General features: G+C 37.2%; 2 protein-coding genes and 1 long non-coding RNA gene across 7 annotated transcripts; 2 read left to right on the top strand and 1 right to left on the bottom strand.

Moving 5' to 3' along the window:
• The first annotated feature begins 22,892 nt into the window (after positions 1–22,892).
• On the top strand, positions 22,893–52,150 carry VGLL3 (vestigial like family member 3). 3 transcript variants are annotated; one of them, XR_008447821.1, is made up of 5 exons: positions 22,894–23,129; positions 32,226–32,481; positions 39,091–39,591; positions 46,092–46,550; positions 48,872–52,147. XR_008447821.1 is itself a non-coding variant. In XM_054054522.1 (4 exons), exons 1-4 carry the CDS (start codon positions 23,037–23,039, stop codon positions 46,133–46,135), a joined length of 891 nt encoding a protein of 296 aa, XP_053910497.1. In that variant the 5' UTR covers positions 22,893–23,036; the 3' UTR covers positions 46,136–52,150. The 3 variants fall into 3 exon arrangements, 2 of the variants coding, with proteins under 2 accessions (XP_053910497.1, XP_053910487.1); XM_054054522.1 differs by having other exon boundaries at positions 22,893–23,129; positions 32,229–32,481; positions 46,092–52,150; XM_054054512.1 differs by having other exon boundaries at positions 46,092–52,150.
• A 347,345-nt stretch (positions 52,151–399,495) lies between these two features.
• CADM2 (cell adhesion molecule 2) lies at positions 399,496–1,060,140 on the bottom strand. Of its 3 annotated transcripts, XM_054052742.1 has the most exons (11): positions 1,059,647–1,060,140; positions 630,168–630,194; positions 588,693–588,842; positions 524,571–524,723; positions 521,991–522,128; positions 516,913–517,083; positions 496,755–496,845; positions 468,590–468,768; positions 448,628–448,747; positions 408,620–408,745; positions 399,496–407,059 (listed from the first exon to the last, which is right to left on the bottom strand). In XM_054052742.1, the coding sequence occupies exons 1-11, from the start codon at positions 1,059,705–1,059,707 to the stop codon at positions 406,941–406,943; spliced, it is 1,335 nt and encodes a 444-aa protein (XP_053908717.1). In that variant the 5' UTR covers positions 1,059,708–1,060,140; the 3' UTR covers positions 399,496–406,940. The 3 variants fall into 3 exon arrangements, with proteins under 3 accessions (XP_053908717.1, XP_053908726.1, XP_053908734.1); XM_054052751.1 differs by lacking the exon at positions 630,168–630,194 and having other exon boundaries at positions 1,059,647–1,060,134; XM_054052759.1 differs by lacking the exon at positions 448,628–448,747 and having other exon boundaries at positions 1,059,647–1,060,133.
• Positions 1,060,141–1,061,362: 1,222 nt separating this feature from the next.
• On the top strand, positions 1,061,363–1,091,962 carry LOC128850973 (uncharacterized). Its single transcript, XR_008448247.1, has 4 exons — positions 1,061,363–1,068,086; positions 1,074,071–1,074,146; positions 1,076,393–1,076,501; positions 1,086,940–1,091,962. It is a non-coding gene; the product is annotated as an uncharacterized LOC128850973 (long non-coding RNA).
• The last annotated feature ends 61,471 nt before the right edge of the window (positions 1,091,963–1,153,433 follow it).

The raw sequence follows: 1,153,433 nt of genomic DNA, 5'->3' as shown, positions 1-1,153,433 counted from the left end.
CATGAGCCTGCCCTCATCCTGCTGTACATTCCCTTCCTGCTGCCCCAGACTCAAATTTTTTTAGACTAGGGATATCAAGGATGTATTCCTGTTTGTTCCTCTTAGTATCCATTTATGGATATTCATGAATGTGTGCATGTGTTGTTTTTTGAACCTAATAATTCTCTCTGTTTCCACAAGCTCCCATGGTGCGTCTGGAAGAGGGAAAAAAGGCTTAAAATACCACAGTCACACAAAGATTAGCAAGCTTTTTGAATGCTTTATGAAAGGTAATTTCTACCATAAATATCATCTGATAATACTTTGACATTATATCAACAAATCAGAGTGATATTTTTATCTATGTCATAAGACACTGAAACACACGAAAGGCGGTGGTGAGTCAGATCAAAGGTACAGCCAGTCATGGGTTTCATCCAGTCTCCTCTTTTCAACACTGGCCTTGGTGCTTAAGGTAGATCATAAATAGATGGAATATCTATAATATTACTGTCCCAGCACCTACCCAAAGCCTCCAGTGATTTGCAGCTCTAAGACAACCTGATCCAAAAGTGAAGGTATTTAGGTTTAATAGCAGCTTGCTGCATTGTTCTTTCACAAAATTATCCAGTTGCATTCTGAATTCCTACAGTCCAGGCATCCATGACACCTTGTGTGACAGCATGTTCCCTTCATGGGAATTCTGAAGCTTGAATATTTGCATTGAGTTGTTTTAAGCGCCTTATGTGTATGTGGGGAGTTGTAGAGACAAAGCCATGATTATTTTGAATAGCAAATTCAAAGCATGTTTACCAGCTGTAAACAGAAAGAGTTAATTATTTGTTTTGATTTATTTATTTTAACTTTTTAGTAATGCTACTGACATGACATGCATGGACCTACTGCCTGATTCCTGACTATAATAATATGTAATAATAACGAAACACAGTAGATTCAAAGGTAGAGTAGCAGATTAAACTATTGAAAAGAACAGTCTTGATTCTTCCAGACCCTTAATAATACGCTGCATTTTAAATGAGGGTTCCTTGCCATAGCAGCCCATGGTAGCACTTGTCTGAAAAAAAGCCAGGCTTGAAGCCCTCAGCCCCAGTACCGAACTGGAGACTGTCAATGAAACTGGGGTGGTGGAGGAGTGTGGGGAAGGTTTGTAAACAGCTGAAGTGGAGGCTTCTGGGTTTAATGTGTTCCATAACCAGTTCAAACAGGGCAGTGACTGAAAAACCCAGACGTCAGAGTTACACAACAGCTCCTTCAGAAAAGCAGCTTTAAGTTTTCAGTAGGCTTTATAATAAAGAGCATGCATGAAATGTTCACCCACAGATAGTGAAGTGTTTGCTTTGCTAGTACTCACCCACCATCAGCTCTCAACTCATCCTTTCATAGGGGGAGAGATGGATCTAATATTCTTCTTTATCTCTAATGCATGTTTTTACATTACACTTATGTTATTGTGTGTGGGTTGTGTATAGCAGACTTAATGCAGCAATTTGTAGACCTGCATCAATTTAGTGCCTTTTTTTAATTCTTAAAGAAATGTTATATTGAGTGCAAAGTTTGAGGCTTTTTTCCACCTGGGTTAAGCTTGAGGACTTTGGAGGAAAGAAGGGTTTATTTGAAACTAAGAGAAGTTTGGTATTTTCTATTCAGACCTGTAGCTTTGTATGCCAGCAGTGTTCAATTGCATTTCATCTATTTCAGCCATCTACCATGGGATGTGCTAAGCTGCATCCTGTAAGGACCTGTTTCTCCCCCAGCTCTGAAGGGAGTCAGGACTGTGAGCTCCAAGCATCAACTTTTGTACTGAAACTATTTAAAGAATTTCACACTAAGTAACTAGGTTTTAATTTTCCAACATCGCTAAAATTTCCCCATGAAGTTCTGCAAATTTACTGTTTCTAGTGGACTGTGAGGTCAGGATTCTCCATGTGGCACTTGTATTTGGCAGAATATTATTCTTTTCTACCATGTAATGCAGGTGTAACAGCACTGCTACTTGTTTTATTGTCCTGCAATGACTGAATTTAAAACTTCCAGTCTTTTCAAACAGAAGGTTGTTTTGACCCTGAGGAATGATTAAAAAGGACCAGTCTGTGTATTCTTATTCTGGTTTAGACTAGTACTTTGGTTTGGTTAAGAATCTAAATCACAGTGAACTATCACAAAAATGGTCTCACACAGTCTCTGGCATCAGTTTAGTTAAGTAGGTTTATTTTGATGCAGCCTTTTCATGCAAGGAAAGAAGGTGACTGTATGTCTGCCATCCCTTCAAATGTAGGCTGCAATCTCCTCAAACCTCGCACTGCTGGGTCTACTTAAAAATGGAGTACTTCTGGTTCTGAATGCTGCAGGACAAAGATCTTCACCTGATATTTCTTGCAAGGCTCCATGTGCCTCTGCTCATGAGCCTTTTTCTCATTATCACGCACAAGACCCTTCAGCTTTGATGCTTCCCATCAACCTAGACCAACTTTAGGCTGCCTGGAGGATTTTGGCAGAGTCAGGACTTAGCTGAGCACTGTCTGACTTCTTTTGTTTTGTATTTCTCACTGGCTTTTCCCTTCCCCTCTTTGAATCTTTCTGCCACATACCGTCAATACACCGATCTGTACCCATGTGCGCTAGTGACTTTACCCCAGTGTTTTCATGGGACTATAGTGAAAAGATAAAAAGTCAGAGTGTCACCTCTCTCCTTCTAATATCTTGATATTTCCCTTATCTTACCTCTGCCTCACTAGAATAGACACTTATGCCAACCGCTAGAAAACCTATCCACCAGTAAACAACATTTGCTGAGAAGAACTGTCTGTAATTGCTGACTGACCTCCACTGGAGCATTCCAAGAAGATTTTAATACGGTTATTTTTTTTTTTCCCATCAAAGCTTGGTCAGTAAAGCTTGACACAATATTTTTATTAATGAGCTGCCTGATCATTTCGCGGACTGTTTGTTTTTCATATTGTACTCATTGAACAGGGTAATATTCTAAAAAATGAGAGGACCTAACTGAGAGGATGCTGATTTAATTTATTATAAATCAGTAATCAGTACTCATATCATCTTACCTTATTTTGCCAAAGAACATGAAAAATATAACAGGAATACAAATTCTGTTTATGCAAGTGAGAGGAAATACTGAATAAATGACGATTTCCTCGGTGACTTTTTCACTTTCTGTAGTCGAAGAGCTGTAAAATGCACTGTCCCTACCTAGCAGTAAAATGTGATGTGACAGAATATGAGAAAACAAATTAGCTGGGGTCTGGTTCTTCAGTGCTCAAGCAAGTAAGGTTCTTGCAGTAATTCTTTCAGAGGCTTCCTGCATGCAAATTCTTGAACTGCTTTGTTACTCTGTGTTGGTATGAGGCTATTGTGCATGGTTCTTCACAGATTACTGAGTCTTACTCCATGCCAATGCATCAGAAGAAGCAATGTACCAGGGTAAAACTTACCCCGCAGACTTCATGGCAAAAAGTCAGACTGAGCCTCCGTGGCCCAGTAAAGCTTCACTTTTTTAATATATGGAAGGGTTTTCAACTATTATAGGGTCAAAATCTTCTGCTGCTGCATTATTCAACATAGCTTCTACAAAGTCCTAATCACTGAATTGAATTTGTCAATCGTTTGCCCAAAATCTGAGCCTGGGTAAGGGTTACCTAAGCTATACTGGCTACGACCAGGCAAACCACAAAACCTTTACTTATTTTCAACTAGTTATTCCATCATCTCTTTTTCCTATTTCAAATTGAAGCTAGTATACCATAGCTGCTAATTTAAAAGAAAGCTCAATTTTCTTCATTGTAAGAGCAAATGTTTTTCCTGTGTGCATCGTATTATACTGTTGGCTACTACTTTAGCCAGTTGTCCGGAACCTTCTTCCCTGGAGCAGAACCCTCTTCTGATGACAGCCGATGATGCTGGTGAAAGCCTGAAAAGATTAAAAATATGATGAATTCATAGAATCAGAATGCTTTGGGTTGGAAGGGACCTTAAAGGTCCTCTAGGTCCAACAACCCTGCCATGGGCAGGGACACCTTCCACTAGATCAGTTTCCTCAAAGCCTCGTCCATCCTGGCCTTGAACACCTCCAGGGATGAGGCATCCACAACTTTTCTGGGCAATCTGTGCCAGTGCCTCACCACCCTCACAATAAAAACATCTTCCTAATATCTAATCTAGATCTACCTTCTTTCAGCTTAAAACCATTATCCCTCCTATCACTACACTCCCTGATACAGAGCCCCTTCCCAGCTTTCCTGTGGGCCTTTAAGTACTGGAAGTCTGCTCTAAGGTCTCCCCAGAGCCTTCTCTTCTCTACGCTAAACAAACCCAACTCTTTCAGCCTGTCCTCATAGGGAAGGTGCTCCAGCCCTCTGATCATCTTTGTAGCCCTCCTCTGGACTTGCTCTAACAGATCCCTGTCGTTCCTCTGCTGAGGACTCCAGAATTAGCACAGCACCCCAAGTGAGGTCTCATAAGGTTGGAGTAGAGGGAGACAATCACTTCCCTTGACCAGCTCGCTGCTCACACTTCTTTTGGTGCAGCCCATGATACAGTTGGCTTTCTGGGCTGCAAGCGCACTTTCCTAGCTCATGTTAAGCTTCTCAATATTCACACCGGGTGAAAGTGTTGGGAGAAAAATTGGGAAGAGAGAGCAAGTTTTGCAACTCTAGATGAACATCATGTTGTTGCAACGATGGTGTTTGTAGTGCCCAGTGTAACTGATACGAAAGGCAGCCAGATATGCAACTGCAAACCGTCATTAACACCATTGGATTGCAGTTGCATATCTGATGTGTGCTAGTGTGTTTTCCTCTGATTTTTTTTTTAATTTGGAGACCTCCTTATATGATGTCATATGTACCACCAGTGGTTTTCTTGCAGTGTCTGGGCACATCCCCTAGGCAGAGGCAAGCTGGCACTCCAGTGGGAAGAAAGCTCTGTATGGTATGGCTATTTTTTCAAAGCAGACGACCATTAGAGAGAATAACATGAAATATTATTACCACTAACTGTTCCTCCAATTTGAGGTCTCTTTGGTGCTCTTTGAATTCAAAGTATAGTCTCCTTTTGACTCCCCAAATAAGGTATTTCCTGTCTTTTGTAATAATTTTCTAATAAGCTGCAGTGTCATTCAGTTAGCAGTCCTATTTTGTGAATTTTCTTTTATTTTGAAGGTTCAATGTTCATATAAATTATGAGAAATATATGAAAATAGCATCCTTTACTTATCAGCATGTAGATTTTTTTCCCATAATTCTTATAAAATAAAAATAGAAGAAGATAAAAGAGCTGATAGAATTAATGTAGTACATAACTCTGGAGGCATTGCTGTCTGGCAGAACGAATACTAATGAAACCATCACTTAAAGGAAACCTTGCTTCATGTTACAGATTGAATATAAAAATGATAGATTAATGTGCCTATAAGAAAACTAGATAAATAGACAGAAGGCATGACTAAATAAAATGCAGTTAACTTGGGTAGTTTTTACTTCATTTTTTACTTATAAATCCATCTTATGGATGCCTAGCAGAGGCTTGATGTTTTCTGCTGGTTTTCCATCAGTAGGTCATCACTGTGGATTTCTCTGCTGTATTGTTGATTGATACTATATCACTGACTGTCTTATGGCAACAACTCCCCAGCAATTTGGCATATCCATATTGCTCACCTTTAATCAAATAAAATATTTCCTTCAGCACCTGCTCTCATCCTCAGACTTTCTTTAAACTTACATGGACTGATTTAAGCCCAGTATGGTCATAAAGGTATCCCTATTAAAAAAGAAAAAGTAATTCCCTTGCAATGTAGAATAAAACGTATGCACAATTTTGATACTTCAAGTGTCTGTTTTATGATTGCATTTGGTGGATTAAACCTATTTCACTTGAAGTGGCTTTATCTCCCAACAGCATAATTCTCAAAGTCTGATTCCTCCTGCAATTCCAGCTGTCCCATCTAGACTGAAATCCAACAATTTTCAAGTGTTTCCTGTAGTTGATCAGAGAGATACTTTACTTCCTTCCCCTACCACCATGCTTGTAATTTCTCTGCTCCCAGAAAAATGCAGGTTTGACTTAGGAAACTGCTGGCGTGGTGCCTGAGGATTCTGTATCAATTACTCCACTGAACTCTGTGGGTGAGGATCAACATCTGAACTTCTTGCTTGATGAACAACTGCCTCTTAGCAAGCATGGAAAGGCACCATTCAATAGGAGTCTGGACTACAGTCAGGAACGGTATGTTTCCCTTGAGGAACAGTGGTCATATTACCCAGTAAAAATAGTCCAGGTTTTGATTTTTCATTTGAGAAACAAAATTATTCATGCCTAGCCTGATTTATGAAAGATTTACTTTGAAGAACAATATGAAAATGCTGATGCAATTAATTAAAAGGAAAATATTATTCAGAGGTAAGGATGTAGGAAGAACAAGGATGTATAAAACCAATTTAACTTCACAGGTTTTAGAAGAATTGTCCTTCATTGCTTTAAGACCTATTATGACTAAATTTTTGCAGCCTGGAGGTTAATTAATTTTTAATGTATATTTGTCTTTCAGAAGCTTATTGATTTAAGCAGCTGTTTGCATGGCAGTGGTCGAGAAGTATTGATTTACATGCACTATATCCATATTTCCTTCCAAGCTACACAAATGACTTTTTATCAAAGCTTCTTTCAGTTAGTTGTGTTTTTTGAAAACTATGCTAAATGCTGATTGGTCTACTAATAAATTGTTCCATGATTCCAAGGATAATGCAGATTTTTGTACAGGCCTGTGCCCTATGTCCTTTACCTTCCCTATTAGGATCTTTCCTGTTCCCTCCCATGCAAGACCCTCAGATCACTCTTTCCACTCTTACTACCCTCTTGTCCTTCAAAACCAACAGGTCTGGCTATGGGCTTTACCTTCCTCCTCTGGCTTTCTGGCTGAACCAAAGGCAGAAATATCCACAGGCAGACTGGGTGGCTAACAAAAGGCTGCCTTGCTAGAAATAATTTTTTTTCAAGTGAGTAGTACTCTGTAGTGTTAATGTGGTATTCATCTGATTCATATACAGCAGCAGCTCATACTGTGAGCAAAATCTTTGATTGACAAAATCTTGTGTGACTCTGGCTAAACCAAGCACTCTGTTGATTTAAACAGGGATCTAAACCTTAAAGTGGAAACAGTAGTTGTGGGAGAAACTGCTGAGTGATCTCATAAATTGAATTTATCACATCTCTGTGCAGTTTTCTACAGATTACTATAGTAACTCACTCTTTGAGCTTGCCTTGCATTTCCATGCTGCTGTTGCAAAATTCTTCTTTCAGAGGTTCAGTATGTTTCAGGATTTCTTAGAGAAATCCATTGATGAGTTTAGTTCTTATCTGAAGCCAGGTGGCATTCAGATACAGAAGTTGCAAGACTTATTTTGCAGGTTATTCAAAAGGGACTTTTGTAGCTCAAATCTTAGTTGAAAAAAGTATGTATGGTTTCAAGCATGGCCATGTAAACACCAAAGTATAATGCTTAACATGAACCTAAGACAATAAGAAATGGAAATTACTTTCTTCCAGTTTTGCTAAGACTTGTTATTCTTATTGCAAAACACACAGTATTTGATGGGTTTATGTATCTTTTCTTTGAGTCATGTCCTTATTATTTTTTACATACCTTGTCATTAATTTAACATGCAAACCAAATTATGTTCTCACAATTATTGAGAAAACCACAAAAGCCCAGACTGGTGTTTTCCAAACAATACAAACACAAAGCCAACAAAGGCTCAGAAACCTCAAGTCTAACAAGAAAACCAGATTGTGCTCATTCTTAATTCTCAAAATCAATTTTTAGGAGTCACTTTTAAGTTATGATTTTAGGGGAACATTGACTCATAAGTTTTGATTGCAATAGACCAAAAATACCATTTATTATAATCAGGTAATTAAAATGGAGAAGATAACCAACAGTTCTTACCTTCTGGGGAACCTTCCAGAAACAGTCACAGTCCGTGCACATGTTTACTAAGACAATGGCAATAGCGATGTGAGAATGGACATATCAGATCATCGATGGAGATGATTATATTCAGCTAATGCTACTGAAGTCTCTCTTCAGTGTTAAACAGAAAAGAAAGATCACTTGTATGTGTTGTTAAAGTGTTGAGGAATTATATCAATCAAAATATAGAATAATGTGTCTGGAAAATTAGAACTGGAATGACAGCTATCCATTGGGCAGCCTCAGCTCAGCAATTTGGTCTGGAGCTGCTTTTGCAGCACCAGCTTAGCGCTACTGCCAGCGGTGGTGCCTGCACAGGCACAAACCTTTCAGCTTCTTGAAAATAACATCCATCTAGCGGACACAACTCGATATTACAGCAACAAACCCCAAGAGCTTCTTAAAAGTTACGTCAACATTGTCTATCTATATAAACATGACTTAGGTTTGTTTTTTCTTTTTAGTAGAGCGATAGGTTTATTTGCAAATTCTTGAAGCCTGCTACAGTTTCCCTGATGGACTGCTTTCCTCAATAAGCCTATAGTTCTTGACGTAGGTATATTATCACTTTTGTTTCAGAATCTCACCTACATCCTGATGCTGCTGCTGACATTTTCTTCAGGTTCAAAATCTGTGCTTTGACTGGTTCCCTGCTGATAAATTTACCACCAGAGAACAAGGAAATTTTAAAGAATGATTGATTGCCATCTTGGAGATCAGAACCATATATATGAATTAAAGGCATGTTCTGCAATCCCTCTCCATTTCCTTCAGCAGACATTACATCAGGAATACTCCTGAGAGACTTAAATGAATCCTCTTACTTGTGTGCATTAGATCTTACTGCCTAGATGTACAGCTGGCATATGTAATAGCACAGTGTACCTGAACTGTGTTTAAAAATAGGAACCCTATGAAACAGAAATATAATCTTGAATTAGCATGATTAACAAACTGGTTTACATATAGGTTTTAATTATGAAGAACAGTTGAGAGTATTCCAAGTCCTTCCTCATCTTGACTACCGTAACCCACGGAAGTAAATATGGGTCAGAGACAAGAAACGAATCACAAAATCCTTTTGAAAATGTGATGCAATTTTGAGGACCCACTAATCAAAATTATTTAAAAGTAAAGCATTTTTCAGCACCAAACCAAAGTGTTGAACTGCCACAAATGGGAATGATGCCGCATTTCACATTCCTGCCTCATACCAACGTAGAATGGTTGCACTGTTGCTGCCCAAGTTGCAGCCATCTACTCTCCCCGCAGCCTCTCACTGCCTGAGTAAAGTAACTGATAGATCCATGTCTCTGAATCCCAGCCAATACACTGCTCATGTACTTCAGTTGTTTAACAGAAAGGCTGTGACCACAGTGTAACAGGAAAGTAGTTGCAAATCTTGCTTTGATGGTCTCTGAACACTGAGTGTCCTGCTGTGCATGCTTTTTCTCCTTCAAGTACCCGTATCAGGTTAATTAATTACCCAGTGAACTGTGTTGCCCCTCATGCTTTTCAGAATGAGTAAGGCAGTATTCCCAAACATTAAATTCTCTTAAAAATCGAGGTTTGCAATTCAGCAAGACATTTTCTTCTTGTGATGTGTTCTGTAGGCTCGTTCCATCAAAGCTGTCCCACTGAAATGGAATAACTCTGGCAAGAAGCTTCAGGGTTACCAACTCAGCAGTTCTGGATGAAAAACCTTTAAATGTTCTTAACAAGGTTTAATTCTAACAGCTGTTTAAGGCTGGTCCAACAGAAAAAGTCAATGACCCTACTCAGTTCGGTCAATTAAAAAGTGTAGTAGTGAGATAATTGGTAAGTGACATGTTGGGGTGCGTTGGTGCTTAGCTATTTGCAACAGCTTAACTTTCTTATTTGACCAGTAAACTAAAAATTGACAATGTGCACTCATCTTTCTTGGTTTTTTGAGCTGGAAAACCATGAATGAATGCAACAACTTCATTTTCTTTTGCATATGAGGAATGTTAGTGATGTTAAAACCAGTATTCATAGAACACTAAATCTATTCTATTGCATATAGCAATAGAAAAAACTACTATAATATCTGAGCACCTTCCAACTGTGCCTGCTAATGTTTACATTCTCGTCAGAGAGGTACAGGTGTGAAGGGAAAGAGTTGGTTTGATTACTAAAATAGCTATACATGTTGCTGTGTATATTTTATAGAAAGCAATTATTTATATGTGATCGAAGCAATACTGAAGTCTGCAAGGTCTCTGGGGAGAGGCAGTTCCCTTTTTACGTGCAGAAATTTCTGAGATTTTTGTCACCTTCACTGTAGAACTCTGGGAGCTCTACCCTCACTCCGCAAAAGGCAGAAACCTCATGCCAAACAGTCTTTGCTTCCAACTAGTTTTCAGTATGGAGAGTCTTTCCAATGTCCTGAAGTGATTGCCAGGCACTGACCATGACAGCAACTGAAACATAGATCAGAACTGCTTCCGGCTTTTAAGACTTATTTTGATGTTGGTTTGCAGTATAGATGCTATTCAGAACAAGGAGAATATCTCTGCCCAGGTTAAATATTCTGAGAAAAGAGCAATTATCTATATCTATATTGCAATATGTCTAAGGGACATTTTTTCTCACACAGCAATAATTTTAAAAGTAATCTCATCTCCCAGAAGTGCAATGTCACATGAAGTGATTTAAAGTATCAGAAGATGAACAGAAAAGTTAACACTACCTTTTAATCTTTGTAATTTTCTCTTATGCCCAAACTTTACAAAATGCAATAATGCGTATAAGCAATCTGGCAATCTGATGTCTGTCCATCCTGAGGCACAATAGAGGGAATCAAGAATAGAGCAGCTACTTGATTTCTGAACTGTCTTGTTTTTATAGGCTTTTACGTAAGCATTTTTCTTCTGACTCTGTATTTACCTAGTCAAGGGTCTATCTTATTGTTCCATTAGTGCACTACCTGAATTCACAGCAAACTAATGAAATATGGCAATAAATATTAGATGTCGTAGGCAGAAGATAGCTCAGTCCCAAGTGCTCTCCTGAGAGAATCTCATCCCTCTCAAGCAAATATCAAGGAGAGTAAGACTATATGCAGCAAAAGAGAACAACTAATTTTTTTTCAAAACGGTGATATCTAAATTGCATGGCATAAATGCTATTCTTTGGGAAAGACAGATTTTTCACATGATCTCTGTATAAAACTTCTGATGAGATGTGCCAGTAGAATTGACAATATGCTCCTGCACCCAATTCCTGTCTCTCTCTCCTTGTTCCTGGCAGGGGTCTAAGTGGGGCAAGGCTACATGGGCTGCCTCCCTGCTTTCAGTCACCTGAGGATACAGGTGAGGAAATTCAACCATTAGTCTGACCTCAGTCCAACTCATTTAAAGGATTAATTTTCACTCTTTGGTCTGTGGGGAGAAGATGTGGGGATTTAAAAATATGGGTTTACCTTGCTGTGGGTGAGGTACCTGGCTCATTTTTCCTTCATAATTTGTAATTCAAATGTTTCTGAGAGCATTAAGACTGCTTATCTGCTGTGTTGCTTCCTGCCATATAACTGCTGGATCTGTGACATGTTTTTGATTAGGCCTGTTTACTCGCTACATTACAATTTATAATTAGGCTGACTTTATTTGTAACCCATTCAACAGACATAGGTAGGCTTTCAGGTGCTCCTGTCCACCAGACAAATGCTCATCATGGCTGAAACATCTTGGGTTTCTCCTAGATCTTGACTGGCTCAGCGCTGGGCTGGCATGAGCCTCGTCAGCACAGTCAGGAATAAAGTGTTTCTTGGCACGTGCAGAAGCCGAATGCTAGGCACCTGGAGAACTTTAAAACTGAAATAGGTACCCACTTAACTTTAAGAGCCTTCAGAGTTGGGCAGCAGCTGAGCAGAGCTTTTTAGTATCACTGTTTGTAATTGCAGCTAAATTTTGCCTAGCTGCCTACTTAGATGCCTAAAGACCTTTTTGGGATCTGACCCTGAGCATTTTTTTAACTTTCTTATGCATTAAATAATAAAGAGCAGGCAATTAAGAAGTCGTACTTAACTGGGTTAGCCTCTTGAAGAGACCTACAAATCAGACTCATTTCCTCCTCCTGAGATTTGTTAGATCATTTGTTACAAGAGCAAAGGGAGGCTCTGCAGTGTTTCATTGTGGAAGTGTGTGGGGCTGCTCTATGGAGCACTCTGTTCAGTGGTTTACAAACCGTGTGCAGTAGATTGAGCATCCCAGTTGCATGTTTAGTTTGAAAAGTGATATGTCACTTGCTGTTTAATTAGGACTCTGTAGCCCACCTTTCTCAGACGCTGCAGCTTATTAAAGCATTCCCTGACTGGGAGCATGCAGATGCTGTAGTCAAAGTGAAAGGACTTTGCCACCTCTAACTTGGAGTTATGGTAGCAGACTTGAACCCTGGGGGTTAGGTATAAGGACAGAGGAGACAAACGGACTTCTATTCTCATTCTAAGGAAAATGCTGTCAGTAAAGAGCGTTGCTGTTTTCCCTGGCCCAGGAGAGGAAATGATTCTCCATTACTGCCTGTGTATCCTGCTCGTGTTCCTTCTTGGTGTTTCTTTGTGAGAATTTCAAGAACAGGTGAGCAATTCCTTTTTGCTATTTGTGTTTTGGACTGGGATGTGAGGGTGATAGCAATCGGAAATGTTGGTGTTTAGTACCTCTGAGACAGACCTGCACAGAATAAACTGCTTACAGCAAAAGAGCATGGCTATTCTCTGGTGGTGCAGCCTTCTCTTATTTGGAAAGCAACTAGTACTGCTTCACAAACTTACAGGCTTTGAGACTGTGTTCCTCCAAAGAGGCTGCCCAGTAAGCTGTACTGAAATTGTAAGGATACCTCTGAAATAAACTCTAGTGTGTCATTCAGGTGCCCTGATTTAGTCATAGAATTGTTAACTACTTCCCGTCTCTCTAATTTATTGCTGCAACCTTAAAAAAAGTTCTCGAACCCTCACCAAAACTGTTGATGCTCATGGGTACTGCGGTACTGATACACTTGGAGAATGAAACCGTTTATTCATCCTGCATTACAGTATCTGCGCCAGTCCTCTTTGCCTGTCTGTTTTTTTTGCCTCAAATACACCTTGCCCGAGGTGACAATTCTCTGTCTCGCTTTGAAATATGAAAGGTGAATTTAGAATAAAGCATTTCATTAACTTTTTTTTTTTTTTTTAGAAAGTTAACATTAATGACATAAAACACAGAGTTCTGTTGTGCTGGACCCACCTCCTTTAAAAAACTGAAATGTGTTATCTGTTTTACATACTTTCCAAAAGGAAGCATAATATTTCTTCTAGATGCTAAGGATAATGCTTATGTGTGTAGAGTGGTAAGGACTTAATAAGAGAGAAAATTCCATTTGGTGTGGATGGAGCTTAATCTTCAGCTCTCTCATCCTTGACTTTAGGAATATTATCTCTATTCAGTAGTTTGCCTTAGCTTTGACACAAGATAAAGTGATTCTATGGCATTTTCCTCATCCTCTGGCTTTATCGGAAGTGAAGAATCATCACTGTAAGGAATATACTTCCTCTCTAAGTTGCTTTTTCCCCAACAGTTTCAGGATGCTGGTTTTGCTCATTTATGGACTTTCTTTTTCATTAAGGCAATTGCTTCCTGTAGTATAGAGATGTCCATGGAGTAAGGAATAATCATGTCAATGAATCTTGGTCCCTACAGAAAACTAAACGAGTTGCATGGTTTAAGCCTGTGTGTGAATAGCAAAAATTCTGGCCATGCTCTTGACCTGATTAAGCCCAGAGCTTCTGTATCTTCAGCTCTAAAAGAATTAGTGGTGATAGCTCTCATAGTCATTGTGGAAATTAGTGCATTTTATATATAATTATTTTACTATACAACATTAATTCACTAAGAATTAACCACTAGCTTTCTCAGTCATACAGAGTATTCTGGTTTTGTGATGGGTAAGGAGCGATGTCATAGTCAACTGAGAAGAGAGGACTGCTATTGATAGAGACATTTTATTTACCAAGAGACTAGTAACACTCTACAAGTATTTTTCTAGCTATTTCCTTCACTGTGCGCGCACATTCTTTTGATGAGCAAAGAATAGCTAATGAAAAGCCTATGATAATGAGATCACAAGGGCAATATGGAAAGAAACTGGGAAATGCTGACAGTCTTTTATTATGATAATCTAGTATAGCAGCAAATTACATTACTACTCTAATATATGCTTTTGCAAAATGAGTTAAAAAAAAAAAAAAACCAACCCAAACCCCAAGCAATTGTTAAATTGTTAGAGGCATTTATGCAACTGTCTATTGCAGCAGCAAAACAACTTTTCCCTTCAATTTAACACACATATGGAGAATTGGGAAGTGGTGCATGGTATTAAAAACGTGGCAGTGTTTCTTGTAGTAAATGCTTTCTGTCACTGAAGCCAAAGAGAGGATTTGCATTGCTCCATTTCTGCAAACAAGAATGTTCAACAAATGCTCCTATGGTCACTAATTGCACCAAATAAAACATAAGGAGTGTTACTAGCTGAATTATTACAGAAACTGCTTATATCTAGCAGAGAGAAAGGAGGAGGAAGTAAAACGAGTGCAGTTCTGTCATTACTTTGTTTCACAAGGAGTTATCTGAAATAATCTGTCTGAGAAAGAAGAATTTACCGTGTTTAGTGACAAAACTGTATGATTGAAATAGAGGTCTGAGGATGAAATGGGAGTTTAAAATCATTCCTATTTTTCCGCAGATTGCAATATCTGCATGTGAGACCGGGGTGAACATGAGTGGGAATGTTACCTATGCCAGTGGGTATGGCTATAGAAAATCTAGGCATCATTTCAGTGTGGGAGTTCAGAAGTCAGATTGTAAGATTGGTGGGGTTTTGGGTTTTTTTCAGACTAAGAATAATTCCAAGATAAAATTAATCATTATTTTACTGAGTTACTCCTAGCTTTTGGACTGGTGTCTCTGTCCTGTTAACCTTCTTGACACATGCTTGTACTGACACGAGAGGAGGTGAAGGTAAGCAAGGAGCTGAGACTTTTTTTTTTAAATAACAGTAATGGCTTAAGTGTCATCAAAAGCCCTAGCCCTACTTTAGAGCTTGTTTGACTGGATCAAAACCTTTGCAGTTGGCTGACACCAACATACTCTGCTTCAAACTCCCTTTGCTTTTAAGGTTTGTTCTAAATGTGCTGGGCTAATATTTTTCTATGAGCTTCATGTCAGACCGGGCATTGTCAGCTTGCCCCCAGATGCACAAAGCTGGCAAACATTCTATATTGTATTCTGGCTAATTCATCAAAAAAGTGTTCATGTGCATGCCACTCAGCAGTTACAGGTGATGTATCAAAGACTGGAGGACCACTGTAATATCTGTGAGTGGCTATGCTGCTGACAGCAAGACTAATGTCAGAGCAAAGTGTCAATCAGTGTTCTGAACCGGTCACTGGTCCCCAGTCTGCATAATAATAAAACCACATTCTCCCAGGCTTTGCAGTTGCCGGGAGCCACTGGACTTCATCCTCAATTGCTCCATATTCACGATATAGTCACGACTGCAGCCCCGAAGTTCAGCTAGCAGCAGAAGCAGGGAGTGAGTCTATGCTCGATTCATGGCCGATTAAGGACCAAAGCATCCTTAAGTGTGACTGGGAACAGCACTGAATATGTGGAGTGGGGCCAACTACTGTACCAGCTGCAAGACTGAAGGAGCACACCAAAGTGTTTTTTTTCCCTATGAGAAGGAAAATGGAAGAAAAAGGCATCATCTAGTATCTGAAGGTTTTGATGAGTTTTCTGCTTCTCCCTTACAGTTACTCCCCAGCTGCTTTGTGCTTCCCTTACAGAAGCAAAAGGGCCTCAAAATTCAACTGCTTGAGATGGAAACATGTTTAATATTATATTATGAAAAAGACATGGTGAAAAATTCCAACATAGATGGAGGATTTTAGCGCCAGATTGCGCCCTGGGATTCCAATGCATATCTTCCATTAAAGACATTAAAAACGCTCATGTTTCAAGGAAGAACTTGGGCTTTTGACACAATTCCCTCTTCTCTGGGAGCCAAACGTTCTCTGTGGTAACAGAAAATATGATAACAAGAATAAATACAATGAATTTGGGCATTGAAATGAGTAAGAGTTGATCTATTTGCTGAAGATTACAGGCATGAGATGCAAAAGCTATGAGTGTCTTTGAAGAAAGATATTTGCTGTAACTGGCATTGCAGCTTTGTTTATATTACAAAATGGGAAGGAGATGACTAGAGAGGTATCCAGATCCTCACATTGTATGGAAAGGTTGCTGTGCATCTCATGATCATAACTTTGGCCAGTATTTCATTGCCTTTTGAATCAAGTGATCCTAAAATCTCAGTGTAATGTACTTGTCACACAAAAGGTGCTGCCTCCCATTCCAGACGGATTGAAACCTCAGTGGTAAGTCTGCAATTGCTATACTTGCAAGGAATACGTTACGCCTGTTTCCTGTACTCCAAAGGCACTGTATGAATGAATATGGTATGGAATTAATGGAACGCTTTTTTTTCTTCCTCCAAACACCTAACCTTTCAACTTCCATAGTTTTAAATTGGAGCAATATAAGTATGTGAGAAGAGAAACTTTGTCCTCAAATGACTCTCATCCTTCCCCCTCTCTCCAAAGGTTTGGGGCAGTCTGTTTCCGTTCCTTTTCTTCAGAAATGAAAGGGAGTTGCCTGCTTGCCACTCACCCCCTGGGAAATGGGGAGAGTCCAAGTTCAGCTGTAGTTTTACAGCTCTTTGTCACCTCCTGCGCTTCTGGGACTCGCACCATATCAGCTGGCAGTGTAGATCACAGTGGCAATGGCATTGCAGCTTTACAGGGAGATGCCAGCAGCCCTTGAGTCCCTAGGTCAAGCTAAACTCCTTAGCTGGGCTGCTTGGTGTCATGTAAGTTGCTCTGGAAATTTTAGAAATGTGTGTGGCAAATTCCACCGGAAACCTAACTTGCTTTAGAGGGTATTTGTCAAAAATGAGTTGTCTCCACAAAAATGCTGTTTCATCAAAATCAAGTTTTTGAATTTTTTTTTCATCCAGCTCATGAGAGAATTCCCAGCCAGTTGTGAATAAATGTTACTTTTAGCCTTCCTAATCATTTTATATAAAGACATAGATAACACCTAATGTTTATTTCCTTGGGATGCTGTGTGTATCTTCAGATTTAGTCTCCTCATTTAGGAAAAAACTAACGTGTTACATTTTTGGCTGTTGAGTGGACCGTAACAGCAAAGCCAAGGGGCTTTGCCTGTAAATACTAGCCACAACTAGCTAGGGTGTGGTTTACAATGATTTAAATCCTTATGTAATGCCAGCAGAGGGTGAAACTAGGAGTTAAGGGGAGGAATAAAGGAGAGGACTTGTTTTGTTTTAATCTCTGTGGAACTGCTAACTGTATAGAGTTGTCTCCTCAAAGAAATATTTGGAAATAGTTGCGTAGTGGTGAGAAGGGAGGGGGAGGACCCTTCCTTTTTGTTGTTATTGTTCAAAAGGCTTGAAAGGCTTAAAACTGTTTTCCAGCATTTATTCAAATCTCTACATAAATTTTCTGCTCTGTGAAAGTGGTGAGTACACCCAGCTTTGATGGGAAAAGCTCATCTCAGAACAGACAAACAAATGAATTCTTGAAGAGAATTCTTCTTGAATCTTGAAGAGATTCTGTGCAGAGACTGCTTCCTCTGTGTCGTTACGCTCTTTCCTCCAGAACTATAGTATACTATAGAACTATAGAGAAGTTGCATTCCCTTAATGTTACAACCCACACAGCTACTGTACCAAGTTGTGCATCTGTGGTACTTACCTATTGCTTCGTGAAGATTTTCAGGTCTTTATTTCCTATGGTTGCCTTCAGCATTGCTGAAGTTCAGCCAGTTCAAGAATCAATGTAGCCTGATCAGATTTAAGAAGCTAGAATACAAAGCAAAGATGAATGAACTTTACTTAAAATACAGCCAGTTGGTTCCTCGTGAAAGAAAACAGGCTGTGGCAGAAAGCCTGGGTGTTTCTTCTGTAAAGATCTCACACCAGTCATACCTTAGCCTGTTCCCCTCTTCTCTTTTTGTCAGTGTGATGCATCTTCATCAGCAAGCTGGGCTTTTTGTTCTGGAGTGGTGAAAGGGGGTGTAACAGTAAGTTACAGTGCCTTTTAAGAAAGCTCCAGATCTTATCAGATCTGTCATTTCATCCTGATTGCTCTTTCGCACAATTCTTTTCCTATTACACTGCCTAATTGCCACTGAATATTTACAGTTTGCTGCTGTTCTTGAGCACCTAGCACTCGAAGCTACTGTTCTGAAATAGTATGGAGGCAGAAAGTGAAGATCTCTCTCCCTTTTTTTTTTTTTTTTTTTTTTTGGTAAATTCTTGTTCCCTGTGAAATTCCTGAATCCACAACGCAACTTCCTATGCCTCTGAAGAGAGTGACTCCCTATATACTCTGGGGCATTGTTATGCTGCTATAAATGGAAATTTGATGCTGCTTCTTGTGAGGTAGAGGGAAAAGAGTTGAGAAAGGTGGTGGCTGTACCCCAACTGTCTCATGACGCTTGAGTGATTGGAGTAGAAAGCAATATAATAAGTATCTAAAAATGCAGCTTCTAACCACTCTTTTATATAAATTCCAGATTACAGGCCAAACTCTCTGTTGACATAAGCAGATGCAAATCTAATGAAGTCACTGCAGTTACTTCTATTCTTATGCCAGAGGTGAATTTGTCCCTATTTTAGGAACATGCTAGTTTTGTGCTACAGCATTGGCACACTGTATCATGTCAAAATCTTTTTCAGCAATGGCTAAGTGCCACTGGCTGGCTGACACAATGCATCGTGTCAAACATCTGCCTGATATTAGTCCCGTTCTGCTTTTTAACATGATGCATCGTGCCACTGCGTTCAAAGGCATCAGACAGGAACTGTGGTAGGATCTGATGATAAGGAATGTGTGCTAATTGAATATTGGAACATTTTTGGCATCCTGTGGAAAATGGTGATATCTCTGTTAGCACACCTGTAAAACTCCTGCAAGTTTGGGTGTCCATATATACCCATCTCAATATATTCCATTAGTCTAGGAGATGATAAATCATTTTCTGGTTTGTTTTTTTTTCTGTGTCTGCTTTAAGGACAGATAGTGGATCTTCTCCTAAGAACGATCAATTGTTATTGAAAGTGTTTGTTCCTGTTCCAGCTTTTACAGACTTGCTTTGTTACTGTTTATTAAGCATAGGTGGGTGTTGGTTTGGGACTTTTTTTTTTTATTGATAACTAGCACTGGGCCTTATTGCCATTCCATCTGAAAATGTTTTACCTCAGACAGAACTGTGCTAAACAACATCTTCCCTAAAACAGGAAACGTGTTTCACAATCCTCTCCTGCAAGCAGCACAGCTTCCCTGAGAGGATCTGCGAGGGTGGATAACAGCCAGTCGTCCAAATGTGAGGAGGCTGGGTGCCAGGAGACAGAGCAGCCGGAGGAATGCCTGAAGGCAGCCCAGCTGCACGCTCACGGTAAAAACCTTCAGGTCAGGATCAGGCGTGTGTCCAGGAACAGTGAACTTCAGAAGGTGGTACTTGTTATTGCCAGTCAATGGCCACCACATCCTGCAAACATTGCTGTTGGGATAATGTTCTGCTGTAGGCTCCTCATTGCAGTAGGAAACGAGGCAAAAGAGATTTCTGAAATTAATAGGTCCCAGATAAACCAGAGATTTGTAGACACAATCTTCACTCACATTTTCTGTTTCCCTGAAGAAACCATTCAGAAGCCTGTATATTTGGTATGGCAAAGTGTATGCTGTATGTGTACTGTACCCTTGTGGAAACTTCTGAGTGGCAGCTGCAAAGGTTAGTGCTTAAGGCTGAATTCATGTAGGGAGACACACAAAATGCAACAGGAACAATTTAAGAGTGCTATTAAAGTGTATAGCTACTTTAAAATCTGTATGCCCCAAACTGAAATAAATAAATAAATAATATGTGCTTGCAGGAAATTGGATTTTTTTCAAAGTATTCCAGTTGACTGTTTCAGAGAAATGCTTTCTATAAACAGGGAATCCTACTGGGGTCAGACAGAGCTATTTTAACCTTGTGCATTCATATCTAACTGTTCTGGCCAAGGAGATGTGTTTGTGTATATATAAATACAGCGAGAAGGGAGAGTATAAATTTAGAATTTTTTAATAGGAGGCTTGAATTTTTGGCCACTATTAAATGAAGGTAAACCTCAAAACATTTTTTTTTTTTTTAAAGAAACTCGAAATAATTCCTCTTAGGCCAAATGAGAAGAAAACAAGAGCAAACAATTACAGTCATTCCTGCACTCATAAGCTGGGATAAACCTAACAAGCCATATGCATAGTCTTTTCCATGTGAGGAATGGCATTGAAAGCCTTCAAGCGCGCACGAGACTACAGTAGAGTGGCTCACAGGCAAAAATCTGTGTATGGAGGTAGGCCATGAATGTATTTGAGTAGAACTGGAGCCATTTCAACCCGATCCTGGGCTTCTGCATATTTTTCAAGTACAGCAGTGTACTTAATTGAGATCTTTTTGCTTTGCTTTTTGGTTTGTTTTCTTTTTGTTGTTGCTTTTTTTGTTCTGTGGGGTTTTTTTTGTTTGTTTTTGTTTGTTTGTTTGTTTGTTTTTTAAATATTGAGGACCAAATGTGGGAAGAGAGATTTTCCAGATAGTTTGAAAGCGTGTCCAACCTGCCACCTCCTATGGGACAAGTGGTACTCCAAGAAGAATATCCAGGATGAATCCCTCAGGAGGTAAAGCGTGAGTGATTCAGGTGCACTTGACAACAGTGAGCCCACGCTGCTGAGGCTTGGCCAAGCTTCTCATGTACCAAAACCTGGCACAGAGGCTCTTCTGGAGAGGGAGCTCTCACTAGGAGCAAACAACTATTTCTGGGGGCTAACCCTGCCTCAAAGTGAAGGGCAGTCATTGCACTCCTGGCACAGCCGTCAGACACCTGGCACAGCCCCTCCACGGAATGATGTGTATAGGGGCAGGCTATGAATATATTTGAGTAGAACTGGAGGCATTACGACCAGATCCTGGGTTTCTGCATTTTTTTCAAGTACAGCAGTGTACTTAATTGTACTTAATTGGGATTTGTTTTGTATTTTTTTTTTTTTTTTTTTGTGGTGGGAGTTTTTGATGTTTTTCTTTTTTTTATTTGGGTTTTTTTTGGGGGGTAGAGAAGTGTGTTTTTGTGGGTTTTTTTGTTTTTTTAATATTGTGAACCAAATGTGGGAAGAGAGGCAAGTTGAAAGTGCCTCCAACCTGCCACCTCCTATGGGGCATGTGGTACTCCAAGAACAATTTCCAGGGTGAATCCCTTGGGGAAGTGAAGTGTGACTGATGCAGGTGTATTTGATAATGGAGAATCCATTCTCCATTAGCTTGTGTGAGCTTCTCACGGACCAAAACCTTGCTCTTTTGGAGAGAGAACTCTCACCAGGAGCAAATAAGTATTCCTGGGGACTAACCCTGCTTCAAAGTGAGGGGCAGCTGTCGGATTCCCAGAACAGCTGTCAGACACCCGGCACAGCCCCTCTGTGGAAATCTGTGTATGGGGGTAGGCCATGAACATATTTGAGTACGACTGGTACCATTACAACCCGATCCTGGATTTCTACATATTTTGCAACTACAGCAGTGTACTTAATTGGGATTTGTTTTGTAGTCATTTTTTTTGTTTGGTGTTTTTGGTTATTTTTTGTTTTATTTTTTAATATTGTGGACCAACTGTAGGAATAGAGACTTCCCAGGTAAGTTGAAAGTGCCTCCAACATGTCACTTCGTATGGAACAAGTGGTACTCCAAGAAGAATTTCCAGATGAACCCCTCGGGAGGTGAAACGTGAGTGATGCGGGTGCATTTGATAACGGTGAGTCCACGCTGCTGAGGCCTGGCTGAGCTTCTTATGGACAAAACCTGGCTCTTTTGGAGAAGGAACTCTCATTGGGAGCAAATAAGCACTCCAAGGGGCTAAACCTGCCTTAAAGTGAAGGGCAACCATCGGACTCCTGGCACAGCCTCTCTGTGGAAATATGTGTATAGAGATAGGCCATGAGTATATTTAAGTAGGACTGGACCCATTACAACCTGATCCTGGGTTTCTACATATTTTTCAAGTACAGCAGTGTACTTAATGGATATCTTTTTGCATTGGTTCTTTGCTTTGTTTTATTTATTTAAATATTGAGGACCAAATGTGGGAATGTTTTGTATTTTTTTTTGTTTTGGTTTTTGTTTCGTGTTTTATTTTTTGTTTGGGTTTTTTTGTTTGTTTTTTTTGTTTGTTTTTTTGTTTGTTTTTTTGTTGTTTGTTTTTTTGTTGTTTGTTTTTTTTTTGTTTGGTTTTTTGTTTGGTTTTTTGTTTGGTTTTTTGTTTGGTTTTTTGTTTGGTTTTTTGTTTGGTTTTTTGTTTGGTTTTTTGTTTGGTTTTGTTTGGTTTTTTGTTTGGGTTTTTGTTTGATTTTTGTTTGTTTGGTTTGGTTTGGGTTTTTGGTGGTTTGGGTTTGAGAGATACTTTCCAGGTAGGTTGAAACTGCCTCCAACCAGCCACCTTCTACGGGACAAGTGGTACCCCAAGAAGAATTTCCAGGATGAATCCCTCGGGAGGTGCAGTGTGACTGATTCAGGCACACTTGCCAACGGTGAGTCCTCGCTGCTGAGGCTCGGCCAAAGCTTCTCACGGACCACAACCTGTCTCTTTCGCAGAGGGAAGTCTCCCCGGGCGCGAACCATCCCTGCCGGGGGGTAACCCCGCGGGGCAGGTGCTGCGGAGCGGCCGGAGGGGGCGGTCGGGCGCGGTCCCCGCCCCCGCTGCCGCCGGGGCTCCCCGCGCTGCGCCCGTCGCGCTATAAGTGCGGGCGCGGGGCGCGGCGGCTGCCGAAGATGCGCTGGCAGCCGGGGCTGCGCGGCGCTCCGCCGCGGCCGCCCTACGCGGAGGAAAAGAAGAAGAAGAAGGAGGAAGAAGAAGGAGAAGGAGGAGGAGGTGCGGAGTAGCCGCTGCCATGAGCTGCTCGGACGTGGCCATGCAGCAGCCCGTCCCGGCGGCGTGCGGGGCGCCCCGCTACCCGGCAGCGCCCGCCGCGGGGTGCGCGCAGGTGAGCCGCGGGGCGGTGGTGGGGCTGGGAGGAGGAGGAGGAGGTGGTGGTGGTGGTGGTGGGTTTTGGGGAGGCTCCCCCTCAGCGGGCTGCAGAGCGGGCTGGAGGTCTCCGCCCCGGCAGCCCCCAGCGGGTTGGGAGATGCGGGGAGCTGGGGAGGCTGCCCGCCGGCAGCGCAGCCGGGTAAGAACTTCCCTCTAAAGAAATAACTGGTTTTTTCCCAAAAAAAATTCTTACGTATGTGGGCAGCCTGGTCTGGGGGGGATGTCCCTGCCCGTGGCAGGGTGGATGGAACTAGGTGATCTTTAAGGTCTCTTCCAACCCAAACCGTTCTGTGATCCTATATTCTAGGAGTGGGTGTAGGCTTGCCGGAGCCGGGGAGAGAAACATTTCTTGCCTTCCTCCTCCTCCTCCTCCTCCTTACTTAACGAGACTCCCCGCTTTGCCGGGACAGGACCAGCGCTGCTCACCCGGGAATATCGGCTCCGGGGCAGTTTGCAGCTGAATTTGGAGATCAGATGTAATTATTTATTTATTTTTCTCTCTCTCTCTCTCTCTTTTTTTTTTTTTTTTAATAGAAATGAATCAGGAAATTCTTATCAGGCTGACAGCATTTTTAGACTATGCAGTGCGTGGGTGAAGTGGGACTAATATTGACTTGGCCCTAATGCAGTCATCTGAGAATACATTTTTTGGTTGTTCCTGCATTCCATAAGGTTTTATCATTATTATCCATGAAGATTGTTTTCCCCGTACATGGGAAGTGACCCCTAATATCATCTTGCCTGGGAGACACGAATAGGGGCTAAAACATTAAAATTCCTATCGCATGTTATTGTTTTTTTTTTTTTTCTTTATTGTTGGGAGAGAAAGCCTATTTGCAGAAATGATACCTCAGAGAACTTTTCCAAGTTGCTCACGTTGTTCACTGTAAACACAAGCTCTGAAAAACTCATGAGTTTTGTCTGTTGTAGCATGCCTTCATTATTTCTTCTTCATTATAGGGCAGAACATTCCGTTTGTAGAATGTTTTTTACTTATGAACTTTGAGTTGGAATATCTGGGAGCTCCAGTTGCTAGCCTGCATGATTTAGAGGAAAAATAAATACTTATTCCTACATAACTTGACTCTTTGACTAAGAGACCTAGAAGTAGAAAACTGCAATTGAAACTTTGGTGAACTTTTGGCAGTTATCTCTCTAAGTGATCATCTGTATTTCTCTTCCAGATCTAGAGTGTAGGGCACATAGTATGTGAAAATCTATTAAACAATCCTTAGCAGCTGTGCCACACTCAAGTGTAATTGCTTTTTATTTTTAAACAGAGTCATGAAGTTTCTTCATCAGCTGTAAAGCAGCACCATGTATGAAATGTCCCAGAGGCACCTTAATGAATGGCAAAGTTTCTTGAAATTTCATTTAAAATAAACTGGATTCTTGTGGATTTTGCTGTTTAAGAAAGGTGGAAGTAGATAAGCGAGACAAAAAACATAGACAGCTCTGTTGAACCAATGCGGCTCATGAGTTGTGGCCGGCACAATATATCCCGTTATCACCAAAAAACATTCTAAAACTTGCTGTCCTATGTGTTATTGACATTTTTTCTTTAGTTAATCCTGCTAGTGCCAATTCTCCTGAAATATTTGTAGCTGGAGGGTCTTCGCTGATTAGTCGAATATTGGACTGTTGCTGAACTAAGAATGTTGCACCCTATAACAGTTATGAACTTCAGAGCATTTTATGTATTTTCTTTGAATCTGACTTTAAAAAAAGCAAAACCAAAAAACCCCAAAGTAAATGTAGAATGAACTCCTTGTGCATCTGTAGTTGTAGTAGAAATATTTATTGTCCGGGTAACATGTGCCAGTTTGCAAGTCTCCTTTTTCTTCAGGATTGTCTTGTCATTTAACAACTGGCGAAGTGCATAAGAAAGAAAGATGAAGAATCTGTTGTCAGGTTTTTGTTTCTTCTTAAATGTGTTCAACATGTAAAGTGTTCCTGCACTCATCATGAGGATATTGACCATTTAAAAAATGTTCTTCTTTTAAACTGTGGTTTAAAAAACTGCGAGGGAAGATGGATTAGTGGGGTAGCTTAAAAATAAAGCTCTTCATTGGAGCTGATGACGTGGAGCTCACCCTCAAAATATCTGAGGACTCCATTGAAGCATTTCTTGCTGTCATTTTACTACTCTGTTGTCTTTCTGTACCCAGTAAAGTTGTTTGATTTCTGAGAGAGAAAGCTGTTCTGTGCTATGGTCCTGTTGGTTTTCCTTTCCTCCTCAGCGTGGGGAGGTGTAGGTGTGTTATTGTAACTAAAGCTTGTGCGTCTTCATAGATATTTGTAATAAAGCTGTTGCAGCCACGTAATTGGTTATGCCACCTTTTGGTATCAGTTTTGTATCTTTCAAGAACAAAGCAAGCTCCTTAGCTGTGGAGCTGCCCTTGTAGATGTGTAGGCTAAAGTTCTGGGCCATGGGGTCTCTCTGGAGAAGTAACTTCATTGTGTGCTGCATATGTTGGTCAGGAGAGTTGTCTTCAGAAACTGGCTGGCATTGTGTTGCTGCTCTGCAAAAGACGGGGTTTAAAAGGGTTTGAATGGACGTGTCTTTGGGTTTTGGTTTTTTTTAATAGCAGATCTTGGAATTGGTTTTTAAATGATTGATTAGTATGCATGCAGATTATGCAGAAGTGACAGATTTTTTTTTTTTCTTAGGGGATGGTTCATCATGCCTTTTTAAAGTTACTGCACTCTAAAGTGAATCCCGCATTTTTGTATCCGCAGTTTTCATTCTGGTAAAATCGGAGCAGAACAGTTTTTTTTTGCCTTGCACAGCAATGCAGAGTTCCTGGAAGCTTAGCTTTCACCAATCCATAGCCAAGAAAGAACTTGCTGGCAAATTTATTTAGATGGGATTCTTTTTTATATAGTGCTTAATGGAATGAAGCCTGAATTCCTATTGAATGTTAATAGCATTGGAGGCTTAACACCTTAGATCTTTGACATTGCTGAAGTCAATGATGTTTGCTGAAGGGAAGTAAGTGGAGTAGAGATGTACATGCTCATACGATGCCAGAAGGAACTGATGAAAATGGAATGTGGCCCTAATTCTACACATAAATCGGGGTTTCCATATTCCTTTGCCAAAAGACAGAGAGAGTATGTGCCGGTGTTAGAATTAGGAACGCATTCCTGTGCGTGGTAAGAAGCTGTGCCTGCGCTTGTGTAAAGCTCTGCAGAATGGTGAGATTAGAACTGTCTTCATCATGAGCTTTTCTGAGGGGCTGTGCAGCTGTAGTAGTAAGTTCTGGCTCTACTGTGGGCTGGGTGAGGAATGGGTGTAACAGAGCTGCTCGTTCGAAGAGACTGTGGAAACACATAATTGGTGAAGAATCCGGTTGTATTCTTGGCACCCATGAAATGCCGTGACAGCCTGCCATGCCCTATCAATCTCGGTATAGCGAGCTGCAAAGCTGAGGCTAAGGTGGAATTCACCCTGACTTGCTAAAACAGCTGAGCTTAAGACCTTTGAAACGGGAAATTACAGTAAATGGTAGTTTTGGAGTTTCTCCATGGTATGTAGATGTAGAGAGCTAAGCCAACACCATCCTTGCTAAATCAATTCTTGCATTAAGAGTTGTGGTATACTCGAGTCAGACTATCTGCTCACACACTGTAGACAGACTTTTTCCAGATAAGGGCTTGTCTCCATTAGCAAATTAGGTCACTAACTCAGCTCTTCCTTCCAAACTAACAACATTGCAGACGCCGACAAGTCATGTTTAATGTTGTCAGTTGGCTGTAGCTAAACCATAATTCACATACTGTAACTTCAGTTTTTCAGTAAAGTTGTTTGTATCCCATGCTCACAACTTTGAGGACAGGCTTATTATACCACTTCTACTGCGCGACAGTCCACAGTATCGAACACAGCAGATAACAGCAGAAGATAGCTTCACATCTAGTCTTCGTAGTTCAGATGTTTTCTCAAGGCTTATTCTGAAGCCTGGTGGTTGCCCTGCTACTGACTTGACTGGAAATTGAATCAGACATATATAACTCACCTCTAAGAGCTACTCTCAGAATTACAGCATGTAAAACCTGGATTGAGTCTTGCCCTGTGTGTGGGGGGTTTGTTTGTTTTGTTTAATCCCACAAGCCACTGCCAATTTAAAACATTTGCCTTGCTGTACTTTGTCGTTCTGATTGGGACCAAATTCTATTTGATCTCCCTCTATCTACATAAAGCTTTAGACTTTAGTGATATGCCTCTGTTCAAATGTACAGCAAAGGATGTATAAATTAATTCTTTTTCCACTGCTTCTCTGCATGACCAGAGCACAGCAGGAGCTCCAGGATCAACTGCTCGAAATCCAGTGGCTCACCTGAAAGCACGCATGTGGCTTTGCTCTCAGCTTGCGCATTTGCGAAGGCAGGAGTTAGCATTTTGTGTTTTCAGGGCGTGCTGTAAATATTGCTTTCAGGCACAGCATTCCATGCTCTGATTGCTTGAAATTGTCTTCTTCCTTGAACACTCTCTGTGTTATCAATAGGAGCCTGCTTGGCAGACAGCTCCACAAACGGAGGACTGTCCGTAATTTGCCTTGAGTTTGTTGCTGAAATTCCTTCTCAGAAGCTTATGTCAAATGACAGCCTTTTTCTCAGAGTAGGGTCATATAGTGTTTCGTCAATGTAGTTAGTATTTATTTTTGGTTTCTGTTCTTTCTCTCATAATGGAAAATCTGTAACAGGTGGCCACAGGCACACCAGACTTTCATACTTGGGAGCATAAAGGACCATATGTTGAATGATGGCATGTATGGAGATAATAAGTTGTAGGAAAAAGCAACCAGCTTATATGTAAAATAAGAGCTGGTCTGAACTTTTGATTCAAACTTGGCTAAACTACAACTTTCTCTGTTCTCAACTGCACGCAGTTGTTTTTCTGTTTTGCTGCCTACTAGCTGGGTTCAGCTGGAAGTAAATTTTTTTCAATTTGCAAAAAAGTAACGTTCTGACATTTTTACCAGACACCTTATGTGAGATCTGGGACCCTTGAAGTCAGTTGGACTTTTGCCATTGGTTTAATGTTGCCAGAATTTCACTGCATGAGAACTGTTTTGTTTGGTTCTGGATAGGGTATGTCAGAAAATACCAGGAATCAAGACGGGTTTTGTGTGAGACTTTCAGACCACATGATTTCTTGGTTTAAAAGAGATCGGTTTTGCATCAGAAGACAAGAGGATGCTTAACCAGTATAAACCTTCTCTTGAATATTCCTATATTAGTGGTGATTTACTATTGGCCTTTAGTTTCCTTTTGATAGACAGCTTGCAGTTAGGAGTTTAAATTCTGTTTCGAAGAGCCTGTTTGTGAATATTTGAAATAACAAAAATAACATTTGTTTAAGCTGAATTCAGCCCATGCTGTATAGCACTGTTTACCCAGAGGTTGTACCATTCATCCTTCAACCACAAACTTGGTCTGTTATCTCAGCTGGATCAGGTGCTATAGACACTGGACTTCCCTATTTCCCAGTATGCTAAACTGACTTTGAATTCTGTATTCTGGATCTTGGCCAAGATGAGATTTTGTGTTTGTTTTGTTTTATTTTTCAAGAGGCTGCTTAATCTCAGTCTCTAGTTTGTAAGGAAGAGAGAGGTGGAATTCATGAATATATGAAAGTATTAGAGATCTGAACACAGACAAGAAGTGTTTGGTCAGAAAATACTCTTTGTTTATAAAGATACTACAGATGCAGTTGGCTGCTTAATTATATGCCAGAACTGTTTATATGAGAAAGGTACAAGTGAAACTGTGCTACCTCAGACTGGTTATCAGAAATCTAAACTGTTTTTTTTTTTTTTTGTTTCATCTTGTACCCCTTCTTCCCCCCCCCCCCCCCCCCCCGCCATGATGGTGGGACAAATTCATTGGCAGTTGATGATCTTGCATACTTTTCCACTTGCACAAGTGCAGTCAGAAATGGTCTGAGAAGATTACTGTTAAGGTCAGAACAAGTAATTTGAAATTTGTTTGCAGGCAAGGTGTTTTAAAGGAATTACAGGGAGAAAAAACATTGTTAAAGAATATGTATAACGGAAAGGGTATAAATATGCTGCATTCAGGGAAAACTTGTTTAATAACTTTCTGTATTCTTTTATTTTGAGAGTCTCGTAATTACAAGCTGATTTCTTACTAAAATACAAATTAAGTAGATCTGTATCTGATCACAGGCTTGATGCAGTTTTGAAAAATATTTTAATTTAAAGCTCTTATCCTTTGCAAAAAGTTCAGCACAAAACACAGCTTTTCATTGTAAGTAACTTCAGTCCATACACAAGGCCTTGTACTTGTCAGTCAGTACTACCATCTTTTATATATTTTTTATATATGTAAATATGTATAAAAAGTCAGATTTAGTGTTTTCAAAAACACAAGAGTGTAGAGTCCTGGCAAGTGCTCAGAATATCTTGTAATTACTGTCCATGAACTGGAGGGGAGAGAAGAGAGTTGAAACGGAAAATGAGTTAGATTCTTAGGCTGTGGAAGGGGGAACATTCCTGCACAGAGAAGCGACTCTGGAGATAAGTTTTAATTTCCTGAGCTCCAGTCCCTATATAGGAACATTGAAAGACTTCCTTCCTGATAACCAAGTCAAGCCAGGGGCTATGTTAAATGATGTGTTTCTGTGTATAATTGCATGCTTGTATATGTATTTGCATACTCACAGTTTAAATACCAATAGTGTCCTTGTAATGATAGAAATCTGCATGTATTCAAAGTCTGGCACGTGCGCCGCGTAAAAACTACAAAATCCGATCTCTACGTAAAAAAAACCAAAATCCAGCCAAAAACAAAAATGAAAAAAGCACCCTTCCCAACCACTTGTCTTGCATTTTAAAGAGAATCTGGGTTATGACACACCTTTAAGAATGATCAGGTCACTGAGGTAGATGTGTTACAGATTTCTAATGCACATATCTTCTATATATGCAATATTATAGCCATTTATGTCTTACAAATGTATCATCGTTCTGCAATTACTTAGGCAAAACCATGAAGCTCACTATAAGTGATGTCTTAGAAAGCACTTCAGGAACAAATATTAGGGAAACTTTTCTTTGTTTACAGAATGCATGAAGCATTTCCAAAAAATATAGCTCAGCCCAGACTCTGCATTTGTGAAAGTTACTTTCAGAGCCTCAGACTGGGTTTCATTTCAGCCATTACTTTCTAGTAAAATTCTCTTAATTTGCTATTTACTTTGTTTGTTCTTACTTTTCTCTTTAAAGTGAGTCCCACAGGGTTCTTTTAATACATGTTATTGGATCTTGGAATAAAACCTTAAGTCTGAATAATTAATACTGTGCTAAGCAGATCCACACTATAATTTGCTTTGTGACACACAGATTTACTTGAATACCAAGAAATTGTCCGAACATCCCAAACTGTAAAACAAAATTACTCATGTCTCATTGCAGTTCATAACCTACTCTAATGATAGATCTGTCACTTTATTGTTATGAGCTTTTAGCATTTAAGGTTTTAATTCCACTTTTCAATAGCTCTTTCTTACAGTTAATTTTTAAATAACCATTCATAATTAAGAATTAGCCCCAGAGTATCTGTTTTGTGTCACAATGAGAGAATTTGTGTTGGGTAATACGATTTTTAGAAAGCATCAAATGTAAATATATTGATGGTATACAAGATCAGAAAATTACTTTCAATTATTTCTAAATTGGACAACCAGATTTATTATATAAATGGAACTTTATAGACTGTAGTTATTTAACTTTTTCAATAGAACAACTTTGGAAAAAGGGGAAAAACCCTATAAACCTAAAGAGATTCTGATGGTGCTGAAGTGTTGCCAAGCAAACCATAAAAGATAAGTCAGGCTGTAATTCTATAGAAAAACTATGAAATACTTCTACATATGTGCTGTAGTTGCTTTTGGATTCGTGGAATTGCTTGTGTGTAAAGTCAGCTGTAGAAGTGGCTAGCCTGCTAAAAGCTATGATTCCTGCAGCTTGGCTGTTGTGGGAAGATTATTATTTTTCTGTGAAAACAGTTGTAAAGTGGAACATCTGAAAGATATGTTCCATGCAGAATGGATCTTCACACACATTTATTTTGACGTTTAAGTTAGATTTGAGAGAGAGAGAAGATTCTGAAATAGCCATTCACAGATGGCTTGTGTGGGTTTTTTTTTTTTTTAATATCTTCCTCTGTGTTTTTTGGTTTGGGGTGGATTTTTTGCATGTGTTTGCAGACTTGTCAATCCTCCTCTTCCCCCAGATCACATGTTTATTTTTTTATGACTGGAATTTTTGTTCTTTTTTTCCAGAAGCTGATACTTGAAAAATAAAAAGGAAAAGGGTAACCCCCCCCCCAACCTCAAAACTACAACAAAAAAACACCCCAGACCAGCAGCCCCCCATCTTCTCCTCCCCCAACCCCACTTGCCATCCTAAAGTACAGCTTCCTATGGTAAAAATTTTCTTGTCAGTGACTGAGAATTTGTGTTTTGTGGACTTCTATGATATGGAGGAATTTTTTCAGGAAGTACCAAATTCTCCCATCTTTACTCCTTCATCAAGGAGTGGATGTGGGCAGTCCAGAGAGCCGTGCATTCTCAATTAGGGGAGCACAGCCAGAAAAAGTTGGTGCGTGTTCAATTAAATGGGTGAAATGCAGACAGTGTCGATCTGGTTAACCTTCCAGAGGGCTAGACTCGACCTATTGTAGCTTTCACTAATGGGAATATCCTTTCCAGGAGGGAATCAGGAGTGAATTGTTAGAATCTGTCTGTTTTCTTTTGAAGATATTAAGTGAAAGCTCCTGCAGATAAAATTGTTGTGAAATGTGCCTGAGAAGCAGGTCCATCTGTGTGTGAGGAATAAAAACTCTAAGTGGCGCTGGTAATCTCTTCTATGGGAAATGTCGGTGCAAAATATTTCTGTATTCCAACTGTAATTATGAAATGAATATTCAACTTATTCAGTTATTTTTCTTTAAGAAAACCAGATGTTGAGCTTGCACTGAATGCCATCAGTGATACATCTCTTGTTTGTTTTGTTTCTAATCCCAGAAGAAGTTAGCAGTATACCACAAGATGCAGGAGTCTCTGGAAGTGACCCTTCCCAGCAAGCAAGAGGAGGATGAGAAAGACCAGCCTGCCGAGATGGAGTACCTTAACTCTCGCTGCGTCCTTTTCACTTACTTCCAGGGAGACATTGGTTCAGTAGTGGATGAACACTTCTCAAGAGCTTTAAGCCAAGCCAGTAGCTTCAATCCAGAAACCGCCCTTACCAAAAGCAAGGCAGGGCTAAGTCCTCTGTGGAGAGGTAAGAGGAATAGTAACTTGCTCTCCGTGGTGTGGCTTACTTAGTCTGTATCCCGGTAACTCATTGCATTGCAGCTGAAATTTTGCTCTGCTGTGGAGGTGGAAAAATCCTCCCAGGTTTGAAAGAACCAAACAGCTTCTTGGGTTTGAGTGATCTGAAGTGTTAAAGAGCGAAAGAGGTGCCAAAGGCATAATAGAAGCAGGCGTCTCCCTTTCTTGCCATAGCCTGTGGCTCCCCTGAGGCCTGGAAGGAACAGGGCAGAGTTCACATGTCTTCACAAATGTCTGCTGCAAGGTTGGAGGCTTATTTTTAAGCTCCAAGTGTGAAACTTGGCCTGTGCGGCAAGAGCAAAGCTGTTTGGGATGCTGTCCTTGGATGTGAGGAGACTCAGGCAGTCTTCTCGGGTGACTTTGCCAGGGGATTACGATTTGTCTACAGCCACTTTCCAGGTGGGGAGGAGGCAGCACATAATGGATTAGGCTTGGGTGCTAGCTGTAGCCCATGTGGCTGCAGTTGTGTGGCATGATGTGTTGCTGCCTTGCCCAGGGGCAGAGCCCTACTGGTTTCCTGTGTGTGAAATGGGAATGACCTGTTAATCTCCTTCTGAGCAGGGAGCAGACGTGTATTAGTTGCTGCAACGTGTTTGAATGCTGCCATAGTGCTGATCTTGTAATATGTGTACGCATGATCAGTATAACAAGGAGCAGATCTTGCCAGGTAAACTAGGTAGATCTTCAAGACAAGATTAGTGACAGGAGAAAGCACGCTGGTAAGATGCTATTTCCATTTTGTTGACTGTAGCAGCCTAAGTAGTTTTTCAGATCCACAGGTGTGTTATTTCTGATCGTGTCTGTATGTGGACTGGCAAAGGGATATGACCTAAATATCACGAACAATGACCTTGCCTTGGGTGGAGTGAAAGACATACTGTGAGGATCATTATAGGGGTGGTGGTGATCATAATTGGGGGTTTTGAGGTGAGAGTGTTTCGATAAAAGTCACGGAATTTTTGGAAACCACTCTGTGAAGAAAAATAGCACAGAAAGACTTGCTTTCCAGAAAGATGATGACAAATCCAAGGAAGTTTAAGCAGAGGTCAGCACAAGTGGCTGGGGAGCTAGAGGAATTTATAGCTTGAGCCGGGACCATTAATTCTAATGGGAAGGTTTCGGTCGACTTGACTGAGAGCAGGATTGAACTTAAGCTTACTAAAAAGGAGATTGGAGCATTTATAAATTGCCCAGTCAGGCTATAAATGTTTTAGCAATGGGATCAAGGCAGTCCCCGGAGATCCCATGCATACAGCAAGCCCTCTTCATGAGCTTGGAGACATACCATGGATGGGGTTATGTGTCTTCTCTTTGGCTTCAGACATACCCTGCTGTTTTATCCTGGCTCCCGTCATGGTTGCACAGCCCTCCCCAGAGGGGCCTGCAGGGGACAGGGTGGCCTGGCATAAGGGTTCTTCAGCCATGCTGCCTTCTGACCTGGCATGCCCCGTGCCGTCAGCAGGGAGCAGAAGTCTGTGTGTCCTGAAACTCTTCTGGGAATAAAGTAAGAGGATATGTCCTCTGCTGTCCCCACACCTGCTGAAGCAGTATGAAAATCCCCGGGGAGGCTGCTGGGCAGATCTGCTTGGTTCTGTGCTGTGGATGCTGAGAAAGCTGAGGGTATCTGCTTCTTCAAAGAACAGAAGCTGATGAGACTTAACCGGCCTAAATGAGTTTTGGAAACTTGCCCACTTTCTTCAAGTGGGGAAGGAGTGATGCTCATACCTTGATCTTGTGGTTCACGTACAGTTGTCAAAGATGCTCAGAGCAAATAGATGTGAATTTGTAGCCTGTTACGTGAAGAAGTTAAAATATCATTAGCTTGAAGATCATTTATAAACAGCCTTCATCAGGCTGTTTCAGGGTAGTCAGAATTTTTGTCAATAAATTACTCAAACAATTAAAAAAAAAAAAAGCTTTTGCATTTGCAGTAGCTGTTTTGGAAGGTACAGATTTAAATGGAATGTGTGTGGGCATGAGCTGGTTACTCAGCAAACCGTCCTATTTCTTTACCTGAAATGAGGAATTTGTAATGTTTTGGTTTTTGGGTTTTTTTCCATCTTTTGGCGTTTTCTCAGTGTCCTGATGGAAGAGCAAGGTGTAATTTCAACACTAATGATATTATGGAGGTTTTTATTTCAAGGAAGGATTTTGCTTATGTATAGAAAATAGAACCTGTTGTCCTGAAAAGAGCAATTTTTTGTCTTTTGTGTGTTGAAAATACTGATCAGCCAAGGCTAAAATTAACTTCAATACTGGCTTGTATGGAATATAGTTCCCTACAACAGACTCCAGTGGTGTGGACTTTGAATAGATGGTCACACTCAGAGTTGCATTCAATGACTCAATGTCCAAATGGAGGCTGAGTGGTGTTCTGCAGGGGTCCGTATTGGGACTGGTGTTAACATCTTTGTCACAGACATGAACAGTGGGATCAAGTACACCCTCAGGAGGTTTGCTGATGACACCAAGCTGCATGGTGTGGTCGACACGCTGGAGAGAAGGGATGCCATCCAGGGAGACCGACCTTGACAGGTGGGCCTTTACGAACCTCATGAAGTTCAACAAGGCCAAGTGCAAGGTCCTACACTTGCGTCAGGGCAATCCCAAGCACAAATACAGGCTGTGCAGAGAACGGATTTAGAGCAGCCCTGAAGAGAAGGACTTTTGATGGGAAGTTCAACATCAGTCAGCAGCATGTGCTCACAGCCCAGAAAGCCAACCATATTCTGGGCTGCATCAAAAGAAGTGTGACTAGCAGGTCGAGGAACGTGATTCTACCCTCTACTCTGCTCTTATGAGACCGTACCTGGAGTACTGTGTTGGAGTCCTCAGCACAGTAAGGACATGGACTTTTTAGAGAGAGTCTTGAGGAGGGCCACGAAGATGACCAGAGGCCTGGAGCATCTCCCATACAAGGACAGGCTGAGAGAGTTGGGCTTGGTCAGCCTAGAGGACAGAAGGTTCCAGAGAGACCTTATAGCAGCCTTCCAGAACTTAAAGGGGGCCTACAGGGAAGATGTAGAGGGACTCTATCAGTGAGGGTAGTGGTTTTAAGCTGAAGGAGCAAAGGTGTAGATTAGACATTAGGAAGAAATGTTTTACTGTGGGGGTGTGGTGGTGCTTTGGGACAGGTTGCCCAAGGAAACTGTGGATGCCCTGTCCCTGGAGGTGTTCAAGGCCAGGGTTATTGGAATGAGATCATTTTTCAGTCCCTTCCAACTAAAGCCACTCTATGGTTCTATGAATATTCAACTGCAGGTGTAGCTACCTAAAATCTTTTGCAGGGGCTAATGAAACGAGTGATACCTTGAAACTAATGTAACCCTAGTGGTATTTTTATCAACATGTTTTCCTAGCTGAAAGTGTTGTGTGGGTTTTATTTTTTTGTGTGGGGTGCTTGTTTTTCCTCCTGCCTTAACTGAGAATAATCTACTACAGAAAATTCGATACATTGTCTTCTCTACAATGTGTGCTTTATCATGTTTTGAATGTGTTTTGGCCAGTCACCACAAAGGGTTGCATTAGTTGCCCCTTCATGGTGTCAGAGATATTGCCCTCTTCCTGTACCTTGACTAGGAAATTGGTGTAACTATAGTATCTTTCTTGGCAGATAGTTTTTGTTAAATGCCTTCTTCCTCCACTCCTGAAAGCCCCTGGAAGATACTAAAATTATTATTTTTCTTTCTCAAGGACAGCACTGAACTGGCTGTTTCTCTATTGAAATATCCCATTGAAGCCACGTATCTGACACAATGGTATCTGTAGTTACAGTTTCTGTTCCAGTACCTGAAGGGGGCATACAATAAAGCTAGGGAGGGATTTTTTTTTATAGAGACATGTAGTGATAGGACTGGGGGAATGGGTATAAATTGGAGAGAGGCAGATTGAGACTAGACGTTAAGGAGAAATTTCTTCACCATGAGGGTGGTGAGGCTCTGGCGCAGATTGTCTGGGGAAGTTGTGGATGCCCCATCCCTGGAGGTGTTCAAGGCCAGGTTGGATGTGGCCATGGGCAGTCTGGTCTAGTGGGATGTGGAATTAGATGATCTTTAAGGTCCCTTCCTACTCAAACCATTCTATGATCTGTAAAGATGATTGATTTTGCTTACTGTTTTAAAGTTGGGAAGGAAAGGACACCTATCAAACAGTGTGGAAATGTGTGGTATTTGGGGGCTGTGGCTTAGCAGAGAGATGGTTCTTGTTAATAGGATTGCTGCACACTTAATATTTAGTAGCATACTGTGTGAGCAATCCAGGTAGATGAACTTTTCTTGCATGTTCATGTAACCTGGTTGGACCTTATATCTCCAGTAACGTGGCTTGATATTGACCAGTGAGATTGATCTATGCAGTTACAGGGAATGGTTTCTCAGTGGCGGCTGATCCATGAGAGTTTCTGACAGTGGTAATGGCTTTGTGAAACGCACACGTTCGAAAAATGAAGATGACCAAAAGTGTTTTCTGTGCGCTAGACCTTCTGCATGATTGGTAAAGCCAAGCTGGTATGCAGTTTGGGTTTAATTCATATTGGCAAATCTGTGGTTTAAAGTGCTCTCTTCTGGTGTTGAGATACTTTTTGGGTTTTCTGTGCTTTTTTAGAAGTGAGATGGTTTGGATTTAGGGCTCTTTTATGCAGATAACATCTAGATAGTTTCCAAAAACATTAGATTAGAGATTAGTTTTCCGGAATACTGACAATGTATTGTCAAACTGTACTTCTCTGTTAAGCACTGAGGAGGATAGCAGGTTGGACATGAAGAAGTTTGGTTTTGCATTTTTTCTGTAAGCCTTACTGCCAACAGTAAGCCTCGTGCACTCTGTTTTAGCATAATCCGTTGCAAAAATGAACAATTTACAAACGAAGAACGATACCAATTTTGAAAGGGTGCTGAGGTTTCTGTTGTATGCTTGAAGCTCTCTCAAGTCTTTTAGGATTAATTACAGTAGAAATATGTTGCTAAGAAAGAATCAGCCTTTTGAAGAAAGCCATGTTGGAGCACAGTTTGTTAGATAAGCTTACGGCCTCTGGAGGAGTTTGACTCGAAGAAGTTCTCTACGTTTGTCTGTAGTGGGCTTGCAAAGCTTATTTCCCATAGCGGAAGTGAGTCAGGCTCAATAAACTGCCTAAATCAAAGCAAATTGTGTGGAAAAATGTCTGTGATTTTAATGGGTTTTCAAACAGATACATGAGTGTCCTAGAGATGCAGTCAGGAAACACTCTTACAGTTCTTGTTTCCAAAGTATTTTTATGTAAGCAAAGTTCAGAGGCAGGAGCGTTTGAAGAATCTGTTCATTTGTGCCTTCACCCAAGTCTCATTCCAGTTTCTTGTTAAACAAAGCAAAACAAAAGGTTATTTAAAAAAAAAATAAATTTGTAAACGTTATATGAGGAACAGAGGATTCCTTGCTTTATCAAATATTAAACTTTCCTGGCTTTATTTCTCTGTAGGCTGTTTTTATGACTGTTCTTTCATCAGAGGTAAAGTCCTGTATTTTTATGTTTCTATCTTTGACCCAAAAATTTCCTATTTGAGCTAAGACATATTGCATGAAGCAATACTTTCAAACATGAGCTGGCAAAAGGATTGTGAGAATGAAGGTGCCAATATATTCCTACACATCAAAAATGCTAACCTCTTCTTCAAAAGATGAATTTTTAGAATGTGATTTCATAGTGTAGAGGTATTGGAATCCATTTAAATATAATTTGAGCCCTAGCTGTAAGAAGCAGTGATCTTTTATTTCTACAAAAACTCTGATCCTATTGGATGCAGGGCAACATGGTATATTCTATAAGGGATTAACATAAGATGTGCTAGATACAATCTTTATCCCATCCAAGCATGCAATTAGTTTGAAAAGATCTGATATTCTTACTTTAGCCAAATGTTTCATATTCTGCAGTGTGACCTGGCTCTCTGTCCTCAGAAGCATTTGCAGCCACAATGGCTGCCTTCCTAAAGCATGTGTTCTGGTCCAGCCAGGAGTTAGCCTCTCCTCATAATTCCCATACCGAGATCCTGAGGGAACTGTGACTCTTCAGACTGGAGAACACTTTTTTTTTTTTTTTTTTGGGGGGGGGGGTGAAGGGGAGGAAGCATGGGGAGCAGGAGGGAGGAAAGGGGGGAGTTGTATCTGTATGTGCTCATACCTGATGGAAGGGAATGAAGATTAGGGAGCTAGGGTCTGCTCAGCAATACTTGCTTATAGGACAAGAAGCAATAGGCGTGAGTTAGGAAACAAGAAGTTGCACCTGAATACAAGAAAATACTTTTTTTTTAAATTTGTTGATAGTGGCCAGCCACTGGAATAGGTTGCCTAGAGGGGTTTTGGAGTCTAGATCTCTGTCAATATCTGATTGGGCACAGTCCTGTACAACCTGTTCCGGGTGACTCTGCTTGAGCAGGAGGGTTGGACTGTCCTGTGATTCTGTAATTGATGGGAAAGCTCAAGTTCAGCGTTACAGATTTGAAAGACTAGAAAATCTTTATGGGGTTCTTATAATTAAATCTGTTGTTCAGCATTAGTCATACTTTATTTCTTTCCTCTCTACCAGAAAGTTCAACAATTTCAAGCCAAAGGAGCAGTTTTCCGACTTCATTTTGGACCAGCTCTTATCAGCCTCCACCTCCACCATGTTTAAGTGGAGTACACCCCGATTTCCCTGTTACTGCACCAGGCACCTTCCCAACACCAGATCCCAGCAGCTGGCCAGGACATGGCCTTCATCAGACTGCCCCACCTCCTCCCCCTGCTGCATCTGAATCTTGGCATTATCCTTTAGCATCTCAGGTGAGCCCTTCATATGCACACATGCATGACGTGTACATGCATCACCATCACCCTCATCCACACATGCACCATCACCATCCCAGCTCGCACCGTGACCCCCGGTATGGGTCCCTGCTGATGCCTTCAGTCCGCACAGCCAGGATTCCTGCTCCACAGTGTGACGTGACAAAGACAGATCCTGCCGCTGTCACCAGCGCTACCTCAGCATGGGCTGGAGCCTTTCACGGAACAGTGGACATAGTGCCAAGTTTTGGGTTTGACACAGGTAAGATAGTTTGGTTGTGTCTGTAACTTGTTCTAGCAGGAAAAATTTTACCAAAGAAATGGAATCCCTGCAGCTGAAGCAGGGCTTGTTCGCAGAGTCTTCTCCAAATATATTTCCAGGTGGGAATCCCTCCTGAAATTGCTGTCAGGGCGGATGAGCTGTGAAACATTCAGCTGCCTTTTGCTGAGAGACCTTTGTCTGCCTTGATCCCATTCAAGCCAAATAAATTGTGGCATGATGTGCGGTTTTTGGTTTAACTCTTGTGGGAAATGGTTAATTAAACTTCCATGTGGAAGCTCCCAATTGTTCAGCTAGCTTATATGTGTATTCACCAAAAAATAGTTCCAATAAGGACTGAACTAGTAAATTGTCAGTATGTGAGGAGTGCGTCTTACCCATCTGAATTGGAACAGATTAGCATTTCTTTCCTGTGTGGTATCCAGGTGTCATGTAGAGAGTAGAGATGCTGGCTGAGCTGCGCTCACCATCAAACTAAACTTCTTTCTGTAGATTCTAGGCAGAGGTCTGTAAATTAGACTCCTTTTACTGTAGGGTCTGTAGTCACAGGACAGCCTTCATAAACTACATCTACATCTGTAAGCTTTAACTGGCAGGCTCCCATCTCAATGTTAGGAGCTGTCTAGCAATCCTCACTGTTCATAGTTACTTGCAATCAGATGATAGGTGAGTAACGGTTTCCAGTGCACCCATCCTGGAGCTCATATGCACTATTTAGGTTTCCATTTTCTGCTTGATACTTATCTGAACAGCAGAAACCCTTGCAGGTTACTACTTATTAAATATATTGTATTATTTATTAAGGAAATGCTGTTTGCATCTCTCTTCCTTTTTCCTTAAGGCATGTGTTTGTCTGTCGTCTTGATAGCTCTAGCTAACTGGTTCAATGTGAGAAGCACTTCCTAGCTTTGATCAGTGTGCAGGGGATCAAAGGGTTGATGGATTAAAAAAAATGCTGTTTCTTAAATATTAAATAATATGAACCCAAAACTTAATTTTAAGTGAACTAACCTAACACAAGTCACTCTCTCTTCCCTTAATAGCAACTAGGAACTAATAATCTCTTCTGAATGCCGTGCCACTTTCTGCCTCAAGAAATTATGAAAAAACATAATAGGATTCTTAACACTGAACAATTTTATATCTATTAATAACATTTCCAGCCATGCCAATGGTACAAGAGGAATTACATTTTGTGCTTTTGGGTATGAAATTATAATCTCACAGGAATGGGATCTTCAGTTTTGCCTTTCTGGTGAATTCCATGATCGAAGTGAGCTACCTTCTCTGCAGCATGAATGCGTTTTCACTGCCATCCCTTGAAGGGATGAGCCCCTTGGTTTGACAGCAGCCCCGGCAGTCCAGATCTGGAGCTCCGGTATTCAATTTACCTTTTGAGGATGGTGCTGAAAACTGTGTAACAGAGCTACTAGGCAGGAGAAACTACTATCTGCCTTATTTATAAGTTCAGCCTAGGCTGTGGGTTGTTTCAGTGCTGGACAAGTTGATTTGCTTACTGCTGCTTCTTTGGTAGTAGAATGTCTAGCGAACCAGGTTTTTAAATTTTTCTGTAACTGCCCAGTAACTCGCAAAGGACTGGGAATCCTAGAACTACCTTACAGAACCAGTATAATCTTTGCTTGGTGCTGCCTGTTCCTTATGAAAATCTCTACGGAGGAATACAGTTGGATGTTAATTTTATCAGAATCCTGATTTGGAGCTTCTTAACAGTGGCTTTCATGTCTTATAGTTGTCCTCTCAGTGTGGAAGACAGTGCAGAAGGCCTGAGCTGTTAATTTCTGTCCCATGTCTCATGTGTGGGTTTTAATCACATGAACTCCTGTGGGGGAAAAGAAAGAGGTGAAATGCTATGTGACTGGTTTGCAGAAGCAGAGAGTCTTAGGAAAGCAATGTCTTGCTTGTTTTTAACTACTCAAAATGACCATGCACTGAAACACAACAGCAAACCTTATCAGGCAGCCCCAGTATGTCACCTGAGGTTTTGGAAACAAGAGAACAAGTAACAAACTACAGCAGGTAGTGGTAGCCTGCGACACTGTAATTACTTGCTCTCTTTCCCTGCACACTCATCTCTCCTGTGCTTTCCAAACAGGCTTGTGGGGAAGGGCAGGAAGGCTCTAACCTCCTTTTCCAGCCTTGTGTACAGCTGGTCTATTTGAGAAAAATACTTTGGTGACAGGCATTCAAGGTTTGATCGTGGTAAGAAGAGGGAGTTTAGTTGTCCCAGTGTTTTGCATGCATCTTAAATAGTGTCATCCTAGGGAAGGTAAGTTGTGCTGCCAGGGAGAGGAGGGGGCTGCTGAAGCACCACACTGAGTCACATTCACCACTCGCCAACGCAGATGATGTTTTTCTTGCTTCATGTCCACTCTAGGCTAGAATAATACTGGATAAGTCTCCACATCATGCAGAACTTCATTACATTTAACTTGTATGCTAGACAGCAATCTTACCAGAGAGGCTAAAAACTGAAGGGCCTGGAAGAAGGTACTTGGCTTTCTTTCGCATAGAAGTGGTTGCTCCTGAGTAGGGGAAGACTATAATGGCAAGACAACTTCAGTTCTGGAAGACTTTGCTCATAAGTGTCTGGAGCATAATTCAACCGGTAGTGCTGTCAATGTATTAGATTCCATGAGCTTCAGATGATTTATATGGAAAAGTTCATTTGGAGTATAACTGGACATTGTTTTTCAGAGCACTTCAGAAACAAGAATACTTTTTTTTTTTTCTACCCTCTTACTGTGGCTCACATTTCTTGCACTACTGTCACATGTGATTATAGACACATTTGCAAAATTCCTCATGCTGAACTATAAGGAATGATAGTGTTGGGATTAGGGCAGGCTGGTTGTAATCTTACCCTCTTCCAGCTACATTGTTGCATCTCTGCCCTACTAAACCAAATAGTCTCGTGAATGGATGATGCTGAATCACTTCAAAGGTTAAGAGGGGTTTCCCTTGCATGCCTGATGTAGTTTGGGAATTAATGTTTCAGAACAGATTGTGTGCGACATCAACGTATGACCATTCATAGAGCTAACAAAGTATTGATCTGTCTTGCACATCTGTTTGAACTTACATGGTCCTGTTTTAGAGGATGAAGTAGGATTTAGCTACCTGATTCCCATTAAATGTGGCTTAATCCTCGTATTGCATGCTGCAAATTAACCCTTTTAGGAGGGGTTTCTTTACAAGGACAAGTGAGCTTAAAGAAGGTGGTAGTCTACTTCAAAATCTATTAAAAGCTGTTATATTTGTGGCTGCTGGTATGCAGTGTCTTTCCGAAGCTGAGGTGCCCATGCTATAATGCTCAATACAAAAGTATGTTTTGATATAAACACCTTGGTATAAGCATGTTATGTTTGTGCTTTAGGCCACAGTTCCCTGCCGTGCTAAGCAAAGCAAGGTCAGCATTGATTGCAGTTCATGGCATACATACAGAGAACATTGTTTCAGCTGTAATTCTGCAGTTTTAAGAGTGAAATCTTCATGTTTAAGTTGATTACTTAAAACCAGGAGGGAGGTGGGAATTGCTGTGTTGCAGCCACTGGAGCTGATGGTTACAGCCATCAGTGTTTTCCTTGGGAGCAAGATGGGAGGCTGCCCTGCACATTGGGCACTTCAGGAGGTCGATCAGATCCAGCTGTGCTGGCAGCTGCCAGGTCTGCTGACAGCCTTGTGGAGAGGATAGCAGAGCAACTTGCCCTGCTGCTGCAGAGCCTAAGAGGATATCCTGTCCTGCTGTTGGACAGATGTGCTGGAGGAGGCTTTCTATAGCCCCAGCACAACAAAAGTAGAGTAGGATTTTGGCTTATCAGAGCGTTGTAAGTCTGTCTTAAAACTGAGGTGCATATCCTTTATTGTGCAGAGTTATGCACATTGAGGCACGACTTTACATTTAGATGAATTAATCAACGTTCTCCAGTCATGGCTAACTATGGGAAGCCCACTTTCAGAAATGTCTCTGTCGATGTGTCAGGTTGAATATGGAATTTGAGTGGTCAATCTGCTGTCTTCTGTAGTTGTCTCTGTTCACACACACCCCGTAAGTCTGTCACGACTGAAAAAGTCAGTTTGTTTAGATGCTCCCACATTCTGCTTGTTTGGCTATTGGCTCTAATGTTGGTGTCCCAGGGATAAGGAGTTGTGCTGGTGTGACAATACTGACTTATGCAACGCAAGCAACCTTGTCTTTGAGAGGAAAATGTTCTGGTAGCAGGCTGCAAGCGGAAGCTCTGTCAGTAGCAAGGCTGCACTTGGATGAGATGTTAGGATGGCAGATAGCTGTCCCATGGAGGGGGTGAGACTATAATGAGGAAAAGGCATGGAAAGTGTTTCACATTCAGTTCTGTAATTAAGGCAACTTTGGTTTTTTGGATTGGTTTCTGTGGCTGCTTAAACTTAATAGCTGTACTTTAAACTTCCTTGTTGCAGTTGTTTTTGTTTGTTGCAAAGACACCGAAATATGAAGGTGTCTGTTCAGCTGGTTATTCCTCTTCTACCAGTTGCTGCTGTCAGGTGGACATCCTCTGCTAGGAGCCATGTAACCTGTTTCTCTTCTCATCAGCTTCCATTGCCTCTGGTGGCTTTTAGTGCTCCACTGGTGAACTTAAATGGCTTCCTTACACTCTGAATGGTTTCTGCTGTTTGAGTCCCTCTTTGTTTTTTGTTTTCTTTGTTTAAATAAATTTAAACATGGGAAAAAAAGCCTACAAAATTGTCATCTCTCTTTGAGGAGGCTTTGAAGGAAACTAACAGTAGTTTAAGGCTTTCTGTGAATGAAGCTGACAGGAAAACAACTAATTCCTAAATAACAAGGAGACATCGAGTTAAAACCCTCTGAATGTGTTTTTACAGGGATGCTTTAGTCGAGGGACATCCCAGTTTTCCCAGCCTAAAGAAATAGGTGCAAATACGTGTGAGACGGAGCAGAAAGCCACTGAACGGGGTTTGGCATGCTATACCTGTGGGTTCTGCTCTTCCGGCTTGTTCACTGCTGGACACACAAGTGTTTGGATGCTGCTTGGGGATCCTTACACAGATGGAGTGATATGCTGTCGTGTTTTATGTGACTGTTAATTGCTTTGTAGCTTAGCTCTGAAATGAAGTTGATCATTATTAGAGATTCAACCCTTCGTACTCCTGAAACAAGGAGGTGGTGGTCAGATCTGAACTCATTGTGCCTGTTAAGGGGGCCTTCCTTTGTGTTTCACTGTGTGGTCAGATATGGAAATGAGACATTCATGCCTAGCACGTGGATCTGTCAATTTTCACACGTTAATGATCAAATGAATGTGGAGCTTCAAGGGTTGCAATATCACTGAGGTCTGGAGTTGTGCGTATGTATGTTAGTGGTGAAATCGCCCTAAATTCTTAGCGGGTTGGATAGTTGATGCATTGGTCTTGGTACGCTATGTAGCAGAGTAATATATATATATAATATAACAAAGACTGAAGCATTTCCATCTATATAGCAATGTTGATTTATAGTGGGAAGGACATCTTCATTGCAAAATATGTGATTTGTTTGGCTCAAAATGTCGAGGGGAAGGTTTTAAATCAGTGAGTCCTAAATGCCTTACTACCTCTTAAAATATCTGCCTGCACCTCTCTCCTTTCTGCTTTCCATATAAATGAGCAGGAATGCATCTTCTTTGGGAAGTTTCATCAGCACCTCCCCCCTCTATTGTCTGAATTTTAGGTATACGCCCTGTTGAGTGTAAATCTAGTAAAGATTGAATCCCTCTGGAGCAGAGAAATCACAGATTATGACATAGATTCCAAGTCTATAATGCTAAAGCTGCAACATAGCACCACATTTATTAGATAGTCCTCACTTTTTATAAAGGAAAATGTTAGAATAACTCATAACAAATGCAAGCTGAAAATCATTAATTTTTCCCATGTGGAAGCACTGGCTGGTCTTGGTTAAAAATCTGACACTCTGTAGGTGAAATTATTTGGGTTTTTACATGCTGCGGGAACATTTTCCCTCTCTCCTCTGTTAGGTGAAATAGCAGAGAAACTGAGGGATCCCAAAGTGTCACAGGCCTTTTCTAAAAGAGGTAGGGTTTGTGGCTGTCCCCTATCAGGAAAAATCATTCTATTGCATATGAGATTGTCTATGCAGACCTTGCTGGAGGATTTTATCGCACCATGCCATGCTCCATATGAAGCCAAACCAAGGAATTGCATGCAGGATTATATCAGCATTCCTGAACTGCTTGAGCCAGTCTAAGACTTGAGTGTGGTTTAAACTTATCCCACATACACTATAAAATTGGGGTCAATAGCAATGTTACTAACAAGTCCACTAGGCTGGTAAGTTGTAGGTGTGGGATTTTTTTGGTTTTGTTCTTTTTAATCAAAACCTGTTTATCCTTACTTCACTTGCTTGGGGAGAGGGAGGGGAAAACTGTGTCAAGTTTTAATTATTTTTTTTTTCCTTTTCTGAAACATAGGTCTACAGCATCAGGACAAGAGCAAGGAAGCTTCTTGGTTCTGAAGTTCAATTAAATTAAGACCAGCTAGAGATGGAGTCAGTCCAGCTGGGCAGGCAATCTAACAGCCATTGACTCTCCTGCATGGGGCAAAGGACACACATGAAGATGAAGAGCCAACCATTCTGATTTTGCTATTGAGCCTTTTGTTTGTAAGGCCATTTATGGTTCCCACAGTGTTGGAAGAAAACAAAAAAACTAACTTTCCTTTCTTTCCTCATCTGAGCCTGATGCAGCTGGGCAAGCTAACTCCTTTCTGCTCCTTTAACAGTGTTTTATTTTGTTCGGCTTGATATTTTTATGAACAGTCTCAATTGTCAGGAAAAAGACTCTCCCTTGATTACAGTGCGCCTCCTTTCAGGAATACAGTATTTTGTAGCTCTTTGTGCATCTATTTTTGTAGAAATACAGAAAGTTTGGGTAAGGATTGATGGGCTATTTTAGGATGACATATTTTTTTAAAAAAAATTGTAAAATTCTTAAGTTCTGTTTAAAGAACTTGCTCTCAGAGAAGCACTGGCAAAAATGTATAAAATGCTATTTTTAGATGTCTGTGATGTGTTTGTGCATTTTGGTTTTTTTGTTTGTTACCTCAAATGTCTCTTTCCTCTCTTTTTAAAGAGCTAAATGTTCCTTGTTTCCACATTACTAGATTTCAATGTTTTTGTCCTTTTTTTTTTTTCTTTCTCCTAGATTAAGCAAGTGTAACTCGCACCTAAAGTTTCAGCTAAGTATTTTCCCTGCTGATGTTAGATTGTAGTAAGGGTATTTTCTTGCTTCTAAAGATGGCTTTGTGCTGTGCTGATTGTCAGAAACTCGCAAACACCTTTAGCATGGAGCAAAGCTTGGGGTTACAGGAACTGCATTTCCAACCTATCCATTCTTTCAAAATGGACCAAATACTCTTCCAGATTTTAGTCAGACCTGGGTCTGGGGCCTCATCCACAATCCACTGAAACTGTTGAACGCAGTCTTCTGTGGGTGATGTTTCAGGCCCTCATAGTGTTCATGAATATCAGTGTATTCTTAATTTTAACTCACAAGGCAGGACTTCATCCAAGCCATTTCAACAGTGGTAACTTATAACATCAATTTTCAGGAGAGAAATGTCAATTAAGTGTGTGGCTTGTGGTAACAAGATCTTTTCACTTGGCCTGATCTGTCTATTGAGCACCTCAAGGAAAGTGCTGAATTTTTCAACTCCTCTTAACTTCAAAATCTGTTTTTCTAGCATAAGATTTGCTGTGGGCCCTGTGAGACACCAACTGCAGTGCCTTGAATTTTGTAAGAAATTGGATGTGCTCAGCATGCACAAATTCAGGCTTAACTGTTGTTCTTGGTAAGAATCTGAGTGTGGAAACAATGTGGCCATGTCTAGCCACAGCACTCTGCAAGATGTTTGGGAAACCCCATTTCTAGCCTGGACCTTGGGTCTGACTTCCATAATAAGGACTTTAATTGAAGCTGAGGTGAGAATGATCCAATCCTGAATAACAGCGGCAAGATGACACTTGGCAGCCCCAGTCCTGTGATGGGCTGGAGCTAGGTTGGCCACCATACCCAGCCCTAAGGACTCCAGTGTGAGTGTCAGCATGTACTTAGGTGGGACTGAGTGCAGGATCAGGGCATGCATTGCCAGACCCTAACTAGTGCTTGGAAATGTTGGCTTTCTGCTCTGTGCACCTAAAGTTGATCCATATATTTCCCAAGGCTCTCATAACCTATTATATTTTTGTTGCCACTGTTTTCAGACATCAGTGTCTGAAATTCAAACCAGCTAAGTGGAAACCAAAACACAAACACATGGCTGAAATAAGAACGAGTTTAATTTTAAGGCAATGAGCATTGTAAATGGAGATTTGTCAGGTGGAGACCACCTGGATCTGCGTGTGAGAGGGGAGGAGTGTTGGGATGTGCGTGCCGCTCTGAGGTTCAAGTCAGCCTCCCTGCATTGCTTTTTCTCTTCAGGCTTTTTGAACTTGATCATGTGAGGTGTTGAGTGTTCTCCCTCGCTGTGTGAGAGAGCCTGACATACTGGCACTGGAGGCATTAGGATTATGTCACAATTTGGCAAGGCTCTTGAGTGTATAGCTCACTGATTTGAAGTTTGAGGTAGCATAAAAGTGCTGAATGCACTATGCCTAAGTATTTAAAATAGTAGGATTGTAGTTTGTATTGGGATGCTGAATTAAATGTGATTTTTTTTTCCCCCTCATTTTTATAGTCCATCAGCATTTCTTTCTTATAATAAATTTCACTCTCATGACAGTTCTATATATTGTTGCTGCTCTGGTGCAGCTAGATACTCAATTTATCAATGAATTCATAACATAATGGGAATACTATATAGGAGAGGATGTAGTAATAGCTGCCATGGTTCACTTTCTTATCAGGATGGTATATTTCAGGAAATACCTTAAGAATAAGAGTTCTAACTTAGGAATTCTGATGGTATGAGGAATACTGGAAGGAAAAAACATCCAAGCTTTTTTTTTAAATTTTTTTTTTTTTTTTCTGTTGGAGTTGGCAAAGCTGGACAGCAAACAGGCAATGTGTCCTCTTTGATCTTCAGGGCTGAAGGGTTTGGGTGGTGGGAGGAGCAAAAGAAAAGACAAAATTTCTTTTTGAGGTGGAGTGTGTTTAACTTCCTGAAATACTTTGATGTTTAACACGAACAGTCAGTTCATTGCCTTCCTCTTTACAAGTTCAGATAATGAGGGATCTCTTCCTATTCCCTGTAGATGTCAAAGAAGAATGGGACAGGAAAAAACAGGCCTACAGTTTGCACTGGACTCAGTTTCTGGATTGTTTTATTGAGCTGATAGCTGTTGGGGATGAACATGTGGTGAAGCTATTGGCTCTTCCACCTCAAGGACTACTGTTATGTGCCTAGTTTCCACTGATGAACCTGTGAGTGTGCTGAAGGAACTTCTTTTGCTCTACAGGCTCTGGAAGATGTGTCAATAAAGATCTGCTGTCATCTATAGCTATTTGTCTGCTGGTCAGCTGACTTGGAAAATCAAATAAATTCTTTTTTAATTTTCCTTAGTCACTAACCATCCCCTGAACTAACAAGAGTTGAAAGTAAAAACACAAGTGCATATCAGTAGCCCTACTTCTATGTTCCACATATTGAAGGACAGGAAGGAGAAAATCCTTCCCTGTGAGAAACTTTTAAGTTAAATTCAACAGATTTACTTCTCTCTCTCATACACACATGCTTATACACACACGCATATATATGCTTATGAGAAGCAGATGCTGTGGTGCTTTTGTTGAAAGAGGAGGGGAGTACTTGCTTGCAACGTTGCAGTTATGGGGAATTGATGGCAGTGAGAAAGAAACAGATTTCTTGAAACTGCTCATGTTTCTGCATGTAGGAAAAAAAGGCCCTTAAAATCAGGTCACAGATAAGTTATGTGTCTTAAGACATTACTAAAGGAGTTGTTTAATTCTTTCTGTTTGTGGTGAGTTCTGATACTGTCCCAAGAAATTAGATGATTCATTTTGTGAGGACGTATAGAACATAATGTATTCTGTCACTATTTCTGGGAGAACATAGGAAAATTACTGTTTAATTTAAAGAAAAACTATACTAAACTCCTGAATGTTGTCCAGGGTTTGATTTTATTCCTGTCAATATTAAGAAATCTGCTGTCAATTTTTGTGTCCTCATTTGAAGAGTAGGAGGGTTCAAGCTATCCACCAGGTTTTTGAAAAGCAGCTGCCAGTTTGTTTCAGCTGGGTATTTTCATCCCAATAAGATGATGGAATAGTGCAGCTGCTGACCACCCAGCAGATTTGATTTCTGGGGAACTGAATAAGCTGTGCTTAGCGGTAGTAAAATGCACTTTGTTCTGATTACTTTCCTCACCAGACACAAATTCAGCTATCAGTTTGTCTGATACCTCTTTCATAGCGTGAAGGTCTTCAGTGAATGGCAGTTTTCTCTGTCACCTACTTCTGCTTCAGAACATGCTTTCAAGGATGAAAACCTCATCATAGCTTTCAGAGAGAGCAGAGGTTGCAGGATAGGAGCATCACGTTTACCACCACCTGCACTTAGGATTAACTTGCCTGTACTGACCCTTTCTGGTTATTGGTTATTGCATATGTCTTGCTCTCTTTCCACAATTCTCTGTGTATATGTGTGTAAATATATATACACATATATACATACATGTATAGTAATACCTGGTTCCCTCTATTTGACCCTCGTGCTTCAAATGTATGTCCTTTGGAAATGAAGTGAATGACATCACTAAATCTCGACTGAGACAATGTAGGCATTTAATTGCATTCTTTGTAACCTCAGGAGTGAATGGAAGTTTTGTATTTGTAAAAACGAAAACACCAACAGGAAACCCAACTAAAAAGAAAAAACCTTTTTGTTTTATCTGTAAAGATGACTATGGAGTCAGCAGAGTTATATAGAGAGGTGCAATATATTGCCTTTCAGCAGACAAGCATATATTTTTAATATGATTCTTCTAACTAATTTCAGGTACAAGCTTTTTCTCCATATCAGTGGACCAGCAAAATATATTTCTTATATGCATTTTAGAAATACATATATTTTAAAAATTGACTTCTTGGCTTTAATATGTCAGCCTTTGAGCTTTTAAAGAGTATTTGGTAAATATTGATTGTGTGTGGATTTTTAAACAAAGTTGATGCGTATTCTTTGGAACAGAAATCTCAAGCAGGAAGGTATTTAAAAATAAATACTGCTTTGACATATTAGCTCCATTGGCTCAATCTGAGAGTTGTGATGCCGGAAGATGTCTCTTTAAAGACTAAGGGACTCTTGACTGAGCAAAGTCAAATGAGAGTCTCTACAAGAGGCAGGAGCAGTCTTCTTGCAAAGATTTGAGCTGGTAGAGCTATGACCAGAAATGATCCTCTGTGGCATTGTATGTAGATGCTTGGGCAGCCACTTCTCAACCTATTAAAATCAGGCTGTGGTGGCAGGTTTGTATTTGCCCTGTCTTATAGGGTGAACTGATTTCCAAGGGAATTGGAGGTGTCCCTGGAAACCTGTGGTTTAGGTGCCCTAGGTCTGCACGATACCAATCGCGCTCTCCCTGTTCTTGTACTGTGGTCTCCGTGACACCACAGTGTGACCTGTGAAAGCTGGGCTGAAGTTCCCCATAAAATGCAGGATGTTTTTAGTTTCAAAGAAAGATAGTTTAGGGATGGCGGTTATTAAAGCATAACAGTTATCTCATGTACCTGCCCAGTGGTTCAAGCCTTCAGGATGCATCAACTGTGCATCATTGATGATGGCTCTTTGCATACGGAGCCCAAATACTGCTTCCTCCCCTTAGTGTTTTTGGAAAGCTTTGATGGCGTTGAGATCATTGGCACCAGCCTCATATGCCTGAATTGCAGTCCAGTGTTGGATGGCACAGCATGGTTGCTTGAGGTCTGATCGAACATTGGTGGACATCAGCTGGAATCAGTATTGATTCCAGTGAGTGTGGGCTCAGGTAACTAGTACCTGTAGACAACTGATATTTATAGCAGTTGTGGTTTACAGTAATCTAGTAAAGTATCTGCAGAACTATACTGCACTTTCCCTGCTAGCTGTTTGTAGCTGTTGTATAAAACCATCAGTTGAATCAGGGTCCTTCTCTTTCCCCAACTTGTTTTCCAACCCTGCTTCCCTCAAAACTCCATTGAACTTTTTTGCCCTTCTCATCAAAACTGATTTGGGGGGGATGTTTGTATGAAGAAAAGTGTCACTGTTTTAATTACTGAATAAATAATTTAATGTGAATTTTACTGTTGTATTTTTTATGTAGCATTTTTGTTTGGTCTGTATTTCTCAACAATTTGCTAATGCTTTCTTTTTATTCTTATGCAACTGAAGAACTCATAAATCTCTTTGTAAGTTGCCGCATCCTGAGTTTCTATTTTTTGTCAAGAGATTAATTTTTGGAGCAAGAGTTTATCTTCTATTGAGAACGTTTTAAAGCAAGTATTCTGAACTGTTTTTCTGCTAAAATTAGATGGAGTGAAAACCTAGCATGAAAGGAATTTCAAATGGGCTCTTGTGAAGGCACTAGCTTTCCATTTCAGATATTGTCTATTGCTTCTGCTACGTCTTTTTTTAAAAAATATCTTTTTTAATTGCTTTAACACTATAGGCTATTTTAAAATCAGACCTAGTAGAATCACTATCTGACACTTCTTAACGTAAGACTCTTGTTAATTTTATCATTTTCTGGCAGTTTTGATAGTCAAGACTTACCATGCAATGTATTTATCTCAAATTAACTTTTTTTTTTTTTTTTTTTTTTGGTAAAGTTCAGTGATTCCCACTAAGGAGGTAATTTTGCGCTTGTTAAAATTATTTTAAAACTATTTAATTAAGAAATGTTTATGTGTCCATATTCTGGTTTGAGGGCTGAAGCTTTGGTATTTTGGTCACAAATACATCATTTACTGTTCCAACAGAGGGGGGGGAAAAAAATCCCTCCAAACTTTGGCCAAGCACTGAGCTTTTGAAAAATTGCCACTTGCACGCAATCAGCAGGGAGCTGTTAAGAGTTTAGTTACAAAATCCTGTGAAGATCCTGACCATATGGGATGTACTCTGTTTCAGAACATCAGGAGACGAGCAGGATTTTCCCCATACATCTTGCTCCAGGCCCCGTTTCCAGGAGCAGACAGCAAGTAGGGTGCTTTTTCTCTGCACAAAATCACCATGTTGTTCTTCCTTAGGCCATGAGAGAGAGATGGAGAGAGCTGCTAGCCAGAAACTCAAGGAGAGGAAGGCCAAGAAAAGAGGAGACTGGGTTGAAAAGCTTCCTGTAGGAGAGAATGGGTTTGGGAGCTACCAGGAGAGAAAGAGTCTCCCTGGACAGTGGGAGAGAAGATGGGATGCAGACTGCTGAAAAATGAGCAAATAATGCGTAATGATCACTTGGCTAGAACATGAAATATGTAGAGGGGGATGTGAGAACCATCAACAAATACCAGAATAATGTGAGGACTTAGCAATTTGGTACAAACTATGTGTCAAAGAAAACTTAGGATAAACATCGCAGGAAATTTCTTTCTTTTAAGTGAGCTGTGTACACTCTGGGTGAGCCTGAGAAAAGACAGGGGAGCCCTATTGCTTCAAGACAATGACAATTATTCTCAGCAAAGCAAATGTACTTTAGGAAGCAAGAGTGCATTAAGGTAGGGAATGAGCTAGCTTTTTCTTCTCCCTATACCTTCTACTGCTCTAATCACAGTAGGGCTCCAGCTGTGTTGTCCTACACCTGGATTTCCAGGTGCTCATGGGAGTTATTTCTATGTGCTTTTATTGCCTCAAGAAGTGAGAGCAGGGGAAGTGATGCTCAAGAGTAATTATTATTTTGTGATTGGTTTTATTCATGATTATCTATGTCCTCAGCTAATACAAATCAGTATCACTTATTTGACTTCAGTGACCTTAATGCCCATTAAGAATCTCACTGGTTGCATCTGGATAAGTCTTGTTCTGGGTGTTATCAGCTGGAAACTCTGTCCCAGCCTAGTGCCTGGGGGAGGTGCTTCCTTCAGAGCCAAGATCCAGCCGGGTGACTTCAGTGGTGATCAGCCCCTTTGGCACGGAGAAATGCTACAGATAACTTGAGGAGCGGGGCTGGCATCCTCTGTGCTGGAGGAGGAGGAGGGAAGTGTGTCTGTGGGCTAGCCAACCCCAGCAGCTGGCTGGTCCTAGTGGGACAGGGGTGCCATCAGCCCTTCATTGAGACGCCAGTGACAGTGGGGTCAGTTATCCCAGCAGGACCTCAGACTCCGAGGGGTTATTCTGCCTGCGTGACGTGGGAGGCCGGGTGGGGGCCAAGACATCTGGTGAGAATTCCTCACAGCTGAGCTGTGAGTTGGGCTGGGATGCCGATTGATTTAGCTGATTTCTTTTTTGGGGTTGTTGGGAGGAGGAGAAGGGGGGCTGGATGTTCCAGGCTTCCAGTAATTGTCTTTTCTCCAGAATATCACTTTTTCTTTCTTTGAAGACAAGTGAGAAATGATATTAAAAAAACCAAAACAAACAAAACAACAAATGAACACCAGGAACTACCAGTATCTTTGCCTTGACAGTAGATATACATCTGCAAAGGTTTATCACTATGGGAAAATGAGTAGGTATTAAAGTTTTGCTGTTGGCTGTTGCATCTACAGAGGTATCAAAGGCTTTGAAAATGATTTGTTATGTGAATGCCCATAGTAGCACCAAAGTTCAAAGGGAGGTGGCTTGTTTTTCATGCCCATTTAGTGATGAGTAACACCAGCTCTAATTTCCTCCTCCCACCAGCAAGCAGTTTGTCCTACACTGGAAGCCAAATATAGCAACAAAGATTTCTATATCTGGCCAAAACCAAAAAATCTGTTCCCTTTTAAGAATAACATTCTATTCTTTTCTGATGGAGATTGATAAAGAGAAAGTTCAACCTTAAGAAAGTCAGTTTCTCAGTGGGAAACTCCCTAGTCTCTCTCAAATGCCCAGAGCAGAAGGTATGAACTTATTTTTTGGCATTTGTGTAGAAGTCAATTAGAAGATTTCTGTAGAGCTCCATCAGTAAAGCACTTTTGGGCTAGCGGTCTGGATAAATCTTGCCCACTTGCTGGTGTGCTTTTTCTGCCCTGCTTTGTCTGTCTTCTTAGCAAGAAAGCCAATGCTGAGAAGGATCTCAATGAGTTGCACAATTACCCTTACTTTTTCTTCACCCTTTTCTTTCTGGTTTGCTTTTGTGGAGATGTTAATTCCTTGGCTCTGAGGGACAGACTCCTGCTCCACCTAGCAAGTAAGCTTGATGAGGGAGAATGAAGCAGCAGCATCGCCCCACGCGCTCCTTGCCTCCTTGGCTTTCCTGTGAGGGGAGTATGTGGAAAGTCAGCCCTGTGGTCTTTCCCATGGCCAGATTTTCAAGTTGTGCGGTGCCCACAGAGGGTGACCGGAGACAGCGGGGCTGTCTAGTTCCTTGCCTGGCTTGCTGGGATGGAAGAGGAGAGATGTCTTACAAATAAAAACCACAAAAGTTCATGGCTAAATACTTCTTCAGGTGATCATTTGACCTGTTCTGATTTGGAGCTAATGCCACTTTAAGATAGGCATGTACATGGATCTTTCTGAACTTGAGCAGTTTCTTTGACTATTCTACACCATCTAAGGAAGGCTAGTCATCATTTCCTTCGAAGGATTTATTCTCATTCCAACCCACCCCCACCACCCACCCATAAGCAACTGACATCTCTGTCATGTGAACAAAAAAATCTCTTTCTTTCATGTACCGACTGTCCTTGGTTCAGAAGTGTTGCCTTATTCATTTTCAGACTGTTTGGCAGAAGGCCTTTGCTCTAAGGTGAATACTTCAGGGTTATAGAGTTAGGTCGTCCTTCTTTGGAAACCTAGGATTTATTTTTTTTTACTTCTATAGAAGCACCCTTAGAACCCTGACACTTTTAAAACCAGTGCAGGGAAGTGTCATCCAGTGAACATAATTGCACTGAATCTGTTCTGCTAGACATGTTACTGATGGAGTTTAAAATAAACACAAGGATGTTTGGAAATATTTTGTGTATGCAAATATGTAAAATATGCAAAACAAAGCTAACAGCTGTGGGGTGTACTCATTGCTTACGTGAGGAGGCTTTGTGTAATGTTTCTTTTCCATCATCCCCTCTCTTTTTATGCATCTGTGTCTGTTCCAAAATAATCACTTTGTGATTCCCACTGGACGAAGAGGGAGGAGGCATGATAGGCCTATGTGATGACTTAAAATCTGCCTGAACCTCTGTGAAGAACTCCATACTGTATCTTGAAACCTGCTCTCCACAACACACAGGAACACAAACCCCGAGGGCAGCACATGACAGTCACTTTTCCTTAGAGGTGGGACGGCACCTGGGTTTCATTGAACTTGGTCTTTCAAGAATGGTAATGCAAGACATAACACGTACCACACAGCACCCATGGCTGTCCTTGTGTGCTTCATAACTAGCCTGACAAAAGCATTAGTCACTTGCGTATGAGTCTTAATTATCTGAACTGGATCTGTTGCTTAGGAAAAGGTGACAGTTTTGCAGCCTCAAGTCTTTTATTTAGCCAAGGAGAGCCAAAGACTATGCACAAGTGATCCTACTGAAAAAATTGGGAGCACTGCAGTAAACAGAAAAGAAAGCCACCCAGAACAAATTCAGTTCATAGTGCTCCTAAACTTTTCATATTTTATTTTCTTTTTAAAAATTAAACAGTGTGCTTCTTCTTAGAAATCCTTTCGGAGTGGGTAATTCATCTCTATGTGCGATAAGTCTCTGTTCTGGTTTGAATTCTACAGGATATTTTGTGTGACTTAGCCACCTGTTGTTTTTAATGATTTCTTCCACCCCTTATCCTTACTCTTGTTTTCCACTTCCACTGCTTGAAAGGCAGTCTTCTAAACTCCTAGCTGTCTGGAACACGGATGTCCAGGGACATGGCAGAGTGACTATGTCACACAGTTAACATCTGAATCCACAGTGAGTTTGACCTGTCCATAAGCCATGATGATCAGCCTAGTGGAAGGTGCAATACAAATACAAGCTCCATTTGTTTGACTGGTGGCTCCAGCCACAGTCAGTGGCAGGAACAACAGCCCTGGGCAGAGGGCGAAGTGGCTTGAGGGGACCTCTATGAGATTTAACATTGTTAGGAACCTCATTCCCACTTTACCTGTGTCCTAATGCAATAAAACTGCCATGGGGACAGGATGCTCTGGCAATCTATAACATTTTACGATGCCTTAGTGCTATATTTCCCTAGTTAAAAAAGTGTCAGGTTCCTTAACTCTAGCTTCCTCATCTCTTCCCCTACATGACATCTTCCAGTGACTGCATATTCTACCACAAATTTCCTCTTACAGTGACTGGAAATTGATACGAGCCTGGATGATGCAGTAAAGTCTTTAAAGTCACTGTTAAAGCCCATGACTTGGAAAAAAATTACTATTTTGTGGCTCATATGTGGCCTGGTTAATTTTCTGTTGTTTTCTGTGATGGAGAAATAGTTATTTTTCACATTAAAGTAGATAGCAAAAGACCAGAATGCCCTACTTGTGCAAAGAGCCCCAGATATGGATGAGCCATGCTCAGAAGTATACAACTCAAGAACAGGGCACTGAATCTCTTGCTACCTATCTGTGTAGCAAGAGATCTGAAATGTCTGTGTGCTGTCCTGTAGTGACCAGCACAACAAGAGATGCTATTTCATTCTCCACTCCATATTTCTAGGCAGAAACTAATTTATTTTTGTCACTTTATATTTAAGATACTTTGCAGTATATGCTGGACTCATCGAAGATGTGGACAACAAACACTGAAATCAGTTGGCTAGTGATTTACTTGCAATAGTCGATATTCTCCACGCGTAAACCTCTCGCTCACAAAGTGCACTTGCGAAGTACCATTTGTAATGCAGGTAGCTGGTAACAAACAAGGAATAACATTTTTTTTTTTTTAATTTGGAACATACATAGGCTTGGAGGAACACTGAAATTAAGTAGGATCCTCAAGTTTCAAATCTGCTCTTCATAAATGATTTCCTTCTAATATTTTGGACTTTATTTCAATGATTCTTAACAAAAATTCTCCTTAGTAAAGGAGAAAAAGTAGCTGTCATATGTGACAGATATTGCCAATTATTTTTCATGTGGATGCTTGTGGATTTGAAGAGGTCTGACAGGAAGTTTGGAGAACCCAAATGAACTGGTAGAACCTGCAGTTCTCTTATGCACAGTTTAAGTCATCATTGCAGGGACTCTTCAAATCTCAAACCTATTATTTTCTTTATATAAAATCAGCAATCATTCTCATTTCATCTCAGCTGGAATATTATCTCCCCCCGCCTTTTTTTGCTTCATGTTTTGATGGGTCAGATTTAAACCATCTGCAGGCGGATGGAAAGGAAAACTAGAATTATTGTTTTCACCAAAAAATTTTGCAGCTGTCAGGGTGTTTTTTACACAAGCCTGATGGCTGAAAACAAAGACAGGACACATTGTCCCGGCTGGATATCAGAGAGCGTAAGAACGCTTCATGGCCAGCTCTTACTTCTAGAACTTGGGGCTAAATGAGGTAAACATGATAGTTACTTAGCCATACTCTAGGGCTTTTCAGAGAAAACTGTCTTTGCTACGCCTCAGTGAGACCCCATTGGTTTCAGCATAAAGGGGGGAGACTCGCTAAGGGACAGTCACTATATAGACCACTGCTTTGTGACTGACACACCACATGACAGAGGCTGCAGCCGTTGCTTCCAGTTGTGTCATGACATACTGCTTTTATAATTCAGTGTAATTTATGGCCCTGTCATTAACTTCAGCCAATGAAAATGGGCTTAAAGCAGAGCTTTCGAGGAGGGACACCACGAGCTATGACTCAAACCTCTCTCAGTGCGGACTTGATTACTCCACCGCTTTGTGTCCAAACACTAGTGGCTCCTTGGTGATACAAACACTACTTGTTTTCAAAGCAGATCTTTCCACAGGAGCCTAGCCTGCATGAAAGACACATCTGCCACTGGGAGCTTGTGAATCTTGCTGCTGGCATTTTTGTTGCTGGTGTTTGCAAGTGTTCTTTCTGCTTACATCAAGATAGGCATCTTCAAGAAACATAAACACGTTTCCAAACTGGACTAAAACTCAAAACTTCTTACACACTTGTAGATATCTTGGCATGCAGAAGTGTATTTCTTCATTGTCGATGAGAAGTTTATAACAGCAAGGCCTTCCTGATACCTGTTTTTTTTCCATTTAATGTCACCCTTGCTGAGTTTTCTGTGTTTTGGTTTGGTTTGGGTTTTTGTTTTTGTTTTTTTTCTTTTTTAAGGAATTCAGTATTAACATCAGCAGTGTAGACTAAGACAGTTAACAATAGAATTTTAGTTTTTTCATTATGAGTTTTGAGAGTGATAATCCTGTGAAGTCATTGGGAGGTGTATTGTTCTGCTCTGAAGTGACAACCATGTATCATTTCCATCTCTCGTGGCTGACACTATTGTGTTAGTATATATTCACATTGTGTTTTTTCCGCAAAATAATTTGGCTGTATACATCTGTAGACAGAATATGCTTAAGCTGAGCTAAAACTAAGAGATTAGACATTAATGAACTATGAGCCTTTATCTATTGTTAAGTCATCTGAACCCCTGCAAGGCACAAGTTTTGAGTTGCAATCTTGTTATTCTGTAGTTATTGAATGTGCTATACAACAGCTGAAATTGTAAAGCAGTTTTGGAAATAATTCATCAGACAGATAGCTGGTCTTCTGAAATAGCTCAGAAGACCCAGCTTCACTCCAATCCTTGATCAAAGTAAGTATAGATTGTGCTGCTGAAGTTGTCATAATTTGGCTAGGCTGGGAGGAAATGAAAGCCCTGAATATGTTTCAGGTTTTTTATTTCACCTGTTCTAGGAGCCAGTATCCTAACTTTAACAAGAAAACCAAGAAATCAGAGGTCTAATGACAATATCTTCACAGGGAGCCTAGGGAAGATAGGTCACGTATATTAGAGGCCAAATCCTATTCATGTCCTTTCATTAATCCAGTGAGTATAAACCTGATGGAAAGAGCAACGAGATTTAGCTTTTAGTGCATCAAAACTGACTTTAATAAAGGGAAAATTTTTTCTCTTTATGCTTAATATATAGTGCTTGGACAAGTACTATTTACAGCCTTAGCAGGAGGATGTAAGGGACCATATTCCTAACCATGTACTTTGCATAGTTATTTACACCTGCATAAAGTGGGCGTGAAATGTTGCCCCTCAACACTGGTTAGGCTCATTTGCACCCACTTAACATTGATGTCAAGGAGCACTAAAATGGCCAAACAGCTGAGGCTGTCCTGGACTCTCAGAGCCATTCATGTTCATGTGGTTTGCTGCTGTCTGTAGGTTTAAGAGATTAATTCCCATATGGCAGATCCAGTTGCGATTGTCTCCCTGTGATCTTTGAGCAGGTGCATCTGTAGCAACCCCTGTCCCTCCTTGAGAGAAGGAGGTTAACCGGACCCAATAGCAAGAGAACCTGAAATAAAACTAAGAAAACTGAATAAGAAATTCTAACTTACTGAGCTTTGAGCTTATGTGTGGAATGTTTCGAGGAGAAAAAAGACAGAGGCCATCCAAAAGCAGTTAGTAGAGAAAGCATTGTGGGATACAAATGCAACTCGTAGTTGCTACAAGCTGCACTCAGCCTCTCAGGAAAAAGACACAGATTTACACAACCATTGCAACCTTTGCAAACAGCCAGATGTAGAGATGTGCAATTCTGTCAGTGGTGCAGTGGTTCTTAGTGATGTATTTACCTCCTTACTGCTATCCTGGTCATGGTCTCTAAAAGTTCAAATGGGAACAAGAGAACAGTCATCAGATGATGTTTCTTTCCCTTCCGCGAACAGGCTGACTCACTTGGAGGTGGGAAGTAGCCTATGACAATCTCCCAAAAGTTCAGCAAAAAAATTCCTCTGCTTTGTTCTTTCTGTCCTCTTGTGAAAATGTTTTAATATCAAGACAGTATCCAAATGCACTATTATCATTGATTCTGGCTGGTTTGTGCACATTAGAGTCCTGTGACAGGCGTTACTGTGCTCAGTACACAGCTGAATATGGTCTAACTTCCTAGCACTAGTGATATAATATCTGGAGGGGAGAAACACTGATTAGAAAGCTCAGTATGATGGGTGCTGCTCCTTTTTTATAGGCGTTGTTTCACTGACTAAGAGTCATTAAAGGAGATTTCACTTCCAGAAGGGTGATAAACATTATACTTTGTAATCAGTATATTCTAATATGAAGGAAAATAGTTTGATTAACTAATTAAAGATCAGGGTAATGGCACAGAAATTCACAGGTAAGTGGAGCACAGTGGTGAACAAGCCAAAGGAAGAGATAAGAAGTTTTGTTGTATTTCATCATACAATTGCTGAAAAAGATGAAACCTCAGGTAGGCTATCAGCTATTTCAAACCAACAAATTTATTTGTTTTTTTGTAGGGGCTGATCTGTAGCACAGAAATCAGCTAAGTAAATAATACTGATCTGAGTGGACCTTATATTTTCTGTGATTCTATTCCTGAAGTCGAGAAAGTAACTTGGTTTCTCAATAACTGTCTCATTTAATAAAACTTACAAAAGCTGGTGGAGATCTGAGAAGCTTGCATTTGAATTGAACACTTTAAGGAGTTGCAGTCTTTGTGCTGGATGCACAGTAATAGGTGTGCTTCTGGGAATGGGTGTGACAGCACAAAAACTCCTGCTGTCAGAATCTTTGAGTAAAACTGTAGCCCAGCTTCAGGTAGTGTTTTGGTATTGACTTTTATAAGGCCACTTTTTGCTTTCTTTATCTGCTTTCCCAAACTGCTTGTATCTAATTGTGAAATGTGTGGGCAATCTGTCCACCCCTTCAGAAAAAATCACATAACTTATTATTTTAAGCTTGTTATGAGGATAAATATCTGTTTTTCTGAGGGCAGCATGTATCAGTTACTTGGTTGTGCATTTGGACTATAAATATAGAGATTGTGCAGGTAAAAAGAGGTTTAAATACTTCAGTGGGCAGTATTATTGATATTAGTTTTCACATTGTAGTTTTATATTAAGAGTTCTAGTATGATCACAGGCTCATTCTGTGTTAACTGCTGCATGTAAATACAATTCTTTAGGCTGACAAAATTGCCTGTGAGTGTAACTGAGAGGAGCTCAGAGAACTGGGAGATCCCCCTGCTGTCAGGAGGCAGGTGAATGCAGATGATGACGGTATTGTGGAATAGCACAATACAGTACCCTGTTGTTCCACAACAAATGTCTTGTTGACAGACAGTGATAAATAACATTAATTATAAAGGCAGGAATTTAAACAGAATGAGCAGATTGAAATCTTGAGAAATATTTATTAAAAAATTACCTCTGTCAGTTTTTGTGTGGATGGTTCTAATCCAACCACTAGGTATGGCCTGTGCAACAGCTTGGCTGTTACCATTTACAAGCAATTATTAATAATACTGTTTAATTGCAAGCTAATTTCCTCTAAGGCAGGTTATGCTTGAAGCTTCTGTGATTTAAATGTGAAATGACCTCATTATTCCTTTATTTAATTTATATTAATTAAGACTGATTAACATACAAAAGTTAAATCAGCTTTAATTAGAAAATCATTACTGGCACCTCCTTAATTAGTATTGGAGGCAGTATTTTCAGTGCCACTGGACTGTTAAGTAAAAAGTAGCTGGATGAATCACATTGAAAGGAAATGCCTTTAAACTGGATATACATATAGAGGTTTTGTCTTAAAAAAATTGAGATATTTAAGGGTAAATCTACCCTTAAAGACAATGTATGTGCTCTCATATTTATAAACTACGTTGAAGACACCTGTATGTATATTTGGCTTTCATGGTGCACTATTACAACAGGCTGCTTTTCTGTCCTTAACAGAAAAGTTAAAATTGAGCTAATTTTCCCCAGTTATACAAACAAAGTCTCATTCACAGCAGGGTAAATTTCTCCAGCTGTTTATGGACTGGATATGAACAGCTGATCTCATCTAAAGAAATGGAGTTGGGAAACAAGGCGGGGGAGTGGGGGTTGGGGAACTGTTGAGCAGGAGGTGAAATGGGTAATAGTATACCTTACAATGAAATCAGTCATTCAAGAAAGCTGTGTACTTTACCTGTACTTGCTTTTACCATACTGTTTTGTTTGCCTTTTGGTTTTATTTTTTTAGCATGATCATTTTACCACCGTTGAATAAATCTGTGCTATTATAACCAACTTGGTATGCAAATAGAGGCACACAGCTTAGTCTAAGACGTGGCTTGAAAAAGGAAAGTTTTTACATTGGTTAAAAATTGAGTGCATGTGTGAGAAGGGGAATGCAACAGGAAGAAGAATGGAAGATGTATAGCTTTTGAAACAACAAAAGATCTTACTATATGGAAGAGCTTCCTTAGGCTAGACCTGTAGCACCAGGAGGGCTTATGTCTGTAAGCAGCCTGTCCACAGCTGGTCCACCAAAAACCTCCCAGTACTGCTGCTGGGGGAAGACTCCCGAGCAGAGGCAGGGCTGAAGACAAAGGCTAAAACACAGCCTGTTGTTGCCATCAGTACCATCGTTTTGGGGCTGTGGGTCACAGACACCATTCCCACCTGCTAGTGTTACTGTCTTTTCTGGTGACAGTTTCACTGAATGCATTTGAGCCCTACCTGGACAGTCATTTTTGCCAGCAGCATTGTTTAGTGATGTTGGGTTTTCCAGAATAAAACTTTTTTTTTGTGCTGGAAAGATACTATCTGAACCTCTTTTGAATGGCTTTGGCACTGTTGGAGAAAGCTAACAGACCAGATCCATTCTCTGACACTGAATTTGTAGGGATGTGTCTCCATCCAAATGGGCCAGATAGAAAACATGATTTAATCAGTTGCATGGAAATCTCTGAGGCATCAGCCCATCTTCAGGAGGTGTAGTGGAAAGATACAGTTCTACATATGTGTATGAAAAGAGGAAAAAGCACCTTTTGTGTGTTTGTCCCCTTTTATTTTGTTCATGTTAATGAGTAATCTCTTGTACAAGGGTTGGATCTAAGGCTCTAAAAGAGTTTTATATCATTAGAAAGGTATATTGCTCTAGATCAATATTTGTTAGTAAATAAGCATATTTAAACTGAGGTGCATGGTCTGTGGGTGCACCAGGCTGAGGTCCATGGCACACCTCTGGTGACAGCCAGACAAACAGTGGCAAGTTGTAACTTGTTAAGCTGCAGTGGCTGGGTCGCCATGGGGATCCACCCTGGGGCTCCCAGTTGCTTTACATAAGTTTTGCCTTGTAGCTGTTGTGGGTTTACATTTTTCTGTTTAAACTCTTTCACTTTTAAATTGAAATTATATATATTGTGGATATCAACTTTAGAAGCCAGCCCAGTGCAACTTCCTTTGCAATCAAAGCCTTAATAAAACCAAGATATCTTTTGGTAAAGAAAAAGATTTTGCACTTGTGCTCTGCAAACCTTGTCATGTGAATCATTGTCACAGTGCCACATGACAGTGGAAAAGAAGCTGAGAAGCACTGAAGAATACAATGTCAGTATCTGAGAGTAATTCCAGTCTGTTCCTATGAAATCATCGATGGACAGAACTAAAGTAACTAGTTAACTACATTCAGAAAGTAGGCTTGCAAAACAAGATAGACTTAGTCATCAAGAGCTGGAAAGAATGTTACAGAGTAGGAATGAATCTTGATAAGCTTTAAGATTCTTGAAAAGATTTCTGAATTCCTGCTACGAAGTTGGAAATAATAGGAAATACATATTAAAGCAATTTCAAAGATGCATGCTCCAAATGCCTATTTTTCTGTCTTGAGCTAAAGCAAAATCAATTTTCTAATTTCAGCTAAGCCTCATCCAAGTAACTTCATTTTCTGAAAGTTTACTATATGTTTTTCAGACAGTGTCTATCTCTCTATAGAAGTGATAACACAGGGCACTGATATGCAGAAAGGCCAGTGCTTATACTTATTCCCATAGTAACCAAGGCCATCCTTGAGCTGGTGGAATGCTGTAAGTGAAAAGGGTGAAAAAGTGTCACACCTTCAGGGAGGAGTGGACAGGATAGGTGACCCAAAAAGGACCAACAGAATATTTCATTCCATATACATCACGCTCTGCATAAAAATGAGGGATCACGAGTGTCTAGCTCTCTTCTTTGATGGCCAATGTCTATTGAGGACCTCGTCTGTCTTTTTGCCCTGATCCTGGATCTGTGCATTCCCAAGTCCAGCTCCCTCCTGTCACTGAGTCCAACCTGGGACCATTTTCCTGTGCTTGCTCTGCAGCATCTGTGGTGATGTAGTCATTGGGGGAGCAAGGCAATTTTGTATTTTTGTATATATTTTATTATTTTCTTAGTATTTTTCTTATTATTAATATTGTGTCATTAAAGCTGTTTTAGTTTCTAACCCACAAGTCTGTCTCATTCCCCTTTCCCTGGGGCCCGGGGGAAGGGAACTGGGATCTAAGCTGCTTGCGTTTAGCTGCCGGTCAAGTTGAGCTGGGGCTAAACCATGACACTATTACTAGAGTGTTAAGAAAATATTCTGAATCCTTACAAATGAATAACATATACATGTTTTAAATTTCTGTGACTCCTCTCAGTAAATGTATTCCATCGCTACAGCTAAAGAAAAATTAATACAAGAATTTTGGTCACCAAAGGAGTGCCACGAAAAAAAGAAGTAGAGCAGCTGAACATTCTGTTTCATGCTAATAACTGGTGGGCCAATGAGACAATCTAACTGATAATACAACTTGATGTAACTTTTACAGCGTATTATAGATCGTATTTAAGATTATATTCTCCTTTCTTGTATGTGTTTTCTTGTATTGAAAGTACTGACAACAACTTTGTATAACTTTAGAAGGACACTCATTACACTAAATTTTCATTACAAGGCATTCAAAGATGTGTGGTTGTCATATTTATACAAATGGAGAAGGAAATTCCATGGAAAGAAGGGCACTAAAGAATCAGTGCACAGAAAATGTTGACAAAAAATGTTAACAGAAAACTGATTGAAAGATCAGTTCAGTTACTCCCATAAGCTGTATTTTTCAAAAAGTATTTGAGCATGAACTATAAGTCTATTCTTGTTTTTCAAGTTCATGTATTTTCAGCCCATTATGTAAACTTCGAGGAAGTGTAGAGCTAATATAAGTAATTGCATTTTGGTACAAGTCCTTTGCTCTTAACTAAGGTAGAGTTAAGCTACTGAACAAATAACCACCCACCCAACCAAAAAAAGTAACCTCCTCTATCAGCAGTCATGTTTGTAGGTGCTAAATTGAGTCCTTTGTACAGGGAGCCAAAATGACTTGTATGCCACGTGTGAACATAGATAAATGATTCTTGCTTCAACCATTTCACTTTGAAATTATAGACTTGTAATACCAAGCACAGATCTTCCTCCAGCTGAGGCTCTGATTGTGCAGCTGTCATTAAACAGAGCTTCTGGGTACAAATAACCACAATGCAGGAATTTAAAAATGAAAAACTACCTGTGTGCGCTTGGCTTTCTTTCATTTTTAACTGAATGACTAGGCAAGCCTTGTCCGTGGAAAAATTCTGTGTAATTTCAAATCAGAAAATTAAATTGCTAAGTACTGTGGAATAGACACAGACAAGCACCAAAACTGAGATCTGAAAACATTTGGAAGCTTTATTTACCCTCACCTAAGTGAGATTTAACTTCACATACTACTGTGCTTATTCAATGGAAATGTAGTTCTATCTTAAATGTGAAGAGAGAGTGGTGGAAAAGATGGATGCTATGGTGCAACGATACAATGAATGTAGCAGAGGCAAAATCTCATTTCTCTTCATTACAGAGGAAAATAGTTTAGGCCAAATCCAATTGCACTGGAGTGAGTGAAAAGATCCCCATTAACCTCTGTGCAGCTGGATTAAGACTTCAACTGGTGTAACTGACTTCTGTAGCGGATCATATTCTACATCTCATCCTGTACATTGTTAAGCTTTTTCAGCTGCATGCTACTTTAAATAACATTGGTAGTGCTCAGCATTTTGTCCATTTTTTTTTCCTTAAGCATGAAAGATGTCACCGAATCTGAGAAAGAAGAAATCTGTCACCAGTGGATCACCAGCTTGGATCAGTGCATTGAAAACCTGTTCTCTGAATGCTTTGGGAATTAGATCCATTTGTGCAAATGTACATAGAGATACTGGATTAAAACCTTCAAAACAATCATAATGTCCTGGAAATCAGAATATCTTCATTCATTATCAGGAATTCATGCCAAGATTGTGACAGGTTTTGCATGTTTATAGAAACCAAAGGTTATAATTGTAAAAAACAGAAAATAAGTGTTGACTGACAAAAAAAAATCTTTAATTTTGTTCATGTACCATGAATGTGACCTAAAGAAAGCTGCTTTAACTAAAGGAGGCTAGAGTTCTTGTAGAAAAAAGTACTTTTATGACAAAAATAGGTCTATATCCCATTGCTGAACACTCATTACTTTTTACAAGTTCCTTCCTTTTTCCAAGTTCTAATTGGTGGCCTCTTGGGAGCCCTGAGTGGAGAGCTGTCAAAGCAACCCCCTTTTTCATGTTTTTGTTACATTCCAGTATAATTAGATATATCATTATAGTAACAAACACAATACCAGCTGTTTGAAGCCTAATACTGTTTAAGTATTACCATGCCTTTTTTTTTTTTTAAAGGTACCAAAACATATGGGAATCATAAGTGGTTTCTCTCTCCTTTCTCCACTAAGCTAGAATTTTGTATTCAGATATCAAGCCTGTGTTTGAAGAAAGGGGGGGGGAGAATAATATTTCTGATTGCACTATAATAACTTCAACTAATCTCTCTCATTCATGCAACTCCAATTGCTCTTTCTCCTCCAACTTTTTACTTACATTATTTCTCTGGGCACAGAACAGTGACAATAATACAGAAACAGGTTGCTGCAGCTTTAGCAGTCTAAGACTCATTTAATAGCAATAAAAAGAATAATAATAATAGTAATAAAGATTTTTTTTCAGAATGCTCTTTCCTTGGATAAACTCCTTGGACAAGTAGATATATCCTTTCTATGTGGAGTTACATCACTGCTTGGGTGGCTACTGGAACTAATTTCTCTTCCAGGATTCAAGTTTTCTACAGTGGAAGCTGCTATCTGTTTTCAGACAGATACTTATTTTTCTCACTTCTCTTTGTTTTAAAAGGAAAGCTTATATAAAAGACTGAAAAGACAAGAAAAAAACCACCACAGCAGTAAGTAATTTAAAGATATCAAAAAATTACAGCCAAACTCACCCTGTGCAATGTTCCTCAGAAATCTGCAGAGCGATTCCAGGGATTACACTAACCACAGAGCTTGCATTCTTGGTTATACAGAGCTAGCTTTCTGCCAAAGTACTTTAAGACTTTGGCATCTCTTGCTTTCATGTAACCGGGAAGCGGGTCCTACAGCCTTGTTCCCTCCACTTGGAGCTCTATTCAGTGAAATCCTTGGGCTTTGCTTTCCATGTTTATGGTGGGTGGGAGGAATGTGCAGCGGGAGCCTTGAAGGAAGAGTGAATCCAAGGATAAATAATAGTGGACTTCGTATTGCAGTATGTAACCAGGTTCCTGTGCTGTGCCCATCGCTGGGGCATCTTGGTGTCTCATGGTAGTAAAACAAAGGTGTGTAGTTAATGCTTGTCTAGTAGAGTACTGCTATTTCCATTGTTCACAGCAATACATTTTCTGCTGCGTAAGAAAATAGGGGGTCATGGTGATTTATTCCCATGTACGTGCATTCACAAGCCAACAAAATGTCTCTGCACTTCAAACAAAACTTCCAGGGTTGTCAGCAGGGGTTTTGTGGTGCAGGTTTGGTTCAGACCCCAGGAAAGCTGCCTCCCTCCCCAGCTTGGGTGGCAGCACAGGACTGTCAGTGGCTCAGCTCTCTGGGGCTGCCTGTGCTGAGAATGTGTAGCAGGTGCAGTTGCTCCATGTCAGCCGGGTGTCCCGCATGGTCTCTGAAATAGTTTATGGTTTTGCTTGAACTGGAGGTTAAAATCTCATTGAATGAGCTTTGTGTTTTGTATCTTTTAAAGGATTGCAAGTCTGTGGCTGGTCTCCTTTCAAATATGGAATGAAAATAAGCATAAAAACTTTTGCCACTCTAGCCAACCGCAGAACGTAGCACTCATTTGTTCTCAGAGGTACCTGAATTCAGATTGTATGATGGGAATTATTTCTTGTAAATTCTAATTAAGGATAATTGTATCAACAAATGCTTTATAAATAGTGGTAATAAAGATGAAAGGAAAGAGAAATTTAATATAGCAGAAAAATATTCTGGTTAATTTGGGGGAAAAAATGGTTTATCATATGTCACTGTATTTCAACAGAGCATGATGAATGGATATTTGGCTTCATAAAAGATCAAATGACTTTTTCTTTTATTTTCCCTTCCTTTTTCCCCCCTCTTCTCACTTCCTTGCTACATTAAGTTTTGAAAATGAACCATTTCTAACAGCCTGATCCTTTTTTTGATGTAGAGTCAGTGGACAACTGAGCTATTTCACACTCAGGGTGCCAAATTTTATCTCCTATTGCACATGTTCAAGCCTAAATTTGGGCTTCAGATGTTTCAACAGAAACGAGATTACTGCAGTCAGAGTGTAGAAATTTACATTGAAGCTTGTGTAGGTATGCTAGGGATATAATACTTTCCAGGACAGGAAATAATTTCACCTTCAGTGAACAGTGTTGGAGAAATAAATCAGCTTAAAACAAAACAAAACAAAACCAGAATTAGAGAAGAAATGATGCATTTTAATTTCTCAAGGGAAAGGTGAAGGGAATTTAAAGTCATCCTTTTCCTTTTGCAAAGCCAACCAAGCCTAAAGAGTGCTTGAGTTAGAGCTGCGAGTCACCACTGTCCTAACAGCACTCATTGCTCTGGCCTAACCCTCCCTGGCCCTCAAAAGAGGGTGATGCAGTGATTTTAGTGCCATTTAGGGATGAAAAGTCCAACTCTTGCTCCACTGAGACGGAAGTGGAGGAAGATTGAAGAGTTAAATCCGGTCAAAACCAGGGAAGTAGATTGTCAATACACTGGACATATGAGCTCTTTGAGGTTGAGATAACTCTATGAAAGTATATATTTATATATATATACATATGCGCTATTGGTTTTGGGCTGTAAACTGAACGCCTTTAACCTGTAGTTTGGCCAAAGGCAGCCTTTTTGATGGTGGTTTTGCATTGAGACCATACAGACAAACACAGCTGTAATTTTATGCTTAGCAGTTGCTCATGCACAGCCTTAAGCATGTGAAAATATTCTCCTGAGATGATGGGAAGGATGCTGAGGTGAATTTTGTTCTCTCTCTGCATAAACTCCGACTGCCACAATACAGTATTCAGCAATTGATGAATAGATGAACCTTGGTGTAAAACTATTTGAATAATATAGCCTTTGCCAGCTCAGTGTTTCGCTCTTTTTTCCTTTTTTTCTTTTCTTCTTTTTTTTTTTTTTCTTTCCTCTTGAAGCTTCCCTGCTAGGAATAAGATGATCCCCTACTGGGATGATTAAAACCAGTTGGCTGACTCTGAAGAGAGCATGCTATACAGTATAGCACAAGACATATGATGTTTTGAGAAAGCATTTTTTTCATCTATCTCCTCTACTACTGCACCAATTAAAAAGCAAGCAATGAAAAAATGAACTGTCCTTCTGCCCGCCCCAACTGTGTTTATCTTGAGAAAGCCATATTGACTACTGAAGTGTTTGAATTATTTTGACATTAGTCTTAAAGCTGAGCTGTGTTCAATTTAGTTTGGCTACTTTTAATTGTGTCAAAGATACACTGTGCATAAAGTTTTGTTATTAAGGGTTAAAAATCTGAAGCTAAACGTACAGATTGCTGAGAAAGGATGAATTTTTCTCCAAGGGGACTAGGAGGATGACAGTACAAGACAAGTACAAAATTTGATATTTAAGACTTCTTTTAATTTCTTAATGATAAAATAAAAAAATTCTTTATTCTGTGGATATGGGAATACAGTACTGCACAAGTCCATGAAGAAAAGTACTTGGATTGTGTAATATGCACCTATTAAAAATAAATGGACTGGATCTCCTCCTTATTGCTTCCTTCCAGAGTTTTATTCTGGTGTCTTTCAGTGTGGAGTGAAAGCCTTAATCATCTACTCAATGCTAGGAATGCAAGGAGGTGTGATACCAAGGCAGAGGCATCAGGACATGTAATCTGTGCAACTGCTTTAAGTCAGATGCCCAATTACTTCTTGTGATGGAGCTTACAAAGTAAGACCTGCATGTACAAGACAAATTGAGTTTAGATCAGAAACACGCATCTCAGGATTTAAAATTTTGTCTGTCTGGAAGCTGGTCACAATGTAGCCAGGGCACTGGAGGACCCAAAACACAGGCTGCTGTTACTGAGGCCTGATGGACTATGCAAGGGTGTTTTGGCCAGCATTGAACTCTGCATTGTTTAAATATTTGTACCTGAAGTAATCTAGTTAGATTTATTACCAATGCAACCTGCAACTACATCTTTTTGTTGGTGGATAACGGCTTCAGAGTACAACGTGAGTTTTAATTTTGCTTGGAAGGTGCTCCAGTTAGAATTCAGAGATGGTGTTTTCTCGTCTCCCTGTCTCTGGCTGCTCTTGAAATGCTGTTATGATCATGATGATAAAATCTAGTATGAAGCCATTGTCAGACTGCTGAAGAGAGGCAACAATATAACTCTTCCATTTCAAAGGTATTTGGAATTTTCTGTGGATTAGATTTGGTCCCTCAATCGTCTGTTTAAAAGACCAGCATGGTTTCTTCTCTGTGCTTCTTAGCATGAGACTGGCTCATAACACAATATATTTTAACCATGTGAGGAAAGAAAAAGACCACTTCTGCTAAGCCACAAGCATTTTGTGCAGAGATGTGTTTTGATTCAGCTTCCATCATCCACCCCAGACTATAATTTGCTTTGCTGCAAGCTTTGTAGACCTGTGCACAACATATGTATATTTTTGGCTAGTTATTTCAAAACAATCTTTAAAGCTTATAGAAGGCAACTTTGAATTTTAGCAGGGAAGAGAGCAGGAGACAATGACTTTACTTGGAAATAATCACAGTATATGCCCAGTTAATGTTTCTGTTCAAAATAATAGTGATACCCAAGTTCAGCTCTAAAGACCCATGTAGACTTGACTTGTGTGTGTAGCATTGTTACTTCATTTTTTCACAAACTGGTTCAAGTTGGGAGGGGCTGCTGGAGGTCATTTGGTCTGACTGTCCTACTCAAACAGCATCACTTAGGGCTGGTTGCCTATGACTAAGTCCAGACAGCTTTTGAATAGCTCCAAGGTGGGAGAGTGTACAACTCTGGGTAACCAATGCTACTGCTCAATCACCCTCACAGTAAAAAAGTGTTTCTCAATTCACGTCCTTTTTGGCTTGTAATTATTCCATGAGGGATCAGTAAAAATTTTGATTGACTTTAGTGGCATCTATTGGGCTGATAGTAGGAGGGAGGCAGTCATGCCCTTGTAGCCCAAAGCTGCTGAGTATGAGTGCTCAACGTCTTGAATTGCTTACCCTTTTCCTTAGGCTGCTTCATGGGCTGAGAGCAGTGATCTTCTTGATGCACAAGACTGTTTTGGCTCCCTGCTCTTTCCCCACCTGCCTTCCTCTCCTGTTACCAGGAAACAACGCTGACACTTCTGCATGTGGATATGGTTATTGACCTTAACCTATTCGTTGTGTATATCCAGTATTTATTAACCACTTCCAAAACTTCCATTCATCTGAAAACAAATTTGACATAAATCATGTGATGTGAGAGGATTTGTGTGTGTGCTTGACTGTCTTGAAAGGTAGAGAGAGAGATAATGAGCGTCTTTCCGTCTTGCACTCACTGCATTCATTTCTCTCTGTGCAGAAGGGTGGAGGGGGAAGTGATTTATGCTCTGGTTTCACAGGTTTAAGTAGTCAAATGGAGGGCCTTAAACTTTTTTAAAACATGTCCACTGTCGCAATTCAAGAGGAACACGTGAAAGAGTTGGTGACATTACATTTATACCTGCTTTAAGTCTCTTACAGCATTTAGTTCTTTTTATTTTCACATAGTGAGCCAATGGGGTTGGAGGTGGCAGGCAGCTGGTAGTCAGGCTTTAATCAGAAATCAGCTGGCCAAGGGCTTTTTTTGTTAGTTGTTTTTTAAAATGTGTCCTTCTGTTATGCACTCAAACACCTCCTCACTTTTAGTGAATCTGTCTGAGATGCCCATTGCAAAGCATGCAGCGCATATCCAGAAACAGAACCAGTAATTCAAGCCTAGATGAAATATTTTGGCTAGTTGCCAACTTTTTGCTCATGTATTTAATAGCTTTCTTAGTGTCATGGCTTTCTGGATTAACAGAGAGACCTAGAGAATGGGAGCCAAAGAGCTCTGTGTGCATGCTCATGGATGATAGGCACAAATTAGAAGGGCTGTGGGAAAGGAGCCCTCTGACTAGCAGCTGTTATGCCATATGCATGACCTTTTTGGGGAGGGGGCAGGCAGGTGGTTTTCTGATCAATACTCTTATACTGGTCAGAGTCATCTTGTGGATGTGGTTATGGATTATATCCCTTTCACATAATATGAATTTATGCCTCTGTCCCCATAGGAGGATGGGATTGCAGTGAATTATGCTTACATAGCTAGAGTATGGTTCAAATTATGTGAGTAGACAAGACTTATTTCCAGTTTTTAATGAAACAATAGGTACAGATCCAAAGACTGTCAAAATTAACAGCAGGATTCTTGTGGGCTGCTTTTTATTTATTCAAGAGCCACCTAAGAGGCCACTTCACCCTATAAAAAGAATTTTAAATATAATTTTCTATGACTTGTGGGCTTATTTTTCCTCTCAGGCTAGTGGAGAGGACACTTATTATTGCTTTTGAGAGGTAGCTTAGCCTGTGGTATTGGTTGTGAATTCTTAGAGAATGCTGAAGTGATATATTTCTTAATTACATTTTTTATTGTAAACATACATCAGTGTAATACACCATTGTTATGAAACAAATATCTGATCTTCTGGAAATATGGAGCAATCCTAGTTGTTTTAAGAACAGAAGGAAGGTGACTTTTCTTTAAGATCACAAAAATATGCTTTTTGCTGCTGAAAGCATGCTTTGCATTAAATTCTAGAGTCACTGGGTCTAGGCCCACGTATATGTTGGCAAAGAGAGTGCCTGAGTGTTGAATGGAGATGGCAGCAATTCTGTGAGACTGATTAATGAAGACAGGCACAACTTCTGGCTCTCCTTGAGAAGTAAAACCATTCTTTTCCCTACCCTCTGCGGAGCGTACATAAATGCAGTGGTCTGAGTTGCTTGTGTGCACCTTTGGAAATATCCTTCCTTGATGTGTCAGTGAAAACAAGTATCTGACTGTTGCTGGTGTGCTCTCTTCCTTTTATGTTCTGCTTTTCTGTTTAAAACCCTTCCAGTGCAAAAGCAAGCACTGTCCCAGTCAGAAATCAATGGCACTTTAAATAGATATAAGCCTTACTTATGTGAATCTCTCTGTAGTTTTCATGACTTAGAAGTTTAAACTACTATTTGCCTGATTCAAGACATAGACTAGTTGAACTTGTGTGTTTGTAACAGTTTTACTTGAGCAAGTGTTTCCTGTTTAGTTACTTGCCAGCTTTGATTTCCTGCTTTTTGCTTATTTCAGTGCTAGCTACTGACATAGCTGTTATTTTTCAGCAGTGGGTCCAACGAACATGGTCCTGACTTGGTTCCCTACAGCTGGTGGCTGACCTTCCCCTAGAAAATGATCATTTGTTGAAATAAAAACATTTAATGGGGATCAATTTGAGATAGTGTTGGTTTTTATAGCATTTTTAAACTAAAATACGCTATTTGTTTGCCCAAGATAAGTTTTCATGTTTATTTCTTTCCTTCTACCTTTTATAAATCTGTCTCTACTTGAAAAAATAGTCATAAATCAGGTAAAAGTGGACCTTCTTAGTTAAACCAGATATTTAGGTTGAGGCCAGAGGAATTAATTTTAAAATTTCCTTCTATGAGAAATCGGATTTCATTCAGTGCAAATCCCCACAAACAGCCAGTGTCAAAACAGTTGAATTGACACACATACCAACTTGTAGAAGCTTTTCTCTGAAAGTCATTTGTCTGGTGCCATGGTGATCTAAGTTTAACTGAGGCAACAGTCTAGCTGAGATTATGCAGAGCCCAACATTTGAGGTAAATGGTACCCTCCACATGCAGGTGTTGCCATGACAACTGTTGGCTTCCACAGCTTTTATAAGGAGCATTCAAAAGTTGCACCACTGTCCAGCCTGGAGCAGAGGTGAACATAAGGATGGCCATAGACCTGGAAAGATGATGTGAATGAGGATTTCATTTGAATGAGGTGTGAGGATTCCTTTGAAGTGAGGATTGTCACCAAGGGTATAAACAACTCACAGGCCTTCATGCTGCCCTGTGAATAGAAACAAGCTCTGCAGCCCATGTCCAACTCCCATCCTCCTTGTCATGCAAATGCAGGAGGGCTACAGGGAACAGAAGGAGGAACTTAATGACCAAAATGCTTCTTCCTCTGAGGGGTAGTGTATTGAGGAAAAGTACCACACAGAGAATTTCTGAAGAAGGAGGACTTCATCTGTACCCTACAAGGAAGCGACTGTTCTTCTCGCTCTACAGCAGATTCCACATTTGGCCAGAAACCTTGCAAACAGAAAGGTCCATCTGCTGTCCCACTGCTTCCAGAAAGCAACAGAAAATACCCACATTAAAAAAATGTCCTGTTTGAAGTGAACAGCTCAGAAATGGAGCTGTGCTGTAATATAACTACACAGGTAGCTGCTAGAGGTGGGAGTTGTTTATTTTTAGATCATTCCCTCTCTTTGTCTCTCTATATGCCTTCTCATTAGCTCAGCTCTTCTAGGAAGGAGTAGTGCATAATTCATTGTTTCCAATTAATTTTTGTTGTAATTTTGATGGTGCATTTACCAGTTCACAGTTCAAAGTTATATTTCTTGAAGTGTAGGCTTGGTGCTCGTGGCTTTTTGCTGTTGTTTCCTGAAGAATCATATTTGTTCAAGGAGCCCATTGGAGATGGGATATTCATCTTTCAAATTTACAAACAGAAACTCTAAGATTACAAGGAAATTCTTTTCCAGAAGCACCCAGAATATGTAGTTAACATGTATTCTTATCTTTTCAAGGCCTATGCTTTAAAGTGGGAGAGAAACCTGTGTAAAGACTATACAACATTTTCTTATTTCATACATATTATAAAAGTATATTTGCATCCCTTACTGCATACAGCATTCATTGTTTTGTCTGACAAGTCTGGCTTTGCTTAGCGGTTTCTTTGTACACTTAAATTTCAAAAAGTAAGTATGTATGAAGTTAAGCATAGGAGTTCTAGGTTCCTTCCTCCTCTTGCTATGGGCTTTAACTTCCTCACAACTACTTGGTGTTGAACAGAAAATATAATTTAACCTGACAGCCAAGCATCTGAAGTTGTTAAAAATCCTGTTCTGTGCAGTGTCTTGTCTTTATCGTGGTAACATCTGAGTGCTCTCCACAGCTAGAGATGAACCAGAAGACTTTTGTTAGTTAGTAAAAAGTCAATATAGTCAATAAAGTTTTTTTACCATCTCTTTTCAGAGAAAAGTTGTGGAGGTACTTATTTACCCAATTGCTTTTTTTTTTTTTTTTTTTTTTTAATATCTGAGCATTTGTCTGTAAAGAACACTGAAAGTTTGGGATGCTGAGAAAGACGAATCACCCGTGTTCAAGAACTCCAAATCCTAGTCCTGAATATAACTGATAATAGCAAATGAGAACACAGTCCAAGACTTAAATGTATAGGTAAACCCAAGACTAACCTTGAAGACTGTTACTGAGGGGCAGACTTAAATCTCAGGATTCCTGGAAGAGCATCCTGAGAGAACCCCAATTTTGCAGATCTTCTGAGATGGCTAATTCAGATTAATTCCAGATCCGTAATCTTGTATGGAAAGGACAAGAATGGGTGCAGATGGAGTTAGATCATTGTGAATGAAGAGCTTATGGAATTTCCAACCTGCCATGGTCTATTGCAGGCAGCACAGCCTGCGAGTCAGTGAGGAATGCAGGTCTTGAACTCGTGGCCTCTCCTTGAGGATCTCTTGGTGCCTGTCCTTAACGACTGAAGACAGCTCTGTGGCAACTACCTCCCAGAAATGACATTTTCTTTTACTTGCAAACATAACTCTTCTTACGTGGGTTTAATTCTGGCCAACAGATTCTGTGCCATGTGATGAGCTCAACTTGGCACCCATGGGGAATGGTGATTAAACTCTGACCCAAGTTACTGAAGAATTCCAGTAAAAATCCTTGAATCACTATTCAACCTCTTCTCCTGTTTCCCCTGAGAGAGTATGAAAGTAGTGGAGGAAACCAAGAAGGGCTTGAGGTTTCATTCCATCGCTCCCTTATGAAGCTGAACCAGAGTGAGGTGGACATAGAACTATCTCCTTCTGCCAAGGAAGTGACATTGTCTGTGTGATACTCAGCTGTCCTCAGTGGTGGAGGTGTGTTGTAATGTAGGGGTACTAGAGTAGCCCAAACCTGCCACTTGGTTTAAACATTTTAGTGATAGTCACTATCATCAAGGTTAGTAATTTGTACTAGTGATTAATTTGTCCATTGGTTGACCAAATTCTAGTCTAAATTTAGATAGAAACCCTGCTGCTGCAGAGATTAAGCCAACAGTCTCTGCCACCTTTGCTCATGTTGACTCATACTTTGTAATACAGAAGAACTACTCAGAATGAGGAAATTCATCAGAAACAGGCCTGGCTGTATAGTCACAGTAATCTAAGTAAGATATTTGGCTTCTGGCTTTGTCTGTATCTTGGAAAAGTGAAGAAAATACTTGCTTTCATTAAAATGAAAAACACGTTTACCAATTACAGCAATTTAAAGTGAGTCTTCAACTTTCCTGGGATCACAGGGGACTAGTAGCTTTCCATGTACTGGTTTGGTGGGAATCGTGAAAGTCATATCCATAGAGCAGAAAGCAAAAGGCAGTAGGTGGTTCTGCTCTTACTGGATTAGCTCCTGGATGCTGATTTTATACTTATATTCTTGGGTGACACTACTTCTTACTCAGGGATGTGTAAAATAGTCATGAAATACAGTAAAATATTCATATAACAATGATAATGATTCCCTGGAAAATTTTTAGATTTTGACCGAAGCACCTGGTACAACTCATAAATCCTGAACAGAAACAACTTGTTTTACTACCAGCCAGTTCTTGGTAGGTTCATCAAAGAATAACTTCTTTTTTTCTTCTTTGATTCACTGTAACCACACAGAAAGACGGTTTGAGGTTCCAATAGTGCCATCTTGAAAGAATTACTGATCATTCCCTATTCCATAAGAAAATACCTTAGTGTTATTAGTGATACACCACATGGACCCAAACTGGCTTTGACTAGATCTCAGGTTTGATATGTTTTGGCAAACCAGATATCTGTCTGTCTGAATGAACTGCAGAATTTACCTGTGTATAAACATCTTTGGATAACTGAAAAAATAATTGCAATGACCTCCTTTTTTTTTGAGTGATTAAAATTACCAGAGACAAATACTCTGTGAGGATTGCTTATTAATTTTGGAAAGAGTGTCTGAAAGTCTTCAGGATATAGTAAATGCATTCACTGTGAAAACAGGTTCTTCCTGAGCTGCATAGAAATAGTGTTAGCTAAAAAAAGTGTTTCTGAGTTTTGAGGCTGGTAAAACTCATTACACCAGTTCAACAAAACAAAGCGTTTACCTGGTAACCGTTTATATTATTCCAGACCACAAAGTGACTAAATCAATACAGGATTTGTAAGGCCATGTGAATTTTTTTTTTTTTTATGAAAAATTCTTTATTTGTGGAATTATAAAGTAAAAAAATTACTATCACTTTAACATTTTGTGAAAGTATAATCAAGATTTTTAGCAGACTGAAAGTTGACTATTGTTTTTGTTTATAAAATACCTAATGAAAATTGAGAAATTGATGTTTGGAGTTTTTTAGTCAATGAATGTTTAGAATTAATGTGAGATAGGTGTGTATGTGTATATATGTAATGTGATATATATTTTAAAAATGTTTGGTATGGAAAATAAAAATAGTAACACAATTATTATTCCCAAAGGCATTTTTGAATCACATTGCTAAATTAAGAACTGATTTTCTGACTTCAGGATGAGTTTTGATTACATGATTGCTGAGAGTTAGAGAACCCAGAAGTTGTGGAAACTCCTCAGAAAGAAAGATAAAGACATACGAAGAATTCATAGTTCTGTAATGCCACAAAAGTACATGTACAGGAAGCTTAGGATTAGAATAGCTTAGAGTAGAGTATTACTGTATGCAAGGACCTTCTTACAAGAAACTAATTCAACGTGATTTGATATATTATTTCTTAAAAGTGGGAACTCTGGTTTTGATTCATTCAAACTTCATACACACTGTTCTTTAATTATCTCTCTTACAATAAATTTAACCTTTAGAATGGTTTGAGATAAACTTAAACCTTCATGTGTCTAAGTTACCCTCAGATCAGAAGAAAATTTCACATACCATACATATTCAATCATTTGAGGCATTTTAAGAAATTTATATTAGGCACCCTCACAGCGTTGGGGAGGTTTTTTTTCTTTTTTCTCCAACCAGTAGGCCCACATCGTGAAGTGATATTACTCTTCAGCAGCTTCTTCAGTACTTGAAAGTTCAGCAGTTCCTTGATAACAGCTCTTATTTGCTTGCCAGACATTGACACGAGTAGTGAAACTCACCAGTAATCCAGTGCAGTGAATGGATGCTAAGGATTGGAATGGCTCTCAGAATAAAAACAATTGATTTATTGTTGGTTTTGCCCATACAATGGAAGTATCTTGCAGATGTCAACAATTATTCTCTCATTCATAATCTACAGGGATTTATTTTTCATTTCTCCTTTATGCTTATCACCTCTTTGATCACCTACTTATAAAGTACCGTAGGTTCAGTGACACATTTGTTTAAAATTATTCAAATCAGAAAATAAATAGGAAAGTAAGAATTTGGAGTGGCTACTTTTGTGATTATGAGGATTTGAGACTTACATACATAGATGCTTGGGCAACCCAAAATAGGTAATTTCATATTATTAGATGTGTTAAAATAACAGTATCAAAGATGTTTATTTAAGAATCAAAGTTAGTTCATTACTTTAGGTTTACTTTAATAAGTAAGTAGGCCTTTAAGCAAGCTAGTCTGCTTATTTTGACTGAAGTATCCCCTCTCCTTGTGAAAGAATGGAAGGTAATCATGCTGCAACAGTGCCAAGCAAGGTCATCAACAAGATTTCAGAAGAGCTTTTCTATTTAGAATATGAGTTGAGACAATGTTTAATTTCTACTTTAAAAATGCTTCTCCTTAGAGACCAGAAACTTACGTAGATAATTATAAATACAGGAAAACTACAAATAATGACAAAGCCTTTCAGCTTAAGCCAGATTCCAAACAAATAAGTAATAAATAAGAAGACAAAGCTGTTTTACGGGGTTTCTTGAAAATTAACATTTTTTGATGTGGACCTGAGATGGCTAAGGAGGGGACGAGTAGTGAGTGACTGTGAATGGAAACATCACCACCACCCCCCCCCAGTCCTCCCTCTGCCACGGAACCTGATAGCGTCAGTAATCCTGCTGGTTTGAACTGTAGCAGTAACTAAAAAATAATTTTACAGGCTCCTAAATTTCAAACAATACAGGTCACACAAACCCCAACTAGCAAACCTCATATTCAGAGTATGCCTAGAATTGCGCCCTGTGTCAACCCTGCCTTTCCATGTCTTTAGGAGAAATGAGAGTCCTCCAGATGTGACTTGAAGCATCTAAACTTGGAAATCACCTCTCACTATTGCCATAGGAGAGGGACAGACAATACTCAGGTAACAAAGCTAGAAGGTGCAATAGCCTTCAGTATAAAGTGACAACCCCAGTGTGAATGACTTGATGCGAGCCATATGAAATATATTGTTCAGCACTGAATTTTTCTCCCATTTTCCATGGAAATGGATGATCTGGCTTCTCATTTTTAACTACAACTCCTATGGAGAGAGAGGAACACAAAAGAAAAAGCACAATAACTTTGATCAATATATTTTTTACTTAATAAAAGAGATATGCCCTGTTCTTGAAACAAAGGCAGGGGATCACATGCATGATATGCCAAATTTGGCAATGTTTGTTTTCCATAATTCTGAAGTTGCAGGAACGCATTAACTTTGTGTGTCTTGCCTTGTGTGTATTGCTCTCTACAACTACCTGAAAGGAGGTTGTGTAGAGGAGGGAGCTAGCCTTTTCTCCCAAGTGACAGAGGACAGGACAAGGGGGAATAGCCTCAAGCTCCGCCAGGGGAGGTTCAGGCTTGACATGAGGAAAAAACTTTTCATGGAAAGGGTCATTGGGCACTGGAATAGGCTGCCCAGGGAGGTGGTTGAATCACCTTCCCTGGAGGTGTTTAAGGGATGGGTGGATGAGGTGCTGAGGGACATGGGTTAGGGAGTGTTAGGAATGGTTGGACTCGATGACCCAGTGGGTCCCTTCCAACCTAGTGATTCTATGATTCTATGATTCTTTCTTTTCATGAAATAAAGTTACAGATTGTGTTTGGCTCTGCTGAAGTGAATGGCATTGCCCACAATCTAGTGGGTAAACTCCACTGGCAGAGCAACCAGGTTTTGCCCAAACTGTGACCACGAGGTCATACCCTACAATGAACCTGGGGATGAAAGTAAACTTTGCCTTAATGTGTCTTAGACTTCAAGTAATAGCAATACCTGTATGAGGTAAATTGGAAAATTGAGACTGGACTGTGAAAGCCCTCTCAGTTGTAGAAGCACTAAAGCTGTAGAAAGCATCTCACTTAATTCCTCAGCATTTAACTTGCTACCTGTTAGTACACATATTGCTACTATTCAGTAATAATGCACAGCAAAATTATGATTGTCAGCTGAATAATATGAAGTTGTATATTATAGTTAGTCTTTTGATTCTGAGTTGTTCCTTCTTCTTAAGCATCCTCTACCATTCTGAACCAGCGAAGTCACATCACTGCATTTGGAGTGAGCATTGTTCTGGACAGTGATGAGTGCATAAGGCATGTCATACTATTGCCAGTAAGACAGCCTTAGTCTTTTGTGTCACGTAGGACAACCAAAATGGGTTTATTAAGCTCAGAGTTTTAGGATATATTTTTTCGGGATTGCTTGTCTCTTAAATCCAGTGCCTCAATTACCACAAGGCTATTGGACTTCGCAGAAGTGGAAGAGTACATGCTTTTGGCTTTTCTCAGTACCCTGACAAATTTGAGAAACTTTGTTAAAAATGGTGAATTTCTGAAGCATGTTTCTACTCTTGGGATACAAGAATTAGAGTTGCAGAAAATGGATTAACAGAATGAATTCAGGTAAAAATCTAACACAAAATGAAAATTCCCTGTTTAATAAATTAAAATACAACTGAAGCAAACTTAGGACAAAATGTGAACTCACTTTTTGCCAAAATTTCTCCAAATGACATACTAGCCTTTTTGACTTTTGAAGCTTGACTTGTTTGAAGAAATCCAGGGCTCCACAACCTTATTACATACTACTGCAATTTTTTCATCCTGCTATCATCTACAGCAATGTAGCATGTTCATACCTGCAAAGCTGATGGAAGTCATTGTCTATTTTTATACTTATTCAATATTAACCTAGATTTAAGCATCTTCATCTTTTTGGTTTTTTCTTGGTTCTTTCTGTGCATGCATATGGGACTGTTTCTTGAGGCGGAAGACGGAGATCAAAACAGGCAAAAGGCAAGGGTGTTTTCAATTGCATCAAGAAGATGAGTTGGAGGAGGGGGAAAAAAACCTCACTGTCCTGGGACAAGGGTAGAAAGGTTTTCTTTGCCAGCCATCAAAATTTTTCAACTGGGGCAAGGCATGAGTTCAGCATTCAGGAGTAGGTACCTGCCAAATCTGAAGCTTTAAAAAAGGGAGAGAGAAGGGAGGGAATGGAGCTGATTTATTCCAACTCAATAAAGAATTTGACCATATGTAACAGCTGGACAACCTATTACTTTTTTACACTTGGACAGCCTCAGAAATGTCCAGAAATAATAATGCAGCTTGGGTATTCAATAAGGATTAGAAACTTTAATCCAAAACAGTAAAGGGGGAGGGGAAGCTACTAGTTAAATGAGGTTTCACATGAAAATACTGTTCACAAATAGCTACTGCATGGCAGCAGTGACAAGCCAGTGCTAGGGGACAGCAATTAGGAACATTATCATAACCTCTGACAGGTGCCAAATGAGGTCTCTAAATCTACATCTGCCTTCAGAGGCAAAAGGAATACTCCCTCCTCTTATCTCCTGCTCCATCCGCTTCTACCTGCTAACAGCTGTGAAATCTGGCGAGCTGCCTAGAAGGCTCTGCACAGTCTAAATTAGAGAGGCATGGTAATTTGTGAAGACTTCTTCAAACTTCTAGTAGGTGTGGATATGCCATAATTCTGCCTCATTCATGCATTTCTTGTTTAGGGATCCTCTTTCAAATCATACATTTGTTGAGACACATTTGATGAGCCACAGTGGATTTTTCTGCTCCCCACTTAAGTCTCTATCTTCTGATCAGATGCTAGCAATATGGCACCCAGGATTGTACCTATACACTAATTATATTTATTTTTCCAGTACATGGTTCTATTGACAGTATTGGTATGAAGTACTACAAAGGCAAGGATAGCTGCTTTCATTTTGGGGAGTGTGTCTGGAGACAGAGAAGGGTCTCTGTCAGGATGGGAATGACAGTCCTCAGTGAGCAAGAAGTCTTCTTGGCCCAATTCAGAGCAGCCTTGATAGTATTCTAACCTGTAGTATGGGAAGGTGAAATGTCTCCCAGCTGCCTGCTGGATCTCAAAGCAAGAAAAATCAGCAGCCTTCCCCTGTGAGGCCCTGCAGAAACCACATGCAGTAGCAAAAGAGATCTGCTTAATTTTAAAGGAACAAAATCAGGGAATTTTTAGAAAAGTTTCAGAAATGAATTGCTTTTGGATTTGAGGTTCAAAAGTAAGCAAGAGGTGGAAACTTTTTAAAAAAATTTTAAACTCCTTTTTTTAAAAAAAAAAAAATAAAGAAAAGAGGTCACGCAAGCCTCAGCTTAGCTTACCAAAATTTCAGAGTCTGCCAGGGAGGTCTGTGCAGGATCCAGACCCAAGGGAACAACAAACCCAGTTGGCTTAAACTGACTTTCCTGCCAGTTCACTAAGACAAGTGGGAAGTCCGAGGTTTGTAATCCCTTTTTAAGTTTTCTCTGGACTTAACTTGCTTAGAGTTTGTTTGCCTATTCCCTTCCCCCTACCTCCCTACCATTTAATAGGAAAACCAAGGATAAAATGTTAAGTCTCTCCTCTCTTATTAAAACACCCCAAAACAAGTACAGAACAGAGTAGAGAGAAATAACCCCAGTGACCACTAGCCAAAACTCACAAGTAGTATGTGCATATCTGAAATAGTTGGTGCACTCGCATAGGAAATCGCTGGCTATTTTACACCTCTTGCAGCGGTTTAGTAACTGGCTGTGGAAGCTCATTCCCCACTTGAGAAAGTCATGAATTATACAGTTTTTACATCTGTTGAGCATGTTGTGCTTCTCAATCATCCAACTATACTGAGCCCTAAGTTTTCAGCCTTCACAATGAGATCACTGTTTTCAAGCACGTTTTAGTGGCATTTTGTCAAGCCATGTGTGTTTTCAGGATGGGGGCAGGGAGGGAGGAACAAAAGTATGCTGCCGTTTCATAGGATTACAATCTACTTTTCAGCCTACATAAAACTGTGACTGACCCATCAACAAGAAGTATTCTTTGTTGGCTACTTCTTCTCCTCCTTGAAATGGTCTTACTGTTGTTAGGAAGAAGAAAGTAAAAGGGAGGACTATATGTTTTTTAGCTTTGGATTTAAATTTAAATTTCCAATAATCTTTAAAAAAACCCCCAAAATACATATAAAAACCAAACTGACTAAATTTCAGAAATCCTTAAACCTTCTCTCAATGTATTTATTTCACTGTGTGAAGACTCATTTTTGCTTCAGCTGCATGGTATTTTGAGTCACTCTGCTCTTAAACAAGGGCTGACCGTGCGAACCCTATTGCAGATGTGAAGGGAGATATAGTATTTTAATTTTGCTTAGGCACAGGCATAAGGAAATTGCGTGCAATAATTAGCAGATTTTAAATCAAAGCGCTCCAGGTTCATAATGGCAGGAGTTGGATCCCATTGAAATAAGAATAAACAACTTGGGAAAGGGCAAAGAGGGAAAACCTTTGGAGAAATTATCCATGGATAATCTATTGCAGTGGAGAGAAACAGAGAAATTAATACGTTTGTCTTGAGTCACCCAGGACTCATTGAGGTCCCTCCAGGCTGAACAATTCACAGACAGATAATAATTCCTTGCATGGAACAAGTTTGATTATTGCCATATAAAGATTTTTATTATTTTTTCTGGAGATGGTCACTAATCACTTAAACAACTGTGAGCTATGGTAACACTTCCACTGTCTGGAATTCATACACAGAGAACACAATAGCAATATACACAGTGAATGTTGACTGCTCAGTGCTTAGAGGCAGCTAAAGGTTTTATGCATCTTTTATTCTAGCTTTGTGTTTTTTAACTGAAACCCACGTACTTGTATAGTTTACATTGATTTGAAAAAAAGGAACAGGCATTCCCATCTAAATAGATAACAAGCATGACATGGGTGGAAAGGCATTGAAAATTATAGCCTCATGTAAAATAAGATGGACTAACAGTTGGATCAAAAATGTTTCTACATTCTTGCTGAGAAATAAAGCATGCAGATAAAACCCCTCTAAAGGCAAACCATTCTAAAGCACTTAGACCCTCAGTGCTTAATTCAGGTAGTCTAAGTGACTGTAATTCATGTTTTCCCAGACCTGTGAATGTGTAGGGCCAGCTGGGCCCAGCTGGTCTGTGGGTGTGTGAGTAGCTAAAGCTACGCCGCTCCCCCCTCTGTCCCGGGACAGATGTCAGACCTGGCTACAGCATATGGTTTCCCCACTGCCCAGGGCCACGAAGTGGGACAGGCAGGAAAGAAAGCTGGTCAAGCAGGAGCCAAGGACACTGCTACACAGCCTCGATTTACCTGCTGAGGTACCAGTGCAAGTGGTGGCTGAATGCAGTGCCCATTTCTTCTCGCTGATCCCTGAGCCTGCCCTAAGCCTTCTCCTGAAGTGCCCGGATGGGCTGCAGAGGACACATAGTGGCTGTGTTGGCGTGCCCAGAGAAGCGTCTCAGCTCAAGGACTAATCTTGACAGGGAAACCTATTTTAAGTTAGGCTGAGCGGAGCTCATACCCACCAGGTTAACCTAACTAATTTCAGCATTTTTCTCCATTAAGCTCAGAGTAAGCTACAATATGTGTGAACAGGAGAAATGGGACTGTCATCTCTTAGGGTTTTTTTTGTTTTGTTCCTTTTCCTCTTTTATTTTTTCTTCCTCCCCTACCCCTGCCCCTTTCCTTTTATTTTTTTTCCCTCACTGACTCATTTTAGCTAAGTTCAGCAACATATCTGCTAAATTTTTAAAGGGATCAAAGAAGAATTGTCTTTACCACTCTCTGGGGTGTTAATATAGCACTTCTAGTGCTAATCAGCACTGTCTATCTGACAGCCTGCTTCAGCAGGCCGGGCACCAGGCTTTGTCACTGCAACTGCCAACCCCTAGTAGGGGCTCTGGCCTGTATGGCTCTGACATGGCTCCCATATGGTGTGAGACATGCATTTAATATGCAGGACCTTACAGTTGGGCCTTTTTGAACCTCATGAGTGGGCCCGTGAGAACCTAATGAGGTTCAACAAGGTCAAGTGTAAGGTCCTGCACCTGGGTCAGGGCAATCTATGTTTTCAGTACACGGTGGGGGATGATGTGACTGAAAGCAGCCCTGCAGAGAAGTACTTGGGGGTGCTGGTTGACAAGAAGCTCGATGTGAGCTGGAAATGTGCGCTCACAGCCCAGAAGGCCAACCGTATCCTGGGCTGCATCAAAAGAAGCGTGCCAGCAGGTCAAGGGAGATGATTCTTCCCTTCTCTTGTGAGACCCCGTCAGGAGTATTATGTCCAGTTCTGGAATTCTCATCATAAGAAGGATATGGAACATGTCCAGAGGGACAAGAATGATCAGATGGCTGGAGGACCTCCATACGTGGACAGGCTAAGAGGGTTGGGGGTTGTTCAGCCTGGAGAAGAGAAGGCTCCGAGGAGACCTTAAAGTGACCTTCCAGTACCTGAAAGGGGCTACAGGAAAGCTGGGGAGGGACTGTTTACAAAGGCTTGTAGTGATAGGACTAGGGGGAATGGCTATAAATTGGAGAGGGGCAGATTGAGACTGGACATAAGAAGGAATTTCTTCACAGTGAGGATGGTAAGGCACTGGAACAGGTTGCCCAGGGAAGTTATGGAAGTGTTCAAGACCAGGTGCCCCATCCCTGGGGGTGTTCAAGGCCAGGTTGGATGGGGCCCTGGGCCTCCTGATCTAGTGGGAGGTGTCCCTACCCATCACAGGAGGGTTGGAACTGGATGATCTTTATGGTCCCTTCCAACTCAAATCATTCTATGATTCTATATTTTAATTAAATAAACAAATTGCTTTCCATCTAAAATAAGACAAGGCTGAGGTCTCTGCTGGTTCCAACTGCTGCAGTTAAGTGTCCTCATACTGCATTTAAGTTTTGGCTGCAAAAGCTCCCTATGTGATTCTGATTAGAATTTAACATCTGCAGTGCCTCTGCCTTTTCTCTTTAGATCCTAACACTCAGCGTATCTGTGGTCTAACCCTAGTACGATTTCTTTATCTGATTGAAAAACATTCTAGGTGCCCAGTTTTACTGGGATATAAAAACACTATTAGAAACAGGGAAAAAAAATCCATGAGTGGTATTCTACTTGGCACAAAACAACTGAATGCAAACTGATGTGTAAAAGTCAAAGCTGCCTAGAAAAAAATATCTGAAAGGGGCTGATGATCATAAAAAAATATGTTCACTGAAAATAAAAAATCAAAACTACATTTTGATTTTTATGGTATTTACATTGAGCTCACTCACGACAGGAGTTAATAAAAGGGATGAAGACTTGAAGGGAAGGGGAAGCCTACAGCCTAATATTAGCTTCACTGTTTTGTTTCAGGACACTGTCACAAAGAGGATGAGAAGCTAAAGCATCTTTGGTATTACCACTTGCATGTTAAATGGGATTCCCTCCTTGAAGATATTTTCTACGTTGTCAGAGGAAGGAAACAGCAGCTGTGAAGTTGGGCTCCTCTTATGCCGACCGCAGAGCCTACCCCACCCCCTTGGAAATCTATGCCAGATGTGTGAAAAAATGAGCAAGGTTTTCAAAGTGGACACTCAGCATATGGGAGGGAATAGTTCAGCAACTAGAAAGCCTTGGATAATCTCAACAACTCTCAGTACTTGAAGTTGTTCTTCAAGAAAACTGGCTGCGAGGTCTCAATGGTGTAAAAGAAGGAGCTACATGTCTTCTTCCCATCTACATGGAAATCAGCCTGCTGAAAGCCTCTTTTTATGTGTTGTCTGAATTCTTGCTGTGAAACAGAAGTAATAAATGCTGGGTTTGGAGGTTCAATGAGCTGAGGTAGTGAGGTATCTATGAGAAAGCAAAGGTCTTTGAGCAGCCTCTGAGACAAGAAGACCTTTTCTAGCTCTCTGCCTCTGGAAGGTAACTAGACTACTCAGCTGAAGCCATAGCTATTATAACTGGGGTTGATTAGAAAAGGGTAAGCATTTTACATAAAACAGAAACATTCAAGAAAAGTGTTGTTCAAAAATGTTAACAGAAAAGTTCAACTAAACCAGCTGAGGACCCAGAAGTCCAGCTTTATTTTCCAATTTTTTGAAATGTTTTAATAAAATCTTGGCTTTTAGAAACAAACATGAAATATTTTGGGCTCATATAGCTGCAGACAAAAAAAAGAAAAACCTCAGTAAAACACAGTATCTCCAAAAATATCCATTTCAGGAGAGGCCTTTTCCTTCTTTTGCTGAAAATTTTTTTCTGGAAAAAATGTAACCAGCTATATTTATTGCACTCAGTATAGCAAGTTAAAACAGGACATTTTGGCCCTGCCATGAGCACTTCTGGTGAATGGGCTTGCCCTGTCCCTCATTTGGGAACAAATCCACCAAGTTTTGGTGTGCCACACAGACAGAAATAGATATGAGCTAAAACAAATAAATTAAACAGGTATATAAGAAGCAAAAGGAAGAAGAATGAGGGCAGACACTGCGACAAGGTTAGATTTTGTTGAGAAAAAAAGAGTATACTTCAGCTAGGAAGTAAATCACAAGTAGAAAGGAGAAAGATAAAACAGGATCATATGCTTAAAGAAATATGTGTGCTTGCTGATTCCTGAGCTTTAGTAATAGACTTGGGTTCTCTGGTCCTTCACTACAGCCATCTTTTTAGTGTCCTAATTTCTTGATTCACTAACTGATAAACAATTTTAATGACATGGTACTGAGGATGTTTTCTGAAGAGCTTTTCATATCTTCTGTCTTCCAGTGTTGTAGCAAATTGCAGTTATTTAGGCACAGCTGCTGCCTGCTCCAAGCATGCTTATGGTGTCAAGGCAGGCTGTGTGTTCAAAACTGAAGGTCAGGTCATATAGCTCCTATCATAGGTAATACACTTGTTTTTCTCTTTTACAATGTACGCCTTATTCTTCTTCATGAACAATGGATTGAAGCTATACCTTTATTTCAATTTACATCAGCATTGGATGCAAGCGGAAATATTATATGTCATTGTAAGTGGGGACATTTATACTTATATATGGTGGTGTCTCTTGTGGACACAATATCTGAGCTGCACACAATATAGAAAATCATATTAGGAATAACTCCTTTCTCAGTTTTCCCATCTGGAAGAAGTAAATATTTTCCTATGAACCACACCCAGGTGTACCTTGGTACTCAGAAACAGAAATAGCTGTGGCTTTCTGGTGGCAAAATGGGTCTTGGTAGAAAAGCTCTGCTTTGCCTTTCATGTTCAGCAAGGACAAGGACTGCCTTTTTCAAAACTACCCAAGCTAAACTGTGTGTTGAATACACTTTCTCTAACAGTTCGTAGCAGAGTTCAAATACAGTCCTCAACAAACATTATCTTCACTGCTCTAGTCTGCCAACTGAGAATTATACTTCCAACAGTCATTTAAAAACAAGCTTAAATAGAGATACTCTTTTAGTTGAAAACAGACACTCAGATCTTTATCATAAGGATAGAAGATGATGTAGAGTCTGGGAAAAATCATTATGATTGTCCTTGATTAGAATACATATTTAAATACATTAGTGAGAATTAAGCATTCCAACTGGTCTGCTAAGTCATACCCTCCTCCCTTTTGCTACAGGTCATCTCTAATTTGAGTTGTACTCCTTACAAAACTTTTCAGCACCTTCTGAGAGATAGATCACTCTTCATCTCATGAACAGAGACAACCACCAGAATAAGTCCCTGATCAAAGGGACTCAGTTTCCTCCCCTACAATCAGGATGTAGGCAGGTACTTACAAGGGAGTATTGAGTGGAAGCTAGTTCATAAATGGGGCAGTAATTGACCCCCCTCCTTGCTCATGCTACCCCAGGTGCCTCTGCATGATAGATACATGGCTCTAGCTATGGAGGACCAATCAGCTGACAATGTGGGTGCCAATCCAGAGGAGGGGTCAAGATCAGAACAACATACCCCCCCCCCATATTACTACAACCACTACAAGGAAGAAAAGGTGAACCATAGTTGTAAAAAACTCCCTGCTGGGGGGAACAAAGAGTCTGATATGTCGAGCAGACCCTACTCATTGGGAAGTCTACTGCCTCTCAGGAGCCCAGGTTAGGGACATCACTCCCCAATCTGATAAGGCCCTCAGACTACTGCCTATTACTGCTCTTCCACATGGGAGGTGATGAAGCCACGGTATGTAGCCCAAAGATGATCACTTCATGGCCTTGGGATGGCTAGTGAGGGAATCTGTGGCCCAGGTGACTTTCTCATCCCTCCTTCCAGTTGCAGTGACATAGGAAGGAGCAGATGGGCCCAGTCTGTTAATACCTGGCTCCATGGCTGGTGCCACCATGAGGATTTTGAGGTTTTTGACAATAGGATAGCCTACATGAAGCCAGGCTAAGAGGCTTCAAATAGAAGCCAGCTCTCTCAAAGGGGGAGGAAGGTCTTTGTTCAGGAGCTTGCAGGGCTCATTGAAAGGGCTTTAAACTAGATGTGAAAGGGAAAGGGGGTAATATCAGGCTTGCCTACGACAAGGTGCAGGAGGACACGCTATGGTTAAAGGGACAGGATGCCAGTATGGGCCCTTCACCTGTTGCCCTGGAGCATGGTGGGGATGCTGCAGCACAGTCAAAGCCTTGTGGAGATGAAGGAGGGGTGGCTCCTGAGGTAGTAGGAGGCAACAATGATACTTCCATGGGAAACTTAAGGGAAATAAGGGGTATTCCACTAAGATGGTGGTATGGCCAACAGCCCCGATTAAGTGCCTCTGCAGAAACACATGCAGTTTGGGCAACAAGCAGGAGGAGTTGGAAGCTACTGTGCTGCTAGAAAGCTGAGACCTTTTTGCTGTTACTGAAGCTCGGTGGAATGAATCCCATGGCTGGAGTGTGGCTATTGATGGCTACAGGCTGTTCAGAAAGGACAGACCGGGAAGGAGAGGTAGAGGTGTTTCCTTCTATGTCAGGAAATGGATAGAGTGTGAAGAGCAGTCCCTGAAGAATAACCATGAACAGGTCTAAAGCTTAAGGGTGAGAGTAAAAGACTGAGACAAAAAAACAACATTGTGGTTGGTGTCTGCTACAGGCCACTTGATGGAAGGGAAGGGAAGGGAAGGGAGGGGACAAGTATGGCTGAGTTGAGACCTGCTGGTTAAACTGAAGAGCAAGAGGGAATTACACAGGCAGTGCAAGCAGGTACAGGGAAACTGGGAAGAGTATAGAGACACTGCCTCGTTGTGCAGGGATGGGGTCAGGAAGGCCAAGGCACAGCTGGAGCTGAACTCAGCAAGAGAAGTGAAGACTAACAAGAAGGGCTTCTACAGGCATATAAATCAGAAAAGCATGGTTAAAGAAAGCGGACCCCAACTGAAGAATGAAAATGGTGAACTTGTACCAACAGATGAGGAGAAGGATGAGGTACTCAATAACATTTTTGCCTCAGTCTTTATTGGCAACCACTCTCCTCACCCCTCCTGAGTCAGTGAACAGGAAGGGGACCAGTAGGGTATTGTCTCTTCCACTGTAGGAGAGAATCAGATTTGTGTTCACCTGAGGAACCTGAACATTTATAAGTCTATGAGCCTTGATGAGATGCATCCCAGAGTCCTGAGGGAATTGGCTGATGTGATTGCCAAGCCACTGTCTGTGATATTTGAAAAGTCATGACAGTCAGGGGAAGATGCTGGTGACTGGAAGAAGGGTAATATTGTCCCCATTTTTAAAAAGGGTAGAAACGATGACCCTAGGAACTGCTGGCCTGTCAACCTCACCTCTGTGCCTGGGAAGACCATGGGACATATCCTCCTAGAAGCTATGAAGGACACGGATGTGATTCAAGACAGCCAGCATGGCTTCACCAAGAGCAAGTGCTGTATGACCAACCTAGTGGCTTTCTATGATGGGGTAACGACATTTCTTGTAGGCCCTGAACTTTAAGGACACCACATACAGGATTCTGTTTCTAGAAATGTCTGTTTTGAGTTGATTCTGTTCTTTTTCAGTCTTGTTTCTTCCACATCTTTTGAAATCCCCAATTTGTTGCCATAGAGTCATAAATGTGATGGAATATTGAATTAAAAGATATGAAGAAACACCTTTTTTCTGAAGGATTTTCAGCTTGCTGTGTCTGGACACTGGAAGCAGAGCTAACATATCTCTTCTAGATAGTGGAAATAGTGCAGTAGCATAACAGTACAGGGTTTTTTTCATGTCTTTTACTATATTTCACTGGGTCTTGCTTACTTGACCTTCAGATTCAGAGGAAAAGGCACTTAATGGCAGTAAAATTTAAACTAGGTGAGGTCTAGAAATAAAATGTATTTTGACCAATGGCACATAATTATCGATAATTTCATTATAAAAGAAAAATAAACCTAGAGAAAAGAGCTGTTTCTCTTTATTTTTTTGTCCTTTGAGTTTTCTCTTCCTCCCTCCCCCCCCAGCAGTTTTAAGTTCAAAAACTTAATACCTTTTTCAGAAAAAAAATCACTGTATAATAATAGCACAAACACCATGTCCTTTATAATGGAACACCTATTCAGGATATCAGTGGGTTAGATGAGCCTTTCATAAAAGCATAACAAAACCCCAAAAGACTAACTGTGCTTTATCATTTATAGAAACACTCCTAGATAAATTACAAACAAGGGCAGCTCTGATTCTGCATTCCATTTCAGTCACTTCTACCAAATGTATAGGAAAGGATGTTGATCATGCTCATAATGTGGATTAAATCAAGAAAGTAATCTAAAGACAGATTTAGATCTAAAGAGAACTAGGACTTAGTAAATTCATTTTAATCTGGCCTATGATACAGTAACGGGTTTATAAAGAGTGTAATTTGAGGGACTTCTGAATGCTGCTGCTCAGAAAATGAAACTCCTTGGGGTTTCCTTTTCCTGCTGAGATATGTGCCCCTCTCCTTCTTTTATCAGATGCTTTAAAAGAAAACCTGCATTGCAAATCAAAGTAGTAGGAGTGGACTATTTCCCTTAAAACTATTCATGGAAAGATTACCATTTCTGTAGTCATCTTCCATTTTCTCCTGCCTTCAAAAGAAAAAGAAAATCCCGCTAACACAACGTGACTAAAGCAATTCTCTAGGAAGGAAAAAAGATTTTGTCTGAAACACGGTCTTGCATTGCTTTTAATACTAAATTGCATGGGGACGTGGCAGGGATGGAAGAGAGACAGTGATTTCAGCAGATTTCACTCTTGCATTAGCTTGTATTAATGTTAGCCATAAAGTGAAGGGGCTGGACGTTCTTGTGTGCAGCACTACAAAACTCAGAAAAACATATTCAAGTAAAAAGAAATTAGAACAAAAACCCAAATGTCAGAACAAACCAAATGGGTTCTTTTAGTCATTGATGGGAAGAAAACTGAGCATCATAATCTGTTTGGAGGTTTTTACCCAATTTATGCATAGTTTCTCCCATCCACATCTCCTCCCACGTCTCTCTTCCCAGAATACTTCAAGAACATGAAGAATCAAACCAGGTGGAGGAAGACCACTTCTTCATACTCTGTATACAGAGTTACTCCTTCGTGTTACTCCTTTGTATGTTACAAAATGAACCTTCAGGTGGTGACCTGAGCTATCTCTATAAATCCTTTATGGCATTGGAACAGAGCTGTGTAGGGACCAAGATCTTGGTACCTAGTTACTCCTACCTCAAAATACTTCCAGCGCTCCCATTTCTACCTCTGTATTAATGCCCCACCTATAATTTCTGGGTGAAGTTTAGTGCTCGGTTCTCTTTTGCTATGAGAACTGCTCTTCAGTGCATTAACTTCAGTGTGACACAAGCATGAGCTAAAGCGCTTCTATGTATAGGGCCCTTTTCCAGAATAAAACCTCCCATTAACATTCAGAACAGACTTTCTAACTGGCCTCTGAATTATCCTCTAAGTACAAATGTCAGTAAAATTGCCAAAATCATGGATATCACAAGGTTTTGTCACATAATATACTGTTAAATTTATCACACAAACAAGAAAAGTTCTGCACACAAATCTGTAGGAAGATTGGAGCACAAACTGGATCAAGCTTACTTACTTGGATTTAGGTTTTTTTTCTTCCTGTTCATTTGGACTCACATGTGTTCTCACATATGTCATATGAATACAGTAAAGCAGAGCCAGAAATTAAAATAGTAGTTATTCTGCCTTTTTTTTTTCTGCCAAAATTAAAACTGTTCAGTCATACACATACTTACACAAGATGTTACTGCTTTTAGTTCAGGCCTCCATTGTAATAATACCTTATCTCTGACAGATAATTCATCCTTCAGAGAAGTGAAACTAAGGCTAGCCTACAAAGGTGGTCTTGGTCAAGGAAAATTTCAAGTGTTGATCTAGGAATTAGGTGATGCAAACCTACATCCTCTTATTCAAAGCGTGTGACGAGTTGCCCATTGGGCTTTCTCACTTAAGAAGCAGTGAATCTATGAACAGCAATAGTATCGAGCATTCAGTCTGGCTTCAATTGTGTTTCCAAATATGTGTGCAAGCAAACTCATTTAGACTGACATTTTAGATATTCCAGTCTTTGCATTTCCCTGCCTAAGAGCTGTAGACATCTGCATAACTAAATGCTAACACTCTACTGTTAGAAATGAAACATCTTCATCAATCTTCTAACATGCTCTGCTGTCATATTTTGCTTGTAATCACACTGATTGCTCTTAGTAAAACCCCTCTAGTGAAGGCAAGGGAACATCAATACCTCACCGATGATACTCATATCCTCTCTGTTGAAGTCCTAAGTGATAATCACTGGGAAGAGCATCTAGTGCTGATAAGTAACAACATTTAACCAAGCCCACAGATCTACCACCTACTCAAAATCCTCTGAGTCTACTAGAGGTTTTTCACAGTCTTCATCAGGCTCTAGGTCATGCCTACATAAACTTTGGTCCCCAAAAATACTGATGCCAGTAAAAATTGTACTGTACCACCCAGCTATTCTTCAGCTAGTTACAGAAATACCTTTGTCAGATGAATGTTGGTTGTCAAGGAGAGGAACACTGTAGCTATGTACTTCTTGAGACAATTTAAAGTCATAGTAAGATTATTTACTGAAGTATACTGAAAATATGTACTTCTTAATACCCTTGTTGATCGCATTGTAACTAATACATTTTAATTGGGCATCAACTATATTGCTGTTTGCCGTTAGCGTGTTCAACCACAGCAGCAGCTTCATCAAGCTGATCGTATTTTCCTGGCAAAGGTATACTGAGAAGGAGAAAAAAAATCCCCAAACACATGAAAAAATAGTCTTACCTTTGCTAAGAGTGTATTTGCTGAAAGGTGAAACTTGATAATCAATAACAAGAGAAAACACTGAGTGGGGGAAAAGCATGATGCATATTCTGAGACCAATAATAAAATGTGCCCAGTTTATATGGTTAATCTTCTCTGTAGGCTTGCTCTGCAAATTTAAGGAAGATTAAATTTCAGATATGCTGTTTCTTGTTTTTCCTGGCAACAATAAACTTCAGTTTGGGGGAGGTGAGGGAGGGAGAGGCTGAGTGGGGAGAAAGAGCCACAGTAAAGTGTCTGCTGTCCATGTAGTTTTGCCAGACTGCTGTCTCAATTGAGAGCTGTGATCGAGATTTATTGGGCTTAAAATATGAAACAGATCTTTCATGTTGGAATTCTAAATATCTTCTTAAGCAGTAGTGAGTACCACCAAATGCTTAAAGGCGACACACCAGAGTTCAAACCCACACAATAGTTTCTTCTCTCTTGTGAACCAGCAGACTGTAGGAATCTTGTTCCATCTTCTCATTTTCGAACTAGGAAAAGAGTATGTTGAATATTATCATCATCATCTGAAAATTACTCTGTTTTTTTATATTAGATTTTTGGCTCAGATGGTCAAGATTTCTAGTATTTGAACATGTGCATTGAATGGGCAAGTTTATCACTTAAGCTAATAAAGAAACTGCTTTAACACATGCAAGATGTTTGCATCTTGGTAGCACATTTTATTAAGCTCTTAGTGATGTAGTGGCAGCAGGAACAGCTCGGTAAAGATCTCAACTATTTGTTTCGTGCCATTTTGCCAGCCTCCTGTTCCTCTGTTATGCCAACAGCTATGTTCTACAGGAAAAATAAAGCTGTCTACTGGAGAAATAAAACTAGAGCCAAAGTTTTCTCTGTGGACCTCAGGGGCTAGAGAGCAAAATGCAAAACTTGCCTCCTTTCACTACTTTTCTGTCATTACGTTTTAAACATATATTTGTCTTCTCTTTCAACTTATTTAGAAGGTGCAGTAATGAGACTATACTAAGCCTGTTAAGTTGTACAGTATTGTTTATGCTGAGATCTGACTAGGCTGCAGATCTGGTAGCAGTTACATTGAATTTTTGGTGTGAAATCAGTAGACACTGTTTTTGTAGATTTTAAGTATTTAATGGAGTTCCAACTGACAATTGGAGCCTAGGTGACTATGTTTAGTGGCTTACATGAAATGGGTTTTCAGTAGTTTTATCAACAATATACAGACTAAGCAACCTACTAACTGCCCATTGCACATGTGCTCAAGGACTTTGTTATCACCAACTGTCCCAGTGGCTCTTGGTAAGTGAGAAAACATGGGAGACCAAGTACTAAAAGCCGTAGGAAAAAGAAAGACTATAAATGCCCATATTTTTCTTCCCTTCACAAAGAATGTAACTCATAGAGAATGAAAGAGATTGAGAAGTCCCTTTCTCTGCTGACTGATAGGTATACAACCTCTGATACACAAGATTCATCATCTGAGTTGAATTTCTTCTTTAAAGATGCTGTATTTCAGCTATGCTCATAAGACTTTTACATCCTTTTTCACTGCCAGGTACATACTTTTTGGTTCTTCAGTTTAGGAATATAGACTGTGTCTCGTGATTAGTTAATGTTAGTCTCCCATAGTAGATTAACATGGATGCAGAATCCCAATGGCTTTGCTCCTAGCTCCTGAACAACATTGACATGTCTCATTGAAAAAGACAGCAATAAGATATTGGAGGTGTAATCCAGGTAATTTTCAGTTTGAGTTTAGATTATGCACGCGGCCCAAGGTAATTCAGAAGTGTTGTGCTCTTCTTATGTATCAGAATTTTGCACTGAGACTGTAGCACACTGGTTCTTTGCCTTACTCTGCTGTGGAAAAAATGGTATGATGAATTTAGATTTGCTTAAAATGGCTTGAGATGCTTTAAACTGAAGGACAATGATACTTCTGAAGCTGACTAAAATCCTGTGAAGGATCCATCACTCTGAAGTTCACTTGCCACCACTGCTCCAGAGCCCAGATTTGTTAACATTCCAGTCATGCTGCAAAGCTCATAATTTACTCAGTCTTTTGGCTTGGAGTGGGTTGAATAGTGATGAAGATTGAATGGGTTCATTATAATTATTGTTTATTTTAAACACTTATATGTCTCTTCTAGTTTGGATAGTCTTCATTGGGCAGGTCATTTAAGGTCTTGCAGTGTGAGCTGTATCCCTGTTCTTTATTGCAATTGTTGGGCCAGATTTAGCGATAAAATTATTGCCCTTATTAATTGTGCAGAATATTGTCCTCGTAGCACGTACTTCAGTTTTTTCTGTTGTAACTGGTATTTGGAGTCATATGATAAGATTATCTCGTTTCTCCAGAACAGGTATGTGGTTTTCTTCATATCCTATTTTACATGCTATTTCTCTCAGGCCACAAAAAGCAAGCTTAATAGTTAGAAAATTTGTTGTGCATAAAGATATATGAAAATCCAAAGCCTCTAATGATTGTTCTGTGAAAGCTATAAGAATGGAGAAATATGAGTTTTCTATATATAATAAGTGCAATAGATGTGCTGCATTATTCACACACCATCACTGGAGGAAGGCTTAAGGTTTGCTGCAAAGTAAATAATAAGTAAATTGTAATGAAAAGAAGAAAAATTGAAAAAAGCTCTATGTGTATTCAATTTACTCTCAAATCTTATATGCGCAACAGAATAGCTGGTGGTCCAATTATTGGTCAAAAATCTTAGGCCTGGAATAATGAACATACTTTGAGATCATTGCATTCCCCTATGCAATGACCCTGATCCACTTTTCATTTCTTGTATAGTGTGTGCTGCATGGCACTATAGCTCCACAGTGGTCTGACATTTGCATTGGCAGCAGTAGGATTCCTGGATATAGGAAGAATGACAAAAGCCGGTGTGGGAAGGAACTGATGACAGTCAAGACACTAAACAGATGTAAAATAACTTGTCATTCTTCCTAACAGCTGTCAGTCACAGCCTTTTGCTATACAAGACACCCCTGAGGGTGAGAGCTAGCTACTCTGTTGTCTTGTTATCTTTGCAGAAGCTTCCCAGCAGGAAGCATGGTTGGACAGCTTACCTGGGAAACCCAGACTTCTCCAACCTATATCTTTTAGACAAGTCTGAAAACAAACAAGCAGGGAAAGTGGGAGCTCCTTCTCCTGGAAAGGCTACTTGGCAAGGATGGCCTCGTTGGAGAGCTAGACACAATGGAATTAGCATCCAATTTGTATCAATTCCCATTAGGGTCAGATCGACCCATGTTATCCTATTAACTTGCAGCAGTTAGAGAAACACACAGATGTGTCTGTGTTCTGAAGGCCAAGACAAAGCCTTGTTATGCTTCCTCCCCCACCCACCCCTTTTTCCTCCAATGGGTTTACAATGGTCTCTGTTGTCTGTCTTTGTCTCAGCACTCCTTGATTGACAATACCCTGGGAGATGTCACTGTCCTTGTTCCATGCATTGTAATAGCCTAGCTTACCAAGGGTGCTTTAGGAGCTTCGTCCACTCTTTTTTTCAGGTGTTATAAATGTCTGTCACTGCACCACAATGACAACCTCTTGTTGAGCTTACATTTCTGATTCTCTATCAGTCACTGTCTGAGGGATGTGCAAGAGAAAACTTTAGGTAGTGACATGAATAGAGGGCAAAGAGATAAGGCAACTTTATTATGGACTGTCATCAGAAAGTAGCATGGAATGTGGAATGTCAATTTAATAATAGAATTGACAGCTTTTCTCTGGTTTCTGCAATGTCACAAGTGTTTCTTTGACAGTCTAAAAAATAGGCCCTTTGTGGCAGTCAATGAGTGGCACTACATACATTTGTGAATGCCCTGCATAACTGAGATTCCCCCAAATGCCACTGTCCTAAGACCAGTCCCAAGAATCCTTCTGCATTGACTAAGGGTAGTAGTGTATGGAGACCTGGTGAACCTAAGCAATGTAAAGTATCGTGTACAGTAGCCAGGAAGCTGCAGCATAGCTAAAAAGATACCGAATTGCCATTCTTTCTGGAGGGAGTTTCTAAATCAAAGAGGATGCACATGTCATGGTAAAAGATACAACATAAATGGTCATAAATTTTCAGATTTCCAGTGAAAATTATTTTTTCATTCAACAAGCATTCACAGAAAACTTGTGCTCACCACAGAAAAATATTACCATCTAGTGAAAAAGTAGAGGTCCATACCTTTTCCATTTTTCAACAAAAATAGTGAAAGAAATAAAAAAATCATAAATTTACATGATTTCTCCCTTATTTCTTTTATTCTGGGAAAGAAATTCTAGCTATTTTCTCTGTTTTCATGATCAAGAGTACAGCTGTTTTAGAAAGCAAACCACACAGTCTGGGGAATAATATTGCTCTTCTACAAGCTGCAAACACAAGAATAAATTAGAAATGTCTCTTTTTTAATGTGTTCTTTTCAGTGTTGAATTTGACATGAATTATCTTAGCAGAGGACAAGGCATATTTCATAATCTGTTTGCAATTCTAAACCCATAAACTTCAAGGTTTGTTTTTTTTTTTTATTACAACTCTAAAATGACAAATAGATACCACACCTTTCTTTAGGTGTCAACAGAGTAATTTTTCTTTCTCTTTTGAGGAATACAATCACTGTACTAAAGAAAAAATGACTCAGCAGAGTGGAAAAGAAAATAAATTGAAAACTGCGACTTCTATCTGTTGGAAAGTGGGTTTTATTCCCTTTTTCAAACAATCATATGCCGGATCATTTATTTTAAACATTAGAGTTCTCTACCAAGACTAAACATAATGATAAAAGAACCCCACCTAAACACCAAGGATTTTCAAATGGAAGCAGGAAACTTTACATGAGAGAGCCTGAGAGAGCCTGAGAGAGAGAAAATGGAAACACAATGCATTATTTTATGGTCATAAACCAGTAGTCACAATACTGGAACAGACTACCTAGTCTAAAAGGCATATAAATTATGATGACGACCAAAGTTTATAATACTGTTTAAGTAGACATCTACACAGATGACACCTCATAGCATAATTTACTTTTCCCCATGGCCATGGACTTTTTAATATAATTTCGGTTTGTAAGATTAGACAGCTAATTTACCTTGAAATCTAAGGAGAGAACCATTCAACTAGCTCTTACTAATTTTCCTGTAACTGTTTTCTAATACGTGCTCATAAATATATGGTAAACATATAACTAGATAAAAAAGAAAAACATATTTCTTTGACACTTCTTGTTTCAGTAAAATCGGTTCTACTTTATAGATACAATTGACAGTCATTGAAATTGAAACGAAGTAAATTCAAGGAAATTGCAACAAGACTGAGAACCCTCATATCTTCATATGACAAAGTTAAGTAAGCAAGCAATCTTTATTCACTGTGATATGTTGAGAAAAAGCAATAATTGAGTCTGAAAGTATTATTTTTAATTTTAATGTAAATCCATTTGTTGGCAAGATCTGCAAAATAGCCCTACGTTTTCCTCTGTGGCTATTTCATGAGGAAAACAACTAGTTTTCTCAGTTATGAGATAGTCCCATTTCTCTAATGCCACACATACAAACTCTATGTCAGACCATTCGCTTTTTTAACTTTTAATTGAGTAGCATTTGAACTTAAGACAGAAAAAATACTGCTTAAGGATTTCTTCCCTTGTCTGGAAGGAAAGAATCTTTCAAAGCCTCTTTGGTGTCACGAGTTACTAATAGGTGCAGTCTCCCTTCCTTCTGTATCAAGATTTTATGCATTATGAGAGAGAAGTCATCCATTATCTGGTTCTCAGTGGTTAACACAAATGTTCTTCTTTCTCTAATTCCTCTATTTATTATAATTTAGAATTAGAACATTAGTACACTTGTCAAATGTAAACTACATCATTTGTTTCCCTTTTAAACATTCAGTATCTTTGAAGTGGAAGCTTAAGTCAGACAAGCTTAGCTCAGAAAAAAGGCATAGCATTACGGTGCTGTCATTACTAGGAGCTGAACCATGGCCAGTTTAGGCAGTATTATATCATTGGAATTAAACTGGTTTCCTGTCCCCCTGAGAGAAAGTGTTTAAAAAAAAGAGAGAAGAAAACAATATTCTTCTTGTTTGACTTTCCAAATTTATGGCCCTGTGCAGTCTCCCCGTCACTTCTATTATGCAAAAAAGTATGTTTCTTCTTTTGGAAATATAGAGCTTCTAATTGGATGTTGTCTCTATTGTGGTCTTTATGGGATTCATTACATAAGGTAGTTGTGCAGTGTTTAACAGGAAACCCAACCTCACAGTAGCAGCAGAAGAGATTCTGCCACTAGGGGAACAAACTCTCAGGGCAAATTTTTGCTCTTCAAAGGTTGCAGTCAGAGTGGAGGATGACAGTATTAGACCCTTCAGAGCTATGCCCAAGAAGTAAAAATATATGTCACCAGGAACTGAAAGGCCCTTGACAGACTTTCTCCAAGGCCATAAAATTTTGTAGAGAGTGTCCTTGTAAGCCCAACCTGCACATTCTGCAATCTGCTCTTGCCAAAGAATTAAGATCCAAATACCCTGAACTTTCTGGATGGATACAAACACTATACAATTGCCTTTTTTTAATTATTTTTAGTTTAAACCAAGTCCAAAAAGACAAAGCAAGAATGAATTAACTTTTGGATCTGGTCATGTTTGGGAGATGAGAGTACAAAGAAAAACAGATAGACCATTCTTTACTCATGCCTCTGTGGTCACAAACAAAAATGGTTCAATGAACAACTAAGAACACATTTTGGAGAGTTTTAGTTTGCTTCCTGTAAACAGAAGAAAAAGAAGACTTTAGCAGAAATTTTGCTCAGAACACAGTTTGTTCATATCTATCTTGGAGACAAGACTTCAGTCAGCTTGACCTTACAGTTAAATAAGACTGGTGGTCTCAACCTGACACCTAATTAGTACTTCCCCACCTTGCCATTATACTGTCTGCAGTTTGGAACAATCTGCAGTTTCTCCTCAGGAGACCCCAAGTTGTGCAACTCCGAGGCTAATATGGGTCAGGAAAGGAACCTCAGCTGAGTTCCGAGGGGAAGTTTATAGAGACTCTGTCCACACTCAACCACCATCATTAGTCCCATATTTTCACCATTTAACTGAAAAATAATGAAAGCCTGAAGGCTGCAGTTTAGCTTCAGTGAAACAGAATGCAGTATGCAATATTTGTATTGCCTTGTGGAGGCTGAACTCCAAATGAACTGTGAAAAGCTTCCAGGGTATAGCTGTTCCCCTACTGCCCATTTGTTCTGTGACTAGAAGGTTGCTGGACTCCTAACAACTGTTTATTGGTAATGATAGTACAACAAGCATAGTAGAGAGATCATGCATTTGTAAAGCTGTCTACAAGTGCCAGTAAAGGCACTATGGAGTTGAGTACAGAACATTCCAATCCACAGAATTAATTTTGCACATTTTTTCGGTGGGGAACAAGTTTTGTCAGACTGAAAATAATTTTCATCTTCCTATTCTTTAGGTTTTCTGTGTGTTTTTAAAAAAATATTTTAAAATTGCTACTCTACTTTAAACTCTCCAAGGATAATCAGAGCTTTTGCTGAAAAGTCTTTAAAAAGCTGTAACCATCATACGTGGCCAAAATGTTAGCAGCTGTCACTTCATGATGTAAATTTCATATATTGAATGAAAGGAAGAAAATACCTTTCAAATGGAGAAATTTCTGCAAACTAACATTTGGGATATGTATAGTAAATATAATAATTCAGGTACAGGGTGAGGTAATAGTGATTTCAAGTCATTCAAAAATGGGAGAAAGACTCAATCCGATCAGCACAATAAGGAAAATAGTCCACAAAAGGTTGCTATTCTGGCCATGGACTAGTAGAAAAGGTACTGTCCCCCCATTAATCTAGTCTTAGTTCTTGCTTCCCAACAACAAAGCCTAGGAATCTCTCTTGTTGGCTGAAATATAACAGTTACCAATTTACCTTAGACAGGAAAATATTTTAGTCTTCTTTTCTGTCCTTTCTTTACTGTCTTTATCGTGCATTCCCTTGAGGAAAGCCATGCTCAATTCCTCCTTTACCTTCTAGGCCAACCTGAATGCAGTTCTTTCTAACCTTGCAAAATAACCTCATCCTGTGCAAATTCTGCCATTACTTTCCTCACATCCTCCTTCTCCTCTCCCAAATGCTTCATCTTCTACACTCTTGCCAATAATATAACATCATAGAACAATAGAACCATAGAATCATAGAATAATTTAGGTTGGAAAATACCTTTAAGATCAAGTCCAACTGCAAACCTAACACTTCCAAATCCATCACTAAACCGAATCCCTAAGTGCCACATCTACATGTCTTTTAAATACCTCCAGGGATGGTGTTTTAACCACTCCCTTGGGCAGCCTGTTCCAGTTCTTTATAACTACTTCAGTCAAGAAATTTTTTCTAATATCTAATTTAAGCCTTCCCTAGTACAACATGAGGCAGTTTCATCCTAACACTTGTAACCAGAGAAAAGAGACCAACACCTCCCTTGCTACAACCTCCTTTCAGATAGTTGTAGAGAGTGATAATGTCTCCTCTAAGCCTCCTTTTCTCCAGGCTAAACAGCCCCAGTTCCTTCAGCTGGTCCTCATAAGACTTGTTCTCCAGATCCTTCTCCAGCTTCGTTACCCTCCTTGGGACACATTCTAAGACCCCAATATCATGCTTGTAGTGAGTGGCCCAAAACTGAACACAGAACTCGAAGTATGGCCTTACCAGTGCTGAGTATAGGGGGAAAATCACTTCCCTAATCCTGATGGCCACACCATTTCTGACACAAGCCAGGATACTATTAGCCCTCTTGGCAACCTGGGCACATTACTGACCCATATTCAGCTGCCGACTGAGCAGCATATCCGGGTCCTTTTCCATGAGGAAAAGATCAGGTCTGACGATATATATCAAGTCTGACAATTTCTAGTAGATGTGATACAGACAGCTGATTAAGGGTCCAGCATGTCTACCAGGTCACAAAACCTGGTTGGCTTGACTTGTCATACAAAGACTGTAAGAGAGAAACAGACTGGGATCGTGAAACATTATCCTCACACCAGCAAATGACTTGGGTAAAGGGTATCAGCTCTTACAGAGAGGTTTCTCAAACTCATAAACAATCACCAGTCCTGTACTCCCACTCAGTTCCTCCATACATTTCAAATTGCTCAGGTTAGAGTATTGGAGCATTTACAGGAACAGGATCCTGTTGGCAGCTAGTAATCACCATGTGCAGGGCTCCTATTGTCATCAAAATCATTGCTCAGCCTGGCACTATCACTGGAACTCACACCGGTGTCTATTGCTCATGGCTGGTTTGCTGTAGTCTTTGTAGCACTCTCAGCACCTCTGCAGCTGGTACCCTGGGTACCAGAGCATACTGGGACACTTCCAGCTGCTCTGGAGTGGGAGATCTGACTCAATATGAAAAAGGGTGACCTTGATGCAGCTACTGCTGTGCTGCAAAGCCCTGTGACTCCTCTTTAGGGCCATCCTTGCCCACGAGCAGCTGGTGAGCAGGTCACGGATGAGAGCAATCAGTGTAACATATGAAGTTACAGAACAAGAGAGTGTCTGCTTTGCTGCACCACAAATGCTAAATGCCAGGATGACTTTTGTGGGCAGGAGGGAGGATGTACTTAAGGTGGTTGTAGCTGAGGAGATCTACAGCACAAAGTTTATGATTTAACACAGACTTTCCTTGCACCAAAATCTTTAGTTAGTTTGTCACCTTTTAAAATTAAACCTTGAGCAGCTCTACATGTGTAAGCCTGTTCCTTGTTATGAACGCTAACTCTTTTCCATTTTTCTTGCAAAACTACAAACAAATAAATCCAACACCAACACAAACAAGGGTATTTTACCAAAGAGGTGAGTTTCCATTTTAACACATTTACAAACTCTCCCTCTGTACAACAAGACATGTTATTGCTGCAAAAAACAGATTTGCACACTGCTTATGTAAGGCCCTTGTGTTTGTAATGAGAAATAGAAACTTATTCTTGCTTGCTGATTAATTTTCTGCCAATGCAAATGTTAAAATATAGCCAGCATGAGGGGCAGAGAGGTGGTGGCATCTTTAAGCAAAAGTTATTCATGAAGTGGGGCTATTTCTGTTACAAAAGAAGGTTGTTTACCTAATAAGACATAATTATTTTCTGAAACAGACCTTTTCTTAGTAATGCTACCCCTTGTTGAAAAAGCATCCATGTTATAAAACTTCACCTTAAGTGCCTTAACTCAGGTTACAGCAGGCCACCAGTGGCTGGATAGATTGGATTTTATATTGAATTCAAGTCCTCAAGAGTGACTAAGACACTGTACCAATGCAATCATCCCTCCTCCCTTTCCTAAGCTTTTGTACTGTTTTGTTGTCTTGAATTCCATAGAAGGTGGCTATGGGAAGAGATAATTTTCTCTACTTGATTATAGTGCCATTAAATACAGGCATTCACAAACATGCTCCATTTCTTCTACAGTAATGACTCATCAAGTGTTACAGTAGAAAATGTTTATGTTATCATATAGGGCTGCTATGGAAAGCAGGAAAGAATGTGATTGTGCAATTAAAGTCTGTGTATTAAAGTGCTTGAGCTGGAGAACGAGGCTAAAATTACATGTAAAACATTAATTTACCTATTTCCCAACTGTAATTCGTTGACCATCCAAGCAGACAGTTGCATTAACACAGGGTGAGTGGATTTTTCTTGTATAAAATGGTAAGTTACAAGTTGTCTCCAAGAATATAGTTATTACTGTACCCTTAAACAGATATAATTTCATTCATTAAGTTCAATCTTGGCTCCCCCTAGGGTATTATTATTAATAAGTACATACATTTTAATCTAAACAAATGTTCTGATAGTAAAAAATTGGACATTTACAAAGAAGAGTTATGAGCCAGATTTAATTTTAAAGCTACTTCTCCAAAGTTTCACGTTTGAGTGAAATGCCCATATTTGGGGAAGGAGGAAGTCTGGTTTTAATCCAGCTGTTTGGAAATAAACACCCTCAGATGTTATCTTTAGTAACTAATAATCAGATATTTCTGATGTAAGAGAGGATTCTTTCTTATTAAAGGAAAATGTAGTCTGAAGCAGAATTTTTCTTAGCAATATTGCCATTTGTTAAAAAGAAGAAGAAAAATATTTAAGTGATTTGAAATTAACCTCACATGTACCTAAAGAAAAACTTCAGCTCAGCCTTCTGCAGGAAAAGACCATTATAATTCAAGTTTCTATAAACACTTTGTGATGACAGGATTTTTAATACTGCACCTGAAGGAAAAAAGATAGTGTACAAATGTAATGCACCTGCTGGCTTGGGTGTTTATATGATCAGCTAAGCAGGAGCTCTTAATACTTCCCAGCAGATCTCTGCCAGTGGGTCTGCTATAAATCCCTCCACAGCCAGACAAGTTGGCCTTTTATTTTTTCATATTGCTCTGGGCATCTCACATGACATTCCCAAATAAGGAATTGTACTACAAGCCTGCTCTGATTGCTAGTAATGACTTAACTGCAGAGGAATTATAACAGTATGAATAACAGTGGTTTGCACTGTGAATGCTTAAGCTACTCCAAAAATGCCAGAGCAACCAATATAATGCACTTCTCACTCATAACTTTGAAATCGAAGAGAAAGTCTGGGCACTTTACAACTGCTGCTAATCTGTAAACACTGATTGTTCATCCAGCAACAGGAAGCAAAAACAAATGGAAAGCAAATAATAGTATTAGCTGTTACTGTATATTATGGAAGCAAAATTATGCAAATCATTAAATTAAAAATACAGGAAGGGAAGTAAAGTTTCCCCTTGTTTAAAAAGGGTAATTTGAATTATCATTTGTCAACAAAAATGTCTCTGCATGTACATGTCTTATTAAACAGCATCAGAATTCTGACACTTAGCCAGAAATAAACGAACACTGTTTGTAATTAATTAGACTGCAAACTCCCTGTGGACAAAAATCTTAATAGTTTTGTCTTACAACTTGTTTAAACTGGCCTGTAAGTTCAGGCTATACATGTAAACTATTGGTAGAGACAGTAGATACAGAACATCTATCTAATAGGTATCTAATAAAACATCCCCCCCCAAAAAGACAATAGGTTTGAAATAATTCAGAAGGCAATATTCAGATAAAAAAATAATCTAACACGTAATTCTAACACATTCATCAAGTCTATTGGATTACATATTGAGCAGGAGGTGCTTACAGATGGGCACTGACTCTCAATGCTTGTTAATGGAAAAAAATTGCTAACATATATACAGGGGACATATGAGGAGGGGAGTGTAAAACCAAGAAAGCAAGCTGCAAATCAAGCACAGGGAAGTAAGGAAAGCCTAGGCTTAAGCTCAGCAATTCATAACAAATTTCAGCCAATCTCCAGGCATAATTTAAGCAAATACTTTGGAAAGATTTCACGTTGCAGTAGCTAGTGTGCAACTAATGAGTAAAGCAGTTTTCCTAGGCATGGTAGGTGCTGCCTGGCAGCACTGGGGGAATGAGAGGCGGATGCCTAGAAAGGCAGTTTAATGATATGACCTGATGGGAGAGGGCGGGGTTGTGAGAAAGGCTCTGTAGTAATCTAAGGGCGTTTAGATCTTGTAGTACTTACTTTGAGCCCCCTGCTGGGTGGGAATTATGATGGTCTCTGCTAGGCCCTGCCTCAAAACCACATCCCTGAAGGATGAACCTGACCTTTTTGGCAGGATACCTTGTGCATGGAACCTGCAGGATACTGCAGATCACCTAATCACAGCTGTTTCTCCGCAGCATAGCACAAGGATGCACCACCCAACTGTGCGAGCCGATGTGCTTGGATGGGCAGCGCTGGGACTGAGAAGCAACAAGTCTGTCTCTGGAAGGCTGATGCCTCCACAGGAAAGCTTCAGTGCTGCTTCTTCTGTGAGTAGCTTGTGATGTTGCAGCACCCCGAATCGCCCTAATGGTGCCTACCATGACACCATGACACCCTTCAGGGCAGAGCCTTGCCACAGACAGCTTTGGTATTTGGAGTTGCAGTGGGAGACCAAAAGGGTTTCTTCTTCCATGCTATAAAAACCTGCATTCCTTCCTTTGGGCAAAGCAGGCTGGATTTCTCCTTGTCTGAATTCTCTGACTTAGTAGTGCAATTTGCCAAAAAGTCTGCCTCCCTGGAAAAGAGCAGTTACCACTAATTGTTTTGCCTGAGAATCACTTTTTTTTTTCAGTTGTCAATCAAGGTTGCATTCTGGCAGCTGCCCAGGTTACCATAGTTCTAGACAAAATGAAAACGTTATTTAGTGAGGCGTCGGCATCAAAGGCAGAAGCAATGGAAATATCAGTCAGCAGAACTTGTGATGTTCTGCCTATGAGGAACTGCATCTCAGTGCTTTGCACCATCGCAGGAACAGTGCTTACAGAGGGTGAAACTATGAGTGCTGGCTATGGAGTCCTAATTCCATATAAGGAAGAATTCCATTTTTCAAATTTTGTTTTTCTCAAAATAAAGTGTGTTTTGGGATAGAATCACAGTTTTCTCATCTATTTGGCTACCTGAGCAGGATAGGATAAATGCTTCAGAACTTATGCATTAGCCTTCAAAAAATTATCTATTTTGAGATCTTATCAAATCTGCTAAACCAAAGTTTACTGTTATGAGGAAAAAAAGTCTGCAAACCTGGGATGCTCTTTTCTCTGAGGTGAGATTGTGCCCCAGTGATCGGTACTCAATTGGACTGTAACAGTTTGTCTGAGTTAACAGAAATGTGCACTCATACTGTCTCTCTCTCTCTTCCTCTCTCATTTGAAAAGAGATGGCCTTTTTCTGCTATCCTGGTGTTTCTGAAGCAATAGACAAGCACTGGTCACAAGGCATTTGTGAACTAAGAAGCAAAAGCTGATAGAAAAAAATTTAGGGAATGAATTAAATGAAAAAAAAAGGTGTTTAAAATTACAGTTCTGCATGGGGATAGAGCTCTGTTGACATTGTCTATGAGGACTCAAACTGTCTACAGCGAATTGAGATTATATTGCAAATCTTTCTGTGTAAACTCCAGACCTGTAGCACAGGAAAAATCTGGCTCCGTTGTAACAGACTGGTGTCTCACAAGAATGAAGAGAGATCCTGTTTTATGTGTATATGGTTTTATTAATATATATATTCACATATATATCTATATAAAAAACTAAATCATTATTTTACTGTGGGACATCTCTAAATTGTCTTTTGCCTATTTAGGTATATCAGGTCCTATTTAACTGAAAATTGTTTTTGACAGCTGTGTTCAGCTGTGGAAATACCTCTTTGCCTGTGATACAGTGTGTCATTAAACCGGTAACCTTTGTGTAAGAATATAGTAAAGGACTTCTCTGCTATATAGACACTCCAAATGCGTTAGCTCGGGCTTCGACTTCAGCAACGGCTGCTGCCTGGTTTGTATTAGTTGCTAAGAATTTTTAAAAAGATTTGCCACGATATGGTAGGAGATTTAGTCATTTGATTATTTTTCCTGTAAGTAAAGAAAATTACTGAAAAAAATGGCTGAAATGATGGTAATATTTTCAACATCAAAAAGTCATTTTGAAAGGAGTAGAAGAGGTTGAATTTAAATCAAAAAATCATTTTTTTAACCACAGAGGAAGGTCAAATGATGCTCCTGCTTTCCTCTCTGGTGATCCAGTTTCTAATGGCTCACACACAAAGCATTTTTCCAAGTATTTTTACTCATACAAAAAGTGCTGATTGATGTAGCGTAGGTTGACTCTTAATACAACTGGTCATAATCAGAAGGGAGACAGATAGGCTGACTTCTCCTCTGACTCCTGTCCAGGATTCTCCTACGGCATAGATGTGGCCACATTCCTGAGTTCTTTGCAAGGCAGAATTGGTAGTTTTAGTCACCTGCTTAACACTTTGGATTGACGGATTCTAGGCATGTGATAAAATCACAAACAAAAGTTAATTTGCAGGGGCATGGGAAAGAGAAGTGGGAGCTCTTGATGAAGTCAAGGAAATGAAAGAAGTCCTTGTATTCGCCAGGACATGTTGTTATGTCCTACCATGTAGCAGAGTGGGGTGCATCCCTGGCATGCCCTTAACAGTGACAAATGACCATGACAGTGATTAAACTACAGTGCTGAGTGATCCGAGTAAAAAGCTGGGCATGCCCCTGGGCTTCCTGCTGACTTGACTGGATCTAACTTTGAGGTGAGCTCAGATCATTCAAGGTTTCAACCAGGTGTGAATATCTTCAGTGTTGGAAATCCTTCCATATCTGTGGGCAACCTGTCCCACTGTTTAATCAACCTTGTTGACTTCAACAAAAAGTCAGGTTTGGACTTGTTATTTTCATGGTTTCCTGAATTTTACATCTTACTTATGCCACCTTCCCAATATGAATGAATTAACAACTGACCTTGTGCCTCACAAATATATTTTATTACTGTTTCACCTCTGAGCTGGACTCTTCTTCTGGGGCCTCTCACTTGAATCATGTGGAGATATCTCAGAATTTTTCACTAGGGGGCAGACCATATAGTGAATATGGTGATGTGTAGTTGAATGTTTGCACACATAGGTAATCCTTCTGACATGCAGTTCCTATGGTCCGAGACAGTTCCATTATGACTTCGCAGGCTATCAAGATAATGTGATATAAATATTTCTGACAATATCCAGTTATACAAAAATCTGAATTAAAAAAAAAAAAAAAAAGTACTCTCCTGTCAGTTTCTTTTTGTGCATCACTCTCACTAACGTGATGAGCATTTTTACCTCTGGAATTTTACTGATTGTTTTCTTTTAACAATATTGGTGAGTGAGTGCAGTCACAGATAATCTGCATTCCAGCTTTCCAATGTGCATTTTTCAGAGTCCCAGAGCAACAGTGGGATGCAGTCTTGTTAAATTATTGGCTTTATTATCCAGCCCATGATTCACAGGAAAATGTAACGACCTCTTGCAACAGCAACTAATTTTTTTTTAAAAGATGAAAGTTATTTCTTCTCCTGGCACAGATATCAGAATCTGCCTTCAAAGAATGATATGGCATTAATAGTACAAGCTGCTCAACACTTCTAAAGGAGTAAAAACGGCAAGACCATTTTTTTTTCAAGTTTATACACAAGCCAGCTGTATTTTTTTTATCCTGTGCTTCACAGGCAGAACTGCTTCCTCCTGCTATTCAGACACAGCACATGTTAGCAATAAGTGAGTCATGTTTAAGAAGGAGAAGAGACAAGAATTAAAGAACTCTGACCAGAAGATTGACCCAACTCCCAAACCAAAATTGATCTATAAAACTTGGATTCATTCCGGCAGCTATGCTGGCTGCTCTTAGTACAGAACTGCACAGGTTCTTAGTCCAATCTGGAGTGTGTACCCTACTTGACCACCTAGCTAAAGAGGCACGGTTTCTGCTGCCATGAGCATTTGTGTCATTGATCTCTTTTCTGAACTATACTACTGTGATGTCTGGTTCTGTCTGTTTTTGATAAGTACCTGCTCCAGAATATCACTTTCCTTGTGTTTCACCTTTTACAAATATCTGTTTCAAATTAAATCATCAAATCGTAGCATGCTTTGGGCTGGAAGGGAACTTTACAGGTCATGTAGTCTAGCCGCCCTGCAGAAGCAGTGACATCTTCAGATCAGGTTGCTCAGAGATCCATCCAACCTGACCTTGAATGTTTCCAGGGACGAGGCCTCCACTACCTGGCTGGGCAACCTGTTCAAGTGTTTCAACACCCTCATTGTAAATAATTTCTTCTTTATATCTAGTCTAAATCTATCCTCCCTTAGTTTAAAATCATCACTCTTTGTCCTGATGATGATCCACTAAAGCTCACTGGGTGTTGTAGTGATTTAGCTTATGAGTCTTCTACTTCCATGACATTTTTATTTCATCAGAATAAACAGCAACCATTTCATCTTGGCAGACCTAATGAATCACTCTCTTCTACAGATTTTCTGATTATGCTAGTGGTCTGAGTGGTTTACAACTGTGTTTTGCTTTGGATGAATATACTAATGGTTCGGGTGTCTTGTACCTCCAGTGAAGAACTTATCAGTGTTTTGTACTCTCCTATTTCTGTGGAAAAGGTAGCTTGATATGTCTCATTTGTCCTTTCACAGTGACACATGGCTGGTGGATTCACCATTCCGTAGAGCAACAGTATCTTCCTTCTATTTTGATTCATGAATGTGGATTTGTAGGAAATATTCTTATCAATTGCTATGTGAGTGGTCTTTGATTTCATATTCTATTTAATTTCTCTTACTTCAGCCCTTAAGTTTCTTCAGACCTTTTTGCGTGATGTTTCAACCCCTTTCATTTGGCCAATGAGTAACAGTTTCATCCATACCTCTTATTCAATATATTGCTGCATTTTTGAACAACTACCTTTAATTTAATATTTAGCACTCATGTTTGTGGAGTTTAACTCATAACTTTCCTCCACATCAATAATTTCTCTGTCAGCAAATGCTATTCTCATTTTTCTCATAGCCAGTTCTTAACCTACTTTACAATTAGCTTCTTTTAGTAAATGGTAGAAATAATAAATATATATTGTGTGTATGTTAGATCAGATCAAATAGGATAAACATATTCTGGATTAAAGCAACTCCTTTGCTGGTAAAACTGCTATCTTAGTTGAAAAGAAGTTTCTTACCTAAGATATCTTCAGTGAACAGATGCTGCATTTTCTCTGCTGTTGTCTTTTATGTCTGTTTATAATTGCTTTCTCTAAAACTTGTTTATAACTCTTCGATATTACCGAATGCAGATTAATGGGTATTTCTTCTCTCTTTTGTTTTCTGTACAGCTATTATGGATCCTTGCTATTCTTCAGCAATCTTAGTTTGACATCTTTTAAAGCAAAAGGGAATTCCCTGGCCTTTTAGATTTGTCTTTTTGAAATCACAAGCTTGATCTGCAGGTCTCTTATGTTATAAACTTGTGGTAGCTCTCTTCAGGACCATTTTTATGATCATTTTTCCTTTCAGTTTCATGCTATCTTTTGAAATTGTGCCTAAACCAGAATTACCTTAACCTAAAACTTTGTTGCCTTAGTAAATGTCTGAAGATATCTTTCCATTATTCTCAAGAGCTTCTGAGCATTTTGTTACTTACGGTTCTCTCCCCATGGTACATAAAGGAAGCTAATGTCTTTTTTTTTAATGATTGTGCCTGGAGTTCTTTATATCTACTTACCTCTAATGTTGGGGGAAGTTTGTGAAAGACCCTTCCATATACTATCTTAGATGTCTAATCTATTTCTGATCTAACACAATGGATCCATACTTCTCTAATTCCTTGTTCCCAGAATGCCTTAGTGTGGTAAAATACCACTGCTAAAATCATTCTGTATTTAAAAGATTAATTAGCTGCTCATAAAGGGAGAGGTAAGGAAAAATGATGTTCTTTCTTCATAAATCATGTATGCTGTACCCGTAATAATTGACAGACCTCTTCTTTAGAATACCTCCATTATTTCTTCTAGTGTGATACTGAAAACCAGGTACTTTGACATAGGCCTTACTTTACTTTATTGGAAGGATTATTGTGTATGGCTACTATGCTTCCTGTTTACATATGCCAGTGGGTTTTTTGTTTGTTTTGGGTTTAGGGTTTTTTTTTGTTCGTCTTTGTTTTATCAGGTAATCTAATCTATTCCCAGGGCATCTTCAGCAAAGTTTCTTCCTGACCACTTCTTCATTCTGTCTCGTCCACTTGCTTATTCTTGCCCAAACACAAAACCATGTGCTTGTCACTCGAAGGATTTTTTTGCCCTGTAGCTTGAAGGTTTTGGTTTTATTCTTCAGACTGCTATCTACAGTTTGTATATTCCTTCTCAGTGTTACTTGTGTCTCTTTTACATTTGAAGTCCTTGCCAACATGTTCCCAAAACTAAGGACACTATTTCTCCTCTTTCAGGTGTCTGTAGAAAACTTGTAACAACACCAAATCCAGTTCCCTGCACAACCCTACCCCCCTCCCTTCCACTTAAAAAATAAATCACTGGTAACTCCTTTAAGTGATTTTTTAATGTGTCTATATATACATACACACAATGTTGTACTTGCCACACAGCCCTCCTTCATAATAAGAATGTGACTCAAGACACCATCATGTCTCACTGACATTGAGATATAAAGTTTACTTCTTTTTTAGTCATCAAGCTTGTTACTCGCTCTGAGAAGGAAATTAGATGGGGTTGGTATGGTCTGTTCTGTCCTGATCCAAGGAGAACATGCAGAAAGGTCACTAATGAATGCGGGAGCCGGGAGATCTTCAGATGAGGCCATCACTATTCTGCTGAACACAGGCCAATTTATAGTCTCTCTTTTGTGTTGGAGTACTGAAATTGCATGCTTTTAAAGTTAATGGCAAAGCAAAACAATTTACGCTTTATTACTCAATTTTGATGCAAGTGAAGAAAACCTTAAAAAGATGATATTTTCATTCTGTTTTTGAAAAATAAGTTGAAATTTCATGACCTTCCTTCTCCTTGGAACTGAATTTAGCCTATCAATGTCCTTAGGAGACCAAAGCAGCATAGTATGAGGCAAAGCTTATGCCTTCCTTAGGATATTCAGCAAATCCATGAAAGGCAAAAACTCAAAATCCTTATATTTACAGAAGTGTTAGATTTGTCTTTGGTTAGAATCAAAGGACCGCACAGTGAGCAATCAGTAAATGGTGAATACATCTTTGTGCATTGCTCTGTAAGTGTGAATCTGGCACTTCCAATGTTTCATAGCAGCACTCATCAAAATATTGCTAATGAGAGAATTAAATCCATGTGATTATATGCAAAGTACGAATTATGTAACAAAATGCTCATGAGCATCTGATGAACTGAAGAAGGGAATGTGCTAAGGAAGGAAACTGTCACATCCTGTGCTCTGCCACCATCTCTAGCTTCTCTACCTCCTCTTTTTTTTGCTCTCACACATGCTAAACACCCAGTTTTCTCTCTGAGTGTGAAACATTCACAGAGTTGAGGAATAAGGAAGACATCCAGGTGCTCTGCTTTGCTTAGTGTTGTGCCTCCTGCCTTCACAAACTTGTCACACTCAATGCCTCTGCTCATGTATGCATATATGATGACCTTGACTCAGCAGGTCTTTTCTACTGATCCCAGTATGGAGTATCAGAGATACTCTGATTTCAGTGTTGTTGTGCGCAATGCTGCCTTGATATTTTTAAAGTTGCATTTTACTTACTGACTTTCTGTTAATTTATGGAGAAAACTAACTTCTGCAGTGACTTATATTGGTATTGTCTGTAATGTCGCATGCCATCTTATAGCCATTCTGCCACGACAGATATTACATTTAAGAAGCTAGCAGACGATTCAGCAAATTTGAGAAACTATATTAGAAACAACCCAGGTCAGCCTGAAAAGTCCTGAGGATTTCTTTATGTTTCTGCAGGAAATCCTTTCCCTCTGCCCCTCCAAGATGAAAAAACGAGGAGAAAGTTTGAGAATTCGTAGTGCAAACTAATTCTCCAGTGAACTTAACACTGTCATTTAACATGGGTGAAAGATACTAGTTACTAAGACACCATAACCTAAGAAGCTTCCTATTAAGAGATCACACAGGAATCTGCATCAGAGCCCTGTCACAGGTTGTCTGTGGCATGGTTTGATCTGCTGTCTTAGAAGCTTGGTACTCGCTAAGTTTTTTGGCTTCCTAAACTGCTTGCAACATGAAGGAAGTAGCTGTTTTCTGTTCTACATATAACAAAAGAGAACTTGTTTATTTCATGACTCTTCTCCAGATGAAACTTGCATACTGTGGTAGTTGTACAAAAATTTAGCACTAAAAAATCTGAAAAAGTAAAGTTATTAGTCATTCTTGCTCCAGGCTGTCCATTTACATAATTACTTATATATTTATATAAATTAATAAATTATGAAAAACATTTTTCTGGATTTTTTTCTTAAGACTAATATTTTGTCCAAAGTTGAATAATTTCTTTAAATTTATTTTGTGTTCTACAGAAGCAAAATTAAGTGAATATTATTTAATAATTGCTGCAAAGCCAGAAAACTTTGTTTTTTTTAAATTAATGGCTGTTGCCTAACCAGTATGTGATTCCTGAGAGACTGATACTGTGCGTAGTGGTTGCAAAAGGAAAGGAAAATGTACTGAGTGGCAAATAGAGTTTGAAATAATTAAAAGAGGATGAACAAAGCATCAATTCTGGGAAATAGAGGCAGAGGCTGATTTTTTCATTACTCATTCTATTCATTTTTAACTCAAATTAGGAACTGACTTTTTCTATACAAAATCTAATGCTGTGACCTGGGTTCTCTTGTTATTGCAATATGGATAAATATGAAAGAATTAATGAGATTTCTCAATAAAAATATTTCATATTCCAATGCTCCTGTTACAGAGTGTGAATATCAGTGACGGGTGGTTTTCAGTTGGGTCACTGATTTTTATCTTTTTTTCTACTTTTTGCCACTAGATTCCTCTAAATCGCTGTCTTTCAGAAAAAATTGAGCATTGCAAAATTACTTTCTATAAAATGAAGCTGAAATGAAGTTGGAACAAAAATGAAATTGGACTCTAGATATTAATTACAGTGCTGGAATGCCATTGCAGATAGGATTTCCTTAAAAATGGAGTACGTTTATAACTACACGTACTGCACACTCGCAGACATTAGATCCAAACCTGAAGTATTCATCAAGGGCGTTTTCTATTTTTCAGTAACCCATGCATGATCTAGACTTTGTCGCCTTTCCTTATGGTAACTCCTGTGCTCCCCAGCTCATAATTGGTCTATAAATTAGTGGAAGCAGCTCAAACCCCTGCATTGCAACTTGGCACAAAAGGACCAATGAAGCTATAGTTAACTTTTCCTGCCACCTCGTGGACAACATTTCAAATAGCTTTTCTTGCTCCATAGTCCTAAAATCTGAGGAAGTACAGAGCTCACACCTATTAGCTTAGCCTCCCTGATAATAACTTTTCAACATATACTAATAAGTAAGATGCCATAAGATAAATTTCTTCTCCAGGAAGTTCCTCTCAAACCCCAGAGTTAAAAGCCAAGAAAAATAATTAAATGTTTTAGTTCAAGTGACAGTAAAATCCCTCAGCACAGGACTTTCAAGTTCTAAGCAGCAAATAATCTAGCTGAGACAGTGGTGCCTTTCACTGGTACTGAAGTAAGAGAACAGTGACATAGATCTTGAACAGCCTTTGTAATAAAAATCTTAAATGTGTGTGTGTGCTTAGATTTTGAAGTACCTCATGGGACATCCTTCTCCTAACATTAGACACACTGTTTTTAAAGGTTGTTTTATAGCAAATTGCCCTAAAGTAAACAGAAAATACTGTGAAGGGGTAAATTGTAGTATGGATTTAATTGCAATAATTATAAACATAGCCATGCATTTTGTGGCTGTCACATGTACTTTGATGCAGAAATGCTTTCTATTCTAAATCTGACCGCCATGTTTCAATGCTGATGTTTGAAGCAGCATTCAAAAATAATGTTTTTAGTACTCTGCCAGAGGTAGAAAGCAACTTAATTTCTCTCCTAAGCATCCTGAGTGGCTGTAAACACTTCTGCTGACATTATTTGCAACTGATATCATCATAGATGCTCTGTGTTCTGAAGTTACAAAAGTAAATAGATAAAAATAACTATGCCTTCTGAATGCATTGATCTAACTGTTGTTTTGAATCTACTGTAATGAATTTATCTCCATGGATTTCTATATACGTTTTATTTTAAAAATAAAAATTACCTAGCATGATGGTTTAGTTTGTTTGGATTCCCTTGATGTATGTCTCTGGTGCTATTATACTCCAGAAAGACAATGTATTGTTTCATACCTGCCAAACCGTTTTCATATTCACCAGTATGTTGCCATGTAGTTTAAAAATCATACTTTCTAGTAGTTGCCTTCTACTGGCTAGGGAAGTGATAACAGGAGCTTTCTTATCTTCTAAAATGTTTTACTGGCATGTACATTCTTCGTTTTGTTGGTTACGGCATTGCCTTTTGTGAAAGATTCAATTAACAGAAACTTTGAGATGGAAGCACTCAAAGGAACGAACATAATTGTAGTTTATCCCCTGTATAACTCAGGCCATAACATCTTATCTCATAATTCCTTCATCGAGCTTGTAGTTTGTGCTTGAACTGTATTTTATCTTGGCGAAAAATAGCCAGACATGAGTGTGTATCTTTGTTTGGTCCTGTGTCCCAGCAATTGTTTAGCTTTATTTCAGAGTTACTGATGGGAAGTTAACTCATTTTAGGCCAATGTATCTGCTGATGTGGAAATGGAATGGTAGGAACCGAGGTACATAGAAACAGTAGATTTACCTCTTAAAATTGCTGCTGTTGGAGGAATTAAATACTATGTCAACTGAGACTAAACTTCGTAAACTTTTCAATGCTAAGGAAAAAGTAGAAATTATCTCTGTATGATATCGCCATAATGAACACCTCTTCTGAAAGATTTTTACAGAGCTAGAACAAAACTGTGTCTAGTTTTTAATTAACCCAAAATTTTAAGTTGTCTTTCAGTAAGCACAGGAGGAAAATAACCTTTTTTTCATATGTTCCTCTTTAGGGATGTGATTTCACATTTTTCTACTTTCTGTAGCATGTAACAGTTATACCTGTGGAACAACAGTCACCTGTGTGATCAGCCAGCTGCGAGGTTTCAGAAATACAACTTTAGGTAGCGTTCCACTTCTTATGCCTCAATGCATTCGTTAACAACCTTTCATGTCAAAGATTCTCTGAAAAGAAAGAGCTGGGTCTATAGTTTTATACCTCATGTAATGAAAATACACTTGATGAAACACATGCGAGGAGATGTGCTAAACATAAACTACCCTCTTTGTAAAGTTCTTATGAAATAAAAAGAATTTGGAAGCACAAAACCGAAATATCGAGTCTGTCTTTCTCATCAGGACACAGAGATGCGTAGTGTGGCAGAAAAAAAGGCATAGGAAAAATAAAGGCATAGGAAAAATAAAGGCATAGGAGTCTGACTGAGCTGAAAATCAATCTCAGATCTTGATTTCTGGCCTCCTGGTTCAGCACCAGAAGTTTCCTGTATGATATGAGAAACCTCAAACACAATATTATAGCATATGCTTTGCCTCAACGTTCTTTAACGAGCTTTTCTTCTTCCTAAGGTTAGCATTTCTGTGAACAAACTTGATGAAGACAAGAAAAAAGTCCTTTTCTGGTTTTGATACAGCTTTCAGCTTGCAAATACACCGCTGAGAAATCTTCAGTTCTGTAATTCAAAATTTAAAATGTAGATTCTATAACTGTATTTCTTTCTACATGAATACACTGAGGTTAAGAGTTGTAACACCATTGCAAGAGATTAATTTCAAATGAACGTAAGGACTTAGCAGTATGTTGGAATCAAGCATGTTCTCAGGAACTGTTGTGAGATAGCAGTTAATGGACCAGAACCATACCTGAGGGGCTGAGAGGTACTTTAAATACTTAGCAGTTCTTTTTAAATATGCTTTTTTTTTTTCACCTCTGTGAGTTATAATAATTGTATTTCTCTAAGAATTTGTTATTACTTTATGCAGAAGAGTTCTTTTTGGTTTATCCTCTGTTTATGTTAAGCCTTTTGTAGCAGTAATACGGAAATAAATAGACATGCTAAGTTAACTGGACATTTTTGGGTGACAAAAACTTGGGGCAAGAAGGAATTAAACTAAAGAATTCTCAGGTCATTAAAGTTTTTATCAAGTGAAAGTTGTTTTTCTCTTTGATAAAAATCTTTTTTTTGCTAGCTCCATGCCAGTCCGCAGAGACGTGGTATGAAAACCACACACACCACCACCGTGCCTGGCTCTTCCTCTGAGTCTGCAGTCTGAATATCTACAAACTTCATGCTTAGAACTGAAGTTGTTGAGCTGCATTTAGGTAATCTGGATTTGAAAACTGATTTGTGTTCCATTGAGGCCAGCATCCTTACTCACTTGCATCTTCCAGAATATAAGTTTTTTCAATTCAGATTAAAGGTATTTGAGAGTATGTACACTTCTTTAGAACATGGCAGAGCACCATAGAGTTTGTAGCATTTTTCTGTCACTGCACAAAATATGTACTAGTCAATAACGAGGGAAACAGGAAAGATATTATGTGCAGTCAAGTCTTCCAAATATTTTATTGGACAGCTTTAGAAGCTTTGTCTCCTAGCAAGAGCTACTTGAAAATGGTGTTATAATATGAAAAAGGAGATTCGCAAGTCTTCATTGCTGGTGAAGGCGTAGAAACCAAGATGTATAATATTTCTTTTCAAACACTCTGAGACATGAATTGAAAAACATGCACAAATATGACACAGTCAAGATTAAAGCTTACCTTGTGAATATTAGATTGTTAACTACAATTGTTTAAAGCAATTTAAAGAAAAATACTGCAGACTTCCATTTAAATCTATCTTGACTAGTATAGTCTACATCTGTTTCCTTCTTCTCTGTTACAAGTGTGTTTTTACAAGTGTATAATGTTCTGTGTGTGCCACTGGAAAGAAAATACATGGAAATAAAACTTCCCATAGATTAGCAAACAGTGTATTTGCACATTTCCTGTACTAATATAATATGTTGTATTGGTTACCAAATGGTACAGCTTTATTTAGAAGAATTTCAAAGGAGTTTGTGTATGGATTAATGCTGTCAGTCGGGTACAGGATTTTTTTTTGCTAATACAACTAAATCAGTCCAATGTCAAAGAGATGCTTAATCATACCAGTTTAGAAATGCTTTATATCATTACTGTTACTACTTTCCTATAGGGGACAAAGATGTATTAGTAAAGAGATATATTCATAACAAGTTGGCAACATTGTAGAGTCTGTATTGCTTTAGTGTAATTAAATCTATATAAATTTTATGTGAGAATAGGTGCTAAGATATCTTGGCTGTCAAACTCCACTGGATGCAAGTGACATGCATAAACCTCTTGCATTCCTTTGCACACCTTTGCCTAAGGATCATTAGAAGAATAGCTACAATGAAGCTGAATGTTTTCACAAAGGGGATCAACGAATGGGAAAGAGAAAAACTATCTCAGATGAAAGGAGAGTACAAGCTCAAACCATGCTATACTTTTCCTCCCTCTGTAGTTGGAAGAATATAAGCTCCTGTTGAGCACGTCTTGAAAAGAAGCTTTTGCTTTAGGAAGCTTTTAGGGGAGGACACATATAGATGCACAAAACCTCCCTGTTCAAAAGACTGTTCTGTTATGTATAAAAGGGAAGAGACTCATGAAAGCCAAAAATATTAAGTTTATTTTTATTGTTCTTAACATGCTTGGTATGTTTTACTGTGTCTTCTCCAGAAGTCATCTGGATCAGGTGTTGCTTAACACAATTTATCTCTGCACTACTCAAGTGGTCAGGTACCTGCCACAGCCCTGGGATCACCTTAGTCTCAGCCTGCATCCAAGGGTGTGAGACAAGACTTTTTCGACTTTCTCTCCCCTGTTGTCAAGCTCATATACCTGCCCTCACCAGCCATTGCAAAGCCACAGACCTCATCCTGGCAGAAGACTGGCAAAGGTAATTTCAAAGCCCAGCTACAAATGCATGTCTACTGGCTGCAAATTTAAAGTGTAATAAGCCTCTGACTTCCCTTTCTCCATCCCACCCCTCAATAAGGGCAGAAATGTTTTTTTTATTTTTACTAACAATAAGACCTATAACAGAAAGTACCAAGTTATTGAGCAGACGGCCTACAGCTTCATTTCACAGAATCACAGAATCACAAGGTTGGAAAGGACCCATTGGATCATCGAGTCCAACCATTCCTAACACTCCCTAAAACATACCCCTCAGCACTTCATCCACCCGTTCCTTAAACACCTCCAGGGAAGGTGACTCGACCACCTCCCTGGGCAGCCTGTTCCAGTGCCCAATGACTCTTACTGTGAAGAATTTTTTTCTGATATCCAACCTGAACCTCCCCTGACGGAGCTTCAGGCCATTCCCTCTTGTCCTGTCCCCTGTCACTTGGGAGAAGAGGCCAGCTCCCTCCTCTCCACAACCTCCTTTCAGATAGTTGTAGAGAGTAATAAGGTCTCCCCTCAGCCTCCTCTTCTCCAGGCTAAACAACCCCAGCTCTCTCAGCCGCTCCTCGTACGACTTGTTCTCCAGCCCCCTCACCAGCTTTGTTGCTCTTCTCTGGACACGCTCCAGAGCCTCAACATCCTTCTTGTGGTGAGGGGTCCAGAACTGAACACAGTATTCAAGGTGCGATCTCACCAGTGCTGAGTACAGAGGGAGAATAACCTCCCTGAACCTGCTGGTGACCCCATTTCTGATACAAGCCAAGATGCCATTGGCCTTCTTGGCCACCTGGGCACACTGCTGGCTCATGTTCAGTCGGCTGTCAACCAGCACCCCCAGGTCCTTCTCTTCCGTGCAGCTCTCCAGCCATTCTTCCCCCAGTCTGTAGCGCTGCATAGGGTTGTTGTGCCCCAAGTGCAGGACCCGGCATTTAGCCTTGTTAAACCTCATCCCATTGGTCTCGGCCCAGCAGTCCAGCCTGTTCAGATCCCTTTGCAGAGCCTCCCTACCCTCCAGCAGATCCACAATTCCTCCCAGCTTAGTGTCATCTGCAAACTTGCTAAGGGTGCACTCAATGCCTTCATCCAGGTCATTGATAAAGACATTGAACAGAGCTGGACCCAGTACCGAGCCCTGAGGAACTCCACTTGTGACTGGCCTCCAGCTGGAGTTAACTCCATTGACCACCACTCTCTGGGCCCGGCCATCCAACCAGTTTTCAACCCAGGAGAGTGTGCGCCCGTCCAGGCCAGAGGCTGACAGTTTCTGAAGCAGAATGCTGTGAGAAACTGTGTCAAAGGCTTTACTGAAGTCCAAGAAGACTACATCCACAGCCTTTCCCTCATCCAGTAGTCGAGTGATTTTGTCATAGAAGGTGATCAGGTTAGTTTGGCAAGATCTGCCTTTTGTAAACCCATGTTGACTGGGCCTGATCACCCGGTTCTCTTGCATGTGCTTCATGATAGCACTCAAGATTACCTGTTCCATGACTTTCCCTGGCACTGAGGTGAGACTGATAGGCCTGTAGTTCCCCGGATCCTCTCTGCAACCCTTCTTGTATATGGGCACAACATCAGCCAGCCTGCAGTCAAGTGGAACTTCCCCAGTCAGCCAGGACCTCTGGAAGATGACGGATAGGGGTTTGGAAAGGACATCCGCCAGCTCCTTCAATACTCTTGGGTGGATCCCATCCAGCCCCATAGACTTGTGGGCGTCTAGCTGGGCAAGCAAGTCTCTAACCGCCTCCTCTTGGATCATGGGAGCCTCAATCTGCCCCTCTAACTCTTGGATTTGTAAACAGAAGGAACAACTTTCTTTGCTATTAAAGACTGAGGCAAAGAAGGCATTTAGTACCTCAGCCTTGTCCTTATCCCCTGTCACTGTTATTCCTTCTGCATCCAATAGAGACTGGATATTCTCCCTCGTCCTCCTTTTCCTGTTAATGTACTTGTAGAAAGACTTTTTGTTGTCTTTCACAGACTTAGCGAGTTTTATTTCTAGTTGGGCCTTGGCCCTCCTGATTTTTTCCCTGCACGATCTCACTTTGTCCCTGTAGTCCACCCAAGATGCCTGTCCTTTCCTTCAAAGCACATAGAGCTTCTTCTTATTATTGACACCTCTTGAGATCTCCCTGGTCCACCAAGCTGGCTTTTCCCCCCGCCGGCTCCTTTTCCGGAACACAGGGATGGCTTGCTCTTGAGCTGCTAGGATTTCATTTTTCAAGAGCGCCCAACCCTCGTGGGCTCCCTTGCCCTGAAGGACTGTTTCCCACGGGACTTTGCTAATCAACCTTCTGAACAGGCCAAAGTCTGCCCTCTGGAAGTTTAATGTGACTGGTTTGCTAACCCCCTTCTTAATCCCACCTAGAACTGAAAACCCTATCATCTCATGATCGCTTAATCCCAGGCATCCTCCAACCGTCAAATCCCCAACAAGACCTTCTCAATTCACAAACAGCAGGTCTAGGAAGGCACCCTCCCTTGTTGGTTCGCTAACCAGTTGTGCAAGGAAGTTGTCTTCCACACACTCCAGGAACCTCCTAGACTGTTTCCTTTCTGCTGTAAAAATCAACCACAGTTCCAACCTGGAAGTACTTGGGCAAACCATCTCTATCATTCTTCTTATAAAAATGTTTAGGGTCCAACGAAGCTCGCATCTTCAAAACTTTAAGATCGTTTTTCAGTTCACTTGTCATTTCTGGGGCTTTCATACCAAACCAGCCATCACCTGTTGTTTTCTTTCGCTCCGCCCTGCGCTGTTTCTTCAGCTGGTGAAGTGATTCCCTGAACGGTGGCACACATTCCTTTTTTTCAAAGTCTGGAGTTATTATACTATTCTGCAAGAGCTGGTCCTTCTTTTTCTCCTTCAGTTGCTTAATTACACTTGGTCTAGGCTTCTGTTTTTTTGCATCAAAACTAATATATAAACCTCCAAGCTTCTTGATATTCAAACCAGGGTCTGTGCTGCTGGAAAGATGTAAAACGTCAGTCTTAGTTTTCAACAACTCATCATCTTAATCTTTCTCATCTTCATCTATCAAGTCTTCTTCAACCTCTTCCAAATCCGAGGCTTCTTCACCTTTTTCACTTCCATCATGCCTGCTTTCAGCATCACTACCTTGGTCTACCTGATGATCTAGGTAATACTTTTGGCTAGAACTCATGCCAGGCTCAGTATCAATCACAAAAAAGCCCATTTGTGCTTTCATCCCCACCTGAGCCTGAGCAATGAAAATATCCTGCCTTTTCAGTACAGCTTAATGAACAATAATCTCATTGTATTATGGATAGATTCAAGACATAAAACTTGCAGGATTAGTAGAGGGAGGGAAGGATGGATAAATACAGCGAAGCAGGAAAAGAGAGAGAACAGCCAGAGAATAAGAGCCACCTACGTCCAGCTCCCACATTTATCCCTGATGGCCAGGTAAAGCAATGCAGTGGGCAGAAGCAAAGAGGTGGCAACACATTTGCTCCCTTAGCAGCTGCAGCTTAAACAACCAAATGCTTTTGCGCAGATCCTGTATTTCAATTTTTGCCTATGGGGTGATCCAACAGCTACTTTCTCTTCCATTGCTGACTCCAATGCAGCCCTTGGTAGCAGGGAAGCTTTCCCCTTCTTTGTGCATTTCCAAACGTTTCCACTCCATTTCAAGCCTTGCACCTGCAGTGCAGTTATCCTCACTGTTGCTGCATCCTTTTGTGGCTGGTTGACTTTAGGCCTGCCTTTCTGAAATCCCCTTAAAGTATGTCTTTTGGGGGGTTGTTTGTATAGTGATTGGCAGAGCAAAAGGTCAGATCGCTTTGTCCTATTAAGTACTTGCTTGGTTACAGATCACCCATTTGAATGGGCTGATTGCCAGCTAAAACCATCTTGGAAGCATGTTTTCTGTTTAGCAAACTTGTATGTCAATAAATGCAGCACGCAGCTTCATTTTATTCATGCTTATGCCTCATAGAACCAAACTGAGTGAGACAGATTTTCTAATTAAAAGACAGACTACATATCTGTTGTCAGAATGTTAAATAAATGTGTTCTGGATGCAGTTTGTCTCTTACATCAGTAGAATTTGATGAATCCCAGATTTCATTAGCCACTTTGAGTGAGGATGAATTATCGCACATTTCCTGTAAGCAGCTTAGTTTTATTGTTCTATGACTTTCCTCACTTAGCATAAAAAGTGAATAACTGAACAGCATTAAAAAAGCTGAGAACTGTCATCAGAAGCTGTGGGGGAGTGTTTTCAATCCTAACGTGACAAACATGCCATGTGTATGAAATCACGTGTAAATTTTCAGATTTTTCCCATAAAGCAGACTTTCTTCTTAGCACCAGATTCAAGAGCTACTTTACTTCATTAATGGAGAAAAATTCTGAGGGCACAGTGATTTCAGAGGCAGACAATGCATTACTTCTCTACTAACATAATGAGCTATTTACAAAAACAAATTATCAACTGCTCGCTGTTCTGCTGCAAAAGGAGCTGCATAACCTTTGTGGTATTGTTTTGCTGTTCTGGATCAGCCTAGAATGGAAAATAATTCAGTTTAAAGGTGTTAAAAGTTATCTGTCTTTGTCTTTAAAAGTTGACTTATGATTACCGATGTCCAAGAGGTTTCTAACTTGTAGCTAAACATTAAACAAATAATTTACTTTGTTTGAAGTGTAATTAGAAAAGCATCTGGAATAATTTCAAATATTGAAATAGTTTTTAATTACCACCAAATACTTTAGGATGAGTAACGACTGATTTTGGCTTTTATTTTGCTGCTTGTGGAATGCAAATGGCCAGGTCATAGCTCAATTTAATTTTGTTATTAGCAGCACCTGATGAAGCTCATGAATTGTTTTAATTGTTCTTAGTTTACAGATTTTTTTCTAAAGACTGTTCAAAGGAAGCATCATTCTGTTATTTGTAGGTATCCTCTACTTGTTGCTATCAGAAACTGCATGTTGTGGTGATGGATCTTTGATCTAGCCTGATATGACTGTTCTGTTCTTGCATGACTGTGAACACTGAGCATTATGCAATGATTAGATACAAGTGACAGTATTTCTGATTCAAATACTCATAGATAAGATTTTACAGGTTTGTCTGCAGGAGTTATTCTGCATGGGTCATTGAAAGGTTCATTCTACAAAGTAGTAAAATTAAATATAAAGATTTTTCTTGCTTTGAAAATCCTTCCTTGTAGTAGTCAGTTCCATAGATGAAATACACCCAGCAGAAGAATTATAGCTCTTTAGGAATCTTTAACTATGGGGTACACCTTCTTCTTCTTCTTCTTCTCCTTCTTCTATTCCTAAGCATTCTGGTCAACAAAAAAAAAAAAAAAAAAAATCAAAACAACTTTTGGATGGATGTGACAGTTTAAGCTTTTCTCAGTATGGTAATCCTCATGCCAAGTGAGCCGGATCTGTGGATTTTCCCACTCAAAGAAAATTCATTTTCAGATGAGATAAATATTCTCACTCTTCTTTTCAGGGAGTATCTGTGAAGCTATTAAATAAGGTGTCCAATAGCAACTTGTCACCAGGGAGAAAAGATGAATAAGAAATATGTTTGGTTTTAAAATATCACAGTTCTTGGAAGAGCAGAATATGGAGATTCCACCTTTTAATGAGCTATCTGTTATACCTATGTTGATTTTATTGATGTTAATAAATCTCTGTTCGGAAGAACAAAATCCATTTGCACGTGTCCTTTTTGAAAGAATTTGTTTTAGAGCTGATTGTTTCTGTAGGAAAGGTAGAAGGAGGGAAAAAGAGTTATTGGTAGCTTTTGGACCAGATCTGCTGTTCAGATAGTATCAAATTCACAAAGTCTAATTTGAACAGATGTTGTCTGGCTGGGAGTGTGAAGAAATGCTGTCGATTGCTCTTTTTTCTCTAAGTCTTTTTATTTTGTTTCCATTTTCTTTTTGTCTGGCAAGGCCTCCAAGGACCATACATTATCACATTGCCTTAATTACTCTCACAGTCCCGTTAATGGGACATGTGGAGTAAGTCACTCTCCCGTATGCAGCCTTACAGATGAACATGTAATGAAATTTCTAGACAGTAATTCACAATTGAAGGTTAAAAGACATTGTATAGAAATGTCCTTGGAGGCTGTATATTGCAAGCAATGTGTCAAGAATAACTATCACAATCTGTACTCCTTTGCTGGCATACGCACTCTTATCAACTCAAATTAGCACTGAATTAAAGGCTGTCATTGTGGTGGCAAAAACCAAGAACAAGCAGATTATAGTCTGACTTCTTAAAAATACTTTTTTTTTTTTATGGTGTCAGGGGAGGTAGTGTGTGTCTGTTGTACTCACATTGGCCCGTGACTTGTGTATCCGAGCAATTTATATAGTCAAAATATGCAGAAGACCCTGGATGTATCATGTTGCCCCAGAAGTTCACAAACCTCATCTGGGTGCTGAAACTGTCCGCATAGTGCATGGAGGGATCTATTTGACCCAAAAGTTAACTGGGAGACACACTTCAGACAGCCAATGGGTGATGCAGGAGAGTCTAGCTCTGTAGCGTGTGACTGTAGGAAATAGAGCCCTTCTGTAATATTTGCTTATGGATTTATTTTCATTAGAGTCCCAGGAAGCAATGACATAAACGGCATCTCAGGCAGGTGATCCGATGCTGCCAGTGCTGGGGAAACCTAGGCTTTGGTTTATGATGCCGAGGAGTTTAATAACTCCTGCTGTGTGATGCATATGAAGTTACCTCCATGCAGAGAGCAGACTCTCTCCTCTGGGGAGTGACTTTACTAATTAGCTACGACATGATACTCCTGGCTATCCACTCAGTGACTATTTCAGCTCCTCAGAACACCAGTGCTTCAGGGAGACTTGTGGCTAAACCCTTCTCTAGGGAGGCAGTTGTCACAACCGTAAGTGTGCCTCCAGCTGAACATGACAGAGAATTCAAGGTTGCAAGAGGTGAGGCCTCCAGGTTTTCTGAACATTTCAACAGGGAGATGCCCGTAGCTGCCGTGTAGTTGTGATTTAGAGGGTCTCAGCAAATTTTAGCCCAGGAGGAGTAGGTTTGCAGTGCAAAAACATTGGCGCCAAGGAACCAGCAATCACACAGCAGGCGTTTGAAGGGTTTTCCTGAGGAGTAGTAGTTTTCTGGACCTGTGTGCAGAGAGCTCATTAGCAGATGGAAAGCATCAGATGCACACCTGGTCCTCATCTTTTGGGACAGTTTCATCTGAAAGCCATAGCGTACGTGTGCATACAAACATTCTATGACCAGTCCACAATATGAACTAAAGTATCATTAGTGGGAATCATTTCAAAGGTCATTTCTGGTCTGGACTGAATCACTGATGTTGGACCCCTCTCTGGCTCCCTTGTCCTCACCTGCAGTAACTGCTGTTTACCTTTACCAGCCTTATGCTCTCTTGCTCCTGATCCTGTATCTGGTTTAGGAAGTGTGCCGTCAAAATGAGGTAGCTTCCTTTAGCTCATGGTTTACTGGAAAAATCTGGGGAACAAGGAACGCAGCTATACACAAACACAGGTGGTACGATACCTCTTTTTGTCTGGGTATGCTGACCCTATGGCTCAAGTAGGCTCCCCATAGATAGCTACTTAGGAACTGTCTGGATGGAAGCAAGCAGCTAAGCTGCTAAGGTAAGTGTTTGAAGGCAAATTCCTCCCATAAGAGCAACAGTTGTCATTTAAGTAAGCATCTCCAAGCAGCCACAATTCAGACCTGTCATTATTGCTTTCTATCGCTGGTCTGTCCATCACATATTAAGCATAGCTAGGGAATAGTTGTAGGACACCTTTAATGCAGTGCATTAAAATGGATACAAAGACTGATGAAAACACAGAGGAATAATTTCATAACTTTTTTCAAAGTCTGAATTTTTGTGTTTTTAAAGTAGACCCAGTCCTTCCTTATAATTTAAGCAATAGTTTAATTGAAGTATTTCAAGTTGGCCTTCCTTAATTTTCTCTCAGCTGCCCTAACTCAGAATTTAGAAGGTAATTGCACCATTCATGTGAGCAAGATGTAACTGCAGAAACTTTATCCTATGAATGCAAGTGCATGTACCTCTTCCCCTCATACTTATTTTGGCTTTCATACAGTAAAAATCTTGGCACAAGGACCATGTGTTTTGTTGTGATTGATGTCAGTGTCTTTCTCAGAAGATGACGTGCGCTATTCTGTGGATTATTGCTCATGAACTGCTGCAAAACTCAGTTGGTCTAAATTCTGAGCAAATAATTCCTTTTAATTGACAGACTTTAAAAAGCATCGAGAAAGAAAGAGAGGGCAAAGGAGTTCATCAGAGTGTCCCCAAACAAGAACATCCAAAATGGTAACGAAATATGTTGCTGCTGTTTTACACAACCATTAGACTCGCTTACCATCAAAGGTCAAATGCATTAACCACATGTTGGCAACATTTATAAATAGACTTTCTATGGAGTTTTACCTAAAATGAGATGGATAAAACACTTTCAGTCAGGAAGATCAATTAGAACCAGTGGGATCTTTTAATTTAATAGCTGCATTAGGCAGGATGAGTGAATGTTGGTATGCACAGACATAGAAAACTAGACAGTTTTGTTGCTTATGAAGTCTGAAATAGAATACAATTTCAACTGGGCTCACGGAAGGCCACTAAAGCTGGCCCTGGTGCAATTGGGTAAGAGATGGAAAGCACAGAAAGATTTTCCCAATAGGGCCATGAGATAAGTAATGCACCTCTTGACATCATTAATCTGTGGAGGCATGCTGTTGGTACCCACAGAGATAAAGTGACCCCCAAGATGACTGGGACCTTAGGCCTGCTGTAGAAGCAGCAGCCATCACTGGACTCCAGGCGATGTTCTCCCAGGAACTAGGATGCAGTTATTTCTAACACACCATTTGCAATGATTACAATCATATACCAGTTAAAGATGTTTGCCATATATTAAAAAAGTATGAAATGATAGAATTAAGTGTGACTTTGGCATTTTAATTTGTTCTACTTGGCATACGTTAATTATATGAGTTTATGCAATTTTTTTCACAAGCATATAGGATGTTCTGGTTTTGAACTGGCTGTTACCTAGTGGGAAAAGAATAACAGGTAAAACCTGATCACTATGATTAATTGCTTTTGAATCCAGATACTGCAAGTCTCTCTTGAATATCCAGACTAATTTGCTGTAATGGGAGCAGAGCTTACACTTCTTTTGGGAAATCAGATGCTGGTATCTCCTTATTCAGAGCAAGAAAGAGGTGAATGGCTCTATTCTGTGCTAGGAAGACCATCCCCTGGCTTTCCAGGTTGTCAGATGGAAGGCAAAGGTCAGCTCTGTCTCTATAAAAGCACCATAACTTGAGATGCAGTTTCATTGTGGCAACGAAAAGTAATACAACTTTATGCTCCAATGTTCCTATTCTCTGTTCTTCTCTTAAAAGTTTTTGGTGAGAAATCCTGGGCTGAAAATGCAAAATCATTCCTGGTTCTGCATTCTCTCTTCTATTAAATGATGAGATGGCAGGAGAAAGCTATTGAAAGTCATGTTGGGAGGCACTGAAGATTTTTGGCAGCATGGAGAAGAGGAAATAGGCCCTAAGTATAAGGGTAAACTTTTAACAATTCAAACATTTTGAGCCAGATACTTTTAAAAACTAAGAAAATTTTTCAGAAATCATTGTTACTCTAATTTTTCATATCAGGGGAGGCTACAGGTTCCTCTTTTCAAGTGTTTTACTGGGCAAAAGGCAAATTCCAGAGTAAGACATAGCTGAGATCCTGTGCATTTGGAAATTAAATGTGTCCTAGTACTGGACATTTTGAAATTTTCAGGTTTCTCTCTTAGTTCTTCTAATTCCAGTAACATGGGTCAGGCCAGTAAAAAGGATCAGAAGTTAGGAGAGGATACTGGAATGTAGACATTGACTTGATGCCAGAAGTTGATTTCTCTTATTTGCTTAAACATTTCTCTTGTAGATAAGCAATTGCAAATAGAATTTAAAAATAATTCTAATCACATGGAACATAGTGATTAGCTTTTGATTACTGGAGAGGAAGCACAGTGGGTTATCAGGTGCAATATCTTTCAGGCTTATTCATGAAGCAGGTGTTTTCCAGCTTATTTGTATACATTCCAGCACATCCCCTTAGGGACTTGACTTTTATTAACTCGTAGCTGTCAGGTGTCACTGCTGTCTTCTCCTTTTCTGTCTTATGGTGTGACAGGAAGCTATGACTGTGCTGGATTGCATGTTCATCTGGAGTCTGCCTTCTTGTAGGGCACCCTCCTAGTTTTACCTCTTTTCATGGTGTTTTCCTAGTGCTATTTAACCTTATCAATGAAACAAAGACAAGAATAAAGACTATTAAAAGTTACAGATCAGTAAGTACAAACTGTTTTAAGCAACAATGTGATCTTCTAACCATCCTAATATATTCTCATAGACAGCATAGTCTTTCAGATGCTAAATGGTCTTGAGAGTTGATGATCAGTATACAAAATGTACCTGAAACTTCAAAATCTACTTCAATTCAGAATAGCCTTACTGTATTTTTTCTTATACTTTGTATTATATTCTGTTTCATCTTTCACTTTGATGGATGGTATTTTAGCTATTCAGACTATTTTTTGGGTTTCACTATCCTCACTTTCTAGTCACTTTTCCTTTGTTCTTTCATTTCATTTCTTTCGACTCCTTCCTACTCAGATGCCCTATCATTTTTTTTTGGTGTTATTAAAACTACCTATGATTTATAGTATTTTGGTTTTCTCACACTAATATAGGAGAGTAAGTTCCCCTTCTCTTGCACTTCCTCAGTCATTTGAAGGTTTCTGAGTCACTGGAAGTGGTACCAGAATCTTGTAGCTGAATTATGTTTAATGCATATGAAAATAGACAGGGCACAGCTGATTGTCCCTTTTTATTTTTTCAGCTGTAGATCATAGAGAGACTTTAAGTAGAGATAATAGGATACAGCCTACAGCCAGTGCTTGAAGGCCATTTTAAGAAGAATAATAATTTCTTAGAATTTCTGTTTTAATTTCTTTTTAGCCTAAGCTTTCAAAACAGCTAATTATTTTGTCTGCCATACTTGGGAAAACTAGGAGAACTGTGATTGTCTAGAAAAATGCAAAATACCTCTATTCTGAAAATGATGCTTGTTTACATGTGTCTTAAGGTGGGTATTCAAAAAACTGAATTAGTATTTGAGTCACTTCTCCATTTTAAAAAACAGAGGCTCCACCACAGCATTCTGCAATTGTCCTTGTTCGAATTTCAGAAGTGACTCAATAAGAGTTACATGGTTACTTACATCGTTAAGAGAAGTGACAAAATATTCATGGCAAACTGATGAGCCCAAACTTGTCTCCTAAACAACTGCGAGAATGAATTACAGAGTGACATAATCTTCTAAATTACATCTATTATGATGTAATAATGCAATATACCAGAAGGAGCATGAAACTCTCATAAAGGCTCTTAAATTGAATTTGTTTTGAATTGGCAAACACACATAAAAACAACATACTCAATTTAGCTCATTTAAACAATGTCAGCATTTAATTAGACTATGAGAATAAAGTGATGGGATGTTATAGTCCAGATTTCTATGGAATTTTACTAAACTAGGGTCAAGAACTTATAGTACTCAGTACATAAAATAAGGTAATAAATTTGAAATATAACATTGTGCATATTAGCATAATTGAAATGCCAAACTTTAAAATGCAATTATCAAGTAATAGCAATACCATGCATCTGTAATGCTAGAATTTCCTTAAAGCACATTAAGGACATCACACTCAGCAGATTCCTAACTACTACTTAATTACCCTTACTGCTTATTGCTATAGAATTGCAGGGTACAGAAAAGCTACACATTTGCCTAACCTAAAGAAGCATAAAGAAGTTTTGTTTTGTAATTCTGGTAAAGATAGCCTTTTAAAATCTATTGTATACCTTGCTCAGTGAGCAACTAATGAAATCATCAGTAAATCTAAATTTTGAAACCATCATTTGAATAATCAGTTAACACCAAATGCACCCTGTTGAGTGAATCTCTTTTTCCCCATGTACAAAGCCCAGTGGTGCAAGAGTTCCAGAGTGTTCCCTGGAGGCTCCTTTGTGGTCTTCGGCTTGTTGTCCTTCTAAAGAAAGGCTTACCTTTAATACATTTGTCCCTTTGATAGGATCTCCCTTATGATCAATTTTGCGTTTCTTAAGAAGACAGTTCATGTTTCCAGGACATTCTAGTTCCTTTCATGTAACTGGGCTTCCAGTTTAGTTAGATTTTAACTCCCTTTGTCTCATGTAAAACTTTTAAAAGCAATTCTATTTTGAAATGTCTTGTGGGCTTTTTTTTCTCCCTGACTTCAGTGAAAACAAATGGATATTTTATGCTTTGCTTGTATAATATTTAAGATTAGCAATAGCTAACAAAGCTAAGCACAATATAAACTGTGCCTCCGGCCTGAGGTACTTTCCGTTGTAAAATACTTATTTCACACAGACCGGCTGTGCCACACTGCTCTGGAGTGTGGTAGTGGTGGAAGGTGTCTCAAGTATCTGCATCTGCAAGTATTTCATGCACTATCTTTCCCCTCTGGTCTCCTTCTGTGAGACAGACAATTCATTTGTGAGCTTTCAGGGTCCCCTGGTGATGGCAGCTGAGTCTTGTCTTGAGGGAAGCCTTTTATCAGTCACTGAAGACTTAAGTTAATTTCAAATGCTCTTATTCTCGATTTGGATATCTTCACATCTGTGCTCTTGATAAGGGAAACAAGTTCAATCTTGATATGTTTAGGAATAGATTAGAACGTCCTTATTCAAGGAAGATTAAAGAGAAATAAAAAAAGGGATGAGGGAGAAGGAAAAAAGAAAAAGAAGGAAAGAAAGAAAACCTTTGCAAAGTAACAGCACATAGGAAACAATTATAGAGTAATATTGCCTCGGGGAAATAGTTTTTTGAAGAAAAGAATAATAACATCTGGGGAATCGAGTTTAGTACAAAATGTAACTCCCTCTGAACACTTCTTAAATGAGCTGTGTGTCTCTTCTGCACTGTCTCAACTTTGGATAGGTGAGAGTAGGAAGCCGAGTTATTTCCTTCAGCAGAAGCCCAGAGACAGTCTCTGAGTTGTGTTGGTCTCAGTCCCTCAAGTGCTCTCTGTGTTCTCGGGGAAGGCATGAGGCATTACTTTTAAGAGACAAGGGGCTCAAATCTTGGTGTTAGATTTTTTTGTTTTATCACAAATCCTGTGCAGAAAAAAGTGTTGAAAAGCTTATGCAGGTCCAAAAAGTAGCGATAGTAATAGTGGCCCAGAGCCTGCAACAAGCCTACCATTTCAGTGCAGGAACCTGGAACCGATGTGGTGAATAGCATTGGAAGAAAAAAGTCTCCAAAGAGCAGTCAGTCAGGAGTTCATTTCATTTTCCTCTACATTCACTGACTGATGAGCACAATTAACAGCTGCTTCACTGGAAAGGGTTTTCACTCAGTTATTTCCTTCACCTCATACTTGGACTCATTTGATAATTATTTTTACATGCTGACTTTCACATCATCAGCTGTTAATCCCATCCTTTCAAAGCAGTGACAAATGAGTTGTAGTACAGTCAAGTCATTGGTGTTTTACCCTTTCCTTGCCATACATGTACTTTTCTTATAAATGTATTTCCCTGCCATGCTGCGGTATATTGACCCTGGCTAGAGGCCAGGTGACCACCAATGCCACCCTGCCATTCTGTTCCTCAGCTGGACAGGTGAAAGAAAAGGTAACAAAAGGCTCATGGTTCAAGATAAGGACAGGGAGACATCACTCACCAATTATGGTCACCAGCAAAACAGTCTTGAGGTATTGTCAATCAAGTCAGACCTAAAATTAAAATAAATTTTATTACACTTTACCCCTACCCCTCCCTTCTTAATCCTTCTTCAATGACCTTGGTGTCTGCAGAGTTGCTTCTCTCATATGTTCTCACTCCTCTCTTCCACTGCTGTTGGCACAGCACTTTTTCACCTTTTTAAATGTGTTATCCCAGAGAAATTACCATCATTTCTTGTTGGATCAGACTTGGGCAGCAGTGGGTCTGTCTCAGAGCCAGCTAGCATTGGCTCTGTTGGACATAGGGGAAGCTTCCAGTTGCTTCTTGTAGAAGCCATCTCTGTAACTCCTATGCTACCAAAAAGGTTGCTGTGCAAACTCAGTATACATGAGAAGTTGTGCGCTATATCTTTCTTAAGACAATGTATGTATCTAATCAAAATACATCAGCCATGTAGGCCAGATGACTTTTCATCATGTCCAGAAAGCAAAAGTGCTTCTGGAGAGTGCCAGTCAGCAAACTCTTTCATTAGAAATACTTCACCAGGGACATCTTCCTCTTGAACCCTGTCCTTATTGCACTAGACAGCTGAAAGAGACCCAGGCGTTATCCTATTGCCATTAGCTTTAACAAAATTCTAGTCAGTGCTAGACCGAGATCTGAAGCCTTGCTCTCGCTTTCCCCCTTTGTTTCCTAGTGTATTGTGTATTTCTTCTCTTCTCTTCCTATTCTTTTGCTTTTGTTTGAAAGTTGGGCTTTGTTAGCAGGGATTGTTTTGTAGCACGTCAGAGAGCTTCTGATCACTAAGGCTGCTCGAGCAAAGTTTTAAATCGACTTGTAGAGGTTTGTCAGATCTAAGTACAAAAGGTAAGGGCTTGTGCTGGGGACTTGCCACTCTGAATAGCAAGTGAGAGACAGCCTTAGAAACAGAAGCTGTGTTTTTTTAATCTCCATAGTTTATTTTATTTTCTGCCCTTTGCAAGCTTGCTTTGTCTTTGTGGAAAGAGGATCAAACTAAAACACAAAGAGCATTCACAACAATAATTCCAGCTCACTTCAGCATCTGTTTTTCTTTGTCATCAAAAGGCCTGTATTTTCCTTGTTAGCAACCTCTGACAGATTTGCCAAACAGCATGCTTTGTGTCCTAAAACTCTGGTGGCAAAAGAGAAAGCAAAAATTAACAGAGGCTGACAAAAAAAAAAAAAAAAAAAAAAAAGAGGAAAATTGTGTTTAATTCTGTAACTTCTGTGTGCTTGTCTGTTCAGGTTTGAGCAAAAGCAGAATTGATTTTCTAACTTTTCAGCTAAACCTCGTCTAAGTAACTTCATTTTCTGAAAGCTAACTGCATGATTTCAGGCAGTATCTGTCTCTAGAAATGATAGCATTTAAAATTTATGGTTATCACCAGAGTAGCAGGGCACTGGTATTCAGAAAGATCATTGCTTTCATCTATCTTTATGGAGACAAAGGTTATCCTCAAGCTGGTGGGATGGTGTAAGTCAAAGGAGCAAAAAAAGAGTCACACTTGCTGGGTGGGGCAGACAGGACAGGTGATCCAAAACTGACCAATAAGGTATTCTATTCAATATACATCATACTAGGTATAAAGCTGAGGGACCATGAGAGTCAAGCCCTTTTCTTTGATAACCAGCATCTAATACAGACCTTGTCTGTCCTTTTGTCCCTGATACCAGATCTGTGTGTTCCCGGATCCAGTTCCTGAGTTCAGCTCCTTCCTTCAACTGAGTCCAGCCTTGAACATTTCTCCATACTTGCTCTGTAGAATCTGCAACAACATATGGTGGTCGAGAAATTTGATTTTTTTATCTATCCTAGTATTTGCTTATTAATCATATTTCCTTTATTATTGTTATTTTTTCATCAAAGCTATTTTAGTTTTAGTTTCCAACCCACAAGCCTCTCTCTCATTTCTCTTTCCCTTTTCTCTGTGTGTATGTGTGGCGTTGGGGTACAACTGCTTGTGTTTAGCTGTTGTTCAGGCCAGATGAGATCTAAACCATGACATTTTCCTTCTTTTATTTTTCATTTATCCTGCCCTTGTAGTAATCAGTTATGAAAATTATTATTCTCTGATTGTTTTCCTTGTGATTAAGGAGGCTGAAGTCTTTGCCCTTGGAACCATGGATCAATGCAAGAATTTAACGTTGTCCAAAATCGAGATCATGCAAGCACCATTGACTCTCTTGGCTTATTTCTGTAGCTGAACATAGCAAAGCAAATGTTAGATGCAGGTCTCCTAAAAAAGTTTTCCCAACACTGCACTAGACAAAGGGTAGAAAATAGAAGCATAGCCCACCTCAGCTGGATTGTCATTATAAATAATATAAAAATTAAAAATATAGCTCTATTTGTCTTTTGAAAGCAATTTTAGAAAGGACAGGTAATTTTGGGGCCTGTTTGAATCATGCAGACCTTTTTGTAACTTTTAGGCTCCATCTCATGATATGAACGCACCAAGACTTCTAAATGCATTTGAGAAAAGAAACTGATTGAGATTGAAATGTCTTCTTCTAAGCCTGTGAGAAAGAAAAAGGAGTCTGTGGGCTTTATAACTACTGAAAGTTTTATAATGAAGCAAGATCAATTCAGCTTTGATATTTGTGAGTAAGCCAGTGTCTTTTGCTAAAAGACGAGGTGAATTGACCCAAAATTATCATTCATTGCATGCTTGAAGAGTTCTGACACAGTGGAACCCACCTGGCTGTGGCCTTGAGGCGTGACTTGTGTCTCTAGCTACAGCAACAGCTTTGCTTTTGAGATGTAGTTTCCCATCAAATGGATTATTAGCCTATGACCGTCTTATCAAATGTAGGAGTCTGCTGTCTTCAGAAACTGAAAGGGCTTGTTTTCTTATGGACCTTTCCACCCATTCTGGAGTGACAGTGACCTCACAAAGACTCTTTATGCAAAGTATATAGGAAGTTTAATTCGCAAGCAACGGGTAATTTGCACAGGATAATAAATAGTTTTAGCTTTCCTTGTTCTGAGCGCTATGGTTTAATAAGGAGCTGAGCAGAATTTGTTGCATGTCTTGCAGTATGTATTTGAAATGTCACTGTTGCTAGTCATTATGGTAAGAGATGATAAAGATTTACATCTTCTTCAGAGACTGAGGATTCCTTTGGGATTTGGGGCAATAAGTGAACTGTCAATAATATTGAACATATAAATTCGTGAGGAACGCAAGTAACATCAGGGGAAGTACAGATCTAGTGGAAGGTGGGACAGCAAGGTATCCCTGAAATAATTTAAGAACCAAGTAGATAATAAAAATATTACAGGTCTTTCTGAATGACAATGACATAAAACAGTAGCAAGCAGGTGTGTGCAACTGTTTTCTCTCCATACGCATTGTTTCCAGTATTACAGTACTGGGAACAGTTTTAGGACTCATATTTTAATAGTGTCTGGTTTTTATTGATTTTTATGAGTATTTTAATGGGTCTGTTTAAATGCCAGGGGGAATATGGAAAAAGCCAACAAAATCATTTGAAGGCTAGATAAAAATGTCTTTGTTTAGTTTCCCAGGAAAAGCCAGCTGCATTGTGATGTGATTACAGTACCTGAAAGCCATAGGAGAGCAAATGCCTGGGAGCAGGAGTTAAAGAACATCCAGGTAGAAACAAACAATTGCAAGCAGCATAACAAAGACTCCATCCATCCTGGTAAATGGATATTTTGGAGGGATATGGATTCAAAATACCTCTTAATGGCAAAACCCCAGAGGGCATGGACATATAAGCCAGAAAATAACTTCATTGAAGATCAATGTCATTAGACATCATGCAGATAAAATGTTTAACAGTGTTTTCATGGTCTAGAGGCAAAATTACCCATTAGCATCAAGTCCATCACCCTACAAATGCACTCTTCTTTTTTTCTTTTAAAGAACTAGGCTTATTAAAGAAATACATAACTTCCTAATGGCAAATAAGGCTTCTAAATGGGGTCAGCATACAAGCTTAAAGTTGTAATTCTTGAAGTGATGATGACAACATTTCAGACATCACATCTGAACTTTAAACAGTGGCTATCTGAATTTTTGAAAGAGCCTAATTCTGAGTCTGGGGAAAAAAATAACAAATCAACATACAATTTGTTGCCCTTTTAAGTTTTTTCTTGTGTGTGTTTGTCAATGCTGGCAATTATTATGACTGTTGGGTGACATCTAGTGGATATGATGATGAATACCAACATCTCAAATGCACAATGTTTCAAAAATAAGTCAGAGTTGTAGTGCTGGTAATATGACCGTGTAATTAAAATATTATGCTATGTAGCAACATCTAGGCAACAAATCTGGGAGAGAGAATCCAGCTCTTCAAGAAAACTGAAACTTTAGCAAATCTGAATGTGTTAGATCCCTCTAATTATCATGTAAAAAAATATTCTATTGGTACACATTTTGGATCATCTATGCTACTTTCATATAATCTACACTTTATCTACATACATTTACACTTATCAGCCCACTTGCTCTGAATCATGATCTGTCACAGAGTGGCACTCATATGCTGAAGAGGGGCTTCAGTTGTGTTTTGGATGGGTATTTTTCCTTTTTTAATTTCCATGTCACTTTTCACAATTCAATAAAACTCATCCTTGAGGCTTACTGGCTACAATAAGTCTGGGGTTGACATTTCAGGTTGCTTTACAGTGAGTTGATGACAGAAAAAATGTAGTTTTACAAAACAGATTGTTGAACAAGGATACCCAAAATGTTTGCTTGGCTGAATTCTCTTTTTTCGGAAAGCGTATTTCTGGGAAGACTATATTTCAGAAATGGAGATACAAAGACTTCAAGTTTTGAAACTGAAAGAGGTAAAACTGTCAGAAGAAAGCTTTTATATCCTAAGGGCATGACTCATCAAATCCCTTACTGCTTGCTTAACTTTACTGATCATTAAGCATGTAATTGTGAATTCTGGATTTTTCATCTTGGCCACAGAACGCTCACAGGGCTCTGTACCACCTTTTAAGCTCCTACTAATTAATTTTATTTTACCCATGTTTGTAAATATAAATTCAATTCTTTTACACATCTATCATATGCAATCTAAACAAGTTACTGGATACAACAAAACACTGTTATTTCATTGATAAGCTAAGTCCAAAAGTCACTAACATGGGATTTAAGGGGGAATTGGTATACTAATGTGATTTGATTACTCCTGGATTATTATAGAGAAATATAAATTATATACAGTCAAAGAATAGTGAGATAAATAATTTCACAAATTTTATCTATTTTACAGAGAAGATAAATGAAATCTAAATTAGAAAGATATGGTTGGTAAAGAATATACTAAATGCAGAAAGAGAGTGCAGTGAGGTCAATGGTTATATATTGATTTTTGTACTTGATAAGGGTTTTTTACTATTCTTATTATATTAGATTTTAGAGATGTATTCTGCTTTGACATGTCTGACATTTTGAGAACTGGGATGCCGTAAATTCACCTGTACCCACTAGCTGGTCTCCGCCCCCTCCAAGTCCAGTAAGACGTTGATTGCACAGACTGCAGATATTCTAAGATACCTCCCTACTGGAGATGGTGGTCCATGTTCTCCTTCCCTTCCATCTTTACCTGCAAGCTCACGCTCTATTGGTGCAGTCAGATGGGGAAGCTGAAGCTCCTGCTCCTGCTCAAACCCAAGCCAGAATGGCTCTGTCTTGTGGCAGGTGGTTTGCAAAGCTGCAGCCATCTGGTAGCAACATTTCAAATAACTGTTCACAAGCCACTGCACATTCCTACCAATGAGCGTGTCAGAATGCAATAGTCCTTCATCCATAATGGTCTATTAAGACTGGGAAATCAATACCAGATACATATAAGAGGTGGGAGGAGTGAATTGCAGTCTGCAAAGAGGGATTTAGAGGTTGTTCAGATTTTAACTCTCTTCTCTCCCTCCTCCGCCACCCCCTTCCTCAGCTGGAATGTGGTAACAGTTTATATTTAAAAGGGATTTTATCCGGTTTATTCTTGTCTTTCTATAAAACCTGCATTATATTTGCACGCAGATATACCCTTCATAATAACTGCTTGTCTTTCTGTGACATCTTGTACTAATGTGTAGGCTGGGCATAAGCTTCTATTTTGGAAGAAATGACATTTAGAAGATACAAGACTGCTTTCTCTTTTATTGTATATTATGTTCAGGTTCACTAAATAAATGAACGGGTAGCTTTATCTCTATAAAAGTTCAGCATTACAGATAAACTAATTCCATCAATACCAAATTTATTTTTGTAGCACTGGAACAAAATTTAAAAAATGATTAAAAAAAATCCTGATTCAGTAGATCTTGATTTTAAGTCAACATTTTCTTTTCACAAATATTTTCACTGCCAAGTTATGAGAAGGACTTCTGACCCAAAAGTGAGCTGCTTCCTAGTTGCAAGATAATTTAGTGACATTCTCTATTTTACTTAAAATATGTACTAAAATAATATTCTTGTGCAGCCAACTCTTAAAAAAATCTTCTCTTTTGTGATACTTTGTGTTTATATTCAACCCACTTGTAAAGGTAACATTTCTCAGATTTTTAAAAATGTGTTTGAAGAGGAAATTTGTGACCATCTTAGAGGCAAGCCTGAAAAATTTGAGTCTCCTGATAGTCATAAATGTGAAAGTAAGCAATCAAACTTCTGATCCAGCCTGAAGAGAGCTGGCCAGACAGCATATGTGACTCATGAGTTAAGAGGTGATTTTCTTGACACCACTGAATGTTAGCTGAGACTCAGGGTTGCAGCCAGAGCCACCCCCCAAAGTCCAGGAACCACTTTTCCTCCTGCCATGTGCAAATACAGGTGTGCTGTTGTACTTGGAAAGGAAAGGCAAGAGGAATCTTATTTCAGTGAAATTTTATAGAAAGGGAATATTTTTTTATCAGTTTTCTGAATGTGAGGTTGTTAACTTTGCAGATACTTGAAGTTTAAAAGGTTTGGACATTTGTATTTATTTATTTATTTTAAGGATCAATATCTCATCTACTTCAAATATTGTTAGGCTCACACTTGCCAAAAAAGTTTCCACTCCAAATCTACTTTTTTTCTGCATGTACATAAAGAATTTCTGCTTTCAGTTATTTAGCTATTGATGATTCATGGTAAAAATAAAAAAAATTGATTTTTATTTTTTTTTTTTTACTGCTTCTGAGGCTGCAGTACCTGTGGTTTTAAATGTTGTCTGAGATTGTACTTGAAATATTAGTTGAATACTTGGTTCACAGAGTATAAATTTGTGAAGGCAAAAGACTCAATGTCACAAGTTACTCTCTTCAGAGTGGGGCTAACTGACATCTTTCTTTTCTTGTTAAATACAGTTTGAGAAACTAAATCATGTGACCTACAAAATAATTTCCCAACTAATTTTTTTGGTCTGGAAGCTCTGATCCTGTAAATTAACCCTTGCTGGAGAATTAACCCTTGCTGCTGTGCCAGGTGCTGCTGTCACTAAAGGTAAACAGTCATCAAGACGTTGTTCAATCATTTCAGATTTCAACAAACCTACCTATTGCTGAAAATGTCTTGCTACAAGAAAATTTGTTAAAGCTCAGAAACACTGTGGCATTGCTTTGCAGTGCACTGCTATGCTTCACTTTGCAGATGTCCAGCCATACATAAGAAGACCTCCATTGAGAAAAATATTTCATACCAAAACTGCAGCAGGGGTAGATGATGTAGTGCTGGGATTGTGTTGCAACATCACTTTCTTTATTAATATCATCTTGATCCACACCTGTGATTCCAACAAAGAACTTGGAGGAAGGGGCCACTCTTAAAAGTAGAAAATCTGACTAATCCACTCTTCGGGTAGTCACAGAAGATCAAACCTGCCCTCCCTTTTGCCCTCAGTGACTGGAGGAAGTCTGCTCTTGTAGAGGATAGAGAGTTCTTGCAGAAGTTTGATACCAACACTCAAGTGAAAGCCACACAATTCACAAGCACGAGGGAATATTAAAAAATATAAAAATAATTCTCCTTGCAAAGGTCAGAAGGATCTTTCTTGTTAGTTATTAAATAGTATATTCTAGATCATATATATGTTTTATGGTACATTTTGTCTCTTAGCAGTTGCCAGAATGAAATCTTCCCCTTTTAGCTATGTTTTACAAAATAATGATAATTTTATTTAGTGAAGGTATGAGTGAAACAAGATAGGCCTGTAAAACCTGAAAATGAGACAGAAATAGATGTTAATAACACTTATTTTATTTTCTATGGAAAATGTAGCAACACCCTTCTTTCTTCTATTTCAATGTACTGCTTAAAGTCAACGTACAAATACCTCAAAAACAAAGATGAGTATTTTGTTTACTCATTGTAAAGAGCCCTTACTGTTTCACAGGGTTTCACTGGAACTACAATTTAGGCAGACTCAGACTCAGAGCTCAGAGCACGTTTAAAAATATGTGCCATAAAGACAAGAAGTGTAAGAGGCTTTCCAGCTGAACTATACACGAGTGTCATGGTTCCGGGCAGCACAGGCTTGTGCACATGAATTATCTCAGTAACTTCACTGGGATTTACTCACATGGGCAGAGCTGCCCACAAAGAAAAACTATCCACACTTCTGGAGCCGTAGTTACTTCTTCCCTGCCCAGAGAAATAAAAGAAGGTTGGTAACCTTAGCTGGGGATATATAATGTGCCAAACCCAAAAATACATTATTCCCAGACTGATCAATGATAACAAATCATAAAAAGAAAATCAATTGTTCCTTTGAATCAGGATTAAGAACAGCTAGAGTCACTTGCAGAAATGCCACGAGAAGGCAGGAAATGCCAACAACATAAGCAGATGAACAAATTAACTTCAAGTGCTATAATGTTTTTCCCATTTCCTGATGGGCAGCAAATAAAAACACAGAAACAACATCGCAGCTACTTTTTCTGTGTCAAGTCTTTCCAGTGTTTAAATTAGGTTCATAAATTAAATTAGTCATGTTGTTCTATACTAGTTGTTGTTAAAATCGAATACTGTTTACTGTTCGTATCAATATATCACCCAATTCCATTTGTGGCTTCACCAGCGGTCATTAGTTTGCCTTTGGAATACCCTGTGGGATTTTTACACAAAAGCTATTTAAAAGATGTACTCTTCCCTATAAAGTCCAACTGTGAAACTAGTGATTTGAAAGCATAACCTGACAGAATTGCTTTTAAGCATAGTGTCCTGGAAATTTATAAGCTGTCAAAGTCAAATTACAAAGTTACTATCAATGAGTACGAGACTAGACTAGACATTGCTTTGTGGGGGGAAACACTTGTATGTCTACAGCCTATCAATATATGAGGTCTGACACAAAATCCCCCGAGATTGTGCCTGTAACTCTTTTTATTTAACAAATTAAGAAACTCAACTATGATCGTCTTCAAAACAGTTCCCTTCTGAGTTGACACACAGCTGCATACGATGCTGCCAACGTTCAAAGCAGTTCTGCAGATAATTTTTTGAAAGGCTGTTGAGGATCCCCATTGTTTTTGATTTCACACTTTCTAGCAACAAAAAAATGGTTTCCTTTGAGCACTGACTCGATCTTTGAGATGAGGTAGAAATCCCAGGGAGCCAGGTCTGTTGAACAGGGTGGGTGCTCAAGCACAGTGATATGAGCTAAAAACTGCTTCACAGGCAAGGCATTGTGGGCTGATACGTTGTCTTGGTGTTAACTCACTGTTCACTCTTGCACACCAACATTTTCCAGATGAGGGTAAGTAAATTTGAACATGTGTCCACTTGTACTGAGGTGATCAAGGCTAGGTAATTGAGTTGAGCCTTGTCTCACTGTGACAGGTTAGGACGTATTCTATGACAATCCTTTTGTCTCCTCTCAGTCAAATTCTTCATTCCCAAGTTATAGGGCTGGTCTTTTTTTTTGTTGTGTCAGACCTCGTATAGTGTTCTGATATTCACTACAGCTCTCTGTGTCTCTGGTTTGTCTTTATGGCAGTTAGTTCGAACTGCGATCTCCAGAAGAGTCTAAGAATTTATTGCAACAGTACAAAATGAATATATGAAAAATCCCTGGGGAAACCTCTGGTTGTGTTATAGCTTCCTATTCTGTATGTTGGCAATTTTCAGGATAATAAGAAAAGTTTTATTATTCAATTAAAATCAGGACTTTGGAAAATAAAATGAAAGAAGCATTTTGCTTGTTTGATTCCCCCTTCCCCTTCCCCTTTACCTTCTTTCCATTCCCTTCCCTTTTTGACTATTTTTTTTAAAAATTATTTTTTTGCTCTTACCACAGCAAAGGACAGCTGAGGTTTCGGAGGGTCTTTTTGGCTCTTGTGATAATGATCATCATGGAAGCTCAGGGAATTTTTACGGTAAGAATGCACAATATAATTAATGGTGGTTGTTGAGCTATTGGCATAGACAGTATTTATCCTCAGCATTTATTATTCGCTGAAGTTAAATATGTTTTAACATTGCCAAGGAAAAGGCTTTGTCGGAGGTTAGAAAAAGTGAGCAAAGCATATTAAGGCCAAAGGATTCCATTTTAGTGAACCCACCACAAAACCACAAGTACTTTTTTGGACCAGACAAGACACATAGTATTAAACAGAACTATCAGTGTTCTTTTTTTTTTTTTTTTTCTTTCTTTTTTTCCTCCTGGTTGGTTCAGGTTCTTATAATGCCTTCATCAGCACTCTTTCTGGAGTGCACTAAGTCATTGTACACCTATTGTTGTGATTTTTTTTCCTCCTTATTTCTGCAGGGAAACCCCCCACTATTTATTCAAGTACTTTTTTTTTGGAAAGGAGTCACATTCATTATGTATTTGTTTTAAAACACACATGTGGTTGTGTGTTTATCTGAGAAGGCAAGGTTAAAGAAAATTGTGGCTTGTGCAAGTAACACTAGATGGTGCTGTGAAGAAAAATATCTGAACTAGCTCTCAGCAGTCTAACTTGAGTGCTGAAATATGCACAGCCCTATTTGTAAACTGTATAAAGCAGATATACAGTTCTCTTCAGCATTACACTCGAATGCTTCGTTTAGGATTGGAAAGCAGCGAGAATGATAATCTGTCCAGTACCCAGGAGTGGTTGGGTCCCCTGAATGACAAAATGTGCCAGACGGCAGATAACAGCAGGTGTCATGTATGACCTTTACCTCAGAGTTGCAGATGAACTGCTGAGGCATGTGCTCAGTCAAGAACAAAGAGGTAGGACAGGATTTGAAAATCTATGGAAAATCACTGTTGAGTGTGGAGCAAAGGTGTTACAGGTCTGTAACAGACAAAGAGAGGCATAGCACCATTCTGAACTAATTAAAACATCAAGTTTTTTCTTATAGATGCTCTGAAACCGATAACTAGAATTGCTGCTAAGATAAAGCTTCACATAAGGAGGAAACATACTCCTCTACCCCTTATTTATCCTTTTCCTTCACAAAAATGTTCATCTGCTCAGATGAGATGAAGAACTTGTCCAGCCTTCAGGCTTCACCTCCTTTGGGGATTTTTACTTTGTTTCAGCTCTCAGCATGGAACATAAGCAGAGGAAAAGCTCTGAAAATGCAACTGCAGTTTGTACTATCCTGTAGGTTTATCTGCCTCTGCAGGCAATGGCGCTGAGTGCATGCCTTCCAGATTTGAGCAAAGAAGCAAAGTCCTGTAACTTACAGTTTCAGACCACATGTCTCTAAGATGGTCCAGTCCAATGTTCACAATGAGATGTCCATACACCCCATTCAGTCACTCTCAGATTTGCAACTAGTTGAGTCCTGAATTGATGCTAAGAAATTAGTTTTCCCCCAGACAAATAGCACATTAGCTTATCACCTGAGAGGTGAAGCTGGCCCCACAAGTTATCTATGCTCATCTCCTTTGGAAAGATGTTAGACATTTCCAGTGTCGACTTTGTCTCTCTCATCATCATCAATTCATTCAGAACAAGATCCTTCTACATTTCTTCTCCCTAGCTGCTTGGTTCTACTGCTCGAGTCCAAGTCTATGAAAAATGGATTAATCAAACTTTATTTTATGTTGGTGTTATTCCTAAACTTCAAGAGGCATAATTTATTTTGCCATCTTTATAGTGTTCTCACTTACTCTTAAAGCACTTCTAAACACAGAAGATATACGGAAAGGCACTTAAATGTGCGATGAGTGGGGGTTTCAAGCTAAAATTATAGTATTTTAATACTTCACATGCAATGATCTTTTTGTAAAGTTTTCATAATTCCAGAGAAGTTTATAGAGTAAATTAGTTTGACATCACTCAGAGTGCTAACATTTATAAATCTACAGCACTGTCTTTCTGAATATATTTACTGCTGCAGAGAGGAAGGGGGGATCAAAGGGCTCTAACACTTATTTCTGCCATCATTTCTCATCTTCAACACAGTTTGAGTTTTGTATACATAGCAGTTTCCTGCTCCAGAGATGTCAGAAATTATCTGAGGCCTGTTTACAGGACATTAGAATAGGATATGGACAAACCTGCAAAAGAGTAGGTATTGCATGTATTAAATATTAAAGGACCACATAAGTCACGAATTCAGATTCACTTGCAGATTTATTCTATGCTGTATTTTGCAGTGTGGGCGTGGGAATAAAACTAGAATCTGTCTTTTCTGAGTGCATTTCTCCCCCACATATTATTTTAGCCTTGACAGTAATAAAAGGAGAGAAATAAACAGTGCAATATTAGTGATCAAAAGCATCACAACAACTCAGGAAAACGTCTAATTGTAAAAGATCAGCAAAGTAACAGCAACAGTAATTTCTGGTTCTGCATGGACTTGATGCTTTGAGCTGTTAATTTCCCAGAGCCTGGGAGGAGCTTTGAATACTTAGCGTATCACACCTGTGAAATGCCAAACCACCCAGCAATGTGGCCTTTTTCCTCTCAGCAAGAAGAGAATCTGTTTTTTAATTTGACAGCAGCATTGCCCACGCTAGGATACTGCTATTTGAAAAGCTCCACCAGACTGGTTTGACAAAATTTGATGTGACTCCTAGAAGTTCAACCCCCCTAAAAATGCAAATGAAGAAACCCAACAATTTCTCAACCATTGTTTCTTGGCATAGAGTTCACAGTTTTTGAGTTTTTGGGGATGGTACTACCACGAAGACAACATCCTGCCCTTATTGTCTCAGTCTTTTCCCACATGATTGAATAAAACGCCACTACAGCAATTTGAAGAATCACATATGCTATATTTCTGCGTGAGAGAGGGATAATGTAAAGAATTTATGTGTTCCCGATCTATCACCCTGCCCCTCCTTGTGTCTGGTTTTGGGCATTAAGTACTTCTGTAGTTAAACAATGAAGAAACAAATGTTGCGACATATTCTGTGAGTTTAGAATTGCCGGGGTTCATTGCAGCCATCAGACTTGACATTTTCTATAGCACAAAGCAAAAATCTACCCACTTGTATATTCTTGGAGCCCAGCATACCTGAAGTACAGCATTCCATTGAAAGATATCTGATCTTGACTTAAGTACTTCCAGTGTTTGCAGAAAAATGACAAGTCTATTATTACAATTATTACTGAATGCTATTAATGATATTAGAAATCTAATGATGAGAGTGGCCTCCAGAGGTAACTGACATGTGGGTCATTCTGTTGACCTACAGCAGGTTTAGCTATACCTAACTATGTCACTCCAGACAGCTCTGTCCAACTTGCTTTTTAAAGAGCTCCAGTGCTGGAGGATCCATTGCCTCTCTAGGAAGGTAACATTTAGGACACAGTTAGGTCCTGGGGACCATAGTAAGGCCAGTAATACTACAAAAATCTTCTACTTCTTTTTTTTTAAAACATGGGAAGAGAGGGGATGTTTTTTCCTGATGAACTGTGGGAAGTTTTAGACTGCTGATTTTTCTACAGGTGCTTTCCACTTCTATATTTTACAATCTTGCCACTGTTGAAACTCCAAGGCTCCACAAAAAAAAAAAAAAAAAAAAATTGTTTGAGCAAAATTTTAGAAGATTTTGTTAGGGAGTACATTCAGTGACTGTAGACTTTTGTGGGGATCAGAACTTCTCCGTTATCTACTGTACATACTTTGCTGTTCCTTCAAAGCCAGGGAAAGGTAATTTTAAGGCTCTATCTTCTTTTGTAAGGGTTATGGAATAGAAATGATGTAATCACTTATCCACCTATCTGCTGAAATATTGCTACTACCAATAGGTGTTCAATAAATATTATATGTTTTCTTCTGATCCGCTTCTACTCTTATACTTTAGAACTTCCAGTTTCATGCCTTCAGTCAAAAGAGGGCATTTAGAAAGCAAATGAACAAACAGCACATACGTTTGAAAGCCGGTCATGTTTCAGAAAGTCACTGCGCATATATTTGGGGAGGTGGGAATTTCATTTTCGAACACAGCTCCCTAGGCAGCTTCCTTCACAATCTGGCTTTGTAAGAGAGCAAAAAAAGATATTAGAGGCTGTCTCACACAACTGCTACATTTCTTTAGTCATAGAAGTACTCACAAATCAACAAACCCGTGGCATTTACAAGCATCCTACCACCTTCTGTAGCTCTGTCAATGTTAGTATAGAAGGCAGAAGTGAACTTGTTAATCCTCATAAAATTGGAAAGAAATGGCTTTGTAAAAGGAATTTGAAATGTGTGAGGAAATAAGCAGATATACTTTTAAAACTACAGCACAGTGGGGTTTTGTTCCTTCCTCTTTTTAATTATCTTTTTTATTGTCTGATTTAAATTTTAACAAGTAATTTAGTAGAGCACTGTGGTATTTTATTCATTACTGAATTATGATCCTATCAACAGTGTTAAATTTGTTATTATTGTTATTAGAATTATTATTATTATTATATTCCTTTATCTTCATGACCACAGAATGCAGCTTCTGGGAAATAAGTGAATGCCAGCACTGCACCACCAGCAAAATATATACATGGAAATGTGACTAATACTTAAACACATTCACCTCTGTTCCATGTAACACTTTAATATAATTTTTTTTTCTACTTCAGGTGGTAATTTCATCTCTGTCCACTGATAATTTAGAATTGCCTTCTACTTACATCATTAAACTCAGACTGAATTATGCAGCTGGTGTCTGAGATCACCTGCATTCTCACTTTATGGTTTCACTGACTCTTCTTACAACATTAACCTGTTTTTAAGGAGAGAGTGTAAAATATTTGCTTGTAAACTCATTTGCCATCTTTAATATATTCAAGGAAAGAAAGAAAAAAAATGTTCACAGCATGTAAAAATATTACCAAGAATATCGCTGTGGTTGGACAGTGGTACAGAAGACAGACCAAAATGACTAAGACGCAAGACTTAATATCAGAATTGGAATTTAGTTTTGCAAAAATGTTTTTCAGTCTCATGGTATCAGGAAGTAGTTACCAAGCAACACTAGGTATTGGAAATGCAGGCAGATCTATGCAAACAAAGCAATTCTAACCATTGTCATAGGCGAGATATGTTATCACTGGATTCATAACTTTTGGTATCTGGATATTTTCACATTCTACACATTGACCAAAAAACTTCTTTTCCTGAAGAATGTGCCCTTAATGTTACTTCTGTTAGATTAAGTTTGCAGGGATAGGCCACCATCTGCTGTTGTTCTACCTGTGTTTCGCTCGGCTGATATAGTAATGGTTGCCAACCACCGAAGGGCGAATAGATGATGAGTACACACACAGTATGTTTGAGAAAAAGCAAAGGAATAGCTTTTCCCTAAGAAAACTTTTTAAGTTATTGGCATGGGGTTTTAACAAAAGCTCTTATGTTGAATTGTTCAGTTATTCTTCAGGAAAATAGCAAGTCAATAGGTTAGGTCTAGAATTATCTCCTTGTTACCTAGAATCAGTCTTCATTTTCAGAAGAAGCAGAGTAGACAGCAAAATTGCTGGGCATGTCTTGCAAGCTGGCTGCAGTATGGAAAAGAGTCGTTACAAAGCCAGGGATTATTATTCTCTTGCCATGTGGCTTTGGTAGATGCACTTAGGATGTTGTTGCAGATTAGGTCAAACTGTTGGGAAAATCATAGTCCTTCAGGTTGCCTCTAAGAAGTTCTAGAACATACAGCTGAATTAATGGTCATCTCCAGACCCCAGAAAACAGTGCTTCTCTCTGTTCAACCCAAAAATGTGTGCAATTGTAACCTCACTGGTAGGAAAAATGGATCTTCATTTTGACAACGTATTGAGCTGAAGCGTATAGGTGATACACAAACGCATACTGTAGGCAAATGGAGATGGTTGTTCCAGCATGGCCCAAGTAGGTAAGGTAAGTCTAGACCAAGGATAGGCCCTGGAATGTCCTCTCAGGAAGGAGATTTGATTCTGACAGCAATGGAAAGAGCACATGGTTTTCAGTTCCTTGTGAAGTTGTAAAAAGGAAGACTGCCTGTTCTTGAGAAGGAGCACAATTATCTACATTTTTTTGTGGTGTACTCATCAAGTTCTCCTGAATGAAACATACAGTAAGACCCTGGGTCTGTAATAGAAAGAAGATAGAGAGGCAAGAATTCAGGGAAGAGATATAAAAAAAATGACAGGTCTGATTTACAACAATAATACCCAATTATCTTAACTTGTGTGTTGAACAAGTTACCGTAAAGACACCTTGAACTACTCTCTGTTTCAAGGGAAGATCTCTTGTGCTGTGCTTTTTGCTGTATGAACCAGCATAAGGAGAATATTTACCTGTGGGTTTTGGGGCATCCCATTTCCAGACGGCACCTGACTCTATAAAACAGTCAATATCTGGAGAAGTGAAAAAAATTTGAGCTTGTGCTGAATCAGCAAATTGTAACTGTCAGTTTCTATTTTGGGTCTGGCAATCAAGAAAGGCTGAGGTAAAAAGAAGAGGAATCTGCTTTTGCTGTTACCAGTCTCCTGATTCAAGCAAAACAAATGGAGGCAGCCAAGCCTGTTATACTCTTTTCAGTACTGCAAAAAGCAGAAAACAAGAACAGCCAGCAGAGAAGAGATATTTGCTTTCTAGCTCCTCTTCTGCGCTGGCAAAAGAAGCTGGGGAACCCAGAAATCTCTTTGTTCTCCTTCTAAATTTGAAGTGAAGAAGAGGTGTCCATTGTAACAGGTAGATCTGCATACATCTTTTCAAATGACAGTTTTTCTTTCTTAATGCAAAAGCTTGTAAAGGCCACAGTTTAGATCCTCAGGGGCCTCATGCTGTGAGCAATTAAAAGGTTCTCATAAATATAAAGGTGATCTTTTATCACAACCATCTTTTTTCATAGGCAGTGATAAGTCTATCCCTCTTAGAGGATGATAAACATGCTAAGCTGATGATTACAATTTTTAAATGCAAACTGTGTGACAGAAAGCCATACTACTGATCTTATCTTGTAACCATGCTACATGCTGTATGTGTCTGAACTTCTGTCTATGCCTATTTTCTTATAGTGTAGAGAGAAAATTATTTGTTACAGTATTTGTACCCAATTTAATTTAAGATGAGAAATCAGTGAGTAGGAGGAGAGGGTAGAGGAGTTGGGGGGGGCAGGACCTGCTCCATTTACAGCTCTTAAAAATAGCATGCGAAGCCAGAAACCCATACAAAACAGAACTAGCCATCATCCACACGCAATGCATTTCCAAATAGAGGATATCTGCAGTACTTCCCAATTATGTTCAGTTCACTGCAGCAGGCGACCCCAATTTCTTTGAAAAAGCTTTATAACAGTTCTTTTCAGAAAACCTGCATGGGGTGCTGAGGATAAAAGTCAAGGCCATAGAGCTTCACTTATTTGGGCTTCCTTCAAATAAAAGTGCGTGTATTACATGACCACGAAGAGAGATGGAGGACAAAGATGTGACACTTGCAGACAGGCATTTAAAGCCAGGCAAGACAAGTTGAAGATTATCAAAATGAAATTTTGAGACATCTGTCGTATTCACCACTTGGAGGACCTATGAACTGCCTCTATTTCTTTCTTTCATTGTTCCTTTATGCCCTGTGGCTGCTGCGGGCTGGCCCTGCTCTTGGCAGCCTGGTGGAGCTGATGTTGCCCTGGGGACTCTGGCAGCGGTGGTGTTGCCCTGGTGGCTGTTGCACATGAGGGTATGTCATGGCGCCAAGCTAACAGGGGACTCAGCAGCTCTGGTGCACAGGGATGCCCATGATCATCACCCCAGCAGCATGCAGCCATGTCCTATGATTGTTTCCTACAACTGTTCTCCTGAATGATTTGGCTTCTGCCTGACACGTCCATACAGTGGTCTGCATGGTGTATAACCTTCTAGAAGTGTGCCACCAGAGGAATTTATGGCGAGGTCCTTGATGGGGATAGAGCTATAATGGCATGAGGGACTCTTACAGGGCTGTCTGTACTTTGCTAAATACTTTTTTTAGATGTACATCTGTGCCCTTGTTAAAAGGCTGGGCTCATTTTAGTTTCAGGGGCGTTCTCAGAGCAACGCAATAGAGAATATGACTGGTTTTACTTAATATATTTATGGTGATGTTGGCATGCAAATGATGCAATGTAACACAAAGGGCACAAATGAAATTTGCTGATGATGCCATGAGGAGGCACCAATGTAAAGATCATTAGGCTGTCATGAAGGGAGAACTGGATGACCTCTGGGGAAAAAATAATGGTAGTGGAATTAAATTTTACAATACAGAGTGTAAATGGTCTTGGGGACTATTATCACTTTTTTGCTTTATACTGGGAGCTCATTAGCTAGAGATGACTGATGGTGAGAAGGATCTGGGTGTACTGGCCATGGGACAACAGAGAGCCACCAGTGTTGTGAAAAGGCAATGACCATACTAAAATGCCTCTGACAGGATATTTTCAGTAGAGAAGAGGGAGAGTTAATGCCATTTTACAAGGTACTGCTGAGACCTCATCACAATACTCTCTCCAGTTTTAATCAGCCATAGCTAAAAAAGATGAATTCAAATGGGAGCAGTTTGCAATGAAAGGCTAGAAAGTGTCTGAAAGTGGAGAAAAAAAGGTTGAAAATCACCATGCTGGAGGAAAGTGTCAAACTGAGTTGGAATTTGTTGGAATTTGTCTTGTTCGTTACTTCAACCTTTTTATTATTTATTCTTTTAAATCTCTTTAGCACTGGACATTTAAATGCTAGATAAACAAAATACCATTTATTTTACAATGGAGAGTGTCTCCTCTATCAATTTGCAATAAAAAAAATGTGTAGCTTTGTGCTAAAATGACAAATTCAAATCGGATTCCAAAGTTATAATTCAGCGATCAGCTTGAAGTTTGTTGCAGCATAGGCTTGAATATCTACAATAATTTCCAGTGCTTCATAAATCACTTTATGGAATTTTGGAAGTTTGTACAGAAATGTCTCCCAAGCCAGGAGAAATTAATGAAAATGAAAAAAAAAAAAAGAAAAAGAAAAAGGGAAATGTATTTATTTTCACAGCATATAGTATTCTGATACAACCACAATTGTACTTCATCATCCTTGTTATGCCAACACACACTTTCTGGCTAATTTATCCTTTTTCACTGCTTTCCACACAGATGTCATCCAAACGGCATTGCAGGCTCATGCGCTGTGACCTGAAGCTGAAACAGGACGTTTTGGTCATCAACTGAAAATAAGCAGGAGTCAAAATGTCACAGCTATCTCCTCTCTTGCCCTTTGCCCTGGGTCTCTTCTGAGGCCTGGAGCCAATGGGTGGCAGAGTGCAGGGGCTCATGATGCCTGAATCTCTCTCCGCTGCCCTGAGGTCAGTGCAGGACCCTGGCAGCTCGTGACAGTGCCATTCATGCCTGGCCTGATGGTGCTCAACTCCCATAGAGCCAGTCTGGAGACAAGTATCAGTGGGTGACTCACAGCTTTCGGTCCACTGTATCCAAGGGATGGAGGGAGTTGAACTGTTGCTGTTAAGTGAGACATATTTCCTGAAATTCTGCCCATTTTCCATAGACTGTTTGAGAAGAGAAAGTCTCTAGAGGAAGGCCTCACTACTTTTCTTCTCTGCTGCTTTTCATGGGAAAAGTGAATTTCACTGTCTGCATTTCCTATTTCTAGTTCTGAAAACTGTTGTGCTTCCTCATTTTATTTATTTATTTATTTTTTCTTTTCATTGGGCCGCCTGTTTACGATAAGAAAGGTAATGGATGTTGAAGTCAAGTGAACTCTGATTTTTCTTGCAGTTTTGCATCTACCTGGTTTGAACGTGAATGGTGGTTCCTGTGAGATATGTCACAGGTACACACTCTTTTCACTTACTGCCAACATACTCTTCATTTATGGGAATTTCAAGGTATTTTGACAGAAAGTTTGAATGAAAAAAAGGTCTGAAGTATGTTTTATTAAATAAACCATGGGCAAACAAGCAGTTTCTTAAAGGCATCTTAAGGCAGGGAGCATACTGCAGCCTGAATGAGTTACATTGTGTCCTGGTGGCCTCTGCACCTTTCCTGAGGAACCCTCACAGTCTCTCCCTTCTCACATAATTAGACATGCATCTGCCACTTGACTAAAATTGGGTGTTCAGTGGTGTGATCTGTGAGAGTGAAGTCATGTTAAGGAGTGCCTGTGTACCTTATGGCATGTAACAGTGAGTTCCTTCCCTTTGTTTTCACCTGTTCAGATGCTGTACCCAAAATTACTGGATGCATTTGGGGTGAAGAAGTATCTGCATATTGACCAGTTAGCAGCTGACATCCTGTCCTATGACAGAGGGTGGGAATGGTCAGACAACCTTCCCATAGCTTCATATGGGGTGCAAGTCATGCTTCTATCAAAAGGTTGGAATCCACTGGCCAAACTCAACAACATTGCTTTTTGTTTAAGGCAGAAAAAAACCTAAAAATCAAGGCATTAGCTAGGAGATCCAGGGAAACATTTGCACTGAATATCACAGTGCACAGTCTAGAAACCACCTGCTGCAACATTTTGTAAAATATGTTTTGAGACTGAAATACCAAGTGGTATACAGATGCTAATCAGCTAAAACCATCAATATCTGTTTTCTGAGCATGGATCAGAGAACAGTATCTTGGATACAGCACAAACCGACAGACAATATTATTGTCAAGCAGAGAAACTACCAGGTGATACTTCAATTCTTCTCAGCTGTCCAGGGAGTTTATTTAATCTTAAGCGCAAAGGGAGGATTCACAGATATTTCTAGCTGAGGCAGAAGGGATGTTGTAAAGGCATATTTAATAGCATGTTGTTAAGATTTTATCATGCCCACATGTGAGATTGGAAATGTAGAAGGTGCAACTGTTTTGCCATAGCAAAAATAGATACTTTTTTTTTAACATAGTTTGTGATCTGCAATACATAATCTTTACTGCAGCTAGCATCCTGAAGATTATAGGTTTTATCTGTTTCTTGGTCAATTTGAAGTCTTATTTCATAGCCTGTGAAAATACCTGTATGCACTGTTGTACATGTCCGCCAAGGGTGTTGATAATGTCAGGAGCATTTTCTTTTTCTGCCCCGTTTCTTCAGAAGCATCAGGCACCTTTCTGAACTAGAAGGTGAGCCTAAATTAGTTCTAGTCTGAAGCATCCCTGTATAAGACAGCCTCAGATCATCTCCTGATACATGCTTTTCCTCCTCAGAGGTGTCAAGAGCTAAATTGGACTGAGAACGTTTTAGTTGTCTCCAGCTTTGTGCAGTTCAGACATTATCTTGGAGACAAGCTGTGATATTTTGCAAGGTTCAGCCTCAAACTACAAAACTTGGCTGTTGCTATAAAGGTAACTGAAGGTTCTTCTGGGGGATAGCACTGACTACTCAAAAGGCAGTTAGTTTTTACTATCAAGTTTTGTAAAAAATCTCTATAGGCATGCTGCCAGTTCCTTTTTCTTAAGAATTTACTCTCAGTATTGAAAACTGATGCCCCTTCTGTGCAGATCTGTTGTTCCGCACATAAAGAAAGTTATCTCTAATTTCAATCTGCTTGGAAGCAGGCTTTTTGGTGTTGCTTTTTGTTATCCTGGTCCATGACTGAAGCTCATGGACAGTGCTGCACTAAAACTTAACTAATAACAAAAGTAAAAATACCCTTTGAAAACCTGCTTTTGCAGGCTCAACTTTTTCTGCTTCTTCAAATATCTTCCAGTCCTGCCCCAATGTTAAAAAGAGGTTGTTGGTTTTCTCTTTAGCTACAAACTGTTTCAAATCCTTCTGTTATAGCAGGTATAGAGTTTTATCATCTCCTTCACAGTGAAAATAGTGATAATTTGGCAGGAACAAAAGAGATACCAGGGTCTCTTGTTTTTTGGAAAACATGATGCATCAAATTGAAGTTGTCAGCAATTTGATTCAGCCATGAAGTGTGAGTGAAACCTGGTGTTCAAACATGTGTTATTGATCTTCCATGGTTTCCCTTCTGATTAAGTGTCAGTCATGTTCTACTAGAGCTGGACAAATCCAGCTTGCCTTTATTGTGCTACCTATCGCTCTTCCTATATATTGTCATTCCAATTAAGAGTGAGAAGTGCAGTGTTGTACGTTCCTATTCTACCAATCCACTTCTGTCTTGCAAAAAACCCCATCTAATACCAGCAAACACAAATAAAATGCATTGACTACATAGATGGATTGCACATTATTTTCCTTTTGGATAAACTTAGCAGTGTAGGTATATGCTCTCCCCTGAGTGAATGTGAGGTGTTACAGCTTGGCCTTTCCAGGCCAACTCATTGAGTTTAATGGGACAGCTCATGTTTGTAGGACTGAAGCCCTGAAGTGCATGGGTGACTTTCATAGACAACAACTGCAGCAACTATGGACAAAGGGAAAACAACAGTACATTGATAAAAAATAATATTGAATACATTTTTGATTAAAGTAACACTTAATACAATAGAACTCAGTTACTTTAAATTCAAACAGACCATGACATAAGACCATTAATAGCAACTGACAAACACCACTGCTGACTTTGTGATCATAACACTTTTCACAGTGAAGAAAGTTTCCATCTAACATTAAAAGATGAATTGGAGCTTTGATTTTTTATTTTTTTTTTAAGATAATTTGGTGGAACAAGAAAGCCAGTGTTAATATTACTCTTTGGCTAATTCAGGCATTCTTAAACAACACATTTTGAGTGGAACTCTGGTTTTCTTGGGGATTTTACCTTAGAAATCTGCAAGTTCATACTCCCAGAAAAAAAGGAGCAGAGTTTCTAAGTAGCCCTTCAGATGTCAGTCTGATTTGTGATCCTTATTCTACTACCATCCAAACTATGGCAGATATAGCAAGAAAAGTTACAATTTTAAAGATGATGAGTTAGTATTTTTTATTTTAAAAAAAATTCCAAAGGACAAACCTTGCTAGCTATTTGTTTGTTGAGCTTGTCTAGGTTTACATGTTTGCTTAAGCCTGTAATATAACATTAAAGGTAGGGCAGGCAAGCTGCTGTCACTGCTCCTCAGCCACATCAATACAGTGCCATTACAAACATCTCCTTCTTATATTAACGTCTCCTTCTAAGTCACTATGTCATTTACACGCTTACATCAAATCGTATTTATCATAGCAATTCTTAACTCAATAGCACAGCTATTGCTGTTATGGCAACTTAATCTTGCAGGTGATTAGCCAAAGTTTCAACTACTAAACCTAGATGTATCAAGGAAATGAGTTAGCCCATCACATATTGTGTTGCCTGGATGTCACAGTTTCTTCTTCGTTAAAATAGAAAACAAAAACAAAAAATCACAATGCTTTCATCCATGTGCAGTCATCATCTCAGGCATAATTTCTTTGCTTTCATCTCTGAAAAGTCACAAATCTCAAGAACTGGTATCTTAAGCGGGTGAAAATTCAGTATCTCAGGAGAGCATGCTTATGGGAGATCCAAGCCCAACAAAAGACTTGCATATTTGAGGAGTACTTTCAGACTATCAGAATGAGCAGTGTTAAAGCTGGGTGGAGCAACATTGTCCCCGATTCAGCATTCATGAAGATATCTGCTGCATAGTGAAAAAATAAGACTGCAACCGGCAATGCTATCATGCTGGCTTGTTTCTCAAATCCTTGTGCTTGGAGGAAGAAGAAAGCACAGACGGTATTGTTGACAGTGCTGTTGCATAATCTGCAAATGCTGTCCCTGCCTTTTCTGTAATTGCTTTTGGCTTTAATCATATGATTTATCTATAAATTATCACCATAGCCACAAATACTCCCTTCATAAACTCCCTGAAAAGCAAATTAACCTTTTTCTCTCTAGAATGAACTGTCCTATTTATATGAATATCAATTCAGTCCTGTTTGTTTTGGTTACCCCAAACCGTTTGCATTTTCCAAGCTGAGTAGTGACTGTCTAGTTAGTCACTTAAGTGGAATTAATTTATGAACCAACTAAAAAAAAAAACCACCCAATAATATTGTAAGTGATGTTCTGGAAATATTTTCAATATTGTATCTGTGGTTTCTGATTACAAAATAGAATTCGTAATTATTGTCCTGAATGTCCCACCCTGACGTTGGACCAGATCCACAGATGGTGAAAACCACTGTAGTTTAACAGTGGTCCACATTCCCTTCACACTTTTCAGCTGGCTGCAGATCTAACCTATATTTGTCCCTGGGCATATATTTCAGGTCATTTTTTCAATTCATCCCTTTATCAGGGTCGAGCTTCTCTTTTCAGGTTATAAACATTATTTAGCACCTGTTCTCATGCGCTATGCAGGAAATTTTACTCTCAGAAGCACATGGGCCTTCTATCACCCAAGGAAGAATTCACCCAAAGAACAGAATTCCACTAAGATCAAAGGAACAAAGTCTGTGTGTAGTAAAGAAAGAGCTGTAATAGAATCCAAGTGTTATATGGGTATGGGCATACAGGGTAATGGCAAAGAGTACACAGGATTTTCCTTTGTTCTCACTTTCCTGCAGTCATAGCAGATGCTAAGGAATATTTTTTCTTTGCTTCTCAGTCCTTACATCCTTATTCAAAGAATTTCATCACCCTACTTTAAGTTATCATCTCTCTTACTGACAAGCAAATATGGTTAGTAAAAAGCCATTTCTTCTTCCTGTGCTCTCACTTTTTTTTCTAGACTAAGTGATGTAGCTTTAGTTCTCCTACATCCACTGCAATCAATGAATTCTTTTTTTGTGAGAAAGAATGCAGAGCAAGATGCAGCTATATCCAGTCTCACTGAGGAATATGCCCTAAAAAATTAAAATACATGCAGACTTCTGAGAGCAGAAAAATAATTAAATCCGCAGTAAAACACTGACTCATGTGGTACTTTAGCAAAATGTCAAATTTCATGGTGGCACAGCATCAATTCTGTCCCCAGGCTCTCAGGAGTGCTGTTTTAGACTCTTTGATGACTCAAAGGAGATTGAAAGCATATGTTTTTAGGACACGTTCAGATACATACAAAAGAAACAAAGAAGAAAGACGAGATTCCATGGCAAAAGCTAAAGGTTTCTGCAGTAAGTAATACTGAGTGGAGCCCTGTCACACAATTCCTATCTACCCGCAGGCTCAGGAACAGAACCCACAGCCCCATTCAAAACCACCAGTGCAATGGTGGAACAGCCCCAATGATTAGCATCCTAATTTTGGAGTTGCCCATGCATCATGTACAACTGTCTCATGTCCCTGGAGGTCTATGAAGGACTGCTGCATTCCTCAATGGCTCACAGTAAAACTCATGTCAGCTGAGACTTGGAAAAAAAACCTTGCTCCAAATGAGGACTGATCTATAGAGTTTTTGGAGGACACGTGGAGGATACAAAAGCAACAGCGGTTTTCTTTAAAAACATGGCCAAAGGAGGAGGAGGGCCCACTTTTTACACAACAGCCTTGTTGTGTGGGCAGTCAACAAACAAAGGAGAAAATGAGACTTGCTTTCAGGACTGTATCAGTGTTTTATATACCCTGGAATAAGCCAGCATTAGAGGATCATCCCTGGAAGAGAGAGACCTTCTCTCTCTTTTCTGGTCCAGTGCATCTTGGATTAATTTCTACAGTACATTTGCCTTCTCTGTGTGACCCAGCACATGTTTAACTATTTATTGAAAATAGAACATGAGGTGTCTCCCATTTCCTTAAAAATAATTGCCACATTGCAAACCCTGCAAAATCTCACTCATTGCAAAAAAAGAAACTGTGAGAGCTCTCTTAATTCCTGGGTGGAGGGGAATTGCACATCACAATGTACGAGTGGGCTCATGCTGGCTGTCAGCAGAAGCTTCTACTGCCAAGGACATACAGCATTTGTAAGAGAATCAAATATACATCTATAGCTGGATCAATTTCCTTGATGGTTGGGAAAAAGGGAAAGAACTTGGGTACAGAATGAAAAGCTAACAAAGCGGTAGGGAAGGGAAGATGTAAGGATGTACACCTGCATGGTGCTGAATTTCAGGCACAAATGCTACTAAAAATGTCCTTTTTTTATTATAGTTGTCTCCTGAAAAAAAAGCCCATCAATTCACTGCTTTAAAAGAAATCATTACCTTTTTGCCAATGTGTACATTCATGAAAGGAACACATAATTCTTCGCAGAGGTATAATTTTAGTATCTGTGAATATATTGCTGGCCTCTTTATCTTCTTTTTCTACCACTTGTCATGTGCCCCAGGCCAATGTTACTCTAACAACCATATTGAGTAGTACAAGCTGCTCACCAGCTTTGAGGTATTTTTATGTCTATTCACTTGCCAAACATATACTCTGTTTTTTCTAATGGTATTAAACTGAACTCCCTCGATTAAGCAGTTAATATAGGTCAAAAGCGGTCCCTCAGGTATAGGCTAGACTCTAGGCACCATTCCTATTACCTGCAGGGTTAAGCTTCAGTATTTGTGTCCTTGTTTAAATTCCATGGCATTATTAAGTACTTTCCAGTATTTTCAAATACCAGCGATAGCTTTGCTAAAATAATCTCCCTCTAAACCTTCTTTTTAATATACTGCTGCTTAATTTCTAACTCTTTCACACTGATTTGGACCTACATTATTAAGGAATACCTACATATCGCTTTTGCACTCATAAATAGAAAGACCTTCTTAAAGCTTTCGAAGTACTTAGCTGCCCTATATAGTGCAGTAAAGAGGGTGAAATAGAACATATTATGAAATGTCATACCCAGTCCAAATTGGATGAGCAATTAGTGAACTAATAATAAGGCTGCAGCATTGTTTCTTCAGAAACCTTTAATTTTGACATCAATAGGCATCATACGTATCTCAGTGTGAAATAACTTCATCACTTTAGTTGGTCTTATGCTAGCAATGCTTAGAAAACAAAATAAAGGCATCTTTGGCACTGTTAATGGAATGACTAAAGCTGCAGATGTAAATGCACACAAGTCAGGATAAGAAATGTAGCATTACCTACTTTCATTTGTACTTTTATACTGAGTACTATAAGAGATCGTTGAAATTAGGTCTGGTTACACAAGTACTGGATGACTGCTAGCTTGACACTTGCAATATTAATCTCCCCAGGCTGCCTCTATTATCAGTGAAGAGGCAGAAGCTTTGTTTTGCCAATCTCAGTTGCCCTGTCTCAGTAAGCAAAAGTAAACCTTTGTTAATTAACCCTTCCCTGTCCCTACATGTTAGTATACTGGATAGGTTAAAGTTTTTAGAAGTAATCCTCACATGGATATTTGCACATGGAAATTGAAAAGCCTTGGTTTGCACTAACATGAGCTCTTGCATATAACTTCCTAGCTTATCTTTTTAAAGAAAAAGAAAGCAGACATTATCCACGTTTAATGGCTGTTTAGCTTTATAAGCCTCAGTATAGGATCCATCATTAAAATTAAGCATGTGCTTAATTGATTTTCTGAATATGGATGAATTTAAGCACGTGCTTAAATTCCTTGCTCACTTGAGGCCTTAATGGACCATGCAGACTTAAAAGTTCACATCTCATTGAGATAAATGGAGTGGATAATCATAAATTTATTAGAACAGAAGCTGCTGCTCACTGTGTACATAGACAGCACCTTGTAGTATTGTCCTCTCTCTCTCCAGCTGGGATCTTGCTTTTTTCTAGTGTTTAAAAAAGACTACTACAGTGTCCCACAGGACCTGTCTCTACTAAGGGACTTTGCAAAAAATGAATTTTTGCTTTAAGCAAAGCCTTATAGGTATTTCTACTGTACATTGGATTTGTGGAAATGCTAGCATTTTTAGCACTAGTCCTTTGTGTTCTAACCTGATCCGTAAGGGGTATAAAACTCCATTTCCACTCCTATATATGGTTCTGTTGTTTGCATCTATGTTGTTTGTGCTACGTGATAATAGTAGTAACAAATGGAAAATTAACAGAAAGCTCCCAGTATGAATACTGGAGTGGACATAGCGTTGATGTAGGAGGTTGAGAAGCACTATGTTGCCTCTTCTTTTCCCTTATCCTTGTTACATTTTCTGTATGACAGAGTGAAGGAGCAGACTTGTAGCATGAGTCTGCTGATGTCAAAGCGCCTGTTTCAGCTACTCTGCCCCAGATGTTACAGAGTGCAACAGCTCTTCCATATCTCCTGGGTTGATGTGTGTGCAATCAGGGACAACTGTGGTTTTGTATGGGGAGTGCTGTGGCAAGAAAGCTGAAGTTAGAAACTTATAAGGATCTTAACCCCACTTATCTTATCCCTGTTTAGTCTTATTTATCTAGCACGAACTCTTTCAGCCGAGCAAGAGTTGTTGCAATGGCTAACACTGAAAACTCTGTCCAGCAAGCCGTTATCTGGTCAGCAAGAGGCTGTATGAGCAGCAGCCCAGCAAAGATCAGTGAAGTGTTGATTTGTGCCTAGGATGCCCATGGGATTTTCTTGTATTTGATAATGCTTGAACTTACATCTTCCTCAGTAAGAAATCAGCATTTTCTGAGATTACTTACCCATGTTCTGAATTAGACAAATGGTACAAAAACTTTTTGGAAGGGTAAACAGACCAAAATAAAATATGCATACAGTTACTATCATCTCAAATGTCATTCCTTAAGAAATAAAACTATGAGATTTCATTAAATCTAATTTTGGTGGACATATGCTGGATAACCCAGTGATAAGGTCTGGACATGTGATATTTTTTAAAATAAAACAGTCCCAACAGTGGTTTCCTTCACCTATACAAGGCTGTGCACCTGTCAGATTTTTCTTTTTCTCTATATGTTACAACTTCTAGGTTTGTTTTGAGCCGTGTTAGATGACAGAAATGAAAATGTTGGAGGCTAAATCAGCATGAAGCACTATCTGGATAAGTGACAGCCAGAAAAGTTAACATCTTGTCCATTATGATGAATTTCACTGAGCTATACATCTTACATTATGTAACTTTCTTGTTACCACTGTCATATAAATATTTTGCCAAAGATCACATAAGGAAGAGAGATACTTAACTACAGAATTACTTAGGGGTGAAATTCATATTTTACAGTAAAAGCCTGAAGAAGATAAACCTGTTTCATTTCTCCAAGAAAGGTGAAAAGATATTATACAAGAACCTGTATAAGTTATTATACAAGAACTCTGATCTGTAAGGTAGTATTGCCATGGCTAGTAACATGCCAGAAGATTTCACGTGAGTTTGCAAGATGTCAGCACTTGATCTGCCTGAAATTTCCTTAACCTGTCCGCAGTCTTATTTTAGTTGGTTTGGTTGCTGCAGCAATTTTACTAACTCTTTAGGACTTTATGGCTGATTTTCTTTGTGTGGTACCACCATGTATTTTTTACAAGTACAGCCAAATATAGGACAGGTAGCATAAGACAGACCTTGAGAAGTGTGCACAGGGTGCCCTTGGAGGGGTACAGGCTTGGAATGATAAAATATGGGGCATAGCCTTGACACTGGGGACCCCACAGCTAAAAACTAAATGTAGACCTAGAGCTGGGCTAAACTGGTTTTTAGGATAAGAAAATGAACAAAGACAGAGTATCTAGCATGACCATAAAAAAATGGCTGTAATGTGGAGATGCAAATCAATGAAATAAAGACTAAGTGTAAAAGCATGTTAGCAGACATATAAAAAGGACCTAAATCAATCCATGACAGAGAAAGAGGAAAACTGCAATATGAACATTAGACTCCTCCTGATGAAGTACTCAGATGATAACATGTCGCTCTTAACACCACCAACACCAGAATGAAACCCTTGACTTTGGAACTAAGAGGAACACCAGAAAGGTGAGCATAACATCATGAGAAGAGTTAACAAGTGCATTAGCTGTATTGCTGTTATTACTACCAAACATTTTCTACATACACATTTTCTTTCTCTTTCCATAATAACTATATCTGGACTAAAAGTGATTCTTGGATTAGACTGTTATGATTTCAATGTACTAATGAAAAATTTTGACTTCGTGTATAAGGTATGTTTCCTCTTTGCCTATAAACAAGATTTTTAACTACCTAAGGAAGACATTTTGAAAATACACAGCTCTTTTACACTAGTATAAATTAGTATAAAATCAAATAGTCAGAAATCGATGTGGATGAAAGAATGAAATTATATTTTCTATATGCAGCCAGCAGTAATAAATGTGTATCAAAATAAAAAGCAGAAAATGGTCTTAATAGGTAAATGTTAACCAGGAATGTTAAATTCACTGTAGGAAGGGTTTTTTTGCTTTTTCTTTTTGCCAATGGCAAGCTTTAGGCAAGAGAGAAATAACGTACTAGTATAACTCATGGAAATAGTCTGCCCTCCCTTCTACATTTGCCAGGGCATCATTGCTGCACTGCTGGTTAGTGCTGTTAGGCTTCCTGTTTACGCTCCCATAAGCTCTTCAAAAGAAGCGGCACTTGTTTAGGCTCATGGAGGTTTTCCATTAGGAGAGCGGAGGGGGAGATCATCTACATGCTTCTTTACTCTCACTTGAGCTTAGAAAAAAATACTCTGCACAATGTTCACTGAAAGACCTTGGCTTTTCAGGGGCTGTGAAGGCTGTGCGTAAAATGAGTTTTTACTGCCAAAATGGATCTTATTATTTGGAGTGGTTTAGACTACATTTGCACAAAGCAGCGAGTAACTGTTCTTTGGAGAACTACAGTGAGGCTTTACAAGAACATGGAATGGAAGCAAAGAGGTCACATTAATTTATGCTTTCATATTATCAAGACTGTAAGGAAATATATTTTAAATAAGCATTGACATAGGAGACCTCCATGATAACAGCTTATATTGAAAGAAATCATTCTTATACAATGTATTTCTCAAGGCTCATAAAAGATAGCAATAACAAACAACATTATGCAGTATCTGGGAAATTCTATTTACTTAAAATGCTTTCTGCTTTTATTATTATTCAGGCTGATTCCTTCAGTGAAAGTTCTGATTGCAGCTTGAGCAATGTATATGATCTCATTACAACAGGGCTATATTACAAAATCTGATACTGATCATTCCAACAATGGCACCTTTCTCTTATTATCTGTCACTTGGCTACAACAAGAGCTGTGCAAATTTCCTGCCATCAAATTCTGTCAGGTGGCTAGAAACCAATATAATATACTGTACATATCCCACATATACCCTATTGCACTGGGGAAAAAAAAACCAAACAAACCAAACATGTTCAACATCCTGACTGCGGCCAGTTTGGAACACATGCTGCTGCACCCGCAATATTCATAGTGGTCAGGATTAGCCTTTGTTAGGGAGCATACAAAAGGGCCATCATACAGGCCATAATAGAGATACATATCAACACAAGTCTTTCGACCTCACACTCTCGAGTAAGTTACAGGCATCTTTCAGGGCAGTCATTCACTGATTTCTAGCAATGAATTCTTTATTCTCTAATTATTGCTTTTCTACTGTGTGTGCATGTCCAAGGCCAGCTAGATTTTGCCTCTGAAAGGTTCAAGAGCCTAGGTAGTTTCACATGCTCCAAGGGATTACAAATACTTAGGATGTATGCTCACAGATTTTGATGCTGTGACGAGAAAGGTGAGAAGGAAGAGCTACCTCTCTTTGTCTTCGTGCAGCTCTGCTATGTTGTTTCCGCTTTAATCCTTAGCTATCCTCCGATTTTTGGGTTTGTCAGTACTGATGGCTACAACAGGTGGTGTAGGGTTACCTGCTCACAAGCCCTGAACCAGAAGGGCCATGCAGTAGAAAGCAAATCCCCATGTCAACCAGAAGATAATAGTTTTTCAACCTTTAAAATTAAGTTTTATTAGGAAAAAAAAAACCTAAATCTCATACACAGTAAAACACGATGACTATCTCTGCAGGGAAAATTCAGAACCTACAAAGTGAGAAATAAAATACATGAACAGCTGGAAAACCAATATCCCTCTTGAGAAGGATGGGTCCTTTTCCTCAGGCTTTCTTTCAAATTTAGCAACTTGCTGTGTTTCTGTGGCTGAGAGAAATTGTCCTGTCCCCTGACTTTTCTTTGGAGTCTTTAAAAAGATCACTCTGTTATTTCTGGGTCTTGGTGCAGGTCTGCCCTCCACTGCAGGAAGCTTCTTGCTCCTTTCAGAAGTCCTCCAACTTGGCTTGTTCAGCTCTTACAGAAGGTGTGGATTCCATTCCTCCCTTCTTTCTAGGGTGTTCCACTTCAAACCACAATGCAATCATCAGTGTTAGCCTTCCTCTCTGCTGTGCCTCTTTACAGCATTCCTGTAATTATACAGCATGTTCAAAATACAATAAGCAGTTGTGTAAGTACGTGCCCAGGAACTCCAATCACATTAACCAGCCTGACTTGTTTTAAAAATCTGTTTGTGGCAAGGGCAGAACAAACCCCTTGCTAAAGGGAGCATACTGCCAGCTCCCCTGCTCTTTTCTTATCTTTTTATGATTCCTAACACTGAGGTTTGGGTTTTTTTGTTGCTCAGTTGTTGATAGGTCTTGTTGATAAGTCATGCTGGCCATTTTGAAAGCATTTTCTGACAATCTGGTAGACAGACCTGCTAAAATAGAAAATTTCCATTTTGAGAATTTTACCCTTTTTTTCTGAAAGAATAAAGGTATCAAGGCAAAGCTGCTAAAGAAAAGCTAATGCTTTCCCTTTGTTTATGAATACACATCTTCATAAAATACTGTGACTAGTTAGCTGCCAAAACCATTTAACATTATGAATTAATAAAACCGTGAATTTTGTATAAGATGTTTCTGGAAAGTTTTTCATGTTTCTGATTGCTGTCTTTCTTTGTGGAATAAATCCTTCTGCTTAAGGTTGCTTCAGATTTCACAGTTGACATCTCAAAGTAGTTCATTTATTTGCAGAGCAAATCAGAATTAATGAACCACAGGAGACGTGATTTTTCAGAAGTAATGACAATGGTTCATAGATAACAACAGCCTATTTACCTGTACCTGAATTGTTTCATATTTCCTTCAGACTACTTCTTAACCATAGCTAGAGTAAAAATATGATAGCACTGTATAGAATCATAGAATGATTTGCGTTGGAAGGGACCATAAAAATCACCCAGTTCCAACCCCTATGGGATGGGCAGGGACACCTTCTGCTGTATCAGGTGACTCAAAGCTGTCCACAAGAAATTTGTTAATTAAAATTAATGTTGCATATTGTGTTAAGCTCATAGGCCTTCTCAAAGAAAGTGTGATCAGCTAGCCAAGCAAATCTTAAGGGCTGACCAGCTTAAGAGATCATAGAATCATAGAATCACTAGGTTGGAAAGGACCTACTGGATCATCGAGTCCAACCATTCCTACCAATCCCTAAACCATGCCCCTCAGCACCTCATCCACCTGTCCCTTAAACACCTCCAGGGAAGGTGACTCAACCACCTCCCTGGGCAGCCTCTGCCAGTGCCCAATGACCCTTTCTGTGAAAAATTTTTTGCTGATGTCCAGCCTGAACCTCCCCTGGCAGAGCTTGAGGCAATTCCCCCTTGTCCTGTCCCCTGTCACTTGGGAGAAGAGGCCAGCTCCCTCCTCTCCACAACCTCCTTTCAGGTAGTTGTAGAGAGCAGTAAGGTCTCCCTTCAGCCTCCTCTTCTCCAGGCTAAACAACCCCAGCTCTCTCAGCCGCTCCTCATAAGACTTGTTCTCCAGCCCCCTCACCAACTTCGTTGCTCTTCTCTGGACACGCTCCAGAGCCTCAGCATCCTTCTTGTGGTGAGGGGCCCAGAACTGAACACAGTACTCAAGGTGTGGTCTCACCAGTGCCGAGTACAGAGGGAGAATAACCTCCCTGGACCTGCTGGTCACACCATTTCTGATACAAGCCAAGATGCCATTGGCCTCTCAAGATCTCCCTACTCAACCAAGATGGTTTTTAACCCCACTGGCTCCTTTTCCGGAACACAGGGATGGCCTGCTCTTGAGCTGCTAGGATTTAATTTTTGAAGAGCGCCCAGCCCTCGTGGGCTCCCTTGCCCTTAAGGACTGTCTCCCATGGGATTTTGTCCCAGGTGTCCTCCAACCAACACATCCCCCACAAGACCTTCTCTATTCACAAACAGCAGGTCCAGGAGGGCACCCTCCCTTGTTGGCTCACTCACCAGTTCTGTGAGGAAATTGTCTTCCATGGACTCCAGGAACCTCTTAGACTGCTTCCTTTCTGCTGTATTGTACTCCCAGCAGATATCTGGAAGATTGAAGTCTCCCACAAGGACAAGAGGTAGAGATCTAGAGACTATCCCCAGCTGTGTATAGAAGAGTTCATCAGCTGCTTCTTCTTGGCTGGGTGATCTGTAACAGACTCCCATCACAATGTCTGCCTTCTTGTGGGCTCCTCTGACTTTAACCCACAGGCACTCAGTCCCTTCCTCACCATAATCCAGCTCAAGGGTATCAAGGCACTCTCTAACACAGAGGGCTACACCACCTCTTCTCCTGCCCTTCCTGTCCCACCTGAAGAGTTTATACCCCCCATGGCTGCACTCCAGTTATACGAGTCATCCCACCACATTTCCGTGATGGCAACGACATCATAGTCTCCTTGCCCTACAACAGCTTCCAACTCCTCCTTCTTATTGCCATGCTGCGTGCATTGGTGTAAATGCACTTCAGCTGGGCTGACAAACCTTCAGCCCTCATAAAGGGAATAGAGTTCATTCCCAATTGACTGGTCCTTGGAATAACTAATGCCACAGTGCCAGTTTCAGCCTTACTGTCCCCAGGTGTAATCGCCCTCACTTCCTCTGTGGTGATATACTGGCGGTCCTCTCCAGCACAACATCTCTCAGTCACTGGAGTCTCACTTCCAGGCTCACTCCTGACTAAGCCTGGTCTCGTCCCCCTCTCTGTTCACATCTAGTTTAAAGCTCTATTTAAGAGCCTATCTAGATTTTTATTAAAGACTTTACTGCCCCTATGAGATAAGTGTGTCCCATTCCTAGTAAGAAAGCCTGGGGCTGTGCGGGCCACTCCATAATCAAAGAACCCAAAGCCTCTCTCCTCACACCAGGCTCGGAGCCAGGCATTAATCAAGTGCTTCTCTTTGACCTCCTGCTCCTCATTCTTTAACACTGGAATGGAACTAAACACCACTTGTGCCCCAGAACCCTCTATCGTTCTCCCTAGAGTCCTGAAGTCTCTCTTGATGGCTTTCAGCTTTCTGCGCTGTATGTCATCATTGCCTATTTGAAATACTACCAGAGGGTAATAATCTGTCTCTTTGACCAAGGAAGGAAGTTTTCTAGTTACATCCTTCACTGATGCCCCCAGTAAGCAGCAGACCTCCCTGTGCAGCAGGTCCGGTCTGCAGATGGTCCCTCTGTTCCTTTTAGAAGGGAATCCCCTAAGACAATCATTCACCTCTTCTTATTTACTGATGATGTTTTTATGGTTATCTGAGGATGGCACAGCCTAGGGAATGTTTCTAGGCTGTGGGAGCCATCTTCTTCATCCTTGGGGATGGATTCCACCTGCAGCACTTCATATTTGTTCTTCACAGGGATCTGGAGGTTTGTTGTCTGGGTGGGGGGAGCAGGTTTCCTGTGTGGGGCAGGAACTTGCTGTCATTGCCCATCTCTTTTTCCCCCAACCTTACTGTTTGCAGATGGGAGTTGCTCAGCCGCACTGACTCCAGCAGCCTGCTGAGTTTGGGAGAGGCCGCTGCTCCAGCGATCTATCTCCCTCTCACATTCCCTGATGGTCCTTAACCTATTCACCTCCTCCCTCAGCGCTGCCACCATGAAAAGGAGTTCCCCCACGCGAGCACAACTCCCACAAGTGTAGCAGTACCAGAGGCGTGAGCTGGTGTGGGAGGGGGGCGCTGCCTACAGCCCAGGGTCTGGGGAGCTGCATGGACCCACTGAGGCTCTGTCTGAATGGCAACATCTATCCTACTTGCTGCAGCACCCAGAGTAGTTTTATTCTTCTGCCGGGCAGACACCATGGTCCACGGTCCCTTCTGGCCAGTCTCCAGCCCCTCCCTGCGCCCTCCCTGCTCGTCCTGCCTGCTCAAACTGCCTCTCAAACTGCCTCGTTACACTAACGTGCCCTGCACCTCTTTGCCACACTCCTCTTCACAGTGCTCCGGATTGCTGTGGTGAAGGATTTCTCTCTTCAGTTGCCTACAGCCTTTCTGGTAGCTGTATACACTTATAATTGACGTATCCTTAGGATTATCGATTCTCTTCTGTAAGCTGTAAATCCTGTTTCTTTTATGTCTAGGTTATTGGGCTGATGCACTTACCATCGTGAGCAAGAAACTCTTTTACATTCTTATGTGAACTAATCAGATTTATATATGATCTGGTCAAGCATGATCGATTAGATGGATGACTGATTATGGGAGAGAGAATCAACACTAGAGCTTTTCCTGCATGTCAGATGCTTCCTATCTGGAGTTTACTAAACTCTGGGAGCAAAAAGGCAGAGAGGAATTTGGTCTTATCTGAAACAGGATTTCAACTGATACATAACATGGCAGCAGTTGCAGTTATCATGCATACAGACATAAAGATATCATAAGTAAGTAACCAGAAAAAAAAAAATGAATAAACAATACTGATTCAGCAGAGGCAGTTAGATATTCTAGGTAGGTTTTCTGTGAGGTTTATACATTTGAACCCAAGAACGCCACTCGCACACAAAACCCTTGCTTAACCTTCTCAACATCCAGAAAGCTAATGCTATTTGGATTTTCACTAAAGAGTTCCCTGGTGCAACCTGCCTGGCATCTGATCCAGCTCAGAATTGACAGAAAGCAGCATCTGTCTTCTGATATCTAATTCTATATAAGGAGAACACAAGGCTTCTCTTTCTTGCTTTGGGGACTGTTTTGTAATTTCTTTTAATGCCCACAAATTCAAGACATAGTCGTCACTGGGATACAGGACTGTCTCTCCACTTTTGGTCCCCAAATCATAAGCCTTTGTTAAAAAGATAGAGATAACTTGTCCAACCTCAGATGGCAGATTTTGGTTCCTAAATCTGTGAGACCCATTGGATGCTAAGTTCCTTTGAGAATCCAAGTGTTAGAGAAGCTCAGTACCCATTGTCTATCCTTGGTCAGGCAGGAGTGGGTCTCAGGCATCATTCCAATGCTTTAATAATTGCAGTTTTGAATTTAAATATGTACTTGAGCTTGGGCTTAATTTAATTTAGTATTTTCATGTAGCATAAACACCAAAATAGATAATATAGCTTTCACGGACCAGCTTGTATGTCAAAATAAATTCCAGGATCTACATGATGGAATATGAATTTTAAATATTTTCTAGAGACAATTTTGGCATTTGTGTAAAGAAAAAAGGAGGCAGATAAAAAAAAAAATCTGCAGTGACAATTTTCAATGAGTCAAATAATCCTGATACCTTTTTCCACGTGTGCCACATCTTTGAAAGGATACATACTGCATCTTCTACAGGTGGGGAGTTTTGAGATGTGCAACATTTCTTGTGTAACAACATAACAGTTTCAAGTTGTGAGGAGAGAAAAATACTTTCAAATATCAAGGGGTTCAAAGTGCAGCAGAAATTTTAAAGTATTAGTTTCACATTCTGCTTAAGAAAAACTGTGAAAAGAGAAGCAGAGAGGAGACTGAGGATAAAATTCCAATGAAATAAGATATCCATATCCAGCCAGACAGTCAGTATTATATGTATCTATATAACACTGTGTGCATGACAAATACGGTAACAGAGCATTAAGGCTGCATGGTTAGGCAGTCAAAAGTTTGGAAACAGCCTAGTTAAGGTTGCTCACTGTGCTGCTCTGCTGCCTTACATTGTGAACACATTATGCCTTTTTTTAACTGCAATATTTCTCTGCACACCCTTTTTCAGATAGAATAAATATATCTTTTATATAACCTCAGGAAACTTGAAATGTTGTTTATTCCTCTAAGCATTTGTGGATTTTCATTATCATAGTGGTGCAGACAGTAACACAGATGCTCAAGCTGTTTTCTTGCCTTTTGTACCATTCAGATGGCACTGAAGAGCCGTAAACCAGACAACAACAACCCACCTCTCCACCCTCCTCCCATATTTCCTTCTGCAGTGTCAGATGTGGACGCTTTTTTGCTGCCTCCCTCCTTCTACTGTTTTTGTGTGGTTAAGTAAATTGCAACGCAGCAGTGCAGCTTTTCAAATGAGGAAAAGAGCTGGCAAGACCCCCTCCTCCATCATGACTCCTATGCATAACAAAACATCCAAGGCAGCATCTCTTGCAAGTCTTCATATGATTTATTCTTGTCTGTCTCTAAGGCCAGGGTGAAGACCCTCCAAGCCTAGTGGATCTAGGTCTCACTTTTATCTCTTACTGGTCATGTTTTACCACTTCCACCCTCCTCCCACAGACACACTGTGCCTCTCAGGGTCTCTGGAGGGACTTTTGAGCTTGCAGAGAGCAATCTTTTCCCACCCGACTTCTGAGAGGGCCTTCTCAGCTCAGCGTTGTCAGTTAACAGAAAAGCTCCCCAACTGCAGGGTAGCTAGGAGTCAGTTCACCTGCAAACTCAACTGCCTGATAAATAAGCAAGATTTAACTGCTACTCTCTGGAGCTTTTTATTGACATGGAATAGGCTCTCTAAATATAATTCCTTTAATTTTCATGCTGCTGAATTGCATGACTTCTAACCTGTCATTCTTGAAATAGTGTATGGCATAGCAAATCCAGTACCCACAGAAAAGGCCTATTGCCTCTTTGAAATAAAGGTACATTATTAAAACTACTGCACCTACTCCAATCACCCTGACAGTCATCCAAACTCATCGATATCAATGTTCTAAAAACAGACTTGTCCTGATGCAGACCTGGACAATGATTTCTAATAGCAATCTAATTCCAAGAGCCCAAATAATTGCTGGATCATCTCATGGAGAGGAAAATATCAGTAATAAATTTAAAGATTTTCAATATACCCATGTTCTACAGAGTCAGACAGTCTAGAGAGCAAAATCACAGCTACATGGATATTCCTTCCCTTTCCAGCTAGGAAGTGGACAAACACCCTTTTTCAGATATGGTTAATAACTTTACTATTTTCAGATCATTATCAGCACTGACCAGCTAAAGATCATTGCCCTCATTTCTGAAACTGCAGAACTCGGTGCTCTCTCATTCATATTTATGTTAAATTTGCAAAATTATCTTACATTATCTTTATCATCAATTTAAGCTAAGTCAGAAGTCTTGGCGCTGACGCAGATGAGAAGTAGCCACCAGTAGTTTTCTAGCAGGACTTCATGTGTATGTAAACCACACTGGAGAAGTAGGGACAAAAAGGGAGAGGTGCACATGCTTAAAAAGAAAAGGCATTTTATGCCTTTATTGCATATGCTGGAAGCTTCTTAGTCTCATATTTGTTTTCTCAGAGCTGAGGCTTACATGTTCTCTGTTATAGGTGTGCAGGGGTTTCAAATCCACTTTACTGCACGGCTGACTAAGACTAAGATAAAAGGGACAAAATATAGACTGTTAGTATGAGGTGAAAACAACACTGAAAAGGTTCCCATATTATAGCTTTTCAGTTTCTATTTAATTTTGAAGGATAGCATAAAACTCTTACCTGGAGTGACGATTTTAAAGCTTATGGAACACCACATGATTCTATAATGCAATGCCATGATAATTTTCTTCTTTTATAAATCTGAGCTTACCTTAACAGATTCTTATTCTAAAGTTATGTTAGGACAAAGAAGGAAACATGGTGTGTTAAAAATTTAGAGTAAGATCATCAGGCTATATAAAAGGAAGAAAAAAGGTTTAACCGGGAAGGTCAGCACTCTTTAGCAATTTAATTATAAATAACTCAATTGTATTGTATAATTTCCATGATTGCGAGAGACTTCATTGATTACTCACAATGGTACTGCATTAGGATGCTGGTAATGAGATGTTTATTTTAAAAACTATTATCTATGTAGATGTACTAATTTACAGAAACACTAGGTTAAGGATACTTCAGTTAAGTGACTCCTGAATGAATTTTATATAAAAAGGAGGACAGATGGGCTTTCAACTCCGTAGCAACAGTAAAGAAAATAAGACATCACTGAAACATAAATCTTTTTGTGCTGTTCTTTTTGCAAATACAATATACTGCCTTTCAACATGTTAGCTATTTCTGCTTAAGATGGTTATATCACATAGAGAACTTAGAATCTGAATCAATGAAGGCTAGACACTTTTGACACTTATGTTAAGCAGCAGCTTACCCTGGGAAGAACAATTATCGATGTTTCTTTGACACACACTGTAATAAATGAAATTGCACTGGAAACAAGGTAATGAGTACCTTTAGCGATGTTGCAGATCCTGGCCTAAAATTAGTGATGGAAATAACGGGTTTTTCTTTTTTACCAGAACTTCCACGAGAAACTAGATTCTTTCTACCTGTTTCTGTTTGTCATCTGCACTTTGCAGGCAAATCTTGGTTCTCTTTACTGCCCCCATAATACCTCTTCAATGAGCACATTTCAATATGTAAGCTATTATCCAGTGTAGAAAGTTCTCTTGAGAATCCAGCTGCAAGTTCATTTCTATGCTCAAAGCCATTATCACTCTGTCTGGATCCAAAGCCATTCATAACATCTACAATCAAGGAACAACTAAAGTTGCAGTTCCAGCAATTGAAATTTAAAAATCCATTTGAAATACAGAATCACTGCAATCTGTACAAAATGATTAGGTTTCACACAACTGCTGAACTATTTTGACAATTTAGTCCTTAAAAATCTGTACCAATAACTATACTGCAAAACACAGAGGCATCATCACAGCATGATGCAAGTCTCCGATCTCAAGTTAATCTTTAAAAATAAAATGACCTAGAAAGAATTTATTTCGTTTTTATTTAGCTGAGGGTTTTGCATTACACTCTGCAGACAAGAAAGTCCTGGAGAGGATTTTATTTGCTGTTTCTCATTGTCATTTCTGTTGAGCTGTCACTTATCCTCATTAATCTTATAACAGAATCTTCCCAGCATCTTTCCATGTAAGCAAGTCTCCCCTGCTGGTAAGCCTGAGCAGGATGCTTGGTATAACTTCCAGGTTTTGGGCCAGCATGTCATATGTGATATATGATAATTCTTTTAGACAACTTTCAGAATTGTAGCTGCAGCCATGCTCTCCCACAGAGGCTTTGCAAAAGCCTTCAGAGAGAGCATTCAGTCTCCTGTTAACCTTGCTTAGTCTGTTGGGATCTGAGAAAACCCAAGAATTTTCATCCCCAACACTTCAAGCTTTGTCAGCATCCTTGCAGCTCCATGGATCCTCAACTTTCTGTATTTGATGCAGTGGTGTGTAGGTGAACCCAAAGAGAGCCTCAAAGGATGGGCCCATCAGTCTCTGCCAGTACTAAGCAGTCTCAGTCATTACAGCTGTCCTTCACAGAATTACCTAAATTGGAAGGGACCCACAGAAATCATTGAGTCCAACTCCTGTTCATGGATAGGACAACCCTAAAATTGACACCATATATCTGAGTGCATTGTCCAAATCCTTCTTGGATATTGACAGGGTTGGCACCACCACTCCTTCCCTGGGGATCCAGTTCCAATGTTCTACCACTCTCTGGGTGAAGAACCTTTTCCTACCATCTGATCTAAATCTCCCATAGCACTTCTTCCTGCCATTCTCTTGGGTCCTATCATTGGTCACAAGAGAAAAGAGATCAACTCCTTCTCCTCCTCCTTCCCTGTGAGGAAGCAGTAAACTGCTATGAGGTCCCCTCTCAGTCTCCTCCAGGCTGAACAGACCGAGTGACTTCAGCTGCTCCTCACACTACTTCTCCTCTAGACCCTTCACCAACTTTGTGGCCTTCACAATGCAGTTCTGAAGTGCTGGAAGTCAAGCAGGTGAGACAGAAGGCCAGCCTGGCTGAGCAAAGATCTACTACTTGAACTGAGCCATAAAATTACAGTGTATGGCTAGTGGAAACAAGGACAGGTGACATGGGAGGACTGCAGGGGTGCTGTTTGGCACTGTAGGGCAAATAATCATGCAGCCAAAGCTCAATTAGACTTTAAGCTGGACAGTACTGTGAGGGATAATAAAAAGGACTTTTTAAAATATGTTAATTACAAAAAGCAGGCCAGAAATAACATTGGCCCATTACTTGACAAGAATGGACACATCATAAACAGGAATATAGACAAAGTTAGAGACAATTAATGCTTTTTTCACGTCTGTCTTCAATACTGGTGATGGGCTTGGGTACCCCCAGGGCGCTGGGCTAGAGGACAAAGGCTGTGCAAATGATAAACACTCAATCAACCCCCAAAATGTGTAGGATTTGCTGTTCCAACTGGAACCCCATAAGTCAATGGGCCCAATGGGACTCGTTCAAAGGTGCTTGAAGAGCTGGCTGATGTCATAGACAGACCACTCTCAATGGTTTTTCAACCCTTTGGGGAATCTGGAGATGTACCAGCTGACTGGAAGCTGGCAAATGTTGTCCCAGTCTTCAAGAAGGTCAGCTGGGATGACCCTAGTAACTACAGGCCTGATAAGGTTATAGAGAAAATTGTCTGGGAGAGACAACAGTTATTGGTCCTGGACAGCATGAGTTTATGTTTGCCTGACAAATTTCATTTCCTTTTATGACAAGGTTGCCCACTTAGTTGACCAAGGAAAATTAGCTAATGTAATCCTTCTGAATTTGAGCAAGGCCTCGGATGCTGTCTCTCACAGTATCTGCCTAAACAAAATGTCCCGCATCCAGCTGGATAAACATATAATGCAGTGGGTGAACAATGAACTGATGGGTAGGGCTCAAAGGGACATAGTAAATGAGGTTACATTGGACTGGCAACCAGTTACTAGCGGGGTTCCTCAGGGATCTATCTTAGGACTAGTACTCTTTAATATCTTCATGGAGGACCTGGATGAAGAACTCAAAGGTTTACTAATCAAGTTTACCTTTAGACAATACAACAACCCTATACCTACTCTGGACAGATTTGTTTGTAATCCAGATGTAATATTACTTCCCAGCATAAAAATGAAACAAATTAATTGATACTTATATATAAATAAAAAGTTCAGTAGGGCCATAGAAAGGACTCTTTGAAGTAAAGTGTGTGCACATATACATGTATACCTGTGTGTGAATGGATATGGATGTACAGAGAAAGGAATTAGAGAAAACGCTGCCTTTATATACCCTTAGGTCTGATAAATAAACAACTGTCACATGTATCCCTGTCCTTTTAATAGAAAAGAGGTCATAAGAGGTCTCTGCTAATAATAAAAATCTGTCATGCTTTCACATCAAAAAATTACACCAAACACATAATGAAACTTTAGTGGATGCTCAGTCACTTTGAACCAAGTTATCCATCATGCTTTGCAAATACAAGCTGTAATAGTGGGAGATTTTCTCATCTTTCTCCTGAACAGATAAAGAAGTATCAAATCAAAGTTTATGGTAGTTCATCTTCTTACACAAAGACAAAGGAATTAGCCTGTACAAGGACCAATTCAAGTTCATGATATCTGTTTTAATAATCAAGATCAAGGCTAGATTTCCAGTCACAATTTTTTACATTGAATCTTAAATTCTAAGAGGTTCTCTGGAGACTCAGTGTTAAGATGCATTGTAGATTATGAAACATATATATAATGCTCAGTTTTATTAATTTTAACTAAATATAATTGTCTGTGTTTAAAATTTTACCTTCCTATTATGCTAGATAAAAGCATTAACTCTATTCTCTGTATAATTCTTTTTAATCTCATCTATTTTTTTTTCCTTTCTAAGATTAAGAATCCTATGGGAATACTGGAACTCTTCTCTGATTTACTCCTATACACAGAATCATCTTTGACCCTACTCAAATCTCTCTCTTTTTTTGCCAGAAGGTATTGTAATGATAATTTTCAGGCAAAGGCACTGCCTGAAAAATAAGGTCAATTTTCAGTCAAGTCTAAGAGACAGTATACCACAATAATAGCTGCTCATATGATTTATTAGAAGAGCAATTCTTTAAAAAAAGTTGCGAGACCAAACAACATTAACAACTGCCAAAGATCCATATATAAACCAAGAGAGACAGTATTTATAGAAAAGAAAACTCATCACTGTTTTGCTTATTCCTACTTTTTTTTAATTTGGTGCCTATTTCTTTTACCATGTTTCTACAAAACTGTAATCAGGTTAGATGTCTCTCTCCACTTTCACTTCAATTATTGCAGCTCTAGGTTCCTTAACAGTGAAATGAGAACAACAACACTTCTCTGCTTCACCAATCAGTCCAATTTTTAATTACTAATGTACAGAAAAAGACTTTCAATCTTTACGCCATGTATAAGCTTCATTTTTGTAGTCCATAAGCATTTCTTCCATAAAGTTACTCTTCACCTGAATAAGGCAGTGGGTTCCTTGAATGTTTTCCACATCCCCTGTGTCCTCTGTTTCATGGTGTCTGCAGTGAGTATTTAAATAAATACTTTAACACAGGAAACTCCATGACCACAATCTCATAAAATATAAAGGTAACCCAAATCTGTACTTGCTTCCCATCCTGCCTTCAGTATACTGCAGCCAGTGCACAATGTGGATATGAGTGTGTACAAGGTGTGGCAGAAGGGAAAGAAAAACTGGGGAAAAAAATGTCTTTTGAAAAGCAGGAAAAAATGCTGTTTGATGGTCACAAAATATCAGAAAGTTAAGTGCAAATTTGCCCTTGAAGAAAGGCATGGAAAGGAGAAAGAGACTGCAAGCAATTCAGGAGGTTGAATTCAAGTTTTCTTTTAAGTTTCAAGTTTGTCTGAAGCAGAGACAGAGTTTGACTCTCGGTGCTGCTGACATTGCATAAAGTGAACCCACCAGCGAGGTTTAGATGAAACCTGGGTAAACAGCAGCAGATTTCATGCTGTTCTAATACAGACCCCTGTGAAAGCACAACTGTTCAGAAAAATATGTAATATACTTCAAGTACTTGGGCCTACAAACCTCAAGAGGCTCCACTGCAATGGTTCTAGTTGAATGACTTCTAATTTGACACTGAAGAGGCAACCTACCAAGTAATAACTATGAAAACTGCACAGGGACAATAATACAATAATTCAGCTTGCTGTAGCTGTGTTTTAAGCACAAGGAGATCTGCTATATATTAGTGCTAACCTTAGCAGAAAACTTATCTTGCTATCAGACAATTTTTCTGTTTTTTAATGTGTGTGATACAACCAAACAAAAAAGAAGTCATAAGTCGTGTTATTAACACAGATATGTTTGATGTACCACATTGTATGTACTAAAAGAAAAAATAGACAAATTTCTAGCAGAAGAACTAACATGAAAGACAGAATAATTCTCTCTCTGAGATCACTGGCAAACCACTCCTGGTTTCACTGGCCAGGTAGGTAAAATCTCTCTAGATGTCCCATCTTAGCCAAGGATCATTACTGAAACCATTTTTCATTTAAAAAATAAACCTTTCTTCCCGTATAGCACTTTCTTATTCAATAAACTTCTTGAGCAGTAGCTGATCAGCAAAACAACTGACTGTTAAATGAAAGTATTATGTCCGTCTTCCAAAGGCACAGTGGAGTTCAGAAGTACCAACTCAGCCCAGAGTAGGAATTAAATATTATGAGTTCTGGCACAGACCTAGTACCTTCTAGCAAACATTAAGGAGGAGAATAGTCATTTATTGATGCTGTTCTGCACTACTGTGCATAAGATACATACTTAATTCCCAGCCCCTTGCTCTGCAGAGATCATGAGCACTTAAGCTAGAAAGTCTCATCACTTCAGTAATGACATCTCCAGGGATCTCCAGCGTTGGGTGGATGGGCCACAAAATCTAAGAAAGCGACTGATTCTGTCTTTCTTGGTGCAAATACTGATTCCCTGTAATAAGAGCACAAGAAGCTGCTGCAACGTGGTGTTATTAAAATTCTTAAACATCTGCTTCTTAATGAATATCTGACTTTTACTCATCAGTTATGCCCCTCTGGGTTTGAGAAATCCTTTAAAAAAAATGACATAGGGGTGACAAATTAAAATGCAGAAAACATTTTATATGCTCTGCATAAAGAAGGTGCAAGACATAAGGTACAGAAACACACCACAGAGACACAGCAAAACTCTCAGATACCTCCCTACATAATCAGTTTACTAATCCAGTCATCAGTCACGACTAATAGGAACTGTACATTTTTATTCCACAGTGTTTCAAAATCTGGGTCAGGTGAAAAAGCCACCCCTGGCTGCCTACTGCAGCCCCAGTGTTGCTTGGCAGAGGGAGGCATTGCAACCACTGGCTGTGCCAAAGAGCCAGGAGGCAGCAAACCACTGCCTACAAAAGTAAAACCCAGCTGGCAGTCATGTCCATTTTGTTTATAACACTATCTCTTTGAGTGTTATAAAACTTAAGAAATGCTTCGTACCTTCTGGAAGTCGAGCATGATCATATTTATATCTCAGTAGTAAAATGTCCAGTCTACCCTGAATGCAGGTAGTTCAGAGAAGATTTAAAAAAAACATATTTGGAACACTGGCAAGCTATTAGTAGGCTGTAGTGTAAGCACCTTTTATGTGAATCACATGCTGGTGAGGAGCAGTGTGACCAAAGCCCTTTCCTGGCTAGAGCCCAGGACTCTGACCTTGGTTGCAATCTCAGCTTTAATTAGTTATCAGAAAAACACCCAGAAATGCGGGTTGTGCTGTTGTCTCTCAGAGCAGAGAGCTGAAACAGTGACAAGAAAGGAGGCAAGGGCTAGCAGATCAAGCAAGCATTTCAAACAGGAGTTTGTGTGGAGGGGCTGGGAGCAGCTCTGCCATCTTTCTCGCCACCAGGTACGGACATCAGGCTGGGGCCATCTCTGACCTATGCTGCAGGTTCCTGGGTCAGGCAGCCAGGCTGTTCATCTCAGAGATAAAAGCATGTGTAATACACACCTACACACAAGAATCGCGTCACCAGTGACTCTAAACAAAGAGCCAGAGGCAGCAATTTCTCTTGTTTCCTCGAGGAAATTAGTAGGATAGAGAAGCGAGAAGATGCAACTGTAGCATTGCTTTAGGAGCTTGTGCAACGCCTTCACAGTCACCTGTGTCAAAATCTGCACAGCAGTTGTCGTTTTCCTTGAAACAGCCTTTTGTATGAGGAAGTATTGTTCAGTTCATATAAAAATCTCTGAGTTTTTCCTGACCTCTGAGATGCTTATTTGTGCAAAGGCTCTACCATGTGCCTGGGCCTCTGAGATGTGTTGTGTCTCTACCTTGGTGGTGATCCAGGCATGCACTGAGATGCTCAGGGTTTCTGTAGTTGTGCTGTGCAGCAGTGTTTAACGAGGCTGGTGCTTCTAGGTCATGTTTGCCAGATCTGCTGAGAACTAGCTCAGAGTACGATACATCCCTGAAACATTATCTCTTCTGCTTGTGCACAGAACAAGTATTTGGGCTATAGGTACATGCTTCTGTCTAGGAAATTCCTTTTAGATGTAGATGTGTGGAAAGCAAGAAGTAAACAGTGGTTTGGATGTAGCAGGGAAAATAAAGCCTTGAAGGAAATTTACCCCAGAGGAATCACTGAAATAAAATTACTTCCTCTTGTTTTCACATATACTGTGGCTAAAGAATAAATTTGGGCATTAGAGCACCAGCCACTTTCCCACAAACATCTACAAGTCTTTTGCATTGCATAGTTTCTATTATAAATTAGAGCTACACCTTGCTTTTGTGGCAGGATTGTGAATAAAATCTCTTAGAAAATCAGCTAGTGCTGTATAAACAACTTCAACTGCAATCAATACTTTATGGATATGTTGATGTGTGTACTCTGAAGAAAATGTACCATGTCAGTTTACATAATCCAAGAGCCGATAGCCTTCATTTTCTGAGCCACAAATACAAAGATATAAAATAAGGAGATTCAGAGGCTGGAGTTTAATCTCTGTATATTTTGCATACTTTTTTTTAAAAAAAATAAGTCTCAAAATCTTTTTAAGGGGGAAGAAGAAACTAGGAGTGTCATAGCATTTCAAACACGGGCTTTAAAAGTGGCGTAAGCTGGAAAAAATGCTGTATAGACACCCTTCCTTCTGTATTGTGCTGGTTGCCTGACACATTAGATAAGTCAGTGAAAGGCAAAAGCTTTCAGGGTCTGTCATCTGAATTTACCTCAGGACTTCAGTGTTCAGCTTTATTTAGGTTCCTGTGGCACCCAAAAAGAATACGAAAGGAATACTCCTAACACTGAGGACAACCAGAGCCAAGCCCATGTTGTTAGAGTGTAGTCTCACAGTCCCCTGCTCTCCTTGCCGTTGTGGCTTTACCCTGTATATGGCTGTTCAATGATAAGAGTTCTTCGGGATCTCTTGTTTAAGCATCATGACTTTCACATGCAGGTGATGGCTTCCATGAGTTCTGCCAGCTTGAGATGCTGATTGTTCATCCAAACATGCACATGGGCACTCTTTTCTGTATGGCTGGATGTGCACAAAATTGATGGCTGTGTTAGAAAATATCTGCTTGTATAAAGACGAAACCATTCCCTATTCATATTTGCCCTCTTATTGTTTGAAATAGATTACACATAAAAGTGATTTTTGTCCCATAAAATGATTTCAGACAGTTACTCTGATAATACGACTTATCAAATGTATTTATACAACAGAGATACTTGGTAGCTATGTGATATGAAAAAAAAAGATTTAACAAAAATCAAGACAATTGTCATATTAATAAGTAAATGTTAAGAAATAGACGTAACCTGTCTGCCAAGCTGACAGTTAGGTGTCTAAATATCCTTACAAATATGGAACACTGTGGTGCTATAGCTGGTCCTATCTCTCTAAATTACCCTTTATTAACCGGAGGCAGAGGGGAGGGCAAGGAACAAAACAACTTAGTTCTCTGAGAAAGGAAGGAGAAATAGGTTGCCCTTTATGTAGGCATTCATGTCTGTACTGAACTATTTACATATATACCTTTGTAGTTGCAAGTTTTTACATTCACTGTTCGATTCCTGCATATTTCTGTCAATTGACATGATTTACAAGATGAAATAAAAGTTTAAAAAGATAAGGATAAAACACATACTATGAAATCCCTTACACTGGACAAGTGATACTTATTATTTGAATCTAGTACTTCTTGGGCAATGTTTGTGTTCCCATTTAATCAGGTTATTAATCAGGTGATTTAATCAGGTCTCAAGAAAACAAGCAATTTCTGTCTAGTCTTTTTCTAACACAGAGCATCAACAAGGTTATCCTAAATCCCCTAACTTTTCTGCAATGTGCTGTTAGAAACCACCTTATGGTAAGTGTCTAAGAAATTTAAGAGATGGACATCATTATCTAGGGGACCTCGTGGTAAAGGCAATGGACCTGCTAGGAAAGTAAAGTTAGGGTCTGCATGGAAGATCAACCGTTCAACTCAGTTGAACCAAGGACTAGGGAAGAAGAAAGTGTTTTAGTGTAAATGGAGACGTCAAAACTGACAAGGAAAAGTCAAAACAAAGTGATCCACAGCAATCAACATAGTACCAATATTTCAAGAACAGAATCTGTTGCTAGGTGCTGGCCAGGAAGAAAATACGTGTGCTGTCTTCCCTGTTTTCATCTCCCCTGTCAGGTTGCCTCACTAAGTTATTTCTGTACTACTTTGTCACCTCACTTTCGTCTTCCCTCTTGCATTTTTTTTTTTTTTTGTCACAGAGCCTCCCTAGAGTCTTTTCCTCATTCAGGGCTACTAATCTGTGGCATGATAAACCCAGGAGAGGAAGCTTTTTCCTGCTGTTGCGGTTAGCTACTTTGTTTTTGTTCTTGCTCTGTCTGTTCTCCTATTCTTACTGATCTCCTCTGAAACACACAGAGCAGAGGACAGTAAAGAAGCACAGAAAGAGGGAGAAGTATAAGTGAAGTTATTGCCTAGTATAGAAGAAGGCTCAAGTTACATCTCTAGATGGAAAAACTATCAGAAGTAAGATTTTAGGAGAAGAAATGTCTTCCCTGCTGACGGCATAGTGAGGGATACCTTCAGGGCAGAATTTTAAATCCAGAGACTGTCTTGACCTCTCTCCAGCCTTGCATGGTGCTCAGCATGATAGAACAGGGAAAAAAAAAATCATACTGGGTCAGACACAAAGACACATTGCATTGCAACAGAGATGCAATAGCCTCCTTGATTTTTCTGTGGCTCTGAACGGCAAGAACTGGGATACAGCATTCAATATGACCACAAGAAAGACTGGAAAACAGAGAGAGTTCAGAAAAGAGCAACAAAATAATTAAGGGGCTGGAGGGATTTACCTATGAGGAAGATTAGAAGAACTAAATAAATATGTGCAGTTTCAGTAAGTGATAACTAAGGAGAGGCTTACTAACTGTCTACAAATATTTGACTGGCATATACACTAGGGAGGGAAAGGAGATACTTAGCATGAAAAAAGCAGGTATATCAAGGAGTAGTGGGATGAAATTAAGAAATGGAAAATTAGAGGCAAAATTTAAGGTAAATCCTCCTGACGATGAATTCTAAGTCTGTTGAAAACATGACGGTGTGTGTGCAATAGGGAACAGTCCTGCATTGGTAAGAAGGGGAACTTAAATGACTTGCTAGGTCTTTCCAATTTAAAATATTTATGATTCTATAATTAAGTATTATTAAATTTAATGACATATGCCTTTTTTTCCCCAGTGAATTCTGACTTTTGCCTCAGGCCAGAAGTGTGCAATCATTTCCTAACTAAAGGCCTTATGTTTTAACTCATGAATTCTCCTAAAATTAACTAGGTAGGTCTCTCTCTCTTTTTTTTTTTTCTTTTTTTTTTTTTTGTTGACCTAAATTGAGTTTCTGTTAATGTATTATCTCTTTCTTTCAAATAACAGCTATCTGCCCCTACTAGAGACTCATAAATCCCTCTTTATGCAAGAGAAGTATGCATACTTAAGGCTGCATGACTCAAAGCCTGAACTTGGTAAGCCTCAGGTTGAACACCTGCTGTGTTCAAGGGAACTTTTCTTCCAAAGCCCAGATGAGCACAGGGGCTCTTCTTACTCTGAGGATGAGCTGCGTGCAATGGAGAAAAAAAAAATGTTACACGCTATTGTCAACTGAGAGCTGCTTATGGAGCTTTGAACCTAGATCATGTCCATATGAAGATCTTCATAGAATCATAGAATCATAAAATCATAGAATCGTGTCAGCTCTTAACCCTGCATCGTAGCACCATTCATTAAATGCAAACAGGTGTTTGTGGTAGTTGCCCAAGCTCCCGGCCGATATCATAGCTGGTGGTTAGCAACTTTACTCTATTTTACATTGGTGAACTCCTTTGTTTTGTTGTATATGCCTATTTCTGCCAACATATAGGCAAAATGTCTCCTGAAACGGGTACAAGTCTAGGAAGTGACCACAAGATTGTAGTCTCATACGAGCAGTCACTTTGGGGGTCCAAGTGTTTTGTTCTGATATGTCTCAGATCGCAGGTGCTGCCTGAAGTAGTTGTGGAAGAGAGTGTTATAATTTTTGCTGATACCATGGGATTTGTTACATGCATAGGCTCCAAGAGAGTGTATGCAGTCTAATTATTTGTGAATTAATATATACATTTTTTTTTTTTTCCAGTAACAGTGATGCTCATCTCCCACTGTGGAAGGGCATATATGATGCTTAAAATTTTGTGATACTTTCTTTTGGTTTCCCTTTGTACTGCAGTTGCAGACTGGATAATTTACCAACACTATATCAAAAACTTGTGACATTTGTATTCACTTTGTTCTTGACTACTTGCTTAAAGCTCCTTTTTATTGTATGTGCTGGACTTCAGCTTCACCCAAGGCAATAAATGACAGCAGAGTTTCATCTGGAATTAGGATGTGGTGACAGTAATGCCTACAAACATGACAGTGTAGCGCAGCTAGCATGGGCTTTGTCAGGAAGGATGAAATGTATCTCTAGCCCTGACACGTAGTCCCCTCTTCATTACCTGCCACATGAGTGCCTCTGATCTGTGAGCTTGGTGCACTTGCTAGCCTGCATGGCTGATAGCTGATCCACAGATGAGATCAGAGAATGCGAGAGGGTGGGTATCTCTTTCCAGGGCAAGTAAATCCTCAGTGAAAGATCCCGGGTGCTAGCATTACAATATTCTAAATGTTAATTACCAGAAATCTATTTGCTAAATCTTTGCACTTTTAAGATAACACTATAGCAATCAAGCTGAAGTAGGATAATTAAACAAAGCACTCTCCTCTCTCCCCACTTCCCCCAATAACTCTGCAGCCCTGTGTGTCATTTCTCAGCAGTGAATTGCTAAGATGTGAGTGGCTGATATGAAAGCTCAATTTGCTGTATGCGTTTTACAGGAGGTATGGCTTTAGTACAGCTTTTTCACAAGGAAATAGCCACAAGGGGCCCCAGCTGCTCGAGTGGATAGTTTAACACTGGACTATGTCCAGTCAGAAGTATGTGAAAAAGCTGTAGGCAAAGGAAAGGAAGAATGAAAAGATTCACCACCTTTCCCAAAGCAAGAACAGGCACTGTCTTGTTCCTTTCTTTGAAAGAAAAGGATTGTGAATTCAATGTTGGCAGCAGAAAAGGATTGTGAATTCAATGTTGGCAGCAATGTTAAATGTCCTGAAGGATCTGGACATTTGGGGTACAAGAACTTGATTGCTGCTTGTCAGAACTTGTCTATCTTTTCAATATTGTGTTCAGAGCAGTAAGCAATTCAATGAAGGGCTGCTACTGGCAGCTCTTCATTAAGCTGCATTAAGCTTTAGCTATCAATTTAGTACAGTCCTTTCCTTCCCTCCACAGCTACCATTGAAAGAGTTTCTGAGATATTTCATATATTGCAGTTTTTGTCTTAAAACCATGAGGACAGGAATTGTCCTTTCATTTTTTTTTTGCCACCAAATACGAAGTCCTTTTCCAGATCTGGATCTGTCAGGAATCTATAGCTTTCCCATTCTGAAAAGTTTTTTAGAGTATATATTACAGTGAACATCAGTTTAACATATGTATTTCCAAACACGGGGGAGAAAAGGTCTCATATTTTTAGATTAAAAACGATAAAACAAGATTCGTGGCTTATGAATATGTACTGTTAATGATTTTGTATAGAATCCATCTTAGTTTTATGTACATTTGTGCCTTCAATAGCTAGGTATTTTTTACTTTCCTGACAGCTTTCACTGATACTGAATGCTTTGCAGTAGGTAGTCCACATTTTAACCTTCTTAATTTTAGGCAATAGTTGCTTCTTGCATGTGCTCAGCCCCTAGTAAACCAAACAAAACCAAAAGATACAAACCATGTATTTTTATACCATTCTGCTTATCACTCACAGAAAATAAAGAAAAAAAACCCATCAAAACCAGCTTCCTTGTATTTTCTGTAGGCTGTTGGCCTAACATTTTCATCAGCTAGATTTTCTGAACTTTTCAGTGGTGATTATTGCTGCTCATCTTTTCAGTTTATTGATTATTTCCACAGCCCTCCATCTTAGACACTATCAGGAAAAAAACACTAATATAAAATGAAGAGAATTCTTTCTCAGGCTCCTGAACTATAAGTCAGGCATTCTGCACAGTTGCAATATTGAGATAGAAGTAATTTGTTTTTTTCACTTCACGTGAGTTTTTATTGAGCAGGGGACAAAGTACGTACTTCTGGAGGTGCTCATCAAAACCCTTTCCATCATCTACCAGCAGTCCTGGCTGACTGGGGAAGTTATACTTGACCAGAGGTTGGCAAATGTTATGCCCAGTTACAAGGTGAGTAGAATCCGGGAAACTACAGGCCTGTCAGTCCAACCTCGGTGCCAGAGAAGGTCACAGAACAGGTGATCTGGAGTGTTATCACTAAGCACACACAAGACAGTCAGGTGATCAGGCCCAGTTGTCATGGGTTTATGAAAGGCACGTCCTGCCAAGCTAACCTGATTGCCTTCTATGGCAAGGTTATCTGATAAATGGACGAGGGAAAAGTTGTGGATATAGTGATCCTACCCTTTGGTAAATCCTTTCACACTGTTTCTCACAGTATTCTGCTTGAGAAACTGGCTGCCACTGGCCTGGACAGTCATACCCTCCTCTGGGTAAAAAACTGTCTGGGTGGCCAGACCCAAAGGTCATAGTAAATGGAATTAAATACCTTTGGAGGCTGATCACAAATGGTGTTCCCCAGGGCACAGTGTTGGGTCCATTTCTGTTCAGCATCCTTGCAAATGATCTGAATAAGGGAATTCAGTTTTGAGCTCCTCACCACAAGAAAGACACTGAGTTGCTGCAGCGTGTCCAGAGAAGGGCAAGGGAAGGGGCTGGAGAAGAAGTCTTACAAGGAGGTAGCTGAGGCAACTGGAGTTGTTTAGCCTAGAGAAAATGTGGCTGAGGGGAGACCTGATTGCTGTCTACAATTACCTGAAAGGAGGTTGTAGCAGGGTGGGTGCTGGTCTCTTCTCCCAAGTGACAGGCAATAGGATGAGAGGGAATGGCCTCAAGCTGTGCCAGGGGAGGTTCAGATTAGACATTAGGAAAAATTTCTTCACTGAAAGGGTTATTGGGCACTGGAACAGCTGCCCAGGGAGGTAGTTGAGTCACCATCCCTGGAGGTATTGAAAGAAAGCAACGGTTTACTCTCATGCACAGAGACCAAATTACTTTTGGGTAGAGTAAGAATGTTACAGTCCGGAACTGATGTAGTTTTCATGTTATCTTAAAGAATAATGTCAAATCTTTCCTCGCTGTATTTTTTTTAATGAAAATGAAAAAGAACTTTGCACTACTGAAGCACTCCTGAATTCAGGACATTTCCACGCTCTACAACTCCTAATATAGCTCCTTGCTTACTTCTTTAAAGGTAATTTCACTGTGACAACTGTGAGATAGCATCTATAGATTGTTCTGCAAAATGTAACTTTACATTAGGAGCTGGAGAGACTGTTCTGTAGCAATCAGAACTCTTTGATAAACATTTTTTTTTGCCTTCTTCACCTACACAAGACACTGCCACAGTGTTTGGAATATCTGCTCAGCTGGTTATAGCTATATTTCTTGTAGCTACTGGAGATCTACATAGTTACTTTTGCTAGCATTGATAACAGTTATCAGACAGGCAACATCATGAAGAACAAGAGAAAACCCTGATATTGCACCAGTGGTGCTCTTGCTGCAGCAGATTCTTGTGCATGTCAGAGCAGTTCCTATCCATCATGATATTCTGATCTGTGACCTAATGATGGTGGTGGGCTGAAATTTTAACTTACTTCCTTTACGTTAATCCATCTCCTGTGACAGGGTAAAGGACCTGGCTTTGACATCCAAATCAGTTACTTCTCAACAAGCAGCTTATCTTGGAAGGGACAAGTTCTGGACCAGACATTCCAACAAAGTCATGTCCATACAGCACTTTGGGCGATGGACAGTCAATGGAAGTGTAAAACTGCTATTTACTTCCTCTAATGAAATCCTAATTGACACCAATAGATGCGCATTTGTCATAGCAAACTTAACTCTTTTCCTTTTACAAGAAAGGAGACATCTTCATGTCGCTAAGCCAGCACTCACTTTGGTGTCTGCATGACTTCCTTGCTAATCTTCAGGTTTACCATGACAGCAATACACTATTTTAAAATCACATATGGTTGTGGGGTTTCAAACTCCATAATTTCTATTCTTCCTCTGCTGTTGCTTTTTGCAGAGCAGCTAGTTTTCATTCCAGGGATGCTGTAAAGAACAGCCCACAAGTTAACACAAGAGGCGGCCATCTGACAAAGACTGGGGAACAACTTTGGCTTTCTGTTTTAATAATCACAAGTGCCAGTTACAGGATGGGACGAGAGACTCAAACATAAATAAATTAATTAGCAAGGGCATTATTTATACACTGGGAATTCCTGCTGTATGTGGTGTCTGCTCTAATAAGCCATGGACAAATCACCTCCCCTTGCTATAACACCTTAGGGAGAGGGCCAGCAGAGAAAGGCAGCTGTGAGTTCCCCTCTAAGGGGAAAAGTCTGAGAAGCAGCTTGAAAATTTTCAGGGAGAAACCCTGCATATGCATAAAGAGCAGAACGATCCATATGGACACCTACTCATCACAACAGCTCCTCTTGCTCCTGGCTAGTCTTGTTACAGAGTGATCTGCAGTTAATAGCAACAGGACTGTAGCATGTACGAATTTTAGCACTCCAAGCTTGCTTTTCCTTATGCAGTGAAACACAGGTGAATGTGGAGGATTTAGCTGAAAACACAGCCTTCTACAAAGGCCAAGGGAAACTAAGAATCTTCCTTGCTTATGGATCCTTTCTGAAAAAATCTAGCTTTCATGCACCATATAAAAATGAATGAAAATAAATCTATGGTAAAGACTCTTTACATTTTATGACCTAATTTATTTGGACCAGATCCTTAACTGTTAAGGAGAAAAATGCCAGTACTTTCAGGGGAGCCCAAATTCTTATTTCTGGATAATATTGACTGACCCTTTTTATTGTGCAGTTTAGTTAGCTACTTTGTAAATGAAGACGAATGAAAAGATAAACCCTTATATTTTTGCTATAAGTCTGTACATGGTGTATCGTATCTGACATTTAGTACTTGCTTAAGAAAAATAGGAAAATAAAGTATCCGTTAAACATTAGACATTTACAATATCCTTACTTATGAACATTGTGTTCCTCCTTTATTGCTGAGTCAGTCCAATGTTCAGTATTTTACAGGACTATTCAGAATAATATCTGAGCTTTTCTTAGGAGGTTAAATTAATCTGCTGGTTTTTTTTTTTTAAAAACTGCTATTTTTATGCACATTTTTGTTCTCTAATTGGCCAGTGAGCACATAGGATATGGATATTTAGTTACATGATGTAATTTGTCACATTTGCTGCTGCAATAATGATAGCCCAGGATGGTATGACATTTAATACAGAAAAAGGTGTTGGTGTTAAAATCCACAGTACTTTAAAGCATCTGAAGTTTAAAAAAGGAAAGAAAAAAAAAAAAAGAAAAACTTTCCACAACATTTTTAAAAGACAAACATAACCGTGTAATTTATGGTACATGGTAATTACTTCTCTGTTTGAGATGTTCACTATTTTCTCCCATTGTAATTTCACATACTGGATAATGAGTATCCTCTGCACAGAAACAACAGTAGTGGCTGTGCGGTGGGAGGATGGTTACTTGTTCATTCTAAAATAAAATGTTGTTCCACCACTTCTCAGTATATGACTCAAATACAGGTGTGCAGAGGAGTAAAACTTAAAGGCCAGAATATTAAGTTAAAAAAAAGAAAGACACTTCATTGAACAGTCCAGCAGAGCAAAGCAAAGTCATACTGTATAAAATTGATATGAATGTGAACATTGGTTCATGAACTGATATGAACATGAGCATGAAATTCACGTTTTCAAAGAATCCCCTGCAGATGACCCTTAGAATATAGCCATTGACTCCATATGGACATAAAAATCTGCCTCTTTTTGTTTCTGAAGGATCAGACACCAAACTTGAAATGACAAATCTATGTAGAGTTTTGCTTGAAATAAAGATATTTAAAAACTGTCAAATGATTCATTGGAAGAATATCATGATTCTATACAAACTCCCTTTCAGTTCTATGAGAACAGGATATGATCTGCAAGGAAAAGAACATTCAGTTTCCTTTCTAATATAAATCAATAGATGGAGAATTATATCACGGAAATTTTAGACCATGCAGGGAATACTTAGGTATAAAGTTAGTGTTGTGGGAGTACTTTAAAGCATTTGTTAAAACCGTTCTTTGAATCAGTCTTTAAATACATCTCACCAAACCTTGTACTGAAAGCTGTTAAACATATTTTTTGAACCATGGCATTTTTTAGTTTTAAATATCTTTTGTAATGGATAGAATATATGAGTTATTACTATGCCACTGGATACTTCTGGAACAGGATTTGTACAAATACATCCAATGTAAACATGGTAAATATTGTGAACACAAGATAAAACGTAATGCTTCAGCAGGGCATGAGCTTACTATGATAGAATGATGGATGTCAAGATATGCTTAGGGAAAAAAAATAATTCCATAAATGTTGAGTGATAAAGTTTGCATTTACTCACCTGCACAAAGATCTGAATGGATACGTCAATTGTTTAACAAAGATGCTTTTCACTTAGGTTGTTACAGCGTTTTTCTGTATTTTAAATAGGGAAAAATGTTTTTCCTCATGCTGATGGCCTGTCTGCTGAAAAATTGAAGGAAAAACAGAAAGGAGGAGATTCCCAAACAATATTATTAGTAAGTAAAAAACTACTCTTACAGTCAGTTTTCCGAAGATAAATACACAAACCAGTCAGAGTAAGGAAACAGCAGAGAACAGTAACTAAGCCTGATCTCAGCAAAACCTGAGAAATAATTTCCTGTGTATAGCCAAAAGGAAATAAAAATCCCCCAAATCCTACCAGTTAAAAAAAGGCATAATGCAGTCTCATATGTTGTAGAATCCAAAGAATAATTATTTAAATACAATGCCATCATCCTACTTCTAGGAAAGTGTAATTGCTGTGATTCATTGGAAAGTTATGAATTTCAATACATTGGAAATCAGTTTGAATTTAAACTACAAACTAATTCTCAATAAAAAAGATAAAACTTAAAGAGGAAAAACAAATCTTATAGAATCCTCCTAGAATTAATATTGGATTTCTCCAAGTTCAAATTACAATAATACTATCATCAAGTGAGTCCTCAATTAACCTCATCTGACATTCCAAGCAGAATATTTCAAGGGCTGTGAAGCATGCAAATAGAAACTTCAATTAAAGATCGACTTCATCCATTGGACAGCCTGTGAGAATAATGTGACAAATTATGCAACCAGCACAGTGCTTCAATAAACACCCAGAGATGATGGAGAGGAGATTGACGAAACTGAGAATCAGCATCCTAACTCCTTTCTCAGGTAGAGTCTGGAAAGATTAAGAACTTGTTTACACGTGGGAGCAGAGGCTCCTTTCATATTCATTCTGAGCTTGGCTTCTGCATGTTCAGATGACCTGTATTCAAACAGGACATATGTTACCTGCTGAGATAAAATGTATACTGTGTTCCTTTTGAAAAGAATAGCAAATTCAGTGTATTAACTTAAGACGTACCAATATTCATTGGGTGCAGCTGGACCACACATTTTCCTGGAGAGCTACCAAGTGCTTTTACAGGGAACAGCCCTGTGTGCTCATTCCTGCCCTTGCCTCTCACCATCGGCTGCTGCTGCCCCGTTAAACACCAGCACGCAGCTGAGGCAAATTCTTTCCTTGTGAAAAATGCAACCTGGAGGTTGCATTGGTGATACATTCTAATTAATATAAACGTGCTCTGGCATAAGACCATCACCAGCCTAGAGTGGGCAAACATCCTGGAAGGGGAAAGCTGAAGGTTTGGGCTGCTGTGTGATGAAATATGGTAACAAGGATATCTCTTCAGGTGGCTGATTTTCCAGAGCTGGGTTTTTCTACTGTTCTGGACAGAAATGAGTGGTCAGCATGAACCTTTTAACACTGCTGGTGTAAACCCTGTCAGCACTTCGAACAGGCAGCTTGTTAGTACCAAGAAAATGATCTGAGTTTGGGATTATATTTTCCTTTATTTTTCTGACTTTTACCTTTTCTATTACTTCCATCAGATGCAACCAATATTATACCTTTTGATACACCTCCAGGACCTGTTTTTCCTGTGTATTGCCTGGACACTTGTAGCAATTTGAATGTTTAACCTTTCCTCGTGTGCTGAATGTGGTAACTGTGGGGAGGAAAATGCTACTCAGACTCACTGCTTGTTGTGTGCATTTAAAATTCCTTGCTCCCAGTCTGACTACCAAACAGGTATTTGTAGGTATTTGCACAAGCCCTGTTTTTCTTCCTCCGTGCTGATAACCCTTTCCTCTAAATGGTAACTATTTTCCCTGCTCAACCCTGGATATACGGTTTAAAAAAAAGTTGTGAGAATGTAGTAGTTCACTACATCTCAGCTATCCTTTCCTAACTGTTTTGCCTTTTGCTTCCGCCATCGGATGCATATGTTTTTAACTTCCACTCTTCTTTGGCTCCTTCCAGCAAGAAAGCAACTCTTCCTATAGCACACTCAAAATGACTGCCAGCTCCTGCCTTTTGATGAAAAAAAAAAGAAAGATAAATGCTGTCCCCCTACCCCTCAAAAAACCCTATCAATAGAAGCGTAGTTACTGTGCACAGTGCAAACTAAGAATAGCATTAAGTACTATATCCTAATTAACTGGGTACAGTAATGCTCATTTTAACATGGATTTTGAAGTTCCAGCTTTCATGGTATGAAACGAAGTACATTTTGGAGTGTTGTATTATAGAGCTCTATAGAGTATTTTATAAATATTTTCTTCCCCACTTGTGGAGGGCAGAATTTCTGTAGTAGAAACCTATTTTATCTTTTTCCCAGAATAAAATTTAGCTGTGCGGCTGTAAATCAGCTCTGCATAAGAAATGCATAGACTTAGTGAGCTGTGAGGCAGAAGGCTGTGAATGTCGTTAACCCCTTATGTTCTGGACAGTGGTTTCGAAGCACTGTTGTCCCATCTGTGTACGTTGTCCCTGTCCTCAAGAGGCATGGCATTAACTTTATGGTAGAGCAAGTCCAAGGTGGGAAGCAACAGGATAAGAATTTGTGACAACATGAGGCTTAAAAGCTGCTAGCTTTTCTCTGTGTTCTGAACTAATTCTCTCTGTTGTGAACTAATTGTTTCAAACTTGCATGCTTATGCCCTTATTATTTCTTTCTCAATTTCAGATTGGCTGGTTTTCTTCAGAAATAAGGCTTTTACAAGAAAGCTTTCCATATACCAGTGTGTCTGCTTTTCCTCCTTCCTTTTCAATAACTTTTGAACTGATAAGAGCATTTCATCTGCATTTCACAATGAACATCAATTTTCAAATGTACAGTACTCCAAGAAAACTTCAGGAAAATGCAGGCCTGGGTGGAAGACAGAAATGTGCTGATGTACAGACAGGGATGGCTCAGCCCACAGCCTTTCTACTTGGCTCTCCCTGCAGACAAGGGCCACAGCTGGCTAGGAAGGCTCCTCATGCGTAGACTGAACTGCAGATGGCACACGATGCCTCTTAAATCCCACATGCACACAGGAGAGAGAATTCATTGCAGTCAGAAGTATTTGGACACAGAGGGGAAGTAAGAATATAGTATGTGAGTGATCTAGGGAAGATAGAGGGCTATTGCTGTGACATAGTATGTGTGAGAGGGATAATTGTAGGAGGAGGTACAGGTTTATGGCAGATGTGGGGGCTGCAAGGCGAAGGGATGTAGTGCACAGATCTATGGGAAACCTAGCTTCATTTTTACCACAAATATGGAATAACATGTTGGTTGCAACGTGTAATTTCACACAGTTTCTTGAAGAAGTAGTTAAGTAGTTATATTTTAACTTGCATTTTGTAAAAATAAAGATTTGCTTTATTCATCTGAGATACGCTTTTTATGAGGCTCATAATACTAGCTACATAAAAGAAAAGTACATTTCTGAAGCTTAAGGTTTTTTTATGGTTCAATAGACTAAGTTTAAAATAAAATGGAATAACAGTGGGAACATAACTACACCATTCACACAACAGAAGCGGTGTTTCCCCACTTTAAAAGGTCTTTGTTCAGTACCTCTGCATATTCACGAAATAGTCTGTGTACTCCTTTAGAAATAATCTACTAAGTGTTCATGAAATACACAAGAAAATGCTACAATAAAAAAAAAAAAGGAGGGGAACCTTATAGCCCCTGAACTCTGTTTTTTTGAAACCATCACTGTTTATCTTCCATTTAGAACACGAAAGTCTCATTTGATTAAGTTTCTATGGTAAATAGGATTTGGGGAGGGAGTTTCTTTTCATTTCTCTGCTCTTTTAGCTGTACAAATTATAGCATGCAATTGCGTGAGAAGAGCAGGTACTGCCCAGCACTTAGTAGCCTGCTTATAGTGTAGAGTCATCTGCCCTCAGTTTCCAAAACCTTCTATCATCCTCCAGTAGCTTAGACAATAGTTAAATTGCTCTTCCTTGTGATTTTTTTTTTTTATGTAGAAAAAGGCAACAGGGAGTTAGCAGAGTCTCCCAGGATAACAATTCTGTTATCTCTATTAATGTGATCAAGGTGATGGGAACAGCGCTATCTGTTTCACTAAAGTATGACTTACAGGCAAGCAGTGCATCTTCTGCTTTTGCTAATCATGCTATAGTGATAGTGATAAAATTGCCATAATAATATGCAATGCCAGAAGCTGGTCTTACTCTGAGCTCTGAACAGCAGAGATGAGGCCAGCAGACAGCAAAATGTGGAATACGTCCCCTCCCCCAAAAATGATTCATATTGGTAATGCCCAGCAATGCAACGCTGGGCACTTTCTATTCAAAGCAGTTTGAGAAAGTAACAGACTGTAAAAAGGGGCAGGTCTAGGCATGGATATGTCTGAATTTGGCCCCACAATTGCAGTTGCAGAGAGGTTAGCTTCACAGCACACCGAAAGAAAAAAATATAATTCACAATGCTTATCGCCTACACGCAAAAACCAGAACAGGATTGGTAGGGAGAAGGAAGCAAGCTCACTGAGGTGGATATAGTGCTGTTCTGAATATGCAGCTGCTAAAGGGGCCACGCTTTGCTGCAAACCAAACAGGTCACATAGGCAGGTCTCGGAGAAGCCGTATCTACTAATATTCAAAACTAGCTGTAGTTTTCACAGTACTATTTCCCTGCTCTTCCTTATACCCATTTGCACAGTGACTTGTCCCTGTACTCTGTACCTATAGTTATTACTTGCTTGATACCAGTACCTACTTACTAAAGATAATAATAAATAAACAGATTAAAAAAAAAAATGAAGACTTAAACCTGGCAATTAAAATTATGTTAGAAGTGTCCAAGATAAGCTAAAAGCAAATTAGATGAAAGTCAGCCTCTGCCCAGGAGATTAGGGAACGAACTAGAGAAAGGAGAGCCAACTCGCTTCCCCAAATGAGGAATCAGCTTTTATGCAGAAGCCAATATCACAAAATTTCTTTTTTACTGTCTACTTGTCTACTTGAGCTTCACCACATACCACCAGGCACAGTTATAATCAGAAAATTTTTAATCTTTTCTTGTAAGCCAGTTCTCTCAGCAATCACTAGTGCTGCATTTCTTTGAATTCTCTTCCAGCTGCTCTGCAACATTATGGTAAGAGGCTGTCCAGTCCCACATACTGTCTTCTAAGGGCCAGCTCTCTTCCACAGCAGGGGAACCCGAGAGCATTTAGGAGGAACTATGAAGCTTCTTGCAAGATCAACCAAGATTTTTCATTTCACCACTCTCAAACTGGATTATTTTTCCTTCCTGAATAAAGATATGATGATTCTTCATCTGCAGACTGAAAAAAATAAAAAATAAAAATTCAAAAATTACTTTTTTTTTTTTTCTGTGATGCTGCATTGCAGATTTTCATCTAATTTTCTGCCTATATTATCCACTTGGTCTCTTTCAACATTGCTGGTTTCTGAATTCTTCCTCCCACTGAATCTGTATGTTTGATTAATGTTTTCCCACATGTCTGAACCTGGGGAAGAAAAGCACTTTCAGACTCATTTTGTTAAGTGCTAGGAATCTCTTCCTGGGTTGAAAACTGGTTGGATGGCCGGGCCCAGAGAGTGGTGGTCAATGGAGTTAACTCCAGCTGGAGGTCAGTCACAAGTGGGGTTCCTCAGGGCTCAGTACTGGGTCCAGCTCTGTTCAACGTCTTTATCAATGACCTGGATGAAGGCATTGAGTGCACCCTCAGCAAGTTTGCAGATGACACTAAGCTGGGAGGAAATGTCGATCTGCTGGAGGGTAGGGAGGCTCTGCAAAGGGATCTGAACAGGCTGGACTGCTGGGCCGAGACCAATGGGATGAGGATTAACAAGGACAAATGCCGGGTCCTGCACTTGGGGCACAACAACCCTATGCAGCGCTACAGACTGGGGGAAGAATGGCTGGAGAGCTGCACGGAAGAGAAGGACCTGGGGGTGCTGGTTGACAGCCGATTGAATATGAGCCAGCAGTGTGCCCAGGTGGCCAAAAAGGCCAACGGCATCTTGGCTTGTATCAGAAATGGGGTCACCAGCAGGTCCAGGGAGGTGATTCTCCCTCTGTACTCGGCACTGGTGAGACCGCACCTTGAATACTCTGTTCAGTTCTGGACCCCTCACCACAAGAAGGATGTTGAGGCTCTGGAGCGTGTCCAGAGAAGAGCAACAAAGCTGGTGAAGGGGCTGGAGAACAAGTCTTATGAGGAGCGGCTGAGAGAGCTGGGGTTGTTTAGCCTGGAGAAGAGGAGGCTGAAGGGAGACCTTATTACTCTCTACAACTACCTGAAAGGAGGTTGTGGAGAGGCGGGAGGTGGGCTCTTCTCCCAAGTGACAGGGGACAGGACAAGAGGGAATGGCCTGAAGCTCTGCCAGGGGAGGTTCAGGTTGGATATCAGAAAAAAATTCTTCACAGTAAGAGTCATTGGGCACTGGAATAGGCTGCCCAGGGAGGTGGTTGAGTCGCCTTCCCTGGAGGTGTTTAAGGAACGGGTGGATGAAGTGCTTAGGGACATGGTTTAGGGAGTGTTAGGAATGGTTGGACTCGATGATCCAATGGGTCCTTTCCAACCTTGTGATTCTGTGATTCTGTGATTCTTTGATGATCCATATCTAATTTTACTGTACTTGTCACAAAGCAGATGTGTGGCAATAGTCCTCTAAGCATGCTGCATTCGGTCATTACAGACTCCAGAGTTCTCCTTTCTTTTCTCTCCATTTGTTTGTGTTTATTTTTCATTAGAAATTAAGCTTCACGGTTTATCATATTCTCTTTCACTTTTTTAATGAACACATTTGACATAGGAATTGTACACTTGGTCCAGCCATGTTTTATGCCTCTCTTTTTAAGTTTTGTGTCTTTGTAGGATATCAGATTAAGATGCAGTTTCAGGAATATAATGTCTTCATTTTGACTATTTTGTTTCAGTCTCTTGGTGCATTAGCAATCCTTATTTCTAATACACCTTTAAGTTTTTAAACATTAAGAAGAGGAGCTATTAAAATGAAAGACTAAATAATTCTTACTTAAAGAAGGTATACTCTGTAATCTCTAACTCAGTATCCATCATTTTCAATAGCTTTAACGCTCACCTTTTTTTCAGCCCCCTTGCCTGTTAAGGTAGAAATTGCCTCTGAATTGTCCCTCTTATTTCTGAAAAGCTTCAGCTATTACAAAACCAGAGATGGCTGATGCTATTGAATCTGACAACAGGAGGAATTCATGGAACTATCTAAAAAGAAGCAACTCCTTTGTGACTGTACAGGAAACACAACTGTTTAGAATCACAGAGTAGCTGAGGCTGGAAGGCATCTCTGCAAATGGTCTAGTCCAACCTTTCTGCTCAAAGCAGTGTCAACTACAGCCAGTTGCTCAGGGCCATGCCTTGTTGGAGTTTGAATATCACAAGTGATGGAGACTCAACAGCCTTTCTGGGAAACCTGTGACAATGTTTAATCAATCCCATAGTTAAAAAAAAAAGCCTTTTTAGTTTTTCTCTTGTTTAAAAATAACTTTTTATATTTTGATTTTGCTTGTTTATTACTTTTGAAAGTCACACCTCATTACATTGACAAAACAGGTTTCTTGCCAAGGTATTTTCTGCAGGAAAAATAAATCAGCTACAAACGTTCATTTATTTTTCTGCAAGAAGTTGTGAAAGTGCAATTGTAATACCAACCTATTGGTAACAGATGCATTGAGGTCCTTAAGAAACAAAAGTATTATCTTATTCACTGTAATGCACATGACAAATACACTGGCTATATATAGCAATAAAGGAAATATTTGCCAGTGAATGCTAGAATAGAAGCCATAGAATAATTTTTATCATAGTAATATCAATAGGTATTAAGCCAGAAATTTTATTTTTTTCCCCTTCTTCTAAAACTATAGGATAATTAGTTTGTTTTTTACTATTAGATTCCATTTTAGTATATGTGACAGGTGCACATGTCAAAGTGCAAAGTTGAATGCACATTAGGTCTCTGAAGAAAACATTAAGTGCAAACTTAGATGATTTTTTTTTTTTTAAATCTCAACACAGGATGCTATGGTATAGAATTCAAGAAGGAGTACTGTGGTGACTGTCAAAAATATGATGTGGGTGACACTCAAGCAAATGCAAAACTAAAGCCTGATGAACTTCACTGCTGTCACAGTTGATGCTTCTGTACCCTTCCTCAGAAAGTCTTTAGTGCCCAGCTGGCCACTTACGTAACTCATTTTCAAACTGATTTATGTAAAGGGGGTTCTCTTTTAAAATCACAGGATCATAGAATCATAGAATAGTTAGGGTTGGAAGGGACCTTAAAGATCATCTAGTTCCAAATCCGTTGCCATGGGCGGGGACGCATCCCGCTAAATCAGGCTAACCAAAGCCCCATCCAACCTGGCCTTGAACACTTCCAGGAATGGGGCAGCCATGCCTTCCCTTGGCAACTTGTTCCAATGTCTCACCACTCTCATGGTGAAGAAATTCTTCCTAATGTCTAGTCTAAATCTGTCTCTTTCCAGTTTGTACCAGTTCCCTCTCATCCTATCCCCACAAGCCTTTGTGAATAGCCCCTCTCCAGCTTTCTTGTAGGCCCTCTTCAGTTACTGGACGGTCACTATAAGATCTCCTTTGAGCCTTCTCTTCTCCAGGCTGAACAAGCCCAACTCATATGGGAGGTGCTCCAGCCCTCTGATCATCTTTGTAGCCCCCCTCTGGACTCCTTCCAACAGCTCCATATCCTACTTATGTTGAGGATTCCAGAACTGGACACAGTATTCCAGATGAGCTCTCACAAGAGAGGAATAGAGGGGCAGAATCACCTCCCTCGAGCTGCTGGCCACACTTCTTTCGATGCAGCCTGGGACACGGTTGGACTTCTGGGCTGCGAGCGCACATTGCTTCTTATCGATCAGCACACCCAAGTCCTTCTCTGCAGGGCTGCTCTCAATTACTTCATTCCCCATCGTGTACCGAAAATGAGGGTTGCCCCAACCCAGATGTAGGATCTTATATTTGGCCTTGTTGAACCTCATGAGGTTCTCAGAGGCCCACTTCTCCAGCCTGTCCAAGTCCTTCTGGATGATATCCCATCCTTCCGGTGTGGCAACTGCACCGCTCAGCTTGGTGTAGTCCTCTTTTTTTTTTCTTTTCTTTAAGTGAGATGAAATACAGAATACTGACCAGCTGTTTGATGAATTGAATTGAACCTGAACTTTTTTCAAGAGTCATTTTGCTGAACTTCCACAAATCTTAGCAGATCTTTTGTAATAAACACCCAGTTTTTACCTGCCCAGTGTCAAGTAGAGTAGGTTTTCTCTTTAAGATCCACATGAGCTTACAACTCACTGGCTTCCCTGGTACTAAATACTAATGAATGTATTTGAGTAATCCAACAGTCTCATTTTCTATTCAGTGATGCTCTGTAGTAAGGGAGAAAAAGAGTACTGGCTATGTTCCCCCATCTGAATGGCAGGGTAGAAACTAGACTTCGAAATACGCTATCATGTGTATCTGTTACACAGTCTAGATAAGGCAAATAGCTGGAAATGAGTAACAGGTGCAAGAGCAACTTAATTTTGGCAATAAATTTGGTGCTCTGACAGGGCACAAGGTATTATCTCCAGTTTAGGAGTTTATCAGGTGCAGGATGAAATATCTCTTCCATATAGGAAAGGTAAACCCACAAAGATGCAAATGGCTATCTAAAAGATGGTGCCTTTTTCCAGAAAAATACTTCCATTTTATGTATCTATCTCAAACCACAGATAAGTTTCTTGACTTGGCTATTTGTAGCTGTTCTTACTCTTATTTCTATGCTGGTTAATATCCTTTACCTTCCTGATGTAAAATGGGATTCTTTGTGGTATCTCAGAAACCATGGTCCAGGATGCAAAAAACCCCGTCGCCTGCACACTTGTGCTCTTGACCTTTTTGATAAAAAACTTGAGAGGACATGTTAAAAAAGGAAAGCATCAGCACTTGTTTACTGATTTTCTTTTTTTTTTTTTTTAGCAGTAGATTTGGGACTGTGTGGAAGGTGGTGACCTAGACATTGTCACAATATTGAAACTCATCAGGTTGGAAGGATGCTCTGCTGTGGGCTTTAGGAGAAGGGAATCACATAAGGGAGAGAAGAGGAGAAAGCAAGGTGTTATTTCTTGGATTAAAGCTTTTGCAAGCTTCCAGAAGAGAGGAAATTCACATGTTTAGCTGGCAGCAGTTGGTGAAGAGGGAAGTGCCCTGGCTCAGCTCCCTGTTGGGCATAGGGAACAGTTTGCCTCCATCTGTTAGGAGCTTCTGATTAGATGAGGTAGGTTAAATCTTTTTTTCTCTCTGCTCCTCCTTCCCAGTGGTTGCAAAATCACTTATTTGTGTTGCTGGGAGCAATGAGAGAAATGAAACTACAAAGCCAATGCAGGGCTTTTAATGCTCTTTGCAGGATGTGGAGGCTGAAAGGAGATGATTAGAGTGATGGAAGATTGATGGAAGTGATAAGATGGGTGAAAGGGTACTGAAAGGAACAAGGAATGATGCATTTACTTAATGGGATATCTCAAGTTTCTCTGTCAGGCTGCCTTGTTTGCAATCTGTTTAATACTTGTTCTTACCTTATAAAGAATAACGGTGGTTTATTTTTTCATTTTCTAAAATTGCTTTCAGAAAGGAAAAATTCATATCTGCGAGTGTGTGAATTGGTTCAGGGAAAGAGGAGTTACTACACACTTTCCATGTGCCAATATGGCTTGTCTCAAGGCTATGCTGAAGTAATATCAACTGCATAGTGTTATAGTGATGTTTTCCACCTATAGACATTTCTTAGCTGACTGCCATAGTGATGAACTGAGATTGTACAGTTTTGGAAATAGAGGCCAGTACAAGCTCTTCCGGAAGCAACTCACTGGCATCAAGCTCTGGCAGGATTTAGAGAAACAAAACAGACACATAATTACAAAAATTAAAAAAAAAAAAAAATTACAAAGAGACCCTGGGAAAGCCTTCCAGCAAACCCCCAATATATACAGGCACATAGACCAAATCTGAAAGAAAAAATAATTCTGAAAGAGAAGAAGAAACTTTCTTTCTTCATCTTCTAGTCTCTTCTCTTTCTTCACAATTCACCTTCTGTGACTAATATTCTTGGATTCCTTACCTCTCCTGCTGTGATATTGATCCATCTCCTGTGAGGGCATCAGATTGCATAACACACCGATGCAATGGGCTACTCTATTTGTGCAGCAGCCCCCTGTTAATTCTTCAATTGCTGGCTAGCCTGACAAAAAATAACAATAAAAAAAAAGACAGTCACAAGCATCCCACAGGCCAGGACAGAATTACTTCACTGGATTTTGCCTATTCACCTCCCTCTGCTTTATCACTGACATTATCATAGGAGCAGAAATAACAGCAGATTCTTTTCTGTAAGAGGAAAAATTAATATTGTGATGTGGATCCTACATCAGTCCCTAAAGCAGCAGCTTTCTCTTTGAAGGCTGACCAGAAGATTAGGCTGAGATCATTGAAGGCTCAGTTAAAAATGGTTGCTTTTTCTAAATAGAAATTTGTAAGTTTATAGCTGATAGTTACATGTTTGCTTAACTGGAAGTAGAGGTGCATTTTGTCCAGTCTAAGTAAGTGGAAAGAGACATTTCTGCAAGACAAACAATGTGTTAATAGAATCATGGAATCACAAAACAGTTTAGGTTGGAAGGGACCTCAAAGATCATCCATTTCCACCCACCTTGCTGTGGGGAAGTATGCCCAGCACTAGATGAAGTAGCTCAAAGCCCTGTCCAACCTGCCTTTGAACACCTCTATGGAGACAGCATCTATGACTTCTCTGGACAAGCTTTTCCAGAATTTCACTGTCCTCACAGTATAGAATTTCTTCCTAATATCCAATCTAAATCTACCTTCTTTCCTTTTAAAACCATACCACTCATCGTATCACCACATTCCTTGATAAAGAATGCCTCCCCATCTTTCCTGTATGCCCCCTTTAAGTACTGGAAAACCGCTAAAAAGTCTCATAAGATTTTCATAGTTAAACACTCCTGTCCCTCCAGAACTGGAAAAACAAGTTGGCCAAGAAATCTCCCATGAAACATCTTTCAAACATATACATTTATAACCCAAACTAGCTAATTTACATCTCAATTTACATACATCCCACAGTACTTTATTCCATTGATTAGACATCAACACATTTACATTTCCATCACTTCCACATTAACTGCAGTGTTAGGTCACAGTGACCTTACAAATATCTTGTCAAAGCCTTTTGTGTCAAAAGAGCCCAGCCTCAGAAATGCACTATCAAAACATCCCTATCATCCAATGTCAAAACAGCTTCATCACAGAGTCTAAGCACATTTAGATCCAACAAATTAACATATCAAGGCTTTATTGCTTTAATATCCAAGTAAAAAACAAAAACCTAATGCCTTCCCTGTGAAAAGAAAATTGTTCTTACTCCCATTTCCCACTGCTAATTAACAAAGTTCCTATCTACTGACGTGACTCAGAAGTGATTTTTTTTTTTTTTTCTGAGAGTGCCATTACAATGACCAACATTTTCATTTAGTCAGACTTGCAAAGGTGGATGGAAGATGCTTCTGGGGACTTTGCTTCAGTGATGATCAAGTCAATAAAATTTCTGGCTAGATACAAGACTGTTCAGAAGAGTGGACAGCACCACTGGAAAATTTAGCAAGTGAAAAAACAAGACACATTTTTGGACCAACCACCATTGCGTTTTAATTATCTCATCATTCAATTCTGAGGCCAAACCTCTTTTAGTGCCTGGCTTTGCTGCAAGTGACTGAATGAATGGGGAAGTAGAAAGTACACACTACACTTTTCTTTCTATATAAATGTAAAGGAAGTGAGATAAATAATCCCCAGAAGATGAAACCTGACTGTTTATAAATTGTGATCTCAGTAGTTTCTCTGCCTTCCTGTCCATCTACATCCAAGGCAGAAAAAGTACCCAACTCTTAAGTATAATTGCACATTCACAGCAGTGCAACCGAATCGATGTGAACCCCAGAATTTGACTTTTAATTTCCACTTCTGTTTTCTGAGTGTGGTGATCATGAGGGAGGTTTTCAGGGAGGGATGCCACCACAGGACACTGGACTTGAGTGTAAATGTACATGACATACAAATATAAAGGTGACCGGGACAGAAAGCCTTAGTGTATTCTTGAATAGGGACATGCATAAACCATCATCTGAAAATGCAATAATGCCGTCACCTAGTCTGGAATGTCAACACTGCAGATTCATGTTCAGGCAACACTCACAATTTCAAGCAACGGCTTTCTTAATAGGTAAAGCTTTCAAATATAGAATACATAAATATAAATTAGCCTGTTACATACATTTTCCTTTTTTTTTTTTCCAGGATATTAGCTAACAACCAAAGCAATTAAATTTACAAGCAAGAAAAAGGTCATAGGCAATCTGCTCTTAATTGACCCTGTCGTAAAGACATTGTGTCACACTCATTTGTAATAGGGCAGGATCTGTTGCATTTTGCTCTGTTTCCCACGAGTCATTTCCGTGGCAGCACAGGGTGATACCATGAATTCAGATTGATTACATCAGGGCAGAACAAATCAGAAGCAGCATCTGCAAATTGTAGGAATAGATCTGACTAGTATATTACTGTTATACCCAGGAAAAGCAAGTGGGGACATGACCACATATCTTGATCTTGTATAAATGCTTTATATTTGATTTTTCAAATTTGATTCACTTTGAAAAATACTTTTCTCGAAATAATGTATTTTTTCTTAGAAGTTGTACAGCAGCTCCTGTGTAAGCTCTCTCCTCAGAAATGGCGCCTCAGTATAGGAGATGATATTCCCTCTTTTTTAAACAGAAGACTGTTACAGTATTCATGAACTTCTTAAGTGTGACGGATGTGAAGAGATAGAAAAACAATTCACTCTCCTATAATCGTGGCCTTTACTTTATATATAGCTATACTTTAATGGATCATTACATTTATTCTTCCTTTTCTTTCATTTTCTAAAGAGTAAAATAGTGATTTCCAGTCTATGGTCTGAGAACTAATCTCAGGAGTTCAATGACCAGCTTCACAGTAGTGAAGTCTCTTGATGTTAGTACTTCTTATTTTCATCTGCTTCTTCAAGTTCTTCATTGAAAACAAGATGTACAAAACCAATTTAAAGTCAAAGGGGAAAATACTTTAGATCTCTCTGGTAGAAACTTCTGCTGCCTGAGAGCTGGAGGAGCTGTTTTCATAGGTTGATGTGATCTAGGGGACTCAGATGAAGTGACACACACACATGTGAAACAAAAATATAGGGAGAAAGAAAAGCAACATGGGGTGCTACAATTACAAGAGGGTATAGAAAAAAAAGAAGTAAAGAGATAGGGTGAAGAGTCAAAAGAGAGGCATATGTATGAAAGAATAAAAAGACCTCATGATATGGAAACTGGAGCCAATTTGTTCCTACATAACTTTCATTGCACTCAATTTCTCCTATTCAAAGTAACAAGGATTGCTGAGGGAGACAAGCAGCCTTAAAACGGTGAGCAAGAGGAATGGCTGCTGCTGCTGTTGGGCTACATCTGTAGAAGGACTTCCAACAAACACTGCTGAAGTAGTTGCTGATGATGAAAAGGTGAAAAGCTACTAATGCTGTGGGACGTCCTAGAGGAGTACTGAGAGAAAGGCTGCTTTGAGTAGACAAAAGTTCATTTATTATATATTCAAGAGAGCAAGAATATTGGATATGGTAGAGGGAGAAATCTACTTAAAACTTATTTGATTACCTAAATTCCCTGAAAATTTATAGTAGGAATCCTAGTATCCCTCTATGGCTGCAGCCCTTGCATCTAAGTTTTCAGAACTGTAGGAGTCATTCTGTGATAGCTCTGAGTCTGCTGTAGAAAACATCAGCCTCACAATGATGTGCCAAAATGGAGATCAGCCCTTGGCATAGGAAACCTTTTTGGCAGCAAGCAGCCTGGGGAATTGAAGACATATTTCCAGTGTTCTTGTAGTTTGTGATAGAAATAACTTCTACCAGAGTTTATTCCAAGCAGCTGAGGGGGGTCTATACACAGGGCACTTGTGTGTCGCTCAGTAAGTATATCAATGCTGGCACAAAAGACCTTAAAATTCACTTTACAACCAGAAGTCAGCTGCCTCCATGGAGCTTGATAATCACCATGGCTGAGAAAGTGGGAGATGACTCCCAGAATATGTGAGTTTTCAAGATCTAGTTTAGATACGTCATTGCAAATTACAATTGCTCCTTGATTTGATCCCTAAATTGATAAAATAATGGAGAAAAACAGTGTCGTCTTTCTAAACAGTTCCTCTGGATTGCCAAGAAAGTAAAGCAGCAGCCAAAAACTTGTCACTAATACAATCCTGTGTCAAAGACTTCTCTGCCATGAGAAATAATTCTAGTGGAATACAAAGATAGGCAATCCAGACTAGCCTTGTGGTAGTAAAATACAATGAGCTGTTGATGCTAGTGAAACTCAGGCTGAAGCAGCAGAAACATTACCTTATTTCCATGTAGCAGTCCTGAGCAGCAGGTACTGTGCTTGTGTCTGCCACTCTTTGAGAGCTAGCTGCACTGCCGTCTTTTCACAGAGCCAGATTGTCCCAAAATACTGGCAATGGAAATGGAATGAAGGGATAAACAGTTTGGACAGAAGTAACAAGAGAAAACCACACTCACAAAAACTTAAATACAGACCAAATTTTAGTAACATTGAGCCATCATATTAGTTTTGCAGGAAATTTCTTTTTTGTTTTGACATTTTAGCTTAAGTCTTCAGAGGCTACCTTGACAAGCAAAATTCCAATTACCATGTTTTGTTTGCTCTTTTTAGCACGCTCTAAAGGCCTTATCGTCATTTTGCCATGAACAGAAGTTGGGTTTCTTTTTTCCTTTTAGTAAATTCTTCACTAGTCTTCTTGTTAAAGTAACACTGCACCAGAGATTCCTATGATCATTTGATTATGTTAAAACCACCATTAATGTTGTTGTTCTTTGAAACTTCTTCCTATGGGTTTACTTCTGTACATCTGGTGGAGAACTTTATTTGGTTTTTTTGTGTGTTTACTATCATATGCAAGAAAAGCATACATAAATCAAAGGCTTTGTCCCTCAGGCTTCATTTGTCTTTTATTTTTTTTATGCTGTTTCAAGAATTTCAATACAACCTGTTAAGTAATAATCCTACAAAGGCATGAAATTGGAATGTGGCACACTAACAAATCGCTGGGGTTTGGGTACACAAATAATCTTTCTGAAAAAGCAGAGAATTCTGATTGCAGATAATTTCTTATTTATTTATTTATTTATCAAACTTGATGTTTACAAGGTTGCACCACAGCAAATTTGGATAAAAATTGTAAGAAATATAAAAGCACCATTTGTATCTGACATGTTCATGGTTTTAATCTGATTTCAGCAATCATTTCTCCTTATAGTTGCAGAAGAGATACTTTGACAACACTGTCATTTGCACTGGCAGCAGACAAAGATCATCACAAGACAGATGTAGTACTACAAAAAATGGAGACAAATATCACATAACTGTATATTATTGCATATTATTGTATATTATTGCAGGTTGCACAGTAGTGGGGTATAGAACATGCAAAATATTGTTCGAGGAGAAATGTATGATGAAGAGCATTGTGAAGGGAAGGAAACAACAAAAGACCCTAAACTTTTAAAGATATTAAGTAAGTGATTTGGGAAATAAGAAGCACTGAAAGAACTTTGCATTTTCCTCTGTGGAATCCAAAGACCAAAAGTTTAATCAAGTTGTCAGGCATTAAACTGTCTAGTGCAACAGGGGAAAAGTTGAGATAAGAATGGAAATTTTAACAGTGGCACAATGTCTTAGGATTTTATGGATTCTTTCAGTTCATGCTACTTTCACCTGAGTTTGTTCTTCTAATGTCTCTACTTTTGTGGGTGTTATGTGAGTGTATGATGTGCTGCTTTTTCTCCTTCCAAGCACTTTCACCTGAAATGCAACATGGCTTTTCTACTCTTGTTGACTCCTCCATATGCTCCGTGTTTCCCTGCTGAACAGTCCCAAAGCCATTCAGTTTCAACTTTCCTGCAGCATAGTGGAAATGACAGCATATGACCCAAGAATCAGGGAGCAGATGTGGCAATAGTGACGCTACTCTTCTCATTTGGTTAATAGTAATAAATCTTGCAGAGTCACTACAGATACAATAGACAGTTTACCATGATTCCTCCTTCCTTCCAGCTATGGGTGGTGACATTGTAAGGATCTGATGGGTCCAGACTACTAATACATGGTTCCGTGGCTGCTGTCACTGCAACAACTTTGGGTTCTTTGACAATGGGATGGCCAACATGGCACCAAGTTTACAAGTGTCGGAGGGGAGCCACCTTTCTCAAAGGAGAAGAAGAGTCTTTGCTTAGAAGCTTGCAGGGCTTGTGGGTAGGGCTTTAAACTAGATGTGAAGGGGGAGGGGGATAATATCTGGCTTGCGTATGACAAGCTGTGGAAGGACAGACAATGGTTGGAGGGACGGTGTGCTAGTATAGGCCCTCCAGCTGCTGTTCAGGGGCATTCTGAGGACGCCATGGCAGGGCTAAAGTCCTGTGGAGATGAGTGGGAGGCTCCTGAGGTAGAACGTGTCAGGGAGGAAACTTCTCCAAAACACCTTATGGGTAATAAATTGACCATCTGAGGAGCCTGCACATATATAACTCAACGGGACCAGATGAGATGCATTCCAGAGTACTGAGAGAATTAGATGATGTGGCTGCCAAACCAATCTCCATGACATTTGAAAAGTCATGGAAACCAGGAGAAGTCCCTAGTGGCTGGAAGAAGGGTAACATTGTGCCCATTTTTAAAAAGGGTAGAAAAGACGACTCTGAGAACTACCAACCTGTAAGACTCACCTCTACGCCTGGGAAGATCATGAAACAGATCCTCCTAGAAGTCATGCTAGAGCACATGGAGGACATGGAGGTGATTAATGGTAGCCAGCATGGCTTCACCAAAGGCAAGTCTTGTGTGACCAACCTAGTGGCTTTCTATGATAGGGTAACTACAACAGTGGACACGGGAAAACCAACGGATGTGATCTGTCTGGACTTCTGTAAAGCCTTTGACACGGTCCCCACAACATCCTTCTCTCTAAACTGGGGAGATATGGACTTGATGGGTGGACTGTTCTGTGGATAAGAAACTGTTTAGATGGTCATATTCAGAGAGTAGTGGTCAATGGCTCAAAGTCTAGATGGAGATCTGTGACAAGTGGTGTCCCTCAGGGGTCCATATTGGGACTGGTGCTGTTTAATATCTTTATCAATGATATTGACAGTGAGATTGAGTGCACCCTCAGCAAGTTTGCGGATGACACCAAGCTGAGTGGTGTAGTAGCCACACTGGAAGGACTGGATGTCATCCGGAGGGGCCTGGACAGACTGGAGAAGTGGGGCTGTGAGAAACTCATGAGGTTCAACAAGGCCAACTGCAAGGCGCTACACCTGAGAAGGGATAATCCCAGATTTCAATACAGGATGGGGGATGATGTGATTGAGAGCAGCCCTGCAGAGAAGAATTTAGGAGTGCTGGTTGATGAGAAGCTCGACAGGAGCCAGCATTGTGTGCTCACAGCCCAGAAGGCCAACCGTATGCTGAGCTGCATCAAAAGCAGCGTGGCCAGCAGGTCAAGAGAGGAGATTTTGCCCTTCTATTCCTCTCTTGTGAGATCTCATCTGGAGTATTGTGTCCAGTTCTGGAATCCTCAGCACAAGAAGTATATGGAACTGTTGGCATGGGTCCAGAGGAGGGATACAAAGATGATTATAGGGCTGGAGCACCTCCCATAGAAGGACAGGCTGAGGGAGTTGGGGTTGTTCAACTGGGAGAAGAGGAGACTCCAAGAAGATCTTATAGCAACCTTTCAGTAACTGAAGGGGGCTACAAGAAAGCTGGAGAGGGACTTTTTACAACAGCTTGTAGTGACAGGGCTAAGAAAGGAGAAGGGAAGATCTAGACTAGACATAAGGAAGAATTTCTTCACAGTGAGGGTGGTGAGGCACTGGCACAGGTTGCCCAGGGAAGCTGTGGCTGCCCCATCCCTGAAGGTGTTCAAGGCCATGTTAGATGGGGCCTTGGGCAGCCTGGTCTGGTGGGAGGTGTCCCTGCCCATGGCAGGGGGATTGGAACTGGATGGTCTTTAAGGAAGCTTCCAATCCAAACCATTCTATGATTCTATGATTCTATATTAAAACCACACGCAGTTGATCCACACTTAGTTTCTCTTGCCTCTGTGGTCAGAGATGAAGAACTGATGCAAAAGCATTAAGCCCCATAGTAGAATTTATGCGAACAATGGTTTCATTTCGGTTCAGCCTTAACTTTGATCAAAATACTTAGATTTGCCTCATTGTAAAAGCTTTATTATAAGACACCACATCTATCGCTTCACTGCCATGCCATACAGTTTGAAAATGGACTAGAAATATCAAACCAAAAAAAGGTTTTTATGAAAATATATTGTGATAAATATATATGCAAGTGAAATGCAAATGAAAAGCTACTAATAGAAGACAAAACACTAAGTAATCATCATCCATTACTAAAATGTTGTTACAAAGTTTCACTCAGTTACATGCAATGCGTTTTCACTGCTTCATGTAGACTTTAATTTTTTCTTCTCAATAGCAGACAGGTGATGTCTTTTTTGTTTGCTTGTTTTTAAATCAGGAAGCATGTCTGCAGATAAGAGTACTCCCAAGTCCTCTCTGCACCATTTGGCACAGTTATTTATGGATTTGCTGATTTGAATGTTTGTGCTTGGAGCGCTTGACTGGTCATCCAGTTCTCACCAACAACACAGTATGAATAAGAAGTGCCAAATTCTCAGAAAAACTCATGTGCATGTGCATATATTTTTAAATGGCTGAAATCTTATTTGAAAGCATTCAGCTTCAATGATGCACTTACAATTCAATGGTTGCATTCATATGAGCACAGTTTTAAGCAGGAGAGTTCACTCCTTATTTTGATGTAGGATCAGTCCTGCTTTTTCATCTAAGTCTTATCTCTTGCCATGTAGTAAAGCTGACAGGATGACAAAAAAGACTTCAGTACTAACAAACTTTGTCTCTTCCCCCTTTAGACTTCCCAGTAAACACCTTGCAAGTGTCACTGGTATTTATTTAGCGGTGGAAGAGATCAAGAACATATAGGATATTTAAAAATAACAAGCCACTAGAAAAAAAATGAACAAACAAAACCAAAAGTAGTGTTTACAGCACTGCTAAAGAACAAGGATTCGGTTGGTGTGAATCTGTACTGTTTGCAAACACTTCTACTCAAGTAGCTATGAGACCTGGCCTCAAAGAAGAGCAAGAAATCATGCTTCTGTGAACTCTTTTACTCTCTGCCTTTGAGAAACAGAAAATTAAATGTTAAAGAAACCAATAAGTAAAACCAGTAGAGAGAATGCTCCTAGATCTTGCTCTCTTCCCCCTTCCTCCTTTTCAAGCTTGGACCCAGCAGAAGTAGCAGTTGCTTATGGCGTGTTTCTGCCGGCCTTGATGCTGTGTCTGCAGCCAAGTTTTTGGCTGCAGTGGTAACCCCAGTTCAGTCAGTGAGCAGTTCTCAGCAGTGCCAGGAGCCTTCTGAAAAGGTCTTTCCCCTGGAAAGGAGACACAAAAGTCAGGAGGGTAAGCAGTGCTGTCAGCCACAGAGAGCAGCATGGCACACCTCCTCACCAACGCTAAGTGCCTGATCTCTGTTCTCAGGAGCAGGGAGCAGGGAGCTCAGAAGAGAGTTTTTGAAAGTTTGAAGGTGTTTTGAACTATCCAGTGAAATGCAAAAGAAGCAATGCCCATCACATCAATTGTGTATTAAATCTGCTAAAGAGCCACAAGCTCAGTGAAATGCAGTGCATCCATCTAACCTTCCTCATATTCACCTAGGATAATTCAGGAAAAGAAGATTCAAAAAGTAATCCATAAACTGCAAGGAGGAATTTCCTTCCTGGCACAAAGTGTGGTGATGGTGTAGTATATGAAGGGAATCAATATCTATTTTACCTCATAGGTGGGAGACTGGAAGCATTTGTTTTACTCTGCTCTAGGTTGTTTCTATCTGTGTAGGCAGAGAGTAGAAAGGCAGATAGTTTTTGACATAAGGAATGCATAACATTGTTTATAATGTTACCTGTGATCTTAAGCATTGTGTTCAAACATGAGGGTTGGCATCAGGAGTTGGTAGATCCAAGCTACTCCCCTTAAAGGGGAATGGAGCATATTCTAGCTGCTGGCCCTTTCTGTCTAACTGGCATAGCAATTTCTCAGGCCCCTTTTTTCCATGCTCTGTACTATTTGAAACTAGAATATAAATACAGTCTTCTCTGAAGTTAGCAGAAGTTTTGTCATTGACTTCAATGGGGCCAAGATTTCATAAATATGGGGTTATTTTTCCTGTAGTTTGCAGTGTTATTATGGCTTTCAACATGGTACTTTAAGACTGATGCCCGCACTCTGTAAGGCTAAATGGGCCTTTGTACTGCAAAGTTTAACTTCTTATTGCTACCCAGATACTGTCTCTTCTCCCTCATATCACCGATCAGAGAAATAACTCCTGCCATAGCATCTTATTTTGCCCAGAATATAAATACATTCAACATGGCAAGATCTTACAGGAGACTGGATGTGTTTTATTGGGCAAACTGCTATAGCTGAAAAACAATCAGGTTTGAAGCACAAAGGCTCTTCTTCTGCTCTGATGAGAGCAGACATTTCTCATATTCTTAGACAAAGATCACAGCTATGTACAAAATAGTCACATGTAGGACTACAATCAGGAAGGAGAAGTTCTATTATCATAAAAAGTAACAAACTTAAATCACTGTAGATCTGTTGGAGGAATAAAGGGTGCAAAATAAGCTTAATATTGTGCAATAGATTTGCAGTCTGAGAAGTCAGACGGATCTGAGAGCTGAAATTTGGTGACTTTCTTAAACAGAGGCAATATATAGAGATTAACCATTCATTTATTGGTTGCTGGTAGGAGCATTCTGCAGATCAAAAGCTTCAAGTTATTGGAAAAGAACTTTCTTTTACAGTCAGAGAATGAAACAGAGGTGAGTTTCTACTGGCCCAAGGTAGATCCAATCCGCTAAGAAATTGCCCATAGTCCAAAGAAGTGAGAGGCACTTGGCAGTAGTATTCAACACGATGTTGTGGTTCTTCACTGAATAAAAATTCAGTGATTATACTTCAGTGCAGAATCTCAAACCAAATGTTTGAGATATTTTGATCATTTTTTTTAAAGGATTAACTAGAAATACTGTACTAAATTTAAAAAATCACAAGAATGTAGAAGTAGGCTGGAAGGTGTCTAAATAATTTCTATTAAATCTGCACTTAAAAGAAACTCACTTACTTGTAAGGATTTGGGGGGGCGTAATGATTTAAGTGTCACAATTTAATTACTAAGCTGCAATAGAAGTTAAGGGTTTACTTTGTTTTTCTCTACAATTACAGATCTATTACTCCTATTGGATGTAGAACATAAATACATTAGGCATCAGTACCAATTCCTGGAAAGACTCAGATTCCCAATTGCATTCAAATCTGATTAGTGAACAATTTATTACATTACCTATGCTATGTATTAAGAATGTATTTGTGTTTGCACATCTATGTCAACTGAAGGATGTCCTGTCTTTTGTTCCTTATATTTCACTGGGATGTCAAATATTTTAATGTACATCTTAACTTTTAATAAATCAAGGAGAATTGTCTACAACCCCTAAACCCAGAACAAAGTAACTTAACTTGGCAGTCTCATCACTCATACTGCACATTTCATCTCAACTTACTTCACATTTCTTTCCCCTGGAACTCTCCCATAAGTAGAATGAAAATCTCAAGGAAGCAATAAAGTAACATTTTTATCAACAGTAAACATTAAGATTTCCATCTGTGACACTGTGTATGTCATAGAAGCATTATAAAGCTCAATAGTGTAATTTGCTCATATTGTAAAATAATTAAACTTAAAACTTTTTCTTCTTTTTTGCCATCCTAACATTCTGCTGATATCTATTCTCTTCATGACAAGACATATATAATAACAAAAATGATGGCAGTTGCAACTAATATGATGCCAACACAAAATTAAACACGACTCCCTGCAAACTCAAGCTCAAGCTGAATTCTGCAGTGTGATCTGTGTAAAAATTTCTGTTGGAAGCTGATAGGAAGTCAATATACACATCCAAGAGCAGAATTTAGCCCCAGTATCAATAGCTGTGTTGTTCTACTATCTAGATCCTAATTACAAGTTCTGCCTTTAGTTTCAGCCAATCTTAAATCTGCACAAAACTTCTCAATTTAGAATTATGTTTTCATACACATTTACTTTAAGGCTCCCAATATCACTTAATGTGATATTTTAAAACCTGCCTGTGTCACACTTGAACTAATTTTTGGGGTGTTTTGGGGTCTTGGAGTGGAGATAGAGAAATTTAAGAGTTTATTTTTTTTTCTGGGGAAGGATAAGGTTTTATTACTCTTGGGTTGAGAAATTCTAACTTTCATTTGCTCTGCAGAAAACATTTGGCAAGGTGATGGTAGGAGCAGATGGCAGAAAGTGGGACAAGGGAGACAGTCACCATCATGTAATGGAAATTTCCATATTGTTCCCATAAAAAAGACTCATAACCAGTCAAACCTTAATAACTGGAAAATCTCAGTCCTAGGATGTTCTCATGTGCACAGATACCTTGGTCCCCTTAAGAAAGCTTGCTTAAGTCATGGATGTCACATATGAGATCAAATGGCCAAGATTCTTAAAGTCAGACCCAAAGCTGTTCTACAACTCCTATTCTTGGAGTCAAATCTAGTAGTATGTTGACAAAAGTACCTCATCTGCATTCATTATTGTATTGTCTTGAATTACACCATAGCATTTTGTGATTTTCCATCTCTTATTGACGTGAGGGTTTTTTGATTACATAAAATGCTAAGATTGTGCTAAAACTGAATATCTGACTAAACCAAAGAGTTCTCACTATTCTCTCCTGAACTAGAGGTTTTCTATTGCTAATGTTGGCCATTTCTTTTTTCTGTAATGATAATTTCCCCAAAGTCAGTTCCTTGTAAACTCTGAAAATGTAGTGCTTTTAACGTTATTGGAGTGTGACTCACCATTAACAATATTACAGTTACAGGCTTCATAGTAATATTTTCCAATATTATGGCTATCATGCAGACTCAAATAGACTGAAATGGCTCCAAAATAGCCTAATTGGCTACAAATATTGGTTTCAAGTATGATTTAAAAGAATTATCTGTGATTATGTTTTTAGAAGATAACATTAAAATCACACAATAAAAAAAAAGACACAGCATTAAAATGACATAATTTAATGTTATTTGTGTGTGAAACACACATCTTTGCAATTCTTTAAATTAATACACAAGAGGTCTGAATCTCCATAGACTCGAATAGTCTACAGGGAACTAAGAAATTTTTTAGATAATTGCAAGAAAATTTTGCCTGACTTTGAGACCCAAACATGTCTTAGTTTCATAACTTTGATAACTCATATCTGTAATTTGACTGTAATTTTCTGATAAAATATTAGTGCTGTACTGTCATTTCTGCTCTGTGGCAAGGCATCACACATTGAAAAAGAGAGTGAAATGGTGTTATCAGGAGCTGCTGTCTCAGAATCTGTTTCAAATTCATATACAAAGCCATTTTGATACCTTTTTCTGATTGCTGTGGTAAAGTTGTGCAATATAATTTTTTCTACAGATGTTGCCAAGGGACAATATTCCACTACATTGACTAATGCATTTTATATATTATTTACTAATAACATGTGCATAGTATGTCATCAGACTCTGCAATACTGTTACAATAATGTGAAACTGCAGAATAAATGCCTGCCTTCATTCTCTTTTATTCCTCTTGTGGATTAAGTCAGTTCCTTAAAATATCGTTTAATATGGTTTTAGAGATTTAATAACAATCTATTGACCAAGCGAGGACAAATGTCAATTCTCTCCCAGCTTGTTCTCTGTGACATAAGTTCATTTGAGAATTCTTTTTCTTTTCAGTCTTACATTAAGAAATGTCTTCTCAATTATCTTTGAAGCCATCAAACAGCTTTCCCCAGCTAATGGGAGGTCTTTAATGACACCTAACAACAACATGTTCTAGAAAGTATTCTGGGAAGATTTGAATATAAAAAGCATTACATCAAACTTGATTCTATTTTTGTGCTGTCTTGTATCATTTTATACACTAGCTGAATTGCTAATAACAGCAAAGTCTAATTTACATAGGCAGAACATGAGAAAAGTTTTAACAATAAGTGATAATTAAGTTATTATGTAACTTTGAATGTTATATGCACACAAAAAAAGAATGTGTTTCACTGATTGCATAAAGTACTTGTGCACTATGAACTTTCATTCATTTCTGAATATTTTAATAGAAAAAAAATCAAATTAGTCGCTTCTTTGGTACTTTAAAGTCTTTCACCATTGTTTCTATGGCAAATGTTCCACGCTTATGCAATTACTTAATACAGCACAAGCAAGTCTGTTAGAAATTATAATCCTGTCCATAGTTCGGTAATCTGGGCTTCTCATTGCATTTCCAGTGAATGTGTGCAAATAAAAGACTTCCAATTAAGAGTGAGATTCATAACAATCCAAACAACTCAAATATTTCCAAAAGAAATGCACATTTGAAATGTTGCCTTTGCCTCGGGACTGTATTCTGTATAGGACTGGGATATATATTCAGGGAATGTATTCCTGCATTTAGGTGTGGATTTGAGTTTTTGAGTTCCTCAAAAAGTGAGTTTTTGAGGAAGATGACTGGGTTTTAGGATAGTAGGACAAGAAGCATGTGATCACTACCCTACAGATATGCCAATGTAAATTTACCTGAGATTAAAAGTACAATTTTTGACCTTTCTTAGCCAGAAGTAGTTTAAGTTCTTAGTCGTGACTTTCCTGTGTGATATGCTAAGCAGACGGCTATCCACTAGGCTGCAGCAGAGAAACACTTCATTGCCACCATACTGCAAAAAGAATCCAGGATTCAGAGGACCAAACAGACAAAAAAGGGAAATTAAGAAATTGTGATTCTAACTGTTAGTGAGGATGCTCATCTAGTAGGAAAGCAATAGAGGTTTGTACTTTCCGATGTTTAAGAAGTCAAGTCTTCTGTTTCCTGTGTTATTAACTTGTTCAAAAATTAGAGAATGAGATCATCTCCTCTGGTTGCAGTTTTGTTGGAAGTGCCCATCACTGCAGTAATTGCAAAGGAATTACACTGAATTTGCCCAGCAGAACACATTTCTCAAAGCATAGAAAATGGTCTTAAGGCATGAAATTGTTGCCATTAGCTCAGGCATGATGGCCATGCTACTGGGAATATGCATTAGCAGAACCTGAACAGCTTAGAAGATACAAATTAAGGTGCCAAGGGGGTCTCACAGACTCGCATGGACATTTGGGGATTTTTAGTTCAGATTGTAGTTTGCAAGTGTTCTTACATTGCACTTGAAAGTATCCAGCAGGGTTCATGCCACAAAACCATATGCGTTTAAAAAAAATTGTGAAGAACACACACAAAAAATAGTTTAACTTTAAATAAATACATGTTGACACTTGCTTCTGCCATAATATTATCGCAGGAGTGTAGCCCATGCAAATATAATGGGATGTTCCCTTTACACTGGTTCCACCAGTAGGGGAGTTGCACTCAAGTATCAAAAGGTCATGCTTTTTTAAAAATGTCAAAATCTGCATGGCAATGAACCAGGGTGTATTTTAATAAGCATTTGGTTTATGTGTACATGTATGTGTGTGCTCCACTTACATGTATGTGTGGATGTGGACTGACACACAGTTAAAATTGAAATACAATAAGCAGTTTGGTATACCTGGCAAACAGATGTGTTGGCATTAGAAATGAAAACCTCACAGATAAATAAGTGTCCTCCATAATTATAAAATATAAGCAATTCCATTTAAAAAAAAAAAAAGAGTTTATTTCCTGCTAAGCTATCTTCGAAATGTGTTGTGAGTTTCATTTGCTGAAGGCTTTTTATGTTGACAACAAATAGTTGAAATCACTCTTCAATTGTACGTCACAGTAAAAGAAGAAAAATACCCTTACATTGCAAATTTCAGCTGCATCTGGTATGATCTATAAAGCCTGAGGTGTATCAAAAACTCAGTACCTGTAATTTGGCAGGAAAGTAACTCATGGCAATCCTTGTGGACTTTTGCTGTAATACATTAGTCACACTAGTCACAGAAGGGAATATTTCAGGTATCTGGGATCAAGCCTGCTCATTAGTCCAACAAGCTTGGATCACTGGTTTGTTAGGGTTTATTTCAAGGGTCTGACACAGTTTTGTTTTGGATTTTTGGGTGTTTGTGGTTTTTTGTTTTGTTTTTTTTTTTAATTGATTGATTGGTTGACAAGATAGAGTATTTCATGCACTTAAGATACAGAATAAGCTTTTGATGTGTAGAACATGATCTGAGGTCTGCTTTTAAAAGTAATTATTTAGCTTTTCCTTGAATGACAGTCTATGAGGGATTATGGAAGAAAATCATTATAAGGTTGCACATCAGCCAGGATACTTTCTGCCCCTACTCTTTGATTTAGACATACGCTGCCAAACAAATCAAAGACAACACTAGGGAGCTGGACGTTGCAGTGATGGATCTCTGGAGAGGAAGAGAAAAATGAAGTTAAAAAAAGAGGATGAGAAACACGAGGAATCAAAAAAAAGTTTCAGCAAGTATTGGCTTTGCTGTCAGTCAAATAAAAGAGAAGAGGCAATTTGATCTATTGCAAGCTCATAGCCAAGGATAAAGAAATAAAAGTTATCTCCCTGAAAGAAATAAAGAAATAAAGAAACACACATTAATTTTGATTCACCCAGTTGTTTGGATTTTATTGTTCTTCTGTAGACAACAGCTTTCTCCCTGTTCTGGTGATATGCCAATGCACCAGAAAAGCCTGTTGATCATGTGTAATGCACATATTCTGACACCAAATTACGTCCTGAAATTGGAAAGGCTGAGAAATGAGAAGCAAATAAGGAAATTCTCCCTTCATTTCAGAGCTATTAAAGGATATAATCTCTTAACGCCTCAAAAGACCTGACTGTTGAACCTCTACTACAGCTACCACTAATTAGAGGTCTGCAATGCTTGATATGCCTTCAAAGCAAAACAATACCCACAAACTATCTTATTAAAACTGTGATGCTAGCTTACTGCAAACAGCTGCCAGCATGGACAATTTGGGAGTGCATGTGGAATGAGAGAGGAAAAGCTGCTGTAAACATAGTCAAAAGAAGTGGATGCACCAAAGCACATTGATTTATGAGAGTGCAGGTTTATGGCAGAATTTCTGAAAATTACGTAGCTGGAATTATCTAAAATAGGTAAGACACTTTGCTTCAGGAGGCACCTCTGATAATCACGTGACACCTTCCCCTTGTGTAAAGTTTTCTATAGTGACAGGGTAAGCACTATTTTGAGACGTGCTCTTGGAACTACCTGACATTATTGCCTAAAACTGTTTTTACCCGTGACCGTACACAACATAACTTGTATGAGCTTCATCACAAATTTTTTTATGCTGGAGTGAAGGGGCTGAGGGCAATATGTGTAGAATATACATGTAGAAGTCATTACAACAGAGTGTAGACTGTAAGCACTTAAGTACACGATCAAAAAATTGTCAGCAAATTGCTGTCCGAAACCAATGCAAAACTGAAAGTAATCCTAAATAACCTGGGAAGTGTATAGGGACGCTGCTTGGTTCTATAGGGATGAGGTCAGGAAGGCCCAAGCGCAGCTGGAGCTGAACTTGTCAGGGGAAGTGAAGACCAGCAAGAAGGGCTTCTACAGGTACGTCAATCAGAAGAGGAAAGTTAAAGAAAGTGTAGCCCCACTGATAGTTGAACATGGTGACCTCATATCAAGAGACAAGAAGGCTGAGGTACTTAACAAATTTTTGCCTCAGTCTTCACTGACAACAGCTCTCCACACCCCTCTGGGGCCATGGGACAGCAAGATGGTGATCAGGGGGGTAAACCCCCTCCTGCTGTAGAGGAGGATCAGGTTCATGACCACCTGAGGAATCTGAACATATGTAAGTCTATGGGACCTGATGAGATGCATCTCAGAGTCCTGAGGAAATTGGCCAATGTGTCTGCCAAGCCAATCTCCATGATATTTGAAAAGTCATGGCAATCAGAAGTCCCTGGTGACTGGAAGAAGGGTAACATTGTGCCCATTTATTCAGAGAGTAGTGGTCAATGGCTCAAAGTCCAGATGGAGATCCATGACAAGTGGTGTCTGGGACAAGTGCTGTTTAATATCTTCATCAATGACATAGACTATGAGATTGAGTGCACCCTCAGCAAGTTTGCAGATGACATCAAGCTGAGTGGTGCAGCTGGCACACCGGAAGGACAGGATGTCATCCAGAGGGACTTGGACAAGCTGGACAAGTGGGCCTGTGCAAACCTCATGAGGTTCAACAAGGCCAAATGTGAGGTCCTACACCTGGGAAGGGGCAATCCCTGATTTCAATACAGGATGGGGGATGACGTGCTTGAGAGCAGCCCTGCAGAGAAGGACTTGGGCATGCTGATTGATGAGAAGTTTGACATGAGCCCGCAATGTGTGCTCACAGCCCAGACGGCCAACCATATCCTGGGCTGCATCAAAAGAAGCGTGGCCAGCAGGTCAAGAGAGGAGATTCTATGCCTCTATTCCTCTCTTGTGAGACCTCATCTGGAGTATTGTGTCCAGTTCTGGAATCCTCAACATAAGAAGAATATGGAACTGTTGGAATGGGTCCAGAGGAGGGCTACAAAGATGATTAGAGGGCTGGAGAACCTCTCATATGAGGACAGGCTGTGAGAGTTGCACTCTTACAGCCTGGAGAAGAGAAGGCTCAGAGGAGATCTTATGTGATCTTCCAGTACCTGAAGGGGCTACAGGAAAGTTGGGGAGGGACTGTTTACAAAGGCTTGTAGTGATAGCGCTAGGGGCAATGGGTATAAACTGGAGAGGGTCAGATTTAGACTAGCCATGAGGAAGAATTTCTTCACGATGAGGGTGATGAGATACTGAAACAGGTTGTCTAGGGAAGCTGTGGCTGTCCCATCCCTGGAGGTGTTCAAGGCCATTTTGGACCCGGCCTTGGGCAACCTGATAGAGTGGGATGTCCATGCATATGGCAGAGGGGAATTTGGAACTAGATGATCTTTAAGGAACCTTCCAACCCCAATTATTCTTTGATTCTAAAAAAAAAAAAAGACATTTCAAGCTTTACTTTGTCTTAGCAAGGTTATGTTACAGCATTCTCAGACTGATGGTGGTAGCATCTCAATTTCATTTTTAACAGGCTGCCTTATGGAAATCTGTATTTAAGTGAGAGAACTCATTAAAAAGTGTAGCAGAGAAAAGTGTTGAATTATTTTATGAACTTTTATTCATGACTATCTGGCCTTAGAAGATTATTTGACATTGCCTATGGATGTCAAATACTTGCAGATTGAACTCTGTTGCATGTAAGTATCACTCCCAGCTTGCAGCTATGACAAGCTTAGACTTGAATACTTTCCTAACTGTACATATGGCTTAACTATATCCTTATATGTGTAGACCCTCCATGCAGAAATAACACTATGACATTTTTAAGAAAGTGACTGTAAATTTTAATTATGAGTACATGTTTTTTTCTGCATTTGAACATCTCCTCAAAAGTAGAATATATGCTTTGAAGGGAAAGTGGCGTTCTTTATGTGTCCAGTGATAGAAAACATAAAATGCTAGTATTTTGCTAGTGCTTTGTATATGTGAGGGAGATAGGAACCTAAGTGCATTTTTAGATAAGATTACTATAGCTCATCTAATGAAATCCTGGATTTGTATTCAGTACAACATCCCCTTGTGATTGCTTAGTGTAAGAAGTGACTTTTCAAAAACCTATGAACCAAACTTGAATGTTGGATTCATCTCTCCTGAATAAAGCAAGATTTAAACTGATTGCACTGTTGTGACCTGTTGCACTGTCAGGATTTGTTCATTATAGATAATATCCGTGGAAAATAATATGTGCCTAAGACAATGTGTACCCAAATAAAACTTCACCTGTGTGAGACCTCATCTGCAATTGTGAGACCTTATCTGGAATACTGTGCCCAGTTCTGGAATTCTCAGCGTAAGAAAGATATGGAGCTGTTGGAACGGGTCCAGAAGAGGGCTATAAAGATGATCAGAGGGCTGGAGCACCTTCCCTATGAGGACAGGCTGACAGAGTTGGGCTTGTTCAGCCTGGAGAAGAGAAGCCTCAGAGGAGACATTATAGCAATCTTCCAATACCTGAAGGGGCTACAGGAAAGATGGAGAGGGGCTGTTCATAAAGGCTTGTGGGGATAGGACAAGGGGGAATGTGTATAAACTGGAGAGGGGCAGATTTAGACTGGGCATTTGGAAGAATTTCTTCACCATGAGAGTGGTGAGACACTGGAACAGGTTTCCAAGAGAAGTTGTGGATGCCCCACCCCTGGAGGTGTTCAAGGCCAGGTTGGATGGGGCCTTGGGTAGCCTACTTTAGTGGGATGTCCCTGCCCATGGCAGGGGGGTTGGAACTAGATGATCTTTAAGGTCCCTTCCAACACTAACTATTCTATGATTCTATGTTTTCCTTTACCTGAAAATTGCACTCCTTTAAGTGAAGCCAGGCATCTGTAGGGTCGCTGTACATGAATCTGCAGGATGCTGCCTCTGCAAAACCTAGGAAATAGAGAAGGATAAGCCTACAGGTTCTTAGAAGACCTTTAGCATGGCTACCTCCTTGCTCCTTTAGCTTCCACAGGAGGTCTCCCACCACCTGTAATCTCTGATTAGTTGTAGGAACTGCTGCTGTTGTACATTCAGTGAGAGGCACATGAAGTGAATTCTTTCCTTCAGCTGCTCTTACTGGTATTGTTGTCACCTCAGAGCTGGATGCCTACTTCAGTTTGAACAGACTTTATTTTCTTGGACACAGAAAGATTATTTATCCTTTTCAACTTAAAATGAAATAAAATTTTGTTTCCCTTAGCAAATATCAACTTACAATGTTTTACCACACACCATCTTTTTAGCTTTAAAAAGTAAAGATTTCAAGAAGTAATGTGCATTTTTGTCAGAAGAAAAAATAAAAAAAAAAATAAAATGTTTTCTTTAACCTGATTTGTGTTCCTTGCCTCCTCAAAAATATTGTATACAAAAGCAGGGCTCCACTTCCTTCTAACTCTATAAAGATTTACAAAACTGAATTAAAGCTGGTAGGAGGGTTCTAGGAACTTGACTATGATTTTCAAAGGAGGTTTTTTAAATAGCTGGTGGTTTATTTACATTTGTAAAAAGTAGGCAAGGAAATAACATCTAAGGATTTCTCCTGCATCCGAAATCATGAAGCCTCTAGGTATACGTGGACTTAACATTCTATTGATTCCAACTGTGTATCAGTCATATACGATGTGGATATAATTTTTATTTACAAACATGTAGTCCTATCTCTCTGAATACATTTTTGTGTGAGTTATAAGTCATTTTTTAATCTAGTTTGTATGAAATAAGAAACAACATAAATTAACAATAAATAGAGATTCAATCCACATAAAGAGTTCCTCTGAAACAGTAGGCAATCGTGAGCATTTTATTTACCCCAAATCCCTGTATGGTTTCACCAACAAAGAAAATATATTTTTCTAAAGATATCCATATTGATTTTAATTGTATCAGATCACCATAAAATAGTTCATTTTCAATAAATACTGGCTTTACAGTATTCCACAGCCTATTGATTCTAAATTGTTGTTTGAGCAGTTATAAAGAGAAAAGAAAATACAAGAGGCATGCAATACAGTCTGCTCTATGGAACCAGGTAAATCACAGTTTGCAACATAATTTTCCCCTCTAATAGAGTCAAAAATAGTTATTATGCTTTAAGGTTGCTGCACTTCATCTAATTTATTCTTCCATTCCCTAACTGCCTAGACAGTTTTTTCAAGGTTGCATAGTCTATCACATGTTGCATCTATTTTCTGTATGACAGAAAGTGTCTTGATTTCCATAACAAAACAATAACGCTTTCTGCTATTGTACTGTAACAATCTGAGATATCCACTAGCATTTCTATCTCTGCCTTTGTGCTCAGTAAACTGAGATTTCATCAGCACTATCCCTACCCAGTAAACTAGAGCTGAAACAGTGGTCAAACAGTATTTTATATATTAACAATGTTATTAATATGCTAATAACTCTTCTGTAGAGAAGGATCTCTTTCCTTCTTCCATCCAATCTGTTTTAGATCAGAAAGATATGGCAACTGATCTTGTAGAATATGGCTACTGCCCATCTAGCCTGAATAACCTAAGCAATTTGTTCAGATAGAAAGACCAGGTGTCTTCTTCAATGTTGCAGAGAGTATTGAAAGGAGTTAGCGGGCTAGCAATGTATTTTTTCTGATTGTTGGTATCACTTTGAAGCTTGAGCTTTTTATTGTGAATTGTACTTCCTAAATGGCCACTTCTGTCTCCCTACCCAGACCTCTCCTTAGTATGCTGTCTGCCAACTAGACTTTTCCCCTTTTTCACTCCTATTTATTTATACTAAAACTTCCATTCTCCTAAACTTCAGTACCGTCTTAGGAACATCAAGTCACTCAGCAGGCTAATTGCTTTTCTGCTGGAAGAAGTTATCAAGTGAATACACTATTTTCTGTAGTAATTACAGAATGACCCCAGGGCAGAATGCGCGCAACAATAAAGCTCAGTAACAAGGCAGATCCCTACTATTGTAAATGGATAAAACTCCTCTAATGTCAACGAGGTCGCATCTATTTCTATGGGTAGATAATTTGGCTTGCATTAGTAGGCCTTTTGCGGATACTTCCCTTGTTTTTTTAGGAAGTTATTCCTATATGAACTCCTTCTGCCATTGCAGGAAGGCAATTACACCTTTCTTACCTCCAAGGTTATGCTGACCAGTGCTCTCTCAGAACTAATATTAGCAAATTTAATTCAAATCATTCTCTCCTTTGTCAACATATGGATCAGTTTGCTCACTTTCATTTTGAGACTATTTCAAACTGCTACTCAATAAACCCCCCAGATGGCAGAGCATTTAGCTTTCCTTCCTCAGTCAGTAACAGATGTGTGTTCCTTTTAGTGCCTTTATTAAAAGCTTAGGTGCAATTATGTTACAGAAAATTTTGTCCTCTTTTTCACATATTTAGTTAAAGATGAAATTTCTCTGCAACCAGTGCTACTAGGACAAGGACTTTTATGCTCCAAGTGGTGTATCCGTCTGATTTGTTCATACTTGACTGCTTGTACCAGTGTGAAATTGTAACCATTATTGGTCATGTGAGGTCATGAATATAAAAGGATCAAAAAAATATGCCTATTAGCCCAACACAGTCTATAATTTATATATTACATAGTGAAGGAAATGTAAATGTTACAAATCTTCTGAAATCACAGCAGTTCTAAGATCTTGTAACCTTGCCCTTGGGCTTTCTTTCCATACTTTTTTCTAAGGAGGAGGTTAGAGGAAAAGTGAAAATGTTTTAACAATGAGCCATGAGCTCAGAGTAGGACACAGATCTGACAACAAAGCAGGAATGTTTTTATCTGAGTCTTTTCATAGCTATTACCTAATGTGTAGCATGCCTTGTTTAAAGATGTTTGTTTAATCATTTAATTCACAGTTTCATTTTTTTCCTTGCAGTTATTTTGTCTACAGGAAAACCAATGCCACATTTTATGAAGGCTGACATTAACTCTATAAGTGCCTTGAGAGAAAACAGCAGCTGCAAATAGTAAATTACAGTCAGAGTTTTTAAGCTGATTATGGCAAAGGGCTTAATCCAGAAACCTATCTTCACAGCAAGGGATGAAGGCTAGAGGGATAAAGGTGATTGCTGTTGTTCAGATGTCTAAGTGAAATGCCTTGCAAGAAAACCTGCAGGCTGTCAGAAGTAGAGTTAACCCTAAGATTGCAAAAACCTTTTCATCTCTGGACTGGTTCTATGTTTTTAAAAAACTAGAAATTATCTAGGAAGATAAATGATGACAGAGCTGCATCATAGTAAGCAATCAAATTAACTTACATATATTGATTTAGTTTATCTCCAGAATACTGTGGAGACTTTGAAAATCCCATAAGCAGATACAGAGGAAGATTTGTTGTGTGAGCTCTTAGACTTATAAAAAGTCAAATCAAGTCTTTGAATATATAGTAAACAAGGTCTTTAAAGGTAATCTGTGTTGACTGAGATATGTGACCTGGTGATATTATTACATGTCTTTGACAAGAATTTTACAACTATTATAACACAACCAAGGCAGGCCACAGTATTCACCTTTAGAATCTTGGAATATTTTGATGGTTGTTTTGTTATTTTTTTTTAAAGTAATAAAGGTACAAAATTCTTCCAAGGAAAATTAATGACAATACACTAAGGTTAAATGAAGAGCAAAGTGAATCTTGGCTACAAGTATGAGAAGAATTATTAAAACTGAACGTATACGAGTGTTCAAAACCATGTTCTTTCAAATTCTAGATTTAATAGTATTATTTCCACTGTTTAAATAAAAGTTCAAAACTTCTCCTAGACAAGAAAAGGAAATATTACTCCTGGGTGCTTTTGAGTCTACCTCAATCTTGGAAAAAAAAAAAAAAATCAGTTGTTTCTAATTACTAAGATTAATGTTGGTAACCATTGCTTCTGAATATATGTGTTATAGTCAGCTGTTTGCATTTCTGCTTCTGAGAGAACAGTGCCAAAATAAGCCTGTCAAATCAATTCCTTTATATTCAAACAGTTTTCTTCTCTTCCTCAATGCAGGTGATACTTGGTTAGTTTTATATGCATGGTATGTGATCTGACTTGAAAAATGACTTCAAGTATCTTATGTCTTTGTATTTATTTTAATTTTTAATCTAGATTTTTGGTTTTAAGTGACAAAATTACTGTATACTGTATTGTGCGGTATCTTGTAATTTTAAAGGTTCTCATGTCATTTCAGGTACTCCAATGGCCATTTCCCTCAGAGAAAGATGGCATTTACTTAGAAAGAATTAAGCCACTGTCAGCTACCTGGAAGACAAGTATGAATCTGTCATGACTCTGACCAGACCTGTTTGTTTATTTGTTTACATTTCAATTTCTGTCAGTAGTTGTAGACATATTTACAGTAAAAACATTACCATGGTCATCAGAAATGAAAGGGTGTTGACAAACACAGCCACCATTAACAAACACCACCAGCAAACATGGCTATCACTTCAGGAGAGGGGAAAAAGAGATGAGAAGAGAGACTTGGCAGCTTACCAAGAATGTAAAATCTACATAGGAAGACAATTTGGGCTATAAGCCCTTGAGTTCTTCACGAGAATGACTTCGTTCTTTCCTTGAAAAGACAAGTGCATTTACCTTAAGATCCCAACTACCTGTAGTCGTGAAGTAAAATCTTGGGAAATTATTTCATTGTCAATACCAAAGTTTACAGCAGAGAAAAGAAGCCCAAAAAGTTGCTCACCAGAAATCCTACAAGCCACCTGAGGAAGCATGTTTCTATATTCTTTACATCTCCATGACAGTGGTGTTCATAGTGTCTCAATCAAATTAATCTATTTAGCATGCACATAAATACATTGTTCATTATCCTGAGATCACTTTTTAATCTCCAAGTACATCACAGTCCTGACTATTTAGCAATGACTGTATGGTTTGAAAGATAGTGCTTACGGCAGAGTACTTACTATTTTCATTTTGATTTGCTAAGTGAATTCAATGATAAATAATATCATATTTCTCTATGGTTTGAATATGAGGTACAACAGAAAAACAAACAAGACTATTTGTATAGCTTGGGAACCAAAAGTGTTAAGGAAGAGACAAAGAGATGGTCATAGAAAGTGTTCTAACCTGTCACAATGAGACAAGACTCAATTCACTCCTGTCACAGTACAACTGGACGCGTGTTCAAATACAGGTGTTTTCTTACCCTTGGTCAGAAAATGTCAGTGTGCAAAAGTGAACAGCAGGTTGACATCAAGTTTTTCGTGAAACTGAAGAAATCCATAACAGGAATTTTTCATTTATTGACTAAAATAGCCCAAACGACCATGTCAATGTTCAAAGGAACTTTTTTTTTGTCAGTAGAAGATATGAGAGTAAAACCGACAGAGATCCTCAACAGCCTTTCCGAAAACAATCTGCAGAAATGCTTTGTGTATTGGAAGCATTATATGCAGCTGTGTGACAACTCAGCAGAGAACTATTTTGAAAATGATCGTACCTGATTTTCTTGATTTCTCAAATAAAAAGAGTTACAGGTACAGTCTCAGGGTTTTGGATTTTTCTTTTGGACACATAAGACTATTAAAACATATGCTGAAGCAAGGGAAGACTTCAGTCTTGCTAATAATATTCCAAGTTTTAAAGCATGCTAGGTAGCAGTTTTCTCAGAGACTTCACCGCATAGATGAATCTATAAGCAGTACATCAATTTCTAAGCAGGCCTTTTTTTTTTCACTTAGGAACAGCAATAAGTCCTTTAATCTTCATAAACAAAATAATGAAAAAAAGCTAAATGGTTACTTGCTATTTACATTAACCTTTTAAGAGGTCTTCTATGTCCTATTTTTTCATGCCAATTTTTACTCTTATCCTTTACCTCGAAAATTCAGATTGATCCTAAAAGCGGCGTGTTTTCAAAATACTATTCTTCCTCGTAAATTATCCTTTTTCACCAAAACAGCTGTGTTGAGAGAACTGAGATTACAGGCACCTTACCATTTACAGACAAAAAACCCAAACCCAGAACATTAAATATGAAAATTAAATTAATACACTATGGTTATCAATATGTATATAACATCCCATTATAAATGACTCTTGGTCTGAAGATCTACATTTAAATACAAAAGTTCCTAACAAAAGTGCCTTTGGGCATCAGATGCTTTTAGAATCTTAGGTTTAAAAAGTGTCCAAGAGCAAATATTCCAGGAGATGGGTACAAACTTCAATTCAGCATAATCTGGCATTTCAGAACTTGGGAATGAGCTGTTTTTCAAAAATTTAATGCATACTTTCCGTAAGTTTGTATTCATACTTGTTCGTTTTCATTCTTTCTCCTTTTTTGTGTCCATACTTTTTTTGTTAGATTCTTCTTGCATACTTTTCTTTCTCCTCATTTATATTCTCTCCTTTTTTATGTTCTTTCTGTTTTGTGTGATCAGCTTCAGTTTTCAGTAGAGACTTTAGGAAAAGCTCCTTTGAACACCAGAGAAAAACAATGTGGCCTTTGCCAGTTCTTATGTGCATGTAAGATGATGCTCCAGTTCAAGCACATAAGGTAATTAACATTGTCTATTATTGATTAGCTCAACTGCTTCCTAGAGAGTGGACTCCTGACATATAAAAAACTTGTAAAGTATTTAATCTGTATTCCAGTGGTCTCCGTGGATGTCTAGAAGCAATTTCCACTTCTTCCCTTATATCAAGAATGAATTCTGAGCCAGTAAGTAAAGTGTTCCAAGTAAGAGGCCTTACAGTCAACATCACTTTAAAAATGTTATGCATGCAGTGGAAACACCGCTTAGAGATAGAATGCATGTTTCGAGCAATTATAGCTGAGAGTTTTTTTCTAGATAACACCTTGTGTTTTCTTATTAAAATAACAGCTTCTTAGACAAGAGAGAGCAATCTGAATTAATATATAAGGTATTACATATATTGTCATTTCTCTACTGTAGTTCTTAATGAAGTAAGACTTCATTAAAACATACATTATTTGTGGGTATAGACAAAAATGAACTTTAAAAGAAATGACTGTGTAGCAAATGAAAATATATGTTACCAGTAACAGGAAATCTTTTGGCAAACTAATAATTAATTAAATATTTTCATAGACATCCAATTGTCTAGTGCATAGATTCATTCTGAGGAATGAGGGAATTGGCAGATGTGGTTGCCAAGCCACTCTTCATGATATTATAAAAGTCATAGCAATCAGAAGAAGTCCCTGGTTACTGGAAGAAGGATAATATTGTGCCCATTTTTAAAAAGGGTAGAAAAGACGACTCTGAGAACTACCAACCTGTCAGCCTCACTTCTGTGCCTGGGAAGATCATGGAACAGATCCCTCTAGAAGCTATGCTAAAGCACATGGAGGACAGGGAGGTGATTAATGGCAACCAGCATGGCTTCACCAAAGGCAAGTCCTGTTTGACCAACTTGGTAGCTTTCTGTGGTGGGGTAACCACAGCAGTGGACATGAGTAAACCAACAGATGTGATCTATCTAGAATTCTGTAAAGCCTTTGACACAGTCTCACACAAAATCCTTCTCTCTAAATTGGAGAGATATGGATTTGATGGGTGGGCAGTAAGGTGGATAAGAAACTGGTTGGATGGTCATATTCAGAGAGTAGAAGTCAATGGCTCGAAGTCCAGATGGAGATCTGTGACAAGTGGAGTCCCTCAGGGGTCCATATTGGGACCGGAGCTTTTTAATATCTTTATCAATGATATTGACGGTGAGATTGAGTGCACCCTCAGCAAGTTTGCGGATGACACCAAGCTGAGTGGTGTAGTAGCCACACTGGAAGGACTGGATGTCATCCGGAGGGGCCTGGACAGACAGGAGAAGTGGGGCTGTGAGAACCTCATGAGGTTCAACAAGGCCAAGTGCAAGGTCCTGCACCTGAGTCAGGGCAATCTCCATCTTCAGTACACGATGGGGGATAATGTGCTCAAGAGCAGCCCTGTGGAGAAGGACTTGGGAGTGCTGGTTGATGAGAAGCTCGACACGAGCTGGCAATGTGTGCTCACAGCCCAGAAGGCCAACCATAGCTTGGGCTGCATCAAAAGCAGCGTGGCCAGCAGGGTGAGGGAGGTGATTCTACCCCTCTGTTCCTCTCTTGTGAGACTTCATCTGGAATACTGTGTCCAGTTCTGGAATCCTCAATGTAAGAAGGATATGGAGCTGTTGGAACAGGTCCAGAGGAGGGCTACAAAGATGATTAGAGGGCTGGAGAACCTCTTATATGAGGACAGGCTGTGAGAGTTGGGCTCTTACAGCCTGGAGAAGAGAAGGCTCAGAGGATATCTTATAGTGACCTTCCAGTACCTGAAGGGGCTACAGGAAAGTTGGAGAGAAGCTATTCACAAAGGCTTGTGGGGATAGGACTGGAGGAACGGGTATAAACTCGAGCGGGCCAGATTTAGACTAGACATAGGGAAGAATTTCTTCATCATGAGAGTGGTGAGGCACTGGCACAGGTTGCCCAGGGAAGTTGTGGCTGCCCCATCCCTGGAGGTGTTCAAGGCCATGTTAGATGGGGCCTTGGGCAGCCTGGTCTGGTGTCCCTGCCCATGGCAGAGGGGTTGGAACTAGATGATCTTTAAGGTCCCTTTCAACACAAACTATGTATGACACTATGATATTATGTTTTATACAATGTATCTCAGTGCAGATGTCTTCGAGCTAGTCATGAAAAACCAAAACCCAACTAAGCACAGAAGAGGAAGACACTGCTTTCACTGAAGAGTTATGCTATGAGAATTTTTGATTATTTTTTTATTTTATTTTTATGTTTTCTTTGAGAACCAAAGGAGCATCTGTGGCCAGCACAAACCCGAAGTATTAGGACATATTTTCTAAAACATGATAATATGATTTATTTCTTCTTGATTTCCTTGTCTGAATCCACAAACTTCATGAACATCATACATCCTGCTGATGTCTTACTTGACATATGTTTATGCCATCGTTTCTTTCTTATTTATGCTAAATATTTCCCATTTGTAATAAACGTTTGTAAAGTGCAATAAATTCCTGAGAAATATAGGAAGTTAATGTTACTTTAACTGCAATGTTAACTGATTTCATAGGACATATGTATATCTCTTACAGAAATAAGATTACAAACTTTTTATTTAGAAAATAAAAAGAAATAGTGTATATTATAGGCTAGAGGAGGAGTTTTATATCTAAACAGAATGGATTCACTGAATTTGTTGGAGTACCAGGAAAATCATGCAGTTTTTCCTTAATAAAGTGTTTTATTTAAAGCAACTTCAGCTATCCAGTAATGAAAGTTTACAAGAAGGCCCAGAGGGGACAAGAAGATCATAAAATGCTGTAACTTCCAAAACCACTCTGTGTGAGTTTTCTTTTAGTCTCAAAAGACTGAGGCTTAGGCTGAGATGATCACGCATTAGTAAAGAAGCTCAGCTATGTTATCCTTGCATCCTTATACTCTACTAATATGGAAATATTTTTAAATGTTGCTAGACAAGTCTAGCATATATTTAAAGGGAAAAAAAAATCATTTGTTGGTTTTTAATTTCTCAATTGTGTTATTTTTACCAATGCTCTTTTTCACCAGAGGGTTTCCCCAGTAAAACTTTGCAAGTTATTGCTGAGTGGGCCCTGTAAAAAGAATTCCCAGAAAAAGTATGGGAGTTACAGAAATTTTTTAAGATCTTTCCTTTTTCCAAAACAATATTTTCTCCATCTGCTACAACTAAGCTAAATATTTTTCTCTCTTTTCTTTTCTTTTCTTTTTTCTTTTCTTTTCTTTTCTTTTCTTTTCTTTTCTTTTCTTTTCTTTTCTTTTCTTTTCTTTTCTTTTCTTTTCTTTTCTTTTCCATTCTTCCTCCTCAATTTTCAGTGACACGGCACCACTTTCTGCACTTCTCTCCCTCTCTCTTTCTTTATTGCTCCCTCTTTCTATTTATTAAAATTGAAGGCAGGCACTATGTAGCTACACAGGAGTACACTTCTCACCCTCCCTGAGTGTTTAAACACCTGCTTCCACCAACGCCTTATTTCTGTGCTGAACTCTTCTCGCGTCTATGGTCCCACTAAGTTTAGTGCATCTTCACACTCGCATGAATTTGCTGAAAAAAATTTTGAAGCATTTGCTTCAAATACCTAGCATGTGTTACACTCACCACCAAAATACCAGGACAGTTCCTCACAACAAGGTATGTTGAACTCGATTGATGTACAGACCTGCCTCTGGTTCTTTCTTGGCTGAGAAAAATGACAGGAAGAGCTGAGCTCTGAACTATGCAAGACCATGCTGGAATGAAAAGTGATAATGGTTCAAACATCCTTGGGCAAAAGTTTTGAAGACAAATTCAGAAAACTGAATGCTTAATTAGTAAAATTATGAAAAGTACAGAAAATCACAGAAGTACCTGGTATTTCTCAGTTCAGTACACTTCTGGCACAACATACTGTAGCAGAAAAATAAGAAAAAAGCAGGATAAGTTTTGCCCTTGAGAGTAATAATTTGATTACAACTGGAAACTGTCAGATCTATTGAATATTTTAAACCATTCACTTTAATGCGTGTTTCATTAACTCTGGGGTGGGAATGAAAATAAGGCTCCTTCATGTTGTTTTTCATACTGTTCCTCTTCATTATTAAGCAATGATGCCAAGCTGTTCACTAGGATTGCTGCTAGCAGGTTTGAACAGCTTCTGCCAAGTATGATTAATGCAGACCAAACAGAGTTTATTCAGCAAAAGAGATTGGCAGATAACATTTATCATCTCTTAAGAAAGTTGGGATTTCCAGACTGATGTCAGGATGGTGATAAACTTAAAGGCTGAAAGATGTTTGACCAAGTAGTTTGCATATTCTTTAGAAGAAAGTTATATCCGTTCTGATTAGATTTGAAACCTGAAGAGAATTTCATTTACATGCAAAGCCTCTTCCAGTGGTTAATGTTGCTTTTAAAAGGACAAGGCATATGGAGACTCTTATCAGAGATTATAATTTTTCAGAAGCAAAAAATCTCTGTGTTAGACTATGTGTATCTTGCTAGTATAGAGTAGCCTGTTACTGGCCAAAGCAGCATCCCCAGGCTACATGTAGGCTGAAAGAATAAGGCAGCCTGGATTTAATTCCTGAGTTTGCTTTATTACCTTCGGCAACAGGGTCCTAGCTTTTTTTGCTTTCTGTCTGCTTGACAGCATAAACTTTTCCCAGGCTCAGAGGACAGGTGAAATAAAAAAAACCCAGCTTGCTGTCTTAGGTGAACGTCTTTTTAGAAAACAAGAAGATTTTGATGAGGAAATCGGAAAACGTTTGGTCTTTACTTTCCTCAAAAGTCATTATCTTCAAGTCAGTTTTCTCCGTGCTGAGCAACACAAAAGCTATGTTGAGAAACTCATTCAGTTTCTAAGATCTTGTTTTTGGCCTTGAACTAAAAAGAACCTCTGCAAAAGATCTTCTTAGAAAAACAATTATCAATTTCCTCCTCCTTTTGAAGCCAAACACAACCCCAATAACAGTAGGCACAATAAAAAATCTCCAACACATAAAAGCAACTGACTAACTGTAGTCAGCTAATCTCTGAGACAGCCTGTGTTGTCTCATCCATGCTGAGGCACCAAAAAGCTCATTAATACCAGATGAATCATGTACCCATGTTCAGTCATAGAATCATAGAATCAAGAGGTTGGAAAGGACCCACTGGGTCATTGAGTCCAACCATTCCTAACACTCCCTAAAACATACCCCTCAGGACCTCATCCACCCTTAAACACCTCCAGGGAAGGTGACTCAACCCCCTCCCTGGGCAGCCTCTGCCAGTGCCCAATGACCCTTTCCGTGAAAAATTTTTTCCTGATGTCCAGCCTGAACCTTCCCTGGCAGAGCTTGAGGACAAGAGGGAATGGCCTGAAGCTCTGCCAGGGGAGGTTCACGTTGGATATCAGAAAAAAATTCTTCACAGAAAGACTCATTGGGCACTGGAACAGGCTGCCCAGGGATGGGGTCGAGTCGCCTTCCCTGGAGGTGTTTAAGGAACGGGTGGATGAAGTGCTTGGGGACATGGTTTAGGGAGTGTTAGGAATGGTTGGACTCGATGATCCAGTGGGTCCTTTCCAACCTGGTGATTCTGTGATTCCCTCTTGTCCTGTCCCCTGTCACTTGGGAGAAGAGCCCAGCTCCCTCCTCTCCACAAACTCCTTTCAGGCAGTTGTTGAGAGCAATAAGGTTTCCCCTCAGCCTCCTCTTCTCCAGGCTAAACAAACCCAGCCCTCTCAGCCGCTCCTCATAAGACTTGTTCTCCAGCCCCCTCACCAGCTTTGTTGCTCTTCTCTGGACACACTCCAGAGCCTCAACATCCTTCTTGTGGTGAGAGGCCCAGAACTGAACACAGTATTCAAGTCAGCTCATCCTGGGTTAGTTACACCCCATCTAAAGCTGTCTCAGGCAGGAAGACCGTTGTTTCTCTCCCATTTTGGCAGTACACTGATGGAGCCTATTCTGCCAGAGCATGTATTTCTCTGCAGTGACATAAGTCCTTTTTGATATCACTGTGACCTAAGATCCTTGTTCCTCACCACCAATTTCCATAGATCTATTCTCTTGAAAGAGTTGCAGTTCCCAAAGCTCCAAATGGCAAAGTTTGTTTCATTTTCTTTTTGCAAAAAGGATGCTTCAGAAAAAAAAAAATACTAGTTCAGAACAAGCACAGTTCATACGTATGAATAGTAAAAAGAAAGTTTATTTTCTTACCTTGCTGTATAGGCATTTTTAGTTGTTGTAGGTAGTATTTTTGGTATAGTGTTTTCCTCAATATAGTTTAGGCTATGGCTTAGATTTTTCATTTCTAAATGAAAACCTTTTAAAGGTGCATTTTATTTATTTGGGATACTTTTCTGAAGCATTCTGAACATCTCAGTACATTTAAGAAAGACCTGCCTGCTATTGATAACTCACTTTCAGATTGGTAACACAAGTTTAGAAATACAGTCTTTCAGATAACTTATGCTGGGCCTAGTTATAATGCTTTTCTTTGCAGTCTCAAACTCAGCAGTAGCTTTGGAAAAGAGGCATCATTTTATCTGAGACCAAACAGCAATTTGAAAAGATAATAACAACAAAACCGAACAGCCCAACACATACAATCTAACGCTGGAGCTTATGCTGTAGCTTATCTGGCAGATGTTCAAAACAGTGCAACTCTGATTGTCAGAGCTCTAGTTTCTGTTCCATTTGCAAAACATCATTTCCACATTCAGTAGTGGTTGTATGCCAGATCCCTCTGGTCAGTGGCAATACGCTGCATTTAGTTTCAGCCTTCACTAGCCCAATATATACTTTTAAAGTAATAGTAATTTTGAGTTCGGAGCAGAATGGTAACATGGCTGTACAATTTGTCCTTGGCGTTGTTTGTGAACAACTTATTCTTGAGGCTTACTGACAGGGAATCTAGGCTCTAGAGCCTCCTTAACATCATCCATTGTGCCATACTGGAGTATTTGCAATCCTTGTCCTATTCCTGTCCTCACACAGTAGCAACTTTAGGTTGCTGTCTCAGGCAACACCACAGTTCCACAAGTCACTGTGCAAAATTTGTCATTCTCTTTTACTTGTTCAGACATCCTTCAGAGCCAAAAGGTGTGATACTAGGTGCTTCAGGAACTCAGAAGAAAATTGTGCTGTCCCCACACAATACAACAGCTATTTCTGTCTTGGATGGTCCTTTTAAGGGTGCCAGGTGAAATTTGCTCCATTTCAACTCTGCAATATCACTCTCAGAACTGCTGCAGCTCACCTCTCCTCTGGCAAATGTCCACTACTCCACCATTCCCTGTATCATAGTCACTTGCAGTAAAGCAGCTATAGGATCTGCTGATTTAGATTTGAAGGTACAGATGGAATAGAGCCAGTTGCATGGCTTTCGAGCAGCACAGGCAAAGTCGCTTTTGTCACTTGAATAATACAGTTCACAAGCCACGTCAAGCAGTGCCTATTCTTGGTAGGGACAGCTCAAAAGAAGGCATTGAGCTTGGACATGGTGGCAGAGTTTTTTGTCTCTGTCATCTCCAAAGGTGAGAGCACACCTGCCCCTCCAACATCACTCCCATCCCGCCCCAACATACCACTTCAGCACCTATGCTATGGGCTTCTGGAGCCCCACCATCCTCAAAGGTGGCAGCTGAGACCACTCACAACTATTTGCTATTATGACTGCATCAAGGAATGACCCCCTCACTTTCCTCACTAAGTCTGCCTTTAGAGAAGAATGGCTGCAGCCCCTTGTAATGATAAACCAGCACTGAAACAAAATTTGAACATTCATAATCTCCTCTATCAGATTCTCATACCATTAATGTCACAAGTGCTGTGACCTTTTAGCAAGATATCAGGCACTAGCAGCAGGCTCTGAATTGCAAAATTTAATTAAAAACACTATTTTAAAATAAAACTCAGTTTAGATGCACTGATAAGTGATTTTCACCATGTGACACTTCAGAGTGCTTTGCTGAGAAAAATCATTGCAAGTTTCCTATTAGTTTCTGGTCTAGCTGGGTTTCAAGAACAAGTTTATTAAAAATGAACAAAACCTGCTATAATAAATCCTTTCAGTTTTTATGACCACCTGTGCTACCTCCTGCCCTGATCCACCATGTGACGTAGCACTTCTAATTTTTCCACTTCCTTGCAAAGAAACCGAGCTACCAACCTGCTTCAATTTTAGACTATGAGCTTACATACATATATTTTAGACATCATTATTTTTCTGTATGGCAAGTTTGGAGCTAGCAAAGGTTGTATCTAAACACCTTTAAAACCTCTTTCTCTGTGCAGGACAGTATAAAAGTTCAGATAAAATCACTAAACTATCTGAACAGGCATGAAAGAAAAAAACAAGAAGAAAATAAAAGTGGAATCCTAGTTGAAGTACAGAGCCCTGATTGTACAGAAAAGGTCTCACAGGAGACAATCTTAATGGATTACTGTTAATGAACATTACTGTTTATTAAACAGTTTATTAAACAAACAACAGGATGGTACTCATCTGAACTGAAACATAAACAGGGAAATTATGACTCTTGAGGCTTGCTCACTATGGATAAATCGCTTCCTGCTCTAAGTCTAAGTTTTATGAAAACACTAATTGCTCCCTGCTCTCATACTTACCCATCAAAGTTTCAATGAAAAAGAAAAAAAAAAAAGCAAAAAAAGCATACACCAGCTTGATTGGGTCCCTGTGGATCAGCCTTTTTGGATTGTGACCATCTCTTCTTAATTTCATAGGGAAAACCTCTTAGTCACAGCCACAAACAAACACCAGGTGAGTATTTCTTTTCCATACAGGAAAAGCAGAACAATTCAGTAAGGGGAGAAATTTGGCAAGCTGAAAAATGGAAGGCAGGGGAGGGAGGATAATTAATGCATGCAGGTAGTTTACGTGCTGCCTCCTCTTCATAGTGGGAATGTAGCAAGTTTTCTATTTGAAGCCTGAGTTTTGGCTTCTTTTAAATTTCTCAGAAAACATTGCACTTCACAGTCTACATCACTAGATTTTGTACATTTTGATCACAGGAGAAGCCTAATAAAAATTGCGGGATGAAGAGGTTAAGCTATTTCAGGCATAACATTCTGGAGAAATGCAAAGATATCACAACTGGTGAGAATCTGCATGAAATTGCATCAGGCACAGATGAAGTGTCCGGTCATCTGCCCAAACTCATAAATATATTAGCACATGCAACTGTCACAGTCACATCCTATTTTTGTACTCAGCGACTGTCCTCTTCACTGGTCCCTGACAATTCTGATCAATTCCTGTTGCTTTTCAAAAGAAATTTTGGTTTTGATTTCACACCATACCTTGGGTGTTACCAGTGTATATGTATCTAAAAAAGTGCAGTGATGCTCTGGCAGGAGAGTGGATAGAGATCTTTCTTACATTTCCTCACAGGTTGTAAAGACCTACAAGTGAAAGCTTGATTACCTAAATATTTACAGTTTAATTGGTTAAGTATGAAAAAAGAATCCTTTAAATTTAATATCCAATATGCATAAAAACAACGTTAAAATAGCAACAATGGCTATTAGTTTAGCCAAAGTGGGTACCCAACCAGTAAATTACGCAGCAAATAACAATCTTTGTGAGACAGATCTTAAAGCAGAAAGCCTGTAAGCTCTTAAAGTTTCATAACTGACATTCAGAGCAATGAATTGATTGAGTGAAGACAACATATTCACCTGGAAGGGAAATGGAAAGAGTTGTCATGAGTGTTGACGTGAGCTGTGTCACTGTTGGCACCAGCCCCAGCTTCATGATTCTCTGTTCCTAAGTGTTTCCGTGGCGTACAGCCAGAGAAAAAGAATTCACGTAAAACATAGACTAGAAGAAACCTGCATTTTTAGTATAATGTAGTTAAGTATATGACATATCAATTTCGGTTTTCAGTGTGCAAGCAAAGTGATGTGAGTGACTGCTTTTGAATAAAGTTAGAAATGGCAATTGCTTATGAGGTTTAAGGAAAGACCACTCAGAAAATGGTGTGCACAGAATGGCAAAGCTACAGCTTCAAACACTTACATAGAATTATCACTGCTTTGAAACTGTTTACTGAAGTCACAGCCTTCATTAACTGCACTTCTTTCCCCCTAAAAGACAGAATTCAACAATAAATTATTTGGAAAGTCCAGAATCTCTACATTAATTTATTGAGATTTTCATCCTTCTGCACAGCAGTGCATTTTTTAATACTACTCAAAAGATATCAAGTACCTTCTTTCCAACCTATTCACTAGTTCTAAATGGGATTTGACATTACGAGGTCAGCTTTGCTTTGCCTCATAGATGACTAACAAATTCACAGAGACACAGGTTCACTATTCTCACATGGATCACTGCTCAACAGACCACCAGCTTTTGATGGCAAATATTTAACTTAGGGTCATTAAGTAGAAGAGGAAATTCAGGTTGAAATAAATTACCTGGCATCTAAACAGTGTTAAAGTTGCCCATTGGGAGTGCCTTTAGACAGTGGAACAGCACATTAGTTTTAAATTGCAAAGTTCAGTCAACAGAGCGATACAGTTCAGATCTGAAATTTTTTACTGAGCTATTGAAAGGCCTGCACAGTGAAATGTATGTATTGTGAACAAAAGTAGAGTGGAAATCCATTTCTATAGTCAGAAGACTGCAATCCCTCATGTCCTTTCCTCAACCCCACCCCCCCAAAGCGAACAAAAATACTGAAATGCACTGTGAACTATATTGATAGTTATAAGTGAATTGTCTATAAAGTTGTCATATTAAACTGATTTCACTGTGCTTTAAACTGTGTGGGCATAGCAAACAGAAAATATGTTTTTGCCACGATGATATTAGAGTGTGTTATTCCTACCTGCTATGAATTAATGTTTTCTCCTTCATAATCATGTCAGCTTATATGGCTGTTCACATCAGCTTTCCAGTTAGGAGCATTTCCTACCTTGAGTAAGTTTGGAATCCTGTATAAGGGAGAGGAATACAAAGAAGTATATAAAGAAGGAATATAGATAGTGCTTTGAATTTTTCTACTCTCTACTTTCTTGGCTCTCAACAAAATTTTTTTGTATTCATCTCCCTTTTAACATGTATTGCAGTTTCTCGAATAATCACATACTTCTGATGTACCAGAAAAACTAAACAGAAGAAATTTGAATGCAGAAGAATCTGAGTTTTTTAAAAAATATAAATGGCAAGGTGAAAAAGACTTAATATTGCCTGCAGATCTAACAGCAGTAAATTATTCTTTCCTGTTTCCTAGTGCACGTCCTGAGTATCTGCACATTGAAAGGAGGACAGCTAAACACAGAGAGGCTGTCTTTGCAGGAAACTTGAGGGACAGAAGAAAAGAGAGACCGATGGAGAAGAGGACAAGTAAATGTAAGGAAAAAGAACTTCAGGAGTGATACAGAAAGAACCTCAGGGAACTAGGAGAGCATCAGTAGGAAGGAAAAGAAATTAAGGAAATCTACGCCTTGTATTATTTTATCCAGTTTATTTGACCAGCTCAAGCTGTCTTTAAATGATTCCATTTTGTTCATAGTGATAGCTGGAATTTTACTAGCTTAAATAGGCAATATTTGGCATAATAAGGCTCACTACAGAGCTGGTTATAAATTTATTAAAGACATCAGTTGTAAATGTATCCAAGACCTCTATGCATTTTTACTACTCAAGAAAATTGAGTAGTATTGTATTAATCCACCAGAGAATGAATGAATGAGTGAATGAATGAATGAACGAACGAATGAATGTAAGGCAGAAAACTTGGCCAACTTGGAAATCCAGGTGAACTCCTTCTACATGACCATTATTACTTGCTGCAACTGCTACTTCTCAAGAACACAGGAGGATATTGCCAGTTATAACTCAGTAAAGAAATTTACTCCGCTTCACAAATCTAAAAGCCAAAGAAAAAAAGTGCCATGAATATAGTGTCTCATTCTCCTTCTTTTAGACAATTTATAGACCTCCTGAGTGTTTTCTGCAATTATTGTGGCAATTAACACTGAAGTGAGGTGATCACTTTAGATACCGAGTATAAATGTTTATCTTCCCAGAATTCAATTACAAGTAAACTACATAAGAAAAAAAATCTTTTTTTAAAAAAAAAGACTAGCAAACCCCACACTTGTAATGAAAATTTAAAAGATTAAATTGAGCACTGTATAACAACATTTGAAGCAAGCCAAAATAACCCCCCAAAATGTCAAAAAAAGTGTGGCTACTACTCCCTGTAGTTACTTGATCTGTCTTCTTGGAGTGTGAAATATTTCACAACTAAAGGCCATAAAAATGTACTCAGAAGGATATACGTATAGGAAGTGTTGTTTATGTTGTAATTATTGTGTTGTCAGCAAACTTGCTGAGGGTGCACTCAATCCCATTGTCCATGTCTGTGACAAAGATGTTAAACTACATCTGGTTCCAGTACCGACCCCTGAGGAACATCACTCATCAACTGGTCTCCATTTGGACGTTCAGCCATTGACCATAACTCTTTGAGGTTGACCATCCAGCCAATTCCTTAACCACTGAATTGTCCATCCATCTAATTTAGAGATAAGAATGTAGCAAGAGACAGTGCCAAATGATTTGCACAAGTCCAGGTAGATCGTTTCAGTTACATTTCCCTCATAGACCAATGCTGTGTCCCCATTGTAGAAGTCCACCAAAATTTGTCAGACATGGTTTTCCCTTAGTGAAGCCGTATTGGCTGTCACCAATCACCCGCTTATTTTCCATGTGCCTCATCAGAGTTTCTAGGAGAATCTGTTCCATGATCTTGCATAGAGGTGAGATTGACCACCACGTAGTCCCCTAGGTCTTCCTTTTCTTATTCTTTTAAATAGTCTTTTTCCAGTCAGTGGAAACTTCACTGCCACAACTTCTCAACTATGTTGGATAGTGGCTTAGCAACTGCATCTGCCATTTCCCTCAGGACCCACAGGTGTATCTCATCAGGTCCCATGGACTTGAGCACCTTCAAGTTCCTTAGGTGATCTCACACCTTATCCTTTCCTACAGTGGGTGGTTCTTCAATCTCCCAGTCTCTACCCTTACCTTCTGTGATTTGGGCAGTGTGGCTCAAGCTCTTGCCAGTAAAGACTGAGGCAAAAAAAGATGCTAAGTACCTCAAGCCTTCTCCATGTCCTCGTTAACCAGGTTTCACATTTCCTCTGTGGAGAGGGTCCACATTCTCATTAGTCTTCCTTTTATCACTGACACATCTGTAGAAGCTTTTCTTGTTATTTCCTTGATGTCCTTGGCCATGTTTAGTTCTATCAGGGCTTTAGCTTTCCTAGTCTGATCCCTTGTTGCTTGCATAATTTCTCTGCATTCCTCCCAGGCTTACTGCCCTCGCTTCCACCCTCTGTAGGCTTCTTTTTTTATTTAAGTTTGTCCAGAAATTCTTTGCTCATCCATGCAGACCTCTGGGCATTTTTACCTAACTTCCTCTTTGTTGGAAAGCATCACTCCTGAGCTTGAAAGAGGTGACCCTTGAATAATAACCAGCTTTCTTGTCCACTCCCCCCCTCCAAAGTCCAGGGTAGTGAGCTTCCTTCTCAGTGCCCTAAGGAACTTGAACTCCACCTTTTCATGGTCACTGCAGCCAAGGCTTCCCTTAAACTTTATATTCCTCACAAGCTCTTCCTTGTTGGTGAGAATAAGGTCCAGTATAGCACCTCTCCTTCTTGGAGAAGGGAGTTACCATCCACACATTCCAGCAACCTCATGGATCGCTTATGCCCTGCTGCATTGTCTCTTCAACAGATATCAGGGTGTTTGAAGTCACTCACGAAGACCAGGGCTTATGAAAGTGAGAGTGCATCTATCTGTCTAGAGAGTGTCTCATCCCCTTATTCCTTCTGGTCTGGTGGCCTGTAGCAGACTCTCACTATAACATCATGTGCCCCCGCTTTTCCTTTCATACTGACCCGTTAGGCTCTTGTTTAGCACCTCACCCATCTGCAGGTGGAGCTCCATGTAGTCCAGCTGGTCATTCACAGAGAGGGCAACATCCCTTCTTGTATCCCTTGCCTGTCCTTCCTAAAAAGCCTGTTTCCCTCCATCCCAAAACTGCAATCATAGGATCCATCTAATCATAACCCTGCAGACACGCACGCATCTCTTAACTCCTCTTGTTTATTCCTCACACTACATGTGTTTGCATAGAGGCTGAAGTCAGGTCCCCAGTGAAGTTGACTTACTGGCTGGAGTGGTTGGAAATCCTTTGTTTTCCTCTTCAGGTGCTCTCCTGCTGACCTACAACCCTTCTTCATGCTCTGGGCACGTATTACTGTCATCGACGTCAAACTGGTAGAAGTGAGATGGATTGAGGTTCCACTTAACTTATATTTAAAGCCCTTCTCACAAGCTTGTCAAGCCTATGACCAAGGATGCTCTTCTCCTTCTTCAACAGATGGACCTCATGAACCCCCAGCAGACCAGGTTTCTCAAAGTGAGTCCCATGGTCTAAGTAGCTGAAGCCCTGGATGTGGCACCAGTCCTGTAGGCATTTATTGATTTGCCAGACCCAACTGTCCCTTTCAAACCCCATTCCTTTGACCAGGAGGACTGATGTAAAAACCACTCGTGCTCCAGAGCCCCTTATCACTAGTAAGACAGGTTGACCTCCTGCAGCTCGTGGAGATTAACAGTGAAGCAGATATCCACCTGCAGCCCCTGGAGAATCCCACGCCAGAGTAGGTAGGTGTGCCTAAAAGAGGCTGTGCAGTGGGACCCTGGCAGGACCTGTGGACCTATGGAGAGAGAAAACCACACTGGGGCAGGCTTGTTGACAGGACTTGTGAGTCTGTGGGGGACTGGAGCACTGGAGCAGTTCATGAAGAGTTGTAGCCTATGGGACGGGCCTACACTGGAGAAGTTGGAGAAATTCATAGAGGACTGTCTCCTGTGGGAATGACCCCATGCTGGGACAGAGGAAGAGTGTGAGGAGTCCTCCCGAGGAGGAGGAAGTAGCAGCGGAAACAACTTATGATGAACTGATTTCAACAGACAGCAACCTCCATTCCCCATCCCGTTGCACTGCTCAAGGGGAAGAAGTAGAAAATACTGGAGTAAAGTAGAGCGTGGGAAGAAGGGAGGAATGGGAGAAAGTTGTTTCAATATTTAGGGTTTCTTGTCATTATCCTAATCTGACTAGGTAATTAATAGGTAATTAATTACCAATTAATTGGTAATAAATTAAATTAATTTCCCCAAGTTGAGACTGGTTTGCCTGTGACAATGACTGGTGAGTGATCTCTCCTTCTCCTTATCTCAGCTCTTGAGCCTTTTGTTATATTTTCTCTCTTCTGTCCAGCTGAGGATAAGAGTGACAGAGTGGCTTTTGTGGCCACTTAGCCTCCAGCCAGGGTCAAGCCGACAGACTTCTACTTCTTTTTTACAGTATGTGACACTTGTTCACTCCCCAAAGGACTTTTTTTTTTTTTTCTACACCCATTTTTTAACAGCTAACATAAAAACTGCAGTGTTTGAGGTGAATAGTCAGCATCCATTCAGAAAAGTAAATACTTCTTTCTATGTTACAAGTTTTGTTTTGTCTCCCATACAGGCTAAATCTTGTTGCTGATTGAGCTGTTCTGAACAGTAATGAGGCCCTTTTTGTGGCTATATAGAGGCACAAGAAAGTTTTAAAAAGTTTTTGACAATATTAGGATGTTCAGCAGAGAACAGAGCAACTTGGCAAGATCTGTAGGAGTTGTTCCTCAACCATTTCACACTTGTCACAGTCAAGTCTTAATTTCCTAGTTTTCAGTGTCTTCTTATTCTTAACGTCTTCGAGTTATACTTCTGCCTTCACAATCACATCATGCTAGATAATTGCACCTTTATCTCATAAAAATAGTCCATCGAGGAATGAGAAAGCACCCACTCTTGATACCAGGATGGGTTAGAGAAATATCATATTCTCAGTATTACCTTGAGGGAATCTTGTTTATGGGAAAGGCAAAGATGTCTGTCTTGAACACTGATCCCATTTAAAAAGTCTAGGCTCAGAAGAAATAAGCACTAAACTCCCCTCTGGTAACCTTGATATTTGCATTTTAAAAAGAAAATATGTGTCAAATTAAAAAAAAAACCTTTTTCCTTCTTTTCTAAAAAAAATTATCCCCAGTAGAAGCATTTCGACAACACATATTTCGATCAAGATTTTCCACAAATTACAGATATTTCAGCAAAATATCCAACATCATAATATTTCCATGAAAAATGGCAGGGCATCAGTTCACAAAAGTTAAGGTTCAAGCAACTTTTTGTATAACACTGGTAAAAATCTAATGTCTCCACAACCACAGGCAAAATAGCCCTACTCCAATTTCATTGTAAGATTTCTCATTTAAGCTAGTTCTTAGTACATTTGATGACACTTGCAGTGAGCTTTGTTTATGCTATATTTAACTAATAACATCAGACCATATGTCAACTGCTATGGCAGCCCAGTGGGAAATGCGACTTTTAAGAAACCTTCTCTACAATACATGCATTGCCCAAGGATTCAGAGCCAACTGACTAATATAAAGTACTGGAGAACGTAATTTACTTCATAAGGTTTTAGAGGTCAAAACTGACAACTTTATTAATTGTAATACCAAAGAACCCAACTGTATGAACGATATCAACATCATCAAACACTAGGTGAGGAAGAAGGTGTTTTACAGACAATACCTATTCATCATTTGTCATCATAACAGGACAGCTGATGCTTCCAGAAAGGCCTGGTAAGCCATCGCCTGTGTTTATCATACTCTTGTTTTCTTCATATATGCACTTTACCATGGTACATTAAAGTTTTGCTCTTCAGCTTTAAAGAAACTCATCTACTACACAGTGGTGCGGTCTCATCTGAGTTAAAGTCATATAGTATTTCCTTAAAGATAATATGTTGTACTGTCAGGAAGGTAATCACACACAGAGTGGTGATACACATCCATTTTGTGAAGAATCTTAAAACTTACTTGGATATCGATTTAAACCCACCGGGTTAAAACATCTGTGAGAAATTACAGTTGTAATTGACTGTCTTGGACAACGCACTGTTGCCATGAAATCGTAATGATAATTTCCAGTAGAGTAACAGTTCACAAAGAGAAGCAGAATGTTAAAATGAATTATGTGACAAAAATATCAATGTTAAAAACACTAATCCAGAAAATTAAAATTGTTAAATTCTTCAAGTAGAAATGCAGTAAGTTAAACTTAGGTAATACCAGTATACTGAGAGAATAAGTACAAAAGGAGCATTTGACAGAGATATTTAATATTTAAACAGCATGCATTTTTGTCCTTTTTGAAACATGTCTATGTTCAGAGACACTGAATTGTCCTATTTGTACCCAACATTAATCCCATTAAAAATGTCAGCAAAAAGTATAGTCTGCCTCTCACTCTTTAAACCAGGGACCTATATCTCACTGCAAAGTCAGCTGCAGTTTTAAATTCAATTCCTAGAGTAATGCATCCTCAAGTCTGAAAATTTTCTAGGTTCTGAATAGGCATTTGAATAAATAACTCCTTAAGCTGATTAAGTCCTTTGTTTAAGAAACTTAAATGCATATATTTCTATGCCAACTGCTGTTCATATTTGTATGCTGACTTATTTGCCAACCTTGAGACATAAAAGTGTAAAAATAAATTTCCAGAAACATTTAGATGAAATATCCTGTTTCTTTCTCTAATGAAATAAATATTTTTCCATAACGTCTCACAGGTTTGTAAGAAAATTAACCTAGGCATCATATCTTTCCTTGGCTGCTGAAGGAGATGCCTAAGGAATGTGAAATGATACTGGCAAATAGTCTTGGTGACCTCCCAAACTGTCGGATCTCAGGCTGCACAAGACTAATAGCTGTTTCATAAAGCATCTCTCTTAGCAACGCTCCTCAAACTCAAAGGCTCAGGATATCAACTTTTTAAGGGAAAAGCAATAAAGGTTCACTAACATTGATAAGCTGCATTTTGATCCAGAAGCAAGTCACAGAACTCATTAGCAGGTAGAATTATGAAGATAATGGACTAGGACTCCTTCAGCTTGGTCATATGGAAGCTTAAAGTACTTAAGCTTTATTTACAGGGTTTATGTTAATTTGCTGTCACGGTCTGCAGCAATGCTGTCTCTCTGCAAAGAACACAAAAGGAGGCACAAAGAACACAAAAGGAAGCACAAAGAACCATAGAATTTATCTTATTTCTCAAAGTTTAAAGCAGGAGTGACCACTCTATGGCTCACACATCGCAAGGGATGTTATATACTCTGCTGTGGTAGAACTCATATCTCAAAGAGAGGAAGAATAATAAGCCAATGTGGCACTCCCAGAAAACAAACCTGTAAAGCAACAAAATTCAAGCAGCAAATAATCAAAATGAACATTTTGTAGTCAGGAAGACAGCCAGTGATGAAAACTTCTCTGTGTAGTAACAACAGCACAAATCCTTAACAGCTGACTCTGAGCCTGGCATTGCACAAGGTTTGACTTAACTCTAACTGATGAAGATTCAGAAAAAGAAAATGATAAAGGCCAAAAGACCCTCAGAGAATGCTGCCAAGCTCTCACCTGCCTCATTTTATGAAATAATTTGAAAAAATACTTAAAAAACCATTATGACACTGGAGCATGTCCAGAGAAGGTCAAGGAAGCTGGTGAAGGGGCTGGAACACAAGTCTTATGAGGAGCAGTTGAGGGAATTGGGGTTGTTTAGCCTAGAGAAAAGAAGGCTGAGAGGAGACCTTATCACTGTTTACAACTACCTGAAAGGAGGTTGTAGCAAGGTGGATTTTGCTGTCTTCTCCCAAGTGATAGGTGGAAATGGCCTCAAGTGGCACCAAAGGAGGTTCAGATTAGACATCAGGAAAAATTTCTTCACTGAAAGGGTTATCAGGCACTGCAACAGGCTGCCCAGGGAGGTGGTTGAGTCATCATCTCTAGAGGTTTAAAAGATTAAGTGCTCAGGGCAATGGTTTGATAGTGGGCAAGTTGGACTCAATCTCAAAGGTCTTTTCAAGCTAAGTAATTCTATGATTCTATATCATAGGATCATTAACAGGAAGGCCAAAAACATCACCAAAAAAAAAAGGGGGGGGGGAGAAGGTGATTATGACACAGCAAGGAGAAAAATTAATACAATATGGGAAAGCCATGTCTTATTTCCAGACTGACTTACAGTCTGTTTGACTTGTAAGACTACACTGAGAACAAAGTTCAATACAGAGTAGCGTTTAATGGAAAACACAAAGAAATTATTCCACAATATCTTGGCAAATGTGTTATGTGACCATCTCTCACACCAGAAAGAATAATAACCACTCAGTAAAATGTTTATTTTAAGTTCATTCATTCTGTACACATGCACACACAGAGAGATGCTTTTATATGTACTTCGAGGCACACACATCTTTATGGATGTAGATATATAGTGGCATAGAATATATACAGACAAAGACATACCGATGCATATAATAGATAATAAAATAAAATGTAACCCTAATACCAATTTACAAGAAGCAACAAAGTAGTGAAAGAATCAGCCAGCACTGATGTGCATAGCAGTGGCCCAGAAAAAGCAGATAGTTATCGATAGGACTGTACCTTCACTCAATATAATGATGAAAATTGATTTGAAGAGGTGCCTAATGAAATATCAACCTAAATTACTTTTTAAACAGCTACATATAAAGAATTCTCACTTGCAAGTCATAAGAGCTGTAGTTCTACTGCCACTATATATCTGAGTGTTTTTGCTCAGTGTATGCATGGAAACTTTTCTATAACTAAAGAACTACTTGTGCTCACTTTCTTCTACCAACACTGCCCAAAGTTTGTTTAGAGTCAAAAAAAAAGTGTGACGCTATTGGAAATGGTAGTCTTATTAGACAGTGCCCTCAAACAGGGCACATACCTTGACTGGTGAGAATGGTTGTGCTATCTTCTTAGAATATGCAAGAAGGAAGGTTTGTGGAGTCAGTCTAAGTTTTTGTGATACTGTGATGCTATTCACCTAAAAGTCCTATGTAAGTCAAGGACTTGGCATCATTTGTTCACTTTAAAAATTCTGCTCTTCGCTGCATCAACTAGTATATGCTCATTAAATCACCAAAGCACTCATAGCTCGTTCAATGAAGAAGTATGAAACAATATTCTGTTGAAGTGCTCGTCGGCTTCCAAAAGGTAAAGCCTTTCAGAGGTTTGGAAACTATCAGGCTAAAGTGTCTGTAAACTGTTCATTAAGACAGCAGTCCATTCAAAGATAAGGCAAGGACTGGTTAGGTGATGTATATTTTCTTCAAAATTCATAATTCATATCAATAGCTTTACACATTTACTGCAGTTCAGATGTCACCAAAACTACTCATGAAATCCTATACTACATTGCTTTGTATGTACTGTAAAGTCCTTAGGTGAAGAAATTCTGAACACTTTTCACTTTCCCTTCTGTCTAGTTTGGTAACTGATCTTCCATGGTGTTAATTTGACTTTGGAAAAGTCATTGCTTTTCTTTCCTTCACTTAATTAGATTTTTGGAGCAAATCACTTTCGTGCCATGGACATCTTTTGACAGTATTAAAGAAAAAAACCCTCAAATCAGTGCATCTTTCCTTCTCGAAACTGAGAGAAGCCTGGACACTGCAAAACAAAAAAGAAGGGAGGTAATGAGAATATTTTGGAAGGAATTCCAAACATGTTGTCGGTTACCTCTCATCAATACATCAAAGTCAGGTTGTGTGATTCCGACTTGAAACAGGACTACTGAAAGATGAGATAATCTGATATGTAATCCAGGTTCTGAATGACTTTTAATATCTTTTACACAATGCCTCTACATTAGCATTCAAGTTCAAATCCACAATGTGTTTTTGTATTAAATTTTCGTTGGTCCTATTAACCATGCCTTGGTCTGCAACATAAAGCAGCCTCAGAGTGCATAAACTGGTTTGTTTCAGATCAATCTAAACCAAAGGATGCACTTTGTGATCTCTCCTCACATGCTTCAGTCATGACTAGGTGTTCAGTCGATTGGATCAGTCTAGAAGAGCCAGTTCAAAAGAAAATGCAGGAACGCCTACAGTGCTTCTGCTGGATCCTCAGGACCATATGCTTTTCTTCACTGAGCCTCTCCAATGCGTAGCATATCCTGCTAAGATATACACAGTTTTGGGAATTTTCTGTAATTTTCTACTGTGCCTAAATATAAATGCAGAGGAATATAATTATCTCACAGTTGTACCTGAATACAATCCAGACTATAACTACAATTAAGTTAGCTCTGGCTAGAATGGTTTGGGATTACAAAGGAAAAGATGAAATTAAAGATTTAATTCTGAAATAATGTTTAATTCTGAAATAATTGGTGGATTAAATAAGGACAGCACAATAGAAATTAGTGGAGTTAAAAGCTGAGTGTGCTGTAGAGTCACAGAATGGATCATAGAATGGTATCGGTTGGAAGGGACCTTACAGACCATCCAATTCCAACCCCCTTGATATGGGCAGGGACACCTCCCACTAGATCAGGCTGCTCAAGGTCCCATCCAACCTGCCTTGAACAGTTCCAGGGAAAGTGCACCCACAGCCTCCTTGGGCAATCTGTTCCAGTGTTTCACCATCTGGGAACTTGGCTCACAGATTCACATTACTTGTCAATGTTGGAAATAAAATTGCAACATACTGATTACCTGCTTCTTAGAATCCTTATAAACACACTGAATGTAACAACAACATTATTAAACACTTAGTTACTCCCTAGATACTATTAAGATAAAATATTTTCAGTCAGCTGTGGCTTGTTATGTACATAAAATAGTGGTCAGCCCTGACAACCACACTATGTTAAGAACTCTTGACGAGTGACATACATTTTAACAATGCACAAAATTTCTTAATGGGATTTCAGATTATTATTACTTTCCATAACCTTTTCAGAAGACGAAATAAAATAATTTAATCATTAAAGTTTAGATCATCAAGATATTTATTAACTTTTTTCTGTTTCCTGTGTATATTTTGATTTGTAAACTTTGTAATTTTAACTAGTATTTTAATGATGTAACTTGTAGAAAACAGTGTGAGATGTATTTTTCTCCAAAAAAAAAAATCCAAGGCTGATACAGTAGAGCTAAAAAGAATAATTTCCTGCCTCTTCTTTTCTTGTTTGTAGAGAAAAAAGCATACTACAGTTCCAATTACAATGTTCATGATGCCACTGAGAATTTATTAATATTTATTAATATTACCTTAGCGTTCATGGAATTCAGATTCCTGAAGTTACATCATTTACTTACATTGAAAAATTAAGAGCTTTGTGACTAGCCTCGTACAACTGAAGGGTCTAAAATTATCTTATGAAGCCAGCTACCTCCTTCCCCCTTTCCTTATGTATTTCAAGCCACAATGCTCACAGCCTTTACCATATTTGGTGTCCAAAACTTTATAGCCCCTGTGGTGTTTCAAATGCATAATTTCCATTCCATGAGACCAGGTTGCTCTGCCAGGCTGAAAGGACAGGGTAAATACATTTCCAGTTTCAAAGCTGTTTGTTTTGGTAATTCTAGATAGAGAGGTTCTGAAACTGGTACACACTAATTTTTGTGTTTACCAAAAGGTTGTTTCAAATCAGAATTATTCCCATAGCTCTCAACTTGCCAGAGTCCATATGTGTAGCATAATGTCTAACAAAGAACTAGAATGAGAGACTCCAAATATCTACAAAGGGGGAAAACAAATAGCACCCTAAACTCAACATCTTTAAAACGCCATGGACTTCAGACTCCATTCCACCTAAGAAACACCTCTTACTATATAATTGTTTACTGCAGAGGAGGGGGAAAGTGTTGTCTCAAAGGTGATTTTAACCAGAAAATTGAGATGTAAAGGAGCTTTTCAACTATGCAGAATGGTGATAGCTTTGACTTTAACTTTTATATGAAGAGAGCCCTCAAACAGAAGGACATTTAAGAACCATGGTGGTTTCACAGTAGTGTGTTAAACTAAATTACAATCAGGAAGATGGTTTGCATTAGATATTTTGATTACCAGTCTGCAGTGCCCTGTCACAAATTCTCTGAGGCTATTAACATCATAATTATCTTATCTGTACAAGAGTGGTGCCTAGAAGACTCAGATGAGATCAAATCTCTGTTGTTACAGGCATTTTACAAGTGCTCTTGTACTCGCTCTCACATTGATACTGATGAAATACAGTAAACGAAAGAAAGGAAAATGGCAAAAATTGTGAAACTAGTTTCTCTGAGTCAAATAGGGGATGTCTACCTTACCTTGCATTGGTCTAATAATGTTATGCTGTACCCTCTGTACCTCACATACCACATTGTCAGGGAGGTCATACCACTAATTCACTGCTTTCCATCTCCTACAACATGACTGCACACCACGGCTATGTAGAGCAACCCAGTAGGAGGAGATTTATTGAGTATTCTTGTTGGCGGCAAAGATATGGAGTCCACACTACATGCATTCAGTGGATTTTACATTAAGATAACTAGTTCAGCCCCGTGGGCTGAGTTCTTGATAGCATGCTGGGGGGGGCATTTTCCTGCTTTGAGCCAAGGTCACTCAGATTTGATCCTACACACTGTGATACCAGTCAAGACAACACAGTAAGGTAAATGATATATATAGAGAGAGAGCAGTGGGAGAAAGGGAGAAAGAAGGGAAAAAGCCACCACTCCAATGGGTAGCCAGCAGTTCCTCAGGAACACACAGTGACTGCAGCAGGAACTTCTTCCAGGTTGTGTGGTCCAGGCTGGTCTGATTGGAGTGATAAACACAGGCACTGCAAGACTTTTTATGAGTTATTTTATAAGGCCAGTCCATGCCCCATCAGCACATGTGGGGTGGTCTTGCTGCGTGCGTGCAGAAGTTCATTTGGGAAAGTACAATCAGGGCAGTCAGGTAGGTGCAAGGAGTGGAGGGGCAGTGCCTGCTGCTGCACCTCTTTCCCCACAGCAGCCAGCTCAGGACTGTGACCTCTGCCACATGATGGGGAATGGTGCTTCCTCCTGCACCTCCCTCCCCATTGAACCCGGCAACACAGGTCAGGCCCTCAAGTAATATCCTAAGATCAGTCTTTGCAGAGCTCACCTGCTGCACTCCCTTTGTTGTTCATTGCCAGCACCACAAAACAAGGGCACAAATGGCCAGCCTTCAGAGAAAATGTTTAAGACTAAAAAAGAAGTAAAGTCACACTTTAAAAAGTCAATGGCATTACAGGATGGAAAGAGGTAGATTCGGTCACACACAGATCCACACTACAAGAGATTGCATGCTTCTGGCAATCGGTCAAGATTTCCCCCTTACCATGCTCTACGACACCCACAGGATTTGTATCTTGTATCAAAACACCTTGGATTTGAGTGTCTTCCGGGTCAACCATCTATTTCTGAGAGAAACCCCAGAATGACTAAACCCAGAACCCTTCTCAGCCCAATGGCTTGCTGATCAGAGCATGTTTTTTTCCTCAGTCAATATATACTCCACAGAAATGTTTGCCATAACTCAACAATTTTACCTTTATGGAGTGAATCCACTGCCCTTCCAAAATTTTTGTGTTGTGATAAGTTCATGCAAGCAGCTGAATTATAGATCTAGCAATATAAAGTCTTCAATAAGACCACTATCATTATAAAAGTCATCATAAAATAGAAGTAGATTTCATTCTCCAGGTAATTCACATGTGACTTAGAATTTTTAGTTTCTCTTGGTAATTTTTTCTCTCATCAGGAAAATATGTTTCATGGGTATATTATGTATCATATTTTAAATAACATATTTTAGTGTATGATATCCAATACCACATTCATTATTTTAAATAAGACTGGGAAATCTAAACCTACAGGAAAAAAAAAAAGTGTCATGCATGCATAATCCATAAAAGGAAAGTTTATTAACCACATAAATATTTATATTTATACATTAGATGCTATATTAGAATTTTGGGAAATGCTGGTATCTTAAGGTAGCTCTTAATATCAAAATGGCAGGTGATTGCTCTTAAATATATCAATACAAATATTCGGAAATAGATTGTTGACTGTTCCAGAGGGAACCTAATATTACTTTTCAAAGGATCCTACAAATGCTTCTATTTATATTTGTGTGTATACATATATATGCACATGCATGTAAATATACCTAAAGTTACTTAATGTGCGTAAGCTAAATATTACATATATGTATAAGTGTGCATTTCTGCCCCAACTTGGACAACACTTTAGAAGCACTTATTATAACAGTTAAAAATTTCCATGAATTCAAAAATATGACATCTCCTCAGAAATGCGAAAAAGCAAGCAGGGAAAACAGAATGAAAATTAGAATTTTTACCTGTTTTAAACCAAGAAAGTTTATTGAGCAGCCAGAGGTAATATGGCCTTTTATACATACTGGTTTTTAAGAGCTTTATCTTACAGAATAGGGTGGTAAAATGGTTTCTAGAACACAGCAGTCATCAGAGTAATGAAAACTAGAAAAATATCTGTTAAAAATATATTTTTCCATAAAGACATTATGTCACAGTGCATAAAATTGCAAAAATAATTTAGAATTTTTTCTTGAAAAATAAAAATAACTGTTCAGAATTTGTATTAGTAAGTATGCATTTAGGAAAATGTTAATGATTTAAAAAAATACTTATCATTTTAAAATGACTAATACCTAGTCTTGTTTACATTTGACTTCAAGACAATTCTGTTTAGGTGGAAAAAGCCGTGTTTGGTATGTGGAAATAAAGGTTAGATATGGCAGCACACATATTTGCATGATGAATGCATGAATACATGCAATAATTGCAGTGCAGAACTGCACAAGACATTTGTTGAGCTGCTCTGAAAATCCTCTCATACTAAAGGAGGAAAGGTGGACCACAACATCCAAAGCATCTGATGAGTATAAAAGTTGTTTATGAAGGAAGAGTAAGTGAGCTCACATCCTTTTGGATGAAAGGCACGAGGTCAGCTCAGCCATCCATAAAACCATAGCTTCCAATCCCATGCTGCAGTTCCCAGCCTTTGGAAATCTTCATTACCTACTACAAATCCTTGCTCAGGGTGAGGAGTGTATCCAGCATGTTGGAAGAGATTGGTGACTATTTACAGGTTTTCACCAACTTTAGCTTGCTGAAGAAATCACTTAAAGTAAGTGAGCATCCCAAGAAACACAAAGTTACTCTTCTCCAAGATGTACAAGTGCTTTATGAGGAGCTGCATCTATGATTTCCATTTGGGGCTAAGACTCGCTCCATCATCTTGGATTTTATGCGTCCAGGTCTGTTGCTTTCCACAATGTAGAGGCTGTGGTAATGGCTGCCCTGTATTTAATGACTGTGTGGTTAGCTGACAAAGTCCACCACATAGACTTTCTGCCTTCTGTACACTTAACTCCTGGCATATGCAAAGTCAGGCTTTTTGCACGCCTGGAATACCTTTCCCTTTGAATTAAACTGCCTAGGTTTTCTTCAGACAAATTATTTTTCCAGTCAGCAGAACACAAGGATTTTGACCACCTGAACAGGAACTCTGGATGCCCCAAAGTGCCAGACAAATGCCTTTGTAGATTCGGGATCAACTTAGAGCAAATGTGCTGCAAGTTCAACATCTTGGATGAGCTGATGCCGCACAGATTCAATCTGACACATTCTGGGATTGCTGGGCTCAGCAGATGCACAGCTTTATAGGTCTGCATACATTTTAAAGTTTAAAGAGAGAGAGAGGCAGAATATTATTTATGACTGTTTGAACCCATATTCTTTATCTTCTGATGAAGTTGTTCGATCAAGTGGCAGGTATTCAGGAGTGATCAGAGGCTGTCATTTTCAGTGCCAGAAATAGTTCAGTTCATATTAAGTAACTAACTAGTAGCTAGATCAGAAGAATGGAGGGAGGAAGCCAAAAAGGATATTACTCTTTAGGCTAGTAGTAAGAGAAAATACAAAGAGGGTGGTATGTCTGCCATGATCTACCATATTTTGTGTAAGAAAGCATCAGGTAGCTGTGCTTTGACACACAGTGGTGTTGGCCACACATGTGAGACAGTGGAGGAAATCTTTCTTTGTGGGTTGGAACACAGCTGATCAAACCTAGCTAATTATCAAGATTAAATATTGTGGGACACAATAATAAATAGATCTTATTTGAGTGGTTTTGCTCATAATATTATAGACCTCCAATGGGCTAAGCAATGTTTTTTGAGGAACTGTCTAGGCATCTTGCTCTTACAAAAGCAAATGTGGATACTGGATGCGCTAATCCTGGTGGCTGTAGTCACTCGCCTGAAAACAGATTTCTACAGCTGGGGCAGACCACTCTGCTTGAATGTCAAACAGGCCCTTAAACAAAAGAACTGAATCATGGATCATCTTTAGCTCAGTAGAAAAATAAATAAAAACTCAGCAATAAGCAAGAACAATTCAGATGAGGTAAGAAAAATATAAAGTAAGAGAATTTATGTCGAGGGCCTGCTATCTTAACAAATTACATCTTAACTGAATTGGATAACTGTCTGGATCCCCTGCAGATATACTTAGAGGATGTAAAGACAAAAGAAATGAAATTTTAATTAGGTACTTATTATGATCTTAGTCTCTGATTCATAAAAGCACTGAAGCACCTGCTCTAATCCATATTTATTTTACAATAAAGGTTAACTATTTGTCTGAATTCCTTATCGAATAAAAATATTTTCCTAAAATGAGGCATTGGCTTTTGAGGGACACTTTGAAGCTGGCCAAAACTTCCAATTGCATCTTGTTCTATGTCCGTTTCAGAACTTTTCAGTTGAATCCTATATTGGAAAGAAATCACCGTTGAAGGAATATTAAGGATACCAATAGAAAAAGGAAAGTAAAAAATAACAGATCAGGGGAGTTATCCTTCCAGTTTTACAAAGTCGTTTTGAGTCTCTTTTATCTGTTGTGCTTCCCTGTGAAGTGACCATAAATTTCTGCAACCATAAATACAGTCTGAGAAGTAGGTTCTAGATCATATTTCAGCCCCTTGATGAGACATCTCTATAATTGGAAGAGATGAGTAGTTCATAGCAGGGGGATTTCACACATCATGCCTTATTTTTTTGGGTTTGAGCTATTATCTGGGATATTCAAGTTTTATACCACAGCCCATTTAGGACATTTCTTAAAACTCATTTCACATATGAAACATTATATGCTGGATTTTGAATTTGACTCTTCCGCCCACCTTTTTTGTAGATGAGAAGGCTCAAGGCTTCTCAGCTACAAATTCAGTTTTGTCCTTCCAAAGATCCTTCAAGCAAATTCAATTTGGCAGCATAAGCAACAGGCCATATTTGAAGGAGTCACATGCTGGCAGGTGCGTACAACATGGAGATGAGGATTGCTGAAGGGTCAGGAAGGGTATCAGTAGCTGTACATTGATATTTGTCGGTAACAAGAATGTAGCAAAATTTTGAGGCTTTCTGCATGGCACAAATGAATGAGATAGAGTTGTAGTGTTACTGGGTAAATGAAAAGAATTTGGAGTCCACAACAAGGGGGGAGGAAAAGTAGAGCTGGGGCTCTGCGTGGAGAAAAGGTAGTACAGTGTGAAAGGGATAGAGGGTCATTGGTGGAATAACCAGATAAGTGAGGGGAAAAGAAAGTCCGGCCTGGGAATTTCACCTCTGTCTTTTTTTGTTGCCTCTTCTATTCTGCTGCTCTTCTTCTCTCATGAGCCAAATATCCCTACCCCAATCCCTTGTTTACTGCTTCAATTGCCCTTGAGCCAGGGAGGCAGTGCGGAGCAGAGACATCAAGGTAATAAAGAAATAACTGCCCTCACAGCATGTTAGCACGACCAGAGAATGAGACTGTAGGAGTACATCTATGCTAATCTACATTACCTCCAACATAGGCAGAACAGCCTTTCCTTGCTATAGACTGCTTCCCTAAACTGATGCCTGTCTCCTATGCCATTTGTTGGCTCCGCTTCTAGGCATAAGCCCAAGATTCCACAAATAGTTTCACCGCAATCAGTGTGACTACTCATGTGAGTAATGGCTCACAGCTGGATACAGAGTCATGAGCTCCCTACATTCTTAGGGTTTGAATTTTAGTATTTTTCTTGTGCTTTTTCCCCCTAAGAAATTGGATAAGTAAATTGTTTTTCCTCAGCTCCTCTATGTTTAGGATCACAATGATCAGCACAGTAAGACAAATAAAAAGGAATCTTATTAAGCAAAGTTATCCCAACACTGCTGGAGCTCATAGCTCTTTGTTGTTCTGTCAAGCTTTGCTGGTAGTATGTGGATTCAGTTATGTAGTATCAGCCCCTAATGATTGTACCCTCGTCAAGAATGACTAGAATAAATTAATACTATTTTCTTAGATTGTTTTATTTTAATAAAACTAAGGAAAAGCCAGAAAAAGACAGAAATTTTGGAAGAAAAGAAGAAGATATTTTGTTGAGGGGCTGATTTTTAAATACTTATGACCACAGAAAGATACACTGTCAAAAAGTGTTCCATGTCCAGCCATTACTTCTACAAAAATGATGTCTGGATTTTTTGAGAATTCAAACAGTGTGTCACTGGCTACTTTACTGATGCTTCAAAATGCTTCAGGTTCTCTTGAAAACTTGACTGTAAGCAGGCAATTCTATCTTCTGAAAATCCTGTACTTCCTAGCAAATATTGCAAAACTCCTTCCAGAGAAGGACATTGCAAAGAACTGCCTCATCAATCCTTTAAAAAATGAAAATATCTAAATTAAATCTATTTGACCTGAAATCTAATGGAAAATGTATTAAAAAACCCCTTAGTCTTTACTGAATTTCTTCTTAAATTCTTAATAAAGACGTGTTGCTTTGTCATTTACTTCTATGTAATTATCTCTCCATCTTCCTTTCTCCGTAGCTACCTCTGTACAACCTTCTTTCCCCTAACAGCTACCTCTTTCCCTGTGTGGTGTAGCTGATCATTTGATCATTCCTCATTATTCTTAATGCTAAGCCAGTTCTTTCTTTCACAATTATTAAAATTCCTCATCCCATTTTCCCTGCTCCTCTCCTTTCCCTACCTCAAGGACAAGTCCATCTTCCTTTCTTGTTGTAGTTACAGCAAGGTCATATTCCTTTTTTTTTCATGCTCTCCCTCTCACTCCATTCAGTTCATATAATCTGTCCTCACATCTCTGTAAAACTGTCCCTCTGACCAAAACTGACCTCTTTTTTCCTGATAACGTCATACTACACTTGAAGTTCAATGAAGGACAAGTATCTCCCAACAAGAAGATGAGGTAAGAAAGCAACAAAAACTACACAGGAGAGTCCCACTCCAATTTTAAACATTATCAAGGATTTTTGTGATTGTCTCCAATTTCAGTGACTCTCCAATTCTGTCTAGAATCTGTTCGTGACATCATAAATTTTATTTGTAAAATTTTTAGCACTAAAGCTCACATGAACAATATAATGTGAAATTTTGTTTAAGCCAATGAAGCTATAAAACCCAAAAGGTATAGACACATTTTTTTCAGCTATATCATCTTGCTGTAGATGTCTAAGCAAATGGACTTTCTGGTAACACATTTATAAGATGGTGGCTTTTTTACCAAAAATGCAGAAAGATGACTATTTGAAAGTCTTGTGCCTATCTGAAGAGAGAACAACATTCATAGAGTTATGTCCATCCAGCTGGAGGCAGAGGCATGACACATGTTTTAAAACCACATTTACAACACACAGCAACCTTGCAACAAAACAAATAGCTAAGGGTAGACACACTGGCAAGGTAAATTCTTCCTTCTTCCAGAGTTTATAGGTATCAGGACTATAATTTTGATGAGGTAATAAGGAAGTACAAGCTGCAAAGGTCTGCCTACTGTCTCAGATAAAAATAACTTAACTTGTTAACAGTTGAGGGCACCTCAAATAAACACACTGAGAATACTAACACATGCAAATATCAACTGAACTTCTAAAACTTAATTCATATTTTCTCAGCTGTTGTTTTTTTCTTCATTTTGTTCAGACACAGGAAACAGATGTGTCAGCTTTTTGTTGGTTTAGTAACAGAGAAATATCTCTAGAATCCGATTATCCCAATTTATATATAGTCTGCAGTTATTTAAAAATAAGTAGTCTGGAGATTTATCTTTGCTTCAGAAATCAAAGTAATCTTATTGTTCCCCAATAAGTATGGCATGACTCACTCCACTGAAATAGTCCCTCCACATTCTTAATTGTCTCCAAATCAGGAAAAGCGCTAGGTGTATCTTACTGTGAGAAAATGAATATTTCTGATCCCTGCTGCTAAATAACATGGCAGAGAATTCCTCTGAATGTACACCAGATCACTTCACTAATATGAAAACTGTCCCTTGAATGCATTATTCAATCATTTTTTCATTTCAGCAATTATTTATAATTTGTTAAACCTGTAGAATAATTTCACAAACATAAAGTGTTACTTCTCTATCAAGAAGAGACCTTGTGAGCTCCCAGCCTATCTTAACTCTTGACAGAACCTTGATTGCAATAATGCAACACAATAGCTACAGCTCTGTTAAAAAAACACTGGTTTTGTTTTTAAACTAAGTTGTGACAATTACCTCCCATTTGACTCAATTTTACACAAGCCTTGCAACAATTTTTTACTCTGTGATTATTTATTATGCATTATTACCTGAGTGCTCAGTGACTCCCATCACTGTGGAGGACTCATCCTGCAAAGAGTGATATATAAATTGATGGGCAAAGAGCTTTCACTCCAAAGTGATTGCAGTCAAGAGTCCAAAACATATTATGTGTAGTGCCAAGAGTAGTTCCACCACCAGCCCACACAAAACCTAAGAGGGACAAGGCCAAGGTTTACGGTACAAACTTGTCTGTGATAAGTGCTCTGGTGTTGATACAGAAGAGCGTGAAGGCATGACTATTTACATTGAGCAGCAAAGTAACCCATTTACGTTAGACCCAAAGGAAGGAACTGGTAATAGTTAGGCAAGTGATTAAGTAAGGCAGGCAAATTGAGCTAGTGTAACTTACCACACTGGGAGCAGGATCTCCACCTTCACATGTGCATAAGATCAGACTGGGATTCATAAAGTTTGGAGGGAGACCTAGATCTTTATGCAAATATTTCTCCTCACTTCAAAGAGAGGTATTAAGGAAATATTTTTGAGAGGTATTAAGGAAAAGACATGTCTGTATTATATTAATGCTGTTTTCCACCACAGTAAATCAATGTAGTTTAGGAAACATCTCATTAAAAAGAGATTCTGGTTTTAATATAAAAAAAATCCTACCTAACCAACTTGACCTACACACAGTTTCTTGTTTTCTTAGCTTATTCTATATTATCTAGCCTATAAAACATTTTAGAAAGAGTATTTTTGTGTAAAACTTGCCAACAAAAATAAAATAATAAATGTCAGAAAAATAATTTTGACTACTCTCTGCATTATCTCCAACACATGAAATTTAACCAGCAGAGCCTGAATTAAATGAAAAAATATTAAAAATTAAAAATAGCAAGTGCAGAAAATTGAATTGAATCAAAATTCTCTTACCACCTGGGAGAGCATGTGGAAAATGTTTTATTGCACAGGAGAGTCCAGACGATATTGACCAAGCCCCTCTTCATTTCCTTTAAAGTATTTGTTGCATTAAAAACAACTCCTAGGAGCAGTGATTTATTTCTGAATTCCCTGGATATGCAGAGAAACACAAAGGTCCTAAATCTGCTGACTAAGATAAATTGTAGGTTGGAATATATTTAACAAATGATAATGCAAAATGCAGGAAAATATACAGAGAACCAGCAGATAGCAGTGGAACGGAGTACATGACCTGCCTGAGAAGTTACTACGTACCGCCAAAGAGTAGATATAACTGCAGATGAATTCCTTCAGCTTCCAATCCCTACAGAAATAAACTACTATTAAGAGAACACATATTTCTCCCTGCAAGTGAATTCTTCAACTGCTTAGCTACGATGGCTGGGAAACTGCTGTTACAGTAGGAGAGACAAACTTGAAGCAGGGGAAAGGTTATTTACCGAAATACATTTAATGAGTTAAGCTTCCAAGTCAAAAGCAACAGGAAATATAAAAAAAGTAAAAGTGATTATTAATAGACACACCTCCTGCTCCTATGGCTTGCCTGCTGCAAAAGTGCCTTGTTACACACTTTGAAGCATCTGATGTTGGCCAGAATTTGAGTTTGGACTCAAGACTCAATGGTCCAGTGGTCTAATAGGTCATGGCAATTCCCACAATCTTGTTTGGTAGACAGGTGCAGTCAACCCTGGCTTTGGTTGGTTTGTTTATTTGTGTTTTAAATCTTCTCACCTGATTCTCTCTTCACATAATGACTGAAGAATAATTTCACTAAGCCGTCACTACAAGCCTCTGACAGATGAGGTCCTAACTTGGGCCAGGGCTCAGCAAACAAGTAGCGAGTACAGAGCTGCAATTACAACACATGGAGAAATATAGATGAGAGAAAACAGAACCTGCCACTGACTTGCACTCACCTGTTTTCAGTCTTCTCATTTCCCCTTCTCCCATGCAGTCAAAAGAGGAACGAGATATACCAAAACATCCTTCTGTCCACTTAAGAAAGCAGCTAAGTAAAGATCTTGGAGAACTCCAAGGGGAAAATTGACATAGAGAGTTAAGAAAAGATATTGGAAAGGGAAGCTTGTCAAAGGTAGCTAGGAAATAAGACGGTTTAATAAAAAATTTATCATGCCTATAAAATAATAATCTTCCACTGAGACTCCTTCAGGTGCTTATTGTTTGCGTTCTTTGTACCACAATACACTACCAATATTGTGCACAATATGGTGCACAAACACTAGAGATGGAAATAATTCCACAGAGGATTCAAGGAATTGTTCTGGAATACAGAACTCAATCTCCATGAGATCTAAGGCAAAACAGGGATAACAACAGTAAAAAAAAAAGGAGAGGGGGGTGGGGAAAAGCATCGTGAATATAGTTGTATCTCCAAGTGAGAATTGACTTCATCAGCTGGTCTAAAAGGAAAAGGGAGGACATAGCTAATTCCATGATGGCCACATTTTTACAGAGGGAAGTTTCACCATCCCTCTATTACCAGAATACTCCTAATTTTGTATATGATTTAAGCCCTTACTCTCTGTCCCAAAAGTCTTAAAATGTTCCTTCTTTAAAAAGCCAGACTTAGCATTTCTCTCATGCTCTGGATTTGCTTAGAGAAGAGGCCAGAAAAGCCATCAGCTATTGAGCTGATGCTGTGCCTGTCCTTCATAGAAGCAAGGACTCCTGTTTTTCTCCTGCATGAGTTTTCACAAAACAGGACATTAATCTTTGAGATCTGCTACTCCACTAAAGTCTTGGCTGGACTGGGAAAAAATTTCAGAAGTAAGTGGAAGCAGGACAGAAACACAACAGGATCATACACTCTTCCTTGTCTAAATAGTGAGACTTCAAGCAAAATCGGTATTTGAAATAGAATTACTTAGCCAAATAGAAATTTATTGATTTCTTAATTCATTTTTCTGTTTTTTTTTATAACTTTAACAAAGCATATAATCCGTTTTCTCACCCTGGGAAAGTCTGCTTCTGCCAAGAAAATGCAGATGAAGAGTGACTTCTAGACAGTTCATCAAGAAAAAAATCCAAAAATTTCCCTCTATAACTAGCTGGATGTTGTCACTGACTTATAGGAATGTGTTCCACTAACCCTCCTTTTTTATCTTTCACCAGCTCATATACTGTTTTATTGTGCTAAAAGAACTACTATTTTTGGCTTATTAAAGTTCACAGAAGTTCCCGTTTAGATAAGTGTCTATCATCAGATGGGAACATTCACTCCCACCACATGACTCATATTCACGAGGCTTTTCACCCACCCACCCATTGGACTGCTAGCTGTGCAGCCTGCTGCAAAAACATATATCACAGTTTCTAAGACTTTCTGTGGTGTAATGACCTACTACACTACTGAAACACAACCACCACATAAGCTTTCCTGGTATCCATCCCATGACAACTCTATCCCTGTGAAATGTAAGTATACAGAAACACTAAAGGGCAAGCTTTGTATATTCCTTAATAAGCTTATTATCTGTGGTGATATCTTGGAAATCATAAGTGTATCCTACCCTTGACATTAAGCTTTGTTCTTCAGGGACATGACTAACAGCAATGTCTACCAACTCTTGACTGTGTAATGCGTAGTGGTGATGTTGTAGCCCAGCTGCAGCCTCCAAACAGATATGTCAGTGTTCCTGACAAATACAGCAGACACAAGTTGAGAAATGTATGGCGGAAGGGAGGATAATTTGCAAGGATGCAAGGTTTGCTCTCAGTCTGCAATATGTTCTTCCAGGACTGCCACTTGATGACTCTTCTTGGGAAGGGGGGAAGGACGGGGAGGTTGCAAAAAGTCTGTATTTCAAACCATGTGTAAGTTTTGGAAGAGGCAGAGAACAGATGACTCACTGTTACTCAGGACAACCGTAAGAGCAGTACATGCTCAGATGTAATCTACAAAAAAAAACAGTTGACCTGCTAAAGATGTGATACCTGACAGTACCAAGTTGAAGAGAAGAAACCACAACAATCCAGAAAATTCTAAGCATCAAGAAAAAAATGAAAGGTCTGCAGTGAGATTGCTCCTGATTTTTTTTTTGGTGGTTTAGCTGTACAGCCAATCAGATTTCTCTGCTACACGTATCTCGTTTATAGATGAGTTATCTTTATGCTGCCACTGCTCTCGGCTCCTTCCTTCCCTGTCTGTGGCATTTCTTTCATCCTTGCCAATAAATACTATAAGGTCTGACCAGTCCCAGCAACTGATTGAATAACAGCTCATGAAAAAAGAAGAAAATCTGTAACAAAGAAAAGATGCTGGAAACCTTCCTTTTTCCTTTTTTTTTCTTCAAGCTTATTAACCTAGTACCTACACCAAGTCATCTTGTGCTTTGTCGAGAAGACCAGATCCTGGATACTTTTAGCAACATGCTAAAGTACCATCCAATATTTATTGGATATGACACAGCATTTCCTACATTCCTGATTCAGTCTTTGATCTCTCCTGACAATTTATCTTAAAGACTTTTGCCATCTTAAAGGATTATAATTGGTACATGCTGTCCTCTCAAAAAAGGTTTTTTAAAAAGGAAAATGAAAATAAAATGCCTGAAATATTATTTATGTTCTTTCGACTTTTAAAAGTTCAAACAAGTTCACATTTACCAGACAGTTAAGAAATTTTTATATTTTTTTTCTTTTCCTTCAGCACCAAAACACTACAGTTTTAAGACACCTTTATTACAGCATCCTCCTGTGAATTGCTCCTTGCAATCCTTTGATCATGAGCCAGAGAAGGGTCTCAGTGTGTCACCTTAGTGTCACTGCAAATCGCGATTGTAGGGCAGACTGGTGTTCTTTTGGTTTTATGCACATTTTGTAAACTGTCTTAATTGAAAATAAATTTTTAAAAGCCTTGCCATCAGTTGGGCAGGCTTCTTCTGTTTGTTTTCTTTGCAGGTTTTCTTCTGCTCTTTTTCTTTTCTTGTATGTTACTCTTTAATAACAAGACAGCTAAGTGTGATCAATGCTCTTTTACTAAAAAGCATAAGTTAGCACACTTTGGTGGACATAGATCTACATCTCTGCCAAGATCAGCCAAATTTCTTTCTGTAAGAAACTTCCAGTAGCTTTATTAGTCAACAGAACTGCAGTTTTAATTGTGTCTGTGCACTTCGGGCGCTCACACTGACAATTCTATATTGTTACTACCAGCTAATAAGCACGACAAAGACTGAGTGCCCTATGACCAGTATCTCTGTGTTCTCTATCTTTTGGGTGGCTCTGTGCCCCAGAACACACAGGGAACCAGCTGCAGTGTATAATGAGATGCCAACTGAATGTTAGATTCTTAATTATTTTTTTTCTATCTTACAAGGTTTTCTGAACATTCCTAAAATATTAAACCTTTAGAAAACATTCTGTTTTTCCTCCCTACTCTTAGTCTTTCTTCTACCTGCAAGGACACTGAATGGATCTGCAGCATTCTTGTGTTTGATCTACAGACATCCTAGGCAATTCTTCTGCAAATGCAGAATTTCAGTAAGTATAACTGAAACATCATTTGAGAAGAGGACATAGAGTTTACTGAAGTGAACAACTAAATAATGTTGCTTAGTGTAGAATTCTATCAGCTACAAAAGGAAGAGTGATACTTCAGGGTCTATGAAACAAACACTAACTGATAGGACCACTTTCGTGCAAACCTAAGACTGTTTGGAATGGCTGCCAAACTTTTGGCTGGGAAGGATTCAGCCTGCACTACAACTCAACAGTTCAGAAGCAGAAAGCAAGATAACTTTGGCAATAGAAAAGAGAGTGGTGAACATCACCAGAAAACTGGAAGCCTAGCTTGTGCCAGGCAGACATCAGTCACTGAGGAATCAGCTTCAGGTCAGAAAATACACAGAGAAAAGGGCTGTCACTCAAGTATGCAAGGCCACTACTTGCATTTTTCTGTACAAAGTCAGACGGAAACAGCTTCCTGAAGAGCATTGCAGTCAGAGATAGGACCTATAGCCCAATGAGATTTTTTTTTCCCCTATGACTACATAAACAGGAAAGCTGTTAATTTTCTTCAGTTATGTAAGCACCTGTCTCAAGTGGAAACATTTCACTGAATATCTGTGCTGGCTAGTCAAAGGCAGTTTGTAACATATTTACATCGTCAGGAACATATGTCATTTTCAGAAGATGCAAGCAGGGATCTTTTTTCTTGACCAAACCCTCCACATTTCTGGAATAGCATTATCAAGGGTAATTCTGTCCTTTGCTTCCCCCATTTTGGGGCCCCTAAAAAAAGTATCATAAATATTCAGCCAATATTTGACAAAACGGACAGATTAAATTTAATATAATTTTAGTATCCTGAAAGGATATGAAAATATACTATGAGTCAAATTGATACCAGCAAAGTTAATGTTTCTGTTATTATTGCTATGCATAGTGAACTGAATCATTTTTGTAAGCTAAGGTAAATGTTTGCAGCTGAGGTTAAAAGCACACTAAAATCAGAAAATTTTCTTGCTGATTTTCAACATACAGATACAAAGGCAGTTATGAAAATCTACCAAGACTCTGCTCGGAATAGAGAGGTCCTACAAGATCTTAACAACATGTCTGAGTACTGAACTACCTGCTTTTTTTTGATGTGTGTTGGGTAGAATTTTGCAATTAAGAGCCACATAAATAAATGATATGAACAGTTTTGCAGAGAAGAGTGCCGATTGGGCATTTGTGATCTTCTAATAAATTTCATATAAATGTATGCATTGCATTGAATGAAAGCTTCAGAAAAAGAATCTGGGTAAACACAACGAACAGAAAAATAACAATACATTCTTGAGGTACTTTTTTGTAATAGCATGGGGGGGAACACAGCGCATGATGTAGGGATATAAGGAATGTCATGCATCTTCACGATTTATGACTGGCATCCATTTGAAATAGAGAAGGGTGCTGGCCTTTTGTGTCTGTCATAGTAGGGGCAGCACATGATCTCCAAAAAGTGGTGAAATAATGTTTTTTTCTGATTTAAGTTCATAATGGTTTGCAGTACTACTGCCCAACGCTTAAGAGTTATACAGGGTTTTGGTACCCAGCCATCCTTCCCTCTCAGGCCTGCAAAACACTTTTTCATAAGAACTTGCAGGCAGTATAAGTCCTCTGACTCTTGGTGAGGCCTCAGTAAACAGCAAGGTTATTGCCTGCCAGCCAAATCTGCTAGAGAAAACAGAAGTTTTTAGATAACTGTGGAAAGAAAAACAGTCATTCTTAAATTTCCTAAAGTTTTTTCTGAGAAATTATTTGAAGAGCAGAGAACGTGTTTCAGGGAATGTACCTCAGGAGCCCTTCCACATCACAATGAGCCCACACGAAGGCCAAAACTCAGAAAAGAAACCTTCTCTGGGGCTCTCAGGTTATGAGCATGGGAACAGAAGAATGGATGCCACTGAATTACTCCAGACATGTTGGTTATGGATAACGTAATATTCTGGATGTTGAAAAGGGCTCAAATGAGACAAAAGCTACAAGCAGTTAATGGCATGAAGGTCTCATTGCTGCTCAGTTATTTGCATGAAGGCCTACAATATCTAAGCGAAGGATACAGGAAAATATTTCATCAGGATGGAAGAAATAAAACCTTTATTCCTAGAAACCTGAAGAAGAGGTTTTTGACCTATTCCTGTAAAATGCTGTTGTTTAAGTTGAAACATAAAAAAGACATCTCTGTACAGGTCAACAAAGCTATCTCACAAGGAAAGATGAGTTGTCCTTGCCACGTAACACTACAAGACAAAAGAAAGCAGAAGTCACAATTAAGTATATTGCTATTGTAATTGCCCCTCCATCCTTGTGAAAGTACAGTGCAGCTGTGAGACATCTGAAACTGTCAAAATCATGTTTCTAAATGGGACTACAGCCTTCTGCAATTTTTACTTTTCCTGCATGCTAGAGTTCTAAGAGAATTTATTCGTAAACACAGGGACCTTGGACTGAAACACCACTGCTGTTTGTGAAGCATGTCTTGATGCAATCTCTTTTCTTTTATTTACATACCTAGATCTGTAGCTTTTTCTTTGTTGCAATGACCTGCATTTTCTGATATTATTGCTTTATGGCAGCTGAAACTCCACCATTGATATTACGACACGGTGGATAACTAATGGCTTTAATATTCCCTCATTTTTGCTAGGTCTTTAAATAAAGACATTATTTTCAGAATCTATTCTTATGGCTTTTGGTCATGAAATGAACACTATTTTTTCAAAAGTGTTTCCAGTCTTTTTTGATTGGAAAAATAATCATACGTATTATTTCTGCTTTAACTTCCTTCTTTATTGGGCTTTTTCTGGCTTCTTTATATCTGATCCTTCTAAATTTCAGAGCAATTACAAATGCCTAACACACCCTGGATGTCATCCCACGTACCTCTTCTTCCTGGTCTCTGGTGAAGTTAACTCATTGTGACATATTTGTGCATTTCCAGCTAGACCCAAATTAAAGCATCCTCCTCCTTTTGCATGTGTAAATATCTACAGTTATACTTAATCTTCCATACATATACAAACATCCTTGTTCACCTCTTTCTTCACATATCTATTTAGCTAGGAGTGATGAGTTAGTAGATGCTATCCTGGTCTCCTTTACCTTCCAGTAAGCCTGGCAGAGATCTTTCACTTTAACTAGTTGTTACATCTCAGGTTTTGGCCCTTGACTATTCTCTGCAATGCTGTTGACCCGAATACCTCTGTTTTCTTTTCTGCCTAAAGGAAACATCTGCTCAGCCCCTTAAACCATGCAGGGAGCAGGGTTTTGTTCAGGTGTCAGAAAGGCAGTAGGATTAAACTACTTCAAATTTGCACACGGGTGCACGAAAGCCTAAGGAGATAAACTGACAACTTTTTGTAGAATAGAGGAGGGAAAATGGAATTAGTGCTTGGATCATAATGCTTTCAGTGCAGGCAACCATAGACTTCACTACCAAAAGAAAAGTATTTGATATTGGGCACCAACTGTGCATTCAAAATAGAAAAGGCAGCAGGCCTTCTCTTGATGAGTTTAAGCATTCAGGGACACATTCTGTCTGTTTTTGTGCTCACTCTGATTAGTCTCTTACTCCCTTTATACTCCTGCTGTAACTGGGAGGGCAGAATGTGAGCTGTACAGTAGTGAAGGGGAAGGCAGAATGTAGTCTGCAATAAGCCACAAAAAATACGGTACCCAAAAAGGAAACAAAATTACTAGTATGGCAGTGAATAAAACTGACACTGCATAATTAAATGGCAGGATATAGGATAAAAAAACCCAATATCTCAGCTTATGTTGTTATATGATCGTTTATGTGTACTCTATTCTTTTACTACACCTTCTTGGTATATGCTTTATTTCTTAGGGTTTGTGGTAAAAAGATTGGATAACTAATCTGGATTTTATCACTAAATGATAGAGTCCTGAATACCTCTTTCCTGTCTTCAGTGGTATAAACAGTTTCCAAAGATCCTCTCCTCCACTCTTTCCAGTGTATTTTCAATGCTAATTATTTCTTTTAAACACACAGATATACATCACCCGGCTCCTGCACTTAAGAATTTATTGTGCTTTAGCTTTTATGAAAAAAAGAATTCTCTAGAATTACATAAGCTTAAAAGACATTTCCCAGAGCTGACTGTTATGATGTCAGTAGATTCAAATAGAGGTACATGACAAGAATGTGAATATTCAGGTAATGAAGCAATTTCAAATATTTTTTAAAGCTTACTCCAAAGTTCTAAGAGCAAGGTAAAACAAGGTTACTCTTGCAATGACTAAAGCTACGAAATTCTGCTGTCTTTTTAAGTATCACAGGGCATGGATGCCAGTATGGCATCCCAAGGAATAGTAAATTCTTAAAGTGAAGAATTGGTTAACACGCCATTTCCAAAGGTTAGGTGGAGTCATGTGAAAGACTGAAAAGCCTGAAAGGACACAGCTGCAAAGCCAGCTACTGCATATCCTTGAGACGTTCATACAAGGACTCTGTGATGTACAATGCCAAAGGAAGAGAGATCTGTGGAGTCTGTTGAGACAAGGTACCTCTGTCAACTTTAATAAGAAGCAAGGTTATCTCACTGCTAAGTTTGGGTCAGAAAAACACTGAAGCTTCTAAGAAGACACATGGCAAAAGAGATAATGAAGTAACTGAAGAGCTACCACTTTTCCCATAATCTTTCCCCAGTATGTGAAGATTAATGATAGAATGATAAATGGCTTCTTCCTCTAAAGGAAGTGAGGGATTTTTCTCTTTTTTCTCCTTTTTCCCTTTCTCTGTTTTTCTTGCTTAGAATTCAGACACTATTTTAGGAGACAGTAGAGCTTTCCTGATCTCACTGAGGATGTCATTTTTATGGATGTGTGCAGTGTCCAGGCACTTCAAAGTAACACACTTTTTAAAAATCTAAGTACGGAAAGAACAAACAACTCATCCCCAAACCTACATGGCTATAGGGCTAAACTAAAAGATGCTCAGGACAGAGGACTCTGGTTGGGTCAGGTCTCTTTAACTCAGGTCTTCATAAAAAAAGCACATGCTGATGGCTCCACATATTTTACTTTTATGTTTGTACCCATCTTTTCCTGGCCTGACTTCAGGGAGAAGAGATCCATTTTCCTTTCCTTTTAGATATTTTTATGCTTTTAAAAATACCGTATGCTCCTCTCTATCTTCCTATTTTTTTTTTTTTTTTTTTTTTTTGGGGCTATGCAGTTGCTATATACTCTGTGATCTTAGATGATGGTTTCTAGGTATCTAATCATTCTTGTAACTTCCTTTTAAAGTATCTCCAACTCATCCAAATCTTTCTTTAAGTGAGGGCCCCAAGTTCAATATAGCTTTGTACCCCCGAGGCCCTTGAATCTTTATAAAAACTGAGCAGAATGAAAATATTACCTCAAGTGCCTTGCTGACACCCAGTACAGTATTTGGATTCACCACAGCAGTATGACATTTTTAACTCATGACTCATACGTATTAGCCTGTGGTTCAGTACAACCCCCCCTCTTTTCAGTATAACAGCTTCCTAGCCAGCTGCTCCTCATTCTTCATTTATGCAGTTGACTCAGCTTGCCTACGTGAAGTACCATGCACTTCTCCCTATTCCATTTCAGCTCACCTTCCTCAGGTTGTTGAGATACTTTTGAATTCTGCTTTTGTTGTCCAGTGTATCTAACTTCCATCATCTTAAACTGCCAGTGCCTGGCGGGTGGTGATCATAAAGGAACAAGCAGTACATGGCAGCTTCATATATTGCTCTGCTTTGATAGGGAAACTGATAACTGCCTTCTGTGCAGAAGTTTCAAACAGTTTTGCACACACATTGTCACAGATCTTTGCAGACCATGCTTTCTTTACTTTTGAGGATGTCAGGAGTGACTAGGTCAGAAGACTTCCTAAAGCCAAGACACAAGATTCAGTGCTTCTTCTCTGGCATGCTGAAGAACAGAAGTAAGTTGGTTTGACATAATTGTTTCCTAAAAAATGCATTTTGCAGTTATTTGTCTTCGCATTAACTTCCACGTATTTAGAACAGTTAGGGGAACTTTGGCCTAACATATTTATAAAAATTTTGATTACCCATTATAGTCAAACTCCACTGGCTCCTTCAATTATTAAAGATAGGCATCTCGATATGCCTCATGATAATCACCATCTCTGAGATTCCCTCATTGACCTAACTTCCTACAACAGAATTCATATCTTGGATACTCAATGTGTATTTACTAAGAGAGGCATTATTGGCAACATTGACTTGAATTATTTGGGGGAACAAAATTAACAAGTCAGGGAATTATGATTCTAATTTGTCAGTTATAGGATATGGTAGGAAAAAATCTTTCTATTCATATTCTCTGATGATTTATAAACTTTTGAATTAAAAAAATCTATATTTCAGCTGAAGAAATCATCCCCATTTTTCTAAATTTGCCCCAAATACATGACTATTTTCTATGAAAAAAAGATATTTTTCAGAACATCTATCTTTAAGAAAAGAAAAATAAGTAGCCACAAGCATAAAAAGACTACATAGTCTCAGTGCACATACAACTTAATTCAGCATAGATCCACAGTACATTCCAGGCCTATTGAGACAAATTTGTTCATAATGTGATTTTCAGTGTTTGTAAGAATAGGTTATTGGTTAAACAGATGGGGGAAGAGGAGAGAGAAGAGAGTTTTTGAAGTTATGAGATCATAGGAAATTTATTCTGATGGTCGAATCAAGGGACTTGAAAACTGATGATAAAAAAAAGGGTTTTGCAGTTTCTCACGTCTAGTTAAATTTGTATCTACTCAGGGCATTGCCCTTATAGCACAGCTGAAAAACCTGTAAAACATCCAAGATTACACTGCAGCAAGGCAACATCCCTGGTTTCTAATAAATTTAAACCAGGAGGTCTCCTAAGATAACAAGACTAAAGCTGAAATAGTTTTCTGTCTGTCATATTAAGGAAAAGCAAATGAACCTACCTGAAAGGATGCATTTTGCTCAATGGACACTCAGGAGTCACTATGCTAAACACATTAAAAGTAATGTCAAAACAAATATTCTTATTTGTGTCTGCAGTTATGATTTATACTCAGTATAAATCATAAAGCCCAATACAACAGAAGGAAAATGAGCCCTAAAAGATGGAGTATTCAGAAACTGCAACACCAAAAGATAACCAGAACATTCAAGTCACTTAGCAAATAGCTACAAAGAAAGAAAGTAATTCCTCGGGTTTGATTCAGCCAGGTATCATAATGATTCGCTGTGGGCTACCACAGGTCCTTGCATCTAAAAGCCTTTGCAGATGTCAAGCTTGTGTCCTGGCAAAGTGCCTAGAACAAGGGACAGGGACATCAACACTTGCCCTCAAGATACTTTGGTTTCAGCACTTCTCCTGGCTAGCTTCCCATCAGAAAATACAACGCTCTCCTCCTAGAAGAGAACCTTTCTCCCTTATAAATCTACAGCAGCAGACAAATTGCCTGCCTTGTCACTCCACGGATTTCCCTTCCTCACCCTGGCACAAGGGACATAATTCACATGGTTCTGAATCTGCAGAAGTGTTCATTAGAACTTGCAGACCACTGTCCTTACGACTATCCCCCTTTCCTAAAGTTGAGGGCACAATTACAGGAAAATAAAAACTGTTCACAGATTTTCTGGAGCGATAAATATGTAAATAAACAGACAAGACTCTCCCAATTTTCTTAAGGAATTTCCACACAGACTAAATGGATACAATTCTGCTTGCTTGCCCCCAAGTAGAAGATAAGTATCTCCCTTTTGTCAAAAGCTCAGCATGCCAATGCTTTTTGTTGTCACAACTGTTATCTAGAAATGGAGATATTAAAAAATAGTTTTAGTTTTGAAAGTGCTGGTATGCAGCAATAAATTTGTGTGTCAAAACTGATAAGTAAGAGGCTCTGTAAGAGCTATGGAAGTTCAGTATTCAAATATTGCTACAGGTATTTAATTAACTAAATGTGGAGATACATGTCTCCCTTTTATCACTTCAACAGATTTGACGTCAACTATTTCACCCAACATAAAATGTCAGACTTGCAAATTTATTTAGCCTCACACATAACATATCCCCATCAACAGCATCGTGGACGCATATGTAGCCTGGGCATGTGTTCTCTAAAATTCAGAGACAAAACTCCTGCTTCTGTCAAAGGCAGTTACACTCTGTCAAACTAGTATGTTTGGTTTGTTTTTTTTTTTTAGACAAAGAACTCTCACTTCTAACCACAGCTTCATTACACCACACTAACAGTAAAACAATAATAATAATGATAAAATTCAGCAACTCATAACAACTTGTAGAACAATAATAGTGGTGCTTTTGCCATTTTTATGAGGCACTAATCTAGTTGCCTCATAAGGAAGCAGATTATAGTCTCATAAAACAGCACAGTGGAGCTATGGTATAATGACTTTAGTAGGTACAGCAGCAGCTTTACTACAGCTCTTCTCTCAACAAATTGTGCGATATAGGATGATAAGTATAAATATAAAATCAATCTAAATTTAATTTGATTGTGATTTCCACCTTATCAGGAGAGAAAGAGATCACAAGAGAGCAGGAAGTAGCAAAGACAAATGTAAAAACCCGACTTGTAACAAGAGAGAAGATAACACTTTCAGCTGCCTAACTGTAAAAATATTTCAGCAGGTGCCCAGGACACTAAAGGTATTTACACAATTCATACAAAATAACAGCTTTAAAAGCAAGTTGTCAGCTATACAATAAGAAAGAATAAAAAGGTAGAATTAAGTATATGGAAGTACCCCTTCAGAAGCTGTCATTTATATCACGTATGTTTCATTTCTGTGTACGGAAAAATATTAAAAAATACTTTTAAATGACTATATCACACATTTTCTGTCAGCCTAGGAAAAAAAGATAAAATAAGAATTTTTCTTGATTGTATTTTTTTTCTGCTTTGTGATATTGCAATGCAGTAATTATAAAAGCCATTTTATATATTCATACAAAGTGAATACTAACAAAATAAGACTCAGTATCCCAGTTATTTTCAGTACAAAGACTGATAAACAGTATACAGTTGTTTGTATATACCAGAGGCCTGATCTGATGTTCAAGAAGTCCACTGGAATCCTTTTTGCATCATATACCAATGTAATCTCATAGTATTGCCTCTCTTCCTTGTGTGATTTTGAGTGTATAGATCAGACAAGGACTTGCTTTTATTTTAGTGGTTACATAGCTTATAGCAGTGTGAAATCCAGGTCTGCAATTACAGTGCAATTCTAATGTAGTTCTAAACACTACTGTACTAATAAATGAAACACAAACCTCTCTGATCATCCACAATAGAACCATGAAAATTGAAGTTACTCCCAAATTTTTTTTAAACTTCTCAATGGACTTAGAGTTCTATTTCAGTGCCATTACACTTCATTTTGGAGGGATCATAACAGAATAGTTATTATTTTGCAGTGCTTCAATAGCATTGCAATTTTTCACAGAGATGATATACGATCCGCGAGTATATGAATATCCTTGCAAAATCAACTGTATCTGGTTCCATTTAAATACTGCTTTGAGTTTTCAACTCTCCTGTTATTTAAAAAAAACGTTTCCCTTAAACATCTCCCATAGTTGTATGGCAGGCCCTTACACAAGTTGTGATCAAGTATAACTCTCCACCGTACCACGCTGCTGAATTATTATATGTGTTAAAGGATTTAGACCTTTAGGTGCCCAGACAACAAATGACAGTACCTACTCTGACAAGCACTTAAACTAAAACCTAAATTTTGCAAAATTCTAGTATACCTTTGTTCATGCACTGCCTTGTGCTCTGACAATGGCCTCACATATTTTGTGTCCACAAAACTGCTTCAGATATAGCTCCTATGGAAATGGGCATTGCTGTGGTAAACCGGTCAGATGCTTCAGACGGTCTACAGGATCTCATGGATGCTCTCTACCTGGATGGATAGAAGGATGGATAGATAGATAGAGAGAGAGAGAGAGAGAGAGAGAGAGAGTTAACGTTTCATTTGTTTCCCACTTCCATGACTTCATCCCAGCAAGCTCCATGAGTTCACTACTACCTTGTCTGCTATCAGCTACCCTAGTCAGAACCATTCACCATTGTCTCCTTGTCCTGCTTGATTTAATATCCAGACACAGGTGGCTTTTTTTAATAGCGGCACGAAACTCTAATAGTGAATGAACTGAAACAGCAATGCAACAAGTGCTTTAGATTGCAGATGTTTGCAAGCCCTGCCTTCAGAACTACTTACAGAGGCAAGTAAGATCTGGATTTTTGGAGGGGCTGAATATGCCAGTTCAAGTAAGTTTTAGCAGGGCTTCTATTTACTAAGTTTTAGAAAGAACCAGCTTCAAGGTACTGTGATACCTACAATGATCTGCTACAGGAATTAACCTCAAAGGTTTGTTTTTTTTATACAATCCCCTCTGTTTCTGCAGGTTAGGGACAAAGTAATTGCAAGAATTAGAAGTGACAACTAGGAAGAAACCTTTCAGATGTTTCAAGGATCTTACACTGAACACATTAGTGTCACATAGTGTTGTTCCTAATGACACCAGGGTAAAACAAGACACCCTTAGTTGAAATTGGTCTTGGTAACAGCCGTATTTGCAGAAGACCTGGTTGAACAGGATGTTAATATGTACATATCCATCAGAATCGGAGATGTAAATAAAGTAATCTGTCTGTTAGCAAACACAAATCTAGTTAAATACATATATGTCATAAATGACTCAAAGAATGCCTAAAGATCTTTGAGTTTTAGCTGCTGGACTGCCTCTCATTCCTTCCTTACAGTTTCCACCTATCAAACATAAGCATACATGGCCTGGGTAGCATGAAGTTATTGCCATGGCTTGCAACAACCAGGCAGCTGTCTAGCAGCAAGATAAACTGACACAGAAGCAAAGTCATCTTACTTTTATGTAAATTTCATCTCTGACCTGCATGCAGCTAGCAGTGCGTATTTTATTGTGTTCCTTGGGTTTTCATTACACTCCCTGTCATTTGCTGAAAGGTATTTTAACTTCATTTAAATCTCCTTGTGCCTCAGAAATGTCAATAAATGTCATTGTTATCATCAGTTTTGTCCTGGGTTGGCTTTTCTGATTTTTCTGCCCTTAGATTTGATTAAAATTGGGAAATAAATAGTGAATAACATATTGATTGCAGACGGGGAAAGGTTGCAGATAATTTATCTGGTGAGCATGATACTGAGGCTTTTTTTCCTACCAGAATCTTCAGACTAACAAAATCTGTTCTAATGGGAAAGAGCAGTTTGTAACCATTCTTCAGTGCAAAGTAGTTTTGCAAGTCTTTTTTTGGTCATCTATAGACCATAAATCAAGTTAAGGTCAACGCTAGTTTCCCCACAGTTAGTTTACAAGACCTTTAAAAGGAGGCTATTAGAGATTATTAAAGCTGAAATCAAAATACATTGCTTACATGGGAAAAAAGAAAAGAAGATCAACAGACATTGTCTGTGAACATTAATCCAAACCATAATTCATTGTATTAGCAGTAATTTCATTATATTGCTTTATCCAGCCTTGCAGGAGTGTGAGTATTTGGAACTATGTGTCCTAAACTGACATTTTTTTATTCTCCAATATTGCATCACTAGCCAGGAGTATCAAAATTTAACCTGCCAGCATCAGCTTCTTCACTTTTCAGCATACCGATGAACTCTCAAGTATCTTCCTGCTTTCAAAACTTTACATGACTGGGAAAATCTGAACATAACAATGATGAGTCAGAAGAAGCAAAATAAGATAAGGCTAGGCAAGACATCAATCAGGTGCTTCAGTCTTTCCTGTTTACCTATCAAAGAGTACTTGATCTAGTGTCCACTTAGTCTAGAGAAGATCATTTACAATTTCATTTGTAATTACGATTATAGTCTATACTTCTAACTGTTGTCTCAAGAGGCCCCCTCCTCATGCCTATCTTATACTCTTTGTCAATAATGACAGCGGGAACCACCCTCTATGACAATCCTGCCCTGATGGCTGCAGGGCCAAAATTTTCAACACATAGTATTTGGCAGGAGGGCTGCCTTCTGCTTTGGCAGCTCAGGACAATACCTAATTTGCAAGTGGAGACTTACTGCAACCCAAATCGCAATCAGAAAACATCTTAAAATGTCTGGTGGGCTGAGGAATCACCATTATCTTTTATTCCCCTGAATCATCAACAGTGTTGCTGTTTAAATTATTAAGAGTGGAAGACGGCTCAGGTAAGCAACAGTTCTGTCATGTAATAAGAATTCACAGAATGCCAGCACACCCAAGAGGAGCATTACCAGTAATGGAGCTGTCAGTGGAAGTTATCCCCCAACCACAAATTCTCTCTGCATCTTCTCCCCTGCCTCCTCCTCAGAATCACAATATGTGTTCTGCGGCTCAAATGGACTTAACAGATTGGATGCCAATGCACAACATTCATGCTAATACTAAGTAGCACAGGAGATATATATGATACTTTTCCTGAGACTTATCCTATTTCCATAATCTCTGAGTATCTGACAGTCTTTATTCTGCTCATTCTCACTCCATTGAAGATAAGGAGCAGTCACAGTCCACATCTTCAGAAATACTATTTTGCATCTCGTGGTATCATTTGCTGAGCAGGTTAGAACAGGTTATGTGATTACTACAGCATCAAATTCAAGAGACACTGAATTATTCAAACGGTTCTCCAGAGTGGAGAGACTTGGCTCCCTGTATGGCAAGTGCAGAGTAGCAGCAATACATAAGAAAACAACTTACTAAAAGGCACCAGTTCATGCATGTTACTCCCTATAAAAGATGCATAGAGTCTGTTGGTGTTGCCTTGTTATTTGTAGAAGGTAGCAGTAATACGTATTAATCATTCTATATAAGAGACTTAGATGATCAATACTCAGCAACATTGATACACCCATGTAAAATCCATGTAATAACAGCTGATACACAATATCTGTCTCTAGCTTCTGATCAGATTTTGCTTGGATCTCCTCAGTCAGGAAAGCTGCTACTCTGAAGTGACACAGTCAAACAATGTATTAAGAGATGAATAGTAGTAATACAATATAAGCCATTCTAGTTGTACTAATCTGAATTTAGTACCTCTGGAGCATTTGTGACAAAACCAGTATATGGTAAAATATGAGAGAATTAAACTTCATATTATCTTCTAGGCATTTATAAAGAATAAACTTGTTTTCATCCAAAAACTTTATTTACATTTGGAGAACAGTTACCATTTATTACAGGAAAGGACTCTTGTAAAAAAGGACTAGCCAGAAAAGCTGTCTCAACAATGACAGAGATAGAAATGAACTGTCTAGAAACAAGATGCCCTTATGTAACGTATTGAGCTATGTGGAATTTGTTCCGTGTTTTATTCATTTGCAATATAAGGGGGTCACGGTGCATTTACTAAGAGCCCAGGTGGTGTATTGCTCTTGAGCTATTGCTTTTTTACTAATGTGAAACCTGAAATATAGAGCATGTAGGACAAATGGTCCAGATTTGAAGGTGACTAAAATTGCAAACAGACCACAGAATTACCCTTGTGCTGTAGGCCTTTCGGGAAGATTTTATAAAAGTAAATAAAAGATAAACATTACTGAAGTTGTTCTGAGTTTTACCTCAAACTATTCAGACAGCGACAATGACCCAAGCAACAAAAGACTGCCCATTGTCAGTTGCAACTAAATGGGAAAGATAGACTCTGAAGAGTTATTTAGCATAGAAATATGTTTCATAATTCATCTAACATTTCTAGCCAAGAGAGAAAGAGATTTTTCAAGAATATCTAGCAAATTTCAGCAACAGGAATTCCACTTAAACTAAGGGGATTTCTGCTCCTCATTGCTTTTCAGTCTTCTCATTAAGTATAAGACATTCATCTCACCAGATTCATACCTAGATTACAAATGTCTGCCGCATTTCCCGAAGTACGATTAGATTTAGTAACTTCCTTTGCTACACAAATATGAATGCAATTTAACAACTCCTGGAAGACTAAGTCCAGATGCACCAGTTTCATGCCCTGACCACTAAGCTGCCCTCAAGAACTTGTACATAGGGGAAGAATATGTCAACAACTATGAGAATGAAATCTCACTGGTATAGGTAGTATATTTAGTTAATAATAATACAGAGTGTGATCACTAGAATTTCATTTCAGTGGAGGTCATGTATATCTTGAACTGCTACAAATTAGTATAAGACATCTAACTGAAAACATAAGCAAACAACATTTCTTAGAATAAGAGATTTTTACATGAATGTTGGTATTCAGCATTTCCATTGCAGCATCTCATTCTTTCCATCATCATGCTTCAGGCAATCTTTCACCTTAAAAACAATCAATGGGATCCGTGAAATGGTATATGCGGGAGCGGGATGTATGGATAAATTTTTTTCTGATTTTCCATGGCACCCACTGAGCAAATATTCTATGACACCCGATCTACACACTGAGTAGCATCTGTATTTTATACTGCAACATTGCACCACTTCAAAGCAAAGATAGATTTTTTTCTCTACGCTCCTGCTTCTCCATTAATGCCTGCTGCTGACACAGAGGCAAAGCCCAATCAACTGACCGAGCAAAGTGTTGATGGACCCCAGAGATGCTTCTCTGCTCCCGCTGTGATGAGAGGGCGAAAGGAGAAGAAAGAGAGTCCATTAACAACTTGAGGGGGATGTCAAGGGATTAAATATTGTTCTGAGTTTCAGTACGAGATATGGAATGAGTCAGAGCTCCAGCTGATCCGCTGGGAGGAGCAGAACAGGCTGCAGAGGCAGATAGGGAAGAAGAGGCCGTAGAAGGAAGGTGAGCAAATGACACTGAAGAGGAAGAGAGGAAGCCCTTTGCTAGTAGAAATACCCAGAGCATGGAGGGGCAGCACCTGCTCTATAAGCAAATGGGAAGTCAACAGGAGAGGAGAACTGCATTGTTAATCTAGCTGCTTGGCTGAGTAACACAAAGTCACAATTTAGCTTCTTGTGACCATCTGAAGTTTGAAGTTTATGTCAGAAAAGAGATCTGAAAAGCCACTTGTCAGCAGACTGACGTCTAAGGTCCAGATATGGTAAACAGCACAACTTCCTTTACATAGTTTATTACAGAACATCTCTTTTTTAACCCTTCTCTGCCTTCTAGACCCTTGTATCTTTGCATTGTTCATTTTGCCAAACCTTCACTAAACCTAAATTGAATCTTATTTAGATAAGTTGTAGCTCAGAAAACCTTTCAGCAACTCTGAGCATTGCAAATTTTGCTGAAATGAACCCAGCTCATTAATCAAGCAGAGAAAAATGCAACATATCTGCACTGTCTAGTGAATGCCACAGAATGAAAAACTAAAGAAATGTTTAAACTCACTCTCACTAAGTCTTATTCAGCCTGCTGTCCCCTATCCTCCTCATCCCAGGATGACGGCAATAATCAAGCTAATCAGGAAGTTGGTGTTTATAAATCAATTAATACATCAATTAACACACTGTTTAATGTGCTGCCTAGAGCAACTATTATTGGCAGTACATGCCAGCTAATTGTTTCCTTCCTACTGTATTGGCTCAGTGGGAATGTATTGGCAGAAGGCATCTCTTACGTTTGTTTTGCTAATAATGACAAAGACGCTGGACTCACAGTTGTGGGTGGTAGGATGAGATAAGCAATGTGCTTCCCTATATCATTGCCTGAAGAAAAACTTGGTCCCTGACATCCTACCATAAGTACAGAGTGAAATATATTCCTTTGCAACACAAGGCATGTAATCAAGGACATTGCCTTTTAGACTGCATCACACTCAGCCCCTTCTTCCCTGGCAGCAGCAACAAGGCCTGCTGAGGGACTACATAAGTCACAATACCAGCCTAACAATTGATGCCGTAGGATGTATCTGACATATCAATAGGGACCCCACACCTTTCAAAAACCATTAAATGAGTATTCTATGAAATAGCTGTGAATAATTGCAACCTGTTTTCCCTCAACACAGCAGCATACCACAAATCAGAAATTAGCCTTAGAGGTGTAGTCACAGAAGACGTTAATGTCACAGTGAGGTAAAGGACCTTATGGACTCCTGTCTATCAGTCTCCTATTTTAGCTCTGCTGTTTTTCCTGAGATGCACTTCTTTTCCATATTGGTGCAGAAAACACAGACTCACCAATCAAGATCAAGCTTGTTCACTACAAAAACTTGACAATACAGCTTGTAAAAGTCTATCACTAGTATAAGAAATTGTATTGTCTTTTCTCCTCTGGTGCAAACTTGATTTTTGAACATTAGTTAGTGCAGCTGTCAGCGCCTAATAAGGTAGCCTTGCATTTAAATGACACCTGAGGTAAATTACCCATTCAGGTTACAGTAGAGGTTCTTGGAGTCACAAGGTTAGAATTTGGTTCCATCTTGTGCTGGAATAAGAATATTGAAAAAAAAAAGAAGACTTTTTGTCTTTAGTTTTTGTTTATTTGTTTTGTTGTTGTCTGCCTATACATACAAAGAAAAGAAACAATAATGCATAAAAATACATTTGTTCAGTTCCAATCTCTGTCTTCTTTTCATCTTTCCTTCTTCTGTCTTCCGTTTCTGAAGTGTGAGGACACCACCTTAACTTCCATTATTGCTAAAAAGGATAAATAAGAATTTTTTCTGCTGTGTGAGGTTATTATAGACTAGCAACCTAGTTCTAATTCTACTTAGCTACCTAATTGTTCTAGTTAAATTATATTACTTTGAGCATATGTCATTTCAATTCGTGGGCTTTCTATACAATTACAGTGCAATACATCAAAGTAATTTGCTGTTATATTACATGCAGACACTTATGTGAAAGCCTGTTATCTTCAACCTACCACAAAAAATTTTGTACCTTTGTACATGTAAAAACTGTAATAGTATACGGAAAAAGCTTACCTAATTTTAAATTCTGGGGCATCTGAGTTTTCACAAGTGCCTCACAAGAGCCTATGTCTTTGTAGATATGTGATCCATTAAAACTAGCAGGTCAGAAACAAACATAAAACAGAGTATCAACACGTCATTAATGCTGAAAATCCTCCACAAAAAAAAAAAAAAAAAACAAAAACAAAAAACACAAACCAAAAAACCCAAAACCCCAAACAAATAAACAAACAAAAAAGCCAAGGAAACCTCAAAAATTCCAAAATAGCTAATGCAAACCAGATAGTTATTTCAGTCCAGAAATTTTAAATGAATGGAAAAAAGTTCTCAGCAGCTGAAGGAGCTGAGCTAGATCTGTACTCATTACCTCTGAATAGCTCTCTCTGGAGAATGCAAAACCCAGTAGTTTTTAAACTTGCAAAATACTAAATGATTACATGCACTTCCATGATCCAAAGTAGTGGGCTTTCAATACTGATGCAGTTTGCAACAACAATCCTTTTTTTTAGTGACAGATATCTGCCAAAGAATACTTTTTGTTTCAATTTAGCCACACAAATGCAAAACTATTTGAAACCTATGCAGCCTGTGCACTTGCAGCACTGGAAATAGGGGCAGTAGTTCAAAACTGAAGGAAGATGCCATTCCCTAAGCCAGAGTGAAGGTACATAGTCATGGCTTGAAACATGAGACCTGGCTTTGGATTGCAAGAAGTGAAAATAGCTCTAAAGCCCCAACACCACTACTTTTTGGGGAAAACACCTACACAATGACTTTTTTTTTTTTTTTTTTTCCAGCTGCAAACCCACAAGTTTGCTTCTAATCTAAAAATAAACTGTTTCACAGGAATAGACTGTTTTGTGTCATGATTTACTTTGCTTTCAAGGGATTTAAACCAAAATAATTGCCACTTTTCAGAAATACACAAGATTCTTAAACTGTACTAAAACTATCCCTCTGCAGAAATTAAGGCATAGCTATCTGCATATGCACTTCTTAAAGACAGATGTAAAGTCTCTGTACTGATACAACCTGCTGTCCAGTACCAACAGTTCAGTTGAAACCTACGTGAAAAGGAAGTTTACATAGACATTTGCCTTAGATGTTTTGACCCTCTGACAGGTCTAGAAATGTTCATTGCTCTTAAGGCCACAATTCAGCAAAAAAAAACCATGATCAGAGGGAGCATGACAGCATACACAACCGGAACTATTCTTCTCCTCCATGAACTTTTCATTGATGGACTTAATGGAAGAGAATTTCCCTAGTATTGAAATGCAGCTGATACTCAAATACGCCAAAGAAATACTGGAGGAATACTTGGCATGCTTCACTAATTGCTCTAAGCCAAGATATAGAGTGCATATTTCTGGACAGGAATGTGAAAGTGTGTTAGCAAGGCAATGTCAAAGAACGAGGGCTAACAGAGGAGAAAAGGAATTTGCCATATATATTGTTTAGGATGAGAAGATGGGGGAGGACAGGGAAGAAAAAGGCAAATAGAAATAAAAGTATCTCCAGCAAGTGAAGAAAGAGACAGCAGTAACCAAGGTTAAGGAATGAAAATAACTAAAAAAAATGGAAGAATTGCCATACTTAGCATAACTACTAACATCTGTTAGGAAGACTATCATCAGTAAAAATGAAGAGAACAGCACCATAAATTTGGCAACTCTAGTGTTCAAATCAACAGATAGTATAAATATAAAGAATTATTCAGATTGTGGTCTTAAAAATACTAGTGAAAGCTCATAATTTTATAAATAAAAAAGTAAAAAGAGATGGGTTATGCAGCAAAAAAAAGCAAAATGCTTTATATGCTGCACTGAGAAAACCTCTCAAAAAGAAAAGAAAGCACCAGACTGAAAATGGATGTGCGAGTTCTATACAGAAAAGATTTTTAGAGTCATCAACCATTATCATTCCTCCTATGCGAAATTGAAGTTACACTTTCTTATCAAGCAGAAAGTACCAGTGTGGTGGCTGAACTAATAAATTGCTTCTGAATAGCTCCAAATCTATCACGTTACTCTTAACAAGCAGCTCCAAATCCATCACAAGGTACTACTGAAATGTGAAACTTTGAGAGAATTTTGTTGGTAGAGCCCAAAAGACAAAAATAAAGCAATGACAAACTACACTTTCCATCAGGAAGAACGAGTTGATATGTCCCTATAGATGACTACTCAGAGATGAGATGGTCAAACGACACTTCTTCTAGCAATATGTGAACCTTATGAGGTTCAACAAGGACAAGTGCAAGGTCCTACACCCAGGTCGGGGCAATCTGCAGTTTCAACACTGGACGAGTGATAACATGATTGAGAGCAGCCCTGTGGAGAAGGACTCCAGGGTGCTCATTGATAAGAAGCTTGGCACAAGCTAGCAATGTGCGTTCACAGACCAAAAAGCCAACTGTATCCTGGGCTGCGTCAAAAGAAGTGTGGCCAGCAGGTCAAGGGAGGTGATTCTGCCCCTCTACTCTGCTCTTGTGAGACCCCACGTGGAGTACTGTTTCCAGTTCTGGAATCCTCAACATAAGAAGGATATAGAGCTGTTGGAATAGGTCCAGAGGAGGAGCACAAAGATGATCAGAGGGCTGGAGCACCTTCCTTATGAGGACAGGCTGAGAGAGTTGGGCTTGTTCATCCTGGAGAAGAGAAGGCTCAGAGGAGACCTTATAGCGACCTTCCGGTACCTGAAGGGGCTGCAGGAAAGCTGAAGAGGGACTTTTTACAAGGGCATGTAGTGATAGGACAGGGTGAATGGCTACAAATTGGAGGGCGGAAGATTTAGACTAAACATTAGGAAGAAATTCTTCACGATGAGGTTGGTGAAATGCTGGAACAGGTTGCCCAGGGAAGCTGTGGATGTCCTCTCACTGGAGATGTTCAAGACCAAGTTGACTGCAGTCTTGAGCAGCCTGGCTTGGTGGGACACACCCCTGCCCATGGCAGGAAGGTTGGAACTGGATGATCTTTAAGGTCCCTTCCAGTCCAAATCATTCTATAGTTCAATGATTCTATGAATATGGATCCAAACAATTATACATGACTGCATGTTGAAGAGACTGGAATTTTGACAAGGGGGAAGACCCCAAAACTGCCAACAACCAAAACATTAAGAACAACAACAACAAAATAAAAAATGCATTAACACTATCCAAAAGGCCCATGGGGAGATAAAACCGCTTCTATAAATATGGATTGTTCAATCTTTGATGCTTTAATCCTGTAAAGTGCTATATAAATGCTAAGAATAGCACTTGTTTCTCTCCCTATCACACTACTTCTTTCTCCATCAGTGCATAGTTATGCCTAAACATTGACTATGCAAGCTAAGGTATTATTTTCTCCCACTTTCTCCTCTTGCAGAGGTAATTATGTAGACATAATCTTCAAGAAGATCATCACCATCTCACGAAATATCCATTTAGTGCGTTTAAGTCACTAAACACTCACAATTACAATTATTGTCACTGGTAAAGAGACATAATTTTTGTTATTGTTTTCATTCTTATTACTTTTATTTCTCTAAGAGTTCCTTCATCTGGAGAAAAATACAAACGGGAACTTTGTCTGTACTTCTGATTATCTGCAGTTGTAAAAAATGCTCTGGAAATGTTAATTAAAATCCTTTGTAATGTATCCTGTCCCTGACCAAGTGTATCAACCTAGTGGAACACACATTATCGTCTGTGTCTCAGAATTGGAAAAGCTGTGCTCACATAACTTATACTCTTTCTGATTTGTTTAACACTACTTCTATCCCCTAACAAGTGAGTTACTGAAAGATTAAGGACAATTACCATCATACGTCTATTATAGTTTGTGAAGTTGAAAAAAAGACGGCAAAGGATCCTTGAACATAGCTCGTAGCTTTGACATCTTAATGCAAACTTTGCTGTTAAGCTTCCTAGCTGACTTTCTGTCCAATAGATGTAAGATTTTTATGCCATTCCTACTTTGTTTCCTACAGTACATGAATGATAGCATATCTTAAGTGCTATGTCTTCACAATGTAAGCCACAAGGTGTTTTTCAAGTAATCATGAAATCTAAAGTGGGTTGCTTACCATGACTCAGTAATGTATTCTAGAGATATGAGTGTTTTTGTATATTTAACATTGTGAATTTTATCTTTGATCTCAGCTATCACATTTAAAAGTATCCTAATCTTGGAGTTCTACAGCTCACCTTGAAAGTTTATTAAGCAAAGCTTTCATGAGACTCACACATACTCTTAGATATATCACATCTTTTTTTTCTTTCTTTTGGTAATCAGACTTTTCCTCTCCTTCAGTACATTTTCTATCAACTATCACATCTCTTAACTGTGCTTCAGCTAGCCCATTTTCAAAACAGCTACTCTCTTCCTGAACTGTTGTAAGCTTTGCAGCTTATTAAGATAATTAGTAAATGGGAGTGGAAAAAAGCATCCCTGAAAATATTATACACACCACAATACTCTACTTAAGGTATGTGACACTACAGAAAACAAGTGATTTCCAACTGTTTTAAAATGAAATCTGCTCTGACAACAACAGATTGATTGTTTTTAATGAACAAGGAGCATGTCAAAACCACTGTAAATTCAGAGTAGCAGAATCCAAATTTCAAACTTCTCTCTACTTCTTTTTTAATGGGTTGATTGACACGCTCCCCAGGGGATGAGGCTTCTGAGCACTGATTGTATCACCAGCAGATGGGCAGATTCTTTCACTAACTGCTTGAAATTGCTGGAACATGTAGGGTATTCCTTTGCTAGTGCTAACAGCAATGAATACCTGGGTTTCCTTAGCTTCAACCACATGGGGGAATTGCATTTTACTGTCTTCAATTTTCAGCTGGTAATCTCATACATGAGTGTATTTAATACCCTCTTGATTTGTACCAGAACACCCACTAATACCTTCTCAGGTGTACATTTTGGAATCTTTGCACTTGAGGACTTCACAGGTAGGGGGTAAATTGCAAGGATTTGCCTTCTAAAGCTTTATCACCCCCTACACGTCTCTCTCTGCACATACAATATTATAGACCTAGAATTAAAGGATCTATCACAAATCTTAATTTGCTAGGCTTCCTTGTGGGAACAGATCTTTTATCTGGAATCCAATACACAGCTCCCTGTAAAAAAAAAAACTAGCATCTTTTCCTCCGTATCACTATCATATGTGTTTGTGTGTTTGTGCGCATCCCCAAAGAAAGAAAACAGCAAGCCTCACAATATCTGGCTTGATGGATAAATATAGATATTTAGGCACTGAAATTTTTACTGCTTTTTCAATGAGTTGCCAGTCCAGGAGTGGTGACATACGCATAATTTCATAACATGGGTGGATCAGTGAAACTGTAGGAGTGTCTCTGTCACAAAGAATTTTAATGACAGTTTGCATGGGGTCTAGGATCTTGTCGAATCACCTTCAAAGAAGTCATGAGGTCTTATCCATTTCTCCAGGTCTGTTTTGACAGTATTATAGCACTAATAGCTGATTGTTGCTCTAACTATCTAGATAACATGTCATAAGTTTGTTGGAACATCTGTTATTAATTTACACTGGGAACCAGCCAGCAGGACTGCTTCTTTTCCAGCACAATACTTGCTGTGTGGATGCTTTGGAAAAATGATGCAAACACTGTTCACCTGGTGCACATTTAGACCCTCTGCAGTTACTGAAGTGAGATTATGTAAAGCATCTAATATAAGAGGACAGTTCTGCCTCTTTAATTGCAGCCAACATTAACCACATTATCTGTAGTAGCAGATGGGTTCTGACAATACTTTTTCAAGTCTTGCTGAAATGCAACACCAGTCAACGCATGAATGATGTTGCGATCATTCAGCTATCAGAATGATCTGTCTTGTCCAACTTTCTTTTTTGCAAAAGAAAGTCCTGATGTGTCGTTAGCTGGTTTTCAGAGATTTTGTTATTGTCACTAAAGACATTGTGGCCTTAGAGGTTACAAAAGATACATCACAGGCTTCTGATGCACTTTAGACTTTGATTTCTACAGAGGCATATAAAAAACCATTTGGTTCCTCCTGGAAATGTAACACTTGGAATGAATTTTATATATAAGCATGCAAATGCTTTTTTTCAACCTCTGGACAGAGAATCAAACATGATAAAGAGTTTATCTCTGTTATCGACTTCACTCCACAGTTCAGCCCTAAGTTCTGGTACTCTGTTTGTTCAAACTATATACAAGTCAATTCAATTCTAAGTTCTTTTTTTAAGTCAACCTATCAGTTCCACAAAACCAGTTATTTTACTTCAGGTACAGTTACTTACATTTCCTTGTGGATAAAACTGTGCTACTTTGGTTCTCGTCATCCTGTGTATTCCGCCAATACTACCATAACATCCGCATCCTAAAAACTTTCTATCCACTTTCCTGATATGTTCCAAAGCATGCAATGCAGATATTTAACTCTCATGCTAAAAAAACAACAACAACAAAAAATAAAAAAAAACCCAAGCAAACAAACAAAAACAAACCCAAAACAACTTCTTTACTTCTTTTATAGGCTGCTTTACCATTATTTCAGACATTTTCAACTAGGCAAGAAAGCACACACATACAAATCAGTTTGTTTTATGTGCAGTGGTGGGGCCCAGGGAAGGTCTGGATCCAATGCTAAGCAATGGTGAGACGCCCTTAGATTCAGTGGTTGCTGGTCATTCTGCACCATTTTGTCTAGAGCCAGTTTTTTTTTTTTATGGGATGGAGGATGGTAGCTATGCAGATACAATCAAACACAGCAGTAGATTCTGTAATGTGAACACTTCATGATTTCAGTTTATCTTACACCAACATTAGAAGAGCTACTTGTACAGATTTGCACTATGTTTTTTACTTTGGAATTCACCATCTCCAATCTGCCTTCCAGAGCACTTCTATATTCCATATCACAGGCAACATTACTGTATAACTGGCTTCAGAGCTCATGTTGCCATAGCAAACATTGCAAATTGTCTCATTATTATTTGTGTTTTGAACGCTTCTGTATGCAATTATTTTAAAACTAATGTATTTGCATTCTTGTAGAGACCGAAATGATTCTGTGGATCTCTGAATTACGATCTCAGTGTGTTTCAGCTAAATCGATTTGACCATTGCAAGGGTATATACTGCAGGATACTTAAAGGCCATTTCTGGAGGAGGGAGATGGTGGGAATTGGGACCTTCCAGGTCACTCTTGACAAAGAACTTGGCAGGAGTTTTTGTCACATATAAGAGACAGTCGAAAACCTTAGGATGCTAAACTTTTCAGCTAGCAGAAAAAAAACGCACAGCAAAGGTGTCCAGTTCAGCGTGGACACAAGTCAGCCCTCCTTAACTCGGCAAGAGCAAATGAATCTAACAGGAAGTTAAGTACCTAATCAAGTACATTATCATTTGATGAATAAACCGTGAACAGTGAACAGTTTCTCTAAAGCTAGTAAAGCTACACATACTATAATAGCAGGAAAAAAAAGGCAGAAAAGGTTTCTACTTTAGTCATAGAGTCATTAAAGTTGTAAGAGACCACTAAGATCATCAAGTCTAACCGTTAATCCAACACAACCATGGCTACTAAACCATAACCTTAACTGCCACATCTACACTTTTTTTGAACACCCTCGAGGAACAGTGACCCTACCACTTCCTTGAGCAGCTTGATTCAATGCTTGAGCACTCTTTCAGTAAGGAAATTTTTCCTAATATCCAGTCTAAACCTCCTCTGGCACAGCTTGAGGCTATTTCCTCTTGTCCTATTGCTAGTTACTTAGGAGAAGAGACCAACACCCACATCACCTCAACCTCCTTTTAGGTAGTTGTAGAGAGTGACAAGGTCCCCCCTCAGCCTCCTCATCTTCAGACTATACAGCCCCAGAGCTGCTCCTTATAAGACTTGTATTCCAGACCTTTCACCAGCTTTGCTGTCCTTTTCTGGACACACTCCAGAAATTCAATGTCCTTCTTGTATGAGGGGACCAAAATTGAACACAGTACTTGAAGTGCGGCCTCACCTGTGCCAAGTACAGGGGGACAATCACATCCTTAGCACTGCTGGCCACACCATACAAACCAGAATGCTGTTGGTTTTCTGAGCATATCGCTGGCTCATGTTCAGCTGGCTGTCAACCAACACCCGAAAGTCCTTTTCTGCTGTGCGTCTTTCCAGGCATTCATCCCCAAGCCTGCAGCGTTGCATTGGGTTGTTGCGGCTGAAGAACAGGACCCAGCACCTGACTTTTTGGAACCTCATCTGATTGACCTTGGCCCATTGATCCAGTCTGTCCAGATCCCTCTGTAAAGCATTCCTATTCTCAAGCATATTGACACTCCCACCCTATTTGGTGTCATTTCCAAACTTACAGAGGGCACAGTCTATTCTCTTACTGATAAAAATATTAGAGAAAAATGACCCCAACACTGACCCTTGGGGAACACCACTTGTAACCAGCTGCCAACTGGATTTAGCTCAGTTCACCATAACTCTCTGGGTTTGGCCATCCAGCCAGTGCTTTACCCAGCAAAGACTGCACCTGTCCAAGTCATGAGCCCCCAGATTCTCTAGGAGAATGCTGTGGGACACAGTGTCAAAGGCTGCACTTAAGTACTTTTCTGCATACACCGAGTATAAAACCTATTTTCTATCACTGGATACAGTTTAGAAAACATGATTGCAAAAATCACCTTAAATTTGTATCAGAAATCATTCTGCTGGTGATCCTAGCTATTTCTGTAGGGAAATTTGTTACACAGCTTTGTAACTGACCTGTAAGAATTTTGTGTCTATTAGGAATGACATGATAAAAAAATTTGTGCTGACAGCTAGAAATACCTTTCTTTGCCCAAGAATGGATATATATAAGCCTGGAGAGATCCTTAGTTTTACATTTGTTAAAATAATCTAAATTCTTGTAGAACACCTGGGGAGGGAAGCAGAATCAACTACTCACAATCACCTATCTGATTTTTACACAAGCTGAGAGTTAGATTTATTTTCTTATTGTATATGATTTGCTGTTAATATTACAACTTTAAATAAAGATGTAACCAGTGGAAACATGGTTGCTGAGGATTTTTAATTACTGTACTGGAAAGGCTTTGGTAGCACTATAGTTACCAGAAAAATGGCCAAATCAAAGGCTGATAGCTAACAGGAATAATCAAAGACGAACAAAATAAATAACTCCTTAGCACTGACAGATTATGTGTTTGCAGAAGAGAAAACAAGGATATGAGGAGAACATACAATTTTAATAGAAGGTTAGTTGAGTGCACTGCAGCAAGGAATGTGAGTGTAATGCAAAATTGCATATTGTTTCACTTGGCTTCCACATGCTTTCCTGCCATGCTAATGAGGAAAATGTCTTTAGAAGATCAACAGAGAAATATGAGTTTACACCAGAGAATTAGATTTTGGACGCAAGGTCATAAAACTTAGGTCACACAGTCCAGTGCACAGAGAAGTGCTGATAAATTCTAGCTGAGGTGGTAATCAGTTAGGATGAAAGGAAAATAAAGAATTAAGGAAAACAACGATTTTCACATGACTGTAGTACACAAAACAGCTTTTATACTCAGATGCAATACAAACAGTTTAAGAGAAAAGGTAGCCTACAGTGGGATTGCCATTTAGCTAAATTCTCTGAAAGCTGAAAGGTAATGTTCAAATTCTTTCTGTTTTGATAAATATCAATGCTATGAAACATAGGAAAAAGAGGATAACCAGGTGAGACCTATATATGCTCACAACAAAGAGCTCAGCTATAAAATAAACCACCATATTACAGACTGTAGAGATTTCAGAATGTAGAGGCTGCTATTTATCAATATTGTGTCAGAGTCAAAATAAGAATACTGATTCCCAGAAAAAACATTTGAATTAAAATCCAGGGAAGAATCTAGGACAATCCATGTCCTGCTAGTATTTTCCTTCTTTGTACAAGTCTTTCTCCATCTCAAAGTCTTATAACCTGGGCCCTACGAGCTTACACATAATTTGAAATAGGAGGTGTGATGAAGCATTTTCTAAAGCTGCTGAAATTTTTTTCTGCAAATAAGGCTTTTATCAAATAGCAGAGCCTCAACCAAAATAAATATTAAAATCATGTTGTTTTCAGAGTGAAATACTCAAATATTCAAACCACCCTAGTCCGTTAAGGTAATTCTTTTTTAAAAAATCTGTAAAAATAATTGTTTCCTCTTAAATTAAAAAAGTGAATGTATGAAATTACTTCATTAATTTTTGAAGTTATGTAATGTAAGAAATTGCAATATGCTCACCATTGGCATGCTGGCAATGCACACAAACAGGCTGTGCTGAAAGCTGAGAAGCAGCACGTCCGTTAAATCCTGATGTGATGTGATCTGAAAACTCAGAATAATTGTAGAACTTAGTATGATAAATGACAAATGCTCTCAATCTGACTGCAGGAGCTTGGTGATGCATTGCCTCAGTTTCCTTCTTTCCCAAATGCATCTAAGTTTGCAAGCTGTATGAACTGTCTCTTCAAACTTCCTTTTTCCCTACAGACACTAATTACTTTTCATTTAAGTATTTAAGCTTGGATGCGATTTCTTACTATTTCCAGGAGCTACTTTGTTTATACAGTATAGAAGCTTATTTAAAAATCAACATCATTCAGCATATATTCCTATCTTCATCAGCATCCAAATCCCCTCAAGGGTTCAATAGTTCTTGTAGTCTTTCCCCATCCTTCACAATTGCCTTGGGAACTCTTCTCAAAACTTTATTACAAATGCTTCATTCAGACAAAAAATTCTGTGTAGTTTCATTTTTGCTTACATTTCACAGCAGCTCTTTCAAGTTCCACATCGTGTTGTTATCTTCTGTCTATAAATGCTCTAGAGCCTTTTATTGTGCCAATGACTAAGATATGATATAAACTTGTATTGTGCACCTATATGCAGTCTGGCAGCATCATGAAGCAGATCCTGTTCACCTAGACTTCTACACATTCCAGCTTCACTGTCTCTCACAAAACTATAGCTTGAAACAGGCTGGCCAGTCCTCAACTCCTGCTGCTCCTGAAATGGACTAGCTCTTTTGTGACAGTAATTTGCCACAGATGCCACAGCTCAAGTTGTCACCCAACCATCTCCAGCCCCTGCTAAAAAAAGTTATATCACCATCCCCATGTAAAGAACAGTATGTGAGTTAAATCTAATGTATTGCCAGAACATAGTAACAGGAAAACAGAGGCTAAAAGTTTAAAGGTGCATTGTAACAGGCAGTCAACACTGGCCAAAGACACAGCCAGACTCTGCAGCCTCTCCCTGCCTTGCTCATTGCTCAGGGAGTAATTTTGACAGAAACAGTGCTGTGACTCACTGCAGAAGGTGCTATTTATCATAACGATGTGTAGGAGACTGAGGACCCAGTTTGAATAAAATGTCTGATTTGCATGTTTAATGTATGACAGTTTATATTTTAAGTTATTAATGAGTATGCTGATCTGAATAAAGAAATTTGCTAAATATTTAATGTTAAACAAGCTCTGGTTAAACAAACTGGAACAGAAGAAATTTCTGAAGTTGCAGTCACAGCACTTTTAAACCATAGGTCTATCAATATTCAAATACATGTAGGAAATGTTTGGGAATTTAAAACCACATAATGATCTTACATTTCTATAACACAACTTTAATTCAAAAGGATGTCAAAGTATTTAACAAACTGCAGGCAAGGATCATTTCACCTGTCATTAAAATGCAGACATGGCTGCAATGAGTTCTGGAAGCACTTTAGCAGCTCAGAGGATCACTGCACAACAATACAGGAAAAGAATAAAGAATGCTGCAGCTTCAGAGGCTCAGTATCAATGGGGATTTAATCCTCAAGGTTTATGAACTCATACTGGCATGTCTGCAACTTTAGGTCCCCACACAATTAAAGAAAATAAAACCCATAATAAATTGAGCAGATCGAAAGCAACTAATCAAATAGGCAGAATACTGGTGTTTTGAAAAGCACAAGGAGCTCAATATTCCTTTATGGAAATACAGGGTTTTTTTTTCTCTCAGCTGAGAGACAGTATCTTGGTAACAGACATAGTCTGTGGTTCTGGTCACAGTGTAAAGTACTAAGTCCATAATAATCCCCCAGAACAATGATATTTATCAAGTCATCAACAACACTTTTGTTTTCCTTGCCTTTTTATTCACCCTCCAAAACCCACTTCTTTAGATTATGAGTCATGATGAAACAATGTCCCTAGGATATTGGTGCATAAATACAGTCATTGCTTGGTTGCACACGTGGCCCTGAAGTGCTTGAGTACAGACCTTAGAGTCAGCTGGAAAACCAAAGACAGAAAGGGCAAAGCAAGGATGAATATTCACAAACCATCGCTCAGAAAGTTTTGTTGAATTCCACTGGATTTGGTTCAATAGCTAATTTGTTTTGACCTCTTGCTGTTTGAGGTATTTTTGATCTTCACTGCACAGAAATAGAGCTCTGTTTTGAAGACTTATATGGATTCCTGTTGAAACTCACAAAAACAAACCAACAGTAATGATGAAGTAAAAGCACCCACCTTTTCAATCTTTGCCTCAAGGAAGGTTGACAGGAAGCTAAGTGGAAGTTCATAATGCACCCTTGAATCAGATTTGTTTCCAGACAGCCTATTTTTACGTCATTCAAAAGAGAATCATACAGAGCTTTTCCCACTTCTAAGCACTGCAAACTGATCAACTTATATACTTTTTCCTTAGTGCTGCTCAAACTGAAAAATTTGAGTGCAGTCCCTCAAGCACAGACCACACCCTCGAACACAGAGAGACCAGTCCTAGCTGGGTCGTAATATCAGGTTACCATTTCTTAATATCTTTTCCTAGCACCCTGGATCTTTCAGTCTGTGGTGCATCCTGTGCCACTTCCCCCCAGGAGGGACAAAGTCAGGACTCCTGATCATCCCAGCTACCCCAACAGTGCTGTTTTTGCAGTACTCCCAGAGAAACTCTTCAGACTGAGTTTCCCATACAAGTATTCAGCCACTGCACTTCTGCATAAAAAGGGAGCATTAGTAGAAATCTGTCGATATGCACACTGATGTAGCCTGGTTCACAGCTCCCAACAATAAAATAGACATAACAGAGATGTTTCACACTACTCAAGTTTTGTGAAGGTAACCGTAGTAGAGAATAGGAAATGCTAAGACACTGTATTAATGCAAGTGATCATATAGGTATGTTAAAGAGAGAAAGAGAAGATAGTTCTTTCTTCCTGACTGTCCATCTTCCTATTCCAAATGGAAATGCTCAGGAAGTACAATCCATGAGAAAGGCAAAGAAAGTGGCGAGCCAAGATGGAAACAGGCAGCTTCATCCTTCCCTTGGGTTTACAATTTTAGAACAAATTGGCAGTATGGTCATCCAACCAAAAAAAAGATGAGTCAGTACTGTTTCTTAAACATGCCCTCGTACAAAGGCAGAGTGAAGAATCCTGATAGACTTTATATTTCGGAAAAGTTAGATAAGAATGAATCAGCCTTTTACTCAAGCCTGTTGAGGGAAAAAAAGTGTCTACCAATATGCCAAAATGGAAAATTCCTTCCTAGCTGCAAATGCAATTTTTTTGACCTTTATGGAAAAACAGGCGGGCCATGTTTAATTCTATGTATTGTTTCCAGGTGACAAAGGCCAGGTTCTTCCTTATGTGAAACTTTCTCAGGTGTGTGGATACAGGAACATGCATTGCAACAGTGTGCTGCTGCCCAGCCTGACTTTTTCCCATAAATCTTGATCAAGCGACAACCACCAGAGGTGATTGTGATGGTTGTGATGGCTGCATCTGCCTCGTGATGATTTTGGTGAAAATAGCCAAGGGCTAATCTATGTTAATGTACCCACCTGGCCACTGTGCATGCCAAATCTGGAAGAGACAGGCACCTGCAGTCAGTATGTAAATATGACTACGAATCAGTTATATTACTGCGTAAATAGTAAGCATTCCTTTGAGTTTTCCTGAAATGACAGCAGGCTGCATGTCAAGATCTCCCCTTGAAAGGATTACCTCTCAAGGTTACTCCTGGAGGCTGATAGAATCCTTACTACAATAGACCCTCGGTAAGTGAATTGGGAATAAATGCATGGAAACTTTGTGATCTTACTTAAGATATATAAATAAATATATATATATATATATATATATATATATAAAATGGACTGATTGCCCATATATAATCCTTTAGACATTAACTGTTGACCGAGACTGAGAATAAGTCCAGATCCAGCCACACCAAGACTCCTCTCTACGAAGAAGTTCAGAAAACAAGGGGGACCTTTCTGAACTGGGAGGGTCTCCTTGACAGTTTGGCCTCACTCTGTCCTCTGTGCAGTAAACAATCAAGTGTACCTCGCCATCGAAACTTGTGAATCACTGTCACATTTATTATCAAACTTTGCTAAATCTCTGCTTTATAACAGTAAACATATTTCTACATCTCTTTTAAGAGTGAATTGCATCACTCTCTCTCTCTATCCTTGACACCTGTGCATTCATATTCCAGGTGGTAGAGCAGTGTTCATTATTAAAATTGAAGAAATTTGAAAGGAGACAATGAAACTGTCGACTTCGACAGCCACTACTATAATTTATCTAGATGGCTTCTTTTTCATGAAATGAAGGCCTCTGATGATGATAGATATTGCCTAGGCTGTCTAAATGCAGAATTTTAAAATCTTTTAATTAGCTGCTTTTTGAGAACTATTTTATATCAGTCATTTTTAGGAATTCTGTACACTATATATTAAAAGTAAAAATTGTAAAGTAAGACAATCTGAACTGAAAAGACCAATACATTTACAATTGCTGCCTTAATGGACTTCTTTTGGCTGTGGCTTTGAAAACCACTACCTAAAAAACCTGTCAAATTGCAAACAAGTCCTCGTCTCATAGTTGGTAGTACGAGACTTCAACTTCAAAAAGTGCTTACTTTCTGCAGCTTGATCTTTAAGCAACATTTCTTCAACATGTCAGTGATAAGGTACAATTAGTTCCTCATCAAGAAGAAATATAGCATCTCAGAATTCAAATTTTATTATTGCGAAGGTTTGATTTAACATCCTGCATACCTAAGCACTGCCAGGCAGCTGGGATGGAATACATTGCATCAAGTTCTATCCTTTTTATTAAAAACATATTATACCTTAAGGGAAGTATGTTTTTCTATAGGGATTGCTCCACAATTTAATTACAGCAGACTATCCTCTCATTTTATGAGATTCATCGGAGCTCAGGAACCACAGTATGATTTATATCAGAATATCCTGCCCTGTCAGAGCAGAATGGGTAGCTGTGCTCTGTTCAGAAAAATAGTATGGTTGGCAAAAATTCTTTGGACAAACTGCAGAAATGACAGTACACTGTTGCTTCCACAAGGTAACATACATCATCCCACTAACAAACTATTACCCACTAGAAATATCTCAGAAACATGTGCCGGCTGAAGCAATATAAGACCTCACTATATCTTTTTTTTCCTATAAAGTCAGGCAATGGCACTAAATTTCCAGGGTGACTTTTTCTTTTTCTTTTTTTCTTTTTTTTTTGAGACCATATTTTACAAAAGCAGAAATGCCACAGAAACCCTCAGGAGAACAAACCATCCCTTTGACATCTTTAAAATGTTTCTTGTTTTTAAATTTCTTTAAGCTCTTATGAGCAGTTGTATAGTACATAATATTCTCATTCTCACACAGACACACACAAAGGGAGTTTGAATATTACTGAACAAACCAACTCAGCTGAGGAAATCTCATACTACTGCAGTCCTCAGTTAAGGAGAGAAAATAATTAAATATGGAGTGTAGAACAGAAATAGGATCAGAGATTGTCATCGCAGAAAACATGCTTCTACTGAGTATGCCATGCCCATCTTATTAAAGAGAACTCACTACGCTGATACTTAAATCACAGGCTCATATGTAGAATTGGGAAAAAAAGAAACAAGCTGAGAATTGTAAGAAAGATTTTTTGATTGACATGGTATTTCAGACACTTGCTAGCTAAAAACCTGCCATTACTTCTTTGCTTCTGGGCAACAGTTTCATTAAATCAGCAAAAGGTTAGAGACATACAAGATGAGGGAGCTCAGTCAAGATTGCCAATCTCAGCACTTTGGTTGTCTTACGGAATCCTGCTCTTCTTTTTCTAGATGGTTGGGTGATTGGTTTGGTTTTATTCCTCCAATAGTACTTGGTGCCAGAATTATTAGAATGTAGGAATATACCAACTATGTTGGTTTTTGCTTTAAAACAAATTTCCAACTTACTTGTTTCTGAGAACAAGAATTAAAAAAGACCATCATGCAAACTATCAACAGAGAAATAAAGAGAAAAGATATCAAAAAAGCCAAACCACAAAAGATTAATTTTCTCTAAATCTCTCATGTATTTTAAGGTATTCTCAAGCTTTTTACTATTTAGAGTTTGTAAAACTGTTAATTTATTATCTGCCTTATTGTCAACTACTTTTACTATCAAGCCTTCGTCTGGCAGTCGTGTGCCCAGAATCATACTTTCTTCTTTAATATTCTGTAGTGTATTACAATTGACAGATTTTGTCTTCCCAGAAATGGTAGGAAATGCTCTCTCATACCCTTGTTTTCCTCAAGCAGAGCAGTAGGCTTGTAGAAAGAACTGGTTTTGCATGTCTTCTTTCTGCATACTGAACATCTCAGACATTTTAAGGATGAACCAAAAGAAAGAACAGTGAATGCTAAGTCCTTTAAAGCTGGTTTTCTGAAACAAGAAAGGATATACTAGGCTGCTGTATGGTTAGTCTTATCATAACCAGCAAATGAGTGCAGAAGAGTTGTAGAGAATGACAGCTGGCTGAGGAGAAACTCCACTTTTCTGGTTCCCAGTGACCACCAAAGAACACATGAAATGTACAAAAAATCACAATGTCCTTTGGTAATGGGAGGCTGTGTGGGCGGAAGAATTTCTGCTCTTCATCAAGCACAGAGGTTGTGACTGCGCTCATTTTAACAATATATCAGTTTAACATTCCTTTCACCCGTATATACTTCCCCTAAGAAACTTACATAAAGCCCAAAGGCAATCCAACAAACTCTTAAAGTGATCCCAAAGAAGTGAATTAATCCTTGTGAGAAGATCCCATGACTTACATTCCTGCAGCAATAGCATCACTTCTCTATATTTGTCCGTGGGGATTATCTGATCAGGAATCTGGTCTCCAAGCAATTAAACTGACAAAGGGAAAAATGATGGGGAAATTGCACATAAAAAAAGGGAAAGAATGTATATGAGGAGCTGTTTTGGTATTATAGGTGTTGAGCAACAAGCTACAGTCAGTAAGGCCAGTGACATGGGGTTTCTGGGCAAAGACCATGAGACAATTTATAATCTAGATAAACTTTTCCTCCGGTCCCTTTGCCAGTTTCATTGCTCTTCTCTGGACATGATCCAGGACCTCAATGTCTTTCTTATAATGAGGGCCCCAAAACTGAACACAGGATTCGAGTTACAACCTCGTCAGTGCAGAATACAGAGACACCATCACTTCACTGGTTCTGCTGGCCACACCGTTTCTGATACAAGTCAAGATGCTATTTGGCACACTGTTGGCTTATGTTCAGTCGGCTGTTGACCAACACCCCCAGCTACTTCTCTGTCAGGCAGCTTTCAAGCCACTCTTCCGCAAGCCTGTAGCGCTGCACAGGGCTTTTGTGTCCGAAGTGCAAGACTCTGCACTTGGCCTTGTTAAACCTCATCCCATTGGCCTCAGCCTATCGATCCAGTCTCTTCAGATCCCTTTGTAGAGCCTCCCTACCTTCCAGTAGATTGACACTTTCTCCCAGTTTAGTGTCATACTTGTGATGAGTGTAAACACTTGTGTTTAGTGTCAAACTTGCTGAAGGTGCACTCGATCCCCTCATCCAGGTTGTTAATAAAGATATTGAACAGGGTTGGACCCAGCACTGATCCCTGGGAAACACCACTTGTGATCGGCCTCCAGATGAAATTAACTGTATTTACAACCACTCTTTGGGCCTGGCCATCCAACCAGTTTAACCTGGCAGAGGGTGTGGCTGTCCAGGCCAGTGGCAGCGAGTTTCTCAAGTAGGATACTGTGAAAAACTGTGTCAAACGCTTTACTGAAGTCGAGGTACACAAGGTACTGGTCAAGTTGGTTACAAAGTTATTAAAAAATAATCTTTTTGTTGTTGCGGTTGTTGAACTGATGCTACCAAAAGGACTCTATGATTTACAGCATTTATCTCTAGGGAGGATTTAGTCCACTTCCTTTTTTTCTCTCCTTTTGATATACATTTAAATTTGCCATTCTGTGAGATTCTGTTTCTCTCTTCCCTTTCACAAATGCAGATGCTTGAGCTACTCTGTCATTTACCGTGTATCAATGTGAAAAGTTTTTTCTATAAAATCATTCTCACAATCAGTACTTTGGTGATGATACTTCAATCAAAAGCCCCATGAATTGTCACAGAGTTTTGTGTGTTTTCTGAAGCTTTGAAAGCATATTTGAAGGCTTAGGACAGTTATTCTTCCTAGTCTTCTTTTGCCACTAACTGTGATAAAGTCATACTTAGCACACTGTGGAGCATGGTGCACTTGTAGTAGTATCTGCTCTCACCACTGCAAGATCTGCAATCAGAAACAGTGCAACCCTAGCAGCACAGTATGGTTAACAGAAAAACTAATCCCATGAAGAGGAAAAGATTATTAGTCAGATTGTCTGTCACAGCTGCTTGGCTTTTCTTAGCATGATTGATGCATTTTAGTAGTAATATGCTACATGATTTTCTCTTAAAAGTAGCTCAAGACATGTAATGCACAACTTTTGAGCTGCCCAAAGAACTGCAAAACATAATGAATGTACATACAAACTCCATATGCCCTCATCCTACAGGGCAGAGATAGAAAGGAATCAAGCATTTGCAACCAAATGACATTTTGTGCTAAAAGCAGAGCAGGACTTTAAAAGTCAGATCAGGACCTAAAATGCCCATAGCTTCAGCTTTTACAGACCTCCACTTTGTTCAACAAATACGAAGTAAAGTGTCACTCAATACCACTACTTAAACAAAAAAACCACAAAGCCAATAACAAATAAGTTTTAAATCTTCCCAGTACCACTGCATTTTAAGGAGGAGAGAAATGTCTGCAGAAACTCAGAGAGAATTATTGTTTAACACAGAGACAGATAAGAGTTAGAGGTCTCCCGAGCTCCTCTGGGCACAGCAAAGCGGACTGCCTAGAGAAATGCTGATCAAGAGCATTTTACTCTGCAAGAGGCAGCCCCTCCTGGCTCTCAGTTTCTGATGAGTTCCTGTACTTGGGGAGCTGTTACCTTTTCTAACAGAAGATGACATGTGCTCCTATGATAGGTTGTGTTTCTCATTAAACTGATAACTGTTTCCCCTCTCCTTCCCCCTGACTGGAAGCATTACTGGCTGGTAGCTTCTGACCAATCAAATGGGAAAACAGAAGAAAATCTCCCAAACAGACATCAGTCATAATGCTTCTAGTCTTATGTGCAACTCGCAAACCTTTCATACAGTATTGGAAACATCAATTTTCTCCCAGTGTCTTGCAAAGGAGGATGCTTGTGAACAACCAAGACCTAAAAGAAGACTTCCTATATATTTTTATAAATCCAAATAAACAGATATATGGCATGAGTAGTGTCTATTTTCAAAAGTCACAGATGACAGTGAACATTCAGTTTATTTTTGTGTAACTATCCTACCTGTGGACATAACATTGTCTTTTAGAGTCAATAATCGGTAACTGATTGGTAATATCATGCATGGAATTAAACATGCAATGGTATCTACTTTAATATTGCCCAAACCATGTAAATTGTTTCATTGTATTTTACATTTTAGAAGGTCATGGAGACTATTCAGTACAACAGCAGGCATACAACTAAGCCCAATGTGCATGTGTACAAACACAGGTATTTGGCAATGAACCATACCTCGGTGCAGGTCTACATGGAGATGGAATATTCACAATCAGTGTAGAGAAGCATTTACTTCTAGGCAGTGGCTCTTCTGATTCAGTTTCTGACACTTAGAATGAATAAAATAATTTTTCATACTGACATTTCTCTCCCTTGATGATAAATGGTGTCTAGAAAACTAGCTCATATCTAGATATTGTAGAAATCTGAAATAAGGTGATGTGAAACTCTAATCTTCCCCAGCTTCCTACATAGTCAGTGGAGAAAGTAATGCATCTTAAAAAAAAAGTCTCTAAGTCAGGCTCACATGCTGCCAAGCACAGTAAATATTTCTATGGGAGGAAATAATCTAATCCAGAGAAACAAAGTGAAAAGAATCTTTTTGGAAGGAAAAAAAAAGAAAGAAGTATTACAGAAAGAAATGTAAAAGTAACAGAGCACTGAAAGTTCCTCAGGAAATATTTTTCAAAACAGCCTCAAACAGACACAAGAGAAGACCTTTTTTTTTCCTCTCCTCTCCTCTCCTCTCCTCTCCTCTCCTCTCCTCTCCTCTCCTCTCCTCTCCTCTCCTCTCCTCTCCTCTCCTCTCCTCTCCTCTCCTCTCCTCTCCTCTCCTCTCCTCTCCTCTCCTCTCCTCTCCTCTCCTCTCCTCTCCTCTCCTCTCCTCTCCTCTCCTCTCCTCTCCTCTCCTCTCCTCTCCTCTCCTCTCCTCTCCTCTCCTCTCCTCTCCTCCTCTCCTTCCTGAGGAGTTTCTGCACCCAGACAGGTTCTTTCACAGTTTCTAACCATGCACAGGCAAAAAGAAGTTTCACAATAATGTCTACATCTTAAGAAAGACAGAAAATAATAAAGTAACAGGTGGGAGGACGAGAACAAAAATTCTACAAAAACTGGTTTTTGGCTTCATTGATGAGAAACAGCCCTCTTATCCATCAAGTAAAATGAGCCCTAAGAGCTCTTCTGTCTGTGGGGGTGGGTGAGCACACAGAGAGCAAGGGGCTGAGGAGGGTGGGAGGGTGAACACTGCTGTCTTCCCTGCTGTGCTTTCTTCCACCCCATTCACACTTGAGGGAATGCTTCCATTAATACGCATCTATAGAAGTTACCGGAGGAAGCGAGCCAGACTGTTCCTCAGCAGGAACTGTCTTTAACAAAGGGACATCGTTTCCTTACAATACTCTCACTTCAGGGTTATTTTAATCTGAAACTCAACAGAATACAGCAGCTGTTTTGGTCAAAAAGCCTCAGTGGACTAGAAGCATGACAAAGGACCTGAAAAAGATTTTTGTCTCCACACCTCCTCTTCTAAGTCTGCTTTTTTTACTTCAACATCCATTTTAGCCACCAATGTCTATGTCTGAGCTATTAACAGTTGATTAGTCTGGATTTGGACCCAATTCCTTCTCCTTGTCTAAGGTAACAAAGAATTCCTCTTTAGTACTAGTCAGTCCACAGCAACAACTTCGATAAGATGATATCAAGCTATAATTATTTTAAATTAACAAAATATTACTTTAATACAACCAAATAGAGTTTATTAAGTATACCTAGAAAATTCAGTAAGTTATGCAAAGTCAATATAGGGCAAAGGCTGCTTAGACCATAAAAATTATTTGGTGTGCCTAAAACATGTTGTTTATATTATCTGATATTGTAAGACTTTCAAAACAAATCCAAATTTGATCTGTGGTCTTCTTTATGTTAGCACTGACTCAATAATAACCCTAAAGTGCATGGGTGTAAATGGCATGAACATCAACTCTCCTTTCCCAAGTCACAGAATCATTTAGGTTGGAAAACACCTTTAAGACGATCAAGTCCAACTGGAAACCGAGCACTACTAAGTCTACTGATAAACCAAGTCCCTAAGCACTCCATCTACACAATATTTAGACACAACCAATTCCCCTTAACAACCTGTTCCGATGCTTGGCAACCCTTTCCTTGAAGTAATACTTTCGAATATCCAGTCTAAATCTCCCCTGGCATGACTTGAGCCCATTTCCTCTCACCCTATCAGTTGTTACTTGGGAGAAGAGACCAACACGCCCTTTGCTACAAATTCCTCTCAGGTAGTTGTAGACAGTGATAAGGCCTCCCCTCAGCCTCCTCTTCTCCAGGCTAAACAACCCCAATTCTCTCAGCAGGGAATAATTCTTAAGTTTTACTTTACCTGAATTACATCTACTCATTATTGCGTAAGTGCATTTCCTCACCTTGACATTCGCAACAGCACACAGAAATCACAGCCCCTCAGCATCCACTCCAAACTATTATAATTCATTGTTTTGATTGAACAGTCTGATTTCTCTGCCTTCACTCACTGTATGAGCATGACTGATTGCCAGCTGAACCACAACGATGCCCAAGACCCAGAGAGATTATGTGGGTAAAGCACGTACTGCAGCTGTGATGATATACAGGAAGGGGCTGGATCATGCTGAGAATCACTTCTGCCACACAGTAATCCAGTAGAATAAACAAATATCTCTTTATCTTAAGGTCTGTGTGCCTAGTGCTTTCACAGAGACTGTGGGGGAGGGAGGTTTTGGTAGGGGCATTCTTTGGTGATGTGAGATGATGCCTTTGCAAAAAAAAAACCAGACAAATCAGCTCATTTAAAAGGCCTGTCTGCATCATTTCTGGAAACGTTGCTTGCAACAAAGTAGAAACAATCTATGCATTGTCAGCACATATCTGCAAAGCTGTTTCATACAAATAATCACCATACATTTTAAAACTTTAAAAATTTCTCATTTCCATATCCTTGTCTCCACTATTACCTTCAGCAACGTATTCACACTTTGTTCTGAACAGCAAGTCGCTATTTCTCCAAATTTGTAAGCAAGTAATGGCCAGAGTCAACCCCATGGAACACATACATAACACTACGGCTAATAAATAAAATGAAAGCAAGGGGATTCTGAGTACATCAGCTACAGTGTCCAAAGGGGCTACTGCATTGTTTATATGAATCCAAGGCAATCCTTCTGCTGACTGTAAGTGACTGCTGGCACTTCCGATCCAGTAGGCAAGAAGGCAGCTGTCTTCAGAACAGCTATAGCATCAGAAATCAGTGCAAGATGCTTCTGCTAGCATTTAGGCAGACAAAAAGACAAAAAGGAAAAGACTTTCATAGCCGGATATACAAAAATGGAACTACTTTCAGAATCAGTATTCAAGACATTCAAATGAAGTAAGGGATTCTTCTGAAAAAATCTGTGATGTTATAGGAATTACATATTGGTGAAATATTTAGTGCTGAGAAGGAAAGAAGTCTAATTTAACTAAAATTACCAACTATTTTGAAGAAAAGTTAATACAAAGCAAAGAATTGAAAATACAATAAGGCAAATATTTTTGAACTGTAAAATATGTACATAAAAATTCATTCAGAAAAAAGTCTCAGTATTGGATGAAGTTGTCAGAAAAAGACTTATGTCAATCTCTGTTTTCACTACAATCTGAAGAATGACCCACTTATGATCTATGTCAATGTATTGGGCTGAAGGGGCATCTCAGTAAGCACATGCTTGTAAAGCACAAAACCAGAGAATATTTTAACTAATAATTAGAGACCCTTTCAGGAAGATAACTCATCTCTCACTCAGATCTATGTTTTGAATGTCTCTGTTACAGCCAGCTTTGACTATTTTGAAGTGTTAACATGCTGTACAAGGATCCAAGGTTCTCACATTATAATAAGAAATACAATGGCCACACTTTTACAAGAATATTAATAGCATTATTCATGACTTGGACAAGTTCATAAACATTTTTGAACCTGCAGAGCACAGAAGGGTTAATGGGTAGCAAAATGAGGCAGCAGATTATTAAAAAGTAAAATCAAGCTCTTGGTTAAATAACAGTGGTTCATCAGTACATATTTTCACACAGCCAAAAATTCTGGGTAATACCTGGACATCTGGATTGCAGGATATATGTGAGACATTGAGACACTCAGCCTTGAAAACAACGTCAAAGATTTCCTGTTCAAGACCTGTAAACACAATATTACTGTTAAAAGACCTAATAAAGTCCTTGGAGACAAAAGGAGATGAGTCGCTTCAATGTGGGTAAGAAATCTATTGGAATTTACATACCTAGTTCCAGTGCACACTTCACGGCAGATGTAGAAACAGTAGATATATGAAAAGGAAAATGTGTGGGATGAATGACAATCTTTCACATTGGTGGGTTAATTTATTTTCAATAAGATTAAGGTTTTACAACCTCTATGAAAACAAAAAAGTAAAGAAAGTGATCCTACTGAAGTTCTTTCTGAAAGACTGCAGTATGAGTTCAAGCCACAATAGGCTTCCAAGTGTTGATATCACAGGACTATCTTGTTTCATGACTTGGTGAAATGTTAAAGTCAAGGGATATGCAGATAATCAGAGCAGTTTAAAATGGAGTATTGACTTCTAGTGCAGAACCTGAAGAATATTGTTCCGGTAAATTTGAACAAACTATTTGCTATCACAACTTGTCCACTACAGTCTGCTAAATCAATTAACTTTTTGAAAAATTACAAATTTCTACTCAAAACCTCAAAGATTTTCTGCAGAGTAAAAACATGATTGACATATTGAACAGAGATAAAAATGTGTCAGGTTTATAGGCTACCTTGAACTGCATTTTAGGGTAAAATAAAAGCTTTCCTTGTTCTCTATTCAGCTAGAAAGTAACTGCTGCAAACAGTGTTGACAGTTCTCCACTGCATTAGTTATTTCATCATGAACAGAACATCACTGCCTCAATAGCAGTAATAATAGTATCAGTGCTGATAATAATCATAATCCAAAAAGATTCAATTCTGAGGTTGATAGTCAAAATTTCTAATAATTGCAAAGATATTTTTACTCCTCACTATTATCTATAACATAACATTGCTTAAAGCATTTTCCTCACCAAGTTGCTTTCTCATATTGAGTGAACACAACGGTTAGTTACAAGGGATCTCCTCATTAGTGTGGAACTGTTGGCAACAATCATTGGAGCATTTGTGTGTTTTTACTAAAATAAATAATTAGCGACTGTGCTAAATATATTGGATTCAGAGGGAAGTGGAACAAAGAAGGATCAATATGTTAAGTCTTTGAGAAGCTCATAGGCTCATGAATGACTTTATTGGTAGAATACTGTTAATCACCTTATAATATAACTTATACAGATTGGGGTGTATTTACTTGTTAGTGGAGAAAAGGGGCTTTTTGTGAGGAAGGAGCGACACAAAGTCATGGACAAGTCCTCTTCAGCATTTGGCATGTCATTAATCTGACTGTTTATTTTTGTCATAAATATGTACGTCCTGTTTTCTGAGATCAGAGCAGTGTGTTTGAATTACTGTTTTTAAAATTAGCAAAATTTGTGTCTTGGTTTCATTTTGCAGCCAAATATCTGAGAAGTAAGTTGAAATCAATGCTGAGTACAAGAACTGCCAAGCTCCAATCTATTATTTTAGATATTTGAGGTTTAGATCCTTTTTCTAAATTGCATAAATATGTCTTTTCTTCAATTGAAGCCTAGCCACTCCAACCTTTGTCCTTCTTTCTGCAACTGATAAGGAACCCAGTGTTCTCTAATTGTATTCTAAACACAACAGCAATTTCCATCCACACCTCGGTTAGAGGAGCCTTAGAAAATTATTCAGTGATCACATGTATAATCTCCACATGAAAAGGAATAGTAACGTTCTGGGGATAATCTAACCTTGTCCAATGATACTTTGCCATTTTAATGAGGGAAGAGAACAGCGGGTAAATAATCTGATCTATAGAAGGGGGGGGGGGGGGAGGGGAGGGGAGGGGAGGGGAGGGGAGGAGAGGGGAGGGGGGAAGGGAAGGGAAGGGAAGGGAAGGAAAGGGAAGGGAAGGGAAGGGAAGGGAAGGGAAGGGAAGGGAAGGGAAGGGAAGGGAAGGGAAGGGAAGGGAAGGGAAGGGAAGGGAAGGGAAGGGAAGGGAAGGGAAGGGAAGGGAAGGGAAGGGAAGGGAAGGGAAGGGAAGGGAAGGGAAGGGAAGGGAAGGGAAGGGAAGGGAAGGGAAGGGAAGGGAAGGGAAGGGAAGGGAAGGGAAGGGAAGGGAAGGGAAGGGAAGGGAAGGGAAGGGAAGGGAAGGGAAGGGAAGGGAAGGGAAGGGAAGGGAAGGGAAGGGAAGGGAAGGGAAGGGAAGGGAAGGGAAGGGAAGGGAAGGGAAGGGAAGGGAAGGGAAGGGAAGGGAAGGGAAGGGAAGGGAAGGGAAGGGAAGGGAAGGGAAGGGAAGGGAAGGGAAGGGAAGGGAAGGGAAGGGAAGGGAAGGGAAGGGAGTAGCCAAAACATCTATGAAACAGTTTTAAGTCTTTCATCCAATAGAAAACCATTATTTGGAAACAAGTGAATCCCTCCTTAGTTTTCTTTAAGTTTCTTAAAATAAGATTATAGCATTTTATGCGCAGCTGTAGTCACAAAATCAATATACCAGGTACACTAAATCTGGTAAGACTTTAAGTAGGTAAGGTCAAAACAAGACAAGTAGGTGAGGATTTTTTGGTTTTTTTTCCAAAGGGAAAGGGGAAAGAAAATCTCAGCTGGAATATGAATAACACAAGGTTTTCAACATCTCTTCTTCCAAAAGAGACCAGTGGGGCTTCTTGGCCATGACCAGCCCATTAGCCTATCCTTATCAACAGAATGTGTGAAAGCGACATGAGAACTTTCTCTCCCTCCCACCCCTCTTCCTCTGCCATGTCTCCAAAAATGTAGATTAGCAATAACAAGAAATTTGTCCTTTTTTTTTTTTTTTTGTGCTAGACAAGTCAGTAAGCAGCTTCCTCTGATGTCTAGAGTGGGTAGGAAACCACTTTTGAGTGCTGAGCCAACAGTTCCAGTGAAGCTTCAGAACTTGATTTTTGTAGCCGCAGGTCATCCCAAAAGCATGTGCATTCTGCCAGGCATGGGAGCAAGAGACCTGAGGCCATGCTTCAGCTGAGCACCCCTTCTCCAACTCCATCAAAGCCGTGCTGTTTGTCAACATATAATGCCAAAAAAGAATCCTTTTAGATGAACAGTAGTGTTATCTCTGTAAGCTGCCAATTCCCTGAATTCCTCAGTATTTATGAGTGAAATCCAGTGGGTGCCTAATGCCATCTTAAACTACAAATCAACACATTATTAGCAACAGGGAAAGAAGTGTCTTGAATGTACACGATCATGGCATAATACACAATCATCTGCTCATGCTAGTGTGCTGCTCCAGTTTTGCCGCTACCTGTTAACTTACAAAGAATGTTAGAAATCCAGAGAAAACTATTTTTCCAAGTAGAAATTGACAGTTTGCCTCCCGCTGTCCCTGTAAACATCACCAGTTCCACTATTATCTTACAGACAGAAGCACCTTCCCTTAGCACTTTAATTAATTCTTATACTTTTTATTTTTTAGGACATTTTGTAGTGTTGTGATAACTGGAATAAATGTGAAATGACCTCATTCTTTAACATAATGTTCCAAGAGGGCTTCCCATTGAAATGGGTCTCAGTCTTGCTCCTGTACATAAAGTTCCAATGCACGTTACTCCCCTGTGTCGCTCACCAAGCTTCATTTCAGCTCTTATCTCTTGAACAGCAGAGGGGTGGGGTAAAATTACTGTCTATGTAATATCTATATTTCTTCTGATTTTATATTCTTCACAGATGCTCCCACTAATTAGATGACTTAAAAATACATGTTCCTAAGATTAACCTCCAGAAATGTAGTTTACACACATACACAGGTCTTCTTTTTACTAATAAACCAAAATAAAATCCATAAAATGCTGTAACTCATGCCATGTTAGTGGTTAACTAATGGGCACTTCTCTGAATAACTGCCTTGAGAGTGATTTTGCTTGTCCCTGCTACTCTTGCTTCCCTCTGTGTTTTACTTCATTTGAATTTTGCCTCTCTTTCTAAGCAGATTAAACTTAATCCTCTTCTATTATTTGTGCCAGTTTGTGCACAAACAGAGGCCCATAAACTGCTTTGCTCTGGTATCACCAGTTTTATCCTCCTCTTTTTTACCGACAACTCTGGGCTACTTCTTAGGCTTCTAAGTAATAGCATTGCAATAAGAGAAATCCAGGAACAGATACATAAGAGCACAAAATTCATGACCTTGTAACCTTAGCCAAAAAATATCCATGTTTTTTTAGGTCTGTTTCAATGCTAATTTCCAAGTTTGGTACTAATGCTGCTTAGCTTTTTTTTGCAAGAGCAGAAGAAAGATACCCTGTGCTAGGAATTATTTACAAGGCAGTTAGGGACAATTAAAGTCTCTGTAGCTCCATTTACAAAACTCATAACGCTTGCAGTAGCCACCACACACACAAAACAAAACAGATACAAAAATGGAACATTATGTCACTTACATACTGCACAGCAGAGATCTGTGTCGATAGTTTTTAGCCTTTTTTCCATGTTGTGCAGTGAACGCGATAGCCACTGATAATCTCTAATATGGGACATCTAATTTACTGTATGACAAAAACTAAGATAAATATGTCTGATTTCAAAGGCAGATTTTATTTCTGTGCTTAACAGGGCAGACCTGTGAGAGCTTGTCTTCATTCCAAAGTCAATTTTTATACGGTTCCTTAATAATCAGCATATCTAAAATGACTAATTTATAACATTGTTTACTCAGTAAAAGTTTAGGAATTCAATTCTCATCGAGTAAATTCCTTAGGAACAGGCTAAGTAAAGTATCTTTCTTATGCTCTGTCTAAGAGAGCAAGCCAAGAAAATGAACAAAACAGCAAATCTCAGACTGTGATTGTGGAATCATTTTTATCTAGATTGAAGAAAATATCTGGGCTTCAGGCTAATCCATTCAGATTAGGTAAAGCTCATTAATTTAATGCAGAGTCAAAGGGGTCAGAACAATCATCTCCTGGTTGATATGATTTTCTATGAGATGGCTGTAGATAACATGAGGTGGGTCCTTTTGCTACACCCACATTCATCCCTTTCCTCATTATTAACACTGCTTTCGAGACCCTTGGCTCAGTTCTCAGTCCCTCTTTTCCCAGAAGGCACAGGACGACCTTCCTAGTTCACTTTCTCTTAACTCATTGCCTACTCCAAGCCCCTTTCCAGATCCCTTGCTCCCACAATCCCATCTCATTTCTGGACTCTAGGACCTCTTCCCACCTCTTTTCCCTATTCCTTCTCCTGGAATAAAAATCACAAAACAATGTTTTGTTTGCACTCCTGAGAAATCTTAAATAACTTCTGCAGCTGACAACAAAATGTGATATTACAAAAGCCCCCCAAAACACCTGAAAGATCGCCCAGGTGTGACCTTAATACACATTGTATCTCTTAGAAAAAGATACATTGTGTGATGCTGTTAAAGGTGTTTGTTAATTTTTCAGTCATGATAAGACAACAATTTAATTGTAACAATATTTGTCCTCTTTTTATCTTTTTTTTTTTTTAAATCTGTGGTGAAATGGATAAGGAACAGAGTTAAAACTGGCATTGTTGCTCTATTGAGCTTTTACAGAATCTGCACAATGCTGCACAATGAACTTCATAGGGAAGTTCCACTGGACTGGAGGCTGGCTGATGTTGTGACCATCTACAAGAAAGGTTGCAGGGAGGATCCAGGGAACTACAGGCCTGTCAGTCTGACCTCAGTGCCAGGGAAAGTCATGGAACAGGTGACCTGAGTGCTATCATGAAGCACATGCAAGTGAACCGGGTGATCAGGCCCAGTCAACATGGGTTTACAAAAGGCAGATCTTGCCAAACTAACCTGATCGCCTTCTATGACAAAATCACTCGACTACTGGATGAGGGAAAGGCTGTGGATGTAGACTTCTTGGACTTCAGCAAAGCCTTTGACACAGTCTCTCACAGCATTTTGCTTCAGAAACTCTCTGCCTCTGGCCTGGATGGGCACACACTCTCCTGGGTTGAAAACTGGTTGGATGGCCGGGCCCAAAGAGTGGTGGTCAATGGAGTTAACTCCAGCTGGAGGCCAGTCACAAGTGGAGTTCCTCAGGGCTCAGTACTGGGTCCAGCTCTGTTCAATGTCTTTATCAATGACCTGGATGAAGGCATTGAGTGAACCCTCAGCAAGTTTCCAGATGACACTAAGCTGGGAGGAAGTGTGGATCTGCTGGAGGGTAGGGAGGCTCTGCAAAGGGATCTGAACAGGCTGGACCACTGGGCCGAGACCAATGGCATGAGGTTTAACAAGGCCAAATGCCGGGTCCTGCACTTGAGGCACAACAACCCTATGCAGTGCTACAGACTAGGAGAAGTCTGGCTAGAAAGCTGCCAGGAGGAGAAGGACCTGGGGGTGTTGGTTGACAGCTGACTGAACATGAGCCAGCAGTGTGCCCAGATGGCCAAGAAGGCCAATGGCATCTTGGCTTGTATCAGAAACAGCGTGACCAGCGAGACTGCACCTTGAGTACTGTGTTCAGTTCTGGGCCCCTCACCAGAAGAAGGATGTTGAGGCTCTGGAGCGTGTCCAGAGAAGAGCAACGAAGCTGGTGAGGGGGCTGGAGAACAAGTCTTATGAGGAGCAGCTAAGAGAACTGGGTTTGTTTAGCCTGGAGAAGAGGAGGCTGAAGGGAGACCTTATTACTCTCTACAACTACCTGAAAGGAAGTCATGGAGAGGATGGAGCTGGCCTCTTCTCCCAGGTGACGGGGGAGAGGAAGAGAAGGAATGGCCTCAGACTGAACCAGGGGAGGTTCAGGCTGGACATCAGGAAAAAAATTTTCATAGAAAGAGTCATTGGGCACTGGAACAGGCTGCACAGGGAGGTGGTTGAGTCACTTTCCGTGGAAGTATTTAAGGGACGGATGCATGAGGTTCTGAAGGGCATGGTTTAGGGATTGTTAGGAATGGTTGGACTCGATGATTCAGTGGGTCCTTTCCAACCTAGTGATTCTATGATTCTATGATTCTATGATTCAGATTTCCATACATTAGCTCCTATTAGGGATCCCATCTAGAATCCCTCATGTTTATTGCAATTATGGAAGTCTCTGTGGGTTTCCCTTGCTAAATAATTTTGATATCTATTTTATTTAAAGCTTGTTTATATACAGATTTAAATTAATAAGAAATCAGCTGATTAGAATTCTGGATGCTTTTCACTAGCTCTACTACAATTGGATTAATTTGAGAAAATACATAAACACGTCATACATCACTCTATACATCTGATGAAAGAATTAACTGTTCAGAATTTGTCAACAGATTACTGGAACTGTCATAAGAACTGGATTTCAAACAAATTGAACATGGCAAATATCCAGACCTAATGACAAAAGTAATACATGTATTTTTTGGAAAAAAAAGCCATATAAACTGTCTTAAGAAACACCTCTAAAGGAGCAGAAAGAAGCTGGAATATTTAAACAGTGGGGTTTGGATATTATAAGACATCCTTCAAATAGGCTGAGCCCTACTAATGAAAACACACAGACACACACAGAGAAATCAAACTGACAGACTCAATATTAACACACAACAAAAACTAATAATGAAACCTTTTTTCAGCAGGGATCAGAAACCAAAAAATATCCTGTATGACCAATAAGTGATAAGACTACAAAAAGTACACTCAAAGAAGGTGCAAGTACAGTAGAGTTGCCAAACTAATTTTTTTACACTAGCATTCACCATGGGAAGTACCAGAGACTTCCACGTGGTAATACTTTCTTGGGAGACTTGTCAGAGGATCTATATGAAATTGAAATCATTATAGAGAAGGTCATGACACAAATGGACAAGATGAATAGTCGGAGCTCACCACGACAAGGTGGTGTCCACCCAGGAGTTTCAAGGGAGCTTGAGGATGAAGCAGACAAACAGTGGGTTATAAATTCCTACCTAAATCTGTGCTAGTATCTGAAGATAAAATTATGTTGTCAATAAAAAAATAAAATAAAATGAAAGCAGAATACAGTTGCCAAAGGAACAAGATAGAAGCCTGACACCTGCAAAGGGCCAGTTAGTAAAAGCCTTACTAGAAGACAGGATGAATAGAAAAGTTGAAAAAAACATGATTTGCTTGGGAAAAATGCAACATCTCTTTTCAAAGAGGAAGCAAAGCCTTAAAAACCTGTTAGGGTTCTTGGTGCTGGATTTCAACAGAAATCTGGATACAATACCATCAACTTGGTATAACCTATTTAGTCTTCCAAAAAGTTTTCAAAAATTCTTTCATTAAAAGTTTTTGGAGACCTAGACAACCATATGCAAGGGAAAATGGCTACATTATTGGCTTAATGATTGGATAAAGAAGATGCAATACAACTGGGTTTAAAGCAGTGGAAGGAAATAAATTAGTGGAGTTTCACTGTGCCCCCTGCTGTTCTATAAGTTCATCAATATAACCTCTGCAAAGGAGTGAGTGGTGAGCTGACAAAGTTTGCTGATGATTCTGAGATATTGAAGTAGGAAGGACAAAACTCATGAAGAATTGCAGAAAGATCTTATGAGACTAAGAGGCTGAGCAATAAAATGTCAGATGGTGGTCAATATAGGTAAAAATGCAGTTAGTTAGATGGAAGAAAAATAACCTGAACTCCACATTTAAAGTGATGGCTGTTGAACTGAGCATTACAGCTCCAGAGCATGAGCTTTGGATTGTGATCAACAGTTGCATGAAAGTGCCTGCTCAGTACTCAATAGTAGTCAAAAAAGACAAATCACGTGTTGGAAACTATTGCGAAATGAAGAGAAAATAGGATTGAGAACTTTATTATGGCATTTTATAAAACCACAGTACATCCATGTCCTGAAAATTATGTACTCCTTAATCTCAGAAGAGATACACTAGCTCGAAATATGTGTAGAAAAAAAACAGTAGAAAGTCAAAGATGAAGGACAGTTTTTGTACAAGTCATAACTAAGCTAACACTCTCTGGCATGGAAATGAAGTATCTGAGGGAGGATAAGAGGAAAATCTGCAAAATCATGACTGGTATGAAAATGGTGGATAGGGATGAAATGTATGGTTTCTATTCTGTGGTATTAGCACTAGGGGACATGAAATTAAGACAGCAGGAGCCAGTCTCTTCACAGGTAAAAAGGAACCAATTGTCTGTGTAGTATCTGGGACCCCCACGATACTGTGGGGTGCAAAACCTACATTCGAGGGGAGGCAGAACATAGAAGAGAAATCCACTGACAGCTACAAAACAGAAGATCAGACTTTGCATATATACTTTCCTGACTGAAAATAGTTCCCTGACTGAAACAGTGCTGAGAGAAAACAGTTGGAGAACAGCGAAAATGGTGAAGGGAGCATCCTTACTCTGCTTTTGCTTTTTCCTAAGCACTCACTTATAAACTCCCACAGAGTCAGAATGCAGAATTAGACGGGCCTTTGGTCTGACCCTCTGCGATTGTCTTTATGTATTTATAGCTTTAGGATAAAAGGCAAGTGTCAACTGAAACATTAATCTTTTCCTCTGTGGATGAAATATATTACAACTGAAGAATGTAAAGCTTTTGGTTCTGGGGTCTGTCCCATATCCTGTGCTCAACCAGGAGCACTGGGCTCATCTGCCATGGTTGCTAATCTGCTATCTTTCTGTCACATATAATCCCACAACAGTAATGACAGATCCTTTCAGTTTTTCTAGTAGCAGGAGAAATATATTTTTAATCTGTTATTTTTGCATGAGGTATGTCAGAACCTTTTCCTTTGTTTTTGTTATATAATGCAATGAGTATTTAGGAAACTGCAAAGAAAGAAAATGCTAGAGATTATAGCTGAACTAGTTTTAAAAAACAGTTGTACAAATAAAATATTTATATTGAATAGCTTTCACATTGCAGGGCCTGGAATTTGGCAACAGATATTACAAATCATGAGCAATATAGAGCATACAGAATTTAATTAACAAAACTAAAGATGGAAAAGAAAGTACACTGATATACGCAATATGGCTCTCGGCTTCAATATTCAGCAATAAAACAACAAGCCAGTGCTTCTAAACCAATCTGAAATGAGTTAAAAACAGAAGCAACATACTTGGAAGGTTATATTTCAAAATGTAATTAGTGTCAGAAAATTCCAGAATTACTAAAAGCAAATAAGTCACCAAGTTCAATACAAATGGAAACACATAAGACAAAGGAGTAATTTAGAGAAAGAAGCATACCTTATTATTTTTATTATTTAAATCAAATCATCATCAGATTAATTTAGAGGAAATGAAATGAAGGTAAAATGCTACATCATCATATTGCCAAATAATCAGTGTCAAAGAAATTTTAATTTACTGGAAATAATCCCTTCTGTGCAATTAAAGAGAAAAAAACACTATTATGTATGCTAAATAACAACTTACACTGTGAAATATAGCTCTCCAAAGATTAGCCATGGTTTAAATGAACGTCCACAGAACATGATTTCCTGTGTTCTGTCTTCATGAAATTAAAGATGACTGTGAAAAAAGGCCTATGTGAGTAAATTTAACAGGAATACTGAACTGTAATTTATTTATAACTGCACTTTAAGAGATCTTTTGGACAAAGCTAGTATTTTACTGTGTAAAATACTGAGATGCACTTTCAAAAAACATGTTCCAGGACAAACGCCTGGTGGATGCTCATTTTAAATCAGAATCCAAAAGATGTCATTTATATGACTGAGCAAGAAGTACCACTTCCCTTTGGCTGCGATATGTAAAGCAGCCGCACCACTAAGCTTATGCAGACATTTGAGCATGACGAGAAAACACTGGCAATGTCACACATGGCAATTTTTAGTGCTCCCAGACTAACCTCCTCTACAGAAACTTCACAGACATTTCAAAAAGCCTTTCAGGATAGTAATGTTACCAGCAGTTTTCTCTTAACTGCTATAGGTTGAATACACTGAAATAGAGATGGGCAGTCATTCAGATATGTGGCTGGGTTCAGAGAAAAGTGTCTCTTGTCTAGAAACATGTCTGATGATAGGAAAAGACACCAAATGGCCTCCTTTCTTTCCAGTTAGCCAGGAAATGTACCATCCTTGCACTGTCTTTCAGCTCTTTTGCTGCAACCAGGAACTACAGACAAATGTTAATGTGTGAGAGTGAAAATAATAATACAAGCTTTGTATTTTTCCCCTTCTAAATTCAGGCTCAGGTTGAGGGCTATTCACAGTCAGACTAGTCGTTGTTTTATCCATAGTGGTTCATCTATCACTAATCAAGATGCTAGCAACCAGGTATGTTGATCCTTTTGTATTCAATACACAGCCTTTCTGTGCTCTGCAGAAAAAAAACCAAAAAACATCTCACTGTAGACTATGCTCAGTCAAGAGCGCTTTTCCATCAGGAATCCACAGGTGCAAGCTCTCTGGCTTTGGCTTTGCTCTGCATGAAAGCTAACTGCACACCCCTTGGATGACCATTTAGACCTGTGCCTCTTAGCCTCTGCACTGCTGAGAGAAGGCACTGTGTTCAGCACTAAAGGACACACCAGGAGCAAACTCACCTAAGTACACCTCCACACTTCTTTCTATATCACATCTTCCAATGCACAGCTCCATCCTTGGTGCTCCACCTGTGGTCTTCCTACTAACTATCCCCTTCTACCTTCCCAGGGTAAAGGGGGCACCTTTCATTAATCCAAAGGAGTCATTGCACAATCTTCTCCTGTGGATTCTCTCTTCCTAAACCCTCGAGTGGCTTTCTGGTGTAATAAAGTATTGGTACCTATTCCAAGGTTTCAGTCAAGTTGACTAAAGAAAAGGCATTAACAGCTGTGAAGGAGAGTATACCGTGCCAGTAAGACTACACAGCCTAGAGTGAAGGGTTTCAGCCAACTGGAGCTTGGAATCTACAGCAGAAGCATGGCGCACAACAGGGCTGGGTGGTAGCTATGCACCACAGCATGTGCCAGGGTCTTGGTGATTTGCCGTTCTGGTGAGGACCTGAGCTCAACACAGTCTGTGCCTACTATTCAGTCCAAATATCTGTATTAGAGAGGATTTCGATAGTAGAGAGCTCAACAATTGTGATGATAAGGTTGAATGCTTACGCTTAAGGATGAAGGGGAAGGCACACAGGGCAGATATCCTATTAGGAGTCTGCTATAGACCACCTAACCAGGATGAGAAGGTAGATGAAACATTCTTCAAGGGGCTGGCATAAGTGTCACAGTCACTAGCCCTTGTTCTTGTGGGGAACTTCAATTTACCAAATGTCTGCTAGAAATACAGCATAGCAGAGAGAAAATATTCAGGGATGTTGCTGGAATATGTGGAAGATAACTCCCTAATATAGCTGGTAATTGAGCCTACCAGGGGAAGTATCTTACTTGATGTGCTGTTTACAAACAGAAAAGGACTGGTAGGAGATGTGGTGCTTAGAGATTGTCTTGGGCTGAGCAACCATGAAATGATAGAGTTCTCAAAGCTGTAGCAAGGAGTGGGGGTGGCAAAACCACTGTCATGGACTTCCAGAGGGCAGACTTTGGCCTGTTCAGGACACTGGTTGAGAGTTCCTTGGGAGACAGTCCTGAAGGGCAAAGGGGTGCTGGAAGGTTGGACATTCTTCAAGAAGGAAGCCTTAAAGGCACAGGAGCAGACTGTCCCCATAAGCTGTAAGATGAACTTGCAGGGATCTTGACTCGCCTGGATGAACAGGGAGCTTTTGTTGGGACTCAGAAAGAGTTTACCGCTTTAGGAAAAAGGGGCAAGCAACATAAGAAGGGTACAAGGATCTCATTAGGTCATGCAGAAAGAAAATTAGAAAGGCAAAAGCCCAGCTAGAACTCAATCTGACCACTGTTGTTAAGAGATAAAAACAAATATATATTTTTACAAATACATTAACAACAAAAAGAAAGTCAAGGAGAACTCCCAGTCATTATTGGATGCCAGAGGGAACTTTGCCACCAAGGATGAGGAAAAGGCTGAGAGACTTAATGCCTTCTTTTCTTCATTCTTTAATAGAATTTAATTTGTGATCTGGATGAGAGTATAGAGTGCGCCCTCAGTAAGTTTGCAAATGACACCAAGTTGGGTGAGAATGTCAATCTGCTTGAGAGTAGGAACGCTTTACAGAGGGATCTGGACAGGCTGGATTGATGGGCTGAGGTCAATAGTATGAGGTCCAAGAAGGCCAAGTGCCAGGTCCTGCACTTGGGTCACAACAACCCTATGCAATGCTACAGGCTTGGGGGTGAATGGCTGGAAAAGTACTCAGTGGAAAAGGGCCTGAGAATGTTGGCTGACAGCAGCTGAACATGAGCCGACAGAGTGCACAGGTGATCAAGAAGGCCAACTTCATCCTGGCCTGTATAAGAAATGGTGTGGCCAGCAGGACTAGGGAAGGAATTGCCCCCCTATACTCAGTGCTGGTGAGGCTGCACTCTGAATCCCATGTTCAGTTTTGGGCCCCTCACTACAAGAAAGACACTGAGGCTCTGGAGTGTGTCCACAGAAAGCAGCAAAGCTGGTGAAGGGTCTGGAACACAAGTCTTGTGAGGAGTGGCTGAGGGAACTGGGGCTGTTTAGTCTGAAGAAAAGGAGGCTGAGGAGAGACCTTGTCATTCTACAACTACCTGAAAGAAGGTTGTAGTGGAGTGGGTGTTGGTCTCTTCTCCCAACCAACTAGGAACAGGACAAGAGGAAATAGCATCAAGTTGCATCAGGGGAGGTTTAGATTGGATGAAAAAACATGAAAATATTTACTGAAAGAGTGGCGAAGCATTGGAACAGGCTGCCTAGGGAAGTGGTGGAGTCACCATATTTGGAGGTGTCCAAAAAAAGTACAAATGTGGCACTTTGGGACATGGTTTGGTAGGCATGGCGGTATTAGGCTGACGGTTGGACCTGATGATCCTAGTGGCCTCTACCAACCTTAATGATTCTATGATTTCCCTATTGTTAATCAGGATTCAAAAGACTAACGCGCATACATTCATGACTGTGAGAACATCCCTCCCCTATGCCCTTGATTTAGGTTTAATTAAGGAGTTTGGGTTTAATACACTACCTAGGAGTAGAAGTCCACCATGGATTGCTGGTTCGTTTGGCAGAAGTAGTAGATTTCCTTTTGCTCTTCTGTGCATGCAGTCCTCTACAGAAAAGGAAAATAAATAGTCTTTAAATCACTGCTAAAAGGATTATTTTCTGGTTTGTGTCAGTATGTATGACACAGTAAAATGCGTCTCTGCCCTCATCACCCTTTCAATTACAAAAGCAGAGGAAAAGATTCACTACCAGTCCTTTACAGGGAACCATGTCATGAAAATTATTTTTTTTTCCTTTTCATACTTATACTGTTGAAAAATTTGCTAATATATGTGCACACTTTCTTAGCATCTATCTATTAAGAAAATGTGATTAACTAACCAGATGGTAAACAGAAAGAGGGAAATGAGAGAGCTCTCTGTGAGCATACTCATGACATAGGCATTATGATGTACATACAAGGTATATAATACAGGCAAGATTGTCAAACAACTGTAGACTCAGTTCATCACTGACACCTTTTTTTTTTTTTTTAATATTAAAAAGCCAACAGATAGGCTTCTCCAGGGAATTTGCTGGTGAAGAGGCTTCTCACAGATCTCATACTACAGTGGGCTGTTTATGAAACTCTTTGATAGTCCTAGCAAAAGGATGTATTTTTTTCAGCACAGTAAAGGTGGAAAGAATATAAAAAACAGGCAGCCATAAAGCATCTCTTGGGGCTGCAGAGCCTGTGAAATTAAGAGACTTTTTTTTTTTTTTTTTTTTTTCCAGCAGAAGAGCCTAGGGTGGTCCTACAGCTGTGTTTACCCGAGTTTCATGTAGATGGCATAAGCATATACTGCCCTTGAACGAGGGCCACATCACACGCAGAGCTCGCAAATTCCACAAGGGTTTCTGAAGGCCTTCTTGGAGCTTAGGCTCCTCCAGCATTTACACTGTGATAAGAAATCATATCGCGTAAACTTCAGCCCCAAGTAGCCCAGCATAGTCGATTTGTGACAGTGTTTGTTTTTCCCACTGTAATTTTTCAGACAGTGTCATACTCTATTTAGTCACATTGCCGTAGCTTATGGAAGACTTAATTTTAACTGATATTCTACTGTTCTAAGGTAATTCTACACCATTATTCAAATAATATACATGCACATAGCTTTATTATAAACATATTGTCAGAAACATATGCTATAATATTGATTCCTCTCAAATTAAGGTTTAGTTATTTCTACCCATAAGAACGTCACTAATGTGTATTTATGGAAAGATATAGTGCAGACGTTACTCATTTGAAATAAACCATTACTTATTCCTTAAAACCATTATTCCCCACAATTGTTTAATTAATGACTCAGTGCCTGAGCTCTGGGGATAGTTTTATTTTGTTGGGTTTTTTTTCCTTCTGAGCAAGCTCTAATATCTCAGTCAGTTTAACATAGTGCCAGTAGGTGGAGTAATGGTAAAGCAAATACCTACTCCAGCTATTTATATTTATAATCAGCCATTTTTAATATCTTTTACTGAGATTTGCATAAACTAGTTGGATATATGTCAGAAACAACCATACAAGTAAAAATATATTACTTACATGCACACATTTAACATATAGATTAAAAGAACATACTTAATACCTAAGTGGTGAACCACATTTCTAACTTAATTCTAACATTCTAAGCAATTTTTTTTCAATTTATATATATTGGGGAATAGATAATTTACAAATTGCATTACAAGCCCAAACCCCTACATTCCCATCCACTTGAAAAGAACTGATCTATGCCTGAAGGGACTAAGCACTTGCTGGCAAGTTTTGCTTTGGTAATGAGGTCAGTGAAGATTTGAGAGACAGCTTTGGTTAACAGTGTCATGCCTTTGCCAACCTGCAGTTGCGTAGCATGCTCAAAGCCTTCACTACACTGGATAGGAGAAGCAAGATCTTTGCCCTGTGTCAGGGTGGAGGATGGCTGTTGTGGACAAATACACGCTTGTAAATATTCTGGGTTTCACCGGGATAGAGTTAATTTTCTTCATATTATCTGGTAAGGGGCTACATCTTGGATTTGCACTAGAAACAGTGTTGATAATACAGGGTTTTTTTAGCTATTGTTGAGCAGTGCTTAAACAGAGTTAAGGCCTCTTCTGCTTCTCACCCCACCCCACCAGCAAGTGGGCTGCGGTTGTGCAAGAAGTTAGGAGGCGATACAGCAGGGACAGCTGACCGCAGCTGACCAGAGGGATATTCCGTACCGTACAATGTCATGCTCAGTGTATAAAGCTATGGGAAGAAGGAAAAGGGGGAGGACATTCGGGATGATTACATTTGTCTTCCCAAGTAACCATTACAGGCAATGAAACCTTACTTTCCTGGGGATGGCTGAACACCCGTCTGCCAATGGGAAGCAGTGAATTAACTTGTTTTATTCTGCTTGTGTGTGCAACTTTTGTTTTTCCTATCAAGTTGTCTTTATCTCAAGCCATGAGTGTTCTCACTTTTACTCTCCCAATTCTCCCCCTCATGCCACCAGAGGAGAGTAAGTGAGTGTCTGAGTGGTGCTTAGTTGCCGGATGGGGTTAAACCACAACATTAAAGAAAATGTTTTGATGAATGCAGCTGGTTTTCTTCCTTCTCTCCATTGCACTAAATTCTCCTAGCTACTCATCTGGACTTCAGATAAACGCTAGCAACTTGCAAGCATTCAGGCAGGACACAAAGAAGAGCCTTAACAAATATGTAACAGCCTCAAATCACTGTAGCATCTTAGTCTCCTAAAGCAGCAATTTTAAGCTAAATTTTAAGTCACTCCCATATGTGCTATTAAAATATAGAAACATATTAATAACATAATTAAAATATTTTATTATAATACATTAATAATATAATTAGAATTAAACAGCTTTATACTGAAATAAATCTCATTTGGACTGCAGCCTGTGGTTTTTCTTCATGCAACATTCCTTCCAAAGTCATATGCACATTTTGAGGTTTCTTTTCTGTATAGCAAGCAAGCCTAAGTCCCTTGGTCACTGTAAGAAGAAAAATGATCATCTAACACATGTATTGATTCAATGCATTCAGATAAGGAAGAGTGCAGTGCACTTCTGTATAGATATTTCGAACTAATATCTGAATCATAATGAAAAACACACATTACCTAATATTAGGTATAAGATGGCCGAAACTGAGCTTTTCTTGTGTGTAAAGATTAAAATCTTGGTCAGATTATCACCATTATTTTTTAGCTATGAGACTTGCAAGGAGAAACGTAAGTGAAGGAACTTCAGTTTGCTCCTAGTGATAATATTAAATTGCAAATACCAACATAAAGGGAAAAAATAAAAGAGGACATGATCTCCTCTGTAAAATTAATATAGGTCTAAAGAACTGTAAATATCAGTCTCAATATATACGCTACTGAGTACAGGTAAGGCTATTTCCCCTATCACTGTTTGTTCTACCCAGATATATGGAGATTATTAATATTAAAGAAACCCATTCTACCCACCAAATCCACAAGCTCAAGAAAATATTTTCTCATGTTCATTTGAAAATACTGAATTGCTCTGTGCTACCTTCTTTAGGGTTGTTCAAGTTCATAATAATTTTACTATGATTTTGTTTGTAACTACTTCTGATTCATTTGGGATTTTTTAATCCTTTTGTATGCAATATTCAGTAAACCAAAAATGTCTGTATTCTTTCCCCTGTCAGTACAAGCATTGCAGTACAATCACCTCCTTCTACCTTCTTATTTTTCCCTAGGAGAATGGTGGGAAGAGCAGAATAACAGATATTTCAAACTAACCACTTATTTTCTGTCAAACAAAATATAGTCATACCCCTGAAAACAAACGTAACCTCAACTTACACCAGAGAAAGCAAGTGAGCAAAAATTGAGTATAAAATATACCACAATCATTCAATAAAAAGAGCTGCAAGATTAAGGGAGTCATAAATTAGCATGATCTCAAGAGATTACACTTGTAATATCTGACATGTTTTGACACATATGGGAAGGGTAAATGAGTTTTAAAACTGAAGAAGAAAGGAACATTTTACAGAGCTGTTGCCTGATTAGGGTTGTAGGCTTTGAGTCGGTGTGCAAATCCCTGCAGCCCCTGCAGACTCACCGGGGAGAGGATTTGCTGCTGGGCTGCATCCTGCACAATACCAAGGCAGCCTCCAGCACCAACCCTGTTTGGGAATCAACAAAGGAGAAGGTGAAGGCTCTCACAAAAACTGAGGCAACACAGGCAGGTGCAAGGCTGGGGACACGGTAGCAGTCACTGTGTCACACATGGTCAGCATGCCTGTTCCTAAAGAGGTGACCCCAGTTCACCCTCTGCACTCCCCCTCATTGGTTACTACGTCAGCTGCTCATATCTTCTTGCTTCAACAGTGAAAAGTATGTCTGTCTGAGGGGGTGGGGGGAGAACATATACCTTTTTTTAGCAGCCAAGTGCATGAAATTCGGTTCACAACCGAGTCTTTAGAAAAAGGGGATCGGGGGGTGGGGGGAGCAAGCTCACATCTCGCACACTAGCACTCATTCTTCTGCTGCCTTGCATCTCACACATCTGGCAGAAAAGGATCTACTTTTTGTTATTTTCTTTTTTACCTTCTTCTGAAACTAGCACAGTTTGGGTTTTCACAGACTGTCTGGGAGAAAGGCATTGACCCTTTACTACAGTCTTCACTCTGTTCACAAGGAATATCGTCCAAACGAAAATAAAAAAATCCTGCAACATTTATGGCAAAAGCCTTCTCCACTGATGACAAAAAAGATGAATCAAGTCAGTTTTGCACTCATCTTTAATCTGACTACAATTTTCAGATTAGGTGCTAGCTTGTCATTCACAGTTATCCACAGTATAAGTCTGGTCGGTCTGACATGGAGAGCTAGGGGATGATTTAGTGTATGAATTTGCCCTTTTGATATGTTCTTGACATTTCCAAGTCTAGATAGCCCTTTTGCATAAATCTTGGTGGATGCTGTCTAGAAAGGTAAGTTTACATTATAGACCCTTCTGCTAGTTTATTTTGTAAAACTGCATCCCGTTTCAGTGATTGTTGGATCCTGTGTCTCTATGTTATGGTTTACAGCATTTTATACATTACTTCCCGGGTTCAGAGTCATGGAGAAGAGAGAGTTCGGAAAGCAAAAGCAGAAAGGGAAGTGGGTCGTAGTCAGACTTGCTGTGTCACATAAATCAAGGGCAAGTCTGCAAGCCCTTGACAGAAAAAGAGATAGGAAAAAGTAAATGAGTGGCAGAGGGGCACAAATTAAAGAAAACAGACCACTTCTGAGAACTAGAATATACTGCAAGTGAAATCCAATATTTAGCTGAAATACTTTGCTTCCCTAAAAGAACTGCAAAAAACTAACACAGGGATCTGTATGCAAATCCTAGACTGAAAGATTAATTCAGGTTGGAAGTGACCTTGAAAGGTCGTATGCTTCAACCTTCTGCTCAAAGCATGATCAGAGCTGAATCCATTTCCACTAAGCATCGAGGAACAGGCATGTAATGAATACCATATCCTCAAGAAAGTGTCCTGGACTAAGAAAAAAAAAATAAAAAATCAGACATCATGTGCTAAAAAAGTTTGACATCTGAAAGGTAAATAAGTTATCCAGCAGTAACTAACATAGGTATTCATTACACTATCACTTCAAAGCACAGCTTTCACATGTTAGCAGCAGCCTTGTTACAGCTTTGCCTTATCTGCATTAGCACTATATCTCAACTAACATGCAGAAAAATGAACTACAGAAATGCTTTGGTGGTATGGGGATCAGAGGAAACCTAAAGAAAGATTTGAGGAAAATGTTTTTATAGAGTTTTCCTAAATTTTCTGTACTGAACTACAAAATGTGCTGTAGCAAGAAATAAGATCCCCACAGAGTTCATGTAAATGAGAGTTCTAAAAATGTGTACTAGGTACCAAAGGATTTGTTCATTATTAAACTTGTATTGTGTTTACCTGTGTAGTGCAAGATTGAGGAAGATTTAATTGCACACTATGTCCTTGCCCTCTGACCTTCCTGTTAATTACATTTTGCTATAGTAAGAATTAGATGCACCATTTTCTCTTATTTCCCTAGGACTGAGACAGTTATTAATTCCTAATAAGCTTGCTTTTTCCATCTGCAGAAGGCTATATTTTCTTTTCATTGCATGCACAGTACTCCCAGAAGCTTTTAATTTGCATATATTGAAGATCACTTCACACATTTAACACTTCCAAAGTAAACTTGCTTAAAGTCACCATGAGGCTGTGCTCTGAGGTTTAATCTCCTCCCAGTCTGTAATCATAAAACCCATAGAAATTTGCAAGATAAGGAGGAGAGGTATAAGTGTATTTATGTATGCCTTCACGCATATATTGTGAGTGTGAGTATGCATGAGGGGCATGGTTGCCTGGTAGCTTCACTGAGGTTCATTTTTTGGAGTTAAACATAAAGGCTGATCTTCAACATACTTCTCACTCTGTCTCCTATAGTGCTGTTATTGTCACATTGCATAGCTTAGTTTCCAACAAAGACAGGTTCTTTCCCAAATCAGATAACCTTTTTTTTTTTAATCTTTGAGTATGTTCTCTTTATTTCAGAGGGTATATTAATTGAAATTATATTTGACTCCTATCTTCACCTATTAGCTTAATAGTCACCACATTCCACAAATTATTTTTAACACCTTGAAAAATTAATTTAGTGAACAAAAGATCCTGACATAAGTCATAAGATATTTTTTCCCTCAAATTTGAAATTAATAAAAAAGAACTCTAGAATATTAAAGTCTACTTTTTAAGCCACCTTTCTTTCCATTTTAAAGAAGGGTCTTTCTGCTTATTTCCAGCAAATTTAGACACTAATCTCTGACCAGAGATAATCATTAAACCAGAGAATTTTAACGTGTGAACCCTCCAGCAAATATACAGGAGATTTTCAGAATAAGCCTTGTTTTCTTTGTTAACAGACTGAGCGCAGAGGGCAGCAGTTAAGACTCATCTCAGATTTCAAGCAGGGTAAAACTTGTCATTTGTAAGAGGATGTCTGTCCTCAGAAAAGTCTTTGCTCATAAGGCAATAAGACTGGATGGAGAGGGAAAGAAAAGGTGTAGTTTATGTGGTGGCACTGGAAGCTTCATGTCCTGCTGAAGCATGTAGAAGAGCTGGAAGTTCTGAACATGAGTTGGTATCACAAGCACAGCTCAATTTCTCTAGCATGTCAAGCATGAAGTACGTATCCTGTCTTCATCACAGTTCAAGGCAGTTCTCCTGTGCTAGGGTATTCAGCTAGTGTTATGTCCATATGTGCTGCATATTCTCACCCTAATGAACCAGAAATATTATCAGGCTCCCCCATCAATAATAAAAGGCTTTGACATTTGTTTCAACTTCTCTCTCTGTCCAGCTCCCATGAGATTTGGATTTTGAAGAGATCATTCCAGTGAAAGCAGTGAAAGCCTGCAATAACATGGGTTTGGGGTGAGGGATAATTTCTGGTTTGTGGTTATCATTGAGAACAAAGCAGCAGAGTAACGGGCAGATTCATTTATTTTCCCACAAACACATTTTCTCCAAGGCTTTCCCAGCACAGAAAGGCATTTCAACATAGTTTCCCACTCCCTCATCAGTGTCTTTTCCCACAGTGAAAGGGTTTGTGGTTAGAAATGGATCATCACACCGTGCAGGTTCATATAGCCAGTACAAAGGCAGTCGGTACCCATCATTATTTTGCCCAACAGGAAACAACCAAAGCAGTCAGGCTGTGCTCTCACGTTACATACCAGTGTAACCTTGGAGAAAGCTTTGTGAAAAATAGCTCAGCCAAGAGAAAGATCAAGGAACAGCCTCATCCGTGTTCCCCATACACATGATGCCCCTTGGCTCTGGAGCTGTATTTTCACTTGAGTCTGGCCAGTCCCTGCTGAAGGGTCACTGCCTTCCTAGTGGGACACCAGTCAGGCCTGGGACAGCACCTGAGGTGGCTGGGCTGCAACTGACCCTGTCACCATCCCGTCCAACATAGATTAGATTGCTGGGGGCTGCAAGATAGATCTGGTCAAGGAGGAAGTCTCACCAGTGATGCCTCAGTCATGGTCACAACTCCATGCACTGTTCAAAATACACTTAGTTCAAAGCCATTTGTAAAATTACTGACATCTGGAATTTAGTCCAGGTCAAGACTTGACAGACTTGCAAACAGCAAAAGAAAAAAAAAATACCTTTTTTAGAAAAAAGGCTGTTTCCTTTTACAGTTAAATCTGGGTTTGCTCATAGTGTAAATTTCTAAACCTGTATATGCCCATTTACAAGGCGCTTCTTTTCTACTTTGTTGAGATTCTCAAAGATGGCTACATTAGCCAGAAATCAACAGTGTTCTCCACAGATGAACATAAGTAAGTCACTATGTCATATCTTCTAAGTACTTTTGATGCTATTTTTCTAAAGTTGCTCCAGATTAATCCAGTCTACTTGACTGCGTGTAAAATTATTCTTTCAAAGAAGTCATGGGCAACTGCAACAGAAAATTACTCATCCTTCTCAAAACAATGCACTCTCAGTACATGCTTGATTTGAAGTCTAGTGGAATTGAACATATGTTTAAGTGCTGTTTTATGTGAACTGGCACCCTTGGCAGCACTCGAAGTTTCACAAGCTTGTTTGGCTGCATAGAGGAGAAGACTAAATGAACCAAAAACAACTGAAACTTCTTTTCCTTTGTTGCATTTAACTACAACAAAAACTCTCATTTTGATGTAAGCAAGCCTTAATAAACAATCACTAGTTGGCTGTTTCTGTCACTGCCAAGAAAATCCTTCTAAGTTCATTTTAGTAAAGGACCATTCATATTTAGGGTAAGTACCCACTTTGCTAAATGCCTCTATCTTAACATAAGTGGTTGATTAACTGAAACCCAATTTTTAACATAGTAACATCTCAGACATGCTCTGGAGGTAGGGCAATACATGTTGCATTGGAGGATCCTGCAGGGTTGTTAATGGCTGTTTCCAAGAGGCAGAAAACCAGCAATTGTTGGCAGCAAAAGGTTTTCAGACATATAGGAAGAAGTGACATGAAATACAGTAACTTCACAAGGGTTTTCACAGAGCTTACTGGGTAAAATAATGTACTCCAATAAAGAATGATAACTTTTCTTTCTTGACAACTGCGTTATAGAAAATTTCAAAGCATGTATAGTTTTCCATTTAAGACTATGGCTTGACCATAGATATGTATATATTTTAAATCATTCTACAAGGCTTTCAAAGCATATGACAAACATACAGAATTTTAAAACCTCACTTGATTGTTGTACGCGTATTTTGCATTGTAGAGGAGCATCTAGCAATCTAATTTGAAGATGACTTCCATTTATTGTCTAATGTAGTGATCATATTTTGATGTATGACTGAAGTAATTCACTCTTGTTTTCCAATAAAACAAATTTCTACATAGTTAACCAGCTACACTCAAAGCTGCTTATTTGATTTAGTCTGCAGTCCACAACAATCTCTGAAAGTCTAGATTCAAGAAATTTCCAATAATTTGAGACATTTCATCATGGAAAACATAGGCTGAAGCTACCAGTTCAAACAGCTGAGAGAATAACACAAAGTTTGTTAGTTGGTACAGCAGCACCGTAATTAACGCACATACGAACATACTACTACCTTTATCATTTAAGCCCCTCAGGCTTTTAGTTTTGGTTTGGGGTTGCATTTTTTTTAATTCATTCATGTGTGGCATATAAACTTTGCAACTGGAGGTCTCAGCACCAGGTTAGGAATTGCATAATGTAACTAAAATTTTGTCTACCTTTGACATTTACTGCACACAGTCTTAAATCCAAACAAGGTTGTTAAAGATTAAAAGGAAAGCAACTGGTCTTTTAAAGCCAGATAAGCTAAATTATTACAAATTACACATGTCTCAGTTCAAAATCATTAATGGCTCTCAGAGTAAGAGATTAAAAGACAGAAATAACCTAATTAGAAAGGATTTACAGTGGGGAGTTGAATTATTTGTGCTCAGAGGAAGGCAGCATTGGATCTGAAATACAAGATACAACACACAGGCAAAAATGATGATAATCTGGAATGGTAACTAGTACAACTCTGCCATAAGCCAGTAATAAACACATGAAAAAATGCAGGAAAAAAACTGAGATACAATCTCTTGTTATCTGAAAACAGCCCACTTTACATTCTTTGAACAAAGAGAATGGTTAATTATGAGCTTTCAGATACTGCTTTCACTATACCTGTAGTATGTAAAGCAGTGACTTTCAATAGCAATTTTAAACTAAAACATGTATATTTATAAGCATCCCTTACATTACATTTGTTAAGGGAATACTGAATAAAAGGTAGCTGTACTACTGAGGTTGGATGATTTCTTAGCCATCAGCAGGAAAGCTGCAAAATAATTTTAACTGAACTGAGCACTCAAGGGTGAATCCAGCTTTCAGTTACCCATGTGTAATGCCAGTGATTTGCATTCAAGAAACTGTGGGTATAATTTGGCCTCAAGGAAGTAGATTGTGTTAGTGCCGTAACCTTTGTTTTACAGGGAGTACAACATTTGGCCCAGAGGAGAAATACATCTCTTGTAAACCAGGTAAGAAATGGGCTCAAACATGCTCAAGATATCAGTAGAATAAATGAGAAATAATTTCATTTCCATTTAAAAGGAAAATAACACTGTATGAAACAGAAATCTGCATATATTTCTTCTGATTCTGGTCTTATGGAGGGATTTTGGATTGTACTCCTTGGATTGGTGACCCAGGTTTGTCTTTCTCATGCAAATTAATTTGTAATTTACCTGCTAGATGCCAACAGTTGGAATCTAAAGAATTTATTGCTATTTTTTTAGAGGTCAAATTCTCCAATGATCTGCTTCATCCATACATGGCTACAGTAACATTGCGCTATGCTGATACCATCAATATCTCTGCTTTGGTCAAAATTCTGAGAGTGATGCCAGAAATAGTCATCTTTCTGATCTTTTTCAGCTCTCTTGATGAAAGACAAAAAGTTGTATACATTTCTGGAATAGTATATCGGCATATCTGTTTGGAAAGTGCAGCTCCAGAGTGGAGGACCTTGGCCCTGATGCAGCTCACACCATAGAATCATAGAATCATAGAATCATCAGGTTGGAAAAGACCTCTTGGATCATCAAGTCCAACCATACCTGTCTGCCACTAAATCACATCGCTGAGCAGCTCATCTACCTATCTTTTAAACACCTCCAGGGAAGGTGACTCAACCGCCTCCCTGGGCAGCCTCTGCCAGTGCCCAATGACCCTTTCCTTGAAAAACATTTTTCTGATATCCAGTCTGAACCTCCTCTGGTGCAGCTTCAGGCCATTCCCTCTTGTCCTGTCCCCTGTCACTTGGGAGAAGAGGCCAGCTCCCTCCTCTCTACAACCTCCTTTCAGGCAGTTGTAGGCAACAATAAGGTCTCCCCTCAGCCTCCTCTTCTCCAGGCTAAACAACCCCAGTTCCCTCAGCCACTCCTCATAAGACTTGTTCTCCATCCCCCTCACCAGCTTTGCTTCTCTTCTCTGGACACGCTTCAGAGCCTCTACAACTTTCTTGTAGAGAGCGCCCCAGAACTGAACACAGGATTTGAGGTGCCGTATCACCAGTGCTGAGCACAGGGGCAGAATAACCTCCCTGGAGCTGCTGGTCACACTGTTTCTGATACATGCCAAGATGTCATTGGCCTTCTTGGCCACCTGGGCACACTGCTGGCTCATGTTCAGTCGGCTGTCAACCAACACCCCCAGGTCCTTCTCCAGGCAGCTTTCTAGACACTCTTCCCCCAGTCTGTAGCACTGCATAGGGTTGTTGTGCCCCAAGTGCAGGACCCGGCATTTGTCTTTGTTAAACCTCATGCCATTTGCCTCACCCCAGCCGTTCAGCCTGTTCAGGCCTGTTCAGCCTGTTCGCTTTGCAGAGCCTCCCTACCCTCCAGAAGATCGACACTTCCACCCAGCTTAGTGTCATCTGCAAACTCGCTAAGGGTTCACTCAATGCCTTCATCTAGGTTATGGAGAAAGATATTGAACAGCACTGGACCCAGTACCGAGCCCTGGCGGACACCATAGCATGGTATCATGCGTTTCCATTAGCACAAGAGTCTTTTACACTCCCTCCACCATCATTCAACAAAAAGGAAAACATTTTATACACATGAGAGGTATGCATATGGTATTGTATAACATCCATCTGCGGATTTCAAAGAAGCTTCATATTTTAAAAGTACCTATCTTGCACTCTAAACTACTACAGTAATCCACAAAACAAACTTCTGCTTGATTAGAATAGGATTTCCACCTAACTATTATCAGCCTACCACTATTGACCTTGCCTAAATATTATTTAAATGTGACACGGTCAAGCAGAGAAATCCTGGAAAAGAGAAAATCATATTCTTAAGATCAATGTGTTAAATTATTGATGCCAAAAGTGTGTTTACAATTACATTTTTCAATGCTATTTCACTACAAGTTTGCTTAACTTTCTGGTAGTGTGTGCTTTCACCATTATTATTCTGTTCTGCATTTTCATAGGTTCAGTAGGTCATTTGCAACCCAACTTATCACCACTGTATAACATTATGGTACTGAAAGACTTAAGAGCAAGGCTGAAGAAGCTCAGTGTACTTTTTGCCCCTGCTTATAGCCAACTTGTAGAATAACTTGCTGGTCAGAGGATAGTCAAGCCACATTAAATCTGTTGTGTATTTTTATTGCTGGTACTGGCTAGAAGGCACCGCATGAAGATGGCATCCATTGCCTTGTCTAAGTGAAGCTCCATTATGACTGAGTAACAAAAATATCCCTGTGGGCACATTTCTCCTTGCCAGCATGTCGCCTAAAATTCCAAGTCAAAATTTAGTTGGCATCACTGTGTTTATCATGTTAACTACAAGAGAAATGTTTATCTAATTATGCTAGCACTTCCTCCTTATTTCCTCTGGTTAAATCACCTGTAAAGAGAGGTTTCCAGTATTCATTCTCTAGTTTTTCTCTACCATTGACAATCTGTGCAAGCATATGACTTGATTGTTGCAAAGATTTTATGCATCCTTAAATGCTGCTGGGTATATTTGCCTTCTTTCCCAACTCCTCCCTGATTTACAGGTAAGGTTTTAGGCACTAGCATGAGGAATTATTTTGTAACCCATTGTAAACATAGGGAGGAATGTAAACGTTCCAAAGATGTATTAATATTCAAACCAGGTTAAAACTAGTGAAGATAGATCTACAAATATTATATTTGTTTGGGTTTTTTTTTTAGGAAATCTTTGGGCATCAAATAAATGTTCTATCTAAACAGAACTAAGCAGCCACAATATAGAAAAAAAAATCAGAAATTTTACTTCATTGGTTTCTCTGGAATCAATACTGCATTATACAACAATAACAACACTTCAGTCCTACTGCTGTCATTCTAGAGAAAAAACAATAAGGTATTTTCAAGTTATTTTAAAAAAAGACCCCAAACTGACTCTGTTACAATAGCTTTGATACTTGTATCAATATGTTCATGAATGACTGAACTTAGGGTAAACAGAAATGAAGTCTGCATTTCAAATTCAAAAGCAAAACTTGCAAAACAAATTTTGCATAAAATTTCAGCTTCAGAGGCTAAGTAGATGCATATTCTCCTACTAAGCTTCATTCTTGAGCCAAGGGCATATCTTGCTTTCAGACTTAAAGCACAAATAAAATATGTTTTTGTGAATTCAAATCATAACCATCCAGTCCCTGAGAACTGAGAAAGCATCAATTTGTCTTGTTAGGTCTATTTTAAAGCCATAATATTCCCATTTCAAGAAGATGCATCATCCGTGGAGAGACCACCTAGCTCCCATCTAGTTCAGCATTCAAGAACATGAGTGTCTTTCCATTTTCATTTAGCTGCACTGTGTCTCACAAGTACCATGTAAAGCATTTCCATGAAAGAAAAATCTACCATTAAGAATCCTGTCCTACTAAAACAGTCCTCTGCCTCTACTAACAAGTTATGTTTGTACTTGCACAGGAATATAATTTAGTAGATTTTTTCAATTGTAATTAATGCAATCTTCCATACTTCACCACAAAGACTGTGGAAAACACCGTTTCAGCTGACAAGGGGAATTCAGCTTGCCAGGTTGAATGGTTCAGTCAGCACACAGCACTGATCCCTGGGCAGTGAAGTGTAAATTTGGCTAAAGAAATTTCTGCATGAGTGAGGAAACAAAATCATGCACCAAAGCATAGCGAGCTTTACACTTACTGCTCAGCTTCTACCTTGAGAGCCCAGCTTTGGGGCATCTCCAGCTAGGGAATGAACCTGGGCAGCTGCTGCCTAAGATGGTACTGAGAGGACACCTTTCACCTCATCAGCTACCTGGTTCATCAAGGCAAATTAGCCTGAGCTGAGCTCTGGGAGGCTGCAAGTGCTGAAGCTGGGTAGCTTAAAGCTAGTGGGGGCACCTTTGTGTTGTAGCCCACTCACTTGGCACTTAGAGAGCAGAAGTTCTCCGATTTTCAGGATGGCTGTTATTTTTCTGTTGTGGTTATTGATACTTAAATGATAGTTAAGCATGAAACAAATCACTTCAAGACCAAAGAATAAAAGCTGTATATCACTTTTATTCAATACAATAAATACAATTAAAAGGAACTATTGCTGTCTCTCTTAGTTTTCCCTCATATACATCAGCTGTCAATCCTTGAGCTTTAAAGTGCTTGAATAATAAACCTGCACAGAATTGAATTACTTCAGTAGCAAGTTGATTAGTTCCCACATCCAATAAAATGTCTATGGTATCTCATATATTTGGCATTTAATGTTGTAATTAATAAGTCTTGATCATGTGTCTCTTACAGCCACAGGTCAGTGACAATAGTGACATTCCCTTTCTCAGCAGGAAATTGAGCCTCCAAGACATTTTCCCAGACACTTTCAATTATGATAAATTGTCAGATTTGCTTCAGTCATTTTGAAAACTACTTCAGTTATCTCTTCCCAAGTAAAAGTAGTACAAAGCTAGAAAGCAGCTTTTTTTCTTTTTCTTTTCTTTTGTTTTTTTTCCCCTTTGTACAAATCACATTTTGGTGAGTGTTTTAATTTTTTTTCAAAAGATGTGATTTGAAACGAACTGATCTCAAGTACATATCTTTGCAACTTAATCTAGCATTTCCAACAGAGGAACAGACACGAAATTGCTTTAAATCTGTGTAGTTTCATTGATTTCAATGGGTACATGTTCAATTTATTCCATACAGGGATTTGTCCCTTTAATTTAAAATGTTTGAAAGGCAACATTGAAAAAGAATTTATTCTTCTTTTCTCTTTAACGATGTACACAGGACAGATTTTTCACCTTAGTTTATTTAATATAGGGATCTTATTTGCTCTATTTTTTCATAATCATGTTGACAGAATGAAAGGCTGATGATGAAAACACTAGAGGATATAAAAGTGTAGAGCAGGTAGAGGCATCTTTATGAGTTATCACCTAAATCATGTGAGATCTCATCTAGACAAAATATTGAGGAAAAAAAGGAAAGCAAAAAGTAGCAATGTCATGAAACCAACATTACTATAGCTATTTCTTTGGCACCCACAGTAAACTTACATTGGTTTTTTTTTCCTGTTTAAGAGGTTACTAAGGTCATCTTGCTTACACGGATGGGGTTTTAAAATAATGTTCTTGCATGTAAAAAAATTTAAAAACTGAAGGCAAACTAAGACTTTTAATGTATAATTGCTAGTAAGAGTGAAAAGTTGCATAAAAAGGGGGAGAAAAACTAGGACAGATATTAAAAGGACTCAAAGCTATGTTATTTCTTAAAATGAATGATATCTTGGAATCTAAGCCATGCTGTGTGAGTGTCAGGTTTGGCACCTTTACATACATGAAGAACAAGGTGGGAGTTATGTGCAGCCAGGTTGATAATTAATGAGTTGTCAACCATTTGTCTTCAATTCAGAGAAAACATTTCTTTATCAGAGAATGTAACTGAACAAAGTTCCAGGCAAGGAAAGCAAACGTTAAGAATGTTTTACTTCCATTTCTCCCTCTGCCTCTCACTTTGGCATATTGCATCAGAAGAGTTAGGTGCAAAGTTTTTCCTTGATAAAGCCACCTCCTGAAGACTGAAGGAATTCTTTTCTTAAAATCATGAGATCTAGAAACATATTTCAGCTAAAGCTCAAATTTTTATGCAGTCATATGTCTGCAAAAGCTAGAATGTTAAGAGAGAAAGGAATTTGAAATATCATGGGGCCTGCTGTTATGGCAATAAGCAGCAAGAATTTATAAGATTCTATCATACAACATGAAATAGTCATACTTTCCTCAAAAAGAAGAATCCACCAAGCTTCAGAAAGCAGGTTATTAGTCTTCTAAGTTTTACAGATTAAAATCTTGTGACAGAGAGCTTAGTGCTTTACCCAAAATCGTAGAGTCAATTAAAAATAAAAATAAAATATAAAAAGATCTTGGAAATAGAGGTCTTCAGGTTTATTAGCTACTGACTGGGCAAGTGAAGACGCTGTCTCTAGTTCTCAGACTCTTGCTTTAGACTTGGAGTCAACATTCCCTGAAGAAACAATTTCTGTTACTTGTTTTAGGAAGCAGCGGTTAGTGCTGGAGTTACCAAGCACAGAGGAATGGTAAGTGAGGAAATCCAAGGCTTTGCAGCAGAAACTGAGTTACAGCACCGTTTTGAGGCACCTTCACACACCTCTCGTTTATCATGTCAACACCGTGCCTTGGAGCGTGGTGTGAAGACCTTTCAGTTAGCACCCGCTGACACCAGTAACCCCAAATAGCACAAGCCAAGGCTGGTTATACTAGCTCAAGTTCAACTGCAATCTATTATTGCCCCAGACACTGCGCACTGTGCTGGTCATTCAGGTTATTCTGCTTCTGGACGTTAGATGGGATACACACTAATCCTCACCTCTTCTGGCTTTGGAGTTAGCTCGTGCAGAGCCACTTGTGATAGAACAGGTATGTCCTCAGTCTTGTATCTCAGTGAATGCTGAGCACAGAAGCAAGGGTGTTGCAACTACAAATCATGCATTTTTGAAAAGACAGTAAAAACCTATTTTAGATTGAAGGGTGTCACCATAATTGCCTCAGGTGTTTAGCACACACAAAACAGACAACAAGGTCTTGCATCTTTTGGTTGTCTTAAACCCTTCTCTGTATTTGAAATACTACAGTGACATTTGTTTTGACATCATTCTCTAGTGAAAATATTTACCATTTATGAGATCGTTTAAGATGACCTCCCATTTTCTTCAGATTCTGCAGTATATTTACAATTGCTGCAGAGAGGTAGTCACTGTACTTTATAAATGTGAACTGTAATTCATTTAGCATTTTTTTAAAGAAGAAAAGTAATTAAGTTGCTGAAACACCTTAAAAACAATCTTATCTATATTAGTAAGAAAGATACAGAAAATTTGTAGGATATGGAAACCAAATATCTCCTTGGAAACAACCGGTAAAGAACATGAATATCAACATTAAACAATTCCAGAGAAATTAAAAAAATGAGAATATTTAAAAGGACAATTGCTAAAATGATTAAAAAAGAAATTAGATTAATGTCATAGACTGGATACAATACAGACAGAGCAAAAAGAGATGAAAGGCAAATGTGGGAAAGAGAAGAACAGCACAGAAAACATTCACTACAATGGCAGAAAAACATGAAGAAGCAGTAGTGAAATCACCTTTTCCGCCCTGATTCTCATAGGTAAGTAACTTGACTATGATGCTGAGATTCCACAATTCTGATCTGCAGGAATTGCAGCCAAAGTTGCAATTAAAGGAATTCCTACCCTTTGGCTTTATAAAGTAATGTTTTCTAATTTGAATGGTCCTTATTAAATTCATATGATAGTATGAGGTGTTTAATATTGCCTGTTTCTAACACATAGAACCTGGTAAATAGTTCTTCACGTAACTAAGAGGGTCTCCATCTGCTAACTCTCCAAATATATTGGTTACTTCTTGTTCAGAAAAGACCGCCCAAAAATGAAATGATTTCTTGAAAATGAAGAAAGCAGAAACTATACACAGGTTTCTGTCCTAGCTAAACCAGACATCTGGCTGTTGCATCCAGCCAAGGTCATTAACTTAAAACTCCTCAGTTCTAGGAGAATGTGGGATGGAGCTACTAAAAAAGGTGAGCAATCACAATCTTCACTGGCTGTGTACAAGAACCGTCCTTTCTCATATAAAAAGCCGCTCCTGGTGTCATTCAGACACATATACTTCTCAGAACAAAATTTGTCTATGCACAGTCATTTTGCACCTATTTTGCACTCATCAGAGATAGACAACTTCATGACATCAATCTTCACTCATTACTTCATCATAAAAACCCTGACTCACCCACATTCATCTCTCTTGCCCGACTCACTGATTAGCAGGGATTGGGAATTTTACTGTGGCAAGCATATTCAATGGAAATCAAAGTCTCTTCCTTAACCCACATGCTTTATACAGGAATATCTCCATTATGTCAAAGTGTTATGTTAGGAAGGAAGGGAGGAAGGGAGGAAGGGAGGAAGGGAGGAAGGGAGGAAGGGAGGAAGGGAGGAAGGAAGGAAGGAAGGAAGGAAGGAAGGAAGGAAGGAAGGAAGGAAGGAAGGAAGGAAGGAAGGAAGGAAGGAAGGAAGGAAGGAAGGAAGCCTAAAAAATTTTTCCAGCCTAAAACCTTTTGAAAGTTTAATTTCTTAACATAATTTTTTCATTCCAAGAAATATTTTTTCTCTCAATTCAAGGAAAAATTAAATGTTGAAATTGCAGATTTTCAAACTCTCTCACACCAATTCAGTTTCCATCTAACCTTGTTGCCTTTATTGTTGCTCACAACGCTCTTTAAGACACCCATTCTTTTCTATTCCTTCTGCACTTCTGAAATTCACCCACTCGCTTCTCACACTCACTTCTCCATCTTTCCAGTAGGGATTCCTGGGGGTTGAAGCAGCCACAGTCAGCAATTGCACCTGTCTGAGTTATGGCTCTTAGTCAAAAACAGAATTAGAAATCTTGGCCCCAGCCTGCTGGAAGAGAAAGGAAAGCCGTCCATCAACCCCTTCCTCCACCCCAGATTTGGGAAGATAACTAGAATGAATGACCCAGAGTGTGAGGCAACCTATCAGAGGTATTCTCATAGAGGGGAAGCAGATGTCCTATGGACTGAAACTCAGCTGGTTGCAGCACGAAGAGAAACCAGCATAAAGAAGAGGCAGGAAGGATGAAGTAATTGCTGATCTTTGCAAACCCTATGTAAAACACCATTCATAACGGTGATGACTGTCACTTTCTACACACAGGCACAAAGGGCTTTTTCTTCCATGGCACTCTGACAGTTTAGGCAGGAAGAGAGAGGTAGCTAGTGGAAGTAAATTGTCAGCGATCTGTCACTGAAGAGCAGATTGCTTTTCCCCTCCTGAATTTTCCCTTCTGAGTTAAGATTAGTCTCTATTGAAACCTAGGCTTCTCTTCATCACCAGCCAGCACCCACAGAGATGAAATTTCTTTATCAGATCTCTCCAAATAAGTAGATGAAGCTCAAATCATTCTGACCTTAGGAAGGGGAGGGACAGCTGTTGCCAAATACTGAAGAACAAAGCATGCTATAAAATAAAGCTCCATAATGAAAAATCATTAAACCTATTTTTCTACATACAGGCTGCTGTAGTGAAAATTAAACTCAATGGAATCACAAGGGAATTAAGGCCAATAAAATTTCATAAGTAAATTACTAGTATTAAACTACTTCGATTAGTCTATATTTAGCCACGTGTACAATCACAGAAATTAATTGGAGAAGAAAAGATTCAGTTACATATGAAATGTTACAGAGTTACAGGAGTTTATGAAAGCAAGGGAAAGTCTCCTTTGTTTTATTTGACTTTGTTTTGATAAATACTTTGCTGTTTACCCAGGTACAGTGTCACTTTCTTTGCAAAATACTAAGATCCATGTGGAAAACAGAAATGCCTGATAAATATTTCCTTCTAAAAGCAAACAAGAGAATTAAACGTCTTGTATATTGAATTTGAAAAATGCCAAGAAAGTTTGTTCTCTTCACATTCAAAATTAAAGCAAATTATTTTGGTGAGGGCTGAAAGAGGGCGCAAGAGGAACCTAACTTTCCATTCAATTTCCAGGTGTACACACATTTTTAGTTGTCAAAAGGCAGCCTTTCCATAATAGGCCACAACAAATAATAAAAAAAAAAAGCAAAGCCTCTGTCACAGGGGCTCTGTCTTTGTTCTGTATTTGTGCAATGCCCAGAACACTGAAGCTCTGGCTTCTAAGCCAGATATAAATAAACATGGAAGGAAGTGAAAGAATAACATGAGAGAAGTCAAATAAATGGGTCACTTAAAAGAAAAAAAAAAAATTGTATTTATGCTGTTTAACTCTTGGTTGTCTAGCTTGTTATGTTACCTTAGAAATAGAGCTGTTATTACAAGTCAGCAATATTTGCAATTGCCTCCTTTACAGCACTTCAAAGACATTAAATACATATAGATTTATATAGCAATCACATTCTAACATAATGGCTCTTTTTCTCCATGGAGCATGGCCAACTTTTACACAGCAGAGCCCACGAGAGCTCCGAGGTATCTAGGGCAACGCATTGAACTTCTCTAAGTATTGACAAGGAATCTTGACGTTTATTCTTGCCAGGTAGTGTGGCAGTCTTTGATATTAATTTATAGTCTCCAGAAACCCAAAATATCTACTTGATCTTCAGGACAAGAATTAGAGCAAGGCACTAGCCCACCTTCAGGAGAGGTCTCTGCTGGCTGTTGATGGCAAATTGGTTCTTAGCCTAGTTGGCTGTCCTCTGCAAATACTCTGCATCACTGACTGGACCCTGCACAGTTGAGCAAGACTCTTGTAGCACTGCACAACTGGGACACATCTTTCTACAAAGAGTTGCTGTTCTTACCCCTTTCAACACAACAACAACCAAGAAAATGCTGGGATTATCTTGAACTGTAAAACTCCACTGACAGCAACAGCTTTCTCTTGAAAACAATCCACCGCACATGGAAACAAGACCTAACAAGCTTGCCCAGCTGTCTTCTTTGCAAAGGTATTTGTATGTTATATAACAACATAGAATCATAGAATCACCAGGTTGGAAAGGACTCACCAGATCATTGAGTCCAACCATTCCTAACACTCCCTAAACCATGTCCCTAAGCACTTCATCCACCTGTTCCTTAAACACCTCCAGGGAAGATTGACTCGACCCCCTCCCTGGGCAGCCTCTGCCAGTGACCAGTGACTCTTTCCGTGAAAATTTTTTTTTCTGATATCCATCCTGAACCTCCCCTGGAAGAGCTTGAGGCCATTCCCCCTTGTCCTGTCCCCTGTCACATGGGAGAAGAGGCCAGCTCCCTCCTCTCCACAACCTCCTTTCAGGTAGTTGTAGAGAGTGATAAGGTCTCCCCTCAGCCTCCTCTACGTGTCACAATTAGGTAGAATACTCAGGTAAAGATCTCTGTAACCAACCAACCACTGTGTGTTTTAATGAAGGAGGTAAAAAATATTACAAACATACTAACTTCATTTACATTCTACAGGGGACATTGTGAACTGATATGTGAGACAGAACAAATACTGTCCATTCAGAGCCAAGTTTGTCCTCCACGGCATGACTAATGAACATACATGTAAAAATATTGTATTTATTGGATTAGTACTTTTCAATTGGACATAGCAGAAAGAATTGATGGATAGCCATGGTCATCTGCATATTTTACGTCACAATATCTTAAGCAGCAATTTCAGATTTTACTGTGCTTTAGCTGCTTTGTAAAATAGATAAGATGAAAACAGGCAAAATATTGAAAGATGCTGCATTCAGAAAGGTGTACAGATGTTTTTGTGATTGCATGGCAGGAAAATGTTGCAAGTTTATTATACAAATATTGTTAAGAAAGCACAGAGCTATGGAGTACAAATACATTGCTGTTGCCATTTCACAATGTCATGTCCCCTAACCAACTGCATTCATAACAATATGCTGAATAGGTGGGGAAAAAAAGGAGGACAGTAATATCTCTGATTTCACTGGAGGACTGGAAACCTACAGAAATGAAAGGTTGAAATGTCACAGTGGCATTTTTTTCCTGCAGAGAAACTTTTGCTGTTGGTACAATTGCCGATGTGATCTGGAAAAAATGACATGAGGTTCCAGTGGAGCTATTCCCAAATCATCCATGTGAAAAGAAAGCATCTGTGTTCTGTTTTCACTAGACCACAGTGCTGGTAAGCTAGGTGCCAAAGAAAGGAAAAGCTGTAGTATCATGATGTTGCATTGAAGACAACACAGCTATTTCAGAAGACAGCAAGCCTGATATTAGTTCATATTATAATCAAAACAAATCAAGCATGGACAATTTGGATCACCTAACCAGGCTTTATACACGCAAGAGGAAAATTTGGTGGTAGCCATTGGTAATATGATTTTGATGCGTTTTGCTGAATATCTACATTTGTCATTTGGTATTCCAAGTTCCCAGACTCAAATTCTGCAATGTCCTGTGATTGCTGATTGTTTCTGTAGAAGTAGTCAACTTAGCTAAATAAAGACATGATAATTCGGGAGCTTTTCAAGCTACAGTTTTTGTTGGATTTCAAGCATCTGGGATGGAAATACCAACTTGCTTCCATGTGGACTTATTGAACAGCACAGGTCATCAAAGAATTATCACTGTCACTTGTAACCCCGCACCAACAAAAAGAGAATGACATTATCCTGGAGCGTGTCCAGAGAAGAGCAACGAAGCTGGTGAGGGGGCTGGAGAAAAGTCTTACAAGGAGCGGCTGAGGGAACTGGGGTAGTTTAGCCTGGAGAAGAGGAGGCTGAAGGGAGACCTTATTGCTCTCTACAACTACCTGAAAGGAGGTTGTAGAGAGGAGGGAGCTGGCCTCTTCTCCAATGTGACAGGGGACAGGACAAGGGGGAATGGCCTCAAGCTCCACCAGGGGAGGTTCAGGCTGGACATCAGGAAAAAAATTTTTCACGGAAAGGGTCATTGGAGACTGGCAGAGGCTGCCCAGGGAGGTGGTCGAGTCACCTTCCCTGGAGGTGTTTAAGGGACGGGTGGATGAGGTGCTGAGGGACATGGTTTAGGGAGCGTTAGGAATGATTGGACTCAATGACCCAGTGGGTCCCTTCCAACCTAGTGATTCTATGAGTCTCTGATTCTATGATCCACCCAAGAATTATATGTAACAAAAAGTTCACAAAATTTGTCGTAGAAATATAAAGTAGCCTAAAAAGCCTGATTCATGAAACAGTTCAGTATGCATAGCTACATAACCACAGCCACAAAATGTGTTACATAGGAAAAAAAAAGGCAGATATAAATTGGAGGTCTCTGCATTGATCTCAGATTAAAGCAAAGAGAATAAACCAATTATTTTGGCCCTATGACTAAAGGAGTGTATAACAAATGACAACAAAATATTCTATACAAGAAAAAGAAATAGAACTAGGGAAGGAAATTAAGATGGACACATAAGAGATGAGAGAAGAAGGTGATAAATGAAAGAAAGGGCAAATAAAAAACTTTCACACAGATCTTTCAACTTCACAAATTTAATGAAAGTCTTTGGGTTTTCTGCATTTACCAAGGAAACACTGCTGAACATCTCAGTTGAAAAGATTACTAATTTGACCATGAGAAGTATATTATAGGACTAAACATTCTGAAGGAAACAGTAGAGGAAGCCAACAAAAATTCACCAAAATGCACAGAGTCCTGGTAAAGCTGCTAAATGGAGCTGGAAGCTTGATCTGACGGCTGCAGCACAAAGGCCTTAATCCACATTTATTGATGCAAGTCTCAAATTCTGAATGGTGGAGGCTAAGATCATTTGTCTGGCTTTTTTGAAACTCACAGTGCCAGGCTGTGGGCCTCTAATCAGTCAGGGAATGGCACTTTTCCCACTGAATCACTAAGCCAATGACCCGTCATTGTGTCAGGGGCAGGGAGGTGTTGGTGCTGATGGAAGGCATGTGAGTTTGGATTACAAAGCCCAGCAATTTCCCCTGAAAATAGATACACTGGCCCAAATGGTCTTCCTAAGTGTAAATACAATTGCATCTTGCCTACCACAATTTTCCCTGTGGTTTTAATTGAAATCTATATTGCTTACTGTCCATCCTAAAATGTTGACTAATTCTGCCCTGCTTCACTGGACAGCAGCTCTGTTATGGCCCAGAGGTAAGTGATTAAGTGATCCCCCTGTACCCCACACTAGCTGTTTCACTGGGGTACAGAATGTCTTACTTAATGCTTGTAGAGCACTTAGGGATCCTTAAATGAGAGGCATAAGTGCACAATACCATCAGCATTAGTCATAAGTGCCACTGCAGAGAAATGGAAAATATTCCTTTTCCCTGCCCATCTGGGGCTTTACACACTGCCTAAGCAGTGCTCTCGTCCCCTGCCAGCTCAGAGAGCAAGAGATCAAATCTGTGCCTCTGGCATAATAGTGCAGAGTGCTAATTACAGAAATACCATAAAACATCTGCTGTAGTGTATAACTATAATTCCTTGGCATGCACAAATACAGCACCTAGATGTTCAGAGCATAGCTCTGTAAGTAAATCCTAGGAACCAGAGTGTAAGTGGCCCTTAAGTGAGTCTTGCCCTAGATGAACGGAGGCTGAAGAACATAGAGAGGTGCCATCTCCTTGTGTCCTCCCTTCATGTAAAGGAATCACAGCTGCAGGCTCTGCACACAAACAGGAGCAAAGTCAATGAAGTTGGCACCTATTGGCTACCAGAACCAGGTAAACTGCCTAAAAGGCAAGGAGGGGTCTATTCAAGAGCAACTAGGTAGGCACCTTCCTGTCATATCTCAGGATGAGTCAGAATTAATTGCTCACAAGTTACTGTGAAGCTTCACCCCATCACAGGAGGCCTGAGGGAGATTATGTTTGAGAATTAGTCATCCCCAAGACACAAACTATGCAAGACTTCCTGTAGCCAGGCACAGCTTCACAGTGTTTCCTCTCTGCCACGGCAGAGTTGTGTAAAAATAGGATGTCTTTGCACTAGGAAAGCACTGGCATAGACAAACAAGGCATTAAAAATTGAAGTTTCTATTCATACAGATTTGGAAAGGGCTACTGCTCATTTATTCTTTGAGTCCGCAGTTACTTACTGCAGGCAACAAGAGTACTAGTCCACCAAATATTAAGTTTTATTGCTTTTTAGGACTGTCCTTCTAACTTGGCTTTCTGTCTTAAAGAACTTGACATGGCCTGTCTAAAAACTTATCAAACGTATCAGGCTTGTACAGTGAGTGATAAATTCCATCAAGATGGAATTTCAAGGAAAGTCATCAAATGTTTCCTCATTCTCAGCTGATGTACATGGACTTGAAAAAGTGACACGGAAGGTGCCTGTGCTCCTTACCAGGGTCACAAGGAGAAATTATCTGCTGAAAACTTTTTGTTAGCATGAAGCTTCTTTATGCTGCAGCCCTGATGTGTCAGAAAATATGTGCTTCAGTGCCTGCAGGAAATATATGTCCTAGCCTATTACATCTTTCTTTCCATCCAAGAGGAAACACTTGTACTAATAATTGTTATGATTTTAAAATATTATCACTTTTTAAGCATCAACATTAAAGTAAACGTGTAATAGGGACCAAACACAGACCTTGCTTTGCAAAAAGTAAGGAACAAATGAATAAGCCATTAATTCCACAATAAGAATTTATGTTCTAATGTGACTTGCCCTGAAGACAACCAGGACAACATTCAAAAAAGACAAAAAAAAAAAAAAAAGCCATAGAACAACTCTGCATCGGTTCTGTGAGCAATGTTATGGAAAAGCAAAAATACACCAAGCTATCCTGCTAATATCTTTACAGTAAAACTGGAAATGTAGACACTTCACTTATTTGTACACAATGGTACTAGAGGAAATGTAAAAGAAAGACTCTTCAGCATGAAATGGATAAATGGAGATAAAACTGCTTTTGATGCAAGGCTAATCAGAGAAGTTGGAGGCTTTTGTGCTGAGTTGCTTAGATTTGTTTTGTCTACATAAAAGTATCCTCAGAAATCTCAATTAAAACTATTTATTTCATAATGCTGAAATTCAATATCAAATGAGACTGATACATATGTTCTGATCTCTGTGCTATCTGCATCATATTCATCTGAAATTTCAGTTACAAAAATTCTACCTACAAAATCTGAGAAACACACCAAACATCAACAGACAATTAACTTCACTAAACAGTCAGTGCATCTAGAGGGTAGGCACTGTGGGGAAACCAGGAAAACTTCAGTAATAATTTGAAACTATGTGCAACTAAAAATTAGGTTTTCGTAGTTGCTATAGAATGTTTATTATTTTCGTTCATGTCTCTGATAAACATAATTTCACTTAAGAAATGCTATGTTCCCTTTCTATGAGGCAAAATATTATTCTTAAATAGGAGACCTTCACCAAAACAAAAATAAAATGGAGATTTTCATCATGCTTCTACCATCCAAATCAAATGTATCTAGAAGAAATTAGGTGCCATCTTTGTAACAAACAAAAAATCTGTAACATTACCAAAGGGAAATTGGCAATAAGTGCAGATAAAAACCAGTAAATATAAATGTATTTTTCCGCTTTCCTGCGATACAGCTATTGGTGCTTCCTCAACACTTCTCGGTTTATTCTGCTGACCCAAAGGTCCTTCCCTCTTGTCTTTTAATATTAGATTTTGGGAGATTCAATTGATCAGTGTTCCATTGCCTAAATCAGTCAGCAATGTCTAGCATGAAAGGAGTCAAGAGAAAAAAATATTTTAAAACGTGTTGCTTTGATCAAAGCCAAGGATAAAGAGATTTATTTCTTCAGTCCTCAGCACTGACCTGATTCTATCGAAGGTCAGTATATGTATATGATACATATACATATACTGTATGTATATGTATCATATATATATATAAGTATATGCAGAAAATGCACTTGGAAATTGCCAGCTGGGACTGTATAGATTCACAGATGTCATCATATAACTTATTTTTTTTTAAATTAATCAGCAAAATTCAGTAAGTTCTTCCAAGTAAAACAACATGCAGAAAAGAAATAAGAATACTGTATAAGATGGCTGCATTAGAAATTAAAAAAAGGGAAATTATTGTTTAAAGTATCTTGTAGGATCTCTGCTTGGTCAAACCATATTAAAACATTAAGGCCACAGACCACGTTTTCCTTGAGATATTCAGTATTTCTCCAGACACAAGGAATTTACCAAAGCCTATAGCAACTGTATATGTAGCTGTGCATCTAACACTGTGAGAAGCTGAGTACTAAGGCTGATCGGCACATTTCTTAAAAAAATGTACAAAAGTAACATTTTCTTAACAGAATACAGAGAAAACAACTAAAATGCTGATTGTTTTGAATTGAACTCTATGCAGCAGGGAAAAGCAGGTAAATAGAGAGCAATTTGGGACAGGATAAAGTGGCTAATATATTCAGAGAACTGGTAGACTACAGCTGCACAGGGAAGACATAAGCCTCAAAGAAATTTTAGAGACCTAACAATTCCGTAAAGAAATTATAACAAAACCAGAAAAACAAATTAACACAATGTAAAAGAGAGACAAAAAATTTAATTAGACTTCATCGGCTAAAACAGAAACTCTTCATTGACCTCATTTTAGAGGAAGCCAAGCAAGATTACTAAGGCTGGGAATAAAAGAATAGCATTTGTATACAGTGACAACATGAAGCATTACTTCCTAGCACACAACATGAAAGACTACAAGAAATCATCCCAGAAGTAAACTAATGTGAATAAGGCTAAAAAGGAATAAAATGTTGATCTCCTCTTCAGAGAAAGAGAATGCCCACAAAGTACTGTGTGCCTTCTTTGCTGCCAGTCTTCACTAGAAATATGATGCACAATTGAGGTCAGCAGCAAAAGTCTAGAGTAGGGAATAAACAGCTCAGAGAGACTTATGATTTGTTTTCAGACTCCATGAGCTTGATAAACTTAGGTTTCAGGAATTTAAAACATCTGAAAGTTCTTACACATCAATGACTGGTTTTGAGAATCTCTAGGAAACAGGTAAAACTCCAGAAAATTGGAAGAGAACAAATAGAGCATATATTTCTGAGACAGTAAAGGGAAGTGGTAGAAATCAGTCACCTCGACCTAGTACCTAAAACACTATCAGCACAATCAAACAACTTTTAAGAACGAGCAAGGAAACAAGAACATTAGTAATTGTGAAGAATGAGTTTTATCAAATCTAACCAGTATCTTTTTATGGTAGGAGAATAGGTCTTTTGACCTTAACTATTCTGTGAAAGGGAGAATGGTCAACATCGTGCACTGACTCTGTACTGCTTATGAGGAAGCCACAGATAGCAATGAAGGGAATCAATGTCTAGATCAACGACACACATAACATCTCCTGGGCAGTCTTCAAAGTACTTGGGTGTTCACTCTCAAAAAGATGCATCAGAATTATTCCAAGTGATACTACTTTTATTAAATACCTTCATTAGCGGTATCTGTGATGGAGCAGAACTGGTCTGCACAAATACAGGCTGGAGAGCAACATGCTAAAACCAGAAAAATAAGTGCTTATTAGAATGGATGACAGAAAGAACATGAATCAACAGTGTCATTCTCTAGCAGAAAAAGGTGGACATTGAAGCAGGATTATAGACAACAGCATAAACTGTGTTACTTCTGGTTTTCCTAGCTTTCATTCATTTTGCTGTAGTAATAGGTTCAGCTTTGGGTATTGCCTACCAAAACCATGTAGGTTGCTGGCACAGATTCCTGTGGATCAGAGATCGAAGATACATAACCTACAAGGAAAGACTGAACAAATTGGGGTTGCTAACTGCAGAAACCTTCATGTATATTAAAGGTTTTTTTCAGAGAGAAAGAAGGAATAGTTTATCCTCCATGCCCAAGAATGAAAGAACAAGAAATAATAGGCTGAAACTGTAGCCAGAGAAATCCACTTTCTGTCACCAGAATTTTTTAAGAATAAACAAGATAAGCATTTTTCAGGAAAAGCAGACAAAGATTGTCTTGTCATTTTCTTTAATGTCTTCCTTCAGGGCATCCTGAAATCCTTTTAAACCCTATAATCTATGATTTGAAGTCAGCTCTAGGCCCGTTCAAAATATTTACTAAGTTACTGTATCTCTTTGTTCTACCCAGGAAAAAACATGGTGGAAGTATTTTCAAAAAGGTTTTACTTCTTGAATTTACTCATGAATAAGAGAAAACATTTGTCGGAAACACTACTTTAGTCTATGGCCCATTTGTGATGAGACTTCCTATTACTACTATGACGTTTTCCAGTCGAGAAAAAACAAACTTCATAAAAAAAGAAAAAACAGCGCCTTTTAAACACTGACCTCATGGACCTCAGAATGCTTTATGCTACTTACAAAGGCAAAAGTATTGTCAATTTCAACCTCCTGTAACCACATATCTATTCTCTGTTGCAGGAAATAGTCTATAATCAATAACATCTATTATTTTTCTTATTAGTTAAATAAATTCTCTTGTGTTACACTGCATGGAACATTCACAGCCCTGAAAATTTCTTGTAGAAACAGAAGCATTATCTATATGGGACATTCAGTGCCTTCTTAGAAGGTGAAGAGAATACACAATCAGTAACACCAGCAGGAAAGTTTTCCAATTCCCTCCCACCCTAAATGTTTTTTTTTTTTTTAACAAGATGATCTCTTTTAGCATAGTTTACCTATGAATACACACCATTCTTAAAAACATATTGAATTTATGCATGTGCAAATTATACTTTAAATTATATCATTCTAAAAATGTTCAAGCACTTAAACAACAAAAATATTCATTTAATTGTAAAAAAATACTTCGTTCAACCCAAAACAAATGTGCCATGGTGAAACTGTCAGGTATTTAAAAACTCTGATTTAAATCTGAAGCATGTGCAAAAGTACCAAAAACTCTGATTTAAAGCTGAAGCATGTGCAAAAGTACCGAAAACTATACACACTCTTCATATTCATAGCTACAAATGTAGCAGATTGCAAATTCGCCAAACCTACCAGGGTTAAGTAGTTCTCATCCAAGCATAGAAGCTGTCTTGAGCCATATAAGATGACTCTCAGATGGTACTGACTATTTTAAAACTCCTTACTCTGCCTGTCATTCAAATACAGGTCTTTGGGGAAGAGGTACTGAAAATGGTGCACTCCTATACTAAGAAGAGTTTCCACTCTCGGTTGTTAACTGGGCAGCTCTTCAGCTGGTCTTCCAGCCAGGGCAAAATGACTATTAGGATTCAGAGACTGCACCTCCTGCCCCTCAGTTCCCACAGTGGTACTGCACTGAGTAAACCTCTATCAGAACACCAACTCAGCTTTTTTTGTAACTGTACCTCACTTCATCTTATGGCATATCAAAGTTGCTGGAATGCAAAGACAGGAAAATTCAGCAGGATAGTAAAGGTACTGACAGCTGGACTGGGATGAGATAATGTAAGAATCTGTGAAACCAGTGAGATGTGGTGCAATAACATTGGCAAATGCTGACAGAAGAACATATTTGCTGAAAGGATACACTTGCTGAAACAGTGAGTGACAGGATCACCAAGGAGAATTAGATGGCTGGGTCACTGACCAAACAACAGGAAAGTTTCATGGCTAGAAGATTACACACGACTAATGCTGAGACAGGAATGGAATTTGCTCAAAAGGAACAGTGTTAAACTAGCAGGAAATTAGGGAAGACAGCAATGGCACACACCTGTTCAAGTTGCAGGCTTAGAAAAATATCAACCAACAATTTATTACTCGTTTATATAAAAGATGAAGCCAAATAACAACCCAGATGTAGTCAGACTAAAATCAATTTGTGATGAGTTTCTAGTCTCAAGATACTGTAGACAAGAAGAAAGAGATGAAGATTAATCTGGCTGCTTTAAGAATCTAAAAAATCATTAAACAGAAAAGGGAGATCAAGAAATATCAGGCTGTATCTGAAATAGCCTGCATCCGTCTTTGATATAAACCACTATTTGTTCTGCCAATGTCAGCTTATGCTGGCTATGCTGCTCTATTGGCTCTTACTGCTCTGTAAAGAGTTCACCAGTCAGGCTCTTCTGCTGGAGGCTTAATTCAAGAAAGCAGCAAAGGTTTTGGTTTAGCTGCAAAAGTTAGGCACATCAGAGACAGCAAGTATATAAAGAACCTGTACTTGCTTTGAGACAGAGGAAATGAGAAAAGCCTTAAGCCGGGGGCCGTGCTGGCTTTAGAGGTGATTTGCATCATTAACCCCTCAATTATGGAAATGGCGGGTGATAGCAGAAAAAATGTAAGCTGAAACAGCTGAAGGAAAGATGACAAGAAATCAGAATTAAGACGAAATGTGACAGGGATGATTTCAGAGAAAGGAAAAAAATAGGGAAGGAGAAGATGCAAATAGGAACTGACAGTGAGGAACTGCTTGGGATCATAAAGGAGCCCAGTGGAAAACAGTGTGGCACTCACTGAACTGGAACCACTGAATTACAGGATTACACCCCCAGAACTCGGCACCATAGCATCCTCTCCTAGCTACACAAGCAGCTCTAGATTTATTGTACTGTGGAGCTCCCTGCCTTTCCTAGTCTGTCCTTGTAACAGCAACGTTGAGTGGAAAATTAACCAAGCCCTTTCTCTTCCTGTCTTTTCTTTTCTCATTAAATTAGTGTGAAAATGTAAATGTTTTCTCCCTTTCCATCTTTATCTTAACCAACTGTTGACATGTCAGGAGCTAATAGTGAGAAGATTTAATTCAGAGCTTTACACTCTTTCTTCAGAAGCCAGTGACCTTCACAGGTGCTAGAAGGAACAATTCAATCTGCAGCGCTTATGCTTCCAACTAGTATTACGACCCATGTCCATAAAACACAAAGGAAGAACTTATAATGAAAAGCAACAGAATGCTTCTGAAAGCATTCCTTTCCAGGATTTAGTAGTATTCTATGCTAAGTTCATACAAGGGCAAACTTTTCAGGGACGATTTTGTAGAACTACAACAGGAAAACTCTGAAAACACTAATAGAAAATTCACAAGGCTGCAGATGGAGTTAGCCCCACATTATTCAAACAAAACCTTGGTGAGTCCATTTTCTCAAGGCAGTGGAAAGAATGAGGGAGTTTGTCTTATTTAGCCTCCAATGGACTTATTTGTTTCAGAATTTTGTTACTGATTGTGATTCTAAAAATACTGAAATTGTTCAAATACAGAAAGTAATGGGTTTTTAGGTCCAGATATCAAACAGAAACACAAAATGTGCATGAATTTTGTAGAAGACAAAGACTGTGCACACCTTTCCTTCATCTTGTTTCTCCCTGTATATCATCAGCTCTTTTCTCGTAGAAATAAAAAGTATGGACATCACTTGTGTAGTTTTTCCTCTTTTAGAGTACTACTTGACCAGGGAAAACAGATGTTACAAGAGAGGACATTTCATCCATCTGGCTACTTCTCCACTTTCAGGTGTGAGATCATACATTTAGAGCTATAATTTCAGATCAAGCATTGTCAACATCCATTTATTGTTTTAAGGAATCTAAGATTTATTCAATGTCATTACTCTCAGCCTCATCACTGAGGTTTGTATGATGCCCTGACTCTTCTTCCTCCTTCCCTTAAAGGATCATAGACTACAAGGTGTTTTAAAACAGAGGCAAAAGCCTCATCCTTCCCAAAGCAAAACACGACTCTTATAAAAAAATGCCAAGTTTGATTTATTGGAGTGCATTCTGAGGCAACCACAGGGCACAGATTTCTGCAGCAGCCTGGCTTTTAGTAGATAGGGTGCTTGACTGCTGTTGTCTCTCTTTTGCTGTGCAGAGTGCTTGAAGTAGTCGCGTACAAGCTATAGCAAATTATGCTTTCTGTTTCATGGCCCTTCACTCTGAAACAACCCCACCCAGAACTCGGCAGGAGCGTCGGTGCCTATCAAGTTCCTACAAACAGAGTAGATCCAGAACCACCGCCTCTGCAGGGGCAGTGTCCCAGCCCCTCTAGGGCAAAGCATGCAGCCTCATGCTGAGGCTCATGGTCCCAAGTGAGATGGCTGACCCCATACCTTCATGCCCCAATTCATCACTGTCTTTGCAAAACAGTTTCCTTGGCAAAACACTGATAAATAAGCCCTATTTTTTGTTAGAACTTGGAGTCTGCTTTGCCTAGCATAGGGATATGGTTCTTGGGTCTATCAGGATGCTGAAAAATACTTACTGGAAGAAGATAAATCCTCCTGATCTGGATCTTCCACAGGGATTTTCCCAAGGTGATGAATTGAGGAAAATCTGGTTATCATTCTGGACTGGTCATCCCCAACAGGAATATTTCCTTCCCTTGCCTGGAAATTACATGGTCTTTTTCTCTCTTTCGTATATTCCTCTAGAGTTATAAAATCTCTCTTCCCTCTGGTTCCTCCCCAAAGCTCTGTAAGGTCTGCTCCTGATCTGAAGCACATGAAGTGACGTTCTGGTACCATGAAAGTCAAGAGCAAAACTCGCAGTGGCTAATCAGAACTGACATTTAGTTTGCTTTTTCAAGGATGGGGACATCAGGGAACACAAAATCCCATGTTATAGATACTTACACTACTTACATGTTGTACAGTTTGACAATAGGCAAAATGTATTTCCTATTTTCCTTCTGTTTGCATTCCCTTCAGAAACAATACTTTCTTGTTTTCGGGTTTGTTGCTGTGGGGTTGGGGTTTTGGCTTTTGTTTTGTTTTGAAAAGTTGTTTTGTTTTTTTCTCTGTTTGGTTGGGGTTTTTTTCCCCCCTACATTGCAAAATCCCCCAAAAGCTGTTGAAGAGTGAGGCCCTTTATCTTTCCATTGAGTTTGTATAGCACAGGTTGCTTCCCTGTGCAGCTGGAGGCATCCTCTTATAAGTGAAAGAGTAGCTCATTCTCCTCAGCCAGTCAGTTCTCAGCCAAGAATCTAACAAGGGGAAATAATTTTTGTGTTTCTTTGAAACATTATTCCCCACATTGCATCACATAGTCACATTGCTGCATAGGAACAATAGAAGAAAAGCCCTGCCCCAGGGAAGTTAAAAAAAATGCTTTCACAATTCTTCTCCCACTCCCCTAGAATTGCATGCTGTTATAGAAAAACATATTAAGAGCTAAACATGAAAGGGAGGAGATAGGTTGAGGAAAAATGATCTCTCCTTTGCCCATACATCCTTTTCAGCTTCACAGGCAAGAATGCCTACTGCCATCTCCTGATGGCTGTGAAGACAAAAGAAGGGATACAGGAGGGAAACAGAGCCTTTGGGATGAACCGAGCCACTCTTCCTTCCCACCTGAGCTACAGAGGGATACTACATTCAAGAACTGGGAGGCAGCTGCAGAGAGAGCCCTTTGTCAGCAGGTTTCTGCTCCCTCTCTGCTCTGCTTCTCCCTCTAAACACTCATGCACACAGCGTGGGAGCTGGTGCCAGCAGATACCCACATGAGGTCATCAGCTGCATGGGAACAGGGCTGAGAAATCTGCAAGAAGCAAGATGGTAATCCTGAGGAAAAGCAAATGTGAAGAAGAGACTGAGGGAGGGGAAGACAGTAAATGGAAAGAACAGGGGGACATTCAAGATAAAGAGAGCAAGATGAATTGAGTAAGAATAAAGAGAAAACATGCATGGGAATAAGGCTCTTGAAGACAAAGGTGAGATCTGGAGGAAGAAAATGAGATAAGGCACGCCAACAGATCACGAAACTATTTCAGAGTTAAAGGCCTTTCCTCATCCCCTCCCTTCATCTCCCTTCGTTTTTTGGGGGGTTTGGGTTTTTTTTGCTTCCTTAAGAAGCCATTACAGGAGAAAAAAGACAACAATCGGGCGACAAGTAGGAACAAACTAAAGGCCACCTTATGAAAAAACAGAGGGAGGAAAAGCAAAACTATGGTTTTCTTAAAGACTGTGAAAAACAGATTTGTGGGGTGCACCAGTGGTCCAGGGCTCTTTGTACCTACTGACTGTGAATGATACATCCTACTTCCTATCTGTAAGTATCCCATCCAAAATCACTCCACTGATACAAAGTAGATTGTGTGGTAGTAGATATTATCTGCACTAATGCCCAACAACACTTTAACACCTGCCAGCTGCAATCGTGCAAGGGACAGAAATACACATGGTTGAAGCAGTGACTTGAAAACATTGAAAGTACTATGATAGACATCTTTATATTTCTTTTTTTATAGGCCTTGCAGTTGCATATAGTTGCAGAAAGGGATTTCCTTTCTTAAGGGGGGGGGGGGAGGGAATAAAAACAAACAAAACTAGTAGGAAAGAAAACAACCACTGTACATTCTCAGCTCTGCTTATTTTTGGAATAAAAAGGTAATAAAACACAGTAAATAATTTCTGTGCTTAGGAACAGTTTTTATTCAGGCTCAATTCTCTCTCAGGTTCTACAGTCACACAAGGGAAATCATCCTCGAGTTACCTGGCTTATCAGCATGTTTAAGAAGAGAAAAGACTACTTGCTGACTGTCCCCTTTGCTTCCCTTCTCTAACTCACTGATGAAAGCAGCTGAGCAAACAGGAGTTGGAAAAGAATTTCAAATTTACTACAATAGGGTAGCAGTAAATTCTTCCCTCTACCAAGCAAGTGTGAGTGATGATTCAGAGAACTCTCTAGATCACAGTTGTTCCATAGACTTCTTAGTCATACAGTATTTCTGGCTACCCCTAAAATGTGGCTCTTGTTTGCTCATCATTTAGATCAATTCCACTGATGCTTTCTCAAACTGAAATAGATAGATTCTTTGATTTCTTGCATCAGGCTACTATTTAATATAAATAAATCCTCTATATCTCAACAATGACTTTGAGGTTGTTTTAGAGATATCTAACAAAATACATGGCCACTCAGTCTCTCCTGTATCTACCTTACATTGAAAATCATAAGCAATTTTCTTATGCCTATTTGCACAATAAATGGAAATAAATGTGAAATGCAGTAGTAAGTCTCATCTCTGCTAAAAGGAATATTCATGCTATTTTGCTTACTTGTTCAATCTCTAAATAAGACTTCTGTCTCAAAATTCTTATTTTTTTTTCCTGGATGAAATTTATGATCAGTTGTATTAACAGAACATTCACTGTCACATGTTACCTGGTTAAATCAGGTTTTAAAGACATATTTATGAAACTTTGGGGAGTAAACATGCAGATTTCCTTTAAAAAAAAAAAAAAGAGAGAAAGAAATCCTTCAAATCAACAATCAACTGCAATTCAAAATATGAACTGGGACCAAAGTAATGAGTCTTCACAGCCAGTTAATGTATGCTGTAATAACTTTTTCACAATATTTTTAGTATGTGCTGCAATAGCTTGCTAATGCTGCATAATACTTTTAATATGAGAATGTATATTGAGATGGCAGATAAAAGCATTACGTGATGTTTGCCCTTGGATTAAAGGTTCTTTATTTGTTTGCAATGACATGAGAAACGATAATGGCTCCTGAAAAATTGATATTGTCATGTCACAGGTCCATTGAGATTTTCCTCTTTTCTGCATCTTTTAATACAAAGGGAGACATAAAATTGCATTAAATCAAATCGTAGAGGCTTAGTTTAAACCTTAAAAAATCAAAAAGTTGACATAATTCTTGATAAGTCTTTAGATATGTGCAGAGCAATGCATAAAATGCAACAGGTTTGGATCTTGCATTCAGCTTATAAATGCCTTCAAGGTACAGTCCCATACAGAGCGCATTAACATTTAACCTTCAAGTAACAAAGGCATGAATCCCATTATTCAAAATCAGCCTTGAGAGCAAACACGTTAGTTGTCATCTTGCAAGGCAAAAGTGGAAAAACTGGTACATTTAGCATGCAGGATCTACTGTTCTTAATCAATAGAAATATATGCTTAAATTTTCATTCACCTTTCCATGCTGGGAAAAAGTACTCCTATTGCATTAATGCTGGCAGGAAAAATCAAAGACTAATAGAGTCTCAGATGGAAGACATATAGGCTGCAAATGTAATGAAGTCTGGCATTTTCTTTTGGGTAGATATGTAGCAATCAAAAGGAAATGTTAGGTTACTGAAACTGAAGCCAAGAGGACTGAATTTATCTAAACAAAAAGTTTTATTTATAAACCTGGAAGACCTTGGGAACATCATATTCAGTAACACAGAGAAATGTTAGACCAGAAGTTTTTAGCCCAGATTTAGAACATTGGAAACACCATCTTAATGGCAATTCATTCTGGCTTTCTGTCTTTTGCACATTTTCTCGCTTACTCTTTGCTTTCCTAAATACCTATGAAACTTAGGGCAAAGATGGAAATTAAGGCCAGTGTGCTTTGGCTTAATGCCAGGAATTCTCCTCTAGTTGCAAGCCTCGGGAGCTGCCCAAAGCACTACCACAGTCCTCAAGACCAACTTCTGGCTAGTTTAATGATCTTTTATCCAGATCCTTAACTGGACACTATTTAATTCTATTAGCCTAACTACAACGTGCGTGCTCTCTTCCCATGTTTGCTCCTGAATGCTTCTGCAGCAAATACATCTCTAATAAGAGAGATATATTTGGCTGTAACACCTTAGGAGTTGTTAGTTTTGGGAGAGAGGGTGAAGAACAAACCTTGCTCGCAGTTGCTTTTGTAGTCTCCCAGGAAGATAAAGGTACAAACCAAGAGCTATCAGGAAACCATTCTTCCAACTCAGTTAATGCAAGAACTCCACTAGCACTTACGTGCAAACAAATGGCAGGTGAGAAAGTGGGACGGATGGACGGGGGACCAGACACAAAAAGTCATCCACAAGCTATCCGCATAGCTAAAGAAATTAGCAAAACATTTTAGTTTTGTCCAATAACTGCAAAGTTAACAAAACGTGACATTCTCCACCAGGTATTCCTATTTATAGGGGCAAGGAAAGTAAATGAAAGTAATGAAATTGCTTAATTAAATTGAACTAATTCAAAAGATGCCATCTTTGTCTAGGTAGAATCTTCTCAGTGATCTTCTACACGCAAGAGATATGAGAGAAGGCAACAGTTTGCCAGCTTATTAACATGGAGTCTTGGACCTCATAACAGATTAATTGGTGTACAGTACTCTGTAAGGAAAGACATCACTTCCCCATTTCCACAGAAGTGGCTATTTCGGTCCCCCGAAAGGCAGCAATTCTGCCTTCAGAATAAGAAGCAAAACTCAACCATATAGCCAAGCTAATGATAGCAATCTCTAGGAACAGACGTTATGGTAAAAGCATAAAAACATTTTTACTTTTCACAAAGCCATGGCATATAGCCTTTAAAAACAATTTATAATACTAGCAGAATTTTTGCATTATTTCCTCCAAAACTTGTAATGCAGCCAGACACAGAATTCCATAAGCAAAATCCCACATGCTGCAGTCATACTGGAGACCATCTGAAATTTGTGTAACACATGCATACACGTGCTAATCTGGAAAAAAGTCTGCACAATTAGAAAAACTTTTCAATGAAAGTCAATCTGGAAATCAATTAGACCTAAAATAATACACACTGCAGGAAAAATAGCAATATTGTACCCGGTAATAAATGTACTTGGATTAAAACTCTAGAAACAGGAGTTCCTTAACCCATGATTCCACAAAAATAAACTTGTCAAAAATATGTTTTTTCCATATTATGCATCATCTTGCCCACTATAATGAAAAAAGCTTAAATCCCACTCCAGATAAGTGAGACAAGGTTCAAAAAGGTCCTATGTTGTTTGAAATCCATTCTTGATTACACAGACATTTTAAGGTCCACTGTTCTCATAATTACAGTTGAGGTCAATAGATCCAATTTGTGTAAAAACATCTTGCAATTAAGTGTATTGTAATCCCAGAAGTTAATTTTTTAGCTTTAGAAGTTATGAAAAGAAATCATACTGCCTAAAGACATGCACACAACAAAGAAAATCCTGCAAACAAAAAAAGACCAATAACGAAAGCACACCAAAAAACTGGAACAAATTACCAAAAAAAAAAAAAAACCACCACAAACAAAACCCCCAAAATAGTCAAACTTATACTGAATTATTATTGGTGCCATTGTCTAAGTTAAGTAAGAATTATATCATGGTTATATATGCACAGCACTGTTATAAGCATCTATCTATCAGCCTGACCTGAAATAATATTATTTTCATTTGCTGTCCTTTCCTTCTCAAGTTTTTTGGAACAGCCCGAGTTTGTGCCCAAAAGTCAATGACCCTAACAGATGTTTTAGTAACTGAGAACAGCAAGAGCACATTAATAGAGCAACCCAGTCATCTTCCCTGCTGGGGATGCTGATGAATGCTGATATAAAACTACTTTAGTCCCACTTCACCTGAGCAGCACAGAACAACAATACCCTGTGGACTGATCTCGCTCTTCTACTTCCTTAGCTCCTATTACCAGTGCTACACATTTCTGTGGTTTTGAAAGAGCAGAAATATGGCATCAGTTAAAAAAAAAACAAAAACAAAAAAAAACCCAAACAAAAAAACAAAACCAAACAAACAAAACAAAAAAAACAAACATGGGGAGGTGTGCATCAGGAGCACCTGGAAAAGGAAATTAAAGTATTACTCATTCAGGTGGAGACTCCAGGAGAAAAAGCTTGTTGAAATTAGGGTTTGATTGCTGTGGGGTTTTAAGTCATGTGTTTCATACAAGGCACAAAAAAATTCTCTGTCTAATCAATAAAACAGAAGCAAGCAATGGGACAGAATTTCTTTGCTCAAATATTACCAGTCTTTCTTTGAACATTTTTGCTAGAAAGGCTCTCCATAGGCTTGCTTTAGAGTCAGCGTACAAGAAGCCTTCTGCCATCCTCAGATCCTTGCTGACTTCTCAACAACATCCATGCTGCAGAATACTTCACTGTACCCAGAGGCTAGCTCTGCTGCCGGCATTTGCTGCAGGAATTGCCTTCTGTGACAACAGGACCCTCTCCGAAGAGGGAAGAATTTCTAGGGACTTACAGGATGTGCTTGGCAAAGTAGGGCAGCCACATCCTGGCTGAACTGGTGAAACCTGAAGGAGTCCAGAAGCAAAAAGCAGGCACTGGGGAGGTGGGAGCAGGAAGAAACTATGAGAGAGATCACACACATGCAAGGTTGGATTCAGGATGGGCAAAGCTTGGCTGGAGTTGAAAAAACTGAGAACTGTGCAGAGTAACAATGAAGGAGTCTACGGCTACCTTAACAGTAAAATCAAAATGTAGGAAAATGTGAGCTTGCTGATGAATAAGGAGTTGGCTAAAGTACCTAATGCAGTCTCTGCATCAGTCTTCACTGAGGAGGTCTGCTCTCAGTTTCAGTGTTCGCTGGGGTAAACAGGAACTACCACACAGACAAGAATCAAATTACAGGATGCTTGAGTAAGCCAAGTGCATACCTGTCCATGAAACAGGACAAACCATATCAAAGCATGGCAAATATCGCTATGAGGCCACTCTCTATCATCTTCAAAGGTCTCTGCTGATTTGCATGGTTGTCGGTGACTAGAAAAGGGCAAATGTTACTGCCACTAAAAAAAATAATAAAAAAAATTAAAATAAAATACAAATCAGAACAGCAGGACTATGATCCAGGGAAGTACTATGATCCAGGGAAGTACACCTGGCAGATAAGTTACAGCAACTGGGACTGAATGAGAGGTCTATGAAGTGGCTAGACTGGCTGGACTTCCAGAGTTAACAGTTTGAATCATAATCGTCTTTGATGATTAGTGTATCGTGAGGTTTGACAGTGTTATATGTTATCACTTGTGAGCTGGATGACTGGAGACACTGACCCCTCTAGCTGTATGTGTATGGTACTAGGTGGCAGCAAGAGAGGCCAACACCCCAAAATGTAAGGCTGCCACCACTGCAGTATGGGAGAAAGGGTAAAAGGAAAGCTCAGGAGGTTAATGAGGACCAAAAGGAACTTCTGGACCTGGGATAGAATACCCCTAGGCAATAGTACAGGCTAGGGACTTGATAGGCTATAAAGTAACCTTGCAGTGAAGGCAAAAAGAAAAAGACACTAGCCCAACCAGTTTGTCATTCATAAAATCTACTAGGTTTCAGTAGAAGTTTTATACAAATTTATACCTATATTGCACTGAATTTTCCATGCTGGACAGATTGTGTTCATATTCTGTACGTTTTCCAAAAGCAGAACTTGCATCAAAGTTAAAAATGCCCAGCTTCCTGTACACTTACTTTATAGTAAGTTTGTTTAACTTACTATTTTACAGTTTTAAACTATTACAATTGTTTACACAGTTGTTTAAAACACAGTGCATAAACATAAGCGAAAAAAAGGTGGAGTCAGCCAGAATAATTTGTAAAACAGCAAATTGTACGTAGAATTTCTACTATAAGAAGCGGTGGAGCAGGAAAAATAAGGAAAAAAATTACAGGCTCTCCTTATTTTAGATGAGAGTAGAGTATAAGACTTCTTAGAATTCAGGTCTATAAGATGTTCAGATATCTCTGCTTGTCTTTAGCATGTGCATCTTAACATGAAAAGAAAATGGATAAAGAGACTTGACAAGAAAATGCTGAGAAACTGCAAACAAAAAAAAATAACCAAAATGCAGAGCATAGGTTCTTAGTTCTTAACAATTCAAAAAGATTTTTAAGTGTGCCCTACTATGAAGTCCCTGTGCTTTCCAATTTTTTTACAAACCTAGTGATTTGGATCTTGGACACTATCTACATTTGAATCAGTTCATCTGACCAGATAAACCATCACAGGTCCAATAAAGCAATAGAGTCAAATGAGTTTAGAGCCACTGGAGATGTTGTGTCATACTGTGACAATCAGAAAATGATTGGTTTTTTCCCAAATTGTCTTTGAAGGCTCAACTATGCCACACTTAAGAGTACTTTTTCAGAACACTTGGGTAATGTCATTTGCTCAAGCAGTGACTGCTCTACATGGAAGCCTGCTGACAGCCTGAACGGTGCAAGGGCTTCAGCCAGGGGGGACGGCAGAGATCCTTCTCACTCTCCCTGAGAGTGGTTGGCTGGAGCAAAGTTTGCCCATGGCGAGGCACCAGCAGAGGAGAGCAGAGAGGTGACGGCTGACGGATTCTGTCAGGCATGACTGGCCATCTCTTTTCCTCTCTCATAGCTCTGTGGGTAGTGGTCGTGTGGAATTTCACACCCCGCTTGGCAAGGCCAGAGCACACTATGGTGTAGCTACAGGAGGCAGAAGTGGGAGAAGAAGGGAAGAACAAGCTGCTTTTGCCCAGAGCACTCTTTCTAGAAACCTGACCTTGAAGCAATCCCTTGAGATCCTCGCATTCCCATTTCCAGCTCATTTCCCATGCTGGGAGATTGCTCTCTCCCTGCCAATAACTGGCAACTACTGAAAGATTCGCCATGGTGCTCTGCTCCTGAGCCTCTGCATGCCAATTGTCTGGCTCGGGGAAAGCAGCAATCAGCAGACAGCAATCAGATCAGGCATTGCCTCCCGCAGCTTCAGCTCTCCAGGATCAAGAGGAAGCCATTTGACAACAAGCTGATCTTTTCCAGAACATGAGCTATGGAATTTGGATATTTCTCCTCAGTAAACCCAGCAAGTTGTTTGGGTTTTTTTTTTGTTTGTTTTTTTTTTTTCACTCATACCATAGGAGTTCTGTAGCTTCTCAATAGGTGCTCATATTTAACTTACCCAGCGGAAAATCCTGTGTTTTTCCTTTTAGGAACAACATATATAATCTGAAACTTTTAAATGCAAACACAGCCCCACACATTAATCACTCTAAAGCACGTGCAGGTCTTGGAAACCTTCAGAATGACTCCTAAAACCAGAAGTTATATGCAGGTGAAGACAGGCTATTCTGGCACAAAGCCACCCATACAATTGATGGGTAGCAGTACCAGCTCTCCTCAGAAGTCCTATTTCTTTCAGTTTACTTATATTTCATTTAATATGTATTGAGACACATCACATTATTTTAAGCATCTATTACTCATGACAATTCTTATTCATGTAGTCAAACAGTCCTTTTAACAAAAGGAAAGTTTGCAGTCCAGGGCACACACTGAATATTTCAGAATCAGAATCAACCCGAGCAAAAGCATGAAAACGGTTGAGGAAGCACTGCAATCTCCTCACTACATGTTCAGAACAGGAGTTAATAGAAAAGTAGCTAGTAATGCTCCCCAAGCACCACAGTTATGAGCAAGTGCATAAGGCAGCAGAATGCCAATGCCGTCAGGCAGCTGCTGCCAGAGAAGCTCCACCTGTGAAAAACACTGCTCAGCTCACAGGAGGTCAAGCTTTTACCAGGCAACCATATCTTTAGTTGGTGTATGTCCTGGTCCTCAGAGACTCATCTTCCAAGACCCAGGTCTGCACAGTCAAAGTCATGTTTACTGTATGACATTTTGTCCACTCTCGCCTCAGGCCTGTTTATCTTTTCTTTCCTTTTCTTTCTTACCTAAGGAATCAGACCAAATGCTTTCTCAGTAATGGGACTTTCGAGAGCTTACTTTCAAACAACTAATAAAATTCAAAACAAGTCTTTCTGATTTGCTTCTTTGGTACAGTATTCCCCTTTCAACTCCTGCCAAAGCTCCGTTCCCAAGGCAAGCAAAAGTTTCTTCCAAACTATCTTTTTCCCACGTATTAGTAAAGCATTACTCCCAGGTCTGTACTTGCAGTAGGCTTTCTTCTCACTGACTGCTTAGTAATTAAATACAGATTTCTAGCCAAGCACTGCTGCTAGCTTCATTTTTGATTTTGCCACTTCAAGAGTTCAAATCCACAGAGGTTATGCTATGCCTACCACACAACACACAGTACACTACAACTAAAACTTAAGTAATAATAGTATATATAATTAGCAATCCCTCATATTACCATATTGTAGAATTAGCAAACAATGTGCAATTTGAGAATTTTTTTGTCTGGCTCTTTCCACACCCTGTTACAATTAATTACACCACTGTTTTTTGTTGTGAAAGTATTATTATAGTTAATGATGATTGGTGTAGATAATTTTGTTAGGTTCCCACTTTCTAGCTTAGGGGTATCACTTTCATTCTAAAGTGTTGATTGCTTCTTATCTAACTTTGAAAATGAGATTAGATACATTTAAAATGATGTTTCTTATATTGTCTAACTATGTAGAGTTATATGGTAATTTAAAATCTGATAAGCAATGAGTGGCATAAGATTGTATAATAAAGCAATCACAGGACTTGACATTTCGGAATGAATTAAATTGAGTCTTGCTTCAAAAGAGATAGACAAAAAGTACATACCACTACATGCTGGGGACCGAAGCGCTGGGGGAAACATTTAGGGCTAGAGAGTCATTACTTAACTTACATGCAGTGCCCTCATTTTCTCTGCATGACTGGACAGGTGCATTCATTATGTGTTATTTCAGGAGGAAGAATAAAGGAAATAAATGGTCAAATACCAGGATCTGCCTAGAATGAGATTGACTCGCTAAGGACTTCTGCGATAGGACTTGGATTACAGACTTTTCCTGACACAGTTCTCTATGTTCTTTTGCACAGGTAGGGATGAGAGAATAATAAGGTAAGAGTGACCCCAATGCAGTAGGTGCAGTTTCTCCTAGAAAAAATTCAAATTGCCCTTACAGGTGGGGCAAAGAAAAAGAAACTCTTTTGCTTTCAGATTTTAAGGCAGCTTCTAAACCAAAACTCAAAATTGAATTATACATAAGAACTCTGCACAGAAATACCTTTTTCAGCATATACAAAAGGCAACCAAGGAGTGAAATGAGTGCTTTTAAGGAAGGATGATATCCCTGTGGACTGTTAGGCAGCATGCAATTTTGCAGGATGGAAAGCTGTATGCTGATTGTCTTCTTACAAGAAGTCACCCTAGTATACATTCTTAGATGTTAACTCAGGACTGTCATGCTGCAGCAGCAAGATGTAGGACAGAAGAGGGGAAATGTACAATCTGGAGCATGCTAGGAGAGACATCTGTTTGAACTACAGCTCTTGCACACAGAAAACATTCTCTTGTAGCCTCTAAAGACTATAGCAGGGACTCTAATAGGTCTGGGTAGTGCAGCGACACTAGGGCATCACCACCTCAGACACTCTACCCAGGCACATTCCTCTCCCAGTGAAAGACAGATCCCTTCCCTGCCAAACTCACGGCTTCAGAGAAAGCTGGCTCTGATTACAAGCCCTTTGCATAGAATGGTTTGGGCTGGAAGGGACCTTAAAGGTTACCTAGATCCAAGCACCCTCCTGTTGGCAGGGACGCCTTCCACTAGACCAGGCTGCTCAAAGCCTCAGCCTCATGAATTTTTCTATGGCTTAGGAAAAGCATATGATTAGGAGGGCAGACTGGTGACTGCAGAAGACTACAGTCCCCGTATACAGCCTTCCTGGAATACATATTGGTGGGAATTAGAACATCTGCATTATGATGGCAGAGGGAGGGATAGGCTGTGGCATGTCTTATATATACGATCTACTTTTTAGCAAGTAAAAAAAGAAACACAGATACATATGTCAAGCCAATGCACATTTAAGAGCAGCTGAGTCTTGGTCTGAAAAGCAGAGCTGTGATCTACTTGTTTTAGTTATACAATCCATATTTTATGACTGAATTGTGATCAAACAGGATTATAACCATTATTCTTCCAGATTTTACGTCTGAATAGTAGACACTGCTGTATCATCAGACAGCTGAGCCACAATACAAGACACATCCCTTTCCTGGCTACACAGCATGAACAGCTATCTGAAATAAAGAGCCTTAGGTGAAAATAGGAGGTGAAGATCCTTTGCTCTGGAACAGGATCATCCTGAGTTAGCAAGCAGACCTCCCATGGGAACCAAGAGATGAGATTCACCTTTGCTTTTAGAAGATAATTCATGACATTTCCTACATTCCTTTTCTCTACTGAAGTCCTGTGAATGGCTCGAATAATTTAGAAAAGGGCCTGGAAGGCATTGCTGAACTACAGAAGAATGCATATGCTCTCCATTTGCTCTAACTGAAGCAGAAATTAATCAAGTATCACAAATGCATCAGGAGAGAAGCTTTTTTAAAAAAATACAAAACATGAATTAAATCACCAAAATTAGAAAAAAAAAAAAAAACTACAATCAACGAAGTGTCTTTTCTAAGTATAAAACAGTTTAAATACTTCTATGCTGCCATCCTTAGTTAAACAGAGTTTTGAGGTGTGATTTCCTCTTTTCTCAAAAGCAAATGCTAACACAATGTTTTATCAGAGCAAACACTATCTTTCAGATCTGCTAGTGAGAGACTGGTTAGCAATTTTATTCTTGACTTCTGCACATTGTGCCCTCTTAGTTTGGGCTGTTAGCAAAACTGTGCTTCTGCTCCCTTAATCAATCTCTTTGACTTATTCTGCTTTCTTCCTCTGGCCACCTCTTACTCTGTCCCGTGTAAAGTCCATCTCCCTCTATGCAGCCGTGCTGTCCGTTGTGGTCAAATGGCTTCCCACTCTCCTTTCCAAAACCCATCCTGGTGACACAAGGCACTGCAACCAGGCCAGAGCTAGCACCAGGCACTTGTTTCCCACACTAGCCTCTTTCCAACATAAATAGTGAACAGTGAGCAAATAAAAACAGTTCTTCATCATCCCAAATGAGTTGTGAGCAACCAAATGATAAAAGATTTCTAGCAGAAAACCAAGAACCGAGAAGTAAATGTTACCTAGAAAGGGATAAGCTTCAACCCTTAAATCACTTAATGCCTTCCCTGAGGTCACAGATCTACCGTGGACCAAGGATGTCAAATCTAGTCTGCTCCAAGGGATGAAGTCAAGGAGGGCACTGCAGGCAGTACTCAACTTTTTATTGTGCCCTTTCATCTTCAGCAATCCTTGTTTCTTGTCTGACACATCTCTGCTACAGACTGCGATGCGTTTAATACCAGAGATTCATGCAGGATTTTTCAGTGTCAAACCCACAATGACAAGGAGTTCTAACCATTTCTGGGAAATCTTTTTCTAACCCACTCTCTCCTCAAATTCTCTTAACAGTACCGGCTAAACAAAGCTGCATAAATCCAACATAAATGTTTTTTTCTGTAATTCTGCTTGAAAGTCTTTAATATTATTATGCTTTCATACAGCTTTAACTCAGCCATGCAGCAAGTAGTATCTGCTAATAAAATGGCTTTTTTTGTGATGTTCTTATAGAATATATCTGCATTACCAAGAGCAAAAACATTTGCATCCCTTCTTTTGGCAAATGATCAGCTAGGCAAGATACTGAGACTAACCAAGCAATGTATACTAACACCGCATGCTCAAGAGTATTCATAGTCATGCAAATATCTTTGGCCCATTGACTGAGTTTCCACAAGTGCACAATTAGTTTCTCCTCTATAAATTTTAATAAGCACAGGGCAAAACATCTATGCTGTAGCTGTTAGCTTTCTTCTCATGTCATTGTTACAGAAAAATCCATTTGGCATTTGTCAGCTTTCTCTGTATATCTTCAGAAGAAAATTGTTCATGATATTCAGCAACTTCCTTTTTAAATGCATTGTTATAACCGAAAACATGTATTCATTGCTCCTCAGATTTCTCCACAAGACTTGAGAAGAGGAAATTTCGCTTGGCACTTGTCATACTTCAGGGTGTTTTTCATAAGCAAATCACTCCCCATTCATCAGCTTTATGTGGATCTACTGAAAAAAAAAAGGAAGTGTTTGCTTCACTTTTCATCGACACACAGATGTAACCTCATTATAGTCCAAGGATGAGCAACTCTAGATGCATAAACTCATAACCAATTAGCATTACAGGGACATCTTCGGTGCTTCGAAAATACAATTTGGGCAAGTAGCAAGGGAAAACTTCCCCATGGTTATTAATTAGTGTGGGTAATTAAGACTATTAATCTTACTGACTCTTCTCTAGTAATTCACAACAATTTACTTGGGAATAAATAACTATGATCTTTTGGACAACGCATCTTCCAGCCTTGAACAAGAAATTTCTTTTCAGAAGAACAGTTAAGTATGGAAAGTATATTCTCTATAGTTAGTTCAAACCAAAAGTAGCAGAAGGAAACAAAGCCCAGCACAATTGTCTGAATCAAAAGACAACGGAAGTCATTTAAATCACATCTCTAGCAGGTCAGTAGGACCCTCTTCACTGCCCTCACATACATGCTTGTCCCCTCAGCTGATCTCAGGATGGAAAAAAGTAATAGGTAACAAGGTAGAAAGAAGAATTACTGTCTTTTGTTGAGGTGAAGAGGAATATATATAGTATACTATATTACGTCTTTAGGTCTGCTACTGCTGCACTGGTATGAAGTTCCTGGTATTATAGCAATGTTTGCACAGACCTCTGCTGGCAGTTTTCCAAGAAGCCCACCACTGGCTTGGTTTATATATCTAAAAGACTATCACAACACTTAAAGGTAAAATTCTATCTACCATTTTAATTTAGTGAAAAACTCACATCTGATTTGTGATTTTTTTTTTCATACAAGTCTGTAATTCTTAGCACCTTTCAGAAGCACACAAAGCACTATCTGTTACAGCCAGCTGTTTCCTTCCTATACCTTCCCAAGAGAGGCCTGAATGGAGATTTTATTAGCTGGCTCAAAACGCAACCGGCCAGGTGTGGAGAGAACATGACAGCAGACACTCACTAATTTGGAGAAACAAATAAATAAGAAAAAAATAATCGGTGACAATGCAGACTTGTGAAGTGTATTGCTGCTACCATACAGGCAGGAAGGATGGCACAGAAATACATGTAGCTGTGGTTCCATCATTCACTAAAAAACAACCACGAAACAAATTTTCATAATAATCCAGACTGACTGGTTCCTAGCTGTTTTGACTATTTCAAATATACTTCTCCACAATACTGCCCAAGTGCATTTAGAGATGTAGTTCACTCCAGGGGTCATACAGATAAGGATCTGGATTTTCTTGTCTACACAGTTATTTACTACTGAACTGGAAGGTCCACAACAACAGAAAACCACTCTTCTGGGCTGCTACAAAATCTTGGATGTGATATGAGATGTTTCAAACTGACAAAACCACACAAACTATTTTATAATAAAGAGATGCTGGGGGCCCAGAGGAATTCTAGGTTCAAGGATGACTTCAGTGCAGATGCAGCAAATCTGCTCAAACAGTCTGCCTGTGAACTAGTGGGTGAGGGATTAGTCCCTTTTAGTCAGATAACCTGAGCTCCATCTCTTTGGGTTTATACTCTGAAAAGCATTGGAAGTTTTGAAATAGAATCCAAATAGCCCCGAGGCTATTTAATTTTCTTTTCAAGTTGTTGTGAATTTGTACTTAGGCCACCTCTTAAGAGACCATTTTTGACCCAATGGCCCATGATGGCTTCTTCAAAGCAAGACACAGTCTATCAGTCAACTTCTGTTTAGTTCACAGATCATTGATACAATGGAATTTAACAGATGCTCAGGAGCTATTATAGCCTTGCATGTCAATCTAGTTGTCAAAGGTGTACAACAATGTCAAAAATGTTTAAGAATAATTTTAATTGATATTTACTGACCATACACAAGAAGTAAGCCCTTATGTACAAGCTTTTTTTCCAAAGGGTAAAGCCAAAATACCTTGCAACCTGGGAATTAGAGCTGACAGATCAAACTGGTCAACACAGTAAACATCAGATATATTCTTAGGCTGTAGAGGCTTAACAGCACGTTTACTCGATAAATTCCTGCTCTCCATTTCACTCCTATAAAATAAAACTAGCTAAACTTCAAAAAGAAGTTAAAAAGGGAAAAATTTTTATTAAGGCTTCACATCTGGTTTACTATATGTCTGTTTTTTACAATCAGCACTTAAAATGCTATCCTCAAAATGTCATGAAAGAATGAAGTTTCAAGAACTAAGAAAGTTGGTTAAATAAACAATCTTTATAGACAGAAAAATAGTTTGTGAGTCCAGATATATCATTCAAAACATGAAACATAAATACATACATAAAGTAATTACTGGGAGAGAGAAAAATCCCTATGAGTCAAATGAAAATAGAAAGTCATCCTTGAAGACTTCAAATTGCAGCCCTGAAGTTCAGCCCTCTGAAATCACCAAAATTCGCAGGCCTCTATATTACAGAAAGAGTATACTTTTAAAACTGCCCAGGCTCTAATTTTGCACATTAATTCAAATATGGACAAAGCAACAACTTCTTTGGAGGATGCCTCTTGCCAAGCAGCTAAGCAAACTCCTGTGCTCTGAACTAAGCAGCCACATTCCCACATGCCCAGACTGCCTCTGCCCTTCTCCATCTGCAGATAGAAAATTACCTCTATTCTCAGTTGTGGTTTTGCAGGTCCATCTTTCCACCATCTAGGACAAAGGAGGATCACACAGGTTCTGTTTGTCACCGGTGCACAGAAAATAAGCACTGCAGGTGCTGGGCAAACTGCAGAGAACCATGAGGATGGGTCACCGTGAAAAAGGTGATGGGGTGTTGCAGTCCCAAGAAAATGCTCTGACTGACTGGTAAACACCAGGCTATACTGAAGACACTTCAAGGAAGGACACAAATGTGACAGGAAAAAAAAGGTCTGTAAGTTCATGCTCAATGCCAGTAGGTCAGAGGCAGTTAAGAAAGAAGGGCAAAGAGAAAGGCTTAGATATGAAAACATGAGACAACCAGCTACCTTCTTTTATAACGGGCAATACTCAGCTTTGTCCAGTTAGTGAGAAGGGAGGGGAAGAGATGCACTAGACTAGTGGCTTCCGCACATTCCTTTAAAAAACACAACAAACTCAAACGAAAAAATCCCATTGTTTCCCTAAAAAAAAAGTGTCCTAATCACTACGCTCTTGGCTAGGAGTTTGCTAAACCTGAACACCAGCTGGAATACAATACTTGGAGTCAAGGGGAAAAAAAAAATGACAAATAAACAGTACTGTCCTACAATGCTCTTAAGGGATGAGCTTACATACACATGCATGCATAGATAAGCCTATCTGTACTCGGCAATGGAGGGAGAGGAAGATATATAATTTGTGTGTTTCAATATTCTGTCAAGAGTTTTATAAGCAATATAGTACATCAAACAGCAAACAGCTGTTGACCAGAAACCTAGGCCTTTGCACTTCCAGTAAACATTTCCCTACAGAGTGACAGAGGTTTTTTTCCCCATCCCAACAGATTCTGAAGATATGCAGAAAGGAATTTGAAAGGAAGAGTTGCAGGCATCCAATTTCATTCCCTCAGACAGAGGATGGTGATACATACTAAGTTACTAGATAGGAAGGTGTGATATCATCCACCTCCTTCATACGTACCTCTTCTAGTAGACGCTTGTTAAAGTAAGAGTAGTCTTAAACAAGAGGTGTAAACTAAAGTTTAGGAAATGGGACTTGGTGGTTTGCATTGCTTGCTCGCAGAGGTATGTGGCACAGAAGAGCTTGGACGTAATGACTGACTACATCTTCTGAGGTTTCCACTTGATAGTAAAAGGCAGCCATATGTCCGCTATGACAATTTTAAGTGGGTCAAAGATGCTCAGTTGACTCTGTGCACCTTATCTGGAAGAGTGTAACCTTGCCCATTTACCTATCCAGGCAAACACCAGATGACTCTAGAATATAAATTCAGTGGTAAGGAGAGAATATTAAATATTTTAATTGATGATATAGACAGCAAGATCAAGTGCACCCTCAGAACGTTTGTAGATGACAAAACTCAGTAGTGCAGTTGTCACACTAGAAGGATGTCATCCAGAGGGACCTGGACAAGCTGGAGAAGTGGGCCTGTGTGAACATCATGAAGTTCAACAAGGCCAAGTGCAAGGCCCTACACCTGGGTCAGGGCAATCCACGGTTTCAATACAGGTTGGGGGGCATGAATGAGAGCAGCCCTTTGGAGAAAGACTTCGGGGTGCTGACTGTGGAGAAGCTCAACACGAGCCAGAAATGCATACTCACAGCTCAGAAGGCCAACCACATCCTGGGCTGCACCAAAAGAAGCATGGCCAGCAGGTCGAGGGTAGTGATTCTCTGCCTCTACCCTGCTTTCATGAGATCCCACCTGGACTACTGTGTCCAGTTCTGGAATTCCCAACATAAGAAGGATATCGAACTGTTGGAATGGGTCCAGAGAAGGGCCACAAAGATGATCAGAGGGCTGGAGGACCACTGCTATAAGGCTGAGAAAGTTGGGGTTGTTCAGCTTGGAGAAGAGAAGGCTGTGAGGACAACTTATAGTGACCTTCCAGTAGTTGAAAGGGTCCTACAAGAAAGCTGGGGAGGGACTTTTTTACAAGGGCATGTAGCGATAGGATGAGGAGGAATGGCTTTAGACTGGAAGTGGGAAGATTTAGACTAGACATAAGGAAGAAATTCTTCATAATGAAGGTGGTGAGACACTGGCATGGGTTGCTCAGGGAAGCTGTGGCTGCCCCATCCCTGGAGGTGTTCAAGGCCAGGTTGGATGAGGCCTTGAGCAGCCTGATCTCGTGGGAGGTGTCCCTGCCCATGGCAGAGGGGTTGGAACTGGATGATCTTCTTAGTCCCTTCCAACCCAAAACACTCTATGATTCTATGAATATGTTTAATTTTCAGGTATTTCAGTTGCTTGTTTGATTTAGCCCTCAGTTTCTTTGTGAAGAAAAAAAAATATTGGAAATTCAAGTCATTGCTGGGAGATAGCACCCCTTGCAGAGAAAATAAAGATTAATTAGGTAGCTAGGCCAATTTATTAGGAGGGAACTGCAAGATCAGTCAGCATTGCCAAGAAGAGAACTTACTCTCAGTAGAAGTAAATGAATTTGAGGCAAAAGAAGAAAAAGGAAAGGGAAAAAAAATTACAGATTAGAAAGACCAGATACAGAAAGGTGTTATCTACTCTCGACACAAAGAAGTAATGGATAAAGTTGAACAAAGATAAATTCTTAAAGACAATATTTTTCTAGTTTCAAGGTCAGATTATCACTCACATTTGGGGGAAAAACTGAGATGAAGTATCTAAACAGCTGTTTAAGACTAGGAAAGAACATCAACTCACTTCAAATCATATAACCTTAAAATAATAAAATATTATCTATTAAAAAAAAAAATCAGTAGGTTTCTATAAAAAGTTTCCAAAGCTTTTGCTGAAGTAGTTATACTGCCATGGATGTAGTGAATGCATTAGAAAACTGTTGATCTATATTAATTGACCTGGTTTGCTTTCTAAGGTCAGAAAAACTGGGAAGTTTTACATGTAAACTGTTTTTTTCTTTGCTGTGCTGTTACATGTCTAGGAGGCAAGCCTTATAGAATGGAAATTCACGTCTTCAACACAAGCTGAGCTCTCACTTTTTGACTTGATAGCTCTTTTTGGAGATCAACTTTTTTATCCCTGCAAAATTAATAGCATGCTCTCATTGTCCCATGTTTGCATCCCATTTTATCCTAAAGGAGTGACTGATTGGGAGGAATCCAGGGCTTTCATGCCAGCTCTTTGTTCTGCATTAGCCACTACACTCAGCAGGCAGGAAACAGCCTTGATTAAGTTATTGGTATTCCTTAGAGGTTTACTGCTGCTTAGGCTCACTCTGCACTCCTGTAACCCCGATCAGGAACAGCTGAACAACAGAAAATAGTTCAGGCTGTTATATGTCGTTAAGATATAATGATTGTCTTAGGAGCACAGAACAGCAGCGCACATCTAACTTGAGCAGCAAAGCTTTGGCCTCACTCTTTATTACACCGTTCTACCAGAAACAGCAGTGGGGATTTGCAGAGCTCTGATGCGCAGGCAGAAGTCCTCAACAGGACAGTGAGTCCTAAACTCTCACAGTTTACATGTCTGTTGCTCCCTTTTAACTTGTTCTCAGCTTTCAAAGGTGCCTACCAACTGAAGACATTTCATTAAGGATTTATAGAATGAATCAGTACCCAAATGTATAAAACTTGGGCTGGAGAAGACAAGGCAGCAGCAAGAATAAGCTTCTCCTTGAGCAAACAGAGACAGTACTAGGCATTATGCACTACAAAGATGTAACGAGCTGTAGTGTCTATGCAGCTGCGTAGGAGTGACTGCAGCTTGTAAAGCTGCCTTTCCAAAACTTCACCCTTCTCCCATAAGATTCCCAACTCAACTTAATCAGGTTAGATATATATTGACCTCACTTATTTTACCTTGATTTTCTGCATCCTTGTGGGCAACACAGCTCAGGACCACTGTAAACACAAGCAGATGCAACCGAGGAAGATAATTTTTTAATAAAGAAGCAAGTAAAGAAGTGCTCACGGTTCTGATACAAGAATATAATAAAAATTTAGTTTTATCTCTCTACATAATTTACATGCCCAACCCACAGAAAACTTAAGTTTAATGATTCTACGGTTATTAATTAAAACAAGCAAATACAGTAGTTCAATGAACGGGATGAGTAACTGCATGCACTTTTATGCAGTACTGCCTTTAACTAGTTTTAAAATACAAATCTAAAATTATTTCCAAAATACCTTTACTTTTTTCCTTATTCTTTTCCTTTTTAAACAGAGAAAATAATGAAAAAAAAATTTATTTAAACTCCAAATACATTCAGGGCAATACCTAATTCTGTAACCAATTAATGGAAACTCTGGGGCAGAGAGTAGGGTTTAGAAACCATTAACCGTGAAAAATACATTGTTAGGATTCCCTGCAGTACTTTTCAAAAGAATTTTCACATATGTCATTAGGCTCATTATTTCTTAAACACTACGGATATTAGCATCAGCATAATACCACCATTCATACTTCATCTTTTTTCCTGTCTATTCCTTCTCTAAACTTGCTATTCTCTTCAAAACAAAGTTCTCATACTCATAAAAAAAATCCTTCTCTCTTGTCAGCAAAGCACTCTCATTCTTCAAACCTCTCCATATAACCTACATTTCACTCAGATTGACAGCAGTGCTCTAAATGCTGTCAGTATTGCACCCTGTCTTACAATATTACTCTTATCCTATGTATCATATTCTTGTAAAATCAGATTCCAAATTGCTTCAGGCTTAAAGTTGCCTCTCTGCTTTTCTTCACCTCGAGTCATTCAAAGGGCCAAGTGCTTCCCACCCTGACTATTTAATTTGTAGGAGCTATGGGACCATTTTATGGCAGCTAGAACAGCAGCTGAGGTTACTTTATCCATTAACAAGGAATCAGCTGAGCACATAATATTCCAGCTCCACGTTTTCCACTCCAGTGGACTGCATCACTGGCATAGGACTAGTTACACAGCATTTGGAAAGCAGATTAAGGTTAGCTTATGTTTTTAATTTTCAGAAGGCTCTCTTGACAGAATTGTGGATCTGCTTTAATTTACTATGATAGTGGTAAGCTAACATAAAAAAACAAAAATGAAGTGACTTTTAATTATGTGATCTGTCTGGACTTCTGTAAAGCCTTTGACAAGATCCCCCACAACATCCTTCTCTCTAAATTGGAGAGACATGGATTTGATAGATGGATGGTACGGTGGATAAGAGATTGTTTGGAAGGTTGTATTCAGAGAGCAGTGGCCAACATCTTGACATCCAGATGGAGATCTGTGACAAGTGGTGTCCCTCAGGAGTCCGTACTGGGACCAATGCTGATTAACATCTTCATCAATGATACAGATAGCGAGATCGAGTGCACCCTCAGCAAGTTTGCAGATGACACCAAGCTGAGTGGTATAGTTGCCACACTGGAAGGATGCGATATCATCCAGAGGGACCTGGACAGGCTGGAGAAGTGGGGCTGTGAGAACCTCATGAGGTTCAATATGGCCCCAAGTGCAAGGTCCTACACCTGGCTCGGGGCGATCCCCATTTTCAGTACATGTGTGGGATTACATGCTTGAGAGCAGCCCTGCAGAGAAGGACTTGGGGTGCTGGTTGATGAGAAACTCGACATGAGCCAGCAATGTGCGCTCACAGCCCAGAAGGCCAACCATATCCTAGTCCCTTCCAACCCAAACCATTCTAGGATTCTAATAGTGAATCTCACATATATGATAATGTCCTTAAAATGATACAATAAAATGAAAATTAAAAATTATGATCCTAATGTCCCAAGAGCAAAGGATCTAAGCATGACAAATGAATGGAGGCTGTGGAAAATAAGACGCTCTGTGATATATGAGGGGTGCATATTAACTTTACAATGGCAAAGTATGGCAAAGACTACTCATTCAAGACACTAAATATGAAACGGGTGTCTTCAGACAAAAAAATGACAAAATTCAATCTTGATGTTTAATGCAATAAAATGTTACGTTTCTTAATGAATAAAGTAAAACCTTTTTTTGGTACTAATTATGTGAACTTAATGGAACTTCTCCCCATCAAAATATTAAACCAAACTCACCCCAGGAGTCCCGACTATCTGAAACATCTTTCTCTATTGCTTTTGAACTATCAGTATATACCATTAAGCCTTCTAATTGACATTTTTTTAAAATATAGAAAGTCTTCATAAACATAAAATGAGCCAATTTAAAACATTGATGATCTTTGCACTGAAGTGCTGATGAGATAAAAGGCATAACTGAAATACTTAAGGCGTAGGTTTTTAAAAAAGTTACCTCTAAGAAACTATTCAAATAATTTTTGCATAGTGATTTTCTATTTCCAAGAAGAAAAGCTATTTTATACTGGCTTAATGTTTCCATAAGTCAAAGTATCACAAGGGCCTCGGTCTGATTTTGTAGCAAAATAGCCATGTTCAGCTGAGACACAGGAGAGAGCAAAGATAGCTTTTAATCACAGTGCAGTGTTCTTGTCATTACAATATGGACACTTTCCGGCTCGTTGTAAGTGGCAATAGCCGCATTGCTCCAAGTGTATCCTGGCAGAAGAATCGCAGAGCTCTGTGGTGCACAAGTGAGGCTTCTTTTTCTCTGCTGTGCTCTTAACCAGGTGTCTGCTGCAGGGGCTTGCAGGGGGAAAGAGACAGATGCTCTCACATCAGTGCTGCCTGGAGTTAGTTTCTCATCCTGCAATGACCCCAGGTCAAAGAGCTATAAGCATTGTGTGATACTGAGGTAGCACAGGAAATAAAGAGAACCAAAATCTGGTTTTTACTTTTCAATAATTGGAATTTGGAAGAAAGAATCTATCGTTTGACAGCAAAGGAAAAAAACACACCTAAGTACAAATTGAAAGCTAAAGGTCATAATTTCTTTCAATTAAAAAGCACAGTAGAGGCACTTAAAAATCCAAGAAAGACAATCAGAACATGCTCTTTGAAAAGTCACTGGAACACCACGCATAGCAGTGAGGACATCCACCTCAAAGCAACTGGCCAGCTATTGTCAGACAAGCAGAACATATACACTCAAAATTTCCAGCTCTGTGTTCAGCTCATACGCTGCCTCACAGCAGAAGAGATTTAAAGCCTCAGCCCTCACAAACTGCAAGCTCTGAATTCCAAATCTATCCACAGCCATGCTCTAACCAAGATTATCTATCTTGTTATAGCTAAGCATGTACCAGTAAACCTCAAGTGCAAAAATAGTAGGGTGTCTTGGAAGCTTGTTCAAAAATACAAACTTGTTAGCATTTTCCTACAGAACTCAAGACCTGCAAAGAATGCTTTAAGAAGTGTCTAAAACATGGATCAATATTTGAAGATCAAGATGCCCTTGGGAAACTCTTGTTTTCCTATATTCGTCTGCCCTTTTTGATCATCTAAGCAAAGCTTCTACAACATGGAAGCTTCAGGTCCTTGCTGTGTTGGGGAGCTGTGAATCTGGAAAGCAATTTTAGTAGAAATACTACAGCACAGCATAGAGGTAAGGAAAAACACTAATCAACACACTATATCCGAGATGAAAAGTTACTGACCCTAGAAGAGAAGGGGAGTCAAGAAAGTTACAGTTTAATATTCTCTTTGATCTGTGTATGACTTTGCCACTTAATTTGCTTGAGCTTGAAATAAGTGGACAAGGAAGGAAGGTTTTATGAGAGAAATCGTTTCACAGCACTCCAACTTCATTTGAGACTTCTGAAAAAGCACTACCTTATATACTGTAAATCTCTCCCTCTTTTAGACTTCCCCCTCAGTGTGACAGGAAGTAAAAAAAACAACAAACATCTTTTATATTCATCGGACCCTTGAAGTACTTAAACCATCATGTTTTACAGGAGATGTGTCTCACTAAAGATGAGAACCTATTGTATATGATTACTAATTAAAACCTTACAACTGCAAAATTTACACTTAAAATCAGCTCTGTATTTATGAGTTTTGAAACAGGTAACAGATGCAAGATGGACTGATATAGAAGAGTAACATGTACTTCTTGAGGCATACTGCAAACGCTGCATAATAGATTGTACATAATGCTGTCCAGAGGATTTCAATGTTGTATTGAGCAAAAGAACAGACAGCATCTTCACAAGTAACCTGCAGATCAGGAACATTTTGTTTTTCATCCATGAAAACACTGGGGTGACCCAGTGCTTGCACCCAAATCTGTGCCACACAGCTTTGAAGTTGATAGAGAAGATTTGAGAACAAGCTCAGGGTCCCTCCAACTTCTCTAGGAGGCCACTCCCTTGCACACAGACCCTGGTAGTACCCATCTTTCTCACTGCTTCACCACTCACCTTGAGCACTGGTCAGCATCACAGACAAGGCTGGTTTTCTGTCCTGGAAACCGTGAAGTCACCATGGGCAGAGTGCTTGTGCTTTGTCCTAACTGGTTTCCTTCCTTAGCTGACTTATTCCTCAAGGCAGGTGGGATGAATGAGGTATAATACAGGAACTGCCCACCACATGGTTGTGGGGCAGTCCACTCTGACACACATTGGTACGCGTTTTGTACCAAAGGTCCCCAATACATTGAGAAGCAATAACTAAATCTGCATCTGGGGTGCTTTGCTCTGTTTTACTATACATGTCTACATCACTAGCCTGATTTTCTCAACTGTTCCTTCAAATGTCCTTTCTATAGCCTACTGCCAGCACAAATGTTACTATGAACACTAGGGAGGTATAATTTGATTCCCAAAGCTCTTTGATCCCTTTTCCTCCTTCAGCCTTCCAGATAAAGAGTGCATCATGAGGTGTATTGTGTGCCATTTTTTTCAGAGGAGCCTGTAAAAGCTGGTCCCATGGCCACATTAAAGGTCCCAGGGTACCTCTTGTTAGAAAAGAATAAAGATCTTTTTGTGTGTGCTTTCTTCAGCCAAGCATTCTTCTTCCAGGGTAATGTACTAAGTACCTGTCAGCTGTGTTCCATCTAGCAGAGGGAGCTGATTATTATTATTATTATTATTATTATTTGTGTAATGAAGGACACTATATACATCTGAGCTATTAATTCAAAGACAAACAAGCACTCATTTGATGGAAAGACGTGAGGTAAAAATGGGTTAATAAACGTGAAAATTAATCTTCTAAGGGTAATCTGCTACTGTCAAGTAGCAAAACGGCTGAAGCACAGTTCTGACATCTCCTCAGGACACATGATATTCTCATAAAACCTGGGCAGGGGAGAAACATTTGATGTCTGGCCTTACCATTTATATTTTTAGAAGGCTACACAACAATACTCTGATACCCCCTGAGGTATCTAATGGTTCAACAGTCCTGTACAGCTAGGTTCTGCCTCCTTTCTAAGGCACGCAAATCCACAAACCTTCACTGACCTGTAGTGTCGGTATGTTCCTGCCTGCAGCCCTTTTTTTCTGCCGTGTTAGAAAGCCTGATGAGACTGCTTATTGAATTTCTTCCTTTCAACATCAAAGATACTAGCCATGCTCTCCAATTATTTAATAGATTCTGCTACAGTGGAGATCACTGATTCATTTCCACTGGAGATATCTAGTCATTGCAAAGAGCAATTATATATAATAACAGCCTAGCAGTCCTCAAACACTCTTTTATCAAATACACAGACCAATGATTACCGAGATGGGCAATGATCTGATATTGATAATAAAACTTAACATCTTTAGTGTTTTACCAAAATATCAGTGGCTTTGCTCTGCAGACCCTGGCACTCAAAATGCAGTGGGAATGTTTGGACTGCCTTTTGCTTTAAGTGTTATATTTATTTCATGGTCATACTTTTTAAGCCTTGCAGAAATGCATCTCTCTTTCATTTTCTTTGCTGCTTGGCAGTGCTGTCTGGAGGAATAACACAGGGAGATGGGAGATGCTGACTTCTGAAGCCAGCCCTGTCACCAGGCAGCCTCAAGCAAGATGTTTTGTGTCAGTCTTCCCATCTGTAAAACTTTCCTATTTAACTGCACACAGGGGCTGAAGATCAATTTGTTAATGGCTGTGCATTAGCCCTATGCACAGCCCTTTGAACGTATAATATGTCCTAAAAATACTAACCTTTTTTGCCCTTATTCACAGATTACTTTCCAGATCTACAGATTAAAGTATTCTTTTTCTAAAACTTTCTCTGAAATAAAAACTCAGCGATAGCTACTTACTAAGCCCTGTCTCTCAATATCTCTGAGGTGGCAAGTCCTCTTCTTGAAGTAAAAGCTTTTCCTAACCCTTTCTTTTACAAATGTGATACAACTAGAAGCAAAATTAGAATAGTGATGTTCACAGGGCTTGCTTGCCCTTGAAGCCTAAGCTGTGAAGAGCAAAATCAGAGCACTCACGTTCTTTTACTCCAGCCAGCTGATGAAGGCTTCAGTGATGAAGATAATCACAATCTTAAGCAGGTTTTATTTCCCCATTGTCAGAAGACAGGCATATGTGGACAAGTTCTCTGCTCTAGAAAGCCATTATGTCCCACATGCAATTCTCATGCATTTCAAATAATCCCTATTTTAGTCAGAAAACATGACCTCTACCTTTTATACTCTGTCCTTTCTCATCCGTAGGGTTACACTAGATGCAAGTTTCCCTTTTCTTTTTTCTGCTTTAAAAATCAGATCCAGGCAGACTGTGATCATTTGTCTGCTGTGTAGGATATAAGCATGGCTCCCACTGGAACAGGAATTGCAGCCATCACAGATCCTGCCGACAGCATGTGCATAGGCGAGTCCTAGAGGCCACACACCATAAGGATGACATACTTGTTCATGAAATAAATTTATGTAGGGCATTTCAACAGCCTAGAGCATGTACCATTGATTCCTTGGATCCCGATGCCTCTCTTCAGAATTTCCTTGGCAGAAGCCTTAAGGAAACAAGCTGACAAGGAAGGCACTAAGTACACTTAAGTACACGTTAGCCAGGAATAAGAGCAAGAGCTTTCCTGGGAAGAGGGTGGGGTGGGTGGGTGCATTTATTCTGCCACATTAGTTAAAATTTTGCACCAGGACCAGAGCCTCACACAGTCTACAAGCTGAGTTATCCTCTGGCTTTAGACTGAAACAGGTGAAAACTTTCATGAGGTCAGGTAACCTAAGCATAATATGGGGGCCCTGGCTTGCACTATTCTGCTTATAATGGGAGCCAAGGTATAGGGGGGATTCAAGAACACCATTTGCCTCTAAAATCTTCATAAAAAATTCAATCCCACAGACCAAGGAGACTATAGGTATAACCCCCAGATACGAAACCCTGCGAGGGGACACTGCATGGGTCCATCCACGGTCAGGGGTTCTGAGAGTTCAGGAACTCTGCAGTGCTGCCAAATGAAGCGCTTTTAGCTGCCATTTCAGCTCTGTCATCCCTAGTTTCAGCAGAATAACTGGCCTAGTTTACCTATTAGTATTGACTGCTCCAGCTCTGCCTTTGGAATTCATATACTGCAAAAGCTAGAGCCTGCAGCTAACAGATACAGCAAGTCATTCAGCATTAACCAGCATAATCTGTGCTGGTTTTCATGGTGTCTATTTCCCACTCCTCCCCAGTCCTGCACTAGCTCTCTCTGCGGGTGTGGCAGAGCACACGTGGAGCAGCAGCTGAGAGGGCAGCTGGGGTGGGAAGGAATTTTGCTTGTCTGTGTGGTCTCTGTACTTCATATTCTAACTCTCCAACCATTTTTTTTTTTTTTTTCACATCAGGCACCTATGAGGTTTTTTTAATACAGTATCTAAAATCTATTTTCATCTAGCATTCAAAACCTGACTGTAAATGGTTTACTGTTGTCATGCTTTTACATCACTTCAACTTTAGGAGCACTGCCTTTCTCTTCTTTATTTTTCCTGGGAATACACACTGCTTCTCTTCCCTGCAAGTTGAAAGATGTATAGACTGCTAGTTGTCAGTACTTGCAAGTAGCCATTTAAAAGCAGATATTTTTTGTCAGCATTTTTATTTGTGAAGCTTCTATGACAGATTTGGAAATTGAAGCTCTTGATTTATCTCCAGGCTGAAAACTAGACAGAGGCAAGGACACTGCAAGCCTTAGGAATGAAATTACAAACATGTCATTACCTCCTTTAATCTGCTCTTGTTTCTGTGAAATTGCTCTAGACAACCCAAAAAATCCATGTGCTTTAACAACAAAAAATGTCCTCTTTTCAAGCTATTTTCCACCCATATTATTTGAGGCTACTCACTGTTCACTTGTGTAAAAAACAAAGGCTAGTAAATATATTGCTTTTTAACATGTGTAGGGAGCTCAGCCAACAGACCCAATCAAAATACAAAACAGTTATGTCTAAAACCACCTCCCAGCCTTTTTCTTCTCTCTCACTTTTTTTTTTTTTTTTTTTCTTTTTAAATCTTGTTTGGCTCACAGGAGAAAACTGTTTGATAGTGAGTCATGCTAGTAGTCAGTTCAGGCCACATTTGGCACAACATAACATCACATCTGGCACATAGAAAGCATGACTGACAGACTCTGATCAAGATTCGTGTGATGGGAGTAGCAGGGGTTATTGCAAAGCAGAAGTGAGAAGCATCAAAAGAGCTATAGTGAAAAAGTGGCAAAAAAACGAACCCCCCCCTTTGCCTGCTTGAGCATTTCTATTAGTTCTTATTTTTCCACTGAACTACATTCCTACACAGAAATTCTAAGCATGACTACACATATTATTTTGTGTTGTTACCCATGTGACAACATCAGTGGATAACTGAAAAGAATCTACTGCAATGGGAAAGGCTTCAATGAGTGTACAAATGGTATTATTAACTATAGCCCCTTTTCTGAGCCAGCCCCTAAGTTGGTGCTGGCACTAGCAGTAGCCTCTTAAGCAAGCAATGTCAAATGAAAAAATGCAGTTGCCTGAGCTGGGCATATAAAACCTCTTTCTCAGCAGGCTGGTTTATTTCCAGTGTGAGAAGTCCTCTGGTCATCCTTAAGTTGTTCACCACCAAGATGGGGATCCAACGCCAAAAGAATCTCTATCTCTCTGAAGTTCAGAACCAGTGACAGATCTTTTCACAGTTAGTGTAAAAAATAAGACAGAAAAGAAGTAGCAATAATGACTTTGTAGATTACATAGATCTAAATGGGTAAAGAAGTTACCTGTTCTGGAGAAGAGCTCATTTTGCTTCAGATCTGGGAGAAAGCCACTCAACCTGCAGCAATTTAAGCCCACCTCTTCCAGCACCTATGCAGCTACAACATAGCTAAACTAAAAGCAGTGCTGGGAGGAGGAGTGTGTTCTCTGCCTCTCTTTTTCAGGTGATTTGACTTTGCAGAACAAGGGGGTAGGTTCCTAGCTGTTAATCTCAACAGTTATTTTTATCAGCATTGACACAATAAAGTTGTAATGTTATTCTTCCAAGATGTGGCAGTAGTGACAAACAAACTCTGAAGCAAATGCGAGTGTCTCTGCAGCCATATCACTTTATAGGAGAGCAATCATGGCAGAGCTAGAAGTGCTGACACTGGGGACCATACAACCTCATTACCCTTCCTGGTAAATATGCTATCTGACCTGATTTCTGGAAGAGGTTCAGGTAAAAGGTTCCAGTACTGAGCCCAAATGAATAGCTGATTTATGACAGGCTGAGGTAATTTGGCAAAGCTCCAGAGAAGAGGAGAAGTTCAGACGTATCCCCTTTGTAAGCATCTCCTGCTGTCTAATATTCCACATTGATTTTAAATACAACTGATTTCAGTGGGCTGGGGATCCACAGCCTGGGCATCCAGATCCACTCACACAGATTTAACACAGAGCACCGAACTCTAATTTGACAGGTAAGCACTAAAGGTTAGATATCAAAACACAAAACTTTAATCCTTGAACCCCTGTATGAGTCCACCTCTTTGTGCTCAGATTCCTCTCTGTGACATGAAACCACTACCCACAGTTTATCAAAGGGTGAAAATAAAAGCAGTAATCTCACACAAAATTTGAATGCTGCACTGAACTTGGGTTTTTTATACTCACTGCCATGCTGCTCAGCTGCTGTTGTCTGTCTTCAGATGTGCTATCAGAGAGAGCTAGAAGTGGGGCAAAAGCCCATTAGTCAAGAAGGCAGAGAGTAAAAAGAGACTGAAAGCCAAAAATCCCCCCAAAGATCTAGTAGTGATGTAAAAGCAAAAAAAACAGGAGAGAGGTCAGGCTCTTCATGTTGTAGAAAGCTATAGCGAACAGCATTTGAAAAAGAGTGAGCTGTGGGCAGAGGCAAGAAATAAACAACTGCTTCTCCTCCTCTTTTCTTTCTCTTCTCTCCCATACCTGCTCAAGGGTCAGAGAAAAGGGCAACAGCTGAGGTCAGTAGCAGCCAGGTGCCAGACACCACCACGGCAAGGCAAAGCCATACATCCTGATCAAAGAAGCCAATCAGTCAAACAAGGACATGATGGACAAAATCTGTGTGAAGGGAAAGGAGGACCTGACATTACCAGAGAAAAGAACTCTTGCCCAAATTATGAATGCTCTTCCTTTAAAAAATTTCATTGCTATCAGTAGGTCAAGCTTCCTTCGGGAATTGAAATCTGTGATGGAATTATCAGGGGGGGAAAAAGAACTTAATCAATGTTAAAGCAAAATGACAGCTGTAAATTACTGTTTCAATCTTTCACATATGGCATAAATACTCTTTATTGCGCTATCTGCACAGTTTTGCATATTAACTATGTAGTGGTATTTTACTACAGGCATGTAATTTCAACATGTATATGATATTTCATATTATTTGGGAATAGGTAAATTAAAAAAAAGGTTACAGAAAGTCCATTTTGGAGGAGGTCTTTTGAGATAAATACGTCAGACTAGTTTCAGTGCTTGATGCTAAAATTAGATCTTCATCTACTTAAATGCATGGGTTATGAGTGCAGCAGAACTGTTCTCATGTCAGCAAGATGAGAATCAAGTCTGCGGTATGGAAAGATTACTTAATCTGAGACTTTTTTTTTGTTCTAAAACTTGTGATTGACAGACTACCTTATTACTTTTCCTTTTTTTCTTAACTTTAAGAATATCTAATGAAATTAATCATAGCCTGGAGGAGACAGTTTGAAACCTGCTAAGAATTATGTATGTCAGTGCAAGCTTTACAACTCACTTGGGCTAATTTGCTACTGGCAAATATATCACTGTCATACACTTCTGTAAACTTTGCATTTGCAATCTTTTGAACTAACCATACAAGCTGAACCACTAGTTTTAATATCTAAGATTCTGATAGAAGTGTTGATGCAAAGTTTCTACCTCAGCAATAGCTCCAGTAAAGATGTATTGTTACACTCTCTTGTCTTCTAGTAATATTTATTGTTTAGTCCATATCAGAGACACAGACAGGATAGGAAAAAATACTGTGTCTATTCCTAAATAAAGCAAAGAACAGCTGAAGTGAAAACCTAGAGATAGATCTACAGTAATTCATACTGTGTGCCACCAGGTTGTACATGAATATCAGGCAATATCTTAAAATCGTTAATGTTATTATTAATTAACTCACATATTAATTTATTTTTCTTGAATGGACAAAGAAGGTTGCATTTTCCTATACCCAGACTATCCAAAACTTTTATAACAGCAGCAAAAGTTGGAGGAAAGTCTCTAGTAGCTTTTGCCACTTCAATACTTGACACTACTGTCAGTTCCCTGTAAGTTATTGATTTCTATTTGAAACAAATAGCAGGAACAATATCTATGCTATTAAAACTCCTGTGCTAAATAAAAGCCTTAATTAGGACCTCCTGTTCTCTTGAGTCAAGATATTGACACATCTGACTGTCATACAATCTGTTTCCAAAATCGGTTTGCTTTACATTGGTGAAAATGCAGTAGGAGATGAGTTGCCCTATGGACTGTATGTTTTTTTTCAAGTTTCAGGATTCAGAGATACATGCTTACTTCCAGACTAGGTACTGCAGTTCCAGCTTTGTCTGATATCTGTACTGGGGTTATTAGGAATTTCAGTGGATCCTGCTGAATTCAGTTGCTTTTTACATCAGTGGTTGTCACAGGTATTTGCTTTCCTGATATTAATTTAACAGAAGTGCAAATCTAATGGGATTTATAATAGGAGCTAAGCTAACATATTAGTATGAAGTAAAGACTAATTTTTAATATGACAATCTCAAAGTACAATAAAAGGAGTGCCGTAAGTATTACCTTCATTTTATAGATGGAAAACATGGAATGGATACCAAACTTGCTTAAAAACTCCCAAAACAGTAATATATAGGTATCCTGAGAGTGATTTTTCTTCTATCAATTATAGGTCTTTGAGGAAGAAAACACCCCCTAGAGTAAGTCCTCCCCTCAAAAAAAGTGTGTTGACAAAAAAATGTATTTGCTCACATAGACAGAGAAGGAGTCTGAGAGAAAAGGATTTTTTGGAGATGCCTAGGGCTTTAAGTAAATATATCTAGAGGTATCAGTATATATTTCTCAAATACATTTTGAGACCAGACCAGGTATCTATATTCTCTATCTACACTGCTATGGGGCTTTTGGTTAAGAAGAGGCACAGGCACATTAGTAAGTGAGGCAAATCATGGCCTCATTCATCACAGCTCAAGTCCCATCTGTGGTGCTGTTTTGCAGTATGTGTTTTGTCTGTGTGAATAGACTTTCTAATTCATTACAGTAAGAGATAAGGAACCCAGGTAAACCCAGATTGTATTTGGGGAGGAAGGGAGGAAGGAAGGAAGGGAGGGAGGGAGGAAGGAAGGAAGGAAGGAAGGAAGGAAGGAAGGAAGGAAGGAAGGAAGGGAGGAAGGAAGGAAGGAAGGAAGGAAGGAAGGAAGGAAGGAAGGAAGGAAGGAAGGAAGGAAGGAAGGAAGGAAGGAAGGAAGGAAGGAAGGAAGGAAAAAAAAGATTTTCATACCATCTAAACCCTTTATTCTTACCAGTCTTAGCTTTCTGAATATCAGGTCTCTCCTAAAGAATGTTGCCTGGTACTAATATATTTAGGAAAGTATAGGGAATACAAAGAAGCTGAAGGATGACCTCGATTTTTTTTTTATGCTTTTATTAGTATTTTTATGAGTTCATGGGGAAGGAAAAGTTTCTGGGTGAGAGGTGATTCGCAAATGGATATTTTGCACAGGAGTCTTACAGAGACACTTTTCATTTCAGTTTAAATCCTGGTTCTCCACTAACAAAATGCTGCTGTAATCCTGTACTAGCCAGATGTTAGATCAGTCCCATCATACAAGATTTAGCTGGTTCTTGATGCCAGCTCTGTACCAGCAAAGGAGTTAGTTTTCACAGCAAACTGAGCGTTAGAGTAGCTATTTGGCCAGCAAGGAGCCAAGTGAGTTAGTCACACTGTACTGGGCTCTGCATTCTTTAGACATCAGTCATTTGCATTTCTTCAGGCTTAGCGCAGCTACTGAAAGCAGCTTTTGCCAAGTGAATTTTCTGAGGACATTTAATTCCTAGACCTTTCCCTTCAGTCCCGCATAACAATTTCTTCTCAGGAGTATCTGTTCATGGTTTTCCTCTGTCATATTTGCCAAATCCTCCTGTGAATGCCTGCTTTCCTGTGACTCTCAGTAAACATATAACCCAGAGAAAACAAACAAGCAAATACCCAGGCTGTCCTTTATTTTCAGGTTGGTGGGTTTTTTCAAACCTATTGAGCTGTAATTGCATATTTTCTAACTTGAAACATGGGCAATTCACTACGATTGTATGACCGTGCCAGACATTCATCCTTCCCAATATCCTTCCCAAAATCTAATTTCTATGCATTAGCTGCATAGCTGTTTCTGCTTCTTGGAAGAAGTCCGTGCATTAACACATTACTGAGTTTTTTCCGAGGTTTGACAAAGTATGGGCAGAGTCAGCAGGGCCGTTGAGGTTGGACTGGATGATCTCTAGAGGTCCCTTCCAACCCCTACCATTCTGTGTTTCTGTAACTGTAACATTTGGTGCATTTTTTTCAGATGCCTTTCATGCTGCCTAATATATAACTTTGACAGAAGAGGTCATTCAAATGGGGGAAAAATGAAAAGGAATAAGGAAAGGAAAAAACAAAAAGCCTGAACTAAAACTCTCTCCATTCCTTGTCCCAGGATGGCAGTACATCCAGCCCTTTGCAAGAGCAGTAATTGAGTTCTATGCTTGCTTGCATCCATCTAAATAAGGAGTAATTTCACAGAAGTCCAGGGAGTTAGGCTGCTTTTAAACTGAGCCAGCATTGAAGTTATTCAGATTTATTCCTGTGGTTCTGTTTCACCTTGTTTCATACATGTGTGATGTTTGGCAAGTCATTGCTTGTTTTTTATTAGAAAAAAACAAATCAAACCATAAATTAGCACACTTGTTAGGGATACGGGGCAGCAAGGGCTTTCCTTTTTCGTCATATATAATGATTCTAGTTTCTACAGAACACTTCATTTCCATTTGTAAGAGAATTTCACGACTTGCACAATGAACTGTATGGCTCATGAAATTCTGACAATGATTTTCACTCTTTTCTTTTTGTTAATTTTAACAAATTTCATTGCCTTGTTACAAAGGAGATTATTTCTGAAAAGGAAGTTCCTACCTGAGGTATATAAGAAGGTGAGAGTCTTCCAAGTTTTGTCTGTTAGTACACAAAGGTTTAGCCTCTTTCAGTATGAATTTAACAGAGGGATTTTACAGTTCCTTTTAGCTATAAAGAAGTAAGAATGCCTCTGCCATTGTCAAGGAGTAACTGTCTGTCTGTCTTTTTGGCAGGCTTCCAAGTAAGTGGGTGGCAGCTGGTGACAAAGTCTGTGACTGCACTTGCCATTTTCTTACGACAGCTGAAGCACAACACTGGCCTGAAGCAATTGCTGCCTATTCCTTATGTCTCCAGTATGGTTAGGGAGGGGATTTATGCATATGTAAATATTTATATCCAACACGCTCATTCCAATAGAAGCTGCTGGAATCAGAAGGGGGACTCTTTAGACAATGTCTTCATTTCCCATTAGTTATGGGGAAGGAGTCTCTTGTAGCTACAGGAACCTCAAGCAATTGCCTTCTGCTTTATTGTCTACTATATATTTTATGCTCGAAGTGTTGCCAGTGAGCAACCTGCTCTCTCTTGGACCCCTGACTTCAGTGTGCTTTTAGCAGCACCTTTTGATCAGTTCAAAGGCTGCCTGTGAGTGACAGTGGAAGTCCTTTCTATCGGAAACCTGACATGGTACCTCCTCAGTCCCAGCTCTGGGGACTTTAAGGCATATCAGCAGCACCAAATGACACTCTGTCAGTCTGCCATCATCTTATTTCTTTGGCCTTTCTATCTCTCCACCTTTACTTTGAAATATCTATTTAATTCCAACTCTGAGCCCTTATCAGGTTTTGTAGTCTTATCTGAACCTTTAGCTATGTCCCCCTTCTTTAATTGTGAACCTCATGAGATCCACGGTGCTGGGCAAGGTATTGCAGCATTTCCTCCTGCCAACACTCTTCATTTTCTCACTTTTATTGTATTTCTTGTTCTTCTCCACTCTCCCCGTCTACGTGATTCTCTTCCCCCTATTCATAGGTCCTTACAGGAACAGTTATTTATTAGCATTGTATATTAAATAGAAATACCGTATTGTCAGATTTTGCCCTACAGAAAGGCAGGACGATCATGATTCATTTCCTGAATGAAAACTTAGATTCAAGGCCCCAGGGACATTAAGCAAGCCACACTGTTTCCGTTCCACTCTGAAAGAAAGAGAGTTATGTTGGCAGAGAAAAATATGGGATTTGGTGGTCAAATAACACCTGGATATGGTGGTTGTGTTGACATAGACACTCTGCCAAGTTACAGCAGAACCAAAAAGCACTGACAGCCAACAGTTTCCTTCTCATCCTGGGGGCAACAATTGGCAGCTTCACAGACTGATGTTGGATCTCTCTCCCACTTCACAGAATACAATCTAGCTATACAGAAGGCAGTGGGAAAATCCTCAATGCTTCCCTGCCATCTCCCTTTTTATATATTAGTGCATCTTTCAGAAAGCCTGAATAAACCTCCTGGTGAAAATCTTTCAACTAAAGTTGCTGTTCAGCGTGTAGTTTACTCATGCTACACAAAGCATTGATGGCAGATGTACAAGCATAAAACAAACATGAAAAAGAGAAAGCTTTGTCCTAATAGACTATGGTAGAGAGAGTACTTCATGACCCTGGAGTAGCAGAGCAAGTGAAAGATCTCTGCTGGAGTAAGAAGGTAGCAAAGAAAAATACATGAAATAAGTGCTGTGCTTGTGCATGCGTGTATTGGTGTGCATCTATGCTTGTGTGTTTATGAGCTCATACAACCTGAAAAATGAAAACTCTGAATTACAGCCTACTGCTAATTCCAAACAGAACAAGAATAAGACCCTGAATTCACATTTTAGTAACTTGTGATATTAAATGTGAAATGATTACTTAACAGCCCCTAAAACATCCATCAAGGAGAAACTTATGATGTATAATTGAGAGTCTCTGCAATGACCTACTGACTCTCTTCCCTTCTACTCCATGAAATGATGTCACTCTCAAAGAGGTTTTTGTGTGCTGCACAATGGTTACTGTAAAAGGTAAGGTACTGACATTGGCTTTTCTGGTATGAGGCACCCAGGGAGTAATTAGAGGAAACCATACCTGCATTTTACAGCTGTCTATTTCCATGAGATTTATCCTCTCCAACACAAGTCTCAGGTTCCCCATGCAGACTAGTAGCTGCTTGGTCAGATGCATTGCATTCATGTCCTAGCTGCGTGAAAAGGGCAGCAATCTCGATTGTGTCCAGGTGAATAACATTAAGGGGTTATTCCGCCTCTTGGCAATGCCTACGGGAGGCCCCAAAGTTATATCGTTACCTGCTCAACAGGAGTACTGCTACTCTTCTCTACAGCAGCAGCCATGATCATTGTTTTTTTACCACCTTTAGGCAATAAATGAATTTGAAGGTGGTGGCATCAATTCATCTATGTCACCTCTCAGGTGGGCTACATTGGTGCAATATAGCTGGCCATGCACAAAGTCCTCACACATCCTCAATGGCATCAAAAACTTGGACATATCCTCAGTAACAAGCAAGCTCATCTTACTCCCTGCAACCTACATTGGCTTCTTCTAGTTTTAGGAATTTAGTCCAAGGTCCTTGTCTTTATTTTAAAGTACAGATTTGAGTGTAGCTGAAAGGCTCCCCAGAGCTCATAAATGTAAATCAGCATCAAAATCTTTATTCTTCAATGACATTGAAGGATTTATAGGGAGAACTTTCTAAATCAGGAGCATTGAATCATAGAGGAAGAAGGGACCATCACAAACTATATTGGTTTCTTCTTCAAGTACAGAGTACTCTTTTAATCTAAACTTCTTACATAAACATAGAGGAAATATGAAAACAGATAAATAAATAAATAAATAAACACATAAACAAACCACAATGCTTCATTGCACACACACTTCTCCACGGGGAGTGGATGAGAAAATAAATATGACAGCTCTTAGTCATGTTGCTTACTGCTGTTCTGGAGGATAGTCTCATACTATGTTAGTGAAAGCAAAATAATGATGCATTTTAACTGGATCACATCATGGTAGATGCACTTTTATCTCTAGGGTAAGCATTAGATTCTCCAGAAACAGTAAAAATGCACTGAAAAATATACAGAATTATATTAAATATTTTCTTTGTTGGGAGGCAAAGCTGCTAATACTCTGATACACAATTAAAAGCCCTTGTAAAAGCTATTATTTCTATTACAATTATTTGTACTTTCTATCCAACTTCATCTATCCAGATCTTAATTCTCATTTACTTGTTTCTTCTTTTCTTTGTGTCTTGTAAATTTCTATCTCTCTATAAGTTCAATCAACTCAAAGCCCTTGAAACAGGAAGAATTGCCTGTTTGCCAGGGACTGGCATCAGTGTTTTGCAGAATGTTTCTCGCTGTTCAGCAACTCTATGATTCTGCTCATTGGACCAGTTTCTTTTTGTACTCCTTGTAGCTGAAGCTCTAGAAGTGAGAATAGATTGAAGGATAAAAGGCTCGCCTTTAGACCTGTACCTGGAGAGGGACAAACTTGCTTCTCATACTCCTGGCATGTACACAGCTTTGCCTCCTCTCTCTGTTCCCTGCCTCTTTCATTCAGCCAGCTGGTGCAACCCAGAGGATGTACTCCCCCCACAATACAGCAAGCAAGGATGATCACTGTCCTTACCAGCTGACATTAATTCTAATTTCCTGTAAGCTGCCACAGAATAAAGAGGCCTCTTCCTAAAAAATCTTTCCGGCTTGCTTAAAAACTCTCTCTGTCTTCTTTTCTTCCTGCATGCAGCTTGCAAAATCAATAAGGCCCTAGCCTCTTAGCCCTGAGCAGCACAGAAGCTGTTGCTATGAACTCAGCAGGAGCAAAAGCTAGGGCAAGTAAGTAGCCCAGAGCTAATCAAAAGTGCCCTCCTGTGGCTCAGGATGTTGCCAAGTGCCTGAAGCAGAACTAGAAGGCAATGCAGTATGACTCTTTTGTCAAGTAAGGAATCATCTTCATTATCCCCACTTCATTATCCCCACTAGTTTTACTAATTGCACATACCTCTACCTTACACTTACCAATGGAGCTTGGTCAAATTTTGCTCTGTAACACTACTTTTGAGAAAGTGTGCGTGTCTTCATATAGGCATCTGATGGCTATTAAAACGAGTAAGTACACTTTTTTTCCTATGGGTGTATAATGCTGTGACAGTCTGGTACAGAGATTATTCAGTGAAAGTATTCTCATTGTGCAATGAAATTACAAGCAGCCTTTACAATTTAGAAGAAATTATGTTTGTTTCTCCTTACAGTATTTCTATCGAGAAACAAACAAACAAACTAAAAACCACTAACAAAGCAAGCAAACACCCAGACAAAAAGGGACTGTTGTCTTTTATTACTATTGAAGATGGAGAGGAGAGTAGGTATTTTGTTGGCTGCTGATAAAAGAGATCCCTTACTGACATTTATAAATTCAAGGCTCTTTTAAGAAAAGAATCATATGAGGGACACACCAGGTTAGGGGGATCACTACAGTGAATCTGCCTTTGCCAGGTACCTTTGAGGAAATTTTTGGCTGATGAAGGAAAACAGGACAGTATTGTAGCAATTAGAGCTTGAATGCAGAAAAGAACAGATCCACTGGTGGATTATGCCATTTGCTGGGCTGTGTCTTTTTCCTTCAGTATACTGTAAATTTCCAGCATGCCTTGCCCTAAATCATAGGTCCATCACTATGAGGATCATGTGCAGTTCTGCATCATTGCTGTATTTAGAAAATATGTTATAGCACGTTAAAAAATGATATAGGGGACATACTTTTGTTTAGTGAAAAGAAGCACTAAAGACAAGAACAAATGTGCTGAACACAACAGGGTTGTACATATGTTGATTGTGCACTTGATTTAGGTCATAGGAAAGCTCTGCCATCAGAGATGTGCAACAGCACTGGATATCTTCCGCACAGAGGTGCCAAGCTCTGTTCAAGTCTCTCTCTGCATCTGGGACTTGTTTCTTTTTCCCAAACATAGACCCTCTCAGAATTTTCTCTTCTTCATGACATGTCTCTCTCCCATTGAGACAGTGGCCTTCTTGCCCTTCATAACATCAACTCAAGCATGATAAGTGGTATAGAAAACCTTGTGTGAATTCTCTAGCTCCTTCTGGAGGGCTAAGCAACCATTTAAATCCCACAGGCTTAAATGCTTTTTCAGCACTTGACTTCTTTGTAAGGATGAATTTCTCCTACAGTGAAGACTGCAGTCAAAAGTTTTGCTTTGCCAGTCAATGGAAAGTTTAAAGCAATACACGGTAAATAGTATAAAAATATAAAATAAAATAATAGAATTTGTAATTACATGTTAAATACCAGTGTTTCACAGCTTATTTTCTTGGATATGTGCTTATATTATCAGAATTAATATTATCAGAATTAATATTTACAGTATTATTATAACAGTTCTACTAGAAACAGCAAAATTTGCTCAGTGAACAGTCTGTGTATAGCCACTGGTTTAAATCAACTCCGCTGCCAAACCGGCAAGCACCAGGAAATATACTAAATGAATAGACAATTCAGAAATGTCCAACAGGTAACTAAAATTGAAATTTTATTTTTTTCAATAATATTCATCAGACATTTTTCTGACAAGACTTTTCTGAAAGATGAAGTGCAAATGGGAACCCTGTAAGAATGTTTAGAATTGTACATGACATTTTTTAAGCGCCACTAAGTACACATTGAATACTTTGTAAGTATATAGGCATAGCAACATGCAAGTGTCATGTACCTAACATTACAATATGCATTTTGTCTGCTTAAAGTTGTTAATGAGGAAATTAAATGAAGTAAATGTGTCTCATCATCAGTGCAATATGTTTAATTCCCATGGATTTTGCTTACTGATTAGTGGTTGTATTTTTAAGCCATTCAAACATATCTTTCTGAAGGCCTTAAATTGCCAGTGTAAGAGCAGACTACACAGGAGTTCCTAGGAGAATACATTTACACTGACTATGAATAGAAGAAGTTGTTATAAACCTTTCACAAATTATGCCATATTATTTGTTCTAGGAAACATCCAGCTGAACTGAAGGTTTTTGGTAGTTATACAATATCTAGGCCAAAAGCAAAGGATGCATAAGGAACGCTTTATTATTTTGTTGGAAAAGATCTACTAGCAACTCAAACGTTAAGGACACGAGCCTTGTTCTTTTGAAATCAATAAGTGGCTTTTACCCAACTTTTATGGAAGCAGGACATACATGAAACTTGTAATCCACGAGTTTACTCTCTTGGCTCACTGTTTAGTCAGAAGCAGATGATTGTAGGTCATATTTGCATATTTCTATGGAAACTATATAGGGGTATAAGCAAATCTGCTTTCACTGAAAAAGGACATGTGCAACTGTGTATTTACTAACATCAATCAATATTCATAGAAACAAAAGAAAAAGTAATACAGAATTCAGTTCAGCAATTAAAGGTTTTCCTTCTCTTCATAATCAACATAAATAGTTGATGATCATCACTATTATTTTCTTTAAAAGTTATTACTTTGAAACTCCTCCTTTTGAACCTATTATGAACCCAATTCAATGATTTAATTGTAGAAAACTAAGAAAAATGAGTATGTTTAGAAGAAAATGGCATCAGTGATTTTCAGCACTATGTGCAAGGGCAGTGTAAGGCTGTCTGTTTTTTTGTGCTGAAATGTGAGATCAGAGCTCACACATGAAACACTGCTGGCTTGACCCAGAACACAGGGAAAGTGCTAAAGTGCTGACCCAAACAGGCTTGGCTTTGCACCTGAAATCTTTTAAAAAAAAAAAAAAAGGAAGAAACAAAAATCTTTGAACTCTTCTTTAATAGTAACACAGACTGCTCCTTTTAGAGGAGAAGATTTTTTTTTTCCTACCTCCTTTCCAATTGGACTGCTGCTTTTAGCCCAGCAGTGAATAAATGACTTAAGACACAGAACATCTAGGGCAGATCTATAGTAAACACTGAAGGCATGAAGAATTCTTTTTTGCCATCTATTGAGACACTCTGGAAGCCCCTAGTATCGCAGAGTCATCATATTTGCTCCACATCATCTTCCATCTGGTTGTGAGTACGTTAAGCATTGCTGAAGAAAGTGAACATGGCTTGGCAACAAGATGATTCCTAGGTGCTGGGAGAATTCCCTTAACAGCTGCTGGAAGCACACAAAGCCTGGAGCATCCCGAGAATGTGGAGTGATACAGAAGTGTGCTGTTAAACCATGTTTGTACCCTTATTTCCTCCTGAGATAAAACAAGTGCAGAGTGCTGGGTTAGATTCATTGATAGCAAGAAGGAACTGTGCTAGTAGATAACTCCCATTTGCTTTAGAGGTACTAAGTCCACTCTGAAAAACCCTGTAGGAAGTCACACTCTCAATAAATTTCTACTCTGCTTTGTTGACATCAAAGGCTGTTCTATCCATTTAATTTTCTCCTGCTGTTTGCAATAGTCCTTCCCTGTTCCCCCTGCATTGAATGTTTTTAATGTAAACATGCCCTGGCATTATTATATTTAAATAAGTAAGAGACATGTCAGAATATCTCAACAGTACTGGTATTGCATATTTAATTCAAAAGCTTGCATGTGCTTTTAAAAGTTTCTGTTCAAACCTGCATGCCTTTTACTGGAAAGAACTGTGTAGCAGTTGCATTGCACGTCATTATCTAGTGCTGACTAAATATTGAAGTGTTACAGCAGTTTATTTTTAAGCTGTTTGGGATGAATCCCCAGCCAGTGTAAATTGGCCCACATTTAAGGCAACAGAGTGAAGCTGGTTTATACCAGCTGAGGCTGTGTCCTCACGCCCTGTTAAAAGCTCAAACCATCTCAAAATTAGTAAAGAACAGGGCAAGAATTATGAACTCAGTCAAGAGAGTTTTTTTCTCTTTTTAACGGAAAAAAATACTATGATCTCATTTCAAGACTACACCAAAGATTCAGTAGTATTTTTAATGTATACAAATATCTCATAGCTAGTATTTAGACTAAGAGGTAGCTGTCATATTCTAGGAATAATATAGTATAGAATGATGCTAATGGCAGTTGCTAAATACATCTATTTGCCTGTTACACAGGACACAAAAGTGGTTTGTAGCAATGGCAACCACAAGAAGGCTTACACTATTCTTTTCTTCATTTGCTATTCTATGTTATCTGTCTTTCAGTGCATTCCTTCTGGAAGGGCATGATGGAAAAGTGATGAGAAGTGAAAAGATCAGTAATACAAAATTTCACATTTACAAAATGTTAGCTTTATCATTAAAGGCATCCTCTGTACTTTGATGGAAGAATTTTGTACTTACAATTTAAGATTACCTGGCGTTACTGAGCAAATAGTAGAAATTCCAGGTGAGGTGATTCAGCAAAATAGGGGTCAGAAGAATGCAGCTCTCTCTGTCTCTTGCTTTCTCTGTTGTTCATGCTAAAAATACCAGGGCATATGGCAGCATATTTCAGCATCTTAACATACTAGGCTCCCTTGAGGACAGAAAAAAAGAGGAAACTTGTGCTGTTGAGCCAGAAATAGATTACAGAACAGTGTTGCCAGACATACAGAGTGCTGGCAGCAAAGCCATTAGCAGAGTCAGTGTCTTACTTTGCCTAAAGGTGTTTCAGTGATATTTAATGAGCCTTAAAGAAATGAAAAGCAAAGCTAGTGAGAATGAGGAGTGGTTATAAGCATTTTTATAAATTAGTTGTCATTGCAAGTAAAGGAATTACACATATTGCATTAGAATATCCACTGCTTGTATATGGACCTTCCAGTTTTTCCTTGTGACTGTTAGGGGTCATCCCCCTGCTTGAAATAATCAAAATGCATATTATAATTACACGGTTTTCCAATATCCATACACAGCAAGTACAAGATACTTACATGTAAGTACACTGTATTTACCTATATTTTTGCATAGTTTTTAGTGTGTACTTTGTGCCACTTAATAAAAGCATTACTCGTTATTTTTGCTGTTTTTTGTTTTTCTGTCTTAGACAGTTTATTCAATTAAAGTTGAAATAGATGGATTTTTGGTATGTTCATCACAGATTACCAGTTCCTAGGAGTGTGGAGATTAGACACTTGGAGGAGTTTGGGTAAGTGATGGGTGAAGCTGCAGTGTCAACATGAACTTTTAAATCACCTCCTTAATTAAGAAATGTAATAACAGATTTATGGTGCTAATTTAATAAACTTACCTTTAATTTGAAATTGTAAAGGTAAGAACTCCATTTTACTTTTGGTAACACTTTACAATAAGTGGCACTAAATTACACTATAACTGCTATGTTACAGGGAATTACATGTAACTACACTGTAACTGTTGAAATAGCTACTGTACATGTGCGTACATGGTAACTTCAGTGCTGTTACAATCATGAATTACATAATTACAAATGATTCTGTCCTTTCTTTTCATTGAAATAGTTATATATATATATTATACTGTAATGAAAATACACAAGATGTTGACTTTCATGTCTTATTTAGAAAAGTTGGTTTTCTTCATGTATTCCTATATAGAGGGAGTCTCAGTGCAAGATGAACCATCCTTAAGTAATGTGGAAACTTTGAGTTTTAGTTTAAATTCTGAGCCTCAAGTTAAACATCAGGTTCCTTAAACTGTTTCTTGGTTTGTCAGATGATACTAAAAGAGTGAGAGGATGCATCCCTTGTCTTCCGATGCACCACTTTCTTGTTCAAATCATGAGAATGTTCTTGAAGCATTAAAAAAAAAAAAAAATCTACATAAAAAAGTTTAAAAATAATCAGCAATCAACACTGTAAACAGTACACTGGCAGAAACTAGCTACCTGATCTTGGGAAAACTACTCTGCAAGTGTGTGTCTGAGAAGATGTCACACACATTTTAGTGAGGGCATTTCCCGTTCAGAGCATCCATTTTACACATTCACTGGATACCTCACACCATCATCAACATAGTATTTCAGAATGGGATCTTGGACAAAAGGAATGGATGACTGGCTTTTAGCCTGCTGCATGTCGTTAGTGTTGAGCCATGCTTCTGCTTACAAATAAGAGGGATGCCTCTTTATAACTAGTGTAGTAAGTTCAACCCGCGAAAACCAGAGAGGCTTGCAAAATGCTGCCCAGGTAGAATACTTGGTGTGGGTTTTTTCATATCTGCTTTGCACAGATGCAAGGAACATCACCAGGTGAAATATAATGGAAGATCAACTGCATTAAAAATGAGCACGTGTGAAGTTTTAATTGAAAAGCAATGAAATAACCTGTTTTAACAGTACCATTTACCTCTTTTTGCTAAGTTCAAATGCTGTTTCTATGCCACTGGAGAAAATGGTTTGAAATGGTTACCCCAAGAATGATCCTGCTTTTGAAGGTCCTACTTGACCTTGTTTGGGCAACAGTTCAAGTAACAACCCTACTATTCAAGCAAGCTGGTGTTAGGAAAAATGAAAAAAATTTGTAAACACCAAACTGGTGGGGAATTCCACTTGAACAAATGAGGCCTTCATCCAGGGAAGCACTTCGTTTTAAGCATATGAACAGTGCCTTACAGTTCAGTGGATCTTCTCCCACACTTGAAGGTGAGCGTGTGCTTAAATGCTTAGTTAAACAGGGCCCCAGGTCCTGAAATAAAACCTTGTCATATGTGATACTGTATTGTAGCTAATGTAACTTACTGTTGTGATAAGAACCCATATTTTTGGTATTAAATTGAATTATTTCCTTCTCCAGCCTTTTACCTGTGTTTGTTTTGAAAGACATGAATATCTTGTAAACCTATACTAGTTTTCAATGTGTCTAGTAGCACCTACCTGGTTCTCTCAAACTACCGTATTATATTAACATATTATTGCATTTTTCCACAGATGAGTATGGAGTGAACTGTAAAAACAAGCATGCAATCACATCAATGCAGACTTATTTCTTTAAAATGTCATACTGTATATGATTTATTATGTTAACACTCAACCACATCATATTATTTATGTCTGTATATTTTGAAAAAAGTGCTGCTTTGATTGACGTCACCCTTTTTTCTTAGAAATTAACAAGATAAATGTTTCAACAAAAGCAATTAAAATACTCTAATATTGTCCTTAAAAGGTTTATACTCTTCTGATAAATAAACTGACACAGCACCTTTATGTTCCATTTTACCATACTACATGATGTCATATTCCAAACTCTCCCTTCCCCACACAAAAATAAAATCCCAGGAGAAAGTCTTTTACAGCAGACCATCATGCTTTTGGACTTCACAAGTACAGCAACCGGAGAGAAATACTCTTTCATTAAAGGTGCAAAACTTAGGAGCAAGACAAGCTCCAGCTAGACTAACTTGCATTCTCCAGTGTAGAGACATTTCCAAGAGCTCTTACAGCAACCTTTTATTTCATTGGAAGAGGACATAAGCCAATGGGCTTACAGTGTTTTGTTGTCATATTTAAGAGCATGTGATTTTTCAGCTATCGATTACACAAAAAAAAAATCAGAAATAATCGAAACAGAGACTTTCACTGTGGAGCTAAAAGCATGGCAGGAATTCTCTATCATTCACGGTGACATAAGTTTGTACCTCACAAAATGCATAGACAGGAATTTAATATAAAGAATTAGTCCATTTACTGTATACACAAAACATATATCTTTTGTTTTAACACTTCTATTTTTTCTTTTTTTCTTTTTTTTTTTTTTTTCTTTTTTTTTGGCAAACCAACATAGAGAAGCAGCTCTGAAACTGCCAAATTAAAAATTGAGAATTTTAGCAACTCAACAGCATTTTTTTTAAGGATAATAATCAAATGTGGTTGTAATTTAAAACCTGAGGCTGTGCACTGGTTGTTAGCTTAAAACTACCTTTCCATATAACATTGTGCTTCCATTGTATAACAAAGAAAAAATTAATGAGAACTAGAAAAGTTTGCTGCTGAACAGTGCTAGGACATACAGACAAAAAATTACTAACACATGTTATCTACTCAGAATACTGATTTGAATAATATCTAAAGGGATATAATGGACATTAGAAAATGCTTACTTGTGACTGACTCAGCTACTGCCAAAAAAAGTTAAATATGTATCAAATAATGTTTAATTGAATTTATTATGTGCACTATATACAGATACTAAAATGCCTTGCAGTTGTGCCCCATGAACACTTCAAATCTGAGTAGGCAGGTGAGTTCATGTGAAGCAAATAAATTATAGAAACATAAATTACTCAGAAAGATCTCTAATCTTTGTGATCCCAAAAAGCAGTAATAGGGTAGGACAAATTTGTTTCAAATTAAGCATTATTATCTAACTTCTCAGAATGTGTATAGCTATTTAGTATGTTTTTACCACTGAAGCCTGGCACTGTTGTCAAAGTACCATTTAAAAGACAACAAAACAAAGCAAAACAAAACAAAAAGCAGTGGACTAATAGCTTTTTCCCATCAATCCAAGCATACAAGAAACTATACTAAAAAGCTTTCAGTTCATGTTTCCTAGGGCATAGTTTTCAAAAACAAGCTGCTTTTTGAATTATAGATAGACATGTGTAAAACATTCTTTGTAAACCTCTAATCTTAGACTTAACATTTTATGTAAGTAAATTAGGTCCTTACCTAATAGTATTTGTTATGAATATTGTTCTATGACATACTAGTAGGGACATGATAAAAGAAAACTGAAAAAGAAGAAAGCTGCATAACATTTAAAAATGTAGAAAACTTGAATTAAGATGATGATTAACTTTGTTAAGGCTGTATATTCAAGCACTGTATGTTAAGAGAGCAGTGGATATGAATTTTAGGCAATAAGAAATGTCCTGCTCTACGCATGATACTGTAATTGTAGAATGATAATGTCAACAGCTGATTGTTGGCATAAACTGGCTACTTATAGCAGGTATGCAAGTTAATAAAGATAGCAGAAAATGGTAGAAATGAATTCTGAGAAATGATAGCCAGTTTTCTCCAGCAGTCAGCCTGATAAGTAAAACTCCAAGACTCTAGCTCTGCATCTAAATGAAATACTCTTTTTTCTCCTCTGCATTAACTTGGCTGCCTTCTGCATTGATAATGGCTGTGTCGGCATCAGGTGCATCTTCGGCTCCTTTTGCTTCATTTGTTAAATATGTTCCTATAGGAATCAGTAAAAGTGAAAAGAAAAAAAATGAAAGAAAGATTAGGAGAGTTTAGCTTTACAATGTATTTGTTAGTCTAACAGTGCTCCAGTTGCTTCAATGAATAGACAAATATTTTAACAAAACTTTAGTATACTTCGTACAGGTATGCAAAACTTTCTAATTTGTCTAAGAAATATTTATAGAATTAATAGTGATAATGCATATACACAAATTCAAGTATATCCACATACCTTTTAATAAAAAAGATATCCCTTTTGTCTAACTGAAGTAATATGCAATACATTTTGCAATTATAAAGTAAGTGATAAAATCTTGGTTATTTCATGGCACAGCTATACATAAAAAACAAAACAACTCTGAAGATTCAGATATTTATAAATGGTTATTTTTTATAAAAAATGGCCACTAATTACTTTCGTATTTGTATTTTTTCATTATTGTATCGGTACTTCAATTTTACAGAATTGTATCATTATCATTTCCAAGAACTACAAAATTAAGGTATTTCTATTAACTGAACCCACTAATAGTATACTATTACAGGTATTTTTATGCTCAGGATATGAACAAAAAAGAATTGTGTACCAATAGTCAACTTTCCCTTTAAGAAAAGCATTATTTACTTTGGCATAAGATGTATATGCATTCGTTCGGGAAAAAAAACAGAAGTAACTTTCACTGGCTGATTAAAAAATTCTTTCTTTTCCCCTGCACAGTCCATCAAATTAAAAATGTGTTTTTATCAGCTCCTGTCTGCTAGATATATGATTATCCTAGCTAAACAAGATTTAATGGGTTAATAACAACACTAATCCTTTCTTTGCTTTCCTTTTCTTTTTTTTTTCTGGTGAGGATAGGTCATGAACTGACTTTTAAAAACTGGCCTACAAGCCATTCAGAGGTTAAATCTCAAGAAATGATTTTGGAATTAACTAGGTCAAAATAGGATCACAGAGAAGCTTAGTCAGAAGTCAGTGTCACTCCACTGCTGTTATCTCTGATGGCGAGAGGGATTGAAAATGAAGGTAGTAGAATTCTTAAAGTGAAATTTCTGAATAAATTAAAGCTTAGCCCAGGAATAAAACTCTTATTCCAGCAGTATCATTGGTAAAAGACCTGAAAACTCACCACCAACTTCTAACATTATCTTTTAAATGGATACTTAAATATTAGCTCAACTTATTACAATGAAAAAATCTTGTTGACTCAATGTATATATATTCTGCAAAGTTGATATACTAATGAAAACTATAAGAACATGTAATAAGTGTTTGGAGCTAGGGACTAAACTCAAAGGGCTATCAAACCTCAGAGTTTCTCTAAATCACTGACTTATGATATGACCTTGAGCACATAAATAGATGTCCTTTGCTTTAACCAGTCTACTGGAAAACTGAGTAAAATTCAGGGACTTCACTCACAACCACACTGTGAACTGAGCTTTCTTGTCCAAATCATTTAGCAGATGTGGGAAGGCAAAAGAAAATAGTACTTCCAGGTGAAATCATGTCTTGCTTCCAAAAGTGACTGAAGTTCCAGTATATCTGTCTTACCTTTATGTCTTGCCAGGTATCGACCAAGGAGAATTATAGAACATAGTGTTACAAAGACAACTACAGCCACTATTCCTCCTATAAGAGCGTGGTCAGGTCCAGTCTGTCCAGCCAAAGCATTTGGATCTAGAGAGAGAAACAAAAAGCAAAAATGGTCCTATGCAGATAAAAATTGACAGGAAAACTCACAATATCAAGTTTTATTCCAACCATCCTGAAAATAGGGCATTTCCTTCTTTAATATTCAGCATGGCTATTCCCACTTCTGCTACCAGTATCTTATCAACAACATAGTGCTGCTTGTATTCCCAGATTGTTAAAGCCCTGAGGACATCACAGTTATGAAAAATATTACCTTATTCTTCTTTGGCAGAGATTATTAAATGGGAAAGGTTTCTGGTTTTGTCCTCATCATTTTACAACCGAAAAGCTGGCCATAGCTATTTATAGAAGGTAAAGCACGGAACCGAGAATTGGGGATCAGATAGCATCAGCAGAATAGTGTCTGCATAATACATAATTTATAGAGCTGATTCTCGGTGGGGATCCCTTATATATTCTCTTCCTCTCATTCCTATCCTATTGCACCAGAAAGAAAAAGACAGATACAGTGCAGCCATGCCAAGTTCCTCTGCACATGGCTGAGTCTGCGTGAATTTGGTCAGATAAATGTATCAGGCAAACTGAAAGATCATCATTCAGTCTCAAGCATCGGTTTGTGAATTTGCTATGAATACTCAATTAACAACCAGTGTGAGCAAGCTGTAATAGATATAACAATGTATTAGCAGGTTGATCTCACTAACTCTGTGCAGAGCACTAGGAATACTGCCAAATTCAAGCTTTCTCTGCTGTTTATTTGCCTGTTCTGCTGCCCTGTGCAAAGAGGCAATCGTGGGAAATGGCACTAGTTAAGGGTGAATGATTCTTTGGAGCTTTTGAACAATGAACTAGCAATCTGTGACTGTTGACTCACCTGAAATATGCAAAAGAAGGTAAAAATTAAATGTAAGTATTATGGTAAGATTTCTATTTTAATGAAAACGCCTCTGCTGCAAAGTAATAGTAATTCTCCGAAGATGCTATTAGCATGTACTGTATGTTGCAATCAGTCTACTCTCACCGCTTCAAGGGCATTTTCCTTGTAGGAGCTTTTTATATTCTACAAATAGTTTGCAAACAATTTCTTTGGTTTGCAGAAGAGGAAGGCAGGAAACATATTTTTATGGAAAAGAGGGCAAGTCTGTAAAGATGATAGAAGGACTTCTGATAATGCCAAGGAGGTGTGATTCCATGATACCGTAACTACATTCTGCTGATCAGGATCGTTGTGTAACAGCAAGATATATAGATATATCTACATGCACACAGGTGTACATAAGTAAAACATTATGCAGAAGAAATAAAAGAATCATGTTTTCCCCTCTTTTTATAAACTGTTAGGGATATTGAAACTACACTTTCAAGTTTGCTGAAGAACAGCACGGTATGGCAACTGTTACAGATACAGTTCCGCTTTTTACAGTCACTGAACCTGTCAGGCATAGCTTTGTTACTTATTGCTGGCTTTCTGAGCTCCCACATATTTCTCTTCTGGCTGCTAAGAGTACTTTGGAAAAGCTGGCCACAGTACTTCTGTGGACATGATGGCAAACAGTAGGTATTGGCATCAAAAAAAAGCTAAAAACACCTTATGAAATCAGCTGTGCCTGCCCTATCCTCTGTCTCCATCAACCTCCTGGCATGCTGCTACTGTTGGTGACACTACGCTAAGTACGCACAAGCAGTTCAAGCTGATATCGGCTCTATTTTCGTGATTAAAAATGATCCCAAGTTCTGTGTACCAGCAGCCTTGCAGGGAGGAGCAAGACAGCTGAAGTCTTGCCTCCCCAGAGCAAAGCCTTGGAGCGTGCAGCCGTCCTTTCCCATGCCTTGTAGAGGCTCTGTTTTCCAAGATGAGTAAGGAGGAGGCAACTGCTCGCTTGAGAAAATGGAAGGTGACAGCTTGCTGTAGGACTGTCAGCCTGCTTGAGCCATCTAGCAAATTCTTCCTTCTATGGTGCCTGTAGCAATGTTGCTGTAAACCTCCTCCTTGCAGCAAAAAAGGCAGCACCCATTTGGGCCCTCAGGAGCAGCAATGTCCCGGGTGGTGTATATGACCTGCAGGAGACGCTCTTCCCCAGCACTGCATCAAGAGAAGAATTAGAGTGTTTTTCCACTAAAAGCTAGCTCCTACTCGTATACTAGCAGTAAAAATAAAGAATGAAAGGAGATATTTTAAGGGATAATATACTTCCTGATGCAGAGTGTAATCCAGAGAAGGGTTAGCACAGCACTTCATCGAGAGGCATTTTTTGAAAAGCTGATTGCAGTATACAGCTTTAGCTCAATAGCCAGATTTACAATGTATCTCCCCTGTGAGCTTTAATAAACATTATAGATTAAAATCCTCACAATACACTAAGATGAATAGGCCTCTGTGTTTTTATCTGCAGGTGATTTCCTATTCATAGCTACTCACTCTTCCTCTGACATACTTGATGTGATTACGTGAATTGACCTAAAGCCAGCATAAACATAAGGTTCCCGCCTATTAGTGTGGATTAATGAAATTCTACTTCTGTTACAGGTTGAAATTTTTAACTTTAAAATTAATTTAGGTGCTCATTGGAATGCAAAGGTATTATTGCATTTCTGCTATAATCTCTTAATGTTGGTATCAAAGCCACATTGTATTAATAAGCATTACTAGACATGTTTGCCTATGAAAAAAACTTGCACGTGACCTATTACCATTATATTAGCATTGAAAAATGTATCTGTTAAAAAAAGAAAAGGAAGGAGAGAAAAGAAGAGATGGAAGGGAAGGGAATAAGGACTTTTAAGGAAATAATCTGTAAAAGTGGCCAACATTTTCTTGGAAAGCAAACATTCTTTCATTTCAAAATAAAAATCTGTACAACATAAACAATATTCTGAACAGGAAGCACACCTCATAGAAATATTCTCCTCATATAAAAAGAAATGTTAGCATTAAATATAAATATGTTTTACATTATGCATGCAGGGTAATGCACTACACTTCTGCCTTTCATGAAATGACTTAAGCCCCATGAGTGAAGTCTAGATCTGGGGCTATCTAGTATTGTACAAACAATTACTATGCCAAAATGTGCCTTCACAGTATCTGAAAGACAGAAATACGGGGGTTTGGAAACTATACCATTTTGTATTTTAGATATTTATGCAATGAACACGTACAATTATCCAAGCATTCTAGGCATTTTTATTAAAAACTCCCATTAAAGTTCCTGAAAGTGCTAAGTGTGTATTTGGGTGTTGACCAGTCCACAGTTTGCTTTCCAAAAACCGCAACAGTATTCAGATTATTTTTACATTCCTATTATAAGCTTCATGGGCATTACTAAGTAAATCCTACCCTGACACACACATAAGTCCAGAAAATGAAATCTTAAGTATGCAACTCTGCAATAAATAGACATAATCCAGCTGTTTTCATAAAAAAATTAGATGACCCTGTTCCTGTTTTAACTATAGACTGTATTTTACTGAGTGAGCACAAGAAGCTACAGTAGCCATGGACTGAAACACAGAAATGAAAATCTTATAATCAGACGAGACCTTCTTCAAAGATCAGTTCTTTTTATGTTTATTTCATCCTTTGATGAACCTAAGAAAATCTTACAGCAAGATAATGACACAAAAGCTCATAATTTTTTTTTTTTTTGTCCTAAATTTAGGAAGCCTCTTCGAAATAATGATTGCTGGTACTGTGAACTTGCCTCATTTTCAACTTCTGGGATTTGCTTGTTACTGTTTGCTCACAAACCTACAAAAACAACACATTCAAAGTGACTAAGAAGAAAAAAAATTTATCATTCATTAAGAAATGAAACACATCAGATAAATCTTAGAACTATTAAATAAGTTGATGTGTGTTTTTTATGACTTGTTGATAAAGTTTCAGCGTAGCATATTTGTATGTGAATTCATATCTTAGTTAAGTAGAGAAATTTTGGAACCGTTTTTCATGCTTTTGCATAAAGTGAATGTTAATTATTCATCTAATTTCATTTTCTTCCTGCATAAGTTTCCTTCTTATTTATGCATAGTTAAACTTGACTGAATAGGCTGCAGGAAAGGGTCACATAACCCTTTCCTGCACAAGGGGAGAAAAAGCACATTTATGAATGCTGAAATGGTATATTTTTGGGAATATATGCTCAGGTAGCCACATTTGTTGCAGAATTTTGTTAATGTGTATTTTGGCTGAGGTACTGAAGTTTTAAAAAATCACTCTGCACATGAGATGTACCAAGGTTTGAGGTATCCAGAATATTAATTTGTCTTGACCTTTTCTATTAAAAGAAAAATTGGAAAGAAAGGTCCAAATTTGCTTCAAAAGCATTCACAAAATGAAGACGTATTAAGCAGATGTATTATTCAAAAATTAATATTCCTTAAGGCTGGGAAAAGAACAGGGATGTGCCATATCTCAGACAAGTACCTAAATCACCAGCCTACAGTCACTTTTACTGATTTCATGAACAATGAATTCCTGAAACAAAGTAGAACTTTTCCAGCAAGGGATCCTGGGATATGACTCCATGTTAAAATTTATGCGGCAGAAAAGTCTCTTCAAGTCACTACTGCTTCTTTCCCTTTATTCACAGACATATCTTCCCTGTAAAACTTGCCAATCCTTAATACTTTATCAAAAACAATTGTTTGAAGAGCCTGGCTCAAAATCAGATCAACAAAGCAATGTGCACTTCAGGGTGAGAAAAAACCCAAGGCAGAAAATTTAAATAAATTGCTCTATCATATTTGAAGAGTTGGTGAATTTTTGCAGGACAAAAGTGAGTGGTGGGAGCCAGTGAAAATTTCTGGAGAAAATCTACCAAGGAACCACAAATCATGAGACATCTAAATCTGCACTACTATTAAGTGCCTTATCCGGAGGAAAGCAAACTGCAAAAACTATAGAAGGAACGTACTTTTGGGTTTTGTGAAATCCATCGGAGAATCAAGTTAACTTATAAATACTATGCATTGAAATTTATCTGCTTTTCAGCTCAATTTCCTAAGGAGAGATAGCTTGTATGATCATGCTTTTTTCACTCTGTCCAAATCACTTAAGAACCATGAATCCATCACAACGAGTTTTAAGAGACAGTAAAGATTTCAACTTTATCGTATTCCTATAACTATCTTGAGAGGACAGATTGCTGCAGAAGCTCAGAACTTATTAGATATTAGAGAACCTATAGGAAGCATACCTTCAGAAAAACCTTAACAGAGACAAAAGCTTTGTACAAAATTTCTGCTCAGGAATAAATCTTTCATTAGAGATTTCTCTCCATTGTGAATACTTTGGTATATATCATGGCACAGAACCAGTTTCAGACTGGTTCTAATGTGGTTAGGTGGCATTTATAACACCTGAGTCCTTCCCACTTCACCTTTTTCCCATTCCTTCCATACCTACTCTTCCTTTTTCTCTTCCTTCTTGCCTCATAGCAAGTCAGCTCACACTGCAAATTTGTATAATTCTGTTAAAAATCAACCAACCGTGAGGCACATGTATTTAGCCTAATATCATTTGCCAGAATTAACTATAGGTTCCATATAATTTTCAACTGTCCCACAAGTGTAAGCTTTGAAAAAAAAAAAAACCAAACCCCTCCCTAGCCACGAAAAAAAGATCAATGATTTATTTAACATCAGTAGGGAAAAACGTCTAAAATTGGCATTTACTCACAATATGGACAGATAGTAGGACTGAAGTGATAGCTGACAAGGTATTTGCCTTAGGAAAAGCAGCAGTAATTCTGTCTGTGATAAGTGTTGGCAAGTAGAATTTACCCGTTTTAGCATCTTAATTTGGGCACCCCAGAGTTCAATTCCCCTTGCCTGGCCTGGAGTGCTGAAACAGGTACTTTTAATCTCATTTTGTAATATACTGCTAACCACTAAAATACATGTACAAGAAACTTGTGAAAGTATTGTTAAAGGGAGAAAGAAAGTTTCTGCACCTTCATTTAAATTGCAAAGAGTAGCTGCCCAAAGGGGCTGGTTGTGAAATTCATTGAAAATGTGTTTTGTTATTAACCAGTTCTGAACTTAAAATATGTGAGACAAGCTTCTTTATCCTTCAGTGCCTGAAGCAAAGAAGAACAAAACAGTGTACTAATACACAGCATATATAAACTGCTATTTTAATAGTAGAACATCATCAACCATAGAGAAGACAGGCAGAAAAAAAGTTTACTTGTAAACCTTCAAAGGACTTGATAGCCTTTCCTTCCCATCTTACTGCAGCAGTACGTTTGACACACTTTGCCTCCAAGTGTTGTTTTTTTTTCTTTCCATAGTACTGAATATATACATTCCTATTAAGAAGAGCCCATGTCCCAGAAGGATAAAAGTCCCATACTAATGTTCCAGCAGCTGAGCCTACAGCTCCTCTAGAGGAGTTCATGTTGTTCTCATGAATTTAAATCTTCTTGCAGTGAACAGAAAAATCCAAATGTCTTCAGATGTGTATTTGTAAGAAAGTAGCCCTTGTCAAAAACAAATAAAAGCATTACCCACCCTTTTTTTATTTTGCCAATGTATTTTTTGCCACTTTAAAAGCTATAGTTTCCTGAAGGGAACTGTTCCTCTAATTAGAGCGCATAAAAGACTTTTCTTATTGACAATGTTATATTTTTGTCTGTCAATAAACTTATTAATGGCTTCAGACTTTGTCTTATGAAAAAGAACTAAAAGTCTGCAAGTTTTTGCCTTCATCCTATTTTCTGTATAGGATAATTAAATCAATTCAGGGTTTGAAGAAATACTTGCAGTCTATTCAGCTATAACTTCTGGCTACTGAAACAGGGCACTAGGGAAAGAGACAACTAGTACAATTGACTGTAGAATTGCCCTGTTCGGTTTCTCTCCCCAAGAGTCAACTGTGGGCTACAGCAACAGGCAAATGATGCCTTAGCTCTGCTTCTAGCGTTTTCATTTTCATCTTCTTGTAATGTTCCAGAGTGCCCAGTGCCTCTATTGATGAAAACAAAAGAAAGCAGAGTGAAGTTTGGAAACTTCAGCCCATTAGATACTTAAAATCTCAAATAAACAAACAAACAAAAATAAACAACAACAAAAAAGGGAAGGACCCATCAGAATCCATCCCTACCTAGAAAATCAAGATGCATTACTTTCTCCTTTGTGAGAACACACATTCTACCAGTGTCATCTTTCCTCTGATGATTTCTCATCAATAAATATAGGAGGATCCTGCTCTTCTTGGTTTTCTTCATCAAAAAAGGACAGGCACCAGCTGGTGTAGGAGAGGGTTTGTTCACACAACTCCTTTTCCTGTCATCAGAAACTAATTATCTATACAAATAATGAGCCATTCTTTAATTAACACAGGGACTGGAGATGCCAATGTATTCTTTTGAGCCCTTCCTCGTAGTATGTTATAGCTATGGTGTTCAATCACTTGCCTTTGTTTTGCTAGAGAGAATATGAACGTGATTGTATGGGAAGGGAGTGTGGAGCATGTGTTCAGCAGAGTTCTCCGAGCATAGGCATTTATTGCTGCCTGCCATTGGGGGCAGGCACTCAGATGGTCTCTGGCAGTGTTATTTTTCACATACCGTGACAAACCAACACATTATCACCACAACTATACATCATGAACTATGTAAGGACTGCTAAGACAGTAATCGGTCAAAGCATTTCAGAAAGTTATTTTGCTAACCATCAGAAAGTCCCAATAGCTTAAGCTTACTAGAAAGTAGTATAAATCTTTCCATGGTGGCTTTTTTGCCACTTTGTTTTTATGCTGTTATACAAACTTCCTCACAGATTGCTTCTCAGAGGTAATCAGTACCACTGCGGAGCCCAAGTGAAAAATACTACTTCAAGTAAGCAGTGCACGAGAAACATGATTTCAGCTGAGAAATGGTATGAAACAACTGGAAAGGTTCAGTGAGGTGTAGAGATAGAGACAAAGCTGTTCTTGATGGCAGAAGCTAGGGAGGAGAAGGTTTTCTCACCAGTAAAGCAGAGCCACAGACATAAAGTTAACAGAGAACACATACAGTTCTATAAATAACAGAGAGGCATGAACAGATTCACAGTTGCAGAAGGTACATTGTACTAAATATGTTCATGAGAGTTTTAAAACCAAGAAGGCCAGCTTTAATTTAATTGAAGAACAGCTCTAATTAAAACTTACTCTGTGGTGGAAGAAAATGTATTGTTCAAATGAATTCTTTATGCTTGTCATACTATTTTTTTCTTACCAAATCAGATTAGAATAATTATAAGCCTATAATGACATCAAAACACCCCAGTAAACCAGCCACTTACAGCCAGAATATGACACCTTATTCATGCTGAATAGCAAGTTAATCTGTCGTGGGACTACTCACTGTGCGCAATTGTTACAGAATTTCCTCTTTGGCAGTTAATAGCATATTTTATCTGTTAATACATCTGTAGAATATTAGCCAGGCATACTTGTGGGTAGGGCAACTGGTGCAAAAGAGGCTGTTGACTCACCAAGCTCATCTCAGAAACAGAGATGTGAGACACATTAGCAAAGACAATCTGTTATAATGCACAGAGTAACAGAAGAGTAAATTATTGATTGGAAGGTGAGCACCCCTGTTAATATGTGAGACATCTTTTATAGCTGTTTTAATTAGGGCATAAAATCTTATGTAATTTCTTTGAGACAATGGCAAAATCTATTTGTGAAGTTTCTGTTTAAGCAACAAAACTGCCTTCAATATGTCTGATTTTTTGCCTATGGTTTAATTGAATGCTATCCATACTTTATGCCAACTCTGTGCTAATGGAAACAACAATATTTCCCCCATTTAATAATGACATGCTTGATGGAATTCAATATCTTAACCAAATTCTCCTCTGGGAACATTAAGACTTTGTTGTTTCTAGATGCCTAGAAGTTAAATAGCATGCAGCTATTAGTGAGAGACTCTTTGCTCTTAATGTCATTGATTGGTAATGGATTTGCAACAATTTTTGCTTTCTGAGAGGCTTTTTGTATTCATAAAAAAATAAAGCTACATGGTTTTTAGTTTATGGGCCTACTTTTTTTTTTTTTTTTTTTTTTTTTTTTTTTTTTTAGCTTGGCAGCATATATTCATTTCCAGCAGCACTCATGATCTCTATTGTCAACATCACTAGCTGCAATACATCCTGATTCTACCAAGGGGGTCACATCCACACCAGTTTGCAACTGACAGATTCATTTCCTACCTTCTCTTGAGACAGCAATAAGGACTGAAAAAAACAGAAGTCCACTGTAATTACTATGTATATTTCAGATTAAATAAATGTGATAAAAGCCTCCATCTGGCTGTTGATCAAATGTGCAGAGGCAGGATGATTTTCAGTGACATATTACAATATGTCTCTTGTAACAGTCCCTAATGCCATCCTGTAAATTACTTACATTTGGGATTACTTGACTACAGCAGAAAGAATATTACTCACTGCTTAAGTGCTGCCTACTGGGATTATGGGGGATGTGGTCTAATCTTAAAGTTGTTAAGCATAGCATTAAGAAATAATGGGGCCATGTTTTTTTTTTACTAAATGCCGATTGTGCTCACACTATTTGAAGACGGCAAACCTAATTTAATAGTAGCATTAACCTGTTCCTGATACTGGAAACCTGTAAAAAGTATAATGCTGAGGTAATATGCGTCAGTGGTGTGCTGCAACAGGTCTTGAGGAGAACTTTGACATTCAGAAAAGTCTTGCAAATATGTCAATAGTTTCAATTATACTCTATGTGCTGAAAAAAAGCAGGCATCTCTCTGAACAGAAATTCAGAGATTCTGGGCCTTTAATTAAAGAAAAATCACAATGAGCTACCTGAAAAAGAAACAATAGATATTTCAAGGCAAAAATAGGAGATGATGCTGCCATTTCTCCATTTATTTTACATGTCTCCTTGCACGGGCTGTTGCAAATTGTAGAGAGTCAAAATTTACTGCATTGTTGAAGGTGCTTTAAAAAACCTACAGTAAAAAAGGAAGGTTGGAGAGAAACAACAAATCTCCCTTAGCCAAACTATGGATATTTCTGGTCTACAGAATCATATTTGTCCTTATTATTGAAAATTCATTCTGTGACAAAAGTGTACCGGGACAGTGTGTAAATCAAGGTGTTGCCCGGCAAGGTCCAGCAAGAGCTTTGGTCCTTTAAATTCTTGTTGTGAAACCCAGTAGAAAGCCATTGCTGCTCTATGGTTCTTAAAGAGACAGTATCTTTGTACTGCAGTGGTTAAAATTCCTTTTCTTCTAGCTATTGGTCTAAAAAATTTTCTTGAAAGCATTCATGAGCCCAGGAAACATCTCATGACACATCTCATGACACTTTTTGCTCTAGAAATATTCTGCTCATCTATTTGACCACTCAAGTAGATTTCCAATCCTCTCCCTTCACTTTTCATTCTGTTTTAACTGCGTGAGATTTTCCATATAATCCCTTCACTCTAAATTGTCTCAGCCTACATCATTTGGCATTCACTCTTACTTAACTGAAGTGGGTCATTAAATGACCTGTCCTCTTAAAACACCTCTGAAAACTTAGTCCTGTCTTTAGGAAAGCATGAATGCAAAATTTGAAAGCAAAAAAACAACATTCCAAACAAAGCTGGAATTAGCATAACTTCCAAATGCCACTGCTAGGCATCTCTTCTTTATCTCTTTTTTTTCTGCTCTTGCTTTCTAATAAGTCTGTTGCCTTTACATTACAGTCATGTAAGCAACATGATATTTCTCTCATAAGTACTTCGTGTGCTTAAACTGATAAAAATAAAGATGCGCTCGAAAAATGTGATACCTATCATTATGTCATTCTGTTCAATGCAAAAAGTTTTGTTAGCAAAGTTTTATTTATGACTATCTCGCTGATGTCTATAACAATGTAATTCTGAATATTGAGCTAGAGGATACTAAATTCAGCTGAAAAACAGATTCATTAAGATAAAGTTTGAGCATATGAAGACAAATGTTGATATTTTGAGTTTTCTGATGTTACAGTCCTTAATTCAGCAAAACAATTAAGCATGCAACAAATGGAACATAAAAGGATTAGGAGATTTTTTTGACTTCCAACTGGAGTGTTAGATCCCAGCTTCAGTTTACGAGACACTACTCACTAAAGGAGACACAGATAAACTAAAGAAGGAGCTAGTACTCCTCTAGCTGTGAGAAACAGTGTTTTTAGCCTTCCTTGCCCTCTGGAAAGCTTTAGCAAGCTGCTCCTCCTTATGAGGAGGTAAGATTCATGAATTCAAAGCCCATTGTGACAGCTTCTCTCTGACATTAGTGTGTCTGGGTCTGGGGCCAGATGAAGCAACTAACCAGTAGTGCTGGGCTGTTCATAATCAGAGTCCCTGTTGCTGGTAGCAGCCACTCATCAAAGCAGTGTTCTTGTCACCTGTGCCAAGGAGGCAGTATGTGGCCTATTCCTCCAAAATCTATTTCAGTACTTAAGGTGGAAAGGTTTTTTTACAGTTTGCAGTCCAGCAAAATCATAAAAACCTATGCTTGCTCTGCCTAGAGACAACTTAGTCTGCTGACAATATATAAGGCCTAGAGGGTGGAGAAGTGATCCTCTAGGACATGATGCTGGTGGCAATCCTTGAGAGGAAGGTTAGTTTTTTCAGGGATAAGCATGGAATACCAAATATAAATTCTTGCAGTGCAAGAAACACCTGGGTGAGCACTTTGGCAAAGTGTTTTACTTATCTGTGCCTCAGTTCCACTAAAATAAATTAAGACTCATGAACAATGACTGATCTTGACTCATAGAACAATGAATGATTTTGAGGTACCATAGTAGTAGAAGTAAGACAGATGCTTACAAAAAAAATTCTATATAATAATATTTAAAAACATTTGAAATGGACATTTGAAATGCAGATTCTCCATTCTTGGACATATGTAAAACTCACTGGAATGAAGCCCTGAGCAACTTTGTGTACAGGGGATCTGCTCTAAACTGGGCTTGGACCAGATTATCTTCAGAGATCCTTACAACTTACATTTTGATACAAGTCTAGGAAATGGGTCATAAGCCACCAAAGAGAAGAATGGTAAAAAAATGCTAAAAAAAGATTTTCCAGATTTCTGCATCTTAAAATGAACAGTTAATAATAGAGCAGCATCCAGCAGATGGATGCTAGGATCCTACCATTGCCTTAAGATACACTGTTCTTTCTGTGTTGTCTTACTTTGTTACCACCACTGTTATATCTATACCGTCAAAAATTCAATAGGTTCTCCCATTACTTTTCTTATACCTTCTAGTAATGGACAGATTTGAATCAAGAGAGAAGGATTTCACATAAAGCTTTAGAAATTATACTGCAGAAAGTAGCTGTATGTCGGCAGGGGAAAACTCTATGTGCTATAAAGGGTCTTGTCTCCCTCTAATAATTTTTCTTTTCTTGAAATATTTTTTTCTTTATCTCAAAAACAGGGTGACAGCAGCCATTCTGCAAAGCAAATTCCATAGTAGATTATTTCAGATAATGTTTTACAAAGCATTATACATAATAAGAATGTCAAAGATCAGCAATTTTTTCCAATGGACTTTCCCTCAAATTATGTTTACAATTACTGAGATTATAGGCCTGCAAAGAAATGAGCTGACATTTCAGCATTCTGTGGCAATTGCTGTGTTTTCAGTCTAAGGATTTCAGTTTTATGGCCAGATTGACAAAACTATTGTAATTCCGTTTTTCTCTGATATAGCTGGGTTTATTTGTAGCAAAGTCAACTCACTTGAAGTCTCTTCTATCTATTTACTCACTAGAGAAAATCATGCGAGTAAAACTCTGGATGGTGTTGTTTCTCTGTAATAGCATGAAGTAAGAACCAGAAACCACAGGAATTCCTTCTCTGTCTGTCAGAACTCATATTCAATTCTCAAAACATTTCATACACAAAAATATACCACACTTTATCTCCATGTAATAACAGTGAGCACGCATCTGTCAAAGTACACCGTAGGCCCCAAATACGGAAGGGGCTCTGATGGGACTGCTGCACGGAAGCCTTCATCTAACAATCTGACAACTAAATATATGGTCCATATCTTTCCCAGCAACCTGGGGAAATAAATGTAGTCTGTAAAAATTGGGAGCAGAAATTTTCCTCCCCATCCGGATTCTGGGGGCTGGCATTCTGGAGTATATCAGCCATCTCTCTTTCCTCCTTATCCTTCCCCTCAGTCCCTTCCTCCTTAATGTCTTCCTCTTTGGCAATTTTACTTCAAGGAGAGGAAAAATTTTCAGAAAATATACCAATAATGCAATATCCCAACTCTGTTTAAGAAGGTGCTTCCACACAGATTTCTGTGTCTCCTGCCTTTCAGAACTCTACATCCTTCTCTGCTATTCTTTTATGGAAGATGGTTATATAGCTTTGGCAAAACTGTCATTTAAAATTACTTTCCTAGTGCCACAAACATCTTCATTAATACTGTTTTGCCTTGCAATTGTGTTGTTGATATTTCTTGCTACTGCTTTGGAAATTAGGATGTTTTTCTTGTCCCAAAAAGAGATTCCAGGAGACTTCTTGCATTCTTTTCAATTCAATGCTACTGCGTACTCAGGATGAGAAACAAATTCACATTTAAATATCTTTAATACATCTTAGGTCAAATTTGACCAACAAAGTCTTGAAGTGTCTTCACAAAAACGTGGCTTAAGCCATTTAAAAGACACTGAGACAATGTGTCATTGATGAACAAACATGTCCATGGGTAACTAATATGCTATAGAATGCATGCTAGAGCAAGCACTGTTTTGACTGAGCTGATCATCTGTGTACCTGCCTGCCCCATAAGGTTGATTTAAATTCACAAATAAGTGTCTCTAGCCCCAAGTTACCTTGAGGGCCCAGTTGATTTACTTACTTTAAGGATGTTAAATGCGCTCTTGAAAACACTGAATTCAAACAAAACTATACTAGCTACAGATAATTTTGTTCAAGAAGCAACATTAAGAGGTACAGAACCATTATGTCTCACTAAGGGTATGGAGATTAAAAGGGCATATTAAAATAAATACTATTCTAGCATGCATGAGAGAGGGTGAAACTCCTTGAAAAATCATAAGAACATCATCACAATAAAATTACATGCCTTGGTCATTACTCCTTTGGTACTATAAGACAGAAATTATGTCAAATGCCCTAAAGCAAGAGTCATGTTATCTGAGAGGCAGGGTTTTGTGAATGTAATTTAAGAAAATACCAGTTTTGAATGGAACTGTCTTGGATTATAGGCAGAGTGAACACATGATTTATTGTACCCAAAGAACAGCTTGAAATGGCTAATTCAGTATTGACCTCCTCTTCTGACTGCCTAACATGTTGCACTGAGTATCAGATTGTCTCTTCTTTGGCCTCATTCTCTGTTGACTGGGTGTATCTAGAAAGACAAATAACTCAGAAGATGGATGCAGTGACACATCTCTTGTTTCACCTCCCTTTCACACATGAGCAAGTGTATGCTGACCAGCAATGGTAAGATTTGGCCTTGGGCATGATCAAAACGTTCCAGGATTCCTAATGAGATATGCTTTCAGCTGGGTAGTTCCTCAACAACACTACATCTCTGAAAGAATTGGAATGTTGTGTTTGAATGCAGCATATATGAAGGACATGGTGTCACTAACACTTTCTGCTAATTTCTGTAATGATTGATTCCTGACTGTACGTTCAATAGAATATCGACAGTTAAAAATCTCTCTCTCTCTTTCTCTCTGTCGTGCGTCTCTTCAGAAGTATATACTTCTGACATAGCGTTTGATGTTTTTAAGCACATTGACATTTAGTTGACAGGGTACATTACTCATTTACATTCACAACTATTAATTTTAAACAATTCTATTTTTGCATCTTATGACAGGAATTTTTCATTGACTAATGTTCTATATTACTAACATTTTTATGGGAACACAGAAGAAAATAGTGTGTATGAGATCTTCTGGTAAACTTTTCTTCTAAAATTGCTTTTTTTTTTACAGAATTTATTTTCTAGTCATTAGAAAAAAAAAATCTGTAGAAGCCAAGAAGTCAAGTTAAATGTATATCAATCACGTTGTCTAGTGTTGCTTAACTTTGTTCTTCGAAACACTTACTTTTCAAGCTTTATTTACCTGTCTGGTCATAGTCAGACCAATTACTGAAAGATTTTTTTTTTTTTCCCTGAGAAGAGATGTCTGTCATTTTACAGAACAGAGAGAAGTTGACTTGTCTTTTCCTGAAATATGCTGGAAACAAAACTTGCCCAGGCAAAACAAATGCTTTGGTTTTCCATTATATCCATGAAGAATTGCACCAGCCAGCCCTTTAAATAAACAATATCATGACTGAGCCCCTCATCAGAGGCGAAAGGTTTAACATTGTGTATGTTTCATGTTTGCTTTACTTCAATATCTAAGGGTACAACCTTTCTCCCATTTGACTCAATGCACATTTTAAGCTTTTAAGTATTTTAAACAACTTAAAACTACTACTAAAGGTTGTTGGCTGAAAGAGATGCTTCTCAGCCAGCACAAACCACTTCAGGGACCTTCTTTGCGTGTGGTATTGTCAAAGACGTGTTTCTTCTTAATACAAAGAATACAGAAACCATTCTGAAATGCACTGAACAGGTCTTTTTCTCATGCACACGTTTATGTCGTTTTCTGGCATGTACTTGAACACAATATGACCAACAAGACTTCTTGCACCAGATTTATAATGTTTAATGGAAGTGTCATGCTACCTCAGAGCAGAAAACAAACTTGAGGAAGTATGTGGAGCCTGGCAGAAAAGAACAACCCTTGTGCTGGCATAAACCCAGCAGCCAGGCCCAAGCAGCAGATTTTCAGGAAGGCTAGTATTTATCATTTCAAATCACATATTTTGGCATAACATTTTCTTATAGATCAATGATTTCTCAGAGACCAGACAAGCTTTGTAATCAGATACAGAAATGATTGTTTAAGATGCCAAAATTTGTAAATATTAAAGAAACTAAACCTGTTTAGCCCATAGACTCACAGAAATGAATACTGAGGGAAGTGGTAGAGAAAGTCTCTCCTTTTACTCCCAGTTCTTAGAATCTGACTTAAAATTATTCCACCTCTTAGTACACCAGCAGCAATAAGGATAGGAATATTTGATGGGTAAAATACCGTACAGTGAAGGAACTCCAGAGAATTGTCCCTTAAAGAAGCAACATTGTGTATAGGATCTATGGTACATTGAAAGTTCCATTTCCAGGAGTTGCTTAAGAGAATAAAATTAATATAGTGAAACACTCCTATAAAACACTTTGAAATGTCTCATATCTGTTTTTTGAGGAAACATAAAAAATGGTGGCTGTAATTGCTTTTCATAGCTCACAACAGCATTTTGATATCAGATCTTCCTTTTTGAGGTAGAACATGTGTGAAACAAGCAGCTATGCAGCAAAACCAAAATATTCTTCCAAAGAGCTACAAGAAAGATCTAAGACATAAAAGGACTGATAATTATGATAGCACAAAAATAATGAGCTCTGAGTGTAATTGATGGTGAGTTGAACTGTTCTTTCAGATCAAAAAATCAAACCTCATTTTCAACATGTTTAGGGATAGTTATTCTAGTGCTAACAATTTAATAGCATTTTTACACCTAGCTTATACAGGAACCTTTTATTCCCAGAACACCCTGAAAACTAGATGATTCATTTCAGTAGGTCACGCCTCGTGAAACATTTTAAGCAAAGTTGAAAATCAATTATAACGAAAGAGATGTTACACTGTTTGTCTAAATGTTGAGAAAAGCAAAACCTTGCTTTTCTTTACAACATTATGAGCTTATTAACATCTTTGATACATGAACATAAACAAAATATTTTAAGATTTTTTAAAGAAAGACTGGGAAAGGGAGAAAAGAATCTGCCTTAAAAACACAAACCTCTTTTCTTCCATTTTTCCCATTTCATTCACTTTTTTTCCTAAACAATGTTGAATCATAGAGATGACGGCCATGCTGTCTCATTTGTGGTGCTTCCTACATGACTGAATGCTCTAGAATTCAGCAGAAATAGTTATTGTGCTTGTGTATAAGACCAAACAAGACAAATAAAAAGTACTGGATACATTTGTTCTCTCTGTGTGGTAGGGATAGGGAAAGGAAAGGCAGATTTCTCAAAGGTTCCTTAAAAGAATAATGAATTAAAATGTGTGTCCTTCTTTTAGTTATTGCTGTTACTATTAGTAGTAGGGGTAGGAGTACTGCTTTTATTTTACATATATATTTCTCTGTATAATTCAGGGAAATTGGAATTAGTGTTATAAACTCTTCATGGGATTCTTTAAATAGTGATAGGAAATAAGAGACATCTTTCCCTGGATTGTGCAATTGGCCGTGTCTGTTCTCACGGAACAGAAAAAAAAGGCCACATACTAACAGGGAAATAAAATACATGCTTGTATATCTCCGTGCATCTTTGATTTTCTATGTGAACACCACTAAAGGAAAGAATGAGTTTTAGGAAAAGATCCTGTTTACTTGGTGTGCAAAACACAGCCTGCTAGTGCACAGAACTTCTAGGTCCCTTGCCCACACTTCAAGAACTGCCTCCTCTTAGTAGGGAACAACCTCTGAACTTCAGCCTTTTTATCAATTATAACAGTTAAAACAACAATGGCACAACGAAGCTCATGAGTTCTGCTACATATTTTGTTCCTAAGTATTTCATGTTGTCAAAAAGGGGATGCAAATACATGAAACGACTTCTCTTCGAGGAGAGTAAAGATGGGAATAGCAGCAATGGTGAAACTCAGCCCTTATTAGGTCAGGAGGAAGCTTCAATTAGCAAAACCAAATTTCAAGCCAGAATACCAGCCAATACTCTATTCACTGTTGTATTAGTAGCAAACAGCAGATGGGCAAACAATACACACTTTAGGCTGTTTCTCCCTTTTTTCCCCTTTTCTTTCTTCAATTAGTCAATGGCTTTGCTGTTGCTAAACAATTTTTGTTTTCAAAGAATCTCATTTTCTGTCCATTTAAGCAAAACTGAAGAAAAGAAGTGAGAAAATCATGGACTGACTAGGCAGGTAAAATCCTTGTAAATACTACTCTGAACTACTTAATATTCTGAATCACTGCTTCAGGGAGATGAAAACTCTGTTGGCATAGTATGAGTTGAACTGATGTCTGAGATGGAAGTGTTTGCTGTAGATTTAGAAGCCTGACTTGTTAAAAAAAAAAAAAAGGAAAGGAAGAGTGAGAAATTGAGATTCTTTTGTTATGCTGGGTTTTGCTACAACACAAGGCTCACTCATAAACATAAATATAAACAGAAATTAGAAGTATTAGAAGTGGTCACAAACTGCTGAAGGTCTTCATTTAATTAGTATTCAAACTACTAGGAAACCATCTAGCTCATTTTGGTTCATTATGAAACATTACTGGAGAAACAGAAAAATAACATAATTCCTAATGATTAAGATTGCCATTATGTAAATTTGTTTAGGCATCAAATTCTTTTCAAGTTTCTGGGACTAAGCCAGGATTCTAGTTTTTTGCCTGAAATAGGCAAGAGACTGCTGAAATGAAACTCTAATATCTGTATTGCAAAAACCGTGTTCCTTGAGATTGTATGCTCATTTCAATTGCCTGAGTACACATATAGTAGTAGAGATTTCTCTGCATCATCCAGTGGAATAGAAGTGCCATTATATGCTACCTATATACCCTTTAACGTACTTTAAGCATCTTACATATTACACCAGTTGTAGCACTGTATTAAGCTGTGGAATTAATATATTTTTTTCTTTAGCAAAAGGAGATGTAATGAGGACATACTTTATGTGTGGGCCAGGAATCAACTCCATATCTTCCTTCTTCAGCCACCCACCTTAACTCTTCCAAACAATCCAACCCTGAATACTCCCTCACGTATTCAATATAACATATAGAGTATCTCACATGGATTTACTACCTTAGACTCACACAGCTTGAGCACTATAACTTTCTGCTATTCAACAGCTTTCACTGATGTGTCGTAGCAAGAAGCCTGCTCAGAGTATGTAAAACCAGATTATTTGGATGAAAATTTCTACAGAGATCATTCTATGTCTACACAGATCAACTTCTACCTGCTGATGCCTCTCTAGTTTACAGTGATTCTTCTGTCACTCATAAATGGGTAACTATTCACAAAGGAGACTAAAATCCAGATCTTTTAAATTTTCAGGGCGAAAAGTCAGTGTTTCTGATTTATGACTGCATGCAAATTAACTGTGCTTTCTCCTGCCTATGTACCAGAGGGAGGAGAGTGAACTGACCAAGATATGTATCCTTTTAACAGCTACTTTTTCATATCCAGCATTTCACTAAAAGTAGAAATGGAAAAAGGTATGCTAGTAAGTAACAAGAACTGCAGCAGATTAATTGCTGGCCTAGAGTAGGGGTGAGGTTTGGGGCTTAGAGATCAGCATGTCTCTCCTTTCTTTCCGTGGAAAGAACGAGAAAACAGTTTAAGCTGGGTGCCAGTTTCCAGTGTTTACTATTTCAAGACAACAAGCCATAGGAGCCTGGTTGACACACTTCAGTTCTGAAGAGTATCACCTTTTCTGCGTGATCTTTCTAGAAGCGCTCCTGAACATGAAAATCAGTGTCAATTTTATGCGTATCACGGGAAGAGGAAAGACCAATGAAAATTCTTAAATTACACACTTCTTTTTCAGAATAAAAAAATCAGACCAAAAAAACCCGAGAAAGCCCCATCATGTTAAGTATTTTCTTTAATCCGCTACTTAAGATCCCTATTTTTGTGGCTACATTCACGAATTTTGTATCTTTGGGTGGGAAAGACGATGAATATGTATAAATTATTCACAATGTATTTCATACTCATATAAATCTGCCCTCAGTGGTATTACACTCAAATTAAGCTTTGTGTAATGATCACCAACTTACTATGATTTTGTAGGAATTGTACTAAACATTTTATGTGTGTTTGCTGTAGTAAATGAACTCTGATATGGACAGCAGCGTTTTTACATGGTTTGTACATCAGTAAGGTTTTAACAGCACATTATACTTCTAGAAAATGCAGTTTAACTACGTTAGATTAAGGTAGAGGATTTTTACAGTTGTGATTTAATAATCTTGCAATTGTAATATTTTTATCTTTGTTCATAAATTCTAAATTTGTTTTACCCCCTACATGCTTCATGTTCCCTATTCCTACTACTGTTATAAAGTACGGTATTTAGGTTTCCCCTATTTCTTTGCTTGATTGTGTAACCATTACTGCTATTACAAACTTAGTCTATCCATCCAATATCTGTTTACACATACATGGTATTTGAGACTTGTACGTTTACAGTAGTGTGATTGCCAATTGCTTTGATAGTAATGTTACCACTTACACAATAGCTGGACATGGCGAAAAGTTATTTTTTCCCTTATGGCAGAAAGAGTCATATCTGATGAGCATTCTCTGTGTTATGGTATCTTTTTTTTTTCCTGATAAAGTAAATTGTATAGTAGGCCCTTTAAATCTGTAATTTGTATTTGCATTAATGGGAAGGAGGAAAACTCATAACTTAGTTCTTATGATTTTATAATTTCATTGAAACTGTGAGACTTGGCAATAAAGAGTGTAAATTTGTAATTAATTTTGTTAAGATGTCTTACCTCCCTATTATTTATGCCATAATGAGGGAATTAAGCTGCACTTTCAAGCATCTCTGTCTCTTTCACGACCATTATGACTTTTATTGAGCTTACTTACAAATAAAATCTTAAATTTAAGGGAAAAACTTGCAGATTCTGTAATAGTAAATGCAAACACACTATTCAAAAGCATTCTTTAGGAAAGCACAAACTACTGTTATGAGTACATGTATAATAACTGGCCCATTTACTTTTATGTTTTCAGGGCTGAGGCCTAATTAAAATACACCATGGTGTCTTTAAAAAAGATTTCCAGTGAAAAAAGTTCCAGTATTTGTTGTTTTTTCACAAGCCTTCATACTCAGCTCTGTCCTAGTGTTTAAATTTTACACAGGTAGGTAGATGTAACTTTGTAAAGATAATTTTTCAAACATTATAAACTACTTAAACAATCTAGCTTTAGTCGTTTATAGTAACATAGACTCCAATTGAAACTGTAACTGCTTTTTCTTTTCAAGTGACAATAAGAGCAATGGTTTTACTGTGAGTTCCAGTTAAACTATTTACTCCACTCACTGATACATTTCCTAGTTACAGCTAGAGCCACAGTGGGCAGGAGGGCAAAAACGTTCTCATGCAGTATGAGGATGTTTCTACAGCAAGCTTCATTTGTCCCTGCTAAATAGGATTTTGCCAAACAATGACAAGAAGCATCTTCTAAAACTATCATGTCAACATAAATTTGTGAATGTCCAATTCATGAGAAGAACAGGGACACAGTAGTTCTTTTAAGTGTTGGTGATTCATGTAATGATCACCGATTTCCTAAGACTGGTATAAAAATATTTTTGTCTATGTTAGCTGTGGTAAGTGAACTCCGCTATGCATAGAAGTATATTTACATTATTTGCACATCAATAAGTTTATAATAGTAGATTATATTGCTAGAAGATTTGGCTTAACTAAACTAGATTAAGGTAGAGGGATATTACATTTGTGATTTAGTTATCTTTCCATTTTTATTATTTTTATTTGTGGTTATTAAATTAATATATTCAAATTTACTTTTCTTATCATTGCAACAAAAATAGCCTAGTAGTCTACAGTTACCTTAATCAATAATCTAACAGTTATGAAGACCTATTTTGATTTAATAATTTTATTATTTTAACAATAATAAAAACTATGATTTGAGGTTGATATGTGTTTATTCATTTATATGTTGATCAATATGAGATTTGCAGTTTTTTACTATGCAGGAAAATCTTAGAACGTAGAAATAGCTGTAAGAAATCAGGAAACGCCACTGGCTAGTCCACTTTGCTTACAACCAGATAAAGGAATACATAAAGTTCCCCTTGTTCACTCACCCATTTTCTGATTCCAGAGTCTAGGAACTTTCTGCATTGGTGACTGCATTCCCTTCGCTCACTTTTTTCATGTCATTTCTAATTTAATTTAACTGCAACCACCTCTCTTTCCAGCTATCTCTTTTCCAAGCTGAAGAGTGCCGGTCTGTTTAATCTCCGTTAGCACAGACACCATTTTCGAGCACCAGACATCCTTCTCACTTTTTTTCCCTCGTTTCTGTTCCATCTTTTTTTATTCTGGATAATCAGAACTTCATGCAGTATTTCTGATGCAGAGGTGCAGCATAAAACATGAAGTCCACTTATTAAGGTGTACCATAGATTTATGCAATGACATGGCAATGATTTCTATTTGGGTTTCTTCTCCTTTCCTGCTGCTGACATCATTTTACCTCCCTTCTTGTATCGCCACTGAATCCTGACGTTTTACAAAGAATAGATTAAATGATCCAACATCTCTTTACAAAGTATTATGAGAAGCTTATTCAGACCACACAATCACTGTTCAAGTGTGTACAGTCGAATTGGTTTTCCAGAACCAATGCATCACTTCCATTTATTAATTTTAATATTTTCGTTTGGTTGCTTCTACAACTGTGCATTGAGGTTCTATAAAATTGTTAAGTCAGTTAAATGTCACATGTGCATAATGGTCACATCTTTTTGTTTAGCAGCCTCTCCCAGCACGATGTAATCCAGCTCTTCCTTTCTCTCTCTTCTTGGCAGTTGTCCTTTGTCTCCCCAGCAGAGAGCAAGATCGCTGTGAGGTCAAATGGCTGTCTCAATGACACAGTAAGGGCCTTTTGACTTGCTTCTTGGTAGTGAAATAATTAATGCCACTTCAGATAACAAATTAAAGACTTTTGCACTATTCAGAATCTTGAAACATCTCCATTTAATTTACAAGTGGCTTGTGAAAACAGCACTACTGGGCAGGAGGAGTAGGGGAGGATTATCCCCTTAGTAGGTGATGGAAAAATATGCATAATCTCTGGTAGACTTCAACACTGAAAATTATGAATCTTTTATAATTTTATCATAAAAGTGTTTTCAAAGCTTATGTGAATTGCCAGGTAATAAATTGGTTTTGTTAAATAGTCTCACTACGTATAAGATCTGTGAAATGGGAATGGGGACCATTCAGCATATGAGCACATAGCTTTAATTTATTTTAAATCTCTGTCATAAAGACACAGTTTTACTCTTGCTGTCTAGTAACAGTAATATTTAGCATGATCTACTATGGTACTGCAGATGTGGAGATAAATATTTTGAGAACAAGTACAAATTTGAAGTCCCATTACTTCTTTTTTTTTCTTTGAAGCAGGGTCTGTGGACACTTCAGATGGAAATTGGGTCTTATCTTAATATTCACAACTTATCAAAATTTTGAAATGTTGCATAAAATAAGCAAATAGAGTAAATGCTTAGTAAGTGCAAAAAATATAAATGCTTTAACCTTATCATGAAAATGATTTATCTATAATAACTCAGACTGAGCGAAAGAAAAAAAAGAACAAACAAAAAAACTCATTTTTGTTCTTCTTGTCTCGGTATGCAATGAATATATGCAAAAATGATCAAATTAATGGAATATTTAGGCATGATTATGTTGCACTGCCTGTTACACAAACTTCCAAATACGCTTTCTTAAATGAAGCTTAAAAAAGGAGGTTTAGCCCTAATGTTAAATACGGCCCTAGTCTCAGAAAGACACACATGCCTTTGACTTAAAAAACACATGTATCTTCACTGATTTCCATGGGATTGCTCATCACAAGAAAAATGTGCAGATAAGATTTTGCAGGATTGGGCTGGTATGTAAAGCCTGATTAATAACATTTGTCCAGAAGACAAGATGTCACGGATGATAGGAAGGCACCTATCAAGGTGCTGCTGTTAACAATACTGTGTGATTAAGTAGTCACAAACTAATTTAATTAACATGTAATTATAACGTACATGATGCAAAACTGATGTAAAGTTCTCAAGATTTCAGTACAGGCATGACAAAAGATAAGTTTAGACTGAATAACGTATTGCTAGGTAGCAGGCCCTATTCTTTCTAATACTTTTGCCCTACTATGTATGTAAGTGGTGCTTCCAATGCAGCACTGCTCTGCTGCCGACACATCATTTTCGTTTTGATTGCTGAAGGAATAGCTGTGGAATACAGACAGGATTAGTTCACATTCCTGCGATGATTAGTGGTCACCACGTATTTTATGGCATTTATTGCCATCATCTTAAAAAACTACTTTTTTTCAGTGCTACATACTATTACTTCTGTTTTCATTTGTATTTTTCCTGCACTAGGATACATGCAATGCAAAGAGACTAATTAATGTTTACAAAATACCAGACGATAAGACCGAGATCTTAAAATATAAGATGTTGATTGAAAGAATAATTTCATTAACAAGGGTCAATTAATGAAAAATTAAATAAAGAGCAGGCTTTTTTTTTGACAGAATTTCATTCTCATGGTAATCATCTTGGAAAATTCCAACACATTTAATACATTAACTGATAACTAATTCACCAACAGTTATTTTTGAGTATAATTTGAAATCAGAAGTTAGGTTTTAGCTGATGTTCAGGACTAATAAAGCTGATTTTCAGAATTCTCGAATGACCAGGACTAATTCTGAGAACATTTGATTGCCATTTTCATTTCTCTCCTTTCCAGAAGACTTCCTTTTAACATACCGTTAATACTGCAATATGGCTAAAATAACTACACTTTTTCAACATTAGTCTTCTGAACATGGTATAAATTACAATCTTCTGATCTTTAGAAAGAGAATTAAAATAGCTTTTCGAAGCATTTAATAGACCTATATAAAAGGAATCCAGCAATAGATGGGGAAATCTATGACTGTTTATGTGCCTCCTTTGAAAAATTATATCTTTTCATAACTTGAATCTTTGTATTATACTTTATTTGGAAAGAGAGATGACCTAGATTTTCATGTGTGATATTAAATGTAATACTTGGATCTTTTCAGGGACCTATCTCAAGTGGAGGTTTGTGAGTTATAGTGCAACATTAGGCATCTGCTCTGACTACCATTGTATACATCTGAAAGATTAATAAGACAGAACAGAACAGTTGGGATAGACAGAACATAAAATGATCATCTAGACTAACTACCTGACCGCTTCAGGGCTGGCCAAAAGTTAAAACATGTTATTAAGGGCATTGTCCAAATGTCTTTTAAACACTGACAGGCTTGGGGCATCAACCACCTCTCTAGGAAGCCTGTTCCAGTGTTTGGCCACCCTCTCAGTAAAAAAATGTTTCCTAATGTTCAGTCTAACCTTCCCTGATGCAGCTTTGAACCATGGCATCACAGGTTCCCAGGGAGAAGAGATCAGCACCTCCGTCTCCAATTCCCCTCCTCAGGAAGCTGTAAAAAGCGTTAAGGTCACCCCTTAGATCCTTTTCTCCAAACTAGACAAATCCAGAGTCCTTAGCTGCTCCTCAATTTGATGAATTAATGTCAGTTCTGAGACTCTGAATTAATAGAGTAATTTAAATATGGGCATAACTAAAACACTTCCCCGAGTCAATTACTTTCTTTTTAAAATCAGGTAATCGATAAAAGTGATATAAATAAAAAGTATGTGATAATAACAAAAAGCGTGATAGAGAAATATAAGGCTGAAATGGACAACTGTAAATAACTGATACGAACCTGGAGAAGCTGCTACGCACAGAAGATTTTAATGAATATGAAACCACTCATTTTCTCTCATTTCTCCAGCTTTGTTTCTCCTATTGCCTTCCTCAACCATCTGTTTGGCCAATGACAGATCCATTCAGTTTTAGACACCTGTGATTTTAAACACTCATTAAAAGTTTATTCTGGGTTCTTCACTAAAGCTTGTGAAAGCACGAAGAACTAGAGGCACCATTCTGTAACCATAAGGCCAAAAGAGAGAGAAGGGTTTAAGATTATGTCCAATTCTACAAAGCCCTAATCAGATGATGCCCAAGAGAATGAAGACTGTATTGCATATAATCTCTGTTTAAAGCACAGGGTAGCTCTTGAGCATGTTTAATTGTCACTTACTTTGAGCTAAAAATGTGAGTTAAGCTCATGCTTGAATATAAAACTAACCTCAAAAGCTGCACATAATAGATTCAGAGAATTTTTCACAAAATGGTTTAATATGTTAGGATTTTGGAAGTTATTCAGACAGAGTAGAAACTGGGACAGTACAAACAGGGTTACTAGAAGGTAACGTAAGATAACTTGGATATGTTTTGAAGAGTAAAAAAAGGTAAAAAAAAAGAAAAAGCTTTAAAATATTAGAACAGAATTAACATCCAAAGCCCTAGAATCTGCTCATTGGGTTCTGTCTTGAGAACAGACAGTTCATCACTCTTTTATTAAAAGAGACACATTAGAAATGTGTTTTAGTGCGACCCATGTGTTGTTCTTATTAAGAACACTATCTGTTCTGTTAGTACACATTAGTGCATGCAAGCACTTCTAAACAGAACTGTCCTTGAACTTTCCTGAGGTTCTTAATCTCTCCATAACACTGCAAATGTACCAGAGTAAGATGTTTCACACTGCATATAAACCATCTATTTTTTTTGTGGTGCTGGAGGGAACCACACATTACTGTGAATTTCTCTTGTGTATGAATTATTCCCCCAACTGTTTACTTGGTTGAGAAGGATTTAGAATTATGTAAAAATCCTACAGTTCACTCCTATTTCATAATAAATATAAAAAAGCACATTCTGCACAAGACATTGAAACTAAAACCCCTGAATGTCATAGCAGCAATTTGCAGCAATTTCTTCCACAGCAAGTATTTGGTAAGGACCAGTGAATACTACTCAAAAGAACCAGGAAGTTAAAGTGTGGACATCACAATCACGTAAACCCAAACAGCACACCTCCCATAGTTATGCTGTATTACAGGGACTTATGATAACAATAACAATAACAATAAAAATGTCCCATAGGAACTAGGAATCTATAAAACCACTTACGAATTACTTGGCATAAAGTCTTGTGGTGGAGGAGAGCCAACCTGATTGCAATAAAAGACTAATTTCTTCTTAGTGTTGCTAACCCCTGAAATATCAGTAGCAGACTCTTCAGAGATGAACTGGAGAGATAGGGCTCTGAAATTAAGCAGTCTTAAAAAACTTAAATAACCCTGGGCTGCTATTGTTTTGCAAAACACACAGCTTATCTAAAAAAAGAAAAAAAAAAGACAATCTGACATATGGGTGTCTATGTACAGTAGCAACTCAGCACTCACACTAAGAAAATTACATTGCAAGGGATAAACAAGTTCAGGATTGATGGCAGTAATTGTGCCAAAGAATCTCAAAGACTGCCCAAGAACATAATTCAGCCTAGGAACAGAGTGAGTTCCTCCACTGGAAATAGAAATTGAGTTAAAAGCAAACCTAAAAATTAAAAATGTTCCTCTTAGGTCTGTACTGAAAGCTACACACAGGAGGAAAAAAAAAAAAGAAAAAGAAAAACGTGGAACAGATTTACATATTAACCTTCTACGATGTTTCCATTCCCTAACAAATTAATATAGTCATAAAAGTATGTCCAGGGACTTCATCCAAAATCAATGCTAAAGACAGATAGGGCACTTTGAATTCATTAAAATGAAAGTTGTCTCTTCTCTGCAGGGTGCTGAATGCAGTTCATGACCTGATGTGTATACAGAAGAGACTTGTTAACCACAAGAAAGGAATATATAAAATAAACAGAACGGCTTCCTTAAAGTGTTAGTTTTGGGGATTTGTCAGTCTTTGGGGTTAGTCCCACTTTTTTACCACCTATAACATATTCTCATGAATATTTATATTCTGGCCTTTGTTGCCCAGGATTCTTGTCTCTTACCCTTTAAGCTGAAAAAGGAAATTGTATATTAAAGTAAATTGATACTCCTGATACTTCTTTCTCTTGACTGATGGTGTTCTATTACAGGCTTGTAAGAATTCGGGCTGGAAAGAAACCCAAGAATTTTGATTGAAAGGATTTGATACATTCTTTTCAAATTCATACTATCTAAATCACAGCAGGACAACTTGTAATCAAAGTTTTTCAAAAAGAACATAAATTTGGGGAAAAGGTCATTCAGCCCATTGCAAGTCATCTTGGTTAACACAGTTCCTCCAGAATAGTATCTCCTTTCTTTTTTAATGGCCCCAGTGCTTTCAATTCCAAACTTGGCTCAGTAGGCTATTGAAAAATTGTATTTCTCTTTGAGTGAAAAATACTTCCTTGTTGGTTCTGAATTCCATTTTTTCAGTCACTTCCATTTGTGCTTTCCCATTCAGTCTTTTATACCCAGGCAAACAGTGAGTCAAGTGTTATTGAATAAGGTTTTCCACCCTGTATTTCTCAGAGTAGATGAGTTTGTAGTTCTCGCTTTCTCAATTTCATGATGAGAAAAAATGAACTTAGCTGTGATTAGGTACAGCCATTTATGATACCGTATACTTCAAATCAGAATTCTCTTCTGCTTCTTTCCTCTAAGGTGTGTTTTAAACTAATCTTTTAAAACATTGATATTTGATTTTTTGCACCTTTTTTTACTTCAGATTTGTTGACTCTGCTTTTCTGCACCCAATGTGACATCCACATTGCAGCAAAATATTAAAGTTTAAAGATTTTTGGTTTAGAGTCATAAAGTAATAGAATTACAGAAATCCTCTTCTCTCTGTATTTCCAGCCTCTCTCCCTCTACTAGCTGCAACAAGGAAATGCATTTTAACTCTACTATCAGAAGTGTAATACAGACAAGACAGGCACTACTGCCACAGCAGGCACTGCACTTTCAGTATTTTGGCATGTTGTGCTGAGATGTGCAAGGCACACACTTGACATTCTGCTCTAGAAATACATCTGTGATGTTACTCAGCCCGTTCATGACTGTGTACCCTGCACATCAAAAATAACCCACATAAAGTATGACATCCCATATGGGGACCCTAATCAGTCCAAGAATAGACCGAGGCCAACTACTAAGCTGTACTGATTCTTTTGTCAGCTCCTGAAGGAGCTAATCCCATGAAGTGAGCACACAAGTCAGTTGCTCCGAGCACCGTTTTTCTCCATGGTTCAGTCTCCAAAGTCAACAGAGAACACACACACCTCAAATGACTAATACAGCAAAAAAAAGGAGATGATGAGGCAATTGATTTCAATGGTCTTAAAAGTGCTAAAATATTACCTGAAGAATACTCTTTTTCTAATATTCACTGTCTGAATAACCTCACATGCAAAAATTAATAGGTCAGATTAAATCACCTCTGAAGTCACTTGTTGTAGATTTTGCTTTTATTTTATTGTCCTGGGGAATACTTTAGCTTCAAGTTTTACCAAGGTCATCTTTCATCCAAAAACCTTAATATAATTAGTATCAATTCCGTATTTTGTGAAGCTCACGCTGAAAATTATTAACTGTGTTACAAGCAGAGTGTCAGAGAAACCAAGGACAGAGAGAGTAATCTTTTCAGCTTCAAAGGCACAGTTGATGACTCTAGTTCACTGGCTAGTTAGAAAGATGTGCATTTTTTATTAACGGTGTTAGCAATAAATTTGAAACTATAAGCATTTCTCTCTCTCTCTCTTTCTTTTCCTCATTTTAGATTTTGCCAGCACCACTTCAGTCTTTTTAACACCCCACATGACATTGAAACAGTTGCGTTAGTTGTCCTTGTTGTTAACTTCAATGATAATTAGTTGTATACTTCTGCTTTTAAGAGTGAAGCACTTCATCAGTATCCTGACAGCACAGAAAGTGCCAAAATCTGCCTTATTGCAGTAATAAAAAAAGATCTTGGCTTTTGTTGGTACTATCTTCAAATGTCATATATACCTTTCTTAATAAAATAAAACTCTGTTAGCCTTATGATTTGATATAAAAACAGTAACAATGAAACACACTGAACAGAAACTATTTGCCTATTCTTTCTCCTTATAACAAATGCATATTTCCCGTAAAGCTCATCATTGAAGACATGCTTGACAATGCAATTAAAACAAACCAAAAAACCCAAAACTTTGAATAAGATCCTAAAGATCCTCAGTTCTTTCAAATGGAGTCCAAAAATACATTTTGAAGTGTATTTATAGAGTATTCTTTACAATAAATGTTAAATTTTCAGAAGAAAATACGTACGGAATGAGAAGTTGTTTTACTGGAGAAAGATTTAAAAAGAACCTATGTATCATTTTTAACCTTGGAGAAATTTAAATGTGAAGCAAAGTTCAGATTTGTAAATATGAGGATAGGTAACTACTGAAGAGAAACATCAAGGGAAATCATGGATTCTGCATTCCTTCAGGTTCTAAATTAAGCCTACATATGTTCTGTTGGATGCACTTTAAAATAAAGGTTTCTGTTCCTTATCAAGAACTTTTGAGAGTGGAATCTATACAAGAATTTAGGCTAATTGACCCAGCATGTCCCTCTGGAATTGGAAGATCACAGATTTTAATTTATGAGTAACATAGCAAACTCCATATAGGCCCATTGAAAATTAATGAGCTTTTGTATATGTAAGATATTAAATAGAAGAAAGAATATTACAGCCTGTTCTCTTGTAGAGGAAAATCTTCACCTATTTGCAGGTCATTCTCAAGCTTATGGGCACTGCATGAAACACTGACAATATGCTAAAAGTACTCTGTCTCTCTTTGGACTGGAAAATCCAGGTTCATCCAAACTTTAAAACTACTTGTCTGCTAGATGGGATAAACTCATTTAATCAATTTGCAAACAAAACTGCTTGTAGAGGTGTACATACTTGTTCCTCAAAACCTCTTGAAATCAGTGGAATTTTGGCTTCTAAAGCAGCAGGTAAGAATATCTAAATTTTTTTTTATTACTACTTTGAATGTCACAAGATTATTAAGCATTACTGAAGTATGAAGTTAGTACGAATAATACAGGTTTCATGTCTTATTCACATCTAAATGTTGAAAATGCCCACACATTAATAAACTGCAGAAAAAGTCATGACTGAGATCACCACTCAACTAGAGGTCAGATGAAAATGGCTAGTACGGATACAATCTTCAGTATACATTGATTTTGATGTTATGCTTTACACAGAGGCAGTGACACTGATGACTTCAGTCCTTCACATGTAATTTTTGAAATTGTTGTGTTTCCTTTCCCTTTACATGTGGAGGCTGTATAGGAGGAGTGCTAAGACCCTACAGTCTGCGGCACCTGAGGGAAAGTCTCAGGATTAATTTAGAGCCAAGGACTTTGTTTTTAGCCAGTGAATACCTTCCAGCAGAAAGGACTCTTAATTTGGAAAATCTCTTATACTGCTAGCTTACAATAGAACTGTACGACTGCATAATTCATATGCAGTAGAAAAAAAACCCAGTGTGATCAGAGCTCAGGTTAGGAATGTTTGAATTCCTGATGCATTGCTGAAGCCTCTCCGGAGTTCAGCTATATAATGGAATCTTTATCAGACCATCAACCAATTGTGATGCTTATCTGTACGGCTTGCGTTTTGAGTTAAGTGATAATCCATCAAAGCTGGAAATCATTGTGTACTTTTTAAGTTGCATACTTCATTACTGCAAGCTGACAGCTGGATAGATTTGTTAGCACTAGAAATATTTGTTCCAGACACAAAAAGCAGGTTCCTAATATATGATATTAAGACATTGCCTTTCCTTTCATGTATTCAGCATGTCTGTGTTGTAATCTATGTCTCATTTATGATGTTCATTTACATAGGAAACTATTCAGAGTATGAAATTTATCTTTATTTGTTCCAGAATGCAACAGCCTCATTTCATGATTAATATGACCAAATAACATATAATAATGACGACAGTAGTCATCTTACATCATAATAGCTGTTAAGCAGAGAAAACGGCAATTTTCCCAACTGCCTATTTCTTTGCTTCAGCTTGTAAAAGATGAAAACTGAAAAGCCCAAGTACATTTCATGGCAATCAAGCTAACTTGCATGATATGGGTCATATCAGAATTTTTGTTTGTGGCTAGACTGTATGCTGTGCATGTCGACTAAAGAATTAACCTTGGATAGATATTACAACTACAAAACATCTTTTAGAAGTATTTGAGAATTGAGAACTGGATACACAGAAACACTTGGTTTTGATTTTGGTCTGCTCACTATATAAACATTAGGATATATCCATCTTTTTAGCATGTACTGATAATGGAGTTTCACATTTAGTTTCACACTGCATGAAAAAGTACGCCCTTTCATAACCACAATCTGATGCTACTTACTACCCTGTTGTCCTATTTCCTCTGAGCCACAGGAAGATATATTCTGTAGATGCAACAATATCCAAAATTCCTAGTCTTAATTTTAAAAAAATATAGATTGTTTTCATGCTAAGTTTGTACAGCCTCTTACTTGAACCTACTATGTTTTTAGTCTATGTTCACCACGCATGTGAATGTGTATGTTTGTCATGACCAATCCTCTGTGGACATACTTAGAAATCTGGAATTTTAGGCATTGAAATAAGAAATTGCTTGTATTCTTTTTTGTTTGGTTGGTTTGTTTTTTTTTATTTTCAGTTGGTTGCAACAGTGAGATACCTAATGCCATGAGGCTAAACTGCAAAAGAAACACCTGGGGACTCCAAATTTTAATTTTTTTTACATCTATCAGATCTGTGTACATGATTCACTGCACTAACATTCTCAAAAACTACTTTCGTAATATCATAAGAAGGCTTTTCCTGGCTGTATATCTATCAGACCTAAAAGACAGATAGTTCTTTGAGCTACAACAGGTGCTACAATCTCCTCTGTTGATCTTAATATTGTGAACTTTGAGAATTTGCAGCATTAATTCTACTACCAAGCATGACTAGTGGGGTGAAACTCTAATTAAATTTTGTTTACAGAAAGGAACAAATTCTGTTTCCCCTAAAATGGGCATCATGTGCTACTAAGATTCTTGAAAATATACTTGTGGAACTTCAGAAACTCCAAGTCCTGTTCAACACATGAGGAGACAGAGAAGGTACAGACACATGAGGACTGGGCAGGGGTACATTAGAAGAATAATTTCTTGAGAAAATATTGGCAGAATAGACTTAAGCATTAACATTATAGAGCCTTTTTTGTTTTCCCCTCTTTCCTGAAACTACCTTGAAATTATCAAGTCATGCAACTTAGACAGCAAGTGAAATCAAATGAACTCTGTATACTGAAGGGGGCAGACGAAACATTGAGGGATCTACAAATAAACAGACAGAATTAATATCAATTTACCTTCCTTGCTCATGCTGGGCAAAAGTATCCTGGATTCCCCTGTACATGGCATAATTCATATGCATCCTGCAAGTATCATAGCAGAAGAGAGGAGCAGAGGATTGCCTAATATTGTTTTTTTAAAACTCTGGGTCCTAATTTCTTCATATTTCCATAAATATCACATTTGAATCTCACCATGACAGGATGTTTTGATATAAAAAATACAACTGTTGGATGCTAAAACAGCCACTCTCAAATCCTGACAACTTGCTTTCTGGTCTCTGGGAACTTTAGATCTCTGTGTTGACTTTGTCCTCCCGGTTGCACAAAAGCCTAGGATTTGGCCCAAGGAGATGAGACCATACACAAACAGAGCTGTGGAGTTTTTCTTCCAGCGTCAGAGCCCTTGGTAGCAGAGGACACATGGAAAAGAAGGCAGACACTGTTACAGTTCCGCGTCTCTGTTCTGCACCTGTTAGCTAGTAGTGGACCTTGGGAAACTGGGAATCATTTCTCTTCCTGGTCTCCTCTATTTACCCCATGTAAGTGCCAATGAACAAATGTGTGCTTTCTGTCCCTGGCCTCTCTATCAGCTTGTTGCAGATGCTGGCTAGGGAAAGTTTCTGAGCTGCTACTCAGTTGCAGCTTGTGGATGTTCCACCTGGGTAACAGATAGCTCTGTTATCCTTAGATACCCCTGGAGGTTTAAAGACTTAGGGAAAGATGCTTGTAAAATAGGTTTGGGATGTCATCATGCTTTACCATGATTTATTAGCACACTTTGTAAACAACTGAGAAACAAGTAGAATGAAAATAAAGGTAATGAAAGAAGCCACTATAAAATCAAAAGATGCAGTTCTTGTAAGATGGGTGCTAAAGGCTTACTTGAATATCTGATGGGAAAATAATAATCTAAAGAACTGTTGGCCTCAGATTGTTTGGCCTCCTGGGAAATCTAGAAGTTGGATAAGCCAGTAGGAGATTTTTGTAAGAGAAGGGAAGATTAAAAAAAAGAAATAAAACCAGGAAAGCTGTAATTTTCTTACCTGGTATAAGTAAAACCAGACACAAATTATAGATCTTATGTTATCACTACAGTTATAAAATAGTATATAAAACAATTAGCTTTTAGCATGAAGTCATACAAAACTGCTTTTAACATTAGACAACAATCTTTCTTTTATTATCAGAGTTGAATGCAAGTCAGCATACACAATGTTTAAGATATGTCTACTCTTATCTCCCTTATCCCTCACATATTCTATACCTTTCCCTTGCTTTATTGTTTCTTTCTCTGCCAATATCTCTAAGTGTCAAGTTACATTTATCAGATTATGTGAAAGAAAAATCACAAGGAAAGAAGTGGTAATGCTTAACACTGTTTTGATCGAAAAACCCTGAGGTCTAAAATTACTGTCCAAGTAGTTTCTGCATTTAAACTACCTATAATGAAACAAATATTCTGGTCTTTTTGTTTTGGTTTGGTTTTTTCCTCCACTTATATAGATTCCAGGGTAAAAATGGGAGAAAAATAAATGAATGTTATTTTTTCGCTAAGGCGGTTGAAATTTGGGCTATTGAATACAAATATTCACACTTAAACTAAATTCACAATAGTTTTCACAATGGCCGTGTCATCCTCAAACCCTTCCTTAATCCAATATAAACTCTTCTTTATAAATTCTAAATTTAGCTCCACAGATATCCTTTAAGAAATCTTTCTTTTATATTAGAGGCAAAACCAATAAAAGCAAAGTGGATTATAATAAAGCAGGGATTTCATTCATATATAAATGTGTACTTTCATTGGCTTTGTGGTCAACCTGACTATTACATAAACTCTTGAACTTCATAGTGCAGCTGCCTTGGAGCAGCATCATATCTCTGCTGCACACAATGAATTTTGGAGATGTTTTTAGGCATTGCTATATAAAGCTTTGAACATTCTGGCACAGTCATTATAAAAGTGAGTCAGCTGAGAATGAATCACCATGCAATCGACCTCAATGGATCTATCTTCTGAGCCTGGGATGCTCTTGCAATGTTACTTTTGTATCTACTTAGTAGGTGGTGGTGAGATTTCAACCTTCAATAGTAAGAATAAGCAAAAATTACCAAGTTTTATAACTTGTTTGACTTCTTTTTTGACAAGAAAATGCTTAAATTTAAAAAATCACAGGAGGGGGGTGTGTGTGGGTGATTAACAATGCCAGCCTGTGCGAGGGTTTTGAGTATATTTGTGTGCATAAGCTTTTCTACCCTGTGAATCCAAAAATACAGAACTGTTCTGACTTGACTTGAGGTGGCTTCTCCCAGACAGTTAATCACATTCACTCTACACCTACGGTACTTTGAAGGACTGGCACAGAACCATCTAAATTAAATTTATGCTAACAAAGAATTTTTCTAATGGAGGCATTGGTTGTTTTGACTGCTGGGGGCAAATCCACAATCCTCGTGCCTCTTCCCAGTCACAAAAGGGAACACTCGCATGGATCCATGCACAGCTTTCACAAATAACATTAAATAAATCAGATTGACAGGAAAGCACTCATACAGTTTATCATTATTTTTTCCATAGTCCTCTAGAATTGTTTCTTCTCATGCATTTTATTGTCATTTTGCAGTACATTCCTCATCATGGTTATTAGGTTTTAAGATATCCTTAACAAATATATAAAGGGCAATACTCTTCATTGGCATCAAATTGTGCTTAGATTTTTTGAGTTAGTAGGAAATGTACCAGTAAAAGAATAATTAATTCCCGAAGGACTGAGCACAAAAGCAAGCATGCGTTTGCATGAGAAAGTGAAAAGTTTGATTATATAGGATGTTTATGAATTATCATGTCATCCAACTGGATCAGTAACTTTTTTTCATGTTGTTTACTAAATGCCATGCAAATTAAGAGAGAGATGGGTCACAGTTCCAGAATTAACTGATGATGATTTAAAGATTTTTTTTTTTTCCATTAATTCAGGCTTTTGGTAATGATGAAGTACAATCACTGTAATGTAAAATGCCTTAAATTAACAGACTTTCTGGGCTCTTTCTATCCTGCATCATTTTCCTGTAAAACCATCTCTTGCAACTGGATGTGGAGTAACATGTCCTCAAGGTGGACTACGTAAAGTCATGCAGAATAGAGAAATGTCTTGTCAAATTTGCCTGACATGACTCATAAGTGTTAAGTCATAATTTTAGAATAGAATTAGTGAAATCCATCCAGTAAAACTGTTATGCCGGCTTTTGGAAACCCAGTTCAAACATATTACTAATTAGTATGTCCTACCCTATTATCTGAGGCAGACTTCTCTTTCTATAAGGTGTGATCAAACAAGATCCAATAAAATAAGATGAAGAGAAATGCTGCTACCAAAGTACCTGGAAGCCAAAACACAGGGGGGAATAATTGTTTTGAAGGTTGAAAATATATTAATATCTTCTCAACTTTCTGTCCTTCATGTCAAAAATCTTATTGGAATAAGAAGCAGAAATATGAAAGAAAAAACATATTTGTATGCTACTTTTCGCTCAGCCAGACATGGATACTACTGAAAATCTGATTCTTTCCAAAATAGCCCTTATGCAGCTTGCACCTCTGGTTTGTAGGTGCTCTGACAATCTAGATGAGGGTTAGCTTAGTATTTCAGTGTGGCAGAACTATGCCTTCACAACATTCACCATTAGTTTGTGAATTTGTTTTGGGTCCAGGAAACATAGAAGAGGAAGAGACCTAAGGGGAGCATCCTGTCCACTTCCTGCTGCCATAGGAATCAAGCACTTTTAAAGAAAGGATGAAGAAAGTCACAGGACTTCAATAGAATCACAGAATCACAGGATCACTAGATTGGAAACCACCTCTTGGATCATCGAGTCCAACCATTCCTATCAACCCCTAAACCATGCTCCTGAGCATCTCATCCACCCATCTTTTAAACACCTCCAGGGAAGGTGACTCAACCATCTCCCTGGGCAGCCTGTTCCAGTGCCCAGTGACCCTATCTGTGAAATTTTTTTTCCTGATGTCCAGCCTGAACCTCTCCTGGCACAGCTTGAGGCTATTCCCCCTTGTCCTGTCCTCTGACACTTGGGAGAAAAGGCCAGATCTCTGCTCTTCACAACCTCCTTTCAGGTAGTTGTAGAGAGCAGTAAAGTCTCCCCTCAATAGTTACACCGTGTTACCGCCTCCTCTGCATTTAGAAAGTTTTCTCACTAATTCAGTGGATTTATTTTCCTCATGGAACTTAGAAAATAATTCTTTGTCGGAGTCATACAGACTTCTCTTATTTTAAACCAAAACCAAACAAACTGGTGCCTTCAGCTTCCTCACAGGAATCTTCCTCAAAGGAATTTTAAATTCCTTTAAAATTTCCTGTCCTTGTTTTCTTTGACCTATATATATTTGTCATTATCTTTCAGCATAACACCTCTATTAGAAACAGCACTCCAGTTGTCCTCTCTTGCTGGATAAAACACTAACTACTTCAGCCTTGTCCTAATCACTCATGAATAGGATCATAGGATCATTACATTTCTTTAGTTTTGTCTTTCATCTAATGTATCTCTAAATCCTTTTGTTTTGTTAAATTTCTTACACCTTACTAGTTGCAATTACTTTTGCATCTGATTATTCCTGATTTTATGCCTGATTTCCTGTTTCATCCACACTGATATATGACTTGTGCTTACAGTAATCCACATTCTCACATTTTTATGGGATTTAATATCCTTCAACTTCATTAGTCTATTGTGTGTGTCCTCTGTATTGGGAGAGATTGTCGATTTCCTTTCAATACAAGCTTTCCAAGAAAAAGCCTTCCCACACTCCTTTATCTCTTAGATTACCGTTATGAGAGACCATATCTACCAGTTCCTTGCATTTGAAGTGGTCTCATCTTCTTAGCCATTTTGCTACATTCACTCCTTTTTCTGGGAAAAGCAAGTGCTGATGTTTTAGCAACTGATGATCCAGATTTCCTTCTTTCACTTCCTCTTACAGCAGCATCTCTTTGTTACTCTAGCATCAAATTCCATGCATTCTCATATATGTTAGAGCTGAAGCTTAGAAAGGGATTCTCCTTCACCAGATCTTTGTCTTGATGCAAGGCACACAACTGGTGAAAATGAATGCTTCAGAATAAAGGAAAAAGAGATCCTAAACCACACTCTGGAGGTAACAGAATGCCCTAGTGTGACCAGTACACTAAATATATGATCACATCAGCCACATAGTTTAGCAATGACCACACAACAAGAAGAAGAAAACAATTCAATAAGGACAGTAAACACCAACTTGGCACACAAAGCACTTGGTCCTTCCAGTATCTGAACTTTCAGATAGCTGAGAAGCTTCTGCTGCTTGACTCAAAACACTGTTTTATAAAGACAGACATGAGCATTTCTGCCATACTGCTGCTCTTGCAACTACACAGACCCATGAGCACTGGGCTGTTTTCCATGGTGGATCCTTTTTTTTCTGGAGGATAAGGACCAATTTAAGACTCTTTGTCACAAAACAATAGTTTTTTTCACACTATAGGTAATATTGAAGCTTAAAAACATAATTTCAGGGTTTATGTTAGTTTATTAAATGAAGGCCACAATATTAAAATAGCAAGCTATATGGAGGAAGACCGTGGGTGATCTGGTACTATCACAATCTTTATGTAATGGATTTGCATTAGCTCAGCTTATGCTTGCAAGTTAGACAGGTCACAACAACTGACTTGTAACAATTCTTCTGGAAAGAAAATATTTCATAACTCCATCTCAGCTTTCCTGGGATTATTATACCTCATCATGTGAATTCTTTCAGTGTGATAATTGAATAATATTTCCTCTATCATTGCACAATGAAAGCCTTCAACAGACCACATAGGAACCTTCTGCGATTTCACTCACCATGAGAGATCACTAGCTACCCAGAAGATGATAATCCGTGAAACCTTATATGCACATCTTCACTATTGAACAGTTATCTCATCAGCCAGTGAATACAACAGTAAAATTAAGCTTTATATTTTGCTCATAACAAAGCAAGGCATTACAATAACATTTGAAAAGCTATAACAGACAAAAAAATCAATAGGATGGGGAAAGAGGAGAGGAGAGAGAAATTTCAGCTCATTTGCTCTAATTCTGGTAAGATAAAGACATCTCTAAGTTAGGAATACCTTATATTGTAAAAAAATAAAAAGAGTGATGTCATGTGTTGCCTCTTTGTTAATAAGTAAGACTGCATCACCAGTAATTCCAATGCTCAGACACCTATCTTGTTTTAAACATTAGCACTCAAAATAATCAGTCCTAAAATGTCATATTTATTTAAAAATATCTTGCTTGCATTTTACATTAAAATTAACTTACTAACCTTAAAAAAAATAAATGCAAATGTATACAAATAATTTAAGCATCCTGTCAAAGTTCACATACACTCTGCTGGAGCAATAAAAATATTCAAGGTCATATGAAATCTTTCTTAACCTTGTACCATCATGTGAATTATTATATTATATCTATATATTCAACTAAAATGTTTGAACTCTCTCTTTAGCAATTACTATCCTTCTTAATAATCAAACCTATAATTTCCTGCTTATATTGTGTTTTTCAGGCCATAACAAAGAAGTATACTGTACCTCTGGCGCTGATGGCTGTTGCCGATGTGGTTGTGCTGGTTGTTAAGGCTACAGTGGTTGTGACTGTTGCAGTGGTAAGGGAGGGGATGACAGTAGTGGGAAGCAAAGTGTTGAAAACATCTGGTGAGTGGAAAAAAAATATAAAATAAAATCATATCATGCAAACAAAGGAGAACCATAATAGTGGTTTAATTTGTAAATACAAGTATGTTGAAAATGACTAAATTAAAACATGATTAACATAAATTATTACGGGTACAACAGAGTACCTTTAAATTCTTGACATTATATCACTCTCAATTTTTATAGTCAATCTTCTAGCATACAGAATTTAAAGAACTGTTAAAATGGCCAAGTTTCCACAGAACTGGAGAGTGACTGTTTAAGTGACAAGAATCCATTTCTTCACTGAGCCATTTTAAATGTCTCATATAGTAGAAACCATATATGGATGAAACATGCTGTGTCAGAGTGGGAGATGAAAAAAACAACACCATCATGCTAAAATAAACACACATATGTTAACGAGAAATGGCTGTATGTTAAAAACACCCACTTTCAGACAGACTCAATGGAAGAAAAAAGGGGAGAAAATGCTACTAACTATAAGAGCTGCTTTTTCCGGATTGCTTTTCTTCTTCCCACACCTTTGTTTAAGACACAGTTGTCTGCTAAGATCTAGAGCAGAGTATATTTCAAAATCTTTACCCTAATTAGCAGGCAAAGTCATCTTTCAGTCATCCTTAACACTTGAAATTCATTGTTAATACACATATCAGTATTTATCTAAAAATGCTTAGAAATAAAAATCAGAAATGCTAATAATATTGCTATTAAAAAAACCCTGTGTATACAACTCAGAAAAAAAAAAAAAAAAAAAAAGGATAACCCTGATGACAGCATGCTATAAAACTCTTCAGCTTTTGATCAAGAAAGTGCGGGTATGCCAGGCTTAGGTGTGCTGCTGCTTCATTGCAGAGGAACCAACAATGCCTGTTGCAAAATGCTCCAGTACAAAGCAGAGCATAACGAGATGTACACAGATAGAAAATACTTTGATTACACTGCCAAAAGCAATAAAGACCAGAATCACTTTGCTTTATAAGGTGACTACAGGTTTTAAAGAACAAACAAACAAAAGCCCTGAAGAGAACTACAGAGAAGCACTTCCACGAGGAAATAAAAAACATCTGACATTTTTCAAATTATTTATGCCACAGGTTTAAAAGGAAAGGACTAGTTTCACAGCAGTTGATGGTGAGTAACCCATTCCACACTGATTTCAGTGAAAATATTTCTGAAGGATGCTATTCAATGCAATAAAAGAGTAAAAATCTGACCCATGATCTGTCTTCCCTTGCTGTGGAAAGAAATGCAGTAGGTCTCTCAGTACCATCAATCCTGGACTGAAATCAATGGAATTTGAAGTAGCTCAGAGCTTTACAGTATTGGACCCTACAGAATGCATTTCAGACATAAGGTCCTTGAGTTCATCATTGCATAATTACTCTTTTAGGACTTCAAATTAGCATGCTTACACTATTTTCATACTTGGTGACAGATTATTTTGCCACTTTAAAAGTCTTCTTGTCAGTTAACATCTATGAGTCACCTACAATTTTCTGTATTCCTCTGGTTTTGATAAATGCCAGAGCTATTCTCTCTGGAATATATATTTGTGGGATTTTCCACTTTAGAAGCAATCAGAAAATGGCATGAGAGCCCTCTTTCATCTGTTTTACACTGATATTTAATTTGTTTCTCAGTACAAAATATTCCCAAGTCAGAAAAATTAAAACAGGCTTTTAAAAAACCCCACAGTGTAGCCACATTAATCATCAGGAAAAATGGTAACATTACCTGGAGTGTGAATACTACGATAATTAAACAGAACTGAGTATAACAAGCATCAGAAATAAATTAACATGTTAAAAAGATACATGTCACATGTTCTGATCTATGCAATCGCTTCTCATAAAGGGGAACTCCTTGCCTGATAAGTGTCTGCAAAAAAATTAAATAAAAAAGAAAGAAACCACTTACATCAAAAGGACAGCAAAGCCTTGTCTTTAGGAAAGCTTTACAAATCAGTCTTGTATGCAAAACCTAATTGGTGTGAGTTACAGTTCCCTTAATTATCTTTCTTAAATATGCCATTTACTTAAAACTATGCACTGGCAAGTTAACTACAACTGGCAAATACAGTTATGGTTTTATGACAGTGCTTTACATTCTGTGAATACACTGCCTACCTCTTTTACCACATAACAGCTTAAACGAGTCACTGCTGAATGTAGAAGTTTGTTGCTTTTTGGTTTCTCTTCTGATTGAAGTATTTCCAACAAGAAATTATTTTATTCTAAAAGAATATTTTAAAATTATTTTAAAAGAAAGGCTGCCTAGGAAACAGACTAGTTAACAAGAGCTGGGATATATCAAGGTTTAATACAGATGTGATAGATTAATCTTTTCTGAGCAGATCAAGAATAATGAAGGCTTGTACAGAAATTAGTTTCCTGATCAAAGTAGCAAACTCTGATGCCAAACATCAAAATGGCAGATTGTCAGAAGTATCAAAGAAAAATATATATTCTTAAAAGAAATGTAAATGCAAGCAATAGCGTTGGCTTTGTTTCTTTCTTAGCAGAGTAAGGTGAAATTCACCGTGCAAATGACTGCGGTTGGTCTGCTTTGCTCACAGCATGACAATTACTTGCTCTCAAAGACTACAGTACAAGACAGCAACAAGGAATCAGCAGCCTGAAGAACACTGCATTGCCCAAGCAATGAGATCTAAGGCTGCTCTGCCTAGAGAGATACCTGGTTCATAACTTGCCTAGGTTTGAGGCTCTGCTCCGTAGAATTGCTTCTTTAATGACATGACAGTGTGCAATAGGAATGTATATGCAAACTAACAGAATAGCTCACGTCTCTCCAGGCTGCAAATTTTGGAACTCTTGGACCATATCCTATTCTTATACCTTATTTTGGACAACTCAAATCCAGGCTCAGATTAGCATTCTGAAAAGCACCAGAGCCCCACATTCAAATACATTTTGCGTCCAGCTCCTCCCGCCCCACCTACTGTGTCTCTTTGACAGAAAGGCTCCTTATCAGTTCTTACAAGAAGATCTATGGATTCTTGCAAAAAAAATTGACTTGTCTTTGCCTTGAAAATGCTTTTGTATAGGACAATACACAAAATGCACTTAAGAAAAAGGCAAAGTAATGTGCAATGCCCCTCATTCTCTCATCATGTATTGTAGGCGCAGGAGGTAAGTGGGTTTAGTAGTTCAGACTACAAGTGTAAACTGATACTGAACAGCACAGGTTTCTGTTTGAGGCATATGTGTGTCAAAGATGGTGTGCTGTTTCATTTATATGCCACGGTTTCACCTGATTCTGGTCCTGTAGGGCTTTTGGTTATTTTTTTTACTGCAGGGCACATCTGCCTTATACTACTGGTCAGGCACACATTATGTTATCCAGAGCTCTATGTTGGCAGCCTCAGAAACACACTATGGAAAGGACTGTGTAGATTCATCCTCTTGAGTTCTCTGTCAAGGAGGGTCTTAAGAGAATGAATCTGCAGATTTCTGCTCCAAAATTTTGCGTTGGAGTGAGACTTAATTCCATTTTCTGACCTTGCATTTTCTAAATCTAGTTGTACACAATGTTCAGCTGAAAAAAATTTTGTTTACGACTCTCATGCCACTAAATACCAATAATCATTTTTACCACGAGACTTTGTAGAGTGGAACTTTTTAATTCAAATAGCCGTACCCAAATCAATGACCAGATTGCTGTTTTAGTAATAATGAGACCTTAAGCCTTAGCCCCATGTGAAGCCAAAAATAGCTAGAAACACAAGAAAATGAAAAAGCCATGCTCAGAGATGTAGAAGTCCAACAATATTTGTTCACAATCAATTTTGAAACCTTACTCCTAAATTGAATGTTTGTTGACAGGTATTCAGTCAAAAAATTCAATAATGTGTTTAAGGTGGTGTTCATCACCTTGTTATCTTGGAAATACAAACAATTGACAGATGATTAATTATTTCCATAAAAAAAAGTTGGAAATAGGAAAGAGGCAAATCTTCACGCCAAGTAGAGTTACTGACTCCAATCCTCAACTCTTTTTCATGTATGTTCCTACAGCTTATATAGATAAGACCTGAATTGGATTTTCAATGAAAGATAATTGGTTTCTAACCTCTCTGTAATGGCACAAAGGTGTTTGAGCTGACCCACAAATCTCAGCCAAGAATTCTCTTTTCAGTGAGGACTTGAAGTTTGGTGGATGTAGAGAAATTATGGTGAAGGTTTTACAGAGGTGTTCTTCGTGGCCACTGCTGTCACAGAATCACAGAATCACAGAATCACAGAATCACCAGGTTGGAAAGGACCCACTGGATCATCGAGTCCAACCATTCCTAACACTCCCTAAACCATGTCCCTCAGCACTTCATCCACCCATTCCTTAAACACCTCCAGGGAAGGCGACTCGACCACCTCCCTGGGCAGCCTGTTCCAGTGCCCAATGACTCTTTCTGTGAAGAATTTTTTTCTGATATCCAACCTGAACCTCCCCTGATGGAGCTTCAGGCCATTCCCTCTCGTCCTGTCCCCTGTCACTTGGGAGAAGAGGCCAGCTCCCTCCTCTCCACAACCTCCTTTCAGGTAGTTGTAGAGAGTAATAAGGTCTCCCTTCAGCCTCCTCTTCTCCAGGCTAAACAACCCCAGCTCTCTCAGCCGCTCCTCATAAGACTTGTTCTCCAGCCCCTTCACCAGCTTCATTGCTCTTCTCTGGACACGCTCCAGAGCCTCAACATCCTTCTTGTGGTGAGGGGTCCAGAACTGAACACAGTATTCGAGGTGCGGTTTCACCAGTGCTGAGTACAGAGGGAGAATAACCTCCCTGGACCTGCTGGTGACCCCATTTCTGATACAAGCCAAGATTCCATTGGCCTTCTTGGCCACCTGGGCACACTGCTGGCTCATGTTCAGTCGGCTGTCAACCAGCACCCCCAGGTCCTTCTCTTCCGTGCAGCTCTCCAGCCATTCTTCCCCCAGTCTGTAGCGCTGCATAGGGTTGTTGTGCCCAAGTGCAGGACCCAGCATTTGGCCTTGTTAAACCTCATCCCATTGGTCTCGGCCCAGCGGTCCAGCCTGTTCAGATCCCTTTGCAGAGCCTCCCTTGGCATGCTGTCTGACAGCATGCCATCAATCTACGTTGGCAAGGTGAAGGCAGACCGCAGGTAATCTGACAGCTAACTGTGAGTAGAACATGGAAAAAGGAGGAGCATTCAACACTTGGCTTGGTCTGGAGGCTGCTCTTTAGCACAGGCATAGATGCAGTGTGCTTATGAGTGGCAGAATAGGATTGTGCCAGATCAGCTCAGAACACTATGAAGCCCTGCCCAATGATAATTTCCTGTTCACCTTTCCTTCTTTCTTGAATGGATGCTGCATTCTTGCTACTAAGGCAGAAGACATTCATCCACTTAAGTGCAGGGAGCCTGGACAATTTACTCTGACTGTTGATTTGGCCCTAAGCATTTTTACTCTCCATTTCCAAAGAAATGAGAAATGGTTCTGTTTGGTTTAGCAGGCTTATGTGAAAGATAGATTTGACCTATTGAAAATATCTGACTTGTTTGGTGAAAACACAACCAGTATTCTGAAATGACTGAGCACCATTCAGACAACAATAGCTGCAGTTGATAAAAATGTAAAGTCTTTTGTTTCAAGCTTGACAAAGGCTGACAGAAAAATTAAATGACAAAGTGATAATGATGGATGGCTTTTGCTGTATTTTGACTGAGAATGAAAGAAATTTTAAGTGGTAAACTGAACTGAGTGATGACCTACCTGGGAAACAATTTCACTACTCTGTGCAAAATTTAATCGGTCTGTGCTATGTAGTACTAAATAATTTAGCAAGATTTTAAATTCAAAGGGAGCTACATTTAGCCTTGCTCCAAGAAAATGGGACTGAACAAAAGGATCATTCAGCTTGAATATCATGTGCCAATAGCTCCTTAGCACCCAGACTGAATGATCATGAAGGCTCATGGACATAAGCTCAAGGGTACTTTTTACTAATTGATTCAGATTTATGAAACTCTGAAATGGCAATTATGTGCTTGACATTTTTGCTAGCAAATCAGATATCATTAAAAAATATCCAAACCCTTTTAACAAAAGCTCCATATAGATCTAAATCCCTAGTTAAAACAACTAGAAACATGCGGTGGATGAGTTCATAACGCAAGACATACAGCTGGGCTAAAATGGCTAGACAGCTTAGAAAGAAAAGAAAATAAATTCACATAGTCCCATGATTCTGAGATGTTTCATGGGCCTGTAAATGATGTTAAATGTTAGAAGATATGGAAAAGCTCATTAAAGTTTGATTGAAATTGATTGCACACTGAGGACAGAGGGAAAAAAAAATCAAGTGTTAAGACATACTAGGATTTTGTTATCTTTGCTCCTTCTCCATAAGTTAGAAACTAGGAAGGACCATAGTTCTCTCTTCTTATAGGAAGCTTGACAGTTTGGTGGGTTTTTTTTCCTAATTTGAAAGCAATAGGTTTTGCAGTAGCAAATGAAGGAGGATGAAGTATTATAAAATCACAGCAGATCCTGGCCTAAATTCCAGCCTTACAAAGTTGAGAATGTAACTTGAAAGAACAAGGCCCAGTTCAATATTAGTAATGGCAGCACAGTGTCATCCCAAATAACTTTAAAGTTCATTCTTTAAAATGAGGACCTGATATCACACTGTGCCACATTTTACAATACATGCTCTGACCAGAATTGCTTATGACAAAATAAAAAATGTGCTGAATATGAAAAAACAAGATGTAGTAGCAAGTTATTTCTGATTATGCCATCTCATTTGACATTGAAATATGAAGAAAAAGTTAACTGCACTTAATTGTTTTGAAACAAATTTTCTATTGAGCACCTCATTTATTTTGTGCACCAGCATGACTCACAAAGACTATGGGTGTGTGAAAGGCTGATTTTCCACCAGTAAAACTATGTCAGGTTGAGGATAGGCAGTGAGGAAACAAGGAGCTGTGGGTCTCATACAGGTGCCAAGAAAGATGCAAGAGAAGGAAGTTCATTAAGGTTGTAGGAAGGACCTGGTAAGGTAGGGCAAGTTCTCGGGGCAGAAAGTAGTGACTGGCCCTGTGACTTCTTTTCCTGCCCAGGTGAGGCAGAATGAGGCTCCCATGATCCAAGAGGAGGTGGTTAGAGGCTTGCTTGCCCAGCTAGACACCCACAAGTCTATGGGGCTGGATGAGATCCACCCAAAAGTATTGAAGGAGCTGGCGGATGCACTTTCCAAACCCCTTTCCGTCATCTTCCAGTGGTCCTGGCTGACTGGTAAGTTCCACTAGACTGGAGGCTGGCTAATGTTCTGCCCATCTACAAGAAAGGTTGCAGGGAGGATCCGGGAAACTACAGGCCTGTCAGTCTCACCTCAGTGCTGGGGAAAGTCATGGAACAAGTAATCTTGAGAGCTCTCATGAAGCACATGCAAGAGAACCGGGTGATCAGGACCAGTCAACACAGGTTCACGAAAGGCAGGTCTTGCCAAACTAACCTGATCACCTTCTGTGACAAAGAATGTGTGTGCTCAGGCCAGCTCTCATGTGGTGCTGTGGGGCTCTGGATCAGGCAGACGAGGGAGGGATATTTAGATACCTACCTCCATCACTTTCTGTGGGGACTGACAAGCAAAGCATGCTGTGATGAAGCCTCCATCCTTCCTCATCAACCTCTCCCCTGGCACAGAACAGAATTTGGCTGTAGTGGGTACTGGGTCTATGTCTTTTATTATGTTCATGAGTACTTGCTAAAATTCAAACAGTGGCAGTAAACACATGCATAGAAAGGAAATGTTAAGGTTGTTTTTTTTTTTTTTCTGGGTAGAAAAAAACATGACCTTTCTCCACAGCACAGATGTTGCCACAAGTACAGCTTTGTCACCTGGAGGCTAGAGTAGTCTGTTGCACATACAGTTGGCAGAGTTGCACACAAAGACCACAGGAAACTTGAATCAAGTGGTTTACAGGAAAGCATCTAGCATGAGCATATAAGTATTGCAGCGGTGGCTGATAACTTTCAAAATACAGAGTCTGACCTTTGAAGCCCTCAGTGCTTACTTTAGGGATCATTTTCTGCCCACACCGCTCCACTGAATTTGTGATCAGCAAAAGTACTCTAGCTACAACTCCCTTGAAACAGAAGAAAAAGCTTGCAATGAAGGCTCTGAGATGCTGGAACACACTCCCATTTCATTGTCTCTCAGACTCATTGTTTGTTGCCAGTCTAGCCAATTAAAAAGCTCACCGTTCTTGGTCTCAGTGAAGCAGAAGAAGAAAAGGTGACATAATGTGGTATCTCACAATATATTTAACTATTGTTTTTTAGCTTTGGTGGGGCAGATAATATAAATTATAACATTTGTATTGGAGAAAAAAAAATAGATTGTAATGTGATTAGGGAGATCTTGAGAGGCATCAAAAAGAAGAGGAATGTCTATGAGCTTTGGAAGAAGGGACAGGCGTCTTGGGTGGACTACAAGAAGGAAGTAAGATCGTGCAGGGAAAAAATCAGGAGGGCTAAGGCCCAACACTATGCTGGGTGGAAGCGTGGATCTGCTGGAGGGTAGGGAGGCTCTGCAAAGGGATCTGAACAGGCTGGACTGCTGGGCTGAGGCCAATGGCATGAGGTTTAACAAGGCCAAATGCCGGGTCCTGCACTTGGGGCACAACAACCCTATGCAGTGCTACAGACAAGGAGAAGTCTGTCTGGAAAGCTGCCAAGAGGAGAAGGACCGGGGGTTATTGGTTGACAGCTGACTGAACATGAGCCAGCAATGTGCCCAGGTGGCCAAGAAGGCCAATGGCATCTTGGCTTGTATCAGAAATGGGGTGACCAGCAGGTCCAGGGAGATTATTCTCCCTCTGTACTCAGCACTGGTGAGGCCGTACCTTGAGTACTGTGTTCAGTTCCCTCACCACAAGAAAGATGTTGAGGCTCTGGAGCGTGTCCAGGGAAGAGCAACGAAGCTGGTGAAGGGGCTGGAGAACAAGTCTTATGAAGAGCGGCTGAGAGAGCTGGGGTTGTTTAGCCTGGAGAAGAGGAGGCTGAGGGGAGACGTTATTGCTCTCTACAACTACCTGAAAGGAGGCGTGGAGAGGAGGGAGCTGGCCTCTTCTCCCAAGTGACAGGGGACAGGACAAGAAGGAACGGCCTCAAGCTCCACCAGGAGAGGTTCAGACTGGACATCAGGAAAAAATTTTTCACAGAAAGGGTCACTGGGCACTGGCAGAGGCTGCCCAGGGAGGTGGTTGAGTCACCTTCTCTGGAGGTGTTTAAGGGACGGGTGGACGAGGTGCTGAGGGACATGGTTTAGGGATTGTTAGGAATGGTTGGACTCGATGATCTAGTGGGTCCTTTCCAACCTTGTGATTCTATGATTCTATGATTACTTAATTTCTAAGTGTGCTAAATCCAGATGACACATAGATAATATAAAATGATAAAATTGATAAGTTAATAACTTGTCCTGGTGATTAGATTTTGAAAATTATCCTAATACAAGGAAAATCTAAATTGTCAAGTAGGCAAATTTTTTGATACCAAATAATCTGTTTCCAAATGCGCTAAATTTTACTCTATTAGCTCTTACTAGCATAACATGTATTTCTAAGGATGAATCAAAACAGGTATTCAAGGAAAAGATTAATATTCCATGTTCTGGAGTTAAATGAATACAATAAGTACTTCAGATTACTCCAAGAGTACACTGTAAGAACTACATTTTAATCAATGTTACAATAAATTTTGCTAGTAGTTGAACAAAATCCTTTCCCATTTAGTAGTAGTAGCATTAATACAACTCATTATTTTGTTTAAGGGAGTCATTGTATTTTGTATAAAAGAACATCTTTCTAATTAAAGTAGTTACAAATATTGCATTGAGCAAATCACTTAAGCTTAAACAACTTGCCTGAAAGAAGTTAAGTAAAATTTGCAAAGAATACAACAGGCTAAGGAAAAGAATTTTGTAATTCAACATTTTAAATACAAAGGAAAAATTTTAGAGCATTGTTTGAGACTGCAGTCTTAAATGAAGTAGCTTTACTTATAAAAAGGCATATATAGGTTTCTTGATTTTGTTCACTACTCGACATTAACATCATATGTGTAGTGCAGAATGGATCTCTGCCTTGAGTTTCTCTACGATCGTTATTTAGACATCACAGACTCAATATTAGGGAAAAGGAGGTAGCATTATTCCCATTTCACAGCTAGGAAAATGAACACAGAAGTATTAAATGAAATGTCTAGTATTTTACAGACCTCTGAGCCTGACAGGGGAGTTCAGAACAGATCTCCAGAGCCACATTTTAATCTTCTACTAGAAAACCCAAACTAATCAAAACTACAAAAGAAAACAAACCCTCTTAAAATCATACTTAAAAAAGCAGCTGTCCTTATACCTGATGTGCCAGTTTCACTGCATTCAAGACAAAATGTTGCCACAGAAGCACAAAAAGTCTTGTACAAATACAGCTAGCATGTTTGCCCTAGGAGTGCAGTGTTCTATCATTACTAATATGGTGTTCTAGGCCCATTGACACTGCTTAAAAATCATATTAAGGCTTTGATGCTCATTTTTATTCTTTCTAAGTAAACAGACAAGACATATTTCCTTGTTTCTCCAAGCCATAAACTAGCAGTGTTCAAAATTAAATGAAATAAATTACTGGCAGCTGGCCTTTGAAAATCTATAAGGGAAAGCTAATGTACAATACAAATTCAGACATCAGCAGCCTTGAACAAAGGTGATAGCTTTCTTAGAATGACACTTGACTCTTTCTGTGTAAAAAATTTCAAAAAGCTGTGCCAGAACTGCAGTAGGAAGAAGAAAGAGGCCAAGGAGAATTTTCTAAAATTTCCCTATTAAGGAGACAAGTGTTGAACCTAAAAGGAGGTAAACAGATTGATAATCTCTATTTTATTAGGTTGCTGCTTTCATTTCACTTGAGAATTTCAGGACAAATCACTGAAATTGCTTAAACAACTCAAAACTCACTGCAATAATTTTAAGGTTAGTAAAAAGAGATAACAGAGAATATTATTTATTTTAAATTACTTTATTTCAAAACAACATCAAAAGGGGTCCAACACTAATCTGAAATGCATTATCACAGTGAGAGAGCTGTATCCCATTGAAAATCACCTTGTGCAAGTTAATGGCATCTTCACAGCCTAAAATATAGTCTATTGCACTTCTTTTCACTGTCTGACTAATAGACTTAATTCTCACATTCTTGTCACCATACTACATTACCTAAAAAAACAAAGCCCTGTCTTTCCAGTTGTCAATCTTTTATGCTGTCTCTTACTGCTCAAAAAAGTTTTATACGTGTAGCTGAATTCCTTCCCTTCCCCCATGACTCTTTAGCTACTACGAATCATGGGATACACACAATATAGTAAATACTTAATTTTATCAAAATTATCCAGTTTCCCTTCAGGCAGGCAGATATTTTGCACCACATCTACTAAGCCATCAAATAGAATAATTCACTAAAGGAATACCACACTATTTATCATGCAGAATGGTTGGTCATATCTGCTAATTTATTTTAAACAAAATGATGTACAAAGCAGTGCAAAGAGATTTCAGTTCCTGCTTGTGAATGATGAAAGCCATCCAGAGCTCTCCTCAATCAAGCAGCAAACTAGCATTTCAACATGTCAGTCTCCTTCAACTCCTTCCTGTCTCCTACCAGTCCAGCATTAGGAAACCTGCAGAAAATATAAAACCCAGAAACTACAGAGGAAAAAGAAAATTCACAAATGCAATGACCCACAACAATATCTAAAGAATAAAACAGTTTAGCCCGTCCTACATTTTTATTCTGCCAAACTTTTTTTCTGTCTTTCCTCCTCTCATTTAGTATGTTTTTTCTTTGATTGCCATGAGAATTGATATAGGTTGTTTCAGCTGAAAGATATACCCTCTGCAGGCATGAGGTTACCAAGCAAAAGCTATTTTTTTCTTCAAGAGCATATCTGGGGAATAAACAAGCTATGTGGATACCAGTGAAGGAAAGGTAACGGAAATGCTTGTCAAAACATAAAGTACATAAACCAAAAAGGAGATAAAAACTTTAATTCCTCTGTATTCAGGAGTTCTATCAAAAGAAAAGTAATCCTGACCAAAAACTATTCTTGCACATGACATATCACCTTACACCACAATATAGTCTCCAGTCACAGCAGATATCTGGAGACATCTTCACAGGCATCTCCTAGGTGAGTTTCTTCAAAAGGGGTTACAGCTTTCTTTGTGTTGGTGAGGTAACCACAGCCTTGTGAAAGAAGCCAGGGGTGTTGTGGGACATCTCCATATGGCACTAGTCATTCTAACCAACTTTATCAAGTTTGGCAGAGTCATACTCATACTTGCTAACAGTGTGGTTTGTGTTGGTTCTTTCGCTCCCTACAGCCTCAGAATGGTTTTGAGATATACTCTTACTGTTCTTCTGACTAGTTTTTGCTGTCTCTTCCCTTTTCCACGGGAGTCATATGGAAAAATTGATGCAATGACCTCTTCTGAAAGCTGTCAAAATAGTTCTGATTCCTTCAAAGTCAAAATGATTCACAGTAAGGCACAGCAAGGCAGAGGAATATGTAATGCCAATTATATATGCACAAAGAAAACTAAATATTTTCAAGTGGTGTGCTTTAATAAAGACATTATCCAAATCTACACTTTTTTTTAGAATAAGTACAACTTCTATTCAAGTAAGAATGAGCTATATGTGTTAGAATATGCTGTTACATATTGGACCTGGAGAGAGATTTTTCTGCATCCACGAGGAAGATTAAAAAAAGGAAAGTAAACCAAGGACAAATTCAAATTTAATTAAACTGAAATACTCTGAATTCAATAATTTCAGTGAACACTCCAGTATAGAAAAAAAAATAATAATATTAAAATCTTCCATGTTATCTAACACAATCACTTCTTTTTAAAAGTTTTCTTTCATCAAAACTGGTATTTTAAGGCAAAAATATAGAAGCATCCAACAGATTCACCAAAACCATTACTGTGGTTTGGAATGTTATTTTCTTGACATTTCCAAAATAATTTTGAGTTTATCTAAAAAAAACCCAAAAACCACCAAACACCCAAACCCCGTATCTTATTTTTCTAATGTTCCTATAAATGAAGAAATATCAGTTCTCACAGCTCAACTATAGACCTCATATTCAAGTATTTATCAACAAAAAGAAATTTCAAAGTAGCTGCGTTGCGAGTGTTCTGGGATAATGGCTGGACAATTCATCCATAAAATTAAGCCAACAATTTCAACATAAGTTTCTTGACAGAATTCTTTTACCTGAAAATGTCAACTAAAGTTTATTGTTCTTTAGTCCAATAATAAATGCTATAGTACACAATGATTTCTGAATTAATTTGATTCTGCTGTATTCGTCTGCATTATGCTTTAAGGTCTGGGCCACCACTTTTAGCATAACAGAGTCATCTGGAGAAGTTAACTTTAATATTATGACAACAATTTACTACCTTAACACCACTTTAGAACACTGATGTATATCCAAAATCGAAATATTTCAACACAATTTGAAGAGCTATACTTTGCAAAATAACACGTGAATGAAATTCTCTCCGTATTTACAATGTTGCCTTTAACACGGGGTTATAATGAATTATTTTCTTGCTTTCATCACAATAAAACCTCATTCCTTCACATCTCAGCTTTTGCAAGAAAACCACACAGGTTCTGAGGATTTCAAAAGATACGAAGATGAGCAAAAGCCTGCCTCTTCCTGGATACATTACTGGACCTCCATTTGTTTGCTTGCTTGTTTGGTTTGTTTGTGTGCTTTTTATGTGTGTATGCAGGCTTGCATAGTGTGGAAGGGGAAGACAGAAAAAAGAAAAAAGTGATGGTTTGGGGAGAAGGAAGGCTTTTGATAAGGAGGGAGTTTTTAATAGCATTATTTTACTTATTTACTTTTCAGCTGAAAGCTCAGGCTTCTCTGTGAGTTGTCTTCTGTACTTTTTTAATATTACTTTTAGTTTTTATAAGATAGGAATAGGGAGACTTTTCAGCTCTTTTTTAAGGCTTCAAATCTGAGACACTGTTGTTTAATTCAAGCACAGATATTAAAAAAAAAAACCCTCAACATTAAAAAGCATAGGTATTCACATGCACAGAATTTCAAATGATGTCCTAAGCAGTTGTCTGAGCCTCATATTCTTCGTATGCTTTGATCGCTGTAAGGGCAAGGTTGCTTTTTCACTAAAAACATCCTCTATTGTAGCTGTACGTGTTACTATTGTTCCATTACACCATGTGTCTGCTCAATTCTGTTTTCCCAAAGCCCAAGCTTTGTTCAGTTAAAGGGTAGGATTTTCCCATAGGCAGGGAAATGCTTTTCTCTGAGATGTGTCTGCAAATTAGACATTTCAGCTAAGAAGATATAAAGGAGAAACCTTTAGAAATTGTCCAGCTACCTAAATATCTAGTGCCTTGACACTAGAACAGAGGGCAACTAGATTACGGATGAGCCTGCTGCTTTATGTACATGCTACTTGTTTCTGCTCCCAGATTCCCCCTGCCCCTTCAGTGAATATTATTTGTGGTTTTTTTGATGTCTGTTTATGAGGTTAAGGTGTCCAAAAACAGTGCATAAGATTTACCAGAGTCCTGTATTGAAAATATTTGCAAGTCAGGAGATTTATTGCCTATACAATAAGCTTGGCTTTCAAAGAAAACAGAAAAAAATCTTATCTCCTCAGTTTTATTAGAAATTACCATTCTACTCCATTTTTACTTTCATGGAATGGGAGATATGCACAAGTGAGTACAGAAATAAAGAAAAGAGGGGATACTCCATGAGAACATCACAACAGAAGTAAAACATAATAAAAATGTGATAGTAGGCAAAAGAACAAAGATAAAGGAATGCAGAACAGATAGAAATAATGGAACTTGTTTCATTTCATATGTGTTTTGGATTCTACAGAGTTTCTACTACTTCAAAATAAACTTGTATAGAAGTAAAAGTACAAGCTCCTGGAATTATGGTTGGCCACCAAAGGTAGACTTCTATAAATGTATTTGGAGGCAGGAGTTAATAAACTAAGGTGTCTGGTGCAAATTTGCGTAGTGCTGTTACAAACAGGGAGAACAGTCAATCACAGAGATTTGCTGCTAGACCTAAGATGAAGAAAAACATGAAAAAGAGACTGTAAAAGAAGGAGAGTGGATAGAAGAGACAGGAATTCAGGAAATGCAAAGTCTTAAGATCATAATTAGTGAGAAATTGAGAGTGAGGTGGAAATACTTGAGAATCTAGTGAAGGCAAGAGGCATGAAAATAAGTGTGATTTTAACTGCAATGCAGCAATCAGACTGGAAAATGGCAAAATGAAGGTGGAAATGAGAACATTACAGAGATAACAACAGCTGTGGGACTTGGAAGAGGATACAAGCCACTGGCCTAAGTGGGAGAATTTATAACAGTAGGTGTACTGGGATTTGAAAGAAAATATGGCAGTGACGGTGAGAGGAATGAGACAAAGCCATCAGAATGCAAATGTCAATAGTCATCACAGCAAGATTTTCTGTACTTACAGCACAAGCAGCAAAAGAGGCCAAATGGGTTTGAAAGTTAGAAAGTGAAGAGATCAAACATGAGGCTTAAACAAACAAAAGAGACTACTTCTCTCTCAAAGCACATAATTCAATTCAGAAACAGGTTATTGTGAAAGCTAAGATGACAAATCTTTTGAAATAGGACTGGACAAGCAGGTGGAAGATAAATACATTATAATCCAGAGGAAAGGTGCAGTGGGACCTTTGGTCTTACACATTGTAGGAGATCTTCTGTTTGGAAGTACATTTCAAAAAGTTAATGAGGATATAACTTGGTCTTTTAGTTGTCTTTATTTGCAAAAAGAATAGCTTGTCCAAAAAAAAGAGGAAAGAAAAAAGAAAAATAATTGAAAGTCAGAAGCCAAGGGAATATGTTATGCCACTTTGATGAATTGCATTCCACTGTATGTATAATTGTGGCAGTAAGAAATGCCTTGACCATCCACAGCTGCTGATTCATGTTAATTTCCATATCACTTTGATAGATAATTGATACACAGCACATTGTAGCTCTGAATATTTCAGTTAATTGAATGGATGTCTTTAGGCTGGCAAATCACGATACTTCATCTAAGTGCTTTTTTTTCAAATAGGTCTGCAAATTATCACATGCTGCTGTTTCCATTAAGAAGATTATCCAATGACATGAACTTCAGTCACCCACTCAACAAGATGTTGAACTGAGTCTTCATCAGTGACATACAAAGGTTATGAACCACTGCTACATTCATAAAAGCTGTGTCTTCAGTTTGATGATGATGGACCACTTCCTTTCTCAATGCCAGCTAAATCAGTGCAGTTATTACCTAAGTGTTTCGAGTACAATCTATGCTTTTGAGTTGAGCACCATGAGCTTGGCAGTTAGCTCTGTTTATTGATGATTAATGACTAGTATTTGGACAGAAGTAAACAGAAATTCTTAATAAATTGGAAGAGAATGGAAATTGCTTGGGGTCTATTACCAAAGAAAAGGTGTAGTGTAATTAGTCAGAATGTGCACTTCTAAAGCACTAAGCTCACCAACAATATAGAAACGGCAACGGCTATGAGCATTAAAGCTTCTGGCTTTGTTACTGCATGAGACAAATGCTTGAGCAAACTATGTCTCTTGCCTTTGTACTGCTGCCTAGAAATTCTTTGTGTCTACCTTCCCGCTTCAGGAAGTGTTTTCTTGACATTTGTTATTAATAATAAAAGTTTAGAAAAATTAAATTTGCTGCCATATTGATTTGGGAAAGCAGCATGAGCATATTAAGTAGCCTATGCCTGATTCAACTACATTAAATGTCTCCGATGTCTGATTTCTTTAATTACACTACAAATATATATTTTCAGATACTCATCATATCAGATAGGTTGTCATTGATCTGCTTATAGCAGTATTTATTTCCAATGCCATGACTTAACATCAAAACAGTATTACCTCATCACCATTTACAGCAGAAAAAATACTACATTTTTTTTGTACAATTTGTATGTATGTTACAATTCCTCTGGGCTCAAGAGTTTCCTAAAATAACTATTAGTTGTTTAATAAATGTGGAGCTGGACTTCTGGAGTGTCCATTAACACAAATGGCTACTAGCACTCAGGATACTTATGCCTTACAATTTATAGATCTGGTAGGTAAATTTTCCTAGACTTTAGTTCTTCGATCTACAGAAGAATTTCTTCTTCTATGGAATAATTTCTTTTGAAGAGATTCTCTACTCATGCAAATTCTTCCTTCCTTCCCGCCCATGTCTCTGTGAACATACCTCCCCTTACGTTAAGTCTGGCATGTACTTGTATTAGAAACCTAACATACAAGGTGAGAAGTCATGTAATAAATCAGCTCTAACAAAGGAGTAGGACAAAAAAAATATATCAACACATTAGGGACAAGGGAAATGATGAGAAATTAAAGGAAGGTTACAGATATATTTAGGAAGATACAGAAAAATAAAAAGTATCCTCTATTAAATGGGAGAATGCAACTCAGAAAATGCAAAAAAAGTAGGTTTGCTAACCCCCAGAGAGGTGGAGAGAGAGAATATTGTATAATTTTGCTAGGATTATGTTTCACTAAAGGCATTTGTGAATGCAATGAGATAAAGAAGGGATAAGACACTTCCTAAATTGATCTATACAACTGATTGTACTACAATTTATTGATAAAATAATTGTGTCAGGGTCTTCTGTACTTAAAATAAACTTAACCACTCTGAAACGCAGTAAGTTGTTAAGCACTAAACATCATCACATACTCTGTCACATTACTCTCATTGTTTCAGAAACCTCAGAAGCACCTGACATTTACCTTCTCTAGTTCTGACACTGGAATTGCTGAAATGCAATTAGGAAAACTCAGGTACTCATAACAGAAAAGGTCAGCAATGTGCAAGCTAAACCTGATAACATGCCTAATGTACTGCCAAACATAACAGAATGCCTTCCTGATAATGAATTTTACAGACTGTCATGAATTAGTTGTAAGATAATCAGATCAACACAGGGCATGCCACTATGAAAGACACAAAGGAGATCATGAAATATTCCTTGATAGAGTTATATTGCAAAGTCACCTCTGAAGGTGAAATTATAAAAGACCATATTTTCAAAAATAATCACATAAACAAATTGGGCAGAAAATTCGAATGACTGAAGTTTCAACATTTGGTATGCGCAGAAGCCATTACCCCATAAAAGGCAGCAGCCTGCAGCCATCAACCAATACAACACAATCTCTGGGATGTAAGAGACATTTTTTCTTTTTCTTTTTCTTTTTCTTTTTCTTTTTCTTTTTCTTTTTCTTTTTCTTTTTCTTTTTCTTTTTCTTTTTCTTTTTCTTTTTCTTTTTCTGTTTCTTTTTTTTTCTTTTTTTTTTCTTTTTCTTTTTCCTTATCTTTTTGTAACCAACGTAAGTAGAGGTTAGATAGTTTATTTTTTCTGTTTGTCTTTAGTACAGAAATACTCACAGCAGTACAGCCTCTGTGTTCATCATGCAAAGACCTCCTCCTTACTTGTGCCACTAATCCTACATAAACTAATAATCAACTTAAAGAAAAATGAGAAGTAATCTACGGGGTTCTTTTGATAAATGGCATTTCATCAAAAGTACCAAAAAATACCTCATTATTGAAAGCTGAAAGTAGCACTTATTAAAAGTTTTCTGCCAAATACCAAAGGCAGGTTAAACCTTTAGTGAAAAACAGTTTTTGAGAGCTTGCAAACACCAAAGAAACACATATTTATTCTACCTGAATAGATCATAAGCAAACAAAATCTATACAGTTCCCATGTGTATTTACAGACTATAATTTGTATTAGATTGTTTTATTTTATTTTGTCTTTTCTATAGGTATTTACAGGTTTTAGAAAACTAAAGGGGAAAAAAAAGTACTGTCAGAATCTACAGTGAAGCTTTTGCACCTATATTCCCTTAGGTTAAAATTCAAATTACAGAATTCATAATATTCCAGGAACTATCATATACATATCTGTGATAAAGGAACACTATGTTTCAAGACTGCTAGATACATATTGCAAAAATATGTAAAGGCAAATGCTAACTTTTTATATTATAGTTTCTCTTATACCTGAGTTATATCAATCTATTTCATGTTGGATTTCAAAGCCTGATATTCTTTTCATGTGACACAAATTTTATTTTAATGTGAACCTTCTTATTTTTCAATTTTATTGGAAATATTACTAAATTAGTACATGACTTATTTTTGAGGATTGACTGTAACAATAGGCCAGATGGTGATCAGCTATCTTGTATGAGCTGAAATTTCTCAGTAACAAGCTATAACCTGCGTGAGGAAAAGTCTTTGATATCCTGTCTTTGGTGGCCTGTAAAAAACAAAACAGAAACCCTCGAAACCCTATCTGTCTGGTATTTCCATATTTCCCTTCATATATCCCTTTGTAATCAGCTTTATTAGAACAGTGAGAACCTGAGGCAAATATTTATAAAACAGTACCAACATACCGCAAAATATTTTTACGGGCGTTTACTTTGCAAAAAGTTCACAGCGTAAGTGAATATATTTTTTTTAAACTGTATGAAAACAGGTATGCCAATAAAAGGAAGTAAACATATTCCCCACAACTAGATTATAGGAGCAATAATAGTGGAGTTATACTTTCAGTTTTACTTTGGGTACCTGTCATAAACCTATGACTGTATTTTCTAGGAATGCTACATATGCATATCATGCACCAAAAACCTAAAGAGGATGCACTCACCATGTACTATCAGGACATATTCTGTGCTGTTTCGGCCAATAGGATTTTTTGCTTCACATCGGTATGTGCCATTGTCTGTTTTGTTTAGGAAACTGATGCTTAGGATCCTGCCGTTGACAACCATTCTTTCTGGATCTGGTAATTCTCCACCATCCTTTGTCCACAGCACTGGTTCTGGCCTGTGGGATCCAAAGAAATGCATTTGAACAGATACACAAAGCATATATATGCAACATATACATCAAAAGCAGGAGAATCAGAAATATGAATATTAACTTGCCACCATAGAAAATTCAATGATAATTTGAGTTACTAGCTATAATGAACAGTCACTATTATAAACTTACCTTCCTGATGGGAACTACTAAAGAAAGTGAAAGAACAAGCAGGGGGAAAAAAAAGAAAAACTAAAAAGGAAACAGAATGGAACTGGAGCAGAAACAGGACAAGTTCTTCCCTAAATTAAAAAGTACTTCTCATGAGGTTTCAGAGTCCGCTTGGCAAGATAAGTGAAAACAGCTCTCTGTTTGTGTGATGAGCAATATGGTCCTGTGTGGCTGACAGGCATTAGAAGTCATGCAAGCAGGCTGAGGTAAATGTAAGCGGTTTGTAAATGGATTCTAAAATTATTTAGGCTACTCACATTCACAAGTGCACTTGTATGCCCTGAGTATTTTTTCCTGAACCAGGCATATCAGTCTCAAAGCAGTACATCTTACACACAATCTAAATTTGTTTCTGTTGCTGCATTGTGTCACAGCCCATCCCTTTTTCCACCCTTTCTGCATCCTTCCCTCAAATAATTGCTTGTTATGTATGTTACCACAACAATATAAGATTTTACTTAAAATCTGGATTTCCTTCTTTTGTGAAACCTTTCCTTTTGTGCTACATGAACTCGTATAAAACAAGCAGAAGGCACAGTGATAATTCCCTAGGCAAGTTAAGGGCACCACAGAGAAAGAAACTGACCGTCTTGGAGATTCCTATATGCCTTCCCGCTGGCAAGTGATACCTAGCTCTTACCTAAAGACTCTCAAGAAGCTCCACAGTTCATTAAATTTGCCTAACAGGCAGCAGGTTGTATTTATTACCCGTATATAATCTTAATTTACATGTAAGAACATCCAGTTTCAAATTTACATGAGGGGAATCACCAGAAAAAAAGGTCTGTGACTGAGAATGAGTAGTCGGCTTACTGAATCCTGACTATTTCACAAACAGATGGAGCATCTCAGGTCCTTAAATATTAGTCACTAAAGCAAGAAATCGATAAATTGGGGATTCACTGCTACATTACTTGTATCTGGTAGCTTTGTACACTATAACCCAAACAGCAATTCCTTTCCTTTGGGTGTACTTTTCGGTATATATAAGCAATTTCAGTCAGAAACCATTCTATATTTGCATATTTATTTTGCAGGAGAATGTTACATTACATTTTCCTATTGAAGTATGCAATTGTATGACTAAGTAATACAAGAAAATGTAAAACACTGTTATAAAATCAGCAGATGCCAAATTAGTTGCTAGTCTTACTCACGAAATACTTAATTTCTTTAATTTTATCAGGTGTTTAAGGACTAATAAAGATAATAAATGTTAAGAATAAGATTTAAACCTAGGTACCTAAGGAGAGACATTTTAACAAAATGTGGCCTCACCCACCACAAAATAGTCCTAATGACTGCAATGACATGAATATCTTATAAGTGAGTCAAGATATGTAAACAAAGTGATTTTTTCTCAAATGCACTTACTGCTATGTAATACATATTTCTTTAAAAAGTAAAAATACTATAACATTTTTCTTTTGAAAGAAAACAGAAATTCATACACATTTCAGTAATATTTGGATGACATCTTGTTAAATCATTGTTGAACTGGTTACCTAGAACAGCTATTCTCTGAAGTTATGATTCTTTTAGAAAATCTTATACTCAGGAAACATAACGAGACCCACATAAACAAAGGATTAAGAACTGCCAGTGTAATGGGCCTTATTTATACCTTACTGTAAATATTTCTTAATACTTTTCCTAAGTGTACTTTCAGGAACTGCTATCTAAAAACACGTGACACACAATATATGCACTTTCTTTCTGCATAATGCAAGCAGGGAATCTAGAAGGCCAGGCTGTTACAGAAACATTGTCCTACAGAGTTCATAACTTCGAGGTCCGATTTGCTTTGATGGGTTAAGTTGGATTTGTTCCATTTCCTAGCAAACTCCTCATTGTTCCCTATTTACCAGTTTGCTTTGAATCTGTAATCCCAGGAGTGGAAATTGAAACACTTCTGCTACAATGTGCACCATTACCTTCATAAATAGCATGTTAAAGCAACTTCTGTGCAGTGGTAATTTATCGAACTTACGTTTTAAATTGAAATTAGATGGCATATCCTAGGGGAAAACACACAGTATAACAAACAACTATGAAATGGAGCCTTAGATATAAATTATTCAGAGATCTTTGTCACATTGTACGACAGCAACTCGAGTCTTATACACAGTGGTTAGCTGTGGCTGCAAAATGATGGTGGCAGGAAAATGCCATCTGAGAGAGAGGCAGGTCTACATAATCCGGGCATTGCGGAAGCTGCTAATTAACAGCTCATATTCAGCCACCCTGTGCTGGCTTAGAGGCAGCAGCAGAGCAATTCCTGGGCAGCTGTCCCACAGTCAACACATCCTGGTGGCCGGGCACAGCCCTCACTCCTTCTCACCTCTCTCAGGGAGGATGGTGCCTAAAGCAGCAATTCTGTCACAGCCACAGAACTAAATTTTGCTTGCACTGCTGGGAAGCTTTAAGACACTGTGGTCTAAACAATTCATTAATTAGGCAGAAATATGTTAGAACATGAGACATGCTCATGCACCCTAGCCAGAACATTGCTGTGGTCAGTGACAAAGGCAGCAGCTACTTAAGGAAAGCATGTAAGTGGGGCCATTTCTGTGGTCTTTCCCTCTGTACTCTGCCAATAACCACAATCATTCAGTCATGGATATTGATGGTCACATCTCTTGCTCTCTTTTGTATCTACAGGTATGAAGACCTGTTGCCTATGAATGTCTCTAATAAATTTTTGAATCTGCTTATACCATCTGTCCACCCAGCCTCCTGTGGCAATGAATTCCGCAAGTACCCTACCCACTGTGTATAAATACTTTCATTTACTTTCACTGATCTCTTAGCAGTGGCAATAAATATTGCAAGATACGGTGAGTAATGCTGCTGCATATTATAATCTTGTCAGAACTTGGAATAGCCTTGTACTTAGTAGGCCTCTTTCTCTCTTTATTTGAATTTGATACCTTCTGAGATTATGGGGGGGTGGGAGGGGAATCACAGGAAAGAAGTGTAAAGGAACACAAATTTAGAACATATTGGTTATTCCATTATAATTGCTTTAATAGCTTCATTGTCCAAAGAACAAATGCATCTGAAACACTGGTAGGGAAGCTTTCCATCTGTGACATAGGGAAGAGAGAACTGTGCATTCCCAGTAGTTATAGCATATTGAATATGTTCCTGAGTGCAGATTGAGACCGAGGTTCTTTCTCTTTATCCAGCATTTTGAAAGGATTCTGGATCAACTGGGAGATATTGAGGTTTGACATTCTAAAATATCCATCAAATTTGTACACTCATAACAATGCACATTTTTCTCTATTGTATGTATCTCCTATATTGCAGAACTCCAGCTTTTTCTCTTATATCAAAGAGCTGCCACAATGCTATCTGTTTCTGTGTGAACTGGAACAAACAGGGTATCCCTCTGCCTTGCATTTGTGCTTGCTTCAAGTTGAATCACGTTTTCCGGTTTAATCCCCATTTTTCTCAGACAATCCTGAAAACAACTTACTTGAAGCACAATAACTGTAAAGCCAGAATGAGCACTGTGGCCACTAATGCAATTGCACATTACCACTTTAACACATGTCACGGCACAAACAAGCTCACTGACCTGCGCTGTCCTAACAGAGGCATGCAGTCTGCTGGTACCAATCCTGTCACCCAAAGAACAAGTTTGCCCTCCCTTTTTTCCTATCTTGGATGAGAAGTGCTTTTCTATATCTCTGGTTTAATCCCTCCCATATGGATGAAGTTAAAAGGTGATAAGCTGTGCTACAACTAAGACCCTTCATTGGGTGGAGGGAGGTAACAAAGCTGAAGCACCAAGGTGTTGTTTTCTTCCTCGAAACACAGACCTGTTTCTGGCTTACCTATTCTGACACCTTCTAAAGCTAATCCAAACAAAGTAAGCATGCTGTGCTGAAGAAACACTTTTAAACACACAGCTCAACTGTGACAGCCCATGCTGTTTCTTTGGCTAGTATGCATCGCTTTTACTGCTTTGGCTTTGCATGCAGTGTAATATCAGGATTGTATTAAACTGAAAGAAGCCAGAGATACTAATCACAAGGATACTAAAAATCTTCAATTATGACCAATGACTTCACTCCTACACCCCTAAAAGAGCTCTACTCTCTTTGAAGAACTGCTAAGCGGGTTTAGATTTTGGTATAATTTATGTTTAATCCTAGTAGAAAAGCCCAGAATATTTCAGTAACTGACTTGAAAGAAGGATCTGAGTTTTTGGTATAAATAAATAATTTAGTTAACTATCTTTATGTTAACCTGAAAACTCGACATAAAAAGCAAAAGGCTCTAGTATTCTTTCCCAGACAAACTTAAATGGGACTGCAACGGTGATATCAAGAAATTAGTTCCAGGATTATTCATAACAAGACAAGTAAATTCATTATTTTGAGTATGGAACTCTTAAACATTGTGTTTAACTTCTCCAAAAAGGTGTACACTTGTATCCTCTGAAGTCTATAAAAATTATCACTTCATTACTTTTAAAGTTATAGAGTTTCTCTGTATTGAGAATCTGGATTTTTAGCTTTGTCAGTTAGTCATCCAGTTGAAAGTTAAAATCCTGAGGGAACTTCTTGTTTATTTAAAGTCTCAGTCTGATGAGTCATATTGACATGAACTAGTTTGGGAGAATTGTTTCTATCAAAAACATCTACATACACAGTCACTAGCCTTTCTTAAAAGGCTTGGATAGTTGTTTTTTATTTTATGAGATAAGTACAGTCTGTGATTTTGTAGCTCTGCAAAGCTTGAAAAAACTTCATGAAGTGTTCATGAATTAGTCAAGAATATCCTAAGTACCTTTTATGAATTTCTCTTTTTTTTTTTTTTATAAGGGAGCTTTGAAGAGCTGAATTGACTATTATATTTACATATATTTCTCTCTTCTAAGCATCTCAGCAGACATAGTGAAGCCTAGGAACATTCATGATGCTTTATACATATGTTTATAAAATGGAAAATAATTAAATATCAACATATGTTAGAAATGAGGAGGCAAAAAAATATAGACTATTACTTTTTGTATCAAAAAGATTTGTCAAGAATTCACAGCTATAAATAAAGACAACAGGAACAACAAATGTTGAAAACAGTTGCAGTGGATTATGCCTTTGAAAAAGTTGCTTAAATGATAAACATAAAGAGGCATCAGGGATCTCAAATGGTGCTAGTATTCATCATTTACAGAAAAAAAGATCAAAACCCAGAAAAAAATTAGAAAAGGGAAGAAAACAAACAAAAGAAAGAAAAATAACAACCTTCAGCCTTCTTTCCTTATCTTCGTCCTGGATACAGAAAACTTTTCTTTTGTCTGTCACAAATGCATTTGAGTGACAGGCCTACCTGCCTGTATCTTGCTTTGGATAAATCAGGCAGTCCTCTCACCTTAAGATTAGCTCCCTGGATTACAGTTGATAACCATGTTAATATGACAGACTAAATTTCCAGTCAAAAGACCTTATCCTCAACAGCCTGTGACAGCTACTGATTAAAGTGACTCAGGAAGAGTCTTTTCAAAGCAAAGGTATTTATACTTTTACAAAAGGATTCAAAATGTAGATTGTTAAGTTGTAAAACGGCACTATTTTACATTCATATTTCCCCCATCTATACTGAAATTGTTCCTTGTGCAACTATGTTTAAGTTTCCTTAGTGAATTGCACCACAAACATCCTTTGTATTCCTCTATTATAAGCAGCAGGAAAGCTAGAGATAGACAAAAGAATTGTCTCAAAAAAGCCTCCACGACTTTGTGAGGAGATGCCATAGGGATGTCGTCTGGAATTTGATTTAAATAAACTCAAAATCCATTGTCACATGAAGGCAGATGTGGCGAATCCCCTAAGTTTGCATGAAGTACTATCCTCCCTAGGTTAAATTTGATGTGGAAGGTTAAGGAAGGCACCAAACTGGTGTGCTGACTGCTGTTGATGATCCACTATCTTTCCATGATCTGCGATAATGAAGTGAAAAAAATAGTTCAGAGAATTATAATTCTTTATAAATAGTCACTGCGCGTGTTGGAGAAGCAGTGTTTTGTCAGGGATAGTTTGTGCCAGCACTGCCAGCCCTTTATCTTTGAAAGAAATGCAAAATCAGATAGCTCACAAATGTGCAATATTGCTGACGGGTCAATAGGAGGAAAAGCTCTGTTTTGATTTCGTGCAGTACATCAAAACTTAGGTCAAGTCAGCAGACTTTCTCAATAGCAGAATACACAAGAACCCATCACTCTAGTAGGTGATAACACAGTTACTTATTTACCTTAAGGTGATTTCTTATGCCCCCAATACCAGAGCATGCAAACGGCCAACTCAGAATAAATGCAATGAGACATGAAATCAAACTGTGCACAGTTGGTTGCTAACACCATTTATCACCCCAAGTACCTCTAACTACTTAGAGTCAGGAAAACACTTACCTAAAGATGCATCTTCTAAAAAACTGTGCTTGTCATAAAGATTTCTGAGAAAATACTGTAATCATTCAGGTTACATATTTTATTTTGCCAGTTTCAGCAGTGCTGCTCCTAATGCTATTCATTTATTTTAAGTCTTTGATCTGAACATCTTATCTGCTCTTCTGTATCAGAAGGAATCTCCTTTTTGTCTTTAGAGGTATTAAACTCACCTTGCAGTGAAATTACCATTGCATGCCATAAAAATAACATGCGAACTTCTTACAAATGTCACTTACCTTTAGAGAATGCAAACAAACTCTTTTGTCTTACATTTTTTATTAAGTCCTGAAGGAGATCTCTGTTAAAAGTTCCTCTATGTGTTTATAATAAACTAGAAAAAAATAGAAGTCATTCTAAGCAAGACCTTTCACTTGATCTGGAAGAGAACTACAGTCTATTTCATATTTCCTAGCTTTATTGATCATTTCCTATCTCTCTGGCTTCCCTTCCTCTTCTCTTAGAAGAAACTCAGTATGAAGTTACAATTGACTGCCAAATGAGCAAGAGAGAAGACAGTTCTGGCTGAAGAGCTTCTGCTTCCTTTACAGCCCCCTGTTAAGCAAACACTATTAGCAGAGGTACCAGCAAATCCTAATCTACCTTTCCAGTGTGACAGACAGCTAAATCTTGTTATAATAATGGAAGGTTTGCAGAGATGCTCAGAATGTCAGCTTTTCTAACTGACATGAATAACTTCAAATCCATGTATCTATTTATTTGCTGAATTGTAGTTTATACATTGAAAAGCTTATTTTTTTCCTGATTATTATGAGAAACCTTATTATCTTTAATTTACAAAAGAACTAGAAACCTTTTTGCAAAGTTCAAAGCCTTTACAAATCACATGGATCTCCTGCAGAGTGAATAACTTTGGATTTTCTGTCTTATGGAGCTTGATTACTCTTAAATGGAAATTAACTATATATTCCTGAACCATTGACTAAAGGTCTTAACTGTGTGCCAGAGTGTAAAGATAGATCAGGATTGACAGGCATCTGCTATTACTTAAGGTTTACAGTTCATGCTGACTATTTAAGTTACCCATCTCGTATTTTTAAGTAATGAATTGATTTTTGTATTTTCTACTTTTTTCTGTCTTTTGGCAGTTATGTATTCTGCAAAACACTTTCATTTGAATATGCCATATTGAGAAAGTATGCTTTATGTCCTGAGTCTAGAGCTTCCATGCCACAACAGCTCAGATTATCATAAAAATCCATTAAAATCCTAGCCATCCAAATCTAGTATACATTCTGGAGTGGAACACTTTCTGACTCATATGAACAGCAACAATTTGTCCATTGATCACTGAATTACTCTGTCCATATCTGAATCAAGAATTAATCTGGCACTACTGTAATGACTTACAAGTACTGAGTAAACACTATGACTTTATGAAAATACTTTAAAAAGGTATGTTAGGTTTTCACTCGACATACTTCTTGTTAGTATTTAACAACAAACCACAAGCAGAATGCTTTCTGTTCTTAAAGTATGAAACTTGGAAATATATTTAAATCTGCTTTCGGGATAAATATCACTAAGAACAGAAGTCTTTCAGTTTATATGATAGTTGCCTGCTTCATCTATCATTTTTGTAGTAATGCAAAAACGTAATACTTTATGTCATCCTAATATGTGAACCAATAAAAAGTTCTGGAGTAGGCAAATTTATGAAGTATTCTAAATATCCAATCTTTTCAACCTAGTGAAGATTCAGACATCTGTAGCAAAATGGATGTCTTTAACTTTCATGGAAGTGCAAAATGTATTTCAGTTTTTACAGCTGTTTTAAGACTGCTTAATTGCCAGATTTATTTTGGTGTGATTAAATCTTTGAATGCTTTCAGACATCATTTCCAAGTTTGTGCTTTAAAACAAAAAAATAAATCCAAATAACATTCTTCTAAAACAGTTTAGTTTTATTATTTTTATATAAAAAAGAATTAAAAAATACTTCAGTTTTTATTCTTTCAATGAAAAATACTCTTATGTTTGAGTTTCATCATAAGACTTCATCATAAGAAATCTTTCATTTCTTCATTTTGTTCTACCTTTAAACCAAATTATTGGGGTACTGAATACTTTCCCAAATATACACATCCAGTAGTCTTCCAAGCCTGATACTTCCTCTATAGGCATACTTTTGGATTTTACCCAAAATTATTTTCAAGTTTTTATTTTTTTTTATGGATCTGAACTCTTCATCTCTTCAGAAGATTTGTAAAATTTACTATAGTCTTTAAGTGGTTTTTTTGGTATTATAATTGGTATCCAACCAATTTGCTAATTTCTCTAATGGAACTTCTTCATTAGATTAAGTGGTAGGTTAGTCTTGTATCTAATTTTCTTCAAGAAATCCAAATTCATTGTCTTCACTAACGGATTTATTTTTTTCTTTCCTTTTTCCCCTTGATATTTAAAACTGACCACAATTTTCCTTATACTTCCTAGGCCTTGCCAATATTTTAATATCAGTGTACTTGAGAGTGGATCTCTTAAATTCAAAATTGCATTCTTTATCAACAGCCAGACTAACACCATAGTGATGGTTCCACTTTATATTGGATGTGTGTATAACGTATATAACTGATACGTACACAGTTTTCAGGAGGAGGCTGCCAGTTTCTTTTCTACAGAAACTTTTATTCACACACTGATGGGACACTGTCAGTAGGCTTTTTAAGGTAGTCTTAAAAAGAAAAAAAAAAAAAGAAAAAGAAAAAGAGAGGGGAGGGGGCAAGGTATCATGGATCTGTATCTCTCTTGCACTGGAGCTGTGCACTCTATCTTGTTTATATGCAAACGAGCTTTCATAGCAAAGAACAGTAAATGCCTTCAGCTGACTGGTCTCTACAGTGCCCATTCTATAAAACATAACCTTACTGACTGGTTTTCCAGTTTGCCTGAATCTCTCTCATATTTCTTATATACTCAATCTACTTACAAACTTTTGGTGTCTCATTTCATACCCCCTTCAACTTTCTGCTTCCTCTGAATATGACTAACTTTCCAAACAACAGATCGGACATTTCTATTCCTTTATACTTTCTCAAGTCTTCAGATATTTCTGCAACAAGCAAGCAAGGCTAAACCTGCTGGTATTCTTTATCTCTGCCTTCTATCAGTTATGGATGTAGAAACACAAAAAGAAGGAGAGAGAAAGAGGCTGCCATATTTCCAAACTTTCAAGGCCCAACCATCAATTAGGAGGAAACAAGGAACTGAAGGCACACTAATACATAACGTAAACAAAAGAGGTGCACCTCTTTTAGATACATCATTAGAAAGTCAGGGAATAGGCACTGACTTAATTTTTTTCAGATTTACTCTGAAAGAAATCTGCATATTTTAATGTATTTTTAGTACTTTAAGTAAAAATACCAAGTATTTTAGAACATTTCTAGTAGTCAGCTATTAATCACACTTTTTAAATATGTATTTTATAGCCTGAGGCTCAAGTTCAGAGAAAACACCATTACCTCTACATCTTACACACAGCTTTCCTAAGAAGCACACTTTAAAATCTTCTGTCTGTAGAAAACAGTACGGCTATACTGTTCATTTTCTGTTGCCAGTTGATAAATAACTTATTTTCTTTTAAATTTTAACCGGGGGAGGGGGGGGGGGAAAGAGGCTTAACATCTCTTTCAAAAAAATTCCCAAGGCTAAAAAGGCAGAAGAAGAGGTGTAAGCCAATGAAGCAGCAGGAAAGAAAAAAATAGACTAAAAAAATCTAAGGTCATAAATTCTGCCATACTTTCTGGGGAATGGAGGCCTTGCAGATAGCTCAAGGACAATGTACTAGGTAACACTTGGTAGGGAATATCCACAGGTCAGACTGGACTTGACCATGGATTAGATAAGGTGTTTTCCAATTTCTATAAAGTAGCAAAGATGCTGCTTTTATATCAGAATTCTTGTACTGAAGGCCTGATATGACCAGATTACACAGCAATGAGCTGTTCAGGTGGAGGCACAGTGGGCAACATGAGGTTGTGCAAGAAAGAGAAGGAAGAGAGATCGTTTCCATAAGGTACATCTCCCTTACTGCTGCAGACAGAGGGGGAGTACACTCGTGAAACTGCCCCTTCATCCAGAGAATGGGAAGTCAGCAAAGCCAAACTTCAGACTGATGGCCAGGTCACCTCACACAGGAAAAGAAGTGAGGTACACTTAACGGCTACAGCAACGTTACTCCCATCATAGGAACAGGGAAAAGATGAAGCAGGGAAACAGTGATGTCCTGAAAACTCCTTTAAAATTCCAGAGCTGGAAGTACTCTGGATCAGTGCTGGAGCATGTCAGTAATATACGCCCTTCCCCTGTACTGCCTGGGATTGGTGCCATGTATTGATGTGCAAACCAGAAAGACAAATCCCTTTCTTTTCAGCCTTATAAGCTAAGACCTTTGCTCTCAGATAAGTGCAGGGGCAGGGGGTAGGAGAAGGGAAACTACATACAGGTAAGTGAATATAAAGAATAATTGTCACAGCTTGCTTAAATATTTTATTGCTGTTTGTAAGGGCTTTTTCTTTTCTATCAGAGTACAGCTGAGATGATAAATGGTATGTAAGAATTTCACTCATATAAAAATATCATTGATTAAACATAGACATCTTAATGCCCTGGTTTCACTATAATTCTAGTTCTATAGGTTTCCAATTATGCAGTCTGTGTTCAAAGAGCTAAATCTTTGGGCTTCTTATACTGCTGTTTACACCTTGTTGATTCTAGCTTAACTTTTAAGAGCTATTGATAATTAGTAAATTATTCTTTTTCATCAGCTGTAAGTAAAGTATGACAATAAGAACAAAGGATAATAGAAACTGCAGTGAATTAAATGGACAATATCTGAAAAAAAAAGTATTTCAAAGACATGTAAATGTCAGCATTATTAAGATAATATGGTGCTCAAGTGGATGCATCATAATGGCTACTGAAAATTGCTGGGATTAACCAGGAACTATGTTCTTAATGCTAATGAAGTACTACTGAGGATAAGAAAGCATCAGCAAAGCATAATAATAGAATATGCACACCTTAGTTACTACGCGTTTCATAGAAGAGAGGAAAATAACATCTTCTTAACTGGCATATCTTCAGAACAGTTTATATAGTTGTTTTTCTTCATACAAGTCTACAAGCATACAGCATTCCCAGCCAGAGCAACAAAAGCTGGGGAAAATATTGATTTATCAGAAATAACAGAAAAATAGCAGAAAGCTTCACCACCACATATCTTAAATATTTTATATTTTCATATTATAAGATCAGAAATGTACATTTTCTGAAACAAGCTTGGCTTACATAGGCTATGCTGGAGTGCCACTTTGAGATAAAGATGGAGAGTGCAAGAAAGAGGAAACAGAAGTAGCGACAGTCACATCACACTTTTAGTTCTCTTTTCTCTCCCTCCTTTGTCAACATTATGTCTGTTGATAATATTCCCACTGCCAGCTGAGGTCCGAATGGAATACAAAGGTACTAATGAGGAATTATATTGTTATTACATTCCAATAATAGAATCAGGTATTGTATTTTAATTATATTAAATAATCATTAGTACATTATATTAATGATTGATAATAATCTCAATGAGATTATTGTTATGAGATTATTATGAGCTTTTTTTTTTCCTTTGATGAGTCAGGAGTTAAGGCTGTTTAGATATTTCAGGATAAGACATGGATATTCAGATGTCTAACTTGCACTGTTTCCAGTAAGAGATGTATTCCAACACTCCTAAGGAACCCTGTCTCTGTTATTACCATAAGCTGAGAAATCCCATATAAGAAACACCAGCTGCATTTTTTGAGCTAAGGTTAAATGCTTGCTGGCACAAGAATCAAAGAGGAAAATGAAGAGCGGCTGATTTGCTTCCGCTTTTTCCATTAGGAAAACAGTTAAAAATCTCATTCACAGTTACTTGCTTGTCCAAATACTACTTGATGAAAATAATTTGCTGTTGATGTAAGGCGCAGTCAAGGAGAAGCCTCATTAAACTAAAATTCTTTCATGCACTTGAGGTGCAGTGACAACATCCAGAGAGGTGATAAAAGTACCAGTGCTACAACTTGAATGACAAGCAAGGACTATACAAAGTCTTCAGTACCAACGCTCATTAACCAAGGTATGCACTTCTTGACTTTCAATGCATATAAGAACATCATGAAGTTTGGGAGATGTAGCTTCTTTTTGCCAGACAAGCTACTTTTAACAACCAGCCATAACAACAACATTTCTAAGATGTTAAGCTGAATCAAGGGTTCTTCTCAAGAAGTAATCAAATGTTTGTTGATATTTATAACAGTTATAGGAGCACCAAAGGAATGGAAAGAGACCATAAAATTTTTGTACCTCAGCTATATTTTTTTAACAGTGTCAAGAAAATCTGATGTTGAAGCATGCTCTATTAGATCATAATAAATAATAAAATGTTTCATGCTTTCAAGATAATATAATGAAATCTTAATAACACTACATTGGGAACTTATGATTATTTCTATTTCAGAGCTAAATCCTATACTGTAGTCTGTGTCAATTTCTTTTACATCTACAAATAACTCATGCAACAGTAACACAATAAAAAGGGAAAAAAGCGACAAACATTATTTACTTATAGGAGTTTGCTTTTCTTCTCCCAAATGTATCATTACTTCCAGAAAGAGGAGAGTGCTTCAGTTCACAAAAACTTCTCGCACACAGAAAATTATTCATTATTACCTTCATGGTAATAATTTTAGCACTGTAATGGAAATATCCTCAAGCTTTCAATGGGATGCAGCTCCATTAGCATCTAGCCCTAGCAAGCCACAACAAGCTATGTTCAGCGCTTAACAGCAGAGAAACAGCTGTACCATATGAGAGTAAAAGTTCAGCTAGCCCAGTGCCTTATCTTCAACACCAGGGATAAGCAGATGTCTAGGGAACAGGCCAAGCACAGATGTTGCCTCCCCAAGCACTCCTCTGACCTACAACTATTTCAGGCACTTCTGACACTAAGTACAGTTAAAAAATACTCTGTAAACCTTAAGGATTTTCCTTTCCAAGAGCTCATGCAGTTTTCCCTTGAATTACTATGAATTTTTACCATCTGCCATATCCCCTGACAACAAATTCCCAAAGTTTACTAGTCATTGTATGAAAAATGACCTCCTTGCTTTGCAAAAAACGAGATATTACTAGCTTAGTTTACCCTTAAACTATTATATTTGAAAAGAAAATGAAACCTACAATCCCTAACAACTATCTCTTTGCATTTGCAGTTTTGGAAACTTCTGTAATATTTTCCCATCTATTTCAAATAGGCCACCAGAAGGCATATTTTCTATGCCCTTCAAGGAACTCAAATGTGCTTATTAGATAGAAGTTTACCTCTGCAAAAGTTATTCCCCCCAAAAAATTTGATTTTATTCCAAAGTCTGCTAATTCTAGTCATTTTTATCATTTTGTTTGTTTGTTTGTTTGTTTGTTTTTCATTTGTGAACCCAGATGTCCATTCCATAGACTTGCACATTCTGGGCTTTATCCTGAAACACTACTGTCCTGAGTGGAATGAAGCTTCCTGTCACTGATCATAGTTCACCAATCTCATTCTTGAATTCCCTTCAAATGCCGAGGTGAAATCATATGATACTACTGGCTTGTTACTGCTCATTTTGCCCTTTTGTTCCACAACCTCCTCTGTGGTCAATTTAAGAAAATCTTGCTTGTGAGCACCTCAGAAAAAAAAGGGAATCATTCTGTAGTATACCCAGTCTCTTCCACAGTGAACATGGATGTAGAAAATTCATCTGGCTTTCCCCTTATACCCTCAGTCAATCCTAGAAATGTACTATCATAAGTGCTGGCATATATTCAGAAAGTTTAACTCTTATTTTCAATTCCATTTGTTGGTTGCTCCTCAAACATTTCTTCTTTCTATTCCTTTTTTTTTTACAATTTTTTTTTGTTGTTGTTGTTGCTTGGCTCACTGCATTTTCAGATTCAATCTGCAAATATCTAAGGATCTTCTCTTTCCTTTGGAAAACAACTTCAGCTTTTCAAATTATGGCTTTGCCATTTTTATTACTTTGCTTTCTCTTCTGTTTAGCCTCACCAGTTTCTCCTTCTCAAATGTTTCTTCTAGGTGATATGTATTGAATCTGTAGTTCTAAGCCCTATTTTTATTTTTCTAACATGTCTGTCTCGAAAGATTAAATTTTCTTAGCTGACCCTTACAGCTTCTTTTTAACAAGATTCTTCATTTTTATGTAGTTCCCCTTTTTGATGTTGATTACCATATAATCGTCTAGACTTTATTTTCTGTCTCTGAGTGCAAACTACAAGTAAATATATTTTAAAGAACAAGCTGAATATAGGTGGTACTGAGAGCTCCCTTGGACTGTCACAAACCAACTCCATTTGGAGCATTCCAGAAATATATGTATGAGGTAAGAAGATAGTCTAAGGGTATTTGAGAGCAGTAGAAAGTAAAAAAAAAAAAAAGAACCTAAACTCCAAAATCACAATTAAACAGCAACAATATATAGAAACTCCGTCCTGCCTCACACTTACCTTCCTTCTACCATCCCCCAAAGAGCCACACTGCCCCACTCTCTGTCATCTGTCCCAGCTCTGGAGCGAGCACTACTGCACACTAAGCAGGTATGGCTGGATGTCCTGCTCCTACCATGGGGATATCACAGTTTATCCCAACAGCACTTCTTAATCTTTGCTAAAATCTTTATAATTTCATCTTAAAATCGACTTTGTTTTTAAGCAGTAATAACCCCAAACAATGAGAACAACCATGGTCCCGTCACAGGGTATGGCTGAGCCCCACAACTGCAATGGAACTGCTGTGGGAAGAGTCTGTGTAAGGAAGGGCAAAATGCTGCCTGGCAGTGAGGTGAACAGTGCGAGAAACAGCTCTGTGAGCACTGAGGGGAGTGCAGGAGGAGGGAGGAGATATCCAGACACTGGAGCAGGGATTTCCCTGCAGTCCATGGAGAAGAACACTCCAGAGCAGCGTGAGGAGGAAGCAGCCACAGAGAGGGGAGGTTATAGGCTGAACACAGCTCCCATTCCTCATCCCCTGGAAGTGGGAAATAAAGAAGCTAGGCATAAGGAGTGAAAGTGAGCCCAGGAGAAATGTGTGGGGTGAGGGGAAGGTGTTCTCGGTTTTTGCCTTTGTTTCTCACCATCAAACTCTATTTTAACTGTCAATAAATTAAATTATTTTTCCCCAAGCTGAGCCTGTTTTGCCCATGACAATAACTGATATATGTGATCTCCCTGTCCTTATCACCATCTATGTCCTGTTGAGTAGGCTGATTGCAAGAGTGACCAGAAGGGTGTCTGGCAGCCAGCTATGGTCAACTCACCACTTATGGACACATGGTACATCCTGATAAACATGGAAGGATGTGCACAAGAGAAAGTTACAGGGTCCTATACTAAGTTTCAGTCATTTTTTCGGTTTTCTAATGTATGAGCAATAAATACTCTCATCTTATTTGTATTATTTTGATAATGAATAACCTCTGCTGTTCTTCCTTGTACAAGACTGTTCCCTCAAACGTCTGCTGCATAATGTATCAAAAAAGGTATGTATGCAGCTCAGCATGCACATCTGTGGTGGAATTTTCTGTTCAGGGCCCCACCAGCCAAAACCCAATAGACTCACCACTGTCTTCCAGTTAGATAATTCTCTGACTGGGTTATTCATCATTAAGAGCTCTAGCATTGCTGCTCAGCTCCTCAGCTACTTATAGGAGCTTCTTAGATGAGAGACGGATCAGGCAGCCAGCCACAGAGATTACTTGACAATTCTCTTCTTGCAGTTCTGCATCCTTTCAGCCCATTGCTTTTGCTTTTCCATGGAAGACTACAAAGCACAGACAGTTTCTCCTCAGGTCTTACGAGTTTTGGAAACAGTTTACAGTGGTACTTTAAATACTAAGACTTGAAACTGGAAGTTTAATTTTTAACTAGCCAAACTTAAGTCTGTGAAATCTCTGAGATTTTCCTTGCAATAGAAAGACAAAGACTATCTAAAATGAACAATGAATTACTTGCAATTTACACAGATAATAAATGTTAATTTATTCATTTTCTTACCTGTTTCTTGCCATGGTTTTCAGAACAAGAATCCCACTTACCTTGTCATCTCTGTTTGTTCTGAAACTATGCTCACACACCATAGAGTAGTGTTAAGCATACATTTTCACACCTAAAATGGTTGTTTGGATATTTTTACAACATTTGCTTTCCAGCCTTTAAGAGGTGGCTTAATTGGCTGGGCTAATGCCACAAAGTTCTTTGTGTGGAAAGCTACACAATTCCTTCCATTCATGACAAATAACATATCTTTTGTAAATATGCTACCCATTTGGCATATTTGTCAAAATATACGTCAGAATAGTACTCTCTCACAGCAAGTGATTTTTCCATGCACTATCAAGTGATTTTCCTCTGCAATAATTCTTGGGAAAGCAGATCAAAGAGCTTCTTCCAAAAAACAATTAAAAAAAGAAACCAATAATATATGCATGCAACACTTGGAAATTCAATGAGCTTGTGAATAGGTCTCACTGTCTATTCAGTAATAGAGCAGAATTTCTTTGCTGTGTAGTGAAACAATTTCACCACCTTTCAAAACAGTTCTCTTGGGTTGTCCTGTAGCAAAAAGAATTGCTGCCAATAGGGACTATGAGTCTCAGTTTCGTGAGGAAAGGAAAACTGCCAATATAGTTCCAGAAAATTGTGAAGCGAGCACTGGATTTACTGAATAGCTTTCTCTGGTGCAAGTGCACTATGAGTATTAGTGTAGTACTACGCAGGAACGGTACAGGGACAGGACTCAATTGAAAAAAAAAAAAACAAAAAAAAAAACAAACCACAATTCACTCACGGCTTTGCCTTTCATGTATAAAGCAGCCATTCCAAAAGTGTGCCAATGGACTCAACTGTATTGTATTCTTCCATACTCATCCCATTTATACCCTCTTTTAAAATTTGTACACTGACTGAGAGTATATAATTCTAGAGAAGAATGATCAGGCACAAGGCTACATTTGAGTTTGTCGATTAAACCCTTTCTTCCAGTGCTCATTTTCTGCACTTCATTTGCACATTAATCATACATGAGCCTCAGCTTCACAATGACTGGTGAGCAGGCCAATATCTACATCTCTATAGCAATTCAGTGATTCAAGAAAGGTTACCCTCTGAGCTTGAGTTCTGCATACCAAGAGCTTGAGATCACAGTAAATATATGGAATAGATGTATAATAAACCGAGTTACAGAAACATGCTGCTCTCTTCTCTGAGTGCTTTAAAAATAGGAAAAAAACCCTCCCACATAACTGTAATTTAAGAAAAAAAATATATCTAACATTGTCATAGAATGCTAGGGAATGAGAAATAATAGAAATAATTTTAGAAATAATGAACTGAAATATGTAAAGTAACAGCAGAGAAAGGAACAATAGCAACTATTTTCAATAGGGAAAAAGAAGATCAATTCTAAAATCAGAGTCTCATAAAGATTATGTTTTCCTAACAAGAAATGAGTTTTAGAATGGGAGGACCCTAGAGCTGGTGTTGTCTGTGAAACAATGTGTTCCAGATCACACCTGCTGTAATGGCAACAAATTTTTTTTCTGGAATTATGTAACAGGGCAAATACCATGAGCATGATTTGCACTGAAGGAGTTACACTAAACGTGTATTCTTTTGTTCTACTGTCAATAGTTGATTCAAGACTGCTGTAATTTTACCCGTAAGTGTAGCTAATACTTTATTTATAGAAACTGAAGTATCTAATAGACTGAGCATCATATCCTCTCCCAAAGGTTTTTTTTTTCTCATATTTTAACTTCCAGTCCAGTACTCAATTAGAATTATCCATGCTGTATCTCAATTTTATCTATTATTCTATTCCATGGATCTTTTTTATTTTAGAATGTGTTCCCTCCTAAAAGCAAGGAAAATAATTGTTTCAAGAAGAATACACATGCAAAATGGATTTAATGAGCACCAAAAAAGCTGCATCTAGTTGTTTTTGACACTGTACTTTCTGCACCATTTTATGTGTAAACACTGCAGAACAGGGAAACTTTCAAGAAGAGGAAAAGCAATTATTGAATTGAGCCTATTAGGCAATGTGATCATTTTACAGAACACTAAAGCGGAAGTTCTTAAGCACAGCAGGAGGCTTTATTGTAAAGTGTAATTTTCAGACAGGCACTAATGCTCCCACCTGTTTCTTTGTGTCATACTTTTTATAAGATCAATTTCCCAACTCCCTGCGAAACACTTAAAAAAAAAAAAAAAAAAAGAAAAAAAAGAAAAAAAAGAAGCATAGAAGGTCCCAGCTGTGAAAAGAAGATACAGCCTCCCAGACGGCCAGGATGTTTTACACAAATTGAAATTTAATCTATTAAACATACATGCTGTATCTCAGCAAAAATGTTACCTGCTTCTTAATATGTTATCTACTACATCACAGCATAATTCCACAGTGGAGGTGTAATGTCGATGAAATATTAGTGTAGAAGGTTGCAAGTTAAATATTTACATAATCTTTTAAAATAATTGGCTTTTTTTTTTTTTTTTTTTTGCAAAGAGAAACTACCTATCTGGGTAGATTTTTTTTCGACAATTTATATTATATTCTTCATATGATTTTAGAATATTTTACTGAAAACAAAAACTCATTCAACATAGCACATAACAGATGCCTACTAAATCAAGGCTGGAGATAACATTAGGATCAACTCCTTCAAAATTACAATAATTTAAAAATTGGTCAACTATCCAAAGAACGTAATTACAGCAATGATGGCAAAGTACTGGTAAACATTGCCAAGTTTGGCTTCAGTAGATTTGGGCTGGCATCAGTGACAATATTAACTAGAATTATTTAAAAATAAAATTGCACATAGAATTTGGATATTGTAAAGGTTCACCATTATCAAGTGTTATGCATATTCTCATCTACAAAACTTCTGTCACATGCTATGTGACCAGTCTATTTGACACATGATATATTTTCTCTTCACCTTCCCAAATGAAAGAGCTTGAAATGCAGTATTTAATACTGATAAAGCTTTCTTTATATGTAAGCAGTGCTGCCTGCATGGGTGGAGAATCCAGATGCTTGACTTACAAGTCTGCTTGATGATAATTTCTATGCATTTGACAATAACCATGGGATACAGAGGGATTAACATTAGCCAGCATGGGTTATATCCTATCAGATCTAGTTAACAGTAGGTTGCTTTATGAGTTAACAATCATCTGCTCAAATACAATCAGTTCCTCTTGGAGAAATCTAAGTTCACACTTCTCCAAACTGGAAAGAATAGAGAGAGCCTAAAAAGGATAAAGATACAAAGATGAAAAAACATTATTTAAAAAAATAATACAAAGAAACTTCAAGAAACTATGACAAGGTAGAAGACATAGACAGGACACAGACACCACCTGTATTTGTAGGAGAGGCTCTAACTGCTGAACAAATCAAATTCAAAGACAGACAACTAGGAGTGGACAGAATGTAAGGCAAAAGGAAGGAATAGAAGAGCCTGAACTATCCTGAGAGCGATTCCCCAAAGACAAGGAACATAGGGCTGAGAACTGCAAGGAGGCGTTCTTATGTTTGTCCAAGTCTACATCCACAGATAACATATTTTGTCCTACATACGTAAGCATTTATTCAAGAACCTATTTACAGAATTCTGTCCAAAGCTGTACATGAGATGTGTCCCTGGAAATTTAAGTGTAAATTCAGAGTGCTCAGAAAGCATAAAACAGGTAAAAGAAAGATACTTCAGTTACTGAGAGGTACTGGAAGTCAACACTATTTCTGGGATCAAAGCGAAGGATGCCAGGGAGATTCCTAGTCTCTTAAATGCATAGCAGTTATGACAAAAATAAAAAAATAAACAAATTGTATTTTTCTGCTGAGACAAAGATTGTCCAGACCTAAACATAAAACAGTAGAACTCCAGTATCTAAATTTCCTTCTTCCTTTTCACCTACTTGACTTGAGTTGTAGGTGGTCCTTTCCAGAGAAATCTGGAAATAGACTGTTAGGATTCAGGAGTTCTCATGAACAAATATGTATGAAGCTTAAGGAAGAAATACTTTGACATCATGTTCTTATTTTGCTAGAATAATATTTCGTCCTGGATATGGACAAATAAATCCAATTTTCCAAGTAATTAATATTTATTGATACTGCCTGAGCATACAGTTTGGGCTGTGGATTCATTCTGCAAGGTGATTTATAAACACAGAGACATACATGCTTTTCCAGATTCATTATGATAATTCATACAAGTGGAATTAATACTAACGTTCCTTTCTAGGCTGCTAGGAATTCATGTCACAGTCCAGACAGTATTCCGCAGTGAATAAAATTTATGCAGAAAATGAGATAATTTCTTACAGAACCTCCATCTCGCCTGCTAGAGAAGCTGGGAAGTATATCATGTCAAAGTAGGAAAGAAAGAATTGTACACGGACAAAAAGCTAGCCGTTAGGCTAATGATTCAGAATCTAAACCTGCCATTATGATGTAGTTTCTAAGCAATATTGGCAAACTACTTACATCTAACTGTTAACAGCTGAATGTCAAGTGGGTTTCTGCAATTTTCTCCACTAGTTTTTGATTTCAGACTCTCAAGCACAGATTTGTAGAAGAGCTAAGAACTCTCTGTAACAATTAAAATGAACGATATGCTATCTTCTGTGTGTGGTGCTGTATCACGTCACATTCTCTTGGGAAAATCGGGACTGTGATCAATGTCAGATGTAAAATATACATTATCTATTTGTCAAATTTGATCTTAGGATTTTTTTTCTGCTTCAGTTCACAGCTGTACATTTCAGGCAACTGAATACTCTAATTGTCTGCAGGTATGATATATATAAACATTTATATTTTTGCCAAGTTCTTAGATACTAAGTGATTATTTTATTTTTGTATTCTGAGGGCAGGCATTAAATAAGGCCTGAGTCATCACTGATCACTCATAGCTACCATTCACAATTACTATCCCACTGAAGAAGTCAGGAATCCTCTTCAAAGGCTACATTCTGCCCATATTACTACAGTTTTCAGGAAGCAAAGCATTATGATGTTTCTCATAGCATAATGAAAGTCAGGAAATCCAAATGTGTCCCTTCTAGAATTTCTCTAAATACCTCCCTTAGGTTCAGAGGTCTTTCCACTTTGTCTTAGTTTGAAATTCAGAGGAAGGAAGAGGTTTTCCACTCTTTTCTTTATAATATATTTTACCCTTGAACCTGTGACAAAGCAATTTGTGATATAAATGTTTCTATAATTTTCTAACTACCAAATGTGAAAATTCTAAAGAAATGACAGGATCTGTCAATAAAGAACACAGTGTATGTTGTCTACTTTGACTTTAGCAGGACTTCACTCACTGTCTCCAATGGTATCGATCGTATCTAGGCTGGAATGTTATCGTTGTCCTGGGTGAAAAACTATCTGGACCATTGATTGAGTTGAAGGGACACCCTAGCTGGTGGCTGGTTACAGGCAGACATCTTCAGGAGTCTATCTTGGGTCCTGTTCTGTTTAACTGTTTAATATTAAAGACCACGCTGAGGTGGTGGAATATGTTTCCATTAAGTTGGTTGTTTACACCAAACTTTGACTGTACTGAGCACGCTTGAAGGGAAGACCACTGTTAAAGGGGGGAGAGGGGGGCTCTGCAAGCTGGAGTAAAGGGCCAAGGGGTCCCTCATGGAAGGCGGGGAAATTCAGCAAAGACAGATGCAAAATCCAACACCTAAGCTGAGAAGGACCTTGGATTCTTGGCTGACAGTAGGCTAAACATGAGCCTGTATGGGTCCAGGATTTGCTGTTTTCCGGTGGCTGAATCCTTGTTAAATCTCCTCACTAAGTTTTCTCTTTTCACCTAGAGCCCTGTCAGGTCCTTCTCAAATGAAACAGTCACTTGCTGGGGTCACTGACAGGATCATATTGTATGTTCCTCTGTTATCATTAATATTTGTTTCCATCTGTCTTTGTAAAGCATTTGTCTCACTCAAGAAGGTCTTCTTTAAATAGATAACTAGGAAAGATGGAAATATTGTGGTGATACCACACACATAGTTTACAATATCTTTATAGTGCGAGCTTGATTATTTGGTGTGCCCTCACTATTAAAAGTGATTAATTTTTCTAATATTAAGAGTTTATTTGACTACCCTTTATATTAATGGGTTCGTATATGAATGTTTATTACTTCTTGTGCTTTCCTCTATAACTTTTCGATGACCTTACAAATAATGTTACTCTAATAAGGATATATATATGAGTGTTCTCCTGAAATAAAAATCTCTCCTGTTTATTTCAAACAAGGCCAAATATTCACTTTATATTAGTCAGCCAACTATACTATGATTCCCCTGAGCTGCATGGAATGGAAAGACATTTCTCTCAAGCACACAGGAGACAGCCAACTCTCTCTTTGTTTCCTGTGCCCTAATTATTCCATTATATTTTGACATCCTTTCTGCTGAAATGACACTGACTTTAAAAAAAAAAAAACATATTTCATGCACGCTTTGGTGAGTGTGCTAAGAATATTACATATTGAAATTTGCTTTCATTGTGGGGCAGTATTTGAGTTCCCTTTTGGGTTTGAGTAGTCAGATTATATTGTTAAAACACAGCGGTGTCTAGAAACTACAACTTACACCAGGAAAACACTGGCTTTTAAAATGTTTTGTTATCACAGATGACTGCGAATGATCATTTTGATCCTTGTTTTTGGTTGATGTTTTTTTTTACATCTGTCTTGTTTGTTTTAAAATATTCAAAATATTGTCAGACAAGATAACTTCAGAAAAGACTAGACATTATATATGAGTTAATAAAAAGTATATCTATGATTTCTGATGTTTAATTACATGTCCTTCTTTGGGAAATAAATAAAAGCCTTTGTAAAACTATCTTATGTTAAAAAATAAATTACAAAGAGCCACTAACACCTTACAGACATATTAGGCAAGTTTGTTTAATAAAATATTATAGCCTAACAATTGTCCAGGGATCCAGACAAAAATACTGGGAAAGAAAAAAATAACTCTAAGGATTGAAAAAATGAGATTATCTTTAATTTGGTTTGAAACTACACAGTAATATCTCCAAAAGAGTAATGCTACTGAACAGTGATATCAACTACATCATTTTGATCTAAATTATGCAGAGAAATGGCTAAATACTTCTTTTAATAACATTTTTTAAAAAAATAATTCAATGTTAATATTATTAAAATCACTAACAGGGCTAATAAACCAACAACTAAACATTGAGTTAGGAAAGACTAAGCTGTCACAAACAGATCTACTAGAATTTTTCAAAAATAATTCTCTTATATTTTGTCTGCCATATACTGTCTCAAGTTCCCTTAAAATATTACAGATAATAGGGTATGTTTCTATAGTGAATTATAAGGTCTGTTTAAAAACAATCTCTGTGTTAAAGCGATGATTGTATATCTTTTTTTGGCCTTCCACCATCAGAAAATTTTAATTGGAAATATCATATCTTTATGAATAAAATATTCCAAATAATAACTTTTCACTGTTGTTTCTAACTGGTGTCCCAAGTGCCACACAAATTAGATCAGAACACCATCATATCCGTAAGCGTACCTTGATTTTTTAGAGAATACTCAAGATTTGACGCTAGATCCTAGGTGCGGTAAATTCAGCCAGAGTTGTATATGGAAGCAAGAGGCAGGTCTTTCGGAAGACAATATATAAGGAAGCCTTCTCCTCTCACCATCTTACCACTCCCATTCTGACTCAACACTGTGGTCAGCATGTCAGCCCACCATGTGGGACTGGTGTCACAACATAGGTCCTATCAGAGCCCCTAGGGGCAAACCCAGGGACAGATGGTTTTTCCAGTAACCTCCCCAGCACCTCTCAGGAAGCCTTCCTCTGTTTGAAGCTGCACCAGCTACAACACATACTCTAGAGGGAACTGTGGAAGAGTCTATAACGATCTGTGACATCTTATTGATCATTGCATGGCCCCTGAAAGAACACTGCAGAACAGCCAGGAAACCTGGGCTGCTCTTCTTATTGGTATCATTACACTTATATAGCAGCAACAGAGTGCTTATCCAGAAGAACAGCTCCTGCCTCCAAAGTAATTCCCCTAATAGCAATAAGCAGAGGGTAATGACCAGAGTCAAAGCTATCCTCATCCTCATTCTCATAGTAACAAGCAGAGAAATCAAAGAGCAGTTACAGAATGTGTGCATCCTGTCTCACACCCTCTAATGTTGCCTCATTGAATCATTCAAAGTGGCTCACAGACTTCTCTCCAACCGCTCTTCCATTCTCCCAGCTTCTCTCCTCTCCTTAGCCCAATCTCAGGACCCTTGTTCCCACGTTGCTATCTCTGCACCAAGACCTGGAATGTGAGGATGCACAAACCCATTCATAACAACTAGCAACCTCAGAGTCTGGGAAAATTCCAGCCAATTTCTCACATTATTACAATTGATGCAGCTTACATCTAAGTCTGAGGTATTTTTTTCTCTTGTCTAAAGTCATGGCCCTTGACTGGTCAAGGCAAGTGATATATCCTAAACTATGAAAGCTTAACAAGGCCTTAGTTCTCCAGTTTCAACACCTAATAAATTGTTGTTCCTTATTTCTATTCTATGTCCCCGGAGGATGCTGTTTCAGCAGAAGATGTGGAGAACAGTTGATTTCCCAGAGGTGTTGCTCAAGACAGTAAGGTAGGGCTTTTCCCTAAGACTGTATTGTAGACTCAAAACACACTATCTGGGTATCTGTGATGCACGTGGTTTGAGGGAGAAAATCCCTGCAAGGAGGGGCTTAGTGATGAAATGTAAGGTGGGGTAAGTATGTTCTAGTTCTAGCCTTATTCTGCTTTACCCTTTTGGAAAAGAATTACTCTGGATCAGCTATCAGTATCATGATTGTCACCACAGTCAAAAGCAGGTTTCATTCTTTCTCCATTTTCATCTCAAATGCTGTTTTGAAGCTTGTGAAAATTGCTCTGGGATACAAGAGAAATGTACCTATAAGTAAATGTTCATTTACTGGTATGATTCACTGCTGCCTACAGAAAACAGGAGAGACTGTTGTAATTGTGACATAAAGTTGACAGTGTATAGACATTAACCCACGGTGTGTAAATGGCAGTGAAGGACGGTAGTTGCCTCTGTGCTCTCCATGAAACCCACAGTTCATCACTTATCTTGTGGCACTGACATATCTGGGCTCTGTGGACCTCTCCGATTTCTCTCTCTCTACAAGCCAGAAGGTAATCACAGTGTAAGTTGAGAGCATGACATTATTGTTTCTCATGCTAAGCAACTGCAAACTGCTCCCAGGAGGATGCCTATTTATTACTGGCTCTGTGCTGTGAAAGACTGACCTAATGAAGCGATACAGACCAGCTGATGTTGGCAATTCTTGAGGCATGGACAATTAGAGGTGCATTTATTGGCAAAATATTTATGCCCGAAAGGCTGCCACATACAGGTGCCCCACTCTTTCTTCTGTAATTGTCTAATGTAGATCAGACCAGTCAAGTCATAACAGTGCCTAACTCTCTCCACCGAATGCAAAAGGAAGCCCATGTCAGCAGTTCAGATGTAAATATTTACTGTGCAGATATTTAAAAATAGTTGAAATGGTTTCTGTAACTCAGAAACTGAAAAACACTGTGCCTCCTTCTAATACTCAGAGGCAGGTGAAATCATTGGAGGACTAGAACCCCTAGTTGCTATCGTACACCTATTCTCCCTTTCCCCCTACACAGTTTACATCCATCTATCGAATCATCCAGCTATGTTTCTCACAAAACTAAAAAGAACACAAAGAAGGAAGAAAAAACATAACTTCTAAACTTTCTTATTATTTGATGACTCCAAATATGAAGGGACAAACTGTCCCTCTCCCCAACAAACAACAGGTAATAAAAATATAGAAGTATGTAATGACTGCCTTACTTTTAAGTCTTAATCCCCACAGTGAATGTTAAATGAATGGTCAAAATCAAGCACGTGGTGCCAGAATGCCTGAAATCTATATACCAAACAAAGCACTTGGCACGTAGCTGTCACCTGCTAAGTTATGATGAAAACTGAATACAGTATTCAAGGTGCAGCCTCATCAGTGCTGAGTATAGTGGGACAATCACTTCCCTTATAGATTTAACCCCATTTATCGCTACTCTTTGTGCCCAGCTATCCAGCCAGTTTTTTACCCAGCAGAGGATATGACTGTCCAGGCCAGTTTCATGAGCAGAATACGTTGAGAAATGATGTCAAAGGCTTTACTGAAGTCTAAGTACACTACATCCACAGCCTTTCCACCCTTCATTAAGTGGGTCGTCTTGTCATAGAAGGTGACCAGGTTAGCTTGGCAGGATCTGCCTTTCATAAACCCATGCTAAATGGACCTGATCACCTGGTTGTCTTGTGTGTGCTGTGTGATAGCACTCAAGATGACCTGCTCTATGACCTTCCTTGGCACTAAGGTCAGAGTGACAGGCCTGTAGTTCTCCGGATCCTCCCTCTGACCCTTCTTGTGAGTGGGTGTAACAATTGCCAACCTCCAGTCAAATGGAACTACCTCCAGTCAGCCAGGACTTCTGGTAGAATATATAATAACTCATCTGAGCAGATACCATTTTAAAGTGTGAAGTCTAGTTAAATAGTAGACTCTGTGCAAGAGTTAATCTCTACAGATCTGCCTTTAAAAAATATTGATGGCAGAGATGTTAATTGCCAAGTAAAACAACTTATATTCTTAAGGCAGGCTACATCTTTTAAAACTCAGTAGAAACAGGTTCCAAGCTGCACATATCTTTAAACTTCAAATTCCCATATAAACAGCAGCTAAAGCATGCAGAAAGTTCAATATATTTTCTCTAAGGCTAGTTGATGTAGGAAGATTTTCATGTGATGTTTTCTCTTCTACCATCAGTTCAAGGATATAAACAGTGACTGATTTAAACCTGCACTCCTTTCAGGTTGATATACCTGACTGAAAAAAAACAAAAAAGAAAAAAGTCTCACAGCTGGAATTCTTCCTGAAAACTGAAATAGATGACAAAGTAAAAGACCAATCTTCGTCAGACACTTAATGAAGACAGGCTTCAAGGGGTTTTCTATACCACAAATTACTTTACACTCCAGGATAAGACAAAACCAGCAGATTTCTGCAGCTGAAGATTGCAATCACAGCAGAATAAGGAAAATAGCAAAAACATATTACTTATATTACTTGTTAAATCACTTACACTGGTTTTCCTTTGGATTCACAAGTCAAAATTATAGTTTGTCCTTCTTCAGGCCATGAATTGGAAGAAATTATTTTAACTAAAGGTGTATCTAGGAAGAAAAAAAAAAAAGAGACATCTTGTTGATACACAAGAAAAAAAAAGATTTATTATCTAACGGTACATTATTCTCTCTTTACAAAAGACTATAGCATAGATTTAATTTATATTTGGAGATGCTTTTATATGGAGCCTTGTGCAATATTCATTGTCTTCAAGAAGGCAACAAAAATGACCAATGGAACTAAAGCAGTAACTTTTTTATATCCCGAGGAAACACAGATAGAAAGCACATGAGGAAATAACTTTTTTTTCTTCCTGTATTCAATGCAAACACTCATATCGTATGACTATTCCAAAGCCTGCTAACAATGAAATAAAAAATATTGAGGATGAATAACAAGTACTCTGTGAAATTGTTTCTTTGTCTACTTATAAGTTGATATGATGGAATGCTGCTATTGGAGGAATGAATGCAATAATATACATTTGAATAAGAACACTTTTATTGTTGCAGAAGCTTGAAACTCATAATAAGAAAGCCACAATGGGACTTCAGATAAAATAGCTTATTATAAGCATTTTACAGGATATTATTTCTGAAATGCAAGAGGGCTGCCCGTAAAACAGAACATTCTTTTTTTTAAACAAAATTTACAAAGAGAATGTTTTAAATATCTGTAAGAAGCACTATATAAAGTCTGTTGTTTGACTTAAATAATTTAAAGTATTATTCCTATATCTTGGAATTAACTTCATAATTTCAATTCCAAGAATACACACAATATAAGTACTGTGAACTCATGGAGAATAAAACACCTTCAGTATATCTTTAGCTTTTAAAACATCATGCCATCTGCCTTGCAAGGATATATTCTCATAATCAAAATTTTTTACATGAGTTAGAGGGGGCACCTCTTATAAGGAAAAAGAAGACCACAAAGAAAAACATTTCTACACAAACCAGTCTTTTCCTTAGGAAATGAAAAAAAGAGTTCATAGTCATAATGAGGATAATTTTCAAACTCAATAAGAAAACATAAATTCTTATTTCCTGTTCTTGTTTTCCAAATAAAAGTGTACATCTTCATCCATGGTGCAAGAAATACTTTAACCTGCGGATCTAAGGTATGTTTTGTCTCATCCAATTTGCAATTCCTATTTCATTAGCAGAATGGTAGCAGTGACACCACAGGTATGCTATTATCAAGCAAATGTGAAAGACCATGACAATACAACCTTATAAAATCAAATTGAAAAAAATAGTATGCTGTAACAATATTATTCCTCATTGAGATGCTAATAGTCTTGTTAAACACTATATGGCATATAAACAACTAAAGATGTTGGAAGCATTTTTCTAACTTTGGTTTTTATTTTTTGGCTTATCATAAGGTATCAACAAGACAAGAAAAGGGGAAGGTTTAGTGTAGACATGTCATAATTCCAATGAAAGCACTGTCAGCATCATTTAGCTTTCAGTACACCTGCACTAACCACACACCAGTAGCAAATCTATTCCACAAGTTCATCTTTGTAAGGACCCTGCAAACCATTATGCAGGTGACTAATTCTTTGGAGGTCGTGCTGGCATTTCCTTCATTTTTAGCATTTGTTTAAAGCACTGACCTCAAGTGCCTTAATAAATCAGGGCATCAAGTACTTCTGTGATTTCAGTGGTACTATTGAAGATGAATAAATTACTCTCTTGACTATACATTGAACCAAAGGAACAAATTAGTATCACATTGGAATACATGAAGAATTTAACTGAGGGAAGGAGACAACTAATGCAATGAGATCAAGAGGTTTCCAGAGAAATATGAAAAAGAGCTAAATCGATGGAAGTGATCATGATAGCCGCAGGTGAAGAAAGAAATTAAAAGCCTTTCTAGCTAGCATTATTGGCTTAAATATTTAAGAAATGATCAGCCTCTTATATGTTACTCTAAGTGACCCACATAAAATAAAGGGAACTTAAGACAATTAAGTTTTCATTTGCATGGATCAATGCAATGCTATTTCCCCCAATTTGAAATTCCCATTCAAACTTTATTTAATGCCCTGGGAAGTGCTCTGTTCCCTACACACTTCTAAATTGAGCTTACTAACACAAGATAAAAAAGGTCTTATATTTATATTTCACTCTTTAATGCACAATAAGACAGTGTAGAAAATATTTTCCCTTGTGGTTTTCCCTAGTAATTGACTTGCATAGTAACTACTTATTTCTTTAAAACAGGAAACGTAGGGATTAATTCAATATACAGCTTTTAAGGAAGCCAAAAATTTACAATTTTTTATTTTATGAACAACCTTTTTTTCAAAAACTAGTTGATATTCTATTCTGGGTGCTTCATTCTCAGTGTTACTGTCAGTTCCTTTTCATGGTGTAGTTGATTTCTCTCCAGAATTAAAGTGTACACTTACAAAAGGAAAACTTTTAAGGCAAACTAGTCCTCCACTTCCACATTCACATCAATATTTAAAATGAGAAGGAAACTTTAGAATTATTGCATCAAAACTAACCTAAATATGTTATTTTAACAAAGATAATAAAACCCTTCTGGCTGATATTTTTCCAGAACACAAATTGCGATTAGAAAATACTGCCTCCTGCTAGGACGGTTCACTTTCGAAGAATTTGAAACATATAAATATATTCTTCCAATACTATGATCTTTAACCTGTCACACCCAGAAGTGTAAATTGTAACAACTAGAATAACACCTAATCACCACAAACCAAAACCAGCACTAGAAAACAAAGTCTAAAGAAAAAAAAAAAATGAGAACAGCAATACAGTAAGAGGTTGATTTATTTTCAGATATGTTTATCAGCTTGTTAGAAGTAATGTGGATACATTCAAAAAAATCTCTACTTTTACAAACAAAACAAAGAAAAGGAGTAGGATCAAGGGTGCTATTGTCTGCTGTTATCAGACCTACTTGCTGCTCCTCCTCTAAAATCAGCAGAAGAATACCAACTTCCATCAGTTAAACTTAACAGAACTTTAATAATTTGAATATTTTTTAGGATTTGGCCCAGTAAGTTTATGGTGATAAAATACTGTAGATCAATATTTTAAAAGTAGAATTCTTCTGAACAAGGGATCTGTGACCAAAATCTCTCTACAATACCTACAAATATGCCTTTATCCTGAGCTCTAAGAACAATATGGGATGAATAAATATTCTGAAAAGGATAAGCATTAAGAAAATTCCATTTTTTTTTAAAACAAAACAAAAAAAAAAGACACAGCAGTTTATGTGAGTGTAGGTAATACAGCAAGCCCTGACAGTAAAACACATTGGTTTCAAAACCCAGTGACTTATTTATTTACATGCATTTCCAGCAGTGTGAGAGCTGTTTTGCCCTTCAGTCTTTAACTTGAGTAATGAGGTACTTATGAGCTGTGATTGATTGCTACCACCAGTCTGAACTGAGACTCAAAACTATCTTTAGACACATAGCAAGACATTTTCTACCCGCTATAAGCCAAGAATCTGCCTGGAAATAACAGCTTAGCAGTGGTTACAGATGAAAACTAGGGGCAGAGGGACGAGGTTTCTACATATTCTTTCCTTTTCCAGCAGACCAAAGGTAAAAGTTCCAGTAAGCAATTCTGTTTCATCCATCTTTCTAGGATCTGAGTACATCTCATTACACAAGACCAGGGAAGACATTTCAAAGCTTTGAGAAGAATTATCTATTTTTGGTAATATTATTTCTATTCAGGAACATACAAACTCAGTGAGTGAGTGTGGAAAATTGATTTCAGTTTAGACTGCTAATGAATGTTATCTGATATATGAAGAAATTAAACATTTTAGCCCATGATTTTGTTGTATTCCTAGCAATAACTAATGTCAACTTTAATGCCTCGTGGAACTGCTTTAGTTATTGTTTTAAACTATTTGAAGCTATTTCAAAATAAAGGTGTTTTTTTCAGTTATCAGATGTTTTCTGCTAATCAGATCCCCAATGCTAAAAGGTTTCTTTTATTTTTTTTTTTCAAAATGCATTTGGTTTTACAGCATTTGAAGTAAGAAAAAGTTCATTATTTATTTATATTATTGTATCGCCAAGCCCTTACAAGGTTACATGCAGGCTTAAATTTCTTCATATAAATTTCTTCACAAAAATTTCCTCATCTAAAGTAACATGATAAATTTATATTGAACTATATGTGTAAGCCCTTGACAAGCAAAGCACAGAAGCAGAAACTGAATTAGTAAAAATAAATAAATTTGCTTGAGACCATAAAGCAGGTCACCAACAGAATCATAAAATGAATCTCTATTGCTTCTTAATGTCAAGGGAGTAGAAATATAATCTGTCCCCTTTTTCCAAACTGGTAACATTTTTATTCAGGTAAGGAATTTATGTTTGCACATTATTATTTCATTATGAAATGTAGTGCCCCTTCAAGTATTTGGGTTTTTAAATGTGTTTATTGCATGAAGTCTGGAATTCCTACTTCTCAAAGTAAAATCTGCTGATGAAAATCTCCTGTAATATTATCCATCTGTGGTTTTGCATGCTATAGAGTGATTTTGAAAAATGTTTGAATCTTCTCGTTCTACCTGACTACCATGTTTTTGTCATGACCTCAGCAGTGCAATAATAAATATAAGAAAAGTTACTTGCTGTTTAAGTAACAATCAGGTCTATTGGCCTCAATCTACAGTTTTGGGAAGTTTAGTTCACATCATTCTAAGGAAATGGGTGACAGTATCAAAAAATCGCATCTTGGTTTCCACTGTTGCCCCTTCCTCAGAGAATGTATTACTTTCTGGTGTGTAGGATATTAAAAGACGTGGTGCAGAAAAATTGTTACATTTGATGACAGCAACATATAAGGTTCAACATATATAAGATGTATAGTGATCATATATAAGATGTTCAAGTGATCTCTTGAATTATCTTAGTTTAAGACTCTTTGGGGTTCAAAAGAAAAATATATTGTTGAAGTCCTTTCCTCTGTGCATGACATACATCAATGTGATATGTGCTGTCTAAATTTCTATTCCTTATAGTATAGGGGATTCTGTGTTTTTTTTATTTTTCACAAAGTCCCATTTAGTCTTCCAAGTTCAAACTAGTACCAAAAAAAGCTAGATCTAGTTGAACATGGTACAAAGAAAGGGAGGTACAGCAGTTCAAATCTGTTTGTCTGTTGCAAATAAAAACGTACACCACCACACAATATAATATTACAATGTAATTATTAAAACTTCGAAACAATGCCCTGCCATCTGATTAGTTTCCATGCAACAAAATTCAAAACAGGCAAATCAGGTGCCTTTTTTGATATCAGGGCAAACACAATGCTGTCACTAATCATGTCCTAAATAACTGAAAACAGCTCATTAGCATCATTTGATCCCAGGTCTTCACTGGAATACTTCAATTCTGCTGTGTGTTTTCTTTGAAGGTGATATTCTCTCTGTAGCTTGTTTTATGAACATCTCTCCACCTGCAGTAAGAAGCTGAGTTTTTTGAAATGAAGTCCGTGGTCCTTATCGGAATTAATGTTTGAACACAAATTATGTTAACAGTAATAGTAAAGGCACTAATACAGGGAGGGATGAATACATCACTTGCTGGGTTTGTCGGAGGAAGCAAGTGCTCATATTACATCAGGGTGCACTACAAGTGTTAGTCAAATCCCTCCTTCTGAAAACATTGATACTAACTTCTTATTTAATCTTCTGTGGATGAAGACTAGATGTTTTTAATCACCTTTTGTGGCTAGAAGTTTTCTTCTAAGCACAATCATTTAAAAACCCTTAAAAGTACTGCTAGTAAGAGAAGATTTTGTTTAATGATGTAATTCTGCATTGGGTCCAATAATATGAAATATGACATTGGATAGACTCAGGAAAAAAAGTATGTTTGTGTTACAGAGCAGCACTTCACACTGTGATCAATGAGCTTCCCATGAATCCCAGCTTTTACTTTCGTAAACACTAAACAACACAAGGAACATGTCTTATTAACTCCTCGCTAGTTTGGAAAACACTCACTTAAGCTCCAGTCAACCTCCAGAATAAAATACATAGGCCCTGCCTATGGTATAATATACATGTCATGGCTGCCAGATCATTTGGAAGAGGCACTGAAATGAGATTTCTCTTCTTCTCTACAGGAAACTTTTCTGGGATTTCTAGGAATAGTGGGAGGATTTTCATTGTCTCAGCAAGCAGGTTGTGCCTTGTTCATGTGATGCATGAAATTCTTCTTGGGTTGGTTGGTAAGGCTCACTGCACTCTTCTCTTGCCATAATCTGCTGCATTATTTCTAACAAGAGTCTCAAGAGCAATGGATCATAATATCACTGTGGTAAAGGCACCAATACAGGTGCAGCACTGCTCATAAAAAAGGCAGGCAGTTGGAACTGTTCTGTCTCACTAGCACAAGGCATGGGGCGTTGCTCGCAGGTGAGGTAGCCATTCTTTGTGACCAAACTGCAAGGAGAAAATGTCAGGCAAGATGGATTGTGATTGGCGCTTGACCAGTCAGGATGTAGATGTGCACTTTAACTGAACTTTGCTCATTATAATGTCAGTATAATGTCATTTTAATGTAATTAACACACCTCTTGGCATTCCCATCTACCCCCATCATGCTTCTGAGACAAACCACTCCCAAACCCACTCTCACTGGGCATGAACAATTGGCTTTTATTTGCTATGCCTTCAAACTCAAAGTGAGATTTTCTTCCACTATTCAGGAGTGGAAAACTGGATGACTAAAGCCACTCAAGCTCCATCCAAACTCCGTCCAAAGGTACAAATTATTATAAAAATGAAAACAAAGGAGAAAGTTCTGGGGAAGACTTCAGCCAAATTTTCTGAAGTCAGCTGATGGATTGGATCACATCTTCCCCCTCCCAACTGGGATGTCATTGGGTGAGATCTTTGTTTTATGTACCCTGTATTTTAACATCAGGCTAGCTATTAATATCTCTTTATTTTCATTTTTCACTGTTTATTCTTTACCCGCACATTGGCTTTCTTTGCACTTGCTGCTTGATTGCATGCTGCTTAAGATGTCTTTTTTCAACAGTAGCTTATCCCCAGTCACCACTGAACCCTTATCCTGTCACAAATTGTTGTAATAATATTGATTTTTGTACACATATATATATATATATATAAGTTTCTGGAAACTTTAATCTTTCAATACGATGCTGGTAGGCAGGACAAATTGCAAAGGGTCTGAGGCAGTCCCACTTACTATGAGGGATTTGTCTCTGTGATGCTGTTGGCACTATGTAAGGGATCTGCCCCAGTGATGCTGCAAACACAATCCTAGCAGGCAGGACAAATTGTAAAGAGCTCAAGGCAGCTCTCTTGTATTTTCCCTTTTCCTAACTCTAATGGAGACAGGTAACAACAACATGTCTTTCCTTCATAGTTTTATTTTATGACCACAAACGTTCTGAATATTGGAAAGTTCCACAAATATCTCTGGTATTTTATTGCGGCAGTGAACAGCAACAGTTTTAATGTAAAATAATGTTATGAAATTAAGAGCCCATTAAAAAAAGATTATTGCTCCCTGGTAATAAATGACTGACAGATGATAAGATTTTTAAAGTATTTTCTGAGAGACTAATTCATTTATTTTCTACCTGTTTTTCTCTGTTTGGTTGGTTGTTTTTTTCTTTCTTTTTTTTTTTTTTCAAAAAGCATGTTTGTAAATCTATTTTATATCACAGTTTTCTTCATTTTTCATCACACTTTTTCGCTCTTATTTCCTTGGAACCTTTCCATCATTTCCAGATGCAAAGATAAAATAAACAGATATGCCTGAAAATTATGATGTATGTACTTTTCAGATTAATTGGCACTGGAGCAAGCATAGGATAGGAGAGTTGAAGGTACCTTGTTTTTTGCTCCAGAAGCCACGAAAAGATGATAATTTTCATACACGGATAGAAATTAAAAAAAAACCTCCTTGAATATTCTGTATTCCTACACAGTTTTATTGCTATTCCTAAAAAAACCCCGAAGTAATTAAGCTTAGAGAAAAAGACTTTTAAACTAAATTCCAAGGACAAGCTACTGTAGTATGTACAAAAATCAACATCAAATTTGATATCCCAAATGAGATCTGAAAGATGAGAGAGGAGTACTCTAATCAGCTCTGTGAAAGTGCTCACCATTTTTAATAGCTTTTACACTTACCAGCTGCATGCATCCTACAGCTGTGAATCAACATTCCACTAAATTGGGCTGCTTTTGTAAATGGCAAATACCACGGCTTTTGCCTGTGCCCCATGGCTTTGAATAAACACTCGCAAAGCAAGACTGCATTGGTAAACGTCATCAAAATACCCTGGGAGATACAGTAAGTTTGGTGCTCTGCTTCAGAATGTAATAGATGACTCATTGCTTAAATAGACGAGAGAACAGCTTAGTATTACGTATCTGACAAATTAGTTCATTATTAGTATTTGTGGGCGAGACAATCTAGATCAAATGATTGTGCCATGGCAGTGACATTTCATTTCAATAAATGTATTCAACAATACTGCAAAATTAAGCTTTATGATAATTTTTAAATATCTAGCTTGGATCAAAATGAATAGTTGGTATCATATCCACATGGATATTCCTATATCTTCTTTTTAAACTCCTTTAAAAAATACTTTACAGTCAAGCAAATTTAGAAATAGCATATGGTCCCTTTGTTATCTGGGAATCTTTGATGACTATTATGTTACTTTTCATCTTGTCTCTTTTAGTTTAGTTTAAAAAGATGTTTGTTGAAGAAAAAAGTAATAACAGTTTGTACCAGAAGAGTGTAAAAACACTCTCCTGGATGAAAACCAACAAGCCAAATGCCAATGTGTGGTGAAAAGAAAGCCTGATCGGTGAAATATTCCCTTCTGATACTTCAATATCATGAGTGCTTTAATTCAAACACTAACCTTGCAGAAACCCTTTTAGTTACTAATTCTGTGAGCAGTGATTATCTGCTTTGTTAAAAATATTCGTAGTACCTATTTCAACACTTCACTCATCAGTCATACCTTCACTGCAATTACTAAAGAAAAAAAGTAATTAAAATTTGATAAGTACGTATGTGTAGCTTGGGGTGTGAGAAGGTGGAAGAGAAGATGGAGGTACACTAGCAAAGTTCCACAGTTCCTCTCTGCTCCACTTAAAATGCATTAAAACCTTATCCTTCCTTTGTCATGTAAGGTGTTCATGGATCATTCTTACCTAGTTTGTGCTTGGTCTTAAAACTGGCAGAGATAAATGTGAGCATGGCATTGGATATATTGGTAGACCCTACTGAATTAAGTGGTAGACAGAGTGGCACTGTCACCAGTTCTAAATCTGTGACACTTCGTGGAGATAGCTACCACCAGCAGCAGTGCCTGTTTAAATGTAACTATTCCCTTTTACACATTTTTGCAGAATAGGTCACTGGCTTCTTAGTTATCAATTAAGTCCCATACACGTGAATGATATGGTAGAAATAATATTTTCTTTGGCAACTCAGTTCTGTTTTCTTCAGTGAACCCAAACAATGTGTCTGAGTTTTACAGCTTTTATGTTGTTTAATTATTTCTGTCATGCCACTTCTTCAGACTAAACAATTTCCATTTTGCCAGTCTCTGCAGATTTGTAAGCCTCCCTGTTCCATTTAACATCTCTGGTTCCTCATGTTGTGCTTTCTCTAACTTATTTATATTTTATCTCATTTTTGCCATGTCACCCAAGAGGAGTAAAGGAAAAATGGAAGAGAAAAAAATCCTTCTGCCTAAATCATGCCTACTATCAAGAAATGCCTGAGTCAGCACATGACCTTCCAGTGTAATTTTATCTCTTGCATCCTTAGTTTCTTTTGCTTAATGCTGTAAGTTTTCTGTTATGTCTTTTGAATATTACTTTGAATATGGCTTGAGAATTGTAGCACATTCAAAACTGCTGAAGGAGTAAATAAGAGGTCTGGGTGCTCAGCATACCCAAATACCCCTTCAAGCTTTTCTCTGATGTTCATATCAGATACTGAGCACTGTAAAAATTTAATCTATATAAAAATATCTAAGCAGTAGTATGGGGACATTTAAATTTGACTTGTTTCTTATACATATATAGCACACCGTCGTGAAGGGCAAACTTTTATTCATTGGGAGATCCTACTAAAAATCTCTCAATTTTCCTCTAGACTATGTCACCTGCTTTCTAGTCTTTAGTTTTGGAAACAAACAGCTACCCTAAACTGTTCTATAGGGAAAGCCTGGAACAGCTCTGTTGTTCTGTTATTACATTTTTTACATTCACTGCCTGAACGTGATCACAGCTGTAACCTGGGATGTGAGCTATACATATTGTAACCTGATGTGCAACTTCTCAGACATTGGCCTGTCATTCGGCCACTCAGTCTTTACTTACCTGTTACTGCTACCTGATATAAAGTAGATATAACAAGTATATCTAAAAATTTGCTTCCTAGTGTTTCTGTAAATTCAACCTTTCACTATATATCTCTAAACATAGATCACCTAATATATTCAGATTATATCCATGAAGGCATTCATCTTATCAAATACAAATTGGATAAATTATTTTTTCAAAACGACTTCTATAGTAACTGATTGTTACTTAGATTAAGAGATTAAAAAAACCAGTCAGTTAGTCTTGGGGATATTGCTGCTGGGGTTTCTGGAAGAGATCATTATTTCTGCAACCTGCCTCCTTAAGTAGAGAAAGGTTTAGCACTATAGGAAATAAGCTGCACTGTTGAGGTTTTTTTTATTCCATTAGACTAATTTTCTGGTCTTTTCAGGTAGATGAACTAACTTGTTCTCTTTATTATGTCCACCAAAGAATATCTTCCAGTGACTTGACTGACTCACTGTGGGAATTTCTACTGATGACAATGGCACGTGGCCGTTGTGACTAAATTTACTACGCAACCTCAAACGCCTACAGTAAGGCCTGTAAGGTTCTGTCCCCAGCCTTCTCTCCCCAGAGAGAAACCAGCTTTTAGCCCACCAGTGCTCATTAATTCAGAAACATTACCCCACTGACTGAAAGTAGCATCTGCAAGTGGCAATGCACTGTGGTTCAAATGTCTTTTTCATCCTTCCATCACAGGCTTTCTATTTCCTATGCCTATAGGCCTACTTCTCCAAAATAGAATTATATTTATTTTATATTTATTTCCTGGACATCCTACTTTTAATATTTTTAAATGTTCCCTCCCAAACTCCCACTGAAATTTTCTTGAGCTCTCTCTAAAACCCAGGAGAAGCAGACAAAATAACCTGCCAATATCATATTTTAAAGTTTCTATGTAGAATAGACAAGCCACTCAGTGGATTTTCCTACAAGACATTTTAGAGAGGAATAAGTTATATTAGATTATATTTCACTTGTAAACCATATTTGAACATAAGACTCCAGATGGGAAAGGTCAGGACTGTACATTAACCCTTTGAACTAGATATCCCCTTTGAAAGATGAAAGTTTGGCAGTAAATGGACCCACAAGTTTTTGAATTATTTTGCATTTAAATCATGGATTTCTTATTTTCATCCATCATTAACCTAATTGATCTCATTTAAACATGCAAATTGTGTCACTGAACTTCCATGTTCACAGACATCATTCTGTACAGTTTACAGTAACTATCCTTTATGTTTCATTTGTTTCGAGCATTCACTAATATGAAAAGCTTAAACAACAGTATTTTACTTATTAATCTAGTGTTTAGATAATTAAATAGAATGACTTCTTATTTACTTTTTATTCAATATGAAGTGGTGTACATGTACTGAAGGCTGTATCTTTTAATTTGCATTCTTATTATTACTATTTTTAACAGCATCTTACACTGGTAAACATGGAAATGTCCCTTCTTTAATTCAGACAGAATAGAAAGAATGGTCACTGAAACATTGAAATAACATTGAGATACATTGTCCACATTAATATTCACACTGTGATTCAGGGATAAAAAAGTCTTCTTTGGGGAAAGCACCAGAAGTATATCTCAATATATGTAAGTATTCAGTGGAAACTTGAATGTGTACATAGTATAAACTTGTCCCACAATGTAACAGGGAGTCAACTAAAGATCTTGAAATTCTGTTTTTCTCAAGGTAACAGCAGTCCTCAGAACCTCTTCATATAAAGATAAAAGTAAGACCAACCTTTGGAAAGTTTACTTGTGAAGGATGGGAGCATCTGCTGCAAGAGACGGTACCTCTGTCAGACTCAGGTATCCGTTTAAGAAAACATCTGGCTTTTCCTCATGAGGTCCTAAAGGATTTAAACGGCTGGCAGTTTTTCACTGAAGTGAAAAACTCTGGGATAGAAATCCCTGAGTGTTTAGGCTTACAGAGGTTGTCTACCATCAGAATGGAAAGTTTTGTGAAAGATCAAGATCCTGTCTGCACATCGCAGAGAAAACACAGTCCTCTTGCTATTTAAGCAGGATAGAAAATTAGGTTTAATCAATAAGTCTCTATTGCAAGATGAAGGTCAGATAGAGAAACCCACCTGAAAAGCTGAGATCTAAGAATCCAAGGTCCAAGACTCTTATTTAGTAGAAGTGGAGTACATCCTAAAACCAGTACTGCCATAGCCAAGCCCAAGTGATCAAGATATTCAGTGGCATCTTACACTAATCAGCTTCTACTCTCTATTAACTCATGGGAATGTATGATGGGAAGTATACTTCATTGCTAAGGATAAAGGACATATGTAAAAAAAGATCCCTAAGACAGGCCATTACTGGAGCAAAACCCAGCACTCCTTGGTGTCTGAAGCAAAGAGATTGTTCTTACAGCACCCAGAGTCCTGACAAATCAGTAAAAAATAAAAAAAAAAAAATAAAAGAATTGTTCTGAGTTTTGCTCTTATGGCCCATTATTGACACCTTATTTTTTCAGTATGCTTAGCAGAAGGACTCATAAGAGATGGCAGTCTGGTAATGACTTAGTGACTCCCAAAAGGCTGAGTCTGCTGACAGCAGACTGTTTCTTCCAAACAAGAACACATAGCCTAAATATGTCTCATTCCCATAGCTGAGCCCAAGAACTCTGAAGAATGAAACATTAAAGCCAGCATATGTATTACAAGTATATCTGTTTGGATAAAAAAATAAAATAAAAATCTGTTTCCTCAAAGGGAAATTTCTTTTGACATTTGTTATGAACAGCATGCAATAGGATGGGCCATGCCAAGGAATGTGCTGCTGCATCTGTGCGAGCAAGTTACTCTTGAAAGAAGGCTTTAGCTTGAGATATTGGCCACCTTCCACAAGTTCCAGAGGAATCTGAGATGTCACAGTTCCCAAATGTGAATTATTCTAAGATAAAATGGCTATATAAGAGAGCAAATCATGTTAATCTGGGGTAGAGAACTGCAAAGCTCTGGATGTGCAAATCTCAAGCGAGTACTTTCTTTTATGTCCATAGAGAATTATGCCCTTGGAAAATCCAAGTCTTTTCACTGTATCAGATGTTATAGGAGAATTGTGTGCTTAAGCTTACTGACTAAAGATATAGTTAGGTAGACATTTTCTCTCGTGGCAAGGCCAAAACAAGTTACAGTTCTTACAAGCACTCCAGCCATTTTCACTCCTGACTCGACATACAGTCTATCTGTATTATATGAACTGGCTTAATATTTTGGGGCACTGTTAGAAAATAATTGAAAACTTGGAAGGCTGTAACACTTCATTAACCTAGTTAGTAAACCATTCCTGACTCTGGGGATGTATCTCTTGCCAGACTGTCCATATCAAGGATTAAGGCAGTGTGCAATCATGCCAAATATTCCCAGATTTAACTTTTAGCCAGTGTGGCTTTGAGACTGTCACACAGCATAATGAAGGGATGTTCATAAGTGACTGAGAATGACTAATACTGCTGTTGATTGATCAGAAACAAAAAACAATCAGCATCAGTGACGGAAATGTCTTTCAACTTTCATATTTTCTTAACTTTGAGAAAATATTTTCTCTGCCTAGACAGTACAAGCTACTTCCTGAAAGAGGGAAATATGTCTTTGTTCCTAAAACACAGGTACCACTGAACTGCTGGGAAGTTCTGTGAGATATACCTCATGGAATAATAAAAACACAACCAACAAACAGAACAGTCTGGGGGCCAAGTTAAAAAGGAGATAACTCATGCCAAAGTGCAAGAGCATAAATGTTTTTAAGGGTCCATGCTAAGAAAATAACTGAAGTAATTAAAAAGAAAGCACACTAAAAGAAAATTAAAATCTTTTGTCTTAATTGAAGAGCATCAGAGGCAAATGGTCTGCCTCAGCTAGCAGCCAGACAGTTTAAAAAAATGAAATTGTGACACATATTTTACCCATTCAGAGTACAGAAAGACCATCTGTAGGCAATGTAGAAAACTGTCCCTCTTCCTTCGTAATTTATCATAGCTAAGACGTGTCCAATTCTGTGTGCTTTTGCATGGACACACATCTATGCCTTCTGAACAACAAAAACACAGGAAGTCCATGGTTGAAATAGTCATCTTGAATAGTCATCTAAAATATTTAAAATGTAACTAATTAATGAGAATTAAACATTTAGATTTAAAGATTTTTTTTTCTATATATATACTGTTCTGAATTGCAACTGTCAGTGACTTAGGCCTCCTCCATAGACAAATAGTCTAACAGTCAACTATTCATGACCCTTTTCTTGCCCTTTTTTATAATGCCTTATTTCACATAGTACTATATGAATGTGTATTGTATATTGTATTTCACATCTTATGTTTTCACATATTTACACACACACACATACAAATTTCATACATTTTCACTTATTTTTGTTCAGAATGTATAATTGAAGAAACTGTTCCAATAAAACCCTGAAACCAGCCAATTAAAAATATCAGGATAAACTCAGTGAGCATTAGGTAATGTAGCTTTTTGATTAAAATATTCTGCTTTACACCAGCAGAAATCCTAACCCTATCCTGTTGTCAGAGAAGCCTACATTTGTTAATCCATCAGAAATCACAGCAGTACACTGTTGATACACACAGACACACACAAACACACACACACACACACACACACACACACACACTTTTCTACATGGCTGCATGAGTGCATTGCATTCAAGGCATTTTGTTTACTTAATTCAAAATCAATAAGTTTATTTCCCAGACAATAGTGAACATTCTCTTGGAATAGCAGCCTAATTTTAAAGTCAAGTTCAGACATTCAGTACAAAACAATCTAATAACAATCCACAAATGAAGAAAGAGCCTATTACACAAACATTGTTGCTATAGCCTGTAGAAGCAAGTCTGTTGATGGGTATAGACTTGTCAGACTGACAATTCACTGCACATCTGTGTCTGTCAATATGGAATTTACTCAAAATTGCCTCTCTAGACACTTCTTTACATAACACATATTTAGCTTATTAGTGCTGTCATTTGGGAATATGGTCAGCTTTTGAGCAAAATCTCCCCGAGTCTGTTAGCACAGATCATATCACAGCTTCCATTTTAGAATCATGATGACTGGGTTTGAAGTTCAAATGATTTGATTTCACTTTAAAGCTTCAAAAGCAGTCTCTAGGACAGACAATTAATTTTTGCTGAGGTCTTCTGGGTAATTTCCTGTAGTCAGTAAATCCTTAAGGATTTACCTTACCTCACCAAGGTAAGGTAATTACCACTGGGTAATTTTATGGCATTCCATTCAGTGGGAAGCAACGTGCTGGCTAGCTTCTGGTCAGATAAGACCTGAAGGAAAGAGAAGATGTTGCTTTTGGGAAATAACACGTCTGGGACACAGAGGGTGGATGAACTGAATTGACTAACTTCCTAGATATGGCCCAGAAGTTGTACTTGACCTAAAAATGTCGTTTCAGGAGTGTATATTGGGACTCACAGCACACAATTTCATAAATATCATACTGAGAATCTTTCAAAATTTAAGCACTGCACCTGTGATTCTTTAACACAGGAACAAAGTATGTATTCTTAGCTTAGTTTGAATGCAGAGGTAACAATGAAATGAAATATTTCTCTGAGATTTGTATTTATCTCTTACAAGAAGCACTTCCTAATAATCAGTGGCAGCTAGGCTGACAAGCTAACTTCAGAGCAAAGCCACAGGGGATATGAGTCTATTTTAGGTTCAGTGTTGACAGTAAGGGTCAGAGAAAAAATAAACTCAGCAAGTAGTGTCATGCTACCACAAACCTCTGCTGGTCAAGTAGAAACTAAATTACAGCCAAATCTTTCAGCACAACAGAATGATTTGGGCAACTGGGCTGCCCTTCAGTGCACAGAGCATGACACGCAGATGAACATGATTAAGCACAAGTGAGATATAACATAAATTAGTAATAAATAAAGCTCAAAAGATTGGAGGAGCTAATTATCCTACTGTCTGGAATGAGGCACATTATGCTTATAACAGCATTCTTAGTATTTTAATACTTTAATATTTTTAAATCTGAAAAATTAATTTGGAAAGCCCTATGAAAACAAGAACTGATCACAGTTTCCTTCAAGATATCCTTCTTTTGGTCAAGCTATAAATAATATAGTTAATCTCTACTTCTGGACCTAACCATTAAAAAAGGAAAGTTTAGCAGAAGGATTCAGAGTGATATTTCTATTACATACATACCTATATACTAAAATAAAATGAAAGCTTTTATATCTTGAAAGTTTAGTCCTCAGCTTCATTTCATGTGCTGTAATATTAATGGGAAAAGCTGAATGGATTGCTCTATCACACTAACAAAAGCTAAGATTTGTGTAAGAGGATGAAGAGGAAATAAAGTATATTCCATACTGATATTGTTGCTGATGGCATTACTGGCTTTCATTTTGTTAAGTTCACTTCCTATTAAAGCTGTTGATAGAAGCAGCTGTGTGGACTGGACTCATAAGCACCTCTATCTACACCTCTCCACCGACTCATTAAAAGTATGTTTCATATAGTCTCATCATCTAGGATAGATTAAATTTTATTCTGTCTTTCACTAGGCATAAATAAACATTTGTCATTTCAACCACTGCATTGATTGCCTTTTTCTCTATCTATCATCCAATAGATGCAAACACAATCCTGTATTCCTAGAGTCCCATTATTTTCCTTTTCTTCACTTTGTTTTGATGAAGCCACAAATGTTTGGTCATCGTCAGGGGCTAGCTGCTTGAAATGATGCAGACCTTTTTTACTTTGAAGCATAATTATACAGGGCAGAAATGGCTAGACAATTTACTATTGCCCTTTTCTTCTAACCTGTGACAATATATTGATAATTCTTAAGGAGCATCCATGCACCAGAGATAAAAAACTAGTGCAGCTCTGGCGGATGTTGCCTAATCATTGTGCATCCTTTCTCTGCAAAACTGATGCTCATCTGTGCTGTTCTGTTTGAGCATTTTATGGTATTTGTTTTTCATTTCCCATAGCTCTCTGCACATCTGAAATGCACTTGGGAAATTAAGAAGAAGTGGCCTTTGGACCAATGCCACACCAGTTGGTGGTGATTTTAATGCCTATAGGATATCATAGTAACAAATTGTCCTGACTTTTCTCATGGATCCCATATTCATATGCTTTGTTAGCACTACTTTTGCACTGCTGTCAGGTGGCATTGAGAATATATTGGGTCAGCTCACATTGGGTCCTGTGAGCATGCCTCTGGTACAAATAGGATGTCTCTTATATGTTTGAAGTCTTATGGATTGATGGAAAAAAGTCAGCAGTTTCCAGTGATCACAGTAATACCTGTGATGATGGTGAGCAGTATCAGAATAAAATCAAAGAGCTCAGTTCAAGTGCAATTTACTCCATTCAGAGCCTTTAGGATTGTTCTAGTAAATCATCCTTCTCCTCTTTTTCCTTCAAGGTTCTGTGCTGAATCACACCATTATTTCCCTGAAGCTCTTTCTTTTTTTATAAAGCTTCCTTCAGAAACTTCCCCAGTGTCAGACTTCCAAGTCTGTCAGCCACGGAGATGTAGGTGGTAAGGAGAAGGACAGTAATAGCCTGTTCTTAGTCTCCTTGTCACCAGTAATAAAATACTGCTTTCTCCATGGTTTTAAATGGTATTTCCACACTCTCTTCTAAACTTGAGTTTCTTTGGGCAGATTTCTTGCTTATCTTTCCATGTATAATGACTCAATACTAGCGTTGGAGAACATTAAATTGATTGATAGAAAATTAATGGAGCAAGCAGGAATGATAGAGAACTACTTTTGCATTGTGGCTTTTGATAAGTCAGCAGTCTGAGGGGGCAGTAGCATAAAGCACATTAGCAATTGTAAACGCATAGTGCAGTTTGTCCTTGTTAGAAAACATCAGTGAACCCACACAAGAAAGAAAAGGATCTTGTACAACACATAAAGCATGAGCATAGAGGAAGATGCACCACACAGCTATTTAGCAAGTGTCTTGCTAGCTAGGGTGCATATTGGAAGGGAACAACAAATATTCATCAGCTTTTTTTAAGAGAGGCCACAGAAATGTTTTTTTGCCTGATAATCTTATGATGGTCATGCAAACCAGAACACTGTCTTTAGCTCGACTCTCATTACACTGCAGCCAATGTCACTCAGTTTGAATCTCCTATAGCTGTCCTATCTCTGCATCCACTGTTCCATTTGATTTGGTTCATTTCCTGTAGTGCCAACATTTTGAGCAGGGCACCAAGGGAAGAGCAAGCAATTTAGAAGTGAAGGCATGGGCCAGCTCAGTGGCTGATGGTTGTGGGATTTAGAATTTAAGGAAATAAAGCTGTTAAGCATTCAGGTCTCCAATACAAATGGCATCTGAAGCCATTAGGGGAGGCAGGTGTTTAATATCCCTTTGGTGAAAAAAGGCTTTGAACTCCCTCAGTAAAATGATGGGTAGAATGTTTCAGTAAGCAGCTATTTTCAGCATATATTACTAGTGGATGCTAATCCACATCCTCATAATTTTCACTCTTTTTTTTTTTCTTTTTTTCAGAAGGCATTTTTAGTGATGCTGTCAGCTCTGTGCATGGAGTGCTTTTGCCATTACAGCATTTTACGTGTGCTACAAATCTTAGATGTTTATAGAAATAGCCTCATTTAGAAACAAGTTATATATGCCAGCAGTCCTTGACATGGTATCTTGGGAACTAAGTTGCAGTTAGTGGAAGCTTGTCTCCTATGGACAAGCTTATCTGCTTTATAACAGGTTGATTACACCTAACTTAGATTCGGAAAGGTCTCTCCCCATCACCTGTTCTGACAATATTTGCAGATGCCTATTTTTGCTAGCTGGCAATCAAAAGTAACAGGCGTTCTGCAGAAATCCAAGTAGCTGTACCAAGAAGAATGATGAGCATAATGCAAGTGAATATGAAAATGTCATCTGATGGTGAAAAGGTGTTCCCCTGAGTGTATCACAGATTGTAAGAATAAAAACTGACTCAAACGACAAAATGAATTCAGAGTAGGGCACACAGATACATAAGCAGGTTCACTCAACTTTGAAACAATGCACTGTGGAAAACTTCAAGTTTCCAGAAACCCTATTTGAAAAAATGAACCAATATACAGAGATGCAAAACAACTGAAGTTTTGATTATCTAGAGTAACATCCTGTATAGACAAGGTCTAAAAATAAATTCTGAAAAATATTTCCTCCTGGACTCGTGTTATTAACAGCATTACAGAGTATCACTAGCAGGATTCAAAGGTATTGAGGCAGTCTGCTGCAAACTTTTCTTTTTCATACTCTGTTTCAAGTGTCTAGATACTTTCAAGGACAGTTGTGAACTACTATGATCTTGATCTTTAAGAACTCTTTCACATTGCTACAATGATAAACAAAAAAGACAAATGCATTTCCTCTCTACCATTTCTCAAATCAAATTAGGAACTCATTCCCTTACTGTTTTAACTGGTAAAGCTGCCATTAAAATTTTTAGAGTTAGTTCTGTAAAAAAAATACACCTCCTGGCAACCAACCAACCTAATAAATACAAAGCAGATAAGCTGGCTAAAAGAAAGATGTTATGTATTCACACAATACCAGAGACTTTTTTAATTTTGCCACAACAGAAACTCTGAAACAAAACAAAACTATAAAAGCAAGCATGTATAATGTGTATTACTTACAGTGGATTTCTAGAACTTGCATTGCTATCTGAGGTGTAGAGTTTAAGGACTCATGATCTACTCTGCAACTTACAACTGCACCATCATCATTGCGATCTGCTAGGAAATCCATTGTGCTGCTGACTGTGAATGTTTTACGATTTGCATCTTCTTCTTTTAAATATTTAACATCTGAAAGAAAACAAACAGATAAACATTTTTTTCTCCAATACTTTTAGGAAAAGTAGCCCAGCATTATCCATCACAATTGTTGAATTGGTCTCATTAAAACAAGTTTAATAATTAGACTGTGGTTTTAGATTAGAATTGAAGATCCAAATGACTGAGAATATAAATATGACATAAACATATAAGTACTAAATAACAATGAGATACCATATGTCCTCTATGTACTAAAAAAGAAGTAAGAGATTTCAGATTAAAAATTATAATAAATCCCACTAGAGTAGAAAATGACCTAAATAGAATTTCCAGGAAATATCAATTTTAGAAAGCAAATCTTAAATGGCTTAAGCTTCATTTTTTTTTAGATTAAAACCAATTTTGAATCCAGAAATGTGGCCTTTTTCATTGTCTCCAGATAGATGAAGACACTACATAGTTATACAATTTCCATTTTCCCTAAGAAATAATAATTTATTGCATATCAGCACTCTTCTGCCTGTTGGTTGCTAAGTTTTAAGAAATTTCAATTTCTGCCACAGTGACTATTAATAGTTAGGGATCAGGCGGTGAGAGAAATATTGACTGGGTGTAAAGAAAATTTATTATAATCAAATAACAAATGTCTTCAATAATATTGAAAGCAAATACATGAAAATTTGTTCCTAGAGTTACATTTCCAAATTTAATAATAAGAATCTGTATAGATAGTCTTATGCCTATAAGTAATGTACACATCCTTTTGCTTGCTGACTTCAGACAGCTCCTGAAAACATCAACTACTTTAATTTCAGTGAGAGGTTGTGGCTGCTTAATCCTTTAGAAAAACAAAAGCGGTTAATTTCCTAAATGGATGTTTAGAAGCCTTTCTCTAGATATCAATTGCTTGGAAGAGTTCAAGTCTTAGAGTCAATTACCTCTGTAAAAATGATGGTGATACTATAAACTGTTGACATCCTCATCAACAGAAATTCTTTGCTTGTCCACTTTATCAGCTGTATCTTCTTAGATATTTCTTCACAGCAAAATGCAGGTGATTGTAATACATACTAACTGAATGCAAGCTCACCTGGATGCAAGAGCAGTGGAGATCAGCCTACGCTAGCCATCAGAATATTTACCCAGGGATTCTACAGAATTTTTAAATGTGTCTATTGTAGACCACTCTTTCATTTATTTTCTTGCTACCTTCCTCTATTCTAAACACCCTCTTGAAAAATGATTTTTAAAAAAGAGATCCATTACAGATGCACTTTCTCTGGAAATCACTATAATGAAACAGGTTGGGGGATGATTAGACAGTAGCTTTATACAGGAGGAACTGAGAGCCTTGAGGACAGGCTGAATATTAGTCCACAGTATGTCTTTACAGGGTTGAAAGCTAATACTCAATTGCCCTACATTACAATAGCATAGCCAGCAATTCAAGGGAAGTAATTCTTCTCCTCTACACAGCACTTGTGTGGGTGCATTCTGAGTACCAGATCCAGGTCTGGGCTTTCCAGTACAAGAAAGATATTGACACACCCAAATAGGTTCAGCTGAAAGCCATAGAAACTGTCAGTGGCAGAAGTGTTCAATGTATAAGGACAGCTAAAGATAATTGGGTTTGTTCAGCCTGAGGAAGAGAAGAGTAAAATCAGATCAAACTGCTGCCTTCAAGTACTTAACACATGGTCATACAGAAGCAAATGCCATGTCCTTCCAGAGACATGCAGCAAAAGTTGAGCGGCAATGAACAAAAGTTACACCAAGGTAAGTTCTGATTATGTATAGTGAAATATCTATATATAATGAAAATCAGCCACAATAAGAGCTTTCAAATGCTGAAACATCCAGCCCAGACAGACTACTGAATCTCCATCCTTGGAGATTTTTTCAAAATTGGAGAAGACCTTTAACAACCTGATCTAACCATTGAAAAGGGGCTTGGCCATATGAAATCTAAGGGTCAACTATGGGCCCATGTCTATGCCTCTATCAGATACATGCACATACAGATATGTTTGTATTAACTAATACTGGCTTGTATCTCATAAGAATAGATGTTTGATAGTGAAAATAATAAATATGAATGATAAAATGTCTATCATTCATTGTCCGATGTCAGTTGTTTATGAAAGCAGATACTTGTAACATCCATATAGAAACATTTATCTTTTACAAAGATAGTTCTACTGTTTTCACAAGGCAATTCTAATTATTGTTTACACTTAAAATAAATTTCTGCCATGAAATGGCCTTGTTATCTAACAAATTTTCATCTTTGTTTTAGAGGATTATCAAGACGAAATATTCAGTGCCTCTTTGATTTTTTTTGTGTATACTAAAAATGCATAAAATAATTAAAAGATTTCTTTACATAATATTGTTGAAATAGCATGTAACATTGAAAAATGCATCTTTTAAAATGAAAACTATGTATTTCGCTTCTCTGATATTTTTGCTTTTAATAATCTTCCGAAAATGACACTAGAATGCTAAACTGCAAATCGCTTTGTTAATTTTGTACATATATAAGAGCCAGAGTAAAAGGTATGGTACCAAAGTAAAAGGTATGGTACTCAGTGCTTCATATTCAGCCTCTCTCATTATTAACACATACTCTATCAAACAGTATTCCTTTGCCAGCTGATGATTCCTTTTTTGAGTAATAGCAATGGAGCTACAATTTTAGAATGGCTTTTTCCCCTTTGGTTCAACTCTGAAGTTAGTGCATCATTTATGTTCTTTTGCATCATGTATAGTACACTGTAACTCAATTGGATTTACTGGTGCTAGATAGATGAACTCATAACCTTTAATGTCAGCTGCATTAGCATATAATTTCATACCTATTTTCTAGATTTATCATTTCACCTGCAAACTGGTTAGGTTATTTTATTTCTGACCTCTGTGAAATGGCAATGTGCTCTTCAGAAGACCTAGAAAACCAAACTGAAATGAATGTGCTCAGTACTTTCCTCTTTTGCTCTTATTTCTGGTTGTTGTTTTGTTTGGGTTTTTTTTCCCTTTAGTGATCTTCTTCCCACACATCATCTATGTTCCTTCCCCACCCCCTTTAAAAAAAACAAAACATCCCTTTAAGAACAGTTAAGAAGAACAAATTAGTCAAAGAGTTAAATCAACAAATTGCTTTCTTCACGTCAATTACACATCAGCTGAAATAAAGGTAAAGTCATTACACCAGATTTTAAAATATAGTTTCTAAAATAACATCTTTTGCGATATGCTGCCTTGCTGTTAGGCTAACTGTATCAGCAGTTCTCTTAAAGTATTGACATTGCTTATTGACATTGCATTTTCAATCTTTACATCTCTTGAATACTTGTATTAATCCTGCCATCTTTTCTGGATGATGAAATCTATGCTGTGCCATGAGTGTTAGTTGTATTGTTAAATTCTTATTTTTAATTATGTTTGATTAGAAACTGCTTTTCTTTCAGCAAATTCCACGTATTTCCCAGTGGCTGGAAAGAATCGTTCTCTGTTTCCTCATTTGCTACCCTTGTTAAAATTTTTCAAACACATTTCAAACTATTGCAGCCTAAAATTCCTGCTTCCTTCAACACTATTCTAGTTTTCATCAAAAAACTAAAGACATTTGATGATCTTAGATATCTTTTCCAACCTTGTGATTCTATGATTCTACAATGGATTGGGTTCTTTGGACAATCAACTGTAATCTCCCTTATTTAGCAAATTTATATCACAGCTCTGGTTCTGTACATAGAACTGTGATAGAGAATAACAAAGGAAGATTAATGGATTCTGTAATTAATACCGTAACTTTGCTTGAGGTAGTTTGTTGAGGTAATAAAATCCACCATGTTAGATAAATGTGAGACAAAGCAGATAAAAGTTGTTTAGTTGTTTCTAGACAGAAAAGTTGTTTTTTTAATCATTTATTGATCTGGTCTTATAGCAGAATGAATAGAGGTGACATGAATAAATATAAATACCTTATCCTTTTTATTCATCTACTCTATAATGGGCACCTCAGTTGGCTGTGGTAGATGTGACTAAGCCTTCTGTTATAGGATGTTCTCTCCATCCATTCACTAAAATAAAATTTAAATTACCCCAGCATTTATGGGAATATGGACTAAAAAACTAAGTTTTAAGAAAACAAGTTACAAAGTGCAAGAGAAGACAGAAATATCTTTTCTACGCATCCTTCTCCTGTCTAACTGCATCCTCGAAGGCAAATCTTTACTTTCAGCTTTTGGTTTAGTCACCCGATGACTTTTAAATTACAGCAGAGTTTGTCCAACTCCTCTCCCTGTGAAGTTCTTCTCATCCCCTTTGAAATCTATCTTCTCCTTGCTTCTCAATGCACACTCTCAGCATCCTTACCTTAGCTGCAGGTTTCCAGTATCCCAACTGAGATTCCCTCATTTGTTACATACTGACTCTTCACCAAATCAGGCTCTGTAGCTCCCTTACAGCAAGTGCCACGTCCTGCCACCTATAGACAATTCTGCCTCACCTGGTCACTTTACTTACAGGACTGCATCATAGAACCCGGAATTGACCAAATCAGACATATGCCATATAAGAAACGCAAAAAGAAATTAAGAGGTACAGTATCTGGGGTGAGTAGTATGGCTGTGATAAATATAATCCATAAAACCTTTCTCTGCAAAGAATCACAGTTGATCTTATTACGCTGAACAGAGTTCAGAGCAATTCAAAATATCAGTTTCTACTGTTTGAGCAAAAAATAAAAAGATGGTTATATGATCACTCAAACAAATTAAAGTCAGTTCCTGTTCTACATACTATTATTGATTCATTCAACAACTAAATATGAGGATCTTTACAATGAAAATAGTATTTGCATGAATGAAAAAATAAATTAAATAACATACAGTTTTGACAATTGGACCAAATTACATTAAAGTCCTTTTAAATACCTTTAACTTCTTTGTCATTCTTGAACCATCTGATATCAGCTGCTGGTTTACTACCAGATGTCTTGCAAGTTAGCTGCATCCTCTCTCCCTCCATAACTGGTGAGGTAAATCCAGTAATTTGTGGCTTCTCAGGAACACCTAGCAGGCAAATAAACAAAATGTTTCTGATAGTGTCACCTGCTGTCACAAAAATATGACCAACTTAAAATTCAATTCTTCATATGCTCTAAATGCTGGAAACAGAGTAATTAGTTTCTTGTCTTCTATCAAAACTGAATGTCAGTGAATCCTGTTTCCTATGGCAAATATACTGTCAATCTCAATGGTAATTGATTTTAAATAATAAGAAAACAAATAAAGAAAACAAAAATTATCTAGTTTTCTAAGGAAGACACTATGTTTTAAAAACTATTTTATCTACTTTTACTCTGCATGCAGGTCTAGTCCAACCTGCTATTATAAGGTTTAAAGGGGTCTGCACATCAAGCAAGCCAATAAAGTATATCAGAAGTACAGTTGTGAAAACAAAACATAACTGTCAACAAAAAGCTGAACTGACCTAAGATCTAAGATTTTTGTACAAAAACCTGAGAAAAGGGAAAATGAAAATAAATACAGGAGTTACTTCATCTTAGGAGAACATATAATAAAAAAAAAAAAAAAAACAATCAGTGTAATCACAATTCCATTGACTATGGAGAATTCTTCAGCTGAATTCAAGTACTTTGGAAGAGGCCACGTGATCACGAAATACTATACACGTCATATTAAATTTGGAAATCATTTTTTATCAAGGAACTATGGAAGATTTAAAAAAAAAATATGAAGAGAATTGGGAAAAATCTGAACACTACAAATCCACTTGACTTCCAAAACTACAAGAATAATTTATTGTAAAGTGATACTGATCATCACAATTTTAAAGTCTCTGAAAATGTCATTGTCATAACTTGCACCTTCAGTGCTTTGATGCACTAGTATTTGTAGACAGATAAAGGGATCAGTCACAGTAATTGATTCTGTATCCTGTATTTCACAATTTAGTTTGTTTACATCTCTTTTCAAAAATGACAGATGATTATGTACATAAAAACTAAGCAGCACTATCCATTGCATAGGATATTTCTGTAACAAACCTTCTTCTCTCTTTCTGGACAGAAAATGGTGTCTACTAGAATACCTTGACACTTAAATCTTCTAATCCATTACACAGCAGTCAATAAGAGATTATTAGTACATAAAAGAATAGTTGATCTGATTAAAAGACAATACATTTCAAGAGAAAATATCCCCTTCTCAGATAGAAAGTGTTCAAGAGTTTAAAGTGTTACTTTGAAATAGAATATTACAAACATAAAATGAAAAAAGACAGCCAACTTGCAGCTTTCATTATTTAAAGGTAAGTAGCTGACATTGGGAAAATTTCATTAAACACTCACAAAATTAAGGTAAAAATGAAAGTACCATGAAAATCAAGAAATTTGGTTAATAAATACTAGTGAGATTATTTTTTTTGTCTTTGTAACACCTTTCTATGTCTACCTGCCATTTAAAGAGTTGAAGTAGTTTATTCATCTAATATTTAGATCATAAGTTATCTCTTAATTAATGGTACACTGTTCTTATTCCCGAATATTCTCCTTTGAGTGGGTACTTTTTGTCCTTAATGGATGAAAAACTCTTGAAAATTTTTGTAAAATAGTCTCACAGGGCCTGAAAGGGAGGCGTATTTCACATCCTATGCAGAAACCTAATTCCCTGGCTGGATTAATGTCACTATTACTGGCACAGAGAACATCTTACATCAGTCTTATTAAATTGACCTGTGTGCCTGTCTAGATATAAAAATAAAACAAAAAGAAAGAAAGAGTCAAGTTCAGGGACACAAAAAGGAGAAAAATAAAAATCAATTTCTAAAATCATATAACCTTTTAGGTACACAGGTGTGTTTCAATGAACTACAGCAATTTCAGCTGACTGGGCTACTGACATTCATGGAATCATATAAAGCTTTGAGCAGAAACTTTATTTCCTGGGCATCTCTCAAAATCTATTCCTTTTCTATGTGTATCCATAACCTTTAGGGAAAACAGCAGAGCATTTAGAGGATAAAGCATAAAAGAACCAGCAAGCCCAGTGAAAATATGCACTTTACAGACAAAAAAATGAGCAGAATGAGCCAAGAAAATGCACAGCTAAGGAAAAATGATAAAGTTCTAAAGCCTGTTCTGATTTCATGCTTTCTGATTTTCTCCCCTTTGCCTCCTAACATTGTTAGGAGATGAAAATATGCACCTTCTTCATACTTCTGGTGCTTGAGATGTAGAAGTTCTGTCCATTATATGGACAACTCATACTGCAGTATTTGTGCTTCCTAATTAATTATCCTGCCACAGTGCAAATAGTAAGAGGCATGTTGGGTTTCAGCACAGCAATATGAAACAACAAACTTCAGGGAAACAAGATCAGACATTTACACATATCTTCTGCCAAGCTTTAGAAAAGTTCATTCATATCATAATTTGCCAAAGCCTGAGAAACTTAACACTAGTTTCTTCGTGCCTAGCTATTTATACTTACCAAGAACAGTAAGAAAAGCCTTGGAAGTTTTGACAGGCATAGTAAATAAAGAGCAGGTGTACTGCCCTTCATCTGACAGAGACACATCACTGACACTGATACTCAGTTCATGCCATGAAGCTCGGACCAGTTCAATTCTGTTGTCCCTCAGAGCTGAAAAACAAAAAATCATATTATACTATAGGAAACTGCACATTAACAAAAGGTGGTATAAAAGAGTTTCTATGAAGCAGCCTAGTGAAATCACGCTCTACAATACAGGGATACAGATGGAGTTGTCTTTAGGCACAGTAGTTTGTTTTCTCTACGAAATAAAGCACAACAGTTTACCAAGTTTCTGAATAGTGTATTGAGTGACTTATAATGCATATATATCTAGAAACTCAGAGACTTTAGTTACCTTTGATCTTCCTCTGAAAAGAAACCCAGCACCATTGACCATGATTTCTGCTCCTAATGGCTTTGTTCAGTGCCTAAAATAACTCCTTCCTAAAACCACTTTTTTTTCTCACATATTTACAAATTTGGGTCAATATTGAGAAACCTGTTTCATCTATGAACAAATTATATTTTCAATTAAGAAGTAGCTTGCTGACATGGATATAGTAAAAGTTCCACTTCTACATGTATATGTGGTCCGACACAAAAAAAATTCCAAGACTATGCCTGTAACTCTTTTTATTTAACAAATTAAGAAAATCTACTATGATTATCTTCAAGGCAGTTCCCTGCTGAGTTGACACACAACTACATAGAATGCTGCCAAGTTTCAAAGCAATTCTGCAGATCGTTTTCTGAAAGGCTGTTGAGGATTGTCATCAGTTTTGCCTTCACATCTTCTACTGACAAAAAATGGGTTCCTTTGAGCACCAACTTCATCTCTGGGAACTCTTCACTGTAAGCCTCAGTCAATAATTGAAAAGTTTCCATCATAGATTTCTTCAGTTTCACAAGAAACTTCTTAACTTATTGTTCACTCTTGCACACCAACACTTTCTGATTGGCAGTAAGAAAACGTCTCTTGAACTTGCATCAACTCATACTGAGTGAGGCAACTGAGCTGAGTTTTGCCTTACTGTGACAATTTAGAACATGTTCTTTCACTGTCTCTTTGTCTCTCCCTTCTCACTCTTGGTGCCCAAGCTATAGGGTTAGTCACGTTTTTTTTTGTGTCGGATTGTATATATAATACATTTAAAGATTTTAGGTAATTAAAGCTTCACTTTTTCAATTATGAATAAAAATCTGGTTTTGTATCACAAAATCTTTCCTACAAAAAATCCTGTTTGCACAAAACCACTGAGGGAAGAGGAGCAGGGAGATGTACTTAAATTAAAAATGTCACTTTAGCTAATGTTTTAAAATTTTTAATATTTCAAAGCCTATATTTAGACTAATCCACATTGTCTATTTAAAAACAGTCAAAACATTCCCAAACATTCAATTTCTCTGCTGTAGAGCTGTTTCAGGAATCTACATATATTAATCAAGTCTTTCCACAGCATAGAAATACTACTATATACTATATATATAAACACTGTAATTCTCCTAAGCAGAAAATACAAAAGCCTATATCACTCAGTAAGTTCTGTTTTATACCTCTAGAGTCCATATCTCTACCTCAAAGCTTTGACATGGCAGTATTTGAATCTTTATTGAGTCTATTTTTATAGTAGGCCTCCAATAAAAAGTAAAACAAGACTATTATAATTACTGGGAGAGCATTCCATTTGTGAGAAGAACCAGGATGTTCGAGTCCCTAATGCTTTTCTCACTCACCTCTTTCTAAAGTTCCCAAAGGCTCTCATATTTGTTTTTCTAACATTTATATCTTCCAGTGACAAGAATGAGCTTTAGTGTGGTTCTTTTGCTATTAAATCTAGATATTTCTTCCCCATTGCAAAGCTCTCCAAGTACTACCAATACAGGATGATTTACACCAAAATAAACAGCTGCAATGAATATTCAGCAAAAATGTCCCTTGGATTTGTTGTCTTTTAAGGCTTCCATCCAGGTTTCTTTACAGTGATCTCAAGCTGAGTTTATTGGCTATTTCAGGGTACAGAAGCTAAAGCTTGACTTTGTCTCTGCAGGGTCTAATGACTGAAAGGTGAGAGCTTAAGCAGATCTAACACACTAGCGTGCTGTGAGCTGCTCCAAGACACAGCAAAGAGACTGAAATTGTGTATGATGGACACATTCCAGGTATCATCTGGCCAGCTATGGCAAGAAATGAATAATTATATGGTATGTAATATAAAATGCATGTGAATATAGAAAATAGGTACAACATTAAAGCAAACAAGCAAGGAAAACAAAAACCACAAAATGAAAAGCTATGTATACACCAATATGCTGACATAACAGCCAACAAAAACAAACTCAAGAAAACAAAAACTACATAGAAGCAAGCTTCTACCAACCCAGAATAGCAGGCAAAGCTGATGACTGTGGTTTTACTAGCCAAAAGTCCTCACAACAGTGAAGCTGTTGTTATCTTTGAGGAAGTAGATGGAGACAGAATTCATTTCTCAGCTTGTCAATTCTAGTCAGATGCAAACTGAGCAGACATAAGAATGGTAGTTTATTTCACATTACTGACTTCCCCCCCCCAAAAAAAAAATTCAAAATGACCCAGTGCTTCCAAATGCTTTGACTACCACCACACCCATATGTATAATTTGGAGAACTGTACAGAAAATACAAAAAAAAACCAAGCAAAAGCAAAACACACCCTCAGCACCCCATAATTTGAAAGTGGTGATTTTTGCCTTCACTTAATCACAAATTATCTAAAAAATAATTCAATATGTCATAATACATAGCATTTTATGTCGTTATAATTTTCAGTTGCTATAGTCTTGTGATAAAGATTTATGTAGCTGTCAAAATATTTTCCTGTAGATGGGGCAATGTGCAGAACTTCATACACTAAAAAGAACTGTAATGAATTCCACTAGAGCACAAATGGTCTATGCCAATAGCACAACATTTTGATCCTACTAGTAGAGAAAAAAAATCAATTGAAATACAAACCACCTGCGTCAACTACATACCTACTGCTCCCCTCTCTCATTTCCTCCACTCCACAATTTTCTAACCTTTGTAAAACATCGAAACCTCAGCTTAGTCAATTTTCTGGAATGCTGGTAAAATCAGTTGCTGATCAAGAGCTGAGATCAGACATTCCATGTTTCAGCCCGAAGTGAATTCTCACAGAAAGAACAGAAAGAAAGAGTTTTGTAACAGAAATACCAACACAGAGCCTTTGCAAAAAATACTGCAAACAGCACTGACATGAAATTCCTTTGCAGGAAAGCCGTTTGTCAGAAACATTTTTATCAATGCTAAGTCTAAATGCAACTAATTATCTGTGCCACCAATTTCAATCCTAAACATCTGTAAGCTTTCCTGTCTACAAAGATTTTAGAGCAAACCGAGGAGAAATCTCTACTTCTAGTGCTTAGGCAAGGATACCACTTACCACAGTCTTTTTAGAATCCTATTTGCAAACTTTATTCCAACATCTATGTCTATATTCTTAGCTAGATCTGTTCAGAAAGATACCAGTTCCTCCTATGAAATTGACAGCTGTGATAGATGCTAGAACTGGTCTTGTTCCATTTTCTTTGTTAGGTATATTTTGCTAAAAGGGTGATGTTGGATGAGAGAAAAAGCAGCTGCGTAACTGTGTATTCCTGGCTCCTGCACGCTGGTCGGGGGGAACACACTGGAAGAGAGTACTTGCTATCTTGAACTGCAAATGAGCAGTCTGCAGCACTGGAGAAGCCAGGAGCACTTCTAGCCAGCTAGCAATCCACAGGCACAGAGACTGAGTGGAACACAGGTCTTGTGTGTAGCAGAGAGAAAGCCCTTGCCAAACCTGACTGATGGAAGCCCAGTGGAGCCCGAACCAAAGCCAGCTACTGAAAGGTATCTACTGGTGAGAAAAAGCTTGAAGAAATACTCCTGAAGGAACTGGTGAAAAGGAATGAGATTTATTTACAATACTCCATATATGGTCTCTTCCAGCAGACCTGAGTTCTACTTCTTTAAAGAGTGACCTCGTCTAGTTTATTATTCTCTGTTTAAAGGACTTGAGCTTCAACAGCTTTCTGCAAAGTTTTTGATTGCTTTATCTTTGAAGAGACAATTGCCCCAAACAGGATAATTTTATCACAAGGATCAAGCCAACTTGAAGATCTACCCAAGTAGTTTAAATAAAGCATCATAAAAAAAAAAAATCTTCTCTATTATTTAATTAACAGCTGAAAAAGAAAGTAGAACATGCATGGGGACATTCTGCATGGATTTGGAGTTTGATACACGCTCTAGTAAACACATCTCTGTGACGAGTGTTGTAAATTACAGACAGAAACAGGCTCTCAGTTAGGAAGGTAATTTCTGAAGGTCTACTGATGGAATACTACTGCATAAATAATATATGAAAATGCAAATAATACAATGGAGATCTGTAATAACAGCCCACACCTACCTAAGAAAATACTAATAGACGTTAGATTTTTTTTTTTTTTCCCTATAAATTTGAGGGTAATATTGAAAACGCAACCAGTATGTTTCAGGTTAATGAGAATTTATTGTAAGTGAGAAATATTAGATAATGACATTATGGAAGTAGGAGGTATAAATACTAATCTTCCTGCAAACTAAATCAAAGGTACACCGATCCTCCTAGAAGTTATGCTAAAGCACATGGAGGACAGGGAGGTGATTAATGGCAGCCAGTACGGCTTCACCAGGGGCAAATCCTATACGACCAACTGTTGGCTTTCTGTGGTGGGGTAACCACAGCAGTGGACATGGGTAAACCAATGGATGTGATCTATCCGGACTTCTGTAAAGCCTTCGACAAGGTCCCCCACAACATCCTTCTCTCTAAATTGCAGAGATATGGATTCGATGGGTGGACAGTATGGTGGATAAGAAACTGTATGGGTGATCATATTCAAAGAGTAGTGATCAACGGCTCAAAGTCTAGATGGAGATCGGTGACGAGTGGTGTCCCTCAGGGGTCCATACTGGGACCGGTGCTGTTCAATATCTTTATCAATGATATTGATAGTGAGATTGAGTGCAGCCTCAGCAAGTTTGTGGGTTACACCAAGCTGAGTTGCCACACCAGAAGGATGAGATGTCATCCAGAGGAATCTGGAGAGACTGGAGAATTGAGCCTCTCAGAACATCATGAGGTTCAACAAGGCCAAGTATAAGGTCCTGCACCTGGGTTGGGGCAATCCCCATTTTCAGTACACGATGGGGGATGATGTGATTGAGAGCAGGCCTGCAGAGAAGGACTTGGGGGTGCTGGTCGATGAGAAGCTCGATGTGAGCCGGCAACGTGCACTCACAGCCCAGAAGGCCAACCATATCCTGGGATGCATCAAAAGAAGCGTGGCCGGCAGGTCGAGGGAGGTGATTCTGTCCCTCTATTCCTCTTGTGAGACCTCTTCTGGAATACAGTGTCTTCTGGAATACAGAATACCTCTTCTGGAATACAGATTCTTACATTGAATCCTCAATGTAAGAAGGATATGGAGCTGTTGGAACAGGTCCAGACGAGGGCTACAAAAATAACTGACTGGAGGGCTGCAGCACCTTCCCTACGAGGACAGGCTGAGAGAGTTGGGGTTGTTCAGCCTGGAGAATAGAAGGCTCAGAGGAGATCTTACAGCCACCTTCCAGTACCTGAAGGGGGCCTACAGGAAAGCTGGGGAGGGGCTGTTCAAAAGGGCTTGTGGGGATAGCACTAGGGGGAATGGGTATAAACTGGAGAGGGTCAGATTTAGACTAGACATTAGGAAGTGTTTCTTCACCATGAGAGTGGTGAGACGCTGGAATAGATTGCCAAGAGATGTTGTAGATGCTCCATCCCTGGAGGTGTTCAAGGTCAGGTTGGATGGATCCTTGGGCAGCCTGCTTTAGTGGGATGTCCCTGCCCATGGCAGGGGGGTTGGAACTAGATGATCTTTAAGGTCCCTTCCAACCCTAACTATTCTATGATTCTATGACTCTGTGATCTCCTATATACCGAAATGCCCAGTGTCCATGCTTTGTACAAAACAAATGGTAGTAAATAACTCTAGATCCCCATTGAAGTTAACAGGAAACATCTGGCTTCTCTTTAAAGTGTCTCATACTAAAATATAGCTGCTGTATTGTACTCAAATGACAGAACTTATTCCTCTACTCTTTAAGAAGTTTATACTAATAACTCCATTTGTATTCCATATGTAGTTTCTGAATACTACTTATGTGTATTGTTGTAGTGACTAGACAGCCCAGGTGAGCATACAAAAGACAGTTTTGTCGTAAAGACTCTGCAAGCTCTGTCCTCACTTGACTTGCATGATTTCCTAGCCTCGGTTCTATCTCTGCCTGCTCTTTCAGAACCTTCTCTGGAAGTTGATTATTTTTTCCCGTTTCACTTTGTTAGAAGACAGCAGACCTTTCTGGCCTCCTCCTGGGTATTTTCACCTGAATCATTAGCTTATCAATAGTTTGCATACCTACATTTTTACACAATACAGAGATGCTAGAAAAAAGATTAAAAAGGTAGAATGTGTATTCAGCTTCTGGGAAATATACCAATGCTAAAACAGTAAGAGAGAATAACACCACCGACATCTCCTTCCTGGGTTCTTATCTTGCAAGCACTTACAGGAAATACAAAAGGCACCAAGAAATATAATTGCATAGTAAGTTAGAGTATGCCTTTAATATATTATTTCAGTCTCCTGTAATTCGCAGGCACATATGGTGTAGTTAATTTTCAAGGTATGAAATAATTATGCATAAAATACTTATTCCTAAGTAGATATTTATAATTTACCTGTCATTCTCTTTTGCTGTGGAAAAAAATTATTTCAGAATATTTTCTGACACAGAAACATGCGATCTTGATAATTTGCATAATTTTGATTATTATGAGTAAAAGATAGTCATGTATTTCAGCTGCATTGACTAGCAATTGTTGAGACTGATGACCATTGCAATAACTTGTCTCCTAGTTAACAATCGCAAAACTCTGTACTTTATTTTTTGCACTAAAAAATATAATGACCATATGTATTCATGTAATGAAATCCTGCAATAGGAATTATGTCAAAGAGATGAAAGAAACTTAGAAATTCAAACTGTCATGACAAAAAAATCCACATTTCATACTGGGCAGAAAAGGCAGTTGGACCTGTTAGGTGTAGTAACCAGACAGCAGCATCTCTAACCGTATTTCTGTAAAATGACTAAATCTTGTTAGTCTTTGGTGTTGTGTATTTGAAGAAGGGGTGGGGGGGAACCCAACTAAACTCCTGAATCCTCTAGAGTAATTTGCAGATGTTTTGACAATGCTAACTTGGCATGTGCTGCTATCCTGGGATTCACTCAACAATTTTTTTTTCCCTATGTTAGAGTTGTTCCCTCTGTCATGGGAATAATGTAACCATTACTTGGAACCAGAAAGATTTGTGAAACTCTACAGGTCGTGCTAAACTCTCAGTAATTTAATACTTTTGAAACTGAAACAATCCTCCTGATATTCAGATTCTGATTTTCTGACTTTACCATCATCAAATCTGAAATAAACTTCAAGGGATTTATGTTTTGGTTCTGGATACACATAGATATAATTTAGAAGGCCTCTGCTTTGTTCCTAATGAACTCAATGCACCAAGATGCCTATAGGAACGATCTACAACATTTGCCAATAGTTACGCATCAAAATCTGTCAAGCCACAGACTGCCACCATCATCACAAGGAAAGGAAAAAACACAGGAGGGGAGCAAATGAAAAAAAGCCAAACTATTATTGTTATCCTGTGTCTGGTTTTCTCACCCTTTATACTCCTTTTCAAAACATTTCAATTTCCTTTAAAAAAATAATGTACTAATTCTTCTGTTGCTGTATTAATTTGGTAATCCCAACTGATACACAGTTATTCTAGTGATATCTTACCTGTTTAGTAGGTATTTGCATGTTATCTGAACTCCTAATATTTTTAAACTTCGCTATTATTCGTATGTGGAAAGAAAATCTTTTTTTCTTTCTCTATCTTTTCCAATAACATAATTTGATTACTTTTGTACACAGAGGGATACAAGGTTAGTGTGGCAGTGTGGATATTTAGTTATCACATTTTCTATTTCTGTTTCTAAGTGAGCTGAGGTCATTTTTATTTCTCACTGGAAATGAACTCCATGGCATTGTATCTTTGAAGCTATCACTTTTGATCTTATTACTAGCTGGCCATGATTCCAATAGAGTCCAAAGGTCAGAAAGATAGATGATCTCTTAATTAGTCTAGAGTCATGACACATTTCAGTACTTAGACAGAAACATTGAAATGAAGTCTTCTTTCACAGGTAAAGCTGAAGTGGGGAAAAAGGCTGTTGGTATTATATTAGAAATTTCTATACAACTTATTAGATTGGCAGATGCATATACTGTTGGAGTCCTTTAAAGGTGGCATAATTTCTAAGTAAAATTAGTGAAAATAGCAAGACCTGAAGGTCACAATACTGCGGACAGATCTTTGGCTAATTGGCAGTTGAACAGTATGCTGGCCAGTTTGCAGATACATGATGATATTTTTCCCCCATTAGGAAAATGATTTGTAACACAGATGAGTTCAGAAAGACACTCCAAATAGAGTTTTTTTCACAGTTTTGTGTCACTCAGATGCTGTGGATATTTCAACTTCAATGAATTTTCCAACTCATTCATGTACTTACTTAATACATTCAGGGCATCACTGAGTTTCATAGAAGGTGCTAAGTAAGGTTTATGAAATGGTAGAATAGCATAATAATCCTTGGAGATTAGTTTTACTTTCATTCCAATGCATTTAAATTTCTCTTTGAACCCTTCTAAAGTACTTGGTAATCAAAAGGATGAAATAACAGGGTCAACAGGAATATACTTCTTTTACCTCTAATCATCTGGTCATCTTCTACTTTGTGCTCTGTCTTGCAATCTGTTAAGAAATGACTAGATTGTTTTCAGCTGACAAATACTGCTGAAATATTTGATTAGCTTATCTGGAGAACAATGTTCCACAACAAGCTGATTTCACCTTTTTATGTTTTGTCAGATTCTTTTTTCACATTGTATAATGCATATGTCAAGGAGTACAGTAAACTGCTCTCCGTAGAAGAGCTGCCTACAGTCTCAGTAACAGAGTCTTGTTCTCTGTGCTTGCTTACTGCCCTGGAAAGGCCAAAGAACTAGAGACTCTAAACCTGTGCTTAAAAGTTTACCTACTATTTTTCAGGTCAGGTTTTATTTAAAGTAGGAAAATCCAAACAACAGTGTACTTTCTTCAGTGAAATATCAACAATTCTCTGTTTTCTGCAATCTGGATAAAATGAGAACAGTTTAAGGTGACTTACAATGACTTATGATCTCGAATGCATCTGCTAAGAGAGGTTTCTCCAGCTGTTGCCAACTGACAAAAGAAGGCCAGGAGGATTATGTGTCCTTCATGAATGGAATAAATATAGTAAAACCTTCCTACATGCCAGATTTTCTGCATTGAGCTACATTTTCTCTCACAATAATTTTCTGCATTCTCTTCAGTATCTGTCTTCGAGAGCATTCAAGAAACATGACAATAAACAAAAAGAGAATAACTTGCCTTCTAGGGTCTTTATAATGCTTATTTCTGATACTGAAGAGGCATAGCACTTATATTATTCTTGCCTTTTGAGAATTATAAGGATGACGTTTACTGTTGTAGATTATCTGAGGGTCAGTCTCACTTTTACATATGAAATTTAAGTTTCATGTCCTTCCAAAATATACAAGTTATGACACGGCTTTGTTGTTTTATCATGTTGGAATAAACTTTAACTCTACCTCTAAAAAATAAAACAAAATCACATTGTTCAGGATAAAATGTTGTCTTACAAGGTCTGCTTATCTGATGCCTCCTGCAATGGGGATTACAAGATTTCCTATTATACTAATGCAACTGGACATGTGCCACAGCACGGTAGCCTAGAAAATCTTTAACAATCATACTTCTCAAATATGCAGCTGCAAAAATTAAAATTGCAAAATGATCTGGCAAGGTTAGAGACAGAAAGAATTAAAATAAATGAGATTCAATAGATAAAAGTAATGGGTAGAAATTATAATCTTATATACCAAGTTGGAGACTGATATTTTGAAAGCAGTAACACAGGAAAGAAGCCCTGAGGATTACAGAGGAAATCATTTAACTATATGTTCAAATGCAGCAGCACTCTAAAAAGATGAATCCTATTCTGGGTAGTACTGATCCTGGCAATTATAGTAAAAGGAAAAAATAATTCTACAATATTCCAAAACTGCATATATCATACTGTGTCATATGTTGTAAATTACAGACAGAAACAGGCTCTCAGTTAGGAAGGTAATTTCTGAAGGTCTACTGATGGAATACTACTGCATAAGTAATATATGAAAATGCAAATAATACAATGGAGACCTGTAATAACAGCCCACACCTACCTAAGAAAATACTAATAGAAGTTAGGGGTTTTTTTTCATATAATTTTGAGGGTAATATTGAAAATGCAATCAGTATGTTTCAGGTTAATGAGAATTCATTGTAAGTTAGAAATATTAGATAATGACATTATGGAAGTAGGAGGTATAAATACTAATCTTCCTGCAAACTAAAACAAAAGTACACTGATCCTCCTAGAAGCTATGCTAAAGCACATGGAGGACAGGGAGGTGATTAATGGCAGCCAGTACGGCTTCACCAGGGGCAAATCCTGTATGACCAACTGTTGGCTTTCTGTGGTGGGGTAACCACAGCAGTGGACATGGGTAAACCAATGGATGTGATCTATCCGGACTTCTGTAAAGCCTTTGACAAGGTCCCCCACAACATCCTTCTCTCTAAATTGTAGAGATATGGATTCGATGGGTGGACAGTATGGTGGATAAGAAACTGTATGGGTGATCATATTCAAAGAGTAGTGATCAACGGCTCAAAGCCCAGATGGAGATCTGTGACGAGTGGTGTCCCTCAGGGGTCCATACTGGGACCGGTGCTGTTCAATATCTTTATCAATGATATTGATAGTGAGATTGAGTGCAGCCTCAGCAAGTTTGTGGGTTACGCCAAGCTGAGTTGCCACACCAGAAGGATGAGATGTCATCCAGAGGAATCTGGAGAGACTGGAGAATTGAGCCTCTCAGAACATCATGAGGTTCAACAAGGCCAAGTATAAGGTCCTGCACCTGGGTTGGGGCAATCCCCATTTTCAGTACACGATGGGGGATGATGTGATTGAGAGCAGGCCTGCAGAGAAGGACTTGGGGGTGCTGGTCGATGAGAAGCTCGATGTGAGCCAGCAACGTGCGCTAACAGCCCAGAAGACTGACCATAACCTGGGATGCATCAAAAGAAGTGTGGCCAGAAGGGTAAGGGAGGTGATTCTGTTCCTCTATTCCTCTCTTGTGAGACCTCATCTGGAATACAGTGTCCAGTTCTGGAATCCTCAATGTAAGAAGGATATGGAGCTGTTGGAACGGGTCCAGATGAGGGCTACAAAGATGACTGACTGGAGGGCTGCAGCACCTTCCCTACGAGGACAGGCTGAGAGAGTTGAGGTTGTTCAGCCTGGAGAATAGAAGGCTCAGAGGAGATCTTACAGCCACCTTCCAGTACCTGAAGAGGGCCTACAGGAAAGCTGGGGAGGGGCTGTTCATAAGGGCTTGTGGGGATAGCACCAGGGGGAACAGGTATACACTGGAGAGGGTCAGATTTAGACTAGACATAAGGAAGAACTTCTTCACTGTGAGAGTGGTGAGACACTGGAATAGACTGCCAAGGGAAGTTGTGGCTGCACCATCCCTGGAGGTGTTCAAGACCAGGTTGGATGGACCCTTGGGCAGCCTGATTTAGTGGCACATCCCTGCCCATGGCAGGGGGGTTGGAACTAGATGATCTTTAAGGTCCCTCCCAACCCTAACTATTCTATGATTCTATGATTTCCAAGGTTGTTCTGTGAAGACTAGACCAGGTAATTTTTCCTAATGCTACCAATATAGATATTAATCATTGTGTTAACACTACTTAAGTCATTGCTGACCAAGGCAAGATTTAGCCTTATTTAGATATTAGAAACTGTCTAGCCAAACAGCATAGAGCTCTACCAAGAGTGACAATATACTCCTTTTTTTCCTCTTCAAGAGTCTGCCGTTTACAATCATTGTTGGTGACCCTCATGCACTGGCCTTAGTCAGTTTTGGATGCAAGAAATCCCAAAGGGTAGGGATCATAGAAAACCTTGGCCAAATTTTACACTCTTAGCACCACTGGAAATCCAGTCACTCCTCAAACCTGCCCATGCACGATGTGTTTTTTATATGTGTCTGCAGCTAACTAAGTCTTAAGGAAGCTATAGAACTAAATTATACATGTGCTTCTTTAATCTTGTACATGGTGACATTACAGTTCTGCTCATTCACCAGCTAAACTTAATTACTCCATCATACTGAAAATATTTTTAGTGGCAAGAATGTGTAATATTCATGTTAGAATCACGTGTAAAGTATTGCCTCATATGTCTTGGAAAGTAATAGTCTTCTAATTTCTAAAGAGTTCAGTCCTGTTCAAACATATTCTCTCAGCAGAATTTGAAGAGACTTTCTCATTCATTAATGATCTAAGAGAGCTCTCTCTAAGTGAAAAGAGCTGCCCTTGTTCTTTCTGCACTTCCTGATCATTCATGTAGATATATAGATTAGCATTGTTCTTCCTGTAGCAGATGGCTACATTGGCTAGATGTGCAGTAGGAATGTTCATACGTCCTAACTACATTAAGAATTCAGACTCCCCAAACTCCTGCTGCAATCAGTGGAGCAGATAGCTTCCTCCAGAGGCCAATTAAGAACAGGTCACTGCCTTGAAAATATTACAGAACCTGAACAAAACAACAAAGAAATCATAAATGATTGATGAGGGAATCTGCAACCAATCTGTCAATTGATTCCAGTACCAATGTAGAGTCAAATACTAATGTGTATGTCAATACTGAAGATATTAGTAGTGTTAGTGATGACTCACGTATCTTACTACTGGAATGGAAATATGGAATGAAGTACCAGAAGATATCTGAGATGAGTTAAGTGCAATTCCAGAGTGGATCTCAGAAAGCTCTCTGGTGGTTTTAACATCTTTTTATGACAGAGCCTTTAAAGTTTCACTATGTCTCTCATATAGCGTAGCAGCAGACAATCTGCCTCTGAATCACAAGCACACAGATGCTTCCTCTTTTACAGGATTTGTCTGAGTTTTCCAGATACAGGTGTGTTGTGAAGGAAACTATTAGTGAGAAATTGTGATGGAAACGGGTAATTAAGGGATTGGAGCATCTCTCATACAAGAAGAGGCTGAGAGATTGGGTTGTTTAGCATGAAGAAGGAGTAAATCATGAAGTTAATCCAAATTCAAAAGAAAAATTTAAAAGCAGAACTCTATAGACCTCTAATTTTCTGAGGTATCTGCTCTATCTGGACATAGTTGGAGAAGAAAGTTGGACTAGGTGACTTCCAGAGATCTTTTCCAACATAAAACATTCTGTGATCTTGTGACTCTAGAAGTTTTTGGGCTGAAGAATCTGCTTATCACAATATTCAGGAATGTGACCAATCCTGAAACGCCACCAAAAAAAAAAAAAAAAAACCCACAAAAAAACCCCCAAAAAACCCAAACCCTCTGGTTGTTATTCACAAAGATTTGGAAGGCTTTGGATCTGAGTGCTTCCAAATAGACTGCCTGTCCCTTTTATAGTCAAAGAAAAAACTAGGCTACAACAAGTTTGTGCAAATACATTTCTTGTGCAGCTATATTCCAAGAATGTATGACCTCACAAGTGCAATAATACAATATTTGAAGTTCAGAGTGGCGACCAGATGTATTCACCAAGTACTATGGAGCATCATTCAGAAAATAAACAAATATTTGACGTACAACAACATATTTAGTACTGGTAGCCACATTGAATACATAGTTTAAGTATAGCAGAAGAGACTTGTCCACTCTTAACATACATGTCTAGACAAAAACCAGATGAATGCATCCCAGCTTTTTCTCTTAAGATCTATTGCAGGCATTTTCTTTATTCAGAATTGGGGAAAAATATTACTCTGGACGTTTCCTTCTGCAGTTCAAATTGTAACAGTAGGTAAAGGATTGAAGACAATAATTTGAAAAGAAAATGTGTAGAGTAACTACCATTTACATCTACATAGCAACAGAATGCTACTTGATCACACTTGCAACAGATGATTAATAATATTGGTTCTTATATTGCATTTTTCCTAACTGGTATAGTTTGCAGACTCATCAAGAAATTGCTATAACTGTCTTCAGCTTATTACTTTTGAAGAATATATTTGTATGTCATGATTGTCATACAAAATGAAGCACTGAATACTTAAAAATTACAAGCAGTTTTTTCAATGTTGACTGCTTCTTGTAGGTGTTTTTAAGAGACACTAAATCACTTAAGTACAGGAGATACAGTCTCAGAAGAGTTTCTAAACTCACTGTGTTCTACTGAATTGTATATATTATGTATCAAGAGTGACTTCCAGTTCTGCTTCACAAGGTGATAGAGACATGGCACGAGCAAAGGAGGTATTTGGCCCTCAGGGCAATCAGTGCCACTGTACTCTTTCTTAGGTTTGTTGACAAAGTGCCTGTCATAGGACATTAATTGCACATTTGGATGATAATATGTTCACAGCATCAACTATAATAAAGAGAGCTGCAGTAACAATCTACAACACCGGATACATGACTGGTTTTGGTATCTAAGTTATAATAACTCATTTAAAATTATTCTACAGCTTTGATTCCTTCTTCTCTCTCCTCTCTTCACTTCAGAGCTGATGCAATTAAGTCCTTTTTACCTAGCAATCAACTACTTTTTCTTCTTCTCTAGGCACAAAATTGAAGACCTCTATTTTAAAAAATATTTAGAAAAATAAAATTTGCCATTTAAAGCTATTTGCTATTTGTACACTTGAATCTCCTTTCTCATCTTACTCAACTCCTAATAGATCAAATAGTTCTGGAAAAATTCCAGATATCAAACCACTTCTGGTATGCAATGAATTTAACACTACCAATTTCAATGAAAGTAGTATTTTTATTTCTGTTTTCTATTTTGCTTACAAACTCGGTTTGCCAGGTTTGATGCTTTCCTCGGATCCTCCTCTTGCCCTTTTTTAGTTAGGGTGTTTCCAAATTCTTCTATATTTAATTTCTTTCTACAGCAGTCTTTAGCCTAGTCAATATATATTTATCTTCCAAAAGACTATTTGTCCTGCTTGACTCATCCCATACTTTCCTTGTTCTTTATTCCTATTACTCTTCATCTTCCTCTCCACCTTCCTTTCTTCTTTTTCTTTGAAATCTTTCCTGGCTACAGACATATGTGGGTGTTGCTAATCCTTGGAATAAGCTGTCTTTAACTCCACTTTTTCCTCCACCTAGACCTTTCTTCCTAATCTCATCAGTCTTAAACTGATAAAGAAACCTGTTGGCATCATCTTAGTAATATTTTTCCCATTTTCTGTAGTAAATAATTTTGTTTCCTCTGTGTGATAGGTAATTTCTCTATGAAAATGAGGCCGCTGAAATAAATTAGAAAATAAGAATGGGCTAAACCAATTACATATGAAATATACATCAGGAATACTGATTAGTAACACTTGAAAAGGGAAGAGTACATAAAATTAATTTATTTCTATATATTTCCAAATATAAAGTCCAAAGTACGCTTTATCTTTTCTGTAACAGAAGTGCAAAAATGTAACAACTGCAAATTTAAATAACATTACACTTATCAGCATTCTGAGCTGTATTAGGAAAAATGTTCCCAGCAGGTCCAAGGAGATGACCCTTCCCCTCAGCTAAGCACTGTGAGGCGACATTTGAAGTACTGTGTCCAGTTCTGGGCTCATCCATCACAAAAGAGAGAGGGACATACTGGAGTGAGTTCAAAAAGTGATTAAGAAACTGGGACATCTATCATATAAGGATAAGCTGACAGTGCTGAGACTGCTCAAGCTGGAAAAGACTTAAGAGAATCTCGTCAGTGTTTATATATACCTGATGAGGGGAGTAGAGAAGTTACAGCCTAACAGTTTTCAGTAGTGCACACTGATAGGCAAAAAGGCAACGGGCACAGATTGAAATGCAGGAAATTCAACTTAAGCATTAAAAACCTGTTTTACTGTGAGAGTGGTCAGACGCTTGCATGTGATGCCCAGAGAGGTTGTAGAGTCTCCACCCTTGGAGATATTCAAATCCTGACTGGCTGTAGTCTGGGGAAACCTGCTTTGGCTGACAAGCTTGATCAGGACAGTTAAACTTAATGATCTCCAGGAGTCCCTTACAACCTCAGCTATTCTATGACACTCTATTCCGTACAGCTTTTGTCTGTATCATAATACTACAGACAAATAAAATCAAAAGGAGTTTTCAAGCATTCCTCTCCTCCTTTTTTGGCTTTTAAATTGCTTTCTTATAATTAACAACTGATAACTATAATAGTACTCTGCTGATATGCGCTGAAGACAACTGTTTGAGGGCTATCCATCCATAGAGATAGTCTTACCCAGCGTTGTTAAAATGTTGACAGTTTAATGTGATCTCTGAAAATGAGTGCTGCTCTGAGTAGATCCTCTCATGAACATGTCTTTTCCCAGAAAACCAAAGAATTTAAAAAGCTTTGATTGCATCAGTGAAAACATTTCCAGTGAGAACAACGGAGAGGGAATTGGAGAGAAGGAAGCGTGCCAGACGTTTGTGGTAAATACATATGGATGAACATGTGCATTCTCCAGGACTGTGTTCTAGGTGGTTGTGATCTGTTCTCTGCTGCTTTTTCTACTTGTGGGATACCACAAGCTTGAGCTCTTCAGGAAAACTTTTGTGTCAACACTGAATTAAAGCATTATTGTCAGAAATAATAACAGCAACAGAGTTCTGGAAGCTCTGGCAACTTAGATCTTCAGGGTTGTTGAAAAGCCCAACAAATTACCTCTGTACCTAGGGTGAATTTCCTTATTGAGAAAGAATATTACTTCTAGCTAGAAATTTAAAATGTTTCCTCCTCAGACCAGCAATCCCATGGTGTTATCAGGATTCAGCTGGAGACAAAGAAATCTATTTAAGAAAATCCCTTGCAGACAAAAAAATAAGATCTATAATCCAGTTATTAGAGCTGCTGTCATGAAGTACCTGCAAATGCTGATGTACTGAATACACTTTTGAACCCTCTGTGCTTGATAGTCATACTAGATTACTCTGCTCCCAAAAGGTCCATTCTGAGATCATTGGGAAAAAAAAATAATCAAATCATACAGCACTTATTAACCCTCAGTTAAAAATCTGAATAAAAATAAACCCTACAACTTTTTTTTGTAGAAAAATGCACAGAGCTAATAATTCCTCTAGTGTTTCCTAAATTTGAAACTTTCTTGGCAGATTCACTTTCCTCTGTTGAATCTTGGAAAGTATCACCTAACAACAATGGATTAAAACAAAATAAAGCAACCTAACACCACTACCACCAAAAGAAAAAAGAAAAAGAAAAACAAAGAACAATAACAATTCTAGCACAGAAAACTACAATCCTATCAATTTAAGAATACAGCCAGATTTCAATTTACAGCCAGGCAGAGGAAGGTAATTAGGGTATATGGATTGATACTAACCCAAAGGCTCTGCAAATTTCTTTAGGAGACCTTAGGGAAGATCATGAGCTTTACACCAATAATTACCAGCATATGCAACAAGGTTGATCTTCAGGGGATGAAGACAAAACAAAATTGTCATAAGCAAATCTGTCTTCCTAATTCCGCCTACAGATATAAAACATTAAGTGGATTAAAGCCAAAAAGAGGGGGAAATTCCTTCGTCTCCCTCAGCAGCATTTCAGAGGACTTTGTTTAAATACTGGACACTGCTTAAACTGCTTGGACACTGCTTAAAATCAAAGTGAGGGGAAAGGGGACAAAAGATGCTGAACTACTTGAGGATCTGGCCCTGGCGTGTCTATCTATATCCAAGACAGACAGCTACAGATGAGCCTAGATGAAACATTACTGACTGTGTCAGACAAAGGAGGATGGGAATGATGATTACACTTCTTTGCAATGCGAATTGCTGTAGCCAAAGTGACATTCTGAATTATTCTATGAATGTAGTTGCTGATCATCCATTTTAAAATTATAGATATATTGTTCCCTGTGAAAATGAAATCAAAGACTCAACTCTGATCTCTCCCATAATGGAACAAATCAGATAATGTAAATCAAGTGTCATCTTCTAAGGTGATCTCTACTGGAATAAATTTGGCAGCTGAGATAGACGTGTCAAAAAGCCGCTACAACAATAGCCAGGAAGATCACTGGTGCTTTATACCATTATTTGGTTTCCCATATTTCTGTCACTTTATTAAGGAACAGTACCTAGTTGTAATTGTGAGTGAACTGGCCACATAAAACTGTAGCAAACATCAGAAACATGAATCCCTGTGCCTAAGGAAAACCTTTGGGCACTGCTGAAATCCTTCGATTATGAAATGACAGGTACCTAGCCGAGCTGCTGAGCTCAGTTCCCTCAGGACGTACAAATATCTAAGGGCAAATGAGTGAATTCTCCTGGGTCATTTAAAAGCATTGGGATCAAGGAGCAGGTCTCATATCTGCATCAGGGCAATTCACACACAAGGTGTTCCTCCACTTATTTTACCCATGAATTCACCCACTAAACATTTTCAGAGTTACTTGCTACATCTTATGCATGAGAGATGTGAGTAAATTGTGATTCTCCAAAATCTGTCTATTCACTGTCATCCCCAAACTTCTGGTTAGAGAGTCCTGATCAGAAAGGGGAAGATCCCAGAACTTCCAGCTCACTTGACTAGCAGGTCATCACCACTGGACTTTTGGGCACCTCCCATTAAAAGTCTCCTTTTAAACTGTCCTACTTTCTACAAATACATATTATACAAGTATAAATATAAACACATATCAATTGAAGGACAGACTTGTTCTTTCCTGTGTTTCATACTCACTAGCTTATCTTTTTTTCTGCTTCCTACTGTGAATATTTTCAGTGGAATAGCTTTGGTAAATGAAAGTGTGAGCAAAGCTCATCAAGAAAGTACAGTGGCCAAATGCTTAGGACATTCTCTGAGAAGGCTGGTAGACCAGAAGTCTTACTATTCATTCACATCAGAGACTGTGGCAGTTAAAAAACCTGTCCCTTCCTTATTCATCCCACTTACAATGACTGCTCTAACTACTTGGCTACTAGCTAGACCAAGCGGCCTCTTCTCTGTTCTTCTATTTGTGTCTTTGTTTCAGTGTCTTTTAGAGAGAAGTGGATAATCCCAAGCACTAAAAACCTCCCTTTAGGCTGAAGTTGCTTGTCCAGGCTCTACTGCCTCTCATTAGGTTTTCCTAATGTTTAGCTTCCATAGCTTCTGCTGCAGCTTGCTGTCTTTGGAGAACCCCATTTTTAATTTGTCTTGCTCTTTCCAGATGTTTCTCAGAGGGCTTGAACATGTAATTTGAGGCAGACATTTCCTGTAGGTACATGTGTCTTTTTTGGGAATCAATATATTGCGTACCTGGTGAGGAAAAACTGTAGTTTTCATTAAATAATCATGTGTTATGAAGTTATTAACAAAAGCCAAGTGTTGACTCTTCAATCTCCAGCCATTCCTACTGGACTGTTTTCAAAAGCCAACATTAGTTTAGATTCTCTTTTATTTCATCGTGCAATAAATAATAAAATTAAAATTAGGTATTGGGCACTAGCTCTCAATGCCGAAGTCTATAGAGTTCAGAAGAGAGGTATGCATAATGAACTAAAGTTTTTTTAAGACATCTCAAAATTCTTGTTACTTGTAACATTAATGCAATTGGTGTTTGAATATATGAAGTATGAAAAGTTCTGTATAGATCAGAACTGTTTCAGTGAGGAAGATGCTTATTTATCTGATTTCTGTTTTTGTGTGCAAGCAAAGAGGGTGCCATTTTCATGGGTGAAGTTAAAGATGTCTCTCACCTGAAAAATGGATTCTAGTAAAATCAACAATATACAATCTATGCTGGATATGTGTGTCAACTTAGAAGAAAAAAAATGAGGAAAACAATCATTAAGACAAACAGCAGACTAAACTAAACCTGACAGGCTTGAGTGATGACATAATACCCTCTTACTCTGTGATGGCGACACAAAACTGCCAAAGGACACAAAGCTGTCAGTCTTGTTGTTTATCTTCTATCTAAAACTAATAAAAGGAGGTTGATGATTGACGGAACAGACATTGGCACAGTCCTAGGCATACAGTTTGCACTGTTTGAAAAATGTATTGATGGTTTTAGGTGTGGCTTATTTGTTATTGCCCTTTTCTGCATTACCTTTGTGATCTTTCACAATCTTTTGATGTAACTTTTTTAAAGCTATCATTGCTTTTGTAATTTTATGATTAGTATTTATAATAGCTGAATCTTCAATGTGCCACTAATTTAGCAACAGAATCAGCTTCCAGGGAAGTATCTAATTTAGTTGAAAATAAAACTAAAAGTTTTGCATAACCCCTTAGGAATTATTATGGTGAATAATGGAATATTATCAAACATTTCTATTTTTAGCTGCTTCAGAAAACAAAGCCTAAATACATCCTGCTACATCAGCTCCTACCTACTAAAAAAAGGAAAATGACACAGGTCTCTATAGAGCACAACATTGGAGCAGCATAATTTTATAACATCAACCTTCCAAGGCAGGTAAAACTACAAAGAGAGAGAACAAGGATAAGTTTACATAGTGAAGCATTACTGAAAACAAGTGACTTATTTGGTGATTGCCCCAATTACTCTGTAGGAAACAGCCACATCTACACACTTTTTGAACACCTCCAGGGATGGTGACTCCACCACTTCCCTGGGCAGCTTCTCCCAATGCTTCAGAGCTCCTTCGGTAAAGAGGGTTTTTTCTTTTATATATTCAGTCTAAACCTCCTCTGATGCAATTTGATACTGTTTCCTCTCTTTCTGTCACCTGTTACTTGGAAGAAGACATCAGCACCCACCTCACTACAACCTCCCTTCAGGTAGTTGTAAAGAGCAATAAAGTCTCTAATCATTCTCCTATTCTCCAGGCTAAACAACCCCAGTTCCCTCAGCTGTTCCTCATAAGATCTGTTCTCCAGACCAGCTTTGTTGCCATCAAATTCTTCTCAAATTATTCAAGAACCTTATATAATTGAAGAAGCTACTATGTGGATCCACACTGCCTTGCAAGTAATTCCTTTTACTGGAGAGGATGCACAGGCCTGTGTTACAAATGTACCTCTTCAAGACTTTAAGGAGATATCTTCTCTTCTAAAAACAGATACACTCAATAATAAGTAGGGCATTTTGCTACACATAATACCGAGGAACAATATGCACGTTTCCCACTGAAGCTGATGTGCTCCCCTGTAAAGCACTGAATATAGTCCTGAGAAACACACAATCTGCTTCTGCTTTGCATAATGGTTTGTTGTTTGACCTTGTCTGCAGTCACTTTAGCTCACTGAGTGCGATATTTCTAGCCCCCTCCCAGCAACAGTGACTTTTCTTTCCATATAATGCTTGCTGTAAATTGGGGGAAAGGCAAGATACCTGAGAAAGGTGGGAACTAAATTCTCATTCCAGAGTGGACTGGAAAACACTCTTTTATTGACACACAAATACAAATTAGCTGAATAGAATAGCTCTAGTCATCTTCCAGTTGTTGAGCACTGGGGCAGAACATGAAGGAAATCTTTGGCTGGAATAGGTGCACAGAACACGCATATCACTATGCTTTTAAGTCCCACCGCTCTATGTCTATACTCTCCCCTCCCTTATTTTGGTGATTCTGACAGATAACAGATACATTTTTTTTCAAGTTTCAAAGATCATTTTGCTTTAAGGTTGTGCTTGGGCAGTATGTTTAACATTGGCCAAAGTAGGCACAACAATTCATAATGTGAAGGACAATCGGGAAACTTCCTTCTCTTTCCTGTATTACTACTGCATTACAATACAATTACACATATTTTAGTGACACGTGTGAGTGTGCATCACTGTGCTATAGGCACATTATTGCAGCTGTTGAAGTTATTTCCCTTTGGCGTCACATCTCAGTACCTGAACCCTCACAAAGCCCAGAAATGCACACCCTTTTATGTCTTATTACTTCAGTAATACAGAAAACCTGTCTAGCCAGTGAACCTAGCAGCACATAACTCTTCCTCCATGCCTCTGCCTTGCATTCCACTCATATGTTTCTAGTGATAACAAAGCATTTTACCGTTATTTCAGGTGCAGGAATCTGCCAGTGTTTCAGCCATCTTGGCTTCCTCGTGGTAGGATGAAAGTAAAATCTATGAATGAAATACATAACTGGAACAGAGGCTTTTTTTTATTTGATGAAGTGTGCTTTAGCTGAACTGCTTCTCCCTATTGCAGTATAGCTGTTAGCCTTCTTAGAGAGGTCAGTACCTTTTATGAGCGCATTCCTAGAAATTTTACATAGAAATCATTACATTTTAATAGGAAAATCTGTCTGCATTTTTATTTTGTCTGCATTTTTTTGTTCAGAAAATAGGGACTTCTTGCTATTGTTAATAGTATAATAAAAATCATCTGATAACATTGTATCATTTCAGTAAGCTATATTTAAAGCAGTAACATGATACATTTACTGTCATTTAAATATACAGCAACAATATCATATCATTACTCCTCTCCCCATGCCACACTCTGTAGTGAAAGTCAGCAACAATTAAATGGAGGCACTTAATCAAATGTATGGTTTCAAGGGCAGCCTAGAAACATTACAAGATAGCCTGAAAGCACTATGTTCTTAACACCCTGATGTCAGCCTCCTGTCAAAGTAGCTTTATTCTAACTATGAAAGAATGTGATCTTGACCGAAATAACAATGAAGGGAAGCATTCAGTCAGAACTGATTGGTTGTAATTCCTGTTCTCACACATTCCTCGTCGCAAACATATTCTCAGATGACATTGGATCAGTGAAGTTTCTACCTCAAAATTTTAACGGCTTTGCTGAAGCAACATTCTTACATCTTTACAACAGTAAAAATGGGAATTATAGTCACATAGCCATCTGCAAGACCCTGAAACAAACGTTGGTACTGGGAGAGCATAACTTGTAGCTGGACTAAAAGATTTTTAGAAAAATGAGACATGAGCAAAATGCCTAGCAGGCAGGAATTGTAGGTATTTATCTCAGAATTTATGCCAGTCCTTTCTACGCCTTTGATAATCTAGGTAAACTTTTTACCTTTTGCTCGGATTGCAGAAATGCAGATGACAGTTAATAGCAGCACAGAAGCATTCAGAGGAAAATACAAAAGAACTTAACTTCATATTGTATTCAGGAATACAAGTGACATTCCTAAACCTATTCTTAAAACTACAGTATCAGTAACATACTACATTTTTAATCAAATAAATTATCCAACCAGACTCTAAGTTATCACATCACACCATCACAGAGCTCTACATCTTATTTCCTCACAGGTCAAAACACAAAGATGGAACACAAAATTCAATTTAATCTGTTTTAAGGATTAGCAAATATGCACTTTTTCTAATAAAAGTTGAGAGTAGTTTCCACAGTCTGGAGTTCCTCGGGCAAAATCTAGACACCCATATTCCATTTTTCAATGATGCATGCCTGAATGTAGTGGTATATTGCAAGTGCGACAAATTTTCATGGTGTTGTTGAACCTGAGCAACCCAGCTATACTCTACAGAACAGCCATCTTCTGCTCCCCAGACATAACAGCAACATTTTATATGCACATAGTCTCAGAGAAAAGCTTGGTTCTTAGTTTGAGCATACCTGGCAAATGAAATCCCCAATATGACGACAGGATGGTTACTGTGAAGGTACATTACCTGAGAACTAGTTTATTACTGTACACTCTTATCTGGCCAAAGTATGTACCATCTTATGATCCCCTACGATTTCACATGTAGGACATCCACTGCAAATTTGGAATCTCACTGAAAATAATTGAATGCCATTGTATGAGGCTGGACTAAAATCAAAGCCAAGTTAGGCCGTATCCACAAGTTAAGTGGAAACAGGATATAAGAAACAATGAACATGCAGTTCTATGTGCCAAAGTGCTTCTTGGTAATCACTGCTCAAACTAATGACCTTTTGAATACTCACAAAGTAAAGAACCACAAAGCATACATTATATCAAGGAAGAGCAGTATAGTTACCACAAAAGGTAATTCTGTAGCAGACAATGTAGTACCACAACAGGAATATCAAGCCTAGTATGCCTCTAATGGTATAGTGCAGGAGGATCTGAAACCAGTCCAGCTGCATTAGCTGGGCTCAGTAGTGGTAATGTAAGCACAGTGATGTGGCTATACAGCTCTGGGGACCTAGGCTGGTATTTCTACGCAGTACTATGCTTGGCCGTATATCTCAGTATCTTTGCCTACTTATTGAGAATCAGGTATTTTTCAAGACTTCTTGCTAGGTTCTTGTTTCCCTAACACAAAAGCACTGAATTTGACTGTGGGAAGTTTCCATGTTTTCCATTCTACTGAGTTGAAGTTGATTTTAGCGGCACATTGATTATTGTAAAAAAACCCTCACAAACCAGAGGATTCTTGTAATTAAGAAGGTAGAACCTTCATGTTAAGGAAACCTTTTATCCTTCAGATACTGTACTATGCCATTACAAAGTGGATAATAATCATTTGTCCAGCAGGACTAGCAAGAGTGCATCAGAATTCACAATAACGATTTACAGGATCATTGATTGCCTAAATATTTGATTAGTCTTTATCTTTCATCTATTGCAATATTTATTCTAGTTTTAAGTAGTTTTCCTGTGCTCATTATCTCTGTAAATCATATTGGGAGTCATAGTTCTTTGAATAAGTTTTTAATAGCATAGAATAAAGTGGCCCTTAAATCTATAAGTGGAAAAAAAACCCAGAAATTATTTTCTATTTTTCATTGCAAGGTGATGTTTTCAGTAATCAAACTACCCGAATCAATGCACCAGAAAAGACTATCTGGCACAGAGAATATACATCACAGATGAACTTAATTACTTTTCAAAGGGGAAAGAAAATTATTCTAAGAAATAGCAGACAGGTCTCATATTGACCTAACATGAGCAGACAAAGCTGACTGCTGCTGTACTGTAGCTCAGACATGGTTATGTTTTACAATACTTCTGTCAGGCTGACAGAACTGCAAATTACTTACCATAACAATTCTAGAATTAGTGTTGTTTTCACAGGTGTCTTTTTACTCTCTACTATTAAACCTAGTGGAAGAGTAGGATCAGTGAGAGTCCTCTAAAACTAACACTGAAGATTTATAGCAAGACAGTTTTTCAGTCAAAACCACATCTGTCACTATTATTCACTCTGAGAAGCAACTTAATCGGCAGGAAGCCCTGCTGCAATCAATTATGAGGCAATTCCTCCCTGTGGTAGCCTTTGGTCCAAGCACGTCACGGTTTGACTCAGAAGAATGCATTCACTCACCTACTGCTCCAAACAGGAGAATGTGATATTTCAGCAAACATATTCTCAAAGACTTGTAGTGGATCCCTAGTCATATCAGCACCATGGCAGAAAGCTTTGTGCATCATTTTCCCTTTCTTATCTTAAGGTAGCCTAGCTCACAGAGAAGCAGAGTGTTCTGGTTTGAGCTAAAGCAGAATCAGTTTTCTAATTTTTCAGTTAAGCCTCATCTAAGTAACTTCATTTTCTGAAAGTTAGCTGCGTGTTTTTCAGATGGTGTTTCTCTCTAAAAGTGATAACACAGGGCATTGGTAAGCAGAAAGGCCATTGTTTATATTTATTCCTATAGAAACCCAGGCCATCCCTTAGCTGGTGGAATGCTGGGGACAAAAAAGGGTCACACTTGCAGGGAGGAGTGGACAGGAGAGGTGACCCCAAACTGACCAGCAGAGTATTCTATCTCATATACATCATACCCAGTATAAAACTGAGGGATCATGAGGGTCGAGCTCTCTTCTTTGACAGCTGGCATCCAATATGGACCTAGTATGTCTTTTTGCCCCTATCCTGGATCCATATGCCCCTGAATCCAGCTCCCTCCAGCTGCTGAGTCCAACATTTCCCCACGCCTGCTCTGCAGCATCTGTGGGGCTGGGCCGGTGATTTCATATAATTGTATCTATTTTATTATTTCCTTATTAATAGTATTTTCCTTTATTATTATTATTGTTTCATTGTTTTTATTTTTAGTCTCCAAGTCACAATTCTTTTTCTCTCATTTCCCTAATCCTGGGGTGGTGTGGAAGGTAACTGGGATCCAAGCTGCTTGCACTTATTTGCCAGTCAAGCTGGGCTGGGGTTAAACTGTGAAACAGAGACAGTCATGAAGCCGTTTGCTTAGAAATTATAGTTAAGAGAGCCTGCATAGCTCTTCATTTAACTGTCAAGGTTGTGTTTTCCTTTCCTGAGCCAAAAGTAAGACAAAGAACTGATAAGATTGTATAATTTTTACTTACGTTAGGATAAGGACGCTGTATTAATGAGTTATAGTTAGATTAACTGATAAAGAATTTGCAAGATCTACCTAGATTATATCTAAGATGGAAATCTCTGTGATGCAAATTTGCAGGACCACTCAGGCAGACAGTGCATGATTAAGAGAGAAAATTGACAGCAAACATGACATTATCATCCAAACTGTAAGGCACGGTAGACATGCAATTTCTCAAATGGGTATACAGACACATGAAAAAAAACTCAAGTACTTGTAAGTGTACTCAAAACAACTTGTTTTCTTGAAGTTAATATCGTGACTTCCATAGTCCACATTAAGTATTGGTAGCACTGATTTTGCAAAAAATATTCTTCAAAACACATCTCAGGGCTATACTATATTATATTAGTTTCACTGAATAGGAATTTACTGACATAAACTCCTTCATCAATAATCTTAGTGCAGTCCTGTTCTATTTCAACACATTTTATGCTGCTCAAAAGCTTTCACACTACTTTCTCCTTGAATAATACTGCTGCTGCTTTTACTTTACTTTTTGTGGCTTGCACACCATTTCAGGTTTGATAAATCAAGCCCTAAAAGTTTTATTATTATTTCTGTTGTTTAAAGATTCCTTACCACTTACTATTTTCCTATCTAATGTTTTCATTGTTTTCCTTTCTTACATCACTGTTCTTCATAAATGCACTTCGTTTTACAGAGTTGTACTAGTCTTTTTTTTTTTATCCTGTCTCTTCATAATCTTCTACTTCCTTTCTTTCCCTTTATCTTCTTTCATGTCTCTGTATTGTTACGGTTTGCTAAAGTACACAGTAGGACCAAAGCTACCCTGCATTCTAAGGAGGATGTCTGAATTTAGAGGGCAAAGGAATCAGCGCTATTCTGGGTTCAGTTCCCTTTCTTTTTTTTTTTTTTCTTTTTTTTGCTGTAGTTACAAGGTAATTACTCATTTGTGCTTCCAGAATCCAATTACATTGAGTATTATTTCATCAGCCTTTCTTTTTACTAATCGTTACAATGTTTGTAAACTCTTCTGCACGGTTGTACCCAACACAGTGATGGCCATGGCTTACACACTCTCTTAAATAAATTGTAAGCTATGATTTGAAGATATTAGAGTGACAGGCACATCATGAGATAAAATAGCATAAAAGAAACTAAATAGCAAATTACTCTGTGTGCTTTCTGAGACACTTGCACTATGTATTAAACATCTGAAGAACACATAACCTGCCATATTTCAATTCCCCCTTCTCTTTCTTCTCACATTTTCACGTATTCTTTTCCCCTTTATTTAAATAATCATATTGAATATAATGGAAATTCTCTTTAACAACCAACAAAACAGCTGAAATTTTAAGTCCATGATTTGGTATGTTGATTAAATTCTCCTTGCATGACATAGGAACGTTATGGAGCAATGAATTCAGAGCTATGTTGCCTGCGCGAGATGTGGACAGTGATAACACAGTAAGGGAAAATGGCCAGTCCTGCTCCGTGCAAGAGCATGTAACTCACAGGTATGTGCTAATGTTGAATTTCCTATTTAAGGAGCTTTGTTTACTATTTGTTTTAAAAACAAACAAACAAATTTGTTTCCTTAGACTACTTTCAGAATTCACAAAAGCTAACAACTACCTATCTGGCAACTAGAACAGAAGTAAATATTTGCATGGCAGGTATTTTAATGAACCTAGTCTCGCTCCTGTTTTCCTTCCTCCTTTTTTCTCCCATGCTTCCTTCCCTTTCCAAACACATTTCTGTTCTAAGCTGTCCATTTAGTACAGATGCAAAATTTGTGTACATGGAACTGACCTCATGTAGACATGAAAAGAAGATAGAGTGGCAAGGAATTCAGTTAAGCCTGGCTGTAATTACATATTTATATGTACAGTAGCAGAATTTTAGTTCCTTTTTTTAAATAATGCAATCTCAGAGGTAGAATTCAGCAATCCATATTTAATCATGCAAATAATGAAAAAAAATATTTAATAATCAATTTACAGAACCATTTGGGGTTTTTTTGACTATAGGTTCTCAACTATTATCTCTTTTTCTAACAATAATTATTTTGTCAACACAGTGAATCTATAGTTCGATCTGAGTGCAAAATAACTGTGGGGGACAAAATCCTAGTTCTCCCTTATATTTAAGTTTTTTTCATTTCATCATTCAGTTATTTTCAAAATGTTATCTGAATTGACAAGCCTGCTATTTCTGATGATACTTATTCTAGTAATCTAATTAGTTCTTCCTGTTTTGTGATTGTTATGCAATTATATTATGTCATAAAACCAGCATGTTCTGTCAAATTTTTCTTTTTGTTTCTTCATGAAGTTTTAGTACATTAAAAACAAGAGAAAAAGCATTCTGTGTAACAAAGCCATAAATAACCCCCAGCATCTTTTATTTTTTTTTTTTTTTTTTTTGTATTTATAAAACCCTTATTACCAAATGAGACCTTCAATTTACTGGAACATATTGAGTATGTGAAAATAAAATCGTGCATCATAACACACTATCTTTGAAATGTTCTGTGCCAATCATATCAGATTGTTCTCATTGACTCAATCAGGCATAATTTAATCAGAAATAAATTAGACTTCCTCTATTAGCGTAAAAATAAACACTTGATTCATATTCATTCCCTTGAAATATTTGCTTCTATCTACAGTCATAAAGATTAAGGGGCTCAGCAGGCCCTCTGGCAAAGTGATGCAAAGGTCTGTTTTCCTAAGTCCACAACACACAAGACACTGTGTGGTAATGAATGTCTTTTTGGCTGATGACACTGAGACTGTATGAAATGAGCAGCTGATTATATCTCCCTCACTGTTACTATAGCTATACTCATATGCCATTTCCTTCTTTTAGCTAATCACAGCTAAAATGAGGACCATTTTCTTGGATAAACTACATCTTTAGCCTAAGTACGAATAGAAGCTTTCATAAAAGCCAAGTGAGTTTGACAACAGAAGAGTTTCTGTATAAAAAGAGGCAGAAGACGCTTTATGGGTAACTTTCAGCATTAAAATGAATAAAATACTAGCCTCAGCTTATACCACAGTTTGCCTTAGATCATCAAAGAAAATTATTTTATATACCACACTTTTTTCCTAATGCCTAAGGCTCTTAAAGTAAAACTCAACAGACTAACAATATAATCCATGAGAATAAGGTAGGGTTGAGAATCAATACTTAGTCATTCTCTCAAGTGAAATGTAGCTACCTCAGATCGTACAGAATATGGTCACAGCAATCTGCATTAGACTCCAGAACGGGCTGTTACAAGCATCTATTAAACAAATGCAGGAATGATGGGCAGCCTCAAATGTGCTTAAAGAAAACATTGGAATTGCAGAACGCTGAATGAACTGCTGTCCTCTAAAATCCTTTTGTGAAGAAACAGCCTTGATTCATTCTATGTCAGCAAAAACTGTCAAATGAATGACACACTTGGGCATCGAGCATTCATGCTTCACATTGCCAAATGAAAGAAGATGAAAAAGTCCATCTCAATATATTCAACTCTTTCCCTAATGATTTATATAATGATAAGTACTATGTATCAAGCAGATGGGAGAATTGCAATAGAGGTGACATTTGATGCATATGTTAGCAGCTCCTCATTCTCTTGTATGAAGTTCTCTGCAAGGTAAGAAGAGAATGAATTCTTTTCCTTTTCCCTAAATGTAATTTCTATGTGAGAAATCACCTTTCATACAAGTACCGTAAATGAACATTTTATTTGTTAGGGAAGAACGTGATGGTTAGGAGGAAGCAGCTCACAGTCACTTTTTCTAGCTTCCCTTTGGCTAGTAATTTGGATGTTTGGTCTTTAACTCAAGTCCTTTTCCTAGGTATGGCCCAAGGCCTAGGGATGCATTACACATGACTGATGCAAAACCTTTGGTAGACTTGCTGCTGTTGTCTCCCACAAGCCGTATAACCACACTGTTTTACTAGATTGAAAATTACAAAGTATGGACACGTGACTTTTATGTTTTTATGAATACCCTGGCTCCTAGTTTTCCTATTAACAGCTGTGACAAGGAAAAAAATTGAGTATATGCACTCATCATTTTCTCCTTAGTCTGTACAAAAATTAGAATAAGTAATGCAGATGGGCTTCTAGAATAAACAAGTGGCATGTGCTCTCTTATACTGCTCTCTTTCGCACAGATTAGGAGAGTTTACCACCTATGCTGTTTATCAGTTACAATTTCAGTTGGCTACCATTTAATTGCTTATTTCTCTGAGGCAATGAGAAAGCAATTTTGAACAAATACTTTCTACATCAGATGCTCTCTCAAACAGCCCTATGCTCATTCAGTGTACTTATCAATCAATATAAATATATTTCCCTATGGAAGGCGAGTGAGAACCGAGGGCAGTGGCATTTTACATGCACAGCATTCAGTAAATCCTTAATATCTCACTTAGTTTAACTGCTTTGCAAGGTGCCTTAACTGAAATAGGACCATAATGTATAGCTCCTATCTTTGGAATTTCATGCAGGCAGAACCAAAGGTAGCTACTGTGCGCTTAGAGGAGCACCTGGTTAATGTCACATGAACTGCACCTGCTCTTTGAATGAAGTGAGTAGCAGCCTTTTTTTTCTTGAAGAGAACAACTAAAGAGATCATGGAGAAACATTATAAAGGCATGCTTTTTACTTATTTTTCTGCAGCATAGAGTTTGTCCAGTTTTCTTAGTGATACCAGCTATTCTAAAATTATGCTTAAAAGACTTGAGTGGTAAATATTAAAATAAGTTTAAACAGGCAGCAGTATCATGCTAATTTAGAATAAATTTGCAGTTGGTTCACTTGAAAAATCCTAATCCAGATTACTACAACACATACTATACTGCCTCTTACTCCAAGGGAAGCATATAATGTCAAAACCACACATAACTTCAAGAATCTCCTTGGCTGGTTGTTAATCTCCCAACAGATAATAAGATGTACTTTTGAGCCACACGGCTCTAAATTGCCTGGAATGCTGAGAGCTGATACAGTGTGTCTTTCCGCATAAGGTTAGGATAAGCAGAAATGCTTGAGCTGGAAACTGCTTGGTACAGAACAGACAAAAATAAAGGGAAAACACTTTCCCTGCTTGGCTTTTAATTCTGCAGTTGTCTTTGCTTTTAACCAAAACTATCAACTCTCAGAACGTGCTTAACAGCCCTTGTTTGCACAGGATGCGGTGCAACATGATCTGGCGTCTTCATTTCAGAAATGCTCATTTACTTGTTAGTGTTCACTCTCCAGTGTTTCAAGGACTTTAAAAAGTAGAGAAAAGGGTTATCATACTTAAAGAGCTATCTTTGAAAAGCAGGAAGGGGAACTGGTTTTGCATTTGAAATCAATATTGGACTGATTGAGTATTTATTAAGAAGGTAGAATAGCTGAATCTATGTACAGTACAATTGGTATTCTTTTCCTGCAAACCGCAACTGTATCTAAACTTTGGATACCCAGATGACAGAAGCACACTTAATAGCAGTACAAAGAACAAACTAGGGTACAGAATACTAAAATAAGAGGAGGGAAAAATAGAAAATATTCTTACTTTATCCATATTTAGAAGCAAAAACTTCCACTAATACAACAGCTGCTACTTTTTAAAGCCATAATGAGTTGTGCAGATTTTATTGATGCATAATGTAAAACTTTATAAAGTCATTATAAAAATTAAAACTCATTGTTCCCAAGTGCTTCAGGGAACAGTATTTTCAGCTAAGGTACATTAGTGGCATTCCTACAATGGAAAGAGTGAAGCTTTAAAAAGGCGGTGGAATAGCCTTTTTAATCTCAGTCAGCTGAGAAGCAGATATTTTGACAGCTATTTAATGGCAGAGGATAAGGTCCAAGCCAACTGTGTCAGTCTTTCTAGGCACATCATGCAAACATTTACTTACATGGATGATATCTTGTTATCACTGCAAGAACATGAAAATGGGCATATAAACTTGAAATATTAAAGTTCTAGAAAAAGAAAAAAAACTACCCAAAGATGACAACAAAATTCTTCATAACCCCAGGGCAATAGTTTTATGTCACTGTAGCATAGATTTTCCTACATTTAGTGCATATTAATCCCGAAAGTGGCAACAGTCACCACATTTATGACAAAATAACTTAATAAAAGTGGAACAAACTATAAACAACGTTCAGTAAAGCTAAGCAATATTATAAAAACAAATTCAAATTTGAGTAGTAAAGTTCTCAAATATCCTTTGTGAGTTATATTTTTTTCTTGTATCTAATTTAGTAAGCTTTAGTGCAAATCTTAAGGAAATGCATATCATAAGAAAAGAAAAAGGTCCATTTAATTATGAAGTTTTTATTCACTTAAAATATTAATGAATGTAAAGATATTATTCTGTTTATGTGATTTATTGAAAAATTACAACAGTGACTCATTCACTAGACAAGAACTAGACTCCTGATTGTGTAAAATGGACTAAAAAAATTGGCATTAAGTTGTTTAAATGAATAGATCATAAAATAAATGAATTAACAGCATATTTTTTAAATAGAATGATTTACAGATAATATATAATATGACCCATCTGGTCCACTTAATAAGTGGTGTTATCAGTCACAAGGATTTTAAAATAACAATGAAACTTCAGTTAATGATGTGTTTTTGCATTCAGATGACTGTTTTCCGTGTCAGAAGGGAAAAGGTTGTGATGAAAGTTTATGATCTCTAGAAAAGATTGGAACCAAGTCCTACAGCATGTTGTAAAATTCAAGAAAAACTCTGAATTTTCAATTCCAATCAACGTCCAAATTTGAGACAGTTCACCATCTACCAGTCTTGGACAGGTGAAACAACAAACTACTGTGTGATATCCTTTCATTTTTATAGAGGGTAGATAGAATGAAAAACGGCAGCAAGAATATCAGTAAACAAATTCTGAACACTGCTACTGTGCATTAGAGTAGACTGCAAATATGACAATAATCTGGATATTTAAAATGTAGCCCAAGGCATAAACCTACATGAAGTTTTCGTTATCACATATTTAAAAGTAATCAAGTGTTACTCTCAATCAGTATAAGAATATTGTAAAACTGAGTTAAAAAGACAAGTAAGCCTTTCTAAACTACTTAGGAAAGAAACACTTCCCGTGATTAACACTTGTAGGAACAGAAACCCTTATTACTTGCAGCTTTTACTTGTAGATTTTAACAAGGTCACAATCTACTTACAGTAGCAGCTGGTAGGAAATTTCTCCTTTTAACAGTTTCTGTTTTAATTATCACTGTTATCAGAAAAGGTAGTTTTCATTGTGGCAGCACGTAACGTACAATGCAAAAAAAAAGAAAAACAAATACTGAAACAGACCCACAGACAAGAATGAATTTAGTAGGTTTACGAAAGTTTAATAAGCTTTTTTTTGTAGTAGAAAATGTTGGGGATTATTTTGTGCATACTACATACAAGAACCTCCAACCAATCCACATTACTCCTCAAATCAGACTTTAAAGACTTGATTCTTTTGAAATAACAGTAGTAGGAGTAATTCCTCTGTGTTCTGCTTACATTTAGATCACTAAATATTGAAAGTGTAGAAGAAGAGAACGTTTTTAAAAAAGCCTGCTCTATTTCATTACTTTTTCAATGAGAACTGGCATGCTTTTCAAAGACCGACATTTCTATTGTCATCCATGCCAATGCAGTAAACTTAACTAAGTATGAATGCTGCCCCTTTCTGCTTTTGGCTGCCCTGTGTATCCAAATCTTCTTGTTTACTTTATCTTATCCAAAGCTCTCTTAGAATTCAAATCTGCAAAATTTCAGAGCAGATGAAAAAGGGATTTTTTCAATATAAGAAAGAAACACATAACATATGTTTGAGTTTACTGAACTGTTATCTCCTATTGACTAACTTTGTAGAGATCCAATGAATTAATGCCATAAACAACAACTCAAAATATCAGGTGTCTGTGGCAGCACAGAACCCTGATATCTTGGAAATCCCTGAAGTTTAGTCAGTTCCTGACCATGAACATAGCTAAATTATACCATATCAGACTCATCCATGAAACACTATAGAGTATGAGCCCTGAGCACATAGTTAAACGCTAACATGTACTGGTTTAGAGGAAGGTTACCACCAGAGCATTTTTTAATATTTTTTTTCCTTTTTTTTTTTTCTTTTTTTTTTTCCTTTCAACAAGGAGCAGCGCTGCATCAGCAATGTTTGGTCAAAGTTTAAGAACTAAAAGCAATCACAGTTTGCAGTCTTGAAATTCTAAGTGCAAGAACTGGCCTGAGGCGGGCAATTGCTGTTACCACAGTTTTGGCTGAATGAGTTATCATTTGACCCTGAAGAACCTGTCCAACCAAAACATATCAAAGAACAGATGACAACAGCTATTTCAGCAATATTTGCAGAGACAAGAACACATCAAGAGTCAATAGCAAAAGTAATAAAAAAGGCTAAACTTTCCATTACAAATAAAAACCAAGAAAACCTTTCTGATCCTGTTTGTACAAGAAATGTGTGTAATGTCATGGCTTAGAAGTCAAAGTGGAAAAAATGAGCACCATGCATCACGACTGGTCAAAGTGAAAAAGGATGACTCTATAACCCCCAGAAACAGCCTTCAGGACGTTAAACATATCTTCATTTTTTGTGAATACTTTTATACCTGTATTCACAGTTTCTTTGAATTTTTACTATCTCAAGTTATTAACTATCTTAAAAGCATTTTGGAAAAAAAAAAAAAAAGAAAACCAACTATTACAGAGCTCTTTCAAAAGCACATTAAATTACATAATAAATGTTACTCAGTCTTCTCCTGTCATTCATCATTAGCCAATGATGACTTGTTGGAATTGAGTGTTATGTGCAAAGCTTCATATTAAAGCCTTCAAACTTATTGTTGGCCATACAATATGAAAATTTTAGAATTAAAAGTACCATAAGGCTTGGGTTTTAAGTTATGGTTTTGTTTTTCAGGGATCACAACTTGAAGTCTTTGTGAAGAATGTTATTTAGTTATATCTGAGGAGTGTTAAATGGTCCTTGATACTGAGGAAACACAAAGATGTGTCCACACTATATTTTAAAGTAACACTTAGATTGTTATTTATTTTAGTGTATCACTCATTTTGGCCCTACATTACTTGGTAAAAAAGATAACAGTCTGATTCCTTCTAGATCTAGATGTTGTCAGATTCTACAATTTTCATCAGTTAACGAGTGGATTGAAAGACATGTCAAACAGGGTGAACTATGTTCAAGCTAATCTACCCACTGCTGCTGCCACTGGAAGAGGAACCAGAATCACATTGGCATGGACACTGCGAAGAATGGTCCTCTGAAATCAATTGTGATGCCATGATTCAGTTGCTACCTACCTTCTTCTTTTTATATCTGAACTCAGTACAACCATTAATGACTATGACATGTATCTGTAGCACAATTTGAATGGAAAATTCCATTGGCCAGTTTGGGATAGCTGTCCTGGCTCTGCACCTGTAGACTAACAAAACATGGAAAACTGAAAAATTCTTGATATCTTAGCAACAGCTAAAAACATCAGTGTATTATCAACACTCTTCTCATATTAAATCTAAAACCCAGCAGGGAAGAAAATTAACTCTAGCCAATCCTAGTTCTCCAAAACTAGGAAAATTAGCGCAATATGGACATAAAGAAGAAAAATCTCTGATATGCAGGCAGCTGTGACCTTTACATACATTGCTAATTCACAGGAAGTATTCCAATTAATAACTTTACCAAACTGCTCCTATAATATTTGCAGAAATTATTTACTCTATTTCCTTAACAAAAGAGAATTCATGCCACACAGCCAAAATACCCTCTGTGAAAACACCCAGCATGCTCTGTCTGGTCACGGGGCCAATGAGCCCATTTAACAAGGAAGGCGAAAAAAGTAGAACATAGAAAAAAGTGCTGTGATTGAGCCTGGAAATCCAGCTGATGGGAAGTGATCGCATTTCAAGAAGGCTGTAATACAGAAATTATCACTAAGCAATGTCTTTGTGGCATCAGGACACATTAGGAGCTAGTAACCTGGAATTAGAATTCTGAGAAGGAACTTTAAACAGCAAATTTTTTTTTTTTTTACTCTGTTATTTACAGATTTATTGTCTTTTTTTTTTCCTACAGCTACTTGCCAGCTAACTCTGGAAGAACATACATTGCTATCAGACACCACGGAGGTCACTTCCACATGTCTGATTTCCTCCTCACTTGATTTATAGGAGTGTTTCCAGACATACACTGAAAGCAGCTGTGAACAATCTATTTATTTCTAAGACAGTTACTTACAAAATGCTATTGGACTCTGGAAGCTACAAGAAGCTAGCTAAATTTTGTGGCAATAGTGTAACTTCCAGAACAGCGGTTTTACACATTACATACAATGTTTTAAGAAAAAGTAGATATGGTTCTGAAAAAGTCAGCAGCCTCAAGCATTGGCCATGATTTTATACATGGTATTCCTAATGGAAAGACTATGATGGAAACGCATAAATTCACAAGAAAAAAAGATTTCTTGTAAAGTCTCATGTATGGAAGAAAGAATGTATCTTTACTGACTTTAGCTACAGAAACACTGAAGGAACCTTGACAGGGAAGCAAACCAATATGATTAAATTTGCTACAGGTTATCAAATATTCTACTAATTTTTCACTTCAATAAAGCAAAGCAGCCTTATAGCCCACTGTTAAGAAAATATCAATTAGTCCTTTCTCTGGTTGTTTTACAAATACATAAAACCACAACTTTAATTTAGAGTCACTATGTGCTAACAAAGACGAAAAGATCCTATCCTCAAAGGTGTATGTAATAAGTACATGAACGCCACAGTTTAGCCCTGGCTTGTTTGGTTTCAGCAGCTAAAACCAAGTCGATGAGCTCCCTATTCCCTTCCCTATTCCCTATCACCAGGGAAAGGGGAAAGGAAAATGAGAGGGCGAAAAAAAACACCTTGCAGGTTGGAAACTGAAACTACACCTTTAATGAAATAATAGCAGTAGTAATATCAATAATAACAATAACATTAATGATGATAAAGATAATAAGAAAATAATAAAATATATACAAATATATGAAATTGCACCCTTACCCCATCCCTCAATGAATACACATCACCACAAATGCTGTAGAGCAGAGACAAAGGAATGAGTCCACGGCTAAGAGGGAGCTGGGCCCCGGAAGTGGATTCAGGAATGGACAGATCCAGGATCAAGGGCAAACATACAGACAAGGTCCTCACTGGACCTTGGCCATCGAAGAAGGGAGGAAGACTCTCATGACCTCTCAGTTTTATATCAAATATGACATATACGGAGTGGAATACTCTGCTGATCAGTTTGGGGTCACCTGTTCTGTTCGCCTCTCCCTGCAGATGTAGCCTTTTTTCGCCACATTGAGAATGGCCCTGGTTAGGTATAAGCATTGGCCTTTTTCATACCAATGCCCTGTGTTATCACTTCTAGAGAGAAATTGTCAGAAAAACATGCAGTTTGCTTTCATAAAATTAATTTACTTAGTCAAGACTGAATTAGAGTCAATAAACTGACTCTAATTTAGTTCAAACCACAATGAGGCAAAGAACAGACAGGACAAGGGAAAATTTAGAACCTCCAAGCCAAAGTCAGCATTCAGAAGCTGAGAAAGACTGATGGTCAAATTTCCAAAAGTGTTTTCTTTTACCAAAACAGAAACATGAAGACTGTCTCCCTAGACATCCAGAGAGGTAAAGGTTCCTAAACAGCTATTTAATCCCACCTCATATTTATATTGAGAAATCCTGAACATTTGTCCTCCTTGAATCACAATTTTATGAGGAACACATACGAAAGCACTTGTTTACTTTGTTACTGCAAATGGAAAATGTACATTTTCTTTAAGAAGTTATCAAAGATCTCACTAGCTTTTACTTGATGGTCAAGGATCTTATCAGACAAATCAAAAATGTACATTCAGAGTCTTAAACTGAAGATGATATTGAATATTAAGTTATCAAGGTAGGATTTTTTTTAATGCTCATTTTGTGTTTGAACATGGGAAATGTTACAGAAATATGGCTAAGCACTACCATTGTTTCCATGAAATCAAAAGAATGGGTAAGACATGAATACCTCTTGCAAGGATGTTGCTCATTTGTAAGAGACGCTGGTTACTGAGTACACTGAGCCTGGATTTGTATACTGGCATGGCTTAGCTGCTCTAGCTGAGGTACCTCAGGACATGAACAGAAGTAGAAATCTACATATCTTGGGAGATTTCCAGCACAAACAGTGTGCCTCTATCCAATTCTAGACATCTAAGATTCACTGAATGCTATGTTATGATCTTGCTTAACATTTTCTTAAATATTTACCTTGCTTAGGTGTCTCTCCTTTCTCAATATCTGGGGATTTTTGAAAATGATACTTCATCTTATTTACCAAAGGTTACATAAGAAGTCGTTGACTGAAAGAGAAAATAAAACCACTTTTCATGAATCCTAACCTAGAGCCTTACGCATAAAATTATTTTTCTGTAATTACCAGTTTTCCCCAAACCATTTTCTATCCCCATGGTATCTTACTTAGAAGTCATTATGCTACTGAATCCTAAAGTATCTGAAAGTGAATTGAGACAATCTCTTCTCTTGTCCTGTAGTGCTCTTTTAATTGTTCTTCTGAGCAACTCTGAAGCCATATATGTTCCTTCTTCATTCCTCAGTTCTTTACCCAGATATGGCTTCTGCTTCCTTTGTCTCTCTAAAATTCCTATCTTCTACAGAGAGAAGCAGCATACTGAAATCTCATTATGTTATTCGAGGACTTTTCTGACACTCATTACTCAAAAATCTCGAGTCCTATACAAATCTTCAGTGAAACCAGGCAAAAGTAAAGACAGAAACAGGGCGGATAGAGACTTTCAGAAGATGTCAGAACTGAGATTAAAATGATATCTTTTCACCATACAGTGAGTTAAACATACTTAGGAAAGAACCAAACTTTACCTATAAAGTAGTGAGTCACGAAAGCTAGACAATGCCAAGGGTCTAATTCCAAGTCTATGCATTTGAACGTAAGTTACTTAGGACTAGATAATTAGGGTAGGAATTGGTGGCCCTCATGAAGGGTCCTATCACTCTCCCCACAAAATGTGGCCCTTCTAAAAGTGACTGATTATAACTAAAGAATAACGGCATGAGCCTATCACATTTACAAGATAGCTAAGCAGTTCACTTGCATATTACCCTTCCAAGGGAACAGACTTTCAATTTGAAGACATTGTTTTTTGTTCTGAGTTACTTAGAAGAAATGTTGCATTTAAAGTTTGTAGCACATCTTTGTTTGGGTCAGAATTGAAGAATTCTACTCCTGACATATTGTGAAAATGCACTGTAAATTGCATTATGCAAAGCCCATAGGTGACTTTTCTATCGTGTGCTACATTCACTAGTGTACCCTGGTGAGACAGGAACACTCTCACAGTTCTGGAATGAGACAGGTTCAATGATCAAAGGTTCTATAATCTCCTTTAATCATCAACATCACCGGAATTGGTGACTCAGAGGTATGTTCAGAGGAAGAAGCTGTGGGGGAGTTCCTTTAAAAAGAGCAAGCAAAATAGAGTAAGCAAAGTACAAAACTAATTAAACTTAATGCAACAAAAAACTAAAGCATTTTTATGCAATTTATTAAGGAGAAAAAGCTGTGAAATTAACAGCAATCAAAAACTAATTAAAGTTGATGCAATAGGAGCAGCCAAAGAATGCTGATAACATTTATTGAACCAAAGAAACATGGCTGTCAAGTTAAAAGAAATCAACCAAACTCTGTTTTTGAATAGTAACGCAAAGATAATTATTCTCCTGGTGACACTTACAGAATAAGATTCAAGTCATTACCTCAAAAGACAAAAGGATTGACATGCTGTGTTTAACAGCCTGTGAAAAAAAGGTTCTTAGTACAGAAACTTTATAAGTAATTCCTAGGACTTGTATACAAACAAATATGACTCATCAATCAAAAACAATGCACTTTTATTGCTATATCAGTTACTTCTATAAACTAATATTTGACATGTAGGAAAATACCTTGTCTAACAGGGTACCTACAAAACAAAGGCTCCTGCTGTTTTCTTTCTAGCTTTGAAACACATTGCCTTAGCCCCTTGGGCAAGTAATTAACATCTAGGAGTCCGTTTTCTTTAGGATTAGGATGCAAAACTCAATTCCTGATGTCAAGCATCATTTAAAGCGTGGCCAACTGCCAGAAATTTTTTTCTTATAGAAAGTCTGGGTGGTAAACAGTGAAGTGGCTCTGCCTGCAGTGAGTGTAGGGTGCTTGTATTTCCTCTGCGTAGTCATACAACTTATGCATCACGATCTCAGCGTTACAAAAAGTATTCAGACAACAGCTTACTGTTTAATTAAAAAAAACCCATCTTTTAACTTCTGTAGGAAAGGTCACAGACAGGGGGCCAGTTAGGTGAATCTCATCCAAAATACTCAACTTCCACCACCTTTATTCTGGAACCATGGTTTAAAACCAATCCAGGGAATTCTTCCCAGTCAATCTCCAACATTATCATCAACCTACTAAATCACCATCACAAGGCTTCCTCATGCATTGAATAAATTAAAGTCTATCTTATAAAACATAACATAGCCAAACGTAGCACAGATTCCAAGCAATCAATTAGATTTATTTTGTTATTTTAATTTCATAAAGTCAGTCTCCTCAGCTGTGAAATAAAGTTTTCTATAACTCATTCTAATGCTTTTACGTTCTACTTCCTGGTTTATTAAAACACCCCTACCTGTCTCTGGTGTACAGTATGTCAAAAGATGACTGCTAAAGCCCATAATTCAGTTCCATGGAACTGCAGTCTGGTATTACTCACATGCCAAAGGAAGATTTCCATGTCACATTACTCCTTCACAAACCTGGTATTGTTTTTAAGCATGGAAGAGTAAGTTAGTCTGTTTAATGGTGTTGATCTTTCTTCTCTACTGTGTTTTTATCCCCAAGGAATTTTTAGCAGTGAGAAAGATTCTCGTTACTCTCACAATCTTTCAGGTCTACTTCTTTTTTGTTTTTTTATAAAAATGCTCATGCTTGCATAGTCAAAATACCTAGTTTACTTGCAAAGACAATCTACACAACTAAAGTATGTTTAATAGATCAATATTTCCCAGTAGTTTCAGAAATTGTTTAAGATTTCTCAACAAGAGTTTTCTTCATCTTCATTTTGTCTTACAGTGACTCAAGATTTTGAACTCCTTTTTACCTTAGGAATATACTCTGGCTTGCTGTGAGCACTTTCTTGCGCTACCTTCAATCGCAGATGAATGAAGTGCAAACTAAGCTCCAGTAAAGGGAGCATTTTCATGTTTGTGTATTATAGACTTCTGCAGCCTGATGCAGAACTTCATTGCACCTAGAATCATGAGGCCAAATTAATTACTAATGTAACCAAGTTAATGTTACTTAAGTAGACAGAGTGGCTTGCTATGCTAGGTCATAATCTGGCCTGTTGTGAACAAAACCCATCTGTTAGGCCACTATTGGTGTGTATCAATCCATAGGACTGAGCCTGGAGTTCAACCTGTTCAATCTTATTACTTGAACACACAGAAAAGTTTTAGAGTGTTAGCTATTCATGAGTTTTAGTTAGTTGTTTAGCAGAGAGCTACTAAAACCTGGAAATTATAAACATCTTTTCTTATACTACAGTAATTAATTTGTCCCTTTTACAAAAATTCTCAGCTTCCTTCTCCATCCTGCCCTGTTGGGTAAGAAACAAATGGGACCTACTCTCCTAGTCTGCAGCTTTGCATGAGTTGACAAGCTGCCTCATTCTCCCTTTTCAGCTGCCTGGTCAGTGTCTGCCTCTTTGAGTAGAGAAGAACAAAATTCCACCTGCCCTTCTCGCAGTAGTGGAATACAATTAGATCACTTCTTTCTACTCCTAATACCTAAGAATTTATACATATTTGATAGTCACACATTCTGTCAGATAGATTGGAACTGGACAACAGATTCAAATACTAATGATGGAACATTTGGAAAAGAAGAAAATGAGTTAACCGATAGTGCAATCATAAACTCCTAGGAATACTGGCTAAAAATGCTTTTTTTTTCCCAGCCCTTCAGATTAAATACAAACACACTCAGAAAATTCCAAAACCAGTCTGAAAAAACCACACTGAAAATACACAGCTTGCTGGAACATGACTTGAAAACACCTGCTCGTTTCAAACCACTGCAAAAGGGAAAACTTCTGAACATTCTCTAGTCGTATTTTTGCCAGTACCATATAAATTACATCAATTCATTTTCTATTACCCTCTATTCCAGGTCTATTAAATCTTTACTAATAGGTCTCCTTCATGTCATGCCCGTGGAGTGAGATGCAAGGCCCTTTTTATCATAAGTTAAATGGTGGTAATGGGAGGATGGTTGGGTGACATACTGCTCTCAGACAAGGAGAGTAATTTCCACATTTTAAAATAAGAAATTAATCCTTATCACCTCTATTATATCTTGAAGGACGATTCTGATCTACTGTACCTTGATTACTTTGATATTAAAAAAAAATGTGTTTATTGTTGGCAGTTGTTATAGAAGAAGAAATAGGACTTCACTACAAAATATGACTGCATGAATATCATTCTTCAAAATTTTTACAAAGCACATGAAGCAAACAAGAATATTTTCATATCACTGCCATTTGCTCTTTTCCTTTGCTACTCTCTCCTGTGTTTGAAAACATGAATATATATGTAACCTATTTGACTATCTTAGGAGAAAGGGAAAGATTCTGACACAATCTGAAAGAAATAGTTTATAGTAGTAAAGGTGTAAGCTTTTTCATCAAAATGGGTTTATTACTGACCAGTGTGAAAACCATCCTCTCGGGAAGCTGCAATACACTGATAGATTTTATACAGACCTCTTAACTTACTTCATTACAAACTGACAACATCATTGCCAGCATATTTTGTTAAACACAGATGAGCTGCACCTCTTAAATTCCTCAGCAGCAAGGCTGACTTTTTTGGACAGTAAATCCCCTCATTTTTGAAAAAGAAATGATATACACTTAGGACACATTGATCTGGAAGATGAGTCCAAGCTCATCCAGGCTTAAAAAATCTGGAAAATAGCAGAAGCTGACCTGAGTTGCATTAGCTTTTCTGAGCTCACCTATAGTCTCTCAAAAGAAATGGTTCAAACATAACATGATAGGAAAGTGTTTATGACTGTCATTGGGAGCCTTGGCATTGTGTGTTGTTGTGGCTCTGTATCATCTTGTGATGATAAACTCTGGCTTGAGTACCAGAGACAGAAGAGAAAAAATTACATTTTGAACAAGCTCTTCTTACATCATCTTAACTGGAACACATTCAGACAGAGTAATGAGTAACGGAGCAGTGTTGTAGTTTGAAAGACTGGGTAAAATTAGTCTTACCACTCAGCACACTTTTATGTATAAGTGGGTGAAAATAGCACCTCCTTGGTAACTTCAATACTCAGATCAAGCTGGATTTTAAAACTCTAACATTATAAAAGTGAGCTATTTTACACAAAGCCACAACACATTTAATATCATATTTTTAATTTCCTCAGAGATCAGTACTAGCAAAGTTCAGCAAAAGAGCGGGGCATCAAAACAAAGATACATCTTGTTTTTCTTCCCTTCTATTTTAGAGCACAGATGTGACCAAGCTCCTAATTCTGAATGAGTAAGGAAAAAAAATAGTTAAAGGACTTGTATCTGTACCTTTCTTTGTCCCTATTGGTGCTGCTTTCCTTCTGAAAATAAGTAGAAAACACTTCACATCCCCTAGTGAAGAAGTAGCAGCCAACTTTTCTGCTTCACCTAGGAACAAATCCCACCAGAAAATCACACAAAAGGAATATGAAATGATCTGGCTGTACTACTGTCAGACCCTCTCACAACAGAAAATAATGCTATTTAGCAACACATTACCTTTTAATGCTATCCTTTCATTATCTACATATAGGCACCCACAGGTGTGCCCTAGCCCTCAATAGATTTGTGACTAGTGAACTGAGCTCACAGCTGTCAAACCCAGAGGCTTGATCTGCCCTCTGTGAGAACTCAATGTTGCTCTGATAGTAAGCTAATGCTTGCAAGGAAGAGCAGCCATTCTAAGAAATAGGCTGGGCTGTTCTGGTGGCAGTTTTCTCTTTGGTGCCATGGTTCAAGCTCCAGTCCTATTTCCTGGGGGGGAAAAAAAAAAATCAGAGTTTTAGGTCAACTCTTACCATATGAACACAATTCTTCAAGTGGACCTTTCTACCGCTCCAACACAGCACACCTGTCATGAGTTTGTGAAGCAAGGGGATAAAATCAAACTCTATATTATTTTTTTTTAGTTCAAAACCAGTGAATGAAGCAAAAAAAAAATATTAGTAATCTGTGCAGATAGGCTGCTATGTTCTAAATAAAATTAGTCAAAAAACATGTTGACAAAAGCTTATTATTCACTGAAAAGTAAACTACTTAATTGACATAGTAATGCCTCATTTTCCACTTTCCATTGCGAAAGAAAATTCACTGTAGTGATAGGAAGGAAATTGAGCATTTTTGTTTTAAAATAAGTTTCAATTTCATATATAAAAAGCTGAACTCAAATAAATGTTTTATTTAATTTAAAAAAAAAATATGCCAGACAAATGATACTTATTAAAATGGTGGTATTCTTTTCAAAATAGCAAGCCCAGATCCCACACTAGTCAAGTTCTGAAGCAGAACAGCTAAAGAAATTAAGATTTCTTTATCGATGTTCAACAGCTTCAGTAAAGAAGCTTGTAGATCATCAATACACAGCTATATTTGAAAAACAAACAAAAGGCAAGACATTCGATGACTAAGGATGCCTGTTACAGAAGGTGAGGGTATAGCAGTCCACTACTTTTTTGTCACTGTGAAACGTATTTCCTTTTCACAGTTTTTTACAGATGCTAATTTAGATACTTTCCCTCCACTGAATGAAAGATCAGGCACCGGATACCTTGATATTTTGTTCATAACATGTCATACTATGACTGGTGAACAACTAATGTACCTGCAAAACACAGAGGGAGGGTCTTTGGCAGCTACTGGAATATATGAAGTTTCTCAAATACTTTATTAAGAATTAGTGAGTAGAAGCCGACACAAATATTCTAAGGAGAACATCAGAGGTGGCACTAGGCCTCTTGACTCAGAGGAACATCAGGCTGCATGATTTCAAGCCTCCTACTTGCCTTGCCTCTAAGGTGACCCTTCCAGGTGAACATAAGAATAATTTTGGTACAGACAAGGAGATTGGGTGCACCCTCAGTAAGTTTGCAGACGACCATGTTGTGCAGGAGTGCTGATGTGCTTGAGGGAAAGAAGGCTCTACAAAGGGATCTGGGTAGGCTGAATCAAGGGGCCAAGGCCAATTGTATGAAGTTTAGCGAGGCCAAGTGCTAGGTCCTGTATTCGGGCCACAACAATCCCATGCAATACTACAGGCTTGGAGAAGAATGGCTGCAAATCTGCCGGGCAGAAGAGAACCTGAAAGTGGTGGTCAATAGAAGGGTGAATATGAGCCAGCAGCGGGCCCAGGCGGCCAAGAAGGCCAACAGTATCCTGGCTCATATCAGAAATAGTGTGGCCAGCAGGACTAGGAAAGACACCATCCGGCAGTAGTCAGCAGTGATTAGGTCACACCTCAAATACTGTGTTCAGTTTTGGGCATCTCACTACAAGAAAGACATTTTGCTGCTAGAGCATGTCCAGAGAAGAGCAATGAAGCTGGTGAGGGGTCTGGAGCACAAGCCTTATGAGGAGCAGGTGAAGGAACTGGGCTGTTTAGCCTGGAGTAAAAGGAAGGTGAGGGAAGATCTTTTCACTCCCTACAACTACCTGAAAGGAGGTTGTAGCAATGCAGGTGTCGGTCTCTTCTCTTAAGTAATAACTGATAGGGTGAGAGAAAATGGCCTCACATCACACCAGGGGAAGTTTAGACTGGATATTAGGAAACACTACTTCACCAAGAGGGTTGTCAAGCACTGGAACAGGCTGCTCGGAGAAGTGGTTGAGTCACCATGCCTGGTAGTATTTAAAAGACAGGTAGATGTGGCACTCAGGAACATAGTTTAGTAGTGAACTTAGCAGTGTTAGGTTTAATGTTTGCACCTGATGATCTTAAAAGTCTTTTCCAACCTAAGGGATTCTATGAAACTGGATCCTGCAACAAACAAAGAACAAATAAGTCCTCCCTTCCATGAGTTTCCTCTAGCCCCGCACTGACAGCAGCTGATCTGCAGGAAGACAGCCATATGGAAGGTAAACAAATGACCAGGCAGCACCAAAGCACTGTACATACTGAGAAAGAAAATTATAAGCAATTCTTTTTTAATGTTAATATAGGGAAGCTGAAGCCTTCAATAGGTCTGAAAAAAAACCCCAACAACATTCACAGTCCTGGCTTATCTGCACAGGGAGAATATTCCCTATGAGTGAGTCAGCCGCTAAGAAAGCTCTGACTAATTCAGATACAAGTCAGACTTTTTAAGTTGACTTTTCTACTTTGCCAGTGGATCAGAACTGTCAGGAGAGTTCCCCAGGCAGACCAGAGGATTGCAGAGGAGAGTTATTCTGTAGCAGTCTGAGTTGTGGCAAAAGTGTTTTGATGGAATTAGCAGTGGTCGTTTAAGAAATAGCCTTGGATTTTTTATTTTTTTTTTCCCAGCACTAGCAATTATCACTCCTGCAAGAAAATCAGAACAAAGGAACAGCATCAGAAGGAAACCAGCTGCAAATTTTTCTGTACAGGCAAAGAGCAAATTCCCTTCTGTTGCTTCTTTCATAATGCCTTTAACTAACATCTGGCAGTGGGGCAGGATAGACAACTGGAGACAGGAGCATTGAAAGCGTTGCTACTAGACTTGCCAAGAACTCAGCCGTCAGAGTCTTTACACCATCTTCATGCCTCTTCTGCTTTTCTCACAAAATGTTACTTTGAGAAACATTTATTCTTCAAAAATTAAAAATGTCTTTTATCAAGTACATCAGCAGAACCTACTGTTCATCTGTAGAGTACCAAAAGAGGGATTAAATAAAATGTTTGCTAGGTAGTCGGAGAAAAAGGCCTTTAAAGATAGTGTTTTGCATGGGTTAATCGCCTCTTTCATTAAAGAAAGGAAGACATACTGAGAACAGCTTCTGCCATCTGATTAAGCAATGAGCCAATACAATTATAAATTGTCCAGAAATTCCCCATGGTTCAACTCAACAGAGGCAATTCTTTACTTCTCAGACCCTATCCTTCATTTTCAGATAATCATTGCATTAATTGTGTACAAAAACTTTTATCATGCTGTTAAAAGAAATGGAATGTGACTGTTCCGTGATTCTTCTTAGCAACCTTTGACAATTAAGAGATAGAATTATTCATATTTTTTTTAATATAATATCAATTTTTAGGTTTGCTCACCATTCAATTGCTCAAACAGCAAGAAAAAACAGAACTGTTTGCCTCTAGTACAAATAGTGCAGCTGTTCATTTTCTGCTGTTTTAGTGGCTGATACAACAACTATCTGTAACAGAGGTAAAAAGGATTTAAGGGTGCTATTCTATCCCCACAATCACACGCTATGAATTGACTTGAAAATCATTGGATTTTTTTTTACTTTGAATAAGGCACATTTTAAGTCTTGTTTACACTTATCTGCATTATTTAAAAGTATTATATGTACTACTTTTATGTAATACTTTCCCATACTACATATAGTTTCATGCAAGTCCAATCAAGTTTGGCATTTTCATTCAACGTGGTTCAATTCAGACAGGTCTTTTTCTTTGTGTTAGTAAGCAGCACAATCATAGTATTAAAACAGAAATTATGTGATTTGCACTAAGACATGTGATAATTTCATCCAAGATGGGAAAAATACAGATGACACCCACTTCATTTTCAGCCTGCAAATTTGACTAAAAAATAGAAAGACTATCAAAAGTCAAAACATGTCCTATATGAAAGTAAAATAAATACATATGTCCTAAGACTGTACACTGTGACGCACATTTTAGAAACCAGGCTTTTGTTCACTGGCAGAAACTGAATCACCACCAGATAATCTGGATGGGAAGAAAGATCTAGTAAGATGGTATTATGATCTTTGCTCTAAATGTTATTTTAGATAATAAGAAATTCTATTTAAGTTGGTTTTGATTCCATTTAACATACATTTGATCTGTCAGTATAGCTGCATGCTATTATTCTGTTAGGCAGCTACTGGATAATAAAGCTACAGATAGAAATAAAATAACAATAGTTCGTGACAGGTTACATTTAAAATGTTTGATCAAACTGATCAATGGAGCTTTGCTTCAAAAGCTAAGCTGAGGTTCACGGAAGGCAAAGATAATCGTTGCTCCAAGAGTATCTCATTGAACTGAAAGGTGTTTGGCATGCAACCCCAGTCTTAATACAGGTCCCACACACAAAACATGCTTTTTTTTGTTTCTCAGATTCCACCATGGAAATTCACATCTGTCTTTTTTTCTTTCAAAAAATACTTCTGCCAGAGTCTATAAATTTAATGTACATCTTGGTTTTGTTTTAAATTTCAGAAGCTTTTCCATCCCAGTCTTATGTTTGTTTCATATTCTTTAAATAGGGTTCTGAAAACTTACTGATATTTGGCAATTAATATATAGGTAAAAATAATTATCAGTCAATTACTGTAGATTAGCTGTTACAGGCATCTTTTTTTTATTTTATTTAAACATCTGTTAACATGCTTTGAACTCTGTCTGCTATTGCTTTGGGTATTTTTTTTTCTTCTCCAATTGCCTTCAGGTTTTTGTGTTTCCTCAAGCTCCTTTTACCCAGAGTACATACCTCTGAAAGTAATCTCATTCAGGTTGATTCAGGTCTCGTTTCTGTTCAATTTAAAGTTATTTTCTTTGGCTCACAGCAGAACATCACACAGTCTCTTACTGAGTTATTGAGGATTTTCACCCCATATCAGCAGCTCATCAGCAATTACTTTTCTGCACACAGATCCTTAAAGATCCAGGACATGATGATTTGTTACAGTTTCTGTGCTGAAACAATCATGAAGGGAAGCTCCTTAAACAAGCTTCGACCAGAAAGGGAGTGGAAAGATGAACACTTCTAATAATGGTAGATCCTTCACTTCTACCTCTGAATCCGAAAATAGTAATGTTTTGCGGTCCAGGCACTCTGAAAATGTACGTTTACTGCATTTATTTAAATCTCTGGATATATCAAAATCCTCAGCTTGTCTGACCTTAATACTGCAATCCCCCTATAAACTAATCATCTAGCTTTTGGAGTGGCTTCATAACGTCTTACGTTAGATCTGGTAAAATTTGTCTTTAATTTGTTTCCCACTGTCAATGGAAATTTAAATAAGGTATTCAACTTTTGGTGATATAGTGGGATTTATATAGTAAGGTCTGACTGTAAGATATGGCAAGTAGTAATAATATTAGATTTAGTACGCATCTTTTATAAATTTATTTCAGTAGTTGTATTATACATTTTTAATGATTTATTTGATTTGTTTTGTTTTTTTTTTTAATACAAGCAGCTCTTTATCCTAAACAAAATTAAGATTTTCCATTTCATTCCTTTATGGGTGTCAGTCAACACAGGCTTGTTTTTTTTAGGATGACTATTTAAAAGAAAAATAGTATTCTGCTTTACTCTAGTCTTTAAACATTAAGAATTCAGAATCACCAAATGGTCTGTGTTGGAAAGGACCTCTGGAAATCATCCAGTCCAACCCTGCTGCAAAAGCAGGTTCACCTAGAGCAGGTTGCATAGGTACACATCCAGGCAGGTTTTGAATATCTCCTAAGGAGGAGGCTCCACAACCTCTCCGGGCAGCCTGTTTCAGTGCTCTGTTGCCCTCACAGTAAAGATGTTTTTCCTCATTTTCATGTGGAACTTCCTGTGCTCCAATTTGTGCCTGTTCCTCTTGTCTTATTGCTCAGCACCACTAAAAAGAGTTTGACCCCATCCTCCTGACATCCACCCTTTAGATATTTATAAGCATTGATAAGATCTCCTCTCAGTCTTCTCTTCTCCAGGCTAAACAAACTCAGGTCTCTCAGCCTTTCCCCATAAGAGAGATGCTCCAGTCCTCTAATCATCTTTGTGTCCCTCTGCTGGACTCTCTCCATTAGTTTCCTGTCTTTCTTGAGCTGGGAAGCCCAGGACTGGACACAATACTCCAGGTGGGGCCTCACTAGGGTAGAGCAGAGGAGGAAGATAATGTCTTTTGTCCTGCTGGCTGCATTTAATGCACCTCAGGATACCATTGCCCTTCTCAGCCATGAAGACACGTTGCTGGCTCGTGGTTAACATCCACCAGGATGCCCAGGTCCTTTTCTGCAGAGCTGCTTTCCAGCTGGTTGACATCTAACCTGCACTTAGGGTTACAAAAGTCCATTGTTTTACCATTAAGTCTTTCTGTGGCACACAGAGCAGCTGAAACTGAGTCTTTAGTAGTATCTTCTCTTTTCTTAAGTTAAAGAAAAGCAAAATCATGCTACCAGTGAAAAAAAAAAAGACCCAAGCCCTCTTCACCCTTACAAGGCGTGAAGACAGAAGTGAAGGAAAGCATGCTTCAGACACATTCACATTCACTGTATGCCAGTTAGCTCTAACTCAGAGAGAATTTATCTCATCTAGGCAATGAACTCTTAAGCCCTACTAATACAACATTGTAAGGACTTGCCATCTTGGATCACAGGTAGCTTTGGGATTTCTCTACCATATTTGGCTAAGCAATGTGAAAAAGCTTACACAATCTGGCAAGTCTCCATCTTCTCAGAGCGGATTTAATTTCAGAAGGTAGAGGGCTGAAATACACAGATACAACTGTGTTATCAAACCGGCTCCTGGGCTAGGTTTGTAATTCAGTTTTCTGAGGTCTAGTTAATCCAGACTGAGAATTCCATATCATGCTGATAGAAGAGGCTTTTCCTATTCCTCTACTATTTTCCTATATAGTAGTCACTGTCCTTCAGTCACATCCTTTGGAGTTGTTTTCTATCCAGTTGGGCAATTCTCTGAAAATATGTTGTTGAATCATTCTTGAGACTACATTTCTTCTTGACCTACTGCGTTTTTAATCCTTCAGCATTTCTGGGTGACAGTTAACTCCACTTTAACCCTTCTAAAAGCAATTGGAATGGCAGTGACTGTACCACTTGGTGTTAGTCTAAAGCTGTTGTGATTATATGGCATTCAATTTCAGTTTCTGTTTCAAAGTTAGCTTTCAACTACTTACTTCCAGTATCACTAACCACCATGTTGCAGAACCTTATATTTTAGATGTGTTAAGCTATGTTCATGTTTATAAGCCACACTAAAAAGGTTTTTCTTTTCAGCTGACCTAACTTTCTTGGAGAAATGTTGTGGAAGATGGAGAGACCTGCCAGCAACATCCTAGCTAGCTAAAGCACAAGCTCAGATGTCTCTTCACGGCACTGCACTGTACAATGACAATACTGTCATGTTTTCAGGGATTTCTGGTTTGTTCTTGTGCATTTTGTCATCCAGATGCAAAGTCATGACTGAATTTGCAGTTTGGATTTTTTCTTATTTCTATATGCAATATAGCACATCTTTCTGTCCTGGGAATATCTGAATGCTACATGATTGTCTTTCCATTTCATTTACAAATATTTTTATGCTTTTATCCTAAAGCATTGTATACTTCTTTATAATCTGCCATTTCTAAATATTTGCACTTAAACTTTTTCCGCTGTTGCCATTTTCCTTTTAGAATCTTAATTTTCACTAACACTGCAAATATCATCTATTCTTCACAAAATTAAATTTTCTTGGATCTAACAATTACTTGTATGACAGAACACTGAGCTTCCAGTCCATCTGATAATTCCCTTTTCCCTGTGAATCCACTGAACTGAGTATGTTGTGATATAACGATCAGCACTCTTGCCTGTCACCTAGTTCCTTCAAAAAGGTAACCTTCATTTTCCCTAAGGAAAACCATTCACCACGTTCCTGACTAAAAACAAAATGTTTTTTTCTGTCTACTTTCATGTTCCTCATGAAGTACAATGTTGAACTCTACTGCTCCTGGATCTACCACTTATCATTGCGAGTATATTCTCCCATTTGGCCTTCTCTGCATCTCAAATGGTTCCTTACTATCACTTGCTCTAAGATTTGTCTGAAAGACAACACTAGGTTCAAAATTTAATGTAATAGGTCCATTTTCTTCTGAAAGCCCAGCAAGTTTTTCTCATTCGTGCAAACAACTAGTGCAGAGAGGTCAGGTATAAAAAAATTATCTTTTTTTTTTTTTGAACCTCGCTTCCATTCCCCTTTCCCCAGAATGTCTCATTCCTTAGATTCTTTGCTATTTAAAACAAAAATAGCCACCATTCTGAGCAACATGAAATTGCAATACAAAATAATCTTAGCAGTGTCATCACAACTGCTACTTCATCATATTGCAATGTATCAACATTTAGCTTGAGTGCTGGCAAACTTAATTTCTGCACATACCCACACTTCAGCACAACATAATATAAACTCCTACACTTTCTAACCATCTATACAATATGCTCATTTACTCCCTTAATACTGCTAAGAAATGAAAAAAATAAATGCTGCAAGTGGGAGCAGTTCAACTAATTTATTGCAATGAAATAATATTCTAATGCATTTTAATACATTTTTAAAATGTAATTTTCATATTCATCCAGACAATAACTGTCAAGATATTTTAACAGATTCCTGCTCTCTTTTATCACATTATCTTTTTTAAGATGCATGAACACAAGCATTCTGGCTTTCAAAAGTTGCAACCTGTTTTTGAAACCTTAAGGACCAAGCGAGAAACTTCTTGATTTCAAAAGCTTGAAGATAAAGCCTATTTTTCCTCTGAGCACTAAGGAACTTCTAACCAAAATAATTTAAGCTCATTTCCTGTCCATGTCTCAGAGGTAAGGTGTACTGGGCCTGTCCGGGATGTAATTAACGTTCTTCATAGCAGCTTGTATAGTGCTGTGCTCTGAATTCGTGATCAAAACAGTGTTGATAACACACCAGTGCTTTGGCTATTGATGATCCTTGCACAGTGTCAAGGAGTTCCCTGTTTCTCACTCTGCACCCACAGCGAGTAGGCTGTGGGTGGCACAAGTGTTGTGATAAAACATATTTGGGACAGCTGACCCGGAATGATCAAATGAATGTTCCGTACCACATGGCACTGTGCTCACCAATAAAATATGGGGGTTGATTTCCCAAAGTAGAGGTTGCTCAGGGACTGGCTGGACATTGGTCTGCTGGTGGTGGGAAGTGATGAGTGATTGCCTTTGTATCTAATTTTTTTTCTTTCTTTTTCCTTCAATTACTAAACTGTCTTAACTTCTATCCATAAGTTTTTCTCAGTTTTGCCCTTCCGATTCACTCTTCCACCTCACTACAGGGGAGTGAGTGAACGTAAGAACCCATTAATAAGAAACGAAATTGCAGCTGAAAAACTTAACCCATGTTATCTATCCCTGTATGTCATACCATAGGCCTCAAGAAAAGCAAAGAGACAGCTAGACAGTTGTGTAGCGTAATTCTGAAATCATAGATCTGACCAACATAAAAAAAAATCACACTTAGCTACAGATCTTGGAAGAACCATTCTAACAGACCATCAGGGAAAGCTCCCCCTGAAAACCAGATTTCTGTCTTCTACAGTTTTTTCTTTACATGCGAGAAATCTTTCAAATCTTATAAGGCATTTACAAGACAAGAAAATAAAATCCTGTCCCTCTGTACACCTTTCACTCCAACTTTCCCATCTGTAAAGTCATACTTCAATATTTGCCTCTATACTTTTTTTGCATTATTCCCATTGCTTTCACATTATGTCACAGGTTTACTACAAGGTATTATCTGATTTAAAAGGTTTATTCACTTCTAACTAACAGTGAACCTCTAATTTATATGTGTACCCTACGATGGCGTTAAGGTTGGTCATCATTGACTGTCTGATACCATCTCCACTGAATTATGTAGTAGGAAATAGGCCATGTGAATGTGGAGACATAAATCCATTCATCATTGCTACTTGATTTCCCATTATTTAAACCTTCATGCTCTCAGTCCTCCCAACAATACAGTCTGTCTGCTGTCCTGTCTCCATAACCAATTTAAAGCATATGTTTCCTACTTTCCTTGCTATTGCAAAAATAAAACCCAAACCATTATTTTCTATGCTTCTTTGACTTTCTTTTTGTTACAAACCTATTCCTTCTGTCTGAGGATTTCTTATCTACGTGTATACCTACATCTTAAACTCAACTGCTTACTAGAATCATTGAATATCCTACAGGAAGGAAGTTCACGTTCACCTCCAGTCAGAAATATTCTCAAATTATTTTTGTAACTCACAGGTGTCTCTGCTCATTTACATAGATTAGAATCTGAGACTGAATCACCATGGAGTGGTGTAAGCCAAGTTTACATGTAAACTCAATATCTGGAGTCTGACTTCCACAAAACAAGCCAAAGCACAAATACAACTAACTAGAAAGGAGTTAAAGGTCTACATCACAGAGAAGCAGGATGTTCATGCCTGAAAGTGCCAGAATTAAAGTTCTCTACATAAATGACTCCTCTGAAACTGACCTCATTTCACTCTGAAAGTGAAATGGTAATTCAAATCCCATACGCTGTGCACTATGAATTTCAGAATCTCCTTCTATGTCTTTCTATGTCATATGACGTATCTCGATATGTCTTTATATCGAGAAAGAAAAAGCTTAGGAATTGTTTTCATGGAACTGATAATACAGATAGGTATGACAAAAGGGGCAATGTTTTGATTAGGGATGCAGCCCGCCTCTAAACTTACCCGTAAGTTCTAACATTATAGTGCCACCCCGAAGAAGGAGAAAATGCAGAACCTTATTGAAAGCTACTATACTCAAACATGTTTTCACAAGCTCACTTGAGGCACTTTGCCTATCAGGGAAGCTCCCAGGAGCTTTGCAAGTACAGTGCCTTCTCATAACCCTTGCCTAGTGCACCGGTATCTTTGAAAGCTTTCAAGATGATAGGGAGTTACATAAATGACAAGTAGTCTTACACGTAAAAAATCAAAGGTCATCTAAAGAAACATTTTGCTGCTGAGGGATGAATAATCCTGAGGTTGGAATAAGCTTTCTAATTTTTTAGTAAGACATAAAGTGCTACCCTCTTGATGAAAGCACAGGGGACATGTCCCCATCTACGATTAGCATCAGGCATATGTCTTGTCAAATCTCACGTCAGTTTGTGGCAAACTTATCATGATCAATGTCAACACAGCACTTGTTTTACTATCAACAGACCCGCAAACTTCCCTGTTAAAGTGAAGAGCAGGTATTTTACACTTTCCTTTGCCTGACTGAGCAAAATCATTAGGTATGTATCCACAAGGCACCATTTCTATTCCTTTATATAGTCTCATTGCATTTTTATATTGATGAGATTAAATACCTTTGCCATCAACAGCCATCATTCTGTAGCATACGTCTCTTTTATAACTCAATAGCCTGCTCCATATGTATCTATATTCCCTGCTGAAAGGAAATATGAAAAGACAGCTGCTATAGCAAGGTGAATGAAGGTTCCTTTCAGTCTTCTCTTTATCAACCATCTCCGCATTTCCATGCAACCCTTTCTGTTATACATCTACATTCACATATACGGCTATTTGTTTATTGCCCACTTGAAATCCTTAAGAAGTGCCACCAGTGAAGACAAAATAAAATTACCTATATTATTTTAAAATCATATCTGCCAGTTTTACATTGTTGCACATTGTGCTTCTTCCAAAGGCGGCTATATAGTTACTAGTACTTGGGTGCATAACGTGATAGGGAGGTTTCTATGGCAATTATTCACTTTTAATTGAAAATTGTGTAGGGAAAAGCTCATTTTCTGTGCAGTATGCAATTTGCATTTGTTTCCACAGAATCTGAACTTGTTCTGAGTGAGCCATGAATTCCTATTTTCCAGAAAGACACAACGTTTAAAATTCTCTCTAGGGGGTGGGAAACTGAGTGCCTTCTTGGCAAGGTTGTTAGGTTTATTAAAATGTAAAAACATTTATATATTTATGCAACTAGCCTATCTATTTTTAACTGTCAGGTAAAGATTTCATGCTTGAAATGAAAGAGGAAGAGTTAAAAATCAAATTGATACACAATGTCCTTGAACCTACAAAGTAATGGGACCAGAAGAAAAGATGTGCCAGAAAGGACAACAGAGAAACAGTATGCTAAAGGAGATGGGTCATCAATGAGACTAAATCCACAAGATAAAACATTTGTAATTTCACAAATTTTATCTATTGTTTGTTAAAATAATAAGGAAAATAAAGTTAGCTCCAGCTTTAATATATTTTATAACTCAAAACAGTTGGAGGGAAGTAACTGTTTTACCTTGCTGAGCTAATGAAGTAATAAAGCTGTGCGTTGTTTTCCAGTTTGAAAACAGGATATCTTTCCTCCCCCAATTTCCATCATCACAATGAGACCAACGCATCTTATGCCCAAATTTACAAAAAGAAACAAATTAACTGCTTCAAGTAACAAGTGCTGTGAACAGCACTGTGCAAGCAGGGGTGGGCCTTGGCAGAAGGGTGGCCAAGAGCAGTTTGCAAGAGCAGTTCGCACAGAGAGGGTGCAGTGTCAGTGCTCAGGAGGTGAGTTCGGTCAGTGCGAGGAAGCCCAGCTACGGTATCCTCCTCTGCACTTGCCAGAAGGGACCTGTCAGCCCAGACTGAGCTCCCAGGAAAGCATACAGCCATCCAAGTCGCAGGCAGCAGGGAGTGCCACCAGCTTGCTCTGGAAACAGAGGGCAGCAGGGGACAACCATTGTGTGAAGTGCAAGCAGGTAGATCTCCTCAGTCTGGTAGCAGAACTGCGAGAGGAAGTAGAGAGGCTAAGGAATATCAGGGAGTCTGAGCTAGAGAGAGACTGGTGGAACCACACCTTGAGCTCCCTGATAAAGGAGCAGAGACAGCCACCAGAAAAAGCCCCTGGTCAAAGGAATCTGGAATCCTTCCCCCACCGGGATGTAAGCAGGGATGTAAAGGGATGTTGATTCTGCCCCTCTATTCCACTCTTGTGAGACCCCACCTGGAGTACTGTGTTCACTTCTGGAATCCTCAACATATGGATACGGATCTGTTGGAATGGGTCCCGAGGAGGGCTATGAAGATGATTGGAGGGCTGAAGCACCTTTCCTACGAGGATAGGCTGAGAGAGTTGGGCTTTTTCAGCCTGGAGAAGAGAAGGCTCCAAGGAGACCTTATAGTGACCTTCCAGTACCTGAAGGGGCTACAGGAAAGCTGGAGAGGGGCTGTTCATAAAGGCTTGTGGGGATAGGACCCGGGGGAATGGGTATAAACTGGAGAGGGGCAGATTTAGACTGGACATTAGGAAGAATTTCTTCACAGTGAGAGTGGTGAGACAGTGGAACAGGTTGCCCAGGGATGTTGTGGATGCGCCATCCCTGGAGGTGTTCAAGGCCAGATTGGATGGGGCCTTGGGCAGCCTACTTTAGTGGGATGCCCCTGCCCATGGCAGGGGGGTTGGAACTAGATGATTTGGTCCCTTCCAACCCTAACTATGATACTATGATACTATGATACTATGATACTATGATACTATGATACTATGATAGTGTGTAGTGAGTGGAAGTGAGTGGAAGCAAGTTGAAGCAAGTTCACTAATGGGGCAAAAAATTAACCCCATCCATGACCACACCACCCCAGGTGCCTCTGCTCAACAGGCTCTAGCTGTGGAAGACCAACCAGAGGAAAATGTGGGTGATGACTCGTCTACATCAGAGGAAGGGCCAAGACCAGAGCAACACTCCCCTTGTATTACTACAACTGCCACAAGGAGGAAAAGACGAATCATAGTTGCAGGAAACTCCCTCCTGAAGGGAACAGAGGGTCCAATATGTCAGGCAGACTCTACTCATTGAGAAGCCTGCTGTCTCCCAGGAGCCTGGATAAAGGATATTGCTAGTTAACTTTCCAGTCTGGTAAGGCTCTCAGACTTAACTACTTTACTACCTGTTACTACTCTTACATATAAGAGGTGATGAAGTCGCAGTACATAGACAAGGGTGATCAGAAGAGATTTTAGGGCCTTGAGACAGCTAGTGAGGGAATCTGGGGCCCAGGTGACTTTTCTTCCCTCCTTCCAGTTACAGGTGGTGACATTGTGAGGATGAGATAGGTTCAGTCTACTAATACATGGCTCCGTGGCTGGTGCCATCATAATCATAGAATCAGAATCATTACATTGGAAAAGACCTTAAAGATCAACAACACAAACCATACCTGTCTACTACTAAATCATGTCTCCAAGCACCTCATCTACGCACCTTTTAAGCACCTCCAGGGATGATGACTCAACCACCTCCCTGGGCAGCCTCTGCCAGTGCTTGATAACCCTTTCTGTGAAGAAATTTTTCCTTACGTCCAATCTAAACTTCCCCTGATGCAGCTTGATGCCATTCCCTCTTGTCCTATCACCTATCAATTGGGAGAATAAACACCCACCTACACCCAAAGTAATAACTTTGACGTTTTTGACAATGGGATGGCCCATACGGCATCAGGTTTACAGATGTCAGATAGGAGCCATCTTTCTCAAATGAAGAGGAGGATCTTTGCTCAGGAGCTAGCAGGGCTCATTGATAGTGTTTTAAACTAGTTGTGAAGGGGAAGGGGGATAATATCAGGCTTGCTTATGACAAGCTGTGGGAGGGTACACAGTGGTTGCAAGGACAGGGTGTTGGTATGGGCACTCCACCTGCTGCCTTGGGGCATGCTGGGGATGCCAAGCTGAAGTTCTGTGGAGATGAGCGGGAGGCTCCTGAGGCAGTAGGTGTCAGAAAAGAAACTTCCACAGAACACCTCAGAGGAAATAAGTGGTCTTCCACTAAGAAGACAATGCAACCAACAGCCCAGGCGAAGTGCTTCTATGTAAACGCACGAAACTTGGGCAACAAACAGGAGGAGCTGGAAGCTACCATGCTACTAGAAAGTTGTGATCTTGTTGCCATCACTGACTCTTGGTGGTTTGAATCCCATGACTGGAGTGTGACTATCAATAGCTACAGGCTGTTCAGAAGGGACAGACCAGGAAGGAGGGGTGGAGGCGTTGCCCTTGATATCAGGAAAGGGATAGAATGTGAAGAGCTGCCACTGAAGAGGCCAAGTACAAGGTCTTACACCCGGGTCAGGGCAATCCCCAGTTTCAATACAGGATGGCAGATAATGTAATTGAGAGCAGCGCTGCGAAAAAGCACTTGGGGGTGCTGGTTGATGAGACGCTCAACATGAGCTGGCCATCAGAAGGCCAACTGTATCCTGGGCTGCATCAAAAGAAGCGTGAGCAGCAGGTTGAAGGAGGGGATTCTGCCCCTTTATTCCAGTCTTGTGAGACCCCACCTGGAGTAATGTGTCCAGTTCTGGAATCTTCAACGTAAGAAGGATATGGAATTGTTGGAATGAGTCTAGAGAAGGGCTACAAAGATGATCAGAGAGGTGAAGCACTTCCCGTACGAGGACAGGCTGAGAGAGTTGGGGTTGTTCAGCCTGGAGAAGTGAAGGCTCAGAGGAGATCTTATAGTGACTTTCCAATACTTGAAGGGGGCCTACTAGAAAGCTGGGGAGGGACTGTTTACAAAGGTTTGTAGCGAAAGGACAAGGGGCAATGAGTATAAACTGGAGAGGGGCAGATTTAGACTAGACATAAGAAAGAATTTCTTCACCATGAGAGTGGTGAGGCACTCGCACAGGTGCCCAGAGAATGTTGTCGTGGATGCCCCATCCCTGGAGGTGTTCAAGGCCAGGTTGGATGGAGCCTTTGGCAGCCTCACGTAGTGAGAGTTGTCCCTGCCCATGGCAGAGGGGTTGGAACTAGATGATATGCAAGGTCCCTTCCAACAGAAACCATTCTGTGATTCTATGATTCTATGATCTGGAAACAACCTCTGAACTATAGTTTCACATTCACTAAATTTATAGCAGTGCCTTTTCTGAAAAAGAACTCTACTCGTTTTCTATTTATATCATTGTAAGACTATATAGGCGAAGTGTCAAAAATGTCGCAAGTTAAAAATAGCCCTTGTCCTCTTCATAAATATTAAATACATATTAAATTACTGGGAGGGTAGGGGAGAAAGTGTTCTTTACCAGCCACAAAATCCTTCTAACTGTGCAAAAACTGAGCAAAAATCATGAGGCCCTGGCAGTATGTGTGAACAAGAATAATTTTAACAAGGTAGCTTTGGCGTTAATGTCTTTAGCTCACTGTATTTCCATACTTATGTAGGATATCTAAAGCAGAAAAAGGAAGAAGATGACTCTTAACTTCAATGTCAATGATTGCATCATAGTTCAGAAGAAAGCAAAATGACACAAACATGATTTTCATTGTGTAAGTCATTTCATTTTCAATAAAATGAAGGCTAATAATAAATTCCTTGTTGAAAGGCAGAGGACTGGGAAAGAAACATTCCTTCCACTTGACCAAAAGACAATTTATTTTCCTGGCCCATGGCAAGTTCTATTTTGGTCAGAAAATGTTTTGCCAGACAGAGAAATCAACTTGCTTGAGAAAGAATCATGAAGACAAAAGAGGTCCCACCAAGAACAATCTAGTGTCAGAGGGCTTTTTGCTGCACGGAGAATTTGCTCCGATTTTGGCACCTGTTCTGCCACAGGCTGACAGTTGTCATCTCCCTCATCATATGCTGCAGTGAGGACCCTTCTTTTGATACTTAACTAACTTTGTTTTACTACCTTACTCTCATAACTATTAAAATATAGAATAATCAGTAGAAAGGTTTCTTGAATATTTTTTAAGTTTCCAGACATAAAAGAAATATACTGTTGTTCTTATATGTGCCATTCTTATGAGTAAAGATATAGAAAATAACTTACTGAAGGAAGGCAAAGTTAAAGGCATGCAAATTTGATTTCGTTCTGAATGTGGTAATATTCAGTTACTCAGCTTTAATGGATATAAAGGCTACTAGCATTGGTCCTCTTCTAAAGTTCTATTTCCCACATGGAACTTAACCCTACATCGTTGTGTACCATACACCTATTCCTCAGTTTTCATGAATTTTCAGGGTTTGAGAAACATAGCTATTAAACAGCACTTTTCATGGTGCTGGAAAGACAAGATCTGAAGGTTGGTTTTGGCTAACATTATGAGACAGGTTTAAAAAGACTCTGGCTGAGGCATTGCTCTCAATAAATTAAATGTAATGAATGGATCCATTAGAAAGCTGCCTTTTATAGCCAAATTGTATGCCTGGCAGGGAGGAGTTGTGTTTGTTTTGCCATCATTTACTGAGAAAACCACCAAGATATCAGAGCCATAAATATCTCTCTCCATTTTGGCTCAGTCAAAAGCATGTAAAGGAAATCTCCTTTGTATTTTTAATAACATACACATATACACACAGAAAAAAAAATGCCAATCAAAGCTATAACTTCATTTTCAGAAATGATAGAATGCTTTCCATGTTGGACTTGGATGCACTGCTCACCCTCCTTGGTAATACTCAAGTCTGGAAATGTCAGACAGAATGAATGCAAAGCTCTGTCAATGTAAGCAAGACCAAATATCTGTGATTGAAGGACTTAAAGCTTTTCTTCAACATGCCAAACATTGTCCTGCCTAACAGATGCACAGTTATCCCTCCATAAATGAATCACCAAGTACTCCTTGAAGTCTTGGGACAAACTAAAAACTTAATAAAGAGTGTGGTCCTTTAAATTTCCACACTTCAGGTCTTCACACTTCCTGTGGGGAATATAAATTGCTTTTAAGTACTTACTATGCAGCATGCCATTCAAATTCTGTTGCTTCTATTCATTACATTAAAAAAAAAATACAAACTTCAATTATTTGCCATAAAAGTATAGAATTAGCTAAAGCACACAGAAAATTCAATTCACACCAAAATGTCTATAAAGTTAAAATTAATCTGTTTGCAGTCCTCCCACGTCCTTGTCAGCATCCTTTAAAATGTCATTTATTTTATAAAAGATATAGATTTTGTGAGTATTGATGTGCTCTATCTACAGACAAGTTCTCTCTACCTTTAGTTTGGCAAACATTATTTACCCATCTAAATCACTAACAACTGCAACTTAAATAAAGGGGCCCATCCATATCAGTAAAGGTTACAGGACTAGAGTTATAGCTCAGAAGTTTGTACCTTATAAACCTCTCATCTTCAATTCTGCATTCAAAAGGTACTTATGATTTCAAAGAAATTGCAAATCAAATGATTACACGCTACAGGAAATGAGATAAAAGAGAAAGGAACCACTTCAACACCATAAAGAGATTCCATTCAGCTATTACATTAATAGCACCCCCCCTTATCTTGATTGCAGCTTCTGCAGGTATAAAATGGTAGGTTTTAGACTTTATTTTTATTGAAGTGCATAGATCCCCAAACCATTTTCAGTTCTGAAAGGTGTTTTAAAGTCTTGTCATCATTTAGCAAAGCATTTGGATAGCAATTCCTTAATTTTAAGCAAATTAACTGCACTTGTTAAAATATGTTCGAGAGTGTGTAGCACCTTTCAGAACCTATTCAAGGAGTAGAATGAAGTATAAAATACCATTGAACTGCTATATCATTGAAATCAACACCAAAGCTTTTGAATTTTTTAAACTAAATTCTCATAACTTACGTTTTAATTTCTTTATGGAATCCAATGTAATCTTTATGTTAAGATTCTATTATATAAAATGTAATGCTTTTTCATTTCAGATTAAGATAATTACCTTAGAAATATATCTTTCTGCAGTGATAATGCCCTTCTTTTTGTAAGGAATGGACATTTTCCTGTCTTTTTTCGTCTTTAATTTAACTAAAATTAAAAAAGAAAGTGCATGGTATAATCTGAAAAATTAGGGCACTAAAACTGAGCTTTTTTATTAGTTGTTATGAATATCTACTTCACCAATTCCTTATTGTACTAAGAAGTAAACTGCAATACATTTGAAACAAATAGTGGGATTACATATGTAAAATATGTAATCGATATATATGCATACATACAAACATACATTAATAAAAGCAAGTCACAAGGTTTTTAGACTACTTCCCTTGGCAGCCTCCTACCATTCATAAATGCTCTTCGAAGATATTTTACAGTTTTCCAAATTAACTTGCAATACAAGTTTCAAATATTATTCTTTTTCTTTAATAATAACACACAATTTTATATGCAAGACACTAAATCTGTGAACTCCCCTCAAAAAAAGGTGATATCATAATTGTAGCCGAAAGTATATTTTCCTTGCAAATATTTTCATATTAAAATATTAAAGGGATTTTGGTAAAAACATTTCCCTCTTAAAACAAATAATGCAGAATCATGAGTTTCAGAAAAGATTTACCTTTCTTGTCATCGAAGTACAATGTCTGTTGAGCCGGATTTGACCACTGGAGGGAGGTGTTATCATTTTGATCGACCCTGCAGGTCAAATTTGCTGTTCCCCCTTCAACAACGGTAACATTCTGTGTTAGTGGAAACTGGCCTTGGCTGCCTGAGGAGGGAGGGATAGAGAAGGGAAGAGAAAAAGAGAAAAATAAAAACCCAGGATTTAAGTTGTAGAACTGAATTTATTGCAGGAATTTCCCACAGATGACATTCTGAATTCAGTTGGAACTATGCTGACCAAAGAAAGTCCATACAATAAATTGAAAAAAAAAAAATCTATTCACAATAAATTATCTGTATCCAAGAAGCAGATAGATTCGTTAAGAAAAACGGATTCCTACTCTCCCACTCTCCCACACCTTCCCTCACCACGTAAGCCATGCTAATTAGTTCCAAAGAAAAGCTCTGCAATTTTATCTCCTCAGACATACTCATACATTCAGGATAGGCTTCTGCATAGGGCTCAGGTGCTATACACCTACATAGATGTCTCAGTACAGATAACATAGTTAAATGGCTGTTGAAAACGTCACTGAAAACATAACACAAAAATCCACATAGGATTTTTTAAATAAAAGGACAGGGCAGCCTTGATTTCCTGTATCTTTTTATGCTTGTTAAAGAAGTCTCAGGACAATGTTTTTCCTCCCAGGATTCAAAGTTGTTGGAGAGTAAATGCAATGTGAATTGAATAGTCGATGCATCCTCTGCTGAGGGAATATAGTCTGATCTCATATGAAAATAGAAGTGATGATGTAATAGGTCTCTTTCACATCTATGATTCTATCCTAAGGCATTATGAATCACATTAAGTGCTTGCTGAAAAGTCACTGGGATGATTTCCAAATACTGCTGCACAATACAGCAGCAATATCACCCAGGTTCTTGAATCACAAGCATTTTCAATGGCATAGTTAGATGAAAGTGTTTGTATATTGTGAGAATAGCTCACCCCTTGTCAAACAGCACATCCTGACAAAGAGTACCACAACAAGGGAGCACAGTAAAAACATGGAAGTCATTTTTAATAAAGGTGGGGAAAGAAAAGATCTTCAATAATAAGCAAGACACATAATTATCTGGGAGATATATTAATTTATTCCAGGATAAAATGCAAAAGAAATACAATCCAATAGTGTAAATCAAATATATGCTTCTTTCTTCTTCCTCTCCTTTTATACAGATTCTATTAATACAAGAAGCACTCAAAGGCAGGAAGAGCTGCTAGCATAAGTAGTATAATACAAAGATTGACACTCAAGTGGGATGTGTCAGAAGTGAAAAATCTCTCTATGGTCCTACAGGAGTGAACAAGCTCATAGACATGTCATAAGTACACCAAGGAAATTATATCTATAATATCCGCTAATTATACCAATATGGAATCACAAATCTGGTATAAAACCTGCGCAGAAACATCCTGTTTTACTGACTCTTATAAGAGTTGTTCACAGCTAAGTTAAACGGAGGCATATTTTCTATATGGAAGGCCTGATAATACAGCAGTCTGTTATCTAGTACACAGGTTTTCAGATGACCGAAGTAAGGAATTAGTAAATAAAAACTAACAACTGAACTTCTATTTGAGCTGCTGATATTGCCAAAAATGTAATTCTAGCCAGGTCTTGATAGCTGTCTATTGTCCTATGTAAAATAATGTTGATTGTTTTAGGCCTGGTACACGTAAGCATCTACGTCATGGAAACCACTAGCATTTAGGTGGTCTAACACTCTCCACAGATACTTTACAAAAATTCATTTTATTGCCTAAGTGTTTAAAGTCTGAACAAATTTAAAAATTATCAGCAGTGTTAAGGAAAAATTTTCTCAATAAATTGAGATATTGAGATACTGAAATACTATTATAAATATTTTATTTAAAAAAACCCCACATCTTTGTCTTCATTTAAATAAATAAATAGATAGACGTGTTTCGATCAGAATGCCAAATATGAATAACTGTTATGATTTTTCTATAGATATCAATTTCCTCTAGAAGCCTAAATGTACTATGTGCTGATATTTACTAAAAAAGGGCATATACTATTAGCAGGATAACAGATATATTAAACAAAAAGTAAGGAATATTGAAAACACCATAGCTAATTTAAATGCTGCAAACAATAAATGCCAAAATTCTCATGACATCCTCTGTAGCTGACACTTCATTAATCAAACCTTGCTTCTTGAAAACCACACATTGAGAAACAGTTGTTGAGTGAAAAATTATAAACAAGGACGGAAAAAAAAAAAAAGAAAACAGAAAAGATTTGTCATTCCCTTCCATTTCTCCTCTTTCAATTCCAACGTGTCAAGGAACCTCAAGATATTGCATAAATTGCTTATCGCTTAAATTAGAATTTTAAAAATCCAGAAAAATGCACACAGCCTGTTATTACTTCCACTAAATTACAGGCATCTTACCAAAGAAATAACCTTCTAAAGAATGAGTTGTGGATAAAAGGCTATGGGGGATAAAATATTTTTTTGCATACAGAGAGCATTAAACAGAAACCAGTGCCAGATTAGCACAGTGAAATCTGTCATTTACATTAAAGACTAGGAATGGAAGTTAGTTTAATGAAGAATTGCTGTAATGATTTAGGACTCTATTAATATGATTCCTGAGAATTACCCTATATTCTTTTTCTCACATTATAGTTCTTGTCATGGAAGTGTCATTGTATATGCAGTCTATCATCAGCTAATGTTTGTCACGCCACAGACTTTTTTGACCAGAAGAGTGGTTAGTGGGCAAACTTCTCTGATAAACCATTTAAAAAGAAAATGTAAAAGTGCCATGATTTGAAAGAGGTCAGATAACCTTCTTTTCTCTAATCGCTCTACCGCATGCTGATGTTTTGGAAACAAGAATTAATCTAGCATATAAAAGTGAAACCAAAGCATTCACCCTATCCCTTACCCATACAGAAGCTGTGTGGATTGGGAAAAGTTTGGGGTGGAGAAAGAGGTGCAGAGAAGAGGAGCCATTCACTCTGCAAACTAGCCCAAATGCAAAGAAGGGAGCCTGTGTGGAAGAAAGAAAAATATACAAAGCAAGACCAAAAGAACAGATACTGCACATCTCTTCAGGAAGACCATAATTTTTAGTAAGTAGTGGGAAAACTAAGACAAAGAAACATTTATGAGATTTACTTTATTGTATGTATCAGCATTTAACTGGAATTATTGAAGTAGGATATTTGGGGCTACAGAAGCCATCAACACTGTGCCATCTAACAGAGCATTAAAAGACTTAAAGAAGTGGTTTTATGCCACTAAAGACTAGATCTGGTCCGTCCTGAACGTGGACAGATAGTATTTTCTGGGACAGGTTTCATTTCTGTTGAATAGGTACATAGCATGTGCCCAGGAAGTACAGAATCATAGAATGGTTAGGGTTGGAAGAGACCTTAAAGATGATCTAGTTCCAAGCCCCCTGCGATGGGCAGAGACACCTCCCATCAGACCAGGCTGCTCAAGGCTCCATCCAGGCTAGCCTTGGACATCTGCAGGGATGGGGCATCCACAATAACATTCCCCAAGCAACCTGTTCCAATCTCTCACCGCCCTCATCATGAAGAATTTCTTCTTAATGTCTAACGTAAATCTTCCCCTCTTCAATTTATAGCCATTCCCTCTCATCCTATCACTACATGCCATGTAAAATGTGATAAAAAACCCACAGCTTTCTTGTAGGCCCCCTTCAGGTATGGGAAGGTCCCTATAAGGTCTTACTAGAGCTTTCTCTTCGTCAGGCTGAACAACCCAAACTCTTTCGACCTATCTTGTTCAAACAAGAAAACAGGATTTTATTCCTAGTCTGAATTTGTCTTACTACAGCACCTAGCACGCACTGGCTTGTTATATCTTTCCCCGTGCTCTGAAGAGCCCTTCCTCATAAAATTTCTTTTTCTTTTGTAAGTACTTAAGGACTGTGATTATATCATCCATTAACCTTCTCTTTGATAATCAAAATAAATCAAGCTCCTAAGTCTTTCTGTAGAAATTGCATTTTTTTCTAATCCTTTAATTAGTCTGTATCTCTTCTCTGTGCTCTCTTCAATTTATCATCTTTTTTCCAAAGCATGGAGCTGGGACCTGGAAACCCTACTGTTGTAGTCACAGAAGAAAAAAGTACAAAGGTGATGTCACTTCACTACCAGTACTTTGAACTCTTGTTTGCACACTTAAATGAGTCGTCTTGGCTACAGGTTCAGATGGAAAACAAAGTCTGACTGATAGTCTACCATGATGCCAGTGTTTTTTCCCAGACACTGTTCCAAAGACAACCCTCTATTCCCGTTCTATGACCTCCTCCTGCAGATCTTAGGTGTAAGTTTCTATAACTGCATGAAACATATGTTTCTCTGAGCCCAGTGACGTGTGCTCTTCATTTTTTCATATACCTACAGTCTTTGTGACATTGACAAACACTGCTGGTAAAAATTGTGCTTGCCAGGGTGTTTCTAAAAACCAACTCTGAAACTTCTGAACAATACAGAATCACCAGGTTGGAAAAGACCTCCAGGATCATTGAGTCCAACCATTCCTATCAACCACTAAACCATGTTCCTGAGCACCTCGTCTGCCTATCTTTTGAATACCTCCAGGGATGGTGATTCAATCACCTCCCTGGGAAGCTTATTCCAGTGCCCAGTGGCCCTTTCTGTGAAAAACTTTTTCCTGATGTCCAGCTTGAACCACCCCTGGTGCAGTTTCAGGCCATTCCCTCTTGTCCTGTCCCCTGTCACTTGGGAGAAGAGGCCACCTCCCTCCTCTCTACAACCTCATTTCAGGTAGTTGTGGAGAGTAATAAGGTCTCCCCTCAGCCTCCTCTTCTCAAGGCTAAGCAATCCGAGTTCCCTCAGCCATTCCTCATAAGACTTGTTCTCCAGTCCCTTCACCAGCTTTGTTGCTCTTCCCTGGACATGCTCCAAAACCTCAACAAACTTCTTGTAGTGAGGGACCCAGAACTGAACATAGGATTCAAGGTGTGGTTTTGCCAGTGTCAAGTACAGGGGCAGAATAACCTCCCTGGACCTGCTGGTCACACCATTACTGATACAAGCCAAGATGCCGTTGGCCTTCTTGACCACCTGGGCACACTGCTGGCTCATGTTCAGTCGGCTGTCAACCAGCACCCCCAGGTCCTTCTCTTCTGTGCAGCTCTCCAGCCATTCTTCCCCCAGTCTGTAGCGCTGCATAGGGTTGTTGTGCCCCAAGTGCAGGACCTGGCATTTGGTCTTGTTAAACCTCATCCCATTGGTCTCGGCCCAGCAGTCCAGCCTGTTCAGATCCCTTTGCAGAGCCTCCCTACCCTTCAGAAGATTGACACTTCCACCCAGCTTAGTGTTGTCTGCAAACATACTTACGGTGCATTCGATTCCCTCAGCCAGGTCATTGATAAAGGCATTGAACAGGGCTGGACCTAGCACTGAGCCCTGGGGACACCACTTGTGATTGGCCTCCAGCTGGAGTTTACCCCATTTACCACAACGTTTTCGGTCTGGCCATCCAACCAGTTTTCCTCTCAGAAGAGTGTGCACCTGTCCGGGCCAGAGGCAGACAGTTTCTAAAGCAGAATGCCGTGAGAAACTGTGTCAAAGGCTTTACTGAAGTCCAAGAAGACTACAGCCATAGCCTTTCCTTTGTCCAGTAGGCGGTTCACTTTGTCATAGAAGGTGATCAGGTTAGCTCAGCAGGACTTGCCTTTCATGAACCCGTATTGACTGCGCCTGATCACCCGGTTCTCTTGCATGTCATTTTATGATAGCACTCAAGATCACCTGTTCCATGACTCTCCCCAGACTGACAGGCCTGTAGTTTCCTGGGTCCTCCCTCCGGCCTTCTTGTAGATGGGTATAACATCAGCCAGCCTCCAGTCCAGAGGAACTCTCCCAGTCAGCCAGGACTGCTGGAGGATGATGGAAAGGGTTTTGGCAAGCACGTCTCCCAGTTCCCTCAATACTCTTGGGATGGATCCCATCCAGTCCCATAGACTTTTGAGTGTCTAATTTGCCAAGCAAGTCTCTAAACACTTCATCTTGGATCATGGGAGCTTTGTTCTTCTCCTCTAACTCCTAGGTATGTATACACAGGGAACAACTTTCCTTACTATTAGAGACTGAAGCAAAGAAGGCATTAAATACCTCAGCCTTGTTCTCATCCTTTGACACAGTTGTCACATCTCTTTGAATTCAATAATGTTCTCCCTGGTCCTCCTTTTACTATTAATGTATTCATAGAAAGATTTTTTACTATCTTTCTCCGACTTGACCATTCTGAGCTGTAGCTGACTTTTCCTCTGCATGATCTAACTTCCTCCCTGTAGTCCACCCAAGATGCCTGTCCCTTCTTCAAAAATTCATAGACATTCCTCTCCTTTTTCATGTCCACTCATATCTCCCTGCTCAACCAGGCTGATTTTTTTTCCCCACGGGCTCATTTTCTGGTATGTGGGGACAGCTTGCTCCTGCTCTGCCAGGATTTCCTTCTTGAAGAGTACCCAGCTCTCTTGGGCTCCCTTGCACTTAAGGACTGTCTCCCATGGGACTTTATCAACCAGCCTTCTGAACAGTCCCAAGTCTGCCCTCTGGAAATTTAATGTGGCGGTTCTGCTAACCCCCTTCTCACCTCACATAGAACTGAGAATTCTACCATCTCATGATCACTTTGACCCAGACGTCCTCCAACTGTCACATCCCCCACAAGACCTTCTCTGTTCAAAAAGAGCAGATCCAGGAGCTCGCCTTCCCTTGTCAGCTCTTTCACCAGTTGTGTGAGGAAGTTGTCATGGAGGAGCCTCCAGGAACCTTCTAGACTGCTTCCTTTCTGCTGTATGTACCTCCAGCAGACATCAGAAGATTAAAGTCTCCCACAAGAACAAGAGCAAGCGATCTTGAGACTTCTCCCAGTTGTTTATAGAAGAGCTCATCAGCTTCTTCTTCTTGGCTGGGTGGTCAATAACAGACTCCCATCACAACATCTGCCTTCTTGTGGGCTCCTCTGATTTTTACCCACAGGCACTTGATCCTGTCATCACCATAATTGAGCTCGAAGGTATCAAAGTACTCTCTAACAAAGAGGGTTACCCCACCACCTCTCCTACTTTTCCTGTCCCGCCTGAAGAGTTTATATCCCACCATAGCAGCACTCCAGTTACACAAGTTGTCCCACCACATTTCTGTGATGGCAACTGTGTCGTAGTGTCCTTATGGTACCAAGAAGAATAAAAATATGGTACCAAGAAAAATAAATTAACATAGCATATCACATAATTTCAACATCCAGTGGAAAACCCCTAAGCACTTCCCTCACTGTTCATCAGTGTTTTAAGCACTTCCTGGATACATCATCTTTTAGTCTGCATTGTGCTAGTTAAACAAACCAGCACGTTTTATTTGCCTCCCCTCATTACCGCAACACCTTGGCAGCCTTTCTTTTCCTTGAGCACAAACAGCCAGGATATTGCACTCCACTCCAGAGATCTTAGCGATACATTATACAAAAGCAATAGTAAGTCTTTATGTTAGATTGCAGGTATCGAAAAGATGCCTAAATATGGTACTTGTACTAAGGGAAGATACTGAACTGAGACTTGCTTTAGGAGATGCAACAGGAGAAAAAATCTTATACGGGATGATGATGAAACACTGGGCTTGCAAAGTCTAGGGCTCTCTTAAAAGTATGTACCCGTGAGCATTCAAGTCTTTTGGTTTCTGCCAACTTTTAGAGAATACAGAAAAGGAAAATGAGGCTGACAGCACCAGAAATATGGGAATCATCCCTGTTCAGCTGAAGAAATAGTGGTGAGTGTGTAAACTGACATGGGGTGGGAGGGGAATAAGAAAGTAAGATAAGAGGAGGTATAAAGGACAGGTATAAAAATTGTATCTTTCACATGAGTTTTAATTTGAATCAAAGATAAATCCTCCCCTCAAATCCTACTTAGTAAGTATTAAAGGGACACTATTTTTATAAACATCTAGAAAATAAAATGCAGAACTAATATGTACTCTTCTAAACACAGCCTTTTATGTAAGTTCAGTGCAATTTACTTCCTGCTTTACTATCAATTGAGGTGATTGACAGGTATAATCAAGAGTATATATGTGACTCAGACTATCATTGTTCTATAGACAGGTCTACTCATCCAGTTTGTTCCCTTTCTTCACAAAAAAATGGTTGACAATGACACTTCTACCCTCCGCTTGCAGGTCAGCTCAATCAGACACATATATAACTACTACGGTATATACGACTATGTTCTGTTCCATAATTGAACCTTAAGGCAAGTCAAACAATTTTACTGGCTGCACAGAGTATACTAATAATGAAAGAATTAAAAAAAAAAATACTGATGGCGCACATTACAATTCCTCTTGCTTCCTCTTCTATCTGAAGAGGAAGCAAGAAATTTCATGAAAAAGATAAATTACAATAAGCAATGAAGCTATTGCAAAAAGAAGGCAGCATCTAGATATTGCTGTCATCATGCTGTATCCTGGTCGCTCTGATCATTTCAGGGAGTCTTGTTAGCAAAATTATTTCAGCTGTTTTGCCTAGATGGAGCTATAGTTAAGTATATTCTATAGCACGTTGTTTTTGTGATGCTTTGTGAAGGACCAAAACTGCTTTCCAGTAGAACTGACAGGCTCATATCTCATTAGCCACAAGCTGTTTTCAGGCAAGAATGGCTTTTTTTTTTTTTTTTTTTTTTTTTTTTTAACCCAGGAATCATGGCTCAGCTGCTTTTACAGATTTTAAAACTGATCTTTATCTCAGTATGCGGCTAGACTATGCAGAATAATTATCATTATTTGGTCCAGTTTGGAAACATTAATCTTGTGAGTTCATCTCATGTTTATCTGTTTCTGTTTGTTGGGGGTTTTTTTGTACTTTTTGCAATTAAAATGAAAGCTCTTTAATGAGTTCAACACTTTCATTTGATGCTTAGGTTATATATTCTAATCAATTTACCAGGGTGATTATAAATGTGACTTGGTGGCTGAAAGCACTGAGAAGATATAATCCTTTCTTTACTTTTGTTTCTGCAAAGATCTGTTTTTGTAGGAAACAGTTATTCTATATATTGAGTTTCACAGTATCAGTGCAGCAAGCTTTGCCTACTCACTTCACTGTATATCAGAAAGCCATAAAAAGAAAAGAAATGGGAAATGGGTGTGGAAAGAGAGGAGAGACTGCACAAGAAGTGACAGCAGTGAGTTAGCAATGTTTTGGTACGTTGACTCTATATTCCCCTGTGACCCTGGCTGTCCAGCATTCCTGTGAGGTAAGTGAAGTTTATCAGCATATGAAGGAAAGAACAGAGCCTAGAGTTCTAGTCATTCTTACAGAAAGCCTACAGCAGAAATTTATCCTCTTCAGTCTTGTGTAGAATCACAAAGCAGCGGCCTTTTTGTTTGATGCCTTTATACCATGATGTCAGTCAAAACCAAAGCCAAGCTTAAAAAATGCCAAGCTCTATGAGAGAAAATAAAAAATAAACTTGAGGAAATAATAATGATAAGAAAGCATCATGAGCGAATTATTTTCCAAATCAGTCAGATTTTTTAATATTGACTTCAATAGGACTAAGCAAAAAAAAAAAACAAAAACACTGAGTAAATATTTGGGTGTGAGGCAAGCAACCTACTACTTCAAACAGCAGCCTGCATTTGCAGGGAGAATACATTAATTTTGGCCTTCTTTCTTAGCAAAGGAACTAAGACACTAGAAACAAAAGCCAGTATGATGAAATACTGAAATATATTGAATGAGTTTACTGGCTTTCTCTCTTAATTTATATATGAAATAACGTAGACATCTCTCCAGGGAGATGAAGTGTTATTAGCTTGTCTTTGTCTAACTTAAAGAAAAATGATACCATGAATTACATTTCAGCAGACATAAACTGAGCTCTGCATTACTGTGCAACTTCTTCTAACTTTTCAATAGGACAACATGTAGTGTCCTGGAAATTTTAAAGAAGGCAACTACAAAAGAAGTTGTTGGCCCTATTAATTTTATTTCATTTCTAAGAATAGTCTTAAGAGTGTGGTAAAATGACTACAGATTAATGATGGTTTAACTCTTGATACATAATCATCTGCTTTGCTTTATTCTGAAAGACAATACAATAATGTAGCCTGCATGCTAAACTCTACTCATACAGCATTTTTAAAAAAAGTAAAATTTGCCTGAGCATAATTTGATACACAGTCTTTGACTGAGTCAACAGGCCTTTTCTAACTTGCTGTCTTAAATGGCAATAAATTAGTCCCATACCTGGACTGACTATGTTTTAGAGTCAATACTTGGAGAGTATGTCCTGTAAACTGTTTATTTACTGACGTAACTCTGTTTTAAAAATAAACAAAACAAAGTGGAGGGAAAAGTATGCTCTAGTAACTATTACATGCTCCAGTAACAAAAAATACCTGCAGTGAGGACACTGCAGAAACTTACTACAGGAAGACAGAGGTTTAGGAGAGAGAGAAGAAGTAACCCAGAAAATAACTGCTACCCCCAAACTGTGCATTCAAGGTCACTGGCCCTTTTAAAATGTTTAAGCAATGACTAAAATAAGTGACAGACACTGATTTTAGACTACTGAATTTATACTAGACAGCAATAACGGAGAAGGAGGAAACTTTTGTTCCTTCCTTCAGTCCCCATGTTTCAGGTGTATGTTTCCAGAAGAGCAGCTAACTCAAGATAAAATTGATTTGGACTACATTTCAGTGAAAGGGATTGCAGATACAAGTTTAAGAAAATTACACGTTGAAGTACAATTATTCCGTAAAGGTAAATGGTAAAAACTCTATGAGAGACAATAGACTAGGAAATGCTGTTTCCTAGGAACCTGGCATAAATGACTATTTTTCACTCTTAAGACCATCACCATGCTATTATTTTCTTGTGGATGGAGAAGAGTATCCAGTGGAATATTTATTTATTTATTTTGAAAGGGAGAAAAGGTATCGCCTTCCAGCACTCTAAATTCTGATGGAATTTACAAACGCTAAACTAATTACAGTGAACTTCATCTCCCACAAGTGCAATAAGAGACTGCTGAATTTCCTGTTTCTCGTAAGCACAAACACAGTCTAGATCTTCCCATCACTTTTCACTTTAAAGAGCTATGTTCCTGTCTTTCTGCCTCCACAAACTGTAAAGCCCTTTTTCACTAAAATCAAGAAGGTACCCAGTTCTAATATGAAAGATAAGGAATTAGGCACTTAAATTTCTTTGAGATCTGGGACTTATTGTCACATTTCCATTCCTAATCTGCAAAATGAGAATAATGTCATTTTCTTACTTCACATCAGTGCTCCAAGAAGAATACGAACAAAGAATGTACTCATACGCTGCATAATAGTCTAACAGAAGAAATACAAAACTCTATGGTGGAGATAAGTATACATAAACACACAACCCTATCAAATCTACATCTAGCTACTAAGTTAGAATGTATCATGTACTCTCTTCTCCCCCAAATCCAAGCATTTAATCAAGCTAACCAGTACTTTTTATAGTTAACACAATCAAATAGAACCTCTCATAGAAGTCAGTCTAGAACTTCCATTAGTTTAAATTCAATATTAGGCATTATCAACTTCACATCAGTTATGTATTTGGCCAATCGTGCTACAGAAAGTATTTTCTGTTACGATTTATTACTGCTCTGTTCAATCTTCTCTGAGTAACAAATGAAATTAAATTCTGAACAGGTCATTTTGAAAGAAAATGAAAGAGCTGTAAACACATGACTTACCACTTTTAAGGACTGACCACCAACCACACTACACAGGGCTCTAGAGGATGCACAAGCAGGTGGCATGGCTAAGGGCTTTGTCTTTGTCTTTGCATGAATATGTGTTACTGCTTATAGGCAGGTGTAGAACAAAGGTGACTTAATGGCAGAATTGAAGATAGAGCTCTCATTTTTTCAGAAATTGAAAAATATTTAGGGGATATAAAGACAGAGTGAAATTCATGTATGGAAATGTTAAATGTCAACATAAAAAAGCGTAAGATCAAAAGCAAATAATGATGTTTCCACAGTGTGTAATGAAACTAACATAAATAAGAAATTTAACTTATGAAAAATATTTCCAACAGAAATACATGACACTACAGTAATATTAACCTATCTCAAAAAAAGTGACTTTTGCAGACAATAGAGGAATGATTCTTTCTCTCCTAATGTAGGCTATAATAATATTGATTTATTAGTCATGTCACAGTTTCATACTTTAGTTCAGCATCAAGAGTGGTTAATACAATCACTTCCCCAGACTGCTCTCTTAATACTATGATTTGAGGGCCTCAAAAACTGCCTACCACACTGCAACACACAACTTGGAGGCAGTATTCTGCCTGATCACTTCTTTCTGCCTTCTGATTAATTGTTTATCATCTATAATAAATAATCAGTTAAAAGTACAAAATACTTTTGATACTCCTTTCTTTCACTGTGGAAAGTCTTCATAAAATAAGAGCCAGGTAAAAGGAACAGTAATTCTAAGCAAAAGATCCAACTCTGGTTATCTGCATACAAATATGAAGGGTTTACCCAAATGAGTACAAAAGGACAAGAAAAACTTAATGTTACTGATTTTACTAAGACGACTGTTACAGAACCAGTGTTGTCCACACCCAGCACCTCATCAGTGAGCTGGTAATTCTGTAGTATATATGCCAAAGAGATTTTGACACCAACACCTTTCTGATGTGCAAGAGGACAATAGGAAAACTCTCTGAGCCTAAACATTGTGAGAAGGCTTCTATCTATACTGTCATTTGAAAAGTAAAGGATGGAGCTACACATGCTATTTGACTTACCTTGTGAGTTCTTTACCACATTAAACCACTATCATGCAGATATTTAACAATGATAAAATATAATTTAAAATTTATCATCAGTGTAATTTGAATACAACGTATAAATATAAATGATCCATTTGCAACTATTTAAAATGGTAGTAAAACTGACTACATTGAAATGTAATCTAAAGCACACATTTTTCATCCAGCACACATTTTCCATCCAATCTCCATGTGATAACTCACTGCAAGCTACAGATGTTTGGGACCATGTTGTCGTGACCCAGATATTTACTCTCTTGAAGACCACTGCACTTCAACAACTGCAAAAAATCCAACCAATCAAAAGCAACAAAAAGAAATCAAAAAAGTAGGCAAGTACTGTGATGCACTCCAGCTTGCCATAACATGATTCTACTTTGGGGAAATGATCATAAGGCCTGAATGAATATTTTGTGTGAGAGGTTTTCTTTCTAGTTCTGCAAACTCAAAATATCCAGAAAATGTTGAGAAGCATTCAAAGCCTTACATGTTTACATGAAGGTAATGCAAACTGTGCTTACTCTTTAAAGTGCATGATTAACATAATCTCCCCTCCCCTCAAAAGCAAAAATTACATAAATGAGATCAACGTGGGTCTGTAGATATTTAAACACTCTTAAGAACAAATCTTTTCAGTATCTAGAAAGGAAATACTGGGAAAAGTGCCCTGAAGTGGTACCCAAAGTTTACAGCAATAAACTGATGATCTTGTTTCAAGCACACTCCATCCAGAAGTAATTTCACAGATAAAATGGGTTAGAGAAGAATATGAAATTATCAAACACAGTTCTGCAGCAATTATAATGGGGAAATCTAATCTTTCTCAAAGGAGGAATTACTAGAAAAATGACACAAACATGTAACTTCAAGATTATCCTGAAAGTTAATTATTACAGGCCCACAAAAGCACTTTATCTTTCTATAATGCCATTTGAACAGTCAGTAATCAACACAAGTAGATGTCCCTCTCTTCCTTAGTAAGAACAGTTGAAATGCAAACAGTTAAAAAACAAGAAAATTGTAGTCATATTGAGAGATGTTCACAAGAAGAAAAAGCCAAAAACCCAATCCTGGATTGGGAAATCAGCCTAGAGCAAGTGTTCAGAAAAATTCTGAATGGGACTTTTTAGGATCGGTGTGAAGATTCAGCCCAACCACGATAATGCAGGCCTTGGGGTTGGTGTTTTTTTTTGGTTTGTTTGAGTTTTGATTCTTTTTCTTAATAGGAACGGGACACAGACAGGTTGTCAAATCATTTTTTTATAAGTTGTTCTTCCAGTACAGATCCAATGAGAACTATAAATATTCATATACAGAGCTTAAATATGGAGAACATCACAAACAATGTACCAAAGCAGTAAATGAATCATTGCATAGACTTGCTAAATCAGATCCACAGGTTTTCATTGTAATCCTATTTGCTTCATTTTTTCTGTGGACTAAGAATTTGTGTAAGCTACCAAGTGTTAACAGCTGTCACTGCCTGGTCAAACTGTGCACTGGATATTTGCTGCTCCAACCATTGCTGGGTTCTACATGTTAAACTCTTGTTATTGTGTTTCCTTACAACGTGGTAGTGCCTAGCATTGTCTCAGGTGAGCGTCTCTCCACAGGCGGTATGTAGTACTCCTTTATTCAAGTCAGATACTCAACTGATCCACTTGCAGAAGCTGTGCTTATCTCACAGATACTTCAGTAGCCTAATCACAGCATTTCCCACAACTCTGCCCTATTTAAACCTTGGCTTGAAATACTCTGGGGACACTCATAAAACCCTTAATATTGAGAGAAGATATTTCGGAAAATAATAAATTTGTTGGACAAAATGAAGGCTGAAATTAGTAGAAATTCAGAAATAATTGGAAAATAATTTTAACTAAAGGAAAATATAGGCAGGGACTGAAATCATTAGAAATTTATTTTTCTTTAAGTACTAAAAGCAAATTGTTTCCGTTCAGGAAAACCAAAATACTTTGATTTTCATTTTTTAACTCATTTCACTGAAAGATTACACAACCAAGGAAAAAAAACAATTAAATCTATAGATTTGATTATTTTTTTCTTCTCATTTTGCAACAACCTTTTTTAGCATTTCCTTGTTCCCATCACTGAAACTTTTCAATTCAATTGGAAAATATAGTCTCTCAGGCTTTCCAGCAAATAAGCCATTACAGAAAAAACTATTCTTGCATCTCTCCAGAAATACAGTTTTCCTACTTCTTTCATCTTTAAAATAGATAATGAAGTCCAACATGCAGGTAACCCATCTGGCAGGGACATTATGTTCATCTGTCTGTTTATCTATGTTCTCTGTTAAATCACTCTTTCCATCCAGCAGAGTACAATGAAAATGTAAAATCCTTCCACTTCTAACTTTGCCTCATCACCATCCAAAATTTCATCCAAAAGAGATATTAAAAGACAGAAGAAGAGGCAGTTATGCAAGTCAGCTTTAAGTAGTGTTGTTCTTTGAATGTTTCTAACCTCAAAGAATATTCAGGAATCCTCAAAGTGTACCATCACTGAACTGCTTACCCTTATTTACAAATACTCCTGACAAAAGTTCGTTCATCACTTTAAATCTGTGTTTAAATAGAAGCTGGCTTTTTTCTCTGCATCAAACAGCTGAGCAAAAATGAAAATGAAAACTTTTCTAGGTTTGCCTTAGTATACGCCCACACAATACCTTTTGTTCCTGTTAAAATATATAAGTATATACCTGTCTTGCACATCTAGAACATATACACAAGCACTAGGAGGGACAAAGAACAACAGTGATACAAACATCAATAAACCCTCAATTTTTTTTCTGTGATTAACTTCTTTTTACTTCAGACTGTATATTTTAATCAGAATAGAATGTAATATCTAAACACTGATCTTACTACCTCTGATTTGGAAAAAAATAGTCTAAATAAGAATCACTTGTCATTGTCCTAGCACATTAAATAATTTCTTGCTACCCAGACTTCCAACATTTTCACTATTCAGTTTGCTTCAGATGGTATGATATGCTTAAAGGTAAATGACAAAAAAGCAAAGGTAGAAAAATCAGATTTTGACCAGAGACACTACATGTGGTGTTACACTTATCTATTCTGATTACCAGATTACCAGTATTTTTTTGGTGAAATACTCTGCTGTTGTAAATAGTCCCATTTAAATTATCTTTGTGGTAAATGGGGATCAAGTTCAAGAATTTAGATAGTTGGGTTCAGTCGATATATCACGATATGGACACAGGAAACATATTTTCAAATAAAATCCTTTTGGAAACAAAAATATTTACTATAAAAACTATCATGAAGGGGTATGTATGTGTGTGTGTTTCAAAAGACAGTACTGTCTTAAAGGTGGGAAATGTTATGCCTGCAGATGGTTTTGATCTGAACAGCCACTCCCTTAATGACCTTGTGTTGATCAATACATACATCCATCCCAGTCAACTTGGAACATTACCTGCAGAAAGCAGTTCTCATTCTCAGAGAGCAAGAGCCAGAATGATTAATAAAAGGTTTTCTACTTGTGATCATCTGTATATTCACGAACGTTTCATTACTGGTGATTTCACCCACCATGCCAATATTTACCTTCTTTGATGTTGTTTTCAAGTACAGAGAAGATCTCCAAAAACCAGCTCTATTGAAGCTAATTGAAGTTGCAATATAAAACAACAGTTTCAAAACTTAGTACTTGATTCCCATCTCCCCTTTCCAATTTACACAATAAAATAACTCCAGGAATTTGGTCCAGAGAATCATTGCAGCGTAAGGTTCTAGTAGTCCTTTTGAGCCTAAGTGTTGTCAAACTATAAGCAACAAAATCGCTTAGGCTAGACTGCAAATTAAGATGCCAGAACAGTCTTGAACTGAAGAGACGAAAGGCAGTTTACACCAAAAGAGGATGTCCTCTACCTTCACTGCTTCAACACTTACTCTTTTTCTCTGTTATATATCCTGACACAGAATGGTCAATGCCCTTCCAACAACCTTCTTCAGACTATTTATATTTCAGAAAGATGAAGGAAGCTTCTTCTGGTGCAAGATTCTGAGTAACGGGAATATTTTCTCAGGTAACTGCTTTTTGTCAAATTTCATCTGGGAGCCTAGGTGATTTGCTCCTATTAGAAGACATTACAAGATCAGGATTGCATTCTGTTATAAGAAGGGTGGCCAGCAGGTCAAGGGAGGAGATTCTGCCTCTCTACTCCACTCTCGTGAGACCCCACCTAGAGTACTGTGTTCACTTCTGGAATCCTCAACATAAGAAGGATATGGAACTGTTGGAACGGGTCCAGAGGATGGCACGAAGATGATCAGAAGGCTGGAGCACCTTTGCTATGAGGACAAGCTGAGAGAGTTGAGGTTGCTCAGGCTGGATAAGAGAAGGCTCAGAGGATATCTTATAGTGACCTTCCAGTACCTGAAGGGGCTACAAGAAAGCTGGGGAGGGACTGTTTACAAAGGCTTGTAGTGATAGGACCGGGGGAATGGCTATAAACCAGAGAGGGGCAAATTTAGGCTAGACATAGGGAAGAATTTCTTCAGTGTGAGAGTGGTGAGGCACTGGCACATGTTGCCCAGGGAAGTCGTGGCTGCCCCATGCCTGGAGGTGTTCAAAGCCAGGTTGGATGAGACCTTGGTCAGCTTGATCTGGTGGGAGTTGTCCCTGTCCATGGAAAGGGTTTGGAACTAGATGATCTTTAAGGTCCTTTCCAACCCAAACCATTCTATGATTCTATGATTCTTTCATGTACTTGTTTCCTAATGAGTCTTGCACACTGACCAGCTGTAGGTGTGGCTCTACTTTTGTGCAATTTAGATATCACTTTATATGAAACGACACAAGATTTTGGTGTTCTTTGAAATAAAATCACTTACTCTACTGACTTTCCTTTTTTCCTCCCTACGGTTTATGAAATATCTATTGAAATGGCAGTGCTGATCTGCAGCAGTTCTCCCTGCTGACTTCGGCCAGCAAGCTGCTCATGAATCTAGCAGATGTTTCAGTTGTCTAGGCCAATGGAAACCTTATGGACTCTTTTTTTCTTCATCTCCTCCCAGGAGCAAATGTTAGTACAGCAGATATCTGGATGTGTGCCATGTAGCAACAGAGACAGGAAAAAGCTGCTGTAGCTTTGCTAATCATGGTGCTGTACAATGATTTTATTTTTTTTTTTCAGTCCTGTCTAACAGGGTAATTTACAAATGCCATATTCCTCAGACACAGCCAGACTTTAAATCTTTTCTTTCCCAGACTTCCCTGTTGTGCTATCGAACCTTAGATTAATAAACAGATTTAAATTAGAAAGATACATTCATGCGTTTGACTAGTTCTTCCCTGCCAATACAAATTTAGAAGTGCCTAGATGCAAGTTACATTTAGCAACATGCCCCTAATAGATTGTATAGACTGTGTCAAGAAACTGTTAAGGGGATTTAGGTACAAGAACAATATTTTTAAAAAGTTAATTTAAAATAAATTAATTAAAAGGAAATTATATGGCTGAATTCTCCAGCTGCCCTTCAAAAATAGCTATATGGAAAAACATTTTTTTTTTATTACTTGACCTAGCTTTCACAGTAGATAGAAGGAACAGTCTCTCATTCCAAATCTCTAAGTTTTTAATCTAGAGTCTGTTTCTTTTTTTATTGTGACCTTTGGGTCACTTTTTTTTTGGTGAGAATTACAAACCATTTCCAATGGTCTGTGAATAAAAAGCTTCAAGATAAATATCATATTTGTCTGAAATTCTTGCCCTTACTATTCTTAAAAGTAACGAGTTAGTAGTGACAAAAGCAATCGGCGGAAAAACATTTTCCAAATTTCTTTACTTTACGCATTCATTAGATGTATTTTTAGATATTGATACTTGTTAATCCTCTCTAATGAGCCAGTTAAATTCTGACTTCTCACAACAATGCAAACTTACTATCTTCCTTAAAAGTATGTTTTGGTATGTCCACTTGCACAAAGAATCCCTTATGGATCTGGATTGAGATTCACAGTTTAATTTGAGGGTTTTTTTCCTTTTGAATGCAGTTAATTTATCAGGTCCATATAAACATTCTTGTATGTCTACGGCCAAGCTCTGCTAAACAAACAAACAAATTAAAAATGGTAAACCCAAGGAGCTACAATATATATGTAATATATACATATATTTCTAAAGTGTGAAGCACAAAGGATCTGTGCAATAACATTTTTTTTTAAATCCACTGAAATGTAAGAAATCAGGAAGTATATTAATACATGCATTAAAGTAATTTTCTAGATCAGTGAATCCATGTCAATAATGGTTGACTAGCTTTCCTACTTGGCTGTAAGAATATTTTAGTTGAAGCTTTTTATTTTACAATTTACTGAATTATTCTAAAGTCTATTGGTACCTAACAAAATTTTGACTTGAATGAGTCTTTTCTAGAAAAAAAAAAAAAACAACACTCATTCTGCACATAGTTGAGAAAATGTTTCCTTGAGTCAAATTTGCAGGATAGTCAGCAGTTCTGTGGCTAGTCATATTAATGTTACCTTGCTTCTTGCATTTTACATAATACATTGATTTAAATATATATTTTTTTCACGATTAAATCACAACATTTTTTTTCATGACCAAAAGACAGGAGAGCTACCATAACATACATATCTCTAAAGCCCAGTAAGGAAAGTGGCTGTGGATGATGATATATTAAGGGAAAAAAGTGCAATGCAGTTGAAGGTTTGCTTGCTGAATGACAAGCATCTCTGGAACAAGATTTAATCTTGCTAGTGTGAGTATCAGAAGCTCAAATGACATAACCACACATTGTTATTACCTGAATCAGTGTCTTACATGTCCACACAAAAATGAAAAAGTGAAACTTTGAGTTCCCTAAGTGGTATTGAAATGAGAGTCAGGAATAAGAAAAACTGTTTGGTAAAGAAGGATAAGCAGACTGTGACTCGTGGAGCAAGAAGCAACAATATTCATGAGAGGAACATATGGGGCAACTGCAGGTGTGCAGTTTCCTTAATCACCCTAAAGAATGAAAAATTTGAAAAACTAAGAAAAATGCTGTTATGCTAATTAGAAAATGCAAAGAAAAGAAGAATTTCTCAGTTGCATCTATTAGTATATAGCTGTAGGTTAACAGTCTGGAAACTTATGAGCTGCACAATCACATACAAAAATTAAGTGATTCTTCTCGAGTCAGTTCTACCAAGTGCCTATTAATTACATTAATACTGAGCGTTGATGGGTTTTTATTATAAGAAGAAAAGGTAAACAGAACAAGTCTGAATTAGAATGCATTGAAATATACTGCATATTCATTTTTGAAAACATAAGGGCTTGTCCACACTGAGGAAAAAGAAAAATGTACCACTTGGCACATAATCCATTATGTGGCAGAGGAGGATGCGAGATAAAATTCAGGAAACTATTTTATTACCTTCATTATAGAGATTACGTTTTTATTTTTAATTTTTTTTTTTTTAAATCTCAGCGGTTACCACAAGTAGCCTAAATAGGGAAATAGATTTCTCCATTAGGGAAATATAAATGCCAAAGACTATATTTGCATAACAGGGGAAGGCAGGAGAGGGGAGGAGGGGACACAATGACTAACATCTGTTGCACAGATTGAGACAACTAGACTTTTTCTGGACAGCAAAGTGCATTTCTCAGGTGAAGAAATGAAGGAGTAATACACTGAATTAATGTGTCCCAAGGTAAACCAATGTCAGTTAAACTTGAGGTTTTGAAACTTGATTTTTTAAAGTAAGCTTTTAAGACACATTTCATACAAATGAATCTTGGGTTTAGGTCTTCAGAACAAGTGTAATTATTTTATTTAAATAAATTAAATATTTTTTTTTCTAGCTAGTCTTTGTTGTTGGGGTTTTGTTTTTTTTTAGATTTAAATGATAGAAAATTCAACGTGAATATTTCTGAATCTTGTTGCCAGATATTTCTTTCTCTTTGCACAAAGCACTTCTTTCTTGGCATTCAGCCACTCAGCGATCAGAATCCTTGCCTGAAAGACTGTCTATGAGGGGAAGGTAAAAGGAGAACAAGCTCCCTCACCATGTGCCTTTGTTTTGAGTATCCAGACTTCTGTATTCTCAAGACTTTGCGCTTGTTTATGTACACTGACAACGCAAACAAGCAAGCACTTAAAACACAATGTTTTATTAAGATTACTACTGCAAATTTTATCCTCACACTTATCTACGTGTTTGCTACACAGACTCCTTTGACTACAGCTATTATAAAGCAGCCTGTTTTGCTCTAAAGAAGTTAGCAAAGAATGTAACAATTTGGAAATAATTTCATTTGGGAAGGGAAGCTGATGATGTAGTGGGGATTTTCTGTGATGAAGTCATACTATTTTAAAGAGTGCACAGATTTCTATGACTCTGAGCACAAAGCACATAAACCAAATGAAAATGTGACTTTGCCCATGATTCAAATCTTTTCTCAGTCAATACTCAGCCTAAAGACTTCTGTCACACTTAATTTTTTTTTTTAATTACTTTTTTAGTCTACTGCCCAGTGTCTTCTTCAGAGCAGGCTGTGGGAAGCAGCTAACAGCTACAGTACCAAATCCTACAAAGACTCCTTTATTTCATTTCTTCGTTACCAACCTAGAGCAAGCACAACTATCTCCACACTGTATTCCAGTCTTCAGTGTAACAATCATTTTTACTGATCTTCACGAACTTCTTTCACAAAAACACAAACACAAAATCACATAAACAAAATGATTCAGGAAACTAAATTATATCACCAGTATGTGTATTCCAAGTCTGTCCTTCAGGCCAGGCACTTGTGGGGTTGAAGTCACTGTCCTTTTCAGCATCATTGTATTGCTATTTTTAAATTATCTTAAGTTTAATAATTATGTATCCCTATTTCAAGAAGCTATAGAAAATTCCATAACAATATCTTTCTAAGTCTTCAGTGAAAAATAGCCTCTTCTATACATCTTGATATTACGTGTGCTGCTTTACTCACTTTTGGATGTTTATACTTCTGCTTGACTCTGAAAATCAAAGTAATGGTAAGAATGATAGTAATAAAAATATCTTTTAGCAACATGCATTGTATAAAAAGCAAAAGTGAGTTCTCCCAAGCACCATAGAATTAAAGCGTATCACATACATCTGTAAATCTTTCTTTCAGCAGTCATTGGACTTTCCATTCTTCAGTTCTTCCAGAATAATATCCACTGATGAAAACGGATTTATCAACACAGTAACGCCAATATAGACACAAGTCAGGAGAAATGTAGCCTGCTGTAAAATACTCCATTTCTAAAAAAAATCATGGTCGCAGAAGATAATTTGAACTTCTCAATTAATTTGATCCTCTCAATTAATTTGATCTATAATTAAATCATGTTTAATTTAGATATTCTTCTGTTTGCAATTTATACTTTCTGCCATCAAAAGTAGTTGCTTTGAGGATTTTGTCAAGTATGCTTCTCCTATATGACAGAGTTGGATCAGTAAGTCTAGCTTACTCTTTCTTTGGCAGCAGAATCTAGAAGATCTCTGCTGCTTTTCTCTAAGAGCTTATTTCCTTTGCCAAGTTGTGCTTACCTTGCTCTGTGTGCTGCTGTACTGCTTCAGCTGTCGGGCTGGCCAGACCTTGAACTGAATCTATGAAATGATTCAGTTTCAGCAGTACTAGGCTGATTGGCAAACAGCTGAATCAGTGCAACCAAGGTCATGAGGACTGTGAGAATTTCTCTAATATTGACTCCTAAGAGACAAAACTGGTGTCAAATCAAATTCCTGTGATTTCATGTATGTAAGAGAAACTTATATGCAAACAGACACACACAGCAAATATGTGCTGAATAAAAATGCAAAATTATTATAAAATATGACTCAAAACCCAGTTGGAGAGTTCTCTTATTTAATGTTACATGAAACTCACTTACAGAAGCAACTTACAATAACATTTCATAAAGGAAGCCTGCACCTTTAAATGACCAAGAATAATTGCTTGGCTTTCACTTAAGAATAATTCTGCCCCATGTTTTGAGCAGAACTAAACAAGGAGACTGTTATGGTCTCCAAACAAGCCACTGTTACAGCATCTGTTCCACTGAAAAACTCTTAACATTATTTACAGTGCTCCTGAGCAATTATTTTGAAATAATAAATTTGCTGTAGCTAGCACATCTCCTTCCACATGCTCAGTAACTTTCCTTTCTAGGAGTATATGCAGGTCCTCAGAAGATGCCCTCTGTGAAAACAGCTTTTAATGGCTTTCCTTTGGGGCAGCAGAGGAAAAAACAAAACAAAACAAAACCAGACCCTTATGTTTTCAGCAAGAATTGCGTCTACACTTCCATTGTAGACCTGCACTGGCTCATAAAGACAACTTTTTTTTAATTTGTCTGATCTTTACAATAGGCAGAACAGCTCCATCTGAATATATATCATGAAGAAAAAAAATGTTTAAAATACATTAAGCTTGTTCAAGAGAGAATGAAAATAAGAGAAAACAAGCAATTGGAATTATAGTTTGGGATTTGCATAAATATTTCTTATTTTTTATGCAATGCCATATGGAAAAAATATATAATCCATTGATTCCAAGAGCTGCAGTATCAATAAAAAAAGAAAACAAACACAACATCAAACATAAGACTTGTCACAAGACAGCGGGAGATAACTCTCTTCTTCATATACAAATGAAAATGTGAAAGAAACAATTGTGCATTACATTGCTGCTGCACTCTGATTCTTTTGTTCCAAAAGCCACACCAAATCCATTAAGCTGCTACTACAAGAGCAGGAAAGGCATAAAAGCTCTATGCCAGTCTATATTTGGGAACTGGTACAGTGATACAGAAAATTCAGTTGCTCTTCACTGTTCTAACTACTGCTGTTACAAATACTGTTGCTTCAGGCTTCATAAACAGAAGGACAACATCCCAGGAAAGAAAAAGAAGAAACAAAAAAACAAATAAAAAACAACAAAACGAGCAACCCCCCTTGCCCCTCAAAGTAATATCACATTTGTTTGTATATGGGAAGTTCTGTTCCGAAAAAAATGGAACAAAACGTACAGCAAATCCAGTGCTTACAGAAAGCCCTCCGAGTCTGTGCACTGTAGCTACTCTGTTCATATACAGCTGATGCAAAGTTTCTGGAAAATGCTCAATACGCTGCCTGTGAACAGGTTCTCCACATGCTTACTGTGCATGAACAGCATGTCTGTTTAGGCCTCCTCCTGGCTCCGAAATGAGATGTGTGTCCTGGCTTTCAAGGAAAGTTGATCTGCGCTGTATTAAGTGAAGCTTAAATGGAAGTGTGTGGGGGTAAGGTATTTCATTTCTGCTGCTTAGAACACAGTATGAAAAAATTGTTCAATAAGAATAGATGCCTATATCCTCATTATTGCAAAAGATAGATAAATAAAATTTTTGCTCCCAAATGACAGAAACCATAGACATCTAATGAAAGGTAGCACAACATCTGAAGAGCTATAGTAAAACAGTTACAATGAGAAACTAAGACGCTTCTTCTCCCCTCATTACTACAAGCAATATTTGCTGCCGCTGGCAGACAAGAAAGTTAGCCAGGAAAGTAAACTTTTTATGTGTTCTCCCTCATATGATTCCAGGCAACTCAACACTATGAAAAGTATTGAAATACCAAGTGGAGGCAAAAAAGTAAAAGGTTGTGCTATTAAAAATGAGATAGAAAGCCTGTATCTATCCTCTAAGCAAGCACGCTTGTAATAAGCCAGAAGAAGCTTTGCTTGTGTGTTATCTTCCATGGTTTAATGAGTACAGAACAGACGAGATGGCAAAAGAGCTAGTTTTGTTGTATATGTAGTTGGTGTATATGTAAGCTTGAGTTATTATCACTAAAAAATATCCAAGAGACCACATTGCATTTGGAACATTGGAGCATAGCAGCAGAAATGAAGGAGGAATGATACAATATGTTGCAGACAACGCTACAGAAATTGAATCTGATGCAGCAAGAGTAAAAAGGCTGGTATAGGGGACAGGAAAAAAACGAGCAACTGAATTGGATGGCAGATAGAGAGAATATTTAAATCAGTGCTTTGATTAGATAACCTGCAGATGACTGAAGGACCAGGAAGCCAGAAAGAAATAGATTATGACAAGATGTCTGAACAGCAGTGAGCAATTTTTTCTTGGTCTTCAATATGCCTAACTTGACTTGTATGAAAGAGACCTAGTTTCCGAAGGGAAGATCTTAGTATTTGTTGAAAAACAGAAAACAACTAGTCAATTCTAAAATTTCTTCCTGAAATAACTTGGATGTGAACAAGGCTTTTTTTTAAAAAAAACAAAATAAAATAAAAAGATAACAGGTTGAAATATAGTGATAACTGGAAGTAAAAAAAAAAAAAAAAGAAACTGTATAGAGAATATCAGATCAACAGGAAGAAAGGTGAAAGAACAAACTCCATCAGTGCTGGTATGTCAGAAGGGCATCCGTTCTGATGACATTCTGTTCAGAAAAAAAGCCTTCACAGTCTTCAAAACACCAAAGAGGAACATTGTGAATTTTTATTTAGAACATGATTTTTAGATTGTTATTTTGTTTAAAAATATCACCTTTTACATTTGGTAGTGTTTAAAATCACATATTGGATAAAACATGCTAAACAAACCAAAGACAAAGTTTACAAGAAAACATTTAAGTTTTAGTAAATATGAACTTTTTAAATCGACATTGTTTTTTACCCTGATACTTTACTGAATTTGAAAAATGGAATATATTTTTGTCTAATAGAGATTATTTTAATGCAGACCTTTCCCGCAAAACAAACTCAGTCCATTTCTGTGAGCTCCAACACATTCATTTACATTTATTCATGGTCTCTAGCTGCATCACAGCATAAAAGAGACCATTAATGGAACACAAAGTCTATCTATATTTTCCTCCTATGAGTCACAAGAAATGACAATAAATTATTAAAGTAGAAGTATAGAATAGACTATACTAAAGTTTCTAAAGCAATTTTCATTCTACTTCAAGTTGGGTGTGGAGGGAATTGACTAATAAAAAGTCTTACACACAAAATCCATTACAGGAAGGCTCATTTCCCCAAAAGTGGGTCAGAATCAATTTCAACCTTGTTAACAGGATGTGAAAATGAAGACTGTTGAAACAAGCAATGCAGGAAAGAGATTTTAAAGTCTTTGTTTTGTACTGAACCTCTAAGTTTAACAAACAAATTTTCAGGGATCAAAGCTAGCCTATTATGAAGCATAAAACTACCTCTGAAAACCATAAATTATGTATGGAGTAGGCATATTTACTAGTGCTGCTAGTAATGCAGAACAACTCTGAATGAGCATTGACTGCTGAATGTCTCATGTTTTTTTATGATGAATTATGCAGAAATCTCCAACACCACAACTATGCTAAGGTGCTAGAGTTCATGTACATGAGCGTTTGTGAGTCATTCAATGAGTAGTAGACAAAAATATTACCTTTTCCTTTTGCTCAGATCCCATGTTTTGTGAAGAGTAATTACCACTAACACAAAAATGGATGTATTGAAAAATGTCAGATAAAATTATTGTCTTCTCCACCTCCTTTGCCTTTCTTTTTTTTTTTCCCTTTCTTCTATCCCCTCCTCCCCCACCCTCACCATGTCTCCCTTCTTCAAGTGGTACAGCAGCATAAAACTCTGACATACTCATTGATATATCAAATTCAATGAGCAAAAACAGCATTTAAGAATATAACAACCAGTAAACATGTCAATTTGAATATTTCCTCCATCATGAACATTTAATTTTCAAAAAAATCTTTCGCTTCTTCAAAACAAGGGCAATTTCAGAACAGGTTCATTATATTGAATACGCAGAAGAATTTAAAGCACTAGATGAAGTGTGAGGAATGTCTATATGGCCCAATGAGGCACAATTCACCATCTCTTTGCCCCTCCAAGGTAGTGACATCCAGAAGCCATCTGTTATGCTTCTATCGATAGGTCTAGATTGCTGTGATGTGTAATTATGCCCTAGCTGTACTATTTCTGATTTGAGACATAAGTCAGTATTTCTTTCTGGTATCCCCAATGAACTCCACAAGTTAATGTGTGTGCAGGGATTTTTAGGGCACAGAATCAAACCCAAAGCAGAACAACAAGTGTAGATTTTCCTATCCAAATCTGGGGCACATAAGGAGACAGCAATCTACTGTGGAGAAATATGTGAAGGACAGAGAAGCAGTCATCAGGCTCCTTTCCAGAAGTCTGAGAACAAAAGATTAGCCTAAAACCTCCACCCTTACAGTCCATTATGAGTCTGCTTGGTTACCCAATACATGTGTGGATAGGTCACATATGGCTGTAGGCAAGCTATCAGATTCAAGTAAAAATACAGTGGAATATGATTCATATGCAACTTGTCTTAATATATTATGGCTGGAAAATACAAAGTGCTACTAAACAAGGCAATATTCCCTCCAAATACTTAAAGTAGTTCTGGTTCCAAGTAAGATAAGAAAGTATCTTTTAGTCCTTGTGCTATTTTTTTAATCCAAAGTCTTTTTTTTAATTTATTTAGACTTCAATAGAATTAAAAAGAAATAATTTTATTCCTCTCTCTTTTTCACATTGAAGACAGTGGTTCAGCACACTGCATTTCTTTTTCCCCAAAATTCTCATTTAAAGCAGGTGGTTTAATTTTCAGATCTTCAGGGAAAAAATATCCATCTTGGGCTGAAACTTTATCTATCTTATTTCAGCAGAGAAGATTCATTTTTTCCTCTTTAAGAAAGTTATAAACCTCATCTTGAAGTCTTTGAAGATGAAATGTATTTTCCCTATGCTCCTAACTTCACCAATGGCCTAGAGATTTAACAGAAAACTAGGTCATTAGAGTCTTCAATACTTTCTTTGACATAGCTAAATGACATCTCTTCTGGAATCCAAATGTCATTTTTGCCCTTTATTCTTAGAAAAATATATGTCAATCCCCACTAGAAAACACTGTGATAGAAATTTTAAATCAATGGGAAATAAAATAAGTTTAAGGTGCTGCTTCTTTTTAGCTTTTGTTTCAGTTCCATTTTCTAGGCTTCCTGAACTGCCCAAGCCTCTCTCAGCTGCATAGTCTCCTCTTCCAGTCAAGAATTAATTCAAAGGTGCACAGGTCTGTGCATTTTGGAGACCAGCTCGTGAAGTTCGGGGCTGGAAAAATTCTGCTTCACTTCACACTGGTTTAGATGAAAAGCAAATCTAGCATTTTTGTGAACTTCCATGCTACAGCCTGACTTTACGTTGTAGGGCATTCAACAGCAATTCAAAGCATAATGAATACATTACCATACTGTAGATAACTGAATAGCAAAGGGTGAAACACAAAGCTTAATGGGGTTTAAGATTAAATGGTTTCTTCCAGTCATAAGTGATGTGAGTTGAGAAAGCCTTGTCTATCCTTTCATCAGTATCCTTCTGACACCAGCCTGGCTCGCTCAGTCCTCCAGCACAGCATTCCTCTTCTAAGAATCTCCACCTCTCCCTCCACATTTTAATCATGATTTTAAATTTTATAGACTGACTGGGATTTTGTGTTTTTCTATTAAGCTCCTCCGGGATACACTATTTACATCTAACAGAAGCTCACATCACAGACTCAAGGGGAAAAAAGCAAAAAGAAACAGGGAAACAACATGTTGTAAGACAAATTGCCATGAATACCTCAGCAAGTATCATTACAGAGACCTCTATAGCCACAAGGCCTTAATAGTTGAAGGACAAAAGTGACAGAACATTGAAAATGGAAAAACCCCACCACTTAGGGCCTGGTGGGAGGCCAGGGGAAAAAGTGTGAAATTCAAATTAGTATGGAAGCTGAAAGATCTGAGCAGTAGAAATACCATTTAGTTTAATCGATATGTAAAATCTATGTTACATTTAATTAAAAATCCTCTCCCGCTCACTTCAGTACCTTCCTCCCACCACCCTTCACAGGACCTGAGTGTATCAAACTTTAATAAGCATACAGGTAGCAAATTATGGAAAAGGACTTATGATATACATAGCAAGTTGGAAGATCTATATAAGGCATTTGTGAAATTAGTGGAAAAAATGAAAAGAACAGGAAATGCCCAATAAAGTCCCCTAAAGATTCATAGCTTGGTGAAATACAATACTGCTAGATATGTAGTACAGAATTACTATACATACTTAGTACACAGATAAAATAACAAGCACACTACAAAGTGAATGAAAAATGGTCAGCAGAAATTTATAATAATAAGAAAGACACAAAAATCACTTATCAGGAATTTATTATATATGAAGTATGGCTGTAATTTAGATTAGATTAGAAGCAATTTGTACTTTTTGAATTCCGCTGCTTGCTATTTTATCACCACTAAATAGCATTACACTTGCTAAATATCAGTTTTCTTGACTAAAAAAACCTAACTACACATACTGTGACATGCTAGAGAAGTAGAATGTAGCCCAGGCAATCCTAGAAAGAGAAGAGACTGAAATATATTTGCCTATCTACCAAAAAAAGACCAAAAGAAGACTTGATATTTGTCTGTGTATTACTCATGGAAATAAAAAAAGGAGGAGGAAGGAGATGGTCATCTTACAATTAAAGATAATCTCTACTGAAGAAAATATTATGTGAATGGGTTGCTTCTAGAAATTAGAAGAACATGCCTGACAATTGCAAAGGAAGGTTCACAGTTTCACTAATCAGAAAAATAGCTGAGGGGGAAAAAACCCCAAACAAAAAAAAAAAAACAAAACCAAACAAACAACAAACAAAAAAAAAACCCAAAACGAACCAAATGACAAAAAAACCCTCATCCTTTCAGAAGAATGCATGTATGGAGGAGGTAATACGCAATGCCTATGAAAAAAAATGGACTTGGTGATCATGAATATCTCTTATAGTTGTCCACATTCCTGAATATCACACACGATTTGCTTTTCAAAAGCAGCCAAAGGGCTAGAATACTGTACCTCAAAAAGTCAATCAAATTCATGTCCTTTGGAAAACATGTAACACTCTTCAGGTAAGACTGACAAGTTTACAGCCTAAATCTCTGAGATGACATCTTATTTTAAAGAAGTGTCATGGGAAATAATGCTTTGCTCTTCACAGATACACTAAGGAAAGTAAAATTTATGTTTAAATGGTAAAGTTATTAAAATAATTGTCACTAACCTACACAAATAACTGAATATATTTTGAAATATGTTAAATTGAATCAAGCAGAAGGAATAATAGAAGATTACAAAACTGTCTCCTGTGTTACTAGGACGTACCAGAAGTTAAAAAAAAAAAAAAATGGTTGTATTCAAAGAGTAGTGGTCAATGGCTCTAAGTCCAGATGGAGATCCATGACAAGTGGTGTTCCCTCAGGGGTCCATACTGGGCCCAGTGCTGTTTAATATTTTCATCAATTATATTAACAGCGAGACTGAGTGCACCCTCAACAAGTTTACAGATGACGCCAAGCTGTGTGGTGCAGTTGTCACACTGGAAGGATGAGATGTCATCCAGAGGGACCTGGACAAGCTGGAGAAGTGGATCTGTGCAAACCTTATGAGGTTCAACAAGGCCAAGTGCAAGTTCCTACACCTGGGTCAGGGCAATCCCCAATTTCAATACAGGATGGCAGATAATGTGATTGAGAGCGGCCCCGTGGAGAAGGACTTGGGGGTGCTGGTTGATGAGAAGCTCAACATGAGCCAGCAATGTGTGCTCGCAACCCAGAAGGCCAACTGTGTCCTGGACTGCATCAAAAGAAGCGTGGCCAGCAAGGCAAAGGAGGGGATTCTGCCCCTCTATTCCTCTCTTGTGAGACCCCTCCTAGAGTATTGTGTCCAGTTCTGGAATCTTCAGTCTAAGAATGATATGGCACTGTTGGAACAGGTACAGAGGAGGGTTACAAAGATGATCAGGGAGCTGGAGTACCTCCTGTATGAGGACAGGCTGACTGAGAGAGTTGGGCTTGTTCAGCCTGGAGAAGAGAAGGCTCTGAGGAGATCTTATAGTGACCTTTCAGTACCTGAAGGGGCTACAAGACAGTTGGGAAGGGACTGTTTGCAAAGGCTTGTAGTGATAGGACTAGGGGGAATGGCTATAAACTGGAGAGGGGCAGATTTAGACTAGACATAAGGAAGAATTTCTTCACCACGAGAGTGGTGAGGCACTGGCACAGGTTGCCCCGGGAAGCTGTGGTTGCCCCATTCCTGGAGGTGTTCAAGGCCAGGCTGGATGGAACCTTGAGCAGCCTGATCTAGTTGGATATGTCCCTGCCCATTGCAGGGAGGTTGGAACTGGATGATCTTTAAGATCATTTCCAACTTAAACTATTGTATGATTCTATGAGTCTTAAAAAAAACAAAACAAAACAAAAACAAAACCAAAAAAAAACCCAAAAAACCCCAAAAAACCAAAAAGCAGGAAGGAAGGACAAGGAAAACATGCTATTACTTTACAAATGCTGAAATCAGCTGGGGTGTAATCTGTCTGTAAGTAAATGGAAGGGAAATGTTGGCAGAGCAGAGCTTAAGCACATTTGTCTAACATTGGGACTTGTTTCCTAGCTGGTGTCTCAGAAATCAGAAATTTTTAACCTCTCAGCAGTGCTACAAGGTCCGCTTTTTCTCCGGAGCTTCTGGAGAGAAAAAAGCCTAAGATCAGAAGAATTTTTTTTTTTTTGTCTGCTCTAGAAAAGCATTTGTTTTACTAGTCTGCCTCCTGGGGAACATTTATTGTTGGAGTGGTATGGGTAGTTCATTACTATAATCATTACAAAAATTAAATTCTGTAAAAGAAGCCCAGTCATGGGAAGAAAGCCTATTCATCCTATTCATTTCTGTACCCAACAGTATCAGAAAAGAACGCTGAATTATTAGCTTATTAGTTTTATACACTTGTAAATTCCTGAAACGTAAATGGACACCTATGCAAGGAATTATATTCTCCCTTCATTTCTGAGCTGCTACTTGGGAAGCATTAACTGAAACACTTTAAATTTCCAGAAATCAGTGATAAATAAATACAATAAGGACTATTCCCCAAAACAAATGAAAACAAATACTTCTGAAGGAAACAAAGAAAAGAAATATCTTGACTCTACTAAATATTGCATAAAATGCAAAAATTTCTACTGAGAAACTTGAGGTTATATACAACTGTTTCTAAATCCAACTACAATAAACCTTTAAAGTACTTCTCCTATTGCACCACATGCACCATGCATTATGTATGTACACAGACATAGTAATAATTATTAGAAAAAACACATTAATATAAAAGCCACCTATTACAAACGAAAAAGAGTAGTTGCAATACTTTCAATAAAGATTTATGAATGAAAAGCAAGCCTGTGGGAGATCATTTGGATATATGGTATCGTGCACAGGTACTGATGTAAATCAGGAGTCTATAGTCTTATCAGCACTCTTAGAAAACCCAGAATTTGGCAAACTGACAATGACTTCTAATAGTGGCTGTTAAGACACATGGAGGCCTGTGAAATCTAGAACCTCTACTGCTGGCTGCTGCAAAGGCCCACTGTAACGATTCACGCACAAGTCCTTTCCATTGACCTCTTCCCAGTGTTTCCCCTCCTTCTGACAGCTTCATTTAATTTTATTTTGAACTCCTTAATTCTCTTGTTCAATTCCTTTTGAAGGATTTTTTTGAGACGGTACAGTGTTTTGAAGATTTTTATCATATTTCATAAACTACATAATAGACATAGAAGGTAGTTAAGTTGGAATCATCAGTTTTAGTTTGCTAATTGCTCTTCAAGGAGACCATGAAAAGGATGCTGATGCAACAAATGAAAGATCCAACATTCACAATGTTTTTTTTTCTTAGTAAATCTTATATCAGTTTCAGAGATATTGACATTATAATTGTTCATCCCAAAAATTCCCAGAACAAAAAAGAAACACCACCAACCCAAATAACCAAGTCATTTCTTTATTATCATTACAGTACTTACCTTCTGGACCTGATTTCACAGATTCAGGCTCATAAAAAGGAAAGTCTAAGACTTTCTCTTTTTTGGGGTAATGCTACAGACTTATTTTCAGCTGCAGCAATGTATTAAGAACAGAAACACTCTTGTTCATCTTTTTATCTTTCTGAGAGCCAGTAACCATTTCCATAACAAAAATGACATAGGTTCCTACAAAAATTTGCAGTTATTGACAATAGGCCAAATAAAGTTCTGGTTCTTTTCCTTGAGCTGAGGAGCTGCGTAAAGGCAATATGATGTTGTTAGGTAGGTTTTTTTAAGAGATGAAATTCACTTTATCAGGTTAATAGAAAAGGAGCTGGGTGTTCTGCAAGTAGTGATTGAAGATTTTAATTCAGAATCAACAACCTAAAGCTCACAGTAAACAAACAATGCATATTTTTCTCCTTCATCTCTAATGATCCACTGAATCTTGTGATAAATAGATCCACATGAATAATCTGTTTGATTGTTTCTAATCATATTTTTGAGGTAGTTGTGTATGAACAGCACAGGAATAAACATCTCTACATAGTATTCTGCTCAAGTATTTTCCATTACCTTTCTCTTATACGCAGTCTATAATCTGATTAAAGTGTGAGGAAGACCCTAAAGTTATTGGCCTTGAAAGAGTCCCAGAGTAATGCAGAGTAATGCTTACTTAAAAATAATTTCTAGAGACCCTGTACAGAACAATGGTAGTGCATACAGAAGTCTTAACTTCCTTTCTTCTGTTCCTTTGTTTGAACCAAGAAAACAAGCTAGTATTAACATAAAGCACCAAACATTTGCAGTGAGAGTAAATCCTCAGTCATTTAAACACTGTGTGTTTCACTGACCACTGTCCACTAAAGTAAAACAATTCTTCGAAGACCTGATCTCAACAAAGAGATATAAGAAGCAAGTCTTGAGAACTAAGTTAATGTGCAGAATTAGGATAAGTCCAATGTTTTTCACTAGAGCATTTCAGAAAAAAAAAAAAATCTTTCTTTTTATTTAAAAGCAGTCTTTTCAATACCTTTGTTTATAAACCCATACTGGAACAAAGTCAAGGCTTAAAGAAAAACCTGTGCTTTAAAAAGCCTCTATAACGATCAACAGAAAAATAAAAATAGTTGATTCAGGATTTGCCGTAACCCATATACCAAGTGTAAATTTTCTCCAGTCTTTAGACATTATTATGAAATTCCTTTTCTTTATCAGAAATTTTGTCTCAATAGAATTTGAGGAATTTAGACATTTGCGACAAAGTTACTTTTTATAGTAGTTCCTTCCAACTGCCAGATATTAGGAAATCATGCCACGTCATTCCACAGCATGATAAAATACAGTGAACACATCCTTGGTACTCACTATGTTCTTTGGAATATGCTGAGATTAAAAGTGTAGATTCTGAAACAAAGTGTTTTTTCTGGCTAGAATGTGAAAACTGACTTCACTGGGCCAGCACACAGCAATATCTGTCTGTCTTGTGTTCACAATACTTTCACCTCCTACCTCCTAAATGCAACTCGCTGCCTACAGAATGTCTTTGTAGATAGCCACAAGAGCTCAGTGCTCAATACCAGAATCAGATTTACAACAATACGTCCATTCAGATAGCAAATAAAGCAACCAAATTTCCAGCAGGTTTCTATTCAATTAAGTCTCACTGCTGATACGCTGCCTTTGACAGTCTGATCTCAAACACTTAACAATCAAATGAGGGCAGGTAAATTGAAAAAAAAACCAAAACCAATCAGAATTCATATTAAGCACTGTGGAGGGAAGAGTCGTCTATCTGAAAGCTGGGGAATAAGAACGGACAAAATGTTTTGGTTGATGCTAACTGGGTCCACGAGTCCCTCTCCTACAATTGTGTTGCATTTCACAAAAATAAAACCAAATATTATCTTACTCGATTCCAAACTGTTCTACTCTGGTCAGTAAACTATTTAGTTATGTGTTGGCTCAGCGTAGATGACAAATGAAAAAGGTATGTGAACAGTAATAGCCTGCCCCTACTGATCTCATTCAGTGAGGCTTTGTACTTTCCTTTGCTATTTCTATGTTGCTAGAGCTGCTTTATTCCATGGTGGCCTACAATTTTAATGAAAATGTTATATTACCAAAACTATTACTGAATGCTTTGTTTTACATCTCTTCTGGAAAACATATCAAAATAAAATACATTAAAAGCAGTAAGGAGGACATACAGGATTGCTTAAGTGCTGTTTCCAGCGCTGCTAACACAGTCCCTCAATCTAAGAAAGGAGGAGCTGATTCATGTTTCCAGTCTCCTCAGTAAGAGGCAGAACTTGGGAGCTTGAATGGCAGAAGGATTCGGGCTAGAACTGCAATGGTGTGCATTTAGATGGTGTACACACAACATTATGTGGCAAACTCAGCCGTCTCAATATTAGAAAGATCTTACAGATGCTAGGGCCAAGTATTTCCCACATATAATTGCAAAGCATAAAAAGAAGTCATCAGCTTTGTTAAGAACTATTATCAACATTATGATTCCAGCTTTCTCTCTCTGAGGATCAGCTAGAGTTGGTAAGGAAAAAAAAAAAAAAATAACATATTTCATGAATCTTCTAAAAACCCCCAGAGAAGTCAGGCAACAGCTTTATCTTTCAGATCTTTTTTGACAAATGGTGTATATATTATACTGAAGTTGATAGATATAATTTTGTCAGAGTCTGACAAAATTATAATGTTTTATATTATAAGAATGAAAACTGAAACTGTGAAATAACCTATTATCTTGATTTAATATGAACTTTTGCATTTAGGAGGATTTTTAAAAAAACAATAAAACCCAACATGCTTTTATAATTAGAGAATAACAATTACATTGCAAATTCCATATTCTTTTGACAAAAATAGAACGAGAACTAGAAAAACACAGTAACAATTGTAACAATTGCCTACCTAAATTAATTTCTCAAATACCTGCGCCTGTATGAATGTATGAATGGTGACAGCAAAAGTGTGCAAGTAGGATCAATATGCTTCATGCATGTCTTCACAGTCCTTCTGCACTCTAAATATGTTAATTTTCAAACATGTTTTCTTTTTTTGTCCACTTTCTACAAAGGCAAGCATTACATTTTGTTCATCATTACCACTTTCCTTCCCCTATGGGAATCACTGATTATGAGAAAACTCTGGCCTTTAGTGCCATGAGAAATCACAGAGGAAAGCTGTGGCAAACCTAGAAATGAAATCCAGACCTTTCAGACTCACAGGTTTAGCCATTGCACATCATTTAATCAGCAGAGAAAAACACTGGACCACAGAGGTTATGTACTGGAAGCAGTGACTAAACTACAGGGGAGAAAATACCTGAGAGACAGTAAAAGAATTTTTATCAAGGTTTCATTAGCTTTGTTATTTCCTCCCAAAGTATAATATTTTATAAATACCAAAAGTGCTTTTACTACCATAAATTGACATAGGAAAATTCTACCTTTATGAGGTGAAACTATATTTTGAATAAAAATTTCAGGAGAAGATTTTACAAATAAGAGCTCTAATAGCACTGGAATATCTGAAAATGTTTAATCAGGCTTCAGATTATGCTATGCTACTACAACAGCCTTGGCAAGTGTTTTGTAATGACCTTGTATTAAAGGTGGAATCTGACAGGTTTTCATTTCTACACGTCTCAGTGGTGAAAGCTTGTAACCATAAATAAATGCTCTTTCAAACTACTGTGAGTTATGGAATATCCCTAGGCTCTATATTGGATTCACACTTTCAACATCTTCCACTAGTTTGTATTTTTTGCCATAATGCTGCAGTGTGTCATTTTTATGCAGATGATACCCTGAGTTATCTATCCCTCAATAAAGAAAACATTGCAACAGCAGAGCTAGTGCCTGACTGATGTTAATAACTAGTATAGCTCAAAACTTTGTGAGTATAATGCAAAAAAGACAAATAGCAGTATTTGGGTTTCCTTTGTGTATTTAGTTCGTCCTTTTCCTAATATGCACAGCTACTATGTTACTTGCTTCTTTTCAAGATCATTTTACCTTGAATGAGATATCTGCTTGGCTAATTACATGTTCTGAAGAAAGGATCTAAACTGTAGGTCTTCCATACAGGGAATTCTGTTCAACATAATTTATCCTGGTTTGTCTGGTTTTCAGTCAAAACAATAGAATGAATTAAACCTTTTTTTTACCAAGATGACAAAGACTTAGGTAGAGCAATGCAATAACCTTTATCATGTGCTGTAAGAAAATCAAAGAGATGATTGGGTAGAATATGACCATTGATGAAGATCTGGTGAAGTCTCGAGAGAGAAACTGATTCCTAACTAAAAGATACCATGAGTCATTACACTACTATACAGGCAATAACAGAGTATATTTGTACAACATTCTTCACGTGGTCCCTCCTGACTTAAACTTCAAATAAGCTGATAGTGATTTCATTGACATAATGAGAACAAACAAAATAAGTCAAGTGAATGAAGTCCACAGTGATCTTTGCCTCTTGAATAAGATGCATTTAGACACTGTATCAACTGATATGATTATTTATTAGTGATTGAGATGTATGCATTCTGAAAGCTAAATTTAGTCTTATGTTTCTAAAGGAACATCAGTCTGTTACTTTAAAAACAAAGCAGCAACAACAGACCTCTGCATTTGCAGAACAGAAAACTGAAATACAAAAGTGCTTTTCCATGGAACTCAAAAATGAAAACAATATCTTTGGTACATAGATACAATATCAGTCAAGATAAAGATGCATCTCAGAAATCTCAGGGATACTCAATGGGCTACAGAATATGGTACTGCTAATATCAAAATTATGAGGCAAGTGAAATAGTTTAAGTGTACTACTAAGTCAGAAAAAGTTTGAAGGTACCAACCATCAACAGAACATCTCTTAGAACCCACAAAAATACAGCTTTTACAGCGGTTTTGGAAAGAGAATATAGCATAAAGTACTTTGTTAAGAGAAACAGTGTGATTATGACATGATAGTTATTTCTCTCTGAGAAAATTAAAACCAGAACTTCATACATAGCTAAAATAGGGTTCAGGAGCATGGTAGGCATAGCCACCAATTCACCACATTTCTATAGAGATTGGATAATATGAATCGTACAATGTTAAGGCAATTACATTTTCTCCTCTGCAACATTCTCTTACTCTTCTTGGGACTTGGGACTCTGGAATTTCACCATCTCTAATTTGTGGGCCTCCAACATAGAGAGGAATGTTGTGCTTCTCAACAGGCAGACAATAAGAGATCTTTCTGGAGGATTTGCTTTCTCCTCCTGCAACAACAATTGTCCATTATAATATATTTTTTTTTAATAGGGAACGTTCATATTCATCCATAGCATTCTGTATATCAAAACCCGCAGCAGTTCCAGTTTAAAGTTTGAAGGCTTATAAAGTCAAGTATCCAACTACACGATTTAGTCGGCTAGCTTTGAAAATAACGTAGCAGCTGACACAAGAGTATATCAGGGAAGTGAAAATGTGGAGCAAAGAACTCCATTCATCAACTAATTACATCTGACTGAAGACACTTGATCTCTCTTCTTTCTCCTGCTGACTGGAAATTGACATGTCATTAGCAGCTCTGATAAGAACACTGAGCCTGGAAACCACTGTTAAATGCTGCCAGAAGATATCTGCAGCAATACTGTCACAAAAAGTCACAGCAGTCCTTAAGGCTTCAAGAGGTCTTCAAACAGGTGCTTTGATAGACCTCGTCTATAGAGCTCAAGTTGAACAAATCTCATCTTGTGCATTAAGGGACACTCCTCGAAATATTCACGCACTGAAACAACTCTAGTCAGATAGACTGAGACTTTTAGGCGGGATCTTTGGTTTCTGCTTCATCAAATTCAGCTTTATGAATGGCCATTTTCATGTTTAATTTTTCTCCCTTCTCTTTCAAATCCTTCTGAACTAGACTTCTTGGAAACATCACGAGTATTCTACACAGAACAGGGGTGTTCTGTGGCAATATCTGCCCAATGTAGTTCAAAGCAAGGGCCTTCTTTCTATGAAAAATCCAAGTATTTACCCTTTCTGGAAACCACAAAAATTTTCATGCAGTTTCTTCTATGTAATAGAAAGTATAAAAGCGAAATATGAAAAATAAATGATAAAATAAAGCAACAAGGGCAAAACCTAACCTAGAGCTGTGAAACCTCTGACCTTTGAGATACTTCACTTTGACTGGAAGGCTCTGAGAGACCAGATTTAAGAGGGCCCTACTTACAGACTGACTGGGTCCAGAAGAACTGTACACCCGATGATGACCTTCCAACCTAAGCTGATTCTAAGAACCACAAAGTATGTATAAACTAGAGAGTTCAAAATCTGTTTTGCACCACCTAATATAAACAGTCTTCAACAAAGGCTGAGAAAATAAGGAAGGAACACTGAATGCAATGTTTGACAAGAAGGGCTCTAATGTTCTGCTTGTAGACAATCCCACAAGGAATGGAGGGAAGTTAAGACCAGCAGGAATTTTTCTAATGCTAATGAAGTGCAAACAAAATTTCAAGACAGGTGGTCCCATAGCATATCACCTCATAATATGCTCTGGAACACTTAGATCTCAGGGCAGGCGTAAGTGTCAACTTCTTGCTCAAAATGTCAGCACAAATTCCAAACTTTCAAAAAGAAAAGAAGATCCATAGGAGAATAAATGTAAAAATGCTGGATTTCCAGGAGATAAAAGCCAAAAAAGAAACTCGTCCTGCAGCAAAGCATTCTCTCAGCTGTGAATTGCTGGGTTTGCTACCTTATTAGACAACTGCTTGCCAGTTAAGTTTTATACTTCAACAGGAGGAAAAGACCCTTCTTTACAGTCAGAGTAATGTGAAATTAGTAAATTATCAGCTACTTTATGTCTTCCAGCACAGGAGATTACAAAACCAATCCTGTGCTTTTTCTAAAAGATAGTTCTACTGCAGGACTGAATTCCTTGTGGATATTTGGCATCTTTAGCACCAAAGGAAAAACTGGTGATGTCATGAAGGCACTGTGCAATTGAGCAAGAAAACTCCAAAGATAATGCATAGCTACAGATTATGAGATTTGTTTTTATCACAGTGTCAAACAGTTTACTATGTATAGTTTCAGCTGTTTATTCAATATGCATGTGCACTTCTGAAATAAGGGCGCGTTAATGTTCGCAAATGAGTGGGGCTCATGAGTAATTCTGACTCATTTTATAATTCCTATGCCTCTAGGGCAGTTTCTGTTTGAATGACAGTATAAGGGTACATGCAATAATTACTGAATACTGATGAGATTATGTTTATTTGTGCTGAAAGTTTGGTTCCGTGGATGTGTTTTAGTTTTGCCTGCGTTTGGTTTTTTTTTTCATTGTAAATGAAGGTTTTAAACTCTTGACCACTGTTACACAGCATCACAGCCGAGTACATGACAGCAGCGAAAAAAGTAAAAATCGTAGCATGCATAGACAAATATGTGAATCTGACTCTATCCATTCCCCTCATTCATGACATCCAATGCATGCAAAGTTTCTGAGGAAAGGATTTTACAAAAAGCCATGCAAGGGTTTAGAAAAACCTGAGCTGTATTTTAATTGATTTAATTATTCTAACACATAAACACCATCAGATGGCTGTGTTTTCTTTGGATATTATTACTGCATGTTCAGGCTAGAAAATGTATATTATTGAAGCATGATGAATATGTGAGTTCTTAACTACCAAACTACATGTAACCAAGTAGAAATCTTTGCCTTAAAATCCTATATGTAATTCTCAAATATCTCAACTTTATCTACTGGAAATCTGACATAAAATTTAGTAAAATATATCTTCTCAGAATTTCCTATGAAAATATATGTTCACATATACACACATATTTATATGTATATGCAAGTAAAAATACACCCTTCAGGTTACATTTGCTACTTCACTACTTCGTTGAAATTCAGGAAATGGTTTAAGGCACAACTGACCTTACATGATTAGTTCTGAAAGGTTTACTTCTTTGTCACACTGATTTGTGACAATCATCTTGCTGCTCTGAAGTCATAAGTCTCAGCAGAGATTATAGTATGCCTCTATATGTGTTGGTATGCTATCAGAAACGGTGATGATCATTTTATACCAGTATGAAAAGGCAGGAAATGCTTAGGAGACACTTATGTTCATTGTTCTCTGTTCAGATATTTATGACTGTGTCTAGAGATAAAAAATATAAATTACATTTACATATTTATGAGCCTTTTAATGTAATAGCTTAATTTCTGTTACAATTATATTGATATCCCTACATTACTATAAGTAAAGAATCTAACTATAGTGCACTTGTTTTTATCTTTTTCCTTAAAAACTTCCTAAAGTAAAATAATTAACAAAATAGAGTATGGGTAGTGATGAATGATAAATACTGAAAATAGTCTGCACTTAGAGGCAATTTCTAAACTGTAAAAGACTAACCTATTATACCATAAGATCTGAAAGTGTCTTTCTTGGATTTGAGAAGGAGAAAAATCCTTGTGAGACAATACATGGGCTGCAGAACCATGCAATGCAAACTGAGGAGTGCAGGCAGAAACTCACCTCTAGCTTTGTTCTTTGAAGCAGCCACTGGAAGCAAGGAAAAGATTGCACAAGAAGAAGAGAACAAAGATAGATTAGACAGAAGTTTGAGCACGTAAGGATACAGAGAAACTTTATCACTATCGATTCAAAGTTAACAAACACCATTTCTAGGATTATTTGACCAATTTATTTGAAACACTGTGGCACTATGAGATAGTTCAGATCTATGATTCTGTCAGAAAACCCATGTTGAGAATTTAGAAAATGTATCACAAAACACACTCCAAAAGCATGGCAAGGAGTGCAGAAAAATCATGGACCATTAATCACAACTAGGTGAGAGCATATGTATACACATTTGTGAATTCTAAACCTTACAGCACAGTCTGAACTACCTAAATCTTACACCATTCTCTTGCTCTTATTTCTTGAAACATTCTCCTGTGAAGCTGATTAAAACAAACATCAGCTAAACTGCAGGTACTGCATTTATAATTTCTATCATAAGGTCATTGTTTTTCTTCGTTGAAGCCTGTATATTCAGATTGTTCTTGCACTTGATGGAGCATGCAAAGCAAAAGGAGCAGATAATATTTTAATAAAAAGCGATCAGTGTTCAAACTCAGTGAAAAAGGGGCAGACGCTACATCCTTCCTTGAGTCTCTTGAAGCAACACAGTTTCATGTTATTAATTTTAAAGACGAAAGAGGGTCGCAAAACCAACCATAGGAGCTTAAATTTTTCCACTAACCACTCTCCTACTTCCAAAATCAACAGAACCATTATTTTCTTTTTTCTGAGGTTCACGGATAATGTTGCTGATATACACTATTAATCAGAACCCAAAGTGCAAATGGAATCACTGTTAGCTGTAAACTACACAAAAGATACTATCCACAACTTTTTAAACTCCCAAATGCACTCTGAAAAGACATTCATGCAACAGGAACTTCATTAAACAAAAGCACCTCAGAAAAAAAAAAAAACAAACATAACTCCTCTTCTGCTGACCCTTCCTGTAAGGCAGAGGTACGTTAACAATTCAAAGACAGCTACGTTTGTGACCAAAAGATAGGAAAAAAGGAGAAAGATAAATCCCTTTTCTGCTCTCTTTGCTCCTCTTGTTCACTCCTACAGGTTTTCAGGTGGGTTTTTTCTGTTGTTTGGCTGATATTTTTCTTTTTTTTTTCTCTCCGGTCTGGTGTCTCATTAATCAGTCTTTACTAAGACAAGTAAGGAGAGCATGGCAGTGAAGGTCAAGTAGCCATAGATGAAAAAAGTGTTTAAAGAATTAAACTTTTAACTTAATAATTGCATCCAGAAATGTCTCTAGCTTTTTTCGTTTGTTTTGGGTATTTTGTGTGTTTGTTTTTCTTTTTTCTTTTTTTTTTTTTTTTTTTAATTTCTTCACTGATCTCTCCTCTTACCATTCTGTACTGTCATCATTCTCCTGGCAATGAAAACAAAATTAAAAAGCAGTCTCATGATGTTTGAAATCAGCATTACTCCACGGAACAACTCTGCTTTGGGGAGGTTCAACAAATGCAGATATTTCTGCAGAGCTCTTTCCATAAGGCTGTTTAACAAGACATATTCACCTGCAAAATAGTCAGTAAATTTCACATGCACTAGATATTGCTCACGTAGTAAACAAAATTAATGATGCCATTCTAATTTTATAATAAGTGAACAGTTTCTCCTTCATGCAAATATAACTTGATAATGAATGCATTGAGTTCATCAACCTGTTCGCTTTGTTATGCTCCCCCTTCTTCTTCAGTGTTGAGAATTACATCTACATGAAGGCATTATCACTTTGAGCCAGCATACTCATTTCAGCTTAACTAAGGTCTGCAGGAAACATGCCTACCCCTCTCCCCCTCCTTCCAGTAATTTAAAAGCAACAGGACACTTTATACTCATATTAATAATTCAGAATAAAAAATATCCCTCTCTCTAAAATATGTATATTAAAATCATACCTTAACTGTTCAGAATAACTATAGATACACACATATATGTGAATTATATATAAACTGTGTGTATGGGTACATATATACATGTACATTAAAAGATTCCAACCATTCCATGATTAGACAGCTTTATTTTGAAGCATGAGTACTAGATGGAGAATTATTACTCATAATGTATCAATAAATAAAGAAAAAATATAAATGAGGTTGTACATTATAATTGGGAGTAGGACAGATTACGAAGCTCGTTAGACCAATTACAAGTCTCTGCAAATCCACTAATAGAGGACTAGATGACTGTAACCTTCTTAAAAATGTCATGTTCAATACTTGTAAGGTTTTTCCATTGACAGCATAGTCCAATTACAAGTCAATTCGTAAAGTTCAAACTGCACAACAACCAAATTAGCTAAAAATGGTCTTTCAAAATATAATTCTGCCTGCTGAAGGGAACTAGCTGGAGCTGTTTCCGTCGATGGCGCATCTGTTTGATATCTAGCACAAGAGAAAATTCTCTTTCATTGTTATTATTGAATTTGGTATTACTTTTTCCACACGTGAAAGAATTTTTCCCTCTTTATTCTCCTTGTGTAAAAAGAAGACAATTTTCATCCAATATGTTTTAAAACTTTTATCTATCTCTTCTTATTACTACATGAAAAGTCATAGGAGGAGATAAGCATAGATAGATGTTTAAATGAGCAACATCAAGACTGAAATCTAGCAAAGGGAGTCTGATCTCTTGTTTAGAACACCAGATAGGATAACTTAGCTTTTTATGCCACTGAAGTAAGTGGAAAAAAATCCCTGTGGGTTTCAACAAAATACCCTACAATCAAAGGATCTACATTTGCTTTATGTCTCAGTTGATTTCTCTGCATTTCACATAAAGCATTCTTTTTTTCTCCATCAAGACATCCTTGCCAGCTGACTAAAGGGAATTCTTCAAGGCAAGAAGCTTCCCACTTCTCTAACTAGTACAGAATCACAGAATTATAGAATGGTTTGGGCCAGAAGGGACCTTAAAGATCTAGTTCCAACCCCATTGCCATGGGCAGGGACGCTTTCTCAAAGCCTCATCCAACCTGGTCTTGAACACGTCTGGGGTGGGGCACCCACAGCTTCTCTGGGCAACCTGTGCCAGGGCCTCACCACCCTCACAGTAAAAAAAATTTCTTCCAAATATCTAATCTAAATCTACCCTCTTCCAGCTTGAAACCATTAATCCTCACTCTACCACTGCACTCCCTGACAAAGAGCCCCTCCCGACCTTTCCTTTAGGCAAAATATACTTCTAGGACACTGACTTGAAACTTCAGTAATACAGCTAAAATGGATTAGGTCTGGCCAGTAATACATCATGGGTCAACATAACCTGAAAACTGTAACTTGCTGTATTTGGCTGGCACTTACTATATTTGGCTAAATTAATGACCCAATAAGGACATGGATAAAAAGGAAATGCAATGATTTCCCAGTATTCCCCACATTCAAGGATTTCTTTAAACACCAGCACACATTTACTACAGCATTTTTCTTCAGTTACTCTGCCTTGACTTTTTTAAGAAATTGATTTTGGACAGAGAGGCATACTAAAGAAAAGTGTGAACAGTGACCTTTGTTAGAATTTAAGGAAGATTTTAACGACCACAGAAGAGAGAGAGACAAAAAGGGAAGTAAGAACATATTCTCAAGTCAGGCTGAAAGGCACAAGAGCTACTAGATTTCTAGGTAAGACTGAGAAAAGAAAACATCTGTTGTATTAATCCTTATTTCTACCAAGATGAAACAGTATTTTATTTTCTGAAGGCTCCTCTAGCCACCGTATACACAATACAAAAGGGTTGACTACTAGGGAAATGTTCAGGAGTGAGGGCATCACAGAATAGGAAGAGAATTCAAGTTCAGAAATCTCAGGGGACTTCACTCTGAGGGATCAGGAAAGGGAAGGAAAATTGTGCCAAGTCCTGAATCATGGCAGTTAATATTCACAGAATTATGGGTTTAAGGGTTTAGGACATTTCTGCTGCAGCTGTGCTTCTGAAACAATATTTTGTAAAAAATCATTGTCTGAATGTAAAAAGCTGGATTCAAATTAAAAAAAAAAATCCTAACATAACCTTGCTCTCAAATATCAATAATATATTGTGTTTTATTTTTCTGTGATATATCTTTCTGACTTCTTACTTTTTGTATGCCAACAATTGTTAAATTACATTCTCTGATAAATTGTGGCTACAAGTTGTTCAATATTTTCTCTGCCCTCAGCTGTCTCTATGCTGTTCAATTTTGTGGACATTTTTAGACAGATTTGATCAGCATTTATTTTATTTTTCTTCTATATGTGATTTATTATTCAATTTGGGGTTTTGTCTTCTGTCTTTGGGGAAAAAAAAAAAACATGTCCTTCCAATTACTTCAATAGCTCAATAAAAATAAAAGAAGGAAAAAGTATTTTCCTCAGATGTCCAGCTTACCTAACCTGTTATTACAGAAAATAAGGAGAAAGATAAAAGAAAAAGCGAAAGGTTTGAGGTCGATGTCTTCTTCTCATTTCACCTATTACAGTGCTAAGAATGCAGCTAGCAAAAAAAAAAATAGTACAGTATCTAAATGTTATAATGACTAAATAGCTCTCTTCAAGAAAAGAAAGAAGATGAAAGTCACACTTATAAAACACATTGCATTGATTTTCTCCCCAATACAGTAACCTACAGTTCCAGCAAATCTGGAGGTCATTTCATCGTCAATAAAAATTAAGACATCAAAAGTCTATAGGATGGACATAATTATTATTCTGTATTTTTACTTCAGTCTTAAAACCTCTTCCGATCATGGAATACTAAAAATTGGCAGAGAAGCAGCACAGATTAAAAACAAAACCAAACCACCCTCCCCCCGCAACACTCATAACATATAAGGCATATTTCCAGTTTTCAAAGGAAAATGAGTTACTTTTATACTACCTAAATTTTGGATTTTACTTTAAATGTTATGATGACAATGACAAGAAATGCATTTTTTCCTTTCGATAAACTGATGCATTATCATTGGCCATTTAGGTCACCTACATGCCAGCTCTGATTCCCTAACTGGGAACGCTCCTCTGTGTGACAGAAGGGTTAGCGGGATCATTTTCTCCAGAGAATAATGCAAATTATTAGGCTCTCAGAGACTGAGAGACCCATTCAAGGAAAAGATACTGGTATGTGCTGTAACACAGCATGCTTCACTGCCTCCTTTTCAACAACAGCATTTTCCAAAAGCCACCGAAGGAGAACGAAACCACTATCATCATCTGAAATTCTTGCTGAGATTTTGAGTCTCCTGCATTCAGGAAGACATTACTGTCTAGTCTTGAAGAGTGGCCAATAGATGACAAAGAAAGATGGGATCTACAGATGTTTTTTAGATTAGGATACAGATAAAAACAAATAGATAGACTCTCACAGCTAAATTTGTTTGCTTCAGATTTTCTGACCTCTCATTTGATCACTTTCATTGATATGCCTTTGCATTTTATAGTGAATATTCTTTTCTACATGCAAGTTCTGCACTCTCATAGAGATTTCTAAAATACCAGTTAGTGGCATTTGCAGACGTAATGAAAATGCATATATTCCTAGATAAGTCTTATCTCTTTATTTGTATAACCATTAAAGACCTGTGCAGCCATGCATATGTAATTTTATGGAATTCAAACATGCCACCTTCTATTATTTATTGTATCTTTGCATTATTCTATCCACAATACAAGTTCCTTAGATGACATCAGGTAATTTCGTTCTGAAAGAGATATATTTTGCTTACTAAACTCATTGGCTGATCTTTGAAAAAGCAGGAACTTTTTTGTACTGAGAAATTAGTACATTTTTTACCTCAAGTTTAAGAGAAAAATTACAAACGAACTGGTATGTAAAAAAAAATGTGATTTTGTATGTGATTCTGCAATGACAAAAAGTTAATATCTTTATCTAGCATTAATATTTTGAATTAATATCTAGTATTAATACCTTTTATTGGAACTATAGCACTTAATGTGTACAAAATAACACATATTGAATATATGCTATATGGTAGGCACTGGGCGTCCATATAGTGACTTGTAATCAGTACTCCTCTTAGAAAACAAAATATATTAATGGCAAATTGTTTTGCTGACATATAAGCTAATCATCGTATAGAGGAGACTAGCCCAATTATTTAACCATTCTCATGCCTTTCAGGAATATAAACAACAGGACACATACTTATTCAATGTATTTCTTTGCAAATTTGAAGACTTATTATTTCTCTTATGTGCCAAAACCAAAATGTTCTTCCACTTTCTTAATATATGCTTTCCAATTTCCTCTTTATAGTCTCTCCTTTTTTTCTTGGATTTTCAACAATTTAACTACACTGATCTAAAATCAGGCAAGATATCCAGTTGAAGTGGCAACAGCAAAAGGTGGAATAAGTACTTTTGATGCCTTCCACCTAGCTGTTTGGCTATGGACTTCAAAACAACACAGTGTTGAAGCCCCCACTGATCCCTTAGTCCTCCTCTCCATATTGTAGTACACCTACCTACTGACCATTTTGGATTCATATATTTATCTTGTCCTTTCTGAAAGCAAGACTTCATCCTTGTCTTTAGAATAATCAATTGCTTTAGAGTTACTTCAGCCATTTATTAAAGTAATCTTGAATACTAACACAACTCTCCAATTCCATTAGTAAATATTAACTTGCATATTAATCTGTAAAGTACAAACCTATCTCAAAGCTACACACTGTACCACACTGGTTTTGTATATCCACTACTCCATTGAAGATCATAGGAGTTCTTGACAGCATTAGCAAACATCCAAATCCAAGACTAATAAGGTCCAAAAGGACTTCAGTTGTGGTCAGTATGTCTACGTTCAGGCCCCCCAAAAAAAACATAAATAAGCAACTTCTTGCACAATGACACAAAACTAATCCATTTTACCTAATGTCCCTCCTACACACATGCTTGCAAAACCAGTAGGCAAGTCAGAAGGAAACTACATAAGCTAATGCACAAACTCAGATGACAAAACACTACTATATACTACCTCATCTAGCAAACCTAAGAACTGACCATTCATCCTGGGCAATATGAGTTAACTTTCTGTTACTAAATGACAAACAGAAAATCAAAACAGGAGCTACTGCAGGTTTACTGTGCTTTGTGAGAAAAAGCATTGCCTAGAGAAGTTGCTTTAATGTCAGACTTCATGTATAGGATGCAGCATCTCTAGAAAATTTAACAAATTATGTTTTACTTGGTGAAACTTTGAAAGGCAATGTGATGAAGAAGCACAGGGTCCTGTGTTTTGGTTTTCACCCCCCACCCCAATCATTCTAGAATTCAATGTCGGGTAATGACAGAATATTTTCTGCTGTTCAGAATCTTTTCTTTCCAATTGACTAGGACATAGATTTGTAAAATAGTAATTATTGAACCCAGATAATGATAGGCAATTCATATACTGGAATGGAAAAGCCAAAATGACTGCAAATATCTTACAAACATCATAATAAGTTGCCTAACATATTAAATATTTCAAACCTACCATTAGATTATCACATATAATGACTTTTATTAAGTGATACTTGTTATAAAACATTGAAGAACATACAGCTCCATTTTCTTTCTGAAAAGTAAACTATAAATATAGTAATTTTGTTCTCGATACTCGTTATAGCTGGCATGATGAAGATCAGCAGAAACATCTTATAATGTAAACATCACTAGAGTTCAGGATTCTAGCTGTAGCTGATTAACATTAGCAGTTGGAGACACACAACACAGTATATTACTGTATAGTGAAAGTAGAATATGAGTATAATCATGCCCTAAAGGCATCCAGATAACACAATTTGCCTGTCTCAGAATGCCAACTTTATGCATGTAGTAATACAGCTGGACAGGAAAGTTCTACAATCAATGCAAGTTGCAAGTAAGCAATTTCATCATAAGTTGGGTTTCCATTAAACTTCATACAAATTTCACTTGCAAATAAATAATACAGTTTGTGAACAAGAGTAAATACAATTTTTACATTTTACTTTCTCAAGGTAACAGAATATTTTAAGAAGTATGTATAAAAACAACTCTGAAGTAGTACAATGAAGAACTCTACAAGGTTGTATGCATGCTTATGTCAAGTACTCAGTTTTGCTCTCAGATCTTTTACCTTTATTTCAAAATTTAAAGAAAATATTTAAAAAGCTTTGATATTCATTCAGCAACTCAGGCAAACTATCAAAATTGTTCTGTGCACACATACTCACCAAGCTTCCATGTTTATGTCAAGCCTCCAGAAAGAATAGAAAGAAGAAGATCCTACTTGCATACACTTAGGCACAAATTGGCTGTCATCATGTAACTGTGATTGGGTACAAGTAGCTGTAAGCAGTGAGCTTATATTTCTTCTCACATCTGCAGATCAATGCATGCAAAGCTCATCAAACTATGCCCTGTCCATTTTGCTCAACCCAAGTGCAAGCTGTGACATTCAAGTTTCATGTTAGGTTTTCTTATCTGAGATTTTTTATTATGTATATGCTATCTTATATTATTACAGATAGACATTTTCTGAGTCTACTATGCTTATATACCTTACTTTCCACTCAGTCCACAACTTTGATAACCTCCAAAGCTTTAAGAGTTCTTGTATTTGAAAATAAGACCTTATACAACTAGCATAAATTCAGAAACCTCATAACCAAGAGCAAGGAGCTAAGTAGGTAGACAAACAACTAGGATTCTCTCTAAGTTGCCTCTACATATAACTAATTCATCTAGTCTAAACCCTAAGAAGGTTTTGAGAAGGCAGCTGGCTTTTATGCTTACTTTCTTTTTTTTTTTTTTAATATCACAGCCCATAGGATCTCCTTATAAAGTGTCATATCACATCCATAATAGGTCATTTGTATGAAATGCTTTCTTAATAAAGCTGAAGTATGGGCAACTGGGATAGCAATCAAAGCATGTGGAAACAAGCACATATCTTAAAATTACAAGGAAGTAAAATCCAGAACAGAAAAAAAAAAAGTTGTTTGTTTCTTTTATTCTCCAAATGCTATCAATTTAGACTTTTCATAGAATCATAGAATGCTGTGAGTTGTAAGGGACCTTAAACCTAGTTCCAATCTCTCTGCGATGGGCAAGGACATCTTCCACTAGATCAGGTTGCTCAAAGCCTTATCTCTCCTAGTCTTCAACACAGCAGTTTATTATCTGCTATTTATAATCATACCAAATATAAGGTTAACTACTATCTTTTTCTTTAAATCTAGCTTTATGAAAAATAACTCCACTTCAGTGTTGGAAATACAGAAGACTCATTGTCACTTCATTTTGTCAACCAATATCCAACGTGTTACCTTCTAGTGCTGTTAAAGTGAGAAGTTGCCTTGGTAAGACTTAGTGAGTTAGACTTATTTTGGTAAGTCAGGTGACATATATAAATAATTTGTATAGGGATGCACTATCCACAGATAAATTTCATCCTTACTATAGATCTTTTTGACCTCACATTGTCTTTCATTGCATGTTTGCAATTCTATATATCCATTACATTCACAATTATGTGAAAATATATTTCATTTTCTAATACGGTTCTAACTTTCTGCTAGGTGTATATGTATGTGTTGAATATACAAACTAATTCAGAAAAGTTGTCAGCTATTCTACAACTTTCCCATAGTTATGAGAACTATAGTTGAAAATCCTCATATTTATCAATTCACAATTCCAAACTTATGATTTTACACCCATCCTCTTCATGTGTAAATAAATAGCTCTATATTAGAAATAGAATGGAGGAATGAATATGCAGAATCTACAAGCACATGCCTGAATATTCAGAATATGGGAATGCCTAAAATAGCCATTTTTTATTTCAGGCAGAAGAGGAAGTAATATTAAATTCAGAATATAAAACATTGTTAAAGAGGCTTAAAAAATAAAAGTAGCTCCAAAGAAGTGATAATTGTTCCAAACATGATACTCTTAATATCAATATGAGCCCTCATTTTCTTTTTATCTGAGCATTAAAAGCATTTCTATTTCTCCTTTAAATACATTCTACTTTATTGAAATTGTTTATAGGCAAGATTCATTTAAGAGTTGATCTAAGTTTACAGCAGCTATCAGTAGTCCTACCTCTCCATATCACTGTCGGGTTGCTACATGAAATAGTATACCTAAAATGTTGCTACGTACAAAGCTGGAAACACCGTCTGTGATATGTAATCAGAAAGCTTTTTGCAGAGAGAAAAAAAATGTTACTTTTAACACCGGGTCTGGAAAGATCAACTTCTTTATCTGTATTTGTCTGTATGTCTTAAACATCTGTCTTGCTGTGAGGCCGTGCATGGTTGGGGCTTTGTGCAGTTTGGCGCTTGAGTAGGCATTCCCCCCAGCCTGGTGTTCTCTGAGCTGTTTGTGTTGCTGTGGCTGAGGAATTACTGCTCTCTGAAGAGGCAGGAGTACTTGTGACTCGGGTGCACATGCGCACCCAAAGGCTTCAAGCAGTGGTTATTCTGTCGAACTGCCAGTGACCCCTGAACCCCGCAGCCCCAGTTCAAGAACTTTCCACACAGAGATGTATTGCAGGCATGGAGACTACTCCTCATACACTAACAGGGGTTGGAGCTCCTGTATAAATACTCACGCCAAAAAAGCACATATGTTCACCCTTTGCTGAAAGCTTTGTTGGATTCATTGGAGTGGTGCTTATTTTTGTTATATTCTCTTTTTTTTTTTTTTTTTTTTTGCTACTTTTCTTTTTCTCTCTCTGTCTTACTCTCTCCTCAAATCTAACACTTTTTTCTCGGCACTATTGGGTGAATTTGATTCTATCCATGTTCTTGTTGCAAACTGTTGTTACTTTAACTGAGCTCAAAGTAAAGATTGGAATTTTGAGTAGACCCATGGAGTGACTGTCATCACTTCTGTGGCTGCCCACAAACATTCAAGAGAAATCTACACACTCTGCTCACCTCCTGAGCAGGCTGGGCCAGCGTAACAGGGTCCTAAGATAATGGGCGGTAAAGGTCTTCTTAGGTGATAAGCAATTAGAAAATTACATTGTTATTTAAACTCTCCTCAGACTGCATTTCGTCTGAGTTATTTTTAAAAGGGGTGGCTCACAGTTTGCCACTCTAACAAAAACATCCATAGACTGCTGACAGGAGCTGTTGATGTGGCTGTCATATCTTATTAATAATTACTTCTTTACTAACTCCTTATCGTCTCTGCCTGTGCTTATTCCTTCTAACACCGTCAAAAAGTTGTTACATTAATCACTTTAAAAAACAAACTCCTAATCTTTTGCTATAAAAACTAAATAAGCAGGTTTCCAACACTTCTCATTTCTCATATTTCTTTTTCCTGTTGCATCAGTGAATGTACTCCCAAAATTTAAAAAAAATATGAATTTATACCTATTTATATAGTATATAGTATATAGTATATAGTATATAGTATATAGTATATAGTATGTTCTGAATAGTTGGTATTTTTGAATATATTAATTTTTTTATAAGATAAAACATATTCTGTGCTATATAAATTTATTCATTCAACAACCATAGCTTTATATAACATCCATTATTATATTCTATAAAAGAATATATAAAGCAATGTATATATTTATATTTTTTTAATATATATTTATATATGAATTATATACTATAGAGTATATAAAAGTGTGCTTGTATCGACACACATTACTGCCTGTAAAGTACAATGCATTTCCATACATCTGGACAACAATCAAGTTAGTAATGTGCAGTCAGTTGAAAAAGGAAAGATAAGAACACTTTCATGGAATGATTTTGAGAAATTTTTTAGGAAACTAAAGAAACAAAATCTAGTCAAAGTGTTGTTTACAGGAAATTATGCAATTTTTGGGATAATCCTCTTAATTATGATTTCTGAGGTAAAATATTTTTACTGCTTCAATGATGAAAGAAGTACTATTGTAAATAAATGATTTGTGAACCTTGTACATTTCTGAACTGTACAATAACCACAACATGAGCTTTATAGTATTTTGATTAATAATGAAAGTTTTATAACATCCTGAGAAAACATATACCAGAGATGTAATTACTCAGTTTAGTCCTCAGTATAGCAAACTGAAACCCCACTGAGAACAAAAGAAGAAAGAATATAAAAATGGAAACAAAACCCCAAACACTAAACTAGCCCACAAGGTAGATAAACAAATTACTGTTCTGTGTTTCTAACTTATTCCTTGATATCTTTGCCAATATGCATCTTCTAGACAACATTATTACACAACTACAATGAGATAAACAGGTACACAAACCCTCTTTATAGCAGAGTACTGTTTATATGTAGCGTTTAGCCTCAATCACTGCTGAAAATAGAGAACACATTTTGAAATGTTACTTATTTGTAGCAAAAAACATTGTGTAAGAAAGGATTCTGAGTGAAAGAATGCAAAAAAAAAAAAAAAAGGGGGGGTGGTGGCGTTGCTATTTTTGTTTTGTTGTTGGAGCACAGCCAGAAAAGATTTGTATTTCAGTGAATGGGTGGCATTACAAACTCCAGCTGTGAACATGTGTTCTGCCAGATTCAACCAGGTCCTTAGCAGCCAACCAGACAGCTCATTGAATTACACCAACATGCTCTTGCCTTGCCCACCTCATGGAGCATGCCAAAGCAGATGGTAACAACAGAGGCATCCCCATTCTTTTCCTAGGAAACCAAAGAAACCTTTTAGGAACATTGCACAGAAGCTCATACACGCACCTCTTTCATATTCAGTATAAGTCTTGCAGTTTAGAATAAGTTTGCACACGAAGTCAATCACAGCATAAATGAAAACTGGCAACACCACTATAACTACTCCTCCTTAAAAACCTCATAAGCCTTCTCTTCAAAGAGATTTATGAATAATGGAAACTAAATAATTCATGGCACTGCAGATGCCAGTCCAAACAGCCTCTTCTTTTTTAAGGTTTCAGTTTCTAGATGTGCGATCAAAAGCCTTCATCAGTCATGATAGTGGCATTTGTACTCAGTCCAAACAAACTGTATTTGCATCTGAATGTTTTTCATTGAAATGAGAGATATAATATGCAAACCAAGTTCCAACTAAAAGGTGTTCTATGCTATTTAAATTCAGTCAAATTAAAGGCTGAATGCAACCTAAAAGGTCTACTTCTCAGAACAGTAATTTGATACATCATAAATAAGACTCATTTTTTTGTTAGAGAACTTCAGCACTTGTCTGAAAATTTTAGACAGCATGTTAACAGTGCTGCCTCTTAAGGAACAATAGAGAAAAGTCTTACATACAAAGTAATGAAGTAAACAGAAACTTAACATGCTGCCACCAGTTCAAAGATTTCACTCATTCACATTTGCACAAAACCAAGTACATAAAAGTAGTTGCTCAGTGAAGGCAACATTAACCTGGAAGAACCTGCTACTACATTTTTGAGCAAATAGATATGTGTCTTGTAAATCAAATTCTCACCCTGCTATATTAATCTTGTTTACTAATAAGGTGAGGATCGTTCTTTGCCATGTCCATTGTCAAGTTTCACTATTACATTTAGACTTACCACAAACAGACCCTCAAAAAACTAACAAAGGGAAGAAACCTGTACAATAAAGGTCTCAATTATTAAATGTGGAAGAAATCACTGGAATTCACCTTGGCAAGAGAAAAAGGAGTAGGAACAGATTAAAATGCTTGTTCTTGTTAAGGGTAAATAAATACAACTCTCATAACCTGAGGTTAATAGTCATTTTAAAATTAGAATTAAGACCTTAAATTGCCCTTTTCATGTGAACCTTAGTTGGGATAAACAAGGTAATTATTTTTAATTGTCAAAGGTTTTACTCTGTTTCTTACTTTTCCCCCTTTTTCAGAAAGTCTTCCTATTGTATCTAAGAGTCACATGAGCTGGTGAAAGAAGGAAATTAGATATTGTGTATATGAATCCAGTCACAGGTCAATTCTGCCATTTAAAGTAGTCTTGAGGTTTTGATTTTTTTAAAAATAAAAAACGTATCAATTTCCTTTGCAGAATACAGAACACCATGAATTGTTAATCCAATATATATTACATAAAGGTCTTACTTTAAGTCATTAAACGTAATTTAGTAATTAGTATATGCACTGTAGATGAGAGACACCATGACAATCCCAATGGTGTTTATACTAATTCATACAGAATCTATTTAGATATTTACTAAATGCATGATTTTAAGGTATCACCAGTTTTCACATAGAAAGAGTTTAAGTGAATTAAAGTTAACAAAAAGGAGAGGAATATACTTTAGAAAGCAAGGCTACTCAAAAGCATGAAGGTACAGACTTCTCAGGAAAACAATAGGGAATGGCTTGTGGCAGACTAGCACAACACCAGCACCAACATTGTGAATGCTAATGAGTAAAGCCATGGAATAGTGCTGGAGCATCATATACTGGAAGATGACACTGATGAGGGCAGATGTAGAGAAATGATTATCAACTTCAGACCCCTAGAGCAGCATGAACGAAATCACATCCTTGTGTTCTGGGAAATAAAACAGGCAACTTGGATAGAAATACAGACAGCCTTTAATTATCTAAAAGTAAATTGGGAGCAGCCCATGATAATTCAGAAGTGGTGTTATTATAGAACACAATGCAGAGTTAATTCAGAAATCAGTTTGTTCAAAAACATCAACAGCTGGGTTTAATAATAGGCACAATGACTCAGAAATGAAGAAAAGCTTAAGACAGAAGATTATTGAGCAATGCTGATCATATTATTAGATTTACAACTAAACAGTAGCAAAGAACCTGTATGTTAGAATTATTTAAATAAAGGAAAACAATAATTTGGATTGATGAGCTGCAAAAGCATCAAATCCCCAAACTTTTACAGCATTATTTTGTCTAGTTGTATGTCAGAGATGTTTGGTTATGCTTTCACCATGACAAAAGTTAACTTTCCTATTCCTTCATAATTTTTGTATCTTGATATGAGACCAAAATACCATTTGAATGAAAAAGTACTTTAATATTAAAAAAGGTTTTAGTTACAGGGTGCTTCTATTCATATTCAGTAAGGTCTCCTGTAAATTCTCTCATCGGTTTTCTAATTCTCTGACATATGAACCTTAAATTCCATTACGTTTGGGAAAGCATGAGAAAAGCACAGTAAGACTATTGGATGATCAAAGCCAGTACCAGTGGCTGACTGCAAGATTAGGTAGAATGACAGGGTATTTTATTAATAGAATTATAAAGTAGAACTTTGTACAACATATGGCCAAATTTTACATATAAGAAGTAAACATTTAAAGCAAATACTGTAGTGCCATAACTTGTTCTGCAGGGAAAGAACAGAGGCTCTGGAACGTGTCCAGTGAACAAAGCTGGTGAGGGGGCTGGAGAACAAGTCTTACGAGGAGTGGCTGAGGGAGCTGGGGTTGTTTAGCCTGGAGAAGAGGAGGCTGAGGGGAGACCTTATTGCTCTCTACAACTACCTGAAAGGAGGTTGTGGAGTGGACGGAACTGGCCTTTTCTCCCAAGTGACAGGGGACAGGACAAGGGGGAATGGCCTGAAGATCCGCCAGGGGAGGTTCAGACTGGATATCAGAAAAAAATTCTTCACGGAAAGAGTCATCGGGCACTGGAACAGGCTGCCCAGGGAGGCGGTCTAGTAGCCTTCCCTGGAGGTGTTTAAGGAACGGGTTGATAAAGTGCTTAGGGACATGGTTTAAGGGAGTTTTAGAAATGGTTGGACTCGATGATCCAGTGGGTCCTTTCCAACCTGGTGATTCTATGATTCTATGAAAAAAACCCAAACCAAACCAAACAAACCCAAAGATTTTTATGTTTTTTTGGTTTGATCTGTTTTGTGGTTTTTTTGGTTTTTTTTTTTAAAGGGAGGAGAATATGGCTGGTTTTTTTGGGCAAATCTCAGCAACCTTCATAGAGTCACAGGATCATAGAATCACTAGGTTGGAAAAGACCTTAAAGATAATCAAGTCCAACCATACCTGTCCACTCCTAAATGACATCCCTAAGCATTTCATCCACCCATATTTTAAATACCTTCAGGGATGGTGACTCAATCACCTCCTCGGGCAGCCTGGTCCAGTGCTTGATAACCTTTTTGGTGAAGAAGCTTTTCCTAATGTCCAATCTAAACCTCCCCTGGTGCAACTTGAGGCTATTCCCTCTCATCTTATCACCTATCACTTGGGCAAAGAGACCAACACCCACCTATCTATGGCCTCCTTTCAGGTAGTTGCAGACAGTCATAAGGTCTTCACTCAGCGTCCTCTTCTTTAAGCTACAGGCTTCTCCTTGTATCCTTCTAGTTAACCCCCTAACCAGGAATCTTTCCTGCTATAACTATACTTTAAAAAACTTTTTCCTGTACATATCGTTTAGATTTCAGTTGTCATCTTGGTTGATTTGGTAAGTGACATTGTGTAAATTGGCAAATAATAAATAGGTGAACAACAAATATTATTGTCCTGAATACATACATCAGGTCTGCCTAAAAGAATAAATTAACAAAAACTATGAAAATCCCTACACTGAGTTTGATGATATTGTTCTGAAGTCAGAGAATGTCACCATAGCGTTAGCATCCCTGACATACTGCCTGCTAACAGATGAAAGGTAATTATTTCTCCGAGAACATGAACTAAATAATACTAAGGGACTTCCTGTTTTCAGGCTTCTCTGTAAAGCATCTCTCTCAATTCGACTTTTCTGCAATGGCCTTGTATTATGTGCAGACCAGATGAAGTGAATGAGATTCAACATTTTCGACCTCATTAAAAGCTGGCCTTTACTTATCCAATGGAGTCATCAGCAAATAAGGTGCTTTCTCCAAATGCTTACACAACAAGTTCTCCTACTACTATTACCAGTTCCACAGCCATTGAGATGTTCATGACACTTGGCTGACAAGTACAAAGCAAGGGCTTGGTTCTCTCTGTACTTCTCTATGAAGTCTGGACTACGCTGTGCTGGTTGCATTTATCTGTACCAGTATACAAGCGAACTTGAAAATATGCACTTTTAGGTCTGCTGTCAGTGCACTCAAGCCAGACCCAAGAGAGAACTGAGTAAGTACTTTTTATCAACTTCAACCGTGTCAACCAACAGATTAACAGCAAAATGCATTCTCATATATGCAGTTATTTTATTTCTGATTTCCCATAATAGTAAAAGTAGCTCTAGGATGAAAAGAACAACATTGAAAAGATGGTGATTCATGATACTCTTTTGGATAATTACACAAACATTAGTTCTATACTATCACGTTAATTTATTTCACCTTCCTCCTCTGCAGAAACTTAGGCTACTACAGTATTTTCTTTGGCTAACCATTATTTTGGCAAGTTACAATTCATAACAATGCTTTCAAGAAGACACTGAACAGTTTCCACAGTCAGCACTTTGTCTTCCAAACAATACTGAGCACAAAGTACTGTATAGTGAACATTGTTTAAAACTACCATTTAAAATCAGATTCTTTTCAATGAAACAAAAAAAGAAAAAGAATGCTGACAAAAATTTACCACTCCAGGTAAAATGCTGATATAAGATGTGTGTGAAGCTGTTAACCAGAAAACAAGTCAAGTATAAATATTTGGGCTCTGAAACAACTTGTGGCAAATGTACAAGTGCTAAAACTACATTCTACTCAATATTTTCGTATTTTGCTTTTTCTAAAACAGGAATTGAGAAAGGAAGTATCATTTGTATAGAGGCAACATTCCATAACCTTCCATACTTCATCATATGACAAATAGTTTCAAAGATATTTTCACTACCAAGTATTCCTCTATATAAGCTGATATATATAATATACAAATAAACTACAGCTCAATGACAATCCAACAGGAAATTTGTTGGAGGTAATAAACAAATCCCTCTACAGTGACGCATTCAAATATATGCATTTATTTATTCTGTGAAAGGTGACATTTTTATTCAACATAGTTGTTCCTTCCGTGGTTCAGATGTTTTGTTTCTTTTAATGACAGGAACTTTTATTCCTTTATGTTTGTCTTCTAAGTAAAGAAAGTGTTTTCATTGACTTTATAGGGCTTTCGATCAAAACTGTAATCTGACACTCAAAGAGGGGAAAGGAAGGTTTTGGCCTGTGCAGCATGAACAGTATTTAGTCTGCAACTGAAATAGTATAAGCAAAAGGTATGCATGCAAGAAACAATCCAGTGTGCCTGATTAAAAAAAAAAAAAAAAACAACAAAATCTAACTCCCACTGAATATAACAGGATATTTCTGTTGACTTTAGTAGGCTATGAATCAAGCAAAAATTATAGCATTAGATTACTGAAAGAAAATAATAGCAATTTAGGAAAAATAAATGGAAAAAAGGAAACAGCCCCAGAATGATCTGTATAATCTAATATCAACCTTGGCTAAATGAAATTGCATTTTTCAGTATTCTCTAATGCAGCAGTTATCAGTAGTCACATGTACATATTATTTAAAACTTATCAGTTAAAATGATTGTTATTGTGTAATATAAATCACTGATAAAATAAATTAACAAATGATTTTTATAAAAGAGAGCATTCAAACCCAATAAAAACAGTTTCTTCAAAGTCTTGCTGCCCAGAGAGAGAATTCATACAATAAGATCCAGAAATCTATATGCAACCAATACTTTTATAGCAAACAGCTATCTTATGAAGTTAATCCCATAACAAAAAAAAAAAAAAAAATATCAAAAAAAATCTTGTGTCTTAAGTGGCAGAGCAAGCATCCATAAGATGGTCTGGCTCTTGACAGGTATTATGCATGGTTGATCTCTTGTTCACATCAGTATGTTGAGAATCAGTTCAACTAAAAGGGAACTTTCAGGAAGGTGAACGCTGGCTGTCAGCGCCATGATTTTACTCCCTGAACTGCCACATGCCATTTCACCCGAAAATTCAGTGATGTATTGAGAAGCGGCAGGTAGCTTTATCAGGGATTTATGTTTCTAAAAGCTGTGTAGATCATTCAAGTATAGAAAGCTATTTGATCTTCTAGATTTTTGAAAGGAGTAAACCACCTGCCACTGAGGAATATATGTCTTCTATATGTATATAATTATATGTAAGACAGACAGATGAAGGTCCTCTTCAAGCTTAATGTCAGGCTGAGTGCACAGTCATCAGAAGTCCATGAAAAACTATATTAACAATAATCCCAGGTAATTTAAAAACATGAAGTTCAGCGCACTGGAGAAGACATAAAGGACATAAAAGTATAATAGTACTGAAAAGAATTAAATACCAGAGGATGATCATCTTGACATGATACATTTTTTAACATTAGGCCTTTTTATACTGGAACTATAAAATTTTAGAAAGACATGTAGATTTATTTAGAGCATAATCACATTTTGAATTAAGTGACCATAAATCTAGAGTGACTGTTCCTGTCCTCTGTCCATCCTCCAACAACTTGCATGCTTCCCCTTTTCCTCCCCCCCAGCCTTCCTGCCTTTTACACCAGAATCAGTACATTTTCAATTATGAGGCAAGGCAGACAAAGGAACTGATGCAGCTGAAATAAATTCCTTTGCACCATTGTGTTTTGGATTCAGTTGTGTTTTGGACTCAGTTCTCTTTGTGGATCTACTTACAAACTTCATTCTTTCACTGAGTGCAACTATAACTGCTTTATACTTCACTCTCATAAAAAGCCATACTGGCCTCCCCTCATATCTTCAATCTGAAAATATAATACAACATACATTACAGTTAATGTGAGGAACACCAAATAGCTAGATATAATACATATAATCTATACCTTGTCTCATAAATAGAAATGAACAATAACATGAGAAAACTAAACAAAAATAGTACACAACTGTAAATTTTCAGCATATGCAAACAGGAGATATTTAGGATAAAGTTTATTAACTCAGTGAATTTGCTAAATTTGACTGAGGTTTAACTCTAAAGTTTTAGCTTTAGAAGAACATACTTTACACAGATCATAAATATACTATCAATAATAGAATTACTTTTGATAGATCATAAGACTATTATCATAAGATTAGATTATGATTAGTTAATTGTTATTAATTATGGGTTAGGTAATTAATTTTTAATAGATCATAAGATTATTATAATTTATAGGCTTGTTACATATTTAATTTTGGACTGAAGTGGTCCAAAAGAAGGTAAGAGGTTGAAGGATATGGGAGGAGGAAGCCTGCTTAACGTACATGATCAGCCTATTAGTGGGTGAACTGGAAAAAAGTATAATAAAATAATGAAGGGTATAGTGAAAACTATCCAATTTCTTTTGAACTTTATTCTCTGACTGTGAAAAGTCTGCTTCTATGAAATTATAATAATCTTTCAACTGAAAAAAGAAGCCACATTTCCAAGGCAGTGTTTAATTAATTTATGGAGTTACTGCTGTGAAAGTTCGTTGAGACAAATATTGAAGCTGCTTTTTAAAAGGGTTGGATAATTTTCTGATGATAAACAACACTGGCAGCTTTGTAAGCAAAGACAATGATATTAGAGTAATTAAATCTCATGCTTCAGGACATAAGTAGAATCTCTCTGCCCCACGTACAGCGTGAACTATTATTAATAACATTGTCTTCATCCCATAAATGTAAACTCCCAGGTGAATTATGTTGTCTGGCCCGCCTCTTAGCCTATTTGCCACTGCCAAGAGCAGCATATGAGACTAGAGAAATCCATGGGTTGACTTGAGAGGCAGTGCTTGTGTTTCCACGAGAAGTGTTACAATGTCAGCAGAAAAATAAATGCAGAAATAAGTCTCCCTCCAACTACCTACTACCAAATAGTCTTCATCTAGTCTAACTCCAAAATGGAGTTCACCGTCATCAGTATTATCCACATAATGCTAAGTCGTCTGTAATAAATAAAGGTGAGGACAAATTAGACTATACAAGGAAATGTAGACTAAACGAATTCTACGTTTTCCAACTATCTTTTTGAAATTCCTATATACCTGCTTATTTTTTTGATAATGTAACTATTAAGAGAGCAGAAAAAGAACATCATGCAAAAGAGGTTTTTGAAAACATGGAAAATGTACATTGCATACTCACCAAATACTTAAATACTAAAAAGAATTATAATTTTTAAAAATCTCTATGGGCACAAACAGGGTAACATTTATGTGTTACTTCCTACTGTAGTAGTTTTGTCTTTGTCTGTGCCCAAGAACTTCAATGAACTGTAAGTTTAGAAAACATGAATAAAATACATCGATCCAGCAAAACCAATAAAAGGGAGAAAAAGTGGAAGGAAGCACACATATGTGGAGAGTCATACAAAAATTGCATGCAATTTGACTTTTCTTTCACTATCCAGATATTTAGCAGAAAACTTGCATCTCTAAATAACATATTTCAGAATACTTCACAGTAAATCTATTATGAAGACAAGAAAAGCCACCAAAAGTTATGTTTATTAGCGCATATTTTGTTATAAACAGATGAAGGGGAATTTGATAATTTTACCACTTAAATATGATGCCAAACAGATTTATATCCTGATCACTTTTAGGCACCTGTTTTCATATAGATACACCAAAATATAAAGTAGAAGAAAATATTAACACCTTTTCGGTGGAAGCAGTTTAACAACGTTGCTTGAAACCACTAAGGACTATAAATATACCTTCCCAAAAACACCAAACACAACTGCTAAAGGAAACAGTGAGTAAATAAAATTAAGCCATGAATGGAGGTAAAGTACAGGATCATGTCCTATTTCCCAATGAAAATTTTTCGTACTTTGAAAAACAGAAATAACTCAGAGGACAGTTTGCAAAGAACTGCAACCAAAAGGTAGCAGAGGTACACCTGAAATCCAGATGGCCACATTATCAATTCTTTCCACAGCACCACTGGTAAGGCACTCATCATCAAGAAATCAAAGCTGAAAATCTCTGACTACTGAAGTGTCACTGGCATTTGTCAGTGAGGCTGCTGAAAATGGACATTTTGCTTTTGCTGCTGTTTTCTTTCCAATTACCTGCAGAGAGAGGTTAGGAGAAACTGAGCTGTGCTGCCCGCTGCCCCTGCTCCTTTTCAGAGCAAGGGCACATGCTTCCTCAATCTCTGATGCTCCTCTGCTCTTGCAAACAGGTGACAGTAACAACAGTGACTACAAACAGGTTGCAGAACTCCTGCAACCAGAATGTGCGTAAGTGCATTTCAAGTTAGATTCAGTATCCTTGCGTGCCCCTAGGCTTTCAGGAGTTGCCACCTGCAGCCACAACCGTATAATATGCCTTCCTGAGTTACTTCGTCTGTAGTTTCTGTCCTCTATGAACAGAAGTCACATCTCTATTCAAAGTTCACATAGTAAAAATAAAAGAAACAGCTTCTTCCTGTGACAATTTTCAACTCAACTACATAAACAAAAGTAGAAAAACAAACTGAGAGCGCTTCTGAATGTTCCCTTTACTTTTTGCTCATTAATAAAAAATAGTTATCCGCAGTAAAAAAAAAACACAAATCAAAAGACTCATCTCTCCCTTATTGCTAACAATACTAACTTAACAAGAGTAACTTTATATTATTAATGACAGACTTAGTTATAATTAGTAGTCATGCCACCCATTTGGCTTTAAGACAGATCATCAGAATTATTAACAGGGGAATGATTATAGATTTAATTGATGATACCCAGATTTATACCTTTGTTGCCTCCATTTATCTGGCTGAGATTCATGAGCTTGGTCAATGCATCTTCTGTTATACTAGCTGATTATTTCTTTTTACCCTAGGAATTCTAAATGAATAGTTCCTCTTATAAGGCAAGGCAATTTGCAGGTAGAGGTAAAATCTTTTATTAAATCAGTAGTTAGGGATGGAAAAATAACACAAATTTACCACAAATGAAATCTAGGAAATAAAAGTGGATTAGTAAAGCAGGGGTAGCTCAGGCTTTCTATTCTTGCTGTTCCAAAGGTTGAGAGGGCTGTAAAAAAAAGTACCAGTGTGCGTTCAGGACAGTGTGGTAGACTACCCTGGCTGCTCTGTGGCTCAGCAGAAAACACTGGCATCCATCCATCCATCCATCCATCCATCCATCCATCCATCCATCCATCCATCCATTTCAGCTCAGCTTTATAACCCTTGTTAAAATCTGAACATCATTTCTCTCTTGCATTAAGTGTAATGGCAGATGTGCCACCTTCAAGCCTAGAACCATAACAAACAGGGCTAGAAATTTGCTCAATGACTAAGAATATTAGAGCTTACACTGCTGTCAGTTATAGCTTTGTTTCCTTTAATAACTTGTACATGTATGCTATCATGATATCTTTTGAAGAGTGAGGAGTTCATCATCCTAGGCAATCTCCAAATCAGAAATGTAAATATCATGGTTTGCTCTTGCAGGGGGTGGAAAACTTTCTCTGTGAGGCTAGTCAAACACTGAAACAGAGTGCCAGAGAAACTGAGGAATCTCAGTTTCTTGGAGATGCTTGAAACTTGTTCAATTAAGACCCACAGTAACACCATCTAGTTTCAGAATTGTGATTGCTTTGTTCAGGAGGTTGATCACATGACTTCCAGAGGACCCTTCCAGCCTAAGTTACTCCATCACTAGCTCCAACAAGAATCATTAACATTACATGCAATAATCACATCTTCAAATCTGCACTCCTAAACTTCAACTTTATCTTGAGTATTTTATAAGAAGTGGTATGTTTGGTACATCAAAAGAGTAAAAGGACTTTGATCACAGTAAAAGAAGAATGATTCTTCTCAACATACTATTACAGTTCTGCTAATATTTAGTAATTCTCCTGATTCTTGAATCACTTAAAAAAAGGCTAAAGTAATCTTTGACTTATATTAGTAATTAAAGATATTATTCTTGATGGAATTAAGATTTGAATTGGCATGGAACCTCAAGTGAGGTTGGGTACAAAAGGAATCAATATTTTTTTCCTCTGGTTGTAAATTAAACTTTTTTATAAGAAGAAACCTTTAATCTTGCATTACGAACAGGTTATTAGACAGATGATATACAGTAGGAGACACTTTGAGCAGATTAGAATGAGAAAAGAATGGTATTACCTTCATAAAGGTGTAAATACGTTCTCTATAGTTAGAAATTTAAAATTACTTATTCATTTTACGATATTGTAAGCTATAATAGTCTATGTTAAGGATGATTTACAGGTACCAATCAAACACTAAGGCATCCCAAACCCAAGAGTCTGGCAATCTTAAAACCAAAGAAACTAGAAAAGTCTTCCAATGCCCTTATTGCCATTTTTTTTTTTTTCCTCAGAGTACTGAAGAATAAAAGGGTGCTAACAAATCAATTTGGATTTTTGTAAAAGAAGAGTCTGCTAGAAAAGTGGCTAACTTAAACAGGAACTGGTCATGGTCAAACTTGAAATAGTTACAATCCCTGTAGTACTAAGTAACAAAAAAAGAAAACACAAAAAAAGTTTACATACTCCCCTGCTTTGATAGTAAAAGCTACTATACTTTCAGCACAGAAGATACTCTCTACTGTTTTGAATGCTGGCCTAATCCAGGCATATTATCTCATACACACTCAGAGATCAGTGTTCTCATTCCAGACCAAGACTAGCATCAAAAATCCAGAACACAATGTTGTTTAACAGTGCCTTTTACGAGCATCTCTATTAAGATGTCATCATGTTTATTATCAAATGATGCTATAATATGCATAATATAGAAAGTTCAATTTTTTGTTAATGTTGGTATCAATGGATTTGCTAAAATTCATCAATGTACTTGATTTCTGTAGCTGCTTACAAGGTATATAGTATCCAACATGGCAAACATTCACTTCCTTTTGCTCCGCCTCTGTCTAAAAGACACCCTTCCACCATAGTGCCAATTCATGTTCTCTCTCTCTCTCCCCCTAATAAATAAAATTCAAGTTTCTGTCTTTCAGGGATGCAAATTGTATAATGCAGCGTATCACATGGAATCTAACAGTGCTAAGCCTGTGTCTGTCTTTCCATGTAATTGCAACCTAAAAAAAGTTACAGTTTTAAAGGAACTTATAAGAACAAGTATAACAAAGTCAATTTTTACATTTGTGGTTATTAAATTTCTACCAAAGAACCTATTTATCAAAAACATCAACACATGTATTCTTCCCACACACATGGAATTATGCGAGTAAGTCAGAAAATCAAAGAAAAATATTCCTGCAAATGGTTACAGATAGCAGTTTAACACTGGTATTGACTAAGCACCTTGAATACATTGAAATTTGACAGAAAAGTCTCCTGACCCTAGAAATCAATGCAAGATGAATCTGCTTAGATTTTTCTTCACAGACTGGGGTATTATTGGGTATAAAGACAGGCTCTCAGCTCTGCCATGAGGAGGTTGCTCAGCCGTGTGCATTACAAAGCACCTAGCCAGCTGGCACTGAACGCACCCTGATGCATCTTCACAGGTCTGACTGACACTTCTCTTGCTTTGTACACATACCCCCATGCAGCCTAAGTCTGGTGGCCATGGAGCAATGTACTGAGTTTGGGCTCTTTAAGGTCACCAGAATGAAATACAGAGAAGGGGGAGTGTTTTCCAGTTACACCACTCAAACTTAAGTCACCTTACTGAGATGTATGACTTCAAAAAATAGTTTCTTAATCAGTGGAAAAGCAGAAGTCCAGAAATTTACATTAGCCCTCCTCTGTGACTTGCCCTTTAGAGGAACCTTTCCTTCTTTCTATTCATTTATTATAATGTGTCTTAAAACTAGTGCTTATGTGTAGGTGAGATGGATATTTCCCTGCACATAATTTTAGTGGTGAATTGAAGATGTTTTTCTAAAGACTCTGAAGACTTTACCAGCTAATAACAATTTATAAGAAAGAAGACAGAGACAAGTTGCCAAAAAGTCTGCTGCTTAGTATCAGTACTGTTTCTGAAAATCTGACTTAAGAAAACGTGCATGCATGCAGTTTAAGTGGTTAGTTAAATTAGGCTGTGACTTTTTAATTAGCTTTAGAGCAGCAACAAATGTCTGGACAGTACATTAGAATTTGGATTATCACTTCCATGAACATAACAGCGGCTGTAAGAGTCTTACTGTGGTTACACACCACACTGCATCAAGCATTATACAAACATTGGAACACACATTGTTTGTCCTGAGAACTGTTAAGCTGCTCAACAAGGGAACCAAGTCAGTAAGAAAGTTGTCTAGATCCTTTAGCACATGTTGTATGGCTTTACAAGAAAGGAGCAGAATGCATACCTGGAACAATGAGAAAGGTATTTCTGAGGAAAGGAGGAGTGGATAGCAGCAGAAGAAAGCTACAAAGCAAAGCATGAGAAGAAAAAAGGCAGAGGGAGGAGGAACAAAAGGAAGGTTAAAACAAGTGGGATAAATTAGGCTGAGACTATGATGGTAAAATGATTAGAATAATTAAAAAAAAGAAAAGAAAAGAAAAGAAAAGAAAAGAAAAGAAAAGAAAAGAAAAGAAAAGAAGAAAGTCCCAATAGTATTCGGATTCAATAGTAACAAAACAAATAAAAGGAAAAAAAACCTTCCACAAAATCCTTGACTCAGTTAGAGCAAACAATGTTTGGAAGCTCCCTTCATGCTGAAAGTTATCCTGCTACCTATGAGCAAAAAGTGTGGGACTGACTCAAGAGAGACTTAAAGCCTTTTCTTTATTCTTCCTGAGAGGACAGAGGTGAGGAGGGTATAAACCATGGGTCAGAATAACATGAAATAAGTTTCCACACACTTTTCACTTACCTTCCTGACAAACTCTTCCTCTTATCAGAGGAAATGAGGGCAATATCAAAGCATGAAAACACCAATCATCTGTTCAAATATGACCTTTTCTGTGTGTTATTGCAGTGGTTTGGACATATTGTACAAATTTACTTACAGAACAGCGTTTGTGATATTCTTGAAACTTTTGAGAAATCGTGTAAAAATAATAAATAGAAATGTAAGTGATGGTGATTTCCGCATTTTCTGAATCAATTTTAATCTGATCAGTGTTTTACAGTTTAAACACAACCATAGCTAGTATGTTTTTGGTTACTTAGCCTGCTACTACAAAATTGTCAAAACCAACAAACACTAATTCAGCTCTGATACTAATCTGCCATGGCTGTATTGAAATTCTTAGGCACTTTTTCATGCATTCTTCTTCTTTCCCCACCTGCTTCCTTCCCAAAAGATTAATGTTGAGAAGAATCTGGGAAAAAAATCAGGAAAAAAGTGAATATTCTAATCCTGTAGATGCTTTATTTCGCATAACAAATTGTTTTCTACAAGACTGATGTAATCTGCTATTATTTTTTAAAGCATTATATTACCTAGAAATAATAAAACAAAACTACATAGTAAACACTGTAAGTAAGTAGCACATTAAAAGGAGAGACTAGAAAGAACAATATATGGATTTCCTGTGGAAGAGGCAAATGACTGACCATCATCACCTCTTTGAGAGAGGAATGGACAGAGGCCAGTACATTCTTCCACTGGAAAATCAACTGCATCAATACATTCAAGGTGTGCTCATCAGCAGGAAAAAAACCCAAACCAAACAGACTCTGGAAGAATGCTCTCTTTTTCTGCTCATTTAAAAATATTCTGCTTAAGAAAAGGAGAAGTGTTTTTTTTCAATAAGTTCCATTTAGATTTCTCAGTTTTACTTAACATGTGTTTCCTCTTTATACCTCTAGGTAATGGAAATTACAAAAAAAAAAGTACATGTTTCTGTGTTAGAAATAAAACTCAGCTGCTCAAAATTCCAGTTTTGGGCAAAGTTGTGAATGTTTTTTATCTATGCAAGTTGCTTTTTCTAATGTGACTTTTACACTTAATTTAGAGAAAAACTTGCTTTCAAAAAGGTTTATAAGCAGGGGGAGGAGGGAAGTGTATTTTTGCAGTACAACTAAAACTAATGGGATTTCTCTGAGATTAACTTTCATAGTCTACTAAAAAAATATTTACATCACTTGGAAGCTTTAAGAAATACCCACATAATGACGGGAATCCACATCAACATACTATTATGGAATAGTGTGGAGTCAAAATACTGACAAGGGCAATGTTGTTTACCAATGGTACTGCAACTTGTACACAGTGCTGTGTTGCTCTCAGGTTAGAATGCCTCTGCATTCTGGAGCAAGTAGCTGCAAAGGTCTACATAGATGCACCCTTGGAGTAGATAGAAGTCACTAGTCCTAGGATTAATATAATCTTGCCTTCATTTTGTTGGCATACTTTCCTTTACTGCATCAATACACACATAAATAAACCTCAAGATTTTTTTCCAAGTAACGCAAAATGTAAGAGAACAAAAAAAAAAAAAAAGAAAAGAAACAAACACTTATTCTAGAAATACACAGCACTTTATATGGACCTTTAATTTAAACATTTGTTCTATCAAAAAAAGTATACCAACAAAGCCCAGGAATATCACACAGCTCTCCTTTTCCTTCAGCTGCTTTGTAAGGGTTTGTCAGTTTGTTATTGTATACTCACTCCTCTTCAGACTCCTACTTGTATTATTTAATTTTTCTGCTGGCCTGTAGATAACCAATCTGTTGTCAACCTGTCTGTATATGTCCATCAGATATGCACAGGGAATAAAATGTGGAACAGGAGACAAAAGACTATTCCTTTACTCCTGCCTGAGAAAAATTAGCTTCACTGGAAGCAGAAGCCAACTGTAACTCTTACAGTGGCAGGAGATTGAAGAATGCTTTATATTTACTAATGTTATGTGTAACACAGAGGGACAGACACTGCATGAAAGATCTCTCTCACTGTATGGTCTTTAACACTGTTGAACTTTAGGAAACATAATTTGTAGATATTGATATTTTAATCATCTACAAGGAGGAGAATGAAATATATGTATAGAAAAAAAAATCTATGAAACTGAAAATATTAACACCCCCTTGAATATTTTCATTTGGTTAAAGAACATTCCGTTAAATGACTGTGTTGCAATGCATACAGGATGGAGACATCTAAAATCTCTTCTTTATCGAGAAAAGCAGATTACCAAGCTTAGTGAAATCCATTGAACCTCTAGTGACTAAAACTCCAATGTATTAATTAAATATCACTAGAACTTTACAGGTGGAAGTTCTCTCACTTCACCTGCAGCACTTAGCTGGCAAGATTAAATCAAAGACTCAGATAAATATGCTTGCAGTGACATTCAGCTTTTGCTCTTCTATTACTTTATTTCCCAGATTAATCAGCATTTGTAATGCACTTCTGATACTTGCATGAAGACAACATATTGAAATAACACTAAGCATGATTAACATTTCTTCATGTGTACTTGCTAAAAATGAAATTATTTATTAATTATATACTTTTATGAAGAACACTATTTCATGTATGAACAGCTCTAGATGATTCCCACAAGCAGTGGTTTATTTATTATTTATGATACTAAGAAGAATTATTTAATATCTGCACTTAGCCAACTTATTTTATAAGATTCAAGATGCAAAAGAAGACATGCTGAATTTGTTAACTACACTGTTAACTAATTTGTTATCCACAAATTAGTTGTTATTTTTATTAGTTATTGTTATTAGCTAGCAGAAATGAATATTCAAAGCTGCGTTTAATCTGAGAAAAACAACACATTCACACACACTCCCACTGAAAAAATATCTATAAAATGAGTAACAGGTGTAAGTAAGTGGCACGAAATAATGGTCACTCACAAAAGCACTACCAGGTCACCTACCCAGAAAAATAAACCCGTCATAGCACTAGTAATTTTCAGTCTCTGAAAGTCTGGAATTTCAAGCTATTCTTACTTGCTTAAAACTGTATGATCTAGAACACATCTTCAGCTCACTTATGGGAGCAAACAAGGATCTAGTTCTACTTCAATAAATAGGAAAAATTTTATTATTCTCAGAATAACTGTAGTCAGCAATATTTATGAAACCTTCTTTTGGGCTGGAGAGAATACCAAGGGCCTTTCATGAAAGAAAGAGGAAAATAATTAATTGAGTAGCTATCATCACAATAAGTACCAAATTCCATCACTTCATTAAATATCCTCTCCTGAATAAGCACAGAGTTCCAATTTCAGCAGAAAAATGTAGCAATGTGTTTTAAAAGAAGCATATTATAGAGAAGCAATGTGAAGAAAGAAATAAAAACCACTAGAGTGCAAGAACCATCAACCTTAAAACAGTAGAGGGAACATCAGCAAAGCACAAGGTAGTCAGAGAAGTTGTAGCCCACAACCATATGGAGACTGGTAGAAGCAGCTTTCAAAGATAACAGCATGGAAGCGTTTCAGAGGGGAAGAGAATGTGTACCACTCTCCTGTCTGAGAAGCTAGCATGGCTTTAGCCAGGAGCTTAGAAAACACCACCTCAGCCTGTGTAATGAGCCAAGAGAGGAGGAGCAAGAGCTGCCATGCAAGGTCTGACTGACACCTTAACAAAACAATTTCTAGTCTGTGCTAAGAAAGCACTAGCAGAAGGAGCTAAGCAACACTGGAGCAGAGCCCAGAAAGTAGAAGATGCTGAAAGCAGCCTATGTCTGAGGTATCTGATGTAAGAACTGGCATAGGAGAAACGGTCAGCAGCAATTACCAGAAGCGAGAAAAAGACTCCTTTGCTGCTGTCATATATAAGGCATGGAACACAGCCGTCCCACTGTGCCACAAAAGCAAACCAAACACCAAAGGACTGCCTGAGAACCAGGAATCACAATCAACCTAAGACTGGTAAGGATTCACCAAAGTTAAAACACTTTAGATATTACCTAAAGCTCTCTCTTCATTTAGCCATTTGGACACTACATCATAGATCACAGAATCACTAGGTTGGAAGGGATCCACTGGGTCATTGAGTCCAACCATTCCTAACACTCCCTAAACCATACCCCTCAGCACCTCGTCCAACTGTCCCTTAAACACCTCCAGGGATGGTGACTCAACCACCTCCCTGGGCAGCCTATTCCAGTGCCCAATGACCCTTTCCGTGAAATTTTTTTCCTGATGTCCAGCCTGAACCTCCCCTGGCAAAGCTTGAGGCCTTTCCCTCTTGTCCTGTCCCCTGTCACTTGGGAGAAAAGGCCAGCTCCCTTCTCTCCACAACCTCCTTTCAGGTAGTTGTAGAGAGCAATAAGGCCTCCCCTCAGCCTCCTCTTCTCCAGGCTAAACAACCCCAGCTCTCTCAGCCGCTCCTCGTAAGACTTGTTCTCCAGCCCCCTCACCAGCTTCGCTGCTCTTCTCTGGACACGCTCCAGTGCCTCAACATCCTTCTTGTGGTGAGGGGCCCAGAACTGAACACAGTACTCAAGGTGTGGTCTCACCAGTGCCGAGTACAGAGGGAGAATAACCTCCCTGGACCTGCTGGTCACACTGTTTCTGATACAAGCCAAGATGCCATTGGCCTTCTTGGCCACCTGGGCACACTGTTGGCTCATGTTCAGTTGGCTGTCAACCAACACCCCCAGGTCCTTCTCCTCCGTGCAGCTTTCTAGACACTCTTCCCCTAGTCTGTAGCACTGCATGGGGCTGTTGTGCCCCAAGTGCAGGACCCGGCATTTGGCCTTGTTAAACCTCATGCCATTGGCCTCGGCCCAGCGGTCTAGTCTGTTCAGATCCCTTTGCAGAGCCTTCCTACCCTCCAGCAGATCCATGCTTCCCCCCAGCTTAGTGTCATCTGCAGACTTGCTAAGGGTGCACTCAATGCCTTCATCCAGGTCATTGATAAAGACATTGAACAGAGCTGGACCCAGTACCGAGCCCTGAGATAGTCAGGTGCAAGATATAAAAGACTCAGGACTAAGTCCTTTACAGACGAAGTCCTTGGGAACAGACAAAAAAATTTAAAGGCTTATCCTCCGTAGAAAACAACAAACTCATCAAGAAAATTTTTCTTTGCTGAAACTGTCATAATGTTATGCCATATACATGATCTGACAACTCACATTTATATTAAAGAAAAACTTAAATAGTTTAATCTCTTTATTATAAGCATTTCAAAGACAAGTTTGGAGTTGCTTCCCCTTCCTCCTCCCCCTTCGCTTGCTAGATTATGGTAGTCCCAGCCAGACTGATACTAAATTCCAGAGCTGTCTGTTGTGCAGAATGCTGGATCGAAAAGACACATTAGACTTTATGGCTCTCACATTAAGTCTTGCCAGATGTGCTCAGCAGTGACTATCACAGACAGCAAAATGGGGCATAAGTGACTATGAACCAAGTTCATATCAATCATTCTCTGCCTAAATCTTCAGTCTAGATGAGGTGTGCTGAAATCTGTGCTCAGCTACACTGGGTGTTTCCACTGCTGTTTGTGGATGTCCAGAATTGATTTCACCATGTAGTAGGGGGGAAACTTCTGTTGCTTAGATTTAAGCAGCTGTCTGGATTCTTACATGCCATTTTGACCTTGTTTCAGTATTTTCTAAGAAACAATGAAAGATTTTTTTCAAAGTTTGTTCCATTCCTTTATTCCTTTGTTTCAAACTGATTTTCAGTGTATTAACTATGAAAAATAGTTGCTCTGCATCACTGAAAATAGGACACAATTTAGACAGGAAATTTTATGGGTCTTCTGAAAGGCAAGATATTAATCAATATAATGATGACATTTATTCAAACAAATGACCATAATACAAGGCAAAGGTATTAGCCACCCTAACAAGCAAGATGAAGGACATCACTGAATAACCAAAGGTATGCTTTGTTCTTAAAATATGATTGCATGATCAATCTGTGCTCAAAGGAAAAGACAAATGGACAGCTCTTCCAGATTCTGATACTGTGAACAGCTTTTATATCCAGCATCTGAAGGATGGGTGTGGTAGATTGACCCTCAACTAGCATATAAGGCCCTATACAGTTGCTCATTAACTGTTCTCCAGTGGGGTGGGGGAGACAAAAGGAAAGACAAAAGCAAGAAAAAAATGTGACTTGAAAGAAATAACGTTCAATAATTAGGAAGAATAACAAACAAATAACAAAAAAAAAAAAAAACAAAAAAAAAACACAAGCGTATCAGAAACAATTAAAAATCCAAATCAAGAAAAAACCCAAGTGGTGGAAGGGCAATCACTGACCACCTTCCACCAACAGACTGATGACCAGGCACTCTCTGAGCCATGGCTACCTTGGAAAACCTGCCGCAGTTTCAGTGCAGAGCATGACACTCACTATATGACATGGAATATCAGTCAGTTCAGGTCAATTCAGGTCAGTTCAGGTCAGCTATTTGTTGAGGGGCAGAGGGAGAAATGGAGAAGGCCTTGATGCTGCGCAAGCACTGCTCAGCAGTAGTCAGCACAGTGGTGTGTTGTCGACACTGCTTTGGTCGTGAATCTGAGGCACAGCACCATACAGCCTGCTATTAAGAATATTAACTCCACCCCAACCAGACCCAGTACAAGGTGTTAAAAACCCTATCTATATTCAAACTATAAATCTTTTATCAGGAAAAAAGTGAAATGAACTACAAGTACCTAAAACCGATAAAATATCAGAGCCTTAACAGCTAGGCACCAGTGAAATGTCTTTAACAGTAAAAAGACAACAAGTAAATTAACAGCTTGGAAAAAGCTTCATTGGGTAAATTTTACCAAGGTAACAGGCTATGGTAGGAGGATGTCTCTTTTGTAGAACAGATAATACATAATTTCTCATAGTTTTACGCTAACAATCATGATAGGGGAAATCACATTGTGAATTTTGTGGAATGTTAAGCTATGGTAAAATTAGGGGAAATCACAAACATTCATTACTGGAAATGAGGTAAAAGATAATGCTACACAAACTGAAAGTAACATATCAAATTACTTGTTGACTTTGCTCTTACGCATACAATGCAAAGTGTAGGAACATCTCACTACTGTATAAATCCTGTACTAGTAAGGAATATGAGATGATGATGGCATAATCAAAAAGCATTTGTCTTCATATTCGAAGTTTGAGTATGATTTCTATGAAGTCAGAGATTGAAGATACAGGAATCCAAGATCACTGTCCTCTTTCAACACTCCTGCACTATGCTAAATGAAAAGCCATCTGATCAGTCAAAAGAGAGATAACAGTCTGCTCCACAAGGACTGCTGGGCTCAGAATACGAATTCCACTGTTTCCTTTGCCACTTAGTGAAACAAGAAAATCAGACAGAATGACCTTTTTCCAATGGTAGTATCTACACTCTACCAGCAACACACTGGAATATAGAAACTTCTATTTCCCTTAAAGGCAAAGTCTCCTTCCAGATCTATTAAATCAGTTCAAACCTTAATAAATTTTAATCTTAATATTGTAGTTAGGCTGCCTATTTCATTATTCAAGATGACGTGTAATTTTGCTTCTGATTGCAGCTTCTTACTCAACTTGTCCCAGTATCTTCTTCTGTCTCAGAGATTCCACTGTTCTACCATTACTTTGATGCTGTTTGTGCCTACACAAATACTCCTGTGCCTTGATGCCACCTAATTACAAGCTAATTTTACGTTAAACCAAATCTTTATGAGGTCTACCAAAGAATTACACAATGTCACTTTGAGCAACTGATGTCTTTCATCTTCCTGGTCATCAAAAATTTTTGTTGCTATTGGTTCTTCTTCTAGTACCAGGTCAGACAAGACAGAATTTCCTCCACTTGTACTTCTGGTACATAAACAGCAACAATAAGCCAACAGCTATAACAGCCATTATATGGGGTTCTGACCAGGCTTGGGCTAAGGGAGACACACAATATCACCACTTGTTACTTGCCCACTGAAAAAAGGTTGTGTTTCAAACTCTTTGGTGGCCTTGTTGTTCTGAAATAAAAACAATGTCTCTCAGAAGTATTATGCTTATGTTAAAATTCTTTGAAATTCATACTAAACAAAGACTTTCAGAGTAAACATATTTGTTACCTGAGAGTTTCCATAGACAGTATGAACTTTCACTAACTGAAAGAGGAATATTTAGCTGTAACACTTTCAGAGTAATATACATTTTAACTAACCTCTAGAGGCATGGATCATAGCTCTTCTTTTTGTTTTTCTTCTCTAAGTTGGAGAAAATAATGTTCTCAGAGGCGTTCTACTTGGTGCAATGACAGAGGAAAATATAACTATGGGCAAAGGAATCAGAAAAATATCTAGCCTTCTGCTTTAGTGCAGTGAAACAGCAAATCACTGCGGTTAACAGCAGTAGTTCAGGTCTCCATCCCCTACGAACTAAACAGCACTGCCATGCTGAGGCTTGGAACCACTGATACTCAGTAATGGTCTGCATGTGACATTACACTCTCTGTGTTAAGTGAGCAAAACTGCAAAAGTAATTTAAATTAATGTTATGAGATATTTTAATCACACTGTGCTTACTAATAATAAAATAGGCATTTCACTGATGGAAAGAAAAACTCTGACATTTCCAGTTCTAGTACAGAGTGGGGAATAAGAGGCTGGAGAAGAGCCCTGTGGAAAGGGATCCGGGAGTTCTGGTTGGCGGCAAGTTGAACATAAACCAACAGTATGCCCTGGAAGCCAAGAGGGCCAACCATGTCCTAGGGTGCATCAAGCACTGCATTGCTAACTGGTCAAAAGAGGTTATTGTCCCACTCTATTTCACACTGGTGCAGCCCCCACTCTTAGTACTGTGGGCAGTTTTGCACACCACAGTATAAAAAGGATATAAAGCTATGGGAGAGTGTCCAGAGGACAGCCACAAAGGTGGTGAAGGGTTTAGAAGGGAAACCATATGAGGAGCAGCTAAAGTCAGTTGGTCTGTTCAGCCTGCAGAAGACTGAGGGGAGACCTCATCACAGTTCACTGCTTCCTCACAAGGGAAGAAGAAGGAGTAGGTGTTGATCTCTTCTCTGATAAAACCCAAGGGAAGGTCAGGAAGATGTGCCAGGGGAGGTTTAGGTTGGATAGTAGGAAAAGGCTCTTCACTCAAAGGGTGATGGAGCACTAGAACAGCTCCCCAGGGAAGTAGTCGTGGTGCCAAGTTTGACAATCTTCAAGAAGAATTTGGACAGCATCCTCAGACACAGGGTGTGGATGTTTGGGCTCTTCTGTGCAGGGACAGGAGCTGGCCTTGCTGATCCTTGTGGGTCCTTGCCAACTCAGGACATTCTATGAAATTTTATTTAAAGCATATTAGATAGAATAGACTTACGCATAAGCTGGCAAAGCTTTGCGAAATTGAATTTTAGAAGGGCACTTAAAACCCTGTAACAACAAAAACAAGTAAATTCCTTATTAGTCATAGCCAAGTTATTTAAAGATATCTTTTATTATATATAAAAAAAGATTCTTTACAGCAGTTATAGCAGCAGTTATAAGGGCTGTGTATAAAATGCACTGCTAATAAAATTAATTATTGAAATTTATCAGAGAACTACAAATATTAAATTCAGAATAATTCTTTTACTTCTCAATTAAAAAAAATAAAGAAAAAGAAAAGTAACTTCATGGCTACATTTTGCAAGGTCTTTAAAAGCTACATATTATTTTAAAAATATTAAAACCTCTTCCTGTTCCACAGAAAATTTATTTAAATTCTTGACACGGCCTTCATTCCTTACACATTTATCTTGCTCTTATTTTGAAGAATGCAGGAGGCTATCAAAGACCTCTAATTTCTGTGTGCGGAGAAGGATATATTGTATCTGCAGTCTTCACAGAAAACTCTTAGGTAACTCCATTGTCTTTCCTTTAGCTCTCTCCTCTCAAACTTCTCTTGTCTTTTCAAAGATCAAATTCAAAACAATCTTAATTGCACTGATTTAACTGACTACTACCCTTTCCCATTTTGTTTTAATTCCAGCGGAGCCCCTTTTCTCCAAGTTTTTGATGTCTACCTAATCTGAATTCCAGATTATTTTTTTAAAACCTTGTATCCCCTTTAGTATTTTAATGGCTTCATTTTTTGTTGTGTTCTAGTTTCTCTTTCAGTGAACTTCAGCAGAGCCTCCTCATTTTATCAAGCCCTCTACAAGACTCCTCAATACCACTGTAATTCACATATATCTCATAACTGCATAAACCCATCCACAAAGTCAAATAACATATATTCATAGAATACTTCTAAGCTCCTAAGGTCTGTTCTACCACGTCTAAATTAAAATCACATTAGCCTCTTCCTCTGGCCTGTCTTGCATGCGTCTCAGATATATTATGGCTTAACTGAAGCTTTTAATTCTGCAGCCTCTAATTTCCCCCAACTCCCCTGCCCTTTCTGCTTTTATTGATCTCTTTCATGACTACTGCCTATAGTAATAACCAACAACAGCTCAGCCTTCTAAATTTTACTTGAATCATTGTACTGATCATACCCTCTGCTAAGTCCTTCACCTTGGTGGCCCACAGATGCCTTTTGCAAAGCATATCTAAAATACAGCTCTTCTTATTTTTTTTTTTATACAGAAAAAATACTCTTATCCTGGCTTCTGCATGGCAACATTCCTTGTTTTGGCCTAAATAAGTGCAGTTTTGCACTGCTCAAATCCATTCCAGATGTGGCTACCACCAAAGAAAATGTTTATCAATGTAGAGAAGCATAAAGTAGTACTCCATTAGCAATGGCTGCTAGAATAGGAATCCTCTAGATCATCTCAGGGAAGCAGTGCACTGTTGTACAAATTAAAAATGTTTCCAACCCTTCCATTCCGAATCCCACTACAACTATGTAAGGGGCCAAGGAAGCTCATCTGTACTCCATCAGCATTTTTCTAAAGCCATTTGTATAATTTCTTTCATTGCATAAATACAAGCTTTATTCGTTTTCACAGCTGTTTTGTTCTATCTCATTCTCCAACTCAATGTTCAGATACCAATTTCTACTTCTCAACAGAGTCTGGAAGCTCCCAAAGACCATTTAATGGACAAGACAATTCTACAAGCTGTCAAAAGTAAAATGTCAGTCATCTTGAAACAGTCCATTAGAATTCAACCTCCTCACACTGTCAGAACCACAACAAAGGCTGTTGCAACTCTGAAACTACAGCCCATGTGCCAGTCAGGATTGTGACACCTTCTTACTGCTACTTACACCTTGTATTTCTCTGTTTGATTCCGTTTTTTTTTACTTTATAGTTGGCTTTTCTGTTCTTGCAAGACACGGACCTTCTTTTTCTTCTGTGTTTATAGATCAGGTATTACAGCATGGCCTTATCAATTATGCAGTCAAAAAATGAAAAATGCTATTGTAAATTAATTCTAATTAAAAACCTTCTTGTGACTGTACCTTTTCTGAACCTCAATAAAAGGCACAGTCGGGGAAAGAGCTAGAACATGGCTTGTATTTTAGAATCAATTTAAGAAAGAAAAGCTCTATCAAAATCTTAGATACATCTGTACTAAAAAGAGTTGGGGAGAACAGAAAGGGGCAGAGAGTTTTTTAAAATCGACATTCTTTCACAGCAAAATAATTCTTAAACATTTTCTTCTAAAAGCTGTGTCTAGTTGACTCAACTGTTAATATTTATGCTCATATGAAAACTTCTTATCCTAGGAAAAAAAAATCTACATAATATATTTTATATTCTGGTCTCTTGATTATTTAGACATTCAGCATCCATAAACAAGTAGTTTATCCATAAGATCAGCTATGTGATACCAAAATTAATGTACCCCTGAGAAACATTCTTCACAAAAAAACCAAACCAAAACAAAAAGTTTATTAGTGTGCTTATACTTGGCTTAAAGCAAAGCAGATAAATTGTTCAAGAACACAAATGTCTCTTAAGGACTCAGATTCTGCAGTTCTACGGATAAAAGCAACATTTTGTACTTTTGTTAACATTGCTGTTTCGTAAAGCATTGCTCATTAAGATACAAGCCAATGTTTAATATCAGTGACAAAGGCTTTATTTCAAATGCATAAACTGAAAAGAAACAAAACTAATACGGAAGCTTAAGACAGTAAAGGACAAACCTTTTTATAAACCATTGTCAAAATACTCCTTCATAATATATCAAACCACAGTTTTCAGTTCATAATGCTACCCTTTTCAATGCCTAAATATATACAGAGACATAAAAATGTCTATCTTTAGCTAAACTACTTCTCAAGTCACAGTCATTTAAAACAGCAAACATGCAAAGACCTTGCAGCACGCTTACCCTTTCAGCTTGTCCTAACTCTGCAGCTCAGTGTTTTCTGTACCAAATAGGACATGGCTTTGCTTTCTAATGGTACCCTTACTGATTCTTTTCACTTTCCCATGGATTTGCTGTTAGAATTTATAACCAGCACTTCAAGCCTTTTCTCCCCCTCATCTGCACTGGTTTAACTTCTTTATGATGGCAGATAATTATTTTGGCCTTAGGCAAGGAATGTGCTCTCTGCTTAGGAAGATGGCTGCACAGCATCTTTATAAAGGAGCCAAATGAGGAAAAATGAGATCATTGCAGAACATTACATTTCTTTGTCTTATCAATTATTAAAGAAAGGCTTTTTTATTTAATATGGTAAGAATACTAATAAGAGGTCAAAATATAACACCAGGCTCTTGGTATTAATGGTTATAAGAGTCATGATGAAAAACAATTCAAAATAAACATTATCTAATGAACATAAGAGCAAGACTATGGTTGAACTAATATGTTACAGGAAACAAGTATTGCTATTAAAATAAAAGAAAACAGAAATTAATCTAAGCACTTGAAAAACTGAGAGGTCCATCTTCTGTAGCACCTATATCCACTTCTTTACTGAACCATAAATATATCAGATCTCAGATTAAATTTATATTAACTTTATAGTTAATAATAGTAATATAGTTAATAATATTAACTTTATAGTTAATCTGAGGTGTTACAGCAAGAACAAAGTTTATGACATATAATTTGTGCCTATACTTAAATTATATTATTCATTAACAGGGACAATAATCAAACTGATTCTCAAATTTCTGTGATTCTGAGATGGCAGGCTCGAAGACATTTCAACAGAGGTGAAGATGTATCTGATAATTCCCATAAGAATTACATATTATCATGTAATCAAGAGAAAAGAAGAAGCAGATACTTAAAACTTTCTTTCGCAAATGAAACTGAAGGTGGATTTTTGGAAGACTGAGGTGGGGTGGCTCTGTACATGAGCCAGGGTTGTTTACTACTTTATTTTTCTTCCTGCTTCTATTTTAAATACAATATCAATAATTACCAGATAAGCTGGATTTTTTTTCCTGTGTTAAACGCAAAATGAGGAAGATAAAATGCTGATCACAAAGCTAATACGTAGAAATAGAAATTCCCTAAACGACTTAGAGCACTGGAATAGAAACAGAGGCAAAGATACTCCATTTCATCACCTTAAGCAGTTCTATCACCACAGATATAATTCTTTTTCCCATTTCCCGTAAAAGTCTCCATCTGCCGTAGACGGTAAATATCATTACAGGAATACTTGAGGGAAATCTCTACACTGACACAAATGTTTTCATTCTGTAGTGGAAGTATCAAAACCTAAACTTTACAATGGTATGCTAGAAGACATACAGCATTTAAGTTTCCTCTGGTTTGATTATTTTATTACTTCTTTTTCTTCACTCACTCAATAGTTAGAGCCCTTAAAGTTACTAAAGAAAAACCAAAAAAATCAGTTTGAATTCACTCAAAATCACACAACTACCATAGATTTTCAAATTTATTTCCCAGTTTGTTAGAAAGTACTTATAAATTATGATGAAAATGTTAGTTAAATATTCATAGTATTGTCAAATGTATTAAATAGATAAGGCTATTCTTAGATCTCTCTTAAGTACTTAAAAGCTTGCCATTTTTATTGGTATGTGTTCTATGTTTCTAAAGTAGTTTTTAAATATAAAAAAATTAAGAGGCTTGATTTTACAGAGTATAGAACCTGAACTGGTTATTGTTAACACCAGCTTCTCTTCCAATATCCCTTCTAGAACCTTTTCCTGTAGAGGCAAACTCAGAAATACCACACTGGCAGCAGCGTAAGAAAACAAGAGCTATCCTTTGGAGATTTCTGCTGGCAGCTGACTGCTCGGTCTATTTCCCACTAGTGTTGAGTGCAATATGGCAGCAACGAAACAAAAAATCTAAAATGTGGTTTTGCTGACATCTCATACTTTACAGTCAGTTTGGAAATTAGGGTATTTTTCCTAGGAAATTTGGTTAACAAGTTTCAGACTAATATTTCAACAAGTATCTCTGTTTTAGCTCTTGAGAAAGAGACAAGCATGCACAGAAATCATACAGTTCAAAATTCAGGAGTCTTCTCAATCACATGCATAAGAACTATAATATGCCTAGAGTATTCTAATTAAGAAGGGTTTACACAGTTTTCATTAATCCCTGAATGACTACATGGTAGCTCTAGTATTTAATAAAGGTATGCAATGAAATCCAAATGGCTGACATATAAACCTCCAGAGGCAATACTAACCTGAGGCTGGCAAGCGTCTTCTCTTCTGCTTTGGTTGAATGACCTTTTACTTGACCTACAAGCATGAGTATCACTAAGGAATATCAATGAGAAGTACAAGTAGCCAACTCTCAACTATACAGATTCCCTGGACAGTTGTTGGTATAGAAGCTAATGTTAAAAATAAAATTTAATTTCTGTTTTCTGGATATCTGCATTTGTTCTTCCTGAAAATTTACAGATCTATCCCCTTCTGCCTTATGCCCCACCTTCCTGCCCCTGTCCTTCTCTTTTGAAGTTCGGCTCTTTTAAAACTACTGTACAGAGAAACAAAATATTGACATGGCTGCCTGATTGCCATAGAATTACTCCGCAGAGGAGAATTCTGAATTAACATGCAACATCATTTTAGCTTTAACATTTTGTGGTTCAGTCACTAGACCTTGCAGTTTATTGCGCCTGTGAACTGCATTTCCTTCTGCCAGAAAATAACCTTCTATTTAAGGCACTTGAGGTCGGGGAAAAAAATTATCCTCAAACAGATTTCATTAATTCAGGCAAGAGAAAGTTAATATCCCATGACACAACGGATTTGTTTGTAGGGGTGTTAAATGCATCATTTCCCTAATAAACTAAACCACTAGAGGCATGTGTAGAAGTTGGTGTTCCTTCCCTCAACTCATAAAAAAGCAGCACTGTCTGCCAGGTGAACTATGAGGAAAAGTACTGAATGGATCACACACTGATAAGGATTTCTAAAAGAGGTAAACAGTTTTATATACTTGTCTTAACAATTAAAAGGAAATATTCTGTTTGAATTCTTCCTAATGGTTTCTTTTTCCAGGATCCAAAAGCATCCCGAATGCAGATTCACTGATTTACTATGATATAATAGTGCTTTTATTGTGTCCTCAATAGAAAAAGCCTATTCTATCAGTGTGTTATCTGCATTACAGTTTGAACATCCAGACTTAGAGCTCCATGTCCCTGCATTTCTATATTTGTGGGTATTGCTTTAGAAATATCGATTTCCAATTTGTCAATTTTTATAAAGTTTCAACTTATCATCTAATCAACACTAAAAAGAAAACAAAACCACCTGAATAGTGCAGATATAGGACATGATTAATTCATCTTTAAAAAAAGATAGTTTTATGGAATGGATATAACTGATACCATTTGCAGAAAAGAATACACACTTTTTTGCATAAGTGCAACAAGACACATGTCCTCTCATCTTCCCACTCCCACAATAAAACAGATTAGGGTCTTATTCCACAAAGTCTTCAATTTAAGGAAGGTGTCCCATCCTGCATGCCACTTCTGAACTATACTTGCTCTCTGAGATGGTTTTGAAAGCCTGCAAAGATTTCAAAGGTTCCCAAAGTTCTATTAGTATCTTAAATTCTCTGAAGGCTGGCTCTGTTAGCCTTCTGGTATGTAAGGTGAAACATATTTGTTTGAACAGAATAAAAAAAATTTACAAACCAAAAACTTCCCAGACTATATACTTCCACATTACTTTCCAAAATCACTGTCTTCAGTTCTTTTAATTAAAACAGCACATTTTCATGATGGAAAGATCACAGTCCTTCAGAAAGCTGAATAAATATAAGACGAAAGCTAAATATTTTTGATGTGTCAAGATATATTTGAAACATATCATTAAGTAAGACAATTGCCTAATAGATCACCATAATATTTTTGCATTGTCACTCAAAAAAATCTTTGCATGCATCAGCAAGGGAAATATCAAACTTTCTGTTTTCCTTTGTCTTTTCTAGGGAAATATGGGTGTAAAAACAATCAGCCCCCATATGGTCTTCTGCAGTCTCTTTTGTTCACTACTGTGTGAAGAAGCAAACAAGACTAATGTATCATAGAACAGAATCATAGAATTGCTTAGTTGGAAAAGACTTTTGAGACCATTGAGTCCAACTATTTCTGTCCACTGCTAAACCATATCCCTGAGCACCTTACCTACCCGTCTTTTAAACATGTCCAGGGACGGTCACTCAACCACCTCCCTGGGTGGCCTCTGCCAGTGCCTGATAGCCATTTCAGTGAAGAAATTTTTCCTGATGTCTAATCTGACCTCTTCTGATGTAACTTGAGGCTATTTCCACTTGTCCTATTGCGTGTCACTTGGAAGAACAGACCAGCACCCATCTTGCTACAGCCTGCTTTCATGTAGTTGTCAACAATAATAAGGGCTCCCCTCAGTCTCCTTTTCTCCTTTTCTCCAGGCTAAACAACCCCAGCTCCCTCAGTCACTCCTCAAAAGACTTGTTCTCCAGACCCTTCACCAGATTCACTGCCCTTCTCTGGATGTGCTCCAGCACCTCAAAGTCCTTGTAGTGAGAAACCCAAAACTGAACACGGTATTCGAGGTGTGGCCTCACTAATGCCAAGTACAGGGGCACAATCACCTCCCTGGTCCTGCTGGCCACATTGTTTCTGATGCAGGCCAGGATGCTATCAGCCTTTTTGACCACCTGGGCACACTGCTGGTTCATATTCAGCTGGCTGTCAACCAACACCCCCAGCCCTTTCTCTACCAGGCAGCTTTCTAGCCTCTCTTCCTCAATCCTGTAGTGCTGCATGGGGTTGTTGTGTTCCATGTGCAGAACTTGGCACTTGGCCTTGTTGAACTTCATACCTCGTATATTTTGCTGAACAACAGCTGAAATGCAAATCTAGTTGCCTAGCCAAGTCTCATATATTTTATACAAGTATTTTCACCACAAATGCCTATGAAGACCAAAATATTGTGCCCTTACATGTTCTTACATCACCTCCCAGAGGCATACAGGACTTGTCTCAAAGAAACTGAATACATCATTTATAGCAAAGAATTTTGTATTAGGTAAGATCAGACTTGAAAATTGTTAGGATTCAAAGACAAGAATGGGCATATTACCTCAGAGTTAAGGGACTTTTATCCATAAGATTAAGTTCCACATGTCCATGCTGGACCAAAGTGCACAGTAATAATCTGTAAATTTTTAGGGAGCTGGACCGGAAGCACTTAGAAGTGCAACAACAGGAAGTCAAATACATAAAAGACAAAGTAAAAAGATTGGAAACATTCCCACTCATTCCAGTTTAGCTGGTGCTTCACAGATGCTTCATATGGAATTCTTACATTACTTGTGACACAGTCACAGTCAGCAGTTTACTTCCACCAGTATCATCTGACGTATCGCTGGCAGAAGCATCAGATATCCAACTGCGTAAAGATTGACTTTTTTGCTTGCCTTAAACATTTGTCTGAGTGCTGACCATTTGTGCCCTTGTTTGTGGCATCATCAATGAACAGCAGAGGGGAGGAGGTTGTGGCAGCAGTTGCTCCCCGAAGACCAGTCTTAGAATATTGAGGGCTGGCTGCTATAGCAGGTGGAGGAGGTGTGCAGTGAGTGGTCTCCCCCACCTACCCAACTGCCCTGGATCGGCCAGACCCTCCTGAAGGAGCTTCTGTACACGTGTGGCAAGAGTCTGTGCCCTCGCATGCTGATAGGGCACAGACTAGGCTTGTAAAAAGGGCTTGCAAGGAGCTACACAGTGTGCACCCATCACTCCCATCAGAGCAGCCTGGACCATGCAGCCTAGAAGGGGCTGTTGATGGAGCTGCTGCCAGAGAGACCACATATTCTCAAGAAAACTCCTGCTGCCCATTGAAGTGGTGACCACTTCCTTTTGTTTTTTCTCTCTATTACTCTCCCCCGACTCCTGCTCTCTCTCTCACTTATCCTACTGTGTTTTCTTTGACTGACATTGGTGTGTGTTGGATCAAATCCAAGTGACCTTGGCTGTATTGAAGGTATCATGTTGTAAGCCGATGAGACTGAAATCTGTTTTAGCAACTTTGAGAAATTGCTCCCGTGCCTTCCCTGTGCACCTGAGTATTTTCAGCTGTGACCGAAATAAATCCTGCTTTTTGATTTCACCCTGGGAGTGGCCTTATCGGCATCTGGATTGTCACACAGATAAACGAACCCCCTTCTTTGACAATGCAGGTCAAAAGAAGGCCTGAACACAAGTATGTAGCTCGTGGACTGAGGCATAACAAGCTGTGAACAAGGAGGCTTTCGTCAAGTGTGTTAACATGTTCTTCATTGGATGACTCCAATCCCACTGCTGACACCTTCACAGACAATGCCAATACCGCCTTCAGATGCACAGGAATTCTCTGACCACTCAGGTAACAGCTAGCACCCCTCACTGTGCACAGGCAGAGGGGCAATTTTAAGCCTATGTCATTTTACTCAAATTTCTGGAAGATCTTTGCATCATACTGGTATTTCAGCCAAAATGCACAAGGTTTTGCATTTTGCATACTTCCATAGCTGGGATAGTTTGGTCAGGGAAGGATCGGCAACTGAGCTGCTTTGTGAATTCCTTTGGGCTGTTTAAAGCACTCCCATTACAATGCCCAAAACATTCACCCTCTTTGAAGGCTCACTACTTGCAGCAAAGTTCATAGTGATAATCTAGGAGGACTACAGCTGTGGTTTCCATTAGGATATTAAGCCATAGAATGATATGGCAGGAGTTACTTCACCCAGATCCAGTTTACACCACTTGTGAGAGCTCAAGATTATAATCAGAGCCACCTCATGTCCTGTGGGATGACAAGGATCATAATAAAGTCTCTTGTGAAATGAAGACATGACAGGGCAACATCTTGCAGCATTAGCCTAATATGCAGTTCACTTGACCTGTGGAGCAGCCAGGACAACCACAGCCATAACATTACTTTCTAATGATCCTCTCTGATGAAAAAATGTATGTTAGGCCAGATACGGAAGACTATGTGTCTACTATGTGAGTGGAGAAAGTGGAGAAAGTGGAGAAAGTGGAGAAAGTGGAGAAAGTGGAGAAAATGAAAGAAGCATGACATGTAGGGAAGTTAAATCACACACAGTGCAAGTAATAGAGGGTGTAAATGTAATGAAGAATACAGCCATATGAGCTGCTATTTCAGTCCTCAAACTGGTAGACGACGGACTTTCACCAGAATGTACAAATGTCATTTTATTCAAAAGAATCAGAAATTTTTACTTGTCATCCTGCAAAGTACTTAACTGAACCAACTGATTGTGGTATCTCATGATTGCAGGGACCAGACAGATGCTTGTATCCACATGTTGAACAAGGATTTTGCTCTGGAAGTATGTATTTATAAATACTTTATAAAGCTGTGGTCTTGCATCTAATGTTTCTTTAGCTGTATTTGTCAACATTTCACTTAGATGACAATCAAAAGAATAAATTTATCAACAGTACTGCATTACATATTGAAAGGGGTGAATTATTTAGCTTGAGTCATAACATAGTTCCCCATGAACAGTCTTTGACAGAATTGTATGATCCCCAGGGCAGCAATTCAACTTCTAATACTTCTGCGTTACCAAAGCCATAAATATTTTTCTGACAGTGTCAGGTTTAACATTCAGTATCCCTATAATTTCTGCCTTAATCCATGAACAGTTTAAAGGATTTGTAGTCTCTTAATATTTCATCTGTAATAATTACAGCTGTTTTAACATGTTATATCTGTTTCTACAATACAGGAGGGTTCTTCTTCTCCAGAAAAATCCAAAACCTGAAACCACAACAAAAAGCCTAATGTATTTTAAAGTGCAAATCAAAACTGCTACAGAAACGAGGTAAATATTAATTACAAGGCTCAGCTCCTCAAACAAAAGAGGACAATCAAAACTTATAAAAAATAGTTCAGCTCCATGATTATTTCAATAAACACTATTTATCTGACAGACTACTACACTACTACAATCTGTATACTGTGTAAAAATAATGTCAATTAGAAAGGAAGAAACACATCAGACCAACAAGCTAAATTGAAAGTGAGGAGATGGAAAAATCTAATTAACTTCACAAACTAGTTTTGCCTTTGTCATACCTTAATTGTACTACTGTACTACAGGTTATGATCCTCACTAAAATTTGAATTGCGAGAACATGTCTGAAACTGCTGAAAGAAAAACAACCTTTGAATGCTTCTTAATTACAGCAACATAGCATGAAACAGTGTTATATCTGTTGTGACACAATGTTTCTAAGGTGAAGACCTCTTTAACTTTACCTGCCCACTCAATTGGTGTGAATATTGGAAAATTGGGGTGTCATTAATAATTAGTATTTTTATGCCACACTTCTAAATAGGAGTTTGTTATACCCCGGAGCTTGGCTTGTTTACCGAAGAGTAATCTTATTTCACAAAGAATTCCCACTGAAACAACAGAACAGGCAGGGAAAAGGTATTAGGGGTTTGCCATGGCATGGTTGTAGCAGTAGCTGCCTGGTTGAGGGTCAGCAAGAACAGATCAGACTTTTTTGCAAGTACAACTTCACGGCCACAGTTAGAGCTTGTGCTGACAACAGTTAATTTGATTAAGTGGGAATCAATTTACACTATGAAGTACATACTGAAAACATACTAGAATCAAAAAAAGTCGGAGACTCAGGAAAGGAACCTGGAACTGCCCATCCACATAACCTCTGCCCCTATTTCAGAGGCTTGGCAGATGTTACCTAGAGGTGGGATATAAGAACTGCAGCCCAATACTGAAGAAAAGATCCTAAAGGAAAAAACAACTACTTTTCCTTCCAAATTCAACCCCTGACAGTACCTACAGTTTTGTTTCCTTACGTTATAAAGAAAAGAGGGGCAGATTCCTGTCCACAACCTCATCCTCAAGGACTGTGAAAGGATACCTCTTGAAGCCAACAAATAAAATCAACTTCTTTCATCTCTGTCATCTTGCAGAGGGTCAATGCTAGCCAGCAACCAAACATGCATTCTGCCTCTTGCTCACTCCTCTCCTTTGAGGGATAGGGAGAAAACTGAAGGAAGGCAAGACAACTCATGGATTGAAGGTTTCAATGGAGAAAATAGAAGCTGTGCTTGCAAAAGCAAAAACCACCGCTTCCTATTGGCAGGCAGATGTCCAGCCACCTTCCAGGCAAGCAGGGCCTGAACGCACATTAATAGCTGCTTGGGAAATCATACACCATAACACTGAACAACCCCTGGCTTTCCTTCTTTCTCTGAGTTTTTATGGCTGAGCACAACACCATATGGTCAGTTGCTTCTTGGTCAGTTGGTGTCAGCTGTCTTGCCTGTGTCCCCTCCCAATTTCTTGCCCATCCCAGCCTACCAGTCTCTGCAGGACTAGAAAAGAGAAGGCTTTAAGGCTCTGCAAGCACTGCTTAGCCACAGCCAAAACACCAGTGTATTATCAACACTGGTTTAGCCACAAATGCCAAGCACAGAGCCGTACAGGGGGCTATGAATATAGTTAGCTCTGCCTTAGCCAGACTCGGTACAAATTTAATGGGAAATGGAGTAATAACTTTCAAACTAGCAACCTATATCTAAGAGCAATCCTAAAAGTCAGCCCTAAAGACTGGTACTTTTTGTGACACAAACAGCCTAATGCAAGCTGCTGAGATACCTGTAAGGCGAAAGTATTCTTTAGATCTCTTCATACTGCTTAGAACTCTACCACAGTCTGTAGACATGCTGCCTGCAAAAGAAACTTGAGATTCATTCCAAAGCTTTTCTGACAATCCTTCCCCCCCCACCCCCCCTCAAACAGCTGATATTGGTAGAACAAAATTTTTACTAAAATAATTCTATCAACAAGACTGGGTGCATGCATGCAAACAAGGTAACTCAGAGTAAAAACCATGAACCGTTGGAATTATAAGCAAATGAAAATATGAAGTTACAACTGAAACAAAACACTCTAAATATCAAATATAGTTTTAAAACTTGAAAACTTTCAATATAACAGCATTTCTGCAATACTTCATACTGCAATATTATTAGGTTTATCTCTATGGACTTCTGGTGAATTAAGCTTTACTTTTTATTTTTAAGATACTAGTGCAGGAGTTCAAACAAAATGTATTCTTCATCCTTATTATCAAAAGAATATATTTTGGGTTTTCACAAATGCATATTTTCATCAATATTGCCTGCCCCATTGCAACACTTCCAAGCTAAACTCAAAATTCCACAATCCTTAGGTGAAAACTCAGTTCTCTGTAACTAAAATCAGCACTGACACCGACTTAGTTACAATAGATCTATTGCCTTTACATAAAAAGATGAATAATCTTGTCCTGCTTATTCCAGTAAGAACCTCAGCTAAAAAATGATAAAGTCTAATTTTCCCCCTTCTAAGTGTATGAATATTATCAGGTTGAAGTTCTCACTTTCAGACACCTGAATTAGCTATTGGACAGGACATCAGAGACAGAGAGATCAATTTAAGCTCTCCAATACCTCAGAACACATTGTATAATCCTATTTATAGAGCTATCGGCCATCACCTTTGCTTATGCTAGATTCCTGCCATTGCTGATCTTCAGGAGATCTACCTCCTTCAACAACACGTTTTAGTTGAAAGTAAACAGAGCTTCTTTCAAATAAATTGTGCTTCATTGTGTCGTGTGGCTGCACTAGAGACATCCTGTGATGAAATGACAGTTTCTGCCAACTGATGGCAGGATCACTCTTCAGTCCAATAAGAGAAAGGCTTCCTTAGATGTAGGAAAAGGTGATAGGTACCTAACAGCAGGTTGAATCTGTGGAAGGAAAGGAATTGGGGAAGATAAGCATGGTGCAGTTCTTGAGAGCTCAAGAAAAAGTAAATAAAGCTTTTGATAAGAAATATACAGCAGTTCATTTAATAGTCTATACAGGTTTGAAAGCCCAAGAGTAATGTTTAAGGCTAGTGACGTCCCCTAGAGAAAGGAAAATTTTATGGATTAAATACTTTATATGAAAGAGAAATAGATCAGCTGCCATACCACAACCTTGCAGCCTGAGGCAGAAATACTCAATATATTAAATTGCTATATAAACAACCCATGTCTGAGAATAGAGTTCCCTGAAAACTAAAGGAAAGAAAATCATCCATAGAAAAGAGCATGTGTTTTGGGTTTGTTTTTTTTTTTTTTTAAGTTTGCTGGAATATACTCTGAAATGTAGACTATGTGAGGGATTCATTTGGCTTTCAGATATACAGACACAAGGATGATTCAATTTTCATTAATTAGTGTTTCATACTTAGCGTGTAAGAGCAGAACTGGGCTCCTTAAATATCAGCATTTCTGCAATACTTTATGCTGTAATATTAGTAGGCTTATCTCTACAGTCTTCAATTTAATTAAACTGTAATTTTTATTTTTAAGATATTGTCACAGGAGTTCCAAAGAAACGAAGCATCACACACTCTGTTCTGAATATGTTTCAAACCTCTTGCTTTTCTAATAAAGCTACCTGCAAAAATTGCAGCTTTTAAAGTACTTCAATGGGATTATCATTGGCCTGCTAATCCTGCCATTAAATTAATTCAGAGAAGTTCTCCTCTGCAGTTACTTCTGTAACAAATAAGACTCAAGTATAAAAGATGCATTAAAACATGTCTTGGTCACAATGTAAATGCAGAGAGCATTACAGCCATCTAATCTCAAGCAGGAGACAGACAAGCAAGACTGTAGCAAACTGCATACGGGAAAAACATACATATTTTGGTTTAGCCCCATACAGATAAAAATCTAATATTTTGCATTTGATTTATGTAGCTAGATAGGCATCCATTAGAACATTTTAGACTCCAGCTATATTTTTTTTTCCCTCAGGAACTCAAAGTTCAATAAGATGAAAGAACAAAATAAATTATAGCATTTCCACAGAAAGGAAAAACAGTAGTGCAGAAATTAAACAAAAGCAAATGTGCCATAGTCAGTAGGTGGTGGAGACGGAAACTGAACTCCAGCACCGTCAAGGTTGCTCTCCCCTTTCAACCTTGTCTGTACCGTTACAGCACATGCATCAATTAGATCACTTACTTTATTGTAGAACCACATGCATAACCTTCACATTTTAATAACTCTGTAACAACACTGAAGCACTTTGTGAAAGAAGAAGAGTACTGGCAATGAAAAGTCAGGTTGTCTGGGTCACGCATATCCCAAACAATTCTCACAACAGTTACTCACAGGCATGTACTTCAAAGACAAAAAGGGATGAAGTTTTCACTTATCCAGTATAATTTTCACAGAAGCAACAGTTCTAGGGTAGCAATGATCCTCTTCCTTTGCTCCCCTACTACAGAAATGTAGGCTATATGTAATGAAGAGACATTTCCCCTCCCCCATCATTTAAGCTGCATAAACTGTAATTTTAGTAGATCAAACAGAGAGATAATCAAGTTTTGATTTGCTAATTACTTCTCAATTTGATTAGAGCTGGCAGCTAATCATCTCTGGAAATGTAAAGTCAATCTTTCACTCACATTTGCAAATCAAGTCTTTAGTGTAAAAAACCTAGGATATTGCGCACTACATCCTTATTTTTTTCATATTTCAGTGCTTTTAACAATAATCCCAACTTTTGTTATTATGGTAGCACTATGAATAAAAACTCTGTAGAAACCTGTGTGGCCTTGAGAGCATGGTATTGATAAGAGCTGTAGTATTACTAGCAATAAAGCTCAAACTCTACGTATACTAAATTAACAAAATACAATACACTCAAAGGTATAATTCACACAGGAAAAAAAGGTATCTGAAAAGAACAAACAGACCAACACTGAGTTTCAACAACCAACAGTTTTAGGATAAAATTTTAGAAGTAGAACTACATCAAATGCAGAAAAAAAATCATTTACCTTATGTAAAACAAACAATTCAGCAGGAATAAAGAAATTAGACTATGTGGTTTTATTTTGTTCTGAAGCAACATTGAAATGAGAAAGAGAATGGAGTTCTGCTCTATTTTGTTTCTGTGAAGAGTTCTTGGCCCAGAGCATCTGCCTATATTTTTCCTCTTCTGATTCGAGGACAAACAGCCTTCTAAAACCACTAATTCTCTGTTGTTCCTTAATGCCTGGATGCTGCACTGTCTTCCTGCATTAGTTGCACTAAGGGACAGATGGAAAGTTAATGCTCTGAAAAACATATTGTTACAGATATCACAACAGCAATTTCTTACTAGAGTGTACTTTGATAAACAAAACTCAACTTAGGCATCTCCCTCCAGACTTTCGTGGTTGTCCCTTCCCTACAGAAGAAAGCAAGGGCAAGGTCAGGGTGAGGTGGTCCTGCTTCTTGACTATCCTTCACACTGTTTGCAGCTCCAATGTCACTAAGTATAGAGTACATACCTAAACAAGCCTTAATAGACTGAGCCACTGCTGATTCTTTCTATCTTTCCCAGTTTGAAAAGTAAGAAAGGAAGTCACTGATGGGCAAGTACAAGGCTCCCTCCAACCACTGTGGACCCTGACATCTTTCCCATCCAGGCAGTGTTCAGCCTTCTTCCCCCATACACTCCAGTGTCATGGGTTTGCAGCACTATTCTAGCCTCACACCTTCCTCACCATAGAATCATAGGATGGTTTGAGTTGGAAGGGACCTCAAAGATAATCTAGTTCTGACCCCTCTTCCATGAGCAGGGACAGCCACAAGTTCTTATCCATAACACAGTCCTTGCTTTCCTACTTATATTTCTTTAGGCTTACATTGGATACTTTTGTTGAGTACTGCAGCCACCAGACTGACATTATTCAGGTCATCCACTATCCACAAGGATTATGACTCCAGATTCTCACCTCCCCTGTCTACACATTATATCCCACTCCTTGTGTTACCCAGACTCCCTTCAATTCCAACATTGCCCTGATGCCTTTGAGGACTGCTTCAAAACATTTTGGAGGCAGCACATAGAAGGATACAGATATTTTTAAGTTAAATTCTTACTACAGCTTGCCTCCTTCCTTTCTTATTTCACATTTCAAGACCTGCAGATCTTACTGTGACAGAGACCCACTGAAGTATAACCACAGTTGGGGGGAAATGAGGAATGGACAAAGTGGTGCAAGATGACACTCATTCAACCCAAACTAAAAGGGAAGGACACATGCCAACATTAATTTAGATCTAATCTGCTAAAATCCAGTCTTGTCTCCTATTCTATTTAAGATAGTAGGACAAAAAATGTAGAGTCAGAAACAACTGAAGAATTGCCTCAAATAAAGTGCAGCTTAAGTTCAGAAAAGAAAAAAACATAAAATGGGTCAATTTTAGAGAAAACACATTTCAGAGAAAAATCACATTCAAAGCCTGTCAAAAACATTTTACCTAAGAGTTTTTCCTAGAAAATATTAGGCTTTTTTTTTTCTTCTATCATTAACAATCACTTAACACCTTAACACATCCTGTACTTGCATTATAGACTTTTGAAAGACAGATTAAAACAAAATATTTACTATGATTCGCAAGAAATTTTAAATATTTTCTTTATAATTAATTTAATGAAGAAATTCAAGTGATGAGGCTTTTTTACAAAAGCTAGTATTAAAAAAGGGTGCAAAAATTGACTCTACCATCTGTATTGTCTGTGCATATAACAATTTCCTCAAAGTTGCTGATTTCAATGAACTATTATTAACTCCCTTTCCCACAGAATTCTCCCACCTATCTATTCTGTTTAGAAGTTGAATGCAAGAACATTAGTAGAGCTATTGTTCTGACTGAGGAGAGTGAATACTAAAGACATTCTTTAACGGTGTTTAACACAATTCTTTGGTGTGACAGTTGTTCTCATCATTAATTTAGAGCCTCTCATTACAGAAGTGACTGATTACTTATTACTGATACTACTCTCAAAAGTTTTGCAAATTCATCATCAGTATATTAATTTTAGAAAACAATTTAAACACAGATTTACAACTGTACCTTCAGCAATATAGTATTTATTATACTTTAGTAATTATCAAAATATATAAAAAAAAAAGAACTCTCTATTCTTTTCACTAGCTGGTAAGAAATTATAGCAAGCACATCTGTACTTGCCTGTTCTTCATTTCCCCCCCGTAAAGTAATTACGTGCAAGATGTATTCTTAATTATTCTGAAATTAAATTCAGGCCAAGAAACTAATAAAGCTAACTATGAAACTTCTAAAGTGTGGAAATTCAGACTTTGTGATATTTGACATATCCCATACTATACAGCAAAACAGTAGCATTCTCCCTGCTGAACAGTGCATTCATCCTTCAATCTACTTTCAAATGCAAGCGAAACAAATTAAAAGAACATTTTCTTTCTGATAAAATGTTCTAGGTGTTCCCCATTAAAAATAAAGGTCATATTTAATTTATATACTCCATAACCTAATACATGTTTCCCATCTCCCTTTCAGAACAGGAGTATCAGACACTTTCCAAAACATCCTCAAAAACACAAAATAAAAGGACTTTGGAGTCAATACCGTAATACCACAGAAAACTTTAATTTTGCTGTTATTACAGGCACAGTCTAAACTTAGCTATTTGTGATTTTGGCAGTTATTTCAAAAGCTGTAAAGCACATTTAGAAAATTACTTAGCTGTTTTAATGGAAACCACATGAGAAAGCACCAGTTATTTTTGCCAGCAATGTTCTTCAATAAATGCTGTGCCTATAAACTCATTAGTTATGATTCTGTTGATGAAACATCCTGCCTTCAACCTAACTCCCAGGTCTCAACCAACTACAGGTAAAATGTTATTTCACATCTAAGTTATAATTAAAGTACAACTGAAAAAGTTTAGTGGAGTAAAACTTCAGTGTGAAATACATTACCCATAGAAAGTTACAGAGCTTTTCAAGCCTTTGAGATATACAGCTGAGATAACATCCATTTAACCATTTATTTTGCAAACATCAAGAAAATAAAATTAAAGATTGTTTCTGTAGGAAATTATAACACTACCACTCTTCTCCATCAAAAAGGAAAACAAATATCCAGTTCACTTAGGGTGGGAAGTGATCAAGAGCCACTCACCACAAGTATTTTAAATGCCAGTGGTTCAAATCCCTCCATCTATTTGATCTTTGAAACTTTATTCCTTCTCTACAAAATGCAGTCATTATAAAAACCAGAGACTTACAAACACACACACAAAAAAGAAAATCTGGTGTCAAACCACCAAACCAGTAATATAGGTTTTAAGCTTTTTTCTTGTAGAAAGCCAGAATACAACATAAAGGCACAGCTTGCATTTCTTTGGGAAAAAAAAAAATCCTAGAAAAGTCCATTTATTTGTTGAGGAAAACAGTTCTCTCTCAGTCTTTGTTCTAGCTGTTGCTTCAATAATTGCCTCTGCCAGTTCACATTTCAAATCACTGAAATGATTCATATCTGTAATTTAATAAAAAATTCGTAACTGAAATGAACCAAGGAATCAGTATGTTGACAAGCTTACTTTGTGAAGAAGAAAGAAATTATGCTAAAGCAAGATATGAACTTCAGACTTTATCACAAATCATACATCAGATTTCATAGGAAAATTAGAAGTAATGAAGCCTACTATCATTCCCTTACCTTTAAATGAATACCCCATTCATTAGCAATCAAATTGTAGTGAATAAAAGTTTGCTAGAGATTTAATCTTCATGCATCTGTGCCCATAAAAATCATGGTGGAATGACTATGCTTCAATAATGTATATCCATAAGAATGTAAAAGTTTTAAGATAGATGGATCGCCCAAGATCAGCATACCTGACAACACTATAGCTAGGCAACTCTGCTAAGAGAACATAGATTCAGAATTTTTAATAGCCTTAACAAAGTGAAAGCTGAAATTCTTTTAAATTGTGCTGCTTATTTGAGAAAACATATCTTTCATTTTTCAGCAAAATTCTCCCCAACATAACTCTTTGAAAATGTTGTATATCTTTAAGATAAGACACAAATACCTAGCAGGTGTAAACAAAGAGTTGTAGAATTAAAAAGTACGATACTTATGCCTTGGTCAGTCTTAGCATGTCCTACTCCTTCTCTTAAGTTTCCATATACGTGGCTTTAATTATAGAAAACTTCTAGTGAACCTAGTTTATGGCAACCAGTCACTCAAATACAGAAAAATAAGACATATTTGAGCAGGACATTGTTCTTGAAATGCAGAAAGAACTATAAGGAACATTATTTTCCAAACAAATAAATGTTTACTGACTACCTTTTCTTCTGTTTCTAGGCATGTCAAAAGAGTTGAAAGAAGAGTTCTAACAGATTAATCGAACTGCTGTCTTTTGCATCTTTACAATAGCCTAAAATTTTCTATGTAATATATTTCTCAAAACCAAAACAATTAACAAAATATGAAAATGTAAATGCATTGCAGCTTATATTAACCTGCTTACTAAACAGAAAATCACTACTATTTTTAACATGTCCAAGCCCCTACCCTCCATTTTCTCCCTCCCAAGTCTATCAACCCACAGAGTTGAAATGCTGAACTCCAGCTCTGAATTTTGACTTGGAAAGAATTAGGAAAATTCCACTTCAAGATAAAATTCTTTTCCAGCAACTCCATTGATCAGTGCTGTGGACAGATTATCATTCTCCACAACTAGTGGTGGTCTCCTCATAGAGAAAGAATAATCAGGGGTAGCTGTGCCATATCTCCCAGTAGAGAATTTAGTAGCACTTGATAATATGCTTTTCTTTTCCCCATTCTGATTCAGCAAGAATGCAAGAGTAGGATGAACTGGGATTATTGGAGAACCTGCATATAGAAATAAAATGAATGGCTATTTTTTCTACATTATCAACTAAAACTGCAAAAATACCCACTCTGGGTGTTGTATTAGTCCCTCACTTATGATGAATATTTTCTTCCCTTAAGCTAATCAAAGAAACAGAGGTAAGTAATGATCATAATGAATCTCAGCAACTGATCTGGCAAAATTGTTCATGCTAAATTAGTTTAATCTATTTTGAACATAGATTTCAATGTCTGTCTCCACTGAGACATGATGGCTATAATTTTGAACATGTCCTAACTCCCCTCCTCTAATTTTGTCTCCCCCAAGTCTGTCAGCCCATACAAATGAATTGTAGTTGAACAAAATGTATATGGTAGAAACAATACTTTGCTTATTTCTCATGCACCAGAATTGAAAAGAACCAGCTTGCAATTAAGAAGCAACCATGAGAGTACTCAAGGACCTCTGAACTATGGAGTGTCTTCAGGACCACTGCCTCCCTCAGAATGACATTGGCTTAACCCTGCCCTCTCCCATCCCCTATCATGCATTTCTTCCCTTTACATTTGGGATCAGCAACTGAAAACAAACTGCCAGGTTCAATTAATACTTTTAAAAGTGATTTGTTTTCACTGGAAAAACACAACATCTAAAAATCTAACTACAATGACATAGAAGTTCTTCCATGGACTTTCAATGCAAACATTGATAAGCCACATGGTCACTCTTTTATTTCATTTCCCCTTCTCTAAAAATAACATACTACCATAAATGTCTTCTCTGTTTGTTTGTTTGTTTATTTTTATTAAAAATAAACATCTTTTAAAGCAGCAAATGAAGCATCAGGTGAACATCTGTCACTGAGATGTTAGCACTAACCATGATTCCAGGAACACAGTGTGTGATAAGATCTCAGTAAAATTACTCTTGCTTAACAGGAATATTTTGAAGAACAACTGAGAATTAGTTTTGTAGTTCATAATTCTTTTTTTTTGTAACTTTACGCTTGTCTTTCTCTAGCTGGTACGTCTAGAACTACTCTAGTGTCTTGATAGGCCATCATGAATGATAATACAGCAACCTAAAGATAAATTTTCTTTTCTTCTTCCAAGTGTCTCAGAAAACAGTATATGGCTCAGGAGAAAATGTTCCTATACGTGTTTCTTTTATATCAACACAGTTTCATGTATGGCACTGCTGTTCATACATTGTAGATAAATTAAAAGAAAGAGCTGCTATAGCTTTGAGGCTTTATGAGAAAATTATACCATTTTAAAATTATGTTCATCTCCAAATAGCCAGGCCATAATCAAAGCACTATGAAAAGGCTATGAAAAAAACATCAGAAAGGCAATTAAAGCTGGATGCACAGCATTTACTAAAAGACAAGAAGAAGGAAAACCTGCAAACAACGTTAATCAAAGTTAAGATTCTATCTCCCATTTACTGCAAATTTCAGAGGGAGTCATGAATCTAAAGGATCTTTTGAAGGACAGAAAAATAATTTTTTGTCAGAATAAGACAGCTCAGTTGTTTAAAAGTAGTGGTTTGACTCCCTTGTTTAGCAACAAAAAGTTTACTGGAGTATTAAGCTGCAAGTTTGTTTATTTTTAGCCTTACTTGCCCTTTAAACAGCACTTCAGCAAAAAGCAGCAAGTCAGCTGCTGAACCAAAAACATTCAAGTGTTTGCTACTCATACTACCTCTACATTGTTCTTGAAGTTGGATAAATTGCTAAAATCATGACAGAAAAATGATGAGCAGAGAAAACATGAAATATGTTTTCATGAGAGCCCATTTCATTTGTGCTGAAAATTTGTATAAACAATTAAAAAAAGGAAAAGTTTAAAAATAATACTGGTTGGCTCATTATAACAGTAGAAGTAATTTTTAAACTATTCCTTATGCAAAGTAATTTTAAAATGTTTAAAAGATATCAAAATGTTTATTGTATCATACAGAAGCAGCATCAGTTACTTCACAAGTATGAAAAAAAAATCTAGGATGGAGCAATAGTTGAGAAAAAGAAATATAATTACCCTTCATGGGTGACATATTTGATTTATTCCACTGAGTTTCATTTAATTTGATTGTAAATTATACTGTTTAGTTCAATATTTTGAGTACCCAGTACTGTAGGGGACACCTGGGAAGACCTAGTGAGAGAGTTGCCAAAGAGAGAGTTGAAACTCACAGTGAATTACACAAATTAACTACTATGTTTATAATTATTTGCATTGGGTGAGTTTTATTTAATATCATCTCATCTCTTCAACTGTTTCTGACCTCTTCTTCCTAACAGCATGGATGTTTCAGCCATGATATTTCTAAGAGAATATTTTTGTAGGAATCTTTTGTGCCTTGAGTTTTTGAATCTTTGTTTTTGTTATAGAAGACTAAGGTCAATATTATCAAAGAAAATATGTGGAATTCAAGTCTTAAAAAGACTGCTATCAGTTCCATCCCCTCCATTCTCAGAGAGAGAAAACCAAACACATTCAGCTTAAAATTTTCCTTTCTCATGCAAAAAACTATATTCTAAGTCACACATCACAGCTGAACACCCTAAAGAATCTCTGGGTGTATGACAGCCAACTTATATATTAGCCAAATATGATAGAATTAAGTGTCACTTTATATTACTTTCAATAAAACTGATGAATAGATTAAATTAAAAAACATGCAAAATCTCTGAAATTTTCATTTAAATTGACCGACGGAAGAAATGCAATGCTGAGGATGTCAGTATACTCATTCTTCAATACTGCTGCTTCTAAATATTGCAAAGCATTGAAAAGTACATAGTAAAATTTAAACAGTAATTTATTTTGCAAAGGACGTATGCCTATTGATTCTGTAAGAACACAGTCTGTACAGTTAGAAATATAAATGTTACCTCATTACGGTGACCCCCTAACACTAAATCCCTATAGGGAAAGTAAAACCACAGGCTGATTTCAACATGGATTTTGAGGTAGTCAAGGACCCTCTTGGTTACTCCGGTCCAAGAAAATCCTCAGTGAACTGGTGGACGTTTGAAGTGTTACCTAATGTTTATAAGAAAACTGTGCTGTAACAGAAGAAAAACAGGTGCCAGAATGAAGGAAGTTTTTGAGAACTCTCTGGAGAAATGTAGGCTAAAAACCTGTGAGATTTGGAGTTAAAAGACTTATTTGTACTATATATTTTTCAAAAAAATAAAATGTTTTTCTAAAATATGAAGCAGGATGCATAATGTTCTACTTACCCTACAGTGAAAGAGAAAGGTATAATTCTGCCTCATTTTGTACTATTTTTGTCTATTTCTTGCAACAATAATTGCCACATAGACTAATCCTTACAGTTTATCAGATCTTCCCAGAATATTTGGAAACTTTTATTATTAATTTTCTGGGGATAACACAAATAGCAGGAAAAATAGTAGTAGAATCAGTGAAAGTTCTGAAACCCATATGCTTCTCATGTTCTTAATGTATTTTTGCGTCCAGAATGTTTTAATGAGAGTATTATATAACAGTAAAAATAAAACTACGAGGTGTGAAATACTAAAACCTGATTCTTATAAAAAAAAATCTACTGGATTTCATTAACAACTTTTTTTCATTGCATTTCCTATATTCTAATATAGGGAACAAAACATTAGAGGGAGAGAAGCAGTCTTTTCAGAAGAGACCCTAACTGATGTAGGTCAAAACTGACATACCACACTTTGCTTGGAATTCAACTACAATGAGTGCAGAATAGAAGGGTGGCATGTTCCAGCCATGAAATACCATACAATCACTATGGTACCCAAGCATTTCCTATGCTAAAATGAGAAAGGGCAGACAATATATGTTACCACACACTGCTTTTTAAAAGAGCCAGAGACTACTCCACTCTCTTAAGTATAGGCAAAAGAAGTCAAAAGTGAAATACTATTCTGAGTATTTACAAAGAAAGCAGCAAACACTTGGTGATCTCGCTCATTGCTTCAGGGTTACACACATCAGTCTAACAGATGCACTTCCATCATCAGTATTATCAAAAACATTAATGTGGTTAGCTCATCTTTATCCATCAACAGATAAAAGCTGCTTGTGCTCCCAGAAGAATTTTCACACTGATCCAAGAGTTTTAGAGTTGTGCAGAGGTACAGAGAAATCTTAAAACACTTTCTAAATATGTCTCCAGTCGTTTTACTTTAAAGAGGTTTCTGTAAGAAATGACAGCTAAATAGATTGAATACAAATAAATAATTTCCCAAGTCTAAATCTATGCACTTTACAGTGTTGTCTCCAATGATACAAAAGGAAATGTGAACAGTGACAGCCTGTAGCATGTAAGATCCACAAAAACAGTCACAAGATGGGATCATTTAACAGAGATACAGAATGAGTTTGAATACCTTTACTACTTACACATACCTGGTAAGGTGGCTAGACAGGACCTAACTTTAACTGCTTAGATATGCAACTTCATTTGTGTTTGCAGAACTGAGAATAAGCAATGAACATATATAGTCACTAAGAGCTATTTTCAATTGTATTCAAATACCTTCTAGATACTCTTGGTCTTCTCCTACTTTACACTAACTGTCGACTCAGCCCTAAACAGTTTAAGAATTTTAGAGGATCACTGTGTTCTGGAATAAATGGATAGAGGAGAGATGACAACAGGAGTTTGCTGGTATCCAAAGCCTTGTCTAGTATTCAGCATAAAATAAATATATCCTGACAATCTACCTTTCTCCTGTGGTAGCCCTTGCTGTAGACTGCATCTTACAATAACTACAGAATCTCATATGGAAGGATTTTAGGTTTCACCCTTTCTAAATTTGAACCACATTTAATGTATGTTTGTGTATTCACATTAAAGTTACTATCAACATCTTTCTAATGTGTGATGAGTCAGCACATTGCTAGAAAAAAATTCAGCTCTTCTAGTGAAAAAAGAGATGTGTTAAATTTATCACCAGGGACAATATTATTAAGAGGTACAAAGATAAGAAAGTGTCAATAAAATACCTTCTTTTTTTTTACTTTGATATCATTGTGTGTAAAATTAAGCCTGTAGCTGTACTTATGCTGAAAATACTTATAATCTGAAAATACAAAATGAGCTGTTCCCATTCTAATTAAAGAAGAGTCCAAATATAAACTAGAGTCTGACAATAAACCAGTTATTATGACAGGCCTCAATAATTCAAAATAGGGGCTAATAGAAATTTGATGCTTGCCGTTTAATCAACCTAGCTGAAAGAATACTTAGAGTACTTCTAAACTGTAAGGACAGTATGAGACATCACAGAAAATGGTAATTTAATTATTTTCTTTAATGCAATATAAGTACCAACCATCCATTGCAAAAAATACACTGTTGGATGCAGTATATTTATAATCTCATCTAAAATATAATCACCAAGGTACACTGTGGGCAAACATATTCAAGCTCTGGTTTCTGGATAAGCCAATTTGCTGTGATATCTTTTAACTAGCGATACCGCATGGATTCTGGTCTTGCTTCTATAACACTGGAAACCTGAGGAATGATTCAATATGGAACTGAACCCAAAACACAAAACTGAACCAACCGTACCTGAAGTATATATATGTATAAGAAACAAACTCATAGTAAGAAAGAAGTTATTTTTAAGGAAAAACCTAGAACAAACTTTACTGTAACTAATTTTATTCTAAATTGTCACCTGTATATAGAAAAGGCACGATCACCACCATCCACAAGGCCAAAAGTATACTCAAGCGTACTACTTATGGACAGTAGAAAACATAAAGAAATGAGAACATTGGAGGATAACATACTGCTGTAACTGGATTAAAGTGTTCTGTTTGTCTGAAATGTATACTAAAGAAAGGGAATGTGGGTTTTTTTCTGATAAATTATTATTAGAATAAATATGTATTCCGAAGGAGCAAGAAAAGCTCCTTCAACAATAGAAACTTTCCTCTTAGTCTACACATATAAGACAAGTTAAAGTGGTCAAAATCTATTAAAATGTATATATTAAAAGCATACACAGCTTGGAAAACATAGTTTCAGGCACAGCTAATCTATGGTGCAGAGCTCTCTAAAACAGATGGGTTTGGGTATGTTGTCTGAAGGCAGGGATACAACGAGAAAAATGAATCGGACTTCCTTAAATGTGGCCATCATTCAAAGACTAACATACTAGATGCTGAGACTTTTTTGCAGAAATCATTCTCTTCATGTCAACACTTCCAAAGTTTCCTGCAACTGGATATAACAGAGTATACATTCCTGTCAAAAACAAAAAAAAGAGTGAAAAGATAGATTTCCATAGTATGATAAAGCATTCTCTTCCAAGAAGAGAATGAAAGGGCACTTTGAAGACTCTACCACAAAGATCAGTAGAACATAGCACCTAGAATAATTAAAATTGGTGACAGTTACTTTACAACTCACAGGTTAGAAAAAATAGGCATGATACTTGTGGCTACATGTCCATGCTACATACGTAGCGTGCTTTTTGACCAGGCAGTTAAAGTTTGGAATTGAGCATGCTGCTTCAGAAACTAGCATTGGTTTAAATACAAAATTTCAACTTCAATAGCCTGACACACCAGTCAGAATTACTTAAGGAACCTGGATTCTCAAAGAACAGCAATTACAAATTAATCAGCTTTGAGTACTCTTTTTGCACAGATTGCTGTCTGTCTGCTATTATATGCAGCAAAATAGGTGCAGAACTCTTTATTGATATTTTTTGACCAAAACAGAGTAAATATTTATTCTTCCTATGTGAAGTATGTGATATTCCTTGCAGAACACATAACACCATCTAAACATAAATGTAAACTCACATAGGAAGAAACTTTCAGAAGTTCATGCAGGTCAAAATGTATGACTTGCAGCAAAAGGTTAAAGGAAACCAGTTTTGGGGGTTTTTTTGTCTCGTCAAAAAAGTCTTTCTAGACTGATCATAGCTTCCCAATATACAAAAGGTTTTAAGAACAGCTGGTCAATTCTTCTGTGTATCCTCTGTTGGAGGACACAAAGGGATGGACTCAGTTTGCAAGGAAAGATTCATGTTGACTATTACGAAGGCATGAAAAGGAAAATCAATCTATAGAAGACCTAAAGAAATGGAAAAGATTATCTCAACCCACAGTGCAATCTCTCCTGCTGAATGTTCTTGAAAACCACTACACATTCTGTGTCTACGTAGGGGGCTTATGTATTTGGTTCAGGAAGAGTTTCAATGTTTAGAATAACTTCAATTAACACCAACAGATACACCTAAATACTAACAATCTCTGTTATAAGAAAAATGAATGCTAATTAGTCTTCTACCTATACATATCGGCATTAAAAAGATGCAGTAAAGTAAATTTGTTATTACTGTGGAAAATGCATCTCAAGAATACACAAAACATTACTTTTCTTGGTATTTTGAAGATTCACTTGCGTCCAAACTGAATTATCCACTGTGCAGCTACCTTGGGACTCCCTTTGTGTTTCAATTGCTCCATAATGTGTTTATTTCTCACCTTGCTATTTAGAGAATATGAAAAAAAGTGAGGCAGGTGTTGTACATAAGGCTGACACTTTCAGCCATAATCTGCTCTCTGGTCAGCAGCTGTTTTTTATATATGCATGAGGTAAAGTATTACTGTTAGAAGAGGTCTCCAAAGCGATTTAGAAGTAAATTAAAGAAGCTACACAGCTGGTGATTGTAATGAATACGTAAAAATAATGAGAAAGAATGATCAGACACAGAACATGATTTTATTGGAAGCATTTTCTGATTTTCTCAAGCAAATAAAGTATGCATTTTTAAGGTTAAAAAATAAACTAGCGTCCAGCGTGAACTTAAAAGTAATTTACTGCTCCTGTGATCTAAACCAAAACATACCGTAAAATCCTAAATCCACAGTGGGTTGGGGTTGAGGGAACATAACGAAAAACCAAATTTATCTCACATGCCTGCAGATGATCTTTCTAGAATACAAAGTATGTTCTACCAATAAATTGATACCATGAATTTTATCAAAATCTAATTAAAATAAGTCAAAGGTGTAAAATTAAAAAAAAAAGAAATACACAATCTGTCCAAGCTCTTCTTCACCAAATTAAATGGAAAAAAAAAAAAACCCTACAAACTGAGTAGCATTTATTTTCTGTATTTCCTGTCTTAGAACAACATGAGTTATTTTTTTCATCTTGAGAACTCTTATTGCAGTTAAATTGTGCTCTAAAACACAGCACCTTATTGAATACAAAAGATCTCTGTCCCTAGTGGGTAAGTCGAACACAGGTCAGCAGCATGTCTTTGCAGTGAGGGAGTCCAGTCAAAGCCTGGTCTTAATTAGTAAACACTGCAGCTTGCTGGCTTAGGAAAGTGAGTCTGCTTTCCTCTCTTCAGGCTCTACGAGGCCACATTCGTATAGTGTTTCAGGCTCCCCAGTACCAGAAAGATATACTGGCATGCCACATTGGTTGAGGGCTGGAGAACACAACATACAAGGAGATGCTAGAGGCCTGGGCCAGTTCATCCTGGAAAAAAAGATGATCAGAGGATACAGAGAAGATAGACACTGTTGTGAGGGATTTACAGTGATGGGACAAGAGGCAATGGACAAGTTGAAACATGGGAAATACTAATCATATATTAGGAAAAAGGGTTGTTAATTTAAACCATGAGGAACAGGTTACACAGAGAGGTTGTGGTATCTCTCTCCTGGAGGTGTTCAAGATGAGACTGAATGTGAACCTGAGCAACCTGACCTAACTAGACATATTTGGGGCAGGCAGTTTGGCTAGATGACCTCTGGAGATTCCTTTCAACTTGAATTATGACTCTACTAGTCTACTAAGGAAACATTCCAAATACCTTCTTCCAGAGCACTCCAGTTCACTAGGAATTTAAACAAGTTTTCCTTGGACAGCAAAACTCATTGTCTACCAACAGATCTGTCTGTCTTACTCAATCTCTTCACTCCAGCATAAAAATTCCCATATCCCTTCCATGAAGTACCCACTGGAGAAAAGATACAGCACATACCACGTTTAGACAGGAGCTGATTTTCTAGCTCGTATATTTGTACTGAGCAGTGAGACAGCCGCTTTCAAACAGAATACAAACAATCTTTTTTCCCCCACTATAGAGAGTTACTACAACTCTCTTGCCACGGTTGCTCTCATGGAATTCTGGACACTGAATATCTTGAAGACCTTTAAACTTTTGACAAATGCTTTTGAAGATACTGGTTCACAAATTCTCCGTGACCATGAAAAGACAGGCAGTACATATACTCTCTTAGGAACCACGTTCGGAATCACTGCTGGCTAATACACAGGGCAAGCAGCTTGAACCACGGCTCCACTTACTCCTTGTACTTTCTGACATCTAGTATTGGCTTTGATTTAGGATCTCAGAAGTGGCCTTTGTGTTTCCATAGAAGAGTATCATGTCCAAGAATAAGGATACTTCCTTACTCTTTTGTTCCTGTCAAAAGCCAGAAACAAATTGTTGGATACCAAGATTTGTCTTTTAAAATCAAGTTAGACCAGGAATCATGAAAACAGTATTACCAAGACTACTTTAATAACAAACACCCATTCAAACAAGATCATGTTATAATCAATACCTTTAAGAAAATTATTATTCCATAGTGCATGTTGTGAAAGTTTCTAGGATTAGCATAGGGTTAAAGAAGTGAGTAAGTCTACTGCAGATCAAAATGTAGTTCATTTCTTCAGCATTTTGAAACTGCATAAAAGCATTTTTCTTAGAAATTAATGTCCATCAGGAAAAAGGATAGTTTCAGAGAGAAGCATAAAACATCCCGTTTGCTTTTAACCCTTGTCTTGCATTCCTACTGCTTGCTGTACTGTTGCTATATTACTCTGGATTCTCAATTTGAAGAAAGCAATTTATTGCATAAAATTTTCTTTAAAAGTGCCACACTTTGCAAGATCCTCACTTCAACTTGAGACTGCCATTTCATGAAAGAGAACTGTTGATTGAACTGGAGATTAAATCTTTTCAGACTTCTCCAGTGGTCATAGAACAGCTTTGCTTTTCTCAGAAGAGGCAAAGAGACACAGATAATTCATCTGGCAGTTGGTCTCCCTGTTGGCAGTATGCTGTACAGACATGTTAAAATCAGACTAAATAAATATATTTAACTTTCACATTATAAATAAAATTGCCACTTCAGGAATAATTACTGTCTGATGTAATTTTATTTAATAAAAGCCTTAGTATAACCAAACCTAACCACAGAACAAGAAAATAGATGCAAAAGCACCAAAAGCATGTGCGTTATATTTGAAAAAAATACAGGCATAAATTTTTAATATTTTTTTATTTTCCTAAAGTATATTTGAAGAAGATGTGATGATTCTAAAATTAATCTTTTTAGGTGTTCATATTTATTTATTTTTGCTCTCTATTTGCTTATGCCTGCAAGTTTGTCTATGCTTGTCCCCTAGTCCCACCGCCATCCCTTGCAATCTGCAGCTGTGCTAACTTTTCACAGACACACACAGTTAGTCTAAGAGGGTAACTAAGCAGATCAATCCTACTAAAACATCAATCAGCTTTCTCAATATCCATCAGAGGAATCCCTTAAAACTGAGCAAACGAGACTTTCCAAAAAGACAGATGACAGAAACTGTAGAAAAAGGACTAAAGCATCCATTTTTCCCCCCCATGTAATTAAAAAACTTACAAAGCAAATGTAGTTTTATTTATTTTCTTTTTTCCCTCTACAAGCTCCCCTTCCATTTTTTGGTATGGAAACTGAGAAGTAAGCCAGGCAGGTAATTAATATTTGCTACGCTCGTGATACACTAGTAATTAGCCAAAAACTTCTTACCTGTCCAGTAAAAGCTTTACCTGCAACAGTTTTCTTGGTTTTGTTTAGGGTTTTTTTAAAGTTATGAATCCAACAATAAATAAATTCTGAACTCCGTATATGGTATTTGTTTACAGAGAGCATTACCACAGCAGGAAAAGAAAAAGGAGAATTAAATCTTAAACTTCAAAACTGTTTTCTGGGCTTAAAATGCATTTGATACACATGATGAGATGACTGACACTTGCAATTATATGAATATATGTTGGCTATTTTTTTTTAAACTTCATTCAAATACGAATAATAAATTTTAAAAAGCCGTAGAAGTGAAATGATTAGTAAAAACCAGAAAACAATACACATTGGAGGATGAAAAGGCTTTGATGTGTCAAAATTAAAAACTTAAATTTGCCAAATTTTTGTTTTGATGTAAGCCAGCATATTAATATTGGTTATTGTACCTGTGTTATACCCCCAGTATGTGCTATTCTAATAACTTGACAGCTTAATTTTCTTGATCTTGTTGAAAAGCAATTATATTATGGGTTATTTGTTGAGCTTGTAGTTGCAGAGCCAGCTCAAAATTTGTGTATGAAGCCTTCTTTCTCTTGCCAGATTGCTTTTTAGTATTAAATGTATTTTAATGTTGTTTTTATGTTTTTCAGGTTTTCTAAAAGCCTGGAGAAAAGTGAGGATCTTCTAAGATGTTCTTATTAAGAATTCTTTGGAAATGTTTTGCTGTTGAAATATATACTGCCAATCATCTGTTATTAGAGATATGTCCACTACAAGGAAATCTTACATTTTTTGTTTTATCATAATTTGAACAACAAAAAACTGGGGTAGCGGCTATTATATAGCACAGTGCACAGCAAAATACCTCTGTCTAGATATCAGCTCTTTAGTACCCTTCTCATTTCACTGCCTTCTCAAATCCTCTGTCAGCAAAACAAATAAATAAGTAATGTCGAGGTAGGGTTGCCAGGTGAAGGTGATTCAAGGTAGAACAGATTCAAAGTGATAGTATCCTGCTGAGTGCCTGCATCATGCACCACAAAATACAAATTAATCTACTGGAAAAACTGTCTAAATTATACCTGTTTTGCAGTTAATAGGACAGCACAGTTGACCATTCTGTATTAAGTACTTTCAAATGCAGTTGGGACTTTACTAAATGTTTGTTTCCAGTTCTAATTGCTTGCAATTTCTGTTTCTCTCTCTCTCTCTTTTTTTTTTTCTTCAAAGAACCCTACATATTATAAATGCGTGTAACACACGGAAAAATACTTATATACTTTTCTATCCAGACTACAGAAGTTTTGTGTTTAGCATATTCAGCCAATCTTTCCTGCCCTCAGGTTTAACTAGGTAGGATAGAAAAATAAGTTAAAATAAAATAAGTTCATTTTGAAAACGGCATATGGGATCGTATTCTTCTGCTGTACAGTAGGAGGATATCTAAAGCTTGCAGTGATGATCTGCACATATAAAATGTTACCTCCATACACTTTTTATTAATACATTCTCATAACAGAACCCATTTGCAGAGCTCAGAAACCAGCCTTACAAAGTTGTTGGCAGTAAAGACTCAGAAAGAAAGTCTGAAACCAGAGGTTTTTGGTTTATTTTTATCTTGTTATTCTAAAAAAAAAAATCTTTGCTTAGTTTTTTATCTGGGGAAAAGCAAATGTATGCCTCATTAAAACAACCACAAACTCTAATATAACATTATTGATAGTAATAAATACCCAGTTTTAAGTTTTAGATAATAAAACTGTAATCAGATCCACCAATAAGTAATTGCATCCTCTAAAAGTCTAGATCAAAGGTAGTGGCTAGCCTCATCCACCTCAAGATGCAATTTCTTTCTGTCCCTATGACTGAACTAGTTTCATTCTCCTACACTTCTTTCAGGCTTTTACAGCCACAGCTTCCTGCCTTTTTATGATTTTCATGCTGAAGCTTAAGGAGTAGAGATAAGAGGTATGAGGCAGAGATGAAATAAAAACAGGGGTTCCATGGGAGGAGAAGGCAAAGGGAACCCTTTAGGCTTGAAATTTATTCTTGACTGTAGCATTCAGTACAAGCCTTTCAGTATTGTACCTCTGGTTAACTGCATATTATTTTATTTTATTTTTGCTGTTGTGCTATGAAGATCATCTTTCATATTTCTGATTTTATGAAAGACTGTACTCCCTCCCATACAGACAAATATAGTGTTCCTCCTACAACTTGATTCTCACAGGAAGTCAAAAAAGAGCCTACAGGCCCCAATAGTTTAAACAGCAGATCCATCTCTCAGTAGAGAAAATACTGGGAAGAACTCTCTGAAGATAAAGGATCTGTGTTGTTTGGTTTATTATTTTTTTGGTTCGGTTTCGCATGTTTGTTGTTTTTTTTGTGTTTTTTAGCCCATTTCTAAAAAGGATAGAAAAGATGACCCTGGGAACTACTGACCTGTCAGCCTCACCTCTGTGCCTGGGAAGATCATGAAACAGATCCTTCTAGAAGCTATGCTAAAGCACGTAGACGATGGGGGGGGGGGTGATTAGAGGCAGCCAGCGTGGGGCAAGTCTTGTATGATCAACCAGTGGCTTTCTATGATGGGGTAACCGCAGACATGGACACAGGAAAACCAGTGGGTGTGATCTATCTGGAGTTCTGTAAAGCTTTTGACATGGTCCCCCACAACATCCTTCTCTCTAAATTGGAGAGATATGGATTCGATGGGTGGACTGTTCAGTGGAAAAGGGATTGGTTGTACAGTCGTATTCCGAGAGTAGTTGTCAATGTTTCAATATCCAGACAGAGATCCACGACAAGTGATGTCCCTCAGGGGTCCATACTGGGACCAGTGCTGTTTAATATCTTCATTGGTGATGTAGACAGAGAGATCGAGTGCACCCGCAGCAAGTCTGCAGATGACACCAAGCTGAGTGGTTCAGCTGGGTGATGGGGTGCCATCCAGAGGGATCCGGACAAGCTGGAGAAGTGTGCCTAGTGCAAGGTCCTACACCTGGATCAGGACAATCTGCAGTTTCAATACAGTATGGAGGATAATGTGATGGAGAGCAGCCCTGCAGAGAATGACTTGGTGGTGCTGGTTGATGTGAAGCTCAACATGAGCTGGCAACATGCACATGCAGCCCAGAAGGCCAATCATATCTTGGGCTGCTTCAAAAGAAGCGTGGCCAGCAGATTGAGGGAGGTGATTCCACCCCTCTATTCCTTTCTTGTGAAACCCCACCTGGAATATCATGTCCATTTCTGGAATCCTCAGCAATATGGAACTGTTAGGAAGGGTCCAGAGGAGGATGATGAAGATGGACAGAGGGCTGCAGCATCTCTGCTAATGAGGACAGGCTGAGAGGGTTGGGGTTGTTCATCTTGGAAAAGAGAAGGCTCCGAGGAGACTTTATAGCAGCCTTCTAGTACCTGAATGGGGCATACAAGAAATATGGGCAGGGACTTTTTATGAGGATATGTAGTGATAGGACCAGAAGGACTGTCTATAAACTAGAGAAGGGAAGATTTAGACTAGACATTAGGAAGAAAGTTGTCACGATGAGGGTGGTGAGGAAGAGGAACAGGTTGCCTAGGGAAGTAGTGCCTGCCCCATCTCTGGAGATGTTCAAGGCTAGGTTGCATGGGAGCTTAGGAGTCCTGATCTAGTGAGAGGTGCCCCTGCTCATGGCAGGGGGTTTGGAACTAGATGATCTTTAAGGTCCCTTCCAACCCAAACCATTCTATGATTCTATGATACCCGCAGCCAATACTGATAAATAAGATAAATTATTAATGAAGAAAATGGAAGTGATCTCTTCATATCTTCAAATTAGTGAATTAGAATTTTCAATACGAATGCCAAGGATGGATACGACTACACATTTTTACATTTACTGAGAAGAAGAAAGGAATAGGCATAAAGTTATTTGAAACACTTTATAAGTGGCTATCCTTATTTGGAATATAATTTCTGTATGGTACATTTTCCCATAGAAGCAACAGTAAAAGCCAGGTAGAAGCAACTCAGCATCAAGTTGCCAGTAGGTTGCAGCATCAAGCTGCCAGTAGGTTGCAGCTAACAAGATGCCCATTGCATGGAGTTTCTCCCATATGTTGCTAAATTATTTTCTAATAGGGTTATTAATTTCCGGAAATACACACTGAGTATTAGTCAGTATTGAGTCAAAATGTCATATTTTAAACTTAGTTTTCCAAAGGCATTATACATCATGCAAAATTGCATCTTCCCTCCTTCTCTGTTTCAGCGCTTATTTTCTCCCTCATAAGCTGTACTGTATCTGGCAGCTCAGAAAGTTCCTCTAATTCAAAATCACAGGAAGAGCCCAACACAATCACTCAAGGGGGTCAGAGGGGAAGACACAATCATCAGGGTTTTTGTTTGACTTTTTTTCCCCTGACTTCCAACTTTTGAATAAAATGTCATCAGCAATTGGGTATACAAGTCTGAAAGAACATGTAGTAGATAAGAGATTTGCTGTGTGACCAGTGAAAATGGCCAGAAAGGTAATCAAACACTGTAATAGCAGCTCATCAAATAAACATGCTGTGGAAGTTGTTTCTTACTTCCCTCCTTTATTCCACAGAACCTATAAAGTATTAAGTGAAGCTAAAATATTAAATATTACTATTTTTTGGCATTTCAGTTCTTATCTAAATTTCCTCTCCTCCTCTCTAACCTTTTACTTTATACTCAACTTTAATCACAGTGCAACTATTGACAGTTCCTCCATCATCACAATACTGTTGCAGTGGTATAAACAGCACAAACAGAGGGCTTGAGGAGAATTTGTTCAGGAACTGCCAAAGAACATTAGAAACTGCAATGGAAATGGTGCAAAACTGTAGTCTAATTGAGATCACTATCAACTAGACAGTTTCCAATATACTGAGCAACTTGGATTAAAAAATTCTGAGGTAACGCTTAAATTATCTGATTAATAATACAACATTGACAGGTTTTTGCAACTTGTCTGATTATACTGATACTATGCTGGTGCCCCTGAAACAAGACAACATATGAGGTCCAACAGAAAAAACCAAGGCTGTGCCTGTAACTCTTTTTATTTAACAAATTAAGAAAATCCACTATGATCACCTTCAAAATTGTTCCCTTCTGAATTGGCACACAGCTGCATATGTAGCTGCCAATGTTCAAAGCAATTCGGTAGATTTTCTGAAAGTTTGTAGAGGATCTCTTTCATTTTTGCCATCACATCTTCTACTGACAAAAAATGGGTTCCTTTGAGCACCGACTTGATCTTTGGGAAGAGGTAGAAATTTCAGGGAGCTACGTCTGGTGAACAGGGTGGGTGCTCAAGCACGGTGATGTTATTAGCTAAAAAATTGCTTCACAGACAAAGCATTGTGCAGGTGTTAACTTGCTCTTCACTCTTGAACATTTTCCAGCCAGGGGAAAGAAGGTCCACTGTTACTGAGAAAATTGATTGAGGTAAGTCTTTTCTCATTGTGACAGAGCAAAACATGTTCTGTAACTATCTCTTTGTCTCTCCTGTCCTGTTCCCCGGCTATAGGGTTAGTCTCGGGGCGGGGGAGGGGGTGGTGGTGGTGAATGGGGGGCAATGTCAGATGAACTTTTAAGCATCAGTAGATCAAACTACCCAATATTTTTCTCATCTACAACCTATTTACTTCAGCTTTTACAACAGGAATGCATGCTTACATGAATCAGCACAGAAACCAACTCTTTCAGTATGAGGCAAGAATTTTTATATAAAACAAATTAGTTTTCCAGAACACTCAAGTTTCACCTCCTCCAATTACTGAGGGTTCTTTTTATACCTTTAGAGCTAACATAACAGCTGAAGACACTCATGTCTTACATGAAAGTGGAGGCTTTAGAATATTAGTTACACTGACATCTGAAATGAATGCTGCTTCTAACAACCTATCTCTGCATTTACATTTTATCTGTTATCCAAACTTTACTTCATCAGATAGGAGTTGAAAGTGCATGCACTTAGGAAATGGGAATTTATTTACCACTCAAGCTTTCTACTCATATTTTCATCTAAATTTAAACTATATTCAGTATGGATAAGCAGGACTCATTAAGATTTTTAAAACTTCTTTTTCTAGCTTTGTCGTAGAAGAGTTCTCAAACAAAACCTCACTAGTGAGCCAAACAATTAAAGATTAAAGAAAGCAAGAACAAACTCACTTAATATTAAAGTTTTCCTACTGAAGAGAAAGATATTACTAACTCCCTTGAATTTACATTTAAGGTTGTAAACACACCACTATGAAAACTTGATTTCTGCTAGTAAACAACCTCTCCAGCCTCTGTCTTTTCTCTCTGTGTATTCTCTTAATACATTACAAAGACATGGAAATTTTATATGAACTTGACTTCTGACTTTCACAGGGATGATGAGAAAAAAGCAGCAAATAATAGGCACAATATTGCTATATTTTCCCATATTATATGTATATTAGATAACTAATCTAAAATATTTGCAGCTCTTGGAATTTACTCCTTGTAAACATGTGCAAAGGCAACACTAGATAGCTAGCAGCCTTCCCCTTAAAGGCTGAGAGACTGACTATCATGATCTTATCTTAATCGAGATACCTCCTGACAGAGGGTGAGCCAGATCTCTGACAGTTTCTGCACAGTATGTTATCTAGAATAAAACCCCTTTGCTTGCCAGCAGGCACTGTGCTACACTTCTTGCAGCTGTCTTATCTGTTCTGGACTATAAGAAGCCTTTTCACAAGTTAGGCAGGGTAGCAATTTGGAAGCTTTCTCAAAAGCTTGAACTTGTAGACCCACTAAATAAGGCTTAATGTTTATAAACGACATGTCTGAGTAACTCAAAGCCTCTGGAAGAAGCTTTCTTGTCTTTTTGTTAGAGAGACAGTTGCTTTTCAGTGCCAAAAAAAAAAGTGATCAACTGACTTCACAATCTGGAATGGTTATGAAAGGGGGTTGTAGCACAGGACAAAAGCCTCAACTATATGCTTTTCTTTTAAATACAAACCTCAAATATATATATATATTTTTTTTTGCCACTGCAGTTGTGTCATTACCTCAAAGACATTCTGAAAAACATAGAATGCAACACTCCATCTTAAAACTGTCACTGAATTCAATGGTATACTCTGAAGACCACTGACCTTTAGCCATCAGCCTTTGGAAAACAGTTTTTACTTGCGTGTTGTCGATATGAAAAAGATGGTGAAGTAGGGTCAGGGCCAAGCCTAGGTCTGCATTTCTGTGAGAAAATTATTAGAGCTTCTGGAGTATTTTCTTTGATAAAAAAGCTAAACTGCCATTTTCTGAGTTCAAATCAACCTTTTAGTGTGCAAGTAGCTGGAACCATAGACTGGTATGAATCACTTATCATCATAATATCCTCAAAGCGTAATGTTGAGGTAACAAAATCCATTTGTCTTGTGTTCAACATCATGTGACTTAAGGCTTTTTGGACAGGACGAGGATAAATACCTATCTCTACAGTGCTTGTGTAAACCATGAGCCACCATAACAAATTCAAGCAACTTACCACATTTCCCAGTAACTAACAAATTCACTGGCATTCTGAACTTCTGGTCTTAAATTCAAAATCAAGATCTGGGACTGTTCTATGTTGGTTATTACACTGTATTTTTAAATAGTATTTAATAAAATCCTTGCTAGGAAAAATGCAATGACAAGTGATGAAAAATATTAATGAAAACTACACTCAGTGAGTAAAAATCATTAACATTGTGTAACATTCTAAAAGCTTAGTCTTCATCAATGAACTTACAGGTAACAGTGCATTAGAATTTTAGATGGCTGACTAGGTATCTAGAGTACATATTTTGAAAGAGACACAGATAAAATAGTCGTCTGATTGCTAGAGTATTTGTTATGTTTTTCAGTGTGGAGATGTATGATTTCTAGGAATTCTGCACTCCAACCTAAGTACTTGAAATATTGAGTATTTTCTACATAATTGTATTTTTACTTATGATGTTCCATAGTTTCTATTTTTAGTGCTAGACGATTACTCTATACCACACACATTTTGCCCAGATTTCTCTCATTTCTAGTGCTCAATCCGACCTTGCAAAACACCTTTCACTTTTCCCCTTTTTGTGAACTAGGTACTAAAACACATTCTCAAAAGCAATTTAGGAAATTATATGTCACTCGTTACTTGAGGGAACTTTATTTAAGCATGCCTTGACAGATGGCAACTAGGCTGACCTGAGCTAGTTCAGTGGCTAACCAGTTATAATATACACATGAATTAATTAGAAAAACAAATGGAAGATTCTGTGATGAAGTAGTAACAGAAAGAAGATAGGCTTTTGTGATTTGCCCAGGAGCAATGCTGAAGAAATAAAGGGAAAAACTTACTAGTGTCACATACTGAACTTTGATCAAGGAAGTTCTCCTGTGTTGTTTTGTGTGTTTTCTGTTTGAGTAATGAAACTAGTTCCACACAAAATCTAAGTAGAATTCTGTGAGTGTCGTCTGTCCTTTCTGGCCCAGAGAGACAGGCCTGCAGCTTATGGCCATCAACAGTACTGAAATTTTATTTATGTCTTCCTGTATTTTCTGATGCTTTACCAAAGCCACTGTTGGAAAGGAGTAACATTCTATGAAATACAAAGTCAGCATATAATGTTCTCACTTGTTTTCCCTCTCTGTCTGCTGTTGGAGCTATTGGAACAGGCTGCCCAGGGAGGTTATGGAGTCTCCTTCTCTGGAGATATTCAAAACCTGACTGGACACATTCTCATACAACCTGCTCCAGGTGAGTCTGTTTAAGCAGGGGGATTGGAACAGAAGGTCTCCAGAGGTCCCTTCCAACCCTGACCATTCTGTGATACATAAAACTATCTCCACATAAATCAGATAATTTTCCATTCTTAGCTCAGAATGAGTCTATGCTGCAATGCAACAAACTATCCTAGCCTAGACTGATATAAGTTACTTGACTGGTGCCAGTAGCAGTCTCTTTTAAGCGGCACAAAATTGCCAATGCAAGGCAGCCCAAACTGAAAATTTTCTGCTATAGCTATATGAATACCTGTAGTCAAATCACTCAGGACTGTACAATGATGCAGGTATCATACTTTAAATATCTTATGCACACCGCTTTATTTCGTGCCCATTCACATTTCTGAGCTTAGCTTTCAAAGAGGTTACTTTCCAGCATTAGATGACTAATTAACTGTATTTGGATAAACCTCAGATTTCAAAATATTGAAGTTTGGAAGCGTCAGAAAACAAGCACTTGTATGCTTGTTACATGTTCCATGGCTTACCTAACTAAGCTTCAAAATAGATTGAGATTGATGTTTGCAGACTACTGCATTCAGTAAGGCTTACACAAGATTTTTATTAGTCCATCTGAACAGGCAAGACATTTTCCCCTGCTGTACTGTGTTTCCTTGTGCTGAAATATTGCAAACAGAAAGTTATTTCTAATTTTATATGAATACTTGTTGGTCATATTTAAGAGTAATAATCTATCATTTCTTCAATAGCCTGCCAACTAAATGCATTATAGATATCACTGTTATGTTGTACAAACCAAAGGGTTAACTATCAGCATTAGGTTCTCTAAATATAAAGTAAGGTGGACTAGGAAATTGTCAATACTGAGGCTATATTAGATAGGTAATACAGTTAATTTTCATGAGTTCTGAAGCTTTAGCTTGCTACATTTTTTATACTAAATTTTCTTAATGGTTTAGCATTTTTAGCAGCTTTTCAAATTATTAAATTAACACTAAAAAAGCACCGAAAAAAACCACAAACAAACAAAAACAAAGCAATAGTGTTCCCACAAACACTCTGTGAAACTCAGGGAGGAAGTGCATTATTTCCAAACCAAGGAATTTTTTGGTCCTAGTATGACTCTGATCTCAGCTTTCTATAGCATGCTTCACTCATCATACATGCAGAATGCACTTTAATTTCATCCTTGGGTTGTATACACATATTCCTGGTATTTTTAGCATCATTTTAAGAGTATAAAATCTATTCCCTATGCCCTCATCAATTTGAAATTACCATTTTAAGGCTGATTAAATAAGGATTAGTGCCAATGTTCCACTTATTAGTCTGTGTCTTCAACTGGAACTGATGATGTAGTGTTTGTCAATAACTAGTTCACAGCCTTAAACTCCTCAAAACGAAACTTCTGCAAGACAGTCCATCTGTCAGAAGATTTTGTAGCAGGCTCCCATGTAGGAGAAAACCATCCATTATAGGAAGATACAAGCTTAAAGTGGCATGTATCACAGCTGTTTGATTACTACCGGGAAGATGACTTGCATCCCCCTTACAGCCCTGTATCAGAATCCAACAGTGATGGATTGAATTTCCCTTGCTTTAGCATGATGATGGATTACTTCAGCAGTATGTGTAAGAAAGGTAAAGTCTCATCCAAAATTAACACCACAACTAAAAGATGCTGGCCTAAGTTGTGATTTCTGGCAGATCTGGATAGCTAGTGAAACATTTTAAAGATCTTTCAGAAGTCTCTATGACGAGATGAGAATTCTCCAGAGACACAAAGACCCTTATTACACAAGCACCTGGAAGACATGGATCAGGCAGCAGGTTTGGAAACTCAATGAGTTTGTTCTCAAGATCAGAACTCAAACATGATCTACTGTCCAGAAACAGACTATTTAAATCACCTTATGTAAACAGTATATTCCAATTCACAAAGTATACTCTCAACTGAGATCTAAATTATCCTGTTGGTCTACTAAGTGAAAAAGAAAAGTATCAAATCAAAGTTCTTTAATCAATCTAACTACAGACTAAAAGAGAAACAGACAACAATAAACTCCAATCATTTAAAACTTGCAATGAAACGTCTAATTTCACCAAGAATTTTAGCAAATTCTAGTATGTCATACATAAATACCACTACTTCAGTATGTTCCTTAGATACAATTTTGCCTGCAACATTTTTAAGTATTTGGTTTTTTTTCTTTATCTGGAGTTCTCGGACAAATGGACTTACACATGGTGTAGCAATACAGAAAACATTGACTGGACTCTATTCACATAGCACTTGCTACTACTATTAGCACTATTAACTACTATTAAACACAAGTAGTTAATTTAAAACCTTCTATGAATTGTAAGGCATTTTATATTCTATTGTAATTTGTCATAATGTTTTATAGTAGTTACCAAGAATTTGAGGTAAGGTTCAAAAAGCAGTGCATAGCAACATAACTGAAAGCATTTTAAATAACCGGATTTTACTGAAATCCCCAACTGTACTCAGTCAAACAAATTAACATTTCTATGTAGGGCAGATGTATGACTATGTTTTAATAAAAGTTAAATTTAAAACCTTTAATTGCAATTGCTTTTAATTTTTAAGAAAAGATAGGGTCTGAAATTACATCCTACTGACAGTTTAACTTGGCAGGAGCTGGAGTGGAAAGGCAGGAGGCTGCTGCTGCTGTCTTGCCATAAGCAGTGAGGAAGATGTTATCAGCACAATCTTAGTGCCTTATTATGGTTTTTCAGGATCCAACGGAGTTTGGAAGCCAGTGACTGTTAAAGTCACTTTACTTCTGTAGCTTTAAGAACTGCTTGAGTGCCTTTTGCATATGAAAATATTCCTCAGTCAAAGAGCACCTTAAATTATTATTAAAATTCCTCTAGTTCCATATTCACATAACTATATATAGTGAACTCTATTAGTGGAATTGGAAGTTAGTACTAGTAAAGCATAATCTGAAGCTAGAATCCAGCTCAATAAAAACAATTCTTTCTACTTTTTTTGTGTTTTCTTAGTTACAAATCTGCATACATTTCAGCAAGCAGGCAACAAATATCAAACTTCAGATTTTTTTTGTCACCAACAGCAAACATAAACAATAAATGTTTAAGATCATTTTCCTGCATAAAAAACCAAGAATTGAAAGGGCTCGTCTTCCAGTGTTTGTCTTTTATTACATGGAAAACAGCGACTATGCCAGCAAATGCTTACTGCTGAAATCAAGATGTTTAATGGGGAAGCCCATGTGCGTTTTCTAGTAATAATACTTATGTTAAGTGACCTACATTCATAGCACTGATAATTCTAACAAAGGAAAAGGTGAAAAAAGTTCTCCCTGAAACTGGAAGAAGCTGTAAGTGTTAAGCACTACAATCTGAATTTTCTACATGCATAGTCGGCAAGAGTTGCAGTCAGTTAGGCATGGGAACGTGAGCTTAGATTGCATCTCAGTAGGCATATGATGCATTAGAGGTTCAAGTCTTGCTTTAATCTATAAGGGTGTTTTTGAAAAAGAAAAATAGAATAATATCTGCTTTAAAATACATTACTCTTACACTTATTGAGTATTTAAATTTCCAGAAAAGAAGAAAAAAAAAAAATTGCCTCCTTATCTACCTTATCTAAGCTTTCCTCACTTCTAGTCAATTATTTCATTTCCATAACAACTTATCCTCAGAAACTAAACTAGATGTCTTTAGAATCCATCAATACTTCATGCTTCAATAACATTTCCAGTATTTTTTCCCATACATTTATTACTCTGCAAAAATGTTTCACTCAAGCTGTCTTTTTCTCAACCTTTTCTAATCTGTTTTGATTTGCCCCCCTCTTCCCTTCTTGAAAGAATAAAGAGTTCATTTAACATTAGCCATCCTCTCCCTGAATATATAAGTTTTGCTAAAATCACCGTAAAATATATTCTTCTTTTCCAGTCAAAATAAGCCTCTTAATCTTTCTTTATAAATTAAATCTTTGAAACCTGGCATTATTTTTACTTCTTCTCTTCGACCACTGAAGAAAATTATCTAAGAATCAGAACTGAAAACCTCAACCTGGGATTTTGTCTAAACATTGCTTCCAATAAATTAAGAATTCTGTCTTTTGAATGTGGATAATGCTCAAGAGCATTTTTTTTTTTTTTTTTCAGACACAATGCTACTTTCTTTGTATTGATTTTGCACTTCACTAGGCAGGGAGAAAACAACATCCTAGTTTTCTTCAATTCCATTTCAACCCATTCCTCTCAGGTAGCAATCTCATAGGAAGCCAAATTTAAAATGGATATTCAGCATAATTGGCCCTATACCACCCTGCCACAAAAAAACCCAAAACAACAAAAAACTTTGTTCTTATGGTGACCTTCATTTCCAACACTCCTTACACCTCTACTTCATCTTCAAGTAAGTCTCTTCCAAAGGATGTAAATATTACTATTTAAAACGTCACAATGCATTTTAGTTAATCTAGAAGTAGATGTAACATGGTGCATTTCCCCTGAGGTTTTAATTTGATGACATTGTATTAGAAGTTCCAGTTGAAAAACAGTTAACAGCAAATAAATTATGCTTATATGCACGTTAGTACAACAGGTCTTTGATCGTGATCAAGCCCACGGGCTCTATGATTATATACATGTAGAAAGATGGTTGCTAAGCAAAATATTCAAAAGGAGGAAATGTCAGACTCAAGGCAGCCTATATATTACAATACAATTCTTAATCAAACAGTAGAATATTACTTTTCACTATCAGGACTCCTGCATATTGCAATAAACTAGTTCACTATAAACTTTTTTTCATCCTTTCGTTCACTCTATAGCCTTATACTTTAGGATACAAACCATTATCTAGCTAGTATATAATTATTTTCTTCATGAACATTTCTACTGCATTCCACTATTTAAGGACCTCACACACACCACAAATTTATCTTCAAACTCCCTTTATGGGATTATACATTTTTATTGAATCTGCATTACCGTTGTGTTCAAAATCTCAGTGTCTGGCAACCAGGGGGAGCAGCTGCAGGGAAATTCACCTTAATCCAATGCTCCCAAATCTAGACATATTCAGTACTGAAAGCTTCTTTCATGAGCCACAGCCATAATAACTACAAATCCTCCATGTCAGTGCTTATAAGATGCCTGCATGATTAACTGCTTATACATGTTGATTATCTCATTTTCCCTTCATTCATTCCCTGTCTCATTATTTAATTGCAATGTCATGGATGATTCGGTCTTGTTTTAAATCAAATACCAGAAAACAAAATAATTTCAAACACAGAGAATTAAAAAATAAGTCTTACTGCAGAGCTCTCTTGAAGTTATACTCTGGACAACGAAAAGCAGTCACAGCAGATAACGTATTCATCAATTTAAAGTATCCCCTTTCCAAGGATTTTGAAATATTTTTAAGCTTTACTGGATCACCCTTAAAGAGATACCTTTAGAGACAGCATACCATCTTTTTAACAAAAGATGAAAAAGGTATAAACACACCATCAGTTTCCACTACACTATACCATTATGATCGATACTACTTTAACACTTTGCTTCAATCATACTCCCATTTGCAATGTAGCTTTTGCTACGTTGACAATACACCAATATCAAACAAATTGGCAGTGCCACCTAATGCCTGTAGTTCCATTTATTAGCTGATTTTTCTACCATTTCTACAAAGGGACCTAACACATGAAAGAGACATTGTATTATGTTAAATAAAAAGCTTTTATTTTCATTTCTGCTTTCATCTCACACAAAAAAAATCCACATATATGGGCCACACCACAAAAAATCAGTTACTGTTGGAATCTAACCAACAATTCCAGAAAACATGGAGGTTAATGCCATAAAGGGATTAGATAACTGGATTTTGGGGTACTAATAGCATCTCACTATCCACTAACAGTATTATGGATTCATAGATGTTTAAAACAACTGAAAGCAAATAAACTAAATAGCATTACTTTTAAATGTGCCTTTGCTCTGATACAATAATCATTCTAACATAGAATCATAGAATCACTAGTTTGGAAAGGACCCGCTGGATCATAGAGTCCAACCCTTCCTAACTATCCTTAACCCATGCCCCTCAGCACCTCGTCCACCCGTCCCTTATACACCTCCAGGGAAGGTGACTCAACCACTTCTCTGGGCAGCCTATTCCAGTGCCCAATGACCCTTTGCGTGAAAAATTTTTTCTTGATGTCCATTCTGAACCTTCCCTGGCGGAGCTTGAGGCCATTCCCCTTTGTCCTGTCCCCTCTCACATCTTACAGACTTGTTGTGTATTTCAGATATAAACATCTGGCAAGTTTCAGATTTATCATGACAGAGATCCTGCTGGCACTGTCATGAAGCTAATATGGGTGTATTCCTTCTAAATTTCAAGTTGTCTCTGGAGATCAATGTGCTTGTATGTTTCCTATTTAATATTATTACCCAGTGAGACTGACTTTTTGCAGATTCTTTCGGTCTTAAGAACCAAAATGTGAGTGTAATGCCAGGCTGAAGACTGCCTGCATGCTATATTCAATTAGAGATACAAGAAGTTTTACACTTTTCTCACAGAAAATTTGCTTATTTTAAGACCTAATTGGAAGAAACCACATTCTTCCTAAGTATTTATGGATGACGCACCAGAGAAGACTGATTTAAAACTTTCCCCAGCATTACTTCCACTCAAAGAATAGTGTAGTTCAATGCTACTATCTCATCACATATCAGTGACTGAATCATAGAATCAGAGTAAATAGTTTCCCATCACATTGAGGCCTGAGGAAATAAGGACATATTTGAGAGGCTCTGAGAAAAATCCCCTTCATAAGCTGATCCTCATGTCATATGTTACTTGGAACAACGCTGCCTGAGCCCAGCTTCTGCTTCTGAGATAGGGAAACTGGAAGCAGACTCTTCCCTGTTATCCCACATTCTCTGCTTATGGCTCACAAGTCTTTCTGTAGCCCAAAGTCAATGCAGAACATAGGAAATGGCAAAGCAGCCAAAAGCCTCTACTTTCCTACCTCTATTCCTGCACTGTGCAGACTGACACAGAGTGCAAGAGCACCACTTTGACTTTATCTACTTATCCTGCCTTTGAAATCTGTTACTTACTTGGAGGAGAAAAAAGAATCAAACCAAACCAAACCCACCCCAAACAAAAAACATTCCACCTCTGACCAAAAATCAAAATAAAATCATCTAAAAACCACAGCACCCATTCTCCACAGCAAAATATTTTTATTATTTTAAGTTAAAAGGCAGAGAAAGAAGGAAGAGAGAAGAAGAAGCCAAGACTCAAAATAGAAAATGGTAGAAAGGATGAGTGTGTAAATTCAAATTATTAAAAGTTTAGAAGTGCAAAGGGAAAGATAAACCTTAGATTTTAGCTGACAGGAAGTCTGATTCCCTAATTCCATCAGGACTGTGAAAGTAAAGCCCCCAGAACATCTGAAATAGGTCCAACCAACCACCAAAACAGTTTTCTGGCAGCTGAAACAGCAGCAGATGGGCAAAGGGCAACATTTTTCAAAAATCAGGACCAGTCTCTCAAGTCAAAAATAGTTCATGACTGAGTAGGGCAAATACAGGGTAACATCCTTTGTTCTGAGCTTCTTCCACTAACTGCCCACTGAAAACAGAAAAAAGATCAGTGCATTTCTTATAGAAGTGGTGTGTGTGTTTAGCTGAGCTGAGAAAAAACCCTAGCTAGCAAGTTACTTTCTTCAGGCATATTTTCCCAGAATATTCTTGATGCATAAATTCAAACTCAGATATTTACCTGATTGCAAGAAGTTGCTCATTATTAGAATACACAATTTTATTAAAATAAAACTTCATACATATTTGTCTCTGGGTAGCTTCTATAGGACTGTGCTAGTTTAGATGAGTAGCACTTTCTTACAATAAATCTGATTGTTCCCACTTACAATGCTTTGGCTCACATTTACAGCAGTCTTGAAAGACACAGATTCCTTTAAATTGAAACTAAACTAGATGTACTCCAGGAACATCTCTAGTGCTCTCCAATCTCTGACAAGTACTCCAGTCCACAGGGCTAAAGCAAATGGAAAACTAAGCTTTCAAGAAGACACACAGAATGGGTATTGGGTCCTCAACACCAGCTGTTCCAATTTACAGCTCCCTTCCATACTACTTGCTAATGCAGACACGATCTTTGATTTCACAGCAATGAATGCATATATTTTTAGTTTGGTCTTTCCTTGATGGTATTAGCTATGAGCTTTCTGATTTCCACCTCCTCACTTAAACCACATGCTCTGTGCATTAGAGTTATTAAAGTACACTGTACTGGAAAAACTGAGATATAGGCTTTATGATCACAAGAGGAAGCCCCATTTCCTCAAACTAAATGAGGACATTATTCAAAAGGGATTTGCTACTAAAATTAATTCACCTTGGATTATATTAACAAGATTATATATTTTATTTCTATTCAGGCACTTTTCTGATAATACATTCATCACAATTTAATTGCTAAATAGGACACAGGACAAGACATGAAAAGGCTGTACCAACTAATTTGCATCAAAACATAGGAATACAAACCAAATTATTTAAATGCATCTGGATGAATGTTTAGGAAATTGTGGAATATTTTAAATTCTGGCAGTCCCTCTAATTTCATCACAGTAATTGTTTTTGACTATATATGTGCAGAATTACAACCTAAGAAAATTCTCCACATTTCCTCCAGGAAGATCCATTACAACTTGTAGCCCAGTGACAATCTCGCTGCTCCTGAACTAAATTAAAAAAAAAATTGTTCCAACTTCTGTTGTCCGGAGTCCACAACTGCCCATTCTGTACTTGATATGGGCATGAATCCAATTATGTTCATTATTAAAATAAAATCAGCAATTCCTTGAAACAGGTATAATACTAACACACATTCCATTAATTAGTTACTGTGAAAGTCAACCTACCTGACCTGAGCAGCAGTGTAAGTGCTCAAACATTAATTTTTCAAGCTCACTAAGAATAAAAATGGAGTGAAGGATTGTCAAGAAAACAAACAAAACCCCACCACCATCACATTACAAGACTGACATTTAAGAGGATGAGAAATTAAATCTGAATCTATCTTCCTCGTTCTTTGCAACAAGTATTTGTTACATTCTTATGCATATTTTTTTTAGAAAAGCTAATTGCTTTTTCATTGATCATGAAATACTTTCATCTGTATTGTTTTATAAACCTCCCATTGACATTCTTCTATAAGTTGTTTTGCATGCAGATAAACCAGGAATAAAAATTAGTAAAAAAAATCTTTTAGAAAGTTGTCCACAGACCCACTATTATCTTCTCTCCTACCTTACCATGTATAAACCCCAGACTGAAGAGGTGGTTTATAACAGTCTGAAGTTAAAATAAATTTGCAATTAGATGGGCAAGTACAGAAGACACATGGCAGACATACTTTCACGCCTTCATTAAAAACATACCTGCATTTTGCTTTTTAACCACCTCTTCATGTAGCATATACTCTCAGCTCATCATCTGACCTTTGTTGCTGTGGTGTCGAACAAAGTAAAGAAGCATCTCAGCCTTCAAGAAACCATTTAATATTCCACAGGTTTCAAGCAACACTTTGAAAATGCAGCCGAAAATTACAAGCACTGGCTGGCAGTCATGGAACTCATCCGATCTCTTTGGAAAGCACAGCTAAATAAAGAAGTACTCATTATCTGCTTTTTCACATTTACCAAGGAAAAACCAAAATGTACATGCCAAAAAAACCCAAAAAAACCTAGATGCTGAGCAGGTTTGGATAATTCTTCCAGAGAGTCTGTTTTTTTTCTGTATACAAAAAAACCAGTAACTCTATTCTACCTCGTTTACTTTTCTTAGATTTGCCTCACTAATGCCAACTTCTAATCCCTCATCTCTACAAACATTATCTGTTAACTGCTTCAGTTTACAAACTGCTTAAATACCACCCTTTAGGAAAGCCTGTAACTGCCATTCAGAAGAATGCAGGGAGCTAATAACCGTATGATATGTACATCATCTGACCAATGGATTTGAGAGTAAAGGCAGCAAACTTTTAAATTCACATTATATATTTGCTAATTCACAATAGTCTGGGGGGGGGGGGGGGGGGAAGAGTGCTTTCCATCCAGATTTCCTTCTAAAGCACGGTTGAGAAAGCCCAAAATCTCTTCAGATCAACTCTCAACTGCAAAGAACATAATGAAAAACAGACTAAGGAAACTGAAACCACTCCAGAAGATATGAAAAATAATTTCCATAGAGTCTGCAGTAAAGACCATCTTTGTAAATAACTTCTGTTTTCTTTGTCCCATTAGACTGTCTATTAAATATCCTGTTAGACGAACAGCCAATATTGTTCATAGAATTTTGTTATTTGCCTAATACACTTGCCAGTGGTATGTGTAACTTCACTAAAAGGCATTAACATTTATTAGCATGTAGTGGTACAACTAAAAAAGTCCACAGACAGGTAAGCAGCTTGTGAAGAGAAAGATGTTGCCTTGACTTAACTGTGTTTCAAAGTATTTTTTGTGTAAAACTATTGTTTCAGAGACCGAAGAAGGTTAAGTGCACATTTACTTTTTCCAGCAAGTTCTGTCCACACGATATATGGCAGTATTTGAGTATGTCTACATTTCAGAAGTTAAATAAAAGAATTAATTCATGTTTTCAGCAGACTGTTTTAGCATTTTCTTTTTAATTTGAAGAGCAGTATGATAGTTTATGGTAGTACTTTTAGTAAATTCCTTTGAATATTTATCCTTTCTTATAGGAAGAGGTTGTGGGAATCATAGGACTTGAACAAGTCACCCAACATTTACTATGTGTTTCTGGAGGACGTGTTTGCAGGCTTTCAAAGTACACTTTATGCTTCTGAAACATAAATGCCACTACAAAAAAACGAAACAAATACCCCACCTGTTCTGTATATAAAACATTATTCTTCATATTTTCAGTACCTTAAAAATCTAGCTATTATGGCCTTATTATTTCAATTCCTGTAATGCAGATAAAGTGTTGAAGATAGAACATTTTAGCTATGAGTGGTTCTTTTTATTTTAGACTTAATGTTCTGCTGTCGAGGACAGAAATAACCATTCGCTTTTAGCAATGATGAAAGCTACATTAAGTATCACAGCTTAAAACACACCCAGAACATCAGAGCATACTCTTAGATTACCACTAAAGAACTCAGGCCCCAAAATCTGAAATTGTCAGCACTCATGTCATTTTCAGAAGCCTTAGAGAAAGAAAAAAAAACCAAAAAATTTTTACATTTGCTGTACCTACGTTTTATAAGCAATTCCTAATTGACAAGAGTGCCTTCAGTCTCTGTCTTTGCTTACAGAGACAATCACATTAGTAAACTAACTGAGGATGGAAAAAGAAGTTCAACAGGAGTGACAAATGTGATTCAACTTCGAAAAATTCTGTGGACCGATAATAAAGACGGCCACCTGATGAGTGACACAGATAAACTGAAATCTATCATCCCCTAGACCTAGGGGCAAGTTTGGCACAATTTTTTTTACCTCTCAGGAATATATAACTAACACTACTCCTATGTGAATCTTTGTATTTTGTCAGAGAATAAAAATAATTATTTAGACCAGTGAGCAGGACCCTGCCAGAGAATAGGCACTTGACCTCTAGCTGCACCTGCATTGCCTCTCTATTTTGTCAGCTAAAACAGGAAAGCTGGAGATGAACCACATTCCATCTTTCCTTCCACTTCCCAGGAATTCCCTTCCAGGAATGCTGCTTTGTCCTCTCTTGACCAAAACAGAGCTAGCTTGAGTGTAAGATTAAGGTTGGTTTATAGTTCTCAGTAGAGAATTCTGTTGGGACAAACTAATTTTTACTCCAAGGACATTAAGAAAGGGAAGCAGCAGCAGGTCTAAATCCCTCTTTGTATTAGGGTGTGTCAGGTACTGATCCCAGAACTTCTGTGCATTGAGACTGCCTGGGGATAGAAAGAGGAGAGATATACAATTAGTCTTTACTTCAACGCACAGAAAACTCACTTATGCTGCCTGACATCATTAATGTCACAAAAACATTTTGGAATCAATTTGTGAAAGATTCAGCTACAAAAACCTATCCTGAAAACCCAGACATATTAAAAATATACAAACATATGTTGTATTGACAAGTTCTGCAGTCACAGTGCCTGAAATTCCAGATCATCTTTGACATAGCTTTCTATATGATGTACATTAGAGTACCATCTCTGGATTTTCTTCTCCAAAACAAACTTTCAATAAAGTTTAAAAGAGAATCCACTTAATGCTAAACCACCCATGTGGTACATATATGGTACAAGCACTAAGTGTGTAAAAACGTATATTACAGAAAGCTTTCTGGTGCAAATTTTGACTAGAGAAGAAGTCATATCATATAACGTCATACTGCAGGTGAAAAGAAAAATTACAAACTCTGTAATGCAATATTAATACATGAAAAATAGAACAGCAACAAGGGCAAACATCTGTGTCAAGGTTGTGGGTCAGTTCAGAGCAGCATTAAACAAAGAAATAATTGCAGACATGAGAGTTTAACTAAAGCTCATTCTCACATTTTCTGTATTTTGTGGTATGGGCAATTTATTTTTAGAGTGTTAATTCTTTAGGGAGAGAAAAAGATCAAGCAATAGTATGGATGTCTTCTGCTCACTCCAGCCATGAAGGACATTAAAATTAAGAGTTCCTGACCAGACCACAGCTTCTGGTACTAAATTTCCTTTAGATTTGAAGCTTGTTTAAGAGCTTGCTCTTTAAGAGCAGAATAGCTCCATAGGAAGGAAAACTGTATAGATTTGTTAGTGCTGCTTGGCTGGTTTGGGTGGAGTTTTTTGTGCTTTTATATCTCAATAACTATATTCTTATAGCATGCATAAAATCACAGTGGAAGAAATCTGTTCTCCAGGAAAGCAATTTTTCAATAGTTTTTCAATAGTTTTGCAGTACTATTGTTATGCACAAACATAAGTATTCAGGTAGAGTTGGTGGATTTATTATTCCTTCTTGTGGTACCATAATTTCTTTCAGCATAAAAAGGCTAAATTTCTTCATATAGGACTTAATTTTCATTCACATAACAACCTAAGTTGATTTAACAAACTCTATTTAATTAAAAATTAAATTATTCAGAAGGGCTAAAGAATATATAGTGCACAGGGTCTGCTCCTACATCAGCAGCAACTACATCTCCAACAAGGTCACTGTTCCAGAAAACTGAACCAACGTGTTAAACCGCTTGCTGAGAGTACACTGATTATTAGAAATGTGGTCAGTGTTAGCAAAGTGTCTGACAGCACAGTGTTTCCTTTACCAGTGACTCTGTCAGAAATGGAAAGACAATTTAATAAATAAAACAGAATTGTTGGGCAGAGTTTGTGGCAGAAATTAAAAAGATTTTTTTTTTTTTTTTCAATATTCTTTCTGCACTTACTTGACCCTATAGCTCTATGTTGCTGGGTTGGATAATTCTGCCCATAGAACTTTCTTCCATGAATGGTATTTAGTCTTTTGCTGGAGCCAGCAGGCATCCTGGTGCATTTGGCAGGTATGAGAGTCAGAGGATACAAAATTTTGATTCCTTCTTTTGTGCCTTCAACATTATAAGTCTGCTGATTCTTGGCAAATATTTATCGTGTTTGGTGATTTATCATTGGTCAAAACAATAAAAACTTCTCACAGGCCCAGAAAGTCTTTGTTATACTTGTGGTCTTTTTGCTGCTGTGTCTTTGCACTTTATGCCATTGTGAACTCAAAATATTACAGATAAGATTTAATCACTTTTAGACAGTCATGACTTCATGGTCTTGTCACTTTGAACAGTGGCAGACCAGTATTCTGTATTCTGTATTCTATGGGTTACAGGGTGTTATCTACTAAATATTTGTCTATTAAATAAACAGGTCGCCTGCTTCTCCTATTGCACCAGTTTTTCCTCATTTCCTGTTTCTCCTGTTCCATCACTTCTCCTCACTTAACTGAAGTCAAATTTAGAAGACCTGTGTTCTCCTAAAAACAGCTGAGAATATCCTTAGGACATTGGAGGCTTAAACCATTAAAATTTATTAGGACATCATCACAGGATAATAAAAGAGAAAGAAAGCAAAACCAGCTTTGCTAAGCCACACATGCATAAAAACCATGACACAGTAATGAGCTGTAAGTAACTCAACCTCACTTTCCCTGAGGCTAATTTTCTACTGTGGGAAATAGTTGTCCATCTATTTGGAATTCATTGAAATATTATGGCCAAAACACCCCACAGCCAAGACAAGGATGTTAATGCTATCCAACTCTCATGTACAGTTAGCAATCTTTTCTTTGGCCTATAAAAAGAGGTCTGGCTAGAAAATGAAGAAAAATTATTTGAATGAAAAATGAAGAAAATTAGTTTCTGGCAAACGTTTTATACTCATGAAATCTAGCTTATTTTGATAAAATTAAATTTTAAAGACCACCTGCATCCAAAAATGACTTGGTTCCTATGGAGGCAACAGACCTAGAGGAATGTCCTTGAAAGGTCAAGACAATGAGAAAGGGGTAAAGATACCATCTGTACAGTATATGAGACATTGTAAACATCTTTCAGTTTATTTACATATTTTACTGCAGATATTAAAATTGAAGATGTTACGCAGAACATTAAGCCTACTGAAACAGAAGAACAATTCTATTTTAACCAATCACGTCTTTTACATAATTTGCTTTCTTCAGAAATGTTCATAGTAACCATGCTCCCCGAAAAGCTAATCAATAGTGTATATACATAAATATATATATGTATATACATATAAATATGTATATTTATATATGTATATAAATATAAATATGTATATACACGCTTTAGCGGAGACTATATATCCTACCTGTTTAACATTCTGACTATATTACTTTCATCCTTTTGTACAATGATATCTGGTGTGGCAAGACATCCATTTGCCTTTCCACAGTCTTTGGACAGTAGGTGCAAACACAGAAATAAGGAACACAGAGCAAGTAACTACAAGAGACCCTATTACTAGTAAGAAAATAGTTAGAAGTGATCCATATTCCTCCCTTACACATACTCCACAGAATTTTGGTGACTCAAAGCCTAGGAGCACTGCATACATCCTAAGCTTTCCAATAATCAAGCTTTCAACATTTAGCTCATAGAAAGACTTCACTGAGATTCACGGAGTTTGTGTCTCCTACCCTACCCTTTTGAACAGTTCAGTCTGCAATGTAAAGATACATTTAGCAAAGCAACCTCAACAGCCTGTGCTCTATAAGCTGTGGAAAATGCTCATTTTTATTCAAACACTGTTATGGCCAATTCATCCAGCTGTTAGAATTCTCAACATAAACCAGATATCTAACAGAGCAGCAATAGAAATCCAAGTTCTTACCAGTCTGGTTGCATAGTTTAAAGAGTGACCATTACAAACGTTTTTCTTCCTTCCCTCTGAGTCAATGACCCTTGAATTTAGGGAAGCCATTTAAGTGGCTTCAATCCAGTGTTATCTGTAACTTCTCTTAAAGCTTGAATACTGGATATTCTGCCTCACCAACTCTTAGGATATTGTAACAAAAAGGGATGCAAAGACCTCCTCTTTTGTGCTTAAGAGAAGCAATCAACCAAACAAACCCTCAACTGATTGCAGCAATAACACAAGAGCTTATTGTATGGGGATCATTCCATATGGAGAAAACCTAGTGGAAAACAGTATATCCAATGACACAAAACCACATACCTAGAGAACAAATGCGAACACAAGTTTCCTTCCAAGGTCTAAAGGGTGGGAGACATTAGATTACAATGATATTCACAGTACTGGTTTTCCCCTATCTGACCTAGACTGTTTTTGTCTTTTTATATTATAATTATTTTTAATACTAGGATAGAGTATTAGTAATACTGTACTATGCAGCAAAAGAAGAAACTCTGGAATATATCACAAACTTCTTTATGATGACTTGTTACATTACACTTTTATTGCTTTACAGACTGGAGAGGCACTATGAACTTATTTGACAAGTAATCTGTATTGCAGAATATGGATAGAGAAAATAAAAATCACTCTGAAATAAGTTAAAAAAAAAAAGACAACTATCTACTGCAACTTTTTTTTTTCCCACTTGCGCCAAGATTCACATGATTCAAGCAGTCAGCAACATATTATAAGGCAACACTAGGCTGAAAAAGCTAGTAGTAGCAACCAAATAGCCCATGAGTGTTTTTTGGACAGTGATGAAGTGTATTCATGAATAAAAAACTTGCTTTCTTGGACTAAGTATGCTCTAAAAAACTAGGTCAAGAACCTATTGACATACAGCAGCTACGTTCTAAGGCTGGAAATGTCAATGTCTATGTTGATTTGTAAATATCCAGGCAAACTTCTGCGCATAAACAGGTATTAAGGCCACGGTGCAAACTGCAAAGCTCTCAGGAACAGAGCAGCAGCAGTGATATATTCCAGCAGAAGAATGAAAAAGTTAAGCTAATACATTTCAGTTATGTGTATTAGCTATTTTGACTTGTGTGTAAGTGACAATAAGATACATAAATTGTCAGAGTTAAAATAATATTAAAAATAATGTTTTCATTAATTTTGGACTTCACTGGTTGAAGGGAAGGACATTATGAACTCTTCATAAATATAAGAAGAAATATATGTTTGTAGCTATGAATATATAAACAGAAATTGAAAAGGGAAATTGCATCATTGAACTCCTGCTAACAGCCTAATAAGCTTGTCTTCTCTCCTAGATCCTTCTCTATTCCTTTTCAATTCCCTCCTAGTCCAAAAACTGCTTTCAACAGTCCTTTCCTCTGCTGTTGCTTTACTTTTCTACTATGTTTCCTTCCTGTTCATACAACAGAATATGAAGTTCCAAGAGTTTTTGGTTAGCAGTCACTTCATGTTATGTCTTAATTTTAAGCAGTTCTTAATAAAACTCTTTTTATTTCTAGAAGACATGTCAAATAGAATGCAATCAAAAAATCAGTTTGGACACCCTCCCAAACAACGGAGAAGTAGGTTGGATTTGCCAATATAAGCTCTCATACAAACGTAATCGGTACACGCAGAGGGTGCCTAATTTCACCTTACTTGCTATTCATCTAGAAAAAGACATACAGGGCAGAGCAAGGGAAAAAAACCCTGCAAAATATTTAAGTCATTTACTGGCTGACATACTTTGATAAGTACAGGTGTCTATTGCATTATTTTAAGTCAAGGTTAGGAAGACTGAGAAGTGTGCAACTTGAAAAAAAAAATAAAAATCTATTACCTCAGGCAGCATACAATAGTTAAAGAACAATTCAATCAACCAAAGAAAGTGGAAGCTACAGATTTTTTTGTTTCAGGAGAAAGAAAATCCACATATTCTTCTGTAGAAATCTAATTCCAGATTAGGCCTCTTATTCATTTGTAAACTAAGAATTTCCATACATGGTGAACTTTAATTTCTTTAGTATTTCCTGTATTTAAGTGCATTCCAGTACGTTTAAACAGTAAGTCCATAAAAAATAAATTATATCCATTAGCTGACTTTATTGGACATACATGAAAGGTAATATGATGGCCATAATTTTTTTTTTTTTTGGAAACATTTTGATATAAGTTGATTTAGTATTGAATTACGTCTAAAAGAACTTTCTGGTTCACTGAATCACTGAAGATTTTTTAAAAAGTCTATTTATCTAAGATTTTAATAAAATACGAGGGACTATATCAGCATGATTTATGTTCATTTCATTAATTGCCAATTGCATTCTGGTCATATCTACAATGTAAGATTCTTATTTTTATTCAACAGCAAGTATAGTCTGCAAAGTTGCATAGATCTACCCACTCATTACAGATACAGCCTTAGCAGAGAACTAATTTAAAAAAGGAAGTCAATCTGTTTCTGTCCGTGATGTTGCAGCTGGGAAAAAAAAAAAAAAAGAAACACAAAACAAAAATTAAAAAAAACAACCCACATTTGAATAGAAAAATGCACTATACGCTGCATTTGTAAAATAAAATCAGCGTTATATACTTTATATTGATTTTATTACAAAGTGAAGTCCTGTCAGCAGAGCATGCCATATCTTCTTCAAAGTCTTTCAAGAAATGAGCACAGAGAAAACAGAAATATCATGCATACAATATCACATCAATCCTAAACTCTCATGGTTCCTATAGGATAATGCTAAGCATTGTACATAATTTCACAGCTTGACTCTTCCTCATGTCATCACCACTTTGAAGTACCCTAAGAGTTCCTTTTACTAAGAAACAAATTAGAGAGTTTCACAAGCAACAAACCTGTAAAGGACACACTGGGTAATGGGGTAATGTACTCCTAAATTCAGTGCCAGAACTAACAGCCTCAGCTTGAAAAAAGAAGCCCTCAACACACACACATGCAGCAAACCAGAAAGAACTCCCTAAGCTGTTTCAGTACATATCAGCCTTGCCACTTAGAATTGCAAAGGTCTACTGTCTTTCACATAATGGTTTTATTTGGTAACTTTACTTGTCAATCTAACAGACTTATTATATGCTGTTCTTCTGCTAAACTGGAGCTGAAGAAATGTATTCCACTCTCATAATACTTAAAACTGTAAGCAAAGCTGGTTGAAAGAAAAATGAATTTCTCCATGAGTTAGTTGTTTAGCAGTTGAATGGTGTATAGCTGAAATGATAGCTGTCAATTTATGTTCCTATGTTGTTGGATGCAATACCAGTTTCTTTAAATTGATGAAACTCATTGTAACCAATTTTCAGCTACTATCAGTCATACCTGGAGCCACACTAGTATACTGCTGGGCACCGGAGTGTAGCAAATGACTTGAGATAGTCAGCGAGTAAAAATATTTACCGAACTTATATGAACAATTGGTCAAGCCATCAGTAACATTTCAATGAGACTAGGCTTTGGGTTTTTATTAAAAAATAATCTCGAAAAGTTTCTTAAAATTATTTTTATTAACATTTAATGCTATACATTTTTAATTGCTGCCTAATAAAAATTAAACACTAAGTTCTGTTTTAATATGCCTGCCAATTCTTTAGTATGACATGCAGGTTAAATGCTTGTGGGAATTTTTGTTCTTTTTTGTGTTGGTTTTATTCCCCAAACATGCAAGAAAACTGAGGCCTGATTTCTTCAAGTACTCTTCTCTCTACTGTGACTATCAAAAACTTGGTGTGCAATTCAGAAACATTTTCAATTTCTGCATGGTTTCATGGCTTCTCCCCCTCCTGTGTCCCCCCCACCCCTTTTTTTTTTTTTTTTTTTTTAGTTAAAGATTACAGAAACAGAAAAAATGCATTGAGGGGGAAAAAATTACTTAGTCACACAAAAAGTTACTGAGAAAAATGGCCTAAAATAATTACCTACCAGATTATATTGTGTAAGGGCACACAATTCTGATCAGGTCCATATCCTTATTGTGCTAACGGATGTACAAACACAATTTTATAACCTGAATAGACTACAATCTGTTGTAACAGCAATATACAGCCTATTGTCATAAAGAAACACAGGGAATGCAGAAGGACAGGTAAGTGAGCAAGTACAAGGAAGGACAAGCAATAACTGTATGCAATAACCATGTAGGACACGAAATAATTTTTCTTAGAGCACATTGTTATTAGAAGATACTGGCAACTAATAAGCATCAGCAACTCCCTTATGGAAGTAACAATTATCATCTTAAGTTTCACATAAGACTGCCAGAGACATAAGAGGAGGCATAAGAAAAAATGATGGTGTGTTTAAGCATGAAATTATACCATGGCAAAAAATGAAAGCCTAGAACAGTGGGGCAGAGAGGTGTGTGACCTGGTCAGAAGAAAATTATATGAAAAGAGGTATCAGCAGCACTGCATCTCTGATAAGATGTGTAAACGGGCAATCAGGTGAGAAAAATCTGGACCCAGAGACTGCAGAAATGAGGCATAAGGACTTGATAAAAAACTTAGATGCTAAGCAGAGAAACAAACAGAGAGCTCTTGGAAACCAGGAAATGAAGGGGCATATGCAGACTGGAGCAGGGGCTCAAGCATAAGGCCCAAAATCTTACTGTTTTGTCAGGTTGTGGAGAAAAAACTTATTGCAGCAAAATTTCAGTTGCATTGGCAAACTATCTTGCTTTCAAGGACCAGACCCTTTTAGGCTTACTACTGGATCTCTCTGAAGAGTTCTGGGAACAGTATAAGCCAGTGGGTGGCAAATATCTTGATTCTGCCAGTCCATCCCTGAATAATGCATGAGTTGTGCTTGTCACTAGATATGAGTTTTATATGACAGAAATATCACAGGTTAACACAAATAAATTCCACTTGTCTCCAACTCCATGCTCAAACTTTTGAGACTGGAAATCAACTGTATTCAAGTATATTCTATAAGATTAGTGCACTTGGATTTTGAAAAGCTGCTCTCCTTTATTTACAGATATCTTAAACCAGCAATTTTAATCAACATGGAATAAATTCACAAATAAAAGACTAAGTTCACTCTCAAGGTTAACATAAACTTTTCAAAATTTATAACATTTCAACATTTTAAATCTTATCTTGTTATAAGCTTTGCATGAAGTCCAAAGACTTAAGAATTACTTTGTAAAACATTACAGCCAGTCCTGCCCTTCCTCTCACATTTTCCACAGAGACACAGGCTTTGTCAGTGGTGGCAGCCATGCCTATCTGTGCATGCTGTGAGTGACAGCTAGAAAGGGAGTAAGAAAGTTTATTTTGTAGAAAAATAGGCCTTTTATTAGATGGAGTAGTGTTTTCATTCACAGCTGATGCTTTGATAGTTCACACACATCTGTAGAAGGGGTTAATTAGATTAGCTGTATGCCTGGAAGAACACACAAAATCTCTGTACATGTCTCCAAACGTACATCCAATTATCTTTCCAAAATTCTTCATTTGGTATCTATTGTTTCTTCTTGCTTTATTTTTGGTATGTCATAAGCATAAGTAATATCTGCATATGCAACTGCCAAACTAACTCCTACAGCATATAATTTATTTCTCTAATAATAATTGTCTAAATCATAACCGCTAGCACTGAAACATACAGTAATGATGCTTTGTTACCTAATCATAATACTGGAGTTTTTTCTCCTCTCCTGGTGACAGTGAAATTGCTGTCAAATACAGTTAAAACAGTCTGTTAATAAAGACTAGTTCATGCTTTTAATTTTCCTGTGCTTAATATACTACAAACATCAATACTGTGCACCTATAACAAACACACAAGTAACTCAAAGTACGTTAAAAACCCAGATGTGGATAATTATTCTTTAACAAGTTCATTGATTGCAGTAGACAGATTGAACTGATTGCCAGAAGGAGAAGGCTTATGGCAAGACACAAAATAAAATATGTGCCTCAAAAGTCTTCTGTTTTCAATGCTGGTGGATAAAAGTTTAATAGCATAAATTGCTTCACACATTGATGAGTCCCAGCTTTCTTAAGAAAAAAATGTTTTTATCCAAAATGTTTCTATCCAAGACTTACCTTTGACAGTAATTCCTAAAATGAAATGGATATTCACTTCACTAATCTTGCAACAGGTGCCAAACATTGAAACCCAGTTACTACAGATTTCAGCCCCTGTGAAAATAAGAGCCTAGAAGAAAGATTCCTTCTTGGTCTTTGGGGAATGCTGGCCTACTTCACAAATGTTTTTTGTGATTTTGTGATTTAGGAGATTTTTCTTTTTTCCTAAACCAAGAGGTATATGCTGTTTCTTTTCTAACAAAGAATATGTATTTTTAAGTAGATAGTTTGCAATAACATAGCTCTCATTTATGCAGTTACAAGTGAGATGTTTGGACATAGCAGGCACTACAGGAAGGGAAAACTATAGCCATATTTCGTAAAGTTGAAACTAGAGAGAAGGCTATATGGGGAACATGGCTTCCACGGAGAGTGAATAAGGGCTATGAAATAAAGCTTGGAAGACAGTGCAAATGTAGGTGAAGAAATAAATAGTGGAAAATCTTAAAGTCTACATTTTTCTTTTCTTGGTGTACAGATACCTAGGTTCTTTCAGAGTAACTGGCTGCATCTCTTTTTTTATCCCTGTGAACGAGGAACTGTCAGTCTCCAATACCAACAAGGTGCAAGCAGATATAGAGGAAAGGACTGCAAAAATAGCTTCCAGTAGCTTTCTTGGAGTCAGGGATCTAAGGATTACTAAGGATTACAAAGGACGCTTTCTTTCTTGTTAAGAAACCCTTGATAATTTTAATTTCCATTATCTGCTTTATGTTTTTTCAATGCATCCAGAATTTGGCCATCCACAATACTCAATAGCAACAAGCTGTAACAGTTTCACTTTTAATGACCTGAAAAAGTATTCTCTTATGCTTTTCATAATTTACCCATTTCCTAAATTACCAACAAATCACCATTCAGCACCTATATATCCTATTGTAAAATTTAATTCTAACACTGTTCCATTTTGTTTAGGAGTCGTTATTTTATTATTCCTCTGTTTCTGTCCTCAATGTTAAATTCCTTCCTGAGTCATGTTTCATTTCCAGCCTACTCCACAGAAAAAATATTTTCCAAGTATTTTTACCATTCTACAACTTCCTTACCCACGAGCACATAATCCCTATAATTTCACTTACCTAGCATTAAACTTTCAGAACATACAGGCTAATTGTAAGAAATCCTTTAAGATGACAACTGGCTCAGACCTTGGCCAAACATACACAAAACAACAGTGAAAAGAAGCTAATGAACCTCTCTTGAGGAGGCATAAACCTTTTTATGCTGATCATATACAAGGTGTGAAGCCTGAGGACATAGTCCTCCGAGGTGCATTATATCACACTGTGCTTCACCAAGCTGTTGTCATTCCCCCTATGTTGTACTGGAGTGCCTCACACAGAAACAGCTGAATTGCTCACAGATACTTTCTATTAACTTCAAGAGGCACAGACTGAGAGTTGTAAGGACCTGTTGCCTTTGCCTTTTTATTTCCTTCTCATGTTGAGTTTTATTGAACTACACATCCTGCAGTCACATGATCTCACTGGGCATCTTAAACTCTGTGTTAGTGAAAGCTAGTTTTAGGATTGTGCCTGGGTATTTTCGCTAATCATATTGGAGAATTTCCACAGAGGGAGTTTTTGGGCTGTTTTGGAGAGGAAAGTGGAAGGCTCTAGCCCAACTGACAGTTTGATGCAACCAAAACCACTGTTAAGGCTACCTCAATATCCAATTATTTCTTTCAGGCTCCACAGAAGGACTACCATTTCACAGTATCACCATCCTGATTTATTTTAACTTTGTCCAAATATTTCAAATAGAGCAGACATATTCTTGACTTGTCTTCCTATCCAGCATTTTTAGAATAGGATGAGAACAGTTCTAATACCGTCCAGAATTCTAAATGTAGAAAACCAACTCCAAAAACTGAAAACAGAGAGAAGGAAAAAAAAATCTAACTATGTGATTTCAAACTGAAATCATACAAACAGTAATATAGAATGGCAATACTGGCTTCAAGTCACTAAGCTTCTGCCCAACTTTGCAACTCAGTGAAGTTGTTGCCACTGCTAATAACAGATCATAAATTTTGTACTGACTCCACAAGGCCTCAAGACAGGGACTTGTCAGCTTTTGTCTATACTTGTTTTGGGCTTGCCTAGAGCATTGTTTTAGCATAATAAGATGTAAAAGCAACTGCTTAATTATCAGGTAACTCATATCTGACCTGATCTAGCCTAGCTTTGCACAATGGTGTGGTGTAAACCCCACTGGTATTAGAATTTTGATGTATTTTTATAACTAATGGAAAAGAGTAGTGAGTTGTTATTCTGCAAATAGAAAGCTATTTATGAATCTGGCATAAAAATACAGCATAGAGGGGTGCAGACATGAAATGATAGCAGAGGCCTTGAAAGTATAGATGGCAGTCCCAAGACTGTAGAAAAATCTTCAGTAGTCAATTACCAGTCAATGAAGGATGCAACCTTGGGAGCTGGATTGTAAGAGAAAAAAAAAACAAGCATTCAGCTTTTGAAAAATATGCCATCTAGGATGTAACATGGGACTGTAAACCAGTGAAGACAGAACGAAGTGTTCAGCCTGTTACAACAAAATGTTAAATCTGCCTCAAAGGAACACTAGAGTGAGGGTGAAATAAAGCATTTATAAAATATTCAACCTAGTAAGGTATTTAGGATACTGATGACTCATTGCAGCCCTTTCCTACCTCCATTCCTGCTTGAGCATAACTGAAGCTGTCAAGGCCTCAGAGCAACTGGAAGATAAGTATAACATCAGAGCAAAGAGAAAGATATTAGGAGTGTGTGTTTAAATTTTAAATGTGTTGTTATTTATACTTTCTCCTCAATGTGGTCCTACTTTATTCATACATAACAGAGCTCAAATAATAATAACTATTTGATTAGACTGTAAAGATTTCAGCTAGACTTACAATAAACTACTCGCTTTGCAAATATTGTAGGGGCTTTTGTCCACATAAACTGCCAAAAAAACTCTTAGAACAAATTGGTACAGATAACTTGATTTAGATGCCACAATTCCTAGCAACTATAAAAACATTTCACATGCTTCTTATTTCTTCTTTCCTCTCTCTCTCTGTCTTTTAAATAATTCTAAGTGTTCTAAAGTATAATAAATGAGTGAGAATTGTAGGAGTTTTGACCCCCCTCCCAACCCCTATTCTTAATTAGTCTGTACAATGTTCTCCGCTATGAATTTTCTTAGAGCACAAGTCTCATTGGCATGCATTTGCCTTGAAGCTGAGCCATAGGCTAAAGCAGTTCCATTTTAGCTAAGAATCTCAAATTGAATCAAGTATCTGTAAGGTCAGAACACTCAATGCTCCAGTCCCAGTGAAAAGCAATGAAATAAAAAACATTTTGTTACACATGAAGGATACATTCAATTGTCAGGATAGCTGTCAGCTAGCATAAATTCATACTATGACCAAGCTAAGCAATATTCTTATTTTAATGGCATTGTGCAGATGTTCTGAGAAATACTGCCCATATCTAACTATCATTTAACAAATTCAGTATTGGTCACAAAAGTATTCAAAATTATTCTCTAAGTATTCTCTCTCTCTCTTTTTTTGGTTTTGGTTTTGTTTTGGGGTTTGTTTTTTTGGGCTTTGTTTATACAGGTTTTGCTACTGTTATTCTGAACCTAGTCACATCTCAAATAAGTGCAGTGAAACAGACTTATGAGAACAATGCAAAATACACTCACAAATACACTCAATGCAAAAAAACTCACTTCTGCTCATTGGGTACCCACTGTATGGATAAACTGAATCCACTTGTTTATTGCTATTCCTGCCATCATGAGACCACATACATACTTTATTGTTTCCTCTGTATAAATGCACACAATTATCAGGCACACTGCAGTAACAGTTTCTGCTTAGTAGAAGATCAGGCAAGCAGGTACAGAAATTCTCTATTAGAACAGTGCAAGTCCGGGATCAGCTGTGGAGCAACTGTTGTGTAGTCTATGCCCTACCTGACATGTGAAATGAAGAGGCCCCTCATCTTTCATCAGTCTTTTAATCTTCACAAGTATAATTACAGCATTTCTCAGTAATGATAAATATAAATTATACTCTGTTCTGCAAGACAAAGATAAGATTGTTTCTATATTTCAACAAAAATGAATTTATGATTGGAATAAAAAGATATTTATCCCAGTTTAAATATTAGCATTATAAAATGACTTTTAAAATACCTGCACAGAAATTAAATGTTCATCAGCTCAGCATCCTAACATTCATCTTATAAAACTACAGTGGAGACAAAAAAATGCCTTTACTCTTTGGTTCAATACTGATTCAGGGCTACAAAAGATCAGCTATAAATAATTTGTTCTGTTTTGTTTTCCTTAAGGTGTATCCTCTGGATACAGAAAATTATTTAAATGACACCTGTCTGATATAATTTCCCATTACAAAAACAATAGCTTGATGAATTCTTCACTGTGATTTGAAAGATTTAAAGACAAGTAATAAATTGCAATCTATTTGCTAACTTAATTATTTGAATAGTTCACCTCATTTTTGTTGGTTAATTACTGAACTCTATACTGTGTGGTTGAAATGACTAAAAGAAAAAAAGGCCAGAGTATCTGAAATCCCTGTGTTAGAAATCAGAAGCCTTTTGTCCTCAAAGTAGAACAGACTGTTGATTAATAGAAACAGCATAAGTTCACTATTGCAGACCAGGCTACAAGTGAGAAACTTCTGAATTTGAAACTCAGGAGTGCCATGCTTCCTTCCAGAATTATTTAAATGGAGATTTGCCACAGTTTACAGTTTATAAACTAAATCCCAAGAAGTCTTACCTAATCCTCTTTTTTTTTTTCCTTTCTCCTATAGCTAGCAAAACAAGTCTCAGTTGTGGTAATGTGGTTACAATCTCTTTGTATATATTGTTTATCACAACAAATAGCATTTGAACAATGCACAGAGCAAGGAAAATACATTTTGCACTAGTTTTATATGTTTATTCTTGCTCAGACAAGAAGTAATTTACTCTGCCTTGCAGAACATTTAATCCTTTTTACCATTCAGATCCAACAGGATTTAAGGATGTACAACATCTCATGGGCAGGACCTGAGAGTATTTCAAGAAAAAAACTATCTTAACTAGATTTACAGCCCTAGCAGGGCTCCACTTCTGGAGTGATTTTATCTGTTATTTTTAGAACTGATAATTACTCATTTCCCATACTAATTTCTTAATTCTGACAAAGAAATATGACAAGTGTATGAAATATTCTATTAAAAATGATGAGAGGGGTATGATTGCTTCCTCTTCTTTTTCAACAGTGTAACAAAGTAAGATTGTTTTGTACAGAGGACATAATTTCTTCAAAATCACCAGTTGAAACTGTCAGAGCTTATTATCTTATTTGGTCTTGGTATATTTATTACTCCTTTCCCTGCACATGAAATGCCTTGCAGGTTTTTTTAGGAAGTAGACACATTGGCAAGTGAAATAGTGATTTAAAGACAAAAACAAAATCAGAAACAAACACAAAAAAAAACCCAAACCCAAAACCACCCACAAAATTAAAACAAAACAAAACAAACCCAAACCAATCTATATGTGAGTTTGGTGCATTTGATATGAACCACCTACTGTGCACCTCCTGTTTCAAATCTTTAGTACAGGCATTAGTTAATTCTCTCTGTTGTGTGTGATTTTAGACAATATTTTATCTAAATTTGGCACTTAGTTTGCATTCAGTTTTCTAATCCATAACACTGAGTACATATTATTTATCTTTGTTTTCATCCTACTAAGAAACAGGTGTTAAGCAGGAACAGTCTCACAAGGAGCAGAAAGGAGGACCATCAAATCAGTTTTAGCTCCCTTGTTGAACTGAACAACAGAAAAAAAAAAAAAAGAACCAAGCTAAAATATGGAGAAAAATCAAAGTAAAAATCCTAGTGCAACCTCAGTAAATCAGCAGGTGCTTAATTGTTTAAAAAGAATTGGAAGGTGACAGATAACAGGTTGATACTAGACTTTCCCAGCACAGTACAGAATTTTGAAGAACGCCTTGATCAAATCTTGCATTGGGAAGGTCAGCATTAAAAAGGACAGTGCAGCAGATGCAGCAGGAGTACACAATCCCTACTCTTTAAAAACGTGGTTTATTGTACCAGACACATGCTGTTGCATCTCCATCCTGTAAAGATTATCATATCACAGCCTGACTAGCCTGATGTCTGGCCCTTGCATCGTGTTTGCTACTGAGGAGGCATTTGTGAGAAGGGAGTGTAAGGAGGATAGAAGAGATCTGTTGGCTCACATGCAACAGAGTTGTGCTCTGTTGTTTGTCTTAGAAAACCATACTGTGCTTGTGCTCATCTATAAAAGGTTAGGAATGAAAATCTAGAAATTACACATTTCCAGCCATTCATTCATCAATTGCTAAACAGCTTATAAGAAAGGGACTTAATACACAGTCTTCTCATCACATTGTGCTTAAATTCTTTCAGATTTTGAAGTAGAAATCTGTTTCTTTTGACAAAAATTTGTTTGGCTAGGAAGACTTTTTATTCCCACCTTTCTGGTTTATTTTGTCGTCACATAAAAATCACTATTTTTCACATAGAAAGCCAAAAACAAAGCGTAAAGGATATTTACATAATACTTTACATATCAAGCTCCTTTTGAGAAATGAGAATATTAAAATTTCAAAAGTACAGTCACAGCAAGTGGTTGGCGAGCAACGAAGATAAATCAAATCCTATTTCTTGCCATGCTGTGAAAAGACGGCTGGCTTTTAATCATCATGATGTGCCATATGTAAATTCCATCAAAGAAGAAGTTTGGTAAATGTTATATTTTATAACCACAGGGAAGGAAGCTATTTATAAATATCAATTAAATTATATAATATAGTCTAAATCTATTAATAATAAAACTATTAATCTAGGTAGACATTAGTCTCATATTGAATAGTTTTTGAAATATACTTTTTCAAGTGCATATTTAAGAAAATATTGCATTTTATCTACTCAAGGTCATTCAAACCTGCCTCCTAGTTTCTGTGACATAAGTAAATTCTTTCCAAAAAAATAATGCACAAAATCACTCATAAACTGAGAATCACTTTCTCAAAAAAAAAAAGCTGAGAATGTTTCAGTCAGCATCTATGTTTGATATGTGCACAGAAATCTATATGAAGCTTAAACACTAATTCATGTTTGGCTTTGAAAGCCTCAGGAAACATTTGGAGATGCATATGTCTTCAACAAGAGACAGTAAGAAATCTATTTGCAAGCCTCCAATGGAATAAAGAACAAATCACAATAATATTACTATTATACTAGAGCGGTACATCACTCACATTAGAAGAAGGAAACTAATTTGAAAACATTAAAAATCATTATGTTTCACAAAATTCTTAGGAAGGCTGTACTCATCTATGTCTTAGCTAGTAAAGATTGGACATAAAATAGTTTATCTGCCCAGTCTCAAACAAGTATGGCAAACTGAGTCTAGATCTTTAAACCTTAAATACTGGACTAATACTTAGAAATAAACTTCACTCACCTAAAAGAATCTAAATTCAATGGTTTCAAACAGACATTCTATAGCAAAGCATGAAGGAAGGTTAATGACAGCTGGGAGAAGTCTTATAGCACAAGAACTGCCAGGCTACCCACTGGATACTCCAAGGAACACACACACACTTTTAAACGTAATAAAGGTATTAAGGAATTCATTTCTTCTTAGTAGACATCAGGATTCAGAAACAAAACTTCTAAAAACCTACAGAAGGATACCCTTCAAAAAAACTCCAAAACCATTGAAATTTTCAAGAGATTTTGTACTTCATTTATATTTTGTGTCTACTTATGAAAAAAATCAAATCTAGTCCAGTCTCACCAGAAAATTTATAGAACTCTGTATTTGCTTTCCATGATATAGGAACAATTATTTTCAGCTACATATTTAAAACCAATGGTTTTATTTTAATGAGCTTATTGAAGGGAGAAAAAAATCTCCATATTTTCAGCACACTCAGCAATGTCTGTGTGCATAAACTGAAACGTGTCATATCTGCCTTGTGATTAGGAGAAATGTAATGCTTCAGCTCTTTGTAGTGTTTGTTGTTTTGTTATAGCTGATGTGTAGATTGAATGGCAGGTGATAGTTCACAAGATTTAAATAAGGTAAGAAATTAATAAAATTACTATATTCCTTTTCTACAGTATGAGTCATTTGCATATAAAATGCGAGAGTGTAAATAAGAATTAACTCCAAGTAGCAGAGGACATTACGAACTAAATTTCTTACGTCTTATAATGTATGTGTATAGATATATACACAACCATCACAGAGACAGTTGTATATATATCCTGAAGACCCAGCTAATTTACACGGCAGTTTGGATTGAAGAAGTGATAATGCTTACCCCCTCTATGGCTCTCAGCAGGTAAGATACCACACTGCAACATTCTGTAGGGCACCTACAGAGCAACTTATAAATCAGATGCAAACACAGCCTCTGATCTGTCCTTCTAAAAAAGGGAAATTCACTTACAATGCCCAAATTATATTCCAACGGTAAGCTCCAGGTCTGACTCTAAAAAGGAGTTCGGCACGTTCACCCAAGGAGATCAATAAAAATCTGATGGAGGGGACAGGATCTCAACCTCTAGTCTCTTTGCTACAGCCTTACGCAAATGATCCATCTAGAGAAGGAGATGGCAAATTAACAGATCTACCAGCACTGATAAAAGTAGAGACTAAAACACTGCCTAGTCTGCATTAAAAAAATGCCACAGGAAAGTAGCACTTACAAATTAAACAGCAGGAGTTTCAAGGCTACAGGCTAATTTCTATTTAATAATGTTGCCAGTGCATGCAACAACACAGTGAAACAAAATAAGCTGATTTAGATAATCAATAATTGAAAATCTATTTGCCTAGAATTGATTTACAGAGTTATAGGATTTAGCTACTGTAATTTGTAACTGGTTCTCTTGTCAAAAAAAAAAAAAAAAAAAAAGACAGTCTTTTATTTATGAATTGAAGGCAGCTAGAACTTTTTAAAGTTGCAACATAAAGCTGGAAAGTAGCAGCACTAGCATACAGTACAAATTCACATAAATACAGCAACTTTAGCCAGCTGGAGCTGAGATATAGTGCTAGCTGCACAGGTCTGGCTTTGCACAAGGGATTAACGAATCATCAGTATTTTAGTTCAGATAGATGCATAATTTACGAAAAAGGTAAAATTTCCATCCTCTAAAACAAAAAGACATGTTCAGTAAAGAACTATCAAATATTCCTTAAAGGTATAAAAACAAGGCTACCTGCAGGAAACCTGGACTTTCAGTATCAATTGTACACCTGAAAATAATTCTCTATATTCCCCGTTTCCTCTGGTAGCAACTGCATGCACAATCTCTTGTGTGTACAGTCTATGCTAGCAGGCTGCCTAAAAGCAAGACCTGAGTTAACATTACAATTTGACCTGCTAATTCTCTCCTAAAAAAGGAACAACCTTTACTACCCTCCTGGTGGCAGAAGAGGACTTCAGTCTGTAGCTCGTATTTTTCAGTATGCCATGGACACCACTGGTTTAGTAGTATGAAGACTAACCCAAGTTACACCATGAATGTATTTTCCTTAAGGATATATGTTTGACATTCTGTGTCAAAAAAAGGCAGAGGACTGGCAAACATCAAGTAACCTTTTACCCCATTCTATAATCTACCTAATCACACTGTACCATTACAGAGATATGTAGGCCAGTGCAGGAGCAAATGACTTTTAATCCCCTCTGCCAGCATGTCATTCTTTTAGAGTTGTTTAGAATTTGGCCAGCTACACTTGGAAGTTGAATTTTGTGCTTGCTTCTCAATGTAACCATCAGGGCAGAGAGTAACAGATTCCCTCTCAAGAATCTTTAAGGGAATGGGACTAAAATCAGTCTCCCATATAAAATTGCTTTTTTAGGGTACATTATGGATGTATTTATGCACAGACACATATGGATGAGATTATTTATAGTTTATAAACTTTGAAAATAGTAACTGAGTATACTAGCATTGAGGAATTTGCTTATCCACTTGAGCCATACTGCCAGTTAATGCTTGGGGTCTGACAGTTTCCGCTTGGAGGGGAAGCTAAGGATAGAATCAGTACTTATTTGAGGCAGAAATCATTGCTATTTACAAGGAGTATATAAAAAACTCTTTTCTGAATACAATATAAAGGTTAGATTTTGTTTTGAGAAAGCATGAACATATCAGGAAATATTTATTTGAACAATTATTTCCGCCAGTTTATAGTAATGTTACAAGTGTTTCTGTGACACTTTTCCAGGCTTCTTTACTAGGTCTCTTCTACCTTTTTTTTTTTTTTTTTGTAGAATTTATATGCTTTTGTCAACATCTGCCTCTACATTTTCATACAGTCCCACTATTACCTCCAAGCTGTGTTTTCTGCAGTACCTATTATTTCAGCTATCCCTTCTACAGTGATGATCAAATTCATTTCAGGTTTCTTTTCAGTGAGGGATGACCGCCTGTATCTTCAACCAGGTGTGAGGAATATTTATCCTTCGCCTGTTTCTCTACTATTTCCATCCTATTCCTACAAGTACTCAACGACTTTGCATATTGCTTACTGTCTCAGACTTGTCCTTGAAGACTTCAAATTCCTCTTTAATTTTTAAGCATCACTATTCCACACACTTCTGAGAGCAAAAATATTTCCTAGAAGAGACATGCAGCAACTCAAATGTATCTCTGTTAATCCTATGGAAAAAGACATTGAGTGGAATGATGTGAGTGTAAACAGTAAGGACAGGGGGAGAAAAATAGTTACATGTCAGCACAGTGGGGATAGAAGCAACAACTCAATTAAACTTGTAATAGAGGTATTTAAATTAAAATACCCCTTTGAGTGAAATTCGGCACTAATGAATGTTACCTTAAACTTCCCCTGTCTCCTTTCTCTCGTCCCATCAATGAACATTGGGAAACATTTTAACCTCCTGAGGTGTAGTCAGCAATCCATCCCATGACTGATTGACCCATATCAGGAATGAAGCAGACCCTGTAGGTCAGTAGCATGCAATAAGGGGAATGATGAGGCACTGAATCTGCGCTTGATATTCAAAAAAGATAAAAGAATACAGACAGGATAAGGTGGATAATAAGCTCTGTTTCTGTCACCTCTTCTTCTGAAGATTCTCAAAGCAAAATATCGTTAAGAGCTCTTTTCTATTAATTAAATGGGAGCTGAGGGGATGCATAACCTGTCAAGGCCTGAACAGCTCGACCTCCAACATTTTCTTCAACAGAAAATGAAGTAAACATCCTTATTATGCAAACTTATGTTTCCTTCTTCCCTCCTTCCCTACAGTAACAGACACAAACACAGAGCGTGCTCCTAAGTACCAACTATCCTGGTACTTCAAGTAGTTTAGACCAACAATGAAAAATAAAGCGCCCCCCAAAATAAACAACATTCATTTCTATTAAAGGACTTTTCACTACGGATGTCCTTTTGTTTTACTGAACAGACATGTTAAATTTATTACTACAGTCACAACATTTTTCCAGAGAACAAAGTTGCTGCTTAGGCCACATGCATCTTTCTTTGATTGCTCACTTTCTGTTTGCTTTTATCAGGTCGAGGGAGGCGATTCCCCTCCCTCTCTACTCTGCTCTTCTGAGAACCCACCTGGAGTACTGTGTCAGATTCTGGAATCCCCAACACAAGTACAATATGCAACTGCTGGAATGGGTCCAGAGAAGGGCCACAAAGAAGATCAGAGAGCTGGAGCGCCTCTGCTGAGGCTAAGAGATTTGGGGTTGTTCAAGCAGCAGAAAATAAGACTCCAATGAGACCTTAGAGCAGACTTACAGTACCTGAACGGGGCTACAAGAAAGCTGGGGAGGAACTGTTTATAAAGGCTTGTAGTGATAGGATGAGGGGGAATGTCTATACATTGGAGAGGGGAAGATTTAGACTAGACATTAGGGAGAAATTCTTCATGATGAGGGTGGTGAGGTACTGGCACATGTTGCCCAGGGAAGTTGTGGATGCCCCTTCCTTGGAAGTGTTCAAAGCCAGGTTGGATGGGGCCTTGAGCAGCCTAATCTAGCGGGAAGTGCCCCTGCCCATGGCAGGGGAGGTAGAATTAGATGATATTTGAGGTCCCTTCCAACCCAAACTGTTCTATAATTATATGATTCTATGATTAAAAGCTGCTGCCAGCCTTAACACAGAAATAAATGACTTAATGGACAAAACCTCAAAGTTATAAAGAAAGCAAAGTATTCAGTTGTGTAAATAAGGAGTTCTTGAATTAACATGCACGCTTCAGAGCAGAGCAGAATATCCAGTTTCTTATGCAATGACACTTTTTCAGGTTCAGGTCAGTATTTGTCAACGAAGCTGACAAAGCCTGACCAATGAAAAACAAATGAGTTAATATATGTGCATCTTGGCATGTGCATGTGGGCACTTGCTAACCAAAGAAAGAAACTGGAAATAAAAGCAACAAAGTATAAAACTTCTTTTCTTTGTAAACCACAGAACTTCTACTGCCAAATCTAGAACTTGCAATGCATTAAATGATCTGCATACAAGTAATTGATTTCTTCAACATTTCCAGAAATGGGTGTTCCTTAGGTCACCAATGGAAAGCAACATCAACAACAAACAGCAACTCTTGCAGTCTTCCCTAATCTAAATAATGAAAAAATTACTTCAGTGAAATCTCTGATTGAAGCAAAGCTTGCTTCTATAAGTGTAATATGATTCTATAATTGTCTTCAGCACGCATCATGTTTTCTATTATCATATTTTCAAGAGAAATGATTTATTAAGATAGTATAATACATTTCACTCATTTTTTTATCAGCCTTTATGTTCAGGAATAAAAAAAAAAAAGAAAGCTTCACCACAGGCACCTAATCTCCACATACTCAATGGCAAGTCCCAGTAAATTAGGAGCTCTATGATTAATTTCTTCAGAATTGCATAGCTCAAACAAGAATAGCCTAAATCCTTTACAGTTTCTCAGAAATTATAGCCCAGATCTTCATCTTAATATATGCTTATTTGTAGTCATCCACTCTTTTAATAAATCCCAAATTATAGGTAATAATCTCAACTGAGAAACACTACAAGATGCAGATGGCTTTCCAGTGAACACTGCAGTTTCATAGATTCATTGCATGCAACCGTTTCTCTCACTATTTTATTGAATAAAATACAATAAGGGAATATAAGAAGAATCCTGTATATACTTCATATTTAAGGCAATAGATTAAAGAACTGTAGTTTTGCCTACTGATCAGTGACCTGAAGTTCATAATACCCAACTTAACTTTAAATGTACAGTTTAGAACATTAGCAATACTGAGTGTATAGTAAGACAAGAGATGCATCCATTCTTTATGCAGATCACTTGAAAATAAGTTGCTTTGTTAGAACTGCTTGGCCATACCTGGTGCCGTTACACATTCTCTAGCTTCTCTTCAGTTGTGCTGATTAACACTAAGTGGGATTTTGGCCAGCAGTGTTTGTAATAAACTGTTTTTTAAACTGTTTATTTAATTTAATTTATTTTTAATAAATAAATTATTTATTTATAATTTAAACAAACACTGTTTAAATTGGTCAACATATAGTGTTCATAACTTTATATCGAATTAAGCAACCTCACAAAGGTAACAAGATTGTCATTTAATTAAATATACTACTTACACTATGATTTTTTTATCTTAAAAGCTTTTAAATTAAAAGGATTATTAACATTTTAAGCAGCACCCTAAGGAAAAAAAAGCTGGTTGTGTAACTTAAATATGTATGACACATATGAAACATTTACATACATCAATGTTAAGTGTGTATGACACAGCAAATTATCATATTGTCCTGTGCATATAGCTCTTGCATAATCAGGTCTCCTATTGTTCCCAAAGCCTCACTCCCTCCTTTAAGACAGCAGCAGATTTGGCATGTTCTCCAGGTTTTTGGCAGAGGTTTATTTTCTACACCTAGAAAGCTAAGGATGAGAAAAAAAACAAAAAAGAGAAGAAATGAGAATTTGGAGGTCTCTGAGGAAAAGCAGAGAGTAGTCCATGCCACAGGGAGCTGAACACTTTTGGGAGGCTGGGATCTCAGAGGCAGTAGTTTATAAATCAGTTTTGCACAGGGGCAAACACTGTTGCAGAGCTGTTTTCCTAAGGAAACTATGGACCATGGACCTAGTGCCTTTCTTAGTTTCTAATGGGAAATTACATGATTGTTGATGGAAATGCAAGGTCCACTATGATGGATGACCAGTAGGCTGGGTAGGAGATTCCCAAGTACACTTCCCCAAATCTATGTGTATAAACTGACCACTGCTGAGTCAAATGAAGATGGCAGATGATGCCTCATAAATAGCTTGTATTAGTAATGTTAATGTTAAAAAAACATGCTGGTTTGCAGCATTCTGCATTTCAACGAAAATCACCTATTATAATGAAATGTACTTCCAAATTCAGCATGTATGAAAAGACAATCTGTATTTCTTTACCTTCTCCAAATCTGATTATTTTTCTTTGCTGACTCTTCTTACAGTTGTCTGAAAGTCATGGCACTTTGCCAAAGTGCATATTACATCTAAATCGATTTAGATGCATATTATATCTAAATAGAGCACCTGAGGTGTTTTGGTGTACTTTCTTCACACGGATTATTCCTATTTGGAACCCATATGTGGCTGTGCAAACATTCTTGGAAGTAAGGGAAAGAAAATGTGGGGACAAATGTGGATATAATACATCACTCAGGAGAAAATAAATATTTTGGTTTCCGCAATAGAATTTTTACTCATAATCAATTTTGAAAAATAGTGTTAAAAATAACTAAATATCTGGATAAGGACAGGTAATGATAAACAGAAGGATCTCCAATTACAGGGCTATATACTAACCCTCTTCCAACATATTCTGGATACCACAGAATATATAATTGTGTTTACTCTGAAGAGCTTTCAGCCTCTGACAGTTTGTATCATTATAAAAAATTTTATCATGCTTCTACTTGTTATTACAAAATTGGATCACAGCCAAATTAAAATAACAGAAGAAGATAGATTTAAGGATGCAATAGGCAAACAGCTGCTGGACTCATGCAAGAACAGTGTGAGCCACAGAAATAAAAAAAAAGAAATAAAATTTTATGAGCTCTCTCTGAAACAGGACATATTAATTAAGCTTATACAGTTATATTAAAAAGTCAAAATGTATGTAACATGTCTACAGACATATTAGCCAATGACTGCTATGTGAGGTTTTACTATGCACCCATAAAAACTAAATGTGGACTAACCTGAACAGATAGTATGGCCTCTCTATAAACTCTATCTCATTATTTCTAGTGATTCAAGAAGACTACTGAAAAATTGTAAACTTAAATTATTGGTGGTTGAATTAAAAATGTGCCAGCTTAATGCCAGAATGCTTCATCTTCCAAAGATTTACCCTCTGGGAGGCGAAGGGGACCAGTAGTCAGGATGACATCTGCAAGAAGCAGAGAGTTGGTCTTGATTCTTATGTGTCTCTTCCAACTTGAGATATTCCATGACTGTATATTGACACACTGAAGCTCATAATCCATAAAGTAAAGATTTTAACCCTGTCCTCACGATTAGATGCCAATTCAGGAAAGTTCTTTGGTACAAACTTCCATCCATTCAGCAAGCACCAAAATAGGTTAAGCCTAAACACTGTTCAGGTCTTCTATGATCTCCAAGGAGTTACTTGGGATTAAGTATATGTTAAAATGAATCCTGCAGCAAAGCCCACATAAAGAATGCAAAACACAACAGAAGAAGTCTGGGGAAGAGTTTTCCCTCAGAAGCTTTTGCCACTGCCATGAAGTGAAAGGTAATTAGACTGACTAACTGAAAATCATTGAGGAACTTCTGCCGCACAGTGCCTGGATCATTCTTCTTTGCAAATACCAACACAGAATACTTAATGAAGAAAGGTGAATAGAAGCTGAAACTATTTTGCACTTTTTTTGCACCATAATTAGGAACTTATGCCATTAATTTCCAATGTATATTTTTCCTTTTAAGGAATAGTTGTCACCTTCCAAATTAAAACTCCTTGGTATTTCATGTTATGCCAGGAATGAACTCTTTTCAGAAGACTTCCTTCCAAAGAGAAATTAACAGCATTTTGCAGAAGAGTTTTCAGCACTGAGTATTCCTGTGACTTTTATAGCATAATATAAAAAAAAGAAAAAAAATAAAGAAAAAAGGAAAATAATCCCTTCTACTACCACAAGTGGCAATAAATTAACTCAACAGATTTTCTTCTAACATTATACGGATTACTGGTAGGTTTTCCTGAAGGCTGATATATATCAATTTGGCTAATTATTCAACAAAAAAGCAAAAATATCCTGGAACAAAAGCCCTGGGCATGTAGACTTACATACAGAAATATCAAATTTAACAGTTATGGGGTGGGTCTCTTAACAGCATTTAATTCACTTATTTTTTAGCAGCTCCCTTTATTCTCAAAGTCGTCTTCCACATGAAGAGCAATAAGTGTCAAGAAAAAACAACCTTAGACAATACTGCTGAAATATTTTCCGTATTCATCCACAAATTATTTTTTGTTTATCTAGCACTGAAAATCCAAAACAATGATGAGAATCACTGCACTCGGCATTCTATAAATGACCATATCAGTACTTACAGGTACCAAGAGTAAGCAATAAAGGATTTAGAAAAAAATAAAACAAATTCTGTTGAGGGAACTGATCTTTACCATGTATTTATATTTAGGCATTAATTTAAGTCTCATTCATTGTTAAAAATCAAACTCACTCATTAGGTCCTCCTCCACCGCAAGTTTCATAAGAAGGCAGTGAAAACATTTGATGGCAAGGTGAAGAAGCCTAAGGTGATGATGGTTTAGCATTAATAGAACATGGAACAACTACAAAACCTAAAAATAACAAAATATTCATTTCAATAAACACCTTTAATTTAACCTTCCAACACATAGGAAATACATATTTTTTAATTCCTACCAAAATTATAACATCTGTACTTCTACCCAGCGCTAGCATTTGATTTAGCAACAGGTCAGAAGGAGACAATAAATGTCAGTGCCTATATAGGTCTTTCAGGTTTTTAATGGATCTATAAGTGGGCAAAACAGATCTACACTTTCTCTTCCACTAATTCAAAAGTATTTTGATAGAAGAAAATAAAGCATCCCATAGAAAGAATTTATCATCATTAACATTTAGAGAACTTGGGTATCACCATTTTTAGAATGGAACAAATACCGATGGGAATAAATGAATTATATTATTGATTTATATGGTGGGAGTCAACAAAGCTGACTTTAAGGGAACATTCACACAGTTAAATGTGTGGTATTAATGTCATTATGCCTTCTCGACAAAGCTTTAGCCAGCAACAAAATGTGCAGACATAAACTTCAACATGGGCTAGCAACCACCACTGCGAGAACCCACATTACGTGTTTGGCTTGAACATCTTCGACTGAGATCTAAGCCTTCATTACTAGCATCACTTATGAAGGATCATAATAAAAACAACCTGCTGTTCACTGTAGCAAGAACACCAGAACACACTATACTAGTGTTCTTTTTTCAAAACAAATATTAAAAAAAAAAAGAAGAAAAATAATAAAAAGTATCTTTTATGACTGTGTGACATCAACAGAATTTTTGAATAGTCAAATCAAGAGGAACAAAAAGAGCCCTGATGAAAAGTTGAATGACTCAGATGAGGAAAAGTTAGTTGACTGTTCCACAAGAACTTGCTTTTTGGTTTGAAACCCTATGGTCTGAAAAGCAGCATATTTGCATTTACTTTTTAATGCATTAATAGCAGCTTAATTTAGAAGGTTTGTTGTTAAATAACCTAGTTAAAAATTAATTGATGTTTGATTGATATGAAAACAGTTTTGATTTATCCTTCTAGATTTATTTATACTAAAATTGCATGATTTGCAAAGTAATATAATTTTTCTTTAATTATTATCACAATAGCAGAGTAATTTTGCTGGCTTTTCTGTTGAATAATTTGATTACTATAGAAACAAACTTTGCTTCAGCTTGCTATTGATTTGTGTGTACATACATTAATATTTCATATTCTGTCATTGTAAGTTAAAATAATGTGTCCCATGTCAGGGACAATGTAATGTGGCATTGATTTTGAAAGAATTCTGAATGAGGATTTTGAGTTACTTTACCAGCAATCTATGGAGTGCATGCTGCCCATCACAGCATACAAAGCCATAGTAAAAGTAACCATGCAAAATATAAACTCTGTGGAAAAAACATTTTCACTTTCACATCCTAACAATATTATATACATAAGAACTGCAGAAGATCCTATATTGCATAATGAAAAGAGGATTTATTTATTAAAACTACATCCTAACTAATAAATATACTTTTGAAAGATATACATATTTTGTTTCTTGTTGTACATGATATCATAGGCAATTTGGAACTTTGTTTTTCCCTTTTTAAATATTTACTTATTCTGGAAAGTCTTAAGTTTGGTAGTCAATTGAAGAAACGTGCACAGAAATGATCATAAAAGAATGTTATATTTTGAAAAATAAAGTATAGTAAGAAAGTTTGCAAAAAATACATTTTCTACATAATCTTTTGTTTGATTCCATATGCATATTTAACACAAGTGCACACTTTAACAACTTGATTTTATATTAGTGCTTCTGCATAACTCCCTCCTCATTCATGGCATTAGACACTTTGGGGGGGGGTGGGAGGGTAGGGGGAATCGGTATGCTTTTAACTTGATAAATCTCCTTGTAGTCTTAAATTTCATTTAATCCTCACACTGGCAAGAAAGCTCCTAGACTGAAGGCATTTTATTTCACTTCTGAAGTCAAGTCTTCTGTTCAATTACTTTTTTCTAGACTGGGGATGCGGAGGTAAAATGAGGGATTTTCCATTATCCCTACCCATTTTTATCACAAAGAGACCATACTTCCATTCACAATAGGTATAGAGACAAAAATCCAATTTGCCCTAATGTAACCTCACCTGAAAAAGGCTGCTTATAACATTATAGTTGTATGTGAAAACAATATGAAAACCAAGAATCCTTGAAATTCATATAATAATTTACAGCGCAAACACTGTTGTCACAAATTAAAGCTGTCTGAAAATTGCTTTGGAAATTATGGCTAATGGATTATAATAGCCTTTGTCAGAAATTATCCAGAGTAGATTTCGTTATGCACTATGTAGCTTTACATAACGCTATATTAGATAAATATGTTTATGATTAGCTATTTTGTCAAACTTCTCAGAAACCTCCGTTAATATTAACAGATCCAAAGAAATATATCTCTTAAGAACTTTGATAAAATCTCTCTCGATATAGGTATGCTGGCTTGGGCTAGGACGGAATTAATTTTCTTCACAGTATCTTGTAAGGGTCTATGTTTTTAATACAGGGACATTTTCATTATTGCTGAGCAGTGCTTATGGAGAGTCAAGGCCTTTTCTGCTTTTCACAACACCCCAACAGTGAGTGGGCTGGGGATGCACAAGAAGTTGGGAGGGAGCACAGTCACAACAGCCGTCCCCAACTGATCAAAGGGATATCCCACACCATCGGAAGACATGATCAGTGCATATAGCTGGGTGACAATTGACTAGGGGGGCTGCTATTCTGGAACTGTCTTGGGCATCAGCCACTTGGGGGTTAGCAATAGTTTTCATTTGCATCACTTGCCCTTCTTAGGTTTTATTTCCTCTCACTTTTTTATTTTCCTTTCCATTAGAATTTATTATTAGTAGTATCAGTTTTAGTATTATTACTGCTATTATTACTCCTCCTCTTTTATTTAAATTATTAAACAGCTTTTACCTCAAACCATGATTCTTCTCACTTTCGCACTTCCGATTCATTCCCCCACCCCCTGCAGGTAAGTATGTGAGCAGCTATGCAGTGCTTAGTTGCTGGCTGGGATTAAACCACGCCAAGATATATGGTAAACTAAAAGTCTAATCTTTTTATTTAAAATACATAGGTATTTCATAGAGAAGCAAAGTTAATTTGTGTCAAAGAAATCCCTACATGAAGCTTGGGCTGAGCTCTCACACAAAGAAATTCTAGAATTTTCTACTTCTCCACAGAACCTTAAGAAAAAATCTCAAAAGAAATAATATTGCAAACATACTGACTTGAGACTTCAGAGTGAGGACAGAGACAGGAACAGAAATTGCTATGGTGCCTTATGCAACCTTCTGTGTTTTCCTTGGATAAAACATAAACTTGTAGAGTTATTAGAGTTACTGATGCTAAGCATTCTTTAAGTTATTAGAAAAATACAAACAGAAAAGTAACATCAGATAGCACACTGGTGAAGTAGCCAGCAATATGTAATCAAGCATGTACAGCTACTCATTTTGTTTCTCTGTTGTTATGAAGAATTTTATCAGCGTTCAGCAAATACTGTCATTATATGAGATTCACTTGATTGCTATAGCTTTGAAACAGACCAGGATTTGCATAGAAGTTATAGCATACCACTCCTTGAAAGAAAGAAATAGTACTTACAAGTGGACTTATTAAAAGAAAGAAATATGGAATGCCTGCTGTGTAAACACATTTAAGAGCCTTGAATTTTATAATATTCTGGGTTTAATATCCCTGCTAGAAAAGGATCACTTTTTACCAAAACATTTCCACTGACCACAGGAATACTTGACTGTATCACCATTTTATTTATCTTAAATACTATCATTCACTTATATAAAGTAGGAAACACTGATTGTCTTAAAATTATATCTGCCTAGATTATTTGCCAGCACGCTATACATGCAAAATCAATTAAGTTGTAGATTTCCTCGCTGGACATTTTTCTCATTACAATTTTTCATATGGTGTGACAGGTGAAAATACAGTGGCAAAATTTGGAAACGGTCTTCTAGTCCTGATAAGGTACCTGTCCACGCAGTTTCATTAATTTACCAGGAGAAAAAAGGATAGCTACTGGGGACAGGGAGAGGTGGAAGGGAGAGAAGGGAAAAGCAAACAAAAAAAAAGTAAAAAAACCAAAACCACAGATTGCCTTACAGTCAGAAGAATTCTGTAGGCGAATTTGTGGAATAAATCAGAAAGTTGTCCAACTGCCATCCTAATTAAACTTAATGACCTTATGCACAATTTGCAGATATCAATTTGACCAGCAATACACAATTTACAGTTTCAAAACCTGTACTGCAACTTTACTACTATTCATCTGCTACAGGTAGCACGCTCCAAGATTAAAACAAATAGCATATTACATTTAAAGTAAGAGCATCTGCTGAAAGCACACTGCAGAATAACAGATGTTGCTATATCAAATAACTATCAATCTTATGCTGATTTAATAGCGTGACAAGGCATTCAAAATGCAGCTGGACAAGGAAAGACACATCCACCCCAAAGTTGTACTTGAAAGAACTAGGGGTTTCTACTTTAGCTAAATAGTCTTGAAATCTCTGGACAGCTCACCAAACCCTACTTAGAAAAAGCCATTTAGATTCATCACAACATTCTGTCTAGCACTAAAGGATTTATGTTCCTTACTTCCCTTTGTATAGCTGTAGGATTTTTTGTATCCCAGTATCAAACAATCCAGATATTGACAACAAAAAAATCTCAGTTGCTGAAATGTGAATACAACATTATCAAGGATACACTAGCACTATCATTCTTTTTAAAGTTGTATTTTTAAAGAAAGGATGTAATCAATGAAAGAAAGACTTCTTGGTCTCAAGACTATACACACTACTTTTGCTTGAAAACTACCATATTTAGAAGTGGAAAATTACAGATTATTTCTGAGGAGAAAAACAGGTATCAATTTTAATTAAATTTTCCAGGAAAATCTTAGAAAGCTGTTGGTGACAGACATTCTAGTACTGAATCTTGGCCAAAACTAATGCTGACTGCTTAACCATAAAGAATTAATTCTATTCTACTTCAATAACCAAGTTGATTAATGTGATTCAGTTGTCTATTCAAACTACAAGATTCATACAGAAGTCATATCCATAAACGTGGACTAAGACAATGGACGTAAAATGAAAACCTTTCATTACCTATGGAACTCTATACATTTTTTGCTATTTGCATTTTTTTTTCTTTTTTTTTTCTTTATTTTTAAATCACTTCACAGACCATATTAATGTCTTAGTCTTACTTTGCAAACACATAGATATATAAAGCACATCCATTATGGTAAATAGAATTAAATAATTTTCAAGAAGAAAAGTAGGACATAGCCTAGTGAGACTGTAGCACAGGAAATAATTATTTTTATTAGATTTTCAAGGTTTGCTAAAGATTTGCTAAAGATGGCTACTTTCCCTCTGGAAATTAATTCTCTTCCTGACATTTTTCATATGCAAGAGAATTTGTCCACAAACATGCATATACAGTTATAGTCCCATCATAGATTTCAGATACCTGAAATGTTACCTTGATCCAGTCTGATTATAGAGAGAAACCTGATATTTTCTTACCTAGAACACAAAAAAAAAAAAGAAACTGTTTTAGATTAATCCATAGTATTGTTTAAATAATACATTTTGCAAATTCAAGTAGAATGAACTACATACAACCGACAAATCAGGTACACTACTTAGTTGTCTTTAGCATTAATGCAGTCCAAGAAATTTGACAGCATCTTCTACAACAGCCCTTTTCAGCCAAATAAGGACAAAAGCCAAATCTTACAATAAAAATCCAAGATCCATATTTGTATATACCTTGGTATGACTCAAGTTCTTATCTTTCTAACTCTGTTCCGTGAACGTTCAACATCACTTATGTAAATAGACATGTGTAAACAATATTTCTTGGAAAGTAAACACTCAAAGGCAGTTTGTATACTCACTTTATACTGATTTTTTTTTTTTTTTTTTTCTTGCACTAATGATTCTACATAAATGGTTTGGTGTCGTTTGGTCTTCCACTTTCTTTACCAACAGACAGTCAATAATGACAAATGTACCATGAGATTTTGTCTGCAGTAAAGTGTTTTGAAGCCCAAAGAGTGACTGAAGAACTAGTAACACCTTCTGCGTATGAAGTGTATAAACTAGGAAATGTGTATGTTTGCAAAAAATCTACCCTTTAATTGGTTCATATTCTTTCAAGCAAAGTAACTTCATTGATGCCAGCAACAAGGCAACTACAATTCCTTTTAACTGCTTGAATTATGGAATGTATAGACTCCTGTGACAACTGAAACTTTGTTCCTACTACCTGTTCAACAGTTGTTTGGATTACTAGGTCTCAACCAAGACTACAAAATTGTTCACTTTTCAGCACAGTTCACCTTATAAGAAAAAAAAACCAACAAAGTATCCCTTAATTTAGAGCTATGACATAAACAATGGAGGCTCACTGTGCTAGAATCTACATTTTAGGGTGAGGGGGATTGGAAAACATCAACGAATTACTGAGCACCATCATATTTATGATTTTGCAACAACTTGCTTGTAATACTACCAAAGCTTTGAATTAAGCTGAACTTTTCATAAGCAAAAGAACAAACAGCTAAGTATGTCTTCAAGATGCAAATAGTTATAGATAATCTCAAATCTACCACACCTATCTCTCTTCCTTCAGTACTATTGCAGTCTCTTAGGAAAACTACTTCAATATTTTTCTTTTCATTCACATTGATATCACTCTCCCACTTAAACTAACTTCCTCTTTTACATGAAATCTTGTCCATCTGTGGCTGCCTAGCTGCTGGTAATTTTCAGTTCTGTTCATCTTTTCAGTCCTCCTTCCCCTTTACATAGCATCTCTGCCTACTTAGAGGTACCCAGTATGTTGTAACAAGTCAATATTTATCACAGGATGTGTCTAATGTTGACCAACTGCTTGGTCTGAAGGATTTAAACACCTTCCTGTCCAAAAGCATATGACAGAGAAATTATTACTACCTCTCATTCAAACTTGTACAGTCACAGTTTAAGACCATATAGTGTGGAGACAAAATGGACTCAAATACGGAAACATTTTATCACAGATATACGTGTAGTTTTATAAATTACATGACCTCCATATCACGCAGGAGAAGCAGAACAGCCTTGGTGGAAAGGCAAGTAGGTTAACATAGAGACTGGCTATGGTTTGTGCAGCCCAGGGTAGGACCACTGGGTCTCCTGGATGCCTCCTTCAGTTTTTCCTCTCTTGAAACTTTTGGCTTCTCTCTCATGTATACCAGAAGTCCCTCATATAACCCTGAAATCTCTCTCTCATGTGTCTCCAAGAGCATCTTCCAGAGTATCTACTTGGCATGTCTCATTAGGACCCTCTCCTGCCACTAATGACTGACACTTTTATTTCAGCGTGTGTGAGCAGGTGCAGTATGGGCTCCCTGACTGGATAATTTTTTTGCAGGTGATGGGGTGTTTACCCCAGTTTCAGAGACAGAGACAGTCAATGCAATGCAAGCCCCCTGCCCCCCACTGTTGTCATTTACAACCAATACTTTGCAGCCCTCTATAAAATGTATTTTAACAAGTATTTAAACATATAATCTTTATAACCTCTACTTTTGACATCATCATAATCTTAATACATGTTTACTAAACTTTGCAATTGTCCCTGAGACAAGATAGCAGCAATTAACAATGTACAATGTCTATATATACTCAGATTACAGTGGTTAACATTATCATAGTCTGAACTTTTAGCTGTTACAAACTCCACCCCTTCGTCCTGTGGGCTAGAATGGATGTTTTTTCTCATATGATCAGCACATGTTGGCAATTGGCTTACCTGACAAACTAACACAGGTTTTTGTTGCATTGGATGAGCTTCCCAGATGGGTTTTCCAAATTTCCATCAGTGTTCCTCTACATCATCCTATCTTTCCCCACAGAGCATAATTTTGTCTCCAATTTGCACTGCAGCTGGACCACATCCAACACCATCCCTCTGATTCTGCCATCCCCACCACTACATCAACCTCACGATTGTTCCTTTTCCCCTGTTCCCCATTTTTACACTATTCTTAGATTGCACCCTCCCAGCATGGTGTGTGTGTGCATGTGTGCGTATAAGACACCTCAGCAGGCCTTACCACCACGTCCCACCCCCTCACCCGTAGACCCTGGTGGGGAACTATTTGTACTCCATCTCCTGCTCTTCTTTATTAACCGTGTGAGGGTTCCTCACCTCTACAGAGGCAACAAGTCTTCACCACCCTGGGAGGAGGAAAATCAGAGGTCCCCAAATCCTTGATGCCCAGCTGGGAAGAATTGATTTGTTTCCCAGCTCTCACATCTCTTCCTCTAGTTTTCATACTTTTTCCACCACAACCTAGGTGCAAGAGTACAACCCCACATTCAGACCTTCCGCTGGGGGACTCTATCCATAAGCCATTGCTCCAATTTGATACGAAACAATTAGAGATTCCTTTTAGAAAAACATCAATGGAACATGATGGGAAGGTCCACTGTTCTCCTCATTGTTGGACCTGAACAATGCCAGTGGATTTCAAAATGAAGGATTCAGTTAGGCAGTGTTGTTGGGTTGCAGACCAGTGGGAAGGCTGGACAAGAGCACCCAGTCCACTGGCCACCCTAGTGCTTCTGTGGTCCTGGGCCAGAATGACCAATGTGCATAACAAGCACAGGCGGGTGGCAATTTCTTCCAGAGCCAGCCACCATGTATCTGCTTATTTCTTTTTTGCTACATATGCTGCAGTTTCTTCACATCCTGTTTATGTGACCACACACTGACCCAAAACTGCTTGGTGTCATTCCCCACATTAAACTTCAATCACTTAAAGACAATCTTCTGTTTTCTTGTTAAACTGGATCATTTAGACACATCTGGGTTAGTTTCTGGTAATAGTGATGCTTGAAACAGCACAACAGAAAGTGTGATAACTCTCAGTGGGAAAAGGATACTAGGTTTGCTGGCAGAAGAACCCAACCTTTCCTTTAACCTAATTCTGCTTATCCATTAGGCGAGCTAACTGATTTTCTCAGTGAATGGGTTTGGGACAAGGGACAGAATAACTAACTTTTCTTCTCTCCTGTTATTGAAATGTGTGGAACAGAGCTTTCTTTAAACCACTTATTTTCCTGCTCCCTCTGTTGACTTCATAATCTTTCAGCAACTACTAAAGGACTAAGTATTAGCTCCCAGGATACACAGGTACCAGCTTAGGAACATTTCATTTCTAAAGTTATTTTTTTAAATTGTTAATTGTGACTAAGAGGTCAGGGATCAGTGATAATCTTTGGAAGAAGAAAAGGAAAGAGGAAAAGAGAAAAAAAAGGAAAAAAGGAAAAAAATGGAAAAAAAAAGAAAAAAGGAAAAAAGAAAAAAAAATAAGGAAAAAAAGAAAAAAAAGGAGACTGTCCCAATGGTGAATGGTTTATACTCTGCTAAGAACATCAACTAATATTTTTTTAAAAAACAACAAAGTATTTCAGATTTTAAAGTATCATTGTGTTTTACTTATAGCTACGTTGCTATATACTTTCAAGAGGGATGAGAAAGTGCTATGATCTGAAAATTTAAAAGATTAAAAAAATAAAATATTTATTTTTCTTTCATAACTGAAATAAATTCAGCAAAATGACAATGACAGTAGAAAATGATCATTGTTGGAAGGTACAGAAGTAATCTTCTGTCCTCAAACTTGGCCATCATGCACTCCTCCACACTTCATAAATTCATTATGTCAAATCCACTAGTGCTCATAATAATCAAGAAGCAAACGTTTCTTTGTTATATCCAAACAAACTTTCTTAGATGTGTAAAAATCTTGGCATTATAGATCTTTTCACACCGCTTGACTTTACTATCAATTAATCTATAAGATACAAAGAAAACTGTTATTCATATCCTATACAGTCCTTCTAGAATATAAGTACCAGAAATGTCCATGCTGTACCAAGCTGTTCAACAAACCAGCACCCTTCCAACAGCATAAAAACCTCCATGACCAAGGCCCCTACCACTAGTGTGCTAACACTAGGCTAGTATGTTCCTGAGCCATACCTGCCGGTGCTGGCGAGTCTCTGGATGCTGCCGTCAGTGACACCTCATTACAGGGAACATGAAAGGGAACTTCAATGCTGGACTCCCACCTGAGTGAGCAGGGCAGATTCTGAGAAAGGATGACTTTGTCACCCAGAAGTTCCACTACTACAAGTGTTGTCACAGTTCTACACATCTTCCCTATTCAAACAGTGGTCACACTATTTGTCTAAGACATAAACACTAAGCTCCAGAGAAATACTCTTTCTGTTGCATCCATTCTACCCTTCCTTTTATACTCTTCCTATCAAATTGCAGAGTCAAAAATGTGTCTTATGGTTTAAGTATATTATTCTGTTTACATTAAAGACTATCACAACTGCAGCCATCATCACCATCTCTCTCATGAGAGAAATTTTAAAACAGTGTTTGCAAAAGAGAAACAGATAGTAAGAGTGTATTGGGGGTATATATTGCCTAGATCTGAAATACCAAAACATCTGCAGTTATTACTTGCCAGGGCATATTTCATAGGGGAAAAAACAAACCAAATCAAATCAAACAAAAAAAAAGTCAACAAATCCTAAAGCATAGGATAGAGTATTATATTTTGTATTTTCAGCTGAGAAACTGAGCAGATGCTGGTAAGTGACAACCTATTTTGATATAATAATTAGTCAGAAATGTGGTTCAGAGTGAGATAACAAAATGGCACTGAGATGTTCTGATTTGACAAAGTCAAAGGGAGCAAAGATAACTACACCAAGGAAGTATTCTGTGTAATGCATGGAACAGCATGAGGAAAAGCCGTTATTGCAGATCTCTGTAAAGGTTTAGAGTTCATTTCAACTAGATTTAAAGAGATCAGAGCTTTACAACTGAGATGTAAATTGGAAGTTAAAGATTTTATGATATACCATTGAGGAATAAGCTGAGTTCAATAAATGTCCAACCAGTTAGCAATCAACAGCAGTGCCTGTGACATAGTACAGAAAAAATTAGTAGTCTTGAATAAACAGACACATGGTTTTTGAAACCCAGTTGGGAAAATCCATTATAAAATACTCTACAAATACAAAACATAACTTTTAGTTGTGATCACTACTCGTGAGACAAACTACTATAAACAACATGTTACTTCAGACAGATGACTTATCTAAGGTCTGAAACCCAGTCATTTTATATATTGAATGTCAGCAACGTCCTCCTTTAATTTATTACTATAGATTAATCCTTTGAGCTCAAACAAGACAAAAAATACATATTTACATCTTCATCACAGTTGTGCAAACTGCACAGATACCGGACTTGCTCACAGTTCTCAGACTAATCAGGCCTATTTGTAACATATGAATCTTCCTTCAGCTCGACTTTGTGTTGACTTTGAAGTCTATGAGCTGAAAAGCAGCTAAATTAAGCAGAACAAAACAAGCAAATGACAGCTAAAGAAGCATTAGACCTAACTCTATCCATTCAATTAATTTGCAGTTTTACCTACTCTCCTGTTTAACTGCTTTGTCAAAATTTTGACAGAAATACCATATGACTGAATCTATGCTATGCAGAAAAAGAAGCTAAGTATCAGAAATAAAGAAAAAACAGAGAATTCTATATAAGGCAGAGTAAAAAATAAAACACCGTTTCAGCTGACCTTTCGATGCATGCATTTACTCTTTACTAGCGATTTTATTTTTTTTTTATTTTATGAAGAAATGAAATTAAGACTCATATGGAGGCAGTAAAATATTCAAGAACTTAAATAAGGAGCAGATATATAAATTAGAAAAGCCTTCAAGGGAAAAAGGTATATGAGACTCACAGGATACTGACAGTTCTTTTATCTCACTATAGTATTTGATAGAATTCATAAACCCAAATAACATGTAAACCAAATCAAGATATGAAATCAGTCCCAAACAGGATAAAGCACAGTTTCAGTCAGGTCCAGCAGCTTTGTCAATTACTCAATTACTTCAAACAACTTCCGTTTGACTTCTCAACGTTTCAATCCGCTTTACCACTTTAAACATTGTTTGAGAGATACTTTGATCGAATAAGAACACTCATCAGTGATTGGTACAAAGACTACAGTTCCTTTATCTTTTCAGACAGATTTTTTTTAATTATTAATATGTGAGTTATCAGTAGAGATAATACCTACTGTAACTGTGCATTTCTAACAGAAGAGTGTGAAAACCCACTTCTCACTTCGCAAAGCGAGCCATATTAATAGCAAAAGTAGCAAGATGAAATCTGTTGGGTAATTTTAAAGAAAATTATTAATAGGCCTTTAGGAGTACATTTATACAGAAGAGTGCCAATCAATCTTGAGTCTTGTAGAGACAAATATACTTTGCTTTTATTTTCTAGAAAGATAGAGCACAATGTCTATCTATCGTGCACTCTAAATTTATGTAGGGCAGAAGGAACATACAGCCCTACTTCTGCAGCTGTGTTACCATTGGCAGAGGTAATCTACTGTACGTATTGTGCTTGCATCTCCCTACCGTGAAGACAAAAACCAAAGCGGTTTGTTTCTTCTTTGTGCACCTCCTATAGTAAACATGTTCTACTTAAGTCCCCACAGAGTTCCTTATCATTGTGGAGAGATTCTTCCAATTATCAAGATAACTTAGTCAAAAATATAGCTTATAACTTTGTAAAAAATATGACTGCAGTATGTTTAGCTGCAGCCTCCAGTGCAACTTAACCATCTTCACTGTCTGCTGAGTTGATATCACTATGTACACTGTGTTTGGAACACAAAAACTAAAAAGCCTGAGCTAAAGAACATCCAACAAACTCACCCAGGTGTTAATATTTTTCAGAGGCATTATATTTGGAGCAGGTCTGGACAGGTACTTACAGGGACAAGAAAATATTTCTTTTGACCCAAATACAGTCCCACTCCTATTCTCTAAATTATAGAAATACAAGAATAATTCAATGAAAATAATGAGGAAAACTGTGTGTTATATCAGCAATGTTACTCCCCAAATAGCTGACTACACATTCTGTTAATTGCATTTATTTTAATGTGATCAATATGATTAAAGTACATTGAGCACTTCATGAATGTGGTATTACAAAGCACATGCAATAACAAAATCTTATTTTCCACATTTTAAATTTAAGCACTGACAGAAGTAATTCTTCTTTAGAAAATGATTTTCTGACAAGTTTTGAAAGCTTGGATGCAGATGTACTTATCTGTCCTCTAAAGCCAAGATAAACAACAGCACAAGCTCTTTTGTATGCATGGTTGATTTTCAAATCATTCCTTGAAACAAAATAATAATTATATAGAACTAGAAACACAGAAAAATGTCCCTAATCCACAATACTGACTGAAAGCCATTACCAATGACCAAATCACAAGAACAGTAAAAATACATTAAAAAAACCAACCCTGAAACAACTTTGACATATGCATCAGAAAAAATGATTTGCACCTACAGTTTGACTTCAGCTTTATATCCACTACTTAGAATAATACATCATTAATGTACTATTCAACTTAGTATGCCACAGTCCTGTAAGAATTATTCATGGAAATCAGACCATATATATTTTGCTTAAGGGCTAAACAAATAAACAAACAAATAAACAAATTAGAGTATTTAAAAAGTGTATGCCAAGGGGTTTGTTTTTAAAAAAGCTGGGTCAAACCAAAACACCTAATTTGTCCTAATATTGTCCAAAACTATTAAGATCTTTCACCATCTGAATTTTACTCGTTCTGTTGTGCATATTTTGTGTCGTGATAAACAGGCTTGTATCCTTGTGTCTCAAAGCCAGCAGGGTCAGATGCAGTTTGGGGTAGCAACCTAATTCACTTTTTTACAGAAATCAGTGCTCAAAAGCTATTTTTTAATTCTAAACTCTGGAGAGGGATTTCTGATATTTTCAAATGCAAACTGTAAGGTCAGTAGATCAGAGAATTACAGGCTAGGATGGCTGTGATACACTGGCTAAATAACCATATATTAGGTCCTACACAATAAGATTCTGTGGAAATAATGTAGAATTTAAAATAGTGATAATTAACGTGTCTCACTTCCAGTATTTTACAAAAAAAATTACTTCAAAAAATGGTAAATAAAGTCTGAATATTATTCTATGCTACACAGTATACCTTTATTGTAATTACAAACAGTTGGGGGAAAAAAAGGAAAAGAGGGTATATGTGTGCGTGCTAGATATAGACCTGGATTCAGATGTTACATAAAGACAAAAAAAACATAAAGAAGCTGTGGTGAGTTGACCTGAGCTGGCTGCCAGATGCCCACTCAGCTGCTCGCCTTTCCTGAACAGGATGGGGAGAAAATGGGATGAGAAATCTCATTTTCTGTTGCAAAAGGAAAAACATACTTGACTTGGGGAAAATTGATTTAATTTATTGCCAGATAAAACAGAGCTGGATGATGAGAAACAAAGACAAAACCTGACACATTCACTTCTTCATTTCCAGTTTCTCTGTCTCCTCCCCATACCTAAGCAGTGCAGCAAGGATGGGGATGTGGGCTGTGGTCAGTCCACAACAGCTTCTCTCTGCTGCTCCCTCACACTTTTCCCCTGCTCCAGAGTGGGGTCTTCCACAAGTTGCAGTGTGTATACCTGCTCCGCAACGGTTCTTCTCCAGAAGCTGCAGGGGAATCCCTGCTCAGGTGCCTGGATCACCTCTTCCCTCCTCCTGTTTCTCTCAATTTTTGCTTTATTCCTCATTGCTGGGCAGTGTTTTGCCCTTCCTTACACAGATTCTCCCCACAGGGCTGCCATTGTGGCTCTGGAGTTAAGCCGTGTGCCCTAGTGGGGCCATAGCAGCTGGCCAGAACTTGCAGTGTCTGGTACACAGCAGCCCTGGCCACTCCTCACACAGGCCACCCAGCAGCCACCTGCAAGTCTCTGGATACCTGCAACACATACAAGGCCACAAACCGGTCATAACCAGGACTGTCAAAGCTGCAAAATTCACTTATAAAAGTGGGCAACATTTGGTTGTAATTTGTCACTGGGCACATGTGGTCCATCTCAATTTCTCTGTCTGTGCACAAGGTAGGCATTCTAAGTTAGTGCTGTGACTTGTCCTGCAGCATGGAAAAAGGCTAAATCTTACTGTTTATAAAGTATTTTGTGTTAAGTAGACCTCATCATTTTAACTGAGCCGATTATAAAGTATGTGTATCTGAAATTTCTATCAATAATATTAAACAGATAAAGGAATAAGTCATACTACAGGGGACGTGAGAAGTGTTTTGTTATTGACGTGCACTATAATGGATTAGGCTTCTCAGCTTCCGTTGATAGAAATTCTGATGTATTCCACTTAGGATTACTAGTTAGCTTTCATTTCCTTTCAACTTTTGCCTCTGGATAAGCTCAACTATTCCCAAGAAGAAACACTGATCAAGTACATTTGTCATGCGAACAACTATAATAAGGTAATTCATCATAGTCTGTCAGACTCTTATTCCAGGAAGACTGCTGCATTTTTATCCTTACTTAAAAATCTGCTGTCACTCCTGCTGAAAATTTTGGTAGACACTTCAGACATGTTTAAAAGCGCTTCCAAACTGATTGTGGCAGATAATTAAGTCACCAGCTTTCATAGTCTTTTTTCATTCTCTGCAATGTTTATGACACCATGAACCCTTCTGGCCGCTTTAATCTGACCTATTCAGAGTGTGTGACCCCTTGTTCCTTCCCTTTTCCTTTCTTAATGGTAGCCAGTGACCAATGTAATTCACTACGACAAATGAAGCTCTTCTGGAGAGTCTAATTGAGCAATTTTATTTTCTTTTCAAGGTTTGAACTCAGCCACATCCTGTAATCCATTCTTCAGTACCACAGTAATAAAAGGGCTACTTGAAGGCAAAGCAAGCTAGATTTTAAGTTTCTGAACGCAAGAATAATAGAGTTGTGTGTGGGTGAAGGTGGGAGCTGTTATGTTGGCTTATTTTTACTTTTTTTTTTACAAGCTTGGCAGTTCACCAACATGTTGGGTGCAAAATTTCATGTATTCTTCTCGTATTTTCTCTTACAATTCTCTTATATTATTGTGTGGATATAAATATTCCCTTTCAAAAAAGTTCCACTTTTTGTTCTCAAAAAAATAGGGCATGCAGTTTTAGTACTAGTGAACTATCTCAGAAAGAAACAGGTTCTATTCTCATCTTCCAGCACAACATTAACAATAGCAAGAAGACAATGAACTTAATCTTGCAGATCTATTGATTCACATACCAACATAAACAAGGGATAATTTCAATATTTGCACCTCGTCCATCAGCACATTTTATCTGTGGCCTTTCAATAAAGTAATGCTAGCCTATGACACAGTGATCTTAAAAAGCTAGAATTAATTTCCACTTCAGTCATAGCTGTCAAAAAGGCAGGGAGAGAAGTTAGCTCTGATAAGCAAAATTAAAAGTAACATCAGTTAAACCCACCAGTAGATACATGTGGTAGATTGTTAGCAACGCCATGCAGTCTGTGCGTTATTGGTTTATTAACAACATTTCATTTATGAAATATGAAGCAGAATGCCACAAGATTTATCCTGAAGCAAGGCTTCCTCAAGTGTGAAACATAGGAATTCAGCATCAGAAGATAAATGAGTCCTATTCCTAACACTATGAAAAGTGAAGGAAGGACCATTCTTAATGCTTACTTGTCTGCTAATAGGTCTTTTGTAGGTCTTAGAAGAAAGTGACGTTTATTATAACTAAGAAGTCTCTGTATGCAAGAAGTCAAGTCAATCTGCAAAATACCACACCTTCCAAGCATTGTTTGTGTTTGTCCCAGAAGGAAGAAAAAAAAATAAATTAAAAAAAAAAGAATAGAAATGGTCTCAGATACTCAAATATTCTCATGTGTTTATAATTCAGAACATTTGCAACCATTTCCCTTGTCTTTAGAATTTCTGAAGTTAAGTCACTGAGAAGTTTTGAGGAAACAGAGGCTCAGGGGTTAAAGAAAACATCATTTTCAAAATAAGCATTTAAGCAATAGCATGCTTAGTTCTTGTTCATAGTCTTTTTACATAAATCATACACAGGATCACTTCTAATTGTGGCTAAAAGGTTACAGAAACAAGACATCTAGTGATGATCCTGAAGCAATAGTGCATTGAAGAACGCAGCTTATATTGCTAATACTAATTCCAATTCAGTATGAAATATAACTACATCATCCAGCACTTGCAGTTTGGGGGACAAACTTTTTACCTCAAAGTAACAGTGGAACTGATATTTTTAGCCATATATTTTTGTCTTTCTCAGTCCTCTTTTCATGGAGCAATGCTAAAACATAAGAAGAAATAACAGGCCTCTTGGTTACAATTTCTCTGGTTGAGGAAAAGCCAGCTGAGAAAGATTTGCACCATCAACCAGTGAGGCTAGGTGCTCTCCACAGTTAGCTTTACAACCCCTCTTCTTTGCCACACAGCAAGTGTGAAAAACAGAGCTTCTTATGTCTGGTGTATACGTTGTATAAATAACTTAAGAACAGTACTGTGCCTATCTGATTGTCCAACTTTCATGCTAAGTTTTCCCCATCCACTGCCCATCTCACCACAGGCTCCCCAGCTGAATCACTGCTTGCTCACTCTGTGGTTCCAGGCTTGAAGAAAACAAGTAGAAGTTCTAAAAACCTTGGCTGTAAATCGTGGACCTCCTGGTTTCAGCTTTTCTTCATCCCATGACCATATGCATCTGCATATTCCCACCCTAAGGCCACTCACCAGGCAAGGAAAAAGTTCAGAGCAGCGAAAGAAATCAGACCCTGTGAGTAAGTATAAGTGGCCTTAGCCCAACATATCCATTTAAAAAGTGGCAGAGCCTCATATTTTCAACTCAGAGATTTTTTGATTGGTTGTTTTTAATAATACAACTGCCCTTACCAGTCAAAACCAGACAACGTTAAGAAAAAGAATCAATAATTTCAGGAAAAAAGCTGATAGTTTATATTCCACATGAAGACAATAGCTTATTTTGATTTATTAATATTCTGAATAGAAAATTGAGTGTCTACTATGTTTTAACTATTTAGTACTAGGAAAAACCTTATTTCTCATATGGTTGTTAAGAAAATTTGCCAAGACTCTGATGAAGACAAAAACTGCTGGGGTACATTCAATGAGTCTGAATTACAAAGAGTTCCAATTTATATTTTCAAATAACATTATTTTTGGGTGTAAAAACCATATAAATATTACAGCATAGCCAAGAATAGCTCTTATTGCCAAAGGGACTTAGGGACCATGACAACAAATTTCAGGATACTGAATTTTAAACTGGAGGCACTCCTATCTTAAAACAATCATTCTTTCCAGGGAGTTATAAAGATAGCCTAAGCAATGCAAGGCCTTAAAATGTTTAACCTCTTTCCCACAAACCGATAAATCAGGGTGCCAAGGAAGCATTACACTATGGAACGGATGAAACTCTAAGGCTGATAAGAAGGATTCCAAATGCAACGGGGAAGCATTTAATTTCAGATTTCCAGGGGAATTCTCAATACCAGATAGGCTGAATTCCCACTCAACATTTCTCTGTGTGTGGCCATCATTAGTGTTAATTATTTCTGACATTTTGTCTATCATACTGGATCCTTGGAGAAAAGTAATGAGTTTCCTCATGTGAAAGGTGAAAAGAACGAAGATCAAATTAAGATGCCAGACATAATTAAACCACAAGATCTTACTAACTACAAACCCCATAAAGGATGCGGTTAAACCACTTGCAACTATCAGTGTGACTGCAGAAATCTCCTCATTAACTATAAAAGCTAACTAGCAGCATCTTAATTCTGGTGACTCAATTTCATTAGTTGATTGTATATGCTTATTCCAGATTTAATATTGGCAATTGACAATTGTCTGATAATAACGAGTATGTCAGTAATTAATGAGGGCTACTTACCCGAGTAAGTAGCTTCCATTCTCCTAAGTCATTTCCTAACTGTTTCTTTTCAAGTGCTTGGGAAAGTAGGTTGTTAAAGTTATCTTTAACCTTTTCCTGAAGGTCATGTTTGTAGGTAACAAAACTTACTCAGCTTTTTGGAAAGAATATACCAATCAGTTCAAATCAAAAGCTTTGGAAAGTACAAATTACCTTTTCTCTCTTCCTAGCTTACTGGGAGGAAAACTGTGTGATAGTGTCAAGTAAAATGAAGCAAAGAAGACTAACAGTCTGATCTCCTTACCCAAATAGAATTTTCAACAGCAATGAATGCTTCAGAAATGCTGCTAAGGGGAAAAACTAATTGGCAGAAGACTATAAGTTATATTTCCATATCCAGCTAAATAAGTACAAGTTAATTTATTATTATATTCAGAACTATCACTCAGTGGGTAGATGCAAAAGACTGCAAAAGTAATGTAACATACTTTCCCTCTGAGAAATAATGTTTTATGAAATTTAATATATCTCTTATTCACTTCAGTTGTCGGCTGACACTAGGCCTAAATGATTAGGAGTAGAATAATCACTTAGTCAATCCTAGAAGTAGCTTATAGCAATCTAGAGAGTCCATAACTATGGAAACAAAATTAAGTAAAAAAAAAACCAAAACTTGAAAAACTGATTTGGAGGTATTATTCTGCAAATTCTCTGGCAGAGGACCAACAGAACACTGCAGAATAATTTTACTATCAAGCTAGAAATATACAAAAACTTGTGTCTGTATAAATATTTCTGATCATGACAAAAAAACCCACCACATATTTTTGACAGTCAACCTCTGAAGAAGATCCAAACTCAGTAAAAAGGTATGGGAACTTAAGCACAAAATTCTGAAGGTTATTCTAAAATGCATCTGTTTCCTTCCAGTAGTCTTGAGAAACAACTAAAAAACCGCATATATATATATATATATATGCACATATATATAAATAAATCTGCAAACAAGGAGGAAACAAATCATTGAGAATATCTTGGATTTTAATGTCATGTCTAGTAATTTTTACAGTGCTCATCAGATATTGTTACAGTAGTCAGAACTGCTACAATCATAAGCAGTGATTTTGCAAATTTTCCCTTTCAAGAGTTTTACTGAAACTAAATACAAAATCTTATCTCACACTGGCATGAGCCTGTCTTCTGGGCTAGCAAGCTCAGCTCTTTTTTACACTAATCACATATTTATACAGCTTAAATCTCACTTTGAAGGAAGAAGGAACAGCTATTTCAAGACTACAAGTATTGCTGTTGTTGAATAAGCAGTTGATGGCATGGGATATTTATTACAACTTATCATATGTATGTGTGTAAAACATATTATCACATACACACGTGCAAAAGACAGGCTGAGACAGTTGGGATTGTTTAGCCTAGAGAAAAGAAGGCTCTGAGTAGACCTTAGAGCAGCTTTCCAGTACTTATAGGGAACCTACAGGAAAAATGGGAATGGGCTCTTTATCAGGCAGCATAGTGACAGGACAAAGGGTAATGGTTTTAAACTGAGAGAGGCTAGATTTAGATTAGGTATATTAAGAATAATTTTTTTTTTACTGTGAGGGTGATGAGACACTGGAACAAGTTGCCCAGAGAAGTTGAGTAAGCCTCATCCTGGAGGTGTTCAAGATCAGATTGTATGGGGCTTTGAGCAGCCTGATCCAGTGGAAGGTGACTTTGTTCATGGTCGGTGGGTTTAAACTAGATGATCTTTAAGTTCTTTTCCAACCTAAACCATTCTATGATTTTATGATTCGAAAACAGTATTTTTATCATCTGCAGTTCTTGAACTCAACACTCACCATGATTGAAGCTAATGCTTAACTTCAAACTGGCCTTAAATGCTTCCTTAAAAAAAAAAACAAAACCCAGACCTCTTTTCTTAATTTTTCTTTGTAAAGTTTCAGACTCTTGAGAACTCCATTTTACTTATTAATCTGCCCTTTGTGTGACTTCTAAAACATATAATGTGAAAAAATAAAAGACATCTTAAGCTTTCATGTATCAGTATGTATGTATGAAGGCAAGATGACCATTAGATCTTTCCACTTTTTACTGTTACCATTAAGCAACACAATCCTCAGAAGAAAGCAAGAATAAAAGAAGAGCAAGCCCTGATTATTAAAAAGTATATCACTCTAAGATGTGTAGTGGTAGTGAACAAGAACAGAAAGAAATCCTGCAATGTAGTTTATTTAGTATGAATGAACATGCTAAGTGATTCAATTAGGAAAAAATGATCAAGTATCTCCATGCTCTAGACTTTCTTCTTATAGAACAGACTTTCAGAAGTAATATTCTTGAAATACATTTCAAGACCAGAAGGATCTTTATTATCCTAATTGCAATTTGATTTAAAGAAATTACCAGGAATTGTCCGCTCATCTGTAAAGATACTATAATCCAGAAGTTGTTTTATCCAGTGGTAAACAGTTATTTATTGATCTGTGTTGCCAACACAGAAAATGGAAGAACAATAAATGGAAGAGTGATAGTGTTTCTTGAAAACAAACATTCTCACTGAAGACTTAGTTTTACTGAAAACAGATTAGTGGTCAGTGGGAAAGGTGTGTCATTACTGACTCTGTATCAATGTTGAGATGTAATTCAGCCATTTTGTAGAAATAATATATAGTTGCTACCGTAGTGATTAATGGGAAAGGGACTATCTTTGTGTTCTGATACTTGATTTATCCTTGTAAATGCACTGAATACCACAAGGGTCTCACTTTGCTTATTAAAGCTGAGAAGTGCTGTCCTTCCACAGCACAGAAAATAAGATCACCATCTGTTTCTTTGCAAATACTTTATCTGAAGAGATTGTAGTAAAAGCAAAATAAGTTCTGAGAACAAAACAGGAAAAATGTAATTTGAAGTTGTCACAATAACAATAAATAGAAGATGAAGATGGATGATGGTGGGCGGTCTGGCAGCCTGTCTGAAAACATATGGCTTGATCTAAGACCCAGTGAAGTTAGCAGAGATTTCCCAAAGAGACTTCAGTTACAGACAACGGCCTATATAAGTCATTAAGACTGCAGAAGCAGAGTCATCTTGTTACCACTGCTTATGGAATTTTTTAGTTATTTATGGTTATGGAATTTTGTTATTTAAATATTGTGACATTTCCAAATGCATTGTATGTTACCATAAACTCGAATTTATAGTAAAACAAACTGCTTCAAGCTGTGCTGGATGTGGCAAATGTAAGCTGAAAGTGTCTAAGGAGTAAATGGATGCCAGCTTGTTAGCTGAGGGAAGAGGCTGAGGCAATGAACAATGTGAACTTGGATAATGAGGAGCTGGGTTTCAGGGAAGGCTGAGAGATTCAAGAGGGAGATGAGAAAAAGGAGAAGAAACAAAGATAATTTGTGGTTTTGAGAGTGTTTGGATATATTAAGGTAGAACAGGAGCTTATAGTAAGAAGGTGGGTTTATGGAGGCTGTTGAGTAATTAGGCAGTAGCCAGACACCTTAGAAAGATGTGGAGGTGGTCTGGACAGCGGACAGTAAAGACTCATGGGTAACCACCAGTACCAGATTACCAGATCTCAGAACAAAAACATTTTCCGAGTCCTTTTAAGAGGACAGAAAAGAAGGAATGCTAACAATAGACTAATTACTATACTAACAGCTATTTTTAGTGTGATTGCTGAAAGCTGGAGTAACGTTTCCCCAATTAACTCTTCAAAAGGAGTCACTGCCTCTTGCTTCTTCTTGCCCCCACAACAGCACTTACTTTGTATTAATATGAGCACTCATGTGGCTGCACACCGAATACCGGGGAACTAATTCAGCTGAAAAGCAACATTTGCATTCGGTTCACAGTCTTGTCATGTAAACACTGAAACTCAAGGCAAGTCATTATGCAAGGGTATAGGTACCTGAGGCAGAAATCACTTTCTATGGGGCATGCATATAGCGAACAAGAGGGTGTGCAATGACTTGAAGAAGAGCCAAAAAAATCTGAAGGAGCTAAGCCTTCTCTGCTCTCTAACAAAGCCAGCACAGACTGTACCTTCTTCAGAACTGAAGCATAAGTGACTACAGAGATTCAGCAATTGCCATTTCTACTCATTATTATTCACCACACAGGCTTGCTGGAAATTGTCTGTTAACTAGAAAATTACCATCATGAGATTCCTTCTCGTGGTTTTGGTTTAAGGACCTAACTAAAACACCTCTAGAGGAAACTCTCCAATTTTTTGTTCTATATCTGTCTGTGTGCAAATCATGGACCAAAAGCAAATGAGAAATTCCAGGCAGCAAGATTTACCAGGCTTAGTGTGGAAAATTACATTTCCCCCTTAAAACACTGTCCTTTTAAATACATTGCAGTCGTCGTAAATCTTGAGTTCAAACTTGTGTGATTTTATATGTCAGGCAATCTCCACTATAAAAGGTGTGAGCAATTTTCAGATACATGAGCCTATTTTACCACCCTACTATTAACGTTTTACCATTTATATGGTTCTACTCATAAGACCTTTGAGACTGGCATTATGAACAGTAGGAAAAACAAATGCAAAACAAGTTCTTTCTTTGGCTCTTGCCCAGCAAAGTCACAGAAACCAAGAAGCTTCCAGTCCAAGTTTATCAGATTTTCACCACAGGTAAAATATGTTCTTTCCACTTGTTTTACTTTTCAGTTTTCAAGACAATCATGTGTGCAATGCACAAACCATATCAATATATCAGTAACAGAGGACAAAATAACATTGGCATCATCATTTAGAATTCCACTCTTCCATTCATTTGTTTTTACAATGAAAAATTCAATTCCATTGCTGGTAACACATTACAGGCACTCTAAAGCAACCTTAAAAAAAAAAAAAGGGAGAAAATTTCCATTTGCTTACAAAATACATTAGGCCTTAGTACACATATATGTATTCTCCCTCCACTTGAACTAAAAATATACTTAAGGTCTAAGTTGATGATTTCTTTAAGAGAAACAAATATTATCTTTACCATGTGGCCATTAACCAGTCAGTCAACCTTGACTAGAACCCTCTTGAACTTCAGCTGTACATAGTGTCAACTATAACACAAGTTCACATAATGAAGTGCCCTCTTGTTCTGCAAGAGCAGATAGCACTCAAAAGATACATATATATTTTTAGACACTTCACTGTCCTTGCCACTTGTCACTGTCACTAAAAAGCATCAATGTGTTTGGCATCAGTGTTCCAGTGAATTACGTCATCGTGTTCATGTGTATAAATGCAAAAAAGCGAGATAGAAAATAAAAAATACAGGGCCTAAAGCTAAAATCCTAAATCCTTATGTCATCAACTGGCTATCAAGAGTCTATCATCAGTCCTAGTTTGTTATAAATGCAACCTGACTGGCACCTCATAGTCTCCTCTTCAAAACAGGAACAAACCCCAAACCATTTAAAATTACAAAGTCTCTAGTTACAGTGACTATTTTGAGCTACTTAAATTTCCAAGTCCTGACCAAAACACTTTTAACATTATAAAGAGGCAGTGCACATTATTAAATTAGTAGCATGACATAGTCCTCCTCAGAATGAAGGGTGTAGAAGAATTAGTGGTCACTTAATTAGAGCACAGAAGGAAGATCAAGAGAGAGGTCTCAGAATAGCTAGTCTGTACGGTGCTGCAGGAAATTATTCATTCTGTTCTGGAAGCAGTCTAGCCGCATTAATATGCTGCTGTTCTATGCCAATAAACCTTTTGAGGCTAGACTGCCCTGAGAGTAACTGGATAATAAGTGACTCAGCTTGGGTCGGGAATCGACAAGCCTTAAATCTTGCATTTCTGAACACTCTGCTCCAGAGCTGAAACAAGCAGCTTAATTCCACTTCTGTCTGACATTAGTTCTAGTGCAGCTTTTCTGAGATCAAATCTGGTTGCACTGCTATGCCTATACCCCAGACAGAATCCATTTATGGCTAAGCTTCCTCAGTGTGAAAAGAGATCAGATGCAGTCTCCAACTTTGTTTTCTAGAAAAGCTTTTAAGAAGAAATCCTCTTGGGAAAGGATTTCAGAAAAATACGAGTTTTTACTTTCTTACTTGCATCAGAGGGGATTTTTTTTTCCTGGATTCTGTGTGTTTACTTACATACCCCAGATACCTGAACACCATAAATCAGAGCCTCAGGTTTGTAGTTTACCCTTTCTAAGCCTCTGGTGAAGCTAAAGAAAGTAATTTTCACAACTTGTTACCTCAATTGTACTAAATGGTGCACTAGTATGGAGATGTGGTCAAATCATATAAATCTATAAGTACTTCCTTGGTGTCAATAATTACTCTTGATCACAGTGCAATATGTGTCAAAATTGCTAAGTATTTTCACTCTTCTCCTCTTTGTACAGATCCTGGCATCTGTTCTAAGACAGGAGGCTCTCTTATCACCTGTACATGTATCCAGCATTCTGTCCTCCTGAAATTGTCAGTGTCCAGCCACTGTCAAATAACATGGCAATCAGTTTTGTCAAACTGCCTTTTGTCAAAATGCTAGATGAACCTTCAGCTGGTGATCTTCCCACTTGGCAAAGCTGTTGTCTTGCTTGGCCAGCTTCTTTAGTTTATCCACTATACAGCCCAAGTGGACTTATTCAAATGCCAATGAGCTTTTTTAATCTTTTCACTGGCCCTAAAAAGTTATTGCCTATCATAAACAATACCCATGGAAATGGAGAATACCACTGATAAAATGTTAACCCTTGGATATCATGTAAGAAGCCACAGACACATATGAATGCATACACAAAATAACTAAGCATACCAAGTAATTGTATTTCATAAAACTAATGCAAAAAAATCTCTTTTGGTTTTGAGGCTTTAGTTTTATGTAAGAATAAAAATGACAAAAATCTGGCACTGTTATTCTCTTAAAATAAACCCAGAGGGCTTTGTGTGCCTTGGAATAAAGGAAGACATAAAACTTCTACATAAACTCTGGGGATACTATAAAAAACCAAGTTTTCAATTTCTGACCGTGAACACTCTCAGTAAGTATGCCCCACTTGTTCATTCTATAAATTTTCAAGGTTATTTTGAAAGTGAAGAACAAAAGAAGTGTTTTTCATGAGAAAAAACCTCCCTCATAGCAACAAGGAAGGAATTATTTCTATTGGAACACCTTCAGACCTTACCCATACAGTTTAAAAAGTTAAATAGGCTAAGGCATTATACATGTTGTCTTTTTTAAATAGATTTAAAATTCAGTTTGATTAAAAGTCCAGCCTGCAGTATTTTGGGATACAGTCATAACTTCACTTGCAGTTTTGAAAGATGTTGCTAGATATGAGCTATGCAACCAATTAGAGCTCCAGTTCAGTCTGGGGAAAAATGAGTCTCCATAAATAGAGTACTTGTATCACATAAAAGAAAAAAAGCAGGCATAACCATAAGCCCAAACCAGAACATCAACACAAAAATGAAACTGGATTTTCAAGAAAATATGACACAGCCAAATGAAATACCTACAAACACATTGTGCAGAGGATTTTACACTGAGCTCTACGTTTCAATTATCCAACACAGGCATACCAGTAACTAGTGTAGAGATGACACACTGCATAAATTACCACTGAACTACCTAGTACCACTACAAAAACACATTAAATCATCTTCTCAGTTCCTTTCCCCACCCCCTTAGGAATGCAAAACTATTCAAATAATTTACTTTTACAGACTCTCTCCATTCTTAGACAGAACACCATCAAAGGAAAAAGGAACTGTAGAAAAAAAAGGTAACAAGGCTGACTCCAAATATCTTTTGCATTTCCTCTGAAAACAAAACAATGGGATGGTGCTATAGTGAACACACACACACACAAATAACAGTGATCCAAGACTATGCAGACTGATTTTTGTCTAAATAACTGTTCCTAGATCAGTTATCAGTTAGATCACTTCCCTTAGAGTTATGAAACGTTATGCTGAACCTTTTACTTTCATCAGTCATAGCACTCCAGCGCTACAAAGGCAGAAGCAGCATTGATGTTCTAATCTCTAGTCTTTTTTTCAGCATTTTTAATCCTTTCCAGCTTCTTTTGAGGTTCAACTTCCTTCCAGCTCACAAAGAAGGCTAATGGCATAAATAGATTGCTCATGAAGGCACTTGTAATGAAATCTCTGCAAAAAAATTTCAGTGCTTTTGAAAAAATTCAGTATTTCTCAGGACATAAAACCAAACAAACTTCATCCTTCCCCTTCCACAATAATTAAAAAAAAAAAAAAAACCAAACCAAAAACACATATACCCTTTTTGTTGTGGCTTTCTGAAACATTACAAAGCCAAAGCTCTTGCTTGTCTTTGTGTTGATCAGTGAGAATGAAAAAGGCTTGTGCCAAGTTGGAAACAAGTCAAAATGCCCTTTCTGACTTGTTAATGAAATCCTTCTGATGTACAAAGGGTATTTATTCACCACCTTAATAGTCACACTGCAATATTTTATCTGGCTAGAGACTCATTTATTTGAATGAAGAAATAATCTCTTTTGTGGGATTCACATAAATTATTTGAATTTAAAAATAAATAAAAGGAATTTTTTACCTGCATATAGCTAATAATACCTTTGGAAATGCCATCTATGGATATTGACTACTGAATCATGAAACATTAGGCTGGCACATTTAAAAGAGTTCACGCTATAAAAATATAATGAGTCTATGCTCTAGACCAGCACATACCAAAATGAAGATGAAGTTAAAATTAGATTCCAACGGCACTCAGAAAAAAATAACAGAAAATTGTAGAAAATCATTTTAGAGAATGGGTTCGAAAATGTATGGAAAAAGCTCCTGCTTGAACCTTTGCAAATTGCATTTGAAGGGACTGACCTGACATAAGGTTGGCAATGGGAGTAACTGGAGCTTTAATTGAATAAGCTAGGACATCTGTCTCAACTGTCAATCCTCCTAACAATAAGATTGATAGATGCAAGCTAATCACCAATTAGAGGGAGTTCTTTCAGATACAGGCTGTGAGCTGAGAAACTGGATGAACTCAGAGAGAGGCGGATGAAGTGAGTGTGTAGAAGAGAGAGCAATACTTCTGTTTGTTTGGTTTTTTTCCAGACAGAGAGACCATGAACTATAGTATCTTAGATTGAATTCATACAGCAAAGCATCACTGGCACAATAACAAAGGCAAGAGAGAAATGCTGGCTCCACAGTGGTGTGACCAATCTCTATCTCATCTTCAGACAGTTTCAAGAACCTACTCAGTATGGTCTTTCTTACACAGTCATTAGCACCCCTTTCCTTCTGGAATACAAACTATTTGAGCATTACATAATGCAACTGGATTAAGCGTCTGCATTTCTTCCTCCCCCAAATACAAATACATTATCTAGTCCTTTTACTTTTTCCACATCCTTCTTAACAGGCTATTCTTTATAATAAAAATCATTAAGATTCCTTCTGTTCCTAATATGTTTAAACTATTTCTGGACTGTCCTGGCTGGCTGCCACTGAAAGATTATTCTTATTTCTTCTATCAATTTTCCACCATTCCTAGTATTGGATATATAGACTTTACAAACATCTTAGTGGTTCTTCCTAGTTTAGGAAGGCCCTAGGCCCTGATTTTCAAAAATCCTCTCTCCCTCCCCTTCACCTCTTCCTGACCATGGAATCACATCTTTGCGAACACAGAACATAAGTTTCATAGTTTACAGTTATCAATATATATTTTCTGTTTAAACACTGCTTCCCCACCTCTTTGAGATTCACATGTAATGCCATCACGATATACCACAAGTCCCTTAAATAAGTATAATGATTTCTGGGACACAAAAGCAGCACAGTGAATTTATTCTTCTCTCTTCTTCTCTCTCCAGTATTAAAAATCTGTTCTTTTCAAGGCCCACGCTAGCTTTTTTAAACACCCCTTTTGTAAGTATACCTGCATACCTAAGTACTTTGATATGGATTTATGAGCTTGTAGAGCAAAATCGATAACGACTGTGGTGGCTATTGGGAGCAAACATTTGTTTCCGTTCATGTTTATGTCTCTATTCTAGTCTCATGTTGATGGGAAGCTGCTCTTGGATGCCATAGTTGAGGTTATAACAACAGTTGCCAGGTTTCAGAAATCATAACTGGCAGCACAAAACTTCCAGCATGCCATAGACAGAACTGCCGCCTAATAGCTAGCTCAGTGCTATTTTCCCCAACGGACCATAAGTGGTTTCTGGTGTGATTTAGTAGCCTGTAGTAGGCACTATTAGGCACACCATATTAAGCTTTCCCTAATAAGCTTTCAAGATAATCTATTTCTAAGTTACCTACGACTTGGAAACATATAGTCATATTAACCATAACAGAATAAAAAGATAGGCCATCCGGATGGCTCATGAGCATGATATTCCCCTTTGTCCACTGGAGCTATGCCTTTTCCAGTACCAAATGTTGCTTATGCATTTCTGTACAGCCTAGTTTTGCTGTTTGCTGTAGTTCATAGAAAAAATATCCTAATTCATTATGCAATGCTTAATGAAAAAACAGTACTTTTGGCAGGGAGGCATGGTGAAGTGAAAGAACTTAAGCTTGTATTTTTATGTCTCAGAAGACAGAGAAGATTTCACCTACCTAAAAAGCTCAGGAAATGACGTCCAAACACTTATGTATGTACCAAATAAATCTTATCTCTGTCACATAAATATTTTGCAGCAGAAGTCAAGTGTGCTGTTGTTTGCTGGGAATGGAAATGCCAGAGGTATCTGATGTCCCAAGTGTCAAGTCATTTCTATAACAATAATGACCAAGCCATTAGATGTAAATGAATATTTAATTTCAGCTGTACATAATTCCAATCTTAATTCCCAAAACCACTTCGCTAAGAATATGCAAAGAAATTTTGTATCCTACTCATTCATGTAACATGTTCACCTCTAGATTTAGGACAAGGATTTAAACCCACAAGGAAGTTTTTTTAGGGGTTTGTTCCGCTAGTTAATCTTACCATGCTGTCAGAACTAGGACTAAGCGCAGCCATGGCATCATTCATTATTTCCTTCACCCTTTCTTTTTACCTTAATTTTCACAATTTTCTCATGATCTGTTGAAAATAATTCCTCCACAATCACTTGGCTTTCTCACCAATGCTTTTTAGCTAATTCAGAAAAATCTCTGCTGTCCAACTTCAGGCTTTCAAAATACGCTTACATTCAAAGTGCAGGAATAACTCAGGGTTAAAACCTGAAGTGTGGAGTATAATTTGCTATAAAACATAAAATTCTGTTAATGGCACTCTTGAAAGTGCCCCTAAGCATTCTCCAGAAGCTGTTAAGCCATTCAGTGCATCCTGCAGTGTTACAAACTCCAGGTACTCTGGCCCAACGAGTGAAAACTCCATGTGGATCTTTTATCTAGAAGAGCTATGTAGTTAATGAAAAACAGCAGTGACAGGCATACCACATTTAAAAATGAAAATGCAGGTTTTTTTGGTTTTTTTAATTAGCTTTCTTCCTCTCTGAAGGAAAATGGTAGGTTTTTTTCTGGTAGGTTTACTTCATTGGGACATGCAGGGATGAAAGATTTACAATGACAATAAACTACTACTGGAAACAAAACTTAAAAAAGCAAACTCAAAGCTGTGTACTCCAGCCATTTGTAAAGAAAGAAGCGGAGGATTAAGTGACAGGTGTGCTGTATGTACCCCCAAAGGCACATGGAATGCATGCCTAATAGTTGTGTCTTTAGGCAGACAGTCTTAATTCATTGAGTTACAAATCCATTTTCCAATGTTACATGCTAGAGGCCACACAGCCAAAGAGCGCTTTCACACACCTTTTTATAACTTGTCAGTGTGGCTAACTGCTAAAATTGAATACATTTTAATAGTGCAAACAAATTTATTTGTCTGTCATTGGGTAATCCAACTTTGCCAAAGCCTACTTATTTAAGATACATTATTTTTTTTACAGTTTTGTATAGTGTGTTCAAAAAAAGCTTCAGATTTAAAATAATGTTGCAGATGAGAACAACACAGCTGAATCTTCTGCAAGCAAGATTTATCGCACACAAAGTGATTTTATTGCATATGAAGAATTGAATTTTAACAACTTGAATGAGTCACAAAAAAAATGGCTTTATTAAACTGGCTTAGAACTGTGATCATCTTTGGGCTAATGTCATCAAAGTATAGTGTGTATCTTAAAGGGAAAATGAAAATAACACCCTCTTCCATACTCACTTCCACCACACATACCAACTAAAGCAAATGGCATGTGGGAAATGCTTCAAATAGAACAATGTTGAAGGGAAAAGTGGAAAAAACAAAGCCCTAAAAGTTTTCATAATTGTGTGAATGTTGTGTCTAAGGAAATCTGCTTGTACATTAATTCAATGACAAAAAAACATGGGGAAGATTTTTCAGGAATACTGAACTTTTAAGTTTCCTTTATGTTAACCTATATGTCTAACCTGTACAAGGGTACACTACCACTATCTTCTGCTTTTCAATTCAGGACACAAAGTGAAGTTAATGCAACAAAGAAACATACAATGCCATTAATTGTTCCATCATTTGTTTTCTGATGCTTCTCTAAAGTAAAGCAGGCATGGAAAAAGATACTCCCAGGTTATGCAGGTTATGCATCATTCCAATGGAAATACTTCCGAGCATTGTCATAAAATATATGCAGAATTAGCCTGGCCTATTTGCCTGAAACTGCCTGCAGCAGATTACACACGTGCAGTAAAGCTTTGGGAAAGCATGGCACTGACTGTCCTCTTTTCAAAAAGAAACTACCGTCTCAAAATGTAAGCATGAGGAATTAGTTTTTGGCCAAGGCATTGTATTTAAATATTTTACGTTTTCAAGTTGTAAAAGAATGGACAGAACTTTATTCTGTCTGAGCTTAAGGATTTGAAAGTTACTTTTAAAAAATCCACTTAATATGTAGGTATGTGTCTCTGTTGCTCAGTGAGAAGGGAAAAGGGTCATATAGTCTGGATCTTGCTTGTCAATGCTGTTATTCAGAAACATCTAGATACAAAATAAGTATAAACATTCATTGAAGCAGGACTGGGAACTGGGCTTCCTGTCACTCCCAAAGGAGCCTAATTCACATCAGGCCAACAAAAGCAAGTGCTCTCTGTTCTTCTCATCCTATAAAACTTCGTGCAGAGAGGTCAGGATTCAGAAGCAGAGAGTAAAAAAGCCCAACCCAGCCTCATTTAGCTACCTAGCCTGCAGCTTGATGTTAGGCTACTCATTTGAATCTACAACCTACTTGCAAATACTCATATTATGAAATATGCTATGTAAAAATGTCCAACTACCAGCGAGAAGTAGGATTTGAAAAGGAGAAATGCTGCAGTATGCTATTGAGCAGTATACATAGAATACCTGATTTTGTAGCAGCACCTCGCCATGACTTTTTCTCCCCTTTCCTGTTAACCCCTTGTCCTATCCCCAGGCAGTTCTCTCTTACTGTTTGCACCGTTATTTCTGTTATGGGCGTATACCATTGACTGCTCAACAGCTCACTCCAGCACCAATGTCATGAAACCCAGATTAGCTGCTCTAAAAAGACTGAGTCTGGGAGCTCTGTAAGGATGCCCGCAATCAAGTTAAACTGTGTCCTAGCCCCACTCAGAAAAGGTTACTAACGCTTCTCCTGCCTTGCAAGATGCTCAAGTTCATTACCAAGATACCTGAGCCAAACAGCAGCATTTTACAATGAACTGCGAATCTTCAAGTTTACATTTACGCAAGGAAGATAAACATCACTATTTTCTTCATCTTCCACTTTTCTATTCCTCTCACCTCTTTCTCATGTTCTTCTCTTCTACATACAGAAATTTCAGTGTTATTCAATGACTGATGTCTATTTTATTGCTCAGTATGTTGCTTGCCTTGAATTTGTGTTGTTCAACTTCTCTGTTGAACATGTAGGACACTTAAAAAATCTTTACATGGCAAAGTAAAGACACGTTTAGTCTTAGAATTCTCTAATCTTAGACATGCATTTTAGCCTTTAAATCTGATATTTCCTGATTTGAAATACAACAACACAGAATATGAATAAGCAAAAAAGTGAGACCAGTGTTCAAAATAACCTCATGCTACCCTGAGGCCTTTCTCATCACCCATTCCAGTGGTACTTTAAAGTTTCTAATAAAGTACCTTGGACTTTATTCAGTCTCCAAAAACAAATACATCGTGCAACAGGGATAGTAAAGTAAAAAAAAAAGAACATCCTTCCTGTTAAGAAGGATATGTCTACATAAAAAGAAAAAGCTATTTCTCAAAAATAAGTTTCTTCACATCCTAAACCTGTCCTAATAATATGTATCAAATATTTTAAAACACAGAAATAGATATGAGTAGAGTCCATCCTGCACAAACAATATTTACAACTCTGGGCACAGTTATCTATTTTAAAAGACTATATACATTTTTCCAGTAATGAGCAAATATTTTAGATCATGTGATGTGTTCTCTGCAATAAGAAATCTACCACTGCAGTAAGAAAAAAGCCTCAATGCAAATTGCCAAAGTTCCTATTATTTGTAAACTATAAACCTACTGCAGTTCATAGCATTGTATCAAAAGAAAGCAGAAATAAAATAAAATAATAAAAAAACAACCAATCAAAAATACAAAACAGTCAAAGTCTCTGCAATCCAACTCACAACAAGGTGACATTTGCATGCAAAAGTATATTCATTCATTCAACCATAGGCTATTCTGACTTCTGCTTCTGTCTAGACTCTAAGAAAAAATGTCCAAATTGTTTCTTTTAATAATAGCAGATGATTCATATGAATAAAAAATCCTACAAGTTATAAAAAAAATGGTATAGACACTAGATCACATATGCAGCCACACTGACAGAAGAAGGCAATCTATAGTTATGAACACTAATACTGTGTACGCTGTGAATAAAAATCCTTTCCCATACCACTCAGCCTGACCAAAATAAACTTACAGCTCAATGCTCACAATTTCAAACCTTTAATATAGATACTTGTGAAGAAGAAAAAAAAGAATATCGAAGTTTGACCCAAGTGATTCTGGCCATTCTCATTCATTAAAGAAAGAAAGTAGACATGGGGGAATTATGGAGGAGTTTACTCCCACAAAAAGCATAAATGCATAAAGGATACTTTATTCAGTATATTTCGTTACATTTACATGTTCAACTGAAAATTTTACACCAAGATTAAATTTTGGGGGTATTTTTTTCACAAAAAAAAATAAAACCCACCTTGATTTGAAAAGCAGACATTTCTGACAACTACAAGGAACACAGAGATATATAAACATGAAGCAAAACAAGACATTAGATGTTTTTGAAAAATGTGGTTTCCTCCTTTTCTCCACATATATTTATAGCAAGAACATTGATTTCCCCCATGGCAGACTATCTCCACAATCTTTTCCCTCCACACAGTACTGTTAGGAAGCCTTTCCTTCTCACGTTGCTACCAAGCACATTCCAGACAGCAGGAAGAAACTAAAGAGTCCTTTATTGATCACTGGGCTGTCCTGAGCCAGTTTCTGCAACCCCAAATCTCCTTGTTCTCTTTTTAGAATTTGGTCTGGATGCAAGTACCATTTGGATGTAATAATGTAATGTATAAAGAAAGCCTTGATTTTGCCTCTTTCTTGAAGGCAGTAGGCACAACAGTTTCCAGATTGAATTAACAGTATTTCCATACAACCACTAAATGTAACTTCTCTCTAAAAATCATGAGCATGAAGCTCAAGTAAAAAGATTTTTTTTTTTGACTAATATTAATTCCGCTCTACTTCTTTGTATAATGTGTATATTTTCATATGCCACAGTCTATGACTGAGGCTGGGAAATTAAAATGTTAACACTCACCGATTGCCAGGAAGTGAAGTACATATGTTTCCAAAATAAAAATACCAAAACATCAATAGTGGCGTATAGTGCCTTACAAAAAACAGCGCTACAAAGAAAGATAACTAGATTTTATTTAGGCATAAGTAGCTGAAGTTCTGAATATGTCTGGATTGAACGTCAATTTCTCTTGAAATCAAAAATCTTCATCAATATAAGGCCGCTGAACATGTCTTTCGTTTCTGTAGTCAATCTCAGTATAATTTCTGCTTGCCAGGTGACAGGAAAGAACAACTGCTAGCTACTCGCAGATTAATTTTTATTAAGCACAGTATCTTTATACTAAAGGCTAACAATTTTCTACATCAACAAAGTGAAGGTTAGTTTTCACGCATACCTGAATCCTACATACATTTCCATTCTCACAGTAGATGGAGGAATTTCCAAAGCTGAAAGCTATTTTGAGCAGCTTCCAGAGCCTTTCTTTGTAACACCTTCTTAACTGTGATTTCCTAATCACTATGCAGAAGATTTCACTGCCTAATTAAAGGACTGGTGCAGTGATGAAGATAAAGAATACAGAGCAGGGCTGCAAGCTAATCTACAAGCAAAACACAGGAGCTACTTGTCAAGAGTAAGGGCATATTTTATCGACAGCTGTGTCCAATAAGGATGAGTTATGTAGTGAAGGTTTAATATTAATGCATTTCAGTCTTTCCCATTTCTTACTCTTATACATACCTAGGGCATTTCCAATTCTCTTGCTCTCCCTTCTTGTTGTAATGTAATTAACATTTTAACCCCTCTGAAAACCCTTGGTTTTACATCATCACAGACTTTTACCAAGAGTGCTCCACATAGCTATAGGTCTCAGCAGTTAAGTTTGGGGCCTGTAAAATGCAGGTTGGGTGTCTCTGCCTCAGCGTTAAGTGAATCTGCAGGCCAAATCCACTGTTGGTCTGCAATTTTTCATTTATATGTCTCTCCCTATATATGTGTCTAAGTATATCTGTCTGCTTATACCAGTGCTCCCAAAAGGATATAAATACTGAAACAGTTACAGATTACTAATACTATAAACCAGACATTAGTTAATGGTATGTAAAAACAAACAAACAAACAAACAAGCTATTTTTAAAGAATATGGTGTTGCCAATTCAAACATAAGCTCTCTGTTCCTTAGTACAAATATGATTTGGTTTTCTTGAGAGCTGAACAGCCAGTGCTCAGGTCATACATTCCCTGTATAAGATCCTGTCCCTGTATTTATAGCATAACTGTCACCCAAGAAAGACCATCCACACCGCATCTCATACAGGAACTCATAACTGTCGAGTGATTAGGAAAGAGGCAATAACCATAGAAAAATAATCTTACAGCTGAAACTGGCAGAGACTATCCTACCTATATACTGTTATCAAAAAATATTAAATCAAATTCCTCCCCGTGAGTACTAAGTGCCTGTCCCTTATTTGGGGGCAATTAATTTGATAAATCTGGGACGTAATCTGCAGACATGGAGCATTCACAACAGCAACACGTTCAAGGGGAATGCTGTTATCAGCACGTAAACCTCTATACAGACATGCCATAAGTGTGTCAAACTGAAGATCCAAATGATGCTTTAAATTGTTGGACTTCCATTATCATGCCAGAGTTTGCCCTATGCAACTCATGAAAAATAGTAATATGGCTTGCAATCAAGAGTTGTTTTAAAGCTGAATTCCTTGGTGGTTTATAAATCATTAGGGTTTAGAGAAATAAACAGATATATATTTTACAATAAAATTCTCTTGCAACAGGAAAGCACAGATCTGCTTCCATACGAGCTTTGAGGTGCTCATGCATTCACCTCTCTCTCTTTCTGACACTTTGAATTTTCCAGTGGGAGTGGGGCAGGCTGTCAGGATCCTGAGTGCATCCTGCCTCCTGGGATTTTGGCTAAGTGGGCTCTGGATCAGCTCAGTGCAGAGCTGGTGATCTTGAAGACAGCCACCATGAAGAAAGTCAGAAGTAGTTTCAGCTGGAGCAGCCCCCACCTTCCCTGAGGAGCTATTTTTATGCCAAGCCTGTCACCCTGGATCTCTGCCCAACTTGTGCTGCTGCTGCTGCACTGGTGCCTGCCCATGAGTCCTGCCGAGCTGGACACCAATCTGACCCAGTCTCAGCCCTCCTGGTTCCTACACCCACAGCAGATAGTCAGGACCTGAGTGTGGCTACCACCATGAGGGCTGCCTGGCTCACCTTGACAGCTGCTGTGGGACACAGCTGCATTCACTGAGGGCACTGTCATGCCTGCTGTGCTGCCCCTAACCCAGCGGGGACCTAGTGGACTCCCCAACTCTTGCACCCAAAACCTCCCCAAGATCCTACTTGCCAGCTCACCAACCCGTGGCCACCCAAAGCTTTATTGCTGCCTACCACCACTGTACCCCAGGCTACAGAAGAACCCCAATTCAGGTTTGGTAATGGTCTCTGATGGCACCTGTCAGGAAGTGTTGGGAGGGTCTCCACCTCGATATTGCTTGATTGGTAGTTATAAGATTGTCCCCAAAATACTTGAAATATTATAGCTCACCCCCAAAAAAAAGTGAGAAGTATACCTAGGCATCCTGTAGTCTGAGTATATAACTAGGAGCCAGCAGATAAGAGGTTAACAAGAGGAGATTTTACTGTCCTAACAAGAGAGAAGCCAGAAATGCCCTTCTTTCCTGCAGAAATAAAGAAAAACTAGGTAATCACTCCTGGATGGCACCTCTGTCAGTGAGCCAGGAACAGTAGAAGGCACCTGGATTCAGACCTGACACATACAAACATCCATTGTACTAAGAAGCATCTATGGTCAACCTGTGCAGTGGTGGACTGCCTCCCAACTTTTGCATTGGGGATCTAAAGTTTCAACTAATATAACAGAACAAACCAGACTCGTGCCTATATACCTTGACTTCTTCAATATTCATGCCATCTAAATGGAGTAGAGAACTCCCTGTTCTGTACAAAACCCCGTAGCAACAATGCCAGGTGTCTGCATACTGAGAAAGAGATGGAGCCAGACTTCTAGAAATTAGGCATTGCAATGCTAAATAGCAAAATTCTTCTGTGTCCCTTTGTGTATCTAGTCATAATAGCCAAAATACCTGGAAAAAAACACATGAGGAAATTAATAGTTCTGTCTGTGTTCAGTTTAAGGACTGGACTATGTGCTGTAAATATTATATTCAGTTGCAAGCTGATGGGAACAATGAAATTAGAAGGAAATACTGAATAGCACCTCATTCAGTACTCAGCAGAAGCTAAAGGTTGTGTGGAAAAAACAGTCTGTGAACAGGTAATTACAGACTGTAGTAGTGCACCTGCTTGAAGGGGACGAATCAGTGTTGCATAGGCAATCTTCATCACAGCGTTTCCTAGGCTGCGAGTGCTTGTCTTATAACCTTGAAGTAGCCTTGGCACATGTTAATTTTCATTCCTTTTAATGTCATATTATATAAACAATCCCTGTATCAAGGCTGACTTCAGATATTTGTATTTAAAAAAAAAAAAGGAATTATCCTCTTTGTTTTATTTGAAGAATACATTTTATCACCTTCCCCACTCAAAGGACATATTCTAATTAAAGATTGACTTTTCTCTGGATTTTAACTAAATCTGTCACTTAGCTTTTGCATTAAAAATAATTAAAGATAGTGTCTCACAAGAATTGTACTTCTGCGCCTGCTCACTTCTGTCTGATTCCTTTCACTAACAAATTGGTAGTTTTCCATTGTTCACATGCTTTGCATAAATTGGACTTACAGTGAAATAATTAATGCACATGGGAAAATTATGTTGCAAGTAAAAACAATTTTTCGCCCATTATAGTCAGAATTTTGTCTTTCTTAGAAACAGTAGTTATTCCACTCCTGTCTGCATTCAAGGAAGGCAATTGCTTGTCTACAGGTAATTTTTTCAGGGACTAGCTCATCTCTGCCAGAAGATGATGTCCTCTTCATTTCTACTAATAGTTCAGAAGACGTAGAAAGCCTTTGGGGAAGACAGCTGCCATTTCATTGAAGCTCAGTATAGTGTGTATGCTGTCTGTGAGCAATAATGGCTGATGTTCCCTCTTCTTGTAGCCAAACTTCTCTGGAAGATGTCTGCCATTTCATGAAGAAATTCCATTGCAGAAGTCAGTTATTTAATTTTTCTTTCATTTCTCAAAAAAACTGAAATATAGAACTTCCAATTTCACTCTGTACCGTAAATAACACGTAATAATTGAACACAATATCTGTCCTACATACTTTTTTAACATATGGATGAAAATGATTGCTTCTGCCTGCATTTATTTAAAAAAAAAAAAAACAAAACACAACAACAAAGAAAGGTTCAATAAAAAAAAAAGTGGGAGCACACTGGTCACACATTAATTGCAACACTTAAAATTGTGAATACAGTGTCAATTCTGATGAAATTAGTGTCTCTAAGGTTTCAGCTGAGTGTTGTTCAGCAAAAGAAGAAAGCTAGCATCAGGAATATATGAAGAAACACAATATACATACAGTCCTGCTTCTTCAGAGATGTTAATCTCAGAACTGGTCATCTCAGAACTGACAGGAAAAGATTAAATGAGAAATCTAACTTATGCTCAATTTTAAAGATTAATCCATACGTCTGCCATTGTATAAAGTATGTAATTAGAAAAATATGGAATTCTGAGTGTTTCAAAAAAAATACCACTATTCAAAACCAGAAATTATTCTTCTGTCAAATAACACTTTAGTTTAGAAATGCACTTGATAAAAGTGTCATCCTCTCTACAACTCAGTTCTTATGTGTTTCGTAAAATGAGCTAATGATGCTTTATGGCAACCCCACTAACTTTTCCCTTCCCTCCATTAAAACAAGGAAATGCAGTGGATTGAATAAAACCCCTTGCTTTCCTAAAACCAAATAGCTAATAGTAGATTTTTGTTTGTTTTCCATAACTTTTGCATATGCATATTACTTCCCATTTCCTTAAAATTGCCATCGCAAATAAGAACAAAAATTCCTGAAGAAAATTTATGATAGTTCAAAGCTCACTCTTTCTTTTTTTCCTGACTGTCTGTCTTTATGAAATTGGAAAAAATGTAATTACCTTGGAGACCTCTAGCCTTCTGTCAAATTTGATTGAAATCAGCCAATAGCTTCAGATGTTTTCAGAGAGAGTCATACAAAATCATAAACATTGAATAATTGTACAACAACTCTTCCTCTAAAAAGCAAAAACCACACTAAGAGAACCCATACCAACTGAGCAAACAAAACCAGTATTACCTTAATAAATAAAATCCAAACTCTTCTCATCTCTGAGCTATATTTTGGAAGTATGAATTTCAAAAATTCTCCTTACTCCAGGAGACACATTCATTTAAATTCAGGCAGTTTTAATGAGCACTATGAAAAGGTTATGAACAGGATTCATTTTCATACACCAGCCTTAACTTCCAAATTTTTTTGTGTGATGTTCTGTTTCTGTTTTACATATGTAATGCTATTTTAATATAGCCTTGAAAGAAAAGATCCAAGCCATAGACCTCAATTCAGGTTGCATTTAAAACCAGACTACATGCAACTAATTTTCTAAGAATCTTTCTTTTTTTGTAAATTCAGAGCTCCTTGTTTCAAAGTTAACATAAATTGAACGAAACCCCTCCCAGGATTAACCTTTGTTCTAATCATAGTGCTCATAAATGACAGAAATGTCCCAAAATCTGCAAAGATAAACCTTGTCTTTGAAATTACTGAAAGCCTTCATTAAGCCTTAATATATGCTGTCAGTTTTAAACTAAATAATAGATGAGATTTTAACATAATCAGAAGAAAGCTGCTGGTACCTGCCTCTGTTTCTGTCATAGTTAAATTGACATGGTAATTTTAAAAATAACGCCTTCTCTAAGCCTGTTAAGGACTGACAAGAACCCACCATTCTTTACATAGAAAGAAGCACCTTAGTATCAATTCACTGGTACAAATGAGTGAACAATTCTTCTACTGGTCCACTGTGGGAGTAAAACTTGTGTGGCTGGGTTAAATAAATATATACATTTGAAAAAGTCATAAATAACCTTTCTTTCGGAAAAAATATATTCCTTAAAATAATTTACATAGTGTGTTCCACACACTATGAGGATGGGACAGCATAATGCAAACAACTTGAAGTCATCCTCTGTATTATCTAGTATCCTAAAGGCCATATGTAGTTTGTAAGGGAGAAAAAGAATCCTACTAATCTCTAGCCCTTCTAGAAGTCCTAGATATTCAAGCGGTTTCAAGTATGCTTTCTTTCCTCTCCATATCCACATGCAAACCAAGGAGAAAAAACTGCTGCAGCTTCTTGACTGGACTCATCATACCAACCCAGCCTCTTTAAATTTCTCTGTGTTGGACTGGCTGAGCCAGTCAAAGCACAACATCTTTTCTGAATCCCTTACAGCAACACCTACTAATGCATGAACCAATCCTCCTCCATGGAGATGCCACCATTTCCATGAGTAAGCTGTCCAGCTGATATCCGTGTATGACTCTGCTTTTTACTTTTTCCTCTCCTCTGCCACCTATTTCAAATACTGCTGGTATTGCCTAGGATGTCTGGCAGCTTCTATTGAGGACTGGATCTCTGTTGGCACAAAATCCTCCTAAACTTTTCTTATGCATCAGCTAAGAGTTTTTATACAAAGTAGCACTGAAAAAGAGACTTCTTGCATGTGAACTTAATTGCGAAATGAAACCAAGCTGTAAATAGTGAAAAAGGAGGTATGTCACCAATAAATGTTTGACTTAGAAAATATTGCATTTCTCTTCCTGAAAGGTGACGGTTTCAAACTCTGTTATAAGACAATCGTGTTCTGTGCCTATCAGCTGTCACTGTTAAAGACACATTTCACTAATTTAGCTGCAGGGGAAAAAAAAAAAAAAAAGGATTAAAATGGAAAGTAATCATTTCGAGTACTTCAGAAGTAGCTCAGAGCTCTAGATGCTGGATCACTTGATAAGACTAGAGAAAATATTTGAACACTCAAGGAAAGTAACAGCACTACCGATAATAAAACACTATGACTCATAGCCCTTTCTCAGGGCTAGTACTTATTTTCTGGTTTTGTAAAACAAAACAAGAAATTTACATCTGCAAACATCTGAAAAGATTTCAGCCCCTTTAGGTGGAGTTCAAGCCCCCCGCACTACATCTATGGAACCTGACCAGACCTTGAAGTCTGGAAATTCTTTCAGGTCATGCAAATGTGTCAGAAAACTAGGTATGAAGCTATACAAAAATACTTTAAATAAAAATAAACTGCATAGTCTACCTGTCAAATAAAATTGATTACTCCATCCTCCTGAGGATTTATGGATCATGACAAAACATAGCACATACCCATTTCTCTTTTCAGCTTCTACAGAAAATAAACTGGACTGACTAACTGAACAGGAAAAAGAAAGCTGCAATTCAAACAGTGGGAATAAGATGTGGATATTCTCTTATATCCGACTGCTCCAAGAGCTTAAGAAGCTAAACACATCATTAACAACTAAGAGGACCATGATTAGAGGTCTGCATCAATCCTTTATAGTAAGGAAAACAAACAGTTACTAGACACTGAACTCTACATTGACCTGACTGATTGGACAGAAGGAACAGAGAGTGCTAGTGTGCGTGTGTGCCTCTGTGCACCAGTATTTGTATGTATATGTGTGCACGTGCCTGCTTGTAAGTAGAGAAGCTTTACGTACTTTATTTCTAATTGATGCATTTCCTAATTTCATGTAAGAAGGAGAAATGGAGCCTATTCTGCCTCTGTTTTGGCCTCCTTAGACTGAAGTCCTGATTATTGTTGTTGCTTCATGTCATGTGGCACAGACTGAATATATCCAGCATGAATGTTTCATGACTATTGGAGAAGCAATTGCAATGTGAGACACAATGTGTATTTCAGATGACACATGACTGATGTGCTTGGAGATCTGGGTCTATTATGTACTTGCAACATTCATCTACTACCAAAAGGCTGATATTTCCCCCTATTGCACTAACTAAAGTCAAAGAAGGAAAACAAATGTGCATTTTGAATGTATCTGATCTTTTACTGAAACAATGAATTAACGTACTGTCATGTTTGTTTTCTACTGTCTTTCCCCAAAGACAGAGCAGGAAGACATAAACAGCACCTGAACTCTTCTATACCTGCTTCAAAATACAAAAATTTCTTTTAAGAAAATGTTACTATGTTTGGACTAATAAAATTTGTTCTAATACCTAATTTTTTAAAATACAAATTTTACTATAGAAATTGTTCTATTCCTTTATTTGATATTTCCAATTCTCTAAAGAGTATCTCTATTCTGTTGCTTACTATCTACAAATGATTAAAAAGTTCAAATTTATAAGAAATTACCTACACGGTAGTCACCAAAAAGTTGTTCAGACAGGAACCTGGGTGAATATTTGTCACCATTTCATTTCATCTGTAAGAATGTCCAGTTCTAGAAAGGTTGCTTCCTTTGATTTCTCTCTTTATACCAAAACAAAACAAAAACAGAAACAACATCCTCCACCCACACACTCACACACATAATTTTGAAAAGGCTTAATTTGATCCAATGAGGCAAAAATAATTTTTTTGGAAGCTCAAGAAATTTATAGTGAATTCCCTTGATTTTATTTAATGGGTTATCTTTAAAAAAAAAAAATAAAAATCTAACACATCATCTTTGTTATAGCAAATCACCAGACCTGCTTATTTCCTACAAATATTGCATATAAATAGAGGACTCATAATTCTATTTATTGCCCAAATCAAAGTGGTCCTAATAATATTTTTAAGTTCTGGAAAAAAAAAAGAAAAACTTTTACCAAAAATATCAAATCTTTCAAGAGGCTGTAGCAGAAAGAAATGATAAAGGAAAGACAGAAGTGGCCTTAAAAGCCTAAGAAATACAGGTGTCTGCAATCTCATCAAGTTTTCGCTTTAATGATTTTAAAATTATGAGCCTGTTTTCCTATATTCCTTTCATGAAAAGATTTCTGGCCCATCTTTACAGCTTTTCATAGCGATACAGTGTGTGGATGTGAGAACTTCATGGACAGGCAGCCTGGGAGGAGGTAGTCACTGCCACATCACTGATCCACAAAGATTTTAAGTACTTTTTTTGTTTGTTTGTTTGTTTGCTTTAGAGCTGCTCATTTATAGCTCATGAAACCTACTCCCTACTTGGGGCAAGTTCTGCAAGTGCTGCTGCCTGTGTCTCCAGGGCAAGGAGAAGGTGGGAGGATCTGCACAATGAGCTGGGGTAGCTGCACACCTTGCAGCTCCTCACCCACTAATAGCATTAGGAGCCCCAATGTTCCCCCGAGTTCTGTCCACTCCTCACACAGAGTGCAGAAGAAATCACGTGGGAAGTTTGAGCTGTTGCTGACTTAATTTAAGAAGCTGATATGAAAACATGAAATCAGACTCCATCTCGAACTAGCTATTGTTTTCAGATAACAGTTCAAGCAGGTAATGCAGCTGTTCTACAGTCGCTCCAATTTTCTCACTCCTAAGAGAAAAATTTCACCACCTGGAGAGATGCTTACTTGGTAGAAAAATGTCTGGACCCTGATAAATGACTAAATGCTAAATGGAAAAATCCCAGTAACAACTGAAAACCAAACCAACATGTTGCTAAGTCAATTGGTCTAATTGTGAAACTCTCTCATTACAGTTCTCAGGCTCTCCCATTTCCCATTCAGTATCACAATTGTGGACATTTCAGCCTCTGCACATTTCAGCTTCTGCACCTCCATTTTAGCCATTATTTAAAGGTTCCAGTTTCCAGGGTAGAAAACACTACTTTCCTCTTTCCTCCTTTTGTAGATGTTGCAGTGAGAAACAAGCAAATAGCCTGCTCATAGTTCATTATAATAATTTATTGTATTTTAACTATAGTAAACTCCTTAGATGAAACAATCCTGTTGCAAGGGATAATGTTTCATAGTCAGAAAAAAGAAAGGATTCGTACAGGCTAACAATATAAGTACATCTCAATCCATGTTACACACAGATGCTGCTGAAAAATCAAAACCACATGCAGCATTCAGAAAAAGTATTTCATAATCATTCAAAAGCAGACCTAGTAAATGAATAACATACATTGATAAGCAAAAACAAATATCAGAAAAATTACATGATCTAACTATCTGTCAGCAGTTGTAGAAAAAACAAAAGTAGATATCTCTTGTATTTGGTAAGCATTCCTCAACAAAACAGCTAATTGTAATTTTAAATGAGGCCACAGGTGTTTATTACCTAAATGCCTTATGTGGCAGCTGCTTGTTGATTGGGTTTGGTGGACAGGTCTTCACATCTAGGAGACCGTCACAATTATTGCCTTTGTTGGCAGTTTTGGCATAAGCTGAGAAATGAATGGCCATCTATGTTCCCTCTAATGTGTGGCATGTTGATGAGGTTTGTTCATGCTGTACTTACTTGTTCAGTGGTTCAATAGTTTAATTAAATTTCCACATTTTACTATCCAGCAAACCTACATTCCCTTGAAAATACATATTCTTCTCTAATCTCATCTGCCTCAATTAATCACTCAAATTTTAGATAGCACCCCAGTCCTTGAAATTGAAAATGGGAAGTCGGCATCCACAAATCTCAATTCTTACCTCAGAAGTCAGTATTATTTAGAAAAGACACTGTAAAATGGCCAGCACAGCTACACAAAAGATGTGATGATATTCTTCAAGAAAAAGACAACAATAAATCATCTGTAAACAAACATGTCATGATTATACAGACTACATAGTGTTTTCCCAAATAGAGATGCTGTAACATACAATAAAAACACTCACAGATAAGGGAAGGAGCAGAGAAAATTTGAAAAGCTGAAACCTTCCCATAGTCTCAATTCAGGAATGGAACAGAAATATTGCAGCTCAGTCTAGAGACACAACTCTGTGTAAAGACTGCCTGATACATCTTCCGTATTCTGTTAACATCATTTTTAAAAATTACACTTATGCTTCCTAAGTGGTAGCATTTAATATCCTATACACAGTAATAAAATACTGCATACACAAAGAGGTATTATGCACATATATAAAATGTGAAGAATTATGTTATTTTATGGTCTTGACCAATTGTTATTAAATCTGTTGCCTTGAATTGTAATTCCTCCTTACCTTTCACATCCTCCTATTTACACTGAAATCTCCAACAGAAATCTAATTTTTGTTTAAATATGAGAATGCTAGGTCACTGTGTAACGATTAAAGAATTTCTGATGTTCCCATCTTCAGAATATCTCCAGTAGTTTATGGCTATTCGAAAGATAGATAAGAAAACTTAAGAAAATATAGTTTTCTATGGTATTTCTCAAACTTCTCTATCAGAAGCAAAGAAGGACTCTCAGAACACAAAAATAATTAAAAAAAAATAAAATAAAGTAAGAATCCCATGTACTGATTAGACATATGTAATAAAGACCAGCATTATTGTTCTCAAGCCTTCACACCTGGTAAGTGCTAATTGTAAAAACGTGGATTCCCTTTCAGCTCACAAGCTTCTCAAACAAGGATAATGGCATCTATACACTCAGAAACAATGTGGTGAAAACAACTCAGTTATCACATCTAAATGCTTGAAATATGTGAAGTGTACTATAAGTGGTTAGTATTGGTCTGGTGAGAGTCTGGATTTTCCATACAGACAGCCCTGGGGTATACTTTCTTGCTAATGGTACATTTTAATTTACTGTGGTGGGTTTGGCTGTTGCTTTGTGAGTTATTTTATGATGGTTAAAGATTTCCCATGATAAGAATACTTCAACATATTTACAATCTTTTGATTTTCCACTTGTTAATTTGGTCAGTTATCACTTCTGGTTATTGATCATCTGAGATTGTCGCAATTCTAAGCAAGTGCCCCCAGTAAAATTGCATTGTAAGAAAAAGACAAAGACACTAATTAGGAAAAATTCAGGCTGTTATTGCCATTTCCTCTTAAATATCCGACCAACAACAGCAAAAGTAAGTAAGATGAAAAAAAGAGAAAAATTAGCCATGTGCAAATACAATTAAATTCAGTTTAAAATATCATCTTGAGAAAAGAAAAAAAAAAAAGGTTGTGAATCAGTAAAAAAAGTATTAATGAAATGGAAAATTACTAGAGGAATTAATTTCTGCATTCAGTGGATTGGTACACATTTAGTGGCAGCCATACTCTGGAAAACACAAAGCTAACCATTTCTAAAGAGCAAAGAAGTATTTTTTAGGAGCATACAAACATATGAGGGCACGACTCATATTCCCTACTTGACCATATCTAGGTTTTCAGATGGAGAACGGGAAAACTTTCTATATAGCACAACTTTGTATGACACCTATTTGCAGATAGAAAGAAAGTGGTATCACTTTCCCTAATCCTTCCCACCTCCCAGCCTTGTTTCAATAGCCAGGTCTTAAGTGCATGAACTTGCTTTACTTCCATGCATCTTTTGGCAAATCTGGACGGCTGTCACATAATTACTAGAGGTTAAAATAGAAGGGCCAGCAACAGAGATAACAAACTAAATCTTGTTTGAGAAATCTCTGTATTCCTTCTGTCATGCAGAATCAACTTTATCAGTCATTAACTTTGTAACCTAAGCTACTTACCATGCCTGTGGGCTTTCAAATTGAATCAAAGGAGTTAGTTTTGACCTTTAAATGACTGGGAAAAGGGTACTTGAGAGACATTTTCTCTGTTGCATGATTGTGCAGCAGAGAAACTTGTGCTAGAGCTCAGTCAATTTAGTAAAGTGGGACCTCCTAGAAAGGCATACACTGTCAAATCCCCTTGACTCTGAAATTAGATGCCCCTTTAGCTTCCAAGCCTGGATTTATTTACTCTCCTGTAATGATATTGGGTTGCTTTCTTTATTAAAAAACTGAAGGAGGCCTTTGACCGCTAAAATAGGGGCTGGTATTTTGAGCAATTTAGTCTATTTTAATCTCTGTAATCTCTGTAATGCCAAAATAAAGTATGGTAATATTTAATGCTGTTCTTTGAGATTCCACCTGCAGAAAATACGTACACATAATTAGAATAAAATCGTTTCAGGTGAAGAAAGCATTTCTTTGATTGGGAGCATAGTATGATAGAGAAGTAAGTCTAAAACTACATGTCTTAAAGGAATTGAAATAAATCCTGTTGCAAGTTTGGATTTTGAGTCTAACATGACATGAAGAAAGTCATTAGGGAAACAGAAGCAAAAATTCCTGTTGATGAGGTCATCTATCAAATGATGTATGAACTAGCAAGCTGTAATATTTTCTAGATGCAGAGACATATATTAGTATCTGTCCCCCAGATCCCCAAAAAGTAAATGCCAGAACAAAACTGCTTGAAGAACCAATTGCATGTCACTCATTACTTGCAAATATATTCTGCATCTCCCCAGTACCGAGACAGAGACAGGAGCTAGAGGTATAAGGAGAAAGCAGTAACTCAGATCAGGTGAACATAGAAATGGTACATTTCATGGTACATATATATATCCTTTTGTTAGTAAAAGCCTGTGATATTTTAAAAGTATCTTAGAATCATCAGACAGGCAGGACACTTACCCTAGATGAGTCTTAGTTAATAATTATCTTAAGTAGTTTTTGTGATAATATGTACTTCTGGGTAGTTTGTTCAGCTGTATTGGCTCTGTTTTCTATAGATAAGAGAGACTAGGCTTTTGGAAAGAATAGTGAAATTTATTAGTATGACTTTTGAATGGGGAACTAGGAACTTAAGTTAAAAGTTCCAAGCCAGTGATTTAGAGATACTGAGCAAATGACTGGGAGGAGATTGGGAAGAAATTGGGAGGAGCTGACAATCACACACTCCTGAAGATCCCCTTGGAGCATGCACAGACGAGCAAGGAATGACTTGGCGTTTATTATAATTACATGTAAATATGTGATTGTATGCATGATAAATAATGTATGACTTATGTGTAACTGTGTATAAATGAAGATCCTTTGGTGTGTTCTTGATTTGAGGAAAACCTTCAAGCACCTGGGATTTGTGCAAACCTGAAATAAAACAATGTCCCTCTTGATGATGTTATCATTGGTTTATTGCACATCAGGCAACAAATCCATAGTTTAGGATACTTTTAGCCAAGCTACAGGGTGCTAAGCTAAATTTGTCCCCCACAAAATTTAGTGTTACATGCTTTTTCCCTGCTTCCTGAAAAAGACAGCCTGTAATCTGTCAAACAATTTAACATCTCTCATCTTGGGATGAGACAGCATCTGATTTCTACAGATTAGTTTCAAATTAACTACCTGAAAATACAAAATATAATTTGGGCTAAGGATGCTCCTCAAATATTTATCATTTTAAGCTTTACTACTTCTTTCAGAAAGGTCTGGGTTTGTATATTCACGTGGATGTTTTTCAAGTGATGTATTTAGGAATACAGTTTAGTGGTAGATTTGGCAGTATTGGAGTTGCAGTTGGACTTGATGATCCTAAACATATTTTACAACCTAAATGATTTTATGATTCTATTGTGATTTTAGATGTAGGTTTTAATCTGACAGCTGAAAAATCTTCTACATAGCAGTTTACAATTCCTCTCTGGAAAGCAGAATAATGGTACCTTCTTAAAGGCTATGATAAGTGGATATACTGATGTAAATGCTTATTGTTTAATGACAATATCCAAACTGTATTTTGTCACCTTATAAAAGACTAAATTATAATATAATTGAAATTATAAGCAAGCCAATGAAATTATGTCTCTAAGAAACTTGCATCTTTAAATGTGTTTCTTCCTTGAGTGATATATTTATACATTTATACTTCTCAAATTCTTCTCTAAAATTAAATATATCATTAGATTATTTTATATGTCTCCAAGTAGCTACAAACACTAGTAACCTGATTCTGTTAATGGTCTACTGTTACAATTCCATACCTGCTTTAAGCAATTAACTCCCAAAATCTAAAAGAGAAACTAATAACTTCAGTTACATTTAAAGTTATTTTTCTTCTCCATATTGATCTAATAAAATGCACACAGACATGCCTATGTCTTAAATTACTAGAAGTATTTAAAATACCTTTCAATATCCAATACAAGTTTACTGTCAGAAAGGTCTACAATGAAATATAATAAGCCCTTATGGATTATTCTTAAAATAATTAAGGAACTTGGAAACTGTTCATTTATAAGGAAATGACCACAAAACAGAAGTTCTGTCTTCCTATTTTTTTAATGTTTTCATTATGCAAGTTTATAAAAAGAGACATTATAGTCTTCTTTCCATTCCTTCTGTTTCACTTTGGCTGGATCACAGGTAAAGTGTGGTTAAATAAAACACATTGCCTTCTCTATCCACCATCACTGAAACTTTACCTAAAACAGCCATGACCATACTTACATTCATTACAGATGGATATTCTGTTGGAATACAGTTACTGCTTAGCTGAAATTAATTTGTTTCCTATATTTCTTATATATTACTACTGGAAATGAAAAACCCCAAACTCAAAAACAAACAACTAACAAATAATTCTGTCATTTATAACATACTTTACTGCATCATTCTACAGTGTTTTCTCAGTGGCTACAATTCTGCCTTATAGAAAGCCAGACAGCTAGAATACATAAAGAACAGTTAAGTCTTCAATCAAAAGAAACTTTGAAGTCAGTTTGAAACTATAGCTTTAAGAAGCTCTCTGCTTAATGCTTTCATCTGCAACTGAACCAAAAACTTAAATTAAAATTTTTGACAAGATCAAACTGAATTTTAAAAGTTCCATTTTTTTAATTCACATACTAACCTGCTTTTCTAAAGTAAAAGCTTAGCTCTTCCTAATATGTTCCAGTTGCTATGAAATAAAATGTGAAAAATGAAAGCAAAGGCAATGAGGGTCTAGATTCACTAAACTAGAGAAAGATGATTTGTAGTCTCTCCAGGGCTGGAGAAATTAAACTAGAGAAATAAAAATCAAAGACAGTTCTTGAACCTGCAGTTAAAATACCATCTGCAAATACCACCTCCTAATAATTTTTTCTTCTCACGCTCCAAGAAGAAATACTACTTTTGCTCACCTCAATGTGCATCTCACATCTCTCTTTCCCTCTCAGTATGAGAAATCTCCAGTTTTACTACTTGCTGTGCACTATATTCCTCATTCCAGAAGTGGACACTGTGAGAATGACTCAGTGAGAAAGCTATGTGTATGCCTGTTTATAAAGGTCAAAATTTGTGAAATAACACGTATTATATGGATACATGTTTAATGAAAACATATCTCTAGTATCCCCCCAAAATAAGAAGAAATAAAAGATAACCACTGCTTCCAGTCTTTCAAGTCAGTTTTAGCTTGTTTTATCAATAGTTTTGAACAACCTCTGGACTTCTCTTTATTAAAGATGCTTGTAAATGTACCTGAAGGTACATCTACCCTGAACACACATCTACCCTGAACACGAGAGATGTCCAAAAGTGGCAGCAAGCACTGAATCATCCCTGATCATCCACACTACTTTTACTTTGATTACAGACTCTCTTTTGGATTGAACAAACCATCTCTTCCCAAAAGTAATATCTCTGTTCATTTTTGGAGATAACTCATTCCCAGGTCTGCTCTCAAGACAGACAACAGATGGTATTACACACAACTGCCTCACATCACCCAAGAGAGTTCTCAGCACTATCTTGGCTTCTTCAAACATATCCCAGCCACAGCACAGAGCAACACATACTTTCACATTCATATTACAAAATAACAAGTTGGTTACTGCAAAAAAGCCTTGATACTTTATGCAGTTTGAACTCAACGAAGTAAAAAATAGTTGTGTCTATGACTCAGACACCAAACGGGTAGAGAAAATCCAGGTAAAAGTGGCTTGCAATGCAGGTATAGCTAATTTGACTTAGGCAGAACTAGTTTGAACCATTATAAACTTAGCTCTGCTTGTGCCGTTAGCCCTGTGGTTTGGGATTGCTCCTTGCCTTTTTTATGTTGCAGTGCAGACTTTCCTTGGAGGGTTACCCAAGAGAAGAAACTTCTTGAAGCAGATTACTCAAACTAAACCACCCTGTAAACACTGGCTTATCCCAAGGTTCAGGCCAAAACTGTTCGCAAGCTCTATTGACTTTTCTTCAGCCAAAGGTTCATTATCCATGGAATATCCCTCGGTAATGGGATCAGTCAGTTAAATTACCAAAATTACTTGAGAGCACACTTACCTAGTGCTCTTCCCATGAAGACTACAGCAAAAGAGGGCTAGGCCACCTACCGCTAGGGGAGTTAGAGAAGATGAAAAGTTTGCCCTGATTTCACAGATTAAACAAACCTAATGTTGTATATTAATTGTCATCATGGAAGACACCACACGGCATGTACACATGCATATCCATGAGAACATTGCATTAGTATCAAGCTAGGCCTAACTATTTTTGCAGAGAAATAGTGTGAAAAAGTCACTGATGTTTGCACCGAGTAGTCACCCTTACAACACCAGCTACAGCAATACAGAAGTGCTTTCTAGTTTCCAGTTTCAACTGAGAGGTAAGTAACAATTTTGGAAGTGCTTACTGATATTTATTTAGCCTTAATTTTAAAATTAAATACATTCTCAGCTAGAAATCTACAAACCATTCTAATTATTAGTCCTCACATTAGGTAATTAAATCTAATATTGGAAAACCATTTATCGCAAGTACCCATTAATACATCAATGACATGTTACCATGCCATTATCTCTCAGGATGGACATAAGAGAAGGAGAAACTTCAAAAGATTTAATTTTAAACAGTTCTACTTAAGGCTGCAGTAATAGTTTAATGACAGAGAGATTTTAGAAGGAAAAAGGTATGAAGAATGGAAAAAAAATCCTGTCCTTAAAGATTGAAAGCTCCCAGATTTTTGAAGAGTTCAGTAGTTGTCAATGCCAATAGAATTTAATGAAGTAGATACAAAGCAAAAGAAAAAAAATCAATACATTGGTGTTTGTGCTTCATTTCTTTGTAGCTGTCAAATCTTTGAAGTTGTAAAATAATGATTTATAGACTAAGAATAGATGTTCACTTTGACACTTCCTTAATACCATGTCAAGAATCTGGCTACTCACAGGCAAAAAAAAAAAAAAAAAAAAAGTTCATATGATATGGAAAAGAAACTCAATCCCAGAATGATGTGAAATTTACCCCACCTGACTCTTCATATTGCCTTTATACAATGCAAACAAAATAATTTTTAAAAAGACCTCTTAATTTCTAGACCTCTGATGAGAAAACAAAGCTTACTCCCCATATAAATGTCTTTGAGACATTTTATCATGCGTGTACAGAATAAAAAAAAAAAAATGTTTTGTAGGCTTAAATCATTCTGCAATAGACAGATCATTCTTTAGGGATTCACTGTCGAAGTGCTTCTCTGAAGCATGACTCACTCAATCCTTAACTAAAGAGCATAAACTATTTTTTTCTGTCAATTAATAACATAGTCATCTTTTACAAATTTCATACAAACCCACAGTCCCTCCATGAGAACCCAGAGCATTCAAAACTATGGGATAGAGACACTACCATCTACCCACTATGAATTCCACTAAGTTGGTATAGGCTTGTCCCTACCTCCTGGAGGACCAGAATGTGGCATAGGCGAAAGCTTAAAAAGTTTTGCTTCATAAGGAAGCTACCACTTCCTGACCCAGCAGCTCTGTCCTGTAAGTCAACTCAACGGTGTCATGACTTGGGAAACCTATGTAAAAGAAGTACTTAGGGCAGAATAAACCAGAATGTAAATTAAAACCTCTTTGCTAACTCCCAGCTGACCAGCTTAATGGCTCTGATTCATGATCCTTGCCTGATTAAGTTGCAGCATCTCAAGAGGTTCCTACCTGCCCTCCCTCCCCAAATCTGTCAGTTAAAATAAACCAACAGTTTGCAGGAACCTAATTTCTTCAACTGCTGCAGCTAAATCCTGCAGGGACTGTGAATCAGACCTCTCAGGTACTGTGGCTCCTTGTCTCACATATTAAAATAAACTGAAATGTTCTTTGGTTTATATTAACGCTACCATGGTTCTGGACTAGAAATATTACCATTTTATCACCCCCAATGCTAGAGCAGAAGCTTTTGATAGAAGACTCTCTTCAGCTGCCCAGTAAGAACTGGCAGAGCTTATGACTCAGAACTCTGACTCAAAAGTACCTTGTCTAGTTTGGGTTAATCTCCTTTGTAAATGAAGCATATGTGTTGCACTTTAAATTCACATTCTAGCTTATTCTGTATTCATCCCATTATGCAGATTTACATTAGAAAGTAACATTAATCATATCAAATTTATAGCAGACTAAAAACTTATTTAAATCTTGTAAATATTACTGTTTCTGTTAGCAACTTTTTAAAAAAAAATACTTTTAAAAAAAATAGCATTTCACAAGACTATCAGATTAAAAGAATTAAAATTATCTATTAGATAAAACTCTGAGCCACCCTGCAGTGTGGAACAAGGTTAAAACCAGTCCCCTCATTCCCTCAAAAAGAGAAGGAGGCAGGGTAAAGCAAAGCAGCAAAACCTTCTTTCTGGCTTTCTATGTGCATTAAATATCGCTCATTGAATCTTGTAACTCTGACAGCCACTTTATTCCTTCATATATTTTTGGAATACTGAGAAGGACAGATTAGGCAGTTTTATTTCCTCTCAAGGTCAGCCCTTTATTGATCTGAAGCTAAAGCAACAGCACAGACTTCCAGAGAATTCTTTTATTCTGACTATTTGGATGTTTTAAGACTTTAATTTATTCTAATTGAGACAAAACAGTCAGAATTTTGGATGGTAAAAATCTTTTTTGGGAAACCAGTCTTTTGATACTGGAACTGATAAGTATAGCCTGGGGTTTGTGCTTTCAACAATAGACCTCCACAACCAGTTAGGCTAGGATGGGACTTCTTTACACGCAAACCTGCATAGGGTTTGTCATATGCTCACAAAAAAATTGTGATTATCATTCCTCTGCTTTCTCCAGCCTGCCTAAGCTAGGATTTCCTAAACCTCTGTTATGGGTTCTGACAGAGATACTGAAAATAGAATTGCCATAATTGAAATTCGATGTTGGGTTGATTTCAAATTTTGGATGCCTGAATTTCATTAGAACTATTCATTTTCCCATGAAAACACGTAATTAAAACAAACACTTCCAGACATCACTGCATTGAAGGTTTCCTTGTTTTGGTATTCTTTTTCCTGCTACTGAAATTTTGTTTTCCTTATGGGATTTTTTTTAGAAATACAAACTGGTGTGAAGGAGACTCCAGAGAATATTTTGTCCTCCAGTAACATGTATAGATGAGATGACTTGCTGAGCAATACCTTGTTAACAACTTTCAAGTTTTAACAAAAGTAAAACGGGGTTTAGTTTGCATGCTGCTTGCTTTAAGAAGGTACTGTATAATCAAAACAAGATTTCCCACAGGAGAGATTCTTTAGAAGCAAAGGAAGGAAAGAAGGCATTACCCAGACATTTGATATAGAGAGTATGACAAGACAAAAACAAAGGAACAATTCAATACTGCTTATTCTTGTAGCTGTAGCAAGTGCTATAAGGAATAGAAAGCAGATCCAAAACCACTGCTGCTGGTACACCTACTTAAGCAAAAGGACAGAAGGAGCTGATGCAGGAGATGACAGTTTCCAAGCATATTCTCATATCATGCCACCCACTGTTAAAGGAAGCTCAGAAATATCCTAGTTTCTCAGTTGGTAAGCACTGGTCTCTATTCTGTGTCACAGTAAAAAAAAAAAAAAATTCATTTTTGCTGCTATAGAAGGTTTGATCACTGAAGCACTTTTGCAACTTCATGACTGTAGCTTCCAGAAAACACTACAATACAAATGATAACGTATATGCAATGATCTCTGTCTTCAGAGACAAGAACAGCCAGTTCAGGGTCACAAATAGATAATTATATTTCCAGACATTCTTATTTCATGTTTTATCATTAGGACCTTGTTAGCCACTGCCAGTTTTTGGTTCCAGTAAACAGAGTATATCAAGAATACATGATGATGCACTTGACCACTTAACTAATCTGCATTATTGCTGCATTATTGTCAGTTACAGTCCTGCAAAAAGTTAGCTCTCAGGGGAGTATATGTTCAGGGAGTAAAGGAATATAATTACATCAAAACAGCTATACACAAGACTTGAAAAGTTCTACATGTTGAAAGCATGTGGAAAGAAGCACCAATATAGCTGTTACTGTCTTGCAGAAAGAAAGCAAGGAAGCAAATTTATGAATACCTGGTTAGGCTGTCAGGCACCAAAAGTAAGGGAAAGATTTTGAGTCCTAAACTGATCTATAAAATACTTGTTCATTAAAATTATTAAATCAATAATCTAAAATAAAAAATAAATAAAATAGAAACGTTGTAAACTATTTGATCACTTGCTTTCATCATTGGGTAGTAGCCAGTTAATTATAGTGAATTAATTATGTATTAAATTACTTTTGCTGAATTATTTGCATTTGGTGCAAATACTCAAGTTTTGTAGAAGCAAAAGTAGCTATGCTTTATGTTTATCTTATACTATTGGCAAAGTGAGTAATTGCATAATGTATTGTGGCTACGTTATATGGAAAAATAGCAACAAAAGACACTGTGGCATAATGTCAGCAACAAACTTTAATCTGTGACAAAACTGTATTTAAGCTTACACATTATAACCTATGCTTTTGTAATTTCTTTTGCCAAAAATAAAATTACTCATATGACAGTTTAAGAAGAGAAGCATCTATGTTAAATAAGTTGCCATTGCAGACAAAATCACTGAAAGAGGCCAAAGGTTACACATTATTTCTGGTAACTGTGCCTAAGTGTGACTGAGGACACTGAATTGGAAACATTCTCCCGTAACTCTCCTCAAAAACAGTTTTTCTGTATTTCTCAAAGGGGAGAAAACTTACAAATATGATAGTTACCGAAAACCTTAGTGGACTCTGAAGGAAAATAAAAGACTACAGATCTTTTCCACACACTTAACTCTTGTTTGAAAACTTAGGCAGACACTGAAGCAAAACACAACTATATAACATAATTCAGTTCCACAAACAAGCAGTGTAACTTGATTCTGTAATGTTAAAATATTTCATTTGTTACTACACCTATCTAAAGAAATTGTGTCATTTGAATATTTTAGAACTTCCAGTGGCAGCAACTAACTTCTCACTTGCTCTTTTTGCACCGCCTGTTGATGGAGTATGAATTTTACCATCATTGGCATTTGTTTCTTCCTTCTCTATCTTGATGAGCTACAATTCTCCATCTTTGACACCCAGTGCATACCTAGCTCTCCTCCTGTCTTGCAGCCACTCTTGCATCCTGCTGTTGAGCAATTCTTCTATCTTCCCTGCCTGCCTGCTCAGCAGGCTGTTGTTGCTGTCCCTAGTGCCCTTCCTTCTCCAAACATAACTCCCTTTGGTTGTGATGAATTTGACTACTACCTGCAGGCAAATCATTCCCAAATGCATCTCACCATCTCTACACAGTCTGATATCTCCAGCTGTCAAGCAGAAAATGAGCATTTGATGATAGCTTAAAGTAACATTGTTCTGCCTCTGAAGTAAAATAGGGAATGCTAAAAGTCTCTCTATTTTATTTTAATGTTGTACCTGTATTCAAAAGTCTCACTAAGCAGTGCTGCACTTTTCCTTCGAGAAGGATGTCAGTGCAATGCTTTTTCCTAAAGGTTTAACAAAAATACACATGAATCATTTTTATTTGTGAGATTATCTGCAGAAAGTTCTTTGTACATTGTAAGTTTAGAAAATAATGTATTTCATTTTAGCAGATCTGTGTTCCACCTGATAAAAAGAGTAACATAAAAATGCATTATCTGTCCATGTTACCTCAAGTTTTTTTGGTCATGTCTGTATATCATTATACACTCGTGCCTCACATGGGGCAAAAATTTTGGTGATGTACAAAACAAAGACAACTCTAAATATTAACACAGTGCTTGATATGATGAAACGTTTGAAGAGTGAAACAGAAGCTGTTTGGTAGATAAGGTGGGTAGCTGACAACTCTAGATGAAAGAGTGCATGTATACAGGCACTGACACATCAAAATTAAGATACTTGGAAGAGAGAGGAAAAGGTCCTGGGGAAAAAAAATGTTTAACTTACCTTATTCTTATGAAACTAGTACTATAAATTTTATTACTAAGTGGATTAATTCCATGCTCAAGCACATTTGAGAAAATTTAGAGACTTAAAATCATTTGCATTCAGTTTCAAAAGTGACAACAATCCACTTCTTTGCAACTTCCATTTTAACTAGTCTCCTACCCTCTCAAATACAGTTCTAAAAGCTCATTTTACACACCTGCTACATGTTAATTATCTGTAGAACTCTGCCTTTGTGAACAGCACATGATAAAACACAATCACATTCGTCCAGAAGTATTAAGTTTCTTCCTCCTTTTCTCAGTAAAACAGCTAAAACGACTTTCCTACAGAGGATGTTTAATTTTAGGGTAACTTTAATATTTTGTGCTTCAGCTTCTTTATCACCTTAGCGCCCAAGGTCTGTTTTTGGATGAAAATCTCCATCTCTGGCCACATAATGCTTCTCCGAGAAATTTCCGGGAGCTACAATTTCTGCACTAAGATAATATACTGTGTTTATTTCCAAGTCATTGAACTAATTTTTGAAAGAGAAAAAAAAATGGATCAGCAGAAATAGTGTGTCAGTCTGTAATAATTTCTCATCTGCAGCTCTGCAGCAGATAACATAAAGAAACATTGTTTTCAAAATCTACTAGGTTTCCTTCTTAAATATTTATTTATGTATTTATTTATTTTAAAAACAAGCAAATGGTTTCTCTGAAAGACCATATATGTTTAAAATAATGCATGGCTCTGTCTCTTTAAGCTCTGACGTCAAAGTTTATTAAAGATTGGGAATAATTACCTATCTCTAACAATAACAAAATAAAGGTATTTTATTGTCTAAGAAATTTTTTCACATCTTTCACCCTTCTTTTGATGCAGCCCAGGATACGGTTGGCCTTCTGGGCTGTGAGCACACGTTGCCAGTTCATGTCAAGATTCAACCAGCACCCCCAAGTCCTTCTCTGCAGAGCAGCTCTCAATTATATCATCCCCCGTCCTGTATTGAAATCAGAGATTGCCCCTTCCGAGGTGTAGGACCTTGCACTTGGCCTTGTTGAACCTCATGAGATTCACACAGGCCTACTTCTCCAGCTTGTGCAGGTCTCTCTGTATGACTTCCCATCCTTCTGGTGCTGCAACTGCATCGCTCAGCTTGGAGTCATCTGCAGACTTTCTCAGGGTGCACTAGACCTTGCTGTCAATATCATTGATAAAGATACTAAACAGCCCTGGTCCCAGTACGGACCCCTGAGGGACACCACTTGTCATGGATCTCTATCTGGACATTGCGACATTGACCACTACTCTCTGAATATGACCATCCAACCAATTTCTTATCCACCGAACAGTCCACCAATCAAATCAATATCCCTTCAATTTAGAGAGAAGGATGTTGTGGGGGACCATGTCAAAGGCTTTACAGAAGTCCAGATAAACCACCTCATTGGTTTTCCCATGTCCACTGTTGTGGTTACCCCATTGCAGAAAGCCACTAAGTTGGTTAGGCAGGACTTGCCCCTGGTGAAGCCATGCTGGCTGCCACTAATCATGTCTCTGTCCTCCATGTGCTTTAGCGTAGCTTCTAGGAGGACCTTTTCCATGATCTTCCCAGGCACAGAAGTGAGGCTGACAGGTCGGTAGTTCCCAGGGTCATCTTTTATATCCTTTTTATAAATGGGCACAATGTTACCCTTCTTCCAGTCACCAGGGACTTCTCCTAACTGTCATGACCCTTAACATATCATGGAGAGTGACTTGGCAACCACATCAGTGAATTCCCGCAGGACTCTGGGATGCGTCTCATCAGATCCCAGAGACTTATGTGTTCAGGTTCCTCAGGTGGTCATGAACCTGATTCTCCCCTACAGTAGGAGGGGGTTTACAGTGCTAATACCCATCGTGTTTTCCACTGATCCAGGAGAGGTGAGGAGAGCTGTTGTCAGCTGAGGCAAAAAAAGTTGTTGATTACATCAGCCCTCTCCTCGTCTGTTGATATGAGGTCTCATTTTCATCCATTGGTGGGGATATATGCTTTCTTTAAACTTTCTGATTGACATACCTGCAGAAGCCCTTCTTGTTGGTCTTCACTTCCCTTGCAAAGTTCAGCTTCTGCTATGCCTTGGCCTTCCTGACCCCATCCCTACACAACCAGGCAGCATCCCTACACTCTTCCCAGGTTCCCTGTCCCTGCTTGAACTGTCTGTGCAGTTCCCCCTTGGTCTTCAGTTTGACCAGAATGTCTGAACTCAGCCACGCTGGTCTCTTCTCTTTCCTGCCTGATTTCCTACATCTGGGGACTGAGATCTCTTGCTTCCTTCCTTAAATATCTACCAGCTCTGTTCTGCTCCCTCGTCCCTGAGGACCATGTCCCAGAGGGTCCTACTGACAAACTCCTTGAAGAGATGGAATTTTGCTTTCCTGAAATTTAGGGTCCTGACTATACTCCTCATTTGCCCCATATCTCTTAGGACCTTGAAGTCCACCAGTGTGTGATCACTGCAGCCCAGGCTGCCTCCAATCTTAAAGTCACTGATAAGTTCACTTGTATTGGTGGTCACCAGTTCCAGTATTTCATCCCCTCGGGTGGGCATGTCTATTACCTGGGTTAAGAAATTATCTTTGATGCACACTAGGAGTCTCCTGGATTGCCTACACCTTGCCGTGCTAATTTCCTGCATCTGCAGGGTGGTTGAGGTCTACCAGTATGATGAAAGCTTGCAAGAGTGAAGCCTCCTGTGGCTGGAGGAAGAAGACTTCATTGGCAGGTTCTTCTTGATCCGGTGGCCTGTAGTGTACACCAATCAAAAGGTTCCTTTTGCTGCCTCGGTCTTTTATTCTGACCAACAAGCTTTCAACTGGTTCATGGCTACTCTTTGAAGACAGCTCTTCATACTCTATCCATTTCCTGGTATTGAGGGCAATGCCTCCACTCTTCCTTCCTGGTCTGTCTCTTCTGAGTAGCCTATAGCCATCAATAGCCACACTTCAGTCATGGGATTCATCCCATCAATTTTCAGTGATGACAACCAGATCAAAGCTTTCTAGTAGCACTGTAGCTTCCAGTTCCTCCTGTTTGTTGCCCAAGTTGTGTGTGTTTGTATAGAGACACTTCAGCTGGGCTGCCTTGTTCGTGGAAGATCCCTTGTTTCCTTTAAGGTGTTCTGTGGAAGTTTCCTTCCTGGCACCTACTGCCTCAGGAGTCTCCCACTTATCTCCACAGGACTTCAACTGTGCCATGGCATCCCCAGCATGCCCTGGGGCAGCAGGTGGAGGTCCCATACCAACACTCCATCCCTCCAACCACTGTGTGTCCTCCCACAGCTTGTCATAGGCAAGCCTAGTACTATCTCCCTCCCCGTTCACATCTCATTTAAAGCCCTATCAACGAGCCTTGCAAGCTCCTGAGCAAAGATCCTCCTCCACCTTAGAGAAAGGTGGTTCCTATCTGACACGTGTAAACCTGATGCCATGTAGGCCATTCCATTGTCAAAACATTGTCAAAAGGAGAGAGGAAAAAAGGGAGGAATATATAGCAATATGCTAAAAAAAATTAATTTTGCTAATTTTATCTGCCTCTGTGCCTCATGAATGAAAACCTGCATCATATAGTAAGATTACCAAAGAAAACATGTGAAATCTTTAGCATCTTTGCATCTTCAGATAAGTAATCAGGAACTAATTCATTTCCGTAATGGGGAAATGTGTTTGTTGAAATTTGGTAAATTTTAATGTGTGGGGATTTTTATGCAGTAGTTTTGAATGAAACTATTTAACATACACAGTCATCAGAAAAAAAAGGCTGGAATATCATAATAGCTATGATTTGAATAGGTATTACTTAAAGATGCACTAAAACAGAGGTGATAAAAACTGAGTCAAATTTTACCACTTTTTTCCTCAATTCAATCTCATACTAAAATAAATACAATCAAAAGAGAAAGAGATAAACTGTTTCTGTGTTTGCAAGTGCAAAAGGAAAAAGTCAAAGCAACCTGTAAAGCATTACTGAGTTCTCTGATGGTCCAGAGGTTTATAAGTCTCCCAAGCATGTAAAAGACTGTGTGACCAATACAAACCCACTATACTCTTCCTGTGGAGCGATTCTTTGAGCTAAGATTCAAAGCAGATTACAAGAATGAGAGAGAAATAAACAGATAAAAAGAATGAGGCAAGAGTAAGAAGAAAATGAGAGGCATAGGGGACATGAAGGTGTTTGAGGCAACATGAGAGGACATGAGGGAACGTGAGGGAAAAGGAGAGAAAAAGGAGGGATGGAAAAAGATAGAAAGAAAAAGAGGAAGGACAGAAAGAAGAGAAGGAGAAAGAAGGAAAGAAGGAAAGGAGCAAAGATAGAACGAGAAAGAAAGAAAGAAAGAAAGAAAGAAAGAAAGAAAGAAAGAAAGAAAGAAAGGAAGGAAGGAAGGAAGGAAGAAAGAAAGAAAGAAAGAAAGAAAGAAAGAAAGAAAGAAAGAAAGAAAGAAAGAAAGGAAGGAAGAAAGAAAGAAAGAAAGAAAGAAAGAAAGAAAGAAAGAAAGAAAGAAAGAAGGAAGGAAGGAAGACTGGGAGAGAAAAAGAATAATGCAAAAAGAAGTGGAAAATGGCTTGGGTATCCAGAAGAATCTCATGACTACATTAGAACTAATGGAACCCTGCCAAGACTGGCACAAAATTAGTAATGTTATCTTCTTCCCAATAGTAGTAGCCACCACAAGTAAAAGGTAAAGAGAACTGGAAGCCTTCCCAGAATTTAATTTTCTCAGGAAAGCACTCAGCAGATAATTCTATTAAATTCTAAAATGTTGGATAAGAAATATATAATCCCAAGTTTAATTTGCATGTCTGCATAGACTGTGCAAGGAGAATTTTTTTTTTTTTTAAAAGGCAACACAGGAAAAGAAAAATGGCTTAAGCATCTGAGAACAATCATTAAGAGTCTTGAGAGACAGAGAGGGAAATCTGGAGAAGTGGGCCTGTGTGAATATCATGAAGTTCAACAAGGCCAAGTGCAAGGTCCTATACCTCAGGAGGGGCAATCTCCGATTTCAATACAGGACGGGGATGATGTGATTGAGAGCTGCTCTGCGGAGAAGGACTTGGATGTGCCGGTTGAATCTTGACATGAACTGGCAACGTGTGCTCACAGCCCAGAAGGCCAACTGTATCCTGGGCTGCATCAAAAGAAGCGTCGCCAGCAGGTTGAGGGAGGGGATTCTACCCCTCTACTCTGCTCTTGTGAGACCCCACCTGGAGTACTGTGTCCAGTTCTGGAATCCTCAACATAAGAAGGATATGGAGCTGTTGAAACAGGTCCAGAGGAGGGCTACAAAGATGATCAGAGGGCTGGAGCACAGGACAGGCTGAGGATTGGGATTGTTCAGTCTGGAGAAGAGAAGGCTCCAAGGAGACCTTATAGTGACCTTCCAGTAGCTGAAGGGGGCCTACAAGAAAGCTGAGGAGGGACTTTTTAAAAAGGCATATAGTGATAGGACTAAGGGGAATACTTATAAATTGGAGAGGGGAAGATTTAGACTGGACATAAGGAGGAAATTCTTCACAGTGAAGGTGGTGAGGAACAGAAACAGGTTGCACAGGGAAGTAGTAGATGCCCCATCCTGTAAGTGTTCAAGGCCAGGTTGGATGAGGCCTTAAGCAGCCTGATATGGTGGGAGGTGTCTCTGCCCATGGCAGGAAGGTTGGAATTGGATGATCTTTAAGGTCCCTTCCAACTCAAACCATTGCATTATTCTATGATCTAGCAAATTTGAGCCCAGCATTATTTGAGTCCGCCTTATATTGTTTTTGCTATTTAGAGGTAATTTGTTTAAGTATGCACAGTGAGGGTTGCACCTGGCTAAAAGATTCAGCTTCTTATTAGAAATGTATCAAATGACTTACTAATATATGCATTATAATAGGAAAATCCTTAATATATGATACTAAAAAAAATCAATGACATTTGTAAATCTCTAAAAAACTTGTAGTTTAATTGCAAGGTGTAATCCTCTAGAAGAACTCTGCTGAATTTCTTTTACCACTTTTCTGATTTTAACAAGTGGAAACCATTCAAATGGAATTTAGTTTTAACTAATTATAGTTCCTTTATCTATTTGTCTTTATATATTTGTTCCTGTAAGGTGTTTGGGAACTCTTTAGCAAGTAACACGGAATGAGAATACAAAGTATAAATACTAAGTAAAGCAAATAAAGGTTCTGTTGGTAGCAATAAGGCCTGCTGCAAGGTAGGGCAGTGGATCTTACCCATGAGGTAACGTGGGCTACTTGCAAGGCTGTACTTATATGGAATCAGTTATAGGATGTGTTTGGTAATAAAACAGAACTTAGAAGATGAAGTTCCATAGTGTTTCCAAGTTCAAGACTACCTCTCAAGAAACAGACAAATGCCTGTATTTGTTTGAGGGGACAGGTGGGAGAAAGAATTAACTTTTCTACATTTAGACACAGAAACATCTCTACTAACCAATGTAAGATACCCAAATAACCCCACAAACAAGCAAACAAACACGTCACAATAAAAATCACAAAATAAAAAAAAAATAAAAATTCTACCTTAACAATATTCTAGGAAGAAAACATAAATGATAATACAATGCTTACAGTGGAAGCTAGTGGTTTCTTTTTTTTTTTCAAAAGAGGAATATTGTCTTAAAAACAAAAATAATTTTCCTTTTATTTCCCACAAAGAATTGACTCATTTTCAGTCGAATGTCCTTACACTGACTCACATGACATTTTAAATTATTTCATTGTACAATCCTAATGCATAAAAAGTAATCTTATAAATAACCAGATCTCTTAAAGGAAGTATAAAAGAGATGCAAAGCCTGATGAAGAACTGAAAAACTTTTTATGTCCTACTATAACTATATTAGAATTTAGTATTTAAAGACATGTTATCTTTGGAAAAATCCACAATGAAATTGCAAAGTAAGAAACTACTAATAAATATCTTAAGCCATTGTGTTTGTATTTTGCAAGTTCTCCTGTCTAAGTATATGAAAATATTTCATGAATACCCATCCCATGGACTCATTCTGTGTAATGCTTTTACTTGGAGTTTAAGGACTGGAATCTCATTGATAGTCTTGAAGTAAAAAATGACCTTGCTGAAGAAAGGACAGTAGCTGACTGGGAAAATAGACAGTGAAACAGTTACCTTTTCATGTGACAAAACAATAGAAAAGAGAACAAAAAAAAAAAAAAGGAAAAAAACCCATACGGAGATTTATCATGTATTGATGATGATGATGATGATAATGATGATGATGACCACAGGGCTGGAGCACCTCCCATATGAGGACAGGCTTAGGTTGTTTAGCCTAGAGAAGAGAAGTCTCCCAGGAGAGAGTAGAGCAGTCTTCCACTACTTAAAGGTGACCTACAGGAAAGCTGGGGAGGGACTTCTTATAAGAGCTTGTAGTGATAGGACGAGGGGCAATGGCTTTAAACTGAAAGATGGTAGATTTAGGTTAAATATAGGGAAGAAGTCCTTCAATGTGAGAGTGGTGAGGCACTGGGACAGGTTGCCCAGTGAAGCTCTGAATGCTTCTTCCCTGTAAGTATTCACTGCCTGGCTGGATGAGGCTTTGATTAATCTGGTCTAGTGGAAGGTGTCCTTGTCCATGGCAAGGGAGTTTGAACTAGATGATTTTTAAGATCCCTTCTAACTCAAACTATTCTATGACTCTAAAACATTTTACACAGTGTTATACACAGCACAAAGATTGTAGAAAGGGTTTCCTTGACAAAGTTTTGATAAAAACATTTATTCAATCTGAATTCTGGTCAGTTACAGAGAAAAATTAATGAGAAAAAGTATCTGTAGCAATTAATGGATGTAAGGTTTGAAAGTGCATAAATGTGTTTTTTTATAGTAACTTGATTTCTAAAAAGAAAGTATGCCTATAGCCAGAAGTAATAGAGAAGTCTATTTTTTCCAAATTAGGTATACAATTACAACTGAATAACTTGATTTTTTTTTTTTTCTTTTAAGCCTGGTAAGAGAATGTCTCCAGTAAGTACTGTTTAAAAATCTGATTTTAGGCCGCATAATTGAAAATTTTGATTTGCAAAATCACTAAAGAAGTTTTCAGGATTGTTCTGAACAAAACATTAACAATATGTTTTAGTGTACAATAACAAAAAATGTATATTATTAGGTATATACTCTTTGCCATTAGTGAAAACTCCCCCCTGCCCTCAAATGCATGAGGGGAAATACTGCACATTTCTAGTTCCCACAGCTATAGAAAATATGATATTTGATAGGACAAGTGGTTCACTGTAATTCTATGTTCTTGAAAGTGTAAGACATAGAATTTACTCTTTAAACATGTGCTTTATGTGGACCTTTTTCCTTATTTTTACGCTTTATTGTTACAAAATATGTGTTCACGGGGTGGGGTGTATAAATAAAACCATTAATGCATGTACAGAGAGTATTCTTTTTAAAAAAAAAATTTAGATGTTTCAGTACTGAAACTTAGGTAAGTTGATATGGAAATTATTTCTCCACCTCAGTAAATAGTAAAACTAAATCTGAACACAAGGAAGAGGTAAAAAATACTCTCCCTTTCTCCATGACCCAAAGAATAGACACATGGCAAGTAAATAAAAAACACTAATTTCTATAACATAATCTCCTAGAAAATAGAGAAATTGGAATATTTTAATTTATAAAGGTGAAAATATAGTAGATATATAGTCTCTAATATAAAGAATTTAAAAGCTCTTATCCAAATTAATTCAATATTTCTTAACAATCTTGACGTGTGCAAGAACAGAAGAATTTTGGAAACCTAGCATAAATTACTTGATTTTACACCAAAAACAGGCAAACAAAAAAGTGACATCTACTGAAAAAATAAATTCTGAAACTTCCTACAGTACTTTTAAAATGATCACCATTAGGGGGGACACTGGAAACAGAAATTTCTGATATCAAGTACTGTCAGGTATATTTTCTGGGGACAGAAAAGAAATAGTATAGCAATGAGAATGTACATTTTCTGTTTTGCTGTATCCACTGCCAATATTGACTTCAAAATACTCCTCAGAGTAGTGAGTTGTTGAATAATGTGGAGCTCAGAAAAAATGTATTCCGTCATTCCTTGCATATCTAAATCCATTACTTAAAAACTACAGGGGCCAGAGCAAGACTTATTTCACACATGAAATAAACACCTGAAACATCCCCCAAAGAGCTTTAAGAAATATTGTCCTATCTTGATAAAAAGCAAGAAATTTGAGGATCAAATAATATCCTTTGTGTGTGTGGCACTAGGAGTTTATCATCAGGGAGTATGGAAGTAGGGGAAATTTCTTGAGTGAAATGACAAATCACTGTTAAGCAACATAAGTTGATTTCAGAGCTGACTTTTGCTGAGCAGAGAAAAGTTTTAAATTTAATTCTTTCTAATCACTTGTCTTAGTTAATACCATTTTCTGATCCTTTACCATTAAAAATTGGAAAAAACAAGTCACCTTTTTGCCAATGAGTAAAACACACTGTGCACAGCAGAATACCAATTCAGACTGTAAAGCTGGTTCCATCCCCTTTTGTTGTCTTTTTCTTTTTCTGGTGAAGTACATCATTAATGAAGACCACAGAAAAGCACAGCAATTTGTTTTTCATCTTAACCTCTTCAATTCACTACTACACACAGCAAGACAGGCTGCAGCACTACTGGAATGCTGGCATCAAAATTACTCTTGTTTCCCTCAGGTCTGCTCACTTTAACAAAAAATATGATGCAGACAACTGATAAAGTTTGTAATTTTGTCCAAATAATTGATAATTGAATCTACTATCATTACAGTTTACTAGGAGCTCATACAGGATTACAATTTAAAGAAAATGCATCCACTGAAAGCTTCCCACAGCTGGAATCTGTTTAGCATTGTAACAACCTGAAGCCTAGCATTAGACTACAAAGACTTAGTCATTTGCTTTGTTGGAGACACAATTCTAAATTCACTTTATTCACTAAATTCACTTAAATTCATTTTTCAATAATGGTTAAAAATTATTTATTTTAATTACCAGGGTAAAACTTATTATGCATGCTGCCTCAGTCTTGGAGGAGCTGATAAAGCCTTCCCCATTTAATACACAGCATTATGTTTACTTTTCAATTTATCTAATAAATTCATTCTCCAAATTCCTGAAGTAGTAGCACAATTCTGAATTGTGTTTGAAAAGTGGAAGCTCACTTACTGTTACCATTCCTTGATATTTCTGAAATAATCAAGAGCACTCCTGAGAGTGCTCCCAATAGTATTTTTCTTTCTTTTCCCCTTAGGTTGAAAAGTCATTAAGGTTGACTTCTTCTTGAGCTGAATTCTTTCAGACTCCTTCATCAAGCAGTGCCCATTTCTGAAGAATTCTAAAGCCTGAGCTGGGAAATGACCTGCATCATCTGTATCAGCTACTCCAAGACCCTTCAAACCATCAATGAGCCTTCCCTTACAGCTGACAGACTCGTGGAACAAAGCTTCCTCCCTGTCATTGTCACAGCCTTTCTACAGGCTGAGGAATCCTTTACTGGCCTCACAGTCCAAGATCATCTATTTTAAAAAACTTAATTTCTTCAGCAACAGGAGGATTTTCTTCTGTCAGCCCAAGAGATTGGGAGGAAGGCATGTGTATGGAGGTAAAGACAGAAAGGTTCATGATGTGAAGGGGAAGTATCAACTCTAAAAAGCAGATTATAGAACTATTATCAGGCTAACAACTAACTTAGTCCAGAGGGAAAAAAAAAAAAGTAATCAACAGGAGCTTTACAAGACACACCTTTCTACCCATTGCCAGACAGATGGAATAAATGGGAAAGAAATCTTTGCCCCTTATGCTAAAATAACACTTCTACTTGTAATGATTCCCTCAGCTACAAACACAATTTAGTTTGTAAACAACAATAAATCTCAGTAAGACCTCTTTTGAGTATAATTCCTATTAAACCATCTCTATGGGGTTCTCCAAATAATTTTTCAGACCACAGTTGTAACTCAGTACTACAGGTACCTAATGTGCTGACTGTAAATTGAAGTAAGAAATTTCTTCAGTTCTTCAGACTATGCTTATTGGCATTGGCGCTCCTAATGCCAAAGTGACAGAAGGAGTATCAGTAAGTATGCTGCTGCTGACGAAGACATACACTTTTAAAATAACATAAGAATCAAGAGTAAAGTAACAATTTATGAAAACAAGATATGAGACTTAGAAATGGCCCTGATCATCAATCTGAAAGCTATTAAGTCCAGATTAAAGCCATTAGGCAGAAAGGTTTGCATAAGTTTCTCTATTATTTCTCTAGAGAGAAGCACAACTAGATTTTGTTTGTGGTACAACATTAGAAAAGAAAGGGTTTTTAAAGAAATTTCAAGAACTTGTTTCTGTATTTTGTGGAATGCATAACTCATAAAATTAAGGAAAAAAAAAAAAAGAGGGAGCATTTTCCTAAACCTTTATGTACATATAGAGTCTTGCATCTCTTGCTTATGTGCTATTCACAATAAATTGACTAAAGATGCCAAGAAGGGATAGAACATCTATTTTTAAAATATAAATCATGAAGGGATGAACAGTTTCTGGCATTCCCTTGGGTTTGTATTCTTTGTTGGCTGTCTGTCTCAGTGGATTCGTGGGACTGATGCTCAGACAACCCACTATACTTCTCCAGATGTGTATGAACCCCCTAAATACATTTTCAAAGTGTCAGAGACAGGAATGTATTCTCCCCATTTTTTCCATTCTGCATGACAAGCCTATTATGTTTCTACTCAAATGTTTCCCATTTCAATAAACAGAATTGATAATTTATCAGACAATGGATTATAAAGAAATCTGGAAAATACTCCAATATATAAAATAAAACCAAACAAAAGTAAAATAAAACCAAACCAAAGTAAAATAATAGAAGTCCAAGACACGCTTGAGAACTGAATCTCCTGTGCCTGGGGGCCAAGTAGCATAAAAGCTTTGGTAGGAAAAACTTAAGAATGAATGATTTTCCTGGAATCTCCCGGCTTAGGCACAAAAAGAGAAATACACAGAGACTTTAATGGCTCTACATAAGGCAATCTGAAAACACTTTCTGCAGAAAAATTACATTTGACGTTAAAATAGGAAATAAAAAATGTTTATTAGATGAATGGTAAACGGTGCAAAACAGTAATTAAAGAATAAAAGACACAGCTTTCTATTTTTTTCCTGTTCACTGTTACAATTACTCTCTAAAGTCAGCTTGCTAATTAACTTCACTTGTTATTTGACTGGACATGATGAACGAAGAATCTACAAAACTGTTGGAAGATATCAGGATAAAGATAGTACCCAAAACAAAGCACCTATACACTGTCTGTCACATGGAGAAATACATTTGCACTAGAAACACAAATACATATATTCCATTACACCCAAGGAAGAAAAAGGAAAAATTTAGTATCATTTGGCTTATTTTTTAAAAAAAATAGAAAATTCATAACGCTTGTACTGAGCAGTGTTGCTTCAAACCAGACATAAGCCTTATTTTTCTCTTCTGAAAATAATAAAATCTAGGGAAGGACATAATAAATTTTTATTTAGCATGAAAACTTAAAATTATTACAAGAAGAAATCTCAGCCTTTCAGTGAATGTCACTCCATCAATATTTTAATATGATATAAAGGGAAAAGTTAAAGAATATTTTAATTATACATGAGAAACAAATGACAGTTGAGAGAAGAACATGAACAATGCTCCAAAAGAAAAAGTTTTAGGGAAATAAGAATCCAAAACTTTCATATGAATTATGCTTTGTGGAATTGGAAAACAGATTTTGAGTAGTAAGCAATACATTACCTGTAAAGGAGGGGTAAGACATCACAGAGCTTTGAGAAAAAAACAGCAGGATTGAAACAGAACCTCTCTCATAGGAGACAGACAGTGTTCAATATTTAAAATATGACTGCCTTCAAAATATTTGTGCAAACCCAATTACAGGTCATCAAGCAACTACAATTCATGTACCCCCTTTTCCAATAGCCCTCTTTTCATGTGTTGAAAAACTGCTCTGACAGTCAGATATCTGCCTTTTGTTTATTGTTCTTGCTGCACTACAGCTAACTCAGATGATGTGTCACTTCCCATGTAAATATATACTTTTCACATGTCTTAACTGTCAGGTACATTTATACTCCTTTCTAGGACATTGGAAGTATTAGTTAATATGAATATACTATTCAGCCTGTCTTTCACTTAAAAAAAAAACCAAAAAAACAATAGTTTGGTTTTCACAGTCAATTAATGAATGAACATCATCATATATGGAACATGGAAATTACCAAATTGCCTGCAAATATCAAATTTGTAAAATTATGACTGAAAAGCTGTATCTTCCCAGAGACATTTTTGAACTGCTGTCTGATAGTAGAATAACGCATCTTAGGATTGATCCCACTTTCGCAAATTAAAAACCCATCCTCATCACAGGGACAAATATCTGCTCATTCAGTTCTGGCATACTGTTGGGCATGCCTTTCTGTCATGATAGTTTTTTGTTGCATCTTCCTTTATAAAAACAGCTCAGTCTATAGCTCTGTTCTCTGAGAAATGCAAAGACATCAAAATAATTTTTAAATTAACTCTGGGACTACACCTATGTCAATGTTAGAATGACATGTTAAAAGCAGAACTCATGAAAAACACACAAACCCTTATTTAGTGTTCTGGAAATTAAATTATAGAGAATTCAGTAAAGGCTCTCTCCTCATTCAAAGACTTACAACTTTAAAAAGCTGATAATGATGATGATGAAAACAATAAGAAAAATAATGAAAAAAGGGAGCCCCGACACAATTGTTGAGTTCGTCTGGGAGTGTTTTTTTGCCCAAGCGAAGGTATCCCATGTCCAAATACAGGTGTCCTGTACCCAAACATATGTGCCCCACACCGTGCAAGAAGACTTAAGGGTATATTGCCTGCTGTACACCTGTTAACCCAGACAGTCACAGGTCTTCCATAGGTCTTGTGTTACATCTGTTAACCCCATGCAGATCTCTTGGCTACGTTAAGGCATCCTACGTGGCATTAGCTACCTATCTCTAAGGTAGCTATTGAAGTAAATACTGAATGAAGTTTAAACAAATACTGCAAAAAAAGTTCTGTAACCATATATATATATATATATATTTCTTTTCTGAGGGCCTATGTAAACATTTTACTGTCTATTCCTCTTAAAATTCAGGCTATTTTGTATTTAGATATAGACAAAGTTATTTTGTTGTTTGATTATCACCAACAACAATATTCTTATTTACCAGTATATTTTTCAGTGTGGAAAATCTTTATTCTAAGACTCTTGAAATTAGTAATAATTTGTTATTAAAGGAGGCTTTCTGCTTGATCCAATTCTTTATGCACTATTTCCAAAACTGGAGGATGAGGATTTTTCTGTTTTCAAATAGTTGTCTAAGAACAGACAACAATGGTTGGAAAATATTCATCTTAGGTTAAATTTAATCTTGTATTAGGGGCACAGATTATGAAATGAAGCCTTGTTAGCCATACATAAAAAGAGAACCAAAGGACATTGCAAATCTAACACATTCTTCAAAGTGCCAGATCTTATCCAAATCAAGAGAAGAGTAAAAGGAAATTGCTTGCTCCTTCAGTGAGGTCTTATTTCTCACTTGACTTAGTCGAAATACCAATGGAGAAGAGAACAAGATCCTGAACTGATGTACATCCTTATAGCTCCACCAGAGTCAAAAGAATAAACAGATTTCCCAGCATTTGAGGATTAGCCCTTAAGAGATCAAAACTTAACAGATTTTTATCCCTGAAAAAAACCCAAACTTTAATACCTTTAAAATCTGCTCTATTGGAGTTCCTATTCATAAAACAGATGGTCTGAATGCAGAATCACATTAAGCACTTGTTTGAAAGATCTCCTTTCTTGCAAGAAAGCTGATTTGTCCCCAAGTACTGAAATAGCTGCACTGAGAAAAATCAATTGATCAGAAAACATCTTTGCTTTAGAGGTGATACCTCTCCAGTCATTATTCTGCTTTCAGGAACTTTACAGCTGGTTGAGAAAACATGGAAATTCTCCAATAAGATTGCACTGTAAACATTTTTTAATCTTTTGTGCAGGGCTACACAGACTAAATTACCAAGGAAAGCTTTGCTTGTATTGGGATGAAATAACTTACACAGTATAAAGTAATCCTTTTTTCACAGGGAAATTTGCAAGGAGTTTGAGGCTTAACAGCTGTATCATAAATTCCCAGTGAAGATAGAAGTTGTACTGTTATGGTGCATAAAACTATTCATATTCACTCCATTATTTCCAATGGGAAAATTCCATGAACCAGGAAATTAACCATTTTTAGTGTGGCTGTTGTATAATATTATCATAGAATAAGTTCGGCAAGTATGTATAGAGTTCTTGTTGTTGTTGTTACTTGTTTTTTTACTGTTTCTGATATGTTCCTTTTTCTTGATTCTTTTCTTTTGCTGTAGCTTTCTCTTTCCTGGTGTAATACACAATTTTCTAGAGAGCATACATTCAGCTTTCAAAAAATGCTGGTTTTTTTTTTTTCTAACTCATCTTCTATTTTGTCCAACTTCTAGTTTGAAGTCACATGACTTATGTATGTAATGCCTAAGTCTGTCTATGCCTTACTGTGTAAACACAGAAATTGTGAGATAAGGCTCAGCCTGATACATAAACACCTTTAATTAGTCATAAAATTTTGTTAAACACTGTTACACAGAACAGTTAGTTAGTTCTTTGGTTAGTCCCAAAGAACATTTTTTTAAATTTGTGAAGCTATTCTCCTGAAGAAAGAAACACTTTGATGGATGCAATCTAGTTTCAGGTGATTTTTGAGAACACACAATATAAACAAAACACCTTGGTCTCATTATGATCTCCTTCTGTTACAAAATTTTTTTTTTTGTAAACACAGTCTTAAATTTTAGAATCACTTTCTTAGCTTGGCATGTATTTATATATGTTGCACTACATATACTATGTCTACTACAATACTATGAAGTGTTCAAAATCAGATGCTTTAAAATTCTGTCAAACACATCTGATGAAGTACTTTTCTTGAATGTAAAGAGGTATTAGAAGTTTATAAACATTCTATACTTGATTTTTGAAGTGCAGTAGACTATTAAAAAAGAAACAACTGTAAATAAAATTTGGCTAATTTAAAGAATGGGTTAAACAAAATCTGATTTTCAAAGTCTACATTCAAACCAGGTTACTGGTTGCTTAACAAGTCCTCCTTTCTTTGCACAGCAATGGTAGGTCATAGCTGCACAAATAAGAAAACTCATACACTTCATTGTGTTATGAAAATCTAAAATGCATGAATAAAGGAGAAGAAATGTCAAAAAATACAAACACAAATCCTGAGATCTACTTGAAGTGTTGGTATCCTTTGTGTTCCATGTACATCATGTCTTTTAAGACAGGACTTCTTGTTTTTTTGTTTTAATTCACGAACAAAATATGTTCTCTCTAATTTCCAATATATTGAAAAAATCAATTCCATGTAAACCACTGCAAATGCAGTTTAAGATTTGAAATCAAGTTTTTAATCTTTCTTATTTATGCATCTTTTTCCATTAACAAAGACACTGAACTGGAATGTAGTTACCAAATGTTGATCATGCATAACCCAGAAAATAATATAAATTATTCTCCCGAATAGAAAGTGTTCAACTTTCAGAAATGCAAGTGTATAAACAAATAAGATTCTACCTTAGATTTTACAGTATTTCCCTTCCTAATGTGTAATTAAAAACAAACCAACGAACCAAACCCCACTTAATGGAACAGTAAGCATAATGTAGTCCTATTAATAGATTATTACTACTGTTCCTGACTCACAAAATCAACAATTTAAATAGAGGTTGTATTTATATCTTACAAAGCTTTGGTCCTTAGACTGTAAGAGAATTTAAAAGTTTTCTGCCTTTTGGTGTTTACACTGCCTACAGAGGAATTACTCAGACCTCAAAATTTACAAGAGATTTGCATTTTGTCCTTAATCTCCAAAATATTACAATTTTTATCTGGTTGTGGGACAGCAAAAAATTATTTCCCTGTCATCAGTTTACCTGCTGTCTTTAGAAAACAAAAAATTCTCAAGGAAGAGAGTTATTTTCAGAGGTCAAAATAAAGTCCGTACATCTAAAACCTTACAAAGTCAAATTAATTTTGCCATACAATACAAAATAGTCTGCATTTCTCCTCTGCTGCTCAAACACAGGTAATTTTGTCACTGTCCCCAAGCCCCCTGCAAACACTACACCTCAGCTCTCTAAGATAAAACATTCAATGCAACTCCTTTGAAGAAAAATGTGAAAACTTGCCCTGTTGATGGCAATGGGACTGCCAGTGCCATTTTGTGGTCAATGTCAATTACTTTCTTTCAATAAGTAATTTATTTGAATGACATAATTACAGACTGAATCACTTCCTTATCTGCAATATCATTTGTACAGACTTTATAGTTTGTACATCAAGGACTTCTATAGGCCAAAGCAGAAACTCTATTCTATTTTGTTAAAATGAGGATAACACAACCTTATACACAGAATTGAATAAGTCTCAATAGGGTGCTCTTGGACTCAATAATTTGCTATAAATTTGGCCAGGACTGACAAAATACTCTACTCAACTATACAAGCAAACATGCTGCTTATTGCAGAAAAAAAATCCATTGCCGTGTTCCCATATTTTCCTTCCAGATATTAGGTCAGAGGATGACAAAACAAGTTGGTAGGATATCAGTATCAGTTAAAGCCCCTGAATGTCAGAGTATTCAGTTACTCAATTAAGGGTTGAAAAATCTCATGAGAGCAATTCGTTTAAACTGCTAGTAGAAAACACATAGGGATTTCTCGCTAATAATGTTTACTATTTTCTGTCAAATTAAGAGAAAATTATAATATCTGCCAGCTGGAGATAGCAGAAATCAGGTAATCAAACTTGTGTTAATAGAAAGTAGAAGGTAAAAAACAAATATAATTGTTAAAAAAAAAAAAACAACCAAAAACTTCCCTAAAATCTAAGTATTTCACGTTTTAAGTATGTATCTACCACCATGTGAAGGTATACTTATCATTCACAATTATATAAAAGGAATGTAAATATTCAACAGAATGTATGACCTTGAAAAAAGATTGCGCGGAAAGTCTTTACCTTAAATAATGTGATAGATCTAAATTACTTCTTTATTTTTTAATAAATAATTTACTTTTATTATTTTTATTACAACTATTATTTTTATTATTACAAACAAAATTACTTTTAACCTACTTTCTAGATTTATTAGGAAGGAAAATCAGAAAAAGGACGAACAAATATTAACCAATCAAAAGAGCCCTATTATACAAAACTAAGTTCGGCAGCAAGATTGTTTTGGCAGTTATACTGCATTTCTATTTAAGAAAATGTTCTTACCTAACATTTTAGCTGGTTAAATGGTATTTGACGACTATTACTGATTCACATAGATTATGATAGAACTGATCTGAAATAAGACTGACTTACATTTAGTGTATTATTCATTAGAAGTCTTGTACTTTTAAAGAGGTGTTAATGGATTTTTCTTTTTTTTCCTCAAATTGAGATGAAAATTTAACCTAAGCTGAAAAAGTTATGATTTCTATCAATATTCCCTTGAAATTCTGTTATGTCCAGATTAAATGGACAAAAATTCCATGCAAGCCTCTATTTCAAGTTGGATAATTTCCTATCTTCCTCAGTTGATTAACATTTAATGCAACAATGTAGTTCACATACTGTTTACATGAATGTTCAAATAGAAATGGCTAGTAATATATAAATATGCGCATGTCTGTTTGAAGAAAGCACTCTCTTCAAGTGAGAAGGGACAGGAAAATAATTTCAGCATAATATGTTAACTTCCATTTCAATTTTTGCATGAAAAAGTGGTAAAGTGTTTTTCTTTTTTTATCCTTTTGGGTTTTTTGGGGGGGTGTGTATGTTTCGTTGTTTTTTTTTTTTTTAAGAGACTGACATATAATACAGTAAAGAGGAACAGGGTACATATTGATTCTGAGGGTAAAAGATTGCTTTAATTTCATTTCCAGTACCATATGTGAAAGTATAAAGCATCAATAATAAATGCCTTCTAAAGGCTATAGATGTTATCCACACAGTGAAACTGTGAAGATGAATCCTGTCTCTACAGCAGGAAAAAAAAATTGCAGAAACTCCATGCTTGTACAGAGGCATGGAGTTAAGAGGGAACAAACATTCTGAAGAGAGGAAACAAGGTAATGTTAGCATTGGAAAAGGAAATAAGCACTACATTTTTGTAACAGCATAAAGGCCAGATAATGTCAAAGCAAGAGGTACAAGGTTCAAAGAAACCAGTGTCCAAACTTGGTATTAGTCAGAAATTAATATAAACTAAATTTTGTTTTTATTTAAAACACCTTATTTAAAATCAGATTAATTTATTTATTATTTCCTTCAGTTACAGTTTTCACACTGATATGAAAATAAAATTTTATTTTCTTCCTCAGCAATATTCTCAAATTCTTTTTATTCAAATGTCTGTCAATATTGTGACTTATTCCCAGAGTTGGACTAAATACCTAAGAAAATAGTTGCAAAAAAAATGACAGTTATGTATGTCTTAAAAGGTACAACAAATTAATAATAACTTTAGAGGAACTGTGCTTTTTTCCAATGCTTCCTCTTAAAGTCAATAATACATTAAAGCCCTACTGAGAAACAGAACAAGGATGAAGACTATAAGAGGGCATGAATAAAATGCCTAAATCAATATGAACTATCAAGGAAGTCTAGTTAGAAAAAAGATACCTCACTAAACATGCAGTGTCAGGTATACCGGTAGCCTTTATCTTAAAATATATAGACTTTACCTGAAATTGTAACAATGCTGAAACTGTTCCTCCATCTTTGTATTATGTAATGCATTTTTCAGCAGGGGTACTTTTTATGAGGTGAACTCTTTTCTTTGCCCTAGACAAACATCCATTTAAAACTGATTTACAATTCTGCTTACTGTTGGCAAAACACAGTTTCTTCACAAAGATCCCATCTCCGTGTTTTGAGATTGATTGTTTCACACAATATATGGTGACAAAAAGAATTACAGGTTTTGATCAGAGCTTCTAGTACAGGCATAGGCAATGGGTCGTATTACTTCAAAGATGGTGTGCATTTTAAGATGAATTGGACCCTAACGATGACCGCTGGTGAGCTACAAGGCTTAAAGTGTTCAGTCACAATTTGTTCTGGCACTATTTCATTGTCATACTCTGGCTCTACATTTCATATATTTAGCAAAAAGCCAATAGACATCTTATATCACAGAGTTCAGCATTTTCTTGAGAAAAATATGCTTCTGTGACCAAATAAGCATAAAATAAGGAAGACTAAATCTTACCAGGTACAAAGACAAAAATCCAAAGCTAGGTATTTTTTTCCTATATTTTTTTCCTCACAAAAATTAGCAAGAACTACAATATGGGTCAAATTACAGCTTTCTGTACCTGAAAAAGCAACCAGTTTATTTTATAAAGCGGAAATATAAAAAAATTAGTTTAATTGCTACAGAAATAGTGCAGAATTTTGCAACTTTATTTCTACGTCAAACCCTACCTTTCTTTTGACAGAACTGTCAAAGGAACAGATGTAGTATGCTTCTTTTGGAAAGTTCAGCAGGAAATCAAGCAAGTCAAACCGATCTATTATTTTCCTTTTTTTTTTTTCTTTTAGAATAAAATATCTTCTTTTTTTCTTTTCCTCAACAATAATGGCTAAAGAAGCAATTATTTCTCTTCAATCATTCCTCATCAGTCCTGGGCCAACATTTAATAATTCATTTATACTTCAGAGACATGTTGAAACTGCTAATTAGTTAAGAGATGGATTTTATGCATAATAACTTGATGTGCATCTATCCCAGACAGATGTGTACAGACTTATAATAATCACACTCTTAAAACTGTCACATTCTCTAGCAGCTTTTGCTTAAATAGAATTGTATTAAATAAATATAAAATAAAATAGATTAGGCTTTTTCTTTTTTCACAGACTTTCAAATCAATTTGCTGAGGATTGCTTAGAAAGCCATTGAAAGCAAACAGACATGTTTAAAAGCATTTCAGGATTTTCAAAAGAAGATTTTTTTTCAAATATATTAATTATAAATTATATTTCTAGTTAGCATATACAACTAAAATATCAGAGACACTCAAATTTTTCATTATAATTTCTTTATTAAAAAAAAAAGATGTGACAACTGAACTTTAGGAAGTTATTTCAAATAATAGATGAGAATATGTTACTGTTTTTCTTTGGACTGGTGTAGGATTCCATCCTACAATTATTTTACTCCCAAGTGGACATCATAACACTGTGTTGGGTAGCTGAATCACTTTCAGAGCGTACTTTTCAAATGTTCATAGCTTGCCTCTTTCCATAACCAAATTCCTTGGGGACTGAACGCTTCAAACATATTTTGTTCTCACACATGCCTGTTTAGAGGGAATGACCTTCTTACTTTTAATTAATTTTATACTTCCGTGTTCTTGCATTTACTGTTTTAACATTAAGGTTTCTTCTCCTGTCAAATAACCATGCACCATTTCAAAAGAAACATGCATTTTCATCTATAGCAGATGTTTTAACAACTGCTAGAAAGATGAATCGGAACAAGCTTGTTTGTCTTGCCTTTTTAAAATATTTTAGCTTTTCTCTAAGTATTTATGCCATGGTAATAATGCATTTTGGATGAACACAGGTTTTCAAATAATCTTTTCCCTTATCTTTAATTTGTTTTCTGCATTGATAGGCACAATCAATAATTCACCAATTTGTGAATTCATAACTATGCCTCTTGTAATATATTCTTTTCAAAGTTTTATTTTTCAGACATAAAGCAATTAATTCCTTTTACAGTAACTAGCATATCTGAATGTTTTCCTGCTCTCAGTTTCAAAGCACAACCTGTGTAATGTATGGGGTCTCTTCAAATGAGCTGTTAGGGGTTGATTCCCCAAAAAGACCAGAACAGATTACCAATTTTAAGTAATTTTAAAATTGTTTCCTTAGAAGTGGCATTTCAGAAGAATTTTTGGTCAGCTAAGCAGAAGTTCTGAGCAGGAGCATGAAAAATACTTTGCAAAAATAATCAAATTCTATAAATGATGCTTCTACTTTCTCTAACTTCTTAATGGTTCAGCACAGCATAAAGAACAACCAGCTCAAAATGTCCTCAGCTAAAGTATTGTAAAAAGCAAAGAAAGCAAAATCCATAGAGTGCAGTTGTTGCACAGAATTACACATCTGTCCTTGAAAGAACCAAAAAAAAAAAACTCCAATCCATAAGTGAATTGTTTCCAAGAGGCCCTTGGAAGCATGGCAGAAATACTGCAAGTACAGCACCCAGAGAGTCCTGTGGCAGCTCAGGCTGCCAGCCACCTTCCAGCACTACAGCAACTGAGAAGAGATAAAATTACAGGATAAGATTTTGCCAGGACAGAGCTTCCAAGGTGTATTCAAGACCACCAAATAGGGCAAAAGGACCCTTGTATAGCAAAGGAGATACCTGACGATGATGCATCTCCAAATGAGCAAAGGAGATGCTGTTCAAACATAACAGGGGAGGGTGGCACGCTTCACACAGTCAGTGACAATGAGAAGGTTAATAATCTTGTCTTGCTTTCACAATTTCCTCTTGTTACAGAACAAGCCTTCATCCCCATCAGCTAGAGGGTCAAAGTAAATGGTGGTGGCAATCATGTTAATTACCATATTTTCTTTTGTTATTCTGTTGTCATGTGAAGTCCCATGTGTGAGAGCAGCAGGACTACACAGGAAGAATTGTATGCCTTCACAAAATATTGTACAATCTAGCTTTATGCACTTACACAAACTTTGATTTTAAACTTTATTTAAACTTTCACAATGATGTGGAATCTATAGAAGAGAAAATTCAAATAAAATGTAACTGAATGTTTGTGATTATCTTAACTGAATATGTGTTAATTCATATAACTGCAGGTGTTTGAGAACACTGAGGTATGTCTTTTCTGTTTCTGAATTCATCAAAATTTAGAAATACTTGGTGAGAGTTTTTGCCTTATTTCTTCTATTTAGCTCCATGGCCTCTCTCACTTGTGTTTCAGTGTCACATCTTCCAAAAAAGTTAAAGGAATAGAATATCAACATATGCAATCAGTACTGCCAGTGAAAACTTCCCATAAATGCAGTGCCTAGAGATTAATGGAGACTGGATTTCAGAGTACTCTGCTTGACAGCACTGCTTTAACTACAGAAGGATGCTGGTAACTTCAGTCTTCAGCCACTGATGAAGTGACATGGTGATGAAGCAGGAGGTAAAGCAACCACAGTCTGATTCAAAACCATAATTCTATTCTGATGTCCTGAGGTTCAAAGAAACTCTTGCAAAGTTCTGAGTGAGTTAAAGGGAAAACATTGTGCAGTAGTTTTACAAATTTCTGAACTCATAAAACTGCAGGGTCATTTGGAACTTCTGTAGTTCACATGAACTAGACTTCAGGAGAAAAAGGAGTATGGATAGAAATGTCAGTTTCAACTCCCCTAAGAATTTTGCACTGATTTCAGAGGCATAGAAACAAGAAATCATGAAACACAGTCAATCTTCTTTTCAGTTTCAGTGTTCTAGTGATCGACTTCTGGATGCATACCTAGCAATAGCTATTATTGTTTTTAGAGGGCCTAAAAGCGTACTCAATAATCATGGCTTATACTGTGACATGATTTGAAAAATCCTATGTTCTGTGCTAAGCAGTTATCATGAAACAAAGCTTACCATTACTTCTTTTGACACTTGTTTCAACGCCAAATCTTGAAACTATAAGTCATAGAATCATAGAATCATAGAATCACTAGGTTGGAAAGGACCCACTGGATCATAGAGTCCAACCATTCCTAACAATCCCTAAGCCATGTCCCTAAGTACTTCATCAACCCATTCCTTAAACACCTCCAGGGAAGGTGACTCAACCACCTCCCTGGGCAGCCTGTTCCAGTGCCCGATGACTCTTTCCGTGAAGAATTTTTTTCTGATATATAGCCTGAACCTCCCCTGGCGAAGCTTCAGGCCATTCCATCTTGTCCTGTCCCCTGTCACGTGGGAGAAGAGGCCAGCTCCCTCCTCTCCACAAACTCCTTTCAAGTAGTTGTAGAGAGCAATAAGGTCTCCCCTCAGCCTCCTCTTCTCCAGGCTAAACAACCCCAGCTCTCTCAGCCGCTCCTCATAAGACTTGTTCTCCAGCCCCCTCACCACCTTTGTTGCTCTTCTCTGGACACGCTCCAGAGCCTCAACATCCTTCTTGTGGTGAGGGGCCCAGAACTGAACACAGTACTCAAGGTGCAGTCTCACCAGTGCCGAGTACGGAGGTAGAATAACCTCCCTGGACCTGCTGGTAACACCGTTTCCGATATAAGCCAAGATGCCATTGGCCTTTTTAGCCACCTGGGCACATTGCTGGCTCATGTTCAGTTGGCTGTCAACCATTACCCCCAGGTCCTTCTCCTCCATGCAGCTCTCCAGCCACTCTTCCCCCAGTCTGTAGCACTGCATAGGGTTGTTGTGCCCCAAGTGCAGGACCCGGCGTTTGGCCTTGTTAAACCTCATGCCATTGGTCTCAGCCCAGCGGTCCAGCCTGCTCAGATCCCTTTGCAGAGCCTCCCTACCCTCCAGCAGATCCACACTTCCCCCCAGTTTAGTGTCATCTGCAAACTTGCTAAGGGTGCACTCAATGCCTTCATCCAGGTCATTGATAAACACATTGAACAGGGCTGGACTCAGTACTGAGCCCTGGGGAACCCCACTTGTAACTGGCCTCCAGCTGGAGTTAACTCCATTGACCACCACTCTCTGGGCCCGGCCATCCAACCAGTTTTCAACCCAGGAGAGTGTGCGCCTGTCCAGGCCAGAGGCAGACAGTTTCTGAAGCAGAATGCTGTAAGAAACTGTGTCAAAGGCTTTACTGAAGTCCAAGAAGACTACATCCACAGCCTTTCCCTTACCCAATAGTCGAGTGATTTTGTCATAGAAGGTGATCAGGTTAGTTTGGCAAGATATGACTTTCGTAAACCCATGTTGACTGGGCCTGATCACCCTCTTCTCTTGCATGTGCTTCATGATAGCACTCAAGATCACCTGTTCCATGACTTTCCCTGGCACTGAGGTCAGACTGACAGGCCTGTAGTTCCCTGGATCCTCCCTGCATCCCTTCTTGTAGATGAGCACATTAGCCAGCCTCCAGTCCAGTGGAACTTCCCCAGTCAGCCAGGACCGCTGGAAGATGGTGAAAATAGGTTTGGAAAGGACATCCGCCAGCTCTTGAGTGGATCCCATCCAGCTCCATAGACTTATGGGTGTCTAGCTGGGCAAGCAAGTCTCTAACTGCCTCCTCTTGGATCATGGGAGACTCATTCTGCTCCTCTAACTCCTGGGTTTGTACACAGAGGGAACAACTTTCCTTGCTATTAAAGACTGAGGCAAAGAAGGCATTAAGTACCTCAGACTTGTCCTTATCCCCTGTCACTGTTGTTCCTTCTGCATCCAATAGGGACTGAATATTTTCACTAGTCCTCTTTTTCTTGTTAATGTATTTGTAGAAAGATTTTTTATTATCTTTCACAGACTTAGCCAGTTTGATTTCTAGTTGGGCCTTAGCTCTCCTGATTTTTTCCCTGCATGATCTCACTTCCTCCCTGTAGTCCACCCAAGACACCTGTCACTTCTTCCAAAGCTCATAGACATTCCTCTTCTTTTTGATGCATCTCAAGATCTCCTCACTTAACCAATCTTTTTCTTTCCCTGGCCGGCTCCTTTTCAAGAACATGGGGATGGCTTGCTCCTGAGCTGCTATGATTTCATTTTTGAAGAGTGCCCAGCCCTCGTGGGCTCCCTTGCCTTAAGGACTGTCTTCCATGGGACTTTGCCAACCAACCTTCTGAACAGTCTAAAGTCTGCCCTCTGGAAGTTTAATGTGACTGTTTTGCTAATCCCCTTCTTTATCCCACCTAGAACTGAAAACCCTATCATCTCATGATCGCTCTGTCCCAGGCATTCTCCAGCCATCACATACCCCACAAGACCTTCTCTATTCACAAACAGCAGATCGAGGAGGGCACCCTTGCTTGTTGGCTCACTCACCAGTTGTGTGAGGAAGTTGTCTTCCACACACTCCAGGAACCTCCTAGACTGCTTCCTTTCTGCTGTATTGTACTCCCAGCAGATATCCAGAAGATTGAAGTCTCCCACGAGGACAAGAGGTAGAGATCTAGAGACTATCCCCAGCTGTTTATAGAAGAGCTCATCAGCTGCTTCTTCTTGTCTGGGTGGTCTGTAGCAGACTCCCATCACAATGTCTGCTTTCTTGTGGGCTCCTCTGATTTTAACCCATAGGCACTCAGTCCCTTCCTCACCGTAATCCAGCTCAAGGGTATCAAAGCACTCCTTAACACAGAGGGCTACCCCGCCTCCTTTTCTACCCTTCCTGTCCCACCTGAAGAGTTTATACCCCCTCCCCATAGCTGTATTCCAGTTATATGAGTCATCCCACCATGTTTCTGTGATGGCAATGACATCATAGTCTCCTTGCCCTACAACAGTTCCAGCTCCTCCTTCTTATTGCCATGTTGCATGCATTGGTGTAAATGCACTTCAGCTGGGCTGACAAACCTTCAGCCCTCATAAAGGGAATAGAGTTCATTCCCAATTGACTGGTCCTTGGAATAACTAACTCCACAGTGCCAGTTTCATTCTTGCTGTCCCCAGCTGTACTCACCCCCACTTGCTCTGTGGTGGTGTACTGGTGGTCCACTCCTGAAACACTATATCTCAGTCGCTGGAGTCCCAAAGTCTTCTGTCCCAAGTCTTCTGTTTTGCCCCAGCACTAGATTATCACAATTTGTTCTATTTGCAGTTTCCATTCTTAGCTGATTCCTTTAAATTACCCAGTCCCTATTGCAAAAAAACTCTAAATACTGTAGCTCAGAATTTTGACTACACTGAAGTCTACATATCTCTTCATAAAAGCTAGTTAAACCTAAGCCTTTCCTTCTTTTTCTTTTTTAAATACTAATGGTTGGTACTTTGTAAACTGTTAACATAGAAACCAGTAAATGAATATGCAGGTAACTGGTGTAGAAAAAAATTACTCCATTGTTCTACAAAGATTAAATGAGATATTTAAATTGATACACATTTCTAAAATTGAACTCAGGCATTTACAGGTAATTTACAAGATACTGTCATTGTATAAACATGACAACCCCTTATCGCTCTATGAAAATTTGTACAACATAAGTAACCTGATATAGCTGTTACAACTGAGTAACTTACTGTAATATTCTAAATTTTCCTACACTGAATTAGGATGGGAGAAATTTTGTTGTGTCGTAATCAACAACATGAACAAATGTAAAATCTTTCCAGGTAATGTTCTTGAGATTAATTATTCATAAACACTCTAGTAGTACTAGAGCTGGAATTCAGTTGCCTAAACTACAGGCATATACTACCCTTTGATATACCCACACCACCATAGGATAGGCCTCTACTCCCTATGACAAAGAACTGCACGAAGCTCTCATCCTTCCAGAGAAAGCAGATAGAGTCCAGGTGCTACTGCAGTAAACATAATTTTAAGTAACAAATACCACTCTTAGAAATGTATCTAAATTATAACTGTATACATATATTAGGTATAGTTCAATGTCGTTTCTGTCTTCTTCTCTGAATGGAATTTGTAAATGATGCCTAGAATCTTCCCATCCATTAAAAACAAACAAACAAAATCAAACAGCATTCCTCCTATCCTTGGGGTTTTTGACCATGTTATACAATTTCATGAAGCTAAGACTAAACATTTGTTTTAACATTGCTCTTCACCAGAAATTATTAAAACATCTCCACTGATACTAGGAACAGGCTTCTTGCAAGCTATATTGCCAACCAGAGGGTCCTGGACAAGCTTGAGAAATGGGCTCATGTGAATCTTATGAAGTTCAACAAAGCCAAGTGCAAGGTCCTGCATCCAGACTAAGGCATGAAAGGACTGAGAGCAGCTCTGTCAAGAAGGACGTGGGGATACTGGTGGATGAAAAGCTGGACATGGTCCATCAAAGTGCACTTGCAGCCCAGAAGGCCAACCATACTCTGGGCTGCATCAAAAGAAGCGTGGCCAGGAGGACAAGGGAGGAGATTCTGCCTCTCTACTCCACGCTGGTGAGAACCAATCTGGAGTACTGCATTCAGTTCTAGGGTCTTCAGCACAGGAACGACATGGACGTGTTGGAGTGGATCCAGAGGTGGGCCACCAAGATAATCAAAGGGATGGAACAACTGTCTTATGAAGTAAGGCTGAGAAAGTCAGGGTTGTTCAGCCTGGAGAAGAGAAAGCTCTGGGGAGACTTTATTTTGGCCTTTCAGTACTTAAAGGGGGCATACCAGAACAATGAGGACATTTTTTTTTAGTGTGGCCTGTTGCAATAGGACGAGGTGTAATGGTATTAAACTAAAAGAGGGTAGATTTAGACTAGATACAAGGAAGAAATTTTTTTACAATGGGTTGGTAAAAGACTGGAACAGATTGTCCCAGAGAGGTGGTAGATGCCCCATCCCTGGAAACATTCAAGGTCACACTGTAAAGGGCTCGGAGCAACCTCATATAGTTCGAGATGCTGGACTAGTTGACCTTTAAAGGTCCCTGCCAACCCAAATCATTCTGTAATTCTATGATACTTTAGAGTAACAAAAAGGATATGGAAATTGTATGTAATAACATTATGAGTACTGAAATTAAACTATTTTATGAATGTAGTCTGTGAGGCAACTATGTGACTCTGATGAGGCACCAGAATTTTTGGTGTAAACATGTTCCGCTGCTAAAGCTTGCGGAATACTCACCATATGTGTATAATTCTTAATATGAATGCAATCTGCTTAGGAAGACACTGCCACTTCTTTCCAGAAAACAACTGACAAGTACAGATTTGATAGACTATCATTTTCCTAAGCTATATGTTAAACCGATAACTGTTTTGTCAGATTCATAGAATCACAGAATCACAGAATCATAGAATCACGAAGCTGAAAGGGACTCACTGGGTCATTGAGTCCAACTATTCCAGACTGACAGCATAAGGATCAGAAAACCCTTCAACTACACAAACCCTTGTGCTGCAAGGACAGTTACCTTTCCAAGGGGACGTTTATGTGTTGTGAAAAAGGAGATAAGCTGACCTAGAAGAATATTAAAGAAAAGCTTGCAAAAAGTTAAGACTTCATGAGATGAGAGATGTGTTAATCCTATCAATATTAAGTATCTAACTACCCCATGTACCCTTGGATGTAAATTTCTCTATAGTTTATATCTAGAAGAGAGTAGCTGTCTGAGGTGTGGTGTCTATACAGACTGGTTTGAGTTTCCTTGGGTTTTGGGACACGTTTCTTTAAGGTACTTCTTCTCAAAATATATATTTTCTTCCTAATACATGGTACCATCTTTCAAGGTTTTTTAGCTATGCATTCCTTCAGAGAGAAGCATGTAAATCCTGAACTAAAATTAGATCTGCTGAACATTTTTCACATACTATAGAAGGACTTTTAGTCCTGGCACAGCCAGACGGGGAAAGGCAAGCTAAGTTTATTGTAAGACATGTGTGGGTGATACAAATCTGAAATTAGGAGGATTGCAGCAGTCGAGCAGGCAAAGGTTATGCATCAAAGGCAAATGAGTTACTATTTCCTCAGAAATCACCAGTCATCTGCAGCTCTGTTACTGACAAGGTACAAAATCTCATCCTGTCCCAAATACAACATTTATTTAATTCAACAGTTTGAGCAAGCATAAACAAAAGCACAGTCACTACAGTGGCATCCAGTAATTTGCAAAATTATGGAAATTCACATTTGTCTAGCCCTATGGAAGCAGCACATCTTCCAGGAACAATGAGAGATGATATTACTCTTAAATACCTATGATTTTGATATAAATAACAATTGTCGTCTTGGAGTTAAGCATATTTTTTGCTGAGGTTACCTTTGTCCAAAAAAACCAATGCTTAGTGATGTTAAACTAGTTAAATTTTTTTTTTTCAAAAATAATCAACCATATTTCCTTTATTCTTATCTTCATGTGATAAAGGTGTTTTCAGTTCAAAGATTGATATGCTTAACATCACTTTTCTTTTCTTAAAATTAAAAAGTGCTGAATATGTGAGAGTACATCATCTTCATTACTGAACAAGTAAGAAATTCACTATTGTTCACAATGCAAAACTAGAAACCATTATACGAATCCATTAAAAAATGGAGGGTGGGAGCTAGACATTTTTCTACATGATGTATAGACAAAATGTGAAAGTTATTACCATAAACAGCTCTGGATTATAAAACAACATACACAGACTCCATAAGAGAATGAGCTTAAATTCATGGCAGAAAAATCTCTCCACAATGACTGAGCAGAAAAATATGTCCTCTAGCTCAGGATTCTAAACTACAGTATCACAGGAATCTAAGAATATACACCAGTGCAAATCAGACTGTTTTTTCCTCTGTCTCTTTGCTCTTTTTCTAAGGATCTTTTAAATCCAGCTAGAAGTTTTACCAGATCAATTATATTTAGCATCCTGCACATGTATGGGGAGAGTAATGTTAAGGAGTTTTTTTTGGAGGTACTATATAATATCTGCATGCATTTGTTTTCATTTAGGAGCATGTCATGTTTTTTTCTCCTGAACAGAACTCTTTCAGATGTGAGTTTCCATTTGAAAGGTATAATCAAAATCAGAAGTACTATTACTTCTTTATTCTCCTTTTCTTTTAAATTATTTTTGGTTAATCTTTAGATATGTATCACCGAAAAAAACAGTAATAGCTACTATAGATGCATAATCATTATTTGAGATCAAATAATCTGAATCTAGTTCAGAATAAATATGCACTGAAATTAAATACAATCTGAAAATCTAATTGATCACCATGAAAACTAGGACAGTGTTTAGACTTTAAGTGAATGAACTGATTTCAGTATTATAGTCATTGGTTTCAACAAATATAAATCCTGACCCTTATTAGGAGAGAAAAAAGTGCAACAGTCTGTCTTTGTTTCAACCTCAAAGTAGAACTCCAAATTATAATGATAAGTGATGCCTTCTGCTTCAAATATTAAATTACAACCCAAGTAGGATTCACAAACAATAAAATATGGGAAAAGCCAAATTGGCACAAACAATTGGAAGAAATGTTTTTCTGTGTCTAACATGATCATGATAAACTCTTGATCTACCACTTAGCAAATAAACAACAGTTTCATTATTGTATTTGTGAGGTGTTTTTAGACAGCTTTGTTCCTTTGATCTCTTTTCATACTATTTCATTCTTTTTATTACTTTACTTCCACCAGGATTCCTAAGATGTACAGAAAACTCTGAACTGTTTACTGTCCTTAAAGTAATTGTTTCTGCCATATAGCACTATGTCCAATATATATCAAAGTTTTCTACTAAGTAGTGACCAATGTCCAAGAATCCTAATGAGCCATGAATGCTCTAAGCTGTAACAATTTAAAATAAGAGATATTGAAAGACATTTCTGTGTAGTTTAAGTTCTTTTTTGTGTCAGCAGAAACTTGTGGAAGGCGTTCCAAGATGTCATCTTATTAAGCAGATGGAAATTTGTATTAATACATTTGAATCTGTTAAATTTTCTCTACAATCTTACCAAGACACAGAAGAGTATAGTGCAGTAATGCTTTTGCATATAAACACAAAACTAGCAAAAATGCCCACTGCAAACCCAAAATAAAACAACACAAAACAAACCCTACATGTATTCATCACTTCTACAATAATTAGAGAGATGTCCAATATGAGATTTTTGAAAGATGCCTAGGTTTTTAGTTTTGCTTTTGCAGGCATAAATTTAATTGAGATATTCCATCTGGAAGTAAGAAAAAAAAAAAAAAAAATCCTCATGAGGACAATCAGGCAGTGAAGCAGGTTGCCCAAAGAACTTATGCAATATTCAACCTAGGAGACTTTCAAGCCCTGACTGAAGAAAACTTTGAACAACTGGTCTGACCCTATAGCTGACCCTGCTTGAGCAGTGGGTTCAACTGGAGACTTCTTGAGGTGCCCTCCAACTAATATGGTTTATGATCCCACATTAAACTCATTCCTTGTATAAAACATCAAAACAAGGTGTTGGTATCAGCTTCTGAAGGACTGTGTGTTATGAAAGATTTGTTTCACTTTCAAAATACAAACTGAAGAGCCAATTTTGGTTATATATCTATTATAGCCACTCCCAAAATAGTCTTATGCCTAAAAAGGGTTATACTGCATATAGACTAGAGTATTTCGGTCACTTAGAATTCCTCATCTTACACCCAATTCTGCAGCCTTTTATCCTAAAGTGGTTTATTTGACTCTGAAAAGTTTTTGCTTCTTGACGCGACAAAGGCAAATACATGATATAACTAATTAAAATATGACCACAGCCTGAGTTACCTAATTTAATAATTATTACTACATAATTTTCTTTAAATTGTAACTTTTAGCAAACCCAAAAGTAAATATTTGATTTTGAAGCAATTTTTTCACCAACCAGAAAGCATCTGAAATTGGTCGCTGTTACTAATATTTGCCATTCAAAGAGCTGGCAGAAATAAAACCCACAGAGGAGGTGTATTTTTCAAACAGAATGTTGTTGATGAGAAGTTTTACATAATATTTTTTTAACGAAAGGTAATTATATCAAAAGGGAGCTGATTTTGGACAATGTCAGGTTCAAAAAGAGACAGAGGAAAAAAAGGAAAATTCCTAATACAGAATTCTTTTTAATTGGCATTCTGTTCACCCTGTAAGGAAAGAGGAATGTTTAAAATATTTAACAGAAAAGTAAAGTTCAGAACTATTCCAAGAGTGTACTGAGGAGAATAACCAACAAAATGTAAGACACTGTTTTGACACTGAAGAATGCCTCCTCTTAAAGAGAATACAGCCTACCATAAAAGTCAGTTATTTTGTTCATTCACAAACAAGATCTATTTTTTTCATTGGGACCTTATTTTCCATTCCCATTTGTGTTTAAAAAGTTTTAAAAAAATACTAGCATCTGAAAATTGATGAGACTTTTCCTTCCTCCTCCTTAATTCCATAAAAAGATTGCTTGTGTCAGCCCTTGAAAACATGAGCAAAAACCAAATCATGATAAAATTGACTAAGAAATAATTTTCTTAGGCTCCAGTTCCACAAATGGTTTGCACAAACCTCTCCCTGATTCTCTTTTTACTAGCATTTTTTGGGTTTTATGTAGGAAATAATTTATATCAATACTAGCTTAATGGCATGGAAGAGCTTTCCCATCTATTGCACAGTGGGTAAGTGACCTAACCTAACAAATGAGGAAAGTGTGTACAAGTTCTCCTAGGTTAGATGGCAGCAGTCTTCCACAGAAGTTTCCTTAGTAAAACTAAGGAAAAGCATGCACTAATTTATAACATTCTCATATAGTAGAAAATGCACTGAAAATGACATGTATATTTATTCAAAAGAAAGACAGCAAGGTCTGAAGCATGGCTTTAGGTCTAGTTGAAAAATGAAAAGAAATGACTAGTGTGCTCACAAAATAGACAGCTATGAATAAGAAAAGGAAGATGACATGCATTCTACAATTTTCTCTCAAAGCTTTCACCAGATAAAGAAATGAGATAATTTCAAATAAAACCACATTGTCTATGTTTTGGTTTCTTCCAGAGAAGGCTGCTACTTAAGTAAAATGCAAATATCACCTAAGACTATTTCCTTTTCTTCCAAGGTTTTTTTTGACACCATTTGGAAGTTTCTTTCTGAACCATTATTTATAATCCTAATTGTATTAAAAGTGGTTAAATGAATGTCTTAACTTCAAGAAGCCTATAGAAGCCTAACTCCCTTTTGCAAACTAAGATTTGGTTATATTTTTGGGTGTCAGAGATGGTCTTTACAAATAATTCAAAACAAATACAGCCTGCTGAAATATTAATTTACATTAAATAATTTTAGCCCACACTTTTATGTTTTTCACTGTTACTTGTACTGAGCATACAATAATCATCAACACATTACTGGTGGTAACTGATACTAAAATTTCATCTAACTCAGTTTTACATTCTTGCATGCTTCAGCTTCAGGCATAACTAAGTATTAGCACTGACATTAATGAGTTCCTCTTACCATTAAGTTTGAACCTATCTAGACTAATTGTCATCTACGAATCTCCCAGGTACTACATAAAGTCTATTAAGTTAGATTAGACTAGAGATAACTTATTTTAAAAAACCCAAAACTTATATAGTTAAAGAGTTTAAATTCAAATTACAACAATGAAATATTAAAGATTTAAAAGTTCCAAATTAAAAACAAATTACTAACTTTTTCCATAAATCTTTCAGTCATATGAGTGAGTAAAGTTTAGGATATCAGAGATCACTCAATGGAACAAATCCAGCTAGAAAGGCATCCAACATAAAAGCAAGTTAAGAAATAAATGCTAAACTTTTCTATTTTAAGAAACAAATTAAAGTTTATCTTTTTTTCCCCCATCCTCTATTAGAAATATTGTAATAATGCAAACATGACAATTAATCTTCACTGTTATGTAGGTGTCACTTCATACACCACAAAATCCTCCACACTCATCTATTTATTTTATTCCTTTCCCCCTTGACCATGAAAGCAGCTAATGCTAGCTAAAGACCAAAATGTTATAGATAAGTGTGATAAGTGTGCCTTATTTATTTGCTTAAAAAATACATCTGTAATCATTTAAATAATAGGAGAAAGAACACAGAACATATTCAGGAATATTATAATCATTGAATTATAAATACTTGTACATCATCAATACTTTAAAACAGTTTAAAAAAAAAAAAAAAAGGAATAACTATAACCAGAAAAGAGATCTCATAACTGGGCACTTTATTCTCTTGAGACATAGGAAAGGCTCTTATACTTTGTACCCATATTGTTGTTTAAATTCTGATGTCATAGGCCTATTCCCTCTACCTAACATTAAGTTCAGAAAGGCTTTGTGGCACTTGCTCTTAGTTTTTGATAAGGAACTCCGCTCAGAATATGTCCTATGGTTAGTTTCACAGATATCACCTTTACTCTTTTGACACTACTATAGTGAAAATATCCAATAAAACCTCTTACTTTTCTCAGCATACAAACAGGGATCATATGAGACAGCATGCTGGACCTCCCTCGAACATAGTCTTTAAAAAGTCATTAAAAAATACCTTTTTGATTTTATTTTGCTCTCAAAATAAGCATTTTTTTAAACACTTAAATGACTTTTAAGTGATATACATTAACTGAATAACCAATATACTGAAATGTATAAGTATTGTTGTTATTCACAGTATTATTTTTTCATTTCAAGCTTTTCTTTAAAAATGAGACTATAAATGCAGACAGCTTACTTATTTATGCTGTAATAAAGCTTCAGAAGCAAAATACAAGACACAAAATTTCTACTTTTTCCACAAGTAGAATTGTGTGATGAGCTTTTGGTATGACAACAGTGTATATCATCTATTTCCCCAATGTGCATATTTAAATAGTTAAATATTTGACAAGCTGAATGTTGAAACATTCTGTCTAGAGATGGAAGCGCAGGAGATGCAAGGTACAGAAACACATATCTAGAACACTAACGACGTTCTGAATATGCAGTTCCATAATTTTGTAAGACAATTTGAGTGTTTTCAAAACTACGGTCCATTGCAACAAGTTGCTAAAATTATTTTGTCCTAAATTGTGCACATGAAAGGTAGAGTTCAAGATTCTAAACTTAAAACTTCCTAAGGAAACCTTAAAATTAACTTCAATTACAGATTAAAAGATTGAATGGAAAAACTTTTATAAATACTAACCTACACTTCTGTTGTACAAATTCTGAAAATATTAGCTTAATCATAAACTAAGTGCTGATAGTTATTTTTTCCTAGTATATCCACTCATAGCCTGTCCAGTCCTACACTAATACGTTTTCAATTAATCTCAATCAATAAGATTAGTTTACCTGTGCATTTGTCTATGTGAAATGAATATAAATATTACAATACCACCTATGCATTTAAATCACAAAGCTCATCAACTTCTGTTGGCAAGGTGAAAGATAAAAGCTACAGAAGGTCCTTCCCAGCCTCTGTCACTAATGATAAACAGCATTAACTGCTTCTGCAGACACTAATGCTGCTATCTTGGGAACACAGGCAGCCACCATGAGAACTTTACAGCTTCACTAATCATACTCTTGTTTGTCACAGAACACCAAATAAAATCTCAACAAGAAAAGGCAATAAATATTAACAGCTATGAACAAAAGAAGGTCACATTAATATGTAGATCTTTAAATACAAGATGCTTTCTTCATTAACTAAATAACTTGTTCATTATTATAGAGTGTCGAGGGGGCGTAAGGGAGAAAATACACTAAAAAAAAAATCCCTGATTGAGAGCTTTAATATATTATCTACTCAACACTTAATATTTACAGAATAAGGATTTTCGCTTGTTCTATTTTTAGTTCAAGGTTGCAAGATGTCTATAGCTATTTTATAACCCATGTATGTTGTTCAGCTTTTTTTACTCAGAATCTGATGGATGAAGTTTGGTTATGGTCTCTGTCTTCCTCTTCTTTTTTTTTTTTTTTTTTGGTTTTGTGTTTTGTTGGGGTTGCTGTTTTGCTTTGTTTTTTTAATTAGGAAGAGTGTTGGGAGCATGTCTGGATACATTCCTGTTTCTTTTTGATCACAGAGCCACAGTGAAGATTTCATTTTTTCCCCGAAGAACTAGGTGAAATTATCCTTAGCATACACTGCCTAATAATCCTTTAAAAAATATTAGGCAGACTTGAGCTGCCACCTGTGCCCCAGTCTCTATGTGGATGCATGCGTAGGCCTTGTAATTTATCTGTATCGATAATATTCTTATTATGTAAATGCTTGTTGAAAGATTAGCAGGAAAAAAAACAAGTGAGCATGCCCAGATTCCACTCTCCCTTGCATAATACTGTACCTAATCCAAATAAATTGTTTACACTCAAATAGTCCAAGAGCTTTATTCCTACATTTCTTCGCTTTAGTTCCCCTAAGCTCTTGTCTATTCCTTGGCAAGCTGTTACCAGTATTCCTTCACTCAACAGCAACCACAAGGCACACTGTGACAAGTCCTGGGCTACAACTCTTTGCAAAGTCATGCATTCTCTTGAGAAATGAGAGAAATAATCTAAGATTAATGTGACCAAACATTTCACCATTATTACCATTGGAAAGTTGCATAGGCTGGCCCTAAAAGTGGTTTTGAAGTATGTTAGCAAGGCCATGTATGTCATGTCTTTTGGAAGCATAGGAAGAAACCCTGGGGGAAATATTCACCTCAGAAGAAGTAATTAGAGAGCCTCACATCTCAGCCTTCCTTACATAAGAGCCTTCGCCTCTCTTCTGCTTCAGCATGAGCCTAGGCCCAAGCACTCATTCACAACAGTCAAAGCATCACTTGGTAGCACATTTGTGTGATCTTTCTTGTTACACAAGCACTGAAGATAAAATGAGATTATCAGAAGCTAGTGGCCTATGAAAGGCACAACAGTCCTTCCACCACAGCTCAACAATACCCCTAGATATAAAACCACAGACTCAAGTGTGTGTGAGAAACCTGAACTTTCACAGTGTTCAAGAAGGGTTAAAATGAAAAACGGTATTTTAATAATCACACTAATACAATAATAAAAAGTCAGAATTCTTAAGAGATGCAAATATATTTAGGGATACATTCAAATTGATCTTCAGTTGGATGATTCTTTCATATGAATTACTTTGCTCAGAACAAATTAATTCCATTTTTATACATTCTACTGTAAACAACCAGTCTTTCTATACTTAAAGGATTAATTTATTTAAAAAAATACTTCCTAGTTTTGAATTATTTGTTACTGATTTATTATTGGCAAGTAGGGAACATAAGCCAGTCTTGGTAGTAGTATTAATTAGTCACACATCTAAAACTAATTATTGAAACTTAAACGTGCCTAGTCCCACCAACATTACAGATTGCTAGCAATATGTGAAATTTCAGGGATATACACTGGAAGCGTAAACAATGTTTTATGTGTGAATCAGAAATTAAAATTGTAAACTTGTAACAGGAAGTTTTAAGAGATGTTAAGAGAAAAAAGAAATGGATTTATTTTTTTGAAACCAAGATCATCTACAAAATAAGCTGAAAACATATTCAGTGCATGAGTTTCAAATTGATTTACTTATCCTTGATGTAATTCTTTTCAGACTTCATGTTCTACTAGGAGCTCTAAAAACCAAAGAAATGAAACATTTGCTTTTGTGGAAATTATTTTAAGTAACTGAAAAATTGTTTAATAAACTGTTATCTACAGTATAATGGAATGGGATGCAGGCATAAATAACATCCATTCAGTAGCCTTATAAGATAGTTAAACCAGTCAGCCATTCATATAGCCATCCGATTCTTTCCTGAGATCATTTAAAGCCCAATTCACATAGAACAGCACAATCCCCAAGTGATATTTCAGACGAGACACTTTCAAACAAGACTGTTGTTTGACTTTCAAGCAAAAGACTTTTAGAACTCATTCATCAAAAGATAAACAAACATAAGAGACCTTATCACACAGGTACAGCAGATACAACAGAAAAAAAGAAAAAAAATCACGCCTTTGACAAAATAGGAGATAAAAGTAGAAAACAGGAAGCAAATAGAGAACGAGATAAAAGTCACTATCTTGAGAACTTATTTCAATTCAGATCCATTCAGCAGACGCCTATGTCAGAGCAAAACCTTCTTGGGCTTCAAGAAGAAATCACAAAAACCCTGTCATACCAAAACACATGGTCATATAATAATTGAATGCTCTACCCTATTTTTCTGCTAAGACATAAGACTTTCAGTGAAGTAACAGTGCAGCAATTTACTTTCACTAGTTTAAACATGAATGGAGTAGAGGATTGTGCATACGAAAGATTCACAAAATCAAAACTTTGTTTTGAACATATTCAGATACTTCTTGTCATAAATTATAGACTTAGAAAGCACTTCTCTTTCAAGAAAGGAAGTTATTACAAATTATAATAATGGGTGATACTGAAAGCGATAACTGGATAAAAACCTCTGCCTCTATTTTAGAGCAAGAGTGAGAGGAAGAACATTAGCAATGACTTATTTGTGCAAGACTTTTTTGGCTTTTTCCTTAGTCATTGAAGAGATTGGCTCCTGTAAGGCATGAGTGAGAAATATTATGCACTTACTCCAATTATTCCTTGAGAAGAATCCATTTTCTCTGCCTTGAGGAAATTTAGAAGTTAGTAAAATTCAGCACTGAAGAAAACAAATTTGGGAAACTGAAGCCCAGGGATGTTAGCTTTTCACAAGGAGAAAATTCCTGAAGAACGGTGTGTGACATAAATTTCTTGTAATTCTGTTCCATTAAGATTAGGGGCTGTTAGGTAGTAATCCAAATGGATGGCCCTAATAAAGAAAAATATTCAAAAAAAGTTGCACATATTTAATACAGTAAGTGAGGCCAAAAACGTACTAAGAAGTTCAATCTACCTTGTTTTTTGATCTAAAATTCTGAGTTTGGACTTGGCAGGAATGCTTACAGCACAAACTCTTATACATATGGTCATGAAGTATCAGTGATTTCAGAGGAGTTCCTTCAAGTAGATCTCTTAAGTATCAAACATAATATTATTGCTCTGTGTAAAAGACTTTTTGAAGAGTGGTGGATACTACTATATGACTAATAAAGATCCACTGGCATTATCATAGGTAACTACACTTCCAAGAAACCATATCCTTCTTAGTCATCTCAGGATGCAAGAAATTATTTATATCTATTTCAAAGCTGTGCTTGGGTCAATTTTAATAATTACTTAATCATTTTTTCTCTGTCCTTGCAGAGAAATATATCAGCTGTTGGGAAGACCATCTTAGTAAAAAAAAAAAAAACCAAAAAACACAAAACCAAACATAATCCAACCTGATAATATTTTTCAGGATGAGTTTTGGGTAATTTTCCATCTCGTGATCCCTTCCCAAGGAGATCATGTATACTCTTCCTCAAAACTTATTCATCCTGTTCTAATTGTTCCAATATTCCCAACAGAAAATTACTTTAAAAAAAAAACCAACTTATAAGTGATCACCTATTTGAGAGTAGGATCTACAACTACCTCTGAAATTGCATCATACCCTACTGTTTAAATTGCCAATGACCTGGTTGAGTGACTATCTCACACAGGTACTACTATGACGTGATGAGCCATCAGAGGGATTCAGACAGAACAAAATAGAGCTAGGTTATGGAAGAAGGTGTCACGACAGGAGGAACAACAAATGGAGATGTAGTTAGGAATAATTTTTCTGTGGTCAGCATTTCCACTACCACTATGCCAGAAGCAATGAAAATTTCCTGAGGGAACAGTACAAGAATCTTCAACAGCTGTCTACAAGGTACTTTCAAAATCTGTAGCCAACACGCAATAACAAAGACATGGGAAGAAGTAGGAATTTCAAAGTTTTACTTAAGTGTTTAATTTCATCTATAGTTCCAGTAGAGTTAACTAGCTTATTCTTCAAGTTAATCATCTGCATAAATCTGTGCATGTTATAGATCAGAAGCTGAATCTGTGGATTCTGTTAGAATGTGCCATAATTTATCCATATTTTCAATTAAACCTATTTTAGAGGAACCATTCACTTCTGGATAAGTGATGCAGTAACATAGGAATTCATTAGTATAGAGGATAAGAACTGTACTTGCACGTCTGGCAACATAATACAAAACACTACTGTTCTGTTCTAGAATAGCACTGTCACTCCCTTGTTGCAAGCAGCTGAAATTGAGCAGTTTCTTTTCCACAAGAAACTTTTTGACTTCTGAAAATTTTACAAAGTTGTTTAAAAATTATGTCCAGAAGTGACTCTTGGTGCAATAATTCATTCACACAGAGCAGCATAGACACTGAAATAATAAAAGATATCAGATTTTGCTTGCATAGCTGAGACCTGTTTCTCTTTTTAGCTTTTAGCAGTGTGATTTCAATAACATACAAGTCCAATGTTCACAGATGCTATAAATGACTGTTGTTTAGAAGGACGATAGAACGTAACCTTCATTTTGTAAACAACGTGTGACTATCCTACATTACGTCAAGCAGAATCCATGTATTAAGTAGATTGCTAATATCTATGAATGGAGAATTTTAGCACATTTTAAATTCATATCTTTAAAATACTTGTTACACATCTTGCAGCTGCATTTCTTTTTTTCCTTCCTTCATTTTTAAAATAGTATACAAATAGAAGGCCACTTCTTCCAAGTGAAAGGATCACCTGGAGGTCCCAGATATTTTTCCCCTCCAGTACTATCATAAGTGATAAATTACAGCAAATTGCAAGCCTAACAAAACCACATTTTAAACTGTATTGTCGTATTTATTATAAAAGTCCTGGTTCGTTGCATTTTGGCATTTTATACAACTGGTTCTGACAGTGATTAACATGGTTTGGGCTTCTGCTGTTTCACCCAAGAGAAATAAAACACCAAAATCTCTGCAGGTGTGTAATGGGCCAGGGATTCACAATCTGTTCTGCAAAGTCAGACTTCAAAGACTTCAAAAACAAAAATCCTAAAGTTGGCATTGCTTCTGTAATCATTTAAAGCTTTTTGCATATTTCAAGGAATACTAGTTTCAATGTTTTAATCAGCACTATTATTCAACATTTTTCTGTAACAATTTAACCAATTGCATGGCAAATTCTCCCTTAGCTTTGAGTGTCACAAACCAAATAACATAACAATGAGTAGATTTGAGAGTAAATAACAGGGCGATTTAAATTATTAAGTACCTTTTTGAACCTGAAAGGCGTTTTCACTTATTTGAAGCACACTGTACAACTTTATCTAATGCATGTCAGTGGTTAGAATCATACAGTAATTACAAAACAGCAATCAGAAAATTGCACCTGCAGTAAAGGAGCCTCAGGACAACATCCCTAATTGCTTCTGTGATTACCAGTCTAAAACTAACACAAAACTTACTGAAGAAGCATTAAAGTTCAGACCATAATTTCAAGTCCTTCACAATTGAAGAAAAGCATTAAATAACAGACCAAATAGGAAATATTTCTAAAAATGATAATACAAAAACTGTCTTGTGTGCTCTAGAAATTTCAAAAATGTATTTTATTATTAAATTTTTAAGAAGTGGAGAAGACAATCACTAGATATGTTTGTTAATGTTTTGGTTTTGTTCTTCTTTTAAAGTGCATTTCATTGTATTTAATATACTTTAAGATTTTTTTTGCTCCCTAAACAAGTGGTATTTTTTCTTGACACTTAGTTTGAAATTCTGATTAGTTTTTTTCTTCAAAAGCACAGCCTCTCAACTATGAGACTAAATACTTAGGTCTCAAAAGATGACTGAAGTAGTACTGCAGACAGCAATTAAATATAATTTCCTTTCTGTTTCCCCTTAGTTAGAAATTATAAACCTTATTTCAATGTTCACTGATAAACCTGATAGTCACTGCTTCAAAATATTCATCAGAACAAAATGATAATTCTATTACAGTACAACATAAGCCATGGAAACTCTTTATACTATTTTGATGAAGACTCAGAAAAACCATTGATCTAAACTAAAAATAAAATCATCCCCTTGCTCATAATAACATAACATTAGTAGAAGGAATAAGCCAAACACATCTACAATAAGAGGAAGGCTAAAAGAGTTTGAAATACCATACAAAGTTAAGCACTGCCCTTACTAGATTAGTTTTAACTCACAAGAAAGACTATTCCATGTCATTTTAATTCTGTAGCTGTTAACGATTTAAGGGAGTCAGGTTTGAATGAGTTGTGTAGAATAGTGCTATTCTGTACACTGTCTTGGCTCCTGACTTGGTTGAGTGTGATGGATTGCTGCCATCTTCATGCCTCTATTTCTTTCCTTGCTTTCTATCAGCTTTTATATCAGATCTTTGAACTTGAGGGGAAGGTGAAGCAAGCATATTGTCAGATACAAGCAAAAGTCAGAGTTCCTGAATTTTTAGTGCTGTAAGTTACCTAGTTCAGCATGATTTGTGCCAATTGTTATGGCTGGGGTTTCTTGTTTTGTTTCGGGGTTTGATTTTTGTTGGTTTTGTTGTTGTTTTGTGCCTAAGAACAGAATGGGAGCAAAACATTAAGCTGCATTCATTAAATCCTTATGCCTATGATCAGGTTTTTTCTCCCTGTGAGTACTTTATACTGACATATCTCTACAGCAGTTTGAGTATTGTAAAAATGTTTTAATCCTCTCTTGTAACATGACATGACTGAACTTTGACTCATTGATTCTGTGTGAAGAATGAAACTTACCTTAAAGAAAAAGTGTTCTTATGCCTTTTAAAGATGTCTTTTCCCTTCAGCTGGTAAAGGTATAAGGTATCAATAGCTTTAAGACTCAGACAAAACTAAAAGCTGTAATTTCCATTAATTAAAAAAAAAAAAAAAAAAGCTAGAGCTTATTCTTTATTAACAGTTCCATATTCTTAATTTTTTCTTTGAGATTTTAGAACTTTGGTGCCCTGTATGAGTTATAATATTGTCAGCCTGAGGGAAATCAAGAGATAGCCAAGCAAAACACCAATTGTATTTGCTGTTCTTGGAGACCCACATACTTCACACAAAACTGTTGTGATTACACTCCAAGCAAGGACTTCATTAATACTAAGCAAATAGTGCAATTAAAATACATAAGTAAACATGGCTGAAATAAAAGTACTGAGGCTAGAGAAAGGCTACAATATGAGGGGAAAAAAAAAGTAAAATAATAGTATAATAGGAGAAAAAGGCATAAGTCATACTGTCGAGAAGAAAGGGAATTTAATATGCAGAGGCCACCTGGCAAAAGGATATAAGGAGAATTTTTCAGTTTTTTGCAAAGAAAAAGATTGCATAGAGAAGCCTTGCAAAGGGAAACTAAATAGGGAAACTTTAAAGTCCTGATACAAACCTTGCTCCCATCCACTAGATAACTGCTGGAAAGTTAATATGCATATAACATTTGAAAAGTAGATGTTCACCTTATATACTGAATTCTTTTTGACCATTAACAATTCATTACACTCCTAGGAAGCTTCTGATAGTCATTAGTTGTCATTATTCTTCATGCTAAGGAAACCTCACTTCAATGAGCAATATATACACACAACTGTATTGTGTAACCTCTTGGCATGTCTGTATTTGAAAGTCAAGAAGTACAAAGCACAAAATCAGAATGCAAAAAGTTGCTGTGTGCTACCAAATGAGAGTAAAATAATGATTTAGCATAACAAAATACACAAGAAAAAGCCCAGATGATGTCTGCTTTCAGTATGCTCTGTGCCCTTGTATAACCTACACTGAGAAGTAACTAAGAGATGGACAAAAGTAGCTCAAGAGCGAACTATTAAAATCAGGCAGAAGAAATGAACAACCAGAATTCATTAGAATATTCAAGTGTTACAGATTCAAATATCAGAGAATACAAAACATAACAAAAATGATGCTAATTTCCCCCCTGTAAAATAACAAAAAGATATTATTAGCATCATTATCAGTTAAGCATGTGTGGGAAAATATTAATTTCCTTCTCTATTAAATAGAAAAATATGATAGATCTAGGAACTCAGTGAAGTATAAATATTTGGTAGGATCTTTCTTTTTTCTTTTTTAATCACCATGCATCCAACCAAAGATGATAATATTAGGTTTCTTTCCATTACTCATATTCCAGAATTACAAAATTAGAGGTAACTGTTATAGGTTGTTTGTGTGTATGTTTTTACAGAGTACTACTCTCCTGCTTCTAGGCCTGTAATGCTATCAGTTTCTCTCTGACTTGTAATAAGCATAGCATAGAATAAGGATATTAAATTTCAAATTCAAATGTTAGAATAATTCAAATGTTAGAATAAATTATTACTGTGTCTTCTTGATATGAAAGTTCAGTGATATTATTCCTATGATTATTAATTCCTTTGGCATACACCCAGAAGTATTTATACTGTATATAAATTAATAAATTATACAGGTAGCAGTTAGTTGAAGCCACTCTTTCCAATTTCTGTTAATTAATAATGTGGCTGTCATATGAAACCAAAGGATTTGTACAAAAAATCACAAATCCTTAAGGCAAAAAAAAAGGTTAAAGTATTACCCATCACACTTTAAAAATGCTAATCAATACTGTTAGCCTAAAGATTCTTGTGGCCTTATTTGGCATCAGTTTTTTCAAATAATTATTTTGTTTTATCTCAAAGGCTTTCTCTGCAATGCTTTATTTTTTAGAGAAAATGAAAGCTGGGAGAACAAAGAATTAACTTAGAGAACTGATTGTTTGGTATATCTTAAATAATATATGTGTGATATTGGGTAATGCTGAATTAGTACTGCAGATCCAAAGGCTATAAATACTCCTGGCTAATAATTAGTTATATCCTTGAAAGTTTTGTTTTGGTGGATATCTAAGGGATTTTCCATTGATACAAGTCTGCTGAGAAAAGACAAGATTTGAATGTGCAGCTTCACTAATAATTTTGATGCTTAACTATTATAAAGACTTTTTATGTTAAATTAGGGAATGCAAAATAAACATAGCTTTTTATTTTCATATCTACTATACTTCATTTTTATATAAAAGCAGGAAAATTTGATACAAGTTACACAATTATTTCAGAGCAAACAGAAAGGTAAATCATCAGTATGAATGTCAACCAGGCAGTTGACTTAATTATATCAAGACTTGGGGGTTACTATGCATTCCAGTTTCCTGAGGGCTAAAATTTCCTTTCTATGCAAAGCTGATTCAAGATTCCTCTCTAAGACATATATTTAAGCTTAAAAAATAGCCCACTCCTCCCCAAACAAAAAAAACAGACAACCCCCAGAAAATTATTAACTAGAGTGATGAGTGTAGTTTGAAAATAGACTGGTTCAAGAACTCAGTTTGATTGTATGAAGATAACTATTAAAAAGGGACTTTTTTTTTCTTTGAAGTAACTGTATTTTCTGCATACTCTGCTAATTCTACAAAATGGCTATTTCTGTCTAAAACTAAGAAATTTCATTTTAGAAATAGCCTTTACACAGAAAATGTACATAATAAACAATATTTCAGATCAGTTTTCTTACAGATAGTTCTACAGTCTAATTAGGTGTATTATCATAAATCCTTCTGTTAGAGTTATCTCTTACTGCCATTTATATGGTATTGATTTTAGTACCCCACACAAAAATGTTTTCACAAATTCTGGAAACCATACATTTCCAGATGATGATGATGGCTACTGATGTGGCACTCACAGCTGAAAGCATACTACTTTTCCTTTGTATTTTGTTCCTCCACTAGTTCTGAATTTTTAAAATATCTAAACTGCAAGACAGGTACTTGAAACTTTGAAGGAGGTACCTGGTTAATTAGTCTGATTACGTAAGGACAGAGAAGATTGTGAGCTAAAACTAGAGAATGTACGATATGAAGCTGTTCCATATGGGAGCCAGAGCAAATGACTCTTTGCCTATTAAGTTCAATGCCTAATACCTTATGTGCAGTGCTCTGCAAATGCGGTCCAGACACTTCACAAGCACAGGAGAGGAACCCAGAGGTTAGCTGAACTGTGAATGTTCAGACAAAAAAACAGCTGTGGTGGCTCTCACACAACCACATTTACATTCTGTCTGTGACACTATGTCAGCACAGCAGGTTTAATGAAAGTATGCAGCAAATTCAGAAGAATTATCTTATATATCTCATCAGGAGGAGCTGACCTGAGGCTACCGTAGCCCTACCAAAACAATCTTTAATCTCATTGAACAAGCATTCAGGATTTTCTCAGTGATGTTTCTTAACATGTTAACAGCAGACATTCTAATATACCTTGACCTGTAGGACATGAAAGAGGAAAAGAGTAAACAAAAAAAAAAACACGTAGGAGAGAAGACACAGGAAAAAAAATAATAAAAAAATCAGACAACAAGTCTTAAGAGTTTGCCATTTAAAATTGCTCTGCGTTTTTGTTTGTTTGGTTTTTTTGATAAGCAAACTTAAGGGATTAGAACAGTGGAGACAGAACATAGTATTCCTAAACTATGTAAACCGAGAAGAAAATACCCAAACTACTTCTTTGCTGAGAAAAATAGCACCAATATTACAATTTTCACAGGAGTCACAAATTTTCATGATTCGTCTTTAGGAGATTACAGGACTGTCATTAGACCAACGCATTCTTTTGAAATTCTTTTCAGTACTTCTAGCAAAGTCTTACAGACAGGAAATATTGAGAGGGAAGCTAGTTAGGATTTATATTTCTTCTTCAACCTCAATCTTCCTGGAGGTTAGAGAGGCTTCTTTATAACCCTTACCTTGTACAGGTATTTCTAACATATTTTATTTTTCCTGTTACACAAAAGTCCTTGTTAACAGTATGAATTGGTTACAGAGAGAATGAGAGTTCATATAAAATATAGTGATGTTATAGAGAAACAAATGTAGCCACTGAATGATTTAATGAAGTTTTGTCTATTAACATTCCTAGATGCGTTAGGGCATCACAGATCTTTTTCATATACATACGTATAAAATTGTAACAGATAAATGTTAAAATATTTTAAATGTTTATTTACTCTCCAGTCCAGTTATGCATTTTCTATGTGCCAGCTTAATTCTCATCTTTTTTCTCAGGCAAATTTTATATAGTCCTTACATTTATAAACTAAAATATAAGTTAGTAGTAACACCTAAGAAGTAATGAAATACCAAGCTTGGGAAGTTGATTAAATAAAAATGAGAATGTGGCAAAACTCCTCAGATTCCTAACTTTTTTAAGATTTTATTTTACCCCCATTCAAATCAACTGTCTTTCCGATGTTGATATAATATCATTTCTTTGCCTAATTTTAGTGCTATAAATATCTACTCTAATTGCTTAAGATCACTTGTCATATCACAGCAGTGAAAGTCAAAGGGAGTGAACGCTGTAAGAATAAACAATTTGATAATACTGCCCAGAACACATTCCATTTCCTTATAAAAGGCAAAATTCTTCACAGCGCAAAAATTTTACAAAAGGAGATGCTAAAATATTCAGTTCAAATATGTATGACCAATGTCACAGGCTGCACCAAAGTCAAACTGAGATAAACTATACTGGCGCAAACTAACCCTAATCCCATCTACTGAAAGATAAGGAAAGATCTCATAATTCTAATTTTGCATAAAACCTAAGATTTCCTGAAGCTTATAATTTGCCACTTTCACCTAATCTAAAGATGTATGGTCTCTTATACCTCCTGACATTAAAAATTACTGGATTACATATTAGTTAACAGTTTTAAACCAGTGTACAGGTCTGGTATGAAAAACTTAACTGTACATATTTCACAGCCCATTCTCATTAAAAGATAAAATATTCCTCATTCATTTACTATGTGCATTTGGATGTGTGACATATATTTTTTAAAGAATCATGTAAAAGATAAATAAAAAAAACATTCCAAAATAGTATGAAACATACTATATGAAACCCAAAACCACTTGAAAAAATGCAAGTTATTCAGTTATTCAAAAAAATAAAATTTCAGTATTTAACACAGCTGAAGGAAATAAAATAGTTGTAATGGGAGAGAGAAATTCCTACCATGAATATACCTATACCTATAACCGTGAATTCCTTCACGGTTATAATACATTCATAACACTTTCTCTTTTAGATGAGAGAAACGAAGACTGAAGAGATAAAAAATAAAGAAATTTTGGTCTTAATCCTTAAAATTAGAATTGTAGAATCACTTGGCTGGAAAAGACTTTTGAGATCATCGAGTCCGACTGCACCTGTCCATACCCCTGAGCACTTCATCTCCACATCTTTTAAATACCTCCAGGGAAGGTGACTCAACCACCTCCCTGGGCAGCTGTTCCAGTACCTGAGAACCCCTTTGGTGAAGAAATTCTTCCGAATGTCTAAAACTAAACCTCCCCTAGTGCAGCTTGAGGCCATTTCCTCTGGTCCTATCACCTATCACTTGGAAGAAGACACCAACATCCATCTCACTACAACCTCCGTTCAGGTAGTTGTAGGCGGTGATAAGGTCTCCCCTCTTCTCCAGGGTAAACAACCCCAGTTCCCTCAGCCACTCCTTGTAAGACTCCAGGCCCTTCACCAGCTTCATTGCCCTTCTCTGGACACACTGCAGCACTTCAATATCTTTCTTGTAGTTGGGGGCCCAAAACTGAACACAGGATTCGAGGTGCAGACTTACCAGTATCGAGTATAGGGGCAGAATCACTTTCCCAGTCCTGCTGGGCATCCTGTTTCTGATACAGGCCAAGATCCCATTGGCCTTCTTGGTCACCAGGGCCACTGCCAGCTGTCAAACACTCCCCAAGTCCTTCTGTGCCAGGCAGCTTTCCAGCCACTTTTCCCCAAGCCTGTAGCGCTGCATGGGGGTTTTGTGTCCTAAGTGCGGGACTCTGCCCTTGCCGAACCTCATCTCACTGGTCTCAGCCAATCGACCCAGCCTGTTCAGATCCCTCTGCAGAACCTTCCTACCCTCCAGCAGATCGGCATTTCCTCCCAGCTTAGTGTCATCTGTGGACTTAGTAAGGGTGCACTTAATCCCTTCATCCAGATCATCGATAAAGATATTGAACAGAACTGGACCCAGCACTGAGGGGAAAAAAAATTATGAAGCATTTTATCCTTAAAAGTTAAAACCACTTGAATATGTTTTTGTTTGTTTTTAATTTAGTATCTGAGAAAAACCTACCATTGCCATCATTGTCCTAAAGGCTTACACATTTGCAGGAGGATAACTCAACTGAGAGAAACTGCTGGTGTGTGAGAATACCCTGGCCAAGCCTCCAGCAGCACTGTACACACAAAGGCATAGCAGCTTTTTATACGTGCTTCAAAAATATCCCACTCAGTGATAACAGTTGAACTGAATTAAAAAATCAAATATATAACTACTATCCTCCAGAACAGATCCACAGCATAATATTAACATGCCAAAAGAGTATATTCAATACTTGGAATGTATTCATTATAATTTTATAATTCGACATTTTATGCGCCACACATAGTGAAAAGAACACGGCATGGCACTTACGAGCCATTGTGCTTGAAATTATGTAGTTCTGTGCAATATTTTAGGATTTCTAAAGTGACTTCTAAATAGCTTTAAATAGCAACTTGTAGACATGACTATATATAAAGTTGAAACATTTCATATGAGCTAATATAAAAAACTAAACCTACATTCTGCTTCGAAATTTATTTTATACTTTACAAAGTAAAATAAATTCCCTCCTCTCCATCCACAAATCTTGATTCAAATCCAGGAATAAACCCCAGCCATCTGCAAGAGAGTTAATTAATAATATTTTTCAATAGTATTATAAATACAAAACATTTATGTCTTCCAAAGAGGAATTTCAGAAATATGGCTGAAGAAATTCTCAAACTACATTTGATTTAATATTTAAAAGGAAAGTTATTTAGTATTTTACAGAACCATAATTTTGTTGATTCCTTTTGTTTGACCGATTTTTTTTTTTTCTGTTAAGAAGGAAAATCAATTTCTTAGCTCAAATTTTGAATACTTGCACACCTATCAACTTAATTTCAGATGTTCTTCTCAATGATACAATAGTTATAGCACAAAAATGCCATTCTGGTGTAAGCGTACGTATTTCTTAAGTTTCATTTTTCAACTGAATCATTGATGATATATTTACAAATGTGCACATACTGATCATCCTTTTATTAAGGTTCAGTTCTTTTCTTGGAATCACTATTGATGTCACAGTTTACTCATTCTGATATCACATTTCACAGCTGTAAAAGACTGAAGGAATGAATTATATCTTTGTTCATGCTTTTTTCCCTACAGTCCAACACTTTTTTGTATGGTTTTATCACATATACATTTGTACTATCTGAAAGGAAATCAGTGAAGAATTAGGGAAGATTATGAATAAACTGAAGAGCATCAACACTACTCAAGAACTGTACAGGCAGGAACCCAGTCATAACTATATATGTCTCCTGAGACTAAAATGAAGTGCTGATGAGAATTAAAAGCAGATACGATGTTTTCCTTAAAGAAGAGAAGGTTACTCTTTGTTTTGCTTTTAACATATTGAATTAATTTAAAAAGAGGGGAAATGGTAGATTCTTTTTAAAATAAAATTTCCTTTGGAACTATTCTTAAATTTATGTTTTAGAAAATAACTGTTCACAACATAAAATGAAAAATTTTATTTCGGATCAAAAGATATTTTTTACTCAAGCAATTCCTTTCTATTTGTTTTACTTCTTTGTTATTGTTAAGGAAAACTGAAGATTTTGGCTTAATTGAAACATCAAACCCCAGCCCCAGCCTTTTTATTTTCTTCCCATCACTGCTATAAAGTACTAAATGAGAAAGAGGCTCTTCATTTCAGACTACATTTTATTTAAAAAAATAAAATAAAAATCCCGGGAGAAGAAAAGAAATTGAAAGAGGCTGAGATCAATACGGTGAATTAAGGGTAGCTAAAATAGAGCTTGTAGTATTTGCTAACACTAACCAAGTATTTTTCTTATAGGCTCTGGTGTAATGATTTAATGTAAAAGATGCATTTAATGTAGAAATGCTCATGTAACAATTATTAGAAAATAGGTTAAAATACTGTCATCAAACTATTCAGAGACCTGCATGGATTAGGCTTCTGACTTCACATGTATATGTGTACAGACATATGCATGTTTTCAAGCTAATCTTCTACACATGCTGAGTCACCCTAATTTGCCCTGAAGTCAAATGAATTCTAGGAATTTATTAAGGACTTCTAATGAATATAGCATTTTGTTACTACTGTAAGTAACGTTGCAGTTAGTGGTATCTGAGTAATATCTCTAACTTAATTGATTATACTCAAAAAACATAGAAATAAATCTAGCAATTTCCTTCCTTTTCCCTTTGGCTTTGTGCAGGCACTAAAACAGAAAACCAGACAATTTATTTAATATGTCGCTGACTATAAACTTAATCATTTAACAAGTGAATGCCCATTGGTTTAAGATGGGGAGATACCTCCACATGACAGAGCAACATTGTTGAAACAACCTCCCTCCCCAAATCACTCCTACCAGAAAGTTTGCCCTTTAACTGAACAAAAACCTTCAAACTATCTACAAAATGCAGCTAGCACTATTGTTAAACCAAAAGAAATGTTTTGTTGTGGAGATCCAGTAGCACTGAATTTAAGTGATAAAGATATGAATTCTGCTTGCATCTAACTTTAAGTATGAGTAAATCACTTTAGAGAAATGTTCTTAATCCTGTTCATTCAGCTATGCCTAAGTAGCTTGTTATACAAGGACAGTGACCCAGTGGTGTGTGTTTCTCTGCATGCATGTGTAAACTTCCAGAAAACAGACTTTTTGAACAAATGGTTAAGACTAACCTTATCATTGACTTTTACAGGATTCTCCCAATTAGAGATGAAAAAATGTTGGGGCTGAGAGGTGGAGATAAACTCATAAACCAAAGCTCAAGACCAAAGTGTGAATATTTTAAGTAAAGTAAAACCAGACTACTTCACTTAAATCTTTAGCCATTATTAAATAAAAACAAAGTGTACTTGGAAATGCCATCAGGAAACAGAGGATACTGGCATTCTTGACAATTGTACAGACCAGTAGTTACTCATATTGGTTGAATTTATATCCTGAAAATTTTCAAATATTTCAGCTTCTCAGAATACTGCCCTTAATATTTTCACAAAATCATTTGAAAAAATAACCAGGTCAAATAAATTAAAATATTTAGTGAATATTGGTTTGGACATTTTGGGGATATAAGATATTTTGTAACGTAGTAGTATATAGGAATACAACAGTTTAAAAGCTTATAGCATATTTTAGTACTATACTCAGTTGTCTGGTCTTAATCCTCAATCTCTGACGCAGAAGCAAAATTGCTATATTTACAGTTCTTTTCTCTGCAGATGAATTAATTTTCACCTAGGTCAAACAATTTTACACATTACAATAGCAAATTAAATTTTTATTTCCTTTTTTTCCTCTGAAGTTTTGATTACAAAGACAAAAAGATTCAGCTTGTTCAGCCTCAAATTCATTTTGCGACACCAGTTTTTCAAAGATACTTGACATTTATCATATTAGCTAAGACTATTCAAGAGTATTTAAGGGAAAGTTGTAAAATCTCTTGAATACATATGCGGTGGGGTCAGGTGATGTGACATTCTAAATGAAAGAAAAAAAAATGGGCAACGCTTTCATTCTTGACCTTTCTGAGAGTCTTCAAAAGTAGACTAATATTTCAGCATATAATATTTTTTCTTTCTGCATTTACTACCTAAATAAATAAGGGAAAAGCTGCACTGTGGCCAGATAGCGTTTCTCCAGAGGCAAAACCGTTGTTCTCTACCATTGTATGCAGTTTTTGTTAAGGCTTTACATATGGTAGAATAGGCTAAGAATAATTGCTTCTTTTCTTGTCCTATGTTTTTTGCTTATTTTTCTCTTTAATAAAAGCAAAGACCTAAGAACTGAATCAAATAAATCCGTTGTTTGAGCAAGAAAATTTCTTACTCCTGCCTTCAATTCCATTATGGCTGCGTTACTCATTCAATGTATTCCTGTTTTCACTCTGTGTATTACCCGCATCCCCAAAGTTTAAGAAAACTCCTCATTTTCACGACCCCTCACACGTACAGGCCTGGGGAGCGAAGCCTGTGATAGCTGCTCAGGAGCACAAATCAAGCATTTCATGCCCAAAGCTATTACACAGAAATGACTGTCTGGGGCTGCACCATCAGCATTACTGCTGTAGCATGAAGGAGAAAAACAAAACAAATATTAATGGAAGAGATGGAAGGGCAGCAATGAACACATAAAGACTTGTTAAATCATTGTTGAAGATAGGTCCATTTGCATAACTCCCTTAAAGAGGAAGGCAGTGGAAAAAGTATTGACATGCAGGTGTTTCATCTGGTATGTGCTATCAAATTACCTATGAGATCATAGGGGTTTATCATACATGAGTGAGTCAGGCAATTAAACTATTTGTTGCAATTAAATAGCATGAATCCTGTAGAATCTATTCCTTCTCTCCTTTTAACTTCACAACAGAAATTTTGAACTATTTTAAAGGTAAAGAGTTTGATCATCTTGCCCAACAGATTGCAAAAATTTTCACTGTTTTTCATTTTAAAAAAGCTCACTAATAAGTCTGAAGAATATGCAATAAGATATATTTGACATGTATAGTGTAAAAATATCTTTTTCTTTTAGATTTTAAGTCAATTATTTCTTAAAAGTATTTTTAATAGATTTATTTATTTTTTTAATACATTGATTAGGCATGGAAGAATTTCATGGCGGTACAGATTTACTTTTTTATTTCAGACTTGATTAATATGTACATGACAAAAACCACAAAACAGAATGCATAGATCTTGTGGGGAAAAAAGTATTCAAAGAAGTGGTTTCAGTAAACACTTACCATTTCCCTCCCTTTTTTTCATTGTTTGACATTTTTGACACTACACTGTATTACAGTATATTAGCCTAAAGCAACGATTGGGTAGATTAGATTTTTACTGAAACACAGACTGAAAAAAGTGTGAAAAACTGAAATTACAAGCCTATATTAGCAGGTTGTTTTCAGAGGGTAGCACCATCTTTGTTGTACGATGAAGTATAATAGTTTAGACCTTGCTGCTTACAAATGGTGTAAACGGAAAGGCATATCCGATGTGTCTTGATAATGAAGACATCCTCTAGAAAACAGCTCTATTTAAGCAAATGTTCACATTTTCCTCCCCCCCTTCATTTTGATACTGTTTTTATTTCTTATTCTCCTTTTTTTCTTCCCTGTCATTGTATCTGCTCCAGCAGTGGCAGTTGTGAGCAGAGCTGAGCCCCTCTCACTGCTCAGGTGGGATGTGGGCAGCTCAGCCAGAGGGGCAGTGGGGCAGTGGGGCAGCACGCTCCCTGCAACCTACTAAAAAAAGTAAAGCCAGAGCCCCTCACTTGCAGTGGCACTTGGGCACATTCCTTCCCTTCATGCCCTTTAAAATTTTCCCTTTCAAAATCCCAATATATTAAGTTAGCATGTTGCCTTACTGCTCAGAAGAGTTTTTCAAATGCTCAGATTCTCTGCAGAAACTATAGCAACTAAATTTCATGCTGCCTTTCATATTTATCATACTAACTTGAAGAAAACATGCTAAAATATGCAGATATAAATATAATATATACTATACGATAAATTAGGATAACACAAAAGAAACATTTTTCTGACTGCAGAGAGAGCAGTTATAGCAGAAATGTTTAAAAACATATAATTGTTTAGGTATTTATTAGTAGTATTTTGCATTATGTGTGATTTTAATAAGGGAAAATGAACCATTAGTTGACAGACAGACATCATTTTCAAAAAGCTGAGGAAATGGCAGTGATACAGCCACTGAATCACATCTTTACCATCTCATAACCCTTTTCATTATAAAAGCAGAATTACTTTAACTTCAGGAGGGGCATAACTGTTACTCTTCCTGGCAGGGTAAAATGAAATTATCTTATTTTTTAAGATGCAAGTCATAATCTCCATAGTTTATACCGTATATTTATTCTTTTAAATTTGCAGCGTTATAAAAGTAGAGTTAATTTCCAGTGCAGAACAACAAAACTTTTTATACCCAGAAAGTGGCTATAGAAGCTCCGTTGCCCTTTATTCTGAATTGCAAAGGAGAATCAGTCAGCCAGACAGCAGCCAATATTCTGGTCAGCAGAGTCGAGTGATGAGTCTGCTGTGTTGGTTATGAGACGGCAGATAGAAGTTAGACAGTACAAGGTAGTGTGTATATATATATATGTTCAAGCAGGGTAATTTTTAATACATCTGCAATTTATGAAACTATTTGTGCACAGTCACTGAAAAAAAAAAACCCAACATTGGATGAAATGAGATCTATATACACTAGCAAGAAAAAAGAACTTCACTAAATAATTAAATATGCAAACAAAAATAAGAGGTATTTTACTGGCCATTTGAGACTGGTGTGAAAATTTTCCACCGTAAATATTTTGCAATTAAAAAAAAAAAGCATGCATGATGAATTGGGTGAGAAACCTGCACGTGTGCAGGCACAATATAGCTGAATCAAATTTTCATAGTGGCATCGAAAATTTAAAACAATTTTTAAAGTTTCATTCAGCAAAAAAGAAAATCACATTTTACTGAGCTGCTACACTCTAATTAAAAGTTGCAATTTGAGATCATACTCTCAGGAACCTCCGCTGGCTTATCCAGGGAGGTAAAAAATACCTTCCCTGGTGCACTATATCTATCTATGGTATGGCATGGCAGACTTTTTACAAGATAGAGAAAAAAATAACCTCTTGAAGAAGAAACGAATACAGGAACCAAAATGTTCAAATAGCACTAAGTTAAAAATAAAATAACAAATTTGAAATAAACTTGAGAGTATGGAGTTTGAGGAAAACTTACGTTGCACTTTGAATGTGAGCAGACAAATAGCACTATCATCAGGTATTTAGCAAGAAAATCCGCTTCTACAATCGTAAGCAGTAGCTGCTAATTGCTTTTAACTAAAGAACCTGCTTCCCTTGATATAAGTATTTAGTTCTAGCTTTTACCTGAGCTAGCAATAAGGTATTTATAAAATTGGTGCTGCCACTTTAAACAACACTGAAAAAGAATGGAGAAGATATTTAAAATTAAATAGCATTTTTCAAATTCCTTTCAATTAATTTTAAATGCAATTAGTCAAATATAAGCATTTCGCTTCATAGAGTGCTTCCCTTGGAGAAGAAAAATATCCTCCAACACAAGGAAGAAGCACCCTTTTGCCAGATTAGATCAGTGGTCCATCAAATTACCCATGACTAACTAAAGCCTCACACAAGGTAGTCTTATCTGTTTCTAATCCACAAAAATGACCTTTATATCTCTACCATTGCCTCAAGACCAACCCTCATTACAAATTCACCTCCTTTTCCCCTTCCTCTCGTATTTGCAAATTTTTAACTCTCACGCTCTGCAGTTTGATCTGTAACTGCCCTGCTGACTCATTCTTGCTTTCCTCTATCGCTTGACTGAAGCACTTACCATTTTCAGTATCTTTCCCTGGGATCAGATTATAGCATGTAGAGAATACTGCTACTCTTTCCTTACAACAGCAGATTTGAGTCCTGAACTATTTTCACTTGGATTCTCTTCACTAGTCTCATATTTGTTACTTATTTCTCTTTTCATATATTTCCACTGTTGTCAATACACAAATATCTCCCTCTGGATATATGCCATCTGGAACAGCCTTTTTGCATTGCTTTGCCTCATCAGCTCCAGCTTCTATTAAAATCTCCTTAAAACTGGAATTTTAAAATATAAATATATTTAATATGAACATTACACTGTAATTAAAGCAATAAACTCTCTTCACTTCCTGTCCAAAAATTATGCACCATTAACTTCAAAACCATGGCTAACTTCAAAGCGTTACGTCTAATATTTCTGAGTTAGTAAAATCTACCAACAATGAAACCAAAAGACAGAATGCAATATATAAACATTAAGTTTTAGCATACGTACATATGCATATATATATACATGTCAAATAGAAAAGCATTCTCCCGTCTCTTAGGAGAAATGGTAAAAAACCAACCAGAACAGCTTCATTCCTTTAAAATGTTTTGTCTTAAACATGTGAAGAATGCTGTGCTAATAAATGCTGATAGCCTGTTTTTGCAACAGGCAATCTCCTGGTTCCGAGTGAGCAAGTGGAACAATGTTTTATCTCTGAATAGGAGACATAAGACGTCACTTGGATCGTGGGAGTCAGTCTACATTAAGAACATCTTGACAAAGATTTGCAGAACAGAGCCTAGTCAAAGTAACACTGAAAAAATTGGAACAATAAAAGGGGTTGCATAACAAGGAGAAGATATTACATATTTTACATGTTACTAATGAATCGCAGCCTGTGAGAAATGGGGTTTACTATGTATCTTTAAACTTCAATCTGAACTGAATTTATGCTTTGCAGAGTCAACTACCTAGATAATATAATAGAAGAAGATAATTTCCCCCCTCATCTGAATACTACTCAATCCGAGTAATTTCTAATTAAACTACAATCCGAGTTTCATCTCTTTTTCCTAGATACTAAATGTATTCCTGTTTAGCCATGCACAAAGCACTCTGCTTTTATACATATCTAAATAAATACATAGAAATCACATACAGATATTTGCCTGCTTTGCTGGAGCAGAAACAGAGATGATGTTTTTTCACAAAAGTGTTTGTCATTGTTGTCTAGCATCCTTGGTAGTATCTTACAGATACAGTATCTCTAGACAGAGTTCTGCCCTTCCATTTGCTTTAGATTTGCAACAAGGAAGAGGTTTGAAGAGTAATAACTACCAGAAAAGTCATTAATAATTTTAGTCATTTTACACATTAACCACAATTAAATTATTATTAAATTAATTATTAGCCAATTTTAATACATGCATTATTGTTTTATAAAGAAGATGCTTAATGAGAGTTGTCTGACTAAGGTTTTCATTTAAAAGAAACAAAAAACTAAACCCAGAACAACCTCCTCCAAAATACCCAACCAACCAACCAAAATCTTTCCCCTCAAAAACAACAAAACACCAATTATATACCCAAATTATACCCAAATTCACTTTACAATATGGTACAGTCTGGGAGGTGAGAGGGGGGAGAAGCAGCCCGATAAATAAAAACATTCAAATAATGTAAATACCTACAGTTAATGGAGACCAGTTACTGCTATGACACCTTAAAAACCCTCCTTGTCTTTTCATAAAGTCAAAAGGACAGGGAAAGGACTAGGGTGTCTCAGTGTCATAGGACAGTGTGAGTGTGCAAATTACACTTGATTATCAATGTGAAAGATCTTTCTTTAAAAAGGCTCCAGCTTCTACATAAGTAAGATCAGTTCAGGCTCTCAATCACAGGAAAATCCCTTGAAAAATTATGAAGAAAACTTAGTGCAGCAGTCCCACAAATCTCACTCATGGATATGCACAATTTCATTTCTCAGTTATCATATATGCATTACCCTTTAGCTTCAGATGTTTGTATAGCTCAATCAAATTACACCAGTTTATCAAGGCAATATCAGAACAGAAATTTGAGAAAAAATTGCAAAAGGAAACCAGATGCCACAAACTGCTTCAGTATGATGTGTGGTTGGGGCCCCTGTATATTTAATTTATGCAACCCACTTCCCACAGCAAACATAATAGTTTAGATGGAAAACATATGTATGTTTATAGATTGGTCTAAACACAAGACACATCTCCTCCTCACTGGAAATCATATACATTGGTACTGTACAGAATTATTAGACACAATATCATTCTACAAGTTTTCCTTTTTAAAATCACCTGCTAAAATTGAAGGCAACATATTGATGCAACCTACAGGATTTCTGTCTTGTGGGGGAAAATCCAGGCATTTCATATCCCATGCAAATAACCTAAATTACATAGGTTCCATAAGTCCATAGAGTTCACAGTTAATATTCTTGAAACCAGTTTATGACAAAAAATACCTACTTAACAAAACAAGTGGAATTTTGTATTTGTTCTTATTCATGCACGTCTGCGGTGCATAACAAAATCTACTTCTAACGAGACACTACAGTGTAACCTGGCACCTTAATAGGTCAGGTACAAACAAATTTATCCTTAAGCAAATAACACTGAGAAAAGTACTAAGTAGCCAATTAACAACCTCAAAGTTATTGTTAGGCTGCTAAAGATTAATAAACCCCAGGGTGATATCCCTTGAATCATACCCATGTTTACTATTCATATCACTTCTGTCAGTACAAGCAGAGAAAGCAGAACAGACAAATTTGAGCTCAGCTTCATGGTGTAGATCACACAGATGACTGTGTCTTCACTAAAGCAAAGATATGTGTGCACCTTTGCTCTGCGAATAGCAGGTGGACAGAAATAATCCTCTTTTGCAGAGATTTCAAGCAAATCACTGCCTGCTTTGTACCCTGCCTGTGGCTCCTGTCTTGGGGGAACTGCATTCACTAGACTGCTTGCCTTGAGATACATTGCAAGTAATTAGTCGGAAATAGATAACTTCTACTTCTTGATTATTTTGCAGACCTTGCTCTGGACTACATGAGATGGAAAGAAACCCAGCCAGGACCAAATGGCATTTCCCAGTTGTACAGGGGAAGCCCAGCCTCCAAACAACTCTCCAAACAACTGATTCCAATGTTATCTTCAGCCCGCCTTACTGCATACCTGCAGTATCTAATCTTGTGTATGTGGAAAAATAGCCCATATTTCTACAATTTGAGTCACTCTGAGAATATGTACTGGTCGACTGTTAACTTCACGAGAACTGGATTACTCTTGAAAGCCCATGGAAAGAACAATGGAAATTTATCTACACTTCTTCTGAAGTGACTGGGGCCTATCCTTACTACAAAGGGGATCACACCTAGCCAGGGTTAAGTAGGAACTTTGATTTCATATTACTTTCTCAGTTCAGTTACTAATGGCTTAAATTAATTTGAAAGAAACCTCCCTCTTCTGCCCCCAAACAAAATTAAAAAGAGCAAGTGACCTTAGTGGAGAAAGGTACAAATTATGCAACTCAATTTATCTGCCTAATCCACATCAGTGGAAATCAGATGAATAATTTGTGATAGTTCAGCAGGGAACATCTCTTATAATTACTTGCTCACAAGCTCCCCACCAGCCAATAACTATTTGTCTTAATCAACAATGTGTACTCCTCAAATAGGTAAACTTTCCTGTTTTGATAAATTAATTACATTATGAACCCTTTGTTAACGTCTTACAGTAAATTCAGAAATAACACATTACTGGGATATGAATACAAGCAACTCTGTACTCCAAAATAAAAATCATAACTGTCCAAAGCACACAAAAGCAAGTTGCTGTATATCTCTATTTAGAAGCTATAGATTTTGTTAACATTAATTACCTCCTTCTTCAAGCTTTAATTCAGAGACAGTTTCTATTAAATTACATGACTTTCCCTTGGGGCCTTTATGGCAAATATGCAGCTACAGGAACAAGAGGAGATTCTAAATGGAGGTGATAGAGGCAATGAGTACTTGTAATGGGGTCTGTATCAAAAAGAAAAATGCTCAGCCTTCCATCCAAAATACAAACAATTCAAAAAAAAAAAAAAAAGCGCAACTCACAAGTCTATCCGTTCTGAACAATATCGGCCTCTGGTCACCCAGAATGGTACAAGAATGGTCAAGAACTCCACAACTAAAAGTTTCAGGAGCACACAATACAACAATTTTCAAAGGATTTTGTTTAGAGAATACTTTGATTACGTTGTCTGGAACATCCCTCTATCCCATCAGGATATCCCTTTCAGGAATAAGAGCTTTCAAGTATTTCTTCCCTTCTCAGGAGAGAACTACGGTAACAAACTACAGTAACACCATAAGAAAAGCTGTTCAAAAATACAAATTGAGACAAAAAGAGGTAAGCCTTGGCTACAGATAAACTTTAATAAAATATTGAATTATAGACCAGTCTATTTCAAGATCTCCATGTGTTTTAATATAACTATTTTGAAAACTAACAGAAATTACTTGGAGATTAATGACTGGCAAGATTTTCTTACAGTGTGTCCAAATCTCAAGCACTAAAATTGGTACTAGTAAATCTATTGAAAATATTTATAGCATATGAGCTTTAAAGTATGTTAATATACTGGTAGGGGTTTTTTTCTTGAACTGCTTTTCTTTAATAACAAGCTGTTAAATCCCAAATTTCTGCATATATTTTGTGGGGATCTTTAAGGTACTGCACTACTACGGTAGTTCTATGAGAAGTCCTTGAGAAAAAAACAACCCTGATCACTGTCTTACAATGAAAGACTTTACATTCCTTTGTCTGTGAATTAAATTTAATATTTAAAATAAAAAAGGCTGTTTTCTTGACCTTAATTGTTACATATTTTTAGCTATTAAATCTGTCTGATATTTTCATTACCATCTGTCTAATATTACCTCACTTAGTTAGCTTTGCAATGCAGTATTGTTTATTGTCTTTGAGCCTTAGGGAAGGATTTTTCATTTCATATTGTTTGCTCAGACTTTAATGAGATTCTTAAAAGAGCAATCCCTTGGTTTGTAATAGAATCCCACTATAGATAACTGACTGGTAGAAGGCATTTCAATATGACTAGTTTTGCAGGAAGAGAAATTTGTGTTTACGAAAGTTGACTAGCAGCAATGAGTAGTCAATAAAAAAAAAAAAAAAGTCTAAACCCCCCCCACACCAAAATACTACTAGGCTAAGAGTCATATTTTAAAATTCAATCATTTTTACCTCCTTCCTTTTCAAACGGCTCTTTTCAAAAACATGGATAATAGATACAAGTTCCAGGACCCACCAGAAAAAGGCAGGCAAATGGCTTGAATATCTGCTAATAAGCATTCTACTGGAGCCTATGATAATAAAATTTAATTTAAAAAAAAAAAAAAGGAAAAAAAAGAGAAACTCAGATCCCGAGTTTCTTTAAAAAAAAAGAAAAAAAAAAAGAGAAACTCAGATCCTGAGTTTCTTTTTTTGCCATCTTCTGGTAAATAATGTCTCTACTAAGAATTTTGTGGAACAGAAAATACTTTGTACAGAGCAAATCTGCATATCAGCAAAGTAAAATAATGGCTTGGTTCCCCTCAATACACTTTTCAGACACTATTTTTTTGGCATACTTTTGAAAATTGAAATGTCTTTTGAGGAAACAAAAATATGGCGTGTACTGGAATAGTTAGAGGAATGTTTATATTAATCTACAAAATGCATCAAATTCCATTTTTTTATGCATTCTTTACTATAAAATATTTAATTTTATTAAAAAACAAACAAACAAAACTTCTCCAAATTTGAAATAGCAGTCCATCAGTAGATTCAGCAAGATTTCACATAACAATGAAACCACTAATATAAATGTTAACTGCTGTGATCATCTCCACATTCAATATCTCATGGAATGCTCAAAAGCACAGAAAGCATTGAGAAAGATGAGCAAATTACTCTTAAAGTTAATGTTCCCAACAACAAAAGGAAAACTGTATCTAGAAAACTAGTGGGAGAGAGTGTGAACAGTCTGTACATATTAACTAATAAGTTCCAGCTGATTTGCATGGTGAAGACATTTTTAAAGGATAATTATAAGTATTTTTATTCTTTTACAACATATGTCTCATTTTCAGTTGTTATTATTGTATGCCTCTAATAATACATAATATTATTAAGCCTTATGATAGTAACAGTTCAGATCGCTAAAGAAATAGAAGACATCCAGTTTACCCATCTCTTCATTATTGAAGAAAGTAATGTAGCATTCTCATTTGCTCTTCTCTCTATTGACACTCTCATTTAGTCTGAGTTTAACACTTGACAGCTGATAAATTTGCCAAAATGACAAGCTGGATTTTTAACTTAACTAAAATAAGCTAGATTTCTAAATCATAGATAAACTGACTTAATTAAATTACTAAAATGTATCAGAAAGATATGTAAATATTTTAATTCTTACCCAGTACAGATTTAGTGAATTACATATAAATATACTTTTACTTTATTGGTCTTCAAATAGTTCAGAGCAGACAGCTCAGCTGATAGCCCACGACAATGCCTAGCTTAGAGAGAAATTTTAGTCGGCCTCCAAAATGCTTCAGATATGACTAAGCAACATGCAGCACACATAACTAGAGAAAGGCCTGGAAAAATTATGAATTGGTTAACTAGGCTGCTAATCAGTGCATGCTTGCTTGCTCTCAGCTCAATCTCCACTTCCCTTTCAGTCAACCAGCAAGCTCCAAACAGGGAGGAAGGGAAAGGCGCAAAACGTTCAGAAATCTTTTAGCTGCACGTTTAGCTGTTCTTAAAAAACACATTCAGCTCCAAAATATCGATGTATAGTTTATCTGGGTTGTAGATTAATCGCACCACAGATGCTGAGGTATTAGACCTGGCAGTCTGCAGAAGCATGTTAGGTCCAGGAGGATGCTTTAGCAGAGCTATGTGTAGATTTCCGAGCCAGGTCAGCAGTGCAGCTGCTTATGGAAAGGTTTCAACTGACTCTTGGGCCCTCCAGGTTCCTATTAGCCTCAGCTCAATCCCAGGCAAAAACTGGCCCTGCAAGGTGATGCACCTGAGCTAAGATGCCCCTTCTGGATCCAAAACACGGAGGAACAAGAGGACAAGGCAGCAGGAGCCAGTTTGGGTCCTGATGACATGGAACAGAGCCAGTGCTCATAAGCTGGGCCCATATTGATGGCTTTCATGCTGTGCTATGCTGGGCAAATCAACAGTATGGGTATTTTGAAGGCTTCTTTTCTATTATCCACTGTTTTCTTGCCCGGCACGTTACCACATTAGCCTGGCCCTAACGGGGGGGAGGGAAGCGGAAAGTCTCCTGCACATATACATTGGTTGCTTCTGGCATTAAAAAATAAGAATTTGTACATTAAAAAAAAATAAACATTTTTTCCTAAGATTTTGTCTTTTAGAATTTTAAATTATGTTTCTGCATGTAGCATGTGTTTAATATAAGTTTAAGACTAAAATGTGTAATACTCTAATGTTTGAAAACTGTGAATGACGGTTTTATTATATGCTGTGCTTAAAGTAATCCCTATGATAAATTAATTTACATGAACTATGCTCTAGTGAATTAAAACTTGTGCTGCTGGTACCAATCTTTGAAAAAAGATAGATTTTGTACAAAATTTATCACTATCCCCTTATTTCTCTATTATAAAATACTGTTGAAAACCTGTCATAACTTGGTTTCTTTTGTTTTAATTTGGGGCGGGGGGGGAAAGCATTTTTCCTTCATTGGAGTGCAATTCTGGAAGTAATTGTGTAAGATCTGTCAATTTATCTTTTAAATCTTATAAGCTTCTATCTGAGCAAAGATAGGTTGAAGTTTGGTTTAATTAATGCCTGGAAAACAAATTATTTTTAAAAAACATTTACAAATTTATATATTTTTTTTAAGTAATATGCAACTGAGTCCATATTTATATTTTTTCCCAGTATGGAATTAATGTACTGCATGCTTCACTGCTCAACACTCTTATTTCCATGGTCATCTGGTAACAAAAAGTAGTGATATTTTACAGGAGAGTTATGCAATCTAAAGAGTATCCAATTCTCTTGGAGCAGGAGCATATGAACTTTATTTAGAGTATTAGATTATATGCAATATCCATACTGATGGAACACTTTTTGAAATGTATGAAAATGAGTCATCTAAAGATATAATACAACAAAACCAAACTTTTAAGGGTTAAACAAACTATTTTATTTCCTTTCTCTTGAGTGTTCCATTAAAATTACAATCATACACAAAGACAACATATCAATAATATCAGCCTATACATTGCTGAAGAAAATACAACCATTTATGTGCAGAAGATGAAATCCCTTGCTGTTAAGGGTAAACAACCCACTTCTACAGAGGACAAGGCAAGCAGATGAGGAGAGACTGAGAAACACTGCAGCCTCCAGCCCTCTGTTAACCTTCATTTTCCCCTGGAATTACAATTCTGGAGACATCAAGTATTGTCATAAGTATGACATAACTGCTATGGAAATTACTGGTGACAAAATATATGGGCCCCATAACCTATCAATAGTTCCATTTTCAGTACATGTTAATAAAATTGCAAGATTACTTTACTTAGATAGACCAGTCCAAGACTTCGACCTTTGTGATCAAAGCAAATAACTTCAGCATTTCAATGTTTCCAAATTTGCGGTTTTTCTTATAGTTTTAAATTCCATTTAGGTTTATCTAGTTTTCTAAACACCTTCATCACCTGTGAATATATGTAATTAAGGCCAATTAAGAAATAAAATTATTAGATCAGTTGCTTTAGCTACCCATTTCTGCCACAAATAAATGCATGATAAAAGACCTTGGCTCACAGCTCACTAAAAATCACCTACTCAATGGTCCATTCTTTTCCTCTCAGTCAGCCTTTTTTTTTTGATGTTTTACCTGTCTCTGACTATGCCAGAATCCCACTAGACTACAGAAAACAGCCTACCGGTACGGAAGCCAGTGATTAAGAAATAACAAGATATACTTTTCCTTAAAGAAAAGAAAAAAAAATGAAAAAAAACCTACCTGCACTTTCTGACTTGCTAAAAGTGTATATACACACACACACAAAACATGAAAATAGTTTACATGACATATAAAACAATATTATTATATAATTAAGAGGAAAAATCTTGACTCCAGCTGCCTTTCAATTATAGCATATTATACGTGGGAGACTACTGACAATGTAAATCCCTGCAGGGAGGGATTTGTAAGAAATTCCCATTACAGCCCATTGTGTATTGTTGTTCATGCAGAGAGGGATTTCATAGACTTGACATAAAACTATACTTACCTTTGGCTGCCACCAGGGTAAGTGCTAATTCAACATAAGTGATAGTTTATTTGTTTGTTTAGCTTGTCTGAAAAGTACAAGCATATTACTTAAACTATGAAATACAGGAATTATGCTTCACTATTACACACAACTGAAAGTCACAGCTATTTTAAGTAAAAACAAACAGAAAACAAAAGCACAAAGGACTGTGCAACTGTGATGCATTTTGTTAACATCATTTTATCATTTGCAATCCTTATCAGAATCATTGATTATAATTTGTTCACATGACAGGGGTGAAAACAGCCTGCAGACATTTCCACCAGCTCAGTGCACTCACAGGAAAGTACTGGGTTACGAAGCCTGGGTAAATGGAGATCAACCACTGCCTGCTGAATTCCAAATGCTCGGGTCTGAAGGATAAGATTTGCTATGTATGAACTATGCAAACAAACCATTTAGGAACACAGCATAGAAAAGACCATACTTAGAAGTAGGTCTTACAGATGTTTGCAGAGAGGGGCATTGCAACCAAGTCCCCTGCATGGCACAGAAACCAATATTTTCCCTCAGAGATTTTTGTTAGATTCCATTGGCAACAGTGTCTAAGATACTAAGGACAACAGCGAGGCAGTGGCAGAACAAAGGATACGCAGCTTCCTGACAGGAGCGGCCCACAAAACCTTAAGAGCTTGCAATACAGACATAAAGAACAGTTTTAGCGCACACTGTGAGGAGGATCCTTCAGAACTGCCCAGAGGATAGTGCAGATCTTGACACTGATTTTTGTTTTGAGATATGCTATTAATACGATAATTCACAGTACAAAGAAAGATTTTTGATACCAACCAAAGATGAGCGCATAACACTGAAATCACAAGTTAAATTCACTGCAGCCTGATCATGTATTTTTAGTTTTGCCACTCAAAGGACATTTGAATGTGACCCAAACACAAGAAGCCAAGAAAATAGTTTAATATTTTGAGTTTGCATTAGTTCAGTGCTTGGAAAACAGGTTACTCTGGCAATTTGACTGTTGACATTCAGGTGACAGAGGTGAGGGTAATGTAAAAATCTCTGCGGACTACAACAAAGCTGGCACATAAAATAGGTTTAGCAAAATAGAGACATTGACTCGTCAAGGGAGCAAATTCTCTCTGGCAAGTCAACCTGCTAATAAAGCGGTTAAGAAAGCTTAAGTTTATGCTCTGTCCATGTAGGAAATTAGCACACTGACCTTCACTGCACGATCCTCAGTGTAAATGTAGAGTGTCACCAAGGTCAAATATTAGACGTATGCACAGAAGCTGTACTATCTTTCTTAATGTTTGTTTCCAAATATAGGAAAAATTAAACTATACAGTAATATGAGAGAGTTGCAGAATTGTAGTGGGTTAAAATTACAGAAATATCTCTTGTTTCAAAAGCCTAAAAAAATCAAGTGATTATGACATTGAGTGTACAATACAAAATGGGGATTTAAGTTATTCCATATACATATTTTAAAGAAGTTTGATATTTAAAATAATGAATTATTAACATAAATGCAGCAACAACTACTTTTCTGCCTCTAACATTTACCATAATCAGTTATGATAAAATCATAATAAGTTATGATAAAACTGAACAGTTAAAAGTAATAAATATAATCTCATTTCATTTTGCTGATCAACAGCAGTCAGGTGATAAGCTATTATATGAGTTACAATCAATATAACAGGAAATTTATATAAAGATGTTTACTGCTACTTACTGGGTACTTCTATTGATATTTTAAAACTATAATTAGAATAATGACTCATTTGCCTTTCATCAAAAAGCGGAAAGCTTCAGCCCTTGGGTTTAGACTTCTGGAAGCAAAAGCTATAACTTTGTTCTGATAAAATTTCTATGAGGAACAATTTCCCTGCCCACTTTAAAGGGACTTGAAACTACTCCAAAATACTACCCTTTAAAAAGTGCTCAAATTAAGAAGCATAAAGAGAGATTTGAATGGAGTTAAGCAAAGGAATTAAATGCTGAGCACTAAATGAAAACATCTTCTTATACTGCCTATACTGGAAGGATTTGAGTAATATGTATTTTTACATTACTTTTCATATCATGGTCCTTATTCAGGCAGATATTTATGCACGTTTCTAATCTCATTAAAGGCTTACTCACTAATGAGTCCATTGTATTTCAAGATGTGCGTTGTTTCTCCTGCCATGAGTCTTTTAGAGTTGTACTTTACAGATCAAATACAAAAATTACAGGATAAGTAGACTCATAGGATGCTCCATCTGTGACGCTGACAGTATAAGGTGATACAACAGCCTGAAGAAGAAATTCCCTCCCAACTCTGGATAGTTAGCAGATGTCATTCTTTCTTTTCAAAACAAATCAAAGCCAAATCACCTACTTTTTGAAATCTATCTATTATGTCCTTGGCTCTTTCATATTCCCTTCATAATCATACTTGAATATGTCTATATACCTAATCAAGTTTAAATTTCATTAGTTAGAACTACTGAATTCTAAAACAAAACAAACAAGAAACAAACCCAGAAGAATACATAAGATAAGGGTTTAAGGGCACCAGAAGAGGAAAAATAGAATCTACATTTGTGTGCTCCTTCTGGGAGGGAGAGATCTTGGCCTCTCCACAGAGAATAAATAGTTATCATAAATAAAAAGGGGGAAATGCTGAAGAAATTGTCCAATTAACAGAATGGGCAGTATGTAAGTAGCAATTAGCAAATAACAAGCACCTTAGGACTACTGAAAATAAAATCACGTAAACCGAAATCAAGACTAAAACTTAAAAATGTACTCTTAATTCTTTCATCATACTTTTCAGACAACATCTTTAAAATCTCTGTTGTTGATAGAAACTGAACGTCTTCTGCACTTTTTCCCTCTTTAAGTATAGGTGATTGAAATTCAAACATTTCTATACCAGTGGTAACACAGGTAAGCATGAAAATATTTTGAGAATTATGACCAATTCTTTATCAATCTTTTGGTTTTTAAATGCTCCAAATTTTATTGTTGAATATCATTCAGTGAATATACTGAGAAACTTTCACCAAAAATGTCCTTGGCCCATAAACTGAGGAAGCATATTGCTTGTTGAATTTACTCCAACATAAGTTTAAATAATCTTTTATACTGGCTCTGAAATTGCTTTCCCGAACCTGTTTGATTCTTCCTGGATTTTCAGGAGGTATTTAGGAATGGTCTGGCTTATATAATCACCAGTAGTGCACAAAGAGGAGGAGTGACTTAAAGGACCTCATGAAGAATTATCAGTCACACAAAAATTAAATGAACCCTAATGACTAGAAACACATGGTGTAAAAGACCAGTAGTGAAATGAGCCAGGGCACATAAAACACCTGCCCATGGAAGTTGTTATCTCTCTCAAGACTGGGAACCCGCTCAAAGAATCTGAGCAAAGACAAGCAAGAGAAGTTACTCTCATTTGACCTACTCCATCTTCTGATTAGCATTTGGTAATTGGCTGGAAAAAGTCCAATTTCTTGCCCAGTTGATGCTCTTCAGGTATACTGACTGCTTTGGGTTAACACCCTGAGAATATGCCAATCTGTACTAAGTGATTTAGGAATATAAAATCTCACTGTAATTAAGTGGAATCCAAGTACCTAACAGCTAGGGATTTTTGATAATCCCAAATGTTACACCATATTGCAAAGGATGACATGAAAAAGCTGCTAGCGTAACTCTGAAGAATAATGAGTAGAAAAAGGAGAGAAATCCTGCTTTCCCTTTCTGCTTTTCAGCAATAATAGATCATCAAATCTGAAAGAACCAGCAAAAGCTTTATAGAAGGGAGAAAGAAGTTAAATTAAAAGACAATAAATACATTTTAAATCAATCATGACAATAAATACATTTAAAATCAATGATAAGCTAAGATATGTTAAGCATATTTTTTTTAATTTTGGGTAAAACAGGCAAAACTACGAACATTCTGAAAAAATCCAAAGCAAGGATAGGCACAATCTAAATAACAAATACTACAACACATTGATGACATCGTGAAGCTACACTTCTGCTTTTCTTTAAAGAACAATGTTGAAGTAACAACAATTTGCCACAGTGTTACATGAACTCCAACTGCCTGCTCTGCAAATCTCAATCTGAATGAGTATCCTGAGGCATGCTATCATGTCTGAAAAAGCCCTAGTTGAATAAAGTCTCACCTGACCTCTGAGAATCAGTTCAGCTGAGAAATAACGATACACAATAGGTGCAGAAAGCTATTTTGACACATTTTTCTGAAAGTGGCTGATTTATTGTGTTGATCTTTTTTTTTTACCAAAAACACCTCAATGCTTAGTCAGGATGAACATTCTAAGACACCACAAGAAACTTTACAGCAGCATATCAGCCTCAACAAGAAACTAATGACTAACAGCAGCGTGGATGCTACCTCCCACTAACTGAATCAAGATAGGCAGCTTTAACTGGTAAACAAGTAATTATATTTTTACACTGAGAAAAGGTATAAAAGCAGTAAAGACAAATAACTAATGTACTGTAATTTTGATGGTACCAGTCACGAAGTTTGAATTTCAGGGAAGTTTGATTTGATAATGGAAGGCTAACTGCATCCATCCAGTTTCATTCAAGTCTGTAAACAAAGGCTTTTCTGGAGATAGAGAAGTGCTTTCTACTGAATACTATCCTCTGCAAAGTTCTTACTGAGGCTGAGGATTTGAGATCAATCCTTCAGTTTTAGAAAATTAATCAAGTGATTAAACTTCTGTGGTTGGTTGACCTTATCTGTATGCCAGGTACTCAATCAAGCCTCTCCTCTGCAGGATGGTGGGGGGTGGGGGGCTGGGAGGTGGAGGGGAAGAGAACGGGAGGAGAAAATAAGTCGAAAAAAATCTTCTGGGTCAAGATAAAGGCAGTTTAATAAAGCAAAAGCAAAGGCAAAGGCTGCACAGGGAAGCACACTAAAAAAAGAGATTTATTCTTTACTTCCCATCAGCAAGACATGTCCAGCCACTTGCCAGCAAGTAGAGCTTCAGTACATGCAGTGTACTGAATGTACTCCAGAATACAAATGTCATAACAATAAATGCCCCTTCCCACTCCTCCCTTCTCTTAGTTTTTATTGCTGAGCAGACATCACACGGTAAAAAATAGCCTTCTGACCATTTTGGGTTAATAGTCCTGGCTATGTCCACCCCAAGGTCTTGCCCATGCCCAAGCCTAGTGGTGATGGAGGAATTTTGGAGAGAGCTGTGGACACTGCTCAGTGTTAGTCAAAACACTACCAGTAGTGTGCTATCAACACCTTCTAGCTACCAATACAAAGCACAGAACTATGAGGGCTGCTGTGGGAAAAACTAACTCCAGCTTAGCCAGACCAAATGCAACTTTGACTAGAAATTTCAGGGATAAAATTCTTCTGACTGAGCTTAACCTCAGCATGTGTGATGGAATTAAAATTTATTAAATCCTCACTTCCCTGAAAGTCTTGTGTTTGAAACAAAACTGATGAAGTGTTGTTACCATCCCAACCTTACACCACACGTAATTAACACAATGACAGGTTAATAATTTTTAATTGCTTCTTGTTTTCTCAGTGGTTGTTGTACGATATTAGAGAAAAATGTTGATTTAGAACCCGTTCCTGCAAGTGCAAATGTAAATACTCAGCTCGATTCTGTTTTGCTCTATAGAGATATATATGTATTGATCTACCCACATGCATCCAGTTGAAACCAAGACCACAAATTAGATCCTAAATGTGCCAGGAAATTTGAGCTTCAGTTACAGGTTCTGCCACAAATGTGTGATGCGCTTTAAAACTCTTGCCTGAAAGATACTGACGGAGCACAAAAAATATATTACTACTGAGTTCCATTTCACATTTCTGAAAGAAGAAATTTAAAAAGAGACTTTCCTTTTTAAGCTCTAGTAAATAATTCAGTAAAATCTTTCTTATATATTCCTTAGGTATTTTTTGTATTATTTTCACAAATATATTCTAAGACACTCACAACATTTTATTTCTGACTTAGTTATAATCATGTTTCATGCAAAGAAAGTTATGATGTTACATCTTCGGGCTGTGACCCATAACAACTAGTCTAAGTATGGTTCAAAGAAGAGACTGGGGAGAAATGGTTCTGTCCATAGCTCAAGCCAAAATCAGGTTGTTTAAAATAAGTTCTCACACATGTGGTCAAAATTTTGATACAGGAGCAGACTTTAGAAAAATTTTCAGATTACACAGATATTGAAAAATGTAAAGAATTACTTCTGCTTTTGAAAAACAGAACACTCACCCCCAAAGTCTTTAAATGTCCCTTGGTCACGAACAAAAAGCTTGTATACCTTGTTGAAAATACAGTTCAGTTGCAGCTGTTGCAGTGCCTTAACCAGCACTAGCTGTAAGTTCTGAACATAACCAAACAAGGGTTATTTGTTTGCTTTTCTTTCTTCCCTGTATCTTCTAACACAAAGAGCTAAACCTTGTTTCTTGAGGTTTGCAGTTAGCTCTAGAAGTCAGATGAGCTGTTACTGTCCAATGCTAATATTTGGTGTGTGTAGTTTTAATCCACATGACTGCTGAAGTTCCTGTGAATTGCAAGTGTTGTCTGTGTGCCTTACCGCCAATTCAAGTTCAACAACCACATGAGCTCTGCAAGAACAGCCAGGCCACAATGTGATGTCATCTTTGAATGCCACTGAAAGAGGTTAGTAAGTCTTGCTGCTAGTGAGGCTACTTAACTCAAGTGTACAATGATAATGTAGTCTGAAGCTGTAATATCTGAAGCTGTAAGACCTCCAACTCCGAAGCTCTTTTGCATTGTGCAAGACTACTATATTAAGCTGTCCCACTCTTCAGTACCTGAGTCTCCTGGCATATTTCCTGGCTGTGGTATCTGCCTATTAATATTCAACAGGAAAGCTATCCAAAAGCCAAACAGTTTTAGACCTCCAAGACCTGTGAAAGCCATGCAAAAGTGATTGCTTTTTTTTTCCTTTCAGGAGTGAGGGGACGTCTTTTTTTTTTTTTTTCTTTTCTGCCATGTCTGTGTATTTCTTTATACTACTAAATAAGATATACCATGTTCTACATATATCATATTATCTTTCATAGTAAGTGTAAACAACATGTGGAACAGATATTCTTCTGTATCATCAGAAATAAGGGTCATCACTGGTCTGATACATGCCAAGATGCCATTGGCCTTCTTGGCCACCTGGGCACACTGCTGGCTCATGTTCAGTCGGCTGTCAACCAAAACCCCTAGGTCTTTCTCCTCCTGGCAGCTTTCTAGCCAGACTTCTCCCAGTCTGTAGCACTGCATAGGGTTGTTGTGCCCCAAGTGCAGGACCCAGCATTTGGCCTTGTTAAACCTCATACCATTGGTCTCAGCCCAGCGGTCCAGCCTGTTAAGATCCCTTTGCAGAGCCTCCCTACCCTCCAGCAGATCCACGCTTCCACCCAGTTTAGTGTCATCTGCAAACTTGCTGAGGGTGCACTCAATGCCTTCATCCAGGTCATTGATAAAGACATTGAACAGGGCTGGACCCAGTACCGAGCCCTGGGGAACCCCACTTGTAACTGGCTTCAAGCTGGAGTTAACTCTATTTACCACCACTCTCTGGGCCCGGCCATCCAACCAGTTTTCAACCCAGGAGAGTGTGCACCTGTCCAGGCCAGAGGCTGACAGTTTCTGATGCAGAATGCTGTGAGAAACTGTGTCAAAGGCTTTACTGAAGCCCAAGAAGACTACATCCACAACCCCACCCCCCAAAGTCGAGTCACTTTGTCATAGAAGGTGATCAGGTTACTTTGGCAAGATCTGCCTTTCACGAACCTGTGTTGACTGGGCCTGATCACCCAGTTCTCTTGCGTGTGCTTCATGATAGCACTCAAGATCATCTGTTCCATGACTTTCCCTGTCACTGAGGTCAGACTGACAGGTCTGAAGTTCCCTGGATCCTCCCTGCATCCCTTCTTGTAGATGGGCACAACATTAGCCAGCCTCCAGTCTACTGGAAATTCCCCAGTCAGCCAGGACCGCTGGAAGATGATGGAAATGGGTTTTGAAAGCACATCCGCCAGCTCCTTCAATACTCTCGGGTGGATCCCATCTGGCCCCATAGACTTGTGGATGTCTAGCCGGGCAAGCAAGTCTCTAACTGCCTTCTCTTGGATCACGGGAGACTCATTCTGCTCCTCTAACTCCTGGGTTTGTACACAGAGGGAACAACTTCTGTTACTATTAAAGACTGGGGCAAAGAAGGCATTAAGTACGTCAGCTTTGTCTTCATCCCCTGTCACTGTTGTTCCTTCTGCATCCAATAGGGACTGAATATTGTCCCTAGTCCTCCTTTTCTTGTTAATGTATTTATAGAAAGATTTTTTATTATCTTTCACAGACAGCCAATTTGATTTCTAGTTGGGCCTTAGCTCTCCTGATTTTTTCCCTGCATGATCTCACTTCCTCCCTGTAGTCCATCCAAGATGCCTGTCCCTTCTTCCAAAGCTCATAGACATTCCTCTTCTTTTTGATGCCTCTCAGGATCTCCTCACTCAACCAATCTTTCTTTCCCCCGCCGGCTCCTTTTCCGGAAGACAGGGATGGCCTGCTCCTGAGCTGCTAGGATTTCATTTTTGAAGAGTGCCCAGCCCTTGTGGGCTCCCTTGCCCTTAAGGACTGTCTCCCATGGGACTTTGCCAACCAGCCTTCTGAACAGTCTAAAGTCTGCCCTCTGGAAGTTTAATGTGACTGTTTTGCTAATCCCTTTCTTCATCTCACCTAGAACTGAAAACTCTATCACCTCATGATCGTTTTGTCCCAGGCATCCTCCAACCGTCACATCCCCCACAAGGCCTTCTCTATTCACAAACAGTGGGTCCAGGAGGGCACCCTCCCTTGTTGGCTCACTCACCAGTTGTGTGAGGAAGTTGTTTACCACGCACTCCAGGAAACTCCTAGACTGCTTCATTTCTGCTGTATTGTACTTGAGATTAGATAAACTCGCCCTGATGTTTAATTCTTGTCTTTATCCTTTTGACTCTACAAGATAATGAATGGCTAGAAGAAAACCTGTTCTCCAGAATACATTCCTTATAAGATAAACATTAGCAACAGTGATCCAGAAGTGCATCTCTCCTTTCCTGATGTGACCCATAACGAAAAAATGAAAAATACTGACTCTAAAATCATCCTTAAACAACCATTTACAAAGAGGAAGTCTAGGCCATACATCTCCAAACTATAGTTTTGCACTGTTAAAAGGAGTTCAAAGCTTCCGCTTTGCCTTTCACTGCATTATAAATTTAAAGAAGTGTAAAAAGGTACAAATTAACTGGAAGTTTAATAGCAATTGTAAACAGCTGTGATGTAGCTCTAAAATTAAATATTCTGCTATTTTACTCGGTCTCAATGTTTTTTGCTGTTATTTTACATTGTGTGTCAAATACCACTGCTGTATTGTTTTCCCTGTCCCCTCATCTGCTTAAGACACAATTAATGTTTTGAGGTTGGTAGAACAGTTTACCAAAGAAAGAAAATGGAATGAAACTAGAAATATAAGTGTCGCACAGCTTATTTTATTTTATTTTATTTTATTTTATTTTATTTTATTTTAATTTTTATTTTTACAAGTCTCATGGTCACAAAACAAAGCTGGGCATAAAAACTTTGTAAGTGATCTCTTCGTCCTTGTGTTTTCCCCACAGGAAATAATTCACAGGTAAAAGTTGATGCAAAGAGACAGGCATTCTTGGTGTTCATTATCATATTCTCAAATGTCACTTCCATAGCCATGCTAACTAAATGACAAGCCTAAAAGCTTGGTTATGCATCATGTTAAAGAACATGGAAAATTACATCATAATAGCAATTGAATTACTGAGGTCACCGTAAGATAAGATTTCAAGATTTAATTTCTTAAAATTCTGAAAATGCTTATTTGATAACTCTCTTAATGCTTCTCCCCAACACTAGGAAAAAAAATCTGTGGAATGCATAAAGCACTGGTTATAATTATCCATAGCTTCCAACAAAATTTGCTCTGTATTGAAAAAGTGAAACTTTAGCCACAGCGCGTACAAGCTATGACACTGAAAGTACACTAAATACACATGTAGAGATATTTTCTTGGCATTTCTATAAAGTACATTCAAATTTTAAAAATACAGACTAAAAGTTTTTCACTAAGAGTTACCACTGGGAAATAACTAAAATTGAAATACAAGTGAATTCCCTATTCAAAATCATATCTTAATTTAAAAAAAAAATAAATAACGGCCGATAAAGTAATTGTCTGAATATCTGTATAAATTACTTGTTTGAAGAGTTATAATTAATTACCCTTGCTGATTTCCTGTTTCAAATTCTGTTCTATCATATAGTTCTTACTGAACTTTCTTGCTGAGTTGCTTCTGGAAGTCATTACAGTCTTACAGCTGCTACTGAGAAATATAAATGTTCTGTATTTCAGTGCTGTAGAAAGAGGTTTGGTTTACTAGCATCCTCAAAATAATGAGTAAAACCAGTATTTTAGTTTTTAATTAAAATCTTGGGAGGTTCCACTCTCCTAAACTTCTGCATTCTGCTGTTCTGTCACTATATTATGTACAATCCAAAGAAAGCAGTAGTAGTACAGGTAAGATAAGTCCAGATATGGGCAGAGGGCTCAGTCAACCCTATCATTGTCACCATCTTGGCAATCACCTGTTTTGGTTTTTTTTATTCACTATACATGGAAAAGCTACCCAAATTTAATGAATGTAATACAAGTTCAAATAAAATACAATTTCTATTATAGCAGTTTCAGAGATCATAATGAATTGCGGTTGCATCTCAAACTGGTAAGCTAATTTATATTCATTTTGTGGCATTGACAGCCACCTAGGAAAATGAATTAATACCTAAGCTATCTTCTTTTCCTTTAAGTGATGAAGCCCTATATCGAGTGTTTTTGTATTTTACAAAATCAGGATTAGGAGATTAAAAAAGCAAACCTTCGGTGCAGATTAAATCTTTTAACATCTTTGTCATGATAAAAATACTAAAGGTGATAAATGTTACAATATTATGTTTTCACAGGAGGCTGAAAGTTAAGTCAATTAAAACCTTCAATCTGAAATCAGAAATGGCTCCAATGAAATGCCACTAGTAATGCAACACTCAGTTAATAATGAGAACCTACTAGTAGTACTGCATCCAGCTCTGGAGTCCTCAGCAAAAGAAATATATGGACCTTTTGGAGTAGGTCCAAAGGAGAGCCATGAAATTTATGAGAGGGATGGAACACCTCTCCTTTGAAGAAAGGCTGAGTCAGGGTTGTTCAGCCTGGAGAAAAGATGACTTTGGGGAGACCTTACTGCAGCATTTCAGTACTTAAAGGGAGACTTTATGAAAGAAGGGACAAAATTTTTATGAGAACCTGTTGCAACAGTACAAGGGTTAATGGTTTTAAACTAAAAGAGGTTGGATTTAGGCTAGATACAAGGAGGAAATTTTTTACAGTGAGGGTTCTGAAGCAGTGGAAGAGGTTGTCCAGAGTGGTGGTAGATACCTCATCCCTGGAAACATTCAAGGTCAGGCTGGACAGGACTTTGAACAACCTGGTCTAGTTGAAGACGCCTCTGCTCACAGCACAGGTTGGACTAGATGACCTTTAAAGGTCTCTTCCAACCTAAACCACTCTATGATTCTATAACACAAGAAAATATTATCCATCTTTACCAAGTTTTCAATAATATATGTGTACTGGTCAATAACTTATCTACACAGTGCACAGAAAAAAAATAGGACGTAACAAAGTTGTAGATACTTATCACCAATTTTGAGACAGAATACACAATACATAAATACATACAATAAATAATTCTATTTATTGTCTTCTGAGTTTTGTACAAGAATGAAATATTTCTAATAAAGAAGAACTTAATGAATGGCTATGCCTAGAATACTACATCTAAAATGCCTTGTGAAAAAATGCTGACATGAGACGCAATGTGGCTACTTCTGACAAACGAAGCAGCAAAGAGCAGAACAGAACTTTTCCAACCAGCAGGACACTGTGCAGCCACTGGGATGGGGGAGATGGGGGAGGCAGGGTAGGAAGATAAAAATTAAAAAAAGTCCAGAAAGGAGGAGTAGCACCCTGAATAAAAAAAGAAAGGATTCATTTAGATTTTGCTGTTATGTGGTCCAAGCACATGAGAGTTATACAAAATGTAATGCCAGTGACCTGCAAACAATATCCCATATTGCTCTGCAGGGTATGAAATGGATATAGTGCATGGGCTTGTAAGCCAAAGCATAGGTGCCACTGCTTATATACAGGCCTTTTTCAAGTGGTTCACAGCCTGGAGCAAATGCTACCACTACCTGTGGTCATATGGGGAGTGGGGGAGGGGAGCTGCAGGAGGAGTTGCAAGGGTCTTGTTCTATTTGTGTTACTCTTGAGGAATAACTTGCATCATGAAGTGTAAAAAACTTACTATTTAGGACTAAAATTTAGATGCACAGAACATAGCTGATGTATCGGAAAATGAGAAAAATTAAATACAAGGAACATCAAAGAGAAGGAAGAAAATGTTAGCAGAAAAGAATGCAAAAGCAATGTGGTCAAAGAAGAAATTACAAACAGTTTCCCAACACCCAACAAAGGCTGAGAACTGAATAGTATCAGAATTATCCCAAGAATGTGAACAAATACTGTTAAATTGTTCATTTACTTTTTGGTATCACATCTTCAAGTCTCATCAGTGTGACAGTTCGCTGGAGTTGCAAGCCACAGGAAATAAAACAAAAGTTAATGCAAAAGATAAGTAATACTGAATAAAGAATGATTTTTTCTTGTGTCTTTGGATCACTGAAAAGGAAAACAAGTAGAATCCCAGGTTTGTGTTTGTTTTATTTTTAAAGAAGGCCAGCAAAATACAAGGGTAAAATACACTATTGTGAAAACTAAAGAATAAGCGTTAATAGAGAGGGAGAAGAGAAAAAGATTTTTTTTCTCTATGTTCTAAGTCTTAAGTATTTTTAAAGTTCTACCTTTAATTTAAAGCAGTAGCAATGCTTTTATGGCATGATGTAAGATGAATCAATCCTAATTCAGGATATGAGATACATGAAACTATGCTGTGTCCTTGAAGGTTGTAAAGTTTAACTAGTTGATATTTTATTTAGTACTTATGATCCTGACCAGCAGGCTGCCTTAGGCCTGATTTCCACTTAATTCAGAAAAACAACATTCCTTATTCATGTACTTTCTGATCAAAGACTCAACATTTAGCACAACAGGCATTAAAAAAAAAGCACACTGTGAATAGATTTCTTACAGCTAAATGAGAAACTGAGCCCAACTTATGGAAAATGTATTAGTTCAGGTCATACTGGTTTTGCAATTTGTGCACAAAGTTGCCTTGCCAAATTTGCAACATTCAAAAAGAATAAAGGTATAGTATGATATGGATACATAATGGCATAAATGCACGCTTAACAATCACTGAAAAGAAAAAAAAAAATGTGGTGAGGCTTCTTACTTACCTTGAGTGGTTCACTGTTACATTATTTACATTATTTGCATGCTGATTGAAAGCACTTTGGGCATAAAGGATTCCAGGCATTCACATAATTGCACTGCTGCTGATGGATCTTTGGGCCCAGCAGTCACAAAAATGTGCAGAATGAAATGCCAATTACTTTGCCTTGAGTATTATGGGCAGATTGCTTGTACTTAGACAAGTCTGTATGTAACATCAGTCACCACCTGTCAATGTACGTAACAAAGTTCTACTTTAACCACTGGAGTAGAATAAGGTCAAGTCAATCACATTCTATTTCTAGGATACTTTAAATATCTGATACATCTCACATAGCCACTGACAAAACAAATAAATTTTCTGTACAGTTACATAAATTATTATCTCTTAAATTGTATTTTCTTGAAATTTGGTGTGACAGTCTACCTGACCTTTGACATCCTCTCAAGAGTTTTGCAATCAAGGTGCCTCGGCTTGCAGCAGTGCTCATGGTGTGGGTAGGGCAGAATATAATTTAAATATTTCACAGCTAAACACCAAAACAAATTCTGGGTAAGATTTTATTCATTTTGTGGTGCTGAAACTAATAAGCAGATGCAGTTTGACCTGGTCAAAGACAGAACCATATGAAAGTGAATAGGTTATTTTAAGGACCTCTGAACTGACAATGTTTCTGGACTAGAATTAATGTCATGGAATTCAAGACAAGCACTGCTCCAGCTTATAGTGTTCAGGTGCCAGCTTTCTTTTGTTTGTATTTTAAGCTTATTATGGTTGATAAACTAAGTGTGACCAGAAACACTTCATTTGTTTTACTTCAGCTGCTGAAGAGGAGATAGGCAAAATAGCATTCCATATGATATTGCATAAGTTTTCTTTACTTAGTTTCTTACTCTTGTTAAATATCTTTTTTGCTTAAAATACAGGGAAGTGGCAAAATTTGTAAAATTTCAATTTCACATATGAGTAGCATGAATATAATTTAAAAAACAATTTTTGCAACCATCTACATCTTGGATTTTATTGACGATAAACCTAGTAATTTTCTCCATTTTAGAATGTTTCCAACTTTCTGCTTAATAAACAAATATCTCTGCTGACAGTCTGATGTCCACTCAAGAACAAACTTCATTTTCTTAGATATAAATGTAAAAATCTCACTTAAAGCTATGAATTTCAACTAGACGTTTTTACTCTGGGAATTTCTCTTATTTAATCATTGTCGAAGAGATCCTACCATAACTTAAGCGACTTAATTGCTGGTATCTTTCAAATGAGAAACCTGAAGGAGAAACAGCTTGAAGACAACTTACCATTTAGTTCTTAGGGACAGCCTTGCAGGCCTTTCAAAACAGATTTGTGTCCTGATCCCTGAATAGTAGGAGCTAAAACAATGTGCCCTTCTCTTTAGTCTAAAGAATGAATCCCTATATCTAGATCCATTTAATCCTTGAAGTAGTTTGCACACTCATTAATTCTTTGACAGCCTTTCACTGGTTTTGATATTTTCTCTTTTTTTCAATATTCAGTCTATATTACACTATCAATTATGTCAGTTCATAAAGTCCATTTTGCTCTTGCACATTACTAAATATCACTTTATTTCTCTTTGTACTAAAAACTACAAAGGATGACAGAAATCCTAATATCAACAAAGCTGTTTTTTTTTTTTCCTCTGTGAAACAGAAGATTTTTTAAAGCCCAGCATAAGGTCTTATTATGGAAAAAAAAGAAAGGGCTTTCTGAGCAACTATGAGTGGTGCATTTGGCACACCAGAAGAGCAGATGCCATCCAGAGGGACCTGGACATGCTGGAGAAGTAGGCCTGTAAGAACCTCATGAAGTTCAACAAGGCCAGGTGTAAGGTCCTGCACCTGGGTCAGGGCAATCCCCTTTTTCAGTACAGGATGGTGAATGATGTGATTGAGAGCAGGCCTGCAGAGAAGGACTTGGGAGTGCTGATCGATGAGAAGCTCGACGTGAACTGGCAATGTGCACTTGCAGCCCAGAAGGCCAAACGTATCCTGGGCTGCATCAAAAGCAGCGTGGCCAGCAGGGCAAGGGAGGAGATTCTGCCCCTCTATTCCTCTGTTCTGAGACCTCATCTGGAATACTGTGTCCAGTTCTGGAATCCTCAATGTAAGAAGGATGTGGAACTGTTGGAGCGGGTCCAGAGGAGGGCTACAAAGATGATCAGAGGGCTGGAGCACCTTCCCTACGAGGACAGGCTGAGAGAGTTGGGCCCGTTCAGACTGGAGAAGAAAAGACTCCGAGGAGATCTTATAGCGACCTTCCATTACCTGAAGGGGCTAAAGGAAACCTGGAAAGGGGCTATTCATAAAGGCTTGTGGGGCTAGGACCAGGGGGAATGGATATAAACTGGAGAGGGGAAGATTTAGACTTTAGACATTAGGAAGAATTTCTTCACTATGAGAGTGGTGAGACACTGGCACAGGTTGCCCAGGGAGGTTGTAGATGCTCCATCCCTGGAGGTGTTCAAGGCCAGGTTGGAGGGGTCTTTGGACAGCCTGATCTAGTGGGATGTCCCTGCCCATGGCAGGGGGGTTGGAACTGGATGATCTTTAAGGTCCCTTCCAACCCTAACTATTCTATGATTCGATGATTCTATGATTCTATAATTCTATGATAGAGTTGATCTCCAATTTTTGAAATAATATTTAGTTCCAGAAGTAGTCTTCAAATCAGCATTTCTGGCATTGCTTCTGGGCAGCCAATATTTTCAGGCTTTGGTCCTTAGCTGTAATAATCACTGCCCCGGACTGTGAGCCACTGCTTCAGCTTCCCTTGCCCACAGCACACATGGCTCGACAACCTTGTAAGACCAAGGAGTCCAGCTGAGCTGGGCTGCAGTCAGAGCCTGAGGGCCCAGCATGAAGCACTGCAACTCTCAACACTAAGAACATCAAGTGACTGGTGCAAGATCCTCTCACTTTTTTTTTTCCCCTGTAATATGCCATACCTCTTGGTGGATATATGCTTTCTCTAGTTGCATGAACCTGAAGTTGTGCTCCCTCGGGTATTTTCTCTAGTCTTGAATCAAGTTTTTAGATTTACTTCCCCTGCCTTTTATTATTCTGTTGTTTTCACATGCTAATTAAAAAAAAAAAGAATTAACTTTCTGGTTTGCTTTCTCAGTGAGGCAAGTGGAATTCATTACTTCCACCACAAATTAATACAACAGAGCTAGAAAAAACATTTTTATATATATTTGCAAAACTTGTAACACTCTTCACGTCACAAGTTGGTAAGGAATAATTCACAGATTCAATTACTTAATGACAGAGTCACCACACAAACTGAAAAAAATAGATCTGCTGTTTCTTAGTGCAAGAGAAGACAGCCTCCATATTCATCATCCCCAGTGGTAGAGTAAGTTGAAATAGAGACAGGTGGTTTTAGGGATAACAGAATGATAGATAAAGGAGGTTGTTTTCTTTCATGGTTCTGGGTTCCTCGCACCAAAGTTAAACAAAGTTTAAGCAGTAAATGACCCTGTCGATGTTACCTACTGAGTAGCACTTTGATTTGACCCTCACCTGCAGAAAAATTCTTAAAGATGAGGAATTTCCTAAATAACTCTGACAAAGCAAACAAAATAACAGTCAAGTTCATAAGTGAGTGTATCTTTGCTAAGAGAGGGGTCTATAAAATGTCTGCTGACCCTCAGTAAAAGCTGAAGGGAGACCACAGCAGGGCAGGAGACCTCAAACAGACTTCACTTTCATTAAAACTGTGCTAAGAAAAAAAAAAAAAAAAACACAAAAACTTGCACAAAACACCATGGATCTAAGCATTCACATTTCGGTCTTCTCCAAGGGAGGACAGAAAGTTTACGTTTTCCCTTCAAGGTGCGTAGCAAGTCAATACATCAGACACTGGAAAACAAGCTGTCAGTTTGGAGTAGAGTAGCTAAATCTATTAAGTACCCTATGAATGGATTCCAAGTCTTATGATTTTATATGAAATTTTATTTTCACTTCCATAATGAAGACATGTAAACTTAAAACATTGCAAGACTAGAGATTAAAGAGATGAGAAAGGTCAGAATCGATTCACAGTCCAATAAGTAACTTGGTTTGTTATTTAATTTAATTTTTGAGAGAGAGAGAAGACATAGCACAAGTATAGGAAAAAGACAAGAGTAACATATTTACATCTAAGTAATGATAAATCTTATGTGCCATCAAACTGCAGATATGGTAACTAATTGTTACCACACAACACTGAGTGATTAAGCAAATAAATTTGCACTTACCCCAAGTTAATAATTCACCTGTTTGGAAAGACTTGCACTACTTTTTTTTTAAATGATGCAAATGCATAGCCTTTGCTTACTTATGATAAAGGTTTGATTCTAACCACTTTGCCACAGGAAAGGAAAAGGTCATTCTAACCCCAACAACAGAAAAACTTTAACTAAATTGGTGAAATTCCTAATGAGATTCTAAGGACCACTGACTTGTGGATGTGAAAAAAAAAAGGGAAAAAACCAAAACCAAACCATTTCTGCTTCTCACAGCAGGAATCTTTTTTAATGCTTGAACTGAAGACCCTTTCTGATAATCTTTGCCAAGGGAAATATGCTGATGATTAAACTTCATAAGAAAACATTACATTTTTTTTTTTTAAATTACAGACTATAATTCAGTGTGTTTTACTTTTCCAGTAGCTAGTTCTTCAGTGAACTCTCAGTATTCATGTATTAGGAAATTCCCTTTAACATTTAAAGTCAATTCTTTCTAAACTTTGCTAACTTAGAGACTAGTGCGAAAGCTTTGAATCAAACAGTCGGTAACTGAATTTGAGAAAGCATTTGTTAAACACTGAAACCTCTATTAAAAAAAAAGGAGCAATTCCAGTTTTAGGAAAGTAATATATGACCCCACTATTCTGTATGAGTATTGTTGAGTACACTGTTAGTGAACTACTTCAGAACATCCTCAAAATGACAGTTCTAAAACAGAACACTGTGAGTTGGTGATCAACTATACAAGCTGGTGAAATAAATGGAAAACATTTGCAAATAAAAAAAAAAATTCTTAAATATTTTTTCAAAACGGAAAAGCTAGATGTGGCAACAGTACCAAATGCAAATAAAAGCAATGCTTGCATCACTGCCAAGATTATTCAAAATTACTTACTTTATTTTCTAAAAGGTGATTTTGATAGTGGTGATAAATTCAACTGAAATGTGATGCATGTAAAGTAGAATATAAATGAAGTGGATTATCTACAAATTGGAATACATCTTATTTGCTATTTTCTTGCATGCAAAAGCAAATATAATGTTTTAAAATGCATGGACAACATTACAATTTATTACTGGAGCACAGTCATGACCTACTGTATAAAGCAATTATGCAGCTGCAAAAAATGCCTGCATAATTATCCTTCCTAGTTTAGCTTCCTTCATAACAGTACTCCAGAATCTTAGCTTCACCAACCCCAAATTCTCTAGTCCGTTCGCAGGAGACAATAACCTTCAAAGGTTTACAATGATACCTGTGGAGGGCTGCAGACAGGCTGACATAGCTTTTCAGAGGTGTGAACTGATCTTATTTGTCAAAACAGGTGCTAATGAAAAAGCAAACTTCTAACAATTTAAAAGTCAGTGTTAATTGTTTCACTGCCGAACATTATAGGGGTGAAAAAAGGCACTAGTGAATCTATTGCTATTAAATGCAGCAGCAAGCAGAGCATGATGGTAGATGGAGAGGGCAATATGATACTTCTCTCAAAGGATGCTGGAGGTGGGAATGAGCTATGAATAATTTCTCATCTAGGATTTAGAGAAATGTCTGTCTTATCCCAAAACAGATGCAAGAGATGCAAGATAGAAATTCATGGAACTGCTTCTTTGCTGTGGCACGATAAGATCAAAGGAATCAATAAAACAGTCTTGCAGGAAAAAAATGATCTCTTCTTAATTCTTACTTAGCAAACACTGCTTATAAAATTACGCCTGTACTGACCCCTGAAGGTTAGAGCCCCGGCATTGTCCAAACACCAACAACACTCTGGGTTCACCCTGGTTCTCAACCAAGCTAAATCCTGTTGCCTAGGAGTATGTAACACATCTTGTTCCCCCTTTGCTTTTCTCCCAGTGTCTGCTCACCTCTGGGAGCAGTCACCTCTGATGCCTCACAGCTCTCTCCTCCTGAACCTGGAGGAAAGGTAGACTAAACCTGCTCCCCCATGGGGCAGCATCCAGGATGTGGCAAAGACTAACTACGGGCTGGAGATTATCAAAGAAAACTGCCAGTCCTCTCCTTGTAAATCAGTGTCTGTGAAACCTGTGGATAACATAAGCTTAACTCATAGTTCCTTAATTCATACTTCCTTTCTAAAACAGTCTTCAGTTTTTGTCATTGTGTTAATTGTTATTTTGAAATACTGCTATTATACTTCAAGTTCTCAACTACTCCATAATAAAATTCACCATCAGGTGTTATTAACATTCAACTATCTCACTCGTTTAAATAAGGCCCTGTTTTCTTCCTTATAGTACAGTGAGAACATAACATAATTCCACAAAATTTGTTTTAGATATTTAAACCTGATTACATTTTTTTGTTTGAGAAAGCAATTTGCACCGGAGCTTCATCCTATAAGCAATATTGTTAGCTGAGATTACTCAGTTCCTTTCAAACAATGTGTGGTAAATTACTAATTATAGCAAATTAAACCATACAATACGAAGCGGGTTTATGCTATGCAGTTCTTTCAACCATAAGAAATGACTAGTAAATGCTATAAAACAACAAAACGTATAAAGACTTTTTAATATAACAACATATCTTGCACACAATGCCTGAGTCATAAAGATTCTTGAAAACAAAACCATTCTGGCACCTGTGTAACTGAAGCACAAGTCTTTACTCCACAGTGATGATTAAAGCAGTACAATGTATTACAAATTTCAGCTAAACTAATTTGTTTAAAATGCTTTTTTTCTATTCCCTTTTTGAGGCTTAATTTTACTTGAAGTTAAATATATATATTTTTTTCCACATATATAAAAGTCAAAAACCCAACGCACAACTACAACGTCTCAGCCTTTTTGCAGGACAAAGAGAAAACATATAGTGTCTTTTCTAGTAATAAACTAGGTAATCTGTATTTCCTTCTACATATGCTAGTCTTGTACTTTCTATGTTTCCTTTTATTTGGCACTTTAGCTGCACTATCATCCTGGTTTTACCATCACTTCTCCGGAAAATTAGCCACTAATATTTGGCTTACTTCTTTGTGAATTAAATGCAAAATTAGATGATTTAATGTGCTTTGCTCAAATGTATACTACATCACTGCTGAGAGTTTTTTAAGAGCATCTTATTAGTTTTAGCCTTACATGTCTAAGTGAAAACCTTAAAGAAATTCTTCAGAAGGTTTTACCACTGTGAAAGGAAACAGGAAAATGGCTAATCAACCAACTTCAGTAAATAAATGATAGAACAACAAAGAGCAACAATAATGAATCAACTGTCTGTGTTAATTGATTCTGCCAAGTGCCTTTTCATTAGTAACAGGTCATACTTCTACAGTATGTCAATAAGTTTATGTAACGTACAGCCTTCAAGAAAGAGCAATCACTGCTTCTAACAAGCAGATCATTCTAATGATGGCTTGTTTGCTTAAACATTTTGATAATATGCCCCATCGCTGAACCAGGAATAAAGCCGCTTCATTTCAATGACTCTCTCTTACCTCTTCTGGCTAATGTTAAGCTGCACTGAGACCTCAGGACAGGAACAGTCTGTGGTGCTCTCTGGAGCATCCACGAGGCTGGCTGACACTCATGAACCACAGAATGAAAAACGGGAATAAGAAAGAGGAGGGCTGAAGTATGCTAGGTCCAAACGGGAGTCACAGCACATGCTTAAATCCAGAGTCAGACAAGTGTTTCTGTGTGCCAGAGTGGAACCGCGTGGTATGAAGGTACTCACTGCTTTTCTCACTGAGCTTTTGAAAGGATTAGATAGTTAATATTTTAAAACCTTCGAAAGATTAAGAAGTTGTGAAAGATTTGCAAAGTGACCTTGCAAGTTTTAGTTGTTTACAAACCTCACTTAATGAATTCAATTTGTCTATATTTACAGGTGTGACAAAGATACACCTCAGTATTCAGAAATTAAGATGCATATTACATTAATCCCCCCAAATATTGTAAATCTATAATACTACTGCACACATAAAGGATACTACTACACATATAAAGGATACTACAGAACTTCATTTGCTGATTAAAATCTAATTTCATGCCCAGCATTTTATTTGCTTATGATGATTGTATAGTGGAATACATCTGTTCGTAGATCGAGAAACCTCACAGTTTGAAGTTAAATGGAAAAAATATATATATATGCAGATTTGCATTTATATAATCACACATAAAATCCAGTATATTTTACTGTGTTCTGGAACTGCACAATGTTACCTTAATCATAAACAGAAGGCAAAAATCTATTTAACAAATGTTTCAAAAAAGCACTCAAAATGTAGATTTCAATGTGCTGACTAAAGCTGAAGCAAACCGCTAAGCAAATAAAACAAGTGAACCTTTGTTATTGATAGAGTGCACTCAGACAGATCCACATTTCAGTAGCATACTAAACAGATTACTGGAACCACAACCAACAAACAACTTGTGTCGATTTAATTTTCAGAATTTTATAGAAGATGGAAACTTCTATTATTTTATAAAGAGGTATAGCTCATAAATGAGTTTTCACAAAGGCTTTTTCCTCAGCATTTTCTTTTCTAGGTCCTGTTAGCTATTTCACAGAAATGTATGTGTAACAAGAAGTCTTAACTATTTCATCCTTACACCTCAAAAAGCCTCGAAGGATGCTAGATCCCATCAGAGGTGACAGACAAACTTCCAGCTCCTTCTCAGTTAAGTAACAGAGCTGCAAAAGGAGTTACTCTCATTTCAGGCTGGATTACATATATAATATTGTTACATAAGTTGTTTTAAGATAAACTAATGGTTACTGTTCAGCTAGATCAATTGACCAATATAATTCACCTTTAGTTTCACAATTAATGCAGCAAACATTGCCTGGGCTATCATCGCCTCTTCAAACATGCTCACTGACTGCACAGCTTCAAAATCAATGCAAATGTTTTTCCAACAATGTGAGCTGCTTGGCTATGTCCAGAACAAGTAGTGTGGGCCAACTGGAAGCAGACACATAAGAACAAAGAGCTGGCAAAGAAGATCTGCTGTCCATATTTCATAAATTTCCACAACAAATCCTACCTCTCCTCAGCTGATAAAGCTGGAAAATCACATTGAGCCATACTAGAGACATGGTGCTTTAATTTAGAGATTCTTCTTACTGCAACTCTTTGAACTTCAATTGGTTATAAAGATTCTTTCAAACAGACAGAAAAAAATGAGCGGTTTCTAACATATGTGTGTGATGGAATACAAACATAAATGGGTTAAATTACCCATTGGATAAAAAAATCTAATACCCAGTGGATAAAAAAAAGTGTTACAAATAAGGAAGATCCAGAATCCTCCAAATAAGAGATACTTTTGTGGAGTTCTGTGAGAGAAAACAGCTAGTCTGGAAAATAAACTTCAACAAAACTAAAAGAACGGAGTGCTACTTCCATCAAACAAACCATGTTGTCAACACGTATGTGCAAGGAATTATGACAAAACACATCCAAGGACAAAGGATTAATTTTGCTACCCTTTCAGCAACAAAAAAGACATAAGATAATATTTTTATTTGTTTATAAGCACAACTTTAATGATTCAGCTTTGTTACATGCTAAAAAAAACAACCCAACTATTTTTTCATATTATTGTATCAGTAAGGATAAATGCCTACAACCAGTTGTAAACAAAAGTACAACAAAGCAGAATTTTATTTAAATTAAAATTAAAGTTGCAAATAGGAGAAATTATTAGTTAAATTAAATAATGAATGCAGTTATATTAATGTATATTTTTTTTATTAATACTTGGATCTCCAAAACATTAGGTTATTTTTCAGAAGTCTAAACACAAATTTTCAACAGATGCAGTAAGCAGGAAGAAAGTTGCCTCTTTACACTAATACAATTCAAGCAGAGAGAGATATTGTATTAAATACAATTTGAAATACTTGTATTTTTGTACATTGCATATTGAAATTTCCAGAAGTTGTTCATTAGTTTTTGAAGTCATCAGAGTAAAGTTTGACGAAAACAATCTATTTCTTTAAGAACTTAGTAGTAAATAAATCATGTGAGCATTACTCAGTGAGTGTTCATTGTTCTGATATAGAAAGTGTTTATATTTCACCTAGAGAAATATCAGATTTTTGAGATTTGAAGATGTTTATTTGCTGCTGTATGGGCACTAAATTGGTTTCACTCCCACAGGTACTCAATACTACTCTATTTTCCATTATTTATTTGTGATTTGTTTCATTATTTAAGATTTTGCCAGATATTTGCCATTGGTACTTCAGGAAGAGTAATAATTTAGTAACATGCTCCTGTTCAGTATTAGATTAAATGATCGTATTTAATAGTTGAAACATTCGAGCCATGTGGCCTTTAGAACATTATGTTAGATCCAAAGAAATTAGGAAGAAAGAATAAAACCCATAAACAACTAATCTGTCATTTTATGGCTGTTCCCCACTGCAGCATTTACCAGGTGCCTGCCCTAACAAACTTAATTTCCAACTGAGCTGCTGAGAGCCTAACCCACAGCCTTAGGGGCTCACAGGTTTCTCCAGCTGCTATCGTTCTCCTTTGCTAGGTTCTCACATGGCTTGTGCACATCTGGTTTGCTGTTGACTGTCACTCTTACTTCCAGCTTTTTTTTCCTACATAATTGCTTCCATATTTCTTTTAAGTGTGTTATCCATCTTCCAAATTCTCCTCACAAGATCTAATTGGGCTGCATTTTCTTGAAGCTGAAGCTCACTGTGGTACTCCTGCCAGTGTTTCTAATCTCTCTGTAGGCCTTGTGTAATTTTTTTTAACTTTCAAATATCTCTATCCCCTCACAATTTAGTATCACATGCTAATTTTATTAGCATGTTGTTAACACTCTCTCCCAGATCATTAATAAAGATGTTAAAAATGACTGGTTCTTAGCAGTGATCCCAGTGGTACCCTCAAGACACCCCTTGTTTGTAGTCTTTCAGCCAGCTTTTAATCCACATGACAGTGCTCTTATCCAAGTCAATCTGAATTAATTTTGCAAGTAAGGCTTAGCAAGGCAACAGCCAACTTTTTGCAAAAAAAATTGAGAAGTACTACATTGATTCCTTTCCCACTCCCCTCTCCCTCCCCCATGGTTTCTACTTTATTTTAATCAATTAAACCAGTAAGATTTATTTGCCAAATTCCATGGCAATTATGTCTTAGGTATGTGTTGTATTGTATCCCTTAGATATTGTACACAATTTTCTATACTACATCTGCTTTCTTCTCAGTATTTTAGATATTGTTAATATCTTGTGGTATTTAAAATTAATAGGTAATGTTGTAGTAAAGGCTGCCTTTCTAAGTATTGATCTGATGACTAACAGATAGTACAGAATTTAGCTTTATGCTCTATGTAGAGGTAAAAATTTACAAAGGCATATAGTGATAGGACTAGGCGGAATGGCTATAAACTGGAGAGGGGCAGATTTAGACTAGACATAAGGAGGCAATTCTTCACTCTGGGGGTGGTGAGGCACTGGCACAGGTTGCCCAAAGAAGCTGTGGCTGCCCCATCCCTGGAGGTTTCAAGGCCAGGTTGGATGGGGTCTTGGGCAGTCTGGCAGGGGGGTTGGAAGTAGGTGATGTTTAAGGTCCCTTCCAACCCAAACTATTCTATGATTCTATGAAAAATAGGGTTATCTTTAAATGAATCTGCATGTACATTGGAAGGATTTCAATATATATTCTAACTTGTAGGATACCATTGTTTAATGGAAATGTAATTAAGATCAAATAAATTTATTTCCAACACGAATGAGAAACAACCTACAACACAGAAATCCTAAAGGTCAACATCAAAAGTCATAATCTATATCAATTGCTGAGTAAATAGTAGAAAGGGCATAAATATACACACTGCCCATCTGAATGGTATACATACTTTAAGGAATTTTCAAGTTAGTCCATTTCTTGCTTTTTATCAATAAATATTTTACAGGGTTTAAACTTAATAACAAATGCTTTTTCTCACTTTTCCTTGTGAAAGAGTCCCATTTAAAATTGTTTTAAGTATCAAAGGCAACTGACTTTACATATTCGGTAACAGGCCTAAGATTGTGTGTGTGTGTCTTAATACATACTTATAACATTAATCTCTAAGGATTTCTAGTTTACTTCACCTTATTGCCATGTTTATAAAATACTCCTCTTCATCTAAAAATAGTGATGACAACACAGTATCATAATTTATCAAATTCTTCAATAATATAATAAGAATATTTTCTCGTGCACTGCACTCATAATTTCTGTTTTTTTACCAAAACAGATTACTAAACTTTGATGTCCTTGCATTACATTATGCAAAATCACTCTAAATTTTTATGAAAGCAAATAGATGTCATTCAGTAGTTCCAAATAATTTAATTTTAATTTTATAAAGCATTCCCAGAACAGCTACAAGAATTGGGTCTAAAAGTTCCATTTTATAATGATGAGCTATATAGTTTTAGTAAAATTCACCTTAATAAAGGACAAATATTATCTGAATACCCGTAAGAATCTCCCTATAAGAATTACGATGGACATGAAATACATGTAATTTTTAATTGAAGCAACATGTTTTCCTCCTCTAGGAGGAAGTGGCCAGTGTTTTTTTCACTGCTGCATACTATTGTGGAAGTTAAAAAAATATAAGGAGATATAATATGAAAATGTTTAGTTCTTTGCTATTAGAGTCAACATATTACAGAGAAGTAACTAAATCCTTCTTTACGAAGTGCTCCTTTTTAGTCATCAGCACATTAGTAACCCACTATGAAGAAATTATTGGAAGTTTGTCTCAGAGGCTGGAGATTTCAAGCTTAATACAAATATAATTTTGTTAGGTACATTTGCTGGATACTTTCTTGCATAGGCATAAGCATTCCTAAGGGGTGCCATTTACTAAAAATATTCTTTGTTTTTAATCTCTGCTAAAGTTCTTTTCAATTACTACCTGCTTAAGACTATTATTGCTATAAGTTTTCTGTTAAAAAAAAGCGGAAAACTACTTTTATAAGTTCAGCTTATCTGTGAGCTTCTGCTGGACAAAAAGCACCTCTGTACTGCTGGTAAACATCTGAACTGCAAATCGCTTTCTGTATTTCTGGGTAAAGTGGGTGAAGAGAAAACCGTTTAAATTATTTTAAAAAATGTACAGTTCAAATTACATTTGCAATTGTAATGTTTTTGGTTTTGTTTGTTGGTGATTTTACTTAGTGTTTTTATATTACTATCAGTCATATCAATTCACACTTGTATATACATTACTCATCACGTACCCCTATCTGCAATATTTTTCTTCAGTGCTCCATGGGAATCCAATTTTCTTCTTCCTTCCCTGCTCTTTCTACTCCCTCTTCCTCCTGTAGTGCTTTCTGATAGCCTATTTGAAGCCTACATTGCTGCATAGTACCAAAAGCTATTCAGTCCTCAGGATCTTGTACAAATATGGGCAGTTTAAATGGCTAGATAAAATCAAGATGGAATAGGTGCAATCAGCAGCAGAAGGCTACCTGCATGATGAATGGTAATCCTCCTTGTCTTGCTCTTTACAGAACTGCTTGGCCTGATGGCTGTGCTACACATGAAAGAAGGAACTTGTGTGGGCTGAGCTGTGTGAAGAACAAGGTATTTTGGATCTTGGAGATTCTTCTTCTCCATAACTACAGCCACACGCACTTTTCCCACTCTGTAAAAAGGATGAAACAAATAGCCTCTCCTTTTTTTTGTTTTCCAGCATTTGATTCTGATGAATCAGAGACTCATATGCACACCTAGCCATACCTCTAACAAAATTAAGTAATTCAAAGCACTTGCTTTCAAGAGTTCCCGTCACTCTTTCATTGTTTTGTTATTCTGTATCGAAAGCATATTCTTGTATACTCTTGAAAGCAAACATTACATGGTAGAATGTGTTATATATCTTTCACACTTGATAAGCATTTTTACATAGGTCTCATATTCAAATTTAAGGAATTTTTGTCAAGCAATTTATGTAGGTACAAGCTCCTTAAAGCGTCCTTTGGGGACACCTGTCTTCCCAATTTCATCATTTCAAGTGAATATAATACTAGTGTCCCCAGGTAAAAGTCATGATGCAATTCTATCAGACAGTTGCTGTACTTTGCGCAGTGTGGGTGTGAGAGCTAATTTTGTCCTTAGATTCAGAGGCTTCATTAACAGTCTTAACACATTCACTGCAGCTTTCTAAATCCTTTCAGGCTTTAACACTTAAGCTACAGGGGGAAAAAAAAAAAAAAGTTCAAATATAGGAAATGCTATTTCCCTAACCCAAATAAAACAGATCTTTTAGATAATACTAAATGTCATATTACAGCAATGTTATCCCATTGAAATTAAAATTTTGAGAAATTAATTACAGCTAGTAGAGGCTGTAAAACACTATTTTGGACAATTCATCCCTATAGAAAATATGTGAAACTCTGAATTGACATGTATAAAGGAAAAGAGTGGAAAGTAGGTGTCAGTTATATGCAGGCGTATGAACATCAACATAATGCATATTGTACCTCTTTGCTGTTATAAACTATTATTCAGGCAATTCCATCATCTAAAAATATATCAGTCATAACGTTAAGTAATTAAAATGTGTGGAAAAAATACTTTTTCTTACCTCAAAGATGGACATTTTTCTAGCTTTAAGAAGTTTTATATAGTGTGGTAAATTTTAGCAACTTTCAAAGAAAAAAGAAAAAAAACAAAACCAAACCACAAAACAAACACCTCCAAAAAACTCACTCAGTAATGCAACTAAAAGTATATTTCCCAGTATATGCAACTGAAAGTACAAAAGGAAAAGATAAATTAGGCCTTCATGCTGGTCACGTGAGGTTTCTGTACCTAATTTTATCAACTGATCCACGTTGCGTAGGAAAATATGTCTATTCATTATATTTTTCTCTTTGAAGCTGCCCATGGCAGCATAGACATATACAGATAATGGAAGTCCCACGTTATGAGAATTAAGATTCTGCATGTAAATTTTACAAAATCCAGCTACATTTCAAATTAATATGAAAAGTTATAGCTATACTTACAACTTCTGTAAAAAAAGGAAGCTTTACTATTATCTTGATATTACTTGCTGATTCGTTTCTATTCCTTTTTATGCTCACTAAGCCTCTCTCAAAGTTTGCTTGTGTTTGATTTTTACTTTATGATTGAACTTATATAAGACATCTTAAATTATGGATGAACTTCATTCCAGGTAGACTTATTCCACAACATTACTTCCAACAGTGGCAAAATACTTTGCACACAACTTTTTTTTAAGCAGCAGTGAGGGATGGCTGCATTAAATTTTGCTTTCCACAAACAGGCATTAATCTGTGTGCCTATCTCCAATAGTGACTCCTGTTGTTTTCAGACTGATTCAGGAGGCCTTTTATAGAACAAAATGACCCAAACTAGCTGAAGAATTGAGGCCATTAACATTACACATGAAAAACTATTAAATTACTCATTTTTGTATTTACATTACATATTTAAAATTTTCTAGATCCCATGTTACTCCTTGGATGTGGCAGAATTAAAAATCAATGAAACATGAGAGCTCATTTGTTTCATAATCTAAAGCCCCTTGCTTAATGTGAGTGATGTCCACTCATATGCTTTATTTGCCAGTACATTCAGAAAAAAACAAAATTATCCACTTGTGCAAACTACAAGTATTCTAGTCAAAAAATAATATTTAGAAGAGAACATGAAACAACAAAAACAAGGAATAAAGACTAAAGTTCAGATTCTTTTTGTTAAATAAGTAGAAATATGCAGACAAAGAGAAGCTAAGGAAGACAAAGGATTCCTTTTTCATTAAGAACCAAACCTGTCTGCAGTGAAACTTGCACAGGAGAAAGAAGAATGATTATTTTTTCTGCAAGTCTTAAGGATTTCTGAATCAGTAAGCTTTCATCATCTACTGTCCTCTAAGTTGAAGGAAGATCTATGCTGACCTCTGTCCTGCGAGGCTGGAAAAAAACTCCCCTGCTCCCTGAGAACCAGGTATCTGGAAAGATGATCTTTTATATGTGACCTGACAGTTCTGGGGATGTACCTGTAGCTCATGTGCAGGGTTTTTATTTCACTGATGGCAGATTTCAACTCAGGAAACAGGTTCTCATATTCTCTCAATCAGCTAAAGTCATCAAAATGTTATGCCTGCACCTCAGCTTTTCTTTTGTCTTACTTTCTTCTCCTTTTCACTAGACAACTAATAAAGAGGTAGGTTAAAGCCTGATTGAATTTGCTTTGGATGAAGGTTATTAATTCCATACAACATATCATTTTATGAATTGATATTTGTTTTTGAATGTATGTAATAGAAAATATATTGCTTGAATAGATCTTGCACATTTTTTCCCACAGTCACTGAAATTAAATATGTTGACGAAATGACCCTAATTGGGGGGATAAACTTTGAAAATATATATTAAAATAATGTATTCTGTGTTTTGGTTTTCAATATTTCTTAGGATTTCAGTCTCTAAAATTATAATAACTATTACTGAGCAAAAATTTTATAAAAAGGAGATTCTCCTTCTGGGATGGATTACTGTCCTCTAGCTAGGCTACACATGATTATGTATGTAACAATGCTTTTTGTGACTATTTTATCACTTGTATTTATGGAAAAGAAGGATTTAAGAAAAGTTGATATAGTAACATAACAAAGAATGTGAACAACAGATACAATGTTACAGCTGTCAAAGTTGTTTCTAAGACGTAATCCTCTGCTTACATTACTGAATGACAATATTTTGGTTTAATTTGTTTTCAAGTCTGAGAAACATTTCTAATGTTGCTTCTCATGGCACATTCTAATAACATTTTAAACCTTTATCTGCCTCAAGTAGTCTCAGCTAGTCTCTGAAAAAGAGGTTAAGAGAACAGGAAGAAGAGCAAACGATGACTAGTGTATTTCAAGAGTGTCTTTTTCCTCCAAAACACTTTGTGGGGAAAAATATCGCTTTAAGGCTCTAAGCTATACTGTGTTTAGCTATCTTCTCCATTTTCCAAGAGCTTCATAAAACATGACAAGTGAATGCCCAAGTGACAGGTTTGCAATGGGAGCTTCTGATTCTCCACAAAGCAGTGAAAGATGGTGGCCTATCAGTAGACACACTGCAATGTTGGTTAAACAGCTCTGTCTGACTCCAGCTTGCAGAGAAAGAATAGGGAAAAAAAGTAAATTCACAATACAGACTTAAGCCTTCTTGTATGATATCAACAGAATTCACTTACTGAAAAGACCTTCATTGGTAGTCCCAAAGTGTTTGAAAGCAGAAATACTGTCTAAATAAGTGGATTTAGAGGTATTTTTCTCCATAAAGGACAGCTTTAGTCAGGCATGCTGGATCAAGGAGTTAAAGTACAGGAATGCAAAGTCCACAGATGCTGATATGAACTTGATTAACAGCCTTTGTGACCTCTGTCATTGGGAGTGTCAAGACTAGCTCAGCAATAATGTTGAAATGTTAGTGAGTACACGTGAAAAAAATTGCAGGGCTTACAGTGATTTATTAAAAACCATGATTAAAAAAAGCATAATAAGGAGAGAGGATGCTGGTATAACCACTCTTCAAACTGAAAATAAAGGTAATAAATCTATGAAAGGCAAAAGTGAAGATGAGACAGATGCAAAAAAAAGAAGAAATTTCGGGGAGTATCATCCTTCTGAGGGAGAATCATGGGACTAAGTTGCATGGAGAGTTGATTGTTGCTTAAGGCTAACAGCCATATATATTTTAAACACACTTGCAGAGACTAAGACAGAACTAAGGAGTGTTTAAGAGAGAGAAAATAGTAAAAAATAATCACAATATAATCTTCTAAAGAAAACTCCTTAGTGAGGTGGTCCTAGTGTGAGACTGATTAACATTTCTGATCTCAGTTTTAGTAACATTGCTTCTGTTTACCAGTAAGTTTGGTAGGAAAAGGCTGCTGTCCCTTAAGAACTGCAGAGCAAATGCATGTTTGACTCCACAAAACTCACACAACTTGGCATCAGTAAAGGTGGGTCCATGTGGTCACCTGGATGACTTGGCACAGACTTCACCCACCTGCCAGCTGGTGTGAGACTTCCCAGCCTTCTTGATGTGGACATCCTTTATAAGCAGCTTCAATCAAATTGGACAACTTTCTACCCTTTCCCTTTTGCTTCTGGCAGAAGATAAAGCATCTTTGCCAGCTCTTCTCAAGAGTGTTGATTCTTTGCCAAAGATTTAGCAATATTGAGGGCAAAAGCAATATCGCATTCTGTTAGTTACTGTGAAAAGCCTTCTTTACTTTAAAGCTTTTCTAGCATGGGGACAATGAAAATGGTTGCATTCTCATCGAACTCTCCAGATAAAAAAGTGTAAAATGTTCTGAAATAAAAAGCCCTATGTAACCGTAAAATATTACAGGATGAAATTCCTCTTCAGTGGATCACTACATATGAAGACAGATGTTTTACTGGGTCAACTCTCAGAAGACTTATTTAGTTCCCTTGGTACTCATACTAACCAGTGCTAAGCAATTCCATGAGCAATTAAAAAGAAAACTAAAATTAGTCAGCATGCATGGTTACTAAACAGAACACTCTATAAAGATTTATCTTCTAGAGATGTTGGTATGTTAGGAGAAAAGAGTAGGAAGCATCTTAGAAGGGAATCATGATATTCAAGACAAACAAATTAAAAAGACAGAAAGTTAAAATAATGAGGGCTTAATCAACATGGATAAGATATCTAAGGGGACATATCTATACTGACTGTAAAGAAAAATGACAAAAAACCTAACATCTAAGAGTAAGAATTCCTAAGAGTAAGTAAAGGTTTCGTAGAAAATTGAAAGCAAGTAAATACAGATACGAAACTGCCAGAAGTTTATCTGTAAAACAGGAAAATAAAAGCTCAACATCATTAACTATGTTAATAATTACATAAAGGAGGATGAACAGTCAAAAGAAAGAACTGAACCTGAGAAGAGAATGAAAATAAATAAACTTCAAGTATGGATTACTACTACCTGAAAATCATCCATTTTCTATTGTGATTAAAATTTGAGGAATAAGAAGATTCAATTCAATTTGATTAGTACAACTTTATAACTATGCAAGAATGATAGAGGGAAAATAGGATTTAAAAAGTAGATTAAAGATGACAAGAAACAAAAGTCAGTTTATCCTTCAAACACTAAACAGCTTATTTTAGTGAAATGATTTGTAAACTCCAATCACATTCATTGCAAACTCAAATTATCATTGACATCTGATTATCATTATATGTAATTTCTTTAAGCATTGTCGTTCGATCAGTACAACAGTGACCCTTTCAAATTCTGGTACTGATGTAAATTAGTCTTTGAACTAATTATATTGACTCCCTAACTGCTTCCAAAAAAACCCCAACAAACATACACTTAAAAACACTTTCCACAGTCATACAACTTTGATTTTTCTGTGGCTACCCTTCAGAGTACCAAGTATTCACATAAAATAAATTCTCATTTATTGCAGTGCCCAACTAAAGATGACTTAAAAGTAAGCTATAAAAATGTCATCATGAACCTGGCAGTACAGTATATTGTGGTTATCTAGAAATAATATCAAATAGTTAACAAATCTTTTTGTGAAGAATAAAAATAATATTCGTCATTTTTTCTCAGGGATGAAGACAGCCTGATATTCAAAAATAGCTGACATTTGTCCTTAAGCACATTTGAGCCTTTTTACCCTTCTATGTTCAGTTTTCAGTATTTGTAAAGATGTATAATCCTCCCCCAGCACAGAGATCAAGTTGTTAAAACAAGTAAGAATTTATAAAACCTCTCATTTTCTGATCTTTAAGGGTGAAAATACATGCTTTAACACATACATCCAGAACTCAACTTGAAAGTTGGTCTATGAAGCTGAGTAATTGCTAGACACACAATATCAATGTGGGAGCATGGAGTGCATCAATAAGAACCCTAAAAAATACTACATATAAATACTTGACTTAAAAATTGCTGAAACACCTACTGCACAAAGTACGGAATAAAAGTACCATCTATCAGTATAACTTCACCGCAGTAACTTTTTGATGCTAACATCTTCTAACATTAATCAAGAGCTTACTAATGTTCTTCGTTAAAGTGGCAGTATTAGTTGTATAGAAGGATATTCTTTTCAATGTAATCTAATTCATGAGTGTAAGTATATGGAATGCAGATGAATCATTTCTTCAACACAGAAACAAATTAATTGGAGCTCCTTGCCCCTGGTTTTCTGTGACACATTTTTTCAGAAAAGTTTTTTCCTAGTTATACCTTTTTCTCTTTATCTCTATATCCTAAGGACACAACTAAAATCAATCATCAGGCTCTCTGCTGCCATAAACAAAGATATGAATCTACCACAGTTTGAATTGCTGTTACATTATACTTAGAGCAAATTATCTACTCAGGGCTGACAGAAATCCTGCCAATTATACAAAATTATTTTCACCTCTTAAGTGTCATCAGATTATTAATGGAATCATTGACACCTTGGATTTCAATATTTGAGATTCAGAAAGTTTAAGCATTCATTCTGCATCTAGAACACACTGGTATAAGGCTTCAACTCTTAATAAATCCAAGTTATTTCAAAAAGTAAAGATTGTACTGCAAACCGCCTAACTTAATTAACCACTAAACTATTACCACTGTCAGGATAGGATTTGTTTCTGGGAAGCATTTCTCCCTCAAAATATGCTTGTTTGTTCGGTTTTTTTTTTTTCAAATTCTCAACACCCTCTTTGTGTCACCATCAAACCATTTTCCAATAGTGATATTTCTGAAAAAGCACTCTTATCATAGGGTAATTGATACTGGTGAGGGTTAGATGACCTTGGTGGTGTTGCAACATTTATAATTCTCCAATGCAATCAATTATCTCATGATAATGTCTTTTGTCAGAGAACACTGTAACACAATAAACACCTGATTTTTTTTTTTTTGTGAAAGAAGAGATTTGCTTTGACTGGTACAGAAACATTTATACATGGATCACTGACTGACAAGGGAACTGTATATTACTCAGTAATAAAAAATAATAGTAGACATTTATATAGCACTGTACCTCACACATAATAAGCTCTAGGCTCATTATAATAAGTATTATTTGTCAAAAATAAATTTCATTGACCATCATATCTTCCAAAAGATTTTGTTTTAAAAACTGGAGAAAACTGTAAATGTCAAGTCTTATATATCAGTCAAGAGATAGATAGCCTAGCATGTTACAGCAGCTATGCTAACCATCCTTTGTAAAAGGATGTAAAAAAAAAAAAACCCCCATAAAAATCAAGCATCAATTGAAAATTTGAACCAGGAAATATTTGTTTCAAGTTTCACAAATTATTAGGAGAGAAGAGCTGCATACATACGCATGCACGAAGATATATGCTACCTCATGTTTTCAAGCTTATCCCGTCACACACAGTTACAGCAATGAAACAACAAACAACAAGCAAAGAAACAGAAATCACAGCAGTGAAACAACAGAGTCCTCCAAAATGTGGGGTGTTCCAACAAATGCAACAGAGAATGGAAATCAAAATGCCAGGCATCTAAAGAAGATGCATCTAATGTGCAAACATTTTTATGCATTAAACTATGTTATTCCACAGAATTTGGAAAAAATTCAGAAGAGAATGTGAGCAAGCTCTTGCACGGACTAGATGAAGCATTCTTGCAAGTATAAGCTATCTGCCTTAGTTGTATTGACAGGAGTGCCTACAAGCTTAAATTTCCTAAGAATTTTGGCAACCGTTTGACCACAGAGAAGTTTAGGATTGTAGACGAATTAAGTTGGAAGGGATCCTTAGAAGCCACCTGATTCAAACTCATACCCACAGCAGGGGCGACTGTAGTCATTGTGGGAAATCAGCAGGCTGTATTTTGAAACAAACCAAAGTGTAATGTTCATTCCAATGAACAACCATTTCCAGCCATCAGACTATCAAGTACTGATATTAAAGATGGAAATTAAAAGAAAAATATTTTAAGATAAGCTAAAATTTTATAAAAATCAGTCTAAAAATCTTCAGAGTATTAAAATATATCATTTAACAAGTAGGGCACGAAACCAATCAACACTAAGACATCCCAGTAAACGTCACAATAAACTTTACTGAAAGAGGGTGATAAATAAAAAAATATTGATAACTATACTGTGTAAACTAGGATTTGAAGCAAAAATGGCTTAATTTATCTATATGACCTCAGATTACTTTGCAATAATATTTAAGATTTAATGGTACACTACTTTTTAAAAATATTGTTTGTAATTTGTATTTATTTTCACAGAACATGAACATTTTCTGAACAATAATCAATATATGCATTAAGTACATGGGTTCATATTTTATCTTTGCATCAAAACACGCTAAGAATTAGGCATAAAATTAATAAATATCAGGATGAAGACTTAAGACATTCTCACATCTTATTTCCAATCCTATTTCAAGGAGTAAATGTTAGATTTCTTTAAGAATAAAGTAGTCCCACGTAAAGTCAACCACTCAACCTTATGCATCAAAGCCTTAAATTATAGATACTCATGCATATGGTTTGAAGTTTAGCATCTTGCTAATACTAATATCTGAAATAATAGAAGATTTGGTCTTTCCAAATACAAAAGGAAAACAAAAAGAACAACAAAAAAAGGAAAGATATATGCACAATCCCAGCATCTGCTTTGAAATCTGATCATCCAGAAACCCAGAAAACACTGCATGACTAATAATTAAATATTGATTTGAGTAATATGATTTATTACCCTCAATTTAAGAAGAAAGAGAAAACATTTTTCAGACTCTTGAGTGCTGCTGTAGTTAAAAAATGGTAACATCTGAGAATAATGATGACTAATGACCACTGTATCCTCTGGATGCTTCATGTTTAACTGGCACTGCTTTTGGAGAGTTAGTTCCTAAATCTTTAGCATATATCACTGCAGATAATCTAGTGCCTTATACATAAATTGCTATAGTCAACAGCATGAATGTCCAAGTTACATAAGGAATAGTTCTAGGATCATCATCACATGTTCTGAAGACACATTATACTTTCAATTAAAGACATGGGTTTCTCACAACATTCTCATTTGAGATTGCATTCTAAGTAAAAGTCAAATACATAGGTTTATTGAATTAAAAGGAAAACCTTGGACAAGAAGTTAATGGATTCCAGAAATCTAGCTTTCCTCCTAAGGATGCTGCCTAACAGTGCAGACATGCTACACCTCTTTAAGTCTGATACAACTGCAGAAACTTGGTAAGAAAGAACAGGTATTCTTTCATCTCTCCAACCCTATACTACTTAGACCTTTTTAATCAAACTATTTGTGTAAAATAAAAATAAGTAGCAGCTGATTCCTGAAATACAACATGGGTAAAATAGCTAGCAAATAAAACTCAAAGATACTTCAAAGTACTGTTGGACTGTCCAGCAGTTCTTGTTCTCTTCTTCAAACCCTAGTGGTGACTGAATAAAGGATACCTTCCTCCGCAATCCATTCAGAGACCATGACATAGTGGTTACTGAAACCAGAGGCTAGATAACTTCAATTGACCCAGCAAAATTTGTTTATTTTTAACTGTAACTTTGACCAGTTAATTTCTACCATAATATGATTGAATTGCTTGATCAAATCAGAAAATAAAGCCTGGAAAGTTCATAACTTGTTACTCTTAATGTTAGATCCTACTTATTCCACAGTAATTATTCTTTTCTAGAATCATCATAGTATATATGACTAAAGAGCAGGGAGGGGAGAGGGGGAACAGAGGCATTCTTCATTATCACAGTGGAGACAAGAGACCTGATGACATTCAAAATTTACTTGATTAAGTCAATTTGAATAAGCCAATTTTTCCTCACTATAAAATGGAAAAAAAAACCCAACAAAACAACCCAAAAAGAATTTAACCATATGATTGACTTTGCTTTACATTCAGAGAAGATAGGATCTTCTAGATGTTATGACATTCATTTTAAAGCATTTGATTTCCAGTTTCCTAAAACTTGGCAAACTATTTATTTCTCTATAATTTATAACAAAATTAATGCTCTGGTTAGAAAGGATGGCACACGTACCCTCCAAACATGGAAGTAAATATGTCATAGAAAACTTGCACTACACATTATCAGTGTATTCTTAATCTATGTTAGGAGCTTTCACACATATACAAGGACTCTACTGCTACTCACTCATGCTTGTGTTTACATTTTGAATCATTTTACCCTCCTAGCAGAAAGGGAAAAATAACACAGAAAAATTAAGCTAGTTTTAAAAAATAAAACCCAAGAGAGTTTGATGCTTTTGTAAAATCTAGCCCTTGGTAATTTATCTACAATCACAAACAAATCATGTGTGAGGAAAGAGATTTCACCTGGCTTCCTCTAAATTATCTACTAACATACTGGTAATTGAACCTTTTTTTTTCCAAATTCTGAAACTTACATTATTGTCATGCATACTTATAGATTCAACACATATTATTGTCTTAGAGACGATGAATGTCTGTAGCATTTTGTTCTTTCACTCAAGAATCTCACAGAGTATTACAATGAGTAAGACTCAATATCTTATCCTAAAACAACAGTACAATACACACTGCAGATGAAAATACCACATTTAATATCTAAATTATGCAGTTTTGAAACACCACAGAGTTTTACCTGTATGACTCATAGCACTTAGTGGCAGTTACGTACTTAAAAATACAGTATGCTATGCTGAACAATAGTAAGTAAATTTATACAACAGATCAATAAACCACTAGCATATATTTAAATGCTATGGACTTCTTTGGCTTCATCTGCAAGGGAAGAAAATTGATACTGATCAAATATTTCTTAAATAATCTAGAAATTATATAGTAAAACGTAGCATAAAATTGAAATAGAGAAACACATAGAATTCATTCAAGGAGCATAACAAGAACCAAAATGCATCTGTCATGCAAGCAACAAAACAGGTTTCACTTAGGTTTCCTCCTTCCTAGAAATACAAACTATGTAGCAAATCAGCTGGTCAGAAACAGAAAAAAAGACTGGGAAAATCTGGTAAAGACTTAAAATTAATTTCTGATACAGAAATATTCACAACATCTTAAGTAATTGAGTAAAGAGCTTACATAATAGTAAAGCAAATGCTTTTTAATTTTCAAGACAAAAATAAAATAGAGGACAAACATTTAGGCAAATAGAGATGCCCTCTTTTAATATGCTTACAGGTAATGATTCATTCAGCACACAGTTACACAAATCATATAGTGTGTTACTTTTTATTGATCCATAATATGTTTATAATATGCCGCTTTAGAATCAGAAGAGTGACCTTAATCACTTCTTTAGTGACCAAAATTTCTGCAAATACAATTCAGCTAGAAATAGGCTGGAATAAATCTGGTTTACCTTTAATCTTACTTTTTATATCCTTAATATACAGTTAATGCGTCTCACAAAGTCAGTCTCACATCAGCCTTTCTCTGAATCTACGTGAAAAGCTGTTCCTTTTTAATCCAAATATGAATGAGAGCCTGGTCATTTGAACTGTTGAAATCAAAGGATGATCATACCACTTTCTTCTTTGATAGCCCCTATGAAAGATTAACATGCCTTAAGCTCTCTTGTTGGGTGAGATATTCAGGCTTGGAGCAGATTTCTGAATATATTAAGTAAAGCAATATAACCAAATCTTACTTATTGCCTTCTCAAACTACTATTATTGAATGAGTCTGGTATTCCACCATTCCAATCATGCAATCCACTTTTGAGTCTCTCCCTGGCTTCGCAAACCTCTTCTCTATCCCTGAAATGGAGTTTTCAGTGTCACCTTTGTTCTGCATATGGACTGTACCAAATTTGCATGTTCCACACTTCTATTATGCATTTCCCAAATGCTTCATTTTCTTTACCTATTTTGCCTTAAAAGCATTATTCTGTCTTTCTAGAAATATATCTATCCCTCTTCATCAAATCATTTCTCCTTTCCCACTTGCTCCCTAGGGTCAAACTCAGATCTCTTAAAATAGATTTCTTAGAGAACATTTCCTCTTGTCATTACTGCCTTTATCATGCACCTATTTTGTTTTGCTTATAAGCTGTTTGTGATTATATCACTGAGCAAGATAACAGGGGTGAAGGAAAAACAATAAACTATTCTCTAATCAAAACAGGGTAATATTTTTTTTTGTTTCAGAAATAAAACTCAAAGAAAGAGCAGCTCCACTCCAAAAAATCAACATAACTTTGAAAATCATTTTATACTCACAAAATACACAGATTCATAGTGGATCCCAGAATTTTATTATTTTGGTTGACTTAATGGATGAGGGAAAAGCTGTAGATATAACATACCTGGACATCTGAACAGGCTGGATTGATGGGCTGAGACCAACGGGATGTGGTTTTATAAGGCCAAGTTGTTTAACAGTCCTACGCTTGAGACAAAACAACCCTGTATAGCAAGCAGTACGGGCTTGGGGAAGAGTGACTAGAAATCTGCCTGGCAGAGAAGGACCTGGGAGTGTTGAATATGAGTCAGCAGTGTGCTCAGGTGGCCAAGAAGGCCAGTGGCATCCTGGCCTGTATCAGAAACAGCGTGACCAGCAGGACCAGGGAAGTGATTCTGCCCCTTTGCTTAGCACTGGTGAGGCCACATCTCAAATCCTCTGTTCAGTTTTGGGCACCTCACTACAAGAAACACACTGAGGTGTTGGAGTGCATCCAGTGAAGGACAGTGAAGCTGATGAAGGATCTGGAGAACTAGTTTTATGAGAGGTGGCTGATGGAACTGGGGTTATTTAGCCTGGAGAAAAGGAGGCTGAGGGGAAACCTTATCACCGCCTACAACTACCAGAAAGGAAGCCTTAGAGAGGTGGGTGTTGGTCTCTTCTCCCAAGTGACAGGCGATAGGACAAGAGCAAATGGCCTCAAGTTTCTCCAGGGGAGATTCAGATTAGAGATTAGGAAAAAAAATCTTCACTGAAAGGGTTCTCAGGCACTGGCAGAGGCTGCCCAAGGAGGTGGCTGAGTCACCATCCCTGAAGATATTTAAAAGATGGGTAGATGAGGTTCTTAGACATATGATTTAGTAGTGGATAGGTACAGTTGGACTCAATGACCTCAAAGGTATTTTCCAACCGAGCAATTCTATGATTCTACAACTCTTACCAAAATACAAAAGGAAATGACTGCACAACTATGTAGGGCACAAGGTGCAATTAAGTATCTATTGGCATTTAATTGTTATTAATCGTGCTACTTTCTGTCATAAATCACCAACTACACACAATATGCTGTGCTTAATAGGTTTACATAAAAGCCGACTGTGTTTGTATATATATTAGTGCATATATACACATTCACCAAAAAACACCCTGTTTTTTCCCTGATTCTTAATTGAAATTGAAATCAAAATCACTGTTAAAAGGCAATTTCTAAATTTATTTAAAGAAATAGGGGAGATATTCTTCCAAACTGATATTTTGACAAAGGATTTAATACTTTCATATCTTGGCCCCCACATTTACTGTATTTTTTGAAAAGGAAAGGCTATCCTGCTCAAGACTATGAAGCTAAAATTCCTGGAAACCAAAGCCCTGTCTTGATCCTCAGGGCAGATAGAGCTTGGGGAACCACAGAAGCTTTGTCAGACAATGACTCCAAAACATCTAAGCAATGTCCTAGAATGCTGGACTGTCCTTGACCTCTTGCAGAGACTGCTGAAGCCAGTGCCAATTACTGTCAGTTTTGTTGGTTTACTTTGCAGTGTAGACACCTGTAGACCATGAAATGGAACAAGATTGCAATTGTTTTCGCACAGGTCACCATGCAGCCATCAGCTGGTAACAACTGTCACTCATTACCTACTGAAAATGTAATCAGATTGACAGCACAGAGATGAAAGCCACTGTCTTCACTCCTCGTGAATCTGAAGTATTTGTCCCTTTCAATGAAAGGAGTCAGTCATTTCCTTCTTCAAAAGTTTATATTGTTACCCAATTCCACTTAAAAGACCATACAATAAATGTCTGGTTTTTTACATTAAACTAGTAGAAACACAAAGCAATTTGTCTACAACAATGAATGTTCTCAACCCACTTGTTCCTCAGTAGCAAATGAAAGGCATATCTACATGTGCTGGGCAGGAGAAAATAGGGAGAAGAGAATGGAAAGAGTGATTTTTGTAGTGTTCTGGCAGCTTAACCAATTTGGACACTGGCAGAGTAATGACAGGAAAAAGCTCTAAGTCAGATGTCCTTCACAATTGCATCCAGCAATATCTTTCTAGTTATTTTAAAAAGGCCTGTATCTCAGTCATCTCTGCTGATGTGAGGTCCAGAAATGCATGATAATTAGAGCAGCATATTTTTAGGCTATCAGTCTTTCTGTAAACAGATGAAAACTGAAGTCCCATGAAGAGTGTATACTGTTAATCTCTTCTCCAAATAACAAGTAGTGGACCATGCTGACAAGATATTACTCTCCCAAAAGAAAGGTTCAACACAAACCAAGATATGGTGGTGAGGAGCACTTGTGCAAGCCACAAGTAGCATGAGACCTGACAACATACTCCACTGAACAACAGAGTTGAACTTTAGTAATTTCCTCTTACCATCTTCTCATCATTTGTCAGGAAATTACTATACCTGCTGTTTATTACTAGCTAACAGGCAGATAGCTCTCTCCAGAACCTAAGCTCGCATGAACAGCTTTCTTTTGGTCTGCTGCTCCAGAGAGTCCAACAGATAAGGACAGAGACAGATCTCTTCAGCCTGCTGACAATGTTCTTTCCCTTGCCGTCAGCCTAGCTTCCTTCGCAAGACTGAAATATTCAGGCTAAGGATAAAATAGTCTAATCAAGATAACAGTAATCTAATAAAAATCTAATAAAAGCAGGCAGTAAAGTAGAAGAAGATAGCCTAATATAAAATTTCATATTTAAAAAAAATCAAAAAAAAGCCAAGTGATCACAAATTAAAATTAAATGAGATATTAATTAGTGCAAGTCATCTCCAAAGGCAACAAATCTATTTTTTCACCCAATCCTGCCTTACAAACAGATGAAGTTCACAAATCTCAAAGAAAGTAATGCTTGTCAGAGGGATTTTCCCTCAAATGAAGGAAGAGGAGTCGTTTCAGCAGCGAGAAACACTGTTGGTATTATTAACCTTTTTAAAAATAGATTGTAACGATAGATTCTGTAACTGCTAATAGCCCTTTGCTAACTTCTGAAAAATACCCCCCACCTCATCACTGAACTCAGCACTACCCACCTTCGGGCAAAATGGAGAATTTGCTAAGTCTGTCTTTCCTTTTCTGTATTTTAAAACTCCTTTTTTTTTTTTTTTTTTTTTCTTCTTTTTACCTACTCAAAGGATATTTCACTTAGTTTCCCAGTTCAGATTTACTTTAAGACTGTGATAAGTACAAGTAACAGACACTATGTATTCTGATTCTATGACAACACATTATGTCTGCCAATGATGGTCATTAAAATGATGAAAAAGGTAATATTGCTACACGAAAAAAGCTAGTCTTAGTTCTCTCCCCACCCCTCCCCCCCAAACCAGGTAATTAAGTACGTTACAAGAAATCCAGAAAGGAGAAATCTTTCAGAAAGGAGGTTACATATTTGTTATGAATAGCTGTTCACACTTAAATATGTCAGTCATGATTTTTTTATGATTTTGCATAAACTTTGTCATTTTTTTTCTCAATATGAAACTCCTTTCATTACATGGATGCCTTAGCTGAACAATATTATAGGGTTGCAGCTTTGTGATTGCCCTTGAAAATAAGACAAACTTGCTTTTTAACAAATGTAGTAGCACAATAGCACAAAATGGGTTAATGTACTGTTTTCAGTTCACGTGTTCAGTTATTAAACAAGAGCTTTTAATTCTAATATTCTCCAGATTTATCTAGTGTTTAAAAATAACAAAAGAAAATATGGAGTAAGAATACAGAAATAAATAGCTGTTTCTCATTTACTGTTAACAAGTAAAGTAATTTTTGAATGGCTATGAAAAATGTTAAGTCACCTCACTAGTTGCACTTAAGGGAAGCTATTCAATAAAAACCATCAGAAATATTAACTCTTTAGTATTCCTTACTATGTTTTGTTTAGTTCAATGATTAAGGAATGCCTTAACCACAAACTAGTCTTATATAAAGATGGACTTCATGATTCTCACACAGAATAGTCTTTACTGTAGAAGGGATTTTAGTCTTACTAAAAAAAAAGGGAAATAAAAAAGCAGAAAAGTAAGAAGTTATTTAAACAAAATTAACCCCCCCCAAAGATAGGGCTTAATTCGGGCTAACACACTAGTTACCTTTACTATACTGACACTTGTTAAGCATTGATATCACATCTTCAATAAATATTTTGTTTCATAGCCATGAGTCATTACCACGCTAAAATGGCTTCTGCTTCTCAGTTGTTTTACATTTCCAATAATTTCTTCTCAAGCAGATGTTAGGTACAGTAACTAATTAGATTTAAGTTACTGATTTCTTTAATTTGACACACATTTACAAAAATATATGCACAGATACACTAGAAAGCAATAAAACAGTAATTAATGGAACTATATAGTGAATACATTTTTATACACATTATACATAATATTATATAATGTATAATATTTATACATATATTTATACATAATATTTATATCTATGTAATGATCTAGGAGATCTGAAAAATTTAAATAATCATATAAGGACATACAAAAATTCTACTTACATAAAAGAAATATAATAGTAAGTTGTTTGTACTTATCCATGTGAACTACTCCTGAGAACACATCATCTATGCATTCGGTATCATCTAACAATCACTGTAATAATTATATTTTCTTTGAGCCTCTAAAGATACACAAATAAATGACCTTTTTTTTTTTAAAGTTTAGGCTCCATTTAGGTATTGAGAACAACCATTAAACATCATCTTAGTTCTGAGACAATGAAAAAACTGCTGAGAAATGGAGATTTTTACCATCTAGTACCAACTAGTTCTGTAAAAATTAGAGATTTTAGTAGAAAAAATCCTTCCTTCTGACATTTGCATTTACAGTCTATATTGTAAATACTGCTTTAGCCTGAATCTTATCATAAATATTATAATTTTCAATTAAAATTAAGACAAGAAACCCTTGAAGACAAAACATGAAAACAAATGTTGCTAAACTGAAGGACAAATATTGACAGAAAATACCAGTATATAAATGAGATAGACTCCAAATCTTTATGACTAAAAGCCAGTATTAAAAAAAAACAAACCTGTACCTAAAATTAGGTACTCACAACTTCCTCTTTAGATGGGCAACAAATGTTTGAAGCAAGCTGTTACAATCAGATTGACCCAAATAATGTATTTTTTTTTCATTAAATAATTGGCTAAAGCAGAAGAGACAGTCATGAAACTCCTTGACCACCTACTTGTCTAGCTTACTTCTTCCAAAGTCAGAGTGAAACAAGCAGCATACGAATATATCTACTAATGAACATATTAGCAAACTGTATTACTGAAAATGGTACCTTCTACAACTTTTTAAATCTTTTCACCCATAACAGGAGAAAAATGAGACAAAAGGAAACAAAATAATAAATAATTAGGAAATAAATTAGGAGAATTTATTCAGAATAAATTAGGAAATGTGAATTATTTCTATGGATATTTCATCTTCAGAGTAGTATCAGTGAAGAAAATTTCCTATCTGTAGACTTTTCTTTTCTGGTTTACAAGCATCTTAGTTGAAATCTAATTTTTTGTTCAAAACTGCCTCTTTTTTCCCACTACCAGCAATCTCATCTTCCAACCTTGCTTCTGCCCTCCACCCCGTAGTAAAAGATGGTGATGGAGTTTGGAGGGGTTTTTGTCGGTGGTGGTTTGGGGTTTTTGGTTTTTATTTTTCATAATGCTGAGGTGGTTGTTCAACACCAACTCACACGCTTATTCTTCGACACCAAAAATGTGTGAAACTGATGAACATCTGAAACCTTTGACTCAGAGAAATTCTAATTTACTTTCAGCTACAGCAATTACCACTGCTTTTATTATAATGATCATTCACGATCCCCTGTCAATTAATAGCAACTAAATATTTTGGAAATAATGGAAAAAGATGGAAAAATGCCTAATATTTATTTTTATTGCCGTTTTTGATGCAGGAACAGCAAAATCTTGTATATGTTACAATAGTAGCTGTTATGATTGCTTTCTTGTATGTCACTTGTTTTCAGTTGTTGTGACTCTGAGTCCTTGTGTTCCCATATCTTTGTACAAAGTCTTGCAAAATCCAGACTTCTGGACAACTCTAAACTAAAAATAATGAATACCAAAGCATCATAAAAATTGAACATAAGCTTCCCAGCAGGCAACCATAATGAGACTACTTTAAAATTACAGTATGTTACAACTTCAGAAGGTTGCATAATAAAATTCCTAAATGATTAATTTAATATACTAATCGTTGCCACGATGATTGCAGAGGCAAGGTTCTAACAGGTGTAGAATACATAAGTGTCTTCTCACTGTTATAGCCAGGTGTGAAGAAAATTTAAGTGATATGTGCCAAAGAAAGAGCAGTATGAAATAATACTACAACTGAAATTTAAGGGTTTTTTTATTTTACTGCTTTTGATTCCTAGCAATAAGGTTGAGTCAATGAGAAATGTTGAATTGCATGTTTTGTATTGGACCATTTATTACTCTAAACACTAAATGTTTTACTTCTCATCAGTTACTGCCTGCAGCTTATTCCTTTGTATATCACCGCTGTAGTTATCACCTACAGTTAATTTCTATGTTAAATATTTGAGTGAATTCTCTGCTGCAAAGGATAAGCTTCATCTAACCACACTTGCCAATGTGAACCTCCATATTTGTTCAACTCTCTCTTTATCATGTGCAAGTTCTGATCCAAGCCTAAAGCACGGAGACAATCAATGCTGATGAATGACTAGAAATGGTTTCTTTATTCCACTCCTCACTGAATAGAAAGTTTCCATTATCTCCTTGAACATCTTCACTCTATCAATTTGACAGGGGCATGCAGTTCTACACTCCACTGCCTTCACTCTAGAACTGTATACAGCTTCTCTATCTTTTTGCAATATAAAAGAAAAATGATAAATGATAAAGCCTAGTGAAAACTTCTTGTCTTCCCTCATAAATGTCATCTTCCTTTTCTTTTAATTGTTCTATACTTTATTAAAATGCATATTAGAGTAAATATCCAGTATCAGTAAAAATAGATATGCATAAAATGCAAAAGTTTATTTGGACAAGCAGAAAAAGAAAACATTACAGCACAACAAATGCTAATCTAGTTAAGTCAGTATGTAAGGCACCTGTGACAAAATTTATAGTACAATATCCTAGTGGGTTTAGACTGATATTGTACGTAAAAAATATTTGTCTTACAAAGAAGAATTCTTCAAGATGCATTGTTCAAACATAAGTAGAACAAAATGTCAAAAAGAAAATTGTTCATTCAACTAAACAGGATTTTATTAAGCCTCAGATAGCAACTCTACACACTGCTAACTGTAAAAGCAAAGTATACCAAATGTCCAGGGAAGCACTCAAACTGACAACAGTATTAAAAAGGGAGTTCCTGCCTTCACCTTGGCTGTTCTGGCAGAATTGATCCTGCCCTGCCATGCAGTCTTTGGTCCTTCTGAAGATATCTGTCACCTAACAAGGATCCTGTTTTTCCAGGGACTCAAGGTACCAATTATAGTCTTTTTTTACTCTTGTTTTCTTCTTTCTGTCCAATTATATTTATGGCTTTCAGGTTTTAATAGAGACAAACTTAATTGTAGAGCGCAAATGAGCCATAGTATTGTCCGGTTACATGTTCTGTCAGCCCTTTTATACTCATCACTCTTTTACATGTTCTCTCATTATAAGACCCTTGAGGACTTAAGGTTCCCAAACCAAAGTTTGTGCAGACTGAGAAATTATGCTTCTTTACTTTTTTAATTTTATTTTATTCATAAAGCTCCCAAATTTGAATCATGCATCTTGATATCTGGAGAAGATCTGGGGCAGCATGGGGTGGGGTTCTAACCACCCTTCAGTCCCCCTGGGGAGCAGAAAAGGAATGATGAACTTGAGAGATTCACTGAACCTCTTTTCCAACCCACCTCCTCTCATTTCCCCATTCCCACAGTGGGAGATGCCAATCCTATAAACACAACAGCTTTAGTGGGATGTGGCACTGTGGAAAACACACTGCAACAACAGCCTCAAGTGGGCAATGATGTGGGAAAGTATGGTATACGTCTCCAGCAGGTGCTGTACTAGTTACTTCAGATAGGACTGCAGAAAAAACTGAACAAGGTCTAAAAGACTAGAGGGAAGACAGTGGTAATTTGGGCTCAGTATCAGCACTGCAGTTACCTCAAAAGTGCAGTGACATTATTAGGTGATAAGAAAACATACTTTTTAGAATTATAATACTACAGTGTCATTGCTGTGTTGGCTGAAATGGTCAATAAACCAGACCTCTTTATATTAAATTATGCCCCCAAATGTGAACTAAATTTATATCAACTTCCATTATGTCATTATAAAAGCTAAAAAAAATATAGCACAAGTGTCTTCCTCTTGCTCTATGTTATATCAAGCCATTCTACAGGTACTAGTTTCAGACAGAAACTAGAGTTTGGGAACTACATTTTTCTAGTATTCTTCACACATTTTCTACAGAAAACCAATTGAAAGCTTGCAATATCACACTGAAGAGCTTAACGAACTTAGGCTTTAGGTACCATGAATGTTTTTTCTAATCAGTAGAAGATCATTCTGGAATTACATTATATTTGATTATATAAATTGAAATACTTAATCTGCTAATCAGCCAACAGATTCTGCAAGGCAACTGCTTTGTCTTGCAGCTTCAGTTTGCTCCTTCCTTTACCTTTAATACAGCCTTAGATAATGGGAAGGGAATGTGCTTATGAACAAAGTAGAAAAAGGCTATCCTGTGGCCTTATTTTTTCTATGCTGCATACTCACCTTATCTACTTACCAGTACTGCCTAATACTTTAAGTATTCAACATATATTGGTTAGTCAAAGCACTCAAACAGTAACTAGACTGAAAAACTCAGAAGAGATGAAAGAGAAATAAAAAAACCCCATGACACATAGTCAATATATGATTTATGGAATAAGGCATTTTGCATAATTTTAAAAAGAAACAGATGAAGTTTAAGTTCATTTTTGCTATCATTGTTTTCACTAAAAGTGGTCAGTATGTCTACATATGTTATAGCAAACACAGGACATATTTGGTAGACCTACTTCCTCAAAAACTAACAGGGTCTAAATTGATTTTAATTAAGTATATCTATATAATTGACCTTTAAAATATAGGTTAGACTCATAAAATAAAAATAAAATTGTTCTGTAATAGAAACATGACAAATTTTGCAATAAAACTCTTTTTCTTCATGGGAAAGAGAGTTTCATTTGTTTTATAGAGCTGTTGTTCATAGAGGTGGTTAGTGTTTGTTAATTATGCCATTTTGTTTTCATTCTTGGGCTTTATTTCTGGAACATCATCATCAAATACCAGGTTCAAATGAAAAGGTGTTTCAGTGCCCCAGTGTGCAGATCGCATTCTCTTATTGAGCTCCCTGCCCTTTCCTATCTGTCCTTCCTCCCCCTCATCTTCAAATAAGAAGTACAGCTTGATCTTTTCCTTGATCTTTCCGTAAAAAGCAATCTATAATATTGACCTCTAAGAAGACGCTAGCAATTAGATTTCCCAAGGGGCTACTAGAGGGAAGCCAATGCTAGATGGTTCAGGAATTATAAGCATTCCAGGGACTTTTCTAAATAAAACTTCTTCACCTGTACAGGTACAGAAATGTGTTAGCTAAGCAAGAGAGTCAATCCGTGGTGCTAGTCTCCAAGTTACCTCCCCTACAACTCAAACTACTGTTCTCTGCATTGCAAGCTGTCAAGCCATCCTGGAGGAGCCCTTAAATTCCTGCAGAAGACTTTAATTCCTGCAGACGCTGCCCCTCAGCCAAATTTTCTACTGCACATAGCAGATTCATGTTTCAAATGCCATCTTCTATAAACAGAGGATGATTGGAAATTTTCCTTTGTCTTTTGCATTGAAGAAAATGTGGGCTGCAAAAAAAGACCACTGATATGTGGGTCTCAAAGAAACCTCTTATTTATGAACAATTATTTACAATATAGTACATCTTAGAAGCTTAAAACCACCATTCAGTAGCCAGCAGGGGTAAATACTTCTGATAATTTTCCTGTTTGAAAATTAATTTCCCTGTATTCTCAATCTTTGCTATTCTTTAATAAATTCATCCAGAATAATAATATTATTTTGGGTTGTTTTCCCATCTTGGCAGGGCAAGAATCAGACCGTCAGTTTTCAGATGAATCCTTTTGTTGTGTATCTAACATTTTAGGAGACATCATCCTAAGAATTTTATCTCCCTACCACTGTAACAAAATCTATTCAGGAAACAGAGTCAACAGACCTCAGGCTGTCCTAATATCCCCCTCTTTTTTTTTTTTCAACTGCACCACAAACCATTGAGGTATAATGACCTCCATACTACAGGACTCCCCAGGCACCTAGAATCTAGAAATCAGAAATGCCTCCTATATTTGAACTAATCTTTCAGATGATTAGAGAAAACTCATGAAGTCTTTTCTCAGCCAACAGCACACAAGTCCTTTTGTAGGCACTGCAGATAATGCAACATATTTTAGAATAAAATAGCATCAATTCATCCAGTGATTCAACTACAGGATGGGGGAAAGGCTGTGGATGTAGACTTCTTGGACTTCAGTAAAGCCTTTGACACAGTTTCTCACAGCATTCTGCTTAGGAAACTGTCTGCCTCTGGCCTGGACAGGTGCACACTCTCCTGGGTTGAAAACTGGTTGGATGGCCGGGCCCAGAGAGTGGTGGTCAATGGAGTTAACTCCAGCTGGAGGCCAGTTACAAGTGGGGTTCCTCAGGGCTCGGTACTGGGTCCAGCCCTGTTCAATGTCTTTATCAGTGACCTGGATGAAGGCATTGAGTGCATCCTTAGCAAGTTTGCAGATGACACTAAGCTGGGGGGAAGTGTGGATCTGCTGGAGGGTAGGGAGGCTCTGCAAAGGGATCTGAACAGGCTGGACCGCTGGGCTGAGGCCAATGGCATGAGGTTTAACAAGGCCAAATGCCGGGTCCTGCACTTGGGGCATAACAATTCTATGCAGTGCTACAGACTAGGAGAAGTCTGGCTAGAAAACTGCCTGGAGGAGAAGGACTTGGGGGTGTCGGTTGACAGCCAACTGAACATGAGCCAACAATGTGCCCAGGTGGCCAAGAAGGCCAATGGCATCTTGGCTTGTATCAGAAACGGTGTGACCAGTAGGTCCAGGGAGGTTATTCTCCCTCTGTACTCAGCACTGGTGAGACCGCACCTTGAGTACTGTGTTCAGTTCTGGGCCCCTCACCACAAGAAGGATGTTGAGGCTCTGGAGCGTGTCCAGAGAAGAGCAACGAAGCTGGTGAGGGGGCTGGAGAACAAGTCTTATCGAAGAGCGGCTGAGGGAGCTGGGGTTGTTTAGCCTGGAGAAGAGGCAGCTGAGGGGAGACCTTATTGCTCTTTACAACTACCTGAAAGGAGGTTGTGGAGAGGAGGGAGATGGCCTTTTCTCCCAAGTGACAGGGACAGGAAAAGGGGGAATGGCCTCAAGCTCTGCCAGGGCAGGTTCCAGCTTGACATCAGGAAAAAAATTTTCACGGAAAGGGTCATTGGGCACTGGCAGAGACTGCCCAGGGAGGTGGTTGAGTCACCTTCCCTGAAGGTCTTTAAGGGACAGGTGGACGAGGTGCTGAGGGGCATGGTTTAGGGAGTGCTGGAATTTAGGAATGGTTGGACTCGATGACCCAGTGGGTCCCTTCCAACCTAGTCATTCTATGATTCTATAATTCTATGATTCTATTATTCAAAACTAATTATATTCTGAAGCCACTAAGAGGTCTCTGCCATCTATTCATATATGGAATTTTAATTATAGATGGATATTTGAACTGTATGTTGCTTTGTCACTGCATGTTAAAGGAAGAGGTCTGCAAGCAACTGCAGCAGTCAGTGTTTGCTAAGCAACCTGCCTGGTTATAGCCCCTGAAAATGATTTACAGGAAGAAGTCAGTCAGTAATTGCATACCCAGCTTTTTAAGAAACTGAGAATTCTATTCATGCAGAGACAACAATTCCTTAATGCAGTAAAAGGGAAGTACTACTGCTGCATTTTGCAATGCTTAAGTTACAAAAGAAAGTTAAAACTTCATTTTTCAATCTTTTCAATAAAGTATTTGCAAACACATCAGACTTCTCTCTCATTCTCCTTGATTATACAAAACTCTCAACAAACAAAAGAAGAGGTGTTTTGGTAGCTACCAATGCAAGTTTGGAATATCAAATCAGCAGTAAAAAGAAAAGACTAAAATAGGTTCTTAAAAAATTATGCTTGCATGTATGTACTGCGTACACGTGCTCAAAAGTAAAACCAAAATAAACACCCACACACCTAAAGGTCTTTCTGACAGTGATGAACAGGCTAAATTTGACAACTGCCTGTATTAAGAATGTCAGGTTTTTTCACATTTCGAAATCTAGTGGAATTGTTAAGTAAAAAGATTACAGAAAGTTATTTGAGATCTTCCAGTGAGAGATAGTTGTTATAGAGCAAACGGAGAAGAGAATATAGAAGTACACAAATGAATAGAAAACATCCATACAAAATTTGAGAATTAATCATGTCTTGCTTGTACAAAAAATATGCAATGTCACATGACCAGCCCACCTTTATTATAAACACATCCCAATAAAAGCAAACAAACAAACAAAACCAAACCAACCAAACAAAAAACATCCCCCCCCCAACCAAGCGGCTGAATAACCTCTTGACATTAACGACCACTACATGTTGTTTTATGGAATATTTACTCATGTCTAATGCAAAACCGATTACTGCAGCATAAGAAAACAACCTGCCTAAAGAGTTCACTGTGGCATGGAAAGTATCAGCCTCCTTTGACTTTATTTGGAGAATAGATCTTAATTTTAAATAAAAAGAAGGCAAGAAAAAGGTATCATTTCTCTCTGTCATGTCACATGAAATGAAAGTACAGCACGATCTTGTGTTGTCAAAGCTAGTAGAGCATGTCATTTTACAAAGCCAAAGACCTGGCACTGCTACTGTTACCCTGCACTATTCATTTTGGTATTACTCAAATTCTCCATAACAAAAAGAAAAAAAAATGATAAACTGAATCATTCTGTTGAAGCCCATAAATTCAAGAGGATAAAATAGTGATGGTAACAAAATAAGCATACCAGCAGAAACTCAGTCCAAGTGTGCAAAAGATTTGACCTAAGGAGTATGTGAATAAAGGAATCAAAGAATAGGTTTTTTGCATGAATTTGGCATTTCATACTAGATGTAAACAGAAAAAAATATTCCACATTGGTATTGATTAAAACAGGACCAAAATGGGGAAGAAATATGACTCCTCTTGCCAGCTTTTGAGATTTGAGGAATCATTGTTTTGCCTTTGGCACTTCCATCCAGCTCCTGATGAAACAAACCATAGAGACGGATACAGAGGTTTCCTAAGCAGTTAAAGCTTCTATCTATTTTTACTGTTTTCTTAAAGTGATCTGGAGTGTGACATCAGAATTTTTGCCCTTTCTCAGATTTTCCTTGATTTGTTCCTTTTCTTCTATTTTTTTTCCATCTGTTCATTCCTTGACTACACTTCTGAAAATGATTTTGACTGAGCTGGTCAAGACGTTCTATTGCAACACTGCTGTGAGTCAATTGGCAAAAAGTCTAGCAAAATCAATGAGTAATGGCATAGAAAGGCGAATTCTGGCACAGCTAGCTGGAATGATTGAAAACTTTCAGTATCAGATGCTCATTATTGACTATGTTTGGTCATTTCTGCACAAAGATATTTGGATTTGCAGGGAGTCATTCTGTGATTTGAGAAATCACAGTATTCAGACAACACAATTTCAGCTTCGAAGGTGGTAATCACTAGTAAATTGGCAACCAATTTAAACAAGGATATTTACTGCTATAGAATTAATTTTGTTTGTACCCTAAAATGGCTTGATCTTCATAAATGTGTGCTTTGGCTTTTGGTGGGTAGTACAATCCTTGTGCTAAGGTACTCTGGCACATAGCATCAGCAAGATGAGGGAGGTGATTCTCCTCTTCTACTCTGGAGTACTGTGTTTGGTTCTGCAGTCTTCAGCACAGGAAGGACATGGATCTGTTACAGTGAGTCCAGAGGAGGCCATGAAGACGATTAGATGACTGGAACACCTCCCATCCGAGGACAGGCTGAGAGAGTTGGGCTTAGTCAATCTACAGAATAGAGGGCTCCAGGGAAACTTTGTAGTTGCCTTCCAGTGGGCCCTCAATTAAGAAGCTATAGCATGTGACAAGACAGTAATTGTATTATATAAATTTATAATATTGCATCAACTAGAGTCATTTCATTTTAAGGACTAAAAAGAAATATTACATGTCTAATGAAGAGAAATGAAATGGTCTAAAGCTAGCATAGTTTACCTAAAAAAGAAAAGTCATACTAAGTCACTTAGGAAAATAACCCCTCCAACTAATAAGTATACCAAGTATAATAATGTAAAATAATAATAAACTAGAATTACATATAGACTTTTTTGCATGCCTCTCCCATTAAAACCTCATAAGTTTCTTATACTGAATCCAGTTTAGTCAAGACATTCAACTGCATGTCAGTGCTTTTATTCAACTGGAATAAGTTCAAAACAATTTGCCTGAATATATTCACAATCAGAGAGTAATATTTTACTAATAAACCATACACAATATCATCAAAAAGGGCACTAGTTTTCATTCTGTTTAACAGACTATATTACAGAGACCACATTCATGTTTGAAACCTGTTATTACTTCCTTAGAATAGCACTAAGTGAAATGATCCCATTCATCCACCTTCTTTAGTAGGGAAAAAAATAAATCAGTAAACCCACCATAGCACGATAAAGGAAAAGAAAAAAAAAAAAAAAAAAGAAAAGAAAAGAAAAGAAAAGAAAAAAACACCAAGCAAACCAAGACAAAATCTCTGAAGCTTAACCAGGTTTGTTACACATAAATAAAAAGTGCAGACCTCTCATTTTTTTTAATATTGGATAAAGATTTTCATTTTTGTCCTTTGCTTGAAGCTATATAGATCTAAATTGTAACTTACAAAACACCACAAATAAATCATTGACTTGATAACCAATTAAAGCTCATTGACTACAGTTTTATAGATGTGCTTACTAGACAGACTTTAACTAGGTACTTAGGATAAGACACTTAACTATCTAACTGCCTGTTAGAAGATATTATGAATAAGAAATCAGAGTCCTGGATGACACTGACCCAACAAAATTAAATTGCTTATGGTGTTCTAATTTTAGCACATGGTTCCTTGCCTGACAAAAATAAAGCAAACGTAGGAAATTGCAAATGATATGGAAAGGTAAAAAATATTTTTACAGTAAAAAATATTTAAGAATGATACTAATGTTGAAAAGCTAAGAAAAGTACAATACTGGACATACTGTATCTACAGTACAGTAGGATATGAAGGAAGATAAAGCTCCATGTAGAATTTTCCTGGAATTATTGATATGTGAGAGTGTAATCAAACCTGAATTTTCCAGTAAAGAAAAAATAATAGTAAAAAAAAAAATCCTCTGAGAATGAAAAGCACCATTTATCAAAGTCTAATAGTTTTTACTGCTGTTCATGTTATTTTGGAAAATGTTAAAATATTTCTCTAATCCAAACTAGATTTGACCAATCTCTAGCCAAAAGATAGAAACTGAAAACACCATACCACATCAACATTAACAGCACCTTGCTGACAATCTTTATCTTTCATTTTATTAAAATCAGTGTTTTGGCTCCTCTTCTGTTTGACATAGAAGTAGCACTTGAATCTCAGGTCTCCATGTAGAAACAAGCTGCCTACTACTGCTGACTACTCTCTGGAAAGCCTCTTGGTTTCTTTTAGAAACGCTTGGCACTTCCTAAAAAAACATTTGCCTCAAAATTTCCATATTTAGTGTATATAGGGAACTACTAAATCATTTACAAGATCCATCTTTCTATGAGGTCTGCCACATTTTTAACTTATATAAAAATGAGGTACTGACACACAAATTCTTGGACAGAAATAATCAGAATAAATCTTCTCCCATTCCTTGCAGAAGAGATTAATTTGTGCCTCCTTCCTTTAAAAGAAAAAAAGGAACAAAAAAATCCATAAAAAGTAAAGCATGGTAGACAGTTGAGAAGGCAGAAAATGAGCTTCCCTAGGTAAAAGCTATAACACAGCAGAACAAAAAGAGCCTGGAATGAGGAACATGAGGAGAAACAATATCTCACTCACAAAAGCCACCATCACTTAAGTGGGCACATAACTAGCACAGTTCTGTATGTCAGCCAATTTTGCTTTGTAACAGGCTCCACCAAAAAAAATTATGAGCATCATGGAAAAGAGCATCCAGGTAGCCAGAGAGGCTGTCCAACCTGGCAATGCTCATAAATAAGTAGTTTTCATTCTAGCTCAATTCCTGCATAGTACAAACTGGACTAAAGTTTATCTGCAAGAACGGCAAGCAACTTCAATTCAGCATATAACATGGCAGATCAATTGTTAAGCTGCCTTTCCAGAGCTAACTCAGGTAGAAGGCTACACTCAGTCTTCTGGAAAATGCTTTTCTTCTGAAGTAAATTAAAAAAGAGGTTTTAACTTATTTTATTCCTTGAACATCAAATCAAGATTTTTTATAACAACGTACTGTTTTATCTACCAGGGAATACCATGTCAGTGAGCTTATGTTCCTTCCCTGCTGGCTCCTTATTACCACCTTACTCTTGCACAGCACTGTATCTTGCAAGTTGAATAGAGGATAATATATTTTATTTATATTGGAAGTCACATAGCATATTTTCTGTGCTACATGTAATAAAATAAAAACATAACAAGATGTTCAATTAAATTGTGGATCATAGACAAAGTACATCATGCCCCTAGCAACACCTTCCATTTGCTGCATAGAAATATGCTGTAGACATGACAAATCTTTGTGAAGTTTCCCTTAGTAATTACTCTGCTTAATACAGGCTGTCATTATATGGTAGCTTTGATATGGAAAAATATTTAGTGTCATATACCTACTTGCAAAGCTGGTTGTAATAAACACGAACTTTTTCAACAGAGCTGTCATAAACCCTATCTGTACATTTTGCTTTCTAAACTTGAACTTTGCACGTTCTTTGTCTCTGCCTGGCCCAACTGGCCAACAAGTTGAAGTTCATCCTGTGTCACTGGCTAGAATCTACGTTCCATGGTAATGGAATGTGAAGACCACTCTTGGGTGTGCCCACTAGCTATGCAGAGCTGCGTTACTCCTGGCTTTATACAGAGCTGCTCACCACTGGACTTACACTTCTCCCTTCATCCTTCCTCTGCAGTTCTACCCTCAGCCCTGCCCTATCTAGCCACAGTGTCTGTTCATGTTCCTTTTCCTGCTGATGCTCTTCCGGATTCATTTGCTTCTATGCCTAATGCAGCCATTATGGACTTCCCAGCTTCCAGGCTTGATCCTTGTCCAACAACTGATGCTTTCAGTTGCTATTGTCTCCACTTCACATCTTCAGGCTGACTAAACGATCCTTCCTAATTTTTTGTTCACATTGACCTGCTATACTTAACAGTTTCTACTCTATGTTTTCCATTCTTTCCTGGGCTGCCATTGAGTCATCTACTTAATAGCTGATCACATGCAGAAGAAACCCCAAATGAAATCATTGTCACATACACACAAATGGGTAGTATGTCTTATTTAAATGTAGTCTCTCTGCCACTTAACTTGTCACTGTAAAGGCTAACTCCTTGCATTTAATGGAACACTACAAAACCACCTACATTTGAGATGTGTTAATCCACACTGTGAATTACCATTTACATTACTAGGTTCTATCTAGTGTACACAGAAAATTTATCAAGGTAACAAAAAAGAATTCAAGCAAGAAAACCAAACTTAATACACAAAGCAGGAACTGATAAGAAAAAAGTCTGTGATTTTAAGCACAATACACAGACCTTCTTCTAAGTATGTGATATTAACAAAAAAAGAGCATTTAAAGAAAACAACAACAGAACAGCTTTTGGCTAGAGATATTAAAGATACTTCCATAACTGATGCCAAAACCTTTCCATATAAAAATTAGTAAATTGATAAGCTTCAAACTGATCTTAGTTTCACAAGATTTGAAATATTGAATAATTAATTTAATTTCTAATCGGAGAGATCTCAAAAATGCTTCTCAAGTAGTTCTTCCACATACAAGATATTTCAATCTATCAAGTCTGAAGTGTTAGACTTTCTATTTCAGTTATAAGTTATCAAAACACTGGACTATTTATTTCTTCAGTTTATTCAGCCTTCGACCAGAATAAAACACAGCACATTCACAGTGCCGGAAAGCCTACTAAGTTCAAATTCCATCTCAAACTGGGGCAAGTAATGAAATATTAAAGCTATCTGTAAATTAGGGAAAATCCTTTATTGAGCTATATTTTAAACATATTTTTTTTCATTAGACATGGTCATGACTGCTCAAATTGTTGAGGTACTTCAGAATTGTGTAGTTTGTCTGTACCTTGTTTTTGTTGCTGCAAGAGACAGCATGAATGCAATGTCTCTGGATTTTAATAGGAAATGCAATGTCTGCTTTTTGTCAGTTGATTTTTAAATCTGGTCATGAGAAGATTTGGGAAGATCCTTTTCTTTAGCAGTTATTTTTAGTTTCAGGTGGTTTATGGTTCCATTAGCATCATGAGACAATTACATAAAGCTGAGGGAGGAGTGAGAGGAGGAAGAGTAGCATGGAAGGACAGACATGCTCCGATTTGTTCTTACAGAACTGAAGACCTAATCAGTTTTAACTATAAACTAATTAAGAGTTCATATAAAGCTAATTCCAATAGCTAATTAATTCTGCTATAAAAAACACCAGTATTTTTGAAATACTATTTTTGTGTGAGAAATTACTGATAGAGGAAGGAATCAGTTTTGCATTCCATATTAATTTTCTTTTTCTTGTACTACCTTTTTCAAATCCAACTTTCCAGCTAGAATTCAACCTAGTATTTAAATGCATGTCCTCAATATTTCATCCTGTGAACCTTCTTAAAGCTTATTCATATATAATAATACACTCAACTGTCAATAGTTAGCAACACAGAACTGATACAGAGAACAGGCAATAAACTAAAGTTCAGTTACTTCATTTGATAGTTTATATATCCAGGTAGTTGGAAATGAATATGAAATACCTCTGAAATCTGCAAACTACATTCATATTTGAATCAAGCTTGTTCAATTGGAAGTCTATACACTGTAGCTATTACCTAAGGAATCACTGAATGAAAATAATACAACACTGAATATGGGATGAATTACTGACCCTCAAAATCAAGTTTTCCATTCACTTCCATGAGCCTTATCATTTTATTCTTCATTTCTTATTTGAAGTAAATATTCTGAGATTTCATAGGACATGTTTTGTAAAAGCAAGGTGAGAGATGAGATAAATGAGAGAAAACCACTGCTTATTGCTTTCACAACACATCTGATCTTCAAGTGTGTTTTATTAGTGCTTGAAAAGTTAACTATCTACACTAAGAATATAAATCCAGACACAGTTGAACGCACAAAATATCTGTCTAAGATTTCTTCCACATTTTGCAGAGGTTTTAAACATTTAAAGAAGAAATTATAACAGATTAACTACAGAGTGACAGTCAGGACTTTGACAGAAAATAGTATAGCCAAAATAAAGAAACTGCAACAAAGTGACTGCCAGGCATCCTGAATCAGTCTCATTCACTACGATTTTAATATAAATGTTCTGCCTTAAGGCTCTGAATGCATGATTTTTCAGTGTTTCCGTAACCATGAATTCTTCTTTGCACATGCTATGCACCATATAAGTACTATTCAGTACTCCTTATATGAACTTATTTTAAGTTTTCCAAGATTAAAAAAAAATGCTCAAAAGTCTATTTTCCTAGAAATATGTTATCATCAAACCCTATGAATATTACTGTACAAGTATCATTGAGTAAACACACTCTTTTTAGTTTTACTATATAAAACAGAAAAGCATAATTCATAGAGCACATATCACGCTCTACATTCAAGCAAATCTAAGAGAGCAATGTCTAAGGCATATTTTAAACACTTCCTTCTAAAAATATTTAAATCAATGAGGCATTTGACAATCCAAGCACCCATGTTCACACTGCATTGTTACTTTCGAAAAAAAAGGAATCAATATGCTAATACCACAGGCTTCAAACATTAATCACATAAATTAAATATTTAAATTATTATTTAAATAAATGCCAATTTATGTGAGGTCAGACATGAGATTTTTACAGGTTTAAAGCATCTTCATATATTTATCTACAGGTCTATTTCTAATAATCTTAATTTCTGACCAATATGAAAGACATTTCCAATGGAAGCAACTAGGACCACTGGAGATGATAAAATTGTACAGTGGTTTCCAGGAGGGCTGGGATTACAACAAAAGACTTTACTTCTAGTTTTTCCAGTCATAAGCCCAGGGGTTGATAGAAAGTAAATCCAGGATAAATCAACCATTCTGTGTAAGTCTTTCAGGACAATAAATAAATAAATAAATAAATAATCCAGTTGTAACAGACTCAAAGACAGAAACGACAACTAAAAAGTAAATAACAACTAGGAAATACTATTCCACAAACAACATTTTTCCTAATAACTTCTGCAGAGTGAATGTAACCCCAAAGCATAATGTTGACCATTAAGAAAATCAAAGAACATTGTGTATTCGTAGAAAAACATGTTCATTCATAAATGGAATAGCTACAAGCACAAAACAGTTTTTTAAATCTGTGAAATTATTTTCTAAATTGATTTCTACAACTATGAATTTTAGTGCACTTTCATGTATACATGTTCCTTTAGAAACTAAAACATTTTCACATCTAAAAAGTTATCAAAATTTTGAATTCTACCCTAAATACATAATTTTAAAGACAAAAGAACAGAACAGGCATAAAATTCTATGAAACTGAATATCACCAAGCTTCTCCATATAAAATACTTTTTCAAATCTGTTGCAGTTTTTACTGCAACAGTTTTTAATATTATATGTTAATATAGTAGCCAGTTATGACACTGATTAAAACATCATTGCAGAAGTGATTACCAATTATTCATTTTCACTTACGTGCTCATTTATAAAACAGTGTAATATTTTTCTTACTTACCCACAGCATACTACGGAAAAGCATTAAGCATACTTGACTATCAGGAATTCTGTTAACCTTCAGTTACTCACCTATAAAAGAGAAGAAAAGAGATAAGCACTCTGTATGAGGTGGAAGACAACAGCATTAATTTGTGATGTATGCAATAAGGTTCTGTGTTTATGATTTATTTTTTTTAAATAAGATATTGTATCTTTAAATCCAAGTTAAAAGGAAGGAGCTGGAAATATTTCATATAGTGAGGTGGATTACAGAACAACAGTTAGATAGAAGTTGCATTTGTGTAAAATCCAATCAGCTTATCTGCAGTGCTGATACAATACTGTTCCGCTACCACAAGAGGAATCTCAAAATCTTCTAATACCAAAATGGATAAATGAATTCTGTGTTCAGAATACACTGCCTAAAGCAACATTTTAACAGAAAGCAGTTACAAAACTAATTAACTTTTGTGACTACCATAATCGCTTTCAAGGCTTCCCATGAAGCCTGGTGGGAGATCCAACAATTTGCCTTATGAATTAGACAACTTTTCTGAACTAGTGTATTTTTATATTTTTATCTTATTCTCTATTTAACAGAATAGCGAACATACTGTGCTTTAGGTAATGCCAAATAAGTATCAACAATGGTATGTTCTTGTAGAGGTTTAACAAATTCAGCATTTATTATTGAACATTATGAATAATTAAAAAAAATTAATATCAGAATAAAAGGTTTCTTCATCAATGTTTATGCATAAACCACCTTTGTTAAAAAAAAAAATAGTCTCAGCTCTCTAGTGTTTAAAATAAATAGGAAAAAATCCAAATAAAAGATAATTAAATGGCACCTGTACATAGGAAGCTAATATTTTTCTTTAATGTATGAAAAATGTCATTAGCTTTCATAAAGGCTATGTCTGTTCAAATTTGGGAGATTTTGCCAATAAATTATAAACTACAAAGAATGTGATTAAATTAAGAGCGTAATTGAAAAAAAGCTACTTGCTAGTCCTCTACCTGAGTGAAAAATCTTTCCCAGCAACATGACTTTTCCACGGTAATGTTAAAATAGTTAAAAAGTGCATGTAAATAATGGGTTTTGACATGTGATTTATTTTGGTTTTATATGTGGGTATAGAAAATACATTGAATTACTCAGACTCTTGAATGCTGCTAATAGTCCTCTTCTTCTATGAAGACTTTTGTGTATCTTTCATAACCGAGCCAATGTATACAGTCATCTACAGCAATCTAAATAGCAGTTCTTCAGAAATACAGCTCAAAAACCCAAGACACCCCCAGCTACTGTCTCAAGGGCGATACTAGTGATGCACTGCTACATTTCAGTGCGTGCACACCACCGATGCATCTCACAAATCTCACTTTGGTACCCTGAGGGTTAGATCCAGATTGCCTAACTGACAGTGAGATGCAAAGCTACCCAGACTCCATAAGTAGGATACCTAGACACTCTGCATAATCTACAGGAACTGTGTTCAGTTCCAGTGGAATGCGGAGGGCTACTAAAACATCTTCTGTTACAGCTCTGCTATTCTTCAGTGTACAAATATAAAATCTGAGTTCTCTTACAGAGGTTCTTCAGCAAAAACTTTAAAATATTATGCCTAGGAGGTTAGACAGGCTTACTGTGGATCACCTAATAAAATTTTATATCATATCATATCTTAGGCATCATTGTAGGTTCTTGTATGCACCCAGGGTTTAGAAGCAGTAGCTTTCTTTTTATTCTGTTTTTTTTTCTAGAGCTCAACAGCTTATTTGAACAGGATTCAACACTTTTCTAAGAGAGTATATAACAGTGTAATAATCTAAACAGTATATAACATTTTTCTGAACAGTATTTTAAATACTCCTTCAGGATAACAGTCGATCTTTACAATAATGAAGTTTGATCTGCTATATCTCATGTTCTAAGATTTAAGTACATGACTGCAAACCTAGATTGAGATCAGGTCCTTCCTCTTTCACCCTTTAAGAAAAGGCAGCAGAAGAAACAAATGGTTGAAGATCCAAGAGAGAGTCTTTACACAAATAAAATACTTTGGGAAGAAAGGCCTGAGCATCTCACTTTAACAGGAAATCCATTTGAGCACAAAACTTTGCCCTATTCATCCTGTGAGAGGATTAATTTCTGCCACTGCCTGCTTGCTGTAGAATTTTCCCAATGTGTCAGATGAGCAACTTAACACCCATGAACCATCTATTTAATTTTTGTAACTTGATTAATACTATATTGAAGAATTCCTTTAAATGTGTGTACTAGCACAATTGTGATCTCCCTCAGTAATATTTTGAAACCAAGCTAGGAAGGATAAGGCTTTATTAACTTTAAAAATATGTAACTCATGGTAGCAGCTAAAACACTCTGTAATGAGAAAAAGCTCTTTACTAAGCAAGCAATTGAAAATTAATACCAATAGCATTTAAACATTTACCATTATTGTGAATTTTAAAGAAATACATCAAATTTCTACTACAAAACAAAATCATGAAGTATATCTCTCTACATTCAATTTTCATAAGGGCAAACGACAAAACCATGCACCAGCAGGTAAAAGGTTTGCAAAGTTCTAATACATGCTACATTGTTTTTGTAGCTGCAATGCTATTAACAGGAGCTACTTTTTTATTATTATTCTAAATAAGAAACACTCTTAGAAAGAGCTGCTATACAGAAATTTAAAGAGACACAAAACTGTATCTTCTTTCAGCAAGTGCTTCAAACTATATCATCACAGTGAAAAAGCTTCTAAGCAACTGCATTTTCCAACACTATGCATTTGTGATTTCCCAGTGTCAGACTATTAATGTGACAGAAAATTGTAGTCATTAGTCAAAAATAGTGAGTAAAATTATTTACATGCCTGAAATGACCTTGAGACTATCTTGTAAAATACTGATAGCCAAAACAATTGCTGTTTCATGATTGTTACTGACTAAATGAAATCATGCTTCAATTGAAAAACTGAACTAAATCTCATTAAAAAAAAAATTAATTCCACACTACGTTTTTACTTTCAAATGTTATGGGACTACATAGGAAATCTGAACATAAGTAAGCAAAACTTGTTCAAAATATGCCTGAAATTTAAAAGATTATCAATTTACCATGCTACTGGTATACTGGCACAGTAATTGCATTAGTATAATATTGGATAAACATATACTAAAATTCTTGAGAAATAAAGAATTGTCCACACAAATATTAGTTAGAGTATTCTGTGGAAGTCTGATAATTCCTAAGGTTCTGATCAGAAGTGGAAGTCCCACAGTGTTGGGTAAACTTCAGCCTTCTTAATCTAAGTTTTTATGTTGGTTGTGTGCTTTAATGTGATTTTTTTTTTTGGAGTGGGAGGGGGTGCCCAAATCACTAATATTACTTTTTTCTTTCTTTGGGAGAAGTGAAAAATAGGCAAATTTACCAACAATAAAATAGTTTTTTGATCATACAAAAGCATGTCAAGAGCTACTTTGGAAAGAGGAGAGTTGCATTTCATGACTTCTATGAAAACATTCAGAAGTGACATGGGAAGGACTGGTTACTAAAAGATTATTAATATTATTATTCATAGAGTGGTTCTGTTTAAAAGCAGCAAACACACTGCTCTATAGTAATGCAGTACTTCCAACATACAGGTAAGGCAAAAATGCTGAAAATAGACTTTCTCTTCTAATGCTTCCTTTTCTTCCTGCCCCTATTCTTTTTGCCTCATTCCATTTTCCAGCTTTCCCTCATTCCCTCTCGTACATTCACTGTACGCACCCCCTTGATCCTCTTTGAGATACTCATCACCCTATTTTTTAAACTATCCTCGCAGATATCACCCTTTTCTGGTATTTCCAAACTCCTCTTGACAATAATGAATTTTTAATTGCTTTGTATTTTTGGCTATCTAGTACTCCTCTGCGTGTACTACATGTAAATTATTAAGTAAACACTACAATTATGTTGTCTGATTTCACTGAAGGAAGATACATGAACACTAAACAGCATGTTCTGCTTGGGCACACATGCCTAGGAAGTAAATTGCTCCATTCCCAATTATAGTGGCATTCAGTTGGACTTCCACAGTTCCTGTTACTACCATTATGATAAATTCCACTTCCAAAGATTTGCAATTAGCTTTCAAATAAAAGGATATATGAAATAGCTTAAGCCAAATACGTCTATTTTCTTAAAAGAAAATGAAAATCATTTTACAAAGGTCAGTGTTAGTAATTATTGAACATTTCCGATGAACAGTTAAGATGTGTATATTTAACTCTAAGTACACAGATAATTCCTCTGAGTTTTACACGAATGCTTTCATCTAAAATAAACACATGCACAGTGTTAAAGACTAGCATTTCAGTTTCTAATAGAGAAAATAGAAAAAAAATATTTCCTATAACCTTAAATGTTAAGATTTTCCAGTTTTTTTTCTTTTAATCATCTCCTAGCTACACTGTCTTACAGTAATGCCCAGCACGAAGAGCCCAGATAAGACAAGGAGTCCTACTATTAATAAAAATATAGCGGAAAGGTGTAAGCTATGCAGCAAAACCAATATATGAGCATGTCACAGAAAGTTACGCAGCGCTTTGCTGTAACTTAGGTCAAAACTAGACAGGTTTTGTTACAGGTAGCAATCTATAAACTTTAACTTCATGTAAAGCAAAGTGGCAGTTAAAGTAGTCATGAAAGCACTGGGATACTGTTTGCAAACATCTGCTCAGTGCAAAACACAGAAAAATTACCTAGTCAACAGATGAGGCAATCGATGTGAAAGTTTAAAGTGAAATTCTTCGGTGTTGCTTAGGCTTCAATAATAGAAGGACTACAACTAAGTTTGGGGTGTCCACCTAAAGCCAGACTTCAGCTGCCCACACATGAAAAATCATACGCCAATTGCATTTTAATAGAAGAAGTTAATTCCTGAAAACTTTGTAGTCAATTAAGTATTTAAGAAATCATTCAACTAATTGAAGTGAGTTCTTTACAAGAATGAAAAAAAATTGTTAGAGATTTATTTCTTTTTTAATTATCTTGTAAAAAGCTTTAGTGATTTAAAGATAAATTAGTACCATTTCGGTTATCCTAGATAACAAATATCCCTCACAAAAGGCTGAGCAGTGATACCATTCACACAACTTTCTGAATACCAGCAGTTTTCCAAAATGGATGACGTCTCTAAGCATCTTATCTTGGGTCAAATATAACTATTGATTTCATTTTCTTGCAATACTAATTTTTATGGTAACAAGTAGCAAGGATGCAGCTTTTTCATTAACTACTAAGTATTTTCTGTCAAACATTAAACATCACATTTTTTTCTGAGTAAATAACAGGTATTTGCCATTATAGAGGTAGTAACTCTCTAGTAATGGAAGAAACCTACTAAATCACCACTAAAGATATATAATAGAACTGTCATATTTCATATAATACTCAAAAATCCTTAAAATTTAGCATCAGTAGAGATGATGGACTGCTGCTCTGAGAAACAAGAAACTTCAGGCGGGGCTGAGGTATGTGTGATTGGATACCAAAAGCCAGAGACTATTGTGGGCCATGACAAACTAGTTTCATCTTCGTCACCTTAGGAAACATGAAGCTAGTGCCTGAGTAATGACAGAGCAATAAATATAAACTCATTATTTAGCTAATACAGTCTCTGGACAATTCAACTAGTTTTTACATGATGGCAGAACAAATCAACACAAATACAAAATAGTATCTCTGTAACTTAACTCTAGCTGAATTCAACTGAAAGTTGAAAGTTTTGTATCTGAGCTGCATGTAACTCACTTTTTTAAACCAAAATGCTTGTTCCATCAATTACTTATAATTAAAAGCAATCAGAATTATTTGGAAATATGATTGTGAATAATTAGCTCTTTATATTTTGAATAATCTTCCTTCAGAGATATAAGGTCATTTTTGTGCTTTTATTCTTTTCCAAACACAATGTGCTTCTTTCATATATACATAATATGGATATGAGTACACTAGAAATTAATTACAATTATCAAAAGATCAAATGTATGATAAAATTAAAATACTGGATCAAAGCTTTCCCATTTTTGTCAAAAACATTTGGAAACATGCTGTATGACTTCAGAGTATAAAACAGCTCATGTATATTCAGTCTCCGCCAGATGAACATGCACAGACGATACTACAGAGGCATTCTTGAGAAAGTATTAGATCTGACACTTGAAAGTTTACATTTGTATTTTAAGATCTTTGTATCACTGAACAAACTTCTCAGTCTAGTGGCAGTCACAGTAACATCAGCATCACACCAAAATGCACACAGAGATTTCTCGATTTCTGCTTTTTGAAAGTTGACAGCATTTAAATTCACAATGGTTAAAAGGGAGCTCCAGTTTTGTTCCTAAACTTAGCATGTACCACATAAAATTCAAATCAAGACATGAAAATAAATTGTGCTAAAATTTATGCATGTTATTTTAGTAGCATCTCAACAGGTTTGGTTTTTGCCACATCTATAACTAAAACAACCTACCCCTTCAGAAAATCCTGTGCTAACTGGAGGCCTAACATGTATGACAACTAAATAAGCTTATCTGAGCTGAGTTTTGTCCAGCAATTATTAAAAATCACAACCAATAAATAGCTTGCAAATAGTATATTAAACTTTTATACCTGCTGCCACTGAAAACTAGGATTAGCATCTTAAAATGAGATTCTGAGACACTGCATCATACTGTGAAGATTAACTGACCCATCTTTACTTAAGAGGTATTGCTCTGAAGATTTTAAGTACTAATAAGATATTCTTTATGTACTTTAAAATAAACACAGTAATTCCTCTTTAATCTTTTCAGTGCCAAGAACCTAAAAGAGAGACATATTCAATTTAATAATAAATTTGGAAGAGGACTCTCTTACTATCATCTTCTGAAACAAGAGATGGAGAAAGTTAGGCAGCGTGATAATCTTCCAAATACCAAGAATGTCTTCCCTTCTTGTTTGTTAGACTCAATGTTGGCCCCACTAAAGTTTGGCACAACTTGCAGACTACTCTATGGCAGGCCTGCTTTATACTTCATGTCATGAGGAGCACCTGCAGTTACAACCACTACCACTGCTCCAACACCAGTCTTTTCTGGCCCCAGGATAGCACAGACACTGGACCTGCAGAGCAGCATAACTTAATTTGCTACCAGGCTTCTGACTGAGGCTTCTGCTGACTTAGCTGTTGAACGATGACTAATTTATCACATGGGTACAGGCCAAGAAAGGAAAACCAAAGGGTTTTTTTACATAATTACAGTGTTCTATACACATTTAGTGTTGATATATTGCTGTAAAAGAAAAACAACAAAAAAACAACCAATCAAAAAAACCAACAAAAAACATCAACCCAGGTTTTTATTTTTGCCTATTGATTTCGTCATTACTTCCCAGTATAGTGAGATGAGAGACACAGATGAAGGGTAATAAAAGGAAACAAGATGATTTTTACAAATATGGTTTACAAGACAAAAGGAGTATTTCTTCATTGAGCGTTAGATGTAACCCGTAAGAAAAATACCCATAGCATATTCAGCAGTTGTCTAATTATATGCATCTAAATATATTAATTTTTAAAAGGCAATCTTTTAAAATCCTTGCTGTTGCTTCTGAATTACACAGTTTTAGAATCTATGTTAAACAACGTGGGGAAAAGAGAAAAGAGGAATTTTCTTCTAACCATGTTAACAGTGAAGATATCCAGTGATGCTTAGGAAAGTTATTTTTAAGTAACACGTGGCATGCTCGTTGTTACAACTGCTCCTAGCACCTGGTGAAATTTGCAGCTGAGAAGCTCTAACAATTTAAAAATAACTGAATCACAGCTTATTTTTAATTTCAAATAATATAATCACCTGTATTTAGTATTACGCATATTTAGACAAGCTGCCTGTCTCTGTTCCCAGCCACCTCTTTCCCTCTGTCATTTCAATCTTGACATTTTTCAATTCCAAATATGCAGATTTTATTTCCTTGGATGACTTATCATTAAAACTGTCAAAAACTATAATTATTTATGCATATCTGTTTCTTATTAATCTAGCAAAATCATCACAGACATGACACTGTTACTGTTTGCTCACATCATTCTGCTGCCAGTCCCTGTTTTCACTACTGTATGATGCCTTTTTGTGTACATCTGACCCATTTCTTTTGTTGACCATTTCCACAGCATGGCAGGTACAGACATGCTAGCTGTTTCTCTGCTTGTGTTTGGTTATAAGGTTCATGCTTACTAAAACATATCAATGCAAGGCCACAATAACAATAAAAAAATAAGTTATAGAAATGTTTTGTGTAGCTAAGCAGCTTTGATCAAATCAAAGTTTTGATTTTTTCCCATTAATAGGGAAACTGTCCGTATCTCAAATTTTAAAGATGGTTTCAAATGGTTTCACATACGGACATCTCAGCTATGTATAAAGTCTTGCAAATACATGACTAAATGAGTTCACTCAAAGATTACATAAGATGGAGAAGGAAAAAAATTCACAAAAAAACTCACCACAACTGAAAAAAAAAAAAAAAAAACCTCCTACCTCTCTGTTGAATTAATTTTCTGCTGTCTGTACATTTTGGCAAACCACCTAGTAAAAAAGGCAGTTTTATCTTCATACTTCTCACTTTACCTTCCATTCCTTATTCTCTGACTGAAAGCACTAGTGTACCTTCCTAGTGACCAACTTATTGACATATCTGATACATCCCCCCTACAATGATCATTCTTGCCCTCTACCCCCACCGCTCCATTCTCCTGTTGTTAAAATTTGGTTACAAATCACTGGCCAGAATTTTTTATTTTTTTTTTTTAAATATTGTTCAACCAAAGATCTTCATGGGTGAAATATAAACATAAATCGAACTGAGCCTTCATTAAGAACCACTACAGATTGTACATGACGAATAACTCTTGCATCTCCTGTGAATTTTTCAAAACAAATTTGTCACAACGTACAAATTGCACTACTGCAGAGAGATGCAAACATATCAGGAAGAGCAGAAAGATTAATATAGCAGATTAAATACAGCTTGAATCAAAAGGAATAAACGCTCTGCTAAAGGAGTTGCCATACAAATTTAAGTGGCACCTAAAACTCCAAACCAGACTCAGACCCCAGATGGCCTCTCCCTAGCTTCTCAGGGGTTCCTCAATTAGTGCTGCCACCTCTCCATGAAGTCAGCCAACAACGGGTGCCCAGTGTGCAATGCAACCTTGAACTCATGGTCCCCACTGATCCAGCTGGCTCTACCTCCCAGTTGACTGGGATTACAGGCACACACCAACAGGCCAGCTGAAATGCCTCTATACAAACACATGCAGTCTGGACAACAAACAGAAGGAGCTGGAAGCTCACATGCTACTAAAAAAAGCTATGATGAAACTTGGTGGGAGGAATCCCATGACTTGAATGCCATAGTTATCAAAGTCTACAGGCTGTTCAGAGGGACAGACCAGGAAGGAGGTGTGGAGATGTTGCCCTCCATATCAGGAAACGGATAGAGTATGAAGAACTGTCTTTGAAGAGTAGCCACAAACAGGTTGAAAGCTTTATGGTCAGAATAGAAGACAAAAGCAGCAAAAGGAACCTTGTGGTTGGTATATACTACAGGCCAACTGATTAAGGAGAGCCTGCCAATGAAGCTGCCTTCCTCCAACCACAGGAGGCTTCATGCTCGCAAGCTCTCATCTTACTGGGAGACTTCAACCTCCCTGACACACATTGGAAAAGTAGCATGGCAAGCTGTAGGCAGTCCTGGAGACTCCTAGAGTGCACTGAATATAATTTCTTAACCCAGGTAATAGACACCCCTGTCCAAGGAGATGCAATACTGGACCTGATGGTCACTAATGCAAGTAAGCTCATCAGTGATGTCAAGATTGGAGGCAGCCTGGGCTGCAGTGATCATGCGCTGGTAGACTTGAGGGTCCAGAGGGATATGGGACAGGCAAGGATTATAGTCAAGACCCTGACTATATTTGAAAAGTCATGGCAGTTAGGAGAAGTCCCTGGAGACTAAAAGAAAAGTAACATTGTCCCCATTTTTAAAAAGCGTAGAAAAGATGACCCTGGGAACCACCGACCCGTCAGCCTCACCTCAGTGCCTGGGAAGATCATGGAACAGATCTAGAAGCTATGCTAAAGCACGTGAGGGACAGGGAGGTGATTAGTGGCAGCCAGTATGGGGCAAGTCCTGCCTGACCAACCTAGTGGCTTTCTAGGATGGGGTAACCACAGCAGTGGACACGGAAAAAACAGCAGATATAATCTGTCTGGACTTCTGTAAAGCCTTTGACATGGTCCCCCACAACATACTTCTCTCTAAATTGGAGAGATATGGATTTGATGGGTGGACTGTTTGGTGGATAGGAAATTGGTTGGATGATCACATTCAGAGAGTAGTGATCAACAGCTTGATATCCAAATGGAGATCCGTGACAAGTGATGTCCCTCAGGGATCTGTACTGGGACCAGTGCTGTTTAATATCTTCATCAATGATATTGACAGTGGGATTGAGTGCACCCTCAGCAAGTTTGCAGATGACACCAAGCTGAGTGGTGCAGTTGCCACACCAGAAGAATGGAATGTCATCCAGAGGGACCTGGACAGGCTGTAGAAGTGGGCCTGTGTGAATGTCATGTGGTTCAACAAGGCCAAGTGCAAGGTCCTGCAGCTGGGGTGGGGTAATCTGTGGTTTCAATACAGAATGGGGGATGATGTGATTGATAGCAGCCCTGCAGAGAAGGACATGGGGGTACTGATTGATGAGAAGCTTGACATCAGTCGGCAATGTGCACTTGCAGCCTTGGGCGGCATCAAAAGAAGCATGGCCAGCAGGTCGAGGGAGGTGATTCTGCCCCTCTGTTCCTCTGTTGTGAGACCACATCTGGAGTATTGTGTCTGGTTCTGGAATCCTCAACATAAGAAGAATTTGGAACTGTTGGAACTGCTCCGGAGGGAGGCCACAAATATGATCGGAGGGCTGGAGCACCTCTGCTATGAGAACAGGCTGAGACAGTTGGGGCTGTTGAGCCTGGAGAAGGCTAAGGGTAGACCTTATAGCATCCTTCCAGTACCTGAAGGGGCTACAGAAAAGCTGGAGAGGTACTTTTTATGCAGGCATGTAGTGACAGGATGGGGGAGTGGGAAGGGGGAGGGGTGGCTATAAATTGGAAATGGGAAGATTTAGACTAGACATTAGGAAGAAAGTTTTCACAATGAGGATGGTGAGACACTGGAACTGGAAGAGGTTGCCCAGGGAAGTTGTGGATGCCCCCTCCCTGGAACTGTTCAAAGTCAGGTTGGGTAGGGCCTTGGGCAGCCTGATCTAGTCGGAGATGTCCCTGCCCATGGCAGGGGGGGTTGGAACTAGGTGATCTTTAAGGTCCGTTCCACCCCAAACTGTTCTGGGATTCTATGATTCTAAAACTTCAAATTTTCTTCTGCAATCACAGTGACTCATTGGATCAAACAAAGTTCTCCTGCCCTTTTCCTTATCAGGTCAGTTTGCTTTTCACAAAAACCACCACATTTGATACAGAGTTTATTTTATTTCTGCCACAGCACTTCCCCTTCAAAAATAGAACTGGATCCATAAGGCACAGTGTCCCTTACAGATTTTTTAGTAAACTGTTAAAACCCGTTACTGTAGGAGAACGTCATTGATTAATAACAGCAAAGTTTCAGTAGTTACTGGAGGTCTTTTGTATACAGATGGCATTACTAAAGACTGAGAAGCTTCAGACGAAAGCAAATGAAAAACGTCAACCTGCTACTCTGCTTACTGCTGTTTTCCCAGTTGCTTTTATTCATGGTTTGTTCATAGTACTCATAAGTGTCTTTTGGAAAGAGAAAGTACTCTAGGGGAGGGGCTGGTAAATTTTCTGCTAGAGACTTTTAGATCAATGCATGTTTATTTCCTCTTTGGGTTTGGGGACTTTTTTTTTTTTTTTTTTTTTTTCAGGAGTGCACACACATGGGGTAGGAGAAGGTATCAAATCTTTATCTTCATGACAATTCTGGCTAATGTTGTCCAAAAATTGTATTGCAAGATCTGTGTGTCCAGTTAGAAAGTCTTCTGTACTTAAATCTGATCCGAAAAGGCTTATAAGAGCTTACATATTACAGATAAAATGGGATTTGACATAACCATCAAATTGCGCCATGCCAAAGCAAAAAAAGAAAAGGCTGAAGTCAGTTTTGCAGACTCAGTTTGGGAACAGAAGAAAACTCACTGTGAAAGCTACCAAAAAAAGAACAAAATAGTAAGCAAATTTTCTAAGCCTAAGAACCCAGGGCATTTTCACATCAAATTGTAACGGGATCTCTAAAGTATCATGTAGAAAGGCTACTTGGCAGGATGGCTGAATCACTAAATGGCAACATACGGTCAGCAAAATACAAGATGACTTAAAAACAATTGCTCTGGACTTACTACTCAGGCTTGAAGTATGTTCAGTTAGTAGCTGAACTCACAACAGCCAAGAGACATGACCCTGCAAGCATAAGAAAAGCACAGCTGATCTCATTCTGAAGCTACTGTTGCGTATAGAGATCTTTAAATAATAGGGTGTCCTTTAACTGGCATGCTGCCTACTGAACCACTACTTCATTAGATTTCCCAGTAAAGTAAAATGTTTATTAGCTTTCTCTTCATTTTAATGTCATTGCATAAGGTATGATGACTTCATGAGCAGTCTTAAGAATTTCAGAGATTGGAATTTCATTAAAGTTAACAACTTGTCTAAGATATTTCAGGAGTTCTGGACAGGCAGGTAAACCCTATTTAAGTGATTTTGGGTTTGGGGGGTTTTCCTGGTTTTGTCATACCCCTAGGCAAACCAATATAAGTTGCTATGTAGAATGTAGTGTTCGTACTGATACCTAATCTAATCTTAGGAACAAGTGAACAGTTAAGTTCTCTCCTTCCGTGATATTTGAAGAACAGAACAAAGGCTAAAGGATTTGATGGCTGCAGAAAACTGGCATCTGGCCAGTACTTCAGGAGTCAAAAAAGGATGAAGGTCAAAACAACTCTGATTTTGAGCCTTCTATGGAAACTTCAAAGGAGGGCAGATGGCAAAGAAATAGGGTGGGGGGCTGTTTCGCAGACCTCAGACTCAATGAAGGACTGTGGGGAGTATGCGCAATGGGGAGGACACCTATTATAATTACTATTAGGAAGTGTGATTAAAATGCCTGATTTTTACGAGAATTATAAAATATATCATAGAATAGTTTGAGTTGGAAGGGACCTTAAAGATCATCTAGTTCCAACTCCCTTGCCATGGGCAGGGAAAATATAAAACATATGCATAAGTTTAGTTGATAAATAACTGCTACTCATAACAATCAATATACGCACTAGGCGGGATGATCCCCATGTACCCAGTGTTGTATTAAAGAATACCTGTTTCTTAAAACCACATTGGATTAAAGGAGTTTCTTTCTGGATTTTGTTGACATTTTGTTGTTTTATTTTGGTGAGTTTGTTGTTTGTTTTTTTTGGAAGAAACCTATGAGACTAGAACTTGACCAGAACGTTGAGGGGAAAGTAACCAGACATTCTCCTTTGCTGAGTTACCCCAAAAGATTAAAACTCAGGAGAAGCCAGGTTTTTGGGACAGATAAGTGAATATGTCACTAACTGGTGTATTAGTTTTAGTTGATTCAGTGACTTATTAGGTTGTTAAGAAACCTATCCCAGGGCCTTCCTGTCCCTGAGAAGATTTTTCTTCCCATGCTGCAAAGGTCTAGCTACCTTTTTACTCTCTGATCATACTGGAAGTGTGCAAGCACAATGCATACTCCGAATCCATTCTGCTTCTCTTATCCCTTGTTCCCTCTTTCTTTCTGACTACCTGCCCTGTAATTTAGGAGTCACCTCTTAACCCCCATGTTTAAATGTCCTTTGCAGGAAGGAGACAACTCTTCCAGGCATTTTTATCTTATTGCTCCTTTCTTAAAACAATATGGCTTGCAAACTGAGAACAAATATATTACATGTAGTTACAGGTCTCATTTCCTCAACCACTATCACTAGAAAGTTTCTAAAAGTCCTGAATTTATAAAACCATTTTATGAATACCTAGCCAAAAAGGAGAAAATTGTTTATTGATAAAAGAAGGTTTCTGTTTTCCCACCTATTGTAGTCCAAGTAACAGCTAGAAATTTAAGTACACACCTGAAATATTACACTGAAGACCTAGCAAAGCACAAACTTGGAGTCACCAAAAAAACCCACTCTAGACCCAGCAAAAAGGAATACATTGCGTGCAGATGGTGAGCACATCATCTCTGTGGTGCTCTGACAAGAAGCAAGTAGACAGGGAGGAAGTGTCGACCTGCTAGAGGGTAGGGAGGCTCTGCAAAGGGATCTGAACAGGCTGGACTGCTGGGCCGAGACCAATGGGATGAGGTTTAACAAGGCCAAATGCCGGGTCCTGCACTTGGGGCACAACAACCCTATGCAGCGCTACAGACTGGGGGAAGAATGGCTGGAGAGCTGCACGGAAGAGAAGGACCTGGGGGTGCTGGTTGACAGCCGACTGAACATGAGCCAGCAGTGTGCCCAGGTGGCCAAGAAGGTCAACGGCATCTTGGCTTGTATCAGAAATGGGGTCACCAGCAGGTCCAGGGAGGTGATTCTCCCTCTGTACTCAGCACTGGTGAGACCGCACCTCGAGTACTGTGTTCAGTTCTGGGCCCCTCACCACAAGAAGGATGTTGAGGCTCTGGAGCGTGTCCAGAGAAGAGCAACAAAGCTGGTGAGGGGGCTGGAGAACAAGTCTTATGAGGAGCGGCTGAGAGAGCTGGGGTTGAAGAGAGAGGAGAAGAAGAGGTTGAAGAGAGCTGGAGAAGAGGAGGCTGAGGGGAGACCTTATTACTCTCTACAACTACCTGAAAGGAGGTTGTGGAGAGGAGGGAGCTGGCCTCTTCTCCCGAGTGACAGGGGACAGGACTAGAGGGAATGGCCTGAAGCTCCGTCAGGGGAGGTTCAGGTTGGATATCAGAAAAAAATTCTTCACAGTAAGAGTCATTGGCTACTGGAACAGGCTGCCCAGGGAGGTGGTCGAGTCGCCTTCCCTGGAGGTGTTTAAGGAACGGGTGGATGAAGTACTTAGGGACATGGTTTAGGGAGTGTTAGGAATGGTTGGACTCGATGATCCAATGGGTCCTTTCCAACCTTGTGATTCTGTGATTCTGTGATTCTGTGACACAGGCAAAGCCTAGACATTCACAGCTCCTTTGATTGTGAAGTCCGAGGAAACAGCTCTAGCATACATGTTCCGTAAGCTTTGCTATGCATTGCCTTACATATGTTTTTCACTTAAGTCACTATTTGATGCAACTGATCATTCAAATATCAACATCTTTATCAAGACAGAAGAAAAATTTCGGCATCAGCAGCTGAACCAGGCTATCAGAACTACCATATCAGAAAGGGCCCCAGAGTCCCATCCACCCACTAGAAAACAATATGATCCCATGCTTAGGGAAGTAAAACCTCAAAAATTAAGGCCCACAAAGGCAGGATATACAGAAACAGAGAGTCAGTGGTGAAGTACATTTTAAAACCCTATGGCAGTTACAGGACTGCTCATAATATAATTAGGGTAGCAATCTTTAAATAACCACTCTCTAATTAGAATATTCAAATATCAATTGCAAGTCATGCTGAGGAACACTCTAAGACAGCGTAAAGAGATGTCATAGACAGATCTGCATCTTCCAATATAATCTCCACATGTGAAAGTATATTTTTTAGAACTGCAAAGTGTACTTTATTTAGTACTATTATTTCCAATAGGACACATGATTATGTCCATAATGGTCCAGTTTATTATCTCCTACTTTTGCATTTTCAGATATCAGGATGTTAGTTTTTGTATTGAAGAAAAGTTGTTCAGCTAATTTTGAATTTGGGGCTTTTAATGGTTACCTGCATTTCCCCCAAAATCATTAACAATATTGAGTCTCCGTCCCAGTTCCAAAAAAAAAAAAAAAGTCTGTCAAGAACTGAGAATCTATAGTTTCAAAAATCAGGATGGAATTACTCCAGTACAACAGAAGTTCTGTTAGCGTGAAACTCGTTCTGTGAAAAATTTATTGACAATTCCTACAAACTGGAATTAAAAATTCCCTGATTTACAACACACATGAAAGATATAAGGAATCAACTCAATTAAGAAGTGTCCAGAGTTTTGGGAAAACTAGCATTGGTGCCAACTTTCAATGATCCCAAACAACTGAACCATAAAGTACAGAAATAATTTAATCACTGTCTCTCCCATTCTCATTTCCTTCCACCACTTAAAAAGAGAAGTCTTTGAAGTAGTAGTGTTTTCCTGTTTTCCTTTAAACTTGACTTCTATTGGAACAGGTTTATTCTATTCCTTCAGAGGATTTTGTGTGTTTAGAGTTACATGTCTAAAGGTCTGAACTGAGATGTTCTTCTCTACTATTTACAGTAAGGTTGGAACTGTAGAAATACCAAGTCCTTAAAAAGTTTCCTCTACAACCTCAAAGCTTGAAAGTAATTCAGCTCATCCAAAAAGATGAGCAATGCTTTTGTTTTCTTCAAAATACTACAGATACAGATCTGTAGTCTTGCCTACAGCTCCATAGATTACCAAAATTACTTTCACTTATTGTGTTAAAGACAGTCCATGTAAGAATTGAGGCAGACCTCAGGCGAAGCCACACTTTCAATGCAACTATGCTTTTCATACAAATTACCTACTATGCTTAAAAGTAAACTCTATGCATATCATTATTACAAAGTCTTTATGCCTTTTTGTACACATACATTTAATATATTTCAGGTTTGGTAACTACAACCTGTGAGCACAAGCTTCAGTAAACACATTTGTTGAGTTTTAAATTAGAAGTTTAACTACATTGACATACTGATTTGACAAATTCAAAGGATTATTATGCCTAAAGCTAAATTCAGACTCCTTTGGAATACTGAGATTTTTTTTAAATGAAAAACTTAAAAAAAATCCTAGAGTTCTGTGATTAATTGTTTCATCCACTATGTATTTGTGGTTTATATACAAAGGGAAAAACATGCTACTGACATATTGTAAGCTTCCTAGACTAGTGATACCAAGACCATAATATTAAAAAGCTATAATATGTAATTTTAACATACAAATTAACATCTCAATGTTTCTAAATGAAATCTGACAATACATTTCAGTTCAAATTGTGACATTATAAACTAATTCCTCAGGATAGTTAAGGAAGAAGCTGAGTTGGACTTTTATCAAATAAATTTTCTGTAGTTTTCCTACCAAGTTACACAAATATTTCTATGTGAAACAAAAAAAAGAGAATACTTTTTACAATCCTATTATGAGCCTGAAAAAAGATCATAAAAAGATTAATCTTTTGTACTTGGATTACAAATTAATTCCTTAAAATTTCTTAAAGAGATCACCTACTTTAAAATAGTGCTTCTTAATTGTTTGGGTTTGGTGGCTGGTGGGTTTTTTTGTTTTGCTTTGGGGTTTTTTCATTTGGGTTTTTTTTGGGGGGGGAATATTTGGATCAGTTTTAGTTTGGACTTGGGTTTTTGTGTGGGGTGGTGTTTTTTGGTGGGGGAGGGTGCTTGGAGGGGTGTTTGTTTTCTTGTTGTTTTTTAAAAAAGGCTTAAAATTACCTCATTTCAATTTTCTTATTGCTACCCCTTCTCTATCATACTGCTGGAAAAGAATTCCACTTCCTTTCTTTGATATACTATTGGTTTGGTTAATGGGATTTTTTTATTGCTTTTTTTTATTTACTAATAGAATACTTTGCAGGAATAAAGAGTGCAATTTATGTAGATCTTATCCAAAGAGACTGAAGAGACTTATTTAATCACCATATAAAGCTGTAATTAAGCAACACAGAGGATACTATAGGAATAAATGCAAACTATACTTCTCCAAACATATAAAGGAGTCTTAACTGTAGTTTATGCAGTTTTGAATTCAAATACTCTTCTAAAACTTTTTACCTAAGAGGAGAATTCTCAAAAAAAATTAAACTAGTCAGACCTCATATTTGGTGACATTTCATAGAAGAGCACTGAAATCCTGTAAAATAATTAAAATTCTTAAAAGCATTTGGTAGGATTTTTTTTTACCATTTTCCGAACTATCAAAATATATTTTCCTTCTGATAGAATAATGAGAAATATGTTTCAGGGCAAAGATTTGAGGCTGAAAATTTCTAGTAAATTATACATTTGTATGAAGAAACATCATTAAGATATTATCAATTCCAATATTATTTGTGCTAGTATCATTTGTAAATTCTAAAGACTGACATATTAGTCAAGAATGCTCCATTAAGTTAAAACCTAAGCACCTATAGTGTGAATCATTTGATGGCTGGACTCAACATTTTAAAGAAGCAAAATTCATTAATAGGTTGGGCAGAATAATATTATGCAATTGGGTATTCAAGGTCAAGCACAAGGTCAAGCACATAAAATCATATAACATGTGAAAGAGAAGTTAATCCTCCCATGAGCAAGTTTGTTCTACATCTGTTGATAACAGTAAATTGTTGTTTGTTGTCCATGAAAAGGGATACATTGTGATACTAAATTATTTCTATTGATTACTTTTTTAACAAATAACACATTTTGTACTTGTAGTGTTACTTGAATTGCTGAAAATTTATCTCTGGACTTTTTTTGTTCCACCAGTACTGATTTCACAGAGATCCACAGGATCCTGTGTATAAAGGAAAATTTCTCTCTAATTTCTTTTTTTTTCTTTCTGTGGGATTTTGTAAACTCTTACCTTCCCTATACAGTATTTGTTATCCCTTCTGTTTCTTCAAATTTCCAAAGCATTGTTTTGGTATATGCTTTTTAATATGCACCTGATATCTTAGAAGATTAACAAGGACTCTAACAGTCTAACACTGATAAACACTACCGTAAAGATGACAGTTTCGCAGCACTGAATTACAATAGACTCTATTGAACTCACCATAGTAGTTCAACTAATATAATGTTAACAATAGTAATAAAGCAAAGCAATACAGGTTTCAGCAACATTTGCTTTAAGAGATAATGTTCCTTTTTCTTTTTCTAAAGATAAAAGTTGAACAACTTCTGGGATGGGAAAAAATATTTTTTTAACAAAATAAAAGCTATTTTAAAATCATTATCATAGCTCCTACCTTTAACGTTGGCAATAAGAATGATGAAAGAATGTCCAAAGGTCCACAGTGTTTACTTTTGAAAAACATTATATTCTGTTACTTTTATGAAAAAAAAAGTTTTCAATATGAAAATGTTCTTACATTATGCAACATTTTCCATTTAATGATGCTAACTCCACGACATGACTCTGGAAAAGTCTTGCCTTGAATGAACTTTATAGTTTGGCACCTGGAATCCCAACAACAGTGAAGCAATAAGTAAAAGTTAATAAGAATAATTGAAGCTCACTTATTGCAATAGCCTAGCAAATATAACTGTGTTTTAGTGGATATAGACACTCTCTTCTCCAAGATAACAATTAGTTAGAAAAAGAATGACAGTGTACCATTACTTGTCTGGGTACATTTCTGTAGAGAGGAAGACTACAGAAGAGTCTTGTGAATGCCAAAATAATGTTTAAGTTATAAATTACTGAAAGAAACATTACTCTTCCCCATACTCCAAAATGTCTCAAATTCAAATTTATCTCTTCCTCCTTAATCCCTACATCATTCCCCAAAGTCTCCTGAACAAGTGTCTATCCTTCAATATGCCTTCCTCATCTACTTCCCTTGGAGCCTCACACTATTCTAAACCTCTCTCCACACAACTCTCCAACTTCCCAAGCAACCCTCTCACTCATATGAGACAAGATCCAAAGCTGACCTGGGGCAACCCCTACAATGACAATTGATCTTCAGAGACAAAACCCAAAATACCGATAAGGAAAGAGGTCAGCTGCCCAGGTAAGAAAAGCAGAGCTTGGTAGCTCAGAAGTCACCACTACTAAAAACATATTCTTTCTCACAGAGATGACTTATGAGGACCTGTTTCCAGAACAGTCTTGTATACATCATCAACAGCGATGGCAAAGGCTATGAGAAGACCAAAAATACCAAACCCTGTTTCCAGGGTCCCTTTTTTATTATTTTATTTAAATTAATTTTTCATAATGTCTTAAATGAGTAGTTTCACCAATCATTTTATTCAGGTCCACTTGATTAACAGTCAACTGAGCAGTGCAGAATAAAGTATTTTCTGGACTTTACTTTTTTTGGGGGAGCGGAAAGGGAGGGGCTGAGGTTTTGCATGTTTGGTTTTCTTTTTAAAGTTGGTATTATCTGAATTGTGTTAATTACCCTTGGAAAACTAGGGGATATGATCTTTAATTATTAGTTTGTTTACTGCCAAATTAAATATATTCTGTTCCACTGGCATTTGTTATATACCCATTAATCTTGGACATAAAAACAAGGCAATTATAATTTCAAAATATACTAATGGAAAATTTAATATTAATTTACTTTCTGTCATTTTGTATATTATTTCCTTGAAAATTATACATAATTACATATGTATGCATATATAATGAAAGCTATCTCACTTTACAGCTTTTTGTGAATAATTAGGAATATTCACTAGATAGAAGACATTTAGAAGTAGTGTTTCTTTTGGAATCATATTGCGACTATTTTTGACTGCTACAATTGTGAACAAAATCCTATATACTTAATAAATTCTTTACAGTTTTCCATATGAATTTACATGGCTATTTATGTGCAATATTCATTTTAATGAGTGATGCTGTCATGGAAAATAAAAATGTGTTCGTGGTTCAATAAATAAGTTTGTTTAACCAGACCTGACAGATTTTAACCTCTAATGTTTTAGTCCTCTGACGCTATCAATGATGCAATTTCTACTAAGCTAAATATTTAAATTTGAAAGAGTATTTTTTGTTTACATCACACGGAAAAAAAGGTTAATGGACTACCTTTTGCAAATTGCATCACATTAAAGAACTATATAACAAATTTGAAATTATGCATTCCAACTACTAGTTTACATAATTCAACTGAATTAAGTTTATATTTTTATACAGGAATTCAGTATACATTATAATTATCAGCTCAAAAAAAAAAAAAAAAAAGATTAACCTGTATTCAGGAATGCAAAACATTCAAAATACCTACAATGTCTTATCAGTGATATGTGAGAACTTGAATGCACACCAAAACCACATGCATATAAAAAAACCCTTCATGCTGATAAATCTCTTAATTTTTTTCCCTACTTTCCAATTTTCATCTTAAAAGTCAGGAAACAACAAGAAAATATTTGTTTCTAGTCTGCCACATCACATCTGACATTGGTAGTAAGTATGCAAAAGCAATGGGACATCTATTATATTTAAAATACAAACCAAATCATTATAAATGCAGATTTTTTTGTCCTATTACAATATAGGCACTATCAGAAGGACTGAGGAGGAAATCTTAAGCTTAGTGAAACTGGGAAGAGCATTTACAATTTTGAAGACCTTGGAAATCAGTTAAATTTTCAAATCCTTTAATTTATTCCTTCCTCCATTCTAAAAAGAATTTATATCTAAGACTGATTTAACTCTTGTGAATTCTACTAATGTGCACAAGTTTTCTTCTAGTATAAGGCAAGCTCATTTTTTACACATTTGTAGTCGGAAAGGTCTGCTGTTTTAGTTTCTTTTCAGAGCAAGCTGCAAGAAATTAAGAAGTTTTATTTCTATTTTCTTACCACTTGTACAGTAATCCAAGCTAACAATATAGATGCTGCAACATTAAATAAAACACCTCATCTACTTCTTTTTAATACTATACTTCTAGCTAAATTGTCTCAGACTGTTCCTGTATTTTATTAAGCTCTCTCTTATCACTTAATAGAGCAAACATTATTCCGATTTACATATTTATATTTTAGGCTTCATAAACACGTTCATGTTCACAAAAACTCCAACAATATAAATAACACACATTTTTAAAGAAAAGGGAAAACCTATTTATAAATATTCAGGAAAAGGCTTCTCAGAATCTCTAGACACTATCTAAAAATATATATAACTCAAAAATGAGTGATTATAGACACCTGTATTCTGGCAACACTTTGAAGTTCTCACTCAAGAATAAAGCCGCTTTCTGCTGTGAGCTGTCTCTGTACCAGCACAGAAAAGCAATGTTGTGTCTACACTGAAGGGCTCTCAGTTATTTTTTTTTCTTAGTAATTCGAGTAGGTAACTCAGTGATGAGATAACATGCTTACATTTCAGTTGAGAAAATATTTTTAAGAGCTGGTTTGAAGAATAAAGAGATGCAGAGACACCTATGACAAAGTAAGATTCAAAAAGCAGTAATCTTACTCTGCTTATTATATAAATCTTCAACTGTATATCAGTCAACTGAACAGGTATGGAAAACAACCACCTCTTTTTGCCTGACAAACTTATTTTCCGAGGGTAACTTTTTTCGAATGGCTGTTTTCTCCGTTTAAAAAAATAATTTTGCATTTTTTCTTTTTACTGCAGCATATGCAAGTATTATGAAACCTATAGGAGATCTGTCTTGTATAAGGAAGAACATGCTTCTAAAGCTCATTCAGTGATACTCGAAAGACAGACATTCTTGTTCAGAAGGTTAACTGAATAACACTGTTTATGTTAATCTCCATCAAATATTTCTTACCACAGAAGTATTTAAAAACACATACAATTTCTTCATAAAGCTACCTATATTTGCAACTGGAATTAAGCGCTAATCAATGGAATCTTTTATTAACGAAGTCTCTATATTAATAGAAATCTTACTTTTGAGGAAGATGAAGAACTTCAACTTAAAGATATCGATATTTCTGATGTTGCAATGATAATGTAGTTATGCCTTTCTCATCCTGGCAAAGTTCTGGCCTCCTATCATGTCAGATTTTCTAAAATAGTCTCCATCTTTTTTTTTCCCAAAAGAAAGATAATATGTCATTTACCTTAGAACTATGTTCTATTAGATTTGAACATAATTATCTAGAATACCTGAACTAGAGCTTGTCTATCTAAAATCCAGGTGCTTCTAAAACATTAACAGTACAATTTAAATCTCAAGTGCTCTGGTGTTACTGATTGCTTTAGGTTTTTATACCAAAATTTACACCAAATCAGAATTAGAAAAAAAGAAAAACTTTTACTGCCTGACAGTAAATATTTATTCTGGGTCAGCTTTCAAAACAAATGAGTCATTTTGCCAAATACAGAACATTTTGGTTTTAACTATGTTGCAGTACCTTTCAGTTCTCTTTATGTCACATCCTAATATGAATATGGAAGAAAAAAAACCCCAAACTAATAAAATAGTAATAAAAAAACAGTGCTTCTACAAAAATGATTTCATAAAACATAAGGGAAATAGAGACAGTGGAACAGGTTTTTTCCTGATATAGAGTTAACAAAAAAATTTGAAAAAATAGATACCTACGCAGCAGATTCTTCATTTAATGATTGCTTTTCATTCAAGATAAGGCAAATATATTCCCAATAGAAAAAAGGGTCGGGGCCTGAGGGAGGTCGACTGAATAGGTAAGCAGTCTTCTTTCTATCTCAATAAACACTTCATGTTATTATTTTGCCTTTTGCATGAAAAGTAAATGATGAAAAGAATCTGACTTCTAATCCATTTATTACTAACTAGATTTATTTAACTTTTTTTTTTTTCTATCTACACAGACCACAAATTCTTTGAATATAGCAAGGAAGGAGAAAGTTTCACCAAAAGATTCTTTTTCTCCTTTCCCCAACATAACATCTCTTTCCAGAGCAGTTCAAAGCTCTCTTTTCCTGACCTCTTCATACTTTTTATTATTTGTATTTTTTTCATTAAAACTGCACATCAAGAATAATTTTATTTGAGTTATCTGAAAAGAAGGAAAGCCATTTATTCAGGTATGAAACCATAAAAAAGTTCTGTTCAAGTGGGATAAGGAGAGAAAGCTTCAGTACAAATTGAACAGCTATGCTACTACAGTCTTGGGAGAAGTCTGAAGACTGAGCTTTTGACTTCGGAATTAGCAAACAAGGTTGAGCTTTCTTGATTTTCCTATACACATAGTTCTACAAAGAACTACAAATACATAGTAAAGGGCAGATTTCGCTCTTGACTAGCTTCCAATCTATACTAAGTATGGGTGAAATGGGAATTTAGAGAAACAGTTATTCTTTTTAAGTAGCTCATTCTTCTCTACAAGAAACACCTGACCAGCAGAAACAAATCTACACACACTCCATCACACCTTCACTGACAGCCAAAGAACAATTAAACTAAAAGTACAGTTGCTTTCTTTTATGGCGGAGGCTCTATATTGTCCCCAGTTCCAGCAACCTGCAGTTTAGGTAATTTGGGTCAAACATACATAATTGTATGAATGGTCTTTCAGTAGATGTGTCTGTTGTTTTGTGCAATGACATTCTGAGTTCATGCTTTGGCAAATGTAGTATGCTGAATCCACAGAGTTCACAGTACTTATTTAATTTGGGAATAGGCACTTCCTTTTAATTTTAAGCTAGTTTCCTGAGATTGTAATTTAATTATAGCCAAGTTACTAGTTTATAAATCAGATTTCTTTGTTCCTCTTTTCCATGTTCTCTATAGTTGCATACACCATGTTATACTCTTCTCTATTACTTCTCCTCCAGGTCCTAGAGCACTATAATATATTTAATCTCACCTCAAATGGAAACCTTTCCAAAATGATCATCTTCATTATCCTGCTGTGTAACTTCCTTATTTTTAATTTCTGATTTTTCAAGATAGTGTGGCTTATGAATTTCAGACTACATCCTGATCTTTTCACTCTTTTTCTTGATTCCATTTCCCTTCTGAAATTCAATAATAGTAGCTAAACACTAGGTTGATGTTTTCAGACAACTACCCATAATGTCTCCAAGAGGCTGTTTTTTGTTTGCTTGTTGATTCCCCCCTTACTATTATTTTTTTTTTTAATTTTAACCTCAGGAGTCCTGGAGGAATCTCTGCTCTGGCACCTGAAGCACCTCCTCATCCTCCTTCTTCACTGACCTTGATGTCTGTGGAGTTGTTTCTTTTGTATATTCTCATGCTTCTCTCCAGCTTCAATTGCCATTGTGCACAGTTGGTTTTTTTTTTCCTTCTTCTTAAATATGTTTTCCCAGAGGTGCTACCATCACCAACCTGCTTGGCCTTGGCCAGCGGCAGATCTGTGTTGGAGGCAGTGGCATTGGCTTTATCAGACAAAGGGAAGCTTCTAGTAGCTTCTCACAGAGGCCACGCCTGTAGCCCCCATGCTACCAAAACCTTACCATGCAGATACAATACATAAGAGGAATTAAAAATACTGGTAGCATACTTAGATACTAGAAGTGTCACTTCTGTTGGGTCCTTTCTATAGCAAGGCCTGGGGCTAAAGCAGTGTGAAAACTGAACCACTTTCTCAAATATGCACACTGTACTTGAATTTCCTTTATTTGTATGTAGTAACTTCAGATTTATTAAAGTTCTGTTTCTATGCAATTGGACTCCATATAGTCAGCTGGAGAATCAGCAAGCGGGTGCTCTAAAATTAGTCTTAAGCTTACATGGCTCAGAAAAAAACATTGAACATGTGTGCATTCTTTCTGCATCAGTAATAAAATGTTTTAAGATTCCTTTAGTCTGATAATTTTGTAGCTTTCATAGTAGTTTAAATTAATGTTAGACTAAAAATCATAAAATACCAAGCAATGTTTTCATTTTTGTAAGTTCTCAGTGTCTTGACCATTATATCATGATCCAGCCTTAAGGCTTTACTGTATACCCAAGGTCTCAACACTGGCAGTATTTCCTTTTCTTAGAATGAGACAGTTCCCCTTAGGCTTCAAAACTGTGGCATTCAGAGAGAAACTCTCTGGTTAAAAAGATCAGAGCAGTTCTGCCTGTAATTGACCACTTCCCTCGAAGATTACAATTCAAACACACTTTGAAAAGAGACGACCCTGGATTTCACAGAGTATAGAGAGACAGAAAATCCCTTTCCAGGACTCACGAAGTCCCATCCAGAGATCTCTGGCACGTGCAGGTTAGGTAATGCGGGTGGGATGTAAATTCCACCCTGCTGGGTTGTACAGTCAAGCACATCTTCATCTTTTATTTGAGTTAACTATCAGGAGTATACACAATTGAGCAATGGACACAAGGAGTCTTACTGTTGTGTATAGCTCTATTTTGCATTAAAACAGGCCTGAAGCCCAGGCTTAAATAAATTGGTTTGTATTTACGAGTTCTCTTCACAACTAAGAGTCCCCCTGGTAAGTCTGAAGAAAGAAAACAATAGAAGCACTTTTGAATAATTCTTTTATGAAAACAATTCCTAGGAAATTAAAAATCTCAAAACAAGGAAAAATTCATCTGAAATGTATAAAGAAATCATTAATTATGAAGCAGCAAGGAAAAATTCAAAATCAATTCAAGAAAGATTAAGTTAAAAAAAACATGGAAAAGTCAATGCTCACATTAGTGCTGTAATGATATTGTTCTATAATTATCTGATTTAATTAAAAAAATATATAGTCCCCAAATTGAGTTGCTATTAAGTGAGCAAAGTGTTATGCTAACAACAATAGATTTTGACAGTGCCTGTAACAGAACAGCCAAAGAACCACATCTGACTTAAAATAAATAATAAACTTCTGTAACACAAGAAATTCTGAAGACTGAAGAAATGCTATGGCTCCATTTCTTCACTGACATCTGTGCAAGCAGATGCCTGCCACAACGCTAGTGATGTCAGTTTTGCTCCCCAATGTCTCGTGGCTCCCATATAATGATGGAGACCAAATTCAGCATTATCACTCCCAATCGCTCCTGCTACCTGAACATGGAAGAAGATTGATCAAATAAATTTTTATCTAGGTATGACCATAACTATTTCAATAACTAGTGACACATTTAGTTTGCAATATTAAGAGATTAATCTGCCTCCTCTGTGTTGGAAGTTCAGACCTGGACATATTTTTAAACAGAGCTTAAAAGAAATCTGAATTAACCACTCAGCACAATTTCAGTATTGTGTCCAGTGTTCTGGAAAAATAGTATGTATCATGAGATTGTTTTATTAGCTATGTAAGTATTGTCAGACTCAGTATTGGACCTTTTCTCCTGAAACTCGTGAGTTTTCATAAAGGCACCTTAATGAGGATTTCTTTTTATTTTCCAATACCAATCATTTTTCCTTATCACTTATACTTGCAAGTACTGCATATGTAAAAGCCATTAACTCAAAATAGGGAGAACACCAATATTTCAAAACTCCATTCAGAATCTAATACCTCATCCACACCAGAGTTAAAAAAAAATAAAAAATCAGCCAAACAAAAATCACTAAACACACAAAAAAACCCCCCACACCATGTAATTTTAATTTCTTGAAACTTCAGGGAAAACAAGTACTACACTGTATATATTCTTATAAAAGAACAGTACATCAAACTGAAAGCTATGAAACTACAACATTAGAAATTATGATTAGAGGCTGACTTAAAAATCACTTTGTACAACAGTATATTGTTATGTTCCCATTATATTCAATGTACTGCATGCAGCAACAAGTATAGTGCACTTAACTACTGTTCTTATCTGGTGTGGATTTGGCTGTGTTCCCATTGTATATGTGAAAAGGTTTTTAAAAGATTCTGAAAGGAAATAAGTCAGACAAGATGTACTGTATACTATGAGAAAACAGCTACACAGTTTCTCAAACAAAGCCTATTTGTGTCAGGAATCTTTTTATATTCAGTGAAATACTGTTAAAAAATTCAAACCACAATCTGAAAGTGGTTCAATTCAGTCATTGTCTTGAACACCACAAACAGACATAATAGGAGGGATGCAGTTTAACTTAAATAAGGTACCACATGGAAACAGCAATCAATAAACAGCTTACTGCTAATCCATCCCAGCAAGAATCCTATAATTTTGTGCAACTCCTCCTGTCCCATATTGATGAAAGGATTGCCAACATTGCTGTTGACTAACTACAGGTCAACACTAGTTCGCCCAAAATTAGTACTAATCAAGACAAGGGAACACAAAAAGGGGCTGTTGTCCTTATAATATCCATGAGAGGTGTAGATTCAGTAAAAACAAACTAGTCAAATGGTATTCGGATGTAAAGTGTCAGCATACTGTAAAAAGACTCCAGCATGAACAGCATGTCCTCTCCAGTGGCTGGTTTACTTTACTGTACTGGTACCGCACTTTTGAATAAAGCCCATGGGGTTCCGAGGTTTTTCAAGCATCTTCCCACATGAAAGCCTCATATTATAAGAAGAAGGGGAGGAGGGAAAAAGTAATTTCACCTCCGAACACATGAACTTCACAATGCCTATTGGAAAATCTGAAACCTCTGGTGTCACCCAATCTTAACAGTTAGGATAGGGGTAGAGGAGGTCTCCTCGTGAATGAACAGCAGGTTTGGATTGTTTTTTAAAGGCTTTTGTCCTGAATGTTTTCCTTAAAATCGTGAGATGGTTTAATGTTCAAAACAAAGGAATTAATAGTCTCATTCTGAAAATCCTGCCACAGGATGTTTGTAGCACACGGCACAAGGATGTTTAAAAAAAGATTAGATGAATTTGTGGGCCAAAGGGACTAGGCCGGTATATACCTTCTAGAACATCTTCTAGCATCCTTAACTGAGCTGTAAGAGAAATGAACTCTGGAAGGAGGTAAAGTTCATGTGCTTTCACTAAAGAGTCCCAGTCTGACAGAACTTACTTAGGCCAGCCACTGGCTTGATCCAGTAGAGCATTTCTAACATAATTGTTAATTCATAGTAAAATGTTGAAATGGGCCCCAATTCTTGTGACTATAATGACATGCAGGAGAAGTTTATTACCCAGTATAAATTAGTATTATTCCTTAATCTATTTCATACAGTTCTGCTCATTTCATCGCATATCCCTAGTACTGGCGTTGTCAATCAGTTCTGTGTTTACTTGACTACCTTTATGAAATTGTAAACTGTGGTCATATCCCTGACCCCCTCCTCTTCAGACTGAAATGCTGAGGCTGCTCGTATCTCCTTTCATTAGCAGCTGCTCCACACCCTTGATAATACTAGCAGCTCTTCTTTCCACCTTTTCGAATTTCACCAAATCTTTCTTGAATTTAAGAGGACAGAACTACACATTATGCTCAAGAGAATGTTGCAGGAATTTTTTAACATACCTCAAAACTATGTTTTGTATGTTCTTGAAAAAAAACCAAACCCTTAGTTTGAAAAAGGTAATCTAACTTAACTTGATTATAGCTCTCACTGATTGTCATTGATTATTGGGAACAAATGAATCAGAGTTTATACAAAACATATGATAGAAGAGAAGGTTACTTTAGCTAGGCGACATCCTTGCTTGCAAGTCTTATTAGGCTCTAAGGTTTGGGAGAAGAGAGAATACTGTTCTTATTAAAAAACAATACAGTTAATTTTTTCATTAAAAAATCTAAACTATAAATTTAACATTACTTCTCTAAAGTACATAAACTTTAGAAAATTCTGTCACTGAATTATTTCAGTTCTGCTAACAAGGCTCAAAACAAGATGTCATACACACACTTTGTTTAAATTACATAACATTTCCTGCACAATAAAATCCTAAAATTTAGCCCTTTTAGAATTTTCTACTTTCTGACATATGATGAAGATGCAGTTTTGTAATCACTGACATCTCTTTTCCATTTGCTATATGGTTTGAAAGGATAAATGCTTTATAAAGTAGGCAGTGTTTGAAGCAGTATTATATATAACAACTTTATAAATGAAGACTTATGGTAAAATTCTATACCAAATGGCTTGTTTACTATACGCCCTAAAAACATAAAGAGGTAGATTATATTGGGATAAAATCAACATTTCTGATCCAAAACCTGTAATAAAGCAGATGACAGTCATTATACTGGTCATTTATCCCACACAATCTCTGTTTATCAGACAGGCATATGTAGTAATGTATCGGTTGGTTAACTGACTTGTTTTTTATTCTTACTTCAAGGGTTTTTTTTTTTTTTTTCCAAATCACAACTGTGTACACCAAAATTGTTAAGGCTTATAGAATTTCACAGCTGCATTGATACTCAGTTAAGATAAGGAAACTGCAAGCAAAAAAATCTTGATTAACCAACACCAACAACAACAAAAAAAAACAAACCAGAAGTAAAACCACTTCATCAAGGCTTTCTCTTAGCTTGAAAAAGAAAAAACACAATGAGATATGGTTCTGTGTTTTATTAATATGAAAAGCACATGAAAGTATAAGAAATATTGATGTACCTATACAAAATTTTCTCTACATACATTTAACTGGAAGGGTAGGTTGATGATAATAGTTTGTGCAAGTGAATATTGTAATCCTATTTAAATAATTGAACTACTCACTGCTGTAAAACTAAGCATATGCTGCAGAGATTATAAATCTATTTTGTTCTCATTCTTGTAACTACTATAAAAAAACAACTTTCATTTTTATGGTGGTTGCAGTCAGAGAAGTGGTATCAGGCACCTATTTCACTGTATTTTTTTAATTCTCCACAGGGTTACAAGGTTAATTGATAGATTTTTCTTTCTTAAATTTAGATTTTATACATCAAATGGTATATTTTGTCATCAACAACACCGTCACTGACAAGAACATATAAAAAACCCTGATAAAGATAGCAAATTTTCTACTTCCTTAAAAGTGCCAGTCAGATATTTGGATTAATTATTGATACATAGAGTTTTTTTGAACAGCAGAACTTTGCCTACACATGTATGGGTTAGGTCAGTTTGGAACAAAGAGGGAATATCAACACAACAGCTCATAGGATACTTCCAATGCACAGATTCTATATATATTTCAAGTATTACTGTCCTTTTGGTGATGAAAGACAGCAATCACTCTGACAGACACTAAACAGATGAAGACCAAGTGGCTAGTTCCAAGTCACAAAGACAAAATTATCCTTATTTACAACACAGGAAATCAGAGTGGCTTTACTAGATTAAAGCAAATCATCTTAACATACCTGGACTAGTTACAATTTTGTTTATTTTTACTATTTCTATTAAATTCATAAACTATAGAACTGAATTGACTATAAAAGAGACTCAGTGAAAACTTATACACACAGTTACTAGAAAAGTAAAATCCAAGATTTTACTTACAACTTTGTCTTTCATTTCCACATATTTGGTACTGCTTTCAGAAAGAGATGCTAAGACAGTAGGTTTTCTACAAAAGTTCTAGTGACTTTGAATACAGAATGTGTATCAACTTAATTCTATGATCGTGAGACTCAGGTTTATCTAAATTAGAAACTGCTGATAATATTAGAATAAAACATATTCATTCAATAGTGCAAAAATACAATAAGGTTCTTCTTTCTTTTTCAGTTAGCATGAGTTCACCATGATTTACGAGACAACTTTAAAGTTTAAGATCACATTTTGAAGAAATCATTAGGAAAAAAAAAACAGGTTAGACATAAACCCTTGCCTGCAAAATTCATTATCATTGAATTTTTTTCTCCTCTCCCCATACTAAAAATCATAGTACACAGCAGAATTGAGGAGACCATATTCTTGAACACTACTAAGTCCACATTATTTCAATAAATTTGTAAATCTTATTTATATTAATATAAACATGTTAGAGACAAAGTCAGAGCAAATAAAAAAGATTGCTTTAAGTTTTCAATGCTGTTCATGTGCTCTCTGTGCCTCTCTTGCTGCCACATATTAATAAGAACTATGACTGTCTGAATAGTCTCAAAGCCTTTACAACGTGCCCACTGTCATACAGACTTTACAACTTGCACAGAGCTATTCCACAATATCACCCAAGTGTAAAGCACAAAAGATCAAGCTGAGCAATCAATCCGAATTAATTCAGCTTTCTCTGGTTTTGAATCCTGTATTTCCACCCAAAAGGCCAACTCATAGCCTATCCCTAAAAGGTAGACTACCACTCATAGTCATGCTCTAAAATGCTGCAACAGCTGCCTGCCACAGTTAATTCAAAAATACATATATGCTGATGGTTCAATCTCATATGTGTTTGGTCAGCAGGCCAAACACAGCAGATAACTGTAATGTCAATTTGTATTGGCAGTAAGAGACATTTTTCCTTTCGTTTGAATTTATGCCAGTTTGCAAGGTAGTCAAAAAAAACGAGGCAACATAGGGAGGAGAAGTGACTCATAAATGGCTGAATTGTATAAACTTCACCTCCAGAGCCACTGGTAGACACTAAAAAAAAAAACCAAAACCCAAACCCCAACAAAATTAAAATAAGTATAAAAAGACTTTTTAAAACTTACAAAAAATTTCATCTGGAAAAACTATGTTGTTTGACATTTTTATTTTAAGGAAGTCTGAACATTATCAAAACAAAGACTAAAAAATATCAAACTAAAAATGTCTGTATTACAGTCAGCTAAAGAGTTACTTATCTATTTAGTATTTTTGCCTGTTTACTGAACTGGTCTTTATAAGCTGCAACTTGATCATAAATACTTAATTAAAAGATTCTCTGAGTCACGTATAAAAGAATTATCACAATGTCCTGGATCCATGCAAACAAACAAACAAACAAACAAAACCAAAAACCCCACAGCAACTACACAGAGTTAGAAATTCCTACTTTCTCCTTATTTTGGGAAAACCTAATTTATAGCTGCCTCTTAATAAAGCAGATTCTATTAAAAGGAGGGAAGAAAAAAAAGCCTGTCATCTTAAGAAAACTTCCATTTCAGAAATCTAGGACTCAATTCCCAGCACAAACTCACATATAATTCAACATTAGATCAGCTTCTCAAATGTAGTTTATAGCATTATGACTAAGGGGTAGTTGAATTGATTTTCAATTCAAGTGAGAAATCAAGTTAACCTTAACCTCCTAGCAGACAAGTACATTCTAGTAGAGTATGAGAAAATACCTGAAGGTTTCTATGGTTAACGCAAACCCCAGTTGCTAATGTAACAAAATCCGCTGTAATCGAAGTCCAATCTGCCTTCCAAAAAGTCTCCTTCTAGGATGAAATATATTGTTCTTTCCCGCCTGATAAGGATCTAGTTATGATGCATTTGCCTGCATCACAGCAGGCACTGCAAGTTAAGGAAACTGGAAAGAATGCAGTTACTTCTCACCATACAACCACCTCTGTTCTTCATGGTATACCTCAACAGATTCATAACACACCGGTCTGACTCTCAGCGTAACATCCTCATTAGTATCATCAACAAGGCCACAAATTCGTCAAGCCTATTTCCTTTCTTGATCTTTCTCAGGACTCGGCAAACAAGCAACTAAAAGGATGAAAGTCATAGAACACAAAATACTGAGCAATGTGTAGGAGACACTAATATAATCATGGTAATATAGTGTGGCTTTGGATCTAACTGTATAAACAAAAACTAATAAATGAAAATTAATTACTTTTTAAATACATTGAAGAAACTATCCTTTCGTTACAACATTTCCAAAAGAGTGAAAGATGTATAGTACATACTTTTCCCTCTTATATCTGTTCATCTCTTAAGAAGAATAGGATTGACAGTGAACAGGAACTTAAATTACAGGTCCAATTTTCTTAAGTGTGGAGATAACACTGAAAAATGGTAGGTATTTCTATGCAAAATTATATACACAGAATAAATGCTTTTCAATTTCATAATGGCTAGACAGAGTATGAAAAACCTTTGAAGGCCAGGCTATTCAAAATATTAAGGTTCAGAAAATCCAAAGCATTAGTGGGCTTTCCAATATATTATTACTATTCCTGTTATTTACCTAAGGGTTTTACTTCTCTTGAGAAAATAAAAAAGTCAGACTGTGGCTAATCCACTTAATATTTCCCATTCTGGGAGGTTAAAACTCTGCTCAGAACCAAGGTTTCCACATTGGAAAAAAGTCAGCTAAGAGGAGGACATGGATTATCAATAAAACATCTCTGCAGAATTAGCTGAATATTTCAGAAATACAAGCTTTCAGAAAATGAATTTCTGAACAGAGAAAAATGAAGTAGGTGAAAAGAGTGAGATTAATATGCCCTCTTCTTCAGTCAAGCTACAACCATGGACCTTAGCTTTAAAAGATAAAATAACCACTGACTATTTAAAGCTTCTTAATTTGTGTGATACAATCTAAAACTCAGGAATAAATATTGTTTCTTCTTCTCATAGCTCAAGCAACTGACCAAAAAAGTTTCTTATTATTTGATAGCAATTAGGATTTAAGAGATTGTCCATGAATGAAGAAGAGCTATACAAATGAATGCTATGCACGGTGTAAGTATTTTAAAGCAGAGTTGTGAGAAGAATTAAATAACTACTCATTGTACAGCACATGTTCTGGTTCAGAATGAGAAAATTGTCATTTATTGAGAAAATACCATAAAGCATCACTTCTTCTAACATATATATTCAAATGTGTATTTTCTTCTTGAAATAATCATGTTCTATACTAAACTCAAAGACGGTTTCTTGAAAGACAACATCCACATTGTAATGCCGTATACCACAATTTTTCTTAACATAAAAAAATAACTCCCTGTGAAAAGCATTGCTTTAATCTTCATAAGCGTTTGGGACAATTTTTTTTTTTAATTGATTTCTTAATTATTTAAAATGGGTGGAAATGAGCTAAGAACTCAGAGACTGACTTTCAGAGCAGAATATAAGTGCATGGAATTATCTAAATACTTTTTTGCACCCCCAACAGCACAAATCCTAGAAATCCAGCCACAATCTCAGTAAACACTAACCTACTACAAAAAATAAAAATAAAAACAAAAACAAAAAACAAAAAACTATAAACAAAACACCTAAACCAGAAGAACAAAAAAACATCAAAGACCTGATATAGAATTGAAACATGCCAAAGACGTCACGTTATTTCATGGCATACTTGAGTTTTGGAGATAAATTCAGATTTTCCTGTGTTTCAGTGCTCGCTAGCAGATTAAATACTTTATAAGTGTATGGTAATTTCCTAGAACAACTGACATGCTCTCAAAAATAAAAGCCTCAAAGAGGGAAAAAAGCCTCTACCTAAACCTTTTTTCCCTCTTCAAGTAAGACTAAAGGCATATTGCTACTCCAGCACTTATTTATCATCATTCTCTGAAGGTAATATTTATTTGTTTACACAAGAATAACTAAAGCAGAGATGCAATGAAACCAGCAATTGTGGGCACCTCCATTTTCAAGCATTTGTATTTGATTCCTTTTACACAGGTTATATGAAATCATTACACATATTACTGATTATATGACCAGTCACCAAGTCCTTAAATTACAAGTTATTATGACAGTCAACTTATTAAGTAAAATTCAAGCACAGAAACATTAATGAAACCTCATGGGAATGGACAGCTGAACACAGGATTCATTCAAAATGTTACCTAAAGGTTTATTTCACTTCAACGCATTCTATTAGTAGTCTTGTCAAATAATATGAACAGAAAAGTGTGTATAAGAAAACAAAATCTATTCTAAAATTCTACTTATAAATTGAAGTTTCACCTGTTATAAAAATTCTGAAGCATTCTTCTTCACTGCCACCTAAGGATATCATTTACTACATTTTTGTTTTGAAAGAAGAGGCAGGGCTTTTTGGTATGGCTTGGATTTTGTAAGCATCTAGCGCATGTACACAAAAATTGCTAATCCTATTTGCTTATACACCAATTTCATTCAGTAAATAACCAGTGTATGATTTATGTGCATTCCTCCCTTGGAGACTACATGAATTTGTCAAATCTGTTTTACTGCTTTTCTTGTCAATATAACTCTATGCAGGAGGGAGTACACAAACATAGAACTGATTGTTTCGGGGTGATTTGTCCAGTTGGCTTTGCAAGAGATCTCCTTACATTAATCCCTTAAAAGCTGCATAGGAAAAAAGACACCCCTGATCTCAAGTTATTTTAAGGAAATAAAGTATAACTTTCAGATTTCTAAGCAAGCAGACTGATTGTTGTCCACTGAATCCCTTGCTGAGATAAGAATATTCCCATTAAATGTTCTAAGTCAGGTCATTAAAAACATGGAGCTGATTGTGAGCCATACAAGAACAGCCGTACTTTCTGGAATAAGCAGCATGCTGCTCAGCAGCAACACAGAATGTAGCAGAAACAGGACGCCACCTCAGTCCACTGCTTTCACAACTACTTTCTAGCTAACCTTGTCTGATAATACTGTTTTAACTACCCCATTTTCATCTCTGTGTGATACAGCTTGCAGGACTTTAAAAGGATTTTTTTAAAACTACACATACTTTTTTGATTAAAAATTATTTTCATCAAAATTGGTTTTGTCCAGAACAGTTAAAAAATGTTTTATATCTTGCTAAGTTTTGAAACACTTCATTCAGACTTTTCTATTTTACTAAAATTTTACTTTTCTATTTTTCTATTTGATTCTTGCTGTTTTCTAATCAATAAAGTTTTGATTTTTCAAAATCAAATAGGAATGGTACAACATCAGTTAGGCAAAAATCCTTCAATACACGCAAAATGAAATTACTAAGGTGTTACTTCTATAATAAAAGGAGGTTTTGCCTTGAATTGGAGTAAAAGATAAATAGCAGAATTTCCTAGAATAGTAATTGCTTTCAAACTCATTGTATTAGAACCAAACAAGGAGAACTAGTGAGTTCCATTTAGGACCTCCTAAATCTGACTCCCAGTCATTGATTCCTGTCATCTACACATCACCTTTGACTACATTCTCTAGACCTTCTGAATGTCCCAAATGCATCCACATTTTACAATCTGTTTTTTGATCAGTGGCAATCTCCTTCTATGATCTCTATGGCTAAATACTCTGCTATTACCTTTTGTTTTCTCATTCTTAACTAGATAAATGAGAAAATAATTTTGCCATCTTAGAAAGTTACATTAATTGTTTTTGTCTATAGCTGAAAGATTTCATGAAAGATTACACTGATGGAAGTTGGTGCTGATGCTTAACAAACAAGTCATTTTAGTTACAGGTATAATAAGGAGAGACAAGCAAGCAGTTGTCCTTCTTGTCCTCCAGGGAGTACAAGACAGATTAATTTACATTAAAAGGTGCTGAACAAATGTATACAAGAACGACAAAACCAAAATATCTAGACAATACAAAGGATTTGCCTCAGCTTCTGGAAGAAACTGTGGAGTTGGTACAGCTACATACAATAACAGGTCTAGTCAAAGTATATGAAGGAGTCAATGTGAGCTGAAGGAGTAGAGTTAAACAAATTCCTGCGTATGAAACCAGTAGCAGTATCACATGTCAATATGCAGTGTAGTTGCTGAAGGGTAATTGAGAGCTACACTGTTGATGTGCAGTATAGACATACTTCACAAAAAAACTTCATGGTGAAGTTGAAACTTGGCTTTTTTCCCAGCTCAACCTGAAATGACCTTGTGCAAGCTGTCAGTCAACAAGGTGAATGATATATCCCAAGGCAGGAAACCCTGGCTTATTACAAGGATTGTTAACAACAGTCAGTGGAAGATCTGGGACTACTATGCATAACCTTCAGATGCGAAGTTCACTGAATTTTCCAGTAGGCTACAGTGCACACTAGGAAAGGGGTTGTGTCTCCAAAAGGATATGGATACTAGAATGCTTTTTTATGCCTTTGAGATAATTTAGGGAATGCTTGTGTAACTCTGAAAAATCAAAAACTGCAGTACATGATGAAGATGGCAACACTAAACACAATAGACCTCATCTCAGAAGGCTACTTAGCCAAAGCATTCATAATTTAAGAATTAATCTTATGTATAATCAGCAGTGTACTTCATCTTCAATCACTTACAGCCCTTAATTCACTTTACATACATTCGCAATTGGCATAAGACATTTTTATAATGAGAAGTCCAGAAAGGACCACCAGATCTGTCACTAAACTCCTGCAGAACCCAGGTCAGCAAGTTTCAAATAAAGAGTGTTTAATCAAGGCCAAAATGACAGAATGAGCAATTTCAGTACTTGGTAAATTATACCTTCATCATAGCAAGGGCATTCAGCTGACTGAGGAAACATGCGCTTGTCCCCTCAGTCTGAGAACATACCATCTGCATGGCAGCCCATCCATTTTCGCCCTTCCTAATTCTAGTTCCTTCTCTTTTTCCACCCTTACTCCCAGGACGAATTCACTTTTTTACTGGCTACCAGCACTGCTTTTGCTGATGATGTGCAATGTTTTCACCTTTTGCCTGTAGACAGAAAACTTGACACTTTATACTTAGGCTCCTCATATCCACTTTGAGACTTCCGGAAAAAAAGAAAAAAAAAAAAAGCCTTCCCAAGTCTACTGTACAGACTGGTGCAGGCTTATCATGAAATACCGTGCTGTTTGTAAGCTGCTACTGAGTTCCACTCCCACCTACTTCAGGATTCCTCTCATGCGAAGGTAAAAAAAAAAATAGTGCATTGCAGTCCTGAGGCCAGCTGCCATCACAACCACTGGTGGACAGAAGTCCATGAGGCCACAGATTGCTCCAGCAAGCACACAGACTCAGACGTCTTGTACAACACTCCTAGCTTGGGAAGGAGAATTAAAAATCCATCGATCATCCTAGTTCTTACAATCGTACTCTTGCACCTACATGCAGACGTTTACAGATGCTCCTTCACTGTCCTGTCTTCCTTTTGAGGACATACAAGTTTAGCAATTTAGCATCTGACAGACATGGAGCTTGACTGGTGCTAATGAGATTCTCATACTAACTCTGCACACGGTCTCCAAACAGTACCTCCTGCTTCCTGCTGCAGTGCAGGTCTCGCTGCCCACAGCAGTCCACATGTGTAAGGCAGGTGATGAGCTGGTGAATACATGAGGTCCAGCCTCACTATGCTCCTGCATCTGGGCATCCCAACCCCCTCCAGGGCTGTACTGGAGAGCCCTGGCTCTATACATTGCTGTGTCTTGCAGGTCTGAACTCTGAGAAGCAAGCCTATCGGTGGCACTTCACCACACAGGGAAGAGCAGGAGAGAAAGCTGATTCACCTTCTTTCAGCCTGTATATATGAGGTTTTCATTAATCCAAATGCACAACAGCTTAACAACACTACCTGCCATCTATCTCAGTATATATTGTTTCTTCTCATCCTTCCTTTCCTTCTTTAAGGAACAGAAAGCACATGTGTGCACACCTTTCATTCTCTATATGAAGGATTTTCTTCCCGGTTTTCTTAGCTCACTTCTAGTGATAAACTGGTATTTATATGCATCAAATGCAAAAAGGACACAGAGAAGCTAAAACGGGAGATCCTTGTTAGTAGATACTTAGCTTGACACTTTGGGCAAGTCACTTAATCTCCCCTTATCTCAAAATCCCCACCTGGAAAATATGAGTAGAATATTTTGACTAGTGTTTATAAACAATTTGAGACTCCCAGCAGGCCTGAAGAAAAATGAAATGTGATATTAATGTTAAAGAAAAAAAATATTGAAATTTGAATGCTATATTCAAAACTAAAACAGATCTGATATGAAAGCATGGTATTGATTGACTAATCTTGATTTTTCTGGACTGAAACGACCACATCAAAAGAAGTCAGAGTAAGAGAAACAGCTGTAACACAACACTTCTTGTGAATGTACTTTTGCAATTATTTTAATATTGTATTTCTAGGGGAAGGGAGAAGATATATTCGAGAGCATTGCTTTCCAGACAGAAAGAGAAATGAATAAAGATGATGAGAAATCAAAGGAATTACCTAGCCTCCATGTTTTTTTGCCAGAAATCCAAAAACTGTATCACTATAACTCTATAACACTTTCAAAACAGGAACGTAAAAAAAGCTGGTTTTGAAAAGATTTGCTCAGGTTACTGAACTGGACCTACACCGGAGCTCAAGGCAAGCCCACGTCTGCTTCTTATGAACTTAACACTTCACATTGGCTCAATGAGATACTGCATAGGTAGTTAGGTAAGTTACATTGCTGTCTGTATAACAGACACAGAATTACAAATACTACATTATTCCTTTAAATCCATTGGATAAGCATTCAAAAATAGAAGGGGTAACCTGTTTTTTATCCCAGAACTCTATCCTTTTTGTAAGAGATCATGCAAAAAGAATGAAATTCAGAGGCATGCTGCTTTTCTTTCATCAGTCTATGAATGCTTTACAACTGTCAGCTAACAAACAACCTCCTCCTATTTTATTAAAAACCTGTATCCAAAGTTCATTAATCTGATTTCATTAATTTGGTATACATGTTCTATAAAATGTGTTGAATGAGGGAAAGTATGCTTCTTATATTTTCCAGTCCATTAGAACTAGAATACCTTTCCAACTCAGTTGGAGAGAGGAAAATTGTTCAGTCATGAGGTCCTCATCAAAACAATGCACAGCACCAGAAATATATAGAGATATTGTCTAACAGCAAATGCACAGAATCAAGACTTTGCACCAGGTCTTCTAAAGGACTATTACAGTCTTAGATTTCCCTCACCTATTTTTATTTCAGTATCTAGCCCTATAAAATGAAAGGAAAAATTTGCTACTATGACTGTCTTTGCAAATGAACTAATTAATGTTCAAAAAATCCTTCCCAGGAACATAAAATAACAGAATTTAATTAAGTAAATTTAAAATGCATTACCATATTTGCATATATTCAAACTTCTTCACATGTTTACTCAAACATTTGTTACAGTGCTTCTGGGGTATTTACAGCTTCTCAAAACCTGAATATTAAAAGACTTCAAGTCCTCTTTAAGCAAGAAATGCCTTGTCATAAATTGATAATACTTAAAATTAAAAGCAACATACTAATAGCTGTTAATTTTAATAAAGAAGTAACATTCAATAATTACTAATTTTAGTCAGTATCTGTAATACTCAAGTTAAGGAAGTTACTAAATTACTCCAGTATTCAAACAGACAAAAACTCAAATAGAGAACACATTAAGTTCCTAAAGCTAACAAATACCGAGGCTATTTGTTGGGTTTTTAAAAATCAAAAGCTAGGAGGGGATAGTAGAAAGGGTAGTCTAACTGAGCTAGGAAATGACCTAAAAACTGCTTGGCCCACTTTCCCTGTGGATAAAGGTTACATGAAGTGTTGTTATTTCTCTTTGTTCATTGTCATTTCTAGTAGCTGTGTCACTGTGGCCACAAAAGACAATCTGTAGCTAAGAGATTGCATACACTGAATTGGAAAAATGCAACCATAATACTTTAGTATATTTTAAATTAAAACCAACCAAACAAAACAAAAAAAATCACTACAAAACTCACTACCAAACCCCAAATTATTCTAAATGTAGATTTACTGAGATTTGATCTCTTGCTCCAAAACCGTTGCATTCTTTTGCTACTCACTGAATCAAAGTTCCACATACAACATTTATGTATCAATTCAATACCTAAAGTGGCTCGAGTCAAATGTAGAAAGAAAAGTAGAAGAGAGAGAGAAAAAAAATCTGTTAGGCTTCTACCTATTTTCTGCATACCTATTTAGCACAGAAAATTTTACACTGTAAGTGACAAATCTGGTGTTCATGCTGAGCACCGGGCATATCTTAGTAGCTACTATTACAGATTTCATACAGTAATAAAAATGTTTTTCTTTACTAGTCACTGAACTGAGTTAAGTATATTCTTCTCTACTTAGTATTGCAAAATGCCTGCAAATGTGAAAATGTGAAAATGAAGTAATATACATCCTTATACTCATTTAGCGACAATGGACAACTACTACCGACAGAAGTAGTTGATGATGTCTTCTTCCAATTAATTTTTATTACAAATTCTCATGGGATTATAAAATCCAATACTTAAAACTTTCTAAACTGGAAACAAAGAATTTCTATTTACCAGCCCCTATCTCCATTTAAAGCTCTTCTTCACTATGGTTTTGTACACCTTCCTCCTCAGATACCTGGAAGTGCTCTTTTTCAGACATAATTAGACCATTATAAATCATATTCTGCTTGCTTAGTACAGCATACATTGCGAGTCAATGAAGATTCACTCTCCACCACCTGTTTCCTTCTCTTGCCTTGTTTTTAAAAGTATCAAAATTTAGGCATTTCCTACATCTCAAAGCAGACAAACACAAATGTGTCTTTATGACTTTCTTTGACTGCTACATGCTTCCATGAGCAATATAGCATCACAAAACTATTTTGTTTTCAAAAACAGCGTAATAGAATGTGATGCTTCTTAGATAAATATGAATAAGTTAAAGAAGTGTGTTATACTAAACCTCTTAGAATATGTTCAACGGTGAAAAGTATTCTTACTTTTGCTTTGCTTGAAGAGGTATAGGGAAAACAAATGAAACAGATTACAATGAGAGAACAGCACACAAAAATACTGGAACACATAGCCAACCATGCAAAAGTATGCACTGTTCAGGTTCATTCCACTTGCATATCTTAGAAGGACTACCTGTTGAGGAAATTAATCTTGCAGTAATTTCTTCCTCATGAACCACAGATCATTAAAGAAACAAAATAAACTAAGTATGCCTTCCAAAAGAAACAAATAAAAACTGAATGAAATAAATAAACAAAAAAAACCCCACCCCCCAAAAAAAACCCAAAAAACTCTTCTCACATCAACAATAAACAAAGCCCCAAATCAAAGTGAAAATCACAAACCCCAAAACTAAAAAATAAACCACCCACGACCACCCAAGAGTTTTCTTTTTCTTCTTTTTTTTTTTTTTTTTTTTTTTTATAGTTTCTGTCCAAATAAAGCCCTTTTGATAGCAATCAACTTGGATTTCAGTACAGTATGTGGAATACGCTTCGTAGAGATTTTTTTTTTCAGTAATTAAAATAAATTCCCTAGGCTGTGATCTTATTGCCAATTCTAGCTTTGTACATCACAGACGATGAAAGTCCAGCTAAGAATTTGGAACCTGAAATGCTTCTGGTATTACTGAATCCCAGCACGTATGCTAAGTGGGAAAATTGGGTTGACAGATTCAGTTTGGTTTCAGAAATTACTTAAGTATAAAATTTATCTTTTGTCTATACTATCTGGACACTGCATTACAGAAAAGAGGAATTAAAAGTTAACATCTACAGTGGCACAGGTCTACAGAAGAACTGAAAATGTTTATTTATGGAAAAGATGGTCATAGCTGCAAGAATCTGAAAATTATATACATCTTCTCAGACTAAGTTTAAAGTCTTTTCACCTGGGCATGACATTAATATATTCAAATTTAATGCTATTTACAAAACCCCTGCAAGATTACTTTTATGGCTTAATTTTTAAAATCCACAAGAAAAGCACTTATTAGAAATAGCTTGATAGATCTTCCTACAGTCCCTAGAAATATTATAAGTTCTTCTTTGTCTAGTTAGAATTATGTATCTGTAACTAAATAATATTAGCCTGAGGTCTGTATGGCATTGCGTAGAATGTCTTCTTGTTTCAACAGCAGACACTGTTCTGCAGAACACAGTGAATATTTGTGGGAGGCTGATAATCAAGGATGCTGTGTACCTTTGACTCTTAAAATTTCAGATGAGTCATGGTAGTAGATACAAGTGATTTATAAAAGCTTCAGGAAAGCTGCTTTACCCTGTGAAGATAGTAGTCAGACTGTGGATCATTTTGCTGTTCACTTCTGGCACATCAGCTTTTAAGATATTTCTCTAAGACAAAAAACAGCTAGGCATCTAATTTTTATGCTTGGCTTACTCCCAGTGCTCTAGGGCAATCTCATAATAAACTGTATTGAGCTTAGTGATTCAATTTTTTTTTTCCTCTCTAACCACTTCATTTTACTTTCATTTTTAAAGTCATTTATTACAAAAGAGCAGCCTGCTGGAAGTATCTGTTTTGAAGCAAAACAGCAACTAACAACCCTACATACAAGGACTACATGGTTTTGTTACTCGAAGTGCATCAAGCCTTGTAACTGTTCCCGAAGACAGGCCATGCAGTATTGTTTCCAACAATGATATGGCCATATGAAATAAATATCTAAGTAAGAGAGAAGAGTATCTGTAATATAATATGATAAGAGTTGCTTTGGAGCTAAAAATAACTTAGGAGGGAGATTATGTATCAGACTCAAGCGCTCTTATTTTAAACAAGTATTCCCTACAATATTTTAACTCTTTCATGTAAGGCTAACCAGAAATTCAGGACAGAATAGAGAAGCTAAAGCAATAATTTGAATTAAAGAAAATAAGATGATTGGTCTCAAAGCCTCCATTATGAATACCCTGTAACACATGTATCATAGGAAAATGAGTAGTACTCATGGAAGTACCAAAATATTTAAGTTGTATTTGAACATGGAATTTTCTTTCTTAAGTGCGTATTTGCAGGTGTGTTATGCATTCAGTTATCATGCAATCCCATTCAGGTTTACACTACACTATTTTGGTCTGGAAATCACATGACAGAAAGACCACGTGCCAGCTGATTGCCTGCCTTTCCAGAACAGTAAATGCAGCTCAATGTTAAGCTGATCTGACCTGCATTCTCTGCATGGGACTTACATTCCATACGAGTGGTTTGTAGTCTATAACAGCCACGTAGATCCATCCATGTCAGTCTAAAAGCAAGATGATATGAAATTCAACTAAACAATTTGAAAAATACATCTAGAATGGGAGTTTTACAGAGGCAGCACTACCTAGCAGTTACACATTCTAACCTTCTCTTTTAAAGCATGATCAAGAGACAGGTCAGAAGAAAAAAATGAAGCAGCAGGTTTTGTAAAAATGTCACGAATTTGCAAATGAACATGTTTTGTTGGCTAATAAGACAAACTTCTCTTCATACTTCAGGAAGAACTGCTACCTATGCAAAATCTTTGAGATTCAAGATCGGCCTAGGAGACACCCAAACAGTGACAGAAAAAGCCCATGCAGGAATCTAACAAAGGTCACTTCACATTGTTAACTAGGAAAAAAAATACACATGAAAAAGGAATCTGCAAAAATCAAAAGTACTGAGTTTGTGTATGGCAGGGACCCCTCAAGGAAATCAAACAGAAGGATTCAAATAAAATATATGTAGCTTCAGCACATGACTCTCTGTGTTCCAAAGGCCCTGCCAAAAAACATTAATATCTCATTGAAAACTCCAAATTTTAACTAATCGTGTTAACATAGTCATTAGATGCCATCAATGGATAATTAAATATATTTGCAGTTTTTGCAGCCTACAGCACAAAGAATGGGCATTCATCCAGGTAACCAAATGTTTCCAGAGGGAAGACTCAGCTTTTTCATAGAAATATCTTTCAGTGAAATTGTTCAATGTAGCCAACTACAGCAGTGATTCTTTTCTAGCAGTTGTGTACTTTACCACAGTCCTTGAATCTTTTGCTACCTTCTACACACATTAAAAGCTGTTTGGGTAGGTAACTTTTTCAAAAAGATATCATTTAAATAAGTAAAAAAAACAATGAAAAAACAGCGAATGCAGTATTTCGCATGTTCATGGGATGATGAAAATTCTTAAAATTCTTAAAGTTCTTAAAATTAAAAAAGCTCAGTGTAAAAAAAAAAGCAGTCATTACATGAATTTGAGAAGCTCATTTATTACTATGATATTTCAGCTATGAAAAGTATTAAAACATTAGTGTTCCTCTCCATTCTAATATACTATATCTTCTATTCTTGTGGGAAAAGACATCTTTTTGATATGTACTATAGGACATGGTCTTGTAGGAAGATGTCATTATGAGGCAACTAAAATTTGATTAACAAAATAATGGACTTTCTATTTAGATACATCAAGCTTAGCACAATTATCAGCTGTGAAGTTTAAATTCTTCAAATCAACAACTTTCAAAACAGAATTTACAAAACACTTTGTTGGTTTTACAGGCACCAGTCACCCATGAAAGGGATTACAAAGGAGGAGCAGCAAGGCTGTCAGCTTTCAGTCAAATCAATTCCACTCAAGTAATGTATCTGAAGAGAAAAAATCACTAAGGTGTACATGGGCACTACTGCTAATGCAAAACAATCAAGCAAATTAAAGCTCTCATGAGAACAAGAATCGGCCAACGCACCGGAAAAATACTTTAAAAGGACAGGGAATAACCTATTGCATCTTAGTATGCTAGCTATACAATGTAAAAGCCAACCCAGAAGAATATATAGACTGTAACAAAAAGAGTTATATTAGGCATTACAAACAGATCCTCACCCAGAAGTTTGGAAGAAAGGTGAGATATGGCCCCCCTCAACGTACAGTGTAATAAGTATGAAAATATTCCTATTTCATGTACCCTCTCATTTTACCTATTCACCCATAAGCTGTGCTGGGACCTTGGATGTATTTTAACATGTATCTTTCTGTTCCCTAAAACTATTTTGTGACTAACAGTAGCTGCTTTATTGTGGCAATCAGTAGATAATCTTACTACAATGCTACAGTCAGCCTTTTGGCATAATGTAGTCCTCAATTGCTTGCATAATTGCTCTAAGTTCTCATTGAAGTATACATTTGAGGTGCAGTAGTGTCTCTGTTTCACAGCAGATCTGACAAAACAAAATTAGTTTGCAGCTCTTAACACCATATAATAAACTAAAAACATTTCACACACTGAGGAAGACTCACCTACACACCAACCTCTACGGAAACATTGATACAGTCAATGGTACTTACAAGGGAAAGAACAATGACGAGGAACTTCCAATGCAGAAGTTTTATCAAACTTCGGAGAAATGCTACAAAACCAAGCCTTATCAGAATATTGCTCAAAACCTTTTCCGTTTTGACTTTAACTGCAGAATGCTCCAACTCATATTTTTGTGTTGCCTAAAAAGAGTAATATTCATTTTGACACATGAGAAGAAATACCAAGTACTGATAGGCTGCATACCGTTTTCAATAATTTCAGAAGAGCAAGGAAACTTTAAAAATAGACATTCTTCAACTATGTCACACTATTTTTATCCATAAAGATAATATCTTAAATGTAATATTCCTTCACGTCCAAAAAATGGAGGAAAAAAAACTTCTGAGAAAACAAACAAGACTGCAAGAAGGCTGAGAAAATATAGTTAGATCCATACTATAAAAAGGGATGTGCTGAACAACACAGCCACCTCTAAAGAAGTAAAACAGCTTATAGTCAAGCAGAATACATTACTAAAACAAAGAGTATGTCGCTTGTAGTTTGTAGTGGGACTTAATGTGCACACTAGAATACATAAAACTAAAATTACTGTTAATCTCTATATTTCTGTGCTAAAAATAAATTTTGCCTTTAGCACTCAGATTTGTCCACTTGGATTTTTAACTGAAAGTGTAGAAAACAAAATTTGTAATCATTATCTGCTAGCAATTGTAGTCTACCATTTGCTGTTTCAAGTATTTTTACATGTGTTTTGTTATCCAGAAAACCTGTAATTAAGGAATTTTAGAATCCAGTAAAAAGGCAGCTTGAAGAAAAAAAAATATTATAAGCTGTAGTAACACTCTATGTGCAGTTCTGAGTGAAAAATCAATTCATTAGGGACATTATGTTTGTCATTCTTAGTCAACTATGATGACATATTACAACCTGATAAATATACCATGGATGAGGTAACGAAGGAAAACAACCAAACCTGAGTCTTTTTGAGGCATTTCAGCATATTTTCTGTAGCCCCTTCTGTTTTTAAAAGTAATTAATAATCCACAGGTCATGACATTGTCATTCTCAATCTATTAGTCAGAGATAAGCAGTGTTAATTAGAATAAAATTTACTATTTCAGTTGGAAGGGACCTACAAGGATCATCTAATCTGTGCGCCTGACCCCTTCAGGGCTGACCAAAAGTTAAAGCATGTTAAAGGCATTGTCCAAATGCCTTCTAAAACACTAACAGGCTTGAGGCATAGACCATCCTCCAACAGGAAGCTGGTCCCAGCGTTTGACCAACTGACTTCCAATTACGGCAGCCACATTCATACTTTAAGCTTGAAATACTTTCATTTCTTTTCCCACAAAGAAAATGTTAACTTAATGTTTATCTAGATAATTATGTCTATAAAAAGATAGAAGGATATAAATTAAAGATAATAATCACAATAAAAAGTAGGAAAATAATCAGACATATATGTAATGTAATATGTAATATAATCAGACAAAGCCCTTTATCCAGTTGCCCAAAGAACTTGAAATAAAGGACTCTGGATGAATTTTGCAATTAAATGAACTAAACCACAAAAATCCCATATGCCTCTGTATCACTTTCATGTCATAAGAGCATCTATATTCTCGTTCTTCTCAAAAACTTGAAATTATTTCCATTTAGCTTTGCTTCCTTGGCACCACAGAAGGTTATATTTGAAACTATTTTATCTTCATTAGAAAGCACTGCACTAGGGCTCCGTTTCCACTGACCTTGCTTTGCTGAGTCAGACATTGAAATTCATGTGCTACCAACAAGGAGCCCTCTGAACTTCACAATTTGAGGTCAGAATGATCAGGTCTAAGTCTAGGTTACTGCAAATCAGTTTCTCTTTGGTAACCTGGAAAGTTGACATACAGAGCTTAGAGCTCTAAACACTAAATGAAAAAGCATGGAGCTGAGAAATCAACTTAAATTTCCTGTTGCAAGTTTCAGACCAGCTGAAAACAAAGATAAGCATAAAGTCTGGAAATAACTGGAAATCCTAACGTTTTTGGTCTGGACATCATTGTTCTTGGTATTGGTTGTGTTTCCACAGCAAAAATACTCACTATTTTAAGTGCTCTGAGATCAAAAAAGGACCCTGGCTCTGCAGCAGCATGTTTCCTCTCTCCTCCTGCCATCCTAAACAAAGACTAGAGCAGCATGTCACTAGCCCGGTTCTATCAGAAGATGCATTTGGGACACAGTGTGCAGGAACATTCTGGGGTGAGAGATGTCTGAGGCACTGTACCCCAGAATGCCCCAGCCTCAAGTTTAGACTAATACCAGAAGCTTCTAAGATAATCTATTTTGTATTATTTTGGACCAATTCCATTTTACCTTGGGAAATAGATTTTAGCTGTTACAAACATTGCCACACATTTACCATCCAGAGGAGCCTGACTTCAAAAAGAATAAAATAAATAGAATAGATATTTAGGAAACAGCAATAAAAAATTAATTTTACGTACATGAAATCATAACTCAAGGTCATAAAAATAGGCTTTTTAAATGATAAAGATTTTTTATTTGCTCTAACTTAGAGAAAAGATTACTTATTCTACAGCAGATTTTAGACATTATTTCATTACTTTTTTCCAAGAGTAGGAGCTTCAGTCAGTCCATTTTCTTTTTACAGTTAGCTTCTATTGGATAAAAATGTGTATGCCACATGACCCGGCATTTCCACTTAAAGCTCTGTATTTGAAACTGAAACATGAAGTTTTGCAAAGAGTTCACACTAGCATTTGTATTACTAGATATCAGAGAACATAGGTAAATACTTCTAATATAAAAGATAAAAAAATACACACAGTTGACATATCCAGTTACATTACCATTTAGTTTCTGCATTAATTCTCTGGTAGTTAAGTCTGAACTTCAACTGAAGCTTTTTCCCACACACAATTAGGGCATTCCTGTAACTGCTTACCTTTTAATACCTTCTCTGGCATCTAATAAGATGCACAATTAGGTCATTTGTTCCCTCTAGATTGCCTGATTTGTACCAACATGTGAAATCATGCTGAAGTCATTTCTTCCATAAGGAGTCTGAGCACTCCCTACTCATATCTTTGAGACTTCTATCCCCTTATCCAATTTTGGTCCTATTTGCAAAAAAAAACGTTTATTACTGTCTAGTTTATAAACAGGAAAACAGCGACAACTTATAAAGTGGGAAAGTAGTAACAAATAAACCCTTCTACATCTATTGGTGGATAAAGGGAGCAATTTACAAAGGATGAGGCTAAGTGACCTTTCAAAACCAAATCTTCTGAAATCAAAGCATACGATTCATTGCCCTTTAAGTAGGCTATGATAGTATATGATAGTCTTAAGACAGAAAAATTCTCTTTTATATTAGAAGTATCCACTTTCCAGGAATTCGTGTATAAACAATATACTATGTAATGGTATTTGGGTTTAGAGTCAGAACTAAAGTCTTTCAATGTTGCATTACATTTACTACTTCTTTTCCAAATTTTTTCAGCTTTGCTTCACCAGCATAATTTGATGGCTTAAGGATACTAATACTCAAAATAGGAGACTGCTACTTTTTAATGCCATCCTGTGGTTATTTCCTCTGGAATAGTTACTACCACATGGCTGCTGTTGCTTACCTGTAGCTATACCAAAAAAAAAGAAATTACAGCACAGCAAGCTTTATCTAACACAAAAAGACACAGTTGAAGATTATTGATTTCTACTTCAAAACTGGTCAATATTTTTCTTAACCTATATTGGCTCACTTTACTCACTGGAAAAGAAAAACTCAAGTGTTTCAACTTCTCTACAACATAGATGTGTTTTTCTTGGTAAAAAACAATTCATCTTTGGTGGTGCTGATTTACCCTCAAATAGTTTCTTTACATTTCACTTGAGATTTACAATCAAGTAAAATAAAAAATTATATTACTTTAAAACCTATTCTTTAATATTTAAATCTACTAGTCTATTTCTCCTCCCCCTCAAAATCTGCAGCTATAACATCCACAGAAATCCTTGAAATGCCCTCAAACAAGTGGTTTTCACACAGCTGGACCTTCTTTGCCTACATTTTCTCTCCTTTCAGAGCTCCCCTAAACTTTTAGTAATCATTTTACTTTTTCCCAGCCAACTAATTCTTATAGTTTATTATTTCTATTTCTCCTTATTCTTCAACTGCCCTTCAGTTGTACAGCTTCTTCGTCAATCTTTCCATTAGACAAGTTTACACAATCCTATACAAGAAAAAACAATGATAAAAAGGCCACGCTAGTTTCTTCATGTGCTAAATTATGAATCACCTAAACATTAGATATGGGACTGTTAAATAAGACTTTTTTCAAATATTGATACTATGGCTGAAAAAAGCATGCATCGGATTCCAGAGTATGTTAATATCTATGTCCTAAGTTCTAAACAGAAAATTACCTCCTATAAGACATCTCAAATAATCTATGGAAATGCTCAAAGAATTTTAAGAGGAAAAGACATTAGTGTACCACAAGACACAAGACATTTGACAATAAATCAAATATAACTGCAGAAAAGCATACAAGAAATGTTACCCTGGATAGATGCTAGCAGAGTCAGGAAAAGTGGAAATCTCACTCAAGTCATCCTTTCATGTTTGCAGTGACCCAGACACATGCTAGAATGGACATTTAAGAAAACCCAACCAAACAAAAAAAGTTACGCAAACAGACAAACTCTATGTGACTCAAGACAGGCACGTGGGAAGCTTACTGCTAGCAAAAAAGTGAACTTGTGGATGCAAAGTAAGAGGCATAAAGACTCAGGCATCGCTTAGAAATGAAGATGATTGAAACAGAGTGGTATGCATATATTGTCAAGTCATACAGGGACTGACTTATTCTAATATGAGACTCCTACTTCATTTTGTGTTTTACAGGAATATCATTACAGGGTTCTATAGTAGCATAAGTTATCAGGTATTTTTTGTATATGGTGATGCTGTTGTTATATGTATATGGTGATGCTGTTATTATAAGAGGTGGGCAAGACTATCACAGAATCATAGAATGGTTTGGGTTGGAAGGGACCTTAAAGATCATCTAGTTCCACCCCCGATGCCAAGGGCAGGGACACTTTCCACTAGACCATGTTGCTCATAGCCTCATCCCACCTGGTCTTGAACACCTCCAGGGATGGTGCATCTGTGTCTTCTCTGGACAATCTCTTCCAGTCCCTCACCACTCTCACACTAAAAAATATCTTCCTAATACCTAATCTAAATCTACCCTCTTGTAGCTTAAAACCATTACCTCTTGTCCTGTTGCTGCACTCCCTGATAAAGAGCCCCTTCCCAGCTTTCCTATAGGCCCTCTTTAAGTACTGGAATGCTGCTCTAAGGTCTCCCTGGAGCCTTGTCTTTTCCAGGCTGAACAACCCCAACTCTCTCAGCCTGACCTCATGTAGGAGGTGTTTCAGCCCTCTGATCACCTTCATGGCCCTCCCCTGGACTTACTCTAACAGATCCATGTCTTTCTGGACATGGTACGTTTTGTTGAGGACAGGAAGTATTCAGCAAATTGAAACCTAGGCTGACACAGTTTACAGAAATTCATGAAATATTATCACTAGTTTTAAAGAAACAAGTCATTAACTCCATTTATAGATTAAATGAAGGCTGGGTTTTTATTTCTGTATTAAAAATAAAGAAAGCAGCAAGCCTTGAGCACAAGTTAGATAGAGGAAGATAATGTGATTTCCATAGAGAAAAAATTTTAAGAGCTGAAGAAAGCTTTCACTCTAATCTGAAATGCAAATACCTAATGCCTTGTATTACAAAAACAAAATGTACTTGGTTTTTCCTTCAGATTACTCCTTGTATACTCTTATACTTTCATCAAGTCAACATGTGGACACAGATTTCATATAATGATGACAGTGTATCATTCAGAAGCAGCTTTAATCAAAATCTACATAGCCAACAAGTTCAAGAATGTCTTCATTCATTCATTCCCAATTACCTAAAATTAAGATACTATTCCACAGCCAAGGATTATATGCATTTTTACTCATTCTCAGTCTGCATTCAGGGCTGAGTTACTGTGGTGTACTACAGTTAGATTCTTCTAGGACTACGGAGAACTATATGAGTATTTATTCAGCAGCTGGCTAAATCAACTACACCAGCTTTACAAGAATACAATGATCTAAACTCTGGAGAAGCAGTAGTGGCTAAAGTATGTTCTATAATACTCACAAGGTCTTTATGCTTGCAAGCCAACTACAGGACTGGGAAGTCATCATCAAACTAATGAAGGTCTATCATCTTTTCTTCTGATTTTGCAAAGTTTCTTTATATAAAAAATAATGAAATATTGAATCAGCAGCAGCATCAATAAACTGAAAAGAAACATGTTTTAGTTGAAAACATCTCTGCTTACTGCAGGAGGTGTTGGTCTAGATGACCTTTAAAGGTCTCTTCCAACCCAAATCATTCTATGAATCCAAGATAAAATGAATATCAAAACAAAAAATGAGAAAAATTCTACTCTGTCTCTGACTGGCAAACTAATGAATAACATTTTAAAACCAAGTCTACAAGGAAACTCAATGGCTGGAAGAAATGACACTCTTGGGGTTACAGTTAGACAAGAAAATTGTAGGACTTGAAGAAAAACTAAAATGAAAAATACCTTCACATATTTGATATTTTTAAATTCTATTTAAAGCCCAAAGATTTAAATGAAAATAAAGAAAGCACACACACTTGGGGCACACAGATACACAAAGAGACCTGAAAGAGATAATGTCTCAAGAAACCCCCCATACTCTCATGAAAGTAACACAAAAATAATGGAAAACAGTGTAATAAAAGAGAACCTTTAAAGAAAGACCCATACTTTCCATTAGGTTTAAAGGAAAAAAAAAAAAAAAAAAGAAAAGAAAAGAAAGAAAAAAAGCATTTAGCCTTACATTTCTGCTCTTTTATATTTTCCATAATTACTGAAATGACTAAACAATGACTAAATTAGTGCTTCTTCGCTGTAACAGAAACGGTTGCAGGAAGGGTTATCAAAATGTCACAGTCAAAATAATTTCAAGTGTAAAATTTAATCAGCAAGCCTTTGCAAATATCCATTCATCAGCAAGAAGGAATTTAACCATAGATAATTATGATGTTATATATTTATTTAGAGATCGAGTTTCCAAATTTGAAACTATTAGTGCATTATATTTTTTTTTCTGCTTCATAAGGAAGGTTTGATTTTAAAAAGTGATCTGTAACACATTTTTTTTATGATGTCTTCATGAAAGATAACTAATATTTATTACATTATCAGGAGCAGCTAACCTCTTATTGTAATTTTCCTGATATGTTTTCTCCAAAAACATCATTAACAGCTAATAGTGCTAATAAGAACACCAGTGTGATAAAAAAACGCAGGTTGATATACAGGCTTTGTATCAATTTGACATTCTGCTACAGGTTGTTTTGCTTGTCACACAAAAAATAAGATGAAAGGAAAAAAAAACTTAGGATAAATTGGAGTGCTTCAAAATGCATATTTACACTTACGAATTTTACTACATTTGTACAAAACCCTACTGCTCATGACCAAAGAATTTCTCACTCACTGAACTCATGTGTTTTCAGTTTACTTTAACTGGTGCCCAAAAATTTAAGGTAGAAAGGGCTAATTAAGTTTGTAAAAAAAAAAAAAAAAAAAACTTTGCAATCTTGGAAGAGTGCTGGGAGGAAAATGAAAGGGTAAATTAAAGTATTAGTTGATGAATTCCAGTAACAGATAACATAAGCCAAAATATAAGTTTATCTCAAAAGAGTGAGGAATAATTTAGCAACACTATGGAAGGTGGACTAAAACCAGCAGGAAGCAAAGAAGCAGGCAGGATAAGTACAAATCATAGGAAATCTTGAGTTGGAGGGAACCCACAAGGATCTTTAAGTCCAACGCCTGTCCCTGTGCATCTCCCCTAACCCTAACATTCATAGCATGTGTCTGAGAATATTGTCCAAATGCTTGTTGAATATCGTCAGACTTGGTGCCATAACGACTTCCCTGCAGAGTCTGTCCCAGTGCTCCACCACTCTCCTTGTGAAGAACATTTTTCTAATATTCAACATAAACCTCCCATGGCACATCTTCCTGACATTCCCTTGGGTCCGGTCAGAGAAGAAATCAGTGCCTGCTCCTCCTCCTCCCCTTGTGAGGAAGCCATAGACTGTGATGAGGTCTCCCCACAGTCTCCTCTTCTCGAGGCTGAACAGACCAAGTGACTTTATCTGTTCCTCATGTGGTTTCCCCTTCAACGCCTTTGTGGCTGTCCTCTGGACACTCTCCTCTAGCTTTATATCCTTTTTACACTGCAGTGTCCAAAACTGTACACAGTACTCAGAGTGGGGCTGAACCAGTGAGGAGCAGAGGAGGACAATCATCTTCCTTGATCGGCTAGCAATGCAGTACTTGATGCACCCCAGGACATGGTTTGCCCTCTTGGCTGCCATGGCACACTGTTGGCTCATGTTCAACTTGCTGTCAACAAGAACCCCCAGATCTCATTCCGCAGGGCTGTCCTCCAGCCTCTTGCTCCCCAGTCTATATGTATATCCAGGATTGCCATGTCCCAGCTGCAAAACCGCACACTGGCCTTCGTTAAACTTCAAGCGATTGGTGATTGCCCATCTTTCTAATTTGTCCAGATCCCTCTGCAGGGCCTCTTTGCCCTAATGAGTGTCAATAGTCCCCTCCAGTTCTGTGTCATCTGCAAACTTAATAAGTTTACTTTCAAGTTCTGTATCCATGTCATTTATGAAGATATTAAAAAGTACTGTCCCTAAGATGGATCCCTGTGGAACCCTGCTAGTAACTGGCAGTAAGCTCAGCGTAACCCCATTTATTATGGCCCTTTGAGCCCTGCCCATCAGCCAATTGCTCACCCATTGCACTATGTATTTATCCATCTGTGTGCTGGACAGTTTGTTCAAGAGGATACCGTCAGAGACAGTATTCATGGTTTTACTGAAATCCGCAAAGATTATATCAACTGGCTTTCCTTGGTCAACTAGGTGGTGATCTTTTCATAGAAAGAAATTAAGTTTGTTAAGCAGGACCTTTCCCCACGGAACCCATGCTGGCTGGGACCAATGACTGTGTTGTACTTCAGGTGTTTTTCGATATCTCCATAGACCTAGAAATTACTTTTATCCCAATTTGAAGCCCAACTGAGCTGCATTGGGAAAGGGCAGCTGAGAACCCATTTGAGAGTTGTGGCAATTCCAGAAATTATAATACAAATGAAAAAGGGAAAGTGAAGTCTAGCTTCAATATTGCCTACAGATAGAAAGATACTCTTTAAAGATATGGTGTAATCTCAGTTTTTGGCTTCATTAATTTCTCTATGAAATTAAGACAGAATACTACATAGTGAGAGAGGACTGGTTCCAGATGCCATAAGTGGCTGAAAAATGAGCTATTCTCCTTTAAAAGAATTTTCAGAAGTTTGATCAACTTCTTGTTGAAAGTATGAACTTAAAGATATAGAAAACAGAGCATTTGATCTTCCAGTCGCTACAAACAGCAAGGGATAGAACTGGTTGATAGTGCTTGACTCTCAGGCAGACAAGCTTTAAAGGAGTCATAATACATCAGAAAAAAATAAAAATAAACACACAAAATAGTGTAATAGCAAACAATAAAAGGAGAAAACAGAACTGTGAGCAAACTGCAGATACACCTATACCAGAGAATTGTTCTGCCCTACAAAGGTAACTGAGATTAAATAAGAGGAGCAAAGGGGGGCCATTCTGCATAGGCCTACAGTCCCTTAAAGTTTACTTCTCCAAATAGGTATTTATCTTCCCCTTACCTTGGGAAACAGACAGCATCTCAGTGAGCTTTAGTCAGTAGTTATGCTGTTTGGTTCCCATATCGTGAAAGAAAAGGTCCATTAAAAGTATCCTGAGAAGTAATAAGCTGTAAGTACTAATAGCATAATTAACACTAGCCAAGTTTTGCAATTCCTCTCTACTTACCCATTTAGACAGAAGTGATATAACTGCAAAATACCTTGGCTCCAAGCATTGTTTAGATATTATTCCACATCTGATTATCTTTCGATGCATGGAAGTATTTTAATTTCTTCCAATGATTTTCAAGAATAAAAGATATTTTGATAGTTTACATCTCCACGTCTCATTCCACCCCTCTTGAGTTTCCTGGTGACCCATAAATTGAAATTAAAAAAATTACAAATAGCTCTAAATTCTATCATCCTGCCTTAAGACTCTCTTGATTAAGTTTATCAGAACTAATAGCCTTTAGCAACCTATTTCCTTGGCAGTTTGAAGCATAGATACTGCTTACTCTCACTGATATCAATCACAATGGTTGATCTTTTCGAACCTTTCTGTTAACTACGCTTTACTAAAAAGGCTCTTCCAACACCCTATGATTTTATAGATTAGGCTGGTTTAGCATGTCATACAATTACCCTATTAAAATATTCCTCAAAGGTGCTTTCAACTATAAACAGGTGAACTGATGTTATTCCTCTATTAGGCTCACGATTAAACACAAAACTAGTATCTAAATTTCAAAGTAGATCAGATATATGTATGAAATAAGCATCTAGTTTCTGACATGTATCTGAAGTCACCTCAATTTTAAGGATAAAGTCTTTTGAATTTTAGAACAAGGAACAGAGATATACACATAGGAAAATATATCCACATACCAAAATACATGTGGTTGAAAGTGTTTGTATATTAAGAACTTAAATTCAGTTTGCCTTTTATAGTTTTGTACAGTAACTGTATTAATGTCAGAAAACTCATATTCAGATTTGTATGTGATTACTACTGTTGATTCATTGCTTTTTATACAGCAATCATATGTGGTTTTAACATATGTATTTTAAACTTTATCTGCATATAAAATAGAAGTTTTATTTGTCAAATTTTAGGAGAATAACCACACATCCAATCTCCATGACATCTGCTTTATTGTTGACATTTTACTATCTGCACAAATATAGCCTACAAAGAAATTACTAAACAAAAATGTGTTCTACTTTCAGGTAAGGAAGATACAACTTTAAATGGTGAGAATCTTCTTTGATACAGATACTTTTTTTAGCAATCACAATAGTGGATGACTTTTCCCCCCCAGGTAATATTATCCAGAATACACTCATCTGACAGAAAACTATAATGTGTTAGCAAGTGCTCCACTGAGATAAAAATGAACTTGGTCAGCTCTGTTACTGGTAAAATATTATTCCAATCTAATACAACTTTGTTAACATGGTATGAAGTACAACCGTATTAAGAGTAATATAGCAGTCTATCTTTCAATTTTTTTTTGTTTAACAGCCATTTTTTAGTTAGAAAAGGAAAATAGCTCAGTATATATTCATTTTCAATGAAAGCAAAGTTATCTGATAATAAATGACCCATTAGTTTGCTCATAATTCTGTCAGGGTTATTACAGTCTTTAGATTCTGAATGACTGTAATTTACCATAATTGGTTTGCAGGACAAGAGATAAATTTGACTTGCTCAATTGCATATTCACTAAAATAATTTTGAATGTTAAAATTATTTTAGAACGTAAAGGTCATGACTAAAATCTAACAATACAAAAAAATGTTAATAGAAGAAATGTTAGTTTGATATTTAAAAGCAGATTGGTTACTGAAAATTATCAGTCTGCCTCAAAGTTTAGTCCTAACATTGTATATATTTTGTCTTGTACATAGATCTTTCCAGAATCAATCTTTACACTGATTTTTAAAAAGGAGGAGGTAGCAGAGAAATTATATGTCTCAGATAGTTCTACAAATATTGTAAGCATATGAGACTCTGCTGAACATATAAACTTCTTCTCAAATACTTAATCTTAGACACTAAGATATTAATAAAATACAGGAAACTGAAAAAGTTGAAGTGTGCACAGAAACTTTTAAGTTATTTCTGTCTTGTTAGGCTGCAACTTTTATCCAAGTTTCTAACAGCTCAGAACTCTTCCAATCCATGAAATCGGAATTGATTTGTTTTTATTGTTTGTTGCTCCTAATGCAAACTATGAAATTGAAAGTGATATAATGACAACAGTGAGGCAGAGATTAAGAAGTGTTTTTCTTAAATTTAATCTTACACTTAAAAAAAAAACCCAACCCCCCCCCAAAAGCTAGTAACTACATTGATCTTTTAAAGTCCAGACTGTGATAACATCTTTGCTGCCTTGACCTCCCTTTTGTTTACTTGCTATTCGAAAAGGAAAAGCAGGATAGTCTCAATGTTTACCTTTCTTTCAGAATCACAAAGCACTTCAGTTCCAATTTTTGTGCCCTAATTGCTCCTACGATAACACAAATCAAACTGCTATTGTTGATTTAAGTATGGTAGTCTTTTTCTTAGATGGAATACTGATAGTTCTGGACTTGACTGGTTATTTTAATAGAAGTTTTCTGTGCTGGTCTCAGAAACTTTTGGCAAGGGAAGGCAAACGTACCAAATGGCAAGCTCAGCCCTTCCAACTGGTACAGCAAAAAGGCTAAAACGAAGTTTTAAGTAAAAAATTACAATCTTATGTCTATAGATAGTTAGTCTCTTATTATGATCAAGTCAAAACCTAAAGATCCAGTCTTACCACTGCATTAGGATTGTGTTCACAGTGGTTAAAGTTTAGATTAGAATCTGCAGTAATATCTTGAATGGGGTGTCTGGAAGGAAAATGAATGGCAATATTATTTTTTTTTTATAATGGTTGATTTCAGCTGGAGCTAAAAGGCCTTGGTAAGTCCTAAATTTCTTTTTCTCTTACTCGCACTCTAAAGCTGAACCAGACAGAGATGCATCTTCAGTGAGAGTCTATTCTTCCAGCCGTTGAGTGCTTCCAAAATAACAAGAGCAAAGTACCAAATTATTTCTGCAGAAGAAATAACTAAGTAGACTATAATCCTTCAGTCAGAGAAAGTCATGATGGGTCAAGGCAAGACATCACGTGATGTTGAGTTTAAGATAATGAATTAATAATAAACTAGCCTTCTCTCCATAAAAAACTGCCAAATCAGTACACCTTTATGTGAAGGGTCCTTTGACATGCTTTGCATTTTATATCTGAGAAGTCTCTAAAAAAATAAAATAGAAATCACAGCCTACAATATATGTATCACTGAGAAAAGTGACATGAATCCCTTTCTATCTCCCCATGAAGTGCATCAGAGACTGCTGAGTTAATGAGGATGCTGCTATTTGAACTCCAGAAGGAAGTGTTTGTGCAGGTACAGGACTGCTGATACCTTGTGCCACCAACTTCACAGGCACCACAAGAGATCTGTATGTACATGATGTCATTATTTCATCCACAGCTTCTGGTAACCTGAACTTAGTTATACTAACTGTGCTAAAAAAATGCTAAAGTACAAGAAATCCTTGAGCCATCATTCTCATAGAGGCAGACAAATTTTTCAGCACAGGTAGACAGTTTTAGGGCAGCGATATTTGTTGTACATGTATTCAGCAGAGTGTGTAAACGTATTACTGTTGGGCAGGGAAATAAGGAAATCCTAGGCAAAACTACAGCTCCTTTCCTAGAATCCAATCCATTCAAGAAAGTAACCCAGCCCGCCCTTTACTCCCTTTATTTTCCCAAAACTTTTAATGGAGATCAGGTTAACACTAACTGTCAAAATCACTTTGTCAGTACACAACAGTATTGGGACTTTGAAACGATGCAAGTGATTCAGAAGACAACTCAAAACAGACAAAAATCATTAACAATAAAAAAAAAAATCTTAAAAGTCGTTAAGGGTTATCTTTGATTATCACACTCCGAAATATTGGCTTATAAGTGCTCTATAGATAATTGGAAGAAAACTGGATAGCAACTGGTCAACAACTCAGCTAAAGGCATACTCAAGAATTCTAAACCTCTTAATAATTCAGCAATTAGAGTTAATGTAAATATTTTAAAATTCACATTCCTTTATTAATTCTTTCTTTGTTAATCTTCTATTATCTACCTGGTAATAAAATCTCAATTTTACCAAATGATTTTTTGGAAGCTGAATTTTTAGAAAAACATGAGTGCAATAAAAAGGAGGAAAGAATGGAAGATAATAATGAAGAACACATGGCTGATGATTCTGAAAAAGAGATCAAGTTCCACCTCTGTTAAAACCAGATAATTTTATATAAATAAAATAATATAAATTAAATTTGCAATCAAAAAATCCCAATTTCTTTCTCCCATGGAGTGGGTTGCTTTAGTCATTTTTGCTCTGAATTATGTCAACAAGGAAAAAGAATATAGTAACATAAAAAGAATGTACAAATTCTGCTAGTGTTCCTTTTACAATAAAAGCATATAACCAAGACTAATTGTCCGCAGTAAAAATGTTACTTTTTAAAGTCAAATTGCCAGAAAATATTCTCAAAAATGCTTACACTTACATTTATTACATAGCACATTAAAAATAGGACACTATCATATTGGAAAATCTTTGAAGTTCATACAATAAAATGATGAATTAGTATTTTTGCATTTTCTTCATCCTTAAATCTGTTTCCTTATGCATTATTTATTGAAAAATAGCACTATCTCCCTCTGAATTGAGCACTTACATGTTTTTCCAGCTTCTTCATCAACGTATTACCTCAGTGCTCCAGAAACACTGATATATTTTTATTAAAAGTTCCTTTAGGTAACAGTACACATTGTTGTAGCTTTCTTTAAAGATGGGGAACATGAAACGTCCATCACAGTTAGTATAAAAGATATTTTCACAGGCCCATCAAGACTTCTATAGCCTCCACATATACATTTCAGAGAAATTATTTTCTGTGTTTCAGAGAAATTATTTTCTGCATAAAAGTTCTGGGGAAATTTTTTTGAGGAATTCTAAATACTCAACAACTTTGCTGTTGTGAGATGCACATGTAACATCTCTTGTTACAAAGAATAGAATAAAATAAATAAAATTAATAAAACATATTTAGCAGTAAACAAAAGTTGCTAGAAAAAAAGGTTTAGTGAAGGTAAATCTGGAGACATCTAACAACAACTTGTTTAGTGACACAAAACTTTTCCAGATGGTGCTTAAAAATGAAATAAAATAATCACACTAATATATAATATAATTCCACTTCATGAAATGTGAGGTTTACTGTCCACTCCTCTTTTTTGTTTCTTCTTTTCACTAAGCTATCAGTCAAGTCACACCTAGATTCATTTCAGTCAGTATCAAATATGGATTATGAAGAAGGGAATTTTGTCCGTATTTAGCATGGGCATTACTTTATGCTAAGGCAACCTGTGACCTGTAGCTAGAAAGCCCCCAGTGTGACTGGATCCATGTTAAGGAACCTGGGATCCAAATCTTCAGTGTTTTGGCTCCAGAGGTAGAATCAAGGAGTGGTGCTAGCTAGCCTTTGGGGTTTCTAAACAAAACATCTTGCTAAAAAAGCACAACCACTACAAAATGCCAAAGGGATTTTAAGGCAACTACTTTCAGTACATAAATACAACTGCTTATATCACGCAAATGTTGATCATTTCACACTTAAGCCAGCTAACAGTGACAAGACTAGTTATTCTATCATCTGTCTTGCTTTCATGCTCTTCTCTGGTAGACGTGCTCATTTGACATCAAATACTACACAACCATGAAAAAGCCTCTATTACTAAATACATTACCTACTGAATAGAGTAATAGAAGTCTAAGATCTGTTTTCTATTTCCTTCCACTGGTTTTATATGGAAAATGAGCTCAGGTACAGTGGATAACAACATGGTGTATGGTACTCTCCCAGGAAACAGAGAAAAGTTGGATTTCCTCCAAAATGATGGAGGGGGAAAAAAAAAAGTAGTAATACAGTTCTGGTTTTGAAATCTCTTAAGCCGTCTTCTGTTTTGAAATAGGATATTGATTCTTCAGTATCGCAAAGTTTAAGACTGTGATCCCTTACACAACACAGTCTGTAGCTATGAGTTCTAAGAATTTTCTTTCCTTCAGATTTCTAGCAAGTTAACATAAGTCATCTTTCCTCTTTATTGTGCTGCTGTCTGAAAATCTACTCCAAGACACCTAACATGCAAGTGACTAGGTGTTAAAGTCATTTTTATGAACAGTGCTTTGGGGGCATATATGAAAAGCTGGTTTAAACAAATTCAATGTTGGAAGCCAAGAGAACAGTAATCTTCAGTGTTCTAGAATGGCTTACATTGGAAGACCACCATTTTTCTTCTTCATTTACGTATTTCATTCACTATATGGCTTTCAATTTCTGCAACAAGTTACAGCAGAAACTCTAGAGACAACAGCTTCATTAACTGTACAGCTCATTCATTCTCCAAATACCATCCATCCTATGCATTAAATTGAGTATGAATCCAGTGACAGCGTGTGAACATGTAATTAAATGCAATTATCATACATACTTACAGAGAGAATGGGGGACATATTAAAATTGAAGAAGTACCATGGATTCTAGCATTCCTAGCTGATAGAAGATTATAACCTACAACAGCTGTGTGAACCAGCAAGAGAGAAATGGAGCACATATTTTCTGTTAGTGGATTTCATGGCTATTTGCCAACACCTAATGAAGTCTGAGACTCAGGAATTCTGGATTCCTTTCCAGACTCCTCAAGCAGTTCAAGACCTGTTTGCACCTGCCTCTCCTAATAAAGCTTATCAATCTCAATTAATGTTCTCGGTTCAATTCTGAGTGGTTTGCTACCTTCTATATTATACTTCCTCTATGTATCACTTCATCTGTAACAGGCCCATTCTTCATTCACACGCAGCCAACTTACAGTGCTATGCTACCACCACCTAACTTGATTTCAAATATTAAAGCATATGTTACACAGCCTGACTTCAGTCCAATTGCCTCCTCTGTTGAACATAGAGCTCAAAAATGGATGGATTTTTTTACAGCAAACCAATGTGGCACCTTTCAGGAATCCTATTACTGCTGAAACACTCAGATCAAGTAGAAAGCCAGACCCCAAAAACGGAGGGTGCAGGAAAATAAAATACAATCTCCTCCCATGTTTACCTTTAACAATTCATATTACAATGTCTTATGCAATCAAAAAAACAGACAGAAATCCTTTATTTATTTATTTATTTATTTTAACTTTACCTGAAAATCTAATGGCACAATAGAGACAAACTTAGAATCTTAGTCCACAGAAAACAGCAAGCATCTTTATTGATGTGCATGATTAGAAAAGGACTCTTTTCTACATTTAGCAGTGGCTGCTTCTTTCTGTATAAGAAAGAATTACAAAAAGAAAGAAATTTTCCTGTGTTAGTAAAGTTCATAAAATACAGACTAGGCTCCTATGATATCCAGATATAGACTAATGTCCAGATTTAGACAGGACATTAGGAAGAATTTCTTCACCATGAGAGCGGTGAGGCACTGGCACAGGTTGCCCAGGGAGGCTGTGGCTGCCCCATCCCTGGAGGTTTCAAGGCCAGGTTGGATGGGGCCTTGGGCAGCCTGGTCTGGTGGGAGGTGCCCCTGCCCATGGCAGGGGGGTTGGAACTGGATGATCTTTAAGGTCCCTTCCAACCCTAACTATACTATGATACTCTGATACTACGATACTAGGATACTAAGATACTATGATACGTCTACTAAATGAACAAAAAAGATCATGCCTGTGGAATGAATATAGATAAAGGAACAGCATGTCAGGCAGAGTTTTCAGTGTAATTTCACAGAAGCTGAACAAAGATCGAATGGCTTGAACCAAGTCAAGATCATTTTTCCAGGAGTCACTGGCAAAGGATAGTACTTATTGGCAGTTGACAATAGTAATCTGAAACCGCTTGCTTGTGTTAATAGAGAGCTGCTTACGCTCCTGAATAACAGCAAGGGAGAAAGTTTAAAAGTGCTAACAAAGATGCAATGGAAGCTCCCTTAGTTTAAAGGATTTACAGAAACTTTAACATTGAATTAGTGGAGGAAAGAGATTCCTTGGGAATTGTCAAGAACAAATGCAAATATGCTTAATCTGACAGCATGGGCAGAGCCTCATCCTGTAAACAGTTTGTAAATTACTATTGTGACAATTCTAACCCCAGTTTATTTTTCAGTTCAATCAAAACCTGAACAAGTCTATAGATAGCAGTAAACCTAAATAACACACGAGATCTAGAAAAGAGGTAAAAATTAACATGGTTATACTGATGATAAGTTATTTTGAACAGGAAGTACAACAGGAAACTGCGGAGATTGCAGGCAATCTTTATGGGACCTTGACTTGCAGTAAAATGGTGTATGAAATTCAGTACATGTCATGTGATACACAAGTCAAAAATATTAACTTCATTTTTACATTTATGGAGGCTAAATTGACTATTCACCATTCAGCTGTAAGGCGCTGGTGTAATGCTAGATAATGCTAAAAAATCGAGCCAGTACTCTTGGGTTTGTTTTTTTTTTTGCCAGTGATTATTAGGAAAATAGCAGAACAAAACAGAGATCATCATTAGACCACAGGAGAAACTCGATTTTTCTGCATCTTGTCTACTGTGGTAGTTTTGATCACCTCATCTTAAAGGATACAGGAAAAAAAAATTGGGAAAAATTCGAAGAGCAACATCAATGGCAAAATCATGCATCAGCTTACTCAGGCATTTAAAACCCATGACTGCGCAATCTACATAGAGAATCATAGAATCACAGAATCACAGAATCATAGAATCATAGAATAGTTTGGGTTGGACGGGACCTTAAAGATCATCCAGTTCCAACCCCCCTGCCATGGGCAGGGACACCTCCCACCAGATCAGGCTGCACAAGGCCCCATCCAACCTGGCCTTGAACACCTCCAGGGAGGGGGCAGCCACAACTTCCCTGGGCAACCTGTTCTGGTGTTTCATCACCCTCAACATGAATTTCTTCATAAGGTCTTGTCTAAATCTTCCTCTCTATAATCTGTAGCCATTCCCCCTACTCCTATTACTGTGCGCCTTTGTAAAAAGTCCCTCCTCAGCTTTCTTGTAGGCCCCCTTCAGGTACTGGAAGGTTGCTATAAGGTCTCCTCGGAGCCTTCTCTTCCCCAGGCTGAACAACCCCAACTCTCTCAGCCTCTCCTCACATGGGAGGTGCTCCAGCCCTCCGATCATCTTTGTAGCTCTCATATGGACCCATTCCAACAGCTCCATATGCTTCTTATGTTGAGGATTCCAGAACTAGACACAATACTCCAGGTGTGGTCTCACAAGAGAGGAACAGAGGGGCAGAATCACCACCCTCGACCTGCTGGCCACTCTTCTTTTGATGCAGCCCTGGATACGTTTGGCCTTCTGGGCTGCAGGTGTACATTGCCGGCTCATGTCAAGTTTCTCATCAATCAGCACCCCCAAGTCCCTCTCCACAGGGCTACTCTCAGTCACATCATCCGCCATTCTGTATTGAAACCACAGATTACCCCACCCCAGCTGTAGGACCTTGCACTTGGCCTTGTTGAACCACATGACATTCACACAGGCCCACTTTTACAGCCTGTCCAGGTCCCTCTGGATGACATTCCATTCTTCCGGTGTGGCAACTGCACCACTCAGCTTGGTGTCATCTGCAAACTTGCTGAGGGTGCACTCAATCTTGCTGTCTATATAATTGATGAAGATATCAATCAGCACCTGTCCCAGTTCAGGCCCCTGACGGACACCACATTCTGACTTCCAAATAAAGGCAACTCAGTGTAGGAGAAAAATAATACCAAATTTATTGCTTTGATGAATGGTGCATTGTACAATCTGCTTTGGAAATACTCAAAGAAATGTCTTTGCTATTAAAGTTACCTTATGTATAGAAGACACATTAAATATTTCCCTATTCAATCAGTGATGTACAATATGTGGCCAATTAAAAAAATAAACAGAAAAAAAAATAAAATGAAAGCTTCCTACAGCCATTGTGTTGACTTCTCACTTTTCCTATTTGCATATTTCCATACTAATTGATTGAAATTGGCTGCAAATATAGAAATCAGCAATATTATTTGGATTTTTCTTCTCAATGTAGATATGGAAGGACCATGCTGCTTTGACAAAGTTCTGAAATGAGTTGCCAAAGGAGGACTGCAGGATGAACTGCGTTCTCTGCCCTTCAGTTCCAGTTGTGTTGCCAAGTTACAAAGTTATAGTAAAAAACAATCAGAAGATATATTCTGTTAAATGTTCCCACTGTTAGCTTAGTATAGTAGAAGAAGCAACTTAAGTATATCTCAAAAACTATTGGGAAAGATCAGTCATAATTCTTCAGGCAAATCTGTTTCTGCTTATTTCTAATTTAGTAATCATACTGGCATTTTGGTCACAGATTCAGAAAAGTGGGGATATCTAATAATTGCACATTCTTTAAACATAAAAGTTACTTCAGTAGTTAATGCTTCACTGTCTCCATACCACTATCACTTCTTGAGGCAGATGAGCAAACCTTAATACCCTAAAATATGAAAACAGAGAAACCGAAAATAGACTGCTGTGGTTTATTTCACTCAGAAAATCTTATTGCATGCTTCTCACATTTTAACCCTGTTACTTGCCTCAATTACTATACCTTCTAGTGGGTTTTCTTTGTTTCATAGTCGGCGTGAACAGTCTCTAATTAAGGTAGGTTCTTTCACAGCAAAACCTCCACCATCTTGACAATTGTGCCAGCTATTTTCTCCTACAGTAACCTTTACAGTTGATATTTTCTTATAGCCTCTAGTTAATTCAGGAAAGTTTTCCTTTCTTCATGTTTATAATTTATTGACCTAATTCAATAGGTAATATCAGGCAACATGGTTAATTCGTGAAAGGTTCCCCCTCAGTATCTCAATTGTGATCACTTACCTATTATCTAATCACAGATGACTTCTTACTGTAAAGTAAAAAAAGGAACTGTAATCTTTTCTCCACCTTTTTCAACTGAGACATGAGAATTCATTAGTCTGAGTTTGGCCTCCCATATGCCATCATTTTTGCTGCACAATAAGCATCAGAAAATATTGCATAGGGTTTCTTGGATGTAAAGTATCTTAGAATTTTTGCTATCTAGATCTAGACAACATTTAGATTTCTAGTCAATAAAAGAAATATTCCATAAGGGAGTAATTTGAAGCACAATTCAGTGAATTATTCAAAACTACCTGGAACTCCCCATCTCCAAATATTAGTAAGAAGTATGATCAGACAGAACATAGTCAAATTGAAAGCCTTCTATCTTCTTGTGAGTATCCTTTGCATAAATATTATCCATATAGTATAAACAGTGTAAAATCTTGTACTTAAATTTCTGGAAAAAATATATCTGTGAAAGCTAACTTTGTGCAATTGGGCTGATTTTTCTTTTCTTTTTTTTCATCATTTTTAGTTCAGTAAAACAATGCTGCACATGCTATTGTGAAGGTCCTTTCCGGTATGCTGTATCCCATTATCAGAGGCTCTGTTATTCAGAAGTACATGCTCATCATTTCCCTTGGTATGACTCACTTAAATTTCAGATGAAGCAGCAAGCCACCGGCTGTCTCCAAGAATCAATTCTGTCAGTATTCCCTCTACTTGCCCAACATACTAGTGCCAGCGCAACTGATCTAATTTTCACTACAGCACAGATGTACAGATTACACAGAGGATTTTATCTGCACTACTGATAAGTAAACAAAGTTTCTCTGTATTTCTCAACTATCCTGAGTATTTCCAGTTGCTTTCTAACTACTGCTGCAGTGTAACAGTCAACAAAACCAGTGAGCCTCACTGCTTGAGGAAGTACAGCCAATAACATAGCTAAAATACTGTTTGTTAGTTATCTTTCTGAATTTCTATATCCACCCTGACTGCTACTGTTAAGTCTTAAGGTTCAGAGTGGCTATACCACTATATATACAGGGGCTCTGTCCTGGTAGATACAATTCATTATACATTCTTGCAAAAGTCTAGATCTCAGGAACTATTTCTCATCCCACTGCTCCCTGAAAATATCTCATTCAGCATAATACTGTCTTGGACATTATCCTCTTTTCAGCAAAGTTCATATCAAAGTCTTATTTTGAAAACTCTTTACAGCCTTAAACTCTTGGCATTTTCTCTATTGATCCTGCTAATTCAGTTTCTATCATTAATCTGTTTTGCATGTGACAACTTATTTCCAACAAGTAAAACAGCAACCAGGGCATCTGAACATTGTTTTTCTGAAGCAGCCAACAGTTTACTGCATCTTGAACACTTTATATTCTTCCTACTCACACTGCTGCTCCTGTCTTGCTCAACCCTTCTCTTTTACACCACTTTATTCCTGCTTCAAAATATTTCTGATGAATTACAGAAATTAATTTGCATCTTTCCTATTTTTCCATGCTCATCCCCCTCTCCCTTCCTAATACTTACACTGAGTCCAGCACTAGTATCGAAATCCATGTAACTGTACTCTGCATGAAAGACACGTGATTACTAGTATATGTGAGGAATGGTCATATAAAATGCAGAAAAGTCAATTTGTCCAGATACTGTTGCTTAAATTAAAAAAACAAAACACAAAAAACCAACACGAACCACAAGCCAAACAACAACAACAAAAAACAAGCTGGGTCATGATTGACAGAAAGGATTTGAAGATATGTCTTTGAAGTGTCTGGCACAGTATTGGCACATCATTCTCCTAAATTTGGAGGCACAGCAAGATTCAGATCCACATTCATGTTATTTTAATTCCTTCTTTAAATGTTAGTGAACTATTCAGGAGACTACAGTAAAACCGCATTTTAATTATCTATAATTCAGTTTTCTGCCATGTATATTAATAATGTTACCCATGAGGACAGATGACTGCTTAAAGTTCTGGAAAATATGTGATAATTGGGAAAACTTGTTTGAACCTCTATTTTTTCTGCTAAAGACTTCATTTAACTTTACTCTTTTCCCTTACTTTAGATGATAAAAAAATTCATTTTGCTACTGTAAGATAAACTATCTGAAAATATACATATCTTGAAATTATACATTAAATACAGTTGGAAGCATCTCAGTACCCCAGCTGTCTCTGAGTAATGCCGTACAACAACTGTACACAGCTAAAACAACTCAAGTAGCCAAGGAACACACAGAGAGGGCATGCATCCCTCTGCAGAGTAATAAAGAAACCAACAACTTTACAACATATTAAGCAAAGCAGTCAGAGCAACTAGGTCAGTCAGAATAAAAATGCAAAGTCTCTGTAAAACTCTTCCCTTGATCACTGTGTCCTTGAAGGCAGATTCCTGCTTCCAGTGTGTCAGTTTGGTCAGTTCTCATCTGAGCCACAGTGCCCGAAGCCCTCTCTTTCACCTGCTCGTCAAGCTCAGAAGCAGCTACCTCTTTGGGAGCTCTACCTCCCCACAACTTCCGTGCTAAGCATAACACAGTATCATCAATAACTTACACAACAATCAAGGGATTCACTACATTAAATTTGATTAATTTTGCATAAGAATATCAAGCTCAGGGTATAAAACCCCCAACATTTTAAAACTATTGTAGGAAAATTCATTTAGGAAAGAAACACAAGTACACAGCCTTTGATACAGGTTTCAAATATATGTTCTTTGGGTGATTTAAAGAGAAGACAGAAACAGTCTCTCCTCTCTTATATGGACATGCCTGTATAGACCAATATTTCTCCAATATACCACAACCTTGGGGAAGTTAATGAACAAAAGCACTTTTACACAAGTGCAAATCTGTTTCAGTGAGCGTAAACAACTTCGTGGTTAAATTTGCAGTTGTGTTTCCCAGATGAGCCAAACTGAAACACTTGGGTTTAAATTGACTTAAGAGGATCCAAACAGAGATATGCTCCTATGAAGTAACATCTGCTTAATAAAATCACACATTGAAATTCAAGCTAATTAAGTTTTGTGAGTGAATAATGACTGAACCTCACCAGCTACACAGTTTGTGTCTGAATTTCTTTTATCTCCATCATTCTCCTCTCTTTCATCAAATATGGATGTTGCACTGAGCTTCAGCTCTCAAGTTGCTGCTATATGTAATAGCACAAGCTATCCTTTGTTATGTTCATAAATTTGCAGTAGAACCCAGAATCACTCAGTCCCCTCTTCCTCAGCCCACAGATATAACAGAAGAATTTCAAAATAAACCTCATTAATTGAAAGAACAGTAAGCTGAAGATGGCCATGCATTTACCACCTCAAAAACAAATTCAGTGTTTCTTTTCTGATACATGTAGGCTACTGGTTACATAATATGGGTACATAATACAGGAAGGCCCTCAATAAAAAGAATTACGTAGCCTGGATTATTAAAATAATTAACAGGACTAACAATAAATTCTTGGCCTTGTATATTATGGTGGGTTCCCTTTTCACCATAACAAGAGGGAGTGCAAGAGAAGTAAGAAAATAAATCCCTTTCAATTTCAACATGTCATGGGTACTTTTGAAAAATTCATTTAGGATTCATGTTTTGGGACAAAACACCAGCTGTACAAAGCTGGTAGTTAGGGATATGTGCTGTTCAATGCAAAGTTTGAAATATGATAGTCATCGAAAGGCTCTCACTCCAGCCTTCGTTTGGAAGATCTGAGTCAAAAATGTTGTGTCTACATAACGAAAGCAAACTACTGCCTACACAGACAAGTGGACTTTCTATCCACTGTCAGTTCCTGAAACAAAGTTTAAGCAGAGATAACATTTTATAGATTATGAACTATATCAGACTGTCAGTTCTGTTCTCTAGAAAGTTGCAATCATATAATAATTGATTGCATTTCCTCAAGGCTTAAGTCTATTTCAGAATTCAAATAATTATTTTTTAAACAAATATCCATTTTACTAAGTACTAGGATAGCAATGGAAAAAATCAAATCAGATTCTCAGACAGAATTCAGCATCTAATTTCAACCTGCATTCTACCAACACAACTAAATTTTGAACTAATTCAGACAAAAGTAGAATCAAAGAGTACAAAAAAGGAAAAAAAACACCACACCTCAGGTTAATAAAATAAGAAACAATCATCTCATCATTCCTCTTGAAAAGATCTTTTAGATCTTTTTTGAAAAATACCACTGAACTAGAAGCCCTTTCTACTTAAATAGACTGCAGCTCCTAACAAGCACACAAAAAGTTTCTCTTCACATTGGACTATAAAGTTCAAGTCATAAAAGTGATAAGACATTCACTGCTAAATTTAACATTCTGCTTCTTCTTAAGTCAAAAGATGGTTCAAAAACTGCAACATAAATGAGGTTAATCTCTCCATGTTAAGACAAATGTGTTTATAAGCCTTCTGTATACATAAGGTAATAGCATCTTAACATATATTTGGTAGGAAAGAACATAATGCTCCATACTATCTCAGTGTTCCACCTACTGAATATTCCAAGAAAACCTCAGCAACAACCTCTTTCTGATAAGGGGGAAAAAAGTTTAGAATGTGCCAAATATATCTCCTCACTATTTATACTTCAGGAATGCTGTCAACACTATAAGCAAGATTATTCAGTTTAACACCAAACACAGGGTTCTTTAGCAGAGAGTTATATTTTACAGGTCTAACAAAAAACACTAGTCATCAAGAGAAAATAAAAATATGTAATTTAATTTTTCTTTAAAATAAAGCTTCTTAAAGAGCTACATAGGGACTATAAAGAACAACAGTAAGTATGAAACCCTGTAACCTGAATACATGCTTACAGCAGCAGATGCTCCATGCTACTTAGCACAAAATACATTTGAGAGTATACCCCAAACAGCATGGTTCCTTCTGAAATAGCAGCCTACCTGCTTTCATGGAGTTCAAAATTGAAAAAGTTCCCATTAATTCAGTAAGGACTGCAGATAACCCAGCAAAACTGTCAGATCTAAATTTATTTCTCAATCTATTCTATCTTGAATTTAGAGAAACTTGGAAAATTCCCTCAGGTACATCGCCATAGTAATGCAAGATGGTACAAATACATTCAGTCCATACTTGAGTATGGCAGTCTGTCAAGCTTTTACCATCAAGACAGATGCTTCAGCCATTTTCCAGGATCAATCCAAAATATACAAGACTCCTTCTATAGCTTCTGTGCAAACATGGTAATAACATGGTAATAAATCTTGACAAACTTTTACCATAAAACTACTCTTTTAGGACAAAATTAATCATGAACTATAAAACATAAGATAGGCATATGCATCCGTTTTTGTTAAAGGCTGCAAATAAGGCAGTATACATGGAAACCTTTTAGAAATGCAGTTTACCTAAAGTCTGACTGTTTTGGTTTGCTTTGCTTGCCCCCCCAGCAGTTACTAATAAATTAACCTGTGTTTTCCACATCACCTAATTAGTCACTTTTACAAAAGCTGATATAAATTGTATGCATCATTAAAATATTTATCTGTATATTATTTTTTCCCCAAGGTATTAATATTTCTCAAAACAATCATAAAATATCAACTTGTATGACTTCTAGTTAAGTAGCTTTTAGATGCAGTCAAAAATACTTATTTCACAACTACATATGGAAGTTATTCAACTGCTATTTTATATTAAGTCTATCACCATAGTTGTATGTTACCTGACAAAAATAGCAGTGTCAAGTATCTTGAAAGATATTAGATCCATTATTTTAAACGCTCTAGCAAATTTCATTTTTAAACACCCTGAAAATTACAAAAAATGTAATACATTTAACATTCCCTAATGACTCTGTAAGCCTTAGAAAGTCAGTGTGTATGTCAGCTCTCCAGAAGTATTCACAAACAAGAGAGACCTTTCACACCAAGAAGCTTGTTTCAAATCCCAGCACTGACAATCTGCCAGAATTGAAAACAGCAGGACAAATAATAATTGGGTATCTGTTTGCATATTAATGACCAATATTCTATCTGCACAAATGAAACCATGTTATTTCAATCCCAATGGTAGATAAAGATATACTATGTTTAAAGCCTGACAATTTTAGCAGCTGCAGAACAGCACAAACACTACAGAGCATGCCAAAACTGTGTTCTGACTGGCACTGCTGAAGATTACTTCGGAAGCTCATAAAACATTCCTAGATAACAACGTGTATTTTCCTTCTCCAAATTCAAACTGTTGGTTCTTACGACTACCTAGCTTTGCCAGTGCCAAGTTAAAGAACTCCTACACTGGATCACAGGAAACCTCTGTTTTTACCGTTTTAGTCAGAAAGAGTACACAAAAGCAAGCACACACTCATACACAGTTCTGTTTACCTTCCACAAACTAGGCCTTTTAAGATTTGCACTTCAACAGAGAAAGCACCCCACATTTACATAATGCATCAACATTTCAACAATAAGAGCATTCTATGGAACACATGATATAGTATTCCCCGCCCATAGTAGGGGGGTTGGAATTAGATGATCCCGAAGGTCCCTTCGGACCCAAACCATTCTATGTTTCTATGATTCTCATAGCAAACCCAGATACTTCATCAATAAGTACTAAAACCAAACATCAATTTGAAAAGAATCTAAACTTGATCTGTATACAGGTATTCTTTTATCAAAAACTAGACGTACAAACAATGTTAGAGCTAGCCAGGCAGCAGTTTATTTTGTTATGGATTGGTGGAAAGGTGCTCTGTTCACGGCAAGTTTCACTTATGTTTCCAGAGTTGAGAGAAGGCTACCTACCGAGGAATGTCCTTGTTAACCTATTTCCAGAGTAAAACCTGAAGCATATTAACCATCAGGGAGGTATCTGCCAACTGCTGTCACCTCTCTGACCATGAGTAAATTGGCAGGACAAGCAAACAAAGACATTACAAGCCTTCATAAGGTATTCAAACCAAATGATGACCTTAATTTCCCTTCTATGGCACTGAAGCTATAAAAGCCATTACTTAAAAGCCAGATAAATGGTATTTTGCCTTTCCACAATTTTGGATAGCATGAATGGCTCCAGAGGAAGTGGCAGACAGATATAAGTAACACTATTTAAGAAGGATTTCTTTGTGACTTCAGCAAATTCCTCTTTCATGCAATTTTTTTTTGTTTTGTGTTTTTAAACCAACTTGTCACCAAGAAAGCAATTAAAAAAAAGCACTGCCTTTCAGATTTTAGTAACTATTATTCTCATTAGGTTGCAATTGTTCATCTTTCCCACTTATTTCAGTGTTGTTGAGTGTCTCCTGCTTCTATACCACAAACATACCCTGTCCTGTGACTATTTTAGTTTTGATGACATAAAGAAGTTCATCCATTCTTCATAATTCGTAGTGAGTAAAGAATGCATAATTTTATCTAAAGAGTTATCCAGCACACCAGAAAAGTCTACATTCCATTGCACATGGCAAAATTAATCTGATAATAAAGGAAGACATTGTGGGTGCAGAAATTGAAGTCTGGTTACTTTGGAATTCCTTCCATCTATGCATAGCTGGTGCATGCAAATTATTCAGTCACAACCAACATGCTATGGGTAACTTACATAATAATATTAATGAGTGAAAAAGTACAAATAGCATCAGATCTAACTGTAAGAGTGTAAGTTACTAGGGATAAGATCTATTGCATTTTATTGTATTTTACATACATTAACAGAAATAACAGCTATAAAACAAGTATTTGTAAGTATTTCCAGTGAAATAAAAACATCTGGCTATGACAAACTGGATTCTAATCATACTCCTGTCCCTTGCAACTTCTCCTTCCCTTGCTACACGGTAAGCTATTAGGAAACTGTGGTTACTAAAATAATAGCAAAAACATATAACAACTGATGTAGACAAGTAATAAAGATCATTGATTACTTTCATGTGCTTATTAAAATTTCAAACAGAGCATAAGAATCCTCAGCATGAGCTGTTCTATTTTTATAATTATGTAAAAGAAAGCTGTCACCATTTCAAGTCTTTCCAAATGCTCTGCTTATAAGCAATTATGTCAGATACCTTTAACAAATCTTTTAGATCCATATGAAAAAAAAAATCTTCTCAACAGTGCATACAGTAAGTAGAACAAAGACAGCAGCTAGGAGTGCAAAGATTTTCAGTTGTTCGTTCTCTGCTCAAGATGATACATCTTTCCTTTTATGAACTTTTTTTCTCTCTACAAATTAAGCCTATAATCTAAGAGCTAAAGAATCAAAAGCTTTAGATTTTTAAATCAGGCTTTCTTATAAATATAAGTTTAAGAAAAAAACTTTTATTTGTTTGACATCATTTGAGTTTTCAAAAGAAAATTGTAACATTTGGTTTGCAAGGTGAATGGGGTAAACAGTCTGGTAACATGTTTCTGAGTTTTGGAAAGCCAGAAATGTAGTTTTAAAATTAAGAAAATTTGCCTTACAGCCTTTGGAAGGTTCAGTTAGTGTGGAGATAGAGCATAGAAAAGGTACTGCAATGGCCTAACTGTGGGATCAGAGTCACATTAAGACTTGGCAATTGAAATGAAGCACCTCTTTCAACATAATAAGCCAGGACCATTAACGTGGTTTCTTGAAACTGGGATATTTTTAAGTGAATTGATGATTTCAGTTGCATTATCTGGGAGGGAAAAAAAAAATTATCTTACAGCAAAAAAGTATTTGTAATCTATAGGACCTTTGACTATTACTGAAAAGCTATAGTGTTTCCAAAATGCAAACTGATAAAAGACAAAAATGGGTATTAATTATGATATTTACACGTTGATGCAGGTGATGCTCTTTAGTAACTGGATTTAGAAGACTAACACATTTCATGTAGGCCATTGGACAGATGGTTAGAACTTTCAATCATGTCCAGCCTCATGGCAGTTCAAACTCGTGAACAAGAGGTAAAAAGCTTTGTATGCCATTAATAATCTGCATGCCATCTGTTCTCTGTAAATGGAGAGACTCTAGGACAATTCCCAACATATTTTTTATGATAATATTTATTTCAAATCTTTCCAGAAGCTTAGTATTTACCCCATCAAGTGCTCCTCATTTGGCAAACATTAATTTTCCTCACTTGAATTAACTACAAAACTACAGGAGTCATTTCTATTTAAAAAACTTTAGCTGGCATAGCAGGCTAAAACTGAATTTCCTTTTGCATGCTTTAGGTAAGAAGTATGTATTACTCAAGAATTTTTTCAGAATTTAAAATAAAAAATGCACACCAACATATATATATATTAAACACGTGCACAGCAGTGTTTTGTCATAAGAAAGGAATTCAAAAGCTAAAAATCTGAAGTAAGAAAACTTTGCTGGCCTCAGGGGCAGGCTACATTTGAACACACAAATTGTAACAATGCTTTAGCAGAAAAAAAATACTTGGAAATCAATTAAAAAATTGTGCTGAACATTTTCAACAGCACACATGGATCTCAGCTTCCTAATCATGATGAGATGACCCTGGCCAGCTGCCAGACACCCACCCAGCTGCTCCCTCACTACCTTTTCTCAACAATGGACAAAAGACTGGAGAAGACAAGATGGATAGGCTTATGGGTCAAAACAGAGGCAGAGAGATCACTTACCAATTACCATCACAGGAAGAAGAAACTTTATTTGGGGAAAATTAACTTAATTAATTTATTTCCAATTAAAATAGAGTTGAATAGTGAGAAACAAAGACAAAAACTAAAACCACCTTTCCCCCACTGCACATCTTCACTCTCATTCCTGGCTCCTCCACTGTCTTCCTGTGTGAGCTGTGCAGACATCAGTTTATGGTCAACCGTCAGCTCCTCTTTGCTACGCCTTCCTCCTTACACTTTCCCCCTCCTCCAGTGTGGGTCCATTCCACAGGCTGCAGCCCTTCAGGATAAATCTGCTTCAGCTTGGGCTCTCCACGGACTGCAGTGTCATATTTTCTCTGGTATGGTTCTCTGCACAGGAGTCCAGGGAATACCTGCCTCACCATAGTCTCTCCAGGGGCTGCAGAGGACCCCTGCTTGGCTGCATGGAGCACCTCCTTCCCCTCTCCCTCCTCTCATCTCAGGGCTTGCAGGGCTTTCTCCCCCTCATTCCTCTCTGCCACTCTCCAGTGTTTTACCGCTCCTTACACAGTCTCTTCCAGCGGCACCACCATCGTGGCTGTGCAGCTCAGCCATGCTCTGCAGTGTGGACATCGGGTCCAGTTGGAACCAGCCATGTCCAGCTCAGGACAGCCCTGGCTGCTCCTTACAGAGGCCACCCAGCAGTCATCTGCCAGCCACCAGCCACCTGCATCCTGTACAGCAGTTAAGATTTGAGCATCTGATGTCCACAGCTAAATCTAGACTTTTATTTGTTTTTCTTTGTCTACAAGATTAAAAACTAGCATCAACACGAATGAAGTTATATTGAATATGCAGTGCTGGTTATTTTCCTGCATGAGAAACCCTGCATGGAACAATGAAGTCAATGCAATCTCGCTTATATGTGATAGTGGGGAGAAAAGGCATTGCCAAAAAGAGCAGAAACTCCCAAAATCCGTAACACCAAAACCAAACCCCATGCCAACAAAGCAACAAAACCACACACCTTTATGCCCTTAAGTTTACATGTTCTCTCTATTAGTTTAAAGTGAAAATGTCCAGATGTCCCAATTCCCTCCATCACTAAGATATTATACTTCTATTTCCTGTGTCTAACAACTGAAATGATATTTGTATTTCCATTCAAATTAGTCTATGCCTAATTCTGACCTGCTTGAGAAAAAAGAATTCCCCAGAAAGAGTGTGAGCATGAAATATTGTCAGCCAGCCAAAGCAAAAGGCAAATAAACTATGTTTACAAAAATCTTAGATTTAATTTCATTTTACATGACACAACAAACTTTCAGACTTTAAAACATATTTTTTTTTTTTTTTGTAGAACAGCTACCTTAATAACATTTTATATTACCCTAAAAAGGGTGCTCTCATTAATACTGAGGAACCACACACAAAGTCCACTTTGCATTAGCAAGACAAATGATTTTGCAACTCACTGGATGCTATGAACTAAACCACTGCAAACTACACAGGACATGATCTCTAAATTCTCTTCAGACTGTGTAAAACTCGTGATACCTAACGGGTGGAAACCAGACACCTCCTGTTTAATGTCTTATTCCATGACTTGGAAGCGGTTAGGAAGGGCATTTCCATCAAGTTCAACAACAACAAACTAAGATGGTATCATTGGTGCACCAAGGACAGGGCTGCTGTTCAGAGAGACCTATAAATGCTGGAGGAATGGGCCAACAGGATCCTCAGGAAGTCCAACTAGGGCAGTTACCAAATCCTATCCCTGGGACAGATCAACCTCCTGTATTAGTACAGGCTGGGGAGTAGCTCTAATGGAAAGATCTTGGGGCTGAGGGACAAGCTGAGCCAGCAGCCTGCCCTGGCAGCAGAGATGGTGAGTAATATCTTTGTCTGGATCAAAGTGGCAGATGAAGGGGAGGGACTATCCCCTCCCCCCACCCACCAGTCATTAAATAACATAAAAAAATGCATTCTTGTATTAGGGGATCAAAAACTACAACATGTTGAGCAAGTTCAAAAGAGTACTTGACCAGTGAGTGGAGGCTGATGGACCAACACTTGCTCTGCCTTGGGAAGAGAGATCTTGGGGTTTGGGGTGATCCAGCAGCCTCCCAGTGCCCATGGGAAGGTTATCAAGGAGATAATGCTCGGTGGTGTATGGTGGGAGCACAAGAGACAACAGGTGTTGCCTGAAACAACAAGGGAAGAATAGACTGGCTATAAAGAGAAACTTTCTCCTCATGAGGTCAGGCAGGCAGCAGAACAGACTGCCCAGAAAGCCCCTCCAATCTCAGTCTTTGGAGGCTTTCAAAACCCTAATGGATCAAGATCTGAGCAACCTGCTCTAACCTTGCAGCTGATCCTGCTTTGAGAGCAATAGGATGGATTAGAAACCTCCCAATGCCCCTTCCAACTGGAACTATCCAATCCCTATCCTGTGCTAGAATTTTGGAAATGACATCTTTTTCTCAACTGAATATCATCTATCCATCGACTTGCAGTTAATTCTTTTGCAATACCTGTGAAGCAGGTCATTTTAAGTATGAGTAAATACAGTAATTTCTTATGTAGGAGTATTAAATAAACTGAAATTACTGACTCACTGGCGGAGGTGACATTCCTTCCAGGTTAGTTTCATTGAAGTGGTGAAAAAATATTACATCTCATCGAAATGTATCACGAATAAGAATTATTTACTTGTCTCCCTTTTATATTTTCTAAATTTAGGTATTTTTTTAAGAAATCGAAGTATTTGCAAATAAATATAGGCAGGCCAACTTAACTTCAGATTTCTAAAACCTTAAAATCAATTAAGGTATTTTTTTATAATTATACAGATTACAGTAGAAACATCTGCTTCCACTGGATGTTTTCCAAAGTATTTACAATTCAAATTTAGCTGCATTGTTTATTAAAAAAGTAGAAATAATAAAATTAAAAAAAAACAAACCAGTAATCAGAGGAGAACACGACTGAGCCTTTACTTATGCCCCAGCAAATGAAAAACAAATTTAACTGCATGAAGGTATTAGCTGTTTAAATAACATCTTCAGCTGATGTTTGAAGTTCAAAACTGTCAGCAGCTTCTTCCAGAGAAAAATTAAATATTTCTTCAAAATCTCCAAGAGCAGAAAGAAATCAAGTTATAAGGTGATATGTAAGCCATTATCATACTTCAAAAGTATTGACATGGTAGATAATCCCCTTTCAGATGGACTCCATGTCCCCATTACTTTGTAATTTCAAATCAACTCTAACACTGGAAGGAACTGAAGAAAGTAACCCCATCTCTCCATGTATTCCCATATCACTTATTTCTGCTCCTGTGTCACCTACACTCTTATTGTGGGTCTCTGGTTGTGAACAGGATCAAACCACAAAATAACCTAGTAGGATGATTAGTTTTAATCTACAAGTTCCTCAAGCCCATGTCACCACACTTCTGGTTTTATTGTCAGAATAGTAACAAAAAATTGTTCAGAAAAAAAAAAAAAAAAAAAAAAAAAACGCGCTTTGATAAAAAAATAGTAAGTTTGAATATAGTATTAAAAAAAGTTTATAGGTGGTATTTTGACAGATTTCATATTATATCTGAACTCTGTCTATATTTGGATGGCATTTGGTCTTCCAATGAATGTGAAAAAAAAAAACCAGACAATTTTTGACACATTTAAAATTTAAAGCATACATATGAAGTAGTTGATTTTCTCATCCAACATTTGAGGCTCAAATATTTCTGTCATCATGCTTATACAATCCAACAAATCTCAAACAGGTACCTTGAAATCAAAGAAACTACTGAAACAAACAGCAATGATAGATTTAAAGACCTCCAGAGAAATATTCAAGCCAAAGGGAAGAACTGTACAGGTAATTATGCAGTTAAACTCAACACACACAGAGACACAATCTTCAAAGGGAGCAACTTATACTAAAATACTACAATGACAGCCAAGAAACAAATAAATATGAAATAATTTCATACAAGATAAATTTTTCTTCAAGGCAAGGCTGCCAGAATTTAAACTTTAGCACAAGGAAAACCTGAACCCTGTACCAAAATAAAATATGCATCTAAATGAGGCTCAGGAGCAGCAAGAGACATATATAAGTCATAATTACATAGATACAGTATTAGTACATGTGAAGGTCTGAGATAAATATGATCTATAGCTCCCATTACAGAAATGAAGCAGTCTGTATTAATGTATATTCTCAAGCGTACAAAGTTTTACTACGCATGTACTGAAATACCCGTAATTTAAGAGGGAAGCTTATTAAATTAAAAAAGACACAAGAAAATCATATATGAAATAATACATACACAGGTAAGTACATAAACAACAAATATAGCTTCATTGAGTACTGACTGCACATGGAGTTTATTTATTAATTGAAATAACGACTATCATCGTTTTAAACCAAATGAGCTTGCACAGCAAAAATATTTGGCAATATGATACAATATTTTCAGAATCCCTATCTCTAATTATTAAACAAAAATAGTGTAGATTTCCTTGAGAGAGGATTTCTCTACTGCTGTAAGGAGGAAGGAAAGAGGGTAGTTGATAGTAAAAATGTAATTTTTAATATAATAAATTAAGAGTTAATATAAATTAAGAAAGTTCTTTGCATCTTAGTACATAATAAAAGAAGGGTTTTTTTCATTTTCTACAGAATTTTTTTTAATTATGTCTTGGCCTTTTATTGTAAAGTTAACATTTAGTTTGATAAATTACTGGTGGCAACACAAGTTTAACTTCGTTCCTGCTGGCAACAGAATCCTTAACAATTGGTACGGATTAACCTTGAGCAGCAGAGAGAGCAACGCAAAGAGAAGCTCTGATGACTACATGTGGAAGAAAAACAAATGAAGAAAAGTATGTCTGCTATTCTAAGTAATCCATTTTAAGTAATCCAACTTAAAGTTGGACAAAGACCTAGAAAGAGAGGGATGTGAACTGCAATAGGTAACGAAGCACTCAAAAGCAGAACTGTTTTTGTAATATACTAGTTTTTTACAAGCAGAAACAGACTTCCCTTAAAATTGCAATGAGTTTTAACGCTATCTCCTATTTACTTTAAAACATTTAAGAATATTTATGTTTATTCCCAGTTTGAGCTATTTATTTCCTCTATTTCAGGCAAAATACTCTCATATGAAAATTTTCAAAAAACAAGCGAACCTCTTTTTTTTTACTGTTCTATTTAATTCTTATGGCAGTTTTCTAACATCCTTCCAAACTTTGTCCTTTTCAGAAAGATCAACAATAAATTAAACACAAAACTCAATCTGATAGGCATCTGCCTTAAAATAATGGTACTGCTATAGAATTGTGCTAACCTAGGCCGATTTATTACCGTTAAGAACAACATAAGGAGCTTACTCAGTTTATGAGAAAAGATTAAGTTATTTTTAGCTTGCAATCCCACAAGCTTAAACCTGGATATTTAGCTAGTAGTACTCTGCATTACTCACACAAAGAGGTTCTTACAGAGAAACTACTTTCCTGCTGCTACCAGTGAAACTTGAGTTTACAGTGCGCTCTTGAAACCCAACTCAACAGGCATGCCAGTGATACTCACACTCAACTGGTAAAAGACATAAAATGCTGTTGACATAGAAACAGCATTTAGTTGGCAGAGAGAGCAGTATCACAGCAGCAGGTAGGTAAGAATCTTGGTACCAAGATGAAGTGGTAGAATCTTCCCAAAATTAAGCAGACTAGCTAGGCCTTAGAGAATTCAGACAAAAGTTTTCTCAAGTTAAACACTGAAATTATAGGAAACTGGTAAAAAGGAACATCATCTTTCAATGTATCTTTCTTCCATGGCTTTAATTACTGTTAATTCTACATTAAGTCCATTACTGATGTGTTTGTGTGTCTAAGCTGCTTAAAGCAGCACACTTGAATGTTTTAATCACTAGCAGCAACTTTTTCTTTGCACCTGTATACTCTATCATTTTCTGGGCACACACCAATCATGACACAGAGCCCTAGCTTTTTTTAATTACAACAAAATACATAAAGTTATTCTGTTTTACTAACTATGCATTGTCAACTTTAAGACTAAATTTAAAACAGTCAAGCCTACACTGGATTTTTGTAGGCAGATGTGAGCAAATTATTTGCTTTGACAGTGTGAGCTCTGCCCACTGGAACACATGGACAATGCTGAACCTAAGCTGTAATTCTTGCTTGAAAGACAGGATGCATCAGCATGAATCCTTAAGTCCTTGCACTACACTGTCAGAATGTGCCTAGGTAAGACTGGAGGTATCATGTACTCTACTCACCTGTTCTTAATAATGGGCTTGTTGAACATGTTATTCTCAGTATCCAGCTAAAAGGCCTCTACGACAATCACACATTCTTGCTCTGCTTTTCCAACATCAGGCAGGCATGTCTCACAATGCCTAGAATCTTTTCTGTAACTGCTTATCTCCTCAAAAGTGTCATTCAAAGCTTAAAATAAGCTAAACCAAGAAGAAAAATACATCAATTTACATCTAAAATGTAATTGCCTTTCTTCACCTAATTATCAGAAGAGCCTTTTCTGCAAAAAAGAGACAATGAAAGCAAGACAAACGAGAGATTAAAATTAATAAACTCATTGATGTTGTTCCCTGAAAGTACAGGTATACGATAGATTTTCAGTTAAATTTCTAAAAAGACGGGTTAATTCCTAATGATGCTAATGTTAATATAAAAGCTGTATATAAGGCTTCCAGAAAGAAAATTAAAAGTGTACTCAGCTTCAACATCTGCATCTTGCAAGTGAGAAACTGAGGAAAAGAGACTAATCAGATCACAGGACACAGAATACTATGCCACTACTTATTATTTACCGTATGTACCAGATCTTTAATTTAAAAATAGAAAGAGAAAAGAAACCACAAAACCACTTGCTATTTAGTGTATCTTCCTTGATAACTCAAAGAAACAAATCTTAATATCAGTTCAGTAATTTCAAATCTTAACACTCAAATCTATAAAATTCATCAACCTCACTGGCAGGGAGCAGCAAGAGCAGGGCTACTCCACAAGTAGGAAGCCATGGACAATCCAAGCACAAGTGGTGCCTCCTCAGCAGCATACTGCCCTGAAGTATTGGAGAAGGTTGAGAAGAGCCACAAGCTGATAGTATCAGGTCCCAACAGTAAATCCTTTTGCAAGCACAACGGGAGCAGGAACATGCCAGGGAGTACGTAGCACCTTCCAAAGAGTGGCGTATAAGAGCATGTGTAGAAGATAAGTCACTAGCTGTCATTAGGGAATGGAGCTTCCCATGGTGGCATTCTACTTCGTGAGGGACTCGGTGGGCTGGGCTCAAACCTTCACAGAGAAGGCTGTGAAACAAACTCACAAAGTGAATATTAACAAATGAGCAGGACCAGAAGGTTTCCACCCAAGAGCTCTAAAGGAACTCAAAGATAAAATAGCTGAATTATAACTACAGCAATGCCATTAAAGGACAAAGTATGACTGCATCTAATTCTAAATGTTTTTTTTTAATATTCTACGAAAACTTATAGCTCTGTAAACTTGATGTATTTATTGAGAAAGTTAGTAGAAACTGTAATTAAGAACAGGTTCGCAGGCTTGAGCATTAAACTTGGACATTCTGCATGAGAATAAACGTGGCTTTTGTAAAGAGGACTGATACCTCGAGACTAGCTATGGACAGGAGTCTACTTTGAAATGCAAAAGGCTTTCAACAGTAACCCTTCAAAAGGTGCTTAAGGAAACAAAGCTGCCACAGGGCACAAGATCCAGCATGAGGGAATAACTTAGTTAATGTGCGGAGCAGTAGCTCATGGTCACAGTTTACATAGGTGAGAAGTCACTGGTGGAACTCTGCAAGGATTGTTACTGAAATCAGAGATGTTCAATTAAGTACTCTAGTTAGCAACTATATGGGCCATTATTAAATTATTTCAAAGAGGACATTAATAGGAAAGTAGGATTTTGCTAGTAACGCTTAGCAATTGGAGGTTATAAAGATAAGGTTACTGAACCAGACTAAACACCTGACTAAAGAGGAAACATGACCTATAGCACAGGAATTCTCATAATTTGTTGGAGAATGGGATAATATTCCAGAGAAATTTCACCGAATATCTTTACCTTGGTTTTACTTCCTTTTGGCATCTTTTTTGAGTACTGTTATGGGCACAACCAGTCTTGCATTCTGTGGAAAAAGTACCTACAGATTATGACTAGGAATTCACATCAACTGGCGCAGCATGAATTCTCAAGTGAAAAACCATTAAGCTCAGCTAGAAGTATGCATGCCATATTAACATAATATATATTTAAAAGCAGGGGAAAAAAAAAAAAAAAGTCTTCCATTGGGTGAGGCAAGAACCTAATTGCATTGAGACTCTGGTTTTGCAACACATACGGAACTTCCAATTACTTGCATCATTTGGCTATTTATCCAATTCATTTAAACTCAGTTTAAGCTGCATATACTAGCAGAGAGGTCACATTAGAATAATGGAGACAACTGTTATACCTAGAATATTTAGAAAACTGTTTGTGCTGTATTACTTTGTGACAAGTGCTACACAGTGAAGATGACTCCCTCTGAGTCACTTAAACTGCCTGTGATAACATCTTTCTGATCTCTGCATAGTCAGCACATTATGAACTTTTCAAAGCAGATTTTTTTTCTCTCCATTCATCACCTAAGATTAGGTAACTGCAGCACACACTTCACTGTGTCATACCTGATGTCTGTTGGAACACCCTCAAGCTACTAAGTTAGTCTGCAGACCACTTTTTAAGAATCATATATAGCCAAGAACATAAGAATATTCTGATCAGCACTAGCAATTGATAATCGACCCACAAGGAAGCCTCAACCATATTTTTCAGTTTAAAAGAAAACAATAAACCTTTAAGTTGGTTTGGAACTGTCCCTCCAACACAATATGTGCCTTGCTGTGCAATACTTCACAGCTGGCATGTTAAACTTGCATTTAAAATTACCTTCCTATCTATGAAGGGGGAAAAATAGTTGTTTAAAAAAAATTAAAATAAAAAATGGTTCCATAGTTTCTTAATGAAACTGCAGGTCCGTATGCTTGATCCCTACATTGGGCTAAATAGCAGTGACCATAAAAGAGAATAGTTAGTAGAATGTGTGGATAAATTTAATTGGAAGAGTCAACATTGCTTTTTCGAAGAGAAGCCTGGAAACATACGGCAGTTCTGTGAGGAACAACAAGCACATGGTTAATGATGTTCCATCTAAGGAATTCACAAAGATTTCCAAAAGGCTTTCAAACAAAGCCAAAATCATTCACTATGGTTTGGGGTTTTTTTGTTGGTTTGTTTTGAAACTAAATCAGGCAACCATCTGAGATAAAAGAAAGGCATAAGCCATCGACTATAAATCCTTGCAATTCATTTCAAAACATGGAAAGAAGGTCAGTCAAGAGCAGTCAACATGGATTTACAAAAAGCAAATCACGCTCAACCAACCTAATTTCCCCCTGTGACAAAACGACTGTCTATGCAGATAAGGAAAGCATAGTGAATGCACCATACATTGACTTTTGGAAAGCTTTCGACCATCTCACACAGCATTCAGATTTGAAAGCTGAGGAAGCCTTCCAGTTGACAAGTAAAAACACTGAATTAAGTGACTCACGAGAGATTTCTCTGGCATTATCAATAAAGCACAGAGGCATGAAAAGTTTTCTGTACTGTTTGAACAATGCATTTATTACATTAGATACAACAGAAAAACATTCTGAACTTTAAACATACAGTATAAAGAAGCACAGTGGCTGGATCGCAAAAAGCACACGTGGCAGTAAGAAAATCAGATAACTAGATATTAACTGCAGTATTAAAAGACAGCTCTGGAACAGCAATCTAATTTACTAATTAGATTAACAGTCATTATTATCTCTCTCTCCAGTCTGAAGTTCACTTATTAGCAGGACTTGGGAAAGCTATGTAAAACGGGGGTAGTTCAGTGAACTCCAGTTTGGTGGGAGTTTTTTGTTTGTTGTGCTTTCTAATTCCCTGAAGTTAAGCAAGAAAATGGCTGGTAGGTTCTATCTGACAATTTACACAAACCAAGGAAGCATCAGTAAGAATCCTGGCTAGGAAGACAACTACATTGACTAGTAAGCCACTCGATTACCAATCTCTGATAAAGGTGAAAAACAATATATCAGGAGAGAATATTTATCAAAACAAAGTGTTTAGACAAACCTGAAATATGTTTTCTTTTGAGAATTTCTCTCTTGGGTATTTTCCACATTCATCTGAAGTTGAAAAAATAAAAACAACATTTTCCCATAGGGCAATGAAGAATGTAAGCTTTGGCTAGTTCTCTGATCAGATTACTCAGCAATGCATTAAAAAAACACTGTTGTCTTTCATCTCCTTCTTCACCATTGTCAAAAGGAAGCTAAACAGGAGTATGCTAGCATTCTCAGAAGAGAAATTATTTGTACTGCTTGCCTAGCAGTCCCTCTGAAGCTCCATTTCAAGCACTTTCATTGATTCCAATTGTCTAGACAAACTGGTGTACTAGTGTCTGATAGCGAATTCCTCCATGTCATCCTTCCCATAGTTGTTTTACTTTGTTTTCATGTATGTTAATTGCTTACACACAATATTGGCCTTTGCTGGTATTAAGCACAGTTCCTACTTTCATAGCTAAATAGAGTTATTCTAGGCTGTGCCAAGAAGCTACAGTATGCTATTCAGTAAAATTAGAACAAACAGGAAAATTTGTCATCACATAAAATGCAGCACTAATTCATTTTTCATGACTGGAAAAAATGTAATTATAGAGCATTTCTAATATAAAAGACTTTGCTGCATAAACTTAACACATATTTTGCAAGTTCTATCTAATTAAAAAATATATAAAAAGTGAAAGGTTTTAGAGTGTTGTATGAATTAAGGATGTGAGAAAAGTTAAAGAATATTCATTCATACATTTTAATCAACGAACTGGGATACAGAGATTGTTTATGAGTTTTCTGAATTTATCAAGAATAAATGGAATTTCGTAAACCATATGACAAAATATAATTCTAAAGCTATTTCAGTAAATTACTGAAAGTCACCTCTACGAAATCCTAGCAAGACTACAGTTAAGTTTCAGTTAAATTATCTGAATTAAAACACAAATATTTACTGATGATTAAGTATTCTTTGCAGAACGGAACAATAAGGATCATAGCCTTGAATCAGCCTTGAACTTGGGTTCAATTTAGAAGCCCACTGACTGCTTCTTTTATCTAAATGTCTTGGCTAAGGAGAGGATTGTGTAATCAGCAGCCTAGAAGACTCAATATGGTAAAAAGAAAATTTCCAAAGTTGGAAATTTCTTTCTCTCAAAGGAAGTTCTTTCTCTTCTTTCTCCTTCATTTAAACAATTTCAGTTCAACATATTTCTACCGTGCCCAAAAAAAAGGGTGGACAGCTAGCTTGTACAGAATGCAGGTATGGAACCATGAAAAATTTCACAGAAAAAAATTTCGCTAGTACCTATTGAAAAACACCTCTGCAAGCAAATTCATCAAAACTATTATATTCAAGTAGTTAATCATACAGCAGCACAGGCCAGGAACATTCATTTTGTTGGTCAGAAGAAACGGATTGTACTCTTACAGCAGGCTATATGCAGAATTCGTTTGTTTTTCACAACACATGCCAGCTGTGGACTGAATTTTCAAATGTCACTCAGAACTGCCAATATCATCTCTCCTAATTTCTCTTGTTGTTTCTCTCATTGTACTAGTATCACACAGAGTTTGCATTGAACTGAGCCAATTCTTTATTCTGTTGGTGATGAGTAACCATACCATTTTATTTGGGAGGTATTAACTGATGCAGAAAAAAAATAAAATGGGACAAAAAATTCAAAAATTGTGAAGAACTTCTTAACTTCAAACAAAATAAAACTGTTAAAACTTGCAAAAGCCGTATTTAATAGAGTCAGATAAACTATAGTACTTCAGATAATTGATACTTGTCATTTACATGGGAATTATTTAACAGTGAGGAATCCAAGTCAACAGGAAAGTGTCCAGTTTGCATAGAGCATCCTCAAAAAAGAGTAATTTAAGAGCAGAGAATGCAATTTAAAACATACTGAGCAGGAAAATCTGCAAGAATCTTAAGAATCTAACATTGTCAGCTAAACAGTTCTGAAAATTAGTGATCACTAGAAAAGGAATTGTAAATTAAGGAACCCCCTTGTCTTTCAGAAGGCTATCAAGGAAAGCAGAAGGGAACAGGGTAATACTGATGCACTACCATTTAAGAAGGATGCATAGAATCCCAGTAGTGCATTGGTTTGAATAATCACTCAAAAACTAGTAAAGTACAGACTTATTACCAAACCAGGAGCATTTTAATCCACCGTGTCTCACCAAAGGAATATTAAGCTTTTTTTTTGTCAAGTGAACTAAGCAATTTTACTTCACACTCTTCTTATTGTATTATTGTATAGCAAACACTCCATAACCAGAAAGGGCTAAAGGGGGAATTCATGAAGCAGCTAGAGCACTTATCTGAGACAAGTGACATCAATCAGTCAATCAGCCAGTGAAGGTTTACATGGGAGTCTCTTCTCTGATTTGGCATGAAAGAGATGCCAAGATATTTAAGTGGTGGTCCTTTATCATGTATGATGAAAGATCTCTTGGAAGTTTATTTCACTCATACAGATTTTCACCCATATCTAGACTGCTATAAGCAACTAAAGATCATCCTTCAGGTATTTTACTTCCCACATCAGTGTTGTTCTAGGAATCTGAGCTTTACTTTCTTGCCCAGAAAGAAAAGACCGTAGGTTAAACCAAAACTATACTCATAATTTCATGATGGCTTTCATCTGCAAAGTCCAGAATTTTTATAGTATCATCTGGTGAGACATAATCTTCCACTCTACATTAAATTTTTTGAAAAGTAGCAGTAACTAGGGTTAATAGTAATAATGATTTAGCATTCATACACTTTACAAAGATAAGACTGATTATGAAAGCAAACTATCTGTCTCCAAAGCCAAAACACAAGTGTAATGAAGAAAATATAGCAAAACCCACAAATTACTTTTTAGCATTATGAAAATCCCAAACATTATACTTTTACAACACAGCTGACCTCTACCAATCTAGATATTCTGTTACAGCAGTCCAGTTCTTTTATCCCTCATGTCAGTTCAGCAATGCACTCAAAATACTGGGGGGGATCACAAAACCCCAAACAAACAAACAAATGAGTCACTTTATTTTACAATCTGTCAAGCCTAACTGCAAGAGACCTGTCCAGCTGGGTTTCCCCCCCTACCCTTTTCTCTTGGAAAGCTCCTTAGTTCTTTCAGCTTCTAAAATACAGATCATTAGAGAAAGTGAATGGCCATTACAGTTACTAAATAAGAAACCTTAACACTCAATGAAACAAAGTTCAAAGTTCGGACTTCTCTTTTTTTAAATGGAGATTTGAAATACAGGCCATATGGAGACTAGCACACAAAGCTTAAGTTCTTATTTTTCTGTAAGAAGAAATATCTTTGTGATCCATTGCAGAACATAAGCTTTGTGTAACTACAGCATATGTTAGTTTTTCAGAAAATAACGAAAAAATGTAATATCAATTTTATTCCACTTTTGAAAGACAGATTTATATTTCATTTTAAACAGCTGAAATACGCTGCATTTTTAATACTGATTCTTAAATAAAGCTAGTTGTTTTCCAGTGGAATTATGGAAAATGCTAAGTACTATCAAAATGTCTCAGATGTGATTAATCTCTTATGAAAACAGATATTTCAGGGCACATTACCTGGGGAAGTTAGCTTCCACTGCCTATAACTTCAGGACAGACTGCCATCATGTCAGAAATAATAAAGAACTTGGGTGAACAGGCAGGGAACAGCCTTTCTGTGCTCAAGCTTCCATGTTTCCTTTCTCTGGAATAGAGAGACTGAATGGACTTCAGAAAACAGGCTCTAAGGAGACATTTGAGAGTGCATTTGCTCAAGAGCACATGAAAGCTCTGAGCAGAAGCCTGGTCTATGAGAGCTTCCAGCTCCCGACTGAAAAACTACGAGTAAACTGCCTTAAGAAATCTACAAACTCTTCAGCATATCACCTTTGTCTCATCTACTGCACAACTGTTATTCATTAAAGTACTGATTTCTGTTAGCAATGTCAAACAGGCAACTGCAGGATGTTCCATTAGTAGTTTCCAATCTCCTCATGGTTTGGAGTTTTTTGTGATTTTTGTTGGCTGGGGTTTTTGAAAGCATTGAGGTACCTCCCATAATGTTTTTTCAATTATTGCCAGGAGTTTTTTACCGTAAAAGTAAATGAGGGAAAAACTGATTTTTTTCTGAAACTGAAAAAGTTCTAAAATCAACTGTTTACAGTTTTTCATACTGCCTATGAATTAGAAATAGATGCTAACCTATAGCTAGCACCCAATGCCTCTGACGAGACACAGTTAAATAGTTTAATATCAATAATTCTTTTAATAGAAGAAACACCTTGAGGTCTTTGCCTTTTTCCCCCAACCTTTCTCTGACTGCACTCTCTGTACTAAGAGCTTGTCATGTTTTTGAATCAGGACATGGAAGCCTTTCTGGCTTGGATGGAAACACAGACAGCATGGTATCCGTAAAACCTGACTGCATCATAAATGATTCTGCCGTTCTCTATTCCAAAGAGATTAATGGGACAGATTTCCTCCCTGTCTGCTGCTCTGCATGTTTGTGTTCCATGCTGAAATCATGAAGAGCTTCTGGGCAGAATTAATAAAAATTGATTAAAAAACCTAGATCTTTACATTTCTTCATTTACACCTGCAAAATATGTTGATACATTACATTAAATTTAATTAGTAAAAGGAAAAATTTAGGATGTATTAAATATCCTTCTTAGTCTTATTTTTTCTTTTAATATCTTGCATTCTTAATCTAAGATAAAGATCAACTGTTGTGGGTTTTTTTGCCTAGAAATCACGATACATTTTCTACACATTTCCTTAATACTCTTTGTACTAAAAACATAAGGATAAGGTACTGGGGTATGGAGTTTTCCAGAGGAAAGACTCAAAAAATTTAACTTTGCTCAGGATATTGCATAAGGATTCAATCCATCAACTGGAAAGATCAAATAACAAATAAATACTATACAAAACCATAAAAATCTAGATCTTGGGAAAAGGAGTGAAATAAAACTATAGTCATATTTCTAAGTTTGCTGAGCACAGAATTACAGAATTCAAGCTGAATCAATGGCCTATGCATTCCACAACAGATTTCTGAGATCAGATTTAAATCTGCTTCACTGCTTTCCCCGAGGGCTCCCAATGGCCAACACCAGCCAGAAGGAGCAGTTGAGATTGTTTGCACATCTCTTTCTGACCAAAGCAACTCTAAAGAACTTCAGTCTTCTCTGGTCTTCTGACTTCACAGCTTTTAAGACAGGTACGCTGTGGGAATAGGTATTAACATCTGTTTGTTTTCTAACAAGGTACTCATTTCCCCGAAGACATTTTATTTAGTAAACATTATCAGGTATCATAGCCATTCTGTCTATTCCCAGAAATAGCTTTGTCAAATTAGTTATTTGCAAACAGGTTCCTTACAGCCCGAGTGAAATTCAATATATCAATATATAGTCTGGAAGCTGATCCACGTTAGTGAGCACTCCAGTAACCAAGTATTATGCATGGCTTTGACTAATTTTATTTACTTCTATGTTTAAGTTTGTAATGTCAAAAAAGATTTTAAATTCTTCTCAATAGAAAGATATATATATACTGTACTTACTTTTATAAACACGTCAGCAGTACTCTCCTACTTAACATATCCATACTAGTTTACACAGAAAAACATCTGTCTTTTAATTCCCCACCTTCAGCATACTTCAATAAGTAGCTCCACAGCACTTCAATCCTATTTCCTCCAAGCTTGATGTTAATCTTAAGTCCAGGATGATGTTTGTTTTCTATTTCAGGGGCTCAAAATGTAAAGAAATTTCTTCCATAAATGTACTCTTTGATAAAGGAACTAGGCAGACAAAAAGTGATGCTAAATAAATTACTAGTTCTACTTCATTTTAATAGTAGAAATGCCCAACTATTAGAAGCTTTCAAAATCTAAAAAAAAACCCTCAGACCAAAATACAACAAAATTTAGTCCAACAAGAGACGTATTTAGATATCAAATATACAAAATCTATTTGCTACAATATCAAATATATGCAAAAATAATAGTGTAATAGTGTTCTTTCCATTTGCTTTCCAAAATGAACAGCCTTGGAGATAAAAACACACACTTGTCAGGATGATCTCGCCAATATGAATGCGGATTTTGTGGAATATAGCTCTGTATGCAGTAAAGATTATAGAACAGTTTTTCAGGGTCAAGAGAGATTTCAGAGCAAAAAGCCTCATTGAACTCATCTGAATAAATGATAAAGAATAGAAATCCATTAACACAGCAAGAAGATCCACATTACATCTGTTTTCAGTAGAACTGACTCATCTAGACTCTATTTCTATAACAGGATATTCTCCTGCTATTTGAAGAAATAAATGGCAGATTAGACAGTACCATGTTTAGATGTACATTGCAACAAACAAGGAAAAAAAAGGTAGGTCAAACTACAGAAGTATAAACGATGAAGTAAGAAAAAATAACAAGGAAGTAAGTTGCTAGGATACTGAGCAGTAATGTGAAATCTGATACAGCAATTAAAGTAAAACTATACTTTCAGAATGTAAGAGCAAAACCATTTATTAGTCTGAGTGAGTAATTAAATGGAATATTGAAAACAGAAATAAATGAAAGAAAGCAGTTCAAAATACTACATTGTCAATTTGGTATTGAAAGCTTGAAAGGTCAATTGATACACTATTACAAAAACAAATAGCAATTTGACAGTAGCAAGCACAGATTAGAGCCTACATTGTCATTTATGCCATCAACATGATCTATTTTATTAAGTTGGAGTTTCAAAATGTTCTCAAAGCTAGTGGTGACACAGAATAGTAAAAGCCAAGTGCTTAAGCAAACAAAAAAAAAAAATGAAACAAACACCTGCTTGGCACATACCTCTAAAATTACCGTAGGACTCTCCCAACAGATCTGCATGGAAAACAACAAAATAGTCGACCAGAAGAATTCTGTAGTTGGGAGATGTTATTTAGTTCCTGCTTCTTCAAAGTTTTAGTCCCTTTTTATTTTCTAAATTAAACTCAGCATTGATCTCTAAATAAGTACTTAGATCTCCCTCCATCTTATTAGGTTAGAATATACAGCTGTACCCAAACTCTCCTCCTTTAACAGTACCAAACTAATGTTCCTTCAGTGATGAATTTGGACTCAGGTATATGAGGTATATAATGACTATGAGACCTCTCAGCAAATTACAAAAGTACCAATACATTCACTACTGCTTTACATAATTCTTTTTATTTTCAACACATTTCAAAATCTCAAACAATCATTCTCAGAATACTCTTTAAGATATTATTTCTGTTTTGTCCAGAAAAATACTCCAATCTTTTCAAAATTAGGAAGTCCTCAAACGCAAGGTTTCTTTGCTGCACTTCAGTTTTCCACTTTTTCTCCACTTCTATCTTGGCCTACAACTGAAAGTTGAAGAGAGTTCTAACTATTTGGGAAGTGGATCAAAGAAAGTTGTTTGCATGTACAACCTCAAGTAAGCCTCTGCAAAGTATCCCTTCTAGTTATCTTTTATCTGCTTAAAAACCATAGCTGTGTGAGAAGAAATTCCTCAAAAAAACTGAAACTAATTAAGAAACACATACACACAAAAAATCAGTAAAGGAGAAACATTGAAATACAGAAGTCACTTCAGCTGTAGATGAAACAAGCACATTGGCTTAAAACAATGATTTCTCTAGATCATAGTAGCATCAAGCTTGCCTTTGTATGAACACGCAAATTATTCTTGCCACATTTTCATTGTATCAAGATTCACTAATTCAGCCATGAATACGAGAAATCAGTTTATCTGCTAGTACACAACCAAAAGTCCTCAACATATTTCTTCAAGCACCTGTGATTTCTTTAGGTTATAGAAATGTTGACTTCTAAAGCTGTGGCATCCTAGGCATATAAGTGCCACATATTCTTCAGTTTCATTGAATTTTCTTACCTGTATTTTGTATTTTGACGAACTGATAGCAAATTGAAGAAATTTAAGAGTGATCAGAAAGTCTTAGAAGTTTCACCTGAAAACCCTAAATATGAAAGGTACGTGTCCAAAAAGATCATCTACAACCACAGTAGCCCAATAAAAACGCTAATGGCACTAATTCTCAATATACTGAAAATATATGTAATATACTAAAGAATGATTACAAGTTTTACCTTCAGCATGGAACTTCCTGCCTTGACTCTTCAGTAATTTTTTTGGAAGACTTAATGTCATACAGACATACCTTCTCACTCCAGTTTCACAACTATTTTGTCTTTAACCTATAAATGAAATTTCAACTAATAAATTGTTTACCTCTTCATATACACTGCAGTTCAGTATGGCTACATTTAAAAATAAATTCAAATTACATTCTGATACTCAAAATCTTCCACAGAATAAGCTCAATATGAGCTATTATCTTCCACTTCTTGAAAATGATCTTTCATGAAATCTACAGTCCATTGAAACAGAACACACAAATACAGGAACAGGCCTGGGCAAACAAGCAATAAAAATAGCTCAGTCTTATCTTGCAATTTTAAACATTACATCAAAGTGATTATAACCACACCTTGAATATTGAATTTCTGTTCTCTTAACATGTTCCCCATGCATTATTATTTTATTAGTAGAGATCAATTAACAGCTCTGTGTTTCTATCACTTCTTTCTGTGTGTATCTATTAATACATAACCACAATATTCTGCCTGTATATCACATTTGCCTTTACAAATATGGAGTATTTTCTTACATAAAATTACTCCGCTGTAGCAATTCTACTGCAGAAAAAAATACTGTTCTCAAAAAAAAATGAACTATTTAAGAGTTTTCAAACCAAATAAACCACCTTCATCAAGTTCAGTGTCAATATTAAAATTGACTATTTTCTAATTAAAACCCTCCAGGCCTTGTACTATGGTTCAATAATACACTACCATGTGAAGTTGACAACAGATACTACACAGAGTGTACTGACATTTGCAGTGCCAAAATACCTGTTTGCAAGACCCAGCAAGGGGATGAAGAGTCATACTGGGGTTCAGAGTTCCAATGAGCTGCAGCTATATTTAGCAAGATAATCTGTGCCATTTATTTCATCTGTAAGTGATAGCAAAAACGTATTAATTTTATAAAAGTTATGGACCTGCTGAATCTTGATGCCTGGAAACTGAATAAAATATTTTCATTTCTTTCTATACAGGATCTTTATGGCAGCATTTATCTGTACATATGTATGCACATGGCTCAGTTAGAGATTTTGACAACAGGACTCAAGAAGTTACTTATTGTTTAAGGTCCAGTACTCTGAAAGAATGAACTCCCAGGGGAATTTGTTACCCCTTCTCTGCACCTGGGACAAAATAACGTCAGGCTCAAGTATAACTTAGGAGATGACTGGCTGTCAAGTCCTACACCATTGGCAGGTCTATTACGGCCATCGAGTCATTTGTCATTTCCAAGTATTTCACAATCGCCGAGTCTTTTACCATTACAGAGTTCTATACTACCGTTAAATCCTCTACCACAAAGAGATCCTTTGAAATCAGTGCCATCACAGCATCAGCAGAAGAATAATTCAGGACAATCAAAACCAGACGCAACCATCAAATCCTTATCTATGAAGGAGCTGCGAATTCTAAGAAAAGATTTTAGCCATCATCAGGGTGAGCCAATTGTTTCCTGGTTTCTCCCATGCTGGGATAATAGAGCTGATACCATAGACCTAGATGGTAAAGAAGCCAAGCAGATTGGACCTCTAGCTGGTGAGAAAGGAATTAACAAGGGCCTTTGGAAAAAGGATGGAGATCCTTAGCCTCTCTAGATGACTCTTGACAGCTGTAAGAGACAGGTATCTCTACAGAGATGATATTGAATGCCACCCAACTAGAGGGAACACCATTAGGAGAGCTACTGAGTACCTGAGAGAACTGGCTTTATTAGAGTTGGTCTATATGCATGGGATTCAAATACACATTCTGACAAAATGCCATGTCACCAAGCTTTGTTACAAAAGGTTTTGCAAGGTGCCCTACCAGCATATGCTCACACATTGCAACAATGATTTGGGGAGAAACTGATGGTAATCACCCACAAATAGTGGGTGAAGTAATTGACAAACTCAGACAATATGAAGACAGTCTCTTTCAGCCTTCACAGCTGTCTTGGCTCTGGAGAAATTATCTGAAGAAGTGCCTGAAGGATTCAATAAACTCCTTGATAAATTGTCTCATAGAGACAATGGCTTGTACTTCTCACAGACCCACATCTCAAATTGCTTCAGTTTTCAGTGGATGGGAACCTGATTCCTATATACAAGGTGTGGGTACACAGGATTTGTCTCAATCTCCTGTGATCCAAACAAACCCATTCCTTGATGTGCACTGTGTTCCAAAATAGAGATTTCTACATACCCAAGAGCAGAGCCACTCAGGAACATCGGAACAATCAGCAAGTGGATAGGGCAGCTAAAGTGTTGCAAACAGATTTGGACTGGCAAAATAAAGGTGAATTATTTTCAGCTTGATGGGCTTATGATACTTCAGGTCATCAGGGAAGGGATGCAACATACAAATGGGCATGTGAATGAGGGCTGGATTTAACCATAGATGCTATTATGTAGGTTATCCACAACTGTGAAACATGCACTGCAATAAATCAAGCAAAAAGGTTAAAGCCCTTGTGGCACGGGGACGATGGTTGAAATATAATATGTGGAGAGCTAGCAAATTGACTACATCACACTCCCAAGAACTCGCCAGGGTAAGCATTATGTGCCTGCAATGGTGGAAACCACCAGAAGGCTGGTAACATATCCAGTACCCCATCTACTGCCTGTAACACCATCCTTGGCCTTGAAAAGCAATTTTATAGAGGCATGGTACTTCAGAAAGAATTGAGTCAGACAATGATACTCATCTCAAAAACAATCTTACAGATACCTGGGCCAAAGAACATGGTGTTGAATGGATGGATATATCGTATTCTTTACCATGTACCAGCCTCAGGAAAAAATAAGCGATAAAATGGACTATTAAAAACTACCCCGAAAGCAATGGGGGGATGGTACATTTAAAAATTGAGATAAGCATTTGGCAGAAGCCACTTGGTTAGTAAATGCCAGAGGATCTACCAATTGAGGTAGTCCTGCTCAATCAGACCTACACATGACAGAAGTGGATAAAGTTCCTGTGGTGCATGAAAGGAATTTGCTGGGGAAAACGGTTTGGGTTTCTCCCACTTCGGGCAAAGGCAAACACATTCATGGGGTTGTTTTCACTCAAGGGCCTGGACATACTTGGTGGGTAATGCTAAAAGATGGAGAAGTTCAATGTGTACTTCAAGGAGATATGACCCTGTGTGAGAATGTTCTATTTTAAGCTTTATTACTAACAGTGTTTGCTAAGTTTTTCTTTCAGTATAGTGAGCTAGCTTCATCATGTGGTGTCCGGTAACCTTCTCAAGTTTGGCATTTCTAACTTGCAGCCTGTGGGCACAAACCACGATGAATCTTTATATAATTATTCTTACCCTGAGAGACTGCTATAATGAACTTCTGTGTGGATAGATCATGAACTGGCAATAAATATTTAAAAATATAAGTAGTAATTACCTGAGCATGATGTAAATGGTATGGTATAAAAGGTGGAATGTTGTAGTTTGAGGTAAAATAGAGTCAGTTTTATAACTAACAGTTGCTGTAAAGTAACTTCATTTCTCTGAAAACTAACTGCATGTTTTTGAGACGGTGCTCTTCTCTAAAGATATAACACAGAGCATTGGTATGCAAAAAGGCCAATGCTTACACTTAACCAAGGCCATCCTCAAGCTGGTGGAAGGGGGCCACACCTGTGAGGAGGGGTGAATAGAGTAGGTGACCCTAAACTGACCATCAGAGTATTCCATCCCATATATGTTATTCTCGGTATAAACTTGAGAGATCACAAGGGTCTCACTCTCTTCTGTGATGGCCAATGTCCAGTGAGGACCTCGTCTGTCTGTTTGCTCCCAATTCCAGATCCATGAGTTCCTGAATGCAGCTCCCTCCTAGCCATGACCTATTCCCGCATGTCTGCTCTGCAGCATTTGTGGTGATATACGGTCGACAAGGACTGGGTTATGATCTCATAAATCTGTATATATTTTATTACTTTCTAATTATCGTAATCATCATCACTTCATTAAAGCTGTAGTTTTAGTTTCTAACCTGTAAGTCTTTTGCCTCTCATTTCCCTCTCACCTTTCACTGCTGGGGGAAGGAGGTGGGTATTTGGAGGGTCAACTGCACGGTTTTAGCTGCCAAATTTGGCCAAATGGGGCTAAACCATGCCAGAAGGTTATGGTCCTGGAATGCGTCCAGAAGAAGGACAAAAAAAGCTGGTGAAATGGCTGGAAGGCATGCCCTTTGAGGAGCAGCTGAGGATTTGGGGCTAGTCTAGAGAAAAGAAGGCTAAGGAGCAAACTCTTGGCTCTCTACAGCTTCCTGAGGAAGTAGAAAGAGGGGCTGATCTCTTCTCCCTGGGATCCAGTAACAGGGGACATGTGAATGCTTCGAACCAGCGCCAAGGGATGTTCAGACTGGATATTACAAAGTATTTCTTTAGTGAGAGCATGGTCAAATGTTGGAATAGGCTTCCTAGAGAGGTGGTGGATGTCCCATGCATATCAGTGTTTAAGAGGTATTTGGACAAAGCTCTTAATAACATGCTCTAACTTCTGGTCAGCCAGTTAGACTACATGTTCATTGTAAGTCTCTTCCAACTGAAATTCCATTCCATTCCATTCCATTCCATTCCATTCCATTCCATTCCATTCCATTCCATTCCATTCTTTTGCTCAGTTACAAGTCACATGAGTTCCCTACTCTCGAATATCCAATATCAGAAAGCATCTACAATGCTGTACATATTTATTCCTTGTATGCAACACCCCCCCATCCAATCACGAGCTCTGCTTTGAACTGCCATTGAATCAGAGAGACTGCTCCTATAACCTAAGAAGACTTGCTAGCTTATGTTCAACAGATGGACTGTAAACTTTGAGGCCGCAAAAAGAAGACATAAAACTGCCAAACTAGTCCTGTAAGCCAAGAAGAAGCTGCATTCACAACAGGATCCAGCAAGCTGTCAGCCACCCCCTCCCAAATACCTCACTGGGGGATGAGGGAGAAAATAAGTAATTTCAGATGGTTCGGAGAAACGTGGAGGGAAGTTTGCTTTAACATGTAGAAAAGTGTGCCTGTATCTTTTACTGCTATATTTTACACTAAAAGATCTAAGACATCCATCAAGGAAGAGGGAGGGGGAAGTGTTAGCTTTAGGGTTTGGTTTTGGAGAGGGTTTTTGTTGTCTTTCTTTTTAAACTTCTAAATTTGACAAATAATTTCAAACAACTCCAAGGACAGACAGCAAGAGTAGCATTAGCTCATGCAAAAGCCACACATGAAATTTAGAAAAGAACTACACAGAAGCAGTGAACTATTTCCACTCTGAAAATGGAAATTATCCAAATTCCTCATTTTTACTTGCATGCACTCAAGTTATAAGCTATTATTTTTTCTGAACTTGTAAATGTTTTCATACTATCCTGTCTTTTATGAAAAAAAAAAAAGGATTTTCATTTTATTGATTCTTGGAAGAAGACAGCCTCTCCTGCGCAAGTTAGGCAGCTATGCATCAAAAGCAGCACTCGTACACGGTTGCCTTCTTACCAAGCCAATCATATCCAGCCACTTTTCAGTTCTCTGAATTCACTAAAGAGCTGAATGAAAATAACCAATTTCTCCATTCTCTCCCTTCATTTATTCCTTCTTCTCCCTAGACAAAAAATGAAAATTCACCTTTTCAAAAGTAGTTTTGAAATATGCAAATTTACCCCTGTGGCCATGAGGTTATGTAAGAACTGAGCTTAATGAACTTGTGGCCACAGTGAGGAGAAATAATTTTATGGTTTCTTGATTGCATAGATATCTCTGATGTAAAAACAAGTAAATAAACACCTTTGTTCTTTAACACTTGCACTCTAGAAACTGAGCATTAGTAGCTTCTTTCCCCACAGAGGACAGAAAAAACCTAACTTAAACTAATGTATATTACAGCTAAATGTACACGGTTAACAAATCTTACAGCTAGCATGGAGAAAATTAAAAAAAAAAAAAGCGCAAACCTCCCCTAACCACCAACACTTACAAAGATTTAGTTGAAAGTATCATAAGCAAAAACGCAACAGCACTATGCGAACTTAAATAAAAGTTATCCCCACGAAGTCTGCTATCTTATAACCAGGTCAGAATACTAGTCCAATAACAGAAGTCAACATGCTAGCATGCCAAGTGGAGCATCTACCTTTTAAGGAAGTCAGAATGATGTTGGAGTGAAGATCAGGATTTTTATTTTACTGACTACATTTGTTAAGAGTACCCTAGATTACAGACTTTGAAAGTGAGCTGAGAATTGCTCATGCTTGTTACTATAATATGCCCTTTAGATTATTACCTTGAAAGCCTGCTGTGACAGGAGTCTTTTGATTGCTTATGGGTGGTTAAATATCGAATAAACAGGAAGCTCTCACAAGATTCAAGAAGATAGGAGTGGGAAAGTCAGGGAAAAAACAAGAAAAACGTGTTTTGATTTTATATTCAAAACAAAGTTCGTAATATACGATGACTAAACCAAGAATAAAATGCTAAAAATTTTATTTCATGACTTTAGCAAAAGACAGGAGAAAAATAAACAATAGCTAGGTGGACTATATGACTGACTGGAACATAAGAAGAAGGCTATGACTTCAATCAGTTCTTCTTGATCTTTACTGAATGAGTATTTCAAAATCAAGGTTTACTACATGTTAGAACAACATAAAGTATCAGAGTCTTACATAAATATATTTATACATTTATTTTAATATATTTTAGACACATGTATTTACAAAACTAATAATATTGTTTCCTTTAATAAATTAAAGTCTTTCAAACTAATATAATACCTATATTTGAAACATTTGGTGCTTTTACTCACACCTATTTGGTACATTACCTTGATTGGTTAAGGTATTTAAATGATTAGCAAAGTTAACCATCATACTATCAAAAGAGTGTTCAATTATACTTCCAGTTTGCGCTTTTTTTTTTGGAGTATGTCTGCTATAATCAAAGAAACACAATTTGAAATAATGAAAAAGTATATACAAACATATTAAACTGTTTTAGCATTTGTAGTTAAGAAGTACTTCAATAGATATGCATACGTAAAACAAATTCTATGACATTATCAGACCTGCAAATACTGGCAGCTGTAAAACTGTTCTAGGCAGCACAAGAGAAAACTTAAAACATCTTTAAATTGGAGCAAAATAATCTCAGTCTCCCAGAACACTACCAAAGTGCAAAGAGATACACAGGTCAATAGCACTCCAGCTGTGTCCTGAGCTCTAAGCTCATGGATTAAACTTTCAGCAGTGCCAGGGTCATCTGGCTATGTTGCTACATAACTAAAAGAGATAAACAATACATCATTTTACTTGTACATGTTCTTGCTTGAACCATTTTAATGTTGATGATCGTAATACTATAATTCCATTACTGATGAAGCCTTCTTCCTCCAGCTACATGAGGCTTCAGGCACACAATCTCTCAGCCTCCTTAGGGATTTCAACCACCCTGACATATGCTGGAAAAGCAGCACAGAGAGCTGTAAACAATCCAGAAGATTCCTAGAGTGCATCAAAGATTATTTCTTAACCAAGGTAATAGACATCCCTACCCAAGGTATGCAATACTGGACCTGATGGTCACAAATGCAAGTGAATTCATCAGTCTGGGCTGCAGCAATCATGCACTGGTGGAGTTCAAGGTCCCGAGGGATACGGAACATGTGAGGATTGTAGTCAGGACCCTACATTTCAGGAAAGCAAAACGCCACCTCTTCAAGGATTTAGACAGCAGGATCCCCAGTGAAATGGCCCTCAGGGACAACAGAGCAGAACAGAGCTGGCAAATATTTAAGGATGCTTTCCATAGAGTACAAGAGTGCTCAGACCCCAGATGTAGGAAATCAGGCAGTGAAGGAAAGAGATCAGTGTGGCTGAGTAGAGAACTGCTGGTCAAACTGAACAGCAACAGGAAACTGCACTAGCAGTGCAAGCAGAGACAGAGAACCTGGAAAGAGCAGAGAGATGCTGCCCAGTTGTGAAGGGAAGGAGTCAGGAAAGCCAACGCACAGCTGGAGCTGAATTTAGCAAGGGAACAATGAATGAAAATGGGACCTCATATCAACAGATGAGGAAAAGGCCAAGGTACTCAACAAATTTTCTGCCTCAGTCTTTACCAACAACCACTCTCCTCACCCCTCTTGGGGCAATGGACAACAAGAAGGGGACCACGGGGTACAGGCCCTCCCACTGTAGGGGAAGACCAAGTTCATGACCACCTGAGGAGCCTGAACATATACAAATCTACAGGACCTGATGAGGTGCAACCCAGAGTCCTGAGGGAAATGGCCAATGTGATTGTCAAGCCACTCTCCATGATACTGGAAATGTTATGGCAGCCAGGACTACTCCGTGGTGATTAGGAGAAGGGTAATATTGTCCCCATCTATAAAAAGGGTAGAAAAGATGACCGTGGGTACTGCTGATCTGTCAGCCTCACTTTTGTGCCTGGGAAGATGATGGAACAGATCATCCTAGAAGCTATGCTAAAGCACATGGAGGACAGGAAGGTGATTAGAGACAGCCAGCAGGGGTTCACCAAGGGCAACTCCTGCCCAACAGCCTAGTGGCTTTCTAGGATGGGGTAACAACATCAGTGGACACAGGAAAACCCATGGATGTGATCTACCTGGATTTCTGTAAAGTCTTTGACACGATCCTGCAAAACATCCTTCTTTGTAAATTGGAGAGATACAGATTTGATGGGTGGACTGTTCAGTGGATAAGGAATTGGTTGGAGGATCACATTCAGAGAGTAGTGGTCAACAGCTCAATGTCCAGATAGACATCTGTGACATGTCATGTCCCTCAGGGGTCTGAACTGGGACCAGTGCTGTTTAATATTTTCATTGAAGATATAGATAGCGAGATCGAGTGCACCCTCAGCAAGTCTGCAGATGACACAAGCCTGAGTGGTGTAGTTGCCACAACAGAAGGATGGGATGCCATCTAGAGGGACCTAGACAAGTTGGAGAAGTGGGCCTGTGTGAACCTCATGAGGCTCAATAAGGCCAAGTGCAAGGTCCTACACCCAGGTTAGGGAAATCTGTGGTTTCAATACAGAATGGGGGATGACATGATTGAGAGCAACCCTTTGGAGAAGGACTTGGGAGTGCTGATTGATGAGAAGCTTGACATGAGCTGTTGATGTGCACTCACAGCACAGAAGACTAACCATATCCTAGGCTGCATCAAAAGAAGCGTGGCCAGCAGGTCGAGGGAGGTGATTCTCCTCTCCTCTGCTCTCATGAGAACCCACCTGGAGTACTGTGTTCAGTTCTGGAATTCTCAACATAAGAAGGGTATGGAAATGTTGGAATGGGTCCAGAGGAAGGCCTCGAAGATGATCAGAGGGTTGGACCATCTATGCTATGAGGGCAGGCTGAGAGAGTTAGAGTTGTTCAGCCTGGAGAAGAGAAGTCTGCGGGGAGACTTTATATGGGCCTTTCAGTACTGTGAGGTGGCCTACCAGAAAACTGAGGAGGCTCTTTTTACAAATGCACATAGTGATAGGACGAGGGGGGATGGCTATAATTTGGGAAGGGGGAAGATTTAGATTAGACCTTAGGAAGAAATTCTTCATTATTAGGGTGGTTAGGAACTGGCACAGGTTACCCAGGGAAGTTGTGGATGCCCCCTCCCTTGGGGAGTTCAAGGCCAGGCTGGATGGGGCCTTGAGCAGCCTGGTCTAGTGGGATGTCCCTGCCCATGGCAGGGGGCTGGAACTATATGATCTTTAAGGTCCCTTCCAAATCAAATCACTCTAGGATTCTATGAAAAATACACACATAAGCACATAGTTTGATTGGCTTCTTCCATCATCGCTGAAGTGGCCCATGGCCACTGCCTTCTCATCCTCCTTGTCCATAATATTCCAGACCCCTGTCTCCCCACCACACAATCCTGCAGCTTCTCTTCCCTCTTGCTCTGATCCAGTCTCACTGCTATATCCTCTTCCTCACAGCTTCTGTATTCCTCTTCCGCAGGCACAATAGTGTTTCCTCATCAGTTGTTCTTCCCTACTGCTTCTCTGCTGATTTTCACCATTCCCCGAAGTTGGTTGGGCCACCTTCTCCGGACCTCTGCCGTATCTGTATGGGTGAGTGCAGAACCAAAGGTACTCAGCAACAGAGCTTACCCAGCTGCCTCCAGAGCTGCTCTACATTTCAGAGCAGTCCGGCACACAAAGGATGCCACAAAGAAAACCTTCAGTGAGGACCACTGCCAAATGCAAAAACTGAGAAACACCACATGCTAACTATCACCATTACAAAGCTTACAGGAAGACAACAGCTGAAGACGCTGACTAACACTGCCGTCCAAATGATCTGTAATTTTCAGAGTATGTAGAGCATATCTAACAGCTTTAAGTTGCAGAACAAATGCATCCTGGCAAAGTAAGAAGTGATGAAAAATTTGGTCACTTTCCCCAAGCAAAAATGTTTAGAAACAACGTAGGAGGATAGTGATCTTTCTGACAACTGACAGAAAATAAATAATGATTCAGTCTTTTAATTTGTCAGCAGCCCCAGTCTAATAATTTAAATAAGTTATTTAACTTTTTAAATGTGCACCTGGATTTAGTAAGATTTTAATAGAATCCCTTGGTGGTAAACACAGCAAGTAAACAATTTTGAACATTTCAAATTATTACTTTCTAGTCTGCTCCAATATTAAAGTGAATCAATGAAAATAGTCTGGTGGAAATGGATCAGTTACCTGATCCGAATGTGTTTTCTTCCTTCAGTAACTATGATGGAAAGAAGTCTTCTCTAATCATTGTCTTGGTGCTTACTGAAAGAAGTTCATCTTAAATTGACTTATAGATAAATGTGAATTATCTAAATACCATATAATGAGTAGATTTCACAAGGCAGCAATTCAATTGTCTAAATGACCTTAAAAATGCTATAGTTTCTGAAGAAATTCTTCAAAAGTCTTGCTCTAATGTGCTCTGTAAAGGGTGCATTTTCAGTTTGACTAAGCAAAGGAGAAACTGAAGTTCCTGAACATCTATTAGACTACATGTGCAGTAACATGCTTGTAAAATGTTCTAGCAGAGTTTACATATATATGCCCACAGAATATTAGCATCCTGAATACTTAACTTATAAGATATAACTATATGCTACAGAAGAAATGTGAGTAGTTAAATTTAAGATCTGCTTTCAAAAAGTTACTCTTAGTGACCATTTAACTTCACTGTTGTAGACTTTTTAGAGGGAAAAGCATAAGTAAAAAAAAAACTTCAGCCTTAGTCACATTACGTGAAGCTGCCACAAGTAAAAAGATACCAAGACAGATTTTCCTTATTATAAAAGAAAAAAGTGAAAATCAAGCATAATTCAATACACCAGACATTCCTAACTGTTTTTTTTTTTTTTAAATTATACATACACATGAATATACACACATATTAATGCAAGTTAAGTCATGATGAGCTTTTAAAAAATGTGGAACTTATGCTTGTTTAGATGAACAACTATAGATGGTCAAGAATTAATTTCAAAACTATAAGCACTAATAATCAATTAATTCTTGTTAAACGGATATAATGGCAGTATACTGTTCCCAGGTGAAAAACAGCTTTAGTTTAGTAAAAATGTTATCACCATATTAAGCAACAATTTCTTTATACTACCATTATGCTATTCTATAGTCATAAAAATAATCCTGCAGGCCTGTAAACGCCATTATTCAAAGGCAGAAGTAATTGTTTATAAGCAGTTAAATAGTAAAAATAAAATGCCATCTGTTTTCTTTCTTTTGTAACTTTAACCCACAGAAGAATTTTGGAAGAGATTTTCCTTTTTTAAGATAAAACTCTACTGACAGCTTGGTGGTTTTGGTCCATAGACAGACACTCCTCTAAGCTAATTAATTTATAGAGTTTTCAACCTGCCAGATATGCATTCAAGAACATGCAGTATCAGTGCTGGGTACAAAGAAATCTGATGAAAATGGGATCTATGACTTTTTGCCATAAAGTACCAAGTAAATTTGTTTATTAGACAGCCTGATTACAGTGCAGAATATAACCTTGGAGTGAACAACTAGAAAGCATTTCAGAAACTAGAGGATAAACAAAACCAAGCCTAAAATAAAATTATTTCAGAAGGACAAAACAAAAAATTAAAGCATCTGGACCAAGCTCACCGAGATGTGGAAGATACTTAGATTCAGCGTCTTCACATGAGTCTGTCTAGAAAGGGCATCTAAATGAAAGAAAGAAACCCAAAAACCTATCGGAGAAGGTTTTGACTTCACTGAATGAATACGTACACCAAGGGACTACTCTGATCAATTTTCAGCTACCCCTGTTGAAAACAAGGACCTCTATAAAAAAATGTAATCATAAAAACAAAACAAGGCAAGAGTAAACTCATGCGTACATGAGGATAAAAAGAACTATCAGCAAATAAAGTCTTGCAAAGGAGACTGAAAAAGGAAAAATATTTCCCTCTGTATGCATTTTTTTAATGTAATGCAAATGGAATTTTGATTAAAAAGTAAAGAAAATTTCAGTTCTGCATCAGAAGTTGTAGGTTATTTTAAGTGTGATAACTGTCATATTGTATATATTTTAAAAAAAAATCACTTATTTTACTACAAATAGAAGGTAGCAATTAAATATTCTCAGGTTGTTCCAACACAGAAAATTTTGCATATGTCATATAAAAATTCTACTAGCTTCTGCTTATTTCTGGAGAGTCTCATATTGTTCTTTGCACAAACTTGATCTAACATTCTCATAAGCCACACTTCCACACAGCTAGAATGTGCTAATTAAATTTACCGACGATAACTAAGGAAGAACTATAGGTATCTAGAAAGAACTTCATGACTTCGATCACTGGAGGAATAAAACAGTCAGAAATCAGGAAGTGTAGCTATTAATTCTTTTTTCATGTTATAGAGAGTTTCCTGGTTTAAGCTGATAACTTAAGACTTGGAAGCAAAGCAAGAAAAAAAAAAATGTTAAAATCACTAGTCTCCAAATGTGACAGTGCCTGTAAATGACAAAAGTAGTAATCCAGCAGCAGTGGACATTAAAAGTAAGGAAGGATTATTAGCAAAAAAATTCCTAATCTTATTTAAAAATGAATTCTTAGTTAATAATAAAGACTATATTATACGGCAGCTTAGAACAGCAGATTAGTGCTGATGTGTATTCTGAAAACTATTATTATAGGCTCTGTTCATACAGGGATATTCACCCTCTGGATTGAGGCTAGTCAAGCACACAGCATTTGAAACATAAGTATGAGATATCCCTATATAAGAACGGAATTGAGGAAGTAGCTCAAGTTGTTCTTCAGGAATCAGACACAGGAAGAATCAACTACAGAAACAAGTAAATGATGATTTTTTTGAAATTTTCTTGAGGCTTTGGAGCATGTCCAGAGAAGAGCAACGAAGCTGGTGAGGGGGCTGGAGAACAAGTCTTATGAGGAACGGCTGAGGGAACTGGGGTTGTTTAGCCTTGAGAAGAAGAGGCTGAGGGGAGACCTTATTGCTCTCTACAACTACCTGAAAGGAGGTTGTGGAGAGGAGGGAGCTGGCCTCTTCTCCCAAGTGACTGAGGACAGGACAAGGGGGAATGGCTTGAAGCTCCGCCAGGGGAGGTTCAGGCTGGACATCAGGAAAAAGTTTTTCACAGAAAGGGTCACTGGTCACTGGCAGAGGCTGCCCAGGGAGAGGGTTGAGTCACCTTCCCTGGAGGTGCTTAAAGGACGGGTGGATGAGGTGCTGAGGGGCATGGTTTAGGGATTGATAGGAATGGTTGGACTCGATGATCCGGTGGGTCCTTTCCAACCTGGTGATTCTATGATTCTATGATTATTAAAGAGGTCCTATATAGGAAACAGTAAAGAAATAAGATAACAAACTTGCACTATTTAAAAAAAAAATCCATTGTTAACTGTTCATTGATATTTAATATTTCACCACAAAGACTATTCTATTATTTTATTACAGAATGTATACGGAACAGAAGCTTGTGCAAAACATAATTTCTTAATCCTAATGAAGAACCTTAAAAATATTTTTGAAGTGCCAATCTGTTTGCAACTAAATTGTGTCTTGAGGCCAGACTAGCTATACATAGCAGGGATCTTTGCATTTCTTTCCATCTGAAACCGTCTATGTTATTTTCCTGTGCCTTACAGCAGGCAGTGTCCCCTTCATGCCTCAAATCACATTCTGTGCATCTACTTTCTGTCATATTATTGTACATTACTTCCCTCCCTCTCCTTTCCACCCATCATTTCAGAACTCTATGCATTTTCCTATCTTTTAACTCACCATTAATATCTTATGTTACTATGCGAATGTAGCTACCAAGGAATGGGAGCAAGCTGAGCTTATCAGCAGGAGGGACAGATCTCCTTATTCACTTTAGTCCTATCACCTTGTTTGTCTGCCTGCCACCTCAGTATTTCTCCTAGATCTCTCCTCAGCTGACAGAGAAGTACCCATCAGTACCCACCAACACGTTTTGTGTAGTTGAGCACTGTTAGGAAGGTGCAAGAGTTGATAATGAATAAATCTGTCATATTCTAAAGTACCTAAGCTCCTAAGATGAGCAACCACAGCCAACAGCTTAGTTTCACATCAAATACTACCTCTCCAAATTTACCATTTATTGACTAAAAAGACAACTTCATTAAGACTTCGGTAACGGGATCAACAGATTAAAAAAAAATCAAAATGCTTTTCAAAGAACTCAAACAAAGTCCACATCCACTCCTTATACCTAGCACTATTCAAGAAGGTGGGGATATTTTTGCAGCTATGTTAAGATCGATGCCATCACAGGAGGCGCTTTGGCTAGGTGGTAGCTGTGAAATGTCAGCGTACACACAAAGCCATTCTTCCAAAAAGCAAAAGCTATCAGACCACCATTCGCCTTAAAGTAAAAAAAAAAAAAAAAAAAATTATGACACAAGGCACTGTCCTAGACAAGTGAAGCAGCATTATAAGGTGCAGAAAGTACTCATGTTCAGCCCCAAAATTAGAGTAGTTGAACCAAAGTTACAAGAGTATGAATTTACCATTAACAGTTTTGTGAGAGTATTGTTGAACCTCAGATGAAAGCCACACTTATAATGAAGATTGCACATGTAACTCCACTGTCAAATTTCCAGCTTACATGAAAAAGAAACCCAACATATAAACAAAAAGATACTTTTTTTTTCTCCTGTAATAAAAGATCTTCCACATGCTTCTAGGATGTCATTATGAATTTTAACCAACTCCAATTTCAGTCACTCTTCTACACACTTTTGAGTTGCACGTACCTGATCCAGCATGTGTTGTTGCTTATCTTTTAAGTAAAGAAGCTGGAGCTATAGAAACTTCCTGCTTTTATTTGTTTATATTTTTAGCAAAACACTGATTAAAGTCCAAATTTGAACCACCTTCTTTACAGACTTCTGTTGTTCATGGTGGAGAGTAGTTAAAGAGGGAGACAGGAGAATAACGCGAGGTTTATCTATTTATAAGAGACTTTATAACAGGTTTTAAAGGTCCTTCTCATTGCATCAAATTCCTGAGACCTTTTTTCATACAGAAGCTAGGAAAATTTGAGAACAATTACATAGATATTACAGACAATATGGTATCACTGGGGGAAAGTTGGTATAAGCTCAAGCTTCAGAAAAAAAAAACCAACCAAAAACCATGAAACATGTTCAATTTAAGTTTGACAAAGAATTGATAGCAGCACGTCTCATGAAACCTACCTCCTGAAAATTTGTCATTCAGCATCAAACTGTTTTTCTACTCCTTTTTTGCATTATTACAGTTTGCTAGCTTCTAGATTTTTCCAGTTAACTATCACCAATGGAGCAGATTTCTTAACCACTGTTCAGAAAATATTTGCCATTTCATAAAGTGCTCAAGCTTCCCTAGTTCTTTGAATTACATGTAAAAGAATCCGATCTAGTAGTTTTGACTCAACTGTGGTAAGTCAACATTAGAAGAGGGCATCTTACTTTCTTACTTTCATTTTAAATTGGAAAAAAGCCCTTATCTCACAAAGGTCAGAGAAGTAGTGTTCAAATAGGATATTCATGTAAAGCTCAACCAATTATATGTTTTTTACTAGCTGCTGAGCTCAGTACAGCCTAGGAAAAAGAAAAAAATGCAAGTTTACGTTTAATCTGAAGCCTCTTCCATAAGACTACTTAGTCATGCCTTCTAGTCTTGCAAATCTTGTCCTTCTTCACACATACATGCACACTCAGGTCTGTAGATTAGCAAGAACAGTCTTGCAAATCTTGTCCTTCTCCACACATACATGTACACTCAGGTCTGTAGATTAGCAAGATCAGTCTTGCAAATCTTGTCCTTCTCCACACATACATGCACACTCAGGTCTGTAGATTAGCAAGATCAGTCTTGAAACTACAGTACAAGCAAGGCACATTCAGAAGATGTGGTTTGGCAGCTCTCCTCATCTAAGTCTAAGGAAGTCAATAATAAAAACAATACGTCTGCCACTGAAAATTTAGAGGATGCACTTAAAATACATAATACATAATAAAATTAAATCAATCATATTTTATTAGACACATTACCCTTTACCCTTGCTAGTCAATAGCCTAATCTTTTACAGGAGAATTACTGCTAAACAAAGAAAACTCAGAGAGAGAAAGAAAACGATTATTAAAGCAAATTCAGTGCAAAACCAGAGGCATTCCAAGTGGCCTCCTGGTGGTGTAAATTTTTGTTTGTGTGAAAAGAAGTCACATTAACAGTTATATTTGTTACTATTTCAAACTACTTTTTTAGGTTTAATATTCTCAAGTGCTTGCAAAACAAGAGAAAATCTTCAAAGTACTCAAAGTATTTACACTAGGCACCTTTGCTTCTATTTGTTCAGCTCATCATGGAGTCTAAGGAATTAACTCTTCTAACGTAACTTCAACAGACAAACTCCTGCAAACTCCTGCAGCTTCAAACAATAAAAAATTTAACAGAAATTAACGACCATAGTTCCCTGCAATGTTGTAGTTAAAGAATGGCAAGCAAGCGTACATCCATTTCATAGAAATTAATTTACGTCTCTTCAGTGAAGAACATCTGTTTCATGAAAACAGGACAAAGGCCAGAATGTAGTATAGCCTTTCACATCCAGCATTAACCAGATGACCCATGATGACCTGGAATAACCTAATTCTGACTCTATTCAACTAACTGATAACAGGTCTTGCATAATTCAATTGTGTTGACATAAACACTTCAAAGTAGTACATATTTTTTAAGTTTTGAAGAGGTTTCGATTTTCCAGCGTCATCAGAAAATTTAAATGAACGCATAAGTGCAAACTATAAAATAGTAGTGCTTATTTAACATATCTATTCTGAGATGCAAGTGCTGAAAAATAAGCATAGATAAAATGGTCCCATTATAAGTATGGAGTTTCAATAGAACAATTACTTAAGATACACAGTTTATGCACTTGGCAAATGGAAAAAAAAAAAAAGAAATTCTTGTGTGACAATGATTTTTCACATACTGTGACTGCATCTTTGTATTTTCAGGAACGGTTATACAGTACACGTGGACTATACCTACAATTCAAACTGCAATTGCAAAAAAATTATAGACAACACAAGTTATTCTGTTGAAGTAACAATATCTTGATTTTATCTGAGCATAGATACCAATGCTTATGTGTTTCACAATGAAAAACAAACAGAATTGCAAATAACGCACTCCCCCACAAATAAAAAGAGACAAGAGTCTTTGATTCATTTTAGACAACTGGTTTCGTGGCAGAAGAGTTGGACTTCTGAATTTTATTTATTTTTTTAATGTCGTCAGCCAAGCTTTATACACACTTAAAATTCTCCAGGGGTTCAGTGGTCAGTGGGGGGTGGGCAGCAAAAAAAAAAAAAACACCAAACAACTTGACAACTTGTTTCCTGGACATGTGGAATATTCGCACACAGCCAACTAAATAATTGAATCAGGTTCAAACAACAAGTAATAACTGCCCTATCTTGTTCATCATTTATTTTCAGTTTTGATACAGACAGATGTACCCAAACACAATTCTGTGTCAATCTTGTAATTTCCATTTAATTCTCCTATTCGCAATGTTATGCACAGATAGAGGTTTTCAAGAGGAATTAATCATGACAAACACTATGAAACAACTCTCAAAAAACATTTGTAACATTACCATAAGCCTGTATAGCCTTAGAGCTCAATTTAATTAGAACTGATGAACCATGCTTAAAAAAGTTTAACCCAAAGGCTCCGAGATCCCATTCTCACAGAAAAGAAGGGAAATGTTTACTATAAATATTTAATAATTTTCTTAAAAACATGTAATTTAAAGGAAGAGATCAGTGGGTTTTAAGAGCAAATTTAAAATCTCTGTACTGAAAAATCAAACCAAAGTCATACTCTATACTGAAGTTATACTAAAGAATTTTGCTTTGACAATAGTTGAGAGTTAACAGTTACTGCAACTGTGGCAAATTAAAAACTATGAAGAAAAAGTGAAAGGCTTCACAAATATAAAAGAGTATCTTAGAACTTAAAAGCAGTGCAGCCACAGAAAAAGCAGAATTATTGTTACGAAAAACAAGGTAATTCTCTATTGTACCTTTCTCACAACCTGTATCCCTTCCATAGGTATAATGGAAGTTAAATTGCTCTTGGTTGTATTTTTTTTGCTAAATTAGAAAGTAATGTTTAGCATTACCTCCATTACCCTTACCCAAATCCAAACAAGCTAAGAAAAAAAAAAATCCCACAAAACTCCACTCTTTCTTATGTCTGAGATAAGAAAACACTGGTATGAAATTTCAGATGAGAGTATGTTCCATATATTTGGGCCTGAAACAGATAATTTCACATTTATTCCGCTTTCCTCTTTTTTAAACTGATTTAATACATTGACCATATAAAGCCTTGTGTCAGCAACATAAAAACATAAGACATAAGAACAAAACAACATATAAACCTAGACAATGCAGGAAGAAGAGATGAAAGTGCAGGTTAAAAGAGAATAAAAGCTGAAAATGGAATATAAAGCAGGAGGGACCTTGGAAATCAAAGAACGTTGAAGGAAAACAACATTTTCTCACACATATAGTTTATGGTTTCTTTACATTGTGCTATTTTCTTGGACTAGAAAAGTAACCTTAGACATGGTGTTGTCTTGCATTTCATACATAAATTATTCATTGCAGTGTAAGCTAAGGGAAGGAAACCCTACAGTGCTAATCTCAACAAGTTCAAACAGATAAGTTACCTAAAACTCAGTACCTAGTTCAGATCTCTCCCATACTGGCAATACTGTGGGTGGGGAACAAAAAACAACCTAGTATTATTGTAATGTACTCAGAAAGCAAATCCAAGCTTTACTGATGCTTTTGGAATACTGCATTGCCCAGAATCTACACAGAAGAGATGATCAGAATTCAGCTGTTTTTCATTTGCTCTGTTTTGAAATAATAATAACTGTCTCTCTTCCTCAGATCTGAGAATCGACTAACATCCATTTTCTAAAAATAATTTTTTAATGTTTTAAAAAATTAAGATGTGTTATGAATCACATTTCCAGTGCAACCAGCTCAAATTAAATTCTTAAAAAGCATCTCTAACTTATAAGAATCTCTCAGTAAAATACCAGTAGCTTGGACTCTAACACATCGCTCCTTCACATGTTCATACTTAACTGCCTAGAAAGACTTAGAAGCGGTCCTTCATTTATTTACTGACAGCCCAGACTCATCTAGAATACAGTATACAAATCGTTGGTTTTATTTGTTTTGAATCAGAAGAATGGAAAAGAAATTACTACTTGAAATAAATCTTCTCTCCCTTTCCTGCCAAACGCTTCTTTAGGAGGACACCTGCATATAGAAGGAATTGATTCGGGAGTTCAGCACTTCGCTCAAAAAGAGAGAAATACGGCAAAAAAAAATGCACTACTTCAAATACTCATATGTGCTAATCCACAAGCCAAACTGCAGGTTGCAGGAGAAACAGAAACTTAATGTGCATTCAGAAATCTTCTGTGCACACATACCACGTTACAGTTAGCAACACATAATCTATTAACACATCCCTTTTAAAAGTAAATAGTCTGCTAATCCATACAAATTGAATCACTATTTCTAATATAAAATTCTGGAATAAGCAAATGCTTAGCACTGAATTAACTATGGGAGTGAGGTTTTATTAACAGGTTTGAATGGTGCACACAAAAACTTTATACAAAGTCTATTAACGCAGAGTGTACTCAAATGCAGCTTCTGCTTTGGTGTCAAGAATACCTGATTGCCAAGAATTAAAAGTACTTTTCAAACACTAGAATGACAATAATGACAGCTGGGACACTGAAATCTTACAAAGATCAACATAAAAGGAATTGTTACTTTTTAACCGTGGTAGATATTAATTTGCAATATTATGGGTATTACTTGCATATTTTACAAAATCTTAATCCAAGTAAAATAAAAGCATTTTATGCTTACTCATGAACAATCAAGGAGTACAAGCCAGACTTTCTGCTTCAGATTCCTCTCTGTACTGCAGTACTTAGAAAGAATAAGGAAGAGAAACTGCAAGAAAGTGGTTTTCACTCACCCATTTGTGACTATTAACAGCACAGCTTATTTTTTTTAATAAGTATTTACCTACTTAGGGCAAACACATGCATAAGTTTGACCTAGCTACAGCACTTTTTCATCAGTTTTTTGGTACATAAGTACATTTTCCCTGTTATTTCTTTATCTTCCATCTGTTCTTCCAACATTCCTGGTGGTCAGTGAGAGGCCTTCTCTACCAAAGTGCTACATACTGAAGCTAGATTCTAATTAGTCATTTATTATTCTGCTGCAATATTGAACATTGGTATAACAAATCTATCTAGATCCCAGGTGGTTCATTATAGTCTAACTTCACTACTTCCTATTACAGCATTAATGGCATTGAGACAAGACAGCGAATAAAACTTTATATTTTTTTTTCCAATGGAAGCAAGCTTAATAAATTAGTTTTCTTGCTTAATTAACTGGGTTTTATATACTGCTACTACACGGCTACAACAAATTTCTTCCAGCTATTACTGATAATCTCATTGTGCTGTTCGCAAATTATGCTCAAAATGTTTAAGAAACCAACAATGGAAAATGATTCAAAGGTTCATGCATCTAATCATGCTAAAGTGATCGGACCAAATAGTCCTGAATATACAGCCAAGTAAAGAGTCAAAAAAATTATTAGAACTCACTCTGAAGTCATTGAAACTGAGAATAAAAGAAAGTCTATCACCATGCTGAATAAAACTAAGCCATTTGTTGGATGCAATAGTTCTACGTCAAATACAGTGTGTTGTATTGTGCAGATATTAGCTCTCAAAGTAGCACTCTCAATGAAATCAGAAACAATAACTTCATCAAACATTTAGGAGAGCTAAATTTATTCTTGAAAAGTAGTAGCCTGGTGTTCTCAGCCCATACTTAAAAATTCAGCTAAACTACAAAGATGAAAGAACAGCACCACCTAGTTCTCTATTTAAAAGTTTTCAAATATTATCACCCATTGATTTATTTTTGTAATCTGTATTCACATATGTGCATGTATTCTGCAATGAAGTCTGTCACATTTCCATAGCTAACAATACTAACAATTTTGTCAGAAGTTAAAGCATCAGATGTAGATACTTTACAAGTATATTCTGTGCAAAAACATGCTTGCAAATACAAGAATGCTAGAGACTTGTAATAATACAACTATTGTTCTGCAGCACCATAAACACTGAATGGATTGCTTATCTGTCCCTCATATTACTTGTGGGATCACTTCTTTAACTTAACTAAAACATTGTATTTGTTCTGAATCCCCCATACTGCAGTCTGACACTTCATAGTACATACGTACTCCATATGCAAAAAATATTCACGACACAGACATTAAAAAAATTGTAGCTCATGCAAATTGTTTCACATTTACTTTTCTACCCTGCAAGTACCAGAAACTTTTCAGAAACAGGGTAGATATTTCTGTTAGTTGGACTGAAAGTTTCATGTCAAGAAATTCCCTACTACAGAATGAGAGATATGTATCCAAACATCTCAGAAATTTACCATGACAAAACAGCAACACCCAAGAAACAACCTATTCCTACCCTGCAGACATGTTAACCAAGTTTTACTAGCATAGCTGCCCGTGTTTCAATTTGATAAGCACACACCTATACATGCAGAACTAGTTAGTCTATTTTTCAATACATGCTGGATTTTCTAAGATCTTGCTCATATCATCAGGACACAATAGCAGTGGCAATTTATTTCTGAAAACATCTTCTGCTTTGATATTGATATTTATCAGTCAACTCTGATTTCTTATACTAATATATATTGCACTTGATATTTTCAATAAGGCTTTTAATTGAAATAAAGCACACTAATCGGGATAGTATGGCATTTTACACTGTGATGGCACGTCTTGTAACATTGTAGAGAAAATGGGAGTTAACTGCAGCTACAAAGAGTTTCAGCTGCATTTGAACAAAATGTTCAAATCAGACAATTGACTTACCTAGCCCAGAACAAGGAAAATAAATGAAGCTACATCAAAATGATCTCATGCAGCACATTTCCATCAATATGCTGAAGTTCACTTAAATTCCTGTTTTTCATAAAGTAGCGCTTAAGGTATTTTCATCTCTCAAAACTGACCCTTCCTAACAATGCCTGTAAGAAGTTTTCCGAGCAGTACTAATGCAAAATAATCAGGCTCCCAACAGGCAAAGAGAATAGAACCTTATGACTACCTCACTAAAAAGCTCCTGTTATTGATGCCTCTGGTAGGAGTCACATTCCAGTGCCAGGGACTAATTTCCACTGGCTCCCCTCTTCACTTCTTCTGTTAGCACACATTTGGGGAATGTACAGAGAAGCAAGCAGAACAAAAGAAAATAATAATAATTTAAAAATACTAAATGTAGACCTCCTATCAAATCAGTCCCAGGTATTTTCTCCTCCAAGGTAGAGAGAACAATGTCTTCTCATAGCTTCCACAGAATATACTTTCCCTAAACCCTTCACTTGCTGCATTTCATTTCCTGTGGAAAAGAAAAGGCCGAGAGTCATAGCAGGAGAAAGATGATGCAGTATGCTGCGTATTGTGCAAGCCTGAAGTTGTATTGTGTATGTTCCAGACTAATCTTCATATGTATCTTGGTCTTTCACAGCAAATGCTTTTGTAGTAACCTTGGAGGGGATGTTCTATTCCTAAAGAAAATAAGTTGCCCCATTGCTTGTCCCCCACCTATTTACCCACCTACATATCATCCACAAAGGCCACTTAGGTGTTGCCATGGCATAGGTCACTTGTTGCAAAGTTGATACACTAATGTAAACAGATTTTATTGGATCCAAATTCAAGGCCTTTATCCTCACAGTCTTAAGAAGGGAAATCTCTTCATGCATACAGAGTAGGGCTATTGCTGTTCTCTCACAATAGCAAACAGAAGAAACAACAAGTTTGGTTTTCTTGGTAGGTATCCCATACAAACCAGGTCTACAGGGAGATTAGTCCACATTTATCCATGACCAGCTAGTAATCTATTTTGAAACTAATTTCTGAATATATTTTCTTTCCAGAAGTTGTTCAAATGACAAGAATTTGTAATGACCAATTAGAAGGAAAAAAGCTTATGATAGTAACAATTCGTTGATCAGCAAATTGTCATTTGTTCACTCTAAATGACATAGACTACTGGCTTTTGTTCTCCTGATGCGGTTTACAGTGCATTTCAGTTTGCAATAGGCATTATCTAATGAACATTAAATGCATCTGCACTTTCAAATCCTGCAACACAGTTGTCACAGTAAATGAAGAATAGCCCTTATAGAACATGCTCAACTGCCTTCTTTGTCCAGATTTCCTGTTACTCCATTTTGCATCACATTCGGAAAAAATACAGATTTGTGTAACAGAATTATCACTTCCTCTTCTACAAACAAAAGCAAATCTTTACCAAATGTGACACAATCCTTTTTCTCAAAATCCGAAGATAATTTGGGAAATTCTGCAACCACATTCTTTTAAATCACACACACAGACACACACACACACATATATTGCTTACAGAAAACATATTAGAGCATATTAATTCAAAATCTTGTGTACCAAGCTATTCTGAATTTGCATTAATCTTGTATTAAACATGTGAATATCCCCTAAGTAAGTCTATTGGCCATTGAAGTTTTTATCTACCCTAAATAAAAAAAAAATACAGCCCACCTATTTCTAATGATTACATGTCTTCCCCATGACCTCCGAAATTCACCATTCAGAACACAGAGAAGCAATAATGACTTATAGTTTTAAAAACAAATTATTTAGGAAGCAGAAAACATTTTAAATTTAGTCTGATCGAATTGTAGAAGTCAAACTTATTTTGTGGGGAAAAAACTTAAATTACGTGAGCTCTGGACCATTCTTGAAGGAACAAATGAGTTTACTCACTCCAAGAATGGTATACATTCTACATACCAAAAAGAAGCACCAACCAGCAGCTTGTAACTCAAACTTTATATTTAGTGAAGAGAGATACGTCAAATACTTGACAAGAAAAATCCAGATGAGGTAAGGAGAATGTTCACAAGCTGAGCAAATAAGTCAACATGCCAGCCCACATTTAACTTACTTATATACTACTTGTGTTCAAATAAACATCATCTTTATTATGTCTATAAAAGCAGATGTCAAGATATATCCTACGACTGTTACTCATTAGACACAGGACTCTAGTCTTTAGAGAAAGTACAGCCTATAAAGCTAATTCACCACTGATTTGTTTTATAGTAAAATATAAGACATGCTATCTTTTAGTATGTAATGTCCTACTAATTATCAGACTTTAGGTTCTGAAAAGCTCCAAGTTAAGTGTTGCTAACTTTGCTACAATTGGTTTTAATTTAAAATGGAAGGGATTCCTTTGAACTGTACAGATATCATTTTGCATTAACCAAAATGATCATTAAACAAGATGGTACTTATAGTTTCCTCCACATTAGTCCAAGTCTCACCTATTTTTCACATACTATAGGGCCACATTATACAAGCCTGGAAACATCAATAATGTTATTGAAGATGTGCAAACGCAATGGAAAAGGTAAAAAATGGTAAAGTTGAGAGGAAACTGCAATGGCATGCTTTCCTAATTAATAAGATTTCACACGTCACTTAAAATTATGAAAGATTGTGATGTTATTGTAAGGTTTCCTCCAAAGAAGTAAGGTTTCCAAGAAAGAAGTATTTTAGAGGTTAACAAAAAAACTTCATGTAAAGAAAATAATACAGCATATCCCTGTACGTTATACTATTTTATGACTTGTCATAGATTTGAGATACTCTGCTAATGCCTGATTAGCAATCAGTTTAGGGAGTAATATCTCTACTCATTGCATTTATTTTCTAATTTGCAAACAGCTGCGATTCAACATTTTTGTGTATCTGAAGATATGAAAAGAACTTCTTTCTGCTGATGACCTGAAGTATGAACAAGTGTTTTCAGACATCAAATGAAGATTTGCATTTCCTGTATAAACTACAAACCAATGGAGACCTCTTTGCTGTTCTTCAATTTCCATCCATCAATGTATCACAACGAAACACTGACCAGCATGTCAAGATTTAAACTTCACGTATATAAAAAACAAATATTAACACTAAAGGAAGAAAAAAAAAAAAAAGTCTTCGAAAGGGATAAATATAAAGTGACCTCGACACTGAAACAAGTTTCATGCAATGTTTTAATTTAAAGAAATTTTTAATATTGAACTCCAGCTTGATTTTGGCTGTACCACCTCCATGCTTTTGCTTGATATTTTGTTGTGGAAAGTATTCAGAACATAATTTTGTATTGCAAAGTAACACTTTTTTTTTTTTTTTTCCAGTAGCAAATTCAACTACCTTAAACCTTACATAATTCTAAAAACTGATTGCTTCTGCTTCAACTAGTACGGCTTTTCCACTTGTTAAGGACTAACCAAAACAGCCTTCCTATCTTATAGCATAGCTGGAGTAAAAGCAGGTCAAGTTACACTGATAATCCAGCAGATGTAGGTCAGTTTGGGATAAATATTGGAACAAATGGAAAATACCGAAGTGCGTACCACAACTGCTGTTGTGAAGTAATGTGGTCTTATTCTTTTCAGAGCTGTCAGTCAGTCACAGCTGTGGAGTTTCCAGTGCTGAACTTTGAAAAGCCAGAGTTTATTAGTCTTAGACAGATGGGTCAGTATAGCTGTGCTGACCTATTCAGTTTCTGCCAGGAGTGCAAATAATGCAATGCATTACATATTGATGACATCCAGAAAAGAATAACCATATCTTCATATGCAGTCACAAACTATTTTTGCATGTAATAGCATACTCGGCTTACTTTAGCTAAGATTTGGCAATTGATTTACCATGATTAGAATAATTGTTTTATTAATTTTGTGGTGTACAAGAACTTCAGAATACAACCAGAATATTTTTACCTGTAACATAGAAAACAGTCTCCCTGGCACTATCTTTCCCATCCAAAGACAGCTAGTCAGCAAACTGTCCACAGAACAGTTACAATAGAGGGAATATCGAAGCTATGCAGACAACCACTATACTGCATATATGACAACACATGCTGTTTTACTAATAACCTAAACCCTTCCAACTCCATTCACAGAACAAAGAATAAGCTGGAGAATAGTTCAGTAATATATGTCTATGTGAATAGAAGTGTATATATATACGCACATAAACATAGAGAAACCTTCAGCTCTGAAAGAGCTTTAAGGATTCAAATTGAGAAACAGAATATACACTAATTATTTTTCTAAAATTGAAGAGCAGCTGCTTATGAGTAGTTAATATTCTTTAACAGCTCTTTAAGAAATAAGGAGAATCCTACATTGAGTATTACAAAACTTTAAAAAAGTGAAATTTATGAATTTATAGTAATGTAAAACTACATTAACAGTAATTCACTGCTACTTAAAATGTGAAAGTTACAAAAGCTTTCACACTCTCCAAGAGCCACACAATTAAACTAAAAAACAGTACATATATCTCAACTCATGTTTTAGGAGGAAATGGTCCCTCTCTCCAAAATCACAAACTTGTCAGACAGCAAAACTACTCCTGAATAAGGATTACATAGATCTCAAGATCCCTGCTTTTCAAGTAAAAGGATGGCAAAGAATGCAAGTATGATTTTATATTTCACAGTTACAGATGCTAGGGAAAGAAGATAAGACAATAGGTAGGCATTGTTAAAGGAAGAAACAGCGAGTCTTACAGTCCATCCACAACAAAAATAATGACTTACATTCTTCACTAAATCCTTTTTGACTGTTCCTAGTTCCTCACGTTAGAAAGTCCCACACATGAAACATTAATATTAAAAGCAAGCACTGGAAAGTGCAGTACACAGACTCCAGTGTTAGCACTCTAGTAGTTATTAAAATAAACATTCAATGCTTCTTCCTTTCCCTCCTTAAAATGATATTATGATAGCATCCTATATATTGACATTTAAAGCACCCATCCTGAGCCTACGGTGCATTAACATAAAAGAAATTGCAAACACTTGGACTTCGTCTTTAATTTTCATTTATAAAATAAGGGGGAAAGATCCTGAAATAGGTTCATAGAAAAAAACAAAACAAGCCACAAACAAACCCCCACAACATTAAGAATACTTGCAAAGATATTCACATTCATTTTTCAAAACACTCCCTTCTTTTCAAAAACTTCTCATTATGTAGAAAGATAAGTTGTTTGAGGGCAGATTCCTAAGGGGAATAATGATTTTATAAGTTACTCCTTGCCACTGGAATTTGCTATTTATCTTTCTTCCTTTTGAACACACCTCAAAAACTCCTTGGGAAGAAGGTATATGCTCAATAAGATCATACTTAATATTGATGCAATCCCAGAGAGGATACCTACTAAACTATATCTAATAGTTTTACCATTCTTTGGAATGTGTACTTCAAAAAGCATGTTGGCGGTATTCTCTCCAGAGAAGACCCTCCATTGCTTTGAAAGCATCTAACAGAATTAGCCTGTTGTTAGATTCAGGTTTTAAAACAAAATTGAAGTACTCCTCCTTCCTCTTGGAGAAGGCATTATGAGGACAATGACAGTATCTTCTGTTTCAACTTTTTCAATATTATATGAAGAGGGAATCATCATTCCAGTACAGCAAACCACACCCTGGTTATACTGCTACTCTCTTGGCAATTACCTGATGTCCATGTTCATGTCTTTACCATACATACAATGGTTATGAATTACTTAACCACCATTTGTGATGCATAAGTAAAAAAAATAAATAAAAATCCAATCTAGACTTCACATAGCAATATCAAAAGATTAGTTCTTTGGTAGAAAGAGTAAGGGTAATCACATTCAACATATTTTGTCAATAGTAGGATCAGGTCAGAGTGACTGGAAAGCTAATTACGAGAATTAAGGCTCCTATAATAAAAATCTATGGCTTAAATACATTCACAGTACATTATAATGGAATTGCAATCAACAATTAAGTAGATTTAAAAGCAGATGGAAGCCACTGTTTTACATTCCTAAAATAAATAAAAAAAAAATCAAAAAGAGAATTAAAAAGAGAACTAACAAGAAAATAGGCAAGAAAAATGTACATGTTTCAAAAGAAGTACTTCTCTTGATCAACACTCCCATGGAGTTACTTCTTCCATGAGAAACTTCAAAACCTTTTACTGTTGAATTGATGATCAAACCTTGATAAATATTGTGAATGCAAGACTGCTACATATTGTGAGAGAGAGTGATCCCTAGTCATGTATTCCTCAGGGAAGTTGTGTGAGTTCATCACTGGGAGTCTGGATTGTTTAGTTACTTCATGTTCTAAAACTGAATATGAACTGCTGTATGATGACTAGCACTAAAAATACATGAAGAAAAGAATTCATAAAAGATGGAGCAATCTGAGAACTAGGCAGCTAATAAGACTACCAAGCCTTCGTTAGATTGACAGAAGTCATATAAGGATGGGCATCATCAAGTGGAATGATACATTTTGTACTTCAACTTTTGTGTAAAATATTCCAAATAAAGATTGTATCAAAACTACTGTCTTCTAGTCTGTAGTTGCCTATACCATCACAGAACCTACAGAACTACATCAACATGCTTTTGACTTGCTCTACACTGTATTAGCTTACGAACTTTTAGCTGTCAAGACAATCTCTATCCATACAGCATTGGGTTGCCAATATTTTGCTAACAGAAACCCTCCTGAAAATTCAAATCAGAATCCAGATACACAAGATACTGAGTAACATATGAAAATTTTGTCTTACATCAGTTTAGATGTTCTGAGAAGTATCCATTTGCATATTTGCCTTTTTTTTTTTAATTCTCCTTGTAACAGATCTGGGCTTATGAAAGTGTCTCACCCGTAAGCAATTATCTGTCTTTACTGATTTGTTGCATCACTGATCACAGTTTCAGACAAATTAAAGTGTCCTTATATTATTTTCATTAGTAGACAGATTGCAAGAATTTGAAGTATCTGAAGAAAACATATTGAAGAGATATGCTTGGTGTTGGCAGAGAACTGAAGGTAGATCATTTGCTACCACCACATTCAGCCCTCTCCAGTGTCTTCTCAGAAGCAGAGTATGTTAAGGCATTAGATGCCATTTGCATTGTCACACAGCAGGGGGCTACAGCAGCTACAATTCCAGCATAATCTTAACCCATATCTGTATATTATGAATCCAACAAAACTATTTTTAATATTAGAGTTCCTCACATGTTAAGTCCTTACAATAGAGAACTTACTTTTCGCGTTGCATTCAGACAGCGCAGATGATGTACTTAAGTTGTTCTAAATATATGCTGTCCTCCAACTGTTAAATTTTGTCTAAGGAAGCCTAAATTCATGAAGCCGAAAAAAAGAATCAGAATGAAACTAAAATATAAGGGTGACTGTAAACATACGTAACAGTATAATCCCTTGGACATGGCTTAAGTTCTCCAGAATTATTACAGTGCACAAGCTAAGAACAACAGCAGACTGAGATCCTACTATTTTCACAGCAAACACTGGAGAGGGCAGAGCAGACTAATATCATACCTGAACTCAGCTGACAAACTGCTTCTCAGCTCAACATGTTATTACTCCCTCCTCCACCTTCATTGCTCCCCTTTCACAGCAAGCAGTTGACACTGGGCTCTTTTACTTCTTTTGCCTTCCATCCGAAGGGACTACTTGCTGTTAATGCTATTCCATGCACAAGCTGAGAAACATTATTCTATGTCCTCTTCCCCCAGCTGATGCTTCATCAATACTCAGGACAGATTCCTTAAGCAAGTTTCTCCACAGATCATGTCAGAAAGGCACGCTCCCATACAGGACACACATCAGCTTGACTCTTTGTCACCTTGTCTTTAAACTTAATTAGCTGTAGTTTCACTAACAGGAACCATCCTTAGTTACAATCCAGAAGTGTTCTGAATCCTCAGAACAAATATCTTTATTTACATACAGAGCTGACAAAAAAACCTGCATATCCCATAACAGAAAAATCAGAGGCATCATTAGGTTCCATTGAGACACTTTGCAAAACAATTTGGGGAAGCAAAGCAGGCCAACAGAAAAATAACTATATTTAAATGCAGGTATAAAGCCACCAACAAGAAACGTGTCTAATATGGTAATTGTCTGACAGCTGTGCTAAAATAAATGGCACAAACTGAGAAAACATTTATGAAGTAGTACTGTAAGGTGGACCAGAAGAATTCTATGTTCTTTTAGACACAGTCCCTATTAAGCACAGTCTTCCCCTAGAAATTGTTTACTCATCTTTTCCATTCTCCTTTACCTTGGGAGAAAAGGGCAGTAGAAATTGCTTCCTCTCACTCCTGTCTGAGGGTTACAGGTTCTTTATAACACCCCTTATTTTTAATAAAAATTGAGGTAGTGCAGCAGAAGTGCCTCTTAAAACAGCACTCTGCAGAAATGCAGTACACAGGGTACCTAAGTATATTTGACTGCAGTTTTAATCAGGAGCTAAACCAAATATAATCGTGTGAGAAACTCAAAAGAGGGAGATGTTTTACACACATGGACGGCAAGCCGGGTAACATGTTAAGCATTGCTTTTCCCCCATCTGCAAGGACAGGCCCAATCTGGTTATTTTCACTCAGTTACAGCCAGATTTGTACTACAGTCCTTTTCTTGCAACATGTTTTATACCTGATGCAGTTCACAGAGTTACATTTCGCCTGGCATACTCCCTGAACTGCTGTGAAAGGCATCACTGTTTTTAATCACTGGTTTACTCTCAAAACCGCGGCGCGCTGAATGCGGCTGATTGCATCTTCCGAAAGATCAAATCCTCCTCCTCCAGCAGCAGCCCCGATTTTATTGGTGACAGAAAGTCAGTCCAGACGCCCCCGCCGCACCACCCCCACCACCCCCCCCTTCGCAGGGCAATGAATTGACAATTCACAGGGAAATGTAAAAGGCAGAGAGAAGCCAACCCCCAGGTGCAGCCCGCCACACATGCCCCGATAAATAATCCTGTATGGCCCCAACACAGCAGCTCCTTGTGCGGTGACGTACAGGGCAACTCATAAACACCGGTAAAGAATACAAATAATCCGCTCGATGAAACTGTCCTTCGCCGGTGCCAAGCGCGCTCCCCCCTTTCCCCTTCGTTCTCGCCTCCAGGGCCGGTAACTTGCCCGGGAGGCGGCGCGGGGAGGCTGCTGCCCGAGGGGCTCGGGGGGGACGAGGGTCGTGCCGTTTCGGAGCTCCCGGCCGCCCGCGGAGACCGCCCGACACGCGACGCAGCCGAGGGAAACGCGAAATATATTGAACTTGACGCGAAATGGCACGATGGAGGCGACGCGGGGGGGGAAGGAGAAAAAGATACATATATATCTTACAAGGTCACATAGTTTAATTGTTTCTTCGTTTCTCCTTTCTTAGACTGAAACAACGCAGAGGGAGGCTCCCCGCCGCCCCACCCCCAAGCTCGGGGCTCCCTGACCCTGTTCACACCCGCCGCCTTCCCCGGCTCCCTCGGTGGTGCTGGGGGGAAAAAGGGGATAGGATAAGGGGGGAGGCAAACTCTCCGTGCCGCGGGCTTGGCTGCCTGGTCGCCTTCCCCCCGAGAGAGAGAGAGAGAGAGAGGTCTGTGTGGGGGAAGGTCTCCCGCAGGCAGGCGCGGCGGTGCAGCGGCACGGCAGTAGCAGCGCGCATCTCTGCGCGGCGGCCGCTTCGTTCGACTCGGACGGATAGCGTTAATAAGGGGGAAAGAGCAGCAGGGAGGGAAAAGGAAAAGGAAAAAAAAAAAATAATAAAAAGAGAGAGGAATGCATCCAGTCGGGAAACTAGCTGCAAGGATGAGCCGCCCGGAACAGGATGGGGAAGCGATCCGCTTCTGAACCCCCCGGCTCATCCGATTACCCTACATACACACATTCCGTATCTCACATCGCGCCGCCGCCGAGATCCCGCAAACGAACCACGGACACCCCTCACCCTCGCGCCCCCGCCATCCCCGTTCTTCGCCCCAGGTCTCCCTCCTCTCTCCCTGACGGGGAGGCACACCGGGAGCCCGCACGTTTTTCCCGGGATGCTGTTGCCGCGCGCAGGCTGCTGCTGCGGCAGCGCTCGCACTTTCGGGGCCACGTTTAGCGGCCGAGGAGGTGACGGGGAGTTTGGAAGGGGTGGCGGGGGGTAGGGGGGGGAGGCGAACGAGGGTGGGAAGAGGCAAAAAGGGGTTAACAACTGCACGGTGCTTTAGCGGTGGACAGCGCTGCCTGAACGGGAAGCTGGGGGAGCCCAGGAAGGAGAGGAGCGGGGGTCAGAAGTGGGGCGTGGGTGGGCAACGGGGCCGGGGATGCCCAGGGCCGCTGCGGTGCTTCACCCCCCCCACCGGGTCCCTCCCCTCCCGGCGCGGGGCAGGGGTGGGGAGGAGGAGGCGGTACCTTGTACGAGGATCCCGCAGAGGCTGTAGAAGCGCAGAAGCGCGCCGGGCTTCAGCCGCATCCTGGGGGCTCCCCTCGGGCTGGGTGGGCGCCAGGCACGCAGATCCGCAGCCTCCCGCCGCTCCGCTCTCCGGGCGCTTCCTTCCCCCCACAGGAGCCGCCGCCGCCGCCGCCTCCGCCGCAGTGTCTCCCTCGCTGTATCCAGTGGGGTGAGGAGAAGGAGAAGGAAGACCAGGGTCGCGGGGGTGGATTGGGGAGGGAGGAAAAGAGGGGGTGGGGGGGGGAGCGGCTCTCTCCGGTTCTGCTAGGCAGGTTCAGGCTCCCCCCGCGGAGCGGTGCCCCCGCTTGCTCCCGCTGCCCCTGCCTGCTCTCCCGCTGGCCTCTCCTGCCCCGTCTCGGCGGCGGGGGCTGCGCTGGCGGGGAGGCTGATCCTCCGCTCCGCTCCCAGCCGTTCCCCGGCTCGAGACACAAGGGCAATCTCCGCTTGCGAGGCTCCCCTGGCCTCGCCCCGCCCCTTTCTGCCGGGAGCCCCGCCTCTCGCCCCGCCCCTCGGAGCCACACCCCGGCCCTCCTTGTGCCGTGGTCACGCCCCCACCGCTCCACGCCACACCCCTCGGCCCCGGACCGCCCCCGCAGGTGGGCATTGGACTGGCACCGGCCGCCCTCCAATAGGAAGTCGTCGATTTCGGCCGGGCTGCCAATGGGGTGGGGATGGAGTAGGCGCGAGGCGCCGTGTTACAAAACGAAACGGTCGTTTCTCGAGAGCCGTCGAGCCGCGAGCGAGGCGCCCGACCCGACATCCCGCGCCAATGAGCGGCAGCCGGCTCGGGCCAATCGCGAGGGAGAACCGGCTCGGGGGCGGCTTCTCCAGCCAATGAGCGGCGGGAGGGCGGGGGCGCTGTCCAGAACTGGTGCTGAAGCAGCAGCCGGCTCGGGCCAATCGCGAGCAGACCCGGCTCCTCGGCCGCTTCTCCAGCCAATGAGCGGCGGGAGGGCGGGGGCGAGCCGGCGGGGGCGCTGTCCAGCCCCGGTGCTGAAGCGGCCGCCCGTTCGGGCCAATAGCGAGGGAGAACCGGCTCCGCGGCGGCTTCTCCAGCCAATGAGCGGCGGAAGGGCGGGGGCGCTGTCCACGCCCGGTGCTGAAGGGGGCAGCCGGCTCGGGCCAATCGCGAGCAGACCCGGCTCCGCGGCGGCTCTCCAGCCAATGGGCGCTGCGCGGCGGGAGGGTGGGGGCGGGCCGGCGGGGGAGCTTTGCAGCCCCGACGCTGAAGGGGAGAGGTGCTGGCCGCAGCGGGGGTCGGAGGAGCTGCTGCGGGGCAGAGCGCGCCCGGCGGACGGGCAGGAGGGCTCCCGGCTGCCACGGGGCGGTGGGGAGCGCAGCACCTGGGGAGAGACCATTGCCGCCCGGTAGCGCTCCAGGGCAGAGCCGCTGGGGAAGCTCCCTACGCGGCGGGGCGGGTTGGAAGGTGCGCGGGAGAGGCAGGCATCGGGCTCTCCGCAGGCGACGTGCACCGGCGGCGGGGAGGTGGGAGCTGGACGCCAGCGCTAATCCAGCATCCGCCCCGGAGGTGTGAGTAACTTGGAGGTGGTGGAAAATCACTTGATTGAAAAGGACTTTTGAGATCATCGAGTCCAACTGTACCTGTCCACTACTAAACCTTATACCTGAGCATACGTCTTCCAGTCTTTTAAATACCTCCAGGGACGGTGACTCAACCAGCTGTTCCAGTGTCTGATAACCTCTTGATAACCCTTTTGGTGAAGAAATTTTTCCTAACATCCAATCTAAACCTCCCCAGGTGCAACTTGAAGCTGCTTCCTCTCATCCTATCACCTGTCACTCAGGAGAAGAGACCAGCACCCACTTTGCTACAACCTCCTTTCAGACAGTTGTAGGCACTGATGCTCTCCATATGGACCTGAACAGGCTGGACCTCTGGGCTGAGACCAATGGCATGAGGTTTAACAAGGCCAAATGCCAAGTCCTGCACTTGGGGCACAACAACCCTATGCAGTGCTACAGACTAGGAGAAGTCTGGCCAGAAAGCTGCTGGAAGGAGGATCTGGGGGTGTTGATTGACAGCCGACTGAACATGCACCAGCAGTGTGCCCAGGTGGCCAAGAAGGCCATGAAGCACCTTCTTCTCCCTTTGCTTTTCCTCCCATCTCCCAGAAAACAGCAGATGAAAGAAGGACAAGCAGAGTCACCTATTTCCTCAGAATTAAACATGTGTAGATACCTTCAGAATGGTAGCAATAAGACCCACTCCTTTCTGTGATGTCCCCAGACAATGGCAGTGAGGAACTTTCTGAAGTTGTCACAGTGTCACCTGGACTCTGAATAGATGCAAGAAAGTTTTTCCTTTGAAAGCTTTCTCTGGGAGGGTTTGGAGGATTCAGCTAGTAGTCCTAAATTGCTTATGGTCTAAAAGATAAGACACTGAATGTAAGAAATCCAGGATGGCAGGCTGCCTCTTCATGTTTGCGTACTTGGTGTTCAGGACTGTATCATTCACCTTTTGCCAAAACCTCTTAGTGAAATCAGAATAGCTTATATTAAAGTTGCTGGACCAGTCTGCAAAAGTTTATGGAGGGAACTGTGTTGCCTTATCTCAGAGAAAGCAGGATTTCCTTGCACCTAAATACTTGTGATGAGGTGTTTCTCCACTTCTGGTTCCACCCATTTTCTATTGAGATTTGCTTTCCAACATGACGCAGTATGTTTTGAACCATGCCTTTTTGAATTTTCACCTCAATGTCCCATTCTTTAACACCAAAGAGCTTTACTGAGGTGAATAAGTTATGAAATAGTCTTACATAGCTATAGGACAGGAAGCTCTTTAAGCGCTCATTTCAGTGAAGACTGAGTGGTCTCAGATCATTAAGGAAGTGCTAATAGTTGTCAGTTTGACTTTAAACAACTTAAACTAGAGTGAGATCTGGGAAGCTATGTATTCTGTAGTTATATCTTCCCCTTTGTTTGTTAACAAGTGATGATTATGCCTAGCAACAGCTGAGACTGCATCAGGATTCACAATGAGTTCCCCATCTCCAAAATATGTCCACGCACATTGCAGAATCAAATTCTGAAATTACATTTTGAAGTTCTATCATTTGTATGATTCTGAATCAAATTAACATTAACATTACGTACGCCTCCACGCCTGTAGTACGTTACTTGAACACTGTAAAAAATGATGCACTGGAATGCCCCAGGACAAGGAAGCATTTAAAGTCTCTCTCTGGTGGATGAGTAAATACTTGCTTCACCTTTTTTTTTTTTTTTTTTTTTTTTTTTTTTAATTGCTACTGGAAAAATACACAATAGGCAAAGATTTTACTACCACTCTTAGGGTTCACTGTATGTAAAGTAGTAATGAATGGGAAATGATTCTCAAAATATTTTGGAAGTCTTGCAAAAAGGAACAAGTCATCATTTTTAATGACTAAAAATGCCAACAAATGCTCAAAACTTGCATTTTTTTTTTGTTGTTGAGGAAGGTAATTAAAAAAGCAATTCTGACAAAATAAGTAGTTTAAACCTATCACTGTAATCCAACCTGAAGTACTTTTGCATTAATTATGATAACCGACAGCTCTGTACTTTTCACAAAACATACTTTTAATTGTAGTCTGGTTCCAGGAAGTGTTATAGGAAAGATACAAGTGTTTTCCCAGCTTAGCGGTTAGAAACTGTGAAAAGAGATCGCCTGGCAGATGTAGGACTGAAGCGCCTGTCTGTGCATCATGGGAGTTCTGTGTCTTTGTTATATTAGTACTTTTGGAAAAGCTGATCTGCGTGTTTAGAAACACCAGGTGACATTTTCCTTCCAGAATCCACTAAAATTGACATGCTATTACACCCTGTGTTAGAAGCACAACCAGAAATGTTGGTTCTCACCATTCTCTTCTGGCTCAAGTGGTTCCAAAATGGGCTAGTAACAGGTTGATGGGAAGCTGGTTCACGGCCAAGGGGGATTTTAGCATTACTCCATCACACAGCAGAACTATTTACAAAACATTAAAAAATTAAATCCAACTTTCAAACCCCAATGATAAATGACTACAGTGGAGAAGTATCATGAGGTCTTTATGCTGCATATGCTGAAGCGAGTTTTGTTTCCATTTTTCAAAAAAAGAAAAAAAATCCCTACCAGAAGCCCCTGGGTTATCGAACTATCTGTCAGAAACAGTTGTGATTAAAATCATTAGAACTGCTAGATATGATGTCATACTTCTTTTCTTCTGATTAATGCAGCTATGTTAATTTGACAATTTATGTAAATGTAATATCATGTCTTACGGCCTTTGGTGGCAGCTCACATCTAAACCTAACATAAATTGGACAGAATTTTGTAATGGGTCTTCAAAGGTGGAGCTTTCGCACAAAATGGCCGGAAGCCTCATTACTTCCAGACCAAAAGGGCAGCAGGGAGTCTTCAGTAAATACACTTCAGAGCAGAGTAAAAAGTAATACCCTAAAATATCAGCAGGAGATCGGTGCTGAAAACCAGATGCCGAAGGTAAACATTTTATCAGAACCAGAAAAAAGTTCTTCTGTGTTACCTGATATCCATCAAGGTGATACTTACAAATACTCCTCATGCTAAACAAAGCAAAAGAATTTAATCCCCAAGCAGGATTCAGAAAGAGTCAGCAAGTTTTTCCTCTCACTGAATTGGTAAATAGCAAATTGTCCAGCTTCCATTACACTTTTAGTACAGATCTTGAATTGCATTCTCCTACTTATTTTTTTTCTTGGTTGCGTTCACTTGAAAGCTAACAGACGAATGCTTGCTCTAGCAAGATGAAACTGTGCAGTCCCAATAGATGGCTCAGATCACTTACTGCTTCATGTCCTGGTCCACTACATGCTCTGTTAATTTGCTTGCAAACTTTTTTCCTCCTGTTCAATAAGACTTTGGGCTTCTCTCTAGAAAGTTAAACTCCATCTCCTCTAGTAGGAGCCATCTATGTTGTATTGGGTCTACTTCTACAGTTTGCCTTGAAATACAAGTAAAATCTGAAGTGATAATCATTATTTTAGTGATGCTTTTTGATAGCATCAATGGTCAGTGTTTAGGGAAAGGAAATGATCCCTGAGGAATACTTGTTTATTTGATAAAACATTATGGTTCTGTTGAATTTAGCAAGTAGTTGAAGATGAAGAGTGAATTTAAGGAGAGAGAAACTTCCAGTATTACAAGCTGTGAAACATAGCTCTGGAAACACTTGCTCTGTGATATATTTTATAGCATACATTTTTAAGAAATTTTGTATGGTCTAGAGGGTAGTGAAGAAGAAGTCAAAATATGATTGCAGAGTCCCAACAACAGAAAAAAAGACCCATGGGAAATAAGGTATGGAGAAGGCAAGCTGGTACTGACAGAAGTTAGAGACAGATTCTGTCCCAACTTGCAATACTACTTAACACTCACAATCACATTTAAAATAGTAATTTGGAAAGTGAGACTTATTTGCATGGCTCAATACAGAAATGTTGTGACAAAACCCCCATGCAGCTGCCACCTAGCCTTGAAGAAATATTTGGTTGCATAACAGCCATCTCTTGCAGTTGGAAGTACTTAATTCTTATATTTTTATCTTTCTACCTGAAAGTGGCAGAATGGCTTCTCTAGCGTGTAAGGTCCCTCTCCAGAAGGCAGGACATATCATCACAGAAAGTGCATTACCCTGCCCTGTGCACCGTTATGGGCTTATGTGGAAATTGGAGGATCAGATGTACCTTGATTGAAGTCTGCATATTTGCATTTTATGTTAAAACCCTTTACCACACTTCAGCAGCTGCAACAGAGGAGTTTGGGGTTTGTTTGTTGTGGATGAGAAATTTTGTGTGATGGAGGTGAGTTACTGTTGTTTTAAATTATGTGGGTTTGGTTGAAGCTGATGCCTAAAAAAACCCAAAATCTGGATAACGTTTACTTACCAGATGCCAGCAAAAATGCATTGGTTTGAACAAATACTGTAACTACTAATTTAGTTAAATCTATCCAACTGTGAAAATATATTGGCATGAATAAAAATATATAGACAAGAAATACATTACATTTTTTTTTTGTTTGAAAAAAACTGGCTTCAGTAAAGAGCAATTGAAGTTTGAAAATATGCTTCCGAGAAGAAATGTGTTCATTTCCATAAAACATATTGGTGTGTAAATATACAGTATGTATCAGTTCCAGAGCAATATTATGTATTCAGTGAAATTTTATTCTGTGTTAGTAAGATGAACGAAGAAAAAGGAATTGCGCGCTGCAATTACTACATATAAAATAAGAGCAGGATGAAATCCCATTTATAAGCAATTATATATGTGAGATATTTTGCTGGCTTTTGGAAAAGAAAAAAGTCTGTAAAACAACACTGTTGATGCAATGTCAATGCAAAGTGAACCGAGGACAAAACGGACTGATGTCTTTCGTATTGAGAAGTACCTAAGGTGAAAATATTTGCAGAAGAAAACTGCGAATGGTGAGTGGAAGCAGAATGTCTTTTTCATAACCTGACCTCTCATCCATAGAATTTGTGGAATGAAGATCTGGGAAAAAAATTATGCTGGTAACATGATTCTTCATTCATTCTATTTAGGTCCTACTGAATGTTTGATAGTTACCAGAAGGGTGTCCTTTCCTGTCTTCTAGCTGTTAAACTAGGAAGAAACTACTTGAAGAAATTTTAAAGTTACTTACACTAAACCACACAATTATAGAGCCGTGTAGCTTTGACACCTCATACCTTTGTTTACTTATGATTTAAGTACATATAATGTACATTACAGTTAGTCCTAAAAGCATATTACTGCATGGAATTAATTACACGCTAATTGTGTTTTGAATATGCTTGGATGAACATATTTACATAATAGTTTAGAATACTTCCTAGCTAACATCTTTGAAATATTTATTTATCCATGTATCAATTGATTTGTTATTTCTGATGCTGTGTAATTTTTAATTGCTCTTTAATTACTTATGCATAGATTATGTGATATGTTGAAAAACACTCTCTTGCACACAGCTGAGGTGACAAAGAAATATTTTAAAACTCAATAGGAAGGAAGTTGTTCATTCTGTAAAACATAATGTCATCCATTTTACTTTCCTAAGAATATCTTCAATTACTGAAACCAGTAAATTTAAAATTATTTTCTTGCATGTTCTGGTAGTTTAAATGAGGGTCTAAATATTTAGATTCAATATTTTGGGTTTTTTTTAGTCTAAGGTTTTCACAGTAGCACATCCTTGAAAATGTTTTCAAACACAAGTCAAAGTATTTTAACTGATCCGGAGTAAAGCTCAAAGAATTGAAAAAAAGACATTGTTTTGCCGATACTAATGACTCCTAAGATGCTTCTTCTAACACAGCCATGATTTTAAAAAAAAGGTCTTAAGACTTGATAGGCCCTTTCTGTCAAGAGTATTTCTTTTGCTGTTTCTATGAAAGTAAGCTCAAAGCACAAGCCCCAGGAAAATAAAAACAATGCACATGACTGACTTAATAGATCATAGACTTTTAACGTTTCTACATATTCTGTCTCTACTCAACATTCTCCTTAAGAATTAGATGATCTTGCAGTGGAATACAGCCATCTGGCCAGACTAGATTACTATTGCTCTTTCCAGCAATGAGGATGAGGTTGCAATTTTGTCAGATAGTATAATGTTAGATGCCTCAATTAGGAGCAGAAAAAGTCAACTGTGCTTAGCTTGTGCCTAAACATTTCTGATGCCACAATTGTCCTTAATGGAGACCTATTTGATTGTGTCGTGGCATGCACACCAAAATTCTCTTTAACAAGAAACCAGGGAATGTGAGAAATTGTGTACTCCAGTTTTTGCCCTGACATTCACTCAGTCTTAATCCTACCTGGTTATGGAATACTTTGATTCAGATTTCAATCAATGGCTTGATACCAGCCTGTCTCTTATTATGGACTTGCCTAGTGATCACTGGATCTGATCCTTACCTTGACCTGCAGATTGATTTCATGGTGTGATCTCTGACCTGCTTCATACCATAATATTGCCTTATGATCTTACGATCAATAGATGTTGTTGGCTATGCAATCTTTATATTGCTTTTGAATTTTTATATGGTGAACTGTAACTACATGATAACCCTTCCTTCTGTATTTTTCTGTGCCTTGTCCATCTGTTGTTCTGTTCCAGCCCTCCTCTACCTAACACAGAGCCTTAGTCTCATTCAGTCCAAGGAGCAGCTCTAGGGATGATTCATGGGTTTGTGGAGAAAGAAGATGTTGATAAATAGAATCTCTAATTCATTAACTGGAAAAAAAAAATTGGAAAAATATGTAATCAATATGGCAGAGGACTGAAAGTAGAGGAAAAGACAAGAGTAATTGAATGATGCCTTTGAGAATTGTATTGTTTCACTATGCCACAGAGTTCCTCTGTGATGTTAGGTAAGTCACTTAAACCAAATGTTTTTACAGTAGTAATAAATTGTTATTAACGCTAATTTTCTCAGTTTCCAACCTCATACCGAAGAGCCATCTCTGCAGAAATGTGAAGTACGGCAGACATCCTAAAGCCAGCGTGAACTGGACTAAGAAAGCATAGAACTGTGTAATGAAAATTGGCCACTTGGAATTAGTGGTTACCTTTGACATTAATCTTAATTAAATACTTCATTATGATGTATCAGCAGAATGAGGACAAATTAAGGTTACATAGGCAATTCTGAATCCTGGCATTTCTTAAGTCTTTGATTTTTCAGTTTTAGTGATGTTAATATGGCTTTGGATATCTATTTGGTGATTTACTAGAATTCGGTTATTTGCTTTTCTTTCTTTTTGTATTAGCTTCTTAGCTTTGATTGAGTTACTCTTTTGAAGTATTTGCCTAACGTATTTAAATCTATCTCAGAAGTGTAATCATGACAAATTAAGTCAATGAAAGTTTCAGGGTTTTTTTCCTCTGAAGAGCGTGACTCTCTTGTGTTAAGCCAATAAATCACAAATACACACAAAAATAATGCTTACTAAGGTAAAGAATGACTTGCATTGCTACTTCTTAGCAGCCCTAACTATTGAACTGTCCTCACCCTTCTTTGGAAGAAAAATAGTGGAAGTATATCCGGAAAGAAACAAAACCAAAGGAATTATGCAAAACCCAGCAACTTGTCTGTGTCTGTTGAACTGTACTTCTTATTTCACATTAGGTGACAGGTGTTTGTTACTGTAATTGCTACATTATTTTGCAAGTAAATTTCTAATTGTTTTGCACAGAACACTGTTATTTGTTATCATATTGAAATGTATGTGAATAAGAGAAATCTATGAAATACATTTATGTTTGCTAAATTTATTTTTATAGAGGTGAAATTCCACTTCTAGACCTCTGATATAATAAGCCCTGTTAACACATTGTTTAATGGACAAGCAAAGAAGGGAACATGGCACATTTTGTAATGCTCCTCTTCTATACAATGGTGCAGTAAAGTGTTTCATTGTATCACTTGCTGTTGTGATATAGGACAGTTAAGTCAGAGGATTTGCTGCTAGATGGAAAATAAAATTAAGGATTAAAAAAATTACATGTTGCAGTATCTGCAGCTATTAGGAGGTGCATTATTTGTTTTCCCCTAGAAAAATTGTAGTGCAGGAGATTTAATGAGTTAAATCAAGTTTCCAGTGCAGTGAGATATGTGAGTTATAAAGGAAAATATTTGTGACAGATTAAACGAAACTACAAAAAAGTTTTCAAGGTGCTTGTACTTGTTAAAGCAAATCTAAGTTCTCTGATAATCACAAAAGTGGTTTGTGGCAAGTGCATTTGTTTGCAAGTGCATTGTAGACAATGGTGCTAACAGCACTTTAAAATAGTGATATAGGAGGTGAATTTTTTGCTTCTTACAGGTGTAAGTTATTTCCTGAGGTTTTTATCAGTATCAGGACTGTTTTAGCCTATTGTCAGTAATTTTTAAAGTGACAGACGATAAGAGTAAAATGATTAAAAAGAGTAAAATGAAAATCAGCCCTTCCTTGCTAAAGGCTGTGTATGGAAATAGTGTTACATATGGACACATAAAAAATCTCATTTTTAAAATTCTTTTCCTGTGTTTCAGTTCTCTGAGATGTTTCACTGACAACAGAGATTATTCTCCTTCTCCTGAATTGATTTGATTAATCCATGTCTCATTTTTTTTTTTAAGTTTAGAATGATTTGTATAGTACCGAACCATGGAAAATTACTAAATTCAGCTATACTGTATATGTACTTTAGTTTTTCCTGTGAAAGTATAAAGACTGAAATTAACAAATGATATCTGAGCAACAGGCTATCCACTGGAGGCTGGTTTATTGCCTACAGCAACTCAATTTGATTTTCTTCTGTACTTATAGCTTTTGTATTTTACAGAGGGCAAAACAGGTTAATTAAATAATTACAACATTTCACTTTAACAGTATACAATAACTATTTATTGCATAAAAAGTAAGTTGAAAACAAAAAGTAACAAAAATTATTTATGTGCAGTTCATGCATGCATCCTGTTCGGGCATCTGCTATGTGAGGAAAGTGGAAGGTAAGAATGGATACTTTTCCAATAGTCATACTCTGAAGACTCTTTCTGTGAAGAATTTTTTTCTGATATCCAGCCTGAACCTCTCCTGGCAGAGCTTCAGGCCATTGCCCCTTGTTCTGTCCTCTGTCACTTGGGAGAAGAGGCCAGCTCCCTCCTCTCCACAACCTCCTTTCAGGTAGTTGTAGAGAGCAATAAGGTCTCCCCTCAGCCTCCTCTTCTCCAGGCTAAACAACCTCAGCTCTCTCAGCCGCTCCTTGTAAAACTTGTTCTCCAGCCCCCTCACCAGCTTCATGGCTCTTCTCTGGACACGCTCCAGTGCCTCAAAATCCTTCTTGTGTTGAGCCTCAACATCCTTCTTGTGGTGAGGGGCCCAGAACTGAACATAGTACTCAAGGTGCGGTCTCACCAGTGCCAAGTACAGAGGGAGAATAACCTCCCTGGATGGTCACACCGTTTCTGATACAAGTCAAGAAGCCATTCGCCTTCTTGGCCACCTGGGCACATTGCTGGCTCATGTTCAGTTGGCTGTCAACCAACACCCCCAGGTGCTCCTCCTCCGTGCAGCTCTCCAGCCACTCTTCTCCCAATCTGTAGCACTGCACAGAGTTATTGTGCCCCAAGTGCAGGCCCTGGCATTTGGCCTTCTTGAACCTCATGCCATTGGCCTCGGCCCAGCGGTCCAGCCTGTTCAGGTCCCTTTGCAGAGCCTCCCCAGCCCCCAGCAGATCCACACTTCCACCCAGCTTAGTGTCATCTGGAAACTTCCTAAGGGTGCACTCAATGCCTTCATCCAGGTCATTAATAAAGACATTGAACAGGGCTGGACCCAGTACTGAGCCCTGGGGAACCCCACTTGTGACTGGCCTCCAGCTGGAGTTAACTCCATTGACCACCATTCTCTGGGCCCGGCCATCCAACCAGTTTTCAACCCAGGAGAGTGTGCGCCTGTCCAGGCCAGAGGCTGACAGTTTCTGAAGCAGTATGCTGTGAGAAACTGTGTCAAAGGCTTTACTGAAGTCCAAGAAGACTACATCCACAGCCTTTCCCCCATCCTGTAGTCGAGTGATTTTGTCATAGAAGGTGATCAGGTTACTTTGGCAAGATCTGCCTTTCGTAAACCCATGCTGACTGGGCCTGATCACCCGGTTCTCTTGCATGTGCTTTATGATAGTACTCAAGATCACCTGTTCCATGACTTTTCCCGGCACTGAGGTCAGACTGACAGGCCTGTAGTGCTCTGGATCCTCCCTGCAACCCTTCTTGTATATGGGCACAATATCAGCCAGCCTCCAGTCTAGTGGAACTTAAATGATTCTATGATTCTGAAATACATGACTATGTTTCTAAAAAATATATATATATCTTGATTTCAGATATTGAAAGATGATTAAACTTATGGAGCAGAATTTTTCTTGTTCTTCATAACTGTTTCACATACATTTCCAAAAGTGATGGTAGATTGTAAATGGGCACCAAGTTTACAAAATGACTCAACAGAATCTGTGAAGATGTAATTCATCCCTTTTGTGCCTCCTGTATACAAGCATACCCTGAAGTTGTTAACTGTGTGTGTATACGGGACAATTTCAAGTTTGTAGTCATTGGAGCCTATGGCATTATTGTCTCTTAATTTATATAATTTATATAAATATTATATACTTTTTATATAAATTTATAATTTATATAAATATTATATACTTTTTAATGTCTTGTTCAGGTGTACTTGAGTATACTCCAGCACTGCTGAAGAAATTTTACAGCTTCTTGATTGGTCAATTACTTGGTTTCAGTCCCTGCACCTTGAAGCAGATTTCTAATGTTATGAATTGACTTCAAGAGTGATCTTCCTTTAGGAATGGGCCTAATCTATAACTGTGGTGTGATTTGTGCATGTGCACTTGTGGAAGGAAGTGGATGGTGTATTATTTGTGGAAAGTATTGGTACAAACACAGAATTCTGAGATATTTCATTAACAAAAATTGTTATGTGACTACTTTGGAAACCAAGGTAATTATATATATAGATATTGATGAGCATTTTAGACTTTTCAGTGTATGGTAGTTATACTAGTTGGCAATTTGAACAATGGACCTTTCCTCCATACCCAACAAGAGGTCAATTGCTGTGGCCATTGTCTTTAATTTCTCTTATAGCTAATCAACATAATATACTAGAGGTCAAGACCAGAATCTCAGTTGTTTTAAGATGACCCTAAAGTCACTGCGCATGAAGGAACTAGAATAATCTGGAACAAATTCTAAGCAACAACAATATTTCCTGCAGCTGCTAGGTGCATTTTTCTTTCTAAGTCTAAACATGTTCATGAATTTTCTGGCCTTCACTGCAGTATATTTACTGAAGTATAATTTTTGATCTCAGGTTTTTATGGAGTTTATACTATCTAGCAGTTTTACACAGTTCAATATAAGTACACTATTCATTTATCTTTTACATTGAGAACAGTGTCAAAGTTAGAAAGTCAAAGTAGTTTCCAGGGTTTTTAATTAGACCTTATGAGTGCTATACTCTCTACTGTGTTTTGGCTTGTTTTATTTTCCAAGGATTTCAGTGGAATCTTTGTCATGTGTGATTTTGAAAGTGTACAAGTGGATTTCTTCTGTATGAAACTAAATCATAATGCAAAGTTGAGAACGTAACTTATGCACTTCATCAACTCATGAGTGTTTAATGCACAAAACTGGACTACAGTTAGTCTAAGGAAACCCCTACCTACCCACATGCTTATAAAGTTTTCAGAATAAAGAGTTTTGTTGTGCAGAGCTGTTCTTATTATATCTTGTTACTCAGTAGCATATACATATTCTTACCTATGAGGAGTTCTTCAAATGAATTTAATTGTATCAGTTTCATGATTGAAAGAATTATGGGTTTTTAGTGCTTTTTACAAATACAGGATTGGGGGGGAAGCATTAGATTTACAGATATTTTTGTAGACATAAAATGAAATTTTCCTCCACCTGAACTTTTCCATCAGAAGGTTACTTGTACTAAACGAAATTGTTTTCAAAACCTGTTTTTACAGTTTGTTTGTTTGTTTGTTTGTTTATTTGTTTTTTTTTCCAGACTATAGGCCTTTGTAAATGACCTAAATTTGCTCTGATTTTCAACACAGAAAAATTAAGAACTATCAAATCTTGGATTTTCCAAGTAGCAGTTCAAACTCATTTCAGTTGCAGGAGTAAAACAACCATTTTGCTACTTCTTCCAGTGAAAGTAGCCTAAGCTTTTCCCCTTTTCTCACTGTGTTGCTTAAGTCATCACTACCTGGAAGGACACCTCTGGTTGCCACAATCGAATTGTGACTAAGTTCTACTTGGCACCTCCTTTGGAGAGAAGTATCACTTGACTAGAAGCAGAGAATCTCGGAATGCTAATTAAAATTCTGCAAACTGGCAAGGAGTATTAAGACTAGTATGCAAGAATACTAGGAACAACATAAAATAATTGTAATAGATATAATTTGGAGCAAATAAATAATGGACATAGGGACATAATAGCATAATAATGGGCTAATTTAGGCCTAACACGTAAGTGTTAAATGTTTACAAGAAAAACACAGACTCCTTGATGCTATCTTTCTCCTATGCATCTTCATGAAGAGATGGGTGCAGATGTTTTGATACTGTAGTACTGAGCATTTAGACAAAACAATTTCTCTTTAGTTCTCCTTTGAATGGAAAAAAAGCTCTCTTTCAATTTCAGTGGGAATTTTGGGTTCCTTTGGTTTGGAATCTCATTTAGTTCCTGAAAGCAGTATCTGACTGGATTTGTAGCTCAGGTGGTGATTCTCTCTTCTTCTCACTTTGTGTGTCTCCTCTCTCTTTCTCTCATTGCTGCAGAAATTGTGGTGACTTTCACAGCAAACTTTAAGTGTACCACTCCACTGATGCAGGCACTTGACAAGAACTTGTTAGGGTATGTATTCTCTTCCTGCATTGGAATTCAGTCCTTTATCTCATATTCTCAAGCTTCCCCACCCATCTGACTTGTAGTGGACCTACTAACAATCCTATAAATTATTTGTGGTGTCATCAGTTATATTTAAGTGAAAAAACTTCTATGATAGTCCCAACAAGGAAAATTAAATTTATATTTATATAAAGCAAAATTAATAGAAGATAATAGGGAGATAGATAATGAGATGGTTCCAGTTATAGCTTTCTTTTATTCAATATGCAGGCCTTACCTGCCTTAAAACTTCATTCACAAAACTAGAAAGAATCAGAAGTAGTCAAGTTTATACAAGGATATGTATAATATAACCTTTTTCTTTTTTCCCAAATCCAGTCACTCTTTTCTATAGAATCCAAACAAGCTTCATTAGATTAAGAATATAGCAAAATGTACTTGGATTGTGATTTTTAGAATAATTTTTATAAATCAAGATGGTTAATGGCTTTTCATTTTACTTCAGGAAGTGCATATTTTTCTTGAAGAAAATGTAGCCTTTTAATGTAGTTATCTGTTTCCTTCTATTCTTCAAATTTCCAAAAGCATTAATTTTGACATAAATTGCTCATACAGTAGTATGAAGTAAATAAAGTGTCTGGAAATATATTGCCCTCAGTCTACTATGTAAGTTACACAGATATTAGTTAAGGTGGATAAACTTTCCTTACATTAAAGTAATGATGTTGAACTTGAAAAATTTAAATTTGTAAATTCACTATCAAATAAGATTAACGAACATTTAGTGAATAGGAAACAATAAGTAGTCCACACCTGGGCAGCTGGGTTGTCCTGTACTTCATTGGTGTTACTCCCTTTTTATATAAATTCATGCACAAGAAGAATCAGCGTAAGGATATGGTGATTTTTTGTGAAGGAAATAATTGATACAGAAAATGTACTTCTGATTTAACTGTTTACCATCCCATTCTTAGGTGCATAAGGCACCTATTAACTTTCATTATTTCAACATTGGCAATTCAGTCTTCAGGCTGACGTATTGATGGACTAGCTATTACACTACGTTGTTTTAAGAAGAACTTCCCTTTCTAAGTGATGCCTGTGTGACTTTTTGCTATGGAAAAGTGTTGTTAAAGCATGTCCTGAATATGTCAGTTGTATAACATAGCATAACATAACATATTATGTATCTTCTACCTTCCATATGACTTCATTGACATTCATGCTTAAACAATCTGAAATTTCTCTGAAATTATTGAGCTCTTATTTTCGTATGAATTTGTACATGATCATGTATCCTTTGGATTTACCAACTTCTCTCCCATCTGGTGGTAGTTCTGAGTATTCAATTACTTTTTCCTATGATATTGCTCTTTTATACTTCTTGATAATTTCTCTGCTTTCCATTTGATAACCTCAACATTTGGAGAGAATGTGTTGTGTTCAAATTCTGATACTGCAAATGCTGCATTAAACAGATCTCTGGTAGTTTAAATTCCGTGTCAGGAAACTAATTTTTATAGTGTTCAATATAAAATTTGATGTTGATTTTGGTATAGATTCCGTTTTTCAAAAACTAGATTAATAAATTGTGGAAAATCATGCATTTCTAAAACAGGTATGCAGTGTTTCCAGCTTTAGGAGTCCTACAAGTATGAGTGGGCTTTAATAGTGTTGCTTTAAAATTAGAGCCAGTGTCATGCTGTGGCACATGTCAGAAAGAGGAATATTAAAAAATGACCACATCTGTTTTGCTACTATGTTATCTGATACTTGAAATTAAAGAAAATTTTCAGGAGTGCACCCTAGCAACCTAAAATGTAAATAAGCAAGAAAGAAACTCTTTATAGTTCCTGACAATTTAGATGGACCAGAAAGTTGGACATGAAATCACAATGTGTATGTTTCATACTTTGGGAGAAAAATGTTTTTACTGATCTGAAATTTGTGGGTATAGTTCCAGTCTTGCAGTGTGATAGACACAGCAGGAAGAATAGTCATTAGCAATTACAGAACTTATTGTCATTAGGAATGACTCATAAAACTTCAAGATATAATTGCTTAGATAGACCCATATGAAGAAAAAAAGGCAGAAAGTATATTGCTGTGTAGCAGTGTGAATGTTTTTGTACCTGTAGGGAAATCTTGTGGAAGATCAGAAAATTAATGGAAATCCAATATCCCCATGCCATCTAGGTCCATCAAGGTAACTAGCTCAAAGAATGTCAGTGTTTATCTTCTTTCTTTTTTAGATTTTTTTCCCAAGTAAGACCTAAATTCTCTTACCTGTTTGGATGGAAAATGCTTTTGACTCTCTGCATCCTGGTGGTTTCCTTCACAAGTTCTGAGTTCCAGTGAAAGGTACAAGGCCTATACCAAATATCCAAACACAGTGTTTTGTAACAATACCACAGAGGATTTTTTTCTGTCTTATATTTGATGCATCCATATATGCAGTCCATAATTTAGCATGTTTTTTCACTCATTGACTAGCATCCTGAAAGGTTTAAAACTTTATACACTGATTGTTTAGTGTTGAGGAACGTATTACTCTAGGGAGTGTAAAATAGCTTGTCCTTTTTTCCTTTCTCTTTTTTTGGCCCTGGGCTTGTTGTCTTTAGCTTCTCTACACTGAACTGTATGTCATTGCTGCAAGTTTTTCCAGTGCTTTCTGAGTTATATTGTCTTTTTTTTTTCATATTGATTGACCCTTCCTAACTCTGTGTTTTGTTATCCCTGTGTTTTGGCAACTTACCTCACATTCTTATATCATTTGAAAAAAATGCACTGCTTTAGTAACCTCTTTCCAACTCAAACTGCTTTCCCAACATATATTAATTTAGCTGCTGTATACCATTAACCATATGATCTCTTGAAGCTAAAATAAAATCAAAAAGTGTGGTTTATATTGAGGAGAAGTATACTCAGACTGAAACTGCTGAAATCTTTTACTACTTCTTTCCATATACATATGTACTATAGCCAGTACCTCTCATCCACAAATAAGGTTATTTTTCAATTGAGCTGCCTATGCTTAATAGTTCTCTTGCTAATGATTCAAAGCCATGGAGAAATGCTGCAGATGCTTTACTGATGTCTTTGTGAGAGTCTATCGTCCTGGTGTCCTTTTCATATCTTGTCAGCATGATGCAAGAATTCCTGGCTTGTACAGCTTTCAAAGGTACTAAATGAGTAAGCTGTAGCATATGTTCAAATGTAAATGTTTTAATGGTCCCATTAACTCCTGTGGCCTTTACACGAATTGTTCCACTGAGGTGGAGTTATGCCCCTTCACTGTTCCATGTGACTGGATGTACTGGTCCATGTGGGATAATATGATGGATTAGAAGCTATGCAAGTTTATTCTTTTGTTGGAACTTGCTGAAATACCTGCTTTACTACTCAGTCCCTGAATAACAGAAGCAAAATAAGAGACAATAATACTTGCTGTTCAGTGTATAGGAACTTATAGGAATTTATATTTTCCTTTTATTTGTATTGAATCTTGCTATCTCTTCACAGAAAAGGAAAATAGTACAGGTGTTTGCTGTCTGTCAACTGTTTTAAATGTTCCTGTGTTAAGCTCTTCACGGTCAGCAATCCAGTATGTAGACTGTCTTAGGCTGAGTGGAGGCTCTAGCTAGCTGCTGTATGCCATCAATGTTTGGATTGGTTATACAGAAAATCTGACATAAATATTCACAGTACCTTTCAGTCAACCATCGCTTCTCATTTAGAAAAATAAATTACTGTAACAGTAAGACCACACTTTTAACTCCTTCAAAGTTCTATCGAGTGGTAGTAGACAGAAAAAAATAAATAAAATAATAAATTCTGATTTAATTAATTCTTTTCCTACTTCTCTAACTAGAAATATGGAATAGCCAAGAGAAATGGGAAAAAAAGTTTACAGTTAAAACTATATCAAATCACAGAAATAAAATTACCTCATTATTCAATCACCTTGCTTAGATTTGGGGATATAAATTCAAAAGAGAAGATTAGATGCTTCGACTTTTTGCAGATTAAATTTTGTGCAAGTGTTACAGCTGCTGTTTAATTTTGTACTACTTAGTACGTTTTTATGGGTTGTCTCAAACAGTATTTTTCATTCTGTAGCAAAAAAAAAAAGCAGAAAAAGCTAATGGAAAGTGGGCATATAGGTTTATCTAATGTAAACAATTTGAGCTTACTTCAAATGTTTCCCACCGAAGTAAAGAAGATTTGTAGTTCTGCATTGTAAAGTAGAGTAATTTATGACCAATCTTTCTCATATTCATTACATGACAGGAGATCACTTAAAGTGGAAAAGCAAATAATTCTAGTGTCCAGATGTCCAGAGAGCAACAAAACAAAGCCAGTCTAGGATTTGTTTGGATGTTTCAAGACTGCATATTCTGTCCAAGATTACATCTGAAGACCATTTAGAAATTTGGTTTATTACAGAATATGGTTACTGACTTCTTACATTTTAGAATAGATCAGTGTGTTCTGTATCATATATTGCTTTCTACTTCATTTTGTTGTGCAAAGCCCTAATAAGAGTTATAAATTGCTTTCCTTTTTGCTTTTACTTCCTGTTTTTGCTAACACATTCAGTTTTAGCCTGTTCATATGAGAGAGCTAAAAACTGCATAGGAGGGTTCCAAGAATGCACTGAGGCTCCTTAGTAACATCTAACGGAATCACCATCACTAGCTTAAGAACCTTTCTCTGGGTCATGATACTAAGAACATCCTAAGATAGCTTGAGAATCAAGTGGGCAACAGGTTTGCAAGAGGTAGTAGATTTAAATGTTTTCTAATATGGAGATACAGTATTAGTTACAGCCTAATACGCTATTCATATCTAGAAAAGAACGGTGAAATCTGTTCAGTAATGTCTCAAGTATTTGCAGATAATAACTGTCAATGGAACTTACTAGAATTTTAATTTAATTGTTGAGCATTATGTATGCAACTGAATTTTTGACTGTAGTTGTAAATAACTTCTCTTGATTTTAACAACTGCTTAACTCTACAGTCATGAAAGACATAAGTTGCTAATAAATTCAAAATAAAAAAATTCAAAGTCCAGACTTGAATAAAAACAGATGATGGAAGAACACTACATCTGACTGCCCATGTGCAAACTTAGCAATACGGGAATTACCCAATTATATCATCCCACAGTTCCATCCATCACAGTCTCCTGGATTCAACAATGTCCAATAGTGAATGTTGAGTGAAAGAGAGCAAGTCTGATAATATGATAATCTTTCTCGTGATATGTTCCTCCAATACCAAGGAATTAGCAATTTAGATACTTCCTGCGATGGAAATTATATCAAAGCCATCTTGTTAATATCCTGTCAATGGAGTTTTTTTCTGCAACTGTCTTTATTTTCTGTCAAAATCATCCACAGTTTTAAATGCATGGTAGAAATCATACTATTTTTATTTATATTAAGCCTATTTTTTATGCTTGTTTTATGAATACTGCCGTATAATTTCATTGGGTAACACTTTACTCAGTTTGTCACCCCTTTGTATTTGCTTACACCTTGGACAAACATTCATTCCCTCTTCTCCTTCAAGCTATAACATCGCATTCCGTGAAATCTCTCTTTGGTAAGAGGGCATACTGTGCCTACAATCTTCCTATGACTTGCCTTGTAAATTATCCAGTTTTTCTGTATGCTTTTTTGAGAAGCAGTGGCCAGACAGATAGTATTCAATATGATGGCACGTTGCAGTTTTGTTTTGTCCTCATTCCTTTTCTGGATATCTGCTAACATGTCTTTTTTGCTACTTAACACTATCAGTGTTTCAATAGAAAACCGGGCAGTGACCAGGCAATGCCTGAATGGAAATGGCTTATCTCTGTGCATTTGTGGACGTGCGTTGGTGGAAGGGGGAGGAAGGGGCTATGCGTGTATTAACATGTCAGGAGTGGCTTTGTTTCTGCCACACGTACATTCTTCTGCATTTACTGATACTGAATTCCATTTCCCATTTTACTACATTATTTTATATGAGATTGTTCTGTAATTGTTGGGAACCTGTTCTAGCTTTGAATCTTCTGATTTATTTTGTATCATCAGGAGCTTTGTCACTGTTCACCCACCCAGTCCTCTGTAAGCAAATAATAATCACGATTTGTTTCCAGTTAGTCCTACTGTATCCCACTTTCCAATGCTGCTTTTCTTCTACTCTAATACTATTTTTCCTGGGAATTTTTTCTTCTCTCCACTGTTGTTTATCTGATTTTTCATGGTATGTTTTTGTGTCATTCATATTGTAAACAAAATTTTATTCATGTAAAAAAATATTTTTTTCCTGGCCATATCCTTGATGTTGTTCTTAATATTGCGGTAGATCTTCTGAGATATTGCCGGTTTTAACTATTAAATTACGTATTCTTTAATTTCATGACATTTAACTCACAGTTATATTTTTTTACTACGGGTTCACCAAGGAAGTGGTCATGGCACCTAGTGACAGAGTTCAAGGTGTATCTGGACATCACTCTTAGTCATATGGTTTACTTTTACATAGTCCTGTGCGGAGTTGGAGTCAATGATCCTTATGGATCCCTTCCAACTTGAGATATTCTATGTTTTATTTGACTGAAGTCTCTTATGTAAGGAAGCAAGAAGGTTTAGTTTGGACTTCAGCAATGCTGTTCAGAAACTAAAGATTTAAATTAGCACTATTTTGACGAAGGACATGTATGATCAAGAATCAACATTTTTAAAATGCAGAACTCTTTAATTTCAAGGTCTAATAAACTACTATGGTTCTATATCTTACTTTCTCTATAAATACTTTCTCAATCTGTTTCAGTAATGTAGGAATAAGATTATCTATGATTTTTTTTCTTTCCTTCTCTAATGGTAGTTTTAACTACATAATAAGCGTTATATAACCTTATATAATTACTACTGGAGAAACAAAGAAAATATATTCTGTGTTTTGAAAGTATAAGAAGATACTACCTTAAAGAATGCTTTTATTTACATTAAGATATTGCAAATCACCTTATTGTGTGAAGAATAAAATGTTGCTAGAACTTCGTTCCACCTCAACTTATATATCGCTTCAGCTATTTTGCATGTTTATTAGCTTTTTATCAGAGATACTTTGAATAAAATTTTAAAATAGAATAAATATTTTCCTACTTTTTCTATCACAATGGATGTAAAGGAGCATGTTTCCTGCGTGCTGTACAGGGAGTTAGGCTTGCAATTTCCATTAATAATGAACCATGCAGAAAATTTACCCTTGAGAGGTAAATGTTTAGGCATCACAAACATTAATCATTGAAGTTGTCCAGCATTCCTAAACTACTTTCTTATCCAAAAATTATAAGATACATAAGAATTTAGTTTCTCATTGAAACGATTTTAATGAAACTGATACATCTTGCATAAAGAAGTAACACTGTACAAAGTCAGGAAAGCTATCTCCTCTGCCTTATCTGCCATGGAGTCAAAGTGGACAGATAGACCTTACCATTCCCCTTACATATGCAACCTGTTTAATAGTAGTGCTTATGATTTCACACATGGTATTTTCAAGTGAGTATTAAGCCTACTATTTTCCCTGTCAGAATACAGGTCTGGTGGTTTATTAGGGAGGCTATAAAACTTGGATCTGTCACTTCATATTATAAACTACTTCTCTCAGGAATTTGCTAAAATATTTCACTACTTTCTGTACCTACGTGTAAGTACAAGGATGCTTGTTTCCTTCTCGCCTTATCTAAAAGCTATTCCTCTGCATAGTTGAGCAAAAATCCTGTAAATATCATTTATATACTGTATCCCACTGTAAGAATCGTTACTAACTTCAATAGAATGCACAGCAACAAAGTTGGGTCTACATGTTAAAATGTGAAGGATTAGTATTTTAGTAGACTGGCGTGCTCTGTGAGAAAATCCATTGACTTTGCTGGAAAGATGGTGTTCTTATTTGGTGACTCACACTTGTAGATGTCCCTTTACTGGGCCCAAATAGAAATAAAATATAACCCGCTGTTTTTCAATGAAAGTATCTCAAAACAGTTTGAAGACATAATTCCAAAAAGTAGTACAAATTATTTTTCAAAATTTTGGCAGACTGTATTTGAAACAAAGCTCATATCTGCTGTGTCTGAAGAGATAACTAGAGTAATCTGAAATTTGATTATGAAGCCATGTTCTTATTCCATGTTAGTCTTATTCTCTTTCTATAGGTAAAAGGAAGGTGAATACAAATAACCTTCTCTTCAAAATTGTATTAAAAAGTGGCCTTTCATTGTATTTTATATGGACTTGCATTAAACTTCAGTTCTGGTAGTCATGAAAACTGACTTTTGAAAAAGCTTACCATTAGTGTTAGTATGGCTTACTTCAATTATAACATATGAAGTATGAGGTTTTACACTTTACAACCTTTTCTGGTGACACAACATATGGTATCTTATTTGCAAACTATGGATTCTGTATTAGGCCTCCAAGTTTAATTTGTTGATATCTTGAAAGAGAATGAGGTTTCAGCTTTTATGGGATGTTTCACACAACTGGTAGAAGAATTCAAGCAGCTAAATGGATATAAGAGTGGATTTCCTTTTCACAGCTGTGATTTATTTGGTGAAAAAAAAAAAAACCCTTTAAACATTCTTAAGTGAAGAACAACATAATTGTCCTTGATTTTTAGGGGTAACACTCAGTTTAGTCTTGAAGCAACCACTTCCCCACACTATCTTTTGTCCTCTAGTTATAAGACATCTACTTCAGAATAGAAAGAAGAAAAAGTTGTAAACAATATTCTGGTTTTAATTGCACTCCCTTTCTCTTACAGTGTTGTTGCTTTCCTTCCAAATTGGGTTTGGTTTTTCGAGCCAGTTTGATTGAGTTAGCACAGGAGCATACAGTTGCTTCAAAAAGACAATACCAGTCTTTCTTATAGAAAAACACCCCTGGGAAAAAAATCTTGACGAAGTGAGTGACACTGATATCAAACAGTTCAGACTTTACCTTAACCAGTACTTCTTTTACAGCTAGGCACTTTCTTTGTACCTCAAGAGCAAGTATATGTTTGGAATGAGTAACGTTATGTAAGTTCCTAAATTGTAAGCTGGCCATCACTGGAGAGCCAAGCAATAACAGCAACCTCCAGGCAGCATCATTTTCAATTGCTCTGAGACTTATTTAGGACAAATGACAAAATAATACTGTTTGTCTGATAGCAGGCTAGTCTGAATACTGCATCTCCTATTTCAGTGAGTTAGAGTATACTACACATGCTCCATTGAGTCTCAGTGAACAGAAGGGAGAACTAAAAAAGACAGGCGAATAACATTTAGCAGTTTAACTGCCTATAATCTTACCACAGTTTTAACATATGGCTTTCATAGTGTTATTGTGCATCACTAAAAAGCTGGCATATAACCTCAGTGCAGTTAAATTCCAGTATTGCATTAAATGCATAGTATATTCACTGTGTGGGAGTGTGTATATAAACGTATTACCTGCCTGGAAGATACATCTTAGGAAAAGTCAGCACTGACAGTTCTTGTGATAACATCATAACTGTCTTGGTATTAAATGCTAGTGCATCTTTTTAAGATGCTACCAAGATTCCTACCATCTATTCATACAACTACTTTTGGTTTAACCATGCACTACCCTTCATGCCTCTGGCCATTATATCCCAAGACAGACTTGTTTTAGAGAAAAAATAGGAAAAAAAAAATTCTTGAAGAGACGCATCTTTCTACTAGCTGTAATGCTGCTTGTATTTGTGCCTCCTGTGAAGTGTGTAGTTTAATATCTAAATTCTTAAATAGGGACCTATTATCAGCAGCATGTGTTTTGTGGTCACTGGGTGGAGTAGAGGTGATAGTCCTGAACAAGTGTTAGAGAATTGAGAGGCACTTATATATGTGTTAGCACAATCACAGTGGTTACAGACGTTTAAAGCTTCCCACAGGTGGAAGCTTTAACTTCTCTTATGGTTTCAAAAAAGGGAATTAGAGGCAGTAGGTAAAGAAGTCCAAAAGGCAATGGCTAGCTACCTGTCTTATAAGCAGAAAGGAATATGCTGCAATATGGTATTTATCTAGGACTGAGCAAATCAGATTCAGAAACATTGCAGTGGATAAGAAAGACACAGTGCATTCTTGCTAAATATTTTTTTAGTTAAACATGCATTTTTGTACTTACATGTTTATGGTTTTGACCCAGACAACATAATTAGCTGCAAAGAGTTATCAGTGAATTTTTGTATGCGGAAGCTTAGGAAATGTACATGGGACTTCCAATCCCTCTCTGCTGGATTTAAGACAGGGGTTCAAACTTCTAAAGCTATAGCAGAAGAAGCAAGGATAAGCCTGAAGGATTCCCTTTCAAGAAATTTTAGTGGAAATGTCCCCTAGACTTTTGACATCTAGGTGCTTCTTTTCTCCAGCTTTACAGCAAGCCAGTCCTGGCAACTCTTCCTACCAAGCTGGCAGCTATGTTGAGACATGCTGTCACAGAATGTTTCCTCTCTTGTAAATAGTTTTCAGTAGAACCAAAGCCATACTGACATTATGCAGAGAAATTGCAACTCTGCTTTCTTTTAAAGATATAACTGAGGTTGCCTTGTGAGGACAGTAATAATTCTCCATTGTTTCCAGTAGCATATTCTGTTTCAAATACTGCTGACTGACCTGAAGAGATAAAAAATGTCATGGACAGGGAAATTTGGCAGAAAAAATAAAGTCAAAGAGGGAGCATTTGTGAGTTCAAAGAGACAAACTGAAGAAGGAGATCATGACTACTGTTGCTGCTCACATTGCCTTCCGTTCATCTGTTTCCCTTTCATATTTTCTCTTCAGAATTTCCCACTTAGTTTCGGAAGCATAGAAAACCATGACCGCTTCTCTAAATGTCATCTTAATTTCAATCCCATGAATTTTATTAAAAGTAGCGCCAAATAAGCTGAAAAACAAGTACAGTCTCAAACCCAGTGCTAATATTACTGAGGTCTGGTACATGCAGAGAGTTCATTGCATGAAGCTCACCAAAGGATCAAGACTAGAATAGTTAGGCTGACTTGAAGAATTTGGAAACTGATTCTGCAGTAAGCCCGCTTGTATGAAGTCTGCCCTGTGAATTTACACATAGGCAGGGTGTAAAATTATTTGTAAGACTAGACAGTGTTCAGATTTTGGAGCCACTTTAGGCAAAAATATCATCTTTGTGAGAAAATTAATAAGTCCAGCTAGGTTACCAACAAAAGAAAGACTAGAAGATTCAACATCACACTTTTTAAAATGTGATAAAATTCAATTAAAAACTCAAAAAGGTGAAAAACCTAAACCTAAGATAGTTAGAATTTCATATTTTCATTAATTTTAAATATTTCTGTAACTAAAAATGCCTCTAAATAAGAAACTGTAATACATTTTATTCTGATCATGCAGAGAGGGTGAGTCTCACTGTATGAGAATGCTGACGAGGAGGAAAGAAGTAGGAATAGAGTGGAATAATAGATTCATCTATAGTTGAAAGTCATGTTTGCTATTTTTGATAATTCAATTGTCTCAAATGTGAATTCTCACCTTTTGCCAACTCAGATTTGACAAAGGAAATGAGAAGCATATCTCTAAATAGAGAATAATGAAAAAGAAAGCATTCATCAGTCCAAACTGACTAGAAAACAGCAAGAATAAATCAGACAAATCAAGCATTGTTTTACAGTGTTATGCTTCTTTACATCTGTTATTAATTGAATGACAATTCCTATTTACAGTGGGATACCCAGGTAATTTGGATTCAAAATGAAAGATGTTTGCAGTAAAGGAGTTCAGGATATACTGCTGGGAATTGGCTACTACTTTAAGGAATAGCTTCTTGCTGGACAGAGAAAGCTAGTTGTTCATTCTTCTTTTCTGTTTGTCTCCATTTCTTATTAAAGACTAGTAAATGAATCTTAACTTCTGCCCAGGATTTTAGCTGCCATGGTAGCTAAAATCCCAAATCACACTGACATCCTGCTCACAGCAGAAGTATCACAATGGGGGACCTTTGCTCAAAGGTTTGAGAATACTAACAGACATTCCAGTGAACAAATATACCTGTGGTGACAATTATGAGTAGAATCTATTCAACATGAAAAATATCCAACTAAGTTAATAGTATGGCTGATGGAACTTGAATAGTAGTTTTAAGCCTATGTATCTTTGATTTTATTAGGCTTAAATCTTGAAGGATTTGCCATTCTATAATATGTTCTTTGAAGTTATGATTTTAGGTATTACATTAAATGCTTCTTTTTATGTTGCATATGGACCAGTTGTACTTGCTCTAGGAACACTATACAGTCTGTTGGTAAGAATTTTGTGCATTCATAGAACATTAACTTTGGCTTTCAACTTAATACACAGATAAGATAATTATTCACTCAGTTGCATGATCATCATATTCCAGACAACCTGCTACAGAGACAAGAATAGAACGTTAAGTGTGATTTGTAGTAAACATGATTAATCCATTTCTTTCACAGCCTTGAAAAATAGCCGTGCCACTGCAAACATTTTTGTTTCTTTTAACATTTTGTTTCTTTTGCATTTAGACTTTGTGTTTGTTGATTCTGCTATTTACTCTGGATAACAGCTGTTCTCGCTGAATTGGTTGTTTTGGTGATATCCTTCTCTGCACAAAGATTTTTCTCCTATCTGTTTTCCTCTGGAGGCAGAGTCTTGCTCATGATACTTCAAGAAGTTTTCATTTTCTGGATGCATCATCCTATCCAGAGTTTTCATACAAGTGAGTTTGCTCTGTCTCTACTAGGTTTACACATGAAGACAAAGAAGACAAATTTGTCTTGGTAAGTTTCTCTTCCATCGTGATTCACTGCTGAATACTATGGAATGTCAACAACAAAGATCAGAAATACGAAGACTTTATGACCAGATATAAATTTGTATCATTAAAATAAATACGAAGTTTGAGCAAACGACTGGACTATTGAAATTCAGAAGCACTTGAAGGTGAATACATATAATCTATACACGGACTACGCTGTTTAACAAAGGTACAGCTGTAGATTAAGATTTGACCAACAATGAAATCAACTTTATTTTCTGTTCCAGGAGACAAGTGATAACTTAAACCATCAAAACCTGCAATAAAAACTGGAAGTGAGTTACTGATTTATGAAGAAATGTATTTAAGAAGTTACAAATACTGTGTTGGGAGGCAAAAGGTCATAAGAAGTGGATCAATTTACAAACTGTTCAGAAATACAAGGAGTATTCGGGGGAAATATCACAAATGTAAAAAGAAGCTTTACTCACTCATCAGTGATTTGACAATAAAAAAACCCAAATTACGTATTTTTAACCCAGCTATAACCTTCATATTAGTATATAGCTAAAAAAAGTGTGAAATTCCTCAGTGGCAGAGACAAATGCCTAAATATATTAAAATAAACACCTTATGGAAATATTAATTATTAAAAGGAAAGAAAATATAACAACCCCTGAATGGTTTCTGGGAGGTATCACAGTAATACAAGACTCAAGATTACTTCAAAATTCTGCCTTAGTTTATTCAGTGACAAAACATTAAGTTTATCTAAACTTTCCCTGTTGTATTTTTTCCCAGCTTATGAGCTTGTTCTTGTATTTCAACATGTGTTGTCAAAAAATGTTCCTCCCAACATTCAAAGTACATCTTTGTTGTAAATGAAAATTATTTATTGCTGATCTTCCCCAGTTTCCTGGAAAACGATTGATTATACATCCTGGTATAGTGCCATTCCTGTATTTGAAAGCAGGTCCTCCTTGAAATCTTCTCCTTTCTGGACTGAACAATCAGGTTTATCTTTTTTTGCTCACAAGCACACATTTTTCAGTCCATCCTCAGTGACAGATTTGCTTAGTAGTGAAAGCATATACTAATATCTATAGCTTCTGAAATTATTTTATATATATTGCATAACAACTAATATTTCTTTCTGTAATTACTAGTACTGTGATATACGTTGGAAATGATTGTTTAATTTAACAGGATTTTATAAGCTAGAAAATACTTTTTAAGGCTGACGTTTTCATCTATTTTCTTAAATCTAGGAAGAATGGGAGTTAAATTTAAAATACACTAGCAATGAAAAGTCTGAAAAGTAATTATACAGTATCTGAACTCCAGTTCTATGATTTTTCTGGCTTTAATGGTATTTTAAACTTCTAGAAACTTGGAAAACACTATTTTAATAGTCTTGTATGCAGGAGGATCCTAACAAAACCCAAAAGCATACTAGGTATTTTGAAGTCAATTATATGGTAGTGAGTAGGTGAAAGTATTAATTCTGCATCCAGTGCTTACTTTTTACAACATGCAGGATAATAGTAACAAAAAATAAGGAAGACATGCATGGAAAGAGAATGAGGTTTACCAACCCACGGACACACAAACTGCTTAATTTCTAGGCATTTTCATTAGTTGAATACTGATGTTGTGGCAATGTCAAGCCTTACAGTACAAGTTCATGTCACTAAGACATTTCTAATCTTTCCCAAAATATTTTTCAAACTGTGGCTATACTGGAAAATCTATTGATTATTTTTCCTTTGATCTTGCTTTATGTCTGCTTCCTCTTTCCTAAAATGTTTTTGAAGTGTGTGATTCCCACTTGACTTTTTATGAGTGCATATCCAGATGTATATTGCAAGCGCAACATTTTTTTCAGGCGGTGCTATGAATTTTTTGTTATTTTGCTGACTTGTGAGGTTATACTTTGGAATTTTGTCAGTTATGACATTCATTCTGTGCAGTCCTTCCAGCACTTCATGTGTTTTTTTTCTGGAAAAGTAAAAAAAAAAAAAATCGCCTTCTGCAGATGAGATGCAAAGGGCATTTACAAGAATCAGCAACTGCCAAATAACATGCTGCAGGTTGGCAGGCTGCTTTTCTAATCCGGCTTCATTTGCCAGTGCAATACTTGGTCACCTTATGTAATGAATACAGTAACTTGAATGCCATATCACCCGGCATTTAGTGCTGGACATAATACTCCTACAATAGTACATTATTAATACATTTGGGCATATAAAAATTCAGTTTCTTTCCTGTAATTTTCTTTGCTACAGCTATCACTGAGATCATCGATTTGGACCCATCAGCTTTCTGCCCTTCATGTGATTTGTACTTTGCATAGGAAACGCTTATTCTTCAGTCATTTTGGTCAGAAGGAATTGGTGCAATGTAAGCTGGCTTCTGTTTATTCCACAATGATCCCTGAGGTGCTCCATGCCATCATTATATCTGCAAATTTGTTTGATATAGCACCCTAACGATTGTGTGCTTTCCCCAGGGTAATTACAATTTCTGTCCACTTCCTTTTTGATACTCAGCGTTTTCCCTGCAGCGATATTTGTATTGTGCATTTCTCCTCTGCATCCTCTGACTGCTATATATGCACAGCCGGCCCCACCTGACCCCTGTCCTACCATATGAGAGTTCTTGCCAAGCTCCATCTGTATTGTCTCGAAGGAAAGCTGTTGAATTGTGCACCTGCACCTACTTTGAATATCAGAAGCTGTTTTTCTGGTCTGGTAAATATTATGGCAAAAGCAAAGGGTTTTTTTTTCCTTTCTGTTTGGTTTTTTTTTTTTTTTTGATAGAAATAATTCTGGAAATTGACTGTTTTGTTCCTTTTTTGAGAAATGAGTCATATTCCCACTATTGTTCTGTATCATCGAGTATACTATTGACAGCTATTTGGGTGATGTAATTTTTTTCAGATTTTACCTGCACTAAGCTTTGGTTATGTGTCATCCCTCCATTACTCTAAGCTGCCCATTGGCATAATTCGGTGCAATCTCAGCCCTGTCTGGCTTTCTGGCAGTGTGTCTGCCGTGTCCTCTCAGCTGTACAACCCTCTGGAAGATGTCAGTCTTCACAGTTGTCTGTGTATTGGGACTGAATTAAATTTCTTGCCAAACCACATCTCCTATATTCAGTTGATTCTGGCACATTTGCCTATGCACCTTCTTATTTTCAGGTAGGCACTTTTCTTTTAATTCTATAGAGACCCATTGATTAATCACTTGTTAATTATCATTGATTAATAAATGATAATTAAGCAGGTCACAGTATGCCTTTAAATATTAATTATTTGCATACATGAATATTTAGTCTTTTGTTAATAACTAGAGTAGATTAATTCTGCGGGTTTTACTGTTAACACATGTAACTTGTACATTTCATTTCTCCAAAACATTTTCATAATTTGAAATCATTTACCTGTATTTTTTTTAATTCATTCTGTGTCAATTTCTTTTTGAGCTGCAGCATAGATATTTCAAAGTGAAACTGTTTTCTTTTTATTTCCCCCCTTTTTTTTTTTCTTCCCTGTGCTGCTTAACATCTTATGTCTGGGTTGGCTACCCACAGCTTAACCCTAGCTGTCCAGTTTTCTAAGGCACTCTCCTCTTCCCCTTTTAGACTTCTAGGAAAGGCATGCTGAGAAGTAGATGCTTGGCTTTTCACACAATACAGTGTTAACATTTAGGCTGTGAACTTCTATCACCGCAAATACACTTTCCTTCTATTTTCTGCCTTAGAGACTACTTTTGATGAGAATTTGTTAATTTTAACCTGTTTCTTCACTGCTTCATATCCATGCTTAAAATTAATAACAGTCAATATTATGATATTTCTTTCTCTCTTCACTCCAATTGTTTTCTTTTCAGACTTACCCGCAGCAGTCTATATTTTTTCTTTTGAATCTTACGACCTTCGTATTATAATACTGGGCCTCAGTGATTCAAAATCACTTCTTTTATTTGAAATTATAGACTGGATACTGTTGTACACCTTCTTGGAACTCTTGAAGCTTTTGGCACACAGCTTGGTCTAGTGAGGATACACAGACATTTCTGCTTTAAGGAAAAAAAATTGTTCTTCCAACAATTTGTCAGACTGTCTAGCTATCATGTTATAGATAGAACAATTTAATTTCTTCCTGTGGCTATTTTGTCTCTTGTTACTCCTCTAAGCTTGTTCCCCCGTTGATGGAACTTTTGCAGCACCTTGTTTCTCATCCTGTAACTTTCTCTTTTGCCCTTTCTGCTGATATAAGAACTGTTTGCTAGATCTTGTCTTTGATCCTTTCCTTACTGAGACTCCAGGAGAAGTCAGTGCACAGAATTTGCAATGAATCCCTCTATAATTTTTTTTTTTGTCTGCAACGCTTGTGCAATGGATGTACAGTGCTGTTCTCTTCCTTCTCCTTTTGTTGTCATCTGCCTTAATAGCATGGTTATGACGATGGATGCTATTATTAGTCTCATATGCTTGCATAGTGTGGAACCATTATCATCTCTGTGGAAGAAAGGGAACTGAATGAGTCAAAATGAGTTCTTTCACAGGAACAGGTCTATGAGTCACAGTATTTCTTCTGTCTTTAACTTCTTAGCCCCACCCTCCACAATGTAAACCACGTACCTTATGATATTTCTATGCTGCTTTTCCTATTATTTCTTTAATATGAAATCATTCTTTTAACAGTTCAAACAGTTGCATCCAAGATTCTTTTTGTTAAAAATCAAACTCTAAAATGAATCCATCTCAGTTACTGTTATCTAAAGATAATAGCTTGAAATAATCTCACAGTTCAACTGTGACTGGATTCTCAAATGGTTTCTAATTTTGACTGCTAAATTTCTTTCAGGTGAATTTCCTCAGAGGGATGATATATTTTAATATGAAGTTATGTCAATGTAATATGTATTTTATCTTAATTTTGAGGGGAGGGAAGTGCTTTTCCTGGGATGTAAACATAGGAATATAACATATAAATAGTTTTTATCTTATGCCTGTTTAATTCTTTGTTACTGAGATCCTATATCAAAATCATGTACGTGACAATGTCCATTAAAAAGTATATTACCAGGAGTTTGTTTACGAGTTTGGGTGTTCTCTCAGATCCAGTGCTAATGAAAATTTGTCTCAGCTGTCAATGTTAAGCCACATACCCAAAAAGTCAATAAAACAAAAACAAAAAAATCCCAAACATTTTGGAAGGCATCTGAAAAAGCTTTGCATGCCTAGCACATTACATAGAGAACCAGAGACTTGCTTTGAGGTGTTTCCAAGATTCAGCGTATTTATATTGGAAAGAACACATAATTAATTTTAGTGAGTTTGAAAGTGCAATTATTTGGTGGAAGTTCTTTGGAAGACAGTGGTAGGTGTGAGACTGGTTCCCAAATGAGGTAACACACCTCATCTGTGAAGCATGCTAGCATAACTGTGTGGGACACTGGGGCAGGACAAGCAACTTGGAGGGCATGTTATCACAGCAGGGACTCAGATAGAATGAAGGAGCTTAGGTGTGGAGTGTGGGGGTGGGGAAGACCACAGCAAGGAGAGGAAACTTATGGGAAAAAACAAGGAATGGAGAATTACTGTTGGAAGAGAATAGTTTTGCTGCTTTGGAGAATATGTTAGAGTTAGAGAAAAGAACTATGTTGTAACATGTTACAAAGTCCACATTTCCTGTGTTCTAGTAAAAGGACTAGCAAGTCTTCCAGTAGATTTGTGGATTTTTTTTTTCTTTTACATTTTTTTATCATTCCTTTGATTAGACTGGTTATTCATACAAAGGCAACTATGATACATTCGATTGTAACTGATTTACAGACCACTCATAATACCTAGAATTTTATTAATAGAAATATTTTTAATAATAAGCAAATTATTCCAAGCCTTAAGTCCAGCCTCCTCTCTATTTCTGTGGTTTGTGTAATCTTGTGTTCAGTAATATTGTTAACTTTTGGCACTCCTTTCATCTTTTACATGCACTTGTTGATTTTTTCCTTAGTGTGGAATGCAACCTTTTCAACTGTATTTATGCACACTGTGGAAAGGATTTCTAAGAGTACCAGCAAATTTAAAACCTGAAATTCCACTATAAGGTTTGCCTTGTAACGACATGGACAGAAGTGCTTCAAGTGAGAACCCTAATTTTCTTAGGGCTAAGACTGTGGGATTATAGAGTAAGTTAGCTTGGAAGGGGCCTCAGGAGGTCTCAAGTTCCTTCTAAGAGGGGAGTTAGCTATAACGTCAGACCAGATTGCCCAGGGAATTATCCAGGCACATCTCAAACCTCCAAGGATGGAGATGTCACGGCCCCTCTGGGACACTTGCTCCACTGCCTGATTTGCCTCATGGGGTAAGAGTTTTTCCTTACATCCAATCTGAACCTCTCTTATTTCATCTCATGCCTGTTGTCTTCTGTGCTTCCACCATGCACCACTGAAGAGCCTGGCTCCATCTTCTTGGTAACCACTCCTAAGTATCAGCAGCTGGGCCAGCTTGAGTGTACCTTCAGACAAAGTGAGGTAGCAAACTGGGTCCCAGAGTCTATCTAGCAGCAGAGGGTGGATGAAGAGACAGAAGTCAGAGGCTTTTATCTAGGAGACAAACTCTCTACAATTGAAGAGTTCAGCCAGAACACAGAGCCAGAGACAAGGGTGGAGACAAAGATACATACGATACAGCTCACGATAGGACTAAAGGTCTAGGCCTGATCTGAAGTTGAGCAAAAGAGTGTAGTGGATAGAGAACCCAGGTGAATTTCATCAAGGCTATTAAGGTTTATTAGCGCAATGAAGGCCCACAAATATTCCTGTGTTTTCCTTATTCACCATTTTACTGTGACTGTAGCAGTAGACTATCAAGTTGCCTTTAATTTCCCTTGGCAACTCTGACTGAACTTTGGATTTTCTAGCACTATTTTTTGTAGTCTGCCCCTGTTTCCACCTCATCTATGGTGTTTTTTTTCATTGGTGCTCTACCTTGACTTTTATGCTTGGCTAAGATGAGTCTTCTGATATCTCTGCTTGTTTTCTTAAGTATTGTGAAGATGTCATCTTTAAAAACCTGACAGTTTTTAGCTACTCTGCCCTTCAGAGCTGTCTTTCATAGGATCCTGCCTACTAGTTTTCTGAATAAAGTGGTAGTAACTACGATTGCATGGTTTCCTTGTTCTGCACTTTGCTTTGCATATGCTTTCTTATTTGTTTGTTATTTATCAGTTTTTTATGTCTTTTAATTCTGAGTAAAAATTGATTACTCTTTTACCACAAAGGAACAAATTGCTCTGACTTGATGAGTGAGAAGCACCATTAGTTAAGCCCATTCCTTTAATGAGCAAAGCACTGTTATCTAGGGTGCCTACATTTTACTAGCTTATTTTTAAGCCTCTTGAATTTGTTAATATGAAGTTCTATGTTGTTATATATTTGTCATACTTCCTTCTCAATGCTTTCGTTCTGCAATGGAAGCAAGACCCTATTTTTCTCAAGGAACAACATATGCCCTTTTATCTCACTTGTCTGTGTATACTTTCTGGCATCAGAAATCTGAAACTTAGAACTTACTTTTACAATAATAAAATGATGTAACAGAACTAGAGAGAAAAAGATCATTTTCAGTTCAATGTCATTACCTTTTACTGAAATCAACTTTGGCAATGTAACTAATGACTTGGCAAAATAAGGGGATTCCATGAGCACGCACTTCATAATTATGTATTGAACAGATGTAAAAAGTTCATGCTTAGTTTGCTATGGTTTATTTCTAAGCAGGTAGTTTTTTTCTAGAACTTTGTAGCTGAACCCATGAAACAACAGATTGTTACTGGCTCTGATGAATACTCGGAGGAATGAAAAAGGTGAAAAGGGATCTGTTGCCACATGTGTGCAGGACACCACTTCAGGCTGTTCTTTATTCTTTTTCCCCTTTGATGTTATAGTTGATATGACATACAGGGAAGAGCTTGCTAAAATACCAGGGCGTGATAGTATAAATACACCATCTAAAGAGCAACGGGAACTCCTACAGAAATCAGGAGGGCTCAATATGTTTTCCCACAAGCAAATATCATTCCATACTACCTTCAGTGAAGGCCAATGTCACAATCTGGTCCTTCTACTTGTAATTCTGAAGAAGTTACTCTCTGTCCCTCCTGAGATTTGTGCCTTGCATGCGTGTATTCTGTGCACTGCTGGACTCGGATTTAGACTCTGTGGGTGATCTTCTGCCACCACAGGCCGTTGTACATTTTGTAAAACACAGTGGAACTGATAAAAGGGAGAAAGGGCATCCAGGTGAATTGCCAGAAGCAGCCTTCGGGTTTCATGAGCCTCTTGAAAATAAAACAGTGATAAGAATATACTTTCTCCCCCTTGATGCTAGTGTATCATGATGTGACTACCTGAAACTCCTAAGGTTCTACATTTTTAACATCATTATCTTTTGATCAAAGGTAGCTCTTAATTAGGTAAATATTGTGGGAAGTTTTTTAATAATTAACACCATGCATGCCAAAATCTGCAATTACATTCCTCCTTACCTAAACAGTGAGCTCTCTGAACACAAACAGCTTTCATGTAGTTTAAGAGTCTCTCCAGCAGGTGAACATTTTAATATCTAGATAAACTTATAAAGCTATATAAATCTTTACTCCAACTATCTATCCTATACAGATTTTTCAAAGCAAGAAAACTAGATAGAATTCTATCTTAAATAGAATGCACAATGAAGAGACGTTTGTTTCAACCTTAGTTCTGTAATTAAATTGGCAAAACAAACAATCTGGAATTCAAAACCCCGATTTTACAATAAATATAGCAGGGAGAAAATACTCTGTCACCTGGAGAATAGTTCAAAAGTTTATTCCTCAGGTTTCCTATATTATGCTTTTAAAGTACTGTCAGATATAAAACTTTGTTAAAATTTTACATATCTTATTCGAAGATTATTTGTCTGCTGTCTGCTTGCTCTTAAGTAGAGCTTTACTGGGATGACTTCAAAGTTTGTTAATTTTTATGTAGATGGAAAATACTTGCTTATATAAGTAATGCTTCTTGATTTAAATTAAAATAGCTTCCTTGTGTAAATGACTGCATGGTTAGACCAATTGTCCGTCTATTTTCTTAGTCTTCTATTCTGTTGGTAAATCATCAAATGTGCATTTTTTCATTCTAAGATGAGTATAGAAGGAAAAAAGTTTCATTCTTGAAACCTACTGACACAGATTTTATCTGATAGGCCATTCCCTCATTCAGTGGAATTTCCAAATTCATGAAAATTCAGTATCAAATCAGTTGCTGAGATTTGAGGTCTTTACTGAAGGGAAGAAAAACGCTTGACTTAATTAGTGTATACATGGCTTTCTTTTACTTAATCTGTGCACCTTGAATTTAAAATATATTTTTTTTTCCTCCTGTCCCCTTTCTCAGTCTTTCTGGATTGTCTTACGTGATCAGACCTTGCTAAGACTGCATAAGCAGTGATGAAAGTGGAAAATGCTTCAAAGACAGCCCGTAAGCCCTTAAGAATATGTTGTTGATCAGCAATAAAAGTAGCCTGGTTAGAAGGGGAAAATTATTGGGGACAAAGGAATTGTCTGCTGAAAAATACTGCTAGAGGAAGGCCTGCCAGCCTGAAAGTTGGAACCTAGGAACTAGCCCTGTGAAACAGAAACATCCTTGAAAAGTGCAGCTGACATCTTTCAAGTACAACTGGAGGACCTAGGAGTGAAACACACCCTGAAATACCACCAATGGGTGCAAAAACAAGGAAGTGAAGAAACTCTTAAGAAGGTGGAAAACAGTCTGAAAAAACTGCTCTGAAAGAACAGAAAACATCATCACCTATTCACTGTTACAGGTGAAAAATCAAAATTAACAGCATTTATTGGCTGCTTGAAGCAGTATATCCTATGCCTATTATATTTTAAAAGAGCTTAATTTTTATCCCAAAAGGAACCTCTTCCTGAGAGCCTCACATGCAGCAGGTACTTTTGCTTTTTCCTAAAAAGGCTGAATTCTCCACAGGGTGTTTTTATGAGAGCTTGAACTTTCCCCAAATATCCTTGGATGACCCCAGAGTCTGTGACATGGGTAACATCTGAAGGACAGCTCTGTCTGTTACCTTACTGGACAAGGGCTAATGGACACAAACTGGAGCATAGGAATTTCCACCTGAACATGAGAAAAACCTTCTTTCTTGTGAAGATGACAGAGCACTGGAACAGGCTGCCCAGGGAGGTTGCAGAGTCTCCTTCCATGGAGATATTAAAAACCCACATGGATGAGTTCCTGTGTAACCTGCTCTAGGTGAACCTGGTTTAGCTGGGGGTGGGGGGGAAGGATTTAGATGATCTCCAGAAGTCTCTTCCAACCCCTGACCATTCTGTGATTCTATGATTAAATTATTGTTGATAGTAATTTGATATATACAAGGTACGACACAAAAAAACCAGACTAACTCTGTAGCTCAGGAACCAAGAGTAGGATGGGAGATTCAAAGAGATGGTTATAGAACATATTCTAAACTGTCACAGTGAGACAAAGCTCAGTTCAGTCGCCTCACTCAGTATGAGTGGATGCGTGTTCAAATACGGATGTGTTCTTACCTTCTGTTCAAAAAAGTCAGTGTGCAAGTGTGAACAGCACGTTACCTTCAAGACTCTTGTGAAACTGAAGAAATCCATGGTGGTTGCTTTTCAATTATTGACTGAGGCTTACAGTGAAGAGTTCCCAAAGATGAAGTTAGTGCTCAAAAGAACCCATTTTTTTCCCGTAGAAGATGTGAAAGCAAAAATGACAGAGATCCTCAACAGCCTTTCAGAAAATGATCTGTGGAATTGCTTTGAACCTTAGCAGCATTATATGCAGCTCTGTGTCAACTCAGCAGGGAACTGTTTTGAAGGTGATTGTAGTTGATTTTCTTAATTGTTAAATAAAAAGAGTTACAGGCACAGTCTTGTTTGGGGTTTTTTTGTGTTTGACTTCATATATATGTATATTATATTTACTCTGGTATTGATGATTTATGTGGTGTAAGTAGTAATCTGTAATAGAGTAATTAAAGGAATAAAGCTGCTATGTCCTTGTGCATTACAGAATCTTATGAGCTCATGGTGGTGATCTCTATACACACAAAGACTGGGTAACCCTTTAGGTCATGACAGTTGTGCAAGATTACTTCCTTGTTTATATGAATTTTGTATTCAGATTCAAACTCATGTGTTTTTTTAAAAACCAGACATATTGATCTGTTTTAATGAATAACTTCTGTGAAAAAATTTCTGCCTGTTCTGTCATGCCCTGATAATATATGACACTGGAACAGATACTATTTTGCTGGAACTAGTCTGAATGAAAGAGAGCTATTACCTTGCACATCTTTTGGATGTTCACCACTATGCCACTTCTTTTTTGGGATGCCAAGTTAAGCTGCTATATTAAACCCATTCTGACAATCCAGTTCTTAAAATCCTAATAACTTTGTTTTCTCCATTAACAAGGCATTTCCTTTGGGTGTTTTTTTTATGTATCTAGAAGAAAGTACAGTGAGGGTATTAATAGCATTATGTACCTTAAAGATATAAAAGGGTATCTAGCTATAATTTTGTAGCACTGGAAACGAAAGCTAGCGGTTAAACATCTAAGCAACATTAAGAATTTTCAGAACTTTTTTTACAAGGCTCTTGGGAGATTACATTTCCTTTTCCATTATACTTGAACTCTCACTTTTCACCATAGTATTTTCACATCTAATGATTTTTTTGACCTATGAGAGGTAACCAGTTGTAACTGTAAACCTTATTTTGTGACTGTATCCTTCCTTTCTTTGAACTGTTCTGATCTCCACTTTGCTGTGAAGAACAATGAAATTGCCTGCAATCTCTAACAATACCCATGTTAATACTAATACTTATTTTTCAACCTGGAACTATTAAGACTCACTGTGACTGTGACTTGCTGTTTGCACTTAACTTCAATCTGCTTCACTTTCTCTCTATTTTATTTTTTTTCTGATTGTTGTGGACGCAGCTTCAGCTGTGGCCTTCCTGTTATCATTTTCAAATTTAATTTTAGACAAATAACTGGGAATTTCCTATAAAGTAATGATAACCTGGCCTCTCTGACTTGATGTAGAGAGAGTATATTGCTAGAAATTTCTAAACTATTTTCAAATAAGGGTGAAATTTTACATAGAGATATATCTTTCCAGCCTGGGTACATTATATGGTAAGCTAAAACCTCTTACAAAGCAATTTTTCTGGAAAAGTAATGTTTTGCATGGTCAAACAGATAATTTGGTGTATGGTCTTCAATTCCTTTATGACTTAGGAAATGCTCATCTTTGTTAAGGCATTTATTTGGAAAAATACTGGAAATTCAATCAGAAGGCTTCTCAGAATGTATGTTTTCAGAAGCTCCTTTAAAAAACTTCCTGCTGGATTGGAGAAAAATAGTTAGTGTTCCAAGAGCTCTTATCCTGTTGCCATTTAGTGTCTTAAGATGTTATTATACTTTCACGTGTTGTTTATTCCAATATCTTCTCTGATTTGGATTTACTAGGTCAAAATGCAAAGCATTTACAAACATGATCTCACGTCAGCCAAAAAGTCTGAAGAGTTAATCATAACACACTGGGATACTCTAGCAAATAAGAATGACTGAGCAAAAAGCATTTCTTGTGCCAATCATTCTTTTATTTTGAAATATTATTTGCCTATGAACATTAATGGGCTAGGTGGAAAGCAAAACTTTAAATGCCACCTCATACCTATGAAATCAGATTTTAATTTAAAAGACAGAAACATTGGAAATTTCATCTGATTCCTGTTAATTTTTTTATTTTAAATCAGGGCCAAAGTCATGCTTCTGCAGATAATCTTGGTTTATTTTCATTGAAAGGCTATGGAAATAATAATACAAATGGACAGCTACATTTCTCTCTATATATATATAAATATTTTTTTCCTGAAATATAGATGCTACATTTTGTGCAGGAAGCTACTTCTCTCTACAAATCCTGAGCTGACTGTTCTGTTGAAAGGCAATGGACTAAAAGCCGTGGAAAGTATAATTAGAACACAGAACTCAAGTCATGACATCTTTTAAGTACTTTGTACACTGTTCTGATAATAAGTCTCAGTTGTGCTCCAGGGCAACCATATATCTCAAGAATTATGGTTTATCTATGTATAACCATCAGTTTTAACTTCCATTTCACCAGTGAAGTCACAAGTACTGAATGCATCTAAAGATGACCTGCTTTACAGTCTTGGATTCATCAGTGGAAGAGGCAAGTTGATCAAAGGTTTTGCCTTTGTATAAATTTTTTTGAGGCCACAAAACAGACATTTGAAGACTGTCCTGGTTGAAGTTGTAATTTAATTTTGAGTTAGTTTATTTGAAATGCCATTACAGCAAAAATCAACAGGGTCTGTTATTAAAAATATCTTCCCACAAAGGAGGACAGATTGACCACCAAAGACTATTGCATATGATTCAGATGTATTATACTGTGTAGTTATTTTTGTACATTTTTTTCTTACAAGCATAAGTTTTGATGTTTGTTCTCACCACTTCATTAACCAAATTCTTTCTCATTTTAAATGTAATATGCATAGTAGTCTTTCCACTTCCATGAATACAGATTCTGTATTTAATCCACACAGCTTTTACAAATAAATCTTAACATCTAAATTAAGAAAGGTGTGTTTTAACATTGCTTGTTTGTATGCAGGCAGAAAAACTTTATCTGTGATATGTCTATAATGTTGTTTGTGAGCTCTGGAGATACTAACGCTAATTTCATCTTTCTTTTACTCCTGGATAATCTGTTCTGTGGCTTTGCGCATAGTTGACATACAACAGCCAGAGTTTTTTTTCCTTTGTGAAGCCTGTTGTTTAGCCTTGCTATCACTAAAGCTTGTTATCATTTATCCTGTTCATTCAGCTGTAAGGTTCAATCCTTGTCCATCATGTTTCCTTAATGCCCCATGCTTTTACTTGCCTGTAACTGCTATAACATAACTTCCTATTTTTATTTAGTACATAATCTGTTTTTAGCTTAGCAAGATAATAGTTGATCACGTGTGTACAAACTTTTATATCTTACTTTGTGTTATGGCATAGTTTTCAGTTTCAGGAGACTGAAAAATAAAGGAAATGCAAGGGTAAGGCAAAAAGAGAAAAGAAAAGAAGAGAATATAACGGATAAAACCAAAATATTTCAATCAAAGATTTCTAACAAATTTTCCTTTCTAGGGAACAAAATAAAATTGACTTAGCTCCTGATTTGCCTTGTTTATGTGTACGAAGGCAGATGTGAGAATAAGAAACTTCATCTGATGGTTTGTGGACTACCTCAACACCAGGCCCCATCACGCAGGAATAAGTACGTCATGTAGTCTTTCTTTCACCCCCACCTATAAGAGGGTGGACAAACCACTCTCTTTACCCCCTGAAACATATTGATCAGAACAACCAAGTTGACAAGAGAGAAAGAGGTCAAGAAACATTGGCATGTGCATAGGTGTGAATTGGAAGTAATCTTTTTATACTGCTACAAAATGATAGCTTGTGATTAGTCTTTTCAGAGCCTCCTTTGAGTCATCTGGGCTGTGAGTTGCTGACAGCCCATCCCAGAAGCAATATTCCATTCCATACTGTCAGAATAAGGTATTAGTTTATGGTGCCATTTATTCAAGTGGGCAAAATAGACATTGCATCCATGAAATGCCCTCTATTGCTAAGAAATAAATGTAACTGAGCAAAGAGGCAGTTATGGCACCACTACACATGTTCAATACACAGTGGTCTGTACAAATAACTTCTGAAATGAAGTACTGCATAATAGAAATAGGAAAGGTTCCATCAAGTGCTCAACCTAAAATGCCAATTTTTCAAAACCAGAAGGCTAACCTGAGTTTGCTGGTATGCACACTATTGCATTTGTGCAGACAAATCTGGTATTTGTATATGAAAACATTCCATATGTACATACCACTTTTGGGAGGCACAAGTCAGTCTTCAAGTCAGGATTATATGCAAATCCTTGCATGTAATCCTTAAAAATCTTTCCCAATATATGGCTTATTCAGAAAGAATTACAATTTTAAATAGTTTTTCGAACTAAGTATTTGCCTAACATCATATGCTAAAATGGAATTTTACAAAATTGTGTGGATATTGTCACTGTGACTAGATTGTGACTTAACTCTGAAACAAGACTAGAACATAGTGGGTTGAGAAAATGATCTTCGTAAAATGATTACGCATAAAAGAAAAATATATTATACTGGCATTTCTAAAATGGGAATTATAGTCTTTTCACTGTGTTTATCCCAAATATTTAGTTCAAGATATGCCTTGATTCATAACAATCTTTTAGATATCTTTGCTGTCTGGAGGTTTCATAATGGCCAGACTATTTTCTGCCATAATTCAGCCTTAATTTTAATGGTAGTCATAGCTGACGCTATTTCCTTTTCTTTCAAAAAAACCCTAAACCACTCTGTCTGTAAATACTGAGAGTTTTCTTCTTGACTGAAGAGGCAGGACCTTTGCTGTGTTATTATGATCAGCCAGATGACCAGAAATGGCTACCACTTGGGACTGAAGAGTTGTCTCAGTTTATTCCTTGGAGTCCTTAAGCTGAATTTAACATAGATCTAAAATAGCTTTTAGGTAGGAACTCTTCATTTTTAGCCTCTTAATGATATGTTAAGAGATTAGACTATAATTCCTGAGCTCACTATTGGTTTATATATAGACTTTTGGGCCCCTTTGACTCTGTCATGCTTCCTATATTAAAAACCCAGTGCTGAAAAGTCAAAGGAAGATGGTATTATTATTTGAATGCTTTATCTTAAGGGAAAGCTTTTCTGTCTGTTATAAATTAATGTTATTTTTATGTAATACTGTATTGATAAAAAATAAATAAATGATAAGGTTTTTGAAAAATAGCTATACAAATACCAATCTTTCTGCCTTCTGCCTATTCCAAATTTCTGTTCTAGTTACATCCAAGCTCATATAGTTAAATAAAAAATCATTAAGATCTAATACACTGAACTTTTTTGGTTGCCTATTATATGCTAACAGCAGAAATGACTGCATTTTTATCATAATGGCTTTTGTTATTTGGTAAAGGACATATATGAGAATTGCCATGTTAATGTGACTTGTCGTTTAACTGTTGAACTAAAATGTCAACAAGTACTACAGAAGTTTCATCATATAAAAGAAGCAAAATAGAGTACGAGGCAGGACACAATACATTGGATGTGTCCTTTGCGTGACAAGAGAGATTTACTTTCACTAAGCAATTTGAGAAAACACATTCCTGGTAAAACTCACTGTTTCATGCTATTGATGACTTTCCTCTTTCCCTGAATATAATAAATGTTTGTGAGTTTGCTTTTTTTCACACAGCAGTTTACTGGCTGTGATCCTGTTAATGCGGCTTAGGGTGCTGTAGGCTTTTTTTGCTGCCAGGGCTTGCTGCTGGCTCAAGTTGAGCTTGCTGCCTACCAAGACCCTAAAGTCCCTTTTCTAAAATCCTTTATTATCTTTGTATTGCCATGATTTGGAGTAAATTCTGTCCAGAAGAGGTAAAGGAGCAAAAGGCTGCACTATGAAAAGGAATCAGTGGAAAAATAACATTAAGCTCGATATTCCTGTACATCCACGAGCTTCCTTCCTGATGCTGAGTATTCTGGAGTACTTGCATTGTCTGACAGAGAAGACAAAACAGAGCTTTTACTATCCTAGAGAATGAAGAGTTTTCTATCTGGCTAAATGAATTGTTTGGCCACATTCACATAATTTCTATGCATTTTATATTTATTAAGAAATCCCATTTGTGCTGTCTCCTGAGATGAGACAGGAAGAGGTAATTTGAGAGAAAAATGGCTAAAAGAATCTGTGTTGTCAGAAAGAAGAGAGCTTATAAGCAGACGAGAAAGTCTGACCAACCTATGCTTATGGCTGTTCATAGTTCTTAATTTAAAATATCTAATAAATTAACAGTATTCAGAGAAAAAGCTCTTAAAAAAAACCTGAATCAAACAACTCCTACCCCCAATAAGGAATGTAGACATGTAGTAAATGCCCTGGACTGGTTTGGAAATCAGTTGCTTTCTTTCCTGAAATCTCTCAAAAGCATGACAGCACATATCAATTCCACATCCCAGTACTGGAAAAAAAAAAAAAAAGAAATGACAACCAACGTTCTTTCCACAAGAGACAAATTGTAAATAGAATTGAAGCTTACTCTGAAACTGCTTGGAAGAGCAAAACCAGCAGTGAAGTGAGTATGAATTTGCACTACTTTGACCTTGAGGCTAGACCCCTGAGAGGCATAAGCAGCGAAATGTAGATAGCCAGAAAAAAAAGTCAGTATGAGAGCTTGTGTGGTGTTGAAGGAAGTATGACATTACATTTTTCTATGAGAAGTTTTAAACACTTTCTTTAATAATACTGGAGAAAAATAGTCTGGAAATATCATTTCAGGCTGTCAATTGAATAATGCCAGTTTTTAAAAATTATTTTATTTTATATCTAATTTCTAGTTTATTTTGTTTTTTCTCCATTCTTAATACTGTTATAAACATTATATGCTGCCTATTAAGTATTTAATGGTTCTATTAAAATAAACATTTATGGTTTCCACATAAAGAACCAAAATTTGTAGTAATTAGCTTTCATCATCCAGGTAGGTTATTCAGTATGAAAGAAGTAATGCTATGTATGTCTTCTTGTATTTCACGGTTTCAGAACATTAAGATGCACAGAGCAACTCAACGTACATGCTCACGCAAAATTGCTTATCTTAAAACAACTTTTATCCTCAATGAATCAAAATTCATAATTCTCCTCTGTGGCTGCTCATTTGTTTACTCTCTTAAAATGAAAGCTAGTTGCTGATGAATTCCATGTTGGTTAGAAAGACTTAAGACTGAAATACTATTTCTTCTGAAATCATGTTCTTAACATCGAAAGATACACAGCAAGGACCAAAATGAAAGCTGTATATCTGTCTGTCCATCCGTCCGTCCATCCATCCATCCATCCATCCTCTACTTCATCTTCTGCCTTTTCCCTAATTTGCTGAAAGATTTCGGTCTTGTTTTTTAAGTTCTATACTTCTGTCTGAAGGGCACAGTGAGATTTTTTTGACACATTCTGCAAATGAGATGGCAGTTTTTCAGTTGTAGTCCACTAAAACTATTATTGCAGATTGTTAACTTTTTCCTAGCAGAGTTCTATTGCACAGCAGAATCTTCTCCCCCCTTCACAGACTTGAAGTTAAAATAAACTCTAGCTTGCACAGTTGTTATTAGGTTTTCTCATAGCATGTGACTGATACTTGTGCAAAATCTACATTGTACTCCCCCCTTTCATTTTTTTCCAAAATTTCATTTTTGCTACTGGATGTTTCTGAAGAGCATACATTAATCATTTGTTTCTTCTTCTACAGTATCTCTCTCTTTCAATATATTTTTATCAACTCTTTTGGAACTATCAAGAAAACAATACTGCATACCTTCCCACTGATATTTATTTTGCTATACTGATTTATTTGAAAATAGAAGTTAACCTACTTGTGTTGACAGGTTTTGCTGGTTATTTGTTTAACAGAGCCTTGGGCTGTTCAACCGTTTACTATTCCAGCTGAAGGCAGCTTGTGGCATTTTCATGTGTCAGGCAGTGATCACTGTTACCTTATCCTATGCTACTTATTATCCAGGCCCAATGTATTGAATTTATTCTTTCCTTTGCCTTATATGGATTTTTGTGTGAAGGGATGATGTTTGCTTGAAGAAAATGTCTCTGACACACTTTAATTTGCTACAGGCTTCCAGGTCTAGTAACAAAAAGGATAACTTTACTTACAGTGATCTACTGAACAATGTAACTGGGCTGTTTATGGTGTTGGAATGGCACATTTATATCTATATTTTTTTAGTACCTTTTCACTACACCATAATCTAGTGTGTAAACTTACGTATTTTGTTCTTTATTTTAGGAGGATATTGGCAGTTGAGTTTGATACAGAAGACTGAAAAAAATGTGTTGTGCAGCCATGGCACATCCAACATGTATTGTTCTCTTTACATGCATCAGGACTGTGAAATAGCATGAAATATGCCATGACTTCAGCTATCCTGGAAATACCAGGTCTTAGTCTGCAACAAATTACAAACCTAGAAAATCCCTTCTGGACCGTTATTATTTATGCCCTTAATGGATAAACTATTTTCTTGGATATTTTGTAGTTGTTTTCATACATTATCCTTCTCACAAATTCAGCACTAAGGAGAGAGACATTCAGTGAAGCATCAATAAAAGCTCAGGAAGTTGCATTTTTAATGTTAAGCCTAGAAACCCTGCTCTTATCAGGAAATCACAGCAGCGGCCAGGATTGTTGTCCCAAACCTTGGATTTGTGTAACTAACTTAATAATGCTGCCTATTCTGATAGTATAATGTTGAAACTAATTATGGGTATAGTACTATTTGTATGTAATCTCGTCTTTCATTATCATCAAAGTAAAAGTCCAGTTATTGCTAATTCTAAGAGTCATCTATCTAGAGTTTTAAATTTTTATTTCGCTGAAGTCTGTTTTCTACTACGTGGACCCTGAGGTTTTGGATGTTTTCAACACCGTCAGATTATGAGAATGATCAGAAACTGTAGTAAAACATGGCTTTCATCTACGCATATTTACTGAGCTTCCAGGTTCCTTTTGCCATATGTGAATGGATAGAGCAACATCCGTAACAAAATAGTGTCATACTGTACCTTCAGGTTTGTTTCTAATCGTATGTGCTGCCTACAGATTCTTATCTGTGTCCTTAGGCTCAGTTATGATGACAAAACTTTGATCTTAGATATCAATCCTGCCAGAAGCATCCTCTGTGGAATTTTCAAAGTGCACTACTTCTTGAAGAATTATGATTTGAGATATAATTGAAGATCTGCAGGAATCATCTCCTTCCTGTTGGGAAGGATGTACAGTGCTCTTTCATTGTTTCCTACCTCTTTCTTATATTCTATTACACCATCTTCTGTTAGTTTTATTTTTAGGAAGATTTCTCTTTGTGATCCTCTGTGACTTGTACATGGGGCTAAGATGTCAGTTTTCTTAATTACTGTGGTCAGTTTACTTTACGTCAGGAAGAATCTGTCTTCACATTTTATTTTCTAATTAGAATTAATATACCAAACTCAGACCTGCTGTGAGTAAGTATTGTATGCTAATTTCACTGGACACATTAGGCCTGATGATGCACTGGAGTTGTTTTGACTTGGCAGAAGATCAAGACAAAAAAATTAAAAAAAAATTTATTGCCGCTGTAGGTAAAATTGGTCTGCGTCAAAGATAGAAATGCTCTGATCAATTTGGTGAGAAATTACAGGTTAAAGAGCCTGAATTATTTTTATATGCATTGTTTTTGTTATGGAACATATGCACTTAAATATGACAGCCAGCTTCTTAGTTAGATACCTTTTTGTAAAAGCAGCTGAAAATAATTCTTAATGTAACTTATAAATCTGTTTCTGATCAGGCGACTTACGCATTGCATTATTCCTTTCTATTGGCTGAATTCCACCCCAAGTAGTAATCCCTTCTTTATAAGAGGAGATATCAAATCCCCTCCAACTCTTCTCTGTGGAGAAAAAGCTGCAGGCAGCTTCCTGCATCCCATAGATGATACAAGATCTCAAATTCTAATTTCTGAAAGCTTTTGAGGTAACGCGTTACTTGGACTATTCTGTGCCTGGTTTGGATTGTTCTCTCAGTCTCATTCATTTCCCTGGAATGACTTCTGCATATTTTCTATTATGTCATTAGAACAGATCTCCTAATCTATTTTCTCTCCTCCTTCTGTAAGAAGTCATTAACACTTATGGAACATGGGTTCAGCATAGGAGCTCTGGAATCTCAAATGACATATATTTCTGTTGCTTGAAGGCTTGCCCTGAAAATACTTTAGAAGCAATTTATAACAATAAGGTTTTATGTCCTACTGATCTCATCAATTTTTTAAAAAGTAGAGGAAAACTTAACTGCTATTTAATGTCAGGCAGGCAAAGAGTACTGACACCATGCAGATCAGGAAGAATCAGCATTGCTTTTCAAGAGACCGGTATTTTCACTAATAACTCCATTGCTCAGAAAACAGAGCAGAGATTCTTGACACAAATATTTAATATTAAGGTTAGGTTTATGACCAGGTTCTTTATTCACCTGTGACAAGGAGGAGAAAGATGACACATCACAAAGATGCATAGATGTGATGCATACAAAGAAGCAGATGTCAGTGAAACTTCAGAGGAAAAAATCTTCTATGCTTGCTATGATATTAGAAAATAATAGCCAGCTAACCTACAATCCCAAGAATTCAGGTATAATTATTTTATTCTGTGTTAAAATACAGAAATTTTTGAATCACTGCATCAGTTTCTAAGATTATGTGGAAGCTAAGATATTCTAGTCTCAAAAGAAAGAACATGTTTAGATAAAAGTAAAGATAAAAGTAAAATCAATAAGCCCACAAGTCAGAATAAACGAAAAGTTATTGGGTTTTTTTTCTTCCCTCATAGCTCCTTCTGTTACCTGCTGCAGGAGTCCAATAATATTTAAAAATAATTTGAAGGTGTGTTATTGTTTTCTATCTAGTCACCAAAAATATTTTTTTTCCTGCCAAGGAACCATTACTGTTGCACTAAAATGGCTTAGGTAATTTAAGTTTTTCGTATTTATGCCATGCATAGATGACATGTGATTCTTACGTTGACTTTTTGTAATTATTCTGATAATGTAACAGCTCATTGAGTTACCTTCACACATTTCCAAATACTTCATTTTTCAAGAAAGGTAAAGAAAGCTAGGTTCAATAATTCAGTTTTGTGGTAGAAACCTGCTAGGTGCTGAATGCTTTCTGGAAGATTAGAGAAATGAGTAGGGAGTTTGTGCTGAAGCTAGACAAGAACTTACATCTGTGGGGGACTCAATCCTAATTCATGAAAAACAAAAAAAGAATAAAATAACATTTTAAATGAGATTAACTGTTATACTAAGGTGCTTACAAAATCAGAACATTCCTAATAAACAGGGTTGTTCTGGTCATCAGTGATCTCTGGCAGGGACCTCAATCTTCAGTTCCTTTTCTACTGATAAAGGGTAAAGAACACCCTTTTGTAGTTAATTTAATCTGTCTGTTCAATCTTCTCCTCCTCCTTTGAAGTAAGAATTATCTGATTTCTCAGTTAAATCAAATGTCAGTTTCTGTTTTTACATTAAAAGTATTGTGTAAGACACATCGAACATTCTGTGCTTCAGTAGAGTGTCTATCTTATTGTCTTATTGATTTTGTAGACATTTTTTCCTTCAATGTCCCTTTTCTTTTTGAGATGCCTACTGTGTTGTGGTGTTGTTTTTTTCACAATGCCAAAATAGTAACTCAGCAAGCTTTAAGATGTGCATCATAACAGAGAAATGTCTGTCTGTCATGCATGTGATTGTTTTGTCTTAGCGGTATAACGCTGTATGGGGAATGGAGGTCACATCAAATATATCACATCAAACCTGCAGGTTCCAGAGAGAATGCCTTAGCTTTGTCTGGCTTTCACATGGAACAGCCTGTTAATTGAAGGCAAAACTGGAATGCCAAATAAAAAATGCTTCAGGAGACATAGATTATGAAGCTGAAATTCTGTACTGAAGATGCAGCATCAACAGAAATCTCACTACATACACCCCCAAACTGCACTCTACTGTGCTGTATATTAATGCATACTCTCATTCTTTGGAACCATCATTGCTTAGGTGCTTATCTAGGGTATTTTGTGATTCAGAAATCACTGGATGAATCATTAACTTCACAGAAGCCTTTTTCATGCCACCCAAAATACAAGAGTATTTGATCCATAAACAAAACTATAATCCTTGGCCTCACAATTTCCTGAGCTAACAACTGATCCTACCCCAGTGAGTCAAGGTTGTTGATGATGAGAAAATCGAACTGAAGCTTTGGTGTTTCTGAATCAGGTTGAAAATGGTATTTCAGTCACTCAAAGATAACTGTATTTCTCCCTCATTTTAGATATAAACCGCTACTGTATGCTAGGAGTAACTTTGCTGAGGCTTATGGTTCAGAGTACAGTAGGCTGGGGGTATGTTGGGGACCTAGATGAGTTCGGACAGGCTGCCCTAGAAGTCCTTCCATCTTTAAAGGTGAAATTTTAAAGGAGAAAATATGAAGGTGCTTATATCTTTCAAAGGATTTAACAGAAAGACAGTAAATGAAAAAAACATAACACACTGCAAACATGGCACAGAATTTAATTAGTGTGGCACAATACAGTCTTATATTGAAACTGATCAGAAAAAATACTCCAATATTGAAATATTATAGTTTATAATCATAAGAAACAGTAGCAGATCACTGGCCTGGTATTGGATGCAAATAACTTTCATAAGCTAAAGCTTCAGAGACTGGGGTTACATTTTGGTTCAGTCCAGCTATGAGTGGTGTCGTATTAGAATCACAAAGGTTCTATCAGTCTCTTGATGTTTATCTTACGTCTTTATTTTGCTAGACTTTTGTATTCAAATCCAACGACTTGCATTTTTTCCTAATCTTGTTAAAATGTGAGTTAAAATTTACCTTGCTGTCCCTCCACACAATAACATACAACTATGATCAGTGGGCTGTGCCATACCCCAATGGAGACAGTAGGACCCAGAACTGCACTTAAACAGTAGTTTATTACCTATAATGTTACAATTCTAAGTCAAGAGTAAAAGCTAAGTCTAGACCAATATTAATATCCTATAAGGTTTTGTGAGGGACTATACGACCTGTCTGGATTTCAGTGACGAAGTCCTTATAGATGTTTACATGAGGTTGCTGCACGTGAAGTTTTTGCAGATGCTGCAGTGGTGTAGGGATTGGATCCATGATGTTATGTTGACATTGGTGGGGGTCTCGGACCAGCCGAGAAGGAGCTAGATTATGTCCTCCTTCTCTTATCCTCCTATAGTCCATTCTGGAAAGATAACATCTGTGGTATCAGTCACTCCAGCTGATACCACAGATACCATCTCGTCAGTGGCACCACTGATGAGGGACGTGGTGAGTTGCTTGAACCCCTGCCAGTGCAACCTCCACAAACGTGTAGGGTTCTGAAAAACTCCAGGTTCATACATCAAGCCATTTCCAACACACAAACCCCACAGTTTCCACATCCACAAGTCATAAAACAAAATATATTGTTTTATATTCACAAATCTTATTAATACTTCTGCTTGCAAGATCACCTCTGATACTTTGTTCTGTGGCTATGGCGTAACTCTGCTATATGCTCATACTTGCTTTGATATGTGGGAGGATGTGACCAGGGGACATTTTAGTCATCCTGATAGATGAACAAGTGGGCTATCTTATTCTCCCTCACTCATCCTTGCTGCACATAAGGGCTTTGATGTGGCTGCTGATGTGGAGTGGCCAGCAGACCTTCATCTTGCTCCCCTCCACTCTGCAACTCAGGAAAGCAGTAGCCCTATTCAGCAGCTTCAAAGGGGAGTAGTATGTCAAGCTGGAACACCTCTCCGATGAAGAAAGTCTAAGAGAGTTGGAGTTGCTCTGCCTGGAGAAGAGGCTCTGGGTAGGCCTTGCTGCAGCCTTTAAATGCTAAAAAGGGGCCATAGGAAAGATGGTGAGAGATTTTTTTACTAGAGCATGCAGTGACAGGACAAGGGGCAACTGATTTAAAATGAAAAAGGGTAGGTTACACATAAGGAAGAATTTTTTTTTTTTTTTTTATGATGAGGGTGGTGAGACACTGGAACAGGTTGCCCAGAGAAGTTGTGGATGCCCCATCATTGAAAGTTTTCAAGATCAGGTTGAATGGGGGTTTGAGAAACCTGGTCTAGTGAAAGATGTCTTTGCTCATGGCAGGAGGATAGGAACTAGATGTTCTTTAAAGGTCCCTTCCAACACAAACCATTATATGAATCTATGATGCCATGATAAATGCCCCCTGTATGATCTTACATGCAAGATATTATTTTGAGAGAAGACTGATACATAGACATAACTTATTTCTCTTTTTTAATGTCTAAAAATATGCTTTATGAAAGTTGCAGGTGATGAAAGTGATGTGATTTCTTTTAACAGATGTGACTAGCCTTCAATTTATGCCTTAAATTAAGAGTCCTTCAGAGTAGATGTCATAGAGAGAAATGGACTGAGATTTCTTCTTTAGTGAGAAATGAAATGGTACTATGCAATAAAAAACCCCTTCAAGCTGTTCACGACATTTCTAGAACAGCGACTCCTGCTGCAAATTTTTCCATATTTGGAGAAGTTTGGTGTATTTTTAGACAAAGACAATATAAGAAAATAGCCTTGCAGACACTGGAACAGGTTGCCCAGAGAGGCTGTGGATGCCCCATCCCTGGAGGTGTCCAAGGCCAGATCGGACGGGGCATTGGGCAGCCTGCTTTAGTGGGATGTCCCTGCCCATGGTAGGGGTGTTGAAACTGGATGATCTTTAAGGTCCCTTCCAACCCAAACTATACTATGATACTATGATCTCAGAAGGATGATGCATCTTTGGATGTAAGCCCATAGAATTGTAACATGTAACATGTAAATAGCGATTGCATCATTACTTTAACAGGGATAATAATGTAGATGTCTTTTTTTATATAGAAATTTTCTGGTTTTAATCTGCTTGGGGGAAGACACTTTTCCCAGAAAAGCTTATCTAACACCCGTTGAGCTAAATTGAAAGATGACTATTGATCTGCATGAGAATGAGATCAGCCTCACACTGGGAAAACGATACATATATTTATATAATGGTTAATGCAGGGAAGCAATTAGTTCTTTGCTCAATTATTTGGTATAAATTTAGCAATTACTCACTACCAATTAGCGAGATAACTTTTTTCCTAGAATTCTAGTCTTTCTTTTGTTTTAAAGAGTTTTCTTAGTTTGTCTACATGTATCACATTATCGGGATTTTTTTAATGAAATAATTCTACAAAGGGTAATTTCTCCTTTATGTACTTTAAGGATTTAATGAATCATATTAAGAGTTAAAAAAATAAGGAACTACAAACCTCTTAAAAATGATAATATTATGCTGTTATTGGGGTAAAGGGATAATGCCCTACACACATAAGGACATTGGCTTAACCAAATGCAAGATGTTGCAAAGGTGACCAGAAGTTACTGTTATCACTTGGAATGCCCACGTTGTAATGAATAGTCCAAAGACAGCTGTATCTCCATATGTCCCTGGTAAACAGTCAGCTTCATATGCAATAAACATTACTGTACTTATTGAAAATCAACTTGTTGAAGAGGCATGTATTTATTGCAGAGAACACAATCTACCCTTGTCTAGCTTTGCAATAAGGAATACAATTAATTGCTAGAAGCAATACTAAACTGTAAAAAATAGGGTAAGATATAAATCATCACTGAATACATATGATCTTTTATTTTGCAAGTTGCTTCCTAAATTTGAGCATAATTTATGCACAATGTTAAGCCTGGAAAAGAAAAGAGAAAGTCTGTATAACAGGAGCTGGATGTCTTCAAATCTGAGAAGTCTCTTATTCTGGTAGACTTCAGTGGCCATATGGGGAAGAGGACCTTCTGTCTTCTGTATGTACTGAACAGATAGAGAACAGATTGTGCTGGTAGTAGCGTTATCTGCTTCATAATATCACATAGGAACTGTGACCAGTCAATCACCAGCACCATGTTCCAAAAACAAAACACAAAAAAGGTGGATTAGCAAGGCCCATATTAACTACATTATCATCACCTACTTGAGTGACTTTAAAATGCTGCTGTGATTCCAGCTACATAGGTCTGCTGTGACTGCTACATAGGTCACTTGATTTGCTCAAAACTCATCATTATTGTATAATAGCTGCGAAATACAAAGCAGGGAAAATTACAATGAATTCTGTGATCAAAACCTTGCCTTGTTTTGTCTAAAGCTGAAACTGTCATGAAATCAGGAATGAGGAAAACAGCAGGTTTTGTGTGATTATCAATGCAAATTATTCAATTTTATCTAGAGGACAAGAAAAATTATTTGATGACAATGATGATGCAATGCAACTTCAGCTGAAAGAGAAGCAGAGCACTTTGCAGGAATGAAGTCTTACTTGACTAGACTTTATTACCAGCAAGCTGCTTTACAGGAAACCTTGACATGCAGTGTAATCAGATTAACCCAGAGGAGAGATTAGTCATGAAATTCTAACTGTCAAATTGCAGACATGTGCTGATGAAAGCCACACACACTTGTTCTTTGCTGATCTTCTTGCTCAATATGGTACATGACAATGAAGATCAAGAACAGATACAAAACCACACAAATCACAGATTGTGAAAGTATAAAAAGTGTTATACCTTTCAGCATCTTCTCATTGTCAACACATCCATCTCCTGAGGTGTGTAGGATCTGGAGATATCTATTTTCACCTTAGGTAAGCTGCTAAGTGTATGCAAAATGAACAGTGCAGTAATGTCCATCTGGACGGTGAGGCACACAGTTTAGATGACATCTCTTTAAAAAAAAACCCAAAACAAAAAACGAAGTGCAAGAACTTCATCTATTGATTGCCCCATCTTGTTTTCGCAGGTTTTATCCTGGTTGTATGCTTGAATTAAGTCTGCTCAATGGATTAGGTAGATTCTCTGTACGGTGATGATAGTGAACTTGTAGAAAATACTTAGAAAGATCTTGTTTTACTTGATAAGTTGCATTGCTTGTGGTACGGACAACGCATGACATCTGCCGTAGATGTCTTTCAGCAGACTACTACTGGAAGCTATGTTTGATTCTCTGTACGGTGATGATAGTGAACTTGTAGAAAATACTTAGAAAGATCTTGTTTTACTTGATAAGTTGCATTGCTTGTGGTACGGACAACGCATGACATCTGCCGTAGATGTCTTTCAGCAGACTACTACTGGAAGCTATGTTTGTACTCTGTTTGTACAAGTAATTAACAGGACCAGCTGCTGCTCCTGAGGGCAATAGGCACGACAGAGCTTGCATACCTTTTGCTCTTTTCCCTCTTAAAATAAGGTTGTCTTAACTGTACTGCCTATCAAAACTCTGGATACTTCCCTAGGGCTTAGCTGCATATACTGAAGGTCAGCTATGATAGGCAGCTGTATAATCTTGGTTCAGAATAACATTCCTCCCTTGGGGACTACAACGAAGTTCAGACCCTCTGCCTTGGTATCCGCCTGAGATATACTGCAGCCTTTCCTGTGCTTGGCCATGTATCCAGCAGAACTGGCCTTGGCCCTTACCCCACCAACTTGTCATCTTGACCTGGGATCTTCCTCATCACTGTGGTCTTGCCTGGAGACCACTGAGCTGTTGGCTGGCACCAAACCTACTCTGCTCCCCTTGCTCAGATGTTACCAGCTTTTACCCTCACTGTTCAGATCCCTGTCCTGTGCCTGCCTTGCTGTCATGCTAGCCTTCTGGTTTGCCTTCCTCTATGAAGGAGCCAATACTGCACATACTATGAAATCATTGCTCTTAGACATTCAAAACCCATGATTTTTTTAGTTTTATGTTGTTGTTTACACAAAATATATAACCAGAATTTATTTTCCATTGTATCTCATAAAATAATGCAAGCAGGTAATTTTCTTAACAACATAATATTAAAATAAAGATCAGATTTTGGTATAGATTTTAATATTTTTCCTGTTTGAAAGTAATCTGGAAAATATTCTCCTTTTATTTTGCTTATGGAAATTAGTTTGAATACAAGTTTGAGCTTTGACCTTCCAACTATGTAAAATATAACCTAAAATTTCTTCACAGAATGACTTCCAGCTGATATCAATGCTGTTGCCTCAACTTGTAGAAACTGAAGATAGACAGGCTTTACACATAATTTTAAAACTTTTCCATCTTCCATGAATAATTTCTGTCACAAGGAGATAAACACTTCCCAAAGACTATGAGGTCTATGAGGCAGGCAGTGAAAGAACAAGTGTTTTATTGTTAGTAAAGAAGCTGCAAATAAACAAAGCTTTTTTTTTTCATGACAGTATAAACCATATCTTCAAGAATAAAAAAGGAGCCATAGTTGATGGATAGTAACTCTGAAAATATTTTGAGAAATAATGAGTTAAACTCAAGTTCCAGTCCAATGGCATTCTTTAGACATATTCTAAAAGAGAGACCAAATTGCACTAAAGTCATCTTGATTTTTCTCCTTTTTCTTTTTTTTTGGCTTTGAAGTAATTGTTTCAGGAATATTATGTTTCTTTCTCATTGTTTCCAGTTGATAAAAAGTCAGTAGCATGGAGAAATTTCTAAGAAGCACTAAGAAAATTATGGAGAAATGAAAAATACATCTTTCAATGAAACATAATTTATTTTTCAGGGAACATAATTTATATGCTTTATGAAATAGAAGTTAAACGGCAATTTTATTAATCAATTTATTAACTGAAAATGCCTTTCCCCTTTTCTGGGCTTTAAGAAAAGCTGTTGCCATAAGAATATATGATTATACAAGCAAATTAAAAAGTGCCAGAGAACATTCTAGTCTGCTGGAACCTCAGCTGACTATGCCATACTAACATAGTCGTGCCATTGTTTTAATCCAATCCACCTAACATCCTGCTGAGCAATCCCTAGGCACAGCTCAGGAGACAGACTGGGTCAGGGAATGTTCTCAAATGACCCTTTGTGTATAACCAGGTTGTTGCAGAGAGTGAAAGTTTTATAAAAACACAACTGTGTCTACTCCATTCCAGTTGGCCTTAATTCAAAACCAGTTTCAAAAATATTTAAATTACTAATTGATGAGTTTTCATTGTTGAGGCCTCAGGCCTGAAATGTCTTCAGATCAGCTGTCCGTGTTTGACAGTCTTCTGTTTTTACCGTATCGTTATATAGGTAGAAATACCTAGTGGATTAATTAAAAACTGATATCAGCTAGGAAATTGTTTAAGTATTACAATTAATAGCCAGAACTAGTCTTCATTTTATATCACAAATATTTTACATAATTTCTTACAAGTGGAAGTGAGACATTTCATACCCCAGGCATTTTAGAGATACAGATGATTTAGAATCTAAGAAAGAGTTTGATTTATATTTTATCAGACCTGGGACTTGAGGAAAAAAAAACAAAACAACCAATGAAAGAGTGTTTAGAGTGATCCAAAGATGCATCATATTTATCTCTTTTCAGATATTTGAAAAATACACAAAAATAAGCATATTTTACAAGTTGTTCAGACACCAAATACAATACGGGATATGCATATTCTGAATTCTAAGTCCAACTAAATAAGATTGACCTGTCTGCTACCATTTTTGTCTGTGCAAAGCAAATATTCCTGTTACTCTAATGTGGATCTGGTACTGATAGTATGGTGCTATAAACGTAGGATACTATTGGTAAATGTAGTTATACTTGCATTTCCCCTGAAAAGACAAATAAGATGAACACTGCATTCCTAGCTTGTCTGAGGCGCACTGCTCAGCATCACAACCCAAAATCTTATATTACAGGTCCTGATTAACTACCGCTGGGAAGGCTGACTCCATTGAACTCCAGCATACTTTGCATGATAGAATGACAGAATTGCAAGCACCAGGAAAATGCCATAAGAAAAAAATATATTAACATTCAGCACTATCTACTAAAAGTACTGTATACTTCTTATATCATATAACTTTTGACTTATAAAAACAATGATTTGAAGGCATTGAACCAAGAGCAACAGCATTTGGATAGAAACTCTTAGTGTCCCACACAGAATGAAATGTGCTGGGATACTTGTTCCTAGATTAGTGACGGCTTAAGACAGGAGTAGTAAGGTAATAATTATTTGTCTAAAACCAAATTCTTCAGCTACAATGCTTGAACAGGCCATGTTTAAACCTCAATATTGAAATTGTTTTATAAGAGCTGTGAAATCTGGTAAAAGCACAGAAGCACACTGATGCTAACTACTCCTGAGCTGCTCTCTGCATACCAGACAAACCAAGCTGATGCCACAGTCAGTTACTACGAAAAAAATAAGTCTTGAAGAATGACTGTAACAGGCTATTTCAGTAGCAGCAACATTTATCTAGAATTCATCTGACTACAAGTCATTATTTTTTCTATTTGAACAGAAAAAAAGGATGATATGTTTTCATTACATCGCCAGAACTGATTTATCTGGGCTTTTATCTCTTATGGGATTATTATGATGAGTAATATTAATATATAATAAATTATGTATAGTTACACCACACAAGTGGATTTGATTATCAAAATACATGTTGATATTTCACCAACATGTAAAAGTATCATATTTTTGAAATTTGTGAGATTTGAAATAAAATGTTTCATTATTTGTTGAAATGTCAAAAATCCATTTTTTCCAGGCATTCCTGCTTGGATTTAATAAACATTTAATAGCAACTTGTATTTCTAACAGAAAGCTTTAAATGAAAAAAAATGCTGAATTACTCCGTTAAAATACTTAGATTTTTCCATTTATATCTTGGTAGTCATTGAGGCACCCTTTTATACTGTTATCACACACTTCTGACCAAAGTTATTGTATCCAAGCTCCTTAAAATGTTTAAGCTAGAAGAAAAAAAAAGAGCACATATTGGCAGAATGCTTATGTTCATAGCATACTCGTTCACACTATTATCGTTAGCAGTGCAAAAATCTGAAGTTTTCTCTCAATGAAAGTAGTAGAGTGGATTAAAAAAGGGTGACAGTGACTTTCCCACAGGGGATAGATCACGGCTGTGATAATGCAGACTCTATTCAGGAAACTCCTCTTCTTTTGTGATAATAGGGAGAAAGACAGCAGATTTCGTAAAGCTGCATTCCTGTCTGATGAAGCAGTGTGTATTTTAGGAGGAGTTGCCCCATTGCTAAAGTGCAGGTAAAATGCTGAGATGAGTTAAACACCGATGCCCTGGAGCTCTCCTTGTGAGGTGGCCCAGGAAGGACAGACCAGCAGAAAGTGGCTGTCATTAAAAGAGCATAGGGCGGTCAGACGCCCTGCCCTCCCTCCCCAACCAGCTCCATTCTACAACCCTCAGTGAGGCCATCTGGGCTGGGCATGGCGATTGGGGGTTGAACAGATCCTGGCCACCTCAGGCACCAACTGGTTAAATGTCAGCAAATACCAAATTCAAAGGTAATTTTTATTTCATTTGTGCAGAACGTCGTAGTGGTTTAGCAAATAAGTGATGCCTAATACTGCAATAGTTACTGCTGTGGTGTCTGTTATTATGTTTGATTTAGGAAGATACCTCCCAAAGACATTTATTTGCCTTGCATTTAACTTCTGTCTCCATGATGAAACATCAGAGAGAAGGCTTCTGCCCCACTACACCAGCACCTCTGCACCCACTGCCCAGGCTGGGACTCTCACTCCACCAGCAAAAGAAAAAGCATCTTTTCATTTTCCAGCTCTCCTCCTGGGGTAATGGGCTCTGGCAGGGAAGGAGGTGTCTGGTCTTTAATCACTGAAAATTCTAAGCGGTGAAGCTGAGTGAAGGCCTTCAGGCACTGATGTGTGCATAGGCATAGGCACATCTAAGATACTGTAAGTAACTTGCCAGAGACCAAAGGAAAGGACAAAAAGGTATGCATTAAGTAACCCCCGAAGTAAACTTATAGATTTATACTTTGCTTGCTTTGTTCCTGTAATTTCATCCATACGCATGTGAATGACATCAATTCAGGCTCCTAAGCTCTCATTCGTAAGAAGAGCACTTCACATCACTCTGGAAATATAAAGAGGCACTAAAATGGGAGTAATTTATATTTACATTATTTTTATGGCTGTGTTGCTATTTGAATGGTATAAAGTGGCATTGAGAGAAACCACTGTCAGGCTCCTTAGGGTCTTTACTTTCAGACTCTCAGGGATTACAATTCAGAGCCTAAATGACCAAGGGACTGTAAGCAACGACATCTGAGAAAGGCATATGTGGCATAAAGTACATATTAGAAAGGTTGGTAAAAAGTACTAGTTTAGATTTACTAAACTTGCTTATAAGTACCTGTGATGTAAGATCTCTTGGAGTAATACCACTGCATTATCTGGAAGCTGTTAAACTCGTTCGCAAGTCCAATACTGAAAGAAATGTTGCTAGCATCAGAAGGCTGTTCACCAGCCTACATGAAGTAAATAAATTTGGGACAGATATATTTCCTGATCAAAGGGTATTTATTTTCTTGTAGCACCACAAAAATCTCAGAGAATTTGTCAAGGATTTATAATAGATGCAAAATTAATGAACCTGGGCTATGAACACTCATGTACAGGTGGAAATGCTTATTCTCCTTTTTGTGTGTGTCTTCTGAATGTTTGTATAAATCCATTATATGCACAAATGCTGTATATTTAAATAAATAACACATTGATAAAAGTGGCCTAACTGTGCACTTCTGTTTTCATACAAGTAGTATTTCATCATTAAGAATTTCCAGATCTCAACCACTACTACAATCTATGAACTCTTGAATTATTTCAATATTGTTGGCAAATTCTTAAAGAAAATAAAGAACAAAAGTCTTATGAACACTAACCACTTTTACCTGTAACTTGCAGTGTTTGTACTAATGAAAAGCATTACTAAAACAAAATTAAGAAAATAAAGTCAAAGGAACTCTGCTTGGTCCTGCATCTTGTTTGTGTCCTCTCATTCAGTATCTCTGCTTTTTATTTTCTCTCGATATATTTTACACTTACTAGGGCCAAATTGTATATTGTTTGCAAATGCTCCTTGTCCAATTTGTTTAGGTTATTTTTCTATTTACTGTGTCTTCTGTCTTTCCAGCTTCAATGTCACCCATGTGATTAAGAAAGAAAGAAATTAAAAAAAACAACCAAAACAATAAAACAAGCAGGATGCACAGAGGATTTCAGTGCTCCGATTTGGGTTGAATAAAAATCCCCAAACCAACATAATTCCCCCTTCTGGAATCCTAAAACTAACTTTACTCTGATATAGTTACATGAATGCTTACTGAGCAGTAACAAATCTCTTTCATCAAGACACTTTCTCATCTTCTGACTGTATCGGTCCATGGATCATCCTCTAATTCAGGAACAATAATTAAACACATTAAAAAAAAAAAACCCACATAATGAGTATGCAATAACTGAATCTTGACCAGGTCTGAAGCAGGCAGATTTTCTATAGGGAAAATGTTGAAGCAAAATCGAATAATTATCGTTTTTTCACTCATATATCATTGACATCAGAAACGCACTGACGCACCTATATAACAGGAACTGAACATGTTTTGACATTTTTTTAAATGTTTCTAATGATGTATGCACAGTTTTCAGTCATATAGATGTTAATAAATGTCTGCATCCAAATGTCTTTTCTTACCATTTCCTAAATAAATGAAGACTGCTGGGATAACGTAAAAGGGAAAAGCCAGCTTCCACTGGTGCTAGGACCATGAAAACCTTGACTCCTCATGGCTACCTTCCAGAAGGGATACTCTGAGTGGTTTCAGGTGTTTTACAACATGTATTGTGTTCTGCAGCTTAATGAATACTACATGTGGAACTCCTATTAGTGTCTCACCTGTGGGACCATGAGACTTATTCTTTCCTCAGAGAGAAGATAATGATGCTGTGGTCCTAAATGCAATTAGGATTTGAACTTTCTTAGGTTCTCTAAGGCTGCTGTAAGGAACAAACTCCCTTGAGGCTCTAGCTCTTGAACCACTAGCTGCCAGGATTATGAGCAATACGTAGGCACATAGAGCATGCTGCTATACTTCAAGAGGGAACAACTTCATGATGAATTCTTTCATTTTAAACTATTGCGAGAAGTGTTGTCCAGCTCCTGTCAATGTTTGACACTTTTCTACTAGTTATAAACTCTTGATAAAGAAAATGGTTGCAGCAAGAACTATTTCACCTCAGCTGAACAATTAATAAACTTGCTCCGCTTTTATTTCTTTTTGTTGGTGTGTTTACTATCACAGTTCCCCAAGGGATTCTTGTGCTATTCCACTATTCTCAGATTAAAAAAAGTTAGGACAATAAAGAACCACAAGTAAAGTTTACGTGTCTCTTGTGAGCAAGTAGCCAGAGATTGTTATGTCCATCAAATCTTTGCTCACATCAATGGACAGTTGAATGATCTTAAAGTAGCAGAAATTGCATTAGCTTTGTTTGTGTTAGTGTATCTTGCAGCTTCACAGTCCAAGGCCAACATGAAGTGATCACTTAAGCATCCATCATCCATAGTGGTTCTTACTGTATGTAATTTCAACTTCAGCACAAAGATAAATATTTTATTTGAGACTGCAGAGGCTGGTAAATTCATAATGCAATGCCTGCTATTATTGGTTCAGACTGATAAGCATATGATTGTTGGATCCAGTTACAGGCCTGATATTCCTGTCAAATTCAAATTCTTCAGATCATGACCAGAAATAAAGCTTTTGAAATTAAGTAATATTGAAGTAAAAGAGCTGCCACACATCCGTTTGTGAAAATTCAGTAACATGAACAATATACAACCATTTTGTTAGAAGCTATATATATTTTTGTTAGAAGCTAATACATAATTTAGAATAATGTATAGCCTGTATGTTTTGGTTAGATATGAAAGTATTTTCTGGCAAAGTATGGAAGTAAATACTTGCTTTATGTTTTCCTAAACACTTTTAGGAAAACAAGTTTAGCAATGTTTTTTTTTACAGCTACCTGTATCAAGTAGCATTTTGACTTAATATTTTTATTATCAGAATTCAATTTCACATATAGTTGCAGCAGTACAGTAGTTCACTGTTACCCAAAGGAGAAGCTGACATTCTCCTTTTTCTTTCCTCCTGCTGGCTCCAGTATGATTAGCTCTTTTATTCAGCCGATTTGACTTACTAAATAAGTAGAAAACCACTTTTCCCCTGCCCCTGTGTTTGTTTTATTCCATTTTAGTGAGTTGAATGGACTAGTGAAACAATCTAGTAAATTCCAGAGCCAGCGTTAGGTAAATAATGAGAATGTGTGTGCCTAGAAACAGGGAATCTCAACTTTTCATCAGTTTTGAGACATGGTATTTTACTGCATCTGATGAAATTATATATCAAGGCTCTGACCCTGCACATTAGTGTGTGTGTCAGAAAAATGGATTGTGACCTTGATTGCTTATCTGAATAATTAAAAAAAAAAAAATGAGACTGAATTAATGTTTTTTGCTTTTAAATTAAAAATTTGGGGTGTTGAACTGATTTTTAATTTAACTAAGAACAAAATACTTTGTTATATTCTGGTATTATTTAATATTCTTCAACCTATTTTTAAAGTTTGAGTTCAAGCATAAACCAAATCTTCAAAGTTTTCAAAATGAAAATGGAAGGCTTAAAGGAACTACTTAAAAGAGAAAATGAAATATGTCTCTGAAATTTCAGTTTCTTTTTCTGCAAATCTGCAAAATTGCAAGTAGTTTGGCTTCTTAATGCATTCAATTTTCAGTCTATTCATTAATTGATGCAAAAATATGTACTTTCCTTGTGCCATTTTAGTTTACAGCCATACTGTGCACCAGGAAACCATGTGTATTTCTGTGATACCTTTAATATATGAGAGTTTGATTGTCTAAAAGCTATTTGTTTAATTCTTCATTTGCAGATCAGAACACATCGGTGAGGTATTAAGGAAAAAAAAGGACCTTAAGCCATCCAAACCATTTTTCCAGTGTCAGATTTTTGTAAAATCAATTCTTTGAAGCGTGGTTCTTGGGCTTTGCATTAAGAACACAAAATCTGGCAAAGGAACAGTCATTGGATCTAAGAGACTTTTGTTGTCTCTAAAAAAATTCCTCTTGATTTGGCTGGGGCATAAACCTCTGAAAACTGTCATTAACGTACACTCAGTAGAGCACGGTCAGGGGTCTGATAAAATCTTTCTGAGCATGGTATTACCACTGAAGCTGCTTCAGTACCAAAGGCTTTGGTGCATGCCAGATTCCAAGAAAATGCTGCTGATCTTCACTAGGTTTCCTATATAGTCTGTATACAGCTAAATGTTCAGAAAAAGTGTACTATCTCTCCAGCCATTATCCAAATATCCTCTTGGTTAAGATAATAGATTGTGCTAGTCTCATACTTAAAATTCAGGAATTAGTTAGATACACCCTCCTGCTGCCCCATTTTAACAATAATTAAAATAATAATTAAAATAATTAAAAATAAAAAATAATTAAAAGCGAAAACTCATAGTGGATAACTTAATTGAAGCCAGGAAAAGAATCATAAAATCATAAAATGGTTTGGGTTGGAAGGGACCTTAAAGATCATCCAGTTCCAACACCTCTGCCGTGGGCACAGACACCTCCCACTAGACCACACTTCTTGAGGTCCCAGTACCACCCTTCTGGTACTGCACAACTCCTCTAAATAATTCCACTGCCTTTCAGCATAAAAAAAATGCTAAATTTCTGCCCTTATCCATGTTGAACATAACTCCTGAATGTGACTTGTTTACCTATAGCATTCTGTATTTACAAAGTAGGGCAAATGAAGGCTGCATCACTATACTTAATTCCAATATTTGTTAGACCATCTGTCTTAGACTCTTATGTTTTATTATTTAAAGAATTTCTAAAATAAAATTTTTCAGCTGCACTAGGGCTAGGTTTTCTAGTACATTTATCTTATAAACACCATTTTTTTCCCCCAACTAAATAGTTCTGTTTAAAATGACATCTAGTTCTCCAGATGCATTTCAGTTCTTCTGAAGACTTTCTGTCAGTCTTGCCAAGTCTATGAGCACTGGCATTCAAGACAAGATTCTTGTTCTGGAAAATAGGCCTTCTTTGCAGGAGTTCAAACACCTGACTCACTTCTCTCTCCAGCCTCTGATTTCTCCTTCTGTCCTGTGCAAATTTATTCTCCTTGCTGAAACATTTAAATTAGCTTCAAATACTTATTTGTGAGGATTGATCCTCATGTGATCAAAAGAAACCTCATTTGAAGGATTGCTGGGAGCTACTTCAGTTTTCACTAAACTAAAATGAATCTGGTTGAAAATGTTCTTCTTCCATTCTCTTTCTTAACTCACATTCATAGAGAGACTGAAAGTGATTTTCGTGCGTTGGTTGCTCCTCTGGAGCCAAATTATGTCTTGAAATTTTGACTGATTCATTTACAGTTTGATCCTGTCATGAATGAGGGGTTTTTAGATAAAACTCATATTTAAAAATAAGTGTGTCTCGGTAGAGTTCAATGATAAAATCACTCTTCTACTTATTAAATGGAGGAAACATATGGAGAGGATAATTAAGTTATAATCAACGTGTTTTGCACAGGGACTGGGAATGCAGAAAGGCAAGCGAGACCCTCTAGTCAAGTCATAAAGCTCAGAAAGGACCTCTTTGCCTTCTAAACTCCTCTTAGAGAGGAGTCAAGGTGCAGCTGTATCCGGTCCTAGACCCAGACTTAGTCAACAATGTATGACAATAAGTTACAGAAGGTAAGGATAATATGTTTTTATATCTAAAGGATTATATGCATACTCCTGATTCTCTATATCACTTGCCTAAGATTTCAAAGTTTCATTGTCATTCTCCATTTCCCTCACCTTTTGTCTGGGCATCCTGCCAGCTGCTATGGGCTCTCAGTTCACTCTGAAGTCCGAATCCAAGGTTTCATGAAGCAGACTCTCAGATATCAAATTCCATAAAATAAATAATTTAATGAAAGTATACAGCAGCATGGTCACCTCTGGAGAGAAGGGCCAACATGAACAAAAGGATCCCTGTGCAATCTATACCCTTACAGACTATTTACTCACCCCTGACGTGATGGTTTTAGTCCAATAGAAATGTTTGACTTTAGGGTTTTCTCATTCCTTGTTGGATTCCTTCTCTGACTTTTAGATAAGTTATTGTCTTGAATTTCTGCAGATGGTGCTGATGAATTGTAGCCTTGAAGCCTCTGCATTTTCCTGGTTTTCATTGATTTGGGAGGCCATGTTTTGAATGAACAGTTTGTAAGTGCTGGGAAAGTTTTTAACTAGAAATCCCGAGCTTGTGGCCAGTGCTTCAGAGCAAGCCATGTTACTCATACTAAGAAATCTAAGGAAGCAGCATAATAAATCATCAAATTATGTATTCTAATTAAAGTGTTATTTGTTTAGACTAAACAACGGTCTCTGTTAAAGAGGAGAATTGCTTGATCATGCAGTCCAGCTGCCATTCAAGTGGGGTGAAATAGCGATGCACACTGCCTGGCAAGGAGAGCTCAAGAAAGGCTCACTTAGGCTGTCATATTTATGGGACAGAATTGGTTAACTCATGGTCAAACTGTGTATAATTGAGATATGGGTGTTCATCATGTTACTCTGCTGCTTATATGTTTCCTAGAGGAGTTCTTGGCCCAGCTACAGGCAGGCTTTTATCTCCTCTGGAGCCTGAATCAAGCTGTTGCTCATTTGGTTGGGGATGGGCAGGGCAGAAGAAATTGCACCCATCACAGATACTCATTGAAAGCCTGCTAACATATTTAGGACAGTGATGATGACAGTGTTATTGCAGATAGACACTATGGGTCTAAGCAAGCTACCTTGACATTTCCTGGGACTGGATTTAAGAGGAGGTACTAAATATCTCTTTGTGAGGAGGAAAAGCTCAGTCAGAAGGTAAAAAGACAGGGATGTTTTGAAAGAATAGGGGAAGATCTGTTGGCAAAGTTTAAGATGAATACTATAACATACTCCGAATGACCAAATGTCAAAAAGCAAAATCACCATTGATTCATACTCAATTTCAAATACTGCTGACTATGAAGTAATTTTTTTTACCCAAAGACATGTAAAGAATCATGTTCTTTCTTTGACTGTCAGTGCAAAAGAAATCATCCATGAATAGTCAAGAATAGGTGAATTCTGACTCTTCCTTGTAAGTTATTTGAACACTTACTGTAGGGATTTGTAGATTGGGTGCTGTATCTGGAATGCAGCATTATTGCCTACATTTTTTGTTCTACTAAATTGATGCTACATCTGAGACTTCAGCATTATTTCCAAGATATGCCTTTTCAATGTTTGTTTGTTTATTTTTAAATTTATTTTGCAAGAAAAACTGCTCTTAAGAATTCTGCATTTTCAAATCTGATCTATTAGACATTACATTTAGGTTAGGAGATGGGCTTCTTTTCACTCTTCCCCTGTTTCCCTTGCCTCCAATCAATGGTCAAGATCTCAACAGATTTTTGCTAATGTTTATTCTAATAATAAACTGTTTCATAGCTTTTATATGAGTATGCTTAATCTCATTCAAATCTTACGTGTTGTTCTTAAAAGTATTTAGAATTTCTGGTAAGAAAATAGGTTTTTTTCTTGAAAAAAGAAAAAAAAGGAAGTCCTGCTCTCTACAAGGTGTTCCTGTACCATATATATATATATACACACATATATATAATGTCTACATGGTTTACAATAAGCTTATAGTAAATGACTGGTGGGGGTTTCTCTTTATTTTTTATTTGAGACTTTGATTCAAAGTCCACTTCAGGCAGAAAATACCATCACCACACTGTACAACAGTACAGCTTAGTACTATAATTGAGATTACATTTCAATCACTAGAATTTATAAATCAGTAATTTTAGAAGGCTTTTCCAGTTTTTCCATGTGGAAGCAATCAACCCTCTGCTCCCCAAACTGTGTTTTTCCTTTGAAACATGGAAGACAGCATAGTAGGTCTTTAAAAAGTTTTAAGCATTGAGTCAGAACACATCAAGCCACATATATCTATGAATGAGTTCACAACTGAGACGAATTTGGTCATTGTTCCTGAGGCTTAAAATCATAGAATAGTTTGGATTGGAAGGGAACTTAAAGATCATCCAGTTCTAATCCCCCTGCCATGGGCAGAGACACCTCCCACTAGACCAGACTTCTTGTGATGTCTGTCTCTGGACTTCGGAATACAAGATAAAATATGTATCCAAGTATACCTTATATTTAGATAAAAGAACATTTTTAATAATGTGGGAAATCTTGACAATATAGGATCAGGAAAAAAAATTCCTATGACTACTATTGACTTAGTCACACTTAAACAGGTTAACAGGTCAGCCTATATGTTTCAGGACTGACTTCAAAGCAAGAAAAGACACAGATTAAAAATGGGGAGGTAAAAGAGTCACATGTGCAATTGATTTGTTTACCTAAAAAGGGGTTTAGGCAGAGCTTAATTTCAACCCTAGAACTGATTTAATCTCTTCAGTGATGAGCTAGATAGTAGTTTAATCTGCTCCTGAAAGACGATCTTTGCTTCCCTGTGTTCTGCAAGAGGTCTCACCTAATATATATATTCAGAATAAACATCACATGTGTCTAAAAGATTAGTCTCACTAGAAGATGTAGTATCGAAAAATGTGTCCAAACTCACCTTTTTCCCTTTTAAGCAGTAGCCTTATTAACAGTTTATACATTGTTCTGAGTGTGCATGGGAGAGACAAAGAGAATGTTTTCTATTCTTACCTGCTAAGTTGGTTTGGTTAGCAGAAAACCACAGAAGGTTTATGAGACCAGAAGATAGAATGAAAAGTTGTAATGACCTTTTGGGGTGGTAATGTTATGAAGGATGAAGACCTGGACAGAAACTTACTGTGTTATTTTACATTGTTTTCCGTATCTTCAACATAATCCAAGTATTTATCAGTATGAAATGAACAGGGAATATGACTTCCTCCTCCCACATAATGCTGTTAGAAGAAGTAAAACCTTAATTTTAATAGAGATTTCTTACAAACTCACATTGCAGCAATTGAGTAACAGATCTAAAGTGGAGGCAAGCTTCTCTTTGCCTGGAATTAGATGCTTGAATTTCAGATGGGAGTGGTGAGGAGAGAAATTGGTAGCATAAAACCTCATTTTTATTTTCTATTTTTTTACTTCTAGGATATATTCTGCTAGCATTCAGGTTATTGCTAATCTCATACTGAATCATCTAAGCCTCTCCATCTATTGTGTAAAAGGTTTTGATATCTGATTAAGAACAATGCACTTTTTCAGGCCCATGCAAATGCAGTCTGACATTGGAATGATCGGGGTTTAACCTTTGGGTATAAGTACCAAGTGCAGTACAATACTGCTTAGATACGCTGGCAGGGGTCCTGAAAGGTGAATGGCCACATTGCTAGTCCAGACTTAATGTGCCGGATGTTTTGAAGTCCTAGAAACCCTGCAAACTACTGGTTGAGGCACCACTCCCTGCACTGGAAGGGAGTTCTCAAAACTCAAAACTTTCCATCATCTCCAAAACCTTGAGGGTATTTTCAGCTGTCCACGGAAATTAAACTTTCTGCTTCTATTTCAGTTCAGGAAAACAGAACAAAAAATAATTTAGGGGACTTTTTACTTTTTAATTATCTCTGGAATCAATTAAAATTTTTCTTAATAACTGTTTAGATTTGAAAAAATCCAATATTTGGGTGGAGGAATGGTGTTCTTTAAAATTGTTTACCTGAACTGAGAGTTTGCATGAAGCCTTATCAAAATTTGAACTTCATGTCTTTAACTAAACCGGAGGCATCAAAGCACCAGACAATATCATTACAACAAAACAAAATAAAAAAGTCATCTCTCACTCATTGTGATCAAAATAAGGCGTGGACCACATCCTCATCCAAGAGTGAGTGTTAACACTTTAAGTAGGATGCATAATATCTTATGCTGTAATTATTGAATTTTAGAAGAAAAAATCTGGGATTTTTTAAGGAGATGAGGAAGTGATAGATAATGAATCACAATAAAGACTTTACATTGCTTATTTTTTAATTTTTCTAGTAATGTTGGATTTTGGGTTTTTTGGGAGGATCTCAGATTTCAGTCATGTTCACTCTTTTAAGGTTATTGTCACATGTTATCTCTGTGTCTGAAAAAAAGGTAAGAAACTGAATGAATCAAAGGCCATATATTATGTGGTTCAGTGATATCCAAAGATATCGCTAGGACTTTGTGTTTGCATATACTTTTTTCTTGCAAATACTCTTATACGATGGCAAATTTTAAGTTTCAGAATTTGATGAAATTTAGGCTGTCTTCAAGGAAATGGCAAAATTTCCTCATTCCTCTGACTCACATAGTCAAATCTTTGTTCCAATCCATGATACCTGAGGATTTCCTGAATTTGAGGGCCTTTGGAAGGAGTCAGGGAGGAGAAGGATGAGGAAAGTTATTAATCTGTAAGTGTCTGAACACATGACTAATCATACAGTTTTTGGCAGGTTTAAAGTTCTGAACCCTTCTACATTTAAGCAGGAAATGTGAGATAGTTTAAATGAGAAGTTTGACTGTAATTAACATCTCAGAATGTGTAAATAAAGGACAGTGAAACTTGATCTCCTGCAGTTCTCCAAATGGTTACCTGTATCAGTGTGGTTGTATTAAATGGATAGTCGTAATAGGCAAAATAGAGTCAGAAATTCTATGACATCTTAGAAGGTAATTTATGATAGAAAGGAATCTTTTTCATTATCAAGTTCAGATCCCTGGATAATATAGGCAGCCATAATATACAAATTATTTCAGACACCTTACTTAAAAAAATCGTAATTAAATTCCTGTGTTTTCAGGAAAGCCCACACACAGATAAACAAGTATTCCTTAATTATAAGATTTGTTTCGTGGTGATCTATGTTTTATCTGCATAGCTACAAAATGTTTACACTAGGGTTTCCAGTCCATAAATCCTTAGTTTTATGCAAGCCTAATGACAGCCAGTCTTGCCAAAGCTTGCATTTATTATCCATTTTGAAAAATTGGTCATGACAAATGCTAGTTTGTTCTGAGACACCAAGTTTCCCTTCCTTCATTTCTATTCTTCTGACTGTAGAAATGGTAGGCTTCAGTATAGAATAAAGCTTTAATAATTCAATGTTGATTAATTAAGGGCTGTTTTTTGACACCAATGTTCTTCCTAAGAGAGACCTTGTGCCTGAGAGGACCTATGATTTCAAGTTGCTACTCCTAGAATACAGTGCTAATCAATAAGATAAAGGGTATCAGACCTAAATAATTAACTATGCTAATTAGGGGAAATAACTGTATGATGCCCTTGGTACTTTTCTCTCTTTAAACAATGGTAAAGATACTGAGAACATGCAAGGCATGCAAATCTTGAGTAGCTTTTTATAGTTCCCTTCCTAGCTTTTCCTGAAGTTTAGTGTACATAATTTATTTAGGATGGTGGTTTCTTCTTAATTGTACTCCTTTTTTCTACCAGTTCACCTAAATTTTCTCCAGCACTTCTTTAATATCCTTTAACAGGCCCTCCTGTGTATGTAAGAACTTTCAGCATTCGGACTTTACACCTGTCTTTGGCAAAGCAGAAACACCTGTACTTGTATAGACACTGTCATCAAGCTCCATGAGTAGTTGGAAATTAGGAATTAATTTGATCATTGTTTAGAAGAGTGTCATTACATGAAAGTAGTTTCTTATTTGTGATACTCCAACTTTTATACCTGTATAATTACATCCCTTGGGTTATTCTGTTAGCTTCTTTCTTTTCCTGGCTTTACTCTTTACTTGTCTGGCTGGCTTTTTTTCATCATAATGCTCTTCAAACATCCCTCTGTAATGAGTCTGTACATCTAACTAAAATCAATCTTCCATTAGTCATTCACTAGACTAAGGATCCCTGATGCTATAGGCTGGCAAATAAATCCCCTTTTCTTCTGAATGTACAACACTTGAAGGAAACAAAAGAGCAGTGGTAAGAACACTAATTCCTACCGATTTCTAAGGCCTCTAAATCTCATTAGTTTGTTTGAGACAAACGATTACATCACCATGTATCTTAAGAGGACTGTTCTATCAGGTTGTATTGACTGGAGTAGTTGGATGCGTAACTAGATAGTTTACATAAAGTGCTCTTTAACATTATTATTGCTAAGAAGCAAATTTAGATTAGGATTTCTGTATGTGTGATCAGTGTCTTATGTATCTCTCTTAGAAGCTTAGCATGGTCCATGAGTTTTCCCAGACAGATCGACTTGCTAATGTATCCCTCTTGACTGGAAGAAAAGATGTCGTCTTATTACTTTCAACATGGAGCAGGTTTAGCATTATTTACCCATTTTTAGCAATGATAATTTGTAGGTCCTGTACCTCAGAAACATCACTAGATGTGGACCAAATCCTGTCCCATCTATCCATCATACTGCTCATATTTAGAGTGGGAAGAAGAGGGAGGGGAAACACACATTTTCCATGGAAAAATAAATATAATTGGAAAAGGGTCAAACCGAAATAAAGAAAATGATGAAAGAAAAGCAGCTGCCCGAACACTGGTGAGTGTTTATGTTCTGAAAAGAAATGCCTTGACAAACAGGTTAGAGTAAGACCTTAGCTGACTGCATTTAATATCCATCCATGATGTTAGCCTTGAGTTGATCACATTTTGAGCAATTAGTATCTATAATTTTACAAAAATATTCGGCCTAATCAAGCATGATGATAAATATTTCCTTGATTTCACTCCAAAATATTGGCCAATCAAAAGTTCAGGAGATAGCGTACAATGATTTTTGGACAGAAAAACATATATTCAATATAAAAAAAAAACCTAAATAATTTAAAACAGAATGTTGAGTTAAAAATCTTTGCTTGATAAAATTTTGATAGGATTTCCTGCATTTTGTTGTAGAAAGTGTATTACAGAACTCTACAGTATTCTGAAAACTACATTCCAGGCTATGGGGAAGACTACCATCTCCTCACTAACCCTGAAAATAAAGGAGAGATTTATCTCAATGTGATGCTCAAGTCTTTTCACAAGCTGATCCATGTCAGATAAGCTAGATCTTACTACAGATTCCTGTCTCATGTTGTGCATGACAAATTACTTGTTGATTTCTGAAAAATCATGATGTTTTGGAACTTTCAATTCCTGAGTAATCAGTAGACTCAAAAGAAGACTACCTGGAAGAAGAAGCACATTGCTGTTGACATATTTGCCCAATGATTGTTTTAGCGTAAGCATGCCCCAGGCTTTCTGCGAGACAACTTAGGAAGAATCCTAGGAACAACAGAGTTGAAAACACTAAGAAATTTAAGGGAAGAAAAGAGAATATTGAGAATATGAACATTCTTTAAAATAGCAATAGGATCTTTGTGAACCTAAAAAGGCTGTAGAGGTTCCCTGAGAAGACAGGCCTGTCCTCTAGTGATTAGCCTTCCTTGAGTTTCAGGCCATGGTTCCACTGATATGAGAACACAGGCTAGAACAAAACCCCATAGATTAGACATAATATAGTATGAAGGAAAGCTAGGGAAAATTCTGAATAATTCATAAGGAAAGTAAGATGCCAGTTGAAGTAAATTTCTACTTTCTGAGAAAGGAGGGCAAAAAATTTTTGGTTTTAACTGCATTCCCAGGTCAGCAATGATGTCAAGAAAGAACAGAAGGATATCTTTAGAAAGTGAGAGCCAGGGTTTTCCTTTCACCAAATTTGAAGCTAGGATTCACAAGCAAACAGAAAACATTTCAGAAAGACAGCTTCTTGTCTTAGTTGGTGTGCTAAGCTAAGCAATAAGAAATGGGAATTAAAACATATGAGCTACCGACAGTTGAAAGAAAAATGCTGATTGACGAGAAACTAAAGTAACCAATTTATGTAATTTAAGATGGCCAGCCCCCCTCCCCCCCTCATCTCCTAAGACACCTGATTATGATGATAACACAAGAGCACATGGTAATGTTTTTAAACTGTATTGCATATGCTTTTTCAGTCACAAAAGAATAAGGCTTCCTTTGAAGACTCCTCTAATATATTGTAGTTTTATTCCTTGTATGATTCAAAACTTGCATCATTATAGCAACACCAAGCTAATAATCAAAAGTGGTTTTTTCCATTTCTTTTCCTCCCTCATGATCAAGGGGCCCATATCCACATGCCTATGTAAAGTTGCTAAAGACTGGTTTTCAACATTTATCACACCCTTATTTCACTGACTCAGACAAGTGTGTATATTTTTCATCTGTCACTCTGCTACCATAAGTCAGTGCTATAGTGACAACAAGATGTTAAAAAACCATTTGGCTTCCACATTATACAATTTAGAGCTGTGGATGAATAGAGTAAATCATGTATATCTCCCTTTAAATACTCATAGTAATGTGTTCTTAAAATCAAAATCAAAATCAAACTCTTACATTACCATAGAGGTGAATGGACACTTAGTATTTTGCCTGCATCAGCAAGTCTAGACATGCATTTTCTAATTTTTATCCTCTAAAAGTATGTTTTCTCACTTTGCAGAATGCATTTATCTGTCTGCCTGAAATAAGGTAAAAAGGAGAAAAAAATACGCATGTTATAGTTTAAGTTCAGTAACCAGTTGACCTTGTATCCATAACTTGTGTTACTGCATCTTTTTATTCCTGTTCATAACAATGTCAAGACCTAGCCACAAACTTAATTTTTCATTTCTCATTTTTGGCCGGTTATGGCAGAACTTTCATTTTTTCACTGTAAGCACTTTATATTTATTATTTATCTATTTACAAATAACCTCTTCTATTGTTTGGGCATATTTTCCCACTATTTTCAAAAGTCTCTGTAGGCTATAAATTTGGAGGAACCATTTCCATGTCTTTGAAAAAGCATCTGCTGTGTATAATTTGTTTACTGAAAACACCAGGTGAGTTAGCTATCAGATTCTAGAAGATGATCCAGCCGAGTAATATTTCTATATTCGGGGATTTTGGCCCATTAGTGTTGCTATTCTTTCCAAGATATGGTAGAAAACTGTCAAAAATGGATGTGTACATAATGTATTAAGTTTGTAGTAAACATGAAACCAAATTGTTCACAATAGAAATAATAAGTAATTAAATAAGCTAAGCAGTTCTTAAATTAACAATTAAACATCTAATGACTGAATAGAACTTTTTATCTGGTATTCAATCTCTGTTTCCGAGCTCTCTTCATCTTTTGCTGGTGTGCATTTACACGCCACATGGATCTGAGACTTCTGGAAGGAGATGTGTGGGACTGTATGAAGGAAGAAGTTGGAAGAGGAGCAAAAGAAGGAGATCTTTGTCTTGTGAACCATCTTCCCTAACAATGAAAAACATTAAAGTCGAGAATGATACAATACTACAATTTGGTGCTTATGTGAAATCAGTTAGAACTGCTGGACAAGGTAATCGATAACACTGTTGCATGGGAACACTGTTAATAATTTAATGGCTGGATTTTCAGCAACATTTTTATGATGCCTACTCCATTCCACTGGAAGATCTTTAAAATAGGTATTTTGCATTGATGAAGGCTAAAATAGACTTCTAAAAACTTGTCCTCTGGCAAAGTAGAAATGAATAGGATCTAACCCCATCTTTTCAGAAATGGCTATTTCTGAAATAGCCAAGACAAGGCTATTTATGACCAGGAGGTGTCAGACTAGTAGATAAAAGTCTCCACTTCCTAAGTGCTACTGAATTATTTCTATTTAGTGTCAAAATCATATCAGACCTTAGCATGGATCCCAGAAAAAAAAGGACCCTGGGCTGTTCATGCATCCTTTGACAACACATTACAAGGAGCTGAGCTGTTGAAGTTCACTGTTCAGTTGCACGTAATGTAACTCCTCTAGTAGAGGTAGTTTCACATTTAAAGTTTGTTGAGCTTCAGTAACACCAAAGTTCATTTTAAAATATGTTATAACTTGGAAGAAATCCAGTGAGCTGGAATTTAAAAGGGCCTTTAGTAACACATGACAAGACAATAATGAAAGATGGGTTGTTAAATCACAGTCATCAGGGCTCCCGATTTTCTAAGAAGTTTAGCATCCACTGCATCCCTCCTCCAATTTTATGAGGTTTCTTTTAGTCACCTCCAGTTCCTCAGAGATATTAGAAGTCACTGTAATGTGTTTTTTGTTTTATTATATAAAACTTCTTCTACAGGAGTCCTTATTCTGTCAATTCTCCAGGACGTTAAAATGTAAACAGTTCCCTTTCAGACTGGCAAACCAGACTTCTCCATTTCTTGAAACCATAATCTTTCCTTCCTGCCTTCCTTATTTATCCTCACACTCCTTCTGTTACATAGGACTTCTGTCTTTCCCATGTTTCATCTCTATTTTTAATGTCTTGTTATAAAGCTTATGCAGTAAGTGGTATATGGTCTAACATGAAAAGTATCTTTCTGAACCCTTCCATCCTAGCCTTTAACCTCTAATCCTTGATCTGTCCTCATCAATCTTCTCTTATTTGCAAGAAATGACAGTTTTGTTGAATCTTTGAGAAAAAATACTTCCTCTTCATGTGGCTTGCATTTCAATTAATAAGATTGTCACACAGTTACTTTAGATTATGACCAATGAATAGCAAACAAAATCCCCAAGTAGTCTGTATAATATAAAAATCACAAATCAGCCAGATTTTCTAAGGGTGAAAATACAATGCCACAAAATGCTGGTATTGATGAATGGAGCTTTTGGAATACAATACATGTACATAAATTTTATATTTTTTTTCATGTTTGTAAAGCCTACCACTACTACATATGCAGGAAAATGCATCTTCAAGTAAGGATATTCATTGTGTATTTTATTTATAATTTCATAAGTACTTCTGTTTATTTTTTTTTTTCACATGGGCCTTCATGCTGCTCCTAATTTACAGTATGAATGCTAATGACACTCAATTTCATTTGCAGCATTTGGAGAGGAAAAAAAAAGCGTAAACCTGTAGGATTATTTTGAGCTATACCATATAGAAAAACTGTTGCGTGTTATATGAAAAGGTAACTAAGATAAAGGGATAAACATTGATTCTATTATACTCTACTAGAAAGATAACAAATATTAAAAAGGGGTTTTTGATTTGTATTTTGGTTTGTTTGTTTTTTTTTTTAAAGGGATTGCTCTTGAACTCTTGGAAAATGTAGTATTTGAAGATCAAATATATCTATTCATCTACTTTTAGAAGCTGGAGTAATTGAAAAAACTACAAAGCACACTCAGCTCATCATTAGGTATTTCCAAGAAAATTCACGTACTGTAGTCTTCGAAGACACATATTTTTGAGAAAATTCAAAACAATGATCTGTATATTGTCTGTTGAGTGGGTTTAGATTCATTCTTTCTTTTCATTGCTTTGTGAAAAGCCTAGGCACTGTGAAAGTAGATACTGAATTTCTGGAAATAAGGAGCAGGGCTTCAGAGCCTGTGTCTGTCCTTTGCCAGGTGGTAGAGCAGCTTGTTGCAGCAGTTAAAAGTCAGAGCCATATGGCTCTGATCCACTGCAACTGCTACAATGGAAAGAAAAGTTTGGAAAACAGAAAAAAAAGATGAATGAATGAAGAAGTAGTCAGTTACTTTGATGAATGTGACAAGGGCTGCTCTGAAAAATGGAATAGTCTCAATCTGTAGAGTTTGATAAGCATCTACTTTGAAAAGAATAAACAAATAGTATCTTGCAGCTCCAGAAAGACATTTAGGCAGATGGACCCTTATGCCTGTGTGAATTCCCATCAAAATTGATGGATATATAAACATAGAGGTTCACATGGCCTGATACTCCAGTCTATCATAGGGAACAGTCCAACACGGAATGCATGGAGACTCTGATTAGATTCTGTATTTGGCAAAGATAGTGATGAATAACAGAACCGAACCAGCTAATCAACTTGTACTTGCTGGCTGGATTCAAGAGAAGTCAAAAGAATTATGCTGATTGCACTAAATAAAGCTCTAGCCCAAATTCAGTATTTGTGTTTGCATTTCATACATGGATACAATTTAATAGTAGTGCCTTCCCTCTTCCCACCCCTCCCAAAGCTTTTACAGTTAATAATTTAACAGAAAAGTACTTCTGTGCCATCTCACATCATTACAACAGTGTTCTGAAAGTCTTGTAAAATAGCTTAAGAGCGGTTTGCTTCTTGGATTTATATTATGAAGGCTATAGTGTCCTTGACAAAGATGGAAAGTAAGGCTAAGACACCATATAAAGAAAATAACAAAATTGTCAAAAATAGAGCCTGACAAGATGGTAAATTTGCCCCTTTTTTGAGATGAATGTAACTAGACACCTAGATCCCCAAGGAAGACTGAAAAGCTTTTAAAATCAGTAAGCCAAATGTTCTTGGAATAAAGAATTAGGACGCCTAACCTTTAAACCTTGTGCTCATACCTCTCCTCCCACCTGCTGTGTCTGTTTTGTGTCCTGGCCCTGGTTTTAGTCCTTCAGTGCTGCTGTTTTCTGCATTGTAGCAAACTCTGCCTAGCCCTCCCAAGTCTTCTTGAAGTTCAGTCACTCCTAGATCCCAGCTGCTGACATTGGACTCCTCGCTACAATCTCCCCATTGGGGGCCAGGTTTCTCCTCTGACTGGCTCAAGTCCTGCACACCGTAATCCCTTAAAATTTCTCTCAGAGTATGCTCAATTGCTTTCAAAGAATCCTCTAAAGGGTTTCACTCAGTCATTTATTTCTCCAAAAGACAGGACAGATAAATAAGAGCAAATTGAGAAGACAAATGCAGTCCATATCCACAGTAGCTGTCCTTGTACAGGACAGAATTTATAAGTTCAATCTTTTTCCGGAGTTCAAATCTGCTAAACCTTTAATGTATTTATTCTTAGAAAAGATTGTTTCTGATTTTATGTATGAATTTCAGTCTAGAAAGACCCATGTGCTTAACTTTAGACATTGAAAGCTGTATTATTTGCTCCAAACCCTAGTTTCAAAAAATCTCAGTCTCACCAAAACCTAGTATTTAGGTTAAGAGCTGGTAAGATCTTAAAAAAAAAAACCAGGCAAATGTATATCACTCTATTATTTTGTAAGTCATGTTTCTGTTTTCAAAATTATGACTTACTTAATTTAATAGCACATTACATTTAATGAGTAGAAAACAATATAAAGTGTTATATCTGTGCTTTCTGTTGGGCTTACATTTTATGAGAGCAGCATTAAATCAGTAACTTCATCTGTTCAGACTTGAGATTCAGTACTTACAATAACTGTTAGAAACTTTTGGAGAGCAAGTTATTTTTTTCAGCCTATGGCTGATGCCCCGCCTCACCTAGGTAGCGATGTAAGTGCAGTGAAGCATGAATAACAGAAAGACTATCAATTTCTTTGAAAAAAATATTATGACTAAACTTTTCTCCTGCTAATTACATTAATCAGATTTTAAAATCAACCAGTTAATAAAGTTACCGTATTATTTATGTTACGTGTTAGTACTGATCTTCAAAACAAACTGAGGTGATAAGTATCCACGGGGTTCTGAGTCTGCTGCACCTGCCTACTGTCATTGTATTAACAATCCACAAAGATACGGAAGAAGGTTTAAGAAAATGTACTTTTTAGATTGATGGAGCACTTTCGTTAGAAACAATTACATGCAACTTTTAGCAATGATCACAGTTGCAATTATCTTAACAGTCCCTTGTAGAATTATGGTAAGGATGTATGTAGGTCTCATTCAGTTTCACTTTGCGCAGTCAATTTTATCTGCAATTTTACTGTGAGCCTCACTTTCAGGTTAGGAAAGTATTAGAATACGCTTTCTCTGATAGATGATACTTAAAAAAGCTGATTTAGAGTCTGAATCCATATGAAGCTTGGTTTACCTTCATACTGACCTAGAGAACTTTGTTAACCAAAACTGTATTTTGTTGTTACAATGTCCATCCTACTCTCATTTACTTTCTTACTCCTTTTTTTGTTAGCAAACCCAAAAGATGCAAAAACTTTAAAAAGAAGGCAGCATGTTTCCTAACATCTAGGAGTGAGACTGGAGTCATACATTCATTAAAGAGAATTCAGATTGTTTGCCTTCTCACACTGATTTTCAGTCATGCTGCAAAGTATGCTTATGTATACTAAAATCAATAGATTAAAAGACTAGGATGTCTCTCAGATAGTGAAAAGGAGTGACACAAGAAAGAAAATGTATCTATTAAAGATACTGAAAGGATCCTTACTAGTTTGCATCTGTCCCTGCATCTAAGTAGCTAGACAATTCATCCGCAATACTTCATGCTTACAGATGTTTTCACCACCAGCAGAGCAGTCATGGGCAACATGGCATGTTGGCATTCTGACTTCTTTCTAAGGAAATGTTAAGACATAGAGCTATTAAATACCAGTCTTTCTTTAAATGACTTGCTAACCTTGAAGATAAAAATCATTCTACATGTTCTTTATTTTTATGACTGTCCACGGCTCATTTAACCCTGCAATACTCTTTCCAATGCCTTTGAGGAAATCAGGAATAAGCTGGTCCTGGGTGCATATGCTGCTGCCTGGTGAACATGAGTTGGTCATCTTTAGGCTATTATCAATTTTTCTTCTAAACTGATGTATCTGGAAATATATTTGAGGACTATGTACCAAGGACATTGAAAGTTTGTGGTATTCCAAAAGTATTAAAAACACAGGGCTTACAGCTACATTTGAAACAACTGACAAATCTTTTAAGTGTAAAGATTGAGCACATTTGTCTTACAAATTTACAGGAAAAGAGATTTTATATTTTATAGAAATATATTTTATAAAGACCTAGAAACTTCATCAGATGTTCAAAATTCCTAGCTAACAAAACCTTTGTATTATATGAAATTTTACTGTAGTCCCAGAGTAACAACAAACTGGTAATTTTACATTCAAGATGTTGAGCAACACTTGAAGCATTTTCCCTCTTCACAGAAAAAAATAACTAAGCTGAAATAGTGTATAAAATGAAACGTTTAACATGTAAAAATGATCAGCATTCCCATATGCATTATTTCTCCTCTGCAATGTCCCACAAATGACAGATTTTTAACTCAAGATTTTTTATATGGGTGATGAAAAACATTCCAGAATTACAAAAATTGTGATTTGCGTAAGGTCATCATCTTGCTAATATTATCTCATTAATGTTGTATTCATTTTCAATATTGTAGCCCTTAAATCTGTGTTTTATGCTTTGATTCAAAACTTGTACTTTGCTAAGTAGGCTAAGATCCCAATAATTTCAATTAGTGGAAATCTGAATCAAATCTCTTCTATGCAAGTATAAAAATGCTGATTCAATAGGGTCCTAACTATTGGTTTGGTATTTGCATAATATAATTGCCAAAAAAATTGTGCTTTTTTTCTCTATCACAGAAATACTTCAATCAAAATTTTCAATAATGCATCATGTAGCTCTTGGGCCAACATGAGAAAAATTTGATTTTTAGGTATAAAGGTGTTGGAAAGGAAATATAATGATATGCTGAAGATATAATTGCTGTATTGACCCTATTAAAAATCTGACACATGAGTAATTTTGTTCAAATACAAACTTAATTAAAATACAAAGGCTTGTTCTTGTGAGAAAGGATAGCAACTGGAATGTGTTTAGTGAAACAGTTTGTTTAGGGTTCGAAAATTTGGGAATATTTAAGACTTTGATCTTGCTAATGCTTAGCTATTAACTGAAAGTGGATCAAAAAATTTGCATTGCATAGTCCAGGTACTATCAGATGTTCAAATTAAACAAGATGCCCAAACAAGCAAAATAATTGCTTTTCCTTCCCCCCCAAATGTTACTTGCTATCAATTTCAGGCTGTTGTATGTCTAGCATTAACATATAATGACGCTAATGGTACATTTATATTTTATATTAAGCATACCGAAAGCTCATACTTTATCCTTTCAGTGCAGTACAGCCATTCAATAGTCAAAAGAAGAGGAAGTGGGAAGTGTTATGCTCTTGCTTTTGTTGGAGAAACAACATTCTCTTCAATTGATACACAGATGAAGACTGCGATAAATGATCTACACCTAATGTTTTAATATCCAGCATAGGATAAATTGATGTAATGTGAAGAGCACCGTAATGACATTAGTATGTTATACAAAATATAATCTGAGAGTAAATTTATCCACTTAATGTTTTGGACTATAAGAGAAGGATTATTTGCTTCTTTCTAAGACTTATACTAGCCTTTTCTCTTTCTCCTGAGGTCAGCTGCCTGACTAAATAAATGTACTTTTATAAAGCAAGGTGGCAGCAAGAATCTTCTGACAGAAAAAAACCCAGTCTACTATGCTTATTTTTGATGAGTACAGCAAAAAGATGAGATGCTGTCCATGACCACATTCTGCCCTGGTTCCTTCTTTCTACATATTTTACCCACCTTACCCAATAGTACTTATTGTTTGAGTTTGTATACAAATTACCATGTTTTGTGAAACTCATCAGTGTTTCACAAGTGAAGCATTTTAGCTCAGGAGCTGAAGAAAATTATTATTATGGATAATATAACTTTCAATAACTCTTTCATCATGTCTAAGATTTAAATTGTATGTGCTTGGGGATTTATTTGTGGAGAATATATCAGATTATCTTTTATGTCCATCTAATATTGTTCAGTGCATATTCTCTTTTTAAGTAAAGTAATTTTTATCTATGCTAGTCTTGCAGGGTAGAGAGGGTTCTGATGGAGTAATTTACTTCAGCAAGAATGTAGATTTTCTTTTAACCATGAATACCAGCCTGTAGGAATCACTTTCCTTGATATATTTGTGCTTTTTAAAAATAGTGTAGAGGCAAAAAGCATCTAGGGAACATCCTGAGAATAAGATCCCTCTCCCTGTGACTGCTAGAGGGGTACCAAGCAATCTTTAAAGTATTTAAAATAAAAATCAATAGAAAAGCTGTCAGGCACTAGCAACTTATTTATTGGAAAAAGATGTGTCTTTCAAAATTTCTTTAGTCTTAACTTGCTTTATACAGATGACTTTTTGTTTTAATCTATTTTAGGAAGCTGAATATCCTTTAAGAAGTTTTTGTTGCTTCTTAATTAACATCTCCAATGAAGGTATAAGTTTTTCCACACATGAAAGATTTTCCCAAAATCTGATTTTTTAATGATGTTTTAAATTCTTCAATTTTTTTTCTTAATTTTTGATTTTTTCACATGAAGTGGATAGTGTATTATTATATAGTGTATTATTCACATTATCTGTTCTGTAACTGACTTCTTTAAACTGTTTCACTTTTTCTCTCTTTCCTAAAATTAATGCATCTGGAATCCTATCTTGAGACCTAGAGGACTAATAGCTCTCAGATGATTCTGAAAATCTCTTTTTAAATTATAAGTCCTTGTCTAGACTAGGATTACTGTTATAAATGTGTTAGTTGGCTAATTCTGATGAATCCTTTCATATCAGTTTAGATAAGGGAGGAGTGCTTTGGTAATATTTTTTGGTATTTTTTATAAGAGCTGTGGGTTTGATTCTGTTTTTATTTGTGTGCAACAGTTTGTATGAAAAGTAATATATGCCATTTTTATTAATTCATATGTATTACCTATTACGCACAAATAAGTAAGATAGCTGCAAGGGGATGGGTAATTATATCCCATGTGTGTTCCTGTGTATGTGTAGAACATAGTTGATCTCTGAAAAAAAGACCAATAGAATTGCTATTTTGAGGGAAATTTGGCACTTCATTCCTGTTTTAGTAGAAAAGAAAGCATGATTAGAAGAGGAAACGTTTTTAGACTGATTGGAAATGGTATATAACTAGAAATGATAGTATTACATAAACAGAAATGATAGTATTACATAAATAAAAATGATAATATAAGTAGAAATTACATTACCAGAATAATTTTGATGTGGCACAATATGGAAGTAACTAAGAAACTTGCTATTAGTAATACTGAAAGTGTGTATTTCAAGGATGCAAAAATAATTTTGATGTTGTAGTAGGAATATGCCATATGTTCAAAATTCTGACACTAGCAATCGAGGCATGTCTATGAGGAGGGAATTTGAATGGGAGAGCAAGAACTGAGGAGGTCTTACTGCAAAGTAAATTGACTCCTTTTCGTATCTTGTATCTCCTACACATGGTAGAAAAGGGAACTGTTGCTAGACAACTTGTCTGGGAAGGGCTGATAGGTACACAGGGAACTGTCTCTAAAACTTTCATTTCTATCACATTTACAGGCTACAGATATTGTTATTGAGGCTCCTAGGCCACTCTTATCCTTAGTGTTCATAATCTAACAATGCTGCCTTAAGACTAGAGTTACAGGCTGTCCTGGTTACTCTGCCTCAAAAATGCACAGTCCAAGGCAGTGAGCCACCCAGTGCATGCCAGTCCTGCCAGCTTTGTGCCACTAGAGGAAATATCAAACTGGTAGCACAAAAGGTCTGGCATGAGACAGGGAATTTCTCTCTAGGGGTTTGCAGAGTCCATTTATTATTACCTGTAACTTTAACAAACCATCTTTTCTACAGATCTTGAAAAAAATGACTGAATATACTATTTTGTCTATCCTCAAGGAAGACATCTACTGATGACTTGTAAAGGTGGAAATAGATAAAGGTGGAGACTAATACCACCAAAAATTAATTTGAAAGTGAATTTGAAATTCAAAAGTAGAAAGCCTTTCACTTCACTTTCTTTTCTTTATTTATTTTGTAGTCAAAGAGAAGTTGCCAGGAAACACACTCTGCCAGGACCCCACAAGAATCTGTTCTGACTGCTTTCGGGAGCAAACACAAAACTCTCTTCTAAAATGCCTTACTACTGCAAGCATTGGAACTCACTTCAACCACCGAATTTCAAGCCATCTCCCACCTCCTTCTCCATCAAATAAATTAACTAAATTTTATAAAATCTCAAAAAATAAAAAGCGTGCTTGAAGTGAGTTTTTATGTTCCAATTGGGAAAAGCCAGGCTGTGAAATACAGCATGCTTTGGCTGTTCCTTTTTAATGAAAGGTGGTTGGCTACTGCTGGCATAGTGATACTGGGAATTTTTGATTGACATTTGTGTTCTTTTTGTGTCATTCTTTTCTACTGACTAAATTTTTATACTCAGAATCTGTTAGAATATAGGTTCTGAAATTACCCACTGCAGTTACATGCAAAAAGCAAATTTTCAAAAGGCTGATATAGGAGTTAGATATCTGTGCTTTCTTCTGATATAATCATAATTAATTTGTGTAAGTAGTGGATGATAACATAATGAAGACATTGACATTGGGGATAATGCTCCAGTGGCCAAATTACTCTCAGAATTTTGTCTTGTATAAACTGCTTGAATTCTGGTCCTTGGAGGTAGAATGTTCTTACAAAGAAAAGGCACATATTTTTGCATGCATCTGGCAATATTAACTCCACTGCAGAGTCAGAACTGCCTTTCAGTGCTCTATTGACAGGCAGTGTTGATAAAGGAAGTAAAGTTAGGTCACCAAGGAAGTGGGCTAATTGAGTATTGCTTTTTATCAGTTTGTTTTGACAGAGATCCTTTAAAAAGTATTTAAACTCCTCTCTGTTGAGTATCTGTCAGAAAAGAGAGGAAGGCATTATAAAACAAATCCCTCAAGCTGAGATTAATCCTTCTTGCTTTTTTGAAACAGCTGTTATATTTTAGTTTTGCACAAACTGATATTATGATCATGCAATTAATGCAAACTACTCAAAATATATCACATTTGATTTCTTGGAACTTTTGATTTCTTGGTATGATGGTTTCAGATGAATCATTCTATCATAAAGAACATATAAGTGCGTGGCAAGATTAACCCTGGAAGCAGTGACATGTATCATCCAGCTGATATTAGCTTCCACATCATAAAATGTACTCATCATTTTTTGCATCTACCCAAGGCCAAAGACAATGAATAAACACTCGTGCAGTGCCTACTGATGTTCTTCAGTGGGTATTGATTCAAATGAGTTCAGTAGGTATAGGGTCATTCCTGTTGCTCAGGTCATAGTATGTGAGACTTGTGCACTCTAAGATTCAATTTGAGGAATGCTTCACTGAGATTTATCTAATAATAATATTCTCTCCTTTGAATGAGTATACTGTCTCTTCCAGAAGAGCTTGGAGCTGCAGCCTAACCCAGTAATTTTAGTCATGAAATCTCCCTACCCTGCCTATGGCTGAACATTTTAATAAGGAGGAGAAAGCTGAGAATTGGAGATAAGACTGTGTCCTGGATGAGATGAATCTGATGGGACCCAGAAGGATTTCATTAACAAACTCTTAAAGCATGTCTTTGCTGCAGTGATAGTTGCTTATAGAATAAAAATCAATGAGTGTTGCCAACATGGAGCTTTAAGACCTCACAGCTAATTCTTCTAGTACCTAAGGCTATCTGAGAAGTTTTAGAGCAGACAAGGAACAGCCATTTCTATGCACATATACCTTGAAACTGGGAGAAGTGACTGACCACTTACGTGACAAGTTAGGGGTAGACCATTTCCTTTACCTGCTTTCCTTGCTGTTTTCCTATCCTCTCACAGCCAGGTATCTATTGGAAAGAAAGTCTGGTGTGCAAGAACAGATTATCCAGACTAAGGTGGCAAGATGATAACAGCCCACATGTCACCCAATCTGTAGTTTAGGAACAGTTGCTAGACTGTATGGAGGATACTATGACTTTAATCAAGACTATGTTTTGATGGAACACTAATAAAAGGTATCTGTTGTTCAGGTCTAGATTTTCCTGCTTGAATATACCTAAAAATGATTTAAAGAAGCAAAAGTCTTGATGAAAAAAATGCAAATATTGAATCAATCATAGAATCAGAGAATCATAGAATAATTTGTGTTGGAAGAGGCCTTAAAGATCATCTAGTTCCAAACCCCCTGCCATGGGCAGGGACGCCTCCCACTAGGTCAGGCTTCCCAAAGCCCCATCCAAGCTGGCCTTGAACACCTCCAGGGATGGGGCAGCCACAGCTTCCCTGGGCAACCTGTGCAAGTGCCTCACCATTCCCATAGTGAAGAAATTCTTCCTTGTGTCTAGTTTAAATCTGCCCTTCTCCAGTTTATACCCATTACCCCTCATCCTATCACTATAATCCTTTGTATAAACAGTCCCTCTCCAGCTTTCCTGTAGCCCCTTCTGGTACTGGAAGGTCACTATATGGTCTCCTCTGAGCCTTCTCTTCCCCAGGTTGAACAAGCCCAACTCTCTCAACCTGTCCTTGTATGGGAGGTGCTCCAGCCCTCTGATCATCTTTGTAGAACTCCTCTGGACCTGTTCCAACAGCTCCATATCCTTATTATGTTGAGGATTCCATAACTGGACACAATACTCCAGATGAGGTCTCACAAGAGACAAATAGAGGGGCAGAACTACCACCCTCGATCTACTGGCCACACTTTTTTTGATGCAGCCCAGGATATGGTTGGCCTTCTGGGCTGTGACTGCACATTGCCGGCTCATGTTGAGCTTCTCATCAGCCAGCACCCCCAAGTCCTTCTCTGCAGGGCTGCTCTCAATCACATCATTCACCATTCTGTATTGAAATTGGGGTTTGCCCTGACCCAGGTGTAGGACCTTACACTTGGCTTTGTTGAACTTCATGAGGTTCTCTCAGGCCCACTTCTCCAGCCTGTCCAGGTCCCTCTGGATGACATTGCATCCTTCTGGTGTGGCAACTGCACCACTCAGCTTGGTGTCATCTGCAAACTTGCTGAGGGTGCACTCAATCTTGCAGTCTAAACATCCTTAAATAGATGTTCGCTTTCTTGCTTTCTATGATTCTATATCTTCTCACTGATGCCACAATCAATATTCATTTGTTTCTCTAAATACTTATTTTTCATATAGGTTTATTTTTAATATAAATTCAAACATTCTTAGCATCTGCATAGTCTGAAATGCCTGTCTTTTTGCAAGAATATAGCTGAAAATTGGAGTGTTGCTGCATTTTTATATTTAATTGAAAATATATACCAAAAGCTGCCAGTTGTACTATGTCTTTTGCCTGATGAAAGGTCATTCGTAATCTTTTTTTATAGTTAATGGAATGCACCATTGTGATTATACTGAAATCTGAATGCCTTCAGAAAGTTTGAAAACTAAACAATTGTATGTGAGATAACAGAGAAAAATAATTTCCTTTGGAGAATGACCTTTCAAAAGTGACTAGTCCACATCTTTTCAGTGATGCCAACATGTCAGCTTCACATTGTGTACAAGCTCCTTGCCTTTGCCATATGCAAATATCCTCTCTAAAATGTTAAAATAATGCTACACATTGTAATATTTATTTTTTCACAAATGTTCATCAGATAATAGCTTTTAAGGGTCTTTGAATACAGAACACTGTGTTTGCTGTCAACTTAGCCAGTTGATTTTGTTTACAAAATGTCAGCATTTCCTTTTTTCTGAAAAGGACAGAGGATAGTGTCTTCTGAAGAAGGAAACCTCAGGCCAACTCTCAACTTACACCATCAGCAGTGACCTCTATTGTCTTATTCACAGTAGCATCAACAACAAAAGGGAATTGTTACATGGGAAAAGAAAAATGTAGAAGAATGTAAAGATAAATGAGATAATCTTATGCTAGATATGTTATCATTTTCTAATAAAAGATTGTGCCATATTTATCATGCTATTTCTTCAGAAACACTCAAATTCACTTATGATCAAGTTATAAGTCAGAATAAAACCTGGGATATGCAACCTTAAGGACTGTCCTTTAGATGAATGATTTATGGGCACTAAACCTTACAGTTAGCAAGCATAAAATAAAGAAGAAAAATATTTAAGAAAGAATCCATAAATCCTTCTAAACTCTGATCAGTGCAGACTATTCCTTTGCATTTTACAAAAATTTTTTTATTTCCAGATCACAACCTGCTTCTCAGAAGTCTTAGCATGTGTCAAAAATATAATAAGAAAAAATTGCATAGATTCCTGTTCAGAAAAATATTTATGTTTCTATTGAGCAAACCAGTTAAACACATGCTGATGCTAGACATTCTTCATGGGATTTATATCTTTAGAATACATGATCAAATCAATGATAGAGGAATTATTTGGCTAATAAACTCATAGCATATTCTGGCTATCTTCACATCTTTCTAGCTTTCATTTTCTATTTCCTCTAGCGAGACTATTTTTTATCCATCAGAGGCTCATAGGTAGAAATCTCTGTCTTTTGGACTTCTGTGCTTGTAAAATGCCATTTAGATAGAGGCAATGCAGCCAAAAAGGAAAAATATGCATATTGAGCCATTGAAACACAAGTGTTAAAAAGTTCTCTGTACAGAAAGTACTTTATAAGTTCAAAACTACATAAATGTACACGTTGCATGAAAATAACACTGTCCTGTAGTAGTGCTCTGTATATTGCCTATTGTAATATTTGAAATCCTTTCCAAGATTTTGAAATAGAAGTTGAAGTATTCTATCTTACACTTCTCATCCTTATTATGTCACTTTATAGTCATATTCTGATAGGAGAAGCCTGTCTGTGCTTTCTTGTTTGTGAAGATTATCTGTTTATTTGGGTTACTTTTGTATACCAACCCTTTTTTTGTCAACTGTTCCTTCTAGCAGCAGCACTTCTTTTTCTTTAACAGTAACACAGAAGTATGAGTCACATTTTAGGAACTCCTGCATTATTTGAATGCTTCTAATTATATTATGTGTGTGTCTATCCATTCATATTTTATTTCAATAACTTTCAAGCTCCTTATCTGAGCCCAAAAGAATAGTTGTCATAATATTTGGCTTCCTGTGATTCTAGTCTCAAAATCTACAGGGACAAAGGTACATCCTAATAATACATTATAATTGGTCCCTTCGCACAATTAATAAGCCAAGTCTTATCAATCAGTGGCTTTCTGTTTGTGTAATAAGTGCTGCAGATAGCACACAGAGAAAAACCTTCACTATGAGAGAAACTCTGAAGCTAAGTAAGAAGAGTGGCTTATGTTTTGGGATTTTGCCTCATAACTTTTGAGGCAAAATCCCATCTACAGAACTCTATTTGACTACAGGGAACTGATCATGTGAGCCACCAGCTGCCCTACAAAAAGTAAACAACTATTAGGCCTGCGAGAAGCAAAAAAGTAGTTTTCTTACCCTGCATTACCCAGCTGTTTTGCATGATGTGTTATCAGTGAAAGCAGAAGTCATAAGTATCTTGAAAAACCCCTGACTACCAGAGAGCCAGGATGGCTGCTTCTAAGCTAAGGGTGCAGCAGTGGCTCCAGCATTTCCTGATAAAATATTTTTTGAGGAAGACCACTGCAATGGGATGTAATATATAGACATCCTGAAGTACTTGAGATGGTAGAGATTTAGCTTAAATAGCAGGCATGTGAGGGAGAGGTGGACAGCTTTACTATTCTCCGTACCACCTGCAATGCAGTAACAGAAGTGCTGAGGCTCTCCTCAGCTGGGCAAAGAGAGTGTGAGGAATGTTGGTGCTGCCCTGAGGGGTTGGGGGAAGAAGGGCAGCAGGGGCTCATTCAAGGGAAATTTCCCTCCTTCCTTTTCCACCACTCAGGATGGATGGTGAGGAAGTAGTTTATTCACACCAAATACAGACATCATTCTTCCCTTCTAGCCTACTTCTAGGACAATGCATTCAAGAACTAGCTGAGACCATCTCATTTGTACTCTGTTGCTGAACAGCTGATTGTCAGATGCAGAAACTGACCTTTCTTAAACAACCCCCAGGAAAAAAACATAAAGGTAATAAGTAAGTCAAAGGAGGTTTGGAACAACTGTACAAATTAGGTGAAAATAATCTTCCACAATGATTGAAGAAATGGTAGCAATGCAATTGCTTCTTTTAGTTCTGCCTTTGATATTACATCCAAAGATGACACATTTCTGAATGTTTTCACTGTGGAAGGTTTTCCAGTTCTGAACAGAAGTGTGTCATGGCAGTTGTGTCATGGCATTCAGCAGGCAGGCTAAAAAAGGATTAATATTTCTAAGGGTTAAATAGTTGAGAATATCTTTTCAGGAGAAGGATAGGAACACAGGCAAAATTGAAAGCATTATACCAAACAAAACAAATCACATATCCATATTTTCTGTGTTGGAGTTTTCTTTTTTTGGTCCTTTGAATTGCCAAGGACATGAAGCAGGACAGACAGACACTTGAGAGTTTCTGTCCTGCTGTTTTGTTCTGAAATTCATGATTTCTTTGGAGCATCCTAGTAATTATCACAGCAATTGTCTGTTCATGTGTCAGATCAGCAAATGAATGAAACATCAATTTAAGTAGACTAAACTTAGTGAAAGAAAGAAGCAGATCTTCTAAATGATGGTGCGTAAAATTAGGTTTAAAAAAGGGGAATGAATGTTTCACTTAGAACATGCTGGTTTATGTATCTTTGAAATTACTGGTTTCCTGTTTGGTTATGAAAGAAAGATAAGCATGACAATGTCAAATTAAATGTGATTTCTGAATAGATATCACACTTTGATTTGGATTTGTGATATCTTTATTTGGAATGTTTTGGATTTTTTCATATCTGAGATAGTTATGTAACACCCGAGTATGGAAACCATCTTGGAATCAATGATAAAGATGACATAATGCCTCCTTCCTCACAGGATAGCAGGAGCCCTATCATTTAGATGTAGAAGAAGAACTAGATAACACGCAGACATGTGAGTGAATCTTAAGTGACATAGAAATAGGCAGAACTTGACTCTCTCAACTATCAGTCTAATAGAAGAGAATTTTACCATCTGAATATTTAATACTCTGTTCTCAAGATTCAGAGCAACTTGTAGGCTAAGCATCTGGAACAATTTATATTTCAGACTTAGATTACAGATATAGCAAAGCAACTGTGTATCAGCAATAAATTCTTACCTTGCTTTTAAGGGACAAAGAAAACAAGGTGATTTTAATTCCATAATATACACTGTATCATTAAGCAGGACTGATCATTCAATTAAGAAGGATACAGATTTTTCCAGTGCATTAGAGAGTTAATTTGATCACACAAATAGATAAGCCACATACTTACATGAGCTAATAATGCGTTTGCTAAAATATTTATGGAGTTAAATTATTCCATAAATTGTACTGTAGTTCAGAGAGATTGTTTCATTTTAATATTAATATGGACAAATTACGCCAGAGATGCTAAAAATGTTGAACTTCAAACACATTTCTTGATCATTCTGATTTATATAAAAGCTTATTGGTTTAGGGCATGTTAAGTGAAAGATAAAAGGAAAAACTTGACATATCTTAAGGTGACAGGTGAACAAAGTGATGACCTATATAGAAATAGGGCACAAACTATCACTTGCATATAATAAATACTTTAATTTAGGTTACTGTAAAATGTTGTTTGCCATAACTTTGCAGAGAATTAATTCAGTATAAAATAGCTTTAGAACAAGAAAGCTAAAATGATTTGTTTTCTGGCATAGTTTTCTTTGAAAGAAATGTTTATCACTTTAAATCAAAATGGATTCATTTCTTACAAATCGTACAGTGGATGTAAAACCAGCCCACTAACATGTGATCATCCCACACATACTTCAGTTTGTCATTCTTCTCTTTCTTTTTGCAGGTGTTGTTAAAAAAATGCAAAAACCTCCACTTGCCAAGATGCATGTGCATTGAGCTATTTGCAGCTTTACATGAGAAAATAAGCCTTCTTAGAATTCTGAAAATGTTGAAATTGTTTTTCCCAGCTGGAGAGTGGGGTTTGCTTCATTTTTGCAAATATGTCTATGTCAGAATGTTCTTCAGCTTTACGCCAGGAAGCTCTGCTTCATGCTATGGAGTTCAAGAGAAGGAAGGAGGACTGACTCTGCCTTTGGCAACTGCTACATCCACGCGATGATTGAAATAGATGTGGTCATTTTTTTGGCTGTTGTTTTTCTTTTTAGAATGTCTTGTGTGTGTGCATGTCTCAGTAAAAATGAGATTCAGAAAACCGGGATGTATTAAAGATGTTGACTGTCTTTCAAAGTGTCTCCCTTTATTCTTATTGCTTTCTTTTCAGCATGCAAATATCTAAATAGGAAGTCATGATGAAAGCCAAAAAATGCATAGCTACAATTACTTTTCTCATCATCTGTTATTGGCCTTCTTTATCCTACTCTAGGCCCACACATATTCATGTTGCTTTATTCTGCATTTTTTAAAAGATTATTTTGCATCAGTCCTCTGGTCTATGAGATAGGCTTAGCTCTCTTGAGATATGCGTGATCTGACATAATCTAAAGAGGTATACCCTTGTCTGTGCTGATATGAGATAAATAAATTAATATGGGAAGCTGTGATTTAATCTCTTCAGTTAAATCCATTTTGGTATAATCTCCTATCTTTGCTTGTTGCAGCTTTTCAATACTATAAGAACATTTTAAAATTTTGAAGCTAAACTCCTGTGAAATACATCATGTATCCTTCAAGAGCTTTTTAAATGACATGTGAAGTTAGTGGGCTCACCTTCCCTGTACCAAGAGTTTTAATAACACTGTGATTTCACTAATGATATACAGAGTGTTTCAATAACATTTTATGAAATTATTCTCCTTTTCACTTAAAATATCTAGATAAACTTAAAAATAGTGTTGGTAATTTAACAATTAAAAACATATCTAGGCATAATTACATACACAGATAGTAACTCCTTCCATCAATTC

This window comes from Cuculus canorus, chromosome 1 (genome assembly GCF_017976375.1).
Source record: "Cuculus canorus isolate bCucCan1 chromosome 1, bCucCan1.pri, whole genome shotgun sequence".
Taxonomy (NCBI): Eukaryota; Metazoa; Chordata; class Aves; order Cuculiformes; family Cuculidae; genus Cuculus; species Cuculus canorus.
The sequence above is the reverse complement of the archived record's forward strand: the minus strand, read 5'-3'. Positions and strand labels throughout refer to the sequence as shown.

Coding starts and splice junctions, on each gene's coding strand:
- VGLL3 (XM_054054512.1), top strand. CDS start 23,037: ATGAGCTGCTCGGACGTGGCCATGCAGCAGCCCGTCCCGGCGGCGTGC. Junction 23,130..32,225: donor CCGCCGCGGGGTGCGCGCAG/GTGAGCCGCGGG, acceptor TTCTAATCCCAG/AAGAAGTTAGCAGTATACCA. Junction 39,592..46,091: donor AAGTTTTGGGTTTGACACAG/GTAAGATAGTTT, acceptor TCTGAAACATAG/GTCTACAGCATCAGGACAAG.
- CADM2 (XM_054052742.1), bottom strand. CDS start 1,059,707: ATGCGGCTGAAGCCCGGCGCGCTTCTGCGCTTCTACAGCCTCTGCGGG. Junction 524,724..588,692: donor GTACTTCGATGACAAGAAAG/GTAAATCTTTTC, acceptor TTTGTTTTTCAG/CTCTGAGGGACAACAGAATT. Junction 522,129..524,570: donor GGCTTTTCTTACTGTTCTTG/GTAAGTATAAAT, acceptor TTTGCCTGCTAG/GTGTTCCTGAGAAGCCACAA.